Source organism: Cnephaeus nilssonii (genome assembly GCF_951640355.1).
Source record: "Cnephaeus nilssonii genome assembly, chromosome: 15".
Taxonomy (NCBI): Eukaryota; Metazoa; Chordata; class Mammalia; order Chiroptera; family Vespertilionidae; genus Cnephaeus; species Cnephaeus nilssonii.
The window spans coordinates 13,090,938-14,098,238 of record NC_137086.1 but is presented as its reverse complement, the minus strand read 5'-3'; the positions used below and the strand labels follow the sequence as shown (position 1 = coordinate 14,098,238).

Sequence of the window (1,007,301 nt, the reverse complement as noted above, 5' to 3'; positions counted from 1 at the left end):
GTGCTGGCTATCTGTGGCTGGTTCTTTGGTTCTGTGTGTGGTTCAGAATAGGCACAGCAGTTAAAGAGCAAGTGCTTTCAAGTCAGAGTCTGGACTCCAAATCCTGGCTCCTCCATTTAATAGCTGGGTGACCTCTAGCAAGTGCCTTAGCCTCTCTGTATGCATTGAATTAGACAGGGCATGCAGTGTTCCTGGCACCTACTAAATGTGCATTATTCCTGTGGCCCCGCCCACCACCGGGGACTTGCAACTTGCCTGACCAAGGTACTTCTGTTATAATGTCTGCTGTGATGAAGCATGAGAAGTGCCCACACCAACACACAGCAGCGCTCACAACACAGGTAGCTTGCACTCGCCCTACACAAAGTGGCCTAGTCTGATATTTCTGATCCAAACAGCCGTCCCTGAACCCAAGCTAAAACCTTCTTACGCTCCAGGCCACCAAAGCCCAACCAACATTGAGATAAATCACCAGCTTTAACATGAAAGGGAGCTATGTTGAAGGCATTTCCTATCGAAATAATAGGTTGATATGGGTTAATTGTTCATTTCTTTGACAAACAATTTTCTATGCCTACGATGAGCTTAGAGTTGTGCTCAGGTGTCCAGTGGTGAGAAAAACGGGCATCTACTGTGTACAAAGCAGAGCAGTTGCTGCCATCTGTTCTGCTGTTCGAGGAATCTGGAGCTTAACAATCGTGTCTACATTGCATGGATCAGGAAACTGATGGTGGCCCAAGGTCAACCATCCCACTTGCAAGAGAAAGAAGAGAAACTCATACCCAGGTCAGTCCAGCACTGTTCTATCCCACACTGTCTTCCCACCACAGGGGGTGGTGTGAATGGAACTTAATCTCCTGCCTATGTTAATAAAGATACACGCTATTTCTGAATCAGGTTGAGAGAGGCTAACTCTGGGTTTCCTGACCACACTAAATGTAGTGGGGATGGTGGGATGGATGGGATGTCATGCCTCTACCCCTCTCCCTTGCCCAGGTTGGTTTAGTGGATATCAGGAGGATGAATTCCAAGGCTGTGACATTTTCAGGAAGCAGGTGGGTCCAGCAGCCATGTAGACCTCCAGAGAGGGGCTTTTGCTGTGTCAGTAGCCTCATCTATACAACAGGCTTGACACCTTCTCTGCCTGAGGGCAGGGGGCTGGCTGGATGGCCACCTGGGGTCCCATGTCCCTCTCAGAACCTCTGTTAGAGCCTGTGACTCAGAGCTTCTTCATGGCTGAGGTGCCAAATAGTTCACATGCTGTTTTCCTAGATGCGAGCTGGGAAGGGCTAGCTCTGCAGGCAGCAGTCCATACCAGAGTGTTCCCGAGGGTTCCCCATGATCTTGGGGCAGGGCATGGGGGAGGGGTAGTGAGGAAGAGAGAAGTGGTAGAAAATTTAAGCAAGGAGTGGAAATTATTATTCTATTGGCTACTCAAGCTGCACACAGCAGATAACTTTGGGGAAAGAAAGTTCTAGGGATTTTTTATCCCCTACTAATCTGTGAGCAAGTGTATGTGTCGTCTGTCTGTCTGTCCTTGATGAGAATATAGTACAAGACCTGGTGGTTCAATCTTTCCGGGGTCATAGAGAATAAATACAAAGATATAGTTACCTCCGACCAAGTCCTCGGAAGTCTCCAAGCCCTTGTACACTACCCTTTGTTCCCATGCCTTCTTCCCTTTCTGGGGCCAAGAAGGGGTTAAAGGTAATGTAGTGCCTAGAAGACTGATAGAAAGGTGCATGTGTGTGCGTTGGGAGGGGCTTGCAGAGTGAACAGGGTCTGGAGCACATTTCATCTGATAAATTGGGGTCTTTCCTAGAATGAACATGCCTGTCCCTGAGCTGGCCTGGCTTGCTCCCTGGGAGAAGAGGGCTGAGGCACACATGGCTTTATTAATAGCCCAAGCATCCCAGGACCCTGTTTCCCTAAGCCATTTCCATTTGTGGTTCCAATGGGGTTTTGTTTTTGGTTCTCATGAGTTATTTTCTGCCCTCTGCCCTTCTTTAGTGGGTCAGCTGGGGGAGCTGAGCAAGGGGCCTGGCCAGTGGCAAGAGGTCCTGTCCTCCAAGAAGAGAGAAAGGCCCAGGGGTGGGGGTGGGGCCTTCCATACAAAGCCTCCAAGTGTTTTATGGGGGCTCCAGGGTTATTGCTGCAGAGAGAACTGGGACTGTTTGGAGCAAACTAGGCATTAAAAAAGTCTAAGAGGGGTGTGGGGGAGGTGCTTGTGAGTACTGCCAAGGCCTAAGACTCACCCCTAAGGGAAGGGATAAATGTGTTCCCTCTGTGCACAGGGATGGAGGTCTCCCAAGATGGCAGTCCAAAATCCCCCTAATAGGCTCAAGGCCGCACATGCAAGCTCAGCTCCACCTTGTTCCCATCCTTCTTCCTGCTGGCAGCCATGGTTTGCAATATTAACAAGAGACTCCAACTCCATTATACGGGTTCATACACAGCATTACAATGGACACCGTACCAATTTACATCATTTTTGTTAAGAGAGAGCGTCTTGTGTCTCATAGCTGTCACGATTTGATGAGGTGGTGCCATTCATCATGTCTGTTCCTTACCACCTTCAGGGACATTGGACATGTCAATGTTTATCAAGTGTTTCCTGCTTGGGAAGAAAGAGGAATGCAGCTGAGTGCAGGACCTCCGGGGGGTGGGTGGGGGGGAGATGTCTCCAGGGAGTAGGGGATGGGTATGAGGTTTAGAAGAGTCAGCCCTAGATTTGCAAAATCAGGGGTGATTGATTCACTATGAACAGAAGCGTGAGGCTGTGCAAGTAGATGAGCTCTTTGAGAAACAGACTATTGGAACTGAAAATATGCTATGGATGAAAGCCTGGAGTAGATCACGCTGAGGAGTGACAGAAGGAGGAAAATCATGCTTAAGTCAACTTGCTGTTGTTTAAACTAGTCAGGTGCCTTGAATGGAAGAAAGGAGGGAGGAAAGGAAGGAAGGAAAGAAATCAAAATGGTGAGGAAATGAATCCTCCAGTACCCATTTTGTGCCACACACTTTGCGTACATGGCCATGCTAACTTCTCCCTACAACCCTACAAAATTGAGATGATTATTCCCATGCTACTGATGAAGGTCTAACAATTCAGAGTCAGGTGCCCAAATGTACACAAACGAGCAGTTAATGGTGGAGATCAGATGCAATCCCAGTGGATTCAACTCCACTTCCTTTACACCATATTCCCTATCAGAGGAAAACCAAGGACAGTTGGTCAGAGTGCAAGGGTAAAGAGAATCTGGTAGCTTACAGGGGCAACAAGAGCAAACCTAGGTTTGTTCAAGATTGGGGAGACCTGAGCATTTCTTTAGACAATGTGGATGAAACCCCAAGACGGGAAGAAATGAGAGATTCTTGGTGGGATGTTATGGGTGAGGAGAAATGGTCTCCTTAGGTAATATGGGGATACAAAAGAGAGCAGCCTGGAGGGAAGGGAGGGGCTCAGGGAAGTCTTCAGAGATTTAAGATGAATGGAAAATAAGCATTCACTGAATAAGACAGCGAATGGCATTTCAGGCAGGGAGGGTCACACGCACAAAGGTATGCAGGCCTAATATGAATGATCTGTGTGTCAGTTAAGATTGTGTTTGGCAGGGGGTAGCAGAAAACCCTAACCCCGTGGCTTAAACAAGTAATGGGTTCACTTTTCTCATATAACTGGAAGACCAGAGGGAGAGAGCACAGGGCTAGTGTGGCAATTTAATGAGGCCATTGGGGACCCAACTCATTCTGTCCTCCTGCTCTGACATCCTTAGCTCAAGGCTTTTGCCCTGTTTATCACAAAATGGTTGCTGCTCCTCCAAACATTGCATCATAACTCCAGTCAGGAAGAAGGGCTAAATGATGGCCAAAGCTTAGTCCATTTATATTGGTGGACAGCCTTCCTCCAAGACCTTTACCTACCTTGAACCAGCCGGGATGGGACAGCTAACCTGGTACCTAATTTTCAAGACAGAAATTTGAGTATTTCTCTGTCTACCGCCTATAGTACAGGAAGGCAAGGCAGAAGGGTATTGAAATGGATGTTGATCAAACCAAACTATGGAATCTTCCACAGTGTGTTTAGGAAAGATCTGAGAGGTCCAGAGTAGTCAGAAGCTGTGAAAGTGACAGCAGATGGGAACTGAATTGTAAGTGCCTTTCTTTTTCCAGGCTTAGCTTAAATTGTTTCTAAGGGGTCAGGCCCTTGTTTTTTAGTTGTGACCCTGAATTTGGTCATTGCCAAGTATATCTCCCCAGAAGGGTCTACTCTAAATTCTCAGAGTGTCTCATGGATAACCATGTTTTCCCCCCACCCATCCATCCATCCATCCATCCATCCATCCATCCATCCATCCACGGTCCATGCATTCATGCAGTATCAATTAAACATCTACGACCTGTGTGCCAGATGCTGTACTAAGCTTGTGTTTTTGCTCTCTCTCATTCTTACCCAAGCTGAGCCAAGACCTTTTCCAAATGTGGGAGCCTAAGGATGAAGAGTTATCTAAGATAGTTGCTATTTCAGACCAGAACTTGAAGCTAAAAATGTTTGAATGGAAAAAAAAAGTTTAAAAATATAGATGTGTATTTTTCTAAAACCCCATTAAGCTGTCAAGGGCCCTCTGTGTGTGTTTCCTTTCCCATCGTTGCTAATCAGCAAGGTATGTGTGTGCCCTAAACAAAAGAGTAGCCAACTAGCCTCCTCCTCCTTCTCTCCACCCCTTTCTGCTTGTTGCTCAGTCTTGAGCTGTTCCCCAGCCTTGGGAACCCAGGAGCCTGGCCTCCACTCCCTGGGGAGACTGCACCCCAGATCCTTCATAGAGGCTGGAACACCAGTGCCAGCCTTCCCGATGGCACATTCAGACTGCCTGGGCTCAAACCCTGGCTGCAGCCCTTCCTAGATGTATAACTTGGAGTGCTTGATTTTTCTGAGTCTCAGCTTCCTCATCTGTAAAATAGGGATTGATATCATTACCTACATCTCAGTGTCACTGTGTGAGTAAATGAACTGAACACTCAAAGCACATAGAAAAATACCCAAGTTCATATGAGATATTCAATACATGTTGCTCATTATTATTGTCACCGTTATTAATATTGCTACTGCCTCATTGTTCTTCATTCCCGGTCCCCCCAATTTACAGTCTTAGAGCCCTGGCTGCTGTTGCCCAGTTAGAGCATTAGTCCATGGACTGAAAGGTCTCGGGTTCAGTTCCCGGTCAAGGGCACAAACCTCAGTTGCAGGCTTGGGAGAGTGTGCAGGAGACAACCAATCAATGTGTCTCTCTCACATCGATGTTTTCTCTCTCCCCCTCTTCCCTTTCCTTCACTCTCTCTAAAAATCAATGGAAAAATATCCTCATATGAGGATTTAAAAAAAATTTTACAGTCTTAGAATAGAAACAGAAAACAAACCTCAAGACTCATATCCAATGTATAATTAAATGGTAGTAAATATAAATGATAGTTCAAGACATTCCAGCACAACGCAAGGTAAGGACAAATGAGCTACAGCCCCAGGGTGCTAGGAAAGGCCACTGGGCTGTGGGTCAGGAGACAACTGCTCTGCTCCCAGGACTGCCAACACCTTGCTCTGTTGCCTGAATAATCCTCAACACCTTGGGAAGTGGGTGGTTGGACTCCCTGTGTCCACCAATCTGGCCTCAGATCTCCTCATTCTATAAATACAGTGGGACTCGGTGCTCACTCTCCAGGTCTGCTACCCAAGTTCAGGGCTGGAACTGGGTTTGTGGTGGACCAATTTTTTGGAACAGTTGATTAACTCCAGGCAGTGTCAGGAACATGGGGGTACAGGGGGTTTCTCAGATTCTTCCATTCCTAGAATCCATCTCTAATCCCCCCCCCCCCCCCGCCCCAACCACCACCACTACCACCTTTCCTCTGATGTGAGTCCTCTCCACGTCACTAGACCATTGTGTTTCCAAGCCCGTGTCCCTGCTTTTAGTCAAGTCAACCAAATGCAGAAGCTCTGGGTTTAGTGAAGCATACTTTGCTGGTGTCTGGGCGAGCTAAGGAGGATGCCCAGTGCCCTGGAGTCACTGTGGAATTTCCCACATCTCCCATTCCAGTTCTCCCAGAGTCTTGTTTCACAGATTTTAAATGCCACCTAGATGTTTGGGTTTTCTGGCTTCTTTGGGATCCTAGGAGGTAAAGACAAATAAGGCCACACAGGTCTTAAAAACCTGATTCCCGAGGCAGGACAATGGGGTGATGATCTCTTCTGGTACAGGAAACCTGGAGCACCCCAGCTGATGCTCCTTGACAGGTATAGACACCAATGTTCTCACTCCTTGATCCAGTTCCCAAAGCCCGCACCAATGACCCATCTGGTTGACCTCACTGAAAATCAAAAGGAGCCAGCTCCAGAGAATGGGAGTATGCATGGTACTCTCTTTTTTATGCCTCTCTATAGATCAGCCCTGGCTGTACATTTAAATCACCCAGGGAGCTTTTAAGTCACTATTACCACCTAGGCCCCAGCCCAAACCAATTAAATCAGAATCTCTTGGGCGTGGGGCCCAGGCTTCAGGGTCCTTTAAAACTCCCAGGTGATGGGACATGCCACCAGCATTGAGAACTTGAACCTGTGCGTGTGTGTATGTGTGTGTGTGTGTGTGTGTGTGTGTGTGTGTGTGTGTGTCTTTTCCTTACAGTGAATGCGTACTTTATTTTTTAAGTCTTAAAAAAAGCAATTTTCGTTTTGAAAAAAATTAGCCCTATCTGCTCAATTCTTGCAAAAAGCCTTAGCACTTTAATTAATTTTTTAAAAAGCTTTTCTAAATTTACCATAAAGGAAAACATTGTATATGAAAAAGTTTACATTTTCAGTGTTGTACGTAATGAGAAATCAAGTAAGAAATGAACATCAAGTTGGTGAAATCATAATTTTAAATAAATATCGTTTTATATTTTATTTCTTTAAGTGAGGTAACTATGTTTTATGACATTTTTGTAAGAAAAAAATACCAAAAAAAAAATAAAATTCAAAATGAGTAACAAATCTATTGGACAGTTTTTTATAGGGGCCAACATATATCCTTGTCATGTGTTGGTTCTTAAATAGATTTTTTTTTTTATTTCTGTACTGACTCATATGTTAGTTGTTTCTGGTGGAAGCTGGGATTTTTGTAACTGCATGTTTTATACCAGATGTGGTTGGAAAAGTAGTGGTTGCTTGGATTGAGGTCATTCAAAGAAGAAAATAGAAGAGTAGATAGAGGGTAAGGAAAATTCGTCTCCAAGGCATCATGCTCCCATATACCTTGGAGGAGTTAACCCAGGGCTTTCCCTCCTAAAAGCTGACATGCATGGCCTTACGGGCTATGAACTTCAGTCCCTGGACATGAGGCTCTGACCCCTGGCAGAACTGGCAAAGCCCTGAGCCTGGACCTGAGCCTGGGCCTCTCAGAGCAGCGGGTGGGTGACTTACAGGGGAGAGGTCAACCTTTGACTCGATTCACAACAGCTCTGTGCTGGTGGCTGATGTGAGAGTCATATCCAAGTGTTCATTTCTCTAAACCTTGTCTTTCAATGTTATCATGGTCAGATATATTAATAATAAATCTACCTAACATTTATTTTAAAGATAACACAGTTAAAAAAAATAATACCTTGCTGTATCAAGGCCCTATCTGGGGCCAGTGTTCCTATATATATGAAGTAACCCAACCACTTACATGCTGAAATCCCAAACATGCAGTGACCTAATGTCATAGTCCTCCTCTCCTCATTCCCATTCCCATGATGTGGCAAAAGCCTTTATTGTCAAAGATCTTGGATATATAGATCTTTCCTTCCTTGTAATTATCCTATACAATAAAACCCTAATATGCAAATCGACCCAACGGCGGAAAGACTGGTTGCTATGATGCGCAATGACCAACATGGGGCAGACCCTCAATGCAAGAACTGCCCCTGGCTGAGGGGAACACTGCTCAGCCAGAAGCCAGGGTCATGACTGGCAAGTGCAGCAGTGGTGGCGGGAGCCTCTCCCACCTCCACGGCAGCATTAAGGAGCAGTGAGCAGGGTGGTAAGGAGCAAGGGGTCCTGGACTGCAAGAGGGATCCCAGACTGCAAGAGGGCACAGGCCAGGCTGAGGGACACCCCCCGCCCCCCCGTGCACCAATTTTGTGCACTGGGCCTCTAGTTCTCAAATATTTGCCTAAGATAGTTGTGTCTTAAGTAGATCATAAGGCCTCAAGGGAAGGAACCATTCTACTGATCTTTCTCTCCAGGACATTCCTAATAACTGAACTGCACACTATTGCTGCCTAGTAAGTACATGGTAGCCAGCAATGAAATCACTGATCTTTGGCACTTTGCTATTGTATCAAAAATCAAATGACAAGTTGAGATGATGGTCAGAGTCAGAGGACCTTAAGATCATGTGGGATTCAGACAACTCAATACCAGCTGCCCTCCAGGAACCCAATTAAATCAAGCAAGCCTGCAGGGGTAGGGCCAGAGAGGGGGCACCTCACTTCCCTGGGTGAAAAGCATGCTTCTCCCTCGGCTCCTTGAGCTTGCTATAAAAATCCAGTTTACAGGGACCGCGGTCTTTCCTTACAGGAAACCGGGCAGCATTTTGGATCCAGCCTCCAGAAAGAGAAGCTACTGCCTCCGTGGAGCTCTTTGGCAGAGCCCTCCACTCACCACCCACTGCCCTGCAACCTCCCATCTCCCTCTCTCACCTCTGCTCCCTTCCACGGCCACTTGCTGCTAGAAGCCGTTACTCTCTGGCTGGTTTATGTTTCTGCTCGCCGGTGGCTGATTTGGCCTTTGAATTCTTTGTGTGGGGCCCACCCATCCTTTCCCTTACTTCCCCGAGCCAGCTCACCTAAGCTGATGCACACAGACTCCTCTTTAAGGCCCCAGCAGTCCCTGCTGATGTGGGCGACTGCAAGCAAGTGACATTGCTTTCTCTTTTTAAGCCTATTGTATTGTGATGGAGCTTATATGCAAAAATTGCGCCCATTTTAAGTGTTCAGTTCTATGAGTTTTGACAAATGTATATACACCCATACAAATGCCATCCATCAGAAAACAGAGCATTTCGATCACCCCAAATTTCCCCTTCCCCCGCCGGCCCAGGAAACCACGAGTTTTTGCTTTTTCTCACTATAATTTAGTTTGGCCAGTTTTAGAATTTCATCTAAAAGGAGTGATAGAGTATGTTCTCTTTAGTATCAGGCTCCTTTCTCTCAGTGTTTTAGAGATTTATCCATGATGCTGCATGTGTCAGCAGTCTGTTCCTTCTTATTGCTGAGTAGGATCTCATTGTATGGATATGCCACAGAATATTTTATCCATTCATCTGCTGAGGGACATTTGTTTTTCTCCCCACTTTGAAACTATTATGAATACAGCTGTGATGAATATACAGTATATATGTCTTTGTGTGGGCATGTGTCTTCATTTCTCTTAGGAGTAGAATTCTTTTTTTAAATATATATTTTTATTGACTTCAGAGAGGAAGGGAGAGGGAGAGAGAGACAGAAACATCAATGATGAGAGAGAATCATTGATCAGCTGCCTCCAGCACACTCCCCACTGGGGATTGAGCCCCCCAACCCAAACATGTGCCCTGACTGGAAATTGAACCATGAACTCCTGGTTCATAGGTCAACATTCAACCATTGAGCCATGCTGGCCAGGCAGGAGTCAAATTCTTGAGTCACATGATATAAGTATTTTTAACTTCATATTAAAAAAACAACAACAAAAACAGAAAACTGCCAAACTTCTCTAAAGTGACTGTACCATTTCACACTGCACCTTTACAACATGAAAGTTCCAGTTTCTCAACATTCTCGCCAACACGAGAGGTGTTAGTTCTAATGTATCTTTCTTATTTTCTGCCCCGTTATCAGCTTTCATATTCCTATACCTGGCCAGAAGGGAATAGACACTTTCCCTGTATATTAGGTAGGGTTCCAGAGCTTAGCAGGAGAGGAGGTCCGAAACAGGAAACTGACCTTGACTGGCCTATCTTGCTATCCTGTTCAGACAGCCTTAGAAGCAGGTACACAGTGAGGCCACCCATCATCATTTTGTGATCTGATTCAAAAAGAGTAAGGCCTCCAATGACCAGCTGCTCCTAGGTGCCATGCAGTCTGAATGTCATCATTTGCCAAATCATAAAAGCAGGGGTGCTTATTGTTTACTAGAGGCCCAGTGCATGAAATTCATGCACAGGTAGGGTTCCCTAGGCTGGCAATCAGGGCTGATCTGTGGGGCAATTGGGGGTTGGGGGGTCCGCTGGCACCCGCCTTAACTGGCCTGGGGCCTGCAGGCTGGGGACAGTTCCTGTGTTGAGCGTCTGCCCCCGGTGGTCAGTGCACATCACAGCGACTGGTCATTCCACTGTTTGGTCAATTTGCATATTAGGCTTTTATTATATAGGATGTTATCCTCTAAAGCAGTGGTTCTCAACCTTTCTAATGCCGCAACCCTTTAATACAGTTCCTCATGTTGTGGTGACCCCCAACCATAAAATTATTTTTGTTGCTACTTCATAACTGTAATTTTGCTACTGTTAATGAATTGTAATGTAAATATCTGTGTTTTCCAATGGTCTTAGGCGAACTGCTGCTATAGAGCCTAAGACCATCGGAAAACACAGATATTTAGGTCACCACAACGTGAGGAACTGTATTAAAGGGTCGCGGCATTAGAAAGGTTGAGAACCACTGCTCTAAAGCAAGTGTTTATATGGCAACCTATAAACTGGACACAGGGAAGGAGCCCCGATCCTCAAATAAAGATCTTCCTAAACAAAGATCAGGCAGATTCAAATAAAGATCTTCTCAAATAAAGATGAGGTGGTTTTCAAAATGATGGTTGCAGGGGGAGAGGAAAGAGGAGATGATGAGGGAAACCCAGACACACAATGCACCTAAGCCTAAACTTTTCGGGAGCTGTACGCCATCCTCCCGGCTCATCTAATTCAATTCCCCCCTTGGTTCTGCTTCCTGAAAAGAGTCATCCTAAAAATAGCTAATATTTATTGAGCACTTCATATCCCCAATCTCATTTAATCCTCACACAGTCCTACATAGTGAGTACTGTCATTACTCCTATTTTTCAGTTCCTTGGCCTAGGTTTATAGCTGGTAAGTGGCAGAGTTGAGGATGGAACTCTGGAAATCCTGTCCCATAAGCCCTACTGACATTCATGCATGCATGCATGCTTTACTTCGTTCTTTCACCAGACATTAACTGAGTCATGGATTGTATGATGAATTAAAAGAAAAAAAGAAAAACCATAGATCCTGCCCCAAGGAACTCACAGGTTAGTGAGAGAAACACCTGCAAGAATAAATATTCATATTAAATCACGATGAGTACTACAGTAAGGCCCTAGACAAGTTATTCATCAAGTTGTCCTTGATGTATAACCAACTCTTAGAGTCTGCCCTTCCTTGTCTCTTCCCACAATCTTTTGTCATCCTCCGGGATGCTGGTGTTTGTGTTTTTGTCTTCACCTGATACCCTCTGACATGCTTTTTCTTGTCCTAGACTTGGCGGCCCTCCAGCTCCATTCAGCACCGGCTACACAACATCCTGTCAGGTTGGAGTGTGGTAAAGGAGGGGCCCTGAGACCAGTTGGAGCCAGTTCTCCCCACAGCTCTGCCTCTGACGGCAGGAAGTCCTTAGACCAGTCACTTAATGTTATGGGGACTCATTTCCCACATTTTGTAGAAGAAAGAATAGGATCAGATGCTCTTTGAAGTCTTTTAATTTTAGGTGTTTTTTGAACTGAGCCCAACTTTCCAACATGGTGTCAGGGTAGAGAGGAAGTGATGAGTGGTGGCATTTCCCTGAACTTTCCAGTATGCCCACCTTCTCTTCCCTCCCCAATCCTAGGCCTCACTCCTGGGAAGCCTACCTACTCCTCTAACATGACACCCCTTTCTATCAGGTACCCCCCTCACTGGGTGTGCTCAGGCTCCCGGTTCCATCCCGGGTCACAGTCTACCAACTCCTGACCCCAAATGGTTTTCAAGGTCTGCTTTACCCACATCTGAGGTCCAAATGACAGCCCAGACCACGAGTCACCTGTGGAAGCAAAGAAACTCTAGCATTCCTAGTGCCTGGCCCAGGCTCAGATCCACTTGAGTGAGCTGGCTGCTTCTCTGACATGAAGGCCAAGGCTTCCTTCCTTGCCAACAGATGATCACAGGCCACAGGAGGGAGGCTTGCTGGCTGCCACCAGACACTGACTCGCCCTTTGTCCTAGGCCCAGGGTTTATTATTTAAGGGTAGCACCCCAGGAAGGGACACTGTGGGCAGGTAGTCTATAGAAAAATATTTCCGGTCTGAGTGTTTTGGGCTCAGGTCTTCTTATTTCTTCCTGCCTTCCCCAAATCAGCCATGGTTTAGGAAACTAGTATCCATTCTAATACCGCCAGCTCAGCACCTTCTTCTGATGGAACCGAGATGACATAACCATAGGATACTAAGACTTGCAGAAGGGAAGTGACATAGCCCAGGTAATCTGACCAACAATGGGCCTGACCCAATCAGACACTCCTGTCTTTAGACTCTCAAGTCAGCACACAAGCCTTCTATCCCTGATTCACAGTCTTGATTTGCCCTCTCATGCCCAGCTCTCCTGTTCCTGATACACTTTCTTCCAGGGGAGGATTTTGAGCTGCAATCTTGGGGTGAAATCAGTTGTTCTGCCCTGGAAGAGGGCATTTTAAGTGCTCCAAAGCCTGAGCCCTGGGCTTTGCCTCCTTTCTGCTCCTACCCTTTGCTGTTATTAAGACCTTTCTCTCTCAATATGTGGAATGTACAGATGAGGGCACAGCTGCTTTCCAAATATCTAGGCTCTTTAATCAGTCTCAGTAGCCAGCCTTCTTCAAAGAACACCTATCTCACAGAATCACCCTCCTGGAGGGGCCAGTGTTTGCCTTAGCATGGTTCTAAAGCATCTACTGAGGACCCTCAGTGCCCACAAGCTCTGTCGTAGGCCTCTCCCCTGCAACACAAAAATAATCCCCTTCAATAAATATGTATCATGCACTCACCATGTGCAGGAATGTGTCTGTGGACAAGAGGCAAGTCCTTGCCTCCTTTGAACTTACATTCTAGAAGCATGTGAAACTATGGTAGGAATATGAAAATATGTAAATATGAAAATAATAAGTGTCCTATCTTAAGGAATTATAATTGAATGGGGAAAACAAAACATGGGAGAACATCGTTTGAGCTGACAAGGACATATGGTGGAGAGAGCTCTGGGGTTGTACTCAGCACCCCACCCCCCGCACGCCCCCCCAGATGGGCTTTCAGATTCAGCTGTGTGCTGGCTGTGAGGCCTCCAGCAAAAGTTGTACCCTTTCTGGGTCTCCATTCTTCATGTGTAAGAGGGTTTGCCTCGCTTCCTTGCCAGGTTGCATGAGGTAGATAAGTTAATATACATGCAAATAGTTTGCAACCTAGAAATAGTACTAAAATGTTGTTATTTTTCTTGAGACTAAAGGTCAGTATTTTAAAAAAATAAAATGCTCCAAGGATTCCCAAGGACCAGAGAGTTCAAACAGCGACAAGCACACTCAAGTGCATCCATGTCAAAAAGAGAGGGGCGATTTTCCAGCTATGACCTTCAGCCAGACCAGGGTCAGCTTTAAGTGGAATTTGCCACCACTTACAGGGGAGTGATTTCCAAACTGGCTGCTGACATTTGAAACCTATAATCAAAATGTTAACACTTTAGCTTAAACCAGCTGGGTTTTTGCCACCTGTTGAATGAAAATACCCCACGTTGGTGAAAACACCCCTCATTCTCACCAAGGTGGGGTATAAATTCTGAGAAGGGCACAAGTTCTGATAAGCTGCTTCACTCCAAAGCATCACTCTGCATGGGAACATGCTCTGGGAAGACAATGGTGGCCAAAACAGACATGTCCCCTGTGCTCATGGAGCCACAGTGGAGACCTGAGACATTGGACCAGCAAGAGAGGGAGGAAGTGCAGTGATAAGGGGTGGACAGGGGGACATGGATGCACCAAGCAGGAGCATCTCACCCAGACTTGAGGGTGGAAGTGGAGGTTGGTAAATGCTTTGGGGGGAAGTGCTATTTATACTAGTAATTGGAAGATACCTTGAAATAAGTTGGAAAGGGTGGGAGTGTAGGTCAAAGAGGTTCCTGCCCTGGCCAGTGTGGCTCAATTGGTTGGAGTGTCCCCTGTACATCCAAGGGTTGCCTGTCAGGACACATACTAGAGTGTGGGTTCAATCCCTGGTTGGGGTGTTTCTGAGAGGCAATTCATGTTTCTCTGTCTCTCTGTCTCTGTCTCTGTCTCTCTCTCAATCCCTCTCTCAAATCAATAAAAACAAACAAACATATCTTCGGGTGAGGATTTTAAAAAAAAGCGGGGGGAGGGGGCGAGGAGAACAGAGGGAACAGCATAAGCAAAGGTGCAGTGGGGAGAGAGCGGGTGGGAACTAAAAGAGAGAAATTGGGGTCAGGGGGGAGGAGGGCAGGGGCGATGTGTCCAGAGATGAGGTTGCAGCGCCAGCAGGGGCCTGTCCTGAAGGACTCCATGTGCCATAGAGAGCAGTTTGGATGTCTTCCTGAGGAAAGGTGACCGGTCTGCCAGGGCTGGCCATGGTGTATGCCTGTTGCCTGAGGGAGTGATGAATAGCACCATTTCCTTCGCTCTCCAACACTGCCAGGGTTGGATGATAAATGATAGGGTCGCCTCTCCTTGTGGAGGTGGGGAGGTCGTGGAGGAGGCAGTGGCTGGGGGCTGGGGGAGAGATCTTCCGATCCTTTATGATGTGAGGGGTGTGGGCACAGCCTGACATGTCTCCCAACACTAATGGGATCATTTCTGCCTTTACGATAACTATTTTGTACATATCAGAAGTGATTGCGTTCTTACCTAGTCTCATAGCTTCTTTGTGACCACCAGCTGCTCTGCTAGCCACCCAAAGAGGCTTAAAGATGGAATGCTTTGCCCCTGAAGGGTCAGTGAGGAAGAATCCCAGAAGCCTGGGTAGCACTTCCTTCAGGAGACAGGCAGGAAGCAGGCAGGGTCTTCCTTCAGCCCAGGGTGGGGAGGGATGGTGTCTAAACCCACCTAACCTAGTTAGGCATCACCCAAACCCCCAACCCCAGCTCTTGCCGGGTCAGGGCTGGCACTGTGGGGCCATTCATGCCTGTTCTCCTGCCCCCTCATCCTGGAAGCTGGCCAGTGCTCAGCTGCCCTGGGAGTCCAGGGGCCTCCTGGGAGCCTCACTCGCCCCCGTGCTCCCAGCAGAACAGACCTGGTATCAGAATTAACAAGAGTTACTCATGGTTTAAGTGCTGCTTCCAGCCTAGAGTTGGCATTTCTGCCTCTCCCACAGTAATTAACTAATTAACTATCAGCCAGGGGGTGATGTAATTATGACACAGAGCCTGGCTCCTCAGCCTCCTACCCAAAGGACCCACTGAGCCCCTAGAATCCAGAGGGGGCTGAGTTAAACACGATGTCTGCAGGTGCCAGCGAAGGTCACTCTGCGGAGTTCAAGGCAATGCTCTTCTTCGTCCCAGAGGTCAGGCTGGGACTGTCCTGAGAGTGAATATCTGACTCTCAAGAAAGCCTCAAGCCCTAGCCCTTTGGAAGCACCCAGGGCCGAGGCCCAGGGTTAATCTCTGAGGATCCCTGTGTCTCTCATCCATAAACAGACATCACAGAAGCCGTTATTTTAGTGAAAGTTAAAGTGCTTTGTAAAGCATTACGTAAGCCCTCCAGGTAGGGCGGTGCAAGCTGAAGTCGGGGTATTAAGTGACTCGCCCGAGACCACCAGCAGGCCAGGGGAGCCTGAGTCAGAACCCAGGGCCCTGCCCAGCCAGCCTGGCCCACTGCTGCTGGCCGAGCAGGGCCTCTGGATGGCCCTTGCTCTCAGGGCAGCAGACCCACCGAGGGGCAGTGACTCGCCGCTCCTTCCGCCCAAAGGTGGCAGGACAGGAGTTCCAAGTGGCAAAGAGCTGGAGGGCCATCTGCCCCAGTGGGAATCTGGGGAACCCCAGAAGGCACAGCTGAAGGGGGCTCAGCCTGCAGACCCTGGTCCTGAGGCCCAAGGCCATTGAACTCGGGTTCCAGAAAACTGCAGAAGCAGCCTCTGGTCAGAATTTGCTCACAGTCTCATGTTTGGTGTTGGACCCCCAACTATGCTGTGAGGTCCTTCTGGGACAAGCTTCAAGCCACAGTCCCTTCTGGACCTCCCAAAACACTTAGCACAGTGCCTCAGCCGAGCAGCTGCTGGATTATCCTATCAATCACAGACTGTTTGCATTACTACTGATTTCTTTCCAAATCCGTCAATGTAATTTCTAAACATGTTAGCATCCCCATAATGGTATGCAAGTGCCATTTGATTCTCAAAATTTTTATTTGACATTATTTTATCTATTGCACACTTCGATGCATAACCCACATACTTGTCATTGTTCGTGGCTACACTGGATTCCAGGGTCCCTGCGTCTCACGCTTTGTTTAAGCGGTCCCTGATTGCTGGGCATTTGGGTTGCCTCCAGTGTTTGAACACTATAAATAGCACTTCTGGGCCACCTGGCTTTTCTCCCCCTCGCCTGGCCAGGAGGAGGAGGGTGGGATGGGGGCAGGAACCCCTTCTCTCCTGCATTCCTGAAAAGGTCTGTTCTGCTTCCTTGGGCTGGGGAAACAGAAGCCCATGTCTGCTGCTTTGTCACAGACAGGTTGGGGTCCATCATGCCTCCCAAATCCACCAAGGACACTGGAATCCACATGGATACCGGGGTCCTCCAGAGAAACTTGGCTCTACCAGGGCCACTGGGATCCATTAGGGACACTGGGGTCCACCAAGGACTCTGGGTGTTCCAAAAACACTGGGGACCTCTAGGGACATCAGGTGTTGAGGAACACCCGGATCTACTAAGGACATCAGTATCTACCAGGGCCCTCTATTAACACCAGGATCCCCCAGTGGCACCAGGTTCCTTTAGGGACACTGGGTCTTCCAGGGACACTTGGATCTACCAGTGACACCAACATCCACCAGAAGCAATGGGGTCCTCAGGGACCACATATACACCAGGGACAACAGGTTCCTCCAGAGTCACCAGATTGCCAGGGCTGTCATTGGGAGACTCCTCGTCTGGCCCGTGGTGCCCCAGGAATAAGAAAAGGCACTCGGCTGGCCACAGCCCCCGAGCTCTTGACTCAGTAGGGATCCCACATGAACTCTCTCGTTTGGAGCTGACCTTTTTGGTACAGTGGCTGTAGGGCCATCTCATCAGATAGGTCCTGAGAGGAGACCCAATAACGTTGCATATGTTCCTGGCAGGCCAGTTCAAGGTTACGCTGGGAATCACAGAATATCTGAGCTAAAAGGGGAACTTGCAGTTTATCTAACCCAACCTTTCCATTTTACAACTGAGGAAATGGAGGGCCAGAGAGGGGAAGTGACTTTTCCAAGATCTCTCAGATGTTATAGCTAGAGTTGGGCCAGGAGATGCCTCATACCCAGGCTGGGTCTTAGCATCCTCCAGCTTCCTCAAGGGAGCATGTTTATGCATTGGAATACTCACCAGAGTTAAGCTATCAATTCTCCATAAACTGGCTTATAGACTTAACACAATCCCCATCAAAATCACAGCAGAAGTCTTTGGAGGTATAGGGAAGTGGATTTTAAAATTTATGTGAGGAGGTAAAGCCAAAGCAATTTTGAAAAAGAAGAACAAAGTTGGAGACTCACACTACCTGCCATTAAGATGCACTGCACAGCACCATAATGGGGATTGTGGTGTTGGTGAAGGGACAGACGGATGGATGGACAGATGTGCCCAACAAGTCTCATTCTGAATTTCACCTGGCAGAGTCCTAGCATACATTTTGGAGGCCCTGACCTCTTTGCATGTGGACCTAATCTTGACTCTGGGCCCACAGAGAACATATGAGGCATCAGGTCAGGGGTCCTCCATGGGAGCCACTGCTGGGAAGTCCCACTGGGAGTGAGGACCAGGGTCAGAGGCCTATGGGCAAAAGGAACAGGCCTGGGTGCAATAGGGTGGGCCCATGGGATAGCAGCAACCCCTTGAGCAAAGGTCTTCTTTCTCAAAAAGAGAGAAGAGTTTGGATGAAGATGGTCTCAAGGGCAGGGTCTCAGGCTCCTGATTTCCTCAGTGAGGCAGAGAATAAATAAAAGTCAATGTCACAGGTTGTAGAGACTGGCAATAAATGAAGGATGGTGGAGCCTGGTGACCAGAAGCCTGAGACGGGCAGGGGAAAGAGGTCAGGAAAGGGAAGTAGGGACTTTGCTAGTAGTGGGGACTAAGGGACAACTGTTTGTGTCCCAGAGGCATTAACTCCAAGAGATAAGCTCAAGACACTAAGAGACTGGAGAACTCATCAGCTGGCCCAAACCCAGGGGAAACCATACAGCATCTCTGTATCAGGAGCTGGGTGTCAAGTGGGGGCTGGTCATGGGAACCTGGGGGCATCTCTGCTGCTTGCCCTCCAGCAGAAGGTCACAGGGAAGTTCCAATAAAGCCAACTTGGGGCTGGTGCATCAGGGCCTAGAGCCAGAACTGGTCCCAGAGCCTGGAGTAATGGTGCTGGGCCTGCAAGTTGGGGTCCAGAGGCCCTGCTGGGAAACTGAGCGAGGAAGAGGGGCAGGGGGCTGGAGACGACATGACGTGGCCAGCGTGAGGAATGTCATGAGTTGGGAGCAGCGAGGAGCATGACTTCAGAATCAGGAATTACTGGCGGTATGGACTGGGCAAGACACTGCTCCTCCACGGGTCTGGGTTTCCTGTCTGTAGAATGGGGGTGGAAACCAGTCTTGAAAGGTTCTTGTGAGCCGTGAATGGCAATAACACACAAAGTGCCTAACACAGGGAGCGAGGAGAGAAGGGGAGGAAAAAGGATTTAATTTGTTCAGCTGTCTGCTAAGGAGGTAGAATGAATAGTGTAGACCAGTGGGTCTCAATCCTGACAACGAGAATTACTTGGAAGGGCTTGTCAAACCCCACCCCTGGAATTTCTGAGTCTGTAGCTCTGGGGTGGGTTCTGAGAATCTGCATTTCTATCAAGTTCTTAGATGTTGCTGCTGCTGCTTCCTGAGCTATTGGCCTGAAGACCACACTTTGAGAACCACCCATACTATAAACACTAAGCCTGTGGGCTCTTCAGCCACCTGTTTTTGAATGATTGAAAATTATGGCTCTGCCCCTTTCTAGCTCTGGGAGCTTGGACAATTTAGGTAACGTCATTGTGTCTCACTTTTTTCACCTATAAGGGTAATTGGACCTTGGGATTGTTGTAGGGACTGTAAGGATTAAACAAGTGAGTAAATGTGTAAATGCTTAGAAGAGTGTCTGATAAAATGTCAACACTCAGAAGTGTCAGCTGTCAGTACATGCTACACTTTTGAAATACATCCTCCCTTTTAGTTGTCAAAAGACCATTAGATGTTAATAGTGTCGTTTCCATCATTTCCATTTTACAGACGGTGACACTCAGGGTCAGCGAGATGAGAGATACCATGCAACTCCTCAGAACCCGACCTAGGATCTGAACCTAAGTCTTCTACCTCCATAGTTAGGGCTCATTACAAATCAGGTCTCACTGCTTCCTGGAGCCCAGACCCCTTTCTTTAAACTCCCAGCCCTGGAGGCAGATGACTGGACGTTACTATTGAGTGCAGACTCGGTCCACTGAGCGTAGGCAGAGCTGAGAGCAGAGAAAGAAAGAGGGAAGGAGGAAGCTGGGGGTGATGTTTGTCTGGGAACCTGGCACAGAATTACCCAGGATGCACAGAGTGGGCATTTTTGAGTCTTCAGAGGGCAGATATACAGGTGACTCAATGCCTTGCCCACACATTCCTTCTCTTCTCTTGGCTGCCATAGCTGCTTGAAGTCATCGGTGAGTGATGTGGCAGGTGCAAACGGATCGGATCACCCACTAGTGGTTTGCACAGCCCAGAAGGACACCCTTACTCCCAGCCTAATATGGACAGAAAATCCTGCTACCGGATGACAGCCTCACAAACACTGCCATCCTTTGCTGGATGAATCAGAGCATCCCACTCACCCACATGGACCACAGTGTTCCACGAGAAGTGCGGATTGACAGCCACAAGCCCTTCTGTGGTGGGCAGGGGGCCTTTGTATTCTGCTTGCTAATTGTAGTCCGTTGCCTTTCACTCAATGCTTATGCACAACAGTGGAGGCAGGATGCGGGGTCAGTCCAACTTCTCACAGCTGCTGGAGAGAAAACTCTGACCCATGCCCAACTGGCATGGATGACTCCCATTGCATATTTGCAGTCTGCCTGCTCCCCTGAATTCCAGACTCTTCCGTCTCGTGGTCTAGAGATATATCTATCCAGGAGTCCTTCAGACGCCCAGGGTTCGCCATATCCAAACTTTCTCTCAGTATCTTCTTCCCTCAAAGTTTCTGCTTTCTCTTGTCCCCACTGTCTCAGTTGATAATAGCAGCCACTAAGCACTCACACCAGAGGCTCCAAGATGGACATTTGAATGCAAAGTTCACTCCTAAAGCAGATAATAGCCCTGAAGTGGGGTACAGAAGAGACTTGGCAGCTGCCCTGTTGTCCTTGCTGCCTTGCCCCAGGAATGTCCACTCACCCCTGCGTGGTTCCCAGTTGCCCTGGCCCTGGCCTGCTTCTTTCTGAGGGGAGTGCCTGTGATTTGTAGATTAACCCTTATTTTAAATGCCCAGCTAGAGGGATCCACTCCCAGGAGCTTTGGGATGAACTGATTATTATCAACATAGAGTACATACATTAGATAAACAAGTTCTTGACCACCATACCTGCAATTCATTCTCAGTTTGCCCCGTGTCAATTTCTTCTATTCATTGACTTACTTTCTACAGCAAGGTCTGCATCACCAGCCCTGGATTCATGGAGGGAACAAAAGCTAGGGAGGCAGAGGGGACTGGGGACAGCTGGAATCCCAAAAGAAATCCTTCAGTCTGATGGCCATTTGATCATGTTGACCTCCCTCGCTAGTATGCTACAGGGAAGGAGTGCCTTCTTCTCACTCTACCCCCCCACTCTGCCCATAAAGGCCCCTAGTGCCATTTCTGCTGTGGGAGGGGATAGGGCAAGAGATGGAGAAGGGGTGGAAAGAGAATGCACACAAGAAACTGAGTAATGAAACCACATTCCTGTACTCCACATTCTCACAACAGAAGATTTCAACTCAATGCTGAAACAGTTAACTTTAGAAGGAACAAGGGAATTCTTTGGAATGCCTTCCCTTGTTACAGGGAAAAGGAATGCATTGTTCACATTTCTTAGCCTCTTTTTTTTTTCCTTTTTAATTTAAGAGATGTGGGCTATTAAAATGTTTCCTCTAAAAAAAGCTTTTTGAAAATTCTATGAAGGTAGCCACATGACAATCATATTTGTTATAACTAGATTTAGATGTGTATCTTGTGTGCTGCTGAGTATAATGTAAAGCCAGGGTCGCCTTTATGATGAACATTCTAGACTCTTCCCTAGAAAACTGCACTTTGATGATGCTTGTAAACTTTGCATACGTGGGGGTGGAGGGTGTTATGGAGGGTGAGGAAGGGGGTGGATCCTCTGCAGCCACCTGGCCATGGCCACTAGGCTGACATACTTTAAACAACCAAGCATAGCCACTAAGATGCTGAGTGACCTTGAGCAAATCCCAGCCTAGTGTCTCATTTGTGAAATGGGGAGCCTAGACTAGATCAAGGAGGTCTCTACTAGTTTTCATATTCTGATTCCACATTAGTGCTAGGGTGTGTGTGTGTGTGAGAGAGAGAGAGAGAGGTGGCCAAATTTAATAAATCATGAAAGTACTAGGCTGCATCTATTGTTTTCTTCTTGCCTTAGGAGCCCCCATCAACACCCCTACCCTGACCCTTTGTGGGTATAACCACTCCATGACCTCGTCCTCTCTGAGAAGGGATGTCCCTGCTCACTGCAAGCCCCCGAAGAAACAACTTCTGCTTGACAAACATCTATGAATATTGTAGAAAACTATGCATTGTCTATAGCATACCCTTTTGGTTCTCAAATTCTATTGTTCATTGTCTTTGAGCTATTTTGCGATGTTCTGTAAGTGACAGGTCTGTAAATTCTGAACTGATAGAGATTTAATTGACTTCCTAAAACCAGTTTTATCTCCATTTATCTCCAATTCATCTCAACATTCCTTCACTCAATATAAATTTGTGTGTTTTTGACTTTTCCTTTGAACATCTGCCCGGTTGCTATCATGAAGAAAATAAATTCTTGAATATGTACAATTTTATATCTGTCCTAGAGGCCTGATGCACAAAATTTGTGTAAGAGGCCCAGCCCTCGCAGCCCCAGCTTTGTCCGGAAGGTTGTCCGGAAGGACATCCAGAAGGTCGTTCTGCTGCTCGGTCTAATTAGCATATTAGCTCTTTATTATATAGGATGCGAGTCATGATTTTACCTTTCTCTGATAATAATTTTTTAATAATATATTGTCTCTTCCTAACCTTCAGGAGACTGTTTCTATTTTCACCCCATCATTTGAATTTTGTTCTACTTCAGTGCTCTCCTATCCTCACCAATTCCCCCTCACACCCCCACCCCACCCCACCCCACTTATTGCTCCTTCTAGATTCTTCTGTTCTTTTTCCATAGATTTGTACAGAATCAGGCTTGAACATATCCAGGCACTGCTGGAAACCAACTGTTTTGGGGTTTGTTATTTTGGAAATTTCAGCATCAGTGCTTAAGAAATACAGCCTGGGCATGTTTTGGTATTTGGGATCATTTAAGAGCTGCCTATCTGATGCCAGGAGACAGAGACCAGAGTTAGCATTTTCTTAGCTTTGTAAGGCAGGTAGGGCCTGCATCTTTGCAGATCACTTGTATGGCATTCATTGCGCACATAATTTAACCCTTCATTTCAGATTTTTTTCACCTAATAATCGAGGGGGTTTCTTATTGAGGTGGATCTCTGTTACCTTCAGTTAATGTTGGGGGGTGGGTAATTTGTTTTTTAGTGTCTTTAAGAACTACAACAAACCCTGAATGTGACTTTACCAGTACAGTTAATTGGCTTACTTTGGTGTACATGTATGTGTGAAACACACAGGAGATAGAGGAAATGAGAGAATGCCCCAACAATTTGCAAAATGTATAAACTGTGATGTTTACAGTTAAAATTTCCGTTTTCTTCAGCTGTCAGGGTTGGGCCCCAAATATTTATTATCCTGGGGGGAAACAAGAGCCCTTTCAGCACCCCAGTTCCTGGCTTTCCTGGACCCCTGGCAGGGGGAGGCGCTTTGTTACTTGGACAAGCTCATTAGAGACACGTTTACTCTTGGTTCAAATTCACAGCCTGGGTAGGTAGGAGAGAGAGGAAGTAAATGAGTCTCACTTGCTCAAGTTTTAAAAAAATTTAACTCTTTCTTTACCCTGGTGTGGACAAAGTACATTTCCTCCCAAAAGTCATGGTTCCAACAGTGCACTTGGTTAATGTTCTTAGATCTCCTGCCAGAAAGCATGTTGCTACATCAAAGAAAGGGGGAATGATATGTGTGGTAGATAGCTAATGGAGGAACATTTTCTTCTGAAAACAGATAAGAGGGTGGATCACAGATTGGGACTAAACATAGACTCTGTGGGCCTGGAGGAAATTTCTCTGGATCGTTCAATGAGAACTAGGGAGGCCATTTCAACCTTTTATGAATGAAATTCTTCATTAACATTTTTTCATTCAAAAGAGACAGACCAGATCCTAGACTAATATAATTGCAGTACCAGAGGTATTAATGTAAATTTGAGGCATCCTACCACATTATAAAAATGCCAAGCTCATCAGGGCACCAGATGGCACATTTATACAGAGAAATCTTTTCCTTGAACTGGAGAAAGTCTGCGATGTCATGGGCAGGAGAAGACACAGATGCTCAGAATATTGATGTGAATGCTGACGTTCTTCTGCGCCAGCGGCGGGAAAAGCCCAGCCGATAGATCCCCAGAGGGAAAGTGCGAGGTTGTATGGGTCCCAGCGCTGCCTCCTTCCTGGAATTGATCCTCTGGTTCTGAGGACTCACGAAGGTGTGATTGCAAACTCCTGGCCTCGGGTAACCCCTCTAATGGCTTCATGTGGATCTCATTTCTTCTGAACCACCCAGAAGCCCAAATGGGAAATCTTGGATCATTTCAGGCTCACCCTATTCCCTCTTCCTCTGCCCACATGAAGCACCATGGATTCCAAGCCTGGTGTACCCAACCCCTGCGATGGCTGCTGCCTGAGCTGGTCCTCATTCCCTTGTCTAGAGAAGCAGTGGGTTCTGCTTGGGTCTCTCTCTGCCCTCCCCATCTTTTCCCTTCATCTCCTTCAGGCTGCCAGAAAGGTTTTCTTAAATGCAAATCCTAGCATGTCCTTCCCTTGCTTACAAATCACTGTCTGCCCCAGGAATGGGGAAAATTGGCCCTCGACTCAGGCTTATTTTGCTCCCACCTAAAAGTTTCAAGCAAGTCTCAAAAGATTCTTCCAGAATAGAGTGGTCATCCACAGTCCACCCCGTAAGTATGACCCCAAAGTTGCCCGAGCAGCCCAGCTCTTCCCAGTTGCATGCCACAGCTACCAGCCAGACTCGGTCTCCATTTTCTCACTTCTCCCCTCCACCCACCCATGAGATTTATCTTTCTGCAAATCACAGCTCCCTCTTATCACAGAACAAAACTCATCATGTTCAGCCTGGAATTCCCTGTCAATCTTATTTTCCCCTTAGCATAAGCCAAATGCATTCGTCTCTGTTTCCCCACTAGCCTGCCCCAGCAAGCAGAGCGAGAGGCACACACTGATAGGCTACGCTTTATTGGGGGGTGAGTTTTTGGGAAGCAAGAGCAAACGAAAAGTGGGGGAGAGGCAGGAAGCCAGGAGAACCAACATTCAGTTTGCTACTGGACTGGCCCCCGCTTACAGTGAATCAACCGATTGCTTGGCATTATGGGGCCATCTTCCCAGAGGTGTGTGCAGCGCTCAGTCTCAGGACAGCCCGTTCAGGGGGGAGGGTGGGGAAGAATGTGTCCAGCCTCCTGCATCCATTGGTCAAAGGTCTACCCACCCTTACCCTTTGGGGCTGTGAGTATAGGCCCATTACTGGCATCTCACACCTCAGAGAAAACACAGAGCCCAGAGGTAGGAAGGAGAGGTGTACTGTGTGGGTATGAGGTCAAGGGACTGCGTCCACTGAAAGTTGCCAGAACGGCTGCTGAGTTGGTTGCCCTGGAAGCAGCTGAGTAGCCCAGAGCCCCAGAGTGAGTGAGGCTCAGAGGGCCGAGGTGGCCCATGAGAGAAGCCTCCTACACTATAGCCCCGCGTCCACTGCATGCAGGGGGTGCTTAGGAAACATGTGAGGAGGGGTAGGTCCTTAGACAGGACAAGCTGGGTAAGGTAAAGTGATTGGCCCGGTACTTTGGAAGTGCTCCTAAGCATTGGCTTCTACTGTGACTATTATGCACAGTGTCAACCTTGCGCTGACCTGGGACAGCGGTCTCCTGCCCACTCTCCAGCACTATTTCCTAACACACGGCAGGTGGTTCTTTTCCAAAGGCCATTCCCGCCCCCACCCCCACCCCCCTTACAATTCAGGCTGGGGAGCTGGTCAGGGGAAGAGAAAGTGGGCCTGAGGATAGCAGGGCGGGGCTGTGCTGGGTGGGGGGCCCTCAGCTGCGTTCCCGGATGACTTCCCCTGGCCCTGCCAGGCCTGCTCTTCTCTCCACTTGGTCAGCAGACGTGAACCAACACAGCGGGCTCCTACCCAGCTGCCCGGGGCCGGGACCCACGCTGCACAGTGGTAGTCCTGAGAATGCAGAGGCCCTTCCTCGGGACCAGTGCCTCGGGCAGGAGGGAGCAGCTGCTGGAAAATTCCAGGAACTGCCTTCCAGGAGCCTGGCTGTGAAGCATGTCTTCATTTCCTCATCCTTGGTGCAGGCCCTCGCCTCGCTCCATCCTGGCCTTGGCCTCTACCTACCATCCGCAGTCTGGAACGAAGGCCTGCTGGCTTTGAACAGTTCCACGGTTGCCAGCTGGGGCCTAAAGCAGAATCAGGCTCCCCCAGGAAAACAGCTCACCAGTAATTGGGGCGGAGGAGGACACGGGGCTGGCACCTCCCCTTCCCACTCCTCAGGAGCAGGGAATACCGTGGCCGTCCCCATTCTGGAAGCCCACCCAGTAGCCTGCGTCAAAGACCTGCTCCAGACCCAACTAGAGAAGCACAGGCGGAAGATCCCAAAAGCTCTGGCCAGAGGGAGCGCAGCATAAGAACTTTACGGTGACCCAAGTTCAGCACATACGTTGGGCAATTCACATGTACATTCATTACTCTAAAATTACAGCTAAGTAATGAGCTCACGTTAGCTCACTTATTTGTCTAATCACCCAGCAAAAGGATGAACAACACTGGAAGAAAGGGACATGACCGTCGAGTCCAGCTTCAGTAGGAAGAAGGTCCACAAGCCAGTCACTAAAATACCACGAGAAGGAAAAGACTATCAGCTTACAGAGAAGGAGGAAACCAATTTCTGCCTGAGGGAACCAGGAAGGAATGGTGGAGATGGGCTTTTTTAACTGGGTCATGAGGATAAGTAGGAGTTTTCTAGGAGGGAAAGAATGGAGGCTGTGGACAGGGTTGGTGCATTCTAGGCAAATGGAAAAAAAATGTACCAAACTAGGGGGTATGAAGGAACATGTGTTTGTTTATTATCATTTTGAAATTTTTATTAAAAATCTATTAGGTTGCAGGTAATTAGGTAGAAATAACAAGACAGACATGCTCCTTCTCTCATTCTAGTGGGAAATCAGACATTAAACAAACAAAAATCACACGGGTAACTATTTACAACTATGCCAAGTCTGTGAAGGGGAAGAGGAAGCTCTAGGAGCATGAGTGGGGCGAGAGAGGGGCCCTTTTGATCTGGGAATCAACAAAGGCCTCCCTGAGGAAGAGACAGTTAAGCTGATTCTTGAAGGATGAGTGGGATTAGTCAGGCAAAGCATTCCAGGAAGAGGGAACAGCCTGTGTGACGGTTCTGAAGTGAAAAGAGCATAGTGTCCAGAGCCTCTGAGTGTATTCTAGAACAGATAGGACGCCCAGGCTTGCAGGAGGCAGATGGAGAGAGATGGTGGGGAGCCTCTGCGAGGGTGGGTGGGGTTGTAGATGGGCCCCTTGGTTCAGGGAAGGTGGGGACTTTCATAGAGCAAAGGAGCTTAGGGAAAAAATGCAGATTTTTGAGAAGCCAGTGAAGGGTGGACTGATTCAGAGTAACCAGCTCAATAGGAAAACTTAAAAGGTACGAGAAGGAGGAAACAGGAAGGAGAGAGAAGCTGGGTGGAACCCAGGCTGGGTGGGACTGAGGTGGAGGCTCAGCCGCAGGGCTGAGTGACAGGGCACTGGGCCAAGGAAGCCAGATAAGTCATGAGCTTGTGGCTGAGGGGCTCAGGGGGAGACAGGGTCGACCTGGGCAGGGTCATAACTACTTGCATTTACATAGCACTTGACAACTGGAGAACGTGTGTATATAGGTTCTAAGTCATTTCACAGCAATGTGGAGAGGCAGGTAGGGCAGGGGTGGTTACAGCCCCCACTTCCACGTTAGAAGCGAAGAGAGAGTCTCAAGGAATTCACATGATTTGTTCAAGGTTGTGTGGCTAGTACGTGGCCAAGCTGGAGGGCGAACTCGGGCACCTGAGTCCAGGCCAGTGTCCTCTTTGTTTCACTGTGGTGCCTAAAGCTAGCAGGGTGCTGGCCTGGAGTCCCACTCCTCCAGGGACACAGATGGCCAAAGAGAGAGTGCTTGCTGGTCTATGAAGAACGAGCAGCAAGAAGGAGAAGAATCCCAGAAGGTGGGCTCTGGGGCTCACTTAGGAGAAACAAAGGGGCGGGTGGGAGTCCTAGTAATTATGGAGATGGGGTAGCTGGTGAAATCCAAGGGGAGCAACCCAGTGCGGCCTCTGCAGGGACAGACAGGAACCTGAAGCTATTGGAACCCCAAAGTCAGGCTCTCTCCCAGCACCCATCCCCTGTCTTGGTGTCAGTCCCTCTGGTCTATCTATCATGTGGATCTATCTCTGCTTCAGGCCTTCCTCTCCCCTTTCTGCGCATTCGCTTCGCCATCTCTTCAACGGTTTCCTCCGCTTCTGTGTGTCTAGGTGAGGGGGGAGTGCAAACGGGGCCACCCCATGGCTCTAGGGGGCCACATCACAGCTCTCCCTGAGAACAGACCAGACCATTAACAAAGTCTCCTGGAAAACAGGACCCGACAGGCCAAGGAAGAGCAAACACAACTGCCACCCTTGTGATTCCTTTAAGAGGGTCAGTGTGAGCTGGGACCTGAGAACGTGCATCTTCAGTGGCAAGTCTGAGAGACTGCTTGATGCTGTTCAGAAGAATCAACCCCCCAGGGCCACATGAGTGACTCACCTGGCCAGGCACACTCCTGGCCCAGGGCCTTTGCACTGGCAGTTTTCTCTCTCTGGAATGCCCTTCCCAGATATCCTGGGGCTCCTTCTCTCACACTCTCCAGGTCTTTGCTAAAACGTTCCCTTCCCTATGAGAACTCTTAGGACCACCCAATCTACAACGGCACTCCCAGCCCCATTCAGCATTCCTTATCCCCTGCTTCATTCTCTCCCATTACACATCACTCTCAGGCCCACTAGACATCTTGTTACTTATTTATTTGATTGTCTGTCTCAGGGGTCCTCAGACTTTTTAAACAGGGGGCCAGTTCACTGTCCCTCAGACTGTTGGAGGGCCAGACTATATAGTTTTTAAAAAAAACTATGAACAAATTCCTATGCACACTGCACATATCTTATTTTGAAGTAAAAAAACAAAACGGCAAAAACACCCGCATGTGGTCCGTGGGCCGTGGTTTGAGGACGCCTGGACTCTGTCTCCTCTTTCTAGAATGTTAGCTCTGCAAAGGCAGGGACTTCCTGCTATTTTGTTCACTTCTGTGTCCCCAGAGCTTAAGCATACAGTAGGTGCTCAGTGAAGATTTGCTGAATGAACTAATTAACAAGAAAAATACCCCATCTTCCCAAATGTTCTCTTGCTGGAGAAGGAAATGTAAAATGACTGTCTTGTGAAGTGGGGGTGAGTAGCAATCTCCACTGAGTGACTTCATTTCCCTTCACTTCTCTGAGCTTCAGTATCTTCATGTTTAATTGGTTATAATCAAGTAAGAGTTGTTTCTTGCAATATAAATAGGAAAATGTAATAAAATCACCATATGACCCAGAAAATCCACTCCTAGGGAATACCCAAAACAATTGAAAGGAGGGACTCAGACAGATATTCGCACACGCGTATCCACAGCATCATTATTCACAACAGCCAAAAGCTGGAAACAACCCAAATGTCCATCAGCCGATGAATAGACAAAATGCAGTACCATCTACTAGTACATACAATGGAATGTTATTCAACCATCACAAGGAATGAAATTCTACAACATGGATAAATCTGAAAACGTTTTTGCTAAATGAAATAAACCATACACAAAGGGATATGAGTTATATGATCCCACTTATATGAAGCGCCTAGAAAGACAAATTCATAAAGACAAGGAGGTTCAGAGTTCCTGGGTGGGATGATGAAAAAGTTCTGGAAATGGATAGTGATGATGGTTGCACAATATTACAAATGTACTTAATGCCACTGAATTGGACACTTAACAGTTAAAATGGCATATTTTATGTATATTTTACCACAATCAAAATAGATTCATGAGCACTTTACACAAGGTAAAATGTCATACAAATGTAAGAAATAAATCATTATTATCGTTATTGATAATTACGGTATTGCGGTGGTAGACAAGCGGTCCCAAGTTCACAGACAGACTGGCGGGCATAAAACTGCTTCGTAAACAGCCTCCTCCAGCCCAGGCCTGTTGCTCACCGCCCACTGCAGCCCACAGATTTAATGACCAAATCCAAGAATGAATGGACAATAGCCAAGACTCTGGCAGCACTAGGGATCACAGTGTGCACTTTCATCCTGAAAACCTGTCTTGCCTTGCCCTTCAGTAGCATTCCCTTTGGGGCACCAGGGACTATGGGCTTGGTGGAGAGATAGTCCTATTGTCAGGGCACAAGGAATGACCTGGGAGAGGCCAGGCTATGCAACAGGCCCCGACAGTGGGCACTTTGTGCTGAGGTTGACCAGATCTGATTTCCTCCTTTGGAAAGAATGTCCTGGTATCTGAATGAGCTGAAAGGCGAGATCCGGGGGCATTACGACCTGGGACAGGGACCCATAGGCCTCAGTATCCAAGCTGCTTCTCTTTCTATGAGCAAAGGCCCTGCTTGTCGAGGAGAAGTCTTAGAAAACACACAAAAGGGGAAAAGTCGGAGAGGGATTCCTAGAACAGAAGGACACTTCACAACAAATTCACCACCTAGTTTGTTTGTTTTTTCAGATAATGTGTCTGTCCAGGTCAATTTGGGCTCCCCAACACCTTGCCTCTCAGGGCAACTTGTGAATTCCCTGTGTGTGCCATATGTAGTATTTATGGGGAGAAAGTCTATATCAAAGCTCCCATTAGATCCTCGAAGGGGTGTGGGACCCCCAAAATACTCTTACTATCACTGTTTCTGTACATTTTACATGTGATCTTAGAGACCAGAGTTTAACTTACGCCCAGTTTTTAGGGGGCATATGGATTGTTTCAAATGATGTATTAGGTGGCTCACCTCTGGAGGCAGAAGAGGTACAAGGCTTGGGGTGGGAAGGAGACACCTCTCAGTCCTCTCACCCTTTCTCTAAGTGAAGCGATTGGTTTTGAAACAATGAAGGTTTACATCTTGGCACAAACGCTGACCCCAAGCCTCCTTGTCCACGTGATTCCTCCCAGCTTTTGTACCTGTGTGTAAGTGATACACCTGAGTCACCAGTAGCCCAGAGCACTGAGCCGGTAAAAGACCCTCCACGCCCCACTGATCTCTTTATAACTAACTCTTTGGCGGCTATTTAAAGGGCCCAAACAAATCTTAGGTGATCTGCAGGGACGTCTGGCCAGGCTGGCAAGCACCTGGCAAAAGCCGGGTGCAGTGTCCTGCACTTTCCCCTGCACAGGAGGGGAGGCGGGAAAGAGAAGGGTCATGACGAATGAATGGGTAATTTAGAGGCTCTGAAGAGTGACTCAGATATTCCAATGGGGCTTTTTTTTTTTTTTTCCTTTCTGTTGATGTGTAAAATGTAATTGTAGTCATTTTTTCCAACAAGTTGAGTTGATAAACAGTGATTATCCCTGGCAGCCTGTGAGCTGGGGCCACCGTGAACTAGTCCACAGGCCAACATTCTTCTCTCTCACCTACGAGAACCACTGCACGCCTGGGGTTAGACGTTCCTTGGTCCCAGGAATTTTAGCAAAGGTGCAGGCTGACAATGGTCAAGGGAGGCTCCCAGGAAGGGTGGCCTTAGGGGGGCTTGGCAGCCTGACCTCAGCCCACCACACACCCCTTTGTTACCTGGGATAAAGGAAGAGCAGAGAAATGGCTTGGTCTGCATCAGAGAGATGGCTGTCCAGAAAGGGACAGAAGACAGGCCACATTTGGTGAGCACCTTCTGGGAGCCACAGGCTCAGCTCACTGACCCCTTCCACATGCACTGGTCCCTGCAACCCTCGCGGCGGCAGAGAGTTGTTTAAACCTGATGCATGCTAGATGTCACACGTGATACATACCTGATCTTTACAATAACTCCTCTACTGAGTTATTATTGTCTTTCTCCAAATTACAGGCAAGGAAATGAAAACACAGAGAATTAAGTCATAGGGCCGGTTAGTGAGTGCTGGGGGAATTGGGATTTGAACTCGGGCATTGAGCACCACAGCTCTGCAGCCCTGCAGTTTCAGGCGCCAGGGGCACCTGGGCGGAGGAGAAGCAGGGCAAACAGAGGATGCCCACTCGGCCTCTCCCAGGCAAAAACCTCCAGCGGGCAGGACTCAGCCCTGGCTTTTTGCAAGGTTTAAGGAGGCAGCAAGGTTTAAAGGAAGGTCGTTGCCCAGGGATTCTGGATTTGAATCTCAATTCTGCTTCCCCAAATGGGCTGTTTTCCTGAGCCCAGTCCCTCTCTGAGGAGTCCTAAAGTCCTGGAGTCCTGAATTGAAAATGAGGCTATTTATTCCCTTCAGCCACGAGGTCTAATGTTTCCCTACATTCTCTGTCCAGTCCTGTTTATGATCCTACTGAGATGGGCTCCTCCCAGCCAGGCAGTCAATGCTGGCACCACTGGCAGTACCGGCGCAGTACAGAGGGCGTGATTCCATTTCCATGGAGGTGGTGGGGGCCCAGCAGTGGTCACTCCTTGGAGGAGTAATTGACAGTGAAGCCACACTCTGGAGCCTTCTGGGGTGTGACAACATTCTATATCTAGACCTCGGTGGTGGTTTTATGGGTGTGTAAGCCTCCACTGGGCTATTCACATGGGAATTGAGCACTTTATGTAAATTATGCCTCAATTAAAAACAAAGAGCGAGTGGTGCTTTACAGGCCCTTGGAAGTCAAAGCACTTGACAGCCAGGAGCTGGGGACTTTGACCAACTTGGGAAATAGGGCAGAAGGGAAGAGAACCAGAGCCAGAGAGGTACACACAGAGATGGACAAACGGACAGAAAAGGTGCTTATGGGAATAAGCTGACCCAAATTCCAGGTAGTTGAATTAGTCCCTAGGTCAAAAGGGGGTGGGGTTGTCCAAACAGGGTGACCAAGCGCCATACTGATTGCCCGGGACTCCTGGTTTTAGCACCAAAAGTTCTGAGAAACGTCTGAGGCAGAGGCAGAGGGGCGTGCTTCCAGGCCATCCCCCCAGGGCCCCTGAGATGTTCAGGAGGAGCCCAGGATGGGGTAGGTCGATGGGCTCCCTCTTCTTTGGTCAGAGGTGGCTGCCCATCCCCTGAGAGTCTGAAATGAGGTAGTGGCCTTCCCAGGTATTCCCCAAGTGTACCTCGGTCTGTGTAACCCCCGCCTGCCCAGCACCCAGGCGAGTTTGCAGTTGTTGGTTTGCTCATGGGTTTTTCTCTTGGTTTCCAGCCCCTGGGGTTTGGGTGAGGTTTCCTCACTTTTGCACACTCCGCTCCAGCTCAGCTCAGGCCCCAGCACCAGTGCCTCAGGGGGTTCTTAATCTTTTTGGGTCCTGGATCCTTTTGGCAACTTGAGGGAGTTTTAAGCCTCTTAGAATAATGCTTTAAATGAATAAAATAAAATGCAGAGAGTTGCAAAGAAAATCAATTATGCTGCAATACAGCTATCAAAAGATTTCTTAAAAACACATTTGTGATAAAATCACGGTCCTCCTTTATCAATGCTTCACCTAACTCGATCTGGCAGGAGGTGTGATGTTGAGTGGCCATACCTACAGATGGTAATTCATGATAGCTGCCACAGTGTCCTGAGAGAATGAAAAGCCACGTGATTGTTACTGATGACAATCAAAGGTGTGCTGACATTACTGTGGCTGGTTGCCTACCTTCCTTGCAGCAGGGAATGCTAAATTACTTGGTGGTTAATGGAAATATAGATGCCATTTTTAACCCATCCAAATTCACACACACTCCTGAATTCTACCCATGTGCCCAGCTGGAAAAATGCCGCTTAGGTGAATGAAAGATCAAATGTGTGTATTTGTGTTGCAAATGGAGGGCACAGTGTTCAGGTGAATTCTGTGAGTCTTTGATAGATGTGGGTGCTTCTCGGATGGGCAGGGGAAGCTGAGAAGCAGGGCTCTCACTAGATTACCAGCCGGTAAGCACACTTCAAGGCCAGAACAAACAGGGGCGCCCCCTCTGTGTCCCAGAGCTGGCTGCAGATCCTCACTGGGCTTTGTTGTGGTAAAGTAACATTTGGTGTGACCTTCACCTCCTCCCTCCAGTCCTCAGTGCTGGAGGAGGGACAGCTGGTGGAGCTTGGGCACTGAGGGGCCCGGGAGCCTTTCTCTTCAGCCTACACAGGGGCTTTGGGTTCAGCCCAGGGTCAGACCCTGCCATAGCCAAGGAGAGGCTTGGAGGGCTACCAGGGAGGCCTCCGTCCTCACGGTGCCCAACATCCCCCTGTGTGAGAGGAGCTTTGGGGAGGTCCTCCTGGGACCCTCTTTTAAGATGAAAATCCACCTGGGAGAGGTGGTGCATTCAGAACGTGAGGTCGTAGCGTGAGTGCATTTGCATACCTCCCCGTGCAAGAGAGCAGGGGAGCCGGGACGCTGGGCCAAGGGGCCCATCCCTGGCACCAGCCCCAGTGACCTGCACCTGGAAAACTGCCCTCTAATTCGCAATCAGGAAATCAAGGCCTAGCCTGGCGCCAAGCAGCAGGACCCCAGCTGTAGCCTGGTGACGTTTCAGCTCTAGACAGCACGCCCCTGCCCCTGCATGGCAGAGCCACAGAGCCCAGGGGTTATTTTTACCTAACGGCACTATTGTTGGTTGTCTGGTAGCTGCTGTGGTGGGTTCCAGCAGCAGCGAGCTTGCAGCCAGGATTTCCTGTGCAGCTTCCTCCTCCTCCCCCATGCACGGTCACCTCCCTCCTCTGGTGCTGGTGAGGCAATCTGAGGGCTGCCTGGAGCCTACCCTGGCCATGGCGGAGAACAAGGGTGTTGGGGCCTACCCCCCTGTGCCCCAAACACACGTTATACACTGGCCACCCAGGGTCTACCCTTGTAGCCCCCATTTTCTCTGCAGAGAAGGAAATGCCAGCCTGTCTCTCACCTCACCACGCTATAAGGTAAAAGCACTGCTTTCTAGAAAGCTAGGTTCACTGGCTCAGTGAATTCAAACTGTTCTGGCTTCAACCTACAGCCAGAAAAATACCTTTACCGTGATCTAGTACACACACACCTGTACGTACGTAGGAGTAAAACCAAGATTTCAGGGAAGAACACGTAGTCTTCCCACGCCTCTGCGCTCGAGTTGTTTTCTGTTCTATTCTAGGTTTTTTTCCCTATTCTTTTTTCTCCTAAAAAAAAAAAAAAATCATAGCTGCAACCCACAAATAAATCGATTCTACAACCCAGTAAGGATTCGTGATTCAGTTTGAAACATCCTGTACTAGACATTTCTTTCTGGAGGATTTCTCTTTCCTGGATGAAGGAAGGGTGCCAGTGTTTACACAGGCCTCTGAACTAGGCGCGGCCCTGGTTTTTGGAGTGACATCCATTTTACAGAAAAGGAAGTTAACGCGCAGCAGGCTGAGCAGCTTGCCCATGGCATCAGCCACGATGAGGGCGTCTACACCAGAGAAATGGGCAAACGCTACAAATCAGGGCTATTGTCCCCCGCATGGCGAAGCCAGCTTTTACACATTTACCAGCACACCACCGATTCTAAGCTGGCTCTTTCTGGTTCCAGAGTTGGTGTATTTTGAAGTCCTCTGACCTCAGCTTCCTCATCTATAAAATAATATGTAAAATGCCTACTTCATAGAAAAAAATATATTCATTGAGCACATTCTGGTAAGTAGGAGGGACAATGACTGGCAAGAAACAAAAATGCAAATAATTGATTGCTACAGTAATGGGGCTTGAAAGATGAAGTCCCCAAATTTCACCATCTTGTATGATTTTTATCATTGCTAAATGCAGTTTTTGCAAAAAAAAAAAAAATTCTATACATGAAAACCCACACTTCGCAAAACTGTTGTGAGAATTAGAAGAAATGAAGGTAAACCTATAGGCCAATGCTCTGTAAATGGTAACTAATATTTGAAAATAGTGAATATTTTGAGGGAGATGGCAAAGAAAGTATTCCAAATGAATCACATTTCAAAGTAGGACAAGGTAAATGGAGAGAAGGGAGTATTCTGAGGAATCTTCTGATTCATAGACTATTACTGATGAACATATCACACATGACTAATTTTCAAAATTCCAGAATGAGGGCTTTACAGCCTCAAATTTATCCAGTCCCAGTGAGGTAGTGCCCCCCTCCGCCCACCTGACAGACACCTCTGCCCGGTGACGCCCAGAGAAGATGCTGAGCCTTAGGAAGGTGTGGGCCCCAACTGCTGGGAAGTGGCCCGGGCCGGCCTGGGACCCCCTTCTGTTCATTGCCACTCAGCTCTGTAAGGCCACACAGGAAACGTCTATGTGATTATCATCATCATCACTGTAGCTATGATAACAATGGCCGTATTCACTTCCAATTGTGTCTGTAACAAATTACCATAAAACTAATGACTTAAAATGAATTTATGATCTTACCGTTTCTCGAAGTCCGAAGTGCGGAATGAGTGTCACTTGGCTAAAATCAAGGTATTTCTGGGAACTTTAGGGAGAATCATTTCCTGGCTTTTTCCAGCTTCTAGGCGTACCTAAATTGCTTGGCTAGTAGCCCCTTCCTCCATCTTCAAAAGCAGCAGCGTTAAATCTTTAAATTTCTCTTTTGCCTCCCCCTTTCATTGTAAAGACAATTGTGATAGAATGGGCTCACCTGGATAATCCAAGCTCTCCACGAGTCAAGGCCAGCTGATTCAGCAACCTTAATTCCCACTTGCCATGTAACGTGACATCCAGGTTCCTGAGATTAGGACATATACCTCTTTAGGAGGGGGGGCATTATTCTGCCCACCATTATTCTAGCTACTGTTCCTTGAGCACTTATTATGTGCCTGGTACAATTCCAAGCATGTTACCTGTAATAATGCATTTAAACTTCACCACAACTCTATGTACCCATTTTACAGATGAAGAAAGTGAGGCACAGAAAACAAAAGTAACTTTCCCAAGTAACTTGGCATAGCTAGTAAGAGGTAGGACTGAGCTACAGATCTGGGAGTATAATCTCAGAGCCCTTTCTCTTAGCCACAAGCTCCTTTCAGTAATTGGAGGGCAGATGAACCAACTGAATTCTACCTCATTTAATTCTTCCTTGATGACCCAGAAGTCCCTTCAGGATGTGGTAGTGCCTCAGGTCCATCAATACTGACTGCCATATGTCACGAGTCAGGTAAATTTGGATGGACTGACCAGTAGACTTTTAGGGGCTGGGATGCCTGGCGAGCCTGCTTCCTTCCCCCGGGGGGGCTTCTCACAGTGGGCAATAGTGATTCTCTGTGGTATCTGACCTCAGCTACTCCTCTTTCTCTGTACTCCAGCCATGCCAGCTTCACAGATATTCCTCAAAAAGGTCAATTTCTACTGCGGAGCCTTTGTACTGGGTGTCATCCCTGCCTGAAAGCTCTCCCCAATAAACAATATACACAAAGCTCAACCATCACTTCAAATAGATCTCTGCCCAAGGATCACAAAGGAGCCAGGCATCAGGCCTATTTAGTGGGTCATGTCTCCCACTTCCCTCCCCACTAATTTGGTGGGAAGAAGGCATTAAAGTTCCCTTCTTTTCCCTGCTTTCGCCACCCCCCTCCTCCCCCACAGTAAAGACTAAGGGAGTTGGGTTTGCAAACAGGGAGATGTCTTCATCTTGAAGTTTCCCTTGACTCTGCTGTGCACAAATGTCCCGGAGCAAGAAGTGGGAAGAGAAGGCAGGAGCTAGTTTCATAGACACCCGATCTTCAAGGGAAAGAGAGAAAAAACCCTGACTTGTGGAGCACCTACTGAGTGCTCACCTTCACACCCCTGTACAGGAGGACTAGTCTGTTTCATAAAGGACACAGAGGATCCTGGACATTAAGAAACTGGCTCCCAATGACACATGGAGGGGCAGAGCAGAGCTTGAATGCAAGTCAGCCTGAATAACACAATAAGAACACCAGTTGCCACCCAATGCTCCCCCTTTAGGGAGAGAGGAAGCAGCCTGGGGTGGGATAGGGACAGTATTGAAGCTATTGGCCAACCATGAAAAAGAAATTTATTTATAAATGCATAATTTTTCTATTTAGAAAATTACATGAAAACAATGGGAGCAGAAGTGAAGATGCGCGTTCCTATCCCCTGGGACTATTGCAGGTGAAGAGCCAATTGTCCCAGCACCATTTGTTGTAAAGACTAACCTTTCTCCACTGAGTTGCCTTGGCACCTTTGTCAAAATCAATTGACCATTTATGTGTGCATTTATTTTTGGATTCTCTATTCTGTTCCATGAATCTATTTGTTTGCCTAGATGCTACTCATTGTTTTGATCACTGTAGCTTTGTAATAAGGTTTGAAATTGAATTCTTTGTTCTTTTTCAAATTGTGTTCTTTTTCAAAATTGTTTTAACTATTCTAGGTTCTTTGCATTTCCGTATGGACTTCAGAGATTGTCAATTTTAAAAGCTTCCTGGGATTTGGAGCATGTTGAATCCATAGGACAACTTGGAGAAAATGACATCTTAACATTATGTTCTCAGACCAATGAACATAGTATACCTCTCTGTTTATGTAGGTCTTATTTCATTTATCCCAGCAGTGTTTTGTAATTTTCATTGAAGAGATTTTGCACATCTTTTGAAGATCTATCACTAAAGTTTATATTTTTTGAGGCTAATGTAAGTGGTATTTTAAATTTCAACTTCCAATCATTTATTGCTATTATATAGAAATACAGTTAATTTTTAATATATTGATCTTAGATCCAACTGACCTATCAGAGCACCCTATTTTTCCTGCCTTGTACTCACCATACTTGTCATTGAAATGTACACTAAAGCAATGCCATGAGGGCTGGGACCATTGCTATTTTGTTTAGCCCAAACCTCTCAAAATGCCCAATAAGTGGTAGGCACTCAATAAATGGTCTCAATGAGTACTGGCACTTTCTTTAGCTACATACACACCCTTCCATTCACCCCTAGTTTTTGTGAACAAACTTATAATATACTAGAGGCCCGGTGCACGATATTTGTGCACTCAGGAGGGTCCCTCAGCCCAGCCTATGCCCTCTTGCGGTCTGGGAGACCTCGGGGGATGTCCAACTGATGGCTTAGGCCTGCTCCCCACCAGTCAGACATCCTTAGCACTGTCGCGGAGGCAGGAGAGGCTCCCGCCACCACCATTGCACTCACCAGCCATGAGCCCCGCTTCTGGCTGAGCGGCCCTCCCCCTGTGGGAGCGCACTGAGCACCAGGGGGCAATGCGGCTGCCTTCTGGCGGTCGGTGTGCATCATAGCAACTGGTCGTTCTGCTGTTCAGTCGATTTGCATATTAGCCTTTTATTATAAAGGATCTTGGGTATTTCTCTTCCATTAGAATGGTGGCTTGAAATTGTGTATTAAAATCTCCCCAGGTAATTCTAAAATATACTAATGCTTCAGCCTCATGCCGGCCTATTGAAAGCCACCTCCAGGGTGTAGGGTACAGGTATTTGTATATTTTTAAAAAATATTTCTTGGTGATTCTGATGTGCATCCAGAGTTGAGAAACACAGGCATAGAAAAACAGGCTGCCTGCATTCAGCCAAGTTATAAAATAAAAACATGGATGGGCTGACCTCGAAGGTCCAGCAGGTGAGATATGTAAGGAACCTCACATGGGGCTCCCCCCTACCCAGCCTCCTCTGAGAGTTGTACCTTGGTTTCTCTCGCACTCTCTCCGCTGCAATGGAGCAGGAAGGAAAGAAGGAAACCAGACCAGAGTGGAAAGCATGTTCAAACTTTATTTACAACTGTCACAGTGACAAAAAGTAGTTTGGAAAAAAAAAAAAAAAAAAGCTAGTTTCTCCCTGAGCCTCAAAAAAGAACAGATAGAAGTTACAGGAGGTTCATCTTACAACAGGCATGTTTACTGAAATACTAGTTTGTTTGTTTTTTCAATACGATCAGTTAGAAATACACACAAGATACTTAAAAAAAAAAAAAAAAGAGGAGGCCAGACAGGAGCTCAGCCACTTGTCCAAGAGTGACTGGGTCCCCCCCAACAGGCTCACCGCTGAGGGTCCTGACTTTAGCTGTCAGCATCTGGCCTGCTCAGACTCCACATGGTCGTACAAAGGGGTCTAGCGACCAGCAAAAATAATAAACCACCCCCATAAACACACATGTACACAAAGTAGGTCTGTTATGCAGTTTACAAGCACGTTCCCATCACACGGACAGATGACACAGGGGAGCACATTGGAAGGGGACATGGAAACACAGGATTTTAAAAGGCGAGACCCCATCCACAAGGGAGGCACAGGATGAGAAATGCTGCTGTGAGGGAATGAGAGTGGGAGGGAAGGGTCTCGCAGCCAAAACCCAAGGAAAGGGAGAGCAAGAGAGAGACACCCCCAGTGCAGGCTGCAGGCTCTCCCACTTCCTCGAGGAGCTGGAAGAAGTTATTGCCATCGATCGGTGTGAGTAACACAAGCAGTCAACACAGAGGAAGGGAGCAGGGGGGATGGGAGAGTGTCGGCTGCCCAGAACCAAACCCTGCTGGCGTAGCAACAGCACACCCTGGTCCTCCTGCCCAACCTTCCCCAGAACCACACGAACCTTGAGGTATTAAATACAACCTTTATGCAAGTCCAAACCCGGTCAACCTGGACTGACTGGACACCGGAGGGCTCACCTGGGTGCCTCGCTGGGCAGAGTTCAGCCCAGGGCTGCTCTGGAGCCCACCTCTTGGCGGCACCGTCCGCTCTGAGATAGAGATGAAGAGTGTCCTGCATCGGGCGGCTCCTGGTGGTTCTGAACTGTGATAAGAAGCTCTAAGTCCAAGGCTAACTTTCTCGGGTAGCTGTGCCCTTGCAGGGGATAGGCGGGAGGTGGGGAGTGAGGAGGACCACCGTTCAATGCTCCCTCACCACGCCGTCCTCCCACCTGCATCCAGGAACGCAAGGGGAGAAGCCAGGGATCTCACGACACCCTTCAGGGTCACACTCGATCCCCGGGCTGCTGCACAAAAGCCTCCTCACCCATCCAATAATTCCCGGGCTTTGCCAGCTCTCGGGATGTACACTGAATTAGCTCACCTCCCCAACAAGAAACAGAAAAAGTCTCCTCTGCTCTTCACCAGGAAATCAGGCCACAAGCCCACCTGGGAGTGGGTATTGCCGCTGACTCGGCTGGCTGGAACCCCCTGCAGGGCTGGAAGCCACCTGGGCCTCATGGCTGTGGCCAGGGGATGGGAGGGCATGGTAAGGAGAGAGGAGGGCCAGCCTGGGAGAGTCCCCCACCCCCCACTCGCTCTGTGCCTCTGCTCAGACTGAGAGCAAGTGTGGGGGGTGGGGGACCGATTGTCCACATCAGTCCTCCGACAAGGGCAGGAAGTACTCTCACTACTCCCAAAAGGGCGGGGAGGAGGGGGATGGGGGGAGGGCAGAGCAAAAAGGATAAATAAGGGAAGAGAAGCTCAAAAGCACTGCCTCTTGAAAACAACCACTCCAGCTTACCGCAGGTATGTCGACCTGCCACAGCCTGGAGCAGAGGGGCCGTGGAGAAGGAATGGGGGGCCTTTCCCTTTCCCGAGCATCACCTCCAGCTGGCTTTGCAGGCAGCCGGGGTGCACTGCTCTCCTTTATCCGCCTCCCCTGTAACAGGCAACACACCTGAAAGGAAAGCAAAGGCTGGCGGTGGGGGAAGCTGGAGAGAGATGAAGACTTGGCTTTCTGATGCCCCAGCAGCAGAGAGATCGCTCACGGAGAAGTAACTACCTCCTGGCTGCACCTCTCTGCTCAATGGTTTCCTTAAACCGTGCGTTTTCTCTTTTGTCCCGTGTTTGTTTCCTTAGCCCAAATGTTCCTTGCTCGCTGTGCACCCCCCATCCCCTCACCCGCAGAGCCCCCTGGCATCCCACCGCTGCCGCTAGGTGCTGAGTTCAGATACTGATCTCAAAAACCAAAGCTTCCCCGCACCCCAACCCCTGCTCGAAGCAGCTTCCTTTCTCAGAAGGCCTTGCAAAGTGGCCCGGAGGGCTCCAGGGCTCGACACAGTTCAAAAAAAACAAAAGAAAAGAAAGGGAAAGAAGACCAACTCAGTGATTGGCAGGAGCAAAACGGAAGCCTCTGACGTTTCAGAATGATGGTGGCCCACTCTCTTCATCCATCACAATGGGAAAGAACACAGTTCAGGTACAGATGCTGTCTGGTGTGACCCGCAGGGAGTCGGTGGGAATCTACTGCTCCTTGTTCTCTGTCGCTGTCTCTTCACAGTTGTCCTGCTCATCCTCCTGGACCAAGAACTCCTCGGGGGGCCACCGCAGCTCCCCGCTCTCCACCTCCCCCTCTGTGGGTTCCACCACTATGGAGGGCAGGCGGTCCTTCAGTTTGCAGCAGCGGTCAAAGTCTGACGGGTCGGGGAAGATCTGAAATAAAAGCAGAACGAGTGCCCGGTCACGTACAGATCTAAAAAGTGCAACTCCTTTCCTTCACCTCACACCTGCGGGCAGGGCTGAGCACCTGCGGTATGCCATGGACTGTGCTAAGCAGGGGCACAGCAACCGGGAAGCGAATTCTGGGCAACATGGGAAAGCATCCGTCAGCTTGAAGCTGAAAGGTTTCAGGGCAGCACCACCAAGTCTAAAAGGTCGGGTAGCTCTGTTTGCACTATTTATTTTATTTTATTTTATTTCTGATAAAATAATTCAAAACCATGTCATCCTCAGTAAGCCACATCTCTGTTTACAGCAAGCACTTCACTCTGCCAGTCTGACAGATCTCATTCGATAGCTCAGTTGGTCAGAGTGTCGCCCTGATACACCAAGGGTATGGGTTCGATCCGGGTCAGGGCACATACAAGAATCAACCAATCAATGCATAAATAAGTGGAACAACAGATCAGTGTTTCTCTCTCTCTCTCTCTCTCAAATCAATTTTTAAATTAAAAAAACAACAACTCCTCCCAGTATCATTACTGACACCTTGCATGAGCCAGCTACCAGGTGCTTTACATATATAATTTTGAACTAACATAGTCATACTGACAAATAAGTGTTTTTGATACTATCGTAAAGAATCCCAGGCTTAGAGAAAGAGGCTGCCCAGGCCATGCCGCCTGGAAATGGGTGGTGGAAGGAGATTCAGACCCAGGTCTGTTGGACTCGTGTGCCCGCGCCCCAGTACCACCCCCGCTCCTCCAATAGATGGGTCCTGATCTCCTTTCAACTGAACAGTCAAGGCCAAGTAAGGGTTGAGGTGTGGCTCCCAGCCACAGGCAGGCTGGGGACAAAACCCCAGGCTCCTTTTTCATCTGTGAACAATTCCTGGCTCCTCGATGGCTCCACACCTGAAAGCATTGACTTCTCTCTCCAGAGGCCCATCAACGAGGCTTTTTAAAAATGCCTACTGTGTGTCCTGCCCAGAAGTGGGAGAAACCCCAAACCAGACCATAAAACCGAGGCCTCTGTGTATTCCCTTCGCATACACTGCCCTGTGACTACAGCTGACCCAATTCTTTGCCCAGCAGCTTAAGTACTTAATCCGATGGGCTGCTGGTCCCTTGCCATTCACAGTCCTCGGTGACGAATCCCAGAGCTGGAGAGAGGAGCCTCTGTCTGGGATCCTGGGGCTCTCAGAATCACACGGCACCTTCAAGGCCATCTCTTCCAACCCCTCTATTTGATAGCTGAGGAAACTGAGGCCCAGAGGGGTCAGGAGACTTGCTCAAGGTCACACAGCTCGTTAATAGCAAAAAAAAAAGAAAGGCAAAACCAGGAGTGGGTAGAAACACACATCTGAAGAGATGCCTGGCTCAGATCCCGACAGGCCCACGGCAACAGACAGGTGGCCTCCATTCCCCAGAGGCAGAAATGCTCTCCTACAACCGCAGGCCTTCTGTGGTGCTATGAGGGTGCCCCATCTTCCTGCACCCCAACCCCAAGCAATGCTGTCCCAGTCAAATCACCAACATGTCACAGGTCACACGGGGCTGCCGGGAGTCATGGGCCTCACCGAAACGTCCCCAATCCCTGCAGACAAGTGATTATTAACCATTTATCCAATAAAGCCCTATTGCTGGGGATTAAGCCTTAAGCCAGCTGCACAACCAGGCATCATTAAAGACTTAACAAGCCTTATAAAAAGTACCCTAATGGCAGCCAGGAGGAAAACAAGGCAAGGGAGGGGCTGGGGGCGTGGGGCTGGAAGAAAGCACGGGGCAGGTTGACCCGACTGCAGGCCTTCTCCTCCTGATGTGGCCAGCGGTGCAATCCTGCCCGCGGCCTGTGCTGTGCACACAGACCCGCCGGTGCTGAGCCGGGAGAGGGTCAAGGGCCTCTCTGGGCCGCTCCTCACTTCTCTTCATGTGCAGCGGGAGCCCCTCCCCTGTGTGACGATACAAGGCGCCCTTCCAAGCACAAGCTCAGAGTGAGTGAGGGGAGCCCCAACAAGTAGAAAGCATGCTACTGTCTATGAAGCTTTCAGACATCACCCCCTTTCAGCCTCACCACCCCCAAGAGCAGTGAGACCCTGAGGCTCTGAGGGCCACGTGGACAAGCCAGGATTCAAACCCAGATCTTCTGTTTTCAATGCCTGTACCTTCTGAAGAATGAATGGATGCCCCTGGGTGAACATGCCAATTTTACAGACAGAAAACTGACCAGGGAGGGTGGGCAAGACTAAGGGTTTCCATGGCTCATTCAGCTGTTGGGGGCCCCATGATGACCCTCCGGGCAGCTGAGCTTCCCAGTCCATACAGTTATTCTAAATCTCCAGGACGCGAGAAAGAGCTGGAAATATCAAGAGGAGATGGGCACCTGGCCCAGAACAGACTCGGCCCCCTACCTCGACCCTCTGACGGCAAGCCCAGGACTGTGCCCACCCTGTGACTCCCATATGAATCTAACTGTGATCACCCATCTGAGCAAGAGTGACAGGGACAAGGAGGAGGAGGAGGAGGGTAATAAGGGTGGAGAACATGGAAGTTTGTTTTAAGCTGGAAGCAGGTCTTTAGCTAAAATAGGCGGGGGGTGGGGGGGGGTGTTAAAATAATGATGATGATGGGAGACATGCCAGGTGTATCTGCACACCCCAGATCAGATTCTCCGTCTTCGCAATAGTCCTCTGAAGTAAGCAACGGTGTGATCCCTATATTATAGATGAGGAAACTAAAGTACAGAGAGGGCAAGCGACTTCCTCAAGGCCACGGAGCTGGGAAGTAGCGGATTCGGGACCCAAACTCAGACCTAAAGGACTTCAAGTAATGTGTTCCTTGGATAACTGTGTCCCGCGAAAGAACCCAGATTCTCATTATGTCCTTGACATCACTTGTATAACCCCAACCAAGTCCTCTCAGTCACCCGTTCCTCAGTTTCTCCTTTTGGAAGAAGAAGTGACCTTCCGTATCTCACTAGATGGGTACAAGTGCTTGGCGAATACAAATATAATAAAAGGCTTTGAGGACACATGCTCAAGTCTAATTTGAATGTCCTTTCTAGAGCAGTTTCAACAGGAGTCCGTAAGTGTTCAATCTGCAAACAAGAGGCAGCCATGCTAACGCGGCAATTAACATAACTCCACACAATGCCTTTCATACCAGCAGCTGCACAATTAAGTCTCTGACGTCCTTGGGGGAAGTCTGAGCAGTGAACTTCTGATACTGCTTAGCTGCCAGAGAACTTTGCTCCCTGAATTGTTCAAAGCAGGCGCCATAAAAAACAACACACACAATATAAAACTTTTTTTCACGAAGCCTGTTAATTCCATTTTAAGAAATCACTATGATAATCTAACCCTTCCATCAGAGATTTTATTTTATTAGTAGATAATACCAATTTATGACCCTGAAAATTGTAGCTCTCTCCAAAGACACACAAAAGGCACCCAGAAACCAACAGCTCCTCGTTTCCCTGCACACGGACAGAAAGCCTTGCGGAGAGCAGGATCTCGCCAGCGTACTCTTATCTCCGACAGCTGCTGAAGAGGCTGACCCTAAGGAGGTCAAGATTTTTCCACTAAGTCATGCTTTTTAATCATCTGGGCAGCAGAAAAATGAGAGGTTGCCACTGCTATTTGACGGGGTGGGGAAGGCAGTGGAAAAAAAGGACTCAAGTCAGCCTTGCCAAGCACATGACAGGTAGGGTCGAGGCGGCAGGCCAGCCCGGCATGCCGTTTGCCTGCAGGAACTGGCAGGGAATAAGGAACTGCCCCTGTTCCAAAAAGAAACTGCTTCTGGTTAAACCGCTTACCCCAAAGCGCCCCTTCTCTCTGGACAAGGAAAAGCAAAAAAAGAAAAAAAAGTAAGAAATGGGCAGGAAGAGATCAACCAAAGAACTGGTTTGCATATATACACAACCCATGGACACTGACAATAGGGTGGTGAAGGCCTGGGGTCAGGGATGGGGCAGGCTGTGGTTCTCTCAGCTCTGCCCTTCCCTCCCTCTGCCAGTGCTGGATTCCACAATCCAGCTGTCACTCTCGGCTGTCGGGGCTGATGGTCTGGGTTAAACTCATAGACACCAAGTTCCCTCTTTTATAAATGAAGTGATGTGTTGAAGATCAAACACATCAAGAATACCCTGGGCCCCAGGTATCCCGCTGTGTAGAAACAGCAGGTACACAAACATGGTCCTGGTGAATGTTATGGGAGCCACGTCTTCGGGGCATCCTTTGCCAGGTGACCTCTGATGCCAGGAGGCCCTGACGTTTTGGGAACTCAAATGGGTTTAGTCGAAAGGTCAAGGGAACTTTAGGCCCTTCCAGGAGGAGGAAACGGCCAGTGAGATGTGGTTTGGATGCGGGGACACTAGAATTTCTGGCTGTAGATCGGAGCTGTCTGACAGAACTTTCTGTGATAATGGAAGTGTTTCCTACCTGCGCTGCCCAACAGTAGCCACTAGTCACATGTGGCCACTGAGCGCTTGAAGCAAGGCTAAAAATGTTAATTTTCTTTCGTTTTTATTAGCATAAATGTATAGGATATATTTAAATATAATATGTTTATGCCTGTAGCAACTGCACTGGACAGCACAAACATAAGCGTGTAAATAGGAGGACAGTGAAAGCAGGACTGTCCAGGCAAATTCGGGATGTTTGGCTGGTGGACCAAGACAGGCGGCCTCGGAGCAGAGAAGTCTGGGGTTAAGGGCGAGCCCTGGAGAGGAGGAGCCAGTCGGCAGGCTTTTGGCTTAAGTATAAAAGTTGCCAGTCAGTCAGCTCCCGTTTCAGCCATGGAGGGGACCTGAAAGGCAATACCGAGGCTCCAAAGGCCTGAAATTTGGGGGCCTAGCTATCAACTGTCTGCCTCGAAGCCAGGTGACCTAACCCTGGCGGTCTCTGGGGCAGAGAGAGGAGAGAGATGTCTGGCACCTGGGATGGAAAATGTGAGTGACTCTGGTTGGACCAGCCCTCCCCCCTGTGTGCATGTGTGCGTCCCTCAGCCATCACCCCTGACAAACAGCCTGAGCTGGCCACAAAGAGGGCGGAGGGCTCGGCAAAGAGCTGAGAGATGCTCACGGGGAAAGCGGACACCGGCAGGTAGAGGGGATGAAAGGTGGCTCGCTGGACACAAAGGGCTAATTACCAGCTCTGCAAGCTGAGACCCCGGGAGCTTCAACACCCTGCTCCTCTTTGCCGGGGTGGATAGAAAGGGGAGGTAGGGCAGAGGGCCTGAGATGAAGAATCAGGTAGCTCCCCCAGGAACTGATAGCGATCTGCTTCTGTGTATGCCTTTCCCCTCTCTGGTTCCAGAGGGGGAAACGTCACCTCCGACCTGCTATGGGCAATGGCCACTCCCGTGGGAGTCTGAAAACCTGGCTGTGACCTGGCCCCAAGGCATATTGTCTCCATGACCATGGTCACATCACTTTAACTTCTCTGAGCCTCAGCTGCCTCCTGAGTAAAATGAGGAGGGAAGTTCCATGTTACAGTACTGTTGCAAGATTTCCATGATGCTGCATGTTGAGCGCCATCATGGTACTTGTCAGGCTCAAAGAAGTGGAGACCCACCCCCCAGCCCTTCCTCTATAAATTGGGGTTAATGCTAATTCCCATTTTATGGGGCTTTGGAAAGACTAAATAAAATACAGGGATCTGTGAACATGTTCTGTAAACTTTAAATTCCTAACGATGGTTCTTATTAGGTAAAATTGGGGTCTCCAGGGACCATTTAGAGCAGTGGTTCCCAACCTTTTTTGGCCATGCCCCACCTAAGCATCTCTAAAATCCTGATACCCACCCCCCGCCGGGGACATATAATTCTTATTATTCAAAAAGTGAACTCCTATTCATGTGGAGGAAGCCTAAGAGGCCATTAACTTGGTCTAAACAAGCTTCCAAAGAACATAGCATCCATGAAAGAGAAAAATAAAAGAACGAAAGGACAGCTGAAGTACTGAGGAAAAAATCACTAAGAAATTGTTTAAGAAATAATAATATAAAGCGATATGAAAAAATATCAAATAAATTTCAAAACATATAATAGAGAACTGAAATGCATAAATATGTCACAATATGTATTTTATATACTGTATACGAGGCCCCTAGAACCATAAGAAATGCAAAAAAATTCACTGTTAATAACTCATTCTCAAATTGCCCCCCTTAAAAATCAAATTGCCCCTCGGGGGGCGTGTGCCCCACTGGTTCAAAGTGAGGGGCTGGGAAGTCAATAGCTATGGCTTAGGACAGGAGCAAGTCAGCAGCACTCCTGGGCTTGTGCTCACAAACTCTAGGCCAGGTTCTTTGGAGAAATGGTTTGACCTCATTGCTTCCCTCCCAGCCCCCGTTTCCCTAGGGCCTGGGTTCGCCAGCTGTGATGGAAGCCACTGGCTTGTCCAGATCCTGGTCTCTCGATGGAAGTCCTAGAGCTGGAGGTCTTTCAATTCTGCACCTCTCCCTCAGCCTACTGCATGGGTAAGTCAGGCCCCTCCTGCCCCTCGGATCCCCAGAGTCTGGGTTTCTTACTTCTCCTGCAGAACAACAACGTATTGGCTCTGTGTGTTTATTCCTTCCTAGGAGGGGCTGGTTTCTAACAATGGGCAGATCTCTACCAGTATCCTGCTCTCCAAGGGCTGAATGAATGAGCAGCAGCAACTAATTAAAATGAAAAGTACACCCTGCTTTTTTGCCCCCTAACAATAAGTGAAGGCAAGAAATATGTTCTTTGAAATACTTCCCTCCTGCTATTTTATCATCACCATCATCATTATTATTTACATTTTACTGACTTTTCAAAGTGAAATGTGGCTGGTAAGAACAGAAAAATTACAGCGAAAGGGCAGAGTGGCTGTTGCCTTGATTCAGGGAGGGAAGAACATTCTCCAGTTTCCATTGAGATGCAAGTCACCTCCTTCTCCATCCTTGAGACTCTCACCTGGCTCAGATCTCGCCTGGACTGCGGCTATGGAACAGCCACCTCACCCTCTCCCACCCTGCTCTGGTGTTTCTAATCCTACAGGAGACTCCAACAGAGATTTGAGGCTAAATAACAACTGTTGGATCTCCTTCCTTTGAATTAAAGATGCTTAAGCCTCTAGCCTTGACTTAAAAGAAAAGGAAATCCTCTGGCTAAACACCACCTTTCATAAACATCTCTCCAACACACACCCATCCTGCAAGATGAGAGTTCCAAATTCCAATTAATTAGCACTAATTGCTACGGATAACTCTACTGGCCGAGCGAGCTGATGGGGCTTTTGGAATGTTAAAGAACGTTCTCCAAGTTCTCCAGGGCGATGAGAAAAGACTGCAGCTCTCTGGCTTAGATGATTGAAAATACCCACATCCTATCAACTATACTATCATTGCCCTTTGGAAAGAAGACACGCCTCCCAGTCACCTCTGGGCCTCTGCAGAATGACAGATCCCTTTCTCTCTTTCTCCTTTGGTGCTACCCAAATGTCCCACAGCCCCACCCCCTTCTCTCAGAAAGCCCAGATTGATGTGGCTGCCATTTCCAACCATTCCCTCATTCTTCATTTTGGAGACAAAAATCTTGAAGACCTGGCCTGGTCCCACAGCCTTCCCATCGTTGTCTAGGGTCCCTTCCTAACCCCTACCAACCCACCCTTGTATGGGAACAACTCTTTCTAGTCTCTAGGACCTCGTTACCGCCCTGCCCACAGCCTTCGCTCAGCCTCAGTCGGCACCACCTCTGCAGCACATGACCTGGCCAGCCAGCCTGCGTTGGGCCGTACACTCTCCTGATTCTCATGACCCTGCCCAGGTTCACCTGACCTGTCCAACCTCATCTTCCCCGTGCCTCCCTGGACTCGGGGTCATTCTAGGATTTCTCCACCCTCAGGCAGCTTCCTGGCTTCGCCTGTCCATCTTAGGCTGCTGGTTTCCCAGTCCACAGCTACATTTCCACCTCCCCACGCTCTGTGAAACATCTCCACTCGGATGATATCCATCACCTCCAATCCACCTTGTCCCACACTGAGGTCATCAGCTGATTTCCGTGTCTTTAAGTGAAAACTTTTTTTTTTTTCTCTTCCCAAGCAGGAAGCCTTGCTTGATAGTAGGTCCTGTAAAAGAGGCCTGGACATTTCAGTTGGTCATAACTGCAGTATTGATGCTAAAAAAAAACCCTGAAGTAAACAGGGCTCTATTCCCAGCGGTCCACTCCTCTCACGGAGGCCGTCCACACTCACAGGAAGGCGAAGGCCCTGCTGTCCTCTGGTCAGACATATTCTGTTCAGTTTAGAGCAGTGGTTCTCGAAGCTCAATTCCCTACGTTCTTTCAGAGAGGGAGTGTCCATGGAGTTACCTATTTTCTTAACAATACTAAGATGTTACTTGCCTTTTCTCTTGGGTTGACACTTGTACTAGTGGTAGAAAAACAATGGTGGGTGAAATTGCTGCCCCTTAGCAAGGGTTAATGAATGCAGGGATATTAACTATACATGTAGTCATTCTATTTTTTGCCATCTCATGCTCACAATTTTTAAAAAAATAATGTTTGCAACAGAGCAGAAATTTTATTAAATATTGACTCTTAAGTGCATGTTGTTTTTTTAAATATTCTATGTGATGAAATGGAAAGTCAGCATAAAATACTTTTGCTGCATAGCAAAGCACAATGGTTGTCTCGAGGAGAAAAAAAGCACTTATGTGATTGAGTTGTAAGCTGAACTAGCCACTTTTTCCACGGAACACTATTTTTACTTGAGAAAATGACCAACGAATTATGGTTATCCAGACTTGATTACTTAGCAGACATGTTCTCAAAAATGAATAAAATGAGCCTCTCACTTCAAAGAAAATGATTGATGGTCTTTGTTACCAGTGATAAAAATTGAGCTTTCAAACAAAAATCAGAATTTTGGAAAACATGTATCAGCCACTGTAAGCTTGACAGTTTCCTAATACTTGAAGGACTTCTGATGAAGCCAGTGGAGACATTAACAAATATGATTTTTTTTTACACTATATAATGAAATGTGTCAACGTTTGGAAGATCTTTAATGTTCATTTGTGAAGGTTTCAGATTCCACTTGGCCACTAACCTTTAAGAAACCATCACTGGTTGAGTCTAGGTGAAATAGCAAAGAAAAACATATTAAAAGGCTATTAAAATATTTCTTCTTTTTATAACTACATATTTGCATAAGCCAGATTTTCTTTATTTACTATAACACATATGACAACAGATTGAGGCAGAAACAGTTATGAGAATCCAGCTATCTTCTATTAAGACAGACACCAAACAAATTTACAAAAATGAAAAACAATGCTTTTCTTTTCACGAAACTTTTCTTATTTTGGAAAATAGATTTGTTTTTATTATAAACGTATTTATGTTTAACATGTAATGGTTTTATTATTTTAAAGGAATTAATAAATACAACTTAAAAAGACATAATCCACAGAAGACATCATCAGAATATATAATGCACATGAACAAATATCCATGGGGCCCTCAATCATTTCTAGGAATGTGAAAGGGACTGAGACCAGAGTGTGAGAACCGTTGGCCTAGAGAACCCTCAAGAGGAGGATCCTATAAGTCAAGGTTGAAGGTCAATACATTTTAAAACTGGAAAAGCTTTAAAGGGAACCCAAAAGCTGCCTTCAGTATCAGAAAGGCTGACATAAGGAAGAGAGATGATCTTTTAACTCCAGGGCTGATCTAGGATCAGGATGGCGGATTTCACCTCACTACACAGTGTTCTAATAACAAAAGTGATACAATCCACCCTCCCCTAAAGACAGAGGAGTCAAGGCCCAATGAGGTGACGCGAGTTGCCCGAGCTGACACAGATAGTGGCAAAGCCAAGATTAGAGACCAGCTACCCAGACTCGTAGTCCATAATCCCTCCGTGCCGAGAGTGTCTGGGCGCCCCGGCACGGGCAGCATCCAAAGAGCTCCTACGTGACCCAATGCCATGCTACCGTGTGCATCCCTCTATCTGACAGGAGACTGGCACAATCGCACAGGTGCCCTCCCACCCCGTGAGACTATCGTGCCACAGTTCTGATTCTAAGAACAGTGTGTACATCCACAATCTTGTTTGGGTCCCTCCTAAAAGAATTTTGAAAAACTGTGTCTCCTTTCATGTGTTTCTAAACTGACACCTAAAACTTCTGACATATTATAAATCTTAACGTTTTAAAATAAAACTTTTATGCCACTCTTTTCAATGCACTCAGATGGCCACAGCAATTTGATATCAACAATCACCTATTTAAAAAAAACAACAACTCATAAACAAGCTCTTAAGTCAAATCTTATTCCTTTCTCCACTTGAAACTATATTTCCAGTCTACTTCCCTATAGGACTTTCCTTAATATATTTTTATGTTTGAGAGTTTTAAGTCATTAGCTTTTCATACTTCACTGTGATAAAAAGATGTATTTGTGTATATAAAATGACTTAAGGTTTTATGTCTCATGACCCCAAGGCTTACTAATTTTAAAAAATTCTGAATTGGCTTATTGCGGCTATTAGTATGTAACTGATCAGTAAACATACCATAAATAGTTATTAAGCACAATGATACATTATTTAGATTGGTTTCTTAATGTGATAGATAGGAAGATTTATGGAGCTTCCTAGACAGTAACATTTTGAATGATTCATTTGTTTGATGCTGCCAGGGTTTCTATATCCTGAAGGAAAGCACCTTAAAATATTGGGGAGGGGAAAAGGGAGGGGCAGATCCTTCTGTTATAAGGGGGAGGCGGGCAATTGTGATAGGAAAGGTAGGAAGAGAAAACTGACGAAGCCCGTCTCCAGGAAATGCAATTTTAGAAAAGCAACAGAAGGAAGTTGAAGATGTGGAAATTGATTTTCCGAAAATGCTCTCTGCTGTCATATCCCTTGGAAAGTTTCTGTGAACCCCAGGGGCAGCTGTCCTCCCGTTTTAACACTTTGTTAAAACATGAAGTAATATAGACATAGAACATTCTATGTATTAAAAAGTAACCTGGCGTGAAAACTCCAATATTAGGATGCCAAGGAAAACAGCTAGCAAGGATCTGACCTTTAACTGTTTTATCCAAGGGGGCAAATGACCAAAGGAATACAGAATTCATCACTGAGGACTAGGGAACCTTTAAGAATGCTTCCAAGTAAGAGGATTACATTCAACTCTTGAAGAAAAAAAAAATTCCTTCGTGGTGACAACAGTGATGTCAGCCTCAGGAAGCCCTTATCCCTTCCCGCCCATGCACACATATGGCTCGATTCTATTTCTACTTTACTCATTGTTTAAAATATAAAACTATCACCACACAAATGGGAAACTAGTATTGCTTATTATAGGTAGCAACCGTAAAGTTACACTGGCATTTTTAAAGTTTGTCTGTGTAACACCTAAATGAACTTTTTGAACCATCAGGAGTATGTGGACCCTGGACCATGGCCAAGGCTGCTTACTCGCTGCGAAGCACCTGGGGCCTGCAGGGTTGGGCAGAGGGACCCTGAGCCCTGGGCCCAAGTCTCCATTATGTTCAGATCTACTTCTAAAAGCACAGTCCATGCTTGACTTCAGGGAAGCAATATTTCTCAACCATGACCATTCATGAGCCAGACCTGGGACCCCAGAAATACCAAGATGGCTCAGGGGACGGAGCATCCATCTGTCCAACTTTCATGGGACGCCAGGCTGAGGCAACGTCACTGGTCCTCCTTAAGGTCACATGGCACTCTGATGTCATTAATAGAATAAAGGAGATAAGTAGGGCCTGTACAAATATACTTGTGTAATTTTGTCCACACACCCACTGTGGGACAAGAATATGATCACCAGCTATTTTGCAATGCTGGCTAATTGCCTAACATCATCAACTGCTATCATCTCTGCTCAAAATAAGCAATTAACAAACTAGAGGAAGATGTACAACATCTCCTAACCACTTCAAAATAACCAAGCACCTTTCTGACTCAATCCACAAAGCTCCTCCATTATTCCATCCCTACAGATTTGACACCCGGGAGATCCTCTTTGCTAGAGCTTTCAATGCCAGGCGCTTATGTTTGGATAAACTCTTTGATTTGTTTTCTGTTTTTAAGGTAATCAAGAGGCTTAATAATGTTGAATCTCTTTGAATCAGTAACTCCACTTCCAGGAATTTATTCCAAGGAAACGAATCAGAACTAGGCAGAGATTTACGTAAAATGAGGCTTGGAGCAGTGCTCTTTATAAGAACAAAACACGCCACCACCTAAATTTTCAGCGATAAGAAGTGGTACATAACAGAATGAAATGCCATTTTACAAAGAAAACCAAATTACTGGAACACAGTCACAGTATTATAGCACGTGAACAAAAAGATTCAGCATAGCATAGACAGTGTTATGTCAGTTTTTTAAAAATGTAAATGCATATTAATATACTGGAAGGAAACATACCAAAATGGTTCAGTAAATAAGAATATGGGTGTTCTTTTCTTTATACTTCTCTACATTTTTTCCTACATTTCTAAAAGGAATGAATATTACCTTTATAATATCACACACACACACACACACACACACACACACACACACACACACCAAGATGCCTCTCAAATCCAGGACGGGCAAAGTAAGAAGGTGGACTATTAATTCTGCCTGGGGACAACTATTGAATTCAAGGTATTCTAGTAACAGAGACCAACCACCTCTGGACTGAGGTTTGTGAACACCCTCGTTGCTCAGGCCAATCCTACTTTGCCTGAGAAACCCAGGCCCTTCCTCTCCATTGGCTCCAATAAAATTCCTGCTCGAGAAGCAAGCTGTCGCTGCTGCTGCTTCAGCTAAGTGCTTGGGCGCCTCTTCTGTACAGTTTACTGAAAAGGAGCTTCTGATGGTGCACGGGAATGAACTCCAGCGGGAGGGGCCGAGGGAGCTCCCAAACACCCCCTTGGTCAAAGTGCTCGCTGGAAGGCAGCGGGAGAAACGTTTGGCTGACTGCGGTTTTTCTCTAAGACAGGTCTGTGCAAGAAGGGGCCCTCCCCGGCTGAGGAGTGAAGCCGCAGCCACAGGCTTGGTTTTACGGATAAAGCCTCCTCCTGAGGTGGGCTGGGGGACAGGGGAAGGACAGGTGGCGAGGCGACAGGCGGCAGAGGTGGCACGGGGCTGGCAGACTGGGAAGGAGTGAAGTCCCGTCAGCTCTGAGCCCCGTGTGAATGAGGGGCTGTCTTCATACCCTCCGAGGATTATTTTAGGACTCGGGCCTGGGAGATCATTTCAGGACATTCACTAGACACCAGGAATAGCTCTTGGCTCGAGTCACAAGATTCGCCACCCAAACTCATCCCTTTCCCTAATGGTACAGTCCTCCTTTCTACCCAACATGGGAGACCGGGGCGGCATAGAGAAAATGCTGATCCTACAAAAGTCTACGCCATGGGGCGGCCAAGGTAGAGGGATTGTCCTCAGTGCAGGGAAGGGAGGGGGGAAGGGCCCAGCCAGCTCCTGGAGGACCCTGCGTGGAGCACCGCAGGAACAAAGCAGAGTCTAAGACACGGACCCAGCTCCAGGCGCGATGAACACGCCAGCACTTGAGAGGCGTCGGGCCTAACACAGGCCCTTTGAGAGCAGGCCGGCTGTATGGTTCTAGTGTGCACCACGTTGGCTCGGAAAGTGAAGAGAGCTTGTTCTCTCCCTGGACGGGCTACAGACTCACTGTTGTGATCACGGTGTGTGTGAGCAGGGGGGTGGGGGAAGAGGTAGCGGGGAGGGGGGCCCCCCACGGGAATAATTCTAGCCCTCTGCAGGCCCTCACCCAGGGGCATTCCAAACAGAGAACACTACGTTTGTGTCCAGGCTTCGGGCCTAGGAAGGAAGGTGCCGGACCCCGCGTAGAAAGGGGGCTGGGTCTGAACAGCGTGTGCTGACTCCAAGAAGCAGGCTGCAGACACAACGCCGCCCAAAGCACCAGACTCCCTGTGCTTCTGCGCCCTGTGGCCCTCACTGCCCGACTTGCATCCCATGATTATGATTGGTACCAAGGAGGGGCTGGGGTGGCGGGGGGCGGGGCAGGAGAAAGAAAACGCGCTGCGATTCCAGTAACGTGTCGTGTCCATGGCTGGATGTCTCCTGCCAAGTGCTTTGGAATGTTAGCTTTATGTCTCTCCAGGGATGACGGAGGCCTTTTTAAGTCTGATGTTGTGAAAGATGCTTTCCTGGTGACCACGGGGCTTCCAAGGGGCTGCTCAGCAGAACGTGCGGGGTACCACAGCTGGGGGTCACCCACAAGACATGGGGCGAAGAGGAGAAGGAAGCAGGTAGTTGAAAAGGTAATGCCCAGCACAGACTCATGAGCAGGGGCTTGTGGGAGACGGAGGCAGGGGTAGGCAGCAGGAACCTCTCTGAGAACTTCACTCAGAGAAGAAGCTCAACCCATCACATATTTCAACACGTGCATTTAACAGGTGGGAGGGGCTCGGGGAAAGGCAGGCTCGTGGAGATGTGAGTGAAGACAGCATTTCTAACCACTGCCTGACTTCAGTGACTAAACCCAGCCTGATCCCTGCTTCTGATAAAGAGTGAGGAGGGGGAGAAAGGAGCCAGCTACTGTTGGGCCAGGGAGCTAGAAAAGGCTGAGAATTCGGTCCAGGGAGAGGTGAGCGCAGCCAGCAGAGTGCTTTAGACCCGTTCTGATGCGGAGCTAGAACCGAGGTGCTCGGACTGCCAGGAGCAAATGACAGGGCTGTGGCAAGAGTAGGTCACCCCCCCTGTTCCTCCTCCCTACCATATAAAATACCAGGATGTCCCTCCCTCCGGTCGTGGGAAATGCAGGGGAAGATGCAGGGAAGCTCTGAGCTCTGTGGATCCCAGGGAGGGCACGGGCACGGGGCATGGTGGTGTGTGAAGACCTCACTCCTTCTGGGTGACAGCGCATCCTCCCGGCTTCCCTGAGAGGGAGAGCCGGCCGCCGGTGTGACTGGAGGATGGGCATCAGGTGGTAGGAGTGCGTGACCAAGACCAGCAGAAGGAACACAAAGGGCCTCCGGTAAGGGCCACGCGTACCCATCAGAGAGGAATTTAAAGAACCTAGGGAAGGATAAAGTCATCAGATCTTGGTCCAGATGCTTTAGAAGGGACTTAGCAAGGGAGTAAACCTGGAGAAGCTCAGCATGCTGTGCTGGGGGGCTCTGGGGTTGTGGCAGCATCCATGTCCCCAGGCAAATGCTCAGGACCCCTCCCTATTCAGGACCCAGGCCAATCGTGGGCAACATGGAAGGAGACCCAATCAGAGAGGCATTCCAAATGCCACATGCTTAGAACCCCTGGAGCCAGGGCCGTGCAAAGCAGCCCTGACCTGCCTCCTTGAATTAGGGAAAGGAAGAAGGCCTTAGACGGCATAAATTCTATCCCAGGGCAGGACCTCGGGAGACCCACAGATGCAGTGTGTGTGGGGGGCGGGGGGAGTTGCAGCCATCAGGGACATAAATATCCTCAACGAGACCCTCCCACTCAGCCCCGTGAGCTGGCTGCCACCCACAGCCAGCCCGAAATGTACTCAGACTTTCTAGTAACCATTTACTCACCCAACTGGTGGGTGTTGTCATTCATGCCAAGTGAGTACACAGACATGAATTTCTCATAATGACTCTCTAAACAAATGTTAAGACAAACCAAGGCACTGGCTCTGTCGATTTTTAGACAATGCTCACAAAATAGCACTAACGTCCTAAGCACAAAAGATCGGGCTTGCCTGAATCGTTCAGGGGATACCAAGGCATTTCTGTAAAGCTGGGACCGGCATGAGACCAAGGAGGCCCTTCACAGGCCCTGAGGCAGCAGCGAGGCTGGCTGGCTTTAGAACCAGGAGACTGGGTGGCACTGAAACCACCACCACCTGCTCTGTGGAGGCCCTGAGCCAGTGGGCACCTTGATTTGGGAGGGGTGTAAGAAGGGTGAAGGCTGATGGGCACCAAGAGGGTAAGAAGTCATCCCCCTGCCCTCAGAGATCTGAGCAGGGGGAAGGTAAAGTGGAACCCAAATCCTCAAAACCCAGTGCAGCATCATTTCAAAGCACAATGTGCCACAGGTGTTGAAAGAGGTCAGCCATGGCGCGGAGAAATCAGGAAAGCTTCGTGCTGGGTAGGCCTGGAAGGTGGGAGAATGACTGACAAAGCCCAGTGTGCCTATTTACTTTACGACCTTGTTCCAAGGTCAAATCACAAGCCTCAGATTCTATTTCATCTGCCAAGTCGGGATTGATGTCTCCTTCCCACTTTCCGTTCCTTGGAAAAGCAGGTCTCAGTGAAAAGCCGTGTACTATTATTACCCGCAGGCAGAATGCCAAGAACAGAGCTCTGAGATCTTCCGCCCCCAGATCTGAGCCCAGCCTGAGCATGCACAGTGGACGGCTCTGGCCAAGTGCAGTCCCAGCCAATCCCCAGAGCGCTGGTGGGAACGTGTTTAATGGGAAGGCACTAGCTTGGAGCGGGCCCGAGAATACCCATCAGATAGCCATTGTCAAGCCGGCTCTCTGCAGAGTCCCGCACCTGACATCCACGGGGCATGCCAGGGGGTATCTGGAGATGCAACAAAATTCGATTAGAGATGCAGGTGCCTTCTCAAAGTCCTAATTTTCTTTCAAGGCCAGCCCCAGTTTGACCTCAATCCAAGCCTTCTCATTGCCACCCATACCTGGATTGGCCATGGCTTCTGCATTGCTCCACGAGCCTGCCTGTGCTCCCGTTGTTATGTACCTGCTGGCTTCCCCCATGAGCCCTGAGCCCTCTCTGTGCAGGTGCCTAGCACAGCGCCTTACACTTAACAAGTGGCCAATAGATGTTGCCTGGTTAAAGATGACAAGCTTTCTCTTCACCAGGCAACCAGAAGGCCTTTCTGAAATTTTGTGAAACTTTCAAAGAGTGCTTTGAAGTTCTAGGAAAGATATTTTGGAACTGGACAGTAGTCCCCCCCCCCCCCCCCACACCCCCCTAGGCCGCAGCGACAAGTTTCCTGCAGGGCTGTGAGAACTGGATGGTGGCCCTCCGTCCAGCACCACAGGGAAGAGTTGAGGGCCCTTTTTTCTTCAGGCAGCACCAAGACATCTCAGGAGCCCAGAGGTGATTTGATTTTCATCCTGCCGTTGCAGCCCCAACTCAGGCTTCCTCACCCCGTGTAGCAGCCCCGTCCTCCATCGTCACCTGCCCTCTCCCTCAGACCCAGCCCGACGGCCTGAGAAAAGTGCCCTGTCGGACCTGGCCTTTTATCCTGGGACACATTCAAACGGAGAATGTAAAAAGCACACACCACACATACCGACGGCTGTGTTTGGAAAGGTTCTGTGATGGAAATCTCAAACTCAGAACTGAAAGAAAATCTCACCTGTAACCACAAAGGGATTCAGTCTGATTCAGTGGCTTGGAAACTGGTACTTGAAAACACCCCAGCTGGCGAGCCAGGGAACTTCTGCCCTCCTACAGGCTGTGGGGCCAATTGCCTCGCTCAAACCCACTCTGGATGTAGAGGACATACACCCCCCAGGAAAGGGTATTCCCCTCTCCCCGCCCCCCACAACCCCTCAGGCCACCTGAATATTTATTTCCAGCCAGAAAAAGTGGGCAGGCCACACTGACAAAGCAAAGGGGTCTTCTTGAACCTCCCCAGCATGCCTGTGGGTGACTCCGCTGTCCCCTGCCAATCTACTTGACCCAACCTTAGCTTTCATCAAGGCAGCCGTTGATCGCCCTCCACTGCACCCACCTGGCTTTCTGTTTGTTTCTTCCTTTACTAAATGAATGCCCCTGGGATGGTTCTAAGGAATGGTTAGCCGGAGCAAGTCTGGAACCTGGTCAAGAGCCAACTCGAGATACAAACACATGATCCATCAGAAGAGCAAGGCTTTGTGGTTCCAGACCCAAGCCACCTACTCAGTCTGAGCCTGTTTCCTCATCCGTAAAACCAGAATTCCCCCCTCAGGGCTGTGGTCAAGAGGGAATGAGGCACTGGCTGGGTAGTTCAGTTGATTAGAGTGTCATCCCCATACACCAAGGTTGCGGGTTCGCTCTCCAGTCAAGGCACATACAAGAAGTAACCAATGAATACATAAATAAGTGGAACAACAAATCAATGTTTCTCTCTCTCTCCTTTCCTCTCTCACTATCATCTGTACAGTGCATGGCCCACAGCAGACATGCAGTTAATATCTGCTGAATGGGCCCATCACTCCTTTCTCCCCCCGCCCCCCCCCCCCCATTTTTCTTCCCCGGGCCAGCCACCCTACACAATTTCCCTAGCCCCAAGGTCTTTCCTTAAAAATAAGACTCCTAATGTACGGTAATAACTTAGGTGCTCTCCTCGGAAATCTGCACCACAGGTAACCACAGGTGTTTCAACGCCTCCATCAGGGGGCAGTGGAGGAGCAACATGGCAGGTCAGAAAGAGCTGTGCTGAGGATCCAAAGCTCTTACTTACGCCACATTTTCGGTCCTTTAGATCGTATTTTTAAATCCACCACACAGGACAATTTCTAAGCTAGATCCCAGCAATGGCGCCCCTGAGAGAGCCTCTCTTTGGGGAAAGCTCTCTTCAATTCTAAATAGTTTGAACAAGAACTCGGTTGGAATCAGTTGGTCAACCACCGTCCTGCGGAAGAAAGCAGCCTTTGACACAGCTATTCCTCCACCACACCACCCTTCCCCATTAGCTGACCCTCACAGCCATGCTCCCACTGCCCAAGGCCAGGCTGGGAGGGGAAGTTCTGTCTGAACCGACTGCGAAAATTACTTCCTCCTTAGCTGCCTTGACTGGGAGAGTCCACAGCCGCCAGGATGACTAATTAATAGCATCGGCTCGTGTTTGCTGAATCCTTACTGTGTCCCAGGTTCCATGTGTGCCTTATACACAGTCTATCATCATGGGGAATCTTCCCCACAAGTCTATGAGGTGAAGACTATGGTTGCCCCATTTTACAGACAAAGAAACTGAGGCTTACTGGCATTCGGGGACTTTCCCAAGGTCACACAGCTATTAGTGGCACTGGGATGCAGAACCAAGCCTGCCACCAGGCCCCGCAAAAGCCACTGGGCTCTGCAGAGCTAGAAGGAACCCAACACTGAACTCACCTGGTAGGAAAGGCCATCCTTTTGGGGGCTGAGGCCAATCTCCTCCATGGATGGGGTGCTCATCATCACCTCAGTCATCTCGGCCGATCTCAGATAGTCAGGGCTGCCAAGAAACCCAGACCAGAAGTCAACAAACACACACTTTCACATTCGTCCTCTCGGTGCACTCTGCTGCTAGATCAAGGGAGTGTCTGGAGGCAGGATGAGAGGTGTTCAAAACAAAACTCACAGAAAAACAAGCTCACCCCCCGAAGGAAGTGCCTTACAAGGCCAGAGCATGGGGCTCTCAACTGGATCAACAAAGCCCATTGTCTGAAAACCTCTCTGGCCAACCTCCTCGTCCCTCCTCTCCTGTGCTAACTAGTCTCCACTGGCACAGAGGGATGGGTTTTCTTTTAAGTGACAGAACTAGAAAGAAAACTAAACAGTAGGTAGCTGAGCCCATCTGTCTGTATGAACAAACCAATTCAACCCTTCTCCTGCGGAACTGCATATTATTGTGACATCATAATAACAGGTCAACCTCAGGGAAACCAAGTCCAATAATACTGCCTTCTTAAATTCCTCTCTGGTGTTGCTTTTTTTTTTTCCCCAAAATGTCCCACTTAAAGCCCCAAGGGGTCAGCTTTCTGCAAGCTTCACATCTGCCATCCAACCCCCTTCTCTAGCCACAGCCACAGCAGCTGCAAGCTCACAGCTTGAAAAACATCCCTGGATTTAAAAAAAAAAAAAAAAAAAGCCTTAAGGATGCCCGGACTCTGATCGCAAAGGAAATTTCCAGAGGGGCTAAGCTGGCCCACCAATGGCAGACCTGTGAAAGTGCTTTGTACTCTGTAAGCAGGATACAAACATTCCATTATCCTCACACACGCCATGGGCACATACAGGGTCCCGAAAGCATGGTGCCAAGTGGTACCAGAGTCAATGTACTCACTACACAACACCCAATATTGTCCTGCCTTTACACGTGGTTTTAAAAAAAATTAAAAATGGAACGGGCTGTAGAGAGATTATGTCTAAGGGAACAGGGGTCCCAAACGCTTCTTCATTTTATGGATACTATAGAATAGAAACGACGTTGGATCTGAGAACGGACACAGTAGGTTCTGGTCCAATCTCTGCCACTCAAAAATGTGTGATTTTGAACAAGTGGTATAACTTCTCTGAGCCACAGGTGCCCGGTGTGTCTGTTACCAAGATGCTAATAATGCCTATCTCACAGTTATGCTGAAAAGCTCATCAGGAGGGGGGGGGGGGGGATGGGAGGCGCCAATCAACTATAAAATAACCCCAAATCTTAACTTCTCCGGGGATAATAACCCCGGTGAGCTCTAAGGGGTCAGAGCCTTGGCCACGGGCACAAAGCCTCCAATAGCCTTCAGTCTCACCCATATGGCACCTGGCTGCTTACACCCACGGAGGTGGTGGGGAAGGGGAGCCCCGAAGGAGAGGGGTCTAAGAGAAGATGCTGGGATTCGGGGCAAGTTTCGGGTCAGGAGCGGGGACTCCAAGGGCATTTTCCTCCTGGGTCACGGAAAGACTGCCGTCCCCCGTTCCTCGCCGCCCCTAAAGAACTCGGCCCGAAGAGCGAGAGCGCACAGAGCTCTCGCCAGGCTCTTCGCCCGGCGTAGGGGCGCTCGCTCCTCGCGCCGGCCGGCCGGGAAAGTTGAAGTGAGAAGCAGGAACTTTCTGGAGGGTGCCTGGGCTGAGCAGGAACGCGCCGAGCTGGTCTGCGGGGCCGGGCTCTCTGCGCCCGCACCTGAGAGCACGCTCCGCAGCCGCCAGCGCTCGCACCCCGGCCGCTCCTCCTCTTCCACGGAGCAGGAAGGAAGGAAGCAGCCGCAGGCGCAAGTCCCAGCGGCCCGGGGCCTCGCTCCGCAATCTGCGCATCCCTTCCAGCCCAATCCCCGGTGGAGTGCAAACCTCCGCTGCCCCCTGCCTGGCCCTGGCTCCTTCTAGCCGGGCCGGGGAGGGCGGCTCCTCCCCAGCCCGAGCCCCCACAAAAGCGCGTCGGTTTTTAAGGGCTATGGAGAGGGAATGGGGTTGGGAAGGTGCAGCGTGCGCTGGGGCTGCTGCTTGTGGCTTCGGACGGGTTACATTCCCCCCAACCACCCCCACCCTTCCGAGACGGGAGAGCGTTTCCCCGCACCGCTCCGAGCTCGGCAAACGCCGCCTGCACCAGCTCAGCCCCGCTGCCCCGGCCTCGACGCTCAGACTTGAAAGCAAACAAAAAGAAAAAGGGGAGGGGCTCGAGAAGAGCAGCAGCCCCCAGAACAGGGCCAGGCTCCGGCAGCCCTCCCCACAGGGAGTTTTATTAGCAGGGTTCAGACGTGACCCCTGGTTCTCCCCCCCACACACCCCATCACCAGCATATCTACACCTTCCCAGACGCCCCTTAAGTGAGGGCTTTGAGTTCACTTCCTTTGTCTAGAATGCTCTCAGCACCACCTCCCCCCACCCCCATCTTTGCAACCTTGACGTTGACTCCTGCACGGGCTTGGGCGGCGGGTTACTGCCACGCCGCCGCCGGCTCCCCTGGCACCCGAGCTGGCACGAGGAGGCGCCCGGACCCCGTAGCCACGGCCGCGAGGTGGATGCCCGCCGAGGGCGCAGGATACTCACCAATGAATGGGGAAATATACAGACATGAAGTCCTAGGGGAGGCTGACCCACGCCCTTGTGATTTAAAAACGGTCACTGCGTCCCGAGTAAGGATGGCACGGGCGCAGACAGGCACGGCAGGCGGGGGGCAGGCGGCGGAGTGCGGGCACTGGGCGTCCGCGGTCCCTCTTCCGGAGACAGCCCCACTGCCAGCTGCCTCGGCAGAGCGGACGGAGCTCAGGGTTCTCCACCGAGCTCGCGGCCCCACAAAGAGCCCGGGAAGTCGTATTTATAGGGGCGGAGGCGGGGCCCGACCCCGAGAGGCCCCGCCCTCCCTCGCCCACTCCTGGAATAACGTCACCAAAATCATGAATGGCTTCGGTGCTTGCAGATCCTGCGGACCGCAGCTCGGGGGCGCGCTCGGCTCTGCTCCTCGAGGGCCGTGTTTGCTGCAGCTTCTAGTCCGCCCCCCCCCTCCTGCCCACGACTCCTACACGCAGACACGCGCGTGGATACGCGCGCGCGCGCACACACGCACGAACGAACCGGGGCTGGAGTTCAATGTCAATGCCGCCTGGAGCTTACAAGCCAGCCCGCGTAGGCGCCCCCTCCCTGCACTCACCCCTAGGGACTTGGGGGCGCGAGGACCCTGGGCCTGAGGAGGGCGCTGGGCCCGCTCCTCCGGACGTGACCGCTGGGCGACCGCGCTGCGCTGAGGGAGGGCGCCATCCCTGGATCCTGGCCGCCTGGTACCAGCGCTCTCCTTTGCACTCACTCGCCCTCCCCAGCCCACACCTCGGGACCCTGCTTCAGCGTCCATCCCCCAAACTAGGCCTCTCCTTGGCATCCTCGCCTCCGGCCCCTCCATCGCTGCGGCCCCTCTATCCCTGGCAAGCTGCGTGGAAATGAGAACAGCGCTTAAAGAAACATTGGGAGGTGGGAGGTGGGAGGGGACACGGAGCTGGGGGAACCGAGAGCCCGAGGGGGTCGCGTTAGCTTTCGAGGGGCTAGTCCTGAGATCCATGGAGTGTCTTGTTTGTGTGAGAAAGGAAGTGGTGTCGTCTTAGGGTTTTTCCATTGGACACACACAGACACGCGCGCGCACACGCACACAGCAGCGGCGCGGTGCCGGGGGTGCGGGTGGGAGCTGCTCAGCACACCTCACTAGCCTTGGCTCCCAGATCTGCTCCAAGGAGAAGAAACAAAGAGACCCCTCCACACTGCCCAGGAATTGCAACTCCAAGGGTCTGTCCAGGCAGGCAGTCTGCACAGCCCCAGAGCCTGGATGGGAGTCTGCCCCTCTGTGGCTGGAGTGCATTGCTTCATACCTCTGCTCCAAACACTCCTGTAACATGGCTTTATAACCCTGACCTATGTGTGTACTTGGAGGACGTGTGTGTGTGGGGGGGGGGAGGGTATCAAAAAATTGGCAAATTAAAATGTGCTTTGAAGTCAGCCAGCTCTTTGAAAGGTAGTGAATGTACTAAATCCATTTATGTGCACTTAAAGGTGGAAATGAATAATCCTATCTCAAGTAAAGGATGATAGGCTTAGTGGTGAGGGCGTAACAGAGGTGTAATTTTCATCAGCCCACTTAATCTATAAGAATGGATGAGTATTGATTTTGTATATAAAAAAGAATGGATAAGAATAATTAAAAATAATTTTTGCTATTTTTAGTCATTCATATATACAATCTGAGTAAAAACTGTACTTTCTAGGAAAATGCAGCTTCCAGACAAACCCCCTAGTTGCTCCCTCCCCGAAGTGAAATTCAGGAGCTTCTCCCCACCCACCACCCAAGAGTTAAATCAGAAATTGACTTGTCCTGCCAAGTACCACCCCCATTCTGCTCCTCTGGAGGAGGTGTCCTACTGGAGGGCAATGCTTCGATGGACAGGAGCTGATGGGGGGTGCTCCAGGTGTGGGCTTACTGCTGGGGCCTGGCTGCTTGTGCCTTTTGCATAGGATGGGGAAGCTTCTCCCAGGCTGGGAATGACGTGGTCATTCACGCAGGTAACCACAGGAGAAGCCAATGGTTTCTAGGCTGGGACTTTGGGAGCCCTGAGCTAGGTCCTGGGCAAGCAGCACTGATGCCTCTTGCCATTTCTCCTCAGTAGCAACCCCTGGCAAGACCTGGATGAAAGGACTTGTGTCACGACTTTTACGTACCAACAGCCCCGCATTATATATTTGTGATTATTGCTTTGTGAAACTTTCAAAACTCAGAGACCCATCCTCACACACCCATATACCCTTGAAGTGTCGAAATGGCCTCATATTGGAGCAGAGGGTGGGAAGTAAGACCTCCATCAGCAGATATCTGGCCTCCGGAAAAAGTCCCTATATTGGAGAACACTGAGGTGCCTGCCCTAAGGGAGGGAAATGTTGTGTTAATGCCCATTTTAAGTAAATTTCACCTCTGTCAGTAAGTTGGAGTAGAAACCAAGCCTTGGGCTGTGACCCCCAAATCTACACTTTCTGTTTCCCTTCTGAGACCACAGTGACACATCCATTCATTTGAAAACACGGGAGGCATGGGGCTGAACTTGGATACAACTATAGCAAGTATGCCATTTCTCAATCATAATACTTTATATAGTACCCTGCGGTTTTTCCAAAGCATTTTCTTAAACTCAGCTCTCTAATGAACATAATAAGAGTAACATAGCACAACTAACAGCCCCCAGTTTACAAATATTCAAACTGAGGCTGAAACAAATTAGGGGATTTGCCAAAGATCACAGAGCTACTCTGTTACCTTGTTCTGGGTTACTGCATTTCCTTCAGATTTTTAAAGATAGGGGTATTGGTCATGCAGAATGTCCATTTCTTCTTAACATCCTCTGAGATAGGTTCCTATCCCACTGCCTTTGAATAAATGAAGAAAAAGAAACACAAGGGAATGAAGTTACTTAGAGCCCCAGAAACTTAGAGCTGAAAGAGACCTTCCAAATCACCTAATCCAGTTTCCTCATTTTACAGGCGAGAAGACACCTGAGAGATTAAATGGCAGGTCCAAGGTCACCAGGCTATTAAGTGGTGTAGATGGAACCTGAACGCAGGCCTTCACGGGGATGGTCAAATGTTCTTTCCACCACCACCCTACATCTCGCATTGCACTTGCCAAGAAGTCAGCAGCAGAAGTCAAGTACACGATTTGGACTCTCTCAACCACCTCAGCCAACCACCAACATTTAATGAGCATCTACTATGTGCAGATCAATGAACTAAATACTCAGCTAAAGCCCTCTGCACCCCCTCCTGCCTCCCACCTTTGTCCCAGGAACTAAAGGGTTGAATTGCAATTCTGCTTCAATAAAAACCCAAGTGTAATCAGAACTGCTTTGTTTTCCAACACCTAAAATTAGGATTTAAAAAATAATAAAGGTACCGAGCTTTATGTCTTACTAGAGGCCTGGTGCACGAAATTCATGCACTTGGGGGTTTCCCTCAGCCTGGCCTGCCCCCTCTCACAGTCCGGGAGCCCTGGGGGTATGTCCAACTGATGGCTTAGTGGGCCTAAGCCGTCAGTGGGACATCCTTGGCATTACCATGGAGGCAGGAGAGGCTCCCACCACTGCTGCTATGCTCGCCAGCTGTGAACCCGGCTTCTGCTGAGTGGCACTCCCCCTGTGGGACCACACTGACCACCAGGGGGCAGCTCCTGCATTGAGTGTCTGCCCCCTGGTGGTCAGTGCGCATCATAGTGACCGGTCATTCCACCATTCGGTCATTTGCATATTAGCCTTTTATTATATAGGATTAGAGTTACCTCCGGTGCCACTGTGCCATGTATGCAGGACATGTAGCTAATTATTCCTCGAGTAAAAATGTCCCCATTAAAATTCATTTAGCAACATATCCCCACACCTTTTCTCCCCTCTGCCTTGCAAAAAGACAGCATTGCATTTAATTTGCCGAGTCGTGGGGCAACTGGTCCTTTGGCTAGCTATAAGGAACTTCACTGAGTAACTGTTTGCTGAGTGAGGCACACCTATAGCTGTTAGCATATTTATGCCTGACAACAACTTGAAGACATAAGCACCATTGCCCCATTTTACAGATGGAGGAAGAGAGGCTCTGAGATGTTAAGTAGCTTGGGCAAGACTGCAAGGCTCTCAAATGGCTGAACCAGTATTTGACTCTGGCCTCTGTGGTTTTATTTGTTTGTGTTAACGGCTGAACTATAAACTAGATACAAAAGTGTGGGTTCCAATAGCAAAGTCCAGAACTACTGGTGTCCATTATTGGGGACCAGCTAGCAAAATACTAAACAAATTTCCCACCCGGGGAATCTGGGAGCTTCTTAAAGATATCAGTCAAAGGCCTGGGGTTGAAGAAGAAGAAGAAGAATGTGAATAGGAGAAGGGGAGTTTCTAGCCAATTTTTCGGTGAAACTTGTTTGAGTACATAAGAAATCTGAAAGGCAAGAATGTGTGTGGGTTGATGTGAGGCTGAAATGAGATAATGTTATGAAAACACTTGGTGAGTTGGAAAGCACTGAGCAGACACATAGCTTGTTTTTAAGGTGTTTGGGGGGAAAGAGGGGGTTCAGCAGAGATGATTGCATCTGCTTCAGTTTTTCACTCATTTTAACCACAGACCGCCCCATTTTCCCCTGCAGCCCCTTGACTGAAGTTTCCAGCTTTGGGGGGACAGAGGCAAATAGTGAAGCTTTGCCTGATGGGCACTGCCGTGGTCCTGGTGTCCCAGCACCTTCCCCCAGCACCCCCTCCAAGTTCCTCCAGTCTTTGGTGCCTCCCAGCAAGTGTCCAGCTGGGTTCTGGACACGGGATGGAGGGGCGAGTCCTGAGGGTGTGAGCATGCGTCCCCATCTTGGCTGTTAGGGAATCAGCAGTCCACAGCACAGAGCAACCCAAACCCTCCAGCCTTTCACTGGCTTTGCTGGACGTCCTCAGGCGAGTTGCGTGACCTCTGTGTCTCAGACTCCTAAAGCAATAAAGCAGGCAATAGACGTCTCTTTTTAGCTCCGGGGGTGCTAATAAGGCGGAGAGAAATTGCTTCTATAAATGCTCCAGAGGAAAGTGCTTTGCAGCCTATCATCAGAGCTCTGCGGCCCAATATAAAGCCTGTGGGTACCCCCGCCATGTGCCACCTCAGCGGGAGCCTCCTTCTTTCAACCCAGGATGCTCTCGCCCCCAGAAGAAGCCTGGGATCTGGCAGCTCATGAACTCTTGCCTTCCCAAATATCAAAGAGCTTGAGCCCTGGCTTTTTCTTTATGTCTCTCGAGGGGCCTTTGAACCAAAGGGATTTTTCAGAGAAAGAAAACTCTATGGAATCTTTAGGGTCCAGGCTCTTAAAAGAAAACACTAAACCTGGAACCAGTTCAAGGCTCTCGTGTCCAATTAAGGAAATACTCACATTCCTGTCCCAGCTCTGACCCGAGCATGCTTTCTCTCTCGCCACAGCTCCCCAGGAATGCACGCCAACAGCCAGAGGAGAGGTTGCTATCGCCAGGACACATGTCATATAGCCGGGCTCCTGGGGCGGGCTCCCGCGGGCAGATACCTTCCCCAGATTAGACAAAGAGCACGGGCCACGGAACAATCCACATTTCCCTCATTCCTCTCGGCCCCTCCACCCCACCCCCATGACATTTCACCCACAGCTCTGGGCCCGAGAAACTCCACTGTACCTGAGGGGGGCAGCGGGGGGGGGGGGGGGCGGGGAGGGGAGCGATGAAAAAAGAGGAATACACTTACAATAGTTTCTTGTGAAGAAAAGCACTTTCAGTTTTCTTTTCAAATCGACAGGATGTCGGCTAGCTTCCTCCAGGGCGGCTGTGTCCCTGCAGATTTCACGCCCACTGCTCCTCCTCCGAGGAGCCCGCGTGAATTATGCAGAGAGGAGCAGCTCCTCTGAATGCCTCTGCCAGCTCCCCGGCCTGCAACCTGCAACCCGAGCTCCCACCCGGCTCGCTGGAGTTCCAGGTGTGCTTCACACCCACACGGCGCCCAACCTTGAGATCAGATAGCTGGGTCCCTGTTACACCTTCGTGCCCTTTCAACAATTCACCTGGCGGGTAGTAAGCACCCAGTACGGACCGGAGGTGGTGCTTCCAAGAATCGCTTTAGAACTTCTGTTACCTCCCATCTCCATCACCCCCAACCATTCCAAACAGCACACACGCAGATAGGCCAACACAGCTTTTTTAAAAAATACATATTTTATTGATTTTTTTTTTTTACAGAGAGGAAGGGAGAGGGATAGGGAGTTAGAAACATCGATCAGCTGCCTCCTGCACACCTCCTACTGGGGATGTGCCAGCAACCAAGGTACATGCCCTTGACCGGAATCGAACCTGGGACCTTTCAGTCTGCAGACCGACACTCTATCCACTGAGCCAAACCGGTTAGGGCGCCCCGAGTCTCCATCCTTCCTTCCAGATTGGCTGCTCCCAAGTTCCTTTTCTAAATAAGTCAGGAGCTGCCTCTGGAGCAGGGCATGGTGTCAGTCACTGGGGAGACTGGAAGGACCAGAGGCCAGCCTCCTGTAAGATAGACCTATGATAACTGCAGCAGTAGAGGCATGTGACCTTGTCGGGGGGAAGGGTCCTGTGATGACTCTCGTCTTGGGGAGAGGGTGCTGACCACCAGATTATAAACTCTGGAAAGGTAAGGATTGAGTCTGTCTTCTTTACTGCTGTACCTCCACCACCTGGGAGAGTGCCTGGCACATAGTAGGCACTCAGGAAACATTTGTTGAATGAACGAATGAATGGCATCAGGAGAAGCTCAAGGGAAAGGATGCCACCGAGCTGGCCTCAGAGGATGAGTAGGAGCCAGAGAAGGGCCATCCTAGCAACAGGAACACCACCAACAAAGGCACAGGGTTGAGGAAGTGCCAGGGGTGTGCTGGGAAGTGAGCAAGAGAATCTAGATCGTGGGAGGGGGCACTGGAGTCCCCACCACTTCCAGTCCGCATGCTAACTGGAACTCTTATTTGTTAGTCCAGGGCCGTGTGCTCTGCAGAACGGACCGTGCGCAGAATGTCTAGCAGGCAAACACTTCTGTCACTTCTATTAGCCAAACCAATCCAGTTTCCGTCACCTGTGCATTACTTGAGTGAATATCAGCATGTCTTCTGTGGTGGGTGGGGCCCAAGCAGAAGTGTTAAATAGGTCAAATTGGGTTTATGTGAAATGTGTGTTCTGAGACTTCCCCTTTCCATTCCCTCTTGTTTCACACTTCTCTCCGGCCCGCCCCAGGCACCCACTGCTCTCAAAAACAACAACATTACAGCTTCCCAAACTCCAAAACCATCCTTTTCTTTTCCACTGACACGCTCCTCTGTTCACCCTTCAGCTCCATAATCTCAGGCAGCTGCCAGGCAAGAGAACTTGATCTGACAAATCAATTCACACTATGGTAAGAATGACCTGCTCGTAATACCTCCCAGGCCTCGGTCAAATAGCAAATAGCAGCATTCAGGCGGGGTGGGTGGGTGAGAGGCAAGATCTCTGTGGTCTCCGAGGCAACCAATGGTTAACGGCTAATGTACCAAGTCTGAGGGGAAACCAAGCCAATGTAAGACGGAGAAGGAAGTGAACCCCTCGGAAGGGCTGGGTGGGTGCAAGCAGTGGGCACCCACCCTATTGGTCACAGCCCTGTGGAGGATCTGGTTAGAATCCTTGCCCTCAGCTGGGATATGGCGCCAACATTTTAATGAATTACCTGCAGTGACCCATGGGAAGGGAGTAAAAATGGTCTCAGCAGACCCTTTTCTTCCTCCCTGCTTAAGAAGGGACAGAGCTTCAGACTGAAGGGGACTCCTACAAGTGGGCCCCGGGCACCCAGTGCCCTTGCCCAGGCCAGGCCAGGCCCGGAAGTCCAGGTGTGCACCGGAGAGGTGGCCCTGACCCACGGCGCGGTCCTGCGCCAGCCGGAGCAAAGCCGATGACAAGTGATGGTAAGAGAGGCCAAATGCCTTTTCACCGGCTTAACGAGGCCGGCGGGCAGCGGGGCTTTCCTGAAGGGTGTCTAAGCCCAGTGAGCCACAGGGTGGCACATGACAGGCCTGGAGAGCCAGTGATGTGACTGTCTGTCAGCTACTGAGGACCGCAGGGCAGCTGGCTTCCCGCCCCTTCTGCCCCGACTCCTGGAGCCTGAGGACTCCCCAGCGGCCTCTCAGCCAGCGCCCGGCTGTCTTGTCCCTTCGTAGCCAGGCCTCAGCTCAGGAAAGGAAACCAGAAAGGTGGAAGGCGATTCTCCTGAGACTGTTTTCCACGTTAATTCTTTAATTCCTTGATGTCACTATTGAAAAAAGCCAGAGCATTTTGTGTGTTTGAGTCTTTGGGGTGGCGTTCCCCACTCCTGGCCACATGCTCTCTTTCATTTGGGGGGGGGGGGGGAGAGCGCACCAATCAAAGTCCTGACTCACTCACTCCCAGTTCCACGCTAGACAGGGCCCCCTTCCCACAAACGCACCTGGGTCATTCTCATGGCATTGCCTCGTCGCCATTTAAAAAGAAGAAAATATAAACACTGATGAATTATACACCACATATGATGTCGTCTGACATGCGTCATAAGAGAACAAACGGGTCTCTTCACTGGCCCGGCCTCAGTTTACTCTTCTGTAAAATGGGCCTGACATCCCTGCCCTCAGCTCCTCGCTCAATAGGGGAGCCACAGTGGCAAGCGCTGGTCCGCCTTGGCAGAAAGGGGCAGTATCAAAGTATCCTCTGTTGGATCTGCTTGAAGATGAACAGTAAAGAAGGGAAAATGAAAGCCACACCAACGATTTCATTTTAGCTGGTTAACAGGAAAACTTAGCAGAGTCAGCAACCCCCTCTTGTTTGCTGAGAAAGAGAGGCCAAGCCAGTTATCTCAGGAGAGAAGGAGGCCAGACATGACTGATATCCCGACGCTCCCTGTTTGCAGCACAGTTTTAGAGTATTTGCACCGGCTCTCACACCAGCCAAGGCCTTGGCTGGAGGCACGCAGGTGTGAGAGTGGCCGCCCTCCGTGGCTGCCCAGGGTGGTTACGCTAGCCCTCACTGGCAGGCTCGCCGTCTCCCACCTTCACAGCCCGCCCTTCCACACGTGGGGACACTGGCATCTTAAAGCTATTTGTTCAACAAGGAGCATTAAGAAACAGCGAGGTGGCGGCTGCCAGCAAGTCTCCCGGCCTTTTGTTCTCGGGACCTCCGCGTGTCCACACAAGCACATTCCCTTGCGTGCCAGGGCCGTCGCGGCAGCTGAACAAGTGCTCTGTTTTCTGGATCCAAGTTGGGGAAATAACACGGACCTCAATCCAAACAGAAACAGAAGCCTCTCGTCCCATTCACTTTGTCTTACCACCTTTGTTTGTGTTTGGGGATTTGTCACAAGCAGCAACGAGCACCTCCCAGTGACTTCAGGGGAAACAGGTGTGAGGGACGGGTGCGATTCCAGGATGCCCGGCCTTCCCCTCCTGCTCAGAGCAATGGCAGGGAGCCGCGGGAGGCATCCGCGGGGATAACCTGATAGTAAGAGAGGAGGGGTGGACGGGAGAGAGAGGGGTCAGCGAGGGGCTGCTGCCATGGCCCACCAGGGCGGCAGTGTCCGTGGGAAGAGTGGATGATGTGGGGGGCGCGGGGGGACGATGCGAAGATGAAGCTTCAGAACTTACTAGTAGCAGCTGTTTGGATGCGGGCAGCCTCGGAGCCCTGGGTGCCGGGCCCTGTTGCAGATTGGGTTCTTCGGTGGCAGATGCGGAGATGGGGTTTGGGACCAGCATCGATAGAAGGAAGAGGGGAGTAGCAGGCTGGGCCAAGAGAGAGAAGTCTAGTTGAGATGCGGGCTCCACAAATCCCAGCCAAGCCTCTGCGGAGCTTTGGAGCAAATATTTCCCGTCCGTCCGAGGGTCCTGCATTGCGACAAAATGCCTGGGCCTTTGTTCCCTGCCTCTCTCAGTCTTACCCATGGGCTGTCCTGAGGAAGGGCATGCTTGGGAGAGGGGCTCTTTGCCACAGAGGCCGGCCTGGCAGGAGCTGACAGCTGGAGGCCCTTTGCCGACCCCACTCACCACAGCTGGGCAGCAGATCCTCCGCTGAAAGGGGCTCCAGGTGACACGTTTTCATTTCCATCGCAGACCTCGTAGTTCACAAGGCTCCTTCATGGCCTCTCTTCCGTTTGCCGTGCACCGCAGAGGGTGCAGCTGGGGGAACCCGCAGGGAAGGGACAGATTAGAGGCTGGTCCATCTTCCCCATTTCGCGGGCAACAACATTAGGGTCCAGAGAGAGGGGTTGCCTTTTCTCAGGTCTGACAGTGAGTGGTGAACTCAGGGCCAGCGCTTGGCCCTCCGGCTGGCCGGCCTGCGCTTGCCCTAAGGGAGAAGACTGCTCCGTGCGCCACATATCATGGTGGGAAGATCATTGCTCCCAGGCTGTAAATGGGCTCCATGCTATGTCCTCTGTCTTGCCCTTCAACGTCTTCAGTTTTGCTGCGGGTGCCAGGGATTCATGCACCGAGTGGGGGTGCACCAGGCCTGGGGAGAAGACTAAATTCAGATTCCCAGAGAGAAAGGGCGGGATGGGGTGCTTGGAAATCGGCGGATTACCAAAGCAGTTCCCTGCCTCTGGTTTCTAGCCTGGGACTAAGTCAGCTCAGCAGGGGTCATTCTGGAGTCTTCCATGATTTCTCTCGATGGGCGAGGCGTTGGCATGGCCACCGGCAGGCATGGGGGTGTTATAGGAAACCTCCCCACGAGACGACCGATGAGGGCGCCCACAGAGCGGGTGCCGAGGACACTCCATGACATTCCACGGTGTCCTCTGCTTGCCCCTTTGAGACCCAGGGGGCGCTCCGCGTCAGGAACGGATGTGCTTCTCTGAAGCAGCTGCTTCATTCTTTTACATCAGAGGTACAGGGAGCACTGTATGTGCTTTTCTTGCACTTTGGGTTTTTAGGTTAACAAGTCGGGGCTTGAGTTGAAGGTACCTTAGTCCAAGTGCATGGACCTTATGGTATTTGAGAAGATTCTGACCACACCAGACTTCGTTCTCTTTCACCTTTTATTTACCCTCCTCTCAATCTTTTCTCTTCTTATTTGTTAAAAATGTGTTTTTATTGATTTCAGAGAGGAAGGGAGAGGGAGAGAGAAGTAGAAACATCAATGATGAGAGAGAATCATTGATCAGCTGCCTCTTGCACACACACCCCTAACCCCCACTGGGGATTGAGCCCACAACCCGAGCAGGTGCCCTGACTGGGAATCAAATCGTGACTTCCTGGTTCATAGGTCGACGCTCAACCACTGAGCCACACGGCCAGGCTCTCTTCTTAGTCTTTAACCTTGCTCTATTTATGTGGTTTCTGTAAACTCCCTCAAATACTTTCTAGAATGATGTAATATGTAAATAACATGACATCTTTGCAGGTCTTCAGTTTGTCTTGGGACTTGCCTCTCTGAGAAGGTTCTTCTGTGTCACAACGTCCCGGGAGGGAGTTGTGATGGGACTCCAGGAGGGCCTGGTGCTTCCTCTCCCGCTGTGCAAATCACGGTCTCATCTTGGAACCACTGTGAATGAGGTTCTAGTGCAAATGGAGTCCTGGAGCAGCCTGACATGTAGAATGGTCACCACAACCCAGGTCTTCCAGGGTCTCAGGGGCGACTCCTGGACTTTCCCCATGTGGCCCTGAGTGCAGTGTACAGCCAGTCGGGCCACCTTGCTCATTGAGATCCAGACATGATGCAAGTTCATACCTGGAAGCTGTCTGGGTTTTGCAAGGGCACATCGCGGTTCTCCGAGGCATTTAATTATTTATCCCTGGGTGGGTCAGTGGGTTATAATCGCCTTCACTTTGGTGTTTCCACAAGCTGGGGCATTTCCCCCCCTCCTGCAGTCCTGAATGGCCCTTAAGGGGCATTCTTTCCAAGCTGACTCATCAAAGCATCTCCTCCTGGTATGAAGAACCTCAAACGAGCCCGAACAGGTTTGGCTCAGTGGATAGAGTGTCGGCCTGCAGACTCAAGGGTCCCAGGTTCGATTCCGGTCAAGGGCATGTACCTTGGTTGCAGGCACATACCCAGTTGGGAGTGTGCAGGAGGCAGCTGGTCGATGTTTCTCTCTCATTGATGTTTCTAACTCTCTATCCCTCTCCCTTCCTCTCTGTAAAATATTAATACAATATATATTTTTTTAAAAAGGAACCTCAAGCAGCATGTCCTACGGATGAACACATCAGCACTGGAGGGGTTTGAAAGCCACACTTGTCCACCTTTCTGAGAACCTGTTGAGACTGGTGCTTACTAGGTCAAACGCTGATTCTAGGATTCCTGAATTCCTGTGCTTGGACCTGATAATTCTGTACAAAAGGAATTACTCATTCTCAGGTGTCAAGAGGGCCAATTGCCATAAGCAGACAATACCCAGCCCTACCATGGGGTGTTTATTATCCTTTGTCTTTGGGTTATTTCAGATCACTGGGAAGGGAAGGAAAGGTAGTAATAACATCTCTTGGAAATGGCACATACATAGCACAAATTAACCTCTCTTAGCTTCCATTTCCTTGCCTGCCAAGGAGAGGGCAGGGACAAGAACGCCCACCTTGCAGAGTTGGTGTGAAGGGTACAAGAGTTAGATGACAGAAAACACCTGGTACAGCACCTGTCACAGAGGCAGATGGAGACCCTTATGCGGTAACTATTTCAACTGCCTAAAATGCACTCGGTCATCTGAACACTAAGATTTTGCTAGCTCACAGTGTGGTCCTTGGACCAAGCTTCATCAGCATCACCAGGCAGCTTGCTAGAAATGCAATTTCTCCACCCTGGCCCAGTCTCCTGAGTCAGAAGCTGCGTTTTAATGAGATCCCCAGGTGACCATATGCAGTCTGAGAATCATCAAATTAAGGGATGGCAACTTTACCTGTGAATCTGGTAGATCTGATGGCATTTCTCTTGGCAACCAACAGTCGGTAAACGAGTCTATCGATCAACTTTAGGCGATATTTACCCAAAACAGCCTGCTCCTGGGCCAGGCTGGCTCTGCAGTGGCTCTGGCAGCCCTCAGCTCACCCTGCTCACCTGCCTCCTGCGGTCACCTGCTCAGTGGCCAAGGCTCCAGGGAGATTGAAGGCTCCTTGTTTACTGGGCAAGTACAGATAAGGTTTCTCACAGCCCCACCTGAGTGCCGGTGCCAAGGTAAACTTGCTCTCCAGAATTGCTCCCTGACTGGAAAATGTGTCAGTCTATTTATTTCTCACTCCCACTGGAAAAAAGGTGGGGTGGGGGAGTGGTTGGTCATGATGTCATTCTTTCCACGGAACTTCTCAAAGGCATCGCATTTCACGGTGACTTAAGGCACCGCTTGTGTTTCGCTGCACAGTACGGAACAGAACTGGCCAAGAGCAAGGAGTTCCTCTTCCTTCTCCCAGCACTCTGCCCCTCTCCCCCCACTCTTCCTGGGGGGTTTTACTCCCGGAGGGTTTTGCAAGCAGCCCAAAAAAAGGAACCTGGAATCCAAGAGGTGTGGGAAAGTTTTATTAGCATTTCTTACAAAGATGACTTGAATCTGGGGAAACAGTTCCTGGTCCAGGGGGATGGAGGGCAGGTGCTGGCTCCAAGGGGGCAGGGATGGGGCTCCCTGGGACAAGCCTACTGCTCTCAGACACATCAGAGAATTGGGAGCAAAGGGGGAAACAATTTTTCTAAAAGCCATACAAAGGGTCAGCAATCGTTGGGGCCATTGCATTTCTCACAATTCTTGTTTGCATTTCTCTGAAGAAGAGCTAAGACTTTACAATTGGGTTTCTTCTGGCTGCCACAAGCTAATGGCTAGCAGAGAGCAGCAGAGGAAACCTGGACTCATGCTGGGAGTGTGAACTCATCATTCATTCCTCTGATGAAGATGTCCTGTAGTTCAGCTTTGCTTCCATCCCAAGTCTAAAGTACTTACTAAAAAAAATAAGAATTAATTAAATAAGAGGGGGCCCTTGCACAGACCAGTGAAGATAATGTGCCATGAACTGAGAAATATGATTAAGCCACTACAATTTTAAAACTGTTTTAAAATTTTATTTGTAATATCTTAACACGTAGATAAAAACCACAGACTAATACAGTGGACCCTTGTGGACTCACTTCCAGGTGTATCAGTCAGGATGAATTTGGTTGTGCTGTGGTAACAAACATCCCCAAATTTCAGTAGCTTAAAGCAACAAAGGTTCATTTCTCACTCATCTACCTGTCCTCTATGGGTTGCCTGGGGATAGTGTGCCTGCTCAGGGACTGGAGGACAAAGCTCTGTCTCTGCACTGCCATGTTGACCAAAACTCTTGTGCACTGGCTCATGAGGCCAGAAGCATAAGTCCCTGCCACTCCAGTTCATTGGCCAAAGTAAATCTCTAGGCCACCCCTAATTTCAAAATAGATGGGAAATGCAATCCTACCACGGGCAAATATTAGCAGATTGCCTTATTTGCTTCAGGTCTTTCTACTTTAAAGAGAGTAAATATTAAAGATACAACTGGGTTTCTCCCTGTATTCCTCCCCATCCCACACTCCTCCCTCATTTCCCATAGCTAAGTACTGTTTTGAACTCAGTGTCCATCATTCTTATGAATGTTTTTATATATTTTTATAAATGTATTAGAGGCCCGGTGCACAGATTCATGCACCGGTGGGGTCCCTTGTCCTGGCCTGCACCCTCTCGCAACCCAGGACCCCTCGGGGGATGTCAGAGAGCCAGTTTTGGCCAGATCCCCACAGACCAGGCCGAGGGACCCCACCAGTGCACAAATCCATGCACTGGGCGTCTAGCATGCATATAAGATCTTTGGTTAATCTCTTCCCGCCCTCTTTCCTCCCGCCTTCCGTCTGAGATTCATCAGTCTGTTCCATGTTTCCATGCCTGTGGTTTCTGCTCCTGCATTGAGCATCTGCCCCCTGGTGGTCAGTGTGCATCATAGTTATCAGCCAGTCAGCCAGTTGGCTGGTCGCTTAAGCTTTTATATATATAGAATAGAGGCCCGATGCACAAAGAGTCATGCAAGAATAGGCCTTTCTTCCCCTGGCTGCCGGCACCACCCTCGCTCCGGCTGGAGCCGCCTTTCCACCTTCACTCTAGCCCAGAGCTGCTTTTCCACCTTCGCTCTGGCCCGGAGCCGCCTTCTGCCTCTCGTCTTGTCACGTCAATTTGCATATTCCCTCCTTATTGGCTGTGGGTGCCGCCATCTTTGTCGCTGAGCTATGGTCAATTTGCATATTCTGTCTTTATTAGATAGGATATGTATCCATAGACAGCTTAAAGTATTATTATGCTGGCTTTTAAACTATAAGTGTATGCATAGTATTAAAATCTTCAGTAATGAGCATTTCCTCTTCAGCATTGCAATGATGAGATATTTATCTGTGCTAACACATGCTTGTGGCATTTCATTATATAACACAATTTAGGCATTCACTCTCTTGTCAATGGACATTTAGGTTGTTTCCATGCTGCAGCAAACAATCTCAATCCATGTTTCCTGTGCACACATACAAGGCTATATGCTTCAGAGTACAATTTCTGGACATGACCACCTACGGGTTTATTAGTTATTGCTAAATTGCTCTCCAAAGTACTGGTATCAACTTACAGTCCCACCAGCAGTGAACGAGGCTCTGTGATTAACCAGATCTTTGCTAACATTGGCATCGGCTGACATAAATTTCTGCAGATCTGGTGGGTGTGAATGGTATTTTATTATTATTTTGATTTGTATTTCTGTGATTAATAGTGAGAGCTAGCATGTTTCTGTACTTTTATTGAGTTTCTGGGGTTCCTCTTCTATGAATTAATAGTTTATGTTCTCTGTCCATCTCCCTGTTGTGCTATCTTTTTAAAATTAACTTCTTGAATGATTTCTTTACATGTTATATTCATCCCAGGCTATGGCTTGTTTTTCACCTTGTTAAAGTAGACTTTTGTGGTGTAGAAGCTAATTTTAATGTAGTCAAAATGATCAATTTTTATGGTTTCCATTTTGTGTGTGTGTTTTAAAGGCACTCCTTCATCTTAAGGTCATAAAGAATTTTTCTTTATTTTCATCTTGCGTTTCAAAGTTTTGCTTTTTGCTTTTAGCTCTTTAATCCACCTGGATTAAATCTACCATATTTAAGGTAGAAATCTGATTTCGTATTTTCCACATGGATAAAAGTTGTTCCTAGGACTCATTTATTAAACAGCCACCCTGTCACCCTGCTTTGTAACATCATCTCTGCCTTGTGTGTTCCAAAGCATGGGTGAGCAGTGGCTCAACTCTCCGTTCTGCTCTATTGATCTATCCTCTTGCCCTAACCCTATTGTCTTCACTACTAAATATTTTCATAATAAGTCCTGACAGGGCAAGTTCTTCCACCTTGTCCTTTTTCAAAATTGCTTCTCAGTTTTTCTTGGCCCTTTGCCTTTCCAAATCAATTTTGAGATCAGATGGTCTAGTTCCAAACCAAATAAAACGAAACACAACACCCTGTTGGACTCCCATTAAAATTCTATAGATAAAATTGGCATCTTTATGATTTTGAACGTTTCATTCTATTCCTTTTCTTTTGTATGGCATGCGCATATAATTTCCAAGCCCTCCATAAGACCCTCATTTCCTCCTTTGCTCTCCTCGCCAACCTTACTTACTAGTACTTTGACTCAAACATTGCTTACTTCCTTTTTTTTTTTTTTTTAATTGTGGCTTCAGTTTCTTTTCTTTTAAAAAATATTTTGTTTTGAGAGTATGTTTATTAAAGCTGGGGACAGTGAAACAAGGAAGGACCTAGAATAGAAGCAGCAATAGGAAAGAGCCTAGGCGGGCTGCTTTGGCTCTTTAGCTACGTTATGGGAAAGAAGTGAGCCTCGGAGAGGCTGCTGTCGGCTCCCGGGGGAGTCAGAGAAAAGGGGGCCTTGGGGACAGGTTTAGGGGGTTAGCCCGGATGAGCTGCTGCTGCCCTTTGCTCCCTTGGTGGCAAGTCTCATGGGGTCCCTTGGAGTTTAGGGCATGCCGGTGGGAGAAGAAGGGAAGAAGGGAAAGGTGCAGGCATGCTCCCAGGAGAGAGAGTGCCTTCAGTTTCTTTACTGATAGTAGTTATCTCATTCTTTCTTTCTTTCTTTCTTTAAATATATTTTTATTGCCTGGCCAGCGTGACTCAGTGATTGAGCGTCGACCCATGAACCAGGAGGTCACGGTTCGATTCCCAGAGTACATGCCTGGGTTGTGGGCTCGATCCCCAGTGGGGGGCGGGGGGGGGGCATGCAGGAGTAATTATCTCTAAGGTCTCCTAAATCCAACTCTTGTCGGTGTGCAAAAGATAAAACCAAGACACAAGTTATAATGATAATGAGATAAGGGAGAAGGTTTGGTAGTCTCCTGTGAGGAGATATGACAGCATAATTCTCTATGGGGGTTGGGGGATACTCAATAATCTTTGCTGAGCTTCAGGAGGTAGTATGGAGAGTGGTTAAGAGGCCAGACTGCCGAGTTTGAATCCCAGCTCTATCATTTATCAACTCCAATTCAGGGCAAATTATTTAAACTCTCTGTGACACAGTTTTCCCTTCTGTAATGTAGGGATGAAAATATTAATTATCTCATAGCATTACTGTGAGAAATTAATAAGTTAATGTATGTAAAGTACTTGGGACAGTAGCTGGTATATTGCATGTTATCTATCCCTGTCATTACTAAGATAGGATTTTCGTGGCACGCTGGCAATGTTCAAACTAGATGATGTCAGAGTAAATCCCTAATCTTAACACCACCTAAGAACTTGCTGGTTAGTGCTTTATCTTCTCATTAGGCAAAAGGGCATCACCCACACAGTTGAAGGTTTAATCATTAGTGATCCTCAATGGAGCTAGTTTAGTGTTAACCACGTTTTAAATTTCATAGAATCAATGAGTTCAGGGTAGGATGGTGCCCAAGGTAACCCAATCCGATCTCCCACCTCATGCTTGAAACCTCTTTTTTAAAAAGCTCTGAAAACAAACAAACAAACAAAAATGCTATAGAAAAGGAAGACTTTTATGAAAGAAGATCAGGAAGTCAGGAATATTGAGAGGGCATGCGATCTACTTTAGAAAAATAAAACTGAGGAGATGGTAGAAAAAGCATGACTCAATAAAGGTTCAAAGGTCACTGGGAGTGGCCATTAAGAAAAGCTGAAAATGAGGGGTGGTTCTAAAAGTGAGAGTTGATAGCCTCCATCCACAAGAATCTCATCCAGGAAAATGTCTGCACCTTGGAAACCAAGGGAGTATTTCTCAAGAGTCTACATCACTGCCTAACTGGGCTGTATGGGAGGCTTGGAACATCTCCTTGCCCCTCCCTGACACCAGGCTGCCAAGGAACCTGGCATTTCCACCACTGGTGCTCCTTTGAAGTAAGACTGTGGGTGCCCTATTGAAAGAAAAAATATATAACGTATGAGGAGTAAGCCCAAGTCATCTATCCTCCAGGAGACCCTTAAATTGAATTCTTCAGTAGAGAAATAGAGTACAGCAATAAGACATTAAACAATCTGGGTGTTTTTAAAGGTTATAAAATATACAAATACAGGACAAATGAAGGAAAGGAAGAAAGAGAAGACATAAACATGCAATTAATATGGAAAGAAACAAACACAACAAAAAGTTTTAAACTAACAATATGATGAAGAATTGTAATTTGGAGACTTACTAAAATTGATGGAATTCTGGAAAAATATGGAATTGCAAAATTGGAAGGACAAATAGCAAACCTAGTTTAATTAAAAATTACAATATAATCCAAGACCCACACTTCCTGAAAAGCCCTAGGCTCACATGTCATATGGTTTTATAGATAAGTTCCACCCACTTGCAAGGAAAAGATAATCCCCTGATAGGTATAAATTGTTCTGGGAAAACAGAAATCAGTTTCTTCTTTGTTATAAGATTGGTGTAACCTTTATTACAAAGTCAGATAAGAATGGTTAAAAAAAAAACAACTATAAGGCTATTTCATGTTTGAATATAGGTATAAAAAATTATAAATAAAATATTAGCTAACTGTATCCAACAGTGTATTTAAAAACATGTGACCAAATAAGGCTTATTTTAGAATATGGGAAAGTTTAATGTGAGAAAATAAATTTTACCATTAATGAACTGAAAAATAATTTTCATGAGTACCTCAAGATTTTTTTAAAGCATTAAGTTTTACTTAATTGAACTTTTTAAAAAAGCTAAGAACCATATGATTTCACTCATATGTGGGATAGGAAACTGAAACTCATGACGCTGACACCAGCATGGCGGCTACCAGAGGGAAGGGAGGTGGAGGGGGGTAAAAGGTAAAGAGAGCCAAATATTTGGTGATGGAAGATGATTTGACTTTGGGTGGTGGGCACGCAATGCGATATACAGATCATATTTCACAGAAATCTAACACTTGAAACCTATATAATCTTATTAACCAATGCCACCCCAATAAATTTAATTTTTTTTCTTAAATATGTTTTTACTGATTTTAGAGATGAAGGGAGAGGGAAAGAGAGAGAGAGGAGTTGCCTCCTGTATGAACCCCAACTGGGGATTGAACCTACAACCTGGGTATGTGCCCTGACCAGGAATGGAACCAACAACCTTTTGGTGCATAGGACAACCCTCAACCAACTGAGCCACACTGGCCAAGGCCCCAACAAATTTAATTTTAAAAAGTTAGCTCCTCAGTCACACAAGCTGCATTGCAACTTCTCAGTAGCACATTTTGCTAGTGGTTGCCACACTGGACAGTACAAAAATATAAAGCGCTTCCATTCGGTGGAAGTTCTGTTGGACACCACTGCTTCATCATTCAACTATTAGAGTATGTGAAAGTTGTCAAAGGATCCAGATGAAAGCAAGAGTATCAATGATTTACTGGCAGCTTTATAAGGAGTTCTATGTGCTGGTTGAGAATTGACCTAAAATGATTAATTCTGGACATCATTGTCACCGACTTGGATTAAGGACTCAAAAGCATGTACAGTAGATAAACAAATAATACAAAACAAGCAGGGAAACAAGCTCCAAGGTGATCATTAAAGTCTAGAATAATATAAAACAAGTCAGAAGCCAATAAAATAAAACAAAGTAAGCATAAGTAGCAAGTAATATATTTAGGAATGGCAAGAGTGGGAGACAGCATATAAATATAAGATGGGAAATTACCAGAGGTCCCAGGAGTTGTGAACAGCAATAACAAAAAATACTTGTTTAAAAAAATCATAAACACATTATTGGTCAAAATGTTATCTGTCTCAAGCCTCTGATCAAATGAATGAATGAATGAATGAATGAACAAATGAATGAACTAGCCAACTAACCAAATTGGAGGGAGAACCCATTTGTGAGGGGGGGGGGTGTATAGAGGAGTAGAAATACAAATTGGGAATAATAGAAAAAAATGAAATAAAATTAAATCAAACAAAACAAGAGAGGGTCTTTGCATAGCTTCAATAATGACAATGTATCCTAAATTGAAAGTGATGACTTTATATATCTATCTGAGAAGTTTAAAAAGAGAGAGAGATGGAAAATCTCTGTTGGTGAAAACATTACTGCAAGGTGATGTTTTAAAGCCACAAACTGGGTTCTGAGTTTTAGTTTGTTTTGTTTTTAACCACTGTGACTTTGGGAAAATCAGTTAAGCTTGCTGACTTCTTCATCTTAAAAAAAAAAAAAAAAGGCGGGGTGGAGGGGTGGAGGGGTGGGGGAGGGAGGATAAAGCTGTATTTGTTTTACCTGCCTCTCAGGATTGTTGGTCTGATGAACCAAACCACGAATGGGACAGAAAGCTGTGCTCCTGGGCAGAACTGCAAACTGCTGTTACTGTAACAAGTGGTATGTGTGGGTGGGGTATGCGGACTCTCTTGCTTAGCCTCACCAGCAGCATTTCATTCTGAGCCATCCAGCTGGGAAGGAACTCTGACCATGATCCCTGGGGCTGAGGGAGCTGGGTCACATTGCTAAAACTCTGGGCTCTCAGCTCCTGCGTTTAGGGCCTCTCCTCGGAGGACATGGGACCCCAGGGGGCAGGCAGCCTACTTGAAGCACACCGCACTGGGATGGAGTGTCCTGAGGTCAGGTGACCCTGACCAGAGAGTGGGGGCAGTGGCATCTCCCTCTTCCTAGCGTACCACCTCAGTGCCAGCCCAAGCCTCTCCCCCTCCCCCCAGCCTCCCAGCATAGGCTGCACTTGGCCACCTTGTCACCAACTCATGTGCTACTGAGAGACACAGGCGGGGGGGTGGGGGGGGGCGGGCAGCATTCAAACGCACCTCAGCTAACCTGTGGGCATATCTCATAGTTTGTAAAGTGCTTTTACCTGGTTATTCCAATACTCTTGCGAGGCAGTTGTTATTATCCTCTTTTCATGGATGCAGAAGAGAATCAGAGAGAGAAAATGACACAGGCTAGACAATGGCCGATGGAGGACCCAAATCTTGGCTTTTTTTTGTGTGTGTTTAAATCCTGTGCATGCTCATGTGGTGTGCTGCTGTTGGCCTTCTGGGGGCAGGCCCCGAGCAGAGGGCTTTTCTTCCATGCACCTGGCTCTCAGATGCACGCTGCCTGAAGCCGGCCTCCAGCACAGTCCACACTGGCATTTCCCTGCTTTCTCTGGGCTCCCTCTCAGTGAAAGGGATGGCCTTCAAAGGATGTAAGCATCTGCTGGTAAAAAGGCAGACTCCTGCCCCCTCCTGGTGACTCAAGAGCACTGCCCTGACAGCTAACTCACCCATTCAATTCCCCCTTTCTTCTTGGAGATCATTTTCTTTCTTGAAGATAAATGCTCAATAAGAGCAAAACTGTGTCCGAACAGAATACAAATCATGATATCGTACTATGAGCATCATACTCAGAGCCTGGAAACCTGGGCTCGAACCACTTACCTTTTGTGGGACGTTCATCTTCTTTGAGCCCCAGTTTCCGTATTGGTAAAACAGGTATAATATCTAACTCTTGGAGTGCTTGTGTCACAGAGAGGACTTGAGGACAGTTCCAGTCAATGTTTGTTCATACTTACTGTTTTGCAGGGTTATCATTGCTCCTCCCCTTGCAGGAGACCTCCTGAATTCAATCCAAATACTTCAAAGAACTGTGAAATTGCAAGGCAGTTAAAAGCAGGTTACAACATGGGTTTTAGAGGTTCCCTGTAAGGCACTTTCAAAGTATCCAACACCCTATCCATTGTTTAAATAGTCCTGCTCTCACACCTCACTTTACATCCTCACAAAAGGGTTCCAGTGCCGAAACACCATCTCATGAAGCAGTCCAGCTCCTCTTTGGCCATCTCTGCTGGGTGTGGTGGGGGAGGGGCTCTCTCCCTCAGGGGAGAGAGGACCCCCACTTGACCACACTTGCTGAGGCCCAGAATAGAGGTCAAGGACAGACTTAGGGCATATGCTGTTTTTTGCCAAAATCTTATTTACCAGATTCTCTTTAGTGCATCCATTTAAGTTGGGGCTGCCTGGCTTTGCATTGATTAAAATATCTCAGTCTTGGATCCCCCTGGCTTTTGTAGGAACAGAGGTCTAAACTGCTGTGGAGCAGGTCTCTCGGCCATTCCTCCCTCCACATGGAGTCCAGCCCAGCTCACTGTTGCCTGCAGCACAGTCAGAACCACCATTGGTGAGAGGTAATGTGGGGACAGGCAAGCCTAGATGGGGTGAAGGACATAGAGTAGTGAGGGGACCAGCTGAGGCCATCTGGGAAGCGCACCCAAAGGTGGGGGCTGGAGAAATATTCAGAAGAAGAGGTGGGAGGAGGGTGCAGAAGGTGACTTTAGTTACTTGACAGTGTGGCGGTGGAGCTGCTGAAAATCATCCCAGCTCAGCCTTTGCAACTTGTGAGAAGGGTGTGCATTCCTGCACCAATATTCACCTCATCTGGAAGGCCACCCCGCAGCCCCCAAGAGCCCTCCCCATTCCCCCCAGAATTCCAATCTGAGAGCCAGGCGGCCGCCCTGCCACACCACTGTGTTTCTATTTGATCCGGGTCCTACTCCCTCTGAGGGGAAGGGAAAGGGGAAGTAATGGTGAGGGAGGAGATAGACACAGGTTCCTGCATGCCTGCCTCTGCCTCCCCTTTTATTTGTAAGATCCAGGCAGCATTTCCGTTTCACTGGTTGTGGGGCCTCCAAATGAAATGAATGCTGCACGTTTTATCTCCCTTGCTAGACTGTGGGAGCCTTCACGATAGGAACTGGGGCTGATTCCCTCCTGTCTCTGGAGCCTCACATGGTACCTGGCATACAACGGGGTGCAAAAATGGGTGTTGATGTTAAATGAGCAAGTCATCTGAATAGTTTAATGTGGGAAACTTGGCATCATTTAGTCCAGTAGTTCTCAAACCTGGAAGTGCATTAGAATCATCTTGGGAGCTTTAAAAAAAAATTAGTGCCCTCGTCCCTCCTCAGACCAATTACATCAGAATCTCTGATAGCAAGGTTTTCATAGTTAAATGCCCAGAAAGAGCTCATCACCTGAAGCCATGTTACAGTGAATCCTTTTATAAACCAGAGATTATTTTCTAATGCATGACAATTATCTACTGTCTTAAGTTTGAATTATATAATGCATTTTCTTAAAGTTAAGCCCATGTACACGAAATAAATAGAACTTAATTTTAAAAATAACTAGAAATATATATTAGGAAAAAAGTACGTTTCATTGGGTATTCAGAGATTTGCCCATTCGTGGAATGGCAAAGAAAATTAGCATATCACAATGATTGGGCTGAATTTCATTAACACACACACACACACACACACACACACACACACACACAAATGAGCTGAAGGGATGAAATGAAGTGAGAGAAGGAAGAACTCCCCCCACCCCAAAACCCACCCACTCCAATAAGAGTCTTCTGGTGCCCTGTTGGGACAGATTCTGGTTCAAAGACACCTTCTTTGGAAATCTGTGCATATCTGAATGTCCTCTGGTTTCAACAGAGCAGGAGTGATAACAATCTGAGTGTGGGTTTTAATTCCATTCAAGTGTCTGCTAAGAGAAGCTTGCTTGGCAGCATCTTGCCTACACAGATCCAGCTGCATGAAGGAGTGATCGATCAGAGCACTTCAGGACTGGAGCAAGGCAGACAGGAAGAACCTCCGCACCTGCTTCTCTAGGTGTGGTCCTCACCTGGGAGCTCCTTGGACCTACTGCATCTGAATCTGCCTGGTCACAGGATCCGGGGATGGTTTACAAACACACGAAAGAGGAGGAAACACTGCGTTAAAGGGTGCCCCACTCGGCCTCCTGATGATTGCCGCCAGCTTCCCACGGCGAGGGCTAGGTCTTTATTGCCACCCACGAGCCCATGTGTAATAACCCTTCCGATCTCTTAACAGCCTTGCTGAGCGCTCCTGGCTTTCCCGCTTTATAGGGGAAAGAAAAAAGAAATGAAGTCGCTGTCATCCCTGATGGGAGGCCCGGAGGGAGAGGAAGAGATCAAAAGTCAACATCTGTGATTCTGCAAATAGAAAAAGAAACATTGCCCAGGCGGGCTGGGAAGCGGCTCTCAGGGCTTGGCTGCTCCTCCGTGATGTGATCCCATCCGAGGTGGCTGTGCTCAATCCAGAGTTTTTAAAGGGAACCCCAGGGCTGACACCATGGAGCGGTGGGCGTGCTCAGCCACACTCCTGGGTCCGAGAAGGCCTGGGCACCAGCGGAGCTGGGCACCGTCAGCCCTTGCGCTCTCTGGAGATCCCTAAGAAGGAGCAGGATGGACTGTCACCCGGGTGAAGGACACGTCCAGTTACCTCCTCCTCACCCTGGCTCTGAGCCAGCGCCTTGTCCTTCCTTCATCTGGGATCAGGTGTATCTGGGAAGCAGGAGAGTCGTGCACCGTCCCGAGCCTTCTCTCTGGTCTTCCTGTCAAGGTGTTGCTCTAAGACAGTGGTTGGCAAACTCATTAGTCAACAGAGCCATATATCAACAGTACAACGATTGAAATTTCTTTTGAGAGCCAAATTTTTTAAACTTAAACTTCTTCTAACGCCACTTCTTCAAAGTAGACTCACCCAGGCCGTGGTATTTTGTGGAAGAGCCACACTCAAGGGGCCAAAGAGCCGCATGTGGCTCATGAGCCGCAGTTTGCCGACCACGGCTCTAAGAGAAAAGCCAAAACACTGCTAAGTAGTCCCGCAGCCGGGGTGCCGGGCTGGGGGCAAATGTGGGGCCCAGTCTCCTCTTTGTAATGGGGGAAGAGAGGGTTGGTGAGCCCTTGGAAGCCACTTAGTGTTGGGGAGCGAGGGCTTAGTCTCAGAGACTGATCCCCGGGCTCCTTACCTGGATGGGCTTCCCCAGCAGGGCCTTCAGCAGAGGTGACGGAGCCAAGGAGGTGAATTTGTAGCTGGCGGTAGTGAGCTCCTCCTGTGGGCCCCACATGACACCAGGGCCTTGCGAGCCGTATCGCTGTGCCTCCAGGAGGAGGAGCCCTACGAGGCAGGTAGCCCCGCTCACAGAGGAGGAAAGCCGAAGCTCGGGGAACGTGGCCTCAGCCCTAGGTTCAAAGGATTGATGCAGAGCAGAGCTGAATGGGAGCCCACGGCCTGTGACCTTCCCCTACGGCACCTGCCTCTGAAGCCGGGATTGAAAGGCAGCCAGCTCTAGTCCAGACTCTTGAATTTATTGGCCCGGTAACCTTAACCTCTTGTTTCTCTTGGCCTTGGTGCTCTCCTTTGTAACAAGGGCAATATTAACAAGCCTCCCATGTGTTGTAAAGAGCACGGCACACAGCAAATCCTCGGGGGAAACTGGTTTTCTTTCCTCTTCCTTTTCCAATGAAGGGGTGGCCTTGGCCCTTGAGGAGCAGACCGTGGAGGTTGAAGGCTGTGTGACTGACCACCCTTGGGCCAGGGCTACTATCTCGGATTGAAGGGCACCTCAGGCAGAGGGCAGCGTTCCATGTGGTCAGCAGGTATAGCTCCTCTCTCCTCCACCACCACACCTGCTGGCAGCTCTGTGTGCCCTTCTCCTCCTGGAGGCCCAGGGACTTCCAACCAGACAGGCTCACCTTGGCCCAGATGCAGCTTCCTTCTCCCTGCTCTGAATTTCGGCCAAGAGAAAACCTCAGATGCACTGGCCGCAGGAACATCGATCGCTCCTCGGCCCCTGGCAGTGCTCCCAGCATGGAGGGCTCCTGGGAGGAGGGTGCTGGGAGCCAGGCCTAGAGCCGTCCCCGTGCTCTGCCATGAGGTGTTCTCCCCACAGTGGGGAAACGACCTGTTGAGCACAGTAGGGGAGGGCTGGGAGCAATTCCGTAGCCAGTGGCCCTGAGCCAGAGTCCCCCGTCACCCTACGCCAGGTGCTCATCACCGCCTGGGCCCTGCCTGAATTAGTTAACACTGTGGTCGGCAAACTGCGGCTCGCGAGCCACGTGCGGCTCTTTGGCCCCTTGAGTGTGGCTCTTCCACAAAATACCACGGCCTGGGCGAGTCTATTTTGAAGAAGTGGCGTTTGAAGAAGTTTAAGTTTAAAAAATTTGTCTCTCAAAAGAAATTTTAATCGTTGTCCTGTTGATATATGGCTCTGTTGACTAATGAGTTTGCCGACCACTGAGTTAAGAAGAAGAGCTGGGTATACCTGAGCAACTATTCATTTCCTACCCAATAGCAGCCAAACAATCAAAATTGGATGCATTCCTGGCTTGGGGGTTGAGAGTAGAACGAAGCACTTTCTTCCTTTAGGGTATTTGTTCTAGATGTTGGGGTTATGGTTTCTTTGGGGAGTAAAACTTTAAGTGTTGGTGCTCTTTAACCAGTAGTTTCATCTTTCTGAGAACAGATCCAGAGATATAAACAAAGTTATATACAGACATTCATGATATCACCACTTAAGATAGTAAAAAATTGAAAATAACGTAAATATTCAACAATAGGGAAATGGTTAAATAAATTATGATGTAGCTTTATAATGGACAACGATACCCATTAAAAGTGATGTTTTCTTAGAATTCAATGACTGGGAAGATACAGGAAGCATGTCAAGAGAGCAAGTGGGATTCAGATCTATACAAACGCACCTTCGTTGTAAGGAATCGAGTGCTTTACAGTCATGCACACACATTTAGCAAGGGTTTGCCACATGCCGACCGAGCACAAGGAACCGAGGCACCTACCAGAGAAAGCCTGGGTCTTGTCCTTCAGTGCGCTCACACCCTCGTTGGGGCACCAGACCCATGCGTGTGGAATCACAGATTGGAAGGCAGAGCTGGAAGGGGCTTCCCGGGGCTCACCAACTCTCCCTTCCCCGTTACAAGGAGGAAACTGAGGCCCGAAGAGGGCAAGAGTACAAGGCCCAGAGCCAGAGCAGGTGGCACAGAATGCACTAAGTGCGGTCGGTGGAGAAAGGGAAGGCACGCTGTGGGGCGGGGCAGAGGCGAGATCTCAGTAGAGCTCTGAAAGAACAGGAGGCAGGCAGGCAAAGGACAGTGGGTTGTCCCAGGAGGCAGACAAAGAATGGAACCAAACTTGGGACCTTGGTGCTTACCGAAGGACAGGAAGAGAGAACTCGGAGACCTAACCCCTCTGCCCACCAGTTTCCTCATTATGAAATGGGAAGAGTGTAACCCAGGGGTCCTCAAACTTTTTAAACAGGGGGCCAGTTCACTGTCCCTCAGACCGTTGGAGGGCCGGACTATAGTTTAAAAAAAAACTATGAACAAATTCCTATGCACACTGCACATATCTTATTTTGAAGTAAAAAAACAAAACGGCAAAAACACCCGCATGTGGCCCGCGGGCCGTAGTTTGAGGACGCCTGGTGTAACTTCTCATAGGTGGTCGTCGGGTGTTGGGTGTTAAGTGAGATGGCGTGTGTTAGAGCACGGGTCTTATGGCCGCAGACAATCAAACGGAAGCTCCTTATTAAGCCCCTTAAATGTCCCCCAAGCCATGTGCAAGAGGTCTGATCATCTCTGTTTGCTAACTCCAGGAGACCGAGGGATCTGCGGAGTGGAAGGTCAGAAGCCACACGCAGCGTGCCCCACTCGAAGCTGAGTTGTCCCCATTTCAGGGTCCCACAACTCCAAAAAGGAGTGGGGTCATCTTCAGGCTGAGTCAAAAACTAAGAAATGCACGTGAAGTGCGGGCCACGGCCCCGTAAATGACGAGGAGGGGGTGGGGGAGGTGGGGAGGAGAGGAAGCAACCCCTCTCTGCCGCAGCTGCCTCCCTCCTCTGGTGCTACCACCTTCAAGACACAGGGTTTGGTTCACTGGGGCCACCTCGACGTTTCCCCTCCCTCCTCTCTGCATCACTCTTTGCTGTCCAGCCCACAGCCCTGAATTACTGACCCCTTTACCCTCAGCAGGGTGTTCTGCCACCACCCAGGCCCTTTCATTTCAGGGTGACAGCGACACAGATCAGCTAAAAAATAAGTTCACGGAAGCATCCAGTGATATGTGCTCAAGCTAACAAGCGCCCCCTCCTGGCCCCTCCTCAAACAAGACACAGGGAGAGCCTCTGTGTTTTCAAGTTAACAAGCACCGGACGGCAGCCAGCATTTCTTCTCTCTTATGTGGACAGCTCTTTCCCTAACCTGGCCTCACTGCAGCCCCACCCGATGGCCACTGTGAACAGGAAACAGTTTGGTGACTAGGGAAGGGAGGGTCGGGACAGGCGTTTTTCAATTTATTAAGAGATGAGCGCTGGCATCTCATTAAAAAAAAACACACAAAACAGACTATAAATTTTAGAGTAGTTTTAGGTTCACAGCAAAAATGAGCAGAAGGTACAGAGATTTCCCATATCCTTCCGTCCACAGAGGCATAGCCTCCCCCATATCAACAGCCCCTCCCCCCAGTGGTACATCTGCTACAACCAATGAACCTGCCTTGACACGTCATTATCACCCAGGGTCTATCGTTTACTTTAGGGTTCACTCTTGGTGTGTTCTATGGGTTTGGTCAAACACATAATGACGCATATCTATTGTTAAGATATCACATAGAGTATTTTCCCAGCCTTAAAAATCCTCTGTGCTTCACCTATTCATCCTTCTCCCCCACCCTAACCCCTGGCAACCACTGTCCTTGTTACTGTCTCCATCATTTTGCCTTTTCCAGAAAGTCATAGAGTCCAAACCATGCAGTATGTTGCTTTTTCAGATTGGCTGCTTTCACTAAGTAATATGCATTAAGGTTCCTCCATGTCTTTTCATGGCTTGATGATAGCTCATTTCTTCTTAATGCTGAATAACATTCCATTGTTTGGATGTGCCACAGCTTAGCCATTCGCCTACCAAAAAACATTATGATTGCTTCCGAGTTTTAGCAATTCTGAATAACACTGCTACAAACATCCGTGTGCAGGTTTTTAATGCAGGCATAAGTTTTCCAGGCACCTCATTTTAAAGAAAGCACAAGGCAAAGAAGGCGATAAAGGGTCTTTCGTGTGTTGTGAATGAATGGGAGGTGAATCCATAATTTGTGATACCCTTCCTGGAAATCTGGAGGCCAGAATCACTGTTTACACCTGGCAGTGAAAAGAAGACATAGAATTTCCCCTCTACAAGGCTTCCCTTGAACTTCCTTCCTGCTGTCTCCAGCTGCAGAAACCCCCAGGTCTTCTCAGCAGGATCACAGCTGCTGAAGGCTTTCATGAGCTCATGAGCCTACAACACTCCATCTTCCACACCAGACTGTGAGGCCATGAGGACAGGGACCTATGCCTTGCTCTCTTTGTGTCCTCCAATCCTAGCAATTGTTCAAAAAATATTTGATGGATGCATACAAGAAGGAGAGAATTCTGTCTTTCCTCTACTCTAGGAGCTGGATCCAAATTTCCCCTTGTATCTATAGCTAAACCAGTTTGTGTTTTATTTTAAAAAACTCATCCATTTTTATTAATGTCTTTTGTAGCCGAGGTGGTGGTGTTATTCCTCCCTGGATGCAAATTTCAAGGTCACAGAGCAAGTCCCCAAGCCAGGAATAGCACCCGGGTCTTGGGTCTCAAACCCAATTCTCTCTCTCATCAGCCTGAGCCCAATCTTTCTGGAGCATCACTATCTCGACAAAGAATGAAGTTGTGATTGACGTCAGGGAGGGGCAAACTTCAGCCAACAGCATCATTCTTTACAACATGCCAGCCATGACTGTTGGCTAATTGCAGTCGAAAAGATAAAGAACTGGCCGGTCTTGCTTCACATGGCATTGTGAGGTGAAGAGGGAAGAGAACTCAGAGCCTGCTACCCTCCCCCAGCCCAATCTGGTTCAGTCTCTTTCCCAGAGTTCAGTCAAGGGGTCAGGTTCTAGGAGCTGTGCCTGAATTACTTGGTTTCATCCTCACAGCCTGTGAGGTGCTATTATCCTATTTTACAGATAATGAATCCAAGGACCAAAGAAGTTCGTTGATGTGCCCAAGATCATCCATCTTGCAAGTAACAAAAAGTATTTTATCCCATACCTAACAAATTCCAAAACATGCATATTAGCTATCTATGGTTGCCATGATAAAACAATAGAAATATAGCCTCTCACAGTTCTGGAGGCTAGAAGTCTGAGATCAAGGTGTCAGCAGGACCCTGTTCCTCTAGGGCAGGCGTCCTCAAACTACGGCTCGAGGGCCACATGCGGGTGTTTTTGCCGTTTTGTTTTTTTACTTCAAAATAAGGCATGTGCCGTGTGCATAGGAATTTGTTCATAGTTTTTTTAAACTATAGTCCGGCCCTCCAACGGTCTGAGGGACAGTGAACTGGCCCCCTGTTTAAAAAGTTTGAGGACCCCTGCTCTAGGGAAAACCCTTTCTTGCCTCTTCTGGCCATTGCCAGCAATCCTTGGTGCTCCTTGCTGGTAGATTTATCACTCCAGTCTCTGCCTCTGTCTATATCACCTTGTCCCCTGTGTATCTGTGTCCAAACTTACCACTTTTCATAAAGACACTAGTCATATGGGATTTAGGAACCAGTGTAATCTTGTATACCGTATTTTCCAGCATATAAAACGACTGGGCGTATAGAAGATTTTCCTGGGTTAAAAAGTCGTCTTATATGCTGGAAAATACGGTACTTCATCTTAACTTGATTATATCTGTAAGGATCCTGTCTCCAAATAATGACACATTCATGGGTCCCAGAAGTTAAGATTTGAATATGTCCTTTTGGGGGACACACCTCAACCCATCGTATCATGTTTTCCTTATTATATCAGCTGCTTCACCTGAAAGATGACAAAAATGTCCCATGCTTCACTCTCAGGCATTATTTGTTCTCAGTTTTGCTTGAAGATTTCACGGTATGATGGAAAGAAGCAAAACTGGTCCTTGAAATGTGGGTTGTGATTTCAACTCTGCTGTACACTAGAAGTAACTACTGTCATCCACTCTCCCTGGGTCTCAGTTTCCACATAGGTAAAATATGGACATTAGACCAGTTAGTCAGGTCCCCTGGAGCTTGATGTGATTGGTGGATTACAAAGACTGTAAAGACAAAACCTCACAGAGCACCTCTCTGTTCAAACTGCAGCTACTTGATCCCACTTCAACCAATATTTACTTAGCACCTCTATGTGTCCATCTCTAAGTATACTGCATTTCCCACTACTGAATACCTTGTTTAGGGCAGTGATTATGCCCAGCACCTACTGTGGGCTCACTAAATACCTGTTAAATAAACAGTATATCTCGAAGGTAAGGCCGGAGAGGTAGGTGGGTGGGAGGTGATCAACCAAAGAATTTGTATGCATATATGCATAAGCCATGGACACAGACAATAAGGTGGTGAAGGCCTGGGGGAGGGGGCGGGAGAGGGTCAATAGAGGGAAAAAAGGGGAACATATGTAATACTTTCAACAATAAAGATTTTAAAAATAATAAACAGTATAATAGAATAGTAGGAATGTGGGAGACAGAGAATGAAAATGTCAAATCATGTTGACTTGCTCACCAAGTGCTGCAAGGGTTTATGCCTTGTTTCCCACAGGGTGTGGTGGACAGAGCCTTCCTCTGGTCTTTACAATGCCTTCGGCAGGGCTAGAGACAGTAGAGACGAAATGCATAGTTTTACTCCCTGTCTCCTTCATTTTTACATAAACACATACATTTGATGACATCATACTTGGCTGTTTTTATTGTTGTTCCTTTTTGTTTGCTTCCACTTTTCCTCTCCCCTCCAGCCTCTTCAGCACCCACCACTACCCAAAATCCTGCTGGGAGTAACTGATGTTAACAACCTGATATGTTTGTTTTTACTAGTATATTTTTCTCCATACCGAACATGTAGACTCATACACATGTATGTAAGTACTCATGTGCATAAATGAGAAGGTCATTTCTCACTGTTTTATATGGTAGGACTGTATTTTAGATGCTTTAAGAGCTAAAGTATCTTACTTTTCTCCTTTAATAATACCTGATGGAAATCCATTCAACTCCACTGGTGTAAATCTGATTTATACTTTTTAAATGGATGCCCATTATTTCATGGTGTGGGTGTACTGTAATTTATTCAGTCATTCCATGGCAGATAGGCGGTGTATGATTTATTGATTACTTGTTCTTGAGGAAGCGAGTGGCTGAGAATGCTCTGATCTTACGGCCAAATTATGCTGTCCTCATTTACCACCCCCACCCCGCCAGGTGTCCACGGGAGTCTGCTGGTACTCCACGTTCTGACTTCTCCCATCAAGTCGGAACCCACATGGTTCTCAATATGTCATCTTAATAGGATCTGAGGCTTTTAATAATGGAATCCAGACTTTCTGAGCTGTTTCCAAAGGAGATGACTTTTTACTTAATGGCATCAACCCCACTAATCCTGTCTGAAATCTAATCAACACATCAGACAAGGGAAGAAAATGCTGTTTCTTATGTGAAATGGAACGCACTTTCCACAATAAAATACCCCTCTTCTTCATCAGAAGCGCTGGAATAAGGGAGTGGCTATTCCCAGGATCCTAACAGGCTGAGGGGCAGGTGAAGGAGGTGGTCCCTGCACAGAAGGGCAGCAGGCCCTCTGAGCTGAAGCCACTCTGCCTGGCCGGCCTTCCCAGAGCCTCAAATCTTCAGCTACATGATGAAAGCAACAACTACATTGCCTGATTAAATGTTTAAAACTTTGTCTTTAAATTGTGAAACATAGCCATAAACGTAAAAATGTGACCATCTTGTGAGCACCCCTAGGTCAAGAAATAGAATATTACCTTATTCGAGAATATTACCCTTTGCTGCCCTTCCCTAATTACAACTGCCTCTCTCCTCCCTAAAGGCAGCAGGTCCTGACTCTAAGGACATTTACCTCCTTGCATTTGAAAAAGAAAATAGCAGCTTGTTTTCTTGGCTCAATATTATTTTTTTAACCTTTCACCTTTTCTTATTGAGTTATAACATACATATAGCAATATCCACACAAGAGTGGATTTTGGCATCTGATTGTATCTCTATAATCACACCCACTTCAATATAAGCATATCATCTGACCAGTTTGTTAGGTCGAGGCAGGGGGGAAAGACCACAGCCATGCAAGCATCCGCAAGGTGGATGGTGACAAAGATAACTGGCGCCTTCACAGACCCTTGCCAGCCTTCCCAGACCCCTGCCCGAGGCAGGAATTCCACACCTCTCATGCCCTCCACCCTCCCCTCACTAAACAGCTGTATAAAGGAAGTACCTAAGCCCCCGTTTTGGCGCGAACTCCCCTGGCCCACTCTCGGACCTGTGAGTTTCGCCCGGGAGCGCAAGATTAAAACCTCCCTCCCTTTCCATCGCCTGGACTCTGTGTCTTGTTTCCTGCGTCGCAAACCTTTCACAGTTGAAGGCCATGAGAGCAGAGACCGAGGCTTCCAGAAGAAATTCTCCTCAACATAGAAACCCTGCCTGTCTCCAGCTGCTGCCCCGCTGAACTCCACTCAAGGCTGCAGCAGCAGCGCTCAGCCCAACTGCCAGCCTGCTGGCCTGCCCCATGGATTTCGGACTTGCCAGTCCCCACAATCACGTGAGCCAAATTCTGAAAATCAATTACTCTCCTGCATATATTCTATTACATATGTATGTGTGTGTGCTATTATATATGTACTCTAATATACATGATAGAATTACATACATAAATATGTACATGTATAGGGGTGTCTGTTTCTCTAGAGAACCCTAACACTTGCTTCACCGTTCTAGCTTTAATTGGCTCATCCATAACATAAGCGATGATAAAATCAATCTGGTAAAGCTGTTGTGAGAATCCGGTACAATGAAATTCCCAACACAGATATGTAATGGGTATTTATTAAATGGCTATTTACAAAAACAAAAAAAACACACACCCCACCTATTTTATGTTAAGTAGATTAAGAAAGTGATATGTGCCCAAGTTGACAAAAAAACTTAGTAGAAACGAAGGTATAAAATGAAAAATAGTCTCTTTCTCTCAGCTCCAAGAACATGACTATTGCTTGTATTTCTCCTAGAAATTCCTATGCAAAAACAAATGAAAGCAAACTACATCAACAGTTCTAAATATTAGTTAAAAACACGTATTGCATTAAAAACTGTCTCCATGTGGTCTAGATTCTGAGCAGTTTTCCAAACAAAGAATACCCCCAATAACCAAAAGTTAATTAGAAAGTATCTCAAGTTCATAAACTGTATTCTTCTAACCACATGAAAGGTTTCTCTTAGAAAATCCAGCTTTTCTCTTCCATCTACTATACCTGAGCTTTCCTTCCCTCCCTTCTTCAAAATTCCCTGAAAAACTCTCTCAGTGTGAGTCCTGGTTCCTCTTCCTCTTCTCTTTTCTCTCCTCTCACATAGAAAGATCTCATGGAAACTTGCCTGGCAAGGGAGGATCCCTCAGAGCTTCAGCGAGAGGGAGGAACTGAGTCTCTTTTAGAGGCAGGGGAGGGGAAAGGCTGGTGACATGTCAACAAACACCAACTGAGAAGATGCACGCCTCAGGCACTGCCATTACCTTATCACGTAACTTAATTCTCACATTGACCCTATGAGATGGGTGTTGTTATCATTCACATTTTATGGATGGGAAAACTAAGGCCCATAAGTTAAGTGTGTCAGTCACTTTTAATTTAAATAGCTAGCTTATTCCAGAGGCCAGGGTCAAACCGTGGACATTAGGAAGATTCCAGCTCACACGCTAACAGGTTTTGTCCAGTTCGCCTTCCCCTCTGTTGATTTTTGTGTGGAACCTTCCCAAAGAGATGTTTAATGTCTCGTCTAATGATGTCTCCTATTAACTCTATTTATAGCCTAAAACCTTCCTTCTGTACATCATAATCTTCTTAAGACCTTAGTTAATTCCCTTCTGGGAATTGTTTGGGTACTTCTGGCTGGAGCCTGAATGAATCCATCTTACCTCCTTCTCACGTACCAGGCTGGGGATGGAACGGCATCATGAGTGTAAAAGTCTCAAGTACATCTTTCAATCCCTACCCTCTTTGAGCCTCAATCTCTTAGTTATGGTGAGGAAAAGGAAAGTGGGGAAGGAGAAAGCAGCCTTTAAATGCCCCTACTTGTCATAATCCATGTACCGGGGAGGCCTGTGCTAGTTTTAAAATAGGTTCACAAATTCTTTGACATTCCTTTCTCCAAAAGATGGAATCTAATCCTCCTTTTAAATGTGGGTTGGACTTAGTGACTCACTTCTAACAAACAGAATGTGACAGAGGCAACAGTCTGTGTCTCCAAAGTTGGGGCATAAAAAGGACACAGCATCTGCCTAGCTCTCTCTTTGGGGACCCTGGTCCTTGGAAACCAGCCACCATGTTCGGAGGAAGCCCAGGGCACATGGAAAAGCTACATGTTGGCTTTTCCATGGCCCAGCTAGTCCTTCAGCCTACAGTCAGCATCCATATTAGCCATGTGCGTGAATGAGCCTTCAGATCATCCCAGCCCCAGCCTTTGCTCCTTCCAACTAAAGTCCCAGACATGGTGGAGCAGAGACAAACCATCCTCACTGAGCTCGGTCTGAATTTCTGATCCATGGAAACCATGAGAGAGAATACATCATGATTGTCTTAAGCTGCTAAGTTTTGGGCTAATTTGTTACACAGCAATTGACAGCTTATACTGCTGGAAACCAATTCCAGCATGTACTAATTACAAGAGTTTCACCAAAAGGTTGGTGAAGCTTGGGCGGCTCAACAAAGGTGAGTCACATATGTAGTTTACCTGTTGGAAACGGCTGAACGGCACTTCCCCCAAACCTGAATAGGATAATCACTTGCTGCCAGACAGCTCAGGGCATTTTATTGCCTCCTGTTGGCCAAACACCTGAACAGCTGTAGGCTATTCCCCAAACTGACAATGCTTCTGTAAACCCTTTTAAACCTTACCTTTTGAAGTGTATATCTCCACCTTGCCTTAGGAGAAATTGTGTTAAATAAATAGCACTGGGTCCTTAGACAAGGAAGTCTTCAGTTCCTTTAGCTGAAGATCCTCTGACCCCCAATGCCTTTCAAAATTATCTTTCGTCCTTGGACTCCTTCTTGAATCTACGCATCAGCCCCTTTCTCCAGATTGCTGAATGCTTTGTAAGGCTGGGACAAGATCCCCAGCATTATACAAAGACATCTTCACCCCTCTCAGATTTTAGGGTTATCTCACTCACACTGTGAAAAGTCAGAGGGTCAATGACTAGAGTACAATGTTCTCATGTATTGACAACTCTGGCATATGGACAGCAAATTAGAGACTCCTACCCAATGCTTGAGAGTCCTGGGCCTGGAGCCTGCTTGTCTATACCCCTGAGACCTAGAATGCCAGGAATCTGTCCCCCAGGGGTGGAGCCATGATACCCTCGGCTCTGACTGAGGCCTGCCTAGACATCTCAGGTCTGAGCTCTGTTTCTCAGGCATGCTTCTCGCTGGCTGCTCGAAGTATTTCTCTCTCTTCCTCAGCTATCTGGCACCCACATTAGATGGTACCTCAGAATAAAAATGACAGCCAGTACCCCGTGGTTTGCTCATTTTTGGTTGCTTGTCATCACAGCAGGAACTCAGTGAGGGCATGCATGGGCCTGCCAGCCTAGTTCTTTGGGTCCCAGGCAGAAAGCACCTCATGATCATTTTTGGAGACATCAACACTCCCGCTGTAAGATTAGGAATTTGACATATCCATCCCAGTTGCTGCCTACCCTGCCATATGCTCATTTCAGAGCAGTGGGGGTGACCCACCCAGACATGCCCGCCTGCCAACTCCCCTTTTTGTGGGGCCTTGGAAATGCTCACATGGCAGCAGCATCTCCCTGTTCTGGGCCTCTTCCTCCATGCTGTTTCTGTAGCATGTCCTAGCCCCTTCCCAAACCTTTTCTCTGCTCCCAGCACAGGGATCCCTGCAAATCAAATGTGTTCTGGTGCTTTCCAGATGTTCAGTCTCCAAGGCAGTGGCGAGGGGGGAGGAGGTTTAGAGAGGAGCATGCAGGTTGCTGGCCCTGAATCAGCCTGAGCAGCCGACTGATTCCGCAAGGGAGTCTCAGAGACTTCCTCAATTTAGTGACTCACATAATCGTTCTCCACTTGGAATATCCAGTTCTGAAATGTGCCATCTCCCAGAAATTGTAATTCCAGCCATGGCCTCCTCTCTACAATGTCCCTTTGGCTTTCCAATGGCATCTAGGAAATTTGTTCATGCGGGGGTCCTCTCCCTCCCCTGTTAGGTGGCCAGGATGAAAACACAACTTTGGCTCACATCCAGGGGTATGATTTTACTTCAAGATGTAGCTGGGCATGGGCATTGCCCCTTAGTTCCCAAATCCTTACCAGCAACACCCCTCCCCAAAGTTGTAATGCTAGCAAAGCCACCCACATGTTTCCACTTTAGAGCGGTAATACAGTGTATTGTTCTACTTCATTTAATTTAATGGGTGCATCATGTACCATGGCTGTACCATAATTTGTTTCACTAATCCTCTATTGAAGAGCATTAAGGTAATTATTATTGTTATTAGACAAGCAGCTGAACCTTGGAAACACACTCTTAAATGCTTTTCCTCTGAGGAAAATGAAGAAACTGATTTTTTTAAAAAAAATCATGCTAACCTTGCCCTTGAGATGATTATACCCGAGGTCCACGGCATCCTCAGGGGTTGTTACCAATGGAGTGGGCCACTCAGGGGTGCTGGGGGTGGGGGGAAAGGTTGACAATCAGCATGGCTTTTGAGGAATGAATTTTCAATCAAGGAAAGTGAAGGGCAAACCTCTGAGATATCACTGCTGAAAAAATATCTGCCTCTGATTATAACCCTCAGAATCCTCCTTTACCCAGCATGGAATGTCTTCCTGGGTATGCTTGTGGCTGAAGGTCCTCCTCTACGATGTTCAGAAAGGACTGTTTGCTATACCCAAGAGGAGCCAAGAGACTGGGGGTGTCCGCACAACCACAGCCCTCCTCCGTGGAGGTGGGCTCCTCGCCTGGAATGTGCCATGCTTTGTGTCTTATGACTGCGCTTCTTAGCCAAAGGCAGCCGAGGTTAGGCAGAGGCCTATGAAAACTCTCCATCCAGGAAGTATCATCCTATATAATAAAAGCCTAATATGCTAAGTCCAATCATTCGGTTGGCCATTCAACCAATCAAAGCGTAATATGCTAATGATATGCCAAGGCCACTCAACTGCTTGCTATGACGTGCACTGACCACCAGGTGGCAGATGCTCCAACCGGTAGGTTACCTTGCTGTTGGGGTCCGGCTCATGGGGACTGAGCGAGATGGATTGGACATGCCCTGGAGCCCTTCAGCGGTCCCTCCCTGCCTGGCCAACTCCCGCATCTCTTCCCAGCCCCAATCGTGCACTGGTGGGGTCCCTCGGCCTGGCCTGCTCCCTCTTGCAATCTGGGATCCCTCGGGTGATGTTGGAGAGCCAGTTTTGGCATGATCCTGCAGGCCAGGCAGAGGGACCCCATTGTGCACGAATTCGTGCACCAGGCCTCTAGTAGAATAATAAGAAGCTAGGAAAATTCCAGGACAAGCGGAATTGGGAAACTGAGACAGGTATTTAAATAGCAGTTTGTGTACACCTAGCAAACCTCGTCTTCCTAACCGAGGACACTTAAGAGTAAATGGTTTACACTTCTCCCCCCAACCAGAGGATAAGTAACTTAAGTCACCCTATTAATAGCTTCTTACTATTCTATACTAGAAGGAAACACTGAACGGTGACACAAGACCTAACCAGGCTCGATGGGGAGACCACAGAAAGATGGCACAGAAGTAGCACAGCTGTCAGCAATGACTACTATGTGCCACACTCTCCTAAACACTACCCACGTCTGGCTCCTTTCATCTCCTAACAGCTCTGTGATATGGGTGCTACTATCCCCATTCCACAGATGAAGAGACTGAAGCACAAAAACGTTACTTACGCAACCAGCCCAAAGTAAGTATCTGGTGGCACTTAGATCTGAACCCAGTGGTCTGACTCATGCTCCTACCACAAAATGGCTTTTTCAAACATAACCAAAGCAAAAGCAATGAGGACTAGATACAGAGTCTGGCGGTGCGGCTCAGTGATTGAGCATCTACCCATGAACTAGGAGATCATGGGTTGAGGGCTTGATCCTCAATAGGGGGTGTGCAGGAGGCAGCTGATTGATGATTCTCTCTCATCATTCATGTTCCCTCTCTCTCTCCCTCTCCCTTCCTCTCTGAAATCAATATATATATATATATATATATATATATATATATATATATATATATATATATATATATATATATATATATTTTTTTTTTTAAAGACCAGTGATTACAAAAAAAAAAAAAAAAGACTATATACAGAAACAGAGTTTTGTGACTGTCAAGGAGATTTGAGTCAGGAACTAAGGACACAGATGTCTAGTGGGGAAAACAAGGTGACCAGGTCACCAGGACAGCCAATGGTCCACCTGAGGACAAGGAACCCTTGTTCCCTGCTACCTGGGATGATGGAGCATAGCTTTGATGGTTTCCCAAGCTGCTTCTCAAGGCTCAAGTAACAGGAACCAGTCTTTGTTTCCTAGGGCCTGAAAGAGCCTAACTAACTTGCTTTATTATGTTAATTGTGCAGATAATCATTTTGAGTTCAATGGACTTGAGGAAAAAAGATTAGGGTAAATAAACCAGGAGACAAAGGAATTGCACGTCTTGGGACCTTGAAGTCACACAAAGCTGACTCTGTAACTACAGAGGAGTCTGTGCATCACTACTGTCCATGAAAGTTCCACTGTGTTTCACAGGTTCAATTGTTTTTTATGCCCTCTACTTACTGAATTGTCACATCAGCCCTAGGAGGCATACCAGCTAGGCACTACAGTCTCAGTTTCACAGATGAAGAAGCTGAGGCCCAGGGAAGGATGGTGGGAATTGGTGGGGTCATGCAACCAGAGAGTAGCAGAGCCAGAATTAGAACCCATGGTTTCCCAGCGGTGTGTGGGAGCCGGACCTTATCAGCTCTCCCGAGGGGAGTGCTGCATAGCTTCCCAAGTCCACATTTAGTGAGATCACTCGGTAGCTTGAAATCAGACATGGTGGGAGTATTTACACCATAGAAATCAGCTACAAATCTGGGCTCCCCGTGCCACTGAGAATATCCCCATAATTTCTCACTGGTGCTAAAGATAACACCATGGCCCTTGAGATTGCAGCTGATGCAAAATAACCAAGGTAAGAAAGGTCTATATTCCCAAACCCTTCAAGTTCCTCCATTGTGGCAGCAGAAACCAAGGGAACTAACATTTACTTTGTGCTTTCTAAGTGCCAGGCTCTGTGCTACGTGCTCTATGCATTTTAAAATTTACTCCTCAGCGCAACTCTTTTCTGTAGATTTGAGAAGTAAATTGCTCAAGGTCACACAGCTAGAATGAAGTGAAGCTGGGATTCAAATATAGGTTTGTCTGAACTTCTTAATCATGGTGCCACCATCTTGGTTACTATTATTATTTCACTAGGGGCCCAGTGTACAAATTCATGCACCTTGAAAGGAACTGTGAGCCACAAGGCTGCGGTGGGCACAGGGGCGGGTCTCGGCCCATCCTCCATGCCCCCACCCAGCCCCTCCTGCCGTGGTCCCTGGTCCTCTGTCTGCCAGCAGCCCTGCTCCCACCGCCACCACTCCCATGAGCTGACAGTGCTGGCCCCGCTCGCACCCACTGACGGCGCAGAGCGATTAGGGCAAATGCCAGGGGCGATCGGGGCTGGCAGCTGCTGCTCACACCCGATGACGGCGCTGGGTGCTGGCAGTGGGTGCGAGAGGTGGCTGCCGGCCCCGATCACCCCTCAGGAACAGGGGAAGGTGGAGAAGCCCTAAAGGGCAATCCGGGCCAGCAGCCGCTGCTTGCACCCACTGACATTGCCAAGCAATCAGGGCTGGTGCCAGGTGCCAGTAGCAGATGTGAGTGGCAGCTCTGGAGCCAGAAGCAGGTGTGAGTGCCAGGTAGGGCCACGGCACGTGGGAACAAAGAATTTTTTGTAACCACCAGAGGCTCGCTCCAATGACAGCGACAGTCACCCCTCCTTGATCTGGCGCTCCCGCTCACCTGCTCCACCATCCCGCTGCAGCTGATGCCTGCCATGTTCCATGCTCTGCCACCTGCTGCCGACGCCTGCCATGTTCTGCACACACACCCTGATGGTCAGTGCACATCGTAGCGACTGGTTGTTTGGTTGTTCAGCTGTTCAGTCTATTTGCATATTAAGGTTTTATCCTATAATAATAAAAGCCTAATATGCAAATTGACCATCACTCCAACACAAAAGATGGCCACCCCCATGTAGTCAAAGATGGCCACCCCTATGTGGACACAAGATGGCCACCAGAGGATGGCCAGCAGGGGAGGGCAGTTGTGGGTGATCAGGCCTGCAGGGGAGGGCAGTTAGGGGTGAACGGGCTGGCAGAGGAGGGCTGTTTGGGGCAACCAGGCCTGCAAGGGAGGGCAGTTGGGGGGAACCCAGGCCTGCAGGGGAGGGCAATTGGGGGCAACCAGGCCAGCAGGGGAGGGCAGTTAGGGGTGACCAGGCCTGCAGGGGAGGGAGTTGGGGGGGACCAGGCCTGCAGGGGAGGGCAGTTGGGGGGGACCAGGCCTGCAGGGGAGGGCAGTTGGGGCAACCTGGTTCCCAACCGCACACCTGCCTGCCTACCTGATTGCCCCTAACCACTCCCCTGCCAGTCTGATCGATGCCTAACTGCTCCCCTGTGGCCTGATCACCCCTAACTGCCCTCTCTTGCCAGCCTGGTGGTCCCTAACTGCCCTCCCCTGCTGGCCTGGTCACCCCCAACTGTCCTCCCCTGCAGGCCTGGTCGCCCCCAACTGACCTCCCCTGCTGGCCCAGTCACCCCTAACTGCCCTGCCTTGCCAGCCTGGTCGCCCCTAACTGGGATTGGGCCTAAACGGGCAGTTGGACATCCCTCTAGGGGTCCCAGATTGGAGAGGGTGCAGGCTGGGCTGAGGGACACCCCTCCCCGTGCACAAATTTCGTGCACCGGGTCTCTAGTATATATGATAAGTAGAATGGACTATGCTTCTCAGTTCAACGGCACCCCTCCTCCTCCTATCTTGTAAACATATAATAGATAATAGAATTAAAAACAAAATCAATCAAGACAACTAATTTCTAACACACAATAAATATTTTAAGGGCCATCTCAAACCTCAATAAAACTCCATAACCTATTAGACCATTTTAGCAATTTATAATCATGGCCTATAGAGAATGTCAGAATTAATATTCTGTTCTCTTACTATTTCAACTATTAGATATATCTTACATGATAATTGGCTCTTAGCAACCACAATCTAATTTAAGTTATTTATGAATACCTTGTATATATATTTCACAGATATTGTTTTAAATATTAAATCACTACATCTTGGAAAGAAATGTCAATTTGTTACAGAGCAAATGTTCTTCATGTCAAAGACTGTAATGCCATTTTAAAAGTGTATGTGGATAAAAAGATTGCCTAGGTTTCAAAGACAAAATTTGTTATGTTTTGCTGAAAAACATTTGTTAGAAAAAAAAACAACTATACATGCACAACTATCTAGAGATCTACCTGATAATGCTCTTTAACCTATAGTGTCCAGAATTACTCTTCTAATTCAAAGAGATGGGCTGACTTGAATTAGATAACTAAGTCAGGAGGGCAGTACCACTGAGTCAACAGCGTGGATTGGGGTTGGTAGCAAAGACCTAGCTTCAAATCCTAGATCTGCTTTTTCCCATCTGTATGATGTTGGGTGAGTTACCAAACCCACTCTAAACATCAATTTCCCATTTAAAAAATGGAATCAACATACCTACTAAGCAACAGAGTTAGAGTGAGGATAAAACTGGCTATATAATTTGCAGAGTACAGTGCAAAATGAAAATGCAGCGTCCCTTGCTCAAAAGTTATTAAGAATCTCAAGACAGTAGAAGAATAAGCCAGGTGTGGGCCCTTCTGAGCATGTGGCCCTGTGAACTACATGGGTAATATATGCCCATGAACCAGCCAAAGGTAATGTCATCTGTAAACTTTGTCCAACCTGAGAGGTGCCTGAAGCACAACTCCCCGCTCTCGGGTGTCCTTCAAACAACAGAGAGCCCTGATGGCCCTCATCTCCTCTGAGCCAGAGACACAGGGCATCAAAGGCCTTCCACATCCTCTGGATGTCTCCCTGGCCTCTTCTGGGGAGGGAAGAGAGAGGAAGAACATTACTCAGGATGCTTCACCCCATTTCTTATTGGTGTATGAAGTCAGGATAGGTGGTGCGAGAAGGAGGTCATCTGAAGGGGTGCAAGGGTAAAGATCAATACCCTGGGAGCTGGCTGATCCCCAACCCCAGCAATGATTTCTGATACCTGCTCCCCTTGCTAGTAGGACTGGATAGGAGGCAGGACTGCCCTCCAGTGGGCCTGGGGGAAATGTAGGGAAGGCATGGTTTTTCTTCTGGGTTGGAGAGCTTAAGCACCAGATCTACCAGCGTCTTGGTCTTCGACCTCTCAGCCTCCCAACTCTGAGAAATGATGCCTGTTGTTTGAGCCACCCCTTCTATGGTACTTTTGTTATAGCAGCCTGAATGGACTAAGATGCCAGCTTATACCTTGTTTGGGGAGGCCTCCAGTTGACAACAGGTCTGATTGTGTAGTTATTGTCACAAAGTATCCCAAAGCTATCTCTGCCCTGTGTTTTGCATTGGGACTCTCAGAGGTCGGTCCTCACGGTGCAGTCAACTCCAGTCCCCGGGAAGAAAATCTGTGTTAGATGGCTGGGCCGGCTCTCATGGGCCCAGCTAGTGGCTTTCCCTCTCCGGGTACGCTGTGCTGTCCCTGTAGAAGGGCATCTGTTTGAGTGACAGGGTTAATCACGCTCATTGCCTTTGTTTTCAGAATGTTCCTGTCACATAGCAGGCACTCAGCAAACATTTTTATAAATGAATGCTTCAGTAGGCTCATGGTCTAGATGGCATGTTACAACTACATAGATAAAAGAAACAGTGCCACAGGAATATATTTACTCTATAAATGACTGAGCACCTGTTACACATGAGGCACTGTGCTGCGCGCTGTGGGGGATTCTAAAGTAATCCAGTAACAGGTATCCTCCATGGAAACCACGTGTAAACGTCACAAAACAGCCCTCTTTCTCATCAGCCACTTTCCACACACACAGAGTGGTAGACCTGGGTCTGGTCTGCCACCTGGATGACATGTGTCGAAGCCATGATGCTCATATACAATTCTAAGTTGTTATTCAGGTGGCAATGCACAGCAGTGTGCCAAGTGGAAAGGACTCTGAAACCATTGAGAAGTTGGGGTGGTCCCTTCTGGTCCAGGGAAGATAGTGGGGAGCAGTGAGGATCAACATGGTAGGCTTTGGAGAGAAACTGGACACCTATGTTTGTTTGTTTGTTTGTTTGTTTTTAAATGATCCAAAAAGAAATTCTCAGGAATATCTAGGTGAGGTGGGTGAATGCCTCCACCACGGGGACACTCACTTCCCAATCCCTAGTCTCGTCAGGGTGTTCTTAGATAGAGCAAGGAGAATCGGGGGAGGCTCCGTCAGCCCCCAATGAAGAGGACCCCAAAAGAAAACTGCTTAGAAAACCATGGCCCCTCTCTCTGTGAAAAGTCTCAGTCCGAAATGTCCTCTCCTCCTTACAAAGAAACAAGCTGCTTTCAACAGCTCGAAACAGCTCCACCCACTTCTCCACGGCAGGGAAATTGATTTTCTGTTCTCTCCTGACTCCCTCTGGACAGTGGAACTCAGTTATCAAGCTTCACTTCCTGTTCTCTCAGTAACCCTATTTGGCGAAATTAGAATTAGGAGTTTAATTCAATGTAGTGCAAAGCTCAATGAGATTAGCTTTATGGTTTCGAGACCTCTTGCTAAGAAACAGAATCCCGCGTTCTCTATTCCTCTTCCAAAAATTGACAGACAACTAAAGGGAGGTGGGGGCTGGTACCGCTCTCCTGGGTTCAGTGTGCCAACCCCCCTGACTGTCGTGCCTTTGAACCCTGTCAGTGCTGGATATTGATGAACCTATTCTGAAAAACTTGACCTACCTTAAGAAAAAAAAGGTGACTATTAGATTTATTTTCCATGATGTATAAAAATGTGGCAAACTGAACCAATGAGAGCCGGCCCAGCCATCTAACACAGATCTTCTTCCCGGGGACTGGAGTTGACTGCACCACGAGGACCGACCTCTGAGAGTCCCAATGCAAAACACAGGGCAGAGATAGCTTTGGGATACTTTGTGACAATAACTACAAAATCAGACCTGTTGTCAACTGGAGGCCTCCCCAAACAAGGTATAAGCTGGCATCTTAGTCCATTCAGGCTGCTATAACCAAAGTACCATAGAAGGGGGGGCTCAAACAACAGGCATTCATTTCTCAGAGTTGGGAGGCTGAGAGGTCGAAGACCAAGACGCTGGTAGATCTGGTGCTTCAGCTCTCCACACCAGAAGAAAAACCATGCCTTCCCTACATTTCCCCCAGGCCCACTGGAGGGCGGTCCTGCCTCCTATCCAGTCCTACTAGCAAGGGGAGCAGGTATCAGAAATCATTGCTGGGGTTGGGGATCAGCCAGCTCCCGGGGTATTGATCTTTACCCTTGCACCCCTTCAGATGACCTCCTTCTCGCACCACCTAGCCTGACTTCATACACCAATAAGAAATGGGGTGAAGCATCCTGAGTAATGTTCTTCCCTTCTCTTCCCTCCCCAGTAGAGGCCAGGGAGACATCCAGGGGATGTAGAAGGCCTTTGATACCCTGTGTCTCTGGCTCAGAGGAGATGAGGGCCATCAGGGCTCTCTGTTGTCTGAAGGACACCCAAGAGCGGGGAGTTGTGCTCAGCATCTCACCGCCTCTCTGACCTCACAGCTGGAACTAGGGCCCACACTCTGGCTCCAGCTATCTCAAGCTTGTTGTCTGGACTTCTTTAGGGCTGGCTCTCTGGTCCTTAGGAACCGTCTCTGGTTTCCCAGCTCTTCTGGTTTGAGGCAGACCCAGTTGTCAGGCACTTGCTCCTTGAAGCTGGGCCTAGGTCTGCAAATATGTGATGAGGGGCCCCAAAGTCTCAGGCAGGTGATGGAGATGTCAACTGCCTTCCCGCTTTAGGACTCTCTCACATGCTGATCATGAGGCAACCACCAGGGTGTACTGACAGGGTAGGAGACTGGGGTACACCAGGGGGTACAAGACTTGTCATTGCTGCCAGGGTCTCTCTGGCTCTTCTCAGGGACAAATGAGTCACCTCATGGCCATGGTAACCCGATCAGGGTCTTTGCTCAGGCCCAAGAATAGGAGCTTCTCTGGCCACTGGGAGTAGGATTCCAGGCTGCCCCAAACTTAGAGCTGTGAAGCAGACTCTGAGTTGTTCTCTGGGCTTCCTGGCTAGAGGGGCCAGGGCCTACTCTGAGCTCATCCTTGCACCCAGCTATTCCCCTGGGACCACCATCAGGTCTGCCTATAAGCTGTGGGCCTTTTCCTGGCAGGTCTGGCATTTCCTCTTGCCCAACAGGGGTGTGCCCACTGCTTAAGGGAGGAAAATGCCCACAGCTAGACCAGAAAATGGTCCAATGGCACCCTCTCTTGTTCACATGTTAGATCAGATGAATTTGCAGATGGAAATGCCAACCTGTTTTTCACTTGGAGAGGAGACATTTTTAAAGCACTGTATTAATTATTGATGCATAAAAAGTGATTTGCTTAAAACAAAAACACTAATTTATTATCTTTCCCTGTTTCTATGGGTCCAGAATTTGGTTTGGCTGGGCAGTTCTGGCTCTGGGTCTCCCACAAGGTTGCCATTAATGCCAGCCAGGCCTGCCTAGTCATTTCAAGGCTTGGCTGGGCTTGAGGATCCGCTTGGGGTATGTGTGTAGCAGGGAGGGGGACAGGGGGCACTCACATGGCTGGCAAGTTTGTGCTGGCTGTTGAAAGGAGCCTCAGTGCCTCTCCTTGGGGTCCTCTCCACAGATTGCTTGTGTGATGATCTCATGGCAGGGAGACTGACTTCCCCCACAGCAAGTGAGTCAAGCAGCTGAAGTGAAAGCTTCAATGGCTTTTATGACTTGGCCTTGGAAGAAACACATTGTCGCTTGCACTGTATTCACACGTAGTAGCTGTGATTCGATGGGGGAGGAAACTCCAGGAGGGTATGGATTCATGGATCCCAGGGGACCTTGTAGAGGCTGGTTACAATAAGCACCTACCATGGACCATAACAATAGCGTCATAACATATAATTGGAAATTATTTCATGCTCATTATGTGTCCAGATGCTAAATAATTTCCCTTGAGTTATCTCATTTACCTTCACAACAACCCTACAAGCTTGGTCCTGTTTCGCACATTGAAGAGGTTGGAAAATTGGAGCTTAGGGCAGTTAGGTGCTGAGGTCATACAGCTACTAAGTGGTAGATTGAGCATTTAAGACTTTGTTTTGTGTTCACTATGCTTGAATGTCTCCCTAGGCCAGTGATGGCAAACCTCTGACACGTGTGTCAGTGCCATTTCTGATGACACGCGGCCGCTGAGGTGGCCGCATGCCGAGGATGAAACATTGATGTTATTTAAACTATAAATATCGCGAAATAATGTTTTTTCCTCAAAGGGACACACTACCCGAGTTATGCTCAGTTTTTTGGCGAAGTTTGAAACACCAAGCTCACAAGGTTGCCCATCACTGCCCTAGGCATTTAAAGCTAACAACCAAGGGAAGAAGTGGGCAGATGAGGAAACTGAAGCTCAGAGAAGTCAAATAACATAGTTTCTTATTTTAATGAATTATCTGGCATCCAAAGGCATTTGGATTTGAGATCACTACTCAGACAATGCCTCAATTTCAGGCCCTGTGAATATTCATTTCTTTCCCCTTCACTTTTCTTCTTCCTCCCTCCCCACCAATCTAATTTAAAGAGCACTTTCCCCGGGATGTTTCCTGTGCAAAGGCTCCGAGCCCAGGCTTCCCACCTCTATTATGGAAGTCCCCTACTTGGCACGACTGTCAGATACGAGCTGGTGTTCTTATTGCAAGGGCCCTCAAAATGCTGCTTTATATTTGCTTATGGAAGGAAGAGAGATGTGGCTTGTTTTAGAATATAAGGTTGATACAAATTCAGAATCCATTGCACATGGAAAGGTGATTTCTGTTATTTTCACTAACTCTAGGAGGTTTCCTCTTTTCAAACTTAGAAATTAATCCATTGTTGAAGAATGAGGTCTTTTATTATGTTTCATGAACTTACGCACCCTAATGTGGAATGTCTCTCATTTCCTGAGGCAGGAATACATTCACTATTAATATAGTGGCTCTGAAGATTCTTACTGGGCTTTGCAAACATTCTCATATGGCTGCTGGGAAGTAGGTGCCAGGTGTTGGTAACTATTATCATATTGCCTGACATGCATAATAGGCACTCAAATATTGCTGAATAAATGATAGAGCACATACTTTCTAGCAACTGATGCTGATGCTAGTTAAAAACTCATTGAACCTCATTGAATTTATAGGAATACTAGAGGCCCGATGCACGAAATTTGTGCAAGAGTAGGCCTTCCTTCCCCCGGCTGCCGGCACTAGCTTCCCTCCAGCACCTGGGACCCAGGTTTCCCTCTGGCTGCCAGCAGGCACCCAGGACCCAGGCTTCCCTCACAGCCCCGGCTTCATCCAGAAGGTCGTCCAGTCTAATTAGCATAGTATGCTTTTATTATTATAGATATTTTTAGAATACTGGATGATTTATAAGTGCTCACACACGTTCTCTAAAAATTATTTCCTGCATTTTAAAGTTGAGAAAATGAGGCTTCAAGAGGTTAACCAACTTCAAAGCCATATTAAGACGTTCAATTTTCTATAACCTCAGGTTGTCATTAGCAAAATAAAAGCCGATATTAAAAAACTGTTGAAAAAATTTTGAAGTTATGTAAGCTAGAACTTTAGATACTAAAACAAACATGGCAGGAAAAATGACACCACAAAACCTGGAAACTGTACTAGTATTTGTATATAGTACCTTTTTGTAGTTTCCAAAGCATTTTCTCACATGTGATTTCATTTGGCCCCACAACTCCACTGGATTGGAGTAAAATTGCCTCACTTTAGCAACTAATAAGAACAATAACAAACTTCCCCAAATGTTATTCTTTCCAAAACCGGTCAGACTGGCTGTTAAGAACTAAATTTCTTGCATACTCATGCCACCTGCTGGTACTTTTTTGGTAACATGGATTCCAGCTGATTTTATAATACAAAAACAAATTTTCTTGCCCTGGCAGGTGTGGCTTATTTGGTTGGGCGGCATCCTGTGCACGAAGAGGGAGGTTGTTGGTTCCATTCCTGGTCAGGGTTTCAGGCTTGATTCCCATTAGGGGACCTGCAGGAGGCAGCCAATCAGTTTCTCTGCCACATTCATGTTTTTCTCTCTCTCTCTCTCTCAAAATTATACTCCTTATGACTCAATTCCTTAAAAATAACCCCATTTCCATCTTTTAAACTCATTTTCTAAGGAGCCTACTATAAAATAGGATCTAGGACTTAAGAAGGGACTGAAAAACGTAGTCCTTCCGGTATATTGATAGGTTTAGAAAGGCCTCCAGCACCTTTCCATTGACCTAGAGCCTAGGGAAGGGAGAGGGCTTAGCTAGGGACAGAACACACCCATGGAATTATCCTGTGTCCAGAGTAATGCCTTCCCTGGGCCCAGTATTGCCAGTGGATTAGCTGAGAAGGTAGTCAGGCAGGCACTACGTGGTGCCTAATAGCTGGGAGAAGAGGAAATTCTGGAGAACAGATGAAGCCAGCCTCCTGGCTCTGGGGCACACGAGTCAGGTTTCTTAACCTGTTCTTGTTCCTGAAAGCCTCTGGTTAACCCTCAGAAACACAAATACCTCATTTTTAAAACCTGGGCTTTGCTCTGAATATGTTCTTTGAATTAGGTGAAATTTGTCTTTGTACTTTTAGATCCAGAGACAAGAAATGACATATCTTTAGGGAAAACCGGTAGAGGATTAAAATGAGATGATTTGGTATATAAACCAATTCTCTCACAAGCAGTGATATGGAATTTTTGTATTGGAACCCGGATTCTATGTCCGCTGGAGTTGAAGAATGAATCCATGGACAGAAGATGGTATAGCAAAGGTGGAAATTTATTAAAGAACAAGTACAGACTCCCACATGGGGAGGGGAAGAGTCCCCCTGAGTTCCTTTTCCCTACAGCTTATAAAGGCTGCAAATCCTGGTGCCTTGATATCCCCTCTGATTGGTCACTATGCCCTTAGTCTGGTTACTATAGTAACTCCTGGGCTCAAAGGTTGATGGGACAGGTGAGGTTTCCCCCACTCCTTCCTTATTGTTTTCCTATTCCCTTTGGGCTTTCTTTTTCTCCTTCTGAAGGGCTTCCTTCCCTTTATTTTGTAAATATAGACATTTTGCTGTTCCCAGCTCCCTCATTCTATGGAAATGTACCTGTTGCAGCTTTCCAGCTCCCCCATTCTATGGAAATAAACCCTCTGCTACTCTGCAGCCCTGTGCTTCTTCCATGGTCCCCTTAATTTTGAAAATTTCCTAAAACCTGTCTTTTTCACCCACAAAAATTCCTGTTTCATTAGGATTCTTTTCTTAAAGCCTAATGGAATTCAGTGGCCAATAATTTTTTTTTTATTTTTAAAAAATATCTACCTTTATTGATTTCAGAGAGGAAGGGAGAGGGAGAGAAAGAGAAACATCAATGATGAGAGAGAATTATCAATTGGCTGCCTCCTGCATGCCCCACACTGGAGATCCAGCCTGCAACCTTGCATGTGCCCTGACTGGAAATCGAACTGTGACCTCCTGGTTCATAGGCTGACACTCAACCACTGAGCCAAGTTGGCTGGGCACAACCTTAGTATTCTTTAAAAACTGGACTATTATAACAACAGTGTGAAATAGGCTGAGATAAATACAGGAGAAATGAAAAGCCATCAATGGAGAAAGAAGATTGGGTTTGAAAAGTAACTAGTCAATACCTGAGTGGAAATTTCTTGTAGGAGTCTAACAGAGGGGAACTGAGGCTTGTTATTTTATTTTTAATTTATATTAAGATTGTGTTAAAAAATAAAAATGAAACTACTAGAATAAAGTTTGACCAATTAAAAAAAAATTGTATTCAATGAACCTTTTACATTTCTTCCTTCTGCTCCATGGTAGGAGAAAAGTAAAAGCTTCGACAATTTTTGAAGGCAGTCAAATGTCTATTGTAGTCGGTTATGAAAGACTCCTTGTGGCGAAAGGCCGAGAGTAACATTTGACGAACAGATTTCATGCCTTAACTTGCTTACAGGTTTAGCTGCGCATATTAAGACCAGGAGGAATTTAAAGAACTTTTTTTCCCTTTGGATACAATTTTAAATTTAATTTTACTTGAATTTCACAAAAGAAAAAGAAAGAGAAGTTGATATAAGAGATACTTCCCCTGAAATATCCCTTCACGATTAAAAAAAGCAAACTGTGAGAACATTAAAGGCTGAAGTCATTATGATTTTTCCCAAGGATGTATTTTCATTTTTATGTGTATAGACTGACTTCTTGCTGTGAAAGATGAGTTCGTTGGCCCAGCCACACGGGCATGAACACGCAGTTCTGAAAATATGGAAGCCCTTCTGTACCAGTTAGTAAATATCAGCCACTGCACTCTCCCCAGGGCTCTCCCTCTCTCCTGGCCGCCCCATCCCACCACCAGGACCAACCCCAACGCCCATCTCCCCAGGACCCATAGCTACTGGGAAAGGGGACTCCAACAGGCACCTTCAACACGCACCACTTCGCTCCTAGTTTCCATATGTTTTTTTATTTTTATTTTTTTCCAATTTTTTTTTATTAAGGTATTATATGTGTACATATCTTACCATTGCCCCCCCACCCCACTCCCATATATGCCCTCACCCCCCAGAGTTTTGCATCCATTGGTTATGCTTATATGCATGCATACAAGTCCTTTGATTGATCTCTTATCTCCCCCACCTCTCCCTAACCTTCCCCCTGTAATTTGACAGTCTGTTTGATTTTTATATAATGGCCTCAAGTAAGGCTTTGTTTGCAGAAAGTATTCGGTGTGAAACCCCTTTGAAAACCCCTGCTCAAGGTCAGCCCTTAGGCCCTTGCAAGTTTGCACAGTCCGGGATTTCTGAGAATGGAGGCCTTTTTCCCAAACACATTAGCTCTTTATGAAGCCAAGTGCACGTCTGTATCCTGGAGTAGTTACCTTGCATCCAAATGGGGCAACAGACACAGGCCTGCGGGTATGGAGACTGCACCCGAGCCGGTCCAAATCGGATGAGGCAGAAGGTGCTGGAGCCCAGGCTCAAATGGAGGTGGCAGGCAGGGAGTGGGCTTTGCTCTGTGCCCAGCCCTGTGCCAGGTGCTCACGGTCCGGATCCTCTCCAGTCCTATGAGAGGTGTTTCTTTGCTCCCTTCCCTCCCTCCCTCCTTCCCTTCCTCCCGGATTTACTGAGCACCTGTCTGTGCCAGGGGCTGGGGTACAACGGCAAAGCTAGCATCCCCAAGACCTCACAGCCCCCTGAGAGCTTCATCAAGAAAACGGCTGTGACTGGGGTGGGTGCAGGATACAGGGCAACCAGGCAGCAGCTGGGGAAGCCCCCTGTGAGCTGGGCTGAGTTGAGGGGGATGTGGGCTGAGGCTAGGGACCTCTGCTCCCCCTCTCTGAGCCTCAGTTTTGGCATCTAGAATCTGGGCACAAGCCAGTTGCTGGCTCCTATCAACCAGGTGCTCCAGGAAGGGGAGTCCCAGCCTGAACTCATTAGGGAAAATGCCTGGGAGGTAAGGGTGCGGCTTTTTTAGTACCTAGCATCATCTGACAGCTGGGGGCTCAGCAAGGGGAGGAGTCCCTGAGCCAAGTAGCCTGCACTTCCCACCAAGCAGCCTGCCCTGGTGTGCCCACTGCACTGTCACTGCCATGGATCCCCGGGGGGAGGGGGGGAAGAGTAGGCGGTCGGTCGGGAGACAGAGCTGAGACACAGACACAGGGATGAATATCCATGTGAGTCCCTGCTGTCCCCAGAACCCAGTCAAAGCCCCAAAAGGAGGGGCAAGGAGGGGTATATTTCCTAAGGCTGCTGCTCCAATGAATACAGACTGGCCTAACCAAAAAGGAACATATGCTCTACCCCTACTGGGGCTAGAATCTGAAATCAGGGTGTCCGGGGCTGTGCTCCCTCCAGGGGCTTCAGTGGAGGGTGTTTGGTGTTTCCTACCTCTTCAGCTTCTGGGGGCTCCTGGCCACATCCCTTCAATCTTCATGGGGCCCTCCTCAGTCCTCCCCTTACATCTCTCGCATAATCACATGCCCCTACCTCCCTGTGCACCTGCCCACTTTTGGCTGATCACAAGCCCCACCCCCTGTTCACCTGCCCACTTAAGGCTCTGCCCACTTAAGGCTCTGCCCACTTCCGGCTGATCACAAGCCCCACCCCCTGTTCACCTGCCCACTTCAGGCTGTGGCACTTCCAGCTCATCACAAGCCCCGCCCCGCTGTTCACATGCCCACTTCCAGCTGTGCCCAGTTGTGGTTCATCACAAGCCCTACCCCATTGTTCACATGCCCACTTCCGGCTGTGTCCAGTTCCAGCTCATCACAAGTCCCACCCCCTGTTCAAGTGCCCACTTCCAGCTGCTTACCTGCCCCTGCCCCCTTGTTGAGGTGCCCACTTCCAGCTAATCATGTGGCCTAGTCCTCTTGGCAGCTGGCAGAGCCTCCTTTGAGCTGGGCTGAGTTGAGGGGGAGGTGGCCTGAGGCTAGGGACCTCTGCTCCCCCTCTCTGAGCCTCAGTTTTGGCATCTAGAATCTGGGCACCACCAGCCAGTTGCTGGCTCCTATCAATCCAGGTGCTTCAGGAAAGGGAGCTCCAGGCTGGACTCATTAGGAGAAATGCCTGGGAGGTAAGGGCAGGGCTTTGTGAGTACCCTGTATCATCCTATAGCTGGGGGCTGGACAAGGGGAGGAGTCTCTTAGCCAAGTAGCCTGCACTTCCCACCAATCCGTCAGTCCTGGTGTGCCCACTGCACTGTCGCTGCTGAGGAGCTGAGGGGGTTGGGGGTGGGGTGGGCGGGAGACAGGGCGAGGCAAAGACACAGATGAATCGCCCTGTGAGCCCCTGCTGTCCCCAGAATCCGGTTGAAGCCCCAAAAGGAGGGGCAAATATCCTGAGGCTTCTGTTCCGAGACAGGGCCAAGGCACAGACACAGGGATGAATCTCCCTGTGGGACCCTGCATTGAGAGGCCTACGGGGTCTCCTCTGCGGGAGCGCAGGGCTCTTCTGTCCCTAGAACCTTTTGAGTCAAAGCCCCAAAAGGAGGGGCAAGGAGGAATGGATTTCCTGTGGCTGCTGCTCCCATAACTACAGACTGGCCTAACAAACAGGAACATGCGGTCTCCCTGTTCTGGGGCAGAATCTAAATCAGGGTGTCCGGGGCTGTGCTCCCTGCAAGGGCTCCCGGGGAGTGTCCTTCCTGCCTCTTCAGCGTCCAGGGGCTCCTGGCCACATCCCTTCAATCTTCACGTGTGAGTCAAACTTAAATAACTTTGAAAGCATTTTGGTCATTCTGTGTTAGAGCAAAATTTGATTATTGTGAAGGGTTGTCCAGAATCTCAAAAAAAAAAAACAACAACAACAAAAAAAAAACAACACGTGTAGTTATCTCCTACCTTTGCATAATAAACAGGTGTTTAGACCAAATATTTCACTATATTCTAACAAGAACCATTTAAGGGTTTCTTTTTATAAGTTATACTTGAGAAAACTAAGTTTCAAAGGTTAAATCACAGTTTCCAAATTCTCATAGCTAATATATCTCTACCAGCATTTGAGGACAGAGCTTTAAAGTCTATTCATCTTTCTAGAAACTCTTTTCCAGAGACTTTTTCTCTCCTTAAAGTCACCTTATCTAACTGTTGTACTTATCCATTTTGAAGTCAGTTTTAAACAGGTGGAAATCATATTAATCTCCTTTCTCTTATTCACACTTCTCAGCCTGTGGACCTCTAGTGACAAATACTGACTTTTACCAAGTGGTAACACACCACAACCACACATTGAGTTTGAATAACTGTATTAGTGATTTTCATGTATTAGAAGATAGGCTTATCTTTGCAGTTTGCTAAAAAATAAAAATAAAAAATAAAGATCTGGATTTCTTGGCTGTACCGCAGAGACCAATTCAGTACTAGGGGAGGGAATAGGGACATAATTTACTATTTAACCAGCCACCCAAGTGGTCAAATTGCAGATGATTTAAAAACATATCTTCATATCAGTGCAAAGTGCTGGCCAAATAGGAGTTTTTCAGTTTAATCTTGCTCTGTTCCCAATTCACACCATCCCTAGATTAGAAATAAAGAGTCTGAGTTTTACATGGCTCCTGGTGGGTGGCTGCTCAGACATGCAATTAGTGGTTATCTGTTTAAACTGTGAGATTTTTTTATAATTGTGGAAATGAACCATCATAAATATGTCTCTGAAGAATTTTTAGAATCAGTAGTTTCCCAATCCTACCCAACCAAAAGTTATAGGTGGACGAATTTAGGCTTGCGCTGTGGCCAGACACTTCATTTAAACATCCCATATAAATTTTATGAATAGGTAAATTTAAAAAAACAGACATGGCTACACTATTTTTCTCCTCCAATCTCAAAATAGCTTGTCACATTTGTAACTTAAATCATTGCATAATTACTAGCATATTTTTTACTCACAATATTCACCTTAGGGTCTCTTTAAATAAAAGCATTCACGTTAAGATCAAAACAACTTACAGTCATTGTCACCTAAAACTAAGAGGAAAGATTCTCAAGTCTTCAAAGAAAAAAGCTTAATCTGTACACCATTCAGTAAACTACTTATTTTGCAGTTTATTCACCTGTATTTGGTTAATCTTCCCATCCCAAAGCAAAATCATTTTCATTAGTGGTTTTCTTTTTTTTAAAAAAATATATTTTATTGATTTTTTACAAAGAGAGAGGGATAGAGAGTTAGAAACATCGATGAGAGAGAAACATCGATCAGCTGCCTCTTGCATCCCCTACTGGGGATGTGCCCGCAACCAAGGTACATGCCCTTGACCGGAATTGAACCTGGGACCCTTGAGTCCGCACACCGATGCTCTATCCACTGAGCCAAACCGGTTTCGGCTATTTTCATTAGTGGTTTTCTATCTCAAGTGAATGTGTTGGCTTTTCTGTAAAGAATCCAATCTGATTGTATCTTCCATATTGCTTGCTGTGGTTATCTGCCTCAGTCACCTAAAAGTTAACCTAGCGATATGACTTTTTGTTTTTGTTTTTGTAGTTGTCAGCATCTGAAGCAAAATAATCTCAGAGAAGTTAATACTGGTGAATTCAATATCCCAGGTGTAAATTAGGTAGAGTTAACTAAGCCAGAATGCCACCTGGTGCCAACTGAAGCCAGCTATAGCCATTCAAAGGTATGATGTATGTGTTCATAGATAAAACTAAGGCAAGGTGATTACTAGACAAGGACCAGTGGAAAATAAGTAGCAGTATTGCACCAATGCAAGTCAAAATATACTTTATTATAACAGCAAATGCACACAGTGCTATAAGTAAGGCATGCTACTAGGAATCGGCATATAATCAAAGGCCAGTATGAAATGAATGGGAATGAATCTTGTTTCTTAATGCTTGAAGATTTAGTCCACAGTGAAGGAAACACAGAATTTGTGTCCACTTATCTCAAATGCATTATATACCTACTTAATCACATTCCTATGCCTCTAACCAACAGCCCAAAGGTAAGAAAAATTGAATCTTAACTGTACTGACAAGTTACTTCTAATATCAATGACATATTTTGCTAATTGAGATAAATTTCCTCTCTAGACAAAGACCTATAAATCCAGCACTCAAACACCTATTCAAATTAGCCAATTTTAATGTCATTTACTCTACCAGAAACAAATACTAGATTACTAGAAATAGTTTGAATAAAGAAACATTTACAGGTTAATAGTTCATAATGTAAATTTGGGGCTAAGATTAACACCCTGAGTCAAATTTGATTCCCTTCCACTTGAAGGGACCAAGTACAGCTTCAATTTCAACAGCTGAATTTCTTAGGGAAGAGTTAGTAAAATAATGCTTATGAGAGCTAGTCCTTTGATGAAACTATTAGCTCTACAGACTTGTCAAAATCAAAGCAAAACTGAGGACAGGCTGAAATGCTTTGCAGAGTAGTATTTTTAGACAGGCTGCTTCATCTCCCCCCCTCTTTCAGAACAGATGCAGATGATATGCTTTCTGCATGAATGCACATTGACATTCTGTTCAACTGTTTTCTAAATACAATACTGTAGGGATTTAAACAGTATGCTTTAATTTAAACAAAGTAGTATCTCATACACAGTCAATTTAGCTTAAGAGATGAAAAGAAACAGTACTATGAAAATTATCAAATACTCTGCTCTTTTAAAGAATGTTTTTTAAAAGCAACACAGGACCAAAAACATTCAACTATTACTTTATTTATATTACTATGCTTAAGTTACATGGAAAGGACAACCAAGCAGTTCTGCCCCATTTCAGGAAAAGTTTCCAATCAACACTAATTACGTGGTGACAAGTAACTAGGAATGGTGGCATCTTTGGGTCAAGACCGACAAGGAAGAATGGGCTCTGGTGCTACGGTTCATCTCCAACAAGATTATGGCACAATGGCCAGCACAAGCCATACTAACACTGAACCTTTAGCGCTGGTCACAAATTCGGATCTCTTCTCTGAAGCTAGCAAATCAAGTGAAATAAAGAAAGTTTTAAAATAAAGCCCAAATAAGTTTAAAAAATCATGCTCTTGACACATTTTCCTTTCAAAATTTACATAAAACACATTTTCCCACTCTAATAGCCCAGATTTTTTTTTTCTCACATAGCCCACCACGTAGCTGCAGATAGATTATTCTGTCTCAAGATGTAAAAGTAGGGAAAAAAATTTAACAGCATCTGCATAATATTCTCTCTACATACAGTTGTTGGATGTAAAATAGAAAATTAAAAAAAGAAAGAAAGGTTCCATCTTAGATTCTCATAACCTCTTGTTCCGCAGTTCATGAATCCGACTCTGTGCTAAGGTGACAGTGTATGTAAGTAGATTTTTGTTTTCAGTGAAGGAGACCTGGGAAAAGATGAAGTTATCTCTTTTTCTTCAAGAGTTATCAGATGGTACATGCTCCTCAAAACCCTCACTCTCTCGAACTAGAGCACGTTCCAGGATCACACGGCCTTCCTTATAACGCTGGCTGTCTTCAGTGGCAAACTCATAGATCCATCCCAGTTTGCTATTGCAGTTTTTACAGCTCACATCTCGAACCATGTGGCGGCCAGTAAGCATGACCCGGTCTTGAACTTCACTGTACTGCAGGTTAACTACCTAAGAAACATGAAAACAAAATTGCAAAAGCAAGTAAATTATTTGCCAAAAAGTACATAATACTTGGTTGGTGCAGTTAACAGCAAATTCAGAAAAGCAAATAGCAGTTACTTTATCAGACCTACAACACCCCTTCCCAAGAGCTATTTTTAGAAACTGCTGGGACAGGTAAACATCTGGAATTGCACTGTATTGGACATTTAATGAAATCACACATTAATGTACTAGTCCAAGCCACACTATAAATACTAAGTTGAAGTGAAGAGTCCTTGACTTGGATACATAAATTATAGGGTTGTGTCTAATTGTTATTATTCACTATTCAATGATGAGTGCAAAACAAGGCTACCAATGTAAAAGACCTAGTACACAACAGGTATTTGTTAAAAGTTTACTAAATTTGTTTCTGAAAATACGTTTTATATACAAACAGACTACGATAAGACTACTATAGACCATACCTGGCAACACATCGTTTTCAAGTGAGTTCAAAGAATCTGTGAAGAATTTCCAATGATTCTGAATACCTAATACTTTACTTTCCTATAAAGGGTCAGATAATAAATATTTTTGGCTTTGAGGTCAATACGTTCTTCATCGTAACTATTTAGCCTGCTGTTGTAGCACAAAATAGCCATAGATAATACATAAATGAATGAGCATGGCTGAGCTTCATTAAACTTTATTTAAAAAAAAAAATACAGGAAGCTGGCCTGCCGTGGTGTGCCAGCTCCTGCCCTATATCCAAATAAAAATCAAGGAGTATACACTACCAATTCTTTGGGAGAAAAACTTGTTTCTGAATTGAACAGAGGGGTGGTCCACTGGGGAAGTTTAGATGACCTTCTAAGAGCAATGCCTTTGCACTAGTTCTGTTCCTTAGCCCAGTGGTCGGCAAACTCATTAGTCAACAGAGCCAAATATCAACAGTACAACGATTGAAATTTCTTTTGAGAGCCAAATTTTTTAAACTTAAACTTCTTCTAATGCCACTTCTTCAAAATAGACTCGCCCAGGCCGTGGTATTTTGTGGAAGAGCCACACTCAAGGGGCCAAAGAGCTGCATGTGGCTCGAGAGCCGCAGTTTGCCGACCACGGCCTTAGCCTAAAAGACTTGGAAATCCAACCTCACTAGTACACATTAGACTCCAGGAGGCAGATAATCACAACTAATTTCAAAGCAAGTCAGAAATTAGAGAAGCAGATAGATTAGACATTTGTTTGTAAATCTGGAAACTTTCTGTTGGCAAATCTATGTAATAAACTAAATCATAATCAGAGGGGATGACTGGTGAGCATAAATTAGAGCAAGGGAAGTTGGTTAGATGATTCTTATTCACTTGCATTGTCAAGCTATCTCCTTATAAAGAGAAATCAATGACAGGAATATGGGGATGTCTCAGCCCCTTCCTTCCATAGTCTATGAAGTCCCTACTAAATTCTTACACACTAATGTTTTCTGAATGGAGACTATCTTTGTTATTGTAACAGTCTTTCAACTTCCAATTTAAAAAATCACATTCTAGGAATACCTTCCTAAGGTCCACTCAAAGACAAGTTAGTGGGTAATAATTTCTACAGATTTCAGCTCTCATTCTTAAGCCTTCCTGGTATCTCCAAGTTCTGAGGAGTATTCTGGAACTACTGTCAAATATATCCACCACTTCACCCACTTAGGAAATGAAACTGATTTTCCCACAAACCTTGTTAAAAAGAAATGCTCTGCCAGTGGCACCTGTGAATCGAGTGGAGATGAGTTCTGAGCGGTTGGTCAGAATCGTATCGCAGTTTGCACAAGAAAACAGACGGGTACCACCAATGTGATCAAGGAAAATTCTGCCCATTTTTATAGTTGAAGTTCTAAAAAACCTAGGAGCAAATGGAAAAGGACAATAAATGCATTATGATTTTAAAAAGTTGTTAGTATCTACTTAGTGGGGGTCACAGAGAACCATTTATATATGTGATCTCTGTTTTATAATATTCAATATGTGAAATAGCTGACCGAACAAAAGGATCCAAAGTTCATGCACTGAACCAAGAAATTGGCACATGCAATCTAAGAATATTTTAAAGAAAAAAGAAGAATATTTCAGAAGCAATAAGCCAAGGAATTAAGCATGCTTAGGCAGAAAAATAAATGGTATCACTTCTCTTTTGGTTGGTATGAAAAAATAGGGAGAATGTCGAATATCAGAAATGGAATGGTGAAAAGCACAGATAGAGAGGTGAGAAAAAAGGTTTAGCTTAAATGTTAGGTATACATTGTGAGTATGGGTAATTCGGGAAAAGATTTGTGGAACATGAGTGAGATGATCAGATAAGAGTAGAAAAAGGAGCAATCACAAAACAAGTGGGTTTCTGATCATCAAGTGTATCTACAACCATGTAGGGGTGATGGCACCAATATTATAGCAAAGTCCGAGTCCATGGAGCACTGTACTAGGTACTTATTTCAAAAACCATCACAACTCTGTGAGGCTATCACCCCCATTTCATAGATTATCCAAGGATATTATCTGGTCCTAGTTTACACAATTTTCAAGAACAGAAAAATCGTAACTGGAATGCAAATGACTCAACTCAAAACCAAACTATTCCATTACCGTACTTTGCCACCTCTAAGAGGAGGGCGCACAAGATGGTCTAGGCTTGGCATAAGGCTAAAAAACAAGTACAGTGAAGGGAAAGATGAGCCATTATAACATAACTTATAGTTAATATATCATACTGGTTCAGTAAGTCACAGGCATGATGAAATGGGGGGGGTGGGGTGGGGGAGAGAAAACTCTGAATCCAACTTAGATCTAGTCAAGACTATACTATAGCTTTCATTTAAAAATTAATTTATTCCTGGGTGTAGTTGTTAGCTCTTGTGTTTTAAATATTGAATATTTTACGTCTTTGAAATGGCATGCAGAGCTGATATATAGTTGCCACTATGAAAAAGACTCCACTGTCATCTTAAATTTGGAGAAATTCCATTACAAATTTTAAAAAGTTCCATTCCTCCTTACATCTGTGAACTTCCTAAGCCATTGGCAGTTCTAATGTCATCAGAAAAATCATTACGACTCCCATTAAACATTATAATACGGAAGTGAATGAAAAACAAATGGTGGATAGAACCATTTATAACTGGTAAAAGGAAAACCAGTCCACAAATAAGAATGTCAATGAATAAACCTTGGGTAAAAACACTGAGACTTACTGCAAATTTGAGGCTTGCAGGCTGAATTCATTTGGTGGTGTAGGGATATAGCAGTGAACAAAACAGAAAAATAACCCTTTTCTCACAAAACATATGGGGCCATGTTTTGTTTGGCCTACACAGTTTTATTCTTTTTTTTAAAAAAAGGAATGCTTCACTAATTTGCATGTCATCCTTGCGTAGGGGCCATGCTAATCTCTGTATCATTCCAATTTTAGTGCTACTGAAGCGAGCTCCAGTTTTATTCTTAATAAAAAAACAGTTGAGTTGCCACTTAAGATTTGAGAGATTTCATTAAAGAACCTGTTTTTTTTTAAATGGGGAGACCTGGTAACACGGGCAAGTATTCATGTAGAGCAACAACCAACTAAAGTTGAGAGGTAGCTGCAACTTTACACCTCTCATTGCATTTGCTCAATCTCCATCCTAACATCACATAATTACTTCACCTTTAACACATTTGAGTTTAAGAATCTATCTATATATATAAACCCCTAATATGCAAATAGACCGAAGGGTGGAACCACCGAACAACCAGTCGCTGTGACGTGCGCTGACCACCAGGGGGTGCACAGGGAACATGGTGGGCGTCGGCAGCAGGCGGCAGAGTGGGGAACATGGCAGGCGTTGGCTGAGGCAGGATCGTGGAGATGAGTGGGGGGTGGGGGGGTGCCAGCCCAAGGCGGGGCGCCGGTCACTGTCATTGGGGAGAGCCTCTGGTAGTTACTGAAAATTCTTTGCTCCTGCGCGTCACAGTCCCGCCTGGTGCTCGCACCCACTGCCGGCCCCGATCGCCCCTGTGGGCTTTTCCACCTCCCCCTGCTCCTGAGGGGTGACTGGGGCAGCAGCTGCCATTCGCACCCGCTCATCGCTCCACACTGTCAGCAGGTGCAAGCGGGACTGGCACCATCAGCGCGTGGGAGCTATGGAGGCGGTAGCAGGGCTGCCAGCAGACAGGGGACCGAGGCCTGTGGCGGGAGGGGCTGGGTGGGAGCATGGAGGATGGGCCGAGACTCACCCCTGTGCCCACCGCAGCCTCGTGGCCCACAGTTCCTTTCAAGGTGCACCAATTTGTGCACTGGGCACTGAGCCCCTAGTCTTGATATAAATAATTCATCAATCCTGTGAGCAGTTGATTTTGATCATGTTTCTTACTACTGGTCCTTTACAGAAAATAATCAACAGCAAGGTTTTACAGTCTCACCTTTTAGGACATAGTCTTCATGTTATCATCATAATCAGCAAGTTAATATTAATAAAGGGAAGTGAGGGGAGGCCAGACTTTATAAGCATGGTTACCTGGGAACTTTCACCAAGAAGCTACAACTTCACAAAGTATTATTCCTCCAAAGGGACTAACAACCCTCCCTTCCCCCATCCGGTACTGGATGGTTGGGGGAAGATAGGGGAGATAGCCACATGCACAGTAGAAGTCAGGATGATGTAGGGAAGGTGCTTGCCTGTCAGGCTAGCCTGGGGAATAATGGATTGGCTAGGGAGTGGACCCCATCAGAAGCGTGCGAGATCTTGGAGAGTTAATTGGTTAATTTGAAGAAGCTCCCGGTAAAAAAAAATCCCTCAAGTTCCCTGGATCTTGCTCTTTTTCTCTCTTGCTCTGTGACCTGCACTCACCTGTTCTCTCTCTCCATAGCAATGTGGACCTCACACACAATGGACTGCAGCTGGGAACACAAGCTAAGCTAGCCAGATGCTAGACTGGACTATACTAGTACTTCAATGTAAGAGCAGAAATTCTGGGCAGTGGCCTTTATTCTAGCCCCAATGAAGACAAAATTGGACTTTTTCCATGACAAGATGGACAAAGATGGGACCTTGGAGGGGAACCCTCTTAATTTTTCATCATCAATAAAGATTTCTAAGAGCTGCCATCCTCCCTTTTTTTTTGGGGGGGGGGACAGACTCAGGAAATTCTTTTCCTGTCACTCAAGAACTCCACTTACACTGATAACAGATTCCATATTTCTCTGAACACTAGTATTTGTACAGTGATTTAGCTTCCAGCGTGTGTTTCTGGAACTTTATTACTTTAAAGCCAATTTTCCTTCAAACTATAAAATAAAATCATGTTGTGATTTATTTCAACCATAATGCAGGAGAAACTAGATGTTTCTGAACTGACCATGGCTAATACAATGCTATTGTGGAAAAGGTACTGGATTTCAAAACGAACTTTCCCTATGCCTTCTGCCCACAACATTCTACCTTTGGTTCAAAATTACAATATAGCTGTGACCATTTGCTACTGGATACAGGCAAACTCTTTATTCGTAAGTGGGGTAAACAGATTTAACATGCTTTCTTCTCCCTGCTTCAAATTCAGTCTATTTTTTACTCTTTTACCCAAGTATTTTTACTGTATTCAATTATATGATTCATTATCCAGACCAAAAATATCAGTGCAGAATCACCACTCCTAATTGTGGTCGCCATTTATAGTTATGTAGTTATACACACACACACACACACACACACACACACACACACACACACACAATTATATATATGTAAAATGTAGTTTTTATTTTGTTTATTGAATAAAACTGTAAAATTTAGTTTTCATAAGAAAACTGTTCTTATTTGCCAAAAGAGATAAGCTAGAATGCCATGGAATCTAGCAAAAGCAAGCAAACAACACTTGCTGTCAAAGCTCTTGGGAAGTAGGAAAACCTCTGTAGGGTCATTAGATTCCAAGTGTTAAGCCTTAGCTTTGCAGGGCTAGAAACACAACTTACTACGGACTTACACTACCCAAACTCTCAAGAGGCTGCCTTCAGTCAGTATGCCACTTGACTATTTAAGACATAATACCTGAATCAGACTTCTCTGAACCTGGATGATATGCTGAACTCTTCCTTGGGCCTAATGATTATTTAGTGTCTACACTGTATGGGGCACTGCCTCTGGTACTTTACATACTTAATCTCAACAATTTCTAAAGTAGGTATTTATTACCTCACTTTTGTAAAGGAATAAAGATTATATGGCTGATATCTGAACTACATCTTGCTCCAGTTCTTTCACTCCACTCACTAGTGACCCTCGAGGACTGCCAGATTCATAATCTTTCTCCCTCAGATTTATCATGTACCCCTCCTGCCTCCATGCTGATCCTGTATTCCCTATCTTGGTGGCAATTCCAATCACACACTCTCCTAAATTAGAAACCCTGGCAAATTCTTAGAAGAAATTGCAAAATCAACAAATACCTCCTAAATTACTTTTAGAGATCTTACCTCCCTCATCAATGTCTTAATTCAAATTCTCATCACTTCTAGATAAACGTGGAGTATATTATTAAATTCACCATACAATCACAGGTCCCACTTGCATTTGTGCTAAATTAGATAGTGCTACAAAAAAGCATGGGCTCATATAGATTACAAACTTTGAAACTTTTTTTCTGACAGGAGAGAATATAGCTGATTTGTTAAAACAAAACAAAATACCATATTTTTAAAGGAATTCTTGCATACCATAAAATTAGCCACTGTATGTGTAAAATTGAATGGGTTTTAGTATATTTATGAAGTTGTGCCACCAGCACCACAAGCCAGCTTTAGAATTATTTCCATCACCTCCCCCAATTCCCACAAACCCTTCTGCAGTCAATTCCTCTTCCCACCTCCAGCCACAGTCAGCCACTGACCTACTTTCTGATTGTTTTACTTTTAAAATATTTCCCAAATATGCTAGTCACCTTGCTTGGACTCAGAAGATTTCCAAATCTCTTCAGTCACATGTTTCTAAAACATCTTAAAAGTGACCTGCTTCTCTGTGTTGATTCTGGGGGCCATCTTAGTGTGTTCTTAAGTAATAAAATGTGTGCTTTGATAACTGTCGGTGTTGAAGTTCAAGTTTATAACCAAAGTTAAAGCTTTAAGATGTTTTCTTTCTTTTCGACTTTCAAGAAAAAAAACAGTAATTTAATAATCTGAATTTGTATAAGTACCATTACCAGATAATTTTATAAATAAGGCCTCTTTGATATTAGTTCCAGGTTACTAAAATCCTTAAAAGGTTGAAATAATTGAAGTACCAAACTTGATTGTTTAACTGGGAGCCTATTATCAATTTATTTGAAATTACTGGAAACAGTGAGGGGCCAGGTTGAAAATATAAATGAAATTCATAATGACGTATATATCATTATTTTAGTAATTAGAGGCCTGGTGCACGACATTCATGCACTGGAGGGGGATGGGGTCCCTCAGCCCAGCCTGCGCCCTCTTAGCATCTCCTGAGGGATCCTTGGAGCCCTGCCTCGGAGGTGGGAGAGGCTCCCACCACCACTACTGCGTTCACCAACTATGAGCCCAGCTTCTGGCTGAGCAGCACTCCCCCTGTGGGAGCGCACTGACCACTAGGGGGCAGCTCCCGCATTGAGCATCTGCCCAGTGGTGGTCAGTGCGTGTCATAGTGACTGGTCGCTCCACCATTCGGTTGATTTGCATATTAGCCTTTTATTACTAGTATATAGGATTATTTTTAATTTCCTCCCCCTTCAACAAATAGCACATTTAACAATCTAGAATTTTCAATTTCTATTTTAATCGGAGACTCTGGGGAAGTGATCACATTTTAGTACCTCTCCCTTTTTATATAAACTTTTTAGAAATTTACAGGATTTATAGAATCTATTTTTTAAAAAGGGGGAGGGAATTTCTCTTTCAGAAATCCACGAGCCCTAGCTGGTTTGGCTCAGTGGATAGTGTGTCAGGCTTGCGGACTGAAGGGTCCCAGGTTCGATTCCAGTCAAGGACACATGCCAAGGTTGCAGGCTCGAGGCAATCAATCCATGAATCTCTCTTATCATTGATGTTTCAATTTCTGTCTCCCTTTCCCTTCCTCTCTGAAATCAATAAAAATATATAAATAAAAAAATTAAAAAAATGTTTAGAAATCCACGGAAGACAGTGTCCAGGAAATGTATTATTAAAATATGTATGGACTATATAGCCTCCTAGTTTGAATCCAAGACAATAAAACAATTTTCTAAAAGACTATTTTTTAAATTGAGATTTAAATTTTTAGAGCAGTTATAGGTTCATAGCAAATTAGGGTAGGTTTCCTATATATCCCCTGCTCCATACACGCACAGTCTCCCTCATTATCAATATCCCCCACCAGAATGGTCCATCTGTTACAATTAATGAACCTACACCAAGCATGTCAAACTCAAAGGATAACACAGGCCAAATAAACAAGGGTGGGCCGCAAAAAAACAAAACCTTCAATTTTCATAGAAACGTAGGTTTATTTCAATAGAGACATGCTGAATACAAAGGACTTACATAAATGAGTAATTGTTCACATAAAATATTGTATTTTAATAAAAATTAATATTTTTTCTTGAACATTAACTTACCAGAAACTGAATAACTGCACTAAGTGGAACACAAATAAACCCTTTTTTTCTTGTTCTCTGAAAGCGAAATATTTCCTGTTGCACACAACAAACAAATCAGTACAAGACTAATGATGTGGTAATCGGCTGCTAAAATACTCGCTGCTAGTATTAGTGGAGAGAAATGGTGCCAACGTTGTAGTTTCTTATTAATAATTATGTATAACAGGATACTGTAAAAATTAAGTTATGAAATTTTAATTAAAACGGTATGTTTCTTACATACTGTTTTATTGGCTGGGCCGAAAAAATATTCATTGTGGCCCTTGACTTTGACATGCTTGCTCTACATCCTCATCAGCATTTGGTGTCGTCAGTGTTCTGGATTTTGACCATTCTATTAGGTGTGTAGTGGTATCTCATTTTTGTTTTAATTCACATTTCCCTGATATATAACTTGGGGCATTGTTTCATATGCTGTTTGGTGAGATGTCTGTCAAGGTCTCTGGCCCATTTTTTAAACAGGTTTTCTTATTTTTAGCTTTTTGGTGTTGTTTTTTTTTTATGTTTTAGATTGTAGTCCTTTATAAGGTATGCCTTTTGCAAATATTTTCTCCCAGTCTGTGGCCTGTCTTCTCATTCTCTTGACGTTGTCTTTTACAGAGCAGTTTTAAATTTTAATAAAGTCAAGCTTGCCAATTCTTTCTTTCATGGATCATGCCACTGGCGTTACATTTAAAGTCACTGCTGTACCCATGACCATGTAGGTTTTCTCTTATGTTCTAGTTTTTTTTCATTTAGTCCAGTGATCCATTTTGAATTAATTTTTTTGAAGGGGGTGTAAGGTCTGTGTCTAGATTCTTTTTTTTTTTTTTTTTTGCATGTGGATGTACAGTTGTCCCATACCATTTAGTAAAAAGGCTATCTTTGCTCCACTGTATTGCCCTGCTTCTCTGTCAAAGATCAGATTACTATATTTCTGTGCGTCTATTTCTGGGCTCTCTATTCTGTTCCAATGATCTATTTGTCTTATTCTTTTGCTAAAACCATACAATCCTGATCACTATCACTTTATAGCAAGTCTAGAAGTCAGGTAGTGTCAAGTCTTCCTATTTTATTCTTTTCCTTCAATACTGTGTTGGCTACTCTTGAGTCTTTTGCTTCTCTATAGAAATTTTAGAAGCAGTTTGTTGATATTCACAAGGTAACTTGTTGGGATTTTGATTAGGACTGCATTGAATCTACAGATCAAGTTAGGAAAAAGTGACATCTTGACAACACTGATTCTTCCTATCCACGAACATGAAATCTCTCTCCATTTATTTATTCTTGATTTCATTAATTAGTTTTATATTTTTCCTCATATAGATCTTGTACACATTTTGTGAGATTTATACTTAAGTATTTCAGTTTTTTGAATGCTAGTATAAATTTTATGTCTTTTAATTGCAAATTCCACTTTCATTAGTATTATTAAAACACACACACACACACACACACACACACACACACACACAAATTAAGTATTATGGTAGCTTGTTCTTCGGTCTGGCTCATTGCTAAATCATTTCCTTAAAAGCAGGGGCCAGCAAATTAAGGCCTGTGGGCAAAATGCAGTTCACCATTTTTTCTGTATTGCCCACAAACTAAGAACTTTACACTTTTAAATGGTAGGGGGGAAAAGTCAAAAGAAGACTATTCTGTGACACATGAAAATTACATGAAATTTGATTTCCAGTGCCTTAAACAAAGTTTTATTGGGACACAAACACACACATACTCATTTATAATTGGCTGCTCTCTCACTACAATGGCAGAGTTTGAGTAGTGCAACTGAAACCTTACGGTTTACGAAGATTACAATATTCAGTACCTAGCCATTGACAGAAAGTATACCAACAAGCCCTGCTTAAAAATCTGTTCAGACAGTGAAAGAGCCCTTCATTTAGAAAGCAGGCAGCCTTTCTCAGACAAAAGTAAATTTAGTTGGCATTCAGGTTCAAGGATCAACACAAGTATTTGAGAAGGTCAATTTAACCCTGCTCCCTTTTTTTTAATGGTTTTTACTAGCTAAAATCTTTAACTTTCTGTAATCAGTTCAGCATGCTGAAGATCAACTATAAAACGATTATAAAAATAGATAATATATACCCAGCTTCTGCCTTCTTCTCTCCTCACCCCCAGGATTTAAACAATATAGCTCAGATAGTTGAACTCTTGAGTTAGACTGCCCAAGTTCAAATCTCAGTTCTGTCCCTTAAAAGCTGTGTAAACTTTGCGGAATGTATCTTCCCCTTCCTCGCCTGTAAAATGGAATAGCAGTATCCACCTGAGTTGTGAGAATTGGAGAGTAATACACTCTTAGAACAGTGCCTGGCACAAAGTAAATGTTAAATAAAGGTTTAATCTAGTAAAATAGATTACCTTCTTCACCATTCCACACCCCAACTTCCCTCTCCTATTACAGATGAAGAAAGCAAGGCTCAGAAAGGATATAAAACAAATAACAATTGACTGGCTTCACCTCCTGTTAATTACTGAAAAGCTAAGTGACCAGGTGACAGAAATTACAAGGAGGAAAGTTAGAAACCTTCTGAAGCATCTCAAATTATTAGTGTCACAGTGCTAGGTCTTAAAACATAGGTATTTGCCCCCCTGTAATTAATAATCCAATTCGGATTCAACTCTGGCAAATAGAATACCCTAAGGGAGGCAGCACATTCTAGCCCTAAAAATACCAGGAAGAATAGGTGTTGATTTGCATCTCTAAGGACCTACTTCACAGATAGACTTTTCAAAGAGCACAGAAAACACAAACCACCAGAACTGAGAGGGGCTTTTCTACTGCACCAGAAGGAGGTGGTGGGCAAATGCAGGATACAAGCCTCACCTGCAGGAAACCTAGTACAGAACGGGTTAAAGGAATCTGCCATTCAGAGGAGCTTGTTTTGCAAATGGTTCAGCTAAAATGGAAACATGAAGAAGCATGCTTGTATTTCTGGTTTTGAGTCTCTCTCTCCAAAACAAAGAAAGGAACAAAACCCAAGGAACTTTTTAACAGTGTTGGGTTGATTACTATAATTAACATTTAATGTTATTGTAATCTCATTAATTATTTTCAGTGATTTGTGACCGAATTCTATTGAAAAGCTACAAAGGAAAATAACAAATTCAGTTTTATCCACAAAACCAATTTTTGTACAAAATACTCACCAACCCAAGGTTTCAGTTACACAAGAAAGCTGTGCTTTCTTTTTTGTTATTCTTTCGCAATACCTGACCAGTTTCTTTTGCTATGTCAAATGATTTTTCTGGTTGTGGAATCAGGTCTCCATTTGACTGTAACTTTTATATTTTTGTTCTGTATCCTCAAATAATGTATTTGTTGTTGTTAAATGTTTTTCAAGTTTACTGTATTTCTATAACACTTTTTGTTTAGTCATCACTAGAAAATAAGACTAGTCATGTAACTCAGTGAGTCATCTAAACAATCCAAGTTGGTAACCTCCTCAGTCTTTTGCCAAGACAAATTCAAAATCTCTCATTTGTTGAGATGCAATACCATGAGTCAAAACAGTCTCAAACTGAATAGACTGGAGTATAACTTAACTACCTGGTTTCCTGATATAGGTGTCAAGTAGCAAGTTCATGTCATAGCTAAGATCAGTTCATACATTACCCAGACATTACTACACAGGACTACCAGAGAAACTGAAATTGATTTACATAGTCACTTAGATACTTTATAACTGAAAATGGCATTCTGGGCACAAATATACTTAGGACTATCTTCACAACTCATGATTATATTTAGGACTAGCTTCATGTCTCATGGACTCGTTTTTTTGGAGGCTGATAGCTAAAGCTCTTCTTTTCGTTTTAATTTTGGCCTTATTTCCTTTTCCCTTTTATTGCTTCTAAACGTTTTTCTTTCTCTTCTACCACTTAAGCAGAGCAAAAGAAAAGGCAAATAAGTCTAGGGATAAGTCCTCAATGATCTAACCAGATATTATTTTAGTAAAACCCACATGGATTTTACTAATCTTTTTAGGAAAGTTGTTAAAATCTAATTCACTTCAGTTCCCTTGTATAGAGTTAAATAATTTACTTGCGCACATTTCGTCATCTCCCTCTCCTATAGATAAGATGGTTCCTAGAGATAATCATTAAAAAACAAAAAGTCAACTGGTAGGCCTGTATTGGGCACTGAGCTGGGTGAGGACACCCTCTAAAAAAAGGTAGACATCAATCCTTTCCAAGGAGCTATAGTCTACCCGGTGTTCCAATGTATACCCATAAAGATAATGGGATATTTGGAAAATATTTTGTGTGCCAAATTGCACAAGCTCCACCTTCTACTATTTGTACATACTCTGAGTAAGCCTTTGTTTTTGCTCCTAGGCCTCTGTTTGCCTAATAGCAACCCAAAGCCTCTTCATCTTCTAAGACCACTGACCTAGACTCTCGATTCCAGTAATTACAGGCTGTTGTTGTTCCTTGTGATTAAGCCCCTATCCCAGTAGTCGGCAAACTCATTAGTCAACAGAGCGGCAAACCGCGGCTCGCGAGCCGCAGTTTGCCGACCACTGTTCTAGGTCTAATCACTACCAATCCACTTCAGAATGCTTCCAAATTCACCTTACTTCATCTCTCACTGCCCTACTTTTGATCTCTCATAACACTCATTTCATAAGTTACTAATATTTAACTTTGCATTGTTACTGTCATTTGCCTACGACTCTTCACTAAACTGTTAGCTTTAAGAGAATTCTAAATTTTTTGCAATTTCCTTCTTACCTAACATAGTACAAGTATGCAATAAACTTTTGGGAAAAAGAATACACCAAGACACTGCACATCTGGCATAAATATGTACCCTGGAAACACTTCATGCATCTTGACCCGTCTGTGTTGGAAAGCAGCTAAAACACACTTCCTATGTGGCTGTGCAAAAATAGCCAATATCCTATCACCCCGTTACTTCACCAGCAAGTCTAATTTTCTAAAAAACACCAAGGTTAGCCTGAGGTTACTTCAGGTTTTCCATCTGTCAAGGAGACCTGGAATAAAAATCCTCAGATTACCAACAGGGTTTGTGTAAACAGAAAACAAATTAAAAATAAATGAGCTGTACACTTTCCAGCCTCTCCCTCGCAGGGAGGATTACTCGGTGGCGTCAGGCTTAAGCAGATCTTTATAGCAGTTCCGTTTCCAACTCCTTCTGCTCCTCAGACGCCTGGTCCCACCTACCTAACCCAGGAGTGCAGAACGGAGGGGCTGCAAGAGCGCGCCGACCTCCTTCCTACCAGCGAGGAGGAAGGACGCGCGGGGCGGCCGCGGGAGCTGGACGCGGACGCCGAGTTCTTAAGGCCCGTGGCCGCCCAGGCCCCGCCAGCGCCGCCCGCCGCCCCGGCTGGGCCCAGCTGATTGCGGGCACGTGACGCCGCCGGCCAATAGGGAGGGGCCGGGCGCGGCGCTGCGGGGCCTTCCGCGGAACAACAAACACCGATGCAAACAGCTGAGCGGGCCGCGGCGCGGGGCCCCAGTCGCGCCCCCCCCGGCCGTCCCCCAGCCACACCGCGCCGGCGGGGGCTTCTCCCCTCGGCTCAGCTCGGTGGCAAACGTCCACCCCGCGGGGCAGGAAACAAAAGCCAACGCCGCCCTCCGCCCGCGGCGATACCCGTCGGCCGCGGAGGTGGTCCTTTCTAAGGACAGGCCTCGCCTGGCGTAATCACGGCCCCGCCACTCGGAGCCGAGTTCGCACTTCACTTCGGGGCCGGGGGCGCGGCGAGGCGGCCGGCCTCCCGCCTACCCCCGCGGCGCTGAGCTCGGGGCGCGCCCCCGACACTGCGGCGGGGTCGTCGCGGCCCGTGGGGGCGGGGCAGCCGAGGGGGCAGAAATCGCCGGCTAAACTGCCCAGGGGGAGACGCGGGAGGCCTCGGCCTCGGCCGGCGGGGACTCCGAGGCGGCGCCAGGGGAGGTGAGGTGGGGACGCCGAGCTGAGGGTCGCGGCCGTGGCGGTCGCGCTGGTCGTCCCGGCTGCGCGGCGGGGGCGGGCCGACGGCAGCTGCCGCACTCGGGCCTCACAAAGAAGACACAGCTCAGTTCGCCGGCCCGCAGCCCCGTGGGCCGGGGTCCGCCCTTAAGGGGCCGGGGGCGGCTCGCTGGGACCCAGGGGGTAGCGCGACGAGGAAGAGGCACTTCCTGCCTGGGCCCCCGCCCCGGACTCATTCGAAGCCGCCGACCTAGGTGGTTCCCCAGAGGGTTCCGAGCCCAGCCCCCCGCCGGTCTTACCCCGAGCGGCTGTGAGATCCGCGGCAGCCTGCGGCCCTTCCTCCTCAGCTGGGATGAAGCCCCTCGGCCTCCCTAGTCTCTAGGTTTAGTCAGGCCCGGGCCTTGGCCCCGCCTCTCCCTGGTTGGGCCTCGGTGTCAATCACCCGGAGTAACTCCGCCCCTTAAACAGTCGGTTGTCTCGATTGGCCCAGGACGTCCTCTTCATTTCTAGGCGCCGCCTCCTCCCTAGTACCCGGCCCCTTCCGCTGGGCCACGCCCCTTCTCTGGTTCACCCAACACCCTTCTCCAGCTCCCCTCCGCGTCGAGGCCAACCCCTCCTAGAAGCTGCGGACTCCGGGCCAGCTCCCGGCAGCTCGCCCCGCCCCTGGCCCGACACCTTGGACTCGTACAGCCAATCAAAGAGGAGAACTCTGCCCCCTCTCCAGAGGTGTCCAATGTGAAGAGATTTAGGATCCACCTCCCCTTCCCAGCTGAGAGCACACAACACAGCGTCCACGTGAGTCAGCTTCTTAAAGGGGAAGGCGCAGTCTTTCTAATTGCCGCAGCTGGGAGACCTGGGGTGTCATCAGCGTCACCAGGTGCTGGCTGAGGCCTGGCTTCCTGAGGTCCAGTGGTGACTAATGAAAACAGTCTGTTTTCTAGGCAAAGGAGGTACCTAGGTAGTTAAACATGCACCATATGTAATTTCTTTGAGATTGTTTACTCTTGCCACTCCTTATGGAGGGCCATTTTTTAGATATACAAACCCCAATCTCTTTGAGGAACTCCTGAAGAGTATCTATGGAAAAAAATTATTTTTCAAGTGTGCACAGATTTATTTACAACTCCTTGAGTTTTTGCTTGGTGGTGAACGTGATTATAAAAAAGATGAGAATATTGAGTCTCTGTATGGATTTTCTTAGAGTCTGAAATTTGTTTATTGAAAAGGGTAGCCGTTCCCTTAACCCTAACCAATGCTTAAGATGGAATGTTTTCCTTCTCCATTCCATTAGAATTTCTCAGGTAATTTCCTTAATGACCTTTGGCTGACTTTCAGGATAAAGCATAAATAGTTGATGATGTATATTTCTCAGGTTAAAAAAAGGCTAACATTTGAGTCCAGCTGGAGTGACTCAGTGGTTGAACGTGGACCTATGAACCAGGAGGTCACGGTTCAATTCCCTATCGGTTGCAGGACTTGATCCCCAGGGTGGGATCAAGCCCTACAGGAGGCAGCCAATCAATGATTCTCTATCATCATTGTTTTTTTAAAAAATATTTTTATTAATTTTTTACAGAGAGTAAGGGAGAGGGATAGAGAGTTAGAAACGTAGGTCAGAGAGAAACACTGATCAGCTGGCTCCTGCTCACCCCTCACTAGGGATCAGCCCACAACCAAGGTACATGCCCTTGACCAGAATAGAACCCGGGACTCTTCAGTGTAGGCCGTGGGATAGAGGTTTGGAAGCAAATCCCAGCATTTGCTCCTCATCAACCCCAAATTCACCAGTATTTTCACCTGAACATCAAAGGCAAAAGGACTAATTATTTTTTGATAAGTGAACTTTCCAAGAGAAAAGGAACTTTTAAACTTTTAAAAGTTTGTCAGTCAGCCATGGATGTGGTCCTTTTTTGGACAAATATGACTACTGATGTCATCATCCTTTTTTATTTAGCTTTAATTATAAAAGTAACACTTGTTCATTGTAGGAAGGTCACTCAGCCTCATTCTAAACAGAGACATTTGTCCTTTGCTTACACTATTACCCACATTTAATAGATGAGTAAACTGAGGCAAAGTGATTAAATTGTCCAAGGTCACACAGTAGAGTTATTGAACACAAAATATGTACACTTGGAAGAGAGTGATAAGAATCATATTTTAGAAAGATTAACCTAAATGATGACAATGTTATCACTACTTCTTAGCCATCTGATCATGATTGAGAGCTTCAATTTAATTACTAAAAATAGTGATAATCTTAGGGTTATTGTGGGATTAAATAATATAACTGATGCCCTAGCTGGTTTGGCTCAGTGGATAGAGTGTCAACCTGTGGACTGAAGGGTCCTAGGTTTGTTTCCGGTCAAGGGCACATGCCCAGGTTGTGGGCTCGATCCCCAATAGGGGGCATGCAAGAGGCAGCTGATCAATAATTCTCTTTCATCATTGATGTTTCAATCTCTCCCTCTCCCTTCATCTATGAAATCAATAAAAATATATTTTAAATAAAAATAAGTAAATAGCCGAAACCGGTTTGACTCAGTGGATTGAGCGTCGGTCTGCGGACTGAAAGGTCCCAGGTTCGACTCCGGTCAAGGGCATGTACATTGGTTGCGGGCACATCCCCCATAGGAGGTGTGCAGGAGGCAGCTGGTCGATGTTTCTCTCTCATCGATGTTTCTAGCTCTCTATCCCTTTCCCTTCCTCTCTGTAAAAAATCAATAAAATATATTTAAAAACAAAAATAAGTAAATAAATAAATAATATAACTGATGTCCAGTGCTTAGCCCGTGTCCTGGGCACCTATCAAGTGCTCAATAAAAGTTACTGTTGCATTAGTTCTTGTTATTATTTCCATGGCTCTTGATTATGAAGCTGAGTCAAAAGTGAGCAGTTCTGCTGCTTCTCCTAACTGTCCACATTACAGAATGTTAAGGTCACCTCACAGGCTGTCAGACAAATGACAGATAGCTCTTTTGTGTGATTCAACCATGAATAGGGAGAGAACTTGAAATACTGCCAATACTCGGACATGATTTATATCATGGAGGTGAAAGATGAGCCAGTCGACTTCTTTCAAAACCTGCCTGCACACAAAAAGTCAATAGTAATGGTCTCTGGGCACTAAGCTAGATTCTTATCAATGAGATAATACACTCCCACCATTACTAAGGGTAAGCTTTTAGGAGGACACACTTTGAACATAAAATAAACATTTAAAACACTACCTAGCAGATCTATATGAACTGATATATCATGATATCCAAAATATATTATTAAGTGGAAAATGCAAGCTGTAGGATTCTATGCATAATCTGATCTAGTTTTTGTAAAATAGTAAGATCATTATATGTATTGACAAAAATCTGAAATACTCATTTTTTACACTGTCCTAGTTTTCATAAACGTATTTTACAATGTATACATTTAACTTTAGCACTAAGGAAACTGATAAAGATAAATTTTAGTACCACAAGCATTTTAAAGTTTAGTTTGTTCTCACCTTTTATTGAGGACTGATACAACAAAAATGTTCATGTGAAGAATTTTCATCTTCTGCAAAACTACTAGTATCAGTCAACACGGATAGATTGTGAGTAGCAGAAATCCAGAAGCTCACATCACCAAGGAACAAGGTGAGAGGTTTGATCTGGCCTTAGGGAACTTAGATGCAGCCAAGACTGGCCAATTCTGTTTCTGCTTCTGTTTTTCTTTGCAAGTTGACTTCGTGCACTTCCTTGACCAGTCAGCATGGCCAGATGTGTGGAGTCTTATGATTGGCAGCCCCAGACCTTTTCAGTACCAAAAGGTTGGAATTAGGAAAATGGCTGTCTTAGTCAATATGGGCCACTATAATAAAGTCCCGTAGTCTAGGTGGCTTATAAACAACAGAAACTTGTTTCTCACAGCTCTGGGGGCTGGAAGTCCAAGATTTGGGTGCCAGCATGGTCAGGTGCTGGTGACAGCCCTCTTGTGACTTGCAGACTGCCAACATCTTGTATCCTCACATGGCAGAGAGTGAGCTAGCTCTCTGGCCTCTTCTTTTAAAGGCACTAATCCCATTCATAAGGGCTCCACCCTGATGACCTAATTACCTTGTGTTGGGAAGTGTTGACATAGTGTTTAGATGTATTGACATAGACTGTTGTCTATGTAATATTTAAGTGAAATGAACAAGTTGAAAAGAATATATATAGCATGAAACCATTGTTTTAAAAATCCTGGCTGTGTCTGTATGTTTTTATTCTTTCATTCAATAAATATATACTGAGCACTTACAACGTACCAAGCACTGTTTTAGAAATGGGGATGTAGAGCTGAGTAAGAGCAAATCCATCACTCATGGGTGATGGACTCTAGTGAAAGAAAAAGTGAACAATTAGATACTTGCGATTATTGGGAGCGCCTGGAAGGAAACTAAGCAGTGTCTAGGGTAGGGATGGGGCCGCTATTTGAGGTTATGTAGGAGGGGCTACTTGAGAAGGAGCATCATGTGCAGATGCTGGAGAAGAGTGTCCCAGACAGAAGGGACAGGAAATGAAAGGTTTCTGCATGGAAGGAGCTCCACGTAGTCTAGAGAGGCTAGTGAGCCTGGGGCGTAGGGAGTGAAAGGAAGGGGTTTAAAATGGGGAGATCACAAAGGGCCAAAGGGGGTGGATTTGATTCCAAGTATAATGGAAAGTCTGTGCAGTGGTTTAAACTTCATTTTGCATTTGAAGACAATTCCTCTGACTTTATACACTCCCTCATCATTAGTTATAAGACGTGGGTCACCCAGTAAAGGGATGCGACCTTTGGCAAGGCAGTTTTCTTCACTGAGGTCATGGGGTGGTCTGCCAGCGGTGCTTCTAGCAGCTGGGGGAGAAGGCTGTCATCCTGAGGGTGCTCTGGGTGACACATCACAGCTTTTGTCACACCCAACTTTCTGTAGTGGGCTGGTGATAGAGTGCTCTGATTGCTCTCCGTAAGTTGTCGCCGGACCTGGGGGTTTGTTTGGTTTCCATTGATTTTCCATGTTCTTGATTACTATTTTCAAGGAAGGAGTAAGCTTTGGATATGGGATGTATTCTGTGGCGACACGAGGCTCGATTCTAGCAATGAGAGCAAGATTCTTATTCTGTCTTAGTCCATGGTGTCTAGATCCAGCCAACTTTGCCTCAATTTTAACTCTGTTGCTTCAAGACTGAGCCACCACCTTTAAATACATGAGTTAACAGTTCTAATAATATGACTATAATTTATTGCACACCACTATGTTTCTGTCAATTTGCATATTTTATTTTATTGAGTGCTCACAACCATTCTATGTGGTAGGAATTACTATTTCTCGTTGTGCAGAGGAGGAAACTGAGGCCCAGAGAGATTAACTAAGTTGCCCAAGATTCCAAGAAGCAGAGTCAGAAGCGAACTCATGTGCTCTTACCATCGTACTGTGCCATCTGCCTCCTGTCCGCTAGCGTCTCAGGCAGCTTCCTGGAGCCATTGTTATGTAGCACATTCACTCTATGCTCTGTACAAAATTCAATTTCAGTTCTGAAAAAGAATTTGGAAGAAAAATTTTCAAAATACTTACTTTGGTTATTTCTAGATTTCTTAGTGTTACAGGTAATTTTGTTTATTTTCCCCATACTTTTCAGCGTTTACTAAAATTTTACAAGAACGCATATTACATGTATAAATAGGAAAAAAGAAAATATTTTATAAAAGAAAATAGTCAGACAAAAAGAAAATATTTTTTAAAAGAAAATAGACAAAAACATTGTTCAAAAGTGAAGTCAGCGGTCAGTGGGCAAAGTGTGAAAAACACACACACAACAGAGTCTTAGACAGAATTTATATACGCTGCCCTCATTTGTAGAAATGGGTCCGTTTATGTATTAGATGAGTTTCTGAATAGGTTAAGAAAAATACTTATATCAATAAATATTGTATTAATTCCCCATGTAAAGTTATAATAATACATTTATTTGCACTTTACAGTTTACCAAGCATTTTAATATGTACTCTCTAGTTTGACCCTCCCATAATCAATGTTCAAGGCATTGCTTTATTTCTTTTCCAAGCATTGAACCAGCCCAAGATCCAGAATTTTCAGTACAATGACCATCAAAAGCTAGGGAGAGAAAAAAAAAATCCATCTAGGGCTTAAATTCATGTCTTATGACTGCTCAACCTGGTCTTCTTTCCATTGTACCAGCTTTGAATTTAGTTACTTATAAATAATTTCCATGTCTATTTGAAGTAAATGTGTTTATAAAGTACTTTATTAATTCATTTCAAAGACATTAAGCATTTGTTATGTGCCAGGCCTCCTCCCCCGAGTGGGGGGACGCAGCAGTGAATGAAACAGACATGATCCTAGTCCCTTGGAGTTTACAGACTGTGGCCAGGGGCTGAGGTGTAAGAGAGAGAACTGAACAGGATATTGTCAGATGGTGGCTAAGTACCATAAAGACGACAAGCACGCTGCTAGGGCAGAGAGACTCACTGGTGTGTGGATTTACTTCTGTAGGGGTCTTCCCAGGGCCCTTTATGAGAAGGTGGTATTTGCACTGTATCTGGAGGAGGAATCCAGTAATGACTGGGGCACGGTTAGAACATTCTAGTAAGAGGGAACCATAAGAGCAAACATCCTGAAATAGCAGGAATGGACTTGGTTTGTTTGAGGAACCAAAAGAAGGTCTGTATGACTGGAGTGGGGGCTGTTGTAAGGACAGTGGCAGCTAAAAGTTTGGCCCCTAACTTAATTTTGGCCTCCCAGAGAGTGGGCTCTTCCCAGAGGCTTTTGTGTGAGCAACAGCCAGGGTGATCTAGTGGGTTCCAGCCTTGGCCGGGCACCGATCCCATCCCAATCTTGAGCAAACAGCTTCCTGTGTTCCCAGCCTCAGTTTCCTGACTCATGAACAACAGAGGTTGTCATTGTCCTTCCCTCCTACTAAATTCATTCCCCCCTCCTCTTTATGAGATTATAGGCTCTGGGAAGACTGGAATGAGGACTCTTGTTTTATATCTAACTTCTCCACACCTCCAACCCTTCCATCCACCCACACCCTAAAGCATTGAGGCCATTTCCCATAAATCATGACATATCAACTGATGCAGAAGATACGGATTTAAGAAAAACACAGGGTTAGAACAAGCTGGATATGTTGACCAATAGTAAAACCTAGCAATAAATTTAGCTATTTCTTAAAAAGGAGGCATGTGTAGGCACTATAGCTGGCTTGCTGCTAGCCCTCACCATCTGGGGGCCGGGAGCAGGCAGAGCCCCATCCTCCAATCCTCTCCCTCACTAGACTGAGTTTCGGGGAAGAAATGTACTCTCTTGCCTGAGAGGCTCTTTCTCTAGGACCTTCCTGGTTTTAGTACCGAAAGTCCTCTGTCCTAGGTCCCCATTGAGTCCCAAGTAAACTACACCAGGAGAGGGTAGGGGAATGTTTTTTTCTCTTTAGCTCTTAATGTATACAGCCTGTCTGATTGTGTGACAAACTTTCATTATCATTCCCAGAAATGGACAGATTAGGAACAATGTGCTTTTGCAGTTGATGTCGTTCATTCCTGCAAGTCCCCTTTTGGACACTAGATGGCAGCCTCTGACCCCCTGTTCAAATAAAACTGGGAATATCACTTAAGGGGCCTTTTGGGAAAACCCTGAGCCAGAAGATTGAGAGGGAGAGAAGTGGAACATATAAGTTTATGGGAAAGACTGGAATAAGCATATTAGTGTGAAGTGGCAAGGGCAAAGCAAAAAGAATTATATTCAGCTTAAAACCCTTCAAGCATTTAGAATTTAGGGTGGGAAGAAAGGCGTGTTATTTCACTGCAGTCTGTCTACTTTCACCATCTCATCCAAATAACGTGTCCATTGTGAATAAATTATATAAAAGAGGAAAAAAGCGAACTGGAGTCAGAGAAGCCAAATGCAGGGAACAGAATATCTTGTGAAGTGATTTAATTACAGCTTTGGTTCGCTGGGTGAGTGAATAGTGCAATACATCCGTTCAGGTGTGTTTAACCAGGCCCTGGCTGAAGACAGGCTGACAAGCTTGGGAGGACAGGCCCCTCTGGAGGCTGAATGACTCATACCACCTGCAGGGAGCACAGTTGCCATGAGCTTTGCTCAACCTCCTTGAAGAGCTAAATTTATATTCTGAGAAAAGAATCCTGTGGTGCGGAAGCTGGCAGGAGGGAGCCGGGAGGAGATGGGGAAGGGGTGGGTCCCAGTTTGTTTTAAGTGAATTCACATTATACAGGCTTTGTGAGGAAGCCCAAAGGATTTTTCATGGAGAAAGTAGTATATGATCAACTCTAGTTTTCTCTTTAAGCATCTGTCCCCTTCTTAAATCTCAGTAAATATTAACATTGAATGTACAATATACTATTGACCACCCTCTTTGAAAAACTTGAATTAAAGATGAACATACTGCCTGTCACAAACTATACTCATTAACCCAGAGAATGGTGGAGCTGGATGGGCCCTCAGCGGCCCAGTGGTTCAAGGGCTTCTCAAACTGCTGGAGAACCCTAGTTATCCAGAGTTACTCTAGGATACCCTTGAACAGTGATGCATTTGATGCTGCATAGAGAATAATTTAAAAATATCTAAGGAAACTGTTACCACTTTTATCTCTTTTGTTATGGGCTCTGGGAAAAATTGTTTTGAAAAAAATTCCTTATTAAAAATACAAGTTTGAAGACCAGGCCCACCAGAGTTCTTCTCACTGGCCCAAAACCTAATCATACTTTCTCTTTGATTGGTCTTTTTTGTTGCAATTGTCTCATAGTCAGTTCAGCTGCTATAACATAGACAGGATGGTTTACAACAAACTTTTATTTCTCATAGTCCTGAAGACTGGAAGTCTCAGATGAGGGTTGAGTTTTGGTGTGAACCCTCTTCTGGGTTGCAGACTGCTGACTTTTCATTGTATCCTTGCATGGTGGAAAGAGAGGGAACTAGCTCTTTGGTCTCTTCTTATAAGGGCACTAATTCCATTCATAAGGGCTCTTCTCTCAGGATCTAATTATTCACAAAGGCCCCACCTCCCAATACCATCACATTAGGGAATAGATGTCAATACTAGAGGCCCAGTGCACAAAATTCGTGCTTGGGACCCCTCAGGGGATGTCTGACTGCCGGTTTAGGCCCGATCCCTCTCACAATCCGGAACTGCTGGCTCCTAACCACTCGCTTGCCTGGCTGCCTGATTGCCCCTAACCGCTCCCCTGCCTGCCTGATTGACACCTAACTGCTCCCCTGCTGGCCTGATCACCCCCAACTGCCCTCCCCTGCAGACCTGGTCCCCCCAACTGTCCTCCCCTGCCAGCCACCTTGTGACAATGTGGGGGTGGCCATCTTGTGATGACGTGGAGGTGGCCATCTTGTGACAACATGGGGGCGACCATCTTGTGGTGGCCATCTTGTGAAGCGAGGGCATGAGGGTCAATTTGCATATTACCTCTTTATTATATAGGATATGAATTTTGGGGGGGACACAAACATTCATTCCATAACACATATATATTTCTGAGAAAGTCCCTTTTTGTAGCCATTTATACATCTGGACTCTATGAACACTTCTTAATACTTAAGACTCTATTGTCTAGAATGACCAAAACCTTGGAAGTTCTATTTTATAGTGAATATATGTCATTTTGGCTGTTCTCTCTGTTCAGTCACAGAATGAGCATTGAGCCAGACTAGGCTCATTATTATATACACTTCACCCTCTTGGCTACAATAATTGCTCAATGGACTGAGCATTGACTAAAGCCAGGTCAGTCAAAGTTCTTCCCTGGGATTTTTTTCATACAGTGATTGAGAAAATCTGGTATCTCATGTTATGAGTGTGGTAGATTATATTTTTCAAAGAGGCTCAGAACAATGTCTCAGACTCCAGTTTTTTGTGTGATGTGATTTTTTTCACTTTTCCTACTGAGAACTGGGGTTTATGTTCCCTCTCCTAGCATCTGGGTAAGTTTGGGACCATGGAAATAATGGTTTTTGCTATCTGAGGCTATGTAATAAAGGATAAAGCATTTTCTGCCTGGTTTGATTGGGTTACTTACCTTTGGAACCCAGCCACCGTGGTATGAGAAAGCCTAAGCAGCCACATGGAAAGGTCAGCTCCAGCTGAGGTCCCAGTCCACAGCTAACAACAATCACCAGACAAGTGAGCGAGGTGTCCCTCAGATGATTCCAGGTCCCAGCTCTCAAGCCACCCGTACATAGTCTTTGAGCCCCAGCTGATGGCACAAAGACTAAAGACGCGAATAATAAATTATTATTTTATTATTATCCTGCCCAAATAATAAATGAGAATAGTAATAACTATTGTTATTGTATTAAGCCACCAAGTTTGGGGGGCTTGTAATACAGCAACATATAACTGAAACATGGAACTCAATAATAATAATTTGGAATTTCTAGCAGCCATGCCCACGATATGAAGGAAATGTATTAATAGGAGGGGAAAACAATGCCAAGCAGAGATAAAAGGGAAAGAAGAGAGACAGAGTTCCAATGATGATTGAGTCCCCAAATTCAGTCCCTGGGGTCCTCCCCTCTTCATCTGCTTCTGTAGCTTTCCCACTCACACTGTGAGCTACCTACTCTAGCTTCCTTCCAACAAATCTATTTTCTTACTTAAGATGACCTGATTACTACTTACTTAAGATGATGGGGTCTCTACCACCACTTTAATCAAGAGGTCTTAATAATGCTTGCTTTCTTCAGCATGTGTCCTACATAATTTTTTAAAATATATTTTTATTGATTTCAGAGAGGTAGGAAGTGGGAGAGAGAGATAGAAACATCAATGATGAGAGAGAATCATTGATCGGCTGCCTCCTGCATGCTGCACACTGGGGATCGAGCCTGCAACCTGGGCATGTGCTCTGACTGGGAATTGAACCGTGACCTCCTGGTTCATAGGTCGATGCTCAACCACTGAGCCATGCCGACTGGGCTACATCATTTTTACTCAAAGTGTGGTGCAAAGATCAGTAGCATCAGCCTCAAGTGGGAGACTGTGAGAATGCACATTTCCAGGCACCATCCTGCACTTACTGAATCTGGGGGTGAGGCCCTGGAATCAGATTTTAAGAAGGTTTCCAGTGTATTCTTATGCATGTTAAAGTTTCAAAAACGCACTCTCCATTATAGCAGTGCTCATTTTTCTTACCCTCCCTAAAGTATTGGCTAGAGGATGAGGCAATGACACAAGATTCTGAAGGTCAACTTCTGACTCTGCCTCATCCACTGGATCACACATATGAGTTGCATCCCAGGTGTGGGGTGCTGTTAACAGGGGGGTGAATAAGGATGTGTGGATGATTGGGGACACTGTATGGGAGTCATTTCCCCACAGAGGTTATGGATTTGAAATTGTTCATTCACAAGCATTTCTGTATAGTATTTTCTGGACCCTGCTTAGGTGTTGGGAGTATATCTAGGTATTGACACCATTCCTGTCCCCAAGTATTAAAGTTTAGCTTTGGGAAAATGCTATGAATAAAAGAACTTAATAATGCACTGTGTGTGGCTCATACTAAAATCCAAGACAGGCCCGTGCATTCTGGGTGCCCTCTATCATCACCATTTCAAATATTTTGTTCCTGGGCTCCATGCACTATCAAGATGTCCTCCACAGTCCAATTTTTTGAGCATTTAGCAACAGTTCCCAGACTGTTTTTCACATCTGTCAAAAGTACAAAATTCCATATCCACATGCCCCAATTTTGGCTTCAGAAATATAATCTCTATAGATAGGTTTTTAATGAAAGGAAAGATAAATGATCATCTGGTGGGTGAAGCCAGGAAAAGATTTGCAGAGGATGTAAAATTAAACTGGGACTGATAGGGAGGGCAGGGCTGGATTCTAGGGGAGAGGGGGCAAGAACAGCCTGGGGTGGAAAGGAACCGTATAACCTGAGCAGACAGAGCTAGAGACATGCTGGGAGAGCAGCCCGTGGGCCCGTGAGACCAGACTATAGAGGAGAAAAGTTGGAGAGGAGAAAAGATGGGTGTTATTTGTCCATGAAAGTCCTGTGGGACCACAGGAAGTGGGAGAGCAAGTGCCCGTGATGAAAATGATCCCTGGGAAAGATTATTCTGCCAGTGGCACCCAGCAGGAGCCGGGAGAGACGGTGAGAGGACTCAAAGCTTTGCTGTGCCCTGTGTCATTTCTGTTCCCAAGGGCTTAATAAATGTTTGTTGAACGGGTTTGCCTCTGACCCTCCTTCCTATGCTCCCCTTTCTGAATATTGCCTTTTCAATTTACATTCTTTCCTTAGACATGTTAAGGGAATAAAACAAAGAATAACCCTAGTTTTTCTGCTTCAAGAGCCATTCTGTCTTTTAAGGTGACTGCTTATTTCTGCTCCTATTTATTATGTGTTGGTGTATACTTTATCTCTCAGAGGGGAAGCTTACCATCCTGTCAAGTTCTAAGAAGCCCGAGTATGGCTAAGAGAGCACTGCTTTCCCAGAGGTGCCATTATTCTGTACCGGTATGGGCGATCACACGGAAGCATACTGCCCAATATGCAATGCTGAATTTAACCAGAAAGCATCACACCCTAAATTGCTAACAAGACATGAGTGCTCTCAGCCATCTTAATCCCTGCTTGGATAGGGTGGGTTGTGCCATGGTAAAAATAAATAAATCTGTTTATTTCTTGTTTTTGCTCCTTGTGCATTGAGGTTGGTGGGGCTTCTGTTTCATGTGACCTCACTCAGGGCCACGGTGGATGGAGGTTTGACCTTTCAGAGCCAGGGGCCTAAGGGAAGTAGGAAGAATTGTGCACCGATTGTTAAATGCTGCCACCTAGAGGTGATATATGTAACATTTTCATTCATATTTTACATGAGTGCTGGATATGCTCACTGTTTCATGGGGGTGCACAGACCTTTAAATTTATAAAAGTATACTCTTTAAATGTGTGAAGTTGATTGGTTACGTGTCAATTATACCTCAACTAAGCTCTTACTATTTTTTTCCAAAAATAGAGAATAATCAATCAAATTTAAAAAAATCTGTCTAACCAATATAAAACCTGCTTCATGTTGACTCAGTATCTTCCTTTTGAATCTGGACAAACAGCTGAAAGACCTCCACAAAATTTGACCTGTTGCTTAGGAGAATCAAAATACACCTTTAATACTTAGCTCTGAGGTCCTCTGAAATTTTCTGTAGTTCACTAGTAAATCCAGCAGTACATTGGAAAGAAAACTTCACATGATTTTGATTAGAGACACTAAAAACTGTTTCAAAAGGAAATGGCATACACAAAGACACTATGGAAACTATGCTAACATTTCTGGGCCTGCACTTGGGAAACCATGATTGCTGTCGTACCCATTTCACAGCCTGCTGAGGATGGAAAGGGCTGGGGACTGTGATGTCACAGGCGCGGATGTGCACTCCACACTAAGACCTGCTCCTTTAGGCCCCATCGAGTCCAAATAAACTTCCCATGGTTTCTCATTTGTCTACCATATCGTAGGTCCAAACTCCTTTGCATTCAATTGAAACTGTAATGACGTTCCCTGTGCACAGTGAAGGATTATAAGTGGTCACTGGCTCAGGTGTGCCAATACCCTAAAGCAGGCGTCCTCAAACTACGGCCCGCGGGCCACATGTGGGTGTTTTTGCCGTTTTGTTTTTTTACTTCAAAATAAGATATGTGCAGTGTGCATAGGAATTTGTTCATAGTTTTTTTTTTCTTTAAACTATAGTCCCGCCCTCCAAAGGTCTGAGGGACAGTGAACTGGCCCCCTGTTTAAAAAGTTTGAGGACCCCTGCCCTAAAGCGATGTTCAATATCTGAGGAGAGACCTTTGTTTGAAAAGGGCGGGGAGACTGCTCACTCCATGCGTGCTGGGTGTGTTCACTATTGAACGGAGTGAGCCGGGATGCGCGGCTGGCGGCCGGAACGCCTCTCACGCAGGCGCTGCGTGTGCGCACGGCGCGAACGCCCCCAGGTCCCAGACAGGCCGGAGGGGAAGGCCGGGCGCACTCCTCGGAGGTCTGGGGAGGAGGTGCACCACCCCCGAGGGACCCGCTGGTGGAATCTGAGTGACCCTTCGAAGACGACGTGGGAGGCTGGGAGCCAAGTACAGGTGAGTCCCTGGCGCAGCACACAGAGCCCTCAGCCCCGGTTTCCTTCAGGCGTCCTTAAACTACGGCCCGCGGGCCACATGCAGGTGTTTTTGCCGTTTTGTTTTTTTACTTCAAAATAAGATATGTGCAGTGTGCATAGGAATTTGTTCATAGTTTTTTTTTTTAAACTATAGTCCGGCCCTCCAACGGTCTGAGGGACAGTGAACTGGCCCCCTGTTTAAAAAGTTTGAGGACCCCTGCATGTGCGAGAACTTTCGAAGGCAGGGCGTCTTCCTCTGTATTTGGCCCACGTTGCCTGCGGGGTTCGCGGTGAACTTTTGACGCAAAGCCATGGTCCTTCTACGGTCTGGGCGCCTGGGCGCCGAGGCTGCGGTTTGGGCAGCCAGGTCCGGGACCCTGTTCCGGGCTCGCAGGGGTGGGTCTACGCCTTGGAGAAGTGGTGGGTAGCGTGCAACAGCTCCGCCTTTTCCTTTTCACATCCTCAAGAGTGAGGCCACCTTCACGCAGCTCCAGGTCTGCCAGGGCTGGGCCTGGGCCGGCGCTGGGCCCGGGCCTGGAGACGGCCATATCGCCCTGCTCAGCGGGCGACCTCTCCTATTATCTTTAGTTCTTTGCTGTGACCTGCGATAGGACATTTGTACCCTCCGTTGAAGCCCTTGCTTCCTATTCCTAGGAGATAATTGAAACAAGCAGAAGAGAACTTCCATCAGTACCCATCACCTCATCCACCCTCCAATCCATCTGTTCCCTTGTGCTCCCTCATCCTTCATGTTAGTCTCAGTTTATTTATTTTTAAAAATTATTTTTTATTTCAGAGAGGAAAGGAGAGGGAGAGAGAGAGACAGAAACATCAACGATGGGAGAGAATCACTGATGGGCTGCCTCCTGCACGCTCCCTTACTGGGCCTCGAGCCAGCAACCGGGACATGTCCCCTGAACTGCGTATTGATATATCTAAATGGGGACAAAGTATCTCTTCTTGGATATCTAATATGTTTTATATTTAACATGCCCCAAATAATTCTCCTGCCCTAAAACCTGCTTTACTTTCAGTCTCCTGTATCTCAATTAATGACAACTTCAATATTTTAGTAAGATTAGATTTTGCAAACATTTTCTAGGCAAGTTCTTACCAAAAGTATTCATTCCTTTTTAGGATGCCATTGGTTGATATGTAGAAGGATACAAAACTCTTGACTTGTGCTCAAACTTTTAAAAATATTTCTACTTCAGCTGGGCATATGTTTCTTCAGTTTGTTGATTTTCTTTTGAGGTGGTTATAATTCTCAGGTGTCTAGTTATTTTTGCCTCTAAGCTTAAGTTCCACTGGGAATATCAGCTACTCTATTTTGGTAATGTGCATTTAAAACGTGTTTTTGTTTGTTTGCTTTGGGTGTTTTTGAATTAATTGTATTGTGATCAGAAAAGGTGAACTATTTCATATCCTATATAATAAAGAGCTAATATGCTAATTGAACGACTTTCTGGAACCACCTTCCAGAAGAACCAGTGGGGTGGGGGGTGGGGGGGTGGGGGGGATTTGCGAAAGCTGAGCCTCTTGCACGAATTTCCTGCATGGGGCCTCTAGTATAGTATATTCTTTGAACTTTATAGGTTCTTGCTTTATGGCCTTCCTTATATGTGGTCAGTTTTTGTAATATCTCAACATGGAATTGAGAAGAATACATATTCTCTAATTGTTGGGGGAAGGGTTCTATAACTGTTAGATCAAGCTTGTTAAGATATTGCTCAAATCTTCTGTAACTTTACTATTATTTGAGTGTTTGATTTTTTTTCGATAACTGAGAAAGGTGGGTTAAAACATTTCACTATGTCAAATTTATTAATTCAGTCAATTTTTGCTTGGTATACTTTCAAGATAGATTATTAGTTGCATACAAATATAGAATTGTTATACCTTCTCAAGGATTGAAACTTTTATCACTAGACAGTGACCTCCATTATCCTATCTAATAAAGAGGGAATATGCAAATTGACTGTCATGGCATCACAAAGATGGCGGTGCCCAGTCCCCTCAGTCCCACCAGTCCTTTCAGCCCAGCCGGGGGGGGGGGGGGGGGGAGCAGCAGGTGTGTGGTGCGGCCAGACCCGCCCTCAGCCCCCCAGCTGCCCAGGGTGGGCCCGAGGCACAGGCAAGCCTCGGATGGTGGCTGCCCAGCTGCCCAGATCTGCCCAAGGCTCAGGTAACCAGGGCCGGCTGAGGCTTGCGCTGCAGGCAGTGGCAGCAGCAGAGGTGTGATGGGGGTGTCGCCTCCTGCCCCTGAGGGCTCCTGGACTGTGAGAGGGGGCAGGCTGGGCTGAGGGACCCCCCTCCAGTGCATGAATTTTCATGCACCGGGCCTCTAGTGTATAATAATGTTTTCTGTTAAATTATATTTTGTACTAGTGGCCGGGTGCACAGTTTTTTGCACATTGAAAGGAAAATAATTAGAAGAAATATTTTAATATTGCTAATTGCCCTTTTTCTGTAATGGACACTGGTTGCTACCTGTGGGGTGATTGGGGGCAATCAGGCCCCACTCACACCTGCCTTGGCCTGGTGCTGCCTGCTTACCTGCTCCACTATCCCACCATGGTCCCACTCTCATTGGGGCCCATCGGGGCCGGCAGTGCCTCTACTGCTGCCCACTGCCAGCGCCAGGTTGCTGGCGCTCGCCATGTTCCGGTGCCACCCCCTGGTGGTCAGCACATGTCATAGCGAGTGGTTGAACTCCCAGTTGAGGGGACAATTTGCATATTAGGCTTTTATTATATAGGATGATATAGTAGAGCTATCAATTCTGTCAGTTAATGTAGGCATGGTATATCTCTTCTCAATCTTTTGTAGTCTATGTCATATTTTAGGTGAAGACAGCTGATGATAAAAACTCTTAGTATTTATCTGAAAGTATATACAGTATGAAATATGGGTTGGGTTTATTTTGTATGTTTGTTTTTGTATATAGATGTCTAATTGCTTTAGCACCATTTGTTGAAAAGGATATCTTTTCTCTTTGACAGCTTTGTTACAAATTAATTGATCATATATTGATCATATATGTCAGGGTCTGTTATGTCTCTATTCTGTTCCACTCATCTGTATGTCTATCCTTTCACTAAGATGTAACAAACTATTTTGATTATTAAGCTTTATATTAAATTTTGAAATATGGTAGTGTGGGTCCTCCAACTTTGTTCTTCTGTTTCAAAATTGTTTTGGTTAATTGGATTCCCTTTGCCTTTCTATATAAATTTTAGGATTAATTTATCAATATCTGAAAAAAAACACCTAGTAGGATTTTGTTTGGATTGTATTGAATCTATAGGTGAATTTGGGAAGAATTGACATCTTAACATAATGAGTCTTTCAATCCTTTAACTCATTTAAAAAGTACCATTTAAAATAGCATAAATGAAAAAATTAGACCTAAATTAAAGTATGTGCCAGAGTTGTATACTGTAAACTACAAAACAGTGAAGAGAGAAATCAAAGAAGATATGATTGATTGGAGAGATATACCAGTTATTTTAACAGAGATAATTTAATATGAAAAATTGTTAACCAGATATAAATTTGTTGAGTAGGTTTCTGAAAACAGACCAACACAAGGGACCCTCAAGTGTTAGAGAGGCAGGAAGTGTAGATACCATTCCTAAAGCTGGGAGAGCCTCATGAAGCTGAAATGCAGACCTTTAGGGAGGGGTACTGCTCATCTGGGGCTGGTGTTAGCAAGCTGAGAGGAAGAGTCTATGTGTCTGGGATCCAGCTCCCTGAGGAGGGGTCCCCGCTGGCTGTGCTGGTATCTCTGAGGGTATGAAATGAGGCTTGTTCTGCTAGAGTTGAATTTAGCTGCTGCCATGGGAAAGCAAGCACTCCTGCTTAGGTGAAGAAGATATTCACGGAAATAGGAAGCAGACAGGAAGTCAACAGGAGAAAGTCTTTTCCTCCTCCATCCTTGCACTCTGCCTCTGACACCTCCTATTTGCAGAGGGAACCATCTGGTAAGGCAGAAGTGTGGTTTTAGGGAGTCTCGGCCAATAGCTTCACAGAGCAAAGTATAGAAACTTTAGCTTAATAACTGGAATAATCAGAGAGCAAAGAAATGAGCTACTAGAGTATTTATAGTACAAAAATCATGATTTTTGCAGCAATTGAACTACTGACATCAATAGTAAATAAAATCAAGTTTTATATAACAACCCAAAATAGAAAAGACTCAAGGGAGAAACCATGCATGAGAGGATTAAGGGCAATTCAGTAAATTTAGAACTGTATACAAATCACAAAAGTGGAGACATGGCACAAATGCAAAGCCTTCCACAAAATTAATAGTAAGATAGTTGTAGATAGTAAGATCAGATTTTGCAAACATTTTCTAGGCAAGTTCTCACCAAAAGTATTCATTCATTTTTAGAATGCCATTGGTTGATATGTACAAGCATACAAAATTCTTGGTTTGTGCTCAAACTTTTTAAAATACTGTGTTTTGGCAGTAAATTCTCAAACCTATATAGTTTTGATCTAGGATATTTGGTTCATTTAGAAATTTCCATCTTTTTAATAAGGTGTGTTTAATTGTGATTGTTAGACTTTAATCCTTATCTTCCTCTAACCTGGCCATTATAGATAGAGCTGCTGTGAACATCCTTGGACAAGTGTTTTTGTTGAAATATGTCTTCTTTTATTTTCATTGATTTTATATTCTCTATCTGATAATTTTAATATCTGAGTCATTTGGAATCTTTGCTTTCTTTTTTTTTGTTCATCTTTCCTGGTGGGTTGCTTTTGTGTTTTTGGTAAATTTTGATTTGATCATATTTTGCTGACTTTGGGAATCTTGAGGGGTTTGAACAATTTTACATTTGTATCTGTCTGGTACCTAGGGTGATTTTGACTGAGTGGCACTTGAAATTAATTTTCCCTTTGGTGTTTCCTCCACATAGACACTGTATGTTCAGACTCCTCCTATGGGAGGGAAGGCTTATGCTTATAAATTCCCAAGTCTTTTTTTTGTCAACCTTAAGCTGGGCCTGAGACACACAAATTTGCCTGTCAGCTCCCATGTTGACATGTTCCTCTAGTTCACCCCTTTCCAAGGGTGTAGCCCTTCAAAGATCATGGATTCAGAAGATGTCTCACTTTCAGCCTCCACAGTGCTTGCTCTTGGATCTTCCATGGGACTCTTAAAACACGGCTTCGAGGTTCTGGACAGAAGCCAGGGCAGCCTGAGGCTCTCTCATCAATCTCCTTTCAGTTCCCCCTTCGTTTTTTTGACCTTGAGGATTCCCTTCCTTTCCTATGAGCTTAGGTATACATTAAAATATATTTATTATGTCCATTTCACTTGTAGATATTTATAGCATGAACTCCACTTCCCTGCCTCCTAGTTGCTACTCCGCAGTATCTGGTCATCTTTTTAGCTGAAGCACAAGTCCTCAAAATACTTTCTCACAGACCGTGTTCTGCCTTTCTGTAGAGGGTATATATCATGTTTTCCATTTTCCATATTCCAATTTTTGAAGTGAGCAGCAGGTTTGCTTACTTATCATAAAATCCTGCATTGTCACAGGTTTCTTTGGGTAGATTTTTAGCATTTACGTCTTTTTGTCTATTTTGGATCAGATGTGGCAGAGCTGTGTACTACCTACCCTACCCTAGACAGCTAGTTTTGTGTAAAAATGTTTTCCTGCTTCTCCTGTTCCTTGGTGGTGCCTAGTGAGTTCTGAGGTGTCATATCCCTTCCTTACTCAAGCTAACGTTTGCTGGTTTCCTTTTGTGATGTGTGCAGACTTTTCCAGAACTGTGCACTGCCAGGGCCATTCTCTGCCTCTGCCCTTGACCTGGCCCAGTGGGCGTTACTCCTGGCTAAGTCCTGATGCTGGGGTGTTAAGGAAGGAGCACTTGCCTTAGGACCAGAAGACCTGTGTTTGTAGATAAATGTTAACTTCTCTGTGGTTGAGTCTTCTTTTCAGAAAATGGGGTTGTGACCACTTGCTTTATCTGCCTCATAAAGTTGAGTGAGAACCAAATGAGACAATAAATGCAAAAGTGCTTTAGAGACTGGCAAGCTCTCTCTTTACAGGTCTCATCATGGGAAAGGAAAAGACAGTCACTTTGTGTTTCTCAGGGAATAGCTAATTCACCCACTATCACTTAACTCTAACCACCTCTCAGCCCGATTTGTCCTCCTGACTGGGGAAGCCAAAGGCAGCTCTGGCTGGATGTTGCCTGGGAGTAGAACAAAAGGGGGAAGTTGTTGAGAGCCTGGAGTGATCTCTATGACCACTGGGTGTCACTCTTGGCCCTAAAATAATGTATTATCATCTCCTATCCTGTAAATTTTCCTCTTCCTGTCTGTCCCCTTTGGTTCTGGGCATTGAGCATGGCAAGGCTCAAATGTGTCGTATATTTCCAGTATGTGTTCCTTACAGTTTTTAAATTCCTGGCATCAACATGTCGAGCCCTCACCACCACATTTAGGTCTTTGCTTTCAGGTAAAGAGTGTCAATTCCAATTTATTTTTAATTTTTACCTACAACGCATGATCAAAAAGGTATACCTATGACTAAAATGTTCATAAATTAGATTTCAATGCTAAAAATTACTAAATTTTTATAAGTCAACACATTATACTATTTTCTTCCTCAGGTTATTGCTGTTAAAAACATGTTAAAAGTCTGCTGCCTCAGTGCTAAGTATTGTAAAGGCAGGACGAGCGAGGGAAACCTCTGATTTTACCTCCATCGAGGTCTTCCAGATGAACAAAGCCAAAGGACTCTCTAGTTTAGCTTTTATCTTTCTGGAGCTCTCTGTTGATTACTCTCCCCCTTTAAAAACTCTCCCTCAACTATTGTTCACAATTTTCTCCTTAAATACTTTCTGATTTTCTAGTTGTTTCTTCTTAGCTGTCTTTCTGGGCTTCTCTTCCTTCTCCCTGTTTCGGGAGCGGGGGAGGGAGGAGGGAGGTGTGTGTGTGGACTGTCTTTGACTTTTGTTTTCTACTTTATCCAGTCTCCCCATCCACTCTTTGGTTTCAAAGGCAGACTTCTGACTATTTCATCTCCACCTGGGTGTCTTGAAGGACATTACTTTAAAAAGTAGCTTTACTGGAGCCCTGGCCAGTAGTTAGGGTGTTGGTCTATGTGGGTTCAATTCCCAGTCACATACCTGGGTTGCAAGTTCGATACCCAGCCCAATTTGGGGCCCATGTGGGAGACAACCAGTCAATATTAATATATATATCTCTCTCTCTTCCATCTCTCTAGAAATCAATTGAAAAAATATTCTTAGGTGAGGATTAACAAAAACAGTAGCTTTAATTGAGTAATTTTTATACACTAAAATTCATTCATTCTAGGCGTATAGTTTCATGAATTTCAGTGACTGCCACCTCAATGAAGATGGTCTTAGAAAAGTGTACTATTTCCCATTCTGTAAAATTTCTTTTCACATTTTAGTCTTGGTTCTCAGTATCCCTCCACCCTAAAAAGTTTCCCTTTAGCCCTTTGCAGTGGCCATCTGCCCTGACCATTAGCTCCTGACAACCACTGCTCTGCTTTCTGTCACTATGTTGCTTTGCCTGCTCAAGAAATTATGAAAATAGAATCAAATGGTATATAGTCTTTTGTGTTTGATATCTTTCACTTAACCTAATCATCACTTGTGACATGTGCGAAAACCAAGCTCATCTCTTGTTCTAAGCTGCTCTTGTGATAGCTGCTCTATACATCCTGATAGCAAAGCCAGAAACCTGGGTCTCATCCTACTGAGGCCCCCTCCTCTCCATCACCTCTTCCCCCAACCCCATCAGGAAGTTCTAGAGCTTCTTTCTCTTCTATATCTCTGAGTGCACCCTTCCCTTTATTTTCAAGGTTGCTGACTTAATTGAGCTTTCATTTATTTACTTCTTTCCTCTCCTAACTGGTCATCATGCCTCCCGCCAGGATCTTTCAATCTGCTCATCTCGCAACCATCAGTGTGAACTTCTAAAACAGAAATCATATTTTACCACCTTCTTACTTCATTGGCTTCCCATGGCTTCTTAGCTTAGCAAATGCCACCCTCCATGCTTTGATATATTTCTGCCTAAATCTCTATATTTTACTTTCCAGTACTTTCTCAAATGAAGCCTGTGCTCAGCTGTTACTTGTGATTTTCTTACAAGGGCCATGCTCGCTCATGCCTTCATGCCTTTGCACCTGCTGTTCCCTTGACTTGGGATGTTCTTTTCTTCTTCACCTAGCTAAGTGGAACTCATTCTTTAAGGGCTAACACTTAGGACTCTTTTTCTGCAGTGTCTTCCCTAGCCACAGCCCTGTCCTGGGTAAGGTGTTTCTCCAAAGTGTCCTCTCCACTATCACATTTATCATAAGTCATATCAGATTGTAGCAGTTTATTTGTTAAGTTAGTAATCTATCTCTCCCACTAGACTCTGTGTTCCTTGAGGGTTTTTATTCTGTTTGACTTTGTATCCTCTGTTCATAGAACAGGGCCAGGCACACAATCTAACGAATGTATGCTGAATGGTTAAGGGAGAATAGAGAGATCTAGAATTTCATGAGGAGTTAGAGGTGACGATCAGAAAGACCGGTGTGGAAAACAAATACCCCGTTTTATCTGGCCCATATCATAGGTAAATCTGCCTGTTGTGAAAGGAGAAGAAGAATAGGGTGGGAATCCTGGAGGAGAATCCAAGGGGACTGAGTATGGGAAAGCACATTCAAATGTCTGGATCTCAGGTTCTGGCAGTGAAAGGTCTGAGGAGAGGAGTCAACTTTTTCATGTATAAATAAATAGGTTAAAAAAGATTTTAAGTGAGGAAACGTTAAGAGGAAAAAAGAGCCTAAACTATGGCAAAAGTGAAACTGAGAGAAGTATACATTTAAAAATTTCTGCATGAGAGTAACACTATGGAGTCCCAGTGTCCTTTTGACAACCTCACACAAGTGGATAGGTCACAAATGTATTTTCTTACTGTGAATAGTGTTTCTCAGTTTTCACATTACTTTTTCAAGCATTGTCTCATTAAATCTGTACACTAACCCCCGGAAGGTAGAGTTGATGTGATGAATCCCATTGAACCAATGAGGAAAGGGAGGCTTACTCATGCCACAGAACTGGAACTTTCTTTTATAGCTTCTGTTTCTAAGCTGAGACTTTCAGCTGAGTTGCCAATATCAGGTGTGTTTAGAAATGATGTGCCTGAGAAGACCTGTGGCTATTTGCAAAGTCCAATGAGACAAGAGAGACCTGACAAAGAATGTCGAGAGGCGGAAGCTACTGTAGGTTGGAGAGCAATCTTTGAGTCAATGAAATGTTAGAACAATTTAATACCAGATTAAGAGGAGAACTGCGAGTTCCCTAAAGTCTTAATGTCTTCCAGTCGCACATCTGGGGCAATTGGCCAAGGAAACTTTTGATTAGCTGAGCTTTATGAGATGAAACATTTCCTGTGACAGTGCTTTTTATCTTTTTAATGAAAGAGAGAAGAAATGATTCTCAAAGGGGTGAGGGATAGTATAAAAGGAGGAATTTTTTCTTTCCCCTGTTTAATAGATGTTATGTTAAATCATGTTGAATATTTATACTAGGAAAATAATTAGAAGGTGACCAATGGGGCGTGACTGGGTGAGATGGGCCAGACACACTCTGGAGGGAGCCTCCCAGAGTCTCTCCCCAGCTAACCGCACCTGGGGTGGCGCCACGGCGGAGTGATCAGGATCCCTCTTGTAGGTGGGGTCCCTCGGCTAGGCCAAAACAAGCTCTCTGACATCCCCCGAGGGGTAGTTGCTGTCATACAGGGTGTGGGATGCAAATGCAAGTGTGCAGTAAACCAGATTCGGGCCAACAGTGCCCCAGCAACAATATAGCCCACGGCCGAAGGTGGAATCGCACGGCCCGCAAGGAATTGGGCTCCCTCCTCTTTGGTTTCAGGGTGGGTCACCTGAGAACCACCGCTGCCAAGTAACTGCAGCTCGGCAGCTCCTGTGTTGAGTGTCTGCCCCCTGGTAGTCAGGGCACATTATAGCAACTGGTCAGATGGGCAGAGGGACACATAGCATATTAGCCTTTTATGTATATAGATTATGAACCTATCACAATATGAAACAGGAAAGTTTTTGTTTTGAGTGGAAGATCAGCTTTTTCTTACTCTATAAAGCCTAGAGGTTAAGAGCACAGGCCCTGGACTTACACTGGATTCAAATCTTGGCTGTACCATTTAAAAGCTAGGACCTTGGGCAATTTGTTTAATCATCCTGTGTCTTAGGTCTGTTCCTACCTCATGGGCTTACTTAAGTATTAACTGATATCAATAGAAAGCACTTAGCTTATTATTCGTAATGATAAGGTAGTAATAACAGCTTATATTTGCATGTAGCTGGTTTCAACTTTTTAACAGTCCTTCCATTTCATTCTTATAACAACCCTATGAAATAGGCAGTATGGGAATTATTGTTGCTCTTTTGACAGAGGAGGAAACTGCAGCCAAGAAAGGTTAGGTGATTTGTGAAAGGTCATAGTACTAATAAAGGACAGTCTCCTGGATACCAGCTCAGGCTCTTAACAGAAATGGTGGGATTGGGAATTATTGCTGGGGAGTGAAAAATTTGGCATGGTGGGGATCTTATTCCCTCCTATTCTTCCTGGTCTGGAGTTTGCTCTAGATATTAAATAAGGGTCTGAACATCATCTGAGGCTCTACAAATTAGATTGTTGGGTGTCAAATCCTACTCGCTAATTTTAGAAATGAAACATTTTTTCTTTTCATTGATTTCTTCTTGGGGTTGTTTTGTATACATTTTTATTCTCAAGTTTTAACTGAGTAGAGCTGGAGTCCAGTCTAGTATTTCAGTACATACCAGGAAATGCACTAAGTGATTTCATATATTTTTTCTTATTTAACCCACCAAACAACCCTATATATTATGGCAAATTGTCTCCATTATACAAAAATGGAAGTAGAAGAACCAAGATGGCGTCATAGGTAAACACCTATACTTGCTGCCTCTCACAACCACATTAAAATTACAACTAAAAGGCAGAACAACTACCACCCAGAACCACGGGAAAGCTGGCTGACTGAAGTTCCACAACTAGAGAGGCGAAGAAAGCGCATTGAGACTGGTAAGAGGTGCAGAGGCACGGAAAGTGCTGGCACCTGGATGTGCTGCTCTTTTAATCCGGAGGGAGATATAAGCTCCCGCTTGCTCTGAACTCCAGTTCCGGGCGAGACTCTGGGGGACCACGACACATATGGGGAGAAACTGGACTGTCTGGCATCAGGACAGGAACATGAGGGCGGCTTTCTCTCAGAGGTGCTCGCAGCGATCCTTATTCCTGCACAGGGGCACGGGACGCAGAGACCTGGGACTTCTCCAGTGCAGGGCTGACTGGCAGCCATTGCTGTTTGCTCTGCCCTGGGGATTCCCAGAGACCCCGCCCCACCCAATTTACAACCCCGCCCAAGCTGTGCGCATTGGCTTTTGCATATGAATGGCCTGTCCTTTCTCCACCTAAAATCTGTCAAACTGCAGCTGGGTCAGAGAGGCCCAGAGCTTCCAAAAGAAGGCCCAAGGCCCGGCAGCAGGCCTTGCTTCACAGCTAGGCCTCATCTGGGCACTTCCAAACCCCATACAAAGAGGAGGAATCTTCAGATCTCTCTGTAGCTCCTGCTGGGTGGCCCCAGACAGTGGCTGACCTTGCACCTCCTTGGAGATCCAAGAGCCAGTGTACCCAGTGGTCAGTGTGAGACCATCCAGATTACAACTCTTCACATCCATAAGAGATACACTCAGGGAAGCAAGTCCTACCCTATAAGGGTGTCTCCTGCGCAACAGATCTTCCAGTGTAGACAAAGCTGGTCCTCACAGCCAATTGGTCTGGAGGTCAATTCCTCCCAGTGATATCAACAGCAATCAAGGGTTAACTACAACAAGACTGTGCACACAGCCCACAAAGGGGTGCACCAAGAGTGTCCACCTCAGGTAATTAGGGAGGCTGAGCCACTGGGCTCTATAGGACACCTACCACACAAGGCCACTCAATCAACACAGGAAAGCGGCCAAAATGCGGAGACAAAGAAACAAGTCACAAATGAAAGAAATGGAGGAAAGCAAATGACTGGATATAGAGTTCAAAACCACGGTTATAAGGTTACTCAAGAATCTTCTAGAAACCTCCGAGAAATATAGTGAGACCCTCAAGGATATGAAAAAGGACCAATTAGAAATTAAGCATACACTGACTGAAATAAAGAATAATATACAGAGATCCAGCAGCAGACTAGAGGATCCCAAGAATCAACTCAAAGATTTGAAATATGAAGAAGCAAAACACACCCAACTGGAAAAACAAAAAGAAAAAAGAATCCAAAAATATGAAGATAGTGTAAGGAGCCTCTGGGACAACTTCAAGTGTACCAACACCCGGATTATAGGGGTGCCAGAAGAGAGAGAGCAAGATATTGAATACCTATTTGAAGAAATAATGCCAGAAAACTTCTACCTGGTGAAAGAAATAGACTTACAAGTCCAGGAAGCGCAGAGAACCCCAAACAAAAGGAATCCAAAGAGGACCACACATCATAATTAAAATGCCAAGGGCAAAAGACAAAGAGAGAATCTTAAAAGCAGCAAGAGAAAAATAGTAGGGAGTACCCATACGACTGTCAGCTGATTTCTCAACAGAAACTATGCAGGGCAGAAGGGAGTGGCAAGAAATATACAAAGTGATAAATAGCAAGAACCTACAACCAAGATTACTCTACCCAGCAAAGCTATCATTTAGAATTGAAGGTCAGATAAAGAGCTTCACAGACAAGAAAAAGCTAAAGGAGTTCATCACCACCAAACCAGTATTATATGAAATGCTGAAGTGTATTCTCTAAGAAGAGGAAGAAGAAGAAAAAGGTAAAGATAAAAAACAAACCACAAATACATATCTATCAATAAGTGAATCTAAAAATCAAATGAATAAAAAACCTGATGAACAGAACAAACTGGTGAATGTAATAGAATCAGGGACATGGAAAGGGAGCAGACTAACAATTCTCAGGGGGGAAGGGGATGTGTGGAGTGTGGGAAGAGATTGGACAAAGAGCTTACACCTTTGGATGAGGTTGGGGACAGGGGGATGGCCTGGAGTGGGGTGGGAACTGGGTGGAGGGGAGCTATGGGGTGGAGAAAAGAGGAACATCTGTAATAATCTTAACAATAAAGATTAAAAAATAAAAGGAAGTAGAAGCTCACAGATATTGAGTAATGTACTCAAACCTATTAAGGACCATCACAAGAAATTACAGGTACGTCTCTCTTTAATAATAACGAAATATTAGCAAATTGGTCCAGAAATATATAGAAAATATATTATATCATGAACAAATTGGATTTAAATAGGAAATTAAGTTGGTTTAACATTCAGAAATTAGCCAATGCAATTTTTACCAAATTAACACAATAATGGAGAAAAGTCATATGATCAGCTCAGTAGATGAAGTACAGCTTTTGATAAGGGTTTATATCCATTCATGATTTAAGACACACACACACACACACACACACACACACACACACACACACCCCTCTCAGCTACCTAGGAATAAAAGGAAACTTTTTTATTCAGATAACAAGAATTTGCAAAAATTAATAAAAATTAATAGTAAACATGTGAAATTTTGAAAAATTTCCTGATAAAATCAGGAAGGAGACCAATGATACTCCTAATGCCACTTCTCTCTAACTTTGTAATGGAAATCCTAACCGGGAAATAAGTCAAGGGGGGAAAAAAGGCAAAATGAATGGAAAGAAAGAAATAAAACTCTCATTATTTGCAGATGACACAACTGTAAACTCAAAAAGTTCATAAGATTCCATAGATATGTGATTCCAAAATTAGGTAAAATCGGTAAGGTCATTGGATACAAGGTCTGTGGTCAATAGAAACAAACAATTAGAACATGGAAATTAAAAATACTATTTGGAATAATATAAAAAACATCAAATATATATTATGTATAAGTTTAAAGAAAGACATGCAAAACCATTATGCTTGATCTACCTCTTCAGTATGTAGAATTTCATTTAATATCACTGTTTTCACTGAGGTACCTGACCCTTGTTTTCTGGTAAGTCTGGTGTGCTCAAGAGAGAGCCTCTCCAGTTCTGTTACACTAATGGTAATACCTTCAGTTTTCTTCCAAAGTAAGGAGGTGTAGTCACTTGGTTACCTAAGAGTGGGGCTGGTAGCTGCTTTCAGTCCTCTCCTTTTCAGCCCTATCCTTTACCTCACATGCTTGAGTTTTCTGATTTTTCCAAATCAGAGCTTTTCTGTGTTTCTGAGGTGCAGATTGGCTTGCTTCTTGATAACTTCTCTCTCTTCATGTTTAGTTTTTAGCTCTCTCTGTATTATTAAGTTGGCTATCACTCCTATTTTCCAAAGTCTTGTTGATATTATTGTCTGCTTTATCCTCTCTCTCTCCTTTTTGTCCTTATGGAGTCACACTTCAAAAAAAAATTCTTTAATTGTCATTTTACTAGGGTTGAAGGAATGCATGAGCTTAGTATGCCATGTTTAACCAGAAGTTCCACATGAAGTTATAAAAAGCAAAATTACTAGGCAGTGTTTGTTATGTTTGATTCTTATACAAGCCACTGAGTACCTACTGCCTAATTCCCTGCCACAGTTCTTTTGGCTGCTCTCTCCCAGGCATTTTGAGTTTGTTGCTGCTGGACCAGGTGGTCTCTGGGGCTGAAGCCAGCCTTGAAAGCCTGTCTTGACATTGTGTCCCAGATGATGTCCTAAGCCACAAGGACCCGGAGTTGACTGACAGGAAGGAGACTGCAATCCCTGAGTCCTCAATCCCCCACTTTATGCATGAGATGGTCTTTGGGGACTTGAAAGAACACAGAGTAACTTGAGCAATGCCATTAATTAAAGCATATGCTAATTGATTAGATAATCCCTAGGTAGCTTAACTTTAGGAAGTGAAGGGATAAAGGAAATGGGAATAGAGACAGAAATCTAGATAGAAAATGCTCTTCTCTTAAGCTCATCCCAACTCCAAGTACCTGATAAAAAAAGGTTTTCTTACCCTGTTACTTGCTGAGTGAATGGCTCTCCTCCCTACACTCTCCTTGCCTTTCTTCTACCCTCAAACAAAAGTAAAGAATCAGTTGCATTAACAGGTGGTCCAACCTTGTCTTTTAGAGGTTGTGGAGTGCAGTGAGCAAGTGTGGGGATATCTGCATTCAAATTATACTTCCACCACTTATTAGCTCTATGACTGTGGGCAAGTTACTTTACCTTGCTGTGCCTCAGTTTTCTTATCTTTAAACTGGGCCAGTAATAATGCCCACCTCATATGTTTTTTTGTGAGAATTAAACATATTAGTATATAATATTACTTAGAACTAAGCACTCTATGCACATTAGCTGTTATTATTGTATGTGCTCTTCTCTGCAAATGAAGTTGAAAGACAGTCATTATACTCAATAGCTCCCCATATGCATGAATAGGCAAGATAGACTAGCATTTGAGAGCATAGGATGCTATGAGGGCAAAGAGGGACAGTCACTAAGTCAGTGGAGATTGGTGAGTGGTGGTTGTGGGAGGGGAGTGTGGAGGGTACATTTGGGAAATTATCCCAGAGCAGGTAGTGATCCTTGTGTTGAATCACAGAGGGAAGAGTCTGTGTTGGCCATTACCAGAATGTAAGTACTTAGGGCAGGAACTTATCCCGAGTACCTAGAACAGTGCCTGACACATAGTAAGTGCTCAATAAATATTTGTTGAGTGAGTAAATGAGTGATAACTTTGAAGGGTGGCCTAGGGAAGTAGAGAATTCCAGACAGAAGAAACAGTGTATGAGAAAGCACAGTGTTCAGAGAGTACATGTGGGAAGTATAAGGGCATAGTATGGCGGTAGCTCTGGATCTGTGTCAGTAGATCAGAGAGGAGGCAGGCCCAGGACCAACAAAAATTCAGAAGATGCAATTCACAAGACACAAAACCAATGAACTCTTTTCAGTAGCATGTGGGCCCCAAATCCTCAATTTCGTAGACACAATGTATCAGTTGCATTAACAATCCAAAATAATATCAATCAAATGTACATTTTTATAATGCTTTCCATTCTACAAAGCAATGAAAAACTTTTACAATTATTATTTAAGAATCACAATACCTTGTGAATTTGGTGATATTCCCATTTTATAGATAGATACTTCACTGATTTTGTTGTTGCAGAAACATAAAGTCATAATATGCTGAGTAGTTTAAAAATAAACACCCCTGTAGTTATCACCTACGTTAAGCAATAGAAACTTTAACATTGAAGAACTGGGAGATAGTAAATTTTTCCAGTCTGGATGCCTGGTAAGCCAAATACTTTTGTTTTTGCTCTGTTGGTTATTTCTCTGACCACTAAACAACCTCATGTGCCTGTTTTACCTGTGTCTGTTCTAACATACAGAACAGAGTTAATGAGCTTGTTATTAATACTGGAAGGTTCCTATCCAGAGTCATAGAATTTCAGAGTAGAAAAGAAAAGAACCAGTATTTCTTAACTGAATTGTTGCAGAAGCCTCCTAATTTGTTTCCCTGCCATCACACTTTCCCTGTTCCACTTTCCACATGGATCAGACTTGGGTTCCCTAGAAGAAGAGCCTGAGCTGGGATTGGGATGCTGGTTTTTTGGGAGAGTGATGTATGGAGAGAGTGTTCTTGAGAGAAGGGGTATAAGGGAAGCAGGACATGGTGCGGGGGTGGAGGGATGGGGGCAGGGCGGTGTGCAAGGACATAGTCTCAGGTAGAGCCCAGCTTCAGCCTGATCCCATGTATTCTCTGGAGTGGAAATCACACCACACAGGTGGTCCAACCTTGAGGTAAAGAGGCAATCCTTTGTATCCTGTGTCAACCAGTCATTGGCTGTGGGTTCCCCAGGCTAGTGGAAACTGGGCTAAGGGCAATTCTTCAAAGTAGGTGGTAGCTGTGAGCATTAATAGCCATCCCTCCCAACACTGGAGGATGGGTGCTGTGCTGTGCTAGAAAAGACCATCTGGGCTGCACATCAGCTGCACATTATACTAGGTAAACCTAAAATACATATTTGATGCTGGCAGCTTGTAAATTCACTTGCCTAGGAGCATATATCTAGTGCTTTGCCGATATAGCCTGCCTGCATTCTGTAGGGTTTAGCCCAGCTTATATGATATTTGTTTGGTAATTTGCCCAAAGCTATATAGCTTACAGTTAATGAGATTTTTTGGGTGTAGCAAAAAAACCCCAAACATTTCTCACAGTTTATGCATGCTGGTGGTAAGACACTCTGGGACTGGCCTACTGGAACTGAGTAGTTACAGCCCAGACTCTTGAGGAGGGTAACCTGTTAATGTCCAAAAGACTCTCTAATGCAATGAGTTGAATGCAACAACTGGATCTCCAGAAAATGGCGTTCTTATAGTCAGGTGGATAATAGAATAATTCTGGAAAATGACACAAAAGGCCCAGGCATCATCCCAAACTCTGGTTCCGTGTTAACACAACTTATCTAAACGCTATTCACTAAAAGCCATGGGACTTGATATACTCTGTCTTGGTCAGGGTTGGTTCCAGGACTGTGTGGAGCTGGGCCTCAAAGACTTTATTGAATAGGACTGGGTGGAGGCAGGGACTAACGGGAACTAAACTTTGAAACAAATCTTTAGTAAAAGATAGTACTTTCAATTAAGAAGCTCAAGTGAAGATCTGGGTTCCAAGGGGATCTGTATTATTTTGTTACAAACTAGTTTTTGCTTCATTTTTTGAGAATTAAGCTTTTTTCTAAAGTTGTTGGATGGTTTGATGATCTTCATAGCAATTATAGATGCGATCTGGAAGCTGGTGCCAGATGAAAGGAGCTGTCCCTATGGTCTATATCCCCATGTGCTTTACTAACTGGCAAATATGGCACAGAGAACTTCAACCACAATGATTGCTCAGCCAAGTAGATCAAATCTCATTTCTAAAAGCTGTTTTCTTTCAGAGTTAATACGTTTGTTCCTGACTCATTCTGATCAGTGGGGCATCGAGTTGTAAGGAACAGTTTGGAAATTATTTTATTGATTTTTTTCTTTTTTCTTTACCAAAGGTGAGAGTGAATTTCTCTTCCCTGAGAGTTGTTTAGATACGAGTGAAAAGAAGGACATTGGGAGGTTTGGGGAGAGTCGATTTAGACCATCACAGCATGACTTTGCTGCCCTGGCACATGAACACTTGGGAAACTGCCTTGTGGAACAGAAGAGCAACTTTACCATCTAAAGGGCAAAGTCCACTTTTCTTTATGGCCCTGGCTGCAATGGTCACTGGGAGACTTTAACTGCCTTTGTAAAGGGCGTCCAGCAGAAGTCCCAGAGCCTCACCGGCTCCCTTGAAATCATGGTGTGAGATCGCAAAGGCTGCTCTTTGGCTCAGGTTCTTTGGAATTGTCTGATTCAGAAGCATTCTTTCCTCTCTGGCCCCCAGTCTTACATCAGGAGGGAGAATGAGCAGAGTTGATTTATGAAGAAAGCTTTCCTCAGTACGCACAAGAGGGAGGTTTGGGTGAGGAAGTTTATTTTCCTTCATTTTATTCTTCCTCAGGATTCACCACATTTGCACTTTTAAATTGTTTTAAAAATTAACAGTGAAAATAAGTATTAAAGTGGAATTCAAACAGAGGCATAGTGCCTAGCACTTCGGTATTCACACTTCACCATGAAGCTGCACTAACTCCCATCTCACTGGTGGTGAAGACATACCGAATCAGTGAGCCTGCTGTGGGGCATGGCTTCATGATACCATAGGACCTTCAGCCCCCAGCCAAAGCCTTATTGTGGGGCCACCATGGTGATCAAAATAGGTTGTCAGAGCCTGGCAATCCCAAAGAGGTTCATTTTTTACTATACTTCCACACATGATACGCCCTGTTCACTGAGAACAGGTGGTAGAAGACAACTCTTAAATGTAAGGGGAAGATGCACATTGGCCTGCAAGAAGTACTTCATCATCATGCTAGAAGGAAGATAATTTGTTATCACATTGGACTTGTGGATTACCTCTTGCCTCTTTTAATTGTAGCTGCTTAGACCTCAGAGTTCTGGAAGTGGTAGACACCCTGGAATTAAGGTTGAAAGAAGAAAGAAGTACCCTGCTTTCCATCCCCTGGGCGCTCAGGCCATGAGCACCACAAGGGCATCTATCTCTTCGGTGCTATAAAAATGTTAAGATGTTATAGATGTACTATTCAGTATCAGTTAATTCTGTTAACTTGTGTTTGATGTGGCCTGTTAAATTGATGAGCACCACCTATGCCTCCCATATAGGTAGTGACATAAAGATGATAAAGCAGTAGTTCTCAATCCTGAATGCACATTAGAATCACTCATAAAGCATAGCAATGCCTGGGCCCTACTTCAAACCAATTAAATCAGCATCTCTGGGTGTGAGGTCCAAGAATCATTCTGTTTCCAAAGCTCTCCAGGTGATGCTACTGTATCCAGGGCTGAGAACCACTGGATGAAAGCTAAGTCAACTGTGAAACTTTGCTAATAACTATGCCCTTAGTAAACTATGATACATGTAGGAGCTTAAGCATTAGTGTTCAATTCAATTGACCAGCTTGGAAGAGGTCTTGGTGGCAGCATTCAGGTTACCCATAATGATAGCTTTGTGGAAGCAACATAAGGGAAAAGTTGAGAATGAGGGACAAAATGATTGTCTGGTAGACAGTGTACAGTGGCTTTGAACTCTGGTGGAATAACTGGCTGAGACTATGCAGGGGATGGTGTTAGGTGGCTCTAGTCCCAGCAAGATGGTAGCATTGGTGGTGTTATTGTGTGATCATTTATAAGTGTACAGGTGTAGGCATATAAGAGTGTAGCAGCTGTTAGAATTATGGCAGCCTCATTGAGCAAGATCTCAGGCCTTGGAGACAAAGGTCAGTGGCAGCAACAGCAGCCCCAAGCCAAGAACAGTGGATATGGAGCTAGGAAGGATTAGAAAGCATAGGCCTCATAGGTTTCCATGAAGGTCAGACAGGTATAAAGACTTCTGTCCTATCAGAATCTCTATTGGATGCTGTCTTTGCTTTTAACTGCTTTAGAAAAGCATCTCTTAAGAACATATAAAACTGCATATGAAAGTTTATACAATGATAACAAGTGGAGGACATTGTAGAGGGAGTGGTATTTAGAATGTTTGTTTGCAAGCTCTTCATACTTTATTTATGTGCAACCTCTGTACTATCCTTCCCCAACCCCCAGCAAAATAACAATGCATTGTAATTTCCCCAGAATTACAGCCTAGGAGAAGGCAGACTTTTGGAAGACTCCTAGAGGGAAAACAGAAGTAAAAAAAAGCTGCTATTCTTGAACCTAGACCTTGTATCTTATGGAATTCACATTTGTTCAAGCAATCACACAGGAGCTGGAACAGAATACAGAGATGTGGCTGGGTTTCTTCTGCTATGAATGGAGACTGGCCATTCAAGCACTTGCTATGCTTGGAAACTTCTAGGTCTAAGAGGGCAAGGCAGGCCCCATTGTCCTTTCATGGCATGGTCCCATCTCCCATCACCACATCACCATAGCTTAGCGGGTGTCCCTTAATGGACTCCAGTCCTTGCCCTCAAAGAGCCCACAATCAAGTGAAGTGGATAGAAAGTGTACACAACTGTTTACAGGACAATGCAAGTTTGTACAGTGAGGTAATGCTTCCTCATAGTAATGCATCCTCACCATGTTGTTATGAGAATTAGTTAGCTAACATAAGTATATGTGCAATAACAGTTAAGGTAGATTCAGTATATTAAGCTATATTTCAGCTGTATTGCCACATTTTTCATGTCAGAACCTGATGTCTAATGCGAAATCACCTACACTTTAGAAACGAGGTGAAGCCTACAGGAACAGAAAGTTTTTGAGCATTATGCCAAAAGGATGCCATTACAATATTTATACATGTTCTGGTTTAACTAGCTCCTTAACTGCAGTCTTCTTCCATGCCTACCTCCTCTAAGCAAAATGATGAGACTAACTTTGACATATGGAAGAATTTCTGCAGTGAAAATTATTCTGGAGCAGAAAAACAAAACATAATTTGCAAATGCTGTCAAGGAAATGTTGCTTTCCAAAGGCTACAAGCAGAACAGCATGAATCAGTGTGTGAGGATTGTCTTATGGCTGTGAATGAGAGGACCATGATGATGAGTGCGTCAGGTACTCTACCTATGTTCCCCACCTGAATCTTTTTCTGTGATACTCTCATACCCCAGCATTGTCACCTTGAAATCCTCAAGAAACAAATTTTCCAGGAACCAAATTTCTACACCTCTGTCTCCCATCATTTGTAAATAGGATGACACCTGGTCATGCTCTCCCAGGAGCTGTCTGTTTTTGGATACTCTACTGAATAGCCTTGAGGGCATCCTTAGAGAAAATATTTGAATTATGAAGACCATCTCATTTTCCCTGCAGACACTTTTCGAGTGAATCTTTTCACAGTCATACTGAGTGGGAAATGGCATTGGAGCAAAGGAGAAGCAATGATGCTTTTATCTCACAGCACTTACAGAGAGATGGACAACATGTGGGGGAAATGGATCATTGCATTGGTGTTGTACAGAAGCACTGAAACAAGGACCAGATACACTGAAGAACAATTTTGCTATAAAATACACAAGAAGCAGAATAATATAATGGATAGCAGCGTAGATTTTGAAGTCTGACAAAATTAGCTCCGTCACTTTCTAGTTAGATGGTTTAGGACGAGTTACTTAACCTCTCTACGCTGTGGTTTCCTTAGCTGTAAAATGGGGGATAATAACAGTACCTACCTCAGAATAGTTATAAGGATTAGGTGAAATAATTCATGGAAAGGGCTTTAGCACAGGGCACAGTGCATTGTAAGCACTTGAAAAATGTGAATCAAGTTCTACTGAAGATCTGAAGATGGTGAGGATAGAGCATTTGTTTTGCCAACTGATAAAATAAGTACTGTCATATCTGTAGCCAGATGGGAGGTTATAATGCATAAATATTCATGTATGACTGCAGCAGAGTATTCATCTCCTGGTTTAAATGTGTTTTTTATGACATCATGAAGTTGGGAACTCTCCAAATGATGTATAGATGCCCAGAAAATGTTTCAAACATGTAAAACTACTGGTCATTCACTTGAAGCTATCTTCCCTAAGTCAGAGTGAAAACATCATCAAGGGTGAAATAGAAATAAAAAGTTCTGTTAAACAAACAAACAAACAAACAAACAACTTAGTGGCTTCTTAGAAACATAATTTTAATTTTGTCAAATTAATACATATGTATGATTTTAAAAAGTAACTAATATACAAAGTTTACGTGGAAAAGCTGTAGGTCTCTGTTCACCCCATTTACCTTAGAGCTCCACTCACCATAAGCAAAGACTTTAAGCTCTTTACTTTTAATTTTTATATTTATCACCTGTTTCTAGTATCATGCAATATATTGCTCTTAGTGAGTTTTCAATTTTGTATATTATCTATTGACTTTACTTCCTCAAATGTCTGGTGATTCTTGGCCAATTATTTATATTGAGACCCTAGAGCAGGGGTGGGAAATGTCTGGCCTGCGGGCTGTATAAGGCATGGGAAATCATTTGGTCTGGCCCTGCCAAGGCCTTAGGAATGAGTTAATTAAATGTTTGACCAAATACAGCAGGCTAATTTTTAAGTTGATAATTTTGTATGGCCTGTGAATGATGTTATAAATATCCAACTAGCCCTTGGCAGAAAAATGGTCCCCCACTCCTGCCCTAGAGAGTGAATTGGATTTCCCAAGCAGGGAAAAGAAAACTTTGTTGATACTGTTTTGTCTTTGTGAGCCTGTGTCATTTTTATTCCCATTTTTGTTGTTGTTGTTTTTACTTACATTTTAGTGAGGTTTGTGATAGAGTCAGAAATAAATGCCAGGATTCCATCTACCTGGAAAATGCCATCCAGAACTTTTCAATAATAGCCTTTTAGAGGCTACTAAATAACAATTTAAAGAAACAACCAGTGTTTCCTCTAGGAAATGGGAATTTAGTTAGAGTGAGGAGAGTGGATTTCATTTTCCATGCTGTATACTTTTAAATATGTGTGTGTACTTGTATTTATATATCTATATTAATAATCTGTACTAATAAAAGGGTAATATGCTAATTAGACTAGATAGAACGGACGTCTTCTGGACATCCTTCTGGACAAAGCCATGGTGGCAGGGGCGAGGCAGAGGCCGTTAGGGGCGATCAGGCAGGCAGGGGAGCAGTTAGGGGCATCAGGCAGGCATGCAGAGTGGTTAGGGGCAATCAGGCAGGCAGGCAGGTGAGCAGTTAGGAGCCATCTATCCTGGATTAGCAGGGATCAGGCCTAAATCGGACATCCCCCAAGGGATACCGATTGGAGAGGGTGCAGGCTGGGCTGAGGGACCACCCCCCCATGCACGAATTTCGTGCACCAGGCCTCTAGTGTATATATAAATTTAAATATGTATATTTATATTTAAGTCAAACCTTTCATGATAAAAATGAGAACACTTTAAGCAATTTAGTAATTTGCAATAGTTGTTGCTCAAAAATTACACTTACTAGTATAGCCGGGGATAGGATTGCAGTCAGGATAAATTTCCATTATTTCAATCCCATTTGAATTCTTCAAAGTTCTGAGGAAGCTTTCTTTTAGGTTATTTTATGCCAGCTTAACGTGGCCTTATGCTGTTAAAAAAGGTTTTTACTCCATTGGAAGAAAAATTGATCGGGTCCCTGAAATGAAAAACAATATTTTGTATGATGATGTCTTCTGGACTCTAACTACATTCTAACAATAGAATGACTGAGTAGATATTTTAAAAGCACTGAAGAAATTAAAGTTAAAGCTTTGAGTAAGACATGAGAAACCGTTTATATTTATCTGCTACAAATGTCTTGAGTACAAGAGTGAAAGGCATAAAGGCAGTAATATCAGCTGCAGTAACTCACTAAAAACCCACAGCAGGTGAGAGTCAAAGCCAGTATTTGAACCCTAGTAGGTCCATCTTGGTTTTAGCCATCACAGTAAACACAGGAACCAAGTACATCAAAACAAATCTGAGAGATCTGAGGATATCACTCTGCCAGGGATTTAGGGGAAAGCTTTATCAAAAAAAGGGACATCTAGACTGAGTTAACAGTTTACTGCTCTCAGGGGCAGGGTTTACTTAATGACTCTTCATAGGCCTCTAAATTTTAAAATGAATGTATGTTTGTAGGTGGTAAAACTTGCTGGCCCTCTTCCTGTTCCTCATTGTACATAAAGATATTCTTGATTTCCATGTGAGGAATTACTCTCTACTCAGAAACTTAAAATCACTGAACAATGAAGTTACAGTGACCAAATCAGCATGGTATTAAAATGAGGATAGACTTGTATATCGTTGGCACAGAATTGAGAGTCATAGAACGGATCATCCTTAAATTGTCAATTGATTTTTAAGAAATGTGTCAAAGTAATTCAGTGGTGAAAGGATAGCCTTTCACTCTGTGGTGTTGGAACAATTGGTTATTCTTTCTGTCACTCTTCATTTTCCTTGTTGTATATAATAAAGCGATTTTTGATTTCCATAAGAGGAATGACTCTACTTAGAAACTTAAAATTATGGACCACAGTGAAATTAAATTATAAATCAACACAGAGGAATTTGAAAAACTCCCAAATATGTGAAAACATAAACAACACACTTCCAAATGCGGATTAAAGAAATAATCACATGGGAAATTAGAATATATTTAGAACTGAATGAAAAATGAAAATGCAGTGTATCAAAATTTGTAAAATGCCAGTAAAGCAATAATTAAAAGGAAATTAATAGCTTTAAATGCTTTTATTATAGGAGCAGAAAGGGCTAAAATCAATGATCTAAACTTCCAACTTAGGAAATAAAAGGCATTTTTCATTCTGAGGGGGGTCTCTTGTAGACAGCATATATATGGGTCTTGTTTTCTTTTTCATTGAGCTGCCCTATGTGTTTTGATTTGAACTTTTAATCCATTTACATTTAAAATGATTATGATAGGTACATATTTACTGCCATTTTATTTTTTATAGCTATGTTCTTCTTCTTTTCTTCCTCTTTCCCTCCCTTCCTCCTCCTCTCTCTCTCTGATTCTAAAATTTATATGAAATACAAAGGATCTAGAAAACCCAAAACTATTAAAAACAAATGGAAGGACTTACATTTCCTGATTTCAAGAAATTACCCTAAAAGTTATAGTGATCAAGTCAGTATCTTATTGGCATACGATAGACTTGTAGATCTTTGGCACAAAATTGAGAGTCCTGGAACAGATTACCCTTATGTAGCCAGTTGATTTTAAATAAAGGTATCAAGGTAATTCAATGATGAAAGAATAATTTTTTAAATATGTGGTGCTGGAACAATTAGTTATTTATATGGAAAAATGAACTTTGACCCTACCTCAAACCATACACACAAATTAATTAAAAATGCATTAAGAAATATTTAAAATCATCATATTTTTATAAGAAAACATAAAATCTTTCAGAATTTGGGTTAGGTAAAGATTTCTTAGGACAAAAAAAAACACCACATAAACCATAAAATTAAGAAATTATAAATTGGTTTTCTTAAAAATTAAAAACTTTTGCTGATAATAAGACAATTAAGAAAATGAATGAAAAGCTATAGATTGGGAAAATATTTGCAAAATATATATCTGATAAAGGACATATATAAAAGTGCAAATAACATTTATAATTCAATAAGAGAAGATAAACAATTTTAAAAATGGGCAAATTATTCAAATAGACATTTTATAAAAGAACATGTAGAAACGGCCAGCAAGCCTATGAAAAGATGCTCAATGTCAGTAGTTATTAGGGAAATGCAAATAAAGCCACTATCAGATACCCTTATACTCCCAAGAGTAGCTTGGGAGTATAAGAAAGATTGACAATAGTAAAGTGTTGAACATAATGTAGAACAACTGAAATTTTCATTGCTAGTGGAAATGAAAAAATGAAACAGCTTTCATCAAAACAGCTACGAACAAAATAGAAACAGAGGTATGGATGCATGGAGCAGACTGACAGCTGTCAGAGGGGAGAGGGAGGGAGTGACTGGATGAAAGAAGGTGAAGTGATTAGCCAAAGAACATATATGCATGCCACATAGATATAGACAAGAGTGTAGTGATAGTCAGAGGGAAAGGAGGGAGGGGGCTTGGTGGAGGTGGGGACATCAGTAATAATGTCAACAATAAAAATAAAGTTAAAATACAGCCTGGGGAAGACAACCAAGATGGTGGCATAGGTAAACACCTGAACTTGCTGCCGCACACACCACATCAAAACTACAACTAAAAAACAAAACGAATATCATCCAGAACCATGGGAAGGCTGGCTGAGTGGAAATTCTACAACTAGAAGGAAAGAGAAAAGCGCATTGAGTCTGATAGGAGGTGCTGAGGTGTGAAGTGTGGAGGTATGGAGGTGTGCGAGAAAGGGGCTGGCAACTGGGTATGCTGTTGTCTTTTTAAATCGGAAGGGAGATACAACCTCCCGACTGCTCTGAACTCCAGTTCTGGGTGAGACTCTGGGGACCCAGACTCATATGGAGAGAAACTGGACAGTCTGGCATTGGGCTGGAATGTGAGGGCGGCTTTCTCTCAGAGGTGCTTGCAGCGATCAATGTTCCTGCACAGTGCCACGGGACACAGAGACCCAGGGGCCTATTTGGGGCAGGGCTGACTGGCAGCCATTGCTGTTTGCTCCACCCTGGTGATTCCCTGAGACCCCACCCCACCCAATTTACAATCCCACCCAAGCTGTGTGCATTGGCTTTTGCATATGAATGGCCTGGCCTTTTGCAATCTAAAACCTAACAAACTGCAGCTGTCACAGAGATCCCCAGAGCTTCCAAAAGAAGGCCCAAGGCTCCACAGCAGCTTGCATTGCTTCACAGCTGGGCCTCATCCAGGCACCTCAAAACCCCAAGCAAATAGGATGAATCTGCAGATCTCTCTGTAGCTCCTGCTAGGTGGCCTCAGGCAGTGGCTGACTTTGCACCTCCTTGGAGATCCAAGAGCCAGTGTACCCAGTGGTCAGAGTGAGACCATCCAGATTACAACTCTTCACATCCATAAAAGACACACTCAGGGGGCAGACTCAGTGAGCACCAAAGCCCCACTGAAGCAAGTCCTGACCCATAAGGGTGTCTCAAGCACAGAAGTTCTCCCATTGGAGACACAACTGGTCCTCACAGCCAATTGGCCTGGAGGTCAATTCCTCCCAGTGATACCAACAACAATCAAGGGTTAACTACAACAAGACTGTGCATACAGCCCACAAAGGGGTGCACCAAGAGTGTCCACCTCAGGTAATTAGGGAGGCTGAGCCACTGGGCCCTATAGGACACCTACCACACAAGGCCACTCAATCAACACAGGAAAGCAGCCAAAATGCGGGGACAAAGAAACAAGTCACAAAAGAAAGAAATGGAGGAAAGCAAACGACTGGATATAGAGTTCAAAACCACGGTTATAAGGTTACTCAAGAATCTTCTAGAAACCTCTGAGAAATATAGTGAGACCCTCAAGGATATGAAAAAGGACCAATTAGAAATTAAGCATACACTGACTGAAATAAAGAATAATATACAGAGATCCAGCAGCAGACTAGAGGATCCCAAGAATCAAGTCAAAGATTTGAAATATGAAGAAGCAAAAAACACCCAACCGGAAAAGCAAAAAGCAAAAAGAATCCAAAAATATGAAGATAGTGTAAGGAGCCTCTGGGACAACTTCAAGTGTACCAACACCCGGATTATAGGGGTGCCAGAAGAAGAGAGAGAGCAAGATATTGAATACCTATTTGAAGAAATAATGCCAGAAAACTTCTACCTGGTGAAAGAAATAGACTTACAAGTCCAGGAAGCGCAGAGAACCCCAAACAAAAGGAATCCAAAGAGGACCACACATCATAATTAAAATGCCAAGGGCAAAAGACAAAGAGAGAATCTTAAAAGCAGCAAGAGAAAAACAGTAGTTACCTACAAGGGAGTACCCATACGACTGTCAGCTGATTTCTCAACAGAAACTATGCAGGCCAGAAGGGAGTGGCAAGAAATATTCAAACTGATGAATAGCAAGAACCTACAACCAAGATTACTCTACCCAGCAAAGCTATCATTTAGAATTGAAGGTCAGATAAATAGCTTCACAGATAAGAAAAAGCTAAAGGAGTTCATCACTGCCAAACCAGTATTATATGACATACTGAAGGGTATTCTTTAAGAAGAGGAAGAAGAAAAAGGTACAGATAAAAATTTTGAACAACAAATACATATCAACAAGTGAATAAAAAAATCAAGTGAATTAAAAATCTGATGAACGGAATAAACTGGTGAATATAATAGAATCAGGGGCATAGAAAGGGAGCAGACTGACAATTCTCGGGGTAAAGGTGGTGTGGGGGGTGCGGGAAGAGACTGGACAAAAATTGTACAACTATGGATGAGGACAGTGAGGGAGGGGTAAGAGCAGGGGGTGGGGTGGGAACCGGATAGAGGGGAGCTATAGGGGGGAGGGGGAGAATGAGGAACAACTGTAATAATCTGAACAATAAAGATTTATTAAAAGTAAATTAAAAAAAAAACACAGCTTGGAAGTTTTTTTTTTTTTTAATAAAGTTTAAATATACACTTACCCTATGACCCAACAATTCTGCTTCCTATCTATCCAAGAAAGAAACCACATAATCACACATGGAGGTATTATTCCTAGTATCTTATAATTAGAAATAACTCAATATCAACCAACAAAATATGGAATATCTGTGCAATGGAATAATACTCAGCAATAAAAAGAAAAGAACTATGAATACACACAACATGAATGAGTCTTAAAACCATCATGGTAAATAAGAGACACACACACTAAAGACTCCATACTGTATATTTCCATTTAGATGGACTTCTGGAAAAGGCAAAACTATGGTTGCGGAAACTAGGTCAGTGGTTGCCTAGTATCCCAGTGCCAGTGATTGACTGCAAATAGGTATAAGAGGACTTTTTAAACTACAAACTCAAAGTGGGTGAATTGTAGGTAACTCATACTTCAATAAAATATTTAAAATATTACAGAAAGCTACTTACACAAATGGTTATTTAGTTCTACTTGCTTTCCCTCCTTTATGGTGGCAATATATGGTGGCATGAATTTTTGTGGCTAATTTACAAGACTTTCAATACTTGTGTATATAAACTCTCTGATGGAGTTGAGCAAAGCTATCCTGGTGGTATTGGGGTAAAAGTGGAGTAAAAACTTAAATTCAGACTTGATTATTTTAAGAAACATTAAAAAATAGCTTCGTTTATGTCACAAAAAACTGTCTGAAATTTTTGTGTAGAGTTCTTTCCAGAAAAATGTACATGCTTGTTTATCTGTAGTTTTGTAGATGCTATAGTGTCCTCCTCCCCTCATGCCCTGGTTTAATGTGTTGATGAAGAGAATGATTCCCATCTGTTATTACAAATGGCCACATCTTAAGCTTCTGGAGAATAAATGACGAGAATGTAAATCTTCCTTATTGAATGCCAATATTTTGGCTACTTTGTGATTGATTATTTTTATTTTTTTAAAATTTTGTTTTTTGTTAATCCTCGCCCAAGGATATTTTTTTCCATTGATTTTTAGGGAGAGCGGAAGAGAGAGGGAAAGACAAACATCGATGTGAGAGAAACACATCGATTAGTTGCCTCCAGCATGAGCCTTGACCAGGGCTTGGGCTGGGGAGGAGCCTGCAACCAAGGTATGTGCACTTGACTGGAATCGAACCCTGGAACCTTTGGTCTGCAGGCTGACGCTCTATCCACTGAGCCAAACAAGCTAGGGCTGATTGATTATTTTTAGAGACTCTTCTAGAGGTCCAGGGCTCAACAGTGAGAAGAAATAGTAAACTTTTTGATTTGAGCAAAGAAAAGTTGGAATAAAGCAGGAGTTGAACTAATGCTAATGAGATATAATAACTTTTGTTTTGACTTCTTTCAGTCTTTTTCTTTCTCTCACTTTGTATCTTATTCCCTGTCTTTTACACACACGCACACGTGCATGCGTGCACACATACACACACATGTGTACACACATCCATACACCTTCATAACAATTGTGACATATGGATCCAGAAATGAAGAGAGAACAAGAAGTAAAAAACAAACACCCCCCAAAGGCATAACTTTAAATAAATTATTTCCACTTCCAGGATTTTATCCTAAGGAAAAATTAAGTGCATGGACAAAGTTTAAGCTGTAAGGTTTTCCATCTCACTTTTGTATGTAATAATGAAAAACTATAAACAATCTATCACTAGGGATTTTACTCAGTAAACTACTGTATGTTTATACAGTGGAATAGCATGCAACCATTAAAAACCATGACCAGGGAAGGGGTGGGAGCAGGGTGAAGGGGGTCTTTGCGGGGGTGGGGAAGGGGACATCTGTAATACTTCCAACAGTAAAGATAAATTGAAAATAAATAAAAGCAAACAACAAAAAAATACTGTAGAATATTTACACTACATGGGTAAATGTTATTTTGCTAAGCACAACACTAAGTTTGTTTCCATGACTATGGTGGGTCCTGGCCAGGTGTACGGTGGGACCATTAAACAAATGGCAGACAATACGTGTCACTGAGGTGCAACAAGAATTTCCGTACATAGCTATAGAATGGACATATGAGTGCTGGCAACCCCTAATGCCATGGATTCTCTACCATTTGCTTCTTAAAGTGCAGTCCATGGACCACCAGCATCCTGTCACCTGAGTCTTGTTAGACATACAGAATCTCAGTCCCCATCCCAGACCTACTTAATCAGAATATGTATGCACATTTAAGTTTGAGAAGCTTGCTCTAACCTGAGTCTGTGAGGGCTGCACAAACCACCTCACTTTGGGTGCCCATGGAGAGCTCCACTAATTCACTTGGACTCTTGGTCTTGTGAACAACTGGTGAACTACTTGATTTGCTGGTTTGGAAGTCGTTTTAGTGAAAACAACATTAATGGAGTTCAAGTCTCTGTTCTCTCTCATCTTTGAAACAAACCAGCCTGGACTAGCGCATATGTAATGATTGTCTGGACTAGCTCATATGTAATGATTCTAGATTAGCAGTTCCTAATATGTGTCCACTGGAATGCTGGTTCATTTATTTTCTCAATAACCATTTATTAAACCATGACTGTGTACAGGACTAGGGTTACAGCAGGGAACCAAACAAAATCTGCGCTATCATGGGGCATATGATCTAGTTGTAAAAGGTATGAACAAATTTAAAAAATAAGAGATGAGAGGGATTGTGACCAAATATATTCATTAACTGCAGTTTTTCACATTTTGGTACGTTATAGTGCATTAGGAGTTACCACAGAGGTGGAGAGGTAGGGTGGGCAGAGGTGTAGGATATGTGATGCATCATTTTAAAAATCAGTTTGACAACGGAGCCTCTTTATTAAGGGGATCCTGGCAGGATTCGTGTTCTGCAGAAAATACTTTAAAAAATCTAATTCCAAAATCTTTAGTGAGAACTTGTACACATATGTGCACAACCCCTGGACATAGACAATAGGGTAGTGAAAGCCTGAGACAATGGGTGGGGGTGGGCTAGAAGAGGTCAATGTAATACTTTCAATAATAAAGATTTTAAAAAATTAAAGCTGAGTTTTTTCTCTGGCTGATACCTTGATTTCAGCTTTTGATATCCTGAGTAGAGAACTCACCCATGCTGGCCTGGATTTCTGACCTGCAGAACTGTGAGTCTGGTTTGGGTTTGAGATACAAAGTTTATGGAAGTTTGTTACACAGCAATAGAAAACCAAAGCTAGAAAGCAACTGTGCCTCTCATTTGATGAATAAAGGAAGTGAACCCATCGTTTCCCTAATGAGCGTCTCAGGGGGTGTCTGAGGCCATTCCTGAGGTCATTTCCAACTTGCAGATACAATAGTTTTAACATTCACCTGTGCTTCTGGGAACTTGTCTGGCAGAGTGTTTTCATTACTCATATGGTGTGCATTAGACACAGCCATTCCCTTCAAAGAGCTCACGAGTCTGATGAGGGCAGCAGCCAGGTGCACAGAGCCGTTATGTGGAATGCTGTACACAGAAAGGAGGGGTGGCCTCTGCATACTTTTATTGGAAAAATGTATGCTTTCTATTAGGATTTTGGTGATATGTGATATTATGAAACCCTGCAAGGACTTCTAGGATGACTTCATGGACTTCAGGCTGGAAACAATTGTTCTTTTAATTAATGAGGAAACCGATACCAGGAGAAGGGTTATGACTTGCTCAAAGTCACATTGTGGAATAGTTCAGAACCTGTTTATGAACCCAGGACAGGAGTTCTTGTGGTATACTTATTTTTTTTTCTTCCTAAAAGAAGACAATTTCTTCCCCTTATCTGTAAAACTCTACAAAGGATAGCAGAGGACTGTTAAGAGAAAATTTCCACAAACAATTTACTGATCTAGTGGCTTTTATTTAGCAACTCATGAATGGGAAAGCATCCAGTCTAGCAGCCAGAAAGGAGCACTGATGAGCTATACAAGGTGAGAGATTTTTATAGACCAAAGTGAGCAGGAACAAGGAAGTTACACTGGGTCATTTGTTGAGTGGTTAAAGCAAGGCTACTTTCTTAAGCAGGTCAGGTAACTTATGCTGAGTAGCTAAGTGCTGATCCGTTGCCCTGGGCTTGCCTTTTGTGGGAGAGCTGAGCATAGAAACTTAGTTAAGTTTTGGTTTGCTGACTTGGGGCTTAGCATGTGCAACTCCATCCTAAGTCCAGAATTGTTCCATTTCAAGGAAGAGAAACTCATTCAAACAAGCTTAAGTCCTAGGGCAGTGGCAACCTTTTGAGCTTGGTGTGTCAAACTTCGCCAAAAAACTGAGCATAACTCGGGTAGTGTGTCACTTTGAGGAAAAAACATTATTTCGCGATATTTATAGTTTAAATAACATAAATGTATAATTGTTATATATAATTGTATTTAGTAAACCAAAAACTAAATATTTAACTTACCTGCTTAGTGACTTCTTTGTTCATCCATCAGTCGGTTTCTTTTGTTGGTCTTGATATTATTTAGCTTGTGTGGGGTGCCGTGAACTAAGATAAGTGAGGGGGAGGGGGAATTCTTTAACTAACCTGCCTATTAGTGACTTTTTTGTTGCTGAATTTCATTGGCTAAATCTTCAATTAAAGGTTGGTATTTTGTACACTTCAGGCCCAAGCAAGCGCTAACTTCATCTGTCACTCTGTTTCTTTTGTTGGTTTTGATATTATTTAACGCTGAGAATAAGGCCTCACAAAAGTATGTAGAGGGAAAAATTGTGAGTAAAGCCATTGCTATATTTTTCAGGGTGCTAAAAGTGTCTGGTAGTCGGTTCCAGGCACTCCAAATTTCCTGTTCGTGGTGGCACTCCTCTTGATTCTCCAAGCGGCACCTTTCCAGAGTCTCAAGCTGTGACCTCAAGTCGACAAACACCTGAGCCCAGATACTGTCTTGAAATTCTGCAAGTTGCATCTCCAAATCATCAATTTGCATCCATTGGAAACCATTTAATTCCAAACTACTGTAGACTACTACATCAGGATACTTAATTATTTTCATGGTCTGTTCTAGACTTCTAAATTGACTAAATCTGTCACTAAACTGATCAAGTAACGAGTCTAAAACATGCTGGTACTTCATATGCAAGAGTTCCATTTCATTTTGTACAGCTGCACTGGCCTTCTCAAAATACTTTGTTACTCGAGGAAAATACTTATAAGTTTTAGTTTCTACATCTCGCTTGAAAATTTTAACTTTACTTTCAAAAGCTTTTATGTATCCAAACATAACATCAATACTTTTGCCAAAACCTTGTAACTTTAAGTTCAGTTCATTAATATGAACAGAGAGATCTGTATAAAACATCAGGGTGTTGACCCACTTATCACCATTAAGCTGAGGAAAGTTTCCCAGATCCTTATCGTCAAGAAATACCTTAATTTCTTCAAAGCACTCCACAAAGCGCTCAAGAACTTTGCCTCGGCTAAGCCATCTTACATTATTATACATCAGCAGTCCACTGTAGGTGGAATCAACCTCCAGTAAAAGTGCCAAAAATTCTCGCTTGTGAAGGGAGCGAGCAGCTATTAAATTAACTATTTTTGTAACAACTGACATTAAGTCGTTTAAGTCGGTGAATCCTGCCTTGCCACATAAAGCCTCCTGATGGATAATACAATGAAAAGGCACAATAGGATGTCCAATAGCTTCTGTAAACAATTTGACAAATCCGACTTTTCCCCCCCACCATATTTGGTGCCCCATCTGTCATCACTGACACAACTTTAGAGATATCAATGCTTAGGTCACGAAATGTTTGTATAACAACCTTACATATTTCACTTCCTGATTTACTTGTTGACACTGATACTAACTTTATCAACTCTTCTCTCATTGTGAGACCATCAGAATATCGACCAATAATGGCCAACTGAGCATGTGATGTGACATCAGTAGTTTCATCAAGAGAGATCGAAAAATATTTACACTTCCTTATGTCTCTCTTTAATTGATGTTGTACGTTTGTGTTCAGTCTCATTATTCGGTCTTTTATGATATTTCTACTGAGTGGTAACTCAGATATTCTCTTAATAATTGCATCTTTATTCTGCATATCATGAAATAGAACTGGTGCACATCTTAGGAGAGTTTCTTTAATAAATTCTCCCTCACTGAGAGCTTTTCCATGCTGAGCTATAGAGTGAGCAATGCTCAAACTTGCAGATGTTAAATTTGTAGAGCCTTTCATAAATTTAAGGATGGAATTAGATTGGCTCTTATAAAGGTGTAGCTGCCTGGAAATGTATTCCTTCCTTTCATCCTCACTTTTTTCCAAGAGCTGGGAATGATTAGTTTCAAAATGTCTATTTATATTCCACGTTCTGCTTACTACCGTTTCAGTACATAGAACGCAAAATGATCTGCCATTTTTTTCTATAAAGCCATACATCTCGGTCCATGTCTCTAGAAAGGGTTGGCCACTGCTACTACCACTTCCTTTACTTAACCTTAGTTTTTTATTTTTTGGGTTCTCCATCAGGGGGGCAGTGACAGAAGATAGAATTATAGATAGCTTGTTAGGCCTGCAGGCAATTAGGGGTTAACTAGCCTAACTAACCACAAAATGGTGCATATAACTGTCTTTTAGGAAAGGGCAGGGTTAATAAGCAGAAATAGGGGTTAATAAGGATGCACAACAGTAATAGTGGTGAAATGGTTTGCACTATGGAGCAAGATGGTGTTCCTTATGTGAATTAAAATGGCTGCCGCTATTTCTAATGGCGGGAAACGGCACCCATAGCACGCCACAAACCCTCTCCTCTCCCAGCCTTCCCCTCACTTATCTCAGTAATGATGGATTAGAAATCCATGACACCCCAGAACAGTAGATAATGGTTGCTGTGGTTAACTGTTATTTGGTTACTGGTAATAGCAGGGCCCTCAGAGATGCATCCCCCGCTGCATTCTGCTGCTCCTTGCTCTGCCGGCGGAAGTGAGGGCAAAGATCCCGGCTTAACCGGAAGTCCCAGAACTAGACTCTCTGTGCCGGACTTCTGTTATTTTGGCATACAGACCCCCGGCACAGAGTGTCTAATAGGGGAGGATGAAACATTTGCGACTAGAGCCTTGGAGTTAGAGTCTAATTCCAAGACTCTAGTCACAAATGTTTCATCCTCAGGAGCAGCAAATGTTTCATCCTCAGCATGCGGCCGCCTCAGCGGCCGCGTGTCATCAGAAATGGCTACGCGTGTCAGTGCTGACATGCATGTCATAGGTTCGCCATCACTGTCCTAGGGGAACTCCTGATAACGGCACTTGGGTTTCTCCCTGGGCTCAGAGGAGCCTAATGCTGTCAGCCTATTCTGTTCTCTGTCTCTGGAGCTGCATGGAACTTTCTCTGCCCTGCTGAGCCTCTGTTTCTACAAAGTCCATCCTGGCCTCCAAAAGTGGATCCTCTTCACCTAAACACCCCCAGTTTGGTTCTTCATGGCTTACTGACTAAGTCTCCGATTGACCTTACTTGGTATTGGTGGTTATTGGATTTTGGGGGGTTGAGGCACCTGGGAACAGGTGTCCACTCCTGGCCTGTGGTTGGGGCAGCATCTTTAAGTAGTCTGTTATGGAGATAACTATTGCAAGAGCCAGGTGAGTGTGGCTGTTGCCTGGCTTGGTGCAGCTCCTTTAAGAAACTGCCTCTGCCCTGGCAAGATACACCATATTATAAAGATCTCATCCTGTTCCCTTGTATTCTCTATAAACCCTATTATCTAGAGACCCTTTATGTCATTTCTTTTGTCACTTAATATTTAATTCAGCTTTTTAAATAGAAGCTTTGGCTCTCCTTTTTGGATTAGAATATCTGGAGGGTTTTCAGGGACATACATTTATTTCATGACTCTTCTTGGTCCCTGGAATTATTCCTTTCTTTATGTGTCCAAAGAGCAATCCCAACCTTGGTGTGTCCTAGCTTTGAGGGCAAGGACCAAACAGCCATGGCTAGAATGATGGTGACCAGATGGGATGATGCTGGTGATATTTGTTCCAAGGGCCCTACTACTTGGCTGATATAAATGCCAGGTGATGTCCCTGACCATGATGACTGCCTGGACTCCAGGGCCACATTCAGCCCTCTAACTCTTCCTGTGATTCATCTGCACTGGGGGCTGTTGAATCACTACAATCAGGATAAGATACCAATACTTGGCACTGAAATTAAGTAGCTTTCTAAGCCTAGGGACTTCATTAACTGAAGGGAGAATCAGTGACAGACTCTTTATGACCCAGGCTTCCTATTTAGTGGTCCCTAGGGCCATACCATCCAAAATCAAGAGAAGCTGCCATCTTGAAAGGGACATAAAATTACTTTTTGTTGTAATACATCCCAGATATTTATCCATCTTCTCTACAACCCAGACCTATATCCTTGATGTTAAAGTAATTGTAACCGGGCTTTTGGACAATGGGAGAAAAACTGATGACAGATATTGTCAACTGACTGACTTTGGTAAGCTAATAGCTGACATTGTTAGATTCCTCATTCTGTCTTTGGAGACATATGTATTTAGTAGCATTGTCATTCTATGTTCACTTGCTTAATTATATCACTAAGCAACCTAGTTTATTGTGTCAAAAGTGTTCCTTTGCTTTCTCTATTTCACATTCTTGTTTAACTTTTTTTTTTTCAATTCCAGTCAATTCCTCAAAACATTTCCCACTAAGAATTCAGTTTGATTACTATAGATTAAATGTCTGGGGTTGGCTTCAGAAGATCTGAGTTCTAAGCCTGGGTTGGCTGGTAACTCATTGTGAACCTTGAGGACGATGGAGATAACTAGCTTTGGCTATCTCTTATCATCAAAAGAGAAAACTTATCAGAAGTCACTTTACTTTTATGATTCAGTGCCTTCATTTTTAGGAGTTGGCATAGTTGTTATACAAACAGGGCTTTAGAGCAGACAAATGTGGATTTAAATAAAAATAAAAGCGTTGATTAGTCATGTGGTCCTGGGCCTTTTTATGAGTTCATTTTCCTTTTCATCTGAGAGGTAGTATTACTTATTGCAATACTACTTATTGTCTTATTGCCTTTTTTGGAGTTCAATGAGGTGATTTAGGTAAAACATAACATGCATTATATTGCAACCTCTCCCCATTCACTGTCACCTCTTTTTTATAGCATTTATCAATTTTTTTAATTTGATATAATTTATTTATTTTGTTTAGTATCTCTATGCCTCTGCAAGTACCATAGGGACAGTTTTTTGTTTATTTAGTTTACTACTGTATCCTAATGTCTAAAACAGTATCTGGCACATAATAAGCATTGCATAAGTAGTTGTAGAGTGAATGTTAAATGAATGTTATTCTTATCCTATCTAATAAAAGAGTAATATGCAAAATAACCGTCACTCCATCACAAATATGGTGGCACCCATAGCCACAAGATGGCGGCGCCCAGTCCCCTCAGCCCCGCCGCTGGAGTGTCTGGGCCTGTCAGCCCTGTTGGGGTTTGCGGGGACCAAGCTTCGAGGCTGGATCCACCCCCAGACACGGCAGACAGAACCCGGACAGCAGGGCATGGGGGCTTCCTTAGCATGGCGGCAGTGGGAACGCACCCAGGCCTGGCAGACAGAGCCCGGACAGCAGGGCTTGGGAACTTCCTTAGCGTGGTGGCGGTGGGGAAGCCCCAGCCCAGCAGACAGAGCCCAGACAGCAGGGCTTGGGAGCTTCCTTAGCCCAGCAGTGACGGGGAAGTCCCCAGACATGGCAGACAGAGCCCAGACAGCAGGGCTTGGGAGCTTCCTTAGCCCAGCAGTGACGGGGAAGTCCCCAGACATGGCAGACAGAGCCCAGACAGCAGGGCTTGGGGGCTTCCTTAGCAAGGCAGCGGCGGGAATGCCCCCAGGCCTGGCAGACAGAGCCCTGACAGCAGGGCATGGGGGCTTCCTTAGTGTGTCGGTGTCGGTGAAGCCCCCAGGCCTGGCAGACAGAGCACACTGCAGGGCATTGGGGCTTCTTTCGCATGGCGGCAGCAGGCAGAGAGTGGACAGCAGGGCATGGGGCTTCATCTCCATGGCTGTGGCAAAGCCCCCAGGCCCTGCAGAGAGCAGAGAACCACGGGGAGTGGGCCTAAGACATCAGTAGGACATCCCCTGAGAGCTCCTGGATTGGAGAGGGTGCAGGTTGGGCTGAGAGACCCCTGTGCATGAATTTCGTGCATCAGGCCTCTAGTCCTATATAATAAGAGGCTAATATGCAAATCGACTGAACAGCAGAACCACCTGTCTCTATGATGCGCACTGACCACCAGGGGGCAGACGCTCAATGCAGGAGCTGCCCCCTGGTGGTCAGTGCATTCCCATAGGGCAGTGATGGCGAACCTATGACATGCGTAGCCATTTCTGATGACACGCGGCCGCATGCCGAGGATGAAACATTTGCTGCTCCTGAGGATGAAACATTTGCGACTAGAGTCTTGGAGTTAGTTTTTTCCTCAAAGTGACACACTACCCGAGTTATGCTCAGTTTTTTGGTGAAGTTTGACACACCAAGCTCAAAAGGTTGCCCATCACTGCCATAGGGGAAGCGCCGCTCAGCCAGAAGCCCTGAGCCAGGCTCATGGCTGGCAAGCGCAGCGGTGGTGGTGGGAGTCTCTCCTGCTTTCGTGGCAGTGCTAAGGATGTCCCACCGGGGAGCAGGCCTAAGCCATCAGTCGGACATCCCCTGAGGGGTCCCAGATTGCAAGAGGGCACAGGCTGGGCTGAGGGACCCCCTGAGTGCACGAATGTCATGCACCAGGCCTCTAGTGGAAGAGAAAAAGGAAAGTCAACAGACGTTTTCTGTAATGGGCCAGATAGTAAATATTTTAAGCTTTGTAAGCCAGACAGTGTCTGTTGTAACAACTCAACTTGGTTATGTAACTTGAAAGCAGTCCCTTAGACAATACATAAACAAATGCATGTGGGGATGTTCCTATAAAATTTCATTTACAAAACAACAGGCCTTGAGCTGGATTTGGTCCACAGTCTGTAGTTGCCTGTTCCTGCTATAGACCCATTTAGTAATTCTGCATTGTAATGTGTCATTCCTGTAAATTATTATTTCAGGAACAGGAACAGCTTCTATTTGGCCTCCAATAGTAAGGAAATAAGAAAGTCCATCCTGGATATCCTTTTTTGCCCCCAGATGCTATTTCTTCCATTTTCCACACTGTCCCTAGGGGGCTTAATCCAGTATCTTTGCCCTCTGACTTTTGGTTAATTTCAGTGCCTTAGAGACAATGGCAAGAATTCAGAGCATAGGAGGAGAGATGGGTGCTTATTCCCAAGCTCTTTCTCTGCTGGCGATGGTTTGGGTAAGACTGAGTTCCTTCCCTGAAGCCCCAGCTATGTGCAGCTTCCAATTCCAGTTTCTAGACCCAGATGCTTTGCCATTTTTTTGGCAAACTCTCTTAGGTCTTTTCATACTTTTGTAAACAGTGCCTTCATTAAACTTGCTTTCTTTCCCACTTTAGAAGGGGCCATCTGTTCTCTGCCCGGTCCCTGACTCAAGCACTGTCCAAAGGGAGAAACACATAGGGAACCAACTGCAACTTCCCTCATTCCCCATCCACAACTGCCCGTGATCTCATCTCCAGCAGCAGCTTCATAGCTCTTTTTTTGGTTGAAATTTTGTGGTTTTTCCTGACAGGAAGGATAGATGAGAGAGGAAATGATTTGTGTAGGTTGACAAAGAAGTGAGAGATTCTCCTTTTTTCTCAAATTCATCAAAAAAAGAGAGCAGTGTTAGAATTTGTAGGTTCTAGACTCAGCCTTTTTACTTATCTCTTTTTTTTGGGGGGAAAATTATTTAACTTATTTGAGTCTCAGATTATTTATCTTTATAATGAGTATAATAAACCTTGCTATCCAAATTTGTATATTTGGTATGATTACAACTTAATAAAGAGGGAAAATCCCAACAAAACAAATTCATAGAGTGTGAAGTCTACGTTAAAAATCTTAAGCATGAAAATCTGGAGGTAGTTTCCCCCTTTTCTTTATTTTCCTAATTTTGTTAACAAGCATTTATTAATTTATTATGAGAAAAAAGGAATAATAGAGTCTCTGTGAACGCTACAAAGTGGCTCAAGAAGTAAGATAAAATGTTACGTTTAAATGCACTTTGAAAACTACGAAGTGCGATGGGGATTAGATTTATTGTTATTAATTTACCCTGTGGGTTTGAAACACTGTGGTTCAGTGGGTTTCCCTTTTCTTGTTTACCATTATGTCCTTTTGCTAGGGCTTTTACTCCCAAAGCTCAAGAAGACAGTACTGGAGGTTGGCAGAGATCTGATGCTCTATCTAGTTCACTTCTGTTGCAGTACTACTCCCCCCTCAAGTTGACCCTTTCCCTTGGTCTGTCCTGATTTCAACACCAGTTATTTCACCAATGTCCTTAGCACCAGGCTCCAAGGTCTTTTTGCCTTCTGCGTGAGCTCAGATCCTGCTAGACGGAAGTATCAGGCACCAGTTTCTCCCCAACACCACATTCCTTTGCCTGAGCTTCTGTGCATGGGCCTTGGACCCCGAGCCTCTGAGGGAGGATAAGAGGATGGAGCACCATGGGCATATTTTATTGACTTTTTTTTCTTGTACATTTTTGGAAGAAACTTTTTTTGTGTGCCTGATATACATGATGTTTCAGTATTTGCCTTCACTTATACCTCCCAAATAAATGACTTTCATATAGGTGGCCCTTGCACCGACATTTTTCATTATACACTTCAGATGCAGTTCCATTTTCAAACCTTCTCAGAGTCAGCCACTGTTACGAAATAAATATGGGTTATCTTTTATAATGCTGTGATATTTTCTGATTTAGAAGTGATAGATCACACTTGTGTTTGTTTGATTATTGTCATTAACAATTTAAAATAAACATTTTTATTAAGTGTAGCATACATATAGATATTGTACAAATCCTAAGCTTGACATATAGTAGTGTATGGGGGTAGGATGGGGGAGCAGTCCACCATAGTCTCAGGCAATAAGGTTGGTTTACTGTCTGTAGAGAATTTAAAAACAAGAGAAAATCAGTCATTCTGCTTTTAATTATTGTTATGCATTGGCTATTCTAAACAATGTCAGTGATAAAATAGTCATCCCTGCTGGGGCTGACTACTCCCATGCCCCCATTCTTTGGTATGCCTCTTCAGTGAACACATTTATGAACCACTACCCATCTCTAGAAATGGATTCGACCAGCACTGTGAAAGACTTACCTGCAATACCCCAGATTTATTGTGCCTGTATTTTAATCTTATGTAAATGGAATCATATAGTATGTACTCTTGCAAGGCTGGCTTTTTTTGTTTACCATTATCTGGAAGCTTTGTTGTTTTGTTTTTAATGTTTAGATCTATAATCCACCTGGAATTGATTTCTATGGATGGCGTGAGATGGGGGTTAGTTTTTTTCCATGTGAATATCCAATTTATCCAATAATTATAAAGTGATGAGAATAAGCATCCTGGTAAAATGGCTATGCCAGTATACACTCCCACCAGCAGGGTATGAGAGGTTCAGTCACTTAACATGTTCACAACACTTTGTGTAATCAACTCTTAAAATTTTAACCATTCCAGAAGTGTAGTTGTATCATATTATTTTCTTAAACTACATTTTCTTGCTTTCTAATGAGTTTAAGAAACTTTTATATGCTTACTAGTGGCCTGGTGCATGAAATTCATGCACACTAAAAGGGAATTAATTAGAGGAAATATTTTAATATTGCTATTTGCCCTTTCTCTATAATAGAATTGTCAGAGATGAAAGAAAATTAGTAAAATATATCTGAAAATCTCCCTCCTGTCAGAGTCTGGGGCGCGCTGTGGAACCCAGAGTCAAGTCCCCGCCCACCTGCATGTGCCTTGAAATTGCGTGAGACCCAGACCTGGCCGGCCCCACCCCTGTCAAGCCCCACAGGGCACAGCCTCAGGTCACCTGGCTCGGTGCTGGGTGGGGGGCGCGGCCTCAGGTCCCCCGGCCCCAGCGCAAGGGCACGACGACCATTTGCATATTAGCTCTTTATTATATAGGATTCGCCATTTGGATATCTCTTTTGTGAAGTGCCTATTCAAGTCTTTTGCTCCATTTTTTAATTGAGTTGTCTGTATAATTGCTTCTTGCAAGATGGCGAGGCGCCCGGTGAGCCCGCAGCTCCTGGAGGGAACCCAGCCCCTGTCAATGCTGTCTCTATGTGGTCTCCACTTATGTCCTTGGTTATCAGGGTTCTCTCCAACTAGTCTTCAATTGATTTTTCAGGAAGTTTTTCTGTATTTTAGTTGTAATTCCAGTTTGGTCCTGGGAGAGTGTCAGTGTAGCTTCCACTTAATCCGCTGCCATCTTGGAATCTCGAGTTGTCTGTATAATTGGTTTGCAAAAGTTATTTATATAATCTGGTTAAGCTCATTCTCCCCCCCCCCCCCCATTTATATGTAACTAGTGACCCGGTGCATGAAATTCGTGCACGGGTTGGGGGGGGTCCCTCAGCCTGGCCTGCACCCTCTCCAATCTGGGACTCCTCAGGGGATGTCCAACTACATGGACTATTTGGATTTTGTATTCCACATGGTCCATGTACCATATTTGATTTTACAATTTGAAAAAGTTGAGGACACTGGTCTTCATCCAGAATTTGTGCTTTAGCTATATAGTCAATGTAATAATCTGTTTGTAATTTGGATTCACTATCTAATATCAATAATATGTGAGCTTAAGGCAGTCCGCATTTCTGAAATTCAATGACATGAATTTTAGCTATTACTTTGCCAAATAAATGGAATTTACATATATCATTTAAAAGAGCATTCAGCTTAATTTTAAAAACTCTGGCTACCAAGTCAGGTCTGTTTTCAACTTTTTGCCAGCATTGTAAATTGTTTGTAATATCTGCCCATTTGGGGTTGCATGTCATGGCTATGAATAAATCGGGCTTGCCATACTTCGTTACAATTGCCATAGCATCCTGATATCACTGCTGCATATTTCTGGGACTACCCTCAAAAGATGATGGAAGTATTATCATTTTATCAATCAGCACATTGTCATTTTCAGATCTAGATGTGAGATAATCCATTAAACCATTATATTTTTCAACTCTCAACTTAGATTGGTTTGCTTTAATGAAATTTATCTGATTGGCTTCCATTTTTGAATATGAATCCACAATAAACTGTTGAGTTAATTTTCCTGCATTTAAAATAGGATTGAACGTGTCATGCACAGAGAGATGAAATCCATAATACTGCATTTGTGTGACTCGTGTCCTTACATTTTGTCTAGTATCATTGTTGATTACACTGTTGTCTCTGAGTCTTAATGCAATATCTGTTCCCCAGCCTTTTTCACCATGTGGAAAAAGAATAGGATATGTCATTGCATCTAATGTAGGAAACAGGATACTGATTTGTTTCATTTTAGTGGCATTCCGATTATTGGGATCTGGTTTACAATGAATGAGCAAGTCCCTTTCAAAAGAAGGTTCTCCATCTTCGTTTCTGAATATGACGGCAACCTCGGTTACACGGGGAGAATTATATCTACCTGGATCACTGTTACGATCATATTTAATCGCCATTGTTACTTCCATGGGAGCAATACCTTTTGCTGCTGCTTCAGATTGGTCTTCCTTTTCTTTTTTTAAAAAATATATATTTTATTGATTTTTTTACAGAGAGGAAGAGAGAGGGATAGAGAGTTGGAAACATCGATGTGAGAGAAACATCGATCAGCTGCCTCCTGCATACCTCCTACTAGGGATGTTCTTGCAACCAAGGTACATGCCCTTGACCGGAATCAAACCTGGGACCCTTCAGTCTGCAAGCCGATGCTCTATCCACTGATCCAAACCAGTTAGGGCTGGGCTTCCTTTTCTACCTCATGTAGCATCTTGTACGATGTTGTTAATTCACTTATTTCATGCATGAGGTTATTGATGTTGATCATGAGTCTTTCTGAGCAGCCCTGGTTTTCTGGCATTGCTAATCTTTTACTTGTCGCTTTGGCCGTATCTAAAATACAGAGTTGAGCAAACTTCTGAGAAACACCATCCGAAGTATGTAAAGTTCTAGTATGGTGATAAACTTGTCCGTGTATTCTAAAACAGTATGGCCCATATCCTGATGGTGATGCAATATTTGCACCCATTGAAGCAAAAGCAGAAGAACTATTTATGGAACGAATATTTTCCATGAAATTTTTACTGTCAGAATCTTCATTTGTCATTAATCTTTTTAAATATGCCAGATATTCTGGAAAATGTATATCATTTGGACAAATTTTACCTTTGCTACAACATTGAGTAAATTTTCCATCAGATGGTTTTTCATCAGAGAAATTTAGTGATAGGCAAAATTGACATCTAACAGTCATTTCACCACAACTATATTTGAGAATTGCATCCTCATGTATTCATTTTCTCTGAGAAGGTAGTTCCTACCAGTATTGGTAGTACTTGTTGATGACTGTTCTTTAGACATATTCTGTCGTCACCGCTGCCTTCTTTCAACTTCAGGGGCACGTTGGTCTTCAGACATTTTCTGTCAATGACTCCGGCTTCTTTCAGCTGCAGTGCTATGTTGTGTCAATAGTTGCTCTTTAGACATATTCCCACCTCCCTGCTGTCAGGGTCTGGGATGCAGGTGAATGAGAGTCCTGGCTGTCAGGCCGCTGAGAGCTGGCTGACCAAAGGCTGATTCTGTGGGGGATGGGACTCCCTCCTCCCTGCTGTCAGAGTCTGGGCTGGTGCCCACAGGGGACACAGAGTCAAGTCCGCCTGCCCTGGGAGACCCAGAGTCAAGTCCCTGCCACTTGTGTGTGCCTCAAAATCCTGCGAGATCCAGACCTGCCTGTGCCCACGCAGATGGATGCAGCATCAAGCCGCATGGAACCAAGGGACCCCCACAGAGCCGCCCCTGTGGCACGCGGGGCTGAGGGAACCCCGGCGGAAGCTGTGCGGAGCAGCAGCCAGGACCTGCCCCCTGGCAGGGCTGAGGGAACTCCTGCGGCAGGTGCGCGGAGTGGCTGCCGGGCCTCCTCCCCCTGCCCCCCCCGCAGGGCTGCGGGAACAGTTGTGGCAGGCATGCAGAACAGCTGGTCCTGCCCCCTCTGTGCACACCACCATCTTGTGATGGCGTTATGGTGTGAGGGTTAATTTGCATATCACCTCTTTATTATATAGGATACCTTTTCCTCAGTTAATGTTGTGTTTTGGGTTTTGGGGCACAGTAGTTTCTTATTTAATGTAGATCAATATATCATTCTCTCTCCCCCCCCCCCCCCCCATATTGTTAGTGCTATTTGTGTCTTGTTTAGGAAGTCTTTTCCTATCACTAAGTTTAATTCTCTTATGTTATGGTCTGGAAGCTTTGTTGTTTTGCTTTTAATGTTTAGATCTATAATCCACCTGGAATTGATATCTATGGATGGTGTGAGATAGGGGTTAGTTTTTTTCCATGTGAATATCCAACTTATCCAATAATTATAAAGTGATGAGAGTAAGCATCCTGGTTTTGTTCTGTGTCTCAGAGAGAAAACTTTGAACAGTTCACAATTAAATGCAAAGTTTGCTATAGGATTTTAGGTAGCCATCTTTTATCAGATGAAGAAGGTTTCCTTCTGCTAGTGATTAATAAGTAGGTTGGTTTTTTTTTTTAAATCACGAATTGATGTTCATCAGATGATTTTTTTCCTCATTTATCAAATGGATTATGTTTTTCCATTAAATTGGAAAATTACATCAATAGATTTAAAAAATGTTAAACCAGCCTTCCTTTTTGGAATAAAACTGATTTGATCTTAATGTTGTATGTTATTCTTGTGTATTGCACTAGTATATTAGTTGTTTAATGCTGTGTATCTTGCCCCCATCCCCTTGAGAATAGGGGGTTGCCTTGCACCAATTTGACACTCCTCCCCATACAGTGCGGAGCCCTTAGGAGATGCCCAGTGAATTCTTGTGGAGATAAAGTGACATTAATCCAAGTAGAGTTATCTTTCCTTCCTAAGATTCTCCCAGTGGCTAATGAGTAGCTCAGGAATGCTAATGAAGGGTTTCCTTTGGTTGTCTCTTGTGAGTCAGCAAATGAGCTCTGTAACTTGGAGAGCCAGAAGTTAATTAGCAATTCAGTATAGACAGACCCTGATGGAAATAAGGGAATTTAGGTTTGTCAGAGCCAAGCACTAAGGAGCTTTGAAAGTGAGGTCAGGATTGAGGACAGGAGGCAAAAAGTTAGTGGAAAGCAGAGCTAGGGTTTTTAAATATGCCGGTTTTTAAATATGAAGTTCTGTAAAGGAAACCAGGGGACGCTAGAACACATGGCTACACAGGAAGAGGAGTGGGCCCAACATCTGGGTGTTGCTGACATCAGAGGAGCTGTTGTTTCTCATCTCTTCCTTGTAGCAGAATAGAGGAGAGAAATGCAGGAGATGTGTAAAGGTGTAAAGCGCAAATAGCCGAAGCAGAGCACCTGCTAGCGGGCAATGATGGATGAGGGATTTTAGGTGCCTTATGCTCCTTGTTCATTTTTCTTTGAGACAGAATGGAAAATCTAAAACCCCACCTGCTTACAAGTTTACTACAATAAGCCAACAGATAAATAATTTGCCAAGCAATACCATGGATAATGTTCTCCAAATGAAGTTGAATAGACTGTAGACATCAGGCAAAGATGAAAGGTTGGGGCCTTCGTTGTCGAGCTGTGTAAGTGATGTCCCCCATCACTGGACTTGACATGCTTTGGGCATGCTAATGGTCCTGGAAAGGCAACTTCAGTCAGAAACAGTTTCATTCCCTTGGCGTAGGCAGATACCTAATTAGGTTAGGAGAAATGCCAGAAAGCAACCCATTGAAAGCTAAACTATTGCAAGGCACCATGAGTAAAATATGCAAAATGCTACCGAGGCAGAAGTAAGGAAGCCTGTGAACAGGTGCAACATAAAACTAACCTGCCAGGGAAATTTAGTTCAGTTTCCTCTTGAAATAGGTTTAATCTCCCCCAACCCCCGCTGCAGAAGCTCTGTCCCCTTTACCATTTTAGACCCAGAAATAGATGCTCCCATCCTTGCCCCACCTGGATTTTAATATTAGGCTCAAGATGGAAAAGAGGCTCCTGATTCTGCCATGTCCATGTCAGGTGTCCCTACCATTGTGTGTTCACCAGAAAATGGTACAGAATGCCATGGTGATGTATCAAAATTCTCCATGGTTTAATCTAGTTCTTTGAGATTTTTAACTATTTGAATGAAATGTTCCTAATTTGCTATACTAATTTCTTATTGCAACAACAGTAATACAACACCGATTTCAGCTGGGGAGTTTATACTCCAGGGAAGGCCAAGTCTGTCCAAACAATTCTGTAGATTCTCTTGGGCCCACTCACGGTCTTAAGCTGCCCTGGAATGTCCAGATGTGAAGTAAAGCTTTATTATACACACTTGCACATTCTACTTATACAAAGGTGTTGTATTAGTTAGTAATTTTGCCACAGATCTGAGGCTTGGTGGGAAGCTGTGGGATGGGGGGCAGGGTGGGGAAGGTGAATTCTGTCATAACCTCTGACCACTGCCCTGGCCTCTGCTCCCCTCTCTCCCTCATGCTCTTCTCTGCCTTTTATTTTAGAAATCCTTCTTATTGTCTCATGTAGAGAAGTTTCACTCCCTTCCCTGAGCCCCTGATACCAGTGATACCCATGCCTTTTAGGTAGTACATAACTCGGGAGAGATTTTTGGGGAAGTTTACCTACAAAGGAGGGTCTGAGGTTTGTAGAATCCTTGTGATCTCCATTTGTGTTTTCAAGTTGAGTTTTAGCCTAGGCCAGAAAGGATAATTAGCTCAGCCACAGATTCCGATTTATCCTGTACCTGCCACCCTCCTTACCCCCACCCTCTCTGCCCATTCCAGGTGTGAGGCTGTGCCATCTCCAGGAGCAGTGGAGAGCATTGAACCTCCCTGAATAGACCTGAAATGGCTGAGCCTTCACATTTATTTTCTTCCCTTCCCTTGGCTCTTTGTGGAGCTGAGCCTATCATTAATCAGTCTGCAAAGCAAGGAAATAAAAAAAATTGCCATGGTAAGAACTCTTATTTATTTAAAATTGAAAAAAAAAAAACCCAACAAAACACCAGTCTAGAAAAGACTGAAAAATATTTCCAATATACTGGATTTGATTACCTTGCTGTGAACAAGGGAATATAGTCATTTGAAATTAAAGCTTAGATATTTGGTGAGTTTGTTTGATGAATCAATGGTTCTGGGAGGAGACCCCACCAACAGCAATGGTGAGACTTCAAGCCTCTATCTTCTCTCTGTACATTCTGAGGTGCTTCTTAATTGCTTTAATTGTTCTAAGGAATGAAGTCAGAGAAGTCCAGCACGCACTTATCATATGTGTTTAAACAAGGCTTTTCATCCTAGCATGGGAACCCTGGGTTTCTATCCTTAGGAGTGACCATTAGACCACCCTCCTTGCAAATACTCCAGCTCTGTTGCTCGCAAATACTCCAAATATTCAGCACAGCTGCTTTTGATTTTGATGGTGAGTAGTAATCATAAACATAATCCTTATACAGCCAGGAGCAAAGCCGAATAAATCGTTCAGACAGTAGGACAGAATGGAGGAGAGTAGGAAGCAGAGGATATTATTATTGTTCTCTACGGCAGCTCATAAAGGAGAAGAAAACCTGGCAATGAGTGCACAGGAAGCAGTAACTGGTGATTACAATCCCAGCAATATGAATACTGGGACATATTGTTCGGTTATTTCAGTTGAATTGCAAAATAAAATCCCAGTGGATGGGGGACCCCTGTTTATAAGAGCTCATGGCCTTTTCTTCCTCACACTGCCGTATTCACAATGGAGTGCTCTTTCACCCTTCTTCCGAATTAATTTTATTTTTTTCCATTTTTATTAAATTTATTGGGGTGACTGGGGTTAACAAAATTATATAGGTTTCAGGTGCACAATTCTACAAAACATCTGTACACTGTATTGTGTGTTTACCACCTCAAGTCAAGTCTCAATCCATCACCATTTATCTTCCCATACTCTCCTTCACCTCTCCCCACCTCCATGATCACCACACTCTTATCTGTGTCCATGATACTTTCTCAATTTTTTTTCTGTTTTGCTCAATCCCTCTACTGTCCCCTAACCCTACTCCCCCTGCCCCCAACCTGACAGCTGTCAGCCTGCTCTCTATCACATTAAGCCCCATGTCAGTCACCGGTGACTGACACTATACTTTCCGTCCAGAAGACAAAACAGGCTTGGCGCTAACGTGCTATAATTCTGTCTCTGTTTTGCTTGTTAGTTCTTTTTGCCAGATTAATTGTCCTCAGGTACAATTCCGACAGTGTTCCTCTCTTGTTTAGGAACCTGCCGGGGCTCCCTCTTGTCTATAGAGTTGAGATAACTTAGAATTCAAGTTTGCTTTACCATTCTCCTCTTGACTTGTCCACTCATACTTTTTCTACTTATTGTCTACACTTCCCTCTTGCACCTTGCATTTCAGCCAGATGGAACCACTGTGTTTCCCACACCTGCTTTCCCTCCTTTTTCAGCTCATGCTTTTCCTTTTTTCCTTCTGAAATGCCCTCAGTTTCATCTTTGCATGCTGCCATTCTTCCCATGATTTGGTGAAATGACACCTTCTCCTTTAATTCCTTTCCCCTAACTGGACACCCCTTTCTCCTCCTCTGGGCTCCCACAGTACTGTGTCTTTCTTACTATAATATCCTGCACCTTCTACTTTGTATTATAGTTGCTTGGTAAGGTTTATTTTCTGCATATTTTCCCTCATATGTTCTTAAAAGCAGGGTTAAATGTGTCTATTCTGCGGTCAGGCAGGATGCCTTGGGCTAAGTAGGCATCCACAATGTTTAATAAATGAATGAATGAGTGAGACATTTTATTGAAGCAAGGGTTAGCAGTCTTTGGCCCAGGTTGCATCTATCCATCCTTTTGCTTTTCCTTCTTCTTGCTTTACTTTCTCCTTTTCTTCTCTTTCATTTCACCTGTCCCCATGCCTTGGTCTTTAAACAGTTCTGCTGGGCACATGCCATCTTTCCAGGTGGGGATTCCTAACATGGGGTGTTTTCCATGGTCCCAAACAACTTTTTAAAAAATATATTTTTTTATTGGTATCAGAGAGGAAGGGAGAGAGAGAGAGAAACATCAGTGATGACAGAGAATCATTGACCAGCTGCCTTCTGCACGCCCCCTACTGGGGATTGAGCTGCAACCTGGGTATGTACTCTTGACCGGAATCGAACCTGGGACCCTTCAGTCCATAGGCTGACACTCTAACCACTGAGCCAAACCGGTTAGGGCAGTCCCAAACAACTTTTAAAGAAGAAGAGCCTGGCCATTGTTGCTCATTGTAGTTGAGCATTGACCTATGAACCAGGAGGTCACAGTTTGATTCCCAGTCAGGGCACATGTCCATGTTGTGGGTTTGGTCCCAAATAGGGGACATGCAGATCAATGATTCCCTCTCATCATTGATGTTTTCTATTTTTCTATCCCTCTCCCTTCCTCTCTGAAATTAATAATAATAATAAAAAGAGTAGAGACTTTTTTTAAAAAGAAGAAAGAAACTGTACACTCAACATGGTTTGTATAGGAAGTAGGGACCTTTCCCCATATGAGGTTTATTTGCTTTGGAATTTACTATTTGAAAGTATGTCTTTGTGGAGCATTTCCTTCTCCCCTCTGGAAGCAACTATTGCTCTTTCCTGGCCAGTGTCTTTGCTTCTCGCCAGTGGAGGGTTCTGCATGGAGGAGGTAGGTGGGCACAGCACCAAATAGTAGCCAGTTCTCTTTTTGCTAAGATTGCTCTACAAACCCCACCTTCCTGTGTGGCCAAGATTAGTAGACATAGTGATTTGTCTTAAAGAAGCAGGAAATCAGCAAGGCTCTAGGGAACTTGACTCTGGCTATGCCACATCCTGGTGTGGGGGGAACCTGCCAGCTCAGTTTTCTCTCCTGCATAGTGGGGGGAAGGGGTTGGACTATCTCTGGGGTCTTTTCTAGATCAAATACTCCAATATTCCTGGTTTGAGATTCTAGATCCATCTGTAAAGATTGCTGTGGTCCTGCCTAAGCCAGGGCCAGGAGGTGGCAGCACTGCCTCTTTCAGAGCCCACAGCCTCAGTTGCAGGGCTGGGGTGGATGTCATGCTTGCTCTCCAGTAGGGACTCTTCAGAGCAAGCAACCAGGGGTTGCTTGTAGTCTGCCGGGTTATGACTGCCAGCAGGACTGCCAAGCCTTGTGTACAGGAAGTACTTAATGCTCCCTCTTTGCCAGAGTCTGACTTCACCTGGCATGACACACGCAGACCAAGGCACACTCATCCCCAATGAGGCCCCAGTGACGAACTCACCGGAGTTTCTTGACGCAAGCTAGAGTCTCCCCCAGGGCAAGTGAGAGCTGCATTCATGAGTAAGCGCCTGTGTTCGCCCACTCTGAATGTGCACTCCTGTCTCCCAGGGATCCCTGTGCTGTTGCTAACAGCTGCATTTGCTCATGGCAAAAATTGAAATGCCTGATGCCAGGCATGATTGATCCAAGCACAAGAAACCAACTTGTGGGAGCTTTTACTAAATGGGGATGGAATTAGACACTTAGAATGCAATAGAATGTTTGAATTGCAAGGAACCTGCAAGATTATCTGGTTCAGTGGTTCTCAAACTTTGCAGGGCATCACCCAAGAACCATGTTAAAAATACTTATTTCTGGGCCCAGCTTCAACCCATTTAAATAGGAATCTCTGGTGCTGGAACCTAAGAATCTGTATTTTAACATGCTCCTTAGGTATGTCTAATGCAGCTGGTCTGCAAAAAGGCATTGAGGAGCCACAGTCTAGTCTATAACAGTACATTCCGAAGCTTAATTAGAAATGCAACTCTCTGGGATGGGGTCCAGCACTCTGTTTTACTAAGAAGCCCTCCAAAATGGCCAACTCATTTTTATTTCCTGGTTTTAGTGCTGAAACTCTGATGTCCCAGGGCTTCTCCTCAGTCCTGGGAATACTAGGATGGTTGATTCTTTTTTGAGGTGATTTTTCTTTCTTTTTTAAAATAAATACTAGAGGACTGGTGCATGAAAATCGTGCACTTGGGTGGAGGAGGTCCCTCAGCTCAGCCTGTGCCCTCTTGCAGTCTGGGACCCCTCAGGGGATGTCCGTGTACTGGCTTGTGGCTGGATGTCCTTCTGCTGCTGCATTGCCTGCTGCTTGAGCTTCAGCAGCTGCTGCACATGCACAGGCGGGCCACCATAGTCTGTCCTGCAGACACCATGGAGTGGGTGGGTCAAGCGCGGAGGCAGGCTCACCCTGAGTTCCCTGCACTTCCCTGAGTCACTGAGTTGTTCAGACTGACTGCCTTCTACAGAGAACAGCACTGGGATCGGGCCTAAGCTGGCAGTTGGACATCCCTCTCACATTCCGGGACCCCTCGGGGGATGTAGCAGTGTGCCAAGCGGCAGGCGGCCAGGGAGGAGCCCAAATCAAGGCTGGGCACCGCGCTGCTCAAGCTCACCCTGGCCTGCTGCACCTGCTGCCACCGCTCAGTAGTGCTGCCGTGGAGTCGGGAGAGGCTCCTGCTGTGGCAGCTGCGCTTGCCAGCCGTGATTCCGGCTTCTGACTGAGCAGTGCTCCCCCTGTGGAAGCGCACTGACCATGAGGGGGCAGCTCCTGCATTGAGTGTCTGCCCCCTGGTGGTCATTACATGTTATAGCTACTGTCGGGTTGTCCAGTCGTAATGGTTGCTTAGGCTTTTATATATATAGATATTTTTATTGATTTTAGAGAGGAAGGGAGCAGGAGAGAGAGATAGAAACATCAATAATGAGAGACAATCATTGATTGGCTGCCTTCTGCATGCCCCCCACTGGGGATCAAGCACACAACCAGGGCATGTGCCCTTGACTGGAATCGAACCCGGGACCCTTCAGTCCGCAGGCTGATGCTCTATCCACTGAGCCAAACCAGGGAGGGCTGATTTTTCTTTCTGTTAAAGTTTGAGAGACACTGGAAATACTTTATTTCCCAGTTGAGGAAATGGGGGCTAGAATAGAAGCAGTTTGCCCATGGACATGCAGTAAGTTACTGGCAGAGATAGGACTAGGCTTCCAGCCCAGCATCCTTGCTACTCTTGGAAACATTTTGCTGTGAGTGAGCTGCCTCACTCTTTCCTACTCTCCACTAGGAGCTAGCCCTGGAGGAGCTCATTATGGAGTGGCCATATTTGGGGTGAATAATCTGTATTCTGTGGCCTTATTGAGTGAGGTAGGCAACAGTGACAGGTGCAGGTGCCATCAAACTTTAATTAATTCTTCCAGGGCTTGTCTTAGCCCAGGTGGGGAAGGTGATTTACAATTTAATGAATTTCCATTTGGTCATAATCTTCAGGCTAGTAGCATTACTGAGATGGAGAATACTTAATAAGGGATTACAATCCAGTGACTGTGGTCAACCAAGTCAGATCCTTGGCTGCTCTGTTATCTCCAGGGTTTTCCCCAGAGGCCCTTGCATAAATTCTTGCGTGGATCCCTTTGTTTTCTCGCCGTTGGTTGCCAAGACTTGCCAGGCTATGCCTGATTATCTACATCAGATTTGATTTTATTTATTCCAGGGTGTGCATTGCATTACCAATTAGCTAGGAAGGGAGTAACAGGCTGGAAAGCTCTTGTAATACAGTGGTCCTCAAACTGAGGCATGAGCAGACTCATCTGGAGGGCTTGTAAAAGCTCAGATGGCTGGCTCTACCCACAGAGTGACCACAGACTGCTACATTATGAGCTCCCAAGATACTTTGTCATATGATACTCATTATTGTTGTCACTAGGCTGGCCTGACTTTATAAGGTATGACACGAGATGATTTCTTTTTCTTTTTTTTTAAATGTTTTTTTTCAATATATTTTTATTGATTTCAGAGAGGAAGTGAGAGGATGAGAGAGATAGAAACATCAATGATGAGAAAGAATCATTGCTTGCCTGCCTCCTGCACGCCTTCTACTGGGGATAGAGCCCATAACCTGGGCATGTGCCCTTGACTGCAATCGAACCCAGGACCCTTCAGTCCGCAGGCCAATGCTCTATCCACTGAGCCAAACCAGCTAGGGCACAAGATGATTTCTAAGGGCTCTCCTAGCAATAGAAAGTTCACTTATAAACAAAATAGATATGGCTTTATATATGACTAGAGGCCCAATGCACGAAATTCTTGCACGGGTAGGGTCCCTAGGCCTGCTCGGCAATCAGGGCTGATCTTTGGGGTGACCGGCGGGGTGATTGGGGCCCTTGCTCGCACCTGCCTTGGCCTGGCACCGCCTGCTCACCTGCTCCACCATCCTGCTGTGGTCCAGCTCTCAATGGGGCCCATTGGGACTGGCAGCACCTCCACTGCTACCTGCTGCCAGCGCCGCATCACCAACACCTGCCATGTTCTGCACCACCTCCTGGTGGTCAGTGCACGTCTTAACTCCCAGTCGGTCGAATTCCCACCCATGGAGACAATTTGCATGTTAGCCTTTTATTATATAGGATGTTCTTTCATTATCATAGTTCCCCCTTCTCCTAAGCATCCTGTATGTAGACTAATACTTAAATCCCACAAATAGAGAGCAATTATTGTTTTTTTAAATATATTTTTATTGATTTCAGAGAGGAAGGAAGAGGGAGCGAGAGATGGATGAGAGAGAATCATTGATTGTCTGCCTCCTGCACACACCCCACTGGGGATCAAGCCCACAACCCAGGCATGTGCTCTTGACTGGAATCAAACCTGGGACCCTTTAGTCTGCAGGCCGATGCTCTATCCACTGAGCTAAACCAGCTAGGGTGAGAGCAATTGTTTTGATGAAAAGATTTTAACTTAGAAAATGAACATTTATTTAGACCCTCTTTTGTTAGAGCTATCATAAGAAGAGAAATATTAAGACTTAACAGCCGTTTGTACTTAAAAATCTCTTCATCTTGGTGTCTGTGGTCTGAAACTCTCCTGATTTCCTTCCTATCTCCTTGGCTGTTCTTCTCAACCCCCTCATTTGCTCCTCCTCCTCCTGATTTCTTCATATTGGTATGTCCAGGACTTGGTCTTGGGCTCTCTCTCCCTGGTGGACATCCTCTATTCCCTTAGTTTAAAACTTCATCAACAATCTGATGACTCCCAACTTATATTCTCAGCTTGGACCTCTCCCCTCAGTTCTAGCCTACCTGATGGCTTCACTTGGATTTTTTTCAGATTCCACAGATGAAACATGTCAAAAGCCATATCATATAAGAGGTCTACATATTTCTCTGTCCCCATGGCCCCTTCCCTGGTCTAGGCCACCACCATCATCTATCTTCTGGACAATACAATAGTCTCCTATTTTATTCCACAGTGGCCAGGTGATGCTCTTAAAATGAAAAGCAACCAGTCTCTCTCATACTGAAAACTTCTTAGAGGTTCCCTGTCCACATTCCTCACCATGGTCCACAAGGCCTTGCAGGATCTACCTCTGCCTGTCCTTCTAGCCTCATCTCATATCATGTTTTCCTATAGACCACACACTTTCTTCCAGTTCTCAGAGCACAATAAACTTTGTCACACCTTTGTACATATTATTTCCTCTGTTTGAAATGTGTGTTCTTTCATTGTCTTTGGGTAACTGGCTCCTTCTCATCCTTCAGGTGTCAGCTTAAACATCACAGTCTTTTTTTTAAATTAAATTTCTTTAATGATTAAGGAATTACATATGTGTCCTTACCCCTCCCATTACTTCCCCTATTCTCCCCCACTCATGCCCTCACCCCCCTGGTGTCTATGTCCATTGGTTAGGCTTATATATATGCATTCTCTGACCATCACATCATGGTAGGTGCTTCATAATTTATCATTTTCTATTTCAGCATCCTGTTTATATTTTTCTTTGACCTTACAATCTGTACTTATTTCCTGCAATATCATCTGTATACATTGTGCTGCCAGGAGCAGAAAGAGTGCTGAATCAGTTCTTTGTTTATCCTGACATATGTTCCAGATCCATTGCTCTAAAGAGAAAGACTGTTAAAGGCTCTGAACATTTTACCTTTGGATCAAACAAATCCTCAGGCACAACATTATCCTCCCCTAGTGTAAAGCAATCCTCTAGAAATGGTGGTGGTGGTGGTAGCACTGGGGTCTTCCACCTACATATATGAGCTCATTTGATGGCACAATAATTTCATGGTGATGGGTACGTATATATTGCCTCATTTTAGAGATCAGGATTGTGGAGACTCATAAAGGCTTTCTGGTTTCCCAAGATTGGTTGTGGCTGAGCCAGGACTAGAACACAGATTTGATGAGTCCAGGCCTAGAGCTCTTTCTACTACATAAAAAATAGAAGAGAATATTACTGAATGTATATCTCATTAAAACAGATTATTGCACTGGTAAAGAAGAAATTAGTGTGAGAATGTGCAAAAGACATGGGGACTGTGGACAAAGAGGCCACATGCTAACCTGACTAGCTCAGGGAAGGCCTGCATGGCGGTCTTGCAAACTCAGAGACCTAAAGTAACCACAAAGGATGGTCTGAAATTAAACTTTAACTAAAAGCAGTTATGGTGGGTAGTTACGTCCTAGGCCATTATCTTCACTGACAAGGTCAACCTTTACCTTAACTGAGCCTATCTGTCTTTTTGCATCTATAATAACAGACCCTTGAAATGTCTGGGTAACTTGTAGCTTCCCTTTTTCTGGACCCCTTGGGGCACAACCTAATGTGCTGGGCACCAGGACAGATACCACAAATTCCTTCATTGTTATCATGTTAATTGTTCCTGCACCCACCTAAGTAGGTGTCTATCATTTTACTTGTATCCAACCCCAGGGGTTTCCCTGCTTTGCTTTCTCCCACCTCTCTAGTCTATCACCAATGGATATCATGTAACCCACCTATGTGCTTTTCCTTTGATTGCAATGTATAAATACAGATGTAACTAGCCATTCTCTGGAGCATTATCTCAATTCATTGATGTTCTGCTTCCGGCATATGTCAACAGTTTGGCTCAAATAAAATCACAAACATTCTTTACAGGTTTCAATGTTTTTTTTACATTAACATTACCTAGAGCTTAAAATAGACCAGCTTATAACTAAATTTTACTTTCCAAGAGCACCCAAAGAAGAAGGATCCTATCTGTAATTTTATTACAGGAGGCCTTTTTTATACCCTTCAACCAAATTTTCTATCATATACTTCAAAGGGAATCTTAGTCTCTTCATCTAGAGATAGGAAAGGTTGCATTATGGTCAGTTCTTTCCAACCCCAGCATTCTATGATATAAAAAAGTTAATATAACATGATATGAAGGAGAATGACTTCCTTGTTGTGTGTTTAGGTAGAGTCACACAGCAGCACATCTGATCCTGTAGCTGTGGTGCCTCAAGGTCAGCAAGCTATCCTGTCTGAAGCCACAGGGAAGGTAAGTGCTTGATTTCATGATTGTGGAAGATGATTGGCCATTTTTAAGAGCAAAGAACTCATACCAAATTCTCTGTGAGGTTAAACAACATTCAAACGAGACAATTGACATGTAAAAGGAAGCGTAAATGGGTCAAGAAAAAGAGCTCTCTGCTGACACTTAAGGATTCATGAAGGTCAGGATACACTTGTGAAGAGGGGCCTATCATCTGCAGGACTGATGAAAATTTTAAATGGTGAGAAATTTGGGTTGTACAAATAGACAATTATCTGTGAGAATGATGGCTGAGTACTTAAATTGAGATGAAAGAACAGATTCATTTTGAGAGACTGCTTGAGGAGGAAAGTTTCTGTGTGATCGTGCTGTGCATTTGATTAATGATCAGAAACTGCCAGGACTTGGCATTCATTGGGATCTCTCAAGGGAAGCTGGACACAGGAAAGGAATTTTTAGGAAAACAGCAACTGCTCCAGCAATACCTTCTATCTCTGGGCCACCCCTCTAGTCTACTTCATAGTCACAACTCTTGATCTGCAAGCGCTCATCAAAAATAATATGGGTAATATTTATCTCCCTGGTTGTTGTTAAAATAAAATGAATTTTATTTATTTATTTATTTATTTATTTATTTATTTATTTATTTATTATTTATTTATGTGTGTGTGTGTGTGTGTGTGTGTGTGTGTGTGTGTGTGTGTGAGAATTTATTTGAGCCAAACTGTCGACAATTGCTGGGAAGCAGAACCTCAACGAATTGAGATAATGCTCCCAACAAAATGAATTTATGTGTATGAAAAGGTATGGCAACTGGAAAAGCCTTCAACTTATGTTATTGCTGTGTTTTAGGGGGACTGATAAGGAAAGGGGTGAGAGGCAGCGTGGTATCTTGATGAAAGCTATCAGATGGCGTGGGTTCTAACCCTTGCTCTGTCACCCATAGATAAATCACTTAACATCTGGAGTCTCATATTCCTCATCTGTAATATGGGGATAACAAATCCCCACTTGCACAGGTGTGTTACTGAAAGCTAAAATGAATAACATATGGGAAAACTTTGCAAATGCTAAAGCACTATATAAGAGTGAGAAATTGCAAATATGATTATTATTGTTTGAGACCCCATTTTATGGGATTGAAAATCAGCTGCTCCAATGACAGATGAGTGGGAATACATGGATGATTACCCTCAAAGTATACTTTTTCTCCTTGCCATCTATCACCAATAAATATTTGATTTACATTTGAAATATGGCAACCCTGAAAGCCATTAATCCAAGTACTCAGCATGCTGCAAAGCAAAGTGTTTCCTAGTCAGAGCCTCCACCTGCTCTGTGATGCTTGCCTTGTTCATGTGCTGACTGACTCATTCACTGCTGGTGCTGTCTATAATGTCCCACCTATCAGTCAGTCAACAACCTGGCATAGGAGGCCACTTGGAGCAACTTGCAGGATCTATAGGCAACTACAGAGGAAGCACAAAGTTTGTCCTAAAGAGCTAATAAGGTAAGAGTTTCTGTCATGGATGACTATTGTTTCTGCCTGTCCAGCCTTCATATACCCTCTTCTGGTAAGAACCCCCCCACTTTCCTTTTGTTAACCACTGTTCCCCCACTCTTGCCAGTGTGGTATTTGGGAGTGACTGACCTCGGGCCGCTGCTCTAGAAGTGGGCACATAGCCCAGGTCTTCTAATCAGAGGCAGCCTTGACAATTGGTTTTGAGAAGGGCAAGTCATTTTGGCCCATTGAATGTCAGATACAGAGCCCTTGCTCAAATATGGAGAAAAAGGTATTCTGTGAGTCTCAAGAGAACCATAAATAGCTTCCTGGTGATATTACTGAGCACCTAGATCTAGCTGCACCTGAAGCTTACATTACACTTTGAAGTTTACTCTGGATTTTAAATCTTACTTCAACCAGTGAATTCCTTTTATTTTCTTATTCATTTGTTTGCTCTAATCAGGAATGTGTATGACCATTTTATTGGCTATGGTTGTGTTCATTCCTTCAGTCTACATACTACTTATTGATGCCTTCTTGTGTCAGGACCTGTGCAGGGAGTTTTGATGACTATGACGTGTGCTTTCTCTTCATAGAGCTTGAAAACTATGACACATTATTAAAATTCAATGTAGTAAATATAATGAGTGACATATGTAAGAGGCATTAAAGAGCATAAAGTGGAAGCCCTTAATTCATCTAAGTGTAGTAGATCAAGTGTGGATGACCTGGGAAGATCTATCTAATTCCAGAACATTTTAATGACTCCCCAAATAAACCCCACACTAATTAGCAGTCACTATCTATCTCCCAACCTCAACCCCTGGAAACTGCTCATCTATTTTCTATCTCTGTAGATTTGGCTATTTTGGACATTTCATATAAAAGGAATCATACAATATGTGGTCCTCTTTTTTACTGACTTCTTTCACTTAGCATAATGTTTTCAAGGTTCATCCATATTGTAGCTGAATAATAATAGTTTATTAAATAGATATTCAACTTTTGTTTATCCATTCATCAGTGGTGAACATTTGATTGGCTTTACTTTTGGGCCATTATGAGTAAAGCTCCTATAAACATTCATGTACGAGTTCTTGTGTAGACATGTTTTCAGTTCTCTTGGGTAAATACCTAGGAGTGGAATTACTTGGTTATATGATGTTTATGTTTAATTTTTTGAGGAACTGTCAACCTGTTTTCCAAAGTGACTGTACCACTTTATTTTCTTACCAGCAGTATAGGGTTCCAGTTTCTCCATATCTCCAACAGTACTATTATTACTTTAAAAATAACTATCTTTGTGGATGTGAAGTGGTAGCTCATTGTAATTTATGTTTGTATTTCCCTGATACCTAATCATGTTGAATAAATTTTCTTGTGCTTATTGGCATTTATGTCTTTTTTTCTTACAATACTTATGCAGATCCTTTTCACATTTTAATTAGGTTGTTTTTATATTGTTGAGTTGTAAGAGTTCTATATATATTCTGGATTCTAGGTCCTTGTCAGATATGATTTGAAAATATTTTCTTCAATTCTGTGGATTTTTCCCTTTTTGCTTTATTGATATTATCCTGAGAAGTACCAAAGTTGCTAATTTTAATGTAGTACAATTTCTCTATCATTTCTTTGGTTGCTTGTGTTTTTGGTATCATATTAAAAAGCTATTGCCTAATCTAAAGTCATGAAGACTTACACGTATGTTTTCTTCTAAGAGTTTTATAATTTTGGTTATTACATTTAGATTTTTTAAATCCATTTTAAGGTAACTTTTATATATGGTGTGGGATAGAGGTGCACACCTTCATTCTTTTGCATGTTGATATCCAATTGCTTCTCCTTCCCCCACCCTGCACTGTCTGTTGAGAAAACTATTATTTTCTTCATTGAATTGTCTTGGTCCCCTAATAAAAAAGGCATGGATCATAAGTGGTTTATTTCTGAATTCTCAGTTCTATTTTATTAATCTACTAGAGGCCTGACGTACGAAATTTGTGCAAGCGTAGGCCTTCGCAGCCACGGTGGCTGCCTGGATCCGTCCCTCGCAGAGGTGGAGGCTGCCTCCATCCACAGCCCCAGCTTCATCCAGAAGGATGTCTGGTGTAATTAGCATATTGTGCTTTTACTAGAGGCCCAGTGCACGAAATTCGTGCATGGGGCGTGTCCCTCAGCCCAGCCTGCACCCTCTCCAATGTGGGACCCCTTGAGAGATGTCCGACTGCCCAGTGGGATCGGGCCTAAACGGACATTCCTCTCACAATCCAGGACTGCTGGCTCCCAACCGCTCGCCTGCCTCTGTCTGATTGCCCCTAACCGCTTCTGCCTGCCAGCCTGATCGATGCCTAACTGCTCCCCAGTCGGCCTGATTGCTCCTAACTGCCCTCCCCTGCCATCCTGGTCACCCCTAACTGCCCTCCCCTGCCAGTCTGGTCGCCCCTAACTGTCCTGCCCTGCAGGCCTGGTCCCCCCAAGTGCTCTCCCCTATGGGCCTGCCCCCCCAACTGCCTTCCTCTGCAGTCCTGGTCCCCCCAACTGCCCTCTGCTGGCCAGTCACCCCTAACTGCCTCCCTGTTTGCCTGATCTCCCCCAACTGCCCTCTCCTGCAGGCCTGGTTCCCCCCAACTACCCTCCCCTGCAGGCCTGGTCCCCCCCAACTGCCCTCCCTTGCAGGCCTGGGTCCCCCCCAACTGCCCTCCCTTGCTGGCCTGGTCTCCCTCAACTGCCCTCTTCTGCCAGCCTGGTCACCCCCAACTGCCCTCCTCTTCTGTCCCGGTAACCCCTAACTGCCCACAACTGCCCTCCCCTGCAGGCCATCTTGTGGTGGTCATCTTGTGTCCACATGGGGGCAGCCATCTTTGACCACATGGGGATGGCCATCTTGTGTCTTGGAGTGATGGTTAATTTACATATTACTCTTTTATTAGATAGGATTACTATAGATTTGTCTGTTCTTATGCCAGTACTATAATATTTTGATTGCTGTAGTTTAGTATTAAAATTGAGAGGTGAGTCAGGATTATTTGGGCTACTTTGGGTTCCCTACATAGGTATATGAATTTTAGGATCAGCTTTTGAAATTCCACAAAAAAGCCAGCTGGGATTTTGATAGGAATTGTGTTAAATTTGTAGATCAGTTTGGAAAGTGTTGATGTCTTAGTAATATTAAGTCTTCCAATCTATGAACATAGGATATTCTTCTATTTAGGTTTTTAAAAAATGTCTTCCAATGGTATTTTATAGTTTTTAGTATACAAGTCTTGCACTCTTCTTGTTAAATTTATTCCTAAGTATTGTATTCTTTTTGATGATATTGTAAATGTAATTATTTTCTTAACTTCATTTTCAGGTTGTTTATTGCTACTATATAGAAATACAATTGATGTTTATATGTTGATCTTGTATTGTGCATCCTTGCTGTTTATTAGTTTGTATATATGTGTGTGTATTTCTTAGCATTTTAAAACATATATGTGATTGATCATGTCATCTGCAGATGGAGATAGTTATTCTTCTTCCTCTCTAATCAGGACACTTGCTTTTCTTTTCTTTTTTTTTTCTTACCTGCCTCATTGCCTTAGCTATAATATCTAGTACAATGTTGAATACAGGTGGCAAAGATGCACATTCTTGACTTGCTTCTGATATTAGGGATAAAGTTTCCAGATTTTGTCAAATGCTTTTTCTGTGTCTATTGAGATAATCACGAGGTTTGTAGCCAAACCAGCTAGGGCTAGAATCACTTTTTAAAATACTGCTGCATGCTACCACCAGCAATATCAGAGAAAGGTCCCCTTCCTTCCTTTCCCCCTCTCTTCCTTCCTCTCTCTTCTCCTTTTTCTTTCTTTGTGCTGGGGCATGAACCTGCCAACATGTCTTTGCAATCTCTCAGAGCCCTGATTTACACCACTCAGAAGTTTTGCATGGCTGTCACCTCATTAAGATATTTATATCATAGCAGAGCCTGAACTTGAATCTACCTTGAAGGTGTAATTGTGTGTTGCTAATGTAATGGCTGGAATTGGCCATGCAAAGAACAACATGAAAAAGGTCACTGGGAGCAATGCAAGGTCACAGAGCCACCTGAAGGGTGCTCAGGGTTGATTTGCTCATTTCCTCCAATTGCAAGGAGGAGAAGTCTCATGACAGCAGGTAGGGCTCACAGAGGAGAATGACTGCAGCATGGGCTGTGCAGATGGGAATGGAGAGGAGTTTATTATGCTCTCCAAATGGCTAAAAACCTCATTGACAATCTGAGCACACACACAGCAATAGCCCCAACCCAGATCCCCATAAATATGACTGAATCAATGGGAGAGGTAGTTGTTCCTCCCCTAAAGATGGCTTGCATTTTTCCCAGCATTAGCAAATTTATTTGCAAAAAATATAGTAAGACACCCCCCCCCAAATAGATACAAAATTCAGTTTTGCTCTCTTACATATGATTTATTTCCAGATTCCTTGGGGCATGTGGTGTGAGAGATGCAGCTAGATGGACCACTGCAATGCTTTTCTTCTTTTAACACACAGGGAGGGGTGGTGACTGTGCCATGGGGGCCTCTCGCCCCACAGATTTTGTTACATTTATGAATTCAGTCAATATTTATTAAGCACCTGACATGAGATGTACCAGTGCTAAAAATACAGCAGGAAATAAGACAAGCATGGAATCACCCCCGCCCCCCATGCTCACAGACTAGCCCAGGATGTAGACATTTGGGAAAAATGTGGTAAGTGCTGTCAGGAAAGACAGCATGATGCCACAGAAGTTCCCAGCTCCCCCATGAGACAGTGGCTCTCCTGGTTTTTGTTTTTGCCAAAGTCTAAGCTCCATAGGCGAATGTGCAGGAGAAGGGAAGATAGAGGCAAGTGTGTGGTATCTGAGAGACTCAAGACGTTGAGGCTGCCATAGAAAATAGAGGGTTTTTAGAACATCCCATAAGACCAGGAGGGGGAAAAAAACTTTTCAGGTTCTTAGGGTAGTAGGCACCAGTACCTGGCCCATGAAGGTACTGCAGGGAATAGCAGGATTGCAGGAGAGGCTAAGGAGGCTAGACTTGGTACCCTGGACACTCAGGCTTGGCCATGAGCCCAGTATAGAGGAGATGCTCTCCTTTGTGGGATTTCGTGGGCTTATACAATGACCATATTTAGTGATGGGCCATGGACCAGAGAGCCATTACTAAATGACACACTCTAAGGCAGGTCCCTGGGACTTTGCCAATCCTGAGTGAAGAAAGTACTAGTATGTTCCAATAGTGACTAAAGTTACATTTGCTCCTAACCCAGTGGGATGGAGACTCAGAAAAGATTAAATTTTATATCAGGAGATAACAATAATGTGAAATTTCTAATGTTCCATGTTGTAGAATAAAAGTTATACCTGCTACACATGGGAACCTCATCTATGACTGCTAAGAATCCCAGTGCAGAACATAATCTGCCCACAGATTGATTACTGCCCTAGCAGTGGGACCAATTGGTTTTGAGAAAATAGCTGTTTCCCTATTGGAAAACTGGTGGGTAGAGATGGGTAAGAAGTCGCAGGAGCCACAGCTGATATGGGGAACACTATGTACTAGTGATGAAACTGAGTTTGAAAGAGTATCACAGGATGCTTTCAGCCTCGGGGTTGATGATACAGCTTGGTTTATACAGTGTTTGGAAGGAAGAATACACAAGTGTAGCTTTGTTAGATTATACTGACAATATTAAAGACATTTCAGACTCACAGAAGGAGAAATTTAAGGGCCTATCTCTGAGGTTATTTTTATTTGCTTTTTTTAAAAAATATTTTTATAGATTTCAAAGAGGAAAGAAAAGGGAGAGAGAGATAGAAACATCAATGATGAGAGAGAATCATTGATCAGCTGCCTCCTACATATACCACACTGGAGATCGAGCCCACAACCTGGGCATATGCCCTGACTGAGAATCGAACTGTGACCTCCTGGTTAATAGGTTGATGCTCAACTACTGAGCCACCATGCCGGCTGGGCTGATATTATTTTTAAAAACTAACAAAATTTAACTTCTTTCCAGGATAGAGAGACATTAAGAGACTAATACCACCAAAGTCCCCATTAAGAGAACTCTCTATTTCCCAAGGGTCATAATGGGTGGAGAGCAGACATCCATTGGTGATTATAGCAGTAAGTCTTTCTAGCTAGGGCACATGGGGTCTTAAAACAGAAGATAGAATGCCAGGGAGAGGAAGAGGCCTGCATCCTATTTGGTGAGGCCACTAAGGAGATTTGGACTGAGGATACATATTATAGCTACCTTATGCTGTGCTCCTTAATTTAAGGGTTTTTGCCTAAGGCCTCCAGGTTCTACCAGAGCACCAAGAGAAGTCCAAATTAATATAGCATTCCATCCCTCTCTTCCCAACATACCCACAAGTTTTGTCTAGGTGAGGACTTAGAAGATGTACAGTGCATAGTTGGGCATTTGATTAGAAAGATTCATATATTCATGCAATAAAAGTATTTATTGAGACCCTATTGTGTGCTAAATGCTCTTGTAGGTTCTGGGGGTACAACAGTACATAAAATCTGCCCTCATGAAGTATGGCAGATTGTATTTTCCAAAAGTGACTCAATATTGTTAAGATATCAGTTCTCCCCAACTTGGTCTGTAGATTTAGTAAAATCCAGCTAAAAATCCCAAAAGTTATTTCATGGATATTGACAAACTGATTCTAAAGTTTATATGGAGAGGCAAAAGACTCACAGTAGCCAACACAATACTGAAGAATAAAGTCAGAGAACTGGTACTACTGATTTTAGGCACAGTAATAAAGACAGTGTGGTATTGTTGAAAAATAAAATAGGTCAGTTGAACAGAAGAGAGAGCCCAGAAATAGATTCATAGAAATATAGTCAACTGATCTTTGACAAAACAGTAAAGGCAATTCAGTGGAGAAAGAATTGTCTTTTCCACAAATAGTATTAGAACAACAGGACAGCCGAAACCGGTTTGGCTCAGTGGATAGAGCGTCAGTCTGCGGACTGAAAGGTCCCAGGTTCGATTCCCGTCAAGGGCATGTACATTGGTTGCGGACACATCCCCAGTGGGGGATGTGCAGGAGGCAGCTGGTCGATGTTTCTCTCTCATCGACGTTTCTAACTCTCTATCCCTCTACCTTCCTCTCTGTAAAAAATCAATAAAATATATTTAAAAAAAAAAGAAAAAAAAAGAACAACAGGACATCCACATCCAGAAAAAACTGAATCTAGAACTGATCTTACACCTTACAAAAATTTATTCAAAATGGATAATAGGCCTAAATGTAAAATGCAAAAGTATTATAAACTTCTGGAAGTTAACATAGGAGAAAATCTTGGTGACCTTGGGTTTGGTGATGAGTTTTTAGATGTAGCACCTAATGTACGATCCATGAAAGAAAAAATGGATAAACTGAACTTCACTAAAATATAAAACTTCTGCTCTGTGAAACACACAGTTAAGAGAATAAAAAGACAAGCTAAAGACTAGCAAAACACCTATGTTATAAAGGACTTGTATTCAAAATATACAAAGAACTCTTTAAACTCAACAATAAGAAAACAAACAACAAATTAAAAAATGGGCAAAGGATTTAAACACCTCACTAAAGAATACATACATACATATATATATATATATATATATATATATATATATATATATATATATATGGCAAATAAGTATATGAAAAGATGCTCAATGTTATATGTCATTGGGGAATTCCAAATTAAAACAACAATGAGATATCGCTACAAATCTATTAGAGTAGCTAAAAAACTGGCAACACCAAATGCTGGTGAGGATGTGGGGCAACAGGAACTCATTTATTTCTGGTGGGAATAGAAAGTGGCACATTAACTTTGGAAGACACTTGGTTAGTTTCTTACAGAGCTAAACATAGTCTTGCCATATGAGCCAGTAATTGTTCTCCTAGGTATTATTCAAATGTGTTGAAATCTTATGTCTCCATGAAAACCTGCACATGAATGTTTACAGTAGCTTTATTCAGAACTTCCAAAAATTGGAAGCAACTAAGATGTCCTTCAAAAGGTGAATGGATAAACAAATTGTGGTACATCCATACAATGGAATATTATTTAGTGATAAAAATAAACAAGCTATGAAGCCACAAAAAGACATGCAAGAAACTTAAATGCATATTGTTTAGTGAAAGAAGCCAGTCTGAAAGACTACACGTGATAAGATTCCAACTGGAATCTTATACAACATTTGGGAAAAGTTCTATATTGTAGGAAGACCCAGCTACATAGAAATCTCTATAATAAAGAGCCAGGGTGTAACGACTGATCATGACCAAAGGCTGACCATCTGGAAGTCAGCGCTGGGTTGCCATGGTGACCCAGCGCTAACTACTGCTGCTGCAGGCCCAATGACCCAGCAGTGACTGCTGAGCGGGCTGCAAATCAGGCCTGGAAAGAGACCTGAGGAGAGAAGCAGGGGCTGATCTATAGCGTCTGTGGCAGCTTTTGACCAGCACTTGCCTCTCTCTTTCCCTCCAAGCCTGGCCAGCAGCTCTGCCTCCATTTCTCTTTGAACCTCCATTGGGGCTGCTGATCAGCCCTGCATTTCTGACTAGGTCCTGTTGATAGGCCCAGAGATGCTGACTGGCATAAAAACTGACCAATCAGAACCAAATCTGGGTCAACTGTGAGGAGCCAATGGCTGCCTAGGAGGTGGAGCTTTTGACACTGACTGGCATAGAAACTGACCAGTTAGAACCAAATTGGCCAGCAGAGGAGGGCAGTTGGGGGCAACCAGGCCGGCAAGGGGAGGGCAGTTGGGGGCGCGATCAGACCAGCAGGGGAGGGCCTTGGGGGGCGTGATCAGGTCAGCAGGGGAGGACCGTTGGGGGCGAGATCAGGCTGGCAAGGGAGGGCAGTTAGGGGTGATCAGGCAGGCAGAGGCAGTTAGGGGCGATCAGGCAGGCAGGCAGGTGAGCAGTTAGGAGCCAGTGGTCCCAGATTGCAAGAGGGATGTCCGACTGCCAGTTTAGGCCCGATCCTGATCGGGCCTAAACCGGCAGTTGGACATCCCCTAAGGAGTCCCAGATTGGAGATGGTGCAGGCTGGGCTGAGGGAACCGCCCCCTCCATGCATGAATTTTGTGCACCGGGCCACTAGTGTTATATAATGATGCTCCAGTCAATAGTGTCAGCTAATATTCCAGATGACAAGCAGCATCAACTACTAGATATATGATCATCTTCAGATAATTCTAGTTCTCAGGCTCTCAAGCCTTCTAGTCTTCCAGATGAGGACCTAGATATCACAGAGGCAAATCATCCCCACTGTGTCCTGAACTTCTGACCTACAGAATCCACAAGCATAATAAATGTTTATTTTGTACCACTAAATGGTGGGATAATTTGTAATAAGTAATTGGACCATAAATTTTAATAGCAATAGATAACTGGAGAGTATATATTTTGGCTACCTTTTCATTGGTGGAAAGTTAATTTTTACATGGTTGCTTTTAAGGAAGACTCAGATGAAGCATTTAGAAAAGAGGTTTACTTGCAAAGAAGTGCAAGATAGAAGGACTGGCTCTTCAAATTACAAAAGCAGACCAATGAACTGAATTATTGGCTGCTGTAACAAATTATCGAAAACTTAGTGGCTAAACCAACACTGATGTATTATTTTGAGTTCGGGAGGTCAGAGGTCCAAAACAGGTCTCATTAGGTTAAAATCAAGGTATCAGCAGGGCTGCACTCCTTCTGGAGGCTCCAGGGGGAATCTGTTATATTATCTTTTTCTAGCTTCTCAAGACTGCCATGTTTCTTGGCTCAGGGCCCCAATTCTTCCATCTTCAAAGCCAGCAACATCAGGCCAAGTCTTTCTCATGCAGTTATCTCTCTGGTTCTTCTTCTTTTGTTTCCCTCTTTCCCTTAAAAGGACCCTTGTGATTACATATCCTCTCTAATAAAATGGTAATATGCAAATTAACCATCACTCCGCTACACAAGCCACCCCCACCAGCCAAGCCACACCCACCAGCCAATCAGGGCGAGTATGCAAATTAACCCAAAACAAGATGGCTACAGCCACAGAGAGTAAGGTTTCCCAGGTAACAGAGCAAGCCAAGCTTTCCATAGCCGTTGCAGGCCTAAGCCTCCACTCAAGCTACAAAGTTTCAATTATAGAAGGTAAACAAATTCAAACAAATGGCGGCAGAATGGAGCTTGAGAGAGCAGGGCAGGGTTGCCGGCGGCAACAGGGGAAGCAAAGCTTTCCGCACACCCTGGCTGGGCTCAGGCCTCTGCTTAAGGCTACAAAGTTTCAATTGTAGAAGGAAAATAAATCCCAGATACCAGGGCCTCTGCTTGGGTTGCCAGGGGGCATGGCCGGCCTGCAAACCACCACAGGCCCCTCGCTCTGGCCGCCCCACACCCCAAGGGAACCCCACCCTGATCTGGGACACCCTTCAGGGCAAACCAGCTGGCCCCCACCCCTGTACCAGGCCTCTATCCTATCTAATAAAAGAGTAATATGCAGATTGACCATCACTGTAACACACAATGTAGCTGCCCCCATGTGGTCAAAGATCCTGCCCCCATGTGGACACAAGATGGCCACTACAAGATGGCCAGCAGGAGAGGGCAGTTGGGAGGCACCCGGCCTGCAAGGGAGGGCAGTTGAGAGGGACCAGGCCTGCAAGGGAGGGCAGTTGGAGGTGATCAACCCTGCAGGAGAGGGCGGTTAGGGGTGATCAGGCCGGCAGAGGAGGGAAGTTGGGGGCAAACAGGCTGGCAGGGGAGCAGTTAAGCATCAACCAGGCTGGCAGCGGAGTGGTTAGGGGGTGATCAGGGTGGCAGGCAGAAGCGGTTAGGGGCAATCAGGAAGGCTGGCAGGCAAGCAGTTGGGAGCTAGCAGTCCTGGATTGTGAGAGGGATGTCTGACTGCCCGTTTAGGCCCAATCCCACCAGGATCGGGCCTAAACGGGCAGTCGGACATCCCTCCAGGAGTCCCAGATTGGAGAGGGTACAGGCTGGGCTGAGGGACAACTCCCCGCCGTGCACGAATTTCGTGCATCGGGCTTCTAGTAATCTCATATAATCCAGGGTAATTTCCCATTTCGAGGTCAGTTGATTAGCAACCTTAATTCTCCTTTCCTACATAATCTTATACATTCACAGGTCCTAGGATTTAGGACATAGACATTTTTTAATTGTTGTTGTTAATCCTCACCCAAGGATATTTTTTCCATTGCTTTTTTTTAAAGAGAGAATGGAAGGGATAGAGAGAGACAGAGAGAGAGAAATATCGATGTGAGACACATTGATTGCTTGCTTCCCTCAAGAGCCCCTACTGGGGCCGGGGAATCAAGCCTGCAATCCTTGTATGTACATACGTGCCCTTGACCGGAATCGAACCTGGGACCCTGCAGTCCGTGGGCTGAGGCTCTAACCACTGAGAAGCTGGCTAGGATGGACATAGCCATTTTTGAGGGCCACTATTCTGTCTACCAAAATCCCAAACTAGCTTCATTGTTAATCACTGGATGGAAATTTCGGTGGATTATTTTCATTCCCTAAGGTGGTTAAGAAGTACTTTTGCACCTTTTGTATCCCTCTGCAGATTTTACAGATAGTAGATTCTCAATAAATGTTTGTTGACTACCTCCCCTTAAAAAAAAGTACAGGTAGGGAGAGTAAGCATATTTACATACCAATTATATTGTTCCATGGAGAAAGAGTAATTAAGATGATGTGCAGAGCAATTTGAAACCCACGTGGGATGCAGTAACCTGCCCTTATTGTTCTGGTTTATCACACTGAACTCTTAGCATAACTTTGAAAAGCAGGTGGGATGGATCTGTTATTGTATTTTACAGATGGGAAAGGAAGTTGCAGGGAGAGTGAGTGACCTCTGGAAAGTCACCCAGGAGTCACTATAAAGTTAGCCTTGAGCTCTGTCTCAGGTTTCTAAATCCAATGCTTTTCTCCTATCCACTCCAAATGCTCCAGCAACCCTTTGGCTTCTTCCTGGGCAGGTGAATTGCCTGCATGTGTCAGAATTTTATAATTGCTTTTGTTTTCTCTTTTCTTCCTTTCCTAGCCTTAGGGGATTTTTATTTTCCCCACTTTAGCTTATGATTTCATTTCCAGTCTGTTCTTATGAGGTTGATATTTTCAGGCATTGTCAGGGGCCAGCCAAGGAAAGCCAGCAGAGCAGCTGTGTGAGCTTTTTATCTCGCTCTCATCCACTGCATGCAGACACTCTAAATTCTGTTCTCTTACACCAGTGTGTGTAGACTGCAACAGAAAATTAAGTCTGAGCTCATTCATAAGTCATGATCAAACTTCCGAGTGTCTTCTAGGGTTCTCAGGGACAGAGAGAGCCGAGCCAAAAGCCCCCTTAATTGAGAATTCACTAATTTAGCCATCCATCTAGCTGTTTAAAAATATTTATGGATATATCTGGAGAAGTGGGATTGTTCAATATTACTTAGCCAGTTAACAGCAGAGATGGGATTAGAACCCAATCTACTTCCCCAGAGACACTCAACAAACCATTAACAGAGAACATCATGACAAAATGATGTGATTAGGATATGAGAACTGTTAATCTCCATCAGTTCTCATATACAGTTTTCTAAGCATTCTTAAATTCAGTGGTTGGTTGACACTGGGAGATATCAGGGTACAGAGGAAAGGGCAGAGCTTGGAGTGCGATTGGGGCTTGAATCCTAGCTCCACTGGTTGTTAGCTCTGTGCAAGTCAGTTAAATAATTCTGAACCTTACTCTCTTCTTTGGGTAATGAGAATATGATAGCTATATATCTAAGACCATTGTGAGGAATAAATGCTATGGTTCACATGAAGACATGTGCCATAGTATGTGACACATAGCAAGTGCTCAGTAAATACCTTCCCTCTTCCTGCCTTCAGTACATTCCTTAGCCCTGTCCCCAAAGAGGGCAGGTAAGGTATATCTGGTAACTGAAATTGTAGTCTTGGTTCTGCTGTTGTTGCCTTGGATAAGATGTTGCCTGTTTCTGTACTTTTTTTATTTTTGATCCATAAAAATGTAGGCAATCAAACCTACTCCTCCTAACCTCATGAGGCTTGGTGAATGTGCTAAGCTTTTAGGATTGAAAAATCTATACTAGAACATTGAGAAAGAACAAGAGGCTTTGCCTCTAATATCACCATATCAGTGGGTAGAACATAAGCAAATAGAACAACTTGAAAGCATTTGAGAAGTGCAGATATTTCAGGATGAAATGAATTTAGAATTGGTCAAAAAGCATTTGATTAATAACTGCAGGGATTGAAATCCTTTATCAGCATAATTACTATTGTTAATAGACATGTATTAAACAATGGCTGTGCACTGGTCAAGCTACAAATAATAGTATTTAAACACAGCTCCTCCCCAATGTATACAGTTAAAGGAGATTGGAAAATAAGCCAAGAATGAATAAATGAGATGTACTAAGGGGAAAAAGGGATGGGATTAGACTCAGAGTGAATCAGGAGACCTCCAGAGCACATGCCCTGGGACTCAAAGTCTTAGAAAAGAGATGGGGAACTGGTCCAAAAGAAAGCAATAAAAATGATAAAATGAGCTCCAAAGGAAAGTTAAATGCTTCAGGTTGATTCCCCTGCAGAAGAAAGGGTTCAAGACTGTGTATTGCATACTCAGCAATTTCCTCCTCTTTCCTTCTGGACTCTTTATGCTCAGTTTCCAGTTTTACCAGACTTGAGGTCCTCTGAGGACAAGAGTCATATCTTATTTGTCTTTGAACCTATTGGTACTTGTACAAAATAAGATGCTTATTGCATGTTTGGTTGGACTATTGAGTGATTGAATGGGAGGATGGATGTTAAATGGAGGCCACATCTGTCTCATAGGAATAAAAATGTATAGGCTTTCCAGCCAGCGTTGCTCAGTGGTTAAGTGTCAACCTATGAACCAGGAGGTCATGGTTGCATTTCCAGTCAGTGAGGGGCATGTAGGAAGCAGCTGATCAATGATTCTGTCTCATCATTGATGTTTCTGTCTTTCTTCCCCTCTCCCTTCCTTTCTGAAATCAATCTTACCTAATAATAGACAAACATGTAAATTAACCGTACCTCTGCTACGCCACCAGCCAATCAGGAGTGATATGCAAATTAACCCAACAAAGATGGCGGTTAATTTGCATACACAGGTGCTGAGTGACAGGGGCAGGTGGGACGCTTGCGATGACGCAGGTGTTCTGCCCCACCCCCGGTCTCTCAGGGCCTCTGGGCAGCGTGGGAAGGCAGGGCTGGAGTGGAAAGAGGTGGCTCCAGGGCCGGAGCGGAAAGGGGCTGGGCCGGAGTGGAAAGGCGGTGGCGGTAGCCAGGGAAAGGAAAGCCCATTCTAGCACGAATCTTTGTGCATCGGGCTTCTAGTAATAATAATTTAAAAAAGTACAGGCTATTTTACTACTTAAGAAAAGTGTCCTGACACATTGATGGAGAGGGCAGGGTAGTGGTTTGGATGTTCTAGTGAACATGTGTTGGTTTCTCATCTAGCATCCACTCCTGCCCTCCCCTCTTCTAATAGCACGCTGCTTCCTTCCTGTGGCTGAGGTGAGGAATACGTCACCCTCAGCCAATCAGTCTAATCTCCTCTGCCTTGCCTGGGTGTTGGTCTAGGACCAGGTGATAACGCAGACCTAAGCTAATCAGTACATGGACATACCTTGGCTACTCTGATATTTCCAGGTTGGTCCAGTCAGAGTAAAGCTTATTAGTTTGCTCCAAGTTTTGGAGAAGGTTTGTGTCTCTTTCTTTTCTTTGGATGTTCTAGAGCATGGATATTGTGTTGGAATCACTGTAACTACTTTGTTTCAGTCATAGATGAAGCAAGTACATGGATAAAGGCAGAACTAGAGAAATGGAACACAAGTCTGACAAAGTGCACGGAAGACAGCTCTACATTGCACTTTTCTGCACGAATCAATACATTCTCTTTCTGTTTAAGTCATTATGGTTTGGATTGTGTTAATATTCATAACACAATGCATTTTAAGTGATGCAGCAGTAATGCTGCCATCAAAGTTGGAAACTGAATGGCAGTAGCATGGTGGTTAGGAACTCAGGTCTGGCTCTACTGCTCTGTCACCAGCTCTGACGATGAGCAAGTTACTTGCACTTTCTGAGACCCAATCGTTCTCATATGCAGAGTAAGCATAATTGCCTTGAGAGGATTAAATGAGATAATGCATATACACTGCTAACTATGTAATGAGCTCAGAAGAGTGTAGCACAACAGTATTGACATAAGTACACAACCTCTAAGGGTCCCACCTAGATTTCCAGTGTAAAATGGCATGTCCAGAGTTATAATTAAACTTTCTTGTCATATTTACCTTACTTAGGTTCATTCACCTTAACTTCTCCGTGTCTACTTCTTAGATCAAGTCAACTCAAATGGCTTATTATTAGTAACACTGTCCATTTTATTGTGCTTTATTAATTGTATTTTAGTCAGGGTTTTCCTGAGAAACAGAACCAATAGGATGTATATCAGATAGAAATGGAGTTAGAGATATCTATAGAGATATCTATATTTAGGATTTATTATAAGAAATTTTTTAACACAATGATGAAGCCTGAGAAGTCCCAAGATCTGCAGTCAGCAAGCTAGGGACCCAGGAGAGCCAGTGGTATTAGTTCCATTCCCAGTCGGAAGATCTGAGAATCAGGAGAGCTGATGGTGTACATTCCAGTTTGAGGGGGAGAGAACTCTGCTGTCCCTACTCAAGCCAGGTGAAATTCCCTCATGTTCAGTCTTTTTGTTTTATTCCAATCTTCTACTGATTGGATGAGGCCCATTCACGTTAGGGAGGACAATCTGTTTTACTAAGTCTATCATTTGAAATGTTAATCTCATCTAGAAACACCCTCACAGATACTCCCATAATAATGTTCCACCAAATATCTGGGTACCTAGTGGCACAGTCAAGGTGACAAATAAAATGAACAATCACACTCATTAATCAATATTTATTGAGTACCTCCTGTGTACCAGGTGTTGTTCTAAGCCCTGGGGATATGGGAGTGGAAAGAAAGGAATAAAGGAATGAAGGAAAAAAGGAATGAAGGAATAAAGGAAAAAAGAAAGAAAGAAAAAGGAAGGAAGGTAGGAAGGAAGGAAGGAAGGAAGGAAGGAAGGAAGGAAGGAAGGAAGGAAGGAAAGAAGGAAGGAAGGAAGGGAGGGAGGGAGGGAGGGAGGGAGGGAGGGAGGGAGGGAGGGAGGAAGGCAGGCCTGTACTTTCATGAAGGTGTTTTTGGTGACAGTTTCCTCATCATTTAGTAAGTTTATTTTTCTGTATTGTCTCATTTAACCCTCATAATAATTCTGTTAGGTTGTTTCGACAATTATATCTTCACCATACAAAGGAGAAGAAGAGACACAAAGAGATTAATTTGTTGACTTGGTCAAGGTCACAGAACTCCTAAGCAGTAGAAATAAGACTAGAATAATGCTATTTTCACTATACTGGATTTTTTATATTCCTATTTACCTGCAGAGAGCCACAAAGTTGAAAAGAGTCAATTTACAAATTACCTATCTCCATTCTTCAATGTATTTAGGGACAGATAGTGCAATAGGAATTGTCAAGTATTGTCTATTACTATTATTACTCATTCGACATCACAATCTAACAACCTTTCATGCCTTTGTCCAATGGGCAACTGCATTTGAGAAACACACTGAGCTGGCATCAGTTGACCACTTAATTTTCAGCCCAAGACAAGATCGTGCTTCATTTAATGGCTCTCAAAATGTTGACATGCATGGGAGCACAAAACAGCACTCTTTCTTGTTTTCCCCTCCTTTTAAAACCACAAGAAATTATTTAAGGAAGTTTTAATGAAATGCATTTGTCACTTATTAAGATGGATGGCTGGAGTGCAGCTTTCCATTACTGGAAATGGCAGAATCAAATTAGGAAATAACAGTCCTCAGCATCTTCTCTAACCAGCTTTTGCATAATGTGTTGGGAAAAATGCCACTGCGGCAGAAAACTGCTATTGTGAGGAACAAGGTTTTCTCCTCAAAGGGGTTGTGTTTCCCAGTTAGGTTCCTCTTTCAAGCTGGCAAATGAATGGCTGGGTTTGTGATTGAATCTTCCTTGTCCAGGATACTTTTTGATGTTTCAAGGTTGGAGGCTCTGTTTCACAGTCAAAGAGGCTCAGAGAAACTCTTATGCTGTATGTTTATCTAAGTCAAAAGCCCAGGTTTTTTTTATTTGGCTTTATAATTATCAAATTTTCTCATTTCTTATTGGGCCCAAGAACACCCATTCAGCAAATACTGGATGTCTACTATGTGGCCAGCACTCTTTTGACACTGGGGTTACCAGCAAGAACAAAACTATTTGTCTACTTCATGTTGTTACTATGCTAATGGGGACACAGTAAATAAAATTCAGAAAGTGTTTTATGCTATCATGCTAATAAAGCAAAGCCACAAAGTATAGAGTATGTAGAAAAGGGGTTTATTAGAAGGAATAAAATCTCTTTCACAAGTTATAAAACTCAGGGCCTTATTTTAGGATAACCGTTGTACTTTTATGTCTCCAAGGGGAAGGTGTGTAGTTAGCATTTTTGTTGTTAAAAAGGATTTTTTGAGATCATTGAATTCCTCTTTCATCTAAATGAAGGAGTCTGTTTTTCAATAACTCAATAAATGATAATAGACTAGTCACCTTTGCCTAAATAGGTCTACACTCAAATTTCATTTTCCCAGGAAGAAGTCAAATCAACTTAAAATGTCTGTTATCCATGTATTTATTGGTCCTGTACTATGCACCAGGTATGGTACGAGTCACCAGTGAAAAAGCAGTGAACAAGGTGCAGCACATCAGCAGCATACCACTCATTTCCATAGCACATTATCCTTATGAAGACCTTTCATGCACTGGATTGTATCCTCTCAACCATCCTGCAGAGTAGTCAAGACAAGTATAATCAAGACATTGAAGTTTATAATTGTCATTAGTGCATTTCTCTAAATATTTCTGGCTTTCTGCGCATAACTCTTTTCAGTAGTTGTGTCAGTGTGACATGCTCTGGCTAATGAGGAGGAAGGATCTTGTCACCTATGAACAGATGCTCCAAAAGGATTTTTCCCTTTCCACTTATGTGGTCATCATGGATATCTGGTCACTGAAGAACCACAGTGAGCATAGATCCCTCCTGCTCCACATTGAATATGTAGTGTGAGTAGGAAACTAACATTTGCCATATTTAGCTACTGAATTTTGTGGTGTTGTAACTACCCTATAACCTGGCCCCAACTAATAACAAGATTCCGTCTGGTCATCTTTTCTCACTGAAAGCTTATCTTGTGAGGAAATTTAACATCTCAGAGAGAGACCATCTCATTGCTAGAAAGTTCTAATTGTTGGGAAGTTCTTCCTTCAAAATGGAAATAAAAATTAGCTTTCCCATCATTCCCCCTGACTCCTCACCCTTCCCTCTGAAATACCGAGGGAGAAACTTACACATTTTCTACATGAATGCTCTTCACATAATATGACAGCTGTCATGTCTTCCTTCAGATCTCTCTTCTCCAGGAGAAATGTGACTGATACCTCAAACCGGTTCTTTAATGACACAGTTCCCAGATACCTCACTCTTCTTATTTGTAGTCTCTAGATACATCTTAACATACCAGTGTAGCTTTTAATGGGGAAATGTTTTATGACCAGCTCTACTAAATGAAACTTCTATTTTTTTTAAATTTTTGTTTATTGTCTAAAGTTTTACATATGTCTTCTTTTTCCCTGATCGACCCCCCCCTCCCCAGCCATTTCCACCCTGGGCAAGCCCCCATCGCCCCAATGTCTGTATCCATTGGTTATTCTAGTATGCATGCATACAAGTCCTTTGGTTGCTCTCTAACCATCCCTCCTCCCCTGCCATTTGTCTTTGGATCTATTCTTGTTCATCAAATTATGTTGATCATTATATCCCACATATGAGTGAGATCATGTGCTATGTATCTTTCTCCGACTGGCTTATTTCACTTAGCATAATGCTCTCCAGTTCCATCCATGCTGTTGCAAATGGAAAAAGTTCCTTTTTTTTTTTAAAGCAGTGTCGTATTCCATTGTGTAGACATACCACAGTTTTTTAATCCATGCACCTGCTGATGGGCACTTAGGTGGATTCCAAATCTTAGCTATTGTAAATTGTGCTGCTATGAACATAGGGATGCATATATGCCTTCTGATTGGTGTTTCTGGTTTCTTGGGATATAGTTCTAGAAGTGGGATTACTGGGTCAAATGGGAGTTCCATTTTTAGTTTTTTGAGGAAGCTCCATTCTGTCTTCCACAGTGGCTGCACCAGTCTGCATTCCCACCAGCAGTGCACGAAGGTTCCTTTTTCTCCACATCCTCGCCAGCACTTGTTTTTTGTTGATGATAGCTATTCTGACAGGGGTGAGATGGTATCTCATTGTTGTTTTGATTTGCATCTCTCAGATGATTAGTGACTTTGAGCATGTTTTCATATGTCTCTGGGCCTTCTGTATGTCCTCTTTCAAAAAGTGTCTAGGTCCTTTGCCCATTTTTTGATTGGATCGTTTATCGTCCTTTTGTTAAGTTGTATGAGTTCTCTGTAAATTTTGGAGATTAAACCCTTATCTGAAATATCATTGGCAAATATGTTCTCTCATGCAATGGGCTTTCTTACTGTTTTGTTGATTTTTTTTTGTTTTTTTTTTTTTTGCTGTGCAGAAGCTTTTTATTTTGATGTAGTCTCATTTGTTTATTTTCTCCTTCATCTCTATTGCCCTAGGAGCTGTGTTGGTAAAGATATTGCTATGACACATGTCTGCTATTTTGCTGCCTATGGAGTCTTGTAGGATTTTTATGGTTTCCTGTATTATATTAAGTCCTTTAGCCATTTTGAGTTTGTTTTTGTGTATGGTGTAAATTGGTGATCTAGTTTCTTTCTTTCTTTCTTTTCTTTCTTTCTTTTTTTTTTGCATGTATTTGACCAAATTTCCCAACACCATTTATTGAAGAGACTGTCTTGACTCCATTGTATGTTCATGCCTCCTTTGTCAAATATTAATTGATCCTAGTGGTTTGGGTCGATATCTGGGTTCTCTATTCTATTCCATTGGTGTATATGTCTGTTCTTGTTCCAGTACCAGGCAGTTTTGAGAACCGTGGCTTGGTAATATAGCTTGATATCTGGTATTGTGATCCCTCCAACTTTGTTTTTCTTTCTCAGGATTTCTGCAGCTATTCAGGGTCTTTTTTTTATTCCAGATGAATTTTTGGAGAGTTTGTTCTAGGTCTGTGAAATATGATGTTGGTATTTTAATGGGGATTGCATTGAATCTGTAGATTGCTTTGGGTAGTATGGACATTTTAATGATGTTGATTCTAGAAATCCATGAACATGGTATGTTCTTCCATTTGTTTATGTCTTCCTCTCTATTTTCAATGTCCTGTAGTTTTCTGAGTACAGGTCTTTTACCTCCCTAGTTAAGTTTACTAGTATTCCTAGGTATCTAAATTTTTTTGTGCAATGGTAAATGGGATTGCTTTTTTCATTTCTCTTTCTGAGAGTCCATTATTGGTGTATAAAAAGGCCATAGATTTCTGGGTGTTAATATTGTATCCTGCTACATTGCCAAATTCATTAATTAGGTCTAGTAGTTTTTTGATGGAGTCTTTGGGGTTTTCTATGTACAGTATCACGTCATCTGCGAATAAGGACAGTTTTACTTCTTTTCCAATTTGGATGCCTTTTATTTCTTCTTCTTGTCTGATCACTATGGCTAGCACTTCCAGTACCATATTGAACAGGAGTGGTGAAAGTGGGCATCCCTGTCTTATTCCTGTTCTCAGGAGAAATGAGTTTAGTTTTTGCCCATTGAGTATGATGTTGACTGTAGGTTTGTCATATAAGGCTTTTATTATGTTGAGGAATGATCCCTATATTCCCACTTTGCTGAGAGTTTTTATCAAGAAAGGGTGTTGGATTTTGTCAAATGCTTTTTCTGCATCGATTGATATGATTATGTGATTTTTGTCTCTCAATTTGTTTATGTGATGTATCACATTTATTGATTTGCAGATATTGTACCATCCTTGCATCCCCGGAGTAAATCCCACTTGGTCATGGTTCTTCTTCATTTCCTCTTGGTTCTTACACATATTGTTGAATTTGTCTTCCATCCTTTTCAGCGTTCTTATGACCATTGCTCTGAATTCTTCCTCTGACTTATTGCTTGCCTCCATTTTGTTTACTTCCCTTTCCAGTGATTCCTCCTTTTCTTTCTTATGGGAGCTGTTTCTTTGTCTCCCCATGATCGTTCCTCTCTGGGTGTCTGGTTATGTAGCTCTCTCTCTCCTCTGTTGACTCTCTCTAGGTCAGTGGTCGGCAAACTCATTAGTCAACAGAGCCAAATATCAACGTACAATGATTGAAATTTCTTTTGAGAGCCAAATTTTTTAAACTTAAACTTCTTCTAACACCACTTCTTCAAAATAGACTCGCCCAGGCCGTGGTATTTTGTGGAAGAGCCACACTCAAGGGGCCAAAGAGCCGCATGTGGCTCGCGAGCCGCAGTTTGCCGACCACGGCTCTAGGTGATCTCTGACCTTTCCATCCATGGATTGCCTCACCAGCTGTGTTTAATTTGCCAATTCTGGGTGGATGTTATTCAATTCAGCTATTTCTTCTATCTGCTCTGTGAGAAGGCTCAGGGTCCATCTGTGTATTCAGCGCCACTTTGTTTCCCCCTGGACAAACTTTTTAGGCACCTGCGGCCAGGGAGGCTGGAGTCTCAGTGTTCGTGCGTTCATCTCTGAGGCAGCTGGTCCCTGGGCATTGTGATTGTAGGCTCCCAGGAGGTATCCAAGGTCTCCCCGGTTGAAGGTAAGGGTGGGCTTCCAATCACAGCTGCTCTCCCCTTTAATATGGCGCAGTTTCTGCGGCAGAGCCAGCTGCTCCGGGAGAGAGTTCAGCAGCAGTAGAGGCCGCCCCGCCAGGGGAGCCTGTCTGCCAGTCCCCAACAGTCCTGTGGAATATAGCTGTCCCTCACTCACAAATATAGACACTCCTCACATGTCCACACAGTCTCCTTTTGCTCTCTCACTCACACACTGTCTTGCAGCCTGCCATTCCATCGGCTGCCATCTTTCTCTTTTTCAAAACTTCTATTTTTTTTAGAAGTACCAAAACTAAAAAAATATTAAAAGATGTATTAATCTTTTAAGGCAAATTTAATCATATATTTCCTGCTTAAAGCCCTTCAAAATTTCCCCATTGTGTTTAAGATAAAGCACTTATAAGACCCTAAATAATCCAAAGGTAGCTTATTTTTTCAGTTTTATGTTTCACAAGCATCCCTATGTTAGTAATTTGCCTATTTGCCCTCTAATCCATTTCCCACCTCTCATCCCCCTACATTTCAGCTGGAACCCATTATTTGCTGGATTCCAGCTAGGTTTGGTCCACTGGAGGAACTGATGGGATATGAAGGGTGGAAGGGTATTACTACTTTCTCACCACTCTGCCTCAGATGTTATCTCCAGAAGTGGCTTCATTTCCTCTGTCTCCTTGTGGCTCCAGCTCCCACCAGGCTGCTGTATCTTTTGAGGCTCTACTCCTGTAAGGCAGTAACCACCAACCTGTGGCCCCTACCAAATGGTTCCAGCTCTGGGCTCTAGAAATGTCACTCATTCCCTGGCATCTTGCTGTCACTGATCTCTGAGTTGCTTCCTTATCCTTTGTGTATCTTCTCAACTCTTCCATTATAGTTATAAAAAATTTGCCTCCATTAAATTTCCTTTATTTGAAATACCTCAAGAGAGTTCTATTTTCATGACTTACATCCTTCTAGCACTCTATTCTCAACCATAGTGAACATTTTTTAGTTCTTGGAATAAGCCATGTTCTCTCTTACATGTCTAAACACGAATAACTTCTATTCATTCTTCATTTCTCAGTGTAGGTATCTTCCCTCTGGGTTCCCTTAGCATTCCATGCTCATTTTTATCATGAGCTTCATTGATTTGTTGACTTGACCATTTCCCATTGGGATTATGTACTCTGGCAGGCAAAGGCCACAACTGCCATATTCATCTCCCAGAACCTAACCTAGTGTCTGGCTCATGGAAGGTGCTCAATGAATAACCAAAGACTAAAATGAATTAATAGTATATATAAGACATGGTTATGATTAGGTTTTGAAAAGTGAAATGAGTTCCTTGGTAACTATAAGTTATGTCTGGAACTTTGAGGGTGATAATGAGCGTTTTGGTGAGGACTTGTGTTGTGGCATTAATAGTTTCCAATTGCTAATTAGATGGAGTCAGTAATGTCCATATTAGGTATGGGTACCTCAACTTAGGGTATCATGGCATTAGTATTATGGTAAACCACTGTTAGGTATTGTTTATTTTCATCAGGTTTGAGCACTGACCAAATTGAATTATTAAATAGGGAAATAGTAGGAGCAATAACTTCTTCCTATAATGGCTGTAGGCCTTGTTTCAAAATATATTGTGCTATATTAACTATTTTAACTAGGTAGAAAGGGGGGTGTGAGGGAGATTTTTGGGATCCCATTTTGCAAAAACTAACTATAAGACTTAGGTTTTATTTAAATTTATTACTCAGTAAGCCAGAATGTCCATGTACACAATGGGATATTTTAGGCAATGAGTGCTATGACCATGGGTAATTTAGGTAAGATAATAGTGCTGATGGTTAAGGTGAGGCATACTTGTTTGCCCTATATTTTGTCTTGTAATTCCCCTAAGAGTATAGGGGGTACTTTGTTGAAATTTTGTGGGACCCCAGGAAAAACTGTTACTTGAGGCAAATATTGTTAAGGTCATGAAGATTTGTCAACTGTGGGGAAACAGTAAACCACCAGAGAGATATAGGGGCAATTGTTCCTAGATGGTGGCTGGTGCCTCAGGGAGATGCCAAGTCTCTAGCAGCCTTGTGGTGGTTGCCACTGCCTAAAATCAGGATACTGAGTGGTGGACCCTTCGGGTGGCAAAAGCATGGGAGTCACAGAAGACTGGAGGCAACTTTGCTGTATATCTGGTGTGGCCTAGCATTGGGGGGGTCTTGTAACTTCCCCATAGTCTGCTGTAACAAAATTTGTAACTTCAGGGGTTGTGCCCAAGATGAAATGATTTAGGAAATCCAGATTTTGGAGTCTCCAATATTAGGCCTTTTGATAAAGATCTTGGTTTTTATTTGGGTTTTAACTCATTCTTCATAGGCAACTAATAACTCTAGGCCATCTAATGCTTTCTTAATAGTGGCAGCCTGGCTAATATAGGAGGTAAATCTGCTCAGTAATTTTGGGGCCACCCTTCTTAACAGTGGTTACCTTTTACTAGCATCATAAGACTCTGCTTGAGCCCTAGCTGGTTTGGCTCAGTGGATAGAGCGTCGGCCTGCGGATTGAAGGGTCCCAGGTTCGATTCCCGTCAAGGGCATGTACCTTGGTTGCGGGCACATCCCCAGTTAGGGGGTGTGCAGGAGGCAGCTGGGCAATGTTTCTCTCTCATCGATGTTTCTAACTCTCTATCCCTCTCCCTTCCTCTCTGTAAAAAAATCAATAAAATATATTAAAAAATAAATAAGACTCTGCTTGAGACTAGTAAGGGCCTTTGGTCCATTGCAATGTTCAACAAAATAATAATAAACCGGTTGTACCATGTCAATTTCCCCTAGTAGCTGTTGTCCTTCCTTCAAGGTAGGCATGACCATTTATGGTGGTGGCAGTGGGATGGGCTATTTTTCATGGTATGCACACTAGTGGATGAGAGAAAAGATAGGAAGATAGCTCTAGAATGCTGCAGACATGCATACCATGGCCCATTTCAATATATTAAATGGGTTTCTTAATAAATTATTAACTTGGGGATCATGAGCTATGCCTACCAATTGGTACATTTCAACAGATGTTAAAATTAATTCTGAACTAGTGTAGAGAGATACGAAAACCAATTGGTTAAGTTTTCATCTTCACATTGAATAAATCCTTTTAGTTAACTTTGGATTTCCAGTTAGGTCAAATCATAGACCTTTGTTTCAATTTCTGTTTCCTTCACCTGAAAAGTTTTTTAAGTAGTTATGAACAACACTTCAGAGTAGGTCTTGCTTTTGCCTGTTTTATTTTTAAAATATATTTTTATTTATTTCAGAGAGGAAATGAGAGGGAGAGAGAGATAGAAACATCAATGATGAGAAAGAATCATCAATTAGCTGCCTCCTGCACACCCCCTACTCCTGGCATGTGCCCTTGAGTGGAATCGAACCTGGAACCCTTCAGTCTGCAGGCTGACGCTCTATCCACTGAGCCAAACCAGCCTGGGCTCTTGCCTGTTTTAACCTTTTTCACCCAGAAAATTCCAGTTAATGTAATCAGGGTCAAGAATTCCATTTCAGACATAACCTCATCCCACAATCTGTTTTGTAGCCATGGTGAAGTTGGAATCACCGCTTAGCATCCTGATAGGTGATAACACCCAGAGTCTTTGGTGATCACTTTTTCAGTTTTTTCCAATTTCCAATAATTTTACAGACTCCTTTGGGAAAACTGGAGTGAAACATATTGGTCCATATTCTTTAGGATCTGTGCCTTGGGGCATCAGGGATTTCCTTCTATAATAATGCTGAGGATCAGGATCTTTTTTTTGTGTGTGTGTGTGTGACAGAAGCAGAGCAGCAACAATAGCAGAGGCACTTTCAACCTCAGAGTCCTGGTGAGCCACATGCCCTGTGGAGCTTGTACCTCTGTGTGCCACAAACTAGTTGCTCTTCCTCATGAGTGGCCACCTAATGGCATAGGTATATAGGTTTGTCTTTGAGTGTTCTATGGAACAGGGGTCAATACCTTGATGGTACACACAACAGTCATAGGACACAAGTTGTTCACTGAGCTTAGAGTCAGTCAGTCTTGGCTTCGGTGAAATCAAGACATGCCTCTCAATCTGAGACAAATAGATAGATCTGGGCCATGACACACTACCCATTGCAATTTTAAAGAGGACACCAGTCCCACTTAGGGACTCTTGTTCCTAAATGCCAATTTTCAAAGCTTCTGATTTAGGTCAATTAAATCTATAACAGAATCTCAGAAGGACCCGGCAGGTGCAGCTAGCACAGCTCAGAGTATAGGCTTGTCAGCTGGCAGCAGCACAGGTCAAAGAGCACACTGGCCAGTAGGCAGCAGCTCCAAGTGCATGTTTCCCAACAGGCAGCAGAGCTCGTTAACTAGCCAAAAACAAGAGAAGACGGCCCAGGTGGTGGTGGTCATTGCTTAGACCAGTGGTCGGCAAACCGCGGCTCACGAGCCACATGCGGCTCTTTGGCCCCTTGAGTGTGGCTCTTCCACAAAATACCACATGCAGACGCACACGTACAGTGCAATTGAAACTTTGTGGCCCCTGCGCAGAAGTCGGTTTTTGGCCTGGTCGAGTCTATTTTGAAGAAGTGGCGTTAGAACACTCAAGGGGCCAAAGAGCCCCATGTGGCTCGCGAGCCGCGGTTTGCCGACCACTGGCTTAGACCATCGTGCTCACAATGCCTATTTTTGTGGTTGCCCACAGAGGGTGGAATCAGTTCTTCACCCCAAATTGGATTGGATGTCAAGAGTGATGTGAAGAGTCTACATATGCACCAAGACTCTTGAGTGTCAAGAATCTGTACACACACACACACACACACACACACACAAACACAGACACACACACACACACACACACACACACACAAACACATACACACACACAGACACACACACACAGAGTCTACACATGCACCCAAGCTGGTCTGAAATGACTTGAGTGAAACAAGGTGATAATGGCTTTGGTTTCTGTTGTAGTTAGGATCCTGGAGCAGAGTGAGTATTCTTGTGCACAGCCAGGGTTTTAACTTCTCTGCCAATACCCAGAGAGAGAGAGAGAGCACTGGGGCTTTCTTACCAGCTGCCCAAATGTGGGACACCAGGGAAAGAGAGGATTGGGGCCTGTTAACTATAAAAAATGGAGTCACGCTTTTTATTACACCGATACAAAATGTTTTACAAAATTCTTATTTTAGCTTGAAAGCTCAAATTGTATCATTAACAGTAAGTATTGTCAGGTATTTTCCAAGAAGTGACCATCTTACTTTGTTTGCTTTTGACAAAGTGTCTATTACTAATAATCATAGTTTGTTAGTCATTCTTTCAAGTACAATGGTGTTCCGTGGAAAAACTAGCTAGGACCAGGGCTTGTCCTAAAGACAACTCCCACACCAGGGATGCAGCACAAGTACTTTCTGTTTACTTCCCCTTCTCTCACACAGCCTATTAAAAAGATGTTTACTCAGGCATCAAGAGTTAATACAAGTAATTCTGTTTCCTGGTTCATCAAGGAAATTTGTGGAGAAACTGGCATTTTCTTTTGCTGAGTGCATGGCTGTGAAGAACATGATGATTCCTGGTAGAGTTCGGTGGCACGGCCTTGTTTGATGGTTAGGCATTAGCAGTTTTGCCCCGTGTTACCTCTGCACCATCAGTGAAAATGTCAAATGAGTGAAAAGATCAAGCAATGTTTTAGTATTATTATGAAAATAGTTTTGGCCTCACAGTCCCCCTGAAAATATCTCAGGAACCACCCTCCTCCCTTTCAGATGTTTGCATTCCAAACTTTGAAAACTTCTGGGAAAGATCAAAATCAAGTGCCAGTGTTATACACTTTGTCCTCCCTGAGGCCATAGTACAAGGATGGGACCAATAATTAGGGCCAGTAATTCAACCTAACAGCATTGGTTTCTTGTTAATGTCAGCTTGTCTAACAAAACTCACCCATTTAATTTGCATTATGTTCCAGGCTCTATTTGGGGGAATCAGTAATGAACAATGAATAATTGTGGCTCCTGATGTGTTCCTGGATCTCTAGAGGTTGCAATAAGTGACTGCAAAGCACTTATCAATAGGTTCTAGGATAGAAGTAGTACATATTGTGTGCTAAGGGAGCACACTGACTAAATCTCCACAGTGGGTTCAAAAAAGTCTAACCTAAGGATGTGATGTTTAGGCCAACTCTTGAAGGAGAGTAGAAGTAGTTCAGGTGGGGAAAGAAGGATAGGTACTTTGGGCTGAGGGAATGACACATGTAATGACGTGAAGGCCACGGAAAGTGAAACCTGTTGACATTTCTTTAAAACTAGCTCCAACTCTGGGCTCTGTGTCTCTCTCAGTGATCTCTTTATTCATCCCAGATCACAACCTGAGGCTTATTTTCCTCTCAGCCTTCTCCTCTTTGGTTATTTATTCATGCTTACAATGTTCTCATTATATAAGAAGAAGGAGTAGGTTGTTTGAAGAAAAGAGGATTCCTTTGAGCCTGGTGGGTTGGGGTAGTCCCAAACCAGGCTAGACAGGGCTGGTCAGGGCATGGTGGGGCAGGGTAGGGCTAGGTCAGGCAGGATTGGCTGGGCTGGCTGGGCACGATGGGCAGGATTGAGCAGAACATGAACTGGATTGTGCAGAGTTTAGCTGAACAAGGCAGAGTTGGGCAGGACCAGACAGAACTGGGACGAGTGAGCATGACTGTATTGTGTTGGGCAGATTTGGGCATAGATGCCTGGACTAGGCAAAAGTCATCAGGAGTGAGCAGGGCTCAGCAGGACTGGGTAGCTCAGAACAGAACGGGGCAGGGGTGCTGGAGTTGGGTAGAGCAGGGTAGAGGAAAACAGGGCTGGGCAGGATTGGACAAGACTGGGCAAGTCTAGGCTGGGGAGAAAGCACAGCAGGACAGGGTCTTAGATTCTGGAAGGAGTTGAAGGAGAATGTCCTCTGCTCCCAGCAGTCCCTAGAAACTTTAGCCCCAAATCTCATCCTCTCTGGGTATCAGAAGGCTGCCTTCCCTGTTTTCTTTGTATTCATCCCATTCTAATCTATCCTCTGCCTGGAAGACCTTCTTCACTGGAAAACTTCTTGTGCTTCAAGACCCAATCCAAATAGCCCCTCCTCTGTGCCACCTTCCTGATGCCTCAGCGTCGCAATCTGACTCTGCACCTACATCTGCTTTGGAGCACCAATAATTTCTATCTGTGTCATTCCCAGTGTTGGTTCATATTCAATCCTGTCTCTCCTGCTCATTCATCACCATGAGTGAGAGTGATTTTACTTGGATGATCTCTAATTTGGCACACGTAATATTAGTAACAAACTATTTGTAATATGCCTCACAATTAACATGTCAGGACACCTCTATTGGGAGCCGCTTTCATAGACTAAGATAGATTTGACTGTAGAATTAGGGAATAGAGTTAGAAGGGTTATTAAAAGGTCTTATTAGAAAACTGAGGCCCAGAGAGGATAATTGACATACTAGAAGTCACCCAGAGACTTTGGGGGCGGGGAGAGCCTTGGAAAAGTTATTCTTACTCTTGGTCTGATGTTTTTCACTCAGGACTTTTCAAAAACTTGTGACTTTATATCTCTGGGCACTCTAGGTTAATGACTTTGAAATCCAAGATTCTCAAAATTGGGTCAGTAACTCCAAGGATTTTGGGATTTGTAGAAACTTCTCTGGGATATCCCTGCCCAACCTAAACTTATGACCTCTTTCCCCTTAATTCTACAGATCCCTAGGAGCTTCTTATTTTAATGGCTTTGCTAGGAGACTATGAGTTCCTGAAGTCGAGTGATAATCATAGATAAACACATCTAGATCAGCCTGGTGAAAAGAAGATAGACACTGCAGCCAGCCGGACCTGGGCTTGGATCTCAGGTTCATAGCTTGAGTCTCAGTTTTATAATCTGTAAACTGGAGATAAGAGTATTTATCTCATGGGACTGTTATGAGTAATGTCAGAGATAATGAATGCAAAACGCCTAGCACAAAGTAGGTGCTCAATAAACACATTTTTTGCCTTTCTCCTTCAAAGAGCCCTCACATATCATTCAGTGGAGCCTGTTCATGCATGGGTAGAAGTTCAGAGCAGCCTACTTAGGAGTCCAGGCTCCAGCCCTAGTTAAAAGCTTTGCTGTCACTTACAGGTTATGTCAACTTGCATAACTTAGCCTCAGTTCCCTCATCGTCCCACTTTCGTAAAACCATTGTGAATAGCAAATAAAAAACTGCATGCAAACGATTTAGCAGTGCAGTGCTTAGTACCAATCCATGCCAGCCATTACTGGCAGTATTATTACCCCATTAGAACATTTCAGATGACTGTGAGAATCTCCCAAAGGCTTGGGCTCCTTGCAGCAGGCCAGCACCTGCCCCTCGCACCCAGCTCTCTTGCCAGGCCTGCTGAGCCCTGCAGACACCTCCCTCCTCTAGGATTGATCCTCTAGCCATTATGAAAATAAAGAGGGCCTCCTGAGAGCTGCCTCTCCCTCCCTGGACATAGTGAGCCCCAGATCTGTAAAGCACTCAGAAGCACATCTGAAAACTGTGTATGTAACAATAACAAGTTGCTAAATCAAGTGAAGGGGTCCTTTTCTTGCCCCCTCCCCTAACACTGGACTCACTCCTACCTACACAGGGATACCTTAACTCTGTCCCTGCATCTGCAAGTTTCTGGGCCCTGATTAGCATTGCAGATGATCTGAGCCAGGATCTGCCAAATCCAGGATTTGAAGCTTTACCCAGAAAAACATTTAATGAGCACAAAAAGCTCAGTAGACTGTGTCCTGAGAGGATCAGGAGTTGGGAGAGTAGGCCTCAGGGACCAGGGGAGTTGGAGAACCAGCTGCTGCTTGCATCAGTGCTCCACACCCCACCATCCCCTTCTGTCAATTTTGGCTCCCCCAGCAGGCTCTGTGGGTGAGGGGCAGGCTCCCCAATTATATCATGGTGTGGTCCTCATCCCTGCCTCAGCAAGAGGCATCATGACCCTAGGAGAGCTGCAGCCACTGCTCTGAAGGGCCAGAAGCCAGCACAGTGCATGCCCCCCATGGAGCCTGGGCTGACCAGAATGCAAGGGCACCACTAGGAACAACCTTCTTGCCGATTTCTGAGGACGTCAGGGTACCAACCCTGTGCTTTCTCTCCTTGAGGTCCTATGCTTGGCTGGTCCCTTGAGAATTTAGGGTGACTCTGAAGGATGATGAGGTCCCAAGACATAAACCTCAAAAGAATGCATCTCCAGGAGCCTATGAAACACAATGAAATGAAAGTACCTCCTCGAAAGCCATTTTCAGGCATGTTATGTATGTGTCATGTTGAGTTCTATAGTATGCCCGTGAGGTAGGCTCATTTACATCCCCCGTCTATGGAAGGGGAACTGAGGCCTAGACAAAATGAGTAAAGTGCCCGATGTTGCTAAGTGAGTCAGGCAGGGCCAAGGCTAGAACCAGAATTTAGGTCTTCTGAATTGGTCAGTGATCTTCCTAAGGAAGCTGGCTACCTGGGTGACCAGTTACTCCAGTGTGCCTGTTTGGTCCTTTGGAGAATGGGTATAAAAGAGCTTTTACGCAGATACCCTGGGATTTTTGGAGAATAAAATGAAATGAGATGAGTGTGAGAGTGTTTTGTAAATTGTAAAGTCATAGAAATGAAAAAGCGTAATTAACACAGAATTAAGGAACCAGGTTGGGAAAACTTACTGAGGAATACAGGAAGATAAGAAGAAAGGAGAGTGTGAAAATAGGGCTCGTTATCTTTCCTTGTCTCCTTCCATCTTATACCTAAGGGTGATCTCTTTCCTTGTGGAAAGTGCTAGCATATTTTATTTTATCCAGAAACCCCAAGACCAGCTTTAAGAGGAAAATGATTTCCTGAGGCAAAACCATAATATATATTCCTAACTTTCCTTGAACTTCAGATTTTAAGCATGTTATTATATGGATATTTTTAATACCACTCTCTTTACTCCCAAGAATACAAATTAGGTATTTGTTTGTCACTATGCATTAAAATAAAAACCATTTAATTTGGAAGTGCTAATGTTATTTGCACACAGGTAACACTTAAAAATCATGTCCTAAAAATGTCAGACTTACCTTGAACAAGTTTTAGTGGGGATATATTGCAAAGTAGAGGGGATAAATGCATCATATAGAAAGTTGTAAAATATAGAAATCTTAATCAATTGCAAGTGCAAGTTTAGACTCCAATAAAGAAGAATGATTATATGTGAGTAAATAATTATTTTAAATATAGGTATAATTGAGATTACCTTTTGGCTCACATAAAATTTCATAAAACATGGGTTTTATGCACCAAAGACACTTTGTCATCAATCCCCATTATTCCTCAGAGAATATTACTGGAGGAAGAAAGACCTTTGCCAATGACTGCTTGGAAAGACTTAAGGGAATGGGTCAGTATCATTAACCCTTACCTGAAGAGGGAACTGAAGCCTGGAGAATTTAAGTAATCCATTCAAGGTCATGCTATCCACATAACAGAGGGGATTGTATAGTCCAAGCGCCCTGGCTTCCCAGCTTGTGCATTGGTTTCTAAAGTTTAAATAATGCTTTACACTATTAGTTTTTGTAAGGAGTGTCATCTGCTGCTACCATCTCCTTTCTCCCTTTCCCCTTTTAAACCTCATTTATAGAGCTAAATATATATATCTTGTCAACTCCCCATTAGTTTCAGATTATGTTGCAAGGAGACCCAGGGTTCTGTGAATAACTTCACCCCAGGGTGTGAGTATGTGGTAGTGAAGAGGACTGGGAGTGGGAATGGTGGCCAATCAGTAGCATCGTTTATCCTCAACTCCCCTTTATCCAGAACTGCTCCACTACTATTTGTCATCTAGCCTGGATTTCAGGAAAAGAAATTAATTTATAAAGATGATTCCATTGCCAGTAAGAGAATATGAAAACCACTACTGAGAGGAAACTAGGCCACATTGAATTGCCTCTGGACTTATGGGGGTCAAGGGTGGGAAGCGAAGGGCAGAGACAGTTATTGTTTCCAGTTGGAGGCAGGCAGGGAGCCCTATTAAGAATGGGACTAGAATGTCCTCACTTCAGGTGTGAATGTGGAGGAGTCAGGAAGCACCTGCCTCTCCCAGCTGCTCTGGGAGGTTCTGTTGGCGCAGGAATCCAGAGCAGCAGCCAAGTGCTGCCTTAGAAACAAGCAGGCTGTTTTCAGAAAATAGGACTTTTGGTATCTTTAAAGGCAGCATACCCCCAGCTCCCTACATGGTGTGTTTACTTTTAAAGGGAGAAAGATTACAGAGATGTTCAGAGCTGAATGAAGGGTTCAGAGACATATACCAGCAAGCAGTTCCAGACTCCATGTTTATGGGCCCAAATCTTTTCATCTTAGGATCTCAAAGCACCTTACCTGGCATTAAGAGAGATTACTTCAGCTGTACAGAGAGAAAATAGACACAAGAGAAAGAACAGAGCCTGTGGATGAGATAGTGGGGGATGATGCATCGGGAATAAATCCTGGGGCTGGAAGAGACCTTGAAGTGCTATTGGAAATTCGATGGGATTTCTTTCTCTCCCCCCCCCCCCCTTGTGGAGCTTAAGACCAAGAGAGGGGAGATTATGTACTTTTGGATCTGAATTTCATTTCTCTTTCCTCAAAATATTGCCAGTGTAATAATTCTAGGTGGGGGTTAGATGATTATTATGAAACTTGAAAAGGAAGCACATTGTACCCTTTGAATAGTTCCTGATATAAAAAAATGAAAAATATACTGTGCTTCATTGTTTACACACCGATTCTAACCTTAATGAATTTATTGATAAAACATCAGCAAAAGATTCAGCAGCTGTAGCTGTGAGGATAATCAACAAATCTGAAATACAGGCATACCTCAGAGATATTGCGTGTTTGGTTCCAGACTACTGCAACAAAGCAAATATCGCAATAAAGCGAGTCACATGAATTTTTTGTTTCCCTAGTGTGTATAAAAATTATGTCTGTACTATACTACATTCTATTAACTATATAAAAGCATTACATTTAAAAAACAACGTATATACCTTAATTTAAAAGAGTTTATTGCTAAAATATGCTAACTATCCCCTGAGCCTTCAGTGAGTCATAATCTTTGCTGGTGCAGGGTCTTGCCTCATTGTTGATGGCTGCTGACCGATCAGGGTGGTGGTTGCTAAAAGTGGGGTGGCTGTGGCAATTTCTTAAAATAAGACAACAATGAAGTTTGCTGCATCCATTGACTCTTTCACTCGAACACTTAGAGACCATTGTAGAGTTATTAACTGGATTAATTTCAATATTGTTGTATCTCAGGGAATAGGGAGGCCTGAACAGAGGGAGAGAGATGTGGAATGGCCAGTCAGGGAGCAGCCAGAACACACACAATATTTATTCATTAAGTTTGCTGTGTTATATGGGTGCAGTTTGTGGTACCCCCAAACAATTACAATAGTGACATCAAAGATCACTGATCACAGATGACCATAACATATATAATAGTAATGAAAACATTGGAAATACTGAGAGAATAACCAAAATGTGACACAGACATGAAGAGAACAAATGCTGTTGGAAAATGGTGCTGATAGACTTGCTTGATGCAGGATTGTTACAAACCTTCAATTTGTAAAAGCACAGTATCTGCAAAGTGCAGTAAAGTGAAGAGCAATAAAACAAGGTATGCACATATATAAAAGTGGAAGCTGAGAGTCCAAGAATCAGTGATCACATCATAAAAAGGGGGTAATGGTAACAATGTTGTGTGCATTCATGTAGGCTGTGCCATTTTATCCTTACAATATCCTTTAGAGGTGGGTTTTATTATCTCCATTTTATAGGTGAAGAATCTGAGGCTCAGAGAGGTTATAACTTATTTAAGATCACATGGTAAAGAAGAGAAAGAATCAGCATTGAATACAGGTTTAGTTGACTATAATTGAACTTTTGGAAATACTTCCTTTAAAAGAAAAATAGCAGAAATAATCCTATATAATAAAAGGCTAATATGCAAATAGACCGAATGGCGGAACAACTGGAAAAACTCAACAGCCTGTCGTTATAATGTGCGCTGCCCACTGGAGGGTGTGCGCAGAACATGGCGGGCGTTGGCCCTGGTGGGATGGTGGAGCAGGTGAGACGAGGTGCCAGACCAAGATGGGGTGCCAGTCGCTGTCATCAGGGTGAGTCTCTGGTGGTTACTGAAAATTCTTTGCTCCTACGTGCCACAGTCCCCCAGCCGGCACCAGTCCCAATCGCTTGGCACCATCAGTGGCTACCAACCCTGATCGCCCCTGAGGGCTTCTCCACCTCCCCCTGCTCCACCTCCCCCTGAGGGATGATGGGGGCAGCAGCTGCCACTCACGCTCGCTGATGGTGCTGGCCCCTGTTGCACCGGTTGCTGGCGAAGGCCCAATTGCTAGTGCCTTCAGCAGGTGCGAGGGGGCCGGCGCTGTCAGCTCGGAGTGGCAGCAGTGGGAGTGGGATTGCCGGCAACAGGGGACTGGGGGCCGCAGTGGGAGGGGCCCGGCAGGGGCATGAAGGATGGGCTGAGACCCGCCCCTGGGCCTACCACAGCCTCACGGCCCACAGTTCCTTTCAAGGTGCATGAATTCGTGCACTGGGCCCCTAGTGTGTGTGTGTGTGTGTGTGTGTGTGTATGTGTGTGTGTAATTATATATATATAAATATATAAAATTATATACATACTAGAGGCCCCGTGCATGATTGAATCATGCATGTGTAGGGTCCCCTACACGCTTTCGCTTTCGATCGCGGGGGAGCTGGGTGCCTGGTACCGGAGCAGACAGGCACCCAGCTCCCCCGCTTTTGATGGTCCACGGCGGGACGTGAGCTCGCTGCCCCAGAGGCCCCTTCTGTTCCGCAGCACAGCCATGGCGCAGACGCTGAGCTCGAGCCACTGCTGGCGACGCGAGCTCAGTGTCCTGCTGGCCCAATCGGCTACCCCGGCCACCCCGAGTCCCGCCCCCTGCGCCTCCCGCTGGCGCAATCATGGGCGTAGCGGAGTGATGGTAATTTACATATTACCATTTTATTAGATAGGATAGCCAACTCTCCTGGTTCACGTCCTGCTTTTCCCATCTTCAACCTTGGCTTAGAAGCAATTCCTTTGAAACTATCCCTTTGAACCTTTCCTGGATTTAGTTTGGCTCCTACCATATGCTGTATGGCACTCTGACACCACTCTCAAATCTAGAGTGTCAGTTGACTTCCTCTGATGGTGAAGGAAGATGTAGCTTAATTACCCTCTTATCCTCCTCTTTCCCTACTTCTAGAAGAACATGTCACTACTTGCAGTTCCTTTAGCTTCTTGCCCCAGCTTTGTTGAGATATAACTGACATATAACATTGTATAAATTTAAGATGTGCAACATGATGATTTGATGCATGTATTATTGTATTGCAAAATGATTACCACATTAAGGCTTGAGAGCACATCTATCACACCTCACGTAATTACCTTTCTGTGTGTGCATGTGGTGAGGACATTTAAGATGTTCTCTCTTAGCAATTTTCAAGATTATAATACAGTATTGTTAACTATAGTCACCATGCTGCACATTAAATTCCCAGAATGTGTTATTCATCTTATTAGTACAAGTTTGTACCCTTTGACCAGCATCTACCTATTTCTCTCCCCCCCTCCCCCCCCCCCCCCCCCCCCCCAGTTCCTGGCAACCACTATTCTACTTTCAGTTCCTTTAGCTTTGAAATTTTTAATATTGTACTTAAACCTCTGAATCTCCTGGTAGCAAATAAAGACTATACCTTTTACTTTCCAGTTTTGTAAAATGAAAATATTAAGACCCCACCCCCTCCCTTTACTTCCTCTTCCTTCACCTCTCAATTTCTGAGCCAAACAGTCATTTACATTGCGTCACTTGAGAGTATCTACATTATATTTTGGAATTACGTGTAAGAGTTTATTTGCTTTGAATATATAAGTTGATTCTAGAAGTGGAAAACAACACAGAGCTTTGAGGATATTATGAGGATGTGCTGACTGTTTATTGCAGAGCCAAGTACTAGGCTCTGATTATATTTCTTTCTCTATGGTTGTGATGTCTTTACTCTTGTGCAACTTAAAGGAAAAAAAAATCCTCAAATGGATTATTCTTTCTTACATTCCACCAAATGCTCAAAATAATGTCATATTTAAGATGCTTTCTTATTTGGACTTTGCCTTTCTTGCACTTGCCCTCCCTCAACTCTCATCCTGAAATTATGGATTGCTTTAACATTTTTCTTGTTAAGGGAAGAAATGTACGACTTTTCACTTTATTCCTTTAACTACTTCCTCATCTGTAGCCAACTCTAAGTGCATTCTGGGCTGCAGTCTATTGTTTGGAATCTATTTCATTTCTTTTTCAAGGACAGTGATCTCCTGTTCTGTGTTAAACCAGCTGCTTCATATTTGGACCATAACTTTCTTGAGTGATTTTAATTTTTCTTGGAGTATCTAGGTGCCTACCTTTATTTACCCCCATGCTTTTTATGCTTTTTAATTCCTAATGTGTTTTCAAACTCTGTTCTACTCAGTCCCCATTCCCAGCTTTCCTCCCACTTGTGCTTTTTATTTACTTTAGAATCTTTCTTATTTGCTCCTTTCTTACCAGGTTCCACAGGTCTCAGTCTCTCTGACCCATTTTTCACTGGTTGTGAGTTTTTATATTGTTATTCTGGGTTGTATCCATTATTTTCTGGATCCCATAGTTTTATCTTTCTATATTTCCATCCCTAATTTGTTGAAGTACATCCTAAAGTAACTTTTACTAGTAAGAGAGGATACTTGGAATATTATTGTTCTCTGATACTTAAAAAATGGCATTCTGATCTTGTTTTATTCATGCAGTATTTACTTGAATTTCACTGGGGACATTTTTTTTTAATCTTGATGTTTCTTCATTATGATGAAAGCTTTGCTTGTCCAATCATTTTTTAAAATTTATGTTTTTATTGATTTCAGAGTAGAAGGGAGAGGGAGAGAGAAATAGAAACATCGATGATGAGAGAGAATCATCTATTGACTGCTTCCTGCATGCCCCTACTGGGGATTGAGCTTGCAACCTGGGCATGTGCCCTGACCAGGAATTAAACCATAACCTCCTTGTTCATAGGTTGATGTTCAACCACTGAACCACTCCGGCCAGGCTGTTCAATCATTTTTTGATTAAGGCTGGGAAAAGGCAGATTTCTGTACTTGTTTGGACTTCCTGACTGACTGGCAGATTTCCTTAGGGTGCAAAGTCTTGGGAGCCCTTATCCCAAAATGTTCAAATGAGGAGGACTTTGCTTGGGACATAAACCTTCACAAGGAAGGCCCTAGTCCTCCCAATGTAGTTCAAATACATTAGAAAAAGAGACTTTCTTTACATGGTACAAATGCCTAGTATTCTGCATATGAAAGTAAAGGTATATTGTTCCATAAACACACCTCTCATCTTTGCCCCTTTCTGAGGTCAGGTTCCATTGTACTTGCTTGAAAATGTAACTACTTCCTCATCTGTAGCCAACTCTAAGTGCATTCTGGGCTGCAGTTTCATCTGTTATCAGCCAGTACTTACCAAGGGATGTTCTTCTCCTTTTGTTGAGTATTCTGGTCTGCTGATGGCCTCTTTCTGTTCTTTTTGATCTTGAATGAAGTCTTCGGAGGAATAAGACATTTGTTCTGTCCACTATTTTTGGGAATAAGTTTTAATTATCAACATTTTTTGTTAACAGGAGTCATTGCCCAAGCTACTCATTTCTGAATTAGTGATTCTCCTTTCATCAATGATCTGTAGTTACCATTTGATAAATAATCTTGGTTTTCAGGAACTTCCCAAATCCTTGACTTTCCTAAGGGCAAGCTGCAATCACATACTCTAGGGTGCTGGCTTTGTCCTGAGCCTTGCTCAGACTTTGCCCTTTGTTTTCCCACTGGAATGTTCCTTTCTTTCTCTTGCACTCCACCTGTTTTCTCCTTTCATATACACTGAGTGGCCAGATTATTATGATCTCTGAACGCATAATAATCTGGCCACTCAGTGTATATCTACACTAATAAAAGAGTAAGATGCAAATTGACTGTACCTTCATGACGCCCACCAGCCATTTAGGAGTGAGTATGCAAATTAACCCACCAAAGATGGTGGGTTAATTTGCATGCACAGGCACCAAGTGGCCTGGGGCGGGCAGGATGTTTGTGTCATCGCCATGGTGATGACGCAGGTGTTCCGCACCGCCCCAGCTGCTCCAGTCCTCTGGGCAGCGTGGGAAGGCAGAAAGGCAGCACCGGGCTGGAGCAAAAAGGTGGCTCTGGCCGGAGCGAAGGCGGTACCGGCAGCCAGGGGAAGGAAGGCCCATTCTTGCATGAATCTTCGTGCATCGGGCCTCTAGTATATATATATTAGAGGCCCTGTGCATGAATTTGTGCATGGGTGGGGTCTGGCCAGCCTGGCCAAGGGGAGGGGACATGGACGGTTTGCTGGCCTGCCTGCTGGTCACTCCTGGTTGAGGGGACAATTTGCATATTAGCCTTTTAGTATATAGGATATACACTGAGTGGCCAGATTATTATGCTTTCAGAGATCATAATAATCTTGCCACTCAGTGTAAATCCTATCTAAGCTTCAAGGTTAGATGGATAGGCTAAACTGCTTGCTCTATCAATATCCTCCTTTTAACAGAGTCTCTTCCCAGACCCCTGCTGAGGAAGGTGGTCATTGGACCCAACTTAAACAACGTGCACCATGTTGTACCATGTGATGTCCTCTGTCTTCCCCACCATAGCTGATGGTATGAGGCTGGGCCAGGACCCAAGGAAATCAATGTATAGATGTGACAGCAGCCTATGAGGTGACTTTGTCTTATTTTACTTGATCAGATTGATGGATCCATTACTCTCTATTGGATAGTTATTTGATAGCTAAAAGTGTGGAAAGAGTGAAAAACACATGGCAAAAAGCAAACACAGACATAAGTTGAGTCATATTAATGGTGGGGTGTTAACAAGTGACAAACAAGGCAAGGCAATTGCTAACAGTGTCTTGGTCCCCAAGTGACCTTTATCTAATCCCAGATTCTATTATCTGGGTTGTACCATGGGCCTTTCCATTAAATCTGGCTGGAAAGGTTTTCCTGGTTACAGTGAGGCCTAGCTGATGGCCGGGGTCGTTTTTCCTTAGTGCTGCTGTGTACTAATCTCTAGCCTCCCATTGTTTAGGAGAACTGTAGGAAAGTTTCAGAACCCAGGCCAGGGTGAAACAAACACTAAGGCACTGTTCAAAAGTCTTGTGATCCATGAAGCTGCCACTGCAACCTCAGGGGTTTCTCCTTTCTCTAAACTTACAGCATACCTTAAACACTGTAGATGGTCCTTACAGAACAAGGCCCATGACCCATGTTTTGCCTATCAGACATGTGCTATTACTCCTATAGGATTAGAAGAGTATGAGGACCATGCCTCATGCATATTATGTTCTCCATCATGCCTGGAGTAGAGATGACCCATAAGAACTATTTACTAAATGTTTGCTTAATCAGTGAATAAAAAGATGAGCAAGAAACTGAGAAAACAATGGAGAAAAAGACTTTAATTAAATACACTAGAGGCCCAGTGCACGAATTCTTGCACAGGTGGGGTCCCTAGGCCTGGCTGGTGATCAGGGCCAATCAGGGCCATCTTGTCCAGTCCCGATCAGGGCCGGGCTGATCGGGGCCTGCCAGCCTTGGGGAGGGGCAGGGGGAAGGACCATGGGAAGTTGGCCGGCTGTGGGGAGGGATGGGGGGAGGTTGGCTGGCCACGGGAGGTTGGCTGTAGGAGCACACTGACCACCAGGGGGCAGCTCCTGCATTGAGTGTCTGCCCCCTGGTGGTTAGTGTGCCTCATAGCAACTGGTCGACCAATTGTTCCAGTTGTTCAGTCATAACGGTCAATTAGGCATATATATATATATATATATATATATATATATATATATATGCACATACATACATATATTTCTAGCTGCTATTTATTCTACTGAGCACATGGATGCATGAATTCATTTAACAAACATTTTTGGGCACATTTGATGTGTATTAAGTGTTAGGTATACAAAGAAAAATAAGAATGATATAAAATGATATAATCTTTTTTTCCTAAGGGGTTCTAAGTCAATTGGGGAAAAGGGAGTTATAAGGTAATTAAGTATAATACAATAAATGCTGTGTTCAGCTAGTTCTCTAAAAGTAAAAAAGAGCCCAATGTATAAACAAGAAAGTTTTCACCAAAGAGGGAGAGAGATTAAGTTCCTATTATGTGTCTGCCTTCTGCATAGTTGATTCTCAGTGTAAAGTTTTAATGATCTGTATAATACAGTTCATCCTTTGTGCATTTTACAGATGAAAAAATGGACCAAGAGATTTGGATTGTGCCCTGAGTCCCACAGCCAGAAAACAACCAAGCCATCACTTTATCCAGCTCTTCTGACTTTAAACTCTCCTGCTTTCTCAAGGGTTGTGTACCTGACATAGGTAACTGTCTCTGAGAGCTTAACCCTACTCAGGTATAAGATTGGAGGCCAAAAAGCATAGGGTTTGATTTAAGACTAGAGGCCCTGGTGCATGAAATTCATGCACTGGGGTGTGGGAGGCCCTCAGCCCAGCCTGTGCCCTCTCGCAGTCTGGGAGCCTTTGGGCCTAAGCCAGCAGTAGGACATCCTTAGCTCTGCCTCGGAGGTGGGAGAGGCTCCCGCCACTGCTGCTGCGCTCGCCAGCCCTGAGCCCGGCTCAGGGCTTCTCTGGCTGAGCAGTACTCCCCCTGTGGGAGCGCACTGACCACCAGGGGGCAGCTCCTGCATTGAGCGTCTGCCCCCTGGTGGTCAGTGCGCATCATAGCAACTGGTTGTTCTGCCGTTTGGTTGATTTGCATATTAGCCTTTTATTATATAGGATTATTCTGACTGAAGTTCACACCCTTGGGGCCTTTAGGGAAAACATCCCACTGGTTATTGGCCTCACAAGACTCTTTGTAGCCTTAGCAACTGGCTTCTGTTCTAAGAAGGCCTGATTTTCTCATCTGACACCTGGCCCTCAGACCCACAGCTGCTGGGCCCAAAGGGAGGTGCATACACAGACTCCAACTTGCAATTCACCCGGCTTCACTGACCTGGGCTTTGCATCAGCTCTGTTTACAGGGCTTTGTTTAATTATTTCAAACCTGCTGATTCTGGGCTTTGATTTTGGTGTGCGTGTTTGTGTGCATGTGCGCATGTGTGTGTGTTGTTAAAGTACTGGATACTTAAGTTCAGCAAGGGGCCTGGAACAAGGAGTAAAACATCTATTCATCATTGGCAATGTCATTACCAAAAGCAGTTATCAGTTTTCAGGCCAGGGTTGTGCTGGTTCCAATATGGAGCTCAGCCTGGCTCCAGGACAAAGGGAAATGTTGACAGATGTAAAAGGAGGGGGAGTGCGGTCTGGGAGCTCTAAGTTATTACAGAGCCACCTATTGCTACTGATCAGCAAGCTACCAAACATCTGGTCATCAGGCAAGGGCTTATCAGTGGTGGAGAGAGACACAGGCCCCCAGTACCAGTCTGAGGGACCCTGCTAAGTGTGGCAGAGAGAGGGGGCATGAACCTGTTTCATTGCCCTGAGCACTGTGTGCCTTTCTTGCTATGCCGAAGACCAGAGAACACTCCTCTGGAAGGCACAGCTGCCCATGCCCTTCCTGACATTTCCCTTTGTTGAATGCATCACATTTGATCCCCAACCCTATCTCTTATGAATACTCTGAGTAAATGATGGGTGAGTATGTCCCGGGTTGAAGGAGAGAAGCTAATATTGCTCCAGGGAGGGCAGAAATGTGTGTAGAGGTTACGAGCATGGGCTTGAAAACCAGAACAAGAACTTTCCCAACTTCACCTCTATCACTGCCTATATGCATGAACTTGGACAAGGAACTTAGTTTCTCTGTAAGCCCCAATGATCTATACGGTGGGGCTTATGCTACCTACCTAGTAGTTTGTTGTGAAGATCCAATTAGATTACATTTAAGGGCACAAGAGAGGCACAAATGCTCACTAAATGGCGGCTATTATGTGAGTAAGGACTCTTGGTCTTACCCATGAATAGGCTCAAGAGATTTTTCCATCCTCAAGGGGCTTCAGACTGAGGGTTCATGCCTGTTAGACCCTTTGTTTGATCGCACACCTTCTGATCAGTGTGTGACCGTGGGCAAGTTCTATAAGCTGTCTGGGTCTCCACTCACTCATCTGTTAAATAAAGAAGTTAGTATAAGCTCTTTTTATTTTTTTTGCTATAAGCATCATTGATTCTAATATCCAGCCAAACAGTTGAGACATTTTTTCCTGCTTGTCTCCATTTACTTGCTACCTTACCCAATTGTCTAGGGGCTATAAACTGATTAATAGACAAAGCAAATCTAACCAGACAGGTTCTTCATAAAGGGAATTGATGACTGAATAAATACAAGCTATATCTATTACTATCTGCTTAAGTTCTTAAGTTTAAGAACCCAAAGATTTCTGGGGCAGAGGTAGGCAAAGAGTAGGTGTGGGAATGAAAAACACTGAGCTTCCTCAGGATGCAGCAGTTGATCAGGCATGCATGTGCATGGGTCCTCCCTAAAATACAAGCAGTGACTAAATAAGGCAGCGGTTTTCATCTCAGAGAAGAGAGAACTAAGAGCAAGCCACACGATTTATTACACATAACCAAGGGTTGCCTGGTGGAGGAGGTTTAGAGCTGTCTGATGGAGGAAGGTACAGCCTCCCATGGCTCCAGGGAAGAATGATGACTAAGGGAAGATTGCATATTTCAGTGTAATGGAAGGAAATCCATCCTTTCCTTTAGAAACAGGGGCTGGGAAACTTTTCTGTAAAGGGACAGATGGTAGAAATTCTAGGCTTTATGGGCCATACAGTCTTTGTTACAATTGATTCTACTGTTATGTTATTATCTACATAACTAGGAGACCAGTGCATGAATTTGTGCACCTTGAAAGGAACTGTGGGCTGTGAGACTGCGGTAGGCATAGGGGCAGGTCTCAACCCATCCTCTGCACTCCCCCTGGCTCTTCCTGCTGTGCCCCCCCTCCCCCCGCCGTACCCTGTTGCCAGCAGCCCTGCTCCTGCTGCTGTCGCTCCCATGCGCTGATGGTGCTGGCCCTGCTCGCACCCGCTTAAGGCACGGAGCGATTGGGGCCGGTGCCATCAGCGAGTGCAAGCCACAGCTGCTGCCCCGATCACCCCTCAGGAGCAGGGGGAGGTGGGGAAGCCCTTAGGGGCGATCAGGGCCAGCAGCCACTAATGGCGCCAAGTGATTGGGACTGGAGCTGGCTGCCGGTGCAAGCGGAGCTAGTGCTGGCAGCGGGTGCGAGTGCCAGGCGGGACCATGGCATGTGGGAGCAAAGAGTTTTCAGTAACCACCAGAGGCTTACCCTGATGACAGTGACCAGTGCCCCACCTTGGTCTGGCGCCCCTGCTCACCTGCTCCACCATCCTGCCAGGGCTGACGCCCACCATGTTCCACGCACACCCCCTGATGGTCAACGCACGTCATAGCGACCAGTTGTTCCACTGTTCGGTCTATTTGCATATTAGTCTTTTATTATATAGGATAAGCATGGCTATGTGCCAATAAAACATCATTTACAAAAGCAGGTGCCAGGCCAAATTTAACCCATTGGCCACAGTTTATTGACCCTTGCATTAGAGGAGCACCTGAGGGATTGGATGCCTTTGGGAAGTAAGTGGTAGATTTCCCCCTCTCCAAATACCACATGCAGCAGTGTATGGCGGCCCGGAGTTAGTCAGATAATGGCAGCATGGGGTGTGTTCCAGTAGAGGTTGAAAGATCCTCTTAATACTGTCACAGTGTATGTATATCTCTGCCTTGGGTGGGGGTTCTAATTAGCTGGCTGGGGGTCTCCTTTAATACTAACCCCCACAATACTTAGAGGATGGACAGAGGGAGAAACCTGGGGTCTTAAGTGTCTGTGAGGGAGCAGAGACCTTGGAAGGAGAAGCTAGGGCTCATAAGACAAACTCCACAATTAACCTGGGGCTGCTGCAGTCTACTTTTTTACTTTTGATTCCTCTCTCTTTGGAGGAACATTGTCTGAGAAGGATTTTCTTTCTTTACAGTTTTGGCAGATTTGAGGAGGCTCTCATGAAGATGGCCAACTACTAATATATCAGATGGGAAAAAAATTCCTTTTTTCTTTTGTCATTTTGGTTCCCCCTCACCCCATTTGTCCAACACACACATACACACACACACACACACTTCACTCACTAGTTGTGCTTACATGTTCATGTACATGAGCTGACTACAAAACAGGCATCTAAGATCCCAAAAGAAGCACAGTCTGAGTACAAAGCTGCAGTTCTGCCTTCTTTCCGTGGTTTACTCCCCCAGGACATCATACCTTTTTGTGGGTTTTCTTCATAATTTCTTCAGTCTTCCTCAAAAAATGTAGCACAACTCGAAGCAGAGGAAGGGATTTGGGGGTTGTTGGAGGGAATAATACACGTACACACCCCACGCTGCCATTATCTGACTAACTCCGGGCCGCCATACACTGCTGCATGTGGAATGTTAGGACACTGGGCTCCTCCAGGGGCTGCCAGCAGCTCCCAGTAGATCCTGTCAGAGGCCACTGATAAATCTAGTCTTTGTAAAGCCCAGCTCAGGTGGAGCCAGGCAAGATTCTAGGACTTTATCTGGCCACTTCCTCCAATTAAGAGCCAGCTAGGCATCCTTGCAGACTGGCACTGAATTATCTTTGAGTCTCATGGTTTGGTTGGGTGCAGATTTCTAAGACCTGGCCTGCGGGACACTTCCATTTTTGCTATTTTAGCATCTGCAGTGTTTCAGAGTAGAAATATGATGGGAATAGAAGTCAGACCATTTGGTGTCAAGTCCTGACTCCATCACTTAGTAGATACAGGGCTTCAGGCAAGTCTCAGCCTTGTGAAAGTTAGGTTCCCCATTTGTGAAATGGAAATTAAAAAGTAAAAGAAAACAAAGCCATTCCAGTACAGTGGGTTACTTTTAATCATGGTAGTTATGTTGTCTAAAGTTACCATGGACCCTGAATTAGTGAACCCTGAACCAGTGCTCCTAGGGGAAATAGAATTAGGTTCTTGTGAACCTCTGGCCACAACAGTTTAACCAGTCTATCAACACCTAACCTTGTCTTATGTGTGTTTCTGTTTAAAGACATCTTATTTCATATATATTGTTGATTCATTAATACTAAACTCACAGCCAACAGTGCTGTAGCCCATGCCTGAGTGAAGCTAATCTAACTATGAATTGTTTCTCTAAGGCACATCACAGCCTTCTTGCTGTGTAGGACTCCCGTACTACACTTGGGGGCTATTTTAAACAGTGAAATCACCAGCACAAGACACAAAAATGAGAAAAATGTGGCCCCAAATAGATGGCAAAAGGGGCAGTGGTTCATAGTATGAGAGCTGAAACAAATAGGCAGGGCATCATCTTATTTGACCTCAGCTGGGAACTTGCACAAACATGTTTGCTGCTCTGTGAATGCCAGTGAATGACAGTGAAAGTGCTGCAAGAATTGATTTTGGGGTTACAAATAGCTTTTGGTGAATAGGAGAGTTTGCAAATATGAAATCTGTGAATAATGAGGATTGACTGTACTTCAGAGAGTCATTGTGAGGGTTTATTGTGATAAAGTCCAAAGGACCCCATCTACTGTGATAAAGTCCAAAGGACCCCATCTACCCCATAAAGTCCTTCAAGACGTATCCCTTGCCTGCTTTTCAGCCCTTTCTGCAGCTGCCCTCTGACAGGTACCCCAGCCATCCTTCTGTTCTCTGGTCAGGGAATGCTGTTTCTTGCCTCTTTGCCATTGCACACACTTTGTTTTTTACTGAAATGACCTCTTTATCCTTTCAAAGGTAAGCTATTATTCTTTTCGATGGATACCAATATATAGGAAACCGGGTCTTCCACACAATCTGGATATTTGTCTCAGAATAAAGGGTTTGATTTTTAAGATTTATTTTTTAAGGCACACACAAGTCATTGGACAAACAGATGAAAAATTATTTTTATGAAGGATGTATTCTATTTCTCCTAATCATTAGTCACTGGTGAATGCTGTCAGTGTCAGAGTTTGGGGGGAAATCCCTGCTCCATTTTTCAGGCTTTTATTCTCAAGAATTGGGGAGTCCTCACTCCCAGCCTGTGGTTTTCAACCTGGACCTAAGCTTTTATCACATGAAGCCCTTCAGAATGCTGAGGTTGGAACAAGCATCATCAAAATAAAATCAGAAATCAAGGCCAGTCCTTTATGTTTTAGAATGATACTCCAGGCCTCAGCCCTGGTCACTCCAGGTCAGGGCTAGACTTCTTAGAGGTGTAGAACCAGTAATGCAGTGAGCACCATGAGTTTGGATCCCAGGTAATTGCCTCCAGCAGCTTTGCTAGATGTCACTGCCAGCTGGGTTGGGCTCCATCTGCTCTGCATACCCCTTGGACATGCCTGCTCTAATTCTACCTTTATCTGGTCCTGGGGCTTGTTTCATCTTCATTCCAGCCTGCTAATTTCCAGTTGCTCTTGGCTTCTCCTACCTGTATGAACTGCTCTTCTACCACCACTCCTGCCAAGGATTTGACAGTGCCATCTGATTCTAAGAAAAGGTGGCCCTGTGTAGGGTTGAGAGTTAAGCAGACTTGGGTTCTGGTCCTGTTCCCATCTCTAGTTAGCTGGGTATTCTTGTGCAAAGCCTTTATTTTTCTGTGCTCCAGTTTCCCTATGTGTTAAGTGAAAGCGTTGGTCACTAAAAGCTTTCCAACATTCACATTCTATGATGTTTTGAGTCTTTGGAAGGGAGATGGTAGGATGCACCTGATTTGTCTATAGGTGGATAAAATACCATTGATTAGCTCCAGGGCTAATGAAAATCTGCTCTATCACTGTTTGGTTGAAAAAGTTCAGCCTTGGTGGTGACACCACCTGTGTGAGTGCTGTCAACAAAAATGAATATTAGGCAAAAACAAAACCAATATGGATGGTACATTATTGGGTTTTCAAAGTAATCTCACATTTATTTATTACTTATCTTTTGGAGGAAAAAACTTCCCAGGGTATCAGAGAGAACCTTACTGCTCATTTTTCTAATCTTGCTTGGTGGTTCAGAGATTGGCTCAAAAAGGAAACACAAATAGCCAAATGCCCATGAATCAAGTGAAGAGAATGTTCATGAATTTGGGACATTTATAATTTAAAATGTACAACGCTTGATGATAGTGATGATGATGGTGGTTAGAATGGTGGTGATGATGATCAGGGTAGTGATGATAATGATGTGAATAGTGCTTCTCATGATAACAATAGCTAGCACATACAGAGCATATATATTATGTGCTAGGACCTGTGCTAAATCAGTGTATGTACCATCTCATTTAATCCCCAGAGCCACATTGTATTATCGAAGGTCACACTAATGAATAAATGATACTGTATAAACCACAACTCAGTCCTGCTTAGGAGACAGTGGTGATATTAATAATCAGACCGTCAAACCTCAGAGGGAAGGTAGGGGAGGTGGGGGTGGGGGAAGCGAGAGAGGTCAACCAAAGGACTTTTATGCATGCATATAAGCCTAACCAATGTACACAGACACCAGGGGGGTAAGGGCATGAGTGGGGGTGGTGAAGGGGCTTTGTGGGGTAAGGACACATATGTAATACCTTAATCAATAAAGAAAAAAATTTTTTTAAAAAAGTATCTTAAATTTATTTCCAATATAAGCCATTTCTCATCTATGATACCTTTTCTGTTTTGACTTTGGCAAGGCATGGGAAGGGTGGATGTATCTCATGTTATAGATAATGAAATTGAGACTCAAAAAGGTAAATAATAGACTAACAAAACATGTAAGAAAGAACTGATGAAGAGCACCTCAGGGGAATTGCATTGGGGATTCAAGAAGGACAATCTCATCATTGCAATTTGTACAACACCAAGAAAACAAAGTATTTACTCTTATATTGCAAAAAACATTTGCTTAATTGCATGCCATTTGGCTATGTTGGAACCTGATTTGGAAATATTTGAGACTGTGAATGTTCTCAAAATTCTTTAAAAAGAAATTGGTTCCCCTTCCTCCACAGCCCTGGTGGGACTCTGATCCTGCCTATCCAAAGTTCATTCCTTCAGTTAGCTGAGGGGGGTTTGCTGTATCATTGAAACTACTGCTAATCTCTGCCCCTCAGTAATGGCTGCCTATTCTGCTGGGTTTGTCTTTGAAATCATTGACCTTTGAAATTATAGGCATCTTGCTTAATCTCCAGTTTGTATTACATGAGCTGCAACCCTTACCCCAGACACTGTGTGGAATGGGGCAATGGGCATTGGAGTGGAGTAGAGCCCTTCTTCTCTCCACTGTGCTTTCATTACCCCAAGGTCACCCAGAGGGCTTAGACAAGAATAAAAGATGATCTCAGTGTACTCACCTCCCGTTTCTCTATTCAAGAACTTTATGAACTCATTATTTTAATCTTCCATTTTTTTCTTTTTTGTAATTTATTTTTATTGGGGGGTAACATCCTATCTAATAAAGATGGAATATGCAAATTGACCATAACTCTGAGACAAAGATGGCGGTGCCCACAGCCAATAAGGAGGGAATATGCAAATTGACAAGGCGAGAGGCGGAAGGCAGCTCTGGCTGGAGCGAAGGTGAAAAGGTGTCTCTGGCCAGAGCAAAGGCGGTGCCGGCAGCCAGGGGAAGGAAGGCCTATTCTTGCATGACTCTTAGTGCATTGGGCCCCTAGTTGGTTTATAACATAGGTTTCAGGTGTGCATATTTTAATCTTTCTTTACATCTCTATCTTGTCTCAGCTTGGTACTTTGTGCCTTCTAACTTTCTTCTTATGTTGTCTTCTTATGGTTATTCATAAGGTTGCTAATCATTTAGAAGGATGGGAGCTTTTTCTACCTGGAGAATCCTTTTTCCTGAACTCATTGAAAGTCTCTTTGATTTGCCCAAGAACTAAAAAAAATAAAATCTAAACTAAGTGGGAAAATATTCTTTGTGAATAACATATTTCTAAGCTCTGGGTGTAATATCAAAATCCCTACATTGTGGAGAGGCCTACTGGCCACTCCCACTGGCAGAGTAGATGGTTGCTGATTCAGTATACAGTTGGTCCTCAGGTTACGTTGGAGATCTGTGGCAACATAATGCGATTTTCGCTGTAAGTCAGAAGCCACCTACATAAGCACCTACGTCACTCACATGGAACACATACACAGCAGTAATGAAGTGAAACAGTAAAAAAAAAAAAATTAAAAGATAACAATTCCTGACTTTTACTTGTGGTAAATGAATAATAAAAAACATAAAGCACATATGTACATACGTTGAAATGATGGAACTTTTTTTTTTTAATAAATAAATGGGAGATGGCGATGTAACCACAAAACAATGCATGTCGAGTCCGACGTAACCTGAGGACTGCCTGTATTTTAGTGTTCGCTAGAAATTTCCTGCCTCTAAATATATTGTCTTGGATTTTGACAATTTAACCCTAGAGCTTAGTGTTAAATGTTGCCCTCTAATGTTTATGTAACAAGGTGAAAACCTCTTTTAAAATAAGAATACTCCTAAAGTGGTTTTCAGCTAGAACTGAAACACAATTCTAGCCGGGGCAACAGCAGATGTTATTAGTACCCCACCCTGACTGTATATAAGATTCTTACTGCTACTGGAAATATCCCCAAATTGGCCCTTGGTATATTTTCCTCTTAAAAGCTGCAGGAGCATGTTTGACCTATCTTTGTGCAGGGTGAGCCCGTGTGCTGGGTAGTTAATATGCTATGGAAGCAGCCCTCTCCAAAGGATGGATGGGATTTCCTGGATCCCTCTTGGTGGGATAATTCTGGTGTGTGTTCTACATAGTCTCCCAGACTTCCCTAGTGGGAGTCAGCTCCAGCTTCCCACTGTGATAAATGGCTTGATAACACATCATTCTTGGCATTCTTCCCTTCCTTGTGTTACTTCTTATCCCCTACTTGTGTTTCCTTCCCAGAAAACCTACCATTGAATTCTTATCTCAGGGAAGCCTCTGGGAAACCCAAACCTAGATACCAGGTAACAGCAAGTAGCACAATCCACGAGGCATGAAGGACCCCAGGCTTTGTCTTCCAGCTCCACTGTGTTTTCAGTGCCCTGATAGCAAGACCTGCTGCCCCTCCAGGCACTAAATCCATATTTTAGGTAGGAAAAAGGAGAAAACACCGAAATCCAAGACAAAGGCCAAAACCTTCGTCACCAGAGGCTTTACCATTTTAAACAGAAAGGGATGTCTTTTTCAGAAAGTTCTGCCTACACTTCTTTTGTCAGAATTATGTCACCCCCACTCCCACTATAGTGGACAGTGAGCAAAACTGGGACTCTTGTCAAATGAAAGGAAAATGAGTACTAGATAGGTAAGCAGCAGTATTTGTCACAGAACTAACACCTTACTATGCATTACTAACACCCAAATGTAGCATGGGTTTATTAGATCCATGTTACTCAGAGTTCTGATTGGCAGCATTGCCATTACCTTGGGGCTTATTAGAAATGCAGGATCTCAGGCCAACCTAGACCTGCTAAATCAGAATCTGCTTTTTAAGAAGACCCCCCCCCCAACACAGGTAATTTAAGAATCCTTGTCTTAAGTCACTTTTCTTCGTGTCACGATGAACAAGGGAATCTCTGGCTCTTGGTATATTTTCCTTGGCCTTACCCAGTGCCTTGTCAGTGGTAATTTCTCTGAATGATAGAATAAGTCATGCCAACCAAGGTTGGGGGAGAAGCTTCCTCCCTAGTCCCTCACAATCAAAGTGATCTCCTCTCCTTTGGACAGCCCCTGCTCCCCTCAAAGCCCTTTGCATCTCTTTTCTGTATTATAGTCAATTTTTGACATCTCTCATTGTTCCCATGGACCAAAAAGTCTAGGATCTTATCTCATTCATCTACAGCATCTTTAGCACTTCATCCACTCCCAACATCCAACTGGGTGCTTTGCTAAGTTAAATTGAGCTGAATTAAACCTTCTTCTATACCTAGCTTTGTTTTTTTCTTTGCTTTGACTATTCATGTGTTTCTTTTATTTTTTTAAAAAATATATATATTTTATTGATTTTTTACAGAGAGGAAGGGAGAGGGATGGAGAGTTAGAAACATCGATGAGAGAGAAACATCGATCAGCTGCCTTCTGCACATCTCCTACTGGGGATGTGCCTGCATCTGGAATCGAATGCCCTTAACCGGAATCTAACCTGGGACCTTTCAGTCCGCAGGCCAACGCTCTATCCACTGAGCCAAACTGGTTAGGGCTCTTTTCTTTTTTAAAGAAAGCAATTACCACAATTAATAAGGTAGTGTTTTCTTTTTGGATTTTCTTAGCATTGTTTTACATGACTATGATATTTTAATAACTAGAAAAATGTAGTGCAGAGATTTCAGACATTTTTTGGCAGCAGGATTCCATCTGTAGATATAGAAACTCATTGTGTGCTCAGATTGAAGCAAACTTCTGGGCTTTAATGAAGTGGTGTGAGACCTGGACCCTCAGCCAAGTGCCTCTTTTGCAGTGCCTCTCCCAACCCTATAGTCATAAATGTTTTTGACCATTAGTCCACTTGCATGAGGCGAAGGACTCCATGACTCACCCATTCCCTCTTTCAGTTGGTGATTGGAGTTGGTGAGCATAAAAAAGAATTGGAGAAAAACAATCAACAAATTGTGATAAACTTGTTGCTAGCAAGAAATAGATATTGCATATTATTCACATTGTAAAAGAAGAAAGTGAGCCTATACAAGTCTATATATGCTAAAACAGTGCTCTGTGATCTTAAAACAACCCAGTGATTTCATTACATTTTTTTTGACAGGAGGTTCAAGTTATTCCAATGGCACAAATTCACAGCCAGCACATTACAAATTAAGTGTCCATATAAAAGCAAATTAGTACTGGGATAGAGATGATTACTATTAGACTTTAATTATTGGAAAAATTATAGCCCTGAAATGTTGTTAATGCAACTATATATCACTACACACCATAGAGTTAACCAAATAATTGATAATATTCTAAATTGGTAATAATGAAGCTAAATTAATAACTATTTATATTTTAAATTATCAAAAGTAGCAGCTCTTGAAAACCTCACCAACTCAAAATAGTTGTGGTAATCTTGTTACTAGTAAGAAACCATATGGTAATTATTGGCATTATGAGTGAAACTCAGTAACATGGAAGACCTGCTGGTAGGAAAGACAACTTCCTTAAAATGGTTGGCGTACAACTACCTATAAGGAGTTGCACACACAATAAGCAGGAACTGGGAAACGTGGCCAGGCTTTACAAGCCGGCCTTACTTTTTAGTGGACACTGAATTAAACTCCTCTGCAGGCTCTAATGATGAGCTATTTTTAGTTTATGAATGCCAACATTTAATAACCTCGATAACTCAATTTAACTTGTTACTAAGTAGCCCATAGTGCCATGTCATGATTCAAGGCTACAGAACAGCTCATCATTCCCTGCCAGAAGGGAGTCCTCTTGCATTCACCAGGCTTTGAAAATCACTGCTGTAAAAAAAGGCAGAGAGATTGGCTGGAAAAATGATTTTCTTTCCTCAGAGGAGCCTCCTTCATTATGTCCTGCTGCTGGAGACAGAAGCTAAACTCACCAGATGGGCTCCCTTGATGGCCAGGCACACATTCCTCTCCCTGCAAACTTGCCTTGATGTGGTGTGATTTGCAGGGCAGTAACTATTGGTGGTGGTGGTGGGGGGGGGGGTGGGGGTAGGGTGGGGGGGGCTCATTAGCAGAGTCCTGCAAGGCCTCAGGGGGCATATCAGCAGGATGGCTTCTGAGTGAGTGTTCCTTAATGGGCTCAGCTTCTTTACTCTTTTGCTTAAATACCAATTTAAAAGCAGTTCAGCTTCTCACCACCCCTGACCCTAACCACAGGAGCTGCCTGTGGGTCTCCTCAGTGTCGGAAAGCCACGTTCCAAAGTGGCCCTGACTCGGTGCATGTGAGCAGTAGACAGTTTGTAAATATGGCTGTTTGTCTCCAGGGATGCTTGTCCTTATATGTGGCCTTAACTCAGGCAGGTTGCAGATGAAACCCATTCTGCATTAGCAGGCTGTGGGGAAAGGAGGAAGCAGGAAGAGGGCCGAGGTGGGTACAGGGCAGCCAGCTTTCTCTCACAAAAATGAGACCCAGCAGATCAGCAGTGGGGCAGCCAGGGGGCGAATCAGATGCCGTCTTGACTCCTATTAGCCTTAGTATCTGAGGCAGGAGCGGCGTGGGGTTCTCAGACACTGTGGAATTTGAGACAGGCTTGCTTTGTGGATATGGACTTACAGAGCCAGCCTTGAGCATATACTTTCTATGGCTGGAAAGATCTCCTTGTCATAGACTCTCATGGCCCATCCCTATTAAGGCTGATTTCTGTAAAGAAGGTTCCAAGTTACCTCATTTAATTAATGGACATGTCTTGCCTGCTTCCTTCAGAATGTCCACTGGACTCTACCCAGGGATGCTTTGCATGTGTCTCCACCTTCCCATGAATTCATGGGAACCCTTGGAGACTCTGGGTCAAAATAGTTTAGAAACGGTATTTGTTCCTTCAGGGTGATCAGAGCACACTTAAATAATTCTAGTGACAGCGTGTTGATTTAAACTGGCTCTGGAAGAGTTGAGGAGGAAGGGTTGGACTTTCTATGCCTGGGGGAATTTCATCAGCTGTTGTAACAGTGATGGACCTATAAGGCAGTGTGTCTCCTCACATGTTGGTTCACAGGTCTCTACAACCCAGGATTCTAGAATTTTAAGTAAGCATCCCAGGCTACTCTTTTGTTCATTTGGGAACACTGCTGTGAAGTTTGGTTTTACAGCCTACACAGGGGAGGCATTAGGTAGTTTGGGGCCAGGATAGAAAGTATGTCTGAAATGACCCTGAGTCCAGGGCTGAGGTATGCTTTGTGAGTCAGAGACAGCAAGGACTTAGAGGGCACAGGGGAGAGAGAGAGAGAGAGAGAGAGAGAGAGCTCAGATAGATCCATGGTGTGTGAAGGTTTGGGTTTGAAGATTTTACAGGCACAGTTTCCTTTCCTTAAATGCTCCTTGAAAACTAGTTAGACCCCAAATAACTTCTTATTCAGCACCCTAACCTGGATTTTATGTAATGCCTCCTTTTCAGTAATCCCTTTAAGAGGAAAATGTTTAAAAATATCTTATCTTGGTCTTCAGGCCAGAGATTACCACCTTAAGCTAGATAGCAAACTCATTCCTCCTATTTGCAATGTGCACACACATTGTCTGGCAGGTATAGGATGGGGGCCCCAATGATTGATTGGGGGATCTGAAATTTTTATGGGAACATTGAGTTTGGAAATGTAAGAGTTGTAATTCAATAAAAAAGATGTATTTTTCAAGGCAAATCCCAGCATCAGGCTTAATGGTGAGATATTAGACTCATTCCCATAAGGTCAGGAACAGCACAAAGCTCTATACTACACTCACTATGATTTACTTTTGTTTTTGGAGGAGCTAACCAATAAAATTTCATGAGAGAAGGAAAGGTGGTATAAAATCAGAGAGAATGAAGCAAAATTATCATTGTTTGCAGGTGATAAAGTTGTATACTTGGAAAATCCAAGAGAATCAACTGCAAAACTGTTGTAAGCAATAAGTATATCTGGTTAAGAAGGCTGGACACAAAATGAATAGAAAAAAATTAATAGCATGTCCATATATATTGCCAATAACCAGTTGGAAACTACATATGAAAAACTAATTTACAATAGGAAAGGGGACAATAGGAATAAACATTACAAGGAATATGCAAGAACTATATGAGGAAATTGTTAAATGTTTCTAAGATTATGGTAAAAAGTAAGACTTACGTTCTTGAATAAAAAGACTCAACATTATCAAGATGCTGATCTCACTATACTAATTTGTTAATTTTAAGTGATCTCAATAAATAAAGTAACAGGATTTTTAAAAACTTAGTTGAGTCAGTTTTAAAATTCATATGGTAAAATAAAGGAGTGAGTATAGGTAAATTCTGTAAAGGGAAGATAATTGGAAAGAGGAGAAAGTTTTCTATCTATTATACTCCTGGGGAGGGTAGACAGATGGATCCATGAGCAGAATGGAGGAATCAGGAAGAAATCCAAATATAGGCAAAAAATATTTTATAATTAAGGTGGCATTTCTTATCAGCGAGGAAAATATATTTGAATGAAATAAATATTGAGTTTATTCAGTGAGTCCCACATAGGAAGAAAATAAAAAAATAAAAAGTTGGATTCTAATCTAATTCTTTACCCCCCAAAATCCAAATACATTAAAAATATTAAAACCTAAAAACTCAAAAATACTAGAGGAAAATATAGAATAATTTTAAAACATTTTGTGTGTATATGAAAGATGCTTATGACCCAAAATAATTAAAATAGATTATTAATTTGATAGCTGCAAAAGTTATTTTGCATGGTAAGATAAAATAATCAAAAGGCAAAAACAGAAATGTGCTAATTTCTTTAATAGTAAAGAAATCTGACTAACAAATAAGAAAGAACTAACAAATCAAAAGACACATGGGTAAGCACATAACCGGAGACTTTCCAGAAAAGATACAAAAGACTTTTCAAAATAGGAAAATATACTTGATCTACTGTTAATGGAAGAAATGGAATGTAAAAGTACAATGGGAGCACAGTGGGTGTGGTTTCCATTGAGGGTCCACCCAAGAACCAAGAGGTCACCAGTTTGATTCCCAGTCAGGGCACATGCCTGGGTTGGGCTCCATCCCCCGTACTGGGGGGCTCCATGCAGTATGCAGCTGATCAATGATGTTTCTCTCTCATTGATGGTTCTATCTCTCAATCCCTCTCCCTTCCTCTCTCTCTAAAAATCAATAAAAACATATTTTAAAAAATACAATGGGATACCATATTTTTAACTATCAGATATTAATGACCAAAAGTTTGATAGCATCCTGTGAGGAAGCAGTCACTCTCAATTATTTTGGGTATAAAAATTGATATATTCTCTATGGAAGGCAATTTGGCAGTACCTATTTTTAATGTGTATACCCTCTGAGCCAGCAATTCCATCGCTATGAATTCACGATAGGGATATACAGTAGTACTCTCTTATCTGCAGTTTCACTTTCCACAGTTTCAGTTACCCATGGTCAACTGCAGTCTGAAAATATTAAATGGAACATTCCAGAAATAAACAGTTTATAAGTTTTAAATCATCCCTTTGTATACTTTCCCCACCCGATAAAGAGAGAGGGAGGGAAGGAAGGAGGGAGGGAAAGAAAGAGAGAGAGAATCCACATTCACACAACTTTTATTATGGTAAACTGTTATAATTGTTCTATTTTATTATTAGTTATTGTTGTTAATCTCTTACCACCTGATTTATAAATTAAAATTTGTCATAGGTATGTATGTATAGGAAAAAACAATTGATAGAGAGTTCAGTACTATCTGCAGTTTTAGGCATTCACTTTGGGTCTTACAACATATTCCTCAAGGATAAGGGGAGACTACTTGTATTTGAACAAAATGAAGAGATACAAGGTTATTCCACACAATATCCTATCTAACAAAAGAGTAATATGCAAATTGACCATCACTCCAACACACAAGATGGCTGCCCCCATGTGGTCAAAGATGGCTGCCTCCATGTGCACACAAGATGGCCGCCACAAGATGGCCAGCAGGGGCGGCCAGTTGGAGGGACCAGGCCTGCAAGGGAGGGCAGTTGTGGGCGATCAGGCCAGCAGGGGAGGGCAGTTGGGAGGGACCAGACCTGCAAGGGAGGGCAGTTGGGGGTGATCAAGCCTGAAGGGGAGGGCAGTTAGGGGTGACCAGGCTGGCAGAGGAGAGAAGTTGGGGGTGACCGGGCCTGCAGGGAAGGGCAGTTGGGGGGGACCCAGGCCTGCAGGGGAGAGCAGTTGGGGAGGACCAGGCCTACAGGGGAGGGTAGTTAGGGGCAAACAGGCTGGCAGGGGAGCAGTTAGGCATCAATCAGGCTGGCAGGAGAGTGGTTCGGGGGTGATCAGGCTGGCAGGCAGAAGCGGTTAGGGGCAATCAGGAAGGCAGGCAGGCGAGCAGTTGGGAGCCAGCAGTCCTGGATTGTGAGAGGGATGTCTGACTGCCCGTTTAGGCCCGATCCCGAAACGGGCAGTCGGACATCCCTCGAGGGGTCCCAGATTGGAGAGGGTGCAGGCTGGTCTTAGGGACACCCCCCCACCGTGCACGAATTTCGTTCACCGAGCCTCTAGTTGTTATGTAATAGTAATAATGAATGCAAAGATTTGAAAAAAAATTCTAAATTTTATCAATAGGAGTTGGTTGAATACATATGGAAAAATCATAAAATAGAATAAAATACTTACTTAAAAAAACTAATGCTGTTTTATAGATGTTGAGATGAAATGATATCAAAGATATACTATATAAGTAAAAAAGCTACAGTATGGCATGCTATCAATCTACCGTGTGTGTGTGTGTGTGTGTGTGTGTGTGTGTGTGTGTGTGTACATGTGCACACTTTAAGGTCTGAACCAACAAGCATTTTGGTCTCAGGAGGCCTTTACATTCTTAAAAATTATCAAGGACCCCAATCAAAGAGTGGTTTAGAAAACTCTAGAAACCTCAAGGATATACAACCACACATTTCATTAGCATCAAAATGATGATATCAATACAAGTCCTACAGCCTTTGGAAAATGCCATTGCACACTTGTGAGAGAATAAAATTGAAGGAAATGAATAATGTCCTTAGTGTTATTATAAGAATAGTTTTGACCTTATGCACTCCCTGAAAGGGTCTTGAGGATCCCCAGGGTCCCGCTGATCTACTCATAGGTGGTTGTATGTGCATACAAGAGTTCTGTGTGAATACCCCAGAATGGGTAACAATTATTGCCTCTGGAGAAAGAAACAGGAAGGACCACGGAACCCAAATGGGAGAAAGATACATTTTCACTGCTTAACCTTTTGGAACTTTTCAATTCTATGCATGTGTTAGTGGTTACATTTTTTACAAAGAAACTTAATGATCTAAAGAAATGCAAGCAGATTTATGAGCTATAGAATTAATCAGAGTCATGGACTAAGATCGATGTACATGAATATTTGTCACAGAATTATTTATAGCAGCAAAGACTTAGAAGCAACCCACATACCCAAAAATAGAGACTGGTTAAACAAATCATGGAACATGTATACATTGTAATTCTGTGCAGTCATTAGAAATCATAAATCTCCAGAATGTGAGATGGGAAAATGCTCACAATCTAATGTTAAGTTAAAAAATATAGCAGGATATAACTTTGCATGAACCAAATTGTACTAATTTAAAACAATACTGGAAGGAAACATACCAGAATTTTGAGTTATTATTTTTTGGATAGTGAGATTATGGGATATTTAAACTTCCATTTAAATATATTTCTGAATATTCCAAGTTTCCTAGAATTAATATGTATCACTTTTGTAATCAGGAAGAAAAAAGCTATAAAAGAAACAAGATGGGAAGGATTCATTCCCAGGGCTGTGAGGGATGTGTAGCTTCTGTTGCAGGTGCTGGAGAACAGTGAAGTGTTTTTGAGAGGTATCCTGCCCCTGGCTGCTGAGACTGAGGGCTGCGTGTGGCCTCTAGTGATGGACACTACCTTGGGGATGTTTGGGCACAGGCAGCACCTGCTGGGGTGGATTGGCCTGCTATGGCATAGCTTGGATAAGGATGCAGGTAAAGGGGAGATCGAGGAAACTTGTCAATTGAAAGGGGATGGTGGTGTATTCATTATCTGTTACTACACAATAAATTAACCCCAAACTTAGCAACCTAAAATAACAATAAACATTATCGTCCCATAGATGTTACGAGTCAATAATTTGACTTAGTTAAGTGGTTCTGGCTCAGTGTCCCTTGTGAGGTTACTGTGAAGATATCAGCTGAGGTTACAGACATCTGAAGGCTTGACTGGGGCTGGAAGATCCACTTCCAAGATGACTTGCTTACCTGCCTGGCAAGTTGGGACTGGTTATTGGCAGGAACCCTTTATTCCTTGCCACATGGACCTCTCCAGAGGGCTTATTGAGTATCTTTATAACATGGCAGTTTGCTTCCCCTAGAGCACATTATCCTAGAAAGCCACATGTCTTGTATGACCACACTTAGAGGTCATACATTATCATTTCCACATATACTACTGGTGACACTGGTATATGTGGAAGGGCAAAGCACCAGGGTGTACATACAAGGAGATGGGGCCATCTTTGAGATGAGTTACTACTGGTGGATTCTTGCTGTTCAAAGCAATGAGCAAGGCTCCAGAGCTTGGATATGTCCTATAGCCAGACATCCTTGACTGGTGGTGGGCTTGAGGGTCTGTCTGTTTTGTAGAGAGCTACCTGACTTTCTGGGCTGCACTGAGGCTATTAGCCATCAGGAGCCATTAGGCGAGCAATGGGAGTTAGAAATGGGAAAGATATAAAGATGAAGCTCTTTCTTTTGGGAACTAGGTAACCCTCCCTGTTTATAGACTGCTGTCATATGCTGGTCACAGATGTTATAACCTTGCATGCTGAATGCTTTGAATCAGCATGATGTAACTTTATTTCTCATAAATTCTTGAAATATCTGCAAAATATGAACATTGCAGCATCCAAATTGCCTCCTATGTGGAAACCTTCTATACACAGAGATCATATCAGACTACATAGCCAGATTTATGGCTTTGAAGAAATGGTCCTTATGGACATAGTTTTCTCCAGTGCTGGCCAATCCACTTGGGTTCTCAGTTCACAGTCAACACAGAAGTGAAAGCAGAGGACTCTCAAACTTGGTTTGTCTTATGGGACAAACCAAACCAGCCCTTGATAGCACGGTGAGCATGGGGTCAGATACTCCTGAGATTAGAGAACAGTGTCTAGGTAGGACTTATGTAGGGAGTCATTGCCATAAAGGACCAGTGAGAGGGAAAAGGCAGGTTCTCAGCTTGTCTTAGTTTGATTTTCCAGGAGCCAAGTTTATCCCCAAAGTGAGGTATTCATATGTAAGGTCAAAGATCTGATGGAAACCATCAGTCCTCAGGGAAGAGGGCATTCTGGTACCCCGCTATTAATATAACTCAGATATCTGCCCACACAGTCTCTTTGATTCCTAGTTCAAATTTTGGAGAGGGAGGCTGATGGGCTCAACCTAATGTAGGGATTGGTCTCTCTAGAGTTAAGTGTTTGACTCTGGTCTAATCAGCCATGGCCATGCCCTGTGTCCCATGATGCTCCCACTTGGCTGTGGACCCAATTAGAAGAAGGCAGAAAGGAAAGATGGGCATCTTTAATTCACATCCATGAGAAAGAGGACTAGGAATTAGTATATATGTACCTAGGCTGACAACGAATTGTGGCCCAGGGAAGCCAGTCTGTGGAGAAGAGACTTCAGAGAAAGGGCAATGTCTAGAGAGAGAGTGCTGTAAAAACAAGGCTAAGTCCAGCCCTTAAAAATAACAGTTATTGAAACAGGATTCAAAGTAAGAGGATGTTTAGTATGCAAGGCAACTGCTGCTGAGCCTTCTGATCTTAATTCCTCCTAAGTAGAACCAAGATTGGTGCCTGAACTAGGTAGAACTAGATAGGGCTCCATCAAGGGAGTGCAGTCAGCTCTGGGTCTGGATAAGAAAGGAAGGCAGGATTAGAAGACTAGGCAGGACAACACATATGTGAAATGATGGATCTGATCGGACTGGCTAGTGGGAACTGTCTGTTATTTTGATCATTAAGACAACTGGAGCAGGTCAATTAGATGTAATCCATTGCTCAGAGATTGACTTGCCTATAGTTGATCTGATTCATCATATAGACATGACTAGGCTCTAAGATACCAAAACCTTCTTGATGGCAGTAAAAGTCACAGGCCAGCACACTAACCTGTATTGGCCAAAAGTCAGAAAGAACTAAATGGAATGGATATTATGTGTTGATTTGGAACTCTTAAGAAGGCTTTTCAAGAAGACTATATTGATAATCAAATCACCCCAAAATTTTACTTCAATCTTCCTTAGCCAAAAAGGATATTTGAAAAGAGAGAAAAATATTATGATAGCAGCAGGTGATAAGATCAACAGGTGCTAGGTACAGTAATAGCTGATGCTCTTTTTTCTCTAATGTACCTGCTTCAGCAAACCCAGGCATTGCTGTGAAACACATAGTGGCTTAATATTTGCTTTGATCTCTCCCATTTCTTCTCTTTTCAGTAAATGTGAGATTGTTATAGTTTCCAGGAGAGAGCTGTCACTCTCTGGTGTTTGAGGAGGGTTTTTTCTGTGGCTGTGTGGCCTCACATCACACATGGGGAGGATTAAAATGGACTGAGCTCTTTCATTGTTTTCATGATGACATATGCACTGATTGAGAGGCTGTGGTATCTGGTGTTGGCTGGGCTCCCCAGTTGGCTGTAGATCCCGGGTGAATTAAGGTCATTTTCTTCTGGGTAACTCCAGTCTTCTAGAACCCTCCTGGTTTAAGTTATCTAATGCAACACTTGCATGTTTTCTCCTTTGGGAATCAGTAAAGCTGTTGCTAAATATTTCTGTCTACCTTGTGGATTCCTTCATGAAATGTTAGGACCATATGAATATTTACAGCCAGAGTTGTGAATGGAAATAACACGTGCCATTTCCAGGCTGGAGTTTTTAATTGGTGCCAGACCCTCTGAGTTCACAATAGTGGCTGATCCATCAACCTGGGTTCCTAAATGATGATGGTTATAAGTCCTCTGCTCACCTGAAATGGACATGGACTATCAGAAGAATATATTTCACTAGAGGCCCAGTGCATGAAATTCATGCATGGAGGGAGGATTCCCTCAGCCCAGCCTGCACCCTCTCCAATTGGGGACATCCCTCTCGCAATCCTGGACCGCTGGCTCCTAACTGCTCACCTGCCTGCCTGCCTGATAGCCCCTAACCGCCCTCCCCTGTCAGCCTGGTTGCCTCTAACTGCCTCTGCTTGCCTGCCTGATCGCCCTTAATTGCCTTCCCCTGCTGGCCTGGTTGCCCCCAATTGCCCTCCCCTGTCAGCCTGATCTCACCCCCAACTGCCCTCCCCTCCTGGCCTGGTTGCCCCCAACTGCCCCCCTCCCCTGCTGGCCTGATCTCGCCCCCAACGGCCCTACCCTGCAGGCCTGATCTCACCCCCAACTGCCCTCCTCTGCTGGCCAATTTGGTTCTGATTGGTCGGTTTCTATGCCAGTCAGTGTCAAAAGCTCCGCCTTCTAGGCAGCCATTGGTTCTTCACAGCACCCACATTTGGTTCTGATTGGTCAATTCCTATGCCAGTCATTGTCTCTGGGCCTATCAAAGGGGCCTGATCAGAAAGGCAGGGCTGATCAGCAGCCCCAGTGGAGGTCTGGAGAGAAATGGCGGTGTGGCTGCTGGCCAGACTGGGAGAGAAAGAGAGGCAAGTGCTGCCACAGAAGGAGTGATCAGTCCCTGCTTCTCTCTTCAGGCCTCTCTCTGGCCCTGATTCGCAGCCCACTCAGCAGTCAGTGCTGGGGCAGAAGCCTGCAGGACTGACTTCTGGTTGGTTGAACCTCAGTCGTTACTGGTCGTTACGACCCAGGGTTTTTATATATTAGGACTAGAGGCCCGGTGTACGAAATTCGTGCATGAGGGGTGTGTCCCTCAGCCCAGCCTGCACCCTCTCCAATCTGGGACCCCTCAAGGGATGTCCGACTGCCCGTTTAAGTTACTGTTTTTAAGTTACTGAAATTTGCGTTTTGTTTGTTTATTATTACAACATAACCTGGACATAAACAGGCAGTCGGACATCGCTCTCACAATCCAGGACTGCTGGCTCCCAACTGCTTGCCTGCTTGCCTTCCTGATTGCCCTTAACTGCTTCTACCTGCCAGCCTGATCACCCCCTAACCACTCCCCTGCCAGCCTGATTGATGCTTAACTGCTCCCCTGCCAGCCTGATTGCCCCTAACTGCTCTCCCCTGCAGGCCTGGTCACCCCTAATGCCCTCCCCTGAAGGCCTGGTCACCCCTAACTGCTCTCCCCTGCAGGCCTGGGTCCCCCCAACTGCCCTTCCCTGCAGGCCCGGTTGCCCCCAACTTCCCTCCTCTGCCGGCTTGGTCACCCCTAACTGCCCTCCCCTGCAGGCTTGATCACCCCAAGTGCCCTCCCTTGCAGGCCTGGTCCCTCCCAATTGCCCTCCCCTGCTGGCCATCTTGTGGTGGCCATCTTGTGTCCACATGGGGGCAGCCATCTTTGACCACATGGGGGCAGCCATCTTGTGTGTTGGAGTGATGGTCAATTTGCATATTACTCTTTTATTAGATAGGATAGAGGCATGGTGCATGGGTGGGGGCCAGCTGGCTTGCCCTGAAGGGTGTCCTGGATCAGGGTGGGGGTTCCCTTAGGCCGTGGGGCAGCCTGGGCGAGGGGCCTGTAATGGTTTGCAGGCCGGCCATGCCCCCCCCCCCCCCAGCGACCCAAGCAGAGGCCCTGGTATCTGGGGTTTATTTATCTTCTATAATTGAAACTTTGTAGCCTTGAGCAGAGCCAAGTCTCCTGCTCACTCTGTGGCTGCAGCCATTTTTGTTGGGATTTATTTATCTTCTATAATTGAAACTTTGTAGCCTTGAGTAGGCCTCCCTCCTTCCTCTCCTTATCCTCCATTGCCGGGGAAACCCAAGCCTCCTGCTTGCTGAAGCTCCGTGGCCGCAGCCATCTTGGTTGAGTTAATTTGCATACTCGCTCATGATTGGCTGGTGGGCTTGGCTTGTGGGTGTAGTGGAGGTATAGTCAATTTGCATATTACTCTTTTATTAGATAGGATTGTTTTTAAGTTACTGAAATTTGCGTTTTGTTTGTTTATTATTACAACATAACCTGGATATCTTTACTGATACACTTTCTTTATCAAGTTCTATTATTATAGGAGTCAAATTCTATCATTATTTATTATACAAAACCACTAACAGTTATTCGTAGAAAGAAAAAAGCACTCATAATTCTGCCACCCCAAGAAGTCTATTCTTCAATGTTTCCCTACAGTTTATTTTTTATATTTGTCATTTTTCATTACTTGTAGCTAGGCATTGACTATTTGTACACCATAAGCGTCTATAGATGCAAGCAGCAAACCTTTTTTAACTAAATTCAAAATACTGTGTCAGTTAACTAGTTATTCAGTTTTGTACCCTGGGTTATTTCATTTTATCAAGGCCTCATGATGGTAGGAGTCTTATTGTTTTATTCACTACAGCATCTCTCATTAGCACCTCATGCAAAGCCAAGCACACAGTAGGTACCTAATAAATAATGGGTGAATTCACAACTATAACTACTTCCTGCTTAGCATGATGATTATTAGAAGATATGTTATGCTTGACTGGTCAGCAATTGCAGGCTATAGATTCAGAGCTTAGGCTTGTCTAATGGCAGACATATTATTTTTAAAAATAAATCTTTGTTTAGTTTTTCCTCTGCCCAGCATTAAATCCAGGTTCTTTTCCTGGTTCTCATGGAAGTTATAATCTCCTTCTAGAACTTGTCAACTTTTGTCTCCAGTCTTGGATGAGGATTTTGGCCACTTGGAAAATCTCACAGTTGGGCATGTGTCGTAAAGTCTATACATGGTCCTTCTTTTTGAAAAAAAAAATAAATAAATGTTTTTATTGATTTCAGAGAGATGAAAAGAGAAGGAGAGAGAGAAACATTGATCTGTTGCCTCCTGCATGCCCTCTACTGGTGATTGAGCCTGCAATCCAGGCATGTTCCCTAACTGGGAATCAAACCCACTATATCCTGGTGCATGGGACAATATAAAACTAACTGAGCCACCAGGCTGGGCCTGGTCCTTCTTTTAATTTGATACATGAGCCTAGAAAAATCAAGAGTTTTCCCAATCATAGAGCCTCTGAGAAGCAAGATTGTGATTAAAATGCAGTTTCCTGAACACAAATCCATACTTCATTTGAATGTTTCTTCTGAGTCCCAATTTCTCCTCTTGGCTCAGGGTAAGCTACTCAGGTTGTGGGTTTCCAAACATCTTAGCAGTAAATATATTTTAATGTCTAGCTTCAGTTCAACCTACTGGTCTTTCTCTTGCTTTTTTATCTTTCTCCTCCTGTTTTGTTTTGTTTGTTTGTTTGTTTTTGCTCTTTCTTTTTTCCTTCTTTCTTTTTATTTCCTTGACATAAACTGCATATATTAAAGTGTAAAATTTGGTAAATTTTGGCACATGTACACACTTGTGAAGTGTCACCACAATTAAGATAATGAACATGTCCAACACCCTGAACAGTTTCCTTGTGCTCCTTTACATGAAATTCTTCCTCCTTCCTCTCCTTATCCTCCTACCCCTAGACAACCACTGATCTGCTTTCTGTCATTACAGATTAGCTTTCATTTTTCTAGTTTACATGAATGAAATAATATAACATGTACTCTTTTTTGGTCTGGTTTCTCCCACTCAGAATAATTATTTTGAGATTCATCCATCCTGTTGCATCTATCACTAGTTCATTCCTTTTTTATTGTTTTGTAGTATTCCATTGTACAAATACACATGATTGTTTATCTACTCACCTGTTGATAGTCTTTTGGATAGTTTCCTGTTTTTGGCTATTACAAACAAAGTGGCTATGAATATTTATACACTAGGGACTCAGTACATGAATTTGTGCACCTTGAAAGGAACTGTGGTTCTTGAGGCTGTGGTAGGCACAGGGCCGCCCCCACCCGGCTCCTCCCTGGCCCTACCCGGCCCCTCCCCAGCTGCGGTAGGCACAGGGACACCCCCGCCTGGCCCCTCCTCTGCGCCCCCGCCCGGCTCTCCCGCTGCGGCCCTCCCCCTGCCGCGGCCCCTGGTCCCTTGTCTGCTGGCAGCCCTGCTCTCTCCACCATTGCTCCCACGCACTGATGGCGCCGGTCCCGCTCACACCCACTGACAGCGTGGAACGATTGGGGCCGGTGCCAGCAGCGGGTGCAAGCAGCGGCTGCTGCCCTGATCGCCCCTCAGGAGCAGGGGGAGGTGGAGAAGCCCTCAGGGGTGATCAGGGCTGGCAGCTGCTGCTCGCACCCACTGATGGTTCCGAGTGATCGGGACCAGCACCAGGCACCAGCAGCGGGTGCGAGTGGTGGCTCTGGTGCCAGCTGCGGGTGCTAGAGAGGCGGGTGCAAGTGGGGTGGGTGCTGGCAGTGGGTGCAAGTGGCAGCTCCGGCACCAGCAGCGGGTGTGAGCGGGGCCAGCGCTGGCAGCAGGTACAAGCGCCAGGCAGGACTGTGGCATGTGGGAGCAAAGAATTTTCAGTAACCATCAAACGCTCACCCCGATGACAGTGACTGGTGCCTCACCTTGGTCTGGTGCCCCCACTCACCTGCTCCACCATCCCGCTGCGGCCAATGCCCGCCATGTTCTGCACACGCCCCCTGGTGGTCAGCGCACATCATAGCGACTGGTTGTTCGGTTATTCTGCTGTTCAGTCTATTTGCATATTAGCCTTTTATTGTATAGGACTAGTGGTCCGGTGCACAAAATTTGTGCACAGGCCGGGGGTGTCCCTCAGCCCGGCCTGCATCCTCTCCAATCTGGGACCCCTGTGGGATGGGGCCTAAACTGGCAGTCGGACAACCCCCTCGCAATCGGGACTGCTGGCTCCTAACCGCTCACCTGCCTGCCTGCTTTATTATTCCTAACCACTCTGCCTGCTGGCCTGCTTGCCCCCAACTGCACCCCCCTGCTGGCCTGCTCACCCCCAACTGGTCTCCTCTGCTGGCCTGCTCACCCCCAACTCCTCCCTCCCCTGCCAGCCTGATCACCCCCAACTGCCTTCCCCTCCTGGCCTGATCACCCCCAACTGCCCTCCCCTCCTGGCCTGATCACCTCTAACTGCCTCTGCCTTGGCCCCGCCACCATGGCTTTGTCCGGAAGGACGTCTGGAAGGTCTCGTGGTCTAATTAGCATATTACCCTTTTATTAATATAGATAGGATATGACATACTGCCATAACTATAACATATGTACCAGTATTACTCTATGAGAATACATACTTCATGTGATAGGAAGGCATCTAATACATTACATTGTATATGTTGTAAGTAGTAGGAAATACTGTATTCATAGAAATAATATACACCCTGTGACTTCCCTTCCTGATTTGGGAATGTTTCCCCAGTTCTTTGAACGTTTCCTGGCCCCTAATGTATTTTTTTTTTTTTGTCATTCAGTGTAACTTTATTTACTGTTTATTGCACATGATTTGAGGTCTTTAATTTCTAACCACCAAAGATTCAAAGGACTATTTTTTTCCATGAAGTTTAACATCAACATCAGTGAATTCATGTATTCATGTGTTTTTATTGTAAACATCTGAATTATTCACATTGTCATAGATCCTGAACTCATAAGCATGGACCATGCACAGGCTGGCAGCAAGCCAGGAAGCCACTCTGCAAGCAAACAGATACTCTGCATAAGGAGAAAAGTCATAGCACAACATTTAATGTCGAACCTGAGTCACCTCAGAATGTTATATATATTGACTTCTTAATTCATATAGTATCGGGAACTCAACTGCTTGGTTAGTGATGGGGTTGACCTGGTTTCAGGAGGATTATTCCTAAAATAATTAAGGAGAGGGGGGGCGCAATCTTTCTTCTTGGTTGCTTGCTCCTCCCCAGCACCTTCATCTTTCTTCTCATCCTCAGCTTCTTGGGCATCTTCTCCTTCACCTCCACCTCCTTCTTCTTCCTACTTTGCATTCTCAAATTCTTCCTTGGCACCTTCTTTCTCTTCCTCTCCTTCCACTTTGTCAGCCACTTCCTTCTCCTTCTCCTCCTCTTCAGATTCTCCTTCAGAGTGTGTGGGGGCGGTTTCCTCCTTAGCTTCCTCGGCTTTTGCAGCCTCGATGGTCTCCTCCACCTCGATCTGCTCCTCCTGGATGTGGCTGGTGTATTAAGAAAGGAAGGAACAAGCGGACATCAAGTAGGAGCTAGTCTGTAACCACCGTAGGCAGATCGACCAAAGATCTGGGAACTCTGGGAGTAGCCGCTGGCTATGCTTCCCGTGCTGGTGAAACTGAGCTGGGTCTCCTCACCTTCCAAGAGTTTCTTGTAAGCTGCAATGTCAATGTCCAAAGCCACATTGAGGAGGTCCTGGTATTCTTTTAAATATCATGCCATTTCACTCTGTAGTTCTCAACTCATTTTCTAATTTGTTGATTGTGTCCTACATAGCACTAATGTCGAAGTTCTGCTTATCCTTCAGCTCTTGCAGCTGCTTTCCCAGAGCTTCGTTCATGCCCCAGCATGCTTTGATCTCCAGGGTCTTGGCCTTGAGCAGGCGGCGGCTTTCAGACACCTCGTCCTTGGCAGTGTGCAGCCCGCAGGTGTTCTTGGCAGTGCTTTCAGTCAGCATGGTGAAGCAGCTCTTGTACCATTCTTCTGCATTCTGCATGTTCTTGGCAGCCAGCTTCTTGTACTGGGCGTGGATGTCTTTGAGTGCAGCAGAGAGGTCGGACTTGGAGAACATGTCCATCTCCACAGAGATCTGAGCGTACTGAATCTGCGCCTGCAGCTCGGCGATCTCCTCTTCATGCACCTTCTTCAGAAAGGCGATTTAGTCCCATCAGGCTGTTGATGCGCTTTTTGAGCTCAGCTCCAGCGAGAGCCACCTCATCTGCACCTTTGCGTGCCTCCATCAGCCAGCCCTCTGCATCATCATGGTTCAGCACCTCTTCCTGGTAGCATGCCTGCAGGTTGCTCCCAGTCCCTTCCAAGCCCTGGTGCCTGCTAACTGCCCACTGCCCTTTCCTTGCCAGGGCCAGGGCTCGGTGGGCCGGGGCACAGGCATCCCATTTTCATTAAAATGTTCAACCCCGGCCTGCTCCATTGGTGTCCATAGGTGGCCCGGGGGCAGACTGTGATCTCAGAGACACTGGCCATCCCCCCCTGCCCGGGTCCTTGATAGCGACCTGGACCCTGCAGGTGGCATCAGATGCTGCCCGCCCCACCTGCTCTGTCTCCAATTGCAGCCTGGACCCCGCAGGCGGCATCAGGCACAGCCCGCCTGGCCTACCTGGTCCCCGATGGCGGCCTGGACCCTGTTGGCGGTGTCAGGCGCTGCCCACCCAGCCTGCCCAGTCTCTGATGGTGGCCTGGACCCCGTGGGCGGCATCAGGCACAGCCCGCCCAGCCTGCCCGACCCCGATTGCAGCCTGGACCCCGCAGATGGCGTTAGGCGCAGCCTGCCCCTCCTGCATACGTAAATTTACCTGCCATCTTTGTTGGCTTAATTTGCATATCACTCCTGATTGGCTGTGGGTATAGCGGAGGTACGGTCAATTAGCATTTTCTCTTTTATTAGTGTAGATATGTCATTGTGTGACATATGCTTTTATTTCTATTGGATAAATACTCTGAAGGGGAATGCCTAGGATGCAACTTTTAAAGAAAGTAGTTTGACTATTCTAGTGCCTTTGCACCTCCCTATGAATTGGCTTCTCAAATTCTTACTACAAAATGCCTGAGGGGATTTTGATTAGGATTGTATTGAATTTGTAAATTATTTTGGGGAGAATTGACATCTTAAGGATATTGAGCTTTCCAATCTATAAACATATCTTTTGTCAGATTTATTCTTAAGTATTTTATATTTTTATGTTATTGTATATGGTATTAAAATATTTTTTATTGTTGACACTATTACAGATTTCTCCTATTTCCCCCCACCTTTGCCCACCTCCACTGAGTCCCCACTACCCTTCCCCTGGCCTTCACTACTATTATCTGTATTCATGGGATATATATTTATTTTGTTCATTGGATTCCATACATAAGTAGATCATGTGATACTTGTCTTTCTCTGACTGGCTTATTTTGCTTAGCATAATAGTCTCCAGATCCCTCAATACTGCCTCTAAGGGTAAGAGATCCTTCTTTTTTATAGCTTTTTAATCCACTTGGGCTGAAGAAACCCCATATGGTTTTCCACAATGGCTGCACCATTTTGCATTCCCAGTAATAGTCCACGAGGGTTTTCTTTTCTCTGCATTCTCACCAGCACTTACTGTTTGCTGATTTATTGATGGTAGCCATTCTGGTAGGTGTGAAGTGATACCTCATTGTATTTTTAATTCACATCTCTCAGAAGATTAATGTCGTTGAGCATTTTTTCATATGTCTATTGGCCACCTGTATATCTTCTTTAGAGAAGTGTCTATTCAGGTCCTTTGCCCATTTTTAAATTGGATTATTTGTCTTTCTGGTGTTGAGTTGTAGAAGTTCTTTATATATTTTGGAATATATACCCCTTATCAGATGTATCATTGGCAAATATGTCATCTCATAGTGGATTCCCTTTTCATTTTGTTGATGGTTTCTTTTGCTATGCAGAAGCTTTATGTAGTCCCATTTGTTTATTTTTTGCTTTGTTTCCCTTGCCCTAGGACCCTGGTCGGCAAACTGCGGCTCGTGAGCCATATGTGGCTCTTTGGCCCCTTGAGTGTGGCTCTTCCACAAAATACCACAGCCTGGGCGAGTCTATCTTAAAGAAGTGGCGTTAGAAGAAGTTTAAGTTAAAAAAATTTGGCTCTCAAAAGAAATTTCAATTGTTGTACTGTTGATATTTGGCTCTGTTGACTAATCAGTTTGCCGACCACTGCCCTAGGACATCCTATATAATGAAAGGATAATATGTAAAATGACCCCAACGGCGGAACGAACAGTCACTACAATGTGCACTGACCACCTGGGGGCAGATGCTCAATGCAGGAGCTGCCCCCGGGTGGTCAGTGCACTACCACAGGGGGAGCTCCACTCAGCCAAAAGCTGGGCTGAAGGCTGCAAACACAGTGGCGGTGGTGGGAGCCTCTCCCACCTCCTCGGCAGTGCTAAGGATGTCTGACTGTGGCTTAGGCCCGCTCCCCCTGGGGAGCGGGCCTAAGCCAGCAGGTGGACATCCCTGGAGGGGTCCTGAACTGCGAGAGGGTGCAGGCCGGGCTGAGGGACCCCCCCTCCCCCGAGTACATGAATTTTCGTGGCTTAGGCCTGATACCCTGGGGAGCGGGCCTAAGCAGGCAGGTCAACATCCCCCGAGGGGTCCCAGACTGCAAGAGGGCACAGGCTGGGCTGAGGGACCCCCTGCCACCCCCCCCCACGAGTGCATGAATTTTCATGCACTGGGCCTCTAGTATATCATACAAATATTGCTATGCAAGATATCTGAGGTTTTATTGTCTATGGTCTTTATAGGAGTTTTATGGTTTTACTAGGGGCCCAGTGCACGAATTTATGCACCTTGAAAGGAACTGTGGGCTGCGAGGCTGTGGTGGGCACAGGGGTGGGTCTTGGCCTATCCTCTGGGCCCCCGCATGGCCCCTCCTGCCATGGCCCCCAGTCCCTTGTCTGCAGGCAGCCCCGCTCCCACCAGCTGCTGCTCCCATGTGCTGATAGCCCTGGCCCTGCTCGCACCCACTGAAGGCGCGGAGAGATTGGGGCCGGTGCCAGCAGTGGGTGTGAGCAGCAGCTGCTGCCCCGATTGCCCCTCAGGAGCAGGGGAAGGTGGGGAGCCCTCTGGGGCGATCTGGGCTGGCAGCCACCAGTCACACCTGCTGATGGCGCTGAGCTATCGGGACGGCACCAGGCGCCAGCAGTGGGTGCAAGCGGCAGCTCCAGCGCTGGCAGAGGCTGTGAGTGGGGCTGTCGCCAGCAGCGGGTGCGAGAGGCAGCTGCCAGCTCTGATAGCCCTTCAGGAGCAGGGAGAGGTGGGGAAGCCTTCTGGGGCGATTGGGGCTGGCAGCTGCTGCTCACACCTGCTGACAGTGCCAGCAGCAGGTGCGAGCAGCAGCTTCAGCACCAGCAGCAGGTGTGAGCAGGGCTGGTGCTGGCAACAGGTGTGAGCAGGGCCGGTGCTGGCAGCAGGTGTGACTGGGGCCGGTGCCAGCAGCATGTGGGAGTGGCGGTGGCAGGTGTGGGGCTGTCAGCAGACAGGTGACCAGGGACCGTGGCGGGAGAGGCCAGGTGGAGGCACAGAGGATGGGCCAAGACCCACCCCTGTGCCCACTGCAGCCTCGCAGCCCACAGTTCCTTTCAAAGTGCACGAATTCGTGCACTGGGCCCCTAGTCTGTAATAATAAAAGCATACACAAATCAACCGAACAACCGAACAGCAGAATAACTGTCCGGACAACCTTCCAGATGACCACGCTAAGGTGGGTGTGATGTGATTGGTCAGGAGGCCCTGCCATCACCCCACAGAGGGAGGCCCAGGTTACCTGGCCAGCGGCACTGCAGTGGGTGGGCAGGGCCTCCCTCTGCTGGGTGATCGATCGTGCAGCCCTGCGATTGATCGCCTCAAAGAGGGAGGCCCAGGCCACCAATCAACGACGCTGTGGCAGGTGTGCAGGGCTGGCCAGCGATTGCCCTGCAGAGGGAGCCCAGGCCAGCTAAGCGATCGCACCACAGAGGGAGGCGACTAGTGGCAGAGGAGAGGGGGGGGGGCAGCACTGCACAGATGGCAAGCAGAGGCAGCGGTGGAGGCTGGGCCAGCTGCCAGCAGCCAGGGGAAGGAAAGCCCCGATAGACCCTGATCACCAGTCAGGCCTAAGGACCCTACCCAAGGGGTCCCAGATTGCGAGACGGTGCAGGCCAGGCTGAGGGACCACCCCCCCCCCCATGCACGAATTTCGTGCACCGGGCCTCTAGTGTTGAATAAGAGTGGTGAAAGCGGACATCCCTGTCTTGTTCCTGATCTTAAGGGAAAACAGTCTTAGTTTTTGCCCATTAAGTATGATGTTGGCTGTAGGTTTTTCACATATGGCCTTTATTATGTTGAGGTATGACCCCTGTATTCCCACTTTGGTGAGAGCTTTTATAGAAAATCGGTGCTGGCTTTTATCAAATGCTTTTTCTACATCTATTCATATATCATGTGATTTTTATCTTTCATTTTGTTTATGTGATGTATCATATTTCTTGATTTGTGAATATTGTACCAACCTTGCATCCCTAGAATAAATCCCACTTGGTTATGGTGTATGATCTTTGTAATGAATTGCTGGATCCGATTTTCTAATATTTTGTTGAGGAATTTAGTGTCTGTATTCATCAGGGATATTTGCCTATAATATTCTTTTTTTGTAGTGCCTTTACCTGGTTTTGGAATTAGGATAATGCTGTCCTTGTATAAAGAGCTTAGAAGTCTTCCCTCCTCTTGAATTTTTTAGAATAATTTGAGAAGGATAGGAGTTAGATTTTCTTTGAATGTTTGGTAAAATTCACTTGTGAAGCCATCCAGTCTAGGACTTTTACTTATTTGATATTTTTTATTTTTTTTTTTGCTGCTTCAATTTTATTAGTTGTTATCAGTCTATTCAGGTTTTCTGATTCTTCCTGATTGAGTTTTGGAAGATTGTGTGTTTCTAGGAATTTGTCCATTTTGCTTAGGTTGTCCAATTTTTTGGCATATGTTGAGGTATGACCCCTGTATTCCCAAATGGAATTTGTCCATTTTGCTTAGGTTGTCCAATTTTTGGCATATAGTTCAGAGTATTTTCTTACTATCCTTTGTATTTCTGTGATATCAGTTGTTACTTCTCCTCTTTCATTTCTGATTTTATTTATTTGGGTCCTCTTTGTTTCTTGATGAGTCTGGCTAAAAGTTCGTCAATCTTGTTTTCTTGATTTTTTGCATTGTTGTTTTAGTCTCTGTGTCATTTATTTCTGCTCTTACCATTATTATTTCCTTCCTTCTACATACTCTTTGTTGTTTTTCTAGTTCTTTTAGTATAGGGTTAGATTGATTGAGATTTTTCTTGCTTCTTGAGGTAGACCTTTAACGCTCTGGATTTTTATCTCAGGACTGTTTTTGCTGTGTCCCATAGGTTTGGGGTAGTTGTGTGTTCATTTTCATTTGTTTCCAGGTAATTATTGGTTTCTTCCTTGATCTCATTTGAGAGCATGTGATTCTTAGCCAGCTATTTGGGTTTAACAAATCCTGTTACCTATGTAATCTTATTGTTGGGAAGTTACCCTCTCTGAACTTCAATTTGTGGTCTGTAAAATAGAGATATTATTACTTATCCTCATAGTGTTATTATGAATATTGAGATAATGCATAATTATTTTGAAATATGCTGGTTCATAAGTGTACAATACATGTTAGCTATCACTTTTTCTCACACTTTTAAACTTTCTATCTCTATTTCCTCCACTTGCTTTTAACTACACTATCTCATCTCCCATCTTCCAGATGGCAGTGATATAGGATAGAACTCTCAGAATTATAGCTATCAGCATGAGGAAAACACCTAATTTGTTGTGGCAGGATGTGTACATTTTAGAGGAAAAGAATCACTGGTTTGAATTCCAACTCTGTTATTTACTTGTTTGACCTTGGGCAGATTATTTTGCCTCTCTGAGCCTTAACTGTTTTGTCTCTGTAATGGAAATAATAATATATATCTTTCCCTAAAAGGCCTCTCTCTCTCTCTCTCTCTCTCTCTCGCTCTCGCTCTCGCTCTCGCTCTCGCTCTCTCTTTTACTGGTGCATATGTATAATGTCAGATAGACTCTATTAATGTTCATTCCTGTCTTCTTTTTAAAATTAATGAAAAGGGAATATTTTTTGAGATTTGATGTGATTTAATCCACATGAAGAATCACTTGTATTTTCTTGGGAGAAATTTTAGAGAACTTAGAAAAGTATGAGAATTAATCAAGACCCCTGTGTTTACTAGGTGCAAAGGCAATGAATGGTCCAGCCCAGAACATTATCCCAGAGAATGTAAAAGCCATCATGTCTCATCTGAAGTTTCTAGTCTCTGCAGCCCCCTAGTGGCCATTGATTGTAGCAGACAATTAATAGTTACTGACAAATTACTGGAGTCAATTTGACTTAGGATAAGAATTATATAGAAAATAAGGGTTGGAGTGGGGAGTGAAAAGGCCTACATTTTAATCTTTATAACATTTTAAATTGAAAATTATTCTTTTATCAGTGTGCATGCCAACAAAATCTGATGAAAATTTAAATCTACTAGTATATTTTCACATACTAGGAAAGTACCTCAATATCCTTTCCTTCCTCTTCTCTTTCTCTTCTACCTGCCATGCCTTCCTCCACCTATGTAGGAGCATAATTTCTTTTCCTTAGAGCCAATCAATCTTTGCCCTTAAACTTGTAGAGTCAGTGTACCCAGTTTGGGTTCCAGGGAGAGGCCAGTTGCCTATCAAATTAAGAGAGTTGTCAAACAGAGAGCAGAAAGCAAGTCATCCCTAGGAAAAAAATATATGTTTGGTCTTTCAGCTGCCCAAAGCAATACCACGATGCTGGAAAGAGTGTAGCCTGGGAGAATAGGGGCCCTGCTTGGCCACCACTTCCTGTGGGGCAATGGGCAAGTTACTACAGTCTTTTGCAGCTCATTGAGGGAGACTGAACTCTATCTACTCTGTGCTCTGATTCCACTAGGAAACTCATCTGCTACCTGCTAGGCTGTGAGCTCCTCAAGGGAGGATATAGCCTTATTTTTAACTCCCCCAGTTAGCACAAGGCCTGACAATCAACCTTTGAGAAGAAGGAACAGAGGAATTTATGTGAACCAAAGATTGTTGTTTTATCTCTGGTTCTTGTTGAAAACACAGCCATTATCTGAGTTCTGTGTTGGCAGCTGGGAGAGAGATGAAGGGAAGGAGACCAGAGGTGCAGTCCTTACTTTACAGGTGAATAAAGAAAGGCCTGCTGTTCTGAACTCTCAAGGCTGACAGCAAGAGTATCAGATCATTATTCCTCCCAGCTAAGTCACCCCTATATCTTCTTGGCCTGTTTCTTAAAGGGGTGGGGTGGGGGTGGTATGGCAGAGCAGTGGTTAAGAGCACATGAGTAAGGGCTTGGGAGGCATGTATAACTGTGATCCAAGGAAAATCATTTAAGATTTCTACGACTCAGTTCCTTGTCTCCAACCTCGTCTCCAAAACTGGAATTTAAAATATTTACCTCGTGGAAACTGAAGGAGGTGACACATGTAAGCACTAGTCTGAGGAAACTGGGGTAGGGGGAGGTGGGGAAGGGGAACTGGCAGGTCTGAAAAGCATTTATTGTAGCTGAAGAAATCTGAGAGATCACTACCACTCCCCACCCACAACCTTGCCAACTCTCCCTGTGTGGATGGCCCATCACAAGGTTCCCAGGAATACATTCAAATAATAGAAGGATCGAGAAGAATCTCTCAGGGTCCTAATCCAAGCTGTCCTGGCATTTGGCTTTGTCACCCTGCCTCTTCTTCCTCTCCTTCCTAACCCTGGCCTCCAGTTTTATTCCAATACCTGATTTTCCTAAGTCAGACCTGTTTAATCTCTTAAATGCATAATTAGGGAGAGTGCTTGATTACAAATGCCTCTTCCATCCTCCTATTTATCAAGAAGCTCCTGTTCACACAGCAGAGAAATAGGGAAGGGAATCTGGAGGAGGGGGAAAGGAGAGAAGAGAGGGGTGGAGGGAGGGTGGGACGAGCTTTGTGCTTTTCTCAATGAATGCCCAGGCCTCTGCAGATTTGCATAAGAGCCGACATCGCCACGCCATTGGTAGGCGGTTGCGAGCAGGGCGGGGCAGGCCTGCGTAGGTCTGGCCCCGCCGGAGGAGTAAGCTTTTGAGTCCCGCCCCCTCCGCGTCCCCGCCCCCTCCCGGGCGCGCTCTCGGCTCTGCCAGCTAGATGTGAGTGGCGGGCGCCCAGGCAGATGGGATCCAGCGGCTCCAGGGCAGCAGCGGCTGTAGCAGCTGGCACCTCCCGGCGCCGCCGCTGTCCGGAGGGTAGCAGGCAACGCGGCACCTTCCAGCCGCCCTCCGGCCAGCCTGTCCGAAGCTGCCGAGGCTGCCGATGGGTGAGAACGGGGCAGCAAGATTTCAGGCTCTCCTGTCCTGAATGCTTTCATTCTGCTGCTGCCGCGGGGGTGCTTTGGTAGTGCCCGAGAACTCTGAGAAGAGACGCGGGAGGAGAGCTAGGATGCTGCTTCAAACTTGCGCGGTGGAGGCTTGAGCCTCCGCTTCACAGCGGGGGCTCAATTCAAGCCCAGAAGTTTAGCAAGCGGTGCAACCCAAAGACTTCCTGCTCCGGAGGGTCACAGGAGGGTGCCCGAGAAAGCAGTCTCCGCCATCGCCACCCCTTCCTCCCCTTCCTTCAAGGGGCGAGAGGCTCAGAGGAGCCCAAAGGTGTGCAGCAGCCGTCCAGGACAACAGACAACAGCTCAGCCACTGTATCCAGCTGGAAAGTTGAGTTTTGGAGGCCAATCGAGAGCGGACAGACCACAGATCAGGCCATGGGAGGCAGGAGAGGACAGTACCCAATTGCCACCTACCTTCAACCATTGTAGTTTCTCTCCTTCCAGAGGGCAGCGAGCTACAGACTGGGGGGCGCGGGGACGCGTCACAAAAGAGGCACAGGGTCTCAGCTGCTAAGCCCAGTGCACTTCAGGGTTTCTTGACACGCCCCTGAGCTTTCAGCCCTGTTTTATTGAGACTCCTGCTGGCCTCCGTGCAGTTGGAGGAAAGCGAGAGAACCGAGTGCACGCATAATTCCATAGAAATCAGGTGGAAGGAGCCTTCAGGACCAAGGACTGTTTGGAGCCCCTTCTCATTTGGGAAGAGAAGGGTGAGGCTGGATTCTGGAGAGTCGGGAGACTAATATAAATAACCTTTCTGGCGGGATGGGAGCCATAGGACTCTTATGGCTGCTGCTGCTCCTGCTTTCAGCAGCAGCCTCTGGCACTGGGACCGAGACCGAGACCGAGACCAACCAGAGCGTGGGCTCACTGGCCATGGGGTCTGCGCTGCAGCCCCGGGAGCCGCTTAGCTACTCGCGCCTGCAGAGGAAGAGCCTAGCGGTGGACTTCGTGGTGCCCTCGCTCTTCCGCGTCTATGCCCGGGAGCTGCTGCTGCCGCCGCCATCCCCCTCGCAGCCAAGGGCTAGCAGGCTGGAGGCGCGCAGCTCGCTGGCTCTAGATTGCGCCCCATTGCTTAGGCTAGTGGGGCCACTACCCGGAGTTAGGACGGCGGGAGCCAGCTCGCCAGCCCCGGCACGGACGCTGTCCAGGGTGCTGAAGGGCGGCTCGGTTCGCAAGCTAAGGCGGGCCAAGCAGCTTGTGCTAGAGTTGGGAGAGGAGGCGATTCTTGAGGGCTGTGTTGGGCCCCCAGAGGAGGCGACTGCAGGGCTGCTCCAGTTCAACCTCAGCGAGCTGTTCAGCTGGTGGATTCGCCATGGCGAAGGGCGGCTGAGGATCCGCCTGATGCCTGAGAAGAAGGCGTCGGAAGTGGGCAGAGAGGGAAAGCTGTCAGCAGCGATCCGCGCCTCTCAGCCCCGCCTTCTCTTTCAGATCTTCAGGATCGGTGAGCAGCTCCCGCCTGAGTTTGTAGGGATTTGTTTTTTTAGACACATCAGTTTGGAACCACTGTCAATTAACTCCCTTTTCCAAAACCTCAGTCTCTGGTTCTTGGCCCCCTTTCCTCTTTCTGCAAACCTCTCCCCCTTGTTAGACCATATTTTCTCCCCCGCCCTCCCCAAGAACGCAGCCTTTCCCTAAGGGTCTTCTTTCCTCTTCAGCAACCAAATTGGGAAAAAAGTTTTCTGCTCATGGCAGAATTCCTCCTTCTGACTTACACAGGATCCCAACCAAAATTGATGCCCTTCTTTGGGGGTCCCTGGGACAGTTGAAATGAACCTATTGCTTGTATGTTTCAAGTTTAGTTCTAGATCTCAAAACTATTGCCCATCTTCCCTTCCTCTTGTTCCTCTGCTTGGCTACCACAGGTTTGGGTAATGTGGTATACTTTCTCAGGGAATGTAGAATTCCTCGTCATATTATTGAATTCCACCCAGCTGTTTCCTTCAAATGTTGCGTTACCTAGAGATTGCCTCTTCTTCATGAATTCATTCTACTCCCTCCTCCCCAACCCCAGTCTGCTATCTACTCTCAAACTCTTGTTCTTCCTCTCAGATGTGGTGAGAAAATCCTAGAGGAACTAAGGTACAGGGGACAGGAGGAAGATGCGAAGAGAGGGAGTGAAGTTGCCAAGATTGTCTTCCTTTGGGGAGTCACTGTGAAGTCAAGGAGAGATAATAGTTGATTTTCCTCTCTTCCCCTGTCCCCTTCCTTCCCTCCAGTTCTTAGCTTAAATGTCTGCAGCAGCAGCTCTGGATGACGGTCTCTGGCAGGCCTGTTTCACTGCAGATCTCTCTGCTGGGGACTCCTGAAATGAGGTTTCTGTTCCATTTACGCTCTCATTTTCTGCCCACATTCACTGAGTTGGTTGTGTGTGTATATATGTGTGTGTATGTGTGTAGGCAATTACTTCTATCTCTTCCCATAGTATCCTTAACTGGAAAATCAGTTGGTTTTGAATGGATATTTCTCTTATAAGACCACTGGGGAAAGACTCGTAAATAAAATAGACAATGGAAATGAATGAGAAAGCACAGAAAATAAACCATGCCTTTTAAAAGCCTACACTAATTCCTTTGAGCAAACCCAGCATCTTTTATGTCATTCTCATCATCAGAAAGAAATGAAATTCTTATGCTCCAGTGGTTACTAATGTTTAGAATTAATTGGATGGAAAGCATTGAAAAAAGCCCATTGTAGAGCTACAAGTATCTCCATGCTTGCCCCAACACACACATACTCCCACATACATGCAATCCTCTCATCAGCAGGGATATTCAAAAGCTGAGGTTCCTCAGTCATTGCACAGTAAACATACTGGTATGTGGTCCTCAAGCAAAACAGAGTTTGGATGCATATTTCAGCATTAACATTCGTGGCATTGGCATCTAAAATGACCCCTTTCTACTCAATGCTGGAATATATATTAATCCATAGTAAGAGGTAGGGTCTGATGAGTTAGGAGACCAATACTGTTGTCTCACCACAGAAACTTTTTTAAAGAACAGCTGTGCTTTAATGTCATTGTGGCTTCTGTGGGTTACACATGCAACATTCTCTTTTAGTGTCTAATGTTTTTGTAATGGATATAAAAATGACTTCTCTGGGAATGTGGATTTCCCCCCACTTTACTGCTTTCATGTCTATGAGCATCTCTAAAGCTTTCCCATCACCTCTTGTTAAGTGACCACAGGCCCTAGCAGTCTAGATCACCTGTTGTTAGATGTTGGTGACAGGTAAAAGGGGTCTTTCTATGGTCCTGATCTTGCCTAATACAGGTTGCATGAAGTTATTAGTGGATGTCTCTGAAGTGTCACATATGTAATGCATTTGAAGAATATACTCTAGTCGAGCCTTAGATAAGAGATGAAGCTGCTGAGTGGGGGAGTTTCATGTAGAGAGGAGTGTGCTTTAAGAGCTGCTCTGATACTGACAGCAATGAAGCATTGTGAGCACCCCAAGTCCTCCCTCAGCAGCACAGTACATTTGGCAACTGGACCAAGCCCTTATGCATCATTTGACACATCTAGCAATCCTGTTTGAGAAAGAGCCAGGATTCTGCCATTAAAAAGCTAGAAATTTTGGCCAAGCATTTTTTCAGCAGGATTTGGATCAAATGATAATTGATGGGAACAAATAAGACACTAAGTGTAACTGGATGAGCTCCCTATGACCTCCAGAGAGACAGCCAGCTTATTGAAAAGCACTTTGGGCCTTGTGGTGATCACACTTGGAAAAGGCTGGACTCTCCTGCCCTGAGACGTATACTGTCTTCAGTTAGGCATCTGGCCATGCAGGGCTAGCTTCTTGTCTTACATTCAGATATAGTCTCCATTGTAAGACCTTCCCAGCAGTAGCACATCAATAGTGGATCTAGACTGCTAGAACCCATGGTCATTTAACAAGAGGTGATGGGAAAGCTCTAGAGATGCTCATAGACATGAAAGTAGAAAAGTCCACATCCATATAGAAGTCATTTTTATATCCACTACAAAAACATTAGGCTCTAAAAGAGAATGTTGCATGTGTAACCCACAGAAGCCACGAGGACATTAAAGCACAGGGAATGGACACACCCTGCATATCATGTTTTGTGTTTGGGGCAACTTACATCATTATGGTTTCATTCATTTTCTTGTTTGAAAATTTAAGCTTAGGTTCTCACACTTGGATTGATTTTACTATTTATCATGTTTGAGGCAATGGATTTAATCTTTTTATATAGGCTGTGATTTATAGAAAAGACATTTAACTCTTCTGTGACATAGGCTCTTCAAGTATACAAAGGGAAAATAGGCACTACTTAGTCTATTTCTTCCGGATTCTTTCCAAGTGACTGGTGGTCTGGTCTTGAGGGGCACAACCATGCTGATAGGGTTATCTGTTGGGAGGGAAGAGGAGAAGATGGGAGTTCTGTTACTGTTGTGGTGAGGGGCCTAGAGTAGTCATTTTTCTGACTGAAGATAGCTTTCTAAATCTGCATAGGACCATAACTAGGGATGGGGTAAAAATGGAAAAGTACCCAGTCAAGACAAAGCAATAACTTTGAATTACTTGTGGTTTGGGTTGGCTGAGAGGACAAAAGGATGCCTGAGAGGACTTATAATACATGAAACGCTATTTTTTTTTTTCTATGTGGGTTGCTTTGAACTCACAAATGGGGTCAGCATTTCAAAGTCTGAGGCAGCTCCCCATAGCACCCATTCCTGGAGAAGAGGTAGAGAGGCTATTGCTGGGACTGTATCAGTGATAGTGCCCCCTGAGCCCAAACCTCAGAAAAGATGTCTGCCCGGAGGCCACCATATGGCTTACAGCTGCATTCTGTAGCCTATTTTATAGATGTTTTAACATTTTGCTTCTGCTATTCCTAGGCAGAGGCCTAGAGGATGATGATTTGTGGGTTAGGAGGACCTATTTCCCTGTAATCACTCTACTTCTTCCCACTCCAAGAAAGGGGCTATATGATTAGGGATTTCACATGTACTGTGAAAAGACCTGATCAATTTAAAATAGATGTATGTAATTTAATACATCTGACTCTTAACCTCACATATCTGTCAGTCCCTTCCCATTTCATTTCTGGAAGGACAAAGAGAGCTAAGGAAGGTAGAAATGAAATTGGAGCTCCCAGAAGGAATATCAGTTATTGGAGGTGAATTGGGAAAGTTGGAACTAGTCCAGAGAAGAGCAGAGAGCTGATTTAAGAGTTGAAGGGACTGATTTATGATGACAGATGAAAATAATTAAATATATATGGCTGGGCCAAGTAGCAATGAAGAGAAAGCTATGATAACAATCTACAGATATCTGAAGAGAGAGAGTGGCAGTGAAGGAGATGAGTTATATAGTGTGGCCCATAGAAGTAATAGGATGATACTTGTAGAAGGAAACTTCAGATTGGGTATCAGGGAAACCTTATTTTCTGCAATTGATACTCCCCCACTATGGAATGGAATTCCAAGGGAGCAAAGAGTAAGGTGAGATGTGGGTCAGACAAGCCACAGAGTTCATAATTAATCAGTTCTATATTTTCAAATGTTGAGAAGCCACAATGGGCAGGAGATCTGGTGTGGGGAACAGTGACAGGAATCAGGATATTTTGAGATACAACTATTTTTTTGGTTTTATTAACTTACTTTTAATTTTTCAATTACAGTTGACATACAATATTGTATTCATTTCAGGTGTACAGCATAGTGATTAGACATCTATATAACTTACAAAGTGATTGCCATGGTGAGATATAACTCTTGAGAGCCTTTGAGTATTGGTGCTTCTAGGAGAAAAAGAAAATAATTGCATATGCATCTTTGAAGTTGGTGGGAAGTGTTTACAAGAAGTTTGTTAATGAAAAATATTTTGAAATTACTGGGTTTATTCTTCTCTGCCTCCAGATTAAACACAGAATATTTCTGTGGGGTGTTATCTGTATATCCAGTGTGAGGAGGCATACTCACCACAGCATTAAGATGCATCTATAGGTGTGTGCATCATTAAGTCATTGGACAGAGAAGATGATATCAGTTCTAGATTTGGTGGACTCCTAACTGGCTACCTGAAAACCTTTTGCAATGCTGTGAGTAAATATAGCTATTTGAAAGGCGAAGGTCGGGAGGGACTAGCATGGAGGGAGAAGAGAGGAAGAGTTGGGTCTGCAGAAGTTGCAGTCCCTTGCCACTCTCTTGATTACAGATTACTGCTTGATAAACTCACTTCATGGGAATTTGCCCAGCCTGACTCCTAAAGGACATTTTGCCTTTATAACCATTACCAGAGGCCCTGGGTGGGGGGGGCGGGGGTGTCCCTCAGCCCAGCCTGCATCCTCTCCAATCTGGGACCCCTATAGGATCGGGCCTAAACCAGCAGTCAGACATCCCTCTCACAATCCGGGACTGCTGGCTCCTAACCACTCGCCTGCCTGGCTGCCTGATTGCCCTTAACCACTCTGCCTGCCAGCCTGATAGCCCCCTAACCGCTCTCCTGCCAGCCTGATTGACACCTAACCACTCACCTGCTGGCATGATTGACACCTAACTGCTTCCCTGCCGGCCTGATCGCCCCCAACTGCCTTCCCCTGCCAGCCTGATTACCCCCAACTGCCCTCCCCTGCCGGCCATCTTGTGACAATGTGGGAGCGGCCATCTTGTGGCGGCCACCTTGTGATGACATGGGGTGGCCATCTTGTGATGACGTGGGGGCGGCCATCTTGTGATGACGTGGGGGTGGCCATCTTGTGATGTGAGGGCATGAGGGTCAATTTGCATATCACCTCTTTATTATAAAGGTTACTGTCCTGTTATAGTTGTGTGAGACTTTACAATTTATAATGCACTTTCACATTTATTATTTTTACCAATCCTACAGTAGGTAGCACACGTATTTGTTTTATTTTATAAATGGAGTAACCAAATCTAGGTGTTTGAAATGCTTTTTCAAGGTTGTATAGGTAGGAAGTGATAGATATGAAACTTTCATTTATCTATTGAGAGGTTATGAGGTGCTAGATACTGTATTACTGAATAGGACCACAGACCTTTTGTTCAAATGAGGGCTCTTTCCACGAAGGGAATCATCTCAAGGTGGAGATTATAAACAACCAAAACATGTAAATAGATGAAAAACTTTAATTTATCCTTGTTATAAGGTTTTGCAAAAAATATTTGGTGTTCAATAGCCTTCACTTAAAATTTTTGAGGCCAAGTTTCATTATTAGAAAAATGGGAATAGTAATAGTTCCTATCTCGAGATGTTGTCATGGAGATTAAATTAGATGATACATGTAAATCCTTAACCCAATAAAATACACAAAATACAGTACTCCATCAATATGAACCATATGGTTTTCCCTAGCAGGAACAACACCCCAGCATTGCATATACATTTTAGTCTATTTGTATGGTGCCATCTGGAGTTGCGCAGTCCTTATTTGTGGCCATATGTGGCAACCCTGGCAGCTGTGGGTTCCCCATGTGACGAACTTCTAATTTCTAAGAGATAAGAGATAGGATCTGGTGGAAATGGGGAGAGAAACCAGTGTGCTAATTTCTATTTTCTCACTATCGGAGGTCTTTCTCCAAATTGTGGATGAGAAAAAGGATTGAGGTGTGGTATTTAATTAATTTCTATCAACTTGTATCTTCTTGTAGGTTTTTTGACCCTGGATTCAGTCCAAAGATTAAAGCACTATATTCACAATCCAATTATTTTTCTTCTATAGAAAGATGCCAAGCCTTAACTTTTTAAAAGTATGAAATCGAATACTGAGGAAGAACAAGACAGAGGTATTACAGAAGAGTAGTTTTTTGATAGCGGATCTTCCCTAACAGAGAGATCTATGCAGTTCAAGCCCCTCCATGCCTAGAGAGGTGCTGGGCCACTGGCCTCTGGTAACTTCTTTGTTATAATTAGCTGAAGCTGTGCCCTTTCCTTACATTTCTAGCCTCACCATTCATTGTCAAGTGGAAGGCAGGAGAGAGAGATGGAAAGGACCAATTGGTTAACGGACATGAGCCCATTAATAGCAGTTAAACCTTTGAGATTCCATGGAAACACAGGGCCCAGGGATTTTGGTGGGAGGTTGCCTCAGGAAAGTACCTCAACCTAAAAGAAGCTGTTAAGCAAGCACACAGCATTTTATAGGTGGAGTGTGTTTTTTTTGTTGTTGTTGTTGTTTACTTGTTTGTTTGCTTTTATAAGCCATAGTTGAGTGATTGCCTCCAAAAGAAGCTCATGGACATCATCTCTGCTTGGGAGTAGGTGAAGAATAGGGAGTATTGGGGAGAATGATTGTAGATGTTCAGGAGTCACATGGACAGAGCTGTGAATAAAGCTATCAAGGAGCCCTATGGATGCTTTCTCCCTTAGAACCATCGTTTGTCCTCTGGTCTAGGATGTGGCCAGTGTTTCTTAGTCTAGTGATGACCTGGCTCTTTTACACAGGTCAAGGTGTGAGAAAGGAGAAGTTAAAAGAGGGTTTGGGCCTGGCAGTGAGGTAGTGAGGGGGTAGGAGGTATTCTGGTACCTGTTTTGGTGAGCCAGATTTCTCAGAACAACTTTTTTTCTTCTTCAGTAAATCTTGTGATGGATTTTCCAGCAGGGCTGCTCTGAGCTTGGGTCTTTTCCCAGGGAAATCAGAATCACTTGGTGATATAATGTAGGCATCCCAGAAAGTGGAAGGTCCCAGACTAGTCAGAAGGAGAGCTCCCTTGGGTAAGATATACCCAACCACTTGTTTAATTAAAAGTCTTTTCACCTTGACCCTACCATTGTGGTTAAGTAACAATAGGTGCATGCAGAGGTGGCAGTCAGAGTTCTTGGGAGTAAGGAAAAGGCTAAAGGGAGTCAACTAGCCAATGGAAAATTTAAGCCATTGACTATGTTTTTCTTTTCCTCTTATTTATCTTTTATTCAGTTTTTATTGGAATATGGTTCATGAGAGTGGGCATGGGTGGATCTTCTTTATAGATCATTTCCACCTTCTCAGTCAAGATAATTAAAGTAAATGTTCCATGGGGCTGAGGACACTAGAAAAGGAGATGGAAGACTTAGATTCTGTTATGATATACTAGAGGCCTGGTGCACGAAATTCATGCATGAGGGGGTGTCCCTCAGCCCAGCCTGCACCCTCTCCAATCCGGGACTGTTGGCTCCTAACCACTTGCCTGCATGCCTGCCTGATTGCCCCTAATCACTTCTGCCTGCCAGCTTGATCACCCCCTAACTGCTCCCCTGCCGGCCTGATTGCCCCCAACTGCCCTCCCCTGCTGGCCCAATCACCCACAACTGCCCTCCCCTGCCAACCTGGTCGCCCCTAAATGCCCTCTCCTGCCAGCCTGCTCCCCCCAACTGCCCTCCCCTGCAGGCCTGGTCGCCCTCAACTGCCCTCCCCTGCCAGCCCGATCGCCCCCAACTGCCCTATCCTGCTGGCCTGTTCACCTCCAACTGCCCTCCCCTGACAGCCTTATCGCCCACAACTGCCCTCCCCTGACAGCCATCTTGTGGTGGCCATCTTGTGATGATGTGGGGGCAGCCATCTTGTGACAATGTGGGGACGGCCATCTTGTGACGACATGAGGGTGTTGCGCGAGGGCACAAGGGCCACCTAGGCTTTTATTAGTATAGATGCCTGTTATTAGGTTGGAAATCTTGTGAAACTCCCTTAATCTTGTTGAGCTTCTGGATCTTTGTTCCTAAAGGAGGTAATACAAAACTTGTCTTGACTTCCTCATGGAGTCTCTAGAGCATTGTATGCTATAACTTATATGAAAGGCTTCAGTGTGGGTTATTAAGAATAAATATATAAGGTAGTAGAAAAATGAATATACAAGATTATAAAAAGTGCTGAGATTCTGCTTCATCCACCTATGTTTTCAACCAACCCTTGGCTTAAGGAGCAGCAGTACAAAGGTACCAGAATTTGAGATAGATCTTGGGTTTTAGTTAACAGTTCAGTAGTCCTGCAAAGGGTTTATATAGCTCCTCCCCAAGGTTTCTCAAAATGTGTTTTTTTTTTTCATTGGAGTCAGTTTTCTCAATTCCAAACTTTTCTGGAAAGGAATCTCTGGTATAGGACATAAGAATCTGCATTTTACATCCGAAAATGATTTTTTTAAATTGAAGAATGACAAATATAATAAATAGTATTGAATGCATTAATTTGTGTACAGCTTGATGAGAATTCACATGTGCAGAATCCATATAATCACTGCTCAGTTAGATACAGAGCATTTCTTATATCAGATAGTTTCCTCCAGTTTTTTTCTAGTCTGTATCTCCCCCATACCCAAGGTAAGCATTCTTCTGATTTCTATGTAATCAATTAGTGTTGCTTATTTTTGAACTTCAAGTATATAGAATGATATTATATGTACTAGTACCCCTTTGTGTTAGGCTTCTTTTACGTAATATGACTTCTGTAGGATTCATCAATGTTGTTGTGTATACCAGTATTCTTTCTTTTTAAAATTTCTGTGTTTTATTCCTTTATATGAATACTAGAGGCACGAATGCACCGGTGGGGTCAGTCCCTCGGCCTGGCCTGTGCCCTCTCATAATCCGGGACCCCTCGGGGAATGTCAGAGAGCCAATCCCTGCAGGCCAGGCTGAGGGACCCCACCAGTGCATGAATCTGTGCACCGGGCCTCTAGTATGCATATAAGATCTTTGGTTAATCTCCTCCCATGCTCCCTCCTTTCCCCTTCCCTCGGAGATTCATCTATCTGTTCCATGTTTCCATGCCTGTGCATTGAGCGTCTGCCCCCTGGTGGTCAATGCACATCATAGCTACTGGTCGAATGGTCGAATAGTTGCTTAGGCTTTTATATATATAGATAAGAATTTGCCCATTTTCCTACCAAGGACTAGATTTATTAATTGCTAATTAGATTTATCTTATACCAATTATAGGATTATTCAGATTATTTATTTCTTTTTATGTGAACTTTAGCCATTTGTATCCTTTAAGAAATTTAGTCCATTTTATATAAGTTGTTGAGTTAACATAGGGTAAGTTGTTCATAATATCCTCTTACTGTTTTTTTATGTTTGTAGGGTAAATAGTGATGTCCCCTCTTTCATACTTGATATTGGTAATTTACATAATCTCTCTCTTGGTGGTAATCCTGGCTAGAGGTTTACCAATTTTATTGATTTTTTTAAAAACCAACATTCTGTGATACCAGTTTCTTCTGTTTTTAAATTTTATTTTAATGGCATTGATTTCTGTTCTTATTTTATTATATTTCCTTCATTTTGTTTGCCTTGGGTTTAATTTGCTCTTCTTATTTCTAGATTCTTAAGTTGAAAGCTCAGATCATTGATTTGGCACCTTTCTTCTTTTTCTAATATAAGCGTGTAATGCAAAAATGTCTTCTAATAACTTTCAGCTGTATTTAAAAAATTTCATTATGTTGTAATGGAATTTCATTTATATTCAATTAAAATATTTTCTAATTTTCCATTTGGCTTTCTCTTTGACCCATGGTTATTCATGTGTGCTTTAGGTGAGGATATTTGGACATTTTCCCAATTATCTTTCTCTTACTGTTTTCCAGTTTAATTCTGATATTGTCTGAGAACATACTTGGTTTGATTTCAGTTATTTAAAAAATTTTAAGGTTTATTTTATAGTTTGTCTTACTGAATGTTTCATGTACACTTTGAAAAGAACACAATTTTCTGCTGTTGTTGGGTGGAGTGTTCAATGTCAATTAGGTCAGTTTGGTTAATAGTTTTGTTCAGGTCTTTTGTATCCTTACGGATTTTCTGTCTGTTACATGTATTACCAATAAAGGAGTACTGATATCTCCAAGTTTTGTCTTGCCTGTTTCTCCTTGCAATTCTGTTAAATTTTGCTTCATGAATTTTGAATTGTTAGGTGTCTTCTTTTGATTATTTGACTCTCTTATTATCATGTCATATTTCATTTTATTCTTAGTAATATTTATATTTGGTTAGTGCTTGCATGGTATATTTGTTGTATCCTTTTACTTTTAATTTATGTCTTTATATTTGGTACCTTTATTAGAGAAAACATATAGTTGTATCTTGTGTGATTTTTAAAAATTCAATTTTGGCCCAGCCAGTGTTGTTCAGTGGTTAAGAATTGACCCATGAACCATGAGGTTACGGTGTGATTCCCAGTCAGGGCACATGCCCAGGTTGTAGGCTTGATCCCCAGTAGGCTCTGTTCTGTAGATTGAACAGTTTTTATGCTCTGAACTCAAGTTTACTGACTCTTTCCTCTGTTTCCATTTTGCTATAATTTTTAATTTTAGATATTGTGTTTTTCAGTTTAAATTTTCTATTTAAAAATAATTTCTATTTACCTACTTAGAACTACCTTATCATTTATTTTTTAGAATGCTTACTTTTACCTTATGGGATATGGTTATAATAGATAGCTTCTTTAAAGTTTTTTTCTGATAATACCAACATCTGGATCATCTTACTATTGGCACTTATTGATTATCCTTCCCATAATTATTGCTCACATTTTTTGTGTATTGATTAATTTTATATCGTATCCAGGAAAATTTTGAACATTATGTTGTTTGGTCTGAGGCTTGGGTGTGTTTTAAACTTTAGTTTTTTCTTAAAGCCTTTGTTATGCTGCTTTGAGTCTGTCTGCACATCCACATATGTGCTGCTCAGAGATGAGCTGGGACCCTGGGCTAGTTTCTTCACAGAATTAACATGTTTCCCTCTATAGCTCTCTCCTCTCTGATATTTTCCGTGAACTCACAGTTTTTCCTATCTGTACAACTTCTGCACAGTTTCTGACACTAGGGTTGTTCTTGGGCAAAACAGAGAGATAACAAAGAGAAACAAAACAGGGATTCTTTTCATATTCTTTGGCCTGAAGGGGCCCCTTTTTCCCAGTCCTCTGGCCTGAAAGATGTGGTTTCTAACAGAGTTTCTATTAGAATTTTGGCTGCTGTCCTGGTCAGCAGAAATGGCTGCGTGTGTCAGTGCTGACACGCGTGTCATAGGTTCGCCATCACTGTTCTAGCTGGAAAGAAAGGTGCCGCCCATGGGTGCCCAAACTTGACTCACAGATGCAAGAGAAAAGAGGTAAAGAGGGAAAACTCGCCTTCATATGGGTTACTTTTATAGATTTTGACTTCTCTTTCTCAATATTCCTGATTTATTTACTTTTCAGAGTCTTTTGATAGTTGGGTTTTGTTTGTTTGTGTTTTGTATTTGGTTCAGAATTTTTATTTGTAAGCAGCAGGATAAATAGAATTTAATGGGCTTTTTCCATCTTGCTGCACTGGAAACCCCTCGTTCTTTTTTTTAAAAATCAGTTTCAATGAATAACATTTTTCCTTCAGGATTTAATATTTAATGTTGTGCCATTGTTCTGTATTTAAACTCTCTCTGTCCTTGTTTACTGAAAGTATCTTCATTTTGCTTTTATTTCTGTAGAAAATTTTCACTGGATATACTTTTTGATTGATAGCACTTGTATGATCTTGTCCCATTGTTACATGGTTTGCATTGCTTCTGATCAGAAGTCAGATGTTTCCTTATGTATATCTCCCCTAATGTCTCTGTCCAACCCACCACCCCCATTCTGCATTAGGATTTTGTCTTTATCATGGGGTTTCAACAATTTGATTATGATGTACCTTGTAGAGTGTGTGTGTGTGTGTGTGTGTGTGTGTGTTTCTTGTTTGGCATTTGTTGAAAATATTTTTCTTTTGTGGGTTTATAATTTTCATCACATTTGTAAAATACCTTTCTAGGTATCTAATTACAAGTGTTATATTATTTAATGTGTTCCCACATTTTATTAACGGCCTGTTAATTTTTTCAGCCCTCCTTCTTCCTGAACTTGTCTTGATAGTTTTTTTAAAAACATATATGTTTTTATTGATTTCAGAGAGGAAGGGAGAGGGGGAGAGAGAAACATCAATGATGAGAGAGAATCATTGATCGGCTGCCTCTTGCATGCCCCACTCTGGGGATAGAGCCCACAACCCGGGTGCCCTGACCGGGAATTGAACTATAACCTCCTGGTTCATAGGTTGATGATCAACCACTGAGCTACACCAGCTGGGCAAGTCTTGATAGTTTTTATTGCTTGTCTTGAAGTTCACTCTTTTCTGCCATGTTTAACCTGCTGGGGAAAAAAGCCCATTTAATAAATTTTCAGTTTGGATATTGCATTTTTTCTCCTCTAGAATTTCTATACCTATTTTTGTTTCTCTCCTCATTATGTTTTTCTTTAAATCCTTAAATATATTTATAATAGCTGTATTAAAGTTCTTTTTGAGGCAGTCTGGTAGTATAGAAAAGAACACAGCCATTAGACCCAGATTACCTGGGGTCAGATCTTAGCCTTAATGCTTAGAAGCTGGGTTGACAGTAGGCAAGTTACTTAAACTTTCTATGCTTTAGCTTCCTCAAAATAATACAGAAATTACTTCCTTCAGAAGGCTGTTATGGGAATAAATGAGATAATATATAATGCTCTTAAAACAACAGCACAAAATAAGCCCTCAATAAAAATACTTATACTGACTTATAACTTTTTAAAAATTGCTTTCTGTCTATTAAGTGATTTCTGCCATTTCTTTGTCTGTTTCTATTGATCAATTTTTCTCTTGGTTAAAGGTCACATTTTCCTGCTTCTTTGCACACCTAGCAGTTATTTATTGGATGTTGTGTGTTACAAATATTACATTCCTGAGTTTATGGATTTTGTTGTCTTCATTAAGATTTCAATTTTGTTGGCTAGGGAGTTAATTTACTTGCTCATCAATTTAATACTTTTAAGAATTATTGTCAAGCTTTGTTAGAGGGAGTTTAACCATGCTTAGTTTAGGCCTACTCCTAAAGTTTGGACTTTCTGGGGTCTCCACTGAATGTTCAACGAGGTTCTAGATATTAAGTACTTAACTCTGGTTAGTAAGCACTTAAACATTTTCCAACTCTGTGTGAGCTCAGAAGTTACTCAGTTTATAGTTCCCTGCAAGGTATTTTTTTCCCTGTTAGCTGTTCTTTGCTCAGCCTTGTGGAATTCCACCCTATGAAATGAGCAACTTAATATTCCGCCAAAGACTCAAGGGGACCCCTATGCAGTTTTGTAGAGACTTCCTTTTCCCCACCTTCATTTTTTGTTCATTCATTCTTTTTCTCTCCCTCCTCCTCCCCTCCCCCTCCTCCTCCTCCTCCTTCTCCTCCTTTTTCTCCTCCTCCTCCTCCTTCTCCCTTCCTTCCTTCCTTCCTTCCTTCCTTCCTTCCTTCCTTCCTTCCTTCCTTCCTCCCTCCCTCCCTCCCTCCCTCCCTCCCTCCCTTCCTTTCCTCCTCCTCCTCCTCCTCCTCCTCCTCCTCCTCCTCCTCCTCCTCCTTCTTCTTCTTCTTCTTCTTCTTCTTCCTCTCTCTCTCTCTCGCTCTCTCTCTCCCATCTGTATTCCTTTTCTGGTTGGCTCCCTGGAAACTCAAGCTGCTTCAGCCTTCTCAAAGTCTATTCTGTGATATCTCAGGGCAGTGAGACCACCATACTCTATTTGGGTCTAGTCCATCTTTCCTGTGTCAGGATGTGGTAAGTGCCTCCAGGCAGCAAATCACAGCAGTGGTAGGGCCTACTACATTTATTTTCTTTCTCCAAGGGATTATGCTACTTATTATCCAATGAAAACAGGGTTTTTCATATATTTTATTCAATTTTATGGCCATTTATTACATAAGAGCTAATCCAGTGCTTGTTGTTCCATCATGTCAGAGAACCTATATAATGAACCTTGAAATCAAGATCATATTGCCCTATATCCAATATAGATCTGTATGAGAAGTGCTTACTAAATAGAAATTAGACAAGGGAATTCTCTTTATGGATATCTATAAGTTTGGACTTTTGCCTGAGAAAATGCTTATTTATTGGTTTAATTTTTTTTTAATTGAGCCCTTATCAAGTTGAATGAAGTACAATATTTTTCTTCTGGGAGGAATTCACAATACTAGTTGGGGAGAAAAGGCTGACAAGGCATGCTAATAGATAAATCAAGTGGAAGGCAACAGTTGAATGGCTGAATAAGTGATACAAGTGGTTATAGTGGTTCAGTGGAGGCTTGGAGATGCCATTTCTTGCTGGGGTAATTAGGGGCAGTTTCATTCTATACATCCAGATATTTGAAACCGTCCTCTTAAAGGCTAATGAGTTCTACTTTTACAGTACGGGATGGGAAAGGTGAAGTTCCTCCGAGACAGGAAATTATAACTCTGTAATTTTAGAAAGAATACGTTTATTGCCTTTTGACAGAGCATCAGGTCAAAAGAATGATGGTTTTCTTTTGGAATTAAGATAGATGTGAGTTAGGAAAAACTTACAGAAGGAGGTGATTTGAGAATAGGGTCATAGAGAAAGTACAGAATTAGACTTGGAAAAGAGACTGGTGAAGGAATCTCCAGGTTAGAGCAATAATAGCACAAAATAATGCTCAGAGACAGAATAATTGCTTATTGGGGCCGGGGGGGGGGAGAGAGAGAGAGAGAGAGAGAGAGAGAGAGAGAGAGAGAGAGAGAGAACAAGAACCAAGAGAGGGAGAGACTGTGTGTGGTGTGTGTGTAGTGGGGATGCATGTTGACTGCATGTGGACTGCAGATTCTTTAGGAAATGTAGTTTGGTCATGTGTTTCAGGCCTGGACTGCAAAGAGAGATGGTAGTTGGATTGGAGCTCTGAGAGGCTGTTGCATTGGCTCAGAGGTGAGGAACTCAGAGCTGGGTCAAGAGATGCCCAGATATAAAAGGAACAAAAAGGAAAGAGTCAAAAGTCTAAGGTTTTGGCCTGGGACCTTGAAGACTGATGGTATTGCTGATAAAGGAGATAGCTGGGAAGAGGATCTGGTTTGGGTAGAGAGACTAACACGGTAACAACTGTAGTGGGCATCCATCTGAAGATCGGATTATCTGGTATGCCCATGAAGATATGGAATGGAAGCAGGATCCAGGTGAGAGGTCCAAGCAGAAGATATGAATGTGGGAGTTATTTATATGGACCTGGTGGTTTAATTCTTGAGAACAGATGTGTTTTCCTGAGTAGAAGAAAGGGAAAAGAAGGTCACAACTTGGATTTAGGAAAGTTCATCCTTAGTGGGATGGAGTCAATGATGTTATCAGAAAGAACTTGCTCACAAGAAGGAAAAGAGGCCACTGGATTGTGTAGTGTCATGGAAGTTAAGGGAGGCAGATGTTCCAGGGGAAGACCATTGTGTTTGTCCCAGAGCCTTCTGGAGAGCTGGCATAGGCAAAAGGAAGTTTAGCACGAGTGCTGAAGAGATCAAAGCACAATGTGCTTATGTAGTCATTCAGTCTGTGAAAGGAAGAAGAAAAGAGAAAGAAAATGAAATGTCAGTGATGTCAGAGTTCAGCAGAATGAAGAAAAGATGTATTAAGGATAGATGAAATTTCTTAATGTGGAAAATCAGAAGGGAAAAAGCTAAAGAGAAAGGAGGTTTTAGTATCAGAAAGGGAGGGGTTAGTTGTATAGCAAGACCACTCAGTCTGGGCATTTCAGACTCATACAGTCCTTACATGCATCCCATCTAGGCTCCTGTCTGCTTCGGCAGTCTCTTCTTAAAATAGAGTTCCTGCCATGTCATACTTTTAAATGTTCATGGGAGATGGGTATCACTGTTTTATGAGGCTGCTCTGTGCTTGTTGGACAGATCTGTTAGGAAAATATAGGGTGTACCAAAAATATATATACACACTTTAATAGCTGATAGCTCAATTTTGAAAATGAAATATATTTTAATAAACTGCCTTTATAAATATTCAAAGTGTGTGTATACATTTTTGGGGGACACCATATATTTCATACTGGCTAAATACTGCTTCTTTGTAACAATATTAATGATAATAGCTACCATTGAATAATTTTACACAGATTACTTTATTTAATCCTCTCTGTAACATGGTAAGGTTGATATTATTATTATTCCCATTTTCCAGATAAAGAAACTGAGGCTCAGGGAGGTTAAGTAACTGGCAAAAGTCATATAGCTAGTATTACAAGGATCTGGTATTTGAATCCCAGACTGTTTAACTCCACACCTATAATTTCTGTCTTATTGTTTCTATTTGTGACTGTCATTTCTGCTTCCAAGTATTGTCCTTTCTCCAACATAAGGGTCCTTTAAATGTTTATAGCCAGTTATTCCACATAGCCTGGATAATTTCCTTTGTCTCCTCCTTCTTTTTCTTCTCCTCTTCTTTTTATTGACTTCTTCTTCTTCTTTTTTTAATTGTTAATTTAACAAGTAATTATTGACCAGCTTCAATATATCAGACACTGTGGTAGGAGCTGCTCAGATAGCGATGAACAAAACAGACCAGGGCTTTGCCCTCGTGAGGTTTACAGACTGGTTAGGGAAGCATATTAAATGTACAAATTGGCAAATGTATAGTGAGAAACAATGATGAATGCTGTGAAACCTCCTTTTGTCATCCTTCCTCACTGTCTCTGGCTTTCAGAGTGCTCTTCCCTTCCTGACATCCTCTCCTTAAGGGGTGGGCTTCAAATGAGGACAAGTTTCTACCACTGTAATCTGATAATCTTGGAGCGCAGTGAGGCTCTTAACCTTATGTTGCTGCAGCTTAGAGGTAGGAATGGGCAGAACCGCAATAGGAGTGAGTGGAGAGAAGGAAAAGAACTCCCTTCTTTGAGACAAGAAGACAAATGTTCAGACCAAGGACAGAGCACTCAGAAGGGGTCCAGATTTTCTCCATATGTTCCATGAAGTATGACCAAAGGTCATGCTAAATAGATCATGAAGCCATGCATTCTCCAGCTCCTGCCTTTCCCTTCATGCTCCAGCCCTTCTGTACCCACACATCTCCTTGACAAATGTAGCCGAGGGAGGAAGCACAAAGGCTTACTAAATACACCTTTGTCAGCTAAGGTAGGAAGGCTCTCCCTTCCCTTCCTCTCCCCTCCCTTTCCTTCTTTCTTTCCTCCCTTCCTTCCTTCTTTCCTTTTTTTTTTTTTTTTTTAATCTTCACCCGAGGATATTTTTCCATTGATTTTTAGCGTGTAAGAGAGAGGGAAAGACAGAGAGAATTACCGATGTGAGAGAAACACATCGAGTGATTGCCCCCGACCAGGGCCCGGGTCAGGGAGGAGCCTGCAACTGAGGTACAATGTGCCCTTGACCGGAATCAAACCTGGGACCCTTTGGTCCTCAGGCTGAAGCTCTAACTACTGAGCCAAACAGGCTGGGACCTTCCTTCCTTTCATAGTATTAGTGTCAATACCATATTTTGGGAAAATCTGGTTGGAGAAAAATGTCAAGAAGTACGAATGCAGATTTAATAGATCTGACCTTTTTTTTTCCTTCAGAACAATAAATGTCAAATAGCTTAAAATGACAGCCAGGATGGCTAGAGATTATTTATGTGTTTAAATATTTAGGGAAGAAACTTAATTTAAACTTAAGTATAATTTACATGAAGAGTCTAACCTATGAGAATCGTAAGTGCTTTTAAGTATAAGCAGTGATCTTTACATTTCAGAAAACAGAAAATGTGAAAAATCTGAATAGATCGAAGATGCAAATGATTCCTGTTAGGTAATGAGAATGTTTGTTAATATTAAGAAAGCACTTTGCAACACAAAATTGTATTTGGTTTTTTCATATCTGTGTGGTATGGTATATGGTGGCATTCCAGAAAAAGACCCACAATTCACATGTCCTTTCCATTGATGTAATACAAACTGTTTTATAGTATGTACATTTTTACTTGTATCTCTTATCCCCATTTTACTGAAGACATTTTATTGTTAAAACAGGAGAGAGAATTATCTTGCTCCAGCTGTGTAAATCCTGATAGAAGTATAATCCCCCAGCCTAGAATATAATTCTCTACTCAGCCTCATACTCAATTATCATCAGAAGCAGCAGTATTCCTTTCAGAATGGAGGCTCTAAAAGGTGGTTTTGTTTAAAAAAACACACACAAAAAACCCCGTGAACATCAGTTGACCCATTTACTTCTGAAAGGACACAGTATTGCACTGTGTTGAGAAAATAGAATGTGGAGTTAGTTCTGGGTCTGGTACTCAGCTTCAGAACTTACTAGTTAAAAGTTCTTAAGGTATTATGACAGTAACTTATGTTTTCTGCTCTTGGTATTCTCATCTATAAAATAGAGATTCTGATAGCATTTGTTTTATAAGGTTCTTAGGAGTAAATTAGATAATTTTAAAAAAGAGTATAGTATAGCACTGCCAAACGATTAAAACACTGAAAATATTACCCACTATGTTCTATTTTATTGTTGTTTTATTAATAAAGGAGTTTCTTCTAATTATTTTTGTTGCTTTCTTTTCATAGCATCTTTGATGACATCTAACTATACTAAAAATTAGTTTACTTTGTAGAAATTAAATTAAACAAAGAAAATATTTAAATATTGTAGACTAAAGCAACCTATTTGCTCAAAAAGCTGAAGTCATCAGAAAATCAGTGCCATCCCATAGGAACCAGTAAGTTTTATTTATTTTTAAATGTCAAATAATTTTAATTAAGTCTTGAAGATTATTTCTAAACTCTTGAGATATTCATTATAAGATCTTTTACTTTCATAGTAGAGAAATCTTTATTTCATTAATTAACTCTGAAGTTTGGAAAACTGCATGAATTGAGGCAGTAGAAGGAGGGGAGAGAGCTCTGGACCTAGGAGTCGGGCATTAGGTGTTTATTTTAGGATGTGCCGAGTTGTTCTGTTTGAACCTGGGCAAATCACCTAAACTTTCTAGAGTCTTATTTTCTGTCATAGGAAATAAGTGAGTCCTAATTTCTACTATCCCTTTCATATTAAAATTTTGTGATTCTACTATTTCCAGGACTAGTGTTGAAACATTATTGGGAAGTTTGGGAAGATGCTATTTCTGCAAATAGTTGCGGGGCGGGGGCGGGGGGTGTCAATTAGAATTTCACAGAGCTGGGATAAGAAATGATAACCCTCTTTTATTCTTATATGTTTGGCAACTAGCATATTATGAAGATCTGTTTAGTTCTAACTAATATGGATAAAGACTATGATAAGATTAAAGAAATTATTTTCATTTTCACCTCAAAAGAAAACCCAGGTATTTTGATGTTTTTATGGATATACTAGAGGCCCGGTAGAAATTCGTGCATGGGGGTAAGGGGGGGTATGTCCTTCAGCCCAGCCTGTACCCTCTCCAATCTGGGACCCCACGAGGGCAGTCAGACATCTCTCTCACAATCCAGGACTGCTGGCTCCCAACCGCTCACCTGCCTGATTGCCCCTAACCACTTCTGCCTGCCAGCCTGATCACCTCCTAACCACTCCCCTGCCAGCCTGATCGACGCCTAACTGTTCCCCTGCTGGCCCAATTGCCCCTAACTGCCCTCCTCTGCTGGCCTAGTCACCCTAACTGCCCTCACCTGCCAGCCTGGTCGCCCCCAACTGCCCTCCCCTGCTGGCCATCTTGTGTCCACATGGGGGTGGCCATCTTTGACCACATGGGGGTGGCCATCTTGTGTGTTGGAGTGATGGTCAATTTGCATATTACCTCTTTATTATATAGGAATGAGGATAGTAAACTCACTCAAGTTGCTTTGTTCTCGTTTTCTCTTTTAATCATTACAGTGAGTCAGGGTCCAATTGTGTGGACAGAGGCAATAGATAGGTAGGTGATAGATAGATAGATAGATAGATAGATAGATAGATAGATAGATAGATGATAGGAAGTTATTTACCTATATACACACATAAAAACAGTATATTTTTCTAATTTGTAGGGTTTATATTAGAGGTAGGATTGAGGGATAAGAAAGTATTTGACTCATTTGCCTCAGTATGAGGGACATAAGAGGTGTGCAGTAAACACTTGTTGAATCAATGAAAGGAAGAACAGAGAATGGATGATGGATGAAAATAGGGCATATTTAAAGGGCTACTTGAGCAAGTCCTTTCCATCTGTAATAACCCATGCCCCGGTAACCACACTGTGTGTCTTACAAGTTCACTTGTTCACTTCTTAATGGCTCATCAATTCTTTTCTTAACTTCACTTCTCCTTTTTACAGATAATCCTAGAGACCTCTTGTGTGTTCAGAACTTCGTAAAATTTTATAGGGTAAAGGACATCAATTACAAAATGTAGTCCCAGACTTTAAAGAACTTATAATCAAATAAGGAAGACCAAAAATACAGAATTTGAAATCAAAAGTTGGGGATTCAAGACCTGATACCAGCATCAACTAGCTTTGCAATCTTCATTTAAACTCTCTTGAGCCATAGTGAAGTGCAGAGCGTGATTCCATCCTCACAGGGTTGTTGAGAAGATTAAATAAGATTGTATATGTAGAAGAGTGCTCTGTTAAATAGAAAGTACTATAAGCATTACCAACAAATTAATTAGAAATAGTACAAGAGATTATGGGTGTAAAGGCTGAGTGTGTTGGGGCAAAGAACAGTGAGTAGGGGACATAAGCAGTGACTTCCTGACGGAGCTGATGCTCTGTGGGTCCTGGAGGATGAGTAGGGTTTGGGTAGTCAGGATTAAAGGAGAGCATTCTAGGCAGGGATTGGGGAGCACGGAGCATGGAGTGAGGGGTGCTGTATTCAGTCTGATTAAAACTAGTTCTGGAATACCTACTATGAATCTCATGCTTTGCTAGGGCATCTTTGTTTGGATAAGAGATTTTATGTTAGAAAGTACAGTTGGATGAAGAGGATGGGATCAGGACATGACAGGAGGGCCTTGGAAAGCAAGCAAGTGTTTAACCCTTTCATAGCAAGAAGTAGGCAGCCATTCATAGTTCTGATGTGAATAGTTTTTTAAGAATTGAATTGGTAATGGTATACAGTCTGGATTATTATGTAGAGACTGGAGTCAGTCATTTGGGGTGGTGGGACAGGGAAGATTTGGAAAGTTGAAATAACAGAGAGAAAAAAAAAACTCCCTCTTCTGCCTCTGACTCCAAAAAACCTCCATAGACCTTGGCATCAGAGCCAGAAGAGGGGGGACTCCAAGTTTTTCTAGAACTTTCTGCCAGCAAGATTAGAATAACTGGTTCATTTGATAGGGAAGAAGAATTGGGGAAGAAATGAAATTTGGCAGGAAGAGTTAAGTTCTGTTTGCACATGGGAAACTGAGATGATAGCTGACTCTGGGCAGCAACATCCTGGAGGCGATTAGAAATGTGGGACTAGAACTTGTGTAAGAAGTAGGGCTAGGCGTAGGGATTTGGGAATCATCAGCACAGACACTCCTCATAAATTATGCACTTTGCTTAGAACTTAATTTCATGCTTTTTAGAAGATAAGAGACATGAACATCTTGCTGAATTATGGATTATGCAACTGTATTAAAAGTAATTCTCTCTTTCCATGGTGATTTTTGTGTTCTTTCTCCCCTCTGATCCACTTCCCCTTCCCCTAACACTTTATAAGCTGAGGGACACAATAACCTTTATTTCTGCCAGATCAGAAGATTGTCAATGAAAAGATTAAGGTGATCGGGAATGTTCACCAGAAGATATGCCAGTCCTCTTGGCACCCTCACCAATCCTTCAGAGATCAGAGGGATGCAAGCTTCCTCTAGAGGAAAGCAACCATTTATATTTATAGGAGGAAATGTTTAAAGAGCTAAATTCTCAGTCCCTCCACAGCCCTGTTGTTTGATTTGCAGCTTTTCTTAAGTAAAACACTGATTATCAATGAGAGATGAGATGCTTGGAAGATAACGTGATCAGATGAAGTCAAGCTTTCAGATATGGTGGATGGTCTTGAAGCTGGGCCTTCTCTCCTGGCAACAGGCTTTCATTTATGGTTTGAATGGAGTTCAAATAGTGGGTGTAGCACTTCGAAGTTGAATTTTCTTTTTAAAAAATATATTTTTATTGATTTTAGAGAGGAAGGGAGAGGGAAAGAGAGATACTAGTAGAAACATCAATGATGAGAGAGAATCATTGATTGGCTGCCTCCTGCATGCCACACACTGGGGATGGAGCCCACAGCCTGGGGATGTGCCCTGCCTGGGAATTGAACCGTGATCTCTGATTCATAGGTCAACGCTCAACCATTGAGCCACCTAGGCCAGGTGAAGTTGAATTTTCTTTAGTTTAATCTTTTTCTTTCTTCCCTTCAAAGAGAAAATTTACCAGCAATTTACTTGCCTGTTCTTAAGCATTGTCTGGCACAGAAAGTATCAGACTTGACATTAGATAAGTTTATGATGGGGAGGGGGAGTTGGAGAAATAAGACACATGGTACAAACATTTATTGAACATTATTATATGCCAGGCACTTTATAGACATTCTCTTATGTAATCGTTACAACTGCAAAAGATGGGTATTTTAATCTGTTTCACAAATGAGGCTCTGAGGGGTTATGTGGCCTGCCCAGATCATACTATTAGTAAGTGGCTGAACTGGGATTTGGTTCCCCTAACTAGGATTAGGTTTCAAAACCTGAAGTTCCCTTTCTTGTTCTAAGCTTGTGCTTTCTTCCCATCCCTATCATAAGGGAAAACAATATTTAAAAATAGATGTTGGTAATAATTTTCCAGAGGCCTATGGTGTTGGATGAGAACCCAGAAGTACTCATATCCTTTTACTCCTCAGCAATGTCACTCATTTCCTTTGTTCCTCTTTTCTTCCTGAGTTCTCCTGGTTCACCTCTGCCTACCATAGTGCCTTCTTTGAGTTTTAAATCTCTCTCTCCTTTGAGGTGGGTAGGTTAAGGATGAGGCAAAGCGGTGAAGTAGTACAGCATCAAGTCCTTTATTTTTCAGGGTGTCCTGTGCACTTTTCACTAACTTTCTTTGGAGCCCAGTCAAGGGCAGGTGGATAGTACAGTTTGGCTGCTTCTGATTTTCATTTTGACTGTGGACAGACATTGAGAGAAGTACCTACTGTGTCCAAGGCACAGTGAGCACTAGAAAAAAATACTTTAAAGTGACTAAATTGAAATTTCCTTCCCTTCTTCCTTCTTTTTCTTCCTTACAAACTTCAGTGTCATATGAAAGTTATACTTTCCAGATATAAGTATTTTTTTGCCCTGTAATGGGTACACTCAAAGCTCCCCACTTTCGGGATGTGCAGCTCCTGTGGCAGCCAGGGCTGAGGGCCTCTCATCTGTAGGCTGAGCAGCCACAGATTCAGCCATTAGGGAGTTCGATGCTGTGGTTACTTCTAAAGGAATGCTCGTTATTGATGCTAATTGAACTTGTAGTTAATGAAAAAGGATTATTTTACAGGGCTTAAGTCAAAGCCAAAATTGTTATTACAGGTTAATTATTCTCCTTAAAAGGTACCATTACAGCTGTGATTGTTTTTTATCAGCTCTTTCTCTGGTGCTGAAAGAGATTTCTTCTAAGGCAGATTCCTGATATAATTAGTCACCTCATCTAATTCTTAATCACCAATTATTTTTCTTCAGATAAAGCTTAATCAAAGATATATAAGTTGGATATTCTGCCTTAATTGCTTTTGATCAGTTTCAAAGAAACTCTTTCTTCTTCCATTTTTGCTAAGGAATGTGGCCTTTCCCTGTGCTTTTAAACCTACCATGTGGAAGAAGGAACCAAAATGGGCTCACTGAGAGAATGCACCTGCTCTGTTACTGGTGGCAGGGGAGACAGACTTCTCTGGGTGTTCCTGGAGCTGGAGTAGGGAGTGGGAGAAAGATTCTCCTTGGCTCTCTTGTAGGGAATCAATGGCATAGAAACTGGGTCTTCTGTTATCTTTTCCCTTCATTCTCCTCCCTTCTTGTTTTTTCTTTTTAGGGGGGGCGTGTCAACAACATAGAATTTGGGGGCAACACAATTCCTAGCAACATCCAATTTACCTTCACACCTCTGTACTTTTGTCAAGCGGTTCCCTCTTTTGGGGTGCCTTTTCCATTTTTCTCCATCCTGGGAAATGCTCTTCATACTTTAACACGTTAAGCCCCCAGTCAGTCACCAGTGACTGACCGTATACTTTCTGTCCGGAAGACAAAACAGGCTGGGCGCTTAATGTGTTAAATACACTCAAATGTCAACTCCTCCATGACATGGGGCTTCCATAGGTCCTCCCTGTCTCCACAAGAGAGACCCACTCCCTCTTTCATATTCCCCAAGAGCTTGTGACCACATGTCTTGCTGATTCTGTGGCAGTGTCTGGGTCTTCTTGTACCCTCACTCCCACCCTCCCATTGCAGGTAACAGTTTGTAGATTCCATGGAGAAATTCAGTATCTGTCCCATACTTCAGGATGGAGAGACATGTGCCAAAATTTTCTGGCACCAGACACCATACCTGGTAAATGCATGAAATGCCAAGGAAAGAGACAGGCCCATCACATGTAGCCAGCCCCCTTTCTTTACCTGGGCCATTAAGAATGCTCACTTCTGTGGTCTTCCTTTCAAATGCCTATTGGCTGAAAAAAGACCCTTGGGAGAGCCATAACCTGACTGGTAATTGACTAGATTGAGGCCCACAATTAACTGATGAATTGAGATGGTGAAGGACCCCCTGCATTAAGCCACTGGAAGGACTATTAAAATGCAAATATTATCTAGAAGGAATGAAATAAGAAACTATGGCCAATCATGCAACACTCATTTACTAAGCCCATGAATTGTTTTCCACATCAAACCGACCAGTCACTGGGTAGGTTTCTGAGGGAATGATACAGGAGCCAGACCTTGGCTGAGCTGGGCTGATAGCCCCAGTGCAGTGATTCTTGGAGCTGACACTTCCTGCTTCCATTCTCAGCTTTTGTCTTTCTGCCAAGACTTTTAGTCATATAACCCAACTCACAGCCCATTCCCTTTTAGAGAACAGCTTTGTCTTTTAACCCTTGTTCACTTTCAGTGCCTTTCAAAATGAAGAGATTTTTAATGGAATCCTGATTCACTCCAGCGTGGTCTGCCTTCCCAGGTTGTCACCCATTCACAGCGCAAAATGGTGCGGAGGAGGCCATCCCGAGTAATAACTTTCAGGGCTAATTAAGGCTTTAAATCATTCTGGAGAATTAGGATTAACTAGCGGCCCTCATGTGTGCCACTGTAACTTGCCAACCCAAATCCCACCTTATCGCCAGGCATAAAAGCCACATTAAGTTTTAAGACCTGATTCAAAAACGCATTATGAATAATGATGACACCTTGATATTAAGTCTACAGAAATGAGCCTGGGCATATGACTTGATATATTGAGATTTTACCAATGATAGAAATGTTAGTGGTTTTACGATTTCCATTGATTATTAAGCAAATACTACACCTTTCCATAGGAAATATTGACCTCCAAAGTATATTTTAAGAAGAATATATGTAAATGGTGTGTGGTGCATGTGTATGTGTGTATGTGTTTGAAGCATCACCATTTTCAGATACTGACATTTTCCCTTGTCTTCCTTCTAATGGAAAAGTAAAATACTTGAGAATTTAAAGGGAGTCCAGAATCAAAGAATATAGCACATTAAAAAAGTGCTTAGGAGTAAGAATGAAACAGTCTATAACATTAGAACACCCTGATGTTTTAAAAGTTTATTTTTCTGCAGTAAAGAAAATATCCTGGCTAGAAGTCCTGCTTCTTGGGCTCTCATTGCTTTCCCATTAATTCACTAGGTGATCTTAGGTTATTGAAAGTTTTAAGAGCTAACACTTTATTATTGTGATAAGTTTTGTTTTGTTTTGTTTGTTGTCGTTGTTTTGAGTCAGGTTTTGCCTCCCTCTCTCCTATAACCCTCCTAGCAGCCCTATGAGAGAATTATAATGACTTTTCCCATTTCACAGAGGCTTAGAGAGGTGAAGTCACTTGCCCAAGTGGGTTCTTGCTCAGGGCTCACAGACTCTCAATACATGGGCAGTGTGCTGTGCTGCTGTCTTCAGTCCAACAACACCATCCACAGCAGCCGCTCAGACTCACTGAGTGCCTACCATGAGCCAGGCCCTGGAAGGGGGGCAGAGTCATGTGGCCCTGGCTCTCAGAGCTTGCAGACAGGACAACTAAGTTCTCTCTGGGTTTCTAGATCTTCTATTTCAGAAAATATTTCAGATTCTTGACATCCCTTCCATTTGAAAGCTTAAGAGCATTTAAACTATTTGCAATGACTTCTAGTCTTCCATTTTTTTAATGAATATTATTAGTCACACACTTTTATTGATGACAGGTACTCTGCTAAGGGTTTTATAGGACTATTGAATTTAGTCCTCAAGCCAGTCCAGGTATGACTGCAAATGAGGAATTGGAGGTTTAAAAAGGTTACTGTGGTCAAGGTCATTCAGTTTATAAATGGCAGAGCTGGGATTTGAATCCAGCACTATCTGTCCCATGTTTTCCCCATGTAAGCAATTTCTTGAAATTTAATAAGCTCCATTCATTTAAATGAACTAAATTCTATTGGTGCATGTACAATGGACATAGAAATCTAGGTAACTGAGCAATCTTGGAGCCAGGACAGCAATCTGCTTATAATAGGCTGTATTATATACCAGAGAATATATGTAAGTGGTGTGGTGTGGACAGCCTCAACCTTGGCATTTGGTTTGTTTGAAGCTCAGAATGTATCCAGGAATCTTCACAGCAGTGAGAGTTAATATTTCACCACAGTGAATTGATCTTGGGAAGTTGTTAGTTTTAAAAACAACAATAACAATAACAACAACAACAACAAAGAACTAGTATTTATACACCTCTTTCTATTTTCCCAGGCCCTTCCACATCCATTATCTCATTTGGTAAGAGAAAAAGAATAATGGAATGAGTTGGAAGCCTGAAAATATATAAAATGATATCGAATCTGCCCAGGAGAAACTCAGAGCAATGAGAAAAAGGAGCAGGGTCACTCGTCAAAGGAGATGGGCTTATCTTTAAATACCTAATCAGGAAGGCAGCTGAGCAGTAGATAAATGTAAAAAGGCCCATGAAGCTGAGAATAAATGGAGCAATCTTTTTCTGAATGGAAACTAGCTGAAATTCTAGGGCCAGGGAAGAGGAGTGGTGGAAATATTCAGAAATTATGGCCTGAGGAGAATCCTTAAAGCTGTCAGGCAGTGGGGGGGTGAGAATAGCCCATCAGGAGTGGCCCAGATAGAACTGTAAATCAAGGGGAGACCCATTATGGCCATCATAAGACACCTCTGCGCCCTAATGGGGAATGGGCTGAAGGACTTTATAAAGCTGGGTTTGCCTAGCTCTGGGCATGACGGAATTGACCGTGTCGACCTTGGGAAGGCTCAAAATTCAACTTGCTTTTAAAAATGGGCTTGTGGGGTGCTTAGATCATCCTGAAGATCCACAGTCATCCCCCACCCCTCACCCCCATCCAAGAGCCTATTAAAAAGATTGTATTCTGTTGGGCGATAGTATGTGTGTTGGAGCAGGGGAGAGAGTCTGGGTGTTCAGGCCCCTGTGTGTTCCAGTTCCATCAGTGCCTATGGAGGCAGTCTGGAGTGGTGGTGGTGGGAACCTGGGCTCTGGCATGGATGGTCTCATTTACCAGTTATGTGACAATTCCTTCAGTTCTCAGTCCTCAGGTTTTCTCAGCCTCGATTTTATCATATGTAAAATGGGGACAACATATCTCAATTATAGCTAATTGTGAGGATAAAATGAGCTGATGGTTGTAAAGCATGTAACACAGTGTCTAGTGCAGAGTAAGTGATTAGAAACAATTAATAGAGAGGAAAATTGGTGTATCTCTTCACTCAGGAGTCACAATTCACAAATGGGAGTGTGGTAGAAAGTTTCCTCTGGGTTATGTTACATAAAGGACCTCAAACCCTGATTACTTTACAACATTTATGTCCTTCTCATTCATGCTTCTTATTGGTGCCATGGCATGGCTGCTGCTGCCCTGCGGCAAGCTGTCAGTAGGTTCAGATGTGCTCTGTGCATCTTTTCATTCTGGGATTTAGGATGAAGGGGCATCGCTCAGCTGAGCCTAGATATTCTCCTGGCAAAGGAAACTGGTGCAAAAGAGCTCTGACAAACTCTACTTAGAGCTGGTGTCTTGGTACTTCTATATACATTCTAGTTGCCAAAGGAAATCCTGAGGCCACAGCCAACATCAGTGGGGCAAGGAAGTATATCCTCCCGTGGTCTCGGGTTGGGGTGGGATGGGGAGGGAGGAAAGACTGAATATTTGCAGGAGAATAAGAGTTCACCTTAAGCAGTATGTTTGGGACAGTGACCTTGTGTACAAAGTCATTTGACAGGATTAGAAGGAGATTGGTTGAACTCAGTCAAACCACTGTTTACTCAAGCAATGGACTCTCTGTTGGAGAATCTTGCTCTGAGCTCTGGCTTTGTGTGGAGAGAGTCTGGATGTTAGGAGGGCTGTGGCCGAGTTCTCCCCATCCGTGTTGCCCTTAGGTATTTCTGAATTTGTGTCTCCACCTCTATGATATGGCAAAGAATCCCTGACCAACCCTTTCAGCTCTCAGCCCTCAGGTGGCCATTTCAGGTCTGTGTGAGTTGATGTTGAGTCAAGTCTCACTAAGAGGTTGGGTTGTGTTAACCCTTCTGTCCAGGCAGCATTGGAATTCATCAGTTTCTGCCCTGGCCTGTGTTGCATAGTTGGTTGAGTATAGTCCCATGCAAAGAAAGGTTGCCAGTTCAATTCCAGGTCAGGGCACATGCCCGGGTTGCTGGCTTAATCCCCTGTAGGGGGTGTGCATGAGGCAGCCCATCGATGTTTTGCTCTCACATCAATGTTTCTCTCCCTCTCCCTTCCTCTCTCTCTAAAAATAAATAAAAAAAATCTTAAAAGCAACCACCATCACCACCACCACCACCACCACCACCACCACCACCAACACCAACACCAACACCACCAACAAAAAGAACTCAGCAGTTTCTTACAGTTCTCTCCAGAATCGTAAAATGTCCTTCTTTATGGGCCTCAGACTTGTCATTTTTAAATGAGATGTGGTAGAGTGATTTCTAAGGCCATTTCTAGTTTCTGTGGCTTATGAGCGTGATGATTTGACAGGTGTTTAGGAGGCACATATGAAATACTTGATCTGGAACTTCCTAATGTATATGTGTTAATTGCAACATTATGCTCTTTCAAATTGCATTGCATTATCCACATTACTACACAAGGGTGATTGTCAACCAGCATCCTCTCCAGGTCCCTTGTTACTGTGGAGTGCATGTTTCTCCTACATCCACCTCTTTCAAGACATCTTCAAGGCTGTAGGGTGTCACTAAGGTGTACATGAGTGATCATTATTTCATTGTTCTTAAAGGAGATGAGTCTTTACCCCCAAAGGAATGACTTTCAAATACCATGATGTCATAGGTATATAGAAGAATACATTTAAGGGCAGGAAAGCCCCTCTTCTTCCCTTTTTTCAATTTGGTAAATTTTTATAGAGCACTCATGTCTTTCACCAAGCTCTGTGCTTTTATGTACATTGGCTCCCTTAATCCTCACAAAAGCCCCTTGAAGGAAGTCTTAGCATCCCCATTCTATAAATGGGAAAACTGAGTTCCAAATAACTTAACTTGCCTAAAGTCATACATCCAGGAATGTCTAGGATGCAAACCTAGGTCTATTTCATGGTAATTTCCGTTCCTCTTTCATTCCATTTTGATGAGATGTGTACTGAGCTAAGAGTTGGGGGCTTCTGTCCAACACTTGCCCCTGATTCTGGTCCATGTGGCCTGAGGCAAGTCTCAGACCTTGTGGAATTGAGGCAAGGGAATATTTAGCTCCTAGGAGACCTTTGTTTTAGATCCAGGTTCACAGCTTATCCTTTCAATGACTTTAGATTAGCCACATACATAAAACAGGATACCTACCCTGCTTACATTGATTCTGGGGGAGTCTGAGTGGTTAAGTGTGAAAATATTCTGAACTGTTTATTATCATTCAAATATATGGCATTGTTGGTGGTTCTCCTTCGGAGGAATGAGAACAAAGCTGACTGCCATTTCCCTTTTTAAAGACAGGTTCTGTCTTAAAAGGAAATACTGTTTTGAGAGTTCCAGGGTACAGGAAAAGGATTATTGAATCTATAGCTTCTTTGTAGCAGAGAAAACAAAATAAAGGATTTCAAACTCACTTTTCCAAAACTCAGTGCACAGAAATCTAGATTTGCATCTGACATTTAGGGATTCAGGCCCAATCTTGCTTGACTTTGAAAACCCCCACTTTTTCAACTTAAAACATTGCTTAGGCTAGATACTAAAAGAGGTTATCAAATATATGACATGGTCCCTTCATTTTCATGACATACAGTCTGATTAGAGCAGGAAAAGGCACATTTTCATAGAAGAGTAAATCCCAGTGCAAAGTTGTATGGGAGGTGGGGTCTTGCCAAAGTGAGGGCAGAGCTTGCATCTCATCTCGCCTACTTGTAGGTGCTCTGTGTTCAACTGAAAGTGTAAATGGCCTAGAAATACTCAGAATGTACACATATTTTGAAGTATCCTATATAATAAAAGCTCAGTGGCTGAAACGGCGGAATGACCAGAATGACCAGAATGACAGCCCCGTCCCCCAGCGAGCGGTTAGGGGCAATCAGGCAGCCAGGCAAGTGGTTAGGGGTGATCAGGCAGGCAGGCAAGTGGTTAGGGGCAATATGGCAGGCAGGCAGAGGTGGTTAGGGGCATCAGGCAGGCAGGCGAGTGGTTAGGGGTGATCAAGCAGGCCGGCAAGTGGTTAGGGGCAAATAAGCAGGCAGGCGAGTGGTTAGGGGCGATGAGGCAGGCAGGCAAAGATGGTTAGGGGCAATGAGGCAGGCAGGCGAGTGGTTAGGGGTGATGAGGCAGGCAGGCAAGTGGTTAGGGGCAATCAGTCAGGCAGGCAGAGGTTGGGGCGATTAGGCAGGCAGGCGAGCAGTTAGGAGCCAGCGGTCCCAGATTGCAAGAGGGATGTCCGAATGCCAGTTTAGGCTCAATCCACACTGATCCCTGTGGGATCAGGCCTAAACCAGCAGTTGGACATCCCCCCAAAAGTCCCAGATTGCAAGAGGGTGCAGGCCAGGCTGAGGGACCCTCCCCTCCTGTGCATGAATTTCATGCACCGGGCCTCTAGTTTCTCTATAATGCCCCGTTGTCTTATTTTATCAGCTTATTCTTAAAATAGAATCCAGCAATAGCTGGTTCACTGATTGTCATTCTTTTCCTTTAACAAGCTGGGTCACAAAGAGATGAAATGACTGCTTGGTCATCCAGGACTAAGAGTACTTGAGCCCATCTTCATCAGAGGGTCTATTTCCAACCAATCCCACCCCCGTTTCATTCATTCTCTCAGGTAGATGGATAGATAGGTAGATATCTAGATCTCCTGCCTCTTTCCTGTCTTTCTTCTGCAGAGAAACCCTTGTACTGGAAACATTTTTTAATTTTTTGAATGTATTTTTATTGATTTCAGAGAGGAAGGGAGAGGGAGAGAGAGATAGAAACATCAATGATGAGAGAGAATCATTGATTGGCTGCCTCCTGCATGCCCCACACTGGGGATCAAGTCCACAACCCAGGCATGTTCCCTGACCAGGAATCGAACTGCGATCTCCTGGTTCATAGGTTGATGCTCAACCACTGAGCCATGCCGGCTGGGCCATTTTGTTCTATTTTAATGTATGCTTAAACATTAACAAAGTAAAAAGAATTTTTTAAGAGAAAGCTGCCAAACTAGTTTTCTAGTCACTTTTCAGTTTAAATTAACTTCTATCCAGTGGTTTTCATACTGTGTCCATGGATGAGGATGCCCCACTTTAGATTCCATCGTAGCTACTCACTTTCATTAGTTTCACACATCGGGATCTTCTTAGAACTTCACTTGACAAAATGTTCTGATACAACCAAATGGTATGCAAATTACTCTTTTACACCAGGAATCAGAAGGAAATAGTGTACTAGATGTTAGAGTAAGAGTTTTCTGTGGTAAAGGAACTGTCTTAGAAATTGGCATGTAACTTGGTATTTTTCCCCAAATGGTTTTTGATTGAAAGTGTAAAAGATGCAAAGATTGTGGGTATAGTAAGAGGAATTTCTTTTTGAGAAATTAACAGGAAGTAATGTACATGTCTTAAACTTAACTTTTGTGAATTAAAGTGCTCCAGAGCTAATATTACATACTGAAAAGAAACATTATTGATTTTTTTTCTGGGTAAATTACATGTTTCAAGGCTACTGGTGCCCATGTGCCTCTCAGTTCTGAATTAGGTTCACCAGCTGGAGCAACACAGCTCCCAGAAGGTCTATGCAGGACCAAACGTATACTTGTTTTGATTGAACAAAGGGAAAAGTCCCTTTAGAGAAAATAGGTGATATGGAGATGGTAATTTGTAATTGTAGAGGCTCTGTTTGAGATCAAGTTTACAAGTGTAGATGTTTCTAATACAGAAGTAACCATATTGTATTTAGAGGCTTATAATTTTTTGAATTCTGCTTTGAATTGTATCATCCCTTAAATAAACAAGTAAATTGTAGTAAATAAATTTGTGTTAGCATTGGTCATTAGCTAATACTTAGGTTCCATTTTATTTTTTAAAAAATTGATCACTTTTATTTATTATAAAGGGAAAAGATGTTTGGGTAGCAGATAGAGTTTCTAGATTTAGCAAATAAAAATGTATGATGCCCAGTTAAATTTGAATGTCAGCTAAACTTGTTCCCTACACTATTTGGGATACACAAGTGCTAAATATTTACTCTTTCATTCTTTATCTGTAATTCAAATTTAATTGGGTGTCTGTATTTTATCAGGCAGCTCTAGTATTAAGAAACTATGAACTCCCCTTTGACTCTTCATGTCTGTTCCACAGGTGAGGTGAAACCTACTTGGTATTGTCCAGGTTTTATAAATAGATGGAATTTTAATTTAACCTGGTATAATAGTTTGTCAGACATCATATTTTATTTATATATTATTTTTGTTTCTCTTTTTTTAATGTCCTGTTTATAATTTGTCACTTGGTTTCTTCCTGTCTGCCTTTATTCTCCTGATCTTAACACACTCAAGTCTGACAACCATAGTTCTGGAAGGTGTTCTGCCTCAAACCAAGGTTTGCTGCTAAGGGACACCAAGGTTCTCATGTTTAGAATCCTTCACAACCTTTTGCATTTCATGACAGACCTGGAGATGATTATGTTTATTTAGGAAACCTCGGATAGCATCCCTATCTGCAGATGGACACATTGAGCGAGGGCTGTGGTATGAGGGTCTTCACCAAGCTGCTGAAGAGCTGAGATCAGGAAAGGGGTGTGTAATACAAAAGGGCCTGTGCCACTCCTAGGACCCATTGCATCCCGGAGCCTCAAGTTGATTCTCCCTCCAATTTCACGGCAGTAGAAACTGTAGAGAATTTGAGGTTTTAAGGCTAGGGCAATGGGAGGAGTACATGCAATGAAACTAATGATGAGAGAGTGATTCATTCTGACATGGAGAAGGTGAAGGGGAGGTGCAGGTAGGTAAGGAATTAGGAAAAGTTTCATGGAGGAGGTGGCATTTCAGCTGATACTTAAAAAGTTGTGTCGAATGTTTGCCCCATTCTTGGAATCTCATCCACTCTTCCATCCCCATCATGTTAATTTGTGAAGAGTACATTGGCCCAACTTGTAACACACATGGAGGAGTAAGGGACACAAGCAGCCAGTTGTATCTGGAAGAGCTGGCAGGGGATCCTGCTTCACAGGCACAAAAGTTTCATCCATAGAGATCTTCTTAGGGTTCACTTGATAAAATGTTCCTCGCCCTTTGCTCCAGAGTCAGGACAATTCGGCTTCATCTATCCCCCTTACTTTCTAGAAGACATAGAATGCTGCTCTTTGAAACTTGGTAAAAGGATTAACTTGCCAATCAGAAGAGGGAAGATCACAATTAATGATAATAGCCCTGTCGTAATTATAGCTATTTAGCAAGTTAGCAGAACAATACCAGTCACATAGCTCCACACTGAATGGGTTGGTGGCAGTCTGCTGTTTTCTCTCAGCATTCATGTGATGCCCCTGGAACTTTGCAAGGCTCAGCTCCCTGTAACTGGAGGGATTGTGAGTGAGAGCTAAGAAATCTGCATCTCTCCTTTCCCCATCAAGGTCTTTCTTTCTTGCTCACTTCCATACAATTTGCATCTCATGCCGGGTGCATCGGGCTTGAGTAGGAGGCTACAAGGTTGAAGGTGGACCCACATTCTGTTGGTATAGAGCAGGCGTCCTCAAACTACGGCTCGCGGGCCACATGCGGGTGTTTTTGCCGTTTTGTTTTTTTACTTCAAAATAAGATATGTGCAGTGTGCATAGGAATTTGTTCATAGTTTTTTTTAAACTATAGTCCGGCCCTCCAACGGCCTGAGGGACAGTGAACTGGCCCCCTGTTTAAAATGTTTGAGGACCCCTGGTATAGAGAAAAGAGCCAGAGTATGCAGATGCCAGGGAGGCCCTTTCTGAGCTCTTCACCCTTGGCTTATCTCTCTGTCCTGGCCAGATCTAGAATCCTAGAAAGTTAGCTCTGGATGGGACCTTAGCAAACCTCTAATCCAAAGACTTTCAAACTTTTTAAGGCCAAAGAGCTGCCTTCAGATTGACAGGGAGGAGTGAGAAAATGCCTACAAAACACTGCTACCCAGCCGTCATCTTGCCCCTGGCTACAACCACCTGTTTGTTCCATGGAATCCTTAAGACTCCTTGAATAAATTGTTCATCACTCTCATTTTTAAGATGGGGAACTAGAGGAAATGTATTTTTCTACACCCAAACAATTAGATATTGGAAAAATCAAAACCCAGATCTCCTCCACCCCATGCATATGCCCTTATAACAAGCCCACTTAGGTTATTCTTTCAGTGCTGAAAATTCAAATGCATCTATTCATAGATTCCCAGGAGCCTATACAGGAGTAGCCGAGGTAGGTCTTGGGAGGGGGAGAGCCCCTAAGTCGGTGGCTTTTAAGCTGGGTCCACAAGTGAGTGGGTTGGGGAATTGTGTGTGTGTGTGTGTGTGTGTGTGTGTGTGTGTGGGTGTGTGTGTGTGTAGCATTTACAGGCACTTTTTTCTTTGTTGAGAAGAGCATTCCTAGTTTTCATCATATTTCAGCAAGATTCATGACCCCCAATATTTAAGAACAACTGCCCAAGGTTACTTAGCATGCCCGTAAAGGGCTCTGACAACACCCAAGCTCCTGCTTCCTTTCTGGATCAGATCATCACATCCTCCTGCATGGGGGCACATCAGCCTTCTCAGCTGGTTATTCCTGCTTCACAGCTAATTCCAAATGACCACAGTCACAATCAAGATAGAGCCTGACAGGCAGCAAAGGCATGAAGCAGAATGGAGAGAAGCAGATTCTTCCCTAAGGCTGCCAGAGAGAGATTTGCTCTGAGAGATGACAAAGTGGCCTTGTCATTAATGAGGCAGACAGGTCTCCAAGGAAGGATCTGCAGAAGAGACGCAGTGCCCCTATCCGTTTTGTGACATGACATAGCCTTTAACAGATGCAGAAGAAACCTGTAGGACGAAGTCTTTTGGATCTGCTTCAAATCTGCCTTGGGACCTGGGCAGTCAGAGAAAATCATCTCAGGTGATAAAGAGTTGGAATAGCATCACATGACTATGAAGTAATAATTTGTCCCTTTGAAATAATTCAGGCAGCCCTTCTTTTCTCTGACAGATTCAGTCCATGAAGTTTTGGCCTCAATAGTTAAGGAAACTTATTGGCTGCTTCTTACCAAAGGGGAGAGAAATTTCTCTCTCATAGATTTTGGTCTGGCAATCTTTCTTCCTCTTCTGATCATAAGTGGGCATATCCTCTTTTGTTTCCAAGGAATAGTAACTCTGTGGCTTTGGGGAGCAAAAGGATAGAATAAGCTGGTATATTACAGCCACCCCATCTTTTGAGTCAAGATGAAAGGACTCTAGGAGGTGAGTCCTTGAGGCCACAAATTCCCCTGATGTCCATCTCCTGGGACACAAGTGGAATTGCAGTACTGGTTTGGAGAGGAAGGGCATTAGACCAAGTAGCTGAAGCAGAATAGTTTAAAACAGGCTGCCTGTTCACACACTGTTACCAGCCATTGATGAGAGAAGGATCTTGCACCAGAGTATAAATCATCTTCCCTGAGTTTGAGGATTAGTTCAGCTGACTTTTTTTTTCTTTTTAATTGCAAGAACTTCTTGAGGGAGGATTCAGTGTGTTGCTGCATGCTTGGTATAAAATCCTTGTCATAGACCAATACTTTGAGAAGCACTGGTTGAAAATGAAAATATTTCCATAAGCTGCTTTGTTTAGAGGTGAGAGGTTTTTCAGGTCAGATGTTCTCTGAGTCTTGGAATATTAATTGGAGGAGGGATTCTTGTCCACTGGGTCAAATCTATGTGTCCTGGTGGTGCCACGAAGACCAGGCTACATGGGGACAGTAGCCATTTAGGACCATGCAAGGGAAAGCTGAGTGCCCGAGTTCATGGAGTTCAAAGGATTTTATGGTTCTGGAGTCACTGTTTGCAACAGATATTGGGTGGAATTACCTTCCCCAGGTGCTCTTAGACCCACCAGGGTGCTCAGCATCAGTCCTGTTTCTTGTCTGCTCACTGCTTGGCCCCTCTGACGGACTCTGCCCAGCCAGCATGTTATGTTCTGGTGCAGCTCCTTGTCCTGGCCCCTCTTCCTGCTCTATCTACCAGCTTTATCTTCTTGACTTTGGGTTCCTGGCTGATTTTGTCTCCTGATGCTACTTTCTTCATAGACCCAGGGACCCTGTACCACACAGACCTGTCAACTATAAATGTTCCCTATCCCTCAACCCAGCTGTCTACTGGGCCTAGTCCCACTGTGTTGGCCCAACTTTCCTATTTTGGAGTTCTCTTTGCTCCCTAATCTTATGGCAAGGAAGTTCATCATAGTGATTGGCAACTGGTTCATTCTCTAGGGTGAACTGGAAATTCCAAGGCCCTAGGAGTGACCAGGGCCTACTGGTTACATCCAGGTCTGACCTGGGTGAAGTTGTGTTATAAAGTGCCCCAGCAGGACAGCTCAGTGTATTTTCTGAGGAATGGTCAGAGATCAAAATTTAGGCTTGGGATTAAATCTGGGGTGATAGTTACCAGCTGTTGGAGTTCAGGTAAATCGTGTGAACACCGAACCTCAGTTTATCCATCTGTAAAATATGAATAATCACAGGACAATAGATGAAGTGGGTGTGTACTTAAAATGAAGCTTGCCTATAATAGTTTCCATTATAATTAACCACCTGAAGACCTGAAGGTCCATAGCTTCCTTCTTTGTCTTTTCTCTCTGATTTCTGCACTCCTCAGTGGGTGGAATACTGCAGCTCCACACTAATATTTCTCAGAGGCAATCAAGTCCCTTTACAAATGGTAAGTAGGTGGTCTTTTGGTAAACAAAAAGATGTGTACTTGATTCATCCTGCAAAAACTGTTTTTCATTCTGTACAATAGCAGAAAAGTCACTCTTACCAAACAGTACTCTCCTCAGCGTGTCTTCCAGGTTTGGGTGGGTGGTATAGTGGTCCTCACAACAGACTGCACTAATAAGCAGGTGGGCCTCCGCCCTCTGATCTGGTAACCATGTCTTTCCCCTGGGCTTGAGAGAAGGCCAGTGTCCTGGTGTTGGGCAGAAGGAAGAGGGACTTTCTTACCTCTGCTTCACTGGGAACCACGTGGCAGCAGATTATCTCTCAGGGAATCCAGCCTCTTGGGAAGCCCCCTTCATTCTTCCACCACTGAGCCACGGGCAACCACAAGGGTAGCCCAAGCCCTTCTGCTCTGAGGGCCTGGTTCCCAAACCATAGATGTGCAGAGGCTCCATGTGGGAGGAGTGGGGAAGTGGGGGTCTTGCCCATAATTTGCCTTTACAGTATGTGAAATTTTGAACCAATTATAAATCAGTGGTGGACTGGGGTCTCAGGAGTTCGTTTAGTAAGCAGTGGACTCACTTGCTCATGGAATGAATGAATGAACAAATGAACAGTCATTTATTTAATACCTATCATGTGCTAGGCATCATTTCAGGCACTAGGAATATAGTGATGAACAAATGGAAAAAAAGTTTCTGCTGTCATTGTTTTATGTTTTAGAGGGGAGAGCAGATATAAATAACATATAGGGGGTGACAAGGGATAGGGATAAATGTAGTCTGGGAAAAAGGGTGCACAGTGATGTGGGGAGGTGCTCATTTACTTAGGATGGGCAGCACAGGCTCTGTGACAATGATGTGAGAGCAGGAGTGGCAATGATGTGAGAGATGGAGCTATGAGATACCTGGAGGAAGTTTCTCCAGGCAGAGGGAATAGCAAGGACAAAGGGCCCGAGGTTTTTTTGGCCCACATCAGCCTCCAACTTTAGCTTATAAACAGGCAAAAAAAAGTTACATGCTTATTTCTGATATGTAAGTATGACCCCTCAGGAGTCCAAGGAGACACTGAATTTCAACGATTACTTTATTGGACTTCTGTGATTTTGCCTTATCTGGAACCTCCATATAAACAGAATCATACAATATTTGTCTTTTTGTGTCTGGCTTATTTCACTTAGCATGTTTGTAAAGTTTTGTCCATGTTGTAGCATGTGTCAGAATTTTACTCCCTTTAAGGCTGAATAATATTCCATTATGTATATGCCACATTTTGTTTAGCCATTCATCTGTTGATGAACATTTGGGTTGTTTCCACCTTTTAGCTATTGTGAATAATGCTGCTATGCACATTGGTGTCCAAGTATCTGTTTGAGTCTCAGCTTTCAATTTTTTTGGATCTACACTCAGAAATTGCTGGATCATATAGTAATTTTGTTTAACGTTTGAAGAAATGCCAAATTCAGGTATGTTTTTAAAAGGTGATTGTTGTGCAGCCAGAGTGATAAGGACTGACTGTAGGTGAGGACTGCTTAGGAGGCTCACTGATGGGTGGAGAAAAATGGAGCTAGGAGTCAAGGTAGATCTTGTTAGTTAAGTGCAAGGTATTTGTATCTGTGCAAACTCATCTCCAATACCACCTATGACATCTCACATATCTAATATGAGAATTAGCTGTGTGCAAATTCAGAATCCATTATTGGTCTCCCTGTTGGCTTTCTGTAGGATTTTTTGAAATGATTTCCTCATGTGAATCCCAGTTTCCTCTTGTGAAAGACCCTATCATGCCTGCTCCCCTCCTCTCTTTCTAACATATTAAGGAATGACATTGGTCATGTGGAGACAAAATATTTGAAGCATGCTTGAGTAATATAAACAGTATTTTCTCTGGATGCATGTGGGCCAAGACGTCCTGTCCCTGATGTGGTAACTGCTTCAGGTAAGGGCTCCAGCGGTGTCACTTACTTTCAACATCTGAATTTTCTCATTGAATTCTGGGTTCCTCTGAAGAGGGAGGAAAATGTCTTATCTGATGTATCTGTTATTTCACTTAGTCCTTTTGGATTCAGCTTGTCATTGCCAAGGTTTCTTTTAAGTATGTCAGCTTTTGTCACACCAACAGAACACTTTTTTTGCACTGGGCTTCAGCTGATAGATGTCAAGTGTTGCTTGGTCCTGGGTGATGGGGGTGGGGCGGGGGCCAGTGAAAGTAGCTATAGATAAGGAAATAATTTCACAATCTTTGAAAGCTATAAAATCAACCATACCAATAAGTGCTTTGGGATGCACAAATCCTGGGACAAGAGGATTTGTACATACATTTCTTTGCATTCATCGATTTGGTTAGTAGTTGGTGGATGCTTTGATCGTGGGGCAATTTCTATTCATTGTTGGTGAGGTCTATGTAAGAATGTTTCTTTATGGAATTTGCACTTCTCCACTGCTAAATTTGGGCAATGCCAAAAGGGAGAGCTTCCAGAACAAACCAGGTTCCCACGATACATGGAGAAATACCTTCTTTATTGGCCAGAGGCCATTGCTTTCTTGGGGACACTTAAAGAGTCAGGCTTTTGAGGCCCAATCTCAGAGTGCTTATCAGGCAACTGTGGTCTGGGCCATGAGGGAAAAAACAGGGGTTCTGATGGTTCTGGTGGCATTTCCATATTACAGGAGCCCAAGAGAGGTGACTCCATGGTTTGCTGCTTTGCTCAGGAAGATGCTACTGTGAGGCATCTGCTAGCCATCCTTGCTGTCCACTTGATTCTACCAGAGCCTGAATTTTTCCTGTCCTCACCCTCATTGGGAAGTGAAGGCACTGCTGTTTGGGCAGATGTGCATTCCTCCATCGTCACCAACTGTGGCTGTCATCTTCTTTCACCACACTCCTCACTCAAGCAGGGCAAGGACACGTGGTCCTTAGGACAGTCTTGGAAGGCAGGAAAGGCCAAGTGTGGAGGCCCCCATTTGCAGATGAGGAAATTGAAGAGCCATGTACTAGTAATAAAAGAAGTTGTCCAAGGTTATAAAGAATAGCAGCCGGAGCTCAGACACCTTGACTCGGAGTCCGTGAATTTCCATTTGTAGGCTTCAATTTCCTTCTGAGTAGTGACTGTCTTTGTGACTCTGGGCCTTCTCAGTCTCTTTGTTTCAGTTTCCCCGAAAGGAAATCACAAAACATCCCAAGTTATAAGCTTTCAAATAGTCAGAGACAAAGCAGCATTATTGCAATTCATGAAATCAGTTGAATCGCATGAATACAGCAACAAAATGGTTGAATATCTTTTTAGGACAAGTGAGCCTTATAATTTGATCAAATTACCTTCCAGAAATACCATTTTGACTACTTTCAATACAGAAGTTACATACTGAGCCAATGACTATTTTGGTTATAGAACTTCTATTTCTGCTACCTTTGCTCTGGAGAATGCTTTGACAATCTTTCTCTCTCTCTCTTTAAGAACTAACATTTTTTTGAATAGATATAAGGACTCAAGAAAGTAACTTAATTCTGCCTTCTTTGACATGCTTATTTGAGCTTTGGGCCACTCTGAATTAGGAACTGTTTGCTAGAAAATTCTTCTTCAATCTGTCATTCTGTCATGGACTGAAGTGTCCTGCAGAACGTGGAAGGGGCTGGAGGTTTTCTCTGTGTAAATATATTAATCCTTCTACTGCCCTGAAAACTGTCATACAGTGCCAGTCAGATAATGAATTTTGCCTTTCAAATATTGAGCCAGTGTATATTTTTCATCCAAAAGGTAGAAACTGGCTTGTTTGTAAGTGGCAGAAAAGCCTAGAAATGTAGCTTTGACAGGTGCCTTGGGTTTCCAGTGCACACCACTGTCTGTGAACCATAGGGCAGAGAGAGCAGGATCAAAGAGCCTTGAGGAGCCTCACTGGGGTGCCTGGTGCATATTTTTTGCCCACGTGGTTGTTGCAAGAGTTTTGGGGTTTCAAACAGGTGATTTGTACTCCATGTGGCACATTTTCAGTAGGCCTTTAAGGACCTTTTCCTTCAGTCCCTTCCCAACCCCTGTTTCAGTCTCTCTCAAGCCCTTTAATCATGGAGTTGTTTTCATTTGCTAGCTCTAATTCCTCCTTATGTAGGTTCTCTTCAGTCATCACTAGTCCCTGGTAAATCTGCATATCATGGTGATTAGCCTGGGGCATAGGGATGTAGCTCATAAGTTCAGCCTGTAAATAGAACTGGAGTTTAATCTCCTTATTACCATAGAAATTAAAAATTCTTCCACTCCCATGTATGTTTGGTCCTTAGACAAGGCCTGCTAAACTCGCCAATTCCTAGTGGGCTTTGAAAGCCTTGTGCTTGCTACACACTGAGCTAGTGCTTCTTCCTCTAAAAGACTTCAGATGCTACCAGCTCTCATTGCTCAAGGTCACCAGTGTATTGTGCTGTCAAATGTTGCTCTATAAACACCAATGGGTTTCACTGCCCTTCCTTTCTCTCCAGTTACCAGTCCGTGGGAATGAGTTCAGTTCCTGGAGCTGAGCTGTAGAAGAGAGATGATGTGGAGGAAGACCTCATCTCCTGAGGAGCCAGGTGGCCTTATTCACTTCCTGAGGCATGGGAGGCTGCCTGTGGGCTGCTCAGGGGCAGCCTGCAGTTTCTCCTTGCTTTCCCCCGTGCCTTGTAGAGAAAGACATTGATGTTGCTGTGGTTCTAGAAACAGTGGAAACTGTTGAAAAAAAATTAAAGAACTCACTCCCTGCCAAGTGCCAGGCTAGATGCCAAGGGTCTGACGCTGAATGACTGGTCCCTACTCCCAGAGACCCTTGGGCTCCAGGAGAGAGATCTTGGGCATCCAGAGACTTATTTTAAGTTTTGAGCTCTCTCTTACTGGCACTATGACTTTTGGCAATAATAATGCTATCAATACTCATAATGACTCCTGTTTTGGGGCACTAGGTGTGTGCCAGGCATAATGTTAGGTGATTTCACACACATCTATTTAAGTAAGTTTGCTTTTCAACTTTCTTTTTTGGTATTAGACTTGTTGTCAGCTCAGCTTTTCGTCCATCATAGTTCCCATACCTGCGTCCCCATAGCAATGGTCCTGTGATCCAGGAATGGGTGTCTGAGCAAAGATGAGCCAACAGTTCCTTATCCTGGCATGTAGGGAGTGAGTTGTATTGAGAGAGAGAGAGAGAGAGAGAGAGAGAGAGAGAGAGAGAGAGAGAGAGAGAGAATATGAATCTGTGAGTCTCTGGGTGTGTCGTTGTTGCATATAAAACTCAGGAGCAGCTGAGGAGCAGAGGGAGTTAATTCATGCATGAGAAACAAATAAAGCAGATTGACAGACTGGTGGAGACAAAGGTGAGAGAAGTCCCAGGAACTCTCTAGGCCCGGGTACCAATGTTCTGTAAATTTCCAGTTATTGGACCTATTCCTGGATTCTGTGAAACAGCCCGAGTACTAGCAAAATCTTCCCTTTCTTGCTGGAGCTAGTATGAATTGGCTCTCTAGCCATTATAAAAAAAAAGTCCCAAATATACCAAGCTACATTTCTTTTGTGCAAAGGGGAATTGTCAAAATTAAGTGGGACCATATGTCTGAGGACACTTTATAAGCTGAAAGGATTTATTTAAAATGCAAAGGATTGTTGGATGATGATAGTGGCCATGATGATGACAGTGATACTGATGATTAATATCACACTATGCTAGACAAGTTAAGTTGTTTATAAGATGAGAGATGAGGGGGATTTTCTAGTAGAAATCAAACAATACCGACGTTATCTGATATTGGGTAGAGTATATTTGGATTCGATGCTGAACCCAGTGGCTACCAGAATGACGAAGTTGCTGATCTAGAAGTTTGAGCTCAGTGAGAATGAAACTTGGGTCAGGGGAGCAGCAGGGTTCTCTCTTAACACAGCCTCATGGGCTATTACTCTAAATCTGCCACAATGGGTCTCCATCCTCCCTCTCAGGAGGAGATGTGTTTCCTCTCCTTGCTCCTGGGAACCCCTGACCCTAACATTAATACCACTATCTTTACCCCTAACATTAATACCACTATCTTGAACTCATTCTGGCTAGCTATTCAGTTAGACAGGGGGCTAAATTGCAGTCCCATGGAGTGCATGTGCCCTGAGCAGGTCACCTTAGGCTGGTGAGGAGGTCATGAATATGTTGGAAAGATGTCATTGAAGAAGATCACTCCAGACACAAGCTCTATTATTTTAATAGTAAGCAGCAGAGTTCTATCTTGGGCTGACAAGGGTAAACCCATTGAACTCAGTAGCGTTAGGCCAGAATGTGGTTGAAAGGACTTGGATGACATTTCTGACACCTTTGATGGATATCAGTCCTGCTTGATCTCCAGTGTCCTTTAGGGTTGAGAATGGGAGGTGTTTGTCATCATGATTTGCTCACATTTGAACTGCTAGCTTTATACAGATCTCTTCTAGGAAAAACACTGCAATTTCTCCAAAGATGGGACATGTCCTCATAGGCTGCAGACTCTCCCATTATTAGAGACACCTGGCACCTGAAACCATTTGGGGGTTGGGAGGAGTAATATTTTTACCTACCCAATAGCTTTAACCATTGTCTTTTCTTTGTGTTCTATTTCCCCTCTCATTAAATAAGATGTTTGTGGGAAAATGCCATGCAAATACTTTAATTATTCACCCATTCATTCTTTTATTCAACAGATGTGTATTGACTATGTGACAGGTACTCTCTTAGGATTTCTCAATACAATAGGAAGAGAAAGACATGATTCTTGGTGTCATAGGACTTGTTCTCTAAGGGAAGAAACAGACAAAACACTAAGCAGTAAAGGAAATAATCTTATATAGTAGTGAGTTCTGTGAAGGAAATAAACCAGGGGCAGAGGTAGAGAAAAACAGAAAGGAACTTCTTAGTTAGGGAGGCCAAGAGTACTCCTCTGCCAAGACCTAAAAGAGGAGAAGGAGCCAGTCCTTCAAGATAGGAGAAACAGTGTGGGTAAAGGCCCAAGGCAGGAAGAAATGAGTGTGTTCAAGACATGGAATATGGCCAGTGTGACTGCAGTGACCTTAAGTAAACACTTACCCATTCTTCACCTTATTTGGAAAATGGGAACAATAGTACTTATATCCTGGGTTATCATAATTATGAAATGAGGTAAGCATTGTAGTCAGTCAAGTCTTCTGAGAAGCAGATGCCAAGATAGGATTAAATGTGCAACTGATTTATTGGGAGAAATGTGTTGAAGGATGAAGGGGAGGAGAAGAAGCCACTAAAGGTGAGAGGGTCTTCAGACCTCGGTGCAGGTCTGCCATCTATGAAGGAGATAGGAAAGGAAGGTGTTTCAAGACAGATTTGGCCAGAGGGGAGTGCTTGAGCCCAAGCTGCATATTAGAGGAGTCTCACAACTCAACAGGAATGAGCCTATAGTGGCTTCACTGTAGTGGTGGATACAGGAACTAACACGTGATACACACAGATCCTCACACATAAGTACAAATAAAATCTGACTAAGATGGTTGGATTTTTATCATTGTCGGTGTCCTGGTTGTGCTATTGTGCTATAAGTATACAAGATGTTACCATTGGTGGAAACCCGACAAAAGGTGCACCACAGTATCGCTCTGTATTTTATTTTACTACTGCATATGGATCTATACTTACCTCAAGATATAAAGTTTAATTAAAAAATTGTTAGTGTTCCTAGTTCTAATACTCAGTATTGGTTGAATTAAACCATTTATTCTTTCAGCCAGTTCTGCCTCTTGAGAGTAATAGGTTGCATGGGATTTCTGTTCACCTAATGAGAGAGAATGTTTCCACTTACTTTCCAAATGTACCTCTGGCTTCAGCTTCTCCAGCGTTCTCTGTTCGTAGATTCATGATTTTGCAGACATCCTTCACAACCTCCCTTGGAGTTCTTGCCTGTGAACTGAAGAATCCCAATAATTTTAGTACAATCTCAGTGTTCCTCTGGTTGTTTAAACTGCTCTTCTCAGGTTTCTCCCCTGGGAATTTCTTGCTTTCTAAAAATTTTGGGATTAGAACCACACTCAGCCACAACCCAGTCCTGACAGCACCATGAGTTGGCACAGTCAGTGTGGGATCTTCTGTTTGGTTTTATTTTCCCTCTTCCTCTTTTTTTGTTTCTTTCCTTTCCAACATGTTTGACTACAGAAACACATTAAATGGAAGTCTTCGGGGTCCAGTCTGGGAAAGACTCCCAGGTGAATTCTGTGGGTCTTAACTGAGAACTCAGAGCAGTGACTTCATTAAGTGGGAGAAAACTCCTTGCTGTCTTTCCACACCTATTCACAGAGCCACCCAGGAGCTGTAGGCTTCTCCCCATCAGTTTGCCAGTTTAATATTTAGAAAAACTTCATGTCATCTGTAAAGTCTGAAAGCATACTGTACATTCCATACTCTGGGGAATTTATAAATAAGGTAAATAAATTTGAGCTCAGTTCTAATTCAACAGAGATGCACATTCACCCCTCCCAGATGTGTCCTACCTGTAGGTCAGGGTTCTGTGTTTGCCATATCCCATCCCCACAGCTCACTGCCCAGCCTACACAAGGAAAATGAAGATGACTTGGCTAAAAAGTAAAACTATGAATGGTGGTCTCACTTACAACAAAATCCTAGAGGCAGAAAAAGACTGCGGTCATCTAATTTCTAATTTAATGCTTTACCTCCACCAAGAACTTCACTTGTTAGACAACCTTTCTCATGGTGAGTCCATAGCTCGTGGCCCTCAGGAGAGACACAGGTCCCTCTGCTGATGATACTTCTCTTCTAATGAATCCCCTTTCTCCTCATTGTCACACATGTTTGTTTTCCAGTCATTTTGTGCACATCAAGGGTAGACAGGTGACACCACTTATTTTTACCCACTTACATGTGAGTGTCTCCATGGAGGTATGATTTGGTGAAAGCAACCTGATGGTGGAATTACACAAATCTGGGTTCAAATATTTATTCCTGTACCTACTGAGAGGATGACCTTGAGCAAATGACTAACTTACCTGCAGGTTATTTCTTTACCTGAAAAAACCTTTCTCAAAAGGTTGAGGTGAGAAGTCGGGTCATGTATGTAAAATACCTGATACATAGTAGGTGCTTTCATTATGACGACTTACGTTGCTAGTGGTATCTCTAGTAATCTATTGAACACTTACTACATGCTAGATACTGTGCTGAGCACTTCATATGCAATATTTATTTTTACTCCTCACAAGCACCCTGTAATAAAGTTGCTATTTTTTATTTTCCACTTTACAGATGAAAAAGCTGAGGCTGAGTTAAGTCACTTGTCCAAAACCACATAGCTGGATAATGGTAGAGCCAAATTCAACCTCAGATTTTCCTGACACATGGAGCCCTAACCCGCAGCTCCATGTCCATCCCCCCTTCCTCCTTCAGAGAACCTCAGCACACTAATCAGGCAGTCACCTCACATCTCTTGTGGGCTGAGACAGCATGTCAGTAAAGAGAATATGCATATCTTAACTAGAAAGAGCCACAGTACCTCTCACTCTATGTTTATGTAATTATTATGAATTTCAAATTAATGTCATTTGAATTAATAGTGTCACACATTAAAGAAACAAAACATGATGTTTAGGGCACTTTTTGGCCTTAAAATTTGGTGATTCTTTACACAAAGCAAATTGCAGGGAAATAAACAACTAAATAATTAAATAATTAAGAAGACAAAACAGAGTCTAGTTTTCATCAAGGTTATTTTAGGAACCACAAAGCCATGGCCATACTAAAACAAAATGGAAGGGCCTCCATCTGTCCAATGCTCTCTGAACTGGTGGTTCTAAAGCAAGACCCGACACTTACAAATTCCTGTAACTACTTATTTCAAGGAGGCATGGGGACTTTTGTCATGTGTTGATTTCTACTACTTAATTTTTAGAAGCTGTTCTATTAATTTTTTCTAAAGTTTAATGTGCAATCTTTGAATATTGACCAATTAATTAAAGGTTATGCATGGATTTGCTAATAAAGATTTTCATCTTTATATAGCCATTTCCAAGGAATGTGAAGCAGCAATCTCTTGGTAGGAAGAAGAAGGGGATAACTCTCCTAGTGTTATTCCCAAGAAATGAGCATGGCACTGCATAAGGAGATGGGTTGCTGTGCATTTAGGCAGCAGCACTGTGCAGCCTGAGCCCAAGACTCAAACTGACTCAGGTATAAGCCTCTGAACCTATGAGCTTGGGTGTATTCAAGTATGGAAAGGACATACTAACATTACTGTAGGGCAGCTGTGAAGAGTAGCTGAGGTTACATATATGCACAAACCAGTGCCTGCTCCTTTACTGGTTCATGCGATAAATATTTCTTGAGTCCTCTGTGTGCCAGGCACGTGTCATACACCAGGATTACTGTGGGTCACACTGTTTACATTAGAAAATAAGGCAAATTTTTAGTAAATCAGCGTGATCTGATTTACATGTTCCAACCCTCAAGGAGCTCACAGTCTAATGGAAAAGACAGACAAAAAAGTCACAAGTAAATTATATAACGACAAAATATGATAACGGACATGGAAAAGAATCTCTGTATATAAAAGCCTAGTATGCAAAGTGTCCCCTTGGGAGTTCAACCAACCATGAGTTCGATCGCTCGCTATGATGTGCACTGACCACCTGGGGGTGGCACGGAATGAAGGAAGGCCCCGGGTGGCAGCCGGCAGCCGCTAGGGACCCTACCCGTGCACGAGGGCCTCTAGTAGAAATAGAAAAGAGAATATATCAGGGGCTGTGGGAAGAGGGAAATGGGAAGTTTCTACTCAATGGGTTTAAAGTTTCCGTTTTACAAGATAAATACCTTCTAGAGATCTGTTGTACAACATTGTGACTTAAAAATTTGTTAAGTGGGTAGATCTCAGGTTAAGTGTCCTTAGAACAAGTGTCCTTAGGATGAATACATAAATTAACTACAAAAAAGTGTGCACACACATCAATGAATTGATATTAGTAAAGCATTTAAAATAATGACTTATACAGAGGAAATGTTGTATAAGTGCATGTTGACTAAAATAGATAAGTTAAAAAATTAGGGCTTTATTCTAAGAAAATAATGGTGGGATGAGTAAGGATTTAATTTAAAAAATGTTTAATTCCAGGATTGTTAATCTAAAGTTGAAACCAACCTAATCGTCCAATAGTGTATGCTTGGTTAAGTAAATTATATTAATCCATAAAGAATAAATAAACACAAGAGAACCCAGGGAGTGTTAATACAGATAGTATGGATAGTGAAGGCCCCTTTGAGAAGGTGACAATTAAACTGATCAAAAAGGATGAGAAAGACTGATCCTGTGTGGGATATGGAGGGATTTGGGGAGAGGAGAATATTCTGGTTGAGGGAACAGTAGATGCAAAGGCTGGGAGATGGGGAGGGTCTTGGCAAGTCTGAGAAATGAGCCCCAAGTGAGGAGAGAACTGAAGGAGGAAGGAGAGGTATCAGAGAGGCTGGAGAGCCAGACAGGGTCTCATCCTGCTAGATCTCCCCGCCATCAGTATGCATATAGATTTTATTCCAAGCCTGGTGGGAAGCCTTTAAAGAGGTTTAAGTGGGAGAACAGCATGATCTGATTTACATGTTAAGAAGACTGCTCAGATGGCCACCTGGTTAAACATCTAAATTTGCAAGTTTCACCCCAAACCTACTGAATCAGAAAGGCTGAGAGCTTATGTTTTATAAGTTCTCTCGGAGATTCTGATTCTTGTCCAAGATTGAGAACCACTGGTCGAGGCATGCAGGAAGGCCTTCCTGAGAAATTGGGAGGGTCAATAATACCACCCCAGAGGAAGGTCCTGGCCCTAGAGAGAACTTAGCCCTTTTGAGAAATTGAATGTGTTGGGAGCAGAGAAAGAGCAAGTGTAGAAGAGAATGGAGGGAAACAGCCTGGTGGGAGGGTCCTTGTAACCTTTGGGAAAGATTTTGCAATTTGTGTTCATATCTATGGGACACCATTAACAGGTTTTGAGCAGGGAAGTACTTGCTACTTCAATAATATGCTATTATAATTTTAAAACATTTCCTTATAATCTAATAAAGGCAGTTAATTATCTTAATTAGGGCTTACATTCTAATTCAGGAAAAGGCAGGATATAACTATTGGGCAAACCCATGAATATATACAGTATATTCAGCATTAATTTTGTGTTTGGCACTATGCGAGGCATGATAAAGGGTGCAGAAAAGATATGACTGCTTCTTTCAAAGGATGGAGAACCTGGGTGAGAAGACAAGACAAAAAGAAAGGTGCCAGACACTTTTAATGGCCTGGGTTGGCAGGATGCTAGAGACTGGGTGGTTACAGAAGTGCTGGGGCACTCAGAAAAGGCTTCCCTGAGGAAGTGGGGCCAGGCTTGGCACGACAGAGGAGGAGGACCTTGGAGGAAAGTGTAGAGGCAGATATTTGCAAGGAATTTCTTTGTATCCAGGGTAAAGGCTGGGCAGGAGTTCTCAGGTCACAGTGGGAAGTATTGGAAAAGACATTGAGTTGAGAGGAGTGGCTGAGACCAGATTGTGCAACCAGGCCTAGGAGGAGGAAGTCCCCCAATCTGGCCATATAGGCCCCCCAGACTATTCTGACTCCAAATGAAGCCATCCTTGGGGTCAGTGGCAAGGGCACTGCTGGGAGGCCTCAGGCAGGGTAATTTCCTGCAATTGCTGCTGAGAATTTCTTCTCTATCTCTTTCCCAGGTTCTTGGGAATCTCTCACAGTTCATGGTTTTGCACTTGGTTTTAAATCCTTTTATTGAAATACTAGAGACCCAGTGCACGAATTCATGCACAGTGGGGTCCGGCCAGCCTGGCCCCAATCGGTTGGGCAGAGGGGTTGCCGGTGATTGGCTGGTGGGCCCTGCCCCCTATTGGGATTGGGGGTGTGGCCAGCCATGGGAAGGGGCTATGGACGGTGGGCCAGCCAGCCCCACCCCTGAATGGGGTGGGGGTGCTCATCGGGGTCCAGCGGCCTGGGGGAGGGGCCATGGGTGGTTGGCCAGCCAGCTTTGCCCCTGATCACGGTGAGGGGGCTGATCTGGAGTGAGGCCAGGCGGGGGAGGCACTGCAGGAGGTTGGGCGGCCAGCCCCGCCCCATATTGGGTTGGAGGGGCAATCAGGGGTGGGGTGGCCAGGGGGAGGGGCTGTGGGAGGTTGGCCAGCAGGCCCCACCCCTTATTGAGGCGGGGAGTGACCAGGGTTGGGGCCATCTAGGGGGAAAGGGATGGGGTGTTTGGCTGGCTGGCCCCACCCTTGATCAGGGTGGGAGAGTCCAGTAGTGGGCAGTACATATTAAAGGATACTTTTGAGAACAGTAACTGGGAAGAATGGAAAAAGAGCAGGTTTGAACAGAGGAATAAGTAAAGCTGCAATGATGGCCAGGGATCAGCCTCAGTGAACCACATAGAGAGCTCTTGGGTCAATGGGGGAAAAAGGAGACTTATGTGCCTGTTTGGGCCGGTTCGCTGGCCACAGTGGGCATCATAGCAACCAGTTGTTACAGTCATTATGAGTTACGTTCACTGGCTTTTTATGTATATAAATAGATGCTCATCACATATCGTAAGTTAACAGCATAACAATTTTCCCAAATGAACACACCTTGATCAAGAAACAGGACATTTCAGCACCCTGAAGCCCCGTTTCCCCTGAAGCCCCGTTTCCCCTTCCACGTGCCCATCTTCTAGAATCAGTATTCTGCTAACTTGCTTCTTCTGTACATTATGGTTCTCTGTTTCTGGCTTCCCTGCCTTACATTTGTGAGATCAGTCTGTATTATTACCTGTAGTCACAGGTATTTCCTTCTCATTGCTGTAGGATATTCCATCGTGTGAATACAGGGCAGCATACTTATTTATTCCACTGTTGATGGGCATTTAGGGAGTTTCCAGTTTGAGGTTATTGTTTTGTCACATTTCAACCTTTGATCTGGGTCTTCCTCTTCAGTCTGCTCAGATTCCCCTCATTGTCACTAAATTCATCTCCTCTAAAACTTTGAATGCTCTGTTGTTTGTGCAAGTTGACAAAGGAAATAAATAGAGATGATTTCTAAATAAAAAGTGAACAGCAACAGATAGGTGGTTCAAGAAAACCAAAACTGCTTCCCCCATCCTCCACCTCCTTTTCCCTCCTCTTTCTTGGGAAACATGGGTTAAGGGAAATCGCTGCAACTTACCTAGTGGTGCTGCCGGCCAAGCACCCGCACAACTGGGCAGGTGGATTGCTCTCAAGAGCCTGTGGAGGGTGGGAAATATATCTTGTTCATTTTTATAAATGGCTTGGTGTAGGCACTTTATAAAGGTTTCTTAAATGAATGAGTTTCTAATAAAACAAAGCACACAAGCTGCTGTGAATCTATGATGTGCCAGGTGGGCCCTGGGAATACAGCAAGGTATGAAATCCTTCTCTTAAGGATCTTTTGAAAAATGTTTGTCAAGTACTTCTCCCTATGCCAGATACCTCAGGTGCTTTACAACCCTGGCCTCCTTTAGTTCTTATACAGCTCTGTGGGGCAGCTACTCTTCTTCTCCCATGCACAGAAGGGGAAGCTGAGGCACAGCTGGCCTAAGTAGCATGCCAGGCCAATACTCAGTGTCACAGGTAACATTCAAAGCCAGCGGGCCAGGCTCACACCTGTGCTCTTAACTGCTACAGCTAGTGTCAAATGAGCATAGCCAGCAGGAAAGGTTAGGGGAGAAAGGGCAGATGGGGAGCCATTCCCAGGTATGGTCATGGGAGCCCCAGCTTTTGAGGGGAGGTGGAATTTAGGTGGGACCTTGAAGAAGGGGTGAGGCTTGTTCTGGTGGAGAAGAGCAGGCAGGTCCGATGAGATGGGACCAGCCTGAGCACCCTCCTGGGTAAGCATTGAGGATGAGAAAGCTAGAGGCCCAAGGAGGTTACCAGAAGGGGTGGGAGAGGCACATCCTGGTTGTACTCAGAATACACACTCAGGGAAGGTATTGTGGCAGGTCAACCCAGCAAGTGTTGCCTGACACATTATTTCCCGCTCCAGGATTTCTGTGGCTTGGCTGCTGTTTGGCTGTGTGGCTGCCAAGTCTCTGTGGCCCTGACTTCTGCATTTTCTGTGAAATCAGCTTCTCTCTCAGTCTCCTAAGTTAGCTCCTGTCACCGCCCCAAGGACTTGGCCTTCTTTGGGACCTTCACCTGGACCCTTAGAGCAAGAATGCCCCCATCTCATCCTCCTGGCTCCTAGCAGAACCCCAGCCTCAGGGTTCCTGAGAGCTTAACCTGCACTCCCCATCCTGGGTAACCTTCTTAACAACATAAAAATCCATTCACATTTATTAAGGTTTTAGAGACTAGGTATTAAAACACTATGCATAAACCTTGCCAGGTAGTAAGAAACACTTCAGAAATCTCTACCCATCTACTTTCACCATCAGCAATTTCATAATTATCTTGAAGACCATATGGTTCGAAAGCCCATCTTCTGCATAGAGATGCTCCTTTCCTGCCTCCCATTAAGTGTGGCTCAGTGGTTCTCAAGCTAGCTTGTGAAATAGCTTTTTGGAACCACGTGGTAAACACGAAGTATGCATATGCTGCACTTCATAGGCAGTTTATCGGATTTTCAAGCATAGCTTTGACTCTATGTGATGTTTAACTTTTTTCATTGACTTTTGAGTTGAAGTCCCACTGTGCTGCTGAGTGGCTGGGAAGAAAAGTCCTACTGCCTCCCAAGGGCATAAGGCACACTTGTGCCTCACTGCCTGAGAGACCCAGAGACGCTGGCAACTGCATGCCCGACCTCACCAGCAGCTAAGAGAACGCTTCCTGGAAATCCCTGCTTCTTATGGGGGGATTTAAATCCAGTTGGCTCCTGAGTCTATATTTTTGGAGCCAGGAGTCTGTCTCCCTCGATAGACAATGAGCTCATCAAGGGCAAGACTACTTCCTCTTCTCCTCTCCTCCTCTTCCTCTTCCTTCTCTTCCTCCTACTTTTCCTCCTCTTCCTCCCTTCTCCTTCATCTCCTGCCCCCCTCTTCCTCTTCCCTTCTTTCTCTTTCTCTCCTTTCCTCCTCTCTCTGTTCCTCCCCCTCCATATTCCACCATTGAATGTCATTATTTGACTTCAGAGGAAAAGTCACTTTTTTTTTTTTTAAGCCTGGGTGCTTGGAGCTGGATTGTCATGTTCACCTTTCTGTCTTTTTCATTATTCTCTGAAAGCACAAACTCAATTTAGGCTTTAGTGAAAAATGAAGAGCATTAGACCAACCTTTTAAAATTGCTTGGTCAGTACTTCCTGCTCGCCTGTACTTCATGGTGCTGTCATCACCAGTAATTATAACATTAAGTATGTACCTGATCAGCAAGTTGCTTTAATTAAAATCCCCTGTTGGTTGTCCAGCACCTCAGGGCTCCTGAAGCATTTGTTCAGCTCCTTGGGCTGCTGGCAAAGCTTCAGCCTCAGCGGGGACAGAAGCAGGCTTCCAGAGGTACCCCCAAAGGGACCCCACAATCCCTCTCCTTGCTCTCCCAGTAGTACTCTGCCCACTGTGTAGGGCACCAAGGCACACTCATGCCTCACTGCCATCGTGTTCACCTCTAGAAGGAAGCTACCTGTCCACAGGCAGGGGAACGTGAGGCTCCTCAGAAAAGTGAAGGAAATAAAACCTGGAAGCAGAGCTCTTGGCGATTCCTAAGCCACCTGCAGGGAGATGCCTCCCTGTGCCTTAGCGCATGGGGCCACCGGCCCTTCTCATGCCTCCATGCAGGGGAGCTGGCTGTGGAGCACAGCTCTTTGTACTCCCGTGCCCTTCAAGTGTATTTATAGGCCTATAGCTCATCAAGAGTCTGGTTCTGGAGGCAGGCAGACCTGCTTGTAAATCCTGGGGTGGGAGATTTTTTTCTGAGCTTCATTTCCTCATTTGTAAAGTGGAAAAATAATAGAACTCATTTCTTGTAATTCTTGTGAGAATTAAATGATATATGTAAAGAGCTTTACATGTTCACATGTTCCTGGCACATAAACTGTCAATCAGTAGTGTCTATAACAACAACGACTACTACTACTATTACTGCCTCTACTACTACGACAGCAGCAGCAGTATTTCCTAACAGATAACCAGTAAGGAGATTGCTGACTTTTGATGGCCTCCAGGGGAGGGTGGCAACACTTTCTTGCACCATAGCATGTCCTTTAGTGCCAGGGAGAGGAGGTGGGTCTTGGATGATTCCGAAGGCTATGGAGGAGAAAGGAAAACCTTTGCCAGAATAGACTGGACAGGCTGTAGAGACTGAGAGTCTATATATGGAGCAGCATCAGTCTTTGTAAAATTCACTGTACTTAAAGTAAATGCCTATTTCTTTTTTGCCAAAGGATTATATCCCCTCACCCATATAAACAAAAAATTACATATTACTTTTTTACTTCACTGAGTATTTATTGGGCACTCATAGATTATCAATAAATATATATTATCAACATTTATCAATAAATATGTATTTATTCAATCACTCAGTGACCTTTTGTGTACCCCCAACTCTGAATTGCGTGAAGAGGTGTACAATGGTGAATAGCTGAGCTGCTCCACAGAAGGAGGAAATGAGGCACAGAGAGGCCAAGAGCCTTCTCTAAGGGGACACAGAGGTAGAGTTAGGGTGGACCCCAGGCTTTTTTTCACCATAGCTTCCTTTCTGCTGCACTGCACTGATGACAATAGTCTGTGCCTTCAAGGAGATTGCAATACTTCCTAAGGGACAAAAGTTATAAGTAACAAATCATTGAGAGCATCCATTCATTCAACTAATATCTGATATATCTACTATGAGCCAGGTTCTAGGATGAGTACAAGAGACTAATTATTGTTCACATGGAGCTTATATTTTAGAGGGGAAGACTGACAATAAATAAGCATATAAATAGATGAGAAGCACTTTTACATAGTGATCAGTACTATAAAGAAAATAAAATAGGGCACTGGAATAGCAGGCCATGTGGAGAGGGGAGCTGTTGAGTTCCAGTGGCTGATGAGAAAGAGTTAGACAGTGTGAACTGTCTGTGACCCAGAAGAGCAGGCAAGTGCAAAGGGCTAGAGGCAGGAATGAACCTGATATATTCAAGGAACAGACAGGAGTCCAGGGTGACTGCCCTAGGAAAGGACAATTCGAGGTGAGGTCAGAGAGACTGACAGGATCAGACCGTGGGACTTGTAATATATCACACTCCAAAGTCCTAAATTGAATTTCTTATAATCATGGGCCAAAATGTGTTGCCCAACCTATAGGCACTAAATGTGGACTGGACCATTGGAGAAGGCTTCCTTTGTGAGGTAGGATTTAATACGAGCCTTGAATGGAAAATAAGGGTTATGCATTGTGCTTAGAGAGCCCCAGCATGAACCAGGCCATGGAGGCCCTTTAGGAGCACTTTGGAAAGCCACATTTCCCAAAATCTGCCTTGGAGCATGGATGCTATGAGATGCTCCTCAACCAAAGGCTCTGGGAAAGTCTTTAAAAAAATTGAAGAAATTAGAAACTGGGCCTCCTTCTTCAGGGTTAAAAAAAATGCCATAAAGGGTTGGAGAAGTCTTGCAGCAAAGATACCTGTTTTACATTTTGTAATTCAATGTATCCCAAGTTTATTTGATCGTGGAATCTTACTTATTTTCAGAACTCCTATTAATACCCCCTAGAATTAAGGTACCAGAGAACACCCTTAGGGAATCACTGCTGAAGAAAAATCTGGGGTTTTGTGGGCCTGAGGGATCAGTAGCTTCAGCCTCCGAATCTCAGGATAAATGATTCACCACTTGTGCCTACGATTGTTCACGCTGATGATCCCCTCCAGTGACTCAAATCATCGAGTGTCAACTGTGCCTTTGTTGGCTCAGATCCACTTGCTTTATTTCCACTTTGCTAGCAGGACAAGGGAGGGCCCGGAGAGAGGAAGTGAGTAGATATGTATTCATAATCCCCCTGGACTCAGCTGTGACTGAGCTGGTTATGAAAATGCTCTTGGACCTTAGACAACAGCCCTGGGAACCCCCAGCACCAATCTTCTGAAAAGGTCAATATCCACAGCCTGTGAGGGACCTTCCTTAGAAGGGCAGCATGTGAGAGATGGAGGGAGGGAGGAGAGGTGGGAGAGAGAGAGAGAGAGAGTGGCAGAGAGAGGAATCGGTGTTAGGATAAGTGTATTCTTTACTCTGATGCCAGCAACATCAAATCCTTGTTTTCTAACTTTGACTCTAATTTCCTGCTGGTGACTGGGAACTTAAGTTTGCCAACTACTTAGATGACTCAGGGTTGGTCTTAGGCTTATGAATCTTAGAGATGGAAGGGACGCTAGTGAGAAATCATTCAGTCCACTCTCCCAGTAAAAACCAGGACAGTGGTTCTATATTCTGGAGGATCATAGACCCCTTTGGGAATCTAAAGACAGCTATAGACCTTAACCCTGGAGAAAAATCCCAGATAGATATTCAAATAACATTTCACCTGTAATATCAGAGGTTTACAAGCCTTTTCATATTTCTTATCTATAATATATTCAATAACATTTTTTGAATACCTATTTAAATCCCCTTAATTGATCCTCTTTGCTCTTCTGATAAAGTAAACACATTCTTTAAAATGGTTCACACAGTCCTGGCCTGTGTGGCTCAGTTGGTTGCATCAGGAGGTTGACTATTTGATTCCTGGTCGAGGCACATGCCCAGGTATGGGCTTGATCCCTAGTGGCAGGCATGCGGGAGGCAGCCAATCAATGTTTTCCTCTCTCATTGATGTTTCTCTCCCTCTCCCTTCCTCTCTAAAATCAATAAAAACATTTTTAAAATATGGTTCACACAGCCCTGCATGCAGTGCCTCACTCCCCACTGGCCTCATCTGGCACTACTCACTCTGCTCCCATTTGCTGCCCATGTAGCCATGCTGTGCCCCTTCTGGGGGTTCTTGTGCTCACCATGCTTTACTTTCCACAGTGCCTTTGCATATGCTGTTTCCTCTGCCTACCATGTTTTTTCTTACCTTGTTGCTCAGATAGAACCTTCTTATCCTTGAAATAGCAGTTCAGGGATTATTTCCTCAAGAATGCTTCCTTGACTTGTTTTACCAGGTCCTATATATCAGATTTTTCAATCTGTGTTCTCATAGCACTATGGACATTTCTTTCTAAAGAATCTGTCACAGCTGAGTTTTACATTTCTTTGTGAGGGTAATTGATTGATGTCTGGATCCCCACTAGATGGTAAGCTGCATGAGGGCAGAAAATGGGTCTTAATACACAGTAGGTGCTGGTTATCCACTGTGTGTGGGATGAAGGGATGGTTTTTTGTCACTGGTGTGCATTATATTTCAAGGTAACCCATTTCATGTTGCCAGGACTTCTGATTTTGATAAGTGACAATTTATTGATTGTGTTCATTATACTGACAAATTATGAAAGGTTTGTCTTTCTCTAGGTAAATCAATGAGCACTTCAGTCTTCACAAAGCTATTTGCCAGGTCTTTACAATATAAATTTTTCCACAATGAATAAATCTAGTAGTGGAACTTGGACTTCACGCTGCCCACTCTCAGGCTGTCGAAGTGTACAATAACCACATCCATCAGCAGCCATCTCCCTCCCTTCCTCTCTCCCTCCTGTGTTCTTCCCTCCATCCTTCACTTCTTTCTTCCCTTCCTCCTTTTCTTCTTTCTTCTAGCAGTTGTGTAGGCTCACATGCGTGCACACACACACACACACACATATACACACACACACAGGGAAACTCTTGAAGGAAATTATGTGTATGTGTGTTCCTGGTAGGTGGGACTGGGTACAAAGTAGGACAAAATTTCACTACCAGTAATTCCAATTCATAGTTGAAACCAACTCTGCATGGTGGTGGGGCACTAAGACCCCTTCTAGCTGATGATCCCCTTACCCCCGTCCCTATCTCATTTCCCTCCTCTCCACCAATATGACCTTATAATCTCAGTACTACTCACCTCTCAAGTCCTCATACCTATCTCACCCAATCATGATTACATGCTCACCCTCCCCCTGCCACTTGGTCAAGCTGTGTCCCGGGGACTTCCCACAGTGGGGAGGAAAGGTAGTGAACCTAGCCCCATAAGAGGTGAGAAGGCAAAGGCTTTCTCTTACGTCCTCTGCCCGCAGTGTTAGAACATTTACTAAAACGTTCTAAAATGTCTCCTTTCCCTTCCTCGCCCGCCATCCAAATACCAATGCCCTTTGAGCTCATAGTTCCTCAGATGAAACTTACCTCCCCAGTCGTAAGGGAGGAATTTGGATAGAACTAGATGTAGAAAGGTATGCTCCCATAACCCAGGTGCTCATAGCACACCACTTGTGTTGAGACTACACAGTCAAATGCAGCGCTTGGCAAAGCTGCTCTGATGAAAACGAGTCCTGCTGCTCTGTACTCCTCACCTTCTTCCTTCCCCATGTGGCCCAGTCCCAATGTTTGGTACATGCTGTGGAGGCCTGGAGGCTGGTGGTAATCAGCTGCTGCCCTGTTGCTATTGGAAATGTCCAGCACTGTACTGCCCCTCCCACAGCTATCCCTGACCCAGGAGCATGAGTGTCTTCCTTGAAGAATTGAGTGTTAACCATGTTGTATATAAAGCCCATTGTTAGAGAAAAGACCGTTGGTGAAAAAGTCAATTGGTACGTGAAAAAAAAATAAAAATCCAAACACATGGGATGTAGTTGTGTGCCCTGGTAGAGCACTGGAATGATGAGTGAGCCCTAAAAAAGCCCCAGGTCCAGATTCACCCTCCAGTTTCTGCTTTTTCTGAAGTGTTATAGTGGAGCTTTTCTTGAGTTTTTGTACTCATGTATCCTTCCAATAAATCCCTGTTACTTGAGGTAACTGATTGCAGCCACAAGAGTCTATCTAGCTGGAACCTCTCCTGGGTTCTTAATATATTTTCTTTTTAAATATACCTGTTATGTTTTACCTACCAGATTATAAACTCCTTGAGGCAGGTTCCAATTCATCTTTCTAGTTTCTTATATACTTTATTAGGATAAAGAGAGAAAGGGAAAGAGGAAAGGACCAAAAAGGAAGGAGATTAAGAAGAGGAGCTGGGTCAGGGGAGAAGAATGGAGGGAAAAAGGGAGGAGGTAAAGTTAGTTTTTAGTATGTATGTGGTACCCTGCACAACCTTCCTGTCACCACACTACAGAGCATGGCTGGGGTGAGAGTAGGGAGGAGGTGGGATGAGGATGAAGGAACTTTTTCACTAAGAAAGGCCGGCCAGACAAGCTCTTGTTCAGAGCCAAGTTTTATGTTTTTTTTTTGGAGAAATTAGTTTTGATGGATATTTTTGGAAGCTGAGAAAATGGACGTTTATTTCACTGCCAAGTCTGTCTTATTTCAATTTGGCAAACACAGATTTCTTCACCCTGTTTTGTGTTTAGATAGCGCTGAAATGAGCAGCACTGGCAGGGCTGTATTGACTCTGATGGTTGATGGTTGTTCAGTAGCTCCCAGGCCTCAATGAGCACAGCCCCCAGCAGAACCTGCCTGCTTTTCTCCAGAAGGCCAATAGAGGGCTCCCAAGAACACTGAGCAAAATCAGGTGGAAGCCACCCTAGAGGTTCAACTATAATGGCAGTGGTGATTATGATTACCTAATACGCAAACGGATAGAACTGGATTATGATGGTAAAGATGAAAATGAAGGAGAATCCGCTATGAACACAACAGAAGAATTTGTTGCATTGGAGGGTGCTCAGATTAGATTAATTTGTATACAGTATGTATACAGTATGCTGGATATGTTAAAACCTTGATTCTGGGTACTATGTTATCTTAGGAAAATTCAGTTCCTCTAAGTCTTAGCTTTCCTACTTAAAAAATGATGGAATGATACTGAGGTAGTGAGAGTCTGGCTTCCCAAGGTCTTTTAAGTTATAACTTTCTATTACTACAACTTATAGGAACCACATTTAGGAATGACCTGACAAAAGTGGCTTACTCAAAATGAAGAGGGTTAACTCTGTCTCCCAACACAGGCCTAGTAAAATGGTCACTTACCTATTATACACTTAGAGTAATAGTTAGACTAGGGTGTACAATCTTTGATGACCAATAAGCTAGATACAGTATGGTGTGAGTCAGACAGAACAATTATAGCCAAAAGACTTAGATTGAGATCTTGACTTTATTTACTAGATAATCACTTTATGTCTTAGTTTGTTCATCTGCAAAGTTGAGATGATCCAAATTGCCTTGCCTACTCCAAGGTGTGAAGGTCAGATAAGATAATACAATGAAAGTACTTTGCCTGCTGCAAAGTCATACAAGCATTCAACTATTAATAGATGCATTAACTTATGTGATCCAAATTTAGTGACATAGTATGTGTGAATGTCATAGTCCTTTCTTTCCTGAACTTAAGATCCCATTAAATTGCATTATAGCTATAACTTTTCTTTGTAATATTTTTCCAACAGAAAACAAATTAGAAAAGAGATATAGAAATATTTCTGAGATACAGAGGAATAGAAACCAGTCTTGCAGATCTTAGAATTGGAAGACTGAGCAAAACCAGTATTATTTGTAGCCAGTATTGAGACTATGTTTGAAGTAGGAACTAAGTTTTGTCTGTATTCATTTATTCATTCACTTCAATTGCTTAAGGTTCTAGGAATACAAATTTTGGAATTTGGGAAAGAATTAGAATCTTGCAATGGGCTTGTTTATGTATTCATCCCTTCAAGCATATGTTGAGATGTATGTATTTTTCAGACACCCTGTGAGATGCAGTAGGCAATACAAAGATGTGCAAACTCTGATCTCTCCCTTGAAGGAACCCTGAACACTCTGCCTGTCACATAGTAAGTAATACAGAAATAGAGATAGTACCTAGATTTTTGTTTTTGTTGTTTTAGAATAAATGAGACATGGATGTCAGGAAGTAAAATAGTGGTTAAGAACAAAGGGCTATGGAGTCAGACAGTTTTGGGTCTAATCTTACACCTGCTGAGTAGACTAGCTTTGTCTTTGAGCAAGTTATTTGGCTTGAGCTTAGTTATTTGGTTTGTCTAAACTCCTTTTTAACACTGCCTATCTTGAAGAGTGGCTATATGGATGAAGTGAGCTGGTTGTGTAAAGCACAGGGAGTAGCACATGTCAGTAAACCCAGAATACATGGTTGTTATTATTGGCATCCTCATCATTATTATAAAAAGTCACAATAACAAGTCAAGCTAGATTTCCAAGATAGGCACTGGGAGCCATGGAAGTTCAAAGGAGGGAACACTCAGCAAAGGCTTTGTGGGGAATGTCTCTGGGCTACAAGGAGGAAAGGATTTTCCACTGGCAGATATAAGGAAAACATCATTCCAGAGCAAGAGAGGGAGGGAGGAGGGTGGGAGGGAGGATGGGAAGGGAGGGAGGGAGGGAGGGAGGGAGGGAGGGAGGGAGGGAGGGAGGGAAGCAATAAAGAATGTGGCAAGTACTGGGAATGGTAAAGCATTCATTCTGCCATGAACAAAAAACTCTTGTTGTGTTCTACTTAATGTATTCATTCTGACTTTGAAATTTCCATAAAGATATCTTGCCATGTCTCTGTGTAGGAAATTGCCTCAATTATCCTAATGTTTTGCTGGTCTGAATTGGAAGGCAGTTATGTGAAGTCTTGAAGATGATGAAATTTATCTTCTGGAATTCTCAGCTACTTTTTCCTTCGCAGTTCTCCATCTGGCTGGAGCCCCCCACCCTGCCTAGTCATCCAGGATCTCCATGCACTTAAAAAACAAAGCAAAGCAAAACAAAACAAAACAACTTCATTCATTTTTCTTTTAATTTTTTATTGTTTAAAGTATTACAAATAATAGTACATATGTCTCCTTTTTATTTTTTCCAATTGACCATTTCTTAAGACCTAGTTAACATATGGTTATTGAGGGAAAATTAGAACACACAATAAAAAAACAGCCTCCTTTGACCCCAATGGTATTTGACCCAGCATCCCCACGAAACACATTCTTAAAAAGGACCTGATTTATAATAAAGTGAAATGGTTTTCAATGTGACCTCATATGAGGGTTCTTTGCTTTTTGAACAGGCATAGAGCTTCAGATAAATGAATTGGAATTGCAGGCTTTCATAGACTCACAGGAAAGCCATTTTGGGTGATAAGGGTGACACCAGAGTGGGCCTAAACAATGAAGGTATATTATTGACCACTATACAAAGATGTTGATTTTTTTTAACTTTAAAATATTTTACTGAAAATGATATATATATCATGAAATACAGATATTTTAGTGTACATTTGGATGAGTTTTGTTGACAGTTGCATGTACCTGCATAAACTTCATGCCTATTAAGATGTACAGTTCCATCACCATAGAAAGATACCTCACACCCTTTGCCAGTAATACCAGAGGCAACTACTGTTATTTCTTTCAATGTAGTTTTTTTTCCTGTTCTAGAACTTTCTATAAATAAAATGATACAGTAATGTTTTTCTGTGTCTGGCTGCTTTCACTTAGCATACTATCTGTGAGATTCATAAATGTTATTGTGTATCAGTTTGTTCCTTTTTATTGATGAGCTAGAGGCCCAGTGCACGAAATTCGTGCACGGGGGAGGGAGAGGTCCCTCAGCCAGAGCAGCACCCTCTCAAAATCCGGGACCCCTTGAGGGATGTCCAACTGCTGGTTTAGGCCCAATCCTGCAGGGATCCGGATTGGGCCTAAACCGGCAGTTGGACATCCCTCTCGAAATCCGGGACCACTGGCTCCTAACAGCTCGCCTGCCTGCCTGATCGCCTCTAACTGCCTCTGCCTGCCTGATTGCCCCTAACCACTTGCTTGGGGGCAGCCGGCCGGGGTAAGGGGTCATGGTCGTTCTGGTCTCTGGTCGTTCTGGTCATTCTGCTGTTTCGGTCAATGGGCTTTTATTATATAGGATAGTATTCAATTATATAGTAACTAGAGGCCCGGTGCATGAAATTCATGCACGGGGGAGGGTGTCCCTCAGCCCACCCTGCACCCTCTCCAATCTGGGACATCCCTCTCACAATCCAGGACTGCTGGCTCCCAACTGCTCACCTGCCTGCCTTCCTGATTGCCCCTAACCGCTTCTGCCTGCCAGCCTAATCACCCCCTAACCACTCCTCTGCCAGCCTGATTGATGCCTAACTGCTCCCCTGCCAGCCTGATTGCCTCTAACTGCCTTCCCCTGCAGGCCTGGTCACCCCCAACTGCCCTCCCCTGCAGGCCTGGGTCCCCCCAACTGCCCTTCCCTGCAGGCCCGATCACCCCCAACTTCCCTCCTCTGCCAGCCTGGTCACCCCTAACTGCCCTCCCCTGCAGGCTTACTCACCTCCAACTGCCCTCCCTTGCAGTCCTGGTCCCTCCCAACTGCCCTCCCCTGCTGGCCTGATGGCCCACAACTGCCCTCCCTTGCAGGCCTGGTCCACTCCCCTGCTGGCCATCTTGTGGTGGCCATCTTGTGTCCACATGGGGGCAGCCATCTTGTGTGTTGGAGTGATGGTAAATTTGCATATTACTATTTTATTAGATAGGATAGAGGCCTGGTGCATGGGTGGGGGCCAGCTGGTCTGCCCTGAAGGGTGTCCTGGATCAGGGTGGGGGTTCCCTTGGGGCATGGGGCAGCCTGGGCGAGGGGCCTGTGGTGGTTTGCAAGTCAGCCACGCCCCCCAGCGACCCAAGGGGAGGCCCTGGTATCTGGGATTTATTTATCTTCTATAATTGAAACTTTGTAGCCTTGAGCGGAGGCCAGGGCAGGGCAGGGTGGGTGAGAAGCTTGGCTTCCTCCATCACCAAGGTCAACCCAAGCCTCCTGCTCTCTCTAGCTCTGTGGATGCCGCCATTTTTGTTGGGATTTATTTATCTTCTATAATTGAAACTTTGTAACCTTGAGCGGAGGCCAGGGCTGGCCAGGGCAGGCAGGAAGCTTGGCTTCCTCCATTGCCGTGGCAACCCAAGCCTCCTGCTTGCTCCAGCTTTGTGGCCGGCCGCCATCTTGGTTGGGTTAATTTGCATACTCATTCCTGATTGGCTGGTAGGCATGGCTTGGGGTGTAGTAGAGTGATGGTTAATTTGCATGTTTCTCTTTTATTAGTGTAGATTTTGTACATTGTTTATACATTCTCTTGTTGATGGATATTGGGGTTATTTTTAGTTAGGAACTATTATAAATAAAGTTGCTATGCACATTATTATACAAATCTTTTGTCTATCATTAGTTTTTTAGCAATTTGATTATGATATGCCCTGGTAAAGCCTTATTTGTATTTATCTTGCTTAGGATTATTGAAATTATTAAATCAGTAGATTTGTATTTTTCATAGAACTTGGAAAAAATTTTTACCATTATTTCTTCAAATTTTTTCCAACCTTTCCTCTTTTTCTTTTAGGCCTATTACATGTATGCTACACTGCTTACTATCTTTATATATATAAAGCCTAAGTGACTGTTACAACTGGACAACTGGCCAGTAACTATGATGCGCACTGACCACCGGGGGCAGACGCTCAATGCTGGAACTGCCCCCTAGTGGTCAGTGAGCTCCCACAGCCACCTCCTGTAGCTGGCCAACCTCCCTCGGTCCCTCCCACCGACCGGCCCTATCAGCCTGAATTGGGACTTGGGCGAGATGGCCTAATTGGCCCCCGATTGCCAGCCAGGCCGAGGGATTCCACCTGTGCACGAATTTGTGCACCAGGCCTCTAGTTTTTTCATAAGTCACTGAGGCTTTGCTATTTTCTTTTCATTCTTTTCTCTTGATCTACTTCTTAGTTTGGATAGTTCCTATTGATTGGTATTCAAGTTCACTGATCTTTTCTTTCATAGTGTCATCTGTTGTTAAGCCCAACCAGTGAAATTTTTATTTCAGATATTGTATTTCTCTGTTCTACAATTGCCATTTGGTTATTTATTTTACTTACCATTTTTCTATTGTGATTCCTTTTTTGTTTCTTCATTAAGTTAACATTTTTCTTTAAATCTTTGAATACGGTTATACTACCCATTTTAAAGTCATTAATTGCTAATTCATTCTTATTTATTTTTTTCAATCTGTTTCTACTAACTTACTTTTCTCCTGGTTATGGACCCTGTTTTCTTACTTCCTTGCCTATTGGTCATTTTTATTGCATGATGGATATTATTGATGCTACTTTGTTGACTGTTTTTTGTTGTCTTCCTTAATAATAGGCAGATTTGTAGATCTCCTTTTTTGTATAGTTCTCTTCTTTCTTGTACCATACCCCACAAATTCCAGCCACTTCAGTAGCCCTGAACCCCAATATCTGTCTCCTGGGCTCAGCAAGATCATGTTTGGATTCCTTCTTTTTGTGCCATAATCCAACAAGTGCTTCCAGATATAAAACTGAGTCAATTGACTAGCTTGTCTCATGCAGTTCCCTTTTCTCAGGGATCAGTTTTTTGCTGCTTCCTAGCCAATGTCTGAAAACAGTGATTTTGTATGTATTTTCTGGTTTTATACATTTTTGCATCAGGATGTATAGCTCAGTACCAGTTATTCTGTCTTGACCAAGTGAAAGACCACATAAAGTAGTTCTATTAGCTCAGTGATGGCGAACCTATGACATGCGTGTCAGCACTGACACGCGTAGCCATTTCTGATGACACGCGGCCACTGAGGCGGCCGCATGCCGAGGATGAAACATTTGCGAAATAATGTTTTTTCCTCAAAGTGACACACTACCCGAGTTATGCTCAGTTTTTTGGCGAAGTTTGACACACCAAGCTCAAAAGGTTGCCCATCACTGTATTAGTTTGTTTTACCTTTAGAGAAACCAAGGCATTCACAAGGATTATCTAGGATCACCACATTACCAGCCCATGGCAAAGATGGGATAATAGCATCAGTTTTCAGCTCTTGGTTTCTCTAACCAACCACACAGTCTCTTGTAGAAAGTGTGTGTAAGCAGATTATGGGGATAAATTGATATTCACAGAAACCAAGCTATATTTCATAGGGAGGTAACAGATCTCATGGTTCTAAGCTCTGATTTTTTGCAGTTCATTAGGGAAGTTTGCCCCTGATCCACTTTCAATTGGATGGGGCCATGAACTAGTACAGGACAATGAGTTGTTAGCAGAAGTGATTTGTTTTAATTCTGAGTGAACACTTTTTGTTAGCTGAGTCTTCTAGTCTTTCTTTTCATTACATCATGGTAACTGGCAATGTTCAAATTGATGGCCCTGTCATCCTGGGTCTCTGAGTGACTAAGGTAAGCAGAGACTGCTTCTTAATTATTAATTCTCAATGGACAGGTAGCATGAACAAGAAATAAACTGTTGTTTTAAGCCACTGAAATTTTAGGGATTGTATGTTTTCATAGCACAACTTAGCCCATCCTAAATTATATAGAGAAAAAAATTTTGATGAAACTCGATTGTCTTAAATTGGTTCTCCAGAAGCAGACCTTGAGATTAAATTAGTATGAAAGTGACTTATTAAAGAAGCACTACTGGGGAGACTGGTAAAGGAGTGGGGGGAGCAGGATAGGGAAGGGAAGAAAGGAGTGTCTCAGATAAAATTTCTTCAGGAGACTTCTGGAACTTAAGTTTTGCTTTGGTGTTGTCTCAACTCAAGGCAAGAGAGTTGGGCTTTCTTATGCCCACACACTGCCAGGGCTGTGGAGGAAAGGTGGTGCACAGAAAATCAGTAGAAGATGCTACAGGGGATCTGGGTGAAGTACCAGTGTAGCTCACTACTGTGATCACAAGGGAGGAAGAAAAAGCTCTTACCTTTATTTTCAGTTCTGTACAACAGGAAGACCTTTAATTTCTTATCTGTTATGAAAACGGCATGGAATAACCTAACTGCAATATTATGCAAAGATAAAAAGGCTGGTGGTTGCAGGAGTCTCTGATGGAAAGGCCTTTTCTTTTTTGTGTCATGTCAGTATGTCAGTAAACACACGATAGTATAGCTACTGAATCCACACCCCCCCCCTTTTCTTTGTATTTTCTTCTACTTTCTCAGCCTGTGAATCAACTTAGAATACACACACACACACACACACACACACACACACACACACACACACACACACAGCTTCAAAATTTGCCCTCAACTCTTGTTATTTATTATTTGCCGGCTGCCAGCAGGGTACTCAGACCCCTTTGCTATACAAAAGACATGGTTCACAATTGCTTGTTTCCTTGTCACCATTTGATTTACTCCCTCATCAGTCCAGCCTGAGTGATGCTGCCTCCTTATTTGGCTTAGCTCTCAAGGCTTTGGGGAGCTTGTCTAATGGAGAGATTTTTTTTTTTTACACTAATAGAGCTGAATGAGTTACAGTGCCTTTGTGCTCTTTTGAAAGGTAAAGCAAATGGAATTTTGCCTGCCACAATTTGAAGTGAAGGTGTGTACGTACTTTTTGTTTTGCTGTAGTTGATGGTGCAGTGGGTGCGAAAGACAGATCAGAGAACTCTAGTCTTTGTGTTTTGGTGTGAGTGATATGAAACGACTCCTAAATTAGTTGCAGTGAAGTGGTTTGGCACCGACTGCCAATTAGGGAATATAGAATCATAACCCTCTTTATCTTTCTCTCTCGTTTTGATGACTTCCTCTCTCCATATTCATCCCCCTTTCATTTGTTCACATTTCTGGAGGACGTACTTTCTGATGTAATCTCAGTTCTTCACCCTTATTTTTAACCTGATAGAATGCCCATTATATAGTCATCATCTTGATGTCTAAACCAATTTCATTATTAACTAAGGAAAATCTTTCTTGTCCCTTCCCAATCTATATAGTGTCTACATGTTAGCCTTGCCCTAATTGTTTAGGGTTGATCCTTCTTTTAGAATTTTCTGCCTCTATCTCTGTCAACCATTTGCCAAAATAACCTGTCAAAAATCATCTGAGAAAATTGATGAGATTGGCTACTTGGCATTGCATCAAGCCCACAAAACTGGGCTAACACAGCTGAATTTTTTTTTAACTAATTAGGTGGTTATCATGTAGATAGTAAACATACAATGTAAATTAGAGCTCCCAGTCAGAAAGAAGCATTTTTCTCACATTGCCCCCAAACAGCATTGTCTGGGAAGTCAGTGGTTTTGACCTTATCAGATGTGTGACCTTGCTGGATACATTTTCTAATTTCACTAGCATTTTTGAGTCTCATATTCCTGATGTATATCTTAGGATATTTTAAAGTATTTGTCAAACATTTGTATGACCCACTGTAGTTTATGAAGTGCTCTTATATATCTGCCTTCATTTTATCTGCCCAACTGTCTGCCCTATTGACTTTCCATTATTAAATTGTGCTCCCTGGCTTTAGAAAACGAGGGCTGGGTAGGGCTGGGAAGTACAATTGATATTGCTAAAGACAGAATCTATAAGGGGGTCTCCAGAAACCATGTAACTAAGCTTCCAAGGACAATAGCACCAAAAACTGCCTAGAACTAGAGGCTGTGAGTTACATTTGTAATTTTGCAGGAAAGGAGATGTAGGGAAGGCCTTTAGGATCAGATAGACTTGGGCTTTAGTCCTGAATCCACCACTTACTACCTGTGTCACCTTGGGTAAATTCTACACATTTTGAGTCTCTTTCCTCATTTGTAAAATGAGAGTTAAAATGCCTACAACATGCAATACTATTGTGAAAGTTAAATGAAATAATTCCTCTGAAGCATATGTACTATGATTGGCATATAGTAAGTGCTCAATAAAAGGCAACTATTATTTCATTTACTGAATGATCCTTGCTGTGGGTACTCTTGGATTATATTTAACTTCAGTCTCCTTTAGAGAGCTCATAATATGGAAAATGACTCTGAATTCTTCAACCCAGCTGGTGAAAATTCAGACTATAGAGCCTGGGAGACCATTATGTCAAAAGACAGACATGATAACATGAAGGGAGCTAGATATTTTTGCCTCAGTACTGATACATTATTTATTGATTAAGAGTTGGTTCTCACACAGGTGATACAAGGGGCAGTGGAGGAAGATATAGATCTAAGAGTGCAGAGCTGTATTTTCATTGCTCATTCCATCAGATACCTAGATGGAATTGGCTTCTGAGTGTCCAGAATTCCAATCCAATCTCTCCATTATGTTGAGTAAGATATTCCATATTACCTTCCCTTGCTTGTCCATTTCCATAGAGATGACAATGCAGACAGGAGACCTTACCATTCCATATAGTAAAGATTCACCTTTACTCAAAATTCCTTTCCTGTTGCTAGAGGTTCTTCGTAAAGTCTGTTAAATACACTAAAATCTTTGAACGATGGGATTTTACTGAGTTGGAGAGCATTGTGAAACCCCAACTTTTCTAACAGTCTCAGAAGTAAGCATGTAATGAAAATGGTTACCCTATTCAGGAGATAGTGGCCATTAACCCAGACAGACGCTTACAAATAATGCCTTGTATTCACTGTATATTAATGAGCACTGTTAAATATGGATGACCTCATTTGTCCTCCTGGCACGTGTGTCCCATAGAGAGTGACACATATGTTTATTGCCATTTAGCATCTGGAGATACTGTGGCCTAGACAGGTTAGTGATTTTTATCAACCACAGAGGCTGTTAGGTATTGAATCTTGGGAAGACACTGAATTTGGTGGACTGAGTTAGGTCAACAGTTTTGGGACTGAGTCATCATGGGATACATGTGCAGAAAAGTAAAAACAGGAGAGTTGCTGATTAGGAACTAGGAGCTTAGCCTGTAGTGGAGTTCTTAAAACTAAAGATACAGAGTAAGGAAGTTTAATATATGTACAGATCTCCTGGGGATCTAATTAAAATGCAGATTCTGATTTAGGAGGTTAGACGTGAGGTTTGGGGCTCTGCATTTCTAATAAGCTCTCAGGTCATGTTGATTCTATCAGCTACAGGATCATCTTGAATAGCCAGGGTCTCAGGAGCCCTGGGCTGGGACTGGAAAAGACCTTGCACCAATAGGACTGCTCTTAACTGAAGTCTCTTCTGAAAACCTCAGATTTACTTCCACATGGGGTCTTCCTGCATCCTCAGGGTGGGGAGGTAATGACTGTCAGTAGAGCATATTGATTGGCCACATCCTGGACATTGACCAGTGATTTTTCTTCCAGACTACATTAGCAGAAACCCTACTTTTTGAAGAGTGGGCATAATTCCCCCCTGCAATAATTAATTCAGTTGAAAGGATAGAGAACTCTTTGCCATTAGTTTCTGTGCGAAAGACAAAACATGAATTTAGAAATGAAAGACATGATTGAAAATCAGTTTTCCTGAAGGTATTTACAGCCAAGAGCTACACGAAAACATCCACTCCATATTGAAGAGAGGGGTGAGAGGCTACACAAACACTCTGTCTTCAAAGTCGGAGCCAAGCCCATATTGAAGTTGTTGGCAGCCAGCGGCTCCATGCCACTTTGGTTTGCCAAGGGAGTGCTGAAGGATGTCTAGATTGGAAAGCAGAACCTTGGAAGATACAGCAAATTATGGCATCAAACTTAATGGAAATCTCAAATCTTTACCTGGAGGCTGACAGCTCCTGTACTCCCACGGCCCAGAGTGTTTGCTGAGACTTACTGCTACTGAGAAGCGAGATCCAAGTTCAAGAGGGGGAGAGAGCCTCAGGAATCAGGGTCATATTGGGCTGAGAGTAGATAGAGACATGCACCCATAGCTTGGAGCAACAGAGAATCTGGGACAGTCTTGCACTGGTACCCTGGGGGTTTTCTAATACCAGAACTCAGCAGTAGTAGGATGGGTTCACTGAGAATTAATCTAATGAAGAATGTACTTCTCTTTGTAGGGGTAAATGATCTTAGTAGTGGACCCACCTCATTAATTCAAGTGCATACTTATAATGTGATTCTAAATAAACTGCCCCCAAAACAACTGTGACAAGCCTAAAGCATGTTTAAACTTGCTTGGCAATGAGCTTAAGCAGTAGGACTGAGAGTGAGGCATGTTCTTGCTCTCTTGCCTTACAGCCACCTAGGCTGCTTCAGACCCAGCTCTCTGGTCGTGAGAGGGATGCCAGAATCTATAAGGTTAGCTTCAGCCAGCCTCGAGAGTACTCTAGGTTAGTTTAGCCATATCCACCCTTCATCCCAGGGCCCCTTGCAAAGCCAGTAGTGGGACGTTTTCTTGGGCTATGGAACTAGCTTCTCAGTAGGGACACCAAATCACCTCAAATGGGGTTTGAGCTTTCCAACTAAGTCCCTGCCCCTGCCCTCAGTCAACAGAGCTCACTAAACAGATTGGGCTAGGTGATAGAAATAATAACCAGAAAGCATCTCTAAATGTAAACAACATCGGTTCTCTGCAGAGAACTCATCATTTGATAGCAGGCCATAAGCAGAGAAGACCTGTGCATTAGAGAGCATCACATCATTACAGTGAACCACAGGGAGCAAGTGTGTTTCTTGTTGGAAATGTTTGGCTTTTCTCTTCTTCTTAGAAGGTCAGTGGGGTTTTGCATTAAATTGTGAACCACAAATTAGGGATTTTGAATAAATCCCTTAACCTCACTAGACCTTGACTCCTCACATAGAAATTGATCTTGAAGACCTTCCCTTCTAGCTCTGATATTCTAATTTTCCTGGGATTGGCAAAAGCTATGCTTCAAAAACTGCATCTGAGTTGTATGCTGTCCTGAGACCATTATTTGTTATCTCTAAGCCTCTCTATTTCTTTTAGCAATATCTGCTCCGTCAAATATTGTATGATCATTGGTTGAGAGATACTGGATTGAGACTGATTTCTCTGTTAGTCTCCAGCACTTGTACTTAAGTTAATATATTTGGAAATCAATTTCCTATAAGAGTGCAGCAGCTGAAGGCAAACCTTTCTGAAATGTCCCACTATTAACATGCCCCCTAAATGGGTTTAATGTTTGATACCTGACTAATATCAGCATAGCAGATGCCTATAGAATTGCAGCCAGGAGCTTAGATAAAAGCCTCCTGAGCGCCAGTCCACTTCTCTGTTCCTTATGGCAAAGAAACCAGGCATTGTCCTCTTTTCAGTGCCCAGTCAATGCATGGGGGTCCCAAGGAGGTGGCAGGTATCCTGGGAGAATGAGATCTGATATTTGCTCTGATGAATCATGGAGGGTAAGACAGGAATTGCTCTGGTGTTGGACTTTCTCCTGGGAGAGTGTAAGAGCATTACTCTCCTCAGTCCTTGCACACCAGGAACATTTGCTGCTGTTTCAAGCGCAGAAAGGGTTGCATAAACATTTTAATATTGCATGAGGCTTGTATAAGACCGACTGAGTATGTGAATGCTAAATCCTGACACACAAAGAGACACAGAAAGAGAGAGAGAAAGAGAGAGCCTGGTAAAGACCTAAGGTTGTAGTTCTTAAAATTGTTTTTATTGATTTTAGAGAGAGGAAGGGAGGGGGAAAAAGAAAGAGAGGAAACTTCGATGATGTGAGAGAGAAAAACATTGATCAGCTGCCTCCTGCATGTACCCTGACTGGGAATCCAGTCAGCGACCCAGACATGTACCCTGACTGGGATTTGAACTGACAACCTTACAGTGTATGGGATGACACTCAACCAACTGAGCCACATCAGCCAAGGTGTCTCTTTTTTAATCAGCAAAGAGGCTGTCTGTTAGTAACTCAGAATGTTTTGAATATTCTCATTGTAGACTTTTGTTATGATGATATTTCAAAGCTTATGATAACTCAAGCCCAAATACCAAAAACTACAGGGATAATTTCTGTTTTTGTTGGATTTTCATATACAGAAAAGTCTTATAAGATCACAGTCACTCTTTTTCTCCATGAGTTTGGGGTTTTATAGTTGGGTTTCTACTACCCCAGTTGAAGAGGCAGGTTTCCTGTAGATTGCAGAACTGTGGTATGTTTGTCTTTTCTGCAGAAATACAGGGCCATGACAGAGCTGCTGCAGAAGGGGTGGTAGAGCAACCCCGCGTAGGTCAGTCCCAGGCAAGAGAAATCTGTCAAGATCAGTGCCAGTCCTCCTACAGTCTTCTTAAGCGGTAGATTCTTGAGGGAGGAGGGGGGGGAAGGAACAAGAGAATACAGAGGAGAAGAAAACAAAGCAGGATCAGAGAGGGTGGAAGGCAGAGTGGGGCGAGTAACCTCCATTATGCATAGCTTGCCTCTTCTCTCTGGCACCAGTGGAAAGAAGGAGAGAAAATGGGTTCCCCTTCTCCGAGCATCACCAGGGATACTTGGTTTGACATTACTCTCCATCACTGCTGTGGTGGAGGCTTCAGTCAGACGCCGCCACGCATCCAGATGGAGTATATGTGCCATCTCCTCCCTCCCCGTTCTCCACATATTCTCCTTCTTCCCCACCCCCATTCTATGATAGCAACATCGGTCCTTAAGGCAAATGTACTGGGGTTAGGTTAACAACGGTGTGGGGTCTGAAAGATAAACATTGGAAAAGGAAAAAAGGAGAGAGGAGAATTATTGTTTAGGGGTAGCAGCTCCAACCCTCAGAGACCTATATGTTCGGTCTCTGACATCATATCCTCTCTATTCTTCTGGGAGGAAGATCAGTCCAGGGACCCATCCAGTGCCACAAAACCAGTCAGTGGCAAAGCCAGGGTAAAACTCAAGTCTTCAGGCTCTAAAGTCTCTGTTCTTTCGTATTACTAAGAATTCAAGAATTTCACAAGTCCTCATCTTTACTCATGGCCCGAGACTTACTTCATTTTTATCTGGATCCCTGTCCTCTTTCATTTCTCTGCATTGCTCATGTTTTCAGAAGATATCCATTTGCTGTTTCCCAGGCAAGGGTATTAGTTATAAACTGCAGCATAGTAGATTTCCCCCAAATGTAGTGGCTCGAAACAGCCACAAGCTTTTACTATACTACTGCATTGCACAGTTTTGGTGGTTTGGTCATCCACAAGGGCCTAAGCAGGCTGCCTGGGGCTTAGGGTCGTTCCTAGGGTTGCAGTCAAATTGTTGGTCAAGGCTACAATTATTTGAGAGCTTGACTAGGGCTGGAGGACCTGCTTCATGCTGGCCCACTCGTGTGGACTTAGTTCCTCCCTATGTGGACCTCTCTGTATAGCTGCTTCACTGAGCTCATGACATGGTAACTGGCTTCCCCCAAATCAGGAGAGATGTAGGAGAGAGCAAGGAGGAAGCTGCCATGCCATCAATAACCTAATCTCGCAAGTTACATACCGTCGCTTCCAATATATTCTACTCATTAGAAGTGACTCACTAGGTCCTGGTCACTTTCAAGGAGAGAGGAATTGAGGTCCATCTCTTGAAGAGAGGAGTATCAGAGAACTTGTGGACGTATTTAAAAACCACATAGCCTGTTACTCAAGTCACTCCAGTCGTAGGGACAGATGATTTTCACCCTCATACCAAGTAAATGTGGGTCCTGTTCCTCATCCGCAGTGGGCTCAATCCCAAGAAAGAAGCATTGCATTCTGACCCACTGAGGTGGCATCACGGTGGTGTGGATGGTGAAAAGCAAACAGTCACTTCTGACAACATGTGGGGAGTCGAGCTCTCAAAATGAAGTCCTTTTAGTGAAGGAGAACAAAGGTTCATATATCCTAATGCTGTCCCCTTGTTTTAACCCTTTCTGAATGCCCAAATGCTACCATTCAATTGATAACATCAATTTGGTATGGCAGCGTATTTTCTGTACACACAAGGGGAAGTGAAAACAGCAGGGTGAGTGCCAGTCTAGGGTGTCACCCAGTCACACCCACATTAGTGCAGTAACTAATAAAACTCAGAGGACACTTACAATGAACCAGCACTGTTTCACGCTGTATTGACTAATTTCCTTCCATAACAATTCTGTGAACTAAATGGTATTTGTTTTATAGATGAGAAAAATGAAGCACAAGGAGGTTGTATAACATTTACAACGTCAAATAAGCCGCAGAGTGATTTTGACCCCAGATAGTGTCTGACTGCCGAATCTGGGCTCTTAGACATAAGTTCTAGTGGTATTAAATATATCCTTGGATGAAAAAATGAGAATATGACAGTTTCTCAGTCTGTAATTGAGTATGAACTCTCTGGAGTCCAGAGGAACCTGTTAAAATGAATTCTGATTCAGTGGGTTCGTGGTGGGCGTTGAGATTGTGCATTTTTAACAGGCTCCCAGATGATGTTGATGGGGGTGGGGTGGGAACTACACTTTGAGTGAAGAGATGTCCCTCCCCGCTCCTGTTTTTCTCTGGAGCAAAGGTTCTCCACGCAGGCTGGACATGAGAACCATGGGGGTAAGGTGGAGTGGAGTATAAAGATGTTAAAGAAACAAAATAAAAAATGAAGAAAAAAAACACCTCCTGCCCATGCTCTACCCTCAGGAGTTCTGATTCACTCGGTCTGGGGCATCTTCCTAGAAAGCAGTATTTTTAAAAGCACGCAGGGGGATTCTCATTTGCAGCTACAGTGTAGAACCAAGGCCCGAGGGGGTAAGATCTCGTTTCCCTTTGCAGAAGCTGCGGGATGGAGGTCCCACGATGAGGTTTGGTAGTGTCTTGCTTGTTGTGGGCTGACCCACTCAGAGCGAGGCACCACAAAACCCTGTCTCAGCTGCCTAGCTGAGGGGATTGTGGACAGAGCAGCTCAGAGCTGCATTACTTAGACAACAGAATGTTCTTGAAGCATAATGGGGAGAATAGTGGGTCCCAGCCTGGAAAGCTTGCGCGCTGTTCCCAGCCATCGCAAGTTGGCGATGCTGTGCACGTGTGCCCAGCCGGGCTTCCTCTAACGTCTCATTTTGCATAACCATTTTTGTTTTCATTATGCCTAAATTTGGCCTGCCCAGAGAGCGTGATTAAAATGAAAACCTAATTTTAATAGAGCTCAGAAAACAGGAGAAGGAATCTAAAAATAGGCCATGGAAAAGGGAAAAACTCAAATGGTATAATGACCAAGTTGGTTCAAATACACACACTTGCAGTAATTTCTCTTGGAGAGAGAAAGCAGCAGTGACGTCGATGCAGGTGTTCGTATAATCCAGGTCACATCAAAACTCCTGTCTGTTTTACAAATTTAAAACCCTGGGGGAAATGGAAGCAAGCAGTAATAGGAGATAATAAGAGGAATAATAAGTCTTACTCCCTTGCGTCTCGCACAGCAGAATTTGGTGAGCCAAGTCCATCTTAATGTACTTTATACTTTACAGAAAAAAGAAAGCTGGATGATAACAGGAAACATGTTAGCATCCTACCACAGAGCCTGAGGAGGACTGGCCATGGACACTTGGGTTTTGGTTTCATTCCCTGCTTTCTCTATAATTAGATAACCCACAATTACGAGTTCTGCTTAAACTTAACTCCCTGTAGAAGGCGACCTCTAGTCCCTTGGCCTAAGTTAAGTTTTCCAGATCCAAGTTCTTAGCACTTACTCCATTTCCCTATTAGGGGACTCGTCTTTTTATTACTTTTGTTTAATCTATACTTAGCTCAGCCCTACATCTCTATGGCTTTGCACAATACAAGACACATGGAGATGCATAATATGAATGAATGGATGAACAAAAGAATGAACAAATGAATGAATTCCTGAGAAAATAACTTAAGTTCCCTGAGCCTCTGTGTTTAAGTCAATAAAATGTTGGTGGATAAGGTTTGGGCATATGACCTTGAAGCGCCCTTTCTCATCTGACACTCTGTTATGAAGGCTTTAGTTTTTCTGGCTTAGCAGTCCACTCAGTGGGGACAGAAGCTGGCTGGGTAGACCAATGGTAGAATGGCCCCAGCTTTGTTGCTCAGAGGAGCAGGAAAAGATTCCATCTTGCAGTCACATTGCTTATTTATCTCACACCTTGTCCTCCTACCACATTCATGCTTCTGTCTTGTCCGTTTTTGAAAAAAGAGGGATGATAATTTTTCTACCCTACAGGGTTGTTGTGAGGAATTAATGAGTTAATACACATAAAGCACTTTAAAACAGGGCCCAAAGTAGGTACTCAATAAATGTAAGCTTTTTTTTATTACTCCCTTTCTCTTAAATATTCCTGTCTCTGCCTCTACACTTTTATTCATGAGCTCCCACTCCTCTACTGAAATCTGATTCATCTTTCAAGGCCCAGCCCCTCATAGACCATAGATCACAGCCGTCAAATGGGGAGGAGCCATGCAGGTAATTGAAATCAACCCCCTCATTTTATAGATGAGAAGTCAGAGGCACAGAGAAGTGTAGCTAGTTAGTAGCTCAAGGTCGAAGAGCCAGATGGTGCAATACCAGCCCCAAACCCATGGGGACCAATTTTGCAGCCACGGTTTTCCTTCTGACACTGGGCAGCCTCCCTCTATGGAACTCTTCTTTCCTTCTGGTCTTGCTCTGTTGTGAAGCCTTTTTACTGGGATGTGATTAGTAATCACTTGTAGAGTAGCCTTTCTTGATTAATCTTACATCCCCAAGTGCTGAACAAGTTATTTTGTCCATAGTAGGTATTTGCTTATAATAACAATGAGCTATACTGGATTAGGAGTTCATTATTTACAAAGTACTATAACAAGATATATTGGTATCTTATTGATACAACAATGCCAAGAGGCAGGGATTATTTTTATCTCCTCTAGAGAATAGGAAACTGGTTTAAAGAAAAAGAGAATTGCTCAGGGCCACTCAGCCAGCTGTCTGCAAATGGCCTCTTTCTTCCTGCTTGCCTGAATGAATGAATGTTACTTAATGTTTCATGTGGATTTGTCTTGTGTTCTTCACTAGAAGGCCTGGATCATGTGGTAAAAATTCTTTGTATTCTTAAAGAGTCTACAGTAATCACAGCAGGCTCACAATATGTGTTTGTTGAAAAATTTTTTACTGCTGCCTCCAACCCTGAAGAGATAGGGTCTGTCCACACACAAATATTGTTGTCAGGAAGCAAAAGTTGGAGGGAGATGAGCAGGAGGTGGGAGGTGTTTCCTCAATCTTTAATTCTGTATTTCATGAATAAATGATAGTACCATCATCTTAATGTTATTCACTAAAGCACTTGATTTCATGCAACTCTGCGAGGCCTTCTCTGTGAATCCCACCAGAGAGACCTCTCCACAGTCTAACGGCAGAAGACTTCAAGAGCAAACCTCTCCTCTGTCGGAAGGGGACCCTCTTTCCAATGCCTTCCTCACCACTGGCTCCCGTCAGAGAACTGTTCAAACAAATGGTGGACCAGGAACAGTGGGCTCACTCAAGACTTGAATGTGCAGCCCCTACTCTCTCCCTTTAGGTTTAAATAAATGTGAAGAGATAATTTTAATGGAATTCACAGGGCTCCCAAATTTAAATTCCTTGAGGTGTAGGCAATCTGTGCAATGCCATGAAAGAAGGAAGAGAGCCCAGTCTGTTAAAAAGGGACATGTTAGCTTTAAGGAAAGAGGTCAGGACAGGCTTAGGTCTACTCTTGCCTGTGGGCATCTGGAACCATAAATGCAAACTTACTGCTTTTTAAGTGATAAAACAACAACAACAACTAAAATGATACATGTGCACTCAAAAAAACATGTGGTGTAAACAAGACTGACTATGGTACGAGATGCAACCTGGGCTACCAGTTTAATAGATCCAATAGGGTGACTGCCTTCATGTGACTGATGCCAAAGGACCTTGCTTTGGGAGGAAGAGGAGCTTTGAAGGTGTTCAGAAGGCCAGAAAGTGTTTGCTGCTCATTTTTTTAAGTATATGCCTAAGTGACTGGTGACTCTATAAAGAAATGCCAGATACTATGTTAAAAACTTAGGCTCTTAGTTGTACAACCATGCAAATTGGCTATTACTATCCCCCTTTGACAGAGTAGATAACAAAGGCTAAGAAAGCCTAACTAACTTAGCCATAGTCACACACTTATTTTAAGTGATAGACGTAGGATTTTACTCTAGTTTAGAATGTTGCACCAGGAATAGCTGAGGCTCCAGACACAATGCACAGAACACTCTAGATTTTTGAGCTTCTCTGCTCACAGCTTGCAACATGCCAGAAAGTATGTTATGCTAAGATAGACTCTTAATGTAAGGTTCAGGAGATAGGCAGGACAGCATTGTGATTGCCATTTTATTAGCATAGGATTTAAGGCTCAGAAAGTTGACAATGGAGTCACTTGACTTGCACAAGTTTGCCAGGCTGATCCATGTGGAAGCTGGGGAGAGAACCTGCATTTTCTGACTCTACCTTTGACCTCTTCCCATTGTTCTCCCAGGTCCCCCATCACAAGTCATTCCCAACTAAAAAGTACATCAGTCTTTTCTCAGTCCTTATCTCCTTGACAACATTTCACAATATGACTACATACCCATTATTTTTTAATGATGATATCGCAATTAATTTAAATTGTAAAGAAGAAAACTTTACCCCAAACACCACCATCTTACATTATCGCTGTTCTTTGTCTGTCACCTTTCAAGTTTTATCTATATGTATTCATTAGCTCAATTAAAATGAGTTTCAAGTTGGAGCAGGAAATCCACAGGCTTATCAGGCTCTTACAATCAATGACTTGGGAGGATTCCAAAGTCAGAGGGAGATACAAGCCCATGCAGTAGAAACTGGTTGCAGACAGATTGGTTCTTTCCTATGAGGCCGGAAAGTCCAGCCGCCACTTTGTTGCTGTCTTCACACATTCACTGGCTAATACTAGTTGCTGTCTGGAATTTGCTGGTCTTTATGTATGTCTCTGGGAAGTAATAATTTGAATTCAGGACCGGGCAGCAAAAGACACACAAAGAGTCTCATGAAACCTCCATTCTTACTGTATCTCAAGATGGGAGGTGGGTGTCATTGGGATTTCACATACTCTTCCAAATGTCCTGTACCCCTAACATCAGGATAAGGAACTAGTAGGATGCAAGGCATCAGGAGAATACACCAAGTAGAAGTGGCCCCCTCCTGCCCTTAAACCAAGCTTTCTCACTGATAGAGAAGTGGTGAGGTGTAGTAAAATGAGTATGGATCATTCACATCCCAACTCTGTCATGTAGTCATACATTCTTTTATATTCTTTCTTGTTCCAGCAAAATTTTAAAAGGCTTGCCACCTTGCTACTTGCTATTGGGGTGACATTCATAAGACACTTAACTGATTCTGATTCTCAGCATAATGGAGATAGTCACCTTGTAAGGCTGTTTGGAGGATTAAACAAAATAATGCATGAAATTTCCAAGTAAAACCTGTGGCAGATTATAGATAGCCAATGAATAGTATCCATTATTTAAGAAATGGAAATGTGTGGTAGTCTTGTCTTTGCAGAACCTCGTATAAGAAAATGTCCCTCATCCATATCCTTCTTTAAAATTCATATACTCTTGGATACAGTTTAGCTTCTGCATAAAGTTTATGCTGCCCAGGCATCATCAATAAGGGACTTATCATATCATTGGTTTGGTGAAGCAATCCCTGGAAAGGCATTAGGATTTGGGAATGGCAGGTCATTATGGATGGGGCTAAGTTATTTACTTCATCAAAGTGTCTCTGGGTTTTATCATGCAGACCTGTCATTGGAAGCTGTTCATAAAGATGAATAATGGTCCTTTTAACTCGGGGATCTGAAAGGTCACCGGGGCTGTGGCAGACATATAGAGTTGTGTTTGCTGCATCCATCAAGATGCAATTGTGTATGGATGTGATGCATGGCAGGCAGCGTGAAGGTGGACTTCTGCTTTCCACTTTGTATTCTGATCACGCTGGGCTGCCATGTGGAAAGGCAGCGATTAGCCCTCCGGAGGCCCAGAATCCTGTGCTTATACCATTCAGTGCAGCCACTACCTCCTATGGTGGAGCATTCAGGACATTAGGGGTTTGGAGAACAGACCAGCAAGTATAGGGTAATGGCATGCCTGTTTTTCCATCTGATGCAGGTCCTGGCTTGAGCTCAATTGTTGTCTCCCAGAGATCTAGGAAATTTGTGGAAAAGGAAAAGAAAATGAGGCAAATTGACTTATTCTGGCATCAGCATGCAACATACAGTACTTGACTCTTGGTTTTAGGTTTCTTGGTCTGAGAAGGCCCTCCTGCTGAGGATCTTAGGACCCAGAGCTTTAGACAAATCATGTGGCTTTTCTGAGCAACTCAGGCTTTTCGGACCAGGCTGACCTTTACCTCCACTGCTCCTTCATAGGGTTCCAGCAGCAGGAGTGGAAGAACCACCAAACGTGCCTCTGTGGGCAAGTCCTTCCTGCTCTGGGCCCAGCATTTTAATTCTCCAAGCTCCAGTCATATGTGTGCCACTTTCATCATTTGCGTCCTATTTGTGTTAGATCTGCTTAATATTTTTCCAATGGACTGTAATATTTTGTTTTAATAATTTTATTTTAAAAGATGAAACCATATATTATTATAGTAAATGGACACAAAAAGATATGTGAAGAAATGAAAAACCAAACAATGAGATTAAATTCTTGCTAGATGCTTTGGTCTCAACATTTGAAGTTTGCCCTTTTAGTTAAAAATGGAGCTGGCAAGTGTTAGAGAGATGTTAAAGATATTGTAGCACCCAATTGAGACTTATCTTTGAGGTACAAGAAGGAGTAACTTTCTCACAATGTAAATTCATGTTTTTTAATGTTTTTAATGTGTCATTACAGAATTTTCTGGACCATCTAAAACCATATGTCAGGTGAACAATGGTATAATCCTATACTTTGGGGAAAACTGTATTAGGACTCCTCAGTTCCCTTCAACTCCAAACTTTTATTACTTTCATCTATTATCCCTAATAATCACCTAATTAACCCTTTCTGTTTCCACGTTCAGTTCGACTACTTGCTTACTGGCCTGCATTAAACTGGTATTTTTTTTCCATTTTTTAAATTAAGGTATTATATGTGTACATATCTTACCCTTGCCCCCCCTCCCATACATGCCCTCACCCCCCAGTGTTTTGAGTCCATTGGTTATGCTTATATGCATGCATACAAGTCCTTCGGTTGATCTCTTATCTCCCCCACCTCTATTTATTTGAATCTCCCACCTAGCACTTTGCACCTTCAAAAAAACCTTCAAGTGCTAATTCAAAACCATTGACACTTAAACTCAGCACATTACTGCAGCCTGGCAGCAGGCCAAGGAACTGGTCTGAGAGTCCCTCTGCCCACCTCTTCTGCCTGCATTGGGCTCCTGAGCACAGAGCCCCTCCTAGAGGAAGGAAACCTCTTTGCACCCTTCCAAGGGCTGCCACCATTCCAATGAGGAATGTTTTGAGACAGATGCCAAATAGATAACACTAGATTCACACAGCTCTGCTTATCTTCCATTGTTTTTCATTCAGCCTCCCTTGGCTTCCCTAGATGAGAGTCTGGGGAGAGATTCATCTCCTCCCTTGCTTCTCATTATATCACTGTGGTAGCCACAGGGAGGAGAGTGACTGATATTTCTGGGCTGTCAAGGGAGAGATAGGAAAGATATGCTCTTTGTAGCACCTGCCAATTCACTATAAAGACTCAAAGTGCTATTTGTGGGTTTAAAAAAGTTAACGTTTTAACTGTCATTTTCAATCTGCACAGATTGTGATCCTTGCTGAGGATCACCCCCGAGTGAAGTATGAAAGTATTGTAGGTGGTTGCGTGTCTGAGATTTCTTTAATGAAGGGATGTGTGTGTGTTTTCCCTGACAATTGTTTAACACAGACCAATGATGTTTTCCTCCAAGACCCTCTGCTTGTCCTTATCATCACCATCTAACTCTAGACATTGCTCTATGACTCCCTCTTTTTGATTTGTCTCTTAGCCACCCAGAAATGGCCCCCTACCCAGGCCTAGATGCTTCTTTGAGTGGGGAAGCTGTCATGAATCAGTCATTTCCCCATCTGACCTCCTCATGATGTCACCAATTCTTCAACACTCCCCTGGGAAGCTTTAAGTCATTGCTTCTCTTTCTACCAGTCTCATAGTTCATCTGGAAAGATCCACATTGCTTAGGTAGAAAGTCTTGCCAGGAGAACACAAGGGAAGGATGGCCTCAACCAGCCCTAGGTCTCACCCAAATTTGCCAGCCAGCCAGTCTGCAATATTTAGGTAGATTTGTATTTATCCACACGGAACTGTAGCTCCTTCACCCTAAATTCCAATTATTTAATGGTAGAGTCTACAGCTCTCCTGCCATTTTGCTAGGGTGTCCCTAGCTTTCTATCTCATCTTCTCTTTTCTAAACTATTTCTTTCCTCTTCCTCTACCCCATGGGCCTTTTTCTTTCTAATGTATAACAATGTTAGTCTTTCTCAAATGCTATCCAGAAGCTAGTCTCAGGCCTTCGCCATTCCACACTCCTTTGCCCAACAATATCCAGAAGGTACACAATGCACACACATGCACACAATGTGCTTTAGGCTTTCACTCAACTCTCTGTGACCCCTGTCTTCCACTTTGAAACCTCCCGAAAGCATTCAGGCCTTTCCATATGGTGACACAGCTGGAAGACAATGGAAAAGTGTAACAAGAAATTAGGATTTGTTGTTGTTAATTATCAACTGAGGATATTTTTTCCATTGATTTTTCTTTTTTTTTTTTTAAAGAAAGAGTGGAAGGGAGGGGTAAGGAAAGAGAGAAAGAGAAACATAGATTGAAACACATTGGTTGCCTCCCCCACATGCCCCTGACCAGGGCCAGGGATCAAACCTGCAACCCAGGTACATGCCCTTGACTAGGAATCAAACCTGTGACCCTTTGTGCATGGGCCGACACTGGACAACACCAGCTGGAATAAGACATTGGGATTTTTAGATAAACATCTGCATATTTGAAAGCTCCTGGAAGTTATTCACCTGTTGAGAGCTGAGGTTGTATAAATTCGTCTTTAGTTTGCCCACATTGTTATAGTGGGCATGCATGTGTGTGTATGTACATGTGCACAGACATACACAGGACCCCTCCATTTTAGCTCTTCATTCACACATATGCCTTATATGTTAAACTCCTTGCAGATTGCTCTCTGTACTTCTCAGCTGTATCTTTGTCTGTCTAACCCATCACTGTGAAGAGGGTGTTCAGATAAAGAGTGAAACAGGATGTGAAGAGACAAGGACAGAAGAGTGGTAGAAACTAGTAGCCGGATACACATAAACAGTGGCTGGAAGGAATGGTGGAATAAAATTGCTCCCTGGGGCTAATACCTATATATAGGGTTCCCGTCTTATAGTCCTTGATGTGTTTGAGGCCTCCTTGTCTATTCTTTCAGCTACTCCCTACAGTCACTCTGTGAGGTTGGGGAGTGGGCACTATTCTTGCCTCATTTAATAGGTGATGGATCTAAGGAACAGAGAACTAAGATATATTCTGGAAGGTCAGAGGTAGGACTAATGGGCCAGCACCTATACTCCTGGCAAGCACCTTCAACCCAATGCTGGCATTCCCCCCGAAAAATGGAAGGCAGCAGAGGTGTGGTGTGAGCTGTGGGCCCTACCACTAACCACTCTGAACTCCTGTTGCCTTAATGGCTGAATACAGACAGTTATCCTGTCCATACTTGCCTCGTATGGTCCTGGTTAGAAGTTGCCTATGAGGTGAGGGTACAAAAGTTCTTTGTGACCTAAAGAATGCTGTGTTTGAAAGGCTTGGGGAATATTTCATACCATGCAACCAGGCTCACTCTAATTCTCAGAGATCTCACTCATTCCAAGTAAATTGAAGGATCTCAAGGGGAACAGAGTGTTGGTTGCTGTGCCTTGTACCCAACCTGTGGTCTCCACCCCACTCATCTGTCTGTGGGACCAGAAGTAGCAGGCAGGCACCTTTAATGTTCACTTGGAACTGTGTCTGTAAATACAATAGTTAGCTCTTGGAAGATGAGATTACTGTTCTGAAAATGTTCTAACTGCTGGCTTTACAGATAGGCAGTCTTTTAAATTTGCAATGCAGTAATGAGGGAAAGGGGGAGATATAGTTTTCTTGGTTTGCCTCTGAGTATTGCCTAATTGTCTTGAAAAACAATTGATGTGGTGTTTCTTACTTAGCTTCTAATACTAAGCATTACATATATTACGTCTCACAGCTTACTTACCTTCAGTTGCTGTTGCTTGGAGAAGGTTAATTTCTCCTCAGTCTGAGCTGTTTGTTTCCTGAAAGTTCTGCCTTTAAGGGACATTGAGGCTGAGCCCATGTGGATGAATGGGGATGTGGAGAGCTGTGCAGTTTACTGAGGCAAGAGAATTTGCCTCCCCCCCCCTCGACTTCCACACTTGGGATCCCATTATCTATGTGTGAAACTGCCTTGAATCTATATTTCACTGTGTAGACAACCCGAGACAATGTTTATTCTACATGAATGAATCCACCCTGGTACAGTTAATTTATTTCCTTTAGTATGATAAAAAGACAGTTTCCACATGATGGACCTGATAAAAACTACAGCAATCTAAATTAATGAGTAAACAGGTGAAGACCAGCACCCTAACAGCCAGTATTATTTTTCTCTCTAAACAGAGCCAGAGATAGTTGAAACTCTCCATTTAAATTTCTACACCTTAAGTGTGAAAATCCCCCAAACATGATAATGGGGGAGTGAACTCATGCAAACAACCAATTACTGTTTTAAAGAAGTTAATAACTAGTTACTGGTCATTTTATTGTTATTAAACAACCAGTTAAATTCAAGCAAACAAGCGTTTGCTTGACTATATTCAGCTTGTGGGCGCTCCATCTCTTCTGGCTCATTCCCTGCTCAAGTCAGCTGCCTAATGAGCGAAGCTGTTCAGAACCTCATGTTAATGGAGTCGTGGCGATGGCAGATTTCTTCGGCCTGAATTATGTGGACAGTTGCCCAAACTACCACTATGTTTTGCTGGCATGGACACAGCTCATTGAGAGTGAGTACTGTATCTCCCTGAGCTTGCTTTGGAAAAAGATTTGGCATTTAATAAAAGCAATTCCTCACTTGCATTGTAGTTCCAGCCTTTTAGATAATTAAGACAGAATTCCTTTGAATACATCTTAACCATTTTTAAAAGTTCTCTATTTAAAAAAAAATCCCATTTAGATTATTTGCACATTCAAAGGGAAACACAGAAACGGGAAGTAAGCCAGGATGCATGGTTTGGAAATTGGTGTAAAGAGGATGGCTACAATTGTCTAAAATGTGCTTTGGACTTCTGTTTTGATTTTCAAAACTCCTCTTTCTTTGTCACAACTGCTAAACAAGGGAATTAGTTTTAGTGTTTTGTTTCCTTTCCTCCAGTATAGGTACAGGGAAGAAAGCAATAATCTAAAATCATATTGGTGAAGGGAGAAGGGAAAGCAAAGATCCTAAATCATCTACCAACTTGACAATCAGCCCCTGAATTCAGAATCGGTTATGGGGTGTTTTCCTCTCCTCTCTCTTAGCTCTTCTCTCTGCTCTCCTCTTTTCCCTCCCCTCGCCTTTCCCTTCGCTCTCTCCTCCCCTCCCTGTTCCATCTCTTCTCTCTTTCTGTAAGCTAGAGTCGCCAGCTACAACAACCAAACAACTAACTGCTAAGCTTTCTTCTCCTCTCATTCAGTCTCCATTCTTGACTGAGCTTAAGCGGGTCACTATTTTGGAAGACATGCGTGGGTTTCTTATGTGACCCAGAAAAACATATTAGATCTTAATTAGGTTTGAGATATTTTATTTTGTTTTGATCTTTACACCAAGTAAACATTTAAAGCAGGACTATTTTCTTTGATAGTATATTTTACTTTACAGCACTAGAGGTAGGTGTTGATTTGGAATCTCTTGTCATCATCATCACTTTTATTTATGCCCTTCTAGACCTCGGGGTTAAGAAGTCGGTAACTATCACATCCCAAACTGATTTGCCCTGCAACCATATTGCAGTGTGTAGTAGAAAGACTGGACAAAGGAGTCAAGCAACCTGGTCCCAGAGCTGACTCAGTAAACAACTGTGAGTCCACGCTGTGGTTTCTCCAACTTGATTTCCTCAGTATGAATTGATGGGTTACTGGAAGATTTCTAGAGACACTTTTAACTTGAATGGTCTATAAACTTCCTCCTGGGGGAAAAGTCAGGTGGAAGGAAAGAAAACAGAAAATGAAGAAGTTAAGGGAAGAAAGGAAGGAATAGAAGCACATTTTTATTCAGGTGGCTGTGTGGCCAAACTTATACAACCAATTGATGTTTTTCTTTCTCCCTCTTCCTCTCTCTAAAATCATTTAAAATGTTAAAAAAAAAAAGTAAATGAGAAAATTGAGATGTTGCTCAGTATAGGTAGCAAATGGAGTGCTCTTTTTTTTTTTTTTAAACAACACAGTCTCTGGGACCAAGCAATCGATGACTAGTCATTGAGCTTAAAAAGTTCTGTGAATTTTTCAAATTAGGTGCAATGAAGAGGAACTGCAAATTGGAAAAGCAAATGGGTTATTGTTTCCTGTGTTTCTTCTACTCTTATTCTTGAGGGCAGACATTTCTCACACCATCCACTAGTTATTATATAGTTTTCTTTTCCTCCATTACCTAGGTGGGGAAGTGGCCTCCCTGGATTTCAAAGTCGTCTCTGGGTTAAAGGTTGCGCCTCTCTTGCCATGTGTGGGCTCATGGGAGCTTGGAAAAACTGCTTCAGTAGCTGTCCCTCCCTGGGGAAGGAACAGGCCATGCAGGCCCTAAGGTTGCTCTACCCCTAGCTGTGAGTAAGACTCCTATGAATTTAGGGTGTGTGTGTGTGTGTGTGTGTGTGTGTGTGTGTGTGTGTGTAGGGCGGGGGGGGGAGGGAAAAAAAGAGGGAAATAGAATATATATGAGAGGCAACAGCATGGATATTCCCAGCTGTAAGGCTCTACTCTATCACTACATATCAGAGTTTTCAAAAATGAATAATCTGTAAGTTAGCTCCCAAATTGTCTTGCTCAAAACTTAAGGCCCCAATCCTTAGGGAAGTTCCCTTCTGCCTGCATTCCATGGTGGCGGGAGCTGATGGACTAGACTTGGTCCAAAAGGATTCTTCTTGAGCCTCAAAGAGAATATTCTGCTGTTGAGTCAGTCCTATGTGGAGGAAATCTAAATGTCCTCAGTGTCCTCTCTGACCCTTCTGAAAGAAGTCCAGTTGTCAGCCTTCCCACTGGAAGCTTCTAGGGACCCTAATCCCATTTTTTTGGTGGGGAGCAATTATAGGGGGTTGTGTGCCTTCTGTTTCCACTGACCAGCTGCTCTTAACAGGAATCTTGTTCCATAGCAACTTATCCTCTTTGAAGTCCTCCTTCCAACTCACTTTTATGAAACCACCTTAGATTGCTTTTCAAGGTAGAATATAAATAGCAAATAAATTAAACCAATGACTGGTTCATGTTCTTTGCCTGAGCTTCAAGAAATGCTAGGAATGATGAAGATATGTGCAAGGACTTATTGGGCTGCCCAGATGAAGGCTAAGTACTGACCAAATCGGGGGCTTTTCCTTTGGTCAGCATGGTGGTGGCTGTACCTACCTTAGGTCTTTCTTCTCTGAGAGGTTGAACCTGTTGTATCTTAACCATGAATGCTCTGCCCACCTCTCACCCTTTTACACTCAATGTAGTCATCACCTCCTCAGAGAAATCCCCCCTTCTAAGTTCTGCCCCACCCCTCACATCTACCTTTGACCAATGTGGGTGTCCTCATCCTGGGTGGCCATCATTTTTAGAGTACTGATGGCTTCACAGTGGATGCACTTGTTACTTTGCATATTCGCCTCCCTTGTTTGGAAGAAAGGCCTTTGTCCTCTTCTTCAGCCTAATGCTGCACAGCACTTGACAGAGAGAAAATTCTGAACACAGGTGCAATGAATAATAGATGAACATAGGACTGACTGGCCCCAGCCATGGCCATTGGCATCATTCCATTTTGGGTCCATTGTTGCATTCCTGTGCAGTCAAATGTGATTTGTTAATGATAGCACAATAGTTTCTTTCTCATTTTGAAGTATTCTTTTATAATAATTTCTTATTCTCTGTTTCTTTTGCTTCTTGGCCAGCTATTCTCTTAACTTAAAAGTAAAGCAAAACAAAATAAAACCAAAATGCTAAGGTTCTTAAAGTGATGCATAGCCATTCTTTCTAACCCATTTCTTCCCTACAGCCCCATTCATAACCACTTCAATATCCTCTTTGCCACCCTGGATGGATTCAGCTGTTTTTATTTTCTTTCTTTTAAAAAAAGTTAGACTAGAAGTTTCTGAAATGTTTCTTCTTTAGTCGAAAGACAAGTGAAATGAAAAAAAAAATGTATAGAGAATATCTATGGAAACACTGTTGGTTCCATTGTAATCTGGCTGGTAAGAAAGGCCACATCAAAAATAGCTAGCTGGCAAGGACAGGAAGAATTAACATCATTAAAATGTCTATACTACTCACTGCAATTGATAGTTTGAATGTGATTCTTATTAAAATACCAGTGGTGTTTTTAATAGAACTAGAGCAAAAATTCAATGTTTTATACAAAACCATAAAAGATTCTGAATAGCCACAGCAATCTTGAGAAAGAAGAACAAAGTCAGAGGTATCATGCTGCCTGATATCAAACTACTATAAGCATATAATAATCAAAACTGCATAGTACTGGCATAAAAACAGACACATAGATCAATGGAACAGAATAGAGATCTGAGAAATAAACTCATGCCTAATGACAAAGGAGGCAAGAACACACAACGGGGTAAAGACAGTCTATTCAATAAATGGTGTTGGGAAAATTAGATAGGTACATGTAAAAAAAAAAAAAGAAAGAAACTAGACCACCTTCTTGCATCATATACAAGAATAAACTCAAAGTGTATTAGAGACTTAAATGTAAGACTCAAACCCATAAAACTCTTAGAAGACAACATAGTCAGTAAAATCTATGACAGTTCTCTTAGCAATATTTTTTTCTGATATATTTTCTTGGGCAAGGAAAACAAAAGAAAAAATAAACAAATGAGACTGTATCAAACTAAAAAGTTTTTTCACAGTGAAGGTAGCCATCAACAAAATGAAAAGACAGCCTACTGAATGGGAGAAGAAATTCACCAATGATACATCTGACAAGGGTTAATATTCAAAATTTATAAAGAACTCATACAACTCAACATCAAAAAAACCCCAAACAATTTAATTAAGAAATGGGTAGAGGACACTTCTCCAAAGAAGACATATAGATGGCCAATAGACATTTGAAAGATGCTCAATGTCACTAGTCATCAGAGAAATGCAAATTAAAACCACAACGAGATATCACCTCACACCTGTTAGAATGGTTATCATCAATAAATTCACAAAGACTAGTGTTGGCAAGGATGTAGAGAAAAGAGAACCTTTGTGCACTGTTACTCAGAATGCAGATTGGTGTAGCCTATGTGGAAACCAGTATGGAGGTTTATCAAAAAAGTAAAAATGGAACTACCTTATGACTCAGTGATTTGACTTCTGGGTATACTGTATCTGAGGAAACCCAATACATTGATTTGAAAGAATATACAGGGGTGGGCAAAAGTAGGTTTATAGTTGTTGGTATGGAAAAATAATACAGCAATTAATAAATAATAATACAATAATACTAGTAAGCTCTGTATTTTGTGTACCCTCCTTAACTGTAAACCACCTTTTGCTCACCCCTGTATGCACCCTTCTTTTCACTGCAACATTTACAATAGCCAAGATATGGAAGCAACCCAAGTCCCCATCAATAGATGAGTGGATAAAAAAGTGGTGGTACATATATACAATGGAATATTCCTCAGACATAAAAAAGGATTAAATCTTACCATTTGTGACAGCATAGATGGACCTAGAGGGTGTTATGCTAAGTGAAAGAAGTCAATCAGAGAAAGACAAGTACTATATGATTTCACTTATATGTGGAATCTAAAGAACAAAGTAAATTCAAAAAACAAAATAGAAAAAGAGTTATAGACACAGAGATCAGACTGATGGTTGCCAGAAGGGTGGGGAATTAGGGGTTGGGGGAAAATGTGACGAGATTAAGAAGTACAAATTGGAAGTCACAAAATAGTCACAGGGATGTAAAATACAGCATAAGGAATATAGTCAATAATCCTATATAATAAAAGCCTAATATGCAAATTGTTCCCTCTATTGGGAATTCGACCAATCGCTATGAGGTGCGCTGACCACCAGGGGGCGGCACTGAACATGGTTGGCATTGGCAATACAGCGCTGGCAGCAGGCGGCAGTGGAGGTGATGCCAGCCCTGATGGGCCCCAATGAGAGCAGGACCATGGTGGGTTGGTGGAACAGATGAGCGGGCAACGCCAGACCAAGGCGGGTGCGAGTGGGCGCTCGGTTGCCCCACCAATTGCCTTGCAGACTTCAACCAGCGGTGGTGGCAAGGGGTGGAGCCCCCACCAGGCTCTCAGGCGCTGAGGGAGCCGGGAGGGGCCCAGCCCTGACCTATCACTCTGAAGATGGCGACCAGCAACTGGCACGCCCAGATTGCCAGATATCGGGGCTGGGCCCTGGGCTGAGTCCAGGAACTGGGGGTGGATGGTGGCGACCAACCTCCCACAGCGCCCAGGCAGGGGGCTATGACCTCACACTGGCTACCTGGGGGCGGGGGTGATGGGGACAGAGGTGCGGTGAGAATGCAGCGTGTCCACAGAGCTCTCTCTCACTCCCTCTGCCACCCTTCCCTGGGACTCCAGGGCTCGCATACCGGGAAGCCCCCGTACTCAGGTGCCAGGCACCAATGAGGAGCACGCTCCGCACCCACATGGCCTCTTCCAGGTGAGCGGCCTCTTCCGGGTGAGCCGCCGCCACCTAGACTGCAGGGGCCGGTCGGGCTCCGCCTAGGTTCACACAGGAGCTGGTCTGTAAGGCTGGCCAGGAAAGAACATGCTGCCTACCCAGTTTCCCTGCGGGGCAGAGGCCTACACTGTGCTGAGGCCTATGCTGTGCCAGCACGCTGAGTCTGGCCGTGCTCACCACATCTCCACGTGGGGACTTGGGTGCTGTGACTCAGGCGGAGGGAGCCTCACGGGGGCCAGGGGTCTAGGTGCTACCCAGGGCCCAGAGGTCAGCTGGGACTTGCCCTTTCATGCCAGACACTCTGCTTTGATTGCCGGCCAGGCCTAGGGACCGTACACATACACGAATTTCATGCACTGGGCTTCTAGTATTATAATAACTATGTATGGTGCCAAGTGGGTACTTGAAATATCAGTGGGACCACTTTGCAAAGCATATGAATGTCTAACCATCAAAATTATGCTATAATCCTGAAACTAACACTGAATGTAAACTGTAATTGAGAAATAATAAAAAATAACTGGTACAACCATGGGTTCAGATTTCAGACATTTTTACATCCCATCTCACTGGTCCTTAAAATAGCTCTGTGAGGTAGACGAAATAAATCTTTATAATATTCTAATTTTAAAGGTGGTAAACCTGAAACTCAGGAAGGCTCAACAACTTACTCAAGTTCTCATGGATAGTGAGTTCAGAGGCAGGACTAGAACCAGGGCCCTGACTGAACACAGTTCCAGCCACTATACCAGGTAGCCAACCCACACTTTCCTTCTTTCTTTTTTTTTCTTTTTTTTCAGAAAAATTGTGCAAAAATGTCAGCATCCTTTCCTCTCTGGGACCAAGTTTTCTGAACACATTCTCTTTAGGGGTGGGATAAAGACTTCTTTACTTAAGTGGGGTGGATGAATAGAGTTCTTTGAGTTATGATCATTCACCTTCAAATGTCCCTGGATGCATGGCAGGTTCTAGATGTAGTAGCAATTTATAAACATGATTAAGGATCATCTCCTACTTCTCAAGAGCTTCACCATTCCTTAAATACCTATAAAAGTACCTTTTCTAGAAAGAGCTGGACACTAGGAGCAGGGAATTTTCTAGTTTGTGATGGGACGACCATCACAATATTTTCTGTTCAACACAAAATCTCTCTATGTCATGTATGATTTCTAAATCCCGACTAACTATTCTCATTCCAGCAACATTTGAAATTACAATTTTTCAACTATAATAAAATAGAAATCTAATTCCTTAAGTTTCCTTTTAATGGGACTTACATGGATAACTTTGTTCCTTTGGGTGAACCTGTGACTGAGAGCATTTGGCTCTCCCAAAATGGAGGGAAACTGGTGAAGGTACTGCTTTGATAATAAAGCACCCACAATACTTTCACACATGAGCACAGAAAGAGGGGATTTGGCTATATTGTAATTATCAAAATGTGGCAATTATTCCCCTTTTGAGCTTTTTTTTTTCTTATTAGCTATACAGGGTACTGGAAGGTAAGGGAAATCTGTCTACTCACCCTCACATTCCCAGATCAGTATTTGATGGCAATTCAATGCAATGGTCTACCTCAAGATACCTGGTCATTAACCCTCGGTGGCTTCCTCAGCTGTAAGACTTGCTCACTGACCAGGGAGATCCAAAAGCTCACTACTCATTTTTGCCTTCCTCTTGTACCCCTTGGTTGGCTAAGGCTAAAGCATTACTTGACTCAAAGTCTTGGACCAGTGACTGCATGAATGAACAAGTGTAGTCCTTTGGTGAAATTGAAAAACCTTTCACATTTCTCTGCTCTTTTTATATTTGATTCAACAGATATTTATTGAGCACCTATTTTTTATAGACATAAGTAAGGTTCACTGATCTTAAAAAGACTTGAAAGAGTAGATAAATAACTAGTCAGTACCTGGTAGTTCAATCATTCCACAAATATTTCACGAGAACTTCTATGCTGAGCGCTGTTCCAGGTATTTGGCTATACTGATGAATGAGACAGATATGGTCCCTGCCTTCAGGGAGCCTATTGTCCAGAAAGGGAGAGAGACAATTAAACAAGCAACACTAGTAAGGAATAGTGAGTGATTGGATGAGAGGATGAGAGGCTGGTTTGGGATCTCATAGGCAAGGTGACTATTTTAATCAACTGGTTCTTCAGAGAGATCCAAAGGCAAGAGATCCAATATATTTGGGGATGGATAGAAGAGGTCAGAGGATGCTTCAAGAAGCTTTTGAAAAACATCATTGCTAGATCAGTGAATAGTAGCAGGAGGAGGAATAGCAGGAAAAAAGGCAAGAAGATGGGAAAGCAGAGAATGTGCTCAAGAAATACAGAGTTATCTACACTGGTTAGAATATAGAGCATACATCCAATCACGGAAACTTTTTATTTTTTAAGTTATTTTTAAAATCTTCTAAAAATGATTCCAAATTAAAGAAAAAAATGCTAAAATAAATCTCCATATACATCCATTAGATTTTTTTTTAATTCTTTACATTTTGTTACATCCCCCCTCATATATATATATATATATATATATATATATATATATATATATATATAATGTTCATATATACATACATGTATATATACCTATTTATTATTTTATGTATGTGCATCCATATGTGATTTTTGTTGTTGAACCATTTGAAAGTGAGATATAGATATCATGAGCCCATGTGCATCTCCTAAAATTAAACAAGTAGGATATTATTTGCACTTATTCTTTTTTATTTAAAAAAAAACACACATTAAAAGACAGCTCCCCTTCCCCTCCATACCCCAAGATATTCATCATAAACTATTTTCATGCCCTCCCACCCCTCCATACCCCAAGATATTCATCATAAACTATTTTCATGCCCTCCCAGCTCCAGTTTCCCTTTAAGGTAGTTTTATCTCCACCTTCATCTTTCTGAGCCTTGAAATGACCAGCCAATGAATAGCCAGGTTGCTCGGAGGAAAGGGACAAGTTTAAATAACTCAAAAGTTATTCTCAGTCTCTGCTGGGTTGGAGCAGACAGGGCCAACTGTGCTTTCTGCTCATATCTCAGGACCTGGAAGAAAATATTCTATGAGACTTAGAAGAAAATGACATAAAATGAAATCCATTTCTGCTGTCAGAGATCACAATGAAACTGGAGATGAGGTACAAAATCAATTCATTCTTATTCTAATGTTCAGATTGTCATCTTCCCGTTTACTCAGACTTGGGTCTGATGGCTCAAATTGGTCTTTGGAATATTTAAGGAGCTTTTTTTGGTCCCTTAATATTGGCTTATCAGTTCCAGTAATTTTACCTCCCAGAGTGAAATTGGCTGCTGACATTTGGAGGAAATCTGTGCTGTATTTTTTCATACGTTTTGCTGATCGTTACCCACCAGGCTACAGTAAATGTGCTTCTGGCTTATTAGGAAGATAGCCACAGAGACTGGATGCTTTATCACAGAAATCTCTGGTCATTATAGGAGCATTTCCCTAGCAGAGAGAACCTTTGTCAAGCATTTATCCATTTTTCTTCCTGCACAATACCACAGATCTCCTGTTTAGAGGAAATCTTCCCATTTGGCTGCTGGGATAAAAGGGAAAAGTTAGGCCTGCTACAAGTGATCCTTTTATTCCTTTTTCAAGGCCGTGTGTGTGGGCTTCACAGAGAGAGATTAAGAAGGAAAAGAAAGAAAAAAGGATAGAAAGAATAGATGACTGAGCTTGAAAACCCGTTTGCTTGTGCTGCAAAGTAATAACTGGAGTGTGCATCTATGTTCTGTTTATAAAACAATTATTTTAATTAGAAAATAATATTAATTTTAAGTAATTGAAAAAATAGAGATTAAAATGATTGTCAGTAATTCTACCACCCCAAAATAACTACTTTTAAAAAAAATATTTTTATTGATTTCAAAGAGGAAGAGAGAGATAGAAACATCAATGATGAGAGAGAATCATCGATCAGCTGCCTCCTGTACCTCCCCATTGGGGATGAAGTCCCCAGCCAGGCATGTGCCCTGACCAGGAATCAAACTGTGACCTCCTGGTTCATAGGTTGACCCTCAAAGACTGAGCCATACTGGCCCCCAAAGTAACTACTTTTAGCAATTAATATTTCCTGTCAGACTTTACTTTGTGAGTTTTAAATATATTCCAAATAACATTTCTAAGATATTTTCACTTGACATCACATAAACTCTTAATAAACAAGCTTTTTAGAGGTTGCATAATAGCTTATCTGTGGATGTCCACAATTTACTTTATAATCTCTTATTTCAGACAGTTTACTTTCTAGTGCTTCTGTGTTAGTTTTTTTCCCTATAAAGATTGGAGCAATGAATATCCTTAGGCAAAAAGCTTTTATGTGTATATCAATCAGACCACTTTCTTGAGATGGATTTCAATGAGTTAAATTGCTGAGTCAAAACCTAGGCACATTATAAGGGCTATCTCTGTTTGCCTCCAGAGAGTTTTGAAGAATGCTCTGCTAGAATAGTTTTACTCACACGAGCAGAATGTAAGAATGCTTATCTCCATGAACACATGAGTATTACTTTAAAAATATGTATTAATTTAGTAGGTAAAGAAAAAATAGCATCATATATTAAATGCCAATTCTTTGCTTAGTAGTGAGTTTGAACAAATTTTTATGTTTTCTTAGTAATTTGTGTGTGTTTGAATTTGTGGCATTTTTAACTGCCAGTCTTAGTTTTTTTTCTAAATTATTTGGATGATCCTCTATCTACCATGTTTGTTGTAATTTTTTCCCAGTTCAAAAGCCTTTTAGCCCTGGCTGGTGTGACTCAGCTGGTTGGAGTGTTGTCCCATACACCAAAGGGTTGCAAGTTCAATTCCCAGTCAGGGCACATATTTGGGTTGTGGGTTTGATCCCTGCCTGGGTCAGGGTGAGTATGGGAGGCAACCAATTTCTCTCTCTCTCTCTCTCTCTCTCTCTCAAAGGTCTTTGTGATCCATTCCAGTTCCTATCTCCTGTGCACGAGCAGAACTAAAGTATAAATTCTCAAGGTTATTTCACATGTTCTAATTTCAATGTGTCAGAAAAAGCACAGATAGTAACATTTTAGAAATAGAGTCCCACTGATTACTATCTACTTTTGAAAAAAACCCATAAGATTCATCTTTTGTCTCTGTGGATGTAGGTCCACAAAGACTTGGGCCGCAAAGGAGTCTACTGGTGTGTGTTCAGAGACCAGAGGATTCTGTATAGATTAACATTTTAAGTCCAATTGTAATTGCATAGACATGTCTCATGACCTGGCAACTAGTCTCAACAAAAGATGACCTTCTTTAATCTACTTTCCACTCTGCTGCTCTCCATCCAGGCTCCATCGTCTAATTATGGCAGATGCAGGTTGTGAACTGTGGTTTATTCTTCCTAAAAAGATGACATTAATGTTGCTGTAATCATTATTTAGCTGCATATTTTAGAGATTCCTTCCCCAGAGCCCCAAACACTTTGCAAATATGATCTCATTAACCCACATGCCAACCTCTGTGGTAGGTCAGCCCTCTTGGTGGCATTCGGGAATTGAATTATGCAAAGAGAAAGTGATCTTTTCAGAGATGTCCGATGGTTGGGGATGGGACCAAGCTTAACAGGGAATCTTAAAACTGTGCAAGGCCCTAGCTATCACTTGGTCCAACATCCTCATTAAATAAAAGGGAAACTGAGAGCCCTAGCCGGTTTGGCTCAGTGAATAGAGCGTCAGTCTGCAGACTGAAGGGGCCCAGGTTCGATTCTGGTCAAGGGCACATGCCCGGCTTGTGGGCTCAATCCCCAGTAGGGGGTGTTCAGGAGGCAGCCAATCAATGAGTCTCTCTGATCATTGATATTTCTATCTCTCTCTCTCTCTCCCTTCCACTCTTATATATAATATGTATATATTTAAAAAAAGGGAAACCGAGATACAGAGGAGCTGTGTCACTAAACTTCTCCATCATGGCTATATGTTAGTATCATGTGGGAAGCTTTAAAAATATATGCTATTGTCCAGGCTTCACCCAGACCAATTTAATCAGTGTGTCTCCATCAATGATTTTAAAAACTTCGTAGATGATTCTAATGAGTAGCCAGAGTTGATATTTAGCAGGACAAAGGCAAACTAAGGGGGTGGAGCCCTATCTATACACTCCTGTCTAGAGATTTGTCCATGGCTTCCCTTTGTCATTTTATGCCATACAGTTTATCTTATGGAAAATGTTTTTGAGGTTTTAAAAATCCAGGCTAGTATCTTTGATACAGGAAATTGCTGAAGTAATTTTTTAAGCTTTTCACTTTATTTCACCAACAGAGGCACATTGCAAAGCTATGGCAACATGATGCTGAAGTAACTGTGTTGTTTTGCCAAGCTAATCAATCAACTCGTCAGTATACTGGACTGAATCAGTCAGATCAGTTTGTTGGCTGACTCAGCCATTTCAGATAGAATATTCTTCCTCATTATTTCAGTGTGGATGTTACTTTTCTAGATCTTGCCATTGACAGGGCAGGTAATGATACTTATTTTCTATCATGAGCTCAGTGTTAAGGAGCATTGGAGATTCTCAGCATTAGCCCTATAAAAGAATGGATGGCACTATAAGACTTAGAGATTCAAGAGTTTATCACAGTGCCGATGGTAGGTGTTTGATAAATAGTAACAATCATATTCTCATTGCCTTAGGATATTGCATGTCCTAGACCCAGATCCTGACAAACACTTCTATGTGTGTACCCATGCACACACACAGAGTGTAACAATATGGAGCATGTTTTAGACTTAGCTATTTGCAAAACTTTGCTGAAATTGAGGGTGGGAGGAAGAAATAACTAGAAAGTGAAATTGATTGGGGAACTGGAAACACAAACAATATAAAGTTATGTCTGAACAAGAAAATGCACTTACCCTTACTTTTTAGTTTTACATGAGATGCATTATAGTGGATTTCTTGGTCTCTTCTCCTGAACTCTCTGGCTCCTGAAGTTAGGGCCCCTTGACCCTGGAATCTGGAATCACTTCTATCCCCCAGCTTAGTAGCTCTGTATGTCCCTTTCCAGTTTATTATTTTTGACAGTAAGCCAGTGCTATTGAGGTCCTGCCTGAACCTGTGCTCTGTTCCCAGTAACATGAGTCTCGCTTGGTTCATGTGAACTGTCTTCTATCTCTTATTCAGGAACTGGACCCTTGTCTAGTGCCCCCCTTTCCCTTTCCTATGATTCCTGAGTCCCCATGCAACCTCTCAGCTCTCCTGGGCCCAGGAATCCTGCCTCTGCATCACACAAGCTCTGCAAGGCAGGCGGTTGGAGAGGCTTCTTTGGTTTCATCACTTAATCTCTTGCTTCCCTGATGAAGAATGTTATGTCAGTGTGTCCACTGGGACATCCCTTCACTGCCTGTGTTCCATGACACTCTAGCCCTTTTTATGAAACCTGTCATGACACTTGCTATGGCTATGTGTCCAAGTCATGAACCACATCACTGAAGCCTTTGACAAAATTTCACTAGGCCCCTAATCTAAACAGCTCTTTCACCATCAGATGGCTGGATGAGTTAAGACAACTTCCTTTGTTGTCCCTAAAAACAGGCCACAGCCTAAAGACCAGGCAGAGGCTGCCAAGCAGATTTCCTATCAGTGGTAATCACTACTTACTTCCAAGAAACTCTCTTGCCTTCATAGATATCCTTAATATCTGCAGCAAATGAGGATGTGTTTCCATTTCCACAAATATGCTTACATGCTACATCTAACAAATATTTTCATATACCAACACTTTCATTAAAGGCATAGATTCTCATCTCGCCTGACTTGGATTAATGCTATAATGGGAATGAACCATTATTGAGTGGATTACTGTGGTGCCAATGGGCACTACCTCAAGCCTGAATACCATAGATGGTATCAAAGTCACCAGTGATCATCTTTGGGTTCTCAGTTTTCTTTGGTGCAGGGCATGGTCAGTTATTTACTCCCAACCACCTACTCTAGAGAGCCCACCCTACTCTAACAGCATCATATTTTTATACTTGCTGCCCCCTCTCTCCAGAATATCCTTTTTCCATTCTCTACCTGGCTAATTTTTACTCATCTTTCAAACCTCAACCCACATGTCAACCCCCCGGGAAAGCCTTCCAAAGGCCATCTTCCTTCTCCCTATATGAGTGTATACATCCCATGGCTCACTTATATTTCTTTGAACTCTTGAAGGAGAAGCCTGGGTATCATTTGGTTTCACATACATGATATATACAGTATGAGCATAAAAAGTGTTTTGATATAAGTGAATAAGTGAAAGTGATTCAATCATGGAAAAGCATTAAGTGGCTTGAAGAGTGATGCACCAATTATTCATTTTTGCGTCTTTCACCTAACACTTGGCACTGTGTCTAGCACATAGTAGGTGCATAATGCATGTTTTTTTCAGATGAATGCACCATTACCAGATGTATTACTGTGGTGCCTTAAAATGATACCAGTTCAGGTTACATTGAAACTAATGCGAAACATATAAGAAACTGGACTTCAGGAGACTTTCCTTTTTGTTGGTGTGTTTCCATTCCTTTGAAAGCTCCCAGAGCAATCCTTGGGACATCTGTCTGTGCAAAATCAAGAAGCAGAGGGAAGAAAAGGAAACGTTTTATTTGCATTTAGTTTTCACCTGGACTTGGGGCTCCCACCACGCAGATTCTGAGTCCTCCAGTTGGGTGACTGTGTGTTATTCCCCTTGAAGTCTAATTTCCTAGGTCAGTGCCTGTACACACTCGGTGCTTTATAAATGTTTATTCAAGGAATGCCCATGCTATGATATCTACATTACTCAAGGAAGCCCTGTAGCACCATCTCTCCTAACACACATTTTGGTTTAACATCCATCATTATGGATGCTATTTCCTCTCTAGGCGGAGTTATTTGTTCAAATGCAACTCACTTGCCTTTGGATTGTCCTCTAAAGAATCCCTGACAGTTGTGCTGATACTTTAGTTAAATGAATGACGTGGTTTCCATTTTCCCATTGTTGGAACTGCTGCTGTGTTGGTTTGTGGGTAATGTTAGAATTGGGGGAGCAGTCCTGTCGTTTTAGGGCTCTATAGAAGTTTAGATAATGTGAGGGTGTGGGGTGGGATAAAAGAATGGATGGAAGAAGAGGCAAGGCAAAGAAAATGAGTATGAAAAAAAACTCTAAAGGACATAAAACTCGGTGGCATTCATCATTAAAAAGAAGAGCATCAATCATTCCGGTCTCATTTTATTTTTATTGTATGTGTAAATGAAGGCGCAAGTAGAAATGACAATGGTGAATAACTTTTAAAAGGCATTTCTCCAGGAACAGTGAATAAAAAAGATACTTAGTTCCAACCTTGCAGATAGGGTAAAAAAGAAATCTATCAACTCTAAAACATTGTCCCCCTGGGTGGGTGAAATTCCTCTGAACCTCCTCTGTGCTTCAATATCAAGGGAATGAGAGATAAGGAGTAGTCAGAACCCATAGGGAAGTGTCCTCGGGATACCAGGGTAAGGGTCAGTGGTGGTTCATGGCTGCTATTCATACTAAATTTTTTTCCCCTGCTGCAATATTCATTTTCAGTTTCATCTGCTTTCTTTCTGGGTCTTAGCCTTGTGACCTGAACAAATTTGCATGCTTTGCTTCTTGTTTTACACATTTTTCCAGATCACATGGAGTTATACCCATGTAACTCTCCTTTGTTAATGCAAGGCTATGTGAAAGGTTGTGGACAAATGGAACTTCTGTAAATTTAATAGTCTTTTCAGTGTACTTGGGAGATTTCTATTTAACAGAAGCGAGGCTTGTGTCTTTCACAAAATGAGAAAGACTTTAACAGTCTCACTCACATGCCAGTTTGTCTGCCCTGAAAGGGTTTTCCTTTTCAAATCATCAATTTCCTGAAAGCCGAGCCTGACTTTCCAGAAGCAACGAATAGGCGTCTGTAGTTTGCAGGACATCAGTGTGTCCCTCTGAAAAAGCTCTGATCTCCCTTGCCCTCTCCTACTGCCGGGAAGTACCTGGGACAGAACTGTCCCTTGCTTATATCTAACACCTTATGTCTATTAGCACATGTGCACCAGCTTTTCTGCAGTGCTCGGAGGTGGGTAGGACAGGTAGGGCCCATGGAGAGCCATGCAAGAAATTTGTGGCAAGAGTCTAGACTGGGCTCTCCAGATTTCTAAGTGAGTGCTTGTCCCTCTTTTTGACACACTGGGAATCATGCTAAAATGTAATATTTATTGTTCATGATTTAGGGAATGTTTACCTTCATCCTTTCCTTCTGCATTAGGGGCACATTCAAAACTGATGATGGATGAAGATGCTGCCTTCATGGATTTTGATAAATCCTCTACTTGAACTATAGTTTATAAACTTAAGCAAAAGGGAGCACTGGTCTTTTGCTAAACAATTAGGGGAATGTGTTAGGAGGCAGTATACTATCACAGTAAGACTGGCTTGGGTCTTGGGTTCAAATATGATCGAATTTATTATGAGCAGTGTGAACTTGGACCAGTTTCTTAACCTCTATTAATCTCATTGGTAAGATGGTTATATTAATACTAACCTCAGAAAGCTGTGGATATTAGAGAAAATGTATACTGTATATAGCATGGTAGGTGCTGAATAAATAGAAGCTATCATCATTAGTGTTTATTAGCACAAACCTCATCTTTGTTTTATCCTTTCCTCCCCACTTTATCTGCCTTTCCATTTTCTGATATTATACTTCTCATGTGGTTGCATAAACACATTTTCTATTTTATGTTTCTTCACTTCCTAATCCCTCCCACCCGTCTGTTATTTTCAGTCTTGTTCTCGCCCACATATAATGTTATTGTATTCCCCATTCCCTCTTCCATCTAAGAATCATAACATTTCAAAGCTAAAATAGCTCTTGGAGATTTCTGTGTGTCAGACGAGACAACTGAAGCCCAAGAAATGTACGTATACACAAGGTCATCAGGTAGTGGGATGCTGGAGAGCTCCTGTGTGTGCTCAGTGTACTTGCTTCTTCCAGATTCTGTCCCTGGGGGTGACCATGTGAGAAATGTCCATCCCTAAGGAGCCTGGTGAGGACAGGGATATTACAATTCTCAGTCTCCCTAAGGGATAATGCTTTTTCCTTTCTTTTCTAACCTTTCAGGAACATTTTATATTTCAAAGCTCTTTGTTAAAATAGCCAAACCAGCTCATCTCCTGGGGAAGCAAAACTCAGATGAGATTTCTTATGAAATTATCTTGTTGGATTAGGAGTATTTACATTTTTTCCAGTTATATAAAAGTCAACAGTTGCTCAGCATGGATGACACATCATGATTGAACAATAGTGGGCCTTTGATCTAATTTGTCTGTGTGACTGCTTTCTCAATAATAAATGGGTTTTTGTTATGAGACTGGTTGACATTTACTGAGTTTGCATTTCCTTGGTCCTTGGTCTGTGGTGAGGTGGGGGCGGCCGAGGATGTGTTCTCTTTCCTTAGTCCTGAAGCAAAACTGTGACTTGACACATAATTGGACATTGTTGCTTAGGCCCGTTCAATATTCTGGGCATTGAAGGAAGAGAAAATTGTGTTCCATCTGGGAGAATAGCATCCGAACTAACTGTCAGGTGACAATTTAGCATAGTGGTGCCTGATATGATCCATCACAAAGGAGAGAACTATTGATTATGATGCTGAAAAGAGAAAAACACATCCAGAGAAAAAGGTAGGGGAAAAAAGGGAACCTATAATGTAGCCTGCTGTCTTTAAGTCACTGCCCTCGAGTAATGACAAATGCCTTGCACTGGTTCAGCTTTCTTTGAACCTGCCTGGAAATGGAGCCCAACACCTCTCCCACCAAAAGCATCAGGAGTGATCTAAAGAAATCCCTAGCCTGTCATTCAAAGCCTTCCATGCTTTGTCCTTTCCATATCTTTTAATTCTTATGCTTGCATCTTGTTTTTCAGTCTTATTGACTTGTGAGCCATCCTCCAAAACTCAATTGTCATTTCTTGCCTGTGGGCCTTTGCCCAAGCTCCTCTACCTAGGATAGTCCCTTGCCCCCATATAAACTTTAAAAAATTGGGTTTTACAACTTCCATTTAAATTCTTCTCTAAAATATTACTGACTCTGTTATTTCGATTCCCTTTTCCCTTATTTCTCTATTCCTTTCTCTTATGGTTGTTTTTTCATATTTAGTTATTTTAAATATAGTAGTCAAATGAAGAGAGAGAGAAAAAAAAGTATATAGACTATTGCCTGTGATAGAGCGTCTCAGGAAACTGTACCAATAAGGTTTTTCTTCCCTGTATGTATTTGCTACTCCAGCCCATCAAGAAGTTGAGTCTGTTGTCCTTTTCCTTAAATTTGGACTGGCTTGGTGACTTGCTCTGACAAATAGAAAATGGCAGGAGTGGCAAGGTCAGACTCCTGAGTCTAGGCCTGAGGAAGGCTGGCATGGCATCTTTTGCCTCCTTCCTGTTCAAATCAGATATGTTGTAAGAAAATGAACTACTGGGTCACCATGTTGTGAGGAAGCCAAGCCAGTAATGTGAGAGATCACATGGATGCCACAGCCAGGAAGCCTTCAGGGAATTTCCAGGCCATCCCAGCCACCAGCTGGCTGCTGGTGAGTGAGTTCCTCCAGCCAGTGACACATGGAGCAAAGGAACCTCTTGGTGAAGCTCAAACAAACCCCAGAACCCTAAAAAATATTAAATTGTAGTTGTTTTAAGCCACTACACTTAGAGATGGTTTACTACTCAGTACTAGATAACTAAATGTTTCTTAACTGCTTATTATCTGATTTAGCAATAAAAAGATTTTGCACTTGAGAAGATTGGAAGTAGCAAGCAAACAAGTTAGGGATTACCTATAAATGTATTTTTAAAATGTTATATTTTTATTTTACTATTACTGATCATTTTAAAAATTCATTATTAGTTGGTTGAAAATCCTGTCAACACTACTCATTAAACTAAAGGACTAGTCAATTTACTTTACCTCTGTGTCTCATTTTAATCATCACTAAAAAGGAAAAAATAATAGTGTCTACCTCATAGAGCTATTGTGGGGGTTAAAAAAGTTAATGATAGTAACATTCTTAACACAGTGCCTGATTGAAGGCCCTATTAAGTGTTTGCAATTAAGATTATTATTACTATACTCAAGAGATAAGCAAATCTCAGAAATGCCTGACAGGAAGGAAGTTGCTAGAAAACCATCCCTCCGGGTGAAGCTCCAGACTAAGCATTCCTTTTCTATGGAAGTGCTGAAAAATAACCTTGTTTTCTTTTTCTGAAGACCCTATATGGTTTCTCCCATGTTTTCCTTTTGATCTGCCATTAGAAATTTCATGATCAAATTTATATTTAGCTGTTGCAAATGTGCAGAATCTTAAGGCCTGGTTATCTTTTTTTTTTTTTTACTTTGGAAGGAGTTTGTAACTCCTTAAAAGCAAGAAATGTGAATGGTTGGATTTTAAATAAATTTTGGTTTTGAATCTGTTCAAATTGTTTCTTTAGCAAACAGTATGCAAATATGAGCTAAGAGTTAAAATATGTTTATATAACATATGCAAATGAACCTTTCTGTTTTTTTATAATGTAAATTTGTAAAATGTTATATGTAGTTTTCTCATTAAACTCATATTGCTAATTATTTTTTAAAAGAAAGCTGATTTTAAAAATATATATGTTTATTGATTTCAGAGAGGAAGGGAGAGGGAGAGAGAAAGGAACTTCAGTTTTGAGAGAGAATCATAGATTGCTGCCTCCTGCAGGTCCCTTACTGGGAATCAAGCCCACAACCCAGGCATGTGCCCTGACAGGGAATCAAACCATGGCCTCTGGTTCATAGGTTGACTCTCAACCACTGAGCCTTCTGGGCAAGATAGCTGTTTTGAATAATGTTAATGAATAGCAGAATCGCTCACACAGCTGGAAGTCCCTCTAGAATGTGGTTGAAGGGCACTCTGCAAAAGGGTCTGAGAATAAGGACTCAGGGAGAGGAACTGGCATAAACATGTCAAGAAGACTCATTTGTGCTCTGGAGAAGGGAGGTGAGAGGCAAAACCAGAGGCTGGATCTGGAGAGTGATAATGGTTTTTGGAGCCTTTTACGTCAGTGTAGGTCACTGGTTCAGTTCAAACCCTAACTGCTGGAAATTGTTACAGTTTGATGGCTGATGGGAAATTAGGTCCTGACTTTCAGTCGGCTTCTTAAACATATTCCCTGTAATTAGTCTACCTTCCTGGAAGATTGTGAAGGCTATAAAAGGCAACAGGTACAGAACTGCTTTGAGGCTTTGTCTCTCTGATTCATCTTTCTCACCCCACCCCCACCTCTCCAGACTTCAGAGAGCCCTAATCTACTAGTAATTTTTTAGCAAGGGAACATGATTTGTGGGTTAGCTTCTGAATCCCTTTTTAAAGCTTCCTGCCCTTCAGGTCTTAGGATATTGAAAAGCCTAAACTCTTGTAAAGCAAAGCTTTGGCTCTTAGATTTCAACCATTTTTTCTTGTTTTTTTCTTCCATTGTCACCCCTCTCCTGAGGCAGTGAATGAGAAAGGGAAGTGTCAATAGGTAAGAGGAAATATATGGAATAAAAAGTCCATCAGTTATTATCTCCAGCTGTCACCTGTTCTACTTCATTACATGTGTTTTCTTCAACACTTACCTTATTTCTGAACTTTTGAAGCCTTCAAGTCTGTGAGTCCATCAGCTTCTTGTCAAGAAGGAATTCTTTCCTTGGGCAAGTCACAAAATCCAAAAGCCCTGTGAAGGTCTATTATATAAAGGGAGATAGGAGATAAAGGACAGGAGACAGAGGAAAGACCCCATGAGAAACCTGGCCGGATCTAGTATTTTATGGCTTTACAACCTTGTGGTCACAGCATGGAAGATGAGAGGGGGAAAAAAAACCCTCAATACAGCTCCTCACCCATCATACTAAATAGGCAGTGTCATTTTTGTATAGGTGAGATAATTTGTTTGCTTTTCATATTGTAATGATTTCATGTCTCTTTGCAGATGATGTGTTTCTAAGAAGTGTGCCTAGCATGTCAACTGTGTGATCATGGGCATGTTCTCTCTCCTCGCTGGAGGTGAGGAGCCTGGTTTCTACCTGGGAGGCCAATAGGAGGGTGGGGAACTGGTGTGCTAGAGCTGATAGTAAGCCTGTGAGAAGCCAGATAGTGGTTTCCACCTCTCTCTGGAGTACAGGATTTTTGCAGAAGCTTAAGTACTGGATAGTTTTTTGAAAGAATGGCCCTGCCAAAGCAGAGGGTGAAATGGAAAACAAAGATGGTATTTTCCAGAACAAGCAGCTACATTTGCACTCAGTCTCAGGAGGTGGTGGATGTGTTTTAAATATTTGTTTGTAACTTTCTCCTTCATTACATCTTGAACTCTATGGAGGCAGTGTTTGAATCATTTGTGTTCCCTTCATTCCTAGCAGCTGCCAGACACATAGTAGGTGTGCAGAAGACACCTATTATAAGAATGAGTGAAGGGGGAGGACAGAACTTGGGGCAGTCTAACTTTTCTGAAGATGGTACTTGGCCGCCTTGACATATTTTTCAGTCAGTTCCTCCCTGGCCTTCTCTTCAAACCACATGTAAGCATCTAGAAAGCCAGCAAAGAACATTTTACTGAGTAGGCAAGAAACATCTTAAAAATTAGAACTTAGGCTTTCATATGATGATAATGCCAAAGCTTAGCCAATAGAAAGGGTGTCAGAGATATGCAGAGAGCCTTTTGCCAGCAACACCTTCCTCAAGAAACATGGACTCTTCCTGTGGCATTTGTTCCCACCTATACTTCACCAGCTGTGCTACATGGCCCATCACCTTCAATGGAGGGTACTGCTCAGGCCTCCCTCAAGTGCCCAGGTATTAGTTTTTCCCACCTGGCTTCATCCTGCATACTCATGAACCCAGGTGACCCTGTCATAATGTAGTTAGGCATGATCAATAGTCTTGTCAAATAAGATTTGCCCTTTAAAAACCAGCCCTACATACTTTGCATTCCTTTCCTGTTTGAAAAGTTCCGTTTTGTTCTATGCTTAGGTCTAAAAATACCCAAGTGAGTGGGAGGCCCAATCCCTGCAGTTCAAAGTTGTTCCAGTAGGTGAGGGTCATTAGGGCTTGACAATGAACTCCTGGTGGTGAATTCATCATCTCCGTGCCTTCAGGAAATGTCTTTGTGAGAGACAGAGAAGGAAAGTGAATATTCTGTCACCTTGCTATCTCAACTCCATAGACGACAGGAGGTCACCAAGATCCTGTAAGTTGTTGAGATGCCGGAGTAAAAAATTGCTGCGACATGTCTCAAATTTTTTTTTTCTTTTCAAGATGGATGCTGTGTGTAGAGAGTATTGACTGTAAATTGATTGATAATCTTTTGAGTGTGTATGTAGAGATCAGGAGTCGATACCCATTGTCTTCAGGGCTGGGATGCTTGACCCACAATAGATGCTGGTTATTTACATCTCAGCATTCCTGAGATCAAGGAGTCATATCCAAAAGCCCCATAGATGAAAGACTGTTTCTGAGTGTGTGAAGTAATATGCTTGCCCCCTTTGCTTATAATTGTCCCAAAGTGGATGGCAGAGGCCTAATTTCTGTTTGGACTTCATATTCTTGCAGACTAAAGGAACAAGGAGGTACAGGCTATTTAAACACTAAGATTTTGACACTGTTTATTTGACTCTTCTGTCTAATTAAAGTTACGTCTATACTTGATTGGTTTTTAAAGCTGAATATTTAGCAATTAAACCTTCTTTATTCCAACAACTGGGTGGCACTTCTCTGAGTAGATTTAGCACATGATGTCTTATTTCCAGAACCAAGGACTAGCTTCCTTAGAGAGCTTCTCTTGCAGAATTTAATGGCTGGGTGACCTCTAAACACCCACCAAAAAATCTTCAAATAAAATTGTGTGGATTCATATCAGGAATCCATGAGGCTGGTATGGGGAGAGCCTTGGCTTGAATTAGGGTTCAGGAGACCTGATTTAATGCCCAGTGAAGCCGTTCTTTTAGAGCTCCTCAAGATCTTCAAAGGTGCACTTTATTCATGTCTACCAGTCATAGCCAAAGAAGTGTGGCAGATGTTAGTAGAGAAACTGGCCTGCCCCCACCAACATAGTGGGCATTTAGCCCAGTCCGCCTGGGCCTATGCTTAGCCTCCCTGGCACATAGAGTGCTTGATGGTGGAATGCTGGAGGATCTTGGGCCACACACAGCTTCCAAATAGGAATTGCAAAGACTCCACGGGTAAATCATCTCCACTTGGTCCTTCCTGGTAGCCCTGTCAAACGAGCACAAAGCCTTGCTTTATTCTATGTCTTCTTGGACAGGAAAACCTGAAAACATTCAGCAAGTGGAGGGGGGTACCAAGATCATAATCATAACTCCTCCACTTACCTCATAAGAGTGGACTTTATTTCCTATTCAAATTTGTTAGATTTTTGCAGGATGGAGTTTTAATGTTGTCTTTTCCAGTGAAATAGAAAAAAGGTGGTTGAGTTTCTTTTCAAGTGCCATAGAAAGGTGAATTATAAGGAGATGGCAGACATTTTACAGAGAGAGGATCACTGTTTACCTCTTTCTTCCTGCATTGCTCCCGCTGCCCTCCCAATACACACACACACACACACACACACACACACACACACACACACACACCCTAGTGTCTGCAAAGCCAGCGAATCTCAGCTGTCTAGGAACACACACGGTACTGTCATTCTGGTCTATTTTTACTCTGGTGGAGAGATCTCCAAGCCTGGCATTTGAGCTGAAATTTGCTCAGTGACAGTGGCCGTTGCTGGCAGGCTGATCCAACCACATAAGACATTCTTTGTTTGAGAGTGTTTTCTGTCTTTTATCCTCACATATGAGTCCAGAGTGATGCTTAAGGGAGGCTAAATTACTGCCACCAACCCGATCTTATTCACTGGAAGGTGATTAGCTCTGCCACCCGACACCAAAGACTGTGGAGAGCATCCTAATGTGTTTGCATTTCCTGTACTGTGAGTGCAAATGATTTAGGGGGATTCTTCTGACCTTTTTGTCCTTTCCTGAGGACTCCCTGGAAGGACTCAACTGGAGCAATTGAAGACCTGCTGTAGTTATTCATGGGTTTGTACGCTTCTTAGCAACACTGCCTGCCTGGAGCTCAGGTGTCCTCCTTGCCCCTAGAGTCCTTCGCATCTGAGCTTCATGTTTTCACCAGGTGGAGGACTGGGCTGGTGTGTGGGGACAGCAGGAAAAGAAAGCTGCCTGTAGGAATCACTACTAAGACTATATTATTCTGGAAACTTCTGGCTGAAATGGTTCTGGCTCACAGGCTTGGGGCAGTCAGAGCTGGAAGGGTCTCTATTCCCTTCTACACTGCGTGGTCTGAGGACCAGAGAAATCAGCATCATCCAGCATCTTGGTAGCATGCAAAGTCTCAGACCCCAACCTAAACATGCTCAGTTGGAATCTGTACTTTAACAAGAGCCTAAGGTGGTCTGTAGTCATGGTAGAGTAAACAGCCAGTCAGCTCCCTCCTCTTATGGGCTGTTCTCTTAATGACTGTCCCTCTGAGACACACGGCACTGAGAAAATGTATATGTAGGGAACAGAAGGGAAACAAGCCTGCAGAGATTTGCAGCATGGGTTTTTGACTGGGGTCACTGTGGCAGAAGGACCAAGGAAGCCCAGTAGTAGGTGACTCCAGAGGATAAGGTGAGAGGTCTGAGTGGACACAGACTTCCTTGACATCCCATTGTCCTCTTCTTCCCCACAAATCAGCTGCCACTGACCTCATAGGTGCCCAACCCTTCTAGGCTGGGTGATGATTTTAAAAGACCCTGGTCCTTAAGAAGTTTATGGTGTATCCTACTCCTGCCATACATTAAAAATAGAATAGCAGCCAAAACCGGTTTGGCTCAGTGGATAGAGCGTCAGCCTGCGGACTCAAGGGTCCCAGGTTCGATTCCGGTCAAGGGCATGTACCTTGGTTGCGGGCACATCCCCAGTAGGGGGTGTGCAGGAGGCAGCTGGTCGATGTTTCTCTCTCATCGATGTTTCTAGCTTTCTATCCCTCTCCCTTCCTCTCTGTAAAAAATCGGTAAAATATATTTAAAAAAAAATAGAATAGCAGTAAACTGTATAACAGTTATAAAAATCGAATGAAATTGTAATTTTTTTCTAGATGAATATTTTGGTTCTTGCCTTATAATAGCTAATTCAAGGTGTTGTGTGTGAGTCCCGGCATTGCTGGTGCCCCAAGCTTATCACTGGTGCATCAAGCCCCACTGAACCTTGTTGTACCCTCATTGCAATTTGATGAGACACATTCCTGATAAAAGATGAGGAGACCAAGTTCCAGCTATGTGACTCCCTCCCAGAGCCAGAGCCAGTTACCAGTAGATAGAGGGTCAGAATCTGGTTTGGGGGGAGGGGGGGTTCTTACCTGGAGAGGTGCTTCAGGTCACAAGTAATCCTAGGTCCCTGAAAAAAATCATGAAAATAATGTGGGCTTCCAGGACTTGACACGAACTAGGGCCTGTTTTGAATTTATCCACATCTTAGTGTCTGGATGCTGATGAAAAGCAGACTTGACTCATACTTGAAATAAGCCAACTAGTCATTTAACCACCAGCATTTCACTACATGCTTGACAAGGATCAGAGGACAAATTGGCTCTCTGGCAGACCCACAGGAGGCACGCCCAAGGAATGGGTCCCTGACAGACTCACTCAGAAGGTCAGAGTAGCCAGGAGGGAAAGGGAGAAGCTTCCTCCTATATGCAGTCCTCAACCTCTTGTCCATCGCTACTTCTCACTCAACATGGAGTCAAGGTCGAGATAGGAAGGACTGAGGAGGAAGTTAAGAATCTTGGCTGTTTTAGGCTTGTCAGTTGTCAGTCAATTTTTTATGAATATCCTTCTTGTCCATGCTTAAAGGGCCACCTTACTTATCAAAAGTCTTGTTGGCAATAAGCTCTTTTTTCCAACATTCCATCACTTTTTAAAAATTCCAGCTATGGGATATATATATATATATATATATATATATATATATATATATATATATATTCTTCTTTAAGGAGGTGTTAAGAGTAATTAAACTTTATGCCTTGCCTAGCATCATGCCTGGCAAGGAGAAGATGATCAACATAAGTCTAATTCAGTGAAGGGTTTGTGATACCATCCATCACATGGTTCACTGCTTCAATTGGGGAAATTAGAAAATGTCCCTCTCCATGACTGACTTGGGGACACTATTAATCTTGAGAGTTCTCTAGTCTGTGAACAGTCATGTGACTTTTTCAAAATGATCAAGGATTTGTTAAATACCCCATGATGTCAAGAATTTTCTTTCTGTAACCTTCATGATTCTGAGTGCAACACTTGCTTAGTGAAAACTTTGAACTATAGCATTTGCTCATTTTAATATTTATTGGATGGTTACTACATTCCAGCAAGGAGGCTAAGTAACTCTACTTAATTTAATTCTACAATAGCCAATGGGTCAATATTGTGGTTATACCCATTTTACAGATTAAGTGGCTGTCTCAGAGTCACCCAGCTAGTAAGTGGGGAAGCAGGGATTTGAATCCAAAGAAGTCTGTCTAGAAGAGTCAAGCTATTAACCACCATGCTATCATCTTCTAAAGGTTATGGAACCTTTTTTGCTCTCTCTCTCTCCTCTGCTTTAGCATTTTTATAGTGGAGAGAGAATACTCACATCCTATGTGGTGAGCTAGGCTTCCAACTGTGAGGAAGAGATTAACATTTCAGTCCTTCACCTTATCCTTCCATGTGGTTTTCACTTACTTAGGAGGGGTTTCCTATCTCCTAGTGGTATGACTATCTCTAGTTCCTTTGGTTAGCAAACGAACATGACTCTGACACTTTCCTTTAGGTCAAGTGTTTTGGTAACACAAATAGTCAGCTTCAGTGAATGAATCAATACCCTGACTACTAAGTTAGAGTGTGGTATAGCTCAGTAAATCAAGACCTGAGCATTAAAGGGATTTTAAGGGACCTTTTGTCCAAATCCCCATCTAATGTATAACTCCCCTTTATAACCTTCCACCAAGCATCATGTTGTATTTTGCTATCTCTTAATCAGACAAAAAAAGGTCTTTTGCTTGTTGACCCTTCCAATGATTAAACTAAATTTTTTAAAATTTTTGCCTTGCTCTGAATCTTCAGTCTGGCTTTCTTTTCTTGTCTTCATCTATTTGTCATCCAGCTTAATTACATCCAGAAAGAAATCCCTCCTTTTCAATTACAGAATGATCAACTATGTAAATTTAAATTAACTCATCTCCAAGTCAAAAATTTGAAATCATCTTTTTCGGCAACTCTTTGGCGAAGTTCATTTCATCTACTGATTTTTCTTGAGAGTACAATTATGTCATCCATTTTCAAAGAGAGGCCATGTATACACAACTGAAACTGCTTAATTGCTGTCTCCAGTTTTTTATACTTTTCTGGTTCACAGAGTGGTGCCTTTTGCATTCTATTGGAAAAATTTTATTAGAAATATAGCATTCTATTTTTACCTCTTAGGTCCATTTCAGAGTTCAAATGTCAGTATTTTGTGGAAAGAGTACTGGGCTAAAAGCTAAAATAACCGAGTTGGTCCTAGGTTGAATTCTGTCCTGGGACATTGGTTAAGGCATTAACCTTAGGGAATCCTGGTTTCATTCTCAGGAAGATGGGCATTATGCCAGTTCTGCCCTTGTCATAGGATTGTTGTGAGGCTCAAAATGTATATAAGAGGACTTAGTAAACTGTGAAACAGGATTGTAAACATGAGTCCAAAGCCCTGGGTTCCCAGAATGGTTATGAAGTGGTAAGTATGGAGATGGAGAGCCAGAGAGCAAGAGAGCCTCAACCTCTCAACCTGACAGTTTATGCTTGTCTATTCAGGGTGTGCATCTGCAGCTGTCTGGGAGGGGTTGAGACTAAGTTGCCTCAGAGCTGAGCATTCCTGTCACTCAGAAATGTGTCAGCCAGGGAATTTCAAAGCAATGGGGGAGAAAATCAGATGACAGCCATTTGTATCAACTTAATGAACACTAATTAAACATCCTGTTTGTGTAGCATAACCCTTACTTACATGGGCCATTTTAGGAAGTGGCATTCACTAGAGCAGCGGTTGCCAACCAGCGGACCACTGGTGGTCCGTGAGGTCCGAAAGGTTGGCGCTGCACTAGAGGTATGCTGCTCCAGCCATCTCTGTGCAATGGTGCCTTTTACATCTTTTAGACATTTTCCTCAACAGGAATACCTCTCAATTGGTTATTATCCTACCAGATTACATTTTCACAAAGATTTTTATATCTGATGCCAACCTAGTTCTAATACCTTCTCTTTAAAGAAGTCTTCACAGATCCTCTTTTTCTCCGTTTTCCCTTCAAGACTTTAAATTAATCTCTCCTTCCTTTGAAGTCCTTTTTTTATGATGCTTTTTGAAAAGAATAGAATTTCGTGGGGAAATTCATGAAACTAAATTCAGCCAAAAATGCATAGTGCTTAATGCAATAAATAGTTCAGTTGTCATTCCATCATCCATTCCAATGGATGAATGTTTTACGTGTATTTCTTAGAAAAAGAATGAATCTTTCAGTTATCAGTAGTTCCTAATTTTATGCTGAAGAAACCCATTTTATGTAATGAGTTTGCTTTCTATCACTTTCAGTGCCAGTGCCCTTTGGGAAAACCCACCAAGTTGCTAATTGGTGAAGTTAGAGCTGAGACCTTCCCAAAGGGCAGAGATTCCCCAAGTGGTGGAGAATAAAGAGGCTAGGATACAAGTTGCTTCCAAGAACACAGGCCCTGGGGAATTATTGGCCAATTCTCATTCCTCACTCCTGAGCAATAGCTATAGGTTCAGTGGTGGGTAAATGTTTCACAGCAGACACTCTGAAAAGTGTGTGTGTGTGTATCCCTACATGCACACACATTTACTACTACTTTACTGATCTAAAATATGTGTAGCGCACAGTTTACAAATAATAAAAATATACTTTTCCTTTGTAAATTCATACTGATTCTCACAGAAAGCTTTTGTTGTATTTTGCCAAAAATTTTATTTGCAGCCAACATATGCTTGTAATTTAACAAACGGGTGTAGTTGCGACATCAGTGCTGTTTGATATTTTTATTTACATGAACATGACAAGCATGAAACAGTGAGATATAGGTTGGAATTCCAGCACATTGTTGTGTGAGCCCCATTTTCCTAGAGCACTGAGGCGAAAGAAGTTTCCCAAGTTCAAGCCAAGGTCCTCATGCTGCATGTTAAGCCAGTTCCTGCTTTGAACATGAGAACAGGTAGGAAAATTCTATTATCACTTGAGAGTGAAGGACGCTGAAGAATTGAAATTCACTTTTTTTTTTAACTTCTACTAGCTTATCAAATTTTACACATGCTCATAATTTATTTATTTTTATTTTATTTCTTGATTAAGGTATTACATATGTGTCCTTATCCCCCCTCCCCCAACCCCACCCCCGCCAACTCATGCCCTCACCCCCGCCCCTGGTGTCTGTGCCCATTGGTTAGGCTTATATGTATGCATTCAAGTCATTTAGCTGATCTCTCACCCTTACCCCCACCCTCCCCTACCTTCCCTCTGGGGTTTGACGGTCTGATTGATGCTTCTCTGTCTCTGGATCTGTTTTTGTTAATCAGTTTATGTTGTTTATTATATTCCACAAATGAGTGAGATCATGTGATATTTATCTTTCTCTGACTGGCTTATTTCGCTTAGCATAATGCTCTCAAGTTCCATCCATGTTGTTGCAAATGGTAAGAATTCCTTCTTTTTTACCACAGCATAGTATTCCATTGTATAGATGTGCCACAGTTTTCTAATCCACTCATCAGCTGATGGGCACTTAGGCTGTTTCCAAATCTTAGCTATGGTGAATTTTGCTGCTATGAACATAGTGGTGCATATATCCTTTCTGATTGGTGTTTCTAGTTTCTTGGTATATATTCCTAGAAGTGGGCTCACTAGGTCAAATGGGAGTTCCATTTTTAGTTTTTTGAGGAAACTCCATATTGTTCTCCACAGTGGCTGCACCAGTCTGCATTCCCACCAGCAGTGCATGAGGGTTCCTTTTTCTCCACATCCTCACTAGCACTTGTCATTTGTTGATTTGTTGATGATAGCCATTCTGACAGGTGTGAGATGGTACTACATTGTCGTTTTGATTTGCATCTCTCGGATGATTAGTGACTTTGAGCACGTTTTCATATGTCTCTTGGCCTTCCTTATGTCCTCTTTTGAAAAGTATCTATTTAGGTCCATTGCCCATTTTTTGATTGGGTTATTAGTATTCCTTTTGTTAAGTTGTATGAGTTCCCTGTAAATGTTGGAGATAAAACCCTTATCAGTGATAATATTGGCAAATATGTTCTCCCATGCAGTGGAGTTTCTTGTTGTTTTGTTGATGGTTTCTTTTGCTGTACAGAAGCTTTTTATTTTGATGTAGTCCCATTTGTTTATTTTCTCTTTAGTTTCCATTGTCCTAGGAGCTGTATCGGTGAAGATATTGCTTCAGCATATGTCTGAGATTTTTCTGTCTGTGGATTCCTCTAAGATTTTTATGGTTTCCCATCTTATGTTTAAGTCCTTTATCCATTTTGAGTTTATTTTTGTGTATGATGTAAGTTGGTGGCCTAGTTTCATTTTTTTGCATGTATATGTCCAATTTCCCCAACACCATTTATTGAAGAGACTATCTTGACTCTATTGTATGTTCTTGCCTTCTTTGTCAAATATTGATTGAGCATAGTGGTTTGGGTTGATTTCTGGGTTCTCTATTCTATTCCATTGATCTATATGTCTGTTCTTGTGCCAGTACCAGGCAGTTTTGAGAACAGTGGCTTTGTAATACAGCTTGATATCTGGTATTGAGATTTCTCCTACTTTGTTCTTCTTTCTCAGGATTTCTGCAGCTATTTGGGGTCTTGTTTTATTCCAGATGAATTTTTGGAGAGTTCGTTCTAGGTCTGTGAAATATGCCATTGGTATTTTAATAGGGAATGCATTGAATCTATAGATTGCTTTGGGTAATATGGACATTTTAATGATATTGATTCTACCAATCCATGAACACGGTATATTCTTCCATCTGTTTATGTCTTCCTCTATCTCTTTTTTCAGTCTCCTGTAGTTTTCCGAGTATAGGTCTTTTACCACCTTAGTTAAGTTTATTTCTAGGTATCTTAATTGTTTTGGTGCGATGGTAAATGGGGTTGTTTTTTTAGTCTCTCTTTCGGTAAGTTCACTATTAGTGTATAAAAATGCTATAGATTTATTGGCACTAATTTTGTATCCTGCTACATAGCCGAATTCATTTATTAAGTCTAATAATTTTTTGATGGAGTCTTTAGGGTTTTCTGTGTATAGTATGTCCTCTGCGAATAAGGACAGTTTTATGTCTTCTTTTCCAATTTGGATGCCTTTTATTTCTTCTTCTTGTCTGATTGCTATGGCTAGCACTTCCAGAACTGTATCTAACAGGCTTCACAGGAGAGTTTTACAAAACATCCAAGGAAGAACTAAAACCTATCCTCCTCAGACTATTCCAAAAAATTCAAGAGGAAGGAACACTTCCAAGCTCATTCTATGAAGCCAGCATCACCCTAATACCAAAACCAGATAAAGACAACACAATGAAAGAGAATTACAGGCCAATATCCCTCATGAACATAGATGCCAAAATCCTCAACAAAATCCTAGGAAATCAGATTCAGCATTACATGAGAAAGATCATACACCATGACCAAGTAGGATTTATCCCGGGGATGCAAGGATGGTACAATATCTGCAAATCAATAAACGTGATACATCACATAAATAAATTGAGAGATAAAAATCACATAGTCATATCAATTGATGCAGAAAAAGCATTTGATAAAATGAAACACCCTTTCTTGATAAAAACCCTCAGCAAAATGGGAATAGAGGGATCATACTTCAACATAATAAAAGCCTTATATGACAACCTACAGCCAACATCATACTCAGTGGGCAAAAACTAAAACCATTTTACCTAAGAACTGGAACGAGACAGGGATGCCCACTTTCATCATATGCTCATAGAACATGCTTAAAGAACAGTATAGCCCTGTTGGGTGCTCAGTTGGTTGGAGTATTGTCCCATATACCAAAGGGTTGTGGGTTCAATTCCCGGTCAGGGCACATACCCAGGTTGTGGGTTTGAAACCCAGTCAGGAGTCAGGGCATATAGGAAGTCCAACAATTGATCTCTCTCTCTCTCTCTCTCTCTCTCTCTCTCTCTCTCTCTCTCTCTCTCTCTTTCTCTCTCACCAATGAAAGCATATGTTCAGATGAGGGTAAAATAATCCTATATAATAAAGAGCTGATATGCTAATTAGACCAGATGGCAGAACGACCTTCCAGGATGACCTTCCGGAACGACCAGTGGGTGGGGGGTGGGGCCGCAAGGCAGCCAGGGCTGTGAGGGCCGAGCCCCTTGCACAAATTTCATGCATTGAGCCTCTAGAATTAATAATAAAAATAAATTTTAAAAAACTAAGACTTGTTATGAAACACAGCAGTCCACTGTCCCTCACCCTCCATTTCCTCTCATCAGAGACACGACTACCTTCAACTCATTTAGCTGATTTTAGGGCATATATAGGTCTGTATCTCTGAATAACATGATTATATTTTATTTCTTGATTTTGGGTTTTAAAAACAATCTATTGACTTTGCATTATGGTAGGTGAGAAATGGATTCTTTCATGCTCCAATAATCCCCAATATTCTCCCCAACTTCCCTACTCTGCTCTATGTACCAAGATGTGCCTTTCTTTTCCCTCCACTCTCCCAATAGTGTTACATTTTAATTTTGTTCAAATCAATATTCAGTGTTTATATTATATGGCAATGCAAATGATATTGATATCAAAGCCTTTACTTTTCCTTTTATACACACTCTTTTTATTCTCCCTAGAGGTTTTGTTTTGTTTTATATTTACATTTAGATTACATTATATCCTTTTATATTAGCTCAGTTTCCTCTGAATTTATCACAGTTTCAACCGCAAACTCTCTGCTAGCTTGAGAGTGTAAATGTTTTCTCCACGTGTCAGATGCTGTGCTCTGCAGCCAGTCTTTTTTTTTAAGACAGTCTCTCCTGGAGCCCCCTGGCCTGCTCTGCCCTGGATGGATGGCTTACTCCCTGGCATTCTGGGCCCTTCCTTCTGCCTCATTCCCCGTATTCCCTTTGTCTCTCCCATGTTAGACCCCACTCGTCCCTCCAGTATCCCGCTGATACTGGCGGAGCACATCCACAGGCAGCTTCCTGAGAATGATTTACAGGGAGGTAAAACATCCGAGGCTTTGTATATCTGACAGAGCCATTATTTTACCTTCTCATTTGATTAGTAGTTTCTTTCTCTGAGAATAGAATTCTAGATTGGAAGTCATTTCTCTCCAGATTTTTTAAGGTATCACTCCATTATTTTGTAGCCTCTGGTATTGCTATCGTGAAGTTCAAACCCATTCAGAGTCACAATCTTTGGAATGGGATGTTTTATTTTCCTCTCTCTGGAAATTTGATTGTATCTTTGTGCTGTGCTCTAAAATTTCATGGCACTGTGACTTTTGAGTTTATTTTATCTTTGTTGCTGTATGGACCCCTTTAATCTGGAGAGTTAAAACTTTTAGTTTAGGGACATTTTCTTGAATTATTTTGTGGTTATCCCCCTCTCCCCCAGTGTGGTGTGTGTGTGTGTGTGTGTGTGTGTGTGTGTGTGTGTGTGTGTGTGTGATTTTTCTTTCTGGAACTCTTATTATTTGCATGTTGGGTATTCTGGACTTGTCATGTATTTTTTTTTTATCTTTCCTGTTCTATTTTTGTTGTCTCTTCATCTCAGTTGACTTTTTCTATTTCTACTGTAATATTTTTAATTTCACCAGTCCGGTTTTACTCTGTTAATGTTTATATATTGTCCAGTTTTTTCATAAATATAATATATCTTCTTTTCTATCTCTCAGGATATTAAATATATTCTGAATATAAAACTTTCTTTGCATAATCCCTACTAGGTTGCATTTCTCCTGTTTCTTTCATTTAATTTCCATCTTTCATATTAGAGACTTTCCTCAAATTTCTATGAACTCTAATTTCTGCTCTTATTAAGAGAAGTGCTCAGATGCTGTCTGGAAGTTCTGAGCTTGTCATTGGGGCTTGTCATCTGTGGACTTCACTATAGGTTGTGGCCAGGCGATTTCTTTGGAGAGCTTCAATTTCAGTGTCTTTCTGTCTTCCCTCTTGAGCTGTTTATATCCCCCTGGAAAATTCTCCCAGTTTGCTGTTTGCAGGGTTAGGCCTGGTGGGCACATCTGTGGAAACCCAATAGGGAAGAAGGTTGTAGGTCTCAGCATTTAGGATACAAATGCTCATACCTCTCCCTGTGTTCAGTGCTCTGCCCTCTTCCTCTGGTTGTGCCTGTTGTCCACAGGAGTCTCCATTTCACCCAGTCCAGGGAGCAAACACACCTCTAGTTCCTGCGGGGAGAAGGGAGGTGGTTTGTGGATCTCGTTGCTTCTCAGATAGTCTTTGATCAAATTCTTTACATAGCTCCCCTCCCTTCCCACACTCACAGAGGCATCAGTCTATGCTTCACTTTTTGAGGGGTTCTACTGAGAAAATGGGTCTGCTTTTAGGCCCTCACACGGTCTGTTGAGGATACAGCATTCTGACATCTCTTAAATCAGTTGATAATTAGTCTAGTCATCCATTTGCTGCCCAGTTTCCCAAATGTTGCTGTTTGCTTTCTCATTCTCTTTGTCCTTGCACGTTTATGACCCTTTTCTTCCCTAACATTCAGTGCACGTTTGTTTCACTGCACCTCCTTTTGTGTGTTATAGTTCATTGTAAATCTGTCTAATCTCTCCTCCAGAGAGGGAGTTCCTCTGAAGGAAGAGGTGCATCCCACATATTTAATAGCCCCCAATACTAAGCAGTGAGATATAGCTGTGTGCTGAAGTGTTCCTACCCTGAGGTCAGTTTTATGGCCCAGCTGGGCACAGGGATAGGAGGTGAGGCTCAGACACCAGTGGGCCCAGTCTCTGCCCTCAATGAGCTTGTGATTGGGTGATGTTTTCCTCCCTTCAAGCACAGGGAGTCTGGTTCTACTGTGGGCACCTCCAAGGCTGAAGGGAGAAGTGATGGTTCTAACCTCAAGCTTACCTTGCTCTCCCTTGATCAGAAAAGAGAAGTAGAAGGAGGTGAAAGAGAGCTTAGAGACAAAGGGACACAATAGGTTGGTAGGAAACGGAAGGGCTGAGACACAACATTCCGTAGGGCTGTGGTGAAGGTGAAAGTCAAGAGGCTTTAACTCCTTTCCATATTCTTCTCTGTCCTTTTTATGTGAAAGATTGTTTTCTGATTAGAAAATAATACAAGTTGATTGTGGGGAATTTGAGAAATAAAGAGAAGCATAGAGAAAATACTTAAGGTTGCTGATAAACCCACCATCTTTAAACATTCTGTTATAATTGTGTGTATACAGTATATACACATAAATATACATACATACATAAATATATATACAGGGTGGGGAAAATAGGTTTACAGTTGTTCATATGGAAAAATAATAATACAAAAGTAAACTCTGCAATTCATGTACTCATAACTATAACCCTACATTTGCCCCACCCTGTATACACATATATACTTTAACTAGAGGTCTGGTATATGGCATTTCTGCACTGGGGGATGGAGGGGTCCCTCAGCCCAGCCTGCGCCCTCTCACAGTCCGGGACCCTTTGGAATATGTCCGCCTGACGGCTTAGGCCCACTCTCCTCTCCCCACCAACCCCCCGCCTAAGCCAGCAGACGGACATACCCTGAGCGGTTCTTAGCGCTGCCGCAGAGATGAGAGAGGCTCCCACCGCCGCCACTGCACTCGCCAGCCATGAGCCCAGCGCACTGACCACCAGGAGATAGCTCCTGCATTGAGCGTCTGCCCCTTGGTGTTCAGTGTGCGTCATAGCAATCAGTTGTTCTGCTGTTTGGTCGATTTGCATATTAGCCTTTTATTATATAGGATGCCATTGGAATCATACTGAATATAGTATTAAATGCTACTTTTATACTCAGTATTAGATAGTGAGCTTTTCTTATACCAGTTTCCTTTGAAAGCATGATTCTTAATGACTGCAAAAATTTATTGTATAGATATATTTTGCATTTTAAACTATTTAGGCTTAAAGTTTTTTTCATTATGTTAAATAATGGTTTAATTATATTTATTTAGAGATTATATAAATGGATTTACTGGATTATGGGGAGTGGACATTTTTAAAGAGGTTAATTCATATTATCAGATTGCCAAAAACAATTGTACTCATATATAGTACCATCAGCAGAGGATAAAAGAAACTTTCTCTAGCCCCTCATGCAATGTGTGTGTGTAGGTATATATTTCACAAGCAAAATTCATTTTTAAAATGTGCAATTCCATATTTGGTTAAATTAATGCCCTTTTTTTTTAGATATTAGGTAACTTTTAAAATTTTCTATTTTGTTAATTTTGCCCAATTTAATATTTCCAAGTTTGCCATTTTAAATTTATTATTAAGAACTCTGTATATCAATGTTATCAACCTTTTGTTGTATTTTTTCCTTCAGTTATTTCCTTTTTTGCTTTTGACATCTTCTGAGATAGAAATTAGTAGAGCCCTAGCCAGTTTGGCTCAGTGGATAGAGCGTTGGCCTGTGGACCAAAGGGTCCTGAGTTCGATTCCAGTCAAGGGCACGTACCTTGGTTGCAGACTCCTCCCTGGCCTGGGCCCTGGTCAGGGTGCGTGCAGGAGGCAACCAATTGATGTGTTTCTCTCACATCGATGTTTCTCTCTGTCTTTCCCTCCCTTTTCCACTCTCTCTAAAATTAATGGAAAAATATCCTTGGGTGAGGATTAAAAAAAAAATTAGTAGATTTGTATGTAATCAAACCTATCCATTTTTGCAATTTTTTTCTTGCTTTATACTAAGAATGTATACCAAATAGAATATCTGAACAGGACATGAGTAGCTTTATTTTTTTCAAAAGCCATCAGATTTTCCTGCAGTCGCTCAATGACCATTTAACAAGCTCACACTTACTTGGAATCGGAAGGCTGGCTTGGGTACTGGATGTGAAGATAAGGCTCTTTAGAGTCTGGGTCCCTTTGTTAAGTCTGTCCATTCTCTCTTCTGCCCCTTTCATAAAGGATACCTGCTATCTGCTGGCAGAACCACAGACCTTGATACAGCTGTCATCACATCTCTAAACTGTGAAAATTCCCAGGTAGCCCTTGGGGTACTCCAGCCTATATCCACCTTCATTTGAAAGTCCTAGGATAGTCCCCAGAAGACTTGCTAAAACAGGAAGTAGCAAAGACTACTGCAGGCACCAGCTGACAGCCTGACTGTAGCAAGTCATTTTGCGCTCCTTGTAGCTACCTAATGAGTAATCGCCACGATTTCCCCAGATTGGGGCCAGGAGACCAGCAATGTTCCTGGGAGTTATGTCCTTTCATCTTGCCTGTTTGACATCCCTGTTGACAGGACACGAGATGCCGGGCCAGATGGCACTAGGCACATTCTACAGATGAGTGGCAGGAGTCCAGGTGTGCTGAGCAGGGGGAGGAGGGGGGCGAAAACTGGGCATTTCATCACTGGAGCGTACTAGAAAGAACAGTTCCAGCTGGGGTCTGTCTCTCCTTGAAAGCCTGAGTGATTGATGTTCTAAACAGATTCTGAAATGCCTGTTTCACTAAGGGCTCAGGAAAAATGAATACACGTATCCTAATGACTTCATCTTTCATTATGTAGAGAGAAAGTACAGTTTGGGTGGAAAGAGTCTTATGCTAGGAGTCAGAGGCCCTGGGTTCTACTACCTCACAGGCTGACCCACCATTCTATTTTGATGGGTTGTCCAGGAAACAGGAAATTTAATTTTAAAACTGTGACAGTTCTGGGCAAACTGGGATGGTTGGTCTCCTTACCCAGCTATGTGCCCTTGGCCATGTCATTTATCCTGCTGAGCCTGTCTGTTGACCTCTATCCCTGCTCTGCCTTTAAAGAGTTGAAGAAAGGATCACCAAATATTGTGAGGGAGAGCAATTTATGGGTTGTATTACCTTGGTCAGGTTACTTAACCTCTTTAGGCCGGACCTTACTTACTTCTTGTTCTCTACAGTGGGGGTAATACTAGTGAATATCTTGTGAGAATAGAATGAAAAAAATAGTAAATTCCTGATCATAGTGCTTGGCCCATAGTAGGCCTTATTAAATGTTAGCTGTGGCTCTCATTTTCAATGCATGTAGGACATTTTTAAATGGAGGCTACACTTATAAAATAGAAACAGGCTCATAGATACAGAGAACAGACTGACAGCTGACATAGAAGAGGGGGCTTGGGAGTTGGGGTGAAGGGATTAAGCAAAGAAAATACCTCATAGACACAGTCAACAGTATGATGATTATTAAAGGGAAAGGGGGTGGAGAGAGTAATAGAGGATAAAGAGGGGATAAGTGGTGATGGGAGGAGACTTGACTTAAGGTGGAGAACACACAATATACATATCCTACCTAATAATAGACAAATATGCAAATTGACCGTACCTTCGCCATGCCCACGATTGGCCAGGATGCGCGGGGGGGGGGGGGGGCGGGACTCGGGGTGGCCGATTGGGCTGGCGGCGCGAGCTCAATGTCTGCGCCATGGCTGTGCTGCTACACAGAAGGGGCCTCTGGGGCAGCGAGCTCACGTCCCGCCGCGGACCATCAAAAGCGGGGGAGCTGGGTGCCTGTCTGCTCCGGCACCAGGCCTTTCAGAAGCCTCTGCCACGCCGGAGGCTTCTGAAAGGCCTGGTGCACCAGCGGACAGGCACCCAGCTCCCCCGTGATCGAAAGCGAAAGAGTGTAGGGGACCCTACACGTGCATGATTTAATCATGCACTGGGCCTCTAGTGCTGTATTATAAAATTGTACACCTGAAACCTATATATTTTATTAACCAATGTCTCCCCAATAAATTCAATATTTTTTTTAAAGAAGTAAATTAAACTTATATCATTATTACTGGAAGAGCCCTTAGATTTAGGAAAGTCAGCTCCACCCTGGGTTGACTTATCCTCATCCAGAAGAGTCAGGAGTCTCAGAAGGCCAGGACATACAGTGATTTCCAGAAGAGCCTTCTGGAGGCTGGACTCTGAGCAAGTTATTAGCCACACTCAGAAGCCGGCAGTAAAGATCTCCTCCTCTCCCCTGGACGTGTGTTCCAATTCTGTCAAGGACAGTTCCATGTTCCTTATTAGAAAGTAAATGCTGCAGGGGAGCTGGAAAGTATATAGGGTTTATTTCACAGTCATTTATTAAGCTCTAGCTCTGCTCCAGGCCTGATACCAGTTGTGCACACAAAGTTGAGGAAGACTCAGTTCCTATCATGTCTTTGAGGAGTCCTGTTGAATAGACAGATTTACACAGCTTTAGGTCACGAACATTTGTTTAGGTGCCAAGACAGGTGTGTGGATTGCTGGGAAGCCCTGGGAAAGCACTGACTGCTGGGAGATGTTTGAAGAAAGAGCAGGAGAAGGTGATCAGAGAGACAATTATCAAATATGTGAGGCGTAGTCTATATGGAGAATATGGAGTGATTCATATTCACTTTAGTTAAGTATGCATTGATACAATAGAATATCATACAGCTATTTAAAATCACATGGGTGATGTATATTCATTGGCATGAACAAACTTTAAAGAATGGGTTACAAAGAAGGATGTAGTATTTCCACATTTTATTTTAAATAAATAAATAAATATATGTGGCCAGGCCGGTGTGACTCAGTGGTTGAGCATTGACCCATAAACCAAGAGATCATGGTTCAATTCCTGATCAGGGCACATGCCAGGGTTTCGGGAGGCGTGCAAGAAGCAGTCAATCAATGATTTTCTCACATCACTAATGTTTCCATCTCTTTATCCCTCTTTCTTCCTCTCTCTGAAATCAATAAAAACATATTAAAAAATAAATAAAATAAAATTATATGTGTATTTTACAGGAGTGTGCTAGAGCTAGCTCATAAGAGTTTGAAAAAAACCAATTGTTAGCATCTTTTCCCAATTTCATGTTCAGTGACATCATTCTAGTAGCTTGACATTATCTGAGTGGAAGTATTTATCAAGGAAATTGACAAATACTACAAATCAGGGCTTTTTGTTATTGTTAACAGAGAGCAACTTGTTAATTTATCAGCACATCACTGTGTATATATATTCAGAGAAAAGCCTGGGCACCACTGTGGTGAGATTAGAGGTGATTGCTGATTTGTATTTTCCAAGTTTTTAAAGTTAACATGCATTACTTAGGCTTTTTTTTTTTAATTAAAGAAAGGGGTGGTGGAAATGCCTCCCTCTGGCAGCATTGTCATGATGAGGGATGGGAGCAGGGAGACTAATTAGAAGATTATTCTGACCATGCTAAGAGAACTCATGGGAGCCTGGTATAGGGCACTACTAGAGGAGGAGGGGGATTGCGTTATGATTTTTGAAAGAGGTCACCCTATAACTTCACAGACTCTCAGTCATTTTCAGGTGAGAAATACATAGAGAAGAGACACTTGGCCAATATTTTTATACAACCAACCCAAGGAAGACCAGAAACAAATGTCATGAAAATAAAATACACATGGCTTTGAATATGATTGCTGACCTTCACTCTAGCCCAGAATTTTAAATCCTTTCCCAAGCACATTATTATTGAAGCTGATGACAAAAAGCAAATTGGCTAGACTTCAATGTCTCTGCTCTTGGGAGTTCCTGTGGACCCTACAGGGATAGATCAAGCCAGTGACAGAACAAAAGACGTAAGCAGACGAGATCCATTATCCATTTTTCTATTTGTAGTTCCTTGCACAGTGTTTGATGAATGCATGAATAATAGATGGTCCTACCCCTGTGGTGTGCTAGTAAGTGTTGAACCACCAGCCCTCTGAAGAAAAGTATTTCTAATCTGTCGTTTGTGGTATAAATAGTCCCATCATGGCCACTTTCAAGCTCTAAGTGTGAAGTTACTGAACTTGGGAGTTGGAAAGAGATGAGCACAGTGGGCTCTTGGGAGCCTGTGGGAGCAGGCTCTAGTGCACAACTGTCCCACTTGGAACTCAGGCCTCTAGTCACTAAGACCAGGCACCTCTCTGGCTGGACAAACCTTCCCCTACTCTCTTGGAGAGCTCTGCTTTGCCTCCAGCCCTCTAGTGGCCTCTCCCTGATCTTGAGAAAACTTGCAGTGTATGCTGTGGTCCTTGAACAGAGTCTAGAAAAGTCAAGGGATTAACACCAAATAGGGGATCCATTGGAAACATTGGATTAGAGGTGAGGGAAATCTGGGTTCTGGTCTTGGCTGACCACAAGGAGGTCACAGGAAGTATCTGGTTTCCTCCTTTCACCTATTCGTTGGTGATTAGTGATTTCTACCTCCCAAGGTGGCTGTGAGGGCAAAATAAGTAAGTTTTTACTGGAGGGAGTTGTTAAGGATCCCTGAAAGTGGGCATGAAACGTGAAAGCCATTTCTTTCCCTCCTTCTTTCTTTATCCTCCCATTTGCACCCCCTCCCCAAATTAGCCCAGGCCTTATTATATGGGAACAGTAGCTAAGACTTCTTTTTTAGTGTTCTGGGATTAGGGGGCATGGATTAAGTTTTCAGAGATTTAACGGGAGTGAGACAAATCATAAATAAGGTGTGGAGTCCAGCCCTAAAAGCTAGTGTAAAAGGGATAGCAGGACAGTGCTCACCGTGCTTCTGCTACAGCAGTGGCGTGTCAGGCAGGGCCAACTGGCTTCCTTACAGCAGAGGTGCCCTGAGCTCCTCCAGAGATGGCTGGGTCTCCAAAGGCCAATAAACGTGGGGGCTGAGCCTAGTTTGATGGGGAAACACTTAATTTCCCGGTTTATGAAGCACACATTTTTATTAACTGTTCTATTTTATTAGGCCTCATTCATAAATTGGGAAAATCCCTATCCTTGGTTCTCAATGCCAAGATCACCATCAAGCAGAGAGATATTCAGTGGTCACAAGTCTGGGAGAAAAGCTGACTCTCAAAGTGACTAGAAGAGATAATGGCATGAATAATAATTGCAATAACACTATTTTGATGCCTACTGTGACCTGATCCTGGACTGGAGCTTTATATGTCATCTAATCCTCAAAGCAACACTATGTGGTGGATATTGTTAGCTCCATTATATAGATAAATCAATTGAGGTTTAGCAAAGGGATATAACTTGTCCTATGTCACACAGCTAGGAAGTGCTGGTATGCAAGACCTATAACCAGTTCATCTGACTCCAGACCCCATTATTGAGCCACTGCCTATATTCTTGGAGCTAGGAAGGGGCTTACAGCTCTCCCCTACAGCCTTTAGCTAGTTCCTTAAGCCTCCTTGTATTTTTATTTCCTCTTCTGTTTCACAGTTCCGAGGCACAGTGGGAAATGTCTCCAAGCGTTGCTATATTTTTAGGGCTAATGTCATCTCAACCATCACTGAGTCCTAACCAAGCCTTTGTTTTTCCTCTCTCTCTCCTGAAACATGAATCTGGCATGATGCTTTTCTCTTGCCAGATGGATTGAGGGCTACAAGTTGTTCTGCAATATATACTCATGGGGAGAATGCAAAAAGCAACTCTCTGCTCAGCTATTAAAATAACCTTCCCTCTGTAATGGATTAGTTATTTCAGCAGTGAGGCCCATTTGAAGGGAGATCATGAGATAATTGACTGTCAAACAGTTGAGCAATGTTAAGGTCAATTGTAGTGGAGGTCAATTTATTTGAACAATGGGCTTGCTTCTGACAGGCCTCATAATGTTGATAATAATAACTTGGGTTTAATGGAAGTGTTCAATGATGTTAGAGAAGAATGACCTATTAGATGTTCACATTAAGTATTGTCTAAACTCAGAAGGTTTTGAAGACCGTTTGGTCATAGCAAATGCAGAATTTTCGGCTGGGGAAAACCAACTTTAAAGAACAGCTGGACTTAATATTAACGCAAATGATTTTCTTTCCCCCTTTACCGATTGACTTAAATTTACACAGTGCAGACTATGATTATTCCCCCACTCTATATTTATAGCTTCTCATTTGCATTTTCCAGAATAATTAAGAATTTAACCTAGAATGGGCCATTTTTTAGTAGAGGTGAATGCTTTCTGATTTTTAAATGAACCGTCTAAATTAGATACTAAATATACATTGTATTCTCCTTGCCTCCTGCTTAAAGTCCTTCTAAACTTCTGGGCTCATTACTGGAACCCAAGGGGAGAGATTGCTCACCCTACTCAGAAGTCTGTCTTTGTCTGGGAGGGCAACACTCAGCTGCAGAGGAGAGGGTGGGTGGTTGTGTGGAGCCAGAGGACAAGCCCTATAGTCTTTCAAATGGGGCCACCAAGGGACTCCCCAGTGAGTGCGCAGCAGACAGTGGAAAGGAGAGGCAGGTTTTTGCTTAAGTTCCACTGGAAATAATTTCCAACTGTTTTGTTTTGCTTGCCAGTCCTGGCTATTCCTTGTGCTTTTAAAAGATTTACTTCTCCACAAAGATTGTAGCTCTGCACACCCCCTGGAGTATCACTGCCCTCCAGGCTCAGCTGGGAAGGGGAGAGCCTGCTTCTGTGTGAGGAGTGTCATAATCTTTGTATGGTCCCCATTTGGCACAGGAGGCCTGAGGCTCCAAGGGCTAAGAAACAAGCCCACATCACAAAAGGGCTAGGAAAACTAGGAACTTGACCCAGATCTGTCTGCCATAAATGTCTGCTTAGTCTTCCTCTACTATGATGCCTCCCACATTTATAAATGCCTGGTCTTCTCTCTGAGTTTATTTTCTGTGAGTGAGTAGGGTAGGGGACCACTAAGGCCAAGCTGGCCCTGCCGCTGCAGGATTCTATAATGTGGCAACAAAGCTTGTAAGAGAGGGCATGTGTTCTCTCTGGGCAGCTTGGCCCTGTGCCCCCTGCAGGCATGTCAGAGCTGAATCATCAGAGCTTTCTGGAAAACCCTAGCCACAGGCAGTTGTGTTTTCCTTATAGCAGAAGGGAAGGAGGGGTACCATGAGGCTCTGGAAAGGTGTAGATATGAAAACCAGAAACTTCTTCAAAGTTTCAGGAAGGAGGCACGGCATGTTGAGCACGGCTCACCTGGTCTTACTGTGAATTAATAAATTGTCTGCAAACGTCTCTGTATGATAGATTGCAGAGTCCCAAACACTCCTTCTACCCTAAACAAAAATAAACAGTGATCCTAACATCAGTATCTAAAATTACTGTTGCAGGAGAGGCAAAGCCAGTCATACAGGGTAACTCATGAATCCACTGACACTCACTTGAACCAGGTCATAGGTCAAATTAATTAGCAAAATCAAAAGGGGGAGGGTTTAATGGAATCTGATGTGTCCATCTTGCAGTTGAAGTCCAGCACTTGCGCCATCCCTAGGAATGATGGGCGAGTTCGGCTAATAGTGATAATAATAATAACAATAAAATACTTGCTGACATTTAGTAATCCCTTCCTATGTGCCAGGTGCGGCAGCCAGGACTTTGACATACATTTTCTCATTTCATCCTCCCCCAGAGATGATGCAAGGATTATTATTATCCTCAATATCCAAATGAAGAAACTGAGACTTGGAGAGGTAAACAGCTTACCTGAGGTCACCCAGATAATAAGTGCCAGTATCAAGAGTCTCACACAAGTCAGTCACTCAGACCCCAGAGACATGCTGAGCAAACAGAAAGGAGTGTATAGGGTGGGATGGTGGGGGAGGAGGATGAAAGGGGAGGGATTTTGCCTATTTCACAGCTGTCTTGAATTGTGCTGGCATTCTTGTGACTATGTGGAAAGAAACAAATGTATATATATGGAAATTCCAAAAATGGACTGTATTTACCACTACTTTCTTCCCCATGGTTAGGGCTATCAAACAAAATTCTTAGTATAAATTGTGATGAGCCATTGCTATATGTTTATCTGGAAGGCTGACATAAAGTTCACAGCCGAGTAAAGCAATTATCAAAACAATTTTCAAATATCAAGGAGGAAAAATATAATATTCATACATGCCCAGTGAATAGGCCTGTCCTGAAAACCTGAAAACCTTCTGAGTAACTCTCCTCTAGAATCACCTGCCCACTTTCTGGCTGGGCAAAATGAGGCCAAGCTTCCTGCCTGGCCTGAAAGAGAGAGTAGAATGGTGTCTGAGGAAGATCCAGGTAGCTTAGTCACACTTCCGTGATAGAAAAAAAGACTTTACCTTCCTGAGAATGACAGGCAGGGGTTTAAAAAGATCCTGTAATACTTCCTTTGTTTTGGTTTCAAACATGCTGTTGATAACAGCTGTTACCAGTGTACAGTATGTTTATTGTTAAGTAATTATGTTTTGCTTTCATATTGGCAAAGCTATTATTTGCACTCCTAGGAGCAGCAGACATCTTGTGTGCACAAATAACTTAATGTGACAATGGCTTTTGACTTTGAAAGGAGTGACTTATTCATACTTTCATCTGCAATGTTGTTACATAAATACTCAGACCTGTTCATCATGGTACCTATCACTAACAGGTTTCTCCTGCTAATTCCAAAGATCATGAAACCCAAAGGACTAGATTAAAGAAAAGAGAGAGGAATTATAGACATCTTTCTTATGACTTTGAATTTTGTCCAAAAGCCATAGAGTGTTTCTGATTTAAAACAGTCACATTGGTCAAAGCCAGACATTGGAAATTCCCCAGAGAGGATGTCAGGGGAAGACTCTGGCACTGTATCATGTCCCTAGAAGAGTAAATTCAAAATGACGTTCCTGCTCTTTAATTCCACGCAGATGCACGTGCCTGCACACACACACTCAGGGAGTTTTCCTTTCTCTAGAATTTCCTAAGTACCTGGTGGAGGGCTCTTTCAATAGGATTGCTTGGTTGTTTTGTTGTTACCATTTCTCGAATACCAGACACCTTGCAGTTAGCTAAATCACCCACTAAATTGCCTAAATGGAAAGGCAGACAGAAAACCTAAGTCAAATGAAAGATAATGAATATTTTCAAGGAACAGGAAGGTACAATAATGAAGAAACAGGTCTGATGTGAAGATCCTATAGACTTGCATTCAAATTTGTTAATGTTAGAAAAGAGATGAGGCCGGCAAGCATCAAGGAGATATCTTAGACATACAGGGAAGGGGGGTGGCCCTGAAAGAATTCCACTGGCCAAATATTCTATGCCTTCATTATATACAAAAAGTATGTATTGAGAGAGAGAGAAAGAGAGAGAGAGAGAGAGAGAGAGAGAGAGAGAGAGAGAGAGAGAGAGAGAGATATGCTTTGAATCCTAGGAAAAGTCAAATCGTAGGACATTTTACATCAAACATATAGAGGTGGGTGGGGTGTGGAGAGATTAATCAGGAATTTGTATGCATATATGTATAGCCCAGGGACACAGACAATAGTGTGATGAAGGCCTGGGAGGGGTGGGTGCCATGTGGAAGGGGTCAATGGAGGGGGCACATCTGTAATACTTTAAGCAATAAAGATACATTTTAAAAAGCAAATAAACTCTATAAATAAGAGAGTAAGAAGTTTCCATAAATACCTAATGTGGACTTTAAGAATGTTTGAAGCAATTCAGTGAAAAATACAATAAAAACATTCAGCAGGAACTGAAGGAAAAAAAAGAGGTGGTAAAGAGGTGGTTGTTTCCACGCATGTGAAAGGGCCTGGCAGGGCATAGTGAGAACAAAAGGGAAACAAGGCTTCGCCTCTGAGACTCTTCCAGGTAAATCTGAAGTGCCTGGAAAAGGGGAAACTTGAAGGGCTGGTAGAAGAGGGGATGCATTTTGGCTGAAACCTTTTTAGTTAGAAAGAATGAAAGAAGCAGTAGAGGCTAGGAGGGCATCACCCACGGGAAATGGTGAGGAATAAGGTAGGAGCAGAGCCTGAGGAGAGAGGAGGACGCCCAGGAGAGTGACAGGGGCCCAGATGCCAACACACAGAGGGACAGGAGCAGAAAGGAGCCCAAGGAGACTGGTCCACAAGGTGCAAATCCTGCTTATCTCGGATACATCACATGGGCATGGAAGCGTTGGGGTCAAATCACCATCCCAGATGCAACTAGGTCTAGGACGAGCCTGGTCCTCAGAAAAGGACTATCCAAGGACTATCCAGTGCCTCGTTTATCAGGAGCCATGTTGAACGGTAATGCTAAAGTGAGTGCCAAGGATCAGAAACTGCAGGTGGCATGCCCTGCGAGCTAAGATAGTTTTTACATTTTCATAGGGTTGTTAAAATCATACACCAGCAACCAAACACAAAGAAGAATATTTGATAAGAATCTGTACGTGGTTTTCAAAGCTCAAAATATTTATTCTCAGATCCTTTGAAGAAAATGTCTGCTAACCTCTGCTCTAGACGATTTGGGCACATTTAGGAAAAACCCAGAGTTCATGATGGCTTACAGGCAATGTTGACAGATCTGACAAAAAACCAACAATGAGAACAACAGTAAAAACAGAATGCCACACAATATTTGGGATAGGCTCATCCTAAAAAACTACTTGCAAAAGGTTAGAGTTTCAAATTTTCAAACAATAAAGTGGAAAAAAAAACCTACCTGCTATTTATCTGAAATTCAAATGAAACTAGGCATCCTGTATTTTATCTGGCAACCTGAAGTATGGGGCATAAAGAGTGGTATAGCAAGAGCATGGACTGTGGAATCAGACTGGGTTCGGCCCTGCCACTTACATAACTCAGGGTTGTCATCTGTAAAACAGGGATGATGGGATCTCATAGGACACAAGAATAGTGCCCGGCACTAGGAAGAGTATTAGGAGCAGAGTTATTACAACAGGCTACCCCTCTGACTTCACTCCATGCTCCACTCCACTCCCAGACTTTACTCCAGCCACAGTGGCACCCTGGCCTTTCCCAGATCCTGCCACTTGGGCTCCTGCCTTAAAGCCTTTGCAACCCAGCATCCTCTGCCTGAACTCTCTTCTTTTCAATATCCCCTGGAGCTCACTTGCTCCAAGCATGCAGAATTCTGCTCAACTGCCATCTCCTCAAGAGGCCTTCCCTGCCCCCCTGTCACTCTCTAGCCCTTTATTCTGCTTGGTATCACTCCCTGGCATTATACATCAATGCTATTTGTTCCCACTAGCATGTCAGTTTCCTGGGGGTGGGATCTTGCTGGTCTTGTTCACTTGATCCTAATCCCAGCAGTGTCTGGCATTTACTTGAAGAATAAATGAATTTATAAATGCTGAAATGTACTTTCATAAGGGACCTAGTTCAGAGTTGAGGCAGTTATAAAACAGTCAACATGTGTTTGGGAGGGTCTTCTACCCACAGGGGATAGAGCCAGCTGTGGGCGTTCTTCCACTGACAAGGTCTAATAGAGGGCAAGTTAGTTACTCTCATTTTTTCCATGTACAAAATTGGGAAGTGGGTAATAATATGCGCCTCATAAAGTTAATAAGACAATTACATGGAAAGGGATACAATGTGTTTGGTTTGTTGCCTGCCACAGGCAGAACACCCAAGAATGGTGAGCTCCTATCACCCACTTCCCTCTTCTCAAATCTGGCCTTCTCCTACTTGGCAGGATCCATTCTGAGGAGAAGAAAGACTTTAGCTTAGCATTTTCCTCCATTGTGTGCCCGTTGAATCCCAGCCCCTGAGATAGTCTATAGAAATAGGTGCTGTGGTAAAATGGGTCCCCAGAGAAGTTCTTCCCCTAAACCTCAGGGTTCCTTGTCAAAGCACCAACCAATGAATTGGTCTCAGCACAGAGCCAAGGATGTTTGGGTGTTTGACATACTGGACCTTCCTGGCAAAGTTGTTTTGTGGTGCAGCATAGGTCCTCATACAGGGTCACTCATATGTGGAGAGTCAGGCCTATGATTATAGGGTTGAGGTGTTTTGGAGAGAAGCAGGTTCACTCAAAATAAATGTCCATGAGGGGAGGTGGGGCTAAGAAACACATCCCACAGACAGGGAATTGGCTACTAGCTTCGGAATGAAATCACCTCATTATGGAAAATTGCCAGAGGACCCCTCAGAGCCCCTCCACACTGGCCCCCAGTAACCCCCCACCCCCAAAGTTAAAGCTGTTAGAGAAGCTGCTGGTGGAGAAACTTCATGAACATTTCCTATAGGCATCCACATTCAAAATCACTTCTTCATACATCCAAAGAAGCTCTGGGCTAGGATCTAGAAGAGGCCTTGTCTTTGTTATGTTCAGCTCCTTAGACTGTGGGAATATTTGTCCTGCACATTTCTGTGCCGCTTTGCCTCAAATGAATTTAGAAGCTGCTGTGGTTAGGAAAATATAAACTCATTCAGAAATGTTTTTCTTATTGGCAAATAATATCATTGAGTACTAGCGTACACTCATCGGCATGCATGAGTTGACAAAAATGTTTAGCCTTAGAATAGATCTTCATTCCCAAATAGGTTTGGAACGCTGCTTTAGAATATTTAGTATTCCCTCACCAGAGATGAAGAAACAGTCAGGGGGTGGCTGGTTTCTGCCTGCAGTCAGCGAGGGTGGGCAGGGGACATGTGTGTTAGTTCATGGCCAGGGTGGTGAGGTCACCCTTCAAACTGCTCTGCCCTCTAGATCTGCCTTCGCAGGGAGAGGCATCCGGGGAAGAAAGGGCTGTGCTCTGCATTCTGCAAAGGTGTGTGGAAGAGCACTGCACTGGGAGTCAGAAAACCTGGGTTCTAATCCAGCTCAATTGCTTCTCATTCTTGTTGCTTGGAGCCAGTGGATTTGTCTTTTGTTGGTTTGTTTGTTTCAATGCTTACATTTGTATAATGGGGGGAGGGGGATCTCCCTCATCTTCCTTACAAAGACACTGAAAAGTGAGAAGATGTAAAACACTTTAAAAACATTTAAAGCAATTCAGCCAGATTCAGGCTGCTACTGTATTTAGGTTAATGCCAAAAGCAAATGTTTTTGTTTCTTTTGGCACGTTTAGCATCAGATCTGTGGCCTGGATTTATAAAAAAAATGACCAGAAAAAATTTCTTGGAGTCTTTCAAGGGCACCCAGTTATGGTTCAGTTGAGTTTAAACCTTGGGACGTTGCAGAATGAAATTGGAAATTGCCCTGGGTAATGTAGAGCCAAATTGGGCCTTAGAGCAGGTAGCAGGGTGACTTATTTTTTAATGTTTCCAACATGAAGGAACACAATTGATTTTTTTCCTCCTTAATCCTTCCAACTCTCTAGCTTTTATTGTTTCTAAAATAAGATAAACCAAGCAGGTGTTATTTCAGCTCTGTAAACAATCTTTATTTTTCTGGCTGATAGGAATAGAAATTGAGATGGAGACCAGGCTTGCTAGAGGGGGAAACAAGGTAATCAAGGAAATCATTGATCTAAGACTCCTACCACTTCTGCAAATGCTTGCAGTGATCGTGCTCCCCCCACCCCAATACACCTCCCGTCTTTGTGGATACCTCATGAAAGTTCAGAGCCTCTGGCGGTGAAATCTTCAAATGCTCTGGTTCCTTACACGGATCAAATCATACTCATTATTTTCTAAGATTAGTGGCTGCTCTAAAAAATGACTTCACCTTCTTGATCCAGGCAAATAATTGTCAAATGATTTTATTTTAATGTTTCGGTGCTAGGAACACTGCAGGGGTTTCCACTTTATTGCACATTCCGAAATTCTCAACCTGTTTCTCCTCCTTTTGTGTGTTTCTGCCATGGGCAGAACTGTTAGCTTCAGAGGCCTTTTCTGAGTTGGCAGACCCGCAGCATATGCTGATAAGAGGAGAAATGAGGCTGAATGGGCCTAGTGGAGGAGATGGGCACTTTATCCTGGCCGCGGACTACACACAGCCCCACTCTCTTGAGCCTCAGGACCAAGTGGCAGCTGGACACGTGCAGCACAGACAGAGGATGTCCCTTTAGATTCCACTTGCAGGCTCTGGAAGACACCCAGCGAGCTGCTGCTGGAGTGTAGGCAGCCAGGCAGCCAAGCCTCACTCCCTTGATTGAACCCCCTTGCTCAGCCTTGGGTGTGACCCTCAGCTTCTTGGGGAGTAAGATTGGTGTAGCTGGCTGGATGACAAGACTGTTTTTCCTTCATCCTACCTTCCAGGGTCACTGCAGTGTTGGGGTAGTACGTGAGGGAGAAGCAGCAGGGTATAGAGCCCAGTAAAGTCTTTGGGGACAGATGGAACCCGGTTAGATGGTGGTAGCTTTGGGCAATTACCTTAGCTTTCCAAGTCTCTGTTTCCTCACCTCTAAAATGGGGAGAACATTAATATCACACGAATCTCAAATATGTTAGTTATATTTATCATCATTGCTATTTTATGGTTATTTTTGATAATATTTCTAGGGTTTGTGTATGTTTTCATCACCAAAGATTAGAAGTTGTGGTCGAACAAAAACACAGATCTGAAACCAAGAACTGTCCCAAAAATCTAGAACATGAGCACCCCCTTTGCCTCTGCCTCACTTGGTTACACATCACCTCATGGAACAGTCCTGCCTCAGATCTGTCCCTAAGCTTTGGCAAATTGGAGCCGCATCTAGGCAGAGCCTGGCAGTTGGAATCCTGTGCTACCTCAGAACCAGTTGTCTACTGTGATTCATTAACTCAGGGCAGCAGAAGGCAAGAGGAACAGAAAGTACAATCATTACCTAGAATCACAAAAGAAGCAAGAAGCTGAGGTGCTCATACCCAATATGTGTGTGGCCCAAAGCCTTCACCATTTCTGGGACCACAGGGCAGGCCAAACCCCAATAAAACGACTTTCCCTGTCCCAGCTCCATGTACACATGCTCCCTGAGATGGCTTCTCCCTGGCAGCGCCTCTTCCCTGTAATACTTCTCAAGGCTGTTTTTCTTGGTGGGGAGCCCTCAGTTCTTCTGGTTAAGGCTGCCCTTGAGATATTGACATGAATCTGCTTTCAAGGGTTTGGGGCTGTTTTAGAGGATGGGACCACACTCTAAATACCACAGGCCTCAATGAGAATGTGTTCCCATCCTGTAAAATAAGAGGACTCATTTCTCCTCTCCCTATCTTGTTAGAATCTGGGGAAGGACTCAATGAACTAAAAAAAATGTCACTCCATTTTCCATATAAACAAGCTGTTGGACTAAATCAAAGCTCCCCTTATGTGGGCTAATAAACGATTGAGCTCATGAGGTTGGAGGTGTTTGGACCATGGAGGAAGCCATGACCTCTTTTTCCTTGGGGACTGAGAGGGTAAATGGGGTTCCACAACCCTGTATAGGAGCTTCCTCCTTCCCAGCATAGTTAGATCTTTCCTTGAGGTTGGACCTGAGGACTTCATTCAAGGATAGAAGGCAGAACCCTCTCTGGGAACCATAATCCTTGTTAGCAAGGGATCCTGTGGGTCTTTCTGGGGCCCTTAGATATGTATGTAACTCTATTATCTTTTCATGATTAAAGGGCCTTTTCTTTGGACTACATGTTTGGAAGGAAGGGTACTTAGTATCTGAGGAGCTGTTTTAAAAGACAGTCCACCAGCCTCCACCCCCAAGGCATGTCCTAAGGAGGGTGGGAATATAGGAGTGGCTTGAAAAACTGCTCTGGTGATTTTAATAAGATTATCTTTGACATAAAATCTGAAGAAGGAGAAGGAGAAGAAGAAGAGGAGGGGAGAGGGAGTACATGGCAGCTGATTCATAAAGCCATGAGTGGGGAGTGTCATTCCAGAGCAGACCCGGGCCAAGCATTAGTGTGCATGGTTCCTGACTCAGACATACTGGAGCTTGTCCCAATGTGTTATTAATGGGGTAACAGATACCCTTGCAAACCACATAATGAATACAGAGCTGAGAGGCACTATGTGGATCCCTTGTTGTGGGTCTTGCATTTTTTAAGAAGGGAAGTCTACTCAAACTGTGTGGGTTTTGTTTGTTTTTTCCAGAGGAGATAGGCAATCTCAGTTTATTCTTACTGTTTAGCCCAGAGAAGAGGAGATTTAGGACTCACTTGATTCATTCTTTTGTTGATAATTGGTTTCTTGTAGCTTTCCAAAAAGGGTTTCTTGTAGCTTGCCAACAATCCTTTACACCTTAGTGTGAGTTGTAGTAATTTATCTTTTCTTTGGGTCTTGACACTTTAGAAGGGAAAGGTTGACAATGTGTGCTGTGACAGGCTCTAGTCTTCCATTAAAGGAACTTTAGGCATCAACAGCAGTAAGGGTGTTTGGGGACGGGGATATTCAAATACTGAGCCTTTCAGGGACTCCTGAGGTCATGTCCAGTGTACTTGGGCCTAACCTCTGAATATTGCTGGTTTGTTTTTCTTGGAGCAAAATGATTAGGCTTAATGGGGGTCTTTTCAATTTTGGAAATTCTATGGAGTATTTGTTGAGCATTCACTCTGGTTAGGCCCTCTGTTGGACATTAAGGGGATGGTGAATTTAAGATTATGGTTTTTCTGGTCTCCAGGGCTGAGGTGAGGAAGGGGGACAGAGACATCAGCCCTCCCTCTGAGGTCTGAGGTATTCTCCTCTCCCTTCGAAGTTGATGTGCCCACATGGTGACTCAATGGTGTCTATTAAGAATGTAATGGAAACTTCCACTTTAATTGGTGTGAAGCTACTTTTTCATTCATTCATCCATTTGTTCAGTGTCTACTACTTGTAGATAATTGTTCCTGAAATTTGCTTTTAGGTTTTATTATGCAAACAATCTTTCTTAAGAGCACCTGTTTTCACAGATAAGTTTTCAACATTTCAGACTAGTTGGAACATATTATTATGAATAAAACACTGATTAGAAGAGAAGAAATGGGCTATTTTTCTTTGAGTTTCTTAAAGGACAGTTTGAGGAAGGTCAAGTTAATGTTCTAAATGAAGAGGATCTTTCCATCAGTCAACATTGACCACTCATGGATTACAGTGTCTCTCCTCCCCTCCCCTCACTTTCACCTCCTCTCTTGCAAGCACACTTGAAATCTTGTGGAGGAAAGGGAGAGGGATCAGCTGTAATAGCCAAAGGCTTTGAGAGGGTACATGGACTTGGTGGCCTCCTGAAGAACCTTCCAACCCTGAGATTCTGTGAGAAATAAAGGAATGCATGAAATTCATCTCAGAGACGGTGGTTCTTTTAGCATAACAATATTTACATAGCTTCTTACGTTATGTTTCTTCAGGATGAGTAGAAAGGCTGGCAAATGCATGATAGATTCTATTTTTCTTTCCCAGATGAGAAGACACTTGGAATATGGCTCAAACACATGGTTGGAGTAGAAAACATAAAAGGCTTAGAGTGTAGTATATATCTCAAAGCTAGCAACTGGGAACAATTACAGGAACTTTTGTTCCTATTTTGGCCTAAAGTTCTAAAGTTGTAGAGGAGTCCAGAAAACATCAGGTTTCTCTCACTAACAGATTTCCTAATTACATGATTATAGCACAAAACACAACTAGGAGAGATGCTAGAGGCAGCATGGGGGCCAAGTCCTGTGTCAAAGCTGATTCCTAGGTAGAAAACTGAGAGTTTAGGGTAAGTTACATTAAGTAATCTTATTTAAAGGGTTCAAGCAAAGCTGAACCTTTTCATACCACTCCTTATGCATCTTCTGAAGATCCAGGCTCCTACAATTTGGGTATCTGTCACCAATAAACAGGGACCTGGTCCAAATACTAACTTTATGTCAGGAATGCATTGCCAGAGATTCTGGTATGCAGTTCTCTTTTTTTTCCATAAAAAATTATTGGTTTAAAATTGATCTCCAGTTGCTTTTTTATTAGACCTTTAAAGAAACTATTGTTGGCAGTATTGCCTAACAGCAAAGAGAAAGACTATGGAATCAAACTGACCTCATTGGGAATCTTAGCCTTGATTCATTCTTTTTTTTTTAATTCTCACCTGAGGATATTTTTCCATTGATTTTAGAGAGAGTAGAAGAGAGGGAAAGACAGAGAAAAATATTGATGTGAGAGAAACACAATTGATTGCCTCCTTCACACACCCTGACCAGGGCCTGGTATGGGGAGGAGCCTGCAACCAAGGTACGTGTCCTTGACTGGAATCAAACCCTGGACCCTTCAGTCTGCAGGCCAATGTTCTATCCACTGAGCCAAACTGGCTAGGGCACCTTAATTCTGTCTAGCAGTGTTAACTTACAGCAGGTTACATATCTTCTCTGAAATTCAGTTTCCTCATCTATAAAATGGTAAGAGTTCTAACACATATGCTACAGGGTTATTGTAAGGATTAAATGTTATAATATTCATAGAGTGATAAGTATCTGACTCATAGTAAATAGTGCATTAAGATCACTATTATTATAACTGATTCTTCCATAGTGGGGCTTGATGATTTGGACCTATAGCCCTAGCATCTGGAGGTCAAGAATTGATCTCAAGATATTCACAGTCTAGGATCATTGTTTCATTCATTCATTTGTTCATCCAAAAATGTTTATTTAACACCTACTCTCTACCAGGCACTATTTTAGGCACTTGATGTCGCTGCTCTCATGGAGTTTACAGTCCAGAAGGAGAGTCAGACAATGAGCAAGTAACTAAACTGATATGTGTTACACGTTGAGATGAACAATGTGAAGGAAACAAACAACAGGCAGTGATAGAACATATCAGTGTGCAGGAACCTCCTCTGATAGGGTGATCAGGAAAGGACTTTTTGAGATGGTGACATTTAAGGCGGGCCTGAAGGATGAAAAGGTCTAGCCAGGCAAAAGAACTACTGATCACTCCATTAGCACAAAAAGTAGACACAGTTTCACCAGGAGTACGCCATCTAAGTTGAGAGCTCCAGTTTTCTTCCTATCTGTGCAAGAAGTAGACTTGGCCAGGAACTGTGATCGTTTTGCTAATTTTATTGCAAATCACATCACAGTTCTCTAGGGCTCAGCATTTTTTTTTAGGATGTTGCACCATATATTAGTCAGGGTCCTCCAGAGAAATAAAACCAACAGGCTATATATGAGATTTTTGATAAGGAATTGGCTCATGCAATTATGGAGGTCAAGAAGTTCCATGGTCTGACATCTGCAAACTGGAAAAGCCAATGGTGTAAATTTCAGTCTGAGTCATAATGCCTAAGAACCAGATTGATGTCTAGGTTCAAGCAGTCAGGAAGAGAGAAACTATTACCTTCCTCCCCCTTTTTGTTCTATTCAATGGATTGGATGATGCCCACCCACACCGGAAAGGGCTATTGGCTTTACTCAGTCCACCAATTCAAATGCTAATCTCCTCCAGAAACACCTGTAAAGACACACCTAAAAATAATGTTTAACCAAAGTATCTGGGCATCCCTTGGCTGAGTCAAGTTGACACATAAAATGAACCATCACACATCACCAGGGTTTAGTCCCTGCCCACTGCTGAAGTGCAACTTGTGAGAAAAGAATGAGCTTTCGATCCGGACCCGGAATACAACCTTCTCTGCCATTTCCCAGTTGAGTGAGCTTAGGCAAGTTAATTCTCAGAGTCTCAGTTTCCTCATCTGTAAAATGAGAGTGTGGTTTCTGTTGTTAGGAATGAAGTTGAAATGAGATAATGCATATAAAAGCTTTAATATAGTGCCTTTAATAGAGTAGGCACAGAATAAGCAAGTTTTCTTGTGGGATTATTTGAAATAGTGGAAACCCACCCCTATTTTCTACCCTATGTGGTAGAAAAAGGAGTCTTTGGCTGTGTGGTGGCTGCAAATTCTTTGACACTCCTCCTTGCTCCTCCTTGAAAGTGGGCTTACCCGGGTTGCCCACACCTGACTAACAGACTACACAGAGTTGACACTGAGTGACTTCTGAGGCTACGTTGGGAAAGGGAATAGCTTCCGTCTGGCTTCCTCTCTCATGTGAGATGCCCTCACCCAAACCCTGGGCACCCAGCCACCATGCTGTGAAGAAGGCAAACAGCCTCATGGAAAGAGCATTTCTAGGAGTTCCAGCCACTGCCTTCGGTGATGTCCCAGCCAAGAGGCAGCATCAGCCACCTGACATGTGAATGAATGAGCCTTTGGTTGATTCTAGCCTCCAGCCCTCAAAATCATCCAGTTGACTGAGCAGTTGACTGCCAAGCCCTGCCTACACTGCAGATTTGTGAGCAAAATAGATGTCATTGTTTTAAGCCCTAAATATTGGAGTGGTTTGCTACAGAGCAACAGATAGCTGGAAAAGCACACTTCCCTGTTTTGGTCCATCCTATCCCCAACCCAGAGCCTCTCCCTGGGCCCAAAGTAGCAGAGAAATTAGGAAGGACACTGTACTGCAGTGGGATCTTGTTTTTTCCACCAACACCCTGCAAAGTTTGGGGCAAGTATTTCTCCTCTGTGGGCCGCAGTTCCCTCCAGTGTGGTGACTTTGGATTAGATACTCAGGAATTAGCTAGTCCATGGTCATGTAGGAAACCGATATGGAAATAGGAAAAATGCTAGCTTTTGGTATTTTGGGGTTGCAAGCCTAAGTTTTACATGCTGTAATATAGAAACCCACTATTCTCTGAGAGCTTTCTTTGTGAATTTTCAACTAGAGAAAGCAGTCTAAGCACCTCTGATCTGAGAGGGAGATTTTGTATGTCTGGAGACCTCTGTGTGAACCAGGAAATGGGCTTGGTTGGAGCCTCATAGGCCTGTCCTGATCCCATTGTCTAGTAATTCTCATGGAGTCCTCATTGGAACCTGTGCCCTGAAGAGGCCTGCCATCCTCGGGGCCCACTTAACACCTGCAAATTCTCTTAAAGTTTAAACAAAAACCAGCTAACCGAGTTTTAAGCCCCCATCTGTTGAGTGGTTCTGACAGATGGTCTCTAAAGGGTGCTGTGTGTTTTATCATTTCACTTTCCTCTGAAGAAGGATTTAAAATCAATTTAGGGGTCATGTTCGGACTTTGTCAAACTACAGGCTCCAAGTCAAACAAGAATCAGTCCTCAGGGGCTCTCTAATGACAAGGGGAAAGGGATCTGGGCTGTTCTGAGTGTCCGTGTTCTCTCCCCCTCCTTTGCCAAGGGGCTGGCTTTCTTTTGAAGTCTGTTGCCTCCTTCATTTATTCTTTAATTTCAAACCACTGACATGAGTCTGCTCTATCTTGCGTATGTGGTCTAGGCTTCTGTGATGAACAAAAGCTAGCCTGAAAAGGGTTGCTTTGAGAACCAGATCACCATGCCAAACATCACATCTCTAAATGAAACAGAAGAAACTCTTCAAATTAAAGGACACTTTTGGGCAGGCGTCCTCAAACTACGGCCCGCGGGCCACATGCGGGTGTTTTTTGCCGTTTTGTTTTTTTACTTCAAAATAAGATATGTGCAGTGTGCATAGGAATTTGTTCATAGTGTTTTTTTTTTTTAAACTGTAGTCCGGCCCTCCAACGGTCTGAGGGACAGTGAACTGGCCCCCTGTTTAAAAAGTTTGAGGACCCCTGCTTTTGGGCAAGCTTTGGAGGTGGGGAGGGATGATTGTAGAGGCTTTAGAGATCTCAGCTAGTTTATGGGATATCAATCTTGAAAAATGGGTTGGTTTGTTTGTTTCCCCCCACCCCAGCCCCCAAACCCCTACCCAGGGATAGGCAGATCATGAAACTCAATGTCAGAAAAAATTACTACTAAGAGCCCAGCAAGAACACAACTTGTTTTCCTTGGTCTGATTAAGGCTGCTGAGATTGGATTATATCCCTGTGCTATTGCGTTTTCTCTCCTTCTATTGCCTAGAGCGTGGCCATTATTGTGATGTTGGCAGAGATGCTGCCTAAGTGCAAGAAATGCTTGGTGTTATCCTGAAGGATGGCCAGCGTATGGAGGGCTCTGTTCATCAGTTGGCCTTGGCAGTTGTCAGCCTGCTGGGGGCTGCAGCTGTGTGTAGAGCTGGCTGTTGTTCTGGGACACTCCATCTGTCGAAGAGCAAAGGAAAGGGAGGGAATATGCAATTTTGCTCACCTGGCTAGAATGAGAAAGTAGGTCAGGTTTGACATGCCAGCATCTCTTGCCTGGGGGTCCCTGGTCCTGACCTGTGGTTGTTGGCTTCTGCTGGTTGGAGCACTAGATTAAGGGATCAGTATCCAGCGTTGGATTGCTAGCTGGGTGAAGGATCTAAGATAAGGATATAAAGGATGTACGTAAAATCAGAGGCAGGAGGGACTTTGGCAACCAGTTATTCTAGCCTCTCTATATTACAATTGCAGAGTCTGAGATTTACATCCAGGAAGTGATTTTCCCACAGTCTGTAACAGGCTAGACCTCCAGTCTCTTCTCTCAACTCATCCCAGGTCTCAGTTCAGGTCGCAACCTGTAAACGCAGGCCCTTGATCACAGGGGTGACCCGAGGAGCAGTTAGCATCATTAGCCCATACCTGCTATGAGAAAAGCAGTTTAGAGTGTTTGCCCTATGGTTATTTGTCACCAGTGACACCTGAGGGTTATAGATGGCACCTCACATAATGAACCTGGCCCTGCATTCTCCTCCAGTGGCTGTGGGCAAAAATAGCCTCCCTGCCCAGGTCATGCACAGTTACGCAGGCGTCAAGTCAAGTCAGGTGTCTTCAAGCCCCAGGAAACCCTGTGGCAGTGAAGCTGCTGGTGTGGAAGGGGCCAGTATACTCATTGAGGCAGATTTTGTTGCAAAAGTTTTTAGACTTTTCTTCATGGCTGATGAAACCTTCTGAGTCCCAGTACTCGGAGTAAGTGGTTCTCCTCCCAACCCCAGCTTCTCCTCCAAACCGCTCTTGGGCCCAGTCAAGTAATTGTCAGGCTTTGCTAGCTGGAGTCTTTGGTGGCAAAGTAGGAGCCCTGTAGCTCGACTGTGATTCAGTCCATCTGTACGCGCCTTCAGCTTGCCCTGGAGATTTTTAAAAGATAGAAACCAGAGAGGCTTTTTGTCTTGGAAGAATCTCCATGAATGATTCTAATTCTAAGAGAGGGGTGGAGCTGGGTCTCTGTGAGCTCCCAATGACTAGGTGAATGTCACAGGAGGAGGCATGAGCTGATTAGCTTTGAAAACCAAGCAGCTTAACTTTGAAGGCTCTGAATGGGTCTGACCTCTTTTTCAGATTTTTTTTAATGAAAATTGATTGGCTTCAGTGTGCTGATTATAGAAATGTTTAAAAATCACATATACTTAAGTTAGCATGATTTGTGTATTTTATGTGACATTTAATATTGATAGTTTTCATTACCATTTAGAATGTAATACTTTCTTTCATTTTTAGAAATGTTTGTTTCTTTTTTTTTTTTAAATCCTCACCCGATGATATTTTCCATTGATTTTTAGAGAGAGTGGAAGACAGAAGGAAAGACAGAGAGAAATATCTATGTGAGAGAAACACATTCATTGGTTGCCTCCTGCACAAGCCCCCACCAGGCCCAGGGAGGATCCTGCAACCAAGGTATATGCCCTTGATCTGAATCAAACCCGGGACGCCCCCCTTCAGTCCACCGGCCGACACTCTATCCACTGAGCCAAACCAGCTAGGCTAGAAATGTTTGTTTCAATAGCCCTTGAAGTAGGTAAGATACTATCATTGTCTAAAGATAAGGAAACAGTCTTTTTGTCAGTCTGATTATCACTCTAAGTGTCCATCTGTCTGTCCATTTGTCTGTCTTTCCTCCCATATCTTTCTGACTGTCCTCTGTTTGTCTGTAACTATCCCTCCCTCTCCCTCCCTCTTTCTGACAGTCTTCTTCCCACTCTTTTTTACTGCCTTTGTTATTGAATTTCCTGCTCTGTGGAAAGCATTATTCTTTGTGAATTCATTGAGCTGATAGAACTCCTTTGTACCAGATTGGAGCTTAATGGTCAAGGGAACTGGCACCGCAGTGTTGAGGACAGAAAACTTCTCAATGTCATCAAAACGCGAGACTCGAAACATCCGTCTCTGACCTCACATCACAATGCAACAGAAGTTCTGCTAAACTAGGGAATGAATATGGATGGTGTAGGCACTCAATAAATGTTTGCTGAATTGAATGCAATAAAAATGATAAAAGAGACATTACAAATGCGTTTTTTAAAACTTCATTACATGTACTGGAAGATGTTTTTGACATTTTATCTACATTCCTAGTTACATCTCTAGCACCAGGCACATATGATGATAGAAGTCCTTGCACTGCTATGTTGTCAATCAACTGGCCTCAGTCAAAACCCATGCTGGCCTCCAATAATTTGATTCTAATGAAGGAAGAGGAGACTCACATTAAAGCAGGCATTGGGGCATTGGTATATGCTTGGCATTTACAATACACATCTCATAAAAATCTTTTAATATTCACACAAGGCAGACTTTTCATCCCCATTAAATTTTTTAACAGATGAAAAAAATTGAGACTTGAATATGTTCATTAATCTGCCTCAATCACATACCAAATAAGTAGTCAAATAGAAATGTAAATTCAGGTTTATCAAACTTTACAAATATGTAACCATGCTTTTCCCACACTTTTCTCCCTTGAAATCATATCATAGAAATTATTGTTTGCTGTTTGTTGGATTTGGGTTATCAATAGAAAATTCCCTTCTATATTCTAACTTGGAAACATTTCATTTTGAGTCTCATGAAATTTTAAGCATAAAGCTTTAAAGAAGGCAAATGGCTTATGGTGTTCTTACCATTTTTTAGCTTTAATTAATTCATTTTCAATAGAGGATAACTGAGTTCAGTAGCCCCTATTTGATCATTTCAGCTTTTCATTCGACACCTTTTCTTTATGCTGATAAGTCCTAAATCATGCCTTGAAATTTTTTTGGTCTTAAAAACCTGGGCAACCTACTCGACATGATCAGGAATTGATGCACAAACTGCGTATGGCCACCCTTTAATTCTGGAATGACAACAAATAGTAGATGACTGTGCCAGTTAAAGAATTTGCTCAGTGGGCTCATTAGCTAAATTATGCTGTCAGGATATAAACATGGAAGCCTATTTTATGATAAAAAGTAATGATACATAGAATTTGAGCATGATTCTTCCGCAAAAAAGAACATGTACATTTGTAATGTGTCATTTATTTTTCAACAAAATCCATTTGGTTGTTCTTTTTCTATTGACACAGGCTCCTAGCTCCAGGCCAGGGCCACTTGTATGTGAAACTCCATTTTATGTGTGCAGCATCCAAGCACTTGGGTAGTAGTTGATGAATAAATGAATGAGTTTAATGTGACATGACTCCTCCCTGACCTGAGGCACTTTAAAAGCTACTGCCAAAGCCATCTTTCTACTTGGCTGTTGGTGATCTCTCAGCCTCTCAATTCCTCCCATGCCAAGATCTGGGTTTCAGGGCTCTCCATAAGCCCTCCAGGAATGCACTTTTGCCCGTGTCCCCTCTTGTACCTGTGTTTCTCTTTCTCACTTTAGCTTACTCTCCTCAGGACCTTTCTCTTCCTCCTGGGTCTCTTTCCAACTCCAATCATTGCCCACCCTTGTAGACAATACTGTGCTGTTCTGGGGAACTAGCCAGAATGTTTCCCAGTGGTAGATGCTCAGGGAGGATTATATAAAAGGAAACAGACACCAAGTTGGGAAGGGCGGTAGAGGTAATGCCTCTCAGTAGATTCTTCTTTTCTGGGCAAACCTTGCTCATGACAGATGTCCCTGCCACCTGCTGCTTTGCTCTGGACTCCCTGGTTTGTCAGTTCTTTTCCTAAAATAATGCCAAGAACTGAATGCATTATTATCTATGTGCTTTGCCCATTGCAGAGCCCAAGGGAGTCACTGCTGTCCATAGTCTAGAGGTTTGCTGTTAGTGGTGTCACTTAAGATTGGAGTTAATGTCTTTTTAGCAGCCATGCTGCATTGATACTATTGCTCTATAAGAGCTTAGGGCAGTCAAACATCCAGACTTGGTGTTTTTTTTTTTTCTTTTTCTTTTTTTACATGAAATGTAAAATCAGCACCAACTGCAACACCCTATTCTAGAGTTATGTAGGAGATATTTTTACATTAAAAAAAAGGAATTCACATTTAACAGAGCATTATGAAAAAAATACAAACACATAACCTACTCATAAATACATTATGCAAATATATCTACCACTAACATTTTAAGGTATAGCTTTTCCAGCTATATTATATGTATTTATCTCTAGCTATTTACCACTTCTATATTTTTTAACCAAATTAGGGCCACACTGTTTGCAGTGTTTTATAGCCTGCTTTTTTATTTAACACTAGTAGCCCGGTGCACGAAATTCGTGCACATTAAAAGGGGATTAGAGGAAATAATTTAACATTGCCATTTGCCCTTTCTCTATAATAGAAGTGCCACATTTTACTAATTTTATTTCATCTCTGACACTTCTATTAGTAAAATGTATATGAAAACCTTCCTCCTGTCAGAGTCTGGGGTGCACTACGGGACCCAGAGTCAAGTCCCTGCCTACCCACATGCGCCTCAAAATCGTGTGAGACCCAGACCTGGCCGGCCCCCCCATACTGGGCTAGATCCAGACCTGGCCAGTCCCACCCCTGTCAAGCCCCGCTGGGTGGGGGGGCATGGCCTGAGTTCCCCAACCCAGCACTGGAGGTGTACCTTGAGGTCCCCCATCAAGCCCCGCTGGATGGGGGACACGGCCTGAGGTCCCCTGTCAAGCCTAGCCTGGCAGGGGGGTACAGCCTCAGGTCCCCTGGCCTGGTGCTGGGGCGGGGGGTGCGGCCTGAGGTCCTCCGTCAAGCCCCGCTGGGCGGGGGGTGTGGCCTGAGGTCCTCCGTCAAGCCCCACTGGGCGGGGAGTGTGGTCTGAGGTCCCCTGTGAAGCCCCACCTGGTGGGGGGCATGGCCTGAGGTCCCCTGGCCTGGCATCGGGGTGGGGGGGCGTAACCTGAGGTCCCCTGTCAAGCCCCATGGGGGCAGGGGAGGGCGTAGCCTCAGGTCCCTGCTGATTGCTCATTAAGGCTCCTTATGGGAACTTGGCTTCAGCTGTGGGTGCAGCCATCTTGGTGATGGAGTGATGGTCAATTTGCATATTCCCTCTTTATTATATAGGATATTATGAAAATACTAGAGGCCCGGTGCCCAGCATTCGTGCACGGGCTTCTAGCTGAGTGGTGCTCCCCCTGTGGGAGCGCACTGACCACCGGGGGGCAGCTCCTGTGTTGAGCATCTGCCCCCTGGTGGTCAGTGCACATCATAGCGATCGGTCATTCTGCCATTCGGTCGATTTGCATATTAGAGTTTTATTATGTAGGATATCTTCATCAATAAGTAAATTGCTGCAACATCTTTTGCCTGGATAGTATTATATTTTAAGTATACCCACAGTGTATTCAACCTTTCATCTACTCTTATGGAACTATTTCTAATATGTGGGTTTTATTGAGGAGCATCATTGAGGCTAAGCCTTTGTGCACATCCATAGTTATTTCCTTGGGGTGTTTCTTGAATTAGTAAATCAATGGATAAGTCATTTTAGGAATTTTGATACATAAGCAATTGATACTCTGGAAAATTTAAGGAGTATTATATTTTATCTGAATTGGGCTTAGATAATTTCAAATTTTGACTCTTTTTTGTTGCATCAGTTATTACTACAAATTTGATAAGGAATCCTTCCATTTCTTGTCATTGATTTTTTTAAATTAAATAAGATAAGGTCACTCATTCTGCAAATATTTACCAGTGAATACTGAAAAAGGCACTGCTAGGTTCTAGGATTAGAAATTCAAGAGCACATAAGCCTTAATCTTGGTCCTCTTTTATTAATACAAGAAGCATTGTTCCATTAATAAACAGTTTGAGACATTTTATATTAAACTTGCTCCCTTCCTTAATGCCCTAAATATAAGTTACTTTGTCAAATTTTAAAATACATTGTCAAAATGGAAATAAGGGCAATTCAGCATGAGTATGACTTTTTTATTTTCTACCCTGGATATTCTTTTTTCTTAAAGGCACATGTTTACTCTAGTAAATAAGAAAAATTCAGAAAAGTATAAAGAAGAAAATAAATGACCAGACCATTCAAAGACAATTACTGTTAATTGTGTATTTTCTTCCAGGCATTTCCTTTGTATATTTTTTACATAGCTGAGATCATATATATGCAGTTTTCCAAGCATAAAATGTAAATATTTCCTCATGTTATGAAAAACTCTTTGAAAACATCATCTCTAATGGCTTCATAATATTCCATCATGGAAATGAATTAAAAATATAGAGTTTGTTGGTTAATAGTGAAAACTCTGAAGTAAGGTTGCATGGGCATCTCGTCCTGATGCTGCCATGGGGTAGGTCAGCTTGTGATCTCAGACCAATTACTCAACCTTTCTGTGGCTCAGTTTTTTTTAATATGCAAAATGGAATATTTATAATCTCTTTTAATGTTTCTATAAGGAATACATGAGTCAATTCAAGTAAAGCTTAAACTAGTACTTGGCACATAATTATTCTAACTACTGCTAGATCAGTGGTCGGCAAACTCATTAGTCAACAGAGCCAAATATCAACAGTACAACGACTGAAATTTCTTTTGATAGCCAAAATTTTAAACTTAAAATTCTTCTAATGCTACGTCTTCAAAATAGAATCGCTCAGGCCATGGTATTTTGTGGAAGAGCCACACTCAAGGGGCCAAAGAGCCGCATGTGGCTCGCGAGCCGCAGTTTGCTGACCACAGTGCTAGATATTTAAGTTGTTTCAAATTGAGATAGCATTTCCTACTATAAAATTACTGAAGAATGCAATTGTTAACAAATATTTTTATAATTTCAGAATATTTTTAGGGTAGAATCAAAGTTTTAAGATTATAAATATTGTCAAAATTGTTTATATGCACTTATCTACAGTACAGTACAGTTTGTTTTCTCTGTAGGGAGATAGTTATGCCCAAATCAGAATTACCTGTGGGACTTTTGCAATTCTCCTCTCATCCTCTCCCCATCATCCTCATCCTCCCTCCCCCAGATGACAAGTAAGAATCAAAATCTCCAGAGCATTTGAGACTTATCTTCTTAATGTCTTCATATGCAAATGGAGGATATCACTATGTGTTTCCTAGAGTTGTGATCCTACCTAATAAAAGAGTAATATGCAAATTAACCATCACTCCACTACACCCACAAGCCACGCCCAACAGCCAATTAGAGCAAGTATGCAAATCAACCTAACCAAGATGGCTACAGCCACAGAGAGCAGGAGGGAGGCTTGGGTTTCCCAGGCAATGGAAGAAGCCAAGCTTTCCACCCGCCCTTGCTGACCTAAGCATCCACTCAAGGCTACAAAGTTTCAATTATAGAAGGTAAACAAATCCAAACAGAAATGGCGGCAGCCACGGAGCTAGAAAGAATGGGAGGTTAGGGTTGCCCCCGGCAATGGAAGAAGCAAAGCTTTGCACACACCCTGGCCAGCCCAGGCCTGCGCTTAAGGCTACAAAGTTTCAATTATATACAAACCCCAACAGAAATGGCTGCTGGCCATGGAGTGAGCAGGAGGCTTGGCTCCGCTCCAGGCTACAAAGTTTCAATTGTAGAAGATACATAAATCCCAGATACCAGGGCCTCTGCTTGGGTTGCCAGGGGGCGTGGCTGGCCTGCAAACCACCACAGGCCCCTCGCTCAGGGCGCCCCACGCCCCAAGGGAACCCCCATCCTGATCCAGGACACTCTTCAGGGCAAACCAGCTGGCGCCCACCCGTGCACCAGACCTCTATCCTAGCTAATAAAAGAGTAATATGCAGATTGACCATCACTCCAACACACAATATGTCTGCCCCCATGTGGTCAAAGATCCTGCCCCCATGTGGACTCAAGATGGCCACCACAAGATGGCCAGCAGGGGAGGGCAGTTGGGAGGGACCAGGCCTGGAAAGGAGGGCAGTTGGAGGCGATCAACCCTGCAGGGGAGGGCAGTTAGGGGTGACCAGGCTGGCAGAGGAGGGAAGTTGGGGGCAAACAGGCTGGCAGGGGAGCAGTTAGACATCAATCAGGCTGGCATGGGAGTGGTTAGGGGGTAATCAGGCTGGCAGGCAGAAACGGTTAGGGGCAATCAGATCCCACTGGGATTGGGCCTTAATGGGCAATCAGACATCCCTCAAGGGGTCCCAGATTGGAGAGGATGCAGGCTGGGCTGAGGGACACCCCCCTGCCCCTGTGCACAAATTTCGTGCACCGGGCCTCTAGTAAATAAATGAATGAATGTGCATAGGACTTTACACATACTAAGCACTCATTGTTAGTCCTTATTACATTATTATTACAAATAATTAAATGTATTATTTATACTCCTAGGAATGTATACAATTATTTATTTTATTACCCCTTATCAGTTTTGGGAATAATTATTTTAAAATTTGTTTTAATTTGTTTAAATTATTAAATATTATTTTGAAAGATTTTCTAATTCTGTAAGAAAAAGTAGTATTTCACAGTGTTTTAATTTGTTTTCCTTTGGTTACTGTTGGATTTGAGCTTTTCTCAAAAATTAATTAGTATTGTAGTTTTGTATGTATGTGTCAAAAGAGTGAAGTAGAGAGAGAGAGAGAGAGAGAGAGAGAAATATCAGGATCTATATATTTTAGAAGGGTCTTGATTTTGTACTTCTTTTACTTTTTATTTGGTGAGATATGTAGGTGTGGGAGTGTGTTGCTCTTTTGATAGTAAGGATATTATCCTTAATCTGACCATGTCTAAACCTATTGAACTTGTTTTGTCTCCCTATGATCAGTATATGATTCTAAAGGTTTCTAAGCCATCTGGTTAATTACACATTTTAGAATTTTACCAGAGACCATTGTTAAACTTATAAGTCTATGGTCCCTGAACTCCATTTTATTTTACTATTTTAAAAAATCTGAAAACATTAGTCAGTTTTCTATCTCTGGCACAACTTAAAATCTTCATGATTGCTCAGAGCTTTCATAAGAACCTGATGGAGATTTTCTGCAGCGCTTTTTGCTTGGACCTGAATGTGGGCAAGCAGAATAACTATAAAGAGCACAGAGAAGAAAACGGCATAGGTCTACAAATGTGGCCAGTGAGGAAAGCATGGATAGGACTTCTGGGGTGTGTGCTAACAGGTATTGCCTCCCCCATCTCTGCCCAGTTCAGTGTCTGGATCCCCAGTATACTCTCAGTGAATTTCAATATACCTGGAAAAGTACCTTTATATCTGGTTATATTCTTCTAACTTTTTCATCTTCTGATTACAGTAATTTCTCAATAGTGGCAGATTTAATAGTCACATTTTCTATTATTTGCAAATGACTCCAAATTGCATGATATACAGTAAATTGTCATTTTGCTGAGATAAGAATTTGAAGGTCTCACACTATTAGGTTGGGTGTGGTCACAAGTCACTTAGTGAGTGATTGTTGTTTTATGCCTACTGTGGCAATGCATTTTAAGAAGGTAATGATAAGTGATTCAAGGATGTAGGGATTCCAGAAGTCTCTGGCTATATCTGCACAAAAAAACAAGGGTTTACCCTGCGTGCATGGCCCAGGGCAAAATGATGTCTTTCTTTCCCACCCTGTGCTAATCTTTTGCCAAATTTGAGCAATTAGCAGGGACATGACTTCACTCTCCTACAACACCTTTCCAGGTGCACAGTTGTTAGTGATAAAAGTAGTATTATTTAATTAGCTCTTGCTTCATTTACCTGCTCCAAATATTTTCAGTGCTTACTTCTGACTGCTCTTGAGCTGGATTGACATAGGGCACATTATCCTGATGAGATGGAAACCTTTGGTGTGCATTTGGAGATATTCGGGGAACTCAGGAAATACTTTCATTTTCCATCCAGAGGTGTAATGTTGTGTAGATGCTGCCTGAGTGTAACTTGCTCATATTGACTATAATCTTTTATTCAGCAGGCTACAAAGCTTAGTTTCTTATCCACCTGGAGTAGTAGCCATCATGCCCAATGCTGCCCAGAATCTCCAATGACAGCAAGACCTGGGAAGTCTTGGGAGATAGAGTGTCACTTGCAGACAGAGTCCATTATCTTGGAAGCCACTCCTAGAATCACTGTCGAAAGCAATTTCTCAGAGATAATGCTCAAACCTTAGAGGGCTCTTCCTGCCACTATGATTGAAGGGACAAGGGAGGGAGCCAAGCCATCTTGGTTGGCAAATGTCATCAGTCATGATGAGCCACTAATCCTGATGAGACTTCTGATAAAACTCTGGTGTGATGAAAGATGAGGCAGTGGATGGCAGTTAACTCAGTCATTTGTAATCATTACTTTTTGGCCATTCAGTAACCATCCTGTGAAATTATTTTGTGCATTTCTCCGAGTAGAGAAAGGAGCCGAATTTTACCCTTTTCCTTTGGTGTAGCAGCCCGGCAGTTATAAATGCTTGAAGGGAATGTCCTAGGGCCCCATCACATCCAACTTCAAGACCCTTACCCAAATCACCTGCATTGTGTGGGTGCCGACAAAGTGTTGGACACACCTGCGCTTTTCCTAGCTGCCCACAGAGTAAGCCCAGAATTCTTTTATGGCTAGCATCTGTATTGCTGTCTCAGATGTTTCCAGGGCAAGATGCAGAGTGGATGGCACTCTCTGTGGCTTCTTGCAGTGTGACTGTGGCCCAGAGCTTCCTTCCCCAGCAGTGTGCATTGGTGTCGCATGCGCTACAGATGGCCGCCAGGTGTGTAGAAGAGATACCAATCTGTTGAACCCTCAGCACTCTGGGAGGCTGGATTGGCCCAGGAGTGGCTGAAGCACTCAGTCCATTTGCCTCTAACTTTGGGCAGCTTCTTCTGTTTAACCCAGTGGGCCATACAAATATTAGCATTTTCTCTGCGTGTCATGATATAAAAAAAAGGTTAGGAAGCACTGATTTAACCTCTTTGGTTTTCATTTTCCTTCTCTGGAAGTTGGGCTTTTATTGTTTTGTTTTGTTTTTAATGTATTAATTTGTTTTGCTGCAAAAATCTTTATTTCCATTTGGTTCAAGCATGGGAGAGGGCTCCATGGTTGTTAAAAGCATGGTAGAGGGCTTCATGGTTGCAGAAGCCAGACAGCCGGGGATGCAGAGGGGCCTCTCAAAGGCCTCTGGGCTCCAAAGGCTCCTAGTCATGCTTGAGGGTGAGCCTGTTGAAGAGCTACTCGCCCAGCTCAGCCTGGGGACTGGCCAGAGTGCAGAGGTGAGTCAGGTGTCGCCCATCTTCCTGATGAGTTTCACCTCCTCACCCAGGAAGTGGTTCTCCAGGAAGTCACAGAGATGAGGGCCTGTAGGTAGAACCAGGGCAGGCAGATTCACAAGGGCCTGGTTCAGGTTCCTCTCCAAGGCCATGGCGGCTTCCCTGGTGTCCTGAGTTTTGCCCACTCATCTTGGGGAGGCTCCAGTGCATCCTGAAGAGAATGCAGCCACCGCACTGATTTTGCATATTTAAGAGACGCTCAGGACCCTCGTGCTTCTTTTCTGCCAACTTTCGAAAGAAGCAGCCTACTCCTCCAGAGCCACATTGTCTGGGTGGAAATAGAAGCCTAGAGAGAGGTAGGTGTGGGAGGCCTGCAAATGCAGGTTGGCCAGGTGGTTGACAGCAGCCTCCACCTCAGTGGGATAATTCTGACGAGTTTGGGAGCTCATGGTTGTTCAGCAATAAAGGAGTTAAGGTCAAAAACCGGTGTTGGTTGATCTTGGGAGCTGAGGATGGCTGTGGTGGTTCCCAAGGTGGTGACTGGAAAAGAAGTTGGAGGCTAGAAGAAAGGGCATTCCTGGGTCTTTTGAAGCAAGTGACAGATCCGGGCACACCCAGATGTGTCTGAACTGCAATTTGGGCTTTAACAAAATTATCCCACAAGGCCATTGTGAAGATCAAATATTTGGTTGCATATGGGTGCGCTTTAAGAGCTGCTGCACATTTATCAGATGTTATCACTGGCCACAAAGAGAGAGGACTCTGTCTCCAGTTTTCCCTCATTGGCTGTCCCTTTGAAAGTGGGATGGAATTCCACTTTAAAAATCTTTCTTAAGTCATGAAACCAATGTACTGCATCTCTCATTAAAGTTCAAGCATTGACATAATACATTTTCTATAGTTTTGGGTTCTTGTGACTTCCTTTAAGGCATCTACCAAGCAGAAGTCCCTTGCTTCCCTGCCCAGTGGTGCTGAGTATATACAGCAGTGTATCTGCCTCCCCTGGTCTATCTGCATTTGGGTCCCAAGTCCACCCAGGCTCAGGCCTCCCTTCCTGCTATTGACCAGCCTTTGCTCCCTCTTAGCCTGTGTTGCCTTGGAATGGAAGTTTCCACGGTTTCAGCATCTGTGCTCTAGGGTATGAGCTGGCTGGTGTTGACCCCCCAGGTCGTTCCAAAGAATAACTTCACCTCTCTCCTCTCAGTCCTCAGACAGAGATCTCATGAGTTGAGAGGAACTCCCTCTGCCCTCTCCTCATCAGTCCTTAAGCCAAATTCTACCTTGATAAGTGTGTAAAAACCAAGTCACAAAACAATCTATAATAATAAAAGCATAATATGCTAATTAGATGGGACATCCTCCCAGACAAAGCCAGGGCTGAGAGGGAAGCCTGGGTCCCAGGTGCCAGAGGGAAGCCGGTGCCGGCAGCTGGGGGAAGGAAGGCCTACTCTTACACAAATTTCGTGCATCGGGCCTCTAGTATACCATAAAATGTTAACACTTGTTATGTGGATGCTGGAGGTATGGGTCATATTTGATTTTTTTCTTTAGACCTTCCTGGACTTTTTCTGGTTTTCTTTAGTGAAGCTAAGAGTGTATTAAATTACATTTCTAAGAGATGCACTCAAGATGTGCTTCATGAAGGCAAATAACAGCTCTGACATTTCTTCATACTTACTGGCTCAAAATTACTGCCTCTGCTTTCTGAGCCAGGTGGTTTGGAGGGTGGAAGTCAGGAGGAAGGGAGAGGAGGCAGCGTGTGGACCATTGAAGTTCCTCTTTTCAGACGTTGCTCTGTCAGCTAATTCCAGGGTGCTCCTCTGTATGGTGGCAGCATCACTTTCATGTTTTCCCCAAGGTGTTTTATGGTCTTTTTATAATGGTACTTTGAGTAACTTTCTCTTGTAACTTCTAAGTAAGGGGAAAATACCAGATGCTTTCTTTCTTTCTATGCACTTTTTCTTTCTTCTTTGTTTCTGCCCATTCCTTATCTCTTCTTTCAACTTCCTCCCTCTTCTTTTTTCTCTTTTCCAGCTGCTCCCTTTAATCTCTTCGCCTACTATTTAAAGCAAAATAAAACCTGGCAGTAAGAAAGAAAAGATTTGGTTATGTTAGTCGGGGCCATGATGAGGGGAATGCAAATATAGGTTGATCATTAGGAGCTAGATGGCTGCAAGAGTGGTTCCAAGGGCAGTTTTATCCCTTTACTTTTTCAGAAGGTAATTCAGGTTTCAAATTGGTAACAACTGGCATATCTTCATTTAACTTCACCCTTAAGGTTGGGGATGGGGGGTGGGAATTGCCTGAGAAATTGATGCTTAAATTGGGGTCCTAAAATGGATGAATAGCGTTAACTAGTTAAAGAGAGTGGGATGGGGGCCAGAGAGGTCATTTGTCCTCAGTGAGGAGAATGCTGCAGACACCTGTGATCTGACCTGCTTTTCTGCTGCATGTATTTCAACATCTCTGTTCTCTAGGGGAATCTACATCTCTCTAAGAGGTTCTGAACTAAACAGTGGCATCACTGGTGGTCCCTACAGCAGGGTTCCTCAGTGACACCTCACTTTTCTTGGTAGTGATTGAGGAGCAGGTGCTCTGGACTGACAGTCTTGGGCTTGAATAGACCCCTACCCTTTCTGTTTTCCCCACCCCATCTAAGTCTTTAACTAGTCAATTCTACTCATCTACTTTAGGACCCCAGCTCAAACATGAATTTTTCAGGCAACCCTCCCTGGCCTTAAGGATGACGTCAAGTTTCTCTTTATTACATTCTCATAGGACTGTGTATCTATCTCACCTTTACAACACATGCCAACATTGAGACGTTACAAGGATTTGTGAGGTGGTTGGATTGCTGCTCCACCATACTCTAGGCTCCTCAGCCTATAAGCTCTAAGAGGGTAATGTTTAATTCTGCTCATTAATGCATCCTATCTGCCAAGGGAAGAGCTTGGCATATAGGACTCAAAATAATTACTCTTAGCTCCATACCTTTTGGCTATTGGACCTTAGGCAAGTTACTTAACCTCTCTGAGCCTTAGGTCCTTTAATGGAAATGGGGATAATAATCCCTCATTCAGACAATTGTGAGATTTACACTGACAAAGGTTGTAAAGCACCTCATATTGTGCCTGCATACAAATAGGCACACACACGAAGTCATGTGTTTTGTTTTGTTTTTCTTATTTTCTTTTTCATCCCTGAGTATTGCAGAGTAGCAGTTTAAAGAGCAAAAATTCATGGACCCCTATTTCTTTCCCCTCCTCCCTTCTTTATTCCCCTCTTCCTTGGTTGGGTGAGGCATAGAATGAAGGGTCAGAAGACCAGATTCTTGATTTTTCACTAATGAGATGACCTTGGCTAAAACATTAGTCCTTCCTGTGTTTCAGCTTCCTCATATATGTGGTGGCAAGACATAAATAAGTGGTTTATATCGTCTTTCCCAACTCTCTCACCCTGGGTCTCTGCATAGGGGTCAAGGGTAACACTGACCACTGATATTCACAGTATAAGATGAAAGGAAGCAAAGAAGAAATGCAGCCCCAGAACCAGGAGAAGCAAATTAGGCTGTTGGCCTATCTATTTTTAATCCAAGCTGAGTTTATTTTAGTAAGACAGGTGAAGAATGTTTTAAAATGCATCATTATGACAATGCCCTTTGGTAGCAGCACAAGGATTTTCTAGTGTATCTTTCTTCAAAAGAGCCTGAGGGCTTTGTACATACTGTCTCATTAATTCTCAGAGTGTCTCTACAGTTGGACGGGGAAGTAGATGAGTTCTGTTTTATATGCAGAGAAACAAAGCTTCCAAAAGGTTAAGTAGCTTACCCAAGGTTGCACAGTAACATCACTGTTCCCAGGAACCCAGGTCTCTCTATCCAGCACAGCTGTGAGAGCATTCTGCTTCCAGGCTCTGGAAATGTACCCACCCATGGGTGAGGTCTTTGTTCTGAGCAATGTGATATTGAAAGTGTGGTTTCCTGGAGGACAATCTCTTTTTCCTGAAATGAGAGGGATGACAAGTAGATAAAGAGGGATTGGAAAAAAAAGAAAAGAAAAAAAGGAGGGATTGAAAAGACTAGAAGTTAGTAGAATACCTTATCCCTCTCCCTCCTTCCATCCCAAACATCCTTACCCTGGACCAGTTAAGATTCCATCTCAAGGGTCAAGCATCAGACCTGGTTGCCATGGAAACTGTGCTAGCTGAGCTTGAGGCTCCGGAGAGCCAGCTGCATTGACTAAAGGTGTGTGAATCTAAGTCACCTTCCTGGCTGACCGGAAGGGATTCTGTCATTCTCACTTAGGAGAATGTTGCAGGCATCTACAACCTGATCAATCTTTCTGCTGTATTTAACTCAGGGTAGCTGTTCTCCAGAGCAGTCAACATCATCTCCAAGAGATCTGTGTTGGAGTGTGGCATTCCTGTTCAGTCCACATATCAAGCATCCTCAGTTGTATGTCCTATCCTGGTTCTCACTCTCCATAACCTAGGGTAGGGCAGTTGTGCTTTCTGAGCCTCAGTCTTCTCATTTAGAAAAGGGGTTAACTAACAGAATGATTATGGGTCTTGAGAGGGAAAGGCTCTGAAAGGCATCAGTGAGTCATAAATCATGATGAATGTGTTTAATAGTTAGTACCCATGCTTCTGCGGTCACCAAGTCTTATGAAAATGGGCCCTGATCTTCCCTTGGGTCACCCTGGTAACTGTCTCTTCTCAACTTGACATATCAAGTAAAGAAAAGAGCCAGGTGTTTCTGGACAATTTGTAGCTTTTTGTCTAATTTACCCAGAAACTACGGGCACTCCCTTGCTCTGAAAGAGCAAAGTCTTTCATTGGTGGACTTGGTTTTCCAGGCTGTCAGGTCTTTGTGTCACGTGCAGTATATTAATTATTTAGTGCTCAGTAAAGCTTTCTGAGATCACAAGATGAAAGGCCTTGTGGCAGTTCAAAGTCTTCCTTTTGATTATTATTCTAGTCAACATATTTCATGGAGAGAAAATAGGCTTGATCATCATAATGGAGTAAATTACTTAAAGAGTAGAGTACAAGCAAACCAAAAAATGGGCTCAAAACAGATAGTCATGTTGCCCTGCTAAGGGAAGTACTCAGGTGTCTGTGTCTGTGTGTGTGTGTGTGTGTGTGTGTGTGTGTGTGTGTGTGTGTGTGTAGAATCAGGCCATCTGGAGAGTGATATCCTCTTAACTGTCAGTCTTCCTTTGCTACCACCATGAGAGTCCACCTTGGCTAGGTAGGAAGGACCAGTGACTAAGAACACTTGGAGCAGAGGTTCCAGAGCAAGAGAAGACATTACAGGGCTCACAAGCCATTCAGGAGCCCTTGCTTGGGAGAGTGAGGTCATCTCTAGATAAGTAAAAATGTAGCAACTTGGGACACAAATTCTGAAGGGGTAGCATAAAATGTCACATTGCCTTTATTATCTAGTAGCCTTTGTAGACATGATCAGGAGATGCCTCTGATAAGACCCTGACCTTGACCGTGGGAAGCATATTCTACATGAGACTAAACAACAGCTCCCATGAAAAGTTTTTCCCTCTCTTTTTTTCTAAATATGTGTGCCTGAGATTTATAAATGAAATTAATATACTATTATACTCCATTGTCAATATCAACATGTTTGATAAATGGCCTGTCACTGCCCTGAGTGATAATAAGCAGTGGTGGTTAAGGAGGTTGGGTAGGTCCAGTTCAAGTTTCATTTTGGCCCACACTGAATCCCAGTTCAACTGCTTTAATGGGGCTTCAGCTCAGGGAAGATGGGAAACTTTGGAGTAGGTGGGATTTGGACTGGGCCTTTAAGAAAGGGTAGGATTTAGGATAGCAGGGGGTGGAAAAGGACATTTTAGGCAGAGATCAGCTTGGCCAAAAGTTTGGAGACTTGTGAGTAATTGAAACCATAGAATGTGGAAGGATCCTGAGTGGCAAATAAGGCAAAACAGTAAGTAGTGGTCAAAATGTGAAGGCTTCAAATTTCAGCTATTTCTACAGTAACTACTTTGTTTGTCCCTTTTTAGTGTGGGTCTAGTATACCTTGCAGGTAATCCGCTTCCCGAAGGCAGGGGCTGACACAACAACTTCCTTTGTATCTCCCTCAATAGTCCTTAATGCTGTGCCTGGGGAAGGAGTGCTGCTTTTATTGACTGACAGATGTGATTCACCACTGAATGAACTCAGTAGTTACATGCAGTTCCTTTTGGGGTTGTGGAGAGGCAAGAAACTTGTTCAAATGAAACCGAACAAGAGAATATTATAGCAGATAATAATTTTGCTTCAAGAATTGAGCTACCAGAAGAATGCGAACCTTCCCTGGCAGTGTGGGAGTGGAGCTTAGAGAAAGGTGGAGTGCAGTGGGGGCTGTTTAGCTCCATTCAGATGCCGCCCCTGACACTAATAGGTCCTCTCTCAATGAGCCAGCTGGAGGAGACGTAAAGCAAACCGGAGAACTGATGATGTGTGACCTGGAGAGGACCTGAGTGAACGCTAGTTCAGCCTCCTCGTGTTCCAGGCCCATAGAAGGTGTGGGAGGTCTGTGTGTTCAGGACAAAGGCCACATCTGCTAACTTTCCTCTTTAACCTTCAACATCACTGCTGACTCTAGTCATCCTGGAAATGCACTAAGAAGGTTTCTTTGGCTGAGCAGGGATGGGCTAACCACAGTGGATACCGAAAGCAGTTCTCTAGGGCTGCCAGTCCTGCTCTGTGCCCAGCCTTGCAGTGCCTGCTCACCACCACCATTTGACCCATTAAGCTTTGCTTTGTGTGACACAAAATCATTGTACAGGAATGCATTATTAAGTGTGTTTTGAAATGCAGGGGAAACCCAGCAGGCTGTCACTGATTGTTTCATTGTTGGAAGGAAAATAAATAATTAAAATGTGTACAAGGCAAGGCAGGAGCAGTTCCAAAGAGTGTTTAGAAGAGAGGCATTTTTACATGTTATTGATGTAGGTTTGTAAAACATGCTTACTGGTGAACCTAGGGCATTCCTGTAAATAACCACCACACACGTAGCTCTTTATTATTTATGCCAACACATGTGTGATATTTTCACTAGATTATGTACACTGGCTTAGGAATGAACAGACACAGAGTGGGAAATAGCGATATGGCCAACTGGCTGAAAGTGGGATAGCAGAGAACATGGACAGTTGGCAGAGCTAATAATTAAGCAGGGAGTAACAGAGTGGCAGCGCTTTGGGAACACTTCAGATTTCTGGACATTGCATTCAAGATCCAAAATAAAGGAGAGGAACCCAGACTCCCATTCATGATGGATTCTGAGGCAGAGATAGGAGCATAAAACTTCAAGAATGGCATGACTGATATTTAAAGAGTACATCTTGCACACATTCTCATCTGGCCCTTCCAAAATCCTGAGAGTTGGTAGAGTGTACATTATTCTTGTCCTTACCATCTTTTTCAGACCACTGAGGCTCCACAGAGTATGTGATTAGCCTACAGCTAACAGTTTTCTCAAGGGCTCTGGTTTCATTCATTTGACAAATATTTATTTAGTGTCTACTATGTGCCAAGCATGGGGATGTAGCAGTGACTAGTGCAGAAGATACATATTAAATAAATTAATATAAATCTAAGAAACAATAAATGCAGGGGAATGGGATAAAGAGAGGTTTGTGGGGAGGGACATTTTTGTACAAGATGATAAAGAGCAATTTCTGAGGAGGTGGCACTTGGGCAGAGACCTGGGTGGAGAGAGGGGATGATCACCTGTGCCTGGGGAGAGGAGCTCTCCAGGCTGTGAGCATTACCAGTGGAGTGTGCTTGGTGAGTTTGAGGCACAACAAGGATGCCTGTGGGGCTAGAGCTCCATGAGCGAGGGAAAAACGGTTGGATATGAGGTCAGAGAACCAGGGGTCCGGTCATGTGGGACCTTCAAGGAGTAGACAATGGCAAGAAACGTGAAAGCGATTTCAGGGCCAAAGTGTCCATCTAACTGCTGTGTGGAGAACACCCTCAAGGTGAGCAATAGTAGAAAGAGGGAGACCAGCTTGGAACTTACAGCAGTGGTTAGGATGAAAGGTAATGTGAGAGAGATGAGAAGGAGTAACATTCAGGTAAAGGTTGATGGATTGATGTGGAGTGTGTGAAAAAGAAAGATGTCAAGGATTCCTCTTTGGTTTGGGGCCCAAGCAATTACATTCTGAAATGGGGAACACCTGGGGTTCAGGTGGAGTGACATTAAGTATTTATTTTTCATATGTTAAGTTTGAGATACTCATCAGGCAATACAATGAATATTTCAAACTGGCAGTTGGATATACCAGTATATTATGTTGTTCAGGGGAAAAGTTGGGTATAGAGATATAAATTTGGTAGCGCTGGTATATAGATGTGATTTAAATCTGTGAAATTAGATGAGATCATTTTGAGAGTAAGTTTAGATGGAGAAGAGAAAAGGCCCAAGCTTCCCAACTTATAATAATTGTCAAATAAAGTAGAGGACCACCCCCCAAAATCATTCACACACAAATCCAAACCAAAGCTGAGCTTATTTACATGTCAGGCAAGGAGAAATTCACTGAGTATTTCTCTAAGAAAGAGAAGTCAGAGTTTTTAAACCTTAGGAAGAGGGATATAAGGTGGCCGTGCTAATTCAGAACTGAAAATCAGCACTGTGGATAGGAGAGAATGAGTTTCTAAGTCTGTATGTGATTGTTTACAACAAGTCCCTTGTTCATTGAAGTCTAGGAAGGGTCATATGTCCTGGCGTCACTTGGAATTCATGTTTTGTGTTTTTTTTAAATGTTTGTCAGCTGATTGAAACCACTATAATGAAACAGTATTTGGCCATGAAATCTCCTAGGCATTTGCTGCTGGAAAGTGGAGAATGCTCATTTTGTACAGCCTGGAAGATGGGGAGGATCTGGCAAAGAATAGTAACGAGGATTTGCCACTGAAGTAGGAGGCAAGGAGTATGGCAACCAAGGACTATGTGGTCACCAGGATATGAGGAATCCAAGAAGCGGGGATGATTGGCAGGGTCCAGTGCAACTGAGAGGACTAGTAAGTTAAGGACTGAGATGTATCCATTGTACCTGCAACTTGGTGTCGCTGGTGACCTTGACTTGGAGTAGTGGAGACAGTCTTGATTTTATTGAGTTTAAGAGAAAGTGGGAGGGAAGAAATGGAGACAGAAGCATAGACAAATATTTGAAGACACTGATCTGTGACAAAGAGCAGAGTAATGGGGCAGTGGCTGAAGGAGAGTGTGACGGTCAAGGAAATTGGTATATATTTGCTGCAGATGTGATTGATGGTAGAGGGACAAAACTGATGTAGGAGAAAGGGGGAACGATTGCAAGAGCAGATTCCTTGAAAAGGGATGAGATTACCACCCAAGTAAAGAGGCTGCCACTGCTTATGAGTGTACACAGTATATGATAGGAGAGAAGGTAGCCTATAGAGGTACTGACACCTGCAAGCTGGGAAATGAGCTTTTCTTTTCTCAATGAAATAAGAAACAAGAATACTGGCTGAGAATGTGGAGAAACCGTGGGAATTGGAGGTTTGAGGGCTAAGAGAGAGTTGGAAGTGGCGGTGCTGGAGAGAGGGAGGTAAGTTGAGCTTGTCAGGGAATGCAGTAGGATTCCCGGGCAGTCCTGAGGGTTCTCTTGAGGTTTGTGGTTGTGAATTTAAAATGAGACATGTCAGCATTGTGGTCTATTTCTCCTCCCCTTCTGTTTCCCTCCTCTCCCACCACCACATTCAGCAGCTCAGGACAATTGTGAAGGAGGAAAGAGGCAAAGAAGTTGCATTGTTTGCAAGGGAATTGTTATAGTGATGAACCCCGGCATCTACTGGGGACATGAGAAAGTGGGGTGCTTTGAAAAAGAGTGGTATCAAGAAGTTGGGAGTTTCACTCTCCCTGCACACCCTGCGGCGCCTGGAAAGGGCTCAGGGCGGGGAAAAACACAAAAACCCTAAAACAGTGTTTATCTGTGGGCTCTCATTAGTGTCCACATTCCAAAGTGCATTACTTTCCTTTTTCTCCTCAGGTGGTGTCCCTGGGAGCCTCACTGGGAGCCTGGGAGCTCTTGCTCCTACTTTCCCCTTTCCTATCCATTTTATCCCTCTTCCCCAGCATCCAGTACACTCTTCTTGATCCAGTGGGTCTTAATTCACACACTTTCATCCCATACATCGGTTCTGGTCAGGCCAATTTCACTTAAATTCCTCACATTTTCAGAGGAAGCACCAAAAACAAAAACAAAAGCAAAAAAAAAAAAAGAAAACAAACAAACAAAAAAAACCCACCACCACCACCACCAACAACAACAAAAATCAAGCCTTTCTCTTGCTCACATGGATTGCTTCTCTTGGCATCGCTTTTCTCTGCTGGGGTGAGGGGGGAAGGGAAGCAATGTGAAGGAAACAGGGAGTCTCTTCCCTGCGCTTGTTAAACACAGAAGTGCTTCCTTCTTGACGTTCTAAATTTATCAATATTCCATGAACTTTGACTAGAATTCACCTATGCCTTAGTGCTTTCAATATTGGCAAATAACTTCATCCGTACTGGCTGTGTTTTCTTAGTCTTTTCCTTCTCAGGTGAGGAGGCCCAACCTTTTGGTTGATCTCTCTATTTGTACCCACAGCCTCATGCAGTAAATCACTACCCACCTACCTCTGAGGATCATGTGAGCTCAGCCTGCTGGCAGAAATTCTAAAGCTTCCTGTAAGGGCGAGAGAAAAATTTCTGCGTTCTCTCCAGTACTCAACTTTGAAGATGCCCAATAATTCATTGGAATTTTTTGATACAAAATGCTTCAAGTTTATCTTTAAGGATGACCCACAGTGACACCCATGGGTCTTGCTGGGCCATGATTCAGTCCCCAGAGCGCTTCCTTTTGAATCATTTTAGATTTTTTTTTTTTATCCGTGAATGTATAACCTGGCCCTTGTCCATATTAAAAGTCATCTGTCATTCTGTGCCCACTCACAGATTCCTAAGTGCTTCCTGAAGTCTAGCCCCATCTGCTTGGTGCTTCACATCCAGGAAGTAAATACCATTCCCAAACTATATGTTTAAGAAAAATGACCTCACTTGGAAACCAGGAAATATAGCTAGGTTTGATCTTCCTATTGCTTCAAAATTACTTTAAAAATTTGAGCTACACTGATGACTCAGATACAGAAGTGCTAATTTTTATTCACATGAAGATCATTGTAGGGATTAGTTGCCAGAATCTTCTCAAAACCCTCACACTGTTGTCGTATTCTGGAGCATGTTCAGTGGTGATCTCTGACTTTAGCCATTGCCCTTTGGGGGTCCTGAATGGCCCTTTGGAGAGCTGTAGAACACCTTGCCATTGTTTGTGGGGGTCCATGAAGGGTGGTGGAAATACTGTGTGCGATAGCATCAGATCAACCTGGTCTGTTGACTCTGGTCTCTTGGCCACAGTCAGAATATTAAACTTCTCTCCCCCTCAATTTCCCTGGCTACAAAATGAGGAGCAATGATATACCTATCCACAAGGTTGTAAAAAGTTAATGTAATCAGATATTTAAAGCACTTAGCATAGTCCCTGGTCCATATGTGCTTAATTCATATTATTAATTATTTGAAAGTCTAATAAACTCAAACCTGCCCCCAAGTAGACCTATCTGGACTTGGGCCTCACCTCTCTCAGACCCGTTGCCCCTTTCTATAGACCCTGACCCCTTTCAGTGAATTTCCTCTCACCCATTTTGTAGAAATGCTACCAGAAAGATGTATCGGGCAACACATTTGTTTACCAAACAGAACTTATTCTCACACCCCTTCTTTAACAGAAAAAGCCTTGCCTGTCATAAAACATTAGCAAATGGTGACTGAGTTGGGGATTTCAGGAAAGAACTGCATTAGAGTATGTAATGCCTGTTCACTTGATTTGTAAATTAATTTAATTTCTTAAAAGTCTAAGAAACTTAAACCTGTCCCCAAGTAGACGAATATGGCCCCAGATGAGATTACTTTTCACCACACAAAACCCACTTGAGGTACTGTTACACAAAAGAATAATATTGCTTTTGCTCCTTTTCTCTCAATCCTTTTTTCTCACATACAAATGAGCAACATTAATCCTTTGTGGCTTTCTGGACTCTTGGCTCTGGGAAAAAACCCATGACCTAGCTTTTTTTTTTTTTTAATAATTGTCAAAAACTCATAACTGGAGTGCCATTTCAACCTTCTCATTGATAAGGCGATAACCCAAATAAGCAACATTTAATGAAGTTACAAGTCTGAACATAAAGTATAGTAGAAGCATTATTTGGATGAGATGAATTGAAGTTATCTATAAAGTTGCACAAGTTCCTGGGATAGAGCTATTAGACCAAGCCATTAGGTGGCCTGGCTTCTAGTTCATCTCCCAGAAGTCTTGACAGGCCCTTGGTCACAAGATTCAGACTTCTTAGGTTTGGCTGCCCTTGGTAGCAAATGTGCGTTGAGGTCCTCAGGTCAATTCAATGTTCTAGTGGCTTGGTCTTTCTCGCCTTATTTTCTAATAGATGTCATGAAAGCCTCTTATAAGCTTTCTTATAAAAAGTGATATGACACATCCCCAACAGATGGATTATTGTTCTCTCTGTTTTTATGTCCAGGTCACAGCTCCTTAGAGTCACCGACAAACCTGCCTTCTCCTGTTCCTGATTCTTTTGCATGGAATCTGACCTGGATAATGAAAGATTCCTTCCCTTTTCTGTCTCATCGCAGCCGATATGGTAAATATATTTTTGATAGTTATTTGTGATGTACAATTATCATCTCAAGGAAGCTGTGAATTTCAGTTTGTTCTCCATGGATCCCTCAACCCCCAAAACACAAAGGAAGTCTTTCTGTGCCTTTAGTCTTCCGTCAGCACTCAGGCCAGTCCTCTCCAGACTCAGGATGCATTCTGTATCCTGAAGGAAACTAAGGGCTTTGTTGCTGTCGTATCTTATTGCCCCCCAGCCTTTATGGTATTCCCAACATTCCCTTACCAACCATTACATGTAATGCTTATTTGCATTTTGACTGTGATTTTTCAGATATAGGATTCTAACCCAGGACTGTTTCTAATAATAGAGATTTCTTGAGAAAAGATTGTTGTTATGAGGGTTGCAGGTCCTCTGGGCCCCTCAGGTGACTCCCTTACATTTGAGTATCTCTTTGAAGGTGCCTAAACACATTTCTAGATATTTCAGTTCATTTGATTCTGCAACAAACTCAAGAGATAGAGGCCACATCCCACCCATTCCATTTTAACACGTGTAGAAACTGGACTTAATAAGATCACACAGAGTAGATTCTCTAACTACAAAACCAGAATTCTTTCCTCATAGTCACTTTGTCTCCCAGGGATCTGCCTACTCAGCCTGCTAGGTCCTGTTCTAGGAGCCCTCAGGAGGCCATATTTACCTGATATAGGAGTCCTTATTCTTGGTGCTCATCCTAGCAGCTCATGGGAGCTGGGCCTCTGAAGAGGAAAGAACAGCTTTGGAGGAGAGCTAATGTATTTCCAAGTGGATATTTTTTCTTCTTTTGAACTCCTCTAGGTGGACCCCTTGAGGGCAGGCACTAAGCTGTGTTTGCTCCTCACTATGTCCCATAACATAGAAGACACTCATAAAAGTTGTGCATGACAGATGAATACAGAAGGCTTCCAGGGAGGGAACTCACACATGAGGCCTGATTGGATTAAGCATTTATGAACCCAGTACAGCACTGAGTTCTAGATCCCTTCTGGGCGTATTTACCTATTCCTGATGCTCACTCTCTGCCCTTGGGCTTGAGCTATTTAAAATGCACCTAACAGAGATCTTCCACTCACTGCTGTCTCTCATCCATAATGCAGTTAGCCTTGGTTAATATTAGCTATACCTTTCATTTCAAACTTAAAAAAAAATAAGTGCATCAAAAACCCTAGGGCAGTTTAGGTTTATACTCTGCTGGGAGGTTTCCTGCTAGTCCTAAGCCTCCCCAGTGGGAGAAGAAGATCAGTAGTTGTCAGGAGAGTCCAGATAAGAATTACTTGTTGATTTTATTTCAGCCAGACATTGAATGTCATCTTATAATAAGGGCAAGTGTCTATAAATAATTGCAATCTGGTCCTTTGTATTGTTACTGCCTTTTAATCAGATTTGTGATAAAAACCAGTCTGGATAAAATTTTGAATTTGTTTTCAAAGTCATTCAACTTTTATAAAATACAGAATGTCCAAAAAAGGCAGGTTTGCCTACTGCGTGACTCAGAGAAGATTGCATTTATTCTCTGTGGTGTATCCTTGTCATCTAGAATCCTCATGATTTCCCAAACCATTGGCCAGACATTGCCCAATGCTTAACGGGAAAGCCAAAGTCAGCACCATTATTGCTTTTGACTCACAGGTGTGAAGAGCTGATTTTTGACTGAGTGCAGCGGTAATTCCAGAGCCTCTTCACCTTCTTACCATATTTAATTCAGCTTAGACTGAATTAAAGACCCTCCTGCCCCCATCACCATCTCTGTGTGCCTGGTCTAGTGCCAGATGCTGGAATTGATAAAAATACAACAGTGAGTAAGATTTGTTGCTGCTCTCCCAGAGCTCAGAAAACAGAGACATAATTCTGCAGGCAGCTAGGCTCATTGCCACAAAGAGTGCCTTTGGGGCTCACCCCAGAGCACAGAGGTTGTGTACTCACCCTGAGACCTACTGCAGAGCAAACTAAAGCCAGGGTTAAGGCCAAGACTCTTGTCTCCCTAAGGATGTTTTGGGGGGGCTCAGCCCATATCTCTGTATGAACTAAAGAGGCCACCAGGATCAGTGATGATAAATCCACACCTTCTAGCTGCCTGCCATGAAAGACATTTTAAGAAATATTAACAACTTCATTAATTTTAAGGCCTCAAACTTGGGCGGAGAAATTTGACTAGAAAATTGCCGCCTAAATGGGTCATTCCTCAGACAGTGAGAAGTAACCAAGTCTCAGTAAGTTGATGTGGGCACTTGAGTGGTGGAGTTTTGTGCCTGGCTGACTGTCTCCACCTGCATTCTGGGGAGGAGTTGTGGGCAGTGACGAGAGTGAGCATCCACAGCCTGACCACAGGCATCCCGACTAGACAGCTGTCTCAGGCCAGCTGTCCAGACCTGAATTGAGTATGCTTTCTCTTCATCAGTGTTTTATGAGAAGAGATGAAGTAGAGAGAGGCTAATAAGATTTATTCACCCCCAGCCTATAATTATCTGCTTAAGGAAAAAATTTGACCTATCTTTTGGAGGTCTCCCTATATTTCTTCTAATTTGCATTGGGGCCTTTTATGTTGTGTAAAATATATTCTCTTTAGTGGCATTTGGTACCCGATTTCAGTTCTTTCTCGACACTTGTCTTGAACGATGGGAGCCTGCTAATTTCATCACCGACAAGCAGAGAGCTGCATGTTCATCTCTATGCTTTGGAGGAGGGAGGACATCTAAAGAAAGACTTTTTTCCTTTTATCATCAGCTCTTCTGCCTTAAGACTTACTTATAGGCTTGACTACAAGGCTTGGACTCTAACTACCTACCCAGATAAAAATCTGTTCCAGCCCTGTCGGGGTTGCTCAGTGGTTGAGCATTGACCTATGAACCAGAAGGTGATGGTTTGATTCCCAGTCAGGGCACATGCCCGGGTTGCAGGCTCTATCCCTGGGATGTGCAGGAGGCAGCTGATCAATGATTCTCTCTTATCATTGATGTTTCTATCTCTCTCTCACTCCCTTCCTCTCTGAAATCAACAAAAATATGTTTAAAAAGAAAATCTGTTCCAGCCAGTAGCTCCAGATGCTAAGAGATTAAGGCCATCAAGGGGTTTGGTGACTCACTGGGGCCACTGAGCTCTGGAGCAACAGAACAGATGGTACCCTGCCCAGCTGTAATTCATGTTTGCCCACTCTGGGTGTGGGGAAGAATCCAATCAACATTTAAAACATAATAAATAACCAAGGGTTCTGGGCCAGGTGAAGAGGAGAAATAATTTTCATACAGGAAAAAAAAAGTTTGAAACTTTATAAAACTGTTTCATACACCCTTTTCTCACTTAAGCTTATTATAAAATTGTGGTGGGTAGATATTATTTTATAAAACGTTTTTATAGAAATGTAAATTGAGGGCCAAAGAACTTTACTTATGTGCTCCCAAGTTATGGAGTAGGTGGACAGTTAGAAAAGACTGAACCCAGATATTCTGACTCCAAGTTGAGTGCTTTTTCTACCACATCACAAAGTGAATTCAAAGATAACATCTCCTCTTAATGAGGGGGCCCTCATTTCCTAGCTAACCTGGTGTTTGGACTGAATGACAAGTCTGATATTCAAGATTGGGGCAGCTGTAGGATCAAAACTTGATATCCCTAAATTGAGACTGTCCCACGTAGGCCAGGTAATTCACCTCTTTCTAAATGTGGGTATAGCTCCCCTCGGCCCAAGCACCATGGTCCATCTTGTCTTCCTCACCATGGAGTATAGTCCCTGTCAGCAGTTGAATTGTGTCCCTCCAAAAGATATATTGAGCTCCTAACCCCTAGTACCTGTGAATGTGATCTTATTTAGAAATAGAGTCTAATAATACTGGATTAGAATAAACAGACAAAGACACACACAGGATAAGCACCATGTAAAGATGGAGGCAGAGATTAGAGTGATGCATCTCAAGCCAAGGAATGCCAAGGAGTGCTGGCAAGTCACCAAAAGCTATGAGAAAGGCATGGCACAGATTCTCCCCTAGAGCTGTCAAGGGGAGCATGGCCCTAGTAATGCCTTGATTTTGGACTTCTGGCCCCCAGAGCTGTGAGAGAATAAATTTCTGTTGTTTTAAGCCATCCAGTTTGTAGTGCTTTGTTATGACAGCTCTAATAAACTAATAAAAGTTCTGTTAAAACTTTGCCTGCTTCCAAGCCCCTGGGACCATCCAATTTAGGGACTGATACTTTTGGAAAGAAAGGAAAATTAGACTTTTTAATTACTTTCCCTGCTGCTACTAATCATTTTTTATTGAAAAGATTGAGTAATTAAATATAATTCTCCCTAAAAATAAATCAACCTATCACTAAATAAAAAGTGGAAAACAAAAAGGCTCTCTAGTCCCCTTTAGGATTTGCTTCATAACTCAGGAAGCAAGTCTGTTTGATCACATTTATGAAATTACATATTTAATGTGGCTAGCTGTGATCAGTCCTTCCACCCTCAAGAGCCTGCACCAGTGAAAAGTAGCTTCCAGCTCCCTGGTGGTCCAATGTCAGGGCTGAAAGCTTTCATACCAATTCTTCTGCCCTAATAGGCCAGGACTTCTTGTGTCCTCTTCCCATCACTGCTCCATTGAGCTGGAAAGTCAAGTGTTTTCTTAGTCTATGCCTCTGTGTTTTTATCTACAACACTTTAAGCAAAAGGCCTCTGGATGCATTCACCCTAAAGACTGAGTCCCAAAGGGGACAGCAAAGCCACCAGTCATACAAAACCAAGAGCAGGGAACATCTGACAACCTGAGGACCACTGGCCTGCTGGGATCCAAAGAACTCAGTCCATGGAAATTAAATAAAAAGCAGTTGGCTTAGGTGTTTCAAGGAGAGATTTGTTTAAAATGCTCTACTTCATCATATCTCTTTCCTTTCAAAAGAAGACACATAGATCCACTCAATAAATACCAACAATTTATCTCTACATTAGTAGCAGATTAGTAAAAAGAAGCAGAAAGGAAACAAGTCAGGTTAAAATATAATAAATGATTCACCAGCTGACACAAGGACAAGAAAAGCAAGTCAAAGGAGATCCATTTAAAACAATTGTCACAGCCAGAGAGGGAAAAGCGTTGACAAAAGGGGAAGAAAGAGGGAAGAGAAAGAGAAACCGAGAGCAAGACAGACAGACAGGCAGACAAGCATGGAAAGGATCACTCAGGGCTGCCTAGGCTTATGTCCATGTATTCATTCACCGGCTAGCCTGGTGTCAGCTTTCACACCTGGGCAGGTGACTCCCTAATGCTTGGTCCAATTTTGACCTCCCTCCTGCGGGTCATTTTTGCATCCCTACCTACATGTAGTAGTTCTCCCTTAGAGGTCAAGGAATCCACATCTTGTTCCATTTTGCATCCCTAGTGTGTAATTCAGTGTTTGTCCTCAGTTGCGTTCTTAATAAATATATTAATAAATTGCAACATTTGCTGAACAATCCAGGAGCAAACTAGGAGTATATGCAAGTCTCTCAATTCCCAACCTGGAGCTTTTCAACCCCTTAGGGTCTCTGTTTTATGAAAGGATAGGATGTTCCCAGCAGTCCTCTATTCCTAAAGTCATTCATTCTAATTGGTTTCAGGAAAGACATATGTTTTAAGGGAGAACAGTACCTGGGTTTAGAATTCAAAACTGTGGCTTTAACTACTTTGGAATGGTTTATTTTATCTCTTAATCTTAAAAAGCATATTCAGTAGACATGAGTGAGCTGAGGAATTTTTGTTTTGACAGCTTTGGGACATCTGCATATTATATACAGAGCATTTCTAACCAGCCTAGAAAGGCACGTGTCCAAAACATATGCAGGAAAATGACTGATCAAGAGTGAGAAAAATGAGAGGAAATCCTCTTGAAATGAAATGTTTTGTCAAGAGCAACCTTGTATGCAAAACTTTATATCAGAAGAGACCTCAGATTAATAGGATTTTAACAAGCATTTGAATAGATGACTAGAATAATTTGGTCTATGAGAAATTCATAAAAATTGCAAGCTGTCAGGACCCAAAGCAATCTGGTTAAATAGCCTCATCTTACTAATGAGGAAAGAGGCATAGAGAGGTCAGTGATCTGCCTAGGGCTGATGGCAGAGCTGAGATTCAAATCCAGGCCATGTGGGCCCACATGTAACCTGGTATCTGCTTGTTTTTGAGATTGGCATCAGAAATGAACTTCTTATTCACCTCCATCCTCCAGCATATCCTCAGCAGCAGAGACAGAAGAGTAAATGGGAGGGTCATTTTGTATGTTCTGAGGTAGAGACCTTCTATGACCAACAGCCTCCTCTGGTTGTTGTGGATGCTGCATTCCTCAGAGCTGTCTGCCAGCCTTCTGGTTTCAGGAACGATCTCATTTGGATGGATGTCATGCTGAGGAGTATACATACTACTAGTACAGTGGTCGGCAAACCGTGACTCACGAGCCACATGCGGCTCGCGAGCCGCAATTTGCCGCTCTGTTGACTAATGAGTTTGCTGACCACTGTCATATACTACCCTTTACCTCTTTGCACACAATATGCCACAATTGCCTAATCCTCACAGCTTCCAACTACACGGTAACATGTAGTCTAGTCCAGTGGTTGGCAAACTCATTAGTCAACAGAGTCGCAAACCGTGGTTCGCGAGCCGTGGTTTGCCGACCACTGTACTAGGGTTTCTATCATGCCCTCTAGAGCCTGCTTAACTCTGTTGGAGACCCCACTTGTATGGTCGCTTCCATGATGCTTCCTGGAAATTGCAGGCTGAGAACTGGATTGGAAGTCCAACCTGAGTTCTGGTCTCCACACACTTACTTCTCCAGACCCTAGGCCACTCCACTTTGGCCAAGTCACTCATTTCACCTTCAATTTTCCCATCTATAAATGAGGAGGCTGGGCTAGTAACTTCAGAATGCCTACGATTTTAATTACTTTCCATTTTCTGTTCTGGGATGATGAGCAAAGTCCAATTTGTTTTTTCTGTATCATTTTTAGGGCCACATATAAGAGAAATGACAATTAAGTTTTTGGTGCCTATCTCCCACCATGTGGGCATGCATGCTATATAGCATCTTCCAAGACTGTCTTCCAAGGCTGTGTTTATATAATTGATTGATTGAAGGAGACTTGGCCATTCTTTACTGCAGTTTGATTGTAAGTGAGATAAACAGATGTCTTGAATTGGGTTATTGGTTCCCAGATGCATTCTAAGGAACAAGCTGGTAGGAAGTGTATGATTTCAGTTCTAGGGCCCCATGACAAATGAATAGTGGTTGTGGGAGGGGACAGGCAAGAGCCAAGTTTGGTACTTAGTTTTATGAAGTGAATGACCAGATGTTGATGGCAGCTGGTGGATTGATATCAAAGGTGACTGGTGGACTAAGTGCCTCTTTGGGAGATAACCTAGAAAGGGGACAGTAGTAGCTCCTAATTATTTGAGCCTGAGTTGGAAGTCAGGACTCTTGGGATTCTGTTTTGGCCATCTGCCCAAAAGGTGAAATTAGTCTTAGAATGATAGAGATGGTAGAGACCTGAGAATAATTTTATTTCTCCACTTCATTTTTTCATATGAGGAACTGAGCCTAGAGGGATTAAAGATATGCTTGAAGTCATAACACAGAGCAAGGGCTATAATCCAGCTCTCTTTACTCAAGGTCTAATGTGATTTCACTTCCAAAGGGAAGTTTGGTTAGCATGCCAGAACGCAAAGATTGGGTAAGGACTTGCAACAAGGTTTGCCTTTAGTGCTGGGCACTCTCCTCTGCCAACAGACCCCTGGAGCCATCCAAAGGGCCACAGGGATGATGGCTATCATTTCATACAAAATCACATGGGAGTCACTGCTCTACTAGTAGGTGCTTGTGTACGAACTGAATTTAATCCTTCTCACAATTCCCTGAGGTGGTCTCTACTTTAATCTCCATTTTACAGATGAAAAAGTAAGGCATAGAGAATTTAAATGATTTGCCCTGAGGTACCCACCTAGTAAAGTGACTGAGCTTTCATCATGAGCAGCCTGACTCCATGCATCATCTATGCTTCTAATTACTCCCCAGACACCAGGGTATCCCCTGAAGTTTGGATCTGAAACAGAGCAAGGGAGGAGGGTACCTGGGTCCTCCAAGGTAAAGTCAGTTCAGCTAATACCTCAGTTTCCAGTGGTAAATCTGAGGCTCAGGGAGACCAAGGTAGTAAGAACATCCATACACAGTATCTCATTGTTAAGAAAGCACTTCTACATTCATGTCCTTACTTGGTTGTTACAGCAGATATTATCTTTATCAGCATAATTATTATGATAAGTATCTCAGGTTTATACAACCCCCCCAAAACAAACAAACAATCAAACAAACAAACAAACAGACAGAAAAAACAAAGATTCAAGTGGTTACATGAATTGCCCCAAAACAGGGACTGATTGGTCCAAAGTTGGAAGAGTTTCCAAGAATTCTCTAGTGATTTCTTTTTAAAGATTTTAAAAATTGATTTCAGAGAGGAAGGGAGAGAGAGAGAGAGGGATAGAAACTTCAATGATGCGAGAGAATGATTAATTGACTGCCTCCTTCATGCCCCCTACTGGGGATCAATCCAACAACCTGAACATGTGTTTTGACCTGGAATCAAACCTCCTGATTCACGAGTCAATGCTCAACCACTGAAACACACTGGCCAGGCTCTGGTGATCTTTATCCTTCACTTGTAAGCCACTGCTTCCCTCCCTCTGCTCTCACCGGATCTTCTGGTCTATGCAAAGATCTGCTCTCTAGCAGGAAGCTTTCAGCAACCATCAAACACAGCTTGTTGGCAGAGGAGTACATGTAGGATGAAAGAATCCAGAAAGCCTTATTGGAGATTATTTGAAACCTAGCCATGTATGTTTTTGCTAGCTTATTCCAGAAAAGCATACTCTAGACTTTTGGAAATTTCCTAATTCTTTAAGGTATTGTTTGTTTGTTACCCACAGCTTTGAATAATATAATAATAATAATAATACCACCAATAAAAATCACAGGGTTAGGAAATGGGTTTTACTACCAATTTTGCAACCTAACTACTAATCATCCTTGGACAAACTTCATTATGTCTCTAGGCCTCAGTTTCTCAATGGCAGGTGGTTCCTCATGACCCTGAAAGTCAACAGTTGGGAAGTTCTGGAGAAGCACTTATGAAAAGGAGACCCTGCCTTGTGCCTCAGGATTGTGGCAACTTAGGAAGTTCCCTGAGCTGGGAGTTGTCTTTAAGGACTGACAGTGCTTTGAGAATGCTGATTTCTAGGACTCTATATAATCAACTGTAGCTTCAAATATGAAGCTCTGTTATTTGACTTCTAAGAGAACTGTATAATTCACCTGTAAGAGAGTTGTCATCATCCTTGTTGAATACACAAATCAGGCTTGTCAGGAATACATTGGCATCTGTCTATGCCAGCCATGAAGCAATCTAGCCTCAACCTAAGTGTGGCAGTAAGCTGAGCCTGAGGAGGTGAGAGCTGGTGATTTAGTAACTGACATTCAGCCTGGCCTGGGCCTGGTGCTGCTGGGAGAGGATGGCATTTGGCAAGGCCTTCACACTGAGTAGAAATGCCCTCCACATTGTATGTGAGAGACTCTTTGACCAGCCACCTGACCCTGGGAAAGCCTTTTTTCTTGCCTGGGTCTTGTTTTTTTGTTTTGTTTAGTTTTGTTTTTCATCTGTCCAATGGGATTGATCTCAAATGTAATTTCAAGTTTTAATAGCCTCTGACTCTGTGAATATGTGACCTAAAGTCAACATACTAACCTCCATGTTATAACAAAATACCCAGGAATGGTCATCCGCCATCAGTTGGAATGCCATTTTTCATGGTAAACACAAAATTGTGTTTAAAAAAGGCATGACTGTGTGAATTCTGAATCAGTTGAGAATTTCTCCATTCAAAGCACATGCAGCATCTCATTGAGTCTTCCAAGCAGTTCTGGGCAGTTAGTCTTATCACTGAGATGACTAAGTCTGAGAGTGAGGGAGAGAGCAGCCTCTCCCACCCCCAACCCCTCATACCACATAGTTGACAGGCGGCAGAATTGGAGTCAAATTTTAGGTCTTGGGCTCTATCCCTGAGAAAGAATCATGATGATATTAAGTTCACTTAATGAATAACACAAGTGGGCATAGATACATAGGAAAAGATTATAGGGCTGGGTGGTACCATAGAGACCACCATTTTACCAGTGAGGAGTGGCAGGCCCAACATCAAGGCTATCTGCATCATGGCAATTAAACATCAGGTCAAGGTAACTAGAGAAAGGAAAATAACCTCAAGACAAAATCACAGTCATAATGTCGTATTTTAAACTAGTAGCAAACCTGATAATTCTGTTTCAGATGCAGATCCCATGGCCAAGTATCCAGTTGGATAAATTCTGTCTTGGGCCTCTGATGGCCATATAAACCTTACACCCCACCCTCAGTTCCCTCTATTGAGACCCCTAGCCTTACCCAAGAAACAGAGCGGATATCTGGAAGACATCAGGAAATCTAGATGGGAACTTTAAGCCCTGGGCCTTACTGTACATGTAGCCCTGGCTTCCTGAATCACATACCCAATGGGATTAAAACTTGCATCTGGGTAATGTGTACTCTGATTCATTTCTCACTAGGGTGTTCTACGTTCAACTTTATAAAGGTGGTATCAGGTCCTTTCAGACAGCTCAGATGCCCTGGCGTCTGTCCTGCCTCCAGCTTGGCCCTGCCTATCCCTCCATGGGTTCAGTTCCTGTCCTGCCTCATTGCAGGTCTCAGCCCCTATTGGTGTCTGTGGCTCTGAATGAGGGGACCTATTTCTGCTACCATTTTGTCGTAATTTCCTGTTTATAGATACTGATATCAAGGCTTCAGGTGTCCCAGGGAGGAAGCAGATCAGTGATGGTCTACTCAATCACGTTCTATCTTGGTAACCTAACATGTGGCTTCACTTCTCTAAACCCCAGTATCTTCCTCTGTTAAATAGGGATAAGATTCCTATATTCTAGGAATATGTAACTATGTAACTGAATGTGCATCATACTAATTCATAGGGATTAAATAAGGTAATGATGTAGGGTTCCTGACATAGCATCTGACCCGGATAGCCCTCAGTAAATGTTACCAGTTATGAAAAGTACTTTCCACGACCTTCGTGGGTCCTCTCCTTGGGGCTTGGGACTCTTCTATAAACACACACAAGAGTCAAGAACTTACTAGTAAGTCTGATCCCAAGCCTGACTTCTGAAACACTTGTAGTAAGAGACAAAATGAAAAACGGTGAAGTACCTGTGGGATTGATAAACATGTGTTCTTCTCTGTTTTTATTACTGGTTTTCACTCTGTAACATTTGCTTCCAAACCTTGTGATGGGTTGAGTCTGTGTGACATTAACCAGTGGATTCCTATGACTGCCCCAGGGCAGTTGCTCTTAAAGCCCCTGCCACCCTGTGGTCATCTGGAAATTGGTCAGCCTTTGAACACGTGTCTTAAAAACGAAAGGAGGTTGCTTGTCTCTTAATTGAAATTGACTAAAGTGAATGAAGAAACTAGTGGGAGGTCTCTGGGTTTCCAGGGTCAAGATCAAGAAGACACAAAAGGCCTTGACTCAAGGAATTTTTTTGAGCCTGAGGTCAGTCTATTTCCAGAGCCCACCAAAGGGAAGATCTAAGTGTCCAAAGTACACCATATTGCCCTACTGTCCTTCCAGGGTGTCATGGACTGTGCCTGGAACTTACATGCAGTCTTCTCTATGCGGCCCAGACTGGGAAGGCCCCGTCTCTGCCTGAGTAGCTAGGCATAGGCCTTGGGCATGACAACTCTGATAGTCTCACACATACCGAGAGGCTAGGTTTCCACCCTCAGACTCAGTGTCAGAGTGGGCAGTCATTGCCAACTTATTTACAGCCAAGGAATTTTGATAAGAGAACTGTGCATCTCTCTGGGCAGGGTCACCATAGGGTTTTCTGAATGATTGCCTTTTATATTAGGACAATGTCTTGAAGCTAACTGCTAATGGAACAGTTCAGAATATAGGTACAAACTGATAAAAATGCATGAAAACACACAAATACACACACATTCACCTGGAACAGTCATCTGTAAAACTTATCTGAACTTTCCTTCCTAGTTATTTGAGAGTGAATTTTGAGATAACCTGAGTCCTAATTGAGTATGATGCACATTCAGCCTCCTTCCATGGGGAATCTGCTTCTAGGGATGGCAACAAGCCTTCATTTAGAGGAAGACAGAGTGAAAGTGACTGACTGACAGTCTATAGGATTGGTTGTGTTGGCCCAGAATGAGCCCTTTAAAATAAATGACCTTCACAGATGGAGGGCACCGTAGAGGGTGTATGCTCTATTTCTTTCATTTTTCAAATGCACAAAATGAGACATAGAGAGATAAATAGACCTCCTGAGGTCCCTCAGCTGCTGTTTGCAAGACCAACCCCAGAACATCACCACTGCCCTGCCAAGACCTTTCCCTTTACAGCACTTGACTCTCAGCAGGCGAACTGTTTCCAGGAGATTCCATTACCTTATCTTTCTTTCATGATGGGAGTGGCTAAAAGGTGGGTAGTTGTGATTTCAACTATGTGATTGGTAAATTCTGGAAAGTATGTCTTTTTCTCATTGTGTTCAATTCCCCTGGTTCCTAACAGGTACATAAGGTAGGGTTGAAATCTCTGGGTTCTTCTGAAGATCACAGTCACTTTGCAAAATGGGTCTGACACAGAGGAAATACCTACCTGTCCTCTTAGGGTAGTGGAGGAGACTTTGCAGATCTGAAGAGGTTGCAGACTTTGGGTCCAATAATCAAAATATAATAGTGGATTGAGATCTTTTTTGAGTCATTATTTTTTTCAGCTTTTCTTTTTACCCACATGTCTGATCTATCATCAAGCTCTTTATCATCTCCACTGCTGCTACTTTAAGTGGGTTGAGATTTGAAGCTGTGGAGGTGTGGTGAAAAATGCCTGGGTCTTCATTATCCAGCCCTGGGTCAGATTCTGGTTCTGCCTCAGGAAAGTCCTTTGATCTTTGAGCAAGTAGAATAATCTTTCTGAGCCTCAGTTTTCTACTCTGTAGAGACAGGACATTCACTTCTCATTGTTTTTTTGCAGATTAAATATAGTTACATAAGACAATACCTAGCATAGTCAGTGAATGTTATTTTCCAACCCTTCCCTTGGGTGGGAACCTTCCTCTGCCATTGGGCTACTTAAGGCTAAACACTTCACTGAAGCCCTTGATCCCTTTGACTTCCATCTGTAAAATAGACTCCCCTATCCCACACAGACTGAGTCAGAGGAGGGTTAAGGAGAGAGATTCAAGAAGCACTGTAGGTCTAGACCTCAAAAAAGACCCATGGAAATGAGACTTAACCTGGTGTTTTTTAGAAAAGATACATCCCAGGTAATATTGTACAAAAAGCACTGAGACTAGCTCAGGAGAAGGAAACCCATCCTTATGTTTTATGGGAAATTAAATCAGAATGTAGGAAGGCCCAATTTAATTTCACCCCAAATGAGCAGTAATGTTAACTCCACTTCTATTTAAAGCCAAAGAGTACAGCTTTGACAGCTAAAGTGAGGCTGCCTTGGAGCAAGAATTTCAAAATGAACCCATTTGATAATTGGAGAGTCTGCCTAGCCTGTTTCACTAGGCAGGATTTGCTCCAAAAACAGCCAATTATTAGACTCTTCTGAATCCAAAGGTCCCAGGATTGATGATACTTGATCGATTGCACATTTGCCAGGCAGTGTCTAAGAATGCATGTCACACTTCTGTCCCAAATAGAAATTGGATAACTCTAATTGGAGGAAAAAAATAAGAGAGATGATGGACCACAGAAATTGAAGCTTTGAGAAAGGTACAATAATTGTCAATGTGGTTTGGGGATGGCCAGTAACTTTCTCTTCCACCTTTTGACTTGCCATTTCCTAATGTAGGTGGGTCTTTTTGAACCTTCCCAGAAGGGCCACATTTAGTGGCTACACCTTTCATTATGAGGATCATTTTTGTGTCACAGAGTACAAAATGTTGGATCAGTTTTCTCCTTGCATTCTGCTATCAAAACCAGGTGCCTGGCGAGAAAGTCTTGAAGATTAAAGCAGTCTACAATTCATGGATACCAATTCATAGCAGCAGCTCAGCCCCAGAGGCAGGTAGAAAGTCTTCAAGGCTGATGAAATATGTAGGCAGCAAGTGTCATGTCAACCCAGACAAGGCTGGCTCGGCCTGTTCAGTTTTGCCATTATAAAGGTGAACTGTCTGAATCGTGAAAGGGCGAGTGGCATTAACCTTAGGACCAGAAGAACGGCAGCTCCCGGAGAACAGCTGGCACGTCAATCCCTACAGGCTGAGAAGAAAGGTGCTTAACAGGAGTGTAATTGAAGGATTTTTCCTCTCCCCCTAAACTTAGATGGTTTGGCCGGTGTCAATGGGTTTCATTTTACTCCCACTCCAGGACAGGGCCAGCTACCTAAGGGTATGAAAATCTAGTGACCGGCTGCCTACATTAGAATTGGCCCCACTTCTCTGCATTCTGAAATTTTCAGCAGACTCTTCTTGGAGAACAAGATATCAAGAGCCCAGAATCAGCTATTAAAACACACAGTGATAACTGGGACTTTGCACACATTAGCACCATCACACAGCTTTATTTATCAAATTAGTTATAACCCTTCTGAGAGCCAGAATTTGAACCCTTAAAAAAGTCACATCCATATGGACTTTAGCAAGCAGCTAATCTAGGTCTCATTTTGAGGAACTTGAGGCCCAGTGAGGGTAAGTGTCTTATTCAAGGTAACCAGAAAGTCAGCGGCCGAGCTAGACTATAATCATCTTGTCTATACCCCTTGTTTTCCAATTGAGGGCACAAAGTTCCATACATGAGAAGAGACTGGCCAAGCCTGGACACCACCAAATTCCCCCAAATTTCTAATCCAGAGGTTCATTCTTTATATCACATTATTTCTTTCTTCACATCCCCATGCTGAGGGGAGATGATATAGTAAAAGGTGGATGAATAATCTGCATTTTGGTACATATTCTATTGATGCATCAGCTAGCTTTGAGAACCTACCTGGTAAAAAGTGCTTCATCATCTTTGGGTAAGGAAGGGAAAGAGAAGGTGACTGTATCCTAAAAGAAGAGCAAAAATGGAATGATTTGGACACAAGGATGAATATCCCCCAAAGAAACCCAGAAAAAGGTCATAAAACATCCCTCTTCCTTCTTTCTCCTTACCCAGTGACTGACCCCATTCCTGCCTCAAGAGAGAATAATGTGGATTAGCTGGCATAACGTTGGTCCTCTTTTCTGGAGAGTGGTTTAAGGGTAGACAATAGAGCTGGCAAACAGGGCTGTGAGTAAGACTTATATTCCCTACGGCTTTCTCTTCGCAGATAGGGCAGGACCTGACTAGGATTTTTCCTGAGCCTCAGTGATGGACAAAGATCATATATATAGATAATGCAATATCCACTAGTTCTTACAGATAACTTTCAAAGTAGATATTATCATCCCCAATGTATAGGTATGGAAATTTCAGGCCAAAGATGTTAATTTTACTTTCTGGAATGACCAGCGTGCAAATGGCAGTGCCAGACTTAGATCCAGACCTATCTGATTGCAAAGTCAGGCCCTTCCCACTTGACCTCAGTCCTCTCCATGTCACCAGGTAGCCTCCTAGGATGCAGAGCTTCTCAGGGTACAACCTGTTAGTTTTCCTGCCATCTCTGAGGACACTTCCCATACTCTGAGTCATACAAAAAACACCTTTTTCTCTCTTAGCCCCCTTTTCACCAACATGGAGCCAGCCACTTGTGAACTTGACAACTTACCACCTCAGAATAGGGTGAGGATTTGTGCATGACAAAGGCCAACTTCCCGGAATGGAGGAGTAAAGCTCTAGGGCTGGACTGTCATGTTTGGGAAACAGTTTGCTCCACTCACCGTTGGGTGTCACTGTCATTGCAGGGCTGGAGTGCAGCTTTGACTTCCCCTGTGAGCTGGAGTACTCCCCTCCACTGCATGACCTCGGGAACCAGAGCTGGTCCTGGCGCCGTGTCCCCTCGGAGGAGGCCTCCCAGATGGACCTGCTGGACGGGCCCGAGGCAGAGCATTCCAAGGAGATGCCCAGAGGTAAGGGCAGAGGCTACTGCCAAGTGTTCTGGATGGGCCAGGATGGCTGGAATGTCAATTTCTGTTTGAAAAGTGAAGGCATCCCCACCGCTGCTCTACTCCATTTCCTTTGAAACCGCTTTTAATATCTGTGCCTCTCCATGCCTTCTTGAGCTATGCAAGGAAGGAGAGGATGCAAGTCCAATTTTAAGATCAATCCAACCCTTTATTCTCTTACCAAGTAATGGAAACAGGATTTCATGACTCTCTTTCATGCAGATTTCCCAATGTAAGATGTAGGAGAAAGTGCTTGTCCATTTGGAACAGGGTTGCCAGATAAAAACAAGACACCCAGTTAAACTTGAGGGACAAATTATTTTTCATATATCTCATGCAATAGTTGAGACATATTTATACTTTAAAAATTATTATAATTATACTGAAAATTGTAAATTTAATTCAGTGCCCTGCACTTTTATTTGCTAAATCTGGCAATCCTAATTTGAAAGGTATTGTGTAACTGGGTTAAATATTAGTTTCAAAGCCATTAATGAATGGTTATTCAGGCTACTTATTAGCATTCAAGGTGCTTCTGGTAGTCCAGAGCTGTTTATGAACATCCCTTTCTGAATTATCATGGACTGGAAAAGTAGTGGGTGCTCTGGAGAAGTAGTGGGTGCTTGTTAAATATTTGTTGAGATTTAAGAGAAAGATGTAGAGGCACTAAGCCTTATTCCTGCCTTCAAGTCTCTCTATGGCAAATTTTAGAGCTCCTAATTCCTTGGACCCAGATAACTGCTGACTCAGAATTGACAGCCTATGTACTAGTATTTTAGGAAGAAATAATGTATTTATAATAATTGACAGCCTATGTATTACTGGCTTTTAGGAAGAAATAATAACTGACATGGTACTTTCAGTTTGCAAAACCTTTTCACCCACACTGTCTCACTGGATTCCAGTTTTATGAGGGAGACAGGGAAGTGGGAAAGCTAAGCTCAGAGAGAGCAAATGACTTGCTGAAGACCACACAGCATTTACATGTGGGTCCAAGTCTAGATGTCTGTTGTGATGTGTCCTAAACATGGACACTTTCGGCCACATTGTGTTTCTTCTTTGTAGCAGAGGTTATGGCAAGAGCCTTCCCTGGGCCCATTTCTGGGGGTGTTTATCTTACTTGGAATCTAACAGGGACCAGGCTCAGGTAAGCTCTAGGGGGTCATTGAAGGTGGCACAAAGGTAACTAATGCTCTTAGGCTTCCTCATCAGCCTGGAGGCCTGGGGTGAGAGACCATCTTTTCCTACACACTGTCCCAGGCTAACCTTTTCTTTTGTTATGCCTCTTAGAAATTGCCTGACGTTGATTTATATTTTAAGCTGCTTTCATCTGGATACTGATGTGTATTGTAGGGAATGTGTGTTTGTACGTAGGTGAGTGGCTCTTAACCTGATAGTGCATCCAAATATTCTGTAGAAGTTATACAAAATACTGCACAGACCCCCTAGCTGAAACTATGATTCAATAGATCTGAGATGGAATTTAGAAATCTGTGTTTTCAAATTTTTATTATAAAATTTAGCATGTGCAAAAATGTAGATGTAACATATATGCATAGACTAAAGATTACAATAAAATCAACACTTGGGTTCTCACCACCTAGTGTAGGAATTTGAATGTTGTTCATCCCTTTACAGTCTATCCCCCACCTAGATAAAAAATCTCTTCCTATAAGTAGAACAACAAATCAATCTCTCTCTCAAATCAATACATTTGAAAATATTTTTAAATATCTTCCTTTCTCAGAGGTAAACACTACCCTGTATTTTGTGTTCATCATGAGTTTGCTTTTGTTTATGGCTTCACCACTTATGTATGTAGCCCCAGACAACATATGGGCCAGGTTTGCAAACTGTTATATAAATGGCATAATACTGTCATTTTGTGGTTTGTCCATTTTGATGCTTGTTACTGTGGTTCATTTAGTTTTTAATCTATTGCATGAAAATCTCACAATTTATCTCTTCTACTCTCATTAGACATTTGGATTGTTTCCAGGTTTTTACTATTGCCAGCAACACTAATGTAAGCATTTTTGTATATACTTTCATGCATGAGTATGTCTAAGAGTTTTCCTAGAGCATAGATCTAGAAATGGGATTGCTGGGTCATGGGGTGCAGCTTCCATTCTAATGAGTAATGCTGATCTATTTTCCAAAGTGGTGGCACCAAGCTATAACCCCCAATAGAAATGTGTTAGTATTTTCTTTCCTAGGACTGTACCCCTCACCATTGCCTGGTATTGTCAGACAGTCATTTTTGTTCATGTGGTAGATGAAAAACGTATTTCATTGCAGTTTCAATTTCCATGGAACTCCGGAAATTTTATGTTTTTATAAGTGTCTCAGATGATTCTGAGGCATAGTTAAATATGTTGTACTTTTGATGTAAGCCCCTTTTTCAGACTTACTCCCATTCAGCCACCACTAGGGATATCTCTGGATTCCAATTCCCAGCTCCAGAAATAGTCGTGGCTGTACATGTATTTTTCATTACTGTAGGGTTTTTATTTGATAACTATTGAATTATGATCACAGTTCAGTGAGACCAGGAGAGAGAGGAAAGTATCTATTGTGAAGTCAGATTTTATAACTTTGAAATCAAGTGCTTTTAAAATTTTTAAACAATTTTTAAAACAATACCAATAGTTTATGCATTGCCACTCTTTGCCTATTTCTCCTCCTCCATTTCCCTATCTTGTGACCTCTGACATCTGCATATTGCACTGAGTACTGTGAGAAACAAGAAAAGAAGAAGGAAAGGAGGGAAGGACAATCACTTATCAATGTGGAAATCTATCAATGCCTTTATGTTTTTATAAAACTGGTCCCAAGAACCAGGGCATGTACTGAATGTGAACATTTTCCAATTAGATAAATCAATCAAGATTGGAATATTCATTTTTTAGTGATTTTTGCCAACTTCTATCACTGAAAAATCATTGCTCTTTCAAACATGGTATTATGTCACATCACTAAAGGCAATGATGTGAATAGCCATGACAAATGCCACTGTGGCTATACCAGTCTATTCATCAAAATCTTTAGTGAACAAACATATCCAAACATAACTTGTAGAGACCTCACCACTGTTAGAAACTTGTGTTTATTTTTCCTGGAGTTTAACAGGGGAGTCTATACTCACACATCCTTGATCAGTCTTAGAAACAAGGGACCTGCCTCCCAGGTCATAGGGACACTTCTGGAATGTCACTGAGAGGCATTCAGAGCTTTTAGTAATGGGCTGCACATTACTTTTTGAGTCAACTAATTACATCACCACCTGTTGCTTGAAGTAGGGTTGTTCCTCATGAAGCAGGCTTGTATATCATAGTGTCCCTTGACCTTCAGAGAAAGGTAAAGGTGAAGGGTGACATGCCCAATCTACACAATGGCAAAACAAGGACCTACATTCCAGTTCTAACTCCCAACTCTTTAGGATCTCACTTTTTCTGTCTTTTTTGGCAGAAAGTATGCTGGTTGTGGAGATAAGGAGGAGTGATGGGTGCCCTTTAGGCTAGTATAGTTACTAAAGTTTTTTTTAAAACTCAACATTTATTGGTTAGATGGTATTTAGACTCTATTGCCGTATTTCTTGTCAGGGGATATAGAAGGGCCAGAAAAAAGCAGTGAGATGATACCAATCATAGATAATGAACTGTAAGATTATAAATTCTACATGATTTTAATTTATGGCCCCTGTAGATGAGAATAATAAGTGGGATTCAATTCAGAGCAGCAAGATAATAAAAAGTGATGATCTTGATGGAACACAATATTATGAATTAATAAAGTCTGAGGAATTATCAGGTTGAGGCATTCTGTGACTTTTCAAGAAGTCCTAGGGGTATGTTTGATTTCTGCTACTTCCAGGGTCTTGGAATGTAGTCAAAGGAACATATTTTTCTTCTCCAGAAAGGCAAGCTTTTGATCTCTTTCATGAACACTTGAAAATGGAAAATGGATTAGTAGCCCCTCTTCAAAGCCCCTCCCCAAGCCCTCACGCCTATGCTTACACAAGAAGAATGGGAGTAGACTAGCTAGGAGGGGCTGACTCTTCCTATATCAACTCAACTTTCTTCAGGGCGCTGATTCTCAAGGGTTTTTTGTTTTTGGTGGATGGCCTGGGTGGAGCTCTGCTACTGAGATTCTTCTGTTTACCAAGATGACTTTGTTTTCAAAAGATTGAGAAACATTGTCCTAGAGTTCTGGAATGGCTAGCAATGCTGTCACAGATGACTAGGGCACCACAGTGCCAAAATGGGGTCATCCAGCCTTCTGGTCCACTCTTGTTATACCTTTGTGTGTTCGTTTCTTGTAGCTCCTATAACAAATTAATATAAGGTGGGTGGCTTAAAACAACAGAAATTTGTTTTCTCCCAGTTCTGGAAGCCAGCAGTCCAAAATCAAGGTATTGGAAGGGTTGGTACCTTTTGGATGCTCTGCAGGAGAATCCATTCCATGCCTCCTTTCTGGCTACTGGTGAGTGCAGGTCATCTGTGGTGTTCCTTGACTTGTAGATGCATTACTCCAATCTCTGCCTCCATCTTTACATGGCGTTCTCCTCTGTGTTTCTGTTTCAAATCTGTCTCTTACAGGGACACATGTCACTAGATTTAGGGCCCATCTTAAATCCAGCATGATCTCATTTGAAGATCCTTAATTACATCTTCAAAGGCCCTGTTTCCAAATAAGGTCAACTTCACAGGTACCAGGGATTTGCACTTGAACATGTATTTTGGGGACCACTATTTGACTACATGCTGATTTTTCTCTCCCTATATGTAGGTTGGCATGTGGAGTCTCAGACCCTTCAGGAAGTTATGTCAGGCAGGTTCAGAGGAGTCCATATTAATTACCAGCAGTTTACATCCTTCCTTCAATTCCTTCCCCCACCCAAGTGTTTGCAATATTCTTAAAAGAATCCCTGAATACCTCTCAGGTAGACTTTATTCCAGTGTTAGCTGGAACCTGGGCCACATTTTGAGATTAAGTGCAGCTTGGATGGGGAGTTTCTCTCGGGACACAGCCCCCTTTATGCCCACAGTCACTGGAGGCTACAGTTGGCTGATTAATTGGTTCTCAGTTTCATGCTCTGACCCTTGACCCTTTGGGGTGTTGATAGGCAACTGGAGTGATGATGGTCTGACTAGCGTATCCTCCTTACTCTAGAAACTTATCATTCACCACCAATTCTACCCTTGGGCTTTATTGGCTCATTGACTTGGCCCTCATAAAGTAGCCTCTTCAGTCATGGATTAGTATACCTACATGTGAGTGGGTTCACACACATACACACACACACACACACACACACACACACACATATATATATATATATATATATATATATATATATATATATATACACACACACACACACACTAGAGGCCCAGTGCATGATTAAATAATGCACGTGTAGGGTCCCCTAGGCCTAACCTGCCATCCAGGCCATATCCACTGCCCCGCAAAGCCTAGCACGCTCTGCGGACACTGCTGGCAGCCTGCTCCCCGCTTTTGATGGCAGGGGGTCCGCTGGTGCCAGAGCGGACACACAGCTCCCCGCTTTCGATTGTGGGGGAGCTGGGTGTCCGCTGGTGTACCAGGCCTTTCAAAAGCCTCCGGCGGAGGCTTTTGGCCTGGTGCCGGAGCGGACAGACATCCAGCTTCCCCGCTTTCGCTTTTGATCACAGGGGAGCTGGGTGTCTGCCCGCTGGTGCACCAGGCCTTTCAAAAGCCTCTGGTGGAGGCTTTTGGCCTGGTGCCAGAGCGGACAGACACCCAGCTCCTCCGCTTTCACTTTCTATCGCGGAGGAGCTGGGTGTCTGTCCCCTGGTGCTGGAGCGGACACCCAGCTCCCCACGTTTGATGGTCGGTGGTGGGATGTGGGCTCGCTGCCCCAGAGGCCCCTTCTGTGCTGCAACACAGCCATGGCACAGACGCTGAGCTCGCGCCGCCGCTGGTGACGCGAGCTCAGCATCCCGCCAGCCCAATCGGCCACCCCGGCCACCCCAAATCCCACCCCCCCCCCCGTGCCTCCTGGCCAATCGTGGGCATAGTGAAGGTACGGTCAATTTGCATATTACTCTATTATTAGGTAGGATATATATATATATATATATATATATATATATATATATATATATATATATATATATAAATACACACACACACACACACACACACACACACACACATACACATACACACACATGCCTGATCTGATAGCCCCATGGTTCAGGCCACTCTTTGGATTACACATCAAGATGGAAGCATTGCCTCTAGAAACCTGTGTGACACCCTAGAAGAAGACACAGGGGCTCCTGCATCTATTAGCATAGATGAATTTGTCAGGTTAGCCCCTGGAGGCTAGGGAGCCTGAAGAGAGCCCACAGTACAGTGTTGTGGGCTCGTGTGGCAGATGACATGATGACTGCCCAAAGAAGTCCTGATCCTCAGAGCCTGGGCACATGTTGCCTTTCATATCAAAGGGGACTTTGCAGATGAGATTATTCTGGATTATCTGGATGGGCCCAATGAAGCCACTGGGGATCAAGAAAGAGAGACGTAGGAGAGCCAGAGTTGGAGCGATGTGCTGATGGAAGCAGAGGCCAGAGAGAGAGAGATTCAATGGTCATTTAATTATATGATAGTTTGTATCTATTTTTAAATTTTTACTTATTCTTTGGGTCATATATTTCTTTATTAAACTAACATCTGCAAATCCCTTCCAAATGCAGGACATTGCAAATTAAAAGGTAGGTAAAGGGATATCTAAAATCAAGGGGTTACAGGGCCAAGTACAGCGGCAGCACAGCAGCTGTTGGCATTGGAGACAGAGGAAGAGGACATGAGGGAAGAAATGCAGGCAGTTTCTAGCATCTGGAAAAAAAGGCAAGGACATAGGTTCTCCATAGACTCTTGCCTAGAAGGAACGCAGCCCTGCCAACCCATTTTAGACTTCTGACCTCCAGAACTGTAAGATAATACATTTGTGTCATTTTAAGCCACTAAGTTTCTGGCAATTTGTTACAGCAGCAATAGGAAACTAGTACAGCACATCTTGATCAAGTCTGTAGAAAATGTGGTGTGCTTTTGGGGCACCTTTCCAGAAAAAAAGCAAGGCTCAGATGACTGACTGGGCCTTTGGCAAAAATTCCTTGCAATTATTGTAGAAGGTATCCAATGAAGGTACCTGTCGACCACCCCATTCACTGGGAACACAGCACACATCTTTGTGGATCAGAAATAGAACAGAAATACGTAGCGGCAGCAGGATCTGAGGCTAGAAATAAGCAGTTGTGTCTGAGAGCTTGTCTCCTGTAGGTAATAAGGGCTGAAGGCAACCCTGGCAGAGGCCTAGAGAAGTTGATGCCTAATGCGATGGAACTGGATGAGCCTTCCATGCATGTGGAAGGAAGCTGTGGCAATGCCAGAGCTGTTTCTGTGGTGGGAGGAGGCCGTGAAATCACATGCACAGGGCCTGCGGTGAGCTGTCCGGGGCTGGCCCTGGGCTCTGTCCCAAAGGAAATAGGCAGGAGTTACAGGTTGCAAAGTGCTTTTCCATCCACCATCACAACTGATTTTCATAACACAGCGAGATGGGTATTATTAGTTCCCCTAACTTATAGATTGTTAAACTGAGGCTAAATAGTAACCTTTAGACAGAGGGAACTGGTCTTTCTCATTCTTTGTGATGTCCCAAGAACCTGGCCTAAGTTCCCGTATGAAGCAGACATTCATGGAATGATTCTTGGCCCACAGATGAGAGCTTAGAGAGAAGTACACGGTTCACGTCTGAAAAGCCAGGATGTGGCAGAGCTGGATGCTGAATTTCAGTTTTTGAAAATGGAATCCCAAGTTCTTTACTTTAAACCAAACTCTTCCTAAAACACATGTTCCCCAGATTGAGTCTCTTTCATGGTTAGGGCAGGCATATTCTATGAGACTATCTGTATTCCCAGTGGAGATGGGAAAGGGTCCAGGCTAGCCACAACCTTCTCATTAATCCTAGGACTGTAGGTATATGCACATGAGACATGGAAGAGGTCAGCACTCCCTTACCCACACACAGACCTATTGGCAAAAGACAGAATCTTGCCCTGGCAGGTTGGCTCAGTTCTTTGGAGCATCATCCCATACACCAAAAGGTTGCGGGTTCAATTCCTGGTCAGAGCACATATGTAGGTTGTGGGTTTGACTTCCCAGTCCAGGCGCATACCTGAGACAACTGATCATGTTTCTCTCTCACATTGATGTCTCTCTCTCTCCCTCCCTCCCTCCCTCTCCCATACCCTCTCTCCTTTCCTCACTCTAAAATCAACTTTAAAAACACACACAAACATATTCTCTGGTGAGGATTAAAAAAGACAGAAATCTTACTGATTCAAGGTGTTTGAGAACATCCTCTGTCTAAATATTAATAGACCACTAAGCTACACACAGATGTCCCATAGGAAGCCAGAGTAAAAAATAAAAACAAGGACATTAGAAAAAAAGCAGCTGAACAGAGATATTAGCAGTCACACATTGCAGGGAAAAGATTCCACAGATACAACTCAGCCAAGTTATTAAACAAAGAAACAAACTAACCTAAGAAAGAAACAAAACAAAACAGCAATAACAAAAGGATCAACAACAATCTTCAGAGGAGAAAATTGGAATCCAAAGTTGCTAGCAGAATTGCCTTACAATAAATATTAAAGTAAGTCCTTCAGACTGAAATGAAATCATACCAGGAGATACCTTGAAGAACACCAGAAATAGTAGATATGTGGGTTAATATAAAAGACTCAGTAAATACATTTTCTCTTATTTCTTTTCCTAACATCTTTGAAAGACATAAGATTATGTCTTTCATAAATGCACACCTACAAAGCTATATTGTTGGGCTGACACATATACAAGTAATATATATGACAATAATAGCACAAAGGGTAGGAAATAGAGTGGAGCTATATTTGGGCTAAATTTCTATATTTTACTGGAATTGAGTTAGTATTAATCTGAAATAGGTTGTGATAAGTTCAGATGCATGTAGTATAAAGCAACCACCAAGAAAATAACTCCAAAAATGTAAAAAAAAAAAAAAAATCAAGAGAAGTTTTTAAATGTTACACTGAAAAATACTTGGCAGTCAAGTAGGAATGGAGGAACCAAAAAGATAAGAGAGATATAAAAATTAAATAGCAGAAAGACTAATGTAAACCCAAGCAAATCACTATATATATATATATGGTGACCTTTAGACAGAGGAAACTGGTCTCATATAAAAGCCTAAGCGACCGTTATGACCAGATGACTGGCCGGTAGCTATGATGTGCACTGACCCAGACCTTACTGCTGGGGCCCTGACAGCCTCGAATCTGGTTCGCCTGCACCCTGGACCCAGACAGGAAGGAGGAGGGAGCCCAATTCCTCGCGGAATTCGACATTGGTTAGCTTGCTGATGGGTCCCTGACAGCCCCGAATCTGGTTCACTCACACACCGGAGCCAGTTAGGAGGGAGGAGGGAGCCCAATTCCTCACAGAATCAGCTGTTGGTTAGCTTGCTGCTGGGCCCAACCTCCCATGGTCCCTCCCACCCTCCCCTGGCAGGCACACCCCCCATCGTCCCCTATTGTCAGACCCCACCCATGCATGAATTTGTGCACCAGGTCCCTAGTATTAATATAAATAGCCCAGTCAAACAAAAGACAAAGATTGTCAGACTACATAAAAAAAGCAAGATCAACCATATGCTTTCTACAAGACGTACACCATCAATTCAAAGAAGTTGAAAGTAAAAGGATAGAAAAGGAGATACTATGCAAATAGTAACCATAAGAAAGTGGGAGTAGCCACCTAAATATCAGGCAAATGGAATTTAAAACAATAAATTACTAAGGAAAAGATAGACATTTGATATTTATAAAAAAGTCGATTCACCAGGAAGGTATAACCATTATAAATGTATATGTATCTAACAATAGAACCTCAAATCACATGAAGCAAAACTGCCATAACTTAATGGAGAAACAGATAATTTAACAATTAGAGTTGGAGATTTCAATTATTCATTCCCAACAATGAATAGAACTAAAAGAGAATTATATAGAAGACTTGAATAATACTATCAACCAACTGGACCTACCTGAAAAATATAGGAAATTCTACCCAAGGACTATAGGATACACATTCCTTTTAAGTGCACAGAAAACTTTCTCCAGGATAGATCATATGGTAGGTTAAAAACAAGTCTCAATAATAGAATTCCTATAAAATGTGTTCTTCAACTACAATGGGTTAAATTAGGAGTTAACAACAGAAAAAAATCTGGAAAATCCACAAGTATTAAGAAATTAAATAATCAATTTATAAAAGAAGAAATCAAGGGAAATTAGATAATAGTTTACATGAAAATTAAAATGGAACAAAACTTATGGAACAAAACTTTAAAAATGCTTGGAGAGAAATGTATAAATTTAAATGCCTATATTAGAAAAAAAGGAAAGTTTCAAATCCAAACTTAAGCTTCCATTTCAAGAAGCAAACAAACAAAAATTACTGGAAACCCAAATCATGCAGAGGAAAAGAAATAAAGATTAAATAAATCACTGAAATAGAAAACAATAGTGAGAACTAATGAAACTGAAAGTTGGTTCTTTGGCAAGATCAACAAAATTGACAAACCTTTCATTAGACTAACCAATGCGAGAAAAAGAGAAAAAAGACACAACAAATTATCAAAATCAGGAATGAAACAGATAATATCACTACTTACCCTAAAGAAATTAAATGATTATAAGAATATATTACAAATATGATTTTGCCAATAAATTAGACAACTTAGGTAAAATGGACCAGTTTATAGGAAGATATAAATTACCAGAATTAACTCTAGAAGAAATAGAAAATTTTGATCACACCTATGACAACAAGTAAATAACTTATTTTAGTAACTGAAATTGTCCCACAAAGAAAAATAACATTTAAACCCAGATGTCTTCGCTGGTGAATTCTATCAAGTATTTAAGGAACAAATAGCACTAATTTTTCATGTAGTCTAAGAAAATAGAGTGAAAATCCCAGATCATTCTATAATACCACTCACTTTTTGCTGATAATATAGCTAAAAAAGACATCACAAAGAAAGAAAGCCACATACCAATATTCTTTATATACATATATACAAAAATCCTTAACAAAATATTGGCAAACACAATCCAGCAGCATATGAAAAGGATGATACTGTGATCAACTGGAATTTATCCAGAAATTCAAGGTTGGTTTAACATCTACAAAACAATGCAGTAATCCATATTAATGGGATAAAGGACATAAACCATGTGACCATCTCATTAGAAACACAAAAGGAATTTGATAAATTCCAACATCTATTTATAATTTTAAAAAATCTCTCTACAAACTAGGACTAGAAGGGACTTTCTGAAACCTGAAAAAATGTTATCTTTGAAAAACCCATATCTAACTGCATACTTGATAAAAGAATGAAAGCATTCCCTCAAGACTAGGAACAAGGCAAGGATTTCTGCTTTCTTCACTTCTGTTCAACATTAAATCTAGCTAATGCAATAAGGAAAATTAAGAGAAGGAAGGAAAGGAGAGAGGAGGGAGGGAGGGAGGGAGGGAGGGAGGGAAGAAAAGGGGAGGAAGGATGGGAGGGAGGAAGGAAGAAAGGAGATAAATTGAAGGCATTAAAATTGAAAAGAAAAAAAAAAAAGAAAAATTTCCCTTAGCAAGACACATGGTCCTTTATTTAGAAAATCTAAAAGAATTCACACACACACAAAAAACTAATAGAACAAATAAATAAATTTATCAATATTAAAAGATACAAAATCATATACAAAAATCAATTATATTTCTACCTTTAACAACAGACAATTTCTAAAGGGAAATTAAGAAAACAATTCACAAGACAAAGGCATCATAAAGAAGAAAATAGTAATAGATTTAACAAAAGAAGTGTAAACTTTGCACACTGAAAATTGTAGATAATATAAACAAAAAGAGACATTGCATTTTCATAGATTGGAAAACTCAATAGTGTAAGATGGCATTTCTTACCAAATTGATCTGTAAATTTAATGCAATCCCTATCAAAACTCCAGAAGGCTTTATATTTTGTAGCCTAAAATTTATATGAAAGTGCAAAGGACCTAGAATAAACAAGATGATCTTTAAAAAATAAAAAAAATTGGAGAACTTGCATTACCTGATTTTAAAACTTAATATAAAGCCAAAGTAATAGAGACAGTATAATTTTGGGGCAAGGGAAGGCATGTATATCAATGGAACATAATTGAGAGTCCAAAAATAAATTCTTATGTTTATGATCATTTGACTTTTGATGAGGGTGCCTAGGTAATTCAATTTGGGAATGATAGTCTTTTCAACAAGTAGTGCTTGAATAATTGGATATTCATATACAAAATTAAATAAACAAACTTAGACCCTTATTCCATACCATATGCAAAAATTAATTCATCATAAATCATAGACTTATATGTGAGAGCTAAAACTTGGGGGAAAAGGAAGAAATCATTGTGTTCTTCTGTTGGGAAAATACTTCTTAGGTATGACACTAAAATCACAATAAATGAAAAACGAGTAAGTTCTACCTTATCAAAATTCAAAACTTTTGTGCTTAAAAGACACCATTAAGAAAATGAAATAACAAGCTACAGACTAGGAGAAAATATTGGCAAATCATCCTACCTAATAAAAGAGTAATATGCAAATTGACCCTAACTCTACTACACCCACAAGCCATGCCCACAAGCCACTCCCACCAACCAATCAGAGTGAGTATGCAAATTAACCCAACCAAGATGGCTACAGCCACAGAGAAAGTAGGAGGGAGGCTTGGGTTTCCAAGGCAATAGAAGAAGCCAAGCTTTCCCCAGCCCTGGCCAGCCTAAGCCTCCACTCAAGGCTACAAAGTTTCAATTATACAAGGTATACAAATCCAAACAGAAATGGCTGCCGGCCACGGAGTGAGCAGGAGGCTTGGCTCTGCTCCAGGCTACAAAGTTTCAATTATAGAAGGTAAATAAATTCCAGATACCAGGGCCTCCACTTGGGTCACCAAGGGGAATGGCTGGCCTGCAAACCACCACAGGCCCCTCGCTCAGGCCACCCCACGCCCCAAGGGAACCCCCACCCTGATCCGGGACACCCTTCAGGGCAAACCAGCTGGCACCCACCCATGCATCAGGCCTCTATCCTATCTAATAAAAGAGTAATATGCAGATTGACCATCACTCCAACACACAATATAGCTGCCCCCATGTGGTCAAAGACCCTGCCCCCACGTGGACACAAGATGGCCACCACAAGATGGCCAACAGGGGAGGGCAGTTGGGAGGCACCAGACCTTCAAGGGAGGGCAGTTGAGAGGGACCAGGCCTGCAAGGGAGGGCAGTTGAGAGGGACCAGGCCTGCAAGGGAGGGCAGTTGGAGGCAATCAACCCTGTAGGGGAGGGCAGTTAGGGGTGACCAGGCTGGCAGAGGAGGGAAGTTTGGGGCAAACAGGCTGGCAGGGGAGCAGTTAGACATCAATCAGGCTGGCATGGGAGTGGTTAGGGGGTGATCAGGCTGGCAGGCAGAAGCAGTTAGGGGCAATCAGGAAGGCAGGCAGGCGAGCAGTTGGGAGCCAGCAGTCCTGGATTGTGAGAGGAATGTCCGACTGCCCACCGGGATCGGGCCTAAATGGGCAGTCGGACATCCCTCAAGGGGTCCCAGATTGGAGAGGGTGCAGGCTGGGCTGAGGGACACCCCCCCCCCCCACACCGCCCCCGTGCACGAATTTCGTGCACTGGGCCTCTAGTATATCATATAAAAGGCTTGTATCCAGAATATGTAAATAATTTACAATTTAATAATAAGACTAAAACTGCAATTAAAGATGAGAATCATCTCATGCATTTCAAAGGGATTTAGTGAGAATTGAACAAGATAATGCATTAAAGCTCTTTTGGACATAATGTTTGGCATATAGTAAATACTCAGTAAGTGGTGGCAATAGTTATGATCAGAAAGTTTATAACTATTTTATAAATAAGCTGAGTTCCAGAGAACGTAAAGAACTTGCCCAAGGACACTTAGGGTATAAGCAACAGTGTCCAAGGAGGATTTAGAAAATTCCACAGTAATCTTCACACTTGGTGAGTGAAGGTTGCTCCACTGGGCCATTCTATTGTTCAAGGTGACCAAGGATGAGGCCTCCTCCAGTGTCTGTGCCCCATCAAGTTCTCTTTGGGGAGTGGAAGAGGGAGCAGCAGGCTGCTTTTAGTGGGCAATTCTTATGGTCTCATAGTTCTCACCCTTTCTCTCGTTTGTTTTTCATTGATTGTTTAAATATTATCATATTCATTGTCAGTATTATTTGGAATAGAGAAAAAAAATTGAAAACAATGATAAATATCTATTAACAGGGACCAGCAAAATTAAATAGGATTTATCCAAACAAATTTAACTGCAAAATTAATATGTACTTTTTGTGAAAAAAATTTAGATATATACATGGAAGATGTTAATAGTTAAATTAAGAATGTACTGGCTGGTATGGCTCAGTGGTTGAGCACTGACCCATGAACCAGGAGGTCAGGTCACTTGCCCAGGTTGTAGGTTCGATCCCAGCTGATAGATGATTCTCTCACATCATTGATGTTTATATCTCTTTCTCCCTCTCCTTTCCTCTCTCTGAAATAAAAAATAAAAACAAAATAAAAATCTAAAAAAAACTAAGAATGTAGGTTGTAAAACAATATGCATATCATGGCCTCATTTTGGTTTGTATATATTTATTTAGGTATAGATAATATCCTGGAAGCATATATATCAAACCATTATCACCAGTTACTTCTGGAAAGTAGAATTTTGGTTGGAGAAATTAGATTTTTTCCATGTATTTCTTTTGTAATTAAAAAATAAATAAATATTTTTTTTTTGTTAATCCTCACCTGAGTATATTTTTATCCATTGTTTTTCAGAGAGAGGTGAAGGAAGGAAGGGAGGGAGGGGGAGAGAGAGAGAAACATTGATGTGAGAGAGACACATCAACTGGTTGTCTCCTGCAAGCACCTCGACTGGGGCAGAGAGTGAACCTGCAACCCAGGTAAGTGCCCTTGACCAGGAATTGACCGTTGTGTGCACAGGCCGATACCAACCACTGAAAGCACGGTCCAGGTCAAAATACATAACATTTTTAAATGTTTTTATTTCAAAATTCTTATTTACTTCCCATTTAAAAATGAAATAAAGTCACACAGCTAGTAAATGGCACACTCAGGATTTGAACTCAAATCTGTGCCCTCTCTACCATACGATCCTCCTTTTGAAGGGACTTGGATGAGAAATTAGGAAGTGCTTCCTGAGCCTAAAGTTGTGTATCATTGATTCAGTTATCAAAGGAGGTCTTAGCTGCTCCTGCTTGGGAGACTGTGAATAATGGATAGTAGTCTGGAAGGGTTCAGGAAGGTGATGAAAGCCTCCTGAAAAAACAGGGACATTGACCAAGTGACTCCTGGAAGCCTCTTTTTATTCTTCTGTGATGCAACAGAATAAGGAAATACCATTTTTTGATAGGATCTAATTAAGTAGCAGACTTTCAAAGCAGCAAGGGGGAAAGGGGCTCTAGAAACGACCATCTAGTAATTCAATCCCTGTTAAAATAGTGAAACACATATTAAGAGGAAAAAATACTATCTAGGATAATGGAATTATGAGCAATAAGCATTATGGGTTTTAAAAGAACAAATCATGCCAGACAAAGTTGATTGCTTTTTTGATTAGTAGACTAAAGGAATAGAGTCGATGTAATATATCTTGATTTTAGCAAAAGGTTTGATAGTGTCTCATGAAATTTTACTCAGGAAATTAATTGAAAATGGCCTAGAGATGAGCACTGTTGTGTGAACTTCAGCATGGTGACAGGATAGCCGATGAGAATGAGAAGCAGCGATGCATCATAGTGAGGAGATGTGGGGCGGGGAGGTTCAGGTCAGGGGCCGGTTCTATTTAATTATTTCATTACTTCTCAGGAAGAAGAGGAGGCAGCTCTTACGTGAGTGAAATTTATAGTATGTCTTATCTGTGTATTTTAATGAAAAAAAACTCTTTGAAAGCTATCAAGTCTACCTGGTTTCCAATCATGGGTTGTAGCCTCATTCTGGGTCCCATGAGAAGCCCTATGGATACAAACAATATCATCATGAACTTCAACTCTAATTCTGAATGATGTGTACGTATAATGGCCTTAGACAAGAGCGCCACCTATCTTTGTCACCCCATGCTTATCCTGCATAGGGACCCTTTCAACCCATAACACCTGGGAGCCTCCATAGAGCCTAGCACTCAACCCTATAATTAAATACTACCTACTATTTGTCAGGCCCATGGTAGACATAAAGGATAAAGGATGTCATAAATGCATAAGACATAAAGAATAGTTCATATTTAGAGTAGGTGACAGACACCTTAAACTGGTAGTGGTTATTGCTGTAATCAAATTTAAACAAAATTCCGTGGAAAGACGGAGGAGGCTGAAAGCAACATTAGATGAGGAAGAAGGGGAGTTTGGGAGAGCCAAAGGTTGTTAAGGCCAGCCTTGAAGCGGAGATGACATTTTACCATGGGTTAAAGGAAAGGTAGGTTTTTATGTAGGATAGGAAAGGAAAGGGCAATTTAGCTGTTATAGGCACCTCTCACCAGCACCAGAGAGGTGTGACTGGACAGGACAGCCCCCTGGGTCAGTGTCCCCAACCTCGGTCCTTATCTTCTCATATAAATGAATTTGTACAGGAGACCTCGACTGCGTTGTGAAAAGCCAATTTATTCAAGCAATTAAAGCATGCACCTTTATTGAAAAAGTGAAGCAAGCAAACCTATACATCTGGTTTATAAAGCACAGATGGGCTCTCAGCTAATCTGAAGAGCAAGTGGGGTGGGGGTCTGAGGTGTTATATATCCTCCTATTTATGGGTCTCAAAATTCCTCTGCTGAATATTTTAGTACAGATGATTTCTCAAGGTCCCTTTTCTTCTACTTTGTTGTGGCTTTCCCAGAATTCATGAGAAGCACCTGGTAACTTTATCTGGCCAAGTCTTGAGACTGCTGGCTTCTCTGCTTAGGGGGTAAAATGGCCCCTTTTTTGTCCTTTCCCCTTTCCCCTCCCTTTCTGCATTCTCTCATTAGGGAGATTTTTTAATCATTTGCTCTGGTGTTCTTGGCTGGGGAAAATAATGATTTGTTAGTTACAAGCTGGCTGCACATTGGCCATACTTTTTGGCCTTGTTTTAATTTTCCTGTCTCAGTTTCCATATTCCTCCTGCCCTGGAATCCTGTAACACAGCCAGAGGATGGGGACTAGTGAGTGAAATCAGACCAGTTACTGAACCTCTGTAAATGATCTATAAACTCTAACAGTGATCAGAGCAGCCCTAAGTGTTTTGTGGGGATGAAGTGATGAGTTGTCTATGTAGAACATAGGACTGTGCAAAGCAGAGTTGAGGTTCAACAACTAGAAGCCATTCTGGGTGGAGGCAAGGAGCAATGTGGGTATTGTAGTGAGACATGAGGATGAAAAGACAGTTCAGAACTAACTTGTGAAGAAGGACCTTAAAAGTCACATTAAGGAATTCAGACTTTATAAGGCAGAGAGTAAATAGGAGAACTTTAATGAGCTTATAAATAGAGGGGTATAACTTGACCAGATATTGTAATACCAAGATCCCTTTAACAGTGATGGAGGAGGAATATGAGTAAAGAGGGGCCGAAACACAGCCAGGTAAGAGGCTGCTTAAGTCAATTTACAGACAAAGACCCAAACCAGAGCACATTGGAAGTAGAAAGAAGGCTTTGAATCTGAGATCTGTCTTGGTAGCTGAAGATAAAAGAATCAATATTAATTTCATTGTATAGTCCAGGCAACTGGGTATTTAGTAATACCACTATCTAAGAAATGGAGCTCAGAAACAGCAGACCATGAGGTTGTTGGTTTTTTAAAATATATTTTTATTGATTTCAGAGAGGAAGGGAGAGGGAGAGAGAGATAGAAACATCAATGATGAGAGAGAATCATTGATTGGCTGCCTCCTGCACACCCCTCGAGCCCGAACCCAGGGGATATGCCCTAAACCGGAATCAAACCTGGGACCCTTCAGTTCGCAGGCCAGTGCTCTATCCGTTGAGCCAAACCAGCTAGGGTGTGAGGTTGGTTTTGTATCATCCCATGGAGAGTTTCTCTGAACTTAGGCAAATCAAGGCTCTGAGCTGCCTTTGCTTATAGAAGTGAAGTCTTGATAGGCCGACACTGAGCTGCCACTCCTGGATCTCAGAAACACTGGCAATAGGAGCAGTCCTTGTAGGAAAAACACCTCTGAAGGTTTTGCCTGGGGAAGAATTGGAAAAGCTGTATTAAGTAGGAGAAAGTAAATGAGGCATTAAGAAAACAAGCCGAAACCGGTTTGGCTCAGTGGATAGAGCGTCGGTCTGCGGACTGAGGGGTCCCAGGTTCGATTCCGGTCAAGGGCATGTACCTTGGTTGCGGGCACATCTCTGGTGGGGGGTGTGCAGGAGGCAGCTGGTCGATGTTTCTCTCTCATCAATGTTTCTAGCTCTCTGTCCCTCTTCTTTCCTCTCTGTAAAAAAATCAATAAAATATATTAAAAAAAAAAAAAAACAAACAAAAAAAAGAAAACAAGGGAATTCCCACAGATATTACCCTCCTTTCTTTCTTCCAGTCTTATTTTGTTGTTTCAGTATAAAAAGGAAACATTTTCAAAAGTCACTTTCAGGGTGCTTTCAGCCTGGAGCCAAGCATTTCATTATTTCTCTACTTGACATCCAGGCAAACACTAGAGAGAAGCACTGAAAATATCCTGACCTGAAACATATCAGGTTATAGACTAGACCTACTTGTGATGTTTGTGCATTGTTACATGGAACCAAGTCTAAACTTGCACATCCCTGATGTTTAAAGTTAGATTTTGTCCTACGCTTTCCTTTAAATGTTAAACAAAAGAGGGTGAAACTAGTTGAAGATATTGCCTGATTCATTAAAAATTGTGGTGAGACTTTAAACAATAAAGAATTTAAATTTTAAAAATTGTGGTGAGAAGATATTAAATATGTCTTAGATCAGCAATTTTCAACCTTTTTCATCTCATGGCACCCATAAACTAATTACTAAAATTCTGTGACACACCAAAAAATATATTTTTTGCCGACCTGACAAAAAAGCTAGGTATAATTTTGATTCATTCACACCAAATGGCTATTGTCATTGTTTTATTTGACAATATAAGGGAAAAGAGGTCAGTGCCCTGACTAAATAGTCAGGTATTGCATGTTTAAAAGTTCTTACAGCACACCAGTGTGCCTGTTGTGGTATACCGGTTAGAAATCACTCTTAGATACGTGATACAACTGTGAGTCACCCAAAATACAATCCAGTCCTCTTGAAATGGTCCCCATGAGGTTAAACTCAACAGAGGGAAATCATGCCAGATCTCCCAGCTGTCATCACTGTGTATGCTCGTTCTTGGGTGAAAGTTGCTGAGAGAACGGGGGAGGGAGCGAAGGAGGACAGTGGGAAGGAGAAAGGGAGGGAGAGCAATCAGTTTTGGACTAAGAATTTTCTTTCACTCTCTTTCCTTTAAAGCTTTGACTGATTATGTTTACTTTGACTCACCTGAAGTGATTAATAAGAGCATAGCTTCATGAAAGAATATTGTGTCAGTGTAATCAAGACATTTTTACTTAAACTTTTTTCAGTGTCCCCAAGATATAATCACTAGGTCATTTTGGAATCATGTTTTATGGTTGCTTGGGAAGATGAATATTATGAGTTTCAATGGGGAAATTAGGCCCACAGTTTAGTCTGCTCTGATTTATGAATTGCCCTTTAAGAAAATACAGTGGTAGCTGTACATGAATTTATGGAAAGTCAATGTTGTTCCGAGAATGTGTTCAGTGCAGGGAGGATTAGTCTAATAGTCAGACTTTCTATGAGTCGGTGTATGAACAGACAAATCTCTGGTTTCTTGTCAGTCGTCAAGCAGCTCTTAAACACCTAGTATCTACTGAACACCTTTCTAGGAATCCTGAGAAAAACATGGTTCTTGTTCCAAGCAGCTTATGCTGTCATCAAAGTGATTATGCCACAAACATGATAAGGATCAAAAGCTGTATTATGAAAACTCACACACAAATTCCTGGAGGAAGACACTGTCTTGGTGTGGAAAAATATCTTCAAATGAATTGCTTAAAGGATAGATAACAGATCTGAAGTGATGGATGTCCATATGTTCTAATGAAAATAAAGAGAGGACATTTCCTAAAAAAATTAAAGAGGGGAGAGAGGATCAGTGAAGCCATTTTTTGCATTATTCAGCACTTTAAAATATATTTATTTACCTTTAAATTTTAGTTTTTAATTACAGTTTACATTCACTATATTTTATTAGTTTCAGATGTGCAGCATAATGGTTAGATAGTCATATACTTTATAAAGTGATCCCCCAGGTATTTCAAGTACCCACCTGTCATCGTACATAGTTATTATAATATTATCCTATCTAATAAAAGATTAATATGCAAATTTACCATCACTCCAACACACAAGATGGCCACTTCCATGTGGTCAAAGATGGCCACCCCCATTTGGACACAAGATGGCTGCACAAGATGGCTGGCAGGGGACGGCAGTTGTGAGCGATCAGGCCTGCAGGGGAGGGCAGTTAGGGGTGACCAGGCTGGCAGAGGAGGGCAGTTGGGGGCGACCAGGCCTGCAGGGGAGGACAGTTGGAGGAGACCCAGGCCTGCAGGGGACGGCAGTTGGGGGTGACCAGGCCTGCAGGGGAGGGCAGTTGGGGGGGACCAGGCCAGCAGGGGAGGACAGTTAGGGGTGACCAGGCTGGCAAGGCAGGGCAGTTAGGGGTTACTGGGCCTTCAGGGGAGGGCAGTTGGGGGGGACCAGGCCTGCATGGGAGGGCAATTGGGGGGAACCAGGCCAGCAGAGGAGGGCAATTGGGGGTGACCAGGCCAGCAGGGGAGGGCAATTGGGGGTGACCAGGCTGGCTGGGGAGGGCAGTTAGGGGTGACCAGGCTGGAGGGGAGCAATTCAATCAGGCTGGCAGGGGAGTAGTTAGGGGGTGATCAGGCTGGCAGGCAGAAGTGGTTAGGGGCAATTAGGCAGGCAGGCAGGCAAGTGGTTGGGAGTTAGCAGTCCTGGATTATGAGAGGGATCCCATATTGGAGAGGGTGCAGGCTGGGCTAAGGGACACACACCCTTCCCCATGCACGAATTTTGTGCACCGAGCCGCTAGTTGACTATATTCCCTATGCTGTACTGTGCATCCCCAATAACTATTTTGTAACCACCAATCTTTACTTCTCAATCCTTTTATCTTTTTCACCCAGTCCCCCAACCTTTCTCCACTCTGGCATCCATCACGCTGTTCTCTGTGTCTATGAGTCTGTTTCTATTTTGTTTGTTCAGAAAGAGACTGAAAATAATGGAAATGGAGAGAAGGTTCCAAAGGGAGGAAATCAGGGCCCTCCCGTGTAGCTGTGCACACTCCTGACTGGAAGGAAAGTCCCAGCCTCCCCTGGCTGACTGCTTGCTGCCTCTCCCTGTGCCTCCTCCCCTGTGCCTTAGCTTGAGCGCTCTATTTCTGCTCTTTTTCTTTGCCCCAGTCTTCTTGTTTCCTTCATTCCTCCTTTTGCCCTCACTTCCTCCTATGTGTCTATCCTCCTTTCCTTCAACATCACACCCCATCTCTTGGAAAGGAAAGAGGGGAGAATATTAAGCATTGGTCTGAGGATTGACAGAGTTGGGTGGATTGCATCCAGGGTGTGGCCCTGTCCCCTTGGGAAACTTCCAGAGAAGAGGGGCCTCTGGAGGGAGCAGCTGAGACCTAGGTTTGCCCCTCTTCTTGAACTATTTGTTCCCGACTCCTTTGAACAAATTGGGCACAGATGACTCAGACTTTACAATGTTCTTTGGTCTGTGTTCACAGTCAGTCTGTGTACTTTCTTTATTCAGCTGGTACACTATCTCCTGGAATAGAGTTAAATCACACAACCAGTCAGCAAGCATGTTAGGGGGTCTGTGGGTTCAGAGCCCTGGCTGAGCCCCAGAGGGACCTCCCCCCCCCCCCCAGGAGACTCTTGGTGCCTCCATTTTCCATGGTACATCAGGGACATGCTTACTCAAGTCAAGGCTTCCTTCCAAAACTGTATACTAGTATATTAAAGGGCTGCTTATTTTGCGATGCCTTGAGATGGGTGTGTTGGTCTTTTCAAAAGACATATTCTAACTAATAATACAGAAAATGACAATATGTAAGAAAGAGTCATATGAAGATAAGGAAAAGGGAGAAGGCACAGAATAGGAGAGAAGAAAGGTGATAGAGATGGAAGAGAAAGTAGGGAAGAAGGGTAAGAGATTGATCAAATTTCTTATATTAAATATTTTATGAAGAGCACAACCCCCAAATAAAAAAAAAGATACATGTGTTTATACATACATACATAAATACATAAATTAAATTTTTAGAAACTAACAGCCACACTCCCTTTACAAGTGAATATTGAGTTAGAGAGAATTGTCCCTGAGGACAGATATTGTCAATGTAAAGAAGGGATGGTTTTTATTTTGGTGTCTGTTTACCTGATAAGCTGCTTGCTTGCTTTTTTAATATCTTGGGTCTAGTCTCAGCTCCAAGATAGGTAATTAGCTTTATCTCTGTGAACTTTCAGCTTCCTGATGTATAACAGGGCAGTTTGACTGTCTCACCTTTCTTAAGGGGCTGCTCATATAAAGCATGTGGCCATCTTTTGTGAGCAGCCCAGGCCATATGCAGTGCTAAATCACAGTAGACAACAATGGCAGAAGAGACCCCCCAGAATAAGTCACACCCCCAGAATAGACCAAATTGAAGGGCGGGCATCTCCTCAGCTCACTTTCCCAAAACAGAGGAGCCCCACTCCCAGATGTGGTGATGTTTAGTCATACATACTTGCCTAGCAACCATCACCAGTTGATTTATCATGGGACATGAAGTGTTGTCTATAGATGCTATGCTTATTTCATTAAGCAGCATTGTTCTGGTGAGACTGCAAATCTCTCTATCAGCCACTAATTCTTTTGTTTGAATGGGTTTAGAGGATCCCCATCATTCCTGCTAGCTACCTGCTGTAGTCTTGACAGGGAATGTGTGTGCTGGGGGAGGCAGGAGGAGAAGAAACCATGGCTCATGAGCACCTGGATAGATGTTAAAGCTTGGGCTTTATAGTCCCATATTCACAAAGAGGTGGAAGAAAGGCAATTCTGAAAGCCCAGTAAAATGTATGTGGTGACATGAGATAATGAGTCCCTCCCCAATTTTATTTTTTCTTTTTGCTGAAAACTTTATAATTTAGAACAAAATATAAGAGATTTAAAAACCACAGCAGCTGAACAGTAGCCTAAAGAGGGGATTCAACTTATGGTCCCTGCTTTTGTGTAGTTATGAGCCACTTTATCTTGGTCTATTCTGGGGGTGAATATATAATACATGTTATACATGTGTATCATATTTTATGCAGCACACATGATTAAGAAAATTTTATGCATGCTAAAACAAATGGCATTCATCATACTTGCATGTTACATCTTTTAAAAAATGCTAATATTTTTGAGGCCTGGTCAACCTCTGTACAAATACATGGGTGTTTTATTAGAGCATTTTCTTAGCCTTTGCTCTCCCATCTCTGAGGAGGGTCTATACCAGGACACTGATTTCTATCTGAAAGGGTGTTCAGTAAAATTTGGCAAATGCCTGACATTTATCTAAAAAGGACATCTTTATTAACCCAAATTTCCTCACACTAGAAGAGACACCAAATGAGCATCTTTCCATGCAGGTGGGCAGTTCAGGTGAGCTAGGCAAAGCCTGGAGAAGTTAAGCAACTTTATCATAGTTCTAGATCTCTTCACTGGGAAAGATGGACTAGAACTTTTACAAGCTCCACAGTGTTCAATGCACCATGGCACTCTGCTTTCATTGGAATGACGAATGGACAGAGGTGGGAATATCCTCATTCTAAGTATTTTTCTTTTATTTGTATCTCATGGGATTGCAATCCTTTGGCCTGGCTAGAGGGTTCATGGGAAGAAAGGATCAGGAAGAGTGCTCATGGTTTTTTGGCCATGTAGTTGGCCCCACCTAATCTCAGAACCAGAACACATCCACCATCCCTCCAGCTGTTCAGTGGAGTGAGACAGATGATTCGGCCTGCAAATGACCTGAAGTGACTGGTAAAAATTAATTAACTTGCTATGGAACTAATAATAAGCTGCCAGTTTGTTTTTTCTTTTCCTAACACCAGTCACCAAAGAGTTTTTCATTAGGGGGCTGAATGCTTCCTTTGTAACCAGAATAACCTCATTAGTTATAGTCCCATCATGGCTGGAGAGTTAGACAACAAATCATTGTCTCCTCTCCAGCCACTGTGACCTAACTTGTCATCTTACATTGTCTTGCTGGGAGGAGTTTCTCTCCACCCCCAACATTCTCCATCCCTCCTTCAAGGTCTCTTTCAGAAGTGACTTTCAAACATATCTACTTACAGGTTTTCATTGACAGCAGAGTTATTTTGTATTTGTTGACTTGGGCATTTGCTCCATGTTCATATTCTCACCCTCCCTGGCTTCTTTGCCCAGCCACCTTTGGTTGGTGCTCTGCCATTTTAATTAATTTTTGTAGGGCGCCTCACAATGTGCACATCAGTTTGAAAGACTTCTTTAGTCTTCACAACAACCTAACTATGCTATCCCATTTTACAGATGAAGTCATTGAGGTTCACAGAGGTGACACATCTAGAATCATGCTACTACTGAAAGTGCAACTGGTATGAAGACCAGGACTTCTGACTCAAAATCAGTGCTCTTTCTAACCCACCACAGTTGCCCCTTGGTCTCTTGTTTTTCCCTGTTATCTTTGCAGTCCAGATTTTCCATCCCCCATCTCCACTCCTTTATCTTAGCCCCATTTCTCCTTTCTTTAAGACTTTTGGGCCCAACTAACTCTCTTAAAGCATCCATAAGTATATGGCAGGGGCACTGGAATGCAAAGGATCCACCTAGTTGGCTCATTCCCCTTGGGACTTCAGAAGTATTGCTTCAAGCTGGCAGCTTACCCAAACCGACACTTCAGTTCTTGGTGGATACTTTGCTTGAGTGCTTAATGAGGAGCAGAAAATGAGGAGGCCAACCAGGGAGACATTGGGCTCTTTGTATAACTAGGAAGAGATTTCTAAGATTTCTTCTCTGAACAATTTTATCCCATGCAACAGGCTTCTTCCTCTAAGAATATGTAATTCTGTCGGAGGGTCAAAAGCCTGTGTGTGTGTGTGTGTGTGTGTGTGTGTGTGTGTATTCAAATACATAGTGGAGGCATGGCAGAAATTTTTAAGGTATAAAAAAGTTGTTTCTTGTTTGTGGTGATGGTTTCACAGCCATGTGTATTATCAAAACTCATGGGAATATACATTACAAAAGTGAATTTAAAAAATGTGAAATTTTACATTAAATGCTTAAAATACATCCAATCTTATATAAAGTTCTTAAAGACAAGAGTCTCATATCCTCATTGGAATAGGAGAGGGATTGAGTGAATGATATATAACAGGTTGGGTATATTTAAGTATTTAATGTAAAAATTTACATTTGTAAAGTCTCACATACATGGAGAGATATTAGAGTCTCTTCTAACTCTAATATATTTAAACCATTCTAAATCAAGTACTTTACATTTCTATGCTGCAGAGCACTAATAGGAGAGCTAATGACCATTAAGCATGTTTTAAAACTCAATTCCTCAGAAAATAGAAATTAATCTATATTTTTGTCTCTTTTTCTACAAAATGTATCTATTTTTTAACAAACCTGATCTCTGAAACTAGTTGAGCCTTTGCACTATAAGGTGAGGGTGGTGGAGTCCAAGGATCATGGGCCTACGGCCCAAAGGACTATCTTCTTGCCCGACGTGATCATTGCTGAGCCTCCCTGAACACAGCTCAGAATGAATAACCAGAAGGAGGACTTTCTGAGTTTCTCACAAAATCTGTTGTTAGGTTAGTAGCATGGATCTCCTAAGATATTATGTTCAGTATATTTTTAAGCACAGAGGAGACTGGCTTGCAGAAACACCATAGGGAGCTAGTATAATACCATTTAATATTCCTTTGGACATCTTGATATCTTTCTAAAACCATGAAGGTCAAAATAATTCAACTAGACCCACAAAATGTGACATTCCCAGTTTCTCCAAATATCCAGTTTGTTAATGTCACCATATTGAGCACCTACCAACAGTCATACAGTATCCCAAACTTGCCACTTTTCTACCTTCAGGCACATTTTGAGATCACTTTAATCCAGACACAGACAACCTTCTTAAACTTTGAAGGGTGATAAATCAGAGACAAACATAGCTTGTTCTCTTTGGTTTTTGCACATTTCTATTAGTATTCTTTAAGGTTTCTCTGAATTCTATTTCTGGAAACCAGTATCTGATCTTCAGCAGCTAAGATCTATAAACTTCTTGACTTCTTGAAGATGTCTCTAGTTGGTCAAACAAAAGACCTTGTTTTATTGGCCTACAGTGAGCCAATAGTCACAGAAGCAGTCAGTGTATCATCTTTTCTTTATTAACAGATGTCAGAGTAATTGATGTGGGCTCCCCTTACAACTTCTAGTATATTTTTTAAGTGGATTGATTCTGGGGCATTTCAGTTCACTTGCTGACAGTGTTTCAAGAAGTAGAATATGACTATAATCAATTTTCATTATCATTGTGTAGCTAATAGGGCTAAAAATAAGAACTCATAATTTGCTATGGCATGATTGATTATCCAAGAAGAATATGGAAATATTGTCTTTTAATATATCCGGATAGTTACATTAGACCTTTAAAAATGTTATCCTCAAAACATCACTTCCTGTAATTTTCTATTCACTAATAAAACAACTCAAGGCTCATAATATCATTTTTTTCTTGCTCTTAATGTCAATGGGTGATTTCCAGTTGCAATTTTTATATTTAGTGCTCCCTGTACACAAACTCATGGCCCAAGCTTTCTTTTTCTCTTGGAATAATTTATAGAAGCTATGCTAGACATGGAAGACCAAAAACAGCCTTATAGAGTCATAACTCTGCTTGTATAAGTTCTCTCTAGACCACAAGTAGGTCATCTGGAAGGTGGGATTCATCACAGAGTTTCTGAGGCAGTGTGGTAAAGACAGAAATTTGAAGATCATATGTTCTCATGAGCAAAGTACTGGGTTGGGAATAATGAGACATTGGGTCCAATCCCAACTCTTTCATCATTTAGGCCAACTCTTTTAATATTTAGAACTTCAACTTCTTCATCTGTCAAATGAAAACTAATACCTGTCCTATTTCACAGGGTTGTTGGAATATGCCAAAGACAGTGTGCATAAATTTGCATTTAACCATGAAATTCTGTATATTATTTTTACTATTCCTCATATTCTTTCTCTGCCTATTTTGCATCTTCTGTTCCATACATCTTCCCAGTTCCTTTATCTTCCAAATAAAGTTTGGTTACCTATAGGTCCTGTCTAATATTTATTGAACATCTGTACATATTTGGGGCTTTGGAATGCATTGAAGCATTTTAATTCTCATAGTGGCTCTGTGCAGTGCTTGTTGCCATGGCCTTTTACAGACAGGAGACTGATGTTCGATTAAGTTAACTTAGGTAAGCAAGTGGCAGAGTCATGATATGAACTGAACACTATCTGATTTGGGGCCACTGTTCCTCAGTGAGGTCTTCTGAAGTCTAAAGAGATTTGGACTATTTCCTGGCCTGGTCTAATTAAAAGGCAAAGTGTGATTTACTCAAAGGCGGAGAGAAACAAAAGAGTAGAAATTGGAGAAAGCTCCAAATATGTGAATTGGTGGCTTCCCCCCCCCCCCCCACACACACACTTTTGCATTGATGTTTCTTGTGCCCTTCAAGCTATCCAGGAAACTTTCATTATGGAAAGGGTGCCACTCAGTAGAAGAGCTTCACCATTCTCCTCTTTGATTTTAAATTATTGTTATACGAAGAGAATTTCTTATCACTTACTAACCACCCTCAATCATTTTTCACTGTATGGGACGGAAACCCTAAGCCAGCTGTTTCCAACCTCAGGACTATTATGCCTATGAGGCTATGATAAGGAATCTCCAAATCTGTTGGTGGACTAAAAAGATAAAATGCCTCACACCTCTAGGTGTTATTTTTCAAAATTATGTAGGAGCAATAATTAAAAACAAAATACAGATTCACTTAAGACCATCACTAAACTCACAGGACAGTAGAAGCTTTCTTAAATAACCTCCACTTTACCAGCCCTCTGTATTAAACCGCTCCCTCTGCAGAGCATCCTGATTGATGACCGCAGCAGCCCGAACACTTGAGGTCAGCAGGCTTTTTTCTACTGTCCCTGCACACTTCTGCTGCCATCAGTTAAGATGTTAGTTTCCCAAGAGCTCATTGTATTTGTTCTCAAAGATATTTATGATCATTACAATGCGAGAAGAGAGCTATTGTTTCCATGAAAATTCAGTTCCCTGTTTTGGAAAGAGTCAATAAAAGCAGCCACTAAAAGAGGAAGTTGCCGCTGAATGTGGCAGGACCCTTGAGAAAGGCTCTGCAGGTTGTCACTGCACAGGTCTAAGGAGTGCTCTGGAGGATGCTCCTTGAGTTGCGCAGGGACAACTGCAATGCAATGCACAGAGCCTTTAGGAGTAAGATGATCAAGTTTGGAAAGAAAAGTATTAATATCTTCAAGAAATCTCTCTTTAAAATGCTCTGCAAATCATTTTAGGTTTTTATCCCTGTTCCCCTTTACATAAACCCAAATGCGAAATTATAGACAACACATTGTCTTAAGGTTATGGTGAGAATGTAAGAAAGATGACTCATCCACAGAGGGCCCAAGACCTTGCCTTGGTCCTACATCAAAATATTGGAATATGAATATATGTATGTGTTTTATAGTTAAAATAGAATGTTTAAGGTATCCTGTTTTATGATTCTCTGACTTAACTGGATTTTTTGATTAACACAAGAACTGCTAGTCCTTGAGGAACCTAACCTTACATGTTCCCAAACAGCAGATACTCAAGTACAGCCACTATTATGTTATGAAGAGTGGTCTGTGAAAAGTTACAAGAAAATTTGCTTTGGTGGCACTCAGCTAGCCCTTAACTGAGTACAGGGCTAGGTAATGCTGTCATTGTCAGAGAGGGGACTGAGATTCCTGCAAACACCCATACCAGTTTCTGTGTATGCCACGCACTCCCTGAATGACCCACCCCACTGTTGTTCCAAGAACTCCAAGTCACTGTGAGGCGACCAGCAGACTCTACATTCTCCATAATTACACCCAATTTTCCAATTGAATTATCGCATGATTTAATTCATTGGCTGCATCTGGAGAGCATCAGCATTGTGCAGCTGTTGCAGCTTCAAGAGCTAATTGTTGCTAAGCACATTAAAAGTAGCCCTATTGCAATGCGCTGGAGTCAGAAGGGGAGGGGTGCAAACTTTCACTTCCCATTTTCTCTTTGGTTGAATCATCACCCAAAGAGCCTGAGGGGGTAGAAAACATTTAAGCCCTGTTAACATGGAGACCTCATTGGGAATGGTTACTGTCACTGGATGAAAGCCTTTAAGTGAATCAGACATATCTAGATACCAAAATACACAGAGACCTGAAAGCTTTATTTAGTATGTCTCAGAGAATTGTGACAAATAAGATTAGGCTTGAAACTAAAGGCCCTGGTAAAGGGGAGGCAGTGCATCATCAAAAAAGTATTAGGAAGCCAATTGTTGATGCGGCACCATGACATCCAAAGACCCCAAATCTTAGTTCCAATAAGAAGCAACCATATACCTACCACCCAACCCATATGTTAAATTCACCTTAATGTATTTCCATAGGGCATCTACTATGTACAAAACAGGTGTACCGGTTAATAATGTGGCTTTTATAATAAAAGAAAACACGATAATTTCAAGAGAAACATCAAAAGTGCTTTATTCAAAGTAATGTCCATCGCTAGCTACACATTTCCCCCATCTTTCAGGTAATTTGTGGATACCGCCCCAATAGAACTTTTCTTGTTTTGAGGCAAACCATTCAGAGACCAAATTTTCCACTTCTTCGTACGTTTTGAAGCGCTGCTCAGAAAGTGCATGTGCCGTGCATCGGAACAAGTGATAATCTGAAGGAGCAAGGTCTGGTGAATACAGCTGGTGGGATAATACTTCCCAGGCAAGATCTTTTAATGTGTCTTTAACTGGTTTTGAAGTGTATGATAATGCGTTATCATGAAGCAAAATCACTTTGCTGTGTCTTATGGCCCATTCTGGTTGTTTTACGATCAAAGCATGGTTAAAATTGATTATTTGTTCTCGGTAGCAATCAGTATTAACGGTTTCACCTGGTTTTAGAAGCTCACAATACACCACACCTTCCTGATCCCACCAAACGCAGAACATTGTCTTCTTTCTGAAGTGATTTGGTCTTGTACTTGATGTTGATGGTTGACTTGGATCAACCCATGATTCTGTGGGTTTGGGATTCTCAAAATAAACCCACTTTTCATCACCAGTCACAATTTGATGAAAAAAAACAACTTTCTTTCATGCTGTTGAAGCAACATTTTACTGGTGACTTTTTGTTTTCTATTTGTCTTTCATTCAGTTGATGTGGCACCCATTTTCTGTCCTTTAAAATCTTTCCCATTACTTGTAAATGATCGGAAATTGTTTGCTGAGCAACGTTTAATCTTTCTGCAAGTTGTTTTTGAGTTTGACATGCATCTTCATCCAATAATGCTTATAATTGTTGGTCTTCAAACTTTTTTGGTTGACCTGGGTGTTCTTTGTCTTTCACATTGAAATCATCACTTTTAAAGCATTTAAACCAGTGTTCACAAGTATCTTGAGATGGAGCATGTTCACCATAAGCTTCCCAAAGTATTCAGCAGTGCTTTTCTTCAAAATAAATTAATTAAAACTTCCTGCAAATGCTCTTTTTTTGGCATGAAATTCGACATTTTTAAGTGTAAAAATATCTATGATGTTAACGCCTTCAGAAAATTCGACATATGACATTTTGAAGCTTTTTGTCAATACAACAAAATAGCATACATATCAAATTGCATATATATCAACATATGTGTAACTCCATCTATTGAAAAAAAATCAGCATTAACCAGTACACCTGGTACTCATGTGAAGGCTTGCTTCAATCTAAATTACTTCCTAATGTTCATTTTATTTTTTAATTTAAATTCTTTATTGTTTAAAGTATTACATATGTCTCCTTTTCTCCCCATTGACCTCTCCCTGGTTGCTCCCACCCCCTAGCACATGCCCTCACCCCTTATATGCATGCATACAAGTCCTTTGGTTGATCTCTTACCCTCCCCCCTCCTACCCTCCTCTGCCTTCCCTCTGAGGTTTGACTGTCTGTTCGATGTTTCTATGTCTCTGGATCTATTTTCGTTCATCACTTTATGTTGTTCATTATATTCCACAGATGAGTGAGATTATGTGATACTTATCTTTCTCAGAGTAGCTTATTTCACTTAGTACAATGCTCTCCAGGTCCATCCATGCTATTGCGAATGGTAAGAGTTCTTTCTTTTTTACAGCAGCGGAGTATTCCATTGTATAGATGTACCACAGTTTTTTAATCCACTCATCTGCTGATGGGCACTTAGGCTGTTTCCAAATCTTAGCTATTGTAACTTGTGCTGCTATGAACATAGGGGTGCATATATCCTTTATGATTGGTGTGTCTGATTTCTTGGGATATTTTCCTAGAAGTGGGATTACTGAGTCAAATGGGAGTTCCATTTTTAGTTTTTTGAGGAAACTCCATACTGTTTTTCACAGTGGCTGCACTAGTCTGCTTTCCCACCAGCAGTGCATGAGGGTTCCTTTTTCTCCACATCCTTGCCAGTACTTGTCGTTTGTTGATTTGTTGATGATAGCCATTCTGACAGGTGTGAGATGGTACTGCATTGTCGTTTTGATTTGCATCTCCCAGATGATTAGTGACTTTGAGCATGTTTTCATATGTCTCTGGGCCTTCTGTATGTCCACTTTCAAAAAGTGTCTATTTAGGTTCTTTGCCCATTTTTTGATTGGATTGTTTATCTTTCTTTTGTTAGAATGTATGAGTTCCCTATAAATTTTGGAAATTAAACCCTTATTGGATGTAACAAATATGTTCTCCCATGCAGTGACCTCTCTTATGTTTTGTTGATGGTTTCTTTTGCTGTGCAGAAGCTTTTTATTTTGATGTAGTTCCGTTTGTTTATTTTCTCCTTAGTCTCCATTGTCCTAGGAGCTGTATCAGTAAAGATATTGCTATGACATATGTCTGATATTTTGCTGCCTATGGATTCTTCTAAGTTTTTTTTAATCATTTTCTGTCTTACGTTTAAGTTCTTTATCCATTTTGAGTTTATTTTTGTGTATGATGTAAGTTGGTGGTCTAGTTTCATTTTTTTGCATGTATCTGACCAATTTTCCCAACTCCATTTATTGAAGAGACTGTCTTGACTCCACTGTGTGCTCTTGCCTTCTTTGTCAAATATTAATTGAGCATAGTGGCTTAAGTTGATTTCTGGGTTCTTTGCTCTGTTCCATTTTTCTATATGTCTGTTCTTGTGCCAGTACCAGGCAGTTTTGAGAACTGTGGCTTGGTAATTTAGTTTGATACCTGGTAATGTGATCCCTCCAACTTGGTTCTTCTTTCTCAGGATTGCTGCAGCTATTTGGGGTCTTTTTTTATTCAATATGAATTTTTGGAGAGTTTGTTCTAGGTCTGTGAAATATGCCATTGGTATTTTAATGGGGATTGCATTGAATCTATGGATTGCTTTGGGTAGTATGGACATTTTAATGATGTTGATTCTACCAATCCATGAACACGGTATATTCTTCCATTTGTTTATGTCTTCCTCTATCTCTTTATTCAACGTCCCTAATGTTCATTTTCAATCTATTGTTATTTGGTATCTTAAAGCCAGAGATATGAAACTGAAAGACATTTTTCTTTTTTCAGTCCCTTCTTGTGGTTCTAAGGATGTGGGTTTTGATTCCCCAAAAGTCACAGTCCTTCACCTAAAATTAGAGATTTACACATAGGCTCTATTTCTTATGTGGAAGATAAAAATTATCGATTTATTTTAAAATATCAGTGATATTATGCCTTAAATGAAGGCTGAAATGGGAGTTAAAAAGGCATTGGAGGAGATATATGTAAAGGCTAAAAGATACAATGAGTCAACTGAAGAAAAGAATAGAGGCACCCAAAGTGGAATCTAAGGGCAGAGTCCAGGAGACAAGCAAAGATGAGATCTTGGGTGGATTAAGGGAGAATATGTATCTGAATGGTGTTCTTCCCTCACACTCCCAGGCTTCAGAAGCATGGCAGTTAAGCTTACGCCCTCCTACCCAGGAATGAAAGCAGAAGGTTTCTCCTTGAGGAGCCTGGCAAACCTGAGAAATATCTAATGATATTGACCTAGGGGACCCTTTATGCAATGGTTAAGTCTTGGCCATATCACCCTCCTGTAAAATTTACAAGGAAACAGCCCTCATCCATGTACACAGAGGTTCTGATTGGGTTTTAATTTCTCCCAATATTAAATTAGAAAGGATAACCAAAGATCACCAGACATTTAATGATAGAGTTCCATCAGAAAAACAAACAAACAAAAAACAGTTCAAAACCAAATCAAGTAGAAAATCAAGACAAAAAGTTTTCTCAATGTTAATGCAAGGAAGAGGAATGGTTTAAACATGCACGTGCATGTGCACGTACATGCACACATACAAATAATAACCTCAGAAAGTGCCCAGAATGATTAATTCCAAATATAAAGGTCATATACAATAGCACATAATTGTGAAATTTTGAAACACTAAAGAATAAGGAAAAATTGTACATATTTCAAAGGAAAAAATATAGATTACATTCAAATAACTGAGAGAGAGAATAGTTTCTGCTTTAACACCTGCAATTTTGGATTCTAGAAGTCAATTAACAACTGCCTTCAAAATCCCAAAATAATATTTCCAGCCTAGAATTCTATACCCAGCCAACCTATTATTAAATGTGAAGTTAAAATAAAGATACTTTCATAAATGCAAAGTCTCGAGACCCATTCTCAAATAGAACTGAAATCAGTTTCTGCTTCCTGGATGCTCAGATTCTCATAGAAAGTGAAAAAAAAAAAGTAAAATATACAGTGTGTTGGAAGATAATAAGTGCTATACAGAAACTAAAAAAGAAGAAATCTGGTGGGGTTGGGATAGAATAATAAAGATAGAAGACAGATGGACGACAGGAATGGTGGGTATAATTTTTAAAGGATGGTCAGTTAAACCGTTGTGTGAGGGTTGATATTTGAGCAAAGACTTGAAGGAGGTAAGGGAGTGAGCCATGCAGCCATTTGGGGAAGAACGTCCAAGTAGAGGGAATAGCAAGTGTGAAGGCTTGGAGGCAGGAGAATGCCTGGAATCAGGAATAGCCAGGAGGCCAATGTGGCTAGAAGCAGGGTAAGCCAATGGGAGAACATCAGGAACTTAGCTCAAGGAGGTTTGGTGCAGCAGGGTGTACAGGATCTTATAGACTACTATAAGTACTTTGGTTTATCCTCGTAGAGAAATTGGAGGCTTTTGGAGGGTTTAGAACAAAGGGGTGACATATTCTAACTTAAGTTTTAAAAGGACTCCTGGGTCCTAGAAACCAGGTGAAGAAAGTATGGGAGTGAATGATCAGCTGTAGAAAAATGGCTCTGATGGTCTAGTCAGAGGACTGGTCCTAGGTTGACAATGAACTTGATGGGAGTGACTTGGTGGAGGGTGGAGGCAAAAGCCTGATTGAAGTCATAATTGCTGGACTCTGGTCCATATGTGCTAGTGATTTTGGCTAAATCACACAACTTGTGTGGAGGCAGTTTCCTCATTTATTAAGTGAGGGGTTTGAATTAGTTTTAAAATTATAAGATTTTAGGATGATTCTAATGAAACCAGTTTTATTCTTTTTGTGAAACTGATACCATGAAATTATTTGGCATCTGAAACTTGTGTGTGTGGCTTCTCTTTCCTCAGAGTGAGGGAAATGTGGGTGGAAATCCAGGACATTCAGCAAGCTGACCATTGAGTCTTATGTAAAAAAAAAAAAAAAATAAGCCAAATTAGTTCATAGTCTCACACACACACACACACACACACACACACACACACACACACACACATTTTCTTATTTTTCCCATAAGGAAAGATACCTCCTTTATATTTGTATTTTTGTATTTGGTTCGTGTGCAGTATTGATTCTATTATATTAGATATCCAGACTCATTAAACAGTTTGTTTTGATAATTTCCTCGAAATGAGCCTTTACACTTAGACAACACTACCTTTCCCATAGATGCACCTACCTACTACCACCTGGTGGTAGTAAAAATACTACAAAATAGAGCAAAAGAGGAAAAGCGAAGAGCCTTTCTAAGCCCACTGCTCTCAAGGACTGGTCCTTGGCCTATCTGGGCAAATTGACTTGGAGGTCTCCAAGGCCTCCAAGGCTGTGGGATCTGCATGACCCAATGGAAATCTGACACCTGGGGCCTGGCATGGAGTTCTTACACCCAGTGCCAATGAAATGCAGACACGCTGAATATCTACCAAATATTCTTGGAGGAATTAATCAAGTGAGGGCCATTAAAATTAATTCTGACTTTCTAAAACCACTTTAATTCTCTGGTTAAGAAATTATCTCTGCAAGCAGGGTTTTTATAATTACCTTTTTGAGGAATTACTTTTAGGAAACTTTTTGTACAGGTTGAGTTTTTGTATTTTTAAGATCTTCTATTTATGTCAGAGACAAACTGTGAGCATATCCGGTTGCTAAGGGATATAAGACTTCTTTAAATTATCAGCAAACATAATAGCTAACAACTGGATTCCTACATGAATGGAGAAGATTCTATTATTCCCTAGAGAGAGAGAAAAAAATCATAAAGCATAACCCAAAAAAAACCCTTTAATTTGAAAAAAAATAGTCACTGGGATTCATTCTGGTAATGCAAAGACACATCAACATGACTATAACCTCTCTGTTTCTGAAACCACAGGGACAGCTGGAAGCAAGGACTAATAAAAGATCATTGGAAATTGGCAGATTTCTATCCCTGTAGCACCCTGTCCCCTCTCTTCCCCTGATCTTCCTGACCCAGCTCTGTCTGAGGTATAACACAGACAGAGCCAGAGTTATGAATGAGCAGAAGGGAGATTTTCCCTGAAGAATCCTAGCTATAGTCCTGAAAAACCTAGGATTCAACACTAGATTAGATAAGTGAGATAAAAATATTGGCATTTCTCTTAATGAAGGAAGTGATTAAATACTAGTACCACATAAATTTAAAAATCACTTTAAAGGATAACTTTACCTGGATACTTATTTCTTGAAATAGTTCTGTATAGGTTTATAAAAATTTTAAATTGTACTATGTAATATTTGAGTGGCAGTTTCTCTAATCATGACAGAAAATGAGAGGAAACAGTCAGGCTCAAACCAGTGATGGAGACTTAAGCATACTACCGTACTTTCCGGCGTATAAGATGACTGGGCATATAAGATTTTCCTGGGTTAAAAAGTCGTTTTATACGCCAGAAAATATGGTATATTGGACTATATTGATGGGATTAGATATAATGGGTTAGATATATTGGACTACCATATTTTCCGGCATATAAGATGACTTTTTAACCCAGGAAAATCTTATACGCCCAGTCGTCTTATACGCTGGAAAATACGGTACGATCCAATCTTATAGTTCAATATGGGAAGAACTGAAGCAGTGGGCAAGCCAAGTAAATTTAGTAAGAGTGTCAAATTATCTGATTTGTCATTGGAAAGAAGAAAATGTGACATATTTGAATGATGTCATAGAGAGTGAAACTGCTGGTCTTCATAATCTCCTTCATGTCACAGTGGAAAGTAGACTGTCTCCTCTCCATTTCAGATGCAAATGCAAGGGCAGAGAAGTAGGATTATCTACCCCAAGTCTCAGGGAAATTAGTTCAAAACTAAGACTAGAGTCCGGGTATCCTAACACTTCAATGGCATCTTTAAGGGCTCTGTGAAATGTGAGATTAAGGGGGATGTATGAATGAGAAGTTTTGATAGAGATAGGCAAGGAAAGCTGTTGTGAAGGATGGACAGATGGGTAAGGGTAGGTAGGTCTGAAAGAATTTTCAGCTCTGCCATACTGATTTTAGAACATCCAAATAAACATCCATGGTGCTGCCATCTTCCTTCTCTCTCTCCTGTCTCATTCAGTCCCATGGCCTTAGCGCTCATCTTTAGAATGGAGGTCCCAAATCACTGCCTTCAATCTTTTCCAGTCTCCAATCACATATTTATAATGACCTGCTGGACATTTCCTCCTGGACTCCCACTGGCATCTGCATTTACTGAATTTACTGCCTCCTAGGATTTAAGCCTTGCCATTCCAGCCACCCTCCTGGGAAAATGAAGCCCCAACACCTATGTGCATAAATTATCCCCTTTTTTCTTACCGACTCCTCTTCCAGTCCCTTCTACCAGTACCCCAGTTTCTACTGCCCAGCCTATCACCACCATGGCTGTCCCTTCTACCATCACAGCCAAGGAATTTGCAGATTTGACCACCTAACCTACTTTAGTTTCTGATGTTATTGACATGGACACTACTCCCCCTTACCATTCTAATATATAAAAACCCAGGGTCCATAATGACTGAAGGCTCAACCAAACACCAGGCTGCACATGCAGCAGGCTCTGGTGGGCAGGGACTGGCAAGTGGGCTGAACAGCTGACCTCCTGGGAAGAGAGAGAGGCGGGACTGTGGATCAGACCCTGCTTCTCTCTCTCTCTGTGCCTCACCAGCAGCCGCACCTCTCTCTCCCCGAGAGATCAGCAGTTCACCCCACTTGCCAGCAGCCTAGGGTGGCTGTTGATCAGCCCCGCCTCTCTGATCAGGCCTGGAGACACTGACTGGCATAGAAACTGACCAATCAGAACCAAATCTGGGTGAACTGTGAGGAGCCAATGGCTGCCTAGGAGGCAGAGCTTTTGATGCTGACTGGCATAGAAACCAACCAATCAGAACCAAATCTGGATGAACTGTGAAGGCAGAACCTAAGGTGGGGTCTGAGGAGGGGTTTTAAGGGCAACAGCTGTTTAGTATAAGGTGTAAGAAAGCAGTTTTAATTTTTTAATGACTGGTTTGGCAGTATAGTGTATATGGCTGGCTATCAGTCCAGATATAGGAATTATGTATTTTTGTTTGCATTTCCTCCTGCTGAAAAAGCCCCCCCCCCCCCAATTTAAGCAATCCTATATAATCTATCTATACTAATAAAAGGGTAATATGCTAATTAGACTGGGTCAACCAGCCATCTTCTGGATGTCTGACTTCCTTCTGGATAAAGCCATGGTGGTGGGGGCCGAGGCAGAGGCAGTTAGGGGCAATCAGGCCAGCAGGGGAGGGCTGTTGGGGGCAAGATCAGGCTGGCAGGGGAGAGCAGTTGGGGGCAATCAGGCAGGCAGAGGCAGTTAGGGGCGATCAGGCAGGCAGGCAGAGAGGTTAGGGGTGATCAGGCAGGTAGGCAGAGGGGTTAGGGGCAATTAGGCAGACAGGCAGAGGCAGTTAGGGGCGATCAGGCAGACAGGCAGGTGAGTGGTTAGAAGCCAGCAGTCTCAGATTGCAAGAGGGATGTCTGACTACTGGTTTAGGCCCGATCCCAGCAGTCAGACATCCCCCAAGGGGTCCCCGATTGGAGAGGGTGCAGGCTGGACTGAGGGAACCTCCCCCCCCCCCGGCCCCATGCACAAATTTCGTGCACCGGGCCACTAGTGCTGTTATATTCAAATTCTTCCCAGATTCCAATTTGAGATCTCTCCCATCTTCCCAAAACCATTGCAGTATAGAGCAGAGCCATTGAAGGGCCCCTGCCCTATCCCAAACCACCCATTAGCCTTCAAATCACCCCTCAGATCACATTGGGGACCCCTCATGGTCAGCAGAAGAGAACCTCTCCCCCAGTTCTCCTGTTAGCATCAGACTACCTCTTGTGGATTGTGTAGTCACCTACGCACCAGTGGACAGCACCTCTGCAAACTTCAACCCTGCCGTTGACACCAAAGCTATGGAAAGCACTCCTCTTTCCCAGTCTGTCATTTTTCTGTATCTCCCTGTCTCCCGGGAGAACCACTCCCCATTTTACATGCACCTCCTAATTCTGAGAACACACCACCCAGTGGCAGCATTCCCTTGATTGGTGAATCCACCCATTTACCTAACAAAATTAGTAAACAGAGGGACTGGAGTTTTCAACCATCCACTGGGAACCACATTTCAGCCCACATATGGGGCCAATGATGGAAAAGTAGTAGCCACAGGAGGTCTAACTCTGCAGCCCAGCCAGCCAAAGACAGCATGATGCATTCAGATCATGCAGGTTTGCTGTTGCCAGATTCCACATTTGGCACCACTGTCAACACCTAGCTGGCCTTTGGAAACAATCCAGGTATTCTACCTGTTGAGACATCCATTACTGCTGGTGTTGGAGTTGCCACCAGGATGCCTAACATTGGGAACCGTAGCTCACTGTTTGCCAGTACATCTCCAGACCCACTTGTGGTTATGGGACCTGCAGCTCCCATAGATGGTGGGAGCTATGGGGTCAGTATGTCTTCAGGCTCCACTCATTCACAGGCATTCAAAGCACTCAACATGGGAGCAGGACTGAGTGAGACACACAGCACTGCTTCTATATCTCATTTTGGTCATATAACTGGGGATCCATTTGGCTGAAGCATGGCTACTGCAATAGGAGGAGCATGCACCACCCTGGAGCTTAGATACATTGCTGGTTCCACCTTAAATTTGATCACCTGAAGCCCACCTGTCCATAACACAGGTGGTGTGGTGATGGAGGGGATAACACCATTGCCGTGATTGGAGGCCCTGGTGTTCATACTTGCCATCAGTGTACCTGTGGCCCACCTGGACATGGGAAATTTTGTACACTTGGAAAAGCCACCACCATGGAGAAGAAATGTATGCCAAGAGACATGTCTGTTTCTACCTTTCATCATACCATGTGGAATTCACTGACTACGTAACATCCATTATAGATACACATGCCAGCACCATCCCTGTGTTTAGACATACTCCTAGTTCCACCTTATTTCTAAGCACCTGGAGCCCACCTGTGCCAATTCCAGATGATGTTATGGGTGGGTACAACATCACTCCCTTGATTGGAGGACCTGTTATTCCACTTTCCATCAGAACAGCTGGGGCCCACCTGGCCAAAACACAAGTGATGCAGTCAGAGGGAACAATGTCTCACCTGTATGGGAGGCCAGTGTGTCACTACCAACCATCAGAAAATTGGAGCCCAAATATCTAGACCATAGGTACAGTAAATAGGGGACAGCGAAATATCTGTACTGACTGCGTATACTTAAGGTCCCCTGTTCAGAATATCTGGGACACCTGACGAAAGCAATAGTGCTATTAGGGGATGGCACCAGAAATTTTTAGATAAAAACATCTACTCTCAGTCAAAATACCTGCCTCTGCCCCCCAAGTTAGGGTACCCCTCTGATTTTGGAGGAGCCAAGATTGTGTTTGGAGGCTCCTGCTCAGAGAAACTGTGCCTGTGCTCTGGGTATGACAAATGGTAGCCTTGTATTTGGGCATCTATCCAAGGATTCATAAGAGCCACCAACCAATTCTATCACAAATCTCAACAAATTAGGCGCAGATCTTCCTCTGCAAACTGTGTAACCATGAGTGGACTTTGCTTCATTGGAAAGGGGCTTAGCCTCTTAAAGTGGAACTTAACCTACTATTGGTTAACCTGCTGATGGTTGCACATCAAGCCAGAGGACCACACCTCAGGGTCCTCCTGTTGTATGTGTGTATGTGTGTTGAGGGGCCCTTATCTTTCCCAGATTTTAGTTCTTTTTTTTTTTTTTAAAGAAACCTTTATTATTTTTTCCCACCAAAAGGGGTCCCTTCTTTCTCCCCAACCATTTTATCTTTCTCTTTTGAAATCTTCATTTTTCATTTTCTTTTAGGTATTATTATTCCCAAAGCTTAAATCCCTAATAAACTATGAGCTCCCAGAGAGTAGACACAGATTTAATTTAATCTCACCTAGTATGTTACATGGGGTATCATACTAAGTAGGTACTCAATAAATGTTAGTTGAATTAATGACTAAATGAATGTCAACGAATAAGTTCCTGAAGACAGTAGGCAAATTGAATGTGAATAGAGAAGTAAGAATGGAGAGTTGGAATTTATTCATATACCACTGAGGGAAAGAATTACAACAGATTTCTGTGGTGGTGGTTGCTTATTTTGTTTGCCTTTTTTTAAGCAGTAGATGAAAAGGTGAGATCCAGGTCTGAGATCTAAGATGAGGGAAACTGCAGAGCATAGCCCAGGATGAAAAAGATGCAGTGAAAAAGGAATTTGAAAGGGAGAAGGATATACAATATCCCTGGGGAGAAATTTATGCAGACCCAGATTTGAAGTCAGCCTCTGATTATCTACTATTTAAATATTTTAAAGAAATATGCATAGATTTTGGTGCTTCCTTTTTTTGTGTTTGTCTCCCAATATATGCATGAGCCAGCACAATCCAGGACTTGATTTACCTTTGCTGATTCAGCTTCTTTTCTCTGAGCTTATTTATGGCTCTGAGAGAGGCATTGTGTCCTTGCTGAGAAAGGACAACCAGTATTCTAGGCTCAGGCGCTGAGCTGCTGTACAACTCCTAGAAAGTTGATTTCTTCCCCAGAGGCCAAGTTTTCCTTGTACTGTAGGAAATGAGGACCACGTATGAAAGGTCGAGTCAGTCCTAAACTAGAGCATCTGCAGTTTTAATGTGCACTCAATTTCCTGGGACTTTTGTTAAGAAGGTAGATTCTGTTTCAGCAGATCTGGAATGGTACCAGAGATTCTACATGTCTAACAAGCTCTCACACTGAGGGTCCTAGACTTTGAAAACAGAAAGAATCTTAGAACTTAGCCAAGACTGATTATTAGAATCTCCAAGGAACATCTTAGAATGCAGATACCCAGGCCCCATACTCAGACAGATGTGTTTTTAATAAGCTCTGTAGTTCATTCTGTTGTACAACTGGGTTTGAAAACCACAAATATCATCTGATCCCCTCCCCACAACACACTAGGGATGGTGAATCTGAGGCCCAGAGACCATCTACTTAAATTCCACAAAGAAAGATTCTATTCGTGTGGAAGGGGTTTTCCTGAAATAATAACCCCTATGTGTTTTGCTACCCCTAAGGAGAAGTTCCCTTTAAAGCCACAGAAATAACTAGATCCTGTATATACTTCATTTCTTAAAATCTATAAACACGCACATATTTTTCTGACTCAGAATGATAAGTACAATAGAATATTTTAGTTTCATCGTAATGGTAGAGGGTAGTAGTGGTGGTGGTAAGGAATAGCTATTAAGTGATTATGTTATTCAAACACATCATTATTTTTATTACCGTGATGAGTGGACTCATTAGAATTGAACAATAGAAGCATGAATGACTGCATTGTTTTCAGTGTCTGTCTCAGGGCCCTGCCTTCCCAGGGGCTCTTGTATTCAGCAGACACGATTCACGATGTACTGTACTTGCAGTGCTAAGATGTTGGATTGATTTTCAGAATCCAATGTAGTCATCTTTTATTTTCTGGTGCTGGCCTATTGTTCACTCAAGACTCTTCCCTCTTTCAGGACTCTTCCCTCCCTCATCCTCTACCAAATAACCTAATCTTAGGGAGACTAGTCTTTCAGCCTCCATCCTTGTCCTCCCATCCCCTTTCTCACACAGCAGCTGGTGATCATCAGAACCAGGGACTTGCATTACACTTCCCTTGCTTAAAATCTGCCAGTGGCTGCCTGCTTCTTTCAGGATAAAATAGAAATCCTTAACAAGGCTCCCCAGGCCCTTAATAAACTGTGCCAGTTTCTTATAGCAGCCTCATTACTAGCCATTCTTCCTCTCCTCTCTCTGGACAGTTTTGGGCTTCTGGAATGTTCTGACATCTAGGAACTTTGTACATGCTCTTCATTCTGTTTCTAAGATTCCTCCCCCCAGCTATATCTTTTCATCCTTCAGTTCTCAGCTTAAATTTCTGTTTCTCAGGGAGCCTTCCATGACCAGACTAAATACCACACCTAGCCAATTCCTTTGTAAAACCTGGTGCTCCTCCATTGGTAATACTTACTCAATATCTTTCTCCTCTCACTCTGATAAGCCCCCAAAGGACATAGCCGGCCTTGAAGCTAATTCCCCATAGTCCAACACAATCTGGCTTAATAGTTACTTGTTGGAGGAATGAGAGTAAGACCAGGCACTTGAATCGACCACACAGAATCACGGGAATCTAAGGGGAAACAGAGGCACTGGGTTTACCCTTTATATTCCCCAGAGTTAGGTACTGCCTCCCTTTTCTCAGTATCCACATCGCCCCAATTTGTTTTTAAAAACTCTGAGAGACTGTGTGGTGTTGGTGTTCATTTTTCTTTTAATGTTTGGTAGAATTCTCCAGTGAAAATATTGGGTATGGAATTTTCTTTTTTGAGAATTTTTAAATAATGAATTCAATTTCCTTAATAATTATAAGGCTATTTAAATTATCTGTTTCATATTGGGTAAGTTGTGATAGTTTGTGTTTTCAATAATTGGTCACTTTTATCTACATTGTTAATTTGATACATGTAGAATTGTTTATCGTACTTCCTTATCCTTTTGATGGATATGGGATTTGTATTTCTTATTTTAGGTCTCATATTGGTAATTTGCACTTTCTCTTTTTTTCTTTGTTATTCTTGCTTAGAAGTTTGTCAATTTCATTGACATTTTCAAAGAACCAGCTCTATATATTTTTTTCTGTTTTCAATTTTATTGATTTCTGCTCTTATATTTATATGCCCTTCTTTCTGTTTCTTTGGGCTTATTTTTTTCTTTTTTGTTTCTTGAGTTAGGAGCATAGATTATTGATTTGAGGATTTTATTTTTTTCTGATGTAAGCATTTGGTTCTATAAAATCCCCTTTATACACTGCTTTAGCTGTGTCCCACAAATTTTGATATGTTGTTTTCTCATTTTTATTCAGTTCAATATATTTTTAACTTTCCTTTGAGACTTCCTCTTTGACCCATGGGTAGTGTTTGACATGGGTAAAGCTATTCTACACCTCCTGAGCACATAGCCAATTGGAGCCTCTTCATGTTCTAAAGATTATTTTTAACATGATAATTGTTGTGCCTATGAGTAAACAGATTCTGATTAAACAGAGGAAGAAGTGAGAAATGAAGCCCATTAAACCCATGAGTTGAGTCATCATGGACTTAGTTCATCCCCGGCCCACGGTGCAGTATGTATCCCTGCTGTCTTAGTCTGCTAGGTCTGCATAACAAAATGGACTGGGATACCTAAGCAACAGAAATTAATTTTGTCATAGTTCTGTAGGCTAGAAGTCAAAGATCCAGGTGCCTGATTAGAGCCCTCTTCTTGGCTTGCTGATGGCTGAGATATAGTGCAAGGGCAACACCATCACTTGTTCAATGATATCTACTAGTGAGAAGTTTTATTAAGTGAATCTTACTGAACAACATTTATGATGTAGAAAATGCATAACTGCTTTTTGAATCGTAAAGTTCTATATATAACTGTAAGAGCATGTTATTGTTTTACATTTTTATTTAGTTTGTGAATATTTAGTGCAATTTCACTTTGGTAATTGACTTTTGTATTTGAATATCTTGAAGATGTACATTTATATATCCTAATTTTTCATAAAGAACATCAAGTATCCATTACTAATCCCTCTACAGATACATGTATTTAGGTGTAATTTGTATCTGTAGAGGGATTAGTAATGGATACTTGATTAATGATAGCCATTGTAACGCTGGGCTTATAAAGTTAGCCCACTAGAAAAAATAGATATCAGTAGGTAACTAGCTTAGGAATACTGAAGTGTGAATGCAAAAGTTCCTCAAAGACATAGATAGCCAAATTTCAAAATATAATCTGTGATAAGTGTAGTATATATTTCCTGTGAAAACAGATCTTCATTAAGGTAGGAAAGCATCAGTTGAGGAGGCTCACTATCACTTGGTGGTTTGAATAACATTTTTTTGTGATACTCTTAAGAGCAGCATTTTAAAAATTATATTAAAATTGTAAATACTGAGTACACTTAGGTACTTAATAATTGTCAACCTTGATTCCATCTCTCTTTTGCTTTCAATAAAACCTTAACATTTTCTTCTCATTTATATGTTTCAGTGTCAAAGTCCCTAAGCTACCATATAACTCCCTACTTCTTGGAATTAGAGACACTATAGTTAGGCTTAATATTACTTGCAAAAAAAATGAAATAAATTTTTTTATCTATGATGGCTCTATTAATATCAGAAAATCCAAAGGTCACCTTTTAGCTTTTGTTTTACTTTCCTATTTTTTGTGAAGAGGAAGGAATTAATTTTCTCTCTAGTGGCTTTAGAAGAAGCCAGAGAGAAGAAATACCCACAAATCCTCTCTGGTTACTTTCCCGAGCATTCACAAGTATTGTTCTCCAACTAGGTGTCCTTTTACCTCACCCTCTTCTATGCCAGTTGCCAGCCCTTTAAGGTACTCATGGCCATTAACATTCAATCAAGTTTCTGTCTAGATTCTGAATTGTAGTTGTGATGCCTGAGGAAGACAAGTGGCATGAACTACAAAAAAAAAAGTAATATTTTAGTATCTACTAGTAGTATGAAAGCGCTTTTATGGGCAATGGTGGGAAGTAGAATGAGAACTGCGTTTGGGTACAGTACTGCCTCTAGAGTTCACTCATCATTTTATAGGTCTAAGAATGTGTGGTGACTCCACCTGTGTTTGGAGTAAGGCTGACTCACGTTCAAGTCCTGACCCATCTGCCACAGTGTGACTTACTGCTATAAGCCTTCATCATTAAAACAGGGTTTTCAGTATTAACCAAAATCATGTATGTAAAGGACTAAACATAGTGCCAGGCAATGCAGTAATATTAGAAGTTGCTGTTGCTGAAAGACAGATAGTGGTTACTAAGTGGACAGCAATGCCTTGGATCTGGTTTCTTGGAATCTGTATTTGGTATAACAGAAAGAATTATGAGAGCAATTTAAGATTATTCAATTTAAGATTCTCCTGTAAACCTTAGCTTTGAAAATCCTATAAGAAAAATATGCCTACTGTGTGGATAAACTCAATATTCCATTTTAGGAAAGATTAAAACAAAAACAAAAACTAATGTAGGTCATTTTTTGGTTCACATTGTCATAGATGTGTGCTTGAAAAAACACCTGTGCTTAGAAAACATTTTTCTACTTTGTCAGAGACAGCTGCTCTGAGTCCATATATTCTTGTAAATTCTTCCCGACTATGCCAGAGTAGGTTCCTTCTCAAACCGTACTTGCTACACTAAATGTTGGGAATTTAGTCCAAGTTCCTCCTTTATCCTCTGCTCACTAGTTACAGATGTCAGGTCCGAGCCCCTCTGCCTGGGGCTGGACCTTCTTGGATGCTGGGTCTTAGATGGAGAAGCCATGAGAAGTTGTGGGTATATAAGAATGAGTCTTTATTTTAGAAGCCAGTGGCCATATATCCATCAGACAACAGTCTTTCACAGCAGTCCATAAAACAGGCAGCCATACACTGGCTGGTTAACATGGTAGCTCTATCTGAGCTCTCTTTGAGCTCTCAGCCTTACATTGTAGCATTACCAGCTCTCAACTCAGTCTCCCCTATCTCTAACACACTCCTCTGCCCAGCACACTAGCTAGTCAATAACCTGTATATTACCCCTTAGACAAAGAAGGCTTTGTGCCAATAGTTACATCAATCATATTTTAGCCACAGAAGGGCACACATGTGCAGTATACTGTGGGATTATTGTGCTTGTGTCCTTGCACCTGCTTATGGTATCTTAGCCTAAGCACAGAGTGGCCTGGATGGACATTCGGTGTACTGACAACAAGGCCTCTGTGCTTTAATTGACCTTGACTATCAGGCGTCTCTGGCATGGTTTCCCCTTTTTTTCCTTAGACAGTTTTTTAAATTTTTTATTCATTGATCCGAGAGAGAGAGAGAGAGAGAGAGAGAGAGAGAGAGAGAGAGAGAGAGAGAGAAAGAGGTGTAAACCTCAACCTTGGTGTATCGGGATGATGCTCTAACCACCTGAGCTAACCAGCTTGGGCTCCTTAGACTTGTGAACTTCCCAGCACTTGCATGTATTCAGAGTTACTTTGTAAAATACAATGAAGTTTTAAATATTTGATATGACAAATTAGTTTAATCATAGTTAATAGGTCGTAGTCCCATAGATTGGCTTTGAGTGTGGGGCTTCTTAAGGACCCAGAAACATGTGTGAGGGGGCAGTTCTCACAGGATGCTTGGGTCTAGATCTGACCCGACTGCTCTGATGCACACATAACTAAGCAGAGAGCCATGTGTCCTCTTTAAATAACAATGTGCAGCTTACCGGAGAAAGCATATAATTTTGCCTTCCAAACACATCCATGGCAGTCTCAGGCTCCATTTCTATTTGGGTTCCTTGCAGCTTCTACGCATTAGATAGAATGACTATACCTATTCATGGGTCATTCTCTGTCCGGGGGCTGCTCCAGTTGCTGTGAAGAGACAACTTAGAGAGTCATGAACATAATAAATCTGTATCATGTAACTATTCTATCATGCTCTTTTTAAAACAGATTTTCTCTTTTAAAGTTTTATTAATTTAAAAGTTATTTGCATGGAATTGTTTGGTATTACACATGAACTATTTTAGTAAGCAGGTTTTGAAGTCTGGTCTTTGCCAAACATTTGGGTTTAGTTATTAAGGTGGCCAGACATATTTTTCTGACTCAAGCATTTTAAACAGAATTTCACTTAGTTTTAAAACAGAACTGTAAATTGGTTTCTTTATAACACAACATGGTATTTGCTGTGCAATAACAAATGAATACAGTATAATACTTGTGAAGTGCTACAACTGAATTTTGCCCAAGAAAAATCTACCATATGGTTCCTTAAGCTCATGAGTTTGGCTGAAATCCTGAAGCATTCTCCTGGTAACTATGGCTGCCTGTACACTTAAATCCCAGGGAGTCACAAAAAATTTGAAGTAAAGTGAAAATTAGTCATATTACATGTTTTAATGGAAAATACATGTGATTCATCCTGAATGTGCTAAGATTATGCGGAAAGGTGTACATTTTTCTTATGGTTTTGTGGGATGATTTAATGCTTAGAGATTGCACGTTGACAAAGGTAGAATGCTTGCAGTGAATCATAAGAGGCCTAAATGGTGCTTTTATTGTATTTTGGGGTCTCAAGGAAACATATCTCTGAAATCATAATGGAAGTTAAAGGGGAAAGAATGTAGCTTAATGCATACTTTCTAACTTCACACATAGCTGTTTGGGGACTGCCTGAGATACATAAAGTAAGATCAAGCTTTACTGAATTTACCCATTTTTCATCTAAAGAATTCTTAAACTAAGCCCTGTTGATTTCTCAACTGAATGCTGAAAAGGAATTAATGATGTCTCCCAACCTAAATCAAGGTTTGATGCTCTAAAGATTATTTCACTCCTTTTTCCTTTCTCAGCACTTTCAACCTGAGCCCTTTGCAGTGCCATTGAAAATGGAGCACACTAAACTTTTCTGTCTTTATACACACAAGATCTCTTCTTGTTTAAATGGTAATGAATAAATTACTTTCCGCTGCCTGACAGAAAGATGAATTGTTTAGCACTTATTATGCAGCCATCTACTTTAAGCCCTGATTACAGTTCAATTCATATTTGATTCATAGAACATGAAGTATTCATCATTCCACCCTCTACTCCCTGCCCCCCACCCCACCCCTTCAAAAGGTCCTAGGACATGTTCCTGTTGTAACAAACAAAATGTGACTCATGTCTTCTCATTCCTCTCTCCTGCTGGGGTCTTAACAATTAACCAGCCAGAGGCACATGTGTGAGAAATGAGACTGAAGTTGGATGGATCAAATGCTTCACAATTCCCTGGCCTACTGCAGTCCACACACATAAATCCAGTCATCCTCTTCATTTGCTAAATTAGGAAGTGGTCGTGGGCTACCTGCCATCTAATGCAGGAATGTGCAGCCTCAACAGTGAATGAGTGGTGTTTGTGGGGACAGGGAGTGGAGAGCAGGTGAATATTCTTCTTAAAAACAGCCTTGCCTTTAGAATGCATGAAATGATTTGTTGTTCTCTCTGGGTGCTGTATAAAGGGCGTCTGGGGCCGGAGAACAGACGAGAATTTTCTGTTATAATTGGGCTAGAGAGAAATCGTCTATAAAACAGAGCCATGGTGGTCTGGAAAAGGCTGCTGTGTGCCCCTCCCAGAGAGCCTCCTCGTGTGAGTGGGGCCTCAGAGCCACAGTGGCGCCTGGTATTAAGCATCATTAAAGAGATGATGGGCGTGATTACCTGTCACTGGTGTCTTTTGGAAACTGCAGCCAGGCTCCTAGAAGTAGGTATAATAACTGCAGCGAATGGATCGCAGGTAGGTTGGAGGAGCCCTGGGTGCAAGGATGTCTTTTTACTGCAGGTTTCTCCTATTCCCTTGGACATCCCCCTCATCTCTGGCAGAGATAGAGGCGTATCTTGCTCTAGCAACCATGTTCGAAGCAGAAAAGTAGAGTGGAAAAAGCATACTGTGTTAGTCTTCTTGGAATGCTATAACAAAATACCACAGACAGGGGGTGAACAAAAGACATTTCTTTCTCATGGTTCAGGAGGCTGGGAAGTCCAAGGTCAGGTTACCAGCGTGGCCAGGTTTTTGGTGAAGATTCTCATCCTGGCTTGCAGATGGTCACCTTCTTGCTGTATCTTTACGTAGAAGAGAGAATTTTTCTCACTCATCTACAGACATCAAATCTCCCTTTGTAACACAGAAACATTTGTATGCTAGAGTGCAAGGAAATCTGGATGGTTGCTTCTGCTTTCATAAAATACCTCAAATTAGATGACCTTAGAAGAAACTTAAGGGTACCCTTCCTTGGTACCATTTTAGGGGCACAACACTGGTCTCTCCTCAGACAGCCTCACCTGAGCGGTGCCCCTAGGACTTGGTTTAGGGTTCCTGCTAGCAGCTACTTCAAGCAGGGCTGGTATTCGAACCCAGGGAGAACCCATTCCCCCACCCCACCCTCCCACACTGCAGTGAGCATATTTTGCAAACAGAAAGCAGGAGACATGGTTTGACAAAGGATTTTTTTTTCTGGCTAGTGAATTGATTTCTTTCTGTGAAGAATCCTGCTAGGGTAGAAACATCCGATCCCATATGTTTCCTATTACAGTGCATACACTTTATTGAAAAGGAAAAAAAATACATGAGCAGAAATATAATTTTAGTTTTATGTGTATCTTTCTGTGCGCATCAGATAACTGAGTATTTAAACATTTTTATTTAAGACAGCTCCAAATATTTAATCCAACAACTGAACAACTGTTGTAAACAAGCTTTGCAAGTAGACATTTGAAGATTTATATATTACGATTAAATTTATAACTTTTTAATTTAATATATTGTGCTGTTGTAAAAGTAGTATAAACACATTTATAGAAAATTTTAGATAGAGATAAGAGGAAAGTCATATGTGTTTTCACAACCTTAAAAAAGCATTAGAAGTCTGTATATCTTCTTCCAACTTCTGGATGAATTTTATACCACAGTGGTTAAGAGCACAGTCTCTGTACATAGACTGTGTTCGAATCCAGGCTCGCTTGTCACTTACCAGCTGTATGATTTAGGACTAGTTACTTAACCTTTCTGTACTTCTGCCCCATCACATATAAAATGGAGATATTAATAGCACTGTTAAAAGAGAGGCATTTGTGACATTTGTTAAAGAACAGTAAGGCAGATTTTATGCAAGAGAGCCTACTGCAATGGTAGTAGTGGAGAGAGATTGGGCTCACCTCTGAATGCAAGGAAAAGTGAAAATTTATAGCCAAGGAGCAGGGTGGGAATCAGTGGGTGGAAAGCTACTAAAAGGAAATATCAGGGGTAAGAGAGGACTCTGGCTAAATTGACCTAAGAGGATTCCTACTGAAGGCAGGTCAGGGCAATCAGACATCCATGGGAGATGGTGGAGAATGGGGAACTGGATCAAATATAGAGGGTAATAAGATTTGAGAGGTTCTGGTTAAACTAACTTAGCAGGATTCTTACTAGAATTGGACTCTACAAAGAAGGACACAAGAGCCCCAGATTGGGCCTAGTTGAAAAGCAAACTCAGAAAAGCTTGCCTAGTTTTTTAAGGAGAGAATCTTTGTTAGTACCTACCATCCTACCTAATAATAGACACATATGCAAATTGACCGCACCTTCACTACACCCAAGCCACGCCCACCAACCAATCAGGACGAGCATGCAAATTACCCCAACCAAGATGGTGGCTAATTTGCATATCACGACAGCGTAGAAAGAAGCCAAGAGCTGCAGAAGGGAGCAAAGCTGCGGAGAAGCAAGCAAGCCGGAGGGAGGAGAAGGGAGGAGCAGAGGCGGGGCTGGGGGAGAAGGAAGGAGAGCAGGCGGGGCTGGGGGAGAAGGAAAGAGAGCAGGCGGGCTGGCGGAGAAGGGAGAAAAGCAGGTGGGGTGGCAGAGAAGGCGGGACGAGGGAGAAGGGAGGAGCCCAGGCAGGGTGGGGGAGAAGGGAGGAGAGCAGGCGGGGCGGGGTAGAGTGCAGCAGGAAACCCTATTGCAGGATTTTTCCTGCAACGGGAACGCTAGTCCTATATAATAAAAAGGTAATGTGCAAATTACCCTTATGCCCTGACAAGATGGCTGCCTACAACCAGGCCAGCAGGAGGGTTAGTGAGGGATGACCAAACGACTGAACAAGCAGGCTGCGTGGGACGACCAGGCTGGCGGCGGGGGGGGTGGGGGTGGCAGTTGGGGGTGACCAGGCTGCCAGGGGGGAGCAGTTAGGGGCCACCAGGCTGGCAGGGGGGTGCAGTCGGGGGCGACCAGGCCAGCAGGGGGGGCAGTTGGGGGCGACCAGGCAGGCAGGCAGGTGAGCGATTAGGAGCCAGCAGTCCAGGATTGTGAGAGGGATGTCTGACTGCTGGTTTAAGCCTGATCCCCGGGATCAGGCCTAAATCGGTAGTCAGACATCCCCCAAGGGGTCCTGGATTGGAGAGGGTGCAAGCTGGGCTGAGGGAACTCCTCACCCCTCCCGCCCGTGCACTAGTTTCACGCACCAGGCCTCTAGTGTAGGGTTATAAGAATTTAAATACTTATATACATGAAGTTAGACAATGGGCCACCAATGTGTGTTAGCTATTATTTTTATTTTACATAGTCATAATCATTCTATATATGCATTTTATATCTTTTTATTTTATATTCTATTATAATTATTTTTCATACTTGGTATAGGTTTTCACAACCATGATGTTTAATGATTGGGAGCCATTGGATCAGATTGCATTTTACCATTCATCTATAATTGGACATTTAAGTTCCTTACAGGTATTTTCTGTTTTAAATAATGCTGCCTAACTGTCATAATGATGATCACTTTTTCATAGTTTATATTATTTCCTGAGACCAGATTCCCAGAAAAGCAGTGCCAGGGTCAAAGGCTATAAAGCTGCTATTGCTCAACACATTGAGCCAAATGGCTTTCCACGGGCCTTGAGTCAATTTATATTTCCACCACAAAGTGGAAGATGAGTGCTTCAACTCACCCTCACCACAAGTGAGTTCTATCATTTTTTAATCATCAAATTCAACAGATTAAAAAAAAAAAAGGTTCATTCACAATAAATGGTTTTCAGTGTTTCCAAAGTGGCAGGAACTAGGTCTCACACCCAGGATGCCTAGGTGGAGACTGTCGGTTCTGCCTAGAGGAAGAAACCAGATACTAAACTAACAGTCATAACCAGAATGATAAGTGCTGCAGGTGCAGGGGAGGGACCTCACCTGGGAAATCAGGGAAGGCTTTCTGAAAGGGGCAACTTGAGTTTAGTCTTGAATGAAGAATAGTGGTTAGCCAGATGGAAAGGCCCAGAAACAGCATGTGTGAAGGAGGTGTGAGGGCCTGTGGGGAACTATAAGAAATTGGGTGTAGGTATGTTTGATGGAGTGGGGAACTATAAGAAATTGGGTGTAGGTGTGTTTGAAGGAGTGGGGAACTATAAGAAATTGGGTGTAGGTATGTTTGAAGGAGTGGGGAACTATAAGAAATTGGGTGTAGGTATATTTGAAGGAGTGTTAAAAGATGAGGCTGGGGCAAGGCATGCAGAGGAGCCAGGTTCTGTTAAAGTCATCATCTTCAAAGCTTGTTTGTTTGTTTGTTTTGATAATAAAAGCAGCCTCAGTAGACCCCTGTAAGAGTGTCTGACTGCATATGATCAGGTTTGCCAACCCGATCACAGTATTAAATGGTAAAGTAATTCAGCCATATTGATACTTCATTACAGTGAATCTGTCAACTACTAGTATTGCTGCTTCACTAGATGAGGTTAACCTGTATTATAGCCCATGTGGCAGAGTAGAGAGGCAAGCAGAAATGATATTCGTTGTCTTCCCATTACCCACTTCACCCCCTTTTTGTTCTCCTCCTGCCTACTTCCCACCACAGCTTTGGGCACATGCCCCACTCAGTTCCTCTCTAAGTAACCTTTCAGTACCATGGAGAAGGATAGCTGGGACAAGTTCTTTCACACTGAGGTCTAGTCCTCACCTCTCCAGAAACATTTGGATTTTAAAAGAGGTCATTGGAGATAGAAATTCTTGCAACCCCAAAATCACCAGTAGTAGAATTTTAGGCCAGAAGGCAGCCAGTGATGGAGCTATTTAAGGTTGGGGTGGGCAAGCAGTGCCTTCTCAGCCCCTTCCATCATTCATTAGTGGAGAGACTGTGCAAGTCCGGACTTCTTGTCCCATTGCTCAGGGTCGACTTCAGCCTCATGCCACCTGTCACTGCACCTTCTAGATGGAGTATAAAATCAAGTGTTGGAATAGAGTGTGCCTTGTGGTCAGCTGCTCTGAAAGCTGGTCAGGAAGAGGACATAGCTGGTGGCTGCAGGATGGAGGGCTTCTGGGAAATGGCCACATTTCTGTAGTCTCAACCTCACCTACATTTTTAGCCCTGGTAGAAAAACTTGATATCTTTTTTCCACCTTCTAGATAGGAAAAAAAAATCATCTAGGGCAGTACTTTTTTCTCACCTCAGGAAAACATTGTAATTTCCTCCCAAAAGATTTCCTAGATCTTAAATATCAGCTCAAACATTTATGCATGAAAAATTAGAGGCCATGAATGATGCATGTGTTCTGGAAGGTCTGCTCATAAATCTACCCTCCCTCCTTTGGAAAGTCCCTAGTGGCAGCCAAAGCCTCATTTCCAACCCCTATTCCCAGGCCACCTGAGGTGAAATTTTCTATTTGTTTCCCACTTGCCTGGCCTTTGCATGGTCAGCCCTCCCACATGGCAGATAAGTCTTCTGTTATCTTGTCTGAGATACTGTTCTTTTACTTGACCAGATTATAGCACAATTGTTAGTTTGCTCTTTAATAATACTGTCTGACAGGGGATTTGTAAGGATTAATGAACAATGTTTGAAAACCACTTTGAATTTGTATGCACTCTTTCTACAGAGGCTCTGGGGTTATTATTTCCTAGTGTTTATACTGTATCTTCCATGTAAGAAGTTTTAAATGCTTAGCAAACATTTGGATTCATTTCAATTAGATAATGAAGCTATTGACTGCTGGAGCTGAGGGGATCTTTGACAAGATCTAGTCCTGCCTTCAGACTGAAGAGATGCGGAGAAGCCTAAGGCCTAGAGAGCTGACTCCATATACCCAGGTGCCCCAACAACTCATTCAGTTAGTTCTTCAAGTCTGTTAAGGATTGAATTGTGCCCCTCTCCAAATTTTCATGTTGAAGTTTTAAACCCCTAGTACAGTGGCCGGCAAACTCATTAGTCAACAGAGCCAAATATCAACAGTACGATTGAAATTTCTTTTGAGAGCCAAATTTTTTAAACTTAAACTTCTTCTAACGCCACTTCTTCAAAATAGACTCTCCCAGGCCATGGTATTTTGTGGAAGAGCCACACTCAAGGGGCCAAAGAGCCGCATGTGGCTCGTGAGCCGCAGTTTGCCGACCACAGCCCTAGTACATCAGAAAGCCAAGTAATAGCGTTGTTGCAGGTGTAATTAATTAAGATGAGGTCATTCTAGAGGAGTGTGGGCCCCTAATACAATAAGACCTATTTTCTTATAAAAGGGGGAAATTTGGACACGGACAAACACAGAGGGAGTGTACCATTTGAACACAGAGATGGCCTCTCTAAACCGAGGAGAGGGGCCTGGAAGGGGTGCTTAGCTTAGAGTCTTCAGAAGGAACCAACCCTGCTAGTACTTTGATTTTGAACTTCCAGCTTCCAGAATTGTGAGACAATACATTTCTCTCCTTTAAGCCACCCAGTTTGCGGCACTTCTGTATAGCAGCCTCTAGCAAAGAAATATTTTTAATATTAATTATTGCCATTTAGCCCATTAAGAGATTGAGACAGGAAGAAAGGGAGCCATTTGGTCCAAGGACGGAAAGCCAAGTGATGAACCTAGAAACCCAGCCACTGTGTTCATTCCCCCAGGACTTCTCTCGGGGCTGCTGCCACTGGGCTGCCCTAGCTTGATGCTTTTTGGAGGCCTTCACTGTGAGTATTGGCACCTGATGCAGCCCATGATTATATGCCAGTGCCCCAGGAGCTACTTCCTGGCACTTCTCTGGTGTTCTTGCCTTCATTGGAAGGCAGCAGCCTAGGGAGCCTAGCTGCATGTTGTGTGACAATGCAGGAGGGGTCTTCAACTATGAATGCATGGAGCTAGGTTCTAAAAGTCTCCTTGTTACTGAGACAAGGAGAGTGCAGAATCCATTCTCCTGGATGCAGCACCCCATATATCAGGGGAGGTTCCCAGGCCTGTCACAAAACCCAGGTACACTGGATTGTTCCAGAGCAAGCATGGTAGCAGCACTGCTTTCTGTTGAGGAAGTCACAGTGTCATTGAGAGGACTCTTTCAGGCGGTCACCAGGCTGGCAGGCGAAGTGTGAGGATTTTAAGGGAGAGAAGGGGTGAAGAATACATTACCCTCAGAATCCATTTACTCAAAAGGGAGGGAGAGAATGAGGAGAACTAGAGCTTGAGCGTTCAGCACACCCAAGGAACAGTTCGGGGTGTTTTTGTTTGTTTTGTTTTTTTTTTTTACCACACTGGAAACATCCAAGCACATTTGAAAATTGGGGAAGTAGCTAGCCCCATGAAATCACACATGATCCCAGAGGAGGCCCAGAGAGGTTAAGGTATTTAACCCAAGGCCACACAGCAAGTGCATGGTAGAGTGGGGACTTCTGGCTGCCAAACCAGGGCTCTCTACAGTGCAAAGATTGCACCAATTACAGGCCATTGCTTCTAAAGGTTCATACCACTCCTGCTATCACTTACTTGGTATTATTATAACTCAATTAACTTTTTGGAAAAAAAACTTAAATATAGAACCTCATATAAAGCCATAAATTATGGGTTTGATGTGTATAATTTTCTTCTTAATACATATTCAAATAAATGCATAACTGAAATATTTAAAGTGTTTTATTTTTTAATCATCTCGCATATCACTGATGGTAACCACCTGCCAGTTTTTTAGTTTGGACAACTCTGTACTGGGAGACAGCAGGTGATGAGGAGGGGAGAACTTGGGAGGAGCAGGGGTAGTATCTTCAAATCTTAGAGGAGAAGGAGGGTAGGAACACACGGGAGGGGCTGGCTCTACAGAGGAGGAGGGACCCTCTTTCCCCAAAATGAGGGCAAGTGGGTCCAGGGACAGAGCACCACTGAAATGGAGGTGAAAGAGGATGGCAGAGCGCATGCCCACTGACCTTGGTGTTTTCAACAAAGCCGTATAACAAACTGATGACAACTCAGAAGGAGCACCGAGCTTTGGATTTTAAATTAAAGTTGTAGTTTAGTCCCCTGAGACACAACCTTGTTTGTCAAAGGGCAGAGACAAGTTGTTTCAGAAAAGAAGGTTGGACTTTGAACTTCAACTGTGGCTCTTAAACTGGACTGTAATTGCTTCTGGATTGGATTTTGAGGTTGACCTTTGATCAGAAACATTGGTTTCCTAAGATGAGGCCTCTCCCTGAGTAAAGGCTTGCTTGATTGCTCTGAACTGGGTTGAATGTGGGTCAGAGACGAGGAGCAGCTTCTAAAGTACTGACCCAGCCCCTACTGCGCAGTCCACCATGTGGAGGAAGGAGAATGAGGGGTGTGCTGGGGCAGACTCTATACCCCCTCTTCCATTTGACCCCAAGCCACCTACCTGTAGTTATCATATAAGGACAGGGCTCCCCGGCCCAACCATGATGTGCGCCAGGAAGGAAGAGTCAAGAAGTGGGCTCAGAGGAGCCTGACTAAAGTCAAGTTAGGGCAAGAAGAGTCTTTGTCAGCACCGAGTGCTACTAGGTGCCAGGCCCTGGGCTATAGTGTCATATCCAAAAAATTATCACTAAGATCAATAAGAGCCAGGAGTCCCATGTCTGGGTATATAGCCAAAGGATCTGAAATCAGGATCACAAAGAACTATCTGCACTCCCACATTCATCACAGCTTTATTCACAATAGCCAAGATATGGAAAAACTTCAATGTCTTGTTGTGGAAGAATTGATCAAGAAAACGTGGCCTATACATACAATAGAATATTAATTCAACCTTAAAAAGAGTGATATCCTGCCCTTTGTGACAACCTGGATAGAGCTGGAAGACATTATGCTTGCTTAGTGAAACCGGATGACAAATACTGCCCAATTTCACTTATAAATAGAACTACCATAGTCAGATTCATAAAAGCAGAGAGTAGAACGGTGGTTGCCAGGGGCTGGAGGTGGGTGAGAGAAATGGGATGATGGTGGCCAACGGATACAAAGTTTTATTTATGTAGGTTCTAGAGATCTTATTACAACGTGGTGACAATAGTTAACCATACTGCACTGTATACTTGAAATTTGTGAAGAGGATCGATCTTCAACCTTCTCACCACACACACACACACACACACACACACACACACACACACACATACACACACTGGTAAGTAGAGGTGATGGATATGTTAATTAGCTTGATGTGGTGCTCTGTTACAATGTATACATATATCAAAACATCAAGTTGCTCACCTTAAATATGTACAATTTTTATATATCAAAGCTATCTCAATGAAGCTATTGAAAAAACACAAACTGAAAGAGAGGTCATATTAAAGCATTAGCACTCATCAACACCTGCTGGGAATCCTGAATCAGACCTATTCTCAGTACAGGCACCGAGTGCATCCTGTGAGCCATGTGATGTGAAGCTGGAGGAAAGTGCAAAGATTAATGAGACTCAAACCCCACTAGTCAGAAGCTTCCTGGTCTAGGATTGGGGGCTAGGGGCAGGGCAAATAGTATTGATAACAATGATATTTGTAAAATATTAAAAGAGCTCTGATAATAATAATAAAATTTATTAGTTATTATGAGCCAAACATGATATCTAAGCATTTAATAGAATTAAAGCATTAGTAAAACAACCTAATGTGGTAGGTAATATTATTATTCTCATTTTTTGATGAGGGAACTGAGGCACGGACAGGTTAAATAACTTGCTCAAGATAAAAAATTAGAGAAAGATGGAATGGTAATTTGATAACAGGCTGTCTGGTATCAGAGCACTGCACAAGATAGAAGTTTGTAATGAGCGTGGGGGTTGTGAAAAATTCCCAAAGGAGGTGACATTATAACTTAAAACGTGAATATCACTTATCCAAGTAGGAAAGAGGAGAACAGGGAACAGCATTCTAAAAGTCACAAGCCAGACCACAGATGCTTGGGGTCTTGTTAAAGAAAAAATTATTCGTGACACTATAAAGAATGATAAGGCAGACTTTAAGACTATTGGAATAGGAGTTTTATCGTAAAGGAGAGAGATTGGGCTAAATCTAAGGTACAACAAGGAAAATAATAACTAAAGAGAGGGGCTCGGGGAGAAGGAAAGTTACTGAAAGGAAACATCAGGGATAAAGGAAGATTCTGGCTAAATAGGCATAACTGAAGTCTTGCTGAAGACAAGCCAGGCTATCAGATAGTGAGGATGAGGGGTTCTGGCTGAACCATCTTGACGGGATTCTTGCTAAACTGGGTTCTTGGACATAGCTGGTTGAGCAAAGCCAACTTCTATGAGGTCAAGTGATACAGAGCTGGCAAGTGGACCTGAGATTAGAAACAGGTCCCATGATGCTCAGCGCCCCTGTTACTTACTGCAGGGGTTGTTGTCAAGGAAGAGTTTGGGGAAGCAGGTGGCCCTGGTCAGCAGGTGTCTAAGGATCCAGGGACTCAAGAAAAGCAGGGCACTGGTTTGGGGAAGGAACCACAGGAAGGGCAGAAGGAAACTAACACTGCCCGGCTCCTCTCCATGTTTCTCAATCCCTGGCATCCCTGGTGAGTCTCCTACAGCTTTGGCTGCCTGGGCCGGATCCACATTGGTTGGGTGGTGGAGTTAGGCAGCAAACACTGGCTTCTGCCTTATTGCCCATTAGTCCCTGCGCGTAGAGCTCGTCTGCTCCCTGATTGCCTAGGAGTGGACTTGTCTTCACTTAGCCAGAGGGGAAAGCGAATCCAGCGGAACCCATACAAAGCTAAGCAACCAGGTTACCCCAGGTAGGAGTAAATCAGTCTTGATAATCGCATTTGGCTGTATTTGAAGCCATTTTGTTTGGACTGTGTAAATTCTCTTTATGGTATAAAAGGCTGTTTAATTGTGGGAGAACACTGAACTTCAGCCTCCTATCTGGTATTCAAAGTTCCCGTTCCATGGAAAACAAGGATTTATTTTCTTAGAGGTGGAGGCATAGATGTGTAAGGTGCTTGTATCTGTGTGGTACTACCCAGCTGAAGATCAGACGTCAGCTGATGTCTACAGCAGGGAAGAACAGTGTCCAAGCCAATGGGCTGTGTTTCCATTTACACTCATGTTTCCAAGCTAAATTTTTTTACAGGAAGGGCTTATTCCCTGAAAGGAAATGTCAGTATCTGAAAATATTAGCTAATTTGACTTCCTGAGGAGAAATGCAAAGGGGATTGAAGTGTTCTATTTTGTTAAGTCTCAACTAAACCTGGACAATTAAAAATGGACAGGGAGCCAAAACTAATTAAAAGGAGAAGAAAATGAGAAATGCCAGACATCTGGGATAAATTTATTATTGCAGTTGAGCACCAAATTTAGCTCTAGGCTTCCTTTTGGCACAGGCATTCAAAAAATAATTTGGGTTAATAAGGTTATTTGGGTTTATTTACAGAAAGTGACCGATGAGCACGATTATCTCAGAACACCCATGACTAAACAATGAGCTTAGGAGAGCGAATGTAAATTGGACTAAAATCCACCAGTTTGCTCTTGTGTTCCTTTCTGAGGAAGCTCATGCTTGATACTGTGCTTTAACATGCAGTGTACTCCGACCTCCCCTTGTGGGAGCACTCCCAGAGCGCCAGGAGGCCCTGCTCCCTGCGTTTACCTTTGATTTGATGCCTTTCTTCCCAAGCTGGTCTGCAGTTGTTCTGAGGGACTGCATAGTGCAGAACTCGCAGTTCCAAAGGCCTGTGTGGGCGTGTTAGGGAAAACCGAGTGAAATAGTCACTACAGCGCTGAGTGCAGATTTTACTCAGGGATTCAATCACAACAGCAGAAAAGAAAACTCAGTATAGAACTGACTATCCCAAATGTGGAAGGAAAAGTGGGGATTTATAGCCAAAAGCAATTGGTGGATGGCAAATTACTAAGAGAGTCAGGTAATTCTTGTTACACTGGCCTAACAGAATTCTTGCTGAAGGCAGGCAGGGGGTGAATAATTTGGTCAGATAATGCGGGGGGGGGGGGCGGGGGGGGATTCTGGCTAAGTCAACTTGGCGGAATTCTTACTAACATTGGGCTGTGCAGGCCCAACAAGAATGGGCACTGAAGGTCAAGGCCTAGAGGATAAAGAGGAGCCTGACTAGAGTTAGGTCAAGGAGAGTTAGGTCTGAAGACAGGAGGGAAGACAGCAAAACCATCTGTCCCCAGATTCACCTCCTTATAACAACAGTTCAACCCTCAGTGAGAATACCGTGGCTCTCCCATCCCTCTCCCATCGCCTTCATGAGCTAACCCACCTGGAGACTGGACATCGTGGACTCCTCCCCAGCAGGCCAGCCTCGGGGCCTGGGGCCAGGGGGAAAGGCAGAGTGGGTGCGAAGAGCAGGGCTGGAAAGAGAAGGACCACAGGAAGAACCTCCTCCGCACAGGGTGATTCCCCCACAGCAGGTTCCGTGCTGGTGGCTCTCACGATAACTTTGGGAACCAGAGAGAAACTGTCCATGTTGGAAGTAGATTCCCACATTTGTCTTCAGTGTGGAACCCTGAAATGTGGACACAACTGCCCTGAATGAGTGAGACCAAAACAGCAGAGTGAAATGAAGCTTATCAGGGACTTTAATGATCCTTCAGGTAAAGATTTTTAAAAAACATAAAGAAAAATCTTGGAGCTAAAATGAAAGGGGCAGCACACTACTGAGCTGGTGACTACAAGGGTATCTTCTAAGCACAAGGCATTTAACGGGTCGTTACCATGGAAGGCAGTGGGCGGAAAGGAGGAGGCAGTGTGGGTTTCAGTGCTGCTCTCTGTCAAGTCCCAATTCTGCACGCAAGTCGTCCTGCCTGGATCTGCTCCAGTAAGGAGGTCCTGGCATTGATACTGGAGAGGAAGAACCTACTTGTCTGTCTGCTGTTTGTCTATTTATTTATTCATTCAATCTCTACCTTCTTCATGGTAAGAGTTAAGATGGCTATATGACCATTTAATCAAACTGCTAACAGCAAACAGACAAAGGCAAGGCATTAAAACTCTATCTATCTCACATGGTTATGGTGAGAACAAAATGAAGTACTGTTTATGAAAATGTTTGCTTTTGGGTGGGCACATAGTAGACACTCAGTAGTGTGTATTCAACCTGAAAATGTGTTCTCGCCAGTCCAAGGAGGTGAAACATGTGGCGTCTGCCCACAATGCCCCAAAGAGAGCTGGAGAAAACCTCTTCTACAGCAGCTTCCTGTCTACACACGACACATCTCCCACACCTTCCACCCCTCGAGGCCTGTAACTCTGACGTGGGCTCTTTGCTGCCGTTCCTCTGCAGCCCATCCATCCCTGGAGGCTGTAAGTAAATCGTGTTTGGTCCAATGGGCAGCATTTTCCCACCTAACCCACTCCCATGCTCTGCCATTGTTAGTGACTCAGGTCACACAAAGGAAACTCCTGTTCTTCCTTAGGAGCTGAAGCCTGAGAAATGGGCTCCAACAGGGATCTGGGAGAGTCAGTTAATGCTCCCAGACACCTCAATAAATTTTTCAGTGGGGTCCTGGAGAAAGCACAATGTCAGCAACTCCAGACTGATTTGGGTATAAGTGAAATGTATTCAAGTAACAAAATTCGCAGGGAGACCTAGTCATTTTTTAAATTATTGTTGAGAGGCAGAATCTAGTTACAGAGAGATGATTTGATGCCAAAGTCCAGGCTTTCGCTGTGAAATGAGATACAAGGTAACATTTGCCCAATGACCTTTTCCTTCCACGGGACAATTAATAGACCTTATTTTTGTAGAGCTCTGATCTTGTCAGTTTGAATCCAGCTTGCTGACCAAACGGGAGATAAACCTTTGTCTCCAGCAGACCAGGTGCGCCTGTCTGCTGCTGCCCGGAGTCGAGTTTGCTGGCTGGTGTGAGTGGAATTTCAGCTTTATCAGGCCAGCCGTGGAGTGGAAATAATAAACACGGGATTTGAATGAAGGGAAAGCAGAAAGTAGAACTCAACTAAGAAGAATGAAACCCTTTAAATGAAAGTGCATCTCTCTCAATAATAGGAATTCTAATGTTGTCGGAGCCATTGTTATAACAGCTTTCTCCAGAGTATTGCAGAACATTAGAGGATCCAAGTCAGAGCAAAGAATGAGCATCCCTGAATCATTTGTCCACTGAGTCAATGGTGAGTCATCTGCCATCCATATGCCTTGGTGTCCCATCCATATCCTGGTAATAGCAATGCTTCAGACTCCTGTTGCAGCCTGCAGGTAAATAGAAATATTTACTAATGTATACGTGATTCAATAGCCAACAGAGTTATGCTGCTATTCCAAAATGAATGGAATGAATGCTTTTTCCCTTGGAAGACCTGGCAAATGAGTGAAAATGAGACTTACATGAAACTAGGTCTCAAAGGCAAAACCAAGATCAACATGTGGAGGCTTTAAGGATCTGGTTTGGACTCAACCTAAGGAAAGTTATATGAGAGTGAATATATTTTGTTTCTAAAGGGCTCAAGTGAAGATGACCCCATGTCACAAATGTGTCAAAGGTCACTGCATTGATGCAGAATATGACATTTATGGGACAATTATGACATTCAAGATCCCACCCAAAACTGGGTTCTAAGATGTTCACTTTGAACATGTAGAAGACTGAGGGAAGACCTCTAAAGCAATGGTTCTTAATGTTTTTCTTCTGTGGGCCACCAGGATGGTTAAAGTTCTCACAGAGTACCTCCCCGCCCTGCTTGCAACTGTGTAACAGAATTTTCTCAAAATGGAAGGGCAGAATTGCAGTTCTTTGGACTAAACACCAGTTATGGTGAACAAAATTAAATCTGTTCACTTAGATAAGTTATGAGCATTAAAGACTGGAAATGCAAATATGAGAGATCAGCCACTAGGTACTGGACACCTCCCAAATCACACAAGATACTCACTACTTCTTAACAGTTATAGTTTAGAGATCTGAAGAAGTTGCCTTGAATGTGAGGTATAAATTCATTTCCTGCTGCAGAATCCTGTAAGATTTATGTTATATAAAGGAATAATAGCTACTTAAAGACAAACATCTTCTTGGCTTCAAAGGGTGGTGGTGGAAATAAGGGGTTATTAAAAGAACCTAGCCTAGCCGTCAAGGGGTGAGTTGCCATTGTCTGTTCTAAGTAGGTCTTCACTCCTAAGAGCAGAAATGGAACCTGTGAACCTGTGTCCCACTGTCCATAAAAGTGCCTAACACTTAAAAGAGACTCAATAAATGACTAGGTTTCTAATATCAGTCACTAACAAGTCATGTGATTTGGGGCAAAAAGACCTAAACTTAGCTCACCCAGCTGTGAAACCATGTTGAGCTCTACAACCCCAAGGTGGGTAACTCAAACCTTTATTCATCATCCTAAATATTTACTTAGTGCCATCTATGTGTCTTTGGGATTCCAGGCCCTGGGATTAGAACAAAAAAGTCCCCGCCTTCACGAAACTTATGTTCCAGTGAGAGGAGACACACAACCAACAAATAACTAAGCAGATATAGAGACTATCAGGTGGTAATTAAGTGCTAAGAAGATTTAAAAAAAAAAAAAAAGCATGGTAAGGGAACAGTGGTAGGCAGGGGTTAGGGTTGTTATTTATACATATATTTATAGAGAGTGGTCAGGGAGGGCCATATTGATAATGTAATGTTTTAGCAGAAACATGAAAGAAGTAACCCAAGTAAATTTCTGGGGAAAGAGCATTCCAAACTGAGGATGGAGATAGAAATATGGGGTTAGCCGAAACCGGTTTGGCTCAGTGGATAGAGCGTCGGCCTTCGGACTGAAAGGTCCCAGGTTCGATTCCGGTCAAGGGCATGTACCTTGGTTGCGGGCACATCCCCAGTAGGGGGTGTGCAAGAGGCAGCTCGTCGATGTTTCTCTCTCATCGATGTTTCTAACTCTCTATCCTTCTCTCTTCCTCACTGTAATAAATCAATAAAATATATTTTTTTAAAAAAGAAATATGGGGTCATTGGTAGTTGAAGTCATGGACAGGATGAGAGCATCTAGAGAAAGTGTAGCTAGAGAAAAGTATTCCATTGAGGGGTCTTGAAATACTTCATTAGATGAGGACGACCCAAAGAGTAGCTGAGAGGGGCTTATGAGATAGGAGGAGAGACAGAGGAGAGTAGGATCCCAGAAACCAAGAGAAGAGGAGGGGGGATCATTCTCTGTGTAGAATGCTTCAGATGTTTTAAATATGATGACTGAGCCTTGACCATTGGGTTTCGACGTGTGGAGATCTTGGTGACCTTGACAAGAACCATTTCAGTGGAGTGGAGGGGGATAAAGCCTGACTAGAATACATTCTAGAGAGAATAGGAAGAGGGGATTTGGAGAAATGAGTACAGACAAAGCTTTCTAGGAATATTGTTGTAAATATCAGCAAGGAAATGGGTGGTAGTTGAATAGGGATGGGACTTAAGAATGAATTTTGTTTTGTTTGGATATGAAAGGTAGTATGCTGCTTTGCTCATAGGAATTATCCAATAAGACAGAAAAATATGATGACGTTGGAGGGGGAATCCTCTGGCCCACTGAAGGTTCTCCCCAATTTTTGATGTTGCCACCTCCTCAGGGAGAGAGGCACTGTGCCCTTATCCTGCTCTGGCCTAAGGGGAACACTACAGCCCTCCCCGCAGATTTCATCAGCATAACTGTCACTGGACTGGAAAATCTAAGCAAGGCTCATCCACAGCTTCGAAAGAAAATCAATTCAAAGAACAGTAATAAGCAACAAGATTGGTGTTTCACTGAGTGTGCTCCTTATGCTCCATGGAATGTTGATAGGGTCAAGTGAGTCTGAGGAATGCTGAGTTAAACAAAGCTAAAGAGACGTGTGCTACAAGGCTTCTTGGAGCCTTTAAAAAGGCTAGTGAGCATCTGGTGTGAAGAATTTTCCAAGAGGGGCATCCAGTGTAAAGAATTTCCCCAAATATATTTGGGGGCTTATCACACAGGACTAGTGTTGCAAGGCATACAATACAGGAAAATAGTGAATTAGATCAGGTGTTGGTAGACTTTTTCTATAAAGGGCTATATATAAAATATTTTAGGCTTTTTGGGCCATAGTCTGTCACAACTACCCAATTCTGCTGTTGTAGAACAAAAGTAACCATAAACAATAGGTTAAACAGATGGGTGTGGCTTTCTTTAAAAACAAACAAAAAACTATTTACACTCAACAGTTGGATTTGGCCTGAAAGCCATGCTCCTTTGCCAACCATTGAATCAGATAATCTTCCTCAGGAGATGAACACCATCTCATGAGTCTAACTGCCCATGTGGATGCCCAGTTCCTAGCTACCTCAATGTGGCAGAAGCTATTCTTTCTTTACCTTCCACTTAAGAGCATTCTCAAAAACACAAATTCTTTGAAGTTTAGCGCAGAGACCAAGACCTGAAATGGCCCATCAAGATTCCCATTTTCTTTCCGGGGTCCTGCCGCCTTTCTCTGCAATTGACCAGGAGTATCCACTCTTTATGCCATGTCCACAAGAAAACTGTTGGGTTTAAATGGAAAGCAATTTTTAAATATCCAAATAGTGGCTTATCCAGTAGGCAGGCCTTTTACTTACTCATTTCCTCATTCCTGGGAGGGACACATGAAAGGGAAATGGAGTGAGCATCTACCACATTGACTGCTTACTGTCTCAGTTGAAAGCTTTAGTGGAAAAATGAGACTTGGAACCATAACATATGAAGAGTGTTTAGAAAATATTAGCTTGTTGCATCTGGAAAAAGAAGACTGGTAAGGTTATGGCAAGGTAGCAATGGGAATGGGAGGTGGGACAGCTAGAATGGTCCTGGGGCTGTTTCATGAAAGGAAAATGAAACTTTTCCTTTGGAATACAAGGGATGGAACTAAGACATCAGGTTGGATTTACAGGGCGCAGTTTCAGCTGATTATCAGGAGTCATCCTGATTTTGGCAGAGGTGAGATGGTGTCATCATGGTCATTCAAACAGAGGCTGTAGAGAGGACACTCAAATTCAGGTGTGCAAATTGGCTAGTGTCTTAGCTTGGGTTGCTATAATAAAATACCATACAATGTCTGGGCTGGTGTGGCTCAGTGGCTGAGTATCAATCTATGAACCAGGAGGTCACAGTTTTGATTCCCAGTCAGGGCACATGCCTGGGTTGCAGACTCGATCCCCAGTGGGGGGCATGCAGGAGGCAGTTGGTCAATGATTCTATCTCATTGTTGATGTTTCTATCTCTCTCTCCCGCTCCCTTCCTCTATGAAATAAAAATATATATATTTTAAAAATAAATAAATAAATAAATAAATAAATAAATAAATAAAATACCATACAATATACACTTATTTCTCATAGTCTGGAGGCTGAGAAGTCTTAAGATTAAGGTGCTGGTCCATTAGGCTCTGGGTGAACACTTTCTTTCTGATTTGAAATTAGCCACCTTTTCTCCAGCTGTGTCCTCAAAGATAGGGAGAGAAAGAGAAATCTGGTCTTTCCTCCTTTTCCTCTTCTAATAAGGACACCAATCTCTTCATAGAAGTCCAACACTCATGACCTCATCTGAACCTAACTTACTTCCCAAAGGCCCCACTTCCTAATACCATCACATTGAGAGTTATAGCTTCAACATATGAATTTTAGGAGGAGACAAATATTCAGTTCATAATGGCTGGATAACCTTTTAAAGCCCCTTCCAATCCCGAGAGCTTATGAGGTCAAAGGTATCAAGTAAAAAATAATTTCCTCTGGGCTTTAGATTATTATTTTCCCCAGCAACTACCCTGGCTCTGTTGTCATTAAACGTCACCTATATTTATTCATTGGAGTGAAATATGTAAAATAACCAGAATGTTACAACAGCAATGATTGATGGGAGGATTCACTGACTTTTCAAGAGACTTGAATTAACACCACTGTCTCCTCCTTAATATAGTTCTGGGTTGAACAGGGTAAGCTGAAGCAAGGCACGTGAATCCAGGGATATTGGTCTGCACGGGACTCTGGCTTTGTTCCCCGTGTCAGCCAGGTGAGCAGGAACGAAAGTAAGATCTGAAAGCAGAGCAATGTGGTGTCAGAACATGGAACTCCCAGGGTAATTGCATTTCGAAATGGAATGGACACCAACCTCTACTTCAGAGTACATCGAGCCTCTTTCACCAGAAATGCTTTTATCCCCTTAAGTGTCTTTTCTCAGGGAGGAGTTCAAAGTGGCTTTTAACAAAGTACCTTTTATCCAGGTCCTTGGGATATTTACCTATCATGGATGTCTAGAACACCAGGTGAGAGGGCCAGGTTAGATTCTGGGCCCTGATGTTTGCAGTTCTGTTGCCACTTTGGAGAAATTCAATAAATGGAAACCCTGCAGGAGTTTGAAAGGTCTGAGTTTAATCCTTGACACATGTTTGAACTTTAACATTGCCCTTCTCTCCTTTCCCTCTCTGTTGTAACTACTCAACTCTGCCATTGTAATGTGAAAACAACCATAGTCGATATGCAAAGGAATGAGCATGGCTGTGCTCCAATTTATTTATTTTATGAACTTCGAATTTTATGTAATTTTCAATGTCATGAATTATTATTATTATGTTACTTTTCCAACCATTTAAAAATGTAAAAACTCTTCTCAGCTCTTGGGTCACACAAAAACAGAGGGACGCCCTATCTGGTTTGGCTCAATGGATAGAGTACTGTATTCGATTCTGGTCAAGAGCACATGCCCAGGTTGTGGGCTCAAATCCCAGTGGGGGACATGCAGGAAGCAGCCAATCAGTGATTCTCTCTCATCATTTATGTTTGTATTTCTCTCTCCCTCTCCCTCTCCCTCTCTGAAATCAATAAGAATAAAAACAAATAAACAAACAAACAAAAAGAAAAACAGAGGGAGGACCAGATTTGTCCCTCGGGCTGTACTTTGCCATCTCTGTGCTTGACCTTGAATACACAGAGATGATGAGGATGGACTAGTCCCAGCCTCATGGCATGTACTGTAGATGGGAGAGATGGATATTAAACAAATAGTTCAAATCATTTTTATGTACTTACTAATTGCATAGGAAGGAAAATAAAGGCTGTAATTATGAATTTTAACAGGGAAATATTTAAATTGGGAAATAAGCAAATGAAATGAAAATAGAGACCTCAGAAAGTGATATTTAGCTAGGAAAGAGTGGATAATACAGGAGCATTCCCGCCCAACCAGTGTGGCTCAGTGACTGAGCATCGACTGATGAACTATAAGCTCATAATTCGATTTCTGGTTGGGACTTATGCCCAGGTTGCAGGCTCAATCCAATTGTGGGGAGTGCAGGAGGCAACCGATCAGTGATTCTCTCTTATCGTTGATGTTTCTATCTCCCTCTCCCTCTCCCTTCCACTCTGAAATCAATAAAAATTTTTAAATAAATGAGCATTCCAGGCAGAGGGTATCATAGCTTAACTGATGAACTGAGCAGTGGTTGTTATCCTTCTCTGCAGTCCTGCCAGGTAACTGAATGCTCCTGGAAGTTTTCAGAGACAGTGTGGTGCCCATTGGGAAGGATTGGCCTTGTTTCCAAATGGGACACAGGAAAAGATGTTCCCTATACCTTCCTATTGTCATCGGACATTTTCACAGAGACTTGGGCCACTTTATCCTGGTCTTAATCACTGTTATTCCTCCTCTGGGAGGCACGTGAGGGGCAGTGACACTCTGAAGCAGAACAGAACTCTGCACAACTGGGGGTCAGGCACCCTGAGTTCTAGATTCATTTCTGCCATGCCCTGTCATGTGGTTCTTAGGCACATCACCAAATGTTTCCTAAACTCTAAAAGAAAGGACTTTTATACATCAAGTGTGTCCAGGCAGGTGACCTGGGAATTACCCCAGGTTTCTTCAGAGCAGCCCCATTTGTATCTGTTTTTTTATATGAAGGAGTTCTTTCAAAAACAGAGTTCCATAAAAAGTCACTGGACTTGATGAGGGCTGCCCAAGCTAGGAGGCAACCCCGGTCTGGGGACTCCCTGGGTAGATGTATTGAGGGAATGCCCATCAAAGCTCTCTGCAGTGAGATTCTGGGAAAATCAGGAAAATTATGAACCCCACCCAGCTGGCATAATATCAGGGAAAAGAAATATGATGCTATGAAGGTTGTTCGACTTCATATGACATCAGTGGCATCCTGCGGTGAGGAGCTTATACCACAGAGAATGCTGAGCCAGGCTGAGTTCCAGTGGCCCTCATACCTTCAGAGGCCATCAGAGACAGCCTTGGGGCCTCCACCCAGCTCCATCCAGCTTCCTTTTGTGCCACTTGAACATGCTTCCATCAGAGCTTCTTTCTCCCCCTCGGTCCTGACGGGCCAGTAAGCTTCACCTCTGCGTGTGGTGAGAGACATCCGGACCCTGTTTTCTGATGTCTGCCTAAACCATGTCTGAATCACTTCTCTGGCCTTTTTCTTCTTTAGAGGATCTCTCCCCATACTCTGCAGAACACACCATAATTCTGTCTTATCCTCTCCACTTAGCATCACTCTGAGAAAACCTCACCAGCACTCTTGACATGGCCCCGAGATGAATGTAGAATCCAGGCCTTGGGGTACAGCTCCTTCCCCTAGAGATCCCCTACCTCAGCCCCTACTCTGGTTTCACATCACAGTTAACAAGATCTTGTATTCATATCCTTGCAATGGACACTCAAGTGAACCTTAATAGGTAGGCAGAAGAGGCATGATTGGAGAAACTGAGGTGCCAGGATCAAGTTATAAGTGGGGATAGAGCTATAACCAGTGATCAAGGTCTTGGTTAAGTATGAAATTAATATTTGTAAGGTGCTTAGAACTGTTTGGGGGCTTGCTGCAAAACCAAACTCCCACTCTGGTCCTTCCCACCTGATATTTTCTGTGTTGCTCACAGAGGCCATTTGCCACACTCTGAATTGGCTAGATTGAAATTGCTTTTAGAAGGGGCATCAGACAGAGCAAATTCCTCTACACAGACACAACTGTGTGCAAATGCCTTCTGGTTATTTTGAACTGTTTTACAGTGAATTTGAGCTTTCAAAATAAGTGATACCTGAGGAATTATAAAATAGGTTACAAACTCAATTCTGAAAACTTGAACCAAATACAGTCAGTGACCCGAGCAGCCCTCTCTCTTTCCACCCAGATGGATGTCCCTCTGGGCTTGCCATTATGCTTCAGTAGAAACACTTAGCCCTTTCTGAGTTCTCCAAGCTAAGCTGCCTGTTTTCAAATACATGACCTGGGTCCTTCCTACCTCCCACCTACCACCATTCCTCTTTTCTCTACCAATTTCTATTTTGTATATTTACTACCCCAGCTTCTTAAAGTATCTCAGCCTCTTCCTTTGAATTATCTCATCCTATTGTCCAGCTCCCATCAAGTTCAGCCCTGCCTGAGTCCTCAGAGCTCTCAGGGGCACCACACTGTGCAACCAGCACTGCTCACAACCAGGACCTTCACATGGGTGGCTCCATGGTCTCAGTCTGCACAGTTCACCTGTCTCCCAGCTCATTTGCTGCTTTCTTCCCAGTCTTTTCTTTTGCTTCTCCTCCCATGCCAGGAGCTATGTCTTCGGTTTCAGCATTTTGTTTCCCACAGAAAACGATGATTTACTTTCTACTTCTATTTTTACAGCCTTCATTTCCAAAATTTCTATGTATTTTCTCTTCTGGAACCACCCCTTCTCATTCCATATCTTCTATTCTTCTCCTTGGATGAAATTGCCTCCATTACCTCTTTGGTTTGACCCCTCTTGGGTGAATAGGGTGGTTCTGAGCCCTGTTCTCACTGGTGCAATGTAATTCTGGGTCCTAACCTAGATACAGGTGAGCAGTTTGACATCACCCCCGCCCAACCTTGGGAAAATAGAGGTGAGGCACAACACAAACTTAGTTCTGCAATGTGATTGGTATCATGACCCAGCCCCCGCCACAATATGAGGTGGTCTTGGCCTCGATGTAGGCAAAAGTGTTGATCTTCTTGGTCATGATGGGTTTCCTTTTTATCTCTTCTTTTGGGGTTTATGGAATCCCTATTTTGGTCTAATGAAAAGTCTCTTGTTTTTGAGTATGGATTTATGTTTGTTAACTCTTATACTCAAATATTTTTTCTATCTTTCCCTGTGTTTGTTGTGGGAAAGGAGGTGTCAGTTTATGTCCCATTTGCCATATTGAACAGAAAGTTCAAGTTCAAATTCTAACCTTCTAGTCCAAGCAGATCTCTGAGAACCTGCATTTTCCTGCAGACCATGCAGACAAAGCCCCAGTCACCTTCTTGTACCCTAAGAGCAGACTCATTCAACAGCTTAATCTAAAAGTCCCCTTGGCACATCATGATTCCAGCCTCCAGCTTCTGTAATGACAGCTCTCATCCCCCGCAAAGGGACTTTTAAGCTTAAAAACATATCAAGTGAGGGAGCCACCATCCTATCCCTGGCTGTCAGTCCCTCATTGACTTTGAAACATTAAAAAGTACTTAAGAGCTCACATTTTTATTTCATCTCATCTGGGATTGTCCCTATACTAAGGATGTTCTTGCTACACCAGAGGCTTTTCAATTACATAGCACTCCTCTAGGACAGAGTGTAATATTTTTTTTTTTGCAGAGTCAGATATTTTAGTGAATTTTATTGTCAGGTTCTCTTTGTAGTCATTTTAAAGCCAGCCACTGTTTCTTAAGCTACCTCTGAGGGTAACTTATCTACTGATGACACAGCTATATCTTTTTATAGTGTTCCACACCATACAGCTTAAGTGCCTGGACGTTGTTATTTTAAAATACAGATTTTTTTGGTCTGATTTTCTGTATCATTTTATATGTAGTTTAAAGTGTCTATATATTTTGTAATAAGGAACAGAAGACATGGATTAAGGTGCCATATTATTTAAAACAGTATTTTTGTACAATATAAATTATAGGTTTATATTCTGTTATAAAAGCAATTCATGCCCATTATAGAATATTCATAAAATATACAAAATGTGTAAAATAAGAAAATAAAAATCATTCAAAATCCCGTTAATCAGAGGCTATTTTTTAAATATATTTTTATTGATTTCAGAGAGGAAGGGAAAAGGAGAGAGAATCATTGATTGGCGGCCTCCTGCACGTTCCCTACTGGGCATGGGGCCCGCAACCCGGGCATGTTCCCTTCCTTGACCGGAATCAAACCTGGGACCCTTCAGTCCACAGGACAACACTCTATCCACTGAGCCAAACCAGCTAGGGCAACCAGAGGCTGTTAATCACTATTAATATTATGGAGCATTTTCTTCTAGTGTTTTTTTAAGGTATGTAAGTATATATAATTTTTAAATCCTGAGCCAGATGCCCTTTGCTCCCTAAATCCCTTGGTACTCCCTTCCTTCTTTACAAGGTGGTGAAGCCACGAGCTCTGAGAGGATCCCTAATAAAAGGTATCAGGATGAGATCAGTGTGCTTTAGGACCATGCAGTGCCTTAGTGTCACCCCTGGTATTCTACATTGGTTCCTGATACTCTTGTCCATGTGAAAAAACAAAAACAAAAATGTGTTCCCTTTTTTTATTATTAAAATGTATTTTTCAATGACAGTTGACATACAATATCATATTAGTACAACATAGTGATTAGACATATACCTTATGAGGTGAGCACCCTGATAAGTCTAGTACCCATCTGACACCATACATAGTTATTACAATAATATTGACTGCCATTCTCTTTTTAAAATTTAGTCCCCCCTGAGCCACAGTTTTCTCCTCTATGAAGTGAGGAGATAAAGGAGGTGATAGACTCTGGCCCAGCCTCCCTCTGTGGACACACATTGGCACCACCACTCTTCTCCTGCAAATGGTGCTCAGCCTCTCTCCAGTCCACCCTCCTCAGCCCTGCACCTGCCTGCCTGGCTGTCCTCTTACTCCCCAGGAGGTATCTGCAGCTGCTCACCTGATAAAGAGGAGAGAGCTCTCCAGGAGCTTTTCAGATTCTAATTAAACATGACTCGGGTCGAGCAGAGGTACATATTAAAACTTTTATTAAAAACACTGCTAAGGCTCTACGTTAATCAGGCAGCCACAGCTTCCTTAATGGACAGAATTACTCATTAGGTCCTTAGAATCAGTTGAGACCTCTCAGCTGTCAGCTTCCCCCCACGCCCCCATGCAAAATCTGTATGAGTCACACTCAAACTAGGATTTAATACATATATTATTATTTGATTGGTTATGCAATTGTAAGAAAAGGGCATCTGGCTTTGTTGAGAATTTCTGACCACTCCATGGCAAATGGAATGACTCAGCACCAAATTAGTGGTGTTGATTCATATTCTTATTTGATTTATTATCTTTCGCCTCCCTCTACCTGAAGCACAACAGATATGATGGCTCTGGGAATGAGCACTAAATCTCTTCTCCCTCACCACCTTGTTGACAGTAGCTACTTGAGTCTGATCTGTGAGGCTGGCCAGGCTTGCTGTCCACTGCTTTTGTTGCCATGAGTTGGGGAATTGGATTTCCAGAAGACCTTTCCTTTTCTTCCAATTTCCATCATCATTACTTTTAATAATAGTCTCATATTTCCCAGGCCCTTTTCTGTGGCCTTAAAGAATTTCATTGACCTATCCTATTCCCAGTTTTGGAGTAAGTGGTATTTTCCTATCCATTTTGAAGGCAGGGAATGCTAAGAGATATAGGTACTGATTGGCCCATAGTTACACAAATGAAAGATCCAGTGGCCTAGACTCAAATGTTCCCTCTTGGGAGGAATTAATTGCTGGGCAAGGGGCCTTCTGACCTCACTGCAGAGTAATGATGAAAGACCTCATGGACCACTTTATGAAGTCTGACCTCATTCAAGACTCAGTCAGGATGCACTCCAAAAGTATTCCTGGGAGGATTCCCATATGCTTTCAACGCTCCCTATTAGGAGGAGGGCCTGCCCCTGTGTGCCTAGGGAATTCTCAAATGGCCAGAGTCTTTGCCACCATGTCAATACTCTTCTAGAATCTATTTTCTCAAGGACTCTTTTTGTCTATAGCCAGTCCCTTACTGTTAGAGTTCCCCACTGGGTTCCATGATTAAGTCATAAATCCTTAACATGGCTAAATGCCCTCAGAATCTGGCCCTGATCACCTCTGCAGGCTCTCTTCCCTTCCCATCTCCCAGCCATTCTAAATTTCTATCATTTCCTTAAATTCTACATTTTCCTCTTGCCTTCAGGCATATTGCTCCCTCAACATGGACATTTTTAGATAAGGAAAAGTATTTTTTGGGAAAAGATAGTGAGTTGTTTTAGACACATTGAGTGAAGGTGACAGCAAAACATTCAGGATACCTATAGGCTACTAAAAATATAGGACATGGGAAATGCAAGAGACTGAGGCTTAAGCTGTGGACCTAAGAGTTATTTTCAGAGATAGGAAAATTGAAGCCATCGATTGGAATATAGGGAGAAGTGCATAGGACTCAGAACAGAGTGGGGATTAGAAGAAGAAAAATTCTATCAAAAGGCTAGGGTAGAAACAGGTCTACTGAGGGAAATCAGAGGCAAGAGGAAAATCAAAGTATTATGTGATTTGAAGTAAGAGAGGAGAACTAACATTTGTTGAGTGTCTAGTAAGCGCCAACACTGTATTAGGTTATTTGTATACATGTAGCTGAAATTGAAACCTAAAGCTCATGCTCTCTCCAACGTATCACCCAAGAGATAATTCCAGTGCCAAATATTATGGAGAGATCAATAGGATGAAGATTGAGAATAGTCATTGAATATAGCTAGGGAATCATTGAAAATTACCAACAGATGAGATACTGTGGAAATGGGCTATTTTTATTAATATTTATCATCTTTGGGATATAGTAGAAACACTAGACTTAGAAATGCATAGGTTCTGTTCTTAATATTTCCATTAACTAGAGAAGTCATTAATGCATTTGACCTCCATTTGGAATGAAGTATATTCTTAAAGGATTTGGTCCTTCAGGTCTTAGTGGAATCCATAATCCTAATTTAGTAAATTTCACTAGAAATGTATATACCTGACATACTACTATGTGAGGCAGACATTACCTGTTTTTTACACTATTGTGTCCAAAGAACCTGGAACGGTGCATGGAATATAGTAGATGCTAAATGTATATCTGTTAAATGAATAAATTTGAATCATTTTTTATTCATCTAAAACAACAATGTAGGCATTGTCCTATTGGGAACCTGGATAGTTTGAGACAGTGTATTAAAATCAAACTTCAAAAATAATGGGGAAAAAATACTGAAATTCTTAAAGTGAATATTCAGGTATATTTTCATTGTAGTTATAAAAAAATGTGAAACTAAAATTGAAATTGAGTTAAACAAAGAAGTGTGAGAATCACTGGTCTAAACTGTTCTACCTTTGAGGTATTAAAATCAGAATGATGTAAATTAATCCGAGTCTTTGCCAAATATCAACAGTATGGTAGGGTGCCCATACCATTAGGAAAAGAAACCCTAATTGCCACAAGGAGTTCGGAGCTGTATTTGAGCCAGTCATTTTGTATTATGTTACAACCTGGAAAAACAGACCCTTTACATATATTTACTTATGTTCAATTTCTCTTTTTTGAAACAATGTTTTTTCCTGGTTATAAATATCTCCTATGTGTGGCAGGACGTTTTGAAAATATAGGACTAAAGAAAGAATAAAATAGAAACTCCCCATAACCCTACCTAGTAGTGATCCCTGCTTTCCTATTTTAGAATATTCTTTCCAGTCTCTTTCCTAGGATACCAATTTTTCATGTAGCCCCTCAAGCTGAGGCTGACTTGACCATTCGTGGTAGACTGATAATTGGAGGCCCAATTATCTCACTGGGGAACAGCAAATTTATTTCTGAGTTCAAAGTCTGGAAGTCTGAGGTCAGGGTGCCAGCACGGTCAGGTGAGGGCTCTGTTCCTGGTTCCAGGCACCTTTACCCTCACAAGGTGGAAAGGGTTAAGAAACTCTGTGGGATCTCTTTTATCAGGGCATTAATCCCATTCATGAGGGTGAAGCCCTCCCAAAGGCCCACTCCTAATACTATCAAATGGAGCATTAGAATTTCAACATGTGCATTTTGGACAGCCAAACGTTCATATCACAGAAGAGAGTGAAAAAGGGACAATATGCATAAACTGAGACAGACTGGGAAAGCTGTGACACATGGTCACCTACTTTAAATTCTTGGTGTGAACAAACTAAAGTAAATTTGCCCAGGGTAGGGACAGAAGGCTCTGTTGGCACCAACACTAAGGGCTTCATTCTCTGGCTTCCTGAACTAGAAGGGGCATCTCTTTGCACAAGAATGGAGGGGAGGGCTGGATTCTGGGAGAGTTGACATTCCCATTTTGCTCTTTCCCATGGCCTCATTGTTTAGGCAATATTTTCATATTCCTATATGCTATTGCTTTTGGAGTGATAAGCTACTTTAAAAAATTATGTTTAGCACATATGAGAATACTGAACACAACATAAACACACTCTCTCACCTTTAGTCAAGGTTTTAAAGTTTACTAAAAATATGTCCATCACCCAGCCTCTCTTTATTTGTATGGAAGATCAGGAAATGAAAGAAGTTAAAGAAAGAAATGTGAAGCTGCTGACAGTTATGCATTTTCAAGAAAACCAAAAGCACAATGCTATTTGCCCCAGGTCAGCAAATTGACAGATTAGCATGTGGTTGAACTGAAAAGGGAAGTGATTTTTAGAGGCCGGGGCCTTTGGATCCAGCAACTACTTCATTTCAAGGAAGGAAACAAACAAACAAAAACCTGATTTATTCTGGGAGGGGCAGAAGGAGAAGTGATCACTCAGAAAAGTCAGGGCCATATTACCTTGGGCTTTATATTTCATTGTGAAGTTAATGCTTCGAGTTGTGCTTAAAAATAAGCCTATAGCCTAAGCCAGTTGTGAAAGACAGATGTAACACATCAGTCAACAACCAGGGGTCACAGATCTGAGACCAGGGACTTGTCTGTTCTCCGGTCTGAAGCTTAGGAACATCCTGCCCCTTCTCTTTATACAGAGGATATATATTACTGTCCCTCTAATTGCCCTAGGGCCGTGGTCGGCAAACTGTGGCTCGCGAGCCACATGCGGCTCTTTGGCCCCTTGAGTGTGGCTCTTCCACAAAATACCACGGCCTGGGCGAGTCTATTTTGAAGAAGTGGCATTAGAAGAAGTTTAAGTTTAAAAAATTTGGCTCTCAAAAGAAATTTCAATCATTGTACTGTTGATATTTGGCTCTGTTGACTAATGAGTTTGCTGACCACTGCCCTTGGGGGTTGCCTAACTCACCACCATTCTGTGGGAGGGAGGCTAACTCTCAGGCTAGGGGAGGCAGGAGCAGGAAGATACAGATGCAAAGCTATATCCAGGCCCATCCTCATGGGCAGGTAAGGCAGTGCCCACCTCAACTTCATGTATCCCCTACCCCAATGTTCCTCCATCCTAGTCTTTGTCCCACTGAGTCTGGGACTCTTAGCTTAAAGTCTTGGAAAATAATCACCCCTAACTCTGGTAACCAATTCAAGGATTTTGTTTTCCTGGCTTTTGATTTTTGTATGTTTGTTGTAATATAGTAGAAAGATAAGGGATACATGTATAATGGCGAAATTTGATTGGGTCCTGTCCATAGATGCTAAAGGTACTATATATTTTTTGAGAGGTGGTAATATAGGGGTTCACGAATTCACTTCTAATCACACTGCAGAAGTTGTTACCAGAGTTACTTTCTCCAAAGACACAGCCTAAATGAATGCTAACAGTGTCCCCATTTCCCAGGGTAGATAGACTGGTGCATTCCCATAGGCTCGGGCCTTGAGCCTTCAGCAGAAGACCAGAATATACCAGAATAAATTTTAGCTAAATTTAGTTAAATTTGAAAGATCAAAACATTTTTGAAACATATATGTAGTTATTTTATCCTCAAATGTAGATCAGAATTAAATAAGTTTAATAAATCTGTTGAGATGATTATATAAGAATTTAAATTCTGTAATCTGAAATGATAAAAGAATGGAAACACAAACATATTTTCCAAAATACATAGGAATTTAGTGGATGTATTTAATATATATATATATATATATATATATATATATATATATAGCCTCACATAAATAAAAAAGATTAATAACCCCCCAATGGGCAACTGATAAGAAACAAAATTCAAAGAAAAATACATGAAAAAGATTAATAAAGAGTTGAAAATGATTTAGACTCTTGTAATTAAAAATGAAAATTAAAAAAGAAATTGTTTTCAACTACAAAGTTAGCAAAGTTTTTAAATGAGAACCCAATAATGCCAGTGACGTTATGACGAAACAGGCATGTTTCCTATACTGCTACCAGGAATATAGACTGACACAATGTTTTTAGAAAGCAGTTGTACAATACTTAGGAATCCATCATAAAATAATAATTAGAAGCTTGAATATATATATTCTGGAAATATCCTTAATACATATGTTAACGTTAAAAAACCATTGAAACCTGTAAAGAATTTTTGTGAGTTTATTTGAGCCAAACTTTTGACATATGCCGGGAAGTAGAACCTCAACAAATTGAGATAATACTCCAGAGAATGGAGGGTTACATCTATATTTATACATTGCAATCAAAGGCAAGGGACGTAGATGGGTACAGGAAATCCATTGGTGATAGACTAGAGAGGCAGGAGAAAGCAAAGTGGGGAAACTCCTGGGAATGGATAAAAAGTAAAATGATAGATAGTACTTAGGTGGGTGCAGGATCCATTAACATATAATAATGAAGGAATTTGTGTTATCTGTCCTGGTGCCCAGGCACCTTAGGCTGTGCCTCAAGGAGTCCAGAAAAAAGGGAAGTTACAAGTTACCCAGACATTTCAAAGGGTATGTTATTATAGATGCAAAAAGACAGATAGGCTCCGTTAAGGTAAAGGTTGACCTTGTCAGTGAAGATACTGGCCTAGGATATAACTACCCACCACAACTGCTTTTAGTTAAAGTTTCATTTCAGACCATCCTTTGTGGTTACTTTAGGTCTCTGAGTTTGCAAGACTGCTTTGCAGGCCTTCCCTGAGCTTGTCAGGTTAGCATGTGGCTCCTTTCATCCACACATATTATTTATAACAGCAAACAAAACAAAACAAAACCCTGAAAACATGCTAAAATCCCTCAAATAAGAAAGTGTTAAATATAGGGAATATCTAATGTCATAGAATATTAAATACTGTAAGTGGAAAGAACAAGATATAAATTTGTATGTAGTATATGATTCCAATATTTGAAAAATAATTGACAGAAAATACATCAAAATACTATTAGTAGCTATAACTTTCTCTAGGTATTGGGATTATGGTTGATTTTCACTTTCTTTGCATCATCACTTAAAATGAGCATTTAACATTTTTTAAATTATGCATTTATTCCTTGTCTTATTCCAAAAAGAATTTAGGGCTTAAAAATATGAATAATTGAAACAGATAAAATACATTAAAAATAATTAAGAAACTAAGATGAAATAAAAAATGTGAATAAGAAAATTACTGTGGGGGGACTGGACTAAAGAAGGTGAAGAGAGTAGCCAAAGAACATAAATGCATAGCCCATCAACACAGACAGTGAGTGGTGAAGGCCATGGGTGGCGGGGCTGGGTGGAGTTGAGTCAAGGGTCAGGGAGGGAGAATGGGGGTCATCTATAATAGTGTCAATAATAAAAATAAAAAAGAAAGAAAATAACTGTGGGTCTTGGTCTGTCTCTAGTACCAAAAACCATGCCACGTATTACAATATCTGATAGAGGAAGCTGTATGCTTCCTAGCAGCCCTCACAAAGCACAAAGTGCTTTCAGTTACAAGATTCACAGTGTCTAAAGTAGAATCAAACCAATTGTTTAATAAAAATATGTGTTCTGAAACTGATCAGATAGAAATGTTTTACATGGGTTTTTAAAGAGAGAGCAATACCCAATATCACCAGAATAATAATCACAGTAATGCATTTTATGCAGCATTGCTCACAATGACCTTTAAATATAGGCTGATGTCTCCATACCAAGGTGTAAATCAGAAAGCAATTCTGATCATTTGGCTAAATCCAGGGGTAGATTCCAGGATACCTAAATCAGCCATTTTAGAATGAGTTCTGCAGATCCTTGATGGCCAAGTTGCTCCCTGGGAAGAGGAAGTGTGGACATGGTCATAGGGGCTGGAGGACACCTGTTACCCCATGAGCTTCTCTGAGATTCCCAGTGCATGCTATAAAGTCAAACTTTATTTATTCAGGTTTGACCAAATTTATTTGACTAGTTTCTTTGCAAAATTCCTGTTAAGTTCCAGAAGAACCAACAATTAGTCTTTCTCAGATCTTACTTGGGAAAAATTCCCAAGAAACATTTATTGTTTTTAAAAGCAGAGGAACAGCCTGGCCAGCGTGTCTCAGTGGTTGAGCATCAACCTGTGAACCAGGGGGTCACGTTTCTATTCTTGGTCAGGGCATATGCCCGGGTTGTGGACTCGATCATCAGTAGGGGGCGTGCAGGAGGCCGCCCAACAAAGATTCTCTCTCATCATTGATGTTTCTATCCCTCTCTCCCTCTCCCTTTCTCTTTAAAATCCATAAAAATATTTTTTAAAAATAAATAAAAGCAGAGGAACAACAATAACAAGAACAAAAAAAGCAGAGAAACATAATTTAAGCAATACTGAAAAAGGAAGATCCCTGTATCATGAGTGACTGTACATGTGGTTTCTTGTGGATTCACCATGCCCTTGCCTTTGCATTAAATCCTGCCTGATTTGACTCCAGGGTGGTTCTTTAGGGATTCATTCTCATAGAGACCCCACTCTGATTTGGTGATTCTTTGGAGGATTTTTTCTGGGGGGAGGTCTGTCTTTTGAATTTCTGCCTCTCTTACCCCATCCCTTCTTGGCTTTGCCTTTAGCACTATGCTTCCTGCTGCTCCAGGGCCAAAATCCAAAAAGGACAGAACTACCTTTTATTGTTACATACCACTGCTGGATGGCTGGAGTTGCCGGGGTGTAGAGCTTGGGAAGGTGGTGAGACCTTGGTAGACACAAAGTAAATAAATCAGACCCCTAATTAAATTTACATGATAAATAGGTTGTCTCATTTATTTAGTAAACAAATTGAGGCAGATAATGAGATTTCCACTGGAGGCCTAACAAAGCCCCAGAGGCATAAGCTCGGTCACCCTGTTAACATCCTGTGTTTTCTGTAGAAGAATTTATCTGGCTCTTCAGGTGGCTGTGTCTGCAGGAGATGGGACAAGTGACAAACAGGAAGGAAGAGGAACCTCTGGTTCATATGGGGTCTGTCCTTCCATTTGTGGCCACAGAGGAAATCAGAGAATAACACCCCAAAAAAGGATCTTTTAGGGAAGAAGGGTGCAGGTTTCTCATGGTACTTGGAACAAGAAAAGGTTAAGAATGGATGGAACATTTTTACCTCAGTGTTAAAATCAGAAAACTAAAGTCAAGAGAGGTTGGAATTGGAGTCAAGGTGTGAATGACTCCTTGTTCTCTGAGTAGGGTTCCGCTGTGACTAGAGGTCTAGCTGAGAGGCAGGCTGGGGGGTTTCCCACTGACAAATGGGGTGTCATTAAGCAAATCATCCCACATCCGTATGACTTCATTTCTTCACCTTGAAATAGAGACTAATACGTGAAAGGATCACTAAATTGTGAGACTTGGAATGCAAATTGTGACGAATGATGCAGATGTTTAGTTTTAATATTGTAAATAGCAGCAGGAAGCAGAGCACAGTTGAAAGAAGTTTCTCTGGATTAAGAAGAGTGTTGGGCTTGAATTCAGACTTTGTTTTTCACCCTGTGTGAACATGACATTGGAAAGAATTTTGCCTGTCTGACTAAGTCTGTCTGTGTCCATGCCTCCTCCTTCTCCTCCTCCTCCTCCTCCTCCTCCTCCTCCTCCTCCTCCTCCTCCTCCTCCTCCTCTCCCTCCTCTTCCTCCCCTCCTTCTTCTCTTCTCTTCTCTTCTCTTCTCTTCTCTTCTCTTCTCTTCTCTTCTCTTCTCTTCTCTTCTCTTCTCTTCTCTTCTCTTCTCTTCTCTTCCCTTCCCTTCCCTTCCCTTCCCTTTCCCCTTCCCTTCCCTTCCCTTCCCTTCCCTTCCCTTCCCTTCCCTTCCCTTCCCTTCCCTTCCCTTCCCTTCTCTCTCTCTCTCTCCCCCTGTCTCTCTATTTCTATCTATGAAACAAATGTGACTACTTCTTGGAAGGGAATCTTTATGCCAGACTTTGGAGAATCGCATTTGCCGGAACTACTGTGCAGGCGACCATTCTTTAGACTCAGAGCCCACCACAGAAACTAACACAACAGCATGGCATCACCATGTCCCTTTCGTTTGCAAGCCTCTGTAGCCCTGCCTAAGCCTGGCAGATGTAGGACAGGTATTGAACAATCTAGCACTTCCCTGCCCCCACCAGAACCCAAGGTCCTAGATCCTAGGTTTCAGACTGGTCCTAAGAGCTCCTGCCTCAAACTCACAGACCCTGCTATTAAAATACAGGACAAAATCCATTCTGCATTTAGGGAAAAACACACGCACAGGAGGAAGGTGAGATTTACCTTTTTCCAGGGTTTGGGATGGAGTTTCTTGGAGGGCCCCTCCACGAGCGTGTCAGGATTGCCTCAACAGTTCATTTCCCTATCCTGCGCCTGCGTAGTGTTTTGTGTCTGACACTGACGCGCTCTCGCCATTCTCTCCTCCAGGTACGTTTGTCTGTGCCCCTCTAAAACGTGCAAACGGCTCGCAGTCAGGGACTGCACAGGAGATATTTCTACGTCTTCACCACATTGGCCCATGCCTTGCAAACAGACAGGGACTACTACATACTTTATGAGTGGATGTTTGACTTGAGTCTCAGAGGACGGGGAGGGGTAGAACTGCATAGTGACCATCGCCCTGCGGCACACTCTGCCAGGGCACCTCCCCCCCGCAACACCCATGCCTCCCTTTTTCTGGCTTTCTCACCTTCCTCTCTGCTTAAGTGGTGAGGAAGGAGAGAAGAGACTCTTTCCTGATTTGGGAGTCCAGGGGCTGGGCTCCCTGCTTCACCCTCACTGCCCTGGTCCTCAATGGCCATCACTTTCTAGAGCTCTGGGCCTCGGTCCAAGTGACTCCCACCTCTAACCTTGACCAGCAGCCCCCAGACCTCAAGGTGCTCCAGGCCACATTTCACCTTCCCAGCCTCTCCTCCTCCAGTGCTCTGTGAGATGGAGTGGTGAGCAGAGCTGGTGAGAAATGGGCAGAGCAAAGTGGTCCCAGCTGGTGTTTCCTCGCCTCTGGGGCTACAGGTGGATTGCACTGGGTAAACCCCATTGTCCCCACCATTGCTGTGTGCAGGTTCTGCTCCACGGTGAGCCCTGCAGCTGTGTGGGAGGCTTTGACCTTGGGAAATAGGCACCATATGTTCACAAGTACTGACTCATCCCTTAGTCCTGGCCTTGACACTTCTTTCTCTCTGCCGGAGACACGAGGAAACTGAGACAGGACGGGCATTTAAGGCATCACTCAGCAGCACACGAGAGCTGACAGCTGCTGAGCGTGGGGTGTGAGCCTGCCGTTCAGCATCTTTGATTCACTGCCCCTGGACAGCATGATGGCATAAATAGCCCCAAACCACGTCAGGGCCTGTCTTTGTTACGGCTGAACTAAACTGTCGAATGCATGGCAACTTTCCCTCCACATCTGTTTAGCGTAATTTAAAAATCACAGCCCCTGCACCTACATGATCGGCACCACATGTTGTTCATCTTCCTTATTATCCCAAATTAAAGTGTGGCCTGGTGTCTGGATTTTCTGCATTGACTGTAATAACGGAGCTCTAATCTGACTCCCAAACTTTGGGAGAAAGCTTATTGAATCAGAGGCAAGTCATGTAACCCTGATTTCCCTGTGCTCGCAGCAAAAGAGACCTTCACCATGTCTGAGCCTGAAATCCCTGGCTTTGGTTAAAATGCTGTTCCGATGCCAGCGCTGGCCCTGCGGTTTGGCTCCTGTGCAAGGCAGAGTGAGAGGGAGAGCAAGAGTGAGAGAGGACACCGAAGCGAGTGCATTTGGGCTTTATTAGTTGCAATGTAATTTACAAAAGGCAGCTTTTCAGATGTTGGGATAATCAGCAGGCTGTTAGCGAGGTAGCGCACGGTAATCACGGGTTGACATGAGCAATCCATGCTGAGGGAGATAAATGGGTTTGACTGGCAGGGCAGTGGTTGGAGTTAAATAAAAAACAAATTGAATTTTTTTCCTGTGGCCTAATATAAGAATCATCTGGACATATGCATAAAACCCACACAGCAGCAAATATCCCTGGCAGAAAGAAAATGCCACGGCGCTGGGTCTCAGAACCAATTTCTGTGTTATAAATCCTGTGGCTGTGGGGCAGTGGTTGAAACGGGGGTGGGTGGGGTGAGGAGGAGAAAGCAATACAGAGACCTCTCAGCCCGATCCCAGCATAAATCACATAATAATGGACAAGTAATTTAATACCATTCTGAAGCCTCAGAGTGAATCATTGCTTTTTCTTACAATGAGTCTGGGCTCTGGTGAGTGAAAAACTTGAATCTGTTGACTCCTAGAATTATGCCCGCTTTGGGGGCGACATATCCATGTGCCTAGCTTGGTCAAGACTGAAGTTTTGCTGAGGGGTCTGCGAACGTTTCCTCTGCATTTCCAGTATCCAAGGCACATGGAACTGCCTTCAGTCTGCCACAGGTACTGTCTCCACATCCTTAAGAGCCCCATGGGGGCCCTGCCATTCCTCAGAGCAGCTGTTTCTTAGTCTGACTGGGTGGCTTGCTGCATAGCTTTTCACGTCTAGCACATAGCAGGTGCTCTTGGGTAAGCCTCAGAATGGCTCGCATAAGCTGAGTTCGTCTGCAGGGCATAGAGAAAAAGAGCAAATACCAGCAGAGGACAGAGGACACCGCTGAGGCTCTGCGGGAGGCTGCCGGAGCTTTCTTTGCATACCAATCAATACACGTGATCATCAAAGCTGGGCTGAACATTTTTTATTGTGTCATGCCTGTGTGGATCAGAATGTCACCTTTTGAAGGTCAGATTAAATAAGCCCTGGGATCTTTAAGTCACCTGAAGCTTGTGAAGATACAAGGGAGCAGCGGAGACCTATTTTTTATGGCAAGTTGACTTAAAATACAGACATCTATGCAAGCACGAGGTCATTGTTAAAGATCAGGAAGAGAGCCTAGAATTCTAAAGCTAGAGGGGTTTTGGAAAAAATCTGCCCATACCTGAGGAGACTCACAGACAAAATTACTTGACAAATTGGCTGAAAGGTCAGGGCTAGAATCTTGGGCTCTGAGCTCTTTGGTGCTGCTTCGTGTCCTGTGGTGTCCCAGACCCATTCAGCAGGGTTACCTACAGAAGCTGAAGAAAGAACTTGACAAACCCCAAACTCCCCAAACATCGCACGGTGATCACTGCCGCTGCTTCAAGCGTGTGCATTCCCACGTTGACATCACTCAGACTCCCTTCCACTGCCCACATTCCACTGCCCATGACTATATCTCCTGGCAACACCAGCCAAGAAAGCACAGAGATAGCACTCAAGAGTTCTTGAAGGACAGGTGGTGGTGGAAGAGCTCATCCAACCATCTGGGATCTGCACGAACCAACGGGGTGACCTTGGGCAAGTCTCAATTCTCTGACTTCAGGCTCCTTTGATTAAAATGTGGACATGGAATAAACCATCTCTGGGGCCCGAGTGGCAGTTTTTGCTTTGCTGCATTGGAATCCTTTATTCCAGGTGGACCCTTCATTGACCACCCACAGTAGCATTAAGAAAGATGGAGTGGAGCGGTTCTGGTTGAAGGCAGGAAGGAACACGTGCCTTCCCTATCTCCTCTGCATCTCCAAGCAGGCTCTGGGTCCCTTCTCAAGCTCAGGACTCTGCAGAGCATGGTTAAAAAAACAATGCAATGAGCTGTCTCAAAGTCCTTCCCTCTTTAGCATTTATGTCTCTGTTAATAGCCCAGACTCAAGTGTCTGAACAGAGACCATAGTAATACTGAGCTATTGTAGATCAAGATTCTCTCTTGCTCTTCTTTGCCCAGGGCAAGGGACCAGTGTAGCTAGGGGCTGCCACCTGCTCCTGCCCATCTCCATGGCACCTGCTGCCTCTCTCTTGGCTTTACCCGGATTCAAGAAGCAGTGTGGTTCCAAGGATTGAAAGCCTATCCTGCAAGAAGAGAGGTCTTGGGTGTCCTGATAATTAGGTTAGACTGTTCACTTAGGTTGCTGGAAAGAACTCATCACCTGCCAGTTCATGTGGGAACCGGGCCAGAGATTCACCAAGCACATGGTTTGCTATTGAGTCAGTGTTTTAGGCCATCTGGTAAACAAGGAAGTTATGAGGAGCCCCCTCTATTGGCAGGGGAGTTTGCACGTGCTAGAACAATGGTCACAGATGGGCAGTGTGCACGGAGCTGCAGCATCCCCTGACCAGACCCTGTCTCCTCTCTCTGTCTTTACTATTCTGTCACCATCTCAGCCCAGATCTTCTTTAAGTGGGCTTTCCAATGCACCCCGTGCATCCACATATTATTAATTATGTTATTTAAGGCAATTAGACATATTTCTAGCACTGGACTGCTCATTAAACCCCTTCTTGCCTTTTCTCACACCTCAGGAAAGGAAAGAAGTGTGACAATTCAGTGACCACTGGGTGCCAGCGCAGGGCATAAGGGACTGCTACAAATGTCATCTGCTCTAAGCTCATCTGAAATGGATTATTTATTTCTAAGTGAGGAAACTGAGGCTCAGAAGGGTAAAATGACTCAAAGAGAATAAAAGGTAGGCCCAGGATCTGCACTCAAACATGCCAGATTTATTTTATGAACTTCCACTGCCACTTCACGCCAGAACACAGGTAAGATCTTGGTCTTTCGAGGAGTGTGAGGGGCTGACAGGCAGCTAGGCACCTGCTGAGGGCACTTGCCACTCCCTCACCACACGGCATTGACAATTGAGAGGGGAAGCTGCCAAGCTAGCCTGCAGTCAGAGGGGAGCATGCAAGTGTTAGGAAGGAAGCTGAGAGTGGAAAAGGGACAGCACTACCCAGACTGGGGCCTGCAGCCCCGACCCTAAAGGAGTCAGGAAGGAGGGACATGGAGTTTCCTTCTGATCTCAGAGAGCTTAAAGGGAGGGGAGTTTGGGGTAAAGCACACTTGTAAACCAGACCATTTCTAAATAGTGATTATTTGGGGATATATGAGCAACCCCTATTTTTCAGCCCATCAGTTTCTGTTTCATTCATCTCTCATTTCTAAAATGCACCTCTGCCTCACGTGAGTCCTGAGCAGCAAATCCACCAGCCCCTGTGCCCTATCCTGTACCCTGTGCACCATGGGTCTCCTAATAGGAAAGGGGGTCACTGCAGGCTCTTGCCTGGAGCTCCCCACATTCCATCTGAAGTGAGACAGGTGGGAGCCTTGAGGCACATCCTGAATAGGGAGGCTGAAGGTGTGCTAAGAGTTCTAAACAAACATTTTCCTGGCGCTTTTTCCTGGCGGCACTCCACTTCCAGGATATGCCCTGCAGGGGAACATGAGCCAGGCCCCTGATGCGAAGCCCCCTGGACTCCATTCTGTTTGCATTTGGTGAGCTTGGCACTCTGCAGACTTGGCCACAGAAACACCTTCCCGGGCTGCAGCACTGCAGAGGAGCAGGCGTCTGCCCAGAAACTTTCCAGAGGGCTGGGAACTTACTTATCTGCCGGCAAAATTGCCAACTTGGGGATTCAGCGCTGCTTCTCTGCAAAAACAGGCGCTGAATTACCCCACACTTAACAAATGGTTGCCTTGCTCTCCTAAAGCTGCCAACACAAATTGAATTGTATTTTTTCATTGGTGTGTACAGGGGGTGTGCTCTAAAGCCAGCACTAATTTCCCCCAAGCAAGATAAATGCACAGACCTGAGCCTTCCTGCTTGCATTCTGTCTCATTCCAGCAAATTAAAATGTCACAGAGCTACAGTGATCCTTCAGGAGACCCGGTCAATGGGGGTGGTGCAGTGGGGGTGGAGGCTAGCATTTGATCCCACACCTCAGACACCACTGAGATAACTACAGAGAATGAAAATGGATAAAACCTGGTTCAAACACTCGCAGCTTGCCGTAAAATAAGAGTCCGTAGAAAGCAGTGTGAATGGAATTTTGCAAGACGCTAAAGCTATTATATTGTCGGTTTTCTTAAGAGTTCTTTTTACCTCACTGGTATCCTCTCAGGGATTGCCTCCACCCCGGTTCACTCTTATAGCCAACCACAATCAATTTGGTTTAATTGAGTTCTATGAAAATTTTCACCTAGAGTGGCCCCTTCATGAATCGAAGTTCGTCAGCAAACAAAGTTCACAGGATCAGAAACAGAGTTTGATTTCGAGAGGCTCTCAGAGGGAATTGCCGGAGGAAACAAACTCATGTTTGCAGCTGGCATGCCTGGTTGTGCCCGCCAGAGTCTCTGAAGTCGCAGAGTGGGTATTAATAATGTAATGCCTGGTTTTCACATGCTCCTTTCCTCCCAGGCATCTCTGGGCATTAAAGGGCATTGCAGCAAGCGGCCTTCATCCTGGAGGCATCCTTTCAGGCGTTCCATTTTGACAGCAGAGAACACAGGCCCTTAAGAAGCTCTTGGGGACCCGAGCAGAAGCTGAGAGAAGAACCCAGGGCCAGCAGCCCCTCCACCCAAACCAGCAAAATGGCAGAAGCGCTGACCTCAAGGCCAGTCTAGGGACCTTTTCCTGTTCCTGCCCGTGTGCCCCGAGGTCAGACTTCTCTCACGAAATCTTCATTAAACAAGGGTCTGCAAAGGGGTACTTCCTGTGGAAAGCAATCAGGAAATGTAGTTTGGAGGCCAAAATATGAGATTTTCTGAGACATTTCAATGGTTTGTAGGGCCAGTAGGACCAAACATATGAAATCATAGCTGTCCCAGGAAATTCAAGATAAATGATGGCCAACTTATGGGGCCTTAAGTCAAAAGCAGAGAGCACCAGCAGAGGCAGGCAGCACTGTGAGATCTGTGCTGGGAGTGAAGGCAAGGACCCTCCCAGGAGGGAGTGCCCAGCTCACCCAGGACCTTGTGTGCTGTGCTGAGGAGTTCGGGTTCAATCCTGAAGTCTAAAATTTTTCATGTGAATGGTGGCCAGCCACCTCTCTGGATGGCTACAATCTTGAGTTCTCCATCAAGGGCTCAAGACCTCTCATCAAATCTGTCTCACAGGGCAACTTCCAAGGAAAGAAATCCTCATCTGTACTTAGGGCTGAACAAACCCCAAATGGCTTTAAGTGACATCAACCAAGATATTCTAAACCAAGTACCACAATTTGGAAATGATACTCTGAACCCAGGCCTTTAAAATGGGATGTGACTCTACCCACTTTGCAAGATAAGAAGTTTTGTGTCGCCCTAACTGGTTTGGCTCAGTGGATAAAGCATCAGCCTGCGGACTCAAGGGTCCCAAGTTCGATTCTGGTCAAGGGCATGTACCTTGGTTGCAGACACATACCCAGTAGGGCGTGTGCAGGAGGCAGCTGATCGATGTTTCTCTCTCATCGATGTTTCTAACGCTCTATCCCTCTCTCTTCCTCTCTGTAACAAATCAATAAAATATATATTTTTAAAAAGATGAAGTTTTGCGTTGTCTCCAGGGACAGTGAGGATGAGATGATTTTCCTCAGTGCCTCTAATGGTGTATCACTCATTCTGGTATGGTCCGCATGTTCTTCAGCTGGGCCTTATTTATAAAGCACCGCCGTGTGTGTGGCTGGTTTCTGTTGGTCAGTCCCTCTGCAGAGCATCGTTTAATCGCTCATCCCCGGGAGCAGAGGGGGAGAGGAGGCATGTGATGCTGCTGCCCTTGCTCTGGGCCTGTGGAATCCTGGGTTCCTGTTGTTATTTTTTCCTTCAGATCTTTCCTCTCTTTTTTCCCCTTCTCCTCTCCCTGAGTCTCTGCTTCATGATTATACAGAAAACACACGGAAGCTTTTATTTTGTTATAATGTGAAAAGATTTTGTATTTCCTGCTTCTAGTTTAAAAGACTGATGAGAAAATGGAATTATATTCTTCTCTCAGAAACGGGTAAATACGTTTTTCTTTGTTGATGAGCCCTCATTGGGTAAAATGTTCTCCATCTACTCTCTGCACAAGTGAGCCCTATGCCAGGGGACTCTGTTATCTTCAAAATCACTCCCAGGGAGCCAGCTGTCCTGTTGAGAGAGTGCAAAGTCTAACGGAGGTCAGCTATGTTTGTCAGAGGCTCAGAGGAGCATGACCCTGGAGTCTGGGTAAGACTGAGAAAGAGCTCCCTACAAGGGCTTAGCCTGAGAACCCCCTGCCTCTGAGACGCCATCTCTCTGGGAAAGCCCGTGGTCTGGGCCTGGGGGACCCTGTGAGCCCTTTCACCCTGGAGAACTTTCACAAACACACTTTCTGTTCAGATGTTTTCCTCTTCACACATAACACTCCTAGAATTTTCGCATCCTGAGCACCGCTGTCCTATCTGAGCAAACTCACCAAGCTCCCCAGAGAAGAGGGCCTTTAAAAAAAAAAAAGCCAATTTCATATGCAAAGTCGATGACATATGCATTTATTCTCTCTTCCTTAAACATCATCTTCCAGGTCTAATGTCTCTGCAGTATCTTGAGAATCCATCTTAGTTGTTTAGCTTCTCTTTCTTTTTAGAAATCCGTTAGAATCCTAGGTTTTAATAGTTGTTTCCTTGATATAAGGAATTTAATTGTGCAGCTCTTAGCATGCCCTAGAGAGTCTAATGAGAAATAAATAACCCTGAATAGCCTCCCTCAGGAATGAAGGCTAAACTCTTTACCCAGAGGCTCTTGTTAAGGAGATTCGCTAATTGTTTCAACAGTGGTAGACTACTCCCCACTTAAGTAGAAGGTTCCTTCGGGGCTGGGATCATTTCTTATCCTACTAGGGTATCTCCTTAAGTCCTTAGCCCAGACCCTAGGCAGAGGAAGAACTCTGTATTGCCCCCAGAAGCCTTTTTGTTCCCCTTGATTATTTGAGCAATGGCTAAGGGACTCCATCAATTTCCTTGTCACCTCCATGTCCTCATCTGTAAAGAAGACACTGTCTCTGGACCTTGTTTGGGGGAGGAAAAGGGAGAGGAAGTCACGTATATTGAGCATGGCACATTAGTGACATCCTGTGCCAGGTATTTTTTCATCTGTTACTACCTCCAATCTCTATGAGGCACAAGTTAGTATCCACCCCATTTTATAGACAAGGAAACTGAGGCTCAGTAAGTTAAGTGACTTACCCACGTAATGCAGTTATGAAGTGACAGAGGTGGGATTAAGTGATTTACTCTGGGTCCTCACCTAGAATGGGAATGCCAAGGGTACAGTGGGTGGTAACCACTGTTCCTGCCCCTGCTGTGGTTACAAAGCCAGGCTATTTGATTTCTAAGCTCAGGCCCTAAGGGTGAAGGAGAGGAAATATGCAAAATTCATTGAGCTAGGATTAAGAGCTTCACACTGTGGATGGAATGCAAGCCCTACCAGGTGCAAATCAACAGCCAGCACCCAGAGGGCTTGCCAGTGAGCCCTGAGGGTGGAGTCCTCTGGGCACTGAGCCTCTGGCCTCCTCCCTTGGGTGGAAAGAGGAGCACTGCAGGGGGCGCAGGCTATAGTCTCTAGAGAAAGAGTCCCCACTCCCAAAGCAAGAAGTGAAAAGAACCAGCATGATTTTGGAGGGTGCTCTAGGGGTCCCTCATATAGACCTCATACAGAGCCAGAATGAGACGTCATCCCTCATGGCCACCCCAGTGCCAAGCAATTGCCTTTCCCACCCAGCCCCACTGAGAAAATCTTGGCAACACACCTCAATTTTAGGACCCAAAGGGAAGAAGGGCTTTCCACCCAATTCAGTTAGCTCTTTCCTCTCTGTACTATCTCTGCCACCCCGGAGCCCAGCCCACATCCCTCTTCCTTTACTTCAGGGGCTGTGGGACCAGTGAGCAGGTGTGCCAGGCAGGAAGGAGTTACGTGGCATGCAGGTTCTAGTGGCTGTGCTTTGCCTGCGGACCAGGAGCCTCAGCCTGAAAGGCCTGCCCTCCGCTCGGAGTCACCCACCAGCAGAGCACACTGCACACTCAGAGCTAATGACTGAGACCGGTTGGCAATTTAATTTTCTCTGCCCCCTCTCATTTGTCGACTTAGGCAGTGACACTTGTTGCCACTACAAAATGTGACAGTGGGAAAAGAATGTCTCTATGCTGTTGACAAAAGCGGAAAGGCACTCTGTTCGGTCAGCTGTGGGAGAGACTGAATTATTTATACTGCCTTTGTCAGTCACTGGGAAAGGTAATTTCACTGCTGAATTTTAAATTTTTCATTAATTATCCACTTTTTCAGTTCAGTGCTCCGCAGCCAGGCAGAAACCCACAGCAGAGCCATTTGGGAGGGGGCGGGGGGCGGGGGGGGGGGGGGTTGGCGGGGAACTTGGCTTTGGCCCCGCTGCTCCTAGTGGCATACGGATGTTTTCTTGGTTTTGTTTTTCTGCAGTGTCTTTGGCTGTGTGCTGGTGCAGATATTGAATGTTTTATTTAAGACTCAGAGTCTCACCCAAACTGTCTGCAGTTTAATATGTCACAATATATGTACATGTGGGTAAATCATCTCTGTGTCATCTTTCTCAACATTCTATTATTAAAGCCCATTTTTCATGGTCAAATATTCCTCCAAGAGATGACAAGAGGTGCACACATCCCAAGCCTAGTATTTAACACTAATAGGCTGAGCCTTCTCTCTGAAGCTAAGCTAGGAATTGAGAAAATGGAGCAGAATGAATCAGGAAAATGCTTTCTTGGAAATGGAATGAGATTTAGACTAGAAAGGAGATTCAGAGAAAAGCTGACATTTTACTGAACTCTGCAGATAATTGCTTCATCTTTTGTACTTCGCTTGGGAAGGAGAAACCGGGCTAGCCTTGACGTGGGAACAGCGAGTCACTAGTCTCAGGGAGTCTGTGCGTGTACTCCAGAAGGGAGGAGCGTGCGAATTTTCAGGCTTTTTCAAGTACAGCTGTGAGTTGATGTCACCTAACTGTGAAACTTCTGAATGAAGACATTTTTTTGGACAAGAGTCTTTGAAATATCACTCCTATTGGAAAAAGAGAGCAGATAAAGGCTTTGTCCCTTTAAAGGAGACACCTGAGTGCTTACTATGTGCCAGGCACAGGACAGTTACTGGGCATGTGGAGAAGAACATGGTCTTGACACCATTGGTGGGCGGCTGCATTGAGATGGAAAATGTTCTGCTTGTTGGCTCTTGGCAAGGCTAGTATTTCTGGGCTCTGGTCACACGATCCTACTCTATCAATAACTGATAAGTAATCTGTCAGCAAGGATGTACTCAGTATCTGTTGAGTCCTTAATTTTGTGACAATACAGAAGACAGTAAGACAACCAAGTGGTGTCATCTAGTTTCTGTTGCCTGTAGTCACTGAGAGGCTGGCTTTTCTGAAAGGCCCCTCCTGTACCTTGACTTCTTCATTGACATAAAGCCACACCCAGAGTTCATTGCATCTTTTTAAAAAATTACTGTTGTAATTTATTTAGACTAAAATAACATATTCATTGTGGGAAAAAATGAGAAAAAAAGATAAGCATGAAAATTCATAAAGGTTACTTATAATTTTATGCCTTAAAGATGATCACATTAACATTTTGGTGCATAACCTCCAGTCTCTTTTTTTCTAGGCATATATTTACACATATAGTTCATATATCATACTACAATTCTCTTTGGTGACCTTTGTTTTATTACATAGGGACATAACATGATCATCTCCCAGGTCATTAACTGTTCCACTCCAACCTTATCTCCTAATCCCGTATATGCATGAATTACTTCACTTAATCATTCTCCTTTTTAGGTTGTTTCTCTCTCTTTTTTTTCTCTTTGCTATTATAACCAATATTTCTTAAAATATTCTGGAAACTAAATTTTTACTCACCTTCATCTCATTTCCATTAAATCAATTTTGAGGTTTGAATTGCTGGGGCTAAAGTTTTTGCCAAATTTTAAGGTTCTTTCCAAATTTTCCACCAGATATCTTCAGCCAATGTACATTCCTACCAGCAATGTATGCAACAACTTTTCTCTCCACATTCTGCTCTCAGTTTCTTGCAAGGGTTAACCTCTTAACAATATGAAAGTGTTTGGGGGATATCTGGCCCCCAAATATCATCAAAGTTCAATATAGAACCAAGTCAGTATAACAAGAGCATTTCTGTATTGGGATAAAGCAAATTGATTTTGCTACTATTACTGGTTTCTTAAATGTAACAAGGCAAACTAGCAGTACTTCCTCAATGCTCTAGCAAGTTCAGTATAACCCACGATGTCCAGACAAAGAATGACAGGGCTACTCATATCAATTGGATCCGAATAACTGATTAGGATTCAGCAGGCATGAGTGGCCACCATCAACAGGCCAGAACAAATTGGATGGCACATAAAGTGATCCATGCAGGGTGGCCCTGGCTCTGGCCTTGACCTGTTTTCCTGGGCCTGGCTTGTAGTTTAAGCAAGGGACACCAGGTTCAGTTTTCTGTAAAGGGAAGCTCAGTATTGGAAGAGTCTCTCCAGGCAAAAAACTGGTTTGGTGCTCAGACATGAAGTTTTGAGTGCTAATAGTTCCCACACCTGCCCTTAGATTTTTCTCTTTCTTTTCTCTGTCCTCCCTCCCTCCCTCCCTCCCTCCCTCCCTCCCTCCCTCCCTTCTTCCCTCCCTTCCTCCCTCCCCCTCCCTTCCTCCTTCCTTCCTTCCTTCCTTCCTTCCTTCCTTCCTTCCTTCCTTCCTTCCTTCCTTCCTTCCTTCCTTCCTTCCCCCTCCCCCTCCCCCTCCCCCTCCTCCTCTTCTTCCTCCTCCCTCCTCCATCTGCTCTAATTCAATCTCTCCATGTATTAACTCATATGCAAAAGGTAATAAAATCCTTTTAGGAACAAAATAGATTTTATGTTCAGAATAACAATCTCTCAGGTTTGCAGAGTGCTATGAGGTTGCTGCTGTGCCCTAGTGATTGGGTGAGTGAGACTGACTGCTTTGTCTTGCTGCCCTGCTGCCCTGCTTTTCTGTGTGATAACCCTAATTGCTGCTGGCGATTAGGAGAGCTGGGCCGCTGCCTTGGGGATTCTCCACTAAATAATCTGACTGGGAAGTAGATTCCCTAGGGCTCCTCTCGTTTGTTTAAGCTCTGTGTTGTTTATTCAGTAGCTATCAACTCTTACTTTTCCATAACCCATTTGCTTGATGCTTGGTGTCTAACACTTCATTGTTTTACTTTGATCACCCTCCCTCACTAACTCTAAGTTTCCTCTAGGCTTGCTAAGCAGGTAAATTGGGTTTTAGAATATGTATATGTATATGTATATGTATATGTATATGTATATGTATATGTATATGTATATGTATATCTGTATCTATATCTATATCTATATCTAAATCTAAACCTATATCTAAATCTATATCTATCTTGATGCTCACCACTAGGAAGCTACATGCTAGTGAGACCTAGGTCTAAATCTTAGTTTCACCATTTACAGTATTTCTATCCTTAGACTTGAACCTACTTTGCCTCAGTTTTGTCATTTGCAAAAATTGGCAAATTAATCCTCTCCCAGGGGTTTATGTAAGGATTAAATCATCCTGCCCTGCATGGCTACAACAGCACATGACCCCAGGGCACAGTGCACATCGATCATCACTAGAGTGTGTGGTTCAGTTGTCCTTTCTCCAGCACCATGCCTGGCACACAGCAGGTGGTCAGTTAAATGGTTATTATTACCTATTTTTCTGAAAATGGCCTCAAGTCATTAGGCTAGACTATTCTCCCCTAAGGGTGTTCTGGTGTATGCCCCTGGTCATACCTGGCCTGCAAGCCTGGGGTCCCCCTGTGAGGTGAGCTATCCTGCTTCTCTGGAAAGATCCATGAATGTTAGACTTGAAAACAGACAAAACCTTCTCCTTCCCTAGGAAGAAAGCAGTGTGCCTTTGAGGGCTCATCTTGTGCTCATTGTTTAGGCTGAGCAGTTGTGTAGAAATGTAACTTACACCTATGAGAATAAAACTAGTTGCCTTGCCCGAGCTGCCCCCAAATCCCCATCAGCAGGTTGCTGAGGTTCACCTGGAGCCTTCAGTCAGATGCTGGGGTCAGTTTGGAATTGATCTATCAAACTGAAACTCCTGGGTCTTATCTAGAAACAGTGCTTTCCAACAGTTCATCCCCGTGATACCCATGTTTATCTGAATTTCCTGGAAATATTTTAAAAAGTATCAAAGCCCAGGTCCCACCCAAACTGATTGACTTGTCGAAGTCTTGGGGGTGGGGCCGACGCCAGTGTTTTTAAGGACACCAGGTTTAAGTTATGAAATGGCTCAGAGCTTACCACAGCCCCTGCCTGCCGTTATCTGGTTCACCATAGTGCTTCCTCCCCCGAGTAGGGTTGCTGGGAAATTTGCTATGGAGTTTGTATTCTTCCATTGATCGTTATGCCATCATGTGTTTATCTAAGGCCACCTTTCCACATGCTTCATGGGCACAGCATCTAATATGTGTTTTCTTGGGAAGAACTCAAAGGGAGCTTTGCAAATACCATAGTCAGAGCCTCAAGAGACAGTAAACCAGAGTAAACGTTTTCAATCACTCTGCCCTCCGCCAGCAGAACTCCCTCCCCTGACCTCTCGGTAATAAAGGGAGAAGGCACAGGGGCCCTCTTAGATCGAACCCTGGAAGAGCCATGGGAAAATCAAGTATAGCAGCACAAACACACCAACACATAAAGCAACGGCCCAAAGATGACAAGAGTGGCTCAGTGCGTCTGATGTCAAGCAGTGCTTCATTCTCAGGCCTGAGTGCCCACTTGTAACAACCTCAGTGGATCCACTAAGCTCTGCTGTTCGTTTCAGGACTCCGCAAATACGGGTGCTTTTATTATTTTCATTTATTTCTTAAGAGGGAAGCAGAGAAAGAAGAGAAGTAGAGAGGATAGGCTGACCAACCCAGTGTGAGATATCCTCTCCAGATGACCATGGCAGTGACAGGAAATCTTGGAGGAGATGGGCATTTGCCACATGGTTTTAATGGAGCCAGGAAGCAGCAGTCTGCCCATTTTGCTAGGGATAGGAGGTGGTGGTGGGATCCTCCAAGCCAGGCACTGGGCTAGGAGTTCTATGCTCACTCATTTTTGTTTTGTTTTTGTTTTTAAATCTTTATTGTTGAAAGTAGTATATATGTCTCATTTTGTCCCCATTGACCCTGCCCCCTGTGCCATGCCTTCACCACCCTGTTGTCTGAAACACCCATTTGGCAGTGTCTGCTTCTCTGTTGATTTAATTTTGTTTTGATTTTGATAGTTAAATAGATAAGATAGGTAAGAGAGAGTGCCTGTCACTCTTTGAGATTGGCCTTTGAGAGTCCAAGTTGGAAAAGTCTGTTTTTAATGTTCAGAAGAATTATTCCTTGGGAGAGTATATTACTGGGGATTACAGGGACAGGCAATTCCTCACATCGGGAAGAGGGTATTGGTTTGTAGAATTTTGATAATTTCCAAGAGAAAGAGACATGATCCAGGTGAGCAATGTCACTGTGGAGGGCAATGTGATAGGTGTTGAAAATGGTTCCAGTCTATGAATAATCTAAAGATCAGGCAGGAAAACCTAATGTCCCTGAGTTTTCTGGTACTTCACTGGTTTTCTCCTACCTCCAATATCAGTAGTCCTTCTTCCCAGGAGTCCAGTGGTCTTTTCTGAATAGCAATCAATGTCCCCCTTCCATTCTGTAATCCAAGTTACCTCATTGGAAAAAATAGAAAATGTTACATAATATACCATAGGTAAAGGCACCCTACCTAGGTATCTAGCACAAAGTGAGTATTTGATATACATAAATTGAACTTGAAATTAATTGTCTTTGGAGAGAGATGTGTGTAACTAAGCTGCCTGAGAAGCAAATATCTTCTACCTATGTTCTGGGCCCTGTGCCAGCACAAAGGAGTCGAGCATGGTCGCTGCTCTTTAGGAGGCCATGTTTTTGTGAGCAAATCAATGCAAGGCTCAGTTTCAATTCACAGCATGGAATTTGAATGTCCTCTCCAGCAGATGTGGTTTGCATTTGATCTGGGCTTAACTTTGGGAACCAAGCCAAATTCCCCAAATAGCACATATCCTACCCAAGGTAGACCAAGCGCTTTCAGATCTGCTAAGCCCTTTGCTGAGTATTGTCATTTTGCCAATGTCCCCAAACTTTGATCCCTGGAACACTTGATGAAAGGCTCATAGTCAAGAAAAAGGTTCAAATGGTGAGAATTTCTTCCTTTGTCTACAATCCCACTATTCTCATAAGTTGGATTCATATCCACTCAGATGAATATTTTGTGAAGTGGCATATTCAAACATTAAAATTTTACAGATGAAAAATTTTAGTAATCTAGCTTTACCTTTTTTTTTTTCTTCCTCCCTCTCCTCTTCTCAATTGTTCTGCTGTTGAGCCAATGTAGTGTGGTGATTGCATTACTAGGAATGTAATGGCCTTATCAAGGAATGTAATTGTCCGGCTGTACTCAGCCCCAGGCAGACACCATCTGGAGGATGAGCATTTGGAGTCTCCACATTTTTAAGGGGATATTGACAAACTCTTGCTGAGAGATGATTACAGGCCTGGAGAGGGGGCCATGCCAGGAACAGATCAAGAAACTGAGGGCATATAATATAGAAAAAAGAGAGCTTAGAAATCCTGATAATTGTTTTCAAATAGTGAAAAGATCATTGTGTGGGGAGATGATGGGCTTATCAGGCTTGTCCAGATGGCAGGATAGGACTGATAAGTGGACACTAGAGTTTGAGCTTGAACTAGGAGATGCACATCTCACAATTAAAGCATGTCCCACACAGAAGGAGCTGTCTCCTAAGCTGCAGGGATTTCCTGGTAGGAGGTGGACCACCACCAGGGAGCAGAGAGTGGTCCTGCCCTGGTTGGGAGGAGCATTGCAAAGTTCGCATTCCTGTGGGAGTCTGTGGTTCCTCCTTGTCCATCTCTTCCTCTTTTTCTCTTTAATCCAAAGTTCATTATTAAGTGCTTGTTGGGCAAGGCCCTGGATCTGTAACTCTCATGCTGGCCTATATTAGAGTCACCTTGAAAATCTTGCAAAATATCATTATAGCCACATTTTAAAAAGGCAAAATAAACAAGTGAAATTAATTTTAATAATAAATTGTATTTAACCTAACATATCCCAAACATAATTTCAATATGTAAGTAATATAAAAATTATTACATTACAAATTTCAGTGGAAATTTGGTTCAGGCCATTTGTAATCATTCTCAGTTCTCATTCCAAGCCCCAGGCAATCATAGTGTATTTCCTGTCTCCATAGCTTTAAAGATAATTATAAAATATGTGATCTTCTGAGTTTGGCTTCTTTAATTTAACATAATGTTTTTGACATTCATTCATGTTGTAATATGTGTCAGTACTTTGTTCCTTTCTATTGCTGAATAATATTCCATTTTATGGATAGGACATGTTTCATTTATCCATTCACCAGTTAATGGATCTTTGAGCTGTTTTTAGTCTTTGGCTATTACATATGAATAAAACTGCTATGAACATTCACATATGAATCTTTGTGTAGATATATGTTTTCATTTCTTTTTTTAAAAAATATTTTTATTGATTTCAGAGAGGAAGGGAGATGGAGAGATAGACATATCAATGATGCGAGAGAATCATGAATTGGCTGCCTCCTGCACGCCCCCTACCAGGGATCAAGCCTGAAACCCGGGCATGTGCCCTTGACTGGAATCAAACCCGGGACCTTTCAGTCTGCAGGCCGACGCTCTATCCACTGAGCCAAACCAACTAGGGCTATGTTTTCATTTCTTTTGGGTAGGTTCCTAAGAAAGGATTTGCTAGGTATATGTTAACTCTATGTTTAACATTTTAAGAAACTTCAAAACTGCTTTTTAAATAATGAGATATTTTACCTTTTTCAAAAACAACGTCTTCAAAATATGGTGTATATTTTACTCTTATAACACATTTCAGTTTGAACTAGACACGTTTCAAAAGCTCAATAGCCACGTGGGGCTTGAGCTATTGTATTGGACAGTACAGATCAAAAGTGTCTTTGCACAGATATTTTATTCAAATCCCAAGCCATGTCAGAAAAAATGTGTTTTACAGATCAACACACATATATACAAGCATTTCCACACACATATATACTCACTACAAACACATGCACAGCAACTCTGCCCTCATTACTCTTCATTCATGATTTATTCATCTGCCTTCACTGAATGTTGCAATAATTAGATTGTGCTAAATAAATATGCTTTACAATAATTTATCCATGACTTGCTGAAATTTCTTACGAACCAAACGTGATAAATTAATAGAAGTATATCCCCCCCAAATGAAGATATAGAACCTCATTAAGAGTTGATGGTAAATATTAAGAATGTAGAGAGACAACAAAGATTAGAAAGCTGAACATATTAAAAATTGTGTCATGATTCAGGAGATCTCTGTTTCTTGTCACTGATAACAAGTGTCCAGCCTGTACTCCTCTGCTGCTCGCTTGGCAGGAGTTTGGGGCTCCTTCTCTTGCTTACTCCATCACTCCTACCCAGGTATACAGGACCCCAAGATGTTTGTTCTCTAGCTCTCTGAATTTCTAACAAATAGCCTTGAACATAATCCTGAATCTCCAAAACCACTTACAGAGTGCAGGCCCTGAGGCCATTGGATGGGTTCCTCTTCAATACCCAGATTCCTGGAAAGGCTGTGGAAGTTCTGTTTGGGTTTGCTATACCACCTCTGGCGGATGAGCGAAAGTCCATTCAACTTTTGAGGAACTCTCTTTGCTTTCAGACCTGGGTAGATCTGTCTAAATCCTTCAAAGTGTATCAGATACTGGATGCATATTGACTAGAAAGCTAGTTTTCCCACCTGTGCATGTGTCTGGTAGTGTTTATGGACAGAAATTTATAAGCTGCCCTCTTAAGTTTTTCAACTTTGACCTATTAAAGTAATCAATAGATTATTTCACATTTCTAAACCTAAATTGATTAATTCAGGAGTCACTTATGGGTATCTACTATGTGCCAGGACTGGGATAAATGCTTGGATGAATGAATGAATGAATCGTGAATGAATCATGATTCATACCCTTGGGTAGAATACAGACTAGCTAGAAACAAGGGCACACAGTCATAATAATGCACTAACTTTGGAAAAATATTATACACAAAGTTATGGATGTCGGAAAGGAAAACAAGACTAACCTTGCTTGAGGAAGTTGGAAAAGGCATACTAGAGGAGGCAGCCTCTGAATAGGACTTGAAGAGTGAATACGAGATTTCTAGGTAGAGAGGGGGAGAAAGGGCAGAGAGGAGGGTCTGCAGCATTGGAGGAAGGGCACCTTGAATAGCAGTGATCAGCCCTGTGGAGTGGGGGCTAGGTCATGGAGTTAACTAAAGGAACTGAAGTCAGGAAGGTATGAAAAAGATGTGGGCCAGGCTAAAGAGTTGGGCTTTATTCTGTAGGCAAGCCTCAGGGTAAACAGGACTCTTGGCAGAGGTAGAGTGAAAGCATTTAACCAAGGACTAGCCCTGAGAGAAGCAGGAATATGTCTGCATGGAGTCAGACATTTCCAATTCTAAGAGTCCTTTCAGGTCTAAGGTTCTCTGATTCTGTGAGTGATCTGAAGTGTCATGACATGCCATGAGAAGACAAACATAATGAACATGAGGAAGAAATAAGCCCGTGATTAAGGATGATCATGAAGTATTTATAGATACCAGAAAGCAGGAAGAGTTGTTCAGATCAGATTTGGTTGGCATTCATTTTTTCCAGCAACCAGAAGAATTTTTGAAACAGAAGGACTCAACAGGGAATGCAGTGCAGACATCACTGGTCCGACAGAAGAGGAGGCAGTATGGACTCCCAGCCCTAAGGACACCTTTGCCAGGGGTACAAAAAGCATTGCATGCGAGCTCAGACTCTCTGAGTCAACTTAGAGAAACTGGCACAGGAGACTGGATGTAAGCAAGTGTCTAACTCATCACCTAAAATCTCAGCATCCATTATTTCACAACTCTGGCACTTGGGACCTATCTGTGCCTTTTGTTTTGTTCTGCTTTTCTTTCTACTATACTCTATGTTCCCTGAGGACAAGGAGGGCATATATACTGTTATAGAGACACTCCCCACCCCACTCAATATAATATGTATAGCAGATGCTTAAAACTATTCCATGACCTATGCAATGAAGGAAAATGCTTTTATTTCAGGGCCCTTGGTCAGTTTAGTCTCATGCCCAGCTGTTAGTTGAGGGATCAGCATAAAGGATGCTAATCTGCCTTTGCTACTTATTCCCAGTCTATCAACCTGCTGAAACATTGCTCTAGCCATATACCCCAGGATCTGAGATCAGTGAGCTCTGAGCCCTGAGCTCTGATGATCTGATGGGAATTATTTTAAAATTAGTTCCTAAGAGAGTGTCAGCATCCTTGGCTAGATAAGAAATGTCTACATTGCTCATGACTAATGCCAGTGGTCTTGATCCTGCATCTAGAAGGATTCAGCAGTTTGGAGAAGGGGCTGTGTGTAAATTAATCAAGAGTCCAGAGATGAAACATAATTTTGGAAGGCATTATGGGGAGTCAGAGAAGACTTAGCTAAAGGAACTAAGTTCTCCTCATCTCAGGACCCCTTGCTTTTTATTAACACAATTTGTCCTAAGGCAAGGTGGAGATATACACATCAAAGGCCAGGGTTTCTTACACAAATTCATTGTCAGATTGGAAGAGTTACCTCCGGCTATTCAGGTGTTTGGCCAGGAGGAGGCAATAACATGTAGATTAAGATGCCCTGAGCTGTCTGGCAGCAAGCAATCATCCTTTTCAGGTTTGGGGAAATGCCCTCAGCCATTCCCAACAGGCAATAACATATGTGACTCAGCCCTTGTTGAGTCCTCAAGTTCTATCAACCTTTTGATGAAACTCTTGCAATTATGACATGCTGGAATTGGCTTCCGGCACATGACCATTTGGTTCCCAAAAACCAGGCACTTTCAATATTTTTTAGTGTTTCCAAATGGGCTATTTGATGATCTGCTCTAGACTACTTACAAGCAGAATTTAGAGAATATGTCTCAATTTCAGGGTTATTCTTGGTCCCTTTATTCTTTTCATTTTTCTATTAAAAATGGTTGAATTTGCTCGTTTTCAGCCATCAATCAGGCAGTGAAAATCTACCTGTTTAGGACCTATACAGTACTTAGAGAACAAAGTATAAGTGATTTTATTATGCATTTGTATGATAAATGTTCCTATCAATGGAATAGACCATATGTTGTATGAAATATTGTAGAAGGGAGTCAGAAAGTAAAATGAAAACACTTGTAAAGATATTTCTGATTTAACCCGTTAGTATTAAAAGAAGGAAGAAATCAAAATATGGAAATGTAACTTACTACAAGTTGTCTGGAAGAGAGATATTTACAACTTACAACCTAAGCTAAACAGTATAACTTATAAACTCCAAATGGAGGCGAGCTCAGGTCCCTGAGGCCTAGTAACAAGCCTTGAGAAGCCTAGGAAATGTCATCAATGTAAACCTGTGCAGGTAGATATTGATCAGAAAACCTAAGCTGAGTGTCACTTCCAGGTTTAAAAGAAAACTGGATAGTTCTTACAGGCCCCAAATCACTAGCAAAACCTAAACTTCTTGATTAAAGCTTTTGCATTTAAAGAAGAAGGAACATATGAAATCATGTAGTTGTCTTTATACTAGTAATCCCCCTACCTGGCTCACTCCTATTCAGGCCCCTGTATAGTGACTGTGACCTTAAGAATTTGTCCTTGCTGCATTTCTTGTATCCCTCATCATGAAGGTTGTCTTGACAGTAACACAAGTGCTCAGGACAGTCTTGTTTGTGATAGTAGTGATTGTGTTGACAGTGATAATGAGAGTGAATACCTTGCTGAATACCAGAGAGGATGCTAAGTGCTTTGGCATGGCTTCCCTCTGTGAATCTTCACCACACTCTCTGAGAGAGTCCTATTATGTCCCTATTTTACCAATGCCATAGAGAGGCTGTGTGCCTCATCATACAGTAAGATCACATAGCAATATGCAGAGCCAGGATTTGGTCCAGGTGGTAAGAACACTAAGCACTGAGCTATAACATCTCTAGGTTGCAGCATCTCCCAGGTAAGTTCCCAGGTACCAGTTGGCCATCGCAGGTACCGAGCTTTGATGCCAAGTTCCCCTGGGGACCGATATCGACCATGTCCTCACTCAGTGGGATACAGCTGCTCAGGATTCCAACCCCCTCTCCTATCTCAGGATTCTTTAGGTGGCTCTTCAGACAGTCTCCTTCTGCACAAACTTACATCTTTAATAGGTGGAAAAGCCACTTTTTCTTTCACAACCAAAAGTTTTTTTCTAAATCTTTAGAAATATTTCACAGTTATTCTTTTCTTTTTCTTTTATCCCAAACAACTGACTGTTCTTTGGTCCTTTCTGTCTTCTACTTCTGATTCTTGAAACTCAAAGCCTTCTGTTTTCCAAAGATATTGAGAGTCTGCTCCTATTCATTTACCTCATTACCTATGACCATTAGGCTCTACAATATAAGATACCAACTGCATCTTCAGGCTCTTGCAATGGAGGTCATGTCACCATTTGCTTATTTGGACTATAGGTACAGAATTTCTGAATTGAAGTCAATATAAATCATATTCATTAGATCTAGTAGGGTAGGAAGCAGGCAGCAGTTTCCACTTATAGAAATTGAGAAGTCAAATACTCATAGATTATCTGTTCCCAGTTCAGAAGCATGCCTTTAAATTTTTTAAAAATTGATTTTAGAAAGAGGGAAAGGAAGAAAGAAAGAAAAAGAGAGAGAGACAGTAACAGTAATGTAAGAAACATCAATCGGTTGCCTCCCATACACAGCCCAACCAGGGATCTAACCCACGCCTAGGCATGTGCCCTGACCAGAATCCAACCCCCCACCTTTTGGTGCACGGGATGACACTCCAACCAACTGAGCCACACTGCCCAGGGCTGGTTGGTGAGATTATGAACCAGATTCAAGGAGCCTGATTTGATGTTCTAAACCAGTGGTCGGCAAACTCATTAGTCAACAGAGCCAAATGTCAACAGTACAACGATTGAAATGTCTTTTGAGAGCCAAATTTTTTAAACTTAAACTTCTTCTAACGCCACTTCTTCAAAATAGACTCGCCCAGGTCGTGGTATTTTGTGGAAGAGCCACACTCAAGGGGCCAAAGAGCCGCATGTGGCTCACGAGCCGCAGTTTGCCGACCACGGTAACCAAAAGTCAAATGCCTACACAGCCTGGCAGACAAAGTAATACTATTAAAAGTGGGCCAAGGATAAGATGATAAATGGCTTCTGACCCTCAGCCTCAGTGATGGGACACTAGGGAATTGAAAGTACAGGGCCATCTCAGGGAGTAGCAGATACTCAAATCCAGCTAATTATCGCCACCCCCAAAACAGGCCTATTATTGCCAGATCTTCTGCGCCCCCCCCCCCCCCCCAGAGCAGCTGGATATACAGATATTCATGTGACTGGTGTTTCCTGGCTTTTAAATGTTGACTGCCATCCCAAATTTAAAAGCCAGTGCTGATCCAGACTTGGGCCAAAGGAGACCTCCCTAGCCTCATGGAGAGTGGGCACTGAGGGCTGACTATTTGCCACCTCTTTCCTAAACCTTCTTCAGGCCTCACTAATGTTTGCAATTGAAATCTCACTTGAAATTTAGGGCTTTTTATCTCCCTAGCTCTAATAACTAAGAAAGTCCTAATGAAAGCCCAATTTATAATATAGAAGTCAGTGACTTCACTTAATTTTTCCTGTTATTTTTTTAACTTTATGATTTCTAGGAATATAATTATACTTAAAGGTTCCATCCAAAGGTCCATAAAGCAACTTGTATACCTTTACATAAAGTGACTATTATTATCTAATATTATTGAAAGTGATACTATTAAAAGCCATTATAGAACATTCAAGTTCATCAATATAAAAGGTAAACTTTATATATAAGATTTGATAGCATAAAATTGCACAGATTTTATACATTAAAAGCAAAATTAAATGATGAAAATATGGGAGTACTTTCTTTTAGCAAATATAATAAGACAAAGGTTTAATGGCCTCGCTTTAAAAAGTTCTTACAAATCAATGAGGAAAACACTAAATCTCCTATAGTAACTGAAGGAAAGAAATGAACAAACAATCCACAAAAGAGGAAAATAACTAATTAAGGAACATATGGAGAAACGATTCAACCTCACTAGTAATTACAGAAATGCAAATTGAAACAACAAATGTTATAATCCCCAGCGTAGGCAGGAGTGCAATGAAACAGGTACCTCCATGCATTACTGATTGGTAAGCAGTTAGTTAATGTAAATCGAGAGTTCAGTTCAGTTCTGTTAAGCAAATATTGAGCTGCTTCTCTGTGCTAGGAATTGGTGTATGCAGATGACAAAGGTCCACCCTTCCTCTCGATGAGTGAGTGAGTGTGTCCTGTGCCGGAGGGACACAGGTAATTCCATCATTTGGTGGTAAATGGCAGAGGCATCCACAGCATGTGACTGTAAGATCAGATAGCAGGCTGCAGAGGGAGTCCAGCTGGTAGCATGAGCTTCACCCCAGAGGCAGCCGAAGTTATAGAAACAGGGAAAGGACACAATCAGATGCATTTTGTTTTTTAAAAAAACTCTGCATAAAAGTCACTGTGGCTCTAATTTAAAATGTAACAGATGAAAACAAACAACCCAATTAAAAATTGGGCATAGGACTTAGATAGACATTTCTCCAAAGAAGATATACAAATGGCTAATCAGCAGGTGAAAAGGTGTTCAACATCACTAGTCATTAGGAAAATACAAATAGAAACCACAATAAGATACCACGTCATATTCATTAGGATGGCTATTATCTTTATTTATTTTTTAATCCTCACCCAAGGATATTTCTTCCAATGATTTTTTTTTTCTATAGAAAGTGGAGGGAAAAGAGGAGGGAGGGAGGGAAGGAGGGAGAGAGAGAGAGACTTTGGATGTGACAGAGACACATCAATTAATTGCCTCTGGCATGGGCCCCAACCAAAGGGGGCTGGAGATCGAGCCTGCAACCAAGGTGTGTGCCCTTGACCAGGAATTGAACCTGCGACCCTTTGGTCCTGGGGCCAACACTCTAACCACTGAACAAAACCAGCCACGGCTGGCTATTATCTTTAAACTAGGGGCCCAGTGCACAAATTTGTGCACCTTGAAAGGAACTGTGGGTAGTGAGGCTGCAGTGGGCACAGGGGCGGGACTCAGCCCATCCTCTGCACCCCGGCCCGGCCCCTCCAGCCACACCCCAGATCCCCTGCCTGCAGGTAGCCCCGCTTCCACCGCCACTGCTCCCACATGCTGATGGTGCTGGCCCTGCTTGCACCTGCTGATGGCGCGGAGCAATTGGGGCCAGTGCCCTCAGTGGTGTGAGTGGGGCAGGCGCTGTCAGCAGGTGCGAGCGGAGGCTGCTACCCTGATCACCACTCAGGAGCAGAGGGAGGTGGAGAAGCCCTCAGGGGTGATTGGGGTTGGCAGCCACTGCTCACACCCACTGATGGTGCCAAGTGATCAGGACCAGCGCCAGGCGCTGGCAGTGAGTGCAAGTGGGGCTGGTGTCAGCAGCAGGTGCGAGTGCCCAGCGGGACTGTGGAGTGTGGGAGCAAAGAATTTTCAGTAACCACCAGAGGCTTGCCCTGATGACAGCGACCGGTGCCCTGCCTTGGTCTGGCACCCCCTGCTCACCTGCTCCACCATCCCACCACAGCCAATGCCCGCCATGTTCTGTGCTCTGCCATCTGCTGCCAACATCGCCATGTTCCGCACATGCCCCCTGGTGGTCAGCGCACATCATAGCGACTGGTTGGTTGGTTGTTCAGTTGTTCCGCCGTTTGGTCTATTTGCATATTAGTGTTTTATATATATAGATAAAATTTTTAAAAGTAAAATAACAACCCTGGCCCAGTGGCTCAATTGGTTGGAGTGTCATCCTGTACGCCAAAAGGTTTCAGGTTCAATTCCTGGTCAGGGCATGTACCTAGGTTGTAGTTTGATTTCCGGTTGGGGCGTATACAGGAGGCAACTGAGCTCATTCTTTCTCTCTCTCTCTTCCTTCCTCTCTCTGTCAAATTAGTAAAATCATATCCTCAGGTAAGGATTACAAAAAAGTAAAATAACAAATGTTGCTGAGTATTAGAGAAATTTGAATTGTTGCACATTGTTGTTGGGAATGTAAAATAGTGTAATGTGGAAAATAATTTGTTAGTTCCTCAAAAGGTTACACTTAGAATTACCACATGACCCAACAATTTCACTCCTAGATAGATACCCAAAAGAATTGAAAGCAAAGACTCAAACAGATACTTGTACACCATGTTCATAGCTACATTATTCACATTAGCCAAAAGATAGAAAATAATCCTATTGTTCATTAGCCAATGAAAGGATAAACTAAATGTGTTATATACATACAATGGAATATTATTAAACTTTAAAAAGAAATGAGCCCAGCCAGTGTGGCTCAGTTGTTGAGCATCAACCCAGGAACCAAGAGGTCCTCAGTTCAATTCCTGGGCAGGGCACATGCCAGGGTTGCAGGCTTGATCTCCAGTGGAGGGTGTGAGGAGCAGCCTATCCATGTTTCTCTCTCATCCTTGGTTTTTCTATCCCCCCTCCCTTCCTCTCTCTCTCTCAAATCCTACATAATAAAAGGGTAATATGTAAATTACCATCACTCCGCTACGCCCACGATTGGGCCAGCGGGAGGCACAGGGGGCAGGACTCGGGGTGGCCAGGGTGGCCGATTGGGCCGGCGGGACGCTGAGCTCAGCGTCTGTGCCATGGCTGTGCTGCAGCACAGAAGGGGCCTCAGGGGCAGCGAGCCCACGTCCTGCTGCGGACCATCAAAAGCGGGGAGCGAAAGCGGGGGAGCTGGCTGTCTGTCCGCTCCCGCACCAGGCCTTTCGAAAGCCTCCGCTGCGCTGGAGGCTTTCGAAAGGCCTGGTGCACCAGTGGACAGACAGCCAGCTCCCCCACGATCGAAAGCGGGGAGCTGTGTGTCCGCTCCAGCACCAGTGGAGCCCCTGCCATCAAAAGCGGGGAGCAGGCTGCTAGCAGTGTTCGCGGAGTGTGCTAGGCTTTGCGGGGCAGTGGATATGGCCTGGATGGCAGGGTAGGCCTAGGGGACCCTTCACGTGCATGATTTAATCATGCACTGGGCCTATAGTAATAAAACAAAATAAATGAAATTCTGACACTTGCTGTAACATAGACAAACTTTGAAGAAATTAAGCTAAGTGAAAGAAGCTAATCACAAAAGAACAAATACTGTATGATTGCACTTATATGAGGTACCTAGACTGGTCAAATTCATAGTCAGAAAGTAGAATAGAGGTTTACAAGGGCTGGGGAAAGGGAGTAATGGGGAGTTTCTGTTAGGGATGATGAAAATTTTCTGGCTTTGGATAGTGGCATTAGATGCACAACATTGTGAATGTTACTGACTTGTACACATAAAATGGTTAAAATGGTGAATTTTATGTTAGGTATATTTTACTACAATAAAAAATGCAAAAAAGTGACATGATTTGGAAATTTCAAAAAAAGTATATGGAAAAATATTCTACCATTTAGAGTTACTCATTTTACTTTTTGGTAACTACCCTCAAATGTTTTCTTTTTTAATATACATATTCATATACATGTTGTATTTTACTAAATTGGGATCACATTATCCATGCTGTTTTATAACTGCCTTTTCCATCTGATGATAGATAGTAAACATCCTAGGCATTTATAGTGGTTAAGGGTATAAGCCCTATATACAGACTGTATAAAGGAAATGATAATAATAGTACCAAACATATGGGTTGTTAAGGATTAAATGAGATCCTAAATATATAAGCATAGAGCCTGGTACTCAATAACAGAAAGCTTTGTTATTATTATTTGTTATTAATATTTATAATCCTTACCTATCCTTTAAGACAGCATGTCTTATAGTATATTGCATAGATACACCATACATTACTTAACTAATCTCCTGTGTTCAACATTTACCATTTCTAAATATTCATTCACATAAATAATGCTGAAAAACTTTGCAAAGAAGTCTTTATAGATAACTCTTAAAAAAAAAAAAAGCAAATTCCTAGAAAGAGAATATTAGGTCAGAGAACAAGCACAGTTTAAGATTTTTGATACATGTTGGTCTACCCTCCAGGTAGACTGTCATATTAAATAGAGTAGGGGAGCAACTTTATAATAGAAAAAACTGGAAACAATAGTCTAAACCAGCGGGTGGAGAACCTTTTTTCTGCCAAGAGCCATTTGGATACTTATAGCATCATTTGAGGGCACACAGAATTATCAACTTAAAAATTAACCTTCTGTATTTGGACAACATTTAATTAACTCACCCCTAGTACCTTGGCAGGGCCAGACCAAATGATTTCTCAGGCCTATACGGCCCATGGTCTGGATGTTCCCCACCGCTGGAAAAAGAAGTAGTTTAAATGTGATATTATTGGAATATTATACAAGTATTTATAAATATTTTTGCAAAGCCTACAAAAGAAAATAGAAAATTCTTATGACATTACTAGAGGCCCAGTGCACAAAGTCGTGCATGGGTGGGGTCTGGCTGGCCCAGCCCCAATCGGGGTGGATTGGGGCTGGGCCTGTCGGGAGGAGGAGATGGCAGGAAGTTGGCTGGCCAGCCCACCTCGATCAGGGCCCAATAATGGCCCGGCTGGCTGGGAGGAGGGGCCGTGGGCAATTGGCCAGTGGGCCCCACCCCCATTTGGGGTGGGGGGACCAATTGGGGGTGGGGCTGGCTGTGGGGAGGGGCTGTGAGCGGTGGACCAGCAGTGAGGGCCAAATGTGGTGGGGGGGGCGCTAATCAGGGGCCAGCAGCCTGGGGTAAGGGCCATGGTGGTTGGCTGGCAGGCCCTGCCCCTGATTGGAGTGGGGGGGCCGATTGGGGTGGAGCTGGCTGGGGAGAGGGGCCGTGGGCCAGTTGGGGTGGTGGGGGCCCATCGGGTGAGGGACTGGCCAAGGGGAGGAGCCACAGGCAGTTGGCCAGCTGGCCCTGCCCCTGATTGGGGTGAGGAGCCAATCTTGGGTGGGGCCAGGCTGGGGAAGGGTCTGCAGGAGGTTGGCCAGTCGGCCCTGCCCCCTATTGGAGTAAGGGGGCGGGGCTGGTGGGAGGGGCAGGGCTGTGGGCTGATTGGGGTGGTGGGGCCCATTGGGGGTAGGGCCAGCCGGGGGAAGGGCCATGGGAGGTTGGCCAGCCAACCCCACACTCTCCCCCCCTCCATCCGGCTGGTTCGCTGGCTGCAGTGGGCATCATAGTGACCGGTCGTTTCGATCTTTACAATGTTCCAATCGCTGGCTTTTTACATATATATAGATTTTAAGTGAAACAGCAAGTAAAATTGTATATTTAGTGTAATAATAAAATTTTTAAATCCTATGAAAATGGAGGAATAACAAAAAAAAGAAAGTTTGAGTAACAAATCTATAAGTTGTTTTCTTTTACCATTTTTTAATTGCATTTAATGTGTATACAATGTTTATAACGAAAGAAAAATAATTTCACTGGGAAAGCATGATTTGTTTCTGTATTTTAAGGCTGTTATTGAAATTTAGTTTCACATTGCAAATAGATCTTTAAATAAGCACCCATAATAATGAAACCCATATTTCAATTTTCTAGTTGAAAATTTGTTAGATACAAAGTCACCTTCTTGAGCCTTATCTATATATTCAAAGATTGGAGCTTGGTGATTTCTTCTGTATGGTGTGGAATCAGCAGCAAAATCAGGAGACGTTATTTCCCAAAGGAAATTAATCTAACAGGACTCTGGGAGATGCAGCTACATGTTACCTAAATAGAGCCCCGCTGCTTTTGAGGGCGATGGTCCAGGGAAAGGCCCTAAGTGTCCAGTCATTGGCATGGACCTCATAGACTCTGGGTTCCTCAGTCTAAACCATTTGAGGTGATAGGCAGATTAATGGATATCCCTGAGCCTCAGTTTCCTCATCTATAAAGACAGGGTATAATAATCCTATACCTAACTTATTGGGCTGTTGTAAATTCAAGTGCAATAAACCTTGTAAAATGTAAACTTGGTTCCCAAGACTTGTTAGTCCTCATTAAGTGTTAGCCATCATTATTATTATTATCATCTTCCAGTTCACTCACAGTTTATAAAGGGACAGCCAGGCCTAAGGTGATGTAATTTGTAATTCAGGGGGAAGAGTCAAGGATTTGGAGTTTACTGACCGGGACTGTCCTAGTGATTAAAGGATTTACTCATTCAGTGGCCTAGAGCAAGACTATCCTGGAGAAATATAATATGATCCAAAAATGTAATTTTGGATTTTCTAGAAACCACATAACAAAAAGTAAAAAGAAACAGGTAAACTTAATTTTAATAATATATTTTATTTAACCCAATATATCTAATATTATCATTTTAACATGTAATCAATATAAAAATTATTCATAAAATATATTTTTATATACTAAACCTTTGAAATCCAGTTTGCATTTTATACTTAGTGTAAATTTCAATTTGGAGGCTAAAATTTTAGCTGAAATATTTTATCTGTATTTCATAGAATTTATAGTTGAAAGGTTAGATTCACATGCACAGTTGTTCCAAACCAATTTTTCTCATAACTAAGTCAGGTTTCATTTTTAAAATATAAATTAATTAAAATTATATACAATGAAGAATTCAGTTCCTCAGTTGCATCAGCCACATTTTAAGTATTCAGTAGCTGCATGTAACTAGTGGCTGCTATATCAAGTACAATTACAATGGGGGAGAACATCTATTTTACCAAGTTGTTATAAGATTGTTTATATGAGAAAGTTTTATAGTTCATAAAATGCTGTCCAAATAGATTACTTCTACTCCCAAAGTCACCCAGCTAATGAGAAGTGGCTCAGGGACCAGAATTAGGCCAGTGTAATTTCCATATATGGACATTTGAAATTGAACAATACTCAATGAGCCTTTCGATTTTTAAAAACTATGATCCACAGTGAGAAATATATCTTACATAACAACATGGTATACATAAATGTGTGTGTGTGTGTGTGCGTGTGTGCATATAGATTAGTAGCCATTATTTCCCAAAGGAAAATTACAATATGGATATCTTAAATTTCATTTATTTATTTTTCTTCCTGATCCCCTCCTTCTTCTTCTCTTCCTTTTTATTTAATGCTGGTCATTACCCACTAAACTGATTTCATGGCCCACTAATGGGTTACAAACCACAATTTGAAAAACACTGATCTTAAGAGTCTAAACTTACGAGCATTTAAAAAATTGATTTGTTTTGTGTTGCAAATAATACCTCTTCTATAACTACCAGTCAGTTCAAAAGGGAGAAAAATTCTCCCCAATATAAATAAGAAGATGATACTATTTTAGATAAGATACAAGGAAACAAGCAAAGTGCCCACTTTTTGGTTAAGTGTCATTTCTTCATCTTTTCAGCAAATGGTTATTCAGGAAGCATTGTCCCTGACATTGTGTTAGGCCTTGGACAGCTGGCCCAAGGCAGACAAGATTCCTGCTCACAGAGCATCATCTGTGAAGGAACAAAGTCCTTGCTGCAGTGGCTTAGTCAAGGAAAGGGCATGGGTGTTCCATTTTATTTTTCACACTAGAGGCCCGGTGCACGGATTCATGTACCAGTGGGGTCTCTCGGCCTGGCCTGCAGGGATCGGGCTGAAACCAGCTCTCTGACATCCCCCAAGGGGTTCTGGATTGTGAGAGGGTGAGGCAAGGCCGAGGGACCCCCACCGGTGCACGATCCGGGACAGGGAGGGACAGAGGAGGGCTCCAGGGAGTGTCCAGCCATCTTGCCCAGTCCCGATCTCCACACCCTAGCAACAAGCTAACCTACCGGTCAGAGTGTCTGCCTCCTGGTGGTCAGTGAACATCATAGTGACTGGTTGAACAGTCGAATGAACAGTTGGACACTTAGCATATTAGGCTTTTATATATGTAGATAAGAAGACCAAAGACAGGCAATGGTGCAGATATCCAACAACACAATCAGTGACTCAATTAATTACTTTTCTAACCTACGTACTCATTCTTGTCACTTCATGGTCACAAGGCAGCTGCCACATCTCCAGGCATTATGCTCATGTTCTAGGCAAGAAGAAGAAAGAAGCAGAGAGGGGGAATTTCCCCAAAATTCTTCAGATATGGAGTTACCAGATAAAACACAGGATGTCCAGTTAAATGTGAGTTTCAGGAAAATAATAATTTGAATATTATTTGTATTGAAAAACTTAGTCATCATTTACCTGAAATTCACATTTAACTGGGTGTCTTGTGTGTTTTTATCTGCTAACTCTGGCAACCCTGTGAGCACAATTCTGCTTACATTTCGGAACCGTGTTACATGTTCACTCCTATCTACAAGAAAGGCCTATTGAATTAAATCATTTTTAATGTCCAGTCTCAGTAAAAGAGAAAGGCAAGAGCAGTTGGTCAGGAAGTTGAGTGAGCCAACCTATAGCATCTGCTATATGTCAGGTTTCCCCTGATCCTTGTAGCTCATAGTAAGGAATTTAGATTTTAATCTATGATCAGCAGGAAGCCATTGGAGAGTTTAAAACAAGGGAGTGACTGACTAAATCATATTTAAGAAGATGGCTCTCGCTACTGTGTGCAGACCATATGGGGGGAGGGTAAGTGAGAAGTGGAAGGAGCAGTTAGAGGAAGCCCAGATCATATAGAACCTTTGAGAACTCGGCCTGGCCCTCTTGCCATGCCCGGCCTGTCTCAGACATGGACCTTACCTTCCTGCATGGGAATTTCTTGTTCTGCAAAAGGAGGAGTTGGGAGGGATGGTGTATTGGTGCTCCATGCATCTCTCCCATGGTGATATGTGGGTGAAACAGTGGTCTGCCCATGTTCTTCAGCTGCATGGCTTAGTTGTCAATGTTTGTCCATGTTCTGTTCTCTTTCAACAATAGGGTGTCTGAGAGCTGCATGAAGTACATGGAATGTCAGAACTTTTTATTACATGTCTGGGATCCTGTGAGACTCCCACAAGGAATATACTTTTAGCTTCTGTCTCCTTCTATTTATTTTCTTGCCTTTTATTTAAACATTGCTTTTTAAATTTTTAATTAAAAAATCAGTAAAATTTACCCAAAAGATAAAATCTGCTACCACATAGCAATATTTAAAAAATAACATGGCAGATTTTTATACCCTGACATCTGAGACTTAAAGCAAAAATTGAACAATCTGATTCCAGAGCTAAACACCTATGTGAGAAAGGGAAAACTATTTCCTGCTTCTTTCTCTCCCACTCAGAATTTGTTCTAGAAGGCACTCTTGATTCCCTAACTCCCTTCCCTCCCCCACCTGCAGCCCCCACCTGCAGCAGATACTCTTATCTCCCCCTCCCGTTTCTCATTGAATTAAATCAATTGTTTAGTTTTCATTTGGCTTCTCCTTTCTCTCTCTTGTCAGATCAAGTGCTTTTCTGTTTTCCTTGAGGATTACCAAAATGAGCTCTTAGGGAGAAAAAAAAAAGGTTTCTCAGCACTTTAGCTTCTGTTTCCTTCTATTTATTTGTTTTGCCTTTTATTATCTTTTTTTGCTGACACCCTAGGACACACATGCAGTATATAGACATTATTGACTTTTTCCCTTTTCCCTAATGAAATCTGACTGGACTTCCCACTGGACAGGGAGTGGAAACCTTGATTCTAATCCCTGACCCACCACTAACACACAGTATGACTTTAGGCAAGTCCTTAACTTCTGTGCTTCTTGGGTTTCTTCCCAGTGCAGAAAGGTATTAAGTTGTATAACCACCGTGTTTGTTTCTAGCTCTGACATTTCGAAAGTCAGGTATGGAATGAAGCATGTTTAAGTTGCCTCAGGTAGGGAGACCAATGCGGTAACTCAGAGGAGCCTTTCCAAAAGCATTGTTCTGCCACAAGGGGCCTAGTTTCTGATGAGGACAGTTTGAAAGTCAGACAAACAGGGAGGACGTAAGATTTAAGAGATGATACAAATGTAGATATACATATAGATATGTGATTACCCCTCTAGAATACCCTTTTTTCGTGATATTTTTTCCTTTCTTACTTTCTGCAAATGGTTTTTAGAGCAGAAATAGATTAGAGGAAGGTTTTCAGAGCATATTACATGGTACATTATACACAATGGCCAAAGAGTTCTGTGCCAAAAGGAGTATTGGAAATCTTCATTTGACATTCCACTCCCAAAGTCACAACTCTTACTGGCACATTAAGGTTCTAAGGAGTCCTACAGTTTACTTTTGTTTAACCCAGTAATCCTCAAACTTGCTTGATCCCAGAGCTTTCTCATAATACCTGTTAACAGGTATAGTGTTCTGTGCAGCATCCTATGGGGGGTGGCAAGCATCTCGTGGTAGAGGCCTTGTGCATCACCTTGCACTCCCTTTGTCCATATTCCAGCCCATTAAACTTCTGCTGTTCCTTCAGTTCTACCTAATCTGAATGGCATCATGATCACTTGAATAAGTGATAGCTTATAGTAATGATCTAATAGTTTAATTGCAATAGGGACAATTAGTCAATCGTGCCAGAATCATGTGTGATTTTTTGAGATGGAAATTGGTCCATTCATGCATTTGTTTATGCATATTCTCACTCAAAGAATGATTAAGAGGCTTCTGGTTCTGAATGGTGGGTTGGGCACACATTTGTCTCCTCTCCTGCAATCCCCTCTAAAGTGATAATAAAGGATTTAGTGGAGGAATAAATTCTGAATAGCAGACAGAACAGGAGGGGAGCCATGAGTGATTGCTAGGGCACAAAGAGGAGATAGGAGCTATTGATGGAGCAAATATAGTGGCCATAGCTGAGAAGATCAAAGGGGTTTAGAGCAGAGGAAAGAGCCCATATGCTGGGAGGCACCACAAAGAGTACTGAGAAGGCTCCTCTGGGAGGAGGTATAAGACTGAGGAGAAAGAATAAAAGTCCTCTCTGGTGTGGTTAACCCAGATGGTCTTCAATGCCATTTCTCAGACCAAAAGATAGCAGGATGCTTAACCACAGGGGAAAGAAAAAAGGGAGATGTTTTATAAAAATCCAGGTTGACTGAGAGAACTAGGGCTGCTTGTGGGAGCAAAGCGTTCATGTCCAGAGTGACCTGTCCATGCTGGTTTGGAGAGCAGACACCTGTGAAATGGCCTGACCCTGACTCTTGCCATCAGGCCAATTCTGACAAAGAGAATAAGCACAATCTATGTACATAGACGTTCTATCAGCGATCCTAGTGTCTCCTGTGTGAATATAGGGGGCTGACCCAGGATCATCCAACATATTGTTATAAAACAAAATTCAACTGAGAAAATTTTAATCTTACTGGCTTTATTCGGTGATTTATGAATCTGGCAGCATCCCATCTAGCAAATAGAAAGAACCTCCAGGGAGCTGTGCAAAATGAAAGACTTGTATTCAGAAGGGAGTGGACAGGGAAGTTACACTAGCAAAACGCAGTTGGTTGTGGCAAGGTCTCCTTCCTCTAGGAGACAGCAGTGTCTATCAGACAGGTGACCTCATTAGTGCTGACCAGAAAATTCCTGATTGACTAGTTTAAGATGCCATTGCTGGAAGAGGTGAAAATTACAATTAATTTAGTAATTAAGTCTCACTTTGGTGATGTGGGGTTTAGTACAAGTGACTCCATTTAGGGTCTGTTGTCTCTTCTTTAACAATATTAATAGCCCAGCAGCATTGTAAAGAAATATCAACATAAAAAAATTGACCCCAGAGAAAACAAAGATCAATTAGATAACAGAGGTTAACTTGAATGATAAAGCTCTTCAAAAAGATTCAGGACCAAGAAGAGGGGGGAATGAAAATATTAGAGAAATAATAAAACAATTCAGAGATGAAAGAGACACGTGTTTTCTGATTAAAAGAGCCCACTAAATGCCACAGAGAAATTTCTATAGAGATCCATACCTAGATACATTATATTGAAATTTCAGGTCCTCTGTATTAAAGAAAGATCCTGAAAGCTTCCAAAAGAGAAAAACAGGTTGACTACAAAGAACTTAACAATAAAACCAATCTTACACTTCTCAGTCACTGATACTAGACAACATTGAAGCTAGGCTTTCTCATGTCTGGAGCACAGCTTCTAATCCAGAAACTATGGCCAGCAAAGTTATCAACCAAGTGTGAAGACGGAAAAAAAACACATTTCAGATATTCAAAAATTTACAAAAGAGTTTCCGCCTGAGGAAGTTTCCTGAGAACAGTGGGACTAATGGAAGTGTTCCAGTGAAAAGAAATTTGAGAACCATAGCTGTACTAGGGGCCCAGAAAGCAGTGAATACAAATGAAAACAGGAAGTCAATGTCTTCAAGAAGGATGGAAAGATTTTCAAGGGATATATAGAAGTGTTAGTGATATGATGCAAAATAAATAAAAGAGAAAAGCAATTAGAAATTTCTAGAGAAACAAACTCACAAGAAATTCCTGATTCAAATAAGGCAAATTAAAATGTGCCACAATTTTGACAAGTGGTTATGTAAGAGAGAGAGAAAAAGTTAAAGAGAGAGAAAATATTCATCTAACTTGGTCTTGATTCTGGAAACATTCTCCATTGAGTGGGGTGTATTATTTGACCTATCCTATCTAATAAAAGAGTAATATGCAGATTGACCATCACTCCAACACACAATATGGCTGCCCCCATGTGGTCAAAGATCCTGCCCCCATGTGGACACAAGATGGCCACCACAAGATGGCCAGCATGGGAGGGCAGTTGGGAGGCACCAGGCCTGCAAGGGAGGGCAGTTGAGAGGGACCAGCCCTGCAAGGGAGGGCAGTTGGAGGGGATCAACCCTGCAGGGGAGGGCAGTTATGGGTGACCAGGCCGGCAGAGGAGGGAAGTTGGGGGCAAACAGGCTGGCAGGGGAGCAGTTAAGCATCAATCAGGCTGGCAATGGAGTGGTTAGGGGGTGATCAGGCTGGCAGGCAGAAGCGGTTAGGGGCAATCAGGAAGGCAGGCAGGTGAGCCGTTGGGAGCCAGCAGTCCTGGATTGTGAGAGGGATGTCCAACTGCCCGTTTAGGCCCAATCCTACTGCCCTACTGGGATCGGGCCTAAACGGGCAGTCGGACATCCCTCGAGGGGTCCCAGATTGGAGAGGGTGCAGGCTGGGCTGAGGGACACCTCCCCGCCCCCGTGCACAAATTTCGTGCACCAGGCCTCTAGTAGAGATTATAAATACAGCCCTGTTTGCTGCAGTGAAAAAATATATAGTCATCAGTATAAAAGATCTGCTTATTGATTTTCAAGTTTAGAATCAATCTGTAAACAAAACACAAGCCTGAATCATTCTTGTACAACCTTGACAATGGAAAGTAAAAGCACAGCTGACTTGGGGGATGGATGTGAAAAGGAAAAGGGCAGGAAGACTAATAGCTTAATCTTCTCATGAGGAGAGTCAGGTGCCACTGTCTACAGCTGATGGAACAAGTAATAAATTTGCCATGTAAAATTAAACAGGTAAGTAATAAAAAAGTAGAAAGGGATTTTAAAAACCAAGTATTAGAAGGGGGATAGCATAATTTTTCTTACTGTGGCATCAATGGAAAGAACCTAAGGTTGTTGCACCAACAAATAACACTATGATTATACTATTTAGAGTCATGAAGGCAAAAGAAATTAAAAACCTTTAAAAATGTTTTTGGGACTTGGTGAGAGGAGAATGATTTGGGGATAGAGAAGACTATTATGAGCTATTCTGAACAATTTTATTTCTTGCCATGTGTATATATTACTTTGATTTTAAAAAGTCATTGCAGCCTGGCCAATATGGCTTAGTGGTTGAGCATTGACCTATGAATCAGGAGGTCACAATTTGATTCCCAGTCAGAGCACATGCCTGGGTTTCAGACTCAATCCCCAATGTGGGGCATGTGGGAGGCAGCCAATCAATGATTCTCTCTCATTATTGATGTTTCTATCTCTCTCTCCCTCTCCCTTCCTCTCTGAAATCGATTATATATATATACACATATATATATATATATACATATATATATATGTATATATATATATTTAAAAGTCATTGCATACCTGCCATGTGGCAAGCATTGTGCTATATCAGACATTTAGAAGTGGTAATAACTTTATAGCAGAAGCATCTACAGAAACAAATGATGCTGGGACAGGAGCCCTTCCTGAGGATGCATTTGTGTAAATGGGAAGCGAGGAAGTGGGGCAGGGAATCAGTTCACAGAGTATTTGACCAGTTGATTGAAACTCTTGGTTTAAAAACCCCAGAGAGGTGAATTAGGAGGAGAGGTCTTTAGGGCTCGGGGGCTTGGAGACTTGACAGGGTTCCTTTAGATTAATAATTTTCCAGGCAGGCAGATAGAATTACTGACAGTTTGGAGCTGTAGGGTCCTTAGAGAGACTCTATCCAGTCCTTTCAGTTTACAAATGAAGGAAGCTTGGTAGTGGCTCAAATTCAGTCCTTCTGGTTCCAAGACTAGTGATGGAGCTCCAGACTCCTTGAAGCAGGAATCACCAGGTATCACATTCCTACTAAGGACCAGGAGCTGTACTGGCCACTTATGCATATTATTTCATTTCACGTCCACCACAGCCATAGGAAGCAGGCTACACCCATATTGAATTTGAGAAAATAAGGCTTAAAGAATTAAAATAATTTGTCTAAAGCCTAGAACTGGATAGAAGCAGAGCCTAGATGGGAAAGAGTCTGTCTGACCTCGAGGTTCCCGGCCCTTGGTTTTGGTTCATAATTTAAGCCCACATCCCTGTATTGGTGACCAAAGGTAAAAACAGCAACTATTTCATATTTAAGTGTTCCAATCCACTAAGAAGAAAACTAGGGTCCACTCCCAGCACTGTATAAACAAAGCCTTTGATCTACTTCTGCATTGCCTCACGGCCCACATGGGGGAAGAAGGTCTGTGAGCTGCCCGGCCATCCCTCTTAATTAGAGGGGACCCCAGGAGCCTTCACGTAGCCCCAAGCTATTCTGAGCAAAATAAACAGGAAACAGAAAAGAGGGAGAAGAGAGATAAATTCTCACTGACTTTAAAAGATTTATGCTGACAATATCCCAAGGAGCTTATGAAATGTATTTTTGTGTTTTTTTTGGTAGAGGAAAGCTGCCGATGAAGAGATAGCTCTTAACTACAGAGTTTCATTGAGAGTGAAAATACTTTAAGTTCTGTCTCTTATTGATAGTCCAGTTGCACAAAATAAAATTCATATAAACATCATCTCACATATTAGAAGTGGAGGAATCATCCATCTTCCAGTCATCTCTGAAAGAGTCCCGTTACTGAGGTACTGAATTACAAGGACAGAATTTACATGTTTTCACACCCATGAAGGAGAAACAGTGGTGCTGGAAGACCCCCAAGTCCCGGCATTTTCAACCTCATTTTCTCCTGCTGGGAACTTGAGTTTCCCGTGTGTGTGTATGTGTGTGTGTCTGTGTGCACATGCGCACATACATGTAAACTTTTTTCTGAGAAGGGAATACCTCCTTTATTTACCTACATTCTTTCCTTCAAAAGCTCGAAAGTTGGTTTCAATTTGACTTTCCACCTATTTGAATACATCAGAGTACAATCTCAGACCAGGGCACCTTATGTGTGACATGTGTGGCTTTTTCCTAACCCAGACCATGACCCCAAAATGTCAGGAACAAGTCTGCCCCAGAGGAGTTTCTAGAACTCCCACCTGCTCTGGACAGATACACTCTAATCTAGTACAGAATTGGAAACCCCAGTCAATCCCAGAGTCTGTCCCCAACATGGTACCTTTGCTTAATATGGTAACATACAAGGCCATCATGTTTACATTTAGTCATGCCTAGTGAGGACTGGTGGAGTAGGATGCGGTTGAGTCAGTATTGACCCCCTGTCTCCCACCACACCAGAGTAATCTTCTTGCCGCACCACTCTGATGTCACTGTCCTACTCAAAAACCTTCTCTGGCTCCCTATTCTTCCCAAATTAAGATGAACATCTTCTGCCAGGAATTAAATCTCTATGGTCCCACACCCACCACGCTAGCCTTTCTTATTTCCCAGCCTTCTCTTCATGTACTCCACTCTGTAGCCAAGGCCATGATACACTTTCTGCAGTTATGCCTCTCAGATCCTGCACGGTGGACTCTGCCAATACTTTTGTTTTTCTTGCCCTTGAACACTAGCTCAAAGGTCATCTTCTTTATGAATCTTCCCAATTGAACCTAACGTATCCTTCATGAAGCCTCCCGTGAGCACGCTTTACCTGATTGTGTCTTGTGACTTAGAACCTCTGCTTTTGTTTGCAGTTACTGCAAACACCTCATCACCCCCTCCTGGACCTGATGTTCCTTGAAGGCCGGAACTGTGTCTGGTTCATGTCTGTGTCCCCAGGGCAGAGCCAGTGCTTGAGTAGGCATCCATTAAATGAACTTAGAGGGCAGAGTGAGTGGGTAAGGAAGCCAGTGAACAAACAGATTTGGTTCAGGTCCCATCTGCCTGTCTTTCTCCTTTCCCATCCCTCTGAGTTCCTGAGCTACACAACTTGGCCACAAGGCACCCTGGTCATTTTTTGGGATAAAGATACAGTGGGATAATGAAAAAGGAAGAAGGGAAAGAACAGTGGTTAAGAGTTCAGAGACCTGAAGTCTGGTCTGGACTTCCTATTTAAGACTTTGAGTAAGTCATTTTTCCATTCTGATCTCCAGTCTGCTTCCATAGAAAAGCAAGGGCACTATATTACATGATAGTTAACTCCTTTTTAATTCTGAATCTTTGATTCTAATCCTTTTATTTTACTTCTATGCCCATTATAAGAATGTCTCCCCCATTGTAAAACAGAGTAATGATATAGATTATTTACCAAGGGTTGTAGAGCAGTTTCAAAGGCCCATATGCCATGCTTCCTAACATTACAGAAGACGCAGTTTCCAGTCTATGCCAATGTCCTCCATCCAGCTCAGTAACAGTCTTGTGCTGACCTCTCCTGATTTTAACCAAAAGTCACAATGCCTTCTCCTTGGACACTGCTTTGCTTCTCATAGGAATCCCCCCTTTTTATCTGTATCATTCTCTATTGAGGGGGTGCTAGTTCATTTGCCTACTTGGTAAGTCCTGTTATCTGGAGAAGGAGACTAATTTGAGGTGCCCAGAAAGAGGGGGTGGTAAAAAGGCTGAGCTGAACACTCCTTAGCTGGTTCCCGCTGGAAGTGTTGGAGATCTTGTTGGAATTGGCTTCCACTGCCAAGGAGCAGCATCTAATGGTCCAAAACTGCAATACAGAAGTGTGGCAAGTAAACTAGCGCACCAGAAGGAATGTCTGGAGCAGTAAAATGGTGCTGTGCTTTTATGCTGACAGTAACCACCAGGAATACAAGTTTCTTGTCAGTCACTGGCCACTGCTACTGGAATTAGGGTTGGCATGCCCCAGAGGGAAACTCAGCCACAGGCACAGGACCAGATGGAGGTGGGAGTCGGGGTGGGGGATTTGTAGGGATTTCTTTCTGGAGATGAGTTGCAAATTCACATGGCACATAGACTCGAGAGCAGAAATGAATCTTCAGAGATTTATAAGTTCAGCCAACCCTTCTCACCCTATTTTATAAGCAGAAAACTGAAACCTGAGAAAGTCAGTGCTTTGCCCAAGTTCATTCAGCAAGTAAGCAAAGGAACAGGAGCCAGGATCTTAACTACTTCCTTATACGTGACCCAAATACTTCCTTTCCAAGCACACACCTCTCAAGGAAAACCTTGAACTGGTCATAACTATTTGAGAACCGAGAGCTAATGCATACATTACTGGGAAACTGAATTGTCCAACAATAAATTGAAACTCAGGCTGGCTTGAATGTTATATGGAGAACTTAGTCAGCTCTGATTTAAATTGTGACTTAAAGGGTGGCCTAGATGCCAGAGTCCTGGTTTCTGGGGTGTGGAGGTACCCTACATTGATAGTCACAAGATGGCACTCATGTCCTGGCTCCACTTGGCACATTTATGGAGGGAGTAACTCAATTAGACTGTCCCCCTAGACCAGTATGTAAATCTATAAGAATGTCTTAGCACTTGGGTTGGGTTTCTAAGGATTAGGTAATACACACTATTCTTCCCCCTGTTGCCTATGGGGGTGGGGGGGTTGTTAATTGTACCTATTGGCTGGCAAAGAATCTGTGAGCGGTCATCTCTACTTTAATTTAGAAGACAGTAAAATCAAATAATTGATTATTTAATAGGTGCTTCCTCCCTGCCTAAAACTGGGTGAAATGCTCTCCAGGATTATCTCACATAATCCTTACAACCACCCTTTGAAATAGAGGTTTCCATTCCCATTTTACAGGTGATAAGACTCAAGGACATAGAGCTACTAAGTAGGGGTGCTAAGGGGAGAACCTTGGTGTGCCTGATTGTAAAGCCCCAGTCCTCAGTCGCCATTCTCTTACTTCAGGTTTTAGATTTTACAAAGATTAGAGAAGGGGAAGAGGGCTGGTGTGTGCAAAGGGAGTGATGACGGCCTCCAGCATCACAGACTTTGATGCCATTGGTCTCTAATAACTGCTGCAAAGGTGCTGCTGGTCCACCTGTCTGGACACATCTGCAGAGTCACTTTCCCGGTCTCTTGGCAGGCTCCTTCCTCCTCCTCAACACCTCAGCAAACTCCAAGCATACCATCTTGAGCCCGTGGATGAGGAGCAGCAGCGAGCACTGCAGACTGGCCGTCTCCGTTCACAGGCACCTGCAGCCTTCCGGGAGGTACGTCGCCCAGCTGCTACCCCACAACGAGGCTGGAAGAGAGATCCTCCTGGTACCTACTCCAGGGAAGCATGGGTAAGTCCTTGCCCATTCCAGATCTATTTTATTGAAGACAATTTGGCTTTTGGCCGAAAAAGTTCAAAGTCTATGACATCTACTTAAAACTCACAATTGCTCTTTAATGGGTAGGGACCAGATTGAGCCATAACTGCTACTATTCCCTGGATAGTATCTCACGCCCTGGTCTGTGGGGCCCTCTGGCTGCCCAGGCTGGTGGCCTTCCAGAGGCCAGAGGAGCAGCTGGCAGAGTTGGCATTAAATGAGTGGATGTTAAAGATATTCATTTCCCAAAATCCAGACAGAGCCAAGGAGAAAACAGCCAAGGGGAGTGTTAAACGGCCGAAATAAAAGTAATTTAATGTGCTGGAAAGTAGGTTTTACCAGCAGAACTTTGGCGGAAAGGGAAAGAGCAAACTATTGTTTCCACCCTAGCAGAAGCAGGGGACCTAGAGCAGAACTGGTCAGGGAGACCACACGGTGTCAGTCTCAAATCAGTAGAGACTGACAACCTTTGTTCTAGAACCTCTAAAGCTTACCCAATACTGAAGTGACACCCAATACTCATGTCAGTGAACTCCTCTAGAAGATACCTGCCTACTTCCTAATCCAGTGTGCCTCTAGAAGTGGTGACATTGAAAAGCCAATGTGAACCAGGGCATCTCTGTGGCTGCCTTTTTTCTCATTCCATAAGTGTAAATACCACTGCAAGACCCCAGTTGTGAATGGCTCCAGGTCTGATTACTTTATAATCAACTACAGGTCCAGTGCACAAAATTCGTGCACTCCGGGCTAGGGTCCCTCAGCCCAGCCTGCACCCTCTCACCGTCCAGGATGTCCGACTGCCACGGAGGCAGGAGAGGCTCTTGCCACCGCTGCTGCACTCGCCCGCCATGAGCCTGGCTTCTGGCTGAGCAGTGCTCCCCCTGTGGGAGCGCACTGACCACCAAGGGGCAGCTCCTGCGTTGAGTGTCTGCCTCCTCATTGGTCAGTGTCTGCCTCCTGGTGGTCAGTGCGTGTCATAGTGACTTGTTCTGCCGTTTCGTCGATTTGCATATTAGCCTTTTATTATATAGGATAAGGATGAGGGATCCTTCTTTATGGCATGTTTGCAGGAGAAAGAGCTCAAATTTCTAGCTAAGGTTAGACTTTGGACTTAGCTTCTCTCTAAGAAAATACCTTGCAGAGGGTTCCCATCTGAACAATGATGTTACCCATCCTCCACCTCCATGGTGTGCTGGACTGGGGGAGGGTGGGTTCTGCCTACTACTTTCTCAGTAAAGCTGTATGGACTGCTTAGTAATTTCTTGAAGGGGAGACCCATGGACTTCTCTGCTGTATGGAGGAATGCTGCTTCCATGGGCATCTTGGCAAACTGCAGGACACAGGCACCTGTCCAGCAATTCAGAGAGCTCTGGGTATTTGTGTAGAGCTGGATCCGGGTTGCTCAGTCTTGGCATTATTGACAGCTAGAGCCAGATAATTATTTTCATCAACATTGTCTTGTGCGTGGTCTCCAGCTTCCCAGGCCTCTACCCACTGGATGCCAGTAGCACCTGCCATGGTTGTGACCAAAAACATGTCTTTAGACATGGCCAGATGTCCCCTGGGGGGTGAAAACATCCCCATTGAGGACCACTGAAATAACCAGAGCATTTTAAAGCTGGGAGGAGCCATAGGATTTACCTGGTTCACCCTCGTGAGTTCACAGGTGTTGGAACTGGAACTGAGACCCAGGAGAAGGAAGGGGCTTGCTCCATGTCACATGATGAGTGTGTGTTGGCAGCAAGTGTCTTTGAGCCCTACAATCAAGTGTCTTGACAACTGCTGAACTAAGTCCTGGGTTACAAAGATATGTAATGCCCAGTCCCTACCCTTGAATAATAATAACTATAGCTATTACTAATACTTATTAAGCACTTCCTAGATGTGCTAGCCAGTCACTGCTATGCACTTTACATGCAATTTTTTAAAATTTAATACTAAATAACACAATGAAGCAGAAACTAGTATTATCTTCCATTTTATAGATGAGGAAATTCAGTGAGGTCAAATAACTTGCCCAAGATCACTGACTAGACAAGGTGGAGGGGGTCTGAACCTTTTTGCCCTTTGCTGGAAAAGCGCAGTTAGTTCACAGTGGTGCAGCAGGGAAAAAAAATATTATGCTGTGAATCAAACCCCTGAATGTAAGTCATAGTTCACTATTCAGTCATCAGGCAATGAACAATCATTTATTGGCTATTTTTTATTTATCAGGATTTTAGAGGCATGCAAGATACAAAGGCCAGCCTTTGGTGGTCCACCAAAGGATGTTCCAAGAAAGAGCTCTGACTTCAGGCAAATCCCATCCCCTCCCAAACCTCAGTTTCCCCATCTGTAAAATGGGGAATGTGATGCTGGTCCTACTCACATGGTGCTGTGGGGTCAATGCAATAAAGGGCGTAAAGGGTTTTGCACACACTGAGCAGGATGAAAACGTAAGAGACCATTAATACCTTAGTTGGCTCTGTTCTGCTGAGAATTTTGACACAAAAGATTGAGACTTGTCCATTCTCTGACTATGGGTCAGTGTCAGTCCCAAGAATCCTTTGGTTTTGAGACCTTGGGCAGTTTGCCTCCTTGGAAGCTCACCCCTTTTAATGTCAGAGATGGCACCAACAGCACAGTCCTCAGTGTGGCAAGGGGGACACAGTGAAATCCTGATGGTGACAGCGATGATTACAAATGAGGCTGGCTTCTTCTCAGAACAGAACATGGTGGCTTGGGGACTGCTATTTGGAAAATGACATTCAGTGTTTATAGTAATAAGGGAAGAAATTGTCATAGCAAAGTCATCTTGGGAGAGCCGGGCGCAGAGGCGTGGGCTGAGGAATGACAAGTCAGAGAGGCCACCAAGTCCCCGAAAGCCATGAGTTGTGATCAGGCAATGTCATGGGGAGCTGCAGCCTGCTTGGAGGCGCTGGCGTCAGGGAAGGCAGTTGGGGAATCCCAGCAGCTGCTGCCTTCCACCTCCCGAAAAGCAGCAGGTCTAATGAATCACAGAGTGAGCACATGTCTGCCAAAATGGCCTGGCTTTGGCCAGGATCTCCTAGGGCACAGATGACAAAGAGTGTGCCCAGCACGTTCACCTGCTCACCTGGCCAGCCAGAATGGCCACAAAAGCGAGGAAGCAGAGAAATGGGATGTCAAGTAGACCAGCCCCACTGGCCACAGAATCCAGCAGGCACAGGATAGGACATCTTAACTAAAAATTAGAACCCACAAAGTTCCCATTAATTAAATGAATATGATAATATCCTACTTAACACGGTGAGTTGTGAAATGGCACAAAGAAAATATCTCACAATTTGCCCAATTATAGTAGACACTGAATACATGCTAGCTGCTTTTCAGGGCATACATTTATTTGAAAACCATGGATTGAGCACCTCCTGTATTATAGGTGCTGGGAAGAGACAAAGACAGCACAGGCACAGCTTCCAGGGAGCACCCAGCCCAGTACGGAACACACAGGCAGGAGAGCAGCAGCACATGCCTGTGCAAATGTTTTCAAGTTGGGACCCGGAAACACGGAAAGGCTAAGCTAACAGCAGTGCCAGCAGAGCCAGCACAGGACGCCCAGCTCCTGCTCTGCCTCCTGCATGTCCCTGCCGTTCTGCAGAAAGCTGTTTCAGAAAGAGCAGCCCAGCAGTGGGAAGCTCGTGCCTTCCTGGCCTCGGAAACATAGGCTCAGGGGCTGGTGGGGTTTCCAGCTGCAGGAGCGTCTCTCCAGGGCTCCTCCCAGGACATCCATGGCAAACTCTTCTTCCTCTCGGAGCGCAGGGCTTTCTCCTGCAGCTTTGGGTGTCTGGGGACTTTATTATGTATGACCAAACTACACAGGGAAGCATTGGGCCCTGAGAGGACAGAACTTGCCAATCATTTGAATACTTGAAAAGATGTTTTAAACCGACAGGATTTGGTGATACTCCGACTTGAGCCGAGATAAGCTGTCAGGGCCATCCTAGCACAAACAAGACTGGATCCAGAGGGTGGCGGAGAAATGACTGTCCTCGGCACACAGATTCAACTTCCGCAGGATCTCAACCCCACACTCAGAGGAGACTTGAGTTCCCTTTTCCCCAATGATTTCCTGATGGGGGGGGGGGGGGGACCAAGCCTAGAGGCAGGATGTGATGTGATGAATGTCAGAGTGCACACTCCGGAGCCCAGCCCTCCTGTGCTCTGTCTCCCCACTGAACAGCAGTATCTACATAGAAATCCTGACACTTACTGCCCTTAGACTAAAATCTGCAGTAACTTCCGCAGGTGAAGATAACCCAATGTCAGTGTTGGGTACTCACATGGCTGCCACGTTTATGTAAACCAGCCACTTCTGACCAAAGACCCCAGCTGTAAAATCAGCAGCAATCTTAATGGGAGACCTGCCAGAGGAATCTAACCCAACAGTGCCCAGCCCAAAGGGTGTCAGGAGATGCAGTTTCAGCCTTGGTTCCACCGCTAATTTGCAGCGTGGTTATGGAAAAACCACAGCCCTTCCCAGCCTCGGCTTCTTACCTTTTAAACAGAGCTCCCAGCTGCTCTCTGCTCCCTTCCTTCATCCTGCAATATCAGCAACACCCTCTCAGGGTGCCAGTCAGGACTCGGGTAGCAGACCATGACTTGCCCTGCCCAGACTCCGCTCTTGCCCCTGCCCCCCATTCTGGCAAACCGGACAGTTACCCATCACTGACCCACAGAGACTTTCTGCCACTAGTGTACAGACCCTGAATTTCCCTGTAAATAGACCAGCAGGTCTCAGCAGGATGATGAGGAAGAGGCTCAGGATAGGGCAACGTGGGAAGAGGCCACTGGGAATTTGCTTCTGAAAAGATGCCCGACTGCCTTTGCCAAGCTACGTTGGGTTTAACTCCAGTTGGCCCAGAGCAATGTGGCAAGTCTGGCCAGTGTGGGAAATCAGAGGCCTGTGGCCTTCAGCATTGCCCAGCCCAAGTCCTCCTTGCATCCTTTTTGCATGATAAACGGGTCAGAAATAAAGAAGGTGATCATTTATTGAAATTGATGCCCTCGAGTGGCAGTGTCGCCATGATTTAATTTCAGGCCCAGCATTTTCTCACTTTCAAAGTCATTCACAGTGTCAGCTTCTCTCCTTTTCCCCTTGGTCTGAATAACACACTGATAAATATACAATAAGGGCTTTAATGTACGGGTGATTTACACTAAAAAGAGAAAGCCATTCAAAGGCTTTAAAGATAATTTTTTAAAGCCTTAACACTCACACCCAGGCTTGTCAAGGGCAGACTTCTCAGGCATGGGGACAGTCATGAAGACCCAAGCTTGCCAAGGGCAGTCGTGAAGCTAGGAGTTCTCTGAGTGTAATGCAGTCATGAGACTTCGGTCCAAGTGTGCTGGGAGGTTGGGCAAGTCTTTGACTCTCTATAAGTCTCAATTTTCCCATCTGTAAAATGGTAATAATTGGCCCACCTCATGGGGTGGTTGTGAGGATCAAATTGGGGCTGGCCTCCTCCTCCAGGCTGCTCTGGGTGGTGGGGGAGTGAGGAGAGCCAAGTGTAGCAATTTGGCACCCCTCATTCTTAGAGTAACCACCTGTATTCTCTAAGTTGGACCCCGAAGTTCCAGTCCCGCTGACTATGCCAGGATTTACCATATTTCTCACCCCTGTGAGTAGTAATAATGAAACAACCACTAATATGCTAGTCCTCCCTAGAGCACCTGGACTTGAAGCCATTAATCAGGTACATCTCAGGCTCTGGGGGAACAAATCAGAACCATGCATTTTATAAAATTCATACAGCTGATCTCATCCCAAGTGATTCTGATTTTATTAGTTTTGGGAAGAGGCATGGGCATATGCATCTTAGAAAGTGCCACAGGGAATCTGGTATACATTGAAAATTAAGAATCATGGCTAACATCTTCAGCTTGAATTGCTCAATAACATAAGCTGGTAGTTTTCTTATTTCCATTTACTAACTAGGAAGGAGAAACGTTAGAAAGAAAGCTTGAAGAGGTGAGATGGACGTGATTGCAGGGAGCAGAGTCATTTCTCCCTCACATAGGTGGACAGGCTGCGACAGGCTATCCAACCCTTGCCTGATCCTGCCTGTGCAGCCCCCAAAGCTGGGGTGGCTGAGGGAGATCTAAGGCTGTGTATAGGTCTGGTCTCCACCCGTAGGTCTAGTCAGGACACACCTGTTATCCTCTCTCCAAAAGGACTGTGGCTTTCAAGGCCAGAGGGGCCTGAGAGGAGTACGGAGTAGACTAGAGACCCAGATCTTTTAGACCAGAGGGAGCCTGCATCCACCCACCATCCACCACCCTTCTTTGTTCTTTAGAATGGCACGTGTTGACTCTCCTCTAGGTCCCAGGTTAACAGAAGAGCCATTGCCTCTTCTATGTTCTCAGGATGCAGGTGCTATGTTAAAATTCATGATGAATATCTGCATAGTGCATGTTCAGGTTACCAGGTGCATCAACGTCTATCAACTCATTTCATCTTCACTGCTGTCTGTCCCACAAATTGTTCTCCCCATTTTATAGATGAGTAAACTGAATCTCAAGGAGACTCAGTAATTTGCTTATAGTCAATGGGGAACACACAGGGGAACACAGATCTTTTGGGTCTTTTTTTTTTTTTCTTTTCTCATGCCATTTCCCCAAGCAGGCCTTGCAGTTGAACCCTGGTATCATGCCTAGCTCTGAGAAAACTGAGGCCTATTCTTATCAGTCAGGAAAAGCCTTTTCAAGAGACTCATCTGATTTTTGGTCATTTAACTCTGGACCAAAAGCCTTGAAGGTAAAGACGTCAGCTTATACATCTTATTTTCCACAGCCTGGCACAGAGCCTAGCACATAGTAGGTGTTCTGTGTTAGGTGAATAAACACCAGATCAATAAACACCAGTTCTACAATGGTAGTTCTTCTCAAACATAAGCTCTGGATCTAAAAATTAAATCCTGGTCCAAGATCACAGAAGAGTCTTCAATTGATGACAAGATGAAAAGTATTTCACCCGCCTTCTGCCCGGGCCCAGGGATAGATGTATAGCCATCCCTGGGGCTCAGGAAGCAGCTGTCAGAGTGTACCTGAACTGTGAAGGTTGCCACTAAGTACAAAGGACAATTCCTTTCCTGGCAGGTACAACTTTTACTCACGATTGCTTTCATTGATGGGCGTCAAGAAAAATAAATGAAAAGACCATTGGCTTCTGCCAGCTCTGACCTTCGAGATTTGACAGCCCAGGGGCTGTAGTGGGCTCTTTTAAGCCGGTTGCTTCTGTCTTCCCACTCTGCCCTGGATATTTGATGGATTGAACACTAGGAAGAGGAGAGAATTGTGAATCCCTGTAACCCCGTGGCTTGTCAGAATGACACCTTGGCAAATCCCATAATGATAAATATAGGTTGTGTACAAAGAGAGGTCAAAATGCATAGAGACAACAATCTCCTCTCATTCAGAAGTGTTTGCTGTGCCTTGCCACTTCCCAATGTGGAGGGCGATGTCAAAAGTAGGTGGAGGAATTTAGGCGAGGGACCACTGGTGTCAAGGAATTCACTCATTCATTGCACCATGTGTTTTGTCAATAAATGCTTATGAGTCTTAGGCACTGGTTGAACTCTGATGACTCATCCTGCTTTAGGGGTTCACAGTGCGGCTTGCATTGGATGACAAGGGACAGTATGATGCTATGGGGAGAGGGCTGTAATGCGTATGTGCACAGGTGCCACGGGGTTGCAGAGGAGTTGCACACCTGAGCGTGCTGGTGGCTGGCTTGCCCAGAGAAGACATCAGACTGGCTCTGAAGGGAAAGGGAGTGGTCAGGTGCATGAGGAGAGGAAGGCATCCCACAAACAGAAGGCACGTGTGCCAGGGGTGGGCAGCTGGGGAAAGTTGGTCGTATGCGGTGTCTGCACCATCCTTCGGGTTTGTCACTCAGCTCCCCTGCCCTATCCATTTCTCTGAGTGCTCACACTTTTGTGTGTATGTGCCACCAGCTTGTGTTCCCTCCCCACCAAGGCAGTGTCCAAACAGGCAAGTCTCATCCCTGGATTCCCCCAAATCCCTTTCACACCTCTTCTTGTAGCAAATGTCCTGCTACAAGTGCTCAAAAGATTTCACCCTGGGTTCAGGCACTTTCCTCACTTTCTCCTTCTCTCTGGTAGTATCTTCCTCCCATATAAGGACTCCAAGTTCCTATAGATGATCCATGTGTGCAATAAATTTCCACCCCAGTTTATGTAGATTTCAGAGTACAAGCTATTCCCACTTTTTGGTTACAATTGGTCTGGACTCCAGGACTTTCCTGTCATTCCCTCTTCCTCCCCCTTTGCAGGAAGAATAGTTAAAGTTTGTTATTCCTGATGGATTGCCCTTTACCACCTTTTACACCGAATACCCTTACTCACTTTTCAGCACCCAGTTCAATGTCTCCTCTGACAAGTCCCTTTAGGGTGTTTTTGAATGGCATTGGGGGGCATATTCAGACCATAGCAAGGAAAAAGAGTCATAGTTACTTAGTGCTTACTTTGTGGTGCCAAGAATTGTTCTAGTGCCTTCTGTGAGTCCTCTCGCTTAACGCTATGCTTATCACCACTCAGTGAAGGAGGCGCTCTTATCACCTGCATCTTCCAGGGGAGGCTGAAGCTCTTGTGAGCTTGAATAGCCTGCTCAGGGTCACACAGCTAGTAAGGAACAGGCTGGATTTGAGTGCAGGCAGTCTAGCTCCACAGTCCAGTCCTCATCACCCACTGGGGGCCTCCTTATCATCAACCAAAGATTAAGACCATATTATTATTTATATATAATTATTAACCTTTTTTTCCTTGGTAAATACCCAGCTGCATTTTTTCTATGGTATATATGTAATCTTTTCCACCCTAAGTAAAGGGCAAAATTCTAAAGCCTTGGCCCACAGAAGAAGCACATTGTGGTGAGCAGGCAGCCCTGAGAGCAGGGACTAGAAAGCATTATGCCTGGCCCTCCAGAAAGTTATAAAAAGTCCACTGGAGAGTGTGATCTTGGCTCCCCTGTCTCCTGAAGCTCTGTGCCAATCCAGCCCCCTGGCCTGCAGATGCAGGTCCCTGTCTGTGGTGAGGAAGCCAAATCAGTGATGGAATCATCAGCTCTTTTATTTACAATGAAAAAGTGTAGGCAACCAGTGCTGATGGCACATAGTCAAGAGACAATACGACCTGCTTAATAGCTCCGCTCAGCCCTGCATTCGCTCTAAGCCTCCAAGTACACCTCCCTGTTTTTCATTACCTGACCTGCTCCTGTGCTTTCTATTCCCCGCTTTGTTTTGTTTATAGTGCCACACTCACATATTCAGCTAAATTCCTTGCTTTTTATAGCAGAAATGCATTTTCTTATGGTTCAGAGCTTTAGTTAAGAGCTATATCAACCACGGGATTTCACATTTAAAGGGCTTTACAAACTCTACACCGGATTTGGCGCACTGTTTATTCCTGAGAGGATCTTACATCACTAAGCTCCTAGAAGGAGTGTTCCCACTGCTACTTTCAAATTACTGATAGCTGTCCTCTGCCAGTGGGTGGCCAGAAAGGGGAGGGCATGCAGGGAAGGCCCCACTTATTAACCAAGAGCAGACCGAGCCCAGGCACCAGAGCTCATGTTGCTAGTAGCCTACATATTTCTTGATACCATTCACACCTGGGTTACTTGAGGGCCTGGGGCCTTCCTCCAAGCCTCACTCCAATGAAGGCTGGACAGAGGGAGTCTGCGGTGAGAGCTGCATGTTGTGCTGTTTTCTGTGGCCCCACTTCTTGGCTCAGAGTTTCAGTTCACCTGAAGGAGTGTGAGGTTCTACTATGTGGTTAATTCTGTGAAATGATCTTTGAAATCGTTGAGAAGGATAACTTCTGTGACTCTTCCTGGGCATTAGGAAGTCCCAAATCGAACACACTCAAGACCTCGATGAGACAACTGGCAAGTGAATATTGTAGGCTATTAATCTGTTTAGAACTCTTTGGTGAACCCTGAGAATCTGAGGAGCAAGTCTAAGCTCCTTGTTAGCATGGCACATGACCCCGATCTTACCCCACCCTCTTGAGCCTGGCTTACCCACTCCTTTGGACCCATACTTCATTTATATCAAACTACTCACAGTTACCCCAATTTAAATAAGTTGTTTCAAGCCCTCTTGCCTTCTCCCACCTCCCTGACCACCAAGTACAATTCTTCTCCTCCTTCAAGAAACTATCTCTTAGCTCCTAAACCTTTCCTGAGACCCCAAACCCAAGCCAAGCAGAGTTGATCACACCATCCTTTGCACCAACTTTTGTTGCCTGTTCTACATCTCAGCACTGCACCACATGTGTTCCTTTTACATGTCCTTCTTACCCACTAGGCTCCCTAAGAATAGGGATGGGCATTATTGATCACTGTATCTCCAGTGCCTAGCACAGTGCCTAACTCATAGCATGTGTTTAAGAAATGCTTATTAAATGAACAAAACCCCAAGTTAGTTGCACCAGGGACTCTTTGAGAACTTGAGATGTGGTTTTAAAAAACAAAATGCATCTAGAAAGCTCTTGGCCAAAATTTCATTTCCATCCTCTATAACAACTCACTTCCTTCTACCAAACCCCAGATATAGTGACTGTCTTCAGCTTGCCTCATCTTCATTTGTAGTCCTAACTGTTCACACTGCTAAGCAAATGCTGGCACACATTAGCCTTGAAATAAAGTGGTTCCCATGCTTTCTGATCACTCTCCGTGATCCGTTTAGCCCCTCCAATTTTCCAGGTAATTTCCTATATATGTTCCCTGTCTGTTTCCTAATCTTTCACAAGAGACTTCTACTTGGTATTTTTTCCTCAATTTCTCCCTCTCCTTAGTTTACTACTCTTTACATTCCCACTTAAGCACACTGATTCCTGTTGAGATTTTATCTTTTCAGATAAGCTAGAATGAATTCCAATTGCCTTCCTTCCAACTGTTCCTTAAATATTCTCTCCATTAGTTTGTTTTTTCTCTCCCAGGACTAAAATTCCTTCCTAAGTGCATGAAATTCTAATCATTATTCCACTGGATGTTTACCTGCAGGCCTCAGAGTGACTGCTCTGTCTGGAGTCTCCCGGCCGATCACTCTCCATAGGGAGCCCCCTTGGTGCCCATTGAAGAGTCATCCTCTCAACAGACCCAGATGATTCCCACTTCTAAAGTCCTCACTTGTCTGTCCACTTTCTTGATTAACCTTCTGCCCCCTTGTCTAACAAAGCTGGCCTCTGGACTTGGGGAGCTGGTGGCAGCAGGTTCATTGTGTGTGGAACTGAGCCAGGAAATTTGATAGTTGGCAAAGCCAGAGTTAAGGTGAAAATAGAAACTCCTGTATTTCACTATATGTTCATGATCCTTGAGTCTTTGGCCTTCGTAAGTGGCTGCCTCTCACTTTCACATTCCCACATGACTATTTATGCTAAGATGGATTAAAGCCATAGTGTAGCTAACAGAACTTGAAAACATATGTCAGTCATAATGTCACTGAGCAGAAAAGAACCTTAAAAGTACTTGAATTCAACTCCTTTACCCCCACCTCAAACCAGTGCAAGAGCCTCTTCCAAAGCTCACCTGGCCTCAGCTCACCTGGCTCAACCAATAGGGAGTTTCCCCTCTTGCAAAGGAGACCATCCCACCGTGGGGCAGCTTTAGCAGCCAGGAAGAACTCTCTCATGCCAACTGGCTTTGTAACCTTGGGAAAGTTGTTGGATGTCTCTGAAAAGTTATTTAATTTCCTCAAGCCTCTTGTGTCTCATCCATAAAATGCAAATAGTAATATCTACCTTGTAGGAGCTTTGTGAGGAGTATCGTTTTCAACATTACATATGTATTGAGTGTTTACCATGTTCTTAGCACTAAAGCATAGGATTGCTTTTAATACCACAATTTCCCTATGAAATAATATTATAACAGTGTGTACAAGACACCTAGAATAATTTGAACAGAGTGACTAATATATGTTAGTTCCTTCTCCTATTTCACTATTATCCAGTTGATCCTCTATTTCTCCTCTGAAATCACATAGAACAAGCCTACTTTATCCTAACAAGGCAGTTTTTCTTTCCTTTGAGGATGGTTTTCATATTTTATTGATTTTTATATAGAAAGAGAAAGGGAGAAAGAAAGAGGGAATGAGGGGAGAGAGAGAGATCAATTTTTTGTTTCACTTATTTATGCATTTATTGCTTAATTATATGTGCCCTGACCAGAGATCGAACCTGCAACTTGGGTGTATCGGGACTTATTTATGCATTTATTGCTTAATTATTGTATGTTCCCTTACCAGAGATCGAACCTGCAACTTTGGCGTATCGGGACAACACTAACCAACTGAGCTACCCAGCCAGGCCTCATATCTCTTTTTAACTTCTCCCACTCCAGGCTAAACAATTTTAGTTTCTTCTATAGCATACTTTCCAGAGTCACATTCTTCCAATGTGGTCTCACCGGTGAAGGGGTCAGGGGCCTGGTTCTTCAGTGATCAGAAACCTCCACCCATGACCACACTGTATGCTATGACCTTTACAAAAGAGATGTGAAGAGGTGGCTCCCTCTCTGCCCCGAGGGGAGTTCACCAGTGGCCCTGCCAGGTGACATGTGAGGTGGACAGAGGCAAACACCAGTGAGAAGAGATTGTCTCCTCTACATGTTCCATGTGAAACAGCATCTTTGCTGCCTACTCAGCAACATACCACTTCCTGCATGGTAGAGTGATCCAAGCTTATGCTATGGATCAGTCTCCACTGGCTGCATCCTGCTATTTGAACCCCAAACACTCTAAAATCCATGCTATCAGGAACCAGGGAGGCTATCAGAGCATTTCATCAAAATTATTTCTTACACTATTTGCATCTTTTCTTCCTGATGGAGAATTCTCAAGTTTCTTTTGCAAGTAAAGAAGGCCTTTCTTGTTTGCTATTGACATTCCCAAAAATGTCTGATTCAAAAGAAATTCAATTCTGTCCCCAGCTTTCACATCATTTTGCTTTGTTTGTCATCCTTGTGGTCCACCAGCTTTGCCCCTTTGTCCCCCTAATTGCCAGAGACATTTTTATACTGAGTAAATTGCATCAGGCCCTCTGCAAAATGAATCAATTTGGGAAGAGTATGAGCTGCACTGTTGTCTTAAGTGTGCATTAACATTTAGATACGTTATTTAAAACGGGTCTGGGGTTAGTGCCAGGGAGACAGCCTCATGACTATTCCGACTCATTCTCTGCAGCCAGACTCCGAGGAAGGGAACTGGGGGACCCTGTAACCCATTCCAGCCCCGTTCTATTCTCCATCCCTCTAGGGAGGGCTTCCACTAGGTGAGATCTTAAGAGCTCAGATTTGGGAACTTGATTGACACACTGAGCTTGACAGTCAGGAGTAGGAAACAATGGGAAAGAGAGATTCTCTTTCCCTCTCGTTGTATAACAGGCACACACATGAAATCTAGGTTTAAGTACAAACCAGACAGCCAGAAGTCTTTGGTAGTAAAATAAAGCACACACAAAGAAACAAAAGAGACCAGCCAACATTCTCTAGTGTAAAAGTTAAACAATGTCCTGGAAACCAGGGGAAAGGAAGAGCTATAATCCAGATGGTGATGTGGTGATTCAATGAGCTAATTCTTTTATCATCAAGAGTCAGTTAATATCTCCGTTAGCAGCAGAAGGTTTAAAAATTCGAAAGCGTGGCAACACCAGGACAATTGCCTGGTTTATGCTTTTTCAATCACCTGGGCTCATAGCCCAAGTGGTAATGGACTCCATCCATCAAAAAATTATTCTGTATGGCATCCTGGTTTCTGAAGAAATCTGGACATCTTCACAGAGGATTGGCTAAATAATATAATACGTGTGAAAGCCCTTAGCACAGTGCCTCAGTAAAAGGTGGTTGAATCTATTCTGTCTATTTTAATTTTATGTCCAGAGATTTAATGGTGCATTGGATACATAAGAGAAATAAAACATTAATTGTATAATACCATAATTCAGATCCCGAAATCCCAAGATACACAACTATGAGGATTGTAAGGATAGCACCTCTGTCCATGGGCATCCCTTCTGTCTTAGCCTCTAAGGCCCTTAGCAAGTAACATCTCCAGTCCCATGGAAACTCAGTAATTGTATAGACATTTCCACCGATTCCTCCCAACAGAGTCTGAACTTGCTGCAGGTATACACTGTGCTATCATTTTGGTGTCCCCAAAGTCCAAAACAAGTTCTGGGCATGGAATAGGTATTCAATAAATGTTTGTTACCTGAGCAATTAGAATTTAAAACATATTGTCATGCTGCTATCCAAGTTGAAGTGGATGATGAGTCAGGGTATCTTACACCTTTGTGCTGGATAGGAAGGAGTAAAGCAGCAGGATCCTTGACTAGAGATGGAAAACAATGCCTAAGGACCACTGCTAACCGGCCTGCTGCCTGAAAATGGCAATAATTATGACCTGGCTAGCACTTAAGTGCCATTACCTATGTTTATCCATTTAATCATCACAAGAGTCCTATGAGGTAACATATCATTTGTATCCCCATTTTATGGGTGGAGACACTGAACTTGCTGACAGTCCTACAGTTTGTAATGATCAGAGCTTGGATTTGAACCCACAGGATCTGGTTCCAGAGCCCATGACCATACTGTATGATATGACCTTTACAAAAGAGATGTGAAGAGGTGGCTCCACCCTCCGCCCCAAGGGTTGTTCACTGGTGGCCCTGTCAGGTGAAATGTCAGGTGGACAGAGGCAAACACCAGTGAGCAGAGACTGTCTCCTCTACATGTTCCACGTGAAACAGCATCTTTGCTGCCTACTCAGCAACACACCACTTCCTGCAGGGTAGAGACGTGGGCCCCTTAATTCAGCTACCATTAGGCCCTAGAAGGAGGCTGCTATACATGGTGCTTGTTTGGGAAAAATGAGAGCAGAACCATCATAAGTTTTCATCACAAGCTGGAGAGAAGCTTCCTACATAGCCCTATGTCCTGTAAGAGGAAAGGGAAGGAAAAGTGGGAAAAGGAGGGGGAGGGGGAGACCTCTCAGCAGTGCACTTAGTCATTTCCTTCTCTTCATAGGTGAAATTAAATAACAAACCACTAAGAGGAGGGAGGAATACGTATTTATTATTAGATAAACTGAGGCCAGATGGAAATAACAAGGTCTGCTTGCATTCTGCTGCTGAGTGGGAACCCAATGCCAGAGCCCCCACTCAGATCACTGGCCCTGCTCTCCCCTCAGTCCTGCTCAGTCAGGCTTGCACTGGCCCCTCACAGCCCTGTGAAGAAAAGCTCTAGAGGAAAAATATCCGTCTCTAATTGAACTTTCCCCTCCTGCTTTTGCCTTTTGATGCCTGAACTTAATTGCTTTTAAACAGGAAGCTGCTGTGACCAGAGAATTCAGTTACAACCGCATCATTTGTGCTGAGCCGATTTTGCCATATGCTTCTAGAGCTGGTTACAGGTTGATTTTGTTGAGAGCAATGCAATTCCCACCAGCCTTGCTATAATTAGTTGTCTGCTGACATGATTGGGGAAAGAAAATTATGTATTGATTCCCAATTCAGAAAGAAAATCAACAAATGTGTTTCCCACAACCACACAATTCCATTCTGACCTCCCTGTCTTGGTGAGATTGTGTCCCTTGGCCTACCCCCTTTCCTCTTTCCATGCAGGGTTGTCCTCCTCTTTGTCTTCATTCATTCATTCATTCAGTCAGTCAGTCAGTCAGCTAGTCAGTCAGTAAATACTTACTAAGTATTCCTCTATTATGTGCAGGGAACTGTGCTGGATAGCAAGAATAGAGCTGGGAGCAACAGAAACAATTGCTGTCCGCATGAAGCTTGCACTCTAGAGGGGAGAAGGAGCATACATTACCGGTTACATGTATAAACCTAAAATTACCATGGTGGAGGAGTTCAGGCTTCTGTGAGCTCTTACAAGAGGAGGGCATGAACCAGGTGGAGATCAGAGAAGCCTTCCCATAGTAGTGGCATTGGAACTGAATTCTGAAGAGGGAGTGGTCATGTGACAAAGTGGCAAGACTCCTTCTGGGAATGCGAACAGCATCTGAAGGCCCTGAAGTGAAAGCGGTAAGACATTTTTTTAGGAAAACTGGTGCATCTGGGCCTGAAAGTAAGGAGAGGCCTGCTGGAGGAAGGAATGGGGTGAAAGGCCGACAGAGGAGAGACTGGGCACATTTAGGATCACAACTTTCATCTTCAGATCCAAGGAGCAGCTGATGTAGAGTTTTAAGGGCAGGATCAAGAGTGTGTTGGAGCTGGGGCAGCAGTGGGTATGAAGACCTTTGCAGCAGCTCAGGGGACAGGTAGGTAGTCCTGACTGCAGAGTGAGGTCTAGAGAGAAATGAACAGGCTTATACATATCTAAGTACAAGGTGTAATAGACAGGTTTAGTGATGGATTGGATCTAGGTGGGAGAGAGAGGAAGATATTTTTGCCTTGACCGATTGGGTGAATGGAACCATTCACTAAAAAAGGCAAAAATGAAGGAGGCACAGATGTGGAGAAGGAAGTACAAAGTTCATTACAAAGGTGTTGAGTGTTTAGCAGTGGGTATGCAGGTGGACACGGGTCTGGAGCTCCGAGAAAAGATTTGGGGTGGAGAAAAAACAATTTAGATTTGTTTGCATGCCCTTGGAGGCAATGGAAGTGTATTAAAATGTCTAGGAAATTACCTGGTAATGAATCATAGACCTAAATGTAAAATCTAAACTACAGTGGGTCCTCCAATAACATTATTTCTTTATAACATTGATAGGAGAAAATAAGCAATTGCTGGCCGGGGCTACTGTCTGTGTAGAGTTGGCATGTTGGCCGCATGTCTGCATGGGTTTTCTCAGAGTACTCTGGTTTTCCCCACATCCCAAAGATGTTGGAATGAGGTGAATTGGGATATCTAAGACATCCCAGTCCGAGTGAGTATGTGTGAGTGAGTGGCCTGTGATGGAAGGCGTCCTGCCAGGGTGGGTTCCGGCCTTGTTCCTAAGTTGCCGGGAGAGGCTCCTGCCCCCCCCCCCCCCCCCCCCCGTACCCTAAACTAGAATAAGTGTGTTGGAAAAGAATTATCTTCCTTGTTTTTATTAATCTTTCTCAACTGTATGTATAACTCACATTTATTTCAGTGTTTAATATTAGAAATGTTTTGGGGTCTTTATTTAGAAGTTGGTGAGGTTTTTGTGATGATAAAATGCCACAAGAACTTAACTCTTATATATATCAATTAGCCTGTGGTAGCATTGGTTTCGTTATATATCGGTTTGCTTAAAGTTGCTGTTTCTAAGAACCTATTGATGATGTTAAGCAAGGGCTTGCTGCATAAAATTTCTAGAAGAAAACCTAAGAGAAAATCTCTGCAAACTGAGATAAGCAAAGATTTCTTAGATAGCACACAAAAACCACCAACAATAAAACAAAATACTGATCTATTAGAGATAGTCAAAATTTAATTCTTACTCTCAAAGGATTCCATTTAAAAAATGAAAAGCTGAGTCACAGAATAGGGGGAACTATTGGGAAACCAGGAACAAAGACCATTTGGTGTGTGCTTCCTTCCATTCACGTACAATTCTAGAAAATGCAAACTAATCTACAGTGATAGAGAGCAGGGCAGAGGTGGCCTGGGGAAGCGGACAGGGCTGACTGCAAAGGGACAGGAAGGGAGATAGTGGAAATGTTCTGTATTTTGAATGTGGTATGGTTTCATGGTATGACAACTATTAAAACTCATCATGTTGTACCCTTTAAATGGATGCCACTTATTGCATATAAATTATGCCTCAATAAAGTTGACTTAAAAAATACCTAGAGAGAGAATAGAGTGGGAAGACGAGAGAGGGGAGAGTAAAAGTAGTGAAGCTGCTCATGTATAGACAGATGGAGGAGCTGAGGTGTGAAGGGTGGTCAGAGGTGTTGCCTGCTGGAGGGGCAGAGATCAAGGTCACGTATTCACATTGCATTGTCCCCCAGCCCAATTTGGCATGGCTCAGATGCAGCTGGTCAGGATGGAGCTCGGATTCATGAATTGCCTTCCTCCTGAAGGGTTCCCAGGAGACTTCAACCCACGCTGTTCTCTTCTTCGCTCTACTCCATAAAACTGTCTAGACTACAAAATAACACTCCAGTGTCTCATCTGATCACATAATGCCTGTAGATTGCTACTAGTATACTCAATTCTTTGTTTCCTTAGTCTATCAATATCCAGTGTTATCTTTGTTTACAAATTGTTTTCTGTAGGTGTTTCTGGTTTCCCCCAAGACTGTTCGCTCACTGCTGGTTATTGAATTGTTGCTATAAAAATATTGTACATATTGAGTACTTATAACATCCTATGAAGTAAGTATTATTAATTTCCGTTTACAGGGCAGAAAACAACCAAGGCTCAGGAAAATCAAGCAACTTCCCAAAGCAATAGAACTGGGATTTGAGTTTAGGTCTTTGTGAGTTCTGAGTTTTCATTTACTTCAGAGTTCTAAAGCCTGTTCATGGGCACTGCAGTCACGGCCTCCTTCCAATTGGGGCATGGTTTATACTTACTTTGCACGTCTTTGCAGCTGGTATGGTGCTAAGCACATATTGGTTTATTTATTGATTGATTTCCCAAGCTAATATTTTTATGTTTTAAAGTAGCAACCACCTGCCCCAAGGACTCTTAAGAGGCTTTAAGAATGTCAATTACTAGGTACATTTCATCTTTGCCGGAGCATATTAAGGGATAAATTAAAGGGGTCCCAGGCTTTTTGTCACTAGTGAGAGAAGAGGGAGTTAGGTCAGCCTCCTTCTCTCTGCTCATCCCAGTTGTCTTTTCACCTCCTGGGACTTTTCCCCTTCACTTCAAGGGAAGCCCACAGGAATGTCAGGGGATTGTGGTCACTTTGGGCCAGGCCAATGTAGGAGCTTCCACTTATACTCATGACCCCATAGGGAATCCTAGAGCAAGGAGTGATAACTGGCACACTCCTTGGCCTTTTTTCTTAGATAATCCATCACTAAACCTGTCTATTACACCTTGTACTTTTTTCTTCAGACCTGGAATACCAATGGATTATAATTGCTAAACATAAGAACGACCTTTCAATTGCCTTGCAAATACAGCCCCCTCTCCAGTTCTCTCCCTTCCTCCCCTCCTTCCCTCCATCCCTCCCTTCATCTTTAAATTTCTCTCTCCAACCCTACCTTCTTTTTGGCTCTCTAAGATCCCAAAAACTGTGCATTATAATTGCTTACCTAGAAGGTTCTTTTAGTTGTAAAAGGTATGGTATTAGAAATACATTGGAACTAGATTTCACTTTCGTGTCCTTGATTTTTTGCATAATTTAGGATAAGTCACTGTTCTTTGATGACTCATTTGGGGTGAAGGGGATAAGAACTGATTCATGAATGAAAGTTCCCAAGGATTCATGAGGGCCCAGAATGAGATACTTGCCTAGAAGATAGAAAGACTCTTTTCTTTCAGAATTTTGAGTTTATATTCAGTGAAAAGCATGAGAGTAGGAGGGACTGAAGGGGGTTGTACCAGTGAGTACAGAAAGCTTTTGCTGATCTAATTTACTCTTAAAATAGCCTTCTCCATGGTTGAAGGACTCTCTAGTCTCCTTAAGCCTTTCTATCGTGGCTACACTTTTAAAAAATAACCTTTTAAAAATGTATACAGGAAAACCAGGGGTGTTTTGAAGATGCTTCATAGAGAGATGAAGCCGAAATCAGTAATGCTGGTTAAGATCAAAGTCAGAATTATTTAAATGGTGACTACCCAAAATTTACTGTTACATTGCTTATAAACGTTCATAAATCAATGCCCTTTTTTTCTAGAAGCTTTCATTCCAAGAAAGCCTCCTGCACATGACCATTGGTGCTATTGAATGTGTGTGTCCCAGAAACACATAGCTTGAGTATTTCTCTTCTCTGATGGTTCATGGGGTATTTGCACATGCTACTCATGTCCTATTAGGAGATTTTCCCTTTCCATTAAAATGGTAACACCTACTGAATCAGAATCACCAAGGGAGGAGCCTGGGAATCTCTAATAATGCACCCCAGATGACTCCCATGACTGTGTAAGCCTGGGAAACTGGAGCTGAACAGTGTGAAGCAGAGATTCTCAAGGTGTGCTGCATATATGGGTGACCTGGGCATCTAATGGAGATGCCGTTTCAGTAGGTCGGGATGGAGCTGAAATCTGCATTTGTAACAAGCTTGCAGGCAATGCTAATGCTGCTCCAACTACTTTGGTTAGCAAAGGAAATGCATCTGAATGTCCACACACAGATCTTAATTGAGGCTAGAGGTAGAACATTTAGAGTCTCATTGCGTCTTCTGCTCTCCTGGCTCATCTGATGAGTCATAGTACAAATGATTCTCGACTTTCTAGAAAGTCAGCAAGGCCCTACAGGGCAGCAATTTTTAAGTGCACTCACCAAGTTCTAGATCACACCTTCGATTTTGCAGGGCCAGGCATGCTTAGGACTCATGCTAATTACATTCCCAAAAGACATATATGTAAGTCATATAAGCTAATTTTTAAATGTCCAATAAAACATGTAATTCCCTCTTTGGCCATTCAATGTGTTCTCTGCCTACAAGCAACTCCATATGGGCAACTAAAATACCAGATTATAACCAGCAGGAGGCTTGGCCAGCAGGCCTTCAGGAGTGTCATCTGAGTGATTTTAGTGGCCTCTTGATCCTGTCATAGGGACATACCTTAAGTCATGACTCAGTCAGCTTGGCCTTCCTTTCCTGCTCTTCTTCTGAGAAATTCTTGCTTTTTAGTTTTTGGGTTCATCCCTCAAACATGAAACCCTACTGAGTGCCAGATACTGTGTGGGATATTGAGATCACAGAAATGTTAGAGAAAATTGAGTCCTACTCCCCTGATTTGCCTTTGGAAGCCATTCTGTCTCTTACGTTTTTAAAAAATGATTTTTAATCTTTAAAAATGTTAATAATGGTAAAATACACATAAAATTTGCCATCTTAACCATTTTAAGTGTACAGTTCAGTTGTGTTAAGTATATGTATATTGTTGTGCCATTGTCACTACTGTCCATCTCTGAACTTTTTTATCATTCCAAACTGAAACTCTTTACCCATCAAACACTAACGTCCCATTCCTCTCCCCCCAGTCTCTGGTAATCACCATTCTACTTTCTGTGTCTGAATTTGACTTTTTCAGGGACCTCATATAAGTGGAATCACATAATATTTGTTTTTTTGAGACTGGCTTATTTCACTTAGCATAATGTCCTCAAAGTTAATCCATGTTGTAGCATGTGTCAAAATTTCCTTCCTTTTAAAAGCTGAATAATAGTCCATTGTATGTATATACTGCATTTTGTATATCCATTCATCTGTAGATAGACATTTAAGTTGCTTCTACATTTTGGCTATTGGGTGTACCAATATCTCTCTGAGACCTACTTTCAATTTTGGGGTTATATACCTTCAAGTGAAATTACTGGATCATATGCTAATTCTATTTTTAATTTTTTGAGGAATCCCCATTCATACTATTTCCATAGTTGTTGCACCATTTTACATTCCCATCAACAATGCACAAGAGTTCCAATATCTCCATATCCTTGCCACTACTTTAAGCGACTTTCTCAGCTATAAAGGGGAGCCATTGCCACAACAACCCACCTGAAATATTCTCTCAGTCTCCTCTGCCCCTGCCAAATCCTGCTCAACATCTAAAGCCAAGTCAAGTTCCATGTTTTCTTAAATGTCTGATGACATCAGCTGCTGATGCACTCACCTTGTATATGCCTGAGACCAGTCCTATTTTATCCTTGATCATGAGTATCCTTCTCTGATCATCCCTGTTGCTCCAAATATGTTCTGTGCTCCTTGGTTTAACATAGCAGTAAAAGCTATTGCTATATGTTGTAACTTCTTTGATAGAATAATATAAAGAAAAAGAAGTGTGCAGGCTCTGAAAGAGGAGTCAAATGCTCAAAGCTTGACTCCTGATCTGAGAACTCTGTACATGGAGAGAAGAAACTGAGTCCTGCTGTCCCAGATCATTGTCTCTGGTGGAGACTTACCATGATCCTCTGCACCTGCCTACCCCAGCATCCTTCCCACAGCCATAATCCCTGGGAGAGCACTGACCTATGATCTCAGGTACAGAGAGATGTTCCTGAGGGAGCACTGGCTTATGGAGAGCTAACCACAAATTACAGCAAACCAGAGTTCATTCGTTCAGGGAAGTGCTGTTGGAGCCCATGTGGATTTCATTGCAATGTCTGCAGCTACTACTTTGGCAAGGGCTGAGTTTTCTTCAATATGCATTTACACGTGGTGGATGTCAATAAACAGCCCCAATGGGACTGCTGCTGGCTGCCGAACCAAACAAATATTACTTTATTTTCCAATTAATCTTCCCCCTTTGAGTTTGAAATCATCTTGACCTCATACTTGTTCTCTTTAGAGAGGCTAGGGTACCCTTTGGCTGCCTTCTGTATTAAAGGAGAACTGCGCTGGGTCGGCCTCTTAAAAGGATAATTTCTCTACTCTGATGTGTGCTATGGCCGTTGGTGTCCCTGGCTTGCCCTGCACCTATTTATCAGTACAAAGCAACTCCCTGAAGCCCCCAACCACCACCAACAGGAGCTGGGCAGCAGAGGGACCAAGTTCCAAGTTCTTCCATCCAGAAGGGAATGTCAATCATATCAGGTGTGCCAGCCTAACACAGAGCTCCTCCCAAACTCATCAGAACCAGCAAGAAGGAGATTTTTCAAACATTTAGTACCACTTCCAGCTGGTTTCTGAAGGCCCAGCCAAGTGGTCATTAGTCTATTTGAACTTCTGTGTCAGGGAACTCAGTGCCCCCAAGACAGTTTCATCATCTCTAGACAGTAAATTCATTCTGAGGCTGTTGATGCCCCAGGAGTCTACTGAGAGGACCAAGCACACACCCAGGGGGAAAAAGCCACCTGCCCAGCTCCTGTGTAACATTAGGTCCCTGGACACCCTTCCCCTTCCTAACAGCCCTGGGAAGCCATGCTGAAGACAATGTACAGTCTGGGTGCCCCAGATGGTTAAAAATATGCCATCAGGGTGGCCCACCTAGTAGGGATTTCATCAATTTTTCCACCCAGAGAACCAAATAACCTCCCATTTTTTCACAGTTATGCCCCATCGAAGGCACGAGAGTTTCTGGAGCTACTCTAGGCCAGTTGGCTCCCCTTACCCTGCTTTACTTACTAAGCCCACCCAGATGGAATCACATTTTTCTACATAATCCTAAGAGCCAGACACCTAAGGTGTCAGCAGGCCATAAACACCTGGGAACTTTGCCATATTTTAGATCCTCAGCACGTCTTCTCTGGACTGTTACAGTCATCTGGACTCTCCCTGTTCCCACTCTCCACCCAATGTCAAAATAACCTTCTAAAAGGCCAGTCTGACCTTCTACTACTCAGCATCACTCAAAGCCCCCCCATATCCCATGGGATGAAGGCCAATCTTGCTGCCAAGCCTTGATGTCCCTAGTTTTTCCATGTTACTCCACCCTGAGCTGCCCCTCCACTGCATCTCAGGAAGAGGCCCATCATCCAAGCGTTACCCAAGGTTGTAATCTCTCTCATCTCTTTCTCTCCTACTTTCCCTACATCCAACCATCAACTCTACCTCCAAAATATATACTTATCCACTTCCATCCCGTGTCCTAGCATCCTGGTCCAAGTTACCATCATCTCTCACCCAGATAATAGCAGTAGCCTTCTAACAGGCTTCCTGTTTCCACTTTATTCCCTTCTAATTCATTCTACATACATGGGTAGGCAAAAGTAGGTTTATACTTGTGACTATGTGAAACTATTTGTTTATGTTTCTTGTATTATTATTTAGTTATTATTGTATTAGTTATTATTATTAACCTATTTTTACCCACCCTAAAGTAGCCAGAGGAAGCTAAAAATATAGATCTAATTATGTCATGATAAAACCTTTGAATGGCTTTCCATTTTTCTTATAATAAAATCTTGGCCAAAAGTTCTGTATGACCTGCCATGTCTGACCCTCTCTCATAACATTCTCCCCAAAGTCATTGTCCATCTGTTTCTCCCAACCACAGGCCATTGCTATTTACTGTTGCCCGAGCATGGCACTCCCTTTCCTTTGCTCTACACTGTCATCTTCAGCTCATCCTTATCTCAGCTAAAACATCACGACCACAGAAATGCTTGTTCTGACCTTTTTTTCTCTATCACAGCACATTGTTTACTTCCCTTCAGCACTACTCACAATCCGGTAACTCAATGAATTTGGTTCCTTGTTTCTTGTCTAACTTGCTCACTAGAAAGAAAGCTCCATGAGGCCAAGGACTTTCTCTCTCTCTCTGGTCATAGACACCCCATAACAGCATCAAATGTAGTTCATAGGACTTGGTAGGTCCATAAATTTGTCAATTTTATGCCAAGTGAATCCAGCCCCCGCTACTTCTCCAGTCTTCCTTCTCTGCCACTCTCATTCCGACACCCACATTGAGTCATGCCAACAGGAATTCCCTGAAGATGCCTTTATATCTCGATGCCTTTGCACATGCCCCTGGACAGGATTCTTAAGCCACTGAATCCATCTAGAAAATTCCTCTGATCACCTCTTCCACAAAGCCTTATCAGCCTCACCAAGCAAGTCAGTCCTGCAGACCTCCATGTGCCACAGTGTGGTGCCCATGTCTCTACTCTTTTTTAAAATCTTTATTGTTGAGAATATTATAGATGTCACCTTCCTTCTTTTCCCCCTTGATCCACAAAACCAGTTTCCGCCCCACCCCAGGCCTTCACCACTCTATTGTCTGTGTTTATGAGCAATGCATATATACATATAAGTTCTTTGTTTACTCTCTTTGGGCTCCCCTCCCCCTGCCTTCTATTCTTGCTCTTGTCAACTTTTTTGTAAGGATTCATTTTCACATCTACATCCTCTGTAAGCTGTGATATCCTGATGGAAGCAATCATGTCTTCTCCATCCCTCCAACCTTCAGTGAAATTAGGTGCAGAACATTAGTTGCTCAACAAACATGAGTTGAAAAGATGAATAAATTAAGTAGAAGAGCAGTCCCTGCATATAAATTCAATAGTCCAGATGACTAATCCCAGTTCCCTGGTGATTTGAGTGACTCATAATACCACTTTGTAACCCAGTTTCTTCACCTGTAAATTGGGAATAATGATTCATTATCTATCTCATAAGATTAGTTTAAGAATAAAATAAAATAATAAATATAGAAATAGTTGGGAAATGTTAAGTTCCTTGACTTCAAAAATATTTATTGAGCCCTCATGCAATGCTAAGGTGCTCAAATGGCAAATATGAAGACATGATCTAATTCTTCAAGATGCCAATATTATTAGTTTCCCACCCACCTTACAGACGTGTTTACCTCTTATTGTCTTGGTTCTTGGTCTACAGCATCTCTGCATCTCTGCGCTAATCCTTCGCTTTTGAATTCACTGCATACCTGTACAAGCTAGTTTTATTGGAGGCCTCTGCATGCTTTCCAGCTGTAATCACGGCTGAGTGATTTCCTTACCGATCCTGGTTCCATTTCAGGAAAACTGTCAGCAGTACACACAGCACCAGGCTCATCCATCTGTGTAAGAGATAATGTAATTCTAAGACAATATTTAACAATGTGGGACGAGGCATAAACTCAATATGTTTTCAGGCAGAATATAAAAAAGTATGTCCCTCATCTCATTAATCACAATAAGAATGAGGGATGGGGCAGATACCCAGGCTGGTGCTATTCCCTCCAAGTTAATCTGTCTTAATACTAGGCCCTTGATAAAAAGAATGCCCATGTCGTTGTTCTGCTTGTTCAATGGCAATTTACATTGGGGAGCTCAAGATTTATGGAGTAACAGGAACCTCTCAGTAATAAAAACTTGAGTGATCCATGTGTTTGGAGGCAACTTCTACTGCAAACAGTCTCTAGGGATGAAACTTCAAGAGAAAGATTTCAAAGTATGTATTTATAAAACATCTATTCACAAGTACTTATTGAATACATTCATTCACTCATTCACCAAATGTTTACTGGGCACCAACTCTGAGCAAGAAGTTCTGTTAGGGGTTTGGCTGTTGAAGGACCGAAGGAGCCAGATATGGTCTGTATCCTCAAGGGTCTCCCATTAGGGTAGATGTGGCTCATACCCAACAATGAGGGCACCACACGGACTCTAAACTCCACAAGGACAGGTGCAATGTCCATTTACTGTCAAGTGTAGACCAATGTCTGGCACAGAGAAACTGGATAAAAATGTGTTAAATGACAAATCTCTATCAAGGTTGAATGGATACACAAAAATGTGGTACATACATGCAATGTAATTTTATTCAGCTTAAAAACTAAGGAAATCTTGACACATGTCATAACTTGGATGAATTTGACACCATTATGCTAAGTGAAATAAGCCACTCACAAAAGGATAAATACTGTACGAGTCCAACTATATGAGATACCTAGAGAGGTCAAATTCATGGAGACAGAAAGTGGGAATGGTTTCCAGGGGCTGAGTGTAAGAGGGAATGGGGAGTTAATATTTTATTGGTATAGTTTCAGTTTAGCAAGATGAAAAATGTTCTGGAGATGGGTGGTGTTGATGATTTTAGATCAAAGTGAATGTACTTAATGACACTGAAGTATACACTAAAGATGCTTAAGATGGTAAATTTTATGTTATGTATATTTTACCACAACAATAACAACAAAAATTTTTAAGGGTTAGTAAGAAGTCCAGAGAGAGCTAAGGAGAAGAGGCAGTGGGGCATTCTACAGAGAAGGGATCATTGAGAGTACACATGATTTTCCCAGAGAGGGAGAGAATGAGGGCACAGAATTGTGCTGAGGACACACTTCAGAGGCGTTAGGGAAAGGAGGTCAAGGGGAGAGTGGTCTGAACTTGCTGGGACAGCAGGCCAATTAGGGACGTGGAAAAGAAGGGTCAGAGTTCCAACCAGGGTCTTTTAGAGGATGATACCAGTTGATCAAAACCTTGGGGTTTGACAAGTAGGAGGTAACAGGTGACCCTTGTATATCATGTTCAGAGAATTGTGAACATGGCAATGAGGCTATACAGGGTTAAATACCAAGTGAATGGAAAATGGACATTGAAATATGATAATGAAGGAGAATGATGGTAGAAACTTTAAAGAATCAGTGGAGGAAAGAGAAAGACTTAGCAAGAGACAGAGGGATTGAAAGAAAAGGAGAAATGTTCAGGAAGTATCTAGAATGGCTGGAAAAGATGAGTTGGACAACTCGGTTGTTTTCCCTTAAAACAAGAGGACAGGACAAGAAGATGGAGGAAGTGTCAGGAAAAAAGTTAGATGGACAAAAAGGAGCTGAAGGGCTCCTGGCGGGCAGCCCAGTCACCTCAGGGAGGCAGAAAGCAAGACCAAGTGCTGATAGTGAGAAGATGAGAATACACTGAAAAAAGTTACCAAGTTTGGAGCTGGTATTATAGGAACTGTGGATGGACACAAATTGGAGAAGAAAGCATTGGATCTAGCTGAGATCAGAGTCCCTGTATGAACAGGGAGACCAGTGGGTTCAGAAACATAACAGTGCTGAGCTCCTGGTGACCTGAAGGAAGATTTGTCCAGTTGGGGATGGGTGAGACAGGGCCAGCAGCATTCCAGGGGGACATGCCTCCTCAGGGTAGAACATGGGTAAAACCAATGTCCATGAAGTCCAGGCTGAAGGTAAGGGAACCAGGATCCAAGGAACTAGAGGGATATGAAGTCAGAGATAGAGTTCATGATAAGTGTGTGGAAATGGTTCTGGAAGAAAGAGAGGGTAGGCCAGGATGAAGGAAAACAAAACATATCCAAACAGGAATCTTGGAGCCTGAAATCATGGTTGACAAGCAGCAAAGTCTAGAAGAGTGATACTGACTAGTGGACACCATCCAAACTTAAGTCCCAGAGCTGTGAGGTCAAGTATTTGTGGAATGGTGAAATGTCCCTTGTGATGGTGACAGAGTAATGAGGTGGGGACAAGTGTTAGATGAGTAAGAAAATCAACCACTAGAGAGAGAAGGGAGTGTGAAGAGGAACGTTTACTTGGTCAGCAAGGACAAAAAGATGAAGAGCTTGCCGATAGATGGGCAGCTCTGAGGATACCAGAAGATCCAGTCAGTCAGCCAGGAAGGAAAGGGCTAGGAGCATGAATTGAAAAGGGAGTTCACTGTGGGAAAAGCAGAGCCCACCCATGAAGGAAGGAAGGTTGGAGGGAGAAAGCTGGAATTTGGAATTATTGCTTGAACAATAATTATGAATAAGCCAGATGAAGAGATAGATTAGAAAGGTGGGTGAGGATTCCAGATGGGTGGAGTCATTTCCCTGGAAATGTGTGGTTAGGAAAGCATCAGAATTCCAGGTGTCTGTTTAACTCGTCAACCTTCAATCTGAATGTGGAGAGAACCCCTGGGAAGGAGGTCCAGAGGATGTTGGAATCTGAAGGGCCACAAAACTGGGGTGACAAGCATATACCTTGAGAATAGAAGACTCCTGCTTTGAATGTGCAGGCCTGTCAGTTAGTGTTCAAGGCTCTCATCCCAACGACCACGGGCTGACTTTATGAACTTTATAACAAGCCTTTTTATGAGGGTGAAGCGAGTTATTTTGAGTTTTAGACTCCTTTTTGGCAAAATGGGTGTTTGGAATAGGTAGGTGATCCTCTAGCTTCAAAATGTAGTGACCTGTGAATCTGTGTCCTTGACCTCTTCATGCCACCGTTTCTCCTGAGTTTATTTATAATGATGATCCAACTCCACATTCTCTCTACTGGCAGGAGGGATAGACACTCATAAGGAGAAGTGGAGGCCCTCAGCTGAATAAGAAAGTCATTACACACTTATCTCACAAGGTGGCTGCCAGCACATGCAGCTCCTTCTTGCAAATTAGACAGATGAGCCAAAGGCCAGACGGGCAAGTGGTGCCAGGCTGGATCGGGGCGCCTATCCCCTCAGCAGGGTGTTCCATTGACGTTTCCAATCTGCACACCTGCGACTCTGGTTTCAATCCTTGTGACATCAGATGTGTCATTTACACTGAGACAGCACTCCCATTTCATAGATGAAGATATCAGGACACAGAAAGCTTCTGTGATTTCCCCTGCATTTCGTGGCCCTCCACATACATACCCCAACCCCACATGCTTTAGATTTCTGAAAAGGGTTTTATTTCAAAATATTCTGTTTGGGGTTTTGTATATTTTACATCAATGTGTATTTCCTTGCCTGAAAAGCTTAACACTGATTGGAGGGTATTTCCTCCTTACCCCCAACCTGGTAACCATGCCTCCCTTCCCACTTTCAAACCATATTTGGACATTAATCACAACACCCACAGTCAAAATGCCATGTCCTCGGGAAGGAATATGGCTGCAATATTAGGAGAGCATAGAGTAAATGGTGAGACCCATAATTCTTTATCATCTTCTCAGCTCCTAGATGCACTTACTGAAATGCATTTGGCCAAATGAGAAGGGGGTGGGGGAAGAAAAATGAATCCTATGGAAGTTAATAGTAATGGCATAAGAAATTGCATTTTGACTTAACACTATTATTACTTATTATAAGTGATAGTATTATAAAGATATCAGGAGCTCTTAATTAGGTTTGTGGGGTATTTTTGGACTTAAGAGAGGAAAAAAATGTAAATTTACTTTCTGGACCAGGAGAGCAATAATCATTTTATGGCTATATTCATTTTCTTAGCCTCATATGAAAAAGGTAACCAGGGACTAGTTATAACAGATGATCATGCTTTATTTGTCAAGGCTCCTACATGACCAAAACAATATGGTTTGTGGAGTTCCCATGTGAGCTGAGTACTGAACCTAAAGAGCAGAAAAAGATACTGCCTTCAAGGGATTTGCCTTCTTGATGGGAATACAGGCCTAGACACATAAAAGTTATAATTAGTTTTACAGAGACTTACAAATCACCACCATGTTCTGGTTAGTAGGGCGCAGCGGAGCATGGATCTGTGCAGAGCTCACAGAAGAGGGAAGGGGCCTAGTGAGTGGAGGTCAGTGACAACATGCACAGAGCTGGGGCCCAGGCCTCCTGGGTCATAAGCACAGTGTCTGACACAGACTGAGGCTTCATTTGTATTTGATCAATTTTTGAGTCAGAGCATGGGCCAGTGGAGAGGTAGGAGCCCAGTGGCAATAGAGCGAATGGTAACCCAAGATGTGAAGAACATTCCCAGTGCTCTGGTGGAAGTTTTGTGTTCCCATAGAACAACAGTCATCTCATGTTCCAGATGCTATAGATTCACCATCTTGGAAACCTTACAACAACCCTCTCGGGAAGTGACAGCAAATGGGTATCAGCAGACATGCCCGCCCACTTTGTTGATAATAGTTGCCTAGGACATGGTGTGGGCTGCATGGAGACTTGGTGAGAAAAACAGAATGTATGGTGGGTTACTGGGGTCAGCTGGGAGCAGAGAGTGTTGTGGTACCAAATATTTGCCATCTCTATTCTTAAGGAATGCCCATTGAATAGAATACAAAGCCAGGGTTAAATTAAAGAACTTTAATAAACTCATACTATAGTTGCTTTTTGTGAAACTAGAAGAGGGTCATATTAGGACATTCCTCAAGAATGCCTTCCTCAAGACATTCTATTTTCATCTGTTATCACACGGTCATAATAAACCAATTTTAACAGAGCAAGCCATTCTACTACCGCCTTCTGTTAAATTGTTATTTAAAAAAAAATCAAGATCTACAGCATCTATGATGTGATGCCTTAGATATGGCCTCCTTGTGCAGGGGCAGCCTGCACAGCTATACACAGTGACCGTGAACCAGAATGCAAATCAAGAAGGTCTGAATTAGTCCCACTGCCCACACTGCCATAATGAACAAGAGAGGGTGTTTTAGAGGAAAGGCAGTAGGTTTTAGAGGGCCTTACATTTTGCCTAAGGGTTTGGATCTGATGTAATAGATAATGATCAAAAGGGCTGTTTACATGCATATGTTCTCAAGTCAAATATTTATAGGCAGAATACCAATAATGGTTCACATTTTGTGAAGCACGTTACACTTTTTAAAATACTTCAAATAAGTTATTTCATTTGATCCCTACATGTGGAGCCACATGAGACTCCAAAACAAAGAACTGTCATCTGTCAGGGAATGGGGGAGATTGAAGAGGGGATATCAGAGCAGGAGTTATATAAAGCTTCTCTCTTTTTTAAAAAAATGTAGATTGTGCTCTTTTCCTCAACTAGGTCTGGCTCTTAACTGAAACTTAAATGTGCATTTCATTATTGAATTTATCAGCATCTTGAGTAGATGTGCTATGCCATAGCTCCATTCATTGCATGTACCAGCATAATTAATTACACTGTGAAACCTGATAGCATTTTCTAGGGACTGAGAAAAAAGACTAAACACAAGAAAACAGGGAAATCTGGGTCAGTTCTAATCATGGGCTTCTTCAGTTTGATCCTGGCTTCTATAGTGAGTGATTTGGGACGAGTCACTTCCTGAGTTTCCTCCTCTGTTGACATGAGGAGGTTGAAATAAATGGTTTGTATCTTTCAAGGTTGCAGGAGGAAATAAATGGTAGATTCAAATTGGATAATTTAAGGTGAGTTTAAGAAAGGAGATTCTATACAAAGATGTGAACAGGATAGAGCTGTAGCCCAGAGCCAGTAACCACAGGCCATGCCGGCTCTAGTCCTGAAGGGACAAGAGTGACAGGGTCCTAGAATGTGAGGGAGAGTGCGTTGGAGAGAAAGCTGCCATGAGAGGGGCAGTGACATGTGCTGAGTGACAGACAGACTGTGGCAATGTTGCAGCTAGGGAAGCTCCCTTGTGCCACTCTCCTCCCTTCCTCTCTCCCTCCCTCTGTGATGCTACCCGATGGACAAACCCAACCAGAGCCAGAGAGCAAGGGAGCTGGGAATGCACTCCACACAGCTCAGCCTCCCACAGCACAAAGCAGGGAGGAGAAGGACAGAGACAGATCAGGGGATAGGCAGGGGTACGCAGCACAATCCATAAGCCTGTCTCAGCAATATGAATTTACTTAACTACCCTGTCCTCTTAAACATGCCAGAAAAAAAAAGGAATAGAGAATGTGCTAGCAACTTATGGGAAACTAGAGGCCCAGTGCATGATTAAATCATGCACGTGTAGGGTCCCCTACACGCTTTTGCTTTCGATCACAGGGGAGCTGGGTGCCTGTCCGCTGGTGCACCAGGCCTTTCAGAAGCCTCCGGTGCGGCGGAGGCTTCTGAAAGGCCTGGTGCTGGAGCAGACAGGCACCCAGCTCCCACACTTTTGATGGTCTGCAGCAGGACGTGAGCTCGCTGCCCCAGAGGCCCCTTCTGTGCCGCAGCACAGCCATGGCACAGATGCTGAGCTCGTGCCACCGCTGGCGACGCGAGCTCAGCATCCCGCCGGCCCAATCGGCCACCCCGGCCACCCCGAGTCCCGCCCCCCCCGCGCCTCCTGGCCAATTGTGGGCATAGCAAAGGTATGGTCAATTTGCATATTTGTCTATTATTAGGTAGGATAAGGCAGAGTGCATAGAGTCGGCCTTAGCCAGTGAACAAAATATATTTACAGAACAAATAAGTCAATGAAAGAAAGAAAATACCTCCAACTGCTCTACCAGCAAAGGAACTATGAGACTCTACACATACACACACACACACACACACACACACACATATATATATATATATATATATATATATATATATATATAGAGAGAGAGAGAGAGAGAGAGAGAGAGAGAGAGAGAGGCTCTAAGCTTCTCACACAGCATAGAGTTTACTAGGCACTAAGTCAATCCTGAGATTCCAGCCTTGAGACAAAATTATTGAGGCACCTTAAGGGTCCAATGTAATGGCATGTTGAAAATCCAGGCAGCCCAAGCGTCCTAAGGTTTGGAATGACTTGAGGGAGCAGCTGGTCTGACCCAGTGCTTTCTGTTCCAGGTTGGGTTGGGTCAGGCCTGTCTGGTCAGCTCGGACCTGTATGGAACAAAGCCTGTGTTGGAGTCTTGCCCAGCCCCTGCTTCCCACCTGCCCCCTTTAGGATTCAAAGCTTTTCTCTAGTGTTCCAACTCTCTTGAGTATGGGAAAAGTTGCTGGTTTTTTAGATCTCAGAGCCCCCACACTCTCTGGGCCTTCTCCACACCCTCTGTTTAGCAAGCAAGCTCTCTGCAGTATTAGCATTCTCCTCTCATCACTTATTTCTCCCACAGCTTCTGTTCAAGTTTTTTTAGCTGTATTCCTCCCACCATTGGCAGAGACCCTAAATAGATTAATACCAGATCTGAAGAGTTAAAGGCTTGAAACTCTTCTTGATGCTATTATTATTACAAATGATTTTTAAAACTGCCATTTATTCAGCACCTCGAGTGCTGGGCTCTGATCTGAGCAATCTCACTTATCCTATCTTAATGAACCCTCCCCAAATCCATTAGGATGGAATTCTGCTTTTTATTGCTCATTCGAGGACCCTGGGACAATTCTCCCAGACACTGAGCAGCCTGCTGAAGATTCCATAACAAGTTAGTGGGAGACCAGTGCATCTCTCTGCACTCCCCCTGTGCCTCCCCTTTGCTCTGCCAGGATTAGACCTTCAAAGGTGCATGCCACTTCACTACATGTGAGCCATTTTACCCAGACAGTGGTGGCCTTGCAAAGAGGGACTCTGTGGGCTGCGCAGAACCTCTCAGGGAGCCTTGTTCAGTCTGCTGACAAAGGGCACACCCTCAACCTGGGTGCTGGAAGATGGGCGGTAACTAACATTTATCCAGAGCTTACTCTGAACTCTGTGCTTTAGAGAGGCCACATTGTGTAATCTGCTCACAGCTGGTGAAATAGGAGTTGGTCCCATTGTACAGATGAGGAAACTGAGACTGCCAAAGGAGTAAAGAATGAAGTCAGTTCTGTTTTGAAAGCTAGTGATCTTTTCATTTTATACTGCTTCTGCAGATAATAAAAGAATCAAAGAGCAAACAGGAAAGCTTTAGAGATCATCTTAGTTAACCTTTCTCTGATTCAGGGACCGAGAAAATGTCCTGACTGGAACCCACACTGCCCCTCCAAGACAACTCAATCTGCTACGGGGCAGCTAAGGAAAACACCCACTCTCTGGCATGATAAAAGCCTTTGGCTTTGGCTGGGCTGGAGGACAGAATTTTAGAATGAAGGGAGACTAGGGCCTGGACCAGAGGAGTCCTTTCAGCAACTGGAGGCACCAGTTTCAGGAGTGAGCTACTGGGGTAGAGCCTTTTAAAACTCTGATGGGCAAGCCTTCTGGTCCTCATCCCAGTGTTGGCTGAAACCTTCAGCAGAACAAGGCAGAGGACAGACGCATTAATCCACACTCCTTTGCTGTTGACGCTAAGTAACTGTAAATCCACTTAATACTGTTATCAACTAATCCACATCTATCTTATTACTTGAAAGGATAGCAGGAAAGATTTCATCAAAAGCTGAAATGAGATGCGTGCTCTCTACTGCATTACTCCCCAACCTGCCGTGTGCCAAGACTATCAGAAGAGAAAACAAAATTGGTTTGCAAGCCTGATTCTGAGTTTACCCGTGGTGGCTTTCCATGATTCCTACTTTCTTTTCTAAATGCTCCCAAACCATCTGGTTAGAAATCTGTTTTAAAATTTGGCCAAGGATTGATGCCAATATTGCCACTACGAAGTTGATTTTTTAAATCAGGACACTTGCCTAGATCTCATCTGCAACAGGCACCTGCATAACCAGAGAGCCTTGGCTTACCTCCAGAGTTCAGACCACCTCAAAACCCATCATTAGGAACTTTTATAAACAGAAGTCAGCCCCCCTCTGTACTCTTGACTTTATTCTTATTAGACCAAGTGAAGTCATCAAAACTTTTGCTAAGCACTCACTGTGTGCCATGCACTGAGCCAAACTGGAGAGACCCAGAACTGAATAGGGCCCAGTTCAGGCCAATGCAGAGTCTCATCCTGAGGTCCTGACTTTCATTCCATTCCTAATACCTTTTTCCCACTCTTTTTAAAAATATATTTTAATTGATTTCAGAGAGTAAGGGAGATAGAAGCATTAATGATGAGGAAGAAACATCGATCAGCTGCCTCCTGCACGCCCCCTACTGGGAGTCATGCCTGAAACCCGGGCATGTGCCCTGATCAGGAATCGAACTAGTGACCTCTTGTTTCATGGGTTGACACTCAACCACTGAACCACACTGGCTGGGTTCCCCACTCTTTTTAAGTAACTCTGATCTGAACCACCAAGGACTTGAATGTTGTCTCTTCTTTCCTCAAGGGCAGAGACCGCATTTTATTTCTTGATATATCCCCATTGGTCAGCCTCATGTCATCCAATATATTCAAAACACCTGTAACCATGATAACACATGTTGATGATGGGTTGAGCCAAGAAGGCACAGTTTAAAGATAAATGAATTTCTGATTCTGAAGGAGAGGGTTATGGAAACACATTAAATATAGTGTTGCCAATGAATATGATTGACCCTGAAATACTGTAATTTGGAATGATAACCATAGCATTTATTTCCAGTCAGGACAAGGATGAAATTTTTCATGATCAGCTTTTAATTAATTCTACTAGATGGATATTTTGTTTATAGCCTATACGTTTGTTCTTAAGGATTTAATTGCTTGTATAATTTGTAAGTATTAGAATTGCTGTTATGTAAATGAATTTTCAGCATTCGATTCACCTCTAAAGTAATTAAATTAAATGTGGTTAGTTAAGAATATTAGGCATCTATACAATGCCCCTGAGAAAAAATTGGTTGCTCAGATGAGAAGGCAGCCTTCTATGTTTCTTTTCCCTCCTTTTGTATTCCTCCCAGAGCCCAGGCCCTCCTTAGTCCCTCCCCCGATAGTCTCCTCTATCCTTCACTGCTGGCCCTACCTAATTTGTTAGTTAAAGAAGGATACATGGTATGTGGAAGCAACAACCTGTTTCAGAAACAGGCTCCACTGTGTCCGAGAGAAACCAGAGGAGTTCATGTTCCTTGCTGAGATGCTCCTCTCCTCAATTTGTGGAATTGTTTTCCAATTTTGATGGATAATGTTGCTTATGTTGTGTGTATTCAACGTGAATTTTGGAATCAGAGCTCAGCTGTTGGGTCTAGCAGATCAGGAACTGAACTTCCCTTTCCTGTCTCCTGAAATAAATAAGAAACCTCCCGTTTAGTAGCAGCACAGGGTGGATGGCAGTAAAAGGAGCATGGACTTTTGAGGTAGGCTTGGCTTTCGATCAGTCCAGTTCAATGTATGCTTTCATTCAGCAAATACTTACTGAGCACATACTGTGGACCCGGCCCTGTTCTGGGAACTGAAGAGAAACTAGTGGATTACTCAGGAAATCCTGCTTGCACAGCAGCATTATTACCTGCACTGCCGATCTTACTGGCTGTGTAAGACACTGGATATGTTTCTTCAGTTCTCTGAGCATCAATTTCCTCATCCATAAAATGGGAATATTAAGAATAAGATGGTTAAAAGAATTTTAAAAATGATGTTCATTAAATACTTATACCAGAGGTCCTAATTCTGGGGCCATGGATCCTTAGAAGACTGTGGATAGAATTGAAAGGTCTGTGAACTTGGCTGGAAAATTTACATCTTTATTTTTACTACTTGTAATGGGCATTTAGCATTTCTTCAGTTGTCAGTGTAGGCAACAAATCTACTGGAGTGGTAGTCTATGAGATTTTGTCACAAATACAAATCTCATTACAGTAGTTGTAGCATCATGAAATACTGTTTACCCTCATCACTACTTCTCATTTACAGATATTAGATCTGACATGAGATGCTGTTATTAAATGTGTTCAGAAGCACACATATTATTATAGCACTAGGGGCCCAGTGCATGAATTTGTGCACCTTGAAAGGAACTGTGGGCCGCAAGACTGTGATAGGCACAGGAGCTGGTCTCAGCCCATCCTCTGCACCCCCGCCCGGCCCCTCCCGCCACAGGCCCTGGTCCCCTGTCTGCTGGCAGCCCCACTCCCGCCGACGCCACTCCCACACACTGACAGTGCTGGCCCTGCTCACATCCGTTGATGGCACAGAGCGATTGGGGCTGGCATCAGTAGCAGGTGTGAGCGGGCAGGTGCTGTCAGCAGGTGCGAGCAGCGGCTGCTGCCCCTAATGCCCCTCAGGAGCAGGGGGAGGTGGAGAAGCCCTCAGGGGCGGGACTGTGGTGCACAGGAGCAAAGAATTTTCAGTAACCACCAAAGTCTCGTCCCGATGACAGCGACCAGCACCCCACCCTGGTCTGGTGCCCCTTCTCACCCACTCCACCATCCTGCCACGGCCAACGCCCGCCATGTTCTGCACACGCCCCCTGGTAGTCAGTGCATGTTATAGCGACCAGTTATTCCAATTGTTCCACTGTTCAGTCTACTTGCATAATAGCCTTTTATTATATAGGATAATTTTTCATGTGTTAAGAACTATATTTGGGGACAGTTGGTTTCCCATGCAGCCCTGTGTATTTAATTTTATGCATTGAAACATGACTCTAAGGACGTGTCCACAGACTTCATCAGACTGCCCAGGGATCCATGACACACAGGAAGAGGGAAACCACCTGACCTACTACAGTGGTTCTCAAACTCGAGTGTAACAAATCTGAAGGGCTTATTACACAGATCGCTGTCTCCCACCTCCACATTTATGACACAGTAGGTCTGGGGCAAGGCCTGATCATTTTCATTTCTAACAAGTTCTCGGGTGAGGCTGATGCTACTGATGCAGAGACCACGCTCTGAAACCCTGGCATAGTATATAATATGAATGAGTTTTGTTTCTTCCACACATAGACCTGGCATGTGACCATATTCAGGGCATTGGGATGCTAGCAAATGAGCCAGAGCAACACATGAGCACACCACCTGACTATGGCCAGGCTCTGCTGGGCATTAGCCCCTCCACTGCCCATGCCAGGGTCTCCTGACCCTGCTGATGGCAAGCTCAGTCCCTTCCCGCCTCTAGCTCCAATTCTGACTTAGGCAGGGGCAGGCAGCTTAAGAAGAAATGGATATCCTGGGATTTAGTATCGAGTCATACCTGTTGCCTGGCCAGCTCTACCCCGTTGTCCCTTGTCCCTTGTCCCTAGGGATGATACCAGGCTCTGCTTTACTCCAGGATACATGAGGCCCTCACGCATATTTTAGTCTCTGTTAGACAAGTTCCTGACTTCCCCTCCCCCTCCCCACTCAGGGTTTAGAGTCCCTGCTTGTATATAATGCAACTCCTGAGTCCTACTGCCTACAGAATTCCCACCTTCCCGTGTTTATGAGCATCGCCTGCTTTTGGTCTTCTTATTGACGTGTTTCTCTCTTCTGTGGGCCACACCCTTTCCAGAACACCTGGAGAACCAGCTTCCTATCGCCGTGTCCTTCAGGTACCAGATCTTAGGCACAGGCTAACGAGGACCCTGCACTCTGGCTGAGAAGCTGGGGGCCAGTACTGTCATCTCCGTGGAGAGCAAGCCTTTATGAGTCCCCTCTAGCCCCTGGCCTGGAGTATCTGGCAACTCCAGACCTGCCTGTGGGGGATGCAGACTGCCCCCTTCCTGCCAGACCGAAGGGTCTGGGTGAGCCCAGCAGGGGGAGGGCAGTCCCTTCACCCAGTTGCCAAACAGTCCCACCACCCCCTGGACCTTCCTCCTCCCTCCACCTCTGAAGGTTATGACACCCCCTGGTGTGTCCAGGTTCCCCTCCCCTTTTCCACCTAGTTGTGGCCATTCCTGGAAGCAGGACCAGTAAGGGACCTTCAATTAAAAAGAAGAAAAGAAAAACACAATTTAAGAAAAAGGAAATGCACAGACTAATATGAGATGTAAAAATGTGCATAAATAATGGTCTCTTTTCATCTCCTTTGCATATTCATTTGCATAGTTCTGTTCTAGTTAATAGTTCATCTCTAATTCTTCTTTAAGTGGACATTTTTAAAAAATCCCTGAAGATGACCAGCTGTGAGTTTTTCTTTGGCAGATTTTTCTTCTCAGAGCTTGCAGCCCCATTCACTACTCCAGTGACCCCCATGGTCATTGGTGTTGAGCTGGGTAATAAAGTGATGTTTTCTTCTTTGCTTCATGAAACCAAAGTCCTGAGCTTGGACAAGGACAGCAGCCTTCCCAGATGGAGGAGGACCAGGCTGGGATCAAAAGTGCTGACCTAACTTCACTTTCCTGCTAAGCCTACTGGTATTCCCACTTCCAACACCCTCGTCTCCCTTTGAAGATACACCCTGGTTGTGGGAATCCACTGGGTCTGAACAATTTGACGTTCTCCCCATATACCATTATTACAAAAAAAGAGGTGGAGATCATGAGTAAATTATGAAGAAAAAAAACGTTAGATGTCTTTTTTTCCCTATTCTGTGCTTTTTCAACCAACCCAAGTATAATTTATAAAATATGAGCACGAAAGCTCTCTGGGTTCTTACCAATATTATCTGGCCCAAACCAACCCTGTAGCTCTGATGTGATCATTCATGCCGGGGGAAACTGCTTGACATGCCCCGGCTAGTGCTGCTCTGCTTCAGTGCTTCTGTGATTAATTAGATGTTTAGGAGAGCTGGTGAGTCACCAGTGTTTGGAGTCTCAGGTTAGGGGGTTAGGGAGTGACCCCAGAATCCTGATGAATACAACAGCACGATGAAACACAACTTAGGTAACAGAAAGTAGGCATCTGGTAGAGCATGGTGACAGGTTACTAAGGAGTGAATAACAGGAACTTGTCAATTACCCAAAAAGCAGCCTGCAAAACTAAGAGAATGCACATAGTTGAATCTTTTACATCGCCATACATAAATAGCATCACTTTTGCCGGGAGAACTGTCCTGGGATTACTTAGAACTGCATATGAGATGATCCCTGCTGCTATGAAGTCAAGTCTAAGTAGGGCAGGCAGGATGTGGAAGGCTGTTGGTGTGGTGTGTGTCTATGTGTGCATGTGTGTGTGTGTGTGTAACTATTATGGAAGAGTCCAGCAGAAACAAAAAATGACAATCAGAGAAAACAAAGAACAGAGACACCAAAATATCTCCAACTGCACTGGGTCCTTCTTGCTTTTGAATATGGGTTGAGCTCCAGGAACAAGCACAGGATAGCCAGCAGCCTGCGGGGAGGGGACAGGCACACACTGTGATGCTGGATGGGTCTGACCCTGACTATGGCCCTGATTCTAACTCAGTAAAATGACAATTAGATTAGTAAATGGACAGAAAATTAAATGAAATAATGTTATCTAGTAATGTGACTGGTACATAGGAAGCACTGAACAAATGTCTCCCCACCTCCTGAATCATCTGCTGTGAACCCCATTTTTCAGATTAGGAAACTGAACCTCAACGAGGTTAAGTGATCTGCCTGAGATCATAGACGTGTTAAACTGCAGAGACGGGACTCCCAACCTCAAATCTGGTGCTCTGAACACTGAACCACCTTGTCTCCCATTTCACATTTTCACAGATTAACCATCTGAAGTAGAGTCCTTTCTTCAGCTGCAGTTGGAGTCATAAATAGCACAGTTTTAATTGGGTGTAGCCACCTTTTCTCAAAGTCCAAACTGGGACTTGGAAAATCAGTCCCACCTTATTATCTAACCTGAATCCTGTTCCTGGAGTTGCAGATTCAGTCACAGCCCCAGACAGCTGTCCGGGGTTGGCAGTGCCCTCCCACACTGCCCTCCCACCTCGTGCCCAGTGCTGCCCTATATGCAGTGGAGAGCGGATGGGAAGCTCCCCCACCCGCTAACTTGTTTAGTTCAGTCCCTTTGGGGCCATGATTCCAAACTGGCAACCTTAGAAATCCAATTTTTGTCTCATTTTTTGATGACTCCAAAGATGGGAAAGTTACAGTATTGCTTTTTAATTAATTTTGCTTCCCTGAAGCTCAAAATACATAGTCCTGCTAATAACTGTCCACTCTAACTCTACCACAAAATGGACATGGGCCTGCTAGTTGGCATTGGTTTTGCTCATTGTTATTCTCTCTGCTTTAGAAACACTTGCATTTTAAAAATTGCTGTCATCTAATTCATAGGCAGTTGATTTAAGTTTCTCTTTTTTTTCCATTTAAGTGAAAATTAAATTAAGCTCATTATTGTATTAGACAGGCATTGATTGTACTCACTTTGGTTTTAATTAAATGCTACTATTCATTATTTCCTCCTGGGTAGTGCTTTTAATTTTCTTTGGTATATAATTTGGGGGAACAACAATATCAGTAAATTATTTCTCATAAATAATATTCAAAGAGAAAGGCATACAAAACACACTGTGAAAGCTATTTGAAGGTATTTGCTTATTGTTTTTAATTTACTGGTAGGATATATGTCAAGGAATAGTTTCCCATATTGCTCGTTTGTGATAAAACAGGGCATCCCATATCTCTCTTAAGCAGCTCTGACTTTTGCAGTTAATGGCTGACTTCAAGATGTCATTGATCTTGAAAATGTGCTGACTTTATGTGCAGCACATAAGTTATGGTCCGGGGGGTAGATGTTTGAATTTAAGTCTAAGAATATTATCTCAGAGGTTCAGAACAATGTCCACAGAAGCTTACTTAGTTTTTCTATGACATTTGTGAAGTACTCATTTCATGCCAAACAGTCTCCTGGGTCCTGGACATGCTTGAGATGATTGAGTACCACAGGCCTTGTCCTTGTGGTGCTTGCATTCTAAAGGGTAGGAGATAACAATATACACTCACTTCACCCTCTAAGAAAACAGGATTCCCCACTAACTGCTGACAGTGGCTCTGCTTGCAATTCCCATTCCGGTTCTCTTTCCAGGTGCAGATTTTTGCTGGTCTCTTCCTAGTTCCCACCCCTCAGGTTTCCTAGTGTAGCCCAACAAATGTGCAGCCACAGCCAAGGGAAAGAGAATTGGGCAGATACAAAGCATGATTGTGAATCTAATCAGGCTGCCATTTGGCACTCTTCTGCCATCTCCCTCCCCATTTCCCCTCGATGCACAAATGGAAATACTCTTGGGGAGCTTCTTGCCATGGATTTGAATAAAAAATGTTATAGAGGAATAAAGAACTTTCTTCCCCAAAGACCAGGTCTCTGAGTTTTTTCAGTTTTTTGCTTTGCTTTCTCTACTATAGCACTCGCCTGCTCTCTCATCAGCTGAAGTATAAGGCCCTGTAGTAATTCCACTGTAGCAACAACACTCATCTGTATGCAAAGGACCATGATAGTTGTGCCATGGATCTCCTGCTGAACAAAGCCTCGGTACAGGACCTCATTTTGTGCCATTAGCTTCAGCACAGGTTTTAAACATTAGGTGACCTTTCCCAGGTGTTCCTTTTCATTTTTCTCTTCTAGCCTTGACATCTCTTCTTCTTTACTAAGCCACCCGGATTTTATACTTCCTCCCTCAGATGTAGGCATAGACATCTTTCTCCCTCATTTCTCCTTGACCTTGAAACAAGTAGGATTTATGCCTGTACTCCAAGTTTACCTTCAGATACAGAATCCTATAACTGTGTACTGTTAAAGAGAATAGAAAATCTTGCAGACCAACACCTCCCTTCTATAAAACCAAGGCCCTGAGCAGTGGGCTAACATCCTCCCACCAACCCTCTTCATGGCGTGCTGTCCAGCGGTATATTTCATACTGACCATAAGGCTGCTACCACAGGCAGTGTCTTTACAAACAGCGAGAGAGTCTTTGTAGTTCCACACTACTGGGGTTTTCATTTCCAATATTGATTTCAAACCAGGATGTCTCAGGGGAAAGAGGCAATGCCCGTCAGGATTTACCCAGGGTTACACCAAAGGTTATACTTTGTCCATTTGAAATCTGTGGTCACAGGCAGGAAGGGCTTGACCAGGTTTTCTAACAGGCGCACTGCGCTGAGCATATTCTTTATTCTCAGGCAGGTAAGATGTAGGGCAATTTCTTTCTTTCTTTTTTTGTGGGAAGAACTGAGGCCTTAGAGCCTTTGAAAATCAATCCACAAGTCATTCCATTCCTGGGTTTTAAATAATGCCTGGACTTTCTTTCCTGAATATAAAGTAACTACCGTATCAACAGTCCTTCCTTTTACTTATCACTTTTCTGGGCAGGAAAGCTATGAACCATGTAAAGAGAAAATGACAGCTGGAGAGAGGAATCCCAGAAAACCACATTTAAAGTACACAAAGAAGGAAACTTAGGCTCAGAAACTATTAAAACTGAAAAGAACTCAGAGACAATGAGTCCAAAACTATTTTTAGGTGAAGAAATGAAAGCCAAAAGAAGACACTTTACCAAAGTCGGAGATTCCAAAAGATACAGAAAAACTATAACCTAGGGTCTGGCAGGACAGAGCCATCCGTTAAGGTTGGCCTTTATGTATGCGATGTGTGTGGATAAAATGGGATGTGTAAATTGATGTGTGCGGATAAAATAGGATGTGTAAATTGATTTTTGGTAAAATCAAATGATTTGTGAAGTCTATTATGTGAGCTTACAGTTTACAGGAATTCTACAATAAAGACTGAAAAATAATTTTTTCCCTTTTCCGTTGCTCTTTTATTTTACATCTGGGTTTGTCTGCAGGGGAGTTGCTTAAAAGCCAACAATATTGGCAATTCAGTGAATTCTTACTGTTGAGTTTGTTTTCTTCTAAGGTGGAAATGATGAAATGATAAAATGTTTAAAGCACTGGACTACAGATAGGAATTCAAGTCTAGTCTAGAAACATCACTCACCGAGCCTCCATGGCAGCTATTTTCTCACCAGCTATTCTAGAAGGATCTCTAGACCTCCCTTCATTGAATCTGGAGCTTATCTTCAGACATAGGAGCCCAGGCTCCTGTTAGAAGAAAACACCCAAGTGCTATGTGGGGTGACTCAAAGGAGCACACTGAGTCTCCTTTTCCTTCTTTAGTACCTCGCTGTTCCCAATGTGGCCCTTGCACCAGCAACAGCAACACCACCTGCGATCCCATTAGACATTCAGAATCTCAGGCCTCACCCAGACCTGCAGAGTCAGAACCTTCATTTTAAGACGGCCTCTAAGAGATTTGTCCTCACATTCAGGTGTGAGAAGCATTGGCTTAGGATTCCTCCTCCAATTTCCCAGATGACAGATAGATGGCTGTTCTTTGAGCTTCCTCACTGCCCACTTTTGCATCCACCTGTGTGTATAGAGTGCCTGTGGGCTCTCCCCTGACCCAGCCAGCCCAGTTCTGCTTGCCTCCCTGTGTCTGGCTGGGCTTTCCTCTTGGCTGGCAAGTAAAGTAAATGGATAGGTTGACAGACATCAGAAATGTTAAGGTGTCCCTGAGGCAACGGGACAATGAAAAGCAGAGACAAGCAACATGAATAGACAACATAGGACCACTTAGTTTAGAGACGATAAACAGTTCATACAATCAGCAAACTTTAAATACTTCCAGTACAAGAAAAGGGTTATGTCTAAAGAGTTGTTATACAAGATTTTCTAGTTCAAGAGTGGAAAGGACAAAAGACAAATAAATAAAAGAAGAATAAGTATATGAACAGGCAATTCACAGAAGAAAAGGTAGAATGGTCAATAAATCTATGAAAAGAGGCTTAGCCTCAGGAAATTCAAGTTAAAGCAATGAACTATATCACACCTCTCAATATAATTTTAGTCATTTAAAAATAATATTTTACTTTTAATTGTGGAATATTGCAGACATACAAAAAAATAATACATCAAGTATAACAAACAGCCTTGCACCTACCACTTAGAATTAGTAGATTTAATAGTTTGCCCCATTGACTTTGGTTTTCCCCTTATTAATAAAGTTCAAGCCTCACTCTGTTGCCCCTTTATCTTCTCCTATCACTCCCCTGAGCTCTGGGTGTTGTTCCATGTGGGACTTTATACTTTCCCTGTATATGAATGTGTCCATAGTCAGTGCATAGGCTTGTTTTGATCACACGGTATGCATCTTTTGGAACTTGTGTTTCTTCTGTCCATATTATGTTTGGGATTTTTCTGTGTCAAAGTATGTGGAGTTTTATTCATTCTTTTTAAACTGCTATTTAACATTTAACTGAATGAATAAAACACTTAGGGACAGTCAGGTTGAAGAGAATGAGAAAGGCTGTTTAGAAAAAAAAAAACAAATTTTAGTTATGTGTCTAGTGTATTTTAGGTCAAAGATTTTCTTTCTGTACCAGATTCCAAGAATCCCTGGTCTAAACCTATGCCTTCCACCCCTAAGACAAATGTTCTCCTCCACATCTTCTTAACTTCTCCCAAGGTCATTGCCAGGACAGAAGCACCCACAGTTGGTGACAGAAGGTTAGAGGACAGGCAACCCCGAGGGCTTACAGCCAGGCTGCCTCCTCGTCTTCCCATGGTGTGCAATCAAAGTGCGGCGAATGTCAAAGGCTCAGCTCCTGGAATCCAGCAGTACGTGGAGAAAATGCAAACTCTTTATTGCTACAATTTATCCTCAAGGAGATTTACAAAGCCGCATGCCTGAGATTTATGGTGTGACACCCAGAAATTTCATGCACTGTATTTCTCATTTATGGGCTTCAATTTAGTTAAGAGAAAAGAGGCTTTCTAGAGCAAAAACACCCTAAAGCTTTGGTAAAATGGGTATTTAATTAATTCCAAAATCACCAAGCGAGTAAAGTGTGTGTTTTAGACCTGTGTGTTCAAGCATCCCTGGACCTGCTTATTAGCTCCTCCTAGTCTTGGCGACAAAACTATGCCAGGAGAAAGCTGTGGGACTTGAGCCCTTAAGTCCTACAATGTTCTCAGGCAGGCCTGGCTGCTAGAAAGCTCAGGATGCGACCTCTCCTCTAAATAACCTGATGGTGTAACTCGATTCGCACAAGCAAATGACTCATGCCTAGTAGGTTTGTAGGAGCCTTAAAAGGACAGCATAAACCCTCTATTTCAAAGCTCTCTTACAGGGTGGCTTGCAGGGGAACGCTTTTCCTGCCAAGGGCCATTGGGATATTTATAACATCATCGTGGGCCATACAAAATTATTAACTTAAAGATTAGCCTGCTTTTATTTGGTCAAAGATTTAATCAACTCACCCCTAATGCCCGACCAAATTATTTCACGGGCCTGAGAGGGCCTGCGGCTGGACGTCCTCCACCTCTGGTAGAGGCAGGGGGTAGTGGGACAAATGTGCAGCCCCCAGGGAGGCAGGCCCTTCGCACGCTCACTCTGCTTCCACAGGCTCACGGAGATGACAGCACTGCCCTACCTTCCCTGGAAGGGGCTTGTCCGAGAGCTGTGTTGAGGCTCTCATGCACTTTATACAAAATAAGGATATTGTAGTCACGTGTACAATAAAAGGTGGTTTGCCGACTGACTCTAAAGGAGCCCGGAGTGAGCTGTCTTCCCCCAGAGACATGTACCATATTCATATGAAATTTTAGGCTTTGTATTTATGACCATATTTTTGTTCCCTATGTGTGTTTGTATTCTATTTGTGATTATATTAATATTCATATTTCTATCCCTGAGTCAAAATCAGGGAACCTGGGGAGTTCTGAGAATCTGAAAATGAGGTCTCCTCATTTCTTATGGATGGAGAAACACACCAAGCGGGACAGCACTTTGCACAGCTTATCAATATTGAACTTGTATTCGGGAAAAGAGTCTCTTTTCTTTTTTGTTTAAAATCAATGTTTTATCCACTAGCAGAGATCTCCCCTTGTCTGTATGCTCCTGCACATTCCTCCAGCTAGAACCTGAGCTCCTGGATTAAATCCCATTTGGATTCAGCTTGTCTTTCTGACCCCCAACTAGTACTGGCCGGGTAATCAGTTTGCCCTAAGCCATCCAGCCACATCTGAAGCGCCCCCACCCCCATTTCTGATTGTCCCTTCCCACACAGAGCCCCTCTTTCCTTCACGTCTCTACACAACCCCTGTGCCTGCCACCCTGTACCTCTAAACCTGGCAGGCGGTTAGGATCTATCAGCCTCACAGCTGCTGGGCCCGAGCAAAAAGACCTGCAGCCTTTGAGGTCTCCCTTTTGGTTTGTGACCTTCATATCCCGGGAACCACTCTGGGTTATTAGGAATCGTATAGTGCCTCTGAAGAAGCAACCTAGGCCTGAGGGTGGGGACTTCCTGGCTTGCTTAGCTGGGAAGGAAAGAAAATCTACGTCAATTGAATACACATGTGTGCCAGGCACTCTATTGGGCAGTTTCATGGTTTCTATTTTCCTAAATCCTCACAACTAGAGAGGTGGGCCATTTATTCTATGCAACAACATCTGGGAAATGTTACGAGTGTGCTCCAGACCACGGGGCTGCGAAGTCACAGAGCAGCTGTCTCTGTTGCATGCTGCTGCCCCTGGCTAGTGGGATAAGGTGGTACTAAGCGTACTGACGGTGGTTATGCAATTTCCAGGCCCCTTGCACATTCCAGTCTCTGTGACCCACCCTCTCAAACCTTCTGTGCCAGGAATCATCTCCCTGCTCCTGTTCACATACCCAAACCCTACCCAACCTGCTCAGCTCAACTCTCCCTCACAGATCACGTCTTCCTGTGGACACCCACAACCTTTCTAGACTGGGTGCCTCTCCTGCAAATAGTGTCCACCACATGGTAAATGGGATCCTTACCTATCTATAACCCAATCCATCCTTTAAGGAGCTTTAAGTATGGGCCTGATGTTATCCATCCATTTGGTTGGAATTCCATTATTAGCATTCATTTATTTGGCTCAAGAGTTTATCATTGCTAATAGGGGAAGTAATACTGCAATAAATCTCACCAGGCATTTACATCCTCCTTTGATCTCACTTTATGAAAGCAGTTTTGATAAGGAGAGGAAGAATTCCCTTGGGGTTGCTCAAGGACAACTAAAAGGAGAATAGCAGTTGGGAGAAGGAGATAGAGTGGGAGAGGTGTGAGAAAGGTCAAGGTGGCCCCACCTTCTTGCCAAGTTTGTTTATGGGCTGGGTAGATAGTTGTTGGCCGATTGGTCAAGGATTCCAGAGTGGGAGAAGTAAAAGAGCTCTTAGGGATCATCTAGGCCTTTTCCTAGAAATTACAGAATAAGAGACTAAGGTCCAAAAGAGGCAGCTGTCATCTTTTTAAATCACGTATCTGACTGTGCTGCTCCCTTACTACAAACTCTTTAGCGCTACTGGTCACAGTAGCCAGGCTTCGATGGAGACAAGCCTCGGTCCCCTGCATGACAAGCATCCATCAGCATATGCAGATTTCCACTGTCCTTCCATTTAATACACACTTTTTAGTAACTACTTTGTTCCAGTTCCTTTAAAAATCAACTGAAATGTAATTTCCTTGGTAATTTGTTCATTACTCCTAGTTTAATGAGCCCTCCCCATGCAGAATCCCTGTGTTATTCTTTCACGATATTTGTCACCCTTTATAATGAAACTAGAGGCCCAGTGCATGAAAATTCATGCACTGGGGAAGGGGGGGGGGGTCCCTCAGCCTGTCTGCACCCTCTCTCAGTCTGGGAGCCCTCGGGGGATGTCTGACTGATGGCTTGGGCCATCCTTAGCGCTGCCGCGGGGGTGGGAGAGGCTCTCTCCACTGCCAGCATTTGCCAGCCATCAGCCTGTCTTGTGGCTGAGCAGCGCTCCCCCTGTGGGAGCACACTGACCACCAGGGGGCAGCTCCGGCCCCACCCCCCATCGACCCTCTGCCATCCCCCAATCTCCATCCCCTCCCTCTGCCTGCTGGCACCTGCCTTGGCTGGCCTGGCACCGCCCGCTTGCCTAGTTGTTCTCTGTTCGGTTGATTTGCATATTAGGCTTTTATTATATAGGATGTTTATTGGTGTATGTATCTGTTTAAAGTCTTTCCCTCCCACCCTGAATAGACTATAAACTCCATGAAGCAGGGAAGTTTGTTCCCCATAGTGAAATGTGTCAATTGGCAGACACATGGTAGGCATTCAATAAATACTTATTCACTAAATAAATAAATGAATGTGCTAGGGCTGCATATCTAGCAGATAGTAAGGCAGGTATGGACTCTGCCCTCACAGAATGCACAGTTCATCAGGCAGGAAGAGACAGAACAGGTCTTTATCAATGGGGCAGGAGTGGGTGCTGGAACACACCTCTGGGGAGGTCCCATCCTGCTCTGCTCTTCCCCTTTCCCATTCACTCTTGAAGCAGATCAGTATGTGGATGAGTGGGAGTGAGGTGCTTAGTGACTGATTTGAACATACGCTAATGTAAATTAACTATGAAAAGGCAAGTCAATCAATACCTGAAGAGTCATTAGTAACGACTTATTAGAAACCCATCTCACAATTGAAGTCTGCAGTGTGACAACAGAGGGAGAAGGGCTAATGATGGCATCTGCAGGGCCCAGGGGTTCCTTTGCAATCTGCCTGGCAATTTTAGCCCTACTCCCATCTCCTCCCCTTGGCGCCCTCACACACAAGGAGTGCCAGCCCACACAACCATGCTTTCCCGCCCCTTCTGCACTCCCTCCCAAGGAAGCACTGCCCGACTTCCTCCTGGAAAGACCTCCCTATTTCCTGGGCCACTCATTCCCTCTCTCTCCTCTGCTCCCACTCACATTGTCTGCCTCTCCATGGCATTGGCCACAGGGTCCATGAGCTATGTCCATATGCCTAACTATGTCCATGGTTGTCTCTGGATAGCGGGATCATGTGTGGGTTTTATTTCCTTCTTGATACTACTTTCAGATACTTTCTATTTTTCTCACAATTATCTTTCCTGCAACTACCTTTATAAATGGGAAAAAAACTGCTGATGTTTAAAAACAATTATGGTTATTTTGTGTCTGTCACTCCTACTATACTGTGGGATCATCAAGGGCAGAAACCAGGTCTTTTTTGTTTTATCGTCAAGGCTTAGAACTTTGTGCTCCTTGTGTGTCAGGTGAATGGATGGATGGATGAATAAATGAATGAGTGAGTGAGAAAAAAAGGGCAGCAATTGAATTGACAACTAAAGATATGGGTCTGAACCTTAGTTCATCACCTGGAAAGCAAGCAACAAAGTCTATTGGCCTCCACATCATAACTTTATAAATTGTGCCTAGGGAGCCTTGTGACCAATCTCGCCCATAGCACACGCTGGTGGGCATGCAGCTCCCTGACTGGAGCCTGCCCCCTGTCCCCGTCCTGTCTGTCTAAGGCATCTCTACATGGCACCACAGAGACTTCTGTGTCATTGCAGTTGTGGGACTTGATGTCACCGGTCACACTTGCTGCCTGTCTGGAATTTTATAGTCACGCTTTCTCTGCTTATTGTGATGTCAGTCTGCACAGTTTCTCTGCAGGCGCTCAGAGCCTTTCAAGCATGAAGCTCCTAGAGATGAATGAGCCTTTATCGGGGCGCAGTACTCTTTACTCGGTGGGAGCCAGCTGTGCTCCAGGCTGTCTTAAATTTCTAGCCACATTTTCCAAACCTTTGACTGAGAGGCCAGGGCTAAATGGAGGCTGGCCCCGGGGGTTCACCCTTATCTTCATAGTGCCAGCAGGGATTCAGCCACTCAATAGGATGGAAAAGGGAGAATGGCAAAGAAGACAGCCACCTCCCTCTGGTGCTGGCTGGGAGGGCCTGGGGGTCTCATGCTGCTAACCTGTAGCAGCCAAATATGTCCACTGGTGTGGGGACCCGAAGAATGGGGAGGCTCTGGGATAAGATTCTGCCACCTGTGTGACCCTCACGGGGACTTCGCCTCTGAGCCTATTTCCTCATCAATCAATCGGGAATAATGTTACCTGAGATAACTCTTCCAGAGCCTGCAGGACCCTGTGACCCTCCGACTGAATAGAATGCGGTGGAATTGGCACCATGTGACTTTTGAGGCTGTCAGAAGTACGTAGTAGACATTTCGTACAGGGAAATCTTTCAGTGCCGCCTCTGGGCTTGCTGAGACCAGGTTGTCCCAGGGATGTGGCTCTGGTTCAGCAAAGGAGGGGATTTTTCCGGGACCAGCTGCTGGGCCTCGGGTCTCGCCTGCTGCTTTCCTCACTATTTCTCTCCCCCCGCCCCTTTTTTTAATTTATTTTTGTTGACATACAATATTATCAGTTTTAAATTTATTTTACTTGGCATACAACATTGTATTGCTTTTAGGTATACAGCGTAACAACTGGACATTTATAAACCGTACGAAGTGATCACCCCAATAAGTCTAGTACCAATCTGGCACCACAATAGTTATTGCAGTACTATTGACTATATCTCCTATGCTGTTTTCCATCCCGTGACTGTTTTTACAAATGATTCTTCTCCACTCCCTCCCCTCTTGGTTGAGGTGGGGCACTGCTGCTGCAGGGAGTGAGCTGACGGTAGCAAAGCTAGAGTTAATGGTGAGTGGGCAGGTAGGAGGGGACTTCAGATTAGACAGCGGAGCCACGGAGGCACTTCTGCAGAAACGTCAAGGGTTCCATAAGGTCTCCCTTCAAAGTGACACCGACGCCTGAGCCCTGACAAGTGGCAAGGGTGTCAAAGCGCTTTGAAGATGATTGGTTCAGGCTTTTGTGCTCTTCTGTCTTTGCTTTTCAGCTTGATCTGACAAATCACCCCTCCCCATACCCATTTTTCTCCACCAGCCCCACTTTTGTTCCTCCAGAAAAACCACCCGGACTAAACTTCCCCAAATCCAGTGGAGTACGAAATGAGTTCAGGAGTAATTTTCTATGCTGCAGTGCTGTCTGTGAAAGAGCATACTCCTGAATTCATAATTTTCCCCCAGGTGCCAAATAGTCAGAGAGTGTTGCTGTAGAGTTAGTTCCACAGCAGGAAGTGGAACTCTATATGTGATTCTCGCATGGAGCCCACTCCTTGGGCATTTGGGCAAATACACACGTCTGCCTAGGGACAGAAAGTCATCGCAGTTGACCCCCCAGCCATCACTCAGGGGTTGTTGTTTTTCTTTTTAAAAAATTTTAAACTCATATATGTGTGTGTATATATATATATATATAAACCACGTACCAGTAGATGAATTTTTACAAAATCAATTCATATAACTACCATGCAGAAGAAAATCTATAATGTTACTAGCATCTGAGAAGCCTCCTTGTGCCCACTCTAGTCATCACAGGTCCCTTAAACATCCCTTAATAATAACATTATTAATTCAATTTTCACTGTTGTATAATATTCCATTGTATAAACATACCACCTTTATTCAGTAAATTTGGTTGTTTTTATACATGTCTTCTGCTGCACATATGTATGTATTTATTTTGTATATTTCCTTAGGAGGGTCAAAAATCTGTGTGCATCAGCTTTAATTGATATTGCTAAACAGTTTGCCAAAGTGGTTGTACCAATTTACACTCCCTCTAGCAATATATGAGACTTCCAGCTGCCCCATATTCTCAACAACTTGGTAGGGTCGGTGGTCAGTTTAGGGGAGTAGTTTTTGTGTGTGTGTGCTTGTTTGTCTTTAGCCATTTGGGTAGATGTGAAGCAGTATTTCATTGTGGCTTTAATTTGCACTTCTCTGGTGAATAACGGTGTTGACCCTTTTTTAATATGCTTATTGGACCTGTACAAGTCTTTTGCTCTTTTGTTGTTGTTGTTATTGTATTATATATATTTTTCTTATTAACTTTAGAAGTTCTTTATATATTCTGAATAAAAAGTCATTTATTAGATTATGCATTGTGAATATTGGAAATATTTCCCCTAGTCTGTGGCTTGCCTTTCCATTTACTTAGTAGGATCTCTAATGCAAAGTTTTAATTTTGGGAAGTCCCACTTGTCATTTTTCATGATTAGTACATTTTGTGTTCTGGTTAAGAAACCTTTACCTATGTCAGCATCATAACACATTCTCCCACATCATCTTTGAAGAAGCTGTATTGTTTTGCTTTTCATATAAATATGCCCTTTATGCAACACTATTTGTTGAAAAGATTGTATTTTTCCATCACATTACAATGGCAGTTTTGTTATTAATCAGGTGACTATAAGTGTGGGTTTGTTTCTGGACTCTATTCAGTTGGTTTCTGTGTTTCTGTCTTTGCATTAATGTCTGTTTCAGTTAATGTAGCTTTATAATCTAGCTTGATATCTGGTACTCTACATGCTCCCATTTTGTTCTTCTTTAAGATTGTCATTGCCATGCTTAGCCCTTTACATCTCCATGTACATTTGAGAATCACCTCACATTGTTAAAAGCCTGCTGAGATTTTTATTGGAATTGCATCGAACCTATAGATTAATTTGAGGAGAACTGACATTCTTAACAATATTGAGCCTTCCAACCCATTAGCATAATAGAGGCTTCCATTTATTTAGGTCTTCCTTAATTTATCTCAGTAATATTTTGTAGTTTTCTTTGTGTTCTTGCCAATTTTCTTTAGATTTATTCCTTTGTGATTTTAAAGTGCTTTTGAAAAAGTCTCTTTAAAAATTTCTTTTGTGACTAGAATTTAAAAATACAATTTTTGTTGTATATTGATTCTGTATCCAAAGACCATGCTAAATTTACTTCTTGATTCTAAAAGTTTATCGATTATTTTGCATTTTCTACCCTATTATCTGCTGAAGTTGATAGTTTTTTTCTAAGGAGTATGCTATTTATTTATTTATCTGCCTATTGTATTGTCTAAGAAGACCAGTAAAATGTACTTTAGAAGTGATGTTAATGAGTATCATTCTTTCATTCCTTGACTCAGAGGAACGCTTTCAATGTCTCATCATTGGGTATGATAGTTGTGGATGTCACTTATCAGAGTGAGGAAGTTTCCTTCTCTTTCAGTTCCTATGATTGCATCCCAAAGCTTAGTGGCAAAAAATAAGCATTTACTATTCACAGATTCTGAGGGTGAGGAATTTAGACAAGGAACAGTAGGGAAGGCTTTTCTCTGCTTCACAATGTCTGTCTGGGGACTCGGCTGGAAGCCCTGGAGTTAAGGGATTGGAATCATTTGAAACTTGTTCACTCACCTGGGGGTTGATGCTAGCTGTTGGCTGGGGGCCTCTCTACCTGCACTTCTCTATGTAGTCAATCCATACAGACTTAGTTGGGTTTTCTCATAGCATGGTGAGAGAGCTGGGTGGAAGCTGCATTGCCTTTTATAATCCAGCCTCAAAAGTCACATAGTGCCATTTCCACTGCATTCTATTCAACAGGAGAGTCACAGAGTCCTGCAGGCTCTAGAAGAGCCTATGGGAACCGGAATATTGCTGCGGCCATTTTTGGAACATACAGTCTGCTACAACTTCTGTTCTAGTGTGCTGACAGTTTTAATCCTGAACAGTGATAAATGGTATCAAATACTTTTTGCATATTCATCAAGTCATTCGTATAATACTTATTTTTTTATTAATGCAGTGAATTACACTGATTGAATTTTGAGAATTAAACCAATCTTATACCCTGAAATAAACCCAACTTGCTGTGTTGGATTCTCCATTTTATATATAACTCATAAGATTTGCTCAGATTTTTCTTTATAACTTTTGCATCTATGCTCATGTAATTTTTCTTTCTTGTAAGCCTTCTCAGCTTTTGTTATCAAAGTTATGCTAACCTTACAAAACAAGATGAAAAGTATTCCTTATTTTTTTTATTTTTTTGCTAAAAGTTTGTGTGAAATTGATCTTACTCCATCTTTAAATATGTGGAAGAATTCACAGGTAAAGCCATCTTGGCTTTGTTTAATCTTTGTGAAAAAGTATACTATTAACTTGTTAGTTATGTATTCTTTTACTACACTATGTGTTGTTACCTAGGGATTATTAGAATCGATCTTAAATTAGTATACTTATCATTCCTAAGTAAGGCAAGGACCTTCAATTACCTAAATTCTATACACTGGATAATTTGAAATTGCTTTGATGTTTGAGACTTGTTTTATAGCTCAGTATGGGCTGTGCTGCATAACATTTTAATGTATTCTGCTGTTTGGGTGGAGAGTCCTATAAAGGTCAATGAGGTCATGTTGGATGATACTGTTAGGCACCTCAAGGATGATGGAGTTATCTTTATCTTTTGTCTGTTTGTTGTCATATATTTTATTGCTACACATATTTTGAATCTCTCAAGGCATATTTCTGTGTTAAACAGTGAAATTCATTTAAATATTTCCCCATAGGCTCCCTTTTCAAAGCTCTCGAGTACTTTGTATTACTATGCTTCTGTCTGAGACCATTTCCTTTCCCCTCAAGAGCTCCTCAATATTTCTTCTAGTGAAGGTCTGCAAGAAAAACACTTCTCAGCTATTTTGTCTGAAAATTTCTTTATTTTACCATAATTTTTGAAGACTGTTTCACTGGGTGAATAACTCTTAGCTGAGTCATTTTCTTTCTGCATTTAACATGTTCACTCTGTCCTCTCTGGCCTGCATTGCCTCTGTGGAAAGTCACTTTTCAGCTTCACTGATGCTTCTTCGGGAGTAATGTGTTTTCCTCCCTGGCTGTGTTAAAGATTTTCTTTTTGTCTTCGATTTTCAACAGCTTTATTATGATGTGACTAACTCCATTTTTCTTTATACTTATTCTGTTTTGGGTTTATGAATAAACTTGATGTTTTTGTTCATTTAAAAAAATTTCCCAGTATTTCTTCAGATAGTGTTGCCTCTGTTATTTCCTCTCTCTTCCCTCTTTTTGGAACTTAAAATTACATCTATTTGAGGCTCTTTCATTGTGTCTCATATGTCTCTTGGATTCTTCTGTATTTTCCATCTTTTTTTTTTCTCCCTGTGATTCAATCTGGATATTTTCTGCTGACCTCTCTTCTACTTTATACGTTCTTTCTTCTGTTGTGTCCAATCTACACAACATTGTCTGGGGTCTCAGCTGGAATGTATTGAATTATTTATTTCACTTGTTATAGTTTTCACTTCTAGAACTTCCATTTGATTCTTATGTCAGAGATTCATGTTCTCTGATGAAATCCTTTCTATTTCATCAATTTTTAAACATATTCTGCAGATAATTATTTTAAAGTATATATTTGATAACGTCATCACCAGACTTCAAAGTCTGTTTCTCTGTGTTGTTTTTATCTTGGCTTGGGGTCGTTTGGCTCTGTTTTCTCTCATTACTGGTAATAGTGCATTCAATTTACAGGCTCTGGATGATGATGTGGATCTTCAGAGAAGTTTCATGTTCCTTTGGCAGGCGTGTCACGTGGTCCAAACAAGGAGTAGATGACTCAGGGCTGTGGAATCACAATGAAATATGGGATAGAAGTGGCAGGAATCAGCAATTTATTGAAAACCAGGAGCTGGAGGAAAGGGGATGGTTAAGATTGTTAAGAGAGAAGTTAAACGCTCTAAGCTGGGAAGGTCAGCGACGAGGGGGTTGATGCCATTAGGAGCGCTGCAAGGAGGACCGAAATTGGAGAAGAGTAGGAAGGGATTCGACTGCCTTGAAGTTGGAGCATGCGTGTAAGAGGATGTTGGGGCTGTACAGAACCAGGGATTTTAGTTTTTTGGGAAAGAAACGTTAGAATACAAGTAAAAAATTAAAGTGGGAGGGATCTTATCAAAATACTTACGCTAATAAAAGCTGTAATATTCTAAGACCACCTGCTACTTTTTATTTTGATATTCCTGCTAACAACACTGGCTCCACTTAGTCAAATCTAAGGCTCTGGGTATTGAGATGCTAATTTGACACAAGATAATGACTGATGATCACTGATTCGGATAATTCCTTACATTAGTCCAGCATATCCACAGATGTGAATAGAACATTCATCTTTTCATTATCTTGTTGACAAGAATGCCTGCTCCTTCACTCAAATTGGCAGTAAGAGTAGTTTCCTTAGGAAAGCTTCTGAGCACCATCCTTACCCTCTCAGGCCTTGTTAGTGCTGGCTGCTTCCAGGACACTTTAGTCTGTGCCATTAAAGTGGAGGCAGTTACTGCAGTTTTCAGTTTGAACCAGGAAGTTTTCATCTGGACAAAGAGAAGGAAGAAATGTATGTTCGTGAATTTACATTGCACTTAGACCTCCCATAAGATAGCATCCTTCTCATCAGTATTTCTGAGTTTCACCACAAATATAGTGTCCCAAAGAATGTATGCACACTTTACAGCTGATAACTCAAGTGATGTTTCTCTCTTTTTAGATTTAACCCATTGGAATTAATAATTATTCAAAGTGAGCATACATTTTTGAGGGACACCCTGTATATCTATTTACACACCAGCTGCTCAGCACTGATCTAGATCGGCAGTTCTCAAACATTCTTGTCTCTGGATCACTTGACACTTTTAACAATTATTGAGGACCCCAAAGAGCTTTGTTCATGTGGGTTAAAGCTATTGAATTGATCATATTAGATATTAATCTATTAAATCATTTGCAAATAATGATAAACATGTTTTATTGAAAAGCAATTATATTTACCAAAAAGCTTTAAAAAATTTAATTGCAAGAGTGGCATTGTATGTTTTTGCAAATCTCTTTAATTTCTGGCTTAATAGAAGTCATGTTGCCTCTAGAAAGCTCTGCTATGTACTCATGAGGGAATGAGAACAGAAAAGGCAAATAATATCTAAATATGATTATATAAAAGTGTATTTCATAATTATGGAAAAAAAATTTTGTTTATTTTATCCTCCTGAGACTCAGTGCTCCCTGATCCCTGAGTCTCACTTTGAGAAGCTCTAGTCTGGCTGGTAGGCTTTTATACCAGGAAGAGTGAACAGATTCAAGTTTTGGTCTTAAACCAGGCTCCTTTTTATTTAAGATCCTCATAGCTTTTTAAAATCAGAATTAATAGTGTATTTGAACTCTTTCAAGTGACAGCAACTCAGAAAAACTAAGTAAAAAAGGAAGATTAATTGGCTCATGTAACTGAAAAGTCTAAAACTGTAGGACTGGGCTTCAGATTCCACCCTGTCACGGGGCTCAAGAATTCCCTAGAATGTAAGCACTTAGAGGCTTCTTCACTGCCTATTCCCAAGGCCAAGAATGGTGCTAAACACGTAGTAAGTACTCAATATATATTTGCTAGTTTATTAAACAATAAATTAATTACTATTACAAGGACTCTGTTTCCATTCTTCAACTCTGCTTGCCTTTTATATTTTCTGTTATCAATAAGACTCCCTGACAAGATAGCCACTGGCAGCTCAGCTCTGGTCCAACATATTTCTTAGTGCTCATAATCCCAGAGAAAAAGTCATCCCTTCTGTCACATAACGTCCATACATATTATAGCCCTGAAAGGAAAGTTATTTTCTCTTCTTGGGCCACGTGATCAAGCTGAATCAATTACTTTATGTTAGTGGAATGGGTATTGCCAGCTTAGAACAGGAGGAGGGGTGAAATTATTAACAATCCCACCACAATCAAATTAAATGAAAATGTGGCGGTTCCCCAAAATAAGGAATACTGAGCATATGTCACACAAAATTACAGATGTTCACTACAGATGTTACCTATCAACAAATGGCTTATGTAATCAAGTATAAACTCAAATTATATATAATACTAGAGGTCCGGTGCATGAAATTCGTGCATGGGTAGGGTAGGTCTGGCAGGCAATCAGAGCATTATGGCTGCCAGCCAGGGCCTTCCTTCATTCTGCATCATTCCCTGGTGGTCAGCGCATGTCATAGCAAGCGATCGAAATCCCGGTTGAACTCCCAAGGGGGCAATTTGCATAATAGGCTTTTATATATAGATAGATGTAGTCTGATCACTTCAATAATCCAAACAGAGAACTGTCTGCTGGCCAATTAACAATTGAGTGATTGATTTGTGATTATTTAATTTCATTCTAGTCACTGAGCCTCAGAACAAACCATATACTTTTTCTACCTCACTTTCACTAGATGTGAAATGTGTGAGAGTGTTGCTGAAATAGGTTACGCCATTCAGAAACCATCAGTGATTGCTTGTTATATATAAGGAAGAGTCACAAATTCTCAGGGACTTCATTTCATCACAGTGATTCTGTGGTTCCCAGCCTTTTAATGACTCCCATCTAGTAGAAGTTAACCGTTAGTTATAACATTAATTGACTAAAAAAATACATGATGATAGCAAGTCCTATAAATTTAATAACACTGTGAAAGAAATTTACATCATGAGAATAAACTATATTTGAAAATTGTTCTACATATGTTTGTGAGACATATTTAACATTCAGTCTCCAAATGAAGTTTGGTGTGTGTGTGTGTGAGTGTGTGTATGTATGTGTGTGTGTGTGTGTGTGTGTGTGTGTGTGTGTGTGGTTTCCAGAACTCTCTAGACATAGAATGATAACAGTTATTGAGAACAAGATATCAACACTATTATAGGGGTTTGGAGCTTCTTTTCTGAGGTCTGTACTAATGTGTCTATGGCTATCTAGAGTATAAGGAAGAAAGCTATCCACGTGGTGCCTCCCTTCAGGTTACTCAATTTTTTTATTTCATTTTATCTCCACCTATGGTTTATTATCTATACCTTTTTGTTTTTATAACATAATGGGTATTCTAGGATTTTTAATATTCATCTTAAAGCTATCACGACCTGCTTTTAAATAACATGAATTCATGTGTGGTATAAGATTGTTATATATGTATGTCCATTCCCCACCCTCCAGCCTTTGTGCTGTTGTTATACATTTTAATTCTACATATATTAGAAACCCACAATATATTGTTATTGTTTTTGCTTTAAACAGTCAAATCTTTTAAATGGATTTTAAAATGAGACAAAATATTTCTTATATTTACCTGAATGTTTGCCCACTCTGGCATTCTTCATTCCTTTGTGTAGATCCAAATTTTCATCTGTTATCGATTTTTTTCTGCCTGAAGAACTTCCTTTAACATGTCTTATATCAAAAGTCTCTATCTGGTTTTGTTTGTCTGCAAAATTCTTTATTTTGCCTTTATTTTCAAAATATGTTTTTTGCTAAATATAGACTTTTAAGTTGGCCATTTTTCTTTCAGCATTTAAAGGTGTTGCTCTACTGTCTTCTGGCCTGAATGACTTCCGACAACAACTTGACTGTCACTCTTATGTTTGTTCCCCTGGATATAGTGCATCCTTAAATCTGGATACTTTAATGATTTTCTTTTTATCGCTGTTTTTAAGCAATTCGACTATGATAGGTCTTGATGTGATTTTGTTTATGCTTCTTCAGTTTGGGGTTCCTTGAACATCTTAGAACTGTGGATCTCCACTGAGTGGCCAGATTATTATGATCTCTGAACGCATAATAATCTGGCCAATCAGTGTATATCCTATATAATAAAAGGCTAATATGCAAATTGTCCCCTCGACTGGGAGTTCAACCAGCAGGCAGACCAGCCAACCTCTCATGTCCCCTCGCCCTGGCCAGGCTGGCCGGACCCCACCCATGCACAAATTTATGCACCAGGCCTCTAATATATATATTGAGTGCCCAGATTATTATGCATTCAGAGATCATAATAATCTGGCCACTCAGTGTACAGTTTTCAACAAATTTGGGAATCTTTCTGCTAGTGTTTCTTCAAATACCTATACTCCTTTCTGGACTTCAATTACACATGCTAGATTAGACTATTTGATAACTGTCCATATCTCCCTGATTCTCTGTAAATTTTTTAATCTTGTTCTTTCTGAACTTCATTTTGGATAGTTTCATGCTGCTTTATATCATTGAGCATATTTATAATAACTGTTATAAGATCATTGTCTACTAATTCTATTATCTGTCACCTCTGGATTTGTTTCCCTTGACTGATATTTCTCATGATGATGCATCATATTTTCTTCTTATTTGAATGCCTGGTAATTTTTGGTTAGATGCTGGACATTGTGATTTTACATTGTTGGAAGCTGGATATTTGATATATTCCTCTAAAGAGTGTTGGATTTTGTTTTTATGTGCAGTTAAGTAACCTGCAGATCAGTTTGATCCTTTCAGGTTTTGCTGTGTCAGGTTCAGAGTAGTCTTTATTCTGGGACTAATTTAACTCTACCACCACTAAAGAGTAATTCTTCTGAGGATTCTACTAAATAGTATTACTAGCTCTCTCCACTCTGGCTGGTTAGGACACAGACTGTTAATAGACTTGGCTCTGGGAATTATTCAGCCTATTGTTTCCTGGTGTTTCTTTCTATGTCCTGTGTGATTTTTTTCTCATGTACACATCAGTTAGTACTCAGCCAAAGTTTCCAGAGGAATCCTCTACACATTCCCAGGGCTGAGCTTTTCCCCTGCCCCCCACCACTTCTCTGATCTCTTCCTTGAAAACTGTAGCTACTTTGGCCTCCCCAAACTCCTAACTCTGCCTCTTCAACTCAGCAAAGTCACCATACTCTATTTGGGTTTACTCTCTCTGAACTACAGTCTGGAAGCTACTGGGGAAATTATAAGGCTCATCTCATTTATTTCCATTCTTTCATGGACCACAGCCTTGCGCTGTATGTTGTGAAATGTCTGATACCTACCACTTTATATAGATTTTTGGTTTTCCAATTGGTTATGACATGAGGCCAATCCCTGTAGTAGTTAATCCTAATGGGCAGAGTGGAAGTTTCCATAAGAAGCTTTAAATAAACCAAAGCAACAGTAGATGTTTACATGTGTTGTTTTTTTTATGTGAAAAATACCACTCCTTCCATTGTGGATCTCTGAATAACAGTCATCATTTTCCATGGAATTTCAAGTGAAGGGAATATTTGGATACTTCTACTTGCTACAAGAATCAGTCTTGCTACAGGAAGTGCATAATTACTAATTTCCTCAGCTATTTCACACTTACAAGAGGAGAAAGCATCTAAATGTCCTGCAAAACTTCATCTGAAACCTCAAAGAAGCAAATAATTATGTTTTTGGTTTATTATTGTTAGCATGTAAATTTTAGGTCAGATTTATGGAATAGATTTTTATGTTTATATGTTATATAACTACTGTGATTATACAATAAGCCCAAATGTGCTGTAATATGTTCAATATATACTTTTCCCAATTTTTTAGAATGTGGGTCATCATTTTATTATTTCAAATAATGTTACATCTCGATTTGGCTATATTTATAATTAATTGGTTGCTTTTGTGACATAATTCCTATGGGAAAATAGGAATTGTTTTTGCAATAATTTGCTTTATAACACTGTTTTTAGGGACATGTTATAGCAAAAAGTAGTGATTGCTTTACACTTCTTTAGTTTAACTCTCGAGTTGTATGTCTTATCTCCTCAAATAGGTAACAAATGAGCTGAGAAAAATAATCAGGTATTGTAGTTTTTTGTATCTACAATGCCTTATATAGAAGAGCAAAGAAGCATGGCATAATGCTATTTTACTTTAAACTATTTTTTAAATCAGCAGAAGCCTTTTCTTTAAATTATATCTTGTAAGAAAGTCCAATATATAAAATCAATTAACAAGAATTCTTCCAGTTGAAAAGGGATAAGGAGACCATACCCCCTCCCCTGGCAACACACACACACACACACACACACACACACACACACACATACACACACACACACTGGGTTTCTTTTACTTCTATCAGAAGGTAGTCATTGGAACCCCTTTATTGTAAAGCGAGGCTTCAGAGTCAATGGTTCAGCAGAAGGCAATCTGAGTTCCAGTCCAGGATCCACTATTTACTTGATGAGAGATTTTGAGTAAATAACTTAACCTCTCTGATGCCATTTTCTATAAAACCAAGATCTTAATAATTATAATACTTCTATGTCAGTTGGGAATACTTTTAACTGAAAATAATAAAGTCCAATTTATAATAACCAAAACAGACTTACTTTTCTTCACTTAAAACCAGTTCAGATGTCGTTGCTGAGGTTTTACCTTTCTGTCCCACCATGCTTAGCATTTAGGCTTTCGTCCTTAGGCTTGCTGCTGCAAGGTCACCAGATGGCTACTTATTTGGATTTCCGGAAAGAAAAGGTGGGGAAAGGAAGTTGTTGTTTTTTGTTTATTTGTGTTTTTATTTAAGAAGAGGAATTATTCCCAGCATATTCTTTTTATATCTTATAAGTAGAAAATACCCATGTTTAGCCAATTATTTACCAAAACTAAGGGGTTTGAGCCAATCAAAAATTTTCCTTGGGCATAGATAAGGGAGCTTGTTCTCAGGTTTCGTGGGACCTCTAACCCAACACCTTAATGACACATCAGGGTGCTGTGGGCAGCAAGGATCGGAAGAGGAGTGCTCGCTGTGTCTTCCATGTCTGCCCCCATACCTGCCTACTGGAGTTTATTTGGCTGGTCTGAGGCTGTATGTGAAAGTGCTTTTTAATCTGGACAAGCACCACAGAAATCATTTTTTCCACATTTTAACGTCTTCATGAATGTTTAAGAAATGAATGATGGGAAAATTTTCAAGAGAGAATAAGAATGGCATTGAAAGTCCTAAGTCAGTGCTCATCAAAGTACATTCCCATGATACCTACATTAGAAGGCATTAGAAAGATTGATAATTAAAAATATAAATTAACACCTACTGAAGGTGAACTTTTAGGCAGGTCCTAGGAACTTATGTTTGAAAACAATTCCCAAGTGATTTTTATGCCCACTAAAATGGAGAAACATGGCCCTGCATGACTGGGGACAGCCCAACGGGGCTACTGTGCACCTACAGTGGTATTTTGAAACATGAGAGAGGGAATACCAAACAAAGGAGCAGACAGCTGAACAGCAACTCTACCTTCTTTTTAGCACAGCCTTGACACAATGTTAGTGTTCAGTAATGTTGGCAACTTTTAATATTATTGACAATATTCCCCAGCATCAGGGGACCTAGATCTTAATGGATGCCTCAGCTATGGTTCAGTTGTTTAGTCACCGTCTGTGAAATGAAGTCACTATCACTCAAATCTACTAGCAGTAGATATCATTGAAGTCTCCTAATTCAGCCCACAGGGAACAATAGGAAGTTTCCAGTGCATTCTATTGGTCAATAAGAAATTTCAAGCCTCAAGATTGTTTTGAAAGTAAGACTGATGCAGTATCTATAAAGGGTATAGTCCTTTTGTTATAGACAGCCTAAAACAAATTAAAGCTTTAATGATTAGAGTCATCTCCGTATCCCAGAGTGTTGGGAAGGGCTGATGATAAGTTACTATAAAACCCTCGGCTGAATGCTAAAAAGTTCTGCATAACATAACATAGCATATCCGAAGCTAAGTATCTGTGTGTGATTGAGCAGATGCTTTCCTGGTTGGTTTTTGGAAGAAATTAATTAACTTAGAGATGATGGTTGTAGCCTACGTGTCCCAAGTTACATAAATGGACCTGAAATTATTTGTCAAATGCAAATATGTATACATGCACATACACATATATTTATATGGGCACACACACTTATATACATATGTATGTACACATATGCACATATATACATATATAAGCTTATCTATATATACACACCCACATTACAAAATGCTATGGGAGACACATGCTCAACACAGTTGGTTTAAAAAGTAAGTTTCATGTCTCTATTTGTTATTCTTAGAACCTTTTTTTTCTGCAAGTGAAACACACCTCTAAGGCCTGCACAAAGACTATTGGTAAGTGTAGCATCTGAGACCTTTCTAAACTGTTGGTAGAACATTCAAGATGCTGAAAACTTAGGATTGAGCAGGGAGGAAAGTATATGAAAATAAGGAGGATTTTTTTTTAACCTTGAACAAGGTACCTACCATCTCTCAACTTTAGTTCCCTCATTCATGAGATGGGAATAATAATACCAGCATCAAAAGATTGTTATTGGGATAGAATAGAATAATGTATAGAAAGCACATAGTATAGTCTCTAACATATAGTTGGCGCTTTATAAGCCAGTTATTTTTACTTTTCTTACTCTCTATACTTAGATATGAAAAAGTGATTTGAGCCCAAGTTCCCTTAGTCATAGTGTTCAAAGGCACCGTCTGAGAACGAGGAAGATAGTTAAGAGGGCTCCATATCAGTGACAGAATTCCAGTCCAACCTGGCAAGATGTACTTTAAGGCTCAGGCCTGGTCGGGGCTCCTGCTGGAAGAGTTCTCCCTGAGACCTGCAGGCTGCAACCTGCTATCCAACTCAAAGGCCACAGATGCACTGAAAGTTGGATTTGGAAGAAGCCTTAAAGAAGCACTCTTTGGCATCATTTCTTACAAGTCCAGGGGCCTTCCATTCAGTTTACCTCCTCATCCTGTTTCTGAAGGTACCTGAGTGTAGGTGGGTAGGTGTAGTGACTCTCCACCCAGAAACACCATTCAGCAAGATGGGTGAGATTCTGGTTCCCACACCCGAGGCAAGCTGGCACTGAAACGTTTGTTGGCCTAGTGGTCTAGGTAGATAAGGATGTTTTCCTTCACTTTTGAGACCTGGAAAGGTATTTCTCCCTTCCTGTTTTAAACTCAAGAAAATTTACAGTGGTCCCTCAGGTGTGCCTTTCTGCGTTCAGTTTATTTCAAGAAGTAGGTTATTCTTAAAGCATAGCTGGAAGGAAGCAGGTTTGCAGGACTGAGCTATAGTTTATGTCTTCCCTCTTTGAGTGTGATCATCTTTGTGTAGAAATGTTATTCTATACCATCTCCCTCTATGTGGCCATGTTGCCGTTATACTAGTAATCTCCTAAAAAGTCAAAAAGAGGCTCCATGTAAATTGCATGGAGAAGGAAGCCATATGTTGAACAACTACTATATGGCAGCCAATTATTATTCTAGATATTTTGAATATTATATCTACTTTAATAGCTGGTAATATTTCCATTTTTATTTTGGTAAAACATACATAACATAAAATTCATCATTTTAACCATTTTAAGTATAAAGTTCAATGTCATTCACATATTTGTGCAACCATCACCATCATTCATCTCCAGAATTTTTTCTTCCTCTCAAACTGAAACTCTGTACCCATTAAATACTAATTCCCCATTTCCCCCCTCCTCCCAGCCCTGGCAACCACCATTCTGCTTCTATCTCTATGGCTCTGACTTCACTAGACACCTCATATAAGTGGAATCATACAGTATTTGTTATTTCATGATTGACTTATTTTACTTAGCCGAATTTCTTAAAGATTCATCCATGTTGTGACATGTGTCAGAATTTTCTTCCTTTTTAAAGTTAAATAATATTCCTCTATATGTATATACCACGTTTTGTTTATACATTCATCTATTTAAGGACATTTGGGTTGTTTCCACTTTGGGTTTCTGTGAATAGTGTTGTGATGAACGTTGGTGTATACCGGGTAAGTATCTGCTTGATCCCTGCTTTCAATTCTCTTGGGTGTATTCCCAGCAGTGGAATTGCTGAGTCATATATAGTGCATCATGTTTAACTCTTTGAGGAAACTGCCAGACTGTTTGCTACAGCAACTGCACCATTTGACATTCCTACCAACAATGCATGAGGGTTCCAATTTCTCCACATTCTTGCCAACTCTCATTTTCTGATTGCTGTTGTTTGAAAATAGCCATGCTAATGAATGTGAGGTGACATTGAAGTTGAGGTTCAAAAATGAAGGGCAACTTAGTCAACATCAGGCTGTTAGTAAGCAAAAGAGGCTCAATTCTAACCCAGAACTCTTAGACCTTACACTTTTTGCTGTATTTCTTGCATCAGAATGATTCTAGGAACACAGGGCCCCACAGAGGAGAGGGTCCTTTTATGAGAAGAGACTGGTTGAATCTGTTTTTATTTCCAAGAGCCCCCAAGGGTGGACAGGCTGTTTCTGTGATGTGCCTGGTCAAGAGCATGGCTCAGAACTTCAGTTTCCACACTTATAACAGAGACTTTTGAATTCCTGTTTCTATTATTTCTCTTTGTCATCAAGTGGTTTTTGACCTTTTCTTTCCTGCATCCAGTCTAAGGTCCCAATGTTGTGTATGTTCCTTTCTGTAGCCAATTAGATCTTCTTGATTGTGGAGCTAACAAACAGTTCTTATTTGAAAACTCAGAGTGAAAGAGAGACACACAGAAAAACAAAACAAAACAAAACAAAACAAAAAAACACACCCCACAGTTAAATAGAAGCAGTTAGGGAGACAAAAAGAGAGAGGATTGTGAAACTGATGTAATTTGCATGGCACCACATCTTCAGCCAGTTAAACAACGTCCATCCATATCTATCCCAGGCATAGAGGACAAGAGACTCCAACAAGAGACCAGACTTAAGGCCCCACCCTGCTGCTCTCCTGGGGTAGAACAGGGCTTCCACATAGTCATCTGATAGGTGGCACAGCTAAGGCTCAGACAAGGCAGTGTCCTGACTGAGATCCCTCAGCTACAATTACAGAGAGGCAAGATGGGATGCAAGTCTGTGGCAGCCCTCTGGGCTTCCTAAACACCACGCTTCCTGGCCTCATGCTTTTTCACTTTGTGAAAGAGACCGTGGCTGAGGGTTCCTTTCTCTTAAAGTCTAGTCTGTCTCACCTGCTGATGCCTATTCCTGGCAGCAAGAAAGGTGGATCAGTGCAGTGTAGAGTTTAGATTAGATGATATCTAGGACCCTTCTCAAGAACTTTGGATAAAGAAGAGCTGGGCTGAGCTTCTGGCTTCATGACTTTAGTGCTGTGCAAATTAAAACCAGTCATTTTACCTCTCTGTTTCCTCTTCCGTGAAGCATAAATATTAACTTAATATCAATAGAAGGATATAAGTAGATGCTAGGCACACCATTAGTAGTTGATGTAGAATTAAAATAATATTCGATGATGAGATTTTGCTTCTTCTGCTGGAAAGACACCCCAAATTTGAGCCCTTTTTATGCCTTTAGATCTTCAAGGCAGCACAGCACATAATTTTATACATACTGCAGTTGAAAATAAATTCAGTTCTGTAGGTCGTTCCAGGATGGGCTATGTTTCACTGAATTAATTTTGCTCCAGTTTCCAACAGTCTATAGAGACTCACTTTCCTGAGCCCTCAGGACCCAGGCCTTAAGACTATGCCACTTCTATTCAGCAAAATCATTAACCTGCCCAATAAAAGCTGAAAAATTCTCTTGGGAGGGCGTTGTATGTGTTAATCCAACCATTGCATTTAATCCAAGTCATTAACTACTTTAATTAAATCGAATTCAAGAAGTGTGTATTGAATACCTAGATTGTGGCATGGGCACTGGGTTCTGGGAACACAAAGATAAATAACACAGCCCCTGCATGAGGGATAGCCCATGCCTCTATGTTTTCCTGGCGTGTGACAGAGTCTGTGAGTGAGCTTTTTCCTTGAGAACTTTAACAGGCCTGTTGTGTCCCACATCTTCCTCAAGGAATACCTCATGTCTTCCCAAAGCTGCACACTCCCTTCTTCCCACACATCCTCCACCTCTTCTTCCTCCACTCCCTCCCTCTTTCCCTTCACCAGCTCCTCCTTTCCTCTGTTCTCTGCTTTTTTCATTCTCATCCTTTCTCCCATTCACAAGTAGTTAATACCAACCATATAGTAGATACTGTTCTAGAACAAAAGAGATTAGCCCCTACTCTCAAGAAAACCCTATTTTGAGATATTTTAGACACATAAAAGTTGCAAAAATAGTAGTTTCTATAAACCCTTCACCTAACTTCTCCTTCTGCCAATATCTTATATAACCACTAGAGGCCCGGTGCATGAGATTCGTGCACTGGGGGTCAGGGGAGCCCTCAGCCCAGCCTGTGCCCTCTTGCAGTCCGGGACCCCTCAGGGGATGTCCGCCTGCCAGCTTGCAATCAGACATCACTCTTGCAGTCCAGGGCTCTCGCAGTCCGGGACCCCTCGCTCCTTACCACCCACCTGCAGTGGAGCGGGGAGAGGCTCTCACCACTGCTGCTGCGCTCGCCATCCATGAGCCCGGCTCAGGGCTTCTGGCTGAGCAGTGCTCCCCCTGGGGGAGTGCACTAACCACCAGGGGGCAGCTACTGCATTGAGCATCTTCCTCCTGGTGGTCAGTGTGCGTCATAGCAACCAGTTGTTCTGCCATTCGGTCTATTTGCATATTGGCCTTTTATTATATAGGATAGCATAGATGCTGAAACCAAGAAATTAACATTGATACATTCCTACTAGCTCCCCTACAGATATTTTTAGGATTTTTCCAGTTTCTTTTTTCTGCATCATGGTTTAGTTATCACGTCTCCTTAGTTTTCTCTAGTCTTACCATCTTTCAGTCTTTGTCTGTCATGACCTTGACACTTTTGAATAGAACTGATCACTCAATCTGGGTTTATCTAATGTTTTCTCATGATTAGACTGAGGTTCTACATTGTTAGGAGGATACCACAGAAGTGCTATATCCTTCTCAGTGATCATATCAAGCAGGTACATGATGTCAAAATATCTCATCACTGGTGAAGTTAATCCTGGGTTATACTTGGAGAGGCTAACACTGGGTGAGGGTAGTGTCTAAGTTTTCTTCTCTGTAATAGTCGCTGTTTTCTCTTTTATAAGTAATGAATATTTTGTGGGGAGATATTTGGAGACTATGCAAATGCCCTCTTCCTTATCATGCTTTCACCCACTGATTTTATTACACTTTTTTTAGTGCTTCCTTACTCAAGAAGCTTAGCTTTTATTAGGACGAGTTAGACAATAAAAAGGTAATCAAATAAATAAGATTATTTTGTATGATGCAAGTTGTAAAGAAAATACAGGAAGGTAGAATGACAGAGAGGTCTACTTTAGATGACTCATCCCAAAGTCCTCTCTAAGGAGGTGACATTTGAGCTGAAGACTGAATGACAAAACCCAGCTGAATGAGATCAAGAGAAAAGCACTCAGGCAAAGCACATAGCAAGAACAAGAGCCTGGAAACCAGAGGAGCAAGGCCTGTTTGACCAAGGAAGTAAACCAGGCATGGCGCCAGTGAAGTGAATAAGGCGCTGAGTGATGGGAGCTAAGGATACAGAGCTAAGTGTAGTGCAACTTCCTTCACTAAATATATACTGTATCTGTGCTGTCTCACAGGGAATTCACTGGCCACATCTGCTACTTAAATTTAAATTCTCATTAATTGAAATCAAATCAAATAAAAAAAATTAGCCCCTTGATACCAGTAGCCACATTTTTAAGTGCTCAATAGTCACCATTGTAGCTAGTGGCTGCCCTGCTGGATCACAGATATAGAACTTTTCCATCATGGCAGAGGGTTCCATTGGACAGCGCTGCTGTGTATGCCTTCTGGGGTCATTCATTTCTAGTTTCTATGGGAGAGACAGGGTTGAGTGAGTTACAGCCCCTGTTCTCCAATAACTTTAAGGTCAGTAGACAAATATGCAAATAAGCACAACACCAGTAGCATGTATTGAGACCAGAGGCAGGGTACAGAAAAGCTACTGTAGGATTTTGACGAAGTACAATTGGAAGGTCAGAAGAGGCTTCATGGATATCAAGGAGGATGGTAGGATTATGCTGGCTTGAGACAAAGAAGTCATTGCAGATGAAAAGTTTGTAATGAGCTGAGGTGTTGGACATATGGGCTAGATTGGCTAGAGTTGAGTGTGTGTTGGACAATGTAAGGGGAAGATTAGCAGGCAAGTGGGCCATGTAGTGAGAGAAAGGCTTGGAGCCAGGCTAAGGAGTTTCATCTTCGTCACACGAGGAACTGATTATGGTTCTTACCAAAGGAGTAACCTTATCAGAGCTGTGCTTCAGGAGCTGCTCAGTCTGTGGGATGTGAGGTGGATTGTGGTTGGGGAGAGAGACTGCAGGGAGAGGGCTTGAAATTCATTTGTAGTAGAGCAAGCCTGAGGTCATTCCTATTCCAGCATATATTTTTCGAAAAGCTAAATGCCTTCTCAAGCACGAAAGATAGTCTGCTTGAAATACAACATTCAGAAACAAACTTTGAGATTGGAAAATATATTGTTTTCTCTTGATAACAAGCCAACATCTTCTATAACCATAGTATAACTACTGAAACTATGGAACTCACATTAACATAGAAGACCCATGGGATTTGATTAAGATTTCATAAACAGGTGCTCTTGGTGAATTTTTATTCACCCAAAAACAACTTTTTTTATTGTCTAAAGTTTTACATATGTCTCCTTTTTCCCCAATTGACCACCCTCCCCCAGTCATTCCCACCCTGGGCAAGTCCCCAATGCGCCGGTGTCTGTGTCCTTTGGTTATGCTACTTGCATGCATACAAGTCCTTTAGTTGCTCTCTAACCCCCACCCTCCCCTACCATTTGTCTCTGGATCCATTCTTGTTCATCAAATTATGTTGATCGTTATATCTCAGATATGAGTCAGATCATGTGATATTTATTTCTCTGACTGGCTTATTTCACTTAGCATAATGCTCTCCAGTCCCATCATGCTGTTGCAAATGGTAAAAGTTCCTTCTTTTTTATAGTGGCATAGTATTCCATTGTGTAGATGTACCACAGTTTTTTAATCCACTCATCTGCTGATGGGCACTTAGGCTGTTTCCAAATCTTAGCTATTGTAAATTGTGCTGCTATGAACATAGAGGTGCATATATCCTTTCTGATTGGTGTTTCTGGTTTCTTGGGATATAGTCCTAGAAGTGAAATTACTGGGTCAAATGGGAGTTCCATTTTTAACTTTTTGAGGAAACTCCATACTGTCTTCCACAGTGGCTGCACCAGTCTGCATTCTCACCAGCAGTGCATGAGGGTTTCCTTTTCTCCACATCCTCACCAGCACCTGTCGTTTCTTGATTTGTTGATGACAGCCATTCTGACAGGTGTGAGATGGAATCTCATTGTTGTTTTGATTTGCATCTCTCAGATGATTAGTGACTTTGAGCATGTTCTCATATATCTCTGAGCCTCTGTATGTCCTCCTTTGAAAAGTGTCTATTTAGATCCTTTGCCCATTTTTTGATTGGATCGTTTATCTTCATTTTGTTAAGTTGTATGAGTTCTCTGTAAATTTTGGAGATTAAACCCTTATTGGAAATATCATTGGCAAATATGTTCTCCCATGCAGTGGACTTTCTTGTTGTTTTGTTGATGGTTTCTTTTGCTGTGCAGAAGCATTTTATTTTGATGTAGTCCCATTTGTTTATTTTCTCCTTAGTCTCCCTTGCCTGAGGAGCTGTGTCTATAAAGATATTGCTACAACATATGACTGCTATTTTGCTGCCTTATGGAGTCTTGTAGGATTTTTATGGTTTCCTATCTTACATTTAAGTCATTTAGCCATTTTGAGTTTGTTTTTGTGTATGGTGTAAGTTGGTGATCTAGTTCCTTTTCTTTTCTTTTTTTTTTTTTTTTTTTTTTTTTTTTTTTGCATGTATGTGACCAAATTTCCCAGCACCATTTATTGAAGAGACTGTCTTAACTCCATTGTATGCTCTTGCCCCCTTTGTCAAATATTAATTGAGCATAATGGCTTGGGTCAATTTCTTGGTTCTCTGTTCTGTTCCACTGGTCTATATGTCTGTTCTTGTGCCAGTACCAGGCAGTATTGAGAACCGTGGCTTGGTAATATATTCCAGATGAATTTTTGGAGAGTTTGTTCTAGGTCTGTGAATTATGCTGTTGGTATTTTAATGGGGATTTCATTGAATCTGTAGATTGCTTTGGGTAGTATGGACATTTTAATGATGTTGATTTTAGCAATCCATGGACATGGTATGTTCTTCCATTTGTTTATGTCTTCCTCTATCTCTTTTTTCAATGTCCTGTAGTTTTCCAAGTACAGATCTTTTAGGTCCTTAGTTAAGTTTATTCCTAGGTATCTTAGTTTTTTTTGGTGCAATGGTAAATAGGAATTTTTTGTTTTTGGGTGTTTTTTTGTTGTTGTTTTTTTGTTTCTCTTTCTGTGAGTTCATTATTGGTGTATAAAAAGGCCATCGATTTCTGAGTGTTAATTTTGTATCCTGCTACATTACCAAATTCATTTATTAGGTCTAGTAGTTTTTTGATGGAGTCTTTGGGGTTTTCTATGTACAGTATCATGTCATCTGCAAACAAGGGGAGTTTTACTTCTTCTTTTCCAATTTGGATGCCTTTTATTTCTTCTTCTTGTCTGATCGATATGGCTAGCACTTCCAGTACTATATCAAACAGGAGTTGTGATAGTGGGCATCCCTGTCTTGTTCCTGTTCTTAGGAGAAATGAGTTTAGTTTTTGCCCATTGAGTATGATATTGGCTGTAGATTTGTCATATAAGGCTTTTATTATGTTGAGGTATGATCCCTCTATTCCCACTTTGCTGAGAGTTTTTATCAAAAAAGGGTGTTGGATCTCCCTTGTAAAGCCATCCAGACCAGGGCTTTTGTTTGCTGGAAGATTTGTTGATTGCTGCTTCAATTTCTTTGGTAGTTATTGGCCTATTCAGGTTTTTTTTATTCTTCTGGATTGGATTTGGGGACCTTGTATTTTTCTAAGAATCTGTCCATTTCATCTAGGTTGTCCATTTTGTTGGAATATACTTGTTCATAGTATTTTTTCATAATCGTTTGTATTTCTGTGGGTTCAGTTGTTACTTCACCTCTTTCATTTCTGATTTTGTTTATTTCGGTCCTCTCTCTTTGCTTCTTGGTGAGCCTGGCTAGAGGTTATCAATCTTGTTTATCCTTTCAAAGAACCAGCTCTTGGTTTTGTTGATCTTTTGTATTGTGTTTTTTTTTTTTTTTTTGTCTCTATGTTGTTTATGTCTGCTCTGATCTTTATTATTTCCTTCCTTCTGCTTACTCTGGGCTTTTCTTGTTGCTCTCTTTCTAACTCTTTGAGTTGTAAGGTAAGATAATTTATTACCATTTTTTCTTGTTTTTATAGGTAGGCCTGTAGAGCTATGACCTTCCCTCTCAAGACTGCTTTCACTGTGTCCCATAGATTTTGGATTGTTGTGTTTTCATTGTCGTTTGTGGCCATGATGCTTTTTATTTCTTTTTTTATCTCTTTGGTAACCCAATCATTGTGTAATAGCATGCTAATTTAGCCTCAAGGTGTTTGATTTTTTTTTAGTTTTTTTTTATTATTATAGTTGATTTCTAATTTTATGCCATTGTGATCTGACAAGATGCTTAATATGTTTTTCTGTCTTCTTGAATTTGAAGAGACTTTGCCTGTGTCCTAATGTGGTCTTTGAAAATGACCCATATGCACTTGAGAAGAATGTATATTCTGTGGCTTTGGGGTGAAATGTTCTTAAAATGTCAATTCCATTTGATCTAGTGAGTCATTTAGGATTGATGTTTCTTTGCTGATTTTTTGTTTAGAGGATTTTTCCAGTGGTGTTAGTGGGTTATTATAGTCTCCTACTATGACTGTATTGCTGTCAGTCTCTCCCTTGATATCCTCCAGGAGTTTTGTTTTTGTTTTTTTTTTTTTATGTATTTGGGTGCTCCTATATTGGATGCATATATATTTACCAGAGTTATATCTTCTTGTTGAATTGCTCCCTTTAGTATTATGAAGTGGCCTTCCTTATTTCTTGTTATGGCCTTCACTTTGAGATCTAATTTGTCAAATATAAGTATTGCTACCCCAGCTTTTTTTTTCATTTCCATTCACCTGAAAAACCTTTTTCCATCCCTTCACCATCAGTCTGTGTGAGTCCTTTGTTCTGAAGTGGGGCTCCTGTAGGCAGCAGATATATATGAGTCATGTTTTCTTATCCACTCAGCTACCCTATGTCTTTTGATTGGGGCATTTAATCTATTTACATTTAAAGTTATTATTGATAGATACTTGTTTGTCACCATTTTTATTCTTTATGTCTGTGTTCCTTCTTCCCTTTCTATTTCTTCTTTTTACAGCAGACCCTTTAGCATTTCTTGCATTGCTGGTTTGGTGGTAATAAACTCCCTTAGTCCTTTTTTGTCTATGAAGCTCCTGATTTCACCCTCAACTTTAATTGATAGTCTTGCTGGGTACAGTATTCTTGGATTCAGACCCTTGTTTTGCATGACTTTGTATATTTCATTCCATTCCCTTCTGGCCTGATGTGTTTCTGTTGAAAAATTAGTCAATAGTCTGATGAGAGATCCCTTGTAGGTAACTTCCTGTCTCTCTCTGGCAGCCTTTAAGATTCTTACTTTGTCATTGGTGTTTGCCAATTTAATTATAATGTGTGTTGGTGTTGGTCTTTTGGTGTTCACCTTGTTTGGGACTCTGTGAGTTTCTTGGACTTGTGTGAGTTTTTTCTTCCCAATATCAGGGAATTTTTCTGTCATTATTTCTCCAAACAGGTTTTCTATTCCTTGCTCAGTTTCCTCCCCTTCTGGCACACCTATTATGCAGATGTTGTTTCATTTTGTGTTGTTCCAAAGTTCCCTTAGGCTCTCCTCCTGTTTTTTAGGTGTTTTTTTTTTTTTTCTAGATGCTGCTCTGCTTGGGTATTTTTTTTCTTCTAGCTCACTGCTGTGGTCCTCCGCTTCTTTTAGTCTACTGTTGATGCTTTCTATTGAGTTCTTTATAGCAGCGATGTCATTTTTCATTTCTTCTTGGTTCTTCTTTATTTCCTCTTGGTTCTTACACATATTGTTGAATTTGTCTTCCATCCTTTTCAGTGTCCTTATGACCATTGCTCTGAATTCTTTCTCTGACATATTGCTTGCCTCCATTTCATTTACATCCTTTACCAGTGATTCCTCCTTTTCTTACATATACAGGCTGTTTCTTTGTCTCCCCATGATTGCTCCTCTAAGGGTGTCTGGTTATGTAGCTCTCTCTCTCTCCTGCGTTGACTTTCTCTAGGTGATATCTGACCTTTCTGTCCATGAAGTGACTCACTAGCTGTGTTTAATTTGCCAATTCCAGGTGGGTGTTGTTCGATTCAGCTGTTCCTTCAATCTGCTCTGTGAGAAGATGTAGAGCCCATCTGCGTATTCGGTGCCACTGTGTCTCCCCCAGGACAGACTTTTTAGGCACCCGCAGCCGAGGAGGCTGGATTCCTGGTGCTCGTGGTTCACAGCTAAGGCAGCTGGTCCCTGGGCATTGTGGTTGTAGGGTCCCGGGAAGTATCCGAGGTCTCCCTGGTTGAAGGTAAGGCTAGGCTTCTGATCACAGACAGTCTCCCCTTCAAGATGACATGAACTCTGCAGCAGAGCCAGCCACTCCGGGAGAGATTTCAGCAGCAGTAGAGGCTGCCCGGCCAGGGGAGCCTGTTTCCAAATCCAACTTTTTTAAACTTCAGTGTTTATGAAAATCACCTGGACAGTTTGTTATAATGCAGAGTTCTGGGCCTCACCCAGAGGTTCTGATTTAAAAGGTATGAGATGGGGCTGAGGGACCTGGATTTTAACAAAGAAGCAATAATCTGAAAGACACCCAAGAAACACTGCCCAATCCCATTTCCTTTTAAGCTTCTGTCCTGAAGTTAACAGATTCCCCTTCCCATTACTTATAGGCTATAGTCCTGCAGATATTTTTAAAAACTGTTTCTCTCCCATTATAACTTTTTCTCCCACCCCCTTGAAGTAGTAGATTTTAGAGAACATATTTTGCCCTACTTCCCTGGTGAGAGCATGAGGGTGACAGCATTTCCCCCTGCCCTTTGGGTTTTGCTTGTCATTCTCTTCCAACTCTGGTGCTTTCTCTTCCTTCTTCTCCAATGCCATGTGTTCAGGTGCAATCTGCACGAATGGGCAGCTGTTCCATTAGCCCATCTTCAGGAGCAGCATCCCCAATTCACAGCTACAGGGAGCCCAGAGGGTGACATTGAGGGACCTCTCTTCTAGTTCCATACCAGCAGGAAATGTCATGTTGCAGACAAAGTGCTGGAAAAGGAGCCTCAAGGTTTCCTTTAGTAATCCATGCCTCTGCGAAACCAATTGGGCTTTTGACCCAAGAGCCTCACCTGCCCAGACAGTTCCTGTAGGGAAGTGACTGGGGAGGAAACTAATATCCATGAGCCCTCAGGTCTTGCACCCAGACCCTTGGAGTCATTGTCTTCTCCTAAGAGCTTCCCTGCCCCAAATGAAGTGCCCTCAGGTTGCATAGCCATGTGAAGCAATTTAGGTCTGGATTAAGAACAGGAAAGTACCTAAGTCTTGACTATCAGAGCCTACATTAATGGAGATCCCCACACAGTGGCTGGGCAGACACCAACATGCATCTCTCTCTCTCTCTCTCCCCCTCTCTCTCTCTCTCTCTCTCTCTCTCTCTTTCTTTCTCCCTCTCTCTCTCAGTATATTTTTATTGATTTCAGAGAGGAAAGAGATAGAAACATCATTGATGACAATCATTGACCAGCTGCCTCTTGCATGCCCCACATGCAAATCTCTTAGTGAGGAATTTATAAAACTGTTTGAGAAGAAGAATGGAAATATGCAGCCCTTAGGGTCCAACACCAAAACCACCACCTTAGGAGGCTTCTCTGCTTCCAATTATCCACCCACCCACCAGGCAAATCTCTATGCTTTCCAGAGGCCGCTGTCTAGACCTCTACTTACCACTGTAAATTCAAATTAGTTGATTAGGCTTCAGGTTACTTATTATATTGTGAGAGCAGATCCCACAGCTTACCACATCTTATCTCTAGACCCTGGTTTCTGGCAGAGTGTTCAATGCCTGTTCAGCTAATAAAAATGTACAAATAAATTCATGACATGACAGTTGTCTACAATTATTGCAAGATTGCCTTTGTGCAGTAGTAGGTGGTCCTAGTATCAAGCAGTAGATGCTATGATTTTAACAACAAAGTAGAGGGTTTTGTTTGTTTGTTTTTTCTGTTCTGTTTTGTTTTTTAACCATCTGATCACTGAGAAGTTGACATGGGTTAACTCTCTTGGGAAAGTCAGTGAGATCACCAGTATAGAAGGGGTTCAAACCAGAAACTGGAAGAGAATATGAAAAGATGTCCTTAAGAGAATTCAAGTTTGGATGGGTGGTGCTTCTTGATACCTTGAAGGTTTCTTCCAGCCTTTAGACTGATTTCAGGATTTGTTTTTATCCTCCCGCATGGCTGCTTTATTGGCCTGACTATATATGGGGATATTTTTCATCTTCCAAAGTAATTTTAAGGCAGCCTCTCCACTTACCTGAGAAGCTTTTGGTGGGCAGTATGGATTAACTTATGGTGGGGCTGACTTGCATGTTGCATGATTCACTGTGCTCTATAGATACCCCCAAACATGTATATCATTGTGTCTGCTGTTCCAAGATGACACTGCTATTTCCTACCTGTGCAAATACAGCTGTAAAAAATGATGCATGGCCAGCATCCCTTCCCCAGAGTGTAGACAGAGAGCACACACCCTCTGGCTTAACACACCCAAGGCACACATCCTCTTCTGAATTTCAGCAGTCATTTCCAAGCCTGGTAAGAAGAGAAGAGAGTTGCAAATGAACTCATATTACCAACAAAGCCAAACCAGGCTCCCCCATCCCCCCGGCCCCTAAATTATTTTGTACATTAAATTTGTGGACCACAGAAGCCCCTGCATCCTCTGTGGCTTCTTAGAAAATCAAAAAGGTTTCCAGCTGTTTCAGCAAACAAGCAGGCTCTGAGACTTCTCTCTTTGTTACAGATTTGATTCAAACTGTGTCCGCTAGCAGTGAATACAAAGGGAAAAAAGTCAGTATGGTATAACTTTGAAAATTTTAACAAGCACTAAGGGAAAGAACAATAAAGCATCTCTTGCTGTATCTAGCCTTAAATTGATAAAGAAAGCAATATTGTAAGGAAACAAAAATGTTACTCTTCTTTGTCATAAAAAAATGGCTTAAACTCTTTATCATTTTTTGTTCACCCTTTTACTCCACCAATTGTGAAATTGCATCAAAAGCAACATCAATGTCTCCCTACCTAACTATTAGGCAATAAACTTGTGCTGAAAATCCACACAAATTTGAGCAGCAAAGAGGTTTGGACAGGTTGAGAGTGGCAAGGCTCTCCACCCCAAAGACAAGGTGTATGGGTGGGTTTCTGGTTAGGAAGCAAAACCAGGAGCTTACCTGGAGGACCTCTGCCATTGAACTTGAGATGCCAAGCGGCCATCTGTGTTCAAGGTGAAATCCCTCTACTTCTCCCCGAGCCACCATCCTTTACCAAAGGTGCCATTGAATTGTGTCATCTCCCGATAGAAGCAGACTGTGGAGAGAAGGATAGGGCCGATTTCATTTTCTTTTCTTTTATGTGTGCTCAGCAAACCAGGACCAGTTCTATTATATTTCGTTCATTCGGGGCAATCATCTTGGACCGCATTATAATAAACACATTGGGTTTTTCCCCCTCCTGCAACCACTGCTTGCTGTACTGCTAAGAATAATTTCCCAATCTGACAAAAGCACCACATGTCAGCAGACCTGTTCTGTGTGCGTACTCTGTCCCCGTCCTGCCCAGGTGCTCTGGTGGCTTGAACTGAATGCTCCCTGCCCGCGTAGGAGTATCTACCAGAGAGCTTTCTGCAGGAAATCATAATAGGCTGCACTAATGACCTCTGGACAAGGAATAGGGCTTGCCCCCAGAGGGTCGGGCTTAAGCAAGGTCTGTGCCCTGCTCGCTCCTTCAGCCCAGTACGGGAGGCAGGAGGTGGCCGGATGGCATATCAGGGTTACAGCTGTGTTATCATCATGGAGAATTAACCAAATGGGGGCATCAAAGGACACAGTGTGGGTCTCTGCACCCAGCAAGGGAGCCACATTACCTCATTTCTCTGCAGTCTGGCTCCTCCAGGGCTATTAAAAGTATTGATGCCTGTCTAGCTGGTGTGGGTCAGTGGTTAAGCGTTGACCTATAAACCAGGAGGTCACGGTTCGATTCCTAGTCAAGGGCACATGCCTGGGTTACGGGCTCCATCCCCAATGGGGGACATGCAGGAGGCAGCCAATAAATGATTCTCTCTCATCATTGATGTTTCTATCTCTCTTTCCCTATCCTTTCCTTTCTTAAATATATATTTTTTAAATATATATATTTTAAAAGGATGATAACCACACTAACTCTAGGTTCTCCATATTTTTTAAAACATCTGGAAGGGTCCCTGAAGTTTAAAATATTCTTGTGCGTATATAAACAGCCTTTGGCCACCAGATTTTTCTAAGCCAACACAGGGACACTATTTGCACATTATTTTGCATAAAATATAGTCATTTACATACATTTGCATAGTGCTTTCAAAAAGCCTTAATTCCAAGTAAGTCAAATAAAATAAATTAGTGCAATCTACTGTCATTGTCTGGCAGCACAGCTTGGGGATCTCGGTGGTAATGGGGCTAGCGGCTGGAAGAGCAAAGAGCCAGCTCTTAGGAAGCTGTGACCATTCCTAGCTCAGTGTATCCAGAGGCAGATAGACACAAGTCTGAACACAGGGAACTCTTTTGAGCAGGGTGAAGTCTTAAAAATCTGGACGGTGCTCAGCAGTTCACAAAGCCCATTTATAACCCTTATTTTATTTAAGCCTCACAAAAACCTGTGCTTGGTAGTGCTGGGGTTGTAATGAACTTTTTATCAGTAAGGAGATTAACCAAGTAGAGTGACTTGTGACACACAAGTAAATGGTCGTGGTCCTTGCAGTCTTGGTGCTCCAAGAATTGATCCAGAGTTCCCTTGAGAAGAGGCAAAATGTCCCCATTTTCTGCTCATCCAGCATCTCCTCTTCAGCGACTACATGGCCATGGGGAAATTATGAGGGAACCCCCAATGGCTCAGGCAGAGCGTTGATAGCCTGTGATGCAGCTGGCCCTAAGTAATTGTCTTTTTATCGTTTCAGACAGTTATTTGAAAGTTATGATAATAGGGTGAAAATATAAGCAGCTTATAGTGTACTAGAACATTAATTCTCTGGGGATGATTTCTTTTTCCCTCTGAGCATCTTTTTCCATTGCTCTGTGGGACCTTTTCCATTGCATTATGTAGGACTTACTTTTAGACTTTTCTCCCTGTGATACACTATCACTGATCCACCCTTGCTTGATTACTAATTTCCATATTTGCTAAGATATATCCCGATATCTAGATATATGCAGGGGTGGGCAAAGGAAGTTTACAGTTGCATTGTAACATTCTTTTGAATTAGTAAAGCTATTATAATAATCATAACCTGCATGTCTTTTTTCTGTATGAACAACTGTAAACCTACTCTTGCCCATCCCTGTATATATATGGGTTTCTGCAGCGGATACCAGACAGGAAGACCTCTGGTCTGGGGAAGTGGTTTCAGTACAGCCCAGATACACTGACTAGGAAGTAGGAGTCAAATTGTGAGCTTTGGACAAGTGGGACTAACTTGAAATAATCCTGGCTTCTCTAACTCTGATAATTTGACCTTAGCCTCTTTGAGCTTCTGTTTCTTCATATGTAAGGTAGTGATATATTTGTGCCCCCTAGAAGCTCAAGCCCATTTTTTTGATCCCGTGAGTTTGGGTAAGCCCAGCCTGGATGGGCTTGGGCAGACCTGAGGTGACAGCTATTCCAGCCTGTAGGCCTGGGAGGTAGAAAATGCTCCCCAAGGCTCAGTGCTAGGGTCCACAGTGGTTTCAGGGCCCCATGAAAACATTTTAATTTCTTTTAGAATCAGAAGGAGGAAAAATTAGCTTTTAGGTCAAATAAAGTTTTAATATAATATTGATGCATTTGTCTGTATACCAATGCAATGGTAAGTTAGGATTGTTAACATTTTTGTGTAGAGCAAGGATCCCATGAAGGCAAAAGTGCCTGTCCCTAGAATGTCCTAATGCGGCCTGGCTAGATGATCCTGCCTGGCCCCCACTTGTCCCCTGGGCACCCGTTCTTTATCTGCTCATTTATGAATTAGGTGTGTTGGGTGACTCAGCCCCTAACATCTCAAGATGCCCAACAAGAAACTACCTTCCTGAAAATGTGAGCTACTTGCTTGCCCTGCATCTTGCTCCCCAGGTGTCATTTCACATTCCCCAGTGTCCTCATGTTCCTCCCACAACCCCCTAACTGCCTGACGCCAGACAAGAGAAAGGACAGGGAAGGGTAACTAGGAGCTCTGACGACTATTCCATGGCTTCCCTTTGCTCCCTGCCCTCTTCATTCAGGAACTGTTGGAGCAGCATAAATAAATATTTTAAGAGCAATCCCATTGTGCTTTACTGTAGCTTATTTGACATAAACTGTTGAGCAACGTAGAGAACCAAGATAATTTATGATGTGACTTTCTCCTCTGTGCCTCAGTTTCTCCATCTGCAAATTGGGACTAATAAGAGCAGCCTTGTAGGAGCAATTGGAAAAGGAGTGAAATTATAACTGAGAAGGTGCAGAATGCCTCCAGAAGAAACAGTCTAGCTGAGCTAGGAGTTATGTTAGCTTGGTTATCAGAGTGCCCATGGCATAAGGACCTCCTGTGTTTGTAGAGCTAACCGACTGCCTCCACTGCCTTCCTGGATTATCATCAATTACTTTCATCACTACTGAAAGGGCCTGGTTTCCCGTTACTCTCAGTCCATATCCATGACCTTGCAGGCTGAGAGAGCAGCGATTGGTTCAGCGTGGAGACTCAGCAGTGCCCCTTCCCAACCATTTCTGAAATCCTTGTCAACCTCCTGGCAGTCCTAAGGAATGGGGAAACAGAGAAGGAAAGGAAGAGGAGAAAAGGGAGATAAAGATGTCATCTGCCTGAGTGTCACTCAGCACTGTGCCTTCATTCTCCACTGCATAGCCATCCTTCGAGCAGGGCACTCAGGAAGGCTCCCCAAGCCCTGCCTCCCTGTTAAGTTGTAACTACAATGTGGCACAATCCTGGCTTCGTCCCTTTCATATTCTGAGTTAAAATCAGAGGTCTTTGACCTGGAAAGGACATTAGCAATCATTTGTGCAGCATTGTCTTTTTACAGAAGAAACCGGAAACCCAGAAGCATCAGAGACTTGTCCAAGTTCACACAGCAAAGAAGTCAAGACTAAAACTCATGCATACACACACACACACACACACACACACACACACACACACACGCACACACATGCACACACAAATACATTTCCTCATGCTTGGGAGTCTAGGAGTGCTTTCATTCTTTTATTTATCCTCATAGCAACCAGGCCTGGAAAACTAGTAATATATCCCTATCTTTACCAATGAAAAAGCTGAAGCTCTAAAGACTAAGGGAGAATATTCAAGATCACCCAGGGTGTCCTAGCAAAGCTCCTATAAACCCAGTCTCCTAACGCCAGATAGTGCACTCCCCCTCCCCCACACTGCCTGTAAGCCAGTGTCCAGAGCTCCTGGCCATGGCTGCTTGGGAGGAGCCAGCACTCCCATACATATGTGTAGGAAAACTTCTGGCTTAACTGCATCACGCTTAAGTTTCAACATTATTTTAATTTATCAGAGGCAAGAGAGTAACAATGGAGTTGATGGGCAATTTGTGTAATTAGCGCCCCAGAGCTCCTGGTACTACAAGGTTTTTTGATTCAGTGCATTCTCACAACAGATGCTCTTTTTGCCGGTCAAGAGGCATTATCACGAGGATTATAATGGAGGCGGGAGGATTCCTGCCAGAGGAGACGAGCAGGGAGGCATGGTTTGGGTTCGTCATTAGTGATCTTAGGTATGCTTTGTTGTACCTATGAGCCTGCTTCCTGTAAAAATGTGAATAATGAAACCAGCAAGTTCCAGACAAGGAGTAGGACATCTGCTTCTCAATTAGTGCTAATTTAGCTTGTTTGGAAATGATTTGTGCCTCCACAAGACAGCATCACTGAAAGTGGTTTTCTTTCCTATGACCGCAACCTTTCACTCCTCTCACAATGGGCCAGATGGATGCATCCGAGGGGCCTTGCTGGGCGACAGAGGAGCGATGGACATTCCTGTTCCTGCCAATGTTCATAAAGGCATTGCTACTCCTTAGTCTCAGTACAATCATAATACCCAAATCAAGGTCTTGAGACGTATCCCAGCCCCTTCCAAAGCACTTCTGGAAGCACATAATGGGCTCTTCTGTGGTTGTTAAACTCGGGCCGATGTTCAGGTGGTACACATAGTGGTTATTAAAACATTCGCATATTTCCAGATCCATTGGAAAATAGCCACTTCTCCAGGCCCTGCAAGTACCCATCACTTCCCAGGTGCCCCAGACTCAAGGAGCCCAGATGAGCACCAATAAGGAGCTGTTGTGGCACCCTCCAATTTGTCAATCCAGCCCCCCTGGGCTCTGTGTACTGCCCCATTCCCACATGTCTCCCAGCCAAACAGGCTCTCCCCTTCTGAGGAAGAGAGCATCCTTTACAGTTTGGTGGTCCCAGCAGGCAAATGCCCATTCTATGGATTCCCTGGAGACACTCTAAGTGACTGGTTGCTAAATGGTTTTAATGTCACACTGTGTGTTGAAACTGCTTAATGAGGTACACAGGAAAGTCAATGCTTTTCGTAGGGGCCTCTTGCAGGTGTGGGGCCCTCTTGTTGGCTGAGGGTGCAAAGCTCTGACTCTTACTGTGCTTGGGTGGATGATGCTAGAGACTGCCTGGCCAGACCCTGACTTCAAGGCCAAGCTGAGGTCAAGTGTGATGAGGAATAGAAGTCCAAAGTGACTGTTAAAGCCAGAAGCTCTTGATCCAAGAGTTGCCAGCCAAGAACCAGAGCCAAATAGGATTCAGAGAACCAGGGGAGGCCAGAGGGAATGAGAAATGGACAAGATCTAGTTGTTTCTGCCCCTCAGTCAGAGTCCATGGACACACAAGGATCTGTGAGTTCTCTGTAGCAATTTAGATGATTTGTTTCCATTAATCTAAAAGAAAGACATTTTCTCCTCTACATTTGGGCTTATGTTTTCCATCACTTTGGTATCAAGACATGGTATTATAATTGTCATGACACATGAAAAAGGTGAGGCAGGCTTGGTGAGGATTGACAGCCAAAGGACCACAAGGGACCCTGATAAGAAGAGTGTTTGCAGCAGCTGGCATAACAAAAACTCTTGGAAGAATTGATTCTTCACACAACCCATGTAGGATGGGCATATCAACTTAAAATACCTGCATTCCTTTTCTGGGGCTGCTATAACAAAATACCACAAAGTGGATGGCTTATTTTCTCACATTATTGGAGGCCAGAAGCCAGAAATCAAGATGTCAGATGGGCCACACTCTCTCAGAGCTTTCTGTGGTGGCTATCGACCCTTGGTGTCCTCAGCCTACAGCTGCATCACTCCTAATGTCTGTCTCTGCCATCCATGGCCTTCTCTCTGTGTGTCTTTCCCTTTTTATTCTTATGACACCAATCATATTGGATTAGGGTCCACCTAATGACCTTGTGTGAATGTAAGGTACCAGGAGTTAGGACTCTTTGGAGGACAGAATTGAACTCATCACAGAACCTGAGTAGGAATAGTCTGTGCCCTAGTTGTCCTGTGAACAGTGATATTGTTTCATCAAATAACACCGTTCATCACATTGAATTGATCTGTTCATTTGAATTGCATGGCTTTGTACATTTGTTTGTACTTAGCTTATAAATAACTATTGGGTTGTTTTGTTTGATTTTAATAGCCATGCAAGAGCTATAAGCATAAAGGGTTTATAACTACTTTTATGTGGTACATTTTTAAATAACATTACCATACCAATAGCTTGTCAGCTCAGGTAATCCTTGACAGTTTTCCTTGTTCTTTTTAAGGTAGCTATATATTGTTTCAGTACTAGAGCCCCTGGGGTTGAGATGAATTCTAGATGTGAAAAGAGACACAGTGTTTTTTCAAAATGTGTATATGTGAGTAGATCTACTAGTATTAAAAGGAGCTTGCCTGGGCACATGATCAGATTTCAAATTCCCTGAAGGCCTTTGTACCACGTATGACCAGTGTATGCCCCCTAGATAAATATTGGGCTTTGAGATGGCCTGGAGCCAAGGTTAGTTCTTTTAGGGTCTCTGGACCTCCCCCATGCCTCTGAGTGGCAATAGCTGGGCCAGAGAGGGTGCAGATTCTAACTTGAGTCCCATAAGAAGGCTGGTCTGGAGAAAGCCAAGCTCCAGAATGCTGGGTGGTCCCTGGAACCCTAGGGGACTTGTGTCTAGGACAAGTTCTCAACTCCCCTCCCCAGAATCAATAGGAGCCCCAGGAAACCCGGTACCTTACTTTTATTAACCCTCATTGCCCCGAGGACAAGTTGCCCCTCAGTGCTCCAACAAGAGAACCCAAATGTCAGTTCAAGGAGTTTGCTTCATGCTCTTTGATCCAAAAAGAGATGAAGGCCATTTGGATGGGTATTAGATAGAATTCTAAGTTCCAACTAAGTATGCCTAAATACAGACTGCCGGGGGAGAGGGGGTTGAATCTGGGAAAGTAGACTTAAGCCACTTGTAGCAAATCATGAATTTTTTTGCTCTCTGTTTATCTTTAATTTTTTTTTAGTTTTAACTCCAAAATGTTTAAACCTCACTCTTTTGAAAAATAGTAAACTACTTTGTTTCCTCAAAAAATCTTTGATTACAGTTGATACTTCTGAAAGATATTTGAACCTCATCCATCCCCTTCTCACCTGTGTCAATAGAGTATAAGTGAATCAGGAGGCTTCACTAGAATTAAATGACAGTTTTATGCAAAGGTCTTAAGATTTGCAAAGCAGAAATACTATGAAGTAACACCCAGAGTGTTCCAAAGAAAAAAGTTGAGACTAAAAAGTACATTCTTGAGAAGGATCAGTCCTACATTCTTAGCCTCTGGGTTGGTCTGAAATGGATAATCTTCTAGATGTCTGGTGGTTGGGACAATGGATGTCAGGTGGTATAGACACATGAACACTTTTTCCTCAGTTCTTCACATGAACATTCCATCCTAACTTCTTCAACGAGTTATCAAAAATCTCCAGGCATTGATGCACAACTGAAAGTTTCAAAAGTTTAAGTCTTCAGGCTAGTTAAAGTAAATTCAAATCTATTCCTCATCTATCAGCACATTCTGATTTAAGGAATGTTGTTAGCTTGGCTATGGTGACTCCATTTTGTTTCTTCACTCTTTCCTCACTTGTAATGTCCAGTTGGAGATGCACTAAATAAATAGTTGAGGGACTTCTTCTATGACCAGCCAAGAGGGAAAAAAAAACACTAAAAAATTATACAGAGTGAAATGCTAGGTTTCTCTGATTCCTTCTTGTTCAAGCCTGTGTTGTTCTCAGGGCCTTCAGACTAATAGCTCCTGCATTGCCATGCCTAACGCTAATCGTTAGTAGAATTCTGCCTGAGGCTTGAGTTTTACCAAAACAACCCCTCTCATTTCTCCTTCCCTTGACATAAAAGAAGCCTGAACTCTGTACTTACTTAAGATGGATTTGAGGATTAGGTCTCCCATCTTCTTGGTTGACACCTTCTCAATCAATAAACCTTCCCTTACTCTAAACTCTGATGTTTTGAGGTTGGCCTTTCCAAAGTGTCAGGCACATGGACTTTCAACCTGTAACATATGGAGCAAGGAGACTTGGCTCAAGGCCCAATTCTAATACTTACTAGATCTTGAACTAACATAACCCTTTTAACCATACTGAGCCTTAATTTTCTAAGCTGGAAAATGATTATAACAATATCTGCCTGTCTTCCTCATTGTTATGAAAATTGAAAAAGATAATGGGTGTGAAAACTTTTTAAAATGTAAACTGCTGTTTAAATGTTAGTTGTTTTTGCCACTTATCAGTATCCTCAGGGAAAGACCACCAGGAACTTACCTGTAGTTAAACAAGTTGAATTTATTACTGTTTGCCATGTGGAAGAGCAAACATCATGGGAACCACGGGATCTCTCAGTAAGAGAGAGTTAGAAAGGAACTATTGTAGGATTTGGGCTTTGGTTGGACTCTAGGGAAGCAGGGATTTGCTCTACATTGGATGATGTCAAAAGTGGGGCAATATGATTGGGTATCTCAATAAATCTTCTCTATTGGGAGGGAAAACTAGAATGAGTATAAAGTGGTAATAGTAACTGGTAAGGAGCAACTCATCTTGGGTGTTTGGTATTTTGTATTCAGCACAGTGATGTGTGTGAGTGTGTGTGTGCGCGCGCACGCACGCGCTTAAAAGTAAGCTTGCTTTATCTCATTTTTATTTATTTATTTTTTTATCTCAGAGTAACATTGTCGGAGCTCAGTATTCTGTATTCATATCTGACAGGAGAATAATATGGCTGAGCTATGAGTGCCAGGCCAGCTTCTGGATCTCAGGGGCTGCTTTTTAATCCTTTTTAACATTACACATGTTCAAACCAACAGATTCTCTATTGAACAATGGGCACACATGGGGCTTCAAAAATAGATGAAGAAGGGAGGGAGAAAAACCAGGAGCAAAGAATGAGAAACTTAAAGGCGAAAAGGAGTTGTTGTAGGGCGATAGTGTGTTTGCACATCCACCAAGACCCCAGGATTAGAGGAAGAACTCAAAAGGATTGAGCTGATTCCCCTTCAAAATTGGCCCAAAAGGTCAGCCTAGAAAACACCAAAGCCACTCAATTCCTTTAAAGGGGCATCTATTTAATTAAATCCTGGGATTGGCTAGAGCTGTGGCCGTACCTACCTCTCCCCTTCTCCCTGAATTCCATGTCACATGGACCTTGTGGTCTGTGCTTCCTAAATCGTTTAAGGAGGATTCCAGAGCCATTTTCTCCTCTGGCTGGTCTATGATCAGAGTGCACAGATGTTTCATAAAACTTAAAATGACTAAGCCATTTACCTCAGGTGGCTAATCAAGCAGGTATAAGAATTCCAAGGTATCGAGGAACCACAAGTGCAGAGTAGAAATTGAATTGCGGTCACAAATGCGGTTTGGCCATTAAAAGCTGAACTTCATGGGCTAATAGAGAGTTATCAGCTGATGAGCGAGCATCGATATGATAGCAACAAAATTGGCCTCTGTTGAAAGGAGCTCGTCTCAAAGAGCTCCTCATGATACCCAGTAGAAGATGAACTCTTGATACCTGCCATATCTCAGTTAATAGGTTCAGTTGAATCAGAATAATTTAAAGGGGCTAATGAAAATGATGTAGGAGAAGAGTTTGGAGGTGATAATTTGATTTGGAGATATCATTTGAAAGATGATGACATTATGAAACTGGTCTCCTGGGGAATAGGCAGTGAATGCTGGAAAGTGAGAAGGAAGCAAAGGGCCCTTGCCTCCTCTCTATCAGTTCATATGTCTCACTCAGACAGGAAGATGTGGCAAAATGGGTTGACATTTATCATAAAAAATTTTAAAAGACTATCAGATTTCTCAGGTGTTCAAGTCTTACTGATTTTTTATAATGTACGGATTCTGCATTTTCCTTGCATTATAGAAAAGTACTTTCCATGCCTTTTTGGCCTCTGGCTACCTTTTGTGGGGGTTAGGGGGAGGACCAAAATTACACTCAAAGCCAAATCTTTGCATTATTAAGGCTATGTCTTATACAGAAAAAATTTTTTAAAAAATATGTAAGACAGGTTACAAATTCAATTGTTAATGTGTAGGAGGAAAGAATCTTAAAGGTCAAATGGATCCCACCTTGGTACTTGTTTTCTATGCTCAGGCTGCTATAAGAAGGATACCCCAGACTGGGTGGCTTAAACTACAAACATTTTCTCACAGTGCTGGAAACTGAGAAGTCCAATATGAAGGCCTGGCATTTTGATTTCTAATGAGGACCCACTTCCTGGTTTATAAATGTCCACTTTCTTGTCCTATTCTCAAATGGTGGACAGAGGAAGCTCTGGTCTCTTCATTCCCTTGCAAATCCATTAATCCTTTCATGAAAGCTCCACCCTCATGTCTTAATCACCCCCAGTGGCCCCACCTACCAATGTCTTCCCAATGGGAATTTAGGCTTTAACATATGAATTTGAGGAGGGACACAAATGTTCAGTCTATAGCATTACTTTAAGGGTTAAAGTTGTCAAGGCCTGTCCAGCTGACTGCTCTTGACAAAGTTCCCTTAAAAAAAAGGCAAATAGAGGGCAAAGCTTATATTGCCTCTGGAGTCAGCTTTACCTATATTCAAATCTTAGCTCCAGCTTTTATTACCTCTGTGACCTTGGATTGACTTCATAAAGCCTTTCCAAACTTCGGTATTCTTATGTTTGTTTGTTTTTAAATAAGGGGAGGGGACAATACTTCATTCAGTTACTGCCCAAAGTAGGTGAGGTCATGAATATGAAAGCACCCAGCACTGCACTTGGTCATTCAAAAACTTTTTAAAAAGTATATATTTTTTATTGATTTCAGAGAGGAAAGAAGAGGAAGAGAGAGAAACATCAGTTCTGAGAGAGAATCATTGGTCGGCTGACTCTTGCAAGCTCCACACCAGGGATCGAGCCAGCAAACCGGGCATGTACCCTGACCGGGAATCGAACCATGACCTCCTGGTTCATAGGTTGATGCTCAACCATTGGCCCAAGCTGGCCAGGCCATTCAAAAACTCTTTGATGTTATGCACAGTTATCCTTTGTTTATAGCACTTGGCAGGGCCACCTTTGACAGATGCATAAAGTCATTACTCTTGAGTAGATTCAGCAGAGTGGTTTGGTGCTGAACACTCCTCAGTCTTTCTGTTGAGAAATGAGCTTTGAAGTTCTGGGTAAGAGAGTTCAATGACTCCCTGGGATTTAATCATTTGAGCCTGGCACATAGCAGACTCAACACATATTTTGTATAATAAATGAATATCAAGTGGTAGAGACTATTTGTTTCCTCTAATTGGTTAGTTCATTTCTACTGTGTGTTGGGCCAAAGCCACACAAATCTCTTGGTAGAAATGGTAATGGCCCACTAATTTGGGAGCTTTCAAGGGCATTGCTTGATACAAGGCAGGTGCTTTCTTGAACTGTACTGACCTAACAACCAAGAGATCTGGGTGCTTTCAATAATTGTGCGACCGTAGGCAAATCAGTTCTCTAGGTCTTAGTTTTCTTATCTATTAAATGAGAGCTTTGGGCTGAAAGTTTTCTATTATTCCTTCTAGTTCTAATGATCTGTGATCCAAAATTGACTATTCCCTTGTAAATGTATTTCCCAGTGACCCAATAGGAAAAGATACAATTGCCTCATTGCTCAATCATAAGCCCAGGCATGTCCATTAGAATTGGAAGGCAAGTCTCCAATTTTAAGTGGATATTATACATGTTGGGGACTGATCGATGCCTTTCTTTGTGGGTGAAGTATTATTTTGATAAATGCCTATCTTATGAATTTTAAACATGTGGTTTGTCAGCACTCCTCAAACGCTGAAGACCAAACTATTGTTATTACTTATTGACTGATTTAGAGCCAGGTCAAAGAAACAAGTCCCAAATGTTGACCACTGAAATATTTATGATGCAGCTAGCATTGCTTCCAAGTAATGCACACTATATTCAGTAAGAAACACATTATGGCTAACCAGAGCCTAAATTGATGACCATGTTTCCATTTTAGCCATGCAAATTATTCATCACAGAGCAATCAATATGAATGTTATATTCCTAGGAGACAAAGCAGGGGTAGGAGGGAGTATTGGGACGGATTTTGCTTTCTCAACTTTCAGAAAAGGAATAAGCTATCCCAATATTGCATCATAGCCCAATCCCATTTGCCATAGTTCATTATGTTTCTCCATCTTTTTTTAAAGGATAATGTGCCTACTTGAAGTGTGTCATACAAATATATAAGATTGAGATTTGAAGTTTTTGAAAATATTCAGTTAAAAAATTTATGCATCCCCTTTTAACCAAGGTTAACACATTAGGGATTCTTGTACAGGTGCAAGTGATGGAGGGATGTGGAAAACATGCCTTATAAAACTGCAGGCAAAAGCATGCATCTCCATGCCCATGACTTCTCCACACTTTACAAAAGCACATTGGCTGGTTCCAGCTATTGAGAGGTTGGGGTCAAAGAAGCTCTGAGTTTTAAAATATCTTGTAAATATTCCATTAAACTTTGCCTAAGAAATCTAGAAATTCTTAATAGCAGTTGCCAACAGATATGGGGTGATAGTGCAAGTAATATTTGGGCTATACTGCCTTGGTAATGAAGAAGGAAAGAGATGCATTTTCTTCTAACCTTTAACAAAAGAATAAGATTCATCAATCAGTGAGCAAGCACTTACTAGTCATCTGCTTTGAACAAGGCCTTTGAATAAGCACTTAGACAAAACACAAGTTAGTTGAAATTTGGCATTCTCTCAGATATAGTATTAAGCTTCCTAATACCAGTCTCATGTCTCTTAATAAAAACTCTCTAGAACCTTGCTACACAAAGTGTAGTCAACATGAGTATTAACTGATGTTGTAAGAAATACAGAATCTCCAGCCCCACCCTGGACCCACTGAATCAGAATCTGTATTTTAACAAAATCCTTCTGTCACTTATATGCACATTAAAGTTTAAGAAGCACTGTATAGACCACAGGAGTCTGAGAAGCAATCACTTAGCCAACCAAAGAGTATCCATGGGGGGCATCCTGAAGTTCCCACCATGCATCCAGTATTGTCATAACAGCCTTTGACAGTGATTAAGTATTGCCTGGTCACTTGGGAAATAATTAGAGATTCTCCACCTAGGGTCTGCAAGAGAACATTTTTTGTAGATTATGTAAAATCATGGACAGTGCAGCTAGGAAGGATCTTACTGACTACCTATTACTTTCTGATAGAGATAAGGAACCTCATAGCTGGTTAAGTAGAAGAGTTGGGACTAGAGCTGAGTTTTCCGAACTTATTATCTAGTGCTTATTCATCTCCACTTCACTGAGAAATGAAGGCAGAGGCTGAAGGGCATGTCTGGATGAGTCACTTACAAATCAATTGCTGCACAATGGATCAGGGCAGTCAGTAAAAATGACTACATCTAATTTACCATCGGGTGATCCATTGCTTAGAGACAAATTCTCAAGTGGAGAGTCACAGGAACATGGCTATTTTGTACCATAGTTAGTGCCATGGCACAAGTTAGGGACAGTGTAGACACTGACCAAGTTGAATCATCAAATAAATGATCTAGTTATAATGGAAGCTAAAGTTATTTGTCTTCCAGGAAATGTGTGTCACAGAGAGGCCAACCTGCAACCAAGGCCCCAGGGATTCAGGGGGGGGGGGTCTCTTTAAAGTTCCTTTTCCACTAGAATGTCCTCCCCCAGGCCCCATCCTTCAAGGGTCAGCTAAAATGCTGCCTCCTCTACTTTAATGAGTGGGTCAGAACATTCTCCCTCTATTGGCCTGAGAGCTCCTACAGACAGAATGCATATCTGATTTATATTTGGGTCCCCAAAGCACCTAGTAGGCCCTCATCCTTATTTGCTTGGTAGAACATTTAGGGGACTATTTCATAATTCATATGTTGACTCAGCTTCCATCACAAGAATGGCTGTAAGAACTTTGGAGAACCCTAAATCTTCTGGCCACCATCACCAGCGGTACAAACCTACCTGAACACCTCCAAAGTTTCTAATGCTGTTCTTGCTAATGGTTAATGTGGTATATACACTGGTCAATCAGCAACAAGTCAAGGGACAAGCAGACAGTTTGCGCAGAATCCTAAGCAAAAAGAAAGGTATGACCAAAGGTTTGATTTGTCAGTCCTCATGTGCCTAGAATAAATCATTATGAATAAAAAATAAATCACTTCAGTGTTTTTTATTTGGGGATTTATTTTTGGCTAAAATTCAGAGGCAGTTGGTTACAGGCGTCAAGAGGAATGACTCCCGCATTCTGCTTAATCCATTAGCCTGAAGGTTCTGCTTTCACACTGTTGTGTTGTGTCTTGTAGACATAGCCTTAAATACACATAATGACTCTTCAGGGATACAGCCTGAGAGCATGTTATCTTCCCCAATTTATCATTTGGTTTGAGTTTTCAATCTCCTAAGGCCCTTTGTGTTAAATATCAAAAATCATTTGATTGAATCACCTAAATCAATTTTCCTTCACTTTTCCCTAGCTTACTGTTGTCCTTTCTGGTTCATGGCTTATAATGATTCTCTTGTGCCTGGCATCTCCAAATCTGTCTTTTGTAGAGTTGATTATGTTTCCAAGAACTCTTCATTTTATCCCCCAGTCATAGAAGAAAAAAAAAAGCCTTCCCTTTGCTGTAGAGCCTCCTTGTCTTCACCTTGCATGTCAGCCCAGCTGCATTCGACTGGAATGCTGACAGTGCACCAGCACTGCCCTGGCTGGGCCGCCTTCCTCCCACAGCTCTCCCTCGAGGGGCCTCAAAACACAGGGGGTCGGGACAATTGTGTGGAAGGATGCATCCGAGTACATTAAAAATCCTGCACAACGTGTGGCCTATGACCTGCCCCATTTGTTTTTTTGTTCATTCCTTAAACAGTATTCACTAACTGCTCTCTTTATGTCAGGCAATGGCACCTGTGCCATCTAGGTATGCCCATAGATTCCATTTTATTTTCAGAATTGACATATTAGCATTACCTCTTTGTTTTACTTTTCAGAAGTTGCTCTAGTGCTGGGGTTGGCAAACTATGGCCCACAGGACAGCTACCTGTTTTTATAAATAAAATTGATTGGAACACAGCCATGCTTATCAGTTATGTACTTTCTATAGCTGTTTTCATGCTGCAAATGGCCAAGTTGAGTAGTTGTAAGAGACTGTGTGACCCTTAAACTTAAAGTATTTACTACATGGCCAGGAAAAGTCTCCTTATCATTGGTTTAAAACATCTTTTGCATATTTTTAGTTGGCTTATAAATCTTTTTATTATTGAGTTGTAAGAGTTCTTTATATATTCTAGTACAAGTCCCTTATCAGATACATGATTTGCAAATATTTTCTCCCAGTCTGTGGATTGTCTTTTTACTTTCCTGATAGTATCCTCTGAAATACAAAAGTTTTTAATTTTGGTGCATTCCAATTTATCTACTTTTTTCTTTTGTTGCTTGTACTTTGTGCATCATTGTCTATTAATCTGTTGCTAAATCTGAGTTTATAAAGAATTCCCTTCAATTCCAGAAATTTAATAGTTTTGGCCCTTACATTTAAGTTTTTGAACATTTTGAGTTAACCTTTGTGAGAAAAGGATCTGGCATCATTTCTTTGCATTGGATATCCAGTTGTTCCCACAACATTTTTTGAAAAGACTATTTTAGAAAAGACTATTTTTGAAAAGACTATTTTTTCTCCTGTTAAGTTGTTTTGGTACCCTCTTCCTCTCAAAAATCAATTGACCATTAATGTTAGGGTTGATTTCAATTATATTTAATTAATCTATGTATTTATCCTTATGCCATTTATCATTATAAAATATCTTCTTTATATATAGTAATATTTTTGTTTTAACATCTATTTCATCTATTAATATAGCAACTCCAGCTTTTTTTGTAGGCTATTTGCATGATATATGTTTTTCCAGCATTTTACTTTAAGCATGTTGTATTTTTTGACATTAAATTATGTCTCCTGTAGACACATGTATATGGATCTTATTTTTCATCTCTGCCTTTTAATTGGATTGTTTAATCCTTTCACATTTAATGTTACAGTTATATGCATGGATTTTCATCTTCCATTTACTTTCTTTCCCTATTTGTCTGATGTCTTTTTTGTTCTTTTTATCTCATACTGTGTGTTTTTTTTTATTTGGTGAATATTTTCTAGAGTAACAATTAATTTTATCTGATAATTCTTTTGAGTTATTTTCTTAATAATTGCTATAAGGTTTACCATATACATCTTAATTTATCAGAATTTACTTCAGATTTATAGTAATCTAATTTCATTGAGATATAGAAATTTTACTTATATAGGTCTATTCCTCTTTCCCTTTTTTATGTTGTTATTGTTATACATAGTATGTCTATATATGTTACAGACTTAACAAATATTACCTTATATAATTTTATATAATTTTTAAAAGCCAGGAGGAAAAATAAGAGCAAGTATATAGTCATAGTGTTACTTATATTAACCTTCTTATTTACTATTTCCCTTAATTTGTTCCTATCTAGTGTCATTTTGTTACTCCAGTACAACTTCGTTGCACCATCTCTCACACCTTTTGTACCGTTATTATAAAAAATATTACATCTCTGTATGTTACAGGCTCAATAATACAATTATATACATATTGTTTTATAAAACTGCTTTTTAAATCATTTAAGAGAAGGAAGGATAACATTATGCATTTATACTGCCTTTTATAATTACACTAGTAGCCCTGTGCACGAATCCGTGCGCCAGTAGTTCGCCAGTAGCTTGCCAGTAGCTCACTGCCTCCCTCCAGTAGCTCTCCGCCCGCTGCCCCACCCTCCTGTAGCTCTCCCCGCCCCCCCCCTCTCATAGCTTGCTGCCCTGCTCCCTCCAGTAGTTCTCCCTCGCCCACTTGTAGCTTGCTGCCCCACCCTCCTGTTGATCCGTGATTCAGTCATTACCCTTCACGGTGTAACGACCATTTGCATATTACATCTTTATTATATAGGATATTTACCTTTACCAGGGTTCTTTGGTTTTATGTGCATGGAATTACTGTCTGGTGTTACTTGCTTTAAGCCTAGAATACTTTTCTTTAGTATTTCTTATAAAGCAGGTCTGCTAGCAACAAATCCTCTTCATTTTTGTTTATCTGGAAATGTTTTTACTTAACCTTTATTTTTGAAAGATAGTTTTGCTGGATATGAGGTTCTTGGTTAACTGGTGTGGGTTTTTTGTTTTGTTTTGTTTTGTTTTTTATCAGTACTTTGAATATGTCTTCCCACTGCTTCTGGACTTTATTGTTTCTGATAACAATACAGCTGTTACTCTTACTCGGGTACTTTTGTAAGTAACAAGTCATTTTTCTCTTGCTGCTTTTAAGAATTGTTCTTGTCTTTTGCTTTCAGCATTTTTACTATAGTAAGTCTGTATGTGGATGCTATACATTGAATTGTGTCTCCCTCCAAAAGATATGTTGATGTGAACTTACTTGGCTTTAGTGAAGTCTCCCCTGCTGTGTGAAGCATCTGTCACTTTTCAGAGGGTGTAGTCTTGGTCATGTTGGAATGACAACCTACAAGCACAGTGGCTTTAACAGGACTCTATTTGACTATTCCTTTCCCTGGTCTCTGTTAAGCTATTTCCCTTTGTTGGCATTATATCCAGCTATTGGCTTACACTAATTGCTAGCTGATTGCTCTGTTATTTCTGGCAAAGCTCTTAGGCATGTATTGCTCCAAGTCTGATCCAATTCAATTTGGGTCCCTTTTCAGTCTTTGACATTTCTTTTGAACTCAGATGGAGCTTCTTAAATGTCTCTTTTTGTGGTTCTCTCTGGTAAATTAGCTGGCCTACTGTTTAGTTTCTTGCTGTCATGAATCTACCAGTATCCTCTCAATTGTTTACTACAAAAGTCAGCATTAATTTTGGAAGCACCCTGAGGCTTGTATTTCTCCACATAGTTTCAAATGAAGTCAGTTCCTTTGCAGATAACTTTTTAGACCTTTGTTTTTATGATTGCCTTTCCCTGGAGCTGGGAGCATAAAAGGGTGCCTATTTCTCTTGGAGCTACACCCTGCTTTACGGTGAGAGTGCTGGGCAGGATTAGTAGCTTCTCTTCTCAACTTGCTTATCCCAGCGTGGAACCACTATCTTACAGTGAGCTGTGGTGAGGCCCGTCGGGACCCCAGTATTATCAGTGTGCCATACCAGATATAGAGTGGGAGCTGGATGGAGTAAGGGAACCCTGACCTCTTGGCCACATTTTTCTGGAATTTAGTCTCTGCCACATATAGCTGGGGAGGATGAGAAAAGCTGGTGGAATACACTTCCTGGGAAGGTACCAGAACCCTAGAATGGGACATGGGGGGAAAGGAGCCCTGTCTCTGCCTGCCTGGATAGAAGTTTCCATCATGTTGAGCAGGGAGGAAGGAGGTTCAGATGTCACAAATTCTTACTGTTTTTACTTAGTTTTAGTATATTTTTAAATTGTTTTATTTTCATTTGCTGTATGCTCTTATAGGACAATTTCCAGAGATCTTAATAATTGGGTTTTTAAAAATAAGTTTTACCACTTAAGCTTGTTTCACTGGGATGTAGGTCTTCAGAGCTCCTCCTGTCACCATTCCAAAATATTACCCCTCTGTAGTTGTTTCTTTATTAGTCTCTCTCGTACTAGATAGTGAGCTCCTTTAGAATAGGGGAGGTGTCCAAATAATAACTGCTATTTACATTTACTCTGTGCCCCCAAACTATGCTACTCTGTGAATATTATCTCTAAACCCTCAACAGACGTTGGTTATTATCACCACTCCACAGGTGAGGAAACTGAAGCTTAAGAGGTTAACTTGCCTAAAATCTCACCATCAATGTTAGAGCCAAGAGCCTAACCCAAGTCTCTCTCTAAAGTCTTCACCATACTACACTGTATCTCTGGCACCTGGCATAGTGCTTGATAATGGTACAAGTACTAGGTAAATTAACACAAAAAAAATTATAAGTGAATGAATAAAAAACTGAACTCTGAGGTACAAAGAAGCCTAAGAATATCTATTGGCACATGCTACTCCCAACTCCTTTCACATTTTGCTTTCAGGCTGACTGATGTACCATCACAGCAACCTCTCTGACTTTGCTAATTTGCCTTAATGGCAATCATAACGTATAAGAACAGCTTTAATCCTGAATTCATTAAATTAGATCAATGGGTATTACATAGCTGCAATGTTCACGAAGTATCATACTAAGCTCTCTGGATTTTCAGGGTTTATTTCAGTGACAGATCACAGTAGTATTTTTTTAATAATATTCGATTATTTGCATAATTTGTCAATTTGGTTATTTTCAAGTTGGTCATCTTTAAAGCTGTATTGTTAAGAAATTCAGGTGAGAATATACCATTCACAGAATTACTGTACTTGAGTCTCTTTCTGACAATTACATTGATCTACTGGACACCCTGAAAGTTGAATCAGTAGCTTCATTCCAAAAGTGAGCTTTATTTTTAAGTTCCACTTTTCTTTCTTTCCTCCTTTTTTGTTTTTAGAATTAAATTTTCATTACCCAAGTAACCACAAGAATTTATTCTCCTTGTGAAAATCTCAATGGATATGTATATGTGTGTGTGTGTGTGAGAGAGAGAGAGAGAGAGAGAGAGAGAGAGAGAGAGAGATGAAAAAAAGACTGAAAAGATATATTCCAAACATAATATAGTAGTTACTTCTAGAGATGGAAAGAGGAAAGGGAAGAGGAAGCCTACTGGTCAAAGAGAACACTAGGCTTACCTGTAATGTTTTAATAATTTACAAGGAGAAATTATCCTCCTCTTCTTTGGTTCCCTTCCTCACTCTTAGATGTCTCTGATTCTTAGTGAAAATATGTGAATATATATCCCCACGTGTGTATGAGGTAAATTCAGTCTGAATCTCCTAGTGCAGGGGTCCTCAAACTTTTTAAACAGGGGGCCAGTTCACTGTCCCTCAGACCGTTGGAGGGCCGGACTATAGTTTAAAAAAACACTATGAACAAATTCCTGTGCACACTGCACATATCTTATTTTGAAGTAAAAAAACAAAATGGCAAAAACACCCGCATGTGGCCCACGGGCCGTAGTTTGAGGACGCCTGTGGGCTCCCAGTGTCCTAAGGACTCACTCACCCCTTCTTAATTGTTCTCTCTTGAGCAGGAAAAATGGGGCATCATTATTCTTGTCTACACCTTTTTCATCTACAATGTACATTTTCTATTAGCTTGGTCTGTTGCCGTTTATGGCAGTTTTATTGCTTGGATTATTTGCCAATAAACACCAGCTTGATCTTGAAGAAACAGAACGAATTGAAAAGGTACTCCTTAAAGCACATTCTGTTACCAATAACAATCTGCTTTCTTGCTTGGAGACTTGAATTGAGGCAGCCTGGGGAAGACAGATTGGGGTATGGTACAATCCAGCCATGTATGTTGGCCTTCTCCTCCACTGACACTAATTGTTCCCATATAGTTAATCACAAAAGGATGCAGACTGTTGGTTAGGTCAATGCAATGTGGTGGAGAGAGCAAGAACTTAGAGGTTTTGTTCCTGGTGTAAATCCTAGCTACATCTCTAGCTGAAGGCTCCACGGGCAAGTCACAGTCTCTTTCAAGTCAGTTTTAGTTTCTCCCTCCTCCCCACCCTCCTCCTCCTCCTCTATTTCTCCCTCTAAATTGTGGGAGTAGTCTTCACCCATGCCCATCTCCTGTGGCATTGTTAGTCGTACTTATCAGGTTAGATCCCTTAGACTGAATAGAGATTTGATGCAGGGCAAAAAAATAAAGTACCAAATGCTACTGATTGAGATTTGAAGTTGTTATAGACCCAGGCACCACTTCTAAAGCAGTTCCTGAGAAAGCTTTTAAGATGAAAGATTTCCAGTCTCTCTAGGCAGAGTGAGACTTGGATTCCTTGAGGAACAATAACCCCAGGCCATGCCAAATACTCCCATCCTTCAGTCTCGGGACTCTCATGAAGAAGCAGTAGCTGGCAGGAAATGTCTTTGGGCATTTTTTTTCATTGGCACTTTTTTTTCCCATATGATGTAAAGGATAGCTAACAAGTCTCAAGAAGAAGAAAAAAACTTCTTGATGCCACGTTGCTTTCATTAGGCATTTCCTCAGAAAGTGAGCGTTAAGGAAGCTGGGAAAGGAAGAGTGTCACGTTCAACTACCACCTCAGGGTACAGCCCAAACTGCTGATGCCTAGGCAGTGCTCATTATCTGTAGTAAGAAGCCTGGGACTAGAGAGGCCTTGCATAGGATCAAGAACCAGGTTTTCTCTGAGTGAGTAGATCCTTACAATTTGGGGCCTACAGTCAGTCATTGTGAAGGGTGTCCCTGTGCCAAGGGGGATGGTGTTTTTTATGAGTGAGAAAGTCAAGGGGCCCTAGGAACCTTCCTGGATCTCGCTTGATTTTGCTGGATATTTTTAGGGTCTTCTGAAAAGGACTTGACTATCATTAAAGTCTTCCTTTTACTTCTATGCCCCTAGCTTAGAGGGACACCTCCAGTTTCCTAATAGACTCATTCCTTGGCCTCTCTTTGTGGACAGAGCCCGAAGAGCCTCAGTGTAGAGGCCTTACCGAAACAAAGTGTGGGCTGGGAGAATTCTAGAATGGCATTCACATAAAAGCTAATCCTGAACTGTCTTAGTGGTTAAGAAAAAGAGAAGTTTGCTATACAATGAATTGCTTTTCTAAAATTTCTAGAAAACAAAGGCTCTTCCTCAAGACTTTGCCATGGGGTATTTTATATTTTAGAGATTATGAATTGCAGAATAGGGATGTGCAGAGAGGTTCAAATATAAGGGCTCTTCTTTACCCTGACCGTGACCATGATCTGAGGTTACTCAGGATGCTGACCACGGCCTGGCCTTTGGCTTCTCATGCCTGACTCATATACTCTGGCTTCCTGAGACAGAGGAGGCAGCCAGGCTGAGCATGAAACAGTGAACCAGGAGTCAGGACCCCTATCTCTCACCCAGTGCCCATCTCCAGTGGGATCAGAGAGCCCAGTCAGCCACTCAGAGAGAGTGGGAAGGAACCATAGAAATAACGTGCACCACCCTTGCTTTTAAAGGAAACAGGCCCAGAGAGACCAAGTGGCCTTCCAAATGCTCCCCAGTACATCCCTCAGGGGTTCCATTCATCTCAATGTTCTCAGCTACCAGCATGCTTCCTGAGACACGGTAGGTGTTCAGCAAATATTGAGTGAATGAGAGAGCGCACACTGTGCTGGCGACTCAGTGGTAGAGCTGAAATTAGCACACTGGCTTTCCTATCCTGATCACTCATCAAGCCAACACTCAACACCACTTAACTAGCACATTCAAGCACAGTCACGTGAAGCCAGAGACTCACAAAAGGTGGCCTCCTGATTGCAGTCAGTCTAGCCAGCTTAGCCTCTTGTGCTCTGTTGACCTCTGGACTGAGGGCTGCACCTTGCAGCACCAGCAGAGGGTGGCCATTGACTTCAGGAATGGATTGGAGCCACTGTCCCCTTTGGACACCAGGAGAAGGGAACCAACAGTGGTGTTCTGCCAGAGCCACCCTGGGCTGGACATGGGCTAACCATGCAGCCCCTGTGGTCATTGCTTTCCCAACAAGTCCCGTGATGGAGGAGGGCACGCAGCCTCCAGATCACTTCTGCGGCTTCTGCTGCAGTTCTGGGCATGTAGCTGCAGGGCAGAGGGGGCAGGTTTGTCAGCGAAAAAGTAAGATCTGACCAGCATCCCATTTTCCCAGACTTTTTAATAACAGGCTGCAGGGCTAGCATTTCTCCTCTCTGTAGTTATCTGTTTCTTTTTGCAAAGCAAGACATTTCCGTGAAGGGCACTGAGACTGTAAGGCAGGTCATAAAGGGTGACAAAGCAGAGAGAGTCGCCCGCAGTCTCCTCTGCCGGCATTGTACTCTGCCTGGCTATTCATCCGCACAGAGGAGTCGCGGGCCTCACTCTCAAATGGCTTCATTCATGATGATTGACTTCGGGAATTTGCCTGTGCCTTTTGCAGAATGTTAAGCAGGGAATGATTTTTCCCTCCTTTGAACCAGCTTTGTGAGGAAGCTCTGGCTTCACAGGCTGGAAGGAGAAATCAGCCCTTGGTGGGAATGCTCCTCTATGAGAATGAACACTGAATCAGTATGGTAATGAACCTGGGAGCCGGTGCATCTGGGCGAAATTTATGCCTTTCCATACTCAGGTATTTCTCTGACCAATTCTAAGCAGCATCTGAAACCTTCAAATACCAGTAAAAGTTGTTTTAGTAACATACAATCAGTTATGTCTACTGACTACCTTTGGTCCCTATATTCCAGAGGTTGGGGAAGATCTGAACTTAAACATTATTTTTAGAGATGCAGTGTCAGGTGTATTAGTGTAAGGTCTTGGAGACCTTTCCAGTGTAGGCCCCACCTTCCTAGTCAAACTGTCACCACCTTAGCCCAAGCCTTATCAGATTACACAAACGAGTTCTTATGAGTTGTGAGTATGGGTAAGAAAAGGAAACCAGGAAGCATGAACTTAGAGGGGTGCTGTGCCCCAGGAATGTGAAGCTTAGAGGTCTCTTCTCTTGATTTCCACACATAGAATTATAACTCCACTTGTAGAAAACATAAAATAAACATGTTCTGAAGTAAGTCACCTCCATCTCCGTCAATCTCCTTATCTGGTGAACTAACGAATTAGGAGAGAAGATCTCAAGGTGTCCTTTCAACCCTAGGACTCTCTCTTGTGGATGAAAATCTATTTGTCTAGGAGTCTTTGTTCTTTGTAGCATATACACTGCAAGTTTGCCTCTTGAGATATCCCAAGAACAGGATCAGGAATTTTGAGCCAAGGAAGGAGAAAGTGTTTCAAAAGCTGATTAACAAAGCAAAGGAACAATGCTAACATTGATTGACCTGCTAAAATGTTTAAATTCAATCCTCATGCACCAAACTTCTATAAAACAAGAGTAATTCTTGTCTTATGAGCAAATATTTATTGACTACATTCTACCAGGCAGATATTGAGCCAGTTACTAGAGTTGCAACACGGATCTTATAGTCTAATTCCTTATTACAGATGGAAAGGCTGGCATTTAAAGAGGCTAAGTAAGTGTAGCTATTGGTGGATGAAATCAGAATTTGAACCCTTATACCTCTGGTCTCTGCAGTCCATCATCTGGCATCCTAGGAACTGAGACCAGAGGACCAAAAGAGTAGTATCTGGGCCTGAGCCTGGATCTGACATCATATATTCTTCCCAATGGAGCCACCAAAGTGAGCTTCTGTGCTTCCTGACACTATTCCCAAAGTCTGGGAGTCTCTGGAAATCCCTCACTTCCCTTAATAACTTGTGTTGAAGCATCTTCTGTAAATGATGCTAATCCCTTAAAAAGTTGCTTCTGGAAAAACTCAAAAACTAAACCTCTCAAACCTGGCCCTTGGTGCCTGGCCCTTGAAGAAATAGCTAAATGATGGATCTCCTAAAAATTACAGTTGCATCCCACAATTGCATTCCCCATAGCCCCTGGCTTTGTATTGGGTCGGCATATAGGCATTCAGGCACCTGGCAGAGGTTGTGAGGTGGGGCTGTAGAGCTGGTTCTGCACCCATCCCATCCTCTTACTTCCGACCTGCAGTCTTCAGGCCTGTCCTCAACACAGTGGTCCTGACTGGGAAGTCTGCTCATTCCAAATCTGTTGGTTGAAGCAGTGCTTTGCCATCCTAAGGTAACTCCTTGCCCACTATCTCCTGAAGGGCTGCAGGATAGAGATCTGAAGGATCAAAGGCATCATAGTGGAGGCTGGGGGCAAGGTAATGACCTGAGTTTAAACTCCATCTTATGCTAAAAGGATAAAAAGAGTTAACGGAAAAGCTAGTCAGGTTGGGGGACCAGATAGAGCTTCAGCAGAGAAACTAGTCTAGGAATAAAGCACGCGCTATGGGGCATAGTGGAAAGACGTTGGGTTTGAATGCCAGCTCAGCACACTAACTGTGCCTTGGGTTGCTAGGCATTCATGTCTTCCTCAACTGAATGGGGATAATAACACTTCCTTGGAAGGTTTTGATAGATAATTTGCTAAAATAGAGCAAGATTCTAGTTCACAATAAAAGGCACATATTATTTTTGCTTTATTTGCATTATCCCTCTTGAATCAGGCAAGATTTCAGACCTAACATGTCAGCATCAGGGTATCTGGATAATCATTTATTAGAGAGGGAAGGGGAAGCTCAACTGTGAATAGAAACATATGATTTTGTTTGATGTTCTATATATACATCCTGTGTGTACCCATATCCTGTGTGTACATGCATGCATGTTCATGCCCCTGGGTCTGGAGCCACACCTCCATGTGACATTTTGTGAAGTGACCAGGGAGTTTGATAGCCTCCCTTCCCATGCAACCTCCCTTGAATGTGGCACTGTGAGCATCCCAATTATAGACTCTTGTCTCAAAATGGCCTGGAAGACATAAAGACAAGCTTCACAAACATTGTCTCATTAGTTCAGTAAAACCTTACTAATTTACCCTAATTGTGGGGAAGGATCGTTTATATGCGGGAAATGTCTGAAAGGGGCCTGCTTTAATAAATAGACAGGACTTATTTGTAATTAGTGGTGCCACTCTCACACAAACAATCAATGTGCTCAAGTCCTTAAAAACAGTTTGTTCTCGTAAGTGGGTTGCACATTCTCATTGTCATCTTGAAGCTGCTAATGCAAGCAGTGACCTGGGAGAAGGGTCCTTTATTTTCCTTCTTATATCCAAGTAAACAACAATCTGACAGATGGCCAGGGGATTGAACTAGGGCAGGGAGAGAGGCAGACAATGGCAAAGCTGAGAGTTTTGGCAAAAGCCACAACTTAAAAGACCTCAATTCTAATCCCATCTTAGTACCCAGGCTGTCAAATTACTTTATCTTTCTGGGTCTTGGTTTCTTATTGCTCAAATGAAATTGTTTAGCTAAATGGTCTCTGAGTGCTTTTAAATCATAGCATTTAAGAACTGCAAGAAATTCTAGAGACCATCTGATTCAACTCCTTGATTTACATGTTAAGATAGTAAGGGGTTCTTTCCATACTGTGATCCTCTGAGGGTTCCTGAACTACAAATTATGAAGATTGAGCATACGTTTAAAGATGTATATGACTGAGATAAAAATTCAGGCAAGAGAGTGGGACTGGAAGAACTTGACCCAGTTCAAGGTCCAAGCAGAGATCAGATAAGCAGCTAACAGGGCCCTAGAGAGTGGGCAAACAGAGAAGCCAGATACAGGGTAGAGAAGTGGGCAACAGGGCAGGACTCAAGGAGCAAAATAGGTCTGGGTCATCAACGGAGCGAACAGGCAGACTGAAAGTCCCCTACGAACCAAGGGCCCAAATAAGAGTCTTGGCAAAGAAAAGCAAAACCCAGAAAAAATATTGGGCCATGTTCCAGGGCATCAAAGAAGAAGATGAGGCTTGATTGGCCCTGCTAATGGTGGTAATTACAAGGCTGGAAATCCTTGTAATGAAAGGAAATCAAAGAAGCCCTGGACTTGTGAATTGTTTCCTACTCTCAGGAGAAATGTAATGGAAGGATTGGCTGATTCATTGAAGCGAGCTCCATGTGGTGGAGGGCATCCAGGTAGAAATGGCTCAAAGAAACAGGAAATGCAGTGCTGATGGTCCAGATGAGTCATCAGGTCAGAACTGAAGCTGAAGATCTAAAAGTCATTCCCACAGAAAACAGCATTGAACCTATGAAAATGGACAGGCTCTCCACAGAGAGAGAAAGAGAAAGAGAAAGGTCAAAGATGATCTTAGCAAGCACTCCAATTCTAGCTGGGCAAATAAATTAAATAGTGACCTATTCTTTTACCTTACTAGAGACTAATAGTGAAGTATATATTGAAAACAGATGGGATAAAGAATGGGTGGCATTTTGGAGGACACAAGAATAAATATGGGCTTTCCTCCATGAGTTGCATATTATCAGATTCACCTATCTGTGCCTCTCCTTCACTTACATCCATTGTTCACTGGTGAGATGGTGTCGCCATTGTCATCACAATACAAACAACAGCAAAACAAGCCTCAAGTTTTCTTTTCCTTCAGAGAGTGTAGAGATGTGGACGCCAGAGAAATAAATCAGTCTCTTGATATGGATGTTTGTTTTCTTCTTCCTGGGCAATTCCATTACAAAGAAACATCAGCAAATCCTGCTTTTTCTTGATTCAGTTTTCTCGTGTTCCAAATTGGTGACCTTGAGGCAGTTGGCTAAGGCAGCAATCTTAGAAAGGTCTGCCTGCCTTTCTTCTCAGCCTAAAATTCATGGAACTAAGAATTATCTCATCTACCCATCCCCCATTATGTTGTTTTGTTTTTGTTTTTGTTTTTGTTTTTTTCTTTTTTTAATGAAGATCCATTCCAGGATAGATGAAATGGCTTGCTCAAAGTCATTAGTTCATATAATGGATTATATAGTATTTTTCAAGTCAGAGTATTGCATAAGCCCCTTTTAAAATAATAAAGGATATTTTATGAACCCTATAATATATACTTATCTCTTCAGGGAACCTCAGACTACAGGTTAAGAGTCCAAAGGCTAGTTCAAGGTGACTGGTGACAGGGACTAGCTGAAGAGCCTGGCTGAGATGCGCTGCTTGCTTCTGTGCCACTGGCACACAACCTGAGCACCAGTTGGCTATTGGCCCACTCCCATCCTAAGTTCCATCTAGGTTCTATAAAAAGTTTTTTTCCTGAATACCTTTGCCTCCAGGAATCTTCCAAGAACCCACTCTATAGCCTGCTCACTCTTTCTCCTTTGGCCATGCTGGTATATCTTTCTCTGTGTCTAGTCATAAGGGTCTCTGTGGCTTTTTGGTTCCAAAGCCCACCCCATTAGGAGTTTGCCTTTATTTGGCTCACTTCCTCTCTCAGATCTATGCTCAGAGGTAAGGAAGACAAAGATGGAGGACTTTATCAGATGACTATTGGGGAGAGAAGGGACCCAGTAGAAAGAGGGTTCAATCCTGAGAAACTTGAAAGGAATGTGGGGTAGGAAAGGCTGCTAGATCAAAGAGGAGATGTGAGGATTTGATCCATAGCATGTGGGAGCTGGAGGGACCTAGGAAGTCCTATACCTACTCCCTTATTTTGCAAATAAAGAAGAAACCGAGTCCAAGATACGCAAAGGGGCTTGCCTGGTTCCATGTGGATTGGGAGGCAGTACTGGTAGTGGTTAAAAGCAGTGATTTTGAAGTCTGGCAGACCTGGGTCCTCAGTTAAAACTCCACATCTCTTCCTAGCTGTGTAATCTTGAGCAAGATCACAACTTCCCTAAATTTCTTTTTCTTCATCGTGATAGACCTCCCTTCTACAGTTGTGGTGAAGGTTGAATGAAATAATCGATATGAACTACTTAACACAATGTCTGGCACCTAATGGGAATGCAGTAAATGTTAGCTGCGATTAGGAACAAAAGTGGAATTAGAAACCCAGGTCTCCTGAATTCCCAGAGATGTTGCACATCTCACCCAAGGAAACAAATTCAATTCACAGGTTTATTATGGTGGCACCTGGTGGGACATATGTTCTGCTAAGAAGATAAAGAACTGCCTCAGATCAGAAAATTGTGAATTCTAGGCAATTAGAAATATTGGCTGGCAAGTTAAGGGTCAGTTCTCAGTTCTGTCTGCCTAGGATTGAGCCTGGAGTGAAGGTGATGCATGTAGACACCACACACAAAATAAGATATGTTGTTAATGGGGAAAGCTGACACATGGACAACATCAGTGTGTGCCAGGGGGGTGGGGAGCAGGAAGTCCTGCCTCTCAATCATTTTTCAGGCCAGTTCTCCCTGCCTCCTCCTGAAAATTCTATTTTAACTTCCTAATACAGAAGATCCATGAATTGGGCAGCCCTCTCAGCTCTACACAGTCTCTACAAATGAGTAGAGGTACAATCAGTGATTGACTTAGGAAGTGTTGGTCATCCCCCAGACTGAGGCCTCTTGGCCTAAGGGGAACCTCATCCTATCTAATAAAAGAGTAATATGCAAATTGACTGTCACTCCAACACACAAGATGGCTGCCCCAATGTGGACATAAGATGGCTGCCACAAGGTGGCCAGCAGGGGAGGACCATTGGGAGAGACCAGGCCTGCAAGGGAGGGCAGTTGTGGGCAATCAGGCCAGCAGGGGAGGGCAGTTGGGAGGGACCAGGCCTGCAAGAGAGGGCAGTTGGGTGGGGGGGGAGAACAGGCCAGCAGGGGAGGGCAGTTAGGCCTGACCAGGCTGGCAGGGGAGGGCAGTTAGGGGTGACCAGGCTGGCAGGGGAGGGCAGTTAGGGGCAATCGGGCTGGCAGGGGAGCAGTTAGGCATCAATCAGGCTGGCAGGGGAGTGGTTAGGGGGTGATCAGCTGGCAGGCAGAAACAGTTAGGGGCAATCAGGAAGGCAGGCAGGTGAGCAGTTGGGAGCCAGCAGACCTGGATTGTGACATTCCCTGAGGGGTCCCAGATTGGAGAGGGTACAGGCTGGGCTGAGGGACACACACCCCCATGCACAGATTTTGTGCACTGGGCCTCTAGTGTTTAATGAAGGCAAATGAGGATGGGCTGGGAATAATTCAGCTCATAGCCTCTTTAGATTCTTGTTCCACCTCCAATTTTAAGGAGTCTCAGTGCAAAGGAGTTCTGGGCAGGAGGAATGGAGAATGGAGAGGTGTGTGAGGGGGCTTCAGGGCATCAGAGTTTCCTAGGGAAGACTGGGGAAGACACAGGGTGGTGAATTTGGCGGAGTTATGTGTTTGTTCCTTTGGCCTTTTCTATGGAAGATACCCCAGCCTTCCCTGAATTGCATCCCAGGGAGCAGTAGGGGTTGACTTGTCCCAAGGTCATGCTCATCAGTGATGGGGATAGAGAAATGTCACTCTGGGCCTTATTGGTTCTGAAATTATTTAAATGCTTTGCTTATAATACAATCACAGCTCCTAGCTCTTGATTATTGGCATCATCATCTATTAATGGATGTTGAGCTCCTCTGAATACAGGGCATTGTACAAGATGCTAAATGATGCCAGATTCATATTCAGAAAATGAAAGACAGAAAAGAGCAGCAAGTAGGCCAAACAGGGCATCATTCTGAGTAGCAAGGTCTAAATCAGCCTGGATCCATTTTTGTGAGCTAATCTTAAAGGGCCAGGGCCTCCTAAATTCCCCAAAGGCATTAATTGCTCCAGGTTCTTCCTGTTTCATTATTTCCAGCTGCCTACTTTCAAGCAGAAGTATTTAAACTTTTATTAGTGTTCCTTTTTGTTAAATAAACTTTCTCCTTATCACCTATCAGTGTCGCCCAGTGTGGCTTTCAACTGGGGGAGAACTAGCAGAAATCTAACAGAACAAAATAAATAGGTAAAGGAGGACTTGCCTCCAAATTGGCCAGACCTTGCAGTGTTTGCAGGAGTTTCTACTCGATGGGACCTTGGGAACTCAGCACTAAGTGAGGAGATACACTTTGCTGAAAATGCCCATCGCCCCCACATGAAGCACACTCAAGCCACTGCAAAGCTCCAAACATCTGTTCTGCCTCCTTTGGTGCGTGTGCTTTTGAGCTGATGGTGGGAGACAGCCTGCCAGAAACATCTGAGTTTTCATGAAAGACATATTGTAGGTTAGAAGGCAGATGGCTGCTGTTGTATTGAGAACCTGTTCATCAGAGTTTCCCAAAAGAACAGATATGAAAGGTTCAAATGAACCCTTCAGGGTTTCTCCATCTCACCAGGCCTTAAGCTCTGCCCCTCATTAATCTTTAATGAACAACAAAGAAAATGTGTCGCTGGCTAATTATTGTGTAGGATGGCAGATACTGAGCCAGAAAAAAATCCCCAGAGTCACATCATTTAAAGGGACACTGTCAAAACGAAAGTCTTATTTTGAAATGGACTCTCTGACCTGTAAAATTATCTATTTCTTGTTAAACTTGCATTACCATTTTCTCTGTCTAAGGGATTTGAACTTTAAAAGTCTGGAGCAATCAAGTGATGGAATCCCAAATTTGTGCCCCACCGGAAGTCCTTGTCACTGCTCACAGGAGCTGGATGAAGGGACTTGCATGTTGCTTTTCCTCGTGTCTGGAAAGTCTTTCCCTTGCCTCTGCTCCCTTCAGATTTCCTGTTTACCCATTCCAGTCCTTCATCATATAATGTAGCCGTCAATGATGGACCCCTTAAGATGACAGTGAGCTGAATTTCCTGTTTAAAAGGGAAGGATGTGTGGTTCAGAAGTATTTCTTTTTCCTCTGATGAAAGTAATATCTGTGGGGCTTAGCAATAGATTTCATCTCATAGCACCTCAATTTTGAGTGCACAGATTCAATCCCAGTCAGTCAGCCGCTGACCTGCTTCAGCACAGAGGAGCCTGTCCCCACAGAGCAGTATATTCAGAGGGCACTCCAGCCCTCCCAGAGCTAACTGGTGGTCTTCAGAGAACATTGCTGTAAATCCATTGCTGTGGAGGACCTAAGATCCTGTACAAGGACGTAGGAGTGATTTTAACGAGTATTAAGCACCACTGCCACTTTAGTAAAAGATTTCTGTGGTAGTGTGGAGCGTGCCTGTCCCTGTACTTAATAAATATTTTCAGTTTGTAATGCTACAAAGCATAGATAAATTTTATTTCTTACATCAATTCAATGCCAGAGAGAGAGTGCTTTGTGCCTGATAGGATCAATGGAATAAAAAACAAATTTCCAAAGTCAAAATATTGAATATTCAGTTCTACACCCTCTCCATATAAACACCGTGTGTGTGTGTGTGTGTGTGTGTGTGTGTGTGTGTGTGAATGCCACAGAATTCCTTAATCTGACCACTGCTTCAGCATGTAATAGCCAAGCCCATTCTGTTCCTTTATCTCTCCATCTTCATTCCTCATTCCTCCAGATCCTCAGGCTGCCTTTCACCCCCTCCTGATGGTCACTGTTGTGGTGATCTACAACTCACCCAGCCAGTTTCTCCTTGACATTTCCAGTCAGTCCAGCCCACATCCCTGCTCATGGTGTAGATTTGGCAGCTTCGATGTTCAGTTTCTGATCCTGTCAGAGGAAGCTGGGAGAGGGCTGTGGGACAGTGTTTATAAAGTCTAGGTTTGTAGCCTAGGACAGTGGTTGGCAAACTGCAGCTTGCGAGCCACATGCAGCTCTTTGGCCCCTTGAGTGTGGCTCTTCCACAAAATACCACGGCCTGGGTGAGTCTATTTTGAAGAAGTGGCGTTAGAAGAAGTTTAAGTTTAAAAAATTTGGCTCTCAGAAGAAATTTCAGTCGTTGTACTGTTGGTATTTGGCTCTGTTGACTAATGAGTTTGCCGACCACTGGCCTAGGAGCAGTAGGTTGCCCTGTAGCAGGCGATCTAGGTTTGTGTAAGTGCACTCCATGTTTCCACAATGACGAAATCGCCTAACAATGCATTTCTCAGAAGGTATCCCTCTCTTAGTGTCTGTGACTAGAGTTAATTAATTCTGTCCCGTGCTAGACAAAATCCCTTAGTTTGCATTTCCTCAGTGCATGTGAATTCTTGAATATAAGTTCCTTCAGGGCAGGGACTGTGTCTCATCTTCCATATCCAGCACCTACCAGATGCCTGTACATACTGTACTCAATAAGTGTCTGTTGAATTCAGTGAAATTGCTGATATGTGCCTTGGGCTTATTTGTTTCTTATTCCATACTGCCACTTTAGTCTTCACAACTAGAAATTCCTCATGGGTACGATTCTCATCTTATTCTTCCTTTGCTACCGCTAGAACACTTGCTATAGATTTACATAACAGGGTCTGCATGTATTGGATGGCCATATTAATTGTTGATTAATGTAAGTTTTTTAAAATATATTTTTATTGATTTCAGAGAGGAGAGGAGAGGGAGAGAGATAGAAACATCAATGATGAGAGAGAATCATTGATCGGCTGCCTCCTGTACGCCCCCTACTGGGGATGGAGCCTGCAACCCGAGCATGTGCCCTTGACTGAGTCAAACCAGCTAGAGCTAAAGTCAGTTTCTTATAACCTACCTAGCATGAATTATAAAGTGTCCTGTTGGTAGTCTCTCTATATAAGATGAAACTAAGCTAGTCTGAGTAGATTTTCATTTATAGCCAATTTAACTTTTTTATTTAAATTCAAGGCAATGCTATATTTTTAGCTCTCTCTTTATTTCAATCAAAGAATGTTTGAATTTAAAAATATTAACCCCAGTCATTTCTAAAAATGTTGCTGAGGAAGTGGTTTGGGAACTTTCAGAAAAGACTGTGGATTCCAAGAGTGAACACAGGCTTCCTACCTAAAGCCAGTCCTGGGCAAAGTCCTCCATATGGCTGTGAGTTTAGTAGGTGAGGGAACGTGGCAGACACAGAATATCTCAATTTAAGAAACATACTCCCCACTGTTTCCCTTGATATTCTGGGAGGTGGGTTCCACAGCAAATTGAACACTTATAAACAACGAGGTACAGTGAGTGAGCTTAGTCCATCCTAAGGTGTCTCTATGGCAACGATAAAGGACTCTGCCTTGAACTTTGGCTCGTCCATGTTTTTAATGCCTGTCTGAGATGGTGGCAGAGAGAGAACCTAACATTTGTTCAGATCTACTACACTTCGGCCACCATGCTAAAAGCTGTACGTTCATGATCTCGTTCCACAGGAGGCCTGGTCTGCAGATGGTTCTAAGCTTGGTAGTAGACGTAATACCACAGATGACAGGTTCCAAATTCCAGAAACCAAGCCAGTTGAAATTTGCTGCAGAAAATGTCATGGTCCTACATTCAGGTTCAAAATAACCAGCTGCTTTGAGCCACAACCTATAAGGTCTTGAAATGTTTGGTTTGGAAACAGTTTGTGAGAAAAGACTTATGGGTAACCTAGAGAAGGGTAGGGAGAAAGAGGGATTCCAACTGATCACAAGTTGATATAAAGCCATGGTGTGTTGCACCTGCCTGAGAAGATAATATGCAGTACCCAGAGCCCAGGGATGATGGGCCTAGCATGTCCTGATTGGCCAAACCAGTGCAAGGCACTGCCATCAGCCTAGCATCCAGGGGGTGAAAGGAGCTTCCAGAATTATCCAGCTATATTTTTATCAACAAATTTTCAGGGAATCAGCTTAAATAAGTCCAGAGGAGAATGACCACATCAAGGTGAGTACCAGGGACCAATAGAAACCTACTACAACATATATTTTCAAAGCACTCTCCTATTCATTCTACCCTTTAATTCTTCCAACAATCCTGGGAGGGGGTAAATAAAATAGAGGAACCAAGCGCAGAGAGGTGGAATGACTTGCCTAAAGCTCCCAGCCAATGAAGAGCCAGGTAGTGAGCCAGGCCCTCAGTGCTCTCCATCCGTGATTCCCTGCTGCCTCTGCACTGCAGCTCCCAGCCACTCCCCACCCGACCCCTGTTCCCTGCACCGTCTGGCCCAGAGCAGCCGCAGAGCGGGCAAAGGCCATTTGTGTCTCTGACGTGCAGGAGAACTTGAGCCGGAGTTCGCTGGGGAATGGCCCTACCAGATTTCCACTCAACACCCCTCTGCCAAGCCTGCCTTCCCTTCCGTCACTCATCTCTTGTGAAGTGAGAGATGTAAAACACAACCCAACGAAGCCTGCCCTGTGGTTATAGCCTGCCTATCCTTCAGAGCTGCCCCTATTCCCAGAAACAATACTCGGATTATCATTCATTATTTCTACTTCTTAATATTAAAACCCTTTTAATATGGCATTGCAGACCTTTGGGAGTTTTAAATTCCATGTCAGACTGGGATTTATGGGCCAGTTTTGAAATTTTACCTCTGGGCTCCATAATTGCAATTTCCTTTTAATCACTCTCTCACACACCTTCGCTAAAAGATTCCAATTATTCCCACACAGTGGCTCCCTGGGATTTGGCTGATCTGAGTGCCCAACTTGTGTCACCTCCTTTGGGGACCTGCTCCGGAGGCTTTAGCCACAGGTCTGGTTGGAAGATACCAGGTCTAACAAGCAGTCCCACCAAGGAGCCTAGGGGTTCTTAGGAAAAAGAGTCTTCCCTCTCAAGGAGTTGTGAGTTTAGGAATTGTTCTCCATCAGGAAGACCTGGAGTTTATTCTTGTATTATTATTAATTAATTATTGTATTATTTTCCATACAAACAACTGTAAACTTACTTTTGACCCATCCTGTGTATTACTGAAGGACTGAACTGGCCAAAAACCAGAAGGCTGCCTTTTCCAGAAAATCACAGCTCCCAATATAGAGGGTCAGGGATAGCATCAAAGAATTCTGGGGGTTCAGGGCTTTCTTCTATAGATATTCAAAGTCCAAGAGGACTCGGGAGAGAGGATGAAAGCTGGTCTCATGCGTGGGGATTCTTGCCCTCCACCAAATCTCCCTCGCTCCCCCAGGTGCCTCTGCTTCTAGTGCAGGCCCAGCATCCCTTAAAAATTCCAGGTCACTATTTGGAGCTGACCCTCTAATGTCATATAAAAACTGGTAGTGGCAGTTCTAGCCTAGAAATTGGCTCCCAGGTGAATGCATCATTGACACAATCTTGGGGCAGTTCTGTCTGCTCTGTGCTCGAAAGCTCCCATGTGGCTGGCACCATGGAATTCTGAAGTCAAGCACGGGTTAAAGGTACCAGCATTGCCTGGGAGAACCTAATGGGTCCTATGATTCCTGGGCTTTAGCAGCGCTTTCTAGTCTCATTCTGCAATAGGGCCTCCCTGAAGGTGGAGGTGATATTATTCATCTGGGAGGCAGAGATGAATGTGTAGCAAAATGTCTTGTGCTCTGTCTGGCCCCAGGGAAAATGAGGTTCCTTTGTGAGAAATGAGTTCTATTCTCAGCCGCCTGTGGGCTGCCTGTCATGAGCTGGTCATCACACAGAAAGGTGATGCTATTCAATAATAAGTAAAAATAATTTAAAGTTTGTTTCTCTACTGAGTGGCGATGGTTTAGAACTAGCCACCTATGTTAGTTTGCTAAGGCTACCATAGCAAAGTCCCACAAGCCGGGTGGCTTACAAGCAGAACCGTATTTGCTCACTGTTCTGGAGGCTGGAAGTCCAAACGCAGGGTGTCAGCAGGGTTGGTTCCTTTTGTGGCTGTGAGGAAGCATGAGTCCCAGGTCTCTCTCCTTTGCTTCAGGGAGTTTGTTGGCAATCTTTGGAATTCCTTGGCTTGTAGATGTATCACCCCATATCTCTGTCTGCCTCTTCACGAGGTGTCCTCCCTGTGTGTATCTGTCTCTATGTCCAAATCTCCCCTTTTATAGGCATAGTTATATTGGATTAGGGCTCACTCTAATGATCTCATTTTTACCTGATTACCTCTATAAAGACCCTATTTCCAAATAAGGTCACTGACACACTAATAAGATCCCTGATTTTTGGCTTTTTTCATGGAAGGGGACACAATTCAATATTAGGTATATGAGGTGAGTATATCTCCAGACCTCAATAGGTATATGAGGTGAGTATATCTCCAGACCTCAGTTCTTCTCTTCCACATGAGAGGATTAGACATGGTAGTTTCCAAGATTCATGCGAGTCATACATCTTTCACCCTCACAAACATGCCCATTGTCCACAGTATTTGCCACAGTACAGTATAGGAGCTGCAGCAGGCGAGTGAGTCCCTCTGCACCAAGGGGCTCAGGGCATGATCCATTGATGCCACTGGCAATCCCTGGACGGACACCCCAAGCAGGGTAGGAGCAGCATGTAGCATGGGGGAGGGGGTCATCTATGATAGGTACAAGTCTGTGGGCTGCTCTTACTCACCTCACCAGGCCCTTCAGCCTTTTTCAGCTCAGCTGACCACTGTCCCAGCCCCAGAATTTGCTTACAGGGAGGGCCACAGTTTATGGCCAGGTCTGTGCTACCATATAAAGTTTCCGCACAGTGGCTTGACTTGGCCAGAGATTTATGACTGAAATACAACCTCTGAGCTGGACGTCAGCATTTTGCTTGGTTCAGAGGCTTGCATATTGAACCAATCAATACGTTAATGCATTACATGGCATTTAGGTTGGCTCTTTAGGGAACAGGATGGACAATTGGATATCATTTGAGCATGAGCAGGGAGGACTCCTTTGAGGCTGGGAAATCCCAGGCATTGAGCTCTGAGGCGGGGATAGGGGTAGGGGGGTGCAGGTAAAAGCCGAAAATTTAGACCCATTCGGGAGTCAGGGCTCACGCTGGAGGCAGACTGGGCTGAAGGGGAGGGGCCCTACAGAAGCAGCCGCATTTCAGAGCCAGTGTTGTCTTTCTCCTTCTCCCAGGGGAAGGTGTATTTTTTTAAACAAACAAAAGAACTGACTGCATTGAGTTGGCTTGAAATAAAAGATTGTGTTTGAAAAGAACAGATGGTGCTAAAAAGTTATTGGAAGGAAGACAGTTAGGAAACCAAATTCCAGATTCCCCCTGGCTGCTGGTGGGTGCTATGCCCAAACTCCCACGGAAAGAGTTAGAAGGGCAAACCAGTCACCTGGGACTCTTGAGAAATCTTGCCACCCACCCTGCCAGAGAGATGGACAAATCTGTGGAGTGGGGGACTCCTGGGAACTCTCATGCCCACTTTCGCAATTTTAAATGAGTTCTGAAATGCCAGCACCAACCACTTCCGCTGCCCAGAACCTAGCTGAGTCCCTCCCACAGCCCCTAATGAGGGGTGTTCAGCAGCTGGCAGAGGAGGTGGTGGCTTGGGTGGGACCTAATCCAAGACTCAGAGAAAGTGAAAGAGAAACTTCAGGATTCACAGGATTGCTGCTGTTGAATTGAAGAAGTTTTCTCTTTGTTGATTTTTGGCCAGGATACTCAGTGCTCTTCCTTTAAAAAGAAGAAAGAACACTAGTGAATCCTCTGTGTATTTCTTTATACAAACTAGAACAAGGAAGAAGCCCTCTTAGACAATAAGCTTAGGAGCAATAGTTGCTTGGGAATCGACTTACATCTTTAAACATTTTATTTTAACTTGCAACTTCGAAATGGATGCCAATTCATCAATCTCTTGATGTGGGGCCAAGACCTTTGCTTGCAGTGTGGCTCTGTTGACTGGAGTTCTGCACTCTCTTTCAGCATAAATCACATGCATGACACCACCACACCACAGCCATGATTTTAAGTTTTAGTTTTGCTAAAACAAATAATTTTGGAACACTTATCAACTAATCTAGAGGCTTTCTGGATTATAAGCTTTTTCTTTTCTATCTTTTCTGTTGCCTTATTCATGCCTAATTAAGCGATAATTATTTTTAGTGACTTATCCCTTATGTCTTTACAAAATAATTCAATTTTTTCTTGCTCATGTTGCAGCAGCTTAATGAGTACAGCTGGCATGAAGAGGCTCCAGAACAAGCCTAACTGACTCTCAGTAGGTGTATAACCCAAGTGAGAGGAGTGGAAGGTGTAGGGGTACTAGAGAGTACCCTGCAACATTCAGTTGACCTTGAACGTTCAGAGGGCACGGGGTGTTTCCTTCAATATAAAATGTAGAGATTATGCTAATCCAGCAGGCAAATTGGTCACATGGAGGCCAGTTAAGAACACTTCCACTATGATTTTTCCTTACAACTGAGGCTATGCTGAGTCTCCTTTTCCCCACCCCCGATGATTTACAGGCTAGGTCTGTGGAGGTGGACTCTCAGGATCCTCTTTCTGGCCTGATACATAGAATGAATGCCTGCCTCCCACAAGTCTGTGTAGTCCATCCTCAATTAGGATAACATAGAACTTGAGTAGAGAAGGAATAGGATACCTGGGCAACACTGGGAAGAAGCCAAAACATTTCTTGGATGCATCCTTTTCAGATACTGCTTTTCTTCAAATACCCCAGCCCCCTGAAATGTTCTTCTAAAAGATGAAGCATTGACATTTAAGAAGTTTAAACCTATGTGCAATATAGTAGAAAGTACAGAGTTTTGAAGATAACTAGTCTTGGGTTCATATTACCTCTTACCATTTACTACATGGGCAATTTATATAAACTCTGAGCCTCAATTTTCTTGTTTATAAAATGGGAACAATAATATTTGTGTCATGTATTTATTGTAAACATTAAATTAGATAAAGTAAAATAGCTACCTTAAATCCTTTCTGGAATGAGGCAGAACATAAATAAACATATACACAAACAACTGAAATGTGTTTCATGAGCTTGGCACAGTGTTCCTTAGGATATCTGCCTTTGTACAAGTATCTCTTTATCTCCACATGGGGGAATGAAAGGCGTCCTAAAAATCTTGGTGCTCTGGGCCAGGAGGTTCTTCCCAATCCCCAAAACATCTTACGTTCCTATTTCACTTTCCTGTAAGGTCATCTGTCACACTAGGTTTAGGAGGAAAAAGCACCACTAACATCATAATAGCAGCATTAACTACTGCTTATTGAGTGTGAGCTAAGTGCTCTATGTGTCTTAACCCATGTAAACCTCAAAACACCCCTCTAAGCTTCTGTTATCATCCCTGCTTCTTAATGACAGAACTCAGGCAATATATTTCTGAGGAGGGAAGGAAGGAAAGAGGGGAGGGAGGGAGGGAGGGAGGGAGGGAGGGAGGGAGGGAGGGAGGGAGGGATGGAGGGAGGGAGGGAGGGAGATTAGAAGTTAGAGAGGGGCCAGGGCAATGAACCCAATACCATTCATTTTCTCTTAGCTCAAAAGCATGAGAAGAATTAGGGAAAACACACTTTGGGAGCACCTTCTTGGCCCCACCCTGAGAAGACAGGCCACTTTCCAGATCCCTGTCACCCATACAGTCTCTGATGAAAACCGAAACTGCTTTCCAGCCTCCAGTGCTAAGGTCTCACCCGAGTCCACCTGTGGCCCAAGCTAGCCCATCCCTGCCTCAAGCCCCCTTTGCTCCCACAGTTCCCCTCCCGTGGAGCCATAGCCACCCTCAGCCTCAGGGCAGCTCATTGTCAGAAGCCACTGGGAGCCACAGCCTGAATCAACCTGTACCCTCATTCCCATCCAGATCTGATCCTCTCCAGGGCATTTATCCAACTTCTGGGAAATTGTGAAGGGCAAGGGAATAAGAAAGTTAAGGCTCCTTAGATAAAAGACTCTGTGTCACATACCAAGTGTTATTATTACTACAGAAAATTAACTAGCAACAAAGAACTCCACATTAAAATTTACATTGATCTGGCTTTTTTTTTTCTCCCTGCTCTCTCCCATAAAAATGCTTTAAATGCAGGTTGATTTAATGGAAACAATAAAAAATAGTGCTGAATGGCTTATATTTGCTGCAGAATTACTACAAGGTATATTTTAAGAAAAACTTGAAAGTTATGTGTGTGGGGTTTTTTTTTTTCCTTTAAGATAAGACTAGGGAGAGAAATGCAATTGCCTTTTTTCCCTGTATTGATCTAGACGAGCTCCCACAGGCTCAGTTCCTTGTTTCTAACAAATCTTCACACCTTCACATTCACGTCCAGACACTTGTCAAGAGAGCGTCTTAGCGAAGAGACATGTGAGAGAATAGCAGCTGTGTGGCTGCACCTTAAAAGTGTTACACTCGGCAGTAATGATAATCATGTGACTGAACTCTACGAGGTTGTCTAATCTGGGTGGTTCCCATCATCCTGATCCTAACCCGTGAATTTGGCTGTCCTGGCACTGGGGTTAGTCACCACCGAATGACTTAGCTATGGTCACTGCTACAGAGCATGAGAATGAGCACATCTCTTAGTTTCAGGTCTCCAACCATGTTCCCCGGGGCCAGAAGTTGAAACAAAGCCATACAGAAGTGATGTTTTAACCTCAAGAAACTTGTAAAGGCAGTCTAATATCATGCCCATAAAGACTATTGAGCCACACTAACTTGGGTTTAAAACTCAGCTAGAAGCAGAGCATAGGCCAGTGATGGCGAACCTATGACACGCGTGTCAGCACTGACATGTGTAGCCATTTCTGATGACACACGGCTGCATGCCAAAGATGAAACATTTGCTGCTCCTGAGGATGAAACATTTGCGACTAGAGTCTTGGAGTTAGTTTTTTCCTCAAAGTGACACACTACCCGAGTTATGCTAAGTTTTTTGGCGAAGTTTGACACACCAAGCTCAAAAGGTTGCCCATCACTGGCATAGGCCTTCAATAAATGTTAACTGTTGTTGATCATATCATTAGTGCTGTTATTATTGGTCTTGCTGCTATCTATACTAATAAAAGGATAATATGCAAATTGGTCACGACACCCTCACAGTAACAATGAACAGCAGGCTGCGTGGGGGCGACAAGGCTGGCAAGGGGGTTAGCGAGGGACGACCAAACAACTGACCAGCAGGCTGCGTGGGGCGACCAGGCCGGCAGAAGGGAGCAGAGAGAGGTGACCAGGTCAGCAGAGGGGGTCAGTGAGGGGCAACCAGGTAAGCGGGGGGGGGGGGGCAGTTGGGGGTGACCAGGCTGGTGGGAGGGACAGTTGGGGGCAACTAGGCTGGTGGGGGGCAGTTGGGGGCAACCAGGCTGGCAGAGGGGGGCAGTTGGGGGCAACCAGACCGGCAGGGGGGGCACTAAGGGGTGACCGGTAGGGGGGGAATGTTGGGGGTGACCAGGCTGGCAGGTGGGGGGAGTTAGGGGCAATCAAGCAGGCAGGCAGAGGCAGTTAGGGGAGATCAGGCTGGCAGGGGGGCGGAGCAGTTAGGGGCGATCGGGCAGGCAGGCAGGTGAGCAGTTAGGAGCCAGTAGTCCCGGATTGTGAGAGGGATGTCCCTGGGATCGGGCTGAAACCGGCAGTCGGACATCCCCCAGGGGATGGTGCAGGCTGGGCTGAGGGGACCCCCCCTCCCTTCGTACACAAATTTCATGCACCGGGCCTCTAGTTTTTAATATTTACATTGACTTGGTTCACAGCTGACTGCCTTGTAAAGTATAATCTTGCATCAGGTGGGACCTCCCCTAGTTAAGCACTCAAATTGTTTCCATGTCTCAGTTATATGATTCCCTGATTCCTTTGTTGGATTCTAAGTAGATGAACAAGAGCTAATTTGATGGTTCCTTCCCAAGGCCCTGCTTCTTTTAAAAACAGGGGAGGGTTGTAGATGAATGGGGACCCAAGACCTATGTGATGAACCAACTCCCAAGCTTCCCTCAACCCAAATTTCCCATCTTTAGGTTCTTCCTAAGTCATCATTGTCACTTGAATAGATGACAGCTAATGATAATGAACTCACATGGACTTTCAGAGTAACTCAGCTTCACTACAATATAAATTTTGGTCAATAATGTCAGAATCTTATCTGATTTAATGTAAATCTGTTTATGTATTTTCTCTTTCATTCAACATATATTTGCTGAGCATCTGTGATGTATTAGGAACTGGAGACACAAAGATGAATGATCCACCAATCCTGGCTTTAAGGAGGTTGGAGGTGGGTGGGTAAGACACAGGGACCTCCTTCCTATAGAGGCCAATGGAAAACATTGATTCATGCCAGACTGGACTGCCTACTCTCTGAGCACACAGTCTGTGGGGCCTCTGCTCATGAGCTCATGCCTTCTGTCTTTGTGCATTGCCCTTTCCCCAGTTCCTGCTCACTCCTCATCACCCATCTTCAAGGTTCACCTCTCCTCATCACCCAGTCTGAGACACCATTTCGCACTCTAGTATGTAGTTCATAAGCCACTTACTTCGCTCTTCTATACTGCCATTCACTGTAAATTTTGATAAATACTTTTACTCTTTCTCACTAGTCTGTAAGTTCCTGGAATGCAAAGCTAAATCCTAAACCTTTAGGGTCCTCGGAGCACTTAATACTTTACCTAGTGTGTAACAATGCACCAATAAAGACCTGAAAAATTGATTTCAACAAATTCTAACCAAGATCTAGACTCAAGTTATCTTTGCACATGCTACAAAATGATGCAAAGGTAAATAAGAGGCTTTTACTGTAAGTGAGATGGGACACTGGAGGTTCTGGTCAGAAGGTTGATCTGTTGTTACAGTCCCATCCTAATATGTTTTCTTATATGAGTGTTTCAACATAACTTCTTGGGGTTATGCCTAAATGAAGATTCATTTAACTTTAGGTGGGTTTTTTTGTTTTTGTTTTTTTGTGTTTTTTTTAGTTTAAACAATTAAGGTAGCTGCTATTCTTAAATTACAAATGTCCTTCTCACTTTCTTTTACCTACATTCTTTTCCCCCTGAATCTCATAAATGAGCTGAGATGCAGATAGTTTCATGGGCCCATGTCATTCCATGAAGAAAGTTGTCTTCTGTAAGAATAGCTCCTAATAAACATGTTCCTTTGCATACATCCATCTCACAAATCCTCACAATACAGCAAGCTAGTTCTTATGGCTTCCACCTTTAAAATAAGGAAACCAAAGATCAGAGAAGGTAAATCATTCTTCTGAGGTCACTTAGCTAGTGAATGGTGGAGCCAGAACTGAGTCTAGGCCTTGTGGTATTACAGCAGCTAAAAACCATCTCAGAAAGGCATTCCATTGACTAGCATGTAGCGTTTGAGGGCTCACTTTTGTGAGCTAGCCCCACATCAACATTGTGCCTATTGGAATGTCACAGCCACAAAATAATACACTTTCCTCTATCTTGTCAACTGCCATCTCTGGCCCTCACATGCTGTCAAAAGTGCCCCTTCATTCTGGGCTTAAAATAACTTGGTGCCTTTGTCCTTTTCAGACAGCTGCCAGCCCTTCAGTCTCATCAGCAGACATGCCAGGCGATTTCCTCTAAGCACGTAGAGACTAACCTGGTGTGGAATGGTGGGAGCCTTAGAGATTCTTTTTGTTCCCATGCCAGAGCTTCTTAGGATTCTTTGTTTTGTGTATGCATGTTCTGATATTGTATGTCACTGTCTGGCTGACCTATCTATCCTCAAGACCCAGACTGGCGATCCCTCTAGCAATGCTGAGTAGACATATCCTTTCCTATCTCTGTGATTCTAGTGATATGAAAAGCAACTGGATACATGGACTGATCCATGGTTTGCATTGCCCCTTGTTCTGCCTCTCTGGGAGCAATAGTATACTTGATTTTAACCAAGTGAATGACCTCGGGCAAGTCTCCATTTCTGCAAAGGGGTGGAAGTGAGGCGCTTTGCAGAAATAAATCTGTGAGTTTTGGACTAATAACTCTTCTTCCACCTTCTGTAGAATATTATTTGTCCATTGCAGCTTTCAGGGCTTCCATAAAGTGTTTTGTCACCAGGACTCCTGTAATCTGTGAGAGAAGTTATAGGCATCAGGACTTTAAATGCAGTGCTCACATTTTGCAAATAAAGAAACTCAACCCCCAGGAGGTGCAGGGACTTAACTGCAACCCATGCAAATCGAGGACCAGAATATGCGACTCAACCCCAATTGAGAGGCTTTTGTACATACTACTTCCAGCCCCCAGGTCGGTATGGACCTTGACATTCACAAACCATCTCTCCTGCCTTTTTGGATGGGCTCTAATTTATTCATTATGGTGAAGCCACTCAGCAAAAAAAGTGTAATCAGTGTTTTTCCTCAGCAAATTCACACAAAGTTGAAGACACTTTCTCTGGATAAGAATACAATTGATCCGAAAACACCCACAATTTCAGACTTTCAGAGTAAAGTGCCTTGTTCAAAGTCATCAGACAAATGAAGGACAGAGCCAGAACTGGAAGCGAAAGCTTCAGAAACACACTAGAAGATAATGGATGGTTACAGGCTATCCATACAGCTTTTCTGGCTTCCTAGAGTCCAGGTGGACTCCCACACTGTCAAATTGATTGATTGAAGCATCATTGCTAAGATGTTCTCAAATCCCCAGCACATGGATATGGCTGCATGCTTGTTTCCAGGTCAGAACAGAGAACTTCCTCCTACGAACACCAGCTAAAGATGAAAATAAGACACTAATGAGCGAGTTTCATGAGCACTAGAATGTAAGTAAAGAAAATGGAGGCAGGCAGAAGAGAGAGCTGGGATTTGTTTTTCATGGGATTTTTGGCTCTCTCTTAAACAAATCTGACCCTAGGTATAAGCTTGCCCTTTCCTGGTCCCAACTTCCCTGGTTATAAAATACATGTTTGGCAACTGCTCTGAAAGTTATTAAAGTTGCAGCAGTAAACTATGGGAGACCAGAGAATTTCAGACAAAAGTTATTGCATCAGTAACTCAGAAACTAATTCCTAAAACTCTTGACACATTTATCCAGAGGGCTAGTGCCAATATAGAACTGGAAATCATTGTCAAGAGCCCCTGTGTACCTGGAATTAAAATCCATCATTCCTCGGAGCAGGGAGCGACAATTCTTGGCAGAATCTGAATAGTCATGCCTTTCACCATCATCTTTCCTCAAAAATAAGTCCCTTTAATTTTCAGAAGAGCAAGAAAATTTCTAATTTTTTTGTTTGTTCTCATAAGGACCCCTCATTTACATTTCCGTTTCAAATATTTCTTTCTTTGACAGCCCCACATTTAAACCAAGAGGCCTCCTTGTCCTTATTCAATTACACTGGTTTTATTTTGGGTAGAAAACCTGCTGGGTACAGTAACAGAGAACAAACTTTACAACAGCAATAATCCCTTCTACAGCCTCTATTGTGGGGAAACAATACACTTTTATTAAATGGTTGAGGCATTGGCTCCAGTGATCTGAATTAACTACAGAAGAGTATAGTACGCTAACAAAACTACTCTCTTCACTCAGCAGACTCCCAGTGCATGCCGAGCAACATGGCAGGGACCAGAGACTCAAAACTGCTATCCTGGAGGCCCACTGAAGGACCGGTGATTGCCTCAGGCAACACCTTTGTCAGGGAAAGTTAGCAAAGATGGAAATTGGCCCTCTGACTCGCCGTTGGAGGACTGACAATATGCCTCTGAGTTTTAAATGTCTGTGCACCTTGACCCCGGCTCTGTGTCCCAAGGCAGTAGCTACAGAAGTACACAGGGCTGGCTTCAGCGTGGTGTAAAAAGGAAAAATGAGGAGCAGTGCACAAATCATTAAAAATGTAATCATTGAACTGATCCTGTAATCTATATTTATTGTCTCATAATAATAAAACATGCTGAGACATGCCATTGAGTGGCAGGGTGCAGCCACAGAGCATGTGCCGTGTGCTCTCATTTATTTAGAATTATAGCTGAAAGGCTGTTCACTGAGGTGTTGACAGTGGTTATCTCTGAATAATGACTTCGAGGTGACTTTTCTTTATCCACTTTCCTGAATTGTTGGACTTTTAACTTTTTCATAATAAGCATCACTTTATACGTGTGGGGGAGGATGCTTTAAAATGTTTTAAAACAGAAAGCTAGTCTTTCCCTGAATTCCTTAGCACTTGCACTGTTATACCTAAGCCCAACATAGTGGTCAGTCCATAGGAAACACTGTGATGAGTTCATGCATGTACAGAGTCCCCTGTTATCTGCAGGTATATGTTCCAAGTGGATGTCCGAAATCACGGATAGTACTGAACCTTATATACTGTTTTTTTCTGTACATCCCCGTGATACAGTTTAATTTATAAATTAGGCACAGTAAGAGATCAACAATAACATAATAAAAATAGAATAATTATAACAATATGGTGTAATAACAGTTATCTGAATGGCTTTGGGGCTGTTACTAAGGGTGATTTGAGCACAGCACTGCGGTACCATGACAGTCGGTCTGACAACCAAGATGGCTGCCAAGTGACAAATGGGAGGGTAGTGTACACAGCATGGATACGCTTCAGAAAAGGATGATGCACATCCTGGGTGGACAGAGCAGGCCAGGGCGAGATTTCATCAAGCTACTCAGAGCAACACACAATTTAAAACTTATGCATTGTTTATTTCTGGAATTTTCCATTTCATATTGGTAACTGTTACTACAGAAAGAAAAACCATGGATAAGGGCAGATTGCTGCATACATATACCAGAACTCATCAATTTACACATTTTAAGCCATCAAATTATACATTTTTAGTACATGCACTCTATTGTATGTTAATTACACCTCAATAAAATTATTTTTAAAAGGAAAGAAAATATGAACTAGTCCATATAATTTCCTTTCTCCACATAAATTGTCAAAATAGCTATATATTTCTTTAAGAACCTGAATCATTGTTGAGAGGCAAATTTGATGTTCCAATCAGTGACAGAGGCTGTTCCCAGAGGTTAATCGCCTGAGTGAGGTGTGAAATGTTCATTTAGCAGATTCTCTGTTCCCCCACCGTGGCAGTGTCCTTGGTTATAGACGGATGCAGAGCTCTCCGTCTGACCTGCTTTTGTCTTTTTCTGTTTGCACCTTTTTGCAGAGTCCACGTCAATCTTAGGTACCTTTACCCCAAAATACATGCTTTGGTGCACTTTAATTTTCCTGCAGTAAATAAATAGTTCTTGCAAGCTTCCCTTAAGTAACTATATAGCAAACCTGAGGATTCTGAGACTTTGGAATTATATGAAATTCTGAAAACCAAGCATTCTTTCCAGAGATAATTACGAATAGACAGATAAATGTTTTAAAGGCTGTTCCTTCACTCTGCTGCCAGGTTTTCTCAAGTATATGTTCTCTTTTCCTGTAAGACCAACTACTGAAATATCTCACAGGTCTGTAGCTGCCTAAAGAGAATATGGCAAAAACAAAACAAAACAAAACACAAAAACCCACCAGTGGCCACAGTGGGTTTGGAAATTGGGTCTCTGAGTTAACTGGACAAGACAGGAACAAATGTCTCCTGCAAGCCACGTAGAGCTCCATCTCTTCTTGGCAATGCCCTTGGAGAGTGTGGGCCCTGGCGCCACTGCAGGGCAGGCCCTCTCTGCAGGTTAGGCCTGCTTCTCATCACTGTTTTCTGTGCTTCTCCCTCGCTTTCTATGCCACCAGCTGGACAGTGCTGCAGGGAAGAATTGGGCGCCCAGAGAACCCGTTCCGAGTGGCCCTGGAGTACATTTCAAGTGGAAACCGAAGCTTGTCTGCAGTGGACTTCTTTGCCCTGAAGAACTGCAGTGAAGGTAACTGAGTCTGGCTTGCCCCTTCACTCCTCCATAGCTTGTTGTCTTAAGTGTGTCAGTAACCGCCACCATGATTAGCTGGGAATGTATGCACTTATCTAGAAAAGTCTACAGTGCTCAGGGCTGATTCTAAACATCATCAAGTGCTTCACAGCCCAGATGGTCGGTTTTCAAAGATCTAATATAACATTATATCTGCCTAACTTAAAACTTCATCGCACAGAATATAGTCTTCATTAGATAACATATTAGCTTCAATTCTCTGGCTGCCGAATGATTTCACCGTCTTAGATTTTTATGGTGGAAAATTTCAAATGTACACAAATGAATAGAATAATGCAACAAACCATCAGAAACCCTCCACCCATTTTCAGTAATTACCGACATTCTGCCAGCTCTTCCAACTCCTCACCCCGCCAACTTGATAATGATTATTATACTTTGTTTTTCCTGAGGCAAAACTTATTACTAAGTATTTTTTAATGATTTGGTTTAAGCTATTATTTAGGGACAACATGGGAAATGGTTATATGTCAAATTTTTCACTTATTTTGTAAAAACCATTGGAGCATGATCCCCTGTGTCATTGAATTCCTTTGGCTTAAGTCCCACACTATAAATTTATTTTGAGATGGCATCTCTCTCCTGAAGCATAATTGATTGGGTTGGGTTTTTTCTGCCTTTTTTACCAGGAAACTCTGAATTAAATCACAGTAATTCTATCTGTGTAGTTTTTTGATAAGTCTATTTTCCCCTCCCTCTACAGAATTTTTGATTTTGCATTTCTATTTTCAAGATTATATTTTATAAGTATCTCTTTATTAGCTATTACCTCAATTCTGATTGGCAAGCAGAATGAAATGGATCATAAGTAGATACAGGGTGGGGCAAAAGTAAGTTTACAGCTGTTTGCATGGAAAATAATACAATAATTAATAAATAATGATACACAAATAAACTCTGTGTTTTGCATATCACAACTGTAAACCTTCTTTTGCCCTACCCTGTATATGAGGTTGATCTTCCCTTGATCTTCAGAAGGCCTAGCGTCATGATTATAAACGTCCTTTGTTGTTTCGCACATGCAGAGGGTATAGAGACAGGTATAGGAGAATCTTCGGGAGGAAGTTGATTTCATTACTGCTATTCTCCTGCTGGGTCTGCTCTGCCCAGAGGTACCCTGGGAGGGAGCTCTCACCTGTGCCAAGGAATGTGTGGTCTTAGAAGCCCAAGATTGATGTGTGGACAGGAAGGAAGCCCGTGGCACTCGCAGACCTAAAGTCTTAATTTAGACTGTTCATGAACAACCATGAAAGCCCTTCACACATGGCCATCTGTTGCACGTAGAGGCCCGGTTTTAAATCTCATGCCTCTTGGAGCTTGTGTGTGAAAGAGACTCCCTTAGGTGGGGAACTGACCTCCCAGTGCCTTGTACTGCTGCGTCTCTTCACTCATTGCTTGTTTTGCAAGAACTTAAAAAGTGTGTGCTTTTTTTGTTCTTCTTTAATCAAAACTGGTTTATGTGTGGGGGACAGGAAAATCGCCATAATATGATAGATTGACATTCAGTTCAAGTTGAAAGGGTGGTTAACCTGTGATGTGAGGCAATGTACAGGAAACATGCGGTTTGGGAGTAAGCCAGGAGCTTGCACAAATGTTTCCGCGCTCACGAACTTGGGGGTTTGTGAGTGCCTCTGGACGTCATCAATCCTCGCAGATGTCAAGGGCCTGTGTACCGTCCAAAAGAGGCCAAAAGGGAGCTAGTTTACAGGAATGTGGCAGGGAGAGGGTATCATTTCCCAGAATTGGCCTAACCTTATTTGAGCAACATCAGGAGAAGGGAATAAGAGCCTACAAATCTCCAGGCTCAACACAATTACTCCTGCAAAAAATTATCTGTACCTTTGATCAAGGATCTCACCCAGTCATGCAAATTTTTTTCTTCCTTACTCTACAACTTGCTTTCACCTACAAAATGTTTCATCTATAGTTTATGTTGCATTTGCAGCGAGTCTGTTGTAGAGTTTAAGAGACCTGTTTCCTGTCTGCTTCTCTACTCTTATGAAACCAAGAGAGTTGACCTCTCTTACTTTCTCTAATGATCCAGAAAGTGTTTCCTCTGGCAGGACACATTCTTAGCAGAGGGAGAAAAGCAGTCTGCCTCTGGTTCTCTAGGGAAGGTGGATTGGTCAAGAGACGTAGGAAGATCCTAACGGTCCAGCTACCTTCCGTCAGAGGCTCCAGGTCCAAGAACAGATGGGCTCCATAGGGAAGCAGATGTTCTCTGCACTCCTTCTCTGGCTTGGACTCTTGTGGTCACCAAAGGGTGTGAAGGGGTCAGTGTGGATGTGTAAGGCAGAGAGCAGAGAAGAATATAGTAACCCCAGTGTTTCCTGAGAATTTCTAACTCTTTCTCCCATAGCAGAACAAATTCAGGCACCCATTCAAGGCCTATTTGATGTAGACAAATGTCTATGTTTTCTGAGGTCATTACTTTGGTTAGGTCATGAAGGCCAGGAGAGAAGTTGTATCTTTGAGAAGGATGAACAGGGCTGGTGAAATGCTCACCGGGATTGTAGTTTTAAGATCTACATTCTACTTTGTGCAAAAGCTGCTCCCCAAATGACATCCCTGACTTACATTTAATTTACACCAGAGATATTGAATAGTTGCTCCAATTGTAGAAATTTCTTCCTCCAAACTAGTGCCAATGTGCCTTTCTCACAAAGACCACAGCGTGAGCACTGAACTAGCGATCCTATTGAAGTCCCCTTCCCACCGCTTATTTGCCATAGACTAGCCAACTCTTCACATCAGAAGGGACATTAAAGGTCTCCCCCAGAATAGCATATTGATTGTTTTTTAATTTAGAATAGGAATAACAATATGCCAATAGTTTCCCAAAATTAACCTCCATCATAAGGGTCAGTGAGAAGATGGCTATGGAGGTGCATTGTAGCTTATGCCCTGAGTTCCCTGCCCTCTCTCGGCCTCACCTGGCCTGGAACCTTAAAAAACAGAGCTGTTCCCTCCATGCTGCTCAGTTTCTTGTGGAGAAAATACTATTCACAAAAATAAATTACTCTTCTGACTCCTCCGCAAAGCCTTATGAAGTTAACACCAAGGGGGGCGCTAACAGCCACAGCATTGCCAACCTGAGACTGGCACCGAGGTGGCTCCCCTGGGCTGGTCACTTCAAGGGACTGGGTCATCTCTGCAGTAGTGGGATCTACTGCTTGGAAGTGAAAGCAAAGAGGAATCACAGCCACAGCCTCGTGTCCTCATTTAATTCTCAGTGTGCCCCAGGTGGAGGGTGAACCCTGTTTTCAAAACACTCTACTTCTTAACTCCCTCTTTCTAAAACTTCCTGCCCATAATTTATCTGTGGACTGTACTGTTTGGAAGATAAGCATTAAAATGATGATTTCATCCAGCCACCGAGATCTACTCACATTCCCTCAACACCTCCCCACGCCACGCTTTTGTCTGGCCATGGCACACGAAGCGTGCTCTCTCCCTTTGCCTTTCCTTCTGTCTTTCCAAGTCCTGCACTTCTTTCAGACCTCAGCTCAAATGCCATCTTCTCCAGGCAGTCGCAGGTCACAATTACTTCCATGCAGTTCTATTTTAGAACAGTTTACTTCTTACCAGAGTTACTTATGTGCCTCGCTCAATAGATGCTAAGTTCCTGGAATCAAAGACTGCATCTTCTTTTTTAATCTCTGCATTCAAACTACTAAAAACTACCAGTGCTTTTCTCCTGGTCTGCACTGAGGAAAGATATTCCTGTTACGGGGTAGGAGAGAGATTGCGGCTTTGGAATAAGACAGGATGAGGGTGGGATCCCAGCTCCATCACTGACCACCCTCTGGAGCTTAGAAGAGTTTTTTAAAGTCTATGAGTTTTGATTTTTTTCATCAGTAGATGGGGCTAATAATACATAGTTATAGGTTTGTTGGGGAATTAAAACTAATATTGTGTGTAGAACCCCTGGCACAGAGCTAGAACCCCTGGTACAGAGCTAGACACAATAAATACTATTGCCATCTCTGTCCTGTGTTTTTGACTGAGCTGAATGTCCTCACTCTGGAACCAGGGCTGACTAATCCTGCACAACTACCAGGGTGTGCTTGCAGGCTTCTTCCCACATCTCACTTTCTGTCTGCGCTCTGTCTGAGCCAGGAAAGGTTACCACTTTCCCAGCAGAGTCTAACAGCCCGGATCCACATTCTGATTTTGAAGGCAGCTGCAGAGTTCTCTTCCCTACTCCCTATGATCTTTGCTTTTATCTCTAATAAAGTCATTTTTCTTTTGTGGCAAGGTACACAAAATTCATTGTGTAATGAAAAGGAATAGGACTGTTTAATCCTGTGGGGATGGTTAGAGGCCAGGGAAGAGCCTAGGAGTCCTTCAACCTGCTTACCTCATGGCTTTCCTCAGGCTGAGCTCAGGGCTAAAACAGCAGGGCCATAGCTGGTGGAACAAGGAAAGGGTTTTGCCAGTCCCTCCTTTTCCTGCTAATGTTACTGCTGGTGGCAGAGAGTCTCTAACTTTGGGAGGGCTTATTCATAATCACTAATAAAGCCAATAAAAAGTGCTTAGGAACAATAATGATTGCTTGGGCAACTGTTTTAAATATCCAACTGCTGGAAATCACCCAGAAATGGGGGGCAGGCACCAAGGTTTTTAAATATAAATAAATAAGGATCTAGTGTGCTGAGGTCATTTGTACTCCCACAAGAAAATTACTTTCAAATTACATCTACATAAAAGAAATAATTGAAAAGATTAATCACACTGAAATAATTGGTCTATTTTACAAGTAATTTGGAGCAATATTCAGTCATTGACATCAATGTCTAGTGGTAAAATAGTAATGAATTTCATTCTCTAATGTATTTATTTTATTAATGGTGCTAAATGGTGTTGTTACTGCTTATAAATATTTCATAACTTTTAATTCATCAAATGTTCAAATAATTTCTAAAAGCATTTATTAGCTTTAAGTAACTCTTAGTATTCAATATGCGATTGACACACTGCGGGGTAATTTTAAAAATTATTGTTTTGGGTAATGGGAGTCTCTTTGAATGTGGAAGATTAAACCCCAGTTATTAATGAGACCGGAACTCTCGCTGGTGATGAATGAGGGGCTTGGTGAAGCTGTGTTCCCTCTGTAGGTCTCTGAGGCCTCTCTTACAGCCATTCCTTCAAATCTGTGGCTATGAGAAGAGCAAGGTGGACCAAGATAAATTCTTTCCAGAGATAATAAGAGAAATGTCAGTTTAGACATCGGTTTCAATCCACTACCTCTCCCACACCCTCTTCATGTTTCTGAAGCTGACAGAAGAACTCATACATCCCAACCTCACCTCCTGTCTGTTTTTTTCATTCTTTGATGGAGGCCTTAATGAGTGAAATGGGCAAAAAGATGCAACAGATGGACAGTGGAAGGAGAACAGGATTTTCTTAAGAAAAGCATGGGTTTGAATCCTACCTCAGTTGCTTGGGTGCTACGTGTCCATTACATCCTATGGTATTAAATAATTCATGTATAAAATGAAGACAGTGGTACCCACCCTGGTCCATGTGAGTTAAGTATGATAGTGTGACATGGTATCTGCAGCCTACTGGGAAATCAACCAGGGTTAGTTCTGCCCCTTCTTGAGTCACCCAGTGGCCTTGCGACTCTTAACTGACCATGGTTCAAACAATTGATATGAGTCATCAAGAAACACTGGGTTAGCAGTAAATTGCTCAACTCAGGGGCTTGGTGAGGCTTAAGGATGTTCCCTGGAGGAGGGATGGTGAATCTGCTCTCGGTGTTCTGCCCCACAGGTCTGAGACCAGGCTGCCTCCAACACTTCAGCCACACAGGAATTGGCCAAAGCATTGGCTGTGGACAAGTTAAGAGGGGCCAGGATCCAACCAGTGGGTTAGGATCAAGTGGGGCCTGTGATTCTTATACCTCGAGGATACGTAGTGGTGTTCTGGGAAATATGAAAACCCAGAGTCCACAGAGCTATAGTTTTACCGGAAGATTGAAGTGGAAGGACATTTTTATATGAAAACCAGCATGGTTATATATTTCACTTTAATGCAAACTACACACAAATTTTAAGGTAAAGCGTGGGCTTTAAAGACATCATCTGCTCATAGTGATCCCCAGATTTTGGGAGGTGACTTCACCCCTCTCTGCCATTTGGGGTACATCAAAGGAGATGTTGGGGAAGCACCACTCCAGGAAGACAGAGGGACATGGGTGAGGAAAGGAGCCAGGCCTGGGATCACCTGCTGGGAAGCTGAGCCAGAGGTCAGGTATCTTCTCACTGCAAGAGACAGGTGAGTGAATGGTAGGCAGAGTCCCAAAGTGACACCAGAGACCAGCATTGGGGCCTAACCCACCAAATCAGGCAGAAAAGGGTTCAGTTCCTAAAACTGAGGTCAAGGTTAGGGCCAGACTAAGTAAATATTAGATTTTAAAGTCCCCGGTGCATTGGCCTACAGCTTCTTAAATTTTCCCGAGGACAGAATTGATCTCAGAGTTGGTTTGGTTTGGTTTTCCTATGCTTTGTTTTGTTTTGTTTTGTTTGAAGGGGGATATCAGGAGAGGTACTAAACTTTTATCTGAAGAGCTGGGAGACATTTTAGTTCTGCTCTGCCCAGACCCCTGGACAGACCTCCCCACACCTGGAGCTGTGGGAACCAAACACCGATGTCCTCCAGAGTGGAGGGGCATGCACAAGGGCTGAGGGAGCTGCTTGCTAGTTGACGGGCATAGGCTGGGAGGACAAGAGTGTGCACTGATGGGATACGGTGCTTTTTCTCCTTTTCTAATGGTTATTTGAAGTTTTGGGCATTATCTGCCTTCTAGTTATGCTGCAAACACGGTTTTGTGGAACTTTAGTTTGCCTTTCCAGCTGTGATGTGTTGGGAAGGAAACACTGGGAGGCAGTTACGGGGCACCTGCCCAGAAGGCCCTGCAATCACAGCTTGGAAACCACAGGGCAATTGCTCCGTGACCCCTCCTTCCCTCCATCCAACATTCTGGGATTCTCTGTGTGGCATTTGGGTAGATGTACAGTCTTTTGGATGTTGCTGCTTCTGCTCTTTCATTTAGCTCTTAGCCAGCATTTTGTGCCTATAAAATGCTTACCAAACATTGACTAATTATCCCTCATTAATCATTCATGCAACTGGTAGACCAGGGTCTTATCATTTCCTTCAAGAACAGGCATGTAATATCCTGTCTGGATCACAAGTCACATGCAGGGGGGGTGATGGGGCTATCATGGCAGCACTGGGATCCTCCCCAGCTCATAGGGGGCCTGGGCCGGAAGGTGGGCATGGGCTCCATGAGGCTACCTTCTCACTAGGATGCCTTTTTGCTCTAATGAACAGGAAGGACGAGCCACATTGCGGGCCAATGGCAGCTGAGAGGCAATAAGCTTTAATTAGAGGCTTCTTCCTGGAAATTCACATGGACATAATAAGTCTGTTGTCTTAAAAGGCCCAGAGAGATTGAGTGCCTGAACTTTCTTTTGCTTTTATAAGCTTATCCTTTCAGTCATCTATGAAATGTGAATATAATGAAAACATTGGCTCTGATCAGCTCACCAATGCTACAGGGACAGGCAGTCTAGGTCAGGAGACAGCCTCTCTGGAGATGTATGGTTCAGAAGCCCACAGCAGGGCAGGTAAATGAGTTGTCCCAGTTGGGAATAGCAGTAGAATGACCTCCAGAGAGGGTCACTTTGGTTGGGAGGACTGGAACTCAGTTCCCTACACTCCACTCCCCAAGATCGAGGAGACTGTGAGGAGCCTAAAGCCTCTGCCTGTGGATTTGGGCTCTGAATGTATAAAGCTGAGGTGAGACAATCCTAGGATTACATTACTTGGATTAGAACAGAAAGCAGAAAATTATAAGGAGAAATGGTCTCTATTTGCCTTTTTATCATACCATCTTTCTTTCTTGTTAGTGCACAGACACAAACTCTTACGTGCTGGCTTTCACACGCTCTCTCCCTAATATGTATGCATACTAACATTAGAGGGCTGTCCTATCCATTTGCTGCAATCTTCCCTCTGGCATGGCCCTTTGCCCATTTCTCTCTCCACACTAACCTGTGGCTGTATGTAATGCCAAAGCATTTACTCAATTCACAGAGTTATAGCAGTTGTTTACTCTGTGTGATAAATAAATAAAGGCATACCCATCATTTCCCTTCTCAAATGTTTGTGACCAGCCTCTCATGACCAGCCTCTCCCTATATCGCAGCATGAGAGTGTCTCCCAGTGTTAAGTTTCAGTATCTTCCTGGCAGGGGCCCAGAGGTGGCCTAGATGGTGTGGGCAGACCTGCAGAGGATTTGTGGATGGAGTGGGAGCAATCCGTATGGGCTAGATGATCTGCAGACAGGACTCACAGGGTTGGCCTGATGACTAGAGACCAAGAGGGAGTGGTTCTGCAGAGGCCAGAATGGATAGCTCTTATCAGGTGGCACTGAAGCCTCCCATGTTTCTCACTCCACAGAGGAATGGGAAGGAGAATGGAAAAGAAAGAATTCTGAACCATCAGATTCTGGGGTGCTCTCTATCCACAAACTCTTGGCTGCCCCCTCTACGATCCTGATCTATTGAAGAGCCCAGAGCTCACCCAGGGACACATGTCATGTTGCTTGCAAGTCCCCTCAATCTTTCTGGTCTTTCCCTCCTTCTGCCACCCCACCAGGCCAAGCCCCGGGTAGGAAATGCACAGACCTCGCTCCCCTAACAGGGCTCCTCACTGACTCACCTTCTCTAATCATCTCCTGACCACTGCCCTGAGCTCCAGCTCTCCACCCTCATATTCTGAGGAAGAGAGTGGCAGGGATGCCTGAGTAGGGCTTCAGTTTCTTTGACGGTGAAAACTAAGACACGTGTAAAGATGATGGTTGGCTCTTTCCTCAAGGACAGTGTGTCCCTCAGAGAGAACTGGCAGGATTTCTATCAGCACAGTTTCCTCTTAGTGCAAACGTGTTAGAGCTCCCAGCTTTCCTGAGCATGGACATGAAGCCCATGGCGAGCCGACCTCCTTAGCTGGCCCTTTCTCAGCTCAAGCCCTGCCCTCATCTCAGAAATGCCTCCACACTTCTAGCTGCACCATTTCCTTTCCCAGCAGGGCATGGGGAGACATTCCTGAAACCAAAGCCTGCCGGCCCTCGTGGGTATTATTGTTACCCACGCTGGGCATTTTTTTCCCTGGTCTGAATACACCAGGTGTCTGTGATGGAGGTTAGGAAGCTATCTGAGACATATGTATCTGGAGAGAAAGCCTCCCTTTAATCAATCTGTGATCATGAAAGACTCCAGTTCAATGTAGAACACTAACTCAGTAATGGTTAGATTCCCATTTCGATTCTGTTTATAGCCCATAATAATGAGGGATTATGAGATTGAGTGACATATTTAAGAACTTAGACTTATTTCAGTGGGACCATTAGAGTTTCATAATCTCACTCCCAAAATGAGAGGAAGAGGAAGAAGAAGGTCCCATATATGAGAGAGTCCAAAATCTTGCCAGAGTTACCTCAGTTTCCAGCTAAGGTATTATAGTCTCCTGATGCTCTTCACAAAGAGATTGCGATCTGCTGTCCTCCATACATTCTTAATAACTTTTCTGAAGAGATGGCTGAGTCTGAATTGTTGACTCAGATTGTACCAGCTTTCCAAGAATCTTGCTTTCAGAGGTGGAAATGATGAAGAATTGTTAATTTTAATTATTTTAAATGTGTCCTTCCCTGAGGTCCCTGGACTTGTGTACAAAGACGAAAAGACACAATTCCCTCAGAAAAAAATAGACTGAGTAACCTGTATGTAGGCGAAGCCAACAACAATCTAGACAGCCATGTAGTCCTGCGCCTTAGATCCAGAGGTGATGGTAGTGCATGAGCTCATAGACCTAGAGTACACGTCCTGGTGGAAGTGACGGCTTCATGAGGGTGTGAGTCAAGGCCAGGTGACTTCCACCTTCACTTTCAAGTCAAGAGACCAACCTCTTTGGGGCTGAGTGGTGTGAGCTCCAAGAGGCACTGCTTGGTGGAAAAGGCCAGGCCTCCAGTTGCCTGGATATGTTGTTTTCTAAGAAATAGCCCAGCAGCAATGGATGAAGGCCCCCCTAGGAAGAAGAAAGCCAAAGTGTGGTCCGTACTCCCAGAGGAGAGACATTCCTGAGATCCACTGGCTTGTTGTTAGTACACACACCAGGCTCTGCCTGAAAAGAGAGCCTTGCGACCCCACGCTCTGAGAAAAACATTCTAGAGAGCCAGTATGAAAGAGAAACAGGCTAACCCACTTCTACTGGGGGCCTTGGAGAGAAGAAGAGGCAGGTGCAAGGGAAAGGAAGGGCGAGAAGAGGGTTTTGTTTGCTTTGGGGGGGGTGTTCATCTCCTGTTTGCTGGCACTGTGGTAGGTAGGTCCTGGACAATATAAATATGAAGGCAACTAAGCTAAGTCTCCTGGTCTTAAAGAACTCAGTCTAGTAAGACAGACATGGAAGGAGGTGATTACAGCACACTGCAGCGAATACAGCTAAAGGTGTTTCACAGCACTGTGGAAATACGGAAGTATTTCCTGAGTAAAGGAAGATCATTCTGCAAAACTATAGAGAGGGCACTGCATAATAGAAGAGCACAGAAATTCTCTCATCTCATGAGACTATCCAGTTCCATGAGGCCTCCTAACACTCCTTCCCTCCCCCAGTAGAATTAATCCATTTCCTTTGCTGTGCACACACCCCTCCTATTAGTCTTTCCACACCTCATTGCACATCAGACATTCGCCTCCTTCTAAAATACTGTCAACTCCTTGCATGCAAGGATCATATTTTATTCATGTTTAGCACCACAACTTACCCATTTTTAGCATAGAGAATAGTGATGTACAATATTGTGTGTCAGATTATTGGGTGCTAGTAAGTGTTTATTGGAAGGAAGGAAGGAAGGAAGGAAGGAAGGAAGGAAGGAAGGAAGGAAGGAAGGAAGGAAGGAAGGAAGGAGGGAAGGGGGAAAGGAGGGAAGGGAGGGAGGGAAGGAGGGAAGGGAAGGGAAGGAAGGAGGGAGGGAAGGAGGGAGGGAAGAAGGGAAGGGAGGAAAGAAGGGAGGCAGGGAAGGGGAAAGGGAGGGAAGAAGGGAGGCAGGGAAGGGGATAAGGAAAGGAAGAAGAGGGGACATGAATTTCTTAAACCTCTAGCACTTATTTCCATAACGTCCTGTCATTCTGCATTTGGCCTCCTTCCAATAGCTCCTTATCCAGGACTCCCCACCCCCCTGCCCCATTCTTTTCTAATTCTTCGCCTCCTCATCCATCCCTCCCTCTCCCCTTTCATCCTTTCCTTCATCATTTTCTTCTCTAATTTTCCATTACTTTAGTGGGGTCAGAGGTCTGATATGAATCATGAAAAACAATGAAGTGAGGAAAGAATGAGCCAAATATAATTTTTTTCAAAGGCAACCTGTCTTCATAGCTTTGGATCAATGAGGAGCAAAGAAGAACCGGGCCCAGTGCCTCCACAGCCTTACTCTTTGGGGTTGGTGCCTGTGGACAGGGCGCAGTCTCCAAGGATTGTGTGGCCAATCTGTTTTAAGAGTTACCAGTCCAAAGCAAGAGTCATGGAGACCCCCTGCTCTGCTCATAAGGACACCACATGGTGACATCAAACTGCAGACCCCAGAGGAATCACCTAGCCCAGCCTCCTCACATTACAGCTTAGGAAACCCAGGCACTAGTGAAATTCAGTGACTTACCCAAGGTCATACCGCAAGTCACAGCTGAGCCCAGTCCAGAACCTCAGTCTCCTGACAACTAGTCCAGTGTTTTTCTCACTGTGATGCATTGCCTCTCCCTCCAGTGATACATTTCCTGCATGCCAGGATTGATGCGGCCTACGCGCGCGCGCGCACACACACAGGGAGTCATTCTTCCTGCCGAGAAATGCATCCAGTTATAGGGAGGAAGGTGACAGCTGTTTAATGGCAGCTCTGTGGGATGGTTCTGGACTTGGAATGTGGAGTATTATCTCCCGCTAATGCGTTAGAGGAGACACAGGGAAACAGAATGCAATTATCCAAATGGCTGTTTTTCCCGGATACTAAAACGAATTCTCCCGCCCTGGTGAATAATGCTAAGGGGTCTTTAACAATCAGTTTATGCCCCGTCTGAAAGCTGTCACCACTCCTAATAGCATGGGGACCAGTTTTGTCAATCAGGGGTATCGATTTAAGACTGCCTGCGAGATCAGCCTGCAGGTTCATCAGTTTCCTGAGGCTCTGGAGAGAGTCTCCCCAACAAGGAGCATCCAGGGAGACTGCTGCTCAGCCTGACAGCATGGCCTCCGGGAGCCTCCCTCCAAATGGCCATTCTTCTCTACTTCTCTTTGTCTTTCCGCACTCCTGGCAGCCTATTGGTTCCAGCCCCCAACGACAGGGGTGCACAGGGAGTGGATTTAGAAGAACACTCTATTCTTAGAAAAACCCAGAGCAAGTGGGCTTCCTACCACCCTCTTTAAGCAAACCTCATGTACAAGCACCTATACTGTAGAGCACATAAATTAAGTATAATTAATTCATCTCATCCACCTAGAAATGATTTCTCCTCTAAACGTCTGCAGGCTTTTATTTTCGCCACCATTATGGTACTTACGTTTTACCACAGTTCCTAGTTATTTGTGCTCCTGTCACACCTGCCCTAAGATTGCTAGTCTTTGGGGATAAGAATCAATGAATCATCTCTGTATTTCCACAGCACCTGACGCTTACCACAGAATCATATACAGGGAAGATGCCCAATGAGCAGAATCTTAACATGAAGTAACTGACAAAAACATGTTTAGTACAGGGCTTTTGGCAAAGGTATCCATTGTGTGCAGGGGTGAGCCTTTTGTAAGAAGCCCTGGGTAATGTGTGCCCTTTGTACCTCCTGCTGCCCAAAGGCCAGTGGCTACACAGGGGCTAGACCCCTGACGGGAGACGACTGGCTAGCCAAGGTCAAGACAGCATGCAAACTCTGCAGCGGCTCCTTTTTCAGAAAGAAAGGAAACAGAGCCACCTCTGGCTGTCATGGCGCCTGGGGCCCAGAAGGCTTGCTCTTGGCTATGCAGACCCTTTCCCATCAGGGAGGGTCCGTGGACTGCAGAGGGCCAAGGTCATCTGAGCTAAGCCGGGAAAGCCACAGCTCATGGCTCCAAATCTGCCCAGGCTTTCAGACCGTGGGCACTGAGCGCCCTGGATATAAGAAGGGAGTTGAAATACACATCTTCTTCCTCACACCGATGAGGAAGCATTTGGACGAAGTCTGCAAAGACATGAGCGCCACCCAAGGGCCATGCTGCATGAACTCTGGGTGAGGTAAAGTTCTCTCCGAGATGGAAAAGGAGGTGAGAAATGCAGTGAGACCACCCAACCAGCACTGGGCTCAGGATGTTTTCAGTCTGGGGATGAGCTGGGTGTCGCTGGCTGCCTTCTGGGAGGTGAGCTGGCTGGCGCAGCTCGCTAATGATCCGCTGAGAGCCTCTATGAATTGAGTCTCTGGAAGTCCAACTAGAGTGTATTGATCCCGAAGTCACCCTCAGGTGGAACAGCCATAAATTACCAGTCAGCTTTTATTACGTGAGAGACTTTCACATTCTAAGAGTTTGACTTTCTCCCTTTTATTATCCTAATGAAATACCATGACTTGACCTAACTCACCACAAGAAAGCGTCTGGGGAAAAGGGAGGAGGATTTCTGGGCTAATTGCCTACGTTCCTCACTGAGAAGGAGCTCACCTGCCAGGAACCCTGCTGTTTGGAACAATCTAGAAACTGAATGGCATAGCTCTGGTGAAATTCAAGGAGATGAAGTCTGGAATTAGGGTGCAGAGGAGCACGGGGCCAGCCCAAACAGCCCCTTCTTCATGGGATGGGAACCGGCTGCAGAACAAACTCTGATTTGCCGATCCAGGGAGACATCAGTCCCAATTAATATGTGTACAGATAACCACAGGGCAAGGGCTCCTTTTAAGTTCTGTGTGGGTCATCCATGCTTCTACATATACCTAGGATATTCCTCATTGTTTATCCCTTAGTTGAAAAAAACCTATGCCAGAACCATTTATTTATCAATCCCCCCAACATTTATTCATCGCCTGCGAGTATGTGCAGTGGGGAATTGCTGGTCCTCACGGAGCTTGTCTGGTAGAAAAGGAGGACATGTGACAACTAATTACAACTGAGCGAAGCATCACGAAGGGGAGATCCCAAGTGGGAGATGGCGCCGGCGCCACCTCTCAGCCTCATGCAGTTTATTTTGTGGAGATGAAGCTGAGAAGCTGCACAGAAAGGTGGGTACCCACGGGCAGAGTAAATCCACATTCGAGTGGAACCGGTGAACAATCAGCTTGCCTGACGCTTGAGCAAACTCAAGATTGAAACAGTCCCCCCGGAGCCCTGGGAAGAATTTGCTGTCAGCCCAATTGCTTCCTGGGGCCGTCTGCCGGAGACTTTTCTTCTTACGTGGAGACAAACAAGACCAAGAGCCCTAAACAGGAGCAGGCCGACTCCCCGACATTCTGCAGGCCGATTCCCCAGCATTCTGCACGAGGCTCAATTACTTATCTGAGTTGGGTGTTTTCTTTATTTTCCACCTTAGACCAGAACATTTATTTAAAATTATAGACCTTGATCAGTCCTATCCATCACCAGAGATTTAAATTTTCAAATAAAGATAAAATTCAAAGAATAGCTCCTATCTCAGAACAGTTATTCTTTTCTTTTGCAACATTGTGGGTTTCCTTGTAGAAATAGTTCATGAGGTAATAAAAACTTCAGAGGTGCCCTGGCAAACTCAGTGTCAGGAACTCTGGTTAGGAACTCTGGCTCTGGAGTCGATGTTCTAGGCTCGGGTCTCCATTAGACGGTTTACCAGGAGTCTGAACTTGGCAGTCCTTTGCTTCTCTTAGTCTCAACTTATCTGTAAAATAGTGATAATAATAGCGTCTATCTCATAGAAATGCCATGTGGAGTAAATAAGAGATTGTGTATTTTGTGTTTATCATAGTGATTAGTACATAGGGAGATTTGATAACTAGTAACTACTCTTTTTAAGGGCCCAGGAAGGGCCAAGCCACTAGGATGTCATTAAGCATTTCAGAAATTGAGGGAAGAGTTTCTGAGATATACTCTTGACCATCATATACAAGAAGAAAACTCTTTCCACCCACCCCAACAGGAAGGCCTTGCTAAGGCAGCCTGCAGATTCTAAAGGGGATTGCTAACATGAAAACATACCAGGTCGAATCCCAGCCGGAGCTTGGCACTTGACATGAGAGACCTTGAACATTCCAAATGCCAGGGAGGCCAATGGTGTCATATTACCCACCTGTGACCTGGAGGACAGAACATGAGTGAATCTGGCCATGGTATGACCCTAAATAGCACAGGCGTTGTCCATGAACGTTTGCCAAGACTGCTGTGACATCAGAAATAATATAATAATATGGCCTTCCTAGAAGCTAGAAGCAATGTTACGTACTGTGTGGAGGGAGAGACCGCTCTCCCTGGGAGAGTCCCAGAAACCTTGGATGTAGCACAGTGTGAGTGGGGCCTTGCCGGTGAAACTTGACAGAGCGAGAAAGGGTGATGCTAGAGCGGAGACAGTGGGGATGGTGGTGAGGAGGGGATAAGGACACAGCGCTAACTAACACAGCAGCGCCACCATTGGTCAGTGCTGACCCACATCCAGATCTGGCCAGGAACCAAAATGCACTAAGTACGCTAGATGGGTATCTCACACTCCTCAGCATAGCCCATGCAGTAGCTCACTATCCCAGTTTTAGATGAGAGGACCTAAGAAGAGGGGCTTTCATTAGAACTAAAGTGTAAAAACAAAGTTGAGAGCCCAGGCCTGGCTGCATCTTTTCATTCAATTTGATGGAGAAAAAGCCTGGGGCTTGCTTAGCAAACTGTGAGTGATGTGGGGTGGCTAAAGGTCCAAAGGGTGGGATTGGGACTTTTTGAGGAAAGTTAGTCTGTCCAGGGTGGGTTACAAAAGGTGGGGAAGGCTTCAGGCACTAAGATTTCGGCTCATACCCAGGTATTCTTCACACTTGGCTGACCTTCTGCACCCCAGGCAGCCCGCAGTGAACAGCACCAGCAGCCACCTGGGAGCCCATGCTGTGTGCGGGCCCAGATGGTGCACTTGATTTTCTTTCTTTCTTTAGATGTCATCTTCAGCATAGTTGAGGGACTCTTCCACCAAGGCGGGTCTGCTCAGTCTCCCATCCCAAAATCAGACAGATAGGGGTGGAGTGAGTTTGGGGTTTGTGAAGTTTACTTATCATTTCTTGATTCAGCCAACTCTGAGCAAGTAGCTTCTGATAAATGTCAGGACAGAGGCAGCCAAGTGCAGAGGGTAGAAGGGAATATTCACGTCTCACAATTAATACTTTAGTGAAAATGTTAGTTGATTTTCTAACATATTTTACCTGGAAATTTCCCCCCTAATTAAATCCGAAGTGGAAAAGCAATACAGCATAGAAGTAAGAGTGTAGGTTAAGAGTCAGATTGCTCGAATTCAAATCCTGGTTCCACCCTTATTAGCTTGTGATGAGAAGGAGTTACCTGACCTCTCTGAGCCTCATTTCCTCAACTGCAAAAAGGCAGTTAATAATACTACCTCCTCTCAGGGTCATAAGAAGATAAACTGAGTGGATACTGTGAAGCCTCAGCATAGAACTGGGCACATGTTCAGTGCTCAGGAAAGGTTGGCTGCTGTTATTCTGTGGAACAGGCAGAAGCCTGGCTGCCCAGGTTTCATTGTGACTGAGGGGCCTGCAATTCCACCCCTTCAGCCTCTACCCACACTCACATGCAGGCTCTCGAGGTACCTCTGGGGTTCCTGGGCAGTGGCGATCCAGCAGATGTTTAACAACAGGCTCTCCAGAAAGGTAGAGAGGGAGCCCTGGTTTCTGCATTTGCTGGTCTCTGCCTTGTGAACACTCCCAACAATGACCCATTTTAAGCTACCACCCTGAGGTCACTGTGTACAGACAGGAAGAGACGCAGGCACCTGACTGGCTTCAGCACACCAGTGGCCCTGGATCCCAGAATCAGGAACATTCTTCCCAGCTCTGGCTTTGTATGTCTTACCTCAGGGTAGCCCACACTTTGGAGGTAGGCCCTCCGCTCCTGATGGCAGGCAAGCATCAGGGAACAGGCAGAGTTCCGAGCAAGAACAGAGTTTGGAGAATTCGGAGTCTTGGTTTTATGCCTAATCCAGAAGGTAATGTGTCTGACAGTTCAGTGACTCTTAATTAGATGAGACTGAATGAACAGAACTGCTTCCTGTGGCCACAAGGCTTTCTCTCCGAGAGCAGCCACTGCATTACTGCCGGGCCCACTAGGCATCAGCCGCAGTTGAGGGACAGGGATGTGGTATAAAAGTTCGTATGGCAGAGACCTTGAAGGACGTGTGTGTGTGTGTGTGTGTGTGTGTGTGTGTGTGTGTGTGTGTGTAGGGGGAGCACAGGCCAGGATGGGCTGAGATCCTTGGATTTACAAACTCAGCAGTTACCCTTGTAGAAGGTAATGGAGAACAAGATCATGTAGGAAAGCTCTGGAATGGGAGCGAAAGGGCCTGGGTTTTAGGCCCAGAACTGAGGCTTTGTTTCTTCTTCTGAAAATAGAATCATGATGCCGACTGTGCCTTTTTTAAAGGAACAGTGTAGGATCAAGTGAAATAATATCTGTGATCGCTCTTTCCAGGAGGAGAGAAGTGTCAGCACACCCACAGGCTGGCCAAAGGCCTCTGCAACAAGTCAGCTGCTAGGGCAGGTGTCAGACACCCACTCGTGTCACCAACAAGAAAAGTGGGAGCATGGTGAGGGTCTCCATGGCCTGCGACTGGGCCCAGAAGGCTGCAGGTGCCCCCTCTGTCCCTGTGTGAGGGAGCAGACAGCCTCTGAGTGTTAGCTTTCTCTATGTCTAAAATAGGGACAGTGAGCAGAAAGGGTGAAGAATAAGAGGAAGAGTTAGCGCGGTGCCCCACACTGTCCTCCGGATGGGCTGCTCCGCTCTTCCTGCTCAGATGAACAGCTGCCCCGACCCCAAATCCACACCGGGACCTTTCCGCAGACCCCTCACAGACAGCACTGCCTTGGCTTTGAATTCTGAAGAATGACACCTGACTGGCCCAGCAGGGCCTTTCGAGCAAGGCCACACACTGGGTTATATCAGCCTTTTATTCAATAATGAAAGGAGGGGCCCCCAGCCAGGGCACCGGCTGCACCGGTGTCTGCATTGGAGGTTTGAAGACAGCCCAGTGCAGTGGACCCCTGCCTCCTGGATGTGGAGTTGTTTTGTGTCTAAATGAACCTCTCTCTTCAGCTGCCACCCCCTACCCTGATCGGTGCCGTGCCAATTGCCTCTGCATAATGTGCGATGATCTCCCCACTGTGATTCCTAATGGACTATTAAGCCAGTGTTGCCCATGAATCTCAGCCTACAGGCAGCAGTCACCAGCAAACAGTTTGAAATGACTTTCCCTGGATGAGGCCACCGACAAAGAGAGGCCAACACCCAGGCCGAGACCTACTGTCAAGACATCAGTCAGAATGAGGTCAAGAATGGAAGGACAGGCTGTGCCTCAGGCAAGGGAACCCACCGCGTCCTGGTAATTAGGACCCAGCATCCCCCACAGAAGAAAGCCGACTCCACTGTCCCCTCCAAGCCAGTAGAGATGGCAGTCACCGCCCCTGTCATCAGGGGCCCTGCGAGTAGCGGAGCCAACATTCATCAGGCTTCGCCCAGTCGGGCCGCACTGAGAGCTGTATCACGGGCTCATTGCTCTTCACAAAGTCCTGATGAAGAAGGTTCCTACTACCCCCACCGCACACAGGGAAACTGAGGCTCAGTGAGGGGAAGCCACTTGCCAACGCTGACAGAGTGAGCATGTGAGGGACAGTCCAACTCCGGCAGCCTGGCTTCAGGGCTCAGCTCGGACCTCTGAGGAGTTCCTAGTGAATTTGGGCCCCTTTCATGGAGCATCTCAGTGAACACTGTTAACATGAAGAGAGCGTTGAATTGGGGTCTGTCCTGACAGAGGGAGCTGCACATAGAGGAAGGCAGGCTGCCTTCAGACCTGCCTCGTCCTTCCTATGGGATCTGGACAAAAACCAAACCTCTCAGTGGCTTATCACTACCTCTCAGAATTATGGAAAAGACTAACCTCATGATGGTGTCAAAGTGCTTCAGAAATCAAGACATTGACCATCTGAGCCATTGGTACTTGCTGTCATACCATGTGAATCCACAGTGTATGAAGAACGCTGGTCCTGCCACTGGCTAGCTCATTGAAATGTCCGAACTGGCTTTGTGACTTGGGACCCCTGAGCTTCTGTTTTTCAACTGTAGAATGTCACCACTGATCCATGGTCACTTTCTCCCCTTACTTCCTGCTCACCTGATCGTCCAAGTTGTTGCAAAGGCCCAGTGAGCTGAGGCCCGTGGGTGCTCTGAGGACACACAGCTCACCATATGAATGGACAGCATTTATTATGACCAGGGCTGGCGCTCAGATGCCCTCCCCAGAGCTGCCAGCATTTTACAGACACAGCTTATACATTCTCATAAGCAGACCCAGATGGACCACCCTGGGGGACCATCTGGCTGGAAAGAGATGCCAAGTCAGCCTCAGAGAGATGGGGAGAGTCTGGTTCACTGGGGTGAGGGTGGAATCTTGCAACTAATGCTTTCAGCACCCACCCAACCTGGCACAGACCATGCTGCCTCTGAAAGAGGAGAGTAGACTCCCTCACCCCCAAATCTCCCCTTGTCTGAGGGGCCAGTTCATCAGCTCGCATCAAGTTTATGAGAAATTCTTCAAGGTGAAACAGAAAATCCTGACAGCCTTGCAGCCAAATCCAAGGGACAGTCCCTGGACCAGCACCACCATATTTGCATAATCAGACATGCAGGTGATCAGGCTCTATCCGAGCTGCTGAGTGGGAAAGTCTGGGGTTTTAAGAAGCATAATTTTGATATATGCTAAAGTTTGAGAACCACTTCTTTGGAGTAAATCCCAGTTACATCTGTGACTCAGGAAAGCACTCTGCAGATGTAGAAGGTTAGCTTTATGGCAGCTCATTTCCTAAGCAGTCATCATTCCCAGGGCTGGAGCCTGAAAGGCAATAGAGGTGAATGTCCCCCTTGTTGTCTCTCCTACGTTCCCCGTACTCTCCAAGTAGTCCTTGCATCATAGGCATGAATAGGACCATCAATCAGATTTTTTATGTGTATATATATATATATATATATATATATATATATATATATATATATTTTAGAGAGAGAGAGAAAGAGAGGAAGGGAGAGGTAATAGAAAGATAGAAACATCAGTGAGAGACATTGATCAGCTGCCTCCTATACGCCCCCTACTGGGGATCAAGCCCGAAACCTGGGCATGTGACCTGACTGGAAATCAAACCAGAGAACACTTGGTTCATGGGTCAATGCTCAATCACTGAACCACACCTACTGGGCAACCAGTTCCTTTATAATTATAAGAGATAAGAGGAGACAGGCTTCCCAATTCTCTGCTTTGGGGCCCTAAATCTCCTCTCTGCCCTCGAAGAAAGGTGCCAAGGACTTAGCTGTAGGCACACCCCACCAGCTCAGAGCATCAGCCCCATCACTTCCTTCCCCGCCTACACACACACACACACACACACACACACAAACACACACACACACACAGTGTCATCCCATCCAAACCAACTGATTATTTGATAATCTTCCATGGTTCTGTTTAGTATTTCTCCCAAGTGCTAAGGACTGCTCTCATCTCTCATTGCTACACAGAGGTCTGCTCTAGACAGGTAGCTGCCTACTTAATAACTGGAATGTGATCAAAAGCAAGCAGACACACTCTCTGTTCTGACTGGCATCCCCCAGGATACTGTCATATCTGAGTTGGGAACCTCAGGGGAAGAGATTGTGCCATGTCTCATTTATCTCCATTGTCCCATGTGGCATGTGAAGGATGCTCTGTAGTTATTTTGATTGCAGGCAGTCTGCCCTGGGATCACCAGAGTGTTACCAGCAGGGCCTGGGTTGAAGGAACACAGAGTTCATTGTGGGGCTGTTACCTTGTGGCTAGCAGTGTCTGCAAGAATGTGGATCTGACTGCTGATGCGGGTCGGGGAGAGCTTAGCACTGGCCTAGGGCCGTGGTCGGCAAACTGCGGCTCGCGAGCCACATGCGGCTCTTTGGCCCCTTGAGTGTGGCTCTTCCACAAAATACCACGGCCTGGGCGAGTCTATTTTGAAGAAGTGGCGTTAGAAGAAGTTTAAGTTTAAAAAATTTGGCTCTCAAAAGAAATTTCAATGGTTGTACTGTTGATATTTGGCTTTGTTGACTAATGAGTTTGCCGACCACTGGCCTAGGGCAAGCAGGAGCTGCTAACGAGGGATTGTCGCCATTGGCTGGGGTGATAACCAATTGCCATCCCACTGTCTCCATCATCAGGGTCTCTGTGCCCATCAGGAGGTAGCGGGCAAGAGAAAGACCAGGATTTGGATCCTGAAAAACAACTCTAGAACTTAAGAATTTAGTGGTCTTGGCTAAGTTACTAAGTCTCAAAAGTTGTTTCTCATCTGGAATATGGAAGGGCTGCTGTGACACTCAGTGAGCTATCATATGTGATCTCAATGGGGTCACCTTCTTTCCTCTCCAGCTCCTCCTAGGACTCGATACTTTGAGGTAAGGATATAGGAATGTTAGAGTCCTTATTGTTTCAAATAAGTTGCATAAGGGCTTGTAGAATTAAAGAAAGAAAGAAAGAAAGAAAGAAAGAAAGAAAGAAAGAAAGAAAGAAAGAAAGAAAGGAAGGAAGGAAGGAAGGAAGGAAGGAAGGAAGGAAGGAAGGAAGGAAGGAAGGAAGGAAGAGAAAGAAAAGAAAGTCTGGCCATACCAATCTGTGGAGTTAGGGTTATACCCATAAGCTGATGGTGTCACTGGCTATTTGGGGTGGCTTCTCAGAAATTTGTCATGAGTCCCTCCACATGAAGACGATGCCTCCTCATTGCAGCTCCTCGCCTGAGTTCAACAGGTAGTATTATCAAGAATGGAGAGTCACCAATGAGCAGGTATCATATGATTCCATTTGCCTACAATACACACTTCGCTAGAGTGCCAAAGTGCAGCCCAGTAGCTGCCTGGGCCCCAAGATGCAGGGAGAGCATGGACTGAAGGGTATGCACAGTTCCTTGGGGGTAATGGACATGTTCTGTAATTTCTTACGGTGATGATGTCACAGGTATATATCACTGCCGTGCTGCCTGGCCAGTGTGTCCCCCATCCTGGAGAGCCAGAATTTAGCAGAGGTAAGGTACCAGGGCTTCAGAGGAATTCTCAGGGTCCTTATCCTCAAGCAGGGTCAGAGGGTCCCACCCTTAGAATATTCCAGAAGGTGCACTGGACTGGTACCCAGAAGATCACAATTCTAGTCCCTCTCTACCCCTTACCACCTATGTGACCTTGAACCAGCTTCCTTATCTATAAAATCGGGTGACAGTAAAATGCCAGAGGACTATTATCAGGATCAAATGAAAGCATTTATGTTTTTTAGGTTTAAATTATGGAGAGTGCTGAGCAAATGAAGGTATTTTATTCTGCGTTGCTCTTCAAGGGAGCCAAGTGAGGTCAGGGGAGCGGGTGTAGTCCATATCTGACCGTCGGGGCAAGTAACTGTGAGAGAAATCACCCCATTGATTGTAACCAAGACCCGGGAAGCATGCTGCAGAGTGAATGACCAGCTCTCGGGGACTGCCTGGCCAGGTCAGCTGCCTCGGATTCATTCATCTCCTCCCAGGCAGAGATTCTGACAGATGGACGCAGGAATTGCTTCCTAGTTCACTGAGTGAAATGGACGCAGGGAATAGTTTACAGCTATCCCTGAGCCAGTAAATCCAAACTCCTCTGCACTGTGTTGTGTCTGGAACACATTAAATCTGGCATAAGACGAGACATAAAATATAGCAGAGTTTAGCTGATTTGTTAATTTAGCTGTCAGTGGAAATCAGATGTTGAGATTCACTGCAGTGCAAAGTAGCAATTTGTGCCTCTGTTAAAGTGTGGTCTAAACCATGATTTAGAAGCCTTGCCAGGGCACTGTGGGTGTCTCAGGGATGCAGCAGCCCCGAGAGGTGTCAACAGCTTGGTAGTTCAGCCTTACAGGGTCCCTCTCCCCATCCCTACCTCTGCCCTCACTTGTATCGGAGGTTCTCAGGCAGGTGTGGGTCAGGGTGCAAACGAGGTGTGGATTTCTAAAAACAAAGCTGAGACTCCATTCAAAGATGGTACCATCCCATGAATTAGTTTTCCCTCTAAAAAGGGATGGAACCCCTGCCCTGCCTGCTCCCCGGAGTGATGGTGAGATAATAATGAGATAAAGAAAAGAAAGTGCTTTGAAGAGTCTCATAAATAGAGATGTGGGGTGAATAGGTATCCTTAGAATGTAGGCGTGGGTCTAGGAAGAGAAAGCAGATTCTTCCTTTAGAGTTACTGCTTCCTTTCTCTGATTATAAGAGTTACATATGCCCACTACAGATCACACAAATTCAGAAAGGCAGAAAAAGGAGAACTCAAAGCCTTCATAATCCTCCAGCTCAGAGGTAGCTGTGTTAACAATGTGATATATGCCTCCTGGATTTCCTTTGTATATATTAATGGGTTTTGTCATGCTGTTCCAACAGACTTAGATATAGGTGGGGGGTATTTTTTAAGTTAATTTATCATGAACATTTTCTCACATTGGTAAAAGTTCTTTAAAAAAAACACCTTTGTGTGGAGCAGGCTTCTATTATCACTCCCCAACCACTGGAGTTCTTGCTTTGTTTTCACTTCTATGCTCCTATCATCTACTGTGACTGTTTGGGGGGTCTAAGTACCTGTATAGCTCTCTGTTTCTTCAAGGACGTTTCCTAGAAGTGGAACTTTCCAAGCTTTTCTAGAAAGTTCTGTCAATTTTCATTCTCAGCAGTGATATACAAGAGTCCCTAACTCACTAGTCTTCTGGTACTGGATGTTATTTTCAGATCTTTGCAAAGTTGGTGCAGCTCAGTTTTTAAGACCTAACCCTCCAGTGACGTATGTGCTTCAGGGATAGCACTTTTACCGAAAACTAGAGGCCCAATGCACGAAATTTGTGCGGGGGGGGGGGGGATCCCCTCAGCCCGGCCTGTGCCCTCTAGCAGTCCAGGAGCCCTTGCTCCTTACCCCCGCCTGCTCACTGTTCCTTACCTCTTGGCTGGCTGCTCCTTAACACTGCCGCCGAGGTGGGAGAAGCTCCTGCTACTGCTGCTGAGCTCACCAGCTGTGAGCTGGCTTCTGGCTGAGCCGCGCTCCCCCTGTGGGAGTGCACTGATCACCAGGGGCAGCTCCTGCATTGAACATCTGCCCCCTGGTGGTCAGTGCGCATCATAGCAACCGGCCGTTCTACTGTTCAGTCAATTTGCATATTAGGCTTTTATTATATAGGATGTCTAAATGACTGTGCTATTGTGTTGATGACAGGAGCAGGTGAAGGTGTTGTTGACTATAACACTTAGGAGGACCCACAAAACAATTTATCTTGAGTCTCAGAGTCAGAAAGAGCATTTATTTTTCCGTGAACACTTTGAATCTTATAATAGATCTATTTCCCTTTTGCTTGGGCTGCTAGGAAGCACAGAAGTCTACTTTAGCCAAATTTTAGCTATCGCATAGAAGTCTTATGGCACACTTGTACTAAAATATTACTCTTCAATCATCCTGATTTATTTATTTACATGCTTTTATTATATATAACTGCAGGTCACCACAAATCCTTCTTTGAACAGTGCAGAAATTATTAACTTTTTCATCTATTATCTTCGAAGACTTGAGCTGGTTTATTTTAATTGGAGAAAGTAGCTTTGCCATCAGTATAAGGAACTTTATAAGAAGTTCTGGCTAGTGGTCCTCACCTTCATTTCCTTTCTGAAACATAAACTCCAAGTGATACACATGGAGGTTTCCAGCACCAGCATCTTGGTGATTAACTGGTTCTCCACCCCTCCTCCCTCCCTCCCTTCCCCAACCACCAATGGGCAGGAGACCTCAGAGGCTGGGCATGACCATTTCAGGAAGCAGGCTGTTTAGCCCAAAGATGTTCTGTGCCTGAGCTCTTTCTGAGAGCATTTTCTTTGCTGACCCTACTTCTGACACAAGACATTCCAGGCCGACACATCTGGTCTGTCAATAACTTGGATGAGTCCCAGTCATCAACACTGGGGTGCTGGTCCTTGGGTCAGAATCTGCATAGGCAAGGAGGCTGTGCTGCAAGCAAGTTGGGAACACCCCAGGCAGGTCCAGGAATGGCTCTGCCGCAGCTTCACATTTGGGTCACCCCTCAGGTCTGAGCCAGCATCCTCCTTCCCACCTGGCACCTGCCCTTTCCCCGTTGCCATGCCAAGCACTTCAACAGAGAGCCATGAGGGGAAGCCAGCACAGAGCAGCCCCATCAGAAGCCAGGGCCTACAATTGTCCACCCAGAGGCAGGTGTGTGCTGAGCAGATGAAGGGCTCATGTTGGCCCGGAGAGCTCAGCTGACAAGACAGGCCAGTGGCTGTCACTCTGAGCCCAGAGTGAGCTTCCTGCCCATTCTCCTCTTCGGTAGGATGGAGTTCCAGGTGGAAACTGGAGAGGGAAATGTTACAAACCAGCCTTTCTCTGGCTGCTTTCCTAAACTCTACTTATCTTTATAATTATCCTGCAAAAGAAAAAGACATTCTTCTTCAGAAAGAAAAATGAGCCTCAGAGAGGTGGGACCATCCAAGGTCAAGCAGATAGTAAGTGGCCAAGCTGAGCTTGAACTCGGTCTGCCAACTCCAGAGCCTTCACTCGCTTCCCTGGTTGTGCTGAGGGAGGCAGGAGGGATGGCTGTGGCAGGGAAGGCTGTGCGTCATCTCTACCACGTCACTCACTACAAGGCTGCCTGCCTCCAGACGTCACGACATGGCCACACTAGGGATGACTGACTTCACAGACTGTTGGCATGCATTGCAGGTGGCGTGGAGGAAGAAGCAGATCCTTGGAGCAGAGAAGGGGAGGGAAGAAGGTGTTTCTCCATCCTCAGGCAGTCTTGGCTTCACTAAGAATCCACAACACATGAACCTCTACAGTGACTGCACCTGTGGGGCCAGCTGCTCTCAGAGCCCCAAGGACCACCCTTGGGACAGGAGCTGGTGGAGGGCAACAGGGAGAAGCTTGTGATAGGGGAGCTGAGTTAGTGGAAACAGAGCCAGCTCTCTCCGGGCCTCACCCTCTGCAGCCATCTGCCAGCCCCTCCCACAGCCCTACCTTCCCAGAATGCCCCTCACCTTAGGGCCATCCTGAACATGCTACCCTGAGCCATAGTCAGATCCTCTTGGCACTCCCCAAGCTCCTGACATAGCCCTGCCTCCTGGGCCTCCCTGAATCATGCCAGCTGGCCCTGCAAGAGGAAGCAGTGTGGGTGGTCCAACCTGCTGTTCCTTGGGCATTCTGTCCTCTTCTGGGGACTTCCTTGTCCTTTCTCCTTATCTGATGAGCTCCTGCCAATTCTTTGAGTACAACTCAAGTATCACCTCTTTTCTAGAGCCTTCCTTTGCCCCATAGTTAGATCCCCTCCTCTGTGGGCCTGTCATTCAAACATTTCAGTTATCTAATTCTAAAGAACAAATACTCCAGAGTGTAACCGCTTAAACAACTATTGTATTTTGAGGGACAAGAGTCCAGTCAGGGCTCCGCTAGGTAATTGCTTTGTATCCTGTGATTGACGGAGGTCCTGCAGTGTACTCAGCTGACAGGTCAGTGCAGTTCAGGGTCCCGCTTGGCCTCGCTTACGTGTCTACTGCATTAGCAGAGATACAGGGAGGCTGGGCTTGGCTGGGACTGTCCCTGAGTGCCTGTCCTTGACTTCTGACTCCCTGAGCGCTTGCCCTTGACTTCTCCAGCATGGTAGCCTTGGGGTAGTCAAGCTTCTTGTGTGGAAGCTTCAGGCTCCAAAGTCAAATGTATCTATGAGGAAGGTGGGAGCTGCATAGCTTTTTATGATCTAGCCTCGAAAGTCACATGGTGGCTTCCAACATATGCTATTAGTCCAAGCCGTCCCAAGCCTGCCTGTATTCATGGAGAGGAGACAGATCCCCACCTCTCAATAATTCTCTCATGAAAATCATTAAACAATTTTCAGATGTTTTAAAACTGTCACAGCACACACCTATTTATTATAATTTATTATTATTATTACTAGCTCACATATCTTCCCCAAAATATAGGATGGCCTCAAAAATGAAGACCATGTTTTTCTCTTCATCTACCATTTTTTGAATGCCCACTACTGTATGTACTGGGCACTGAGGCTTACCTGTAGTTTCTCTAAACCTCGAAACAACCCTGCAAGATAGATTCTGAAGTTCAAAGCAATCAAGTACTTTGTACAAGACCAGTTGTTGGAGTCAGGATTCTATTTCAGCCTATCTGTCTCCAAAACCCATCCTCTTTCCTCAGCCTCTGCGTGTGCCCAGCACTGACAAAGACCGTGGAGATTCAGGACAGCTGGCAACTGAAAACTTTCCATCGGGTCCACCTAAAACATGTCATCCTCGTACTCCCAGGAGCCCCAAGGCAAGAGCACTGCCTGCTCTGGACCCTCCCTGAGCGAGAGGAGGCGTGTGCCGCTGCCCCTGGGACCTGTGGGCATGAATGTCCTGTAGGTCTCCTCACAGACCTGGCCCATCAAGTCTTGTCGGTTTTCTCACCTGTTTTCTCAAAAAGAAATTGTAAACTCTGCTCAGTGGCACTTCACTCTCAAGTACACAGTACCTGATAGAAATCCCCTGAGAGTTCAGGAAATACTCATAAAAATGGAAATGGAGCCGTGTGTGCTGGGGGCCTGCTGGGCCGGAAGCAGCCCTCTGCGTGACGTGGCCACATTTAACACAGTGTGGGGCCTGAGAGGCTTCTAGCTGAGCAGGAGTCTCCCGGAGGCTTTCCAATTTGTCATCCACATTTATCACGATCACCAGACCCTCCTTCTCCCACCCTGGCACCTTCCTCCAACCGTGGAATTCCTCTCCACTCTTCCCTGTCATTGGCTGAGACCTTGACCCACAGCAGAGGGGGAATAAAGGCCTCTCAGAGCTCACTGGTCCCACCCTGTCATTTCACAGATAAACAGACTGTAGGTAAGAGAGAGTTCATGCCCAGTGCAGCGCTACTCAGCTAACAGGCCGCAGTGTGGGAGCAGAGGTGAGGCCTCCTCGCTCCAGCCAGTGCATCTGGCTGTGTCCTTTGCCTCACATGCCAGCCCCTTCCACTGGGAGCCAAACAGGAACAGGTTAAAATTATCACAAGCTTCTCCCTGATGCCCTCCACAAGCCCTAGCCCGTTTGTCTCAGTGGAAAGAGCATCGGCCTGCAGATTGAAAGGTCACAGTTCGATTCTGGTCAAGGGCACCTGCCTGGCTTGCGGGCTCAATCCCCAGTGTGGGGTGTGTGGGAGGCAGCCAACCAATGATTCTCTCTCATCATTGATGTTTCTATCTCTCTCTCCCTCTCCCTTCCTCTCTGAAACCAGTAAAAATATATTTTTTTAAAAAGTAAGAGAAGAAGAACCTGAGGGCCTCTGGGACAGACATCTCAGTAGGCCATGCTGTTGTTTTCTTGCCCTGCCGTCTTAATTAGGGCTTATTTACAAGGCCAGTCATCTTTTTGTTTAATTGTGGGAAAATACATATAACATGAAATTCACCACTTTTAAGAGTACAGTTCAGTTGTGTTAAAAGTATTTATTTCCAAAACTTTTTCATATTGCAAAATTGAAGCTCTGTATTAAATTAATTAAATTAAATAGTTCCCCATGCGCCCCTCCCATTCGTCCCTGGCTGAAACCAACATTCCACTAACTGTCTCTATGAATTTGACTACTCCAGGTCCCTCAACTAAGAAGAATCAGGCAGTATTTGTCTTTTTGTGACTGGTTTATTTCACTGGCATAATGTCCTCAGGGTTCATCCATTTTGTAGCATGTGTCAGAATTCCCTTCCTCTTTAAGGTTGAATAATATACTATTGTGCACATATACCACATTGTGTTTATCCATCCATCTGTTGATGGACACTGGGGTTCCTTTCATCTTTTGGCTGTTGTGAATAATGCTGCTATTAACGTGGATATACAAATATCTCTTCAAAACCCTGCTTTCAATAATATATATATATATATATATATATATATATATATACACTGTATACCCAGAAGTGAATTGCTAATCATATGGTAATTCTATTATTTATGTTTTGAGCAACTACCATAGTGTTTTTCATAGTGGCTGCACCCTTTTACTGTACATTCCTGCCAACAGTGCATAAGGGTTCCAGTTTATTCACCATATCCCACCAACACTTGTTATTTTCCATTTCTTGTAGTAGCCATTCCAAATCACTTGTCTTCTTGCATATTTAAGTTATGTCCATTCAAAGAATCCAGTAAAAGATAATACACACAAAAAAGAAAATGGCTGGTACATAGCAGGCAGTCATTGAATGTTATTTCTTATTATTTTTCATCCTTCCTCCTGCCTGTCCTCCAGATTTCCTTTTCCTAGGTTTCTCCCAATGTTATGGTTCTTGAGAAGGTCAGACCCTGACATGAGAACCTTAGAAAAGAACTGGAAACTAAAAAATATGAATATATTCTTGATTCCTAGCCAAAGCAAGTGACCTTGATCTTCCATAGGAGCCTCAGCCTCCTTCCCACCTCTCCTTGTCTATCAAACTGAATAACACGGGAGCTCTTTACATTTCCTCCAGGGAAACCCTGCTTCCTTCTGACTCTGCTGCAAGTGGCCCACCCACTGAATATCGATAGCGTGGGGCCTGGCCTCAGCCTCCCTCTTGGTTTTAAGACTAAAATGTGCAGTATTTTCTGACAGTTTCACAGCCTCTCACTTCTTACTGGGAGTTGGCCATCACTCTCTCCTCTGTGTGTGGGGGAGAGAGAAGGGGAGGGCTCCCAGCAGTCCATGCCTGCAGCTTCATTACCCCTCCCCACCCCCCCAGTTCGTGTTCAGTTGTGTGTATGAGTGTACAGCCATCCTCCCAAATGGAGTTGGCAGCACCGAGCAAGGTCTTTAGAAACAGGAAGGCCACAATCACTGCAATCAGCCTCTCCCGTGACTTGCTTTTTGTATGAACAGATCCCAGCTTTGCACACATGTGGCCATGGGGACTGGGACTACATGGAAGTCCTCTTCAGTGAAATGCCTTTTCTCTGAAACACCAATTCTAAATTGTGAATAAAACATAAATCATGCTTCTGAATCCATTGCCCAAACTAATTTATGAAAGAGATACATTCACCTAGTCTCTCAACTATGTGCCAGGCACTGTAGTAGGAACGAGAGGGAGATTCGGCAGTGAAAACACTGCTAGTGGGGGAGAAAGGCTAGCACCAAAACTAATAAGGAAAGTGTATAATGCCCAGAATAAGTAGCAAGAAGAAACAATACAGAAATAGGAAGAGAAATAGGAAGTGCCTGTGTTTTGGGGTGGAGCAGGGGAGAGGTTTTAGATAAGGTCTCCAGGAAAAGCTGCCCTGAGGAGGTGACCTTCAGTAAGGCAAGGAGGTGAGGGTGTGAGCCTTTTATAGCTCTGGTGAGATTCTATATGAATGTCAGGTGCTTCATAATAAAAATAAAATCTTAATCATTTGCTGGTACTCAAAGTACTTTTCCATTAATCTCCTTTGACCCAACAACAGAAGAGATGGGCTTTTTGCCTGGCCCAGGAAACAAACTATGAACTCTGATATTCAGCTCCCATTTTGTTCCCCTGTGCCTGGACTCTGTCTTAGCACCTACCTGGTACAGTATCCCCTGAAAACATTTTTATCAGCCCTCAGAGGGACAATAGCCCAGTCCGGAACCCCAGCCAGCCTCACTCCCACCTCCACGATCCCTGGCACTGCCAGCTTCCTTCCCCGGCCTCCGTCTCCAGCCTGTTGCACATTTTCTCTCTGGGGCTTCACTGGCTTGCAATTCACAATCCTCCCTCTCATTTATTCCTGGGGCTCCTAGAATGGATATCCCTCCTGGTGGGTCTAGCATACTGATTAAGAGCATGGGCTCTGGGGTCAGGTAGACATCAAATTCTGCCTCAAGGACTTTGGGGATGTCTTTACAAACTCTTGGGTCCTAGTTTCTTCTCAATAAAATGGAGATAGTGACAACTACTTCATATAGTTGCTATAAGGTGTAAATAAAGTAATGCATATCAGTACCTAGAAGATTATAAGCACTCAATAAATGATGAGGGTGGACATGCTTATCACAGATGGATACCTGTGTCAGCACCCAATGGCCAGCTTGTCTCTTCAGCCAAACCTCCCAGCATGACTACCACCGATAGGGTGGAGGCAGAATGACCTCCCATCTGTCTTCAAGGGGCTGAAACCCCCGGCTCCCTTCAGTGGAGGTGCCTTAAGAGGCCACTCCCGCGATAGCGCTCCTGCTCTGCCCCTTCGGTCTGCATACCCCCTGCTCACCTCTGCTCTCTGTTCCCAGCAGCCTTCCCACTGTGTGATCTGCAAAGCCCCTCCCGTGGTCTCAGGCGTAGCTATAATTTGTGTGTGATTAGTATTAAATCTCCAAGGTATCATTGGAATTGTTCATTGTTCACTGAAAAAACAAGAGGAGAAAACAACATATTTTATGGGGAGCTGTGGTGCAGAATGGTTAAATGTCACCACTTTTCAGGGAGACTAATAGCAAAGTGTACACAGAGGTTATTTATAATATTAAAAATAAAATGATTGCTATGTCTTTTCGGCAAAGCAATGAAGATAAATGTCGAATAGGGAAACCTTGGGAAAAGGACTGTGCAACAAAATAAAGGGGCTGTTGAGGGTACAAGGGAATAAGAAAATTTTTACTTTCTTCAGAGAGCTCAGCAGCAAAAATGAAACACATTCTGCTTTCCTGCTAATGGCCTGAGGGAATCTTAGTGGTTCTTTGTGAATTTATATGGAGACTGACTTTGTCAAGGAATCGGGATTCTGAAACAAACGCTGGCTGGCTCTATCATGCCAACTGGCAGCCCCGGTTTCGCCCAGCACCATCCTGGTGTCACCCTCTCTCCTCCTCACCTCCAGGCCATCAGCCCTCCTGTCAGTCACCCCCCATGTGTAACTCACATCACTCACTCCTTTCCATCTCCTCCACCACCGCCTTGTGCAAGCTGCTTCCTCCCTTGCTTGCTTGGTTACAGCCTACAAACTGGTTTTTCCACTTCCATTGCCCTCTCCAGTGCATTCTCCCTAAATTGCTCAGAATGAGCTTTTGAAAAATTAATCAGATTGTTTTCAGTCTCTTGTCTAAACTCCTTAAGTGAAATCTACAACCCTTCCTGCTGCCTGCAAGGTCCTTCCTAATTGGGCCTCTGCCCCCCCACCCCATCCCTAACCACCTTTCCCAGCCCTCATGACCCTCTGTGACCCTCTTGAGCCACACTAGCCTTTGCTGTGTTTCTAGATCTGGTGTTGCTCCCGCTTCTCCACAGCCTTTTTGCAGAGCTGACTCTCTTGTTCCATAATCCAAAGATTCAGTGGAACGGAAGGGAGCGGAAGGTGGGTGGAATTTCTATGGTATAAGCTAGAGGCATTAGCAACTTCCAAAATGCCAAGAAATTCCACCTCACCCCATTCTTCTACGTGAACTTGGTGATCTATTTTGCACTCCCTCGCCATGCATTCATTAGTGCCCGCCATGCGCCAGACACTCTCCAGGAGAGAAACTAAGTAAGATGGACCACCTGCCTCAAAGAATTTAGAATTTCGTGGGAGAAGCTAGCAATGCAGACATATCATGCAATAGGGTGAGGTGAGAGCACAGTTAGAGGCGTGCAATGATTACCAGAGCACCCCAGGGAGCCATCGCATGCCTTTCTTAGAGGAAGGAGAACAAGCCATTGGGGAACAAACATCTGAGTTAGGAGGAATTGTGCAGATGGAGAAGATGATTCTAGACAAAGTAACTGGGTTACACAAAGGCTGTGGCGATGGCCACATGTTCAAGAAAAGCAAGTCACAGAGTTTAGCTAAAGATGCAAAGTAGCACAGCAAAGCTGCGAAAGCAGGCCGTGCCAGGGCACCAAGCCCCATTTGGATGGAATGCCATGGAAACCAGAAAAGGTTTATGGCAGGACTGGGACCTAAGAGGAGCTGGGCTCAGAGAGCTAACTGGTGGTCAGGTGACTCCAGAGACAAATAATCTTGAAAACTCATCATTGCAACTATTCTTTTTCATAGCTATTATTGTGGAGCAAACTGTTGTTGGGTTTGTTTCTATCATTGTTTTGCTGATAGGGTCTAGCCCTGTTGATGCTCACCTATATTATGGGATGTGAAGGATTCCCAAAGGTGCTGTCTGTCCCCAAGATCTGGCCTGTTTAGCCCCCTTATTGATCCCTTTCACCAATCCTCCATGGTCAATTCTCCCAAACCCCTTGGGATACTCTATGAAATTAGCTCATAAGCACCTCACATATTGTTTGTGTATACAATTTCATTTGATCCTCACCAGAATCCTATAAATTAGATAGCATCCCTGCTTTACAGAAGAGAAGAATCCCATGAACTGTCAGAGTTCACACCGCGAGCTGGTAGAAGAGGGGACTGGAACCAAGTATTGTTTTCTCTACACCTGAAGGGGCTCATCACTGCAAACTGAACAAAGTGATAGCGTGCACCGCTGGAAGAATAACAAAAATGGAATCTAGGTGTGAAAGGAACTCTGATAGCCCTGGCCCCAGGAGGGAACTGTCCCGGTGAGGGGGTACAAAGGGCCAGAAGGCTTGGGATTCTTCTAAGGGAAGAAGAAATTGAAGATCCACTTCTCTATACTAGAGGTTCTCAGGCTTTGGTGCACCCTATTGTCAGCCAGAGCGCTGTGGGGCATGCTGGTTCCAGGGTTCCGCCCCCAGCTATTCTGACTCTATAGGTCTACAGCGGGCCCAGAAAGCATGATTAACAAGTTCCTGTGTGACTTAGTTGCAGAGGGTCTTTGGACACCCCACCAAAGACTAAGCCCATGGTAAATGTAAACGGCTGCCTTTTGAGGGTCCACAAACATGGAAACTGAGGCCCAGAATAGAAGTGACTGGCTTGTGGCCCAGAGCCTTGTCACAGAACTAGGCCTCCAACCGGCTCTCTTGGTTCCCAGCACAGGGCTTTCCTACCCAGCCTACCCTAAGCCCTCCATAGCTAGGCCTTCTCCTCACCGATTTACATTTTGAGTAGGAACCCAAGATGCCAGTTCTTTATAATGAGGCTGTCCACACTCCAATTTATGAGTCCCAGAGCCCTCAGCAGGATTGGTCTCTGCCAGGCTTAATTTACACAGTTCGCAGGCCTTCCATTAACGTCAGCACAGTAGTAACAGCTGTTAGCCTGTGCCTGCTATTTGACTGCATCCTCATCACGTCACCATCCATTTTCATGTCTCTGGGCTTGTTTACCCTGAAGTACCTGATTCTCCTCATTCTGGGAAACAGTAAGTTTCTACGATGGGAACCTGGCCCAGCCCCACTCCTGACCTCTCTATTCTCTAGTAGGCAGACTCCTTCCACACACCACATCCCCTTGTCTTTCATTTAAGAGTAAGACCCCATCTCACCGAAGCAGCATTCAATTTTCCCCCTCAGCGAGTGTCATTGGTTAGGCATCAGCAAGCAGGTGGGAGAGAGCCCAAAAGCTGATACAAATGTGCCTTTTTTAATGCCACATAAATCACCTTAATTAAAAATTAATTAAGTGACCTAAAATTTGACATTCATTTAAAAAAGAAATTTGAGTAAGGAGAGTTATGTAGATTTTTTAGCACCAAATCTCCAAGACATGATGGAAGGAGGGGAGTGTGTTGGGTTTCTGCTTTGAATGCACAATGAGGGAAAAGGAATCATTCTCAGCCAGAGAACCCAGTAAGTCACGCATGGTGTGGAATAGTGATTCATGTGACCTGACCTGGGCCACACGTGTCTCAGATGCAAATATGAACTAATTTCTCCTGCACTGGAGACTAGATAAATAGGCAAACAAATGTGGCATGCTGTTTCAGGTGACAGGTTCCAGGATGCAAATGACAGATGACTGAGACAGGAAAAGCTAACATGAGGCATCCAAGGGAAGCTTGCTGGGTGAGTGGCTTAGTAAAGATGCATGGGAGGGAAGAAGGCTTCACGGGAGAGTCATTAAAGGGCCAGAATTAATAAAGATGGCACTAATTATATCAAATCAACCTTATAAACATATAGCCACCAACAACCATTGCCCAGCACTCCAGAATCAAGATATTGCAAATGGATGGTGGTCTTAAAGGTTGGACTTGAGGTCCACCCTCACTGTATCAAGGACAGTGAAGACCCATGGAGATAAAGGATGCACCCAAGATTCCTAGGTTCTCAAGGGCAGATCTTCCAGCCTCTGAGGAAGAGGCTCTCAACCCAATGCCCCTGGGAATCACTCAGGTAGCTTTTAAAGCCACCAATGCCAAGGGCCTCTCCTTCTACTGATTTCATTGGTCCAGGTGGGGCCTGAGATCAACAGGAATTCTAACTCCCTAATGACTCCCATGGGCAGTCAGGGTGCTGGTCCCAAAGGTGATCTAATCCAAGTCTGGGAGAGGAACTCCACCTGGGATCATCTGACCAGGCTCTGGTGGGCCTTCCCCTGAGGTTTACTTGCTGCAAGACCACAGGCATTTCATAGTGCCTTATAGTTTAAAAAGCATTTCTCTGTATGTTATTTAGCTTCTAGAATCCCCAATCTTCTGATTAATCAAATGGGAATAATAATAACTGTCCTGCCAGTTTTTTATGAGGTTCAAACAAGGAATGATTATGAGAGCACATCATAAGCTATTAAAATGCTCTACAGAGGTAAGGAATGATGAGAATTTATGGCCCCCGGTGACTTACATCATTATTCTGGGAAGAACTGCTATTTCAAAGATAAATAAATTCCCACCGAGAAGATCCTTACTAACAAAAGATCCCCAAGCACCAACTCATCCCAGAGCAGCTTGATCTCAGATCTCCCTAAGCATTCTGTGATTAGGGACTTGGTGTTCCAATGGTTACCAGGATTCACTGGCACCCATAGGTGGAAAGCATCAGGAAGTGCCAGCAAGAAGATCCGCTGCCCCAAGGCTGGCTGTGACCACCCAGGGCCTCAGGTACCATCCTCCATAAGCCAGAGGAGTCACTTCACAACCACAGAGAAGATGCCATTTAAGAAACTCAGGCCCTTGATTACAATCATTCACCAAGGGTACTTCCTTCCTTGGAATTTATGGGCCCCATAAAAAAAGAACTTGGGAAGACAGAGCAGTTGTTTTTTGTTGCGCCTCATTAGTTTTGAGTTTGGCTGGCAGTAGAGATCAGAGTACCAGGCATACATCTAATTGAATCCCTCACAAGCATAAAATTCTCTGTGGTATGGCGAATGTGATGCCAGTGAGCCGAGATGTCTCCAGCCAGGGGAAGGAGATGGAGAGGCATTGGTAGAAGCAAGCCTGAAGGGGACGGCCTCTCTGGGCTGTGGCTGTGCTTTAACTGAGTAAAAGAAAGGTTTGGGGATTAACTCTGGGGCATCCAGAGAGTGAAAGCAGCACTACCTTCCCACTACCAGATCTCTACTTTGTCAAGATTTGGGGTGAAGGGCAGGGATGCCAACTTCCTGCCCTTCTGTACTCACAATCACTGCTCCTGAGGACACTTATACCTGGGTGCGGGAGTGGAGGGGGACTCCACAAACAGACACAGTACAAATGATAGAGAATAAGATGTCAAAAATGTGGATTTTCACAAATCCCTCAGCAAACCGTGTAACCACGCTAAGCCTTTGTATTCTCAACCATAAAACAGGTATAAAACTTTCCACATATAATGCATAGGTTCAATTCAATTCCCAAGTATTGGGGTGGAGAGATTTCTATACAAAGTACTGTTTTAGACTCATGAGGATAAAACTCAATATCTCCTTCCTAGTCACTTATAGTTTGGTGAGGAAGACAGCATACAAACAACTGCTTATGACATGAGGCGGAATGTCTGCCATGTTAAATGCAAGAAGTGATAAGTGATAGAAGTCCAAGTGAAAGGAGGGTTCATGGAGGGGAGGAGGGGAGAATCTACAAAAGTGTCGTAGATGAGGTCTGGGTCCCTATTACTGAAAGATGAGATGCTGGTGAAGATGTTCCTAAATGAGAGGGCAACCCAGAGACTGGGAAGGGTGACCCACACATAACCAGTCCCACATGGAACAAACTAAGCAGAAAAGAAAAAAGAAGAAATCAGATACATTATAAACAGAAAGAAAGCATACAAAATCCTGGGAGAAATTGTCAAGCATATAATAAATAATTTCACATCCTTACTCATAATCTCATACAATTCTATATGAAAATATGGAGAACCTAATAGATAAATCAGCAGATGGAAGTGGGCAACGTAAAAGTAAAATAAAGCTAACAACATGTGAAAAAAATATTCAGCCTCACTAACTACCAAAGAAATACCAAATAAAACAGCAGGAGAATTCCTTTAGTTAAAAATAAAAATCATGATCTATTCAGGGTTGGCCAGGATGTATTGAGAGGGGAAGGCATGTGTGAACGCAGCTGGGAGAGTGTAAATTGGATTAACTTCTAGAAAATAGTTTGGCAGTCTATATGAAGGGCCTTGAAAATGTTTACACCCTTTGATTCAGTAATTCCACTTCTGGGAATCTATCCTATGAAAATAATCTGAAATGCAAGCAAAGGTTTTTGGTCAAAGAGAGTCTTCAAAGAGTTCTGATAAACAGTCTAACAATCCAAACATTGAATACTGTTGAAATAAATGATGGTGCGTATCCCAAAGTATTATAGCCATTAAAAGGTATGCTTCTGGAGAATTTTTAAATCTTTGGTAAAGCTTGTGGCCTTATTTAATTATTTTAAGGCATATATACATATGGCACAACTGTACACACGTTTAACGAATAGGCCAAAACACTTCAGAGACGTTAGAAATGATGGCCTCTGGGTGGTGTGATTCTGGGCACTGCTTTTGTTTATTTTTACCCTGGCTTCACACTTCAGACAATAGGCATATGCTTTTAGAATGAGGGAATGACAAGTCATTGGTGTGTGAAAACGCATAATGAGAAATAGGCCTAATCATAAGGTGTGAATGAAACACAACAAGCTTACACGTGTTCCATACGTTGAGGAAGACTTCACAGGGGTTTTTATTTTGCTTATATTTTCTTCATTAGGGCTGGGAACAAGGGTAAGAAGGTCCTCGCTGTATGTAATGATCCAATATAAGACACTAGAAAAAAGTACTTTGAAAACTAAAAATCACCAAGCAAATGTGAAGAAGTGTTCTTATTATCCTAAACGCCTTTACCCTGAAACAGGGGCAGAGAGGACAGGCAGTGTCACTGGGCAGGCAGGGCCCACCAGCTGGGGTGGACACACCAGTGCGGCCCTCACAGCAGCCCCCAGCTGGAGGCCACCTGCCCACCACTGCCCCTGGCCCTCAATTGGCAACTTCCCTCTGTGAAGTGGAAAGAACGAGTGGCCCTGTCCTGGAGATGGTGAAGTTGAGTGAGCAGGCAGGTGAAGTGCTGGCGCTGTGCTAGGCAGGTAACAGGACACTATATATGATGCCAGGTGTCCTTGCTGTGATCTGCGACAAAGGCCACAGCCCCTCCCAGCAAAGCGCCACCTCTGCAGGAGGACCCCAGCTCCTAGACACATTTTACCTCCCAGCTTCCAAGGGGACGTGACTGACAGGTTGTGCATGTCCCTGCTCCTGGAATTTGGAGGAATTTGGAGAAACCATTGACTTAAGCTATCTTGAGGCACAGGGATAGATAGGTGTGGCATTTTTCCTTCTGTGTGAGGAAGAAGGGGGCAGAGGTGACCAGTCCAGGGAACCACAGCAATCTAGTCACAGAACAATTAAGGAACCGAGAAGTTGATCTACGGCTGTGCTGGGCTTCAGAGCTCGGGGTCTCCGAGGACCGTCTTCCACTGCAGCTGGAGTCTGGGTTAGCTGGTGCATTCATTTCCTGTGGCTGCTGTAACAAACTACCACAAGCTCGGTGGCTTCAAACAACACACATTTATTCCCTTAGAGTTCCTGAGGGCAGAGTCTGAAGTCATTCTCTCTGGCTAAATCGTGAGAGCAGAGCAAGCTCCCGCTGGAGGGTCCACGGAGAACCCAGTCCTTGCCTTTTCCAGCTTCTGGGGGCTGCCTGCATCTCCTGGCTCATGACTCCAAACCCCTGCTGCCCTCATGGCATCTCCTACTTCTTGCTTGTCTTTCTTGCTGCTCTTCGTAAGAACCTTGTGGTCACACCTCAGTAATCCAGAAGAATCTCCCCTATCTAAAGGTCCTTCGCTTAACCACATTAGTAAAGTCCCTTTACCACATAAAGTAACATATTTTCTGGTTTGGGGGATTAGGATGTGGGTCTCTGGGTGGGTCCATTATGCAGCCATTCACAGATAGGTAACCTAATGTGCAGGATGTCTGTGAGCCCTCTTAGGGGCCAGGCAGTGGCTAGGGCTGGGGGTGGGGAGGGGGAAGACACAGAGGTTCAGACAACCTGCTGAGAAGATGGGAGCCAACACTAGAGCTGGTCCTAGAGCCAGGGTGTATGGAATCAGTGCTGAGTCCGGAGCACAGGGTTCATGGGGAGAGACAGACAGGTGAGACAGGAAAGGAATTTGGGCCCAGATCACAAAGGACCTTGAAGAACAGGTTTAAAAACTGGGATGTACCCGGCCCAATGGTTAAGCGTCAATCCATGAACTAGGAGATCCTGGTTCAGTCCAGTCAGGGCACATGCCTGGGTTGCAGGCTCGATCCCCAGTAGGGGGTATGCAGTAGGCAGCTGATTGATGACTCTCTCTCATCATTGATGTTTCCATCACTAGCTCCCTCTCCCTTCCTCTCTGAAATCAATTAAAAACAACAACAAAACTTGGATGTGATTCCCTGAGGGAAGCAGGGCCTGGTTTCCCACGCCCAGGAGTTACCAAGAATGCCCAGCCAGGCTGGAGACCCATCTGACAGGGCCGAGCGGCCACCTGCCATCAACTTACAAGTTGAGCCTCAGCTAGACTAGGTTGGGAAAGAGGGCCCAAGGCCACCTCCAGCACTCCTCTCCCGTGAGATGGAGAGAACAGCTTTGCTTTCTGACACATGGGGCCTGAATCCCATGGACCAGCTTCACGACCTTAGGCAAGTGACTGCAGCTCTCTGACTCAGTTTCCCACTAAGGAAACGGGCACTGTTAAGACTTGCCTAGCTTCTCTGCAAAGCCGATGTGCTGAGGCACACAAAGGCATCCCAGAAGTCAACAGGCTGGACTTGGTGATAGTGCCCATGCTACTGGGAACCGTCCACTGAACGAGAAAATCATGGAATTTTAGGTATTAAAAGTCATCTAACTGGAGAGTCCCACATCACAATCAGCTGGGAGGTTTTCTTAAAATAAAATCTAATAAAGACCAGTCTAATTTCACAGCCAGGGTTGGAGGAGCCACCCGAGATGATGCTCAGAGAAGCTACAGGACCCCCAAGTGGGGATCCTGGGTCATTCTCTCCACCACCCAGGCGAGCACTGAGGTGGATGGGACGGGGGTGGGGAGACTGCCGAGGCACCGGCTGCCACAGGGATGGAGCTAGAAAAGAGGATGGAGTGTAGGGCAGCCAGGCGTGGGGTGGGCCCTTCCTGCTCATCTCCACGTGGGCCAGAGGCTCCTGCATCCCACACCCACCACGAGCTGGGCAATAGGAGGTGCCATCAGAATCACCAGCCCTTGCTAGGTGGTCTCAGGCACAGTGCCCAGTCGGTAGGACATGCTCGGCCAGTCCAGCCTTCTCTTCCCTGAAGCCTGGCTCTCTGGGTCACAGGTTAACGCATTTTCATAAAACTTTGTTCTTGATACAGAAACAAATAACTGCTAACAATTTCATTATAAACTGCGTCCTCTCCCATCCTCCACTGGATAATAGGATTTATCTAGAATTTCAGAACTGGAACAGACCTTAGAAATATGGTCCAAACCCCTCCTTTTGTAAATGGAGAGACAGGGGGCCAGACAGAGAAGGGACAAGGTCAGCGTCACACAACCGGTCATGGACAGGCCGGTCCAGGGCTGGTCCTCACAGTGGTGCTCCTCGTGTTCCACAGCCAAGACTACTGCACGTTTCTAGAATCACTCCAGTGGTGGCATCCAGGGTCAAGAACATGGGGGACATACACTGGACCAGATAGTCCCCTTGATACCCCAAATATGACCTTGAAGGTAGAGCTGTCTGTGTGCAGATGAGGCCCCACCTGCAGGCCGTCCATCTGGCACACTAAAGTCATGGGTTTGAGGACCCCAGACTGTTGAGGGGCCGTAGACAAACCTCGGCCACTCTGCTATTCCCCATCATTAGGAAATGAGATCCCCAAGGGTTTGTGGGGCTGTTAGGGCTTTGACTTCCTCTCAGCCTCCTGGTGCTGCCCCTGGGTGTGGCCAGATTGAGATGCCGGTGTCTCAGTCAAGCCACTGGGATCTGAGCGGCTGGGCCATCCACACTGACCAGGCCTGTGTCTCTGTGTGCTCTCCAGGGACATCCCCGGGCTCCAAGATGGCCTTGCAGAGTTCCTTCACTTGCTGGAACGGGACAGTCCTCCAGCTCGGTCAGGCCTGCGACTTCCACCAGGACTGCGCCCAGGGAGAAGACGAGGACCAGCTCTGCAGTGAGTAGATGGGCTGCCCCAACCACCTCACCCCAGCCACACTCACATCCCTCTCCTGCCCATCACCCCATGCATTCCAATTTGGACAGCCTTCCTCTGTCCAGTGCCATTTGTGTCTCGTCTCAGTGGCAACTTTCACAAGCTACACAGTCTTCAAGAGACAGAGCTAAGATCTGTGGAGTGATAAAACTGTGGTCCAGAAACAGCATGAAAGTTAAGAACCAAACAAGATCTTATAAGTTATGCCCTCAATATCCTCGTGCACAGAGGACATGTTCAGACGAATGCCCAGCTCTGTAACATGACTTTGGAAGCCCGGACTTCCCTCACTTTTCAATCCTCATCTTTCATCACCCACTGCCTCTCTCATCCTCCCAGGCTCCCATGTACCCCAGGTCCGGCCATATCAGACTGCTTCTCAGCTCCCTCAAACCTCCGTGGCTTTGTGTGTGTGGTATCCCTTGCCCAGAGTGCCCTGTCCCTTTTCAAGTCCCATCTGCTCCTTCAAGATACCCCTCAGGAGTTGATTTTTCTGGGAAACCTCCTCTCACCACCCCCACAGGACAGTTGGTTCTTCTTTCTCAGGACCTCCTGTCCCAACTCGGTGTATCTTCCACCCACCATAGCATCCATTATTTTTTAACTGCCCTTTTCTTTTTAGATACAGTTCATACTAGTAAACCATACAACCCGCTCACTTAAAGTATGCAAGCCAGGGTTTTTTAGCATAGTCATGGTTGTGCAACCATCACTACTAGTTTTAGAACATTTTTTATCACTCCACAAAGAAACCCCTAGAAATCTTTCCCGACTTTCTTCCAACTATGCCCCCTCCCCTAGCCATAAGCAACCATAATCTACCTTCTGTTTCTATAGATTTGCCTGTTCTTGGCACTTCATATAAATAGAATCGTACAATATGTGGTCTTTTGTGATTTCTTCACTTAGCATAATGTTTCCAAGGGCAGCCCATGCTTCAGTGTGTATCAGTCCTTTGTATATGTTTATTGCCAAATAATATTTCATTGTACAGATAACCACAGTTAGTTTAGCCTTTCATCAGTTGACGGACACTTGGGTTGTTTCCACTTTGGGGCTATTATGAATAATGTTGCTGTGGACATTTGTGTACAAGTTTTTGTGTAGACAGATGTTTTTATTTCTCTTGGGTATATACCTAAGAGTAGAATTGCTGGGTCATATGATAACTCTATATTTAACAGTTTGAGGAACTGCCAAGCTGTTTTCAAAGTGCTGCACCATCTTACATTCCCACCAGTAATGTATAACAGTTCTAATTTCTCCACATCCTTGCCAACATTTATTATTATCTGCCTTTCTGTTTTAGCCATCTTAGTGGGTGCACATCCATTACATTTCATGAGGGTGTTTTCCATGTTTCTCTCCCTCTCTGTGGGCAGATGGGGTTTGGTACTCTTCCCTGTACCAATATTTCACATGATTCCTGGCACAACTGACACTTTGTTCATTAAAATGAATAAATGAGTTGGAAAACTTGGGCTCTGTAGAGGTCTCATTGGTAGTTAGTAGCAGCATTAGACTCCCAGCCCAGTGCTCACTCCACTTCAATACAGTGTCCTCAGTAGCTATTTGGCTAGGAGTAAATACTAGAGGTTTTTACATTTTCCCCAGGGAAACCGAAATCACAGAACACATATAATGTGAGCTAGAAAATATGCTGGATCCTGGAGCAGAGATGAAAACACAGCACCTGCCCTCAAGCTGAAACTCCAACACGGGGCAGGAGGGGAAACAACAGAACAGGGTTGGGAAGCAGGCAGCAGGTGTGTGCCTGGGTGCTCTGGGGCCCAGACACAGCATCCAATGCTCGCCTCCTAGATACCAGCCCCGTGACACTGGCCTGCAAAATAGCTTTAAAAAGTTAACAGTGTTTCCCAGGTCATCTGGAGGACAGACTTTCCCTTGGGGGAAAAGTGGTTTTATTTATTCTCTTATAAATGAAGCAATAAAGAAATCCATTTTTCAACTTAAAAACTACCTTTTATGCAAAACTTTTGAGGGAAGTTTTCCAATAATGGCGGAATTGTGGTTGTTTAGATCAACCCAGTAAGGAGTTGCAGGTTGGGGCCTTGTCCTGCCCACATGGTCTGGCTCCTGGCCTGTCTCGCAGACTTTCACTCTGCATGTGGCCCGAATGAACCTAGCCACCAAGCTGCCCAGGCTGAGGCCTCTGTGTGTCTCTAGTTATTGGTCTCTGCAGTATTTCCAGCAGTGCCTCTGAGCTGTGTGATTTTGCTTTTGCCTTTTTTTAAAGTTTTTTTTTATGCCCACTTCCCAGCAGGGACACAGGTCAGGCAGGGCATGCCCTGATTTACAATTGGGAAAATGAAACCACAGAGAAGGTAATTGGTTTGTTGGGGTCACACAGCACGTCAGGAACAGAGCCCTGATTAGAGCATTGAGCCTGCGGGATCTGCCCATTACTGAGAGCTCAGGGCATTTTCCCACCATTCAGGGACCTGCCATTAACAAGTTTCCAGGACCAACTCCAAGCTGGAGGGCAGCCTAGCTGCGGGCCTGAGGGCAGGCACCTGGGGCCCTGTGGCCTTTTCAGCCGCAGTTGAGCAGCTGCTCTGACCAGCTGTCGAATGACAGCTCCACACTGGAGAGTACCCCCACCAAGGTCTTTGCTACAGAAATCGGTTGCTAGGAAGAGAAGTTCAATTCAGAAGGAGGGTTATTTCGATCTTTTTGCCACTCTGATCTTTACAGTACTGTTAGCCACCATCCTTCTCCTTGTTTGTGTGCCCCATTCTCTGTGGGATATTTGCTGTCTTCCCTGTCACATTGACTGGTGTTGATTCTGGAAACCATCCCCGTGAAGATAGCAACAGCAGTAATAATATTGACTAACATTTATTGAGCATTTACTATGTCCTGGGAGCTGCTCCAAACACTTGGCATGTATTAACTTATTTCACCCTTACAACAATCCTATGTGATGCCATTACACCCACCTTAGAGATGAGGAACCTGAAGTCCATGGCCAAACTGTTAGCCAGTGGCTGAGCAGTGATTCAGACTCAGTCTGACTCCAAAGCCCACACTCTGAACCAGTACAAGCCAGACTCTTGTTCTGTGAGTTTCTAGCAGCTGGTTCGGCCGAGCACAACCCTTAGCTATATTTCCACCCAGGAAGAAGGGACCAGGAAAAGGTTAGGCAAGTGGGGTGGGGGTAAGATCATTCATCTCCACTTCTGGGCCTCAATTTCCTCATCTGTAATGTGAGTTGGAACATGATGGCCACTGATGTGTTATGTGTTGATGTCCAATGCTCTTGACCTCACCTGGTCCTTCCCAGGTAGTCTGGAACCTATTAGAATGTTTTCTCGGAGCAGGAGCTCACCTGTTGGGGATGTCCAGATCGTCTAAGGAACCCCCACAAGGGTCACCAATCTTGGTCCAGGGTAGTCAACCAAGCCTGGCCATGGTTGGAATTTGAAGGGAAAGGTAGGCTGTATCCCATCAATTCAGCCTCAACTCCACGCTCTCTCCAGAAGGAATTCCCCACACCTCCTGGGGCTTCACTCGATTCTCAGACTCAACCCCAAGCAATATCTCTCTGTCTGAGGTAAGTGGGGACCTGAAATGGAGGAGGCGGCATTGCCCTTGCCCTTCTCCATCCAATCACCAACCTGTCCATTCACACCTGGTCCTCCACACCCATCCTTCTTCCCTCATTCCAATTAAACGTTACTGATCCAAGTGAGACATCCAGGACACCATCACCCATCAAAGGGTGTCTTCAAGGGCCCCTGGGTGTCGAGCAGTGGCCCTCGTGGCCTGTGGCTCCCCAGAAAAGGATGAGGTGTTCTCGCTTCATCCCCTGGATAAGTCATTGACTCACCAGGTATTTGCAAGCAGCTCACTTCCCCTCCATGTACTTAATAATCTCATCTATTTAGTGGGGATACTTTTCCTGTCAGGCAAAACAGGTTTTTTTATGTTTCTTTATTGTAAAATAAAACATGTTGGTTGTAAAATATTTGAAAAATCTGGAGAAGTACACAGAAGAAAATAACTATCACCCATAATCCTCCCTCTCAGACATTCAGAGATAACCATAATATTTTGATGTATTTCTTCTAACATTTTTCCCCATGACTCTATATTTTCAAGGAAATGTATAACACATATTTATCAAAAATGTTAACCGAGTTGTCACACAGGAAGGGAAAGAAGTGGTGTCATTTGGCCTGGAGTTTGTACTTGGCAGTTTCTACAGCTGTTGCTGAGGTCACATCTCTGTGACTCCACAAATCTGTCTCTCTTAGAGTGGAATCAGGTGTCATAATTGCCAATGTTGTGGGATTGATTGACCCACACACAGCCCGACCTGCCATCCGGCCAATGAAATATCTGGCTGCAGCCCAAGGAGAGGGTGGGGTAGAGCAGTGCTGCTCAGACATTAGGAATTTTAAAAATACAGATTCCAATTCTGGGGATGGCGTTGGTGTGGGGACCTGAGATTCCACACTTCTCAGTTTCACAGGTGATGCGGATGCGGCTGGTCCCTGGACCACATTTTGAGTGACAGGGAGTAGAGGACTGAATTCACTCCCATTTCATCAGCAACTAAGTATGGTGATCCTACAGTGTGCCAAGCACTGCTCAGGTGCCTAGGGTGGATGAGAGGAGAAAGGGATGGTCAGAGGAGGAGTTGACATTAGACCCAACCCTGTGTGCCAATGTTGTGCTCAGCAATTGGCCTTAGTGGCAATTTCCTAAACCCAACCTAACCCACCAAGGACCTCTGCTCTGATGCCCACGCCCATCAGCTTCCGTAGGAGTGGCTTCTTGCTGAACACACAGCCCCATGTGCTTGCAGTAGCGGACACCCTCTCATCGCCTCCCCTCCCCCCCCCACTCTTTGAGGTCTCAATTATCACACAAATTATCCAGTGACCAAGTCTGCCTACCTCCTGAAAAGAAAGGGGCTTCCAGTCCCAGCTCACCCTGTGCCAAGCTACAACAAGGTGGGCTAGAAGGTGGAGAGCGCCAGTGGCTGTCCTCACTCCTGCACAGGTGGAAGGCACAGGGTCTCCAGAAAGGCAGCTGAGGGACTGTCTCTGCCTCCGGGTAGCGTGAGCTGTTGTAGCGCACCCCCTGGCGAGCTCCCCTGCCCAGGGGAGAAGGATGATGAATAATGCCACCACCTCGGTATATTTGCTCAACCCTGTCTGTTTATAAAATGTTTCCACACTCTCTCATTTTGTCCTCAAAACAGCCCTATGACATAGACACTATTATTACCCCATTTTGCAGAGGAGGGAGCTGGGGCCGAGGAAGGAAATGCTTGCCTGAGGTTGCACAGTAGGCAGCAGAGAGGCTAGGCTAGAACTCAGGTGTCCCACTCCAGGGCTGTTGAGGTATCAGCACCCATGAATCAAGATCTCCCCCGCACCTCCTGAAAGGGTGAGGAGAGGGTGAGATGCCCTGCAGGCCCCAGCTCAGCCCTGCCTCCTCCTCCTAACGGGAGCCCATCACCTGCTAGCATCTTCCATTGTAGTGCCCGGTTAAACACGCTTGTAAAGGACGCTCCCCGGAAGGTCACCAGTTAGTTTTTGCAAAAGAAGTGGATATGGGATCCCTTGAGGGGGGCATAAAAATAAAACAGAAAGATCTCCTTAGCTGTTGGATTTTTAATCAGAGGAACATGCAGGGCTTGGGGAAATGACTTCTTCAGGGGGGTATAAATGGGAAGAGATGTCCAAGTCGTGACAGCCTGTTTTAATTTATAATGCTGCCTCTGTGTGAAATGCACAGAGAATCGGGGGGAAATGAGCAATAATTCAAGAAGGTGCTGTCACAGCCAGGAAGCGTCAGGGCCCTCTGTGCTAGCCTGCCACTGCCAGGAAGGCGAGACAGAGGAGGGACAGTGCCGTGGGTCCAGTCTCTTGCACAGGACGTAGCCGGGCCAGGGACTGCTGGGCGCTGTCACCACAGCCTCTGATGCCCACTCAGGGCTGAGCGCTTTCCCTGCAGCCATTTTCCCAGTCAGCTGTAGAGCATAAGCTCTCTCTAACCCTCTTCCCTGCCCTCCTCCCTCTGGGGGCAGCAGCAAAATATATGGTCTATGAAGCTGACTATGGCCTCTTCAATGGGACCTGAGGTCAGTCTGATGCAGAGAAAAGGATAATGGGGCTATTTATGCTGAACCAACAGATGCTGTAAAGAGGCTCCAGTAACTGGGATTGCTTGGTCAGGATAGGCGAAGTTCTGCTGCAGTAATAAACCATCCCGCATTTCAGGGGCTTAACTTGACACAGGCCCTATCCACTGAGGGTTGGGAGAGGGGCTCTGCTCCGCAGGGTCTCTCTGGGATGCAGGCTGGCAGGGGCTCCACATCATACAGCAGCATCCCCAGGAACAGGAAGTCTCCTTGACCCCTCAGCAGGGGAAAGGAGACTGAAGAATTGCACAGAGCTTTCCGAAGCCTCCATTCAGAAGAGACACACATCCCTTCCGCTCACATTTCATTGGCCAGAACTGCTCATGTGGCTTCACTTTACTGCAAGGGTCTTGGGAAATGGGAGCAAAAAGGAAGTTCTGAGCAAGTATGTCTCTGCACACAGGTGATTTGAGGGACCCAAACCAATTCCAGGCCAACACTGCCACTGCTGCTATTGTGTTCTTGCCGCTGGGCTGAGCTTTAGGAGTGTAGTCCAGTGAGCACACGTGGGCTTCTCCCCGGGTCACGTTCTTTGTGGGTCCGTGTAGATTTAGAAATAGAAGAGCTAGGTTCCAGTCCCAGCTGGAAGTACCTGCTGGCTAGGTGACCTTGGTCAGGTTGCTCTATATCTCTGAGCCTCTGCTTTGTCATATCTAAAACTGGGTTAACAATACCCATTGCTGTGGAGTTGTTACTATTACCAGTTTTTTCTGAAGATTAGAAAATCGTAAACCAGCACATGTACAAGTTGGGGATTGGGGCCTCTCTTCATCACGATCAGTATCATTAGCCATCAAAGGAGCTGTTATTAGTAAGGACTGTGGTCACCTGGCTAATTATACTTGACTTGGCATCGTTTGCATTCAGCTTCCAGGAAATGCCTGTCCCTGTGCTCTCTCTGCAGGTAAGCTCCCTGCTGGTTTCTACTGCAGTTTCGAGGATGGCTTCTGTGGCTGGTCCCAAGGAACGCTCTCACCCCACGCGCCCCAGTGGCAGGTCAGGACCCTAAAGGAGGCCCGGTTCCAGGACCGCCAAGGTACTGCCACTCCTCTCCTTCCCCCTGGTGCCCACCCAACCAGATGAGAGACTTATGGCACCGCCCAGGCAGCTGGACCTTGCCCCACCCTGCAGAGCAAGCCTGGGTGGGTGGCTGTCCTGAGCTTGCCCTGGGGTGCTCCACACAGTGTCCTCTAAACACTTGCCTGGGCTTTAGAAAGACTAAATCAGGCCCAGGTAGATGCCACCTTTTGTTCCTTAAAATGAGAACCTTGGTGAAGGGTTCGCTGAAATATAAAAATAGCAGCAACAGTAATAATAATCCATTCATTCGACAAGTATGTGTTGAGACCTACTGTGTGGCAGGCCCATTACTCATTGAGAGGTAAGGAAAAGTGTAGTCCTCTTTATGACTGGGGGTGCTGAGGCACAGGGGACCTGTGTCATTGGCCCCAGGGTGCTGCCCTGGGAACCTTGCCCCACATCTGGTCCATTCCCTGCTGCCCAGCCTCCTCAGCCATACCCCCCACCCTCATACCCTCCCTCCCTGCACCATAGCCCATCCTCCCACAACCCATGCTTAACTGTCAGGCGGGCAGAGAGACCTAATAACACCCAAGGGTTGCCACCATACCTGCTGATCTGACTCCACACTCGGAGGCACCTGCCCTGATTGGATCAGAGAGGCTCTGTGCGGCCAGCACAGCTCTGAGAGTCGGGCTGCTGGAGAGGCAGGCCATGCAGCCTTATGCTGTGCCTGGGGGTGAGGCCCGGGGGCCCACCTCTGCAGGATAAGGCTGGAGGGCGGGCCTCTCTCCCTCTTCCCTCCCCTACATGTGCTTGCTCTTTGTGGAGCTGGAGACCCTCATACAAGAATTATTCTCTTTCCAAGACAGCACACATCCTATGGATTCCCTCAAGAATTCATAATAAGTATGATTACTCTAAAAGTATGGAAGTGGACATCATCCAGATCAACCACTAAAAATCCCAGAGCCCATGGAGTTCTGTCTTTGGTCCTCAGAACTGCATCCCAGTGAGCTGGCTTTGCCATGAGGAAGAAGGCTGAGTTATTGCAGCCACGGGAGAGTTCTGTGGCCCCTCACAGATGGGGGGGGGGGGTGGCGGGACGAGAGCTCCTGCTTCTCCTCCCAGCCCCCTTGCCGCACTGCACTGTCCTCAGCACCGTGTCTGTGGGATCAGAGAGAGAAACAGAGCTCAAAGCTAGACGTGGTCTTCACGCCTCTGCTCTCTGATTGTCCCCCAACAGCACCCGTAGGGAATAAGTGCCCAGCACTTGTTGAATGCCTCTGATGCCCCCTGAAGGAACTCATCCCACTGACTGCTCTGATTGCAGGACGTTTTCCTTACCTCGAGATAAGCTCTATCTTTCTGTATATTCTACTCATCGATCACAGTCTCTGTCCCCCACAGAACGAAACCACAGCCTTTCCCACACAGGCAGCCCTTCCGATATTTAAAGACAGCTGGTGTGACCCACACACCGAATGAGGTCCTCCCTCTCCCCAGTCACATAAGCCCATCAACTCGACCCTTCCTCAAGGGTGGGCGGCAGGCTTTCGAAGATTTCTGGCCCATCCTGGTTACTCTGTTCTGGACCCACCTGAATTGTAACTTGGAAGTAATTCATTAATGGACTTTGCTAAGAGACAGAGAAAAGTAGAAATGAATGACTAAAGTCCTGCCTGGGGTTCTGTGGGGTGCCTAAAAAGTTGTGGGCTCACTCTGGCATCTGTCTCCTTAGCACTGACCACCTACAAAGTGCCCTGCAGTCCTGGTGGTTTACTGACACTTCTCCCACCGGCATGTGGGGCTGGAGCTCCTAGTCTCCCAGTCTCTCAGGCAGGTTAGTGTTTAGGAACAAGAAATGAATCTTGGTCAGGCGTGTGACACTGGGTGACCTGGACTCCAGGAGGGCGAGAAGGAATGAAGGTCATAGAGACCATTGGTGGGCAAAGCAATGGGGAGCGATGGGGCTGGGGGCAGGGCACTTCAAGCTGCTCCTGGCCTCTGGGCTAGAGCTGGTGGCCCTTAAGAGATCAGGGATGCAGAAGCTCAGCGATACGCTGCTAGGACATCACAGGCCCTTTGGAATGAAGACCTTTGCAAGCCAAGTTCTGTGGCAGTAACAAGCAGGCTGTCTTATCCATTGGGGGCAGCAGAAAGCCACAACCTCCAAGATGTCCTGACGCTGGAGGAGATGTTCCCAGGAACGCTGCGCTTATTAACCCTGTACTGTACCCGCGGGCCCTTCAGTGCGTGATGAAGGTGCAGCTTTGACTCTTTTCCTCTCTGCCCAGGCCACGCCCTGTTGCTCAACACCACGGAGGTCCCCACTTCTGCAAGTGCTACAGTGACCAGCACCACATTTCCCGCACCGATGAAGAACTCTCCGTGCGAGGCAAGTCTCGGTGTTCCTCTATTCTCCGGCTTCTCCTCCCACACTCTCCCCTCTGCACTTCCAGATGAACCCAAACAGTGAGCAGCTGGCCTGAGGTCAGGCTGCTTGTTCTCCCGGAGGGAGGGCAGTAGGACCACTTTCGCCATCTTCCAGGCAGAGAGAGCCCACCAACGTGGTAGAGTCCCACCTGCAGAGAACCTCACCTTAAACGCCATCCTCAGCAGCACTGAGCTTGGGGATCTTGATTTAAGCAAACCCAGGAAATACTTCCAAGGCATCACAGGGGAGGGTAACAGTGATTTACAAAAGACTTTCTACAGAGTCCTTTTTAAAAATAGCAATCTCTTGTTATACATTTCAGATGTTATAGAGCATCAGAAATTTGATTTACATAGATTTCACTAAGACATCAATGGCATTCAGTGCGGTACCTCGAGAGTCACTTACCCAAATGGTTCTTCTAGCTGTTACCTCTCAGGGTGAGGATGGACGGAGTGGTGCCATGTTTTTTAGCATAAGGTCATATTCTCCAGGGTCCAAGAAATGTGCTTAGAACACGGTCCCAGTCAGGTTCCACCCCTGATTGGTTGTACTATTTATTTGGGCAGTTAATAACCTCTCGGGGGCTCAGTTTCTTCATCTGGAAGGTGGAGACAGTAAGAGTGCCTACCCCAAGGAGGTGAGAATTAAATAGGTTAATGTGTGCAAAGGGCTAGCATAGCATCTGGCACAAATTAAGCATGACAAGAGTTAGCCAACAGTGCCCGGCACCCTGTATGAACACACGACAGAAGGATGGGGGCGGAGAAAGAGGACTTGAGCCAAAAATCAGACTCTCCGCTCAGGGCTCTGGGAAGGCAGGGCCCTGACTGCACTTCTTTGCTCCCCCAACCCCACCCCTCCACCCCCAATCAATCCCTTGCACACAGCGGAAAGCCTATGGGCGATCCTTTCTTTCTGGAAACTTACAGGAGAAATTCCTTGCTGGCTTGTTTCAGGAATAGCTAGTTGCCCTCTGACTAATTTGTTTCCCTTCAAGTTGTGGACTTTGTGACACTGAGAGCTTCGCTTCCTCTCTGCTGGCTGGTAGAACCCCAGGGAGCTGCGGCTCTGACCCGCAGCTTCCCTGCCAAGGGGTGCAGGCAAATGCAAGCCTTCCAGGCTTTTTGTGAACTAAAGCTTCACAGACATAAATCAAATGAGAATGGAAAAGATATATGAATGAATCTTTTTAATCAGAAGAAAGGTCAAATTAAATCTGAGGCTCCCTCTTCGTGAACAAACAGGGTTCCGTGATGTGTTATTTGCAGCAGCCTCACTCTTGGTCCCCGTTTATAACAACATCTGCCCCGTCTTTCTCACCCTCTTCTAGTTTATGGTATCTGACTAGATTTTTTATGTATCTCTGTGAGCTACCTTAAATCCTTTTTGGAAGAAGTCAGGGCACAAATAAATAGATTCATTACATTCCATTGTATTTGAGAAGCCACGCTTTCTGATGCAGATGGTGGAATTACACAGTCATCATCATCGCTGATATTTCTCAGGTGCCTCAGAGCAGGCGCCTGGAAAGGAAGGCTTCTTAGGAGGAAATCTAAATGCGGAGAGACGGTGGCCCACTGGGAGGCGAGGGGATCCTAAAAGCATTTGATCTTTAAATTTACTCTTCACTGCGTTTAATAGAGCCTGATTTTTGGAAAAAGAAATGTCGAGGTGAAAATGATATTTTCCTAACACTTCATCATTTCTCTAATAACCTTTGGGTTGATCAATAGCTTAAATAGGTGTTTTTGTTTTACTGGCCTGCTTTCTTTTTCCTCCGGCCACATTCGCTCTGGGCTGTTTCTGCTGTTCCCTGCCCTTTTCCAGCAGCTGGCTCAGCAGGAGTAATGGAGGGGAGGCAGCAAGCTGTCCCTCAGCTCACAGTTGTTTCAGCCTCTCAGACATTCATCCAGGACTGACGGGTCTTTGAATCCACAGTGCTGGGGAAGTGTTTTTATCAGAAAAATAAATAACCAAAACAGAAGTATGCATTTCCAGGTTTGTAAGCCTGCCCATTTATTTCACCCAAATCCTAAATGCAGACGCAGGAACTTGATGCTCTTCTCCTGGATCTGCTGAACGTTAGTGACAGGAAACGGATGTTGCGTTGCTCTGTGAGACGGTGTGAGCTTAACCCAGCAGACCTACAGGGGCCTCTGTTGACTGTGGGGCCCTAGTGCAGGAGGGTGGCTGCCAGAGAGAGCCATGGATGGTCTCCAATGAGTCAGGTCCAAAGGGCTGGCAGCTAGCCTAGATGGGCTCCAGGGCTGACCCCCACCACCGCACGTCTTCTCCAAGCCCAGAGCAGGCTGGTCCGTGCGGCCTCCAGGGAGTTGAAGTACTTGCAGAATAGCACAAAGTGCTTTCTCAAGAAACCCCACAGTCCTCAATGGATTCCATAGGGGAACCGGTGTCACCTTCAGTGCATTTCCATGAAAATCTAAATACGCGTTTCTCCAGTTGCAGTCACTTGTAACATGTAGTAAATGCAGAGTCTTGGACCCCACCCTGGGCTCCCTGAACGGCATCACTGAGCAGAACCCAGACTCTGCATTTTCAAACCCCACCTCCGTGATGTGGATGTAAACTGAAACTTGAGAGTAATTGGCCAAAGTGTTCTTGCCAATGTGACTGGAATTTATTCTGAGCCCATGCTGAGCGTTTTCCTCCAGTGCCTGTGGCTCCAAATTGTGCCATGTAATTTGCCTTTCAGAAGGATACGTCAGAGAAGGAATTAGAAATGACAAGGTAGGGGACAGAGCCAGTGAGACAGAGGCGCTGGGAGAGCACCCTCAGAGCCCACAGGGAGCCAGGTCAGGTGCCCACCGATGATGGAGACATAGCCAGGGTGTGCCTTTGTGGTACCAGCCACCTTCCAGGGCATTCCCGAAGCATGCCAGCCCTGGGCTCCTCCAGGCGCCTCCAGCCACTGCCTCTCGCTGTGCTGGCCTTGGTGCAGGCCCTGCCTCCTCCACCGCTCTGCACAGTTGCATATGGGGCATGAATATTTAAAGGCCTCTGCCTAGCCCAGCCATAAATGAGAGCTTTGTGGGGTTGTTGTCCCCCCTATTCCCCAACAGCTATTCTCTGTGGGAAACTGGGGAGACACTTACAATATATTCAGATTTTCTTTTCTTTTTATTTTTATTTTGCTGAACTCCAGTTCAAATAATTAAAGTTGCCACTGGGGAGGGGAGCCTTGCGGTGGCTGTTATGTGTCACTTGCTGTCAGACCTGCTTGCGTCCCCTTGGCTGGAAGACACACCGGGATGTGTCTAGCGTTGCAGCTGCCAGTAATAAAGAGGCCGGGAGAGTGGCAGGGCCGTCTCGCCCCGCCCCCTGCCTTTCACACATCCTGGAAGCCTGAATGTCTCAACAAACCCCGTGTGGGTTGAGATTGTATTTTATTTGAATAGCCTGCCTGTGACTGGAATATTTTAAACCATGTTCTCAGGACAGAACAAGGTCTGGGGTGGGAGGGGGAATTGGGCTTCCCTCATTCTTTTTCCCCAAAAAACATGGAGCAGTTTTCCTCCTATGAGCTGCAGGAATGAAAGGACCCAGGAAGTGTGGGACGAGGCCCACTGGACTGGGGGGAGACCCTAGGGCAGGGCAGTTCCCAGCGGCTGGTTGTCTGACCCTCCCAGAGTGGCAGCCACCCTTTCCTCTCTTTACACACATGGGTGTACACATAGACCACACACACACACACACACACACACACACACACACACGGGAACCTGGGACATGGCCGGGCCTCCTTTCTGCCCCTGACGTCAGCCCTATGGTGGTAAAAGGGGTAGCTTTAATTAGCCACTCAGGGCAGCAGGTGACCAGCGGGCTCCTCCAGGCGGCATGGACTACCTGGCCTGCAGGGAAGGAGGCCTCCCCTCAGTCACTAAAACCAGCAGATGTGGCCCAAAGGGATGTGGGAGAGGAGGCTGGCACCTGGACTGCCCTCTGGCATTCGTACACCCTGCTCTCAGCCCTACTGAGGAGCCCCTGTGGGAGGATCCTGCCTGTGACTGTGCACAGCTGGCCAGCAGGGCAGCCACGCATCCCTAGGACACAAGAGCATCTCCCCTTTCCCAGGGGACCCCCTTCGAATGGGGCAGCAGCAATAAATGAGGGGGCAAGAGAGAATGGAGAAGAAGCCTAGACGGAAGTCACCAAGGCAGGGAGGGAGCCTGGGAAGTAACCAGAGCAGGTCACGTGCCCCTAGTTTCAGAAGCCCAGATGGGGAGCTCCTGCACCAGTACCTCTCTCTGTGTGACCTCACTGCCCCCCCCCCACCATTAAGCTCATAAATAGCATGTTTGGCTGCCCCACCCCCACCCCATGAGTCCCTGAGCTGATGCTGGTATGAGACTCCAGGGGGCCTTAACTCTGGCAGCCACTCACCCCAGTGATGGGGCCTAAAAATGTGCCTCCACATCAGAGGGAAGGAGCAGGGCCAGGAGTGCTTCCTGGGGCATTTTCTAAATGGCTTTCCTGAAGCCCCGCTGGATGAGTAGGAGGCTTGGGACCCCGCTTTCAGAAGAGAAGCTAACGACAGCCATGTCATGCACCTGTAATAACATCACTGCTACAAGAATGCCCTATGCACACATCAAAGACTGCAGGGACTGTCCTCCACACAGCCACCTGTGAGGTGATTGAAATCCTCCCCGAGGACCAGGCGATGCCCGAGCATGCAGAACCCGGACTCAAACCCGAACCCCACACTTTAAAGGTACCTGCTCAGAGGCTTTCTCTGAGGAGTCAGCAGGCAGTAGCCTCAGACGAAAAGGGTGGGCAGCTGCAGGCCTGGACCAGAGAGGCAGCTTGGATGGGCACACAGACGCCTGGCAGGAGGGTGAGGGAGGGGAGGGTGCAGAGGGTCCTCAGTCAGGTGGCGAGCCAGCAAGTCGTCATTTCAAACCCACCATGTGGCCAGCCAGGCTGGAGACAGACCGAAGGAATCTGGGATCTCTTTAGACTCAGCACAAAGGTTAAGGATAGGTCCTGGTCTCCAGGTTACTTATGAGTCACTCAGCTGCATTACATTAAAAATAAATTTCAAATTCTTAACCAGAGCCTTCACACACCCTACCTCTTTGTACCACGAGGAAAAAGAAGCCTTCCCTTAGTCAGGGGGCTGAGGGTAGGGACCCTTCATAACTGTTAAGCCAACATAGGGAGCATTTTTAATCTATTACTCGCTTATTATGTGGCTGGCACTGTGCTAAGTATTTCATTTGCTTTATCTCATTACCGAAACAGACCTGTGAGAGACTGTTCCACTCATTCACTGATGCGGAACCTGCTGCTTACAGAGCTTTCATGACTTGTCCAAGGTCACCTTGCTAGTGAGAGGCAGAGCCAGGATTGAAGCCAGGTTTGTCCAACTCCAAAGTCAGATCTGCACACACTCTAAGGTCATTGAACTTGGCTTAGGTCACCTGAGTTTGAATCCCAGCTCTGCCACCTATGAGCCATAAGACCTCAAGCACTGCCTCTAACTGGGGATGAAAATACCTGTTTTACTTGCAAGGATCAAATAAAAATGTGCAAACTATAAACTCTACAATATTTTATGAATGTCAGTGATTATTATTATCCCTCTTCTTAATTTGCACAGGCTTGAAGGAGTGAGTGCAGACATAAAGTCAGGCATTGTGCGTTCTTATTTCTCCTCTGGGTCAATCAGCACTGTGCAGGCAGGTTGGGAGCACCGTTTTGCACAGAGCCTAGCATTAGTACCAGGAGGATGTGCCTGATGAAGCCATGTAATCAATAATAATTTTAATTAATTAATTAATTAATTGGGCAGCCCCGCAGTTGTGAGCATGACCCTGGTTCAGAATGAGAGCTAACAAGGAGACTCCTCATTGATTCTCAAGGATCCACCAAGTGTGGCCCCACTGAGATTTCTGAGCCCAGCGAGTTCTCACCTCAGTACCTGGAGCTGGGAAGCTGCTGGATCCCAGCATTCTGTCACCTCTTATTGTGATGCGGTTGACGCTGCTGGGACTCATGCTAATGGGCTAAAGTAATCAACAGCCATTGTAATTGCAGTTGGACATAATTAATTTAAAACCTTTGAGCCATTCAAAATTAATACCTCTGCCATTACATGATGAGACAAATGAAGAATTACTGTCAGGGCTCTGGGTGTGAATAAAACCCTCCGGGCACTTGGCAGAGTTTTGGATCCCCTTCAAAGCCCACGTGTTAATGTGGACCCTCGTGGCTCCCACTGATGACTGAGATAACATATTCAGGTGGCCCAGGTACAGAGGGACCCTGTAGAAAACACAGATTCTCCCCAGCTATCAAATAATAAACATTCCCCGGGTGCCTGTGTCTGCAGACACTCCTGTGCCTGGAGTCCCTTCTCTTTCCAATGGCTGTCTGGAAAATAGTTTCCCAGCCAGAGGATTACAAAGCTACTTCACAGCATCGACCCCATCACACACAGAGAAATGGAGGCACAGAGGAGGATGGTAGCCCAAGGTCACACCATTACAATGTAACTCAAAGGAAAATACCATCTTTTTCTTCCCATAAGACTGGAAAGATAATTTTCTGGCAAACCTGGAAGATAAAACACTGGACTAAAATGTTGAATACAGTATCCTTCATCCTGCCTTATTGTTTTGTGTGAGCTGTTTATCTCTAACATGGGATTCCCTGCCTATTCTTTTCAATACAGGAGAAAGGAACTAACATTGAGCAAAAGTATTTGCTATGCAGAGCAGTGGGCTCCCATAATCTCAGTAAAGTCTCCCAGTAACTCTATAAGGAGAGTACGATTGGCCCCATTTTTCAGATGGAAGCTGAGGCTCATATATGACGACAAGACCGCTTTTTCTGATTTCAAAGCCCCGCTCTGCCCTCAGCACTACCCCACCTCATTCCCCCGAGGCTCCACCTCCCTTGGTCTTCCTCGAAAGCCCTCAGTTCAGGCAGAGGACCCGAGCCTCCCTGAAGTGGGCGGGTGGCACCCTCTCTTTTCCCACTTTCCAACAACATCGCATTCCTCCCTTGCTGCTTTTTTTAATATAGTGTTTATTGGTGTTTTTTTCTGATTACAAAAGTGCTCTATTTTTATTATAGAACATTAGGAAAATACAGGAAAGAATGAAGAAGAAAATTGAAATTGCCCACAGTCTTACTCCCCAAAGATAGCCTGTTACCACATTGGTACATTTCCTTCCAGGGGAAAAAAAAAAAATGCAGATCTGAGCAGAGTGAGAGATAAAGGTTTATACATGCACTATCACACCACATAAGCCTTTTGTGTCTTCTTTCTTCATATCATCTTTTTTCTATATCAATATTATTCTTCATAAACATGCTTTTAATAGCAGCGTGCCCTAAATTTATTGTATTGTTTTTGTTCTAGTTGTCAAAAATAATATATGTTCATTATAAAAAATTTCAAAAAGACCAAAGGGAAAAACATATCTGTAACACCATAACCTCACCAGCCAGGGATCCCACGGTTATTATTTTTATACAAAGCCTTCACATTCTCTTGCTGTGTTTTTACGACGGGGGCATGTGGATATCCCTGCCTGGGTGTTCTCTGGCTTCAATGTAATGCCTCAGAGACAAGGAGGCATGGGATGCTGTTTTCAAAAGGATCTCAGCCTTTTAAGTTTCCTACCTGGCCAGGAATCCAGCATTTCTTAAGCCTCTGTAATTGCAAGTATTTGCCAGCATATTTGATTTGCTCGTTATCAAAACTCCGCATCTGGCCTGCTTCTTGCTGTGTTGGACTGATTTTTCATTCTGCTATTTATAGCCAGAGAGTTAGTGTTCATTTTTTTCCAGGTGAATTAGGAGTGGTATACAAGAACACCAGGTTTTGCAGTGAGTCAGTGCTCTCAGTGAAGTTAGTAAGGGGCCATGTTGAAATCAAGGAACTTTTAAGAGTACAAGTTCACACCCAGGAACACAGACCTGTGGCATCTTGGGTGGGGAAGGATTTTGAACCTCCATTTAAAAGCTTGGATGTCCCTGACGACAGCCCAGTCCCAGTCATTTGGCAATGATTAGATGTGGGGAATATCCGGGCAATATCCACCATCTGCCTCAAGCAAGCACACCTTTGGGCATCTCTGTCTGTTGAGAAATGTTCCCTTTTGTGGAAGTGAAATACAAATACACACTAGAATCCATCCTTGGTTTTGTCTCAACTATGGAAATTCATGCAGCCCTTCAGAAATTCACAGAAAGATAGTACCTCCCCCGCATTGTAGCATTTCCTACATTTGGGGTTGCATGCACAGTGGACATTACCTGATACCTTTGATTCTCTTTTGTCCAACTTTAGCCTAAATTCCATGCTGATATGTTTTTTTATGGGCTCAAGAGGTTGTTGTGAAGTTGCCACAAGGTATGCATAGCAAACACGAGGCATGTTCTAGACATAAAATTGCCGTAATTGCCTCTGGGGGAGGAAGGGCCATGAGAGAATAATTGCATTAGGCCCAGCCACAATGCAGCTCTGCTTTACATGCAGAACTTTAATTAATGAAACGACAAACACTGGTGGCACATAATTGGAAAGTCTATCAGGCCCACCGAGAGGGAGGGAGCAAAGGCCTGGTGAAAGAGCCGGCTGGAGCCAGGGATAGAATTGCTGGGGCGTGCTCCTGGCCTTGTCTTTTTCCACTTGTCTCTTTTGCTGTCTGCATATAAAAGAGTTTATTAGTCCAAAGCTGCCATTTATAACCTATATCTATTAGGGCACGTAGAAGGATAAAAAGTTTTACTGTTACAGGCCCCAACGAGTGTTATTTCTCATAAATATTGTTTAGCACTAGAGGCCCAGTGCACAAAATTTGTGCACGGAGAGGGGGGCGGTCCTTCAGCCCTGCTTGCACCCTCTCACAATCCAGGATGCTTGTCTGCCAGCCTTCCTGATTGCCCCTAACCACTCTGCCTGCCTGATTGCCCCTAACTGCTCGCCTACCTGCCTGATCACCCCTAACCACCTCTGCCTCAGTCCTGCCACCACAGCTTCGTCCAGAAGGACATCTGGAATGATGTCCAGAAGGTTGTTTGGCTATCCTGTCTAATTAGCACTTTTATTATTATAGATAGTTGCCTTGCTCCAAGCTGTAAGGACCTGCTTGACATAGAGATAGAAAAGTTTTAATTTTTACTCTTGATTATGGCAATTAACTAACACAGATGGCCATCAAAAAGGTGACTTCCCGAAGAGTATATAGAAAACAGTTCTGTTAAGTCCTCTTCCGCGAAAACATTCATGTTGTGCATTGTATCTGCCTGGCTACATAAAAGAGTGAAGTTTCTGTCTGCCTTTGCAGTCATATGAGTGAATTGTCTGAGACCCCAGCCCAATCTGGTTTGGTGCTCACAGAATAATAGAGGTCTTTTTTTTTTCTTTGCTCCATTGGTGGAGATTTCCTAGAAGTTTCAGGATATCTTCCTTTTAATTTTTCCTCAACACTCTGATTTTACTTATGTCTCTCACCTTTGCTTTCCCTCCATCCCCCACCCACAACAGTAACTTGCTCCAGGCTCACTTTACTCCAGTGTCTAGGAGATCATGCAACACCACCAGAACTATGATTCCCAGCATTCCTGGTGCTCCCCGAGCTCTGGGCTTCCGCTTCTGATCCAGGGGCTGCCACCAGAACTACAATTCCCAGAATTCCTGGATCCTCACCACACTCTTGTTTTCTGCTTCTGGTCCAGGGGCTGCAGAAACCAAAAGGACTGGGAACTCCAGCCCGCTCTCCCACTCTGCTCTCCGGCCAGGCTTGGCGTCCCAGCCACCCAGGACACCAAACCTTCCCGCCTGCTCTCGGGCCGGCTCCATGGCTCTGGCCAGCTCCGTGGCTCTGGCCAGCACGGCCATCTTTGTTGTGTCAATTTGCATATTCCCTCCTTATTGGCCATGGGCACAGCCATCTTTATTGTGAAGTGATGGTTAATTTGCATATTACTCTTTTATTAGATAGGATTTGTATAAGATTTCCCATATTTGTGTGAATACTCTTGTTTTATGTATATATACACATACACACACATACACATATATGACTATTCATTGTTTGGCAGAGACAGTGGTTATAAATGGTTTAAAATCCACTATCTCCTTAGTTCCCCCAATATGAGGGCATTTCTGGGAGGAGGTCTTGTTAAAGAATAAATTCCGATTGAGCAGATAGGGCCTGAGAGCCAGAATTTCTAAGAAGCTCCCAGGTCATGCAGCACTGCTGGTCCCCAGACCACACTTTGAGCAACAAGGGTCTAGAAAACCTTCACAATACACCCAAAAGATTTAAGTGCCTATCACCACAATATGTCACATGTATACAGCAAAACAGATATGGTAGAAAGAACATAGAACACAGTGTGATATTCAGGTCTGCAGCATATGGACTTAGTGACCATGGGTTACTCACTCCACCTGTTGAAGCTTCAGTTTCCATATCTGAAAAATGGGTATGACAATACCTCTCTCTACTTATTGTTAGTATAAAATGAGACAGCATATATACAAGTACCTAACACAGCTCTCTCCTATTCAATAAACATGTAATTATTTTATCCTATAGGCCACCCTGATAGAAATTGGTCTTATTAAGATCAAATTCCAAGGGTGTTTTTGTTCTAGGCACCGAACAGTGACCCAGGTCTACCTGGCATGGGTTTCTACACATAATGATATCAAAGGGATTCTTTAACCTAGGAAAATAGAAGTCGTTGAGAGGGACTGTAGCCTGTGATCTGCTCTGAGAACCACAGATAGTTGCTCTCTATTCATTTAGGTACAAGTAACTCATAAGGGATATTCGGCAAGAATTGACATCAGTCCTTCAGTTCTTCTAATTAAGAAACTGGTGAGAGCCATCCACTGTGGGTCCAAGAGGAGAGTTCATGTCCCGTTTGCATTCTCAGGTCATCGCTGCTCACCCAGCCCAGGGATCTCTCACTCTCAGGGTTGTTCTCATTCTTTACCCAGAGGTGATGTGGCAGCCACATGCAGGCCTTCTGATGAGGGCCGCGTCCTCCCCTACAGGAAAAACACTCCTTCTACACCTTGGCAATGGTGGGCACATTTTAAGCCATTTTTTTAGTTATTAAGAATTGCCTCTTACTCCAAGTCCAAGATGAAAATGGGCTCCTCACTGAGAAGGCCAGGCTACTTCCTGCACTAAGTGGCCCCGTCTCCCCAGTGGTCTCAACTGAGGCTGCACTTTAGAATCACCTGGAGAGATTTGAAAAACTGCTGATGCCCAGGACCTGCCCAAGGCCAATTAAATCAGAATCTCTGGGGTGAAACCATGGTTGATGAGAACTCCAGCTCGCATAAGACACATTTTACCTTGCTTTCCACAATAACCATTTGTTATTACAGGATGTGAACAGGAATATGTGGGGCAATGCTATGCTGTAGTTGTCCTAACTTTTAAGTGTTTATAGAGTGTTTCTATCAAATATACAACCTCTATTACTTTAAACACAAAGACCAGAGAGCTTGTTTATAGTATACACTGCCTCTGGGCATGACTGTACTTAAACTTTCTTAGAAATATTAGTTATATTTCCCTTTCATATGTCTAGGGAACAAATTCATAGAAACCTTTCAAAAATACATACCGAATACATATGATTGTGGCTTCCTTTTGGCAAAGTGGGCATTCTCATTCTGAAAGACAACCATTTTAAAAGGTCTTAATTTGCAGAGTTTTGTCTCACCTTTGCCTTCCAGTGGTCACAGGTATTAAGTCATAGGGTCTTCAGTTAGCTAACACATGACATGGAACCCTTTAAATAAGATTATCAGTGTGTTCAGGGGAGAAATAAAAATCTATGATACCCACATCACTGAAAGAAGTTGAGTCACAAAATTACTAGCCCAAGGTCACAAAGGGAATTGGGGCCACAGACAAGAATGTTTGGGTCCTCTTTAGGAAGTCCATTGACCTTGTTGCCCTTGATATCACCTCAGAGGAAGAATCTTGTGAATTTAGGATGATGACATCAATCTGAACAAAGTTCCAAAATGGCCCATTGATTGCCCCTGCCCAGCTCCTTGAACCTTAAGTAAAGGCCTTTGGGAGACAGGGAGCAAGATCAAGTACAGGGCATCCGGCTCACCTCGCTGAGTCTCCGCAACGTCCTTAGGATTGAAAGTTTCAGAAAGAGGCCCTGAAGTTTCTTTAACACCGTGTCCTCTGGCTCTTCTCTCCCTTGCAGCTCCGAATGTCCTGGCTCATCCAGGGAGTCTTGAGGGGAAACGTCTCCTTGGTGCTGGTGGAGAACAGAACCGGGAAGGAGCAGAGCAGGATGGTCTGGCATGTTGCCACAAATGAAGGCCTGAGCCTGTGGCAGTGGACGGTGCTGCCCCTCCTTGACGTGGCTGACAGGTGGGCCTCTTTCCATCCCCGTCACTCCCTTTCTCTCTATCAGCCAAAATGCAAAGGGGTCCAGTCTTCCCTCCCCCATCCTCTCTACCCAAAACACACATCCAGATGTGCACATACACGTGTACACACAAACGTGTGCAAACACACACATGCACACATGCACACAAACACACACAAGCGTGCATACTTTCTGCAGGCTTACAGAGAGTACCAAGTTTCTCTGAGGGATGTCAGTGCTAATGAGCATTCACCTCCCACATCTCTGGCCTGGCCTGATTGGCTGCCTCCAATAAAATGGAACAACTCGTGTCACCCCCAAATAATAATCAAGCTTTATATGTATACAGCATTTTCTCTTACTCAATGCATTTTTTCTTACTTTCCCATTTGACTATTTATTCCTTAATTAACAACATCAAAACCTGCCACACAGGTAGGGCAGGCCTTACCATGTTCCCCACTCCTGCCCTTTTCACAAGGGAAGAAACTGAGAACCAAAGAGGTGAAGCACCAGCAAGTAGCACCAGAGTGAGGACCAGCGCTCAGGTAGATCCAAGTCCAGTGCTTGGTGGGGTCAGGTCCCTGAGGCAGGTGGATGAGGAGCGTGACAAATTCTTCAGGAAACAGATTCCATCACTAATGACCTTTGTGACCTTGAACTTCTCTGGGTCTCAGTTTCTTCATCTGTAGACTGAGAGGGTTAGACTAGAAGATTGTTAATTTCCCGTGGCTCTGAAATGGAGCAGTAACTGCTGAGTTCAGCGGCCACTTGTCTTGTCGGGATGGCACCAGACTGCCACCTGCAGTCAGCCTGGAGCAAGCCGTGCTTGAGTACAGATGGCCTGGCACAGCCGCTCACAGGACACTCGGGTGCGTCCTGTTGAACCCCAGGTGGTTGGTGCTGATCTGTTCCAGACCAAAAAGGGGGTTGGGTTCTCTATAGAGGTGCCAGATGAATAGATCTGGGAAGGTAAAGGCCATCTTTAATAGGCTACGTAGCAAGCCCTACAATCCCAAGCAGCCTCTGCATTAAACTCTCACAATACATTTAACTTTCCCTCCTGGTGGATCTACCATCAAAAAAATGAGAGCAAAGGGCTCAAGAAAAAGCAGAGGGTGATTTCAGGTGGTACACAGCTTTGTAAATATAAATTTGGGTCTCAAATTCTCTACCCAAACATCACAGAGTCTGCTATTCTCAGAGCTCGTACCTCAGGCTCTGCAGTCAGGGGAAGAAGCCATTGTCCTCCCTCTGAGCACGGGCTTCCCACCCCTTCCATGCTCATGGGTTAGACATCAAAGCCTCGGGACATCCCCAGGCTCAGTGTCCCCAGGACAAATGGGTTTAATTTAAGTGAAAGAAGGGGCAATATGGGCGCTCCCTCAGGATTGGGGGCTGTGTGCAGGGGGTGGAGATCAGGAGGGTGATGCCGGAGCTTTCCCTACTGGCGGATGCTGAATTAATTCAGATGAATCAAAGGGAGTTTTTTCTCCTCAACCCAGCAGCCCTCTCTCGTTCATAGCCACTCCAGGGGATTTACAGCAAGTAAGATGTTGACTCTGTTCACTCCCATGCACTAGAGTTCTGTTGGAAGGAGGCTGTTCTCAGCCTCCTTCCTCCCTATTTAGGGCTATTTATCAGATTGACATTTCCAATATTGATGAGACCAAACTCTCCAGTGGGGATTCAGACAAAGGCCAGCTTCGTTTGATGATGTCTCATGACCGAATAAGTGTGAAATTACAGAACACACGAGTGCCCCCGTTCTCAGAGCCTGCGCACCACTGACATGCTTTGATGTGGGAAGCTTACCCCGCACCCCAGCCCCGAGCTGGAGATGGTATAGGAAGCATCAAGACCCAGAGGCAAATATAACTGCTGGAGGGTGAGGCACAGGGTTTCACTTGCTAAAATCCAACTAGACTGTAGATGTGACTGGCCCATAAAATGACAGAAGCACTGGGGATGAAAGATCATAGGCTTTAGAATCAGAAAATCTCAAGTTTAAAAACTGGCTCAGCCACTTACTAATTGTGTGACCTCAGCCAATAACTGAACCTCTCTGCGCCTCAGTGTTTACATCTATAAAATTAGTATAATAACATGGGGTTATTATGATAACACTAGAGGCCTGGTGCATGAAATTTGTGTGGGGAGTGGGGGGGGTGGGAGTCACTCGGCCCGGCCTGTACCCACTCCAATCTGGGAGGCTTCGGGGGATGTCTGACTGCCTCTTGCAATCCGGGACTGCTGGTTCCTAACCACTCATCTGCCTGCCTGCCTGCCTGATTGCTCCTAACCCCTCTGCCTGCCTGCCTGATCGCCCCTAACTGCTCCCCTGCTGGCCTGATTGCCCCTAACCGCCTCTGCCTCACCCCGCACCCGGGACCCAGGATTCCCTCCCTCTGGCTGGCCACAGGCACCCATGACCCGGGCCAGCTTCACAGCCACAGGGGACCATGGGCAGGTGGCTTCGCCTGGGCCACAGCCGCAGGCGCTGCTGCCCGGGACCATGGGGCAGGCAGCTGGTCCCTCTCCCAGGCCGCAGCCTGGCTGGTCCCCATTCCTCTCTCCCCAGTGTTGAGTGTCTGAGCTGTTATGGCATGATGGCATGATGACCATTTGCATATTAGCTCTTTATTATATAGAATCATAGGATTATTATGAGACTAAGTAAAATGACCATCAAAAGCATGTATATATAGTACTGTAGATATCAATGAATTTTTATTCTCCATGTCGCGCATTCTCATCCCTAAGTTATGGTAGCCTCAGATAATTTATTGAATAAATAGCACATATCACAACCACTGATCTTTCAAGTCAAGCCATGTTCTATAAAAGAGCAATAATAGCATCTATCTCCTAGGGGCTTGGAGAAGGAAAGCGCATGGGGAACTGCCTGCCCAGAACTAAATGCTTTGTAATAGATAGTAATAATCTTCTCCCCACCTAATGCCTCAGAAGAGGCTGGGATGCCCAATTTAGCAATAATAACCAACCCTAAGATGGAATGAGGGTTCTTATGAATTTGTTGTCATCAATGTTCTGTAGACTCCTTATAAGGGTAAGTCTCTGATGGAGGAGAACCAAGAGGTACAGTCTTCTCTCTTTCTCCCAGAAAGAGTGAGCTATAGCTGCCCAGATTGCCAGAAAATGAAAATGGGAGGAGGGAGAAGGTAGAGGAAGGAAATAAATAAGGGAATGAGAAAAAGAAAATAGATAAAAGACAAAGACCAACAACTCCCTTCCTCCTGACCTGGGGCAGATGTTAGCACCTTGCACCACCTGTCCACAGGCAGGTCTTGGCTCCAGCTCATCAGCACCCAATTCCTGGACAGCTCTCCAACCATGGAATCCTCCTTAGAGACTGCCTGGTACCTGTGCCTTCTTTGTGTCTGGTCACTGTCCTGTTGAGATCTCCTTATATGAAAGACTTTGGTCTTAATGGTGTGTCCCAGTCCTTATGAGCAGGCAGATCTAGAGCTGAGCACTTGAGAGCAGAGAGCTACCCTCAGATTGCTGCCCCACACAGTAGTCCTTCTGCAATGACTCAAAGAATATGCCACAGATACATGAAGGCTGATGACAGGGAGACATTGATCCATAGAATGATATTTCTTCCGTCCATTTCCAAACAGGCAAAGTGATAGAAATATTGTCATAGTCTGTCATTCTTATAAAATAATATTAACTGTACAACCATACTGTAAAGGGTGACAGAAAATCTCCCAGAGCAGTGCCCGGTGTGTCTGAGCAGTGGCAATACCCCGGGAATACAGATATGAGCTCTCAAGGTTGTTTTGAAGGATAGCACCAATTTAAATATTGGCTTGATGTGCGCTTAAAAGTTATTGCATTGCTTTACATCCACCTCATGTCACTAGTTTTCTTCATTTTCTCGCCACTTCATCTTCTCCCCTTCCATTCAATTTCCACTCTCTCTGCTGGAATTAATTCTTTTCTTTTCTCAAATGGAAGAAAGACAAGTTCTCTCCCCTTATTCTAAAAGTCAGTCTTTTGCAGGGACATACTTCAACTTTTCCTCTTTATAATCGCACATCTTACTAAATGAAACACAATGTTCCCACACCATCCTAAACTTCAACATGTCTACAGAGCAGAGGCAGATGCTAAATTTAGCTCATTACAAGGTGGATTTGGAACCACCATGGATCAAGTCATGTCCCAGGAACCACTGCAGTCAGGCAGCCAAATAGAAAGCACATCACTCATCGCATGTGTGGGCTGCACTATCGTTATGAAGGCTTTTAGTTGTGCACTACATACAGAGCCTAACAAGAAAAAGCATCCCCTCCCGAGATATTTAGATTTCCTATTCCCTTTGCATCTTTTTCCCTAAATGACAAGTGGTGTGTTTCACAAATGCATCTTTCAGATGGGATCACTGAAACGCAGTTACATCTTCATGTGCTGAGACAAGAGACTCCACGAGCCAAGATTTTTCTCCTGGTCCAATCTTGTTTCTCATCCACAGAATCCCCGTTTTATCAGGTGTTCTCAGTAGCAATACTTGCCCTTTGTGTGACATCTTTCTGTGATGAGAAAGGCATTAGGGGGCATTTTCATGACAACATATTCCTGCCTGAGTAAGGAGATAGTAAATTCCAGTGAATGGAAATCCAGGCATGTCCAATGAACCTCGGTTTACAGGTCTAGACACACCTCTGAAGAAGTTGGGTTTAAGTCACATTTTTGTAAATTGAATCACAGCTTTCTCATGGAGCCACAGGAAGAGCTCTAAGTAGTGGTGATTAAAGCTGGCATTTGTTGAGTACTTACTGCCTGCCAGTCACTGTAACGGGTACTTGACATGCATTATCTCATTTCATCCTTAAACCCACCCCACTGGGGTAGATACTATAATTAATCCCCTTTTTCATAAGAGGAATCTGAGGTCTACAGAGGTGAAGTAATTTTCCCTTCACCTGTAGGCTAGTCTGCTTCCTATGGACTCGCCTGAGAAAATGAGTGGCCAGTGTTTGGCATGTAGTAGAAATCTTAATAAGTGGTAGCCATTGTTGTTAACAAAACATTTTGGTTTGGGATTATTTTAGGCCACACCTCTTATTCATTCTGAGTTAGATTTTTCCTTTGCTTCATCCACCCCCTGAAATCCATCATCTTAATTCCCCACCACCAGCTCCTACCCAAGACCACTCGCCGCCAGCCCCGCTGGCCTACCTGCTTTCTCTAACACCTCCAGCCGGGCAACCCAGGAGGAGGAGAATGCTCCCCTGTTCCTTCCAGGGCACAGGGCCCACTCACCACAGGCCTTTCAAGTCAGCATCTAGCATGCCTTTGATTATCTCTGCCCCAAAACTATGCATGGTGCTGGTAGACATTTTTTATTTGCAAATATATTAATGTGCCATGTCAGACAGAGGCACAGAAGTAAAATACATTTAGTTGTATACTTAGCGAATCACCCTTTGTAGAGAATAAAGTTCACTTCCATAAGGACTGACACGGAAAATCCAGGCTATTCGGTGGCTGCACTATCCCCAGGAGAAGCCGGCCAAAGGGCAGGCCCTGCGTGTGGTCTCCACCGCCTGCCTCCCCTTTCCCACACATTTCCAGGTGTAGCTGCTTTGCCTTCACCTCCCCGCCTCATCCTTCCCCAGGGAGGAGAGATGCCATAGGAGTGGATGTCACACTGGGCAACACCCCCACACACACATCTGTCACAGCAGCTCCTGAACCTGTCCCCACCCACTGCAGCCACAGACCTCTCTTCCAGGTGCTTTCCTCCTTCACCATGTGAGGTGCCCACCCTGCCCCCCACCTCTGGGAAGTTAGGGCAGATGTCATCTCCCATTTCCAGGAGAGGATACTGAGGCGCAGAAGGGTTAAGTCAAGGGCCTGCAGGTAATTAAACATAGAGGCTCCCCCTTAGGGGTCCTTCTTCCACCTTCTTTCACTTCACCAGAAAGTAGCCTGTGAAGATGCTCAAGTGTGAAATGGTACTAACCTCCACAATCACCCAGGCACTACATATTGATTTATCCAGCCAGCACTCACTGTCGCACTTGGTGCCCAGACAAGCAGCACAGCCCCAGCCCTCCAGGACTGTCTGAGACGGCGGCAGGTGGGAGGGGGCTGGTGATTTTGCATGGGAAGATTTTTATGAATCATCACTTCAGCTCACTTTCCATTGACTAGAACTCAATCACATGGTTAGAGGGATGCTGGACTGCTAGGGATGCTGGATAATGTAGTCTAGTTGTGTGCCCAGAAGAAATGAAAATGGGTTTGATTGATGGGGGGGAGGGGAGGGAATGATATGTTGTGTCATGAAATAAGCCAGTGTATACAGTCCCCATCTCTGGATATCTGTCAGAGTGTCACTTGAGAATACTGATTCCTTATTTAGCTACTCAGCATTGATCAGTCTTGTGTTCTGGGCCCCATACACAAAGATTCCAATTCAGTAGATCACATACTAGGCCCAGGAACAAATATATATATATATATATATATATATATATATATATATATATATATATATATATATATAATTCCCTAGGTGGCTTTGATGTCTAACCACATTTGGAAGTCACTGGCATAGAATGTCAAATTCAGCTATCTTGTGGGCAAGACGGGGTTAAGTAACTGGAGAAGTGCCATTAGCTGTCACATTATCAGCAAACATATATTTATCCCCCAACAAGTGCAGAAATAGAAAGGGGTATATGACCCAGCTCCTTGCTGGGTCACAGGGCCTGCACGCTGAGGAATACACAAAGCATGTGCATTGAGAGGCAAACAGTAACACAAGGACCCTTTGTGCAGGGCCCCACTGAGCATGGCCAGGTTCAAGGGCACAGTGACCTCCATGTCTCAGGAGAGCTGTCGTGAAGAAAATGGGATGAGGATAAGATGGAACTCGAGGAAAACTTAAGTCTTAGGGAAATGTAAAAGGGACAGGGCTTCATTCCAAAGAAGGCCACCAGGATGAGCTGAGGCTCAGAGACAGGGCTGTCTTGTCTGGGTTCAGCAAGGTTGTGTCAGAGAATCCTGAGCAGTCTCCTCGAGAGAGGGTGAATGTGGACATTGTGCTCTGGGCTGTAGGGATAGAGCCACTGAGCCGAGAGATGGGCTGGAGATAGGAAACCAGAGCCTGGAGACTGTTGGAGGCTTTTGGGAGGGACCAAATGTGAAATGATTTGAGTCTCAAAATGGAGGTCAGAAAGGGGGGAGAGGAGCTGGAGAAGAAGAGGTCCTTGTAGCCCGAACAGCCTTGGGTCGGCCCTCTGAGGAGGAGGAAGCTGGGGCTGGTGGCTCAGCAATGCAGTGTGCAATAAGGCGTTGATGTATACAAATCAAACATTCATAACTCTGGAAGGATCTGGCCTTGTTTCTTTCTCAGAAAATATCCCAGATCATTGGAGCAAGGAGTAGTTAGCAATTCTGAGCTTTAAATCCTATTTCTCACACTGATTTACTGTGACGTTTGGGACAAGTTGTTACTTTTGATTGCTAAGTTTCCACAATCAAGAGTGCAAAGCAGTGAGACAGATCCGACCTATGAGCCTGGTTTAAGAAGTAGTCGCTCAAAATGGCAATAAGGGAGGGAACCCCTTTAGAATAATGGGATGTTCAGATCTGCTCAAGATTTTCCTGGTAAAATCCACAGCTTAGTTTACAAGTCAACAGAGGAATATGTTTTTCATATATTTTTGTGACAGTCCATTTTATTAGACTTTGCTGATATTTGAAGCAAAGCAGAATCCAGTTCTCAACATGCTGTTTTCCAAGAAACTCACTGATGCTCATGGTTTCCATCCTCACCACCATGCAGATAACTCATAGTCTTTATTTCTACCTGAGTCCCAACCCAGGTTTCCAGCTGCCTGATTGGCACTCCACCCACACCTTGGATATAGCCCCACAACCACACCTGCTCCTGAGGGATTCTTCTGCCCATTGCTGTACATTTGCCTAGGCATCCAGTTCTTCCAAGTCTGTCTTGACGTCTCTCACACTGCCCAGATTCAATATTTTCCCAGGTTATATAGGTTGTAGCTCTACGAGGGAAGGTCTGAAAGGGACATTAGAAATCTCCTCATCAGTGAATAATGGGAATTACAAATCTGTCCACACTCCTCAAGGTGAGGATCCTTGTTATGAATCTCTATACTCCCAGCTGTAAACAAAGTGGCTGGTTCATAAAATAATCTTTGCTTGAAGGCATGTGGGGAGATATGTAACTTAAATTTCCACCTGGAGAAACAGAGATTTCTAATGAAATGTAATATAAGACAGGAACAATGAACTGGAATCTCCCATGTTAAAGAAGGATGGATGTCCACTGTGGAAATACCTACCTGACAGATTTTTTTTAAACCAAGGTGGCGCTGACCAAGTTTCAGTGACTTGCCCAGGATCCCCAAGTGTATAGCCCAGTCTTCACTCCACTCTCCCTTTCACTCCACACTCCATCAGAGAAGGCTGCTAATTCACCCACATGATATGCTTTTGTCAGGGGAGAAAAGATCCCTTTCCCTGTGTCTTTTCACCTTGGGAGGGGCCACCATCTCCGGCACCATCTCGGCCCTCCATGCCACCAGCCAGCACTACAGCAGAAAGGGCCGTGTTGGAAATGTCTGTGTGTCCCAGAAAGGTGCAGCGGCCATCCCAGTCTCTGAGAAAAGTGGATGCAGGTACTTTCCAGCTCTGGATACCTTCCAGGTCCCCAATTGCTCCAAGGGGCTTATTGTACTTCACCAATGTCACGGAGTTCATGAGACTAAATGAAATGAAAGAATTGGGGTAGTTCTGCAAGGGAAAGTGAGAGAAGTTGCCAGGGATGAGAGACCTACTACTGTCTCCTGGTTCCAGGCAAGTCAGACGATGCTCCCCTGAGGTTCCTGCTCTTCTTTGCTGGCCTTCCAGACCATCTAGCTTCGGAACATCCCTCCCCCACCAAGTACATTCCTTCTCTTTCCTCGGGGGAAAAGAGACATTCTCACTGCTCTTGGTGTCTTTAAGCCCAGAGGGGAAACCAAGTCAGGAGATGGTAAATTATTTCTGAGAGTGGGAGAGATCCTTGAATGTCCAGCCACCCGACCACTGGGCAGGAGCCAAAGACTCCTCACAGGGCTCCACTGTGTGTCCATTAGAACCACCTGGAGCCCATTGTGTTCATTAGGTCCCAGCCAGTGCTGGTCTCAGGAACCCCAAGCTGGCCATCAGCCCCTCCTTTTTGATGGAAACTGAAGTCATTTACACAGACAATAGGGCGGACTCGGCAGGGCTTTTTCATCACATACATTATTCTAATAGAAATGCATATTGCGACCCAAGCTTTGTGACGGTCCATTTTAGAATACTTTGCCGAGCAAATCAATTGTGCAGTGAGCCATTGGAGAAGGTGCTTTTCCTCAGCAGAATGTGCCGGCTCTCTCGAAACAGCCAGAGCCCAGCCAGGCCTCAGCTGCGAGAGGGGTGCTGGGTACTCCCTCCTTCCGAGCCCATGGTGGTTGACAGAGGAATCTGAGACATGGGGCCCATCTGTCAAATGCCTTTTACCCACTCCGGCCATTCTGTCCTGTCCTCTCTCCAAATAATTCCTATTCCCTCAGTCCACATTCAGACACACCTTTTTGTCAGCTACTTAAGATCATGAAGTGAACTTAATTAGCTATGTCAGCCCCTAAGGCTGGCCGGGTGGCAAATAAGGCGTTACATTCACTGTCCATTAGTGGTCTGTGATCTAAACTAGATTGAGCATTTTTCGAGCTGTGCATGAGCAGCATCAGCACTTTCTACACAGAGATCGCCCGGAATCTGGGAGACACCCAATTCCAAGGCCACCCCTCAGCCTCGCCCACTGCCCTAATGGCCACCTTCCAGAATCCCCCGGGGCCAACTTTCAGCAGGCCTCTTTGTAAAGCTGAGCAGCCAGGAGTCAGGGCCGCATTCTTTATGAAAAGTCAGGCTCCAACCAGGATCTCCAGCCAGATCAGTTTTAGCAACAAGTTCCAAACTCCACCAGTTGGGAAAAAAAGAGAAAAGGCAACAATAGTCCATTCAATCACAAGTGTCTTCTTTGGAGAAACCGAAGAGTGGAGCAGTTGTGAACCATTGAAGGGCAGGGAGTGACATCTGCAATGCTGAGGGCTAGAAAGAGGGAGCTCAGCTGCCACCGTCTTAAGAAGCACAGATCAGAGAGGGAGCTGGAGGAGCCGAAGAGCTGCCTCTTCCCTTCTCCCTGCCCAGCCGCCCACGGAGAGGGAGGGCACAGCTTCTCTGGACATGGAGGCTTGGTTCCCTTCCCCTACACAGAGCTAAGGCTTTGGGGAGGGGGCAGCAGAGTAACCTGTATGTTCATTACACCACCTGGCCCCTGCGATCCTGACAGGAACGGACCTGGCTTTCCCTCAAACCCACAGCAGCTCACCTGGTACCTGCTAGAACTTCCCCTCAGACCCGGAGCACTCTGCCCAGTGCATGCTAGAACTTCCTCTTCACCCCAGAGGAGTCCACGGGGCACATGCCAGAACTGAGGCCTGAGGCCATGGCCCACTCTGGAGAGTAGCCTGGTATCTGCATTGGGGTGACGGGGGGTGGTCAACAGAAAAGAGTGGTTGGGCCAGGACGACTGTGAGAGCCTTGAGGAAGCCTCACCCACCTCCATCAGGGAGAGGCTGAGCAGAGCCAGGAGCAATCTCTTCTTCACCTGAGGTTCAGGTAAAGACCCACAACCAGCTACCATGCAAAGTAGAGTAGCCTGAATCTGGTGGCCCCAGTGGCCGCCTCTTGGCCAGTGGCCCCCACAAAAAAGAAACTCCTAGATGGTTCTGCTGTCTCCTTCCTGCCCCATCACCTACCATCCCCAGACCCCGTTCCCAAACTGCCTCTGTTTCACCCCTGCCCTCCCCACACCCTTTGCCCCACCTGTCCCTTCCCTGTAGCCTCTGGAATCTGGAGCTTGTAGGGAAGGGTTGGCTTCCTAGGTAGACAGAGGCAGCATCGCGTGTTTACAGCTGATGCGACATCTGATTGAGTCTTCCCTGATTATTGTGAGTGTTCCTGACTCAAAATATGTGCAATTCCAAGTGTCAGTCAAACTCTTTTAAACAGCAGCTGTCACCGCGTTGCCTTACAGAGCACTTAGAAACTCTTCTATTTAGAAACCATCCCGGCCCCAGCCTGCATCATGCCATCCATGCTAAGAGTCCCCAGTGGCTGGTTGAGAACTTTGCAGCTCTAATCTCTTTATAATAAAGCAGGTAGGAGGGGAGATGTTCAGTTTTTCCAAAAGGGCCCATTTAGGGGAAAACATGAGTTTTTGTCCCCCTCCCCCCATGCTTGATAGGCACACATATATAATTTACTGGCTCAGGCACCCCATAGGGATGGCACACCCATGATGCAGCTCAGCATTGAAATCAGTGCCCAGCATGGCCCTTGGCCTATGGATGTCAGATTAGGAGATGACCTAATCAGAAAGGGGAGACTCAGGAAGGTGGCCGTGGGCCCCTTACCCATGGTTGTGTAGGAGCATCAGGCAGCTCTGCCTACTGTGTCCTGGGACACCAAGGCTCAGGCCAGGAACTCAACTATGGACCACGTGCCCCATGGAGATCTGGGGAACTAGAGTTGTAATCTTGCCAAGACTCAGAGAAGCCACTGAAGGTGTGTGATACACACATGCCTCTCACCATCTCCACCTCCTTCCACACCTCTCACACCCGAGCCAGAGGGGCCCTGACTTGCTCTGACACATCTCTCACTCCAGTTCCTCTACTGGGAATGCCCTCTCCTCACTACCCTCCACCCCCACACCCACACCTTTGAGTCCTTTTCTTTTTTCAACACCAACTTAAATACCACCTCCCCTGAGAAATGCTCCCCACCTCCCCAGCCTGGTGGATTTCCTCCTTTCTCTGAACTCTTAGAGGATTTTATCCACACCTCATGTGGCATTTACCTCCCTTTACCTATTCTACACTGATGTATGTATACACTCTTCATCTCCCCACTAGACAGTAAGCAACTTGAATGCAGTATTCCTGTCGGATTTCTCTTAGAATTCCCCATAGGCCTGTGTCCTATGTTTCCTCTGCCCTCTCTGTCCCGCTGTCTCCAAACCATCAGTCTCCCATTCCTGCCAACACTCTGGTTTTCTGCTCTTGCTACCCCTGGCTGCCAATCTATTGTCTGGGTTCCTTCTCTCTCTCCTTTGTACTGACAGCTTTATTGAGCTATAGGTGTGCATGTTGACGACTTTTAGCAAATGTACAGTTGTACAAAGAGCACCACAATCCAATGTTAGAAAGAACCCTGGGCTGGTTTTCAGTCAATACTGTCCTGACTCCCAGCCATTGGCAACCATTGATCTGCTTTCTGTCTATAGATTTGCCTATTCTAGACATCTATATATATAAAAGCCTAAGCGACCGTCACAACTGAAACAACCAAACAGACGACTGAACAGGCTGCGTGGGGTGACCAGGCCATCAGAGGGGGAAGTTAGGGGTGATCAGGCAGGCAGGCAGGTGAGCAATTAGGAGCCAGTGGTCCCGGATTGTGAGAGGGATGTCCAACTGCCTGTTTAAGGCCCGATCCCATGTCTACCCACCCTGCACACCCAGAAAGTGAAAGCTCTCCTAGAGGTTCCAGGAGTTCTAGACCCGAGCCCCAAACTCCAAATTGGATTAACATGTGGAACAGTCCCTCGGAGAGGGCAGTGCATTGTGCTGGAAAAGTAGAGGGAGATGTTGACTGCCTCCTCGGACAGCCGCTCTGAGACAGGGAAGGCTGATGAACAGTGATCATGAGCAGGGTCTCGGCACCCGTTTGCTGGACGCTGAGTCCTAAGATGTGGCCAACCCAGGCTGTTCCTCACACACACTCCTCTTAATACATGTACAGGTTCTGGCTGCAGATTGTCGCATGGTGGGGACAAGGATCCAGAGCCACCGTGGCTTTTGACAATATCTCCATCAGCCTGGACTGCTACCTCACCAGTGAGTCCACCCTGCCCCCGGCACTTGTTCCCACCCAGACTACCCGGGTTCACTGTCCCTCCTTCAACTAAGCCACTTTCTCCCACCTTCCCTTGGGGCATGCTCACCTCCCTACAGCGGAGCCTCACTTAACTCAACCAATGGGGTCTTCTCTATTCCAGTCAGTGGGGAGGACAAGATGCTGCAGAATACAGCACCCAAGTCAAGAAATCTGTTTGAGAGAAACCCCAACAAGGAGATGAAACTCTGGGAAAATATACCAAGAGAGACCCCCCTCTTTGACCCTACAGGTAAGGGTTCAACTTACTAATTTGAGCAAAGTAATTATTTGTTGCAAAAGGCAGAAGAAAGATGGGTGCTATGATCGAGATGGGGAGCTAAGTTTAAAGAATAAGATGTCAACCTTTAAAAGGAACATTACTTGCACTTTGGCTATGGGCCTCCAAGAAGAAGCTGGCTCTCTTACTACAGAGCTTCTGAAAGGTGTGCGAAGGAGCACTCCTCCATGCACAGGGAACACCCAGGCCCTGGCACAAACAGAGAACCAGGCTGGTGACCTCTCCTCAACTCAGCCCCTTGAAACCAGTCTCCATTCACTGAACAAAGCAAACCTTCTGTCAGATCTTCCCTCCACGTAAAGAGGGGTGGGCCCAAGGCCAAGGTTACCTGTTGCATGAAGGCAGGCTAGCCCATCCTGGGTAAACACCCCAGAGCGTCAGGTTCAACACATTTCCCCAGAGCTTGGCTCCCATCAACGCTGCTTGATTCAGCAGTCCTGGGATGAAGGACTGCTTGAGGGGTCTGCCGCTTCCAACACAGGCCTCTTCAGCCTCGTGCCCTAAACCATGGCAGTGACTTCTCAGCTACTCTTTGTACAGGGCATCATTTGGGGTCAGTCTCAAACCCCAGCATGATGTTCCTCCGCAGTTATTAGCTCCGTGAGCCAGCCCCAGGGAAGCTGATGAAGGCCTCTGGGCCACACCCGCAGGTCAGGGTTCCCCAGGTAAGCGATGGGCCTGGACACTGAGGCTTCTTCTTACATGAGTAACCAGGAGACACTCATCCTCCTGTAAAAGGTCATACGGATAGATAAATGATTAATCTCTCATTTCTATTTATAAATGTGAAATCCTTGTTTACTGCAAATTACATTGAATTCATTGCCTCTCAACATATTAAGTATTAGCTTTGCTTTGTGTTTGACGTCATTCTTCCTTTCCTCCGAAAAGCTACCCCAGGACTAACTATCCCATCCTAGCTCCTGCCTGACCTCACAGCTCCAAACCAGGGAAAGAGTTCATGGCTTTTCCCATTACCTCCCCCTTCCTCTCTTCTCCTTTAACTGGAAGCTCAAAATACCTTTCCAGTTTTCCACACTGCAATCTCTGTTGCCCAGCCCTGCCTCATGGTTCATGGCTCATGAAACCGTCTAACACAAGGGAGGACCTGCTTTCATCGTCCAGTGGCCTTCCCCGCATCTCATCCCATAAGGGAGCAAGTACCTCCCTGACTTCCCGGCCCTTGGTCAACCATGGCTCCTGTGGTAAATTCAGGACATACTAAGCAAATGTCACGGCAAGCCACCGCCTGCCTAACCACCAGCACCGGTTACATGGCAGGGGTTCCGGAAACACTTACTGATTGATTGGTGGACACTTAATGCTTGAGCTCGGTTCTCAGATGTCAGCTGCTGGCTCCCCTGCAGCGAGCATTCAGAAACCTGCCATCCACCCAGCCTGACTCGGGTTTATTGCCATATAACTCCCACTGTCCCTAAAGGGCTGATCGATAAGGGCCTGGCTAGTGGCCACTCAGACTAATGAAATCACACAGCGGCTCAAAAGCGTTGGTACTCCCCTACCACCTCCAGATAAAATTAGAAGCGAGTGGCTGCCTGAGAGGCTGGAGATGACAATGGCTGGGACACAGCTTCCTCTACTGAGCGGCCCAGCCTCAGAGCAGGGTAACGGGCAGACGGCTGTGGATCAGCATTGGGTCTTCAGACCCCCTTTTGGAGTAACCCATCTCAAAGGGAAGAGGACACTGAGCCCCTGGGAGGCTTTAGAGAACCCAATAAAGAGTTAGTGCTTCCCCAGGACCCACTACCACATCAGGGAGCAGCTCAGGTGAGGGAGAAGCTGAGGCAGGCTCCCAACACCCCTTCCCCTGCTGTGTTTCAGTAGCGGGAGGCATCTCTCCCCCAGCCTGACAGACTCCCAGACCTACCTTGCTGTGGACCCTAGCAGTGTGTGGTGGGGGTGCCTCTGTCTTCATCAAAAGGATTTATAGGGGGAGGGGAGCAGGGCCTCCTTTTCCCACCACCCACAAGGTAAGGTCCACCGGGCCCTCTGCATCAGCACTGGCCAGGACTCAGGCTCATGGTCAGGGAGAGGAGGCTGGCTGCCCCTGGATCCATGTTGAGCCCGCAGTTCCAGCAGACTCCTCTGAGGGCAGGCCAGTGCTCAGAAATGCTGAGCAGGACCAGATCCAGGCCAGGAGCTCAGAGAACTCACAGGTTAGAAAAGGAGAGAACAAGTAGACAATGATTACGTCCAGTTACATGCCTATGGCAAGAGGAGTGCTGCAGAGGAGGGGCCTGGGGGAGGAGGGGCCTGAGGGAGGGGGGCCCTGGAGGAGGAGGAGTCCAACGGGCTCACGGAGAGGCCTAGGTCAGGGCCACACCCACTCAAATAATCACCAGGCAAACGCTGGCCTGACACCCACCTTCCATGCGCCCAGCACAACAGGGGCGAGGTGAGCCCATACTCATTGCTCTGGAGCTTCTGGCCCAAGGGAGCCAAGTGGCCTGGGAACAGGGAGATCACAGCCTGCAACTTAACCCAAACGTAGAGCTCCTACCTGGAAGGCCCCCTAGAGAGGACAGGAGGGCTGGGGCCCCGAGGGGAAGGGAAGGGGAGGAAAGGAGTAATCCATGAGCACACCTGACCCTGGCTAGGGTGTTCCACACGTCAGCTCCTCCCGTCCTCACTGCCCAGGGACAGCTACTGTGTTCCCACTGTAGGGAGGAGGAGGAGGATCTGGAAGAATGTAAGTGGCCCACAGCTGGTAAGGAAGGGGGCCTGAAATCTACATTTTTTTCAGCCAGCTGAGCTACTTCTGAGTGTCCAAGTCTCCAACCCCAGATCAACACCAAAAATGAAAAAGAGGGTAGTGCGTCCAGTTGAGAGTCCCTGCATAACCAGTAAACAAATCAGTTGTCAGAGGAGATAAGATTTTCCTCCCAAAGTTCAGCGCTGTCTGTTTCTGCTGGGCTGGAACAGGGCGGCTGGCTAGGGCACCGCCTGGAAACGCAGAGGCAGTTTCAGGAGACTCACTCACAGAGCTTCCAAATCTCCCTAAACACGTCTAATCCCCCCGCCCCCCGCCCCTCCAACCAGCCGTCCCCTCCAATGAGGGCCTGGCAGGGAAAAGCCCGGCCAGGTGCCTCACGAAGCATTCTCGGAAGCCTGAGTCACTAGCTAATCAGAAAAAAAAAAAAAAAAAAAAAAAACACAGAGAAAATGGGACAAGTATTAAGTCTGAGAAAATTACATTTGTCAGCTTTGCACATACAATTACACTAACCAAATGGTTGGGATAATGCAATCACTGAGCTCCAGAGCGCTCTCCCGCTCTCTAATGAGCATTAGTGGTGAGGAGGTGGGAGCAGGCTCCGCCGTCCTGTCTCTCTGAAAGCCCAGGTAAGGACAGGCAGGGCCCCTGCCCCGTGACCCTGCCTCTGCTTCCTCACCTCTCTCCTCCGGCTGTGTAGGGAGAGTGGAAAGGGATCAGCTCGGTCTAAGTGAGAACCAGACTAAACCTTGGGCCCAACCCACAAGTCACCACAACTCGTGGAGTCCTGGCTCAAACCACAGTCTTGCCTCCGAGTTGGTTGGGGACAGTTGGTTTACCGTTTTCTGAGTGGGATCATGAAAAGAGCACTGGACCGGGAGTCAGAACCCCTGGCCTGGCCTGGTGGGGGAGGGGCCTGCACTAGCCAGCTGTGATCCTGGGCGGCCCCTCGTCTGGTGCCTGGACGTGTCACCAGATAACAGAGATAACAGCTCATGTAAGAGGGGCCAACGTGAACACGGACAAGGGCGGGAAAACTGGTATTTTTTAAAGTCAAGGTTTGAAGTAGACAGTCTCCAGGTCCTTCCCCATCCCCAGCCCCATGGTCTGAGGGGGAAGGGTGTGGCATAAGGAAGCCCGAGTGTTAACCTGGCCCAGCTCTCTAATTAACCCAGGACACGGTGGATGTGCCCAGAAGTGAGGGTGACAGACCTTCCGTTCCCACACACGCTCCTGTGATTCAAGAACAGATGCCAATTCCAATGAGAAAGTTTTATGTGTTTCATATAAATTGATTGGGTCTATTTCTGCTAAACGCATTATCCATTCACCACAGAACAACTATTAGAGTTAATAGAATTTGTAGCGAGAGCCATTATGATCCAAGCACGCCTTCTGGGGATGACGGCATTGCTGGAAAGCAGGCTTTGCGGGGCCAGCCCCTCGCTCAGAGCCTGGCCTTTCACGCACTGGGGTCTTCGTTCCAGCGCAGCCTTCTACACTCAGGCCCTGCAGGCCCAGCCAGGCTCACCAGCAGCTGTGGTGGGCTCTCTCATATGCAGTCTCTCAGTTATTGGTACTATATGATCCCCCTTTTACAGACAAGGTGACCGAGGCCCACAGAGATTAAGTAACTTTGCCCTAAATTTTACAACTGATGTAAAAGGCTAAAGAATGGCTTTTTTTAATTGCATAGAAAGCTAAAATCTTCTAAGCCAAATAACATTTGGAAGGATACAGTTGTGATAAATTTTAAAGCAAGGGTGGGGAAACTTTTCTGCCAAGGGCCATTTGGATATTTATAACATTACTAGAGGCCCGGTGCATGAAAATTCATGCACTGGAGGGAGGGTCCCTCAGCCTGGCCTGCCCCCTCTCACAGTCCAGGAGTCCTCAGGGGCGGGAGGCGACCCGGCGATCAGGGGAAGGCAACGCCCCATCACACCTCTGCTCCTGTCACTGCCAGCAGTGCAGGCCTCAGCTGGCCCTGGTTACCTGAGCCTCGGGCGGTCCTGGGTGGCTGGGCAGCCACCATCCAAGGCTTGCTCTGTGCCTCAGGCCAGCCCTAGGGGGCTGAAGGGACTGGGGGACTCCGGAGGCAAGCACTCTGGCAGGGCTGAGGGGACTGGGCACCACCATCTTGTGGCTGTGGGTGTCGCCATCTTTGAGTGTGTGGCAGTCAATTAGCATATTCCTTCCTTATTGGCTGTGGGCACCACCATCTTTGAGAGTGGGACAGTTAATTAGCATATTCCCTCCTTATTGGCTGTGGGTGCTGCCATCTTTGAGGGCGGGGTGGTCAATTAGCATATTCCCTCCTTATTAGATAGGATTTGCAGGTCCTACAAAAGTATCAACTTAAAAATTAGCCTGCTATATTTGGTCAAACATTTAATTAACTCACCCCTAATGCCTTACAGAGCCAGACCAAATGATTTTGTGGGCCTTATATGGCCTGTTGGCTGGATGTTCCCCATCCCTGATTTAAAAGAATCCCACTGTTGAAAAGGTCTCTTGGAGGAATCTCCAATCTCTTAAACTCCTGTTTCTAATGTCAGTTTTTGCTTAAACAGAGCACATCTGCATCTTCACTAATATTCAAAACAGTGCTCTAGGCACACAATGCACCACGCACAGGCAAGAGAGCTGATAATTGAAGCTAATCAGCGGCCCTCTGTGGCTCCAGCCTTCACTGATGCACATGGCCCGCACTCGGTCAGCACCCATTCTTTTGGGGGAGGCAACTCGAAGAGCTCGGCAGGCGTAGGGCCACAGGTGCAGTTCCTGGAAACTGTTAGGCACTGACCGTTTTCCTGCTCAGCTGGCCTACTATTGAACCGAGAGCTTCATGTTCTCTCCTGTTTTACTAATTTTAGATTCTCATCTATTTATAGCAAACTAGTGATGACGCAGGAAGCACCAGCCTTAACAAGGTTCGTGGGTGCCCAGTCACTGCAGCAGGTGCGCCCTCCTAATTAGGATGTCACTCTTTATTTCTCTGCGCCTCTCTCCCCCAAATGCTCCAGGAAGAGAGCTGGCGTGGAACTAATTCGGATTCATGATCCCCATTACTGACGTTAAGGAGTCTTGTCCAGTGCAAGCAGCTTTGCCTGCTGGAGAGCCAGCCCACCTCGCTAACGGTGGCCAACACCGAGGCGCAGGGGCTGCTCTGTTGCACTCGCACAGGTGGCAGGTTAGAACTGGAGGCTCCCCGGCAGAGTGCCTCCTGCAGCAGAGCTTCCCAGGTGAATGTTCCCTGTCTACAGGATGCCTCCTTTCACCTGCCCACAGTTACTAAGCACATTCAGCACATCTCATTGATCCCTCCAGCCCCCTCCCCCGCATCCCCTCCCCCCAGAAGCAGCATGGCGCAGCTTTTAGAGCACTGACTGCCTTTGTTCAAGTCCCAGCTCTGCCACTTACTGTAAGTCACTCCCTTCTCCTTTCTGTGTCTTTGTTTCCCCACCTTAAAACATGGTGTTTACATCCCATAGGTGTGATGAAAGGATCACATGAGTGAATATGTGTCCAGGGCTTATGTGAGCCACGATTATTTTCCCCAGTGTAGAATTGAGGAAACAGGATCGGAAAGGCTTTGGGACTTGCCCACCAGTAAACTGCAAAGCTAGGGACCAGCTCACTCCAAAGTCTTCCCCGCTAACTCCATGCCCCCTAGGAGCAATCCCCTTGCTGTCTGGTCGCTGGCCACAGTACAAAGGAGAAGCTTTGCTGCTTCCAGGCCCTTTACTGTTTCCTCTTTCGAGTCAGGAGATTTGCCTCAGTGTTCACTGCAGAAGACATCATTGCTTTCTAGTCGATGTTTTCACAATTTCCTGAATCCCAATTCTAAAATATATATCTACACTAATAAAAGAGTAAGATGCAAATTGACCGTACCTTTGTGACGCCCACCAGCCAATCAGGAGTGAGTATGCAAATTAACCCAACAAAGCTGGCAGGTTAATTTGCATATGCAGCCACTCCGGGCCTCTGGGCAGCGTGTGAAGGCAGAAAGGTGGCTCCAGCGGGAGCGAAGGCGGTGCCGGCAGCCAGGGCAAGGAAGGCCTGTTCTTGCACAAATCTTCGTGCATCGGGCCTCTAGTGTATATATATATCTATATCTATATCTATATCTATATATATATATATATATATATATATATATATATATCTCCTACCTAATAAAAAAGTAATATGCAAATTGACCCTAACTTGGCTACACCCACAAGCCACGCCCATAAGTCACGCCCACCAGCCAATCAGGAGCAAATATGCAAAGAAACCCAACCAAGATGGCTACAGCCACAGAGAGCAGGAGGGAGGCTTGGGTTTCCCTGGTAAAAAAGGAAGCCAAGCTTTCTGCCTGTCGTTGCCGGCCTAAGCCTCCACTCAAGGCTACAAAGTTTCAATTATAAAAGGTAAACAAATCCAAACAGAAATGGCGGCAGCCACTGAGCTGGAGAGAGCAGGAGGCAAGGGTTGCCCCGGCAATGGAGGAAGCAAAGCTTCTGCAGCCCTGGCTGGCCTAGGCCTCTGCTCCAGGCTACAAAGTTTCAATTATAGAAGATACACAAACCCCAAAAGAAATGGCTGCCAGCCACGGAGCAAGCAGGAGGCTTGGCTCCACTCCAGGCTACAAAGTTTCAATTGTAGAAGATACATAAATCCCAGATACCAGAGCCTCTGCTTGGGTCGCCAGAGGGTGTGGCCAGCCTGCAAATCACCACAGGCCCTTCACCCAGGCCGCCCCACACCCCAAGGGAACCCCCACCCTGATCCAAGACACCCTTCAGGGCAAACCAGCCAGCCCCCACCCATGCACCAGGCCTCTATCCTACCTAATAAAAGAGTAATATGCAGATTGACCATCACTCCAACACACAAGATGGCTGCCCCCATGTGGTCAAAGATCCTGCCCCCATGTGGACACAAGATGGCCGGCACAAGATGGCCAGCAGGGGAGGGCAGTTGGGAGGGACCAGGCCTGCAAGGGAGGACAGTTGGGGGCAATCAAGCCTGCAGGGGAGGGCAGTTAGGGGTGACCAGGCCAGCAGAGGAGGGAAGTTGGGGGTGACCGGGCCTTCAGGGAAGGGCAGTTGGGTGGGACCCAGGCCTGCAGGGGAGAGCAGTTGGGGGAGACCAGGCCTGCAGGGGAGGGCAGTTAGGGGTGACCAGGCCTAAAGGGGAGGGCAGTTAGGGGCAAACACGCTGGCAGGGGAGCAGTTAGGCATCAATCAGGCTGGCAGGGGAGTGGTTAGGGGGTGATCAGGCTGGCAGGCAGAATCGGTTAGGGGCAATCAGGAAAGCAGGCAGGCGAGAAGTTGGGAGCCAGCAGACCTGGATTGTGAGAGGGATGTCCGACTGCCCATTTAGGCCCGATCCCACCAGGATCGGGCCTAAACGGGCAGTCGGACATCCCTCGAGGGGTCCCAGATTGGAGAGGGTGCAGGCTGGCCTGAGGGACACCCCCCACCCCCACCCCCATGCACGAATTTTGTGCACCGGGCCTCTAATATATATATATATATATATATATATATATATATATATATATATAGATAGATAGATAGATAGAGATAGATAGATATAGATATAGATATAGATATAGATATAGATATAGATATATAGATATAGATATATATATCTATATATATATATATAGAGAGAGAGAGAGAGAGAGAGAGAGAGAGAGAGAGAGAGAGCTGAGTTTATTTTCACCAGCATGTGCTGTGTGCCTGCTCTGTGCCTAGCTCTGGGGCCTGTAGCTGGGAATGAGCCCAAGTGTCCCTCCTGGAAACTGTGCCACCCAGAGCTGGGTTCACATAAGCCCGAGATGAAGCCACTGCTATCCCAGCACAAGGAAGACTGGTTCCCATTCCAATTTCCAATCACACACACATGGAGTTAGGACAGGACCCCACTCCATGGCTCTGACTTTATCCTCCCCTGAAGGGTGACAAGGTCTCATCCAAGATGGATGCTTTGCAAATTATACTGAACTGATCATCCTTCTTTAAAAGAAATCCAGTATCCTTTGAGAAAGCCAGGAATCAATAGTGTTACGTTAGAACTGTCTGACCCTGGGCCCCACTGGAGAAATAGTGTAGCATTATCCAGCTCTGACAGACTCCAAAACACCTCACAAACCTCTAATCTAACACTATAGACTAGTGCTGGAGTTATGGCAAATGAAGACCAAACAACTTAACACCATGCCCTGGCTCCTCTTAGCCAATGAGAGGATTCTGTCATCCTCTCTCCTGGCTGGCCTGAGAAAACATGTTTTTCCCCCTTTGGTTCAGTGAAAGGTTACGTAAGTGGAAGACAATAAATGGTCCAGGAACTCTGGTCTCTGCATGCCTTGATTAAGATCATTTAGCTTCAAGACCATCAGTGCAAGTGCATTAAGTGCTTATTATTTGGGAAGTCCCCTTTTAATTACCATCCTCCCAGACTTGCTGGTTCTGCCTCAGAACCACACTGCATCCCCTCGGAGCCTGTTAGCTCTCTGCTTGCTGCAGCAAAGCTTCAGTGTCCAGAGCAGATGTCATTTTGTTTAAATTCATCTAGGCCTGGAGCTGGACAGAGGAACTAGGAGGGGAAAGGCTGAAATGCTAATTCTAGATCACAAAAGGGGATTCTTCCCACTTGCTCCTTCAATGGGAAGAGGAAAAGCAATGAGAGGTGGAATTACCTTAGCCATTACTGAGTCAGGGAAGAGAGAGAGGGCACTGGGAAAGACTCAGCCCAGCCAGTGCTCTCACGCTGGGTGCTTACACAAATGAGGAGGCCAAAGAAAGTACTGGCTGCTGGGCCGGGGCTTTGGGGTGACTGGATAGCTATCTATTGCTTCATAATAAATGACCATAAATGTGGTGGCTTAAAATAACACACATTAGTTATATTAGTTTCTGTGGGTCAGAAAACCAGCCACAGCTCAGCTGAGTCCTCTGCTTCATAATTTCTCAGAAGGTTACAATTAGGTGTTAGCCAGGGCTGGGTTCTCATGTGAAAGCTCGAGCGGGAAAGAGTCATCCCTCCATGCTCACATGGCTGTTGGCAGTTCCTGGAGAAGCAGTGAGGGAAGGGCAGTCAGGGTATGGGGAGAAAGACACATTTTTCAAACAAATCCCAGGCCATTGGATCTGTGATGGCTGATTTGTTTTTTTTATAGTGAATGTTGACAGTTTCTTCATAATAACTGTTGAGAGCAAATTTTATTCATTTAATTATAATTTATTAAATAACTGACAGATTGAGTGATCCTCTTCCAGGATCAATGTTCACAACTAAGGAAAATAAGGCATAGCTCAAGCTTATCCAGCATTCTAACTAAGAATCATAAAAACTCTCCAGAATAGCTCCCTGGAAAATAGGACTATTTCTTTTCCCTCAACCAGCTTTATGACTTTGATTCTAGTAACGAATCCATTCAGTCAATCAACTGATCAGTTCCAGCAGCCATCGGATCAGTGGAGTGTCCACACTGCTAAGGAGCAGGATTCAAGTGTTTTCTAATAGACTGCGGAGCTCCTTGGATTTCAGTAATGTGGGTGTGGGTTTCCAAATATGAGTGTGTGCTAGTGTGGTCCTACTTGCTCCACCCACTACTTTTCTTTCTGTTTTTGACACTTGGATTTCCCTCTTTCATGTGTCCCTGCTCTCCAGTTTATCTTAAAGGGTCTGGGCCCCAGACCCAGGAGCCAGGACATGCTTTCTTCCTAGCTCCAAATCACGAGGCCTCTTGGGTACCTGCACCTCCATCAGCCCACCTGCCATAAGTGTTACAGTCACAAAGGCCTTGTAAAAGTTTCACCCTTTGTGGCCTAGAACCAAACAATAAGTAAGAACTACTAAGAATGAAGCTATGAGGGGTTCTGGCTCCCCACACTGTTGCCTTTCTCTCAGGAGCCAAGGGACCTTACAACAGGAGTGAGCAAATCCCACTAATATAACCCAATGGTCAAGCCCTGACCAAGGCTTTCTCTCCCCAGTCTGGGGACAGAGCAGATAAAGGCAGAAATCAATGATGCTTCAGGCCTGAGTGTGGCAAAGCTCAGATTTGGACCACCACCACTTCCCACTTAATTCTCAAACCACATCCATTACGTGTAACCACCAGATGGGTGAGTCCACAGCACCCATCTCAATATCACATACTTAACACAGCTCTGGCCTGAAGCCAACTTGGGGATAACCAAATTAGCCCCAAGGCGTCCCTTAACTTAATTTTGACAGTTCTGCTTTCAGGATAGTGTTTTTCCCTGTGACCTTTCTCTTCTCTCGCGTGTTACAGACATTCCCTCAGGGAGCAGGGGTGGCTAAGAGCACAGCGCAGCAGCCATCCCAGGCGCCATTAGAAACTCCCTCCGATTGCCGGTGTCAGAGCTGTTTAGGGTAATTCAGTTCTGAAAGCAGCTTTTATCTCAACAGCCCTGACTTGCTGCCCTGTTGTTGGGGAGCTGACTCACTGGGAGGTTCCTCTCAGTGAAACAATGTCTGCCTCCCAGCAGAGAGGGCCCTGTGCCTCTGGCCTTTATTCCTGGGAGACCTCAGCATTTTCGGGCATCCTGTCTGTCTAGAGGAACTGTGGGAGAGCAAAGGAGACAATGATGGCAAAGGGAAAAAGAGATCATGTGTGTGAGCAGCCAGTACAAAAGACAGGGCTAGTGTTACAATTACTGATGTTACCACCTACTAATTTCTCATCAAAAGACACCCCAAGAGAGAAATGACCAGAAAGCTTTGCACAAATGAATGGGGTGTGTGTGTGCGAGCATATGCAAGTACATGCAAACAAAGTCAGTCTGAGAAACTAACTAAAACAACATGGAAAATGCATCAACTAAAAACGCTGCTGCTGAACAAGTAACTGCACGTGCCCACCTCAGCCTCAGGTTTTCTCTGTAACCACAGGCCACTTGGTCACCTTTCTACACTATTGCCTATCTGATGAGACACAAGTAATAATTCTTCCCCCTTTCCTATCTACTGACCTAACAGTTGTAAAAAGCTAAACTTACTGGAGGATGGAGGTGCTACATAAATGCACTGTAACTTAACACCTTGAACTTGAATGGCCCAAAGATTCCCAGCCCTGTTTGCTCATAGCCATTGTAGCATCCTTTTATCTGAGATTACACTTCCCGTGTCTTCTACCATCCACCAAATATAAGTTTCAAAATATAAATGCATTCCAAAACTATAAAACAAAGGCTCCTGCATCTAGCTGCCCCTCACCCTGATACACAAGAGAGGTTTAGGGCCACTTTCACACCCTCACCCAGCATTGGGTATAAAATAGATTAAACATAGGAAGACATCAGCATGAACACTAAGAAAATATATCTGACAGTAGAGAGAGAAGAAAGCGAGTCAGTATAAAATATTTATATCTGAAGCCATTTAGTGAAGGGTCAAACAGCCAGAACAACTAGCTAAGTCTGGGTGGCACTATAAAAAAAAAGTTAAATTCTACTTAGTGGGCTGCATGATGTAGCAGCAGCTTCTAGGCCATGGTCATTGGAGATGTCGATGAGGTGAAATATGAAAAACCCTACAGCCCCAGGAATAGGAATGCAGGTGAGGAACTGATCAGATATATAGTATAAAGGGGTTAATCATAGCAAATGACCTCAAGTAATTCCTACGTTAAGATTTTTTTTCAAGGATTCTGGGAATATGGTGGTGATGGCAGTAACAGCAAAGTTCTTTTTATCTCTCTGAATCCTTCCATGAAAACAGAACAACCATATATCAAAACTGAAAACCCATGAATATATGCAACAAACATGTTTATAAGGTATTCCTCTCAACCCCAAAATACAAGTGGGTAAGGACAAAGCACAAACAACCACAGGCCTGCATAGTGTCAACACCTAAGCAAGAGTAAGGGGAGAAAAGCAACAGGATGTCTTACAAACCTGAGAGCAGGAGAAACCCCAAATAGCTAACAGCTATTTGCTGGAAATGACAGAAAGCCAGTCTGAGAGCCCTTTGCCCAGTTCAGTGGCCCATGAGTACAAGGGGCCCATGGTAAGATCTGAAGCAATGAGTGCAGTCTGGCCACCAATCCTCCTTTCCAGGAAGGGCCCACACTGGGAAAACACTTCTGGAAGTGAAATCAGTATTTAGTAATATAGGGATCATAGAGATAAAAAAAAATAAAATAAAAGGGTTTCCAGATAAAAGTGTGTGGGGGTGGGAGGTGTGAAACAGAGCCAGAAACATTAGGAAGCAAACTGGCATATTTTTAAACACTATATATTTTTAAAATAACATGAAGTATAAAGGAAGATCTGTGAAGTTAGAACATCTCCTGAACCCTGAAAGTTCTAGAAAACTAATTTCATATAAAAATGTATAACAGAGAAATATCAAGATTAAATCACATACAAAGTTACAATAAAAAAATTTTAAAGAGCATAAAGGACATAAAAACAACTGGACAGAAAAATGAAAGCATTACAAAAATACATGCCCACAGAAGAGATCAAAATTATAACCTTCTATTTCAAAATGAGCTAAATGACCATAAAACAATGATATAAGACATGAAAAATAGCATGTCAATATTACAAAACATAAGAGACCAGGTGGTAGAACTCAGAAAAGAATGTAAAATGAAAGGAAAAAAATAATTCAGAGATGAAAACTAAATTCAGAAGCAATTCAAGAGCAAATAAACACAACAGTTAATGCCTTACAAGAAATAGAAGGTAAAAAGAGAAATGTTTAAAAAATAAAAAAAGATGACATTCATCAGAGCTAGGCAAAGAAGATGCAACATACAGATAACAGGAGTGCCTGAAGACAAAAACCAAAGAAGTGGACCAAAACAAATACTTAAAGCTGTAATTCAAGAAAAACTTTTATAATGAAACTACTTATTAAAAGATTACTATATGCATCTGAGAATATTGGCCAGGAATGAGCAATAACAAAGAATATTCTAGTAAAATCACCAAACATTTAAAGAAACAAAAATACTTTGGGCACCTAAGAAAAAACAAGTGATTTATTAGAGAATAAAATTTAGATCATCATCAGAGTGTTTTACAATTATACTTTATGCCAGAAGAAAACAGAGTAGCACATGTAATATATTCAAGGGTAAAGAATTTTATCAACATCCAAGAACCCAAAGAGTATTCCTCCCATGAATCCTAAAGAATCTACATGAAAACAAGCTTCAGACAACCAAAATGCCTGGAGATAATGACTGATGTAAGCATTTAAACACATAGTACTTACAAAGCAAGACTAAGGACTTAAGAGGAAAGAGTACCATGTGTAACCACAATATGCCCAAACAGTGTAGGTAGAATACAACTTCAAGGAATATAGGAGAATAGAGAGCACATATATTTTAAAATTTTTAACAGGTCTCAATTTTTATATTGATGATGGTATTGTGGTAGTGTTACTACTCTGATACTATTGTGTGCTTAATGATGGAAAAAGTAAATGAGTAATTATAGAATACTAGAAGCCCGGTGCACGAAATTCGTGCACGGCGGGGGGGTTGTCCCTCAGCCCAGCCTGTACCCTCTCCAATCTGGGACTCCTGGAGGGTTGTCCGACTGCCCGTTTAGGCCCGATCCTGGTGGGATCGGGCCTAAACGGGCAGTCGGACATCCCTCTCACAATCCAGGACTGCTGGCTCCCAACTGCTTGCCTGCCTGCCTGCAAGATTGCCCCTAACCGCTTCTGCCTGCCAGCCTGATCACCCCCTAACCACTCCCCTGCCAGCCTGGTTGATGCTTAACTGCTCCCCTGCCAGCCTGTTTGCCCCCAACTTCCCTCCTCTGCCAGCCTGGTCACCCCTAACTGCCCTCTCCTGCAGGGTTGATCACCTCCAACTGCCCTCCCTTGCAAGCCTGGTCCCTGTCAACTGCCCTCCCTTGCAGGCCTGGTCCCTCACAACTGCCCTCCCTTGCAGGCCAGGTCCTTCTCAACTGCCCTCCCTTGCAGGCCGGGTGCCTCCCAACTGCCCTCTCCTGCTGGCCATCTTATAGTGGCCATCTTGTGTCCACATGGGGACAGGATCTTTGACCACATGGGGGCAGCTATATTGTGTGTTGCAGTGATGATCAATCTGTATATTACTCTTTTATTAGATAGGATAGAGGCCTGGTGCACGGGTGGGGGCCAGCTGGTTTGCCCTGAAGGGTGTCACAGATAAGGGTGGGGGTTCCCTTGGGGTGTGGGGCAGCCTGAGCGAGGGGCCTGTGGTGGTTTACAGGCCGGCCACGCCCCCTGGCAACCCAAGGGGAGGCCCTGGTATCTGGAATTTATTTTCCTTCTACAATTGAAACTTTGTAGCCTGGGGCGGCAGCCATTTCTGTGGCAGTTAATTCACCTTCTACAATTGAAACTTTGTTGCCTTAAGCGGGTGGGCCCGGCCAGGGTGTGTGGAAAGCTTTGCTTCCCCTGTTGCCGCCAGCAATCCTGGCCTACTCTCTCAAGCTCCATTCTGCCGCCATTTGTTTGAATTTGTTTACCTTCTATAATTGAAACTTTGTAGCTTGAGTAGAGGCTTAGGCCTGCAACGGCTATGGAAAGCTTGGCTTGCTCTGTTACCTGGGAAACCTTGCTCTCTGTGGCTGTAGCCATCTTGGATTTGGGGTTAATTTGCATACTCGCCCTGATTGGCTGGTGGGCGTGGCTTGGCTGGTGGGGTGGCTTGTGTAGCGGAGTGATGGTTAATTTGCATATTACCATTTTATTAGAGAGGATTTTAATTCTATTAGAATGTTCCTGAGAACCAAGCTTCTCAGTGTGGAAAAAGAAATATGGATTAATATAGAAGAGATTAAAACTCCGTAATCCTGAATTTGAATTGAAAGTATCAGTATGACAATGGAATACTACACTGCTGTAAAAAGGAAGGAACTCCTACCATTTGCAACAGCATGGATGGACCTGGAAAGCATTATGCTAAGCGAAATAAGCCAGTCAGAGAAAGTTAAATATCACATGATCTCACTCATTTGTGGAATATAATGAACAACATAAACTGATGAACAAAAACAGATCCAGAGACAGAGAAGCATCAATCAGACTATTAAACCTCAGAGGAAAGGTAGTGGAGGGTGGGGGTAAGGGGGAGAGATCAACCAAAGGACTTGTATGCATGCATATAAGCCTAACCAATGGACACAGACACCACGGGGGTGAGGGCATGAGCGGGGGGAGGCAGGGGGGGGAGGAATAAGGACACATATGTAATTCCTTTAATTAATTAATTTAAAAATATTAATAAAAAAATAAAGTATCAGTATGAGCTCATGAGGTATTTTGTCATATCCATATGTGTATTTTATATATGTGTATGTTTATATTGAGATATACACACACACACACACACACACACACACACAGATATTTCCTAGCTTTGTCACGAAAGAAGCCTAGACACAATCACCAACCAGTAGCAATAAGCTTCTATAGCCCTCAAGGTGTGTAATTAAAATACCTTTTCCCAAAGAAACAAAGACTTTGGAGAAAATGGCTGAACCCAGGTCTAGGGAAGGCACATTTTGTCATACCAGATAGCAAGAAAGCAAAAGAACTGGGGAGGCTTACCACTGATCAAAAATGTGACATTTTGAGCTTCTAAAGGATAATAGGGGTTAATTAGAACTCAAATATACGTTTAAATTCAAGAATTTATATCATGTATAAACAACTAATTGGTCAACTTTAGAGGATGATAGATAACTAATTCATTATCTTGAAAACTATGATAAAGAATTGAGCATTTATCCTGCCTTTCCTACATGGGTAACCAAATAGTAGATGAGAGGAAGCATCGCTTTATAAATGTATTCCAACTGATAAGAAGAAAAGGTATAATTTGAGTATCACTATTTTGCAACTCCCAATAAATACATGGGCCTAGCCATTAAGCTTCTACAACTGCGAACATCAAAAGAAGAAAGCAATCATCGGGCATTGATTGTATATCTAGAAGGGGCACTGCTCCACTGTTTAAAGAGTTGAGACAGATGGTAGAAATGTTTTAACCTCCCAATGGCTACAATATGTACATTATTTTTATTTCACCCTAATAATAGCACAATTTATTAATTTTCATTACGTATTCAAATTTTCCAATTTACAGTAAAGAATGGTGTTGTATACATTATGGATAATGAATGATTATCTTTACTTGGATTTTGGTCCTGGTTTGATGTAATGGCATCTATACTGGTCATCATAATGGTTTGATATAACACAGGTCCCATGAAGTTCAACTTAGTCAACAGATAAGGGTAAATTTCAGTTTCAAGGGTCAGAATCAAAATGGTACCAAAGGGCCCTAGCCGGTTTGGCTCAGCCCCGGCCTGGGCCCTAGTGGGGGAGCATGCAAGAGGCAACCAATCGATGTGTTTCTCTCACATCAGTGTTTCTCTCTGTCTTTCCCTCTCTCTTCCACTCACTCTGAAAACCAGTGGGGAAAAATGTCCTCAGATGAAGATTTTGTTTTAATGGTACAAAAGGTCCTCGTGAGCCTCTGAGTGCTCTTCTGTGATACCACCCCCTCGGCCTTCAGCATGAGGCAGATCCTCATTATTGCGATTAACAGCCATAGTTGAGAACTTATTTTCTTTTGTATCGTGCTTTATTTCTTTGCATTCAGTTGAGCAGACAAGATGGCTTAGCAACAGTAATAAAACCAGTACAATCACTGTCTAGCCCATGGTTTTTCAGCATTGTGCTGTGTATTACTAATTGATTTGTTTCTTCTTAGAGGGTTCTGCAATATCCTTAAAATGAAACCCAGTGCTTAATGGGTTTTTCTTTACTCAAATGTCTATAACCAATCAGTATTTTGATGTTTGTGGGTTCTTTATACAATTTAGATGTGAGTGAATATTAAACTAAGCTTCTAGTGTGTGGTAAGAGAACAAGATAAATGATAAGAACAAGATAAAACTCCATAAATGAGTTTTAACACAATCGTTTTTTGTTTTGTTTTCAAAGTAAGAAAAGAGAACAGAGCCAGCCTTCCTTCCTTCCCTGCCTCCAATCCAGGCTCCTCCGTGCGGCCATTTGACCCTCTCTAATGCCAGATGTTGCACTTTGCTTAGGTCATAATATAATGCCAACAGGAAGTCTAAGTAGTAGGTATTATTAGGGTAGGGTGCCAAGCCCACACCTTTAGCTCTCTTCCTCAGCACACACATAAGGGAAAATATTTATGTTGTTATGTTACGTTATGTTATGTTATGTTGTTATGTTAGTCCCAAAAAATGTATACACACTTTAAAAGCTGATAGCTCAATTTTGGAAATGAAATGTATTTTAATGAACACTGCCCTTATAACTATTCAAATTGTGTGTATACATTTTTGGGACACCCTATCGTATCACACTTGTCTGATCAAATGAAACATATATTCATATATATAATTTGTAAATATGTATTTACAAATTATGCCTCTACCCAGATTGATGAGGCGGAGGCTGTCCCCAAACCCGGGCTGCTTGCTGTAGGCACAGACTGGGCCTGCAGAATAGACTAGAGATGATGGGAGGAGTAGATTTCTCAGCTCCCTGCACCTGTCCTCATCCCCAACCCACTAAGTTTAAATTCCTAGGAGCTGCTGGCAGAGATCTATTCACATTCACAGACACTCCCATCGCCATATTTCCTATTCCTTACAACAGCACCAGCCTTGGGTGTAGGCGGGAGTCATTGACACAACTCACATTTTTAGAGTTTTGAACTTTACAATGACCTTTCATACCCCTTGCTTCCTTTAATTCTAATGCCAGTCCAGCCCCTTTTACAGATGAAGGAACTCGATCCAGGTCCCACAGTTAGTAATTGATGAGACTACTCCCAAACCCAGGTGTCCTTGCCGATTTCAAAGCCTGGGTCCTTTCCATTTCAAACAGCCCACTCCCCCAGGTCCCCACCTCCCCCACGCACCCCCACTCCCACCCCCAGCACAGCCCATGCATAGAATTTAGGCAAGAGGGCCCCTCTGCTAAAATGCCTTCAGTAAAGAGTTACAACTTTGAATTAACAGGTTACCCCTTTATAATACAAATAGATCAGAAAATTGACATTCAGCCATTTACACCAAAGAATTCATTAACTTCTTGCCCTTGAAACAACCTTCAGAAACCAGGTAGAAATCAACATCTTCATTTGAAAAAACAATGAAGTCTGGAAAAGTGTTGGCAGCTGTATGCCTCTTTTGTCTCCAGACCTGGGGCGGGGCGGTGTCACAGAGCCCACCACACCTGGCCCAGGTTTCAGATGACCAACACTGCCCAGTGTGAGCCCAATCTGATCGCTTGTAGTTAGTAGCCCAAACTCATCTTTCATTTTTGCATCATTAAGTTATTTGAAAGTTTCCCAAAAAATTTTTACTTTAACGTTTTAGTGAACAAAACTATATATGCCCAAATTAATCTTTCCATAATTTCCTATAGGTAGACTTCGACTTAATCTCTTTAAAGGGAAGTAATTTCTTTAATCTTATAGTGACATTTTTGTATTTAAAGTCAAAGCCATTTATCAAGAACACAGTATTTTAAAGTTTTTATAGGTTATAAAAATGTTAGAATTCCAGCCAACATGAAATCTGACTCACAGACAGAAAGTATGAAAGGAGACGGCCCAGTGGCGGTGGAGAGGTGGGGTATGCTGAGTGTTCCAGAGACGCCCCAAAGGTCATCTAAGGACATGGGGTGCTCCAGGTGGTGACAGATCCCAGGCAGTGGCAAGAGGCTTAGAAAAAGAGGGCAAGCACCAAAAACAATGTGACCCCCAAAACCAAATGTGACCCGCTTTCCTATTTTTTCCACTGTTTCATCGAGAGCCCAAGAGCTGCTTATTGAAGTTCTAAACCCCAGTGGTTATGATTAAGGAGGCTGAGCCTGTTGGAGCCTGACAGACAGACAGACACACCAGCCCGCCGGGAATACAGGTCTTCCTAATCCCACGGTCCTGGGTCCCCGATCCAGTGAGGGGTCATGGAGCTGACTCTGTGTCCAGGTTACTCTTTCGATCTTCTCCACACTAAGAGGATCCTACATGAAGATGCGAGCACAGGTTACATGCCTGTTGTTTGCCCAGCACTGCGCTGGACTTGATGAGACACCGGGGGTGGGTGCCGCCGCTGCCTGCACCTGTCTCCCCTGGAACGGACCTTCTCTCACGGTATCTTTTTACTGCCCTTGTTGTAGCTGGTTGCCTCCCTTAGTAGGCTCTGAGCTTCCTAATGTCAGGGTCCATGTCCGCTCCATCTTCCTGACCATCTCTTATCTGACCCAGGGCCTGGCACATAGTTGACCCCAACAGCAGTTTCCAGGTTGAGTGCCGAGCGGTGTCTCTTGCCCTGATCTTGGTGCCATGTTAATGCCATGGAGCACACAGCTCGAAGGCAGCCAGAGAGGCCACGTGAGTGATTGTCTTTCTTCTTGTGTCACAGTTCACTGGCTATTTACCACGTGTGGGGCCAGTGGGCCCCACGGCCCCACGCAGGCCCAGTGCAACAATGCTTACCGGAACACCAACCTGAGCGTGGTAGTGGGGAGCGAGGGCCCCCTCAAGGGCATCCAGACCTGGAAGGTACCAGCCACCGACACCTACAGGTGCGTATGGGGGAAGGGGCAGCCGAGGGGCAGAGGACTGGGGTCCTGTCTATGGGTGCATGTCTCCGGGTGCCTGGGTGGCACACCAAAGTTCAGAGGCCACAGACTCTGGCCCATCGTAAGGACTGCAGAAGGGGAGATTTGAGATGATGAAATAGGGCAGCAAGGAAGATGCGTCCTCTATCCTCCAGGGGCCCACAGACTGTTTGTGGAGATGATCTGCATGCGTGAGCTGGCTTCAGAACATGCTTTATCCTTATTATTCGTAATTGTAATTATTTCTATTCTTTGAATCGCACTTGGTGCTGTTCCAATGAGGCAGTGCATGGACAAACGTCTGGGAAACACAAGTGCGATGCACTTGAAAGACCACGTTGTTATCCTTGCGCCTCCTTTCCCGGGACTTCACTGTTCTCAAGGGAAGTAGCTGTTCAACTCTGTCTGTGTCCAACCCCAAGCCCACAGAATTCCCCTAGAGCAGGGGTGGGGAACGTCTGGCCCACGGGCCGTATGAGGCCATCAAATCATTTGGTCTGGCCCTGCCAAGGCATTAGGCATTAATTAAAGGTTTCACCAAATATAGCAGGCCAATTTTTAAGTTGATCATTTTGTTTGGCCCATGTGTGATGTTATAAATATCCAAACGGCCCTTGGCAGAAAAAAGGTTCCCTACCCCTGCCTTAGAGCAAGGCCAGGCTGGAGGGAGGCCGATGACTCCCCTGGGCTTTTTTGAGGCCATTAAGCAGAGCTAGTGGTAGAGCTTGGACCAGTGGTTCCCAGTGGGCATGGAAATGACAGGGCTGGTTAAAGCGCAGGTGGCTGCGCCCGCTCTTGGAGCATCTGACTGTGTAGGCTTGGAGTGGGGTCAAGAATAGAATTTCTGGCCCTAGCCGGTTTGGTTCAGTGGATAGAGTGTCAGCCTGTAGACTGAAGAGTCCCGGGTTCGATTCAAGTCAAGGGCCCAAGCCCAGGTTGTGGGCTCGATCTCCAGTGTGGGATGTGCAGGAGGCAGCCGATCAATGATTCTCTCTCATCATTGATGTTTCTATCTCTCCCTCTCCCTTTCTCTCTGAAATAAAAAAATATATTTTTTTAAAAAGGAATAGCATTTCTGATAAGTTCCCAGATGATGCTGATGTAGCCCTGAGAACCACTGAGTCAGGTCAGACTTGGGCAAGATCAGGGCTGCAGACAGTTTATAAATGAGGAAACTGAGGCTCAGAGAGTCAGGAGCCTCCCACAGCCCAGACATCGCCCCCAGCCCCTGAACTTGGGGGGCACAGCCTCACTGTGGCTCCTCCCACCGCACAGCCAGGCTGTTTAAACAGGAAGTATCATAGTGATGTCCCGGTTGGTGTGAATGTCCCCGGAGGCCGGGCCGTGGGAACTGAGCTCTCCTTCCCTCCTGCAGCCCCCGAGCCCCAGCATAGCCTCAGCCCCCTGGGAAGAAAAGGGGCAGCCGCTCCGGGACCTCAGGGTAAAAGTGTTTCAGGGAGAGCCCTAAGTGCTTTCTAAATGCCATCCGGCAGGAATGCAATAACGAGGTTTGGCTGCAATCACATTAGCTGCTCGTCCTGCACATTCCCAGTAAATGGCCAAAGACACGCACCACCCTGACCCCACCACCCCGAGCTGGCCAGGCCCCCCTCCTCCCGGCTGGATTTCCACGGTCACCCCTGTCCCAGAGCAGGAGGAAAGGACTCCTGGGGGGAAGGGGATGGATGTTTGTTGAAGATCCACTGGGTCTTTCCCCTCCGTTTAGCGATGAGGTGGTGTTGTTATTGACACTCCCTTGTCTCCACCTGCGAGAGAAGCTTTGCGCTGGCCTGACACCGCACGGCCAGAGACAGCAGTGCGGGGAGCAGACTGATCCCGCAGACAGTCGTTTCTGACTTCCCTGCTTCCCAGGACTTTCTCCCGACTTCCTCAGATGGGCCCCATATTTAAAAGATTTTGCCTGCCAGAAAACTGCACTATTGGATAAAAATTAATTCGTTGTCCCATCTGTTGTGAATTATAACCGTATCTAAGTCTAGCCAGGTTTCTGATCTGCAAGGGTTGCCGCACCACGTTGACATAAGCCCAGCCCTAATCAAGAGCCGTTCCTATTTCTCTCTTTGGAACATTGAGGCCAGCTTTGCCTGGTGAACACTCATTGGAAACATACACATGCTGTTGAGGCAGGACACCATGAAGTGTCCAGATGGGCGAATTTGATCTGCGGGATTCTGTTGAATTGGCCTGAGATAGCATCCTGTCAAAATGAAAGAATCAAAACCGGAAAGCACTGGGTTGGGGTTGCTGTTGTTGAATCTTGGTTCTTTAACCAATTAAAGGCTGTCACAGAGGCAATCCTCCTTCAGTGTCCAAGGGGAATTGGTTTCAGGGTTCCTTTGGATACCCAAATCCGAGGATGCTCAAGTCCCTTATATGAAATGCCATAGTATTTGCATATGAACTACACACATCCTCCTGTATAATTTAAATCCGCTCTAGATTACGTACAGTACTGTAAGTAATGAAAATGCTTGCAAATAGCTTTTATACTGTATAGTTTAGGGAATAATAACAAGAAAAAAATGTCCATACATGTTCAGTAGCGACACTACCATTCGTGGGCATAGTGCATGTCACCAACAAGGGAACATTTTTTCAAATATTTTTGATCTGTGGTGAGTTTGCACATGTGGAACCCACTGATGTGGAGGGTCACCTATTTCTGACCTTCACTTCATCCTTGACCCTGGATAAGGCTCTGGGCTTGGATGTTAATGTCCATTGGCCACATCATTTAGGAGTCAAAGAAGCAGAAGTTGAAGGGTTGCATTTTAGACCACATCAGAATGGCCCCAGGTCAGAATGTCCGCGTGGAGAAGCCAGGGGCCCTGCTTCTGGAAAACAGCCTTTTCCTATTAACTAAGTTTTATTTTGTAAGTGCAGTTCACCTGGCGAAATAAACAGGGCACACCAGAGGACGTGAGGGAAAGGTTCGTGGAAATAAAAAGCTTGGCAGCATCCCTGGTGGAATCCATCCACTCCCGGAAGTGTCGGCGCCCAGCTAGTGCCGTCTGGCTGCGGCCTGAGGCCTGGCACTATCACTGCTGCAGCTGACTTCTCTCCCTACTGGTCACACAGATGAAGGAAGGGGAGCTAATACTTACCGAGCACCTGCTGTAGGCAGAGATGAGGCCATCATTCCCTGGAGCTCTCTCAGGGATGCTACAGGTGAAAGCACCCCACCCATGACTGATCATTTATCCTGGGCCCATCTGCCACCTTCTACTGCTCTGCCAACCACCACTCACCACAGAGGCCCAGAAAGAGGGAGAGGAAGAAGAGGCTGGGGGGGAGACGGCAGGGTGGTGAGTGTTGATGGGGGGAATAGGGACAGCACCTAAAGCCCATCCCTCCCTAGCCTCCACTTTCCTGCCCGGGGCATCTCCTTCTCTGGATTTGCCACTTCCTCTATCCAAGCAGCAGAGGCGAGTAGTCAGCTCCCTCCATGTCCTTATGTCCTGGTGTCCACACCTGCTTTGCAAATCTCAGTGGCCCATTTGAAGCACCTGTCAGGACACTGCCTGACACTAAGGTAGAAAGGCGAACAAGATGCACTCCTGCCCAAGAGGAGCCCAGCCCATGGGGTGGTGGATGCAGCATGCCACAGGGGAGATTCGCACAAGCACTGGAGACGAGGGAAAGGCTGATGCAGGAGTGGCTTCCACAGGAAACAGGCTAAGTCTTGAAGGTGACCGGCATTGTCTGCAAAGAAGAGGGGAGGCCTCCTGGTGGAAGGAGTACCTGGGGCAAGGCCACCTACCAGCTGAGGCAACCCAGAGCCCCACCTAGCAAATGCCTTTAGCTACCTGTTTGCTCCCTCTGGTGACGGCCTGGGGTGGCAGAGAGAGAAACAAGCCTAGAGGCACGAAGAGCAGATGGAAGGCTGAGGGTCACCCAGGCAAGAGTTAGAAAGGGCCGCACCAGGGCAGGGGAAATCGGAGGAGAGAGGGTGCAGGACCAGGAAGCATTTAGGAGGTAAAATAACACAATTAGAGGACTGGGGAGGAGGCAGTGCCTGGATGACAGCCTTGCTTGGGGGGCTGAGGAAGCCAAGACAATGAGTGACCAATACGTCGAGCTTGATTAAGATGACAGGCAAGGATAAAGGTAATGGCGAGAAGAGCACCTGATTAAGAAAAATTTCTGGGTAACGGTTCTGAGTGAACACATCTAGCGTGTGCCCGTGGGGCAAGTGGCTCACAGCAAAAGCATCGATTATGGGGTATGTGCTGGGATGGGCGAGAGCCTCAGCCTCACTGTATAATGGAGATGGTGCCGACACCGCCTGGCTCCGGGGACTGCTGGGGATGCAGTGTGATCTGTGCATGATGTCCCCAGGCAGAGGCAGTCCACGTCTGTGGATGGGGGCCAGCCATCTCTCACTCTTCCAGACTTCCTTCCCTCCTCATCCTCCTCTTCCTTCCTCCAGCTTCCTTCCTTCCTTCCTTCCTTCCTTCCTTCCTTCCTTCCTTCCTTCCTTCTTTCCTTCCTTCCTTCCTACCTCTCCACGGCTCAGCATCCTTCCCAGCCCTCAGTCCCCCCCCCCACTTCACCACACACACACACACACACACTCACAAATCGCCTATAAACACATTTGTCAAGCACAGCCCACAGCTCCTGGTGGCAATTCTCTCATGGTCCACTTGTTCCTCAGACATAATGTACAAGAGGCCCCAGATCCCAGCTGGAGCCAGCCATCCTGCCAGCTGACCTGGGCCACACCTGTTCCTGACGGTCTCCATCACTGACACTCATTTCCTCACCTGGCTCGAGGGACCAGCATGTGCAGCTGGGTGACACCATCATCCCACCCAGTCCACAGACAGCCATGGGGCTCCTACTGTGTGCCAGGCACTGAGCCCTGGGGCTCCTACTGTGTGCTGGGCACTGAGTAGGTGCTGTGGGACTTAAAGAGAAGGCTGAGTCTCTTGGGGGGGCCACAGTCTTTGGAAAGACCACAGGGCAGGAAAGTTAAATAACAGTCCACAATACAGTAAAGTTCTAGACCATTATAGAAGAGAGTGACAAGTCATGATTAATTGTCAGCCTAATTGTGCAGCTAGCCATCGCCCTGAGAGCACAGAGCAGAGTCAGGAGAGGGAGACTGCAGAGATGGATGGGCTGCAGGCAGAATGCAGTTTGGGTTTATTTCTGCCCCGTACACCATGTGACCTTGAAAGTGTGCTTCCCCCTCTCTGCAAGTGCTTTCAGGCTCCGCCCATCTGAAGGAGGCGGGGTTGTAGAGAGTCGCTAAGATCTCCTCCAGCTCGGATATTCGGGGAGGGGAGGGGGGATATTCCCGGGTGGACCCAGCGGGTGTAGGGCTGCCTGGTCTGGTGGGCCATAGGCAAGAAGTGCACCTTGCTCACAGGTGCCATCAGAACTAGAACTGGACAGCGAGGAGCAGGTGCCTTGACAATTGGCCTTCACCGCTGACCCCAGGGGTGTCTCCTGGTGGCTCAGATGACCTGTCTGGGTAATCTGGCTACACCTGAACAGGCATTTCCCACTGACCCCGCTCGCTCTGCGCACACTCACTGGCCTCCTGTGGGCAAGGACAGGCAGGGCAGGTCTTACATCCTGATTCCCGGAGGAGGAAACCGGAGGCTCTGAGGAGGGAAAGGGCCTGCCCAAGGCCCTGCTGGGAATTAGAGGTGGAGCCCAGAGTGGGGAGCAGAAGAGACCGAAGTGGTGCTCCATGCTCCTTCAAGTGGGGTCCACTCCCTCCTTCCCCTCCCCTCCACCCCCCCGCCACTCCACACTCGGGGTGTGGAGTCCACGCAGCCTTCAAGCTACAGCCAGCTGTGCTCTTGTTTCAGCATCCAGCAGGCAGCTGCTTTGATTTGCTGCTAATTCTTTATTTTAAAAAGATTCACAACTCAATTACAGCAGGTAACAATAGCTCACAGTCAATAACACAAAACACAAACCTAATAAACATCCATTTTGACCGGGGGCCATGGACTTAGCTGAGGGGAAAAAATACAGCCTCAGCTTGTTGGGAACAGTATCTTATAATTTCCGGGAAATTGGAATGGCTGCAAGTCAGATTCCCCATTTGAGTGGCAGGTAAATTAATTTGTCGTTTGTCAACCATCAAAAATAAACTGTTTACAGGGGGTGGGGAGAAAGCTCCCGAGATTCCAGCTGAGGTTATCACTCCCACACAGTTTGTGTGGCACCATTCGTAGGGTTGGGGGTCTTCAGAGGGGCCAAGGCTGGTCTGTGCCCCGGCTCTCTACAGTGGTGAACAGCCTTGACCCCTGACCCCTTGGCCACACCCTGCTCTCCTATTGCTCTCTAGAAATCAGAGGCTCCTTCACTCTCTGCCTCCCAGAAGTCACCCCCTGGAGAGGTGTGGACAGGCTCAGCCCTGGGCTACACCAGAGCAGAAGCTGCTATTTGTCCCTCCCTGGCTACCCTCCAGGCACTGAATTAGGTCCCTCACAGGCATTATCTCATTTAAATCTCACACCAATCCTTATTATCGCCCTTATATAGATGAGGAAACTGGAGATCAGAGAGGGTAAATAACCTACCCAAAGCCACACAGTAACACTGGCAGAGCCTCAGCCAGCAAGAGGGTAAACAAGGTGCCTTGGATACAAAATCTGAGGAGGCATGGGCTCTCGAGGTCACTTGAGCACAAGGTTGGCACCGGGGAGGTGCCTCTCTTGCCGCACCCTAGTCCTGGCCCTGAGTCACCGCTTGCGTTTGCTTCCAGGTCTGGCTGCCTTTGAGCCCTGCGTTCTTCACTGTGGCACATCGTGCTCCAGAGGCGACCAGCCTTGTAGTGGCAGCTGGGAGCTTGCAGAGGCGTGAGCTCGGTGGTGGGATTTCAGTCCTCAGAGGGCTGGTGATAGAGGCACTGCCTCCCAGGGCCCCTGCAGTTAGTCCAGACAGGCAGCTGTCTGCTCCTCATGGCTTTCAGCAAGTCACAGTCCAGGTTAAAAATGTGGGGCCGAGGCCAGCACACAAGAAAGTAAAATCAGCTGTTGACACCTGCTCATCAAGCCCTCTGCCTGCTTTGGAATCTACAGAGCGGACCCAGCCCCAAGCCCTACCCTGCACTTGCCATCAGTTTGTCGTCTTCCAGATGCACTTCTTAACCCCAGGAGGGCAGGGGTCCTTGTTCTCATTTTTCTCCTTGGGGTGAAAATAAGGTTCACAGAGGTTAACCAAGTTGCTGCAAGTCACACAGTAGAGGGCTCTTTCCATCCCACCCCCTTACCAAGCACTAGGTCAAGACCTAGATGAGGCTGGCATTCAGATCTGGTTAGGGATGGGAGAAATAAGAAAGATGGCTTAGGAAAACCATGACAGGAATAAACAACATATGAAATACTAGAGGCCCGGTGCACGAAATTCGTGCATGGGGGGGGCAGGGGTGTCCCTCAGCCCAGCCTGCACCCTCTCCAATCTGGGACCCCTCGAGGGATGTTCAACTGCCCGTTTAGGCCCAATCTTGGTGGGATCAGGCCTAAACAGGCAGTCGGACATCCGCCTCACAATCCAGGACTGCTGGCTCCCAACTGCTCGCCTGCCTGCCTGCAAGATTGCCCCTAATCGCTTCTGCCTGCCAGCCTGATCACCCCCGAACCACTCCCCTGCCAGCCTGATCGACGCCTAACTGCTCCCCTGCTGACCCGATTGCTGCTAACTGCCCTCCTCTGCCAGCCTGGTCCCCCCCAACTGCCCTCCCCTGCCAGCCCGGTCACCCCCAACTACCCTCCCCTGCTGGCCCGGTCACCCCCCAACTGCCCTCCTCTGCTGGCCTGGTCCCCCCCAACTGCCCTCCCCTGCAGGCCTGGTCCCCCCAACTGTCCTCCCCTGCAGGCCTGGTCCCCCCACAACTGCCCTTCCTGCAGGCCTGGTCCCTCCCAACTTCCCTCCCCTGCTGGCCATCTTGTGGCAGCCATCTTGTGTCCACATGGGAGCAGCCATCTTTGACCACATGGAGGCGGCCATCTTGTGTGTTGGAGTGACGGTCAATTTGCATATTGCTCTTTTATTAGATAGGATAATAATTTGGCTAAATTTAAACAGGTGAAAGAATTCAGAAGGATTCATAATGCATGCAGATTGATGCAAATGATGCCAAAAATAACGAGAAGGGCACAGCGTACCTCTTAGCCATAAGCAGGAATGGGCAGGCTGGGACTCTGTCTCAGGCAACAGTTTTCCAAGCAAACCACACGTTCAGCTGAAAGGACTTTCTTGTGCAACCAGGCAAAGCCCAGGACAGAGGCAGAGATCCACACTGCTAACTCAGGACTCTGCCCAGATTGCCCCTGAACCCCCACCACCAGCAGCACCCCCTCTGCCCCAGGTTTCCCTTCTCCGAGCTAAACAATTCTCCTCCCTTTCCTTTCACTAATAAGCCTTCCTTTTCCCTCAGCTTTTTAATTGTCCTTATCACGGCCTCCATTTGTAATGGGTCGGGAGTGAGGGTTTGGCTGGGGTCTGCATGAATTAGGGTGGGCCAGTCGCTCCTCAGCCCACCCCCTTGTGCATCCAGATGGACCTCCCAGCAGCACCTTGGGAAGGAAATGGCCTCTGTGAGGGGAAATGTGGGGTATGAACCAGGGTCTGCCAGCTCTGTGGCCTCAGATAAGTTACTTAACCCCTCAGAGCCTCAGATTCCTCATCTGTCAAATGAGATTACTAACAGCTACTATTTATGGCTATTGGGGGGGGGGGGGGCGGGTGCCATATGCAGCCATGCTTGGTGCATTGTGGGATGCTCAGGCATTGGCCCCTCTGCCCTCTGCAGCCCTGAAGCCTCCTGACCCCACCACAGCCAGGCTCTCCTGCCTCTTCCCTTCCACTGACACAGGCCGGACTCCTACCCTCCACCTCCTTCTGCTTGTCCGAGAGCCCACCTGCCCATCATCTCCATGAAGCCAACTCCAAACCTCCACCCCACACGCCCTGCAACCAGCCAGGGTCTCCCTCCTGGGCCCTGATTCTGGGCAGAGATTTTCCACTATCTCTGAGTTTTCACCCCATGATCCCCCTTTGATGTTGAGCCCCCACTACCCTGTGAGTTCAGAAAATAAGATAAGGTTCTTATCTGACCAGGGAAGAGGTTGGGGTTCTGAGAGGACACAGCTGGGAAAGGGCCTCCTCTGGTCATGGGACCCACAGCCCTTTGGTCCCCCATCTCGCTCCCTGCTGGTGAGATATCTCTCTTCATAACTATGGGCATCTCCCCACTTTCTGTGTGAGCCCCTTCACGGCCTGGAGCCCGTCCCTGGTCTCCTCTGGTGCACACAGCCTCATGCCACGCCAGCATGCAGTGACTCCCATCAGTGCCTGGCCACAGACAGCCGGTGGGCACCAGACCCTCCTTTGCAGCCCCTGGAGACCTCAGTTCCTCGCCTGGACAATGGCCAGCAGTCAGCCCTCTAGGCCTGTCTCTGCACAACAGGCCTGAGCTCCACCTTACGGGCTCCTCACACACTTGGAACCTGGGCATTTCCTGGAGTTATAGGAGGAGAAGCCACTGTGTGTGCAGTCAGTGAGCACAACTGCCTGGAGGCTTTGTGTGCAAATTCACAGCAATGGACCCCCTTTTCCCCCCAGTCCCTTCCCCCGCAGTGGGCCTCTGGGGAGGCATTTGTAGCTGGTGAGCTGGCTGCCTTCAAGACAGGCCCCTCGGGGTCCAGCAGCTGAGTTACTTCTCCCCAGCCTTGCTTGACTATCGCAACAACCTAGGAGGCAGCAGAAATAATCCCACACCCCACGCTGCTTGTTTTCATCCTGATGGGTTGCTTGTTGTCTGCACACAGATCGCTCCAGAAGGCGTTCCTGGTGGGGCGGGAACAAACAGTCTGGGCTGCATACAGCGCTCTCCACACTCATTCCACGGGGGCCTTCTCGTGTTAGACCCATGGGGAGACTTTAAACTTTCTACCAAGTCAGCCCCTGCTAATTCCACCATTAATAACAACAACAATAATAACAAATACTTTTGAGTGCTTATTAGGTGCCAGCCACAAGTCTAAAACTGCATGTACTAATTCCTTCAATCCTGGCAACACACAGGGGCTAGAAGCTGGGTTCTCTATTATCCCATTTTACAGATGTGGAACAGGGATGGTAAGTTACTTGTCTAAGGTCACATGATTTTGGGCAGGGAGGTAAATCCATGATGGGGAAATCCCAGGAACTCAGATCGCCCTCCCCCGATACCTCATGTTAACACAAACCCTCCCTGTCCTTGCTCTCCTCCCGCCCCCTCCTTTTCCTCTCATTCTTTCTTGCACCCTTTACTGGTCTTTCACCTTCCAAGCTCTGCCAATGAGGCACCTCACGGTCCCTCTCTAGGCGAATGCCCTCTCCCGACATTGGGGGAGGGGGAACCTTCCTTGCTCACCTCATGGCTGCTGTAGGGGAGAACCATCAGGACCAACGTGAGGGTGCACTTGGCCCACTGGAGGTGCCGGGTGGGCAGGAGGGAGTCAGGCTTCACCCCACGGCAGAAGCCCATGTGCTTTGTCCCATTGCAGCATCTCGGGCTATGGAGCGGCTGGCGGGAAAGGCGGGAGGAACACCATGATGCGGTCCCACGGCGTGTCTGTGCTGGGCATCTTCAACCTGGAGAAGGACGACACGCTGTACATCCTGGTCGGACAGCAGGGGGAGGACGCCTGTCCCAGCGTAAGTGCCAGAGCTGGGTTTTCTCCTCCACATGCAACCCGGGCCCCCAGGGGCCCTCGGAGGGCACCAGCGCCCCTCGCACTCCTTCTGGGGGCTCAGGTTCAAAGATGGCAGGACCCGTCCCTTGTCCTGCCTGCAAGTGCCCCTCCTTTTTTAGGCTGTTTGGGTCCTGGGAAAGCTGGGGGTGTGGCTATTGTGGTTTCACCTTCCCACAGGGACCAAGGCTGGGGCATGGGTTACACAAGGACACTTAAAACTAAAGGACTGCATCCCCATGTGAACGGGCAAATGGTTGTTCCTTTAGCAGAAGTACTAGTTGAAGCCACTTCCTAAACTTTCTTGCTAGGGCATCGCTGTCTTTGGCCATATTATTATAAACAGAAAAATACCAGCTTAAACATTTCTTGTTTAGCTCTTAGGCACATGTATGTCCATAAGTACATAGAATAAGCTCTGAACTATACACATAACTGGTTGTTTCTGGGGAGGGGACTGGAATTGAGGGTGCTTTATCAGTAATGCCCGGTATGGTTACAAAAAGAATGCATTCATATAGTATTTATTATTTGTGTGATTAAAGCTTTTTAAAAATATAAAGCACAGATGAGAGCTGGAAGAACAGGTAATCCACTCGTCCCATTTTACAGATGAGAAAATGGAGACCACAGCAGTGAAGGGACTTCAAAGTCATTCACAACACAGGGCAGAGTAGGGACTTGGGCTCCTGTTTTTGCTGTGCCCACCCTTGCTTAGGCCTCGGTTTTTATGGCCTTTTGTTCTTTTCCACTTATTGCCCATCACTTGACAAGCCAGACCGCCATTCTCTACAGCCCCAGACATAGCCTGTCCTTCTCGTCTCTGACCCACTGGGTGTCTAGCAGTCACACGGGAGAACTCCAGCATCAGGAGCTAAGAAAGCTGGTGGAGCCCTAGCTGGTTTGGCTCAGTGGTTGGAGCCTTGGCCCACAGACTGAAGAGTCTCGGGTCCGAGTCCATTCAAGGGCATGTACCTTGGTTGCAGGCTCCATCTCAGGCCCTGGTCGGGGTGCACGCCGGAGGCAACCAATGGTTGTGTCTCTCTCACATCGATGTTTCTCTCTCTGTGCCTCTCCCCTTCCCTTCCACTTCTCTAAAAAAAAGCTGGTAGAGGTCTGACATGACCAGGAGCATGAAAAAGTGCAGACTAATGAAGCCGCTGCCATGCAAACGCCCAGCTCCTAGTGGCTTGCCTCTTGCTGTGCCAGGCCCCTGGCAGTGCTGGCTGTCCTGGCAGGAACTCAGCCCCCTGCAGTGCACGTCCCCTTGGGGCCAGGCGCCACCCTTGCCTGCAGCACAGCTTCCACCTGGGGCAGGGAGCAGCCTCAGAGGACAGATGTGGGAACAGGCGATACTGAGAAAGCAATTCAATTCCACAAAATAAACTCAGGGCTCTAAGAGCTGCGCTGGGCTGGGAGCGAAGCATAGCCTCTCCTCCCCCACCACGTTGTGGGTTAAAACAAAGCAGCGGGCGTAAGCTTCGCAGGTACCACCTCGTGAATGAGGACTGTCTGGACTCCAACTTTTACTCAGCAACAATAATCAGGACTTTCCAACCTGATATAATATATTAAGTCATTAGACTGCAGGCTCCGTAATGTTCACAGGAATTTATCGAGTGCTAATGTAATTCTTTCATCTAAGCAGGAAGATTGCATTGACTTTTGCAAGGGACTTTTACTTGATTGGATTGTAATCAGTTATGTCTTTTCACGGGACCGCGTCCTTTTTATTTTAATTCAATTGTAATCTACTTGTTCCTCTGGGTTGCTGCACTTTATCATTTCATTAATCAACCGACTCTCTCAAACTTGGTGGAGGTGCGGGGAGAGCTCAGATCTTAGCCAGGGACAGAGGGCAGCCCCCTCTGCTGGCCGGGCCGGCGCAGCATGGGCCTGGGGAAAGGAACTGGTCTTCCCTGTGCTCCACACCTCCAATCCCCCCTCCTCCCCCACTCTGCCCCCCCCCTCCCCCGGTCATTGGGAGAAGGAGAAAGAAAGACCTCTTACAGGCACTCCCTCAACCTCGAGTTCTCCAAAATGGTGTCTAGAGGGGATCCTCTAGAAGACGAAGTGGACTCTAAGAAGTAAGCTGCGGGAGTTGGCGGCTTTGCTGGTTCCGTTCATATCCGTGTAGTTGCTCTTCCCGCACATCCACACGGAGCCTGGAGTGGGCTCCGCTGCTGGAACCCCCTGCAGGGATGTACATCCCTCAGCCCCCACTTCTCCACTTCCTTCCTGGACTCATCTGGGGACATGATGCAGGGTTCTTTACATCGGCACTATTGACATCTGGAGCAGATAATTCTTTGAGGTGGGGGCTGTCCTGTGTACTGTAGGCGGTGAGCAGCATTCCTGGCCTCTCCCCACCAGATGCCAGTAAGATCCCCGGTAATGACAATCAAAGATGTATCCAGACGTTTCCAAATGTCCCCAAGGGAGCAAAACCACTGATATAAATGTTAAACCTCACCACCACCACCACTCGCAATGCAAATATTGTGAGAGGCCGGTGCACACCCATACAGCTCCCAGTTGGTTCAACTGTATTTAGCAAATAAATACATACTCTATGCCCATCACTGTTCTAGAAACTTGGGATATATCCATGAACATATATCCAAAGAAATATCTTTGCTCTCAATATCTTTGCTTACATTCATGCCAGAGGTGGAGGGATGAACAGACAATAACTAGTTTATTAGTTAATCAGGGTGTCCCAGAGGGATGTGTTAGAGTATATAGAAGTAGGTCAGGGGAGTCAGAGGTGCCAGAGTTTGAGGCAGGTTGCAGTTTTAAACAGGGTGGCCAAGGAAAGCCTCCTGAGAAAATGGCAGTTGAGCCCTGGCTGGTTTGGCTCAGTGGATAGACTGTTGGCCTGCTGACTGAAGGGTCCCAAGTTCAATTCTGGTCAAGGGCACATGCCCAGGTTGTGCACTTAATCCCCAGTAGAAGGTGTGCAGGAGGCAGCCGATCAATTATTCTCTCTCATCGTTGATGTTTCTATCTCTCTCTCTCCCTTTCCCTTCCTCTCTGAAATCAATAAAAATATTTTTTTAAAAAGAGAGAGAAAGAAAATGGCAGTTGAGCAGAGTCCCAGAAGAGGTTAAGAACAAGGAAAATATCTGGGGAGTCCAGCAGACAGAGTCCACGTCCCTGAGTGCGGAGCACGCCTGGTGTGGCGTGCAGGGAGCAAGAGGGGGGGTAGACATGAGGTCAGGTAAAGGGCCAGGTTAGGCCCTTGTTAGGTCATGTTTAAGCATGTTTAGGAGAATGTTGAACAGAATAGTGAGTTGATGCAGTTTGGGCTTCTAAAGGCCCACTCCTGCTACAAAGGAGAGAACAGACCCCATGGGCCCAGGGGAATTCAATGGCTATTTCATCAATCCCAGCAAGAGCTGCTGGTGGCTTGGACCAGGATGGTAACAGCAGAACTGGTGAAAATGGTTGAATTCTGGGCATAGTTCAAATGTAAAATCCAAAAGGATGTCCTGCTCAATTAGATGATGAACTGAGAGAAAGAAAGGGTCAAGGATGACTCCGAGCATTGAGCCTGAGCCCCTGGACGGAGGAGCTGCCTCACCTGATGGGGGAATGCTGTGGAGGAGCAGGTTGGGGCGCCATCAGGAGTTCAGTGTTGGGTGTGCTGGGTGTAGAGCGACGTCTGGTAGACAGCCAAGCGGGGGCTCTGGTAGACAACAGGAGATGGGCCACTGGAATTCAGGAGAGAGTTCTCGAGGGGAGACACAGACTTGGGAGAAATGAACACAAAGTGGAGACAGGATGAGATTGCCTAGGGAGCAGTACAGAGTGAGAAGACCAAGGACTGAGATCTGGGGACCCCCGACGGGGAAAAGGACGTGAGCCAGGGAGGCCGGAGGGAATTCAAGAGGGTGTGCAGTCCTGAGGGTCAGGTGAAGAAGCTGTTTTATGAAGAAGGGACCAACTCCAAGTGCTGCTGCAGGGGCAGCAGGGGGTGAGCTGTAGTGACACAAAGGCCCTCGTCCAGTCCGTAGCTCCCTCCTCCCCACTCCTGCAATCTCCAGCATCTACATCCCCAAGCGCCGGAGGCCCCCCGCTGCCAGGCAACGGGAGGAAGAAAAGGAGCAGGGTCTGAGGGGATGGACCGCCTTGGCACCACTGGTTCAGACTGGGCAGCCCCCGATCTACAGAGAAGGAGGCAGGTCCAGGGAGGTGAGGGCCTCAGCCAATCTCCAGCCGAGTCTGTCAAGTAGCCAGCCTGAGCCCTGGGTTCTGTGCTCCGCTCTCCCAGCTGACAGCCCCATCTCCGTCCCAGACCTGGGCTCAGGCCGGCTGCCTCTGGCATCTCGTGCCCTCCCCCGCAGCAGTGAGCGGGGTTTCCTTCCCGCAGTCCCCTCGACCCCACCCAAACCCCAGCCCTGGACAGCACTGCACAGACATAGGAGAAATGTCAGCTTTGTACAGGAACAAGTCACAGCCTTCCGCCCACACTACATCCTCTCTTAAAAATACCAAATTACTTCCATCGTTAAATCCAAAATGCCATAAAACAAATCGCATTCGGCTTTTTATCTGGAAATTTCTCTAGTGATCACTGTTGGCACCCCTGAGTGCTTCAGCATAAGGAGGGGCTAAAGATGAATGGCCGCATCCACCAGCTAGTTACACAGCAGCATTCAGTGGAAATCTGATGTTTTATTGGACTTTTTTCTATTAAGTAAAAGAAAAGTCATTTTCCTCTGAGGTCAGGTCGATGTTTGTGGCGACAAGCGGGATGGCTCTTCTTGAAGCACTGGCCTCTTCACTCGGGGACCCAAAGATCCAAATCACAGGAAGTCCCAGCACACCCGGGACCCCGATGCCTGGGCTCACACCAGGACATGTGTAGGCCCAGAAGTGAATCCAAATTAAGACAGCAGCCATTTATTCAGTCCCCGGCACGTGCAAGACACCGTCTCAGCTACACACCACCTCCTGTGCCTGTTCCCCGTGCACACGGGGGTCAGACGGAGGCCTGCTCACAGCTGGTCAGGGGTGTCCGACAGATCCCAGGGCCCACGGCCTCCTCAATGGCAGACACAAGAGCTCTAGTTAGGGCTGTGCCAGGGGAGTTCTGAGGCAGGAAATGGGACGTGAGCTGGGGGGAATGAGTTGCCCAGTATGGAGAAGTGACTTTCACAAGGATGAGCTGGGAATAAATCTGAGTCTGGCCTCGCACTGGTTTTTTCTCTTTCCATGAGGCATCGGTCCTGCAATTTCCTCCCCACTGCCCGGAGAATGGAGTCCAGTTCCTTCTGGGATCGTACCCGAGGCCCCTGCATGACTTCGTTTCATTCCCTCCACCCACCCGCCTCACACTCCCTCCATCTCACCGTGTAGGACCTCTGCCATCTGCTCTTCAGAGTCAGAAGACACTTCCGCTCCTGCTGAACCATCTCTCTGTCCTGAGATGGGCTTTTCTGAGCCAAAAAGACTCCTTCCCCAAATACCCCACTCACCTTGTGGGCTTGTGCTGCTCTCTCCCCCTGGAATGCCCTTTCTCTCATTCTCCGTGTTTAAAAGTCTCTCTATCAGATGTAGTATACAACATAGGGAATACAGTCAATAATCCTACATAATAAAATGGTAATATGTAAATTACCATCACTCCGCTACGCCCACAATTGGGCCAGCAGGAGGCGCAGGGGGCGGGACTCAGGGTGGCCGGGGTAGCTGATTGGGCCAGCAGGACGCTGAGCTCGCAGAGCCAGTGGCGCCGCGAGCTCAGCGTCTGTGCCATGGCCGCGCCGGAGGCTTTCGGAAGGCCTGGGGCACCAGCGGACAGACAGCCAGCTGGTGCACCAGGTGCATGATTAAATCATGCACTGGGCCTCTAGTGTCATAATAACTTTGTAGGCTGACGGATGGTTACTAGATTTAACATAGTGATCGCTTCCTAATATATATAAATGTCAATCACTATGTTGTATACCTAAAACTAATGTAATGTACTTTAATGTCTTTTAAAAATCTCCCTATCCCTCGAGGCCCAAGTTAGTGCCACCTCCTGCAGGCAGTCCTCCCAGATCACCAGTCAGCAACAAAGGCTCACTCTCCCTCCCCCACTTCCCATGCATTTTCTAACTAAGCTATCCTCGTGATCCTTCTCTAATACTGCCCAGAGGGACAGTTATCTGGGTATATTTTTTGGTCTCTTCAACTCAACTCTAAGGTATTTGAGAGATAGACCCTATCTTTTTTTTTTTTTTAATATATTTTTATTGATTTCAGAGAGGAAGGGAGAGGGGGAAAGAGATAGAAACATTAATGATGAGAAAGAATCATTGATTGGCTGTGTCCTGCATGCCCCCTACTGGGGATGGAGACAGCAACCAGGCATGTGCCCTTGGCTGGAATCGAACCTGGGACCCTTCAGTCCACAGGCCGGCGCTCTATCCACTGAGCCAAACCGGCTAGGGCAGACCCTAACTTTAAACATAGAAGATCTGTCTGCTGGGAAGTAGAGAAACTTGGACACAAACCCGAGGTGCTTTTTGTTTCTGCAGACAAACCGATTAATCCAGAAAGTCTGCATTGGAGAGAACAACGTGATAGAGGAAGAAATCCGCGTGAACAGAAGCGTGCACGAGTGGGCAGGAGGGGGCGGCGGAGGGGGCGGAGCCACCTACGTATTTAAGGTGAGTGGGCTGAGCCGGCTCCCAGGGGCAGTGACTTCTGTGTGTCATGGGGTTCCTTCGCGACAGCCCCAGGAACCAAATGCCACTTCGTGCCATTTAAGGATGAGGAAACCGAGGCCCAGGGGGACATGGGCTCCCTGTCTGTCCAAGAAAGGCAGGCTCTTCTCTCGCTGATGTACCGGCCGATTCACCCCCAGGCCTCTGCCATGCCTGCCTCAGCGCTCCAGAGGGTCCCCGATGCCCTCCTCTGTCCTCAGGTGGACTTCCCCTGCCCGGCCCGCCCACAGAGACAGTGATGCTGAGTGCCTGCTCTGGAGGTTGTGGGGGTCAGAGCCAGAGACCGCAGGGAGTGAGAGGAAGGAGAGAGCAAGGAGACCTCGTGCCACCAGCACCCAACCTCTGCAGCTCCTCTGAGCTTCGGGAAAGGGGCTGTGCAGGCAGCGTCTGGGCTTGAGCCCCCGGGTTGCTGCAACCTGAGTTCGGAGCCCTCAGCCCCCCAAGGCATCACCCGCCGCCGAGCACACACTCAGACACGTTCCTCCGGGCGCTGGCTCTCCAGAGTGGAAGCCCAGCTCCGTCTGTCAATCTCTCCATGTCTCTCCGGCCAGATGAAGGACGGCGTGCCAGTGCCCCTGATCATTGCGGCTGGCGGAGGTGGCAGGGCCTACGGGGCCAAGACGGACACGTTCCACCCCGAGAGGCTGGAGAATAACTCCTCGGTTCTAGGGCTCAACGGCTACTCCGGAGCCGCAGGTAAAGCAGTCAAGCCCGCCCTCTCCCGGAACGTTCTCCCGGGGCCATCACACCTGTGGCATCTTAGTCACCCATACGTGAGAGGCTGGGAGCTCTGACGTAGGGACCAGCCTCAAGGGAGGAAGGGCAGGCGGCATCTTTAGGCCCAGAGACCACCTTGCTGATGCCGCTTGGACTTGGGGAAGGTCACTGAGAAAATGAGCCGGGCGCCAGCATTCAGACCGCCAGCCCAGCCCTCCCTGGGTTTTACCACATGCACCTGGAGGTGAGCAGAGGGAAGGAATCTGGAGTGGAGTCCAACCCTCCGGACCCCCGTGGTTCCTACCTCGGCCAGGCCTGGGCTGCCAGCTCACACAGCTCCTCCCCGGGAGCTCTTGCTGGAATCTTCGTGGCTGGGCTCTGTGCTCGTTGTGAGAGCAGCCACACCACAGGACAGGCCCTGAAGGGGACGTGGACTCTCCGATTCTCTGAGATCAGCCATCTCTAAAGAGAAAATGCGGTTCCTTCTTGGATTTTCTCCACAATCGGAGTGAAGGAGGGTTCTGGGAGCCATTTAAATTGGAGATTAGTTAAAGCAAATACTCAAACTTTCTCTTTAATCAAGAGACGACTAGGGCTAGAAGAAAGTAGAACTAGTTATCGGGTCCACAGTAAAGAATTGCCCCAGCACTGTTTACAGCGCCCGGCACACCTGTGCGTGTTTAATAAATTGCAGAGCACTTTGGCAGCTATTATACATGTGCTTTTCAAAGCATATTCTAGGGTTTTCCAGAAAGATATTATTATTCCCATTTTATAAGAGTCAGCGAGCGCATAGAAAGTGGATTTTTTTTCTCAACATGGCCACACTGTTGCATACTCAATCCATTTTTTTAAAAAAACATTATTGTTGATGTATTTTTATGTGCATTATTTTCTTTTCCACATATTTGCTCAAAGGCTGCAAGATAGAGTGAGGTGTCAGAAACCACCTCAGCGCCCTAACTGGTTTGGCTCAGGTTTGATTCCGGTCAAGGGCATGTACCTTGGTTGTGGGTACATCCCCAGTGGGGGGTGTGCAAGAGGCAGCTGATCGATGTTTCTCTCTCATGGATGTTTCTAACTCTCTATCCCTCTCCCTTCCTCTCTGTAAAAAATCAATAAAAAGAAAAGAAAAGAAACCACCTCAGCTGGGGACTGCATAGGGTGCAGGGTAGGAGGGTGGAGGCAGGGGAGGTGGCAGGCATGATAACAGGCCCAGTGCGTCCTAATGTATTCATATGCTCAGGGCTCACCCTGCCTGGCCAGCTGCCAGAACTCACCCAGGTCCTTCACGGAGCAGGGCCTTCCCCACCACCTGACACAGCACCCCCTCTGGTTGGAGGAGAGGCCAGCCTCTTGAAACCTACGCACCTGTAGCTTCCAGCGAGACAGAAGGTCCCCACAACTTGCCTGGGGCTTTGAGTGCTTCTGTGTGAACTCATTCTGGACCCAGGCTTGTTCCTGACCTGGTCCCCATTGTCTGAAACCTGTCTCCCTCTTTGCAGCATAAGAGCCATCTCTATCCACAGCTCCCCGGCCACCATCCCACACACACACCTAGCCTCCCTCTGCAGCCCCCTCTGGGTCCAAAAGGACCTCCCAGGCCAGCTAACCCTTTCAGACCCAGCAGACCTAGCACCGCTGTTTCCCCAGGTCCCACCACCCACCATCTGCCGGAGCAGAAAGAGCTCCGGGCGCTTTTGGAGTAGGCTGCCTGTTGAACTGTCACATGAGCCAGTATTGGGGGGAAAGAGGCCCTGGAATCTCAGGAGCCAGCAGGAGCCTTAGTGCATCAGCCTTGGCCTCAGGACAGAGAGGCACCCCGCCTCAGCTCTGCAAACAGCACTTCCTCCACAAGCGCTCACCGCAGCCCAGGCACGGTCACTCCTCTACCCCCACCTGCTCTGCCCCTGACCTTGGAGCAGCCCCTCAGAAGCAGGCAGGCAGGACACTGCCTGAGCTCAGAGTGGGAGGCCTCTGCACGCGTGTGCTCTGCCTCAAATGCACACTACACGTGGTGCTGTATGAAGCGTTCCACACTCACCGCCTCCTTTGACCCCAATGTCAACCCGCTGAGGCCATCTTATTATCCCCAGGTTAAGGCTCGGGATGGGGAAGCTCTTGCCCAGTCAACAGCACAGCCCACTGGGTTATCCGTGCCTGGTCCTGGGCTCCTACAAGGATCCTCTCCAGCGACCTTAGCAGGGTGCCCAGGGAGGTGGGTCCTGGTTCTTACTGACATGGGAAGCAGCCAACAAAGGCCCAGCACTTCGGGCTGGTGCTCATGGAGAGAAGGCCCAGGAACACGCCGAGTGTCATGCTGCCTGCCCCCACCGGCCCCTTTCCCAGCCAAGCACTCTCAGGGCTTTCGAGCCAGAGGCCTGCGGGAAGCAGAGGTACCAGGCGTGCACCCTTCAGGACGTCCAGCTGTGGCCCCAGCAGGTCTCTCCAGGACAGAGGCCATGTCCCTGGACTCTAGCCCTAGGCCCACTGAAGACAAGGCCCCTGGGCCCCCTCAAAGTACATGAGGTCCTCCTTGGCCAGGCCCAGCGGCTGAGCCAGCCCAGCCTCACGGGTTCTCTGTCTTCCTGCAGGTGGTGGAGGTGGCTGGAATGATAACACTTCCTTGCTCTGGTCTGGAAAATCTTTGCTGGAGGGTGCCACCGGAGGACATTCCTGCCCCCAGGCCATGAAGAAGTGGGGGTGGGAGACAAGAGGGGGTTTCGGAGGGGGTGGAGGGGGGTGCTCCTCAGGTGGAGGAGGCGGAGGATATATAGGTAAAGATGATTTGTGTTCAAGGTGTCACCCCCTCCCTCTTAGTCCTAGGCACCTCACCTCTCCCAGCCCTCGCCTGCCCTCCCCTGGCCGCCCAAGTGTGGACTGTGATGTGACCGTGCACGCCTTCCTCAGCCCGGGCACCAGCCAGAGGCAGGGTGTTGGCTTGCGAGCCACCATCCTACCTCAAGGCTTCCATAGCGTCCGCATCAAGATCCCGTGTGATTCTTGATCACCCCCAAAGCCGATGACCAAGAGGCTTTGGCTTCCCAGACTGTTCTCAGAGCCACCCTAGGGATGTGCTGGCTTGAGAACCTCGGAGGCCAGACTTCTGAACCCCATGCCTCCCTTTGGATGGCCTGGCCCCTGTCTTTGCAAGCCAGCTCCCTAAGGGCCTGGCTCGTGGCTTCTGGCCTCAAGGACGCCTCACTTTCCCTTTCCTGCCCCAGCCCACCAGCTCCAGAATGGCCCACTCTCCATGCCAATGGGCGCTCCTCCTGGGGGCAACTTCGGGCAGCCCCAGCCTGGCCCGGCCCGGCCCAGCCCTTGGGCAAGCAGCCGGCCAGTGGCCCCGCTCTCCTCTGGGCTAGCGCAGAGCACAAGAGCCTTCTGAAGCTGAGAGGCAAATGGTGTCTCCTCCATCCCCACAGATTAGGACGCAATGCATGCACACTCCGTGGTGTTCTGTCTGTGTTTTGCTTTGCGCTGCGTAAGATGCTTGCATTCACCAGATGCTCTCTTTTCTGAGCCATGGGTGGGTGGGGGAGCCCGAGGGGGGAGCCCAGAGATAAGCCAGCCCCAGCTGAATGGAGGAACAGGAGCCTACAGGCACAGGGGCCCTTCCCCCACGACCCTACCCTGACCCCAGGGGACTGGAGAGCAACTTCTCTGAGCTACTGCCTGGCCAGTCCCGGAAGAGGCCCTGGGCTAACCCAGCCTGGGAGACTAGAACTTGCCCGGTTCTTGTTCCCGTGCACTGCTTCCTGCGGCCCCGGGCCCGTAGAGTGGGGACGCCCGGTGGGAGCTGGCCTGGACCTAGAGGGGAAGGTGGCCCACACCCAGCATCTACTGAGCCCAGGGCAGCCCTGTGCCTGAGCCTCCCTTCCCTCCTCACCGCCCGCCCGCCAGGCCCCCGCCCCCACCCCCTGCATGACCCGCTTACGCGCACGTGTGTTGAGATTGGGCACCCACCTCTCTGCGTTAAACTTCTCTGGTTTGCCCCAGGCGGCAACGCAGCCTCAGACAATGACCCTGAGATGGACGGAGAGGATGGGGTGTCCTTCATCAGTCCCCTGGGCATCCTGTACACCCCGGCTTTAAAAGGTACCCCCTCTGCCAGGTGCAGAACCAGCTTCCTTAGGCCAGTTCTCCCACCCAGCTGAACCTCGGGCTGCTGGCAGGAGCCCAGGAAACAAAGGCATGACTATGGGTCTCATCCCACCAAGTGTCCTGGCGTCGGGAGTGGGGTCTCATATGGGCACAGAGGCGGGAGACTGACGACCAGGCAGGCCAGTCCTAGAAAATCCAGCAGCATTAGGGCTGGCCCTGTCCCAGCCAACTTGAGGAGCAGGTGTGTGGACCCCCCACCCGCACCCCAACCTACATAAATACATCCAAACAGCCTCTGCGCCGCCCCCCCCCCCACCCCCGCTGAGGCACTGGGACCTTCCCACCCAGAGCAGCGCTCCAGGGCAGTGACTAGGGACAGGGACGGAGAGCGCACGCTGGCCGCGGAGATGAAGCGCAGGCTGGGAAGGGTGCAGGCGGCACAGTGAGCCCAGCTAGCCCGCCTCCTTGCCCACAGTGATGGAAGGCCACGGGGAGGTGAACATTAAGCACTACCTAAACTGCAGCCACTGCGAGGGCGACGAGTGCCACCTGGACCCCGAGAGCCACCAGGTCATCTGCTTCTGCGACCATGGCACCGTGCTGGCTGAGGACGGTGTCTCTTGCGTTGGTAAGGGGCTGGATGGGGCCCAGAGATTGAGCCACAGCTGGGCTCGGTGGTTCTGGGACACGTGGCACCCAGTTTTGTAAACTTCCTGAACCCCCTCCTTGGTCTGCCCCAGCTTGAGTGCTCTGACAACGAGGCAGAGACCTGAGTGTGAAGGATGGGTCACGGCTCACAAAGGAGTCTGAGTCACCTAGTGCCACCCCTAACCCAGGGCATGCACCCCCACATCCGCACCGGGGCCAGCCGTCTCCGCTAGAACGGCCTGCGGTCCTAAGGCTCGCTCTTCCTCCAGGGCGGTCCAGAGCCAGGCCCGCTCTGCAACGCCCGCCCCTCGGCCTCCCAGCCGAGTGTGTCCCCCTGCAAGTCTCCTCCAGATTAAATGCCCTGGGTTCAGTCCACTCGCACAGGACACCGTTGTCTCTGCTCCTCCTGTGTCCCGCGTCTGCAGCTGTTCCAGTTGTCACGTCCCTTTTGAAATGCAGCGTCGGGACCAGGCAGGACACCTCGGTGTGGTCTGAGCCGGTGCGGCGCTGGGACACGCCCTCCTGGGCTCTGGGCCGGCTCTCGGCCACAGGAGGTGATTCGGCCTCAGAGTTACTGAGGGTGCACCCTGTGGTTGGGTCATCCTGAGGTCACTGTCATCCAAGGCCTGGAATTCTTGTGTGAGCCATTGTCGGCTCACCTTGTAGCCTCGCCCCGCCATCGGACAGTCTGTATTTTGGATTAATGTCCATTTAGACGTGTTACATGTTCCCTCCACCCCAAAGCTGCTGCTGATGGCTGTGAAGCCAGGGCGCACCTGCCTCAGGCCCCTGGTCCCCTGAAAAGGAAGGTGGGCCTGTCTCCAGGCTGAGAGGAGCAGCGGCTTTGGTCCTGGCCGGGGAGGGCATTTCTGACGGGGCCAGCTCACAGCAGTGTCAGCGTGGTCACCGGTGTCGTGGGGACTGTCTTCCAGTGTCGCCCACCCCAGAGCCCCGCCTGCCGCTCTCACTCATCCTCTCCGTCGTGACTTCTGCCCTGGTGGCCGCCCTCGTCCTGGCGTTCTCTGGCATCATGATCGGTGAGTGTGCCACAGCCCTGGCTGCCAAGGAGAGGGGTGGGGAGAGGCAGGACAGAGCAGCGTCTCAGGCTCTGCACGGACCCCGAGTGACAGTGACCCTCTGTCTGGGTTGTGACCAGGCAGCCCAGGCCCAACACAGCTGTGGTTCCCTAGGCGCCCTGGTTCTGAACCTCAGCCTGGCTCCTGGCTGCTCTCGGGGAGGCGGGTGGGGCACTCTGCAGGGGGACCCCCAGCTCAAGCGCAGCCCCACCCTCATCCCCGGACTTCACCTCCAGCTCCCATCCCAGCAGGCACTGCTCCCTGTGGCTCACTCCCCTGCACCGCCTCCAGCCCCCTTCCCGCCACAGCAGAGAATGCAGAGTTGGTTTGTGAGTGTTTCCTGTTAGGCCTGCGAGCCCAGGTGAGCTGATGGGCAGGTCGCAGAGGGCTCAGCATGGTCCTGAAAGGCTCCTCCTGCTGGCAATGCCCAGGACAGGTGGGCAGGACAGGAAGGCAGGCAAGGGAAAGCTCAGCTCTGGGCTGCACTGAATCCCAGGTCACCCTGTGATCACGGTTGCACATGTCATGGCGCAGGGAACTGAGAGCTGGCTCACTCGCTGGCCGAAGGGGCCGAGCTGGGCTTAAAGGCAGACTCCACCTGTGGGTCACAGTTCCGGGCTCCCCGCCCCTGGAGTTAGCCTACAGAGTGTTCTCACTCTGTGTAACAGAGATAATGGTTCTTTGCATGGTGGAGCTCTTCAGAATTTTTCGAAACCATTTAATATTGGTGAATTTATTTCATTAAGACAACTCTAGGTGGTGGGGTGTGAGACAGGGCAGGGGTTACTTTCCCTGCTTACAGAGGAGATTGGGGTCCAAAGAGGTCACATGACCTAGTCAGTGTCACTGGGCTTGTAAGTAGCAAAGGTGAAATTAGAACTCGGGTCCTCAGGCACCAGCTTAGATGCCAGTTTAGAGACCTATTTGCTCTGGCAGTTCAACTCCCAGAAGCTCAGTGACGGTGAGCCCGGCTGCTCTCAAATCCATACCATGTTTGCACCACCCGGAGACTGGGCACAGCGAGACACTGAGGTGGGCCTCTTCCTGAGGGACACGGCTCCTCTGAGGGCCACTGAGCCTCCAGAATGTTCCCAATGCTTTGCTGGATCGTCTTTACAGTTCATGGCCATCGAGGGCTGTTACTCAACCTACCTCACTCTCCTGCATGCCGGACCAGACTTTCAGCACAACCTGGTGGTCCCCCAGCCTTCCTGGGCCCCTCCCCATTTCCTCTCAGCCATTTGCCCTATGAAATTCTGCATGTTTAATCCTGTCTTCGGTCTGCTTCTCAGGGGACCCAAACTAATGTATCTCTGCCCCTATATGATACAGCAAAATCTTTTATTTATATGATATTAAGCTTTACATTAACTTTAAATAATATGTTGATTAAAAGTACACTTTCACTTCTATAATCATTTTGTTAGTATTACTAAGTGTGATGGAAGGTTTAGATCTCAGAGGAAGAGATGGAGGTCCAGGAAGGCTTCCTGGAGGAGGTGGCCTGTGGTGGCTTCCAGTGCCGGGAGCCTGGTCCAGGCCACTTCCATCTGTCTGCAGTGTACCGCCGGAAGCACCAGGAGCTGCAAGCCATGCAGATGGAACTGCAGAGCCCCGAATACAAACTGAGCAAGCTCCGCACCTCAACCATCATGACTGACTACAACCCCAACTACTGCTTTGCCGGCAAGACCTCATCCATCAGTGACCTGAAGGAGGTGCCACGGAAAAACATCACCCTCATTCGGTGAGTGCCCCAGCCATCCTCAGGGAAAGGGGGTGTTCTAGGGGTTGGCTGTCATCCCAACACACAGGTTCCTCTAGCCACAAGAGGCCAACAAAAAGTTACTTTTAATTGAAATTCTTAGGGCACCCCTAACCCTCCCAGAGGGAAGTTTAATGTTCGGGGCCATTTGGGGGGGTATTAAATCACTCAACACCCTGTATATTCATGGGGTTTGTACAATGAGAGGAAGACTACACGGGAGTGACCAGGCCTCTCAAAATCCACATAAGTGCCCTCCCTGAGCCTTCCTGGCCCCTTTCTCCCCTGATGGAGCCGAGTGGCCTCCTCGAGCTCCCAGACACCCTGTGCATGTCACTCACTGAGCACCACATAGAAGTGTCTGTCAGCCTTTGTCCCTCCCTCCCCCAGAGTGCACACCTTCAGGGCGAGGGTTGGGTCTCAGTCACCTCTGTGTCCTTGGCAAATGTCAGACTCCAGGCTTCACTGAAGGACTGTCCACCACTGCCATGTATCCCAGGTTGTAACACCTCTTGGCAGTTCTCAGACAAAGCAATGGAGGCCTGGGGCTGAGTAGCAAAGCCAGGGTGAGGTGTGACCTGGAGTGTGTGTGTGCCCCGCTGCCCCTCGTGGGCAGCCCGGCCTTTCTCTCGGCCTGCCTGCCTACACCTCATCTGGCCTTCTCCTTTGCACAGGGGTCTGGGCCATGGTGCGTTTGGGGAGGTGTATGAAGGTCAGGTGTCTGGAATGCCCAACGACCCGAGCCCCCTGCAAGTGGCGGTGAAGGTAAGCGGGGTCCCTCGGGGGCCTGAGCTTGGCCAGCGGTCTCTGTTGGCCACAGTCTTTGCCGACAGCCCTCCTGCGGCTAAAGGCCTTCTCCCCTCTGTGCCCAGACGCTGCCTGAGGTGTGTTCCGAGCAGGACGAGCTGGATTTCCTCATGGAAGCCCTGATCATCAGGTAGCGTCACAGAGACACCCCACCGCCCACATGCACATGCTTCTGACTGATGTCCCAGAGGGAACCCCCTCCCGCACACCCCTCCCTCTCCAACAGCAGACTCCCCCAATTCTCAGCATGGCCTACCAGAATAGACCTCCCCCCATGGTTGTCACCAGGAAAAATCTCTCTGACCAAATAATCCAATTGGTACTACTCTGCCTTCAGCTAACATCATTCATGCTTTTCCCTGCTTCTTAAGAAAGAGTGTGCTAGCTATCATGTCTCTCCAGGCTACTCCTCTACCAGCCTTCCACGCCCCCAGCTCTCACGTGTGCCCCTCACGTGGTGGAAGGCTGCCCCACCCTGGTCCACGCAGCAGCCTGCACCCTGCAACTCGTGGCCCGAGGCCCCTAACTGGGAACCCCAGTGTCCAGGGCTCTGGCAGCAGACCACGTTAAGGACTCAGGGGTTTGAGCTGAGATCTGGCGGCTCATGGCCTCCTGTTGCCCTGCAGAGCCTCAAACATCCTGAAGGTCGGGGCAGCCTGGGCCCTCCCCTCGGTGGACGTGGGCGAGGGAAGGAGGCCCCAGCAGTGTGTGTGATGAGCCTGTGGCATCTGGAGCCACGGGAGGACAGGCCGCAGGCTCGGTACTTGCTTTAAAATTACTTACTTTCCAGTTATACATGTAATACATGATTATTGAATAAAACGTGGAAAGTATAAGATTATATGAAGAAGACCCAAGTCACTCAATCTCGTACTTGGCAATAACTACCCACCGTTGTATTTCACCTCTGCGTGTGGGTTCCCATGTGGAGTGCCCTGGCCCATCGCCCCATGAGTGGTAACAGGATCACCTGAATAAGAAAACCCAAATCCCAGGGCCTCCAGGAGGAATCCACAATGGGAGCCATACGCCCCTCTTTCACACGCCATCACCTGGCAGGTCTCACCCTGTCCCCGTGGAAGGTGTCCCCGCAGCTTCTGCCTTGGAGGACTCAAACGTGAACCCTAGCAAGCAGCCCGTGCATCCGTCTCAGAAAGACACTGGACGCTCCCCTGTCTCCCACCCACTTTCTCACCCAAGTGTCTGTGCAGGGTCCTCCCACCGCCCGCCAAATGCTCTCCTGCAGCCTGAGCTCGGCCAGGCCTGCCCTCTGGCTTTCACCTGCTCAGGGACGAGACAGTCTCAGCTTAGGCTCAGCATGGCCCCTGCTCCCAGCATCTACAGAGTGCATTTACATAATGTGGCTGCTGCCAACATAGCTGTGTCCTGCTTTCCCCACTACGGTTTTTCAGACTCAGCTCAGTTACATTTGCTTACCCCCCTCTGCCCTGCAGCAAATTCAATCACCAGAACATCGTGCGCTGCATCGGAGTGAGTCTGCAGGCCCTGCCCCGGTTCATCCTGCTGGAGCTCATGGCGGGAGGAGACCTCAAGTCCTTCCTCCGGGAGACCCGCCCTCGCCCGGTGAGTCTCCCCAGTGCTTGTGCCAGGAACGGAGCAGGGCAGCTGGGAAGCAACTCCTCGGGGGCCCAGGGAGTCAGCCCCTGGGCTTGGATGTGGGGGAATAGCCAGGAGAGAATGAACAGAAGTGGACAATGGCCCTGGGAGCTCATGCAAGGCCTGTGCAATGGATTCTCCAGTCGGGGTCCATGTGTATGGCCTGCTGACTGTGGACAGGCACAGAGAGGGACAGTCGTGCCAAACAGGTCTCTCACCCAACCAGCTGACGTGGGGCAGGTCAGTCTATATCCATTCACCCTGAACCCCACAAATGGGAACATGCTGACCTTATAGTTTTACTATCAAAATCAAGTACTGAAATATCTAGGAAGGTGGTGTGTGTGTGTGTGTGTGTGTGTGTGTGTGTGTGTGTGTGTGTTATAGTAAAAGGGCTAGAGACCTAGGTGGATCCAGGAATGCCACACCCCAGCCCTGCTTGGCCATTACACAGCCTTGTGGCTTAGGGCAGACTACCCAATCTAACCTCAGTATCTGCCAGGAAAGGTCCAAGTGCTGGACTGGAACATCTCGGACATGGTCCTAAACTATAAAACGCAGCACACTGGGTGGGCCGGGGATCCAGCTACCCACTCTTGTCACTGCCAGGGTCTTTGGGAGGCCCCGGGCACCAGGAACTGGAGCAGAGCAGACCCTGAGCTAGGACCTGGCTTCTCAGAGGTGCCGCTGGTCTGACTTGCACCCTCCCCACCCCCGGAAAACAGGAATACAGACAGGCACCCCGCTGCAGAAAGCCCAGGACTGAACTTCTGCTCTCAGGGCCTCCAAGTGGCGGCAGAAACCTTGGAGGGCACAGCTGCTCCACCCCCACCTCCAGTCAAGCTCGATTTAGAACAGCTTAGCCTGAGGAGCCCCCATACTGTTCCTGGGAGCCCCTGGGGGGCCCACCTTGGCATTTAAGAATCCCACCGAACTCCTTGGAAAATCAGTGTGTGTGCACCAGAGCACACCTGGCAGGAGGCTGTGGGCAGAAAGAAAGACTAGCCCCGTGGTCGGCAAACTGCGGCTCGCGAGCCACATGCAGCTCTTTGGCCCCTTGAGTGTGGCTCGTCCACAAAATACCACGGCCTGGGCGAGTCTATTTTGAAGAAGTGGCGTTAGAAGAAGTTTAAGTTTAAAAAATTCGGCTCTCAAAAGAGATTTCAATCGTTGTACTGTTGATATTTGGCTCTGTTGACTAATGAGTTTGCCGACCACTGGACTAGCCCATTTCATAATGGTCCTCATTAGCGTTGTTACCCTCCTCCTCATAGCTTTCACGTTCTCAGAACCACTCTGTGACGTAAACAGCACAACCTTCCACAGCTGAGAAAACTGTGGCTCAGAGAGGGCCTCACAGGAAGTGGGAGAGCTGGGACCGGAACTCAGGACTATGCTTCCGGATTCACTGCTTTTCCCAACCCACTGTGCTCTTTATCCCAATGCTCCCCTTTGGGGACTGTCAAGGAGAGGTTCGGTCATTCGGGGCCAAGCCTGGGAGCCATACGGGCATCTCTGCCAGGGTCTGAGCACCAACCTGAATGGCTTTTCCATCACCACCCACCGAGGCGGAGCCCCAGCCCCGTGCCGAGATTCTCAGCGGAGCTGGCAGAGGGCTCACGGGGCACGTGTGGCATGCACTTCAGGAAGAGGCATGGCTCTGGTTTGCCCACTGGGCATTCCTGAGGCTTGAGGAGGAAACGTATTGTGCACGCAGAGGAGAGCTCGGGGATCTGGGCAGGAATCTGGGAGCCCATCACTTGGCAAGTCCAAGATCCTGTACTTGGACTTGCACTGTGCACGGAAGGCAGGGCCTGATGTTCCATGGGCAGAGAGTATCCCCTCCTGTCATCTACCCCGGAATGAAGCGTGACTCCTCTCACCTCCCCCAGCCCACTCTGTTGCTCCTGGGAGTCCTGGGAGGCCCTGATCGGTGCCAGAGAAACTCCCAGCTGACATCTAGGTAACTCCTCATTCATGTGGAATCAACTACCCCTAATATTTACTGAACCACTGCAGTGTGCCATGCACTGTGCTGGTACCGTGGAGGTGGCCCCTCCGGGCTTCCTATAGTTCGGGGTTCCCAGCCCCGGCTGCACCGTTACTCACCTGGGGCGCTGTGAAACCTGCAGGTGCTGCAGCCACCTGGAGTGATTGGTGTACTGGTGGGGCTGAGGGCCCGGCATCCATATTGGTTTAAAACTGCCAGGTGATTTTCTAATGGGAAGCCAGGCTGGGACCCCGGGGAACAGCAAGTCTAGGTTTGGCCTCCTTGGGAGCACTTGAACTTGTGTTTCAGGTCTTCTCTCCCCCGATAGCCTCTCACCAATGGATCATTTCTGTCTCCCCACAGAACCAGCCCTCCTCCCTGGCCATGCTGGACCTTCTGCACGTGGCCCGGGACATTGCCTGCGGCTGCCAGTACTTGGAGGAAAATCACTTCATCCACCGGTGAGTCCACGCGCCCTGCTCGCCTCCCGCCTTCTGCATCTCTCTTACCCGTCTCAGGCCCAGCTCTCCCTTCGAGTGCAACGATGGGTCTCCCTCCAGTGAGGACTCAGCTTTCTTTGTCTTTACGGTGACAACTTACTCTCTCAGGGCTTCACTTGCCCCGTATGTAAAATGGGTATCAAAATACCCACCCAGCTGAAGACCCCGAGGAGCTGCTTTTGACTTCCTATGGGGACCCCTGCCTGTGTCTGGAAGTGAAACCTCCAAGTCCTATATCACTTGAACGCTCCCTCTTGCCCGCCGTTGTGACTTTGTGATTGAGTGTCAACCTATGAACCAGAAAGTCACAGTTTGCTTCCCTGTTGGGGCACATGCCCGGGTTTGGGGTTGATTCCCAGTGTGGGGCGTGCAGGAGGCCGCCGATCAATGATTCTCTCTCATTGATGTTTCTATCTCTCTCTCCCTCTCCCTTCCTCTCTGAAACCAATAAAAAATATAAATTAAATAAAAACTGAGCTCCTTAAGGCACATTAAAGGAGTTCATAGTTTCACACACTTGACTATGAGTGCTCAAAGGCAAGGACCCTGTTTTATTCATCTCCATATCCCTGACACATAGTGAGACACAAGGAATGTTTGTTGGATAAATTGATTTTTCTGAAATACCCTGAATGAGCATAATGATTATTTGATTTACTTGTACACCTGACTTCTACTCCACCGGATCCTCGTGTTTCAATGGTGTTTGGGCTGCGACCCAAGGCCATGGGCCGTGCTGTAGGCATCAGAGCACGCTGATCTCTGTCCGCTGGCTGCGGGGGACTTTCTCAGCCGACAGCTTAATTCTGAAATCCGCAAAGTCCAAGAGATTGTCGGGCTCTTTGCAAAGCTCTTCCTAATGATTTCCTTCTAAGTTCATAACAACCTGGTGAATTAACAATTATGTGTTAGCTCACGTCTCCAAAGGGGATAGGCATATTCCGAATAATTAGAATATTAAATACAAAGTAGAAATGAGAGGTGTTGCCTGAGGCTAGAAATGGGAGAGCATGTACGTAGCAGGAAGCTGTGCCCGCTCCCTAATGAGAACGGGGAATTCAAGATCAAGGCACACACTCATCTGGCTGCCCAGAGTTATTCCCAAAACCAGGCTGCAAACTCTCACACGGCCTTATCTTTTACTGTCACGTCACCTCTGGTCTTCAGTTCTTCCTCTTGGTTCTAAACCTTCCCAACCTCCGGGTAATTTTTCCTGATAGAAACAGCAGAAGCAGAGGAGGAGCGGGGGCCAGGCCTCTCTGTTCTCCTCCAAAGCCACACCCACCCCCTGCTTCAGAGTGCAGGTCAGTCTGCCGTGTTGTTCTTGCCCTGTCTGTGTGCCCAAAACTTTGCCTGCATCTCCGCTCTTTACTGTCGCTTGGACATGACAAAGCTATGCCCTTTGTGGAATTCGTCCTTGGTTACAGCCACCTTTGCATCGATGTCTATGTCCTTGACGACTGGACTCATCGGAGAGAGACCTGTACAGTCACCTTGGTGCCTTCAGATGTCCCCCTTTGCTTCTCCCCGAGAGCATCTCTGCTTTGTCATCACCGAGCAGACACACTCCCTGGCTGAGGGATCCCATCCATCTTTCCTCCGATGTGTTGAAACCTGCTTCCCTGGAGCCGTGATACCTGGGCCCATATCCAGTGCTCTGTTATTAGAGATGATAAGATAACAGGGCCCCATTCTCTCAGGATTTCCATTGCCTCCATATCTGTGAAGAGTTACTGAAGGTCAGAATTTGATCCCAGAGTAATAGCTTGTTGCTCCTTTTATCTTTTTTGAGAAATGAAATTGTCAGAGATAAATCAAGAATGTACCAGATGATCTGCTTTATAAGCAAAAGGCGGCTTCTGGCAGAAATTGACTGTCTCAATCCAAGCTTTTCTTCTGGGGAACTTGGTATTAGGAAAGCATCTTTTGCATCTCCAACGGGCTGCGTGGTCTGTGGCGCATGCCCACGAAAGGATCACCTCTCATTCTCTCTCCTCCACCCTTTGTCTGCCCCCGATTCCCAGGCTCCCATGCAAGGGCACCCCCTGAATTCAGAGTGAACACCCCACACACTCCCATTTTCTCTTTCCTTTGATTGTAGTTTATTACCACTTCACGAATTATGTGTCATTCTACCAATTCCTGGTGTGTTCTATGATACTGTATTTACTTTCTTGCCATTAAATTCAAGATCACTTTTTGAAGCCACCATTCCACGCACATCAGCGTAAAGACCTTTCTGGAGCCATAAATACTGTCCCTCCTCTGCTTCGCTGTATTTCTCTTAAGTAATGGCTATATACCCCACTATTTTTCTTCTTTTTGGTGTCATGCATGTTATGCTTCTATGGTTTTATTAGGGCATTTTATGCACCATTGCTCCTCGAAATTCAACTTAAACCTCTGGGTCAGGAAAGTGGTGTCAACAACATCCGTCTCCCTCCCTGGCCCATCGTTCCGGTTTCCTAAGCCACAATTTCCAACCCAGACCCTGTTTTTAAAACACTCTACAGTTGTTTATTCTGCACGTGATTCTCGACCAAAGATCAGGGCCTTCATGAAACCCGTCCGAAGCATGCCAGCCCCAGCTGTGGCCCCCAAGGACCGCTGCCTGTTTCTGCCCTGGACTCGTTAGGCCACCCCAGACTCCTCTGGCTGCACCTGCTCCCACGGGCAGGCCGGGGGGGGGGGGGGGGGGAGCCAGCAGTCAGTGGCAGGAGTGGCGAGGCCTCTGGCTATGCCTTAGGATGCTGCCGGCAGGTAGACCATCTGGCGCTCAACGGAGAAGAGAACGTGGCTCCGGAACCTGGAAGGAGGGATTCTTCCGCCACTGGCTAGGGGGCAGGCGGCTTAGCAAAGGCTTTGGAGGAAATCCTGGATGGGAGAGCCATAATGGCTGATTAACAAGGACCACTATAGCTATGTGGGCACACCTTACCCTACTTGAATTTGGTAGCATGGAAGCCATGCTGTGTCAGAAGGTGCCTTCAAACAGCTGGCGGAAACCAAGCGGCAAGCTGTACACACAGTAGCTTCAGGATGCCTTGGTCCGTCTATTATCTGCTTTTAGCGTAATTTGTTTAATGAGATGAAGATAATAATAGCACCCTTTATCTCATAGGGTTGTTGTGAGAATTAGATATGAAGCACTTAGGACAATACTCAGTACATAGTAAAAGGCCAGTAAATTCTAGTTTCTATTATAGTTATTTTCATGTTATTGTCCTAATAAACATTTTCAATCATCTCCCTAAGCATTTCCCATTTCCCTTGAGTTCTGAGGCCTAGAATTGGCGTGGCTATCTCTTTTCTACTGAAGTGTAACGCAGTAAAGGAAACATAGAGTCGAGGAGGGAACTACTTGACCTTCTGATGAGAGGTGAAAATCCTAGTGCTGAAACTACACACGTATTCTCCCAAGGGAATAAGGAACGTGTTTCCCATTTATTTGTTCCCAGGGACATTGCTGCCAGGAACTGCCTCTTGACCTGTCCGGGCCCTGGAAGGGTAGCCAAGATTGGAGACTTTGGAATGGCCCGCGACATCTACAGGTGAGCAAAGACCGTGTCACCTTCTCAGCCCAGCCCTCGGGAGAACGGGATGTGGCTGCTTGTGTCCTAAATCATCGCTGGCACCTTGTCAACTTGCTGCCTAAAATTTCATTAAGTTCCTTTGCAGGGTGTGGGGAACCTTAATTAGTGCCCGCACTTGACGGTCTAAATCCAGGATCACACTGCCCACCATGATTGACACCAACTTCTTCATTAGATCGTCTCCAGTTTCAGGGCTCTAATCCTCACACATTCTGAGACACAATAACTGGGATGCGCGATATGGAAAGAGTGTCTATGTAAACATTAACTCAGGAATTCCAAGCGGCCTTAGTTTCCATGGCCAGGCAAGAGCACCCCAAAACTGGCCGGATGCCGGGCCCAGCTCATGGGTCGCCTTTACCCACACGAGGAGACACGGAGTATAGCTCAAAGCCCATAAGTACATTCTTTTTCCCATAATATTCTCAAGACTACATTTTAAAACGTAAAATAACTTTTAATTTAAAAAAACTACTTGTATTGCACTTTATCTCACGTTACTTCCTTATCTAATCATTTACCACAGTGACCTGCTCCCTGAGCTGAGCAAGCCCCTCAGTGTGTGGTCGCTAAGCACGCCCCTCACCCAGAGAGAGAGGAGGGAGGTCATGCAGGGCTCTTACTGTTGGAGGGTTAGGGAGACCCCTGAGGCCCCGTCAGAACTGGCTGCCATCTGCGGGGGAGAAGGCCGATGCCATGCTTTGCCACCAGGTAGCAGCTCGGGGAAGATTCTGAGTTAGCAATATTCTTCACCACAGTCATCAGCCACTGGTCTCCACCACGTTACCTTGGTTTGCTGCACTCTACCTTCTTTTGCCACCCAAAGTCTCGGGGTTCCCTCCCCTCCTTTCTCAGAGGACCCCGGAGTGCCTGTGGCTTAGCGAGCCCTTCCCCTCCATCCTAGCTCTCACAGCCCCCTCCCCAACTCCAGGCTTCACCCCCAACCTGTCCCACGGCTCCCACATGCACTGCAATTTCACCTGCAGGACAGTGTTCTGGGGGAGCTTCATCACCATCAGTCCCTCCTGCCCCCCCCCCCCCCGCCTGTGAATCACTTCCTGCCCCGCCCCACCCCAGCAGAACATCAGTTCTTCACCTGTGTCACGGAGCCCTGCACCCTCCCTCACTACATGCTGCCCTGTGCTGCACGTGTTCTTGCGTCTATTCCTCCCACTAAACCCTTTCCTTGGAAGACTTATGTCCTCACCACACGGCAGAGCACCTGATACACTAAACACTCAGGATTGTTGTTGAAGTGATAATGAAGCGAGGCAGCTGGTCAGAAAGCTGCCTCCCACGGTGGCAGGAGAGCACTGGCCAAGGGTGGAGCTGGTGTCAAAGGCATAGAAGGTAATTGATTAGTTTTCATCAGTGACTTGCACTAATGACATCACCAGCAAAAGATAATAAATTAACTCGTACCTTTGAAGCCCGCTGCACCCCGGCCCTGTTCCGCTGCTGGGCTGTGTGCAGGGGGCGGCGTCCCGGCCGCTGCCTGGCGTGTTTGTCGGGTAGTGATGTTGACCTAACGCCGCGTGGCGCTAGGAGGGAGCCAAAGCCAGGGAGACACAGGCCTGCTGTCCATGCTCCCATGTGGGCCTTGCGTTCCTGTGGCTCAGCAGGAGCAGGCTGCACTGCCACGGCTGGGGTGATGTTGCTCACTGTGAGTTACAGCAAACACAGCCCAGCAGGGAGATCTCGCCATCCTCTGTGGGTGTTTAGTCATTGTCTAGATCTTGCCTTTTATGCCTCCGGTGGGCAGTTTTGTGTGTGATTAAATGACAGCGTTTTTAACCAAATGATGTGTTCCCTGCTCTCCTGAACCACAGACCTCATTGGTTTCAGTCCTTTTATGGGTAGATGGTTGCACTTGCTCAAGTCGCCTGGAGCTTCCGCTCAGAGCCGGCCCCAGAACCAAGTTCACTTTTCCTCTCCTCCCGCACAGAGCGAGCTACTACCGAAAGGGCGGCTGTGCGATGCTGCCAGTGAAGTGGATGCCCCCAGAGGCCTTCATGGAAGGAATATTTACATCCAAAACAGACACGTGGTGAGTCTTTCTGCTGCCCTCCCCCAGGTCCCACGTGGGCCTTGGGTGGTGATCCCACCCCTCAGCAGGAGGCCCTGTGTCAGGCAAGGGTCGGAGAAGCGTCAGCACACCCGTCCACCAGCGGCTCTGGACGCTGGCACACATCCGCATCATCAGAAGGGCTCCTTAAAGCAGATCACTGGCCCCTCCCTGAGAGTTTGTGACTCAGGAGATCTGAGGATCTGCATACAGGTTCCCAGGGGCGCTGATACTGCTGGCCGGGCTGCACACACGGAGAGCACATGTAATTTCTTTTTCTTTTTACATAACGAAGTTGGATTTGGATTTATTCCAGGAGTGCAACATTGAGTTGGGATTAGAAAATTGAGCAATAAAATTCTCCACATTAACAGAATAAAGGAGAAAGCGGGGGGGGGGGGGGCACTAAAGGGCTGCTGACCATAGCGGTGAGACCCTTCCTACAGCTAAAGATAAGCTGGGCGTCGCTCTCTATACATCAGCTCTGCAGACTCAGCCACCCCGCAGGCCTACAGCTGTGTGCTCCCAGCCCCGCACCCACAGTCCTGCTCTCTGCTTCTGTAATGCCACATGTCCGTGGGATCATGCAGAATATCTCTCTCCGTGGCCGGCTGATTTCACTTAGCATAATGCCCTCCAGGTTCACCCAGGTTCTCAAAGAAGACAGATTTCCTTCTCTTTAAGGATAAAAATAACACACACACACACACACACACACACACGGATGAATAAAGAAAAGGTGATGTGTGTGGTATATATACACATGTGTATATATTTATGTATTAATATATGTATTAGTGTGTATGTATTAGGATATTAATCTAGATACCTAGTAATTATTATATTGTTTAATAAAAAGGTTAGATAGGTAGGTAGATAGATACCACCTTTTCTTTATCCTTTCATCCACTGGCAGACACTTAGGTTGTTTCCATATGTTGGCTCTTGAGAAGAATGCTCAGTGAACATGGAGTGCAGGCATCTCTTTGAAATACTGATTTGTTTCTTTGGCTAGATCCCCAGAAGGGGGGTTGCTGGGTCATAAGGTAGGATTGCTGGGTCTGTTTTTAGCTTTGGCTTATCCTAACCCAATGGATCTCAAAGTGAGGTCTGTGGATCAGCAGCATCAGCACCACCTGGGAACTTGTTAGAAGCAAATTCTCAGCCACCACCTCCGGCTATGGAAGCAAAACTCTATGGGTGATTCCAGCACTCGTGTTTTAACGAACCCCCAGGTGATTCCTGTGTGCACCAACATTAGAGCACCCCAACCTATCCCATCCAGATACAGAGAGTAATGCAGGTAATTAAGTCTTTATTCTGAACACATGCACGTCCTATTTCCCGTGATCCTAGTTCTAAGTGTCTAGAGAGAGAGCATGACACAAATAGACTTGAGCAAGGATGTTCATTTCAACATCATTCACAATAGAGAAAAGGCTACAACAGCCTGATGTCCCTCATATAGGGAATAAAAAAACAAGCTGTGGTTTACTTATGTCATGGGGAATTACTCAGCAGTATAAGAGCACACCCTGCACCCACATACATTAACATGGGTAAATTCCAAAATGACGTTTAGCGAGTTCCAAAAAGGGACAGAATGTTATTTAATTTTAATACAAACATTAAGTCCATAATGTAGAAACTTTTTTGTTTGCTAGAGGCCCGGTGCACAAAATTCGTGCACGCCTGCACCCTCTCCAATCTGGGACCCCTTGAGGCATGTCCAACCGCCCGTTTAGGCCCGATCCCTCTCACAATCCAGGACTCCTGGCTCCAAACTGCTCACCTGCCTCTGCCTGATTGCCCCTAACCGCTTCTGCCTGCCAGCCTGATCACTCTCTAACCACTCCCCTGCCAGCCTGATCGACACCTAACTGCTCCCTGGCTGGCCTGATTGCCCCTAACTGCCCTCCCCTGCTGGCCTGCTCACCCCTAACTGCCCTCCCCTGCCAGTCTGGTCGCCCCTAACTGTCCTCCCCTGAAGGCCTGGTCGCCCACAACTGCCCTCCCTTGCTGGCCTGGTCACCCCTAACTGCCCTCCCCTACAGGCCTGCCCCCCCCACAACTGTCCTCCCCTGCAGGCCTGGTCTTCCCCAACTGCCCTCCCCTGAGAGCCTAGGTCCCCGCCCCAACTGTCCTCCCCTGCAGTCCGGGTCCACCCCCCAACTGCCCTCCCCTGCTGGCCTGGTCTCCCCCAACTACCCTCCTCTGCTGGCCTGGTCCCCCCCAACAGCCCTCCCCTGCTGGCCTGGTCTCCCCCAACAGTCCTCCCCTGCAAGCATGGTCCTCCCAACTGCCCTTCCCTGCAGGACTGGGTCTGCCCCAACTGTCCTCCACTGCAGGCCTAGTCCCCCCCCCAACTGCCCTCCCATGCAGGCCTGGTCCCCCCCAACTGTCCTCCCCTGCTGGCCTGGTCCCCCCTCAACTGCCCTCCCCTACAGGCCTGGGTCCCCCCCACCCAACAGTCCTCCCCTGCAGGCCTGGTCTCCCCCAACTGCCATCCCCTGCTGGCCTGGTCACCCTTAACAGCCCTCTCTTGCTGGCCTGGTCACCCCTAAGTGCCCTCCCCTGCAAGCCTGCCCCCCCCAACTGCCCTCCCCTGCAGGCCTGGTCCCCGCCAACTGCCCTCCCCTGCTGGCCTGATCTCCCCCAACAGTACTCCCCTGCAGGCCTGGTCCTCCGAACTGCCCTCCCCTGCAGGCCTGGTCCCCCGCAACTGCCCTCCCCTGCTGACCTGGTCTCCCACAACTGCCCTCCTCTGCTGGCCCGGTCACCCCTAACTGCCCTCCCTGCTGGCCTGATCGCCCATAACTGCCCTCTCCTGCAGGCCTGGTCCCCCCCAAATGCTGTACCCTTCAGGCCTGGTGCCCCCAACTGCCCTTCTCTGCAGGACTGGGTCCACCCCAACTGTCCTCCAGTGCAGGCCTAGCCCCCGCCCAACTGCCCTCCCCTGCAGGCCTGGTCCCCCCCAACTGCCCTCCCCTGTAGGCCTGGGTCCGCCCAACTGTCCTCCCCTGCAGGCCTGGTCCCCCCCAACTGCCCTCCCCTATAGGACTGGGTCCCCCCAACTGTCCTCCCCTGTAGTCCTGGTCTCCCCGCAACTGTCCTCCCCTGCAGGCCTGGTCCCCCCCAACTTCCCACCCCTGTAGGCCTGGTTCCCCCCCCAACTGCCCTCCCTGCTGGCCTGATCACCCACAACTGCCCTCCCTTGCTGGCCTGGTCTGCCCCAACTGCCCTCTTTTTCTGGCCTGGTCACCCCCCACTGCCCTCCTCAGCTGGCCTGGTCAACCCTAACTGCCCACAACTTCCCTCCCCTGCAGGCCATCTTATGGCGGCCATCTTGTGTCCACATGGGGGCAGCCATCTTGTGTCTTAGAGTGATGGTCAATTTGCATATTACTCTTTTATTAGATAGGATGCTTTCTCACATTGAGAAGAACATACATGGAAGGAGACATGCTAACTTCAGGGAAGGGGAAAGAGCAGGAAAGGGTGGAGGGTGGGGCTTGCCTATATCTATTTTATTTCTTCAAAAAGAGGGAGAATTGTCACAAATAAAGCAAAATGTTAACATCTAGAAACAGGTATCTATTATTTTTCCTTTTTGAAGTTTAGATTGTTTCATAAAATGTTTTAAGAAGCAAATAAGTCACATAACTTCAGATGCTAATAAGAGCTATGGAGGCAGAGAAGCAGAGGGCCCTCAGAGCAGGCTGTTTCAGGGTGGGGGTGGGTGGGAGTAGGGATGGGGGTAGGGGTGGCGGTAGGTGAGGGGGGTGGGGAAGGCTCCGGAGGACGGGCATGCCCACACCTGAATGGCAGCGAGGCGCACCTGGGGAGGTCTGGGGAAGGCTTTCCAGGCTGAGTGCCAGGGACAGGGACGAAAACGAGTCTTCCGGCAGGAGTTGGATGGCAGGGCAGGCAGGAAGGCCTTGGGACCCAGGCTCGGGATGCGGATTTTATTCTGAGCATAACAGGAGCCTCTGAAGTGTTGGAAGCAAGAGTGTGACATGATCACTTTAAAAAAGAAAAATCACTTGCTGCCATTGAAAACAGATTGGAGTAGGACAGGTGAAGAGGGGAAACCATTCAGAAAATACTGCTCATTTCTAGGTAAGAGGTGAGAGGGGCTAGGCCTCGGGGTGGCAGTGGACACGTTCAGAGTGGTCTGGTTCAAGCTCGGTCTCGAGTAGTTAGGGAACGGGATGCTGACCGCTGGAGTGGAGTGGGTGTGGGAGGGGAACAGGACGCTGACCGCTGGTGTGGAGTGGGTGTGGGAAGGGAACAGGACGCTGACCACTGGTGTGGAGTGGGTGTGGGAAGGGAACAGGATGCTGACCACTGGAGTGGAGTGGGTGTGGGAAGGGAACAGGATGCTGACCACTGGAGTGGAGTGGGTGTGGGAAGGGAACAGGATGCTGACCACTGGAGTGGAGTGGGTGGGGAAGGGAACAGGACACTGACCACTGGTGTGGAGTGGGTGTGGGAGGGGAATAGGATGCTGTCCGCTGGTGTGGAGTGGGTGGGGAAGGGAACAGGACACTGACCACTGGTGTGGAGTGGGTGTGGGAAAGAGTGTGGTGATCAAGGATGATGCCCACATCTGCAGCATGAGCCAGTAATGAGCGATGGTGCCACTGAGCTGGAAAGAATGAAGCAGGAGCTGGTAGTGCAGAGAGAATGCTGGGTGTTGGTGAGTGTCGGGCGCATTCTTGCGTGAGGCTGGCTGATGGTCAGAGTGACGCGTTTGGAAGTCAAGTGGAGAGTGTGTGCCAAGAATTTTTCAGTGTTGGTATTCTTCTGATCTAGTCATTTCATTAGAATTATCCTAGAACTTACTAGGTTATTCTAATACTAAATTCAGGGACTTTATCCTAAGCAAATTGTCCTTTTAAAAAAAGTGCAAACATGTTCATCATAGTATTTTAAATATTTAAAAAATTTTAAGTGATAAGGCAAATATGACAAAACTACTTAGTGGGAATTTTTATAGCCATTTGAAATTCTATTTACAAAATGTTTTTATTAGCATAGAAAATGTTATGCTATAATGGAATTTGAAAAAAAAAAAAGTCAAGGTTCAGAAGGCCTTAGCCAATTTGGTTCAGTGGATAGAGCATCGGCCTGCAGACCAAAGGGTCCCAGGTTCAATTCCGGTGAAGGGCACGTACCTAGGTTGCAGGCTCCTCCCCGGCCCAGGCCCTGGTTGGGGCTCATGCAGGAGGCAACCAATCAATGTGTTTCTCTCACATGGATGTTTCTCTCTGTCTTTCCCTCTCTCTTCCACTCTCTCTGAAAATCAATGGAAAAATATTGAGTAAGGATTAACAAAAGAAAAAAAAATCTAAGCACAGAAACTTGACTAGAACCAAAAACAACAACATGCTAATAATGGCTCTTTTTACAGAGCATCGCATGTGGCTTTCTTATTTCTCCATATTAACAATTCTCTGTTGTGGAATATGTATAATAAATTAAAAATTTACATCTGTGTATGTGTATATACGTGTGTGTGTGTGTGTGTCTATGTGTGTGTGTCTGTCCATATGTGTATCTATGCATGTATCCATGTGTGCACATGTGTGTATGTGTGTGTATCCACATCCATGTCTCCTGTCCTGTGCACAGGTCCTTTGGAGTGCTGCTGTGGGAAATATTCTCTCTTGGATATATGCCATACCCCAGCAAGAGCAACCAGGAGGTCCTGGAGTTTGTCACCAGCGGAGGACGGATGGACCCCCCGAAGAACTGCCCTGGGCCTGTGTACGACTCTTTTAGGAGCATTTCTACAAGTTACTAAGCAGTTCTCCTTTTCAAAGCATGTGCAGCCCCATGTGCTTTGTTAAGGTGAAAGGGCAGGTGCCGGGCCTCCCTTAATGCGCCCGAGATAGGAATATGTCTGTGACTCCAGTGGGATGGGTTAGTCTTCCGGCCCCAAAAGCAGTGACTTCAACCCAAAAAGATGTCCTTTGGCTGGCTGGAGGCCGTGGGCTCACCAAGCTCACGCTCCTCAAGGAATGTGTCCTGGCCTCCACCCCTTCTACCCAACACCATTGTACTTGAGTCCCCTAAATACAGGGTGGGGCAAAAGTGGGTTTATGTTTGTTCATAATATAAGAATAACCTCTGTGCTTTGCATGCTCAAAACTGTAAACCTACTTTTGCCCATTCCCCGCATTTTCTGCTGTCCTGTCTGGCACCCCTCACCTGCTAGCCACAAGCAAGGCAGATGGGCAATCTATACTAATAAAAGAGTAATAAGTTAATTAGGGCGGACGTCTTCCGGGCATCCATCTGGACAAAGCCACAGCAGCTGCGAGGCCCGGGGCTCACGGCAACCATGGGCTCATGAGAGCCGTAGGCTCAGGCAGCTGTGAGCCCTGACGGCTGCAAGGCCTGGGGTTCAGGCCTCCCAGCTGCTGCGGCCGGCAGTGGCAGCAGCAGTGGGGTGATGGGGGTGGCGCCTTCCCCTGATCGGCCTGGTCACCTCCTGCAGAGGGCATCCCCTGAGGGCTCCGGACTGTGAGAGGGGGCAGGCCCAGCTGAGGGACCCCCACCCCCCAGTGAATGAATTTTTGTGCACCGGGTCTCTAGAATAATCAGAATATTCCTCCCCAGAGGTGACTTTAACTCAGGAATGGAATGAGAGGGCCGTATTTAATGGGAACACAGGATGGTTGTGTTCATGGCTTTGGTGTTATCTTCTACACTTGGCACGATTCCTTGGCCTATCAGCAGAGGGCAGCATATGCCAACCACATAGGACCTCGGGTTACCACCCTCAAAGGCAGTGCCACCCCCGGTCCCACATAGAAAAACGTGGGGGGAAGAAATGTGCGTTTCATCCTTGTTTCTCCTGGTTTCAGTGAATGTGCTGATCCTTCTTTCAGATACAGGATAATGACCCAGTGCTGGCAGCACCAGCCCGAGGACAGGCCCAACTTCGCCATCATCCTGGAGAGGATCGAATACTGCACACAGGTACAGACATTCCCCCTTGTCAGGGTCTGTGTGGGAAAGTTTTAATGATGGCAAATGCCGAAATGTGAAATAAAAGTTAAACCGGCCAGAAAATGTGAGTTAGGATCATGAGAACGAATGTTAATTATCTATAAAGTAAAATGATTGGGCTCTCGGTTTGCAAGTTTTATAGTTAATACTAGTAGCTGCTTTCTTCAGCAGCACGTGGCACGTGGCTGACGCTCAGTAGGGAATCAGTTCAATTCACCAGTATAACTAAATGCCTCCCGGGCACCTAATGTTTTATTGAATAAAACTGGGTCTTCAGGGAAATATGGAAAACCCCTGCTCTCCAACAGTGTATAGCCTCTTAAAAACAGATGGCTCTGTATGAGCACATTTTAAAATATATACCTTTATTGATTTCAGAGAGGAAGGGAGAGGGAGAGATAGAAACATCAATGAAGAGAGAGAATCATGGACCGGCTGCCTCCTGCACGCCCCCCACGGAGATCGAGCCCTCAACCCCGGCATGTGCCCTGACCGGGAAGTGAACCATGGCCTCCTGCCTGGTTCATGGGTTGACGCTCAACCACTGAGCCACACCAGCTGGGCTGTCTGAGCACATTTTGAATGACTCACTATAGACATCAATAATTAACAGAGAAGCTAAAATATAAATGAGAATCAGAAGGTAGTTATTTTTTATTCTTAAACTCTTTACTGATGAATACTAGATCGATGTGCTTTCTGTTAAACTGCAGTCATGGTTGTCCCAAATTGCATAAAATATTAAAGACTCAAATTTCCCCAAGTTTAAATTTCCTTCCACAAATTTTTCTCAAATCTCTGGCAACTGCTTTTGCTTTTCTCTATTACATTCCGTGGCCATAAATATGATCTGTGGATGAAAATAGCACCGAGTTGGTGTGTAAATGGTTTTCCTCGCAGCGTTTCAGCATTTCCTGGGGTTCACAAAGGGCCCGTCACATCCAAACCTGAGAGCCACTGCTCTGTGACATCTGACATGTAACAATATGAAAAATATAATCACCCACCCAAACATGAGGAAAGCGGGAGGTAGCCAAGAAGAGATAAACCTTGTAAACCAACATGGGACAGTGTGTCTCCTCCCTCCCCACCCCTTTGCCCCATCTCACACACACAAACCTGAAATCAAACACAGGGAGTTCTCTTTTTAGAAAGATTTTATTGGGAATAGACTGGAATAATTTTTAAGAATAGTTTATAATTTTTTAATCCACTAATCTGCAAGATTTGCCCAATAGTCATCTCTACAAAGCCTTTCCTGCCCCCACCCCTGCCCCGGGCAGTTGGGTGCTTCCAGCACCCTGCACAGCTTCTATCCTAGGGCTTATCATACACTCTTCAAGGGTGAGGGGGGCTTCCCAGTGGATGCTTTTTTAAAAAATACTAGAGGCCTGATGCACGAAGATTCGTGCAAGAATGGACCTTCCTTCCCCTGGCTGCCAGCACCGCCTTTGCTCCGGCTGGAGCTGCCTTTTCACTCTGGCCCGGAGTCGCCTTTCTGCCTTCCCACACTGCCCAGAAGCCCAGAGCAGCTGGGGCGCCTACGTATGCATATTAACCCACCATCTTTGTTGGGTTAATTTGCATACTCACTCCTGATTGGCTGGTGGGTGTTGCAAAGGTATGGTCAATTTGCATCTTACTCTTTTATTAGTGTAGATGTTTTTATTGATTTTTAGAGCAAGAGGAAGGCAGAGGGAGAGATAGAAACATCGATGGAGGAGAAACACAAATATCAATCAGCTGCCTCCTACATGCCCCCTGCTGGGGACCAAACCAGTGACCTCTTGGTGGATGGTCAATGCTCAACCATTGAGTTACACTGGCCAGGCTCCCATTGGTTTCTTATTCCCCAATGCCTATAAATTAACATATTCCCAATAAACATTGAATGGTTTCCTCATCAGTAAAGTAAGTTTGGGTGCGATCATTGCTCAGGTATCTTCCAGATCCAACATTTCGTGTCTGTGATTGAGTTTTAATCAGTTCGTTTCTCCTACCTGTAGGATCCAGATGTGATCAACACGGCTTTGCCAATAGAATACGGCCCACTCGTGGAGGAGGAGGAGAAAGTGCCCGTGAGGCCCAAAGACCCTGAGGGAATCCCTCCTCTCTTAGTCTCTCCCCCAGCAGGGAAAGGGGGGGAAAAGCAGGACCCAGCCGCCCCAGCTCCCCTGCCCTCCACTTCCTCGGGCAAAGCGGTGAGGAAGCCACCGGCAGCAGAGGTCAACGTTCGAGTGGCCAGAGGGCCGGCCGTGGGAGGGGGACACGTTAACATGGCATTCGCTCAGTCGAACCCGCCGTCCGAGCTGCACAAAGTCCAGCGATCCCGAAACAAGCCAACCAGCCTATGGAACCCAACGTACGGCTCGTGGTTCACAGAGAAACCTGCCAGGAAGGCCCGCCCTCCAGCACAGAAGGAACCTGAGAGGGGAGGCCCGGGACACGGGGGTGGCGGCCCCGTCCCGCCCAGCGCTGCAGCGGGCAGAGTCCCCGGGGCCGCCCTGCTCCTAGAGCCGTCCTCGCTGACAGCCAGCGTGAAGGAAGTGCCCCTGTTCAGGCTGCGTCACTTCCCGTGTGGCACTGTCAACTACGGCTACCAGCAGCAGGGCCTGCCCCTAGAGGCCGCCGCCCCCGGGGCCAGTCACTACCAGGACACGGCCCTCCAGAGCCAGCCTGGGCCCTGAGCGGGCACTCGCTGCTTTTCCTGGGGAACCCTGAGCCCATGGAGGGGGGCGGGCCACGGCTCCTCCACAAGCCAGACCAAACGTCACTTTTCCTTTTGTGCCAACTTGTTTTGAAGAGCCACATAAAAGCTGTATTTTCCCAATGCTTTCGAGAGGTTTTGAGCATGGGTTCATCCTATCATTTCAAAAGAAAAAACTGTCATCAAGACAAGTGGGAGATGCAAGGCCCGGACTTGGCTGCATAAGGTTGTCATGCGCGGCTGAGGCCCAAGTCCTCGGGCCTCCGCAGCTGGGCGGGCGTCAGACGAGCTGCTCATGAGGCCGCAGCTGGAGCCAGGGATGCGCCCTGACCTGGGTGCTGTGGACTGGACCCCTGGGGGGGAGGGGGAATGCCGGGGGGACAAAGAGGAGCCATGTGTGACGAGTCGGCATGGGAAGGACATTCTCTACTTGGAAAAGGAAATTCATGGCCAAGTAACTGAGGCGTCACGCGTCAGATGACAGACACTTCCGATTGTGCTGACTCCTTGACGACGGTAAAATGTGATAGTGACGGTGGTTTAGAGAAAAGGAGCACGTTCTCATCTGCAGGAGGTCCTTCCAGTGGCCGAGCCCGGCGCAGACGCTCAGCATTCTATCAATATACCTCATGCCTTAAGAAAACCTCCTCCCAAAGTGCGCCACTGGTGTGGGGTTTCCCACTGGACTGAAAACCGAAGATCTAAATCAATCACTTTTAAACTTCCCACTAAATAAACTCTGATCCTTTAAAAAATAAAGATTTGAAGCAGCTGTGAAACAGCGAAGCATAGAAACACACCCCTTCTCATGGGCTCATGTCAGTCCGTCTGGGCCAAAACCTTCTACATTTGGTCATGAACGCTACCGGGTTGAAGTTCCTACGGGTGACAGGCAGGTCTTTGGAGTAAAGGTCTTCGGGGGACCCTGAGCGGTGCTACTGCGGGACCAGCATCCTTCCTCCCCGTGTTCACCTTTTCTCTCCTGGTCATGTGACCCCAGCACACATGGGAGCAGAGTTGCTGAAATACACACAGCATCATCTGCATGGCTATCGAATGCAGATTAAAACCAAGCATTTTTCCTCTGGGGGCAGTGAGTGCAGGAACTAAGGGACACCGAGTGCTGAGGCTGACAGCACATGTCACAAAGTAGGGGTTCTGAGCTTGGTTTTCACAGATAATTTATCTCCACAAAAAATTTACACACGCACTTAGGCAGCAATGCTTTGCTTTACCAGGAAGCTCCGATCCCATTCTCTCTGTCCGCTTTGCCTCCAACCTCTCGCCCAGGTCCTCTCCTGGTGATAGCTGTGCCAAAGCCTTGCTCTGGGAGGAAAGCCTTGTTACCTGCGGGACTCTGAGCATTCCCAGCACAAGGACTGTGTGCATACCACCTTCCCGACCTCCAGGTTCACCCGCATCTGGAGCATCGCCTTGGACGTGGGAAAGCCATTCTGTTCTGACAGCACCAGGCCGCGTTCACGGCCCCCACACAGACCCCTGCCCCGGCCAGCAGTTCTGCACATCGGCCGATGCGCTGACCACTTTTCCTTACCTTCTTACCCACATGTTTTCATCGGGCATAATGAACTCATCTCTAAATAACCATATCAGGAAAGTTGTGGCTCATGCCAGGCGCAGAAGTAAATAGTCTAATTATCTCAACGTCCATGTATCTCATAAACCACCTGAAGGGAGCCAAGAATCACGCTTGGAGAACCATGCTCCCGAAGGATGGCGGCAGAGGAACGCCAAAAACTGAACATGTCACTTCGCATCTGTAACCAGTGACCAATTAAACGGGGAGCATGCACACGCCTCCGCAGCCGACTCTTTATTGCTGTTAATGGGGGGAGGGAGGGACCTTACCCCTTTCTCTTCTAAAAACTACAAATCATTACATTTTCAGACTATGCCCTACCACAATATTCACGTCAAGTTCAAATGACAGTCAAGTATTAAAAGCCTGTGTACACAGCTAAGTAAACGACTCCACACTGAGACACGGCCGCCTCGCGGCGTTTCATTGAACTCGCTGTAGGCCGAGGTATCAGCACCGGCACGGCGTTAATCCGGACCCGTGTCCCCCGGCACTGCCCCAGCCGTGTGGCCACGGCGATTCATACAGAGGCTGTGATGCTCATGTTCACTATGGGCAGGCGCAAGTAACGTTTGCAGAGACCACGTGAATTAAACCATAAGCCAGAATAATTACTTCCATTCCATGTCTATAAAGGAGCTCATCAGAGTTCACAACCATTCCACTGGGAAACTGGCCGTTAGTGAGGAATGGCCAGTTAATTAAATGAGGCCCCAAAATGAGAGCAAATCCAAACAGCAGGGATAAACTTTATTTTCTTAGCACCATCTACTTAGTAGTCGAAAGTCTGGAATGTCCTCTGCCCGTTAGGGTGAGTTCTGGCTCCCCTGGGGTCGCTGGACCAGCCTGCACCGCAGTGTCTCCACAAACAGAACCGGACAGTAACCCTTGGCCCCTGGCCCCAGGAGATTATAAACAGGGGGAAAGCACCGCGCTCCTCCCACGCCTCTTGAATTGCCCAGTGATTTGGGGCTGGAGGGGGGGGAGGGGAGCTACAGAAGCCAGAGTGCCCCTGCCCCCAGCACTGCAGCTCCAGGGGGTCCTGTGCCCACGCCCATGGCCACCAGCGAACCTGGCTCCTCATCTGTCCCTTGTTTAATGACAGTAGCAAGAACCCTACCGGAACCAAGTCCTTTTCGGCTCAAAGCATGAATGTAAAACTGTCTGTCACGCTTAGGACTAAGTGTTAAAGCAAGCATCACAGAATGGAAAAGGTTTAGTCAATTGAGTAATACTTTTTTAAAAATTCCTGGCATCTCCATATGACACTTAGTAAACTCGGTAGCTCTAAGATGTTTTATGTAACTGCAGATTAACTTTATTCCACCCAGAAAATCTAAGTAATCGGGCTATTTTAATAGATTTCCCTCAGTAATAGCAGGATTAAAATTCACATGAGCTTTATAGACTAACACAGATGCCTATGAATTCAGACTACTCAATAACAGACTCCCACGACAAGATTCATAAAATTGTCTGGAGTGTTGTCAATCTGTCTTTGGCGATTTTTTTAAATGGGTCCCCAAAGAACATACAATTTGACTTTGCCAGTTTCATCACAGCAGATGGCTCCCTGTGTTGTGTGAACAGACAAAACAAAACCAGCATTTCTGTCATCCTCCACAAAATGCCCTAAAACAAAGACAACTGCTGAGAACGAACAGTAAGGCTTCTGTGTTAAAATGCTATTTTCATTTGGTAGCCTGAGCAGGTGTATTTAACTTTCCAGGCACTACTCATTATGAGCTATTTTTAGCTCTAGATTCACAGCTTTAAAACATCGGAAGAGTTCAGAGTGAGCACAGACTATTCTTACCTACAACTGAGAGGCGGGAGGAACCTGAACCACGAACCAAAACCACCGACTGTCCTCTCCCGGGGACTGAGCAACGGTAAAACCAGTGCTGCCCGCCCACGTCCAGACGGCGCGGCCAGACTCCCCTCAGGAAACTGCAAGGACCTGCCTGCGTCTGTTTGCCCCCCCGTCCGCGGACCTGAGGCCCACTGCCGCCTGAAAGCAGTCATCCGCCGTCACTGAAATCAGCAGGCGCCTATCAGCCGGTTGCAGTCTTAGCAAATGAACTCTCACTAAGCCTTAGCAGCTTATGTATTAGTGCCCCAAGGATATGTACATGTTAAGAAAGGCCGTTTTCGCCCTAACCGGTTTGGCTCAGTAGATAGAGCATCGGCCTGCAGACTCAAGGGTCCCAGGTTAGATTCTGGTCAAGGGCATGTACCTTGGTTGTGGGCACATACCCAGTGGGGAGTGTGCAGGAGGCGGCTGATCAATGTTTCTCTCTCATCGATGTTTCTAACTCTCTATCCCTCTTCCTTCCTCTCTGTAAAAAATCAATAAAATATATTTAAAAAAAAGAAAGGCCATTTTCCAATATAGATGAGTAGCAAACTGATAAGACTTCACATGAGTATAATATTTTGGATGGTTTAACACCCGTCAGTTACTTGAGAGACATTAAGCAGACTGGGCAGGAGTTAAAAGACACAGGTAGTAGACTGCAATTATCTATCTGTGGAGTGGGGGGAAAATAGGTTTACAGTTGTTCGTATGGAAAATAATCTATACTAATAAAAGGGTAATATACTAATTAGACCAGACATCTTCCAGACATCCATCCGGACAAAGCCACGGTGGTGGGAGCCGAGGCAGAGGTGGTTAGGGATGATCAGGCCAGCAGGGGAGGGCAGTTAGGGGTGACCAGGCCGGCAGGGGAGGGCAGTTAGGGGCGACCAGGCTGGCAGAGGAGGGCAGTTAGGGGCAACCAGGCCAGCAGGGGAGGGCAGTTAGGAGCAATCAGGCAGGCAGGCAGAGTGGTTAGGGGCGATCAGGCAAGCAGGCAGGTGAGCGGTTAGGAGCCAGCGGTCCCAGATTGCAAGAGGGATGTCTGACTGCTGGTTTAGGCCCAATTCCGCAGAGATCAGGCCTAAACCAGCAGTTGGACATCCTCCGATGGGTCCCAGATTGGAGAGGGTACAGCCCTGGCTGAGGCACCCCCCCATCCTCCGTTCACAAATTTCATGCACCGGGCCTCTAGTATAATAAATAATAATTCAAGACTAAACTGTGTTTCGCATACTCACAGCTGTAAACCTACTTTTGCCCCACCCTGGTTTTACTGTTGCTCAGCCCCCAAGAGAGGACAGTTACTTAAACTCCTACTCTCTCATTTAAAAATATGAGCAGTTTGGTCTGAAAGGCCCCTTCCAACTCTGAAGTCTGGGATTCTGCAAGCCTTCTCCTCGGAGAACGTAAATTCCATCCATCCGCAAGACATGACTGGGGTGTGTATGTTCTTGACCTTGACTCTTAAAGCATTTAGAGCCAATTAATTCAGTGCACAATCCCGGGGAGCCAAATTATACTTAATCCTTATACAGAAATGGACCAGGAAGAAGTTTAGTATTAGATCACTGTTTATTCTTTCTATTCAGAGATTTCTTCAACAAATCATAAAACCGTTACCATGGCAGAACAAGGTTAGTCAGGGTAGGTTCCTGGAAGAAGCAAGGCTGACAGGACTGAGACTCCTGTCCGTCAATGACCTTCACCCCTTCAGTGGCACACACTTATTTCTCTCTGGTTACACTTGCCACAAGTGCGACCTTATTATCAAAGTAAAATTATAAAATGTACCTTCTGAAGGGTTACCTTTACCACACCTAGTATCTGATGACAGATCTGATGCACTTTCCGTCGGCACCTCCCAGGGCCCGTCCCAAAGCGAAGTCACAGCACCCAGCGGAGGCCCAGGACTCTGACCAGGAAGCACCTGTGGGCCCAGCATCCCTAAACAAGTGTCCTGGTGCCATTGTGATGAGGAATTCATGAAGAACAGGAGTCCTTGCTCCCAATTACCACAGAATTGGATAGAACCCCTCTTTCCAGATTTATAGCGACACCCACTGCCATTGGATCCAGGCGATTTCTGGAAACCAGTGGTGAATGCTAGAGCTTCCTGGTGGATCTAGAATCCCCAAAGACAGCCAATTCAGATAATCCACCAAAAGACAAGACTGGGAAGGCAGGTTACCTACATTTTAGAGCATCTGAAAGTTGAGGGGAAAAAAATATTTTTGTATTATTTCAAAGCAATATTTATATAGACCTTCACAGTTCTCAGAAGAAATAGTCATAGGAAAGACAGGCATTCTTTTTCCTCGGGCACAGACCGGGAAGCAGCTGATGACAGAAGGTAAGAAGCTAAGCAGAACAGGACACTGGATCCCGTGTCACACACCAGTGTGCAGTGGGGCCCCAGAAATCTCATTCCCTGAGCTCTACTCCCTTCGAGAAAAACATCATTTGGGAAAAATGACACTTTAACTAATATGACTAATCTATTGGAATTCTTATTAGAAACCATTTTTATTGGCAAGTTCAGGAAAGGAGACTGAAATTGTTCACCTTATTCTTCTCCTCTGTCCATCGTCCATAATGCAAACTCCACCTTCCCTGCTACCAACAAGGGACTTGTTATGACTACTAACACATTTTAAAATCCACCTCAGGATGCTTTTTCCAAAAGCATTGGGTAGCAATACCCATCATTCATAAGGAGAACTGGCAGGGACAGCCCACATTGCTACCCCAGCTGACTGGGACCTACGCTGAACCCAGAGGTCATGTTCAGAAGGAATGAAAAGAACAGCCTGAAGCTGAGCGTGTAATTTTAACATGCTTTATTTCCACGTCAGTTTATTTTGATTTATGTGAAAAATAATTTGTTCAGCCTTCAAGAGGGTAAGTCTACTTCGAGGAAAGCGGAGGTGGAAGAACCTACCCTCCATGAGACCTGACACGTCAGGAACACACATCCGGCTGCTTAAACTTCCTACACTTCGGAGATGCTTCAGGTTCAAATTCAGTACAAGCAGATTTCGGAGACTGTTTGATTTCACTTATCCAATTTGAACAACACTAAGTGCCCACTCCTGAGACCACATCCTCCGGACAAAGAAGCCGGCCCTCGCATCCCTCCACCGACGCTTCCTCTCCCCCCTATAACAAGGAGCATTAGCAAAAACGTTGGTAGAAAAATTCCATCCGCCGATGCAAAGGCATCACACCTGCTTGTAATGAAACCATGACGTGGCCTACTTGTTCAGCCCACACAGCTTCGTTAGGAACGCCTGCTGTGGATCCGAGCCACGTGTGTGTAAGTAAGGGGCTGTGTGTGGACCGAGGGGTATTCCTAAACATTACTAAACACGTGTGATAATGTGAGTTTTGTATTAACCAATGTATTTGTACCACAAATAAGTGTAGTGAAGCCAAGGGCATGAAGAAAAATAAAAGGTAAATTCTCCTTCTGGCTTGCAGTGTGGCGGTGCACATTACCTGTCTCCGAGTGAATCGCTTAGATAACAAATGTCTGGTGGGTACACGACTCCATCTGTTTCTTAATTAAGAATGAGTCTTAACACATGAGGTCTCCAGCCATCGGTCACTGTGGCTTAAATAATGTTATCACAGAGTCTACATAGGTAGGTCCAAAATAAACCTCTGAAATGAAATGCGGGGCACACTCGGGTCAGAGCCAGTTCACTCTCCCTATATCAGACACACACATCACCATGTTCCCTAAATGATAGGTCAGCAAACAGGGATTCAGAGCCGGCCCCGGGAAAACACAGAAGCAGCTGCCTGAGGTGATCCTGTGGTGTCTTTCTTGCCCCCTTTTCTACCCAACACCCAACATTTTCTGTCTCCTTCCTGCCACTGTTCCAGGGGAAAGCTGGGCGACATGCCCTCTTTCCTCCCTTACTACTAAGACTCCCAGGTGCATGGCCGGCGCCCAAGGCCCGTGTGAAGCTCAACAGCACCTGCTGCAGACACTTGGCGGCCTGCTGCCTCTGGAACTCAATGAACATTACCAAGCTCCACAGGAGCCGAGAATGATGCAGGTGCTGGGAACTAAGCGATGAGCGAAGCAGCCAAATAGCCAGCCCTCAGGCCACTGAGGGGAGAGAGAAATAACAAGCAAAAATGTTACCGTGACCAAGAGTGCTAAGTGCTAGGGAGATAAACTAAACACGAGGGGGAGGACAAGGGGTCAGGAGAGGCTGGGGAGGGTCTCACAGTGGGCCCACAGTCTCGGCTCAGATCAGTGAGCATCTGTATCTGAACACTTTTAAGCACTCTCAAATATCCCCACCAAGTTACCCTAAAACACAGACAAAGAGTTTTTAGTAGAATGCAGATAATCCTATATAATAAAAGCCTAGGTGGTGTCATGCAATGTCGTCACAAGATGGCCACCCCACATCGTCACAAGATGGCTGCCACAAGATGCCCGCCCCATGTCGTCACAAGATGGCCGCCCCATGTCATCACAACATGGCCGCCCCCACATCATCACAAGATGATCACCACAAGATGGCCGGCAGGGGAGGGCTGTTGTGTGTGATCAGGCCAGCAGGGGAGGGCAGTAGTAGGCAATCAGGCCGACAGGGGAGGGCAGTTGGGGGCGAACAGGCCAGCAGGGGAGGGCAATTGGGGGCAACCAGGCCTGCAGGGGAGGGCAGTTGGGGGCGAACAGGCCAGCAGGGGAGGGCAATTGGGGGCAACCAGACCTGCAGGGGAGGGCAGTTGGGGGCGACCAGGCCTGCAGGGGAGGGTAGTTGTGGGCGAACAGGCCAGCAGGGGAGGGCAATTGGGGGCAACCAGGCCAGCAGGCGAGGGCAGATAGGGGTGACCAGGCTGGCAGGGGAGGACAGTCTGACAGTCCGACATCCCCCAAGGGGTCCCAGATTGGAGAGGGTGCAGGCCGGGCTGAGGGACACCCCACCCCCACCCCCATGCACGAATTTCAAGCATTGGGCCTCTAGTTACTTATATATTTTTTAAATCTAACTTCAAAGTGTTCTGCCCTACCTTACATAAACCAATGAAATCCCACTGGTATAAAAGACAGTTAAGCAATTTTAGAAAACTGTAGAAACACATTATTTTCTTAGGTGGCTCTCTGTCCATCAAAACAATATAATAGGGGGTGGCTAGAAACATATCTTTATTGTTGAGTTGAAAGCATGACACTTCTTAAGACGCTTTATGGAGACAGGACAAATCCAAATCATTACTGTAAGAAAAACAAGTCACTGAGAAAGGCAGAGTGGTGGGGGGACAGAGGGGGAAATGACAAGATACCATTCCAAAACCAAATAGCTTCCCTTTTATTAACGCTCAAGAAGTGAATTTTGACATCAATAAGCAAAACAAATGAAAACATCGAATTTGTATGTATAGCGTCTGTAAACATACACATTACATGGATTTAATAATCCTAATCTAAATATGAGAATTATTCTGATCTCAAAATGCAACACTGAATTGTGTTGCATTACTTACAGTGTTTTATAGTCAACAGGAAGAATTATAGACACCCAAGTTCAGTATAACCAGGGATTTCATGTCAAGGTATAAATACAGTCTTTAAGAAATAAGCTATATAATAAAATAAGTTTACTTTTGAATAGCAGTACAGTCATTTTCTTCAGTCAATAAAAATATTCCTTGGTTATAAAGCAGCCTTATTTTGCACATGTATTTCAGGAAAATAGCTCTAACAATATTTGAAATGCCACACTTCTTTTTAAAAAGGCAGCGAAGCAACAGAATTCTGATTTTAAATAGTATATTGCAAAATAGTTCAACCTAGTATTTCTAAGCACAAAGTAAGCTCCATTCTGAAGGAGGATTTTAATCTTATAAAGCAAACTGTTCCGATATTTCTGTTGTAGATTAAGGTCTAAATATCTGCAAATAGGGATCAATCATTACACATATAGGACCATAAACTTCAATACGTATCCACAACACATATGTTTTGCATTATCACCTCACTCTGTTATGAAGAGTAGTTTGTCAACACGTGCTCAACAAGGAAAATAAAACCATGATGACTCAGCCCCGCGCTGTAACAGAATGGCTTGCAACAAATGAAAATACAAAACAGCAATAAGAGTGAACACCAGTTTTATGAATTAAAAAAAAAAACAAAAAAAACGAGAAATCATAAACATTTAAATGATTAACTACTACATTCTTTCTAACACATCTTAATTTGCACTCTTCTCTTCAATATAATTTTTTAATGTTTTTCATACCCCAGGAGGAAATGATGGCAAAGATCAAAGTGCATCATATTGTAAAAGTGCTTCGTGTGTGTGTCTGTGTGTGTTTTAGAGATCTGTCCAATAAGGAAGTTAAATATGTGCAAAAAATCCTCATAATGACTTGAACTCATAGACCTAATCATCGTTTTTATAATTCATCCGGATGAGGCAGGCACCGCCGCCGAAGAGAAAGCTGAGAGTATACGCTTTGCATAGAGGAAAGAGCGTGAGCTCCGCTCAGGAGACCCACGCTCCCTCCTCAGGCCTTAGCCATCTAGCCAGTGGCCGAGGGTGAGAAAACCGCTCAGCCTCCCTGTCTGTGCTTGGCAATGGACGCGAGGCTGAGCTCGGGCGCCTCCAAGGCCCCATCCAACTCCAAAACTCTAACCTAGCTTTCGATGAGGCCCTCCTGAAAGGGCTAATGATTTTGCCCCAAATATGAAAAATACACTAGTCACAGAGCTTCTTATTGCACGACTAGTGCAGAACGAAAGGAAAACCCCACAATACTTGACAGGAAAAGGCCGTGTGGACATCAGATGTAACCAAAGCTGGCAAACCCGCACGCAGGACACACCAGCACTGCACGCACAGGTGAGACGTGGGCAGCAGCAGCGGGCCACCCGCGGGCACGTTTACCCCACGTCTCCGAACTGTCTTGGGTCTAAAGCTTCAAAAGCCTTTAAAAACGCTCCTTTCAAAACTGTTCTGAGGGAACCACAGTTCACAGTGCTAGCTTTTCAAAGGAGTCTCTCTGGATTGTTGTGCGGTTTTTAGGAAGATAGCCATATTTTCCAATTTTAAATAGTGGCTAATTAAAGTGGACATTTGCCACCGACTCTTTATTCTATGTCTTACATACACATGCATACGTGTATGTACACACACACACACACACACACACACACACGCTCACACGCTCACTCACCGAACACGCCGGGAGTTTAACTCAGCAGTTCTCATCCACGAGCTTCGACCCGTTTATTCCGCGATAGGTCACCCGGCTCGGCCTCACCAGGACGCCGTGGTTCGGCTTGCAGGTGAAATAGCGCGTGTCGCCCACGGCTCCGTCGTTTCTCCCCTTGGCGCTCCGCAGCTCGAGCCCCAGCCAGATGCCCAGGGCGAAGTCAGTGGGGCCCACGTAGCGCACGGTGCCCATCTCATTGGAGCTGGTGAGCAGGACCTGGGAGCCCTCGTGCAGCCGCGCGCCCTCCACGCCCGGGGCCGAGCTGCTCCAGCTGCGGCGCAGGGCGGCTTTGGATCTGTTCGGGGAAAAGGAAGAACAACGCTGACGTGCGAGGGCCAGGTGACACGACTTACCGTCTTCGTTCCCATCACAGGAGAGAACACTGTATGTTCACAACCTGAGTTTTTCAGTCTAAATAGCAATAGCAGAATAAACTTTTGTTTGACATTTTGAAAGGTTTCCCTTTTGACTATTTTAATACTATTCTAATCTGGATTTAACCCTTTGCACTTGCTTGCTTTTTTCTCGATTCCTTTATTCTAATGCTAACTGTGTCGAGTCACACTCGACATCCGAGTGCAAAAGGTAGAGAGAGAGAGAGAGAGAGAGAGAGAGAGAGAGAGAGTTAGTTCTTGGCTGGTGTTGCTCAGTGGTTGAGCATCATCCCGTGCACCAAAAGGTCATCGGTTCAATTCCGGGTCAAGGCACATGCCTAGGTTGTGGGTTTGGTCCCTGGTCAGAGTGCATATGGGAGGCAACCAATCGATGTTTCTCACATCTGTGTTTCTTTCTCTCTTCCTTCCTCACTCTCTAAAACTCAATAAAAACATATTTTTAAAAATACACACACACACACAACAAACACCCACCCAGCCCTGCTAGACAGCATCTCACAGCACCTCCCGGAGCCTCAGGACCCGCCCGGGCTCTCAAGTGACATGTCAGCCTCCCCACATTCTCCCAGGTTATTACAGAGATGCCTGCCTGTGGCTCAGCTGCTGGCCACGGCCGCGAGCTTGGGCTCTCGTTTCTAGTAGCTTCTAGGGTACCAGGACTTAAGCGAGGCTATGCACTTCCCCACTCAGGAACACCCCCCGCCCCCACTGGCATTGTTCAAAGATTCACTGGAAGGAATTAAAATTAAAAAGAACTCCTTAACCCAAACCGTCTAGAAGAGCCTCCCATTTCTCTAAGAGTAAAATCGTTTCTAAAAGTCAGAAAACTATTAGGGGAAGTAAAGTGGGTGTGGGGTAAATAAATGTAAGAGAAAAAGAGATTCTCTCTACAAGAACCAAACCAATAGACAAAATGCATTTTGAGCAGTCTAGTCCCAAGGCAGAGTGGGAGTATTTTTTTGACTAGTAAAATTACCTTGTGCCAACAGGCCTGGCGTTGTTTCATGCACTGCTGAAAATAGGAAATCAACTCTGACTAATTAAACAGCCTTTTTTTAAAAAATCAGTGCCCCCTATTCAATGATAACACAAATGTAAATTCCTGTGACCTTTATTGACGAACTAAACCAATTCGAAAATATATGCAGTCAGCACTCTCAGTCCGGGCGACATGTGTAACAGCTCCTCTCAGCACACGCATCCCCGTTTCCCTGATGATGCAATCGGGCCCAGCCCAGTGACAGGTACAGAACCCCACGTTTCGTCCTTCGCAGAATCCTGCCCTGCTCCTCGCGAATGGTGTGTTTCTACATCTTCTCCATACTCACTTGGCAAAAGCGTTTCTCCGGTTAATCTCTTTTTGGGACGAAGCCGAAGTGGTACTGAAGCTTCGCCTAAAACCTAAACATGCAAGTTAAGGTCAGAGGAGGAAAAACACCGCCATGTGCAACCCGTATGAAAAGTTCTCTTTTATCATCCCTCCTGCAGATGTCCTACCAGTTCAAATGTTCCTTTGGAAAGAGAAAGCACAGAACATAAGTACATCCGGAATGTAGACGTAGTTCAGACTTCCCGACAAATTTGTACCTGACCTTTCTCACACATAGTGCACGTACATGAGCAAGTTATGATCATGGCACTACATTCGGAAGTTTTATTAGAAAGGTTCTTGAAAACCAAATTACAATGAAGTATATATTGGTAAAGTTGAATCTTTTTTCTCAAATATTAATCTGGATAAATCATATAAAAAAGATAAAAAGGTTTAAAAACACTATCACTAAATATATCCAATTTATTAAATAATAAAATTTCAGAGCTGATGACTGCTGCCATCCCCAAATGACAGCGTAATCTAAAAAACAAAGAAAGACTTCACAAAAGGTAAACTTCTAAAAAGATGTTTTTAAAAAGAAGGGACTTCCAGCTCTGGCAGTTAATGCAGACCCAAAGAATGAAGCGCTTGACTAAAGCGAGTATCATTTTAAATAACTATGATGCATTTAATGCTGTTGAGCTGACACGAAAGGCCCAATTTCAAAGAGGCCAAAACCTAAAAAGAGAAACCATGAGAGGTAACCAAGCACCAAAGCCATCTACCATCTCGAACCACAGGTGCCACTGGCTTCTGGGGAACCGGCCGCCGCCTCGCTGCCTGCCTGACGCAGGGACGGCCAGCCAGCCGGCTGCCAGCAGGGGGACGCTCTCAAGACTCCTGGCTCAAGTGAGGGTCCCAAACCGCTCCCCTGAGGGTCGGACCTGCATTACCACCATTTGTCCACCATCCAGAACTGAAATATCATTGCTGACATGTACACGTAAGGAACTGTTTGACACTGAAATTGGGTCTCAAAAGAACTGTTGCCCCAGAAAGAAACTCACTACAGACTGATTCACTTGCCCCTCAGCATAACCATTATTGTCTCATTTTCGGTTCTTATAAGTGTATTTCTAGTATCACATGATCTCACTCATCTAAGGGAATAATGAACAACATAAACTGATGAACAAAAACAGACCCGGAGACAGGGAAGCATCGATCAGACTGTCAAACCTCAGAGGGAAGCTAGGGGAGGGTGGGAGTAAGGGGGAGAGATCAACCAAAGGACTTGTATGCATGCATATAAGCCTAACCAGTGGTCATGGACAACAGAGGGGTGGGGACATGCGTGGGGAGGGGTTTGGGATGGGAATGGGGGGATGAGGACAAATATGTGATACCTTAATCAATAAAGTAATTTTTTAAAAAAATAAACAAAACAAAACACCATTTGAACAACAACAAAGGTCACCTGAATGCTCAAAAACGCAACATTTCCTCCCTCAGAACTTAGGGTCATGTGCACAGTTCATTGTCTGTGTGACATTTTAAAAGCGGCAGAGGCTATAGATTAAAACAGCCCCAGGCTGGGCAGTGCCCCGAGACAACAGGCGGAAGTAAATACAGCTTCTGGAGGCATCAACCTCGGCCTCACAAACCCCCTCCATTAGATCCCGAGTAGAAGGAGCATCTCACAATAATGACCTACAAAACCCACCGCACAAAGGCACCGTAAGTTAGGCTCGACAGAAACAGACGGCAGACTCAGATTCACAAAGGAGTCAAATATTGAATGATTTGACATAAAATAAAAGATAACATTGAAAATGTTTAAAGACATATAAGAAAAACTTGAAAATATGGGGAAAGAATAAGTGACAATAAGTAACAACCAAACAGATTTACCAAAAAAAGAAAACTTTATAATTAAAAGCTTTGTGGTTAGATTAAGCAACAGAATAAACATCGCTAAAGAAAGAACCAGGAAATGAAAAGATGGATCTGAAGATAACAGATGCTGTCCAGGGAGACAAAATTGTGAAAAAGCCGAAAGAGGCATGGGAAGGTGAGAAAGGCTACTGTACAGCTCGTCCGAGTTTCAGAAATAGATAATAAAGAGAATGAAGGAGAAAATATTGTAAGTCTATGGACAAGGATTTTTACAGAATTGATCAGATACTAGTTCCCAGGTCCAGGAAGATCCATGATTCCGAACAGGATAAACAAAATAAACCCCCACCGACACACATCACAGTGAAGCTGTGCAACGCGAAGCAAACAGAGACCTTGAAAAGCAATCAGAAAGAAAAGGTAAACCAGCTGGCTCGGAGCTGACTTCTCAAAAAACACAGAAGACAGAAAACGGTAGAATTACGTATATTGTCAATGTGCAGGGAGAAAATACCTTTCAAACTAAAATGTTCACTGAGTTTTCGTTTTACCCAGTAAAACTATCGTTAGAAAAAAAAACATGGTACAAACAGACCTCTTTCTAAAAGGACTTTTAAAGAATATACATGAGGTAGAAAAAAACAATCCCAGGTGGAAGTTTTGAGGACAAATGACAAGAGCTATTTGTAAATATGTGAGCAAATTAAATAAACAATGATTACATATAAAAACTATTATAATAATGGAAAATTTGTGGGGAAAATAAAATAGAAACTGAATAACTCAGTTTTAAAACTTTTCTATTATTTGGGAAAGAGTAAACATAATGATTATGTTTCTCTCTCTCCTTTCCTCTCTCTGAAATCATTAAAAAAAAGAAGAGGAAACAAAGAAAACAGCCCTGGCAGAGGTGGCTCGTTGGTTGAGCTGAGTCCCATGCACTGAAAGGTTGCCGGTTGATTCCTGGTCAGGGCACATACTCAGGTTGGGGCTTCCATCTTCGATCAGAGAGGCATATGGGAGGCAGCTGATTGATGGTTCTCTCTCACATCGATGTTTTTCTCTCTACCTTCCTCTCTCTCTAAAATCAATAAAAATATATTTTAAAACAATATCAGAAAAGCAATCAGAAAGAAAGGATAAATAAAATAGAAACTGAATAACTGAGTTTCTATTTTATTGAGGACTAAAAAAAAAGGAGTTGGGAAAACAGGGTATTCTGTCATTCAGATAATCATCTTCTTCAGCTTGGGGGCAGGTGATAGATATGATTATGATTACATAAACTACACAAATACACTTTACACACTTTTTTGTATACATATATACTTCATAATAAAATGCTTCAATAAATAAAAGCAAAGGAATAAGTTATTAGGAACATAAAACTGTAATCTTACCAGGATAAGAATGATTCTGTTTATTAGAAGATATTTCTGAAAGTGTATCCAGGGAATCTGTTACTCTGTAAATAAAACAAGTAATGCAAACCTTATTAGAAGTTGCTGGTCCTCAGATTTAAGATTGGCTCTTAACTGTCCGAGGTGTCACACTAATGGTTTTCTCATTTCACTCATTCAACAAACACTTATTGAGCACCCATTATGGGCCAGGATAAACTTCAGTCAGCATCAGAGACAGACAATAATCAAACAGAAGAGATCTTTGTTATCTAACAATAATTTGTATAGAAAAAGTCAAAGTGAATTCACTTAAGATAGGGACCTGACTTTACTTGTTTGTAACTTTATCTTCAAGGATGAAACTGAAAACTATGAAGATAAATTTATTTTATGTTAAATTTAACAAATGTTATAGTTGTAAAAATATCACATTCTTTTTTTCTTATTAATCCTCATCCAAGTATATTTTTCCATTGATTTTTTTTTTTTTTTAGTGGAAGGGAGAGAGAGAGATAGAGAGAAACATCAATGTGAGAGAGACAAATTGATTGGTTACCTCCCACACACACTCCAACCAGGGCCAGGGATCAAGCCTACAACCAAGATACATGCCCTTGACCAGAATCGAACCCAGGTCCCTTCCATGCGTGGGCCGATACTATCCACTAAGCCAAACTGGCTAGAGCATCACATTCTTAAATTTAAGAAAGATATCAGCTGAGTCTGTATGTGTGTGATTTTTCTAATAAAATTATATGGCTAAAACAATTCAACATTTTTTTACTTTATATTTGACTCTAAGCATAAACATAAAGGTCACTTTCCTGACAGGTTCGTCTTTATTTTTTAACTAGAGGCCCGATGCACGAAATTTGTGGCCCCGCCCCCTGCCCACTGGTCATTCCGGAAAGTCGTTCGGCCATCCGGTCTAATTAGCATATTAGCTCTTTATTACATAGGAGGATATTCAAATCATTACTTTTAGAAGGCCAATCCTAACAGTCTTATTTTCTTTCAATTGTTTGCTGACCTAATTCTGTAAAGCCTTCACTGTCAATCACTTCCTCCAGCACACTGCTGCCATCAAGAAATCCTGCAACTCTTGCAATATTTGCAGTTTCATCCTGCAACTTATATGCATCTTTTTTACATCATACAGCAATCAATGACTCATGAACACAAAAAATATGACTTGATGAAAAGACAGATACTTGTATTAAGTGGTGATGGATAGTTGAGAACTTAATTCTAAAAGTGATTAGTTAATTTGTAATAAGGATCTATTAGTGAGAACTAAGAATAAGAAAATTAATACTATACTGATGACCACTTGGGTAAAAAGATGGCTAGATACTAGTAGATAGATAGTTTCTTAGAATTTCTCTAAAGAAATGTTGGTTGATTGATACGTTAATGGAAGAAAGGTATAAACTAGATGAAAGTTGGGTGTTAGTAGAAAGCCTCCACGCAGAGGAAATAACGTGCAAAGATTCTGGACAAGAGGCACGTTTTTTAAATAGAAAAGGGATGTGGGGGGAAGAGGGAAGGCCAGCCACAATCTGGGAGACGCGCTGTGCCATTATTTTATTAACTGTCCTCACGCAGCCCCTAGTTTTAAATTCTTCCTTCTTCACCCCAATAAATTCAATAAAAAGGATTAAAAAATTCTTCCTTATGGAAGATCAGTGGTGTCTTTAAAGAGCTCCAAAGCTGGTTTAAATGAGAAGCTCCTCACAATCAGGGACCATGTCTGTTTTATTTGCTTACAGAATGCCTAGCACAGCACAAAGTGCTAAAAGACACTTAATAGTATTTGATGGGGATGAATGAGACAATCAGAAGATGACAGGAAGACAGCTGGATCGAGACAGCGGTTCATTTAGAGAGAGAGAGCCCCGTTTCTTTTAAGAGGGGGCTGCTTTTAAATGAATCACCTTAAAGAAAACGAAATTGAAGGCAAGAGGGAAAAGCAAATTAGAAAACACGTGTCCCATTAACAAAGCGAGAAGAGGATGAAACCATGTAAAAGAAAGCAGCTTCATAACCCAAAAGAGAGGAAAGGCTGTTACAGCATAAAAAACACTGCGCTCGACTTGATCGATACTTGCCGTGCCTCCAGTAAGCCACCCTATGTTCTCTGGGTAATCGAACATGAAATGAACAACCCCTGTCCTCCTGACTAGGAGACAAATAAAACTTGTAGGAGACTGTAGCAGTGTGTTAATGAAGATTTTTCCAAAGTAATATGAGAACCCAGAAGACTGTCCCATTCCACATGGATTTTACTCCCAAGTCAATCACTTATAAGATACGGGCCCTAAAGAGAGCCACTGAGCCTCTCTTAACCATTACTAGACGCATGGGCTCAAACTCCCCTGGGAGCTGTGCACAATGCACGCACCCCTTACCCTCTCTGCTTACTTTCCTCATCTGTGAAGGAGGCACGATTGAAGATTGAAGTGCCTGGCCCACAGGGCTGCTGCTGCGGTATGTGCTGAAAACCTAAAACAGTGCCGGCTGATAGTGCAGCAGGCGGACATGCTCAGCCTCTCCAACGCCGTCCTGTTCAGCTGTGTGCTTGCGCACAGACATGCCAATCATTGGAGGAATTCTGCTGGTGGCTTGATATAAAAAACAGCCCCTTGCCAGAGGGTGCCTCTCCTGAGGAGATGGGGGAAATATGTACAACAATAACGATTGCTTATCAAAGATTTGCAGAAGCCTCCCGAAAGGATGCAAATCAACTGGGGTCAATGGACTGAGAACAAAGAGGTTTCAGGTCTTCCTGGGACTCCTGCTGGTGCCCAGACGTCTGCGGTCTGCCCTCGTCCATCACTTCTCCCCCCTCCCATTTCCCCTTCTCTTGACATAAAAGAAGCCTGAACTCTGCACTTTCTTAGGATGGATTTGAGGACTCCCATCTTCTCAGTTGTTGACTTCTCTATCAATAAACCTTTTCTTGCTCCAAACTCTGACGTTTTGCGTTTTGGCCTTTCGAAATGTCAGGCACACAGACCTTGGACCAGTAACATAAATGCTAATCATTAGCTATGACCTCTTTTCCTTCATTATAAAATGACTACAAAAAAACCAGCAACCTTTCTAAAAGCGAGGTCTTCAAAAACAACAACAAAATAGCAAACCTGGGCTGGGGCCGCTGCGCCCTTCACTAACAGAGGAGATCAGAACCCCCCAACCCCCACAGGCCACTCTGACGTGAGAGTTGTTTTGAGCTGAAGATCCAGGAGAATCAACACATGCAGGGACAGACTTTCTCTGGCTGCTGCCAAAAATGGATCCTCAAACTCAGAACTCGGTTGTCGTAAATCCCCTCCCCAGCAGTTTCACCAAGCAGAGAAGACCGACTCAGACACCACACCCAGACAGACATCGTCACAAACCCTCCTACCTCCTGTCCGTTTTCCTAAGTGCCCACTCACCTTTCCTAACAATCATTTGCTCTCCCATGAGTAGCCTTCCCTGCCTCCTCCCCTATTAAGATGCTCTATAATGCTCCAACCTCGCCACTCCTTTGGGTATTCATTTCTTTCTGTGATGTCCCGTGCGTGTAAAAATAAAATTTAATGAACTTATAATGTCTTTCCTCCTGTTAATCTAGCTGCTGTCAGTTTAATTCACAGACCTCCACCCCAGTCCAGCTACTGATGCTGAGTGTGAAGGAAGTATCTCCTCCCCTACACTAGCTGTAAGACTTTAGCTAAATTACTTTATCTCTTCCATGTTTCTTCACTTGCAATATGAGAATGCTCATAATAAAGTGCACTGCACAGAGCCCACCGCTCATCAGATGCTCAGTAAATGTTTGGATTAGCTCCTGCAATTTCCATCTCAGCTGACAAAAACTTCTTAGGGTCAAATAAAGCAACATTTAATTGAAGACACTTTATAAACTGGAAAGCAAGTATTAAATGCTATATTATCATAAATAGTAAGAAAATTATATCAAGTACGTCATAGAAGAAAATTAATACAAAAATTATAAATCATTAGAGTGAGAAAGCAAAAGGATATAAAACCTGTCAAACATGCCAGGAAGTGGTCACAGTCCGGCTGGACGTGAACAGGAGGAGACGCCCTGGTGACTGCAGGCCCATCTCATGAATGTGGTCCTACCACAGATGTTATTTCCTGCTTAACCCTTTGCACTCGCTTGCTTTTTCTCGATTCCTGCTACCGATGCTAACCGTGTCGAGTCACACTCGACATCCGAGTGCAAAAGGTTAAGATTAGCATCCCACTTCTCAGCTACCGGAAAGCATACCAAGCCAGCCTCTTGCAGCACCTAAGTCATTCTACAGAACGGCACCTGGAATTTCATGACGACTTGATTTCTGTTCAGCCTGATTTTTTGAAACCAGAGTGAGCTGGTACAAAAGTGTACTGTGCTAAGAGGAGCCACTGAGGAGGTATATTACACATAAATACTTGAAGCTTCGCTTCCCCCAAAGATCTACTGCCTATCTATTTTTGAAAACTAAAGAAATCAGAGGAAAAGCCATTTTGGTCCCATTAGGTTTGCAGGAGGATGAATGGGGCGCCTGGAGCAATCAGAGAGCATTTTCACTTTTGTTTGCATGCCAGATTAAGCTCGCTGCTCCCAGTGTTCGCTGCAAACGCCACTTCTTATAGCCTGCACGTACTCATAGGGTTTGCAAATGAGGAATAAAGGAGGATTTTAAAATTGCAAATCCTCAGCAAAGCAAATTTAGCTTTCCATGAGCCTCCTCTCTGAAAGCAGTGGCTGGTTAACCCCCTGAAAGAAGACAGGAACGTAATCGGTGCACGACTTCAATATAAAATTAGGGGCTCTAACTATAAACCATGGCAAATGACAAGACGTTCTTGTGAATAAACATGAATTCCATTCTTCCTCACCTTTGTACCCTGGATGGGGGAGCAAATATTCCGTATCTTGGAGAACAGCTAAAATACTGCACGCCGCCGACGGAGCCGTCATTCTTGCCGTGCGGCTTCTCGAGCTCTATCCCGTACCACTGTCCTGGAATGAGAATGGGCGCTTTAACGGCATCTGCACTGTAGCCAAAGCAGTTATGCTGTTACCCAAACCCAAAGTCTAGATGGTTTCACGGCTTCACAAATGACCGAAATGAGGAATGATTGTTGTGATCATTCAGCTGTCAAAGGATAAAATTGGAAAAGTTGAAAACGAACAGGGAAAACGTTTTACCAGCTTCACTGCAGAGTTGCACATTAAGAGAGAAAGCTAAAATGCACAAACACGAATTTGGCAAGATTGGCTGTAATGCGAGTAGTATGACCAAAACGTGTCTGAGAGCTGTGATGAACCAGCGCTTGTCCTGGGCTGGGTGACATGGGCTGTGTCAGTACTGAGATGGATAAAGGAACCAGCAACCTCTTCATTTTACTCCCAATGTTAGAACACCACAAACAGCTCCTCAATAATTACAGGAGGACACAAATCAAATGGAAAATATGACTAGACACCATGGTAACTCTTATTTTTCTTTCTGTTTTTCCCCACTCAGGGTGAAAATAAATATTCTTTTCAATCTAAATGAAAAGATTTAGGTTATCTAAGAGGAAGGATTTTCAAAAAGGCTTTTGAGTATTTAAAAGGGTCTACTCTGAGGAAAGTCATAGGATTTCCTTTTCTAGAGCCTAAAATGACGACAGGTGGTAAATATTAGGTAAGTGGACAAATTCTCCGATGATTCTCAAATTGAGGGTGACTCAAACCAGTTAAAAGTGCCAAAAAATCCCATTTTTTATTAAAAATGATAATATAGTACTAATTATATTTGGTCCCTTACAATCAGTATCAAATAAAAAAAATAAGGATGTAGATATTAAGAAACTTATTGCAACTTATAAATTCCAAAATACAAAAATATTGTTTCCTTCCAATTACTAGTTCAAAGAGTCAATTATATAATGTCTAAAAAGACAACCTGGAAGTTCTTAGTATTTTTCCCTCTTACACTTGAGCTCATTTCCAAATACTGGCGTTTGGGTTGGAAAGATTGCATGACTGTTTTGTATTAAACAGTCCTACTATGCACAAGTACAGAGCAATGTATACAAACCTACTGCTTGGCCCTAAGTAATGCCCTGAAAGTAGGTCATCACATTTCGGAACGTCATTAGCCAGGCTCACCTGGGGCCGCTGTCATTTCTCTGAGTGCCAGAGTTAGAATTGTCCAAGTTTTACTACCTTCTGCCGTTGATGTTTTCCTATAAAATTTTTTGCATTTTCCCTTTTTACCAGTAATATACCATGCAACTGCTACATGCTTACCATAAAACTCTTGAGAATGTGTGACACACACACAAAAAAGGCATTATGACAAGTGTTAATAACAGCGACTACACATTGTCAGGTCGTGGTGAGGTACAGGTACCTTCCCATTTAAAAGACAATATTCTTTCAGAGGTGGCACTGATACAAATGCTAAGGACACTAAACAAGACCCTCTCCGGGCGAGATCTTACCATCTATAAAACGCCGAGACATGACCACGGCTCCACAGAACTGAATGACGTAACTTTTGATGCCACGAGAAATATATGCTCCTACTTTCTAAAAGGCAGAATGACTTTAACAAAAAAGTGTCTAACTTTTATTATATATGCTTATTACTCTCCAGATTTCTAAATGCTTCACATTAGGAATTTAAAAATTAAAAGTCAAACTAAACGATGAACTGCATCCAGCAAACCAAACCACGCCAGCCTTGTCTAACATAACCACAGAAAGGAAACTCAAAAGACATACGGTGACTGTGAAAAAGCAACCTGCCTTTGGGATTCCTGAGTTTTTGAAAACTGTATTAAGAACGTCCTAACTATGCTCAATTACTACCTGGGGGCCTAAGAGAAACATGAATTACAAAGCATGTGGCCCCTCTCAAATCAATTAGTTGGACTGCAATTACAAGTGACGTTGATGAAGCAAGAATGTGTGGGGAGACAAGTCTGCATGGCGCACTCATGTTTCTGCATGTTCCGTGGACAGAGGCACTGACTGGCTTTTCATGGGTGTCTGTACAGAGGACAGGCTTGGAGGAGACAGATAGTCTCCCCTGGAGCGAAAGACAGGCATGTTTACTGTCTGGTGTAAAGGCGCAGGTGCCTTAAGCTCACAGCTCCTGTCCTAGAGCGTAAACCACTGGGCGTGCAGTGACACCTGGCCCCCTACCTCACCTTCAGGAACTGGGGCCCAGGGAACAATTGCAAAAAAAAAAAAAAAAAAGGTGACACTCTGGCTCCTGCTGTTGTTGTGAGCATTGAAGTCCTCTGCTCTGACCCAGGAGCCCCCATTGTCTGCCAGCACCCAGGCAACCATGGCAATCTACCTGGTTGGCTTGCAAATAGGATGAAACCTCAGACCCTTCACAGGCTGCTACAGGCTTTTTAAAAAATCATTGTTCTGGGCAACCTGATCCCTACATGCAGCGATGCCACCATGTGTCAAAGCAGCACATTGCTACTTAAAACATACGAACGTGGTTTCACTCAAGTGGCTTCTACCTGAAATTTCAGTCACTGAAAATGCAAAAGGAAAATAACCTTTGCTTCTGGAAACCCAATAGAAGTCTAGATGGGAATTAATATATACACACAAATGTATTTCTAAGGTCCCGGGGTACACGAAAGCTTTGTCATTTTCCTGTGGACCTTGCTTGCCTTTCTCTGATAAAAGCTGTGCAGTGAACTCACCATCTCCTCATTTTCAAGATTATCCTCAGCAAAAACCTAACGCTAATGTGTCTTCTCTGTCGTTGAGCACACTCAGCAATCAGTGGGAGTGAGACTGGAGAGTGACAATCACTTCTAACACTGGGCCACTTAAAACACAATTGGCAAGAGAATGTCTGCATTTTAATCATTGTTGTGCATTTCCTGCGCCACAGCTACCAACGGCTCCTCGGAAAGTCTCTGTAATTGCATGTGACATGTTAGACCATTTGCACTCTACAGAATGCAAGCTGAACAAAGAATGCACACACGAGTTACCTGGAGCAAAGTTTGTCGTCCCGAAGAACCTGATGGTGCCGATCCGCTGGCCAACCACCAGCACCCTGTCCCCCAGCTGGAGCTCCCCCGCGGGGCGGGTACTATTTGCTCCAGATGTTGCTGAAGAATTCAAACCTGTGTAATGGGTTGGTGAGGGGAAGGGGTTAAGGCAGGAAAAGAGGAGAAAAAACAAAGGGGAAAAAAATAAGAAAACACATTAGCCAAAAAATCACTATGTTTTCTAACCAGTCCAGTTGGTTGGAGATTTCGATATAGGATGCCTTTCATCATACATCACCCACAGCAGCGAGTGCCAACCTGTTCATCTCATGGCACACATAAGCTAATTACTAAAATTCTGCGGCATGCCAAAAAATATATTTTTTGCCGATCTGACCAAAAAAAAAAAAAAATAGATGCAATTTTGATTCCTTCACACCATTGTCATGTTGGCTATTGTCTTTTTTTTATTTGACAAACTAAGGGAAAAGAGGTCAGTGCCCCTGACTAAGTCGTCAGGAATTGCATGTTTTCAAAGTTCTTGTGGCGCACCGGATAAAGATCGCTAATCTATAGTTCTGTTTCTCCCGTGTGAGGTCAAGCTACTCAAGGAGACGTGAAGAGTTGCCTGAGAAAATTCTGGCCGTGAGAACTGAACACACACAATTCCTGATCAATCTGTCCAGACTGCCCGGTGGCACCCTCTCCGAGAACAGAGGTCAGCACTCTCTTTCTGTCAAGGGCTGGAGAGTAAGTGCTTTCGGCTTTGTCACAACGACTCCGCTCTGCTGTTGCAGCAAAAAGCTGACATAGACAGAGTGGGCATGGCGTGTTCCAATAACACCTTATTTACAAATACTGGTGGCAGGTTGGATTTGGCCACGGGCTGTCATTGGCCAATTGTAAAATCCTACAATTAGAGTCGTTCACTGGGACTTAGTGTAAATAATACACATAGGAATGTGATTTGAGGTGAAATTGCTATAAGGTTCCAATGACCTCATCTGATTTCCTTATTAGGAACAAAACCCCTCACCTTGACTCAAGCCTAAACCCTGAAATGCCCTGTTAAACATCAGAAGTCCTGGAGAATACTGCCTAAGAGCTGTCCAATTATAACAGAGAAAAGGTGGGACTGGAGGCTTCTCCCATCCCCACAACCAGACGGAACAGCTGTTATCTGGGGAGACCTAGAGAACCCCGCAGGAGGGCAGGGGGTAGAGGGTATGTCACCCTGTGAAAGGGGAGAAACTATGGCAACAAATAAACCCAGGGAGGAGGAGGAGGGAGGCCTGGATAAAGGGCAATGCTAAACAGCCCGAGGCCCTCAAATAACTAATACCTCCATAGCACTTCACAGTCTACAGCATGTTTTTCATAAGAATTATAATCATAGGAAAGATACAAACTCAGGAATTAACTAAGACATGGTGTTCACAGGAGGCAGGTGGCACACCTGGATTAAACCCAGACCCTGGGACCAGAAATCCTCAAGTTCAAGCTGCACAGATGCTGGCAGGGTTCGCAGCTGGTTAAAATCACATCAGAACAGGTTATCATGGTCAACCTGTCAGGAGAGCCTCTGACCCTTACTACAGAGTTTTAAATAGTGGATAAAACTAGAGGAAGCATGCTTTTAAAATATGAAGATGACACAAAAGTATGTGCAGAAGCCAATATGCATGATGTGAGAAACAAAATTCTGAGGGTGAGAGCTCTAGCATTAAAGTACATGGCAACGTCCAGTCCCATAGCGAGCAGCAACATGAAGAGACTCCACAAGGCCCATCTGAGCCAACAGCACAGTGAGGTCGCCCACACTGCGGCAGCGCAGACTCGCTTGTACTGAGGCAAGGGTTCAGCTCACTACCAGCTGCCAGGCGGGGTCTGCGGACCCTGTGGCGTGGGGAAGAGCTGACGATACCTGGGACGGAGGTGGACTAAACAGCAGCAGAGAAAGCAGCAGTCAGACCTGAGGGTGAAGCCCGGGGGAGCCACTTACACACGGCCATGACTTACCTCCCTAAGCCTGTTTCCTCGTTCATAAAATGAGGATAACAATGGTACCTACTCCAAAGGTTTATTTTGAGAATTACATAAAATAAGGTATGTAAAGTGCCTAGAATAGTACCCGAAATAGTAAGTATACAGTACATGTTAGTTATTATTTGGTTTATGTTGGGAAAGAGATAAGGAAGATAACAAACCATACATTTCCAATTATCTCAGGATGTGTCACAAAGTTCTATAATGAACCTTAAAGGGTGGGAGGCCTTAGACACATGGGGAAGAGAAGTCAACCAGATGGGTGAGAGGCGTGAGCAGAGGCTAGGCGAGAGGCTGAGAGTTGGAGCACGCTTACGCAGGGGAGGGAGGGAGGGGCCGTGGGGACACAGGGAAGGGTGCAAGTAGTTCAATCTCATTGAAGTCAAGGGTTCCTTCTACACATTTAAAAAGAGCAAATCTACTTACAAACAGACCAAGATAAAAACCACCAAGAAAGCCTGGTTGAAAAAGCCATAGATACCAGCGCTGGCCCTCGATGGCGCAGACGGGCTTTTGCTCGTGGTCTGCTTGCCATTGCCACGTGCGATCAGTTTCCTGGGGTGGCTCTGCTTGTGCTCCAAGGAAGATGCAGAGGACAAGCTGCTGATGGATCCAGGCAGGTGAGCTGACACGGGGAAGGAAAAGAACATATCAAAGGGCGAGCAGAGGAAGTGAGCCAATGAGACACTTCTCTAGGTAAATCCTCCTGAAACTCGCCACTTAGCTTCCCCAATTGTGGATTACCTGGTGCTGAATTGCATGCCTGGTTTCATGCAAAGACAGCTGATACATAAAAGACCTTATAACCCAAACAACTGTATTTTAAGGAATCACACTGTATGATGACAATCTTATACAGGACAACGTCGTCACATCAGGAGACTTCAGCTGACTACCTACCACTCCCTCCACCTCTCACTTTAGATGGGACAGTAGAATCTTATTATGCAAACAACACTGCTAATACGTTTTAAGGTAACAAAGTTTAATGTTAAAATGTTTTGATTTAACCTGAAGGCACGCAGGAATACTTCTGAATTTTCTATTCATGCTCTATTCACCTGATGATTTGAAAGCTAAAGGCAACTTTTTATCAAGCCATTTACACTATGTAATGTCCTTTTGCTCTCAATATAGTTCTCTAATGTAAGTACACAAGAATCACAGTACAGGATTTTATATAAAAACATATACATACTTGAGTAAGTGCTGCTTAGGGGGTTTTTCAAGGATAAATTTTTACTATAATGATTTTTCCCTGAAAAACTTTAAAATTTAGCCCCATAGAAGTTATGTCATTAAATTATTTTGAAGTGCCATCATGAAATGTAACTTTGAGGACAGAATTATAAAGTGTGTTACCATCTTTCTCCGTCACGGTTTTCAGTTCCTCACCAGCAGGCAGCGAAAGCGTTGATTCCGAAGCGCTGTCTCTTTTTGGTGGCATTAACCCTAGAACACAGCACGAAACACGCTCAGCAAGAAGAATTTTATCGTTACACATAAAAACATACTTTCTTTTTCAGTACAGACAGCCCTCCCACCTAAATCTTATCCACTTCTGAAAACATGCTGGATAATAAATCCACAGACAGCAGGGGCCAATAATTCATTATTTAAAGGGAGATAAAATAATGCATTTCTAGCCCATCTGAAAACCCGTTTCCCCAAATATCACTACAGTGTATTTTAAACGTACTTAACACTCCATTAAGGAATCTAAATAATAGAAAGCATTTACAGCACAGCTACTGAATTGTTAGATACGCATGCACAAGGCTGGCAGGTAAAGCAAACAAATGCAGCTGAGATGGGACAGTTGCACGCTTGCTAGGACTTGCAAACGATTTACATCATTTTAGGTGTGAGCATGCAAGTTCATTATAGCAGATTCTCTATTTAGATACTAAACTTCAGGTAAAAACAAATTTTATAAGTAATTACTCATTTAAGTGAGAGTCAGGTAGTAAAATATCCTGTACTCTTTGCCACTGGTATTTTGAAAATGACTACCCCACACCCAACTACCACAAAAAATTCACTAAAGAAAAAAGCTCATGAATAACACTCTACCTTATTAAGACTTTTGTTTCAATTCTACAGAACCAAATTATGTAAATAATAAACCTAGGGCACTGCACCAGTTTTAAATTCCACCGACATCCATTCCCGTTCCACTCACTCACAAAGCACTCTGGGTGGAGAGCTGTGCTTGGCACGGTAGCATCACAAATGTGAACAAGACATGGTCTGAGCCCTACAGGAGACCTTTCCTTGTTGGTGAGGTAGAAAGACATGGAGATAAATAACTAAAATAGGAGGACACTTTTGATATAAGCACTAGCAGAGGAAGAGGGGACAATAATCGTGGCTACAAAGATAAATTAATGCCTCCACCAGATTACGTGTTGAGATGGGTCTTGAGGGGTGGGTCTGATTTCTTCTAGAGAATACTGGAGGTGTGGTCAGAAAGAACCGGGGGGTAGGCATTCTGGAGGAAACAAAAAAAGTCTTAAAGACAGAGTCAGACAAGGACGAGTAGTGTGGCTGGAATAAAGAGTTGTTTGGGGCTGGGGGACAAGTAAACTGGATAGATTCAGTCAGAGTAAAATCTTAGAAGGGACAGTGCTGGCTAAGGACTGGAACCCTTGGATAAGGAGCGAGCCTCTGGCGGGTTTGGAGAGGAGGACTGGCATGAACAGTTACAGGTGAGTGATAAGACCCTGACAGCAAAGTTGAGGCGGAAACTGGAGGAGAGATTGGACGCAAAGACCAGGTAGAAGTTGTTACACAGGCCAGGAATGAGGCCAGAGCCGCAACAGCAGGAGCTGAATGGACAGGTGAGTAAGAGACTTTGTGAAACAACCCAGAGTGAATTTACTTTTCAGTTATATTTTTCAGTTCTAAAATATCTGTTTGGTCCTTTATATTTTAATTTTTTGTTGAGATAAACCAGAGATTCACATGCAGTGGTAAGAAACAATACAGGGAGATCTCGTACACTTTGCCTAGGTTCCCCCAAAGGTAGCATTTTACAAAACGTATAATAACAACACTAGAGGCCCGGTGCACGAAATTCATGCAAGGGACTCAGCCCTCGCAGCCCCAGCTTCGTCTGGAAGGTTGTCTGGAAGGACGTCCGGAAGGATATCCAGTCTAATTAGCATATTATGCTTTTATTATTATAGAAGACTAGAGGCCTGATGCACAAAATTCATGCAAGAGTAGGCCTTCGCAGCCCCAGCACCTGTCGGCTGCCTCAATCCCTCACAGCCCTGGCTTCATCCAGAAGGTCATTCAGAAGGTTGTTTGGCTGTCCAGTCTAATTAGCATATTACACTTTTATTATTATACTATAGGCCCAGTGCATAAAATTCATGCACTCAGGGGGGGTGTGGGGATCCCCTTAGCCCGGCCTGCGCCCTCTAGCAGTCCAGGAGCCCTCAGGGGATGTCCGACTGCTGCGGAGGCAGGAGAAGCTCCCGCCACCGCCACTTCACTTGCCAGTCATGAGCCCGACTTCTGGCTGAGCGGCGCTCCCCCTGTGGGAGCACACTGACTACCAGGGGGCAGCACCTGCATTGAGTATCTGCTTCCTGGTGGTCAGTGTGCATCACAGTGACTGGTTGTTCTGCCGTTCAGTCAATTTGCATATTAGCCTTTTATTATATAGAATTTTTTGTTAATATATTTATTGATGTTTTTATAGAGAGGAAGGGAGAGGGATAGAGTTAGAAACATCAATGAGAGAGAAACATCGGTCAGCTGCCTCCTGCACACTCCCTACTCAGGGTGTGCCCACAACTAAGGTACATGCCCTTGATCGGAATCAAACCTGGGACCCTTCAGTCCGCAGGCTGACGCTCTATCCACTGAGCCAAACCAGTTAGGGCTATGCTTTTATTATTATAGATAACCGGGATACTGACACTGATACAATCCACTGATCTCAGATTACCCCCATTCATGTGTGTGTGTGTGTGTGTGTGTGTGTGTGTGTGTGTGTGTTCGTGTGTGTGTGTGCACGTTCATGTGTGTACACATACATCATTTGGTTCTTTTTATATTTTCAATTTTGTACTAAAACTTTCCATTTGTCTGAGGAGTGTTTCCTTAATTCTAGGAGCACTGGTTATTATATTTCTTTAAACTCTATCTGTATCATCTCAGGACAGGCATCTTTTGATCATCCTTTTCCTTGAGAGATGTTGATATTTTCCTGGTCATTCATACTTTCAGCAATTTTGGGTTGTATCCTATAGATTGTGAATATTATTGTAGAGGACTCTGGGTCCTGTTTAACTCCTATGAGATGTTGTTTTGTTTTGTTTTGGCCAGGAGCCGACCCAGTCAGGTTCAGGCTGAAAGTTCCCCACCTTCTGCGACTGTGGTTCCAATGCCAGTTCGGTTGCCAAAGCCCTTTTGCGATCCATCTCATGTGTCGTGCCACCCAGCACCAGTGTGGGACCAGGCAGATCCGAGCACATCCAACTTGGGAGTGAGCCCAAGGCTTCACACCACGCAAGTTCAGGTCACTTTCTTGAGCTCCCTCCCATCCATGGTGTCCCTGACACTTTCCTGCCCCTAGGGGGCGCCCCCTCCTGGTATTCTGGATACAATGTCTAGGTTTTAGTTCCCCTGCTCTGTCCTACAATCTCCTGAACCAGATTCTGCCTCGGGGCAAGGTGTGAAAATAAAAGAAGGAAAACTAATGGGGATTCCAGGCATGTTCTTGGGACCCGTTTCTCTGGTCAGAGGCAAGGGTTCTCCCTTGGGGGTCAGGGGCCTGTTGCACCACACAGGGCTGCCCAGGGTGGGGTGGGGAAGAGCCAACAGGAGAAGGAAGCACTCAAGGAAGAAGCAAGGGATTTCCTCCACGTTCTGTCTCCCAAACGAGAAGTGGAGGGCTTCTCTTTGAGCTTTCGTTCCCTGTCTGCTGGGAACTTCGGGGTTTCAGCTTAAAGGATTCCATTTACAATAGCTTCAAAAAGTATGAAGTACCTAGGAATAGACCTAACAAAACAGGTACAAGACATCTGTAGAGAAAGTTATAAAATCTAATTAAGATATTTCTGAAGGACCTAACTAAACAGACATCCCGAGCTCATCATTCAAAGACTGAATATTGTAAAGATGTCTGTTCTCCCCTGATGTAAAGTTTAAATGCAATACCCGTAAGACGTCAAGAAATATCTTTTAAATGAAACTTAACGACTTTTCCTAAAATTTACATAGAAGTGTGATTTATAAGGGCACAAATAGTTAAGACACTGTTCAGGGTAGGAGGCTTTCTTCTACTGGATGCCAAGAAGTATTTTTTTTAAACTACGGCAATTAGGAAGTGCAGTGTTACACAGGGATATTCAAATAACCCAACGGAACACGTTGGAAAGGCCAACCAAGTTCCTGGACAGAATCCGTCGATCACAGCAGAAAGCCTTTTCTGCATCGGGTATGAATGAGTTAGCAAGTATGCGTCGCCCTCTTGTTTTGGGCAACGTGCTACAGTGCATACAAAAAAGACAAAACGCTCTCACCATCCATTTAAAGTTTCAAATTTTGCTGACAGAATAAAAGACCTGCCCAAGTAACGGAGTCAGAGGACAAAACCCAAAAGAACAAAGAACAGTCAGGTGGTGTGGATAAAAGTGTGGACCAGTTAGGGGATGAAGAGATCAAAGAGATCTGGGGTCACTGGGGAAGTTTTCATGGAGAAACAGGATCTGAAAAAAGGAGGTAAAGAATCACTGGGGCCTCAAAAGGCAGAAGTCAAATGACTGCCCTGGGGAGCTGGCATGAGACCAAGCACTCAGGGAGGAGTGAGAGCAGCGTGTTGCACGCTGCCCGGGAGACAGTGAGATGCAGCAAACTATCCTCAACCCCGGGAGCCGTCAGACTCCATCAAACAGACAAAGTGCTCTGGCTGCCAGTTCCAGGAGTCAGACGTTTTCTGATAAAAAACCAAGTCACTGAAACTCCTGAACAGGTGATAAACACAAAGCAACTATGAAAGATTTTTAGAGGTATAAACTCTAGCTCTGAGGTTAGATTAGGGGGATGGTAAGGGTATGGAGATAGTAGGACGAAAAGGAAGGAACAGATCTGAAATACTCCTGTCAGGAATTAAAATCATAAACTATGACTGAGCTTTAAAAACACACTAAGGTGCAGGTTTTATTAGATTCATAGTTAGGTAGCAAAAGGGGTGTGAAACAATCTACTTATGAGGCATTCCACAAATAAGATTAAAATGCTGAAGGAGATATTTAACTTTCCGGTTGGACCTACCAGTATTTACTTTCGATGTTACATGAGCCACATCAATCTTCTGGGACCTGGTGAGAGGCACAGCTTTTGTAGAAGGAGAGTGGATTGTATTCTTCCTTCGATCTTTTGCTTTACTTATCTTTGAAAGAGGTGCAAAAATGCCTAAGCGAGAATGGAGAATTTTGGTGTTAAGCAATTAAAAAAGCATCTCAAAGCCAGTACAACTACTTAGTAATATAAATCTTTAAGTTATTTTTTAGCACCCACTAGGTGTCCTGTAGTGACAGACAGACAGACACAGTACATGCCCTCAAAGAGCTTACAACCTAGTTGTCAAGACAAACAACATACACAATAACTTAAGAATCCCATACAAGACACATAATCAGATGTTAAGTGAAATACAGGGGAAAGAGAAAAGAGTAAAGGTCACAGTTTTCCATTACAATCATTTCTGACTAAGATACTGACAAATAGTGCACTATCCTAATATATAAAAACCCTGGGTCTGTCACATCCACAACGAACGAAGGCTTGACCAACTGGAAGTCAGTCCTGCAGTCAGTGCTGGGTTGCTGTGGTGACCCAGTACTGGCTGCTGCAGCTGCAGGCGTGGTGACCCAGCACTGACTGCTGAGGGGGCTGCGAATCAGGCCTGGAGAGAGGCCTGAAGAGAGAAGCAGGGTCTGATCTGTAGCCTCTGTGGCAGCTGTTGATCAGCACTTGTCTCTCTCTCTCCCCGGGCCTGGCCAGCAGTCGTGCCTCCATTTCTCTCCAGACCTTCACCGGGGCTGCTGATCAGCCCTGCCTTTCTGATCAGGCCCCATTGATAGGCCCAGAGATGCTGACTGGCATAGAAACTGACCAATTAGAACCAAAGCTGGGTGAAGTGTGAGGAGCAAATGGCTGCCTAGGAGGCAAAGCTTTTGACGCTCTTAAGATTTCTCCCCTGTTTTGGTGTTATTCCCCTTTATTTATATTTGAAAATTGTGCCATTTTGGCAACAAACTATCAGTTGCATTATTAGGGTTCTTTTCAAATTATTTGTATGGTGGTTTTCTTTATACTTAGTGTGCAATTTTATAACTCAGAATAATGGTGTAGGGACAACTGGATATTCAGAGTAAGGGGGAATCTGGCACCATAAAATGCACACCTTAAACCAAAATACATTTCTAATGAACATCCTATATAATAAAAGGGTAATATGCAAATTAACCCTAATGGCTGAATGACTGGGGACAAACAGTCGTTATGATGCACACTGACCACCAGGGGGCAGACGCTCAATGCAGGAGCTCCCCCATGGTGGTCAGTGTGCTTCCACAGGGGGAGCACTGCTCAGTCAGAAGCTGGTTCATGGCTGGCCAGTGCAGCGGCGGTGGCGGGAGCCTATTCTGCCTCTGCGGCAGTGCTAAGGATGTCCAACTAAGCTGTTAGTCAGCCCTTAGGGCTCCTGGGCTGCCAGAGGGATGTCTGACTGCCAGCTTAGGCCCGATCCCCTGGGGAGCGGGCCTAAGCCATCAGTCAGACATCCACCAAGGGGTCCCAGACTGCTAGAGGGCACAGGCCGGGCTAAGGGACTGGCTCCTCCCCCCTGAGTGCACAAATTTTTGTGCACCTGGCCTCTAGTATAATATAAAAACCACTCTTCTATGTCACTTTATCGCTACCTCCTTTCAGACTCATATTTTCCCACATTAAAGCTTTTTATGTCCACGTTTTATCTCTCTTCAACCTGTACAGCTTTAGAAGACAAAATTCAGTATTGCTCATCTCTGCATTCCCCCACTGTTCCGAATTACAGTGCCTTACACATACAGGGAAATAAAAAATCCTTTGAGTATAAAATATAATCTTCCCTAAACGCCTAGCCCTCAGCTCCTGCCGGTCAGAAACAATACAGTGTGTGCTGGGGGAGGAGGCATACATGGACACAGGGAGGGGGTGCCTATATGCAATGGCTGGGAGCACAGAATTCCATTTAAAAAGGAGTTTATCCAAAAAAATTATCCAGTATCAGTAAGTATGTATAGACATCACAGTGGATATGGACTATAAATATCAAGATGATCTTGCTAAGACATTTTTATAAAGAAAATAAAGTCCTGATATTTAAAAAGAAAATAAAGTCCTAATATGTATACTATACACTTCCATTGAGTGTTTATAACCTAACTGAAATCATGAGTAAAATGTAATATATTAGAACCAACTTGTTTTAAAATAAAATTGTAGAAATGTTCAAGATTCTACAAAAAGTGTTTTGTACTAGCTCACAAGTATAACAAGTGTCAACTGTGATACTTTGCTGCTGATCTTGACTCTTTCCTCCCCCTGGACTCTACAATGCCATACCCTGATTTTCCTACTTCTTTGATTTATCCACAATGTTCTGCTGTCTCCCACCTACTCAATTTTCCTTGACTTTCTATTCTTTTCTTTGACAAACACATACACACACACACACACACACACACACACACACACACACACATTAGCCCTTGATGATAATCACATTCTGTGTTGCCAAGAATTGGGGGGGGAAATTATTTTATATCTGGGAATATAAATGTATACAATGTTACTGAAGAGGTGTGCCAAAGATTTCAAGGTCACATTTGCATATTGTGAGGAGAAAGTAGATTTCAAGAGCCAAGCAATTTCTAGTTTACTTCTATAACCCATTTTGTAAACTGACTGGGCTCAGAACACCAAGCTGGCTCGGCAGGAAGATTACTCCCATTCTTTTGCATAACCCAACACATGATTCTTGCCCCCCAACTTGCCTTCAAGTTTGTAAAGGAAGACAGAGGCAAGGTTCCTGGGGGTATCCAGCTTTGTCCTAATCAAGCATGCCTCTCCTTCGGATGATGAGATCTGGGGAGCCCACATGCATCTGTTACAATATAAGCACTTCCCAGCCATCTGATTTACATCTGCCATGTGTGTTGCTAATGGTTTTGATCTTGCCCTTGGTCTGCTTGACAGGTGCCAAAATTAGCTAATAGAGGAAAATTAAAATTAAATTCTTAATCTCTCACAACTAACCATATAAATTCCCAATTGTTTAAGTAATGTAATTTAAAAAATTAAAACATTCAAAAGAATAAAACTTATAACTAATGATGATATTAGGAAGATCTATCTAAGCTTAAATGCAATGTAAGAAATTTTAAAGGCAAAGGCCTTTTAACTACATAAAACTATATGTTCAAAAACACTGCAAATGAAGTTCAAAGGCAAATGACAAACTGAACAAGATATCTGTAAGAAATATAAGGGCTTCATATCCTAAATATGTATTTGTATTTTTAGAAACTCTTACTGGTTTAAAAAAACAACACTAATATCCAAAAATGTTAATGGACAAATAATATGAATATCTCTTGGTAACTGTCAAGATAACATAAAAAATACATATACTACAATAAAATATGTAAGGGTTTTATTTCTCCACAATCAGAGAAATATGAATTCAGATAGAAATTTTCACCTATCAAATTAGAAAAAAAAAGGAAATGGAGACACAAAAATCACAATATTTAAAAATTTGGGGAAATTATATTGGCTGTCAAGTAAAAGTACAGAATATATAACTATACATAATCCAAATTTTGTTACAAAGTTAAACAGAAAAAATATACAGATGATTTTCTTCTTTTTCCTTTTTTATGTTTTTCAAATCTTATACAATGAGCATTTTTAAACAAAAAAAAAAATTAATAATGGACCAAGCAAATGAGGCTCCATCATAAGTGTATGACAGAAGGAAACTGGTCATTTGGATAAATTTGTAACAGCTAGCAAATAGCTAACATTTTTTGAATGCTATCAAGCACTATGTTAGGTGATTTATATATTCATCAACACATTTAATCCTCATATGAGTCCTTGCAGTATTGTTATCCCCATTTTATAGAAGATAAATTGAGGCACAAGAAGAGAAAAAAGGTCACACAGCTGGTAGGTAGAGAAGCTGATTCACACCCACGCACTCAGACTCCAAAGCCCACACTCTTCAGCAATTTACCATCTTGCCTCCCCACCGGGCTATAAGATGAAATACGGTGCAGCCAGGGAAATGAATGTTCTAGAAGAATATTTCATGGCAAGGAAAAATATTCACAACATAGTAAGCGTCAAATTGAAATCAATGTGTCAAGGGTACATGTGTGTGTGCGTGTGTGCAATAGAAAGAGAATATGAATTTAATTAAACAATCATTTCTCGGAAAGAGAAATGTCCTAGCTCAGGAGTCCAGAAATAAAGTTGGCCTCATTTGCTTTCCAATCTGTCAATTTCCAACCGCCAGGCTCTGCATTTCCTTGATAACAAAGTCCTCCGCTCAGTCATGATACCAGCACAAGCAGGAGTTTAGGAGGTCCGAGGAGTGGTGTTCTCCTGTGAGCACGTCTCCCAGTCCCTGAGCTGGTCTCAGCAAGAAAAAAGCAGCCCCTTCAGTTATTAATAAGCAATGGGAGTGGGGGGCAGGGAGACAGAGAGTTTTATTTTCAAACAATAAAAGAGGAAAAATTTGAGTATTTTAGCTTAATTATCATTACGTCAGATAGGCTCTTCCTTACCATATTTGGGGGCACATTTAAAGTACTGGACTTTCCCAACACTTCCATTGTTTTTCCCTTCTGGTTCATCCAACTCAATGCCAGCCCACTGCCCACTTGCAAATTCAGTTGTTCCACAAAATCTTAATGTTCCAACCTAAAGAAAATGTAAATTAGAGTAACTTTTGAGTATGACTAGTAACTCTATATATACTACTCTTGCACTTTACCATAGAAGTTTAAAAAAAACAAACACATTCTCTCAAAGTAGACTTCAGAACAAGGAAATTATCAGGGATAGAAAGAGATATTAAGTAGTGATAAATGAATCAATTGAGTCCTAAATCTATATTCACCTAACAATTAATTGAGCTTCAAAACCAAAAATCACTAACAGAAAGATATATGGGAAATCTTCAAATATTTGGAAATTAAATAATTACTTCTAAATTATCCATGGTGACAGAAAGTCACAGGGAAATTAGAAAATATTTTGAATTGAATTAAAATAACACAACGTATCAAAATATATGAGATGCAGCAAAAGCAGTGCTAAGAGGGTAATTCATAATATTAAAATGCTTGCATTAGGGAAGGTCTCAAATCAATGATATAAACTTCCACCTTAAGAAACTGGAAAGTGAAGACCTAAGCAAGCCAAAGGAAGGAAAAATACAGGGAAGTAATTAAGAACAGAAAAACAATAGAGAAAAATCAATGAAACCAAAAGCTGGTTCTTTTGAAGAATAAATGAGATTAATAAACTTTCAGTTGGAGACCAAGGGGGGATAAAAAGAAGACACAAATTACAAACATCTCAAGTGAAAGAGGGACATTATTACATCCCCCCAATCACTTAAAGAATAGTAAGAAAATACTATGAATAATTCTATGCCTATACTTTTGACAAATAAGATGAAATGTTCTAGTTCCTGAAAAGGTACAAACTGTCAAAGCTCACACCTGTATTGAATTTGCAGTTTTAAATCTTCAACAACAAAACTTCCAGACCCAAGAGGACTCACTGGTGCATTCTACCAAAGAATTTAAGGGAAAATAGTATCAGTTCTATATAAACTCTTCTAGAACATAAAAATAGATGGACCAGCTCCCAACTCAGTTTATGAAGCCAATATTACCTTGATACCAAAACCAGCCAAAGACATTACAAGGAAACTTATATTTCCAATATCCCTCGGGAACACAGACACAAGAATCCTCACAAAACAAGAGCACATTGAAGCCAGAAATATACAGAAAGGATGATGCACCATGACTAAGTGAGGGTTATCATGGGAATGAAAGGCTAGTTCCACATTTGGGAATTAATGTAATTCATCATGTCCACAGACGAAAGGGTGAAGGCAAACTTGTCCTTTTGACAGATTTTTAAAAAGCTGTAGCAATTTCAACATCATCCTATCTAATAAAGGGGAAATATGCAAATTAACCGTCACTCCATCACAAAGATGGTAGCACCATAGCCACAAGATGGCGGCACCCAGTCCTCTCAGCCCCACTGGAGACTCCCAGTCCTGGGGGAGTGGCCACTGAGAGCGGGCAGTGTAAGCGGCCTGGCAGAATGCTTGCTTCGTCGCCGCGGTGATGAGGCAAGTGTTCCACCCCAGCCGGGGAGGGCCTCTGGGCAGCGGGCACAGAGTGGCTGGGGTGGGGGGGTAGGGCGCTTGCGTCATCGCCCCAGCGACATGGCAAGCATTCCACACCCGGTCGTGGATGGGTCTGGCCAGGCCGGGCGCAGAACGCTTGGCGGAGGGCCTCTGGCTGGGGAGGGCAGTTGGGGGCCATGAGGCAAGACGGGGAGGGCTGTTGGGGGCCATGAGGCTGGCAGGGGAGGGCATTTGGGGGCAATCAGGCCAGTGGCGGGGGGGCAGTTAGGGGCAAGCAGGCCAGCAGGTAGAGTGATAAGGGACGATCGGGCATAGGCAGGCAGGTGAGCAGTTAGGAGCCAGCAGTCCCGGATTATGAGAGGATATCCGACTGCCGGTTTAGGCCCGATCCCACGGGGACATCCCCCGGCAGTCGGACATCCCCCAAGGGGTCCCAGATTGGAGAGGGTGCAGGCCGGGCTGAGTGACACCCTCCCCCCTCCCCAAGCACGAATTTTGTGCACTGGGCCACTAGTTTCATGATAATATTAATTTTAAAAAAAAACTCTCAGCAAACTAGAAATAGATAGAAACTTCCTCAACTAAAGACATCTACACAAAATCTACAGCTAACAAGTCCATGCTTAATAATGAAAGACTGGGTGCTTTCCCCATAAGACGGAACAGGGCAAAATGTTGGCTCTTACCATTTCTATTCATCCCAGGCAATGAAATAGGTAAGAAATAAAAAAGGCATACAGATTGGAAAGAAGTAGGAGACAGTCTTAAGAAGTAAAGACAGCATGATTATTTTCATAGGCTACCTCAAAGAATCCACACAGAAAAATAGGCCAATAGAACTAATAAATTTAGCAAGGTTACAGGATACATGGTCATACAAAAACGAACTGTTATATGCTAGCAATAACCAAATGAAAAATAAAATTTCAAAACACCACCATTTATAATAGCCCAAAGGTCATGAAAAGCTTAGGTACAAGTCTAACAAAGTATGTGCAATATCTATATGCTGAAAACTACAAAACTGATGAAATAAACCAAAGGCCTATTAGATAAATATAGTGTATTTGTGATGGAAAGACTTGACATTTTTAAGATGTCACTTCTCCGCAGCCTGATCTATGTTTAACACAACTCCATTCGAAATCCCAACAGGATTTTTTATAAAAATCTATAAGCTGATTCTAAAAGGTCCATGGAAAGGCAAAGGAACTAAAAAAAGAAAATATTGAAGATCTAAAAATATCTGATGGCAAGAATTGCTATAAAGCTACAGCAATCTGACGGAGTAGTTCTGAAGAAAGGATAGCCATTAGAGCAATGGAGCAAAATAGGACCCAGAAATATGCCCACACATATACGGCCAATTGACATAGAAGCAAAGGCAATTCAAGAGAAAGAATAGTCTTTTTAAAAATGGTGCTGGTCCAGAGACAGAGAAGCATCGATCGGACGGTCAAACCTCAGAGGGAAGGCAGGGGAGGGTGGGGGTAAGAGGGAGAGATCAACCAAAGGACTTGTATGCATGCATAGAAGCCTAACCAATGGACACAGATGCCGGGGGGGTGAGGGCATGAGTGGGAGGGGGTGGGAGAGCAATGGGGGGGATAAGGACACATAAGTAATACCTTAATCAATAAAGAAAAATATGGTGCTGAAACGGATGGATGGAGGGGAGGAAAACGAGAAAGAGAGAGTAGGGGAGAAGGGAAGAAAGGGAGGGGAGGGAGGAGGAAGGGATTTCTATCTACAACTAGTACTTTATACAAAAATTAACTCAAAACTAAATGTAAAACCTAAAATTATAAACTCCTAGAAGAAAACATAGTAATTTATTAGATATACTAAGCCACAATCCATAAAAGAAAAAGTTGACAAAATGGACTTCATTAAAATTTAACATTTCTGCTCTTTGAAAGACACTCCTAAGAGAATGAAAAGCCAAGCAATAGGCTAAAAGAAAATAAAAATATAACGAGACTGGAAACAAGAGGATCAAGTTGAACCCAGCTGACTGGCATGTTCATTATTACTAAAGAAGCTGAATATTAATCCTAAATTAAACCAATGCTCTGAATTCATAATTTCCTGATACTTTAGCCCACAGTCAGGACAACGAAAAGCTAACAAATGTCCTGTGAGTGTATTCTCTTGGAAGTCGGCAAATGTCATTCTCAGCATAACCGTCTGCAGCCTCTCCCCCTTTCTGAAGCAGTTTTCTCAGTAAATCAGATTTCGTCTCCGTGAAGCACTAGTAGGTGTGGGGGAAAACATCACGGAGGAGGGCGGGGGGCTGCCCTCCATTCACTCAGCAGCTCCACGAGAGTCGCTCGTTTCCCATTCGAGTGAAATGTCTTCATTATTCAGTTCAAATAGTTTATATTCTTAAATCATGCTTTATGGTAAATATGCATTTCAATTTCACATTTTCCACTAAGTATCTTTCTACCTACGTATTAACTTTTGTCAAAGACTCAAAACTGACCACACTGGACGCAGCCTTGGCACCCAAACCGCGGACACAGTGACCTTGAATGCAGCTGTAGACACCGTAGTTCGTTACTATACCTTCTGTCCTGCAATGACCACCCGGTCCCCCAACTTCAGGCCGGCTGAGGTCAGTACTGCCTTGCTAGCGGCACGATCAGAACTTGGGGGCACGGGCTTGGAGACATCGCACGGCAGGGGCACCGCGTCCAGCAGCATCTGCTTGATTTCCTTGGCAGTGGCCGCGGCATCGGCCATTTCCAACGGCATTTCCACTGGGTCAGGAACCACATCAGCAGGCATCTCTCCTTTGTCGTTCTACAAATAAAGAGAGAATTTTCACTTCACAATTACTTGGAGCTCTACAAAGTCATATAAAAAAAAAATTTTTTTTTAATATTTCACCCAGCCAGCATGGCTCCATGGTTGAGCCTCGACCTATGAACCAGGTGGTCTTGGTTCAATTCCCAGTCAGGGCACATGCCTGGGTTGCTGGCTCAATCCCCAGTAGGGGGCATGCAGGAGGCAGCTGATCAGTGATTCTCTCTCTCTCTTCCTCTCTGAAATCAATAGAAATATATATTTTTTAAATATATATTTTATTGATTTTTTACAGAGAGGAAGAGAGAGGGATAGAGAGTTAGAAACATTGATCAGCTGCCTCCTGCACACCCCCCACTGGGGATGTGCCCGCAACCAAGGTACATGCCCTCAACCGGAATCAAACCTGGGACCCTTGAGTCCGCAGGCCGACGCTCTATCCACTGAGCCAAACCGGTTTCGGCAGAAATATATTTTTTAAAGAATAAATTTAACATCTACGATATGCCAGGCACCATTCCAAGGGCTAAAGATACCACATGAAGGACACAAAATGCCCTGCCCTTCAAGAGCACATTCTGTTGGGAGAGAGAGAGACTATAAACAGTCAAACAAGGGAAATACGTGATGTGTTAATGGTAAAACGTGGCGGCGCAGGGAAGAGGACCCAGGGGCAGGGGGGCTACTTGTGCAGGGTGGCAGGAGACAGAAGGCCGGTGTGGAGACAGAAGCCACGGGATGACTGGCTTCCCAACCCCAGACCCGAGCCTCTCCACCGCCCCACAGCTGCCACCTCGGCTCTGTGACCTCAGCCCCTCCGGCCCACTCCTGGGGGTGACTCAGATTCCAGGAATGGGAGCTACATATGTTTCCACACTTTTCCGATCTGGGCTCTGAATCAAGAAAACAGCTCTGTTCTCACTCTGAGGGAGAGACTGTGCCCGGGACTTACCCTGCAGCAAGAGGAAACTGGACAGTTACCAGCCCACTAGCATTTGCATGGTGCTTATGGAATGAAAACCCTTTCGTATAAATTAGCTCCCTTGGTTCTCACATCGATACTAGTAAAAAGTGTGTGAATAAAACAGCTAAAAATCCTCGCCCCCTAATGTATCGTAGGAGAATTTGTAGTAGGAGAGACAAATACCAACTAACCAAGTAAAAATAGTACTTACATTTCTAGCTTGCGAATGAGGAAAAGTAGGCCAGGAGAGATTAATAACTTGCTCAAAGTCACTAACATGACCACTGGCAGAGGTGACTTTATAATCCGTGTCTAGGCCCACCTCTCTCAGGTTTCTCCTCTGTGTGATGCTGCCCCTCAAACAAGTGATCTTTCCCGTGTTCCCAACCCAAAACTTAGAGCTTACGAGAGGCATTCCAGATTGTAATCTTTTAACAAGAGGAATCAAGATGCTTTTACTAAGAAACTTTTTTCCCTTTTCTTCTCTACTGATAATTATCTTCAAATGATCCGTATGGTGAAGGTAAGTTTACAAGAACCATTTTTTTGTTTAAAATTTGAGTCAGTTTGGTCCTAAGTAAAAATGTGGCAGGATAGTAAGAAGCTAGGGACATTCCTTGACAAGTGGAATAAGGGAAACTGGGACAAAATAATTAAACAAGGCCAAACAATTTGAGCAATTGATAGGAAGCTAACAAATCACAAGGTGTTATCTTCCCTCACCAAGAACACTTAGGAGCAAAGGTTCACACATTCCAGACCGTCCCAGGGCAGACCAGCCTCGGTCCTGGTCCCTCTTCAATGATGTTCTTTAAAAATAAAACTAACCAGAAAATAACCCTTTCCCCCTATACACACGTTTTGATGACTCAACATATTGAAGGACCCCTGGAAAGCCAATGAGTATTCTATTAAGACCCTCCCCCGAGTCCTCCCCTAAGATTCCCAAGGGCTGAAGACAGACAAAGGACCCACGGTGCACTCTCGCTAGAGCACCCCCATGCCTTGTCTCTCTGTTCTATTTCTCTAAGGGATCCCATGAGAGTTGCAACCATGGGAGCAATGGGCAGTGGCAGCTCATCCCAGGCTCACCCCCTCACTGTCTCCAAGGCCCCCTTTATCTCTTCCTCTCTCCTGTTGCTTCTTCCACCTGAAGCCCTTCCTTTGATTCACTGTCCCCAGCTTTAATAAACATCCTCTCAGAATTACCTGAACTCGTATCGTGACACTTTCCTACACGAAGTCAAGAACCCACACACGGGGGCCCAAAGAAGACCTGCTCTGGGCCCAGGCCCCGTCCAGTAACAAAAATATGATAGGAAGACATGTGATCCCATTTCTGGGATGGTGATGGGCTATTTTAATCCCAGATTTCAAAGAAAAAATACAAAATATACTGCAGATATGTATATGACTATATTAATAAGATACTAATGTACTCAATAAAAAGAGGAAATGTGAAGAACCATGTGATTTCACTTATATGTGGAATATAATCACTTATATGTGGGATTAACAAACAAAAACTCATAGACACAGACAACAGTATGGTAGTTACCAGAGGGAAGGGGTTGTGGGGATCAGTCAAGGGTAAAGGGGGTCAATTATATGGTGACAAAAGATTTTATTTTGGGTGGTGGGCACACAATGCAATGTGAAGATCATGTATCATAGAAATGTACACTTGAAACGTATATAAACCTACTAACCAATGTCACCCCAATAAATTTAATAAAAAGAAAAAAGATGGAAAATTTTTAAAATAAATACCTATACTGATAAGTTGTAAGCTATATTTACAATGATTATTTCACTTCATATTTTTGTTAAGTCTTCGCCTTTCTAGAGTAAGTCACACACTTGTTAATTCCTATAAAATTTAGCAACTAAAACTTCTGTTAAGAAAAGCATTAAAATAAATAACAATGATTATGTCATGCTAACATAAGAAGGCTTGCTCATGGTTAATTACAGAATTCCTTTTTTTTTCTGAAATAGTGGTTATCAGAGCATGATCCACATGGTGACTGATTTTTTTTCTAAGTAATAAACTTCAAAATATGGTAATCTATTATTATTTCTGGCATGAATTGGCAATTTACCTCAATGACATACCTCGCTGTGTGGTAGACAGTTAGACAGACATGAGCAAAGCAAGGACGTGGGCGAGGTACAGCAGATCACCAGGGCGGAAAGCCCCGGCTGCCTAGCCAACAGGCAAAACTGGAAAAACAAGGCCCTTCCTCCCCTAGGTATCTGGTCAGATGGTTTGACCCCCTGACCTTTCATATCACTGGTCCTGCGGTTCAAACACTCCCAGACTCACCTCCCCGGCATGTTGCTAGTCTTGCTGGTTACACAACCTTGGAGGGGGAATGAACGAGGGGGCTGGAGAACAGCCCTCAAGCATTACACCCCCAGGACAACAAGGTTCTGACCCACGTCATATACATCTAAGCCTCAGCTCCAGGCCCAGAACAACAGCAAAACCAGACGAGAATGGCAGACACCAGGGCCAGCCACACTGACTAATGACCCTGCCCTGGCGTCAACCTATCAGTGGGGACCACGACCCTGAAAGCACACACCTGGAAAGCTGATGAATATTCTATTAAGATCTTCTCCTGGGACCTCCCCTAAATCTCCACCCTTAAAAGCCCTCAGGACGAGGAGTGCTCTCCCTCCAGGAAGCACCCCTGTGCCTTTCCCCTCCCCTTCTTCTCCACCAACCCTCCCCCTCCCCCTCCCCCTCCCCCCTCCCCCTCTTCCCCCCCCCCCCCCCCCCCCCCCCCCCCGGCAGTCCACTTCTACCACTCATTCTACCTCTGTTACTTCCTAAATAAACGTTCTCTTATACTGTGAGCCTTGGCTCTGAGTTCCTTCCTGGCCAGAACTCAAGTACCGAGGTTGCTGAACCCAGGTCTGGGCTGACTCCAGTGGTCTAACACCTGGTGCCTTTCTCGCCACCGCCAACAACTGCACCTTACTAAGTTCAAAATATTCTCTCCACTAGTGGGGTTTTGTCAACAGTTTACTAGCAAAAGCAAACACGAACACCCTCACATTCCAGCCAAACTGAATTATCATCTCCTAGCTGTTGCTCATGCTACTGTCTGTGCCTAAAATGCTTTTCTCACCTCCTTCCTGTATGTACCTGGTTAATTTTAACTAGGTTTGAGCACTCACTGTCACCTTTGCCAGACAGCCCTCCTATATAGGCCCTCTGTGCACACCGCACCCACCCCTCTACCACTAAACTTAACACACTACGCAAAACTGCCCATCCTCCCCTCTAGACTCTATTCTCTTTAAAGACAAAGACTTTTACCTCATTTATTGTTGTTTTCTCCCAGTGCCCAATAAACAATAGGGGAGGGAGGGAGGGAGGGAGGGAGGGAGGGAGGGTTAATTAACCAACTGATGAGGTTAAACAGAAAGAAAAGTGGCAAAGAAGTAGGGAGGAGTGAAGGGGGGGGAGGGACCAGGGAAGCGAAGAGGCTCTTTCACACATTTGCCACCTTGCCCGTGAAGAATCCCTGGCACTGGCACTAATGTAAGAGCCACTGCTGTGAAGACAACAGAATACCAAAGGATTTAAAGTTTATGAAATTCAACCCTGTGTGGTAACTTTGTAAGTCAGTAACATTACCATGAAAAAATACATTTTTTTCCTTTAATTTGATTTTTTAAAGTTCACTCTATTTTGAAATGTGCATCTTTCAGAATTGTCTGGAATAAAAATTTCTTTCCAAAAGAGTTTAAAATATAATTTAATACAGAAATATAACTTGAATATATGACAGTTAACATTTATAAATACATCAAAAGCCCAAATGAAAGATCCTTAAACTCAAAGATGACGACACTTGAAGGAGCATTTCACGTTACTGAACGGAAGCAGGTTTTGTAGACTCCTCAGTACCAGGGACTGAAGTTCACCGCCGTGCCTCACGTTTATTTGAGATGAAGCTTAACACCATTACTCTTTACAGGGACACACAAATATAAATTATTTGCTTACATGGAGTTCAAAAAGAACATCTAGATTCAACTCTCTACTGGGAGACAACGTTAGATGGTTAAACTCTTTTAATTTAACTTCTTACCCTAAACGCGGGATTTGCGCCAAGCTCCAATAAGCATTTCACGGTGCCTGCACACAGGTTATACGCGGCAATGTGCAGAGCTGTTCCGAAATTAAAGTCACTGCAAGTAGCATCCACATCTGCAACCAAACATCACAAGTATATTAACTAAATTTTTTAATTTAGCTAGTATAATGTAAAAGGGCACAGGCAGGGGGCCTGGGGGAATGCTGGAGGGAGGAGCTTTATTGGCCAGTTTTTGAGACTTAACCCACCAGAAGCAACATTTCACAATGGAACAAAATTTTCAATAGAACAAAATTTTCATATTACAATCTGGTTAACCAATTATGTTCTCGGCATAATAAAATTTCATTATAAAATGGATTAATGCTATCATCGGCTTTCTAACTACCACAAACTAAACTATATTTAAAAGCAATTAATGGCAATAATTCATGTTTGTGGAGACAACCATCTTCACACAATCTCTCATTAAACCTCTCATCTATTTACCAGGACGACTACAATGAGGTAGTAGGGTTTAGGTCAGGCCCAGAAAACAATGGCCCATGAGCCAAATCAAAGTCACCATCTGTTTTTGTAAATAAAGTTTTACTGGGACATAGCCACACACATTCATTTACATATTCTCTAGGGCTACTTTCATGCCACAACTACAGAATCTGGTAGTTGCAACAGAGACAATAAAAAGCCTAAAATATTTACTATCTGACCCTTCACCAAAAAAAAAGAAAGAAAAAAAAGCAGAATTTTCACACCAGGAAGAAGTTAAAAACTAATTAAAAATATAAATGTCTACATATTGTACTCTTTCATAATACTTTATTCAACAAATGAATTTGGACTTCAGAATAAGAAATAAAATCTTGCAATTCTAAGGACATTTTAATAACTTTCAATAAATTATCATGATCCTATACTTAGAAACAAGAAATCCTTCAGATTTGGGAATCCTATTTTGAATGTTTTCTACAACAAGGGTTTACTATACCTCTGGTTCTGCTAATGCTACCTTCGTCTAATCACCCCAGCCCACACGCCTCACCTGCAACTAAAACCAGCAGGATGTGCTCAAGACAAACTCTCCTGCGTTATTAAAGACACTGTACTGTCAAGAGAGGTATTCCTCCTAACATTATTCAAAAGGCAAACAGGTGTAAGTTAAAGAGAAAGTGGACACTTATACAAAGCAGAGGTTAGAAACCAACATTCGGGGAAATTTATTTACTGAATCTCTAAATCAAGTCCTCTAAAAGTGGGGAAACACTGCCTTTAAGTACTGCACTTGTTCTCCTAATTCCCTCAAAAGAAAACTGACCCCTGAGACCACCTGAGGAAAACTCAAACACTAGGACTGCAATTTAGACATTCTCATGTTCAAGTTCAAGATATCAAGACAGGAAGACAAAAAAAGGCCAGATAAAAAGTTATCGTTTCATAGACTCACACCATTTCAGAACTGAATACCACCTAAAATAAATACTCTTTATGATTTCAATGCTTAGCTCTGAAGGTTTTATTGCTCTATTTCTGGCTACTCAAATAGGACAAAAGAATTACATAGCACAAAGATTCAATTACACTTTATAAAATCCATGTTATCCTGGGAAATTCACAGAGAGATAAAAACCTGGAGAACACTTTTTATTTTGTATCTCTTTGTACTGAGCCTTTTTGTGAAAGAATAGTAACTAATCTTCACTATAGAAAGTTTAAAACTATTCTTGAAAAAAATGAGATGGGAGGTCATATGGAACAAGATGGATTAGAAGGAAAAAACACTTTGAATTATCATTTTCAGGCCACTAATAAATTGTTCAATTAGTAACATCTAATGGCGATCTTATAGTACTTGCCTTTTGGTTTGGATGTCTTCAAAATCACTCTTACAAGCTCAGGGACATCAAAATAAGCAGCATAATGCAAAGCATTCATATTTGTCCAGCGACTCCGCAAACTAACGTCTGCTCCCAGATCAATAAGTTGAGTTGCAAATTTTACAGCTGTATCAACATCACCTAAGGAAGGTTTTCTAAATTATTTTTCTTCAGTACAAATTTAAGTTCCAATGGATGGCTAACCACTACATCATTTAAAAAGCCAAAGCAAATAGTATATACTGCATATACACTTATACCTCAAAGGAATTTAGTCTAAGAAAATAAGCAAACACTCAGAAATATGGATAACACTAAGCTATAAAGATGTTCATCACAGCACTTTTTATTATGAATAAAATTCTGAAACAACCTAAAAGTATAATAATAAGAAATCGGTTAAATAAATTATGAGACATCCATAGAATGGAATATTATACAGCCAGTAAAAACAACACACAGGACCAGTGTTACTCAGAGTGGACTGCATGGACTACTGCCAGTCCCAAAATATAATTTGTTTGTACTTTTTATAACCCTTTTCTTTTTTCCTATGTAATCATTTCTTATGAGTATATTAATTGAAATATCATTTTATGTCTTTTGAAAAATATTTGGGCTTGTATTTTATATCTTTACTAGAGGCCCAGTGCACAAAATTCGTGCACAGGGGGGTGTGCCCCTCAGCCCAGCCTGCACCCTCTCCAATCTGGGACCCCTCAAAGGATGTCCAACTGCCTGGTTAGGCCCAATCCAGTCGGACATCCCTCTCACAATCCAGGACTGCTGGCTCCCAACTGCTCGCCTGCCTGCTTTCCTGATTGACCCTAACTGCGTCTGCCTGCCAGCCTGATCACCCCTTAACCACTCCCCTGCCAGCCTGATTGATGCCTAACTGCTCCCCTGCCAGCGTGATTGCCCCTAACTGCCCTCCACTGCAGGCCTGGTCACCCTTCACTACCCTCCCCTGAAGGCTTGGTCACCCCTAACTGCCCTCCCTTGCAGGCCTAGTCCCCCGCAACTGCCCTCCCCTGCAGGCCTGGTCCCCCCAACTGCTCTCCCCTGCAGGCCTGGGTCCCCCCCATCTGCCCTTCCCTGCAGGCCCGGTCACCCCCAGTTTCCCTCCTCTGCCGGCCTGGTCACCCCTAACTGCCCTCCCCTGCAGGCTTGGTCGCCCCCAACTGCCCTCCCTTGCAGGCCTGGTTCCTCCCAACTGCCCTCCCTGCTGGCCATCTTGTGGCAGCCATCTTGTGTCCACATGAGGGCAGTCATCTTGTGTGTTGGAGTGATGGTCAATTTGCATATTGCTCTTTTATTAGATAGGATTTCATTTTTCTATTATTTTATTTTATAAAAGTATAAGTCCGTGATAGATAGCAAAAAAAAAAAAAAGAATCCTTCACCATCGATAGCTTAAGAAGCACTATATCAGACTATGGAAACACAGGGAGATGGTCACAACAGTTAAATAACAGAGGCAAGTTTATACAATGGGAAAACACCAATTTGGAAAACATGAGCACATGTTATGTATGTAGGAACCGACACAAGACAGGCCTGAAGACTGGGGTCTCAGGGGTTGGGTTGCCTAGAAAACTGAGCTTGAATCCAGAAAGGCTGGGAGGTGCCAGGAGGCTATTAAGACCACCTTGGGAAAAGGAAGAAAAGGCAGTAAGTTTCTGGAAGGGCCTAACTGAATCCTCACCTGTTCAGGGAATGCTATCATCAGAGCCAGGTGCTCTCCCGGAGACTATGGTTGTACAGGCACCAATACAGATGTTCTAAGCAATTAATAGGTTTACCACACACTTACCAATACCATGAGCTCCAGACTTGCAAGTATAATGTAGAAGAGTCATATCTGTCAGTCCATCTCTGTCATTCACATTGCAGCCTCTCTTTAGAATCTGAGGAAACCCAGGAAGAGGTGATGACAACGACTACTGAAGTGCCGACTGACTTCGAACCAATGCTGGGCAACAAGGGAGCCTGCCTTTTCTGGCCTAGTTCCCAACAACATGTATAGACAGAACTGGCTTCTCTTGAGGAGAGATCTTACGTCTGCACCCAACAAGAATGAAAACTGAACTTGCCAACGGACTGAAGGAAATTTATGAAGAGTATTACAAGGTAATCTAGCACTCCAAATATGTCCCTTAACCTCTCAAAGAGTAAGCAAAATTCTATTTCTCATGGGTATAAGGGTATTTGAAAAGAATATGAGCTCTCTCTTCCTACAATATGATAATATGCTGGTCAAGGAAACCAGTTATTCTTTCATCCCGCCTTCAAAAAATATTTTTAAATTATATTTAAGCCTAGATCTTTAACAAACTACTCAAAAGTATAGATAAAACATGATGGTAATCAAATACCCTCATGAAAGAATTTAAGTTTACAAAATTAATTTGTACAAGAAAGAAAGTACCAAAAATGCCTGCTCCTGTGAACAGTCTACAATGTCAGAATCCCATACATAAGAGAGTGAGGAGCCTGAGGGAATAATGGAAAGAATTTATAGTACTAACTATTTAACTATAGTAAAAACCTGGAAATACAAAGAACAAACACCAGACTCTTTAAAAGGTCTTCTCTTTATCACCATCTTTCCATTTAGATTCGGGGGAAAGTCTATGTGATTAACAATCCTAACAACGTAAAGCTTAAAATGTGATAATTTCTTACCTCATTCCCAATAATGTCAATGTTCTGCTGGACCTGAGGAACCCACTGTCTTAAAATGGCAAATAATTCTGATACAGAAGTTTTGGGATCAAAGAGAATCTCCTGGCATGATGTATCATTCGGATCAAAGAAAGAGAACTCTGAAATAAAAGGTGTAAATTAAATTTATTAAAAGTTACAAATAAATATCCTGAAAATACTAACAATAAGACCAGAGTTTAAATGATACCAATATTTTTAGATGTTAGAAAAAGTAAATTTTTACCTTAAGCAATTCTCAAAAACAAAATCAAAATTGTCAAAAATTATGAGGCATTCTTGAGTTGTTGTGAGAATGAGATTTCGATTTACCATCCCATAATTTATTATAGATGAAACAAAAACATAACCCTGATCTCAAACCCCAAACTTTCCAAAAATTATTTCTAAGGCAGATAAAATTTGTCAAGTCTGATCAATATTTTCACCTCTAAAAATATAAATGTGTCATGAAGAGTAAGTTCACAACTAAACAAATGAATTAGACATCTAAGCCATGAATTTATAAAAATAGGTCTCAAAAAACATTGATCAATAAATTAAGTTGCAGAATAATATCAATCATTTACATAAAATTATAAACATACAAAACAAAAATGCATATTGTTTATATGCACATATTTGTAATAAAAGTATAATAATAAGATTTGTAATACTCACACACAATATATATGATAGTTGTTACCACTGGGGAGCAACGGGAATTGGCTCAGAAAGGAAAATGGAGGGGATTTATCTTTAAAGTTTTATTTCTTTTAATAAGAAAACAAGAGCTAAAGGAAATACAACAAAATGCTAATATTTGTTCATTCTGATGGTGGACATGTGTGATATACATTTTTGCTATCACTGTTCTTGCATTTGTAAATGATTTCCTATTTTTTTAAATGAAATACAATGAAAAAAACAATACACAATAACAATAAAAGTAACAAACATGCCAATAAATTTGTGAGGTTGCTTAGGCCTTTATATATATAGATTTTTCCATACAAACAACTATAAACCTGCATTTGCCCCACCCTGTACACTTTATGTAAATTACCTTATTTCATCCTCATAACAACATATGAGATAGGTGTTATTATTCTCATTTGATCAAAAAATAAACAAGGGGATAGAGAAAATAAGTAATATGCCAAGAGTCAATTTCCCACTGTTAAAGATAGCTAAGTGGGCAAATGGATGTCTGTCAGAGCTTCTGAAAATAGAATTTCTATGCTGGAAAGTGAGTAGGGAAAGTTCAACTATAGGTCCATTCAGATTCTAAGAATCTATAATTCTAATAATATAGGCAATGTTTAATTTCAGTTATACGAAAGGGTCAATATCTATTGTCACCTTTCATTCAATGTATTTATTCAACACAAACTGAGCAACTAATCAATCAATTACTATATTAGCCCTACTGAGATAAATAAAAACAAAACATGATTCCTGCTCTATCGCAAAGACTTACATAGTCTAGGAAAGGAAATAAGACAATTATGACTCAAGGTAGAATTAGCTAAGTGTCATAAGCAAGGAACAAAGTGCTTTAGTTCAATGCTTTTCCCATATAACTAATTTTGCTATATCTGACAATAAACCCAGTCAATTTGTGTAAAAGCTGCAAATAATTCCCAGGATCTAGGCACAGTTTTTGTGTAATACTTTTGATGATTTCAAGGTAATCCACTGTAGAATCTGAACACATAAAAATAGGATACTTAGAAATGAATAGTTATTAGAATGGATATGACTAAAAGGACAAATTCCCAATCCAATAATTTTTTATATCTACTAATATTTAAAAATTGTATTATCTCTACCTTCAAAGATGATTTGAAATGGTGACCCAATATTTTACTTGAAAAACTCCAAATCAGAAATGTAACAAATCTATCAAATTTATCTCTGGTGTTCTTTTACCAACTAGCTGATAAAATAGGGTCTTGGGGAAAATTTATCTAAATAGATAAAACTTGGGGAAAATTTATCTAAATAGATAAAAATGTATCTAAATAGATAAAAAACAATTTTAAATTTATATTTTACCAAGGAGATTTAAATGAACCAATTTAAATAAGAACCAATATCATTCCATGGAAAGGTCTCACCCTCCCTGATTTTTTTAAGTTTTGCTCTATTTTATTTGTGTACTAGAGGCCTAGTGCACAAATTAGTGCATGGGTAGGGTCTCTCGGCCTGGCCAGCAATCAGGGCCCATCAGGGCCATCTCACCCAGTCCTGACAGGGGCTGATTAGGGTCGGCCAGCCAGAGGGAGGGACCATGGGAGGTTGGCTGGTCGCAGGAGGTTGGCTATGGGAGCGCACTGACCACCAGGGGGCAGCTCCTGCACTGAGCATCTGCCCCCTGGTGGTCAGTGCCATAGCTACCAGTCGGTCATCCAGTCGTAACAGTAGCCTAGGCTTTTATATATATAGATATATTGATAATTACAATGATGATTGAGACAGGGTACAAATTGGGCTTACTAAAACTTGTTGTTACATTGTCACCTGAGTTTGGAACCTTTCAGGAGTTAGCATTTCCTGTATTAATTAGAATTCTAGCATTTCAAAGACCACAGGGCCCCTAGAGATCGCTAGTTGACAGTGCTTTTGTGTCATTTTTCTCAGTATATGGCTTTGTAAACAAGCCAGTATATTTAACCTAAATAAATACATGAATAGCAGAAGAATGCTAGATGTCTAAGCACCACTGCATCCTGAAAATAAGTTCCTCTAAATCCATCATGGTGCATAAAATGAACTCTTACCTAGTAAAAATGCTGATAGCAGAAATGAAATGTTTCGTTTAAGTGGCAGAAAAAGCAATTGTATTTTTGAAAAAGGAAAACTTTAGCAATTTTATAAAAACCATAGTAAATTGTTTTAGGAAAAATTATGAGCATAAAACAGACATAAGATGGAAGTTACCAGTTCATAGACAATAAAATCAGCTACTTCACATACCACAGTCGGAAGGCATTGGTGCTGCAGAAATGGAGAAGGTCACGGGTGTTTCTGAACCTGAAAACAAAAATGGGTATCTTCCGATCAAAGACTCTCCTTCTAATGGGAACTCTGGGAGGTCCTCTATGGTCATCTTTTAGAAAGCCACCTGTAATGAGAGGGAGAAAGCACATCACTTTTGAATGCCACTTAAGAGTGACTGCCTTCACCATAAACAGCCTGTATTATTTTAATATCTAACTTACTGACCTTACTGACACTTTCCACTTCAACCTTCAAGAATCGCTTTTAGAAAGGAAGCGGGGGGGGGGGGGGGACTTCCTTTTAGCAAACATATCGCTTATTGAGTCAGCAGCACATATTATCTTTCTAGACAAAGCTCAAGAGTCATATTATTTCCCAATTATAGGTGAAAACATTTTTTTAAATGTTGAGCTAACCTAAATGGGTGATGTTTTCTTTACTTACAGATATTATCCCTGGTCAATGGACCTCTAACTTCTCATGGAATCTGACACCCAATAGCTCTTGCCACATGCTCATCACAGGAACACAATCCAGTTTAGGATATTCTCATTATTTCCTGACATCCCAGAAAATTTTAGTGAATGTTAATCACATCTCTCATACAAATCTAAGAGCCCACTTCTTAACAATGATAGGATCTGTTCATTCCATCCTAGCAGGAGATGGAAGGCCACGCCTTTTTTTTTTTTTTTTTTGATACAATTTTAAATTTAATTTTACTTGAATTTCACAAAAGAAAGAGAAGTTGATGGGATTGCTGAATTCATAAGTATTTCCTCTAGAGAAGAGATACTTCCCCTAAAACATCCCTGCAAGATTAAAAAAAGGAAACTGTGAGAACATTAAAGGCTGAAGTCATTATGATTTTTCCCAAGGATGTATTTTCATTTTTATGTGTATAGACTGACTTCTTGCTGTGAAAGATGAGTTCGTTGGCCCAGCCACACGGGCATGAACACGCAGTTCTGAAAATATGGAAGCCCTTCTGTACCAGTTAGTAACTATCAGCCACTGCACTCTCCCCAGGGCTCTCCCTCTCTCCTGGCCGCCCCATCCCACCACCAGGACCAACCCCAACGCCCATCTCCCCAGGACCCATAGCTACGGGGAAAGGGAACTCCAACAGGCACCTTCAACACCCTTCAACACACACCACTTCGCCCCAAGCAGCTTAGTTTCCATCTGTTTTATATAATGGCCTTAGGTAAGGCTTTGTTTGCAGAAAGTATTCAGTGTGAAACCCGTTTGAAAACCCCTGCTCAAGGTCAGCCTTTAGGCCCTTGCAAGTTTGCACAGTCCGGGATTTCTGAGAATGGAGGCCTTTCTCCCAAACACACTAGCTCTTTATGAAGCCAAGTGCACGTCTGTATCCTGGAGTAGTTACCTTCCATCCAAATGGGCAACAGACACAGGCCTGCGGGTATGGAGACTGCCCCCGAGCCGGTCCAAATCGGATGAGGCAGAAGGTGCTGGAGCCCAGGCTCAAATGGAGGTGGCAGGGAGTGGGCTTTGCTCTGTGCCCAGCCCTGTGCCAGGTGCTCACGGTCCGGATCCTCTCCAGTCCTATGAGAGGTGTTTCTTTGCTCCCTCCCCTCCCTTCCTCCTTCCCTTCCTCCCGGATTTACTGTGCACCTGTCTGTGCCAGGGGCTGGGGTACAAAGGCAAAGCTAGCATCCCCAAGACCTCACAGCCCCCTAAGAGCTTCATCAAGAAAACAGCTGTGACTAGGGTGGGTGCAGGATGCAGGGGGAGCCCCAAGTGACTCGGGGAAGGTTCTCCAGTGGAGTTAAAGCTGAGCTGGGACCTGAAGGCTGAGGAAGGGCATTCCAGGTGGCGGGAACTGCAGGTGCGAAGGCAGGGAGGCAGGAAACAGCCCGCCTGGTCTGGGAACTGTGGGAGGGCGATGGAGCCCAGGTCCAGGAAATCTGCTGGGTGAGTGGGGGTCCCAGAACCCACTACCTGGACCATCTGCCTCCTCGACCTTCTTTGCTCCCGGCTGCCTGGCCAGGAAGAGCCCTGGCCCAGCTGCACAAAAGCAGGCTTTGAAGCTGGAGGGAGTGAGGAAGGAGAGCCAGCTGGTATGTACTAGTATTTTTGTATTGCTTCTCAGAAATCACCTCCTCCTTCTCTCCTCCTCCAACACCATGGCAACCAGGCGGCAGCTGGGGGAGCCACCTGGGAGCTGGGCTTAGTTGAGGGGGAGGTGGCCCGAGGCTAGGGTCCTCTGCTCCCCCTCTCTGAGCCTCAGTTTTGGCATCTAGAATATGAGCACAAGAAAGTACCATTATTTTGGGGTGTCAGGCTTCCCTCCCTCCTACCTTCCCTCCCTGCCTTCCTTTCCTTTTGGTCTTTGCTTTGGCCCCAGGGTTTTAAGCTGTTCATTGAAAGATGAGGGAGGTCGCCAGGCCCCTGTGGCTCAGTGGCTGAGTTTGACCTATGAACCAGGAGGTCACGGTTCAATTCCCGGTCAGAACTGTGGACGAAAGGAGCCACATGCTAACCTCAGGGGAGGCCTGTGTGGCAGTCTTGAAAACTCAGAGACCTAAAATAACCACAAAAGATGGTCTGAAAATTAAATATTTAACTACAAACAGGTTATAGTGGGCAGTCATTCCTAGGCTGATATTTTCCCTGACAAAGATCAACTTAGATCTTTCCTGAGCCCATTTGCCTTTTTTGCCTCTAAGATAACATATCTGTGAGATGTCTGGGTAACTTGTAACTTCCTTCTTTTGCTGGAGCCCCTGGGGCACAACCAAATGTGGTGGGCTCCAGGACAGATGCCTCAAATTCCTTCATTATCATGTTAATTGTTCCGGCACCCACCTAAGTGTGTGTCCATCATTTTACTTTTTATCCAATCCCAAGGGTTTCCTCCCCTTTGCTTTATCCCACCTCCTTAATCCGTCACCAATGAATTTCATGTAACCCACCTATGTCCCTCCTTTGATTGCAATGTATAAATACAAATGTAACCCGCCATTCTTCGGAGCTTTATCTCAATTCATTGAGGTCGACAGTTTGGCCCAAATAAACTCACTAAAATTCTTTACAGGTTTCAATGGTTTTTTTTCCGTTAACATTACACACGCCTGGGTTGTGGGCTAGATCCCACAGATTGTGCAGCTGATCCATGATTCTCTTCATCATTGATGTCTCTCTCTCTCTCTCTCTCTCTCTCTCTCTCTCTCTCTCTCTCTCTCTCTTCCTCCCTTCCTCTCTGAAATCAATAAAAATATATACTTTTTTTTTAAAGAGCTGAGGAGAGACCCAGGTGGCCCCTGGGAAGGGTTTCTTTCTCCCCATCTCCCCAGCACCATTCAGGAGGCAGCCCCTCTGGGGGTCACCTTGGACCCCTAGATCCATCCAGATTCCAGCTCGTGGGGTTTCGGTACCTGGGAGGGTGAAGAGGCAGGCACACAGCGCCCGGGTCACATAGGGCTAAAGGACTGCCCATCCGCCCACCCATGGCTGTCTGGCTCCATCAAACTGCTTCCAACTGGCTCTCTGTTTCCTGCCAACCAAACCCCTTCTCCAGAGGGTTTTGTAGAATTACTGTTTCTGGAGATGAAGCACTCCATGTTTCCCGAGGCTGGCGGTGAAGTAATTGGATACACCTCTGTGTTGTTCGACACAAATGGCCCATTGGTTCAGCGTCGGGACAGAGGCGTCAGGGCGCTAAGGGGGCTCCCGCTCTGTCTTCCTCACGCTCGGCTGGCAGATCAAAGGCTGGGTGTTCGAGGGCTCTGACGGGTTTTCCGGAAGGCCATGCCTTTTAAACCATATCCCTGATATTACCTTTTCCCCAGACAACATGAGTGGTTTGAACAAATTTGCTATAAATTGGACTGGTGTTGCACCAAGCCAACCCATCAGAAATGATGGAGAAAGAAGAGAAAATACTAGTGAAACTGAACTATGAAGCCAAAAACCTTCCAATTTCTTTTGCATCAAATCTTCAAATATGAAATATTATGACTGTCTATATACTTTTTAAATATAAATAGAAAACCATATTACAAAGCCAAATGAAAATGATTTTATTTCAGTAGAAAGAATAGAATAAGTGAAAATAGCTAATTGATCGTGTCCTCTAGCAGATTATGCCTTGATATTATTACTCAATGTTCTCTACTACACTTGGTTAACCAACCTGCCATCTAACTTAATCATCTTTACCATCACCACCCTTGTCTAATGAAACATCACCTCTCCGAGATAACTGGTTCCTTCCCAACTTGACTCACACGTTTTCTAAATACTAGCAGGAACTGGTAAAGAGTAAGATGCTTTCTTTTTTCTCATACGGTGTATGTTTATATGGACATAGAGATTATCACATATTAAATAACCTAATTCAGTGTTACTATGTTAACGGTATTCAAGTTCTCATGGATGCTAGAATGACTTGCCACCCAATACTTTGAATCATTTTGGCATTAACCTCGCTTAATAATCCTATATAATATAAAAGGCTAGTATGCAAATTGACTGATTGGCAGAACAACCGGTCACTATGATGTGCACTGACCACCAGGGGGCAGATGCTCAACAAAGAGCTGCCCGCTGGTGGTCAGTGTGCTCTCACAGGGGGAGCGCTGCTCAGCCAGAAGCCGGGCTCATGGTGGTGGCGAGAGCCTCTCCTGCCTCCGTGGCAATGCTAAGGATGTCCCACAGCCGGCTTAGGCCAGCTCCCCGTGGCTTACAGTCAGACATCCCCCAAGGGCTCCCGGACTGCGAGACCCCCCTGGACTGAGGGACCTCCCCCCCCACCCCCCGCCAAGTGCATGAATCTCATGCACTGGGCCTCTAGTAGGAATATAACAAGGAATTGGTGTCACATGGCATGGTGATCTCCCTTAAATACTATCCATTCTAAAAAGTAACACACGCCACAGAGACGACCCTCCTTCAACACTGTAGCTTCTCAGTGTAGAAGTAACTCAGCATTTCTACCTGTTGGCCTCTAAGTGTTTGACAATAACTTCAGAGAAACTATTCCATGCAGAGAATGAAACTACCTTTAGCACAGTTTGTTAAACACATTAAACATGTAACCACTGCCTACAAGGCACTACATTGATCTAGATGTTTCAGAAAAAAAAAAAAAAAATGAGTAACAGATGGTCCTAGGCTTACAGTCTACTAGGGTGAATAAAATAGCACTAATTACTATAGTGATGAAACAGAGGGGATTTGTTCCATAACATAAATACCTGGAACATGCCCTATGGCAGCTCCTGAGAATGAGAAATGGTGTGGGAAAGGAAGTATCACCTAGGGCAGTGATGGGCAACCTTTTGAGCTTGGTGTGTCAAACTTCGCCAAAAAACTGAGCATAACTCAGGTAGTGTGTCACTTTGAGGAAAAAACTAACTCCAAGACTCTAGTCGCAAAAGTTTCATCCTCAGGAGCAGCAAATGTTTCATCCTCGGCATGCGGCCGCGTGTCATCAGAAATGGCTACGCGTGTCAGTGCTGACACGCGTGTCATAGGTTCGCCATCACTGACCTAGGGTATAGGTCTTGAAAGATGAGCAGGCAGAGATTTGGGGCAGAAATGTAAAAGGGGAGCACTTAGAGGAACAGTAGGCTGGAATGTGCGCTACATCCCGGAAAACAGTGAGAGGTAAGGCTGTAATGGTTTTTTAGGGCTATACTCAGTACTTTAAATACCTGATCAAAGACGAAACCTTTTCATTCCATGAGCACTGGGAAACCACTGATTATTTCAAAAGAGACTGTCCTACTGTTCAAGCTGTGTTCTAGGAAGACTAACCTGACTACAATCACATCTGGAGACGCAGGCATGTTTTTTGAGACTCGTAATTCTTCAGCAGAATGAATAAGTGGTTACCATTCTGAGTTGGTTCAGAGGAGCCACCTTTCAAATTTCCCTTTCAGAGTGGGTTTTCCACTCAAAAATGGTTTCTAGAAGTGATCCCCAAAGCACCTTTCATTTCCTTGCAGACTGGTCAGATTCTTAAAAGAACTGTGTCTTATATAACTACTAGAAACCCGTTGCACGAAGTTTCGTGCAATAGACTTTCACCTGGCTGCCGGCAGCAGTTTTCCGCCAGCAGCAGTTTTCCTCTGGCCACCCGCCGATCGGAGCGCCTCCCGCCAGCACGATCGGCTACCCCGAGAGGAACTCCGATCGATCGGGAGGCGCTCCAATCGGCGGGTGGCCAGAGGAAAACTGCTGCTGGCGGAAAACTGCTGCCAGCAGCCACGCAATCGGCCACCACCAGCGTCTTCCGCCGGCCCCATGGGTCCTTCCGCAGCGTTGGCCTAACGGCCGGTGGGAGGAGCGGGAGTCGGGGACTCGTGAGTCCCCGCCCCCCGCTCCTACCGCCAGCCAATCGGCCACCCTGAATCCCGCCCCCCGCGCCTCCAGCCGGCCCAATCGTGGGCGTAGCGGAGTGATGCAATTTGCATATTGCCTTTTTATTATGTAGGATCACTTGCCACAGGAGTTAGCTTAGTGGCCTTCACATACTTAATAAATATTTAAGTCCTAGATTCAAGGCAGAAAGATGAGTCATTCAACACAATGTAATCAACTTCATCATTTTACATGTTAGCTACTTCAAGCTCAGAGAGCTGTATTACCTAACCAAAGGAGTGAACATTCTTTGTATTTTGTCTTCATTCCATTTTTTTCCCCAGTTCTATTTCCTTTCCTTCATGAAACCCCAACATTCTGCCCCACCAAAGAAATCTATACACCTCTACAAACTTTTGTATAGTCTTAGAATCCTTTTGCAAAAGAAATTTCTAGATGGCATGACACCTGGGTATATTGGCCAAACTTAGAGATATATTAACCTGAATAGAGTACATACTTTCATTTCAAATTCTACTATGGTTAACTGGTGATAATGGGTTATACAAAGTAAACCTTAAGATTTTTTTTTTAAGTTGGCCCTATTTAACTGTGTACATAACAGATACATTAACCTTTTGCACTCGGATGTCAAGTGTGACTCGACACGGTTAGCATTAGAATAAAGGAATAGAGAAAAAAGCAAGTGAGTGCAAAGGGTTAAGTAGATTCAAATTCCCCAAATTTTTATTTATATATGAACCAGAGGCCCGTTGCACGAAGATTCGTGCAAGAATAGGCCTTCCTTCCCCCTGGCTTCGCTCCCGGCCGCCCGGGAGCCTGCAAGTCTTCGCTCCTGGCTGCAGCACCACTCCTGTAGCTCCCTCCGCCCCACGCCCTCCCCCTCATAGCAGGTGTCCCGCCCCACCTGCCCACTCCACGCCTGCATATGCAAATTAACCTGCCATCTTTGTTTGGTTAATTTGCATACTCACTACTGATTGGCTGGTGGGTGTTGCAGAGGTACGGTCAATTTGCATATTTCTCTTTTATTAGTGTAGATCCCATCACCCCAAATCAGCTCTGAGCAAAGCATCTTGTAATATGGCTATAATATCTCATGATTTCTCAAGGATTCCTGGTCCATGCCCTAACTCAGAATGGTGGTGAGTGGAGAGACCCACTAACTTCTTCAGAGTAGTTGAAGGCTGGTTAGGGCCTCAGGAAGGAACCTCCCTGAAGCCTACAGATGCCCTCGGATTTATGTGGAATATGGTTAAAGGGCAGCATCCCTGAGCTACTCAACTAACAGGAAACCCAAGTTGTGTCCACATAAGTTGGAATCATCCAACTTCAAACAGCATTTTCTCATGAGTCTTCAAGAGATTCCAAAAAAAGTAGCCCAACCAAAATAAGCATTTCAAATACGTCTTCAGCAACCCATTTACATGAAATCTGTTTAATCACTAAGCAGAGATTTGCAGTATTTGATACTGAGTTTGCTCTAGGCCTAGAGAGAACACAAAAGATACCTGCCCTCCAGAAGTTGATTTAGTCCTTCAGCAAACATTTATCCAGTGTTTCTTACTGAATCCCAGTCAGGGCATAGCAAAGATAAAGAAAACAGATAAGCCTTTGCCCTCATGTAGATTACAGCCTACAAGAAAGGTGTAATTACTGTGTAACTGTAGTAAGTGCTGAAGTCAAGGGGGCAGGGGAGACTTCCTGAGGGACTCATAATCGAAAGCTGTGGTGCCCAAGCAGGTAGCTTCTAGTTACATGTGGCAATTTAAATCAAATTAAGAGCTCAGTACCTCCATTTCTCTAGCCCCATACACATGCTCAAAAGCCACATGTGGCCAGTGGCTGCCATATGAACGTGGCAGAAGAAAACACTCCCCTGGTCCTGGGAAGTTCTCCTGAACATCCCTGAAGGAAAACTGTGCTGCTGAAAGGCCAGGTGAGAAAACAATACAGAGATCCTAAAACAAACAAACAACAACAAAAAAAGACTAACAAACTAAGCAAGCTGGTAACAGCATAGGTAATTACAGATCATTAACCAGGGAACAGAAAGCCTATAAGGAAGCAGATATTTGTAGGTTTAAACAGGGGGAAAGAATTAATTCTATAACATTAAGAACACTGGTGTATGTTTCCAAATTGAAGCTGTTATAAACAATAAAAGACACCATAAAAAAACATTTTTTTTAAAGGCCTTGCTGGTGGGAACTGCATCTGGTAATCTGAAACGTCTGAAATAAATCCTACACGTAATATGTTCTGTGCCAAATTTTCTATAAAATAGAAATAAATATATTCAATTACATTTCAAGATCCAATCTTACAGCCCAGGTCCGTCCATATCGAACGAAAGCATTTAAAAATGCATTTTTATGTTAGCAAAATAAGATAGAACCGGGGAGGTTTTTGCAGCATAAAAATGAACAAAGCTAGACTTCTGCCATTTTCCATTCTGTTTTCCCTCCATAGTCACTGCATGTCCTGCGCCACGTGATCTGCCATTTAGGCGGCTTACACTGTGCATCCGACTGCTATATGGCAAATGTCAATGTGAACGTAGGAAGTACAATTAAAAGGTTCGGGGGATGTTTCTCCGAAGAGGGCTGAAACATTTCAAAGGCACGGTTTTTATCCTATAGATATCGCCACAGCGGGAGCCACCCTCCCGCTGGGAGCACAGAGCAAGTTATTACCCCATGAGACTATCATCCTCTGATACACATCAAAACACTGTCTCCGAGTTTACACCCAAATCGCCTGTGCGTCTCTGGGGGAATGAACCAGCTGACATCTAATGTAAAAGAAAGCTGATATCATAAACCCATCCATCTAATCCACAAGGATGACGTCTGAACCGCGCCTCTCCGTAGGGCAGCTCTCGCGCGTTTCTCCAAACTTCCCAATTCCCACGATTTAAAATTAAGGAATCTCGGGGTAGCAAAAGACTGGAAGCAAAGTCATTTGGTTTAGTTTTTGCATTCCCACTGGCAAAAGGTTTCTCCGACAATTTAATAAGCAAGGCGAGAGCGGAGGAGGCCCATTTCAGGAGCAGGGCCGAGCCAGCACGCACACCCGTGCGCGCGGGAGGCACTCCCAGGGCGCCGGGCGGTCAAGGTTGGAGCCCAGAGCTCCGCCGCCGGTTCCGGCCCGTCCCCCACGCGGCGCGGCCTCTCCTCCTCAAGTTAAACCTTCGTGAGGAGCGGGAACGAGCACCCACATCCTCACGGGTGGGCCACGCCGCCCCAGGGAGGCCTCCGGGAGCAGGCAGCCGCCGGGCTCCGGGTGCCCCCGCGCCTCCGCGCGCGCGGCCCTCCCAGAACCGCCAACCGCCCCACGGGCACCCGCGCCCCGCCCGCCCGGCCTGGAGCCCCGCGCGCTCCCGCCGCACCTGCCTCCTCGGGTCCCCTCGGGACGGCGGGCTGGGAACGCGGGGGCGCGGACCAAAGGCCGAAAGGCGCGCCCCTCTGCCCGGCCGGGTCTCCGGTGGCAGCCGCGGAGCCTCCCGCCGCGCCGCTCCGGACCTCCAGGGGCCCCCCTGCCGCCGCCTCGCGCGCACCCGAGCCGGGCCCACGCGGGTTCTGCGCGCGCGCGCAGTGCAGCCTCCCGGGTCGCGCGCACGCGCAGCTGCGGGGGGAGGGGGGCGGGGCGGGGGCGCGCCTGCACTCGCGCGCCTCCAGCCTGAGCCCCCAGCCTCTCAGAGACAGAAGGTTGGGCCTGGAGGTTGGAACCTGTGGGGTGCTTCTTGGTTTCACCTGGCGTGGAGCTGGGCCGCTGGGACTCTCCGCACCCCCTTGACCCCGCAGCCCGAGGCGGGCTCTGGAGGAACCCCGCCTGGCCCAGGGCAGTGACCAGGGAAGGAGCCCCTGGCCCGCTGCACACTCTTCTGTGAAAGCCCTTAGCCGGCCCCACCTGACCTGCCTCCCGAGCTAGAAGCGCTCCTACCACCTTCTCTGGGGCAGGGACCTGGTCTCATCGGGTTGGGGCTCCCCAGCGTCTAGCCCCGCGCACAGCCCAGAGTAGGTCCATCGGTCAGTGGCCCGTTTGCAGGTCTGGCTGTAAAAAGCCGAGTCAGTGCTATGCCCAAAGTTGAATAATTACACCCAAGGGTGTCAGTGTAGAGGCAGGAGTGAGTAGTCATCCCAGAAGTTTATTTCCCCGCTTTGGCCCTTCTCACCCCCTCCCCTCCTGGTCCCCTTCTCCCGCCCCCAAGAAACAGAAAGTGGTGTAACTGTGACAACTAACAGCACGCAGGCTAACATCCTGGATCGCCATCATCCAGGGGAAGGGAAGGTGTTATTTGACACTTAAGGAGTCCCCGTGATGAAGAAAATAAGTCCATTGCTTCCCATGACTGAGGTTTCTAACACCGAGTCAGTGGTGCTCACCCTAACACCTCTCTCTGAGGCCCTTTGTCTGGCTCTGATATACAGATTACTACCCTGGACTTCTATGTTCACCAAGCACGGTGCCTGGCAGGGGCTGATACTGAGTGAATACCTCTTCATGTCTCTGCGAGAACGCCCTTCCTTTGAAAGCAGCCATTTTCCCTGTCCTCAGCCTTGTTGAGAAGTCGGTCCTACCTCGGGAGCTAACGTCCCCCTCCCCGCATCTCCTCCTCTTTCTATCCCAGGGAACGTACAAATCAAATCGGACCTGACTCTTAGGCAGGGTCCCGAGGACAAGCATTGTCTGTCCTTATATGACAGGGTGATGGCCCCACTCACCCGCACGTTGAGGGACCCTGAGGCGTGCATCACAGCTTGTCTAGAGCTCAGGAAGGAGACTGGGTGTCCTGTCGCGTGGAGAGGAGAGAAACGGCCACCTCTTTCTACGTCCTATGCTCCCATTAGCACAGCTCGAAATATCAAAACCGGGGTTTGCAGGAGTCACAGCGCATTGCTGAATGGGGTGGGGCATACTGTCAACGAAAACCCCTAGCACTTGCACAATATGTAAATGCCATGACCATCCCACAGCTCCTGGTCAGCTGCCAGTGTCTCTGTCCCTGCAGGTTTAGCGTCTTCCTGCTCTCTCAGGGATGATAATGCGAGGCAGAGGCTTACTTCTCACTGTGGGGAGGGGGAAGGACTCCACCTCGCTCTCCCTGCTCTCTTCTACCCTGTTCTTGCGTGACCCCGCCCAACTCTTTAACTGATGAAAAGAAGGAAGGCAGTCTGCCCCTGGTTGGCTTTAAGTAACTACAGCTGTTCCCTATTGCCAGTGAGCCACAGAAACTCATAAGATGCATGTGTGACAGAAGAGGCTATTGATGAAGTTTCCACAGGTATACAGTTCGCTTTTATTGCTGATTTAGATTATTCCTCTGAGATGTCCCTTTTAGTAAATGACAGGGTGTGGCTAGCTGAGTTGTTCTTAATGACAATAAAAGTCTCTGTTAGAACCAGCCAGGCCACTGGCTTTTTCTGCTACACCCAAACACCGTAAAGGTCACACAGGCAAATTCCCAGGATACCAAACCATTAGAGAGAGTCCTCCAAACCATTCGAGAGGGTTAGAGGGAATAGGCAAAAGGAGACAGTGTCACTGCTCTTACATGGACTGAGGCAGTGAGCAGGCTACCATTCAGAGGGGGGAAGACAAGAATTCTGCTTCCAGAATCGGGGTATACAAGAGACATCCAGCTGTCAGAATTGGGGTGCCAGATCAGAGTCCAACTAGCAGAGGCAGTTAAATGCAAAATATCAAAGCTGAGCACTAGGTAGAGCCCCTAAAATATTTCCATTTGCAGATGATAAAATCATTAGCCTAGAAAATCTAACAGAATCAACCATTAGAAGTAATAAGTGAGTTCAAGAAGGTTGCCAAGTACAAGATCAATTTCTAAAAATCAATAGTTTCTTAAACATCAGCAGTAAGCAACCAGGAAATATAATAGGCAATAAGATACCATTCAGCATAGCAATTAAACTCTAAAGCATAATATCCAGGAACTTTATGGAGAAAATTTTAAAACTCTACTTAAGGACATACAAGAAGATTGGATAAAGGAAGATATCCCATGGATAGGATGACTTTATATTGTAAAAATGCCCATTTAAACTCTAAGTTTACTGTTATAACCACCAAAAGTCCAGCAGGAACTCAAAGTTTAAGGAACTTCAATAAACGTATAAAATATGTAAGGAAAAATACATTTTGAAATAGTTAAGCCAATTTTGAAAAGCAAGAGCCAAGAGGGAAAACCGGCCCTCCCAGATATTATGTCACTACCACATGGTGGTAAAAACGTGTGGTACCAGTGCAATCACAGAACAGTGAAACAACAGAGAACTCAGAAGCAGACCCGTGGCACCTCAATATTTGTAAAGGTCGAACCATAAGTTAATGAGAAAATGTAAATTATTTAGAAGATTGTATTGGTGAAACTGGCTTAGTTTATGAAGAAAAAAATGAAGTTGGATTTCCCACATCTTGCCATACACAAAGGTGAACTCCAGATGAATTAAGACCCACATTTGAAAGGCAGAAAAGAAATCTAGGAGAATATCTTTGTGAATGTGGGGTAGGGACTGACTTCATAAAACAAGACTGCAAAAGCACAAACCTTAAAGCAAAAGACTGGGAGATTTGGCTACATCACAACTAAGGTTTCTCTTCAGTGAAGAATACTATAGAAAAAGTCAAAAGATGGCTGACAGATTGGGGAGAATAAGTATATAGGGTATGTTCAACAGCAGCTGGGCCCCTGGCTGGGTGGTTTGGAGCACCAAAAGGTTGCAGGTTCGATTCCCAGTCAGGGTACATGCCTAGGTTACAAGTTCGATCCAGGGTCAGGGTGCTTATGGGAGGCAACCAATTGATGTTTCTCTCTCACATTGATGTTCCTCCCTCCCTCCTCCCTCCCTCACTCTCCCTTTCTCTCTCTCTGTCTCTAGGGTATTTTTAAAAAATAAAAGAAATACCTGCCTCCAGGTGTGGTCATGAGCCCTAGGCCTGACTAAAGAGTGCTCACTAAACAGCTGGGTAAAAACTGTAGTGTGTGGTCATGAGAAAAGAATATCAACAACCTGCAAAAAAAAAAACAAAAAAAAAAAACAGCAGTGTCAGTACTAGGGATTTCCCAAGAGGGAGCTCACTTTACAGGATGGGGTAATTGGGAAAGGCATCAAGACAGAGACATTTTGAGCCAAGTGGGAAGGATAATGAGATCCAGTTATAAAAACAAGAAGCTAGCATTTAATGAGTGCTTGGGGTGTGATGTGTGTTGTTCTAAGCATGTTCATGAGTCATTTCACTCCTGATGGAGAAAGATCATTTCAGTTTCAGTTTCCAGTGGGAGAAATCAAGGCGCATGGTAGTTAGGTAGCTTACCCAAGATCACACCGTAGTAACAGAACCAGGATTTGAACTCAGGCAGTCTAGTTCAAGGGATTAAATGCTTAATTAACCATGACACTTTGCAAGAGGAAAGCTTGGAGGCAAAAAAGCTAAGCGTGTGTATGGAGGAGAGTAAAGAGTCTAGCTGGCCCTAGCCAATTTGGCTTAGTAGATAGAGCGTCAGCCTGCGGACTGACGGGTCCCAGGTTTGATTCAAGTCAAGGATATGTGCCCGGGTTGCAGGCTTGAGCCCCAGGAAGGGGCATGCAGGAGGCAAGCTGATCAATGATTCTCTCTCATCGTTGATGTTTCTATCTCTCTCTCCCTCTCCCTTCCTCTCTGAAATCAATAAATATGTGTGTGTGTGTGTGTGTGTGTGTGTGTGTGTGTGTGTGTGTATTTTTTTTTAAGAGTCTAGCTGGAGGAGAACCTACAGTACAGGCTGGAAAGAGGTTGAGGCTTGACCAGGATGGCCCCAATTGTCCTGTGAGGAAAAGCCACCACCAATTTCTAAAGAAGAAAGGGCTAGGAATCTTTCAAAATAGAAACTCCTGGCTAACTTTTACGCCCCATATCTGTTGTGCTTTCTCAAAAGCCTGAAACAAAAGCATACTTAAAAATTTAAGCATTTTAAGGTGAAATTTAGCAACTGAAAATAAAGTTGCCTTGAGATCTTCGCATTTATCAATATGATTTAAATAAATAATTTAAAAATAGCCAATGACTTCTACAAATGATTTCTCCACAGACAACTTACTTAGTTTTTATATTTAGCGTGTGCTCCATCATGACCTGTGCTCAAAATGAAGTTGAGACAAGTCATACAGATGGCCTTGGAGAATAAAAATCTATTGTTTCTGCCCTTCCCACCACACCTCATTAACCACTCTGCAGCATAACAACGACACCTGCCTCGCATCATGTTAACAACTTGGTTATTATGTAATAATATAACCATGTTTTGGATATGTGCCCATTGCACAAAAGCACAGTCCCAGTAAAACAAAACAAAAAAAACAACAACAACAACAAAACCCACCAGATTCTCAGCTTCCTTGGTCGCTGTCCATCCAGCAAGGTGCTGATGAGATTGCTGCCCACCCTATGCAGGCCTTCTCTTGACACAGTGGTTTCTGTATCTCCAGCCTTCCCCACACCTTAACTCAGACATCAAAGCAGGGAGTCTCTCAAGGTTCCACTTGTCAAGTGAGGCACCACACACCTACCCTGGAGCTGCATTTTCACCAATTTAAAAGAACTGTGTCTAGTAACAATGCCCTAACATCTTTGCAAGCAGTGCCCAGGGACATCGTGGATGCTGGCCATGCTCAGGGCTCAGCTGCATCTAAGATTGGCCGCCCCAGCACACTGGTCCACACAGTCCTCAGCTCTTGCAATCCAAAGAGGTGCGGGCTCTGAGAGGAGCTCCTGGTCCTCATTTGTCAAGCCTTTACTAAGTAATCCTTAGTATCAGTAAACACGCTTAGGTTAAGAACTCCGCAACTTGAAAGGAGGAAAAATTAAAACTCTGAAAAAAGGGGGAAGTGAGAGAGACTCCCAGGCTTTAAAGTCATATATATAGATTTAGCTCAGAACTGAGAGGGTTCTTGGGAAGGTACTTTCAACATTAAAATCAGAACAGTGCCGAGGTGACCAGAACAAGATGGTCACCCTACAGACAGATCAAAGTTCAACTTTAATTAGTTTTGGGACCTTGAAAAAATCAAATAACCTCTCAAAGACTCATTTATAAAATTGGTATCACACATTTCTTATAAGAATTTCAATAAACTATTATATAAAAATAAAAAAGTACAGAACCTGATATTAAATAACTAGAGGCCCGGTGCACAAAATTCGTGCAGGGGGGTCCCTCAGCCCAGCCTGCACCCTCTCCATTCTGGGACCCCTCAGGGGATGTCGAACTGCCACAGGGATTGGGCCTAAACTGGCAGTCAGACATCCCTCTCATAATCTGGGACCGCTGGCTCCTAACCTCTCACCTATCTGCCTGCCTGGTCACCCCTAACTGCCCTCCCTGGCCAGCCTGGTTGCCCCTAACTGCCCTCCCTGGCCAGCCTGGTTGCCCCTAACTGCCCTCCCTGGCCAGCCTGGTCACCCCTAACCACCTCTGCCTCAGCCCCCGCCACCGTGGCTTTTTCTGGAAGGATGTCCAGAAGATGTCCAGTCTAATTAGCATATTACCCTTTTATTAGTATAGATTGCTCAATAAGTGCTAATTATATGGATCAACCAAAGGACTTGTATGCATGCATATAAGCCTAACCAATGAACACAGACAACAGGGGGGTGAGGGCATGAGTGGGGCGGGGTTGGGGGGGTAATGGGGGGGATGAGGACACATATGAAATACCTTAATCAATAAAGAAATTTTTTTTAAAGTGTTAATTCTATGTGTACAGTCAATAAGTAGAAGATAGCATATAATGAAAAACTGAAGTAGATATTTTAGGAAATAAAAGTCGGAGATATGGGAGAATTGGGTCATTAAACAAAGGTTCCGAAGTGGTAGGGTTTACAGGTAAAATATAGGGTGCCCAATTAAATATGAATTTCAGAAAAAACAACAGGTATTTTTCAGCATAAATATGTCCCACATTTTTAAAAAGCTTTTGTTGTTTATCCAAAATTCAAATTTAACTGCATATTTGGGTATTTTATTTGCTTAAAATTGCAACCCTACATAGAGGAAGTAGAATTTAAGTTGTTCTTTGGAGGAAGAGAGAAGAAGAATATGCAAGCCAGAGAGAGAGAAACATGAACAGCAGTGGGCCAAAGACAGGAGCAATGCATGGGATGGTCTCCTCCGTTTTTAGAGGAAACCCCTTGAGATCCAGGCCAGAGAGCCTAGATTTGATGCAGAATGCACGGGAGTGAGAGGTAAGGTGCTGGGGTCCTGGAATGAGGGCGAGATCAACAGGAAGAGATGCTTCAGAGAAAAAAATGAATGGGACCTCATGAAGGAAAAGACTGGATCAAATGCTTTGAACCCAAATCACCATGAGAGGGACTGAAGAGCCAAGGAGATCCAGCAGGTGGCTGTTGTAGGCAGGTGGGCGGCCTGACTGAGGGGGGCGGCATTAAGAGCGGGGCAAAGAGTTGGATGTAGAGAGAGACTACAAAGGAAAGCAAGGTCTGTGGAGAAGGCAGTGGCTCGCGTTCTGAAGATGAATGTGTCCTTTCACTAGGACAACTCTCTTGAGTCTCTGTAGGGTCAGAATTGGTGACCTGAACGAGCAACTACATGCAACTCTAGAGAAGCTTCTTGAGGGAAGTTAGCTCAGACCAAGGAAAACAAGCCCCTTTGTTCTTCCCTTCGTGGTGAGAAGAGGGTAAAGCAGTGGAACGCCTATGTTTCCTTATTCCTCTCTCCCCTCCGAAGAGACCCCACAGGGCTCTCCTGTCCACGGGAAGTGACTGCGCTCTTCAAAGAGCTGGTTCAATGCGGCCCGCCAGCGAGCGGCTGGGGAGCTTTGGACATTGGTCGGCAAACTGCGGCTCACGAGCCACATGCGGAAGAGCCACACTCTTTGGCCCCTTGAGTGTGGCTCTTCCACAAAATACCACGGCCTGGGCGAGTCTATTTTGAAGAAGTGGCGTTAGAAGTTTAAGTTTAAAAAATTTGGCTCTCAAAAGAAATTTCAATCGTTGTAGTGTTGATATTTGGCTCCGTCGACTAATGAGTTTGCCGACCACTGGCTTAGGACAACGTCCTTTGGGGTCTGCCTTGCTATTTTTGGCCTCCCAAAGTTTCTTTTTTACCCTGGTGTGGGCACACAAAATTCTATTCTTGTGTCTAAAATAACAGTATGCTTTGTCCAGGATGCTCAGCTGTGCCTTAGGAGGAATGGGGTCTCGTCAGAGGCCTGGTTGGGGACAAGATTCTTTATATAGTGTGACTTACCCAAATCATGTCACTGTCTCCTCAATGTCACCCAGGAAAAATTCTTTCAATCCCTCATGGGTCTTCCTCCACAGGAGTGCAAATTGTTTAGGGTGTTGGTTGGGAGTGTATGGAAATAGATGTTTTTATAATGGGCTCCTTTGGGCCCATAAGCTGATTCCAATTACAGAGCCTGGGTGGTGGTGGCAGGCTGCGACTTGCCTCCCTGTTGGTGGAGTCCTCCTGTGAGGGCACCAGCCTGCTTCCCTACAGGCAGCACATACATCATAATGGCACTGCCTCGGGTGCCATGGATACCAGATTTAAAGGGCCAGTGACCATTGGTTAAGAACCTTAACCAACCTCTTCAGCTGCCAGCAGCAATGGCGGAGGCAGGGCCTGGCCCTTCACTCCGCAGCAAGGAAGAAGCCTGGGGGCTGAAGACACTCTCCCAAAAGGAGATGGCGGAATCAATACCCCGACTCACGCTGCTCCCTCCCTCCAAGTCCCACCAGTGTCTCTGAGGGCAGGATGCCTAGGCTCTGCCTCCCAGGGCACTGAGAGAGATGGAGAGGTGGAGAGAGGGTCGGAGGGCCAAACAGAGCTAGCCAACAACCTGCAATTTCATACCTTCCCCCTTAAGTCAGTTCTAACCCAAACTGAGCCTCCGCAGAACTTTAAAAATCTATTTGTTCCACCAACAAGTGTTAACTCCGCTCTCTGCTAAAAGGGAACATTCTGAACAGAAGTTTGAATGGATTTTGTCATGACTTCCGGCAAGACATTGTGTCGGCCTTTTGAGCCGCAGCCGCCAATCAATTCATAACTTGGAAGAGCAGCCCGTAATGACTCCGTGGTCCCACCGAGATCTTGCTGATGCCTGGCTGCCTGTGATTATTGGAGCCAATAGAGATTTCACAGTCACTGACTCAAGTGTGCACCCACGTCATCTTCTTTCTTCTCCCGTAATTGAGGGTAATTTCTGCCCTGAGCCTCCATTCTGCCTCAAAGCACAGAAAATTTAATCTCGTCACCCTCAGATAAACGCACCCAAATCCAGTCATTTCTTAGTCAATGCAAGTTTATCATTCAGCCACAATTAGGTTTCAAACTCTTTCTCCTTCCCCTTGTCTTCCCTGGCACTGAATCTCAGTTCCCAAGGGCTTATCTGAGGAGCCCGCTGTTAGGTCTTAGTCTGTCCTGCCTAACTCTGGGCATGATTTGGGCTCCCTGACCTGGGTGGTTGGTGGGACCCAAGGGCGTTCTCATTCGTCCTCTCCATGTGGGGCAGCTCCAGCCTGCCTGGTTCTCACACCTCATCTGGGGGGCCCTCGGGCTCCCTCCCCCTCTCTGCTACTGTTATTCTCCCGGGGAAGCCTCAGGACATTGTGGTTGTGCTCTTATGCTGCTCCGACCTGTAGGAGCCTGGGGCAGACAAGCTCCCATCCTCTTATACAGACGTGCCACACCAGCATTCCGACTCTGCCACATCAAGACGCCATGGGTCATTCATTTCTCCCCAAGGCTGCTGCCTGGCCCTCTCCAGCCTCAGGGTGGGGCCCAGGAAGGGGGCACAGGCATCTCTTCTCTCAGGACCCTGCAGATGAAGCCTTGAGATCAGAGGTGGGGCATGGAGCATCCCACACCCACACACAACCCTGGGGCTTCTCTCCAAACGCTTTCCCCCTCCTAGCTCGGGTATTTAACTATTGGTGATGGGAGGCAGGGGGCTTTTCCAACACGGCTGTGACCAAGCCTGGGAGTACCAGGAGAGAGGAGAGCACGCCCATTAACATTCTACCCACATCCCAGTCTGCCACACGTAGTCTGGTTTAATGCCACTTATTATTTTACCTTGTGGAGTGCAACCAACCGTAATTAGACTAATTTTATATCACAACCAAAAATAGCTCAGAAAAAACTTCTGAACAAGATTGTTCTAAAAATATTTTTGGGAAATAGCTGCTTGGTGAAATACATGTTCATGGCCGCCCCCACCACCCCATTACCTGAAAGGCTCTATCGCTCTATTCTGACTTCTCATTAGCATATGCAAATTACCAAAGGATGGTGATCAAAATAGCTTGTTTATGAATAACCACACTTCTTATCCTCCTTCACCTTAAAGCTCATCTCTCACGTAAGTGCTCACTTACACAATTTCAAGTCACCCCACTAGTTCTCCATCAGTGGTCCCAGAAAACTTAATATTATATGTCAGCCAGTTCATTTTGAGAATTTTAAAAACTATGTTTTTATTGAATTTAGAGAGAGAGGACAGGAGAGGGAGAGAGAGAGAGAGAGAGAGAGAGAGAGAGAGAGAGAGAGAGAGAGAGAGGAGAGAGAGAAACATATGTGACAGAGAAACACCAATTGGCTGCCTCCCATACCCACTCCTAGCAGGGATAGACCCCACCTGGATATGTGTTCTGACCAGGAATAAAACTAGCAACCTTTCGGTGTATGGGACAACGCTCAACCAACTGAGCCACCCTGGCCAGGGCTCATTTTGAGAAATTTTTAAAACATTTAAACCAGCCCCAGAAACCCCTAAGAAAGGCCATAATTTACAGTGATCCATCCTGAAATGTGTCCACTGTTAACAGTTTCAGAGACAAAGCCCAAATGGCCATGTTCTCCCATTTCATGGGAGCTCAACTTCTAAAAAATAGTAATTCAAAACGAATAATAACTTCCTAAATATACATTTGTGTCCAGGAATTTTACAAAGTGTAAAATTAGCCTTTTTTAAATATGACAACAAAGAAATTATGAAGAAAAAGACCGAAAGAGTTGATTATGTGAAATGAAAATTTGTGCACTCCCAAAAAGGATCATAAACAAAATTAAAAGGAAAACTTAAAAAAAAAAAAAAAATTGGCAGCATGGCAACATATATGACCAGGTAAAATGTTAATATCCTGAAAATTAACAAAACGTGGTTAAACACCTTAATTGTAAAAAATAAAGATGTACAAGTAAACCCTGAAAGAAAATATGTAAATGTGCCACAAATCATATAATGTTTAAAATAGGCAAACTCTTCAGTGAATTTATAAATGCAAATTAAAATGAGATGCCATTTTCCTCTTTCAAATCAGAAGTGTTTTCTTAAGGACACTATCCAAAGCTGGCAAGTTTGCTGTAAAGTAGATACGTTTTCACACGGCTGCTGGGAATGTAAACTGGTGCGATTTTTCTGGAGAGTAATTTCACAACTCGTACCAAAGCTTTGGAAACGTTTATATTGAGGGGAAGCATAACTCCCCACTCCCTAAGTGTGGCTGCTCACAGAAGTTGCAAAGAATACAATAGAGAAAGGTTTGAGGGGATAACTTCTCAGCTGAGCAACCTGACATACAGTACAACAGCCAGGTAGGTGATCAAGGTCAACGTCAGCAGTCATAAATCACGTTGATAGAACGTATTCTTAATATGATGTAATAAAAATGGTACATTACCTCTGTGATCTCCCTCTCAGAAACCCATAACCCCAATCTAATCATGAGAAACACATCTGACAAATCCCAATTGAGGGGCAACCTACAATATGACCAGCAATTCGCAAAATTGTCAAGGTCATCAAAAACAAGGCCAGTCTGAGAAACTATCATAGCCAAGAGGAGCCTAAAGAATCATGATGACTAAACGTCACTAGCCACCCCCACCACCCCATTACCTGAAAGGCTCTATTGCTCTATTCTGACTGCTCATTAGCATATGCAAATTACTGAAGGATGGTGATCAAAATAGTTTCTTTATGAATAACCACACTTAATGGTTATTCATAAAGAAGGCTCCTGAAACAGAAAAACAATGTTAACTAAAAACTAATGAAATCTGAATAGAGTATGGATTTTAGTGAATAATTATGTATCAATATATTGGTTCATTAATTGTATCAAATGTACCACACCAATGTAAGATGTCAATAATAGAAGAGACGGTGTAAGGGTTGAGCAACTCTGGATGGCTTGCTCTGAGGTACATAACAGTAGCCATGTTATTTTTTAATGACTGTTAATGATTCTCCTCAGCAAAGCCGGGGAAGTAAGCTAGTGAAATGGTATCTGTAACACAATGACCAGAACACAAACTCTAGCTCCCTCTACCTACCAGCTCTACCTATACAGTAGTTGCGTGCTTGTTGTCTGATCACCCGCATCTGGACCAGGGAATTGTGTTGCAAAGAGCATCCCTTCAGATCTGACCTGAAAAATTTTTCTTAGCTCTCATGGTTCAGGAGAGCTCACTCGTGAAGCTGATAGGATTTGAGAAACAATACTTTTTTTTTCAGGTTTCTTAAATGACCTCCAATTTTGGCTCTAAATTAATGCCACATTAGAACCATCTTTTGCTGATCAATTAGTTCAGGGCCACATGAAAAAGAACAAACAAACAAACAAACAAAACACGGGGTGGAATTTATTTAACATGCCAAAGGGTAAGGATGAGCTCTTAATAAACTAATGTATACTCTACAAAGTTATGTTTTGGATGTTATGGTTTAACCTATAATATGTCTAGATATTTTTTTGTGTGTGTGACTTTTTGAACGTAGAGCCTAATTTTTCTTTCCTTGAATATGAACTATACTTAGTGACTGGATTCTAAAAAAAAACAGAATGTGGAGAACGTGAAAGTGTATGGCTTCTGAGATTAGGACAGAGCAGCCTGCCCCTTGCTCTCTCTTGAACTGCCCAGTCTGGATGAAGCCAGCTGCCATGTTGTGAGGGCACTCAAGTAGCCTTGTGAAGAGGTCCATGTGAAGAGGAACAGAGGTCTCCTGCAAACACCTACCAAACAATAGAGGCCTTCATGTGGATGATCTACCTTGTATAGATCAACCAGCCCCAGTCAAGCCTTCAGATGACTACAACCCTGAGAGATGTTTTTACTGCAACCTCAGCAGAGACCCATAGCTAGAACCACCCAGTGAGCTGCTCCCAAATTCTTGACCCACAGAAACAAGTTTCATAACAAGATAACATTTGCTGTTTTAATCTGCTAAATTTGGGGGTAATTTGTTATGTAACAACTAGTGGCCCGGTGCACGAAATTCATGCACATTAAAAGGGAAGAGACACAGACCTGGCCGGCCCCACCCCCGTCAAGCCCCGCTGGCAGAGGACACAGAGTCACATCCCTGCCCACCCTCGCCTGCTGCGCACGCAGCTTCCTGCTGATCGGTCATTACAGCATGAGGGCGTCATGACCATTAATTAGCCTATTAGCTCTTTATTACATAGGATAGACAACTAATACAGAGACCTTTTTCCAAGACCAAGAGCATTGCAGCTGGAACTCTTTTAGGCACAGAGTGAAGCATACATAGAGTAAAGTGCACAGCTTAAGTGTGCAACCCAAGTGATTTTTACTTATGTATGTAAGCATGTGACCACAACCCAGGTCAAGATATGGAGCATTTTCATTACTCTAAGAAATTTCTTTACCCATCTCATGTGGCTCAGTGGTTGAGAGTCAACCCATTAACCAGGAGGTCATGGTTCCATTCCCATCAAGGCACATGCCTGGGTTGCAGGCTCAATCCCCAGGAGGGGGCATGCAGGAGCAACTAATCAATGATTCTCGTCATTGATGTTTCTCTCTCTCCCTCTACCTTCCTCTCTCTGAAATCAATATATATATTTGGAGGAAAAAAGAAATTCCTTCATGCCCACCTAATAACTCTTCCCAGAGGTAGCCACTTTTCTGAGTTCTATAACTAGCGATTGGTTTTACGTGTTCTTTAACTTCATATAAATGGAATCACTCAGTATGTACTCTGTTATATCTGCCTTTTTTCACTCAATACTATACATTTTAAATTTATGTTGTTTCATGTTTCAATAGTTGGTTCCTTTTATTGCTTGGGAAGTATTCTATTGGGTAATTATGCCAAACTTATTTCCCTGTTGACAGACATTTGAATTCCTTCCAATTTGAGGCTATAATGAATAACACTAATGTGAATATTTTCATGCCAGTCCCTTTTGTGGACCTATGCATTCAATACTCAGGCAAATTCTTAGGAGTGGAATTGATTGGGTCATAAGATAGGTGTATGTGTCACTATCAAATCATTTCCCAAAGCTGTTGGGCCATTTTACATTTCCACTCAGAGTAGTTGTTTGTGTGTGTGTGTGTGTGAGTGTGTGTGTGTTTTGTTTTTCATTTGAAGCACCCTACCTTGAAAAGAAAGAAAAACAAAAGTGAGTCTTAATGAAAAACTGAGTGGCGGTGAATAAAGAACTTTCTAAGTTACTTGGAAGAAGCAAGAAAACCAGTCTACAAGGCAGAGCTATCTGACAGCTGAGCCTCCTGGCAAATACTTTTATTTTGATCATTGGTTTGGAAATACTTTTAGCCTCTTAGATGAAAGGTTTTCACAAAGATGATCCCAGCAGGGACCCAAATCCGAGAGGAGGAGCATTTACATACCGAAGCCTTCTGTTAACTGGAAGAGGAAAGAGCCTTCCTCCCCGTGCTATTTACTGGGCCAGCCCGCCGCTGTGGCGAATATAACAACTTCTCCATGCCTGACACCGTGCGCCCCCAGGCACTGAGTCAGCTCTGTTTCCCATGAGTTCTGCTTCAAACAAACAGGCTGGAGAACTTCATTAATGATGCACTCTGGGGCTGTGGGCTGTGACAGGCATCGGCCGAGCACAGGCCCAGTAGCCAGTCTCCAGCTTGCTCACAGCAGACAAGGTACCGCTGAGTCCTTTCTGCTTCTGAAACTGCCCGGCCACCCTCCGTGTTGTTTTCCTGGGTTGTACAGGGCTCTGTAAAAGAAAAGAAAAACTACAAACCCAGAATACCAGCCACTTCAGCAACTTTAGCAGGTGCTCCATGAGTTTCCTTTTCTATTAAGGAAACGTGAAAATTGCTACAAGCGACATGTCTGAAACTGGGAAATGGTTAAATAAAGGACCCTCTCCCTCCTGCCGTCAGTGGGAACTGTGTGTTGAAGAGCAGGTTGGAGCGCACGCGGCTGGTTTGCCCTTCTTACCCTGTGAAGGTCACTTCTCTGCCAGGGTCTGTCACCGGGGCCCCCTTGCTTCTTTTCCACAAAATGTCTCTTCCAGAGCTTTGTGCAATTACGGCTCATTTCTCTAGGTTTCATATGGCCTCTGAACAGAATTAAAAGCATAAGCACGTGCAGAGATAATCCGCTTCCCAAGAGAGTAAATGCCGAGAGGTTCTATATTGGAACACACTGCCAGCGCTGACTGGCTGGGGCGTGATTAACCTAATAGGCTTAAAGTCCCACTTGCCGTCCACATCTGCCAGGACACAAGCTAACGCAGACCCCTAGTCCAGGAGCCCTCGGTCCTTCACAATTGCCCCGCTGCTCGCTGACCGCAGAGGGGTCAAAACTTCGAACAACTTCGGACAACAGGCACCTTCACCTGTACACAGGACCAGGGAGTCAGAAAGTTTGTTCCGAGTTGAGGACACGATACCATGGACTTCAAAGGATTCTGGCCTGGAAATTGCCTGGATGGACTAGTAAGACTGCCTTTTGCTGCTATTTCGATGTGGTTCTCTAGAAATTATGAGGGTTGAGGGTGGGAGATGAATACAAGCTGAAATCATGGGGTGTACACCTTCCCACAGTGACATTATTAACAGCGTGGCTAAGAGTGGCATCCAGTTTTTTAAAAAGCCCAAAGCAGTTCTGCCAGGAAGTCCGGGGGCCAGTGAGAGGGGTGCTATCCCCGAGCTGGACCGAAGCTCCACCTGCTATGACTCTTGGGGGGCCTTGTCCCAGGGACAGAGGCCGACAGAGGTGCAGCCAGGTCCCAGGTGGGCCCAAACCTTGGCTGAAGGTCACTGTCAGCTCACAAGAGATCCCACTGCAGGCAACAAGGAAGATCTGGAAGGACGGATCCCAGAAACCAAAACCTCCCCATCCCAGCTGAACACATCACAAAGCCACATGGCTAAGGACATTCCATTCAAGACACAGAGCTCCCTCGAGTCACAGGGGGAATCCTTTTGTGGGGAAGAGAGTGCCACCCAGGGGCCCTCCCTCTGGGAAAAGAAGCCCAAACGCCCCAGGTCCAGGCAGCAGGACCTCTGTTGCCAAACCGCCCTTCCCGCTCAGGGGTCTGAAGACAAAGTGGACTTCCCCGAGCCCCTGGTGAAGGCCCACCAGCACGCTTACACCTACCTGCACTCCTGCCTCTCCAAATACGAAGCCATCCTGAGCCTCACCCACCAGGCCACCCAGACCCGGGAGCTGCTGCGGCCCATGGTCAGCTTCCTGCTGCTGTGCTTCGAGGAGGCCAACCAGCTCTTGGGGGAGATCTCCCGGGATGGAGAGGCGCTCCTCCGGGAAGTCGGGGAGGATCTGGCCTGGCCGTTGAGGAAAGGGGAGCCCCAGGAGCAGCCGGATCTCCTGCAGCAGCTGCTGCAATACACAGTGAGCCGGCTGCAGGTGCTGGGGGGCGCGGTGGCCTCGCTCACCGGTGGCTGCCTGGAGGGCTCTGGCAGCCACTTCCAAACCACGGCCAGCCACTTGGGAAACCAGCTGAGCGTGAAGAGGGGTACGGATGAGCGCCTCCTAAGGACTCTGGGGCAGCTGGAGAGCTTGGCGAGCGGCCACAGTGACCCTGGGGGGCAGGGCCTACCCTTGTGCTCTGAGGACAGTGGCATCGGTGCGGACAGTGAGTCTGTGCACCAGGTGGACAGGCTGGGCATGCAAGCCAGCTGGGACTTCACGCCGGAGCCTGCAGAGTGGAGGCCAGGGATTCCCCCCACAGCGGAGGCCGGGCTGGTGGGACTTACCTGGCAGCAAAGCCCGTTCTGGAGGGGTTCAGACCGACCCCAGGACTGCCCGCTCTCAGGCCCTCCTGGGGCCAAGGTGCAGCCAGCAGCACAGCGGGGAGCAGGGAGCCGAGGCCCCTCCAGCTCAGGCCCAGAAAGTGCTCCCTGCAGGCCTGGAGGGCTGGGCAAAGGCGACTCATGTGACTCCTTAGGGGCCGGGGTCTCCGTGGAAGCACATCTTCCTAAAGGCTCCGGGTTGGTGAGCACTCCCTCCCTCGGAGCAGGAGAAGACAGCAGCACAGAGGAGAGGGAGGGCAGCCTCCATCCGCGGCCGCGGTCTTCCCCTGCTGGCCCCGAGAGCCTGTTTCAGCTACACCCCAGGAGGCTGCGGAGCCCCCAAGTGCGGGAAATGATTCTGAAGATGAAGGAAGCCATCAGTGACAGGATCAAGTTTGTCCCTGTGCCCTCTGGGCACCTGGATTGGGCTGAGGAGGAGGAGAGGACAGTGGTCCCACCAAGACCGAGCTCGGTCCGTGGCAGCAGGAGGGGCCCCCTGAGGCAGAGGAGGTCCCAGTCAGAGGCGTGTCTGAAGAGCCACGCGGAGGAGCTCACCCTCCAGGAGCTGCGGAGGGTCCAGGGAGACCTGAGCCAGCGGCTGGAGGCCTTCTACGCCCTGGGCACCCGGGGGCGGGGGCAGAGCAGGGGGCAGGCTCTGCTGCCCAGGCCAGCATCTCCGAGGCCCGACCACCACGGCAGGGGCGCGCCCAGCAGCACCATCAGCAAGCTGAAGGCCTCTCTGACCCAGGGCTTCAGCATTTTGCCAAGTCAGGACAAGAGCATTCCGCAGAAACGCAGTCCCCGCCCGGAGGGTGAACGGCCCTGGCAGGGGACAGGCGAGCGGCTTCCAGATGCCGTCCCACCCGGGGAGAGGGCCGGGGAGGCTGCCAGGGCCCAGGACTGGGCCGGCAGGGGCCATCCCCCCAGAACCTCCGTCAAGAAACTCATTGAAACCTTCAGTCCCACCGAGAGTCTGCAGACACTGGGCGAGTCCAAAGACTCTGGGCCGGGCCCCTGCCTCAGGAGGTGGGGGGTCCCCATCATGCCCCCCAGATTTCCCATTTACAGGGGGCTTGCCCCTTTGTATCCAAAGCCCCAAATTTCTCCAGCAGCGGGCCCAGGCTGGAGGCCCTTCGCTCCCGTCTTCCCCCCTCTGCCGGCTGCGCCCACGAGGGAGGACCTTCCCTGTGAAGCAGACGATCCAGAACACCTCCCCCCACCGCCCCTGGAAATCCTGATGGACAAATCCTTCATTTCTCTGGAGCCCCCCGAAAGCAGCAAGCTGGCGGGGAGCTCCCCTGAAGGGACCCACGTGCCAGGGCCGGGAGAGGCTGGCTCTGCCCGGAGAACATGGGCTCCCCCAAAGCTAGGAGCCTCCATCAGGCCCTCAGACCTGTTGCCCGGCAGGCACGCGGCCACCCCCACGGGGCCCTGCAGCACAGGGCCCGGGGGCGGCAGGAGCGGCTGCAACGCTGGGAAGCTGGCCGGGGACCTCAACCCCCCGCCAGCCATCAGCCGAAACCCAGAGGCGGAGGACGGTGGGGCTCAGGGTCAGGCACGCGTGGACAGGGCCGTGAGCCTCTCCAAGCACCCGCCCCGGAGGGCAGTTCCCTGGCACCGCTCCAGCCATACATCGGGGCAGAACAGGATCTCGGAGCCCCGCCTGCCCAGACCAACTCGGGGGCCGCATTCTTCCGAGGCCCCAAGGCAGAGCCAGGAGAGCAGCTCCCCGCTGGGCAGGAAGGCCTCTCTTACCAGGGCACCCGGGGCGCCCAGAGCAGACAGGAGGCACCCAAACCTGTCCTCCTCTCACAGACCTGCTCAGCCCAGTGTCCCCGCTGTGCACGGGTCCCCCAGCCCCACCATTAGCCCTCCAGCAAGCCCCAGGGCACTGAGCCCCCCAACAGTGACGCCACCCCAGCACAAGCTGCCCAGCCCTCCCCCTGAGAGCCCACTTGCTCAGCACAAGATCTCCAGCCCCCCTGCCCAGCGCACAGAAGCAAGGTCTCCGGCCTCTGGCCCCTCCCCACCCCCTCCAGAGTCCCCCCCTCAGGGGCACAAGGAAACAAGAGGCTTTGAAGACGGTGAGGCGGCCACAGCCAAAGCATCTGGGAACACATGTCCCGTGTGCTGCCCAGCCACCCCCTCTCTGTTGGAAGCTAAATCGTCATTCGCAGCAGCCCACCCACTCACCCCAGCGCTGCCACCTGCAGCTGGGGGCCCTCGCGAGACCCCCACAGGATGCTGTAGGAGCAGCTCAGGGCCACGACTGAGGGGGGGCTCGCAGCGGGGAATGACTCTGTGTGCCCTCAACCCTCAGCCCTTCGTCAGAAGGACAGCTTCTGACCGCCAGCCGGGTGTCCGCCTTCGCCTGCCTGCCCCGGGCGCCACCAGCAATGCCTGTGAATCCCAGCGCGGCCAGAGCAGGTAAGGAGAGAGGCCCTCCGTTACCGGAATAGACCCGATGGGCCCTTGGGATTGTCTGGGTCCTTAGCTTTCGAACTGTGCTCCAAGAGAAGAGGCAATTAGAGAAAAGGGTCTAGGAATGCCCAGTCCCCCCCTCCTCACAGGCCCCCAAAAACTGTGAGCAGCTGTGCTTTCATTTGTCACTCCTTTCGGGCTCCTGAGATTTGCTCTGAAAAGAGGTTCTGCTGCGTTACAAATACAGTCGAAAGCAATCGCGTTGGCCCAGCCACACAGCCCGATATTGCCGAGGTGGGGAAACGGAGATGGCCTGCTTTGCCCCCGGCGGAGTCCCCGTCACCCCGTCCAGATCCAGCAGCCCGCGTTCTGTCATCTCTGCTTCCCTGCAATAGACCGGCATCAGGTGGGAGTTTGTCGAAGGCTTTGGTCCCAGAACCCCTTTAAACTCTTAAAAATCACTGAGAACCCAAAAGAGCCTTTGAGTATGCCCGTGGGATCCATCGCTGTCCACTGTATTATAAGTTAAAATTAGGAAATGTTTGAAATATTATTAGTCTTTGAAACCATGACCCCATTGTATGCGAACGTGAATAACATATCCTTGTGAAAGTTAACTGTATTTCCACAACAAAAAACTCAGGGAGGAGTGGTCCTGCCTCACATCCCTGCCTGCCAGTCTCTTTCGCGGGTGGCCTCACGAAGAGACAGCTGACTCCCAGATGTCCCAGCGGCCAGTCTGCTGTGATGTCGCACATCAGTTAGACAGGAAACCCACTCTGCATTCATGGGAGAATGAGCGAAAGGGCACATGACAGCTTGGGATCATTATTAAAATGGTTTTGACTTCACAGACCCCTCACCCAAAGCGTCTCAGGGACCCCTGGGGACACGTCTTGAGGAGGGCTGGTCCTGGAGGTGTGGAACAGAAACGTGTAGCGTCCCCGTCCCCCAAGGACCTGCCCTCCCTTCTCCCCGAGTCCAGCCCCCGTCCCCCTCCCCCTCCCTTCTCCCTTCAGAAGTCTGGAGGGTAGGAAGGAGACTCCCCATCAGCGCCCTTGGCAGACAGATCTGAGTGTGCTTTCTCGTGAGGGCAACTGACTCGCCTGCCATGGGCCCACACGTGCAGACAGGCCTGGGCACACGGCTGCCGCGGGCCCGGTGCCACCGTCTGGCCTGCCTGAGCGCTGGACGGACTGGTGTGCTCAAGTGGCTGTTTTACAGAATAGATGGAGAAGTGTGTCTTTTCCAGAACCGTGGCATGGGGGGAGGGGGGAGCGGGGGGGGGGGCATAAATCTGAGGCCTATTAGAGAGGAAGTGCCATCAGTGTGTCTTGATATCAGCTCAGACAAAGCTCCGCCAGCGCCCGCCCCGCTATCTCGCACTGCCCGCGGTTGTGTAAATCAGCAGCCCGTTTCTGCCCAAGTGATACAGCCTGCAGACTTCACAGTCTGTCCAGGCATAAACGGTAATTTTTCTACAGCGTACTCGGCAGTCAATTTTAAATAAAGATATTATCTCGGGAAAGTTGTGCATTATTATAGTTACATAAACTTCCCCGGCCCCTTGAAAGAAAATGAAGTATTGATTATTTTTTGCAAGAATCTTAATATAGCATTGCTCTTTTCTTAAATCCAAAATGAGCTTCCTGCAGCACCGTGCCTTTCATCGGAGAACCGCTCTAAATGTTAATGCATTATCCTTCGCACCAGCCACTCACTCGGTTATTAGATTTCTAAAACTGGGCCCTTCAGGAGAAGAGCTGGAAAGAACAGGCACAATGAAATGCATTAATTAAAAGCACCAACATTTTAAAACACCAGGAGCAATAGCAAAGCAGCAGAAAATTGTTCAAGGAGAAAACAGTGCCCTTCGCGGAGGCTTTTCCTCGGAAAAGGGCAGCCAAAAAAGGTTGTTTTATGTCCGGCATCTCCGTGCTTGGAGGTATTTGGGGTGGGGGGAGTACTTGTAGCTTGACAGAGAGAGGAGAATTCATCAACAGGCACCTTCCCAAGGTCACGTGGAAGGTCACATAATGACTCGCACCCATCCCCCTGTCTCCTGGTGAGACCACACCTCTGAGCCATTCCCAGCTGTGAAACTGCGCATGCCATGGATGGGCAGGGAACCGCTCATTCCCCACGCCCACCCCCACCTCCCCGCCTCCGTCCCCCACTCAGCCCTGTAACGTTGGTGTCTGGGAGCAGGGGTGTGCCAGCTGTGAGAACGCCAAGCATTCTCAGGCATTTTGTCCTGCCCTCCTGCAGACGGGAAGCCATACCAGGAAACTGACCGTGCGCCAAGCCGGAAAGCCAGTTCAGAGAGCCACACCCCGCCAGAACCCGCTCAGAGCGGCCGGTTCCTCCGGCAGGGACTTGCAGGGACACAGCCGCACCCGTGGGACCTGGAGCTGGCCTGCAGCTGGTGTTGACCCCTTCAGGTCACCTGTGCTAGGCACAAGCCCTTTTACAGAAAAAATGATATTTATATATAGCCGGTCTCGGGGCTCAGGGATTGGGAACATCCTTGGAGGCGTGCCCAGGAAGCTCAGTGACGGAGCTGCAACTGTTCTTATGTGGGAATCCATGGTGGAGGGCCGCTCTCAAGGACTCTGCATGCGGGGGCACTTGAGCATTTGGGAAGGGTCCAGACTTTCTCCCCTAGATGTGCGCTTTTAGTCTTTAGGACTGGACCCCCCAGGCAGAGTCTCTCTGTAGAAAACACACATTCACATTCACACACACACCATTTCCTGGCTCAGGCTACCTGTCTCCACAGCAGCTCTGGAAGCAGGTAGAACCACAGTCACATGGCAACCAAGAAAATCGATCTCCTAGCCTGAGCTTCATGCAGATGTGGAACCTGGCTGAGGCTGGGCAAGAGTTCTAGGACCACATCATGTGTCAGACCTCGGGAGTCGGCCTCCACTGGCACTGTGTGCCACAGCCTCTCCGCTGGGCACGCCCCTCCCGTTCCTGCCAGCGGCTCCCGGGAGCAGGGAGAAGAAGTAAGGTGTGAGCTGTGGCCCCACGGGATGGGGCCAGATCCCAACACGGATGAGACTGGCTCTAGGTACCATGGTGGGTCCCTCAGAGCCTGAAAATCATATGTGTGTACCAGTCTGATACCCACCCCACCGCACAACCCCCATTCCTGCCACCGTAATCTTGGTGGGATCCAAACTCAAACTTGTCCTCCACTGGACACCCCACAGGAGCCCAGCCACACGGAGGTGAGCCCACGGCATGCTAGAGCTCACGGAGCAGTCAGGAGCGCACTGACCCAGGCAGAGAGAAGGGCCTCTGGTCTGTGCACACGGGGAGCCGGGTCTTATCCTGCCCGAAGGTGACCGATGGAGAGGCTCTGACCTCAGTGCTCACCTGCAGTAGACAGGGTGGTCCCAAGGGCCCTTTCCAGGTGTGACTTCCTCTTCTTGCTACAAAGCAGCACAAAGTGACAGCTGGCCGTTTATTGAGCACTTATCAGGAGCTAGTTAACACGCTAAGAGCTTTCCAGGCTTCATCCAATGTTGATACCTTTGAGTGCCCTATGAGATGGGTACTACTATTATCTTCCTTTTACACAGAAGAGAACCAGAGAGGTTAATTAACATGCTGCAGGTCACACAGCTAGTGAGTGGAAGAGCCACGACTTGAACCCAGACAGCCAGACTCCAACCTCCATGCAGTAATCCTGAGGCTAGCCTGCCTGCACACAGCCAGCGTGGCTCTCTGAGCTGGTCCCCCTTCCGGCCCACGCTGGCTCCACTGTAACCACCCTCCATTCTGCACTCCCAACGCACCCTGGGCGTCCCTCCCCATTCAGAGGCCCTCTCACTCTATCACTTAGCGGCCAGAGGTCTGTTCTAGCCACATGCCAGCCCCAGGCCAAGCAGCTTCCCTTGCGCTCCATTCAGGAAGAGGGTGGCAGAGAGTAAAGCAGGGGGGGAGGGAGAGGGCTGTATTGTTGGTGGTGTTTTTAAGTCAGCTAGCTGAGCCTAGCCCTTTATGAAATAAGTGCTTTAAAAACAAAAACAAAATAAAGGCCGGCTCCCAGAGCTCCGGAGGGAGTGGCTTTGTTCAGAGCAGCAGGATCCTGGGCATGAGAGGAAGAGCAGGACTCAGCCTGTCAGTCGAAACTCCAGGAGCTTGGCTTCCAGCGTGCCCGGCCACCGCGGGCGCCTCGAGGACGGCACCTGCCAGCAAACCTGATACAGAAAGGCAGAGGCCTGGGACAGACAGGGAGGCACAGAGGGAGAACGGGGAGCAGGGTGGGGCCAGAGCAGCAGCAGAGGGCTGTTTGATCGGCGCCTGTCCTTTCTCTCGGCAGCGGCAGTGAGGAGAGCCCCAAGAAGGACACCGAGCTGTGGAGCGGCCCCTGCGCCCCAGAGCTGAAGGGCGGCAGGGCTGCGTCTCCCCCAGAGCTCTGTGTGCTGGGCCACGGGCTGCACCGGGAGGCCAGCGCCGGCCGCACCCAGGACAAGCCCCAGCGGAAGGAAGTGGCCTGACAGGCTGGCCAACGGAACATCAATGAACCCAGTCACCCAGTCACCCCGAAGGCGAAGAGTGACAGCCGAGTGTCAGGCTGCCCCTCGACGGTGGGCCAACCAGCTCCTCCTGCGGTGTCCCGGGAAGGCCTGGGAGTGCCCCGGCCCACAGGTCTGCTAAGTCATGAACAAGCACTGTTTTCAGTCCCAGCTCCTGGGTCCTCTCGGGATCCAAAAGTCAACTGTAACACTCACAATCCTTCCAGCACCGGCTTTCACTTAGGGAGGGATGTCTTTGTGTTCAATGGGCCAGGTGTTCTCCCTGAGCCAGCTCTCTGAAACCGTCCTGTCCTCACCACAATAAGTGAAGCGGATAGCATGTTCCCGGTGTTGCAGGTCAGAAAACCAAAGCACCCCTCACCCAGAGGCTTGCCTGAGGTCACACAGCCAAAGCAGGAACGGGTGTGGGGGCCTAGCATCTATTGCCTCCCATTACATTGCATTGCTCATGAGCATCCCATCACTCGCCGTGCAAATGGTTGGAAAGCTCTGTGTTTTAAGCTCAGCATTCACGTCCCCGATATGAGCGTTGTTTAGAAAGCTGGTTGCTCCAGAGATGAGAAGACTGAGGTGGAATTAAAGTACACAGTCTCCCCCCCAACCCACCCCCGCCCTTTCTCTTCTCCTCCTTCCCCAGCTCAGCACCAAAGCCCTAAATGCAAAGCTTCCAGCCCATTCGGGCAGCCATGTCGCCTCTTGGGCTGTGAGTCTCAAGTGCTCCGCCCTCCGCGTCCGCATGCCTCTCAGAGTGGGCACGACCACACCGTCCAAACAAGGCAGCCTATTCTCCAAGCCCCGTGGGCCTGGGGCTTGGGGAGGGGGGTGTAGGTAAGGTCTCACGTGCACGTGCCGTCTCCCACCCGGGTCTTCTTGGCCACCTTTACCCGGGTCACCTGCAGAACTTCTGCTGGAGTTGAAATCGAAGTGAAGAGTGGTCATTTGGGCCAAAAACCTGCTTCTGGCCAACAAGCTAGATATTTGCTGCGGATCTTGGAATTTTTCCATCGGAGGCTGTGGAGTGCTTTCTATTTAGGAAAGAATTTGCAGTAATTGGGTGATTCAATGCCGGCTCAGTGGGTTGTCACAAGACAAGAATTCTCACCCACGGAGTACAGCTGAGAGGCAACCCTCCAGTTCTGCTGCAAAGCTGACTTTTAAGCTTGGGGAAATTATAGACTTCAAGTCCTTTTTTTTTTTAAAGAGAGAGAGAGAAACATTGATGTGAGAGCCTACCATCTATTGGCTGCCTCCCTACTCACCCTCTCACCCTCTACCAGGGATCGAGCCCACAACCCGGGCATGTGTCCTGACTGGGAATCGAACTCACAACCTTCCGATGCATAGGACGACACCCAACCAACTGAGCCACACCAGCCAGGGCTCAAGTCCTTTCTTGTTGAAACAGATCATGACTCAAGAACATGTTCAACTGGGTCCTGGGGACTAAGCTATGACCTCAGGGTAGGCCATGAGTCCGAGTAAATGAATCTCACCCTGACTTGTCCAGTTATTAAAATAGGGGTGACAGGGATCAACTCTTCAAAGGCACCCAGGAACAGTGATTAAACTACCAAGAGGGGCCACAACCGACCCCCTGTTGGGAATGTCTGGGCCGCCCCGCCCAGCTCACGCAGCTCATGCTTTCTTGGTAGCAGCCCTAATCCTCAGGGCAGAGCTCGGGCAGCAGGGCGGGTCCTGGGGCCCAGCCAAACCCCTGAGCATGTGGGTGGACCCTGGGAACTGCCTGGGCTACGGGAAATGGGAGGAAGTCCAGCTGCCAGGCAGGGCCGGGCTGAGGTAAGCGTGTGAGAACATCAGGTTTAGGAAACTTGCTTGATAGAAAGGTGGGCAGTCTACCTGCAGTGCCAGGCCTGCAGCGGGGTAACGAGGCAGGGGTGGGGGCTGGGTAGGCTGGGCACGTAGGAAGCCGGCCGTGTGGAGTGACCCAGCTCCCAGGCCAGAGGACTGGACAGAAAGTGGAGCCCGCCCTGTGCCAGGGTTTAGGGGCAGGACTCCCCGAGGTCTGAATAAACAGAGCAGAACCCCAGCTGCAGGGAGACTGGACAGGGACATGGCTGAGGAAACGGGGATACAGCGTGCGGGCAAGAAAAAGTCTAGTGACTAGCACCAGGATAGAAGCGGGAGCCAGGCCCACAGAAAGGAGGAGTCTGTGTGTCCAGCCCCCCTCCCCCCCCCCCAAGGACCTTGTCTTAGAGGTTTGGGGCTGGCCTGAGGGTGTCGGTGGGGCCTGAGCACCTGGCTGCCGCGATGGGAGCTACGGGTGGGCAGCCGGGAGCCGGGCAGCATGTTATACCATGGAGGGGTCAGCGTCAGAGAGAACGCCCTGGGAGAGTCTGGAATGACCCATTCTGGCCTCCGTCCTTGTGCCCGGTGGGAGGCTCTCTGAGATGAAGGGCTGCCCCTCCCCCGAGCCAGGCTGGTGAGCAGCAGCCAACTCCCACGCTTCGCGAGCTGCGGGCAGCATTCCTGCCATCAGCCGTAGAGCAGTGCGTGCCTCCTCACCCCCTGCAATTACTGAGCACCCACTTGTGCCAGGACAGTGCTGGGCGCTGCCACGTGTCCCCCTGTGTGATGTAACGAGAGGTCCCAGGAGCCTCCAGGCTCAGGCAGCGGGGACAACGAGCTCATGTAGACGTCATGTTGCACAAGGACCCTCAGGCTTCAAGAATCCCCAGTCAGCTTCCCTGGGGCCTATGAGGAGGGGGTGCCAAGGCCCAGGGGCTGCGAGGCAGTAAAGGTCAAAGGGGAAGCAGGGCCAAGCTGGCACAGGAGCAGATGGGTCAAAAGATGTGCTTTTTTGGCCACCATCCCAACTACCAGAGTTAGCCCAAGGTATTTGCGAATTAGACTCTGGACAAAAGAAATGAAGTCCACCGCAGCGGACCGCTTGTGTGGGTGGCATCAGCTCGGTTTTGAGCCTCCTGGAGACCAGGCCTCCCTTTGGTCAAGCCCATGCCTTGGCTTCTGCCTTGGAGAGCACAGCTGGCAGCCGGGAGGACAAGCCGGGTCCCACAGCTTCCCAAGTGGGTCACTCCTAACCGCCCCCCAAGAACCTCGGCCTTGCTGGGCCCAGTCCACTCCCTGTGCTCAAGGGATGCGGGAGGGCAGGTTTTTGGTTTTGTTTCGTCTTTTTAAATTAATTAAGCCATGGACCCAACCCTTTGGGGACTCAAGAGTCTGCACCTTTTCTTCACAGGGTTGGAAACCAAGAAGGAATGTTGTTTATAAAGACAAAAGGGAGCCCAGCACAGGAGAGTCATTGAAGGGGTGCATAATACACCCCTATTCTTATTTGGACCAGCTCCTTTCGGGGGTGTACGACCCCCCTCCTCCTCCGCCCCCGAGGCGGGAGAGGGAGGCCCTCAGCCAGCTCTCCATCAACACGTCAGTCGCACAGCAGACAGTTCAGCCCCAGGGGAAGCACAATTTCCCGGTTCCGTCAGAAGGACTCCTGAAGGAAGCAAGCAAATAGAATATTCTGGCGGGGCAGTGACAGCTTTTTGCAAGTATGAATACAATCTTGAAAATGAACTGCAACTTCCCTCCACAGAGTGGGTCTGAGCGGTTGTTTGCTGTAAGCAGCATCTATTTTCCTTCCTCACATCCTACACCCAGTTCAGAACCTAAAATAATCCACGTGGCTAGAGTTTAGAGCAGGCGGATCAGACTTTTCCTTCATTATGAAGAGCGTATGTTTGGCAAGATGTGCCTCATAAAGCCTACACCGTGAATGAAGGGATTTTGAGAAATACATTCTTTTTTTTTTTTTTTAAATAAACCAGTGTTTTGCGTGTATCAGGGGAGCCGGTGCAGTGAATGGTAAATGTCAACACGTTTGTCAATTGATCATCTGGTGGACGGCCTACACGCGGCCAGCACCCACCCCATCTCCCAAGGCGAGCTTTTCAAAGACAGCCTATTAGTCAGTAGCCCCACGTCAAAGGTTCTGTTGAACTGCCATAAAGTCAGTGTTCTGAGCCTGTTCTGGCCCATGTTACACTGTGCTGTGCTTGACTCCCCAGGCCTACCTGCATCTTAGGTCAGAGCATCTCAGGTAACTAGGGCTTCTGGCCTCACACACAACCAACCCATGAGTGGTGGCTCAGCTCAAACCCACCCTGGCTCCCAGGCCAATCTATATTCCCCACCACTGGCCTTCCATTAGCCTCATTCTTTCATATATATATATATATATATATATATATATATATGCACACACACACATACATATACATATATATGTCAGAGAGGAAGGGAGAAAGAGAGGAACATCAATGATGAGAGAGAATCAATAATCAGCTGCCTTCTGCACGCCCCACACTGGGCATTGAGCCCAAACATGCGCCCTGACCAGGAATCGAACACTGACCTCCTGGTTCATAGGTCAACACTCAACCCCTGAGCCACATCGGCCAGCCCCATTAGCCTCAGTCTTGCTGGCACTGACTTCGCCAGACCCCCGGCCTATCGCCCAGAGCCCAGGGTGCCTGGGATGAGATTTAAACCTGAAATAATGAAGGAAAACAGGACCAGGCAAAGCATTATTGTTTGCTTTCCAGCTGTTTCCAGTTGTTTTAAACACCTTCACCGTGGGGGTAGGTACAGAGCACAGGGGACGGGAAGCTTGGGGTTTGAAAATGTACTTGGAAGACAGGCCAGGAACGCAGGGAGTCAGGACGATGACCTTAGCTTAACTAACCTCTGCCTTCGAAAGCCCTGCCGGACTCTGTCCCTGAGCCCCTACCCTTCTAAAAAGGCCTGAAATGTCCTGCTAGGTTCTAGGATCTTGACAAGCAGGAAATTCAATCTCCTGACCAAACCCAAAAAGCTTGCTCAGACTCCAGCAAACAAAACCAAGGACATGATGTAAAAATAAGCAAACGCTTAAAATCAGCCTCGAGAGCATCTTTGATGGCTCCCAGTCCAGCAGGCCTTTAACCCGGTTCAGAGGGAACCAACCAAGGGGTGCAGGCCATGAAGCCCCCCAGGGGCCACAATTAGGTGAGAAGTGCTCACATTGGGGCTAAATGACCCAAAGTCACACTTAAGCTGCCTGTTAAAACCCAAACCCCAGGATGGCTGTGTGGCGCACCCTCACCCCAGGGCAGTGATGGTGAACCTCTGACACGCGGGTCAGTGCCATTTCTGATGACACGCGGCCGCTGAGGTGGCCGCATGCCGAGGATGAAACATTTATGTTATTTAAACTATAAATACCGCGAAATAATGTTTTTTTTCTTCAAAGGGACACACTACCCAAGTTATGCTCAGTTTTTTGGCGAAGTTTGAAACACCAAGCTCAAAAGGTTGCTCATCACTGCCCCAGGGCATTTGGGGGAGGGAAGGTGCGGCCTAGTTACACCTGGCAATGTGGGCAAGATGGGAAAGTGGCCTCCTTCGCCGGGGCACCCACAGGGTTTACAAACACAGAGGTGAGTCTAGTGGGGGCTTCCGGCCTGCTGTGGGACTGTCTCCCCAGAAGAGGCCCAGATCAGTGGCACTCCGCCCTGCGTCAGGTGGGGCCTCAGTGCTGACCCTGTGACCTGCCCCCGAGTGTTGCTGTGGGCCTGGGCTCCTTGACTGGGACTGGGACCATATTGCCTGTGTGTCTGAGGTGATGCCCTGAGCCCTAATTCTTCCTGGTCACACCACTGTCAACCTGCCACCGGCCCTCGTCAAGGCAGAGCCACGCCTCCTGTGTCCAGAGGCCAAGCCCCGGACGGCCCCCTCTCACCTCCGGGACGCCATTTCTCTGGCCGCTCCATCAGTGGGCAGCACCTTCCCTGCTTCCTCTCGTCCTGGCCCATCCTGATCCAACACACCCTCCAGCTTCGCGATCCAGCCCAACCGGGGGAACCTGCGCGATTCCAGAGCCTCCACGTGGCCCCTGCCTACCGCGTGGAGCCGGATGCTCCGCCAGGTGCTTTCACTGATGCGTTTCAAGTGCAAAAGCATCATCTACTTCAGAAGGGGCCAGAAGGTCCCTTCCAGGGAAGGCACTTAGGAATGCACATGTCACACTCTCCTTGCCTCTCCATGAGCTGGACAGATGTCATGAGCAGGCTCCCATAGGACCCGCCGACGCTGCACAGAGCGTGTGCAAGGCAGAAGCACAGCGTCCCCGCCCCCAGAGCTGTTTGTTACACTCACCTCCCATCAGGCCACTGCACACAGACTGGAATGGAATGACCAGCTCAGGGTCCGGGACTGGGGTGGGGGTTGTCCAGCTGTTCAAAGACTGAGGGGCTACACCCCAAAATGGCCTGCACCGCGTGGGCCTGTGCTGCACTTTTTCTCCCTCATTCTCTGTCTCGGTATTATCCACAGCCCGTTTTGCTGTGCTCATGTTTTGTTCTGTCTGCCACAAACCTAGTTACTGAAAAATTCTCTGAGGTTAAAGGAGTGGACGATAAGAAAACCTTAGAAAAATAAGTCGTTCTTTTATTTCTACTTCAAAATATACTATGTACATCTGGAACGCTATGGGAAGCAGACCGGGCGATGATGCCACCATACACATAAAATAAGATACAAAACCATGATCGCCCGTTTCAGATCCGTCTCTCATCCAGCGGACAGCGGACAGGGACGGGTGCTGTGGGTGCCATCCCTCCGTCCGCCGGTGGCCGGGGCTGCCTCACCGGGACTCCGTGGCCAAGAGCTCCTGGAGGGTCTGGAGGACGTGCGCTGGCTGCCCGGCGGCCAGGTCCTGCAGCCGGGAGCCCAGGTGCTGCTGGAGGCACCGGCACAGCCGACACGCCACCGCGCGGACGCTCCCCCCGCGCCCAGGCAGCGCCCCGCTCCCGATCACGTTGGTCAGGAAGTACCAGAGGACCGGAAGGACGTGGCGCTCCACGGCCTGGGGCTTCCGGGGGTACACCGAGGCCACCAGCTCTGTGAGAGAGAGAGGAAGGTTACTCCATCAGGCCCGGTGCCGCCCAGGGCAGCAGCAGCCCCGCAGGCCCGACGGATGCCTGGGGCACAGTACCGGGCCTCAGACAGCCATGGGCCCAGGAACGTATTTTAATTTCTTTTAAAACGGGAAGAAGGACATTTGAAGATATGCAGCCTGGTGTGTATTTGTGTTTATCCCAAAGGGTCATACAATAATATTTTTTTTTTTTTTTAATGGAGGGAGGGGTAGGCAAAGGCAAAGTGCCCGGGGTCCCAGCAGCCCAGGAGCGAGGAAGAGGCAGGCACACCTGACTCCATCCTGCCTCTGCTCTGCTCTGGCTGTGGGAGCTTGAGAAAGCCGCCCAGCCTTCCTGAGCCTGTTCCCTGGTCAGGAAGGATCATAATCCTGAACCAAACTCTTGCGATTGTTAGATTAGATAATAAATGAGTGTGAAGTGCTGAAATAGGTAGGCAGGTGACAAATGGTACGAGTATGGCTTAAATCCTCATTGCCGCCGATGAGACGTCACGCAAAAATAGAGAAAACTTGTACTCGAGAGAGAAGTCGACACCCTTTCAAATGGCGTCTTCTGGAAAATAAAACAGCCCAGCCTGGCCTTCCCGGGGTCTGGATGCCAAACCTCACTGTACAACCAGCTACCTGCTCTGAACACCTAGGCTCAAACGTTTCCTAAATCTCCACCTGCAAGTGAGGGTGAGACCTTCCCCAAGAACCAGGCCCAAAGGGGGGGTGGGGGGCGGTCCACCTGCCCCCAACAGCTCACACCCTTGTTCTGCCACAACCACCACCCTGGACTCCACACACACACACACACACACACACACACACACCAAAGGAGGCATCAATCCCCACATGAGCTCCCACTCCCCGGGTACAGGGAGGGGACACCTGGCTGATGGATGCGTCTCTCAAGCTGGCAGAGACTGGCAGTGGCCCTCTGGGAGTCACCATGAGAAAGAAACCCCCATTAAACTTAAGCGTAAAAGGCAGCTAAAGTAATTAGTGAGAGATTTACGGGTGTTAAGCTGTGCTATTATTAGTCCAAGCCTGTGTCGATTGGAATTCCTTCTGTGTTCCTGACTGACACCTTGTTAACAGAAGAGCTACACAGAAACTCTTGCTTTGTCGGGGAGGAGAGGGGTCTATATTGTAAATAGGTCATCTAAACTGGGGTGCCCACCGACCTCTGGGCCCCATAAATGACCAATACAAGGACAGGAAGGCTTTTACCCAGAACATACTGATTTGGAGCCACAGCAAGGGCTCCCTGTCTGGTACCCAGGCTGGTCTGGGTACGTGGCCCAGTTCTCACCCCAGGGCCCCCACAGCATCGCACTGTGGCTGCATGTGGCCCCAGCCCTCCTCGCCCGCCTCGCCTGCTTGGGGAAGGCCTGGCACCTGGCTGGAAGGTAAGGGGCCACTCCGAGGTCACTGGGATAACTAAACCAGGCAAGCAGCAAGGCCCGGAGCAAGAGAGGGGGCGGTGGAGGAGGTGGCGTGATGCCTGCAGTCAGGCTGCATGTGATGAGCACCCCAGGGCCGATGCTGCGAGGCGCTGGCTGGGCCAGCAGAGGGAGGCGGGCACAGGGTGGGATGTGCTCTTTAGAGGCACATGAAACCTGGCAGGAGGGCTGGGGAGAAGGGAGGCCGAGGAAGTGATGCCAGACTAAGTGGGCATCGCCCAGGCGGAGGACGAAGGGTGGAGAAGGGCGTTGCAGGCAGAGGTGAGAGCGTGGGCGACTGGCCTCCATAAGGAGGGGGGCATGCTGGCACCTAGGAGGCAAGGCCGGGGCCGCTCGGGCAGAGGCCCACAGCACGGAGGCTGAGGCTTGGCTCTGCAGCCAGGCTCCTGGGGACAAATCCTGGATTAGTCGCCCAGGGACGCTGGGCACTTGACCTTCTGAGCTTTTGATTTTTGGTATGTGTGGTTTTTTTTTATTTCTATTAAAGGGATAATCATGAAACCCCACCCTCCTTGCGGGGTTGTTATGAGGATTTATGACCCAGGACCTATCACTGGGGGTGGGGAAGAGGGCAGCGTCTAGAGGGCCAGGCAGAGACAGGACGTATGGGCCCCTCCAGGGAGCGGGTCACTCCCCTGAGCACTGCTGGGAGCCACGCAGCGGGGTGGCACGATCACCTGCATTTTAGGGGGCCCTCGGGAGTCCGGAGAGCAGGCCGAGTCCTGCCTCTTTCCTTGATGGGACCTCCCTAAGATGGGGAGGAGGCTTCCGGCAAGCAAGCAAGAGGGTCACACCAACTCAGTAACCTGCCCAAGGTCAGAGGTGGCCGGTGGCTCATGGGCCTGATCCCCCCGAAGCCTGTGTCCTTCCCAGGCTGCCTCCCCCAGGGCCACAGGAGGAGGTTTCGGCCCTGGAACGAATCACCTGAGGCTAATGCTGCGCACTCAAAGCAGCCAAGCTTGGCACAGGCTTTCCCGGCTGAAGCCTGAACAAGGCAAAGCCGACGCAGGCCCAGGCCCCATCTGCACGTAACACAGCCCCGGGCACCTGGCCAGCGGGTCAAGTGGGGTTGAAATCCAGCCCACTCGCCAGGCTGCCCAGGCGAAGGAGAGGCAGCTTTATCTAACGGTCAGGACCACGCTGCTGCTGACCAAGCCCTGGGCCGCAAGGGGGTGGGGTCTGCCCAGGTGGGACCCGGTACCCGAAGGGCCGAGGCGGAGAGGAAGAACGGCATCGTGGTCTCTGAAGAACCGTTTCAGTTGTGTACCAACCTGCTTCATCCTGACCAAATGCAAACATCATCTCCTGGCCATGTAGGGGTTATCTTTAAAAACCAGATTATCAAAAATTGTAAATGGTCTGGAATTGGTTTTGGTCTAAGATAAGTGGGCTCAACCACATGCCCAGGGAGGAGCATAGAGACTGACCTGAGGGGGGAGGGTCGCATGTTTGGGGGTGCTCACCTGACAGGCGGTCTGTGACATCAAGTACTGCGCGGCCACTGAGAAAGCGCACCCGCCCAGCAAACGTCTGCAGGAGGCAGAGGTCGTCTGAAAGAGAGGGGAGTGGCCGTGGTCGTGATGCTGTGGCTGAGCCACGGCGCCAGGCACCCACCCACAGCACCTACGTGGGGAAGAGGCCCTGGGCGGCCCTTCTGTTACTACAGAAAGGAACCACTAGCGGTACAGTCACAGGGGCTGGGAGGCGGCGTTTCGGGATAAAGAGGCGAGTCTCGGCCTTCTCTGACGGGTTTCTAAGTCAGCTCCCGCAGGGCCCCGCAGGGGCTGAGTTTGGAAGCTGCGCCTTCTTCCCCGTGCTAGCCAGTGTCTCCGGGCTTCTCCAACGATCGGACTCAAAACCCTGCATTCCTCACAAAGACACGTAAGGTGAGGAAAGCCCCCTCACCCAAGGAAGGGACACTGATCTAGAAAATACACAAGGTCGGACCAGTCCCCTTCCCCTCTGACCGCCTCTGCACGAACCCTGGAGGCAGCCAGCACACCGGCCCCCAGCGTTTTGCGACCACGGCAGTCATAGCACGATCCAAGGGGAGGTGGGACCAGTAACAAAATGCACTTTTCAGGGATGTGGCTGTGGGGTCTGGGACGTGAGGGGCGCTCCCAGAGCAGACCCCAGGCAGTACGTCCTGGGACCCCAGAGCTGACCAGCTCAAGGCCAGATTTCTCTCTAGAGGGGACAGCATTTAGGGACCTGCCTGAGGGAGTCTTTCCCGGTGAGTTCCACCTTCTCTGAGCTCCTGCCGTACCTCAGCACAGAGGCTCCGTGTACCCACTGGTATGCAATCAAAGCTTTCTTTTCCCACCAGGTAGCCATTCTAGCAAGAGCTAATTCCTGTTTCCCTTGTAAGGTATAGAGAGGAGAAAATGTACTCTCTCCTGCTTCCAAAAGCTCTATCCATAAGACAAGAGTCTTGAAAATAATTCGCGCTGGGAGGTGAGAGAGAATATTGCAGCTTGCGAGAAGTGGTCTCAGGGTGTCTCGGTAAAGCCGTGACTGTGTAAGTTTTTGTGTCATCACCTGCATTATTGTGTGCGGGTGTTTCTATTCCCCCCCCCCCCTCATCATCAGCCGTGAGCTCACCTCTGAGGACACGGACTTCTCCCTCCGTGCTGTCCCCCCACAACACAGTCCAGGACATTCTCTGGATGCAGCTGGACCTCCCGCTCCTGGCCACTGCCATGGCCTCCCAGAGCAGGAGAGAAGAAAGAACGTGGGGGATACTTAAAAATGCGCGTCCCGCTGACACCTACTCCAGGGGCCTGGCACACACAGGTGCTCAGTAAATGCTTGCCGCCCGGCCGGCGTGGCTCAGTGGTTGAGCGTCGACCTATGAACCAGGAGGTCATAGTTTGATTCCCAGTCAGGGCACATGCCTGGGTTTCGGGCTCTCCAGTAGGGGGCGTGCAGGAGGCAGCCAATTGATGATTCTCTCTCATCATGAATGTTTCTATCTCTCTCTCCCTCTTCCTTCCTCTCTGAAACCAATAAAAATATATTTTTTTAAAAAAAGGAAATATACAAAACATGGTGGCAAATGAACCACAGCCGCAGAAACTGGAATCAAACTGGACTCCTGACAATAAGCTGAAGAGTTATGATGTCACAAGGCAATGAGCTCAGTAAGTCATGATGCCACACAGCCCACTTCCCTGTGGCTGCCAAAACTAAGTCTGTTCGTCACAAGGAAAAACCAGAATGAGCCACCTCAACAGAAAATGCGAGCTATGGTGTAGCAGTGACTCAAGCGTGTAATGATATGTAAATGCTCGTGCTTTGTCTTTAAAAAAAAAAAAAAAAGGCAGATTCAAATGTGTAATGTAATCACAGCCATGTATACAAACAGGCCCAGAAAAATATCTATAATGAAAAATGCCAAGCGTTAATGATGGTTTATTTTAGGAGCTGGGACTGTAAGTGAGATTTTTTCCCTCCAGATGCTTTGCATTTTTATTGCCTCAATAATTAATAAGTATACTTTTACAGTGGTGGAAAGTACAGTTTATATTTTTAAATTAACTAGAAAGACTGCATAATGGCATGGGAAACCGGGTCGTGTTAAATGAAAGACGCAAAGTCAGAACTGTGCTTACATTATGGTTTTTAACCAGGGAACTCTGTGCATGCAGACAACAGAAGGTAAGAGAAGTCCTCAGGCAGCTGGTGGATTAGAGGGGCACCACGGATGGGTTTGCAAATTCCATGAACAATATCATGTTGGTCACATGATTTATACAAGGTAATAAGTTTCCAGTCAGAGAGAAAAATAGCCAAAGTAGATCTGAAGTCACCCATTTCCGAGCTTATCTGCTCCCTGCAGCACTGGCCAGGGGCTGCGGTGAATGAACAGAGCGTTGGGTGCTCAGAAGCCTGAATGAGGGGGGTCTGACCGGGAGCAGTGAGCTGTCAGCAGTCTGGTGCTTACCGAGCCCAAAGAACCCGCCAGTCGGCTCAGGAACTGCCTTGGTACTTGGGCTAATGCCCCTAAAATCAGAAGGTGTCGGTGCTGTGAGAGAGGGTGCCACTCCAGCCTCGCCTCCGGAGAAGCCCCCAGGCAGGCAGGGACCAAGGGCAGAGGTCAGGGAGCGTTGTGTCTCCTTCCTCGCCATCTCCTCAAAAGCGGGAAGGGACGGAAATCCCACCTGCTCTGTAGCCAACACACCTCCTGTGCCTAAAAACCCTAAAAGCCAGAAGAGATGTGGTGGCTGATGAGTCACCTTGATCACTGACTTCCAGAATGAAGACGGGTCTTAAGAAGCAGCCCAAGAGGCCAGCCCCCCAGCCTGGCTGTGTTCCTGACCCCCCCCCAACCCACCTCCCCGGCCCCGGGGAAGTGAATACAGCCTGTTGAGCTGTTGCTTTGTGACTTTTCACATTTAAGTACTTCACAGCATTGCACAGATCCTCTGCGGCTTGGGGCCCAGAATCCCTTGTGGGGCAGAAGGACCAGGCTTGGGCAAGAGCCCCCTCTGCTCAAAGGGCTCCGAGCCACTCCCAGGAGGGGCCGCAGGGTGCCGAGGGCCGCCCCCCCCCCCCCCCCGACAGGAACCACCAGGGCCACCAGGCTCAGCCTGGGTGACGTGGGAAGGAAGATTTGCACCCCTTCTCTTCTGTCCCACCTGCCCCATCCCTGCTTCTACCACCCAAAGCCCTGGGCCAGGGGAAAGTTTAGTTATCGCCTCCATTTCACCCTCTGCAGACCCGGCGTGGCCATTCCAGACATGAGAACCCCTCCCGGGAAGAGTGTGTCTACCATTGGCACACCTGGCACAGATGAATTCTCCTTGTTGGCAACCTAAATCCCTCCGGTCTGACCTAGGTGGATACGGAACTCGGCTCATCACTTCCCAGTGAGTAATTCTTCCAAAACCCATGTTGCTGGTGGGGCGGAGAGGGTACGGCTCACAGCAAAGCCACATGGCCCTGAGCGCCCATGCCACACCTGTTCAAGTGACGTGGAGCCAAGACCCAGCACTTCACGCTGTGGGCCCCATGGGAGCCTTTGCCAGGGATTTATTGGGCTCCTCCATCCCGCCAAGGCCAACCCCATTCCAGTCCAGCCTAGCCCTGACCCAAGGAGCAGAGAGGAAGACAACTCCCCTCCCACCTGCTTCCAGGCTCCCTGCACCCAGTCCCCGAGCTGATGGGCCAGAGGGGGCACCGTCAGCCACCCTTGAGGACACCCTGTCCCAGGAGGAAGTGAGAATTCTAGGTGTCCTCCTGGGAACTGCAACCTGCCTCAAGGTGTGGTCAGCTCACAAAAGCAGACCATCCCCAGGGCCCTCTCCAGGGTGCCCAGCCCAGGTGCTTACGGCAGGGCCCCAAGGAGAGGGGACCTGAGTCTTATGACAATGCGGGACGCTAGCTTCTGCAGCCCGAAGCTGGCCCGATGGCAAACCCGGAGAGAAAGAGTTAAACCTCCTCTCCCCAGACAAGGGTGCTTTCCTCTTCAAACAGCTAAAGCCTCTGTTGCTTGGTGTAGGTTTTCCCAATAAATCCAGGGCCTGCGATGATTTACCAAGAGCCTCGGTTATTGGCAACAGCAATCTCACTTACCCACAGCAGCCCTGAGAACAAGCCATAATTTAGAGCTGGATTTATATTATTTGTTCTACAGCAACAAAACCAGCAAATCATAAATTCCCTCTGAGATGAAGGGAGGAAATTGACAATATTTATGAACCTGAAAGGCGGAGGAGGGCCTGGACAGGCGTTTGATTTGTAACTGAAACTTCTCCTGGAGGCTCCAGCCAAGGACACGGTGCTGGGCTCAGGCTAGGACGTGCAGATGAGGTGGGGGGAGGATGTGGGCCAGGCCAGGTCCCAGCCTCACTGTGGGGTGCTCTGTGGGTGCTAAAGAGAGGACATTGCTCTGTGCTCATCAGGACGTACAGCAAGCAACGGGCAAACAGCAACGGTTGCCAGATCCTACGGTCTCTTGCATCACGGCAAGACTGGCTTGCGAAAACTCACGGCTCCACTCCTGGCTGGGACTATGTCTAAGCGTGAACTACATTCTCGCATACCCTGGGAGTTTTGACCTTGCACGTCAGCCTGTGTACTAGATACACTAAATAGCCCCTTCAAGTACTCTATAAGGGACTGAGAACCGCAGTCTATGCACCAAAATGCCACCTGATGTTCAAGGACCAAGATGTGATCCCGCAAAGCCCGCAGGGAACTGGGAAGCTCCTGCCTCTCCTGACGTCTCTCCCAAAGGTCCTTCCGCCTTTTCTTTTCATTCCTCCCCCAACCGCACTCCAATGTCACTCCCCACCCCTCACACCCGAAGCTCTGGCCCCAAACAGTGGTGTTAAAAGGCAGCTCTCGGCTGTTTCACACTCAGAAAGCCAGTGGGACCCCGGCCTGCCTCCTGCACCAGACAACCAAGGTGGCCAGCCCTCCAGGCCACCTGCCCGTCAGCGTGGTCCTCTCCAACAGGCTCGCCCTGCGGTCTCACCAGCATCCGCCTGGTCCCCATGCAAGCCACATTCTCTGCTACCACGTCTACAACTAAGACAATTCTTGACAGCTCTGCCCACCTCCTTCCTGGCAATCCTGACCTGTTCTCCCTTCAATACCCAGCTGACCTTGGGGGAGTCGTTTACGTCGCGTGCGCTAAAGGAGGCGAGACTACATCATCTCCACATCTCCCCCAGTTTCACCATCTAAGACACGCAGGTGGACGGGACATGGAAAAGCTGCCAACCAAGAACCTCACAGGTCCTAGGCCACCGACCCGTGCCCTACACAGCCTCCGGGAAAACGTTGAACCCGTGCCTTTCACCACTCTGCCGATTGCCAAGCAGGAAGGGTGGCACTAGGGAGGGAGCCAGCGGCCCACCAGAGCCAAGCGGGACCACGGCAGGAGGCTCACCCAGACTCTCGATCATTGCGTCCAGGGCAGACAGAGCGGCAGCATAAATCCCCGAGTTCTTGGAGTTGAGGTTGTCCGCAACGGCGACGATGATGGAGAGCAGCATGGGGCGCAAGCTCTCTCCGAGGAGGGGGATCATCTTGGTGAGGGACTCCAGCGCCCACTGGTTCACTTTCTTGTTGGAATCCTGAAGCCTTGGGGTGAAAGCATCGAACACCTATCGAGAGGACAGAAACCAAGAGCCCGTGGGAACCAGGCGGGCAGGAGTCCCACCGCCCAGCCACCCACCTTGGCAGGGCGGCCCCTGCGGCCCTGACAGGCGTCATCCAACCTGGGTCAGAGCTCTCAGTGGCTAAGAGTGCGCCTCCTCAAAGGGGCGGGGCGTGCAGGAGGGAAGGACGACCCCACATTGAGCACTCGTGTGCCCAGTTTGAGAGCATCTCATCAGGTACCCTCCCTCTCTCTTTCCTGGAATGATCTTCACAGCCCGGCAGGCCTGTGTTCTCCTTCTCACTTTGCCATTAAAAACAAAACTGAGGCTGAGAGAGGGGAAATCACTCGCCCAGATCACACAGCCAGGGAGAAAGGAAGCCTGGCCTGCTGCCTCCGTGCCTGGGTCTCAGCCACTCGCCATGAGGCTCGGCTGTCAGCAGCCTCACTCCTGGTAGAAGCAGGCATCTCTTGTGGTTTCCAGCCGGTGCCTGCTCCTCACCCACCCTGGCCCAGTCTCCTGGCCAACTACATGCTCTGCCCCAAAACTTCATGCACACGGCTAGACCGGTAGTGCCCTTGGCCACGGCACCTTCACTTCTGCCCTCCTCCCCACAGATCTCCAAGAGGCCGAGAGATGCTGGGACGCCTCTGAGCGGTCCCAAGGTGCCTGGTAAGAGGCAGTGCCCTCATCCCTTCAGCCACTTCCAAGTAGTCTTAGAGCGTTACCAAGGCAACTGGCGAGCAAATGCTTGTTGGGCTCCCTTTACCCAATAGTCTGGCCAATGTCTAACCCTGTTCAGAGTTTTCCAAATTGAAGTTGCACCCCTGGGGAGAGAAGGTGGGAGGGAGGGCGGAGGGGGGCAGCGCTCACCTGGACCAGGTTGGCGGTGATGAGCTCCGGCTTGGCCTGGCAGTGCTCAAGGAGCCGCCCCACACCTTCCATCCGAGACTGGTGGTCCTTGGCCTCCAGCAGCCGTGTCAGCTCCCGCAGCTGCTCCGCCATCTCCGAGCCACCCCGCCTGGAAGAGCGCAGCCCCGCCAGCCTCGGGCCATGGGAGCTGAGCCTAAGCAGAAGGAGCATCTGACCTGGGCAGCCGGGGCAAGGACACACCTTATCCCAGGCCCCCTCCCACAGGCAGGTGGGGCGAGGGGGCTCCGGGAATCCCTCTTCCTCGGGGACAATATGGGTGCCTAGAGCCTCAGGGGGCAGGACTCTCTCTTCCTGCCTTGCCTTTCCTTTCCTTTTCAGCAGGCAGGGGAAGAACAGAGGAGAAAGCTTGGAGTGAGGGGGTGGAATCACGAGAGGGTAACGGGCACGTTTCATCTAAGAGTCGGGGAAGATCTTGCCAGGTGCCCGAATCCTGCCCCCTGGTTGTCTAGGCCCTGTTCGCAGTCCTCCGGTGACTGGGGAGATGTTAAGAAGTCCTGTTCTCTTAGGCGGGGAGCACATGCCCACCGTGCCCCCTGGCCCGTTCCAGCCAGAACGAGAGCAGCTCCATACAGAGCTCTAGCCCCATCCCAGCTCAGAGCCTCGCTCTTCTGCGCTTATGCCTTGCACCCGAGTCCCACCGACAGAGCCCGACACCATTCTGTCATTCATTCCGACATTCCGCCCTCTGTCTACTGAGTGCCAAGGCCTGTGCTGGGCGCTGAGAACAAGGCGATGAGAGACGGTCTTGCCCTAAGGGCTCACAGACCCGGGGGAGACAGGACAGCGAAGTCCATGGCGGACAGAGGACTGACGGATGAGGACCTGTCCACCCAGAGGTCGTGGGGACACAGAGGGTCAGATAGAGCTCCTGGGAGAGGGTGGCAGGCGAGCTGGATCCCGTGGGATCTGGTAGAATAAGCAGGCATGCTCTGGGTGCGGACGGCCCACACAAGGCAAAGAACCAGCAGAAGCAAAGGCACAGCAGGGAGAGAGAAGTGAAGGGGCAGGGAACCCGGCTGCTCTGGTCTGGCCCAGAGGACACATGGGAGAGAGAGCAGGAGGCTACTCTTGGAGAGGGAGACGGGCTTCCCTGGGCTCCCCGCTAAGGAGATCAGATGCGTCCTCCCAGGATTTTTAAGTGTTAGGCAGAGGAGTGACCTTCAGATTCCTGCTTGGTTTCTAACTCCCGGCCAGAGACACCCTGGCTGCCCCATCGGCATCTTGGAGGTGGAGCCCCAGAGAGACAAGAGTGGCCATACCCGTCCTCACCGGGCAGCCCGTTCTCACGCACGGCCAGACTCCTCGACACCTTGAGGCCTCTGGCAGACGGCAGTTCATCGCTCTCTTCTAGGCCCTTGAAAAATGCACATAGAGCGTGAACCGGAAGGAGTCGCCTCTGGGGAAGTGCCAGATACTCCAGCCTAGGCCTCAACCTCTCCCCCTGGGAGGCCTCCCAGGGCGCAGCTGAGCCTCCCAGAGCGCTGGTAGTCGGGGCCAAGTATTGGGGGTCAAGATGCCCATTTCACAGATGGAGAAGTGGAGGCCCAGGGAGGCTCAAGGGACACAGGCAGAGAGGGGCAGAACCAGGCTGAGCAGAGGACAAGGAAATCACGCTGACCTCGCCCGGCAGGAGTCCCGGGTGAAATAAAAGCCTCTGAGTGCAGCCCCCGCCCCCTGACCTGCGTGGGGGCGGCCAGGCTCAGCTCCGGTCCCCCACCCAACACCCATCACACCCACCAGCTCACCCGCTGTTTAATGGCCGCCATGACCTTCCGCAAGTCGTGGGATGGCAGGGACTGCTTCAGAAATGCATCAAACTTGGCGTTCGACATCAAGATACTCATCATCCTCCGGCCATAGAACCTGCCACACACAGGACGAAGAGCAAGATGAAGAAACAGCCACAGACACATTCCCTGGGAAGCTAAGAAGGGGGGACCCAATTTGCACTGTGAGCAGTGTGGAGGATGGATCTTTGAGGACAAGGCTAGGGTTGGAGCCGATTTGGGGGCCACTATACCAGTCCAGGCAAGAGAGGACACAGGCCTGGAGCGAGGCGGTGGAGTGGGGGTAGGAAGGCGTGATCAGATCCTAGCGCTGCTAAGGAAGTTGAAACTGCAGGACTTGGCAGTTGACTGGAGGTAGAACATGAAACACTGAAAATGGCCATATTTTGCTCAGCTGAAGACTTTATTGATTGTAAAACGCACCGTTAACTTATTTCCCACTAAGGAAAAACAGAAAAAGAAAACACTGGCCACGCTGGCTGCCTTCAGTGACGCTGCCTCGCGTGCGAAGACAGCCCTTTCGCGCGGGATCTCAGAACCAGCAGGGAGCAGTACGTAAGGGGAGTGTAAGGTGCTTGCTGGTGGCTTTGCAAGAAGATGCGGAATTTTGGTCATTCCTTCAGTGGTGAATGTTTGCATTAATATCTAATTTACATCCCACCGCTCTATTCCCATGCCTTCCCTTACAGGCAGTAACTTTTCACTTCCATGCCAAGTAATCGTATAATATTTCTAAGACATTTTAAACAGCAATTAAACTCAACAATTCCCCACCGAGCATCCACAATGACTTCTTAAAATAAATATGAAAGGCTAACAAGCAGCCGAAACCGGTTTGGCTCAATGGATAGAGCGTCGGCCTGCGGACTGAAAGGTCCCAGGTTCGATTCCGGTCAAGGGCATGTACCTTGGTTGCGGGCACATCCCTGGTAGGGGGTGTGCAGGAGGCAGCTGGTCGATGATTCTCTCTCATCGATGTTTCTAGCTCTCTATCCCTCTCCCTTCCTCTCTGTAAAAAATCAATAAAATATATTTTTTAAAAAAAAAAGGCTAACAAGCAAAGGAAGCCTCTTAGTGTAGTTCCTACAGCGCAGAGTTTAACTCAAAGGGTTATACCATGAGCAGCAATGACCAAGTTTGCAAATGTGCGGAGAGTAAAACCTAGGTCCTCATTGCCCCCTGGTCAATCACTGTGAGCTGCCTGCTTGTAAGATATTAAAATGTGGGGAGGACATGTGTGTCTTAGAATCAATGAAGTATGAAATTCCCCATTCTGCATCTTAGACGACTCAGTAAATAACAGTGACTTTTAACAACAGAGGGAAGAAGCAGGCTTGGGGCGAAGGCCATGGGTTCATTTAAGGAGCACTTTGCACTTGAAGAGGGCAGCTGGACATCCTGGTGAGGGGTCCCTGTGGAAGCATCAGAGATATGGCCCTGAGAGGCTGTGGGCTGGAGCCAGAGGGTGGGAAAGCATCGGAGTCTCCTGTGGCGGGAGCCACCGGACGTGATGGCACCATTCAGAGAGAGTCACACGAGGGGGACAAGGACTAAAGACTCTCCTGTGGCCACCGACATTCCGAGGGCAGGGAGGCGGGGGAATGGCCACAGAAGGACAGGGAAGAGGTGCCGTGGGCGCCGAGAAGCCTTCGGTTCCAGGAAGGGAAGGCAAGTGCAGTCAGCTCCATCCAGTGTGAAAGGAAGGTCAGAGGGAGGGGGTGTTGGGTCTGGAGACATGTGAGATGTTGATTTCCATCCCCCACGGCAGCTAAAACGAACCACCCAAACCTCCTCTTCCCTGACAGCATTGCTCATGTCAGTAAAAGGTAACACCATTCACCGGCCGTTCGTTTACAAACCTCAATGTCATCTCTGCCCCTTCTTTGAAAGCCAACCTCCTGTGGGCTCTGCCCTAACCCCAGCCCAATCCACCTCCCTTCACGCAGCAGCCGCCAGCCCTTCTTGCCCAGGCCTTGGAGTAGCCTTCAGTCTGGTACCCCTCCTCCATCCAGGCTCCACCCCCCCACTATCAATCCTCCAATGAGCAGCCAGGGTGTTTGCTTGCTTGTTTCTTAGTAAAAGGCTAGCAAGCATATAAAGAAACTCTCAAACTAGTAACAGGGTAAAAAAGCACTCTGCACCGAGCTGGCACTGTTACCCATTAGAATGATCAATAAAAATTAGAGACCCTCGGTGGACGCGCCTCTGGGGCTGTACCACGCGGGGTGCAGTCTGCAGACATGGCGACAGCGGGCTGTGAGCTGAGTGTGATTGACTGGACCCCAACCCTGGGTTTGAAAGCCAATCCATCCGAGCCCAACACTCTCCTGCTTAGCATCGTCTATCCGCCTCATGCTCCTACTATAGACTCCTCCAGTGGCTCCCGGTCACACACAAACCAAAACCTCAACCCCTGACTGTGGTCTGGGAGGCCCTCCTTGGCCGGGCCCTGCCCCCTCTGCCTCATCGCCCACACTGCCTGCCACTCTCGTGCCCCACCCAGCCTGGCCCTGGTCTCCCATGAACACCCAGCTTAGCCCCATCCATGGGCCTTGGTACCTTTTCCTTTGCCTGGGACACTCCCACCCCAGATCCTCAAAGAGCCGAGCTCTCAATTCAAATGTCACCCTTTAGAAAGATCCCCCCAACTCTCAGTCTCACATAGCCCCCACCCCATTCTCCCTGACATCTTGTTTTTTCCTCTTTATCCCTTATCTGTATCTAAAATTACCGTAACTATTTATTTGTTGATTGTTCGTCTACCCCACTAGGAGGTAAACTCCAAGAAGACAGCCAAGGCATAATTTTTCTTATTCATGGTCATCGCCAGAATAATGAAGAGTGCTCATTAACGATCTCTTAAAAAAATGAATGAGCGTCTTGACAGAGAAGGGAGCAGGGGTGGGGCAGGAAGAAGAGCAAGGTGGCTGTGGCTGGAGAGAGAAGGAAGGGGGACAGTGGGGTGGGAGTGCTGACCGTTCCCTGAGCAGCCTGGCTATGAAGACGGGGAGACGGGACAGCTGTAAGGAAAGGACACCGTTCCGTCCATCCATCTGTCCCTCCCCATGATCCCGGGGAAGCGAGCTGTGAGGGCCAGGGCTGGCTGGCTGCCCCATCTGCCCTGCACAGGCCGGTCAGCGGTCCCCAGGCCCTGCCCTGCCTCACCTGGTGTCCTGGTTGGAGTCCTGGGCCAGCCTGACCAGGTTGCGCAGCAGCATGTCCGTGCTGTCCCTGGTGCCTGAGAGAAGCTTGTCGGCGCCGATCTGCTCCAGGACGGCCGCCAGGTGCTCGGCGGTGCATCTCCGGACCGAGGGGTTTCTGTGGCTGAGAGGAAACACAGCGCAGTCAAGGGCTCAGCCAAGGAAAGGGAGGGGGGCCCCAGACTGGCCCACATGGACCTACAGTTGTGCATCCATGTTTCATGCCGTGATGGGCCCCAAATTCAGTCCCGTGTGGGCAGAGGGGAATCTTTGAGGAAAGGGCAGACCCTTCCTGACAATGGAACTAGATTGACAACAACCACAGGGGGACAGGCAAGGGCAAGCGAAGCCATTGGTGTTCCCTGGAGAGGCCAGTGCCCGCCGCTCTCCGCGCCTTCCGGCGTCACAGCCTGCCCTTGTGTCAATCAGGGGCGGGGAGCCTTTTCCTCTGCCAAGGGCCATTTGGGTGTTTGTAACATCACTGTGGGCCGCACAACATTATCAGCTTAGCATTTTTCCTGCTGTATTTGGTCAAGCATTTAATTAACTCACCCCTAATGCCTGGGCAGGGCCAGACCAAATGATTTCGTGGGCCTTATACGGCCCACAGGCCGGACGTTCCCCACCCCCGGCCTAAATGTTCATCCCCACCTTTCCCACCAAGAAAGGTCCTCCCCAGTCAGCATCTCTGCCTTCCCCGGCCCCCAGGCAGACCTAGGCGCTCTCGGGGGAGCCCTGTCCCTGTCCCGGGAGGCACAGGTGCAGCCCTGTGGCCCCCCGTCAGGCTGGAGCTCCCGGGCAGTGGGCAACTAGTCTCCCTCTCAGTTGAATCCCCAGTGCCCACCCACTGGTGCCTGGCACATGCCAACAGTCCGTGGGAGCTTACTGCGCATCTACCGAGCGGAACTGAGACGGGGGGAGGGACGGGGTTGGTGGGGATTTGGAAGTCCTAACACAGGGGACCTGAGAGCTTACGAGAGAGCCCCATCCGGATGTCACCTCTTCCTTTTCACCTTCTCAAGCAGGGCCTGCGAGTCCACAGTCCATCAGGCCGCACTGCCCCCTCCCCCCCCCCGCCCCTTCTGGGCTCTCCCTAGTCAGTGTGGTCCGGGCACTGGCACCATTAGCATCTGAGTCAGAATCTGCGTTGTAGCAGGATCCCCAGGAATTCCAGGCTCCCCTGAGGACACCTGACCCTGGTTCCCGCAACAATGATCAATCATCTCACATTGTCGTGAGGGTACCCTCTGTGCCTGGCACCCTACCTCTGAGCACCTTCAAACTGTTATCTCCTCAACCACATAAGCTACTGTCATCATCATCATCATCGTGCAGGTGAGGAAGCTGAGGCAAAGGGAGGAATCCAGGAAAAGCACAATTAATTTGTCCCAAGTTAATAATCGCCACAGTGAGCAATGGACAAAGGTTAGGTGGAGGCTGACCCTGTTCTAAGCGCTATTTCATGAATCTACCGTATTTTTTGGCGCATAAGAAGACTGGGCGTATAAGATTTTCCTGGGTTAAAAAGTCGTCTTACACGCTGGAAAATACGGTGTGTGTGTGTGTGTGTGTGTGTGTGTGTGTGTGTGTGTGTATACCGTATTTTCCGGCGTGTAAGACAACTTTTTAACCCAGGAAAATCTTATATGCCCAGTCATCTTATATGCCGGAAAATACGGTATTCGTTTACTCCTCACAGCAATTTTATTATTCCCATTTTACAGACGAGGAGATGAAGGCACAGGGGAGTTAAGTCACCGGGATGTGAACCCAGGCAACGTGGCTCGGAGCCCCTCACCCTCTGCACGGGCTGCGCCCAGAGCCCGCTGCCTGCTCACCACCCGGGCCTGCCTGAGGGCCTCCCTGCGGAAGCGTCCTGACTGGCTTGTGGTTGAAAGCTGTTTGCCGGCGGGAGAAAGGGCTTGAGAAATGCCTTTGGTTCTGCTTTGGGGTTGGGTTTTTCTAGAAGGGAAAAGCAAATCCGGCCACAGGAGCAGTCAGCCCATCCTCCTCCCCAGAAGGCCGAGTGGTGCCAGCTGAAGATGAGCGTGTGCCTTGCTCTCCGACGGCCCAGATTTCATCAGAAACGCCCATCCCCTGGAACAGGCGGAAGGCTGCCTCTGCAGCCGTCTCTGGGGATGTTAGCGCCGCCACCAGGACTCCTCAGTTCGACCAGAACAAAGCACCTCTCCCTGTTTGCCAGGCCTCATCACCTGGCTCCCCAGGTGGGACAGCCCCCCCAGGAGCTCCCCCAGCCACACGTGTGAAGCACTTGCTGAGTCCCCCTCCTCTCCCACCCCATGCTCCTCCCCTCCCCTCCCCTTCCTGGGCCACCCCCACCCCCCAGACAACTGGCTGCCACATACTAGATGCCCGCTGAGGTGAGGGCCACCAGGGATCGGGCAGGGGTCACATGCTCCACCATGGCCCCCAGGGACCGGTTGGCCGCCCTCTGGATGAACTCGCTGGTGTTGCCCATCTTCTGCAGCAGGCAGCGGGCAACCTCTTCCGCCTCCTGGTCCATATTCTTCTTCAAGGCCCGGAAGAGGCCTCCCAGGACGCTGATGGCCAAGCGGGACACCTTGGAGCGGAGGTTGGTGACCTCGGGGAGAGATGGGAGAGGAACCACACTGCTGGGCCCTGTCAGGGGCTCCCAGAATGGCCACTGCACCCCCACCCGTGCCTCCACCCTCGCCCCAGGCCTAGGCCTCCTGGGCTGCAGCAGCTCTGGGCAATATTTTGTCCCGTTTTAAAAAATATTATTACTGTTGTTACCATCATAATGACGAATTCCGTCATTATCATCTGAAATTTGTACAACAGTCTTCCGAGTACTTTTATAAAGAATGTTCAATTTCATCTGCACAAGGCCCCCCACTGGAACAACCTATTCCCGAGGGGTTGGGGGGCCATGGCCTCCATCTGCGATGAGATGCATCTTACTGCCCATCTGGGCCCAGCCACGCCCAGCCCCTGGGAGAAAGGGCTTGGGAAATGTTACAACCACCCTGAGGTTGGAGACTTGACCCAGGACACTCCATCCCTCCGCTGGCATTTTGAGTACAGAGGACAATGCAGGCCGATGGCATAGAAATAAGGAAACCGCAGGCCTCAGTTTTCTAACCTGAGAAATGGGTGGCTACCTCCCACCTTAGTGGCTGAGGGCTGAGAAATACGTGGGGGACGCCCCTGTTCCAAGGAGCCATGGCTTCTCCGTGGCTGCTCTGTGACCTGCTTTGAACAGCAGCCCCAGGGAAGGGGGACAGGCTGGGGGTGGGCAGGGGGCACAGGACACAGGCTGTCTGGGAGGCCTCACCTCTCCAGTCACAGCCAAGGACACGTCGTGCAGCCTCCCAGCGAGGACCTCCGGGTGACAGGCTGCCAGGCGCTGGACGCTCACCAGGCCCTTCTCCTTCATGTGCCTGAGAAGCAAGCCCAGGCCTGTCACCGGCAGGTGGGGAGGGCGGACCAGGGGCACCACCCCGCCACCCTCTCTCCACCGCAGCGGGGTGGGATTTGAAGGCCCGAAGGCAGGGTTTCCTGCTGGCACACCCAGGCTGAACGCTTCTATTTTTAAATATGTTTTTATTGATTTTTAGAGAGAGAAAATGGGACAGGGAGAGAGAGAGACAGACACCTCAGTGAGAGAGAGAAACATCATCGATCAGCTGCCTCCTGCATGCCCCCTACTGGGGATGGAGCCTGCAACCCAGGCACCTGCCCTGACCGGGAATTGAGCCAGTGACCTCTTGGTTCATGGGTCGACGCTCAACCACTGAGCCACACGGGCCAGGCCCAGGCTGAAATCTTAGCAGTCCAGTAAAAGCCATGTTACGGGACCCCTGGCTCAACCTCACCCAAGAGGGAAGCCCACCCCCAGGACCAGGACCACCACACCCGTGACAAGCTGGTGGCTTCAAGAGCAGGTACTTGAACATGAGGACAGACGATGGGAGGGCTTCCCGCAAATGCTCTGGACCCCGAGTCATGGCGCTGCTCACGACTAAGAGTGTGTGTCCACCGGCGCAGCGGTGGGAACTGGGAGCAGGGTGACTTCGCTTAGAGAAATGAAGGGCTGTGGCCTTTCTGAGGGCTCCTAAAGAAGCGTTGGGAGCCATGTTTGTGCCTGCCATGCCTGGCTCTGGTGCGCCACGGAGCAGTATAGTGGGCTGTTGGAGGTCACAGGGCAGACGCAGGAGGCTGGACACATGCACACGGGCACACGTGCACACACGCACACATGCACACGCACACACACACACACCTCCCTCCACGGGACCAGGCCCCAGCAGTGAGAGCGGTGAGGGGGTGGGGGCAGCTCTCCCCTGGCCGCCACACATAGAGGGGAAGGTGTCACCTCACCAGTCACTGCTGTGGAGGCACTGGAGGGCATCCATCAACCCCAGCTCCGGGTTCGAGAAAGGCCTCAACTCCTTAAAGGCCCGAAGATCCATCTCCTCCTCCTCTTCTTCCCACTCAGGGGACCCGAAAGTTAGCACCGCGGGTAACGAGTTCGCTGCGCTCACAGGAGAGAAACAAGGGAGTTTTTACCAGAGGACCCGGGCTTGGCCCGCAGCCCTGAGCCCACCGCCCCTGCGTCAGGGAGACGGACTGGGAGGACTGGGAGCGCCGCTTCCCCGGAGCCACACAGACTTCCCAACTCCGCCTTTTGTTGAGTTTTCCATTCCTGCCTTTGCCAACCTGTTATTGTAAACAAGCTTACCTGTGACATGCCACTCGATGCCATGTGATGGAACCCACCCCACCAGCGATGCACCTCCAATCCTGCCCTCTCTGGGCTTGGGGTGAGGCCAGTAAGTCCATCAAGGAATGACTCCCCGACTCCCTGTGGCACTCCAACCTCGCACCCACCCCTGAGCCTGTGTTATCAGCCTCCCTCTCCCCATCCCCCACTCTCTACCCTTCTGAGGTTGCCCGAGGGCAGGGAAGTGATCGGAGGCAGAGGCCAGAGGAAGCAGGGGACAATGAACGCAGCCAGGCACCTGCATGGTCCAGACGTGGCCACACTTGCAGGGACTGACAATAAGCAGGGATGTTGTTTAAAAATCAGGTCATGTGTTCTCTGGGTTCTCCTTCCTCAGGGACAGATGCTAGAATCGTCAGCTCCTACAAGGGAAGCATCTATCTGGTCCAATGCAGGAATCACGTAGTTGAGGCATCAGAGCCCAGAGAAGCTAGCTCCCCCACCCCCACCCCCCAACCCCCTTCCCTGCGACAGCCCCTCAGCTCCTGTGCCAGCAGAGCCCGGACGGGAGGTCTCAGAACCCAGAGCTCTCACTGCCACACTAACTCCATCCCCTCTGGCATGCTATTCACTCTGGTGCACCCAGAGGTGCTGGGCAAATCTCTTCTCAGCTCTGCGCTGGCACAAGAGTCATCAGCCAAAGTCTTAGTCCCGAGGGGCCACCATCCCCTTGCATGACCTTGGATGACCTTGAGACTCTGGGTCTCAGTTCTGCTGTATGAAATGAGTAGGGTGGGTTAGATAGAGTACTATTTCCCAAGTATCAACCATTCAATGACCACTTTCATGGTGGGTTGTTTTTGCCATATCCCTTAATCACCTACACTTTTATTGTTATGGTATTTTTCTTCAAATTAAACCACTTTTCAAATCCTACGTAAGTTTACTTTAAAGGGAAATTTATATCACTACCATAATTGGTAAACTAATATCATTTGTCGTAAAATGTGGTCAATGTTCACAGTAAAACTAAAAGAACATTCTGAACTCTGGTATAAAATTGCAGCCAGCTTCCCATGTCTCAAGCCTGGAGAAAGATCTCTGTTTAAAAGGAGATTTTTTTTTTTTTTGCCCTAGCCGGTTTGGCTCAGTGGATAGAGCATCAGACTGCGGACTGAAAGTTCCCAGGTTCGATTCCAGTCAAGGGCACACGCCCAGGTTGCAGACTCGATCCCCAGTAGGGGGTGTGCAGGAGGCAGCCGATCAATGATTCTCCCATCATTGATGTTTCTATCTCTCCCTCTCCTTTCCTCTCTGAAATCAATAAAAATATATTTTAAAATAAATAAATAAAATAAAAGGATATTTGCAAGCCTTAAAAACATGCTCAAGACTAGCACCAAATGAAGACTTCCTGCTTGATGAACAAACGGAGAGAAAGGGAATGGGAAAGGAAGTGGGTCAATATTACTTCCGGCACAGAGACGCTGCTCTGCTCTCCCATCCATGTCCCACCTCGTCCCGCACTCACAGACACTCTGAACCAGGTTGGTGGTTTCCAAACATTCCTCAACAGCACATTCTTTTTGAGTGAAATCTCATGTGGACGCCCGAACACAAAAGGGCGAGGCAGAACAGACGTTCCCCTGGAGGAATGGGGACAGAGCCTCCCTGCCCCTTGACCCCTTCCTGAACATCCCAGAGAATCACTGGGTCCTCAGATCCCGTCTGTACCCAGCACTCTCCAGCCCTGGCATCTTATGAGGCAACATGCAGGACCCCCAGGCCTTCCCAGAACCCTCTCCTCTTCTTCCTGGTGTGCCCAGCTACTTCCGGGGATGCTGTTTCCATCCATGGTCTAGGACAGTGGTCGGCAAACTCATTAGTCAACAGAGCCAAATATCAACAGTACAATTGAAATTTCTTTTGAGAGCCAAATTTTTAAAACTTAAACTTCTTCTAATGCCACTTCTTCAAAATAGACTCGCCCAGGCCGTGGTATTTTGTGGAAGAGCCACACTCAAGGGGCCAAAGAGCCGTATGTGGCTCGCGAGCCGCGGTTTGCCGACCACTGGTCTAGGACATGTCACACAGGCTGCTCATATCTGTCCAGCCATCACAGCTCCAATGGTGATACCCCGGGGGTCCCAGCCCGACCCATAGATGCTTTTGACTCCCAGACTTCGTTCCTCTCTCTGGGGGGAGGGCCACCCCTACTCTAACATGGGCAGCCAGGTTCACCTCTGCCATGCCCACGGAATCCCAAGGCAACCCAGCGAGAGGGGCACGTGCCCCCCACCCGCCGATCTGGGCCCCACCTGAAGCATGGCGGGCGAAGCAGGGCTCCTGCTTGCTGACGGGGATGCTGGGCAGTGAGGCCCGGTTGGCTCGCTTCCTCAGGACGACGCCGGTGTTGTGTCTGCGTGGGCTGCTTATCCCAGCGGGCACAGACAGGGTCCCCCTGCCCCGGAGGGGAAGGAGGCCTGTGGGGGGAGAGAAAGTCCTAGGATGGAGCCGGTTCTGTCTGATCCCCCACCCCAGCCCAAGAGTGGGCTACCAGAGAGCAGGTGCGGCTCCCTGTCCAGTCTCAGGAGGGGTCGCGGGGGAAACTGTGGAAGCCTCTCTTTGGGCCAAAGGTGTTGGCCAAGAAGTCCCCCAGCCTGAGGGAATCCTGCCCCGGGTACCAGTACCTTCCTTCATCGAGGTTCTCCGGGCACCCAGGCCCTGGGCCGTGAGCTCCCTCGCCCTTCCTGGCTCCTCCACCCTCTGGACCAGCTCCTTCTCCTTCTGCTGCTTCAGCCGCATCGTCTCCTGGGCGGACTTGGAGATGGTGACCTGGATCTGGCACAAGGTCAAGGCAAACGCCATTACCCTTGGGGGCCCCAACTGTGCTTTCTATGCCTTCATTCATTCAAGCGTGTGCCAATCACTGTTCTGGGAATAAACAGAATGACAAGGTCATGCTTCCAGAGTGCTTCTACGGAGTGGTGAGACCAGGGGACAAAGAACAAGCAGGCTGGTCTCTAACGCCTCTAACGCCTCTAACACCAGGCACTGCACGCCAGCAGGAAATAAGGGGCAGAGGGCGACGGGCTTCTGCCTTGGGCAGGAGGGCCCAGGGGACTCACTGAAGAGGCCAAGAGTAGGCAGCAACATCCATGAGGGCAGGGAGCAGGCCATGCAGTGTTCGGAGCAGAGGGAACAGTGAATGCGGAGGCCCTGAGGCTGGGGTGGGCTGGGCGTGCTGGGAGCAGTGAGGAGGACCCTGGTTGGAGCACCCAAGTCAGAGGATGCTGGACCACATGCGGGAGGCAGCGGGTGGGGCAGGAGTGGGTGCACTGGCTCTGTGGTCCATGCCCAGGACCTGGGCTTTTCCTCTGCAGGACACAGCAAGTCACTGGAGGTCTGAGCAGAGGATGACGTGATCTGACTCCCACTGGGGAAGGGCTCTCAGTGTTGTTTTGTGTAACTTATTTTGAAATAATTTAACACTCACAAGAAGTTGCAAAAATAGAGCAAGAGTTCGCATGTGTTGGGGTGATGGGCTTGCACGAGGGTAGCAGGATGGCAGCTGGCTGGATCTGGACTGTTTCAAAGTGGAGCCCACTGCTCTTGCTGAGGTGTGAGGTGTGCGATGAGAGAGAGAGAGGAGGCAAGGATGGGCCCAAGATTTTTGGGCGAAGCAGCTGGACGGCTGGAGTTGTCTTTTACTGCCACCCACCATAGAAGGTGAGTATCTCTCTCTCTCTACCTATCTATCTGGATAAGGTTATATATAATATATAATTTATATAATAATTTAGGTCATATATATTATATATATACTAGAGACCCGGTGAACAAATTTGTGCATGGAAGGGGGCCGGCCGGAGGGAGGGGCTGCAGGAGGTTGGCCAGTTGGCCCCGCCCCCCTTGGGCTGTTTGGCCGGCTGCAGTGCGCATCATAGCAACCAGTCATTCTGGTCATTCTGGTCACTTGGCTTTTATATACATAGATAATTTCACTGCTACTTGATGTCAGGGGAAGGTCTGGGCTGGAAAGGACATTTGAAAGTCCTCTAGTGTATTGATGGCACTCAATGCCACACATTGTACCAGGTCATGGGGGTCAGTATAAATGGATACGAGGCCAGAAGTCTGAGCTCTGGGGGCCTCCAGCATGCAGAGGTCAGGAATGTGAAGAGGGTCCAGCAAAGATGGACTAGGAAGGAGCTGCCTTTGAGGGAGGCAGAGAACCAAGGAAGAAGCCAATCCCTTGCCTCCAACCCCAGGTGGGAACCCAAGTAGGATGAGCTAAGAAAGCTGCCAATGGGTCAAGTTAAAAGAGGACAGTGATGCCCCACACCTGGGGTGGTGGTGGTCCTCAGTGGCCTGAACGTGGGCAGTTTTTGGAGGTGGGGGGGAAGCGGGGACTGGAGCCTGACTCTGGTGGACTCGGGAAAGAATGGTTCTGGCTTTGTTTTGTTAAGATGAAAGAAATAACAGAGAGCAGAGACGTTAATAGGAATGATCCAGTTTCAAGGAGAATATTGTTTATGCACAAGAAGGAACAAAATGTTAGAGCTGGAATGTTAGATGGACTGAGCTAGAACAACAGGAGACAGTGGTGAGTGAGGGGGCTGCTTGAACTTGAGATGCCGATGGGGGTGAAGTTACTGGCAGTGCCAAGGGCTACGGTGTGACCATGGGAGTGAGTGGCCACAGTGAGGTGGCGGCTGAGGTCACTTCACAGCACTGAGTCATTCTTCCTTTGTTTCACGGAGTCACCCTCGCTGGAGTGGAAGGACTGTGGCCTGGACCCGACCCCCACCATCCCTGGATCCCAGACCTAACACAGCACATGCACCCAGCAGGCCTTCGAGCTATGTTCATGGCACTTTTATATCTCTCTTAAAGAAGGAGCACCAGCCCCCATACAGTGACTCTCCCAGCTTTACTGAATTCACTCGGGGAAGAGAATCATCTGGGCCAAGGTCACCTTCTAAGTGCAAGCCATTTGTCAGCCTGTCAAGCACAGCCTTTGGCTGATCTGTCTCTGTCAGCTGCCTCTCGCCTGCTATCTTGGGTGCTGGCTCAGATTACTCGGCTTGGGGCACCTAAGTCCGTCTGTACTCTCCTCCACATCCTGCTTCCCTCGGAACCAGGTGTGACCGCCTCCTGCCCTCCCTCCCTCCCTTCCTCCCTCACCGCGGCCCTCAGCTCCCCACCGTACTCTTCCCTTCACCTAGTCCCCTCACCCCTTCTCTCTCGTTTCTCGTCTTTTCTTCAGCCTTCTCCCAGGCCCTCTGCAGGTTCTCGCCTCAAGTACTAGGACAGCTGCCTCAGGGCTCTTTGCTTTCCTCAAGTGGACCCACACTGGTATGTTTCAGAAACACGCTTGCATTCAGCCAGTGGTCCACTCTGACCCCGACTTCCTCCTCCTCTCGTTTTCCAGATACCTTGGTGCTACTCTCCTTCGGGTCCCCTTCGTTTAGCAAGGGCTGGGCTTCTTCGGCATGGCTGGAGGAGGAGGCTGTCGGTGCAGGAGCAGACTGAGATGAAGACGGAGCAGGCTTCTCAAGGACAGCAGACCTGCCTTTGACATGCGGGGCTGAAGGTGTTGGCTCTGAGGGGTCAAGAACAAGAATAGAACTGAGGCCTGGCCAGTGTGGCTCAGTGGTTGAGCATCGACCCATGAGCCAAGAGGTCACTGGTTCCATTCCCAGGTCAGGGCCCATGCCCCGGTTGCAGGCTCAATCCCCACCAGGGGTTGTGCAGGAGGCAGCTGATGGATGATGTTTCTCATTGATGTTTTTATCTATCCTGCTCCCTTCCTCTCTCTTTAAAAATCAATAAAAACATTTAAAAAAAAAAAAAAAGGAACTGAGGACACCCGAAGCAGCAGCCGTCCCTTGGGAAGCCCGGAGGCTCTAGGACCCTGCGATTGTGGTAACATTTACTGCCTACGCCCTCCACCCTCACGTCTTGTGCCCAACACTGCCTGGGTGGAGAAAGACCCAAGTGAAATGTACTCTACAGAGATGCACTGACAGGCGTAGCGCAGGCTATCCAAAGACCAATATCCTCCTCCTTTCATTCATCCATTCACTCATCCCTTCATTCACTTACTCAATAATTACTACACACCTTATTCTAATACTAGAGGCCCGGTGCATGAAATTCATGCATGGGAGGGGGTCCCCTCAGCCCAGCCTGCACCCTCTCCAACCCAGGACCCCTCGGGGGATGTCCAACTGCCAGGGATCAGGCCTAAACTGGCAGTCGGACATCCCTCTCACAATCAGGGACCGCTGGCTCCTAACTGCTCACCTGCCTGCCTGCCTGCCTGATCGCTCCTAACTGTCCCCCCTGCCAGCCTGATCACCCCTAACCACCTCTGCCTGCCGGCCTGGTCACCCCCAACTCCCCCCCCCCCCCCCGCCACCGGCCTGGTCACCCCCAACTGCCACCCCTGCAGGCCTGGTCGCCCCCAACTGCCCCTCCTTCCTGCCTGATCGATCCTAACTGTCCCCCCTGCCAGCCTGATCACCCCTAACCACCTCTGCCTGCCGGCCTGGTCACCCCCAACTCCCCCCCACCCCTGCCACTGGCCTGGTCACCCCCAACTGCCACCCCTGCAGGCCTGGTTGCCCCCAACTGCCCCTCCTGCCAGTCTGATGGCCCCTCACTGCCCGCCCTGCTGGCCTGGTTGCCCCACGCAGCCTGCTGTTCGGTCATTACTGTGAGGGTGTCCTGACCAATTTGCATATTACCCTTTTATTAGTATAGATAGGGAAAGGTGGGGAGGAAGCTGGACAAGAAACAGGATCATCAGACCTGCTACCTAAGTGGTCTAAGATTTTCCTAAGAATATAAATCTATCTTACCTGGGAGGTATGTACCTGAGGAAAACAATAAAGTGAGCCCACTGCCCATTTTATACCACCATGCACCTGTCTGAGCCTATGACACGGCACAGAGGGACCAGAGAATGAATGCCAAGCCAATCCTCTCACTTCACAGAGGGGAAAGCTGGGGCCCAGCAGCCTTGAGATGCTCTGCTGATTAATAAAATACAGACTCATTTCCAAATGACATCAAACCCATAGTTTTTTTACACTTTCCCAATCAAAAGTTTTTTAAATATATTTTTTTATTGATTTCAGAGAGGAAGGGGAGGGAGATAGAAACATCAATGATGAAAGAGAATCATTGATCGGCTGCCTCCTGCATGCCCACACTGGGGTTGGAACCCACAACCCGGGCATGTGCCTCCTGGTTCATGGGTCAACACTCAACCACTGAGCCACAATGGCTGGGCCCAATCAAATGTTTGTAAAAGTACATTTCTTATGGAAGCAGGATAGGGTAGGGTCATTAGTTTTCTTTGAATGAAAGAAATGTTATCAATTTCTCCTGCTCACAAAGTTTGGAGCTCACTGCCCTTGGGTGAACCTGCAAATCAGGGTCCCCTCAGATGGGGCTCCATCTGGGGCTGCCTGAGGCCGGAAAGGACGTCTGAGGCTGGGTTCCCGCAGGGCTCCCCCGTCACCCTGGTCCTCCGCCCGACCATGCCTTCTGTGAAGGCTCCCTCCGCCTGGTGCACGGGGCACCCACGGCCTGGGGAAGGACCGGTGGCCGAGGAGGAGGAGGGGCTGGCTGGGCTTCATCTCCCAGAAGTGAGAGGTGGGCAGAGGGCACAGGTGTCCTGGTGCCAGCTGCCCCGGCAAGGACAGCAGGGGTGCCCCCAGGCTTGGGGAAGCCCCAGCTTCAGACAATACCACATGAGCCCCTGTGTCCCGGGGCGTCACACGTATCGGCTGTATTGCTGGAGGATTGGGGAACCCTTTAAGGACTTTGCTATTTTGTATCCCCCTCCTCACCTGCACCCCAAGAGACACCCTAGGAAGCCTGTCCGAGCAGCCCGCCCGGGGGGACCTGGTGCTCAAGCAGCAGCTGGTCAGGCAGGTGGGGGGGTGGTACAGGCTGGGATCTCCTGCCCCAAACCCCACACCAGCATTCTCAGGGTTAGCTCTGCAGGGACACTCGGGGCGCCAGAGTGCGCCACACAGACCCCCTGAGCTCCCCGGCCTGGGAGGGGGAGACGCAGCTGCCCCGGAGGTTTCTGTGCCTGGCCTGCCCATCAGGCCCAGCTTCACCCCTGACCCTGGGGCCCCTGGGCAGCAGCCTGCCCCTCGCCAACTGACCCACCTGCTGAGCTGCTTACGAGAGTGACCACCAGGAAGCTGGCCTGGGAGCCCACCCGCCTGCCGGTCAGCCCGCAGCTGCCTCCAGCCCGGCGTGGGGCGGGGCTCCGGGTGCCCTGCCAGGTCCCCTCGGGTAACCTGTCCGGGCTCAGCTGCCGGTCACCTCCCCGCTCTCCACAGCTAGGGCACCAGGTTGGAGAGCCTCCTCCCCGTCTGCATCCTGTCTGCGCTCAGCCTCCAGCCGGCCCTGCCTCCCTTCCAGCCGTGGGCCCTGTTCCCCTGACCCTGAGCCCTCCTGGCTGACTGAGGGTTTAACTTCTCTCCTCCTCTGGTGAGGAATGCTCTCCCCCACTGACCACACAGGGCAGGGCGGGCTCGCCACCTGTCAGGAGGCAGCTTGGGAGCCACGGCCTTGGGTGCAAGGGGACAGGCTGGCTGCTTCCACACTTAGAGACCAGGAGACGGTCCCGTAAGGCAGCGCCCCCTCTCTCAGCTGGTCGCCATGAAGCTACATGCACTGGTGCTGAGCTGACATCAGCGTCCCCGTCCAGGAAATGAGGGGCTTGGGTCTGACAGCTCTCAGGTCTCCTCCGGCCCTAATTCCGATCCCAGGACCCAGCCCAGGAACCCGAGCTTGAGTGACAAGTGGGGGTGCACAGGGGAGTACATACCCAGAGATTTAGGGGTCTTCTCCCGAGGCCCACTCTCCCGAAGCAATCTTAAAAGAACGGGGGAGAGAAAAGCACAGTGAGGATGGCCAGGGAGGGGTTGTGGGGCCTAGGTAGGCAGCTCGAGGACAGGGTGGCAGCAAGGGGGACACTGTGGAGGGGGGTGGAGGGTGCCCTGTAAAGAGAGGGCCCGGGGTTTCAAAGCTGTAGCTCCTTCTGCAAACTCAACCGGGTGTCCCACCACAGCTCTGAGCCTGCTCCCGGCTGCACAGGCCCTCGATTCCCTGGAAGCCAGTCCACACGGAATCTGCTCGGTCCTGAAGGAAGCCCGGCCCTGCAGGTTCCTGCAGCAGGGAAGTTACATCTCCCAGCTCAGAGCAGACTGGGCTCAAGTCCCCCAAACTGCCCCCACTCACGAGAGCTTAACCCCTAAACTCCCCCTCCTCCTGTGAGTAATGCTCACCCCCCTGCACACTGGGGAGGCCCAGCCCGGAGCTTGGCCCTGGGGAGACCTCGGGCAGAGCGGGCGATGTGGAGGTCACCCACGCCCACGGAGCCTTGGAAGCCGCCGCACAGATAGGATGCCAGGGAAGGGAAGGAGACACTTCAGGAACAGCCGCGTTTAAGGTGGAAGAGCGAGGGCAGGCACAGAGTGAGCCCTGAGAAGAGCTCAAAGGCATCAAGCTCCAGCGATGCACAGAGTGAAGAGCAATGGGACGGACAGGAAGGCCACTGGCCCAGGCAGGGCCGGAGCGTCACTCTGGTCATTCTAGCCACCCAGACCGCCCCTCGGGGGCGGGGCCAGATGTGGGAGCGGGAGAGGAGGAGGCGTGTCTGGTGCTGAGGGCATGGAGGGCGGTGGAGGGCCCGGATTGGGGACGGGTGGGGACATGGGTACAGACAGGGGACGGCAGCCGGGGAGACACAGATCGAAGAGCTGGAGAGCAGTGGGAGAATTCAGGACGTCAGGCTCCAGAGGAATGGGCGAGAAATACGTCAACAGGGTCTCTCTCGCTCTCTCTCTCTCTCTCTCTCTCTCTCTCTCTCTCTCTCACACACACACACACACACACACACACACACACACACAGGCTCCGATGTCAGTCTGGACTGACCACACGGATGTGCCTGGCCATCTGCAGAACACCGTCTGTCCGGCTTACACTCCATGAACCCGGCTTCGTTACAGCCCAGGGATCCTCCACCGCACTGGTCCCCAGCCTTCTTGGATATGAAGACCCTTTCAAAGTGTGTAGCCTTACCCTCCCTCCCACACCGCCTCAAACTCATAAGCTTGTATCTTTAGTATCCACTTATTAAGAGAATGCATAATAGCAAAGAGCCACCTTGCAATAGAGCTTTAAAATCCTGGGTATTTGAGCCATGACTGCAGCCACCACTCACACCAGGAACCTGGTCGGGGACAGAGGCTGAGGCCCTGGGGGGGAGTTCAGATCAGAGCGGGGTCCCAAGGCTGCAGCCTCCCCAGGTGTGTGGCTCACGGGTGGGGGACCCTGCTCCTCACACGCCTGGGTCCCCAGAGCTCTGCTCTGGCAGGGAGGTTCAGCCATAGGGACCCCGAGCAGATCTTGGGGGGATAGAAGGAGAGAGGCCCGCCAGGGGGTTTTGACTGAGGGCTGCTTACCGTGTGGGGGGGGCCCCCGGGCCCACGAGGACATCCTGGCCTGGAGGCAGGAGGCTGGGAAGGGAGCCAGGTGTGCAGGAGGAGGGCCCGGCGGGCACCCCCACCTTCGGGATGGGCGGGATCACAACGCCCCCCGGTGGCTTGTGCATCTTCTGGTCACTGCGGTGCAGGTACTGCCTGGAGGGGTGCGTCTGGGAGCAGAGAAGGAGGAAGGTCCGGTGCACAGACACATGCGCCGGGACACTCCCCTCCGGGCCCCTCGCACGGGGCGGCCCCTTCCCGTGGGAGCCGCCTGGGCAGGCGCAGTGCCGGGAAGTGGCTCCGGTTTCTCTTCCCAGCCACTCAGCCCTGGGACCCGGGAAGCTCCTTGTTTCCTCGCCACTCCAGGCAGCAAGCCTGGCCAGGGGCCCCTCGTCCCTGCTCCAACCCCTTTTCTTATTCTCGTTTTCCTCATTTTAGAAAAATCCCAGAACACCAGGGCTGGGAGGGATCTTCAAACGCATCTGGTCCAACCCCCTCTGTTTATAGATGTGCAGCCTGGGCCCAGGGCGGGAAGTGACTTGGCCAAGGTCACACAGCCGGTGAGGAGCAGAGGAGAAACCAGAGCCCAGACCCCCGAGTCCTCAGCCCGCGTTCTTCCCCCTCGGCCACGCTCCCCAGCCTGACACGGGAAGGGCCAGAGGCAGGCGGGATTCGGGAGCCTTTACACCCGAGGAGGCCTAGGGCCCCCAAGTGAAGGACAGGCGGCCACACGGCCTCTGCTCAGCGGGAGCGCGGGGACTCGGGGGCAGCCTCCAGGGCTCCAGCTGCAATGGTGTTGGACACTGTTGGGGGGGGGGGCGGGGGGGAGGGTGAGATGGGGGCCCAAGACCCTTCCGACCCCGAGGGCGGCACCTGGGAGCCCTCTGGAGAAGCGTGGGGCTCGGGAAAAGGGGGTGAGAAAGGATGGAAGGGAGGACAGAAGGACGGAGGGTAGGCGAGTCCTTACCTCCTGGACACCGGGGCTCCTCTCCTGGGGCCCCTGGCTGCCCCCAGGCTGGTCCACGCCCCTCTCCTTGGCTCCGCTGGCCTCGGGGGTGGTGGGGGTGCTCTGGATGGGAGGCATTGGCCTGGGCAGCCTCAGCAGCCTCTGAGCGGTGGCCCGGGGGATGCCACTCCTCGGGGCCACTCCTTTGGGGCCTCCCCCAGGATCCAGAGAGGCTGTATGGGGGGGGGGGCGGGGGGAGATGGAGAATAAGTCAGTCCCAGGAGCTCAGAGAGTGGGGTAATTCAGAGGCTGGCCCCGGGGCAGGTGGGAGGCGGGTGGGCAGGAGCCAGGCTCACCCTGGGAAGATGCCGCCAAGCCCTCTGAGAGCCTCCTTTTCTTGAGCTTGTCCTTGATCTGGGTGGTGTCCCGGGCCACACTGCTGGCCTCTGACTCCAGCGAAGGGAGGGGCAGAGGGTGGGGCCCCTGGGACAGGGCCCCCAGGTTCCCGGGGTGGCCATTCCTGGCCGGCCAGCCCTTCGGGGGAGCGTCCAGCAGGAGGCTGCCAGGGTCCCCATGTCCACGCGAGAGCTGCGAGGGCGTCTCCAGCAGGACGCCGGGCGTTGGCTGGAGGGAAGCTGGGGGGACAGAGGCAAGAGCGGCTTGGCACACAGCGCCCAGGCGGCACCGGGCACCGGCAGCTCTTGGCACCGCTTCCCTGGAACAGACAGCCATCTGCCCAGTGGATCCAGCCCGTCCCTGCTCGGCCCCCTGGATTTCATTCACTCACTCAGCGGCATCTGGAGAGCGCGGAGAGGTGGCCAGAGGGCGAGGGGGACTCGACATGCAGCCCTATCACCGCACAGGGAGAGGCCGCCTGCCCAGGGACCCGCCACCAACCTCCAGCATCCAACCAGCCCCTTCAGGGTTACCGAGCACCCAACACCACACAGGCGGGAAAGAGACGGGCAGGCGAATGGGAGCCGATCGTGCCCCCAGCACACACGGTGCCTCCAATCACTCCTTCGGCAAACACTCGAGCATCCGGGCCGTGCCCAGCATGGGCAGGCGTGGGAGACAAGGCGCGTGAGGCCCGCTCGGCGTGGCCGTTGCTGCTGTTTGTTTCATAACAGAGGCTCTTCCTTAATGCGTTTCCTTAGACAAATTATCTGACTAGTTTATGGCAGTGCCATGAGAACACGTGGTCACGCTACAGCAGCACCTCTGTGAGCTTTTAAAATCGTCTGAATCTTTTTCTTTCTTAGGTAGTAAAACATCTTCACAATATTGTTCCAAAACAGAAGTGTTACCTAGTCACACACACACACACACACACACACACACACACACGTGTTCTGAGTGTTCTTTTTCTTTAGGGTCTTCGAGTGCATATTTATCCCAGTTTAAGATTGCACCTGGCAGAGCCCTTTGACAGTTTGTGCAGGAATAAAACACGGTGGAGAGCTGCGTCTAATTTACATTCCGCTGCGTGAACCAGTCTTTATCGCTAAAGGGCGTTCAATCCAGGAGAGAATAAGATCCGTTCCTAAGTGGGTTCATTGCAGGGTGAGCTGTGAGACGCGCCATGGAGCGGGCAGCAGGGCGCCTGGTGCATGGAGGGGGGAGGATCGGGAAAACCTTCAGGAAGGGAAGTGTTTGAACGGGCCCTGACGGGCCTGGACCTTAGGGGGGCGGGGGCAGGGCGGACAGACAGACAGACCAGCTCCCAGAACCCACCACACCCGCACCTCCTCCAGGGCACCTTGATGTGAACCGAGACGATGCCCAGGCACCGGCACTGGCCTGGTGCCCTGGGTGCCAGCCGCGGGCCTGAGAGGGGACGGGCCTGAGGGGACAAGTGACCGGATCAGATTCGCCATCCAAACCCCTGGAACCGGGCTCCGCGAGGAAATGGCCTGCAGCTGGGAGCTGGAGCAGGAAGGCGCAGAGCAGAGAGGCTGAGTGCCCTGAAAACCCGCCACGGCGACACGGCGACAGGGGGCACTTCCCTCCACCGGCCTGGATGCAGACGCCGCAGGCCCTGTCTTCCTGGGGCTCTCAGGGTTCCCCCTGGGCTCCAGGAGAGGCAGGTGCATGCCGAGATCCCACCTCCCTGCTCTGAGGATCCCCCTTCCACACCTCCGTCCCCTGAGGCACAGGACGGAAAGAGCCCACCTGAAACCAGGGCGCATTCAGCAGGGACCCCAGTAAAACCCCACCTGCTGGCTGCCTGAGGCCACGCCCAGGCATCTGAACAGTCACCCCCTCCCTCCTGGAGGGGGCCACACTCCGCAGTCACCGCAGGCCTGGCAGCTGCCCGGTGGAAGGCCCCGGGGCACGTGGAAGCCGCTTGGGGTGACCCCGGCACCAGCCCGTCCTCCAATCTCACCTTCCCCATCAGCCCTCAGGCTGGGGTGGCGGCTTCCACCCGGGAGGGCGCGGGGCCTGCAGCCGGCCCGAGGGATGCTCCCACAGCACCTCCCACCAGCCACCGGAGCCCGCACCTGGGCTGGGGCAGAGGGCAGGGAAGTGGCCTCTTATAGTCCCCCGAGACCAGCGCTGGGGAACACTGCCCGGCACTCTGCCCAGGGGGTCTCTGCGGCCCATCCCCCCCCCCCACGCAGAGCCTGGCCTGATGGGCGCCGACCACCCCAGCCCAGCGGCCATGGCTCCATGAGCCCCGGAGCCCGTGGCCCCGCTCTGCCCGGCTCTGCACCTGCTGCCCTTTGCCCTCACGCTCGGCCTCCTCCTCCTGCCTTTGCTCCAGACCTGACACCGCCTCTCGGCCTCCTTCTGGCTCCCTCCCCGCCGCCTCTGGTGCCCGCTCCGTCCACTGGCACGTCTCACACCAGCTGCTCTCGCTGGGCCACCCCTTCGCTGCCACGCCTTCAATCGTCACCCTCACGCAGTAACCGCCTGCCCGGTGTCTTTGGTTCTGAACCCCCCCCCCCCCCCCCAGTGACAGAGCAGAGACCCATCACCTGCTCAGTCCCCTGCCCTGGGAGGCCCAAGCCCCTCATGAGGGTCCTACCCTGACCCTCTTCTCTCCTAACCCCCCGCTCAGCAGCCTGCACCATGGACCCCACTGCACATTTTATTAATTAAGAGCATCTCTGTCAGGGACGCTGCCCCCACAGCCCCTGGTGACACAGCACAGCGAGGCCGACCATCGCAATGGGACCTGAAGTCCAGTGGGGACAGTGAGTAACCGCAATAACAGAGCAGGGCTGTGAGCCCGGGGATGGGGGCAGGCCCGGCTCCCAGGGGAAGGACCCCTGAGCTGAGAAGGGAAGACACAGCTAAGCACCCGCTCCTGTAAGAAGCTTGCCTCGCCTCTGTGCCCCCTCAGCCCCACAGCCCCCAGGCATCCTTATTCGCAGTACCTGAGCTCAGGGGGTTTGCAAACTGAACCAATGGCCTGCACCCCCGTGGCTCAGCCCCTCCCGCACACCCCTCGGGGCCCCACGTGGGCCCTAACCCACCAGCTGGAGAAGCCGCACGGAGGTGAAAACCCAGCACGCCCACCCCCCAGTGGAAGGTCCCTAAACTAGGAGTCCGGGGTCGGGTTCCATCCCGTTCCTGTCCCCTGTGTGACCTCAGGAAATAAGTTAGCTTCTGTGAGTCTAGGTTCCCAGATCAGCAAAACAGGAGCGTTGAACAGGACCAGGGTTCCTAGATCACATCGGTCACATCGTCATTCCATTTCTAGATTTTCCTTCTGCCTTCAGCACCTCCCACTTCCCTGCCACACACGATGCCTGGCAGAATGGCAGAATGGCAGACGGCAGATGGCAGATGGCAGAATGCCCAGCAGGACCTGAGGAAGCGCTGATCAGCGGTTGTCTGCACACTGATGTGCCGAAGCCCCGGTTCCTGCCCCGAGCGGAGTGGCTGCTCCTGAACTGCTGAGGCCTCGGGCCTCGGGCTCCCTGGGTCCCTCCCACGTGGTCACCTGGCTTCCCTCCGACCTCCCCGGGAACAGGGGCCCCCACCTCACACAAGCACCCACTCCACTGAGGGCAGGACCCGCCGACCCCCTCGCTCGCCAGGGGAAACTGAGGCTCCCACAGCGGCTCCCACAGGCGGTGCCAGGCCTGGAACCCTGACCCCTGACACTGAGCCGGCCACACAGCTCCCTCTCTCCGGCCTTGTCAGCTGAGGAGACGGGGGGGGGGGGGGGGGGGGGCGGGGGGGGACCCAGCCCTCCCTGAGGCCCCAGCCCCTGTCCTCTGCCTGTCTCATTCTCCCACCACAGAGCGGGGCAGCCCTGGCTCAGGGAGGAGGCAGAGCTCGCTGAGTCCTTAGAACATTCTCAGCTCCTCCCCCGGCCAGGGAGCCCGCCTGCCCGCCGAGCCAGAGGCCTGTGCTAGCCACGGAGAGCTGGGCGGGGACGGGGGACACGGCGCCTGGCTGCGTCTCCGAGGAGAGTCCGAGGAAGATCCTGAGCCGGGGCCCCCCGGATGCGCCTTACCTGGGGGGGCAGCATCGCGGTTGCCCATGCCCCGGGCAGAGGAGGCGCCAGGAGGGTGTCCAGAGGCAGCAGCGACTTTCTGGGCCGTGGGGAGTCCTCGAGGGTCCGAGGACCCCAACCTGCAGCGTGCAGGGCCCTGTGGTGGGCGGGCAGAGAGTCAGCACACGAGTAACCATGCTTCTTACACCCCCCACCCCCCAGAGGCCTCGACATTTCACAGCCTGAGGGTCAAGGCCATGTGGCTGTGGACAGAGTTCACGATGGAGCATCGGGAACCCACACACCTGCTTCGCCTGTGGCTCCGACAGGGCCGCCTCAGGGTCTCGGGGCGGTGGGGAGTGGAATCGTCACGGGGAGCTGACCCTGTGCCTCTCCAGCAGTTGCTGCCGAGCACCCTGATGCAGGTCGACCCAGGATGCAGGTCGGCTTGTGACCCTGTCACCACCCGGTACCTGGTGGCACCTCCCAGGACCCAGCCCGCGTTTTCTTTCGGGGCGTCCTGTCTCCATCTGCCCGAAGCTCTTGCCCTCATTCTCACTCGCACCGCCAAGCCAGCCTCTGGCCCTTGCAGCCATTTCATCGTCCTGCGCTGACCGCTTGACCGCCCGAGCCTCCTCCCAGCCTCCCTTCAACCTCTGGGGTCTGTCATCAGCTCCTGTCCTCAGTCTGACTTCATTCTCCTTCTACGTGACAAGGGTCTCCCCACAGACTCTGTGACTTCACCCAAGGTTATAAATTCTTGGCTGAGATCATGGCGAGCCACTCTCACCCTGACAGGGAGGGAGATGGGGGGCCAGAGCTGATCAGGGATAAAATGAGGGGTCAAGCCACGCCTACACCTAACAGGCCACCAATTCTCCTCCAAGTGGCTCCCTTGAGATGGCATCTGGGGACGGGCAGCAGGCAGTGCCAGCTCCCTCTGGCTGAGCAGGAACTCCCAGCTCAGGAATGAGAGAACCTGCCCTCCATCTGGAAGGCAGCTCGTCACCAGCCCCGCCCTGGCCCCAAAGACACAGCGGCTCCTAGCAACACTCCTGGCCGAACAGAGGTCCACCCACCCAGCCCTCCCAGGCCTCACCACCTACTGGGACTCTCGGAAAACGTCCTCCCACCCAGGGGGAGAGGACCACTCCCTGTCTGCTGACTCTGGGGATAGGATTTGACCACATGGTCGTGATAAGTAGCCAGGGATGTCCCTGAGACACACACTTCTCCCCAGCAAGGTGGCGGAAGATCCCCTCGGCAGGTCCCAACACCCTGCCCCTGCCCCGGTGAGCTGGGACGGTACCCTGCCTCTGCCCCAGTGAGCTAGGACGGGACCCTGCCCCTGCCCCAGTGAGCTGGGACGGGACCCTGCCCCTGCCCCGGTGAGCTGGGACGGGACCCTGCCCCTGCCCCGGTGAGCTGGGACGGGACCCTGCCCCTGCCCCGGTGAGCTGGGACGGGACCCTGCCCCTGCCCCGGTGAGCTGGGACGGGACCCTGCCCCTGCCCCGGTGAGCTGGGACGGGATCCTGCCCCTGCCCCGGTGAGCTGGGACGGGATCCTGCCCCTGCCCTGGTGAGCTGGGACGGGACCCTGCCCCTGCCCCGGTGAGCTGGGACGGGACCCTGCCCCTGCCCCTGCCCCGGTGAGCTAGGACGGGACCCTGCCCCTGCCCCAGACGGGACCCTGCCCCTGCCCCGGTGAGCTGGGACGGGACCCTGCCCCTGCCCCGGTGAGCTGGGACAGGCAAGAGACGGGTGAGGCGGCTGCTTCCGGGAAGCCCAGGAATGTGCCGGGAGAGGACAGACCTCCCACAATGAATCAGAGCCAACAAGCTGGAGTCGGGCTCGGGGGGCAGAGGCCCCACGACCGCCTGCTGCATCCCTAAGCAGAGTGGAGACTTTCTATGCAGAGTCCATGGAGACAGGTGATACTTAGCTACAGCTCTTGTCCTCAGCCTCGGCCACAGCTCAGAATCACCTGGGAGCTGATTAAAATGACGAATTCCAAGGCCCTACCTCAGCCCCTGCTGAATTAGACTTTTAGGGAGAGGCCACGGGGACCTGTTGCTGGGATTTTTTTTTTTAATGTCTTTTTCCCCCTTACCTCTTGAGTGATGTTGATGTTTGAATAGGATGGAGAACTACTGGGCCATACAGTCCAGATTCACTTTATAACAAGACCCCAGCCCTGCTTCTCATCATCAGCTGTCAAGGTGGTGATTTCCACCTCGGTTTCCCAAAGCGACCGCTCTCCAGGAGGCTAAAGAGAAGGCTTGGGGCCGCCTGAGAGTCCAGACAGCGTGAGGGTCAGGGGCCACGTCTGTGGCAAAGGGCCTTCTGAACAGAGAAATTAAGTGACTTAACCCAGATTTGCCACTCGTCATCGGCAACGTTCCGACGGCCTATCACACCCCTTCCCGTTCCCAGGCTGTCTCCAGCCATCCCTTGGCTTACCAGACGCACACCAGTCCCCTCCCCTCACCAGGAGGCCCCCATCCCACAGACCTCCAGGGAAATTCTTGATGTTCTCAGGCGACCTATTGACCTCTGACCTCCAGGGTTCCGTCTATCACTCACACATTCAACCCTAAGCCAGGTACTGATACGGGTGCCTCAGACTGCATTTCAGGGCTGGTGAGCTGTGTGACCGCAGGCATGTCACCAAACTTCTCGGAGCCCCGTTTTCCTTTAGCTACAGAAATGGAGATACCGCCGATGCCGCTTCAAGATTGTCCTCAATAAAAGACAGAACCACTTAGCACTGAGTCTGGCCCCCGCTGCCTTCCAAGCCCAGTCGTCATGACCCAGGGGCATGGGTATTGCTGCAAGAACAAGTCCAGCAGCTGCAGGCGGAGGACAGGCTGGGTGGACAGGGCGGAGGCCGTGGGACTAATCCTGGAGAGAGAGGATCAGAGTGTGATTTGGGGCAGAGGCAGGGCACGGGGGGAGGGGCCGGTCTGAGAAGTATTTAGGAGGCAAGTCCACAGGGTCCGGAGACTGATTAGATGGGGGACTTGGGGAGTCCAAGGTTCCGGCGTGAGGGGCTGGAGGATGAGGCCGTGAGCACGGGAGGAGACCTGAGTCCTGGTTTGGGCGGCCGGTTGTAGCCTCTCCAGGACACCCAGCTGGTCTGAGGCTCAGGAGGGGGAGAACTGGGCTAGAGTCACAGGCTTGGGATCCCAGATAACCAGACAGCGATGAAACCACGAGAATAAACGCCGTCCGTGAGAAGACCAGGCCGCGAGAGAGTGCCCGCCGCCAGGACAGGCAGGAGGCCGGGCGTGGGTCCAGGGAAGCCGAGAGAGGACAGTGACCGGAAGTGTCGGCCCAGCAAAGAGGTCAGCGGGGCCCTGGCCGGTTTGGCTCAGTGGGTAGAGAGTCGGCCTGCGGACTCAAGGGTCCCAGGTTCGATTCCGGTCAGGGGCATGTACCTTGGTTGCGGGCACATCCCAAGTAGGGGGTGTGCAGGAGGCAGCTGATCGATGTTTCTCTCTCATCGATGTTTCTAACCCTCTCTCCCTCTCCCTTCCTCTCTGTAAAAAATCAATAAAATATATTTAAAAAAAAAAAAAAAAAGAGGTCGGGCGGGGACAGGACTGGGAAGAGCCCATTGGCTGTGACGGTTAGGGAATCAGCCAGGTCAGTGGAGCAATTTCTGGTGGACCGGAGGCACCGTGTGGACGGTCAGGAAGTGGAGACGGGGAGAGGAGACCCCTCTGGAAATGCCGGGTGGAGAGGGAGGAGACACTGGGGGGGGGGGCTGGGAAGGGGGGAGTGAATGAAGTTGTTGTTTGCTGTTTGTTCTCTGTGGGTTTTTAAGGATGGGAATTACAGAGCATATTCACCGGAGGAGAGAAAGAGCCCGGAGAGGGGGAAGGCTGGCGATGTGGAGGAGGGCGGGGAACGGGCGGAGCAGGGTCCCAGGGTCACTGGACGGGGGCAGGGCGCGGGCACAGGCCTCGGCCAGGCGGAGGGCAGCCTGGGGGAGGCAGCAAAGGCTGGATCTTGCCCGTGAAGTGGGAGGCAGCGCTGCTGAGCTGGAGAGCTGGACTCAGGCGATCAGGGCAGTTGGGAACATGGTGTGTTCTGACCCCAGAAAACACAGGCGATTCCATTCCTTTTCCCACCAGCCCCAGCCAGACGCCCCTCTTTTTTAGCCTGATTTCCCCCCCTTCTTCCAGAGAAAGACTCGGCCACTCCTGGAGCGGGCAGTGCAAGAGCCACCTCCTCCCAAAACCAGGAGACGGACACCCATCCACCAGCCCCCTCCTCAGGCTCCTGCTCCAGCTGTGACGGGCACAGACCAGCAGGAGGCGAGCACAGGTGAGCCCGCCCTCCCCCACAGTGTCCTCTCCTGGGCCCTAACCAGCTCAGGAGACACGCCCACTGCGGCTGCTGTGCCATCTCCCCTACACGGGCCCGGTCACTGAATTCCGAGCTGCACTGACCTCAGAGGTCAGCCAGTCCCCTGGCTGCTAAGCGAGGGGTTACTCTGAGGTGGAGAGGCTGCAAGAGCCTGTCCCGGGGCCCACACCCCTGCAGGCAGCGTCCACTGGCCACCCACCCAGCAGGGCGGGGAGGAAAGCTTCCTTCTCCAGACTCCCCCAAAACGGTCACCTCAGACCCAGTGCCTGGTCAGACCATGCCAGTGCACCCCAAGGACTCGGGCTCGCTGTCGGCCCGGGTGCCGTGGTGTCGGATCCTGCCCGAAACTGCCCAGCTGCTGGCCGGGCCTACAGCCTGCTGCCCACCCAGAGGTTCCCACCTTCGGGGGCTGAGCGGTCCTGGAGCCAGATCACAGGCCTGGAGCCGTAAGCAGGGCGTGGCCGGTCCCCTGCCCCACGCTGCCTGTGTCCGTGGGGGCGCCGGGACCCTGCCCAGCCGCCGGAGCCCCACCTCCGCACTGCATCGGGGCCAGCACGGTACCAGAGCGACTGGGAAGAAGCCAAACATCTTTTCCGACCCGAGTCTCCGCACAGTCGTGCTGACCAAGCCTCACATCCAAGCGGCTGTCCCTTCCGGGAGCTGCTGACACAGGTCTCCTGGCAGGAAGCTCAGAAGACCACGGCCTGACCCAGAGCTGCCGTTGCACTCGGGCCTCACCAGCCAGGCTTGCCCGGGAAACCGAGATGGCTTCTGGAGAGGAGCTTCTGTTTCTGTCCTAATTCTATTGGAGGGACATCCACGGCCCAGGAAGGGATGGGAGCTGAAGCGGGAACCAGAGGCCGTGAGGCAGAGACCGCGGGCATCTCCGACTTCCCGGCGGCTGTCTGAGCCCGGTCTGCAGCTCACGCATCAGTGACGGAGAAGTTACGTGGGTGAGATCTGCGTCCCAAGGAGGGGAGAGGAGGGGAGAGGAGGGGAGAGGAGGGGAGAGGAGGGGAGAGCAGGGCAGGGGT

At 45.0% G+C, this 1,007,301-nt stretch overlaps 6 protein-coding genes across 10 annotated transcripts; 2 read left to right on the top strand and 4 right to left on the bottom strand.

Moving 5' to 3' along the window:
• Nucleotides 1-39,555: 39,555 nt before the first annotated feature.
• On the bottom strand, nt 39,556-69,714 carry LBH (LBH regulator of WNT signaling pathway). Of its 2 annotated transcripts, none has more exons than XM_079792626.1 (3): nt 69,616-69,714; nt 61,288-61,390; nt 39,556-42,202 (listed from the first exon to the last, which is right to left on the bottom strand). In XM_079792626.1, the coding sequence occupies exons 2-3, from the start codon at nt 61,363-61,365 to the stop codon at nt 42,014-42,016; spliced, it is 267 nt and encodes an 88-aa protein (XP_079648752.1). In that variant the 5' UTR covers nt 61,366-61,390; nt 69,616-69,714; the 3' UTR covers nt 39,556-42,013. The 2 variants fall into 2 exon arrangements, with proteins under 2 accessions (XP_079648752.1, XP_079648751.1); XM_079792625.1 differs by lacking the exon at nt 69,616-69,714 and adding an exon at nt 63,910-64,141.
• Nucleotides 69,715-120,845: 51,131 nt separating this feature from the next.
• Nucleotides 120,846-137,812, bottom strand: YPEL5 (yippee like 5). Of its 2 annotated transcripts, none has more exons than XM_079792282.1 (3): nt 137,587-137,812; nt 124,420-124,585; nt 120,846-122,716 (listed from the first exon to the last, which is right to left on the bottom strand). In XM_079792282.1, the coding sequence occupies exons 2-3, from the start codon at nt 124,558-124,560 to the stop codon at nt 122,492-122,494; spliced, it is 366 nt and encodes a 121-aa protein (XP_079648408.1). In that variant the 5' UTR covers nt 124,561-124,585; nt 137,587-137,812; the 3' UTR covers nt 120,846-122,491. The 2 variants fall into 2 exon arrangements, with proteins under 2 accessions (XP_079648408.1, XP_079648409.1); XM_079792283.1 differs by lacking the exon at nt 137,587-137,812 and adding an exon at nt 136,543-136,835.
• A 151,918-nt stretch (nt 137,813-289,730) lies between these two features.
• ALK (ALK receptor tyrosine kinase) lies at nt 289,731-872,746 on the top strand (the record flags this gene model as incomplete). The annotated part of the gene is made up of 29 exons (XM_079791596.1): nt 289,731-290,409; nt 459,542-459,661; nt 475,622-475,786; nt 601,810-602,011; nt 728,940-729,067; nt 770,809-770,940; nt 778,059-778,190; nt 780,472-780,572; nt 792,837-793,006; nt 805,908-806,002; nt 806,164-806,292; nt 826,525-826,687; nt 837,259-837,409; nt 843,972-844,103; nt 844,712-844,856; nt 847,472-847,654; nt 848,877-848,975; nt 849,457-849,609; nt 850,562-850,666; nt 852,266-852,452; nt 853,145-853,235; nt 853,343-853,407; nt 854,732-854,861; nt 857,248-857,345; nt 860,843-860,935; nt 862,923-863,024; nt 868,677-868,811; nt 869,939-870,029; nt 872,066-872,746. 29 exons carry the CDS (start codon nt 289,731-289,733, stop codon nt 872,744-872,746), a joined length of 4,857 nt encoding a protein of 1,618 aa, XP_079647722.1.
• An 8,888-nt stretch (nt 872,747-881,634) lies between these two features.
• Nucleotides 881,635-937,657, bottom strand: CLIP4 (CAP-Gly domain containing linker protein family member 4). Of its 3 annotated transcripts, none has more exons than XM_079791888.1 (16): nt 937,537-937,657; nt 926,438-926,585; nt 923,441-923,580; nt 922,569-922,662; nt 920,735-920,896; nt 918,876-918,994; nt 913,566-913,802; nt 909,391-909,526; nt 904,826-904,966; nt 899,900-899,989; nt 899,019-899,162; nt 896,492-896,626; nt 893,372-893,495; nt 888,473-888,537; nt 885,190-885,262; nt 881,635-883,761 (listed from the first exon to the last, which is right to left on the bottom strand). In XM_079791888.1, the coding sequence occupies exons 2-16, from the start codon at nt 926,568-926,570 to the stop codon at nt 883,449-883,451; spliced, it is 2,106 nt and encodes a 701-aa protein (XP_079648014.1). In that variant the 5' UTR covers nt 926,571-926,585; nt 937,537-937,657; the 3' UTR covers nt 881,635-883,448. The 3 variants fall into 3 exon arrangements, with proteins under 3 accessions (XP_079648014.1, XP_079648013.1, XP_079648015.1); XM_079791887.1 differs by lacking the exon at nt 937,537-937,657 and adding an exon at nt 936,201-936,367; XM_079791889.1 differs by lacking the exons at nt 920,735-920,896; nt 937,537-937,657 and adding an exon at nt 936,201-936,367.
• Nucleotides 937,658-951,651: 13,994 nt separating this feature from the next.
• PCARE (photoreceptor cilium actin regulator) lies at nt 951,652-959,812 on the top strand (the record flags this gene model as incomplete). Its single annotated transcript, XM_079792909.1, has 2 exons — nt 951,652-955,310; nt 959,635-959,812. The coding sequence occupies 2 exons, from the start codon at nt 951,652-951,654 to the stop codon at nt 959,810-959,812; spliced, it is 3,837 nt and encodes a 1,278-aa protein (XP_079649035.1).
• Nucleotides 959,813-966,509: 6,697 nt separating this feature from the next.
• Nucleotides 966,510-1,001,989, bottom strand: TOGARAM2 (TOG array regulator of axonemal microtubules 2; the record flags this gene model as incomplete). The annotated part of the gene is made up of 18 exons (XM_079791595.1): nt 1,001,917-1,001,989; nt 997,805-998,083; nt 997,470-997,681; nt 996,482-996,672; nt 994,840-994,886; nt 991,421-991,587; nt 988,673-988,823; nt 988,301-988,465; nt 985,640-985,793; nt 984,594-984,699; nt 983,644-983,879; nt 981,243-981,401; nt 978,036-978,153; nt 977,550-977,644; nt 976,231-976,423; nt 975,147-975,363; nt 969,715-969,801; nt 966,510-966,766 (listed from the first exon to the last, which is right to left on the bottom strand). The coding sequence occupies exons 1-18, from the start codon at nt 1,001,942-1,001,944 to the stop codon at nt 966,510-966,512; spliced, it is 2,862 nt and encodes a 953-aa protein (XP_079647721.1). The 5' UTR covers nt 1,001,945-1,001,989.
• Nucleotides 1,001,990-1,007,301: the final 5,312 nt, after the last annotated feature.

Excerpts from the sequence above, each read along its gene's own strand:
- YPEL5 (XM_079792282.1), bottom strand. The coding sequence starts at position 124,560 with ATGGGCAGAATTTTCCTTGATCACATTGGTGGTACCCGTCTGTTTTCT. Across the intron at positions 122,717-124,419 it reads GAGCATTTCTTTTTAACAAG|GTAGTTAACCTGCAGTACAG; the intron begins GTTTGTGGGAAA and ends CATGTTTCTTAG.
- LBH (XM_079792625.1), bottom strand. The coding sequence starts at position 63,935 with ATGTCTGTATATTTCCCCATTCATTG. Across the intron at positions 61,391-63,909 it reads GTATATTTCCCCATTCATTG|CCCTGACTATCTGAGATCGG; the intron begins GTGAGTATCCTG and ends GTTTCTTGGCAG. Across the intron at positions 42,203-61,287 it reads AGGATGGCCTTTCCTACCAG|ATCTTCCCCGACCCGTCAGA; the intron begins GTGAGTTCAGTG and ends CTTTTATTTCAG.
- CLIP4 (XM_079791888.1), bottom strand. The coding sequence starts at position 926,570 with ATGACCATAGAGGACCTCCCAGAGTTCCCATTAGAAGGAGAGTCTTTG. Across the intron at positions 913,803-918,875 it reads GCGCAAATCCCGCGTTTAGG|AACGACAAAGGAGAGATGCC; the intron begins GTAAGAAGTTAA and ends CTTTATTTGTAG. Across the intron at positions 896,627-899,018 it reads GCCATCGAGGGCCAGCGCTG|GTTTGAATTCTTCAGCAACA; the intron begins GTATCTATGGCT and ends CCCATTACACAG.